Genomic DNA, 1,153,433 nt, shown 5'->3' with positions numbered 1-1,153,433 from the left:
TTTGGGATATTTTGACTGTGAAGCTAGAGCTATCTTAGTGTATGTCATTGTAAAGCCAGAAAGAGTGAAAACAGGAACAGTATCCACTAAAATAAAATGGTGTGTACAGACTGAGGGCTAAGGAAATACATCCAATAGTGAAATTAAGTGTACGCGTGTAAGATCGAGATCAGGACTTTATTGCCAGGAAGAATGTGGCTTTTTTCACGTGGTGTCTTTTCTGTTTCTTCTTATTTTCTCAATGAATTTCTGGAAGATGCTGTTTAGGGACAAAATAGAGCATGCTTCATGAAAGGTTTATTAATCAGAACTGCCAAATTCATAATTACTTTCTGGGCAGTGAAATTGTTTGGCCTTATCAAATAAATGAGAATAACCACTGATTATTGTTTTTGGAGAAAGGAGTAGCTGGTAATAAGGAAAAAAACATGCACATATGAGAAAGAGAAAGACAATATAAATGGACATAGATGTGTTCATATAGATGTCTGAGTGGTCAAATGACTCATCTGCTTGAAAAAAGAAACATAATTTTCATATTATGGGGCACTCAAGCAAGTCAGTAGTACTTTCACTCCAACACGATAGATGGACTTCATTTGCTTCCCCGATCCTCTCCTGCCACTGCCGGTTTATGGTTCAGAGGTGGCTGGATTTTCCCTCTGTTTTTTTTATTTCAAAAGTAGGAACCTCTGTTCAATAAAATTAGTGACATTTAATGCCAGCAAGAAACTCATAAAGACCTCGAGCTTTTCAAGTTTTTCCGCTTCCATGGCAGAACAGCCACATCTGATAACATAGGTGCAACCCTCCAGCGAGTGTTCAGAGGCTTTTTACACTGGCCCTGAAGTTTCTGAAAGTTATAAAACGTATCAACTTCCAACTAGAAAACTGTCACCATACCCAGATGCTTTTGAAAATCCACTCAGCCTCACTAAGAAGCCTCGTCAGTAGGCACAGGACACCCAGCCTGGAGTAAAAAGAGTTTCAGAGCCTTCAAAAAAGGAAGATGCTTGTGCCCACCCCCTTTTTAAGCATGGGGGCAGACATCTGTCTGTACTGACATGACTTGAGGTGCTCTTGAAACTTTTTCTTGGTCTTGCCTGAAGTTACACTGTGGGCAACCACCGTGTGGCCCCACGGCTGCCCTGCCTTGCCCCTCCTGCTGCAGCCCCCAGCCCCAGACTCTTCGTGCTCCTGCAGGAGCCCTGCAGCGCAGGAGCAGCATCAAACTCCTTCAGGCTGCTAACTTGGGAATTCCTCTCTTACCCTTTTCCCAGATTTTGCAGATTTTTCCCCTTCTTTCCTCCCATGATGATTTGGGGGGGGGGGGAGGAAGTATAATTCTAAAATGAATAATTGATATTCTTTCGAAGCTATCTCCTTTACTATACTTGTTCTCTTAATTTACTTGGTTTATACCAACTGATGACAGAAGCCTATTGTTTTGCTGAAACATTAACTTCACAAAGTCATTCCGCTCCCATCTGCAGCACTAAAATTAATGATTCCCTCTGCAACATCTGTTTAATTAACTATCGGCACCATAGAAGAGGCATCCAAATACCCCAGTGACTAAATCAGCCTCAAATTAGGGAAATACGATGTTAAATTGTATCAGAGAGAAGCAGAGATTATCCTTTTGAGCGCTGACATTCATTAGCTACCAGCCACCCCATGTATCTTCATAATGAAAAAGTGTCAGCAGCTCTTCGCCGTAAAGTTTTCATTTAAGGGCTGCTGCTCCTTTAGCCACAGTGATTGGAAAGAGGAGGGGGCGGAGGGACGTGAGTGAGCTTAAGCCAGTGCTCCATCATCCTTGCTGATGGATCTGTTGCTGGGATGAAAGATAAAGGTGAAATAGGCTGTCACAGAGTGCTGTCGACATCGCTGCCGTGCCTGTCAGGGCTGCGCCAGCTCCCCAAGTGACTGGCCGTTCCCTGCAAAGGCAGCAGGACTCATCGCCAAAGCTGCCACTGAGGCAGGGCATCTCTGAGGGGACGGCCAAAGGTACTGAACTCCTGGCTACCCACGGAAGAGAGAGGGGAGAAGGCAGCTCTAACGGGGGAAGAGGGCAAGGCAAGCGATTTGGCCCTCCAGCAGGTCTCTGAAGCGCCTGGGTCTATTAAAAAGGCGTCTTACAGACCCTGCTGCGGCTGTAGCTGTACATCCAACGTTGTACAGAACAAGGGATGGATTCAAGAGGGTTTTAACTTTTTTTTCTTTTCCTACTTTGAGCTCCCCCCTTATGTTGCCACAGCAACAAATGCAGTGTGAAATTGCAAGTTTGCAAAATGCACTAAGTCAGCAGCATTGTAAAAGCAGGGCCCTAGCAAGGGAAACGCAGCCGGGGAGCGAGGGGGGAGACTGGCAGGGAAGGACCCCCCTGAGAATGCTGCCCTGTGGAGGGGCCAGGGGCCGGAGGGCATCAGTAAAAGGAAAGTGTGGCAGCTTGGGTTCCCACCATGTAGTGATTAAAACACACATTTACATCCCAACAGTCTGCTGCCTGTCCAGACTTGCTACCTGATATGAACTTTCCCTGCAAAGGGAACTCTCCGGGGATTTTCGGCACTTCTTGGTGAACTAGGGAAGCGTTATGTTGTCCGCTTTAAAGAATGAGGCTGAACTCCTGGAAGTACTGAAATAACTCTAAGGTTCTTCTCTAATGCATGAGCTCAGGTCAGGAAAGTGCATCCACAGAGTCCTCTGGGGTGAGATTTTTCAAAAGCACACCGAGCCCGAGGCTCAGTGCCCACAAGGGCCAGGCTTTCATCAGAGCTCAGTTCCCATTTAGGCAGCCAATTAATCTTTGCAAACACCTCAAAGTATCTAAACTGCATCTGCAGCTGTGATGTTGTCCTGAAGAATGGCTGTGGCTAAACAAAAACTTCTCAGTTTAAAAATCCATTTCCCTCTCTCTTCAGAATAGTATCTGCTGGCTTTCTTGGCAAACCACTTCTGGTTGTTGTTTCTTGGCTTAAAGAACCACTACACATCTGAAAGACTGCTCTGAAATCTTACCTTCACCTTGTCTTCAAATCAAAGATATACTTAAGTACCGGGGAGGAGTTGAATTTGGCTCCTTTATACCCGGGTGACCAACCGAGAGGCAACGTGTTGGCACATCAGGCGCATTTCTAAACGGTGAATAAGTTTCAAAGGGAGTATGGGAAGAGAGAATAAATGAGGCTGCTGTTAGACAGCAAGCAGAAATATCACCCTTTATTCAAGAGGGGCTAAGGTCAATAAACATAATTACTCTTAGACTAGATCTGTGTCACCCTCACCTTTTACTGAGAATAAGCACTTTTTAGCCCTTTCCTCCCCACCTTTTCCCAAAGACCCTTGTTGTCTTCTGTGTCTTGACACTGCTCTCAGCAGTTGACTCTAACTCCACCATTAATTCAGGATTTTCAAAGGCTTGTTTCCACAGCCATGCTTTCTCTTGTTTCCTAGCAAAGCTACAAGTGTTAAGATTTGGTTTGGTTTATGGACAGCCAGGGGGGTTGTCCCTCTACTGAAACATCTGAATGTTCCTTTGAACGAACTTTTCAAGTGGATGCATCAAACCTTGTTCAAGTTAAAGGCAATTTTATCTCATTCATGGTATGTTTAAGACCATTACAAAAAGCTTTGACTCATTTTCTTTAAAGTTTATTCAAACTTTTTTTAAAAAAAAGCATCCCTTTGAAGGTGTGTCCTATTGTTACTTGCTGCTCAAGATGGAACTGCAGATGAGTGGCCCAGTTAAGAGAAAAAAAAAAAAAAAAAAAAAAAGTCCTGCCTTGCTGAGAAGAGGCTCCAGCTGTAGGGAGACAGTTTCTTCCCATGTGGCACATATCTGCATTTGTGACATCCACACACTTCAGCACACAAGGAAGCAGAGTCAGTAGTTGCTTTCCTGGTGCTCTTGTGCTGCAGTTATTGGCAGAACTCTACTGACAGAGCATGTAGAGAATGTACCAAACCACATTTAAAAGTGTGACATGAAATTCAAAAGCAGCCAGGGGAATTACAACACTCTGTACCAGGATAAGATGCTAAAGGAGCATGAAACACATGCTATGCTTAATGTGATTTTTTTTTTTTTATAAGACTGTTTCGCTTCCCAGCTTGCCAAGGAATACATTGCACTGTCAGAGTACAACTTCAGACGTGAACAGCCATGGCAATAGTGGTGAGATGGATACAGAGCCAGAGCCAGCATGGTTTAAGCTTCTGCCTAGATAAGGGAGTCAGGTGAACACCGGCTATAGCACAACACAGAGAAACCTCTCAACACATAGCAAGATGAAGAATGGAAGTGTTTTTCTAGGTGCAGAGGATCTCCAACCCTGGATGTTACTGATAATGTAAGGAGAAGGAAGATAAGGAGATTGAAGGCTTTAGGTGAGAGTGTCCTTGAATAGCCAGTACTGGGAATCGAGGTATCAATATTTACTTGGCAAAATGGCACATGGCTCTGAAATCCAGTAGATGGGTAATTAGAGATTGCTTGGACGGTGCACAGAGAAGCCAGCTGGGACCGGATTGCCAGCATGATAGGGACTGCATGCGCACAAAGAGAACAGGAAAGCCACTGCCATACTGTGTTTACAATTTTCAACAGATATGATGAAAAAATAGTGGGAGAAAATATAAGGGGAAAAGGTGGCTGAGGACTATGTAGCAGATCAGTGCCAGAGCTGGGAATTGATTCCTGACACTCACAGTCCTTGGCCCTTTATAACAAAAAACACTGAACGTAATAGGAATGGCTACAAGTCTCTGTCTTTGCTATTATCGTCAAGATTTTGGGTTTATGTATTTATTTATTTACCAAACACGGAGGAATGACAAACACAATAAGAAACATGGAGTGAGCAAGAAAGCTCATAAAATCCTTTTCATATCTTTAATCAATCATGACTAGTGTATCTCCCATACATTTTTCCACTTTAAAATAGAATAAAGATGTCCCCTCACATCATAATCTTTCTCCAGGCAGCTGTGCTCCTTACATCAGCACAATGACCCAGACAGTATGGCTGTATTAACAGATACGATCTAGTCTTTAATGGAGCTCAGCAACTGGGATTAGCTACCTGTAATGTAGTTTGGGCTGTCAGGCACTATACGAAACTGCTAACACATTACAAGTTATAGGCATCAATTCTTTCTAAGTGAAAAGGCATTTCAAATTCAAAACACTTCAAACCTAATAACAGGAAATTATCTTGATAGATCCCCTTCAACATGTAAAAAAATAGAGAGATGAGGAGAGAGGGTCAGGTGTCCGATCAAAACAAAATTCTATCAATGCTTTTTTTCTCTCTCTAGTTCAGAGCAGAGCAGAATAGTGGATTTGGATGTCAGGGAGGGAATGAATTGTGCAAATGTAAGGCAGAATGAGAAAGAAAGTTTGCAAACTACGTTACAACAGGAGAAAGAGAAAGTTTTCCCACTTGTTTGGGTCAACGTGTACACCAGAAGCATTGGTCTGACCCAGCGGTTTGAAAAGTTTTTCGGTTTGAAAAGTCCCTTGCAGCTCCTTAGGGTATTTTTCCAAAGGAAGCTGAGTCAGGGGTTAAGGGTTTTTCTTATCTTTTGTAATTTGAGGATGTCCAATATGGACATGCTTAATGAGACCTAATCTTTCGGACACTCATTGCTTTCTGAAAAGCAGGTCCTTTTTAAAAGCATCTTTGTTAAAGTACGTATTTGGAGTGCACACTCCAAAAGCGTGCAGTGTCTGAAAACATTGTCCATTTGCCTCTTTAATCCTTAGCAATGGTCCAGGGCTGGAAAACCCAGAGGGGAAGAGGGAGGGTCAGAGTTCAAGTGATGAATGCTGACAAGCTGAGTCATTGATGAGTTGCATGCTATAATCTATCATGTTTAAACCTAGCTTGTCTGAAAGCTTTCTGTGTTGTCAAGCTGAGTCATTTCTGCCCATGAAAGAGCGGGCTAGGGAGGAGAAACTTACTTCATGTCTCAGCACTGTGGCCATGCACCAGTCCTGCCGCTGTCCCACTTTCTCACACCTGTCTGTCTCCGTCATCCCTGGCACGTGAATTGGCCAAGCCACCATCTGACATCTCAGAAAGAACAAAGCTTCCCTGAGGTGGTGACAGAGTCCCCCAAGGAAAAGAAAAGGGTCTGAAGACAAATTGAAAGCAGGACAGACAAACCAAAAGGCAGATTTGCCTTTTAGCACATTTTTGGAAGAGGAGGGGAGAGAAGTCCCTTATGGCCAGAAACCTGCATTGCTGTTGGATTTGCAGCTCAAGTCAGAAGCCCACGGGAAAGCCAGCTCTTCGCCACCTGTCAGGAGGGATTGCAAACACAACAAAGGATCTTGTAGAAAAACAGTGCAGGATAGTAATTTGAGACTGCCTCATTAGTCATACAGCATTTGAACATGCTGATGGCTAGAGGCAAAATATGACCTTAAGTTACATTATTACACCAAACACAACATCTTTCTTTGCAAGGGGAGAACAAGAAAGAGCGAATGCACTGCATGAGATGTGAAGGATGGGGCTTTGATGGCGACAAGGTGTTACAGCAGCCAAAAGGTGGATGTTCTTGATGATCATCTCTGTTGGGATGGTAGCTCAGACCTGGGACTGTGCCAGTCTGAAATAAACATGATCCGCTCCTAAGAGCTTTCACCCTAAATATCTAATGTCTCCCAGCGGGTGAGTATTGTCAACAGACAAGAGTCCAAGACAGAAGTGTGATGACATTATTGTTGGAAACCTAATTCTTCTTGAAAAAGCCTAATTAGAAACTAACCCTGAGTGTGGAAGGAGGGGATTATTTTGCAGTGCAAAGCATCTAGTCCACCCAGAACTGGCAGTGCTCTCAAAGTCCCTGAAAACACTGCCTCCATACCCATGGAAGGTGATATTTTTCTTTATGTGGCAGGTGAGCCCCGTGTACTGTTTTCTTCAAAAAAGAGTGTGCCTTCAGTGGTGTGAAAAGCTATGTGCTGGAAATCTGCATAACGATCAACTTCATGTGCAGCTCTGTGTCGTCTTTTTCCTGGTTTCACATCCCATTGGAATGAGCTTGGCTTTTTTCCAGCACCCAGAAAGGAATTAAAGTGCTAAGCTTGCCTGTGGCTTCCCATGAGATGACCCAAAATTTGTTTTCTTTTTGACTGAGGAAAACAGGGACACGTTTTCTATTTGAAATCAGATCTAGAGTAAGATTTTTCAAAGTACTTTGTGACTAAGTTTGCTCGATCAGATCAGCTTTTGGTCTGCTGACCAGATTAGCAGCGCTGTTCTGTTTGGGTGCTCCCAGGGCTGCAGATGTGAAGTTTAGTGCACATTCACTCCCTCCGTTTTCTTACCGAAGACTAAATGCATCGGCTACAACAAAGAGTGTAAGGGAAACCATAAATACAGGTTTAACCTAAAACAGTGAATCCCAAAGCGCTAAGGAGGGATTTGTAAAGGCTTCTTTAAAGAGTCTTCTCATCAGTAACACTTGTGTGCCTCTTCTTCTGGGTCTTGACATATTTTACATCTATTTCAAGGGCTTGGAACATAGGAAGAATGGGTTTTAATGGGAACCACTGGTCTCCTGCTTCTGGGAAGATATTGTTAGGGTTGCCTCAGATGAGGAAAGATCATCAGCATGTTCTCAGAGCTTCTTGCTTTGGCACTGAGGAAGATTTAGCAGGTTCCGATATCCATTTCCTCCACAGCTCTAATCTTAACACCCACCTACTGCATGCTAAATGAACATCCCAGCACTTCATAATGGAGACAGGAAATTAATTCCTCATAAAGTTGGTGGGGGTTTTTTTCTACCCCTCTTATTAAGACTCCTCAGCCCTGTCAACAGCCAACTAAGCTTTCGCAAGTCATAAAGGTGCATTTCTGCAGTCTCATTTCCTCAAGTCTCTTACTTGATGAATTATGCCCATTAATAACCTTTGCACTGGAGAAGAACAGCTGCTGGGGATTCAAGGTACCTTGTTGGATGGTGTAACCCCAACCCTTTAGGCAAGGCACTCAGGAAAATGGAGACATGAAGCAGGGGATCTGATGATACGTATCTAATTTGCCGAGTCCCTCTTAGAGGCAGCAGCCATAGAGAAAAGGCCCTCCCTGGTCTTGCTGACCTATGGTTCCCATGGGCACCAGCAGAGCTGGACCATTGCCCTGAGGAGGACAACACCTGAAACAAACCCTTGGTCCTGCAGTTTGATGCAACTTGGAGCACTTCGACATCTCTAGCACTCATTGAGTGCACACATCCATGTTTTCAGGATACAAGATGTCCAGAACAAGATTTTAAGAGGAAAAAGTCCATGGAGGTGTCTAACAATAATCTCCTTTTTTGTTATATAAATTAGCCAGGAAGCAAAAAATCCCTAAATATTGTATTATAATTTTTCTCCCTGACATAGACTGTTGGGAAAAGTTTTTTCTTTGGTGGATGTGACTAATCTTTCATTCTAAAAGATTCAGTCTAATGTGAGCATTAAAATGGACAAAGTTGCATCAGAATGACAGATCTGATTTAAAACTCTGCTATTTCACCCAGGCTTGAGCTCAGCAGCATCATACAAGCAGAGATGATGTTTATAGAGATGGATCCTAAAACAGCAGGCAAAATTCTTGTGAAATGAAAATGGATCATATCCATATGATATGGATTTGGAAGCAGCAGAGTGAGAATCTGGAGCTGGTATCAAAAGCTGGAGGGCAGTGTAAAATAAACACACAGATTGCATCCCCAATTTTGGTAGAAACCTTTCAAAAAAATTTTATGCAGCTATCAAAAATAAAAGCACAAGACCAATCCAATGATCTCAAACCTAGAGAAAATATCCTGGGAACATGACGTTTGGAACTTTCCTTGATTCCCCTTTCAAAATTTTATGTAACATTTAATTTTGATTTTTCACATACCTACACCATGTAAACTATGGAACAGGAGCATAATGGGACTCTTCACAGGATTCTAAAGTTTTCCAACCAGGCCTAGCACAAATGTTCTGTAGGATAGTACGGTTACACTGTTGTTGCCTGGCTAATGTCTGTGAGAAAGTGTTTCTGTTTAAGGAGAAAAACAAAATAAATTTAAACCTTCTGCAAGGGCATGCTCCCCCAAGACACTACTGTAAGACTTAGAGGGTAAAACTGCCAGAATCTTTTGCTAAAATACAGGCAGGCAGCACATCACAGCTACAGAGACGAGAGATGCTAATGTTAAAAACCCTGGTAGTTCTGGCTCAAAGGCAGAAATAGCTCAGTGCTTCTAGTTCTCTTGACCCCAGGGAGTTATTAGTAACATTTTTTTAAGTCATCTTTAGCATTTTGTCTTTTGTTTCTAATATATTAAGAAATTACACCCCAAAGGGGAATGTAGTCCTCAGTTTGGTCAGTCCCTGAAACAGTAGGCTGGTATCTCTAACTTCACAGCCCAGTTTGTGTGTCCGTGCTGGGAAATACACCCTGAGTCTGCCTCTAATGGGTATTAAACTGTCTTCAGGAAGGGATTAATGGGCTGGTTTGGCTTTTCAAACTCTTCCTTCTTTTGCAGAGATATTTCTTTAAAATTCTTCAAACTCCAGCCTGCCCCTCCAAAATCTTTTCCCACAAATAATAATAAAACAGATCAGGTGGGAAGATGGAGTGTCTGTGATGATGTCACTTCTGCCTCTCACCCAGAGGGATCAGTTTAGGGCCATCAAAGCCCACTAAGGATCGTATTTGAAGTGAGAAACACAGAATAACTTTAGATAGATGTTCAAAAACACGACCCTCGGTGCCATGGAGTGGGAGCTGGAGAAAAACCCAGGACGCCTGTTGGTTTGGCTTCCTTCTGTTCTGGCCTGTTCCCCTCCAGCTCTTCTGTGCTGCAAACAGGGCAGAACGGAATGCCCTGCTGGGCCACAGCTGCATCCTTGCTTTCCATAATGATTAGGTGTGGAGGCCCTAATTAAGTCAGGGTTAAACCTGATTGCCCACCCAACAGCAATATATTCCTTAAACAATGTTGCCAGAATTCCTGAGAGAGAGATTTCTTTAGTGCTCAGTGAAAGGCTTTGGCCTGCTAACTACCTACAAACCCCTTCCAGTGCAGATTAAATCCAAGGACTATTTATCATTTAGCAGGGGACTGATTTATCTACCTGCATACTCAGTTCGGAGCTCAAATCATGAAGATGCTTCCTGTCAAGGGCTATTGCACACGTTTCATCCATTCCTTTAGAAGCAGGGGATAATTTCTTGACCTGATATTGGGAAAAGAGTGTGAATAAATATTCTCACTCCTGATCATTCCAGGAGAGTTTTAATTTGCACATTCTACAGCTGGGAGTCTTTCCAATCCATATTAAGTTTGTTGAAAGGAAAGTGTGTCACTTAAGCCAAGTGAGCCAGCATAAAACAGCTCTGAGAAAGAACCTCCACATATCTTCCCCTATGAGCTGTGAACTGTGTTAATAACAAAAGTTCTGGAATGCCTCTTGGGAGGCATCTTGAATATGTGAAAGAGGCAAAATGGTGTGGGCAACCTACAGGGATGCATATGGTCAAGCTGGTTTCATACTCGCAGGACAGATACAAACACAGACAAAGCAGAGGATTGCTTAAAGCAGGAGACTTTGCTCCTCTGTTTGCACTAACCTGTGGTGCCTGTTATGGCTGGCAAGTCCCTGCTCTGCTGTGGCTTCTGGCTCTCAGGATGGGCTGGAGGAGGCACCAAGCCCACTAAGCCAGGAGGAAGGAGGCACTGAGGAAGTTGGAGGAGTGGGGCAGCCCCATTAAATACATGCTTGGTTGGGCTGCGTATCCCTCTTCAACTCCATCTCTGCCACACTTCCCTGGCATCCATCCCTTTCCTGCAGGCAAGGCTCATGGCTGAGGGGAGACCTGGTTTGACTGCTGTGACTGTGAAAAGGGATCTCCGCAGGTGTTACTGAATATAGACAGGACTGTGCTGTTCTCAGCCCCCACGGCACTAGCAGGCCTTTCCTAAAGCCAGAGGAGGCAATTATCAAATGGATCGTTATTGCAGCATGGCCTCACTGGTTGGGTGGACATGCTGGATGCTCCTTGCATAAGCTATATAGTAGCAAGCAAATTAATTTTCTTATTGTAAATACCTGTTTCCAGCCTGGAAAATTGTTCATCAGTCTTGTCGGAAGTTTCTGATCTCAATTCTCAAGCTCTCCTGGCTTCCAGCGGTAGCAAGATGGAGCATGCAGCACGTAGTAAACGTGAGTATGTGTTTGTCTCCTTCTCAGCTATTTGCAGAAATGTTCAGATGTAGGGGGAGTTCGATTTATGTGCCTTATCTTCCTCAAGCCAGATAGAACACTTCCATTACAAACACTGCTTAATGGATCTCTAACAACCTTGCTTTCACAACATCAAATATACAAGAAAATAAGGGGGAGAGGGATGAACCAAACAAACAACTCTTTATTGTTTCCAGGTGTCCCTGATTATGGTTGAAGGAAGAAGTGGAGAAGAAAGAGGGGAGAGAGATAAAAAAACCTGTAATTGGATCCCTGGCACAAACTCCTCATATATAAATGCAGCAGACAAAATATTGCATGTTAAAAGAAGAAGTTCTTAACTCCTAAAGATCCCAAGTATTCAAAGGATCCCCGAGAACAGACCTGCAGTTCCTTGGCAGGCCAGTTTGCTTTGTTAAAGCTCTGTGGGTCAAGAAGCAAATAGCCAAGGCGGTGCTACCCCCCCACCATGGAAGGCTGCTCTCCATCAAGCAGCAAACCAGTTAGGAGAGGGGATGCACTGGAGGATTATAGCCCAGCTGGTGTAACTCCCTCACCTACACCCCCAGTACCCAGACTACACCAAGAGTAAGTCATACAATACCCTCTTTTTTTGGGGTAATACAGTTGTTCTAACTCAGGCGATGTAGGTTGCTCATTACACATACTTTTATTGATCTTATGCTCATTCCTGTACAAAGTTATGCTGAAAACAGTTATAAAGAATGTAATTTCATTCACTCTAGCACCGTATTATCTACCTCCTATGAACTGGACTGGTACACAAACTAAAGCGATCAAACCTCCACACACCCACGCCTATATGGAACGGGCTGGCACAAATGAGTTGAAAATATTCATCACATTATAACAAAATCTTCTGCTATGTTATTTTCTGTCTCCTGCCTCCTATACAATCCCACGTTTTGCTTCTGCTTTTCCTTACTTTATAATAGTCTCCATTCTTATTTTCCTTTATGATCTTTTTCTTCACTGACTGTAAAAAACACTCAATTTGACAGCATTCAGTTGTGAAAATCAAGGAGTCCATAAATAAGGCTAAAGGCAGGCCTAGGATAGTATCTAACATAAATGAGAACTTTCACAGGGCTAGACAGCAACTTTTCAATAACACCTTTTGATAAGCAAATACCACTGAATGGGATGTGATCACAGAGAATGGTATTTTTAAAAATGAAAAGTTCAGGTGTTTTTGCTCAAAAGCATTAAATTTCTCTTGAAATGCAGGGGGAAAGTGGGGAAGGCAAATAGAAGAAAATATGAAAAGGTGCAAAGAGAGTATTTCATCTGATCCAGTCCAGATCCTTCTGTCCATCTCCCTCGCACTCCAATTTATTTTTAACTGTACCTGTTACCCTGATTCTGCATAGCAGAAGGTATTGACAAGTCTAGCGATGTGGAGGTGAGAGGGAAGAAGACGGGAAGGCTTCAAAGCAGCTGGTGCAGGCCAAGGCTCAGTTCCCTTAGAATATAAATGAGAATTAAATACTTAATTCCTGCTGGTGGTGCTTGAAGTCCATCGCGGCTTCTAGCTGTAATGCAGAGAAGGAAAGATTGCTATGGGCCTGTGTGGCGCTAGTATCTCTTGAGTACTAAAGTGGAGATTATTTGAATGTTTCCTTAATGGGCATCCTTGGCTCTGCGTACTTCAGGGAAACCTGTGTCATACAAGGAGTCCCACAGCAGTGGAAGTGACAACAACTGTTTTTTTAAACTCTCTTCCCTGTGGCTTCTGCGGATCTAAGCTCAGTCTCAGCCTCTCCATCAACAGATTTCCTCATTTATTTAGTGCTCTCTCTGCTACTCGCTTGTTTCTTTTTAGAAAATGTGTAAAAAATCAATAGCTTTTAGGACTCCATCTTCCTGTCTTTTCTTGTTAATGGGACACTTTCAAATTAAAATCAGGAGAAGCACACAGGTAGATGATGCTCTCAAGTAAGCATCATTTTCTTAGAGAAACAAGCTTTAAAAAGTCCTGGTTTATTATGGGTTTTTTCTACAATACAGGAATTAAAATTACTATGTTTTGCTTGTCCTGGCCAAAAGCTGTTTCCAATAAGGAAGTTAGAGTCCCTTCTCAATGATTCGTGAGATGAATTTACTGTCAGAAATATTGATCTGCAACTTTTTCTTAAATGTGGTTTGCAGTGCCACCCTCATCATTCCTCTTTGGTCTACTGTGCATCTGCAGCACATCAAGAACCTCGGTAGTCATCCCACGACCTTGCTCCCATCACAGACAACAAGGGATGACTAGTGCCTGCTTCACAGGAGTGACCCTCTCTAAAACACTCCTGAATGAAAACAGAGGAGAGACATAATAACCAAAAGCAATCAGAAAACCCCTTCTAAGAAGTGTTTGAAGATATTGTCAAGCTGTGTGGGAAAGCAACATCTGGCAAAGAATTTTCTACTTGGCAGCCTGAGATGCTCAGCTTCAGACGATATTAGGAGTCACCTGTGTGCATGTCTGGGTCTTCACTGCTGCTTGGAAGGATTCACTTTCTATCAGAAAGTGTAAGATACTATCCTGCATTAGATATACTATGCTGTGCTGTAGAAAGCATCAGGAAACTGGCCGATGTCATGTCCCCTGTGAGATGGTGAGCATTGCCTGGGGTCCTGCCTTCCCTCTGTCAGCAAGTCCTTCAGATGACAGAGAATGCCACCACAGAGATGTGGGGACTGTGGTATTTGCAGAGCAGAGGGGAGCTCTCTAACGTACTTAGGGTTGACCACTGCTAACAGCAGGTTGCTGTGCTAGCGATACCCAGGGGCTGGCAGGTTTGAACGCTCCCTGCAATGTGCACCTGCATGATTCTCAATTCCCACACATGCACAAGAGATCCACATTTCCATTCACTTGTCCTTGATGGTTTAATTAATACCTAAAACATTCAACACTCATCTCTTCACTTGTCCTTTTCATTTAAATGTCATCTCCCAAGCCAGTATCTCCTAAGGAGTGAGAGAAAGGAGGAAAAATTTCAAATTAAGGAAACCTGCCTTGTCTTCTGGATTAACCACCCCTTTTAAACAATGTTTGCCTATCAGATACTGGAAGGGGAAGGAACAACCCTAATAAGAGGTATTAAAAGGGTAAGAGAGAGAGAGATGGGACATAGCAGAGGAAGAAAGTGCTTGAATGATGTGCAGCATAGAGATAGGGAATCTAGTACAATGCGAGACCTTGGGATCCTGGGAGGTTTTTACTAATGGTCTCTGCAAGTCTTATTATTTCATACATATTCTCATATCTCTGACAAAGATACTGCATAAATCACTTCCCCTTATCCCAGGCTGACCCCTTAACCTCTGAGAGATAATGAGGCACTGTACCTAGCATCTTCTAATGCTGCCAAGATCTATATCAAAGAACATTAATTCTCCATGATAACATCTCTATTTATTAATGCAAATGCCTTTAATCCTTCCCCAGCCTCTGCTCAGCAAGCCACCTTTACTTTTATTACTGAAATTTCATTGGAATTAGGTAAATTGGGTTAGTGTCCCCAGAAGGTGGATGTCACTAGGAGCTGGTTTAACGTGTCCCTCTTGGCATTGACATTCACCTCCTGGACAGATTAGCTCCCAGACTCATTACAGTTGGCAGGGGCTATATGTTGGGTCTTCCTGAAGGTGCTGGAGTGTTTGTATTCTTTCCATAGGGCTCAGGAAATAAGTCATAATGAATAACTTTGTGACTTTTGCCCCCTTTTTTGGTAATATTTGCCAGCTGTCTGTAAGCATGCTGTGATTTCCCCCCCTCCCCTGCTTCCTCCCTCTCAGTATTATGCACAGCTCAAAGTTATTTTCCAAGTTGTTTCTGGGGAAAAACCTTGCAGTGCAGGTCAGCTCCTCCTGCTAGCTATCAAATATGTTGGGCCATTTAGTTTTCTTAGGACCTGATTAGGGGACTATGTCGATTTATGCTAAATAATAATATTTTCCAACGACAGGTTCCCAGGGAACTAGGAAAAAAAGCCTTAAGCTCAAACAGGCCAACAGAGAGAAGAGCAGCTCCTACTTAAGGAAGTACAGCAAAAGAGAAAAAAACTCATCGATCTGTAATTCTGCCGTTGCAGGATTGTGATCTGATAGGTCATGTAGAGGATCAGAGGAAAGAGGTTATCACCTTCTGGGCTGCTATTAATCATTGGCTCTTGCCTAAATTACATTAAGTGGCCAGTCTTTAATTAGCACATCTATATGTACAGCCTCTCCCTAGCCCACCTCCACCAGACCTGCCGGTGCCACATGAGCAGCCACCCCCAGCAAAGGTTTCCTTTGGGCACAGCAGAGAGAGAGTTGTTGTACCCAGCTCAGCAGGCACAAGGGATTTTTCTGCCACAACCTCACACACACACACATACTTTGGTAGATGGGGCCTATAACCAAAAATGATGGGGCTCTTGCAACCCTATCCTACCGTACTCAAGTGGGAAACCACTCTGGGGGTAGTGCCTTGTTGCGGGAAGGTGAGAATAACTGCTTACACCACAGGAAGCTAGGAAAGGGAACGCAAACTCAGCAGAGCAGCAGTCTGAGATGGATGCTCAAGAGCTTCACAGGAGGCCAAAGAGACAGGCAAGAGACCAGGAAACTCCACAGTGTGATGCGTTTGCACACTGCTGCACCAAAGCATAACTCTTTGCTCCAAGAAGTAGCGAAGGCAATGATCCTGGAGGACAAGGTGGCACGAAACCGTTAGATCAATTATACGCTTCTTCCTCCGGCTGGTTCTGGCTGTACCCTCAGGCACGGGGATTTAGGCTCTATTACTGCCACATGACCCATGCATAGCATAAAAAAATACTTTCCCTTTCTTCCTCAGCTCCCTGTTTGTAAAGGAATTTTATAAAACTTTCCTTCTTGCATTCTTTGACTGGTACATTTGTCAGGGCAGGCACATTCTGCTATCATGTTCCTGTACAGAGGGCAGCGCTACAAGGTTCAGATCTCAAATTTAGTCCTGTATGCAGCATCAATATTACTTACTAATAAGTATTAGACATCAGCCTATAAGCAGAGAACAAATGCTTCCTCCTTATGAACTGGTATTATTGTCCCATAAGGCAATGACAGACAAAAGTGGAAAATCAATGTAAGAAACTGAACATCTAGACTAAACTCCAATTTGTCCTGTGGTCCAATCTGGCACCTATTCTCCTCTTGCTATTCAAGCCTAAGTCCTGTCGACATCAATGGAAGTTCTGTGCAATTATTGAAGAGGAAAGAAAAAAACCACACACACTCTGTAAGGCTGCAGTTCTATCACCTTTTCCTTTCTTGGCCATCAAATGCTGAACGAGTGACCTTGTTTTCATTAAGAGGAACACCTTGTGAATGAATACAGGATGTAAGATGGAAACAGAGGCAGAAAAGGCAAAGAATTCATTAGACAAAGTTTCTATACTGCAGCGTGAGACATTCGTTATTTTACAAGTAGTCCCTGTGAGTTTTAATTCAAGAGACCAAGTGGTTTGTATATAAACTACCTAATATTGTACCTTAAAATCCCAATAAATAAGAAGCTAAAGTTTGCTTAGTTTAAACATTTTTTTTTTCCTATTGCTACACTCCACCACATGGCCAATTCCACCTTGAAAGCTGCGAGACAGAGCAGTTTGGAGGGTGCAAGGCCATGAGAAAACCTGTTCTTGGGAAACTCCTGGCTGAGTTTTGCAGCCTCTGGAGGTTTACATAATTCCAGACAACCACCAGAGTTTTCAGTGTGTGGATGTATAGAATTAAATCTGCAAACACTTCAGGATCCCTGACATTGTGAGTTGAGAAAATCACGATGAATAAAGCAGCTCTCTGGAGCACTGAATAGGATTGTGACGCAGATGGCAATTTCTGAACCGTTTGGATTGATCCTCCTTCCAGACCCACCACCAGCTCCAGCTCCTGCAGCGTCAAGTCCATTGACTAGCAATGAGCTCTCTGAAGCTGCAACACTTGCGTTTGGGAGGCACTAGGGATATTTTAAAGACGGAGAACAGTCCACGTTGTTATATAAAGTTCTTCTTATGGGATCCGAGAACAGGATTCATCCCTGTGGGAGGAAAACCTGCAGCAACACATCTGTGGAGTGCGAGATGCAGAGCGGGCTCGCCCACGCTGAGCACTGCAACCTGTACACTCGTCACACTGGTGACTGGAAAAGCTTGGACGGATGGCAGGGCTCCACGGTCAGGCAGCATCGCTTTCCCCAGGGGCCTTGGCATACCAACACCTTTGCAGAGGCATTTGGATTTACACTGCAGGGGATCAGGGAGTCTGGTCTGTTAAAACAGGCTCCAGCTCACACTTATCTTAACCCACACAATTAACTTCAAACTTCGCAAATCCCAGCTGCACATGCGAGATGCAGGAGCGGGAATGCTCCCCATGCACAGTGGGGAGCTGTGGGTAAGTCATTTGCAAAAAGCATATTCAGGACTTCTGGATGGAATAACATGAATTTCTACAACCTGAATTTACTGAAGAAGCATTCCATTAATCTCACACGTATGTGAACTAACCACCGGTCGAGCTGTTTGTAGTTAGTAAGGATTTTTTTTGTCCTGATGACTGAAATTGTGACAGGGGCCCTGCAGCCCTTCCCCTCTAGGAAGAGTTATTTACTTGTGGATAGCTGCTCAGCGAGGAGGGACACACAGGCAGGGGATCCAGGAACATTTTGCCAAAGAAATGCACAAAGGAAGGATCATTTTAGGCTGATTCACCTCTGTGTATGTGTGCGCAGGGAGGTGTATCTAAATCTGTGTATGCATATGTGTGCCTGTGTGTTTGCCTTGACTGAATGAATCACCCTACCTGTTATAGTGTAAAACAGCAAACATTAGTAAAACTGATAATAAGCCTAGTGGTGGTGATTCAACCAAAACTAGCACATCTGTCACGGAGCAACAGACTGCCAGGTTTTTCATCAAGGGAAATACAATTGAATAATAATGTAGTAAAGGTAAAGCAGCTTCAACAGAGCTTTCTGCCAAATTAAATACAAGGTACGCTAAAGAAAGAAAAAAAAAAACCAACAAAAAAGCAATACAAATACATAACCTCACTCCTCTTGAATACAAATCCCTTAGTAATAGGTACTCAATGGCTAAAGATACGTCACATCTGTAGTCTGAGCATCTTGTTCAGGGGGTGGGGGGCTGGATGTGGGTGGATGGGTGAGCAGCAAGGATGCTGACAAGCGTCCAGCTCTGGGAACATGAAATCTTCTCTGTGCCAACAGCCAAATAAGGAATTGGAGGGGAGGAGGAGATGGGCTTTTTAACTAATATTTTGAGGCCTGATTCTCCAGTGCCATCTGGTCACTTGGCAATGGTCTTGGCAATGCAGAGCAGCCGCAACCCCATCCAAAGTGGTCTCAGAGGAATTCCCTTGTGGAGGAAAACCCCTTGGTGGCAAAGGGCTTCTGCAGTGCTTGTAGGAAGGTCTAACCTGGAGAGAAAAAGCAACATTGCTGGAGGTGCCTCACTCCCCCAGGCCCTGGCTACCAGACTACCTTCCTGCAGCCACCAGCAGCCAGTTAAGACTCAGCAGCCTAACCACAGCCCGACCCACCTAGTGCCTGTTGCCGCTGTGACCAAACGTTCACATTCAAAAATTGGCCTGAGATATTTATTACCACTCCCCATTCCCTCAGCTCACGCCCAGCACAGGTCAGACAGGTGGGCAATTCACCCCACAGGGCTTTGAAACAGCCCTGCAACAGGAATTATTTTCATAGGGAGTGCGGAGGGGCCATTTGTAGCCTGTGGGGCAATAGAAAATAGATGTCTCAAGGGTCTGACAGCTCTGTAGGGACCTCTTCGATTTCAGAGTTGAAATCCTAGGGGATTTTTTTTTCTGTTAACTTGTATGGATAGGTCATGAGTCCATTCCTGGTCATGGGTATGGGTAACTGCATGAATTGGCTCCCAGAAGCACAGCCAAGTCTGTCTGCGAGGTAACAGCACAAAGCACTGGGAACGGAGAGCCTTGCTTGTCACGTAAAGCCAAAGGAAGGGAAGGATGGGGTGAGACATGTGGCAAGATTAGTCCCTTTGGGTCTGCTTGGGCAGCTGAGAAAAACTTTGCAGACCCACAGGATGGGGGGGTGAAGCCAGGACCTGTGGGGCTGGGTGGATGGCCCTTCTCCCACTGCTGCTCAAGGGCTTCAGGACCCAAAGCTTACTCAAATCTACAGATCTGAAGGACTGCAATCACTATAGGAAACAGCAGCCCTTACTGGCAGAAATGAGCCACCGAAGATACCTGCCAGACATTTTAGGAGTGCGTTAAGGTGGCAATGCCACTGCTCCCAGGGGCTGCAAACCAGCCTGTTTCTGTACCACTACTCCCCTTTCATACTGCTCTGGGTGTATAAAGAGCCGTTAATGGGGGTATCATTGTAAGTGACCCTGACTCGCTTCTGCTAGAGTGTAAATAAGTATAATGGACCATCAATCTGTCAGCTACAAACGAAACATCTTTGCGAAGAAAAGAGAAGAAAGAAAGGGAAGGAGAAAGGCTTACGGTCTGCAGAGGAGCTGTTTTGGGGCATATCGTTTTCAGCATCCTGTTTCTTTACATTTTCTCTTTCCTTTGTACATAGAGCAGTTTTTCTTCCATTCTGTTTTTGTTCCCATTTACCTTTTCCTTTTTTAACCAGAGGGGCATTAAAAAAAAGAACCAAAAAAAAAAAAAAACCCAACACTTTTTAAGCACTTGTGTTTAGCATTCGCTTGGCTTTTGAAACCGCTGCAGGGCTGGAGATAAAAACACACACACGTGCACACGCGAATATTCAGACCCCTTCTGGCTGGAGCGGGAGGTGAAATAAACCTTTTGGACTATTTTGAGAAGAGACAGATTTGCAAAAGCTACAACACAAAACCCACGACAATCAACACAGCGACAGTTCTGCCAGGCTGAAAGGAAGCCCTCCTGCAAATCTCATTTTAAAACATGCTTTGCAATTGCCTCTCCCAAGCATGTAAATAGCCCTGCCAAGCAGTTCCAGCTGAGTCACCATTGCAAACTAGTCGATGCCTCTCCCTACTGTGCTTCTCCCCATTCCCTCTGCCTCTCAGCAGAAAGCAAAAAGATCAATGCCTTCTGTCCAGGCTACCAAACACACTGCAAATATTCAGGCTGATGAATAACATTAGATGGAAGTGGGAGACAAAGCTCACAATGTCGGTGCAGCACAGGGGTAGGCTGTTTTTTTTCTCATTGCCTTCTGAAGCTGAATGATAAACAGCAAGCAGTCACACAGAGGCAGCGGGGCAGCGAAAAGTGTGATGGCAATTTGCCTGGGGTGGGCAGGGTGGCGAAGGACCCCTAGGCCAGCCATATCAAAAAAAGCAAATTCACTGAAAGTTAAGGATAAAAAAAAAATAAAATAAAAGCGCCGATACTTTTCAGTGGTGTCATAGCACTGGGTACACCCGTGAGGAGCTTGCCAGTCATATTTGTGTATTACTGTACACTAACATTTCGTATGCACACAAATGACACTTTGCTGCTGGTGCTGAACCCACCTGCAGCAGGGGCTGCGCTGTGCTCTGCTCCTGCCGGACCCGTGCCCGCCCTCCCCTGCCCTGCCTGCCAGCAGCAGCCCACGGATTTATTGCTCCGGAGTGCCTGGTCCTAACACACCTACCCTGTCTTCATCTAAAACCAATAATAATAAAGGAGAAGGTTTGGAGCAATTCAATACAGTTCCTGAGCCAGAAAACATCTGTGTGCTAGGCTCGCAGGATTTGCGGTGCTGGGTAAGGTCAGCGGTACACGGCGTCTGGTTTTGTGCCTCGGGCAATGGCCTACATCTGACACTTCAGAAGAAAGTGAAAATAAACCCATAATGCACTTGAAGTCAGCTGTGTGATGCTGTACTTGGCTTGAGAAGATTTGTCTCTGGTAATAGCCCTGCACGAGTCACAGCCGTGGGGGAGCAAACCTGGGGGCCGGGGGCTCCTCTCTGAGGCTGCACCAAATTGCGCTGGCCGCCCGCGCCAGGCACTGGGAAGGCCGCTGGCGGGCGATTGCACACGATGAATTTTTTCCCTACCATGAAGACTAAAAATTGTTCAAGCGACTTTTTTTTTTCTTCTTCAGATCTTTCTGATCTTGGTTGGTGTTTAAAAAAGAATTACAGAAGGAAATATCCTTGCGACTGCTTTTTTCGCCTTCCAATTCTTTTTAGTTGGATGATTTTCCAAGGGAAATATTTCAAAATAAAATGGATTATTGAAGAGAAATAAAAAAGCCTACAGGTGTTTTCAAAAGAATTAGCTGAAACAATATTTTCATTATAACAGATCCTGAAAAAAGACCAAACTAGAAGAAGAAAAGGAAGGAGAATCAGTGACAATATACGTGGTTCCTCTCCCTACCCAAAATTTAATTGTTCTCAGGGAATTCTTAGTTTGAAAATATTGGACTGTTTGTCCCATGCCACCTCATTGCATGGCTTTTCCAGCAGCACCACGCCTGCTGCCCCGTGCACCAGCCAGGCCACCAGGCACCAGGTGCTGAGCCGCAGCCCCTGCTGAGAAGCCGCTCAGGATTCAACCCCCCACCCTACCCCTGGCTCTTCCCTGCCATAAGTAACGTTCCCTTGAGCAAGTCAACTGCAAGTGACTGGCTTATGCTACTAAGATTAAAACAATTTCTGAACAACGCTAAGGACAGCCACCAAGCCCTCTCAGATTTGAACCGGCTTTCTGGAAGAAAAAGGTAAGAAAAGTAGAAAACGGATGCAGTTAGGGGGAAAACAGCAGCATATTGTCTCTGTTTTAGAGCAAGATGATTTGCCGTGAAATATTACTGCTTTAAGACACATCATTGCATCATTCAGCACTGCTTTCAGACTATTGGCCTCACCCATTTATTTTCACACAGCAACCAGACTGTAAACCTTTGGGGGAATAAAAGAGGGGGGGAAAAAAGTCTGTTTTCCTATCAATTTTTGCAGACAGATTTTACCTCTTTTCTAAAAAAAAAAAAAAAAACCAACAAAAAAATCCACTTGAATAAATCCCTTCCTTGTACAAATAGACACAGCTATATCTAGGTGCAGATGTGAGCAAAAGACAACACAAAAATCTTATTGTGCCACACATTTTGCAATAATCCCATATTTTTAAGCCAAAGTTTTAAAGGATTTTCTGACTATCTCTTTTGCAAAAAATAATTAAGAGAAAAACTCTAACCTTCCTTGCTTCAATAAGAGGAGAGGAAAAGGCTTAAAAATGTAGCTTTGAAATTTTGAAAAGCAAGTATGCCAGAAAAAAAATAATCTTCCATATGCTGTTATTTTATTTGGTATATTTCATGATTTTGATGTTTTACACAATTTTTGTATGCTCAGAACCAGCAGTATTGCATCAGGGATGCATCATTGTCAGCCCAGACAAGCAGCCTTGCTTTGAACTGTATTCTGGCCCTTTCCTGACTCCAGTGAGATCCAAAACTTCACCATCATTCCCACCCACCAGACAGCTCCTAAGCTACCGCTGAGCAGGCACTAGAACTTGGGGATGTGACCCCTTTTGCAAATCGAGCTGCTGGTGTTTTTCCACGGCATCGTGGCCCAGGACTCAAACAGCACAAGGGCTCTGCTACTGCCTCTTACATGGCCTTAGTACATTTTAAAAATTAAGTAATAAAAATATGTATAAGTAAAGAGCACATCCATAAATAAAGCAAATGTACAACTCCGTGAATTAATTATTATTTCATTACTAACAGCCAAATTCCTAACAGAATAACTAAGAGCAGAATTTCCTCCTGACTCTGCTTCTCGTTATTAAAAATACTTCCAACAATTACTTGCAGGACATGCATTCTTGAGCTAATCATTTGAGAATTAATTTTATGTATGCATAAATAACTCATGTTTTGACTCAGGGTCTTTCAAGCAATGTACTTGACAAAACACGCTTGTGTTTGAATAACATCAGCTCAGCTAGCACACACACAGAGTTTGTGCTTACACGGAGGGCAAGGGAGTACAGGTGCCCTTTTTCTTCCTAGGAAACCTTTGTACTCTGCCGTGTGCTGGGGTTAGTCTCTGAAAAGGGCTTGCAACTTTGCCACCATCCTGCCAGAAAAAAATCAGAACATTTAAAGTAAGTGCAGTCTCCAGTGGGTTTTGAAATCAACTCACAAATCCCATTTCACTGGAAAGAGCAGCAACCTCTGCGTGCACAGAGGGGTCGTGGCTGAGATACGCGAGGACAGGTTTTGTTCTGCTGCAAAGCTGAGACTCCAGGCCACCACAGTGCTCCACACATTGCTATTACCTGTCAAAGGGGCTGAGCAAACTCATCCCTAGCACCTCCAAGAAATATTTTTTTTCAATGCCAGTATGTTGTCTACAGCCAAAGCTCTCATATCTTTATTGCTGTTATCTGTGATCGCAAACCCATGTTTGCAAAGGTCTCAAAGCATGCCACAATCACACAATTGCCTTCGGCTGTGCAGCTCTTTCCTTCCTTTGCCTCATCTGAGTTTGGAAGCTGTGGGAATGTGCAATATTTAGCACAGAAGGGGTCTGATACCAGTGTCAAATACTATAAATGATAATATACACATTCATTCCCATATTCACATGCACATGTGGCCTTATCCTGTCACTTAATTTTGCAGAACAAGCTCCATCAGTTTCTAATCTGTTGAATAAGTTATTTCAGAATTGTCAAGTAGGTTATTTCTCACCTCTTTCTCTGAATCAAAATTACTTGGGTGGGAAAATGAATGATATCAAAAATTATCTGTCTTTTTATATATGACTCAGGAAAAAGTTGAGATTTTTATTTTTTTCATAGAAATAAAATTTTAGAGATGATTTGTTACTGAAAATATTTTATTTCAATTGTGTTGCAACACTACATTTTAATAGTAAAATGGTCCATTTTGCTTATATTGAAGTAGCATAATATATTACAAAACACTGGCCATAGACATTTGTATTTATTGTAGTGTGAACTGTCATAATAAATCCAGTTGGCACTTTTTATTTTATAAAAAAAGTGAATTGATGTCAAAACAAAATCTAAATGATTTGTTTCGACTATCCCCAGCTGGAAGTATCATTGAAACAGACTACTTCCAGCAAAATATTTTGGGTTTGACAAACCCACAATTTTCGGAATACATACTATTTTCTCAAGATGCTTTTGGTGCCTTCCACTATCTCTCTGATATTGGCCATGGCCTGAGCTCTGATTAAAAGACAATGGCCTTAAATCCATAGTTTTATTAGCTTCAGTTACAGTGAGACTGCTATAATGAGGCTGGCAGTATCAACACCTCCATGAGATTCTGCTCCATGGGATGGGGACCCTTAAGGAACTCCCCCATGACTTAATTTTTGCAGAATTTATTATTTTTCCCATTGGAAAATTCTGGTTCATCAAATTAAGGGCAGGACTTCTAGAACCAGCAACATCCTGGTAGACTAATTAGTCATCTGAAACATGTGAGATGCAACCAGCGTCAGGAATGCAAATACGTGCAGCTGTGGAGATGGCTCAACACAGGGCAGTAAACAAGCAGAGTTCACATTACTCCACAAAGTAATTCCCCATCTTCCCACGGCACTGGAATGAAAACAAAGCTCCGAACCCTGAGATTTCAGGTGTGGGGAAGGCCAACAGAAAGCCCTTTTTTGTCTTCCCACCAGCTTCCTTTCAAACCAAAGCCCTTCTAGTTCTGCACAGGTGCCTGCAACATCTTGCACAGAACTTCTTACCACCGTGCTCTGGGAGTCAGCCACCAAAAAGGAGATTAAGTTCCCAACTAAAGGACCTTTGTCAAGACACTCTCCACCACAGCCATCCAGTGCCTTAAGGCAGCTGGGCTCTGCAGCCCTGCATAGTCATCTGCACTGGATCTCTTTAGTAAGAGCAGAGATGGGTATGTAGACTTGGCTCTCGACAGATGCATTCACTGTGGGGGTTTTGTATGCCGCAATAGTCCCACTTGCACAGAAGCAGGCTGCAAAGGTTTAAAATCAAGATACAAAAGAGAGAAGCTTCTCTCAGGCAAGCATCTGCACTCCTTGGCTTGCCTGAAGCCGCCACAAACTGTACTATGTGAAATCATGGGGGTCGCACTGCCGTTACACGGCATTAACAGGTTGCTGCCACGACAGCCCACCACTGAAGGGCCAGGGCCATTTTACACCCGATCGGTTAATGTCTATAGAGCAGCCAGAGGAGCTAAGCATGACACCTCTGCTAAGCAAAGCCAGGAACCACAAAAATTAACGCTTTCTCTAAGTAATACACTGACTTGCTGTCCTACCAAAGTCTGGCTGGTTTGGTTACCTACAATGAGAACAGAGCGGATGTTTATTCACCTCTCATACCCTCCTCAGTATCTTCATCACACACAGGGACACTGGCAGAACCCAGAAGGCAGAAAAATAAGTAGTATCCACACACCTTAAAGGCTACTACAGACTGCTGCTGCTGCTTAACCCTCCAGCAGCCTGTCTCCCTGCCCCAGCGCTGGCTGTTTTGAGCCAGGGTGAGCAGGGAGCTATCAGGAGAAAATGGCCTTTGTAGTGAAACCTTCTCAGTAGTTGCTGTTAAAACCTCATATGCAGATAAAGCAAGGGGGCTGTGGATAACAGCAGTGAGCATGCACATCCATTTTGCCTCTACCTGCTGAAGAGTGGGTAGCCAGAAGGCAGTTAGAGCCACTTTCCACCCCTGCTCCAGACCTTGTACTCCTGCCCACTGGGCAAGCCCTGCCTGGGTGCCGCTCACACCACCGAGCCCATAACCCTGGAGCGTTGAGCTCCAGCCAACACGGCACCTCCCACAGTGCCCACCACTGTGCCTCACCTCCAGCTCTCCTCTGGAGTGCTTGTTCCCCCTTTCTGCCTCCCGGTCACTGCTTTGCCCCATGGGCTCACAGTGCAGGGGACCGGCCAGTGGTCCTGCGGGGCCCCCCTATGTCTCAGGCTACCTCGGTGTGGCTCCAAGGGGAGAGCCACCACCGTCCTCCCAGAGTGTTTTATGGCTCTCCTGCAACTTTCATCTCACAGAAGTGGCCTTTTACCTCAGGCTGTAGCAGCTTTGGATTTAGACTGAGAGGTCTGCAAGTTCAGTCCCCAGCGCTGATGACTCACACAGCACCAGCACGTTATAAATCCTGGTGAACTTTTGAACGCAGAGCTGTTTGTAAACTGCAAAGCAGCTCAGCCGGCCTGGGGCTGTCCCCAGCAAACACAGGCAGCTCACTAGGAGCATGGCAGCACTGGGACTGGAGAAGTCCTCGGAAACTGGGGATATTCTGCCTGTACATGTCCCTCCTGTCTTTCTGCTGCAGCCACACCAGCTGATGCTTTCCCTGTACTCTCTTGCCACAAAACACAGCAAATTCCTTTGCTTACTTACTGCTACCTGCACCATTGCTCCAGAGATGATGCCTACGACAAATGCACAAATAGAAACGTTACACGTGAACGAGGACAGACAAGTCACCATGGAAGAATATTGAAGAAGCAGAGCAGTAAAAAAAAAAAAAAAAAAAAAAAAAGGAAGAGAAAGTGAAGGCTGGAAATGAATGCTTCTCTTGTCTCAGTGTCCCCATGGTGATGTGAAAAGTCATTAAACACCTCAACAGACTTGCACAGTAGAGTAAACAGGACCAGCTAATAGGACAAAGGCACTGGCACTTTATCTCTTGTCTCTCTTTGGATTCAGAGCAATGAAGGTTACACATTCTCACGGCATCCTCCTGTGTTTTTAATATTCTCCTATCAGCAAGATAAAATGTTCCTCGCTCCTTTCCTTGAAAATTTCTTATTGGAAGAAAAATAAGAAAAAAAGCCTTGCTCTCACTGCATGGGGAATTTCAAAGCCAGAGTTGTTGATTTCTTTCTCCCTGACTGCCCACTTGAGAAGACTAGTTGCAAAACAAACTGTTTCAGAACATGTCCTTGGCCTGGGCTCCCTTCAAAAAGCCAGCAGAAGAGGAGCAAGGCTCAACAGGAGAAAAACTTCTCTGAAAACCTGCAAAGTGGTTCCCTCCAGGGCCTTCCGTGAGCAATGGGGGGGGGGACAGGACCAGAGAAGTAGGGAGCAGAATTAGACAGAAAAAGACTTCACCACAGAATGTTGTTATTGGAAATAACAATATATTTTTTTTTTATTAGAAGTCACTAAGAGCAACCACTGTGCTACATTCTGTGCAAAACTCACTGAACACCTAAGTGGAACAAAAGCCCACTTAGAAAAATAAGTGCCCACTGAGAGGGAAGAGCTTCCCGTTGGGAACTTGACAGAAAGGGCTGGAGGACCCAAGCCCAGCAGCACAGACCTCTTATGTCAGGGTACACTCACTTCATTTGATGAGAGAAAATGGGTATAAAGCTTCCTCCTCAGTCCTTCACAAAGAGATTATACTGTCACTTCGCCATGCATTACTCCAGAGAAAACAGGCACGCGAGCAATCCCAGTCCTTACTTTTTTGCTTACAAATCTATTTAAGCTACTGTTCCCCCTTAATGTAGATTTTTGGATGGTTCCTTCTTATATTCTCCATGTATGCAAGTAGGAAGCCAACTCTAACACTCTTCCTGGAGAGTGGACCTTTGAATTACAGGGGAATCATTTGTCATTGCTATACTACAGGAACACGGCTAGATTAGATCAAGTTGTGAAAGGTTTGTTCACAGATGATTAAGGCGGCTGGCATCACTTCCACAACTTATCACATTGAAAGTGGGGTTCATCCCAAGCACAAAACCACAAATATCTTACCCTAAAGTACAGGTGCTGCTGGAAGCACTTCAGCATCCATTTCTCTCTCTGTCCTTGCGTATGGAAATGATTGTCCAGCCAGGATGGCTGGCCAGGGAGCAACGTCCAAGGACAACCCTTCTCGATAGCTGCCACCCATCTATCTGCCTATCCCACACCACACCTGGGCACTGCCACCTTCAGGGACTAGCAGAGACCCACAAAACTGATATTTTAATTTTCGTTCATTCTCACTACTTGTTTTAATGCTGCTTTTTAAGACATTTTTTTTCAGCAGAGAGATAGTTTTATCTCCAAGGATGTATATTGGCTCTGTCTTCAACACAACTGTCCCTCAGCTGCCCAGAAAGCTGACTCCGAGTGAGTTCTGCTTCCATTCCCTACCAAGGACAACGGAGGTTTAGAAGATGCTGATGGTCCTTGACCAGCAGTATTAAGACACTAAATTACACTGACATGGCCCATAAATCGCTAAATGAGGGACTCCCAGACAGCAATGTGGCGTGAGCCGAATGACTGCAAGGGCTGCCCGTTTGCTGGGGCATTGGCTGGAATACTCAGCAGACGTGTGCATCAAACACCTTGCACAGCACCGAGCCATCCTCGCACTGGGAGAAGAAAACCTTTTTTTACCACAGGGTTTTGTTACTGCTGTGGAAACATCCCAGTTGTGCAGGACTTAGGAGGCTTCGTTCTATTTCCACAGTAATGCTGTCTGTTATTTACGTACGTTGGGTAAAGGACAACTCTCTGGGCAGATCTAGACAGAGACAGTCTCCACAGTTAAAAATAGAATGAAATTACTATTCCTGAAGAGGGGGAAAAGCCTTTAATCTCCTTAAGATTGTGCCACCTGCCCACTAGCAGGCAGGAAAACATCATTTGGATTTTATTTGGATTTATACATAAGTTTATAAAAGACCTGAGGCAGCATGGGTAATGTTTCCCAGCATGAAAGGGAATGGAAGCATGGTCTTAATTTCCAGGAGGATGCCATCTAGGTCTTCTACATGAAGCCGAGACAGAACCCACCTTGGCTAAAATCCCAGGGACTGAACTAAAAGCAGTAAAGTTGAAAGCCCCAACAGCTATGATGTGAGCTATGAAACAAGCTGTTCTAGCTGGGAGTTACCCATAATTTCATAACTTCTGGGGCTGGGTGAATAATAGGCCACTAACTGACCTTTATAAATTTCCTCCTTAATTGATATCAGCAAAGTAACAACTAAAAGTTAAGGTGACACGGACAAACAGGCTCCGCTTGCTATAAAAGCATGCTGTGCTCTGAGAATAGCATGCTCAAGAACCTTTTCTCTTCAAGGAAAGCAACTTCTTCTAAGGTTACTTTCAAATAGAGGAAAGCACAGTGTCTTTTCTCCTTTCAATAAAGTATCAGGGTCTTATCTTTTGATGCTAGAATAAGGCAACGTAGAGGGTTTCTGCTGCCCCAGGGGTTTAAGGCATCTGTAGCTGATCAGATGGTTAGGAGTTTCAGCAATGTCATGGTGCTAGGTGAACATAAATCACTATTTACACCCAATAGTTCAATAATACTTAGCATGAAACACAGCACTTCACCCTCTACATGTCTGCTATGAAATCAAATGAATTAAACTGTGTGGTTTAGGTTCTTTCATTTACTCTATCATGGCTAGAGAACACCCTGGAGAAATAAAAGACAAATTTTGCTTTCTCTGACCTGTCCAATTGGCATCTTTTTACTACTTACAATAGTCAAACCTCCCAGGCCCTGCTCAGTATTGAGTTGAGACTTTTAATACAACAGACACTATAATTGTCAGGATTTTGCAATCAAAGCAAAGAGATAAAGAATAGGGAATAGGGGAAGACCCTAAGACATAAGAAAAGCAACTATCCTTGCTTCCTCTCCGCCAGGCTTTCAGATGAAGTTTCTGTGCTTTACCTTCATTTTGGGCTGGTAAATGATCCTTTGATAACAAACCTAAGTATGAGGGAGAATAAGCCATCTCAGTGACAGTAAAGTTATGCATTCTTCACCCAAGGTATGTAAAATTCAGATGATCTCTACTGCTTTCTTGGAGGGAATTGTTTTGTTTCATAGTGTTTAAACTGAAGCAGATAACTTCCCCCTCCTCTCCTTCCAGCCAAGATTGAAAATGCTATGGGAAAGATGTCCAGATAGCTGATAGAGTCTGGCATCATTTACTCTGGATACAGAGTGTGAGGAGGAATAAATATGCAGACTCAACAGTTTCAGAAAAGTACCAGCACAGCAAGAAAGGCAGGCGGACAGATTGCTTGGATAGACTCCTTTTTAGTAACGAGATCTATAGCAGCACAGGTTTTCTGTTTGTTGTACGGTTTTAAGAAGGATGTATTTTTGCACAGGATTAAATAAAAAGGAATATTTTGCTTTCCCTAATTCTTCATTCCCCTTTATCTGTGAAGGTTTGTGTTAGGCTTGAGTAGAAGGAGAAAGATTATTTTTATGGTCCAATTTCAGAAAGCAGCTTTCAGTTTGGAAACAGCTGCTAATAACTTCGAGACCTGTGTGGGAAGAAGATTTTTGCTGTGGGAGGAGGGAGCAGATCTGGGTGTCGGAAACTGCTGGCTTCATTTCACCCTGCCATGCATTCACTATGCAACCTTGAATAAGTCTTAATTTGAGTGCTTATATGCCTCCACCTGTGAAACCCAGGTGATGATCAGGTTATGTCTTTGCGCTGCTGTTTGTTCATAAGGACACAAAATGCAATGCTGAACTGCAGGCACTAGGCTGGCTTCACACCTCTGGGCAGCAATAACCCCAAACGTCTGAAATGTCAAGATTCTCATACAGAGCAAATGTCAACAAGTCCTGCTTGAGGTGGACATGTCCTCCTGCTGGGTCCTGGGCCAGGTTGTATCACCTACAGAAATTTTACTACACATTTTTCAGCCTGCGAAATGCATTCCTGAACGTTTTCTTTATTCAGAGGAACATCTAGCCTTGCTAGAAGTCCAAGCATCCAGTAACTTGACACAGACAGAGTGTTCTTCTTTCTTTCAACCCTTGTGTTGGAGTATTTCAAGATTTTACATGGAAACATGGAGGCCAGAGCCATCTGACAAATCTTCAGCTCCAAAGACCATTTGACACAGCAGTATCCAGCTCCACTCCCACTATTAAATCCACAAAGTTCTTTTTTATTCTCCCATTTCAGTTGCACCCAACACAGCATGGTAAGTGACTTAGTGCTGGGTGTTGATGGAGTAGAAGGAAGAAAAGGGGAAGGAAAAGGCAGCAGCACAATCAGTTACATGGTGTGTGTGACTGGGTACAAAGTAGAAAGCAGTTTTCCCTGAGTTGCTAGTGAGAACTCCTGCAGACACTACTTGCAGCCTGCCCTTCAACTATCATATGCCAGAGCAAGATATTTCATCTTTTGGGACCATGGACAACACGCGTGATCTCAAATAGAAACTGTCCTTCTTTTTACACATCCCTCATAATAATCTGATTTATCCCAGACAGCTTTTTCCATAGGATGTATCATGCTGACTCTCACATTCTCTTTTGAAGGCAAAAAATCATATTGCACCTGTTATGAAATATTCCTTTGATCTAAGGGAAATCATGAGCAATTTGTGTGTGACATTTACTAACTAATGTGCTGAGGGAATATTACTCCTAGAAAAACACTATTTTCTGGTAGTTTCAATATACTGAATAATGCTATGCCAGTGATGATTCATCTGGAAAAGGTAACTATTTCAGCATGATGAGCAATATTAATAACAACACATTATACATAGTGCTTCTCAAGCAGACAGATCCTAAAGCCCACTGCAAACCTTTTATATAAGGACCACTTCAGTCATTCAGTGAATTGCAGGCACCTGTGAGTAAAACAGGAACTCCATTTCGGTACCAGCCACAATACATGGCATACAGCAAAAGGGAAAAGGAAAGTGTGATTGGAGTTGAAATACTAGTAGAACTGGGAGAAATGAATAAAATAAATGGCCCAAACTGAAACCTGACATTGAATATGATGCTCCTGCAGCCTTAAAAAAAAGGCGTATTGGATCATTAATCGTCCAAAGTGGTCAGTGCAGGGTCTGTCAAGGCAGAAAAGAGAGGGGACTGAGCAGTGATTAATGCAAAGAGAATTTCCCATTGAAGTCGCTGGACACAGCCAGTCGTTGCTCTCCTGGCTCTCACAGCCTGCTGTGTGTGAGTCACTAGGGCTCCCAAGCCCTGGATCCAGCAGCCACAGAACAGACTCAAACCCGCCTTACACCAGCCAGCACCTCACCCTCAAGCCCACCTAACACTTACCACGCAGCCACGCAGTCGATGAGTAGTACCCCGGGGGAAAACCCAGAACATCAGTCTCCCCCTCCCCTGCCTACAGTCCTGCCTGGGGCCCTCTCCTGAGTGCTGACCTGGCTCAGGAAATGACAAGAGGACAGTCTGTGGGGTCTGCAGGAAATATAAATAGTGTAAGTTTTCATAATCACTTGCTTAACATTTAAGTTGTATGTGTATTCCATAGTGACATCATTACTGGCATACAAGACTTTTCCAGATCCTTAGCAACTACTCTATAATACTAAAACACCCAATAAAAATCTGTTGAAATTTATTTGAGAGAACACATGAATGTATTAATCTATTGCGTAGAGATAAAAATATGGATGCAATCCTTGCCTACAGTAATGATTTAAGCTTTGATTCACCACCATGCTTAATCACTTGCTTAACATTCAGACAAGCACTGATGCACTTCCTTTGGGGCTTGGCTACACAGCGCAGAAATTCTTCCCCCTTTTCCTTTTCCCCCACACTTTGCAAAGCCAAGCATCCTGTGCTCCCATGCTTGCAATCCTTCTGATTTCAGCAACTGCTTTTTCACTAATTGGATGAACCACCCCAGAGGGGAATTCAGTTAATTTTGGAATAAGGTGGTGCAGACAGCTGGATTCCCACCCAGATGATGGCACTTCCACAGGCATCCCACACTCAGACACCACCCAAAGTCCTCCCTCCTTTCCAGGGTGCCTGAGGCTATGCCAGGTAGGTGGTACCTCAGTGCTTTATAGAGATGGTCATAGCCAGCACCACCACGTCACCACCAGTGTTTTCTGAGGAAATATACCTAGAACCAGAGATCTTTCTTTCTTTTATAGGGTTGCAGAGGAATTCAGTGTTGCTGCTTTGTGCACCGTGATGAGACACAGGTTTAGATGAGTGACAGCTTCTAATTCAGGACTGGGGAGAGATGAGTTGAAGTCTTTGCTCTGGGCAAGCCACTTCATTTGCCTTACTCTGTACAACGGCACATAGTAACATCTCCTTTCTCATGTCAGCTTTTAGAAAAAGATATCAAAATTCAAGCCCATTAGTTGCTCGGTGCAATAATCATATCTTTGAAGAGGTGCAACACCAAGCATAGCAGGATCTACTCTCAGCTGTTGCTGGTACGATACTGACCCCTAGTAACAGCCCCAGACAGCTGATACAACTCTGTTTACCCCACCCAAAGCATCCACAGACAAGCTTTTTTCAGGCACAGGACAGTTTGAAGAGACCGCTAGGCTGGTTTTGCCCCTCACCCACAAAGTTCATTCTAAAACCTTGTTTGCTTTTGGTTCTGTAATCGGAACCCTGAGTTTATTTTCCCATTCCTTCCCCCGCAAGGAGCTGTTCACTTTGCATGCTTAGTGTTGTTTCCCTTCTATGGGCTGCGGTACCCTCTGAGGAGTTGTTAGAACTACAACACATGTTCAGCTTACTTTTGTATGTTAATTGATACACTTTTTAATTTTACTTTTGCATATTATTTGAATTTGTTTCATTCTAAATTAGAATCTAAAGAGCCCCTCTAAACAATTGCTGCTTGCCAGAAGATCTCTCAAACAAGCAAAACCTCCTTCAGAAGAAATGCTGATGAAATTCAGTCTTGCTTCTGAATCACTGATGCAATGCAAAAATCCCACCTTTAAGAAAGAAGAGGGGAGGGGGGAGCCTCCATTAATATAAATGCCTAATTTCCACTGACATTTACAGGGGTTATGATAGCTTCATGGAAGCAAAATGCAACCCAAAGGATTATACTTAAAATATCTCCACAAACCCACCTGATGTTTTCTAGTACTTAAACATTTATAAAAGGCAGTTTTCTTAATAATAAAAATGAACTCCGGGGAAAGAAGGAAATGATTCAAAAAGATTTGGCTTCAAAGTTATTTCTTCAGACTGGTTCATAAGAGGAATGTTAAAATACACAGGATTAATTGTCCTACCCCAACTAGTATCTCACATTATCATCTGCCAGCTTTCATTTTCCCAAATATTCTAAACAAACTTGGAATGTGTAAAAACTAAATACCAGCCTGGTTGAAATGAAAATTCTACATTTTGTTAATTGTAACCTCAACAAACAAAAAAAAAAAAAAATTAACTGTTTCAAGAGCTATTAGTCTTATAAAATAGTCTTGAACTGAAGCACATACTGTCAGGTCTATGGTACAGTGTAGGCTGTATGCCAAGCTGGAACACAAGGATATTCTTCCAAGATAGGCTGGAGCTGGTGCCTAGACACAATTCATGTCTGCTAGAATCCCTCAAAAACGTGGTGCCTACACTCCCGGGATGTGATGGAGTCACAGCTGGTAATGGGCCATGTCCTGGATGACAGATTAGCCTGAATAAGGGAACAGGGGAGAAAATGGCTCAAAAAGGAACACAAGAAGCAAGATTTTCAATCCAGCTTTCCCATCAGACTCACAAAAATATTAAACATGTAAAAGGATGAAGCTTTGCTCAAAACATGTCCTTTACTTCCTTAATGGATCCTGTGCACTCTGCAGGGAGTGGCGGCGGAGGCAAGTTCTAGCCAAGAGGGCTGCCTTACAGCAGACCTAGCAAAGGCACTGATTTACTCTGACAAGCACTAAAATAAAAACAGGGAAAGAACAAACTTTGCGATTAACAGTTGTTTCCATCCCTTCTCCGCTGTATCTTCCTCCTGGTTGCTGTATTCAAGCTCTCAGACAATGGATATGGGGGAACTGTCCATAGCGCTAGTCCTCACCTTTAGTTTCTGCTTTAATTTTATTTTAAAGTTCAGGGAAAATCAAAGTCAGTGGAACTTGAAGGAGATGAGGTTAAACTCGAAAGCATTTTGAAATCTAAGAAACAAGAACTTGTCTGAGTATCCAAGTATTTTATCAGCTTCACATACCAAGTCCCCCATGAAGCCAGCTGAACTGTGTCACTTGCTTTATTCCAGCTGAAGACCTGCCATGCAGTCCAATGCTTTGACTCCCAATAAGAGAGATGCCAGAGAAATTCTTAAAATATTCTATAAATGTACTGGATGCAATAAATTCAAGAAAAGAGCAATTGGTTGAGCAATTATTGAACTCAATTCGCATCTGAAAGCAGCTTTTCCAATAAGGCAGAGGGTTTGGCTTGCTGCAAAGAAGTAAGCCACAGTAAATCTGAACCTGGGAGCAGCTCTGTGTTGGCAGGTCAGGCTGGGCTTCAGTCTGGGAGTGAAGAACTTGGGCCCTCTGGATGCTCATCGATGGGCTACATTGTTTGCAGATGCAATTAGGCTTTACTCTCTGACAGTCTGTTGGCAGCCAGCTTAGTCCTATAAATCTGACTTAGATCTTTAGCTCCATGTACCATTTTCAGGTCTTGTTCTCTCAGAGATGGAAAAGAAACAAATTATTTCCAGCACCCATATCATTAAGAGATAACTGGCTTTTCCTCAGTCGTTTTTCCTTGATCTCCTTTTTCCTTTACTCCATTTGTAAAAATAGTTTGGATTGACAGACCGATTTGCAGCATCTCATAACTAGCTGCAAAGGACAAAGTAGTGAGTGAAGATCTTATATACGGCAGGACCATGTCTTCTCTGTATAAATACTGGATTATTACAGTAAAAAGACTCCCTGGGATCCCACAGTCATGATAGAGCTGAGGACAGAAAAAGGGATGACAAAGCAAACAGGAGTGGAAGCTCCTCTGGAGCCAAGCTTACTAATCAAATTTCTTTCCCCTCAGAGGCAGCTAATCCAATAGATTATTTTCTTTGCTTTTCACCTCCAAGATCAATAGGCAAGTTTTAACTAGGTCACAAATGAGATACCTGGAAAAGAAAACTGCTTTCTAAGGAATATTTGTTCCTCAGCAAATAGTTGGCAATTTCTTTGCCAAAGAACCTAAAACAGGCAAGAAGCAGCGGTGCAGGCTGGTCACTCATCTTGACTGGGTAAGCAATGGGAAACTAGTTTAGTTTCTTTTCCTTTTAATTACACTTTTCCCTACATCCATTTTTAAGTGACTGTTGGAGACAAATCTCAAATAATTCTTTTCATCCAGCTGAACTTCAAATTAGACACATAATTCCTCTTCAAGAGACCTAAGTGGCAGTAACAAAAGTGTTCCTGAGGTCTCCAGGCAGGGATTTTTGTCAGCATCACTAGGTTGTCCAGATCACATGACCATTTCCACACCCCTTTTCTGCTTTTCTTATTATCAACAGAGGAAGACACATGACTGACTTTCCAGGTGTTCATGCATAAATAGAACAAGAACCTTCTATCGAGCAGAGGCATAGCTCTAAGTGTGAAGAGATACACAGGTTTCTCTCTCCCTAGGTAGTATTTTCAATGCTGGTTTTCCCTCTGTTTGTTCATGTAAAACAAATAACCTGCTGCAATTTCTGCTCTTTGATAAACACTTTCTCTAAGACCGTATTCTATGTCCATGCTTTTTTTTTTTTTTTTTATATGATCAATACATCACAAATCAATTCTTCCCCATGGATGCCACAAGTCCCCTAATCAAGCCATTATTGTGCAGCCCTTCAGTAACTTCTCAAATGTCTCCAGACAAAACCACTGAAAATGCAGACGCTGGTTCCACTGCAAACTTCTTGGTAATGTGAAGGGGCGAATCCGACCAAGTGACCTAACAAAAAAAGGCTTTTTGCTTTTGCTCTACCACATATGATAGGGCCCAACACTGTGACATGACAAGTTCCAGAAACCCAAGGTGAACCCTGAAGGACACACATCTTGTGATGGATCTGAACGTGCTGTTGCTTGCTTGAATCCCACCTCTATCTTCCAGCCATGCTTGGCTGCAGGATACTTCCACCAGGATGGGGCAGTAATAAGTCCTTCCATTAATTTTGAATGATGCATTTCTATCTTCAGCTATGAATAAAACAGATCAATGACACCAGCATGTTTTATTGGGCCTCCTGTGCAATGAATTGGTAGCGAGACAGCCAGTGAGATGAAGTCGACATGCAGATGAGATTTGTAAGTGAGGACATATTGATTATTTCCATCTCAGTTCAGGCAGTAATTCCACACAACGCCTCTTCCCCTGTTTCAGCTCATTATTTATGCCATAAAACCACTATCTCAATGATAATAACAGGCTTCATTTACAAGCCAGAGCGTAAAGCATCGATGCTTAAGACTTCAGGAAGTGGGTTAAAGGAAGTGAGTGAGATTTAACAAGTCCTGGAGATGCACAAAACTGCTGAGGCTGATCTTGTGGCTTTTTATGCCCTCAGAAAGTAAGATTGAGAGCAGGTGTTAGATTACCAGGCTTTTATTAATAACTCAAGGCTTGTATGAGGGCTGATTGATAGCACAGTCAGCACTTTCCCAGTGAATAAAGCTCTCCTCACTTTGTGCCATCAGTAGACTGTCTCTTTGCAAAGAGAAAGCATCAGGCATGCTCTTGATCTCTCAAAGGCAGAAAGCAGATCCGGTGCCAAGAGGAGGTTGCCCAGGAGACTCTTCACTGGAGAAGATCCCATGTGATCTCTGCAGCCTAGCTAGGGTTTATGGCTGTGCTTTATGGCCAGAGTTTTTTTTCATTCATTAGAACCATCACCAGTGAGCTACTAACCAGAATGACTCAGCCAACAACAGCCTCATCCTCCAGACCATCCTGAGAAATTCCTCCACCAGGATGGGTCCGTGATAATACCTATGATGCTTCAGCCTACATAAAAGAACATCACTCCCTACTGCCACATATGAAGCAAAAAAAAACATTTTAGGAGATACAACTACTTATTCTAATTGTTTTAGCACATCTGTCCTTTGCAGCTGTGCTAAAATAGCAATAGCATCAACCTCAGCCTGCTTCCCAAATAGCCAAAGGGCAGCTGTAGTTAACGGCCTGTAGGAAGAGTCTCATACCTTCAGTGCTCTCCCTTAATTGCTGGGAAATGGTCCTTGAGCATTAAAACACATCTGATGCTTATACTTTTAAACCTTTATAGAGCTATCGTGCACAGAAAAATAATAGAGCTGGCTACCCAGCCAGATAGCCCAAAAGCCTCTGTTAAGCTGTAGTTAGGGTTACGCATATATCAGATAAGCCAAGAGAAAAGGAACAGCAGAAAATCCTCTTCAGGCAGCAAGAAATTGTTCACTAAGCAAGATCTATTAAAACACAGAAACAGAGCTAAGACATTCTAAACATTCCTCAACCACTGTCATCTCCACACCTAGGCAAAGCATTTTATAAAAGCAGTAGTGCAGCACAGAAGTTCTAGTGCTCTGCAGAGCATGGGGTCTCTTTCCATTTCTGCTGCTTCAGTTATGAGCCTTTAAGTGCTTAATGAACCTAGGTAAGAGTAACCAGGCTAAAATATTTATAGATACAGGACTAAGCTGAATGCACATGAGCTATTAGAACAATACTAGAAGACATTATTTGTAGAAAGTCACTGCTGAAGTTCTCCCATATTCCAAGACAAAGCATAATATCTAGCAGCATCAGCACATTACTCGACAGTATGTGTATGTATTCAAATTCTTAATGGATTTATTTTTCTGATAGGAGTTTATTAAGTCCTCTTCCAAGATACATCAAGGGATGCCCTTTTAACCTAGCTGTTTCTAATTAGGAGAGCCAAGGGAGTCCATAGATGCTCTAGGACCTCTAAGTTGTCCTTGCACATGACTTCAGGACAAAGATTCTGTTCAGATGTTCTTGAAACTTCACCAACCTCAGTAGTCCCAGCACAACCTAGGAAACTGCAGCAGGGGAGGAAGACTTTTCTTAAAATATTTAGAGCAAGATGGGAAAAAAGCATCCCCTAACATAAGCTGCTGATTTGCTCAGGGCAAACTGACAGCAAAAGCCAGCCATAGCTGGAGTGAAAGGGATGGCTTTGTCACTTTTCAGGCATGAATGACAACCCTTGTAATGAAGTAAAGATAAAAGCTGTCCCAGAACTCACCTAGGAACCAGAGATGAGTCCAATCCCAAGTATTCAAGAGGCAAATTCAAATTTCCCTGAAGTCAGGAAAATGGGTAGAAGTAAATTATTGATGAAGCCATGCAGAAACTATAGCAGGTTAGAAGTGCTGGTGGTCTTATTTAAAACTTTCATGAAGGCAAGCAATATAAGGAAGGAAACTGAGAAATGCTAGTTTTAGTGTGCCTTGACTAGTCACCTGGGGACACAACCTTGCCTCTCCTGAGTCCACAAAGTTAATAGGAAACAAAGGCTCACAGCATCTTTGCCCTTCCCTTGCCTCTAAAACATCTCAGGTCAGCAAAGCTCTTCAGGACATGTCACCAAACATACTGCTAGGCAGGATGCTGTAATTATTCAGCTCCTGTGAATTTTTAAATATGAAACCTGTGTGCATGTTATTACAGCACATCAGCTGGAAATCTGCCATCCGCAAAGGCCAAGCACAGCTATGAGCTGAATTATGAGTGTAAGAGCAACAGAAAGAAACTCCTCCCTGTCAGCTTCTTCACTTACTGCAGGCTTATGCAAATTGCCCAAATAAAAGCCAACAGTACTGACCCCAGTCACGGAATAAATATATCTTCTGTAAGGAAGGAGGGGGATGTGAGGGAAGAATCTGAACTAGGAATGAGGTGTGCAGTTTAGAGAGAAGCATATCTAGTACAGCATGCCCTGAGAATCATTCCTCTGTCCACAACAAGCTTTTCTGATTCATTAAACATCCCAATCTGCATCACATTTAACTTTTGTGAACTTCACTGCAATCAGTGGCAAGAGGAAAACATCTCTGGAGAAAGGCACAGAGTCAGCAGAGAGGATAAAGCTTTTACAGCTCTGCCAACCACTATTCCCTTCTCCAAGGGAGGGGCCAGGAGAGATGAGCCTCACAAGGGGAAATGAGAGGAAAGAAGGGGAAATGGAGGCATACCTGTATGACTATATACCCCTCTGACCCATCACCACACCGCTTCTGCTGTGCTGTCCCACTTCCCTGTTTGGCCACAAATCCAGGGGCGGAGCACAAACTTCTTTGAGAACTTCCCTTTCTCCCTGCCTGCATACAGACCCGGGGAGTGAACGATGTTCAAAAGGCTCCAGGGGAGAGAAGTGGCAATTGTGATTTTGATGTGGTTTATGACATCTTTGCTACCTTTCAGCAGTTGCCAAGGTGCAACCTCTCCAGTAATTACTGGAGTCTGCCTTTTTGATTAGGCTATATTTAACAGTTTGTCAAGGACACGCAGGCCTTGGGATGGGTGGTTTTGTGCGCTGCAGTATACAGTTGATTATGATTAATACGCCCCTACTAAATACATGAGCAATACAAGGACAAGCAAGGGGTCTGCTTTGGCTTTCTCTGTTCCATACCATAAGACTTGCCTCCTGCTTTTAAGAAACAAAGTTGTATTGGTTTTTTTACCTTTTTAAATGCTTGTGCAGCCACTCCTCTCCTTCCTCCTACCTCTGTCTTCCCTTTTGACAATACAACTGTGAGCCAGTCTTATACAAGAGCTACAGAAATGGAATTATTGGGTTCTCCTTTGGCCTCCGATCTCAGCCAAATCATTGAAGTAAATACCCAGTTTGCAATGAAGGTAACCAAACCCCAGTGCTCCTCAATTCATGAAGGGATTCCACGGAGTGACAGCTAGCACAATATTCAGTCTGCTTTGCTGTTACCCACTGACACATCCAGCCTCAATTAGACAAGGACAAGTCAGCACTTTAACTGCAACAGTGCTTCTTTTATTTTAGTTCTCTCATGTCTGCAATCACAGCACAACACCACAAACTTCTGGGTGCAAATTTATCCTGCAGCAGTCCCCACCGGCTTCAGTCAGTTTGGGCCTGCTCTAATTAACCTCTGCGCAATCATCTTCATTTCCACACCGTCTAGAACAAGAGAGAGGTCACTTAGCACCGGGCTTTGCTTTCCTGCAGTTTAAGCAAGAGATGATTAACTTCATTGGTGCATAATACTTGCTTTGCATAATGTTTGCATGATGCTTTAGAAGTGCATCACGGGCATCTCTGCAGGTAATCACCCTCACACAACACTGCCTGTGGACACACTTAGTTAAAATGAAAGTCCCGTGCCCACAGGCTGCTTCTCTGCATAAAGATACAGGTTTTGGTGTGTGTTTGTTTTTTTAAGAATGAAAAAGTCCCAGTCCACATCCTACTTGCGCACAAGTCTCCAAGGTATCTCTGGGGTTAACAATCCTCCAAGAGGCTTGGGCTTATATCCGACAGCTCAGAACATTTTGGTAGATGCCAGTAAATTTTTACTCCCCAGTCATCACAGACTGCCTCAACGCTTGCCAATTTATCTTTTTTCACATTAAATACTCATATCTAAACTGCTACTCAGTCTGGCCCTTATCACCACAGACAAGGAAGCCGCGTATCTGCTGCCTGCTGGGCTTCCTACACCTCCTCTCCTGAAAGCTGAGCAAACTTTTCTTCACCTTATTTCTATGCAGCAGTGTCAAAGGGGCTTCTGCTCAGAATGACAAACCAGTCCACAAATCACTTGGGAATCTTCTACACTCAATTTGCTCCAGCTCTGCCTGGCAAACAAGAAACAGGAGGCACATATACATTACTACTGATTAGTCCGTGTCTCCAGTATCAGCAGCCATGCACACAGGCTGACCGTAACTTTAAATATTGATAACCAAACTCATATATCATAGGCCTGGGAGAGTGACAGTTTCAGTGCATAACAGCAAAGGCTTTCTACAATAATCAAATACTCAATAATTCATGAAAATATATCCCCCCAAATCAAATTGGAAGCTATTTTGTGTAATATATTATTTAAAATTCAATATTATAATGCACACAACTTCTGCTTCTACCACAGAGGACCATTTCAAAATGTGATTATGTGCGGACTCTATTTAAAAGTGACAATTTTGCTTTTCATTTGTTTAACAGCTTAAATGGAAGAGCTCAACTGGAACTAAGTCGTCTGACAATGAAACCAAAGCTGACATAAGCAACTTTGCAAACTTCATGACAACTAAAAAGTAGTATGAATTCTCCTCATTGGTAACACAGGCAAATTCCCCACTCTGATGCTCACCTTTACCATTTTTTCAAGGCTTAGTGAAAGGAAATATTCTGCAAAACTGACAAACATTTTCATCGTTCTGCTAGTGTGTCACCCTGGGCTGGTCAAATAGTGAGAAAAATATTTACTTGCATTCCTGGGACTCTTGCATAGAAAACAACTTTGGCTTCGCATCTGTTTATTCCTGTTGGAAAACCCATTTGTGTAAGGGACGGCTGCCTGGTGTAAATTGCCAAGAGAAGAGGGTTTTGCCCTTGTAAACAGAATGCACTGGAGCATAAAATACAATCAAGATTTGTGACAAAATTCATCCCAGGCAGACGTCATTCCTCAGTGGCGGCAGGGAGCAGGGTGAAATGGCACCGTGTGATTGAGGGGACCAATCTTGCAAAGTGATCACTGAGGGAAGCTTGGCAGCAAGGAGCCTGGGCAGCCGTGGCTACAGGGAGCTGACTCCAAGTGCACGGACCAGCTTTGAAGGATAAAACTACTTCGTGAAGAGGAAAATCTCAGTCTGTTTATGAAGTGTTCACAAGTAGAGTCTGCAAGAGTTAGGTGTCAAACAGTTGCCAACTCTTCAGTCAGTTCAAATGCCAATCTTTTCTTATACATCTACTGCAGATTAAATCTTGTTCTCAAACAGTGTTTTTTAATGAAAGCGAAGTTGCAGGAACAAACACTCAACTCTCTCAAGTTATTACCCTAAAGGCAAAAGATGCTGTCTTGAATTTTCTCTTCCCATCTGTTGCTTTTAATTGACTACTTTCCACTCTTTTAGCCACCTCTGATATTTGACATCCTTTTGCCCATTTTTACTCCTTTTGCTCTCCAGTCCCAAATCAGAACAAAGTCCGGTCTGGGCCCGAATGCTGGCCTCCTTTCCACAGCTGCAATGGGGCCACTGAGCAGGACTGTGCCTCCCATAGGTGACAAAACAAAAGCAAACTTGGCAAGGTCCTTTCACTGCTGCTTGGGAAAAGGAGCCAAAATCCTAAGGCAAAACTGGTGCCCATGAGGACATAGCCTGCTGTTTCAGATGGTATATTTTGGTTCAGGCTCTGCTCCCATCCCTCAGGTTTTCAAAAAAAAAATTAAGCTAATATGTATCAGTATCTGAAGTGAGGGCACTGCTTTCATGCACAGCACAGTAAGAGTCAGACTGGTATCCTAGGACCAGTCCTGCCAGATACTGAAGAAATTTTAAGTGTCTGCTTGCACCAAGAATGCTCATTTCTGCTTCCTTTTAGTTAGCAGTTTCCTATACTCCATGTGTCATTAGAAATCAAGAACTTAATGTTTGGCTTGACCTTTTGTTTCTGTTCACCCCCACCCTCATTGGTGATTTTCAACCTTGTATCAGAGATGGCTGATGCTTCACCACTGACAGACACTGGCATCATGGTAATGCCCAGCATTCTCTTAGAGAACTATTTTCAGAGCAGCTGAAGACACTTAATATGTTAAGGCAAAAGTTTAAGAGGTGATGCTATGACAGTGAAAGAAGATACATAATAGGAAAATACCAGGTATAAAAGAATTTCTTCAGCAGAGAAAGACAAAACAGAAATAGTGACTTGTTTTAAAGATGTGAATCACCACCTGTTTTGGATAAAAGATGACCTATTCAGTGCTTTGATCTCCCTGCAGATGCTTTGACAGCAAGAATGACTTAAGGGGGGGGGGGGGGGGGCAGGAAGCAGAGGGGAAATATCAGGAAAACACTCCTGTGAAATGATATTACAAGCTTGACTCATTTTGGAGGTTAGTGTGGTTCACAAACATGCAGGGAGTGTGGGGTTTTTTATCAATGAACATCCAGACTTCCCATGCTCTGGCCAACAGCTGCCTCTGGGTTTGCCAGATGAAATACCATGAATTCCCTGCCATCACACTCTATAAATGACCTGAAGTACAGAAACAAACCCATACCTGAAGTGCCATAACCACAAGCATGTTTCATGCAACTGCCCACTGCAACAGGACTTCACGGAGACACGCATGTGGTTAGAAACAGGAGAATGAGCCACTCTTCTGCAGGGCTCCTAAGACCTAGGAAAGGACAATAGATAAATATGATGAATAGGAATGCAGAACCTTGTTCTTAATAGCGAAGTCCACAAAGCACAGATAGAAAGGGCTGTAGGCACACCAACATGCTTGCAAATCTGTGCCCAACCAAGCTGAAACAACTGGGAAGAGACAGTTGATTTGGGGGTACCAGTATCGCCCTAGATGACGCAGTCAGTGTGGGTGAGTGAAAAGCCTTGTCTCTGAGGGGCTGAGCAGAGGCTGAGCAGAGATACCTTCCCAAACCCGGCTTCTTTTGGAAGAAAAACCAATCTGCAGCAAAGTCACCGTGTGAGATGTTGAAATTCTTCAGTGTGATATGGCACTTCAGTATATATGCAGGCATTCACACGTGGCTGCATCTCACTTTTAAATGTCTCAAGAGTTGTATATTAAACAGAAGAAGGATTTTTCCAGGAACTAACCCAGTTGACAGCCTTTTGTCTCTATTTTTTAAAGTAATTTATGAAAGAAAAAAGTAATAGAGTCAATTTACAGAAGGCTGCAGACTGGACTTTGATAGATGAACAGATCTACTAACAAAACCTCTCACTTTTCACTGAGCACTCCATCTTCTTATCTGTTAATCCTGGTAAGGAAAGAATAAGGAAGGCAGCAGCGGAGTAGATGAAAGTCCTGCATAATGTTTAAACCAGTGAATAATCAACCAGGAGATCAACCTCACTGCTTTTTTTCAGATCCAATCAGATAATCAGCTAAGCATTTCCTTTTGCATTTTGCTCCCCTTGCAGGAGGGGCTGCATAAGATGACAGTGATTCACACTTCAACCTGTTGGAAAAGTCCTATATAATTCCTTGAAGAACAGCCTTGGAGCTGCGGAGGAGTGGTCCCTCTTTGACAATATAGGACATTGCACCGGGGTGTAATAACAGTTCCAGCGGTAATATCAAGGAGATGACAGCAAATAACAGCACTTTTCCCAGCTGGTTATGTAGACCTGCTCTCAGGCAACATCTAGGTTTGCTTCTGAGGATGTTACTAGAGTAGTCACATCTGTGTTGATTCCTGATGAGTGTCTCAGCCATGAGCACACAGTAAACTAGAGCTCAAAAGCATCAGAATTAATTGGGGAAAAAGCAGTTTCATTTCCAGAAACCTACTGAGGAAAGCCAGGCACTTCCACTGAAAATTTCATTTTCAGTGCAGTATTTCAGGTGCAGGCTGGGATTTCTGGGATGGGTTGACATGTGTTGGGATATGTGGAAAAGATAACAGTCCTTTATAAACAGCACTACATATTCACCTGCCGCTCTGGAAGCTGTGCCCACAGCCCCAGCTGTCAGCAGTGCTTGTCCTCCTTCATCCTCACTGGAGCTCCTAGCCACCACACAGCTAGCTAGCCTCACCCTGATCTCATGTAACATTTTTAAACACACTTCTCATTTCTCTTTTAATTCTAAAATGAAAAGAGATGTTCAAGCCTCAGCATTTTTTGTTCAGTGAATATCTTGATTTGTGACAAGTGCTGTAGGAGGAAGCAATACTTTTGTGTTTCGTCTGTTCCTGTCCCTCAAGTACAAGCTTCCTCTCCTAAACTGGTTTAGTCCTTAATGCAGAAAAAAACAACTGTAGAGACTTGAAAGGAAACAGAAGCCAAGTGAAAGAGAATAATTACGTTTTCCTGACTTCAAGTAGGTTTACTGCAAGTTCTGCTCGAGTTCCTCACAAGCTTTTTTAGCACAAGACACATAACAACCAAAACATACCTATTTAATTGGAAAAAGAATCTGTTTGATGAGGGCCTCATGTATTTCTGTAGCAAAACTGTGGGCATTTCATTGTCCAGTAAATCCATTATATCACTGCACCAAGACAGAATATTCTTGTGCAAGATTTGGTGAAAGCAATTTTAAGCAAAAAAGAGGAGTTCCTTGAGCAAAACATGCAATGCAAGTGAAAACTGAGATTAAGAGACAGCAATCACTCAATATCAAATGAGCACAGTTCTGCTTCTGCTGTCACTGTGACTCTGCTTCCTAAGCTCAGATCTGCAGATCCCATCATTCATCTTTTTCCTAAAGCCCCAGCTCCTGGAGCCATATGACGACATGAGAATCACCTATCAAATCAAATTTCACCTTCTCAGGGACAAAAAAGGCTTGGAAAAAGCAATCATTAAAGAGACTTAGAAATAAGCACTGGTTATAAAATGAACGATTTTTGAGCCTGCCTTAAAACTGTTGCCTCCCTCCTGCTCTTAATGGTAGAGGTAAGTGAATGCTCAGAACTGTTGCACTACTGCATTACAGCAGCCAGACAGTCCTTGCTCTTTCCCCGAATCCTACCTGAGCTCTCGGATCTGCAGCACAGCTTTCCTTCTTCCTTGCTCTGCACTGCATCATTACACCAAGCTCCCTGCATTCCCTCCCCCGTCTCTGCACAACTCCTCTGCACTGCAGCATTGCCAGAAACCAGCATCACCAGAAACCCCCTTTCCTGGCTCTTCCCCCCCACCCCCAGCCCTGCACTGCCCTGCTGCCCAGCCCCGTGTTGCAGTAGCTCAGTAGCCTCCCGGGTCTCCCACACCTTTGCTCAAGGCTTCAGCTTTTTTACTGCAGCATTGCAGAAATCCTCCTACTGCCACCTCCCACCACTGCTCTGTGGCACAGCCCAGCCCTGGAGCATCAAACCTCATGTTCCCTTCTCTGCTTTTTCCATTCAATACCAGGCTGCAACACTGCTGAAGCACCCCTCAGCATTTTTTTTTTTTTTTTTTACATCATCTTTTATGTTCTCTAGTCCATACCTGTGGTGTTACAAGGATTACCTTCCTACCCCAATACTCCCCTCATCCTCAGCCAGATCTTGCATTACAGTCCTGTAATAAGGTCTACCCCTCCCTCCACCACTTGAGCACATCCTTATAGTTTCTGTATTTGTGCAAAGTCTACATTCACTGCTCAGGGACAATACTGGAGCACACCTGGCAAGTACAGATTGTTTAGAGAGTCATCCTGGATTTACTAAAGGGATGTCATGCCTAACAAATTTGATTAATTTCTTTGAGGAAGTGACACTGACAAGGTACAGGGTGAAGAAGTAAAGCGTAATTCAATCGGACTTCAAGAGCCTTTTGATACAGTACCGCATAAAAGGCTAATTTGTAAGGTTAATATGTACGGTATTGATAGCAAAATACTTAGCCAAGTAAACATCTTTTTTTTTTTTTTTTTTTTTAATTACCCTGCAAAGAAGGTAGGAGGCAAAGAAAACAGTGGCTGACCACAGGAAGGGGGAAAAGAAAAATAATCTTTTTTTTTCACAGGAATTTTTTTTTAACACAGGAATTCCAGATATTTGTGTTCTCACACCCTTGCCTTGTAGGTATTTTTCTTCCAGTACCTTCTAAGAAGCTGTACATGACTCATTGTAGAAGCTGCTCGTTTTGGTGACCAAACAGGCTACACATGCTGAAGAGTCAAAGTAACATCCTTATTGTGTCTCTAAAGCCCATCTAGCACAATACGATTTACAGCTGCATCCAGCTTAATGGTGCTTAATACAAGGTACCATGCAAGATGAACAGGTGGTGTCACAAAAATATAAGGCTAGCCAGATATGCAGAGGGTGTTAAACAGAAAGCCAAGAAGGAAGAAAACGCAAGACTCCAAAGTCAGAATACAGCCTCAGGTCTACCAAGACAATCATACCTTTTGTGTTGCTCCACAGGAGACCGGTTGCTGCTGCCATCAGCTGTCTTGCTCCAAGTGGTATCAGGTGTTGATGATCACCACAGCAGTTACTTGCCTTCACCAGCAGGCCACATTCTTCTTGGATATTAAAAGATCATCTGACAGATTAAGATTACCTTTTCTATTCAGGAACTGCCATGGAAGAGAAAGGTAATGTTCCCTTTTCACATGGTTTAGCTAGAGGTGCAAGCAGTTGGAAGAACTCTGGGAGGTCCCTCCATGGAGCCCTGCAACAACATCCAGCTTCTTCACAAACTGGGGACTGGAACCTGACCATTGCTCTCCACTGCCAGCACAGTCAGTGTTTCCCCTCTTTTTCCCAGAAAAAGCACATCTGTTTTCAGTAAATGCTGTAAATTAGTTAATGTTTGTAAAGTGCTCTGATCATGTGAAGTGCTATATAATTACTACATATTATCAATATAATTTGGCTAGATTGTGTAACAGCCGCCTCCTCTCTTCATTACAGTTTTGAAAGAGTTTTCTTAAACATCAGCTCTTTAGGGCAGGGACACTGTGTGCCATCCATCTGAAAACAACCTTGACCTTTCTTGAAGAGCTCCAGAAAATAAACAAACCATAGCACTGAGGCACATCTCTGGAGTCACGCACCTACATCATACCCACATTTATTTCGATCTGGAAGCAGACCGAAAGATGCCTCACAAGAAGGAGCAGCTGCTCTTCGGGAAGTGCTTGCAGTCCACTACTTCATGCCCTGAAGAACACAGAACAGGCACTGAAAGCATCCCCAGTCCTAGGAAAGGCAGCAGCCTCTGCTAGTGATGGGCTCAGAACAAAGACTAGGGAAGCACCTAGCCTAGCATAGCTGTTAACGGGTGCTGCCTCCTAAGGCACTAACAAACCTCTCTGCTCATCTTCATGCATGCTCCAGACTCTTCATCCAGAGCAAAAAAGTTAAGAACAAACCTGAACTGCTTCTTCCAAATACTTCTTCCCTAGCATCTTCTTCCTAGGAATCCTAAATTTTGATGGCCTTAAAAAACAAAGCTTATATAAAACATTTTCTAGTTTCAGGCTAAAGTCTGGTAAAAAAAGAATAGGGTGTAAAAGAAATGAGCTTAATAATATGCAGCCTAATTCTCCTCAAAGAGTACAGAAAGAACTTCAAGAAGGTCTTCAAATTTACCATTCATAGAAAACCAGAACCCTAAAGATAACAAAAAATTAACACATGCTAAAACAAAAGACCAGGTAAAGGACCCATCCACATCCTACTTCTCCAAGACAAAACCTGCAGGTGCTGCCCCTCCCCTGTTTGAGGGGGTGATGATCAGAAGCAACCCCTGCTGGGAAAGGCGGCTCCCAGTAAGGGCAGGGAGCAGCACCCCCCTGGGGGTTGGGGCAGGGCTGCCCTTTCCCAGCTGAACAGGGTGGAAATTTTTATGCTTCCCACAGATAGCTGCTCTCTTCTGTGGGCAGTTTGTACAGGTTATTATTAGCATTTTTCTAGAGGAAATCTCTATAGCAGAATTCTAGGCAGGTTTTTATTTGAAAACTAGGTTAGTAATTCTTGCAGTCTAGGGCTTCAGTTATGCTGTATAGTGATATAATGGTAAGCTCATATTAGCTGCTATCTGTAGTCTTTTTGGTAACGTTAATGTTGTGTGAGGCTTGTCTTAAAGCACTCGAAGATGTGTGGTTAGAAAGGAAGCTTTGAGCACTCTGGTACAGAGAATCTTCATAAACTGGGAAGAAGAAATTAACTTTGTTTTAAAGGTGTTTCCTAGTTTTCTTTCTCACTCCTAGAACAAATAATCTAACTTGAGAGCAAAATTCCCCACAGGTCTGTCAAATTATTGAAGAAGTAGCATAGAGAAAATACTTGGCCTGTGACAAGATGTGCTTAAAATTGCTGAAGAAAAGAAAAAAATATTACTAGAGTATCAGTTCTTCTTAAAAGTGAAAATTATCAGACTATGAAAAAAGTGTGATTGGAAAGCTAGAAGTCTTCTGGAATACATAAAATACTTTACAAAGCACTAAAAATGCTTGATAATACTCCCTTAAGTCAGTGCTTCCTAGAAGTGTTATCTGAGAAAAATATTTTCTAACAGGTTCTGTATTTGTGTGTAATAGGAAACTGTCCTACATGCAGACTTCCCTAAAGAGAGGAGAGATAACAATTTACAGGTAAGCATGCACACTGATCTAATTCATCCAATGTTGCCTGGGAAACCTATGTTCAGGATGAAATGCCTGAACTAAGCTGTTAAACATCATGAAGAAGCTTATTTCTAATCCAGGGTTCACTATGCTATGGATTTGTCTCTTAGGAACCTCTTATTTCAGAGGCTTTTACCTCTGAACTTCTGGGGTTTGGGAGCCTTCTCCCTGTGCTTTAACAGGGTGGGTGAGAAGCCTGAATTCAGTTCTAATGTCAAAATGAAGTAAATCGGACTCATAGGTGGTTCTTCTGGTTAAATCTGCAGCTAATAACAGGCCAGTGTTAGAAGGATCAGCAAATGTAAATACGATATTGAAACAATTTGTCAAATAAGCATGAGAATATACCAGTGTTTATGAAGCACATGCCACACTGGGACCTGGAAGGTGCAGGGCTCCTTTTGGCATTGCCAGGTTCATTTGTGTAACCTGGACCTCTTCAGCCTCTGTTCCTGTTCTTAGTGTCAAATGTGGACAGTGGAGGAGGGTTGGTGCTCTCAAATCTTTCGGAGATAGACTAGGAGACTAAGATATTTTTGACATGGGTATGATTATAAAGCAATTGAGGGGAAAAGATGGGTGTATAAAACAGTGGAGCAGATCATCTGCTAGTGCAAACGGTTTTAGCACTGCTGAAATCAATGGAGCAATATCAATTTACAGCTTCTGAGGCTTTTGCTTAGTCTGCAGACCTGGGCCAGAAATCAAGCTTGGCACAGGAGTTGAAACAGCTGGCTTGCAAATCCTGAAGGAATAGGTTGCATTGTAAGCTCTTGCTTGTTAGGGTTGAGATGGAAGGAAAGACATCTTCCTGACCAGACTTTACATGGTTGGAGGGAGAAAGAGTATGGTTAAGTTTCAACTTAAATCCCAGGCGTGCTGGGCAGAGGTGTTTGGGGCAATCTGCGCCAGAAGCCCTTCCCTGTCCCTGTGTGTCTCACCCAGCACTGGCTGTCAACGCTGCTTAAGGCTGATGTGCAGAATTGAACTCTGCAAGTCGAGGAGCGTTACAAAGCAGGTATGTTTATTGGGGCACCAGGTGCAAGGGGGGTCGTTCCTCCTAACTTGCACACCGTTGCAACAAGCAGCTGTGTAATTATACAAAAATATACAAAATCATGCACATATGTAAGGTTTCTGAAAATTCAGAATCTCCTCCCTCTGGCGCCTATTCAGGATGTCCTTTTCACCATCTTGGTGAAATCTTTGCATACATTAGCAGTCTTTGTTGTTTAGTTTCTGTTACCCTAAAACATCTGCTGGCTAATGATGAGCCCTTCCTTATTGCCCACTCCAAACATGCCAAGCTAATACATTCCCACTGGGCTGGTTTTAATCTATATCAGCATGATCCCTGAGCATGATCACCTTCTTTGGGGTGGGGGCCATGTGAATATGAGGTCGCTGATCTCCTGTTACCACAATTATTTTACCCTGGTTTGTTTTCTTTTAGCAGTTGGCACATCCTTGTCAGAAGGCTTCTTATTTAAATTCTTGTTGAGCTCATCTACATCGGTACTAATTGTCCCTTCTCAAAGTGCTGAGTCCCCACCCTTTGCTCTTTCTCGGGTGTTAGTGTTTCTGTTACCGATGTAGCTTCTATCTGCAGCAGAGTTCTAGGTTTTTCACTATACCAAGGCTGTTCCTCTTTCAGCTGTACTCCTGGCTTCTCATCTTGCAAAGTGAGAGGGTTTGTTTTAAGAGAAAAGAAAACAAGTTCCAGATTATAAATGTATCCTATTAGGGTTTCTTTTTCTTTCCTTCCAGACAAAAGCATTTCTACTTCCAAGCTTGATAGACCTCCTGACCCCACTGATGTGGGTGGATGGCTCTGCATGTTCTGAATCATTTGCTTCCTTTTCAAGTGTTACTTTCTCCTTATTTCAATTACCCTTCCTTTATAATTACATGGGTCGCTCCAGTGAACAGGAGTGCTCTGGAGCTGACAGTCTAACAACAGGGCATACTGGCGGCAAGAATCTACGTCCTTACTACCTTGGGCAGCAGGGAAGGTGTGTGTTTATTAGCACGGGAGAAATTGTCTGAGGATATTCAGGCCCAAGCACTTTGTGGTGGGTTCACTGCCCAGGCTTGCACCAGGCTGTACTGTGTGTAATTGCTCTCCCTGTCCCTTGGAGAGTTATAAACCATATGTACAAGGATCACCTCCCTTCATTCCTGCTGAGTGATTGCCCCTGTGACAGCAGGAGTCAATGAAGCTTGATCTGATACCTACTTGAACTCAATGGGAGTCTTTTAAGTAAACTTGAAAGGGGGCTGTTTCTATGACTGATTAGTTTAGCCCCCAAAAGGTGCAGCCAGCACTGGTGTGGGTAGGACGGGAAGGGAAGGTGGGAGGCAACAAGTGGCTGCCTGGCCTCACAGTGGCAGGTGGGTTATGGATGAACTGTGCTGCAACCTCTGGGGCCAGGGATACGGCTGCATAAAATCCAGAGTTTTGTTTTACGTGATTTATCAAGAAAAACTTGATACTCTTTTATTCTGTTTTTCAACGTATGTGCAACCGAAATCTAGTGGTTGGTTTTGCACAGGAACCTTGCAAAGTGGCACATCTTTGCAAAAGATTAAGCTTTATTTAAGAGAAACAGAGGCTTAACTTCCGTGTTACAGGTCAACTTTCCATGAAGCCCTGCCCTATCTATTCTACAGAAAATGTTTTATTAGGTGTTTTCCCAAAAGTTATTATTTCCGAGGCTACTTCCTGACTTCTGTCCCTGTAAAAGCCGCTTCCATTGAATATCCCATCCAAACAGTGTGCTAATAATATAATGCCTATTATTAGCACCTGGGGATGCTGGAAAAGTATCTATTCAAAAGGTTCTAAACCCTCTCCCAGATAAAGGCAGAAGAGCGACTGCAGCACTTGCAGAAAAGGCACACCCAGTGCAGGCTGCAGCTGGCTGGCGTTTATTGTAGAGGAAGGGAATTTTTAGCCAATTAATTACACATTTCAAATTTAATCTTAAATTGAAATTCTAGGAGGCAAGTGTGTGGGAATGGACTGGGGTGAGGGTGTCAAAAGCTTTCTTAGCAGCAGTTAAGTTCCTGCCGTGAGTCATGAAGAAGGGCCAGTAATTGCTGCCATTGTTTTGTGTGTTTGGTACAGCTACCTGTTGGTTATTCATGAACACAACATTATCACTTGCATTATTTTGTCTCTGTATGAAAGAGATTAAGCTGCTGGGCTTGAGTGGCTGAGCAGTACCGTGGTACCAGAGGATAAGAACATACAACTATTTTTTTCTCTTGATTCATCGAGGAATTAAAGGTATAACAAATAACTAGTAAGACTTTGGATTGTACCGCAGTGGGTTTTTTTGGTTTTTTTTTTTTTTTTTTACTATCTATGTGCACAACTTTCCACTTCATCTACATTTCCCTTGCTTCTGCTTGCTCTGTGTTCAGCCAACAGGTAAAAGGAGAGGCACGGATGCTTGCTTTCTTCGGAGTCAAGGCTGCTGCCGTTCCTGGGGGCAGGGAAGCAGGGGGAAGGCAGTCTTCCCTTGCATTCAATGGGGATCAGAAAGACATTAGTGCATAGGAGCATGTCAGCGCTATTACAGAGCGGATAAGTCTATCTAGTCTGCAATCACGCTTACAGCCGCAGTGCTTTCAGCTGGAGTTAGAAGGTACAGCCTTGTTGCAGCAGTTACTGTGACTCCCATCTCCTTTCACTCACCTGGAGCCCAGCAGGTGTAGAGGCACCTGGTGCTGCTCCACTCCCACAGCAGATTGCCTGCTGAAATATCCCTTCCTTTGCAGCCTAAGCTTGTGGGAGAAAGAGGAGGAGGGAAAAAGGAGCAGGGCAACTGAGAAGGAAAACAGAATAGTGAGATAACAAGTCCGAGTGGGTTGTTTCGTTGGGGTGTTCTTTTTTTTTTCCCCCAGAAACTTGAACATTTCTAAGTAAAACAAGGCATGGTGAAACAATGAGGAAGACTGTTCCACTCTGGAGTGGGTGACACTCATTTTTATTTGACTTGTATTGGAGCTGCCTTAAGCGTAAAAGATCAGCACTGTCTTGGACATCTGTACTCAGCAAAACAAGGGAGCAAGGAAAGCTACAGATTTCCCCCACCCACAGTAACTACCATAATGTGCTGTGTCTTTGATGGGACATGAGCAAGTATTTTCAGCTAGGGTCTGTTTGTATTTTTATTCATAGTTTTATTTTTGGATGCAGCAACAGAGGCAAGAGACTGTAAAATTTCCTTTGACCTTTCAAAGTGTTCCTGGGAGCCAAAGGTGTTCACGGGAATGAAACATTAAATTATAACCTAGATGCCATGGTTCAGACCTCTAAAGGATCTGGCAGCTGCAGGAAGCAATGGCAAATAATATCCAAGCCTCTCTGAAATGGGCCTGGATCTCAAGACCTTTCTGAAAGCTGAAATATTACATTTAATTGGATATAAACAGATTAGACTCAAGCAAGTCCTTCACTATGTACAAATCTGGAAGTAAAAGACAGACTGATTTATCTTAATGCTTCCATCTTTCTCAATGATCTTTCAAAACCTGAAGGTTCATGTATTGACAGAGTGTCATACCTGTAAAGGAATGGAATGATACATCAGATGAGGGAAAATAAACTAGTATTTTCCCTTATTCAAGGAAACTTCAAGTTATGGCAGAAGTGATACCTCATGTAGCACAGGCTCTGTAAATAATGGAGTTCAGTTCTCTATTGATGTGATAGGAAGGGAAAGTGACTTCCAGGGTTTTCTGAGAACAGATGATCACTTCTCATTTGAGACTCACTGAAGGAGGGGAGGGGTGGGAAAGGGTCAGTGGTCTGAAGTCTGTGAAATTTTGGCTCACTTAAGGGATTTCAGAAAACCCCAGCTCCTCAGCTCCCTCGCTGAGTGACTAGGACAAAGGCTTAACAGCACACTGTATCTCTGCCACAGAGAAACTGCTTGTATCAAACCATATTTCTTCCCTTATCACCTCTGTCCAAGCAGAGGGTTGCTATTAAAGCACAAAATAATGAAGCAATTTAGAGCTGTCTCTATCTTAGTTTCTAGTGAAGACCCTATGGCCACATGGATTTTTTTGTAGCGCAGTCTTACTCTGCCCTGATTCAGTCCTGCCCTGAGGAGTTTCCAGGTTCACCTGACCCTGGGAAACAGAAAATGGGCTACAAGAATTGCTCTTTCTGGGCCTTCACTGATTCCTGCTGCTCAGCTCTGCACTTCTGTGCCTTTTCAGCCTCATTCTTTAACTTGCTTTGGTTTTTTGCAGTTGTCATTCTTCAAAATCCAAGATAGGACTGAACTAAAACCTTGAGCTAACAGTAGAATGCCAGACTAGCATACATTTTTATCCCAATTAGAATGGATGAAATGCTCAGTGCGAATATTTGTTGGGTCTGTATCGCTCGTATTGACACCGTGAAATCTCTGTGCAGGTCTTCACCCCACGAATTGCCTTGGCTTTGGCTCACCTTTGCTCAAACATCAGAAACTCATGAAATGCAAAGTCAGAGAGCTTTGAATGTGAAAGCACATGGTATATTTGTTCTTTGACTGGACAAAACTTTTTTTGTAATCAGGGTTCAGATGCCCGTGTTTGCTAGGTTATATTCTCTTTGCTGTGTACACTGTGTTGTCTGCTCCTAAGGCCTGGGAGATCAGAAAGCTTGCTGGCTGGACAATTCACAGAAGCTGCCTAAAATAAACTAGAATTAGGAAACAAATTACTAAAATCTTCCAAACTTATTCTGTAGTGCAGTATTATAAACAAAAGCAAAATAGAAGACAGATGAACATCATCACAACTGCATTCCTTTCTGGAAAAGAAACCTTTGCCTATGTGTGACCACACTTGTAAATATTTGTAAGTCACCTGCCTGGTGTGTGCTGGGCACACATGCTCCTTTGCACGCCTGCTCCAAGGCTGCTGCTTCCAGTGCAAGAGGAACTAGTGGGCACCAAATTTACCTCTTCACCAGCAAGTGTGTGGTGCACCTGTACCACTCAGGCAGACTCTGAGAAAAAAATAATACAATAAAAATAACCCCAAGAGCCATCAAAAGATATTTTTTTCATTTTGGAAGGCTTTGCCCCAGCAAATCACTTCACTGTGTACCAAAGATAATTAGGGCATCTTATTTAAAACTTACGATCTAATTAGTGGCTTTAATGGTAGTTAATTACACAGAGAGCAACAAAGCAGTTATATTTCCTACCAGGCTTCTTCTAAGTCAAGGTGCAGGTACTTATCTAGGGCCATAAAGGAGAGTGGCTACCACACTTAACATCTAATTACACAAAATTGTCCACAGTAATTATGAGCAATGTGATTTTATTTATCTGGCTTAATTACAGGGGCTATGCACAGTCTCTGACCTGGCACGGTGACAGGGAGGACAGAGAGAAGACAAAGTGCCATCCCTGGCATGAACGCTGTGGTGGAACTGCAGGCTTCCCATCCTGAGCGCAGAGGGAGCCTGGGACCACCAGTGCCCTGTGGACCCTCAGTCACGTAGGAGCTATGTATGCACATGGTATGGACAAAGGAGTGGGTTTACAGAGCCCCATGAGACGCTTGAGATGGATGTCTCGTAAAGTAAGGAATCCACTGTCAACAGCAGATACAAAAAGGACAGTTCAGCAGAAGGGACGCTCTATCCTCACCACCAACATCCTAAAGCTTTCCCAGACACCAGCCACTGCTGAAACTTTGTAGAAACTTTCAGGGCATCTCTAAAAATTCAGTGTCTTGTAAAGGACCGCTTTTCACTCTCCAGGGGAGGCATAACAGGTTTTGTTGTCTGACCCTAGATTCCTCTTGCTCATCAACTTTTAACATCCATATGCATGGATAAAAACCCAGGTGCAACTTAAACCTTGTAAGTGCCTGTCATAAAAGAAATCTCTATATTTGAATCAACCTCCATTATTTGCAAATCCCGATAGAATGAATAACTGTAGTGTGTTAGTCCTCGAATCATTAAAAATAGTAATAGGTCATGAGGAGTGCAAGTGAAATGTGGTTCTTTTGATTTGTCCTTTTACACCATTGGACCAGGTGGATGTGCATTGAGATGTATTACTGCTGTCATCAGAAGAGAGCAAAGTCCATCTGGCTTGCTACGCTTCTTGTGACAATAAAGATAGTGCTTAAGTAGAAGCATAAGAAGAGATTCTTCAGTTTATATTAGTATCTTCTGTTTTTGCCCAGTCTCTATCCCTTGATGCGAGGGGTACCTTTGAGTTGTAAAGTTTAAAGAGATATATCCTTTACATGCCAGAAAAATAGCTGGCCTTATGCCCACAGCCTTGAAAGACAGCATTTTCAAATACTTCCACTTTATAAAATTGCAGGCAGCGGCATGTACGGCTCTGCTTCTTGACTCCAACCCCCAGGACATTTCCATGTTATAGCAAATCACTTGTTCAGCGACTCGCTAAGATTTTGAATTAGTAGTAAATACATTTTGACCTTATTTTTCTCCTGATAATTACTCTATTTATAGAGAAGTCACTGATTGTCATGCTAATTTCTTCCATTTGAGGATTAGACTGGCTCCATCAGAACTAATCTGTGGTATATCCCATTTAAAAAAAAAAAAAAAAAAAAAAGCAGAAAAAGGAAACTGTCTCCTTTAAGAGTGGATTTGCTCGTTTTCCCTTTTTTAATGAAAGCTAGAGGAAAAAACCTCATTGGTGAAAAAAAAAAAACAATAACTTTCACTGACAAGTTAGGTCACTCTTTAGTGATCAGTTAGCTGTATTTTATGCCTTTGCTTTCTATAATGTATTTGGGCCTCAGCTTAGGGTAGAATGGCCTATCATAATAAGATGTTTTATAGTCTTCACATAACCTATCAAAATATCTGCAGCTAGATTTAAAAAAAAAAAAAGTGTGATTTCTCAGTATTCGGGGCCAGAGTTCAGATCCAGGCAAGAGCAAGACTTTTCTTTTTTTTTTTTCTCTTTTAAGAAATCCAACCACCAGTGCTGCTTTCTTTTCTTTGCTCCATCCCTGAGCTCATATGGCCACGATCATTTTGAGCTGCCTGAGCAAGGAGTGCTCGCAGCAGCCAACCTTGCTCTGCATGCATCTGCAGGGCTCTCCTTTCCTTTTTAACGGCACAGCACCACCAGCACTCCCCGCGCTTGCAGTGAATCACGGCATGGGCTGGTGGCTGCTGGCTGGGAGGTCCATCTCTGGCGGTGACAGCCTGGTGGCCACAGCTTCTAGCTCCTATTGACACAGCGGCTGGGCCAGTTGTAAATCTGGGAGGTTTTGTTCTGCCAGCGATGTTTTGTTCTGCGAGTGATGGAGGGACCTTGGTCTCACTAAGGCTGGCCGCGCTGCCGGGGGGTTGCTCAGCCTTGAGTCACCGCAGGTTTTGCGGTTCACTACCACAAAGCAATTAACAGCAAGTGAGCGTTCCAAACCTTTGCTAAAAATCATGGCTGTTTATCAATGTGTCAGGCTGTTGGCAGATTCAAGAAATCTAAATTTAACAGGTGACTGGTTCCCCCACGCCTGGCTGCAGCCAATGGATCTTCAGGATGTGGTGTCCCAATTGGGCAGCTGGAGCAAGCTGGGGAGGAGAGTGAATGAATGGGGCCAGCTCCAGAGTTCAGTGCAGGGGAGGCTTTTTTGCACTGCAGCTGCTTAATGACTTTTTCAATTGATTTCAGCAGTGTTGCTTTTCGATTACTGATTCCATCCCAGCCATTGGGCAGAAAAATGGGCTTAGGAAAATAATAGGAAGAAAAAAAGAAAAAAAAAGTACTCAGACCCTCAACACTTACCACAACGCAGTGACATTTGTCCAGATATTTTATGCTGAATTTGAAAAAGAGAGAGAAATGGCAATTTCTGCCATCGCTCAGCCCATGTCATGTAGGCAAGTGCACATGTACTTCCTTGCTTTCAAGCCCCAGTTCATCCATGCTTGTTGACCTGCTCCTTGGTTTGGAACCAGCTGCAGAAAGCAGCTGTCATCCTCTGTTACTCTGCCAGCCCTATTCTTAAGGCAGCCATCAAAGTCTGGCACTGACTGAAGGCAATTCAATTAGCTGTGACGGTCAAACTGAAACCAAGGGTCAATTGAAATCTCTTTCTTTCCCTCCCCCTCCCCCTGCCCCTGCCCCCACCCCCCACCCAGCTCTATTTTCATCCTGAAGCCTGGAATTGCAGAAGTCCACCCCATCTTGGGAACTTTTTGTGGGGGGAAGGATGGTGCCTACATAGGAGAAGCTTACTACAGTGACGAAAAAAAGGACAAAAGGGGAATGCACACCAGAAGGGGCTTGTCTTGCCCCTCAGGCCTGCTTAGCTCTTGTGCTGCCTCCTTAAGATGCAACAAGCTTGGGAAGCGTCGCCTTGCAGGATGGCTTGCGATGTGCTTTGGCTAAATTGGTTCGTAATAATGAAATCTTCCTCAGCTTTACCGCTGCCATCTGCTCCGTGCCAACCACAGTGGCCATTTCAGGCTTTTATCAGACCTGTGGGTTTATCCCCAGTGTGCCCAGAGGAAGGAGGGAAGGAGCGAGGAGGAGGAGGCGGGAAGGAAGATGGGAAGGTAGAATGTGAGAGCTGGGACGTGGTGCCAGGCACAGCTGGTTTCACAGCCCCCTCGTTGCAGCCAGCCTCCAGCTCCTTGCTAACGTGCAAACAGTTGTAAAAATAAAGGTCAAACAGATAATCTTGATAAATATTTAATAGTTACTGGTTTTATGTTTGCCTTATTGTTATAGACTGAATGTCTAACACTTGTGACATCTGGCAGACAGCGAGCTGGAAGGGAGCGCGTTCAGCCGCGCCCGGTGTGGAGGGAGCAGGCACCAGGGCATGGAGGGGACAGCCTTGGGGGAGCCTGCTGCCACCAGCTCAGCCACCTGAGGGGACAGCCTGCTGCCACCAGCTCAGGACCCCCCTGGCCCCGCCGAGCCCGCCTGCTGTTTGCCCAGGAGCAGCCGCCTCTCCCGGCAGCACAGCCCCATCTCCTCTTGATTCAGTGAGGCCTCACGTGGGGTTCAGTAAATCACAGCATCGGGACTCTGGGTTCCCTCATCCCTCTTGAAGCTAATTCTCATTAAGAACCACCGGTGCACAGGTAAATTGGATGTGCCATGGCCATGATTAATGGCTTCAGGGTCGCTCTGGGCCTTCATTCTCTAGAGGTGCAGGTTGTATTTGGCTCAGTGGGTTTATCACAGGACTGGAGACAGATTTCTGCCCTGGTGGGTTCTTGCTGGACTATTTCCAGGCGGAAGCAAGCCATGGGGAGATTAAAGGAGACTTGTGGTAATAACGTTGTTGACCTCAGAGTCCTATCAACCAGCCAAGTAGTTATGGCAGAGCAAATGCAAACAGTCCTTTTAAGGGATTGCTTGGCAATTAAATGAACTGTATGTTTCCTTGTAGTAGCTGCTACGAAATCATCCATCTTTGCACAGTAGATGAATACTTAATATATTGGGGGAGTTTTTCAGTTCTCCATGCATTAATTTATTGTGATCAATAGAAAATTCAGGATGCCCTGAGAAAAAGGAACATGTTTTACAGACTTTCAACCCTTTAAGACTGTGCTGCACAAGGTCTCGATATCATTTTCACTTTATGGAGATCCTGTATGAAGCATTTCACTGGGCTTTGGAAATCGCTGGCAGTAATGGATTTCCATATGGAAGAACTAATGACCCTAGATAACAAATGAATCAATGTGACAAAAGGAAGAGAATCCGGCTCCACGCTCACTGCTTTGCATGACCTGAGTCTTTGTACAGCAGATGAGAAATGCCAGCGTAGTGGCCTGGCTATACATCACCACCACTTCTGCACTGGTGCAATCAGTCCTGCTTTGGACAGGATAGCCCGGGGATTTAGATCCCCATTTCAGCAGCCTAAAGACCCTTCAAAAAGCTATTTTTGTCCTGAGTAGAAACTGGCCTTGGAACAAATAACTTTACTGTATTCTTTCAGCTGGGACATGAGATTTTTCCACTTTTTTCTGTTCAACCTGTGCCTCTAAAGATTCAGCTATACTCGAAGCTGTGCATGCCTTCCCCCCACTCCAACCTAGTCTTCATCTCATTCATATTGCAAGGAACATGTCATTAACATTTGACAGTCACTCCTTTGCCTCTCCATTGCTCATTCTTTTTTTTTTTTTTCTTTTCTTTTCCTTTTGTTGAAGCTTTGCTGCCCTATTTTACAGGGTACACAATGTGGAAGATGTCAGAAAACTTGGTTCCGATAGAACTCAGAACTAACTACATATGAATTTAAGAAGTGCCAGCCTTGGGGTAGCATATCATGCTCCCAAACAGCCTGACACAAATAGGGTAAGCATCAACAGCAGTTGAGGACTCACTCAAATACTATTTAAAATCCTTGACAAAAAAAGAAAGACAGATGGTTTTGACTTCGATGGGAAATAGTCTTCTGTCAATATTTCAAGATGCTGCTAAGACGACATGTGCTAGTACTGCAGAGTGGTGTTGCTCCAGAAAGGCAACGTGTTCCCTGTGCAGCAGCTAATGAGCCAAAGCGGGTACCAAGGCAGTAACCCCAGGGAGGTGCCAGGCAGATCCTGCAGCCATCAAAGCAGTGTAAAGCAGTAACAACTAGAAGGTCTGGCGCTTACATATGCAATTATGACTAACACCGTATTTTGTGGAAGGAAAGGGGACAGGAACTCTTTGGGATTGGCCTATAAACGGGTATCAGCAACATCTTGGATCAAAACATTGTTCCCTGAACACTTTAGGAGCCTACATCTGAGTAGTAACTCCTAGGTCAGCAAGTAGATCTCATTTTTCAGAGTGTTTTCAAACATCTCTCTGTATCCAGCTATGCAACAGCCACTCCTGACAGTGTCACTGGCCAGTTCAGTTGTCAGGTGGTGTTTCTGCTCTGACTGGATGACCAAAAATTTTATGGGTAGGAGGAAGTCAATCAAACATTAAGATATCCTTGAAAAGAAAGAGAGGAAAAGCCCTTTTGCCTGCAAACCTTGGTACAAATAGTCACTGAAGTGATGGTGGTAATTTTACTTTCTTGGAATATTCTTGAAACGAAGGCAAAAACTATCACTCAGTAAGTATTCACAGAATAACAGTAAAATAGGTCAGATATGCAACTGGAACGAATGTGTTTGAATAAAAGAAAGCCAAGCAAACATTGCAGATACTAGAACTGTGCAAACACAGCAAATAACATAAAGCTTCCCCTCAGGAGAACAATATGCAGAAATCTTGATGCTTTGGTTCACTTAGTGCAGGACCCAATAGAGAATAAAAATAGTTGTGTCCAACTATTATACACCTTTTAAATCCTGAGGGAATCAGTTACCATGTCTTTGTGTGCAGGCTGTGAGGGGCACGCGGGAGTCAGTGGTGACATTTGATTTGTATGAGTTAGAGCAGCTCTGAATTGGACTGTAATAAGAATTTCATCAAAGAGCCAGGGATCATTGAAGTGTCTTATGTGATAGCTGTGGCTATGGTGTCACCATATACTGGAAACTGAGAAAATCCCATGTACTATTTCAAGGGAATAACTTCTAAGTGCTTAGCTTTTGTCCCTTATGTTATTCCGGGCTCCAAAATCTACAGGTAGATCTTCCACAATGGTCAAAACAGCCGTGTGTCCACAAGAATGTGCCTGTTGATGGAAGGCAAGCTGACAGCCTCCGAAGTGGTATGCTCTTGTGTCCTGCACTGAGGACTGAACAAAACTTCCCTTGTCCAGACATTCAGGAACGCTTCTCTTGTCCCAGTGGAGGCATCATCTGCCCTTCCCGTACCACATCCTCACTGCTGGTCTTATTCAAGAGCTTTGAAGGCTCAATCACACTGATCTACATATGCATGTTGTAATTCTACATCGGCTGAAGATATTAAAAAAAACAACCCAGTGTCCAAATTCTGTATTTCTTCCTCCTTTTGTCCCCGTGGCTTCCTCCAGCGGATGGCACCGTGCAGCAGCTGCTTGCCCTGCCGGGGAGGAGGAGAGCGGTTGAGAGGCTCACACTGAATCCTTGTCCACGACTCCCTCCGAGCTTGCTGGCTTTCGTTTATTGAATTAGGATAAATTGGAACTTTCATAAAGGGTGATATAAATCATTATCTCAAGTTAGCAGATGCAGACTCACCAGGGTAGAGCTCTGTTAATAACTCCTTCGGATTACGGCTGATTGGTACAATTTGAAACTTGTTTCTCTCAGCTTGATCAGTCTAGTTGTAACTGTGGCAATTATCCCATTTCACTTTCAATAGCTCAGCACAGAGGAGCTGCTGCCTCCAATCCATCCCTCTTTAATGAATCCAGTGTGATACGTTCGGTCCCATGGACAAATATACCCTGTCTCTCCCCTACTCCAAAATAAGCATTAAAAAAAAAATAAATCCTGTGTCCAAATGACACATAGGAATGTGTCTTTTAGGGAGTGAGATGCTAAGTGTTCGTGTAAACATCATTTAGGTATTTGGCCGCTGAAAAGCCTCTCCTCATTCTTACAGAATCATTTGCACTTTTTGGCAGTCTTCCTGCCTGAGAAATTAGATTAAAAAACAGGGGTTTGTCCAAGCATTGAAGCTGCTTGAATAGATCCTGATGAATGTGTTACATGCTGAATTTGTGGGGTTTTGTTAAATAACTTATCTGGTGATTTTTTTTCTTTTTTTCTCCAGGAGTCATTAATAAATGATTTAATGAGTGAACACAGAATTCTCAGAATAATGTATTTGACAAGTATTTTCTTTCACTCCTCCATTTGACTCCAACAACAAGTCTGTGTCTCAATTTAACAGACCCTTGAAGTACACACTTAACTTTGACAATAGTTTTAAATTCATCTCTTTTCAAAAAGACACTTGAACAAGTGTTTGCTTTAAGCCCACATTTAGATCTTGCCTCAGATACTCTGCTGGACCATGGATTTTAGCAGTAAGGTTGACCTGGTGCTTAAATCATTGCGAGTGGTTTCCTTGCCATTACCAGCTCTGCTGTTGACTCTCTACAACCTTTCCAATAACACATACATGTTAGAAACATAAGTTGCATATGATTTCCATGTTTCCTGTGATTAGGAGCTCTGCAAGTGTCTTTGAACCACCCACAGCCTACCTCACCTCTCAAGCTATATAATGAGTCTTCTCTTTTCCCTCCAACCATTGTCTTCTCTTTCTGGTTGTAAATTCTTTAAGCCAAGGCTGTTGCTCACTTCTTGTTCATACAGTACCTCATACCGTTTTTCATGAAGCCAATAAAAAGTTAGAGATTAAAATACACTGACTGCTTTGTCTCCCACTTACAACACCAAAGCTCTACATCCAAAGGAACGCTGCTGATGCCCATGGAAATGTGCCGGGGAAAGCAACAGCACAATCCCACCCCAGCTTTGATTTCTAACAGTGGGAATAGGAGAGCTTTCCCATTTTGAATTCAGATCCAATGCACATCTGTTCCTGGAAATTGTTTCACGGTACAGCGTACATAAATGATGGTGTCCCAAAGTTTCCGAGGAGCAGCCACTCCCTTCTCCCCACTCCTGCCAGCTGCCTCCTGCTCGGCTTTGAGCGCTCAGCCTCTTGCAGGGGCTTGGACAGCTCTGAATCATGCTGCTTACAATATGTTTCTGCTAAAAATAATAGTAGTAATTAATGCTCTTAGTTTTAGTGCTGCCATCTGCCTTGATGGCAGCCACAATGGCTATTTTCCTCTGCGTTCCCCAAAGTGGGAAAGAGGGGAAAGAAAGGGCAGAGGCAGCTGCTTGCACCTTTCCCCAGCACCTCTGTGTGGCTGGCAGTGATGTGCTGCCGTGGGGGCAGCCCACCATGGCAGACCCCGCAGGGGGCACTGAATGGCCTCACAGCGAAAGGTGAGAGAGCTCCAAACCAGACACGCATGAAGGAAAATACACAGAGCTACATCTTCTCCTGAAGGGCATAGGTATACAACTAAATAGCCACACCTTTGTAGGAGAGGGCTTTTAAGAGAGGGAGCTCTACAGCATAATTTGGGGGTATCTATCTAGCTAGACACCACATGAGATAGTGAGGAAGAAGGGAGGAGTGTTGGAAGTTTGCATTAGCTCAGCTGCTGGGATGGGGTGGCGAGAGGTGAGTGCAAGCAGTCTCCTTCTCCATTTTATCTCTGGAAAGTAGCTGCCTTGCCTGGGCCATGCAGATGTCGGGAGCATGAAGGCAAGTTGGGGAATTGAACAAAAGGAAGTGGCAGAGTGTTCAACAAACAGCATCACAAAAAGCATCTGTCACAATACATCACCTTCTGTTCCTCTGAGGCTCCTGCCAGAGCCTTTCCCTTTGTTGTGCCTCCTTCCCCTAATTACAGAATTTACTTGCTGTCCCAGGAGAGAACAAAAGGGCCACTTCAGGTCTGCAGGCAAGGAAGTGTTTATAAAGGAATAAACACTCGCATGCAGACCATAACTGCAGCAGTAAAAGTAATCTTTACTCACCGTAGCAAGATTTGGGGGATGGAGATGGTAAAACAAGTGTAGAAGACAGCCAGATCCCCTTTATTTCTCAACATGGGGAACTTTTAAAGACTGTTCAAAACCTCTTCTCCCTGATCCTTGGTTAGCAAGCTGGCAAGAACTTTTTCTTCTATCAGAGGAGAAGAGCTATTGCACATCAGCCAGCCCATCTCTCCTCCACAGTGAATGGCACTTCAGAAGCTTACCTGTTGGTCCTAGTCCTACATGCTACGAGTGTGCTCTGAGATGCTTACTTTGACTAAAGCAAGGAGAAAACAGTTGTTGAGGTTAGGAAAAAAAACGCAAGGCACGGCAGCAGCCCAGATTTTGATATGGCTGGCCCAGAGGAATATTTTTAATAATCCACAATCTGCACTGCTCCCCCAGGCTCCCAGCCCTCCACAGCCTGAGGCACCTGGTAGCCGAGCTCAGTCTTCGATCCGTTCCTTCGGCAAGCCAGAAGCTTTAGCTCTCACTCACTACTGGTGATGATCTTTTGTCAGCTGCAGGGTTTTGAGCAGTTTGTGTATGTGGGGCTTATATCCTTCGCTTCCCTTCTTCCTGGATCTAACCCTGGTGTCTTAAATGGGAACAGAGCTCTAGTTCCCTTCTATAGGAACAGATCTGCAGTTCCCTTCTTCCTTCCCATCCTCAAATGGTGCTGAAGGGATTTAAAGTGAGAGTTTCAGCCCAAAGCTATTTAATGCATCCCAGCATTCATCTCCAGCCAGGCTATGGGGTGAGTTACTGGGAGGACCCTATAGGTCTGTAGCTCTTCCATCAATCCTTTTTGGTATGTGCTCAGCTTACACAGGAAGGTACACTCTCTAGTTTTATCAAGACTCAAGCTAGCTCTGCCAGCCTAAACTGAGCAGCTCTGACATAAATTCAGATAACCATCTCAGCAAGACATGAGGTCCCCGGTAAGGCTGCTCCATTTTGCACAACTAACTAAGCGCTTCCCTTTAATCCAAATATTTGAGATTGGCAAGAGTTTTCCTCTCCTTTTTTTCAGGAAATTGTACATCTTTCCAAGGTGACACATTACTGTTCACAGTCCACCAGTCCTACAAACAGTAGTCCATGTCTTGTTTTGGGGGGGCTTTTTGGGGTGCTTCCATGCCTTTTGCAAGGGTGCCTCTGCCAGAAGCAGAGCAGATGGTTCTATCTCCAAGGGGGATTAAGCCTAATGGGCAGCCCCACCATGGCCAGGCTGTGGCTGCGGAGAACGCGGTGAGTTTTCATGTGGGGAGAGATTCCAGAAGGTCAATATTGACTATTCATTATTCACTTAAAATATTTGCCATGCAATTTGGGACTGAGACAAATTCCAGTGACAGAGGTGACCAGTCACACCATTTAACTAAAAAACCATGATGTTATCATAAACAAGGACTGAGCCAGTTTCAGAAAAAAAGAGGAGAGAAAATTATTCATCCACTTCTTTGCCAGACATAAAAAAAAAAAAAAAAAAAAAAAGGTGTCTGTATAAAAATCTGGATTGGATAATAAATTTCTGCTTTTTAATCAAAAAAGGAAGAAAAGTTCTAAGAAATGTCAATTGAGATCAATACTTCAACTAGGAGAAATGACATTATCATGAGTGTTGCATGGAATTGAATAGACATGAGCTAGCATTTGCCATCATAGCCTGGCTGCTATCCAGATAGGTGGCTACTTATCTTTAAAGGTGGGAAAGACGCTTCAGTTTCAAAGTTTTTTCTTCTTTTAATTGTTTTCCTGCTTTGAAAACAATAAATTATCAAACTTTGCTGTGAATTAAAATTCCAGACAAAAATACAAAAAAACCAAAACACACACACACACCTTTCCCAACTTATTTAAAATAAATAAATAAATAAAGCTGCTCTGTCTTGGCTTGGAATTAGTAACTTCTAATTTGTGGATGCTATTTATAGCACTTTTTTGCAAGCTGCTGTCTACAGTGCAGAACAATTTGACTTTCTTTTTTAAGCCAATGTGCTCTGGCAAGCACGGTGTCATCCAGCAGCAGTACAACTTGGAGAAGGTAGCCAGGGGACCCAAACCTTCTCATGACTGACTCAAAGCGAAGAGACAAGACTTACAAAAGCACACAAGGGTTGTGGTAGGACAGTCATGAATGAAAGTGTCAAGGAGCAGCATCTGCAAGAATGCAGTGAGCTTGTGGAGAAAGCACTAGCACTTACTTTTTGAAGATAAAGGATCCCTTTAAAAGAAGCAGAAGGACATTAGGACACTTCCAGGGTCAGAGAGGGTCATCCTGGATCCCAGAACTTCTAGGCTGCGGGTTGTAGGAGTGTAAGAACAACGGCAGCAGGCTAGAGGGAAGGCTCAGCCAAGTGCCTTCCCTCAGGCGGTGGCTAGCCGTGGTGGCTAAGGCTGTACGCATTGCGTGAAGACTTGTCACCCAAATAGTGTCACCAGTCTGATTCCCACCATCACAGCATATTCTATAGATTCTGGTTTGAAGTCAAGAAAAACATTTTAGCAAAACATCCTAGTAAAAAATAATCAGACATTAGACCTTCCACTTCTCAGAACAGGCAAAAAGGGAGAGTTGTGTATTTTGCTGGTGCGGATGTATTTTCCCACCGCCTGGCATAGGCAGTGGCCGAGCGGTGAGGATGGAGCTGCTCAGCTGTGAATGTGCAGGACCCATACCTCCATCCCTCACACTCCTCAGTGCTATTGCACTTCCCAGAACTCTCTGCATCCCCAGCCTTATTATGCTGCATTATCATTAGACACCTTTGTCATGCAAACAAGAAAAAAAAAGGTAATTAATACAATTGAAATCTATGTTGTAACTTTTGGTCCCTCCAGTGTCCCTCTGCCTTTGTACTTAGAAACAAATGAAGAAGTTCATGGGAACCTTGAAGTAGCCTAAGTTCTCTGTCTTCAAACCCAGCTTCATCTCCCCCTCCCCCTGCCTTGGTCCTGGAAACAAGAGAAAGTGTAAACAAACATAACAACCTCCAAAGTATTTCAATAGCAAAATAACTAAAGCAATTCTCCTAGGGGCTGGTAAATAGCAGGCAAGCTATCAGAGCCCAGAGGGGGAAAAGTTCAGCCAAAACTAGTTACAAAATCTCAAGATGCAGTGTGACAAACTCCAGCCTGCTCCCACTCTCGCACGGCATTGCCTTTTTCCTGCAGAATGACAGTTTTCAATTACTGGACTGTAGCTAAGAGCAAATTGTGCACTTCAGCAGCTGGAGTTCTCTCTCCCGATTCTCAGACGTGGCTGGGTAAAATGTACAGGGGCAATGAAAATGGCTTTCTCTGCACAGCTAACTGAACAAGGACAAGCCCGGAGACTGTCAGGAGAAAGAGAAAGTGAAAAGGAACAGCAGACCGGGGGTAGGAATGGCTGCTGGCTTTATTTACCCCCCTCTCCTCCCCCAGCAATGAGTCTTCAGCTGTACATGCTACAACAGCAAGACTGTGTCAGCTTGTCTGCCTAAACTTTAAACATGATTTAGATTATTATTTTTTCCCCCAAATGACTCATTCTCTAAATAGTCTGAGATGTGGATCACATTATCCTCATTCTTACACGTGTAATGAATTTCCCCTTTCCCCCATTACAGTCTCCCATTAGACCAAAACCTGGAATTCTGGATGTAGGGACATATCTGAGCTACAACACAACCATGGGGATCAATCCTTTTTGTACAACCCGGGCAGGAGAAGGAGACAAACCCAGGCTTAGAGGGGTGCTAGAGGTGTTGCATCAGGTACTGTTCAGCTGAAGTGAGAAATAACTTGGCAGGGGTTATCCTTATAAAATATTTGTCCTAATAAAAGTAGACACAGAGAGACTCAGCAGCCTTTTTCTCCCTGTTCTGTGCAAGGTAATTTCATCTGGACAGAGACACATGAAGTATGGGGCAGATTTTTCTTGTTTCTTCTAGGGGATTTCGGGTCTGTAACTGGCTGCGAATCATAGAGTCACTTAGGTTGGAAGAGACCCTTAAGATCGTCAAATTCACACAGCGTGAAGGAGCTAACAGGGTGGGGATGGGGGGGCAACCACGCTGGCAGCACCCCAAGCTTGTTGATAGCTGCCTGAATGTTGCCCACAACGTGGACTTAATGAAATCTTTCCCGCTGGGCACCTTGGATTCAGTTGTTTTGATATTTTTTTTCTCTCCTTTACAGCAAAGTAATGTTTTAACATGACTGCATTCTTCTTCCTGCAGAAATCTTTGTCCTGTGGAAGGGGACTCCCCTGCCCAGGGCTGCTGTGAGTGCACTTGCTGGAGAAGACAGCGAGTCCCATCGCAGGGCTCAGCCGAAGGCTATGCAGCTGCTCTGCGCTTCTCTGGCTTCACCTTCCTTCATCCCCCATCAGCACAAGTGACATGGCTTGGAAAAACAAAATGTTACAAGTGCTCTGCTGTTTCAGGTACTACCAGGAGATCCAGTCCTTTGCTGAGCCCTGTGCCATCCCCGGTTGCCATCCTCCAGTGAGCCACCTCTGTGCTTCAGACAGTCCCCGCCTGCATGCAGACACCTGGCGCAAGGTGGGATGACCCGAGAGCTCGGCTGGGGTGTCTGCCGTGTCCCTCACCGGGTGAGTGAAGCCAACGCTCTTGGCTAAACAACACTAAAGGTCCCTGACAAAGCCAGGGAACCTGGAGAAATTTCCAGTCACGTAGGACAATGTCTAGCAATGCATTGCTGCCGAACGGGAAGGAGGAAAGCAGAGGGTAGGGCTAGATGAGTACACTTGGTGGTGACATGCCATTTTTAGACGTAATTATGTAAATTACATAATTCATCTTGAAATATTGAGGGTTTTTTCTGTATTTACTGCAATTACGTCAATTGACCTATTTATGTTATCTGACGTGCTTATCATTAAAATGGGACAATATATCCCATTAGATCCTCTTACTACATTGAATGGAATGATGATTAATTATATCATAAAAAGGAGCTGTGCTACACATCTCTGAACATGGCATTTGAAGCTTAAAATAAAACAACAACCTACCATCATAATTTCCTGCTTTAAAACTTCATCTTACCCAGTTGGGAAGTATGCTCAGGGTTCCCCACATGGGATTATTCCAGCCCACTTTTATATCAATAAAATACTTAGAAAGCCAAACATACTTTATTTTTGTAGGACCTATTGCTGTATATTATGCAGAGGCAACACGCCCAGAGAGAAATCCATCAAACTTGACTCGTATCCGGCTTCATTGCTATGAGTATCTCCTTCCAGAGTGGAGGAAAGGGGGTTTTCCCAACTCCATTGGTTACAACATTTTGGAAACCACCTTCTGCTGTTCTTGTGTGTTTGAGATCTCAGAGGGATCTCAAAGCAAGGAGAGCCCCAGCTCTATGGAAAGGTTGGGAACAGTCTTCTCCCATTAAGCACCAGTTAAACATAAGCCTTATTGTCACAACTGGTGCCTTTGACCTGCCAACGACATCAGCATCACTGATGAGACTAGCACACAAGAAAGACGATAAATCAGCCAGCACCATAACAAGAAATACAGGAGGGGAAAGTGCTGATCAAATGGAAAAAGGCAAAATAAGAAGAAGAATAGCAGTGTGTCTCCAGGATCCTTGGATAGAGGCCTAAGACCAGAGTGAAGTCAAAACTGGAGTGACAAAGCAGGAACAGCGTGCTCTAGCCCCCCCGCACCCCACCCCACCCCCGACACCTCCTCTAGCCCTAGCGCAGTCCATCCAGCGCTGACACCAAGGCAGGCAGGGCAGCTGGGCATTCAGCTTCAGCCTGTCACATACATGTGGAGTGTCTCAGCTCAGGACTAAGTGAAGGCATCTCCACGGGTTAGCCACGCACCCTCCAACAGGACATTTTGCACAGAGCGGGGAACTGCACCTAGACTGCTTTTAAAAATCCTTGTTCTGAGTTTATTCCATCAGCTCCTCTTCCAAGGGTCTGGACTGTCACCTATGTTGCTGTGGTGATGCTGGCCTCCCTGCCCTACAAACTAACAAGCTTTACAGTCTATTCAGCTTAATAATTGATAGCTTTTCAGGGATCTAACTCCTTTCCTTCTGCGTGTTTCTCCCAGTGCATGGAAGATGTTTTTGTCCATTGACTTCAATGATTTTCTTTTTATATCTGACTTTGAAGGAGTCTGAATGTTTCAGGCCATGTTACGGCTAGTAACACGGTGGCTCTGGGAATGCAGAATGACAGTGAAGCATGTAGTTTTGATTTCTGCTTTATATATCAACTTGAAAATGTAGGACAGAGCAACTTTTGTGATCATGTTTTTCCTAAATAAGGGCTTCATCCCCATCCTTGCTTGAGCCAAGCTCTGCCTAGTTCTCATCTAAACCCTACCTTCCTTCAGCCCATATTACTTTTCAGCAATGTCTCTTTTCAGCACGGGCATGAAAGTTTAGACCTGAACACAAACTAGGCCAGAGAGAAGTCAATGTGTGGTGTGCTGGATGTGTGCAGGGAGCCAGGCTGGCCACCCAAAGGCGCACGAGGTGCTGGGTGGCCCCACTCTCCCAGTGCTGTGCTCTGCTGGACACTTCCAAAACTCTTTCAGTTCTTCATTTTCTGGGCAGCAATGCAGTCTGGTAGAGGCACAGTTTCTGAGTTACTAACATGCAAGTCCCTATGCACTGCTGTCACATGGTACTTCAGAAAGAAGAAGGACCATATGTCCTTAGGTGACGCACAGCTACAGGGACAAGGACTCTTAGAAAGAGCATGAAAGGGATCCATCATGTGGATCGTACTGGAGCTCGGTGCCGGTGAGGACTGCCTCCTCAGAGATGTCTGTTAAGTTTCTTGGTACTGTTCCTACTCAATCCCTAACCATCTGCTTCTCCTTTGAACAGGCAGAGGTGATGGGAAGAAAGAAAGGATTATTACAATATGTCCCTTTCTAGCTGATCTCACCCTCCCCCACTAGCCAGCATGCTGTCCCAAAGGGAAAGGTTTCAGCTTATTTTAGTCCAATGGAAAGGGCTCAAGAGCATCTAAAGAGGGTTTCATCGTCGTTTGTTTTACTCAATTAAAAACCTGCAGACACAGATTAGCTCCCTGCTGCTCAGTGTAGGAATTCTTTTAACACTACAGTGATTTATGATCTACCAGACAGTGTTTAACGAATGTCATCCAGAACCCAGAGATGCTTAACATAGGACTGGTCACTCGTGTTAATGAAAAATGGATTTGAGACGACAGTCACTTGCGTGGCTGCATTTTGATAACAAACGACATAGCGGGGCCAGAGCAGAGGGAGGCTTTGTAATTAATATTACAGTAGAATCAGGTATGTAATGGAGAGCTTGACTTAGAATTAAAATCAATACAACAGCTGTTGGGACGTGTCACTCCTGGTCCCTAGGCCCTGAGATATTATGCCAGACGGAGGAAGAGCTGATGGGGAGGTGATGACACACAGTGAATATCCATCTTGTGTTAACTTCAGGCAGGAAATTATGCTTAGTGAAATGTGTTGGCAGACTGGGAGTATTTTATTGGCTTTTTGTTGTTCTTTTTTTCTCTTTTTAGTGGACGGGTGAACAGGGGAGACTATGGACAACTTCTCTCCGTTGCTGTTGCTGATTTTCTTTTCAAACAATATTTTACAGCAACCAATTGCTGTGTTGCTGTGCTGTGGCAGGTTTTTGGTTTTGCTTTGTTTTCCAGTCTTCCTGCAAGTCAGAAGAAATCAAGTCCAGAGTCTATGATGGTCGTGGCTTTTATGAAAATATAATGCAGCTCCATGTTTCTGACAAAGCACATTGTTTGATTGCAGCAGCGGGGACATCTCAGTCTATTTTCAGCCTCCCTCTTCTGTTACCTCCCTTCCCTAGCCATTCAGATGGCCAACATCACCTCCAGCATGGCCGTTGTTCTAACAGAATTTTACTTTGAGGCTTCACAATGTGAAGATGTGAAAAGGTCAAGTGGTATCTGAATTAGGATAGCAGAGAAATTGATTGTGAATTTCTAGGAAATTCTTCTAAAGAAAAAAAAAAAAAAAAACACTGAAAATTGAAAATTCAATATTTTGACCACGATCATGAACAAAAAATCTGCAGTGGGTGGGGAGAGAGCTTATAGATGATTGAGATATATGATGCATTGCATTTCACATCAGTGTTGACCTTTGTCCCCCCTTGTATTTTTTGTGTTATAAGCTAGAATTTCAAAACTGAAAGTGTAAACCTGTTTTTGTTCAGAAGTGCCAGTGGGAATAATATGACAATGATGGAGCTTTTTCTGCACTTTCTTACATTCAGTTATATTTAAATGTGGTTATTTAGGAAGCTAGGCTAGGTTTACAACTGGTTTTAGTTCCAGCAAAACAAAATAAAGCCCACGGATCATAGTAACCCTCCAAAACAGCCTTAGACAGCATCTTTTTGGTTATGTACAGCACAGCTGCAATCTGTAAACATTATGGTTGGACACTGTAGCAACTGAATACCACAGCAGCTAGTAAATGAGCAACAATATCTATATATCAGATGAAGGGAAATCCATTATCTGTATGCATTGCCCTAAGGCTCAAGTTCAAAGCTCAAGCCAATCTCAGAACAAAAATCAACTCAGAAATGATGCCCAAATTTCTGTCAGCGTCTGCAAGTGTGACAGAACTGCTTGTTAACATCCACCACCAAGATCAAGGGCTGTAATTGTATCCCTGCAGCTAGGTGCCTAAATTAGGGCCTCCTCTATAGTCCACCAAAGCCAGTAAAAAAGACTCTGACTGATTTCATTAGGGTTTGGAGCTCCTCTTAATGAAAAGCCCATCTGCTACTCAATTCACAAGCTCCTGAATCTCTCACCTTCTCTTCCTCTACCCCCTGCAAAACAAAATCATACATCTCGTGACGCCAGTGAACTTCTCAGCTTATTTTTTACTAGAAATACAAAGAACAAAAGGAACACAGTAGTATGCAACCTGAATCACCATAGTGGGGTTCATGTGTGTGTGTGTGGGGGGGCGGGGTTTGCAAGTTTCTTGCAATAGACATAAATCCCAATGTGCTCAATTGGGTTACTGCTCCCTTAATGCTACGCCTTCAGCCACAGACTCAGAAATGGGTTAATCCAGCAAGCCAAGATATCCCAGTATATTTTAATCTGTGAATATATGGAATGATTCCTAAGGGAGTTTTAACTACATCCTAAGAACAGCAAATGCATTTATAAATGAAGGTGACATTTTTTATACCTTCTAATGCCCATTTCTAACGTGCAGTCTGACCATGTGCACAGGGAGGTTGAAATGGCCTCCTTCATCAGTGGCCTCTAGAAGAATGAGTATCTGCCAGGCATGATGGAGGTAGAGGTGATCCTGCCTTAGATGATCCCTTGAAGATCTCTCAAGGTCTACTTTCTACAGTGCTGAGCACCCCGGCTTGTGCAGGCAGCCAGAGCTTTTGCAGGGGTAGAAATATCTGGTAAGCCACGCCCAGACGATGCTCAGATGTGCGTTATGCAAACCACAGTCTGCAGCGCCAATGCAAAATTCTGGATAAAATACTTTCCCATTAGAGATGCACAATGGGATATTTATCAGTTTAAGACTTTTGAACTGCATATTGTGTTGAAATCCAATTATTCTTCACCATATGTAAATCTGTGAAAAGTGGCTTCCTCCCTTATATGACCAAGCCAGTGCATGAGAGTGGCACCACGCCATGAGGCTGCAGGCAGGAGAATGCACGCTTTCCCGTGGGGCCTTTCCAAGCATGAGGCATCTGAGTCTCTCATCCTTCAGTGACATCTCAGAGCATCTCCTGCTTGTCATAATTCTTCTGTCCCTGGTTGGCAGAACCCAGTTTAAGGTGATTAGAGACACTGAGGACATTTCACCACAAAGTGAGAGGTCCTGATGCCACCTTGCAGATGCATAAAGTAGAAGCCTTTGGTGGCTTTGTCTCTGTGGAGAAGGAAGCAGAAGGTAGGACTCATAATTTGAGATTATCTGTGGACTTCATGGACCTGGGATACAGACAGCCAGGAAAGAAAAGGGAAAGGGAAGGGCTGTTCTGCTCTGTACCTCGGGCAAGCACACTCTCGTGGAATATTTCCCCACAGTGCTAATGCAATTGGTTCAGCAACCCACATGAAGAAGGGCTCTAAAGGCAATTGGCCATGATGCAGAAAAAATAATGGAAATGCTTCCTTAAGTGCTAACTTATTGAACACTATGAAATTGAAACATATTGCAAGGAGGGCAAAAAAAGCAGGGGAGAAGTATTCTGTGAAAAATACATCCACAATTACTGATGTGACTGGGATATATATATATGTATTTTAGGCTCACCAGGTGTTCTCAGAACAGTGATTGAGGGTCTAATTCACCAGGGATAATTACCTCTGCCCCATAGGAGGTGAAGTGTGCTCACTCAGTGAATAGTGCTGAAGGGCCATGCAGGGAAGGCCCCAAACAGATCAGTGGAAGCAAATTGTTTCTTAATAGTTTTCAGCCTGTGACCTGTACGTTTCACTAGTCTTAAATGCCACAGAAACACCAGCTCTGAAGTGCTGGAGCTGCACCACCCAGGAAGGCTGGTTCAGAGAGGTAGTCGGTGGCAGATGCCATGTGCTCATTCATGGTAGCACAGGCAAGGAGGGAGGGGTGCAACCTGTGAGTGTGAGGGGTGCAGTGCAGCACTTACAGACCAAACCTGAACCATATGTGAGTCTTTATCCAGTTCCAAGGCTTTTCCTATGGGTTCAGGTCTATTACCGCTGTTCTGATTCTTTCTTTTTAATGAAATGTCTTCATTCTCATTACAAGAAGTCATTGTTACGCCTAAGCTGTCTGGGCTGCCTACCGGACAACTGGCCTGATCATCAGAGCAAAGCTCCCTGCTCCTCAGCCCTTGGAAATGGGAGAAAGGCATATGTTCATCAGCTCTGAATGGCTGCCCTGGTGCTGCCCTGGCTTCATCAGGTTGGCTACGAACCACAAAAAAGCAACATGCATGAGCACAGACCAGTCCTGCCTGCTCATTGACATCTCCTAATGTATATTTCCACTTGTGCCATATTTAATCACCGGTGACAAATCTCATCCAAATCCTTGCCTGGATTAGGGAGCTCTATGGGTAAGGAATGTAGTTACTCTGTTCATTTCTATAGGGCTCAACAAATAGAAGCCAGTGATGTGAAGTGCATGTGGGTAAGCATGTGCATGTACTCACACAGAATTCAGATAATTAACCTCTGGATGAGAAAAAAAGGACTAGGGTACTTGTGAGAAAGTCTTGATAGTACAGTGGCACCACCTGAGTGGTTATTGAAACAATGATTTCTTTTTGCGGTTTTGTATACAAACAAAAGAAGTCTGTGCTTAGAATAAATTATTTCCTTTCACGGGTTAAGTTGTATCTGGAAGCAGAGAATTGTCAGCTGAAGGAACTGGCAGATAGATCTGAATAACATACAAAATTTAGAGAACTTTATGATCTCTTCAGACAATATGTGAATATGCATCAGTATGCCACGTTCTTTGAATAAATTATTCCTTTTAAATTATTCACTCGGTTCTAGTGATTGTTAAGATGAGGGGATTTTGACATAAAGTGCTAACTAGTGAGGTTAAAAAAAAAAACCTGTATACTTGTTTTTTCTCTTCTATTTTTTCAGAATTTTCTACCTGCATTAGCATCATGTCTCTCTTTTCAGGTAACTTTTTCATTAAGCTTGTCTCTCATTCTCTTCTTTCTATCCATCTCTTTCTTTTCAGCACTGCCTGAAGACAAAACAATTTCTCTGAAGGAGATCCTTTTAGGCTATAATGGGATTAGGCCTTGGAGCGGAGATCTTGTTTGGATCAGCTGTTGAACTCACAGGAGTCCTGTTAAAGGCCTATTAAAATTCCATGTAATACCTCAGTAAGTAACATGCGAATCCCCAGCTCATCTTTGGGAATTAAAGTGTGCAGAGCTTACTTGGCTGCTGTCAGGAAGGTTACACAGACCTAGGGCTCATTTGTTTGAAGAATAAGAGGACATCACCTGCCCATTTCCTACACCTCCAAGAAAATATTGGAGTTAAATATTGTGGAAAAAAATATTGTTTGTTCTTGAACTAAAAGAGCTAGAGCTCTGAGAGGACCTGACTGAAGATCAGCCCAAGGCAGACAACTAGCTGGTGACCATGGCCTTTCTGGGGCTGACACACAGACCCAGGGGACATGTGCACCTCAAAGGAAGGTTTCAAAGATTAGGTTTAACTCAGATTATCTCATCAGAACCTCTCTGTACTATAAATTCAGCAGAGTATCTCAGAATGAGTTGACATACCTCTCAGCAGGATGGTATCTACCCTGAGATCTCCTAATTCTGCTCAGACAAGAGACACCATAAGAATAGGGGTTTTCTCCCCTCTGTAGACACATATTTTCTGCGTAGATCTGAGATCTGAAAGTGTTTCCATTTCTTCAGTTTCTTGTTATTTTCAAAGTTTAAAAGTTAGGGATAGCTTTCAAAATGGGTATGGATAAACATACTATTAATACATTCTTATATACATTATAGTATATTGATTACCCAGCATAGCATCAAGCTTTGGTGGTGCTATTATGCCAAAAAAATAATTCCTTCCACCCTATGAGGCAACAGCAAATTGCCAAAGCCTGAGAGAGGAGAGGAGAGGAGAGGAGAGGAGAGGAGAGGAGAGGAGAGGAGAGGAGAGGAGAGGAGAGGAGAGGAGAGGAGAGGAGAGGAGAGGAGAGGAGAGGAGAGGAGAGGAGAGGAGAGGAGAGGAGAGGAGAGGAGAGGAGAGGAGGGGTGAAATGTGAATTTGGAAATAAACAGTCTTTGGTGTCTCTGAAATTAGAAACAGCTGATCCAAAACCTGTCAAAAAGTAGAAGCCCTTGCTTGATGTAAGGCTTGCACTTGCCACTTGACAGGCATTTCCATCTGAGCCCTCTGTAAGCCAGGCACTCTCCTTCCCAGCGGCATGGCAGGGCTGTCCGTGCCCCGGGGTGCTGCGGCACCCAGCCCTGCTCCAGCACTGGCACGGCAGTGGGGCAGCTTGTGCCTCCTCTCCCTCATCAGTGCTGGATAATGCTGAAACCTTTTGTGGACGATTCCTGTTTTAAGAGGATCTCAGAGCTTTTTACAAATCTTTATTGATTAAGCATCAAAATCTTCATCTGATGTAGGTAAGTTTAATGGCATTATCCAGATTTTACGAGACTGGTTTTATTGAAGACATGGAGAAGTTAACCAACTCGGTCAAGGTCAGACATCAACATGTGGTAGGACAAGGAACAGAGCCGGGCTCACGTGTAGGCACTCTGTGCCCTTCACATACATCACCTCTTATAACACTGTATTTCTAATTTGTGCCTTTGGATTATTTCAGGCAATGTTATGGATTTTACTAACGGATATGACAAGGGAAATGTATCTGCATACACAGAGAAATAATTGTACAGAAGTGTGGTACGGCAATTGAAGGTGGGGACTGCCTGGCAGGACTTCTGTGATCTATTTCTCCTTTTCTGTGTTTACACAGCACCCCAGCTGACTGTCTTGACTCCTTGGGTAGATCTAACCTGAGGGAGCTGAATGCTCCATTCAGGAGGGCAGGATCTACTGATAGTTTCTGAGGTGGGAAGGGAAGATTCAGAGCTGGGAAAACATTTAGGAATTTCATGTGGATTCAAATCCTTATTTTGCCCCTGACCTTGCATGATATTATTGTCACTTTCTATGCCTCAGCTTTCCACCTGTAGAATAAGGCTATTTGTGACCTTTAGCTGCACTGCAGAGATTAATATGGCCAAGAATGTCTGTAATGATAGTGGAGTGATGGAAATTCTTTGAATGGGAAACTAGTGGGTCAAAATGTACTGACAGCCTGGCCATGGAGCTGATGCACCTTCCTGTGGAGGTGGCAGACTCTGTGAGGAGACAGAGGATGTCTGCAGCCTTGTGGGTCAGCCCTGGGCCATTGCCATTTGGCTGCTCCTCTCCTGCCCTTCCTCCCCACTCACACTTGCTGCTGTGTCTGGGTAGAAGAGGGTCTGATGTCAGCTGGAGCAAGAATTTGTCTGAAATGACCCAAATTTAAAAAAAAAAAAAAAAAGATGCAGCTGAGCCCTTCCCACCTGCTGGTGTCCAAATGTTCTTGCTTGTTTAGTTTGACCACGTACGAGTGCTGCAGCAGGGAGGAGGAGGAGGAGAAGAGGTCCTTCCTCTCCACACCTGTCCCCCTGCAGGAGCAAACAGGGCTAGATGGGATTGGGATTGCTGCAGCTCTTACAGGAGCAAAACCACCTGAAAGCTTCACAGCCTTGGTTAGGTTCTCTGAGCGGGCTGGAGGCAGGGATCTGGTTTAACTCCAGAAACGAATGATCTTTAAGAACACGGTCCAGGTGCTCTGAGCCAGCCTTAGTCCTATGCCCTTGGTGTTGCTGTGCAGGAGGAGGCTCCACGAGTACCTGCCGGCCAAGCCCCAGAGCCATGTGCCCAAAGCTTGTGCCCAGGATAAAACCCAGCAGGGATTTTGCGAGGAGAAGGCTGCTAACTCACAGCACTGGGGGTGCCCAGGCTGCCGGGCACCCTGCCTCCCCGGCCTCCCCGGCCAGCCGAGCTGGGTCCTCAGCCGAAGTGAGGAATCAGACTGGGAGAAGCTGGAAGGAAACGCTGCTCATTAGCGGTCGTGCCAGGCAGCTGCTCCTGAGCCTTGCGGAGCTATCGAGAGCTGGACTATGGAGCTGTGGAGCTGTAGGCATCCACAAAAGGAATTTGTGCCCTTTCATCCTCAGGTAAAGCCTTGCTTAGAGAATGAATTCCTTTTCCTGACGCTGCCAGGGGAGAGGCAGGCAGGAGCAGAGCCCTTCCAGCCGAGCGCTGCCCGGCTGCGCGGCTGCTGCTCCGGCGCTGATGCAGACCACAAATGCCCCCTTGAGCCCAGGGAGGGGATTGTTCACACGTCTGTCCTCCTCCGACCTTCCTCCAGCCTTCTGCCGAGTGAAAAAGGGCCTTTTGTAGCAGGCTTGTACGAGATATCCCTGTTCTTTCCATCCTCCCCGTTTGGATGGCGAGCTTTGGGTGCAGGGCAGAGGGATGCACAGTGGTTTCCATCTCCAGCACCCTGGGCATCCCTGCCCTGCTGTGCTCCCCGCACCAGGGCATGCACAGAAAATCATTTCCCATTTTCTGATCCTTTCTTCTTTGCTCCTCACTGTGCATGGTGCCAACTGCGTTTAGAAAATATGTTTAGATCCCTTGTAATAGTCAGAGGAAAAAATGCATTATTATTTAGAAAGAGTCTGTAAGCAGCTGTGTGAAGCACGAATGAGCTCCTGTCACCTAAGCCTCCTATAACTCATGTCACCTTGGCCTCCTCTGGTTCTCCAGTTTCTGTGAAAGCCTGGCCATGTGTCATGCCTGACTCTCTTCTTTTTCATTAGTCTATTTTCACTCCAAATTCCACAAAAAACATCTGAGCTAGTTCCTTTCCTATTCCCACCTAATCCAGATAGTTAATTTGCCGATGCCCAGCTATCACAGAGAGACCCAAGTGTGTCAGCTCCCAGGAACTCAGCATTTAATCACTTATAGGGGTTGCAGCCTCCAGCACCAGCCACTGAGCCTAGCACCTCACTGCTGCCTGGATTACTGCATGCCACGCTGTATGTTTTGATGAAGCAAGTGATGTAGCATTCTGCCCTGGCAGATCATCAGATCCAGGGAAAAAAAACTCAATGGGTATGATAAAACCAGTGATTTAATATGATGTCTGCCCTGCTGTTCCCCAGTTTGGGGGATTCGTGTAAGCGAGGAGCAGATGGGATCTCCAGGGGGAAATTCTAGGCTTGCATTACTGAAACCAATGTAAATTTAGTACTGTATTTCTAAAGTGTTGCTGGAAAGCAGCCAGGAGTCTGAAATCTATCCAAGGTTTTCACCTCTTCAATTCATATATATGTATATTTTTATATATATATATATATATATATATATATATATATATGTATATGTAGTTATATATAGTTGTGTATACATGCACGCACTTATTCATCTATTTCTCATGGGTGGGAATATGAGGTTTCATTCCCATGTGTTTGTGGTTCGTCTTGCCTTAAATGTCATCTGACTCTCCATTTGCCCTTTTTGGAATGAGAGAGACCATCAAAGTCTTGACCAACTGTAACTACCAAGGCAATGCTTGCATTGCTCCAAGAACAGGCACTGGTATTGCTGTTGTACCAGCCAAACTTCCAGGTCCCCAAACTTCTCATTCAGTTTGCAATGGATAAAGACATTTGTCATGCTTCCTTTTGTGCCCAACTGCCCTGCACAGTGTTGCTACCAGCTATGGAACCATCATCCCTCTTCTGCCTCTTGAAGATGACTGCACACGAAGAAGCCACCCTTTGCTTCACTATCTATAGTATACACTTTACGAAGGCCCTTGAAGAAGGCAGGAATGGTGTAAATACAAAATTCCTTTCTATTAGGCTGTTAGGGTTGCACCCAGCATGTGGGACATTGCTGCTTTTCATTAAAGCCATTTCAGGCCATTCTAGAGGCAACAGCTTTCATTTGGCACACTCTGCATCCTGTCCCTTATGCTCCCTTCCCCAGCAGTGCACTGAATGATTTGAAAGTACCACAGCCAAGAGAAATCTTGGCCCTATCCTATCTAATCTGATCAGTTCAACAGAGCAAGAATGATAGAAATCCACAAATCCTGCCAACAGAAAGGTTTTCTTTGGCTAGGGCTGACATTTGGCACGAACTTTATCTGTATTTGAAAGCAATCTAAAAAAATAATCAAGAATAATGTCCCTTAAAAACCAAAACTAAGATTGGATGGTACAAAAACAGGAGCAGACATGAAACAGCCTTCTTTAGCAAAGGGTGTCAGGTCAGCTGCCATGCCATATTGATTTCAGGAAAAGCCCAAGGATGTAACGGCTTCGTGTCATTACGTGCCACCTCCACTCTTGTCTTAAGAAACCTGCATAGCACCAGCACCTCCAAAGCACCAGCAGCCTTCCAACCAGCCCTGGCCCACAGGATTTTTTAAGACTGTGTTGTACAGGGTTTTCCTGCGTAAGAAGCTTTCTATGTCTTCAGCAGAAGTGCTAAATATTGATATGATCACAAGTTTGCCAGTGTGGAAGTGAGAAGCAGTAATCTGGGTTTGGAAATGAAAAATCAACATTTTCAAACCTCCTTCAAAACTGGAATTTAGATACTATTCTTCAAGCTCAGCTTAAACAATAGCAAGGAGTTAAATTTGCCTTCTTTTTTTCTCCCACGTTACATTTTGTAACTTTTACTGAAAGTCCTCAAAATTTTTTTAAGAAATCAATGTATCCCTATTAAAAATCTTGGTTTCAATAAATCAGCGTTTTCCAATAGAAAATCTGTCTGCCTATTCTTATTTTATTTTTGATCAGTGTTATATTTCAGAGAAATGTATTTTGCAGTGCAGCCTCAGAAACAGGTAAATTACTATGCTGGCTCAGATCCATAGTTCGATTAGATTCATATTTTGCATTTGACAGTTGAGCGGAGAGGTCATTTCAGAATCCACAGCAAGAGGCACAGGGAGGGAGTTACCTGCTCCGTCTTGTCCCAGCCGCAATGTGGATGAAGTTTCCCGAACAGTCTCATAAACACCATGGCCTCGATGATCCTGCTCTGCACCATTTCCCCCACTTGCTTCCTATAGGAACGCTGTTCACTTTTCTTAATTTCTTTATTTAAATTTGATTCTCCCAACAACTTCAGAGGTAACATTGATTTACCTCCATGCGCGGTGAGAGATGTACACAGATGCACTGGGCTCCCCATGAAATGACCCCTCGCTGCCCAGGGACCCTGACTCCACGGATAACCTTTCTTTCCCTGCTTCCCTGGGACCACCATGACCTTTCAGTTCCTACAGGGAGGAGACAAAAAGGCAGCCGCCTTCCCTTGGATCGAGCTGCTGGATCGTTCAGCAGATGTCTGGTTGTGTGCCACTCAGAAATGTCACTGCCTGCCGGCAGCTCCAAGCAGGTGATTAATGCCAGATTGAGGCTTTTTCTGAGCTACATTCAGATCCTTCTGTTCACTGCCGCTTAGTGAAATGACAACCTGGCCCTCGTGCCACCAGAGGCAAGTGCAAAGCCTGGCACACGATGGAAACAGGGGATCTTCCAGGTCTCATGTGGGGAGGATGAAGGTCTTACCAGAAGACTGGTGAATTAGAGATGAATGGGTGATTCAGCTAGGGGCAAATCCTGCAGTCACAGCTCCAGCGAGGGCTCATGGACACCATCCCTACTCTGTTTGCTTTGCCTCATCAGCTACAAATTGGTCATTAGAAAAATGGTACTAATTATTTGGCTGCTTCCCCCAGAGCAGGTGTTTGAGCAGGTGCCATAGAGTTTCAAAAACATTTAGGATGGAGACATTGCAGAATGCAAGTGACGGCTGGAGTAGCCATGTGTATGCAAGAAAGCCTTCAAGAGGTGGAAAGAAAAGTGCTGTTTGAAAGATTAGATTTTTATCCTGTTGGAAACAAGAAATGAAGAGGGAAGAGTAAGAGATGAGGGAGGACTGAGCATGAGAAAGTGATGTCTTCTTGAACCAAAAGATATCATAGGAATCCTCTGTGCACAAGCATGGGGAAGGCTCAGACTTGTGCAGACCTCCACACCAGGAAGATTGCCCAAACAGCAGCAAATAGGGGTTTGCTCCTTCACGGAGTCTTCTCAGACTAAAAGGGTCAAGCATGATAGCGTGATGTCTCCTGATAAGAGCAAAGAGGATTTTATCCTCTGTCCCTTTAGAGGCTTTAAAAAACAACATTTGTTCTAAAATATAGTTTTTAAGCAAGTAAAAAAAAAGAATGCAGTATTCTGACCAGCATCGCATCATCCCAAGCACTATCTCAGCTTTTCTTCAGAGGCTGGTGTTGAGAAAAGGAAAAAAAAAATCAGCACCTGACTTTCTTTCCTCCCTCTTCCCAGCTCCTCAATATATTTATCTTTTCTCCACTTCCTCCACATCCTCAGATTGGTTGCCTGCACTGCCGTGCGAGGGGCTGTTCCTTCAAGCTGACAGCTCCTTTTTGCAAACTAGAGAGTTCCCGGGTTGCTGGTGCTGCTGGTTTCTATATTTTAAATCTTTGATCTCATGACTGAAATAAGAGAAAAGAAAATCAAGGTTTTGGCTAAGTTCCCAGCCCTGTCACTTTTTGACCTTGAGCCAATCACATGAACTTCTAATGTCAATATTCCCATCTGTTAGGCCTCACAAATGTGCTGTAAAGCAAAATTAATGAATTGTATTGGGATATCTACACTTACAGTCAGTAGCATTTCTTTCATGAGTAATCCCATCGACTTGAGTGCAATCACATTGAATAAAGTATTACTCATCATGAGTAAGGGATGAAGAATCCAACCTTTAATATTTGTAAAAAGCTTGGGGATTTTTGTGGGATAAGTTGGAAGGAGAGAAATTCTCTCTGATCCAGGCTACAAATGTGCAGGAGTTCATCCACTGTTAATGTCTAAAAGGCAGGTAACAGTGCCCCGTTGATCCTCTTGCATGCTTTCCCTGCTGAAAGGGTGATTCAGAGTCCGATGGTGCACAGGGAGTGATCACGGGCTACAGCAGACATGGAGATGGAAGAGAAAGACAGCAAGTTTGAGAGGGAGGAGTGAATGAAACTTTGTCCTGTCAGTGTCCAAGGTTGCAGCAGAGCAGAAAAGAACATCCGATATTGAATCCTAATGAAAAAACCCACTGGAACCTCATTTAACAACAGTTCAGGTTGTTCAACATGTCCTAAGGCACGCCATGCTTCTACCTTTGCTGCGGAAGGATGCCCTTCAGAGCACCTCCTTCAGCAAGCTCCTGAGCCCCTGCCCTGTGCACCCTTGAGGAAGATGCTGCCCTCGGGAAGAACCAGCTTGGCTGCTTGCAGAAAGGACTGTATCAAACTTTGACAGCTGAACTCACAGCAAAGGGTGCTGTGGGACAGAGGCAAAGACGTTAACTTTGAGAATGAGAGGCTTTTTTACCCCCAGCCCACCTGCTTATCATGCTGAGATAACAGCTAACACAAGCAAAGCTACAAGTAGCTGCTGACATTTCCCTGGTGATTCTTTCCTCTACCCCTACACACAAGAAAATACAAGAAGTGTCTGACTTTGATAGCAGCTGTCAGGCACAGGTCATCCTGCCAAACAGAGCTCTTCAGACTTTTCCCACTGCAGACTAAAGCTCTGGAGGGGGAGGAGGGACAGGGAGGTGGTGGAACAGGGAAGCCCATGGAGAAGGGCTTTGCAACATGGCCAGCCCCCTGGCAGCAATGTTCTCTGAGGCATTCAGTATCACCTCTTTCCTGTGAGCATCTCTGTCAAGATTTTTTCGCATTGCCAAATCAGATGCCAATAGTGCCTTAATCTGTGCCGATGGGGTGTGTTTATGTTTTGGCAAGTCATGTCAAAATGTGGATGCCCACTGATGCGGTTTTGTGTCCAGCCCAAGCCTGGTTTATGTTCGGCATTCTCCTAGGACTGAGATAGCTTCATAGAAGCAGGGCTGTTTTGGGATTAGTATCTCACTTCATTGTAACTCCTGTGCAGCAATCCCAAATTTTGGCTGTTTTTTTAGCATCTCTGGCATGTGATGCTGGAGAGAACAGGCTGTCACCTGGAATCCAACTGACAGCATTTAAAATTGCACAGGCACATCTCTGCCACAGCAGAAATCAAGTAACAGTCCCCAGGGCCAGGTTTTGACGCGAGTCATGAAGCAGCACCCATTTATATGAGCAGGGGGCTATATCCCATCAGACCTCTTCACATGAGAATTCAAATGGATTTGCATCCTTCCCACAAATAGAAAAACATGAATAGGTCCTCTTGTGTGTTTATAATTTTAGCGGTTGTATTGCACTAGTATCTACAATCAATATACTATGCCCTGACAGTGCGTGTGATAAACAGGAGGGAGTCTGCCATGGCATCTGATGCATTTTTCATATATTGGGACTGATTCTGATAGCTTTTTTGCTTGTGTAATCCTCCTCTCATACCTGTTTGTGTCCATGTGAGATCAGAATTGAGTTAATTGATTTGTGCTTTCTCCAGCGTAAGCTTGGACGCTTTCAGCAAACAAAGATTTAAAATAATCTCCAAGATCTGATTTCTAACTGCATTGGGCATCTGGCATACCAGTGTCTCCTATAGGTTTTGAAAGAAGACCTTAAATCACTTGGCTGATAAGTTAATTCTAAAAGCTCACATAACAAGTACTCTTTCATGGATATATATCCCTCATGACAGTATCTAATGTTAAAGTGGTGTTCTGAAGCATATAGGGGAAGTTACGATCCGAGTCAGGAACTGGTGAGGTTATATGGGTCTCAGTCCACTGCACTAGCTGCGGGACAATTTTGGCTGCGTGCAGAAGTGCTGCTCAAGGTACTTCATCTCTTCAAATCACCTGGATGATTTCCTTCCCAATTTCCCTGTGATTGCACGTCTTCAGACTTAGACGTGCCCTCTTTAACGAAAGTATCGTCCCATTTCCATGCTGTAGGTATAGAACTAACACAATGAGAAATGACATTATTTAAGTCATTTAAACCTCTTCTGAGGTTTAAGGTTGTCATTACTGCCCATGCTTTCTTCCTCAGAGAAATTCAAGAAAGTCTTGTTGTTATTTGCCTCAAAGCAAACAAGCAGCTGGAAATGGCACAGGTTAGTTATGTTTAAAGAGAGAAATTGTTTCCTTTTATTTACTCTGTTTTCTTCTTAATTTGCTCAAGTGACCTTTTCTCCATCTAAATCTGAAAAGAGCAAACAGAGCAGCTGATTGACCTGGATATCTTTTATTCTTGGTTGTTGAACTCCAGGTACTCACGCACAGTTCAACTGACCTCTCTGGTATTTCAGCCCATTTGCTTCAGCATAAACAAAACCAAAAAACCCAAGGCCACTGTTCAGCTCTTTACCTTTTCTTCCTCTTGCACTTCTATGACCAAGATACCCCTGCAAGGTGGTAACACCCTGCTATAGACATTTATCCCATGTTGGACAAGGAAGCTTCCCTTATCTCCAGAAATTCTCATTCTTTCCCGTTCCTCCTTTGGCCCCTATCTATTTCTGCAGTGTTTTCCTTAAGTTGCTGCTCCCAAATGATCATGTTTCCCAGGGCAAAAACATGCAGCTGATGTTAGAAAACAAGGCAGGAAATATAATCTCTCTCCAAACAGCTTTCCATTTCGTTCAGGTCTTTGATGACCACTGTGCATTGAACGCATATCTTATACCGAGCTCCCGCAGTAGCCTACAACTTCTTTTATTCCCTAAAGGATACAATCTGTTTGTATATGAATAGTTTGAATTGTTCTTCCCAAAGCACGTTACATGTGCAATGGCCTCAGCAGGATTTTATTTGCCGTTGTATGGCCCACTTACATTCTTCTCTGAGGTCTGTCTTAAATTAATTTCTTGTCATCTTCTCCAGACCTAAGTGACCTAAGAAGAAGATGGGGGAGGGAGGAAATTTTGTTCTTTGAACAAATGTTGCCCTTTTTCACTATTCCGCTCCATCCTCAGGCTCTCAACACATATCTGTAACAATGCTTGTCTTAGGAGTAGCCCCTGGAGCACCTCCCACTATTAACCTCTTTCCATGCTGAGAATTGGACTTTTTATTACAGCTCTTTGATTTTTATGTCGTAGCTTGTTTTCAATCCATCAAAGAACTTCTGCCTCTTACCTCACAAGGTAACCCACTAAGCTTTCCTTAATAGCTCCTTGTGAGGGCTTTTCTCAAAAAATCTTTTGAAAACCTAAATAAATCACCTCTGCTTGTTCAGACGTAACCATTATTTTTGTTAACATTTTGAAATGCATTAAAATAGAGAAGCACGGCGATTTACCGTGACAGACTCCATGCTGGTTTGTCCCAAGCATCTGGGGGCATTGTACCTCTGTCTTCAATGGGTTTTCTCTTATCTTTTCTTCAATTGAAGTAAGGCTTGCCAGCCTGTAATTCCTTCATCTCCTTTCACACCTTTATGTAAAGATGGATACAGCACTGGCCACTTTTCAGCCCTCTGGCATGAGTTCTGATTTTAATGAAAAAAGTGACAGGCTTTGTGCTAATAGCTCTACTTCTTTGCTCTCTCATTCCTTCTGAATTTGTGTCTGGTCCCAGTGACCTATAGAAAATTGATGGTCTCATCCAGTAGTCTTTACATGCATGAGTAGGTCCATTAACTTCAGCAGCCCCTCTTTAACTTTAAAAAGCCCCTCTTAAAAAACCAGCATCTGTAGAAATGAGTGCTCTTTGATCAGGTCTTGTTCCTCCGTCTGTCATACTAAGCACGAATGTTTCCATGCCATCTTACACTTCATGGATTGTTTGATTTTGGGTGGGTTTTTTTCACTTCTTCCCCTTTTCTTGCCATTGTATGTTGAAGGTTTGGGCATGGACAGTTTTTTACTGTACATCTGTGTGGTCTGTACCACAGCGGGTGTCTGAGCCCTTGCATGAACTGCAGACTTCCAGCACACATCCTTATCCCTCCCTGGCAGTATATCACCTTCATTAGCTTGAAAGCAGAGCTACGAAATGGAGACTTTTCAGTCTTCCCCATAGAGACATGTATGTTTTTTAAAAAAATAAAAATTACTTTTTCAGTTATGTCTGTTATGTTTCCTCCTAGGGACTGTGGATTGAGGGAATTCAGTGAACCAGAAAGTAAATGTGATTGCATTCTCAGAGTAAAATGGGAAAGGTATAAAAATACAGGAGAGTGAAAGGCTATTTAGGCTAAGCAACACTAGTAGCACTGTAGTTCTTGGATATAAAATGTCACAGGTGGCCCAAACACTGAAAGAGGTATTATAAAAATAAGTGGAGTAACTCTTCAAATAATGGAAAGAGAACAGAAATCAAGCTGCCTCTAAGTTTGTGTTTGATGTGTCTTAGATCAGGGTTATGTATGTGATTGCCTGAGGTGGCAGAGAACTGGATCTGATGACACAAGAGATTTCTTTCACCTTTTTGTCCCAATGTTTCTGTGAGTTAAGTAAGGATGATGCCCTCAGTGGCAGCTGATTTAGACCATGGCTAAAGCAGCACAGCTGGAAGACAGACAGTGTCCTTAAGACCTCTGGTATGACTGCTGCCTTATGTGCTACAACTTCGTTCCATCGGACTGAATGATTAACCAAGAATGTGGATAATCCCCTTCAGTTTGCAATTTAGGATGGATGCAGACAATCCAAAGCCTTGAGCATCTTTGTGTCAAGCCAAGTGCAAAGTCTGCAAGATGGTGGCATGTATCCCTGGAAACAATGCAAACAGTAAGACAGTGGGTTACCAAGAAAACGAGCAGCTGAAGGATGTCACCAGAAGAGAAGTATAAATCACATTTCCTCTCTTGCTGATCTTTATCCTTTTGTCTTGACAGACCATCAGAAACTGCTTTTCTCCTTTCCTCTCTACTTTCTCACATGGCATCTTCACAGTCAGCCCTTGGCAAAGGCTTTTTGTTGGCCATTCATTATTTCTGCTGTGGCCTTTAGTAATGTCATCTTGGCTCAAATGCTTTCTTGAAATACAGTGCTGCAGATTTCCCCAAATATCCTTGGCATCTTATATGGCACTGGGGTAATGCTAACTCTCTTAAAACATAGATGAAGCAAACAGTGCTAATTTATGCCTTGCTTTTTATTCCCAACATAATTTTGATTTTAATGTCCCATCCTCACCACATCAATATCTTTTCACTACTGGCATGTTAAAACAAAAAGTAAATATTTCATTTTTCTTTCTTTCACTAAGATTGCTACCCAGAGTGTCTGAGACTATGCAAATGAGACATGACTGAGGGATGCTGCTTGGGTGCTTTATGGGACACCGGGGCATGAGGATATTGCCCACAAGTGTCAACGTGAATGGAAAATTAGCTACACTGGGTAGTGATGTATGATTTAATATAGCAAAGGATATTTACAGTAAAACAACAGCTCACAAGAATACATTGCAGAATTGTAGACTCTGCCTGAAGGATCAGAAAGGTTTATTTATTTAAGATATAAAAATCAAGCTCTACTTTGTTCTGCTGAGCATACTGAGCAGGGCGGTGGCCTATTGCTTTAACTGTGATGTATTCCCCTTCCTGCAAAACCCCTACACACTTTAAACAGGCGGTTATCAAAACTCTGGATTTCTCATAATGTGAACTGCAGGTGTTGTCCAGAAATCCCACATCAGTGGTCACTGAACATGAGTAAGGCACATTGCCCTTAAGGGGCATTGAATCTGGCCTGGCTGGAGATGCACAGCTCCTGTGTGCATCAGTTTCTTCATCATCCTTTTGACAGGTTACAGATCTGACCTAGTCCCAGAAACTGTGATCACGTTAGTGGTGATTCTGATGTCCAGTAGAGAATTTTTCCATTATATTCTGCCTGTAAGGAGTCTTGAAGCAAGGCTTAGAAGCAGACCCAGGACTGGGCTTAGTCACCTGGAAATAACTCCTTGAAAAACCTTATGTCTGACAGCCATGATTATTTAAGGCAAAAAAAACATTTCAGCTGATACCTTGCCCGTGCTGCAGTCTGTGGCACTTGCACTCCAGTGAGACAAGGGCTTACGAAGAAAGTGGAGGCTGTTTCTGAGGTACAGATTTCCTCCCAAGGAGCTGGATCTGGCATTACTTTCTGGAATTTTTTCCTATTTTCCACCTATTTATTATTTTAGTATTTGAAAAAATGGCACTGGGCAGGCTTTAGCTAGTGCTGCTAAAGCAAAGCTGAGTTTCACATGTAAGCACACAGGCATTGATATGTAAGCAAACATTTTCTGCTGTGATATAACTTGAAGAGTAAGACTGTTAAACAAATATAGCTTTGAGATTTGCATTTTTTGTATTTTTGAGAAACAAGTGACTTTAAACAGTGAGATCTTTTCTCTCCACCCCCCCAGACCCACTGAACACAGTGGTTTGTCAGCCGTGCAGCCACCAGCCTGGGTGCTGGAGGGCCATGGGGGGAGCCAGGGCTGCTGGAGGGGTCAGGGTGCCAGCTCCTGGGAACAGGGTTGCAGCTCCCCCCCACTCCAGCAACCTTCCCAGCAGGGTCCTGGCTCTCCCTACTGTCACACTTTATTACAGCTTTTAATGTTTGCTAGTGACATGCATGGTGAAATAAAACCTGAAACATCTCAGTACGTGTTGTAGACAGTTGGGGATCCAGTACTCAATTTGTCTCTGTACTTGCCATATACGATGGGTAATTTAGTAGCAGCACTTGGATACGGAGGTGATAGATGCCTTGTAAATACAGCAGATAGATTAAGTTATTAGTGTTAAAGTGGAAAAAATTCACAGATAGGGAAGGCACTGAAGGTTTACCCCTCACACAGTCCATGGAGGATGGCAGCGAATGCTCAGCAATCCTCAGACTTGTAACTGAGGTTAGGAAACCTTTACATAAACCGCACAATGTAAAGGAAGAAAGCTAGCCCATATTTTCCTACGTATTTTGTCACTCCTGGTGGCAACTCCTTGGCTGTGCCCTATCACACCTGACATAGTCAAGCTAGCAGAGGTGCCATCTCTCCCTGGTAGCTCACAAAGCAGAGCACGGAGCCTACGGAGGAGAAGCTGGTTGGGAGGGATCTCAGCAGCCTCGTGTCTTAGTGAGAGGGCAATGAGAAAGGTCTTTCTGTGAAAACGACCATAGTCTTAGAAGTGAAAGAGAAGGGGATGTAAAATAAAGCTGACCCTAATTTGAAGCTGTTGGGAGGAACTGCCTCTGCGCAGTAGCTTTACTCTATGAAGTGTGCAGCTGAAGCCTTTGCAATGCGTGGCTGGGCTCCCTGCCGTGCTTTTCAGCTCTCTGTCTATGCAGCACCAGTGAGACTGAGCACAGTGAAGATGCTAGCCCTGCCACCCACTGCAGGGGTGAGCCCCAGCTTGGCAAAGGGGTGGGTTTCCATGAACCCGCTAAGGGAAAGAGTTTCACATCATAGAAAAAAGGAAGATGCCAGGGTCTGCCAGCAAATTAAATCTGACTTCTGGATCAGAGCATTCATCTGCTTCGGAGCTTGCAGAGTGGGATTTCTGCTGGGGGTCACTCCCCATCGCAAGCTTTCAGGGCTGCGGAGGAAGAGGCACGCAGTGCATGCTCAGCAAAGCAGAGCCCTGCTGACGTCGGGGCACTGCAATGTCCTTCCTCTGGACCCCACACCCAGATCAGGGTCTCGTGTGGGCCCAGGGAAGGACCTCAGCAGCAGGAGCAGGTAGCAAACCCTCAGAGATGATTATGGAATAAGCCACCACAGGGGGGGAGTCTCACAGCTCCCGGTTAGTGAGAAGCTGGTTTGTGCCCTTGAAGGAATCTCTTTGAAGATTGTGGGGAGGGTTGGCTGTTCAAAGGCTTCTTCTGTTTCACAAATCTCCATTTCTGAATCTTGATCACTCATGTCTTTAGCACTCAGTTCCACATGCTTTTGTATAAATGCAAATCATAACAGTTTTGAATTTACCACCCTTCTGTTTCATTGAACAACTCTTGTTATTCACTACGAATTTGGAGGCAATTCTGGTTGGACTTGAAGCCCAGGAAAACTCTGATTCCCTTGAAAATTAATAAATATTTCCAGGATATGTTTCTATTGCCCTTTTTGTTGTACAAAGGAAAGGAGGAGACTGCAGAGATGTCAGACAATAATCTCTCTTCAGCATGAAGACTGAATGGGAAGCTACTTTTCTTGTTTGCATACAATATGTGCTCTTCTTTCATGCAACTCGTTTAATCAGGTTTTGTGATCAGATTCTGGCCTGTTTTGTGTAATTGACAGGGCTGGTTTTACATATGCTTTGCAATGAGAAAATGTCGATGACACATGGAACTGCTTGTACTTGCAAAGTAGCAGTTAGACACGTGCTGTTTGTAAGCGGAGACAAGCAGGGCAGCAGTCAGTCGGGGGGGATGGGGGAATGGGGGTCTGTGAGGAAATATATGGAGTGAAACACGGGGAGCAAAAAGTCACCTTCAAAGCTGCGTGTGGGAGATGTGGACTCGTCAGCAACTTCTTGTGGAGCTTCCTGGCAGCTTTTCACTCCTCCTTTACAGTGGTGTGATGCCTTTGGCTATCTCAGGACTGAGCAGAGTCAGACCCTGGGTGTCTATTAACAAGAGTATCTGCCCAAATGTCTTCACACTTCTGACGTGCAGCTGAGTGTAGGGATCGCATTAAAAGTGAACAAACACAACAAATAAAATAGCCTGGGGGTAGGGTTGTGGGTTGTGAAGTTGTAGGGTGTGAAGTTACAGCTAGGACAAGTGAATGAACTTGAACAGGGAAGAAAACTAGATGTGCACACACAGAGCTTCATTTAGCAACTTTGAATCAAATAAAGGTGCTCCAAAATTTGGGGGAACGTCAGCGCAACCAAAACCCCACCAAGGCAGTGTTATTGCATTCATATGTACCTTTAGATGGTGGGGCGTTTCTGTCAGAAAGTGCAAACTGTTGAGAGTGACCCTAGATCAGCCCTTTAGCAAGACTGAATTTTCCAGGCTCTTACAGATTCTGCCCAGGACTTAAAAGCAAATAAAGAAGACTGAAGCTTGCCAGACACTGATGATACCTCGGGGAGAGCAAGTGCAGAGAAAAAACACAGACACTCTACAAAATGACTGTCAGAGCTTTCCAGGCAAATACCTGTAGATGAACAAAGACTCCTTGGCACAAAATTAAGATGACTCTGGTGAGTCTTTATGATATTACTGTGCAGGGCAGGAATTACGAGGAATATACATCAATATATTCCTCATATATATATTACACATATTAAAAGCAAGTGCTTGCACCATTAATGAATAAGAAGAGAAAAAAAGAAGAAAAAGGAGGGACTCGGTTTGTGCAGAGCAACGAAAGAGGAAGGTTGTTGTATCAGGCTCAGCATTTCAACTGTGGCAGCTCTTCTCATCCCAGGTATCCTGGGCCTGATTCTGATAATTTGTGCATCGTGTGTACCTGTGAATATAATTGGAAGCTGAAATAAGCTGAGATGGCAGTTAAAGCCATCGATGGGGGGAATAAAAGTACATTAATTTCTAGCAGCACAAGCTTAGTACCCTGCATAGGGTAGGTATGAGTTCTGGATGGCTTTACATGCCTAAGCCACTTTGCCCATCCTGCCAAAGCAGTCCTGTATGCGGCTTCTCTTGATCCACACCCTGGGAACGTGCTGGTGGACCCCCAGCAACCATAACTCCAGCACTTCTTGTATGGGCAGTCCTGCTCACCTGTCCAAGGGACACATCCAGTCAAATTAGCAATTCAAAACCACTCAGAAGCAAGCAGGGAAATCAGTAACACCCAACATGGATTTGTGATGTACAAATCACTTGAAAGGCAGTCTAATTTTCCTCTATGGTTGGGCAACAGGCCTTGTGGATAACAAATGCACAGCAGAAGTGGTATACCCTGATGCCAGTAAGGTTTTCGATAGTTTTTCACGCAGTGTTCTTGGCAGCAAATTAGGAAGGATGAAAAAAATGTACATGCAGTACCAATGGGTATCTAACCTACCTTCGGAGTGGTGGTCTGTCCTGAAGCAGGAGGATTCAAGGAAATGGGTTCTGTAGAAATTGGTCCTGGCTGCAGTTCTGCTCTCTGATTTAATCATTGATCTGGATGAGGGAATGGAGTCCAGTAGGTTAATACACAGCTGAGACTGACTGGGCTGGCAATGCGTAAAAGCACAGAACCAGAATTTTAGAGGAGTTTGACATGAGGGAGATGTGGTCTGAGAAGGACGTATGCCAGGTTAGCAGGGCCAAGTGCAAGGTACAGCCCTGTAATACTCAAACACACAAGTCCAAGGGGGAAATTAGCAAAGCAGACCTTCCCCTGGGTAGGTAAGGCTGCTACAAAAGGAGGGGGATACACTTTTCTCCATGTTCTCATTGGGTGGCTGAGACCCCAACATTCCCATAAGGGATTTTTTTTTTTTTATTTTCTCATAAGGATTGAGAGGCTGGAATGGGCTGTCTGGGCAGGGAGCGGGGGATGTCCCTTGCAGGAGAGCCATGAATGGGTTTGTCAAACAGCACAAATAATACAACGGTGACTGCTTCTGCCTTGTCACACGGACAGGGACAAGGCAAACTCCAGAAGTTTGTTCTTACCCTATGCTTCTGGGACTATAGAAGTAATGTTAACAGATTTTGTTGCTTTTGGCATTGTTTTGCTTGGCTGATTATTTACTGGAAGACATTAACTCAAAGTGAAACACCAATAACCACCCTATAGTATTAGGAGAAGTTTACCAAATTGAGAAATTTCCTTTCAAAAAACGTCCTTAAGTAGGACACTCAATGTAGTTTATGAGGATAAGAAAAGCCATCTAGGGAGCTAGTACAGAGAAGCTGCTCCTGTGGCTAGGATGCTAGCGAGGATATGAGAGTACTGGGTTTTATTTGTGGTGTTTTGCTGTACATGTCTTGCTAGCTTTTGGACAGGACTGCTCAATCAGTAAAATTTAACTAGTACTACTTTCTGGCTTGGTTTTCATGCCTGAAATCTCTCTGAAGTCTGCCAGGGACTCACATGCTATAAAATGAGGGTTCACATAAAATACCAAAGATAGAGAAATTCAGAGGTAAGACTCTGCAAGCATTTTTACATGGAGAAAACATAAACCTAGCCTAATTATCTGCCTTCAAACAGATACTAAGTAAAATGGTTTATTTAGGATGATTGATTATAGGAACCCCACTCATACGTTCCAAACACATTCTACAATCACATCTTCTTTTCATTTGCAAGGGCTGAAAAGAATTTTCATATCTCTTCTCCCCCTTGTGATTTATCATTTCTGAGGCTAAGCCTGTTATCAACATGGGTTCACTCTAGAGCTCCCAGAAATCATAACACATTAGCATGTCTTATTAAACCAAGACTGCGGTTAGAGCTGCAGAAATAGCAATGCTCTTTCTAAAGAAAAAGAAATAATAAAAGATTGAATTCTGCATTTATTAGTTCTTCTCCTGCCAAAGATCTCTTTGGACGTTGATGGGCTTTCTGCTGTACTGTCAAGGGCCACATAGAACAATTTAGGTGGTATTGATCTAATCAGATTTAGTACATCTAAATTCAGGTACTTAGTGTAAGACAGTTCCACTCTTTCTGTAGCCAGTGGCAAGGGCTTGGTATTTCATTCTACTTGACAGTACCATGTTCAAGATATATCAGAAGAACTGTCCCAGCAGTGCCCATCTTGCAGCTGCTTTTATAGAAGGAGTCCAGCTGCTCAGCCTGGATCTAAGCTGACCAGGTTTTAGACAGCTAATGTCAAATATGAATAAATTAATCCTTGGAGTTTGACTCAGAGCCCATTGGAATAGACAGGAATCTTTCTGTTGATTTGAATGAGCCCTGGGCCAGGTTTTGATGTCATGAAAACATGTTAATTCAGTACTTTTCCTCTTTCCACTTCAGGGTGTCAAGATGTTGTTCTTCTCTTATACCTGTTATTCCATTGCCTTTAGAAATTACAAAAAAAGGCCAAATAACCTGAGTGGGAGACTCGTCTGGGGAAAAAGGAGCAGGATCAGGCCCAAAAAGCACCATTTCTGAATTAATATAATGTTGAATGACAGCTTGCTCTAAACCCCATCAAAAGCAACAGAAAGATTCCCAATGGGAGTTAGTTCAGATTTTATGTTAGGCAACAGAGACGTTCATTTTACCTTTGCAGATGAATCATGGTTCCTGTGGGTTTGATTTTACAAACTTCCTACAGAGATCAAAACTAACGCATCTGAGAAGTGATCCTCCGCATGATCCTGTGGCAGTTTGCCCCGGTGGGATGCAGCTTCCTGTTCATTATAAGGGTTCTTCTTCTAATCCATCTCTACAGAGGTGTCTTAAAGAGCTCAAATGAGTGATTAGAGGTATTCCTGCTGTCACTTTAACACACTTCTACAGTAAAATCTAAGTCCCAGGTTCCAATCATCTAAGAAAGACCCTTGGTGCCTTGGGAGTGGGCAGGCTCCAATGCCCTCTGGGAGGTAGTATGTACTTACAGCGACATTAACACTTATGCTCTCCTTGGTGTCTGATTTTATTTTCATTTTTCTTCCTGAGGCAGGTAAATTGCAAGTTGGCATGGCCTTCTAGGTGCAGCAAAGAAGATTCTGCATGTCCAGGGGAGGAACTGGAGCCAGGAGATGCTAAAGGTCTTAACATTTGTGGTGACCCCTTTTGAACTGCAGCTAGAGGTGCTTTATTACCCAACAGTATCCCTTGGGATCATGATGTGTTTGTTGCCTGGAAGACAACCCACTTTAGGAAAGACCGGGGATTGCTAGATAGTGGAAAAGAAGCCAGTTAGAAATCTCAGAAATAGTTTGATCTTGTAAGACTGACTGCTCCCATGCCAGAAATCCATGGTCTCCAAAGTGACTTATCCCTTGCTAATAATTATTAAGAGGTGGTGGGTTGTGGAAGGAAATCAAAGCAGAGGTGGAAGGGATATGCTTCAGCTAGCCACCACCGTGAGGGGAGGGAGAGAGTAAATGATTGAACAAAAGGCTCGCCTCCCGTGGAGGGACGTAGCGCTGCTCCATCACTTGTGAAGCCTAGGATGGCTGGTCAGAAAACGTTTATCACTGTAATGACAAGGAAGAAGATGAAGGGCTGAGATAGATCCTAGCTTTTTTGTCTCCCATTTCTCAGGACAGAAAGATACCTGAAGATGGAGGAACCAGGTGTGCAGCAGATGTAAATAGACAGGACCTAATCATTCCCTGGAGCTACACTGATGCAACCTCGTTCAGAACTGGGTGTCCTGGTGCTTTGTTGGTCTCAGAGCTTTGTCTGAACGAGGGTACTAGCTTCTTTTTCCGAGTGACACAGGGATGTGAATGTCAGGATGCTGCTGTCTTCAAGATTAACTAAACTCCAGAACTGGGTGTGTAAGACCCATTGCAGCACTCAGCTGGGCTCCAGATGCTGCAATTCCCTTCTCACTTAAATCCCTGCTGAGCAGCTCACGCTGCCTGCACAATCCTCCTGTTCTTTGTTCAGCCAAAGAACACAAGGAGCTTTAAAAGTTGAACCAGATAGGGCACATCCCAAGGTAAACAAGCCTAGCTGTTATTGGTTTCTAACTCTTTCAGCAGTCAAGGGCAGTAAGAGGAACACCTTCCGTACAGCATCTCCTTCCCCCTGTGTAGATGGGAGTGTTAGCAGCTGCCAAAGCTCCTACAGCTGATCAGAGCCTGGAAGCTGCTGACGTACTTTGTTATTGTAATTTCTTGCTCATTGTTTCCTGCAGAGCACAACCACACTGTCCAATCACCTGTGGCAGCAAGCAGGTGAAATGAGGCATCAAGGTGAGAGAGAACAGAACACCTACAAAAAAATCCCACCATCTGAAAACACATTAGTATTTATATTTTCCTCCTTTCCCACACTTTCTATTCATGTCCATCTTCCCCTTTTTTCTGCCTGGGCTTTTTACAAATGTGATGTGAATAACAAACAGACCCACAGGCAGCTGTGCTCTTTTGGACATAAATGGTAAGATGCTCCAGCATGTCCTCCACAACCAAGAGAAACCACCTCCGTGTCAAGAAATCAGGTCCTGCATTAGAAACCAGGAAAAACTCACACATCCTGAATAATAAGTGTTTAAGATGCTGGTCTTATTATGGTCTTGCATCTTTGGTATGGCAGCCAGTGTGGAGTCTTTAATGTCTTCAAAGAGTAGCAATTACTCCTATCCCTCAGCAACCAAACCTTTTCCCATCCCTCCTCTACCCATCTGCTGCTTTGTCACACAACTGCTGGGAATATATGTTTGCTTCTTCAATCTTTCCATCCCACTAGTTGAAATTTGATGCTGAGGCAAAGAAACAGAGAAATAGGAAAATTAAGAAACAGACTATTACTTAATCTTACTTCCTTAAGAAATACTGCTCACCGCTGAATCTGTTTCTATCTCACAGCACTGTTGTTTTATCTTTGTCTTATATCTGTTAGGGAAAGTTAGACATGAGTTTTCTTCCCCTCTCTAAACAATGGTTTTTATGTTGGCTAAGACCCATACATATCTACCTGTGCCTCCTCTTGCTGCTGAACCATGCTGCCTGGTCCAGCCTAAGGCACAGTTCCTCTTTCTCAGCACCCCATGTTACGTACTTATGTGCTCAGCACTCCAAAGCATGGACGCTTACCCAGGTTGTTTAAGGAACTTTGTCCTTCTCTTTTACTCTTGTAGGGCAAGACCCTAATGAAAATTACATCACAGAGGACCAGGGCACCTGTAGGAACCTGTGCTGTGTCTCACTGACCCACAGCTCATGTTTCCTGAAGTACTTTGTGCAGTGACTCAGCCCTCGCCACTGGCATGTGTTGTGCAGGCTTGGGAGCAGACGAGGTTGGGTGGATGATCAAGAGGTAGTAGGCATGGACCTGAGCAAAGCAGGGACACAGCTTTAGAGATGAGGAGCTAGGTCAGGCTGTGAGCAGCTGTAGAGTAGATAGAGCGATTTGGTTTCTTTAGGGCAGTTTTGATAACACACAATTTGCACGTGGGAATGTCTGGAAAAAGAGCAAGGGGATGCTTCAGCATTTCCATGGGTCGATGCAAGGCTCAGCTTCTTTTTCACCCTTCAGTCCTTGCCTATGACAAGGTGAAGTAGCAGGTCTGAGCTGTTTCTGGACGACTAGGAGTAGTACTTCCTACCTGCTGGAATGAAGGTCACTCAACTACCCATGGCAACTAACCTTCTGCTCCAAGGGAAGTCCTTGAGGGTTGAAACCTCCTGGAACTTCCCCATGGAGCTGATCCTGTCTTCCTGACTCCCAACCGTTACCTGAGATACTGAGGAGGAGGAGGAGGGAGAGAGAAGAAGGGGCAAGCACATCAAAAGTTTAATCCTCCACAAAGAGTTCAAATGCAAAATCTAAAGATGTATCACAAACAAAATAAATCTCCCTGAAGTATTTGTTTAATGTTTTTCCAGTTCCGAATCCTTTTCTTGGCAAACGGTCTGTTCTCTGTGAAGTGAAAGGGCTCAGACTGCCTGCCAAGCGTTTGAAGACTTCAGAACAGTACATGGGAGATTGTATCTCAAGGATGGAAGCAACGCAAAAGCCTGGTCCCTGCATCCCAAGTCACAGGTGAAGAGTGTTCATGTTCAGCTAATGAAAACCGCTGGTATCGGCACACACTTTCAAATGGGTGCATCTTGCATCTGTTCATTTCTTGAAAGAAGCCTGGGAACTGTCTACAGGATCCCTGCTGCTTTGCATCTTGGTATCTTTTGTTTCTGTATTACTACTGTTATTATTATTATTATTTGTTCATGTGGTTGTAGACAATACCCTTCCCTAAAAAAAAAAAAACAACCTGTTCTTTTTAAAGAGAAAGAAAATAAAAGAAAAAAGAACTCTCACGTCACTGAGAACTGGTTTAGAAGAAGTTATTAGTGACAATCGTCTCAGGTCAGGATACTTTGCCCTTGAATGTCTAAAGGAAAATTAATTTCCGCAAGGAAACAAACCAGGAGAAGGGAACAGATGAGGAAGGGTACAGATAGCTATTTTAGCGATGAGAAAGGGCAAAGCACATGGCCTCAGGAGACAGGAGGAATGCCTGGAGGTCTCAGGGGACTGGCAATGAAACAAAAAGCCTTTCACCTCCAGGTCAATGGTTCAAAGCCAGCTGAAGACAAAAAAAATGGGTTGATGGTCCCAATGAAGGGACTTGATAGTCTTACACCACTTTTGGCTGGAAAGGGAATCCAATTCTCAGCTGGCTCCTTCAATGGCAAATTCTGCTTTAGCAGAGAAGTGACTAAGGCATACAAAGCAAATTCTTTGCTTAGTCCCAACTGAATAACCAGAGGTCAAGACTGAGACACCCTAGTCCCAGTCACCGTTTGCAGAGGCTCCTCCAGCTCTTTCAGGCACTGGAGCTTTCCATCCCCCTGCCCTTCTGAGGAGCTGCTTTTCATACAAAGTGAAAATAGAGTCTAGGACACTTGTTTATGGTAGTTTCCACCATTTCTGTAGAACCCTGTAAAGCTTGACTCATGGGGTCTAATTTTCACTGTAGCAGAGCTGTTTCCATTTCCAATAATTCCAGTTATTTCTATGCATACTGCACCTGGAAATATGCTATCACATTAATGACAGCACTGTATTTGGTTAGGCTTAATGTGGCTATATAGCACTATCCTGTGAGCCTGCATGGAGGAAAGGGTGAGGGGGTGTGGCAGCGTCCAGACCATGGCACAGGTGTGAGCTGGGGCTGACAGACATTTCTCCCTGTGCATAACGCTGGCTTTTTAGCTTCATCCCCCAGAACAATCATCATTCCTGCCACCGCTGCTACCCTTTTCAGCCTCTTGTCCATTACTCTCATTTTTTCCAGTCCAAGAACTCTTGCCTTAGGCCACCAGTGTTGAAGAGCCAAGGCCACCGTCTCCTGCCCTTATTGTCCCAATGGTCATGGCTCATCTTCCCTTGTTCTGACAGTCATCCAGGACAACAAGGCATCTGGGACATGACCGAGGGTTGGGTCAGTATAATGGCCATAAAAGGGGAGGTGGGCACGTTTCTAAAATGTTTCCTGCTTCCCTTGCAAGCTGCTGGTGTTCCCTGACAGTGCCGTTGCAACCCCCACCAGCTTTTACACGGGGCTGTGAACCATTCGCTCAAATCCCAGAGCGAGTCCCTTTGCAAACAGCGAGAAACTCCATTAGCAGTGGCAATGCTCTTCAGCGTACTCTGTGGTGTCTCCTTTTCCTTCCCTCCTCCCTTTCCCCCCTCTCTAGCACTCTAAATTAGGTCATTAATTCCTAAATCAGGCACACCAAAGCTGCTGCCGTGGCAGCGTAAGCGTCCCTGCCACGAGGGAGAAGGGGGCTCAGCATGGGAAGCCGGTACCCGCTCGCTGCTCAGCTGCCCTGCGGGTCCATGTACCAGCCCTCAGCAGAGGAGCCTGTCTGGGGCAGGGAAACCTAGTGTCTGCCACTTTGTGAGAAAATGTTTCTCTCTAAGCAACCTGTGTTTTACACGTGTATATATATATGTATGTATTTTTCCGTTTTGCTTTTGCTTTCCTCCCCCTGCGAACTTGCGTCTGCATTTATTTTAAGAGAGCCTTCGGCAGTGTGTGGAGCCGGCAAGCTGCCTGCAGAGCTGAGACCAGGCCTGCGGCTGGAGATCTGGGGCTGGTAGCCCTCTTCTTGGCACTCGACCATTTCTTCTGACTTCAAAGCAAGAAACAAAAGATGTGTCAAGGACTTCTTGGGAAAATCACCATTAGATATGATGAGTCTTAGGGCTGTTTCCATGGCAATGGAGCTTTTTTACATTGTGATCATTGCTGCAAAATGGAAATGTTCTTTTGTCTCTGAAAGTCTGTTCACTTATTTATGTGTGTGTGTGTGTGTATTTCTTTCAGCACCAAAAAATAATAGAAGGAATTAGATCTTATGGCAGGTTCCACCAACTGAGTCACCTTCTCAGCCTGTGAAGTTCTTAATTCTTTAAACTCTTGCACCAAAGCAAAAACTTCACAAGGGTTTGATTTAAGTGAATATTAGTACTTAGGCCATCAGATTAACAGCCTTTTAACAGAGGGTCCTAACATCTAATGGTCCCAGTAGACTGGAAATGTGATTAACAGAAGGTGATCTTTTGACCCAAAAGAGCAAATCAAACATCTCCTTATGACTGTGACTGTCACCTCTGTTGTCCTGTTGTGCTCCATATCTTGGTATCTGTTGCTTCATCCTTTTACTTTGTCACCACTGATCAGAGTTTGCTTGAAAATCAACGATGCAATCAAAACCCCAGTCCCCCCCTCACCCCCCAAACTATCGCTTTCCTGGAGAGCAAACACTTCTGTTTTCATTCAGACATGGAGATGGCTATTTGGGCTCACTGAAAATCAACCCTAAACATCACATGAAAATATCTGAATTTTCTCTTTCTGATGACCAAATTATTTTGGGGCAGGGTAAAAGGAGAGCTGTGGGAAGGTGACAGGTACAGCTTGGGGACTAAAGAGTGTGCAGTTCCCATGTTTACAGGCATTGCCCTGCTTCCAGCTTACCCCTGTGACCAGAAAAGCTAGGACCAAAATGCCACAACCAAATGACACATCTGGCACAGCATTTGTATATACTTCTTCATCTCATCTGGGCCATTCTGAACCTTGCCCACTGACAACTGTGCAAGGATAGGAGCCGCGCTTGAGAGCCAGGTCTGTGATCCTTCTGGGCCCTGTCCCTGTGCCCGCTGTACTGCTCGGGGCCAGATCCTTGCACAGCTCTGAATTGTGTGTAGCCCCCAAATCCACCCCAGAGCCTTTGCTCCCTCCCAGCATCACTCTCTTCTGCCTCGCCACCCTCAGATGTGCTCAATGGCCTTCCATTCATGATAGCAACTGAGGAATCTGCCCATAAAAGCTAAGGTTTATCTCCTGCCAGTATCCCCATTTGTTGTTTTATTGTCATTTCACTGCCAGTTAAACAGAGTTTTCTTCCACTCTCTCCTCACGCTCCTTTTGCTTGCATAAAACATGATGCTGTATTGTGAACAATGCAGGAATACATTACATAAATTTCTCTTTGATATCCAGTGTGTTTCCCGCTGTAATGGAATCGGAACAGAGCAACCTCTCCTCCCCAACATGTCAGATAACTCTCTATCCGCTCTCCATTAGGACAAATGTCTGCAAGCCTTTGAAGAGCTAAAACACCATAAAGGAAAACAAAAAAGTTAAGGGTGCTCCAGTGGGTATCACTGGAAATAATTGGGTTGAATTAAGCAAAGGGAAAATTTAGGCCAACTAACAGGAATAAAAGAGCAAAGTCTGTTAGGCTAAGAAGTTGTCTCCAAAGCTATTAGCCTAGGGAATAGTCTCAAAGGAAGATGGTGCAAACTTTAAAGAGTGAAATGTATGATTTAGGGAGACAGTCTATAAAGACAGTTGGTGAAAAATATATGGCTTTGAGTCATTTTAAGCTAGACCGAAATGAAACGCTTCAGACCCTAATGCAGTAAAGAACACTTTGTTAGACTGTGCAAAAGATGCTGACCTGCTGCAGCTCTTCCACGTTGACTCCCTGTGCCTTGATAATTCAGAGAACAGCTTCATGTGCACTTACACAGTGTATCTGCACACCGGCTGGCAGCCGAAGTATACCAAGGCAGACCGCAAATCCTGGTTGTTACACAGGATGAACTGGGGGAAATTATATACGTCACTATCTCCCTGGAGTGGTTGCTTATTCCCTGTTGGAAAGCACACACCCCGTCAAGTTGTTTGTCGGCAGGAACCTGAAGGCAATATTCTGCTCTTTGACTTCTGTTCCCTTAACGCTCTCTCCCACGCTGCTCTGGGCTATGGCATAAAACAGCCTGTTAGATGTCACTGAGACATGCCTGAGCAGGTTGGCATCCCACATGGTCTAATCCACGCAGATTCAATGAGAGACTGGAAGAAAAGTGCTCAAGTGCCACCCACACTTTCTGATTCTGACTAGCAACTGAGATTGGAAAAGCCACAGATACCTTTAGAGAGTGATGGGAGCAAGATGCCGTCTTTCATTTAGAGGTTTCTGCTTTGATTCTTCATATTACTTCTTTTTGATACAGCAGTAGACCATATTTTTTTATGTTAAAAAGTCTGCTTTTTTTTTTTTTTTCCTCAGAAAAAAACGAGAAAACTAATGTTTCTCCTTGGACTAGTAGACTTCCTGACACAGTCCCCACAAATCCAGTGTCTAAATCCTCATCTCCATCTGGTGAAGTTCCAGTTCACAGTTCTTACCTCCATATCTTTGTCCTTCACTGCCAGCCTCTCCTTATGTTTCTCTTAGTTTTCTTATTCCGAAGACAATTCCTAAATCACAGCTGCAGATTGAAACTGGAAAATGAAAGGCAGGCTGGGGTTGTTCTGGATCGTGCACTGCTCATGACTTGGACCTGGCTGATGGGACATAACTCTTAACGCTGTGTTTCTCCCTAATCATGTGAAATCCATGATTCTATTCCCAGCTATTCATATGAGTGAGTTACATCCAAGCTTTGCTTTCCGGCACTCTTGTATCTGGACATTTTTTGCCCAGTAACTGCATTCATTCATCTCTAGTGTCATGCATCTAAAGCTATTAGTATACATGCTCTTTCAAAACTCCCTTGCTTTGGGACTCCCTGTCCCCTTTGCCATCATAAGCACTCAAAAATTCTTCCAGTTTACTGCTTTCATCCTCCCTCCTGGGTGCTTGCTGATCAGATCTTCTCAATGACATGCTAAGTTGTTTTACTGACATTGATGCATTATGCTGGACTCCATCAGCCTGGCAACCTTTGGGACCAGTCCTAGGAGTCAGGCAGCCAGACAGCTCAACTTGTCTCCATCCATCAGGAAGTGAGACTTTATTGGCCAGCATGAGGGCTACAGGTGTACACCACTGTCACAGTTTTAAATAAACACGATCAGTTTGCCCAGTGCTAAGCAACTGTTTCTGAGAGCGTGTTGGTAAATGTGTTTATAAAGCGTAAGAGTCCAATCCATCAGCCCTCAAAGAGCCTAATCAATATATTCCAATTTGATCTTAGAGAAGTTTCGCCTCTGGGAAGTTTAATTTATTTCAACTCATGACCATGAAAAAATGAACAGCCACGGCACTCTGACAAAATAGAAAAAGCGGATGATGTTGTATCCAGCACCCGTTCCATTTCAATTTTCCATTTTACCTGAACAAATCACCCCTACGACTTGAATGACCATGAAAACTGATCGAGCGATGGAGACAGACTGTGGGCCAAAGGGAAGACAGAAGGAATAAAATATGGATGGGAAATAAGATGCAGGACTTCTAAGATACTTGGCTGTGTTAGTTTGTTCTCTGCAGAGTACAGCTGAAGTGGAATAACTACAACTTTAAATGCAAGGTGGATCAATTCATATTGCAAATGCACGAGGCTGTAAACCCAGTGTCCGACGAGGTTAATATATGGAAAACTATTCTCTGCATTTGTACGAGACTGTTCTTCTATGTTCTTGTAACTTTTTCACTGATAACCCACCTGCCCATTTCTCATGATCCCAAATTTAAGAGCCAACCCTAAACACTCCTTAAAAACACTAGTACAGTGGCTAAACAAAAGACCATCTGGAGTTCTCCTGAGCCGTATCCAAGTGTTGCAGTGTCTGAGCAAATCTGAGACAGAAATTAGTCGCTGAAGAGCACCTCTCCAGGAAGCACCTGCCTGAACATTACATTTGAGAAGCTTGTGCTTACACCTTCTTGTCTGAAGAAATGTTTGGACAGGACCTGATTTTCATGCGATTTTATGCCAACTAGCTGACTGTCCCTTTAGCAGAAGTACTAGGTGAAACCTTGCTCACACGATTCAAGGGTATTTCAGGTAATCCAGATTTTATTGACAGTGGTTCACCTCTGTTCCAGAGGTTAAGATCATAGTGCTGTGGTTATAGATCAATGTACAAGATACTTCGAAGTGCATTTAACAAAAATACCATGTAAAACAAATGAAACACTTATTTGACTAACCCTCTAAGGACTTAAGCCAAGATGCTTGACATACTTGTTATTTTACAGTGTGATAGGGTTTTTTCAACCCATGCTGGTTTCCAGCAAGGGTTTTGTTCAGAATGGATCATGAGACTGTGTTATAAAGGGAAATCCTTGGATTTCACTCAAGGTGGAGGCTGGAGGAGGAAAACAGGTGTCATCCCATTATCACAGATCCTCACTTTTCTTCCTGGGAACAATCACTGGATAAGGAACAATTTTTTTTCTGGCCTTCCCCTATGTTATCAGAAAGGATTTGGGGGAGAAGGGTCTGTTTAATGCTAATTTGTTAAGAATTGCATCTCGTGTCCTCAGAAAATGCAAATCAGTTGTTTATACTGATGCCAGAAAATGTAAAATCAGAAATGAGTGTGTTGATTTTCTTTCCTCCAACTGCATTTCAACCTAATGCTTTCTGCTTTGATGCTTCCTCCCCAATCTTATTTGATATAGCATCAGACCATCTTTTTTATGTCAAACATTTGCTTCAAAGCTTCTCATAGCCTGTGCTAGTTGTCAAAAGTTGGAGGCAACACGTTTTAAGCATTCAGCAAGCATTCTTCCGAAAAGAAAACCACTATTTCTAATGAGCATTTGAGAGTGCGGTGCATTGCAGAAACTGTTTTCTAAGATCTGTCACAAATGATTTACTTTTATTAGTTTTAATGGCCCTTAGCTACAGGCATGGAATATAAGTGAAAATTAAGATATTTTTCACAAGATGAAAATAGATTTCAATCAAAGACGGTGGGCATTTCCTTCCCCTCACTGATCCGCTATTTATTTTTGTTTCTGAATAGACAACCCTGCTCCAAGGAAATGACTTCACAGTGTCACGACAGACATATATCCCCCTCCCAAGCGTGAGCTCTGCTGACATCAGAGGTCCTTCTCTCAACTGTATGCAACACCACCCATCAATACCACTTGCGCCATTCCCATTGAAGTGACTTCATATGCTTTACTGGGATTTGGCCATAGACAGGGACACAGCAAGATGTTTCTGGTCAGAACCATACGTTTGTCTTTTCTGCTATTGACCTGAAGAACTCATTTGAAGCCAACTTTTGTTAATTCCCATTCATAATTCCTTTGTATCTTTTCATTTCTCCCTGCTGCTCACACATTCTTTGTCTCAGATAAAAGCATGCTCTTCCTCTTTGCATTTTGGCCATGTTGTTCTTTACAGAATTTGTTATTTTTAGGGGGTTTTTAGGATGTGCTTCTATAACGACTTTTACCATCTCATTTGGGTTTGTATTCAGCGGAGAATGAGTGGCATAGCTAAGCCCAGACATTTATATTTTGAAGGCTGCACCTAGAGACTCCCTTCATGAGCACGGCTCTGCCAGGCTTGTTAGAAAACCCCAAAGGGAAAATGGTTTTGTGAAAGGATCTCTCCCCTCCATGGCAAACCCCCTACTTTGTTTCCAGCCACCATACCCTGTTATTCTCACTCAGCAATAGTTTTTTGTCACCTGCAACCCATGAGAGTGAAGTAGGAGTCTGTGTTTCCTACTACAGCTCCTCTGTATCCAAAACTAGTAAACTTACTATGGCTATCAGTGCATGGACCTCTTTCTTTGGCTTCAACAAGAGAAACTCACTGTATTAGTTGTAATAGTTCCAGGTTCAAACATCCCTAAACCCCCCAAAATCATCACTTTCCTCTGTCTTTCTACTCTGTAGCTGTTGAGGAGCTCCAGTCTAAACAAGGTATAACCACTTGCAGTAATGACCTATGATAGCTAAAGAAAGACACCTGATGTCATGAGCTCTTCCTACTTTGTCTTTGGACACAATTTCCAAGCTAAAAGCGTCATTGTTTTTCCCCTTAGGTCCAGTGCTGCATTCTCCCACTGGAATGTGCTCACTGAACTGGGTCTCTCTCGCCTCTTTCATCATCCTCAGTAATTAAGCTTTTACAGATAGAACCTAATTGATAATTTTATTGTTAATTAAAAAGGCAGGCTATCTCCAGCTCTTTGCCCACAACTTCATTGGCTGTGTAGTATTAAGAGAACAACCACTTCTTTTCACTTGGGGTGTAAGCCTTTGTGTTCTGAAGACATGGAAATAGCCAGATTACACTCTTAGTTACCCCAAAGTACAAGGAGACCAGCTTCATCAAGTCAGAGTAGTTACTCTGGATTTACATCAACAGAGTTGGGAACACGGCTTGGTCAAGAGAGCAGATCAGTGGAATAAAACTGAGCTAATTTTACAGGGTTTCTTCTCTGAGTGCAGCCACAATTTAATGGTCACCTATAATTAGCTAATTCGTTTACTACTATAATAAATGCTTTGCAGCCCTTATAAATGTCCATTAAACGTGTCAAATCCCTTCCTTCTCTCCTCCACACACATGCAATTTCCTTGGCAAGTGAGAAGGTGTAACCAAATCAAAAGGTGAAAAGCAGGATGTTCTATGAAGAGGGCACGCTTTCCCCTGTCATTCAAATTCTCATGCTTGAATGAGTAACAAGTACTCTGTAATGATGTTTTAAATGCAACAGATTCCCCGCTGAAAAAAGAAAGCAAAATCTTATCCCTTTTTTGTAGCCGCCGGTTTCAGTGGAGCCTTGCTGATTTAATCTCATGGAGGACCCCATTCTGACTTTGACTAGAAATACTCTATAGGTAAAGAATGATGAAAAAGTAGAGAGATAATTGTATCTTTCCATGAAAAAGGTTCTGAATTTGATCTAAAGTCATGTTGTGCCTCAGGGTTTAGGTACTGATGACTCCTAGAGCCTGGAGGAACACCTGAAAATACAGGTCAGTTATTTCCCTTTCCCTTCTGAGCTCTTGTAGCTTCTCCAGCATCTGTATCTCCCTGTTGCTCTATCTTGCTCTATTAAAACACGAGTGGTCACTCTGCCAAATCTTGTGTTCCCACATCACTCTTTATTTCTGGAAGCTTGATGGTGAAACTGAAGTTAAAGGCAGTTTTGAAAACCTGAGCTGTATTATTTTTGTGTTCTAGCTACATTTTGCAAAAGCTTGGGAAACATTCTGACTCTCCCACCAGGACGGGCAGGACAGGTGTGAGTTGGGGCAGCTCAGGGGTCACCCGTGTCTCACTGACAGAGCGGAGCAGAGTGGGGGTCCCCTCCCTCAGTGCAGCGGGGCACCACTGAAGGTCCAGTCAATCTTTCACCCTTGTATGACCCCTTCCCATTTGGCTTTTTAACCTCATCACTGATCCAATAGCTAGGCACACACCTTCCGTAGGGATTCACCACCCACGTGTGGCAGGCAGCAGAGCCCTCTGCTCAGGTAAGACCCAATCCTTGCTGTAGAGGAATTACAGAGGAATGAAGGCAGGTTAATTAACATTGATCGTGTACAGCTGTGGGCTGGCTTCAGGGGAGGTGGGTTGGCTGGTGAGGATGATGTGCAGCTGTGGCTGGTTCCTGCTAAGGAGTTAAATAGCTCTAAGGGGGATGGAAGAGGAGCACTGGATGAAGAGAGACCTGGAAGAAGCAGAGAGAGCACCCTGGATGTAGGAGAGATAAGGAGAGGCCCATAGGAGAAGCAGGGGGCCTGGATGGGGAGGGGCTGGCTGGAAGAGGAGCTGGCTGGATGAGGAGCTGGGAGAAGGAAGAATCTGGCCACAGCAGAGGTAAGAAGCAGGGTGGGCTGGCCTGAAGAGGACAGAGAAACAGCATGGATGGTAGATGAACTCTTGAAACCTTGTGGGGCATTGGTAGCCGTGTTAGGGCAAGGTGCAGGAACTACTTATGGAAGTCAAAAGCCTTGTTGCAGCTGGCTAGTCTGGATAGTGCTGTGACATCTTGCTAGTTTAGCTGGTCAGTGGGTTGACTGCTTCTGTGGCTGCAATGCCCTAAACATGCTGGTGCACAGCTTAATCTGCTCCAAAGTCCATGATTTGACAGTCATCCATGACATAAAGGAACAACCCTTAATCTGTCACTTGTATAAATCTCTTAAATCCTACCTTAATCCAAACAGTATGCTCAGAGCGCACTGCGTTCATTGCCTGCCTTGCTTTCTCTACCTAAAACCATGGGATAGATGGGTGACCAACAGGCAGAACCTCCAGTGGTGGGTTGGAACATGTATCTCAGTCTGGGTTTGAAACTCTTTGTTTAAGTGGTAAGCAGAGGCAGCAGATGCTGCTACTTGTCTGCTGGGGTTCCACTTAAGGAAAGGAGGGTCACTTCCCCAGCTCTCACTTTCACCATCTGATTCTTTCTCTCATTTTGCTTCCCCCTCAAGGAAGTCAGAGCAGAGAGATGGCAGGAGAGTAATACAACAAACTATAACACATTGTGTAATTGAAATGGACCATAATCACTAATATTAAAGACAGTGAATCATTCTAATCGAGCCATGCTCAGCAAACAATGAAAAACTATGTGCCAGAAAAGCTAATGCTGGTTTTAAAATGAACAGAAATTAGGCGAAATGGAACCTCACTCTTTATTCATGAAGGTCAATTTAACGTGATTATTTTTTCCCTGGCATCACAGCTTCGTGATTACTGTTGTATACCTCAGTGCTATTTTCTAACCTAATAACAGTAAAAAATAACCAGCTGGTGATGATTCTGTTTAAAGCAGAGACTAAATGCTCACAAAAACCTGCCACTGAACAGTTGCACATGCTAATCAGACACAGCTCAGCCAGATTCCCAATAGAGTCCATATTTTGCAAATTTCAACTGGTTGACTACATTGAGAAATTAGATTATGCCTCGGACATTCAAGACTCGAAGTGATCTGCGTTCATTCATTCCTCCTGGGTGAAATCAAACCCTCTGTAGATCCAGCCTGGCGCTTTTAGTTCATCCCACTCTGTATCTTCCCATAATATTTACCATCATGCAGTACAATCACTTTAGGGATTTGGTGTTTCGGCAGAGGTGACAGAGTCTGATTCTCCCTGGGCATGTTCTTACTTTGGAGGGGTGAAACAGGTTCAACTTTGGTGAAATTACTCCTGGTGTCAGCAAGGGAAGGATCTGTCCCCCCAGCATATGTGACACTGAAGGAGGGCTCTGCTGAAGACACTTGGAGGAAAGCTGACACCGTTAATGATAATTTCCAAACTTGCCAATAGGAGCTGTGAATTTCAGGGAGGGGGGCAGGAGGAGGCAGAAAAAAGCTAATTAAAAAAAATGCCCAAACCTTCCCTGCTTGGAGGAAAATGTTGTTTATACTAGAACAAAGTAATGCCTTTTGTTTATTTCTCAGTTGCCTGTAGTTCTTAGCAGTGATGTTACCGAGGTTTATGCTATAAAAATAAGGATTTTTTAATATATAAATGTATATTTTTATGCTTACCTTTTTCTATTTTTTTTTAATTTTGCTAAAATCCCAGAGAGACAAATTAGTAAAGAGGCAGAGCTTTGCCAGGGAGCCTTCATTAGATCAGCACTAATAACTTCTTTCAGCAGCCATGGATAGCTTCTGACATCACAGCTCAAGCTTGTCCGAAAGCTAATTATTTTCCCTGTTATAAAACAAAGGTTCTGTATCAAAGGCCCATAATGTGACACGGCACACGCTCCAGATGCACTGATTTGCAAAATAAATCAACTGTGTCAGGGTGGAATTTGGAGGAGAAATTACAACAAATTGCAATTATATTTGCAGTGGTACACTATTTAAATGCATTGTCAATTTGTTAAATGCAAGACGCCATGTGTGTCTTTCTCCAGGTTGCTTATGGGGGAATACAAGAGGAAAAATTCTTATCTGTCAAAAGGAGAAAAAATCTTCTCCTCCCCTTCACCCCTTATACAGCTTTTTCCAGCCTACAGATGCTATCATAGCAGGCTTTATAAAAAATTTAAATGGTGTCATAGGAAGATAGACATAACTAGCAGGAGTAAATGGCTGGAGCCCATCCCTGGCAGAACAAATGAAGAGATGTGTTTAATAACAGAAAGCATTCAAAAACCTTTCTGATTTTGTTATCTTGTTTAGACTGCTATTAAACCACATCACCAAGTAATGCAGAGGTGTGAGGGGTTTTTTTCTTTGTTTTCTCCTTCACAGAGACAATTTTCTTCAGTTTTTCCCTTTCCTAACATTCTCCTCCCTGAACAGTGCCAAAACAGCGGCCCTGACCCACCCTGCTGACAGGCAAGCAAAAGGCCACACGTCAAGATGGTCCCTGAGACACAAGCAGAGGATTCACCAGGATCCTGCCTCCACTAGCGTGCCTCACCCTGGCCGGCAGGATAAGAAAGGAACGATGGCAGGGAAGGCAAAGCAGGTGGAGAGAGGTCTTTTCAGCATGGACTAGTGACCCCGCAAGTTCCCCAGCATGCTCAGAGTGCAGGTGAGGTGGGCACGTGCCTATCACCCCGTGGCGCTGCATGAGGGGATGTCGTCTGCATGGCACGGACACCACCGCAGGTAATTAGGATGCACTTTCACTCCCAGTTTGAGTCCCTTCCCTGGCCTCACGATGCTGGCCTCCTCCTCTTTCTTTGTGATTGTGTTTTCTGTTTTCTTACACTTTTCCCCTTCCTATCCACTCCTTAATTTATTTCTTCAGTTTCTTCTCCTTTTATCTGCTGGTGCCTGTGTATTTTCAGGCTCTAATTTCTGCCACATTTCCTGTTTGAACTGCTCCTCTTCTATCTCCTTTCCCATATTAATGTTGTCTGTTTACTTTACTCTTTGCAAACACTTTTCCTTTCATTTCTAGGGCTTGTTTCCCTTCGATTTGTGTCTCTCTGTGTGTATATACACACATACAGATACATACATATATATATACATAAATCTTGAAGCCTTAGCCTTTTGCGTTTCAAAGCTAGCCTGTCCCTGGAGCCAGTTTGTTATTCCAGTCTCATTCACGTTATTGAGTTATTTTCTTTGCTGCTATCAGTCTCTAAATACAATCCAGTAAAGATACAGCAATGATTTTTGACAACCTGACCTTTCTCTGCTTTCTTACACTTGTTTAATTAGGTACCACATGCAGCTGTGACTTGATCTTTACAGTTTTCCAACCTCCCCCACCTCCTACCTGGGGGGGTAGGGGGTAGGTGGTAGGGAGAACCGAATAAAAAAAGAGAGATGTTGTTGAAAGAAGGTCATTTTTGACAGGTCTGCCAGTTATTTCAGGTGTTGGAAGGCCACGAGGTTCTGCAGGAATGGCAGGCCATGCTGTCTGTATTTTGCTTAACAAGTTAGAGAAAACATTTGGCTGGGGGAGGTGGGGAATTAGGTGATTTACCGGTTTGATGAGGGCCTGCAGTAATTTAACCTTCAGATATCCAGTTGAAACACAAACTTGACAAACAAGAAAGGAAGCTGGGTAAAGATCTGCCATGTCTTTGCTTTGGCAAGCTGGGACCCCTGGAGCAGCCAGGCTGTGGGGGTGTGTGTGGCCAGGAGAGATGCCCCCACAGTTCCTCAGGTATGGGAAATTACTGATGCCGTCTTGGGGTGATGGCAGGCAGTCATCACCAGCAGAACATTGCTTTTTGATTCCCAGGCAAAATGTGTTAGTTTTGATAGTATATGTGTTCATTTGTAAAATCCAAGGCACTTTTTCAGTTTCTGGTGGACCATGCAGGCTTTCAGCAGGCACGCAACCACCTCACAAACCCCTCAGTGTACTGCAGTGTGAGTCCGTGCCCTTGTCAGCAGCTCTCAGCCATGAGAACCGAAAGCCAAAATTCATTATCTGCCCAGGAACTAGCATCCTTATGGCTGTTTTGGCCAAACGGGCAGGCAGGGAGAGTGTATCACTGTTGTCCCATGTGAACTGCAGTTACACATCCTGAACTCCCTCCACATCTGGCAGAAAAGTTGAGGCTTGCAGCCAGTGTCAGTATGATGTCTGCGGGCTGTGGTCACATCGTCCTGTGAGCTTATCCATAGCCTGATTGTTCAGAATGACCCCAGTTCAGCAGTGGTGGTTGGTAGATTTTCCCCTTGTAATACACATGGCAATGCAATCTGCTCAGTGCCATTCAAAGCCCATGGAAGACAACTAAAGTCCTTCAGCTTTCCTATGTCCTCCAGTACAGATCCTTCTGTCCTGACACAGGCAGATCTCCCAGTGACTTCCAGGTGCATGCATTACTTGTATTTTGGTATGGATATTATTTAAGCAAAAGGACATGACAAACTGCCTAGTAACGCTGATTAATGAGTGCCCCTGGGGAATAGTGAGGCATGAGATGAAGTTAAATAACTCCAATGTGCATTACTCAACACTGCCACACCACCTGAAGTGTCTCATTGTGCCTAAAAAATGGATTCCCTTTTAAAAAGGAACATTTTTAATGTTTCACATTAATTTTCTCCAAAGTCCTTACACTGTGAAAAATATTCCCTATGGAAAGCCCTCTCCCCACCTCCACCATCACCGCCTCCCACCAAGCCTTGCCCTACAGGTGTCCAATGTATCTTTGACAAGGTGAAATAGCTCGGTGCATGTACTGATAACCCACTTGCCTACCTTGATTTATACTGCACGCTTGTGTGGTGTCGCTTTGAAAACCAATGGATTTCTCATGTGATGAAAAGCTGGCTAAAATGCTTTGTCACTGGGCAGACCCAGTGCAAAATGGTCCTGAGCCCTTTAGCTGCATCCTCAACTACCCCCACACACCACAGATGTCATTTAATGTCTGCACAAGCTCTGACCATCCAAAGTTTGCTTTGGCACTAGTACCACCATTCGTTTGCTATAAGCAGGGAATCTGCCCTGCATCTGGGGTGATGATACACGTGTGTGGGGGCAGCTCCCAGTGTCCTTGGGCCTCACGGGAGTTCATAGCAGAAGGACTTCATGGTTTTTTCCAATGACTTGCAAGGCTGGCTACAATGTGATGACTCAAACATTTTAAGTTATGCATGTGCTTTTCCCAGATCTAGCAGAGAATTTAAGTCTATGTGCTAAAAAAAAATCTTCCTGATGCTTAGTTAAGCAAATCATGTACTCATAGTAGGCCATAGTTATTTTCCTTCTGATTTTATTTTTCTTGAAATTTATAGTCACTAAAGATCAGGGATTTGATACAAGGATGTAATCCAGCATTCTCTGATTGTATTCACAACAGATAGTAGATACTGCTATCACACAGTTCATTCTTCCAGCAAAAGGATCCATGCACAGATAAGAACCACCTGGTCATTTGTCACACACTGGCCCTCAAAAACCCACATAGATAAATACAGGAAACAACATTTTCCAGAAGAAAAAAAACTCTTCCTTGAAATTTGTTCACCTAAAATATTAGTGTGCGTTAGAAAATAAAAAGTGATGATGTATCCACTTGAAAAAATGAAGGGCTTGAGTTGTAGGGACACTGGCAGTATTCTTTTACTTTAAGAGGAAGCACTAGGAACCAAAGGGTTTGATACCTATGGCTAAATTTTGAGAAAAGTGATATTTGCTTCCTTGAGTCACAGAAATATTTGTCTGTCAAATCAGGCCAGAGACCCATGGTGTTTTAGACCACTGGAAACCAGCATTTACTGCACCAAAAATCTCTGGATTAACCTGATGCTAGAAAAGAATGGTGGCTCATTTGTTTTCAGCAACTCACTTTTTAACCTCTGTCAGATTATTAGGGAAAAAAAACCCAGAGTATTCAAATAGCTATGGTTCAGCTGCAGAGACCCCCATGCAGGTGTGAATTCTGCACCAACAAAGGGAGCCTTCGAAGGGGAAATTGCCCTTCTCAGGCGATGCCCCTGGGCAGGCTGCAAACTGCTGTGAAAAACCGAGTCCCCAGCCTCATCCTAAAGCTAATAATAATGATGAATTTCAAGACAAAGCAAATTTCGACAGTCCCATGATGAGAAACTGGAATTTGCACTGCAAATTCCGGGGCAGGTGTGAAGGGTGCTCTCACGCAGGTGGTGGGGCTGGCTCACATGGCAGCTGTCCCTTGTCCCAGGCCCTGTGAGTAGAGGTGGGTTTTGCAGTGACTTCTCAGCAGCCGTAGCTTCCTTTGGTTAGATGTTCCCTAATGCCCAGAGTCCTGAGCAGCACGCTCCTCCCTGGGGAGCATGGAAACAATGTGATTTACAGGGTCCTCATAAGCCTTTATTTTGTTCGAAGGCAGGAACACTTCTGAAAATACTATGTTCAGGATCTAATCACCTACTTCACTTGCTCAGCCTGAAGTTATCTTTGTTATAGAGATGAAACTTGACCAGCTGGTGAAAGAACCCACCTGCACCAGTGAGGGGACTCTACTGGGATGTGACTGTTTATTTTGGAGGTAGGGCAAAATAATCATTGAATCCCGCAAGTGCTGTGGATCTGTAGCTCAGCACAGCCTTTTTAAAATCTAATGTAAGAATAAGGACTAGATTGTGCCTCTTTTCAGTGCCCATCAAGAAACACAGCAGACCTTAAAAGGCCTGCAAGCTAGGCTGCTTGGTTTTAAACATTGCCAGCTGGAGGTTTTAAATTAATCATCTATCCCAGCACAGAGGCAGACGTTTCTCATAACTGGTCTTCAAATATGGGGAAGCACAGATGTAATTCCTCGGTACATCCTTCTCCAAGTTCAGCTCACAGAAACACTCTGAACCTGAACACAATCTTTCCAAAGTTTTGAGACGTGGATGAGGTATGTGCAGGGTCTGTGAAGGACTAGTTTAGTAACAGTGTAGTAAAAAGTGCTATCTTCTCTGTCAAATGCTCCAAGCAGGTCTTCAAGGTCTGCAGATACTGAAACCACATATCTGAAAATGATTGAGTTACTCAAGTAATTATTAAATTGGATACTACTCAAATCTGTCCTGCTCTTTATTATACACAATGATTCACCATTTATAGGGCCATAAATTCATTTGAAAGAGGTATAGCAGATCCAGGCTGGGGACATACTGTGAAGGTTTCAAGATGAAGCCGAAGCTGTAAAGACGGGCTGGTCTCCAGGGGGGCTGGACGCGGAGCCCCCTGACCTGTTAGTGGCAGGCAGTGATTTGTAACCTGCAGTGCAGCCGCTCTGGCAGGTGCCTTGTCATCCACCCTGGGCTGCCGGAGTAGGGATGAAAGACACGTGTACAGGGAAATAAAGACTTTGCCCATGTGCCAGAAGTCTCCCTGTTCTTTTTCATGTCGGTCTCTTATCCACTCTCTCAGCCATCTTCTCTGTCAGTCCACCAAGCCAGCGTTCCATCTCACAATACATTTTATTTTCTGAAAGCAGTTCTTTACCAAGGATTCACTTGAGTAGTTGTTTGTTTGTTTTCTTTTCTGGGAAATGGTTTAAATTACCATGCTTTGATCACCTGTTTCCCCTCTGTACACACAGAGGATAAAAAAAAACAAACCACAAAACCAAACAAAACAGTTCCAGGGGAAACAGGGTCTATTTTGCAAACAACCTAGTTTTGGGGGGAAAAAAATAGTGGGGAAAATGCTTCATCACAAACATTTTGGACATCCTCTTGTTTTCTCCTGCTCTTGTTCCCTTGGCAGCTGGTAGAAGCAGATTTTATAAAATTGCCATCCAACACACAGAGGCACCGATGGGGTTTGTTAGACTCATGAGTTTCACGGGGCAGATGCTGTCCAGGGAAAACATCTTGCTGCTGTAGTTATTTTGGACTAAAATCTCTGCCTCCACAAATACCTTCCTTTGTTCTTATACAAGCCTAAATGAAAAGCTTTGCTTTTTTGAGGCCTGGATTAGCTAGGTACCAGTTAGCTGGTAACAAGGGAGCAAAGTTCCATCATATCTGTTAAAGCTGATAGCATCTACTTATTTCATTGCTCAGTGAAACAGCTGGTAATTTTTGTCCAGTACTAGCTGTTCTTTCTGGACTCATCTTCTACTACCTGAACAAAGGATTCCTGTTTTTTTAAGAGATCTGTCAGTCAGAAGGAAAAGAAAAACCATATTTTCTGTGCTGCTCGCCATCTCTGAGCAAGACAGTAGAAGAAAAACACACCAACATCCCATGAATTACTTTATCCTTCTAATTGCAAAAGTCTTTGTTTTTCCATCTGTCAGTGACAAGGGCTCCGTTTTGCAACACTGTTGAAAAAAAAGGATTGGGAGGTTTTTGCCAATCTGAACGTGGAAAGCGTTAGTGAGTCTGCAAACTTGGATGAAATTCAGTTACATTTTGCACTGTGAACTTGAAAACCTCAGTTTGGCTGAGAAAATATGTTAGAAAGTAAAAAAGCAGATGCTGCTTTCCAGGTCTGTCATTCACTTTTTAAACGTATTGCTCAATAATCACTAAAACACAGCTTTCTCAGGTGTTAAAACATCTGGGATTCGACATCTCTCTTAACCCAGATCACTGGGAATTCTGAATTGATTCACCAAGTTTCACAGAACAGAACAGGTAACTTGGCTGAATTTAATCCCATTAGCTGAATGTCAACGTTTCACCAGCTTTAACTCATAGATCTGAACTGTCAGCAAGCATCTCTTTTGTGTGCACAGAGAAAGTCGATGTTTTGCAGGAACATACCATAGAACAGACTGAATATCCAAACAAACTGTGTTTGCACACTTGTCTATGGCAATATAGGGGGGAACTGTGTGGGCAATTAAAGAACTGGCATTCACTGGCGGTTGTCTGTACCAACTCTGCCTGTAAGCCAAACAAAAGCTGCATATGAGTTTGACCCACAGGAAAGTGTCTCTTAGACACATGGTGCGGTCTAACACGGGGGAGGGGGCTTTTTCAAAGTCCATTTTACTGTAGTTACCCCAAGGTAATTGACACCCACAGAAGAACTGAGGGGGCATTGCTGCAGACACCGTCATTGAATGCAGAAAGACCTTGTCCACTTCTTCCATCTCCCACTCTCCATGCATCTTAAAATATTACCAGCACTGTTGCAGCTCGCTCAAAGGTAGGCAGGAATGTTGTGCAAAATAAGGATTAGGCTTTAAAAACAAGTAATTTGCTGGTCACTGATTGTGTGTTAATTAGTATCGTCCTGTCCCTGCTTTAAGAAAAATGGTCCACAGATGGCTTCAGCCTGAGAAAAAATTGCAGTTTTTGTTCTAGCAATCCTGTTTGTTTCCTGCCACCACCCCTCCAGCTACCCTCTAATTGAACAAAGTGGACTTAATTTGAATTAAACTGTCAAAAGTCTTCCACTTAAATTGATTTATCAGCCTTCCCGGCTGAAATGGATTCATTTCTGCACAATATATATGAAGTGTGTGTTGATGGATTGCATTTCACAGAATGGAAACATTTTTTATGCATCTTCATTAGATTCAGCTCAGGTATGCAAAGGAATGGGGTGGGGGGGGGGTGGGGGGAAGAAGCAGGAGAAGGGAAGGAGAGGGAGGAAGTGTGCAAGAGCACATGGGGGAGGAAGCATGAGACAGAGAACTCGAACCTGAGAGTAACAGAAATCATCTTTCACTGACTTTGTGTGTTCAGAGCCCAGGCAATGTTCATGTTGCCCCTATATACCAACAGGCATCCTTGGTGGCACTTCCAATGGATGTCAAGCTGAAATCTTACGCAACTCAAGATCTGTTCATCAGAGAAGATCCCTTCTCCATACCCCACCAGCTCTCCTCTCCAGCCTCTCTCTCTCCTTTTCCATGTGTCAAAGTGAACAGCTCTTTACCATCTCAGCTCTGGACCCATGTGTGATCCCATCCAAGCACACTGACATGGCTTGCCAGGGCTCTAGCTGTGCCATGGGAAGGGTTATTGACCCAGCTGACCACTGCTGCCCACACAAGTGGAGTCCACTGGACCCAGTTAAAGAGAAAACTGAAAAGAGATGCTCCCACAAGCAGCTGAGCTGTCTTATCTGATGAACATGACCATGATGGTCCATGACCAACAGCATAGGGTGGGTTGGGAGGTAATTATCCTTTCATTTGGCACGGCTCTATTTGGAGAAACGTGGACTTCTACCCTTAAACAGAGAATGTCACTTGACAGGCAAGTAAGAGAGCATGCTGGGCTGGCTGCTATGAGGCGGCCCAGGGGACCACTGTGGCTGTATGTCTGAGCCCCCCCGGGACAATGAAATGAAATTTTTTTCCTGTGAGATGCCTTAAAAAAGGAGGTTTATATGGAAGGGGCATTAGAGAGAGAAAAATCAAAAGCTTCAGTCAGCTCCACTAAAAGCCTTTCAATTATAAAAGATTGTATTGTCTTTATTTCTGCTCTTTTCCTGACCAAGAGTGTGTTTAATGCAGTAGGAACCATTCGACAAACTCAATTAATTTCCACTTAGAATAAGGTATTTAATCTGAAGAGTTTTAGATGAACTGGGGCAGGTGCAGTTTGCCTCTCTGATTGATTGAATTAAACTTCTATTCATTTCCAGCCATGCCAGATCCAAAATTTTTTCAACAGTTTCCATCTTCTGTTCCTTCTGCCTCACATGTTTTCTTTCCCTCCTTCTGGACATAAGAACAGTAGGTGGGATTCAAAAGGGGCATCAGCTTCTGAAAATGGTTGAAGTAAATGTCACAGGCAGGGAATACCAGAGTGAAGATGCTTGATGGGGAGAAAGCAAAGGAATTACACTATTTACAGGCAAGGAAGGCGGTGATAGGGAGGCTGTTTCTTGAAAGCTACCTGAACAGACTTGATGATCAGGGAAGTGAGGGATATCCAGCCAGCCAGATGAGGCTGGAAGGGATAGATTTTTCTGAATGATTCAGCATGTGGAGTGCTGAGCACCTAGTGGCAGGTAACAAACCCCCTGAAAACAAGACCTGTAGTTTCACTGAAAATCCTTCTCCATTGGCCTCACACGACACTGATCGAAGCCATCAGGAATGTTTCCCAAGGTTTCAGTGGGCTTGGGAAAAGTCTTAAGTCAGAAGGTGTACAATTTCTTGTGAAACCTGCCTGCAGAAAATCAGAGCGCTCTGTCACTGATGACTGCAGCAGTAACATTCAGTCCCATATCCGGAACCCGCATCTTTTCTGATGAAGGTTGCCACAAGGAGATGCCAAAAGTCTGCTTCCCTTACACCCCCTCCCTCATGCTCTTTCACCAGCAAGAATATGAATCAAGCCCTGAAGAGAGCTGTCAGTGAGGGATGATTTTCCTGTGATTATTGCCTGGGTGAGAGATTATGCCTTGTTTTTTTGCAAACTGCCTTATTTGCAGAGCAGAACGCATTGGGCTTATGTCCAATTGATACATTCCTCTTCAAACAGCAGATCCAACTACAGAGTGAGATGCAAATTTAATTATTCCACATGTAGGAAACAGAAAAGGAATCTCATTGTTAAATTTGTTCTCCTACGTTGGAAAGATAAAAAACAAAAAAAGATGCTGAAGTGGCCTGTGTGAGCTGAATACATTTCACTCCCCAGAGCTGGAGAGAAATGAATTCTGTTCCTGCTGCAGAAGCTTCACTGGATAGAATTATTTTTCTTTTCTCTCTTTTTTCTTTTTTTTTCCCTTTTCTTTTCTATATTCAGCATTACGATGAGCTGCTGAAACTCCTTCTTCATATGCATACATATGTGCAATTCCCCCTCCACTTCCAGGGAGTGTTTTGGGACCACTTCACTTCCCTTTGAAAGTGATCTGCTGGGATGAGAACCAAACTAGTGGGACCTTAGATAGTGGGACATCTAGATCAAAGTTAAGAAAATTGTTTTTCTTAAGAGATTTGTTCCACTCAGTTAAAGCTGCTTAGGGGACCACTGTGTGATCTGTAGACTCTCTTTCCTGCTGTCCTTTACAGTGGGGTGAAAGACCTCTCCCATGGTCCTATTTCTCTACTGGTGTCTACAGTTTCTGAGAGGGAAAGGGTTTATCTGCAAGGTTTTGCCCTCCTTCTTTGTCTCTTTCTCTTTCTGACTGCTAATTGCTGCAGCTTTCTTCATGCCCTGCTTAGATATTTCTAGTTGCAATAGAGCAGAGATGTACTATGGCTGTTACAAATAAGAGGAAGTTGTGGTAGGGAGCACCATCCTCTTTGGTACTGAGTGACTTGCTCTTATTGAGTCTATGGGCTTATATTTATGTAGAAGTAACTCCAAGGACTACTTTGAGGACAAGCTGATATTCCATCCATCAATCTCCATATCATCTGGCTGCAGGAACTGGTGTTCCATAGAAAGGAGAACCCAGAAGGTTCCTAGAATCATCTGCTGCAAGAACCGATGTGATCTGAGGGCAGCCCAAGCTCAGAGTTTGGTCTGCTTACAAAAAGGGCAGCCTTGTGCAAGTCTGTGCTTCAGGTCTGTCCCCTTGAATGTGCAATACAGGGACCACAGCTTTTGTCTCAAGGACAGTTTGCCTTATCTTCTTTGGACAGTACTGGAAATCCCACAAGCTAAACATAACTGATGAGGTCTGTCCTAACAGGCAGCAACAGAGCCTAGAGCCACTCAGGCTCACCTGCATTAGGCTGACTGCTGCCCCAGAGCCAGTGTCACACTCTGTCCAGTGATGGATCAGCCATGCTAGACCCATTTGTTATAGCTCATATCTTATGATAGCAGGAATAGATCCTGTACACTGTTGCCCAGAGGAAAGCTCCATCTTTTAACTCCCAATGCACCCCTCATAGCCATAAGCTATTGAGTAACAACACTCTATATGGATGGGGAAAATATCCATGGAAGAGGTCTATGTAATAGATAACATATCACCCCACAGAGCAGAGGCACTCCTGTGGTACTCATCTCCCGCTGCTCCTTTGCAGATGCCTGAAGGATCATCTTTTTCCATGAGCTGCCTGTAATTTAGTTCTGGAGGCATGCTCCTTTCCTGCACACACACATATCAAGAAGATCCGCTTTGTCTGAGCAAACTTCCCTACCACAGCAGAACAAGAGGCAAGCAGGACTCCAGACAAGCACGGAGTATGATGTTTAGATCCATGCTGCGCGTTGCCAGTATCCTTTTTAAAAGGATACCCTTCCTGAAATGATCAAGCAGGATATGAGTGGCAGGTGTTTGGTGGTTTTTAAACATGGATCACTTCTGTGATGTGGTTTGCAGCATAACCCCCAGATAAATGCACAGGTGAGGGGGTGAAAAGTTGCAACACAAGGGCAGCCGGAGGCAAGAATTTTTTAATTAGCTTTTACAGTGGAAAAAGGTTTTGTGCAGCCACACTTCTAGCTCAGGGGAATCCTTAACCCAGCCTTGCATAGCCTGAGCCTGCTTACTGCAAAAAGGAAAAGGAGTTAGCCAAACAGGGGAAATAAACATTGTGTCACAGCTAAAAGAACATAATTTTCTACCAAACTCTTTCTGTTTACCATATTAAACGATCAACGCATTTGCACTGTATCAAACTGTGCAGATGTAACATTAAAAGGTCAGCTGTTAACCTGCAGAAGCTAAGAGACTCCACATCTCTCTCTTAAAGACGATACTCCATCCTGAATGGGTCCCCGTGGTACTCCTATAATAACATTAATGCTCTGAGTGGCCGTATAGCTGCTCTCATTCACAGTGCGTGGAACCTCTTCATTAAGACTCTGACTCCCACTGTGAAGATGGGAGACAACTTCTTATGGCACTTGAACAACTGGGGAAACTGAGACACAAGGAGATTAAATTATTTCAACTAAAAAAATAATCGGTCTAAATTCCTTATTCTCGCTCTAATCTTCAGGCAGGTTTCTACACGGCACAGTTTGTGGGATTAAATATTAAAAAAATCATGGAATTTGGAAACTCTAAAGACTGTGGAACTCTTCCAACTAAATTGTTCATCTGTATGGTCAGTAAATTTGAAACAATTAAGAATACCTTTTGATGCAGTGATACTTGAAGGAATAAGAAAATCAGAGGCAATGCAAGAGCAAGCTGTTTCTCATCTCTCTCACGTCTCGTATTCACGTAAGATAGGCTGGCCTACACTTGCCAGCAGCTTATAAAATCAGAGCTGTATCATTACTTAGCCCATTTGGGACAGATAAGAACTCTCTTCCAGGCCTGATCCTTACAGACCGGCAGGGTTGTGCATTTGTTTATATTTTAGTTCAGAAAAAGGATTTAAGTCTCTGTTTATCTTTAAGGCTCCTAGTAGATGCACAAACGTTCCAGTGTTTTTCATTGAAGAATGAGCCCTTCAGTGAATCAAAGCCTTGTTACGTCCCGGTAGCAGATGGGAGAGGTGAAAGCTCGGCCCCACCTGCCCCGCTTGCTAATGGAGCAGCTGAGCCGCAATACAGATGTTGCCGCGCTTACCTCTATTTCCTAGATGAAGCCAGGAGCAGAAGCAGGTTTGAGATTTAGAGCATATCTATACTCACAAGACTATGCAAATTACTTATTACTCTGGCTTCAAGCCTGTGCTTGGAGGTACGATATAGGTTAATTAAAGACACCAGAGAGTATGGGGAAGATGCACAGATTGGACGAAGCAATAGTGGAGTGGCAAAGACTGAGGAAAGAAGTCTCATGCTGATTCCTGGAGAGAAAATTGACACCGCAAACCCAGCCTTGCCTTTTTTTTTCAGAGGAAAAGCACAGCATCAAAGGATTGAGCAGAGCTGGTGCAAAAGGGGAACAGTCACTGTTGATCCTCGCTATCCCCACAACTTCAGTGACATGGGAAAACCGGGACAGATTTCTGTGTGTGCTTTCCCAGAAATCATGTCTCCTTTTCCAGCGGTGCACAGCCTGTTAACGAGTCCTAGAGGGCAAAGGGTCTTATTTACCACGAAGATGTAGCAGGTTTTCCAGCCTTTTGACACATTGAAATCATGAAGGCATGTGATGTGTGTCTGGAAGACAGACTTCAGTCACGCACCTCCTGTTTCTAGGGTCAGGACAGGGACAATAGCTGGAGATTTGGCAATGTATAGGAAGGAAGCAGTCAGGCTAAATGACCCAGTAACTTGTCCATGTCTCAGATACATTAATGGTCTGTGTGTGCCAGGACCAGTATGCCTCTTTTATCCACACGTTAGGGGCACAGCAAAGAAATTGGTATGGAATTGTCGTTTCTGCTACTTCTGCAAGCACTAAATCTTGCTTTGTTTTTCCTATTTTCTTTTCTTCATTTTTTTTTTAATAGCCATCCAGGCTTCTTTACTGAAGCCATAAAAAATACAAGTTATGAAAAGCAAAAGAAAAAGGCTATTTCTAGGCAGAGGAACGTGTCTCTCTATGTGTTTGTGGACTGAGCAGCACAAGAGGGGACCTGATCCTCAATATGTTTGTAGGATGTCACACAATAGAGACCTGATTGAGCCCTCCAGGCACAACTGTAATGTAAATATTAATTAACATTAATGGTCTGTGGCCTTGCCTGTCAGCTGGAAGCCAGCAAGACTGTGCATGGCCAAGCAGTATTAATTTGTTGTTGGAGCCCTGAAAGCGGAGTCTGGTGGTATGATGAGCACAACAGCTTTGCTCCCGCATGCCCACCCTGCGCTGCTTCTGCATCATTCACAGGGAGGGAAACCACAACTGGGAGGAGATGCTGGAGCTGTTTCAAAGAGCACTGGTGACACAGGTGGGAGACAGGCTTATTGCTGATCTCTGTACCCTGCTGTGGGCTCCCCATGTTGCAAACTCTAGGCATGGTGCCATGTATTTGATGTGGTGAGAACACTGTCTGCAAATGATAGAATCATATCATAGAATCGTAGAATGGGTTGGGTTGGAAGGGACGGGTCACACTTCTGAAAGCCTCTTTCATTCTCCTGGGCAGGTCTCTGCTAGCTGTGCCTCATTCTTCTCACAGCCAGGCACACAGCAATCATTTGGGGGCTTCAGCTGGAACATCTCAGGTTCCCACTTGCTCCCATACTGTGGGCCCAATTCCCAGCAACAGCATCTCCCCCGCTTTCCCTCCCTCCTTCTCTCTGCAAGCACCTCCAATGAATTATTAATTGCAGCTCATCCAATTAAAGGGCTCCTGCATGTTAATAATTCATGGCTGCTCGTCAGAGCTGTTGGCTGGCAGGCTAGGCAGCACTGGGGCTGGGGCTTCAGTGAACTGAGAGGAGTGAAGTGCAATAAAGAAAGGAAGAAATCAATAGTGTAGCACAGGCTGTACACATCCAGGAGACTCTTCATTATATCTGAAAATTGCTTTCTGTGATTGCTACCATCATTACTTCTGTATTTATTTTTTAACGACTCGTCCATCATGAAGACTGTATACATAACGAAAAAGGCCAATTGCACTAAAACAGTTAAATTCTTCTAATAGCTGGCACTGGGTGAAAGCAGTAATGAGTTCATTTTGTCTCTGCTCCCTCTTACGGTGAAACCTTCCTCATCCAGAAGCCAGTTTCATTGCTGTCTCTGTAAGTGAGAATAGATCTACTGCTTTTCCTCTGGAAATGGACCCATCAGTGATGTTCATGGGAGTAACTTGCAGATCAGCAGCTCTGACATTAGTATATGAAGCAGATCCCAGGACCAACAGAGTATTCAGAGGAAGCATGAGTGTGGTGCTATTGCAGAGCCAACCTTCTATCAGGGCAAGGAAGAAAGGCAATGGGGCCGGAAACCTCTCTCAGGGTTTAAGCTGAGTTGGCACTAGGGAAAAGGTTGACAAGATAGTCTGGGGTGAGGGCCATGGAAGCTGTGCACATTAGAGGGGATGTAGTCTCCTACAGGGCAGATCTGAAATGTGAAGAAAGTGAAATTGTAGATTTTGGTATGTGAGCATAGTCGTAGGGAGCAAATCCAGACTGGTAAATGGCCAACTTCCTCGTTGTCTCAGGAAAAGGTACACAGAGGATGAAGGGTTAGAAAAGAAAGCCAAGAGAAAGTCAAAGTAGAAATAAGATCCACTTTTTTGCCAGTGATGGCAGTCCACCGAAAGGAAATACTCAATGAGGCTTTCAACAAGGGTATGCGTAGGTGGCAATCACACCAAGACTCAAAGCCTGATGAAAGGCATGCCTCAAACACTGGGTGATGGTTTACTGCCAATAAACAACCCAGTAAAATGGTGTGGACTGTATTGAGCAGGAAGTCAGCTCAAATCAAACAGCTTTGTCCTCAGAAGTCCTTTGTCTCTGGAATGGTCTTTCTTTAATAGGGATCATACCTTCCTTTTATAAGCTTGGGGACTATGAAGAGGAGGTCAGGCGTACTGGAAGCTGGGGAACTCTTTTTGCAGCCTTGCGCATTGGGAACATTTTGCTTCAAACCACATTTGATGGAAACCATAAAAAAGCCCATTGCTAATGTGCAGTACAATTGGTAGTACCTGTGGGTTGTGAGCTTATTCTGAAAGAAATCATGACTTTGTACAGCATCTGTTTCAGTGAGGCTTCAGACTGGGGCTTTCCACCACACTGCAAATGCATAATATTGATGAAACGCCGTTCCTGTATGGGAGTGTGATGTGACTCAATCACAGATTTTAAAATATGTAAGAACTCAGAAAGAATAGCTATTCTCTTTTTAATGCAAGTGATTTTAGTGCTGATTTGAGAACTCCGAGGAGAACGTGAAGTTCAGTCTTCATGGCCCATTCAGTCTTTGGTCTCTCAGCTGCAATTTCCAATTAACTCTAATTTGATTGTGGTTTCTGTGGTGTGGATCATGATGGCCTTTTATGCTCAGCTGATCTGGCACTGCAATTTGGTGGACCTTTCCCAATGGACAGTAGATAATTGGAGACTCTGGCACCACAACATTACCCCTATTTAAAGGTTTTGCTCAGACACCGCTCCTGGTTAGGCGGGTTCTGGAGGTGTTCAGGCGAACATCCATTCCCTTGTCATTTCTGTTTCCAAACCCCAAAGCCACATCCTGGTTCCTGCCTTTGTATATTAAATGTGCACTGGATGTGTTAGATACCACCGAAATAATGTCAAGAAAATGATAATTAGCACAAAAGAAAGCAGGAGAGTTCGTGGAAAGGCCAAGCCCCTTGGAAAAGTAAGGAGCACTCCGAGGGGAGCTGGGATTTAGGAGGGGCATGGCACAGCTCTGGGTGGCTGGGGAGGTACCCTCTGGTCTGACTCCTTGCACGAACAGCTCACTACCCAGCTGCTGAGCATGCTCGGGGAAAGTGGCAATCAGGGGTGGTTTATTGGACAATCTCAGGATGCTTCTTGGTGGTGGGGTAAGCATCTCACCATCCGTGCGTGAGGGGGCAGGGTGGACCGCTGAGCCCTGAGCAGTGACAGCCCAGCCTCCTGGCACTGCCACGGCAGCAGGTGCCCTTCCTTGCCTGGGAACCATCTCCTCTGCTCAGGGCTGGGTGAGAGGAGAACACGGGCAGTCTGGCACGTGGCAGGCACCACCGCGATACAGCCAGCTCTCCTAAGCCGCTGCTGTATTTCTGCACAGCTTCCTTCTTTCAAAAAAGAAGGGGAACTATGGGCATTTTTTTTCCAGGTTTTTGCAATATCTCAATTTGTCCACTGTGTACGCACAGATCAATTCCAGAGAATGAAACCGATGTGAACTTGTACCATTGCTGCGTTTTTAAACAACAAGAACAAAATCAACAAAAAAATCTTAGCAGAAAACCAAATTTCTGTATTTTTTTTTATTATTATTTTTATTGACGTTTTCATGAGGGAAGAATTGATCATATCTCAACTCTGGAGTTGAGGTTTTTGAAAAAGCTAGCTTTTAGCTTGCAATACAAAGGTGGAGTGATGGGCAAAGATGATGCCCTTCTTCGAAACACCTCTCTGGAAGCTCCAGTCCAAATCCAGTTCTCTTCCAGCATTGCTTTGTACAATATGATTTTCCACTTGATTCTCTCTCTGCTGTTTGCTTTCTGTGTCTGTTAATACATAAGCCTGTTTGGTTTTTCCCTTGCTTGTATTTCTGATTTTTTTTTTTCCCTTTTCCCTGCTTAGCACTAAACTGCAGCACACGCATTGTGCTTTCAGCTGCCTGTGATCTGTCAGTGGGCCCAGGAGCTTAGCCTTAACAGTCTATGTAAATATTGTCTCAAAATTACAAATATTCAGAATGGCAGTAATATATGGGGCTTTTGTTAAAGCATCTTGTTTTATGGGCTTAACTACAGGCTGGGAAGCATGGAGATGTTGACGTGTTATTTGTACAAGGGACACACACTCACATGTACACAAAAGCCCAACATTGTACAAATAGCAGTTCAGGCCATAAATACGATGGTAAAATTGCTCCCAGATCAAAACAACCCCCAAAAGAGACATGATCGAAAGGAAGTCAGACTGCATCACTTTCGGGGCACACACCTTTTTTTTTTTGTTGGGTTTTTTTTTTCCTTCCTCTGAAAGTGGGTGGAAAAGAAAACTCTGGTGCCGACAAGCCTATTCTGGATCAACACATTTAGAAACAAAATGTACCTTTGTATCTAAAAATCTGAGTGTCATGAATATTTAACATAGGGAGGAAAGAATGATTTTGTCAGTGTGTAAAGCAGTCCCAGAGAGGCTCGAATTCTGCCTGGTTTCTATTAGCTTTCCTACTCTGTAAACAGACTGAGTCATTTGCTGCAGGAGAGGTGTGCGAGCACAGGGAGGGAAAGACACATGGGTAAAAATAAAAAACCCACTGCCATGCAAACCGATGGAAATGGATTTACCGTGCAAAGTGCTGCCTCCATTCCCATCTCTCACCATGTGTTGCTGGGTCTGTACAGCCAAGTTTAGCTGCAGTTTTCAGCCCAACAGTGTCATGAATTTGAAAGGTCTCCTGCACTGCTCTAGAAAAATATGAAGGGTGCCTGTACATCATGACTAACCTCCCACAGAGCAAAACAGAGACCCAGAGCCAGCCAAGGGGAAATCTTATATTGGTGAAAATGTGAACAAACAAAAGCTTTCCGATCAACTCATCCCCAGCTGGCTGAAACTGAATCTGTTCCCTGCCAAAAGACATTGTGGTTATTGGGGTGTGATGGGTTCCCCATAGACCTTGTGAGCTACGCAGACACCGTGAAGCCTCCAAGCTACGAACTTAATGAGGGGAAGGAGTTAGCTCTGATCCAGTACAGCAGGGATAGTCCAGGGGATCCAATTTTGTGATCCTGGCACAAGGAAGCCTCTGGACTTAGGCGGTTTTATCAGCACGTATTCAAGTCAAAGGCAGCAAGCCTTTCAGTTAAGCTATCTCAAGAGTTTGTCTGTGTATCAGGGCATCAGCAGCTTCAGCCTGTTCTGCATTGCGTTTTTCTCTGTATTTGCTGAGATCAGTCTGCATGGTGGACTGGGCAGTGTTAGGTTTATGGTTGGACTCGATGATCTTAAATGTCTTTTCCAACCTAAATGATTCTACGATTCTGTTTCACAGTCTAGTCCAGTCTTTGGGCTGCAGCAGGGCTGGGGAGGTGCAAAATTAAACCTGCCTGTGCCTCCTGAGCAGGGAGTGGGATAACCTCTGGGGGTACATGGGAAAGGAGATAGATCTGGAGAGAGAGGGGGCTGCAGCCTGCCCTTCCTCACTCTGCACAAGCACATCCCTGTGCTGAGCAGGGGACAGCTTGGGTTTGGTAGACTGTGTTTAATAGCATTTTGCCCCTTCCATCTTTCCGTTACTCCAGTTTTCATATGAGAAGGGGCACAGCCTACCTGGACCAGTCCTGCTGTTTTGCAAACGGAGTTGGTTTGGCATCAGCAAGCAGATGATTTTTATCTTTTCCTTCCTAAGTTGCTTTTCTCCCTCCTGCCTTTACCATGCAGGTGCTTGGTGCAGCCATGAGTCACAGCCTTTGAGATGGGCTGCTTGTACCAGGCTGCCATCCAGAGGGGAAAGATATGGTGCTGGGAGTACCAGGCACTTACTGGATGGGGGAGATGTACGAAAGGGATAGCTCTGGTCAGGAAATCAGAGCAGGGCTTTACATCTAGGGCAAGGAAAGGGTTTGAAAGGGATCATAAATTTGAAGTTGTTTTCAAGATCCTGACAGCTTGAACCAAACCCTTGCTTCAGAATCCTTTCTGATGAAATTCCACATCGTGAGCAGCAGCAAAATTTGCAAATGAAAAGAAATAATAATAATTTCTGTGCATAAGGCTCATCACTGGAAAATTTCAAGCGTCTCACCCTCTGAATGTTTACAGCGCTGCTCTATCTGCTTCTGGGCTAATAAATCAGCCTCTGGCCACAAACTAGAGCCTTTCCATCTGTAGGACTCCAGACCTTACTCCAAACTGTGCCACTTGAGCCTTTCTGGGGCAGAGATGGTTGAAACTGCAAGCAGGATGTAAAGCAGGTATTACCTGTTGTTTGAGGCAGGCCTGTCTGGTGTCCGCAGGCACACTTAATCCCCAAACTCTCAGATCATGTTACTCAATTGCCATCAGTGAATAAGAAGAACATGCCCCGACAGGACAGACACACCTATATAATCAATAACTATTAGCTTTTTCCACCCATGGGTTGTGTGGTGTGCATATATTGAGCTAGACACGTCTGTGCACTCATTCAGGACCTTGGACCTTTTCAGTGACTGCAGATAAATACCTGCTGGTGTACCTATTGTATACAAACACAGAGACGGTGTCCTGCTCTTTGTATAAATTTTTGCCAGGTCTTCCTTTTGCAGTGTGATCAATAACAGCTCTAGTGCAGAAGGTGAGCAAAGTGCCTTGTTAAACTAATAATTGCACAGGAACCAAATCCTTTCTAATAAAGTCTTTTAAAACCTTTATAAAATTTCCAGTCTAAGGCCAGTTTTCCTGGGAGACCTATAATTATTGAGAGTGGAAAGAAAGGAGCATAGCTAGCCTCTCTTACCAGTCGCCCAACAGACACTAAAATGGGGCTGCACTGAGAAGGTAGCCCCTGTGGAATCTCTTGATTGAGACACAAACCTGTAGGCTTGCGCTGTCCATCTCCTGGCAGGGTTTATAATTAAAGCTGTATTGCTGTTTATATTCCAGCAGCACCTATAAGACCCACAGCACAAGGTGCTGTGCAAACAGAGAGACAGCAAGCTTGCTGCAAAGGATTTACAACTGTAATAGATAAAGTGTGCTGCAGGGCGGGGTGGCTGTGGAGAGGGATGAGGAGGAAGGACAGCGAATCTTTCAAGGTTGTGTGTTAACAGAAAGAAGAAATCAGGGGCCTGACTGCCAGGCAGGTGCCACTCTGCCAGGCCATATTACTTCTCAGGTTTAGTCTCCAAGAAACACATGTGTAGCTTGACCCAGGCACATCCATGTGTGATCACACTGTGGGGCAGAAGTGATGCCTCTTAGCTGCAGCTGAAGTTTTTGGTATCCTGTCAGGTCCCACCTTACTTTAGAGATCTGCTAAGCGATGCATATTTCAAATGGACTTAGCTACTGACAACTCCTATGCACCAAGTGCAGCTCGGTGGCAGGTCTCCCTGCGGAGCACTGGGGCTGCCCTGCCCTGTGACTGCATGCAACGGATCCCCTGCTCCTGGCCACCAAGGCAAAGGCAAATTTGGGAGGTCTGCATCTGTGGCTCATGCAAGCAAAGGACAGCACCAGAGGATGCTGACGCCGTCTGGGAGCACTGGAGAGGAGGAACCCAGCAGGCTGAGGGTAACAGATGGGCATCTTGTACAGAAAAGGCCATCACAGCGGGTACAGTGAGGATCACTCCCAGCCAGAGCAGCCAAGAAACACGCCAGCACCTTGTTCACTGGAGCATCCTGCCTGCACTCCACAGGAAGAGGCCAACTGCCTTGTAGATGAGGCACTGTCTTCTCTGGAGAGGCCATTGTTTCTGTGAGGCTTTTCTTCAGCTTCAGTGCCATCCACCTTAGGCAGCATTAGTAATACAAGGAAGAAAGGCAGGGAAGAAGAAAGTTTGTAAGTCATGGGCTGTGTTTGGTTAAACAGTGTCTTCAGGCTTCAAAACTAATGCATATGGAAGGGGGTGTTATGTAGGGACACTCAGCTTCCTTCCTCCGAGTTAATTAACCTCCTTCACCTCCATGCTGTTATAGACACAAGCAGTGCTACCGCATGTGTCAAGGGCGTAATTAGCACAGACTGAGCAAACCACACACACAGAATGGAAGCGTGCCTGCAAGATGGACAAAAGCGAAAGCCAGGCATTGGCAGGGACAGTAAGCCACGGCACAGTTGACTGAGTATGTCAGGAGCAAATCTGAGCTGCTGGAGGGAAAGGTAAGGGCTGCCTCTTTTCCATTCCCTCCATCTGCTCCCTGCAGTGGCAGGGCATGGATGGGAGGCTGCGCCCACCAGAGCGGAGCCCATTCACTCTCAGGGGGCAGCTTGGTGGCAAAGAAAAATCTTCCTCAGCTCCTATGCATTGCACCCGGTGGACTCAAACATCCAGCATTTCCAGCTTCTTGGTGCTCAGAGGGCACAACCTTCCTCCCTCATTCAGTTCACATGATGACAGACCTTCAGGTTACCCCTTTCTCCAAGTGAAGGTCTCCACTGTCCCTGCCACCTCTGTAGCTCTGTCCAGCCCTGAGCTCCCCACACCTCTGCAGGCAGCACTCCAGACCCCATCTCCTCACCAGTAACCGAGGTTCCACCTTCCCATCTCTCAGGGGTGACACATCTGCTGTCATGAAAATGAACACCCTGGACAGGGAAGACTGAGGTGGAGCCCAACAGTGTTTCAATGATAGTGGGAAACTGCATTGCCTGAGGGCAGGTCTGCAAGGATCCCTGCGAAGGTGTCCACCCTTGTTCACACAGCTTGTTTCATGGGACCATTGTCTCCATTTCAGTGGATCCTTCCACGTCTGTTGGTCAACTCCAGCCATCCTGGTTCCTCTTCTTCCTTCCACTTCATCTATTACATTCTCCTGTTACATCTAAGCTGTCATATAGATTGCAAGCAGCCTGGGGCAACCCTGCTCCATGGCCGCAGATCCCCAGTGCTGCTGTCATTCCGGTCCCTGAGAATGGAGGGTGTGAGAAAAGCAAAACAGAGAATGCTAATTGTTCTCTGTAATGCCTCACCTCTGCTGCAGCTCACAGCTTCTGACATTGCCTCCTCCCTTCTCCCCAAAATCACAAAAGACATGTGCAAAACATTCCCCATTTTTAAATGTTGCTGTTTTAGGGAAACGTAGTACTTGTTCCAGCTGCAGGCACTAAATCATCCCTCTCCCCTGGACGTGTGCTGAGGAAGTAAAGCCAGTGATGAATGGGGCTGTCCATATTTACATTGGGAGCAGAACAGCTGTGTGAATCTCACTGTGCAATGAGTACTCTGTGCAAACTCGGCATCCCCCTTGCTTCCTCCCCCACCGCTTGGTGACAGTGACTGATTGTCCACTTTTGCAGAGTACTGCCCAGCAGCATGCATGACTCCCAGCACCTCTTGAAAGTGGTGGGGGGGAACAGATGGGGGACCTAACCCTCAAGTCATCAGAGTTGCTGTATTTCTTTGGTGAGTCTCATATCCTGTGATGACTTTGCAAACAAGCAGGCCGCAGAAATAAAAAAGAAGTTCTGGTGAACTGGAAGGGAGAGGGGGGAGGAGGAAGGGTAGCCTGGCTCTTCCTTGCAAGGAACTGCATCCAAAAAGCCGAGCGCCTGTAGCACTTTTCATACTTCAGACAAATGCTCAAGGTAAATATTGATGCCAATACGTTCTGTGTAATCAGAGTGCAGTTCTCTGCATAGAGCTCTTGGACTGTGGGATTTAAGAAGAGCTTAAAATGTTGGCAAGACTTAGGCAATGTATGGATAATGAATACAGGCTCCCACCCCTTTCCCCACTTTTCATCCCTGCCTTGATCTACACTGTTGGCTGCTACCTTCCCTTGGTGGACCAGTCTCAGCCCTGGATAGAAGGAAATATTTTGTTCTTCCAGCAGCTCTAGGTAATCCTGCTACTGGACTGCACTCCTTCCAAGCAGACTTCCATACTTATGGATCTGCCCATTTGCCTCATAACCTGTATCCCTGTAACCTAGCAGGAAAGTTTTTAGAGATGACCATGATCTGCCAGGGGCTTCATTGCAACTGGCACATTTCAGCAGGATGTTTCACTTTCACCAAATCAGCATATTCTGAAAGGAAAAATGTAAGAGTCTCAAATCAGTTAGAACATTTGTGATCAGCTCTCCATTATACTGTTCGGCTGATGGAGATGTGCTGGGTGCCAGCAACAGAATTCTGGAGAAGGGAATACACTGTGAAGTTGTTTGCCTCCCACATACCTGGAGGTGAAACAAGAGGCTAAAGAAGGAAAGATGCTTAAACATGACTCTGATACCTTCATGCAGCACCTTACATAAAGAGATTTAAACTATAGTGGTAGGATGGGTGGCTCCACTGCAGAGTCCTGACAGTGTGTCTGAAGAAAGGCACTTGGCACTGTGGTTTGGAGGGATGACACTGTGTGAGGCTCTTATCTGCTCTAAGTAGACCCGGGTGAAGAGGAATGATTACTGCCTCCATCTGTATAGGCTGCTCCTGCAGCAGACCAGAGGAATCTCTGAGATCTCAGACTTGGCATAGGCTCCCCTGAGGCAGGGTTTAGCCCACAGCTACCATCCGCACCTGGAGTCGATCCAGTCCAGCACAAACTGGAGATGGACTAAGATTCAGGGCTCTGTGGTCTGAAACAGATCTCCTCCCCACCATCACAGGGTGGGTTAATTGCTGAAGGCAGAAAAGAAAGAACTGCAAATGGAAAATGGCATTTTCAATCTGCTGGAGTGTCTGGTGAGGAGGAACAAAGGTAGACTCGGGGAAAGGCGATGAGAAGAATGGCAGGGAGCTGGGAACGGCTCCTTGCCTTATTCCTATGCTGCTCCACTCCACACTCAGATAAAGTGGTCCCTTCTTTCCAGCCTTCTCCTTTCTAGTCACACACTCAGTTGGTTAATTCTCTCCTCGTCGAGATCAGAGATTAGATAGAGCCTGGATTTATAGCTAGTGAAAATAAAAAGAGCTGCTCCTATCAAGGATTCAAATGATTAAATATCCCACCATAGAAATACTTTTAACTTCACTTACAGTACAATTTCACTTACACGCTGATGCAGTTGACAGCGCTAACAAAAGCTGCTTGAGTAATATGGGGCCTGAAGAGAGAGAGAAAGAAGCTGGAGGAGAGAATGAGAACAAGGGATAGGGACAGAAATGGAGAGAGAAAGAGAGAAATGGGATTAGATAGTGAGATGCAAAGAGAGGAAAGGAAAGGCAGGACAAGGGAAGGAAAGGAGGAGGTTGGCTCTCTCTGCCTGCAGCATTAAAAGTACAAGAACTAAACCAATTAAACAATGAAAGGAAAGCAAAGGATTAAATGAAGGGCTATGTAAAACAGCTCCTCTAATCCAGCTCATTTACTGCTCTTTATTCTCCATTTCCCTCTCATGTTGATCCTCAGATTCAACAGCGCCAGACCCGTAGTGCCTCACACGTGCAGGTCCTGTTGGCACCGTGGCCTGCCCCATCCGCTGCCCTTCCTCCCCTGCCCCTGCCCAGCACCAGCCAGGGCAGCGGGGGTGGGGGCGGCGGCAGCGGGTGACCGCAGCACTGGCCTGGAAATGCTCCTGAGCAGGAGAGCCAGCCATGGCGAGCCTTGGTCACAGCTGTGGTTAGACCCCTCCTGCTCTCCAGCCAGCCTCGCTAGGGACACCCTCAGCAATGGACCGAGAGCTTCTCTGTGATCGGGACTGCTCTTCTCTGCCATCATCACCCGCAGGTCAGAGGAGGGACCGTTCCTCTCTGGGTGCTGCTGGAGAGCCCCGTTTCGGACAAAGCCTCTAGGCTGCTGTGGTGATCCAAAGGTCAAAGAGAAACTTTCAGGGCAGTTTCTGCTCCTGCCTTCTCTGGGGCTCCTCTTTTCCCTCATCCCCCTACTTTTCACAGCTTTACAGACTCAGGAGCCAGGAGGTCTGGAGTGGACACAGCCCCAGAGGGCACAGGAAGGCTGCGCGTCACCCAGGGCACATCCTACCAGGGGCTGCAGATAGCATCGTGGAAGGGAGCATTCCCACTCCCTGTGCCCCCTCTCCTCCATGCCCTGCCGATGCTGGGATCCACCACAGCATCCCAATCCTGCTGTGCCAGACAAAGGATCCTGCAGAACCTGTGGCACTTATGTGTAGCGGAATTGTAGAGGAATTACAGAGGAATGAAGGCAGGTTAATTAACATTGATTGTGTACAGCTGTGGGCTGGCTTCAGGGGAGGTGGGTTGGCTGGTGAGGATGATGTGCAGCTGTGGCTGGTTCCCGCTAAGGAGTTAAATAGCTCTAAGGGGGATGGAAGAGGAGCAGCAGATGAAGAGAGACCTGGAAGAAGCAAAGGGAGGGGAGAGAGTGCCCTGGATGTAGGAGAGATAAGGAGAGGCCCCAGGAGAAGCAGGGGGCCTGGATGGGGAGGGGTGGGCTGGCTGGCTGGCTGGGAGAAGGAAGAATCCAGATGCAGCAGCAAGAAGCAGGTGGATTGGCCTGAAGGCAGAGAAACAGCACGGACAGTAGATGAACTTTTGAAACCTTGTAGGAGATGGGTGGCTGTGCTGGGGCAAGGTGCAGGAGCTACTTATGGAAGTCAACCTGGTGTGGGATGGTAAAAGCCTTGTTGCAGCCAGCTAGTTTGGACAGTGCTGTGACACTTAAGGGAAAGTTACTTTAGCTAAAATGCAACAAAAAAGGAGATTGATGGAGTCTGACATCACTTACCCACCATCTCCTTTTCTCCTCTTTCTCCATTTGACTGATGGCTGACAATGATTGTTTCTTTTCTGGTTGCTTCTTACAGCTTTGATCTTGGCCAGGGGGAGAGCAGAGGGACAACAGAGCAAGTCATGTGGGGAAGGACTTGAGCATTGGAGGAAAGCCTGGCTCCCCAGAGGAGGTTATCTGTGCCTGGTCACTGTCAGCAGGGATGCTATGTTATTTGGAAATTACTTTTTTCCTCTTCAGCACTCCAGAGCTACAGATCATTTGAATTCACCCTCTCCTTCCCTTTCAGGAGACAGAAAGGTCCCAGCCGTACTTGAAATGAGACAGATGCTTATGGAATTGTGGTTTTAAAAGCATTTTTCAGTTGAGTTCTTTCCTTCTCTACACAGAGCAGTCCAATGTGAGCTGACTAATAAATGCATTATCTTTTTTTTCCTTTCCTAGGAGGGTTTGATATGGCAGCTCCATAGATCAACCTGGTCTCCAGGGATATTTCTGCCCTAAACAAAATGGAAATTGTCTGCCCCTTCACAAGCCCTTGGTGACTCATACAATAAAGAGAACCCATAAATATTTGGGTAATTACAGTCCATTCACCTAAATGCCATAAGAGGAGAGCACTTTCTCACTTTGTGTCCATAACCAGCCATTGTGTGTTGCTGTTTACTGCCTGTGTGTTGTTGTAAGCCCCTGATTCCCCCTTGCTGGTCAGCCTCCAGGTTGGGTGCACTCAGCTCTTGGTGGGTAGTTATCAAAGGCTGGGAACATTTCATAGCAATAGGATGAGTGGTTGTGCAAAGAACAGTAAGTTAACTACTGTGTTGCTTTGTACTGTATATAACCTTTTATATGCTACCATAGAGCCAGTACCTTTTGCCTAATGCCTCGTCATGGATCACTAAGACCATGCTGCAGCCACCTCCCTGACACTGAGAGCAGAGGTCCCCTGTACCCAGAGCAAGCTTTTGCTGAGGTCTGCTGTAGCCAGATGCTCCAGTGCAGTGACAGTCCTAGAGATTAATGCATTTTGTAATGTTATTATTACTGTGTTGTTGTTAATATTTTACTGCTTGATGTCACCACTCTGAGGCAGATCCAGCTATACATTTATCTCATCTGGGTGGTCTACAGTCCTCTGTACGTTCCCTGGAACAGTTACACCAGGCTTATGTTACAGCTATTGGATGCTGCATAAAATTACTGGAAAGACAAAAGCCAAGAATATATATATTTAAAAAAGCAATTCAGTGAAGATTTGGGTTATGTTATTTCTTTTCTTCTCCCCCTGCCTTATCAGCTCCAGGTGAATTACAGGGTGCACAAGAACACTTTTAAAAAAACCCTCCTTGAAATTAGCATGTCTGGAGCAGCACTGTCTGCATGCCCCAGCAGTCTGCCTTTTCTCAGTGGCTCATCTCTGCTCTTTGACGACCTCTTGCAGTGCAGCTGATGGTCGCAGTGACAGGAGGGCCACAGGTTTCCTTTTGCCCAGCTCAAGGTAGTCAAATAGACATGGAATGGATTTGCATAAAATGTCTTTCTTTCTTGACTTTCCAACAATTCTCCGAGGAGCATCTCCACTTTGAGAATACGGGGCATAGTTGGCTCGCTCAGACCGCAGGCATCCAGCAAGTGGAGAAGTTCACTCCTCCTGCAAGAGGGAGGGGTGGACAGGGCTGCAGAAATGGGCTTGGTTTGGTCTACAGAGGGGAGCTCTCGGAGAAGCTGGTGACTGGCAACTGCAGTGTGGGAATGAGAAGCTGTTAAGCTGGAGGGACCCACCGAGGGCAGCCTCCTGCCTCCAGTGGGAACCAGGCCCAGCTACCTCCAGAGAAGGTTCGAGCAACCCTAGCACCTGGGCTCAGACCTTGCCAGTCATAAACTTCGTATTTCAACATGCTGCTCTATCAAATGCTTCATTTTATCTATTTTTCATCCCCCCTTCCCTTTTCCTCCTGCTACTTAAAATTTGTTTCTTTCCTTGCTATGGGTGACGGTGCTTCTAATCAGCACTTCCCTTGTCTAATTGCCTCATTGCGAGCTTCTCCCTGAACCTGTCAGACTCAAACTCACACTTCTTGCCTTACTTTTAACAAGAAAAATTGTTCTTTTAAATGTGTCTGGAAGAGGCACAAGGATGTTGAATACTCCAGGGAGGGAGAAGGATGGAGGAGTGACTAACTGCAGTTACTTGTTATATGGTATTTCTAAAAGCCCCCCACAGCTTAGCTGGAAATATACAAACATAGAGGGGGGTGTGGGGGGGGTGGGTGGGAATTCCCTGTCTAATAGGTATCACAGAACAAAATATGGTTGACTCTGAAAAGTCCCTGTGGTAGTTATATGAGCTGTGATTATAGGAAAGGATGAGTGGATTACTCGAGGAAACAAACCACCCATAGCAGGAGGGATTATTTTACATGTTAGAAGATGATTTGGGGACTTTAAATACTAATACCCCATTAATGATTAATGTATCCATTGCACAGAACCTGCTTGCTGACCTGTGTGCTCCCTGTCTCAGTCACATCGGATGTGCTAGTAGAGAAAAAAGTGCTTATGTTTTTGCTGTACCAGTATTGCATTCATGTGAGAAATGTCTGTCCTGTTGGGAACTGAGTGGAGCTCCGAGTTATACATCCCCCTTTCCAGTCCTCTGTTATCCACCTAAATTAGATTATTTGTCAAGCATGATGATATTCACCCCTGGCGATGGCAGAGGAGCCTTTCAGGCCAAGGTATTTGTGGTTGTCATCTTACCTCCTGATAAGAAGATAACTGTTCTGCCAGCCCTGACACGGTAACTTCAGTGCTGGTGGCTTTGCTGTCGAAGGATGGGAGGAGGATGGAGCGGGGTCGGGTGTTTGTGTAGCTGAGCTTATGGTTTCCCTGGTGAGATAAATTATGACTTTGGTCTTACCTCCACTTGCTTAGTCTTGGATGAAGCAGGTGACAAAGCTGATGTCACATCTTCAGGTCTTGTCTGAAGTAATTTGAAGGGCTCCAGCTTCATGGCATTGGTGACATATCAGCTTTGCACCCCATGAGAGCAGATTCTCCCTGTGGCACAGGACCAGCCGCTTCAGACCAAGGTCCCTTTCACATACACACACGCACACACTCCCAAATATTAGTTGAGGGACAAAGGTTTTTTCACAGTAAATAATATCTTTGTTTCTTCTGTGCCTTGCCTACAAGCAGTCACAGCTGTGTCCTTTTCCAGTTTTCCCTTTGTGTTTTGGATGTTTTTTGGGGATGGGGCTCAAAGACGTCCCATGGCAGTGGTGTTTGCAGAGCTTGCTCTTGGGAAAGCTGGCAGGAGAAAGTGTTCAGGAGCTGTGGGTGGCTTATGTCTGGCATTGCCCTGTCCTGGCTGGATTTCTCACGAGGCAGCTTTGAAGGAGTTTCCCCAAGACCTCCTTTACCTGCCTGGGCTTTCACTGCTTGTGCTCAGCTGGAGAGTGCTGGCTCCTGGCAGGTGAGCTAGTTCCGGAGCAGCTCTGACCTGGTGAAATAAAAGCACCGAGATATTAGCAGGGCAAAATTAGAGGGCAGAGCAGAGATGGGGAGAGATTGACTGTAGGCCACTGCTAAGTATTTTACCTGTCAAAAAATTACTTTAACCTGCATATTTAAGTTATAAAAATATTTCTTCAATCAAAAAAGGGTCTGCTATTCACAAGGACAAAGCTAAGGCAGCATCTTCTCCTTGTTTCAGAAAATGAATTTAAAATAAAAAAATGTGGAGAATTTAATAGAAGGAGAGAGAGAAAACCATCCTATGCACGGTCTGTAGTCCATGCCCCTCATGCCTCTGCGTTGCAGTAGGGATATGGTATAGCTCTGTTTTCTAGGAGTAAAATGTAAGCATCTGTGTCTTAAAGCCCAGTTAAAAGCTCCCAAAGTCAATGGCACTCTCAGAAGAGACTTTACCTTTAAATCCACTTCTGTACTGACTCGGTGCTCCCTTCCCAGGTAGGTACCCAACAGCCTCCATCTCCCTGTGCACTGAGCCCCCCCACCCTCAGCCCCCCATCCCATCAGAGCCCAGCCACCACCACGGGGCTGCTCTCTGCTGTCCCCACTCCAGGCTGGGATTGTTGCCTTGCTCCTGCGTGGTTCTGCCAGATTTATGCTAAGTAAAGCAGAACAGACTTTGGCCCTATTTCTTATTAGGCCAATAATTCTTTTCCTACACTTTTCAAATCCCCTGCTGTCTGAATGTAGGATACAAATGACTCAACCTATGCATTTCATGTCATTTGTGAATCATTAGGTCTTCACTTAAGAGGGTTTGCATAACTCTACACTCATCTTTATAATCCTAGCCTAATTCTGGGCTTTGGCCAAATAGCGTTCAGGCTTCCCTTCCTTTCCCTTCAGTTCCTTATGTGTTATGAGTTATTCGGGCACTTCCCATTGGGATGAATTGGAACTATGCAATGGAAAATGCAGTTTCTCAATGGAAAAATTGACATTTGCTGATTTTTTTTGTTTATTTTAAAAATCAACATGTAGTATATACTTCTGACCATAATAAGACTGATTAAAAATAGAACCATGGCTCAAATACTTCAATTTTCTAAATGTTTTTCTTAAAAACAATGCAACAAAATGCTAAACATTAGTTTACTTCTGACATGCTAAACACTGCCTCATAAAAAATGGTAAGCTGGACACTTATTCTCCTTTAACAGCTAGGCTCTCTAGAGAGGAATTCCTCTTCCACTTTTGATTCATGGTATATCAGGCTCATTACAGGACTCCAGGATATTTTTTGATATGCTCTTAAGAATTCTGGTATCCCTATTTTTGTAGCAGGCTGACACTTCTACAACTCCAGCAAGCATCACTAAAGACAAATAGATATTTAATACTAAACTGATCTGAAAAAATTCAGGGAAATTCAGTAAATCAAACCAAAATATTGTGTTTCATTGGTTTTTGTTAGTTTTTATTTTTCAAAATTAGAACTAATTGCAATGGAAATATCAAAAAAAAAAGTGTTCTTTCACTTTGGAGCTTTTTTTTTTTTTATGTTTGCTCAACCATAATAAATGCCTATTTAAAGTTTTTGTTATAAGCTAGGATAAAAACCCAGGGTAGAAATTCCAGATTTAACTCCGTGCTACCTTTTATGATGACAGCAAGTGAAGAGCCAGCAAAAACAGGAATTAGAGTGAGACTCTTTTCCCATGCGTGGATCACAGTCAGCTCATAGTAGCAATGTTTAAAGCAACTTTGGGCAGGTACCAAGAAGGGATTTGTCACTGTTTACTTTAAGAACAAAAAGAAGCACAAAGAGAACCCTGCTTAGTGAAAATGAGCATGAAATTTCACCTGTAGCCACCTTCCATCTCTGTCTTTACAGAGGTTTTGTCATCTCCATCTTAAGTTGGTGGTGGTGGGATAAAAAGTCTGACCCACCACAGTGATATCTACGAGCTATAGGAATGCTGTGTTTTTAAGATGTACCCAGCAAAATGCTTCTGGCCGCCTTAGCACTCATTGACTCCAGGGAAACCCCAAACACCCCCATCTTTGCAGACCTTGTCACCTGGTCCCTTAGGTATTCCCCGTGGCACATCCCTGTCTGAGAACTATGATAAAGGCAAAAGGCTTCGCTACCATCAGTGCTTTTGTGGGCATTTTTATCACCAGTAGGATGCATATTGATTTTGAACCAGCCTTGTTTGCCTGAACTCAGGAGCTGGCAGTCTGTGGACATCATTTCAGTCTGTTCAGCACTCCCAGGTGGAGGGTGCCCTCTTTTTATTTTTAAGGCATGTAATAAAGCACAAAATTAATTCCATGTCTGATTTATGCCCAAAGCCACTGTTCTGTGTTCTTCCAGCTGAGATTTGATTGGTTTTCATTAGATTCTTTCCCATAGAGGCAGATAATTTTCTTCAGGTTCAAGTTTGTGTGTTTCTGGGTTTGTCTGGGGTTTGGGGTTGTTTTGTTAATGTTGTTAAATAGCTGGAAAATCATTCTATTTGTCTGTATAGAGCTCTTCAAACTAAAAATAAAGAACATGCTTTTTTTAAGTCAAAAGCACAAGTTTTGCATAGATGAAGCCATTCTGTAATTCTTTTCCTTTCTTTTCATTATTTATTGACTATCCTGTGTCCTTAAAAGATACTGTCATGAGATGGTTTTTGTGCATTTATAACAGATCTAGCGCATGATTTACATACCTGGATTCTTGCATGCCTGCATTTACTAACAATCCCAGTTTAGCAGCTATCATCTAAAAAAAAAAAAGACTAGACATGCCTAGGTGGGCTGGGAAATACCTATCCTACCTGATGCTTTCAGAAGGAAATAAAATATTCCTCCCTGCTCTGTTGATCCTACCTTTGAGAACAGATAGGCTTAATGCTATGACTGGGAGTTAGCAAAGCCAGGTTCTGCTGGGCCAGATAACAGGGACTGTAATAACACACGTCATGTTGTCAAAGCAAGAGCCTGCACCACCCTTCATTAAACGCGGATGGTCTGACTCCTACTGCCTCTGTGCCAGAGCGAGTCCTCACTGCTCTTGATCATGTTACTCCAGCTTAAAAGGAGCCTGAGTGTGGCCTTGACAAGACATAACACACAAAAAGGGAAGCCAAAGAAAGAAAGGAAAAAAAAAGAAGAAGAAACGGTGAGATCAGAAGAGGACAAGCTGGGGAAATAACCAGAGGAGAAATAAGGTGATGGGGAAAAGGCAACACGAGGTGATAAGAGCGGAATTCAACTCAGACTTGAACGCTTTCCTACATAACAAGACTAAACTGTGCTTGATGTTCACATGGGCTCTGCCAGCTAAAGGGAAGTGCCTGAAATGTTTTTTAACACGCTGTAGTTCTTTAAGGAGCTGAAAGCAGCCTGTGCCCTGGCTGGGTACCTCCTAGCTAGCAAGTTGCCATTGCCACAGCCCAGCCTGCACAGCACACTCTTCCACCCGGCCCAACGCGAGAAGGAATTTCATAGAAATCGACAATTTCTTTAAGGTCTGAGATCACAGCTTGCAACTAATTATAGAAATAAATAACTAGTGACTGGAGCCATCTGTTCTTTATTTGGCAATGCCTTTCTTCTTCATGAAATTAGCACACCTGCAACCTTCGCATCTTCCTGAGGATGGGTCACTCTGCCCTCTAAAACACAGACGAATTGCTGGAGCACAGGCAACCCTCTGGAGATGTTGCTACTTATCCTCCTTCTCTTCACCCCCAGGGGAAAATAATTAATATGCTCAATTGAGTTTCATTAGTTATTCAGGTTGAGGAAAAGCAGCAGCTAGGAGGTACAGTAGTAAATAGTTATTTATCACCATGGTTTGAAGCTCGTTATAGGAACCCAGGGTGGAGGGCTTGGCTCCAGCACTCCAGCAGCCAGTCTGCATCCGTACTGGCCCAGCACGTGTTGGCATGAGCCAGGGGCATTCGTGCAGCAGAGTCTGTGGTGGGGAGCCAGAGGGGCAAAGCATGGTGGCACCGCGGGGTTACCCCAACACTGCCAAGGGGTGACCCCGGAGGGCTCGTGCTGCCGCCTTCCTGCAGCACTCCCCCCGCTAGGGCTTCCCATCCCGCATCAGAAGGCTGTGGGGCAGACCGACCCCAAATCCAGCCTAACAGGAGTTTTCCCATGTCTTCAGTGGGGGCAAAATCAGGGTGTGATGTGGAAAATTCTATTTTTTCTGTCTCTTCTTCTTCTGTCACATTTCCCTTGTTTTAATCTTTTGCATTGAGGTGTTCTGTACAACAATGATCATGGCAATGAATTTTAAAAGGATTATTAATTTTACTCTTTCTTTTTTTTTTTAGTTTGACTTTTAGCTTAAGTCAAAAATATTTCAGGTCTTTAGACCCATAATTAGACATATTGTCCTTAACCAAATGCCAGATAATTTGTACGCACTTGAGGTAAATCTTTTGCTGGAAAGGTAGGCAAATATTGAAATATGTAATGAAAATGAAAGGAAGCATGAATAAAAAAAAAAAAAAAAACCACACAACTATTTTAAATCTTTTAAATTACTTTCTCTTCTCTCTCTCATTAGTAAATATTTTAGTTATTCTTGCATTGAACAAATCATCCTTTCAGGGCCTGTGTGTGTCTTTCTCTCTCATTAACATTCTTTTTTTTTTTTATTTTAACAAGTCATAAAGACCTAGTTATTTTTAAAATTCAGGTCCTATACAAGGTCCAGATGCAGGGACCAGAGAGAGAAATAGCAGTGTGTTAATTCAGTCTGGGCAGGGATTTTTTTCTTCCTACCTTTAGATGAGAGAGAGTTTTCTTTTGGCTGAAAACATTCAAAGTAAGTGCAGCACTTTGGGAAATAGCACATAAAGGGACATTAGCGGGAGGGAGAAATGAAAAAGGATGGAAAAGTCGAGCAGTGACAGAGGTAGTCAGACAATTTACAAATTATTTTTTCTGACAATGTAGACAGCTCTAGGAGGCTGCCTTCTCTTTCAAGATAAAGTCACTTGTCATTCCGTTAGAAAAAGACAAGGGATGCGTCGGGAGTTATTTGAAATGTAAAGTATTGTTTTTAGCTTCCTTTTCTCTCATTATTGTAGTAGCAAAGTACTTTCTCTGTGTTGATGGAGGGGCTGAAATCGCAGCAGATAAGGAGGGCTGCAGGACCCAGGGGACTCAGAAATTCCCACAGCTGGGATAGACCATGGAGAAAAAAGGAATTTGGGGACCCACAGTATTGAAGACATGGGACAAAGAGTAGGCTTGTAACAGAAATGAGGGGAAATGGGAATAATCAATAGATCTGTAATGACAATCACCTCCAGTACTGCAGGCATACAGGCCAGCAGGGAGGCAAGGGACACAGCATCAGGGATCCCCTAAGGACATGGCTCTGCAGGGATAAGGAGCTAGCAGAAGATGCTCAAATGAAGCACATCAGGGCACTGACTATTTGCCTATCATAAGGCTCCAGATGCTCCCCAGTTGTCTGAGTCCTCTCTGTCTCCTCCCCCAGGCCCCCGAGGCCTGGTTTCTTTAGTGCTCTTCCTGCACTGAAGAGGAATACTCTTCCCAGAAAACTCCTCAGTGACATTTCTGCTCTCTTCACCTGTGTTGCTTGGAAGCATCACATGAAGGCAAAGTGCAGCACAGTCACAAACAAGCATTGCTCCTCATAGCGTTTTTTTCTTCCCACATTCCCTGACAATTTCAGAGTAATCCCAGTAGCTGAATAAAAATCCCAAAATTCTTTCTTCGGGCACCTCAGATATCCCACCTGCCTTCTCTTCCCCAGCCCAGTCCCCGCTGTTCCCAATGCAAAGGAAGCTTCCAACCAACTTCATATTCAGTGCCAGCCTGCTCCAAGCCCTGGCTGCTGCAGAGACGCTGAAGCCCAACGGCCCAAGAAACTCCAGGTGCTGGAAAAGTTGTTTTCCAGCTCCCCTTGGGGAACCCACTCCCTGCTATTCCGTGGATGGCAGCAAGGCTTACCCAGGCAGGTAGTGCTTTGATGTTCACAGCTATGCCAGTTTTCCTGCTTTAGCCTCTCCCTGTAATGGCTGCAGTTAGCAAAATAACACCGATGGCAGATAAGCATCTGGTAACCCATGGCAACCAAGTTCCTTTAGAAAATGGTCTTCTGGTAATTTCATAAATGAATGGGCCTTTTTGTTGTTGTTGTTGTTCTTGTTGTTGTTGTTGTAAATGGGGAAAAAAAGAGGACAAGAGAATACAGAAAGTCGCCAGGTGTGTTTGTGTATACATACGTGTTGGGGTGAGCATGGACAGGTGCAGTAGGCACCCTGCATGCTGTGGAGAGGGATGCTCGGCTGCATCCACAGGTCAGACAACACTGGCTCGCACACCTATGGCTGCCTTTCTCTTTCCACCCTATCGCTCCAGCCAGCGTCCAGGGATTTGGATATCTGACTGGCTATTTCTTCCAAATCTCACCATAGCAATGGCAGGCAACTGTTAAAAACCCTGTTACAGGATCAGGCTGACAGATGAGATTAGATAGATGTATAGACAGGACGGCAGACAGTGAGACGGATATTTGTGCAAGTTACTATTACAAGACGAGGCTGATTATATTCCATTCTGGATTTGATTAGATTGCATAAGTAGACAGACCAGCAGAAATGAGCCGCCTGGTAGAGCAGGACATTTAACTAAAGGTCAGACAAAATTGCCCTGGAAACTGGTAGATACAGCGAAGTGTGGAGGTGGAGCTGATAGGGCTGGTTTCTGTTAGACAGGACAAGAGTTTAATTGCTAGAATTTTTGAAAGCTTTGTGCATGTCTCACCTCAAAAGTGCCCTGCATAAGCACACCCACAGTGCAGCATGCACACTGCAGCACTCACCTTACAGAACAGGGATACCATGCCAGCACCCCAAATCCTCAACACACAGCCACAAACCCTCCAAACCCTCACTGCATGGCCACAAACATCTCCTGCCAAGCATCCTTTGATGTATCCACCTGTCCTGAGCCATGGAGGAAGGAAAGCACAATCTTCAGCTCCTGCCCTCCACTGTTGGGATGGCAAATCCAGCCAACAGCCTCGTAACAGAGAATTTTTCTCCCTGTTCATAAATGAAAGCAATCAACAAAGCCAAAGCTGCAGGGGAACTGACACTCACAGGCTGTGTTGACAGCATCTGTATTATTTTTACATATCTACTTTTTCCCCCTCTAAATTAACTTTTCCTTTAAATACATTTTTCCAGCAGGCCAAATAATTGGCTTTTTCTTTGTTAAAAGAAGGGAACATAAATTACTCCTGTTGGGTGCAGATTAGGTTATGGGATTTCTTTTCTTCTGTCACCATCAATGCCCCAGTGTCAGAGAGCTTTAATATTTAATGCATTCCTAATTAGTCTCCATTGGCCCAGGGCACTTAACAAAACCTGACACCTACCATCGAGTCAAGTTCATTTAGAGAGCACAATTACCCAACCATCATTTCCATACTGCAGCTGGATTACCCATGAAATTCCCTTCCCAACCCCCATCCTTGCTCCCACCTTCCCACAGTCGCAAGTTAATTACAAAAAAAAAGAGGATTTGATTCCGGTGACAGCAGATACAAACTATCTCATTTGGTCAGGGCAATGACATTTTCAAGACTCCTTTAATCGCTAAGAAGCTCTGCTGCACTGAACGGCATTTACTGAAGGATATTGCTGCTTGTGTCACTCTGCTGCCTTGATGCCTTGTTGCTTTGCATGCTCCAAAGATCTGAAGTTCAGGCTTTCCCAATGCACAGGCTGATCATCTGGGAAAGGAGGGGGAAAAAAGCATCTGGAAAGGAAAATAAAATATAATTGTAAATAACAATTATTTGCCCAGGGAGACTTAGCCTTCAATCAAGAGCCACGATAGGGCACGTGCAGGGATTAGTGGTGGTGATAGATGGCAGAGACAGCAATAATGATCAGGAGACTGAGCTTTACAAAGAAACCGGGGATGAAGGGAGAGCCTAGCTTCACCGTACTGGAAGCTGAGCCAAAGCACAGGATATCCACACTCTCCAGCTTTTGGGACCTAACCCTGGTGTCACCCAGGTGCAGTTCTTGATAAATCCAAGAGAAACAAGCTCTGAAACACTGTCTGGAAGCACCGACCTTTTGCTGCCAGCCCTAGGGACACCAGCAATGCAAAGTTCAGCTTCATGAATTCCCACCTAGAGAAAGCCTTTGGCTTTTTGCCCCAAAGAGCCCTGGGTAGAACTAAGCAGGGCAAAAAAAGGAAGCAAAGAAATGCACCAGGACTTCATTATTCTGGAGTGCAGCAACTGAAACTCCTCTGGTGCCAGCTCTTGTTGCCACAACAAATGTCTCTATGTGGCAGACTTGGGCTAAAATTTGTCATTTAAGTGACAGAAATGCTATGAACTGAATCTTTTTTGGACATTAATAACACTGAAACCAAACTGCTTTGTGGGGTTGAATTGCCTTGACCTTCAATTTCAAAGAATAACCACAGGAGCCTTCTCACGGATAATATCAACAATTACAGAAAAGATAATATCCATAAAATCTGTCACACCATGACTAATTTCAGTGACAACAACAAATGCAAAATGTATGTTGCATGCTGAAGAATAATTTAATTTGAAACCTTAAAAAATGATCAGTTGAAAAAATATGTAATATGAATTAATTAAAAATTGACATCAGTTTCCTCCATTGAGGATGAAACCAACCAAACAGCACACTTTGCTAAATAAACAGTCACAGGATTCATGACCTCCAATCGTAAATTGCACAGTCAATTGCGATATTTGCAAGTGAACCTGTAGTCACAAATCACACAGTGTTGCTGCTCTTCTGCATGGGTTGCCTGAAATTGCAGTTGGTGCAATTTGAAATGTTTGATCCGAGCTCATTGACTTCAATGGAAATTTCTTTTCACCAGGGCCATGCAAACATTTTTCTTTTATTTCCAAGAAGAATCAACCAGCTCTGCTATCTCTCTGTATCTGTTCAATATTCAGAAAATAAATCCCTCCACCACTTCTAAAACTTCTTAAACCCAGCACTGAGAAAGCCCATTCCATGAAATTACGACATTTTTCTTCAGTAAGTGAAAAAAATATCCACATATTGTTGATCCCTGTGTATGCATCTTCATCCTCCTCATGCAAAGAGGCAGCAGCTGAAGGGTTAATCTGGAATATTAACTTGTTAGACTGTTGATCTGCCCTGGGGCCATTGGGAGCTTAAATAGCCAACAGTTAATTAAAAATAAACTGACACTTTACTTTAAGGATAGTTTTAATAACCATTTATAAATGTTACATTAAAAATTCATGCACTGTTATCAACTCCTGCTAAGGATTTACAGCACAATGGAGGTGTCATGAATGTTTGATAGCTTCTGTGGAAAACCTCTTCCTGAAGAGATATATTCAGAGGTCTATATGTCTTTCCAGGGCTGCATCACACGTACTCAAGACAACAGCAGCATGGCAAATACAAGCAGCTTCCCGAGATACTAGGGCTTAAGTTTAGACTTCACTCTGCAACATATGTGGCAACATAGCAGAGGCCTCATATATCCTCAGAAAGTGTTAAAAAACGCCTCCTGATTCCTACTCCAAGGCAGCCCATTCAGCCGTGGTCTTTAGGAACAGCTACACGCAGCTTCCCCGCGATGCACAGATCGGATCGCGTTTCTCAGTCTGTACGTCATAACCCCCAGGAGGGTCACGATAAACAGTCAGGGGCCTCCGAAAGTGCGGAAAATATGATTACAATCTAGAGCAGAGAAAACAACCTAATGCTCCAGAGTAATCTTCATCAGCCTCTCCAAATGCATACACACACAAGCAAACACGCTCACAAACACATCCGCCCAAACACAAACACATACTCGCTGTGCATGTATATAAGCTTATCATGGGTAAATTTTTTACTCCTGTTTGCAGCTGAGGAGAGGCAGTGAAACTGTTGTGCTCTGAATAAGAAGTCTTTGACCTGGAAAGCACTGAGAAACTCTAAGTCATGCTGTTGAGTCAGGGCTCCCAGGTCTTCCCTTCCTGCCTGGCTGTGGTTGCAATGTGTGATCCCACAGTCCCGGAGCCTTCCCTCCCCATCTGCCAGCAGGGATGATAATCCTTCCCATTCATAGTGGGCTTGTACAGATAAACCCATTAATGTGTGGGAGGAGGCAAGATACTACAAAGATAACTGCTACCAAAATGATTACAGATAAAGTGAAAGTCTCGTTGTCATTATCAGCCATTTCAAAATGAGCTTCCTTTGACAATGTTGCTGCCCCTTTTGTTTTAACTCTCTGCAAACACTGGCATGATTGAAACTGGCTGTCTACATGCTTATGGAAAACAAATTTAATGTTATGGTTACCTGCTTATCTGTGCTACTTCTAACTCATTCTGCGTATTTTGCTGAAAGTGATATTAAGCAGGTGAGAAGCGGCGTGCTGGAAGGAGGGAAATGTGGCTGCCAAGGCCCTGCGCGGTGCCCAGGCACAGAAGTGATTAAATCCACAAGGTGAGAGCCTGACCACCTCCTTCATACTTTATACCATCCATGCAAACACAGGTCCTCCCTGTGCATGCACTGATGGAGAACAACCTTCAGACTCTGCAGCCAGCCACCAATCAAACTGGCATTAACCTTGCTTGCTTTTTCCTTCTTTCTGCTCCCCCCCCCCCCTCCCCCCCATTTTGCTGTTTTAGAGGAAAGGCTCTATGAGCTTTGGCTGTAGGGCCTGGCAAGAAAAAAGTTAAAAATTAATGAAAAATACTTGGTGTCAGGCAGGTGCCAACCTCTAATTAGGGTAATTGATAATACAGTGTTCGAAGGCAGCAGAAGCCCTCAGGCTGCTCTGCAGACACCCCTGAAGAAGAGATAAAGATGAAGCAGGCATTTGCCCAGGTTCAGCTCATCAAACTTGCACCCTTAGAAACAGCCAAACCAAAGCTGGATTTTATCCTCCCGCCTATAGCTGAGGTGTGTTCCTGGCAGGATCTCCCAAGCAACCTCTTCTCCTCTCGTTCCCCCTTCAGAAATAGGAGGTTAAGGGCAGCATCCTCAGAGACCAAAACTACACAAATGTAAAACCTCTCAGAGCCACGGGGAAGGCTGGCCCTGCAATCTGTCCCCTACAGTGGCATATGGTTAAGGCACGGCGCGGCCACCCGCTGCTCTGTGCACCACCAGCCCCACACATTCCCGCTCCCCTGAGCTCGCAGGGCACACAGCCAGCCACCCCTGCAGGGCGCTGGCCCAGGTCTAACGCCCCTCGAAGGAGATAGGAAAACGTGGGCTGGGTGACAGGCACGGAGCTCCTTTAAGATGTTGTCCTCTCCATCCTGCATTCCCGCTCACTCTTCCTCTGTGCTGTTCTCTGAATTATTTTCATTCAGGGCAACTTCTCCTCTTTTCCCTCCAGTGACGACAGTTTTGTTCTGATGGAGTCGTGAGGTTCACTAAATATTGTGAAGGGCTGTTTCTGCAAGGACTTCAAAAAGCTCGTTTCATTTGCTTGGTTCCTTTCATCCTTTGTTGTCCCTGGTTGTGTTGGACTCCCAACTGCTACCCAACCTTATCTGCTCAAATTTCTGCTGAGGACTTGGAGGCAACACAGTCAAAATCCACATGTGATACCCAATCTGAAAGCTGCTACTCCCCAGCTCACACAAACGAGCAGAAGTTCAAAGGGACTCCACATGCACACACACACACAGCTGCCTGTGGATGCCACTGTCGCACGCTCTGGAAGAGTTTCATCTGGAGATACAGGAGGGGGATGTGTGCATGGACATGTGGAGGATGCCCATCCTGCATGCAGGCACTCAGAGGCTTCCAGCTGCTTGTGGCCACCCTGACCGACACTCAGAGAAGGTCCTTTGGGGCATACTGAGCACTGACAGCCAGCTCTGCACCCCCTCCACACACAGAGAGCGCTTGGCTGTGCTGCAAAGCACCTTCTCTCTGCAAGCGCCAGTTTCAGCCTGCGTGACTGTGACAGTGGCCAGTGGCTCTGCTGCTGTTGGCACTGCCTGTCCTCCCTGCAGACAAGTCACTGCCACATGGCACCCTGCAGTGCAATGCCCATGCACACAGCGCTGTGCATTTCCCACCCACCCACACCCCTCCATGGCTTTGGGAGCACAGAAAGTGTAAAACAAAAAAAAAAAAAAAAGGGGAAAAAAATCCACATAGCTTTGGACTGAAACTGGGCCAGGACATCCTATCCCTGCCCAGGGTTATCCCAGCCTTGTAGTTATTGCCAGCTCCAGGCAATTTTCACAGCACCCCTTTCTTGCTCTAACTATGCTATAGCTGCACTGAGGCAGGAAAAACGGGTGGTTTACACATCCAATCTGCAGTTTTACACCAAATCCTGGGAAACTTGATGCCTGCGCATCTGCCATAAAACCCGTCTTCTGCTAAGCAGTGATGAAGGGGCTTTCTTGGACAGCAAAGCGCGTACTCTGCAGCACCCCGAGCCCCTGCCCGGGCCAATTCGCCCCTTCTGTTATTGCCAGAGGAGGATTGTTGCCATGTGTTCACTCACCCAAATCTCCCTGCAGAATTTTTAATCTAATTTTCTCTGTAACTGCAAGGTGAGGGTCATTTATAGCTATTTTTCATAAAAGCAATATTTCAACCCAAATAACAATAATGCAGAAGAAAAAAAAAAAAGAAAAAGAAAAGCACCTGAGAACTTGTTGGAGAGGGGGAAACACAGACGAATTAAGCTCAGAGGCTTGTCTCCCTCTACTGGCCCCCAGACAAGGCAGACAGGAGTCAAACTCCTTTTTTAGGGAGAAAAATAGAGCACCAAGCACAGCCGCCGTCCTGCTGGTTTGTGCCCTTTCTCTCCAGTCATGCACACACCTCCGAGAGGGACAGGGACAGCCTGCAGAGGTTGTAGAGAAAGTCTCTCCGGTTCGTTACTGCACATGCAATGTAGGAACCAGCAGCAGAATACACCTAGCACTTTTTTTCTTCTTTTTTTTCCGAGGTAAGATTGTCTCCTACTACCTACTTCCTAGTGATCCTCCTGATCTAATTTTCAAAGTCCCAGCTATAGATTTCCCTCTGAGCTAATTAATGGGCCCCCACAGCTTTCCTGCAGCCCTACTTGCATTCAGCGTGCAGCACCGCTGCTGAGCTCCCCTCCAAAGCCCAGCCCGGGCTGCAGGCTCGCGGGGGAGGCATTTCAGCTGCCCAGGGACAGCAGGGAAGGCTCTGCTGAGCTTCCCTCTACGTGATTTTGGTCTGAGGGGGAGGAAAGGAGAGGCACAGAGCAGTCACATAATGGATCTGGTTTCTGGATAGAGCCTTAGAGGCATAGGCACCACCTCTCTCTGAAACATATCATTCCCAAATGAATTCTATGCCATTGTACCTTGAACATGGCGGGAGGAGGTAAAGGGGAAAGTCAGGATTTATTAAGTAAAATTTTTCATGAAAGTCATTTAAAACTCCAGACTTAACCACAGTCTGCATCAGGGTCTGAGACAGTTTGCAATTATCCCTGTCCTCATGACTTTTTGAGAAACTGAGATTGCACTGTACTGCTAATATTTGTATCTACAGAGCAACCCCAGGTCTGGGGTTCTTTGGTACGAATCTTGGCTGAACTGTCTAGATCTTACACATTTTCTAAGTATCCTTGATGGTTTCTTTCTGCCTGATAATCTGCCTCTTGAAATCTGTAAGAATGGGCTTCTATAATGAAACGAAATCTGTAAGAATGTTCCCTGAGTTCTGTGATCATCTGTATTGCAAACAATTAGGGTCTTTCAGTGGCTTGACTCTCCACAAATTACTCCTTTTTTTTTTTGGTTGAAATGTTAAAGGAAATCAATGCTGTTAAGAAAAAGACATCATAATTTGCAGGGGGAAGGGCAAACATGGTCATTTTTAGCCATCATGAAAACAAAAATTGCTACCTCCAGCTTAAGTATTATTGTAATGAAGTTGTTTTTTCAATCAGAGCCCCATTTGTGCTGGATACTTTACAAGTATACTGGTTTACCCGCAGGTAAGATCTCATTGGCATTTATACTAATATGCCTGGAGGGGAAGCACTACAGAGTCTTAAATCTATCTCTATAACTCTGCAGAAAAAAAAAGCTAAGACTTTTGCCATTTATGTTGCTTTTGCTTGTCAGATATTGTCCCATCCATATGCTATACAAAAGGAGCATGAGCTGCCCCAGAAAGTTTTCCAGCCATTACAGAGAGAAGCAGCCACCTCTAGAAACACGGGACCTCTTTGACAGCTATATTACACAGCACTGTAGCACAGAGTGGAGGAAAGAAAAAATGTGCCCATGTGGAATTGTGAAGGGGAGACTGGGGAGAAGACAGTAAGTAGTCAAAATGGAAAATAGCAGAAGCAACACATAATTCCTCAATAAGAAGGTGGAAGGGAATGAATGACCACACATGGATAGGATAGACAGTGGATGTTATGTTTTATACCAGAAGTTTTCAGCCTGGATCATAGAAGCTGGGGCATCCATAGGCTTTTTCTGAGAGATCTGAGAAAGCCAACGGAGGAAAGCGAGCCAACGGCAAGAGCTTATTTTAGACTTCCACCTTCGGGTGGCAAAGCTTTAGGGGGCTTCAATTCAAAACAGGATGGAAATCAGTGTTTTCTTCCAAAACAGGTCAGCCAGACCCCATCAACACCACAAGGTGGGGTTAGTCCAGCACAGATCTGCTGCTGACACACGCCAGGTAGTGAATAATCCAGTCCCACTTCCTGCAGCAATTTCTCCATAGAGGTTTCTTATTGACCCAGTGCAGTTTAGCTTGTGAGATGTGATGAAATTCTAGCCGGAGGGTTTATGGCAGTGGCTGCAGGCTATTAAAGCTCAGAAGCCATCCTTAACTTGTGCTGTGGGCTCTTCTTTATTCATGGCATGACAGCCAGAGGATGAGGTGTCAGGCGTAACACTAATGTTTCTTGGCACCCATTGGTTTGTATTACTCACAAAACTTTGCCTTATTTAGGAGACAATTTGTGTATTTATAATTAATATGGATTAGATATTATTATCTATGCAATATGGCAGGCAAGCACTTCAGAGAGGCTAACAGCTGTTCAACAATGCAAATGATGCACAGAGAAAGTACAGTTTGGTAATGGGATATTATTACCAACACACACGAAAGTTCAGAACCAGGGGTGGCACATATAAATAGCCATGGCATGGAACCTGTCCCAGGCTTTCCCCAGATGTGCAGGGAACAGACCCAGGCACTGGTCCCTCCTGTGCTCTCCAACTGGTCTCACTGTTTGCAGCAGTTATGAATGAATGGAAAAACAGCACAGCTGGCCTCAGAAAAACCATCTAAGCTTTCCCGTGCTTGCTCCAAGCCAAAAAAACTCCCGATGCTTTTGTTGGCACCTGGGGTTTTTGAAGAAAGGCATTAGATATGACAAACATGTAGTTGGGAAGGTTGGCCTGTTTTAAAAATAATCCCCAGGGAAGGATCTGGTTGCATAGCCTGTTGTCTAAGTTTTTTCCCAGTGAGAGAGATGCTGTGGCCTCAATGGGGCTGGGGGGCAGCCAGAAACCCTGATGTGCTCACTGGACCCTCCTCGGCAGTACAGGTGCATGTGGACTGATGTGCTCGTCTCTCTGCATGTGCAGTAAATCCGAGGCACTCTGGACAGGCTGCACTCCCTCTCTGTGAACCTCACAGAGCACAGTGCATATTTCCACAGCACATATTTCTCTCTAGGAAATCCTGGATGAAAATCCTGGCTCTATTTTTCACTCCAGTCTCAGAGGCTTCTGCTTTTAGACACTGAGTTCTGCCAGCAAGATGCCCTAAGGTAAGGTTTCTCACCAGATTTCAGGCTCAGCGAAACCTTCAAAGCTCATTGCACATACCTCGAATCTTGCTCAGAGATTCCTCGCCAGCAGCACCCTGTTAGAAGTCCCAAAAGCTTCAGCTGGAGCTTACACCTTATTAGACACAAAAGCCAGACAGTCTCAGGAAACCAGGACTCAGCGGCTCTTGTGCCTTCAGGACTCCTTATCCCACAAACACCAGGGCCCCTGCTGAAGGAGCCCTGTGGAGAATGTGCACTTCTTCTGGAAGAGATCTGCAGGGTAGTATGCCCTGCTCTACCAGCCCCTATCTCAGTAGTAGCAGCTCTACAGGAATGAGGGAAGCAGGTGACTGCCTTCCTTAACCCAAGCTCAAAAGCAGCAGGGCACAGGGAGGACTTGCCCACCTCCCAAGAAGAGCAACACATCCATCTCCTCTCTGGCATCCTGCAAGGGACTGGGAAGAGATGGTTGCCAGCCCCACAGCTGGGAAGTCTTGGGAGAAGTAAAAGTGAGGCAGAGAAAGCACTGCAGCTCGGGCGTAGCCCCTGCCATATGGGTGATGAATGTAGTAGGGTTTGGCACCAGCACTCACACAGCTCCTCTTGTGCTTGCTAAGCCTGCCTAACTATGTAAAATACACTGACAGGAGTCCTGTTAACAGAACAAATCCAAATCAGCTCTTCTGCCAATATCCCAGTAAAGATCAAAGGAGTGAGAGAGAAGCAGGACACCACAGAAAGGCTTTGATTTTTCACTTCCAAATCAGCTCTCGCACAGAAAGGGCTAGCTGAAGATATTGAAATGGGGTGAAAGGGAAGAGGGGAACAAGAGAGATGTGAAAGCAGAGAAAACTGAATAAAAATTGCACCTGTCTTCAGGTCTAAATGTGCACAGGACACACATACATCTTCATGAGTCAGAAGCTCAGCCATTGCCCATTTCCTTCACTGAATCCTCCTGCAAGGTGGTTTACCTAAGCTGTGGTACCCAGTGACTCCTACACTGGGTGACAGACAAAATCCACAGGTCTCTTCTCTATCCCAACTTGTAATTCAGCCTGCACTGATGATGCGCAGCAGAGCGAAGAGCACGGCATTTCCATGGTGTCGTAAATAAGGCTGAGATTACTGACAGCATAGAATAGGACTGACTATTGCAGTATTTAATCTGCTGGGTGGGCAATTCATTAAAACAGATACCTAGGGCTTTAATCACTCTGCCAGGCTGCCATCTGCTTCCCCTGTGCTCCCTTCTGGCTTAGGCCAGGTCTCAATGTAGGAGGGGACAGCTTGTGAGAGGCACTTTGGGGTCTGTGTCATAATTCATCGTGTGCGCACAACAGAGCTTGCTGTTTGGAGCTATGAATTCTACCACACACATGCAACCACAAGGGTCCTGCTTGTGCACTGAGAGGGCGGCTGGAAGATCATGGGTGTCCCAGGGTCTGGCTTGGCCTCTGGGCTTAGGCTGGGAACAGAAGTGATCGGGGGAGCTGGATCCCCAACCTCCCTGCCATGGCAGCAGGGTTTATGGAAAGCATCTGGCAATATTTACAGAGATGTTATTCATAGATATGATATCAATTCATCTCATCAGCTTTCTTGCTGTGATTCTCAGTGGCAATAGTCTTCTCCAAAGCCGGAGCTCTTTCTGTCCTATGTACAACCTTGGAAACAGCATTGCCACCTTCCAGGTCGCTTCTGCCAACAGCTGAAAAACAAGCCTTCAGAGTGCTCCTGAGAGGGGTCTAGACTCCATCTGATAGTGACCTTGCCTTTTTCACATCAGCCATCCAGACCTCTGCCAAACCATCCAGACCTGATAGGACCAAGATGTGGTTTGGCTGTGAGGCCTCCCGTTGGTGCAAACCCTGCTTTTTCTCAGGGCATTCTCAACTAGCAAAGCTAGCAAAGCCAAGAAAGAAATGTCCATCACCGGCTTCTTGCTTACCTGGCCTTGTACTCAGCAGGAGAGTACTGTGCTATGTGGAGGAGAAGGTCCCTCTGATCTGCAGGTAAGGGTTAGTAAGGTTTGAGAGTAAACCCCAAATGAACTAGCTACACCAGTGGCTGAGGACTGTGCAGTCTGTGGAGGACAATTCTTTCTCATGCATCAGAAAAATGTCCCCACGCCTAAGGGTGGGGATTCACCGGAAGAGTTGCTTCAAAGCAGCCTGCAGCAATGGTGCCTGCTTTGTGCTGCTCCAGTAGCCAGGTCACGTCCATTTTCCATAGGATAAACCAGAAGAAGAACCACTGGGTGGCTGTGGCAGCTGTCCAGCATGGTCACCACCTGCCTTGGTCTTCTACCCTTGCCACAACCTCCTCTTCTTGTTTACACTCAGACCCACAAAGGGTCTGTTTTTTATTTAGGTACATAGGTCCTGCAGAACGTCGTAGGGACCTGTAGAGGACTGCAAATGTGTACAAGGACGTGGGTTTCATTCCTCAGTCCCTCTGCTCCCTGGCTGTAAGATGCCACCGTGAATCTGTCTTGTCCAGGGTCTTGGCTCTGCCTGTTTTTATGCGACCCACTACCATCTGAGCAGTAGATGTTTTTAAATATAAAAGAAAATTAGTAAGTCTACTTTTTCACTCACTAAATACATATTAAGCAGTACTCGCGTAACTCTTCCTTATCCATGTGAACACATGAGGATTTCAGATCCCTCCAAAACAAAGTAGTTAGAAGAAACAATGAACCTAGTAAAGAGCTATTTTTTAATGAACCGTCTTCATATTTGAGCAGGTTTTATTCATTCTTTGTATAATATCTTACACAGCAGGTTCTTGATCTGATACAGGGAGTCCTCCTAGTTGTGACGGTGACCACATGTCACAGCCACCATCGATGTCAAATCCTGGGAGGACAGAGCACTCAGGAGTCTCACAACTTACCGTCCCTTCAGCAAGGGCTGCTCAACCATCTTGGAGTGAGTCAGAAGGTCATGGTTTGACCAGCCATCCCCAGCTCTTCTAGTTCACGGGTCTGCTCCCAGCTTTGTGGGCCTCACAAAAAGGCAGCTGAGAAGTCTGGGTTTCTAACCAATTTGGTGCGTTACATGCATTTACACCACAGTCTGGGTGAGGTTCCCTCACCTCAGCCACAAACTGGGAGCAACATTGCTGCACAGCCTCAGAGCATCTCTGGATGGAGCAGTGCTGTGCTGTTTGTGAAGGCTGTGAGAATTAAAGACAAGTAATGTTTCAAACATTCACACTGAGGTATCAATGAAAGGAAAAAAACCCCTTTCCTCTCTGTTTATCTTTCAGCTTTTGGCTCTTCTTGGCATGCCTCCTTACCATATTCCCTTCCAGGTATGGCTATATTTGACTACCTTTACTAACAGTAAATGCTCACTTATTTCTCAGGCAGACATGGGGTTTCCCAGCCACTGGCTTCCCTACTTATTGTTAAGCAAGGGGAAGGTTGGGCTGCACTAAATAGTTTCATGTCTTCACTGCTTCTCCCCATCAACGCTGCCCTGAGTGAATTAGGGGTCCCCAAGAGAGAGGCACGAGGCCCCAGAGGACGGGCATTACCTCCTACCCTCCAGTGCTGGGACTCAGCCCTGACCGGCGAGAAGAGAGAAGCCTTCAAGAAATTCAGATTCCGCTCGCAAGACTTGAGAAGGCTTACAGAACCATATGCCTGTAGAGTTGAAAATATAAATATCTCATAATGAGATAGGCACTTGAGTCTCAGGAAGATTAAGAGGGAATTGCAGAGGGAAGAACGGATGGCAGTGGGGCAGATGGGGAAGAAGTATTTTGCTGGTATTTCTGCCATAAGGACTAAAAGATCCCATGGGTGACAAATTAAACTTGTTATTATTCCTGGACAAGATGCTGTCATTTTTGTTTGCTAAGGGTTCCAATTCTCTACCCGCATTTTCTGATACCTGGCCTACATGGGGAGCAATTATGGCTGGGCTGAACTTCGGGAGGAAAGGATCCTCGGGTGGCTTCATGCCCACTGGGCGGGGAATTTGGGTAGACTTGACTGAAAATAGACAGATGGTCTTGGAGTCCCATGGAGCGGAGAACAGGGATGAATTAGAGACCCTTTTTCCCCCCAAAGACAGCAGCAAAGCTGGGTTTATGGAAATGAGTATGAACGATGGGAAGAGACGTGGGGCACATCACTTAAAGCATCACTGGATGGAGCTTTCATGTCATGGTGAAAAAGGCAGTGCGATAATGGGTCAGAGCGCAAGATTGTGCCTTTACTTAAAGAAAACAGTTAATAGTAGTTAACAATAGCGATATGCTTCTCAGTTACGTGACAGCTGGTTCCCACCTGGTGTCAGAGATCAGGGGCAGCTAGAGCTGCCTGTGGTGCACTACCTCCCTGCTCCCAGGCTTCTTCCTGGCAGCGAGCTCATCTCCCCAACCTCCCTGAAGAAACTCCACAGACACAAAGATTAAGGAAACATTTAGCCAGCCAGGCAGGAGCGCCGTCCCAGTGAGAAGTCCATCTTAACCAGTAGGGGTTCAAAACTAATTTGTCCATTTGATTTCCAAGAAGTTGATGCCTTCGGTGCAGTAAATGAGTCTCGTAAATGGAGGTCACAGCAGGGCCTGTTGTTTGCTTTTGCTCCTGTCAGGAGCCAAGCATAAGGGTTTTCACATGCCACTCTGCATTTCAAACCAGTAGGCAGCTGGGAGCCTTTAAGTAGGCCCTAATTAGTGCTGATAGATTTCAGGGTGCTCTGAGGCTAGGTTGAGCAGCCTTTGCAGAGCTGGGAGGCAGCCTCCTTCATTGCTTGAATGACAAAGAGGTTCATCGGGACTTGGTTTCGAAACAGCTCAATAAAAGTGGTTATGACATGGCCACAGGCCTTGAATTAACAGCTGATCCAACAAAGGAAAGAGGTGAAACAGCAACCAATTACTGTTTCTTCTTGTGCCATCTCCAAAAGATGCACTTCCAGGGAGTTGCTGCAGGTTTGGATTTCAGCTGCTTACCTGCATTTTCTCTGGTCCTTTGGTTCCACCAAGTTGGGGGCAGTTCATATTAAAAAACGTGCCAAGTTATAAATTCCTGGTACATTTTAATGTTTCTGTGTTTGCTTCATAGTTTATGAACTGGTGCAGAATTATTATGATTAGGTTAAGTCTCAGTAGCTTATGCTTTTAACTTGGCACGCCTCCAGTTGTGACAAGTATGTGTGGGTCAAAAGGATGTGACCCGTATGTCTGTTACTCATAGAACTATAATTCTGCATGGGTTCTGTTCCAGGGGGGGAAAAACCTTCAGTCAAAAGAAGAGGCAAATTGTTCCATAAGAATTAATAAATCCCAGTTTCCATGTATTTTTGTCACTCTTCCACCCCCAACATTTTCTCCTTTGAGACACCTTGCAAGAGGCATTTAAAAACTTAATCACCCACTCTGCATTACCTCTGGCATTCCTCCACCACCACCAGGTTTTTACTATGAGCTGGGTGGTTTCACTGTAAGCTGGGATGTGTTGAAGCTGTAGCTGCCATGACTGGCTGGCCCATGCAGGCGTACATGATAGTCGGTCAAAGGGTTCCCCACTACAGTGGATCACATTCGGTCTGGCTTAGAGCATTACACCCTTCATATTCCGTGCTACGTGTAGAAAGGAGTAATCTTGATGTTAGTGCAGTAGAGGTGCAGGCTACTGGGTACCAATGAAAGCACACTTTGCTTTTCTTTGTCATCTTCACGTGCCCCCTAGATGCATTCCCTGCATCCCAGGGAACATGTGAAACACCATCTGAAAAGATTTGGGTGAACTTATGAGTCATTTCTCATCAGTCTGGGCTCAAAACTGCTGTAGCACAGTGGCCATGGACAAGCGCCTGCTTTGATTTCTCTGTACGAAGGAGAGCAGCTAGGCTGGGTTTGTTTGCCTCTTTGCAGACTGTGCACTCTGTGCCTGTAGGTCACTTAAAGCCATAGGACCCAAGCTCATCTGCCGACCAGAGCTACTCCGCTGCTGACTCAGCACCGTACAATCTCCATGCCCAAGTGGAGAACCTCTATCACACACAGCAAAGATGCCCATGGCTGCACAAGTTCAAAGAGGGTGCACAGACTTTCAAGTGTGAAATAAACTGGAATCCTGTGCTCTTCTCTGATCACCGCAGTGGTGTTAAACAAAAAACCCCAACAGCATAGAAGTGTGTTGTGTTTGGAAAGTTAATGCAGAAGGGCAAAGGGCTTTATCTACAAATGAAAGGTATGCAGGAATGAAGGAGGAGAAGAAAAACCCAAACCCTTACACTGCTTAGGGAAAAAAAAAAGGGCAGTTAAGAAGGGATTTAATTGATAATGTTTTAGATAATGTCAAGTGAAGTTTCTATTCTCAGCCCAAGTGCAGATGATGAGGCAAAAGGACTAAATGTAGAAATTAAAGAAATACCCATTCAAAGCTAAACTGAGAAACCTTTTGTCACACAGAGAATCATAAGCGTGTGAGAAGTCCCAGCAGGAGAGATTCTCAAGGCAAAATAACACTGGGGGCATTCAGGAAATAATTAGCTGGCTTCCTGGAGGGAGCAAGTAGATGTGTGTGAGGAAAGGAGCGTGTGAGAGGAGGGGGAGGACTGGAATGAGATAAGATCCTAATAGAAAGCATGGATGAGGAATGAGGGGCCTTTAACTCATTCCACACAGGGGGAAAAAAGTAAGCAAGTAAGTAAAGGAAGAAGAAGATCTGTTATGCCCAATTTAATGAGCTCCTCTGGAGTGGCAGTCTAGATCAGACTTGTGAAATGAGGTTTCTGGCTCAGCTGGAGATAAACTGTCCCCAGCTCACAGCCTCATCTCTGCGGGTGGCCAGTTGTTGCAGAACAAAGTGACCCATGGGCTGCTCCTGATCCCTGCAGCCAGCACACCTATGTTGGTCGGTGTTTGCTCTTCCCTGCTCATGGTTACCTTGTTTGAACCATCCCCAGCTGGAGCCCCTGGTGCGGCTTTGCAACATTTGTTAGGTTGGACCCACGTTGCTCTTGCATTGTTCCCCATTTCCACCAGGGATAGCTGCATTTGTCAACAATATTATTGCTACCATTATTGATACTGTAGCAAATCCAAACATTTCTGTAAGAACAACCCTTCCAGCCCCCGTGGAAGGGGCTATCCATTCCATCTGACACAGACACCACATGTTGATACAGAGGGTTGCCCTCAAAACATGCCTGTCTCTCTGAGTTGCCTACAAAGGGAGGTCACATAACCATCACCCTGGCAGTACCTGGCTTTTGGGTGGTTCAAACTGCGAGAGGCAAAACCCACACCAAGCAAAATCCCCAGTGTGCTGTACTGGCAGCAGCCTTGGGGTTTTTGCCTGTAATTTCTTTGAGCACTTTGATGTCATTACGCTTTGGAAGTACCTTTTGGTAATTCTTGTGCAGGAAGTTTCTGTCACGATTGCTTTAATCTCAGTGGTTTCTCTTTTTTTTTTTTTTACTATAAAAGTGATAAATGATGATGTTTTTAAAATTAATTTCCATTCTAGCAGCTTCTGACAGCCCCTTTGTCTGTGTTACTTGGGACAAAGTAAAAGAATTAAGAAAGGGATTTCATGGGTTTTATCATCAGTGCTAACACACAAGAAAATTTAAAACAGTGAGGAAAAACTAAGCACAGCCAAAAGGTGCAAGAGCCACCAAAAGACATATTGAAGATGTTTTTCTGTCTCAGATCCACCCTCTGATTTTTTTCCCTTCACAACCATACCCAAACCGAAGAACATTCTGTTTGAGAGCATATGTGTCAGGTGTCTGGGTTCTAACCTTGAAATTCCTGCATATCCTCCAAGCAGGTAACAAACATCTTACCCCAACTACCTGTCAACCCTTAATTAGAGCACTCACCTTTAAGGAAAAGAGTTCACTGTTTGGGCCTATTCAACACATGGCTTTTCAGCAGTCACTGCTAACGAGGACACCAATTAGCACTAAATGTACTGGTGGCTCTTGCTATATGAGTAGGGGTCCACTAGGAGCCCAGGTGAGATTGCTTCAGGATCCAACCTGGCCATTTAGCTCAGGCTGCTGAACAGCTGCCATAGGCTAATCACTGCAACCCGTTACCAGTCTCTGCTAGATCTGAACCACTGGCTGTGACATCCAGGTGCAGTTACCTCCTCATGACAGTCTTCCCCCATCCTCAGAAAGGTTCACTGTCATTAGCTGTCTCTCCTTCCACAGTCTGGCTCCAATCTCCGTCTGAAAGAGGCAATCTGTGCCAGTCTCTGCCCTTGCTTTGATGCAATGTCCTGTTGTTGACAAATCCCAATAAAAGTGGTTTGTAGACTGCAAGCAGTTACAGAGTGTTACAGAGCTGCTGGATACTAAGGATGGATGGGGTGGAGTCGAGCCACTGAGAAGGGGCTGGAAAAGCCTTGCCTGTATTTAGGTGGTCTGAGGCAATGGACAAGGATATTAATCAAGGTCAGAGCTCTGACACCATGGCTAGAAACCTACCTCCAGTCTGTGTCTCAACACCAAATGGGCTAGTTCAACATACATGCCATCCTGGTGTGTATTTTCTAGCAGAGTCTAAATCACCATCTGAAAGCAACCTCAAGCTCAGCGCTTTCTGCAGGCAAAGGAGCTTCCCCCTCTTCACAGGTGTAGAAATCCAGACCAGATTTCACAGAAAGCAACCCCTTCTCCCCCAGATAGCCACAGATCTCTGCTGGAGGTCTTAAGGCAGCCCCTTCCCCACACACTTTGCCCAGAGTTGGAGCCATCCCAGATCACCCCAGCAGGAAATCACTGTGCCTGAGCTGAGAACCAGTTGCCTCCCTGGCTGCTTTTCTGAGTCTGTTTCCAGTCCTTTCTATCACTGCCTGCCAGTGCAAACAGCAAACACACAGTCCAGCACCAGCCACAGTTAAGAAAAGGTCACTGAAGCCTAAATCACACTCGCAGGCTGTCCCTAAGGAGAGGAAGGGGAATAGGGCACTATGGCTTCAGGCTTCAGTTTAAATGGGACAGAAAGACAAGACAAAAGCTAACATCTTCCCCTGAGGCTCCTGACAAGGGGTAAATTAATGAGGAGATCCAAAGACTGGAGATTAGCATTTGGGCTTATTGAAGGAGAGGAGATTATAGGAGGTCTGGAAGGGGACAACAGAGAGTGTATAAACCCTTTAATCTGGCAGATAGTGGCTGTTGAGGATGCATGTTCCAACCTGCTCCATGACACTGTAGATCACGTTAGTCTTTGTGCTGGTTTAATTGGAGCTCTGCAGTTGCCCTTGGTCACTGCTAATTGCCTTAATTGAAATGGCGCACTGTCTGTGCAAGTGGGAGTACATGCCTGTGTGGGTTTAAGAGGAAAATACATCCTCAGCATTCCTAGCCATTGTCCGATGAGTTTGGGCTGAATTATGTGATTGCATCAGCTGCCTGCTGTGCTTTAGAAAAGCTGGTTGGATTTATTGCAGGCTTATAAAAACCCAGCTTTAGGCTGCACTGGTTGCACTTGGTTACTTAAGGGAAGGGGAGAACAGAAAGAGAATGGAACAGTTGTCTGGTTGTGTAACGTTCACGCTGCTGGGGTGGGATCTCTGTCTGCACCCCTGCTCTCTACACTCAGCATGCCTTCTCTAACTTACTAAGGTTTGTATGTGCAGCACACTGAATTAGACCAAAAGCCCACATTTTACGCATGGATTTTCTCCAGGCTGAAGGCAATGAAACAGGGTAGTACTGGGAGCCTTAGGACTATCGTAAGACACATTTGAGTGGAGGAGAAGATGGAAACTCATCTGTCTTCCCTACCTCTGGCCACACGTGATCTCATCAAGAAATTGAACACATAACTCAGTGTACCTCTGTACCCAAACTGTAATTGCAAAGTATGGTAATAGGCCTTAGCATAGTGACAGGCGCCTCCTTTCCCAAGTGCCTTTTGCTATAACCAATTGTCTATAATGGCATGAACCGCCCCAGAAAGCCGAGTCCATCACTCCACTGCCTTGCTGAAAGCTCTTATCTCTAAGCAGCCACATGAAAGCTGTGATTTCAGTCAAATCAGTCCCATACTTTGCAGTAAGAAGCCCAAGCAAAGGGCAGGACTTAAGAAACATTTCTGTACCTGGCGTTCCCATACTGGCAGCTGACTCCCTGGGATCTTCTAAGGTCTTTTGTTCTCCCTCATTTGCCAGGGAGACGAGGTGCTGAACTCAGGGCTATGGACTCTGCTTGTGCCAGTAGCCTAGGAGTGGAGCTGCTGTGACACCAGGACTAAATCCCTTAGTTACATCAGGGACCTAAGACTCTCCATCATTGCAGGGCCCTGGAAGCTCGCACAGATTTTGGCATAAGGAAGCTTTGGCAACCCACAAAGATGCATCACTTTGAGTTAATTTATAAGAACTTGGACAGGGAGAGAGTTCATTTAATTGAAAGATGTAATTATCAGGTGTTGGAGGCAAAGGGGCTCATTAATTTCTGAGACATGCTGTTGACTGAGCTGTCCTCATTTTCATTTTTCACTCCACATCAAGGCTGAATCCATGTGTCGGGGAGGTTAGAAGACAGCAGATCACTGTTAGTCCACTTTGATAAAGGTTTTCCTTTAGCCCAATAGTAACCACAGTGTTTGCGAACCTGCCCTGCGTTGTATGGCAACAAGAGCTCCCATGGGCATCTTGGCATGATTTCATTAGGGCCTGGACCCAGAGGACACACAAACCTTCTGGTAACAGCGTAGACTGGGATAAGGTGGGAGGTGATGCATTACACTGGCCACATCCAGTGATGGAAAGGAAGCTATGAACTCCCTTAACACATATCTTCTTCCTTTAGCTTTAAGGCTTATATTCAGCTCTGAAATGAAGAGAACCATGGTGCTTAGAGCATGGAAGGGCTCCTACACGAAGGAACCCCGCAGGGGACCCTTGAGAGCTTGGGGCTGCAGGCTAACCGTGCCTTTTCCCAAAAAATCCAGATCACAATCCTCTCCATCTGGATTTTTACACCCATCCCACTATTACTCCCTCCTCACTTCTGCCCCTAACAGAAACTGAAACTACCCTGCTGTCACCCTCCTCGCATTGGTATTCCCTCCAGCTTGCCAGTCTGCACTTAGATTTATGATTTATTTAGAATTGGATTACACCGCGGCTCAAGGCCAGCACTCCCTAATCTGTCACCGTCCCCGCTATGGCCATACACAAACATTTGTTTTAGCTGCGTCAGCATCTCTGGCTCCTGAAGAAGGACGCCCATTGTTAATTGCTATAGCAACCACGATTCAGGGTTTGAGCTTTTTTTCTTTTTTTTTAATACTCCTTTCCCTGCTGAAAAGCACTGGCATTGTCAAGTGATAGATATTTATAACTTAATAGAACGGTGGCATGTCTAAGTTATGCCACTGAAATGCATCACAGCCGGAGTTGTTCTGTTATTTGTTTTTGTGCTGAATAGCAGCAAACGCTTTAAGTTATTGTCCTTGCACACCCATAAAAAGGGAAAAGAAGGGATGTATAATTGTTGCTCATACTTATAGCAATTGAATGCAGAGTGCCAGGGTGCAAGGAAGTCTGCTTTCAGCAATATCACCCAGGATGATACTGAGGACCATGTTCCCTTCAAATACGCTGATCATGAATGTCTATTTGAATTGGGAAATGAAGGTTTTGGGCTTGGATGAACGAACTGATTATGCCAGGGATATTTTTGGCCCCAGCTGGCTAAAGTTTGATGAGCTAAGATATGAGCACGCTCAAAAATATGGAACCAACACGAAAATAATGAGTAAGCCCTTTGAAATTACTGACTACAAGTGCAAACCAGGAAACAATCCATCTTTAATGTGCCATGACACATATGCAAAGAGTTTGCACTCAGCCTTTTCTTACTATTCTCTAGGCAAGGCCTTGTAGAGATTTATTCTCGCAAAACCGCTCAGGTAGACCTGGTGCTCTGGCCACACACCTGATACCTGTTGAGACAATTTAGAGAGGACAGGGCAAGAAATGGCCAGGCTGTGAGGAGCCTCTCCTCACAGAGTCTGCAGCTGATAGAAGTTTACACCAAATACATATATATGCATATGTGACGTGAATATCAGATGTCTCTGCTAAGGAAAAATCTGGAAGATGAAACCTTGTTTATTACCCAGAGAATTTTGAATTTGATACAAAACAGTCATGCGCAATGTCAGGGCTGAAGCATGCTGCAGGTCAGGCACGTCTGTCAAGCGCCACGTTGAGTCTTGCTCTGCGGACAGCTGCTCTTGCTAAGCAGGAGGTTTGTAAGGGAAGCAAACCCAAAGACAGCACATGCTACCAAGTCAGGGGTCCTCCTGCTGGGAAGGGGCACAGAGGTGCAAGTGATCCCTCAGCCAGAAAGGAACCTGCAGCACAGGATCAAGTGGGCTGGAGGAAAGACCAAGCAAAAAAATCTCCTCTTGCGAGGACTGGAAGAAAAGTGGGAATGAAAAACAATCTGTGGCAAAACGAAGCTGAAGGCAATGTGGATCAGGTGGTATGAGAGGACAGAGGCTTAGAAGAGGGACCTGCATGGGCTGTGCTGTGAAAAATCTGAGCTGGTTGTGGCTGCAGTAGGGCCTCTGGTCAGTGGCTGAGGGAAGTTCTGGCCACAGACGTAACAGCAGCACACTGAAAGGAAAACTAGGAATCACTGAAGGTCAGATAGGAGTTAAGATCTTACTGAGGTCATTGGATAGATTAAAAAACATGTAGACACACAGAAGAGATTTGAAGGAAAGAAGGATCGAGATGAATGTGTAAGTTTTCGCTAGAGTTGGGAATAGCCTTGGGGATAACAAGGCGGGCACAGGGACCGTGCTGCAGCCACCTCAGAGAGCATCTGAAGGAGGTAGAGCCATCAGGGTGGAAATCAAGGAGCCTTGTAAAAAGAAATGCAACCCTCTCTGTTCCACCGCTCTGTGTCCAGGTTCAGCTAGACATGCCTCATCTTCCCATGGTCTCAAAGCCACGATGCTGTTAGTGCTTGGGTGATCCCAGGCTGGTGGGGTCTGGGATCCTGCCATACCTTCTCTCTCTAGGGAGACAAGGGCGGGGGGAGCTGGGACGGGACCACGCACAGAGACCACAGTGCAGTGAGGTGAGGTAAGGTGAGGACCTGCCCTGGACCCATCCTGGGATGAGGCCCATTTGTTCCTCTCTTAACACTCTGCTCACAGCATGAGCCTTCTCACTGCACATCCTTGGAGGAAACCCCGGGTAGACTACGTCCATCTCCTCCTCCAGAGCGTGTTTTCCCTTGTGCTTGCAGACTACTTTTATTGCTCAGCTTCTTCAATGCAGCCTTCCCCAGACTGTTGTGGTTTTGTATAGTTTCTGGCAGATCAGGTCACCACGCTTACGCTGAAGGGGAAAGCTCCCCAGCTCAGCTGCTCTTGCGTGAGGCACCTGATGCTGCATCCCTATAGCTGCTAGGTGGGCTGGGGACTGCATGGGAGGTGGCTCATGGAGCTGGGGGGAAATGAGGTAGGGGGAGGCAGGGCATTTTCTTAAACAGCTTTAAAGCCCATCAGTGATTTGATTTGCTTTCTGAGAATGGTTTAGCTCAACAAACAATTGCAAGCTACACAGTCGCAAGGTAAAATGAAAAAGCCCATGGGCATTAATTATATATATAGATATTAAAAAAGAAGCTACTGCTTAATTATTGTTTGCAAATCTCGGTATTTAAATTGACTTATTTGCAAATGTCTGTTTAGAAATTGACTTTGTAATTATAAAGTCGGTGCAGGCATATCACAGGCCCTGGAGGGGTCTCTAACGAGGAATGATAATGTACCAGGCAAAGTGAACTATCCTGAGCTGCATTTTAATAACCAAGAGGTGCTTGGAAGGGGGAGTGGAAGGTCCAGGAGAAATCCCAAAGCCAACAAAAGAAGAAGCAAGAGACAGAGGATAGAGAGAGCCGGCTCCACAAAGCGGAGGGCTAACATGTTTGAGAAGGGGCTTCAGGGGAAACGGCATCTCTTCCTGAAGCCCCTGCGATAGGAGTGAGTTGGCAGCAACCCGGGTTTCAGCTCCTGCATGTGAATGAGGCAGGCTGCTGGCAGCCTGCCGCCGGCTCTGCAGAGCTGTAGCCCCCTGCCCAAGGAAAACCCCCATATAGCCGGTCCCCAGGCAGCCCTCCCCAGCGAGCACTCCTGCAGCAACGGGACAGACTCACGCTGACCCTCCACAAGCCCCCCGCCATGGGCGCGTGTGCATGCAGGGCTAAGGGCAGCTCGCACTGCCCGTTCTCCAAGATATTAGTAAGGGGGTTCCCAAACCTAACACAACTCGCCTGGACTTGAAGCCGTGTTAAGCAAGCTATATGCTTGAGGATCATCTGCAAAAGGGTGTGGAGAGTGGCTCCATGTGCCTACGGCTGTGCTCTTTCATGTAAAGCAGGTGACCTCCAATGGGACAGAAGGTTTTCTGGGTAACGAGTGGTATATTTTACCAGGCCACAAATCCTTGCCAGTCCCACAGCATGTGCAATAACTCTTAAGATTTAACTTCAGCACATATCTAAGAGGTAAAGTACCTCACCAGTGAAACAAGACTGTTCTCTCACCTTTTTCTCTCCATCATCTTTGACAACAGCACTGCCAGTTCTCCCCATCTAGTGGTCTAGGACATTTCTTCTTTACGGACCGTCACTATTAGCTTTAAAATCAGCCACTGGCCCATGATTTCTTGCATAGTTCATTAACCAAGAGGGAACAAAGCTTGGCTGCTAAGCGGCACATTAGCAAGATCAACAGCTGGCAGGGTGCAAAAATAATAACCAAAAAAAAATTATCATAAGCAAGAGCTCTGGGTTTTTGACTCATCTGCTATGCATAGTCATGTTATCCCTTATTCGTGAGCATTCAGATGGCGCCAGTATATTCATGAAAATGTGGCAGCTTAAGACAAGGTCTGAAAGTTAAATAGAATCCAGCATCCTACTGGAGCAGAATAATATTACTCTTTTGAGTGAAATTATGAGTGAAAGTGTGGTCCTTGTGAAATCAAAGGCAAACACCCAAACACATTTTTTTACATCACTGTGAACCATGTGAATTAAAAAGCAGCTGCTTCCCTGACCAACATAGCTGTGCCAGGGTAAAAGCAGACTCTGATGGACTCAGCACCCTCCTGATCTGTCTCTCTAAATGCTAAGTGCTGCTCAGTGTTTGCTGTCTGTTCCACTGTGCAGCTTGTGCCTATTAAATACAGAACGAATTCTGCTTGGAACAGCAGTATAAGCCTTGTTTGAGAGAGATAAGAAACCCCACCCGTTAAAACCAGTGACATGGAAGACCCAAATTCTGCTTGAGCTGGCCAGAAATAAGATATCTCCCATCTGGGAGATCAGGTAGCCATATCAGGAGAGAGCTGTAAACACAAAATCGCCGCTGTAGATCTGTCTGTAGGCACAGCACCTTGGACAGTTTATTCAGCCTGTACGGTGAAACCAGCCTGGTCAGTGACACTTGGATTTTCTGCTTGTCCTGCTCACTAGTCCAGTGTGTTTGGGTTTTAATTGTGTATGTCAGTGAAGCATGAAAAGAAGAGGAGAGGCGAGGGAGAGGCGAGGGAGAGGCGAGGGAGAGGCGAGGGAGAGGCGAGGGAGAGGCGAGGGAGAGGCGAGGGAGAGGCGAGGGAGAGGCGAGGGAGAGGCGAGGGAGGGAAAATATTAAAGGAAAATAAAGAAGAAGCAGCTTGTGTTGAATTAAAAAGGGGGGAAAAACCCCAAGCATCTTGATTAGATTTGAAATGGAAGCGTAAGGTACTTGTGTCATTAGCTTAAAAAAAATGTGCATTGCATTTTAGTATCAGCTTGTCTAACAGAGAAATGGTCTGTTGTCCTTGTACAACTGCAGCGTTTCCTCAGTAGGCTGTTGTGCTGTGAAGAGGTGTGTGCACTCACAGCAGCTTCCCCAGGCATGAGGTTCAGGCTGTAGGATCAGGGTGGAATCGTGTCAGCCTACACCGACTCACATGCTCCTCCCAGGTGGGTTCTGCTCCGAGGCCTGCAGCATCCCGTTTACTTTTATTTTTTCCCCCAGTCCTTTAATTCAAGGGTTGTCCTAGGACAATAATTGTTCAAACAAGATGCATATTACATCTCATATTCATGCATTAATTAAACCCATCCAAAATTTCACAAAGTTTGTCACTGATTCCAAGCAAATGGGACCTGCAGATAATTAATGATTTTCAATGACAGTTCTTGAAAAATTAGTTTCTGGCAGCAATCTTCATATGCTGGATAGGTTTCTATTTTATAAGCCTGTTCTGTTCTTAAAGACACAAGAATTAGTGAAAGCGGGCTGTTCTTTTCAATATTAATTAGACCATTATTTATTTGGAAAAGAGAGTTTTTGTTTTAGATACTTATGTGTCAGCTGCTGAGAATTCTGCCCTAAGTCACTTAATAGCCCATTAAGAAATTGTTGTGATGACTAATTATTTATTACAAATTCAGAATCTGTTTACTAGATAGCTTTAGTTTTGTTAATTAATAAGATTACCTCTTAGATCCCAAACCCGTGATGCCTATTCTGGCATTATCTTGGAATACAACATATGTGAAATAGGATACATCATGCATTCTCCTACTAGGGTGTTTTAAGTTCTGCCTAAGGAATACAACTGTTCTGTTCTTCACTGTGGACATATCATTAAGCCCGACTACAACTAACAGCTACTAATAACAAACACTAATGAAGGACTTCATTTTACCTTTAGGAGCAATGGAGCTGCAGACACACTCTGCCTTTGCACTTGTCTGCGCTGCTGCCAAAATTAACGGTGACAAGTCATGATACAGTGTGGCTGGTCTGAGTTAGCCAACTGCCGAGATAAAGACAACCTAGATCTTAGCTCAGCTCATCCACTGGAGTTCAAGTTCACCTAACAGACCTGAAATGAGGTTGAACCACGGGCTTGATGGTTCCTTTTATCCCCTTATTAAATGAGGAATGTGTTTTTCCTAGGAATTTATTCACAAGTTCAAATCCCAATACTTCTTACTCCAGACAGCCACTTCCCACGTATTCAATAGCTCTTTTAAACTTTTACACCTGGGGTAGGTACTGCAGCACCCTGCCCAGGTGCCCCAGCTCCACTTGGGCACGCTCCTGCAGCACCGACAGCCAAGGTCTCTGCCCAAAGCAGCCCATAGTCTATAGAGCGTTCATCAACTCCAGCGGGCTGACCTTGAGGAGAACACCTTGGACTCTCTCTGTGTGGAAACAGCACCACGTCTAATGAAAATCCATACCGAGAGGGTATGCAAAGATCAGGCTCGATTAATTCTTTCCAGAGGTGCCTCCACAATGTCAACATTGATCTGCTTCCTAGTTGCACGGTTTTCTCTCAGCTGACAACCATATGCCATTCAGAGCTCTGCTCTATTGTAAGTTTTAACAGATATGGAGATAGGATCATTAAAATACCCTGAGAATACACAGCAAGTCATTGTTTTGCTGCTTGTGCTGAGAAAAATCTCACAGTAGCACTGAAGAAGTAAATGCTATAGGCCTATCTCATGGCAAAGAAGTTAATCCTACAACAAAATTGGATGAAATGCCTGAGGATAGGGATCACTATGTGGGTGTCTTGTACTGTCTATGCTAAGAAGTTGCTGCTTTATAAAGCAGGCTTGTAGGACAGTTGCAGAAATGCATGTGCATTTTATTTATAACCATACCTGTGGGAAAATAAAACCAGCCCAGTCTCTATGAGCCGTCGCCCACAGAGTGCCTGTGTTTCAGACTGCCCTCTGATGTTTTTTTCATTAGAGATAGCACAGAGATAAATAATTTCATCTTACCAGAAGAAGACAAGCTCAACCACCATCTGTCTTCTTACATATGCAACAGGACCTTTGGATTCAGACTGTATTCTTACAAGTCCGGAGTCACATAGATACTGGATTTTTGACTGAGACCTGTAACAGAACTGAATCATGCATCAGCCATTCCAACTGACTTCTGATAAACTGAGTCTGGGTCTGGGGTAGGGGCTTAGCCCCACCTCCAGGCACTATCAATTGCCTAACTGAATCCAGATGCAACCAATCTTTGCTAATGGGCAGGGCATATTTTCATTATAAATACAGATTTGGAAAGGCTGTACTTCAAGGAGGTTTAGTTAGCAACTCTAAGTAATGATGAGCTGTTGTAGCAGTGGCTGTTATTATTAATAAAATTCACAAGTCAGGACTATATAATTTTGATTTCTTTTTTATGTTAATTAGAATTCTACCCTTTTTTTTTTTAAACCCTGCTGTTCTTAATCTTCTGTCCTTTTTTGGTTTGAATTAAAATCAAACTAACCTACAAAAAAGGAAACTTCCTTATAAAAAAAAAAAAAGAAAAAGAAAAAAAATAGAGAAATTTCTTTTCCTGGTGCCTGCACTTTGAAATCAAAGCTGTTTCACTGTTGCAAATAATGACCACACAAAAAAAGCCAACACATGCACTGAAGATCTATCAAGGGCCCTGCTGTCCTAAAGGTCACAAGCATACATGAAAGATCTCTTTGCTGGGGTAAGTGGTGCCCAAGAAAAATGCGTTGAGAATTACTCACCTTTCAAAGAAGTTGCAGACAAATGAGTCCAAACTTTCAAAGGAGCAGCGTGACTGCAACCAGATGCCTTCCTTTAAATGCCTCTAAAGGCAACAGGAAAATAAGTCAAATTAAACCATCAATTCAGCAGCATCTTTGCTACTCATCATGCTGGCATTTCTAGAGAAAGAAAGGTTGAAAGCAATCCAGAAAGAGATGTCTGTGCAGAACTCGGCATTCTTTCCATGTGCTAATCTATTCCATTCACCACTTCTGTCTCACCTGCACCACGCCTCTGCGCATCTCCCAACAACGCATTAAACAACACATGCACGTTCCTGAACCTTCTGCTCCGGTGCTAACTGCTTTGACTTCCACTAACACGCTAGCCAAGAAGACATCACAAAAGTACCTAACCTCATCGTGAGAGCAAGAGAGAGAGAATTATGAGAACAAGTGTAAAGGAAGAGAAAGGGAGAGAGAGACAGAGAAATTTTATTGCTCAAGAGGAAAAAAAGAGATTATAATTGAACTGCAGAAAATTCTCCACATCACAGGTAATGGTGCCTGGGTTACCTCTCTTTATCTGTGCAATAGAGATTAGCACACGGGGTCATAAAGCGAAATTAAAGTCAAATAAATTCTGGGCCAGCACTTGGTAAGTACTGCTGTCCTACCATTTAGAAAAAGGAACATCAGGGCATGAAGTGGCACAGCATAAGGCAGCAGCCAGCGGGAGAGCCACCCTGCCACAAACATCCAACAGAGCGGGGACAGACTGCTCCGCTGCCACAGATCACCTCTGTGGGGACTGCAGGAGCTTCCCTCCAGGAGCAGGGATGGTCTAGTGTGGATGCTGGCAGACTCAAGCCCCGAGCACTTCAGGAATTGAGGTCTTAGGCAAGGTAGACGTCAGAAGTGACTCTGGAGATGTGTGATATTCTCTCCCCACTGTTTTCTTATTGTCCCTGTCCTGCAGTTTCCCGTTTCCCCCCAAAAGATGGATGATTATAAAGCACGTTCATACCGTGACCATGAGGAACCTGCCCAGACCCCGCACGCCAAACCTTCCTCCAACAGCTCCCACGGAGCCCTTGGACCTCGCACTGAAGCAGATGAGGAGTGCTCACCCACAGCCACGTTGCCCACTTGCTCGTGGTGGTAGTTTCCAAGATGCAGCAAGGGGTGGGAGGCACTGCAGGACTGCGCAGCACAGATCGTCCACCTTTGGTTGACAGACCCTTTGGGACTGCAAGTCCTGCTCCTGACTCAGTGTCTCACCTCTGCGGTGGGGTGAGGTGGATGTCTGCAACCAGTGCTGTCAGAAATGACAAGAGGGTTTGGAAGCTATTATTCTAAGATTTCCCAGTCTGAGACCCCTTCAAAAGCTTGAGTCTCCAAAAGTGCTGGAAAAAAATCTCTGGAAATTAGGTTTCTGAAGGTATCTCGGATACAGAATAAATAAAACACATGGGGAAATAAAACAGCCCAAAGCAGGCATTACTACAAATCACTTTGGATCTGTTGAAAGCTCCTTCTTGTTCTTTTTAGAAGTGACTGTTGCTTGTTATGAATGTTTTTCTTTGGCTTTCTTAAGTAATTTTTACTGACCTTCACAAAAATCTTATAGCATTGCTGGGCAGAAAAATATTCAGGGAGCTTTCTGAAGGAAAGATGATGTCTGTATTGAGGTATCTTTATTCTTTTCTTGCAGTGTCAAATTAAATCAGCATTCACCTTCCTCCCCCTTGCCTGGATGGGCAGTACATGATGAAGAGGAAGAGGGTTTGGCTGTCAGAAGCTGTCAGCTGGCGAGAGAGCTGGACAGCCCACCCCAACCTGTCCACTGCCCATTGCTTTGATGGTGAACTGGACCTTACATCTCCCTGGCAAGTCCTGTGCCTTGCAGCGCTGTGGGCAGTTGAGCACAAAACTGGCTTGGCAGCTGACAGCACACAAAGCTTTGCAGCCAGTGGCCTCATCCTTATTCCTTAGAACTGGGCTGGTCATGTATGTTGGGGTTATTAGACCGTCTTTGCAGTGCAAAGAGCCTAGTTAGGCTCAAGTGGGGCAAGGAAATTGGTTTTGCAAGACAGAACTGTGGTAACCGGAGGAATAAAGCCAAGGTGTGGGTAGCAAAGATGGACAGACATAGGTGATAGAAATAAGCCCATCTGCACTCTTCTCTACTTACACTTTCAAGGGAAAGTGTTCCCAACCATTCCTTCCTTCCTTCCCTCCCTCTTCCCCCACCACATATTCTCTCTTGACTTATTTGACGCTGTTTGAAATCAAGCACTTGGTTTACCCTTCTCAAGCGAAGCTGATCTCTCCCAGCATGACTCTGACTGCAGCGGGAGGCACAGCGGGATGCTGGATATGGAAACCTGGCATTAGTATCACTTTCAGATGACAACAGATCAGAGAGCTGGACCTGGGAGTGAATTAATATAGGGCTAGGATTCACTTCAAGGGTTTGCTGCTGTCATACTCCTCTCAAGATGTGAGAGAGAATTAATGCAAGGGGCTGAGATTCACTTTGAGTGCCGCGGTGGCTGCCTGCCATCCTCAGGAGCAGCGGGACCCGGCGTGCGAGTGAACACAGGGGACGGGTTTGCTCCAGAGCCTGCAGGTATCCCAGGGAGCAGAGGGGAAGGTCACTTAGCTCCTGATGACCTCCTGGGCTATCAGTTAACTGCCTGATCCAAAATCCACCAATGCAGATGACTGAGGGTTGGTTTAACCTCAAATAAATGACCATTTGGCACGGGGTCGTCTTATTCTGGTGCAATCCTGAGGGAGTCACGCTCTTTGCTGTGGACTGATGCAAAGGGGAACCTCATGGAAAACCATAGCAATGCCCTAGATCTTCAGTCAACCAGTCAGCCAGGGGACAGGGCACCCTCAGATTTGCTGGTACGTATCTTTAAATGTCCTTGGACAAACCGAATAGCTGAACCCAATGGGCCCCCACATCACTGACCCTCTGTATGGGCAGGGACAAAGCACATTTCGCTAGGGAAGGAGAACAGCAACGAAAGTACCCACATCTGGGTAACAGAAATTAGCTTTGTGTGCAGGAGCTGCTGATTATCGAACAGCAGGGCCTTTCCCATTACCCTCATCCCTGAAAAAAACCAGATGCCCTTAATTTATCTCACCCTTTGAATCACAGGTAGCCAGCCTACAGCTTTTTGCCACATGTTGTCTGCCAGGAGATGTTATAGACCTCCATCCTCTCCTCTTCCAATGCAGCAGACAAGGACTTTGGGAGCAACCTGGAGATTTCCTGGTGGTCAAATCAGCCTGCTCTTGTTTTCTGTGGTCCACAAAGTACCTCCCCTCCCACGGCGAACCTGTTTGCCCAACAGCAATGTACACTCACAAGGGCTTGGCTACAGGCGTGTTTGTAACAAGCACGAACATAGAAAAGGGTGCAGAAAAGATGGAGAGAAAGATCTGTCATTACAATAGAAAGTGACCCACATTTGGGGGAGGTTAATGGTTATTTAGAAGAATGCATCCTTGAGCCAGTGGCTCTGAGGGGCAGGAGGCAAAGGGAGGATTTGATCCCTTTTTTCAAAGGGAGAGAGAGGTTTGGAGCCTGGAGCATAAACACAGCTGAGGATTCTGAAAATAGACAGTATCCTTCAAATGCAGCCTAGGGACGAGATTGAATCATTGTATACACCCGATTCCTTGAGAAGAGAAAACAAAACAAAAAAGGGAGGAAGTAGGCCCTTGGAAGCAAAATGAAGACAGAACAATGGAAAACTAAGCACTGGAGGAGACAGCTTCAAATAATTACATTGTGCAAGCGTCACAGTGGGAAGTAGCATATGCTGGAGGAGCCCTCACTGGGGACACAGGATAAGCAGGCAGGAGGGAGGCCAGGCAAACCGTCAGCTTCAAAGTGGCACACGCCAGGCCAAATTCAGAGCAGCTCCGGCTCCGGTGAGGTCAGCATAACGATGCCAGAGATGAAAATATCCTTGTGCTTAAAACAAAATCCCTTCCTTCCATTGCCAATAGCACCTGGTAATAAGCAGCAGGCAAGGGGCTAACATTGTGACAGATATTTGGGTCACGGGCTGTCTTTTCATATGGGCGAGATAGGCTTGTGTCACCCCATGGTCCTGCTAAGAGCGGTGAGGCAGCTCAGCTCTGCAAAGACACGTGGGGAGTCGAGGAATGGCATTTAACTGTTTAACTGAGATCAGGGGGCTGGTCTCAGTTCATACAGCACTGAGCACAAGGGGGTCTGCTGCTTGGTTTCTAGGGACCAACATCACTGTATTTAAGTTGTGACTTCCCAATGAAATAGATAAAAAGTTAGGAGGCAATGCCTTGTAAGAAAGTTAGAAAGAGTTGAGCCAGAAACTATGTATTGCTTGGGCACTCAGTTTGGAAAGCAAGGCTGAATGAGGCCAATGTTCTGGTCATAGTCAGGTTTGTGTTGCTGCTTGGAAAAGCCTGAGGAAGGCTTTTGTGCCTTTGTTTCTGACAGCCCTGTACATCTTATATTTAATTTTTTAATTTACAAAAAGCTTTCAAATGTTTGGGGTTTTTTAATGGGAACATCTTGGTCTTGCTCTGTAAAGATAAGTATGTTTTTAGAGAAAAGGAAATTCCAGCTTCTGTCCTGAAAATGTTCCACTTACATTTCAGCTTCCTTTGTTGGGGAGAGGCAGTATATAGGAAGTAACTGTATTTTCCGTAGCTTTAGGGTCCAAATTATGCTGAGCTGTGGGACCACCACTGTAAAGCACACCTGGACATGCCTGTGAGAGGCAGGACTTCACTGCTTAGGAGCTGCCCTCAGCCCAAGACTTTCCTGATTTCACCTCCCTGTGAAAAGACTGCCACAGGAAAGTGCTGTGCCTGTAAATCCGTAGTCCAGTGGTTTTCAGTCTGGAGTCTGTGCATCCTTGGAGGCCCTCCATTATTTTGCTAACAGATCCATGAGTGGTAACTACAGAGATCGAGTCTGTTGTGACAGAGCTCACATCTGCTGCGCAGGGTCTATGCCTCCCTTGGGGGAAAATTTAGGGAGTCAACAAACTGCAGGATGTGACAACCGTTACTGCAGACAGGCATAGTGTTTTCACCCTTTACACAATAAAAATACAATGAACCTACATGAGCACAGATGCACCTTAAATACCTGTGTTTACTAACTCACGTCAAAATGTCCAACCTATCTACATATATTTATCTGCTCTGGCTGGTTGTGACAACTTTCAAGAAACAGAGAAAACAAGCTGCACAAAAGGGCTTGCAAACTGCTCAGAGGAATACTCCATTAGCACAAAAAATGTCCCAGAAGTACATTAGTGATTCAAGAGGTAGCTTGTTAACTTTGGACATTTTGTAAAGTTCTCTGATCAAGCAAATACCTTAGCATGCATCTCTTCCCAGCCCCCATCCTTCCCTGCCTCCCCCCACCCCAAGTTATCCTCCCTGCCCACTGAATGAGGAAAATATCATTCATACAGAACACTCTTCAGCGATCCTGCTATCAATCCCCAACAGTTTTATTTCAATATCAACCAGCTCCATTACGATAATTGATGAGAGATGCAAGTGATGAGTGAAGAGAGCAGTGCTGAGCAGATCATCCAGCCCACATGGTAGGAAGACCCTCACCATGCTTCATTCCCATCTCATTTGGTATTTCACAAATGAAAAAAAAATCCTTTGTTTTTTCTTTAGGGAAAGGACATTGCATTATGAAGATTCCAGTTTGCATGAGTGGTCCAAGCCAATCAACATATTTGAGTGTCTGAGTTGAAAAGTCCTTCTCTGAGAGAGAATCAAGCAAACCAATGAATGGCAGGAGAGAATAAGGCAGGATGAACATGCCATTGACCATAAAAAACCTGAACAGCTGAGCTTAATGCTTGTAGGGATTTTGTCCATTTTTAAAATATAAATCTTTCCCCTAGACACACCACTGGTGAGAGTAATCTGGAAAGCACAGAGACAAAAGGTTAAGAGTTAAACTTCCCAGCTCAAAAAGCAACAGGCTAGAGGAAGCAAAGGTTACATCGAGACATCCAGGAGGAATAAGCATCCCTGAAAAGCCGCCTTCGTTAAGCGCTTCGTCAAATGGGGATTGCTGCAACACGGTCACCACTTCTGCCCATCCAGACTTCCAGCACCGAGTTACTGTCCTCTGTCAATTTTCATACCCCAGCCCACAATGGGCATGCTGGTTTGTATCCCTAACACTGTTCCTCTCTAGCTGCTCAGGGATGGATTTTAATATCACCATCTTAAGAGAGCCTCAGAGATACAGCTCCCACGTGCAGTGGGCACAGGACTGAGTTGTGAGCCACCAGCAACCACAGCAGAGCAAACACCTGCATACTAATGCAGACCATGGCAGGGAGGTCACTGGATGTTATCAGGTTTCTCATGCCTGCCTCTGCTGTGCAATTAAGTTCATAAACAAGGGAGAACATCCATATATAAAGAAGGTGAAGGAGGGGAAAAAAAAAAAAAAAAGACTCAAAGAAAACCTAATTATCTTGTCAGGGACAGCGGTGAAATGCTTTGCATCTCCTGGTTGTTCCACTGGTTCCTGGGTAGAGAGCTGTCAGGTTCCACCCCAGAAGTGGCTGCCTTTCAGTGAGGTGATGTCTGCTGCTCCTCCTTGGGACTGGCTGCGTAGGGGAGGTTGAGCTGTACTAACAACTCACTGATGTCAAAGAGGGATGGTTATAAACCCCTTCCTGTGCCGTCCTGGACACCCTGCCTCTGTCCTGGCTGTGCACATCCCCTCACTAAGCTCTGGAGCTCACTAGACAGTTTAATGAGCCAGCTCAGCTCTCTAACCCAGCAGAAGACTAATTCAGCCTCTCAAAAACATGTTAATTTATCTCATTTAATATGATACCACCCACAATTTTTATAGTTAAAAAAATGTCTCATGTAACAACCTCCTCCTCACTTCTCTTGCTCCCTATAGACTGTGTGTCCCATTTCACCTTGACTTCTTTTTCACGTTGTCATCCACGCTGGGGAAAACAACTAAGTCACTTGGTAGCATTTCACACTTGGTTAGCAGCAGTGAGAATGACATTTGCAGGAGTCCCCAGATAGTGGTGCTGCACGCAGTGCTACAAGCTCTCTTCCTTCGCCCTTGTGCTGGGCTTAGTCCTAGAGAGCTGCACTCCTGTCTGCTGGTGCATCAGCTCTGAAGGGGCTCAGATGCCAACCCCTAATGTGGACTCCCCTCACATTTAAAAATCACTCTGGCCGTGGTTTAACAAGCAAATTGTGAAGCTTTATATAGTTAGCTTCGCACAGACACACACACACATACGCCTTGAGCTCCTAGTGGCTGTTATCAGAAACTGCTCTGAAATGGCCCATAAATAGAAGCAGAGTAATTTGCAATGTATATTCTAATAACTGCAGCTATAATAACACCCCCTCCTCCCCACTTTCCTCTTTAGGGGTGATCTGCCAAAATGAGAAACAAAATTACTGTGTCTGTTCAGCAAATTCTTACTGACAAAATCTTTAAGAGTTGACAAGAGTAATCTACTGAAAATTAGTTCAGAAGTGTTTCAAGTTTCAAAAAATCAATCAAAATCAAATTAAGTTCTGAAGACACTGTCTGTAGAGTTTAAGCAAAACAGAGATCAGGTGCAGCAACATGGGATCATGGGCTCACTTCTGAGCAGTTGAGTTACATCTGCTCTGCCACCTCTTCTGGCTTAGGGCAGAGAGCTACAACTGGTCACGAGGGTTTGCTGATCCTCTGCCTGATCTGGGGGGCTTAGGTAGCAACAAGAAACCCAGCCTAAGTAATCTACAGCAGGGTCCTCAGCATGGCGCTTCCTCCATCGTAAGGCTATGCCTTGACCAGTGAGCCAGAAATCAGGGTTAGAGATAAAAAGAAGGTTTTCCCTCCTGCTTCCTGATCATTTCCTTCAAGATTTGTTCATCCCAATGACAGATAGGGAAAAAGAAGAATTAAAAGAAGAAAAGAAAGGAAAAAAAGAAGCAGCTCATAGAGATACTAATCAACGAGATAAACCAGTTTATAAACCAGATCTATTGCAAAAGCTGGTAGGACCAAGCATAGGCTAACCCACATCAGGGGCAGGGGCAAAGTTAAAGTTCATTAAGTGTTGCTCATGGACTCTGTTTCCTTCTTGGCTGTCTGTTCTCAAATAAACAAAGCTTATACTTGCTCAGTGTCCCTGAAGAAGCCTGGAACTCATAGTCTTTTTGAGAATATGCAGAAAATTGCACAAGGGTTTGTCCTGTTTATGAGTGATCAGAGCCTTTCCGGGTAAGCAAAGTGCGTGGCTTGCTCAGATATGCTGTCTTTTTTGCCCTTCATCCATATGGTACCCCGACCCCATCTTGGCCCAGCAGATCCAAGAGCTACTGACCTACAAATCCTCAGCCATCTGCTTTGCAATTCAGCCTCAGCCCAGCTATTCCGGCTTGCTGTTTCAGCACTCACTCTGAGTGGATGGGCTCGCTTTACGTTTCCAATTATGTCTTTCTTAATTATATTCCTCCTTGGGGTCCTAGAGGCCCTGGAAATTTTCCCCCACTCTGTCTTTTCCCATAACTGTGAGTCAACAGTTCAATTATAGTCTCTTTATACAGGCATGAGAATTTGTTTCTTGGGCAAAGTTCCTTGATAAGATGATATGCTACATAAATGTCTCTAGCAAAACACATTTCACAGTGAATTTATCTCTGCACAACTTCTCCGCCTTATAGCACCTTATCATTCCAAGACGTCTCAAGGCACTTTCCAAAAGGTGTGCAATAATAATACTTCACAGTTATACACAGCCTTTCATGGAAATATCTCAGAGTGCTGTATGGAGAGAAGCACTCAGCTCCATCAAACAGCTGGGAGTGCTGAGGCAAGGGATGCAGAAAAGAATTGCCCAAACGAATTAGGAAAACGCAGGACTTGTGGTGGAGTCCAGGACCCTGGAGAAACCCCCTCCTTTGCTCCCGATGTGCTTCTCATGAGTTCATTGCCCACCACACCAGTCTTGGGAACCAGCCTGCAGAGAGTGGAGAGGAGATACAGCCTCGTCCTCTTGTCAGGGGATGGGGACTCAGTTCTGTGTCTGTCCCATTTACCCTGCACCCAACACATGCATATTACAGAAGGAATTAAACACTTCAAAACTGCAAGTGGTAGGAGGTTTGTAACAAGCTGTGTCTACTCCTGCTCAGCTGAGGATCCTGGCTTGGTCCAGAGTTGAGTAAAGATCTCGTTTTCTCTGTAGGACAGATCTCTAAATACTGCTGTAGTCTCGACAGGACTGGGATTTCCTCAGAGAATGAGTCAGAAGTGCATAGCAGATGCATCCTTTTGCCTCTTTAAAGGCACTTTCATGAATACTTTTATTTCTTTAGCAATGGCCCTAAATCTTGGATCACAAATGTTCTTTAAACTTTATTTGTTCCTGCCTGAGCTCTTGCACTTCACTTGGACATCATTCTGCTTTCTTCCACCTTTCTGCTGAAAGTTTTCCCTTCTTCTGGGGCTTTTCCTTATTTGTTTGAAATTGAGCTGCAATTAGAAAACAGTTACATGAAAGACAGCCATCTTCTGGGGACATCATGCAGCTGGATTTCTGATGGGCAGCTGGATTTGGTGTTGAGCCACAATGCATAAAGCTGCTACCTTCCACCACGCAGCCTGCTGTGGCCACAGACACAGATGCTGCCACGTATTCAGACCCCACTGGAAGTATCCTCTGTTTCCAAAGACTGGGGTTGGAGTGACATTAGAGCTGTTCCTTGCCGTCAAAGGAACCCTGACTCCAGTCCCCGCAGGCTGTGGGCACTGTTGGTAACTTCGTCTGTTGCTGTGAGCACCTGCTCACACACCTCCTGCTTTGGTTTCCCCTCTGGCTGGATGGTAAGTGCATGAGAAGAAGGAAAGCGATGAATAACAATGAACATTTGCTTCCTCCAGGGTGAACTTCCAGCCAAATAACCAGTCTTCCTCCAATATGTGATGGGAAACAGGCCAACAGCAACGCACTGGGGTCCTGGTTATTTTTAAGGGTGCCTGTTGACTACTCAGCAAACTCCCAAATAACTAACCTTTCCGAGGCACAGAAGCCTGGATGTCTATACCCTGCTTAATCCAGATCCAGTTCTTGGCATTGACCATTCCCTTCCCAGCCACACGCACTCCCCAGCGCTTGCCTTGCACTGAGCTGCCATGTCTCGCATCAGTCTGGTGTCCTTGGTTTCAGCCCTGCCTGTCACCTTCCTCCGCATTTTACCATGTTCAGCAACCTCTCCTCTCCCTCCTCCCTCTCAGCCCAGCTTATATCATCAAAAATCACTTTGGCACCTTCACTGTCAGCGAACGGCTGTTTATCTGCTATATCATTGGAAAGATCTCTAAAGCCAGGCTTGGAAAACAGCCCTTCTTTTTATTTGATGCAGGATCATCTGAAAGGAGGATGAGAAGCGGCGAGAATATGTTTTCCTTGTACAGATCAATATGACTTTAACCTTTCCCCACAGCAGGGCCTGCCTGCCCACCTCCTTAGCTCACGGATTTCTCCTTCCCCACCTTTGCTCACCGTTCCTGCATTTTGGTGTTTCCAGCACTCCTGACACATGGACCTCCTAGTCCTATGTGCATCAGGGCAGTGTTTGTACCTTGTCAGAGCAAGTCAATTCGGTCCAGGGAAAGGGTTCCTGGTCCGTCCATTCACAGACTCAGTCACCCCACAGATTTCTGATGCTTTTTGCGTTTTCCTCACTCCACACTCTTTTACAACTCCTGTGCTGTACACTGCATAGAACTCTGCTTCCAGATGCTGGGAGTCACTAAACAAATTTTCCATCTCTTCCCTTTCTTCTCCCTTTTTGGGGAAGAAACAGTAGTGTCCTTCTCTCGTGCACCTTTCACCTCTGCCAGTGGCAGATTTACTCCTGCCTGGCTTCCTGGCAGCTGCTGCAGCTGCAGCCCTGAACAGGGGCTCTGGCGTCTTTCGATCCTGCTCTCACTGTGCTGCGTTCCCAGTGTAGTCAGAAACAGAGAGGGCAGTTGCGCGGGTCCTGCAGTGCAGCTCTGAAGACCTAAGGTCAGTCTAAAAGCAGCAAGCTCACTCCTGACCAACCTTGATAATGGATCAATATGATTTTATACACAGGGAAACTGAGGAACCACTTGGTGGGAGGACCAGAGACAGCGGCACAAGAAAAGAGCAGGAGGTCCCTTCCTCCTGGCTCATACATTAGAGGTACCTTTGCTGAAGGGGGAGATAGGCTGAGTAACGTTGAGCGGGCAGTTCATGAGGATAGCCTGGGCTGCTCGTGCTTGGCAGGTATCTACTGTATGAACAGAGAGCTGCCATCACTCACCAGGGTTTAGCCTGCCATTGGCAACCAGTGCCAAATTCATTTCTAAAGAAAAAAGGCAAAGACTGAGTCCCTTCTCAGATCAAAATCCAGCAGCAAACCCCATGCTGCTATTCATACCCAGAGACAGAGAAGCACTTCTTTTTTCTCAGATGGAGATGGAGGGGGGAGACTGGTTGTTACTATAATAGCAGTAAAGACGCCCACCACTGTGCTAAATGATATATTTATATGTACGTATGTAACGAGAGACTGTTCTTGTTCCTAAAGCACTGGCAGCCTGAAAGAGAAATGTGAGCACCTTCTCCAAGGTCACTGAGTAGCAGGGATGAGATCCTGGTTTCAGACAGCGCAGGGAAAGGATTCACCCACTGCCCCTCTCCACCTCCTCCCTTCAGATATAATGTGCTTAGCCAGGCTCCTGAGCCCCTTGGTTAGCTAATCCAGACTCAGGGCTGACACTTATCCAGGGAAACAGGGAGTGTGACCAGCGCATGTACAGCCTGGTCCTTCACCCTCCCCACATGGCCCTCTTCCTGCAAGAAAAGAGCTGCAAGGGCATCGCTGCAAAGTTCAAAAAGGAGCAAGAGGGATCCCAAGAGCCGAAAGGCAGTTTTAAATCTTACATTAAAAAAAATAAAAAATACAAAAAACCAGAGCTGATGTGTTCTGTCCACGTCCAGCCAAACACCAGGTGCTGTCAGAGATTAGACGCTTTGGCAGATAAAAGCAGGTAATAGGGCCTTACTAGATAAGGACAATAAGACAAGAATAAAGGGAGGGGGGAAAAAAGCCAGAGGTGAAAAAGAGGTGAAAGGACAGACAACAGAACAGATAGCAGCAGATCAGACTGAGAGATCCATCACTGGCCCATGGGGAAAGAGGGCTTTGGACACACCAGCTGAGCAGCAGCACTTGCTACCCTGCAGGGACATGCCCTAGCACTCACAGCCGTTGGCACCGGGGGCTTGTGCTTCTGTGCCTCCCACTGCCACTGCTCCATCATGGGATGCACATGGCATCCCCAGAAAATTCAGGATCACTGCTGTCCTGATAAGTAATGTGGACAAATGCCACTCTTCCTGGGTGATCACCTTTCCCAGATGGCCCAGCATGATGGCCACACTGGAACTGCTGTAAGTGATGGATGCCAAAAGAGAGATGAGAGAGATGTGCTTGGGCCATAGCTGTTTGGCTGGGAAATAGCCATCTCCTCAGTGCTGAGATGCAGCCATCAGTCAAGGGCGTTATTCTGCACTAACTGCAGCAGAGTTTCATCAAGGATGACTCTGGCCCTATAAGTCAAGCGTGATCTAAAGAGTTTCCTGCTCTCCTCCAACTCCCCTTCTGCTCCCGCCTGTTCCCTTGCTCTTCACAGTCCCGGCTCGTTCTGCACGGAATAAACACTGCTCGCCTGCACTGCCAGCATCGCACTGTAGAACAGCTTTGAGTTTCAGAAGCTGTGATTAGCGCCTAAGGGCAGCTGAAATGCCAGGGGGAATTTGCTGTAGGGTAGGAACGTGGGCATTGGGTGATGCTGTAGGAATGCTGTCCCTCAGAGAGGCCTGCATCCATTTGTTTGAGATACTCTATGGGAAGCCATAACGGCATTTTTGATACATCACCCGCTGTTCCCTGGGCTGCCTGTGGTGATGTATCCCCCTCCATCCCCTCCTGTGCTGAGGGGGGCTCTGCAGGAATGGGCTGAACTTTGCTTTCCTCTGCAGAGGGGATCTTGATGTTCTTTGTTAAAACCCCATAACTACGACTAGAAGCTTAGAAAAGAGGTGTCAGCCTGTCATTGCTTTGCAAGACCTGCTTCCCCATGTGAAGCAGGACAAGGACACTCGGCTGCTCCCCAGGGATCACCGTACTTCACTTTCTTACCACTTCACGCAGTAGCTTGTCTTGGATTTTACATTCTAAAAACTGCTGCTGTAACTGTGAGCCTTATGCTAGACACTGTGGGTTTATGCTGTATTTTTGTACCACCTTTTGAGAAGGACTGGTAAAGAGTTTGCTTATATATATATGTATTAAAACTATATGTATAAAAACTATATATATAAAAAATGTGGATCTTTGCAGCATTCAAGTACCCTGCATACCAACTGCCTCTCTGCCCAAGGACCAGGGCCCCCATGTGAACTCCTCCAAATAAAAATGGGTGAGCGGGAAAGAAAGAAAGAGCAAACCTGCAACATCCTCCTCTCTCCTTGCCTCCCACCTCCAAAGCTTCCCTGAGCTGCCGGTGCTGCAGAGCGGACCAGGACCTCTGCACACCTTGCTTCAGAGGTGGCCCAGATCTGTAACAAATGGCTCTCAGCCTCCTCCCTGCATGTGATGCATCAGCACAGGAGACTCATTTAACTGCCATTAATTATACATTGCGAGGGAAAGGGGCATGTTCAGGTTGGCCGTTTTTCTTTCTGTTTCAAATGCCTGCCACCTCGATGGGCTGCAGAAACTCAGCTGCATTCTGCAAGCTGGGTAATAAACCCCAGGCTTTCAGCTCAGCAAAGCGCCTACAGGGAATGGTCCCATGGGGGAGGCAAGGGCTTAACTCCTCCATTACCCCAACCACTGGCTCCTCTTCCCTGGCAGCTATCCATTAATTCACCTCAATTTTCCTTCTGCAACAGGCTCCCTTCAACTCTCTGTTGAAGGATTCAGCAGTGAGCTTAAACTATACCATGTTTTGCAAAACTTCAGCACAATGCGTAGAGACGCCATCTCTCTCTTGGACTTGGTGGGAGCTGCTGGAGCCCAGCACCACATGCTGCTTCCCCCACATGGAGCAGGATCAGGCTGTAAGCCCTGGCACTGCATTACTCCCGTCATTCCTCCTGTACGCAGCCACGACTGCTGGGGAATGCGGTCTGCCCCTAATAGAGAAATATCCACCTCTTTCTATGATTTATCTTCTGTTTGAGTAGCCTAATAATTCCCAAATCTACTATTCTTCCTTATAAATGTGGAGTCCTCCTCACTTACCAGACTCCTTGTTGACAACTTAATATCAGGGGCTCTGAAAAAAATATTGAAAACCTGGAAAGATTCTGAAAACCTGGAGTCTTGCAGCAAGCTGAACACTGTGCCAACAACCACAGAGGAGAAAACTGCTTTCAGAGGAGCTTTAAAACCCAGTCCTGGTCATTCATGGCTAATAAATCTCTCTTTGTAGTTTTTAAGAAGCTGATGCTGATGTCCAGGCCCCAGTAAAGTTTCCAACTTTCTTTACTACTTTTTTTCATAGCAGGAAGGGCCCAGCAACTTGAATCCGAAGGGTGCTTTGCACAAAATGTCCTTTCCCTGATGCTGAGCCCCACCGTAACCTAGAAGTGGCTATGCTGGTACTTCAGCTGATATCGCTCGCATGAGCTAGTGCATAGCAGTAAATGGAAAACTATGCCTGTACCTGTCCCAGAGGACTTAGAGATTTTCAACTTTACAGGGGCAAGGAAAGGAGGAAGAAAAGGGGATGGTAGCAGCCTCTAGAATAGCAAAGGAGAAGATCTATAGGTCTAAAAATTGAGTAAAGTCTATAGCTACAAATGTGACATGTTCATGGACTCCTCTACACAGCCCAACCCCTGCAGCGAGAGCAATGAGGGTGCGGGAGCAGGATGTTGGTAGGCAAGTGTGACCCCAAACCACATTCAAAAGCAAACCTGCTCTGTCTCTCCTTTAAGCAATCAAACCTCAGTGCTCTGAAGCTGGTTCTGCACAGAGGCAACTTTTCCTTTTTTCTCCCCACCACTTGCCATGTGCTCGGAAAACCCACACCTCAGGGTAACCTGGGTCCTTGGGCCATAGCTGGAGTCATGAGCAGAAAGGAGGAGGACATGAAACAGACTTCAAGGATTGTCATTAAACATCCCAAATCTACCAAGGGGTCAACACTATTCTGACTCCATCTGGGCCCCATGCACAGCTTGAGCCAGGGTTCAGATTTTAAATTACATTCCCCTTCCCATGTTCACATACAGGCTTCTCTCTAGCTGGGAAAGACAGAGACTGTCGGCACGTGCAGCATTTGACAGGAGACCCAGGTTATTGATTCACAGCTCTACTTCCCTGAACTTTTCTGGAGGAAAACGGGGTTGCTTTGCATAAGGCAGGCATATGTTGCAGCTTTGGCACAAGGAGAGCCGGTTGGCATTTCCTTGCCAGACTTTTCCCACCCTCCTCTGATACCATCTGCCTCCATGAAACACTGAAATTCCCATCTGTCAATTTGACTGTAAACACACAATTATCCAGGCTGCTGGGGAAAAAAAGCAGCACGGCCAAACCTCGGCCATTCATGGAAAGGGACAAGTTGGGATGTCTGGCCCTCTCACTGTCCCACAGGGCAGTTTGGTGGAGGGAGCCATGCCTTTTCATTTCCAGCACTGCATCTGCAGTGGTGACCCTCTCCTCCCAGTGACGGATGAGCTGCTCATGCCGCCAACCGTTCCGTCCATGCCCTGGGTGTTTGAGAGCGGGATGCAAACCTGGAGCTCAACCAGAGACTGGTAGGGAGCACCCAGGTCATTGCAGCCAAGTCATGCCGTTTCTACTTTTTTCCTTTTCTGCTGTGTCATGCCTGCACACGGCCACCTACAACCCCTGCCTGGATCTGTGCTATAGAAAATATCAGCCATCCAAACATCCCGGTGACAGTGTCCACCCCAAAAGCAAAGTCAGCGCTGGAGAAAAAGCCTTCCCTTGCCAGTTCATGTCAGCAGCGTATCTGTGACAACTCTGCCTGTCCCTTGCCTCTGGGTTTCATCAGAGCAATGCCCAGATCCTGCAAGTTTAGATGCCAAAACTGCAAGGTTTTTTGCTGCATTCTCCCTGGAAACATCCCTCTTTTTAGCTGGGGGCAGCTTCCTTTGACCACAGCAGACAGCAAAGCACTGCCAGCAGCCCGTGGCATGAGCTGAGCCCTGTCAATCCCAGCCTTCAGCAGCTGAAAGATCTTCTCATCGGTGCTCTGAGTTACTCCGAACCTTTCCAGGGGCAGTGAAGCTGAAAGTGTCTGAGCCGAGCTGGTCTGCAGGATGAGCAAGCAAAGTGTGAAGACTGATGGGAAGTGAGGAGGCTGCAAATAACCATGGGCTGGGGGCTGATTTAGCGGGGTGGGAGGTGACTATGTTTTGTTTTATTAAATATTGGTCCCTGTGTGGTGTCTCCAGCCCAGAAACCAGCTCTACCACCTGTTTCATTTAGCTGGGAAGAGGGAGGGGGCTGTTGGGTGGCGGAGGAGCTGGCAGATGGCATGTGTTCCTGGAGATAACATGGGGCTAGTTCAGAGGTTACTAATTGGGTTTCTGCTTGCCTTTCATACTGAATGCGAATCAAAATGAGAACATGTGGTTCAACACACACACGTTGTCCTCCTTCCCTGAGGATGCTGCCCTCCGCCCCGCTCCTCCACCCGCTCCCTGCACATCCCCACCCAGAAAACCTGAATCGAAGAGGTGTTTACCATTCACTTACAAGCCAAAGCAAAAGGGACAGGGGGGGAAATAGCAAGGAGGTTAGTGAAGAAGCAATTAATAAATGCCTCACCCAGGGTAGACCCTCAGGCCTGCAACCAGCCCTTCGGCACATGCAAGGCTATTAGCAAGATGCTGCTTTGTGCAGCCAGCATGGGAATGCCACACCACGGGCAAGTGAGGTGGCAGCAAGGCCACCTCGCAGCTGAGAGCTCTGTGTGGGCAGGAGGCTGAACTGATGGCTCCTGCCTTCAGGCAGCCCCCCAGGTGCCCCACACAGGGTGCCCTCCATCTCCCTTTGGTGGCTGCCCCAGTGCGCTCATCTTCTTGTAGCTTGGGTCTCCTTCCCGCTGCGGCATGAACAGGCTTCAAGGGCAACACCTGGGTGTGATGGCAGAGCTGCAAAGGGGAATCCAGCCATGGCACATTTGGGCAAAGCCCTGTCATTACCAGCATCCATCCCCAGCCTCCACCTCTGGCACTGAGCTACCCCTGACAGGCTGGTTTGAGGAAAACAAACTCAAAACCTTTAAAGCTAGCAGTATGACCGTGTGGCTCAAGACTTGCTTCAACCTTGAGCCAAGGAGAAAGGCTCACACCCGGTGTGGTCAGCTGTTACTCTAGGTGGAGGTACAGGGCAATACATCTCCTTCGGGGAAGTTATCCTTTCTCTGCAGCCTCCCCAGTCCATAGGGTGTCTTATGTACATTTTGTGCTGAGATGCAATCTTACAGTCAGAGGCAGGGAGAGAGGATCAGGAATAGAAAGCAGGAAGTACGCACACGTTCTTGGAAGGGGGAGGAGGATGGAAGTTAACCAAGAAAAACAGAATACTCTTTGAAAAGGAAAAGAAAAAATAATAATAAAAAACTCTCTTTTTCAAAGCATTTTGCAAATATTGCTTTTCTCCCCTCCCTCGTTTTCTGTCAAGCTGCAATCAGCATTCAATATTGTCACTCAGAGCCCAATTTCACTGGGGATAGGTAGCCACGGAGCTCTTTAAATGAAATAAATAAATACATCTGGCCGTGTATCACAGGGGTTTAGCTGGGAGCTGAGCTCTTCTGAAAATCTGGTCAATCACGGTGACATTGATTTCAGGACAATTACTCCTGATTTACACTGGTGTAAATGAATGGAATGGCATTAAACTGCTGACTGGGGAGTCCATACGCAGGCAGAGCTCATCAGAAAGCCGAGTTCCCATTCTGTGAAAGATTGAGATCAGCTTCTCCAACCAAATCAGGACAAAAATGGTCTGTTTTTCTTAAAATGGAACAGAAAAGGGTGAAAAAAAGCCACTTGGGTTCAATAAAAACTTTGGTTTTGAATGCCTGGCATTTATCAGTTTGACTCTTTAAAATGTTACTCATATATAATAAAAGTAGGTAAGCCAACTTTTCCTCATGTCATAATGAAACTATTGGCTTTGGGTTTTCTTTTTTGCCCAACTAAAACTAATTGGGTCTAGGGAGGACAGAAATCTGTTTTTTACCGAACAATCAAACCTGGCCCCCACCTCTTTTTCCTATTTTCCACTGTCAAGCTGTGTCAGGGAGGTTTCCGAGCTCGCTCCCACGCCAGCTGGGCTGCGTGCCTGTGCAAGCACAGCCCTGCACCACCCCCTCGGCACGAGCGGGCAGCTTTGCAAGATGCAACCTCAGCAGCACACAAGGCGAGGTGGAGCGATGAAGAGGCAGGCTGAGGAAAAGGAGAAATGTCAGGAACAGTTGAAAAATATTTTTTTTCTTTTCTTTTTTTTTTTTAGCTGTAAAGGGTCTTCTCAAGTGAAGGCACTGCCTGTTGTAGCAGTGAGGACAGCCGTGGAGGGGAGGGAAGGCTCCCTCACACTGTATCACCCCTGCATATTTTTAACCATGATTAGTTTATGGGAAAGGCGAGGAGGGGAAAAGGCTAAAGCTCTTTGAGAGCCCCTTCCCTAGTTTTTAAAATACTTTTTACCTGGATATATGCTCTGGACATAAATCACTGTTGCTCAGGATAAATGGAAGCCCGTAAGTGCCACGAGCACTAATGACAACATTCATCAAACACTGAACCGCTCCATATTGCACCAGTCTCCAGGATGCCTGTGGACATATGGACTAAGCTCATTCCAGCAGCCCCCACTCCCCCCTGCACCCCTCCACTCCCCGGCAGCAGGCAACAAGCCTCAGCCTTGCCATGGCCAGCTCGCAGCAAAAGCAGGAGAGACCATCAGGCAGTCATGTACAGCCTCCTCAAAAAACCAGAAAAGTACACAGAATAGCTCCCCTCGGAGCCCCATCTCTCAGCACTTTCCCATCCTATTGCTCCTGAGCCAGCTGTACTCCAAAATCCTAAAAAACAGGTCTCCACCACACAAAAAGAAATCAGCCCTCTGTCAAAAGTTAGCAAACCAGGGCATATTCTCTGAAGCAATCAAGTTACTGAGCCTGCAAGACATAGTCGCTTGCTGGTAATCCTGCTCTCCTGCGAAGTGAAATGCTTTAGCTTAATTGACAAGGCGAGCTGGGCAAAACTCTGGGAAGGTGGGCTGAGGTAACAAGAGCTGCTCCATGGTGGCAGCGGGCTGACACCAGCCAAAGCGCTGGCTCCTGCAGCTCAGCTGGCTGGTGGGAATTGATCACGTATTTATGCTCTCAGTACCAAAGTGCCTCCCATGTGACGGGGCAGTTTAGCAAAATAATTTTTTTTCAGAATTCTGTATCAGCACTGGGGCTCTGAGGGGATATTCTGAGTCCTGTAGATCCAATTCAGGACAACCCCAGAAGTAATATGATTAAAAAAACCAAAGAGGAACTGTCCCCGAAGGCATGGGTAGGGGGAGTTTCTTGCATGTGAAATGCATTTGATGCTGCTTGCATAACAAGTCTGAAGGGATATGTACAGTTCATGGGTCCAACCCTTCACAGCACAGCCTGAATCATCAAATAGGCCAGTCTGTAATTGCTTCTATTTATTAAGAAATTTATTAAAAGGAGATTTTTCTGCGGACATGTTTCAGGTTCAAGAGTAAATGTTCTCAAAGTGGAATTACTGCTGAAAACTCAGAAGAAGGACCAGAAATCTTTTAGGATAAGGAAAGCTAGGTAATACCCACTGCATGATTCACAGCAGGAATCTAAACTGAGTCTCTCTCACACCCCCGACTGAGCTGATTTCTTGCTAGACCAAACTCTTTACCTCTGAAGAATCTGAAAGAATAAGTTCTTATTTCAGCCCTGGATATAAAAACTGAGCAGTGTAGCCTTCTCATTTCCTGGCTTTGAGCTTTAAGAACAAGGTGTGCAAGTGATTTCCTAATTTAGTGAAGTTGCAAAACTTGGATTCAGTTTAAACACAGAAGGTACGACTACATCCACAAATGACATCATTTCCACCAGAAAAGAGGGAGGAAAGTACAACTCATATGATGTCCTAAGGAAAGAGTTAGGCATTTTGTTTGCTTCCACACTTGTTTTCTTAAAACCTACCAGAAAGTCAATTCTGTGTTTAAGCTAAAGCAATTGTATGTGAAAATGTTTATTATAGTCATCCTGCTGCTTTCCCCCGGGCATGGGGGGAGGAGTATCAGTATAGACTGAGGGAATGTGGCTTTACCCTAATGACAATCAGCAGTAGTTTTGGACAGTGCTCTGAATCCCTCAAAATATTAATGAACAAGAACATCCACTCAAATGGAAATAAATAAAAGTTTATTGAAATATGAAACTGCAAATAGTAATGGCTGTTCTAGGCCCTTTGCAGCAATTATGGAGGAGACGCTCATTTTCTAGCTTTTATATGCAACTAAAAAGATGCTTTAATGTAATTTTATAATTTGTTTACTCAGGGAAATCCCAGCTTAGATACAGCATCTGTTTTCTTTTTCCTCCTCCCTCCAAACCCCAGTACAGAAGACTCTTCTTGTTTCTTACCCAGTTTCTAGTTAGAAGCTAGAAGAAAGGCAGACGATGCTCCTAAGGTCATGGTGGCAGCCAAAATCCCCAACCAACTTATGAGATCCCATTGCCAAGGTTACTTCAATGCCATCTCTTCGTATTTTATTGCTTTTAGCGTTATCAAAGCTAGGAAGGGATTAGGAAGGGGATGGCATGTGACAGCCTAAGACACCAGCCATGCTTAAGGGAGGCAGGACAGGGTGGGGTACCCCCCTGGGAGCCAGTGGGGTCTTTGGGAGATGCAGGAGGGAGGTAAAAATGTGGCCTGGTGACACAAGATTGGAACTAAGGGACACCTTTGTCCAAGTGTTGGGCAGAGACCCCATCTTTCTGGTGGAGATTACAGTTTGAACAGGCAGGGAGGAGCAGGAGCAAACAAAGGCATGAGGGAATGCTAAAGGCTGGTCCAGGACGATGCACATCACTGGCAGAGCCTGAGAAGTGGCCCAGACATCCTAATGCAGCAGCAACGGCAGCTTCCACAGGATGTCTCACAGTGAGGAGCTGTAACATCAGTATATTGCCTGGGGACCAGACACCAAAAATCAATCTTCAGAGCACAGTCGGTGGGGAACGCTGGATCCTGCTCTCATATGCTAATGTCTGGGCTGTGCTGCTTTTCCAAGCCAGAGATCTGGGGTTACAAAAAGGTGTTATTGTGATACATGTCCTCTTTCATCAGAACTGCTGCTCAGGGAGGAGTTAGAGAAGCAAGAGATGCAACATAAGGTTTCTCCAGGTTTGAGCCCAGCTGTACTGCACAGATAGTTTTAAAATATATATATAGGTGCCTACCATGTACCTTCATCTTATTAAACTGAGCCAAGTCAAGCTGAGTTCTCAAGACAGTTAATTTCGTAATTCTGTCATTTCATGGGTGAATTTCATGCATAGAAAAGCAAAGAATTAGTGGTATGAGTGTGCTTTGCAGGTAGTAGACCAAATGAGATCTGGAGGGAAGACATCTTCTTCCATGAAAAATGTCAAGTTATTTTTACATTTTTAAGGGAGAAAAAAAAGCTCATTCCGTCATCCTGGAAGGTCATTTATTTTATTAAAAGGTCAGGAAAATAAATTCTTAGAAAAAGAAGGGGTTTATGTTCCTACTTCAAGAAAAATTTAGTAACTTTTTAGCCACATTCCTTTCCTGTCCCTCCGAGTCACCTGTTCAGGGACTAGTGCCTGTGTGTCCCCAGTCCCACCTTTTGCAGAAGGCAATCCCTCCCAAGGACTCTGGGCTTGCTATTTGCTTAGTGAATCAGTCCCAACAGACATACCCAAGGTGGCTTTACAGATGTTTAGGAAGAGTGAACATTGCAAAAATTAAAGTATAGATAGTTGCAAGCTCTTTTCCTTGGTGTAGGAAACCTTCTCCCATGCTGCCCACCTCCACCTGCACCCCTTTTATCTCTTTGTGGCAACTGCGGTGTGAAACGGCTGCCGAGCTGCAAAAAACCTCCAGCTAACTATATTTAGTGCAAATTTCAAACAAGCAGCCTTTCAAACCTGATAATATTTCAGGGGCCATTAATCACACACACTAGTCACTGCCACAGCAGCTGACTACACGTTAATAAAAAGGGGTCTGAAATCAAACCCAGGAGAGAAGTGTGATGAGAAGCCGACACTCCTCCTCGGGCGGCAGGGACTGAGCAGTTTTGTTGGGGCAGAGTAAGGAGCTTAATTCCTCTAAGTGGGCACCCTTCTGACCACCAAAGCACCCGACCTGCCAAGCCAGAGGGGGCTGTCACTGTGGCCTGAGCACCCCTCACCCCTGTCTCTGCTCTCAAACCTCTTTGCATCAAAAGGAGCTATCTCCCCAGCACTGAGGTTTCCTCTTCTATTTTTGTAGATGTTTCACGTGACCAGGGGCCTGTTTTGTGTTTCTCTGCCCTAGCATGGTCACATCTCTCCATCCAGATCTCCTTCCAGTGCTCACGATCCTCAAGCCCCACAAACTGCATCCAGCTGGGTGGGGATGTCCTCTCCTGCATCTCCCTCCAGCCACAAACCTGCCCTTCTCCCAGCTACTGAACTTTGTATATTTATTCCATTTCAAGCAGCTCTTCATCTTATTTCACATTCACACAGAAAGGGCTCACCAGGGGGAAGTCAGAGATCTTCGGGGGCGGGGGGGGGGGCATGACCCAAGCAGGATCCTCCCTGCCCCCCGGCCGATGCTGTCTGGCTGGGCAGCCTGCAGAAGAAGCAGGGGAGAGATGACAAACGAGGACAGGCGAGGTGATGCTGTGGGTGTGTGTGTCAGCTCACATTTGTTTCATTGAGAACTGAGGAAGAGAGGAATTGAAAGGAAGGGAAAAAAATACATCAGTGGGAGAAAAAACCCAGATAATAAAAAAATAAGTGCAAGTGACTGAGAGAGCACATGCGGGAGAGACGGCACTTCTGAACAGCATGGACTCTAATCTCGTTACTGACTTCAGTTCAGGAGGCTGATATACCTCTGAGGACAGGTTGACATTTTGATGCTCCTAGTTAGGGAAAACATGAACTGGGAGAAGCTGCATTAACAAGCAAATAAATTTATAGTTGGCTGGCACCAAAATGAATCTCGCTGTTTGTCGGCAGCAGTTCTTCAGTGATATATGAACCAAGTGAGCTTCCGGCAGAGCATCCTTCCCTCCTCCCCCTCAGAGCTGGTGCTTGGTGGCAAGGGAGAAGGAAGGTCACAGGATTTCCAGTGCTCCCACCATGCCAGAGAATGCAACTGAATAAAACCATCCCAAGGTGGAAACCCAGGCCAGAGACGGGCTATTTTGCAAAGTGCCCTGCTGCTGAGCCAGCACCCAGGCCAGGCAAGCCGAGTGTGACATACCGAGCCAGGGAAGTGTCATCATCACTGAAACCAGACATCTCTGATTTATAGCAAAAGTCAAAGTGCGTGCGATTTCAAGCAGACTTGCAGGGCAATAAAAATAAAAATCATCCAGCATCTGCACAAGGCTGGTGCCTGGAGGAGCATCCCAGGAGGCAGGCACAAAGGGTTCCTGGCAGACCTTGGGAGAGTCACTTGGACTCATCCTGCCTTCATTTTTGAGGCCCACACACCCCATAGGGTGCTGAGAGGGTTTTGGGTGCTTTGGGATCTCTTAGGGGAAAGGCCTCTCTGGGGCAGGAACATCTTTCTGGGAGGGGAATCAGTGGTTAGGACAGAGGACAGCATTGATTTGTAAATCCTTGTTTCTCTGCTGAGGTGGGCTGCTCTCTCCAGAAAAATAAAACTTCAGAGGGTCTCACATCTTTACACAGTGGATGGGGGGGGGGGAATAAAAACAAAAAAAAAACAAAAAGCTGTGAAACCTGGACTTTCTCCACACGCCCTCCAGCAAAAGAAACCTTTTGCTCTGAAAGCTTCCTCCAAGGCACCTTGCGCAGAACAAGGGTGTCAATCACAGGGTTTTGTCTTGCTCTGTTAGGATCCAGATCAAAACTCGCTGAAGACAAAATTCTTTTCACAGACATCCGAGCAGTTTTTTCATGGCACTGTTATTTTCCATTTAGAAATATGATTGAATTAAACCTTCCAACCCCTCCACAAGGGAAAAAGAGAGGAACAGTGAGTACTGAACTGTCTCCTGCGTGCTTCAGGGAGAGAGACTAGCAGCAATTTAACACTATCCATTAGTACAGAGAAAAGCGACTATGGGGTCTGATTCCCTTCCCACGTGCATTGATGTTAATCGGGTGTAACTCCACAGCTGTGACTGCAGCCCCATGGGCTAAGGGGAGAGTCTGGCCACTCCATCCTTTTTACCTTCATAGACATTGCTAAATACCCTCTGTTTTCCCACCAAGCTAAAGTGGGAATTTATAGAAATAATAATAATGATTAATCATGATTCTTGAGCATTTTTCTTCTTGGGAGCTCAAAGCTTTTTTGAAACTAATTATGCTTCATAACCCCCCTCTCGAGGTAGGTCAAGGACAGTTAGAGGCTGCTTCCACCTCCCACGGAAGCAAAGGGAATGTGTAGGCAGCTCAGAGCTGCCCATGCCTCCAGCCCAGGCTGAGGCGAAAGACATTGCGAGGGGCTCTGGGGAACAGCAAAACATCATGAGCTGAGGCTGGGATGACCCTGAGATTCCCAATCTTATTCCAGAAAAAGACCTTGGACTATAACTGGAAGTTAATTATTTCTCTTGTAAGAGATGCATAAAGTAATACTACTACTACTACTACTATTTTTTTGTTTCCAGTATGCTGTATGATGACACCTTTTTTATTTTCTCTTAAAGGAGAGTTACCCATGCTACTGATCCAGTGTGCTAGTGATAGAGAGGAATAAGCCGAGTTATGAAAGATTCAGATTCATTTCCCCTTCTCTTCTAATTAAGACCAAGAATTTGAAGTGGGTTCTCTCATGCACCAGGTGAACATCTCCCTCCAGAGCTTCTCGGCTGTTTTGCTCCCTCTTTCTCTCTTCTCCTTTGACAGAAATTTGACCCTAGACACACAAAACCTTTTCCAACAAAAAGTCATCAAGTCAGGTAGAGTCCCCCTTGAGCTTTGGACCTTGGAGCCTGCATTTCACACCAGCACAGCAACACTGAGCCTTTCTCAGCCATTCCTCCTAATCAGGCCCCATGTTACTTACGCTGGAGGAGCTGAAAATACACTACAAGACAGTAGCTTATTTCACAAGTGCTCAGTTAATTCACAGGCAGCCTAAAAACAGCAGAAACCTCAAATTTCACCAGTCCTGTTGGCTGTGAAAGAGCTTAGGAAAAGCACGGCAGTATGAAACCAAGGCACGCAAGCTAAAAAGTTGTCAGCAGGCTGAGTCACTGCAGGAAGTCTTCTTTGTGCCACAGGAGCTCAGCAAACCCCAACCTCTCTTCTCAGCCCAGATTTAATCTCCTCCCTCGTCATCCTGCCTCCTCATTTGCAGCTTGCAACAAATGAATCCGTGGCAGCTTTATTCAATTTGAGATCATTTTCCCCACTCATTGGAAACTCAGGGAATGGGCAAGGTGCTCTATTCCATGTTTCTCAATATCAAAGCCCTGGTGAGTTCAGCTGGGTCACAGTCTTTCTGAGCATGAGAAGTACAGGAGAGAGAGCAGAGAAATGAGGAGAGAAAAGGGAGCTGCAGTCCCAGAGAAGTCCTCATGCAGTCAGTGGGCTCTCTGCTGGTGATGGCACTGAGGTCCCCATCAGCCCTCCTGAGGGAACCAGCTGGCAGCAGCAGCCACCCTATGAATTAACAACATTCTAAGGTGAAAAGCAGAGCATTTAGTAAAAAAGGAAATCTCTCCTTCTCATGCATCTCAAGGCATTCACAAGGATAGCCCCCAGAATCACAAGCACATGATGAAGCTCCCCTTGGCAGCACCACCAGCCTGGCCAAGGAGCTGGAGTTTAAAATGGGTAAATAAAGAAATAAGAGCGCTAAGCCTGCACAAACTCAGTACAACTAAGGATGCACCAAACCTACATCAGAAGGAAGGGTGCACTCCCACCGAGGTGGAGGGATGTGCAGAACCAAATCCCAAAACAGCTGCAGAAGTGGAGCATGCTGGTATGCACATGTGTAGCAGAGACAATTTCTCCTCACATGTGCACACCCGCCCTAATCAATCTCACTTCATAAGCACCTGCTGATGGTGAGAGTTGAGGTGCACTGTGTGCCACTCTGGTGTCGGGGTGCCATGGGAGGGGGAGAGCGTGATGGCTGCCAGAGCTCACCCCTGGGCAGCTGCCTTCCCCTCCCTCTGCATTTGCACCTTGCAGGGAATGGTTATTACTGTCCTCAGGCACGAAAAACTTCCTCAATAAAATTAAGCTTACTGGGATTAGGGGAAAGGCCTTAATTTGGTTAATTTTCAAGGTCCTTCCTATCTCCTTCCAGCAGTGCCAGTGCCTCAAAACTCCTTCAAAGAACAGCTCCTTGGGCAGGCTCAGGCAGCCCTTTCCAGCCTTATCTGCATGTCTCAGACCAACTTATTTGCCTAATGGCATGGTTGTATCTGCTGGGAGCCACACCATGTACCTGAGGGAAGCAGCCAGGGCTGCAGGGGCTCCCCTAACTCCTTGCTTTAGACAGCAAATCCTCAGAGCATCCCTGCAGTCCCCGCATCCCACTCCTCCGCTGCACCGTATTGCTGCCTTCTAGGGGAAGGGCTGAAGGAAATAAACTCCTGCCACAACTGACCAGCAGGATACCTCCGATATTATATCTGTTAAACTGTAAGCATCTGAGCAGCTGAAAATTATTGAACTATAAATTAATCTATAAAAATGTACATGTTTATATGCAAATATTTACATATAAATATACCTTAGTTTATAAGTAATATTATAAATTACAATTCATCCTGACCTGAAAATTACATATGCTTGCTGCTCTTTCCATCACAAATGAAAATCTGAGTGCAGCTGGGTCAAAAGTTACTCCACAGATTCTTCAGGCACTCGATGCCATTCAATGAATGCAAAGTGGCTTGCGGGAGTATGACAATTCCACTTACATTTTATTGCTTTGCTACAGTTCTACTTTGCCATTTATTTTGGCTTTCTTTTTTGGACTCTTACCACATTATCACTTGTAAAAGACTCTAAAAGTCAAGATGGAAGTGTGAGAGTGAGCTTACCAACTACTAAAGCCAAAACAGTTCAACACTGATGATAATAATTCTAAATGCAAATATTTCTTTCCAGATTATTCTGTTTTTACAGAGGAGGGGGGCGGGGAAAGAAAAAAGTTTTATTCTACTTTGGAATGAAATAAGCCCTGGGAGTTTCACAGGGCATAAAATCTGAGTTCAGCTCTGTTCTACTTGCTAACTCCTCTCACGCTGATGCAAACTTACCCTACACATTTCAAAACACCAGCCCCAAGTGCCATCCACATCTATTCCTGGGAATATTCTACTCCACACAGAGCCAGCACTGTGAGGAAAACACCGCGACTTCTGCCAAAATGCACCCAAGCCTGTATTTCATCCAAAATTTCATTTCTATATTTAGTTGTAGCGCAATTCTTACTGCAGTGGTTCTGGCAAAGCCCCTGTAGCTTTTCTGAGGTTGAAAATTGAACAGTGCTTAAAAGCACCAGAAAAAGGGGGGAAAGGCGAAGGCAGCGCGTGGCTGTGATGCCCGGGCACTCTGCCCGCACGGCCACAGCGGGTTTGAGGCCGGTGGGTGACATGTGGGTGACTGCCGGGGCACTTGGTGCTCTTACACTTCAGAAGGGGATGGGGTGCGAACCCCACCGAGTAGCGATGCTTTTCCACGACGTGGATTTCGCTGAAATAACCCCAAAGAGCTTTGCCTGCCCCAAGGCATCAGACACCCGGCCGCCCCCTGCCCGCGGGGGCTGCCGACAGACCCCGGGGCTGGCAGCGAGGCAAAGGCGGCTGCAGCGCGAGGGGCCGGGGGAGCAGAGCCCGCTGCGCCCCCGCTGCGCCCCCGCTCCGCTGCGCTGCGCATCGCTGCGCGCCCCGCGCCGCCTCCCGTGGAGCTGGGACGCCACCTGCCGCCGCGGGGCTGCCTGAATCGGGGGGCTGGGGGCCGGCTGCAGCCCCCTCCCCCCGCCACCGGCTCCGCAGGCAAGCAGTGCGGGGGGCAGGATGCAGCCTGCCTGCTCCTGGGGCACTCGGATCAATTTTATGCATTTATTTTTTTTTCCATGAATCCAAAGGATTTCCTCGAAATCCTCCAGGAAATCGGCAGCAGGAAGAGCAGCTGGAGCTGGGACGCCTGATCCTAACGCAATGTGTCCCCAAAGGCACCGCTGAGCCTTTGCTGAGGTGTGGGGAAACTGGCTTCACACCCACCACGGTCTGCGGGGCTCTCCCTGTGCCACGAGGGGCCAGGGACCCCACATGCAGGGCTGGAGACTGGGTGTCTCTGTAGGGCTTTGAGTCCACATGGGAGAAGGAGGATTTTTCTGTGGAGAGGCCGTCCCCTGTGATTCCTGCGCACTTTCTAGGCCAGGGGAGCTTGCACACTTCTCTAAACTTTATTGCAAAGCCCTCGGTTGGCACCAGCCCATCCTGTGACGTTCCCACCACAGCCTTCTGCTCATGCCTGCACCAGAAAATGAGCTGCTGGCATGCTGGCAAGGGTCACTCTTCAATACCAGGCAGGGAAAAACAAAGCAGCAGGGTAGGTCTTTTACCCACTTTGCCCAGTGTATTGATTCAATACAGGATCCCACAGGCTCCCACTTGAAAAATGCTGAGCAGCCCGGGTTCCCTTTACCCCACACACAGGAGACATGGGCAGCAGGGCTGCAGGACTGCAAAGGGAAGAAATTTTTAAGCAAAAACCCAGGGAGAGGCAGGGGTGGAGGTAGGAGCCCGGCAGGCAGGGCGCAGGGAGGTGTTCAGCCCCGGTGAGCGCCACGTGCAGGGTCACGCTGCAGCAGCCGGAGTTAAAAACACAGCGAAGGCAAGTTTTAAACAAGCTTCCTGAGCTTTAACCACGAAGAACAAGGGCCCCTTTGAAAGGCGCTGATTGAAATGGTTTGAGGTCAGCGTATCTGAGCAGCGCTACAGCTCGGGAAGGCTGGCTGCTCCGTGCTGCATCTCAGTCTTCCAAGGGCTGGCGGGGAGCAGCAAAACACAGAAAGTTTGTATTTGGCCAGGGTTCATGCTAGGCAGTTACAGTGTGGTCCTGGCCATAGGTACCAAGAAATTACATGTAGATGGCTGAGGAAGGAGGGGTCTTCACCACGGTCAGTGGGGCACTTTGCAGGATCTGCCCACACACACACATGCCCCCTGGACACCCTGGCTATGCTGGAGAAGGGCAAGCCTGGGACGTGGGCACTGTGTAGGGGTCAGGGGACCTGGCAGTTCACTGCATGGTTTTTGGAAGTCATTGAGTTCTCCTATTTGGTGCAGCATTGACTTGGCAGCTCTGAGAGGCTGCCCAGGAACCTCTGAACGTAGAGGACCTCTCCTCTTGGGGTACTGCTGCTTTCAGGGGAGTTCAAGGAGTTAGCTTAGTTTGCCTAACAAATTTCTGTGAAGGCAAAAGTTTAATTTCAGTCCCAAAGTTTGATGGCAATTTCTTTAGGAAACTGGGAGAAAAAAATCCCACTGTATTCAGAACAACTTGCTGAAAATATTTCTTTTTATAAGACAAGCCATTTTGTGCTTCATGATTAGTTTTGAAGGGGAAAAAAACCTTAAGCCAACCCACACAGCAACCTGGCCAGCTTTCTGCACCACCTCTGTAAAGCAGGGGATAATAAACACTCCTTTATCCAGCAGGCATGTTAGTGAGGCTTCATTAACTCCAAGGCTCAATTAAAGTCTCTAAAAGGCTTTGAGCTGCTTGACCAAAAGGCTCTATGAAAATTAATTTAGTGCTTTTGTACCTGCTCAGCACCAGGACCGCAGCGAGATGCTCTGTCCCTCCAGGATGGGCACGAGGAGGCTGACAGCAGGCAAGGGGTGCAACAGGCACCTTATCTGACAGCACGCGGTGGCCGGCGGGCAGGGGCTGACGGCAGCGAGGAGGGCAGAGCTCAGATTTTTAAACACTGGCTTTCCTCGGGTAGCTGGCTTGCAGCTGCAGGCTGAAAACAGCATGCTCATCTCTTCACAGCTGTAACGTTTGCCTAGCCTGGGAGCCTGATGAGACAGTTTGAAGTAGGAAGGGGGGGTTAATTACACTTTTTATGGTTGCTAAGAGTCCCCCTGAGCCAAACAGACTGCCTGCTGCACGGGCAGAGAGTCACGTCCAGGCTGAGCAGTGCACAGAGAATCCCCAGCCGCACAAAGGGACACTCAGATAAATGCTACCCCAGTGCTTTGGTGGCAGATTTACCAGGCTGTTTAGATCTCCGGTGTAAATCCAGTGACTTAGAGATAAACTCAGTCCATCGCAAGGAATTGTTTCAACAAAACAAGGCCTGTCAGGAGCGGGGTTATGTTGACAGAGTGGCAGTCCCTGCCGTGCCAGCTCTTGGCATCCCCCAGCTGGAGCCTTTATTTACACAGCTCTCTGCAAGGAGCACCATTCATACGAGCATGTGTTGCTCTTTCCCAAAGGCGAGGAGTCAGTAGGAGACATGGGAGAGCAGCAGCATCCTCTTGGACTTTCCCAGATAGCCTGGAGGAGCAGAGAAATGCCTGGACCCTAGGAATCAAAGTCCTCAGAGTGTGGTCATTCCGTCAGTCTCCACATCTACAGCTGAGTCCAGAAGGTGGAGAGTCTGGTACCTCTGCGGGCAAGCAGAGAGTTTACCAAATAAAAGGAAAAGTGGAGGGGAATGAGGGAAAGGGAAAGCACAGACAGAAATAAAACAGAATGGGCACTGGTGAGACACTCTGCTCTAAATTTAAATAAACCCCCACCTCTTTTCTTCTGCTCACTGACAGTCCTGTCTGGAGGTTTTGATTCAGCATAAACTTCTCAGTAAACAAATACAGGAGTTTTATAATAGAAAGATTGTTTAGCATTAAAGAATTCTCTCCATTTGTACACTTCAGGCCTCTGACCCCTAGCAAAGCTGACTCTCTCAGCTCAATCAGAAAAGGGAAAAAAAGAGCATCCAGGTATGGGGAGAGCTGAGCTACAGCCATGCGGAGGAGCCCACAGCAGAGTCCAGGCTTTTGCTTTCTCTCTGATCCCCAAATAATAGACTCAGCGAAGGGCCGAGACTGGTGGGCTCTGCACCATCACTTCATCGAGCTAATGCTCGAGCAGGCTGCTCCAGGTCCACCATCCAGCTGTGTCTCACCAGGGCTGGGCAGAGCATTAGGACCTCCTTCCTTGCCTGCTGGCCATGCTTTGCCCCCAGGTGCCTGTCTGCTTTGCCACAAGGGTGGATTAGTAGCTCATTGTCAGCCTGGTGCCCAGCAGAACTCCTATGTCCTCTGCAAAGCTGCTCTCCTGCATGTGCCGGTGCCTGGGGTCATTTCTCCCCACGTAAGGGGTTATTCCTCCCTTATTTAACTTTATGGAATTCCCATTGGCCCATTTCTCCAGCCTGTCAAGGTCCCTCTGAATGGTGCCACCACCACCCTGCCTATCACCCGCTCCCTACAGTTTTGTACCATCTGCACCCTCTCTGGGCTGCTTTCTGTGCCATCGGCCTGGGTGTTAACAAAGCTGTGAAACACTGCTGGCCCCAGTACCAACCAGTGGGTGCATCACTAGTCACTGGCCTCCTCAATCACCCGCTCGTAGTGCTTGAGACCCTCCTCCAGAGGCAGATCGATTTTATCCTCCCCATTATAAAGACGGAGGAGACTGGGACCAAAACTTCCCAAAGCAGTCGCTCATAACAAATAAGCAGGGAAGTTCCCACTGGTTTTGAAGTGACTGTGTCGGAGAACCAGGCATGGACAATGCTTGGTACTAAACTTTCCTCCTGGAAGAAATTTCTCTTGCATTTTCCCAAAGGCCAACAGCACACGAGTTGCAGAGCCAAGGAGTCCCTGCTTGTAGCTCACGGCTTAAAGCAGCAGATAGAGACAGCAGCTCTCGAGACTTTAGCACTGTCTTAATAGAAGACACTGCACTAAGGGAAATATTATATTAAATCTCTATATTTATATGTGTAACAAAAGTGGTATCAGCAAAATCCTACAGCATCAAAGCAAATCACTTACCTATTTTTAGCTGTGTGATTTAGTCACACACTCTGAGGAAATAAGGTCAGGTTCTTTGCAATGTATCCCTTTCTCCCTGCCTCTCGCTATTTTTTCCTGTCCTTATTAAAATTCTCCACCCTGCAGCAGAGCTTTATGACACTGAGACTTTGTGAGATCCTTACCATCTGCAGGGTCAAGCTGTAGCACTGTCCCAGTAGGAGTCTGTCCTGCTGTCAACGTGTCTGGATTAGAGGTAACAAAGGCAGGCGAGGCAGCGCCAGAATTTGCAACCCAGCATCTCCACCGGCCGACGCTGCCCAGGGGTGTCCAAGATGGTCTCTCACCACTCCCATGGCTGCAAAAGGGACTGGCAAGTGCCACCACTGATGCCATCAGGGACCTGGCCTGGGAGTGCCAGGCTGTGACAGTGCTGCCTCCTTCTGCAGCCTTCAGCTGATCAGAAATCACTTCCTGCCTCAGTTTCCCCAATTCCTATGTCATGCTTTTGGTCTTTCATTCAATAGCAAAATGGGGAGCTGCAAGCTTTAACAAGAGAAGATTAAGTTTGGGTTCCTTTTAAATGCCATTGGAAGAGCAATTCAAGCAAATAATGGGGACATTATTCTATTTGTTTGAACATTTAGTTTCCTAAGACCTTTTTCTAGAAATTGTTCCAGCAAGCATTTTACCAATTAAAAAAAAGAAAACAAACCACACACACAACACTTTTATATTTAAAAGAGAAACTACCTGGCAAAACTCCCATAAAGAAAACACAGTATTTCTACCCACCTGTTCAGCACCTCAACATTATTAGGAGTAGCAAACAAGTAAGGGAAATTAATTTAAGAAATTAAAATGGCTCTTGTTACTTTCTTTGCAGTGCGACTTTATTTGTTCTGCTTCCACTTTAGCTGCTACAGCAAGGTCTAGTCTGGGAAGCAGTAATACATTCATCTCATGATGCAGCTGAACTTTGATCTTCTTGGTCCAGCACACAATAACCTTATTACTGCTTCTTTTTTTCAGTTTGATAATTCACTATTATTTATAACTGCAACATTAACTGCTGTCTAATATATTTTGATATTTTACCTGTTGAGCAATGCCCATGATTTATAGCTTTACTATCCTATGAGTACAGCTCCTGACCCCTGAAAATTCCTTTTTGCTTTGCAAGTTACAGTAATACACATGAAAAAGTGAAAACCGGCTCAAGCTTGATTTCTGGACCATGTGAAACCAAGCTTTCTAATAAGGAGTTATAAAAGAACTTAATAAAATTAATTTTTCAGTTAGTCTGAAGTCAGCTGCAATTTTATTTATTTTAATAATCTAAAATCAAAATTAGTAATAAATAACTTTGAATTGTGAAATGTTTCCAAACTTTTTTAAAAAAAATCTGAGAACTTGAAGTAGAGGACCTTGACCCTACAAAACATTTTATTTCAGCTCCTCTAAAGATGATGCCAAGGTTGCAAAGTTAATAGTGACAATTAAATAAAGAAAAATAAATAAAAGATTTCATTAGAAATCTAAATATTATCCACAATCTCTTAGGAAAGGAAATGCCTTAAATACTGTTTCCAATTTTTTGTGTGGGTTATAGTCTCTAGCCGTTAAAACAAGTTGTTTTGCAGCTATGTATTGAGAGTTGCTCAAAACTCTAGATGCTGTTTTCTGTGTTCATTATTTACTATGTGGAGAATGTGCTTTGTTTGCATAAATATGTTGGTTTGGGTACTGGGGCAGAGTTAAGGTTATTGTTGAAACTTTAATCAATACCTTTGATGCTTTTTGGCCTCTGTGTTTTTTGACCTGCTGATTCTATATTTGCTTTAAATCTTGCCATTGAATAACGACAAAAGAGATCCTACTAGTTTCATGAATAACTGCAAGGTACTAATTATGTTCCTGTAAATTAATGGTCTATTTACTGCCTTAACCTATCTTAACAAAGATTTTGTTTGGGGATATATTACTAATGAAAAAGCCTTGACATCTTAACACTCTCCTGGGTAAATCGTTAGAATAGATTCCAAACGCAATTAAAGAAAGACTTTTTTTTAACCACTGTATTAGGAGATAAATAGGCACATTCTCCCCTCTGAATGCTTGTTTGTAAATTCACAGAATTTCCATTAACTCCACGCTTCTTGCCTCAAAATTAGTCTGCTGCAGTTGAACTAGGAGAAATGGTAGGGACAGGAGTAGGGTTTTGGTTTGCTTGTATTTTTTGCATGTGAAGTGAAAAATTGAAATGAGGGAAATCCCCCGAGATGGCAGCAGAGGAGGAAACACTGGTGGAAACTGGCAGCAGAACTATTGACCTGGGGTGGGAAGTTCCTCCAGGAAAGCAAGGGGGACCCTCTTTCCACAGCCATCAGCAGGGCATTCTTCAAGCCTAAGGTATCCACAGGTCTGAAATGGGTCCCCACTCAAATTTCCAAAATATCTTTTCAAAGGCTGTTGCCAGCTCTGGTGATCTTTCTGAGCACCCTGTGATTAGAGGAGAAAAGGGGGCTCTCACACCATGCCATTTCTTTATGGTTCTTAGGAAGAAAGAACTTTTTAACCTTTGGAGCCTCCAAGAGAAGTTTTAGAAAGCCCTTAAATTTACAATAGTTTGAGAGAAGCCATGGTTTACTATTTAATCAGTCATAAGTATTTCCTGACAGGGACGTGGCTTAGGGAGGACCTGACCCTTGAGTTTGCAAAGAAAAGCAGTCACTGTATTTTCTTTTCAGGTGTCCGGATCCTTTCCTGACATTTTTCAAACCTGCAGCTCTCAAAAATTTAGCTTTTCTTTTCCTTTCACTGCATTTCTGGAGGCAGGAATTATTTCAAGGGAGGAAGGGGTGAAAAGGAGGGGAATGGCTGGACATAGTCCATACCCCTGCTGAGATGCACAGGGCTATTATACCCACACGCAGAGATGTGGGAAAGGATCCTGCAGAGAAGCTCCTGCACGTCCCCACCGTCAAAGCCACCAAGAGGAGACTTCTTAGCACGTGGGGGAAAGCCCTGGGACTATCAGGGATGGGCAGGGCAGCTCTCCCCATCATGGGGTGAACACATTGAGGCCATTTCTGCTCCTGGTGCTTGTGCCCCTTTCCAAACACGGCCAAATAAAGAACACCTGAAACCTTTCAGGACAGAGGGGAGAAGGCAGTTGCTGCCTCTTTGACACAGACTGGCATTCAAGCAGCTGAATTAATTCATAGTTTCATGCCTGCTGGTCCCTCTGATTGGGCTTTTATAATTAGAACAATCTTGTCCCCAAGTGTTTATGAAATGGCTCCAGCGCATGTTCCCAGTTTTTATTACAACTGAATTTAAGTGTATTTATTTAGCTTATTGCTACCACTCCCTCATCCTTATTTGCTTAACAAGGGCTTTGTTCCATGCTAGGGATTTAAGAGGGACACAGGATTACTGCATCCCCCCCACCCCTCCTCTCTCTGTCCCAGATCTGTCTCTCTGGCGCACACTGGCTCCATTGGATTAGGGCGTTGTGCCATGCTGCATCTCCCTTTTTATAAAGTGGATTGATTTACCCCTCTCAGCCTGCTCACTTTTCTCCCCACCTTCCTCCAAAAGAACAAACAGCATCGGATATGCCAGAGCTTCTCATGTCACCATTAAGATTTACTGCGCTTTGCAAAACAAAAGCATGTAACTCGTGGCCGGAAAGCGGGAGTGACAGGCGGGAGGTTAAAACTCTTTCTGATGAAGAATGAGGGGAAAACACATTTCAAGGGAAGATTTTCTGCCTGGGCTTCAAAATGAAGCCCAGCAACACCCAGCACACCCTGCTCTGGCATCTAAGACTGGGAAAGACGGGACACTTTCTCCTGCGATTGTGTTTTCAGGGTAGGCATCCATTCCCCATGCCCAGAGGACCATCTTCCCACAGCTTAGTCTCCTCACTCTCCTGCGTTGCAGCTCCCCCGTGTCAGTGGTCCATAAACCACCCAAGGCTACTGCCAGCACATAGCCCAGCCCTGCACCAGGTGCTGCCTAACCGTGGCTTTGTGCTAAAGTCTGCGGTTTCAACCCCTGTGGGTTTTGGGCAGGACAGAAGGTTGTTTCTTCTCTTTAAAGGGCAGTTTAAGCCTTAAGAAGGCATCAGAAATCTCCATGTTTATTCCCTGACTTTCTTCTTCTCGGTTTGGTTTTGGTTTTGTATGTTTATTCCCCCACTGGTGATTTTCCTGCAATTTAAATATGTGCCAGCAGTTTACAAGCCTTTTCCGATGCTGCCGTAGGCACTATTGTATGTTTTCACCTTCCCTGCCTTCAAGATTTAGCTCGAGGGTCCGGACCCCGTGGTAAAATACCTGGCCCTTAAAATTCCAGCCTGCTGCCATCGATCGCAACAAATCGTCTTGGGCTTTCTAGTCAAACTGAACAAAACTGGGTCTTTCAGACACAAAGTGCCAAGCCCATAAATATGGGGGTTCAGAGGGCTGAGAGGTAGGGGAGGAGGTGAAGAGGAGGGGAGAAACTGGAGGGGGGAGCCAGGGGCAGGTGCATGGCCTCGCAAAGGGGCTGCGGCTCTGCCACGCGTGCATGCTGGGCAGGCGGGCTCCGCTCCCCCCCAGCCTTGCACACTGTGTTCACCCCACACAATAGATGCAGCAAGCTATTTCCAGCAGGTAGGTCATAAATCCCTCGTTTATTGCCTTTTATTATGTTGTTTCAACAGCTCTTAAAGCTGGAACAGCGACCGATTGATAGCTGCTTTAAATCTCTTTCATTTTCTGCCCATATTTCTTTATTTTTTGGGGAGGGGGGCATCCATCTTTTTTTCACCTATCCACCATCTCTTTCCCTTCATGAGTCAAATCCCATCTCTTTCCCTTTACGAGTCAAGTTTTATAGATCCCCCTCGGCAGGGGAAGACGGCAGCAGCATAGAAACGCTGCTAGTGGTTGGGAAACAGCAGCCAGGGAGCACACATGGAAGGGGACACAGTGTTTATGTTTTGCAAGGAAATGCATATAGATTGAATTCAAACCAAGGAGGGCAAAGCAGAGAGAGGAGAAGAGGTGGCCGACTCAACAGGGAATGATTGACTGCTGTGGAATCAGGAGGCAGAGACCCACAATTAAAATACTATAAGATGATTATGGCTGGATCAATTTTCAGGTGTTCATTTGCAATTGCATTCCCTCCTCTCGAACGACTGCCTTGTCCTCAATGGGAAAGAAGAGCAAGCGCAGCTTTGGGGACGGTGACAAAGGATGCCAGCAGATCTTTATGGAGATGTCAGGGGAAAGTTATGGATTAAATCTCACTATCTCAAGCAGCCCCCGTGCAGCCCCAAGCACAAACCCTCAGCTGAAGGGTCACCAGGGACCTGTGAGTCACACCAACAGCAACAGCAGTGCCAGGGCTTCCTCAGCCAGCAAGCCCAGAGGCAGGGATGTGATTGATGGCAGTGCTAGGGAATCTCAAGCACCACCACCCCAAAGCCTGTATTTTTCCAAGAGTTGATCAAAATCTTATTATTTTAGTCAGGGTAGCTATCTACTAGCAAAATAGAGTTTTCCCATGAAAACATTTCATAAGGATATGTCCACAGTCCTGAAATTTATAGTGGGGGGGGAAAACCAAGTGAATTATTTCAACAGTGTTTGCTCCAGTTCTCATTTTGATTACCTTCATTTTGACACGTATTTTAATATATTCATATTTTCATGCTTTGACCTTATCAGAACGAAATGCTTCATTCCATCTAAATGAAGGGATTACAAATGGGCTGGATGAAACTCTTGGCTGTTCTGAATCCGAAAATGTGACAACTCCTGTTCCATTGAAAAGTTCCAAATTTCAGCATCTCATACACATTCAAAGCAAGCTCTCCAAAGAGTGAAAAGGTCTAGAATGAACACCAATTAAAAGTCCAGGACCACTCACCAAACAGTAGCCTTTTTAGGCAGGTTTCCAGCCTTCATTAAAGCTTCCAAAGTAACAGCTAATTTTCATGCTGGATTCAGACTGGTCACGTCTGAGAACTTGCTTTAATGGCGGTTTTTAAGCACCTGGAAATTCAGTCCCAGGTTCTCTGGGCACATCTGATCCCACGGCCCTCAGCACATCTTTCAAAACTCCTTTTCTGGCTGAAGGTGAGGGCATTTAAGCAATCCATTAGCTGTAAGCAGCCCCTTCGCAGGGCTTTAAGAAAAACACTGAATACCAAAAATCCATGTGCTTAAAACCAAAAAAATAAACAGCCACAGCAATTAGCATCCTTTCCAGTAAGAGTCTCTTAGGGCTGTGGCTATACACTGTGAAAGAAGCCAGCCAGCGAGCGGGGTAACTCACACACCATCTGGGAGGCCAGAAAAACGTATCTTCAGGCTTCAAGGGTTATGTATTTCCACACGGCGCAAAGGTATTTATACCAATAATTCCCAAAGGCCAAGTGTGAAATAACTAAATCATGTGCACATGCCAAATAGGGGGGAGAAAAATCTCCAGTCACTTCAATCCACTGAACAGATTTCTTCCCATCCAGAATGAGAATTAACTGCCTTATTTTGTTTTCAAATTAACATGAGGAGGCAGAAACCAGAATATTTCAGCATGCAACTCCTAGTTTTAAAATAAATGCAGCCAGATCCCATGTCCTGACTGGCTCCATCTTTTCTGATTTATGTGACAATTTGTTCTACTGGGAACTGTGACAAAACTTTGGCATCTCTGATGGATGGGATGTCACCAGTGAGCAAATTCTTACCTGGGAGCTTTTGAAGCAAGGAGCACACCTATTGTCCAACATCTTCATTTCAGCACTCCATTATTGCATTTTTAAAGCACTCCCAGATAAAGGCCAAGTATACACTTAAAAGTTTGGCCAGCACGAGCTGTATCAGTTAAAAGGGTGAACAGCTTTTTTAATTTTTCTATTTTTTTATTACTTAGATGTGCCAATGAAACTCTTGGCCAGTTTTCCACAGTTCACTTGCTGAACTGAGAGCAAATTAAACTGAGAAAGCAACTTTTTTTCCAGGGGCAGAAGTTGGTAGTAGAGCTGCTTTCTAGAACAGCTGTCCAGGCAAACCTTCAAACTTTATCCAGAGGTAGAGTTGGGATTTGTAAAACTGCTTTTCTTTCCTTCAGAGAGACATCAGCTAAGATTCTCTCTTTCACACAATGTAAATAAAAGAACATCCCCTTCTGAAAAGTATCATTCCAAGGAATTTAATAAATCATCCAAACAAATAAGCACAGAAATAGAGTTAAGAAAAGGTGGGATCTCATCTAAGATAAATCTGCACCAGAACAGGACTAAGGGTGGCACAGAACAACCAGGAGGTCCAGGGTAAAACTATCCAGCTGGGTCTTGAGTGTAAACTTCTGAACAGGGGTGAAAATTCCACATAAAAGGCAGATTCCGCCCTGCCTTCCCATCAGACCTAGTAATTATAAAATTATTGCTCTCAGCCCAGGAAACCTCACTGGGCTCTGCTTGTGCTGAGCTGCACAAGCATGCTTCTAATCATGGTTGGCTCAGCATGATTTTTTTAAGGCACACAAAATCAAGTCCTCTCCGTCTAGTTCCTGCCTGCAGTCTCATTTACACTTTAAAACGAGAGTTGTGCTGATGGTGGAAGTAGGACAGCTAGCATGCCCAGCTGACGTGCTCAGGCCAGTAGATACCTGGCAGTGGGACATTGCATCCCAAACCTCCTCCCCAGTGTAACACATCCCATCCAGGGCATTAACAAATAAGTGGTCCCAAGGTTTTGGGGCTTCGGAGTTTTTTTCAGTACCATTAGCAGTAGCAGGAAAAACACTCTAAAAGCCCTTGTTGTAAATTGTACAAGAAAAAAACCCAACTTGTTCCACTACAAAATGCATCTCTGTCAAGGGATGATCCCCCTAGCACATCTGCAGGTCTATTGCCTTCGGCAATGCCTGTATCACAGGCTGCCTGAGCGACCTTGTACCAAATGGGTTGAAGCCCCGTGCCTCAGCTTCCTCGCCTGCAGGGGTAAGGTAGCACTACTGTCCTGTTGCACAAGCCTCTCTGCATTTGGGAAGTGGTGGAGAGAGCACTGGTACTGGAAACCTTACGAAACTCAGACTATTGGATCCAGGAATACTGCTGTTTCACATTAGCAAACTATTTATTAATAACCACTGTCACAGTAATCAAATATTGTCCACAGCAGCTTCTGCGGTTCTCCACAAACAACAAGCCCTCACAAAACTTCTCTCTTAATCCAAGTGCCAGACTGCCCGCACCGGTGACTCGATTTCTTACTATTTCTGCCTTTAATAGCTGCAGCACTGATAAGATTTCTTGGAGTAGCCCATGTTCAGCAGTTTAATGGGTACCAGCCCAGACAGACTAATGGATCTGGAGACCAGGAAAGAGCAGGAAGGTGAGCTGAGTGGAGAATATTGAGGCTTTTAAGGCAGAAAAGTAGCAGCTAGACATGGGGTAGCTGACTCGCAGAGCCTTGGTGGAGACAGATATCCTCACTGATCGTCCTCAGTCGTTCATCACATTGCGACATGCCCATAAAAACTGATCATTTGTAGAAACAATTCACAAAATGTAAAGCAGAGCTGGAAAGGGTTCCTGGGGCTCAGGGCCAGATACACAGCCAGGTGAATTATTGTAGAGTCTGAACTCACAGGCTTTTCCCTCTCCTAAAGAAGTACATCTCCATTCCTGATGCCTCCTACCACCTCCTAGGAGATGTCAGCCCCTCAGAGAAACCAAATGTCTTTGCTCCATCCAGCACGGTCCCTTTTTCTGGCTCTGAGAAGTCCAGACAAGAAATACCTCCTCGTAACTACCAGTCCCTAATAAACAAGGTCTGCCAGGGAAAGAAAGGTCTTTGGGACTCACCCAAAGGCTGTTCTCACCTGCACATTGTCACTGGTAGGTGACTTACCAGGGTCAGACCCACAGAGGACAAATTTCAGTCTACTTCAAGATGCATTCCAGAAAGTGCTGCCTGGGTTCTGGGGAAAAAAAAAATCCTCTTTGAGGCATGTGCCATAGCAGAAACAGAGTAAATAGGGAAGGATTTGCTAAACAGGATTCTCATGCTCATTCATTGAAACCCTTAGGGTCTTTGTTTTGCTTTTTAGTAAAAGAAAATGCTGATTACATAGGAGGGAAAGAAGAGAGAAATCAGGGACAATGTCTGTCCTTTTGCAAAAATATTCATATAACAATATTTATCATTCCCAAACTGACTGTGAAGTGGATGACCCTTTGCCCTCTCCTCCCAGGTATTAAATATTCTGATCAATGGAGAAGGATTTGCACCGGTAGGAATATAAACAGAGAACATCTAGAAATCATTTCAGTAAACCATCAGTCGCCAGCAGAGAATGAAGTACCTCCTGGACTTCTCACTGAAAGGATGCAAGGGGAGGCCGGGAGGGGCAAGAGACTGGAGAGAACATGAGTGATCCCATAATTAAACAAAAGGCTTTCGCTAAAGTCCCCGCTGATGGATATCCTCCTGCAGGCTGGGAACCAGCTTGTGTCGTTTGGTTTTGTTCCACCAGCCATAAATAACAGCTCTCCTGGGACCTGTGAGGAGGGTAAAAATGGCATTTGGCAGAAAAATTGCAACAAGGACAAGGATGCAATGGAGACCTCGAGTAAGGGATGCAGAAGCCAAGGCGGAGACAAATTGCCAATTTATCCTGACCTTCCCTTGAGGCATCCCTCCCCCGTCCCCAAATCTACAAAATGAGCAAGGCAAAAATCAATAGTTCAGCACAGTCACAGAGACGATGAGAGCAGCAGACGGACAGGGCGGTAGATCAGGAAACAAAACCTTGTGGGGAAACAAGCTTCCAGGGGAGGGAAGAGTGTGACATCAGATGTCACAAGGGGTGTCATCCTTGTGACAATACCTGGATGATTTTAAACCAAAAGATTTCTACACACATTGCAGGGGGTGGCAAATCATCCTCTGGCTGCTGGAAACCAACATACAGGGAAAGGAAGATGTGTCCAAGTCAGAAAAAGAAGCCCTGGGAGAACTTAGGTTCCCTGGTAACGCTTGACCTCCTCCCTCATGCTGCTTGGTGCGCTAGTTTTAAGAGCCCTGCATCAATCTAGGGCACAGGGCAAGTGATGCCATTTAAGAAGTCCTCAGATCCCTGGAAATCCCCCAGCCCTACCACCAGGGCTGAAGATTTGCTGCCTTCCAGGCTTGCAGGAGGACAGACGAGGTCTGTGGGGTGTCACCCAACATCACAGTTTGCCTGGAAGATGTCAGACCAGGTCCAGTCTCCGTCAGGAGGTTTCTCACACAGCATCTCCACAGCAAAGTTGGTACAAGAGGCCCTCAGCCAGTCCTCATCCCTGATTTACCACCCTCCTCAATTATGCCAATGTGTTTATTTATGGGGCTATGCTATAAAACAGGAATTGGTTTAGCTGACCTGGATTAAAAATCTTTATCTCAAGCTAGATGAAAAACTTTCACAAACTCCACTTCCCCCTACAACACACATGAAAAGGGGTGAGCAGATGAGCAGGAATATTTCAGACACCAATGAATTGTACCAGACTTTGCTGTCCCTTTGCTATCAAGTGAGGAGATGGGTTTTCCAGAAAATCTGTCTCAGGGGGTTTAAATATTAAGATCGTATCTGCAAATGTGAACTCAGGCTTGCTGATTGCATTCATCTGCATTTCTGAGTAATGTTTTTTGAACAGAGAAATGCCCCTTCTTCTACAGACCTGAACTTCAGCAGCTAATGCCCTACAACAATGTTGTGCACCTTTTCACTTTAGTTACTTAAACTAAATTGCATCTTATCCCTGGCAAATTTAAAAGGTAGTCGGCAGACCCTCCAAAGAAGAGCCATGATAGAATTCAATTTGTGTCGACTCCAATCTGGCAAAGATTTACAGCCGTGCTCGATCCGACACAATGCACTTTATTCTTTTTATAGCACGGCCTGAATGCAATAGTGTAACAGCCACGTTAGAGGGAGTCAAGCAGAAGCTAAAGAACAGGAAGGGATTTTATAGGTACAATAAGATTTATGAAGAGAGATGTTTCTCTGGAGCGGGAAGCAAGGGAATTTCCAAAAGCAGCAGAATATCTCTGCTCTTCCGCAGACGCTTTTAACAGTGAGAGGAGTCTACCGTATCCTTGAGGTTTTTTATCATAAAATAGAAAGAAACACAAAGTGGCATTGTGTTCCCATGATTCAATGGCACAGGAGGTGTCCAGGGGTTCAGGCAACTTCATACGCCCTAATTCTCCATGCCACACACTGTGCTTTCGTGGGGTACAACTGCCTGCTAACTTCAGGGATGCTGAGGAGAAAGACTTCAGGTCTAGAAGGGTATGGTGGGAAACTGGGGCCACAGCTGAATTTGGGAGACCATACAATGCAAACATTGCTGCTCCCCTTAATGGTCCCATCAGAAGATTAGTGCCTAGGGGTTGTGGGAAGTGACTGACCACAGAGACTGGTTGTCATCTTAGTTATTAATGTGAATTAGTAGAAGAGGAAAACAACAGCCAAGCGTGCCTTCTCTTTCAGGGCACCACAACACAGCAAAAAGTGATTTTTGCATCCAACGCATAAACTGTTATTTTAACTGCAGTTAAATCCTCACTGGACTGCAGACAAAGCCTGTGCGATGTCTGGGATGTCATAGCACTTCTTGCATGTCACTTAGTTCCCTGTAAAGTCAAGATGCTGATATTCACCTGTGAAATCCATAAAGCATTTGGAGACTCTCAGATGTGAAGCTATGTGGAGTAATGGATCTCTGCTAACAACTGTATGCAAGAGCTGCTCTTCTGCTCCACAAGGCAGAGAAGCCTTGTAGGACCTCCATTGCAGTAGGTCAGCAGAATTCCCACAGAGCCACAGCTGGTTCAAAAAGTACAGTTCTGAAGTCACAGGCAACTCCTAGCTAGGAAGGTATCTTTCAAGGTCCCCTAAATACCTCTGAGGTTCCCAGACTGATCATGTGCCCCCTGAGCTGGTACAGACCCCTTGGGGTGTCTCAGTGGCAGAAGATGTTGCACTGCTGTTAATTCCTTACTACCATCCTCCTTCCACAGCTGCCAGAGCCGCAGCTCCGTTAGCTCCAGCCTCGATTAATTGGAAGATCTCCCACTGATTCCTGATTAGCTGCTTTTGATTAGGGTTTAATGACTCCATTCGCCCCCTAATTCACAGGGATGAGCTTCGAAATGCCTGTGAACTGCTCAAACAGAATTACATTCTCTCCCACCCTGGAGCCACCACTTAAGCACTGTATACACCAGCCCTGTTCCTCCTGACCCCATAACCTGCTGCCCCCAGCCCCCCTCCTCTCTGCAGCATCAGGCAAGCCAGCAGCCAGGGATGCCAAACGGTGACTTCTGAGGGCTAGGGAAGGAGCTGGAGCGAAGTGCAAACACAGGGATGGTTATTTCAAAGCCACCTTGGCACTCAGGTAATCCATAAAATTCAGTATTTTGAGTGGGGTTTAGCCACATAGCTAAAGCATGCCTGGAGAACTCAGGCTAGAATCAGTTATGGACCCTTGGGTGACTATTCTAATGCATAATGGGATGTTCAGGGATGGCCAAGACAGACCTATATGGGACTTGAGCTGTTCAAGGAGTGCAGGAACTGGTGTGATCTGGCCCTCGGTGGGGAACAGCAGTGGTGCTGCACGTTGGAGCTGGACATCTCTTTTCTAACTGGTGTGTTAATTTCAGGTGTGTTACTCAGGATCCAGGGCTGAGTAAAGTCTCAATATCTCATAGTCTTGAATCCTGGAAAGTTTTGGCTTGTGCTCCCTCTGACTCCATCTTCCCCATTCTCTTTCCTCCTCCATCCCAAAACTCCTGTTCAATGCCTGAAGAAGGAGAGTAGGCAGAGGTGAGGGACTTTGCCCTGGCAAAGCATAGAGGTAAACCCAAACACCGCAGGGCAGACTCGTCCAGCCATGCTACTGGGAGCTCTGATACCCACTCTGCTCCTGGGGACCAGCATTTGCATTGCAGCTTGACCTTGGCGGCTAAACCGAAGGTCGTGTCATGCTGCCTGTCTGCCTTGTCCCCAGCCAAAGAGGGTGTAAACACTGGTTTCAGAGGCTGGCTTGCCTTTTGAAGATCTGAAAGTGCATTTATCTTCCCGAGACATGCATTAATCTATTAACTACCAGTGAAGATAAGGGGATGAAAAGAGGCTTGGGGGGGAGGGAAAAAAATAAATAAAATAAAATAAATAAAACCCAATAAAATGAAACAAAATGAAATAAAGGAGCCGTTTTCATCAGCAAGAAGAGGTTCATGGGCTCTTTCACAGTGCCTTAGGCACACTATCCCATCACACAGCTGCCTTATCACAGCTCTCCTCTGCACCAGCCTCACCCTGACCATGTGAGGTGACAGCTTACCAAGCGTCTGGGTCCCCTCGCTGTGCCCCAAGCCCCACAGCTGAGCTCTGTAATCGCCACAGCTCAGTGACAAGGCAAAAAAATAACTCAACTCCCAGCAAGACAAATCCAAAGCAGATTGTTGATTTTCTCTGCAGGCTGTTTTGACTCTGTGCCTGGGAAGAGCCAGGCAGGGCCAGAGCTTGGAGCTTTGCAGAAACAGCCCCTCGGTGCTTTATAGCTGGACCTCGGGTCCTGCTGTGGGAGGCAGAGGTAGTTAATGAAAAATATGCCTGGGTTATAATCCCAGCTACGCTGAGCAGATCACCTCCTTGCTCCAAGCCTCAGTTTCCCCAGCTGGAAGAGAAGAAAATGAATATCCTCCTTCCAGCTCAAGCAAGTCAGAGATAAAGGACCTTTTGGGTTTTGTTTTGAATGATTCACTGCAGTCTGCTCCCATGCTGCCCCCCCCTGCTGAATTGCCTGCCCTTGGTGGCAGAAGCCTTGTGGGTTCAGGTACTGAAGGGTTGCTAGCAAAGAGAAAAAAAGGGCACAAAAAGACTTTTTTTAGAGGAAGGCACACTACAACCGATAGGAGGGGAAGAGGGACCAGCTGCCCCACTAACCTGGGGGGAGAGAGCCCCACAGATGTTGTGAAGTGAGAAGGAAGGTGGGCTCCTCCACCATGCAGTGCAGTGGTGACTCCATCAGCAAGACGACCTGGGGAAAGCTGTTTTGGGAGGTGCCTTTTCCCTCCGCTACATCACACTGGACTCAGGGTAACGCCACCACCTTCACAGCTGACTTGGTGAAGCACAGCCAGGCACCGCCAGCCAAACCTGGCCCTGAGCTGCTGGGCTGCTCGTCTCCACCACAGCTGAAGGTGAAGGAGAAATTAGGGAAAGGGAGGGTGGGGGAGAAATGCCGCAGAACTAATAAAGGGCTTTGAAGGAGATGGGGAATTGAGTCAGGTTCACATTAAAGGGCAAGGAAATGAATGCTGAGATGAAGGCGCCTGCAATTTCAAATGTATCAAGCCGATAAATAAATAAAGTTAAAAGAATGACTTTCAATTACATTTGAAAGAGAAAAATAGGGAGAGCTGGGGGGGACGACAGAAAAACTGCTGGCAAACCCAGATGCTCTCGAGCACCACATTTGTCTGGCGGGACGCTCCTCTCGCCTGCCCGCCGGAGCCCAGGCCAGCCATCAGCAACGGCAGGGCTGTGGGTCCCAAGAAGATCAAATGAACGTGTTTTTAATGCCTCAATTAAGGTTCATTCTGTTCAGCTTTAAAAAGCAATTTAGCCCTGCTAAGCTGTACCAGGTCAGAAGCAGGGATAGATGGCAAGTCTCATTTGAAAGCCAAACACATATGTTCCCACCATTAACAGTCCCTTCCCATTAATGAGAATAATATTGTTGGCTTATAATGTTGCTTTCATTTAACGACTGGAGAAGAATGAAATGCTTTCCTTCAATTTTGGTCTGGTGCCAGAAGCTGCCTGTAAAATCCAGATAAGAGTTCTCAGCACAAACTTCTGATAAGGGTATTAACAGGTAAACTTTAAACTTTGGAGAAGTAGGAGGTGAGGAGGAGAGGGAAAGCATTTGTGATCCCTTTGCTGGTGTCAGCTTGCCAGGCTGAATCTCATCAGACCCAGCTGCCACGCTCCCTGGATCCTCATCCCTATTATCTGTCTATACTGGGAAATTACGTTTTTCCATAGCTGAAGCTATGGCATCATCTCCTTAAGGATCCTTCTTTTTCCTCTCCTATTTTCTTACCTCCCCAGAGACCAGCATCCATACTATTCCTAGCATAGCTCTTCTCTTAAATGGAAACTAATTCCCCATCAAATCCTCTGGGGTTCTTTCATCCCTTCTTTTTTTCTTAAATCACTTCGCCTAGATCATCCACAAACTCAACCAGAGCTAAAAGAATTTACTGACTCCAGATACAGCTGTCCCTTGCAGACACTGTGATGAAGAGTACCTGCAATGGTCAGGGTGAAACACCAGGATGAAATGCCCTCTGGGGAAAGAGTTTTTCACCCTAATTGTCCACTTTACCAGGGCTCAAGATCATGAAAAGCTGAAGCTGATCCACCAGATCTAGGAAATTCTGGGACATCTGAAACTTGGAAGAAGAGAATAATATAGGAATGAGTCAGTTACTACTAGCAGTTCAAGCTATACATCCAGAGGACGCTTGGTTTAGAAGTGATAAATTTCATTCATCTTTGGCCACCATTTGGCTGGACAGGTTAACTTCAAGGATATTTATTCCAGCTCTCCTCTACATCTAAATACTCATTCCGCTCCTGGAGAACCTATACCCAAGGGAGATTACGTGAACAGCCCATGATCATGGAGCAAGTTAAGGTCAGAAGAAAAGCAAAGATTAGAGCATCAAGTCATCTCTCTGTCTAGCACTGAATCCCTGGAGTGGCTCCTAGCCAAGTCACTCTGTGCTTAAGACTTAAAAATAAAGTGGTGATACAATCAGCTGGTAAGCAAAAAAATTTCTATGATCCTTGTAACATTGAACATATGATTTTGCCTATACATCCCCATTACCTTCCATTGTTGAAAAGGTGAGTAAGGCACAGGAACAGAATGACTCCTCACTCAAGCACCAGGGTTTAGCACACTGCTCCTTCCTTCTTCCAAATACTGGCATTTTCCGTTGGTAGCTGCAGCCTGAGCCACACAAACCAGCTTTCTGAATGCAAGGGCAAAATCCAGACAGCTCAAATAGAAATATCAGAGTTTTTCAGAAGCTAAAAGGAATTTTATTCGTTTAAGCAATATTGCTGTTTCTGGACTTTTATATCCTGAGAGGGAAGACCAAAATAACATGTCAAGGGCCATTCACAATAAATTTCCTGCTATCACCGGAGCAGTCAGCCTGGGAATCCCACAGGTTTTGTATGATCAGCAGCACTAATTCACCCATCTCTCAGTTTTAGGACCGATTAGGACCTCCAAGTGCTCAAAGTTTGGGAAAGGCTGAAATCCTTGTCACCTGTGGATATGGCTTTTTAAAACTTATATTCTCCTTTTTGAACCCTAGTCTAATATCACCCCCAAATTTCTGTCCTCTGCACCGCCATCATCATGCATGCCTGTCCCAAGAAACTCACTGTTTCTGGAAGAGGAAGAGCTGGGCAGGAATATCTTGTTAAGACTTCTATTACAGTTTGGAAAAGGCTGATTAATCTCAATTCAAATACTTCGAAGAAAGAGAGCCAATTTGATGAATTCCTTCTATCAGGAAAAAAAATTGAGACTAAGACAACCTGTTTTAAGTTTTTATTCAAAGTCATTTTGTTGTGAAATTTAAGCTGATTATAATGAAAACATTTTTTTAAAAAACGAAAAAGAGGTCACACATGAAACACTTTGATATCATCAAAATGAGGCATTGCAGGCAATTTTTTTTATTATTTTTTGTCAGCTCATGAAAGTCTTAGTGATTTTGACTTTTCATCCAGGACAAGGAATTTTAAGCCTCTATGTCTCTTTTTGGGATGAGAAATCATTTATTACTCATTTCTAATAGAAAAACAGAACCAGCCTTTCAGTTTCTAGTTCTGCTTTGAACTGAGACTGAGAGTTAACTAGACTGATCCAAAGTTGTTAAAAACCAAGAGAAAAGCTTTCATATTTCAGACTTCAATCTTTCTCTGCTCCCAGCGGCCAAAGAAAATGCCATTAGCCTTGGAGGTACTTTTGGTAAATAAAGAAAAGGGGAAAAAGAAAAAAGAAAAAAAAGACGAGATAATAGTCGTTATCCTTTATTTTTCTCTCATATATATATATTATAAACCATTTTCTCCAAGGCGTGAAAGTGTCTCACTTCAGCCCACAGAGTCAAGGGAGCCTGAGTTTTCAAAGTCACATTTTGAAAGGGACGTGTGGCTTTACAGCCCAGCTCAGGCGTCTGTTGCTAATACGGGGCAGTTCACATGGGCTGGTGCAAATGCGGGCTCCCTGCAGAGATCCCTTTAGCTCTTCTATTAGGATTGTGCCAGAGTCTGAGGGAAAACAGCACAACTCTGCCTGGCTGGAAATCTCAGACACTATTTGCACATCAATACCCAGAAGAAGGGGACAAATGCTTGCTTGTCAGATCTCCCAGGCTTTGAGTTTCTTGCTATTTAGCTATTTATTTGAAAGAATTTGCAAGGGGGAATTGTTCCAGGGAGACGGGTAGATCCCAGGGTCATCACTGCTGTCCTTCACTGAAGGCATCAGGGATTTGAGGGACTCACTGGTGACTTTTGCTTTTATAGAGCCAGAGCTGCTGCTGGTATTTTTCCTCATAGCTTTGCTGTCCACACCACGGTGACAGAACTGGGAGCTCTGCAGAAGCTGCTGTTGTATGAAAGCTTATTTGGGAAAAGGCTATTTTCGGAAGCATTGCCTGTAAGCGAAGTCATGTAAGGAGTCCTCATTTGGGTCTCTAAATTTCTTGTGGGTAGGCGAATCAATGCACACAGAAAAAGCTGGCCTTTCACTTTGTACTTTGCTGTCTCCCTGCCCCAAGTTGGGGCTGGTTACAGCTTCTCTGTGAAGATTTCTTTAACCTAGTCCCTTATTGCAAGAGGGGTCCCTTTGCTTCCAAACTGGTACCAGCTAAACCCAGAGAAAATAAACTAACAACAAAATAACCCCCAAACCAGCAACAAAACCAAGGCATGAATGAGCAGCTAGGCTAGACTATTAGAAAATGCTCTTTTTATTTCAAATGTGTCCCCAAAGGATCAACCTTAAGACCAGCACTGCAAGGTCATGACTCCAACAGACCTGAAAGTGACTGCTTCCAACACGGCAATTCCCACTCGATCTCTGTGTTCCTCCCTGTGAGCAAACTGAAACTTCAACCTATTCCATGAGACTACTTGGACACTCACATGATTTGGGGTGATCATGTCTCAGCTTTCTTCAGGACTGACTGTCCTAGTAGACAAGACAGACTTTCCCCAGTCACATGTGGGCTCCCATCTCAGTAACAGCTATGTCTAGGATCCCTCTCCTGGAGGAATGGTCACAGGCACCTAAAGTGACTTGAGGCAGCAGTGATACGGGAACGAGCATGTGCTCTGCTGGAAAGTGACCTTTGCTACACGGATGCTCCATTACCAGTCCAGGAGAAGCCCTTGTCTGCATGTCAAGACAAGGTCATAGTCACCCCACTTTGTGCCATGGTGCATGGAGGAAAGGAGAGGGTGTCGAGGTCTGCATGCTGTGATGGAGGAGCTCTGTGAAACAGCACCACAAGTGAAACATAACAAGATCATTTGAATGCTTCCAAATAAATGGCTCCCAGAGTGAGGCGTCTGCTTCTGGCTCTCCCTGCTGGGTTCCTTAGAATGCTGGCAACACAGTATTCAGATTTGAAGTCACTGGGAGTTTTGCAACCAAGTTGCCTACAGTCTGGGATTTCACCCTTTCCGAGAAACTATTTGCAATAGCCAGCCATTGCAGCGGGGAGGGGAGCGCGAGGGAGGAGGGGAACCACAGCGCGCACTTGCTCAGCGGAGCAGGAAGGCAGTTAACAGCCAGTACAGCTGTTTTGTCGGTTAAAAAGCAGATTCATTTTCAGTGAGCTGCCTCCAGAAACCAGCACTGGCAGTGCCACCAGAATCCATTTTGGGTGGAAGAAGCAACACAGTTATGCTTCTCTTCTGAACAGAAATATGCAGAAGCATCTCATGAAAAGCACAACAATGCTACATTTATTAGCAAAAAAAAAAAAAAAAAAAAAAAAAGACACCGATAAGCTTATTATTACCATTATGGCAAAGGTTCCACTGAAATTTAGGCTAGGCTCTGTGGTGGATGCCGTCTGCATTCCAGAAAACATTCCCAAACGCCAAGGACTCATCTGCATGCCGGGTCTAGTAAGGTGACCATGGTCACTTGAGACATCAGTGGCAGAGACATGATGGCGTGATGGCTCTGTCCCACTCCAGCCATGCACAAATTGCATCCACTTCTTTGGTTTTCCTGCTGTGGAGTGCAAGCCTTGATAGTAGAGCTGCTGCACAACACTGCTGATTTTGAGCCCTCGGGGACTCATAGCCCCTTTCATGAATAAAGGCAGCTGAGCGGAAGCAAGGCAGCTCCGGTGCTCGCAATGCTCCCACACTGCAGTGCTCGGGTGGCATTTCTGCAGATATTTACAGTTGCACTCCTAGGGAGTCTAATAGTCCCATCTGGAAACATCAGAGCTCAGATGGGGCTAGAAGTGGTTGTGGCAATTCCAGGCAGCAGGAGATGGATGTATGGGGCTTCATAAAAGTCATTGCAAGGATATGGCACAGACAGTCCTCATCTCCCCTTGCATCAGAAGCAGGGAGAGGACACAGCATGGCTCCTGAAAGAGCCGGCAAGCACGGAGTGCCTGCACTGTGCCTGGGGGGCATCGTTTGTGGGGGCTTTCCCTGCACTTGTGGCATGTCTGCTGTGTGCAGGGCACCCCAGGCAGTGCACCTGATCTTCCTGAGTCCCTCCAAGGGTCCTAGACTGGAAATGGTCTTCTTTTTCCAGGCATGTTCAGCTTTAGGGAACAGGCTCAGAAATCCCTAATGAAACAGTATGATAGAGGCATCGCCAGGCTTGGCTGCCTGCTGCTGGTGCCAGGGGAAGGGGGGTGCTCCGGGCTCCCTGAGGGCTTTGGATTGTGCTGTCAGCCTTCGGGAGGGGCACAGGAACGGGATGGCAATACCCCAACCACTCCTAATCTCCTTGCTAAGGTCAGGTTGTTCCCAGCCATTGCTGAGGCTCAGGGTGACCCTTGCTACATTGATCAAGTATTTCACATCCCTGTCAAGTGAAAAGTTCTCTGTCAGCAGCCTCCCCCATGATCTCCAGGTGTACTTGCATAAACATGCAGCTTTACATCCTCATTATGCACAAGTGGATACCTCTAGGCACATTAAGAGTCTTGACTGTTTAACTCCACCAGCCCAGTTCCACTGAGAGCCACAGCTCAGCCCTTCACTCTCAACATCACACTGTATCTGGAGCGCATAACTGTCACTGGAAACCACATGTGTATACCATAGCCCAGAAATGGCTTCTTTTCATATAACCAGCCAGATCTCACCTTGCCTGTGATATGCCAGACCAGGTCAACCCTCCAGTCATCCTCTGAGGAGGCAGGACAGCTATCATGCACCATTTGCAAGGTTTTGCTGGCATGGGTGGAAAAAGGGAAAGCAAACTCATTGCAGAATGACAGGTATCTTAAGATGCAGGTTTCACCATCTCTGTCAGAGAGCGTCTAGTCCTTGCTGCTGTGCAAAGAACCATCAAAGTTGTGAGTGGCTTTGTCAGCACGCTTTTGCATAAAAGAACACAGCAACTTGTAAAGTGGGTCTGTTCCCCAGGGCTGGTCACGGTCACTCACAGCTCCCAGTGCTGCAGGACAAGCTTAGGCTTTTTGTGGTTCCAGGAGTACCACAAGACAGGTTGGAGCTGAAAATTTCTACCACCCTCCCATGGCTTTATTTTGTTTTGCAATTAGGCCAACCCAGAGGCAAATTACGATAAATAAAAGGAAAGGAGATGAAGGCGGCCTTTGCTTTTCAGCAAAGTATATGATAAGGAGCACCCTGGTGTGCCTGCTTAGGAGAAAGAAGCAGCTGTGGTTCCCAGTGAGAAAATTGTAAATGTTCATTTAGGATAAGACAGCCAAGCAAAGCACTGCCTAAATAGACTCCAAGTAGCCACTACTCCACCATGCTCCCCCAGAAAGCCAGCTTGTTCTGGGGCCTTTTCCATGTGCTTTCAGACAGTGCAGGAGCTAGGGCCACCAACATGCAGGTTGGAGGACCAGGACTCTGCCTGCCATCCCTCCTGCAATGCTTCACTTTCCCCATCCTCCTGTTAATGGGCAAAGATATGGTGAAGGTGAATGCAGTATCATTCACAAATCATTGGAGAAAAGGACTTAGGGCAAATATAATGTAAAAAAAACATCAAGCACAGAAATAGTATTTTTATGAGCAAAGCAAAAAATTCCATGCTACTCTGAGCAGCAATATGGAGCTGGGCAGGAGCTGGCGCAGTGGGTCAGTGTTTGGGATGCAGTACCAGGGCTGAGAACCCAGCAGCAACCTGCCCTGGCAAGAGCAGATAAATCAGAGCTCCTGCAGGTGGAAAGTCACTGGAGTAGGGGACTAACAGCCAAGGGAAACAGCCTGGCGGTGTGGCCCATGTGGACAGAAGTGCTAGACTCTTACAGCTCATCTGCATTGCAAAAGGCTGTCAGGACAGCAGTGTTGATAACTTTGTCTAGTAGGGACACAAAATGAGGTAAAAAAGTGCTCCTTTGGGTGAAATACATGATACATTATCTTTCCTCTGTCTGGCACTGGTGCAAGGAATAAAGGGGTCTTTCTTTCCTACCAGCTATTAGTGCTGGTTCTTGCCTTCCCCCATCCCCACAGTCCAGCACCCCCAGCACATTCCAGAGCTGCCAGGACAGCTGTTCCTTCCCCTCTTGCCAGCCCCGAGCATCCTTAGCAGGAGGAGCTGGACGCATCCAAGTTGTGCCAGGAAGCAGCTTTGTGCTTGGACAGTGAACTTAAGACACTTGGAAATCTTCTTTTTCTGTCACCCAAAGCACTCAGCTGGAAAGTGATGCAGATTTTGTGACAGCAAAGAACAGGGTAGGGAGAACCAGTGCCTGCTAGCAGAGCCAAATCTGCAGTATCAGGAGGCGGTTTCCTCCCTTCCAACACCACCTTTGCTCACCAGGCTGTACCAGAAGCAAACAGGGGCAATTCCACTGGGAAACCCACAGCCCCACGCTGCCTTTAGTCAGTCTGGATAGGATTTGGAACTCATGGGTTTTGCTGTTTCTTGACGCAAAATAAAATGAAAAAAAAAAAAAAAAAGTGGCAGCAAATTGGAGGGGCTGCAGGAAAAGGAGATAAAGATGATTAAAGGTTTAGAAGGATTGACCTATGAGGAAAGATTAAAGGAACTAATTATGTACAGCTCAGATAAAGGATGAGTAAAGAGGTGATTTAATAACGACCTGCAAACACTCAGGAAGGTGTCAACAGTAAGGAAGGGGGAGGAATTGTTTAGAGTCCTTCACTGAGGAACAACACTAGTGATGGAATGAAAGGGGAAGGTGACATGGGACATTGGCACAATGCAGACAAAACCAGAGATTTCTTTGAGGAGCAGCAAGTCAGTTAGGAGCACAAATCATCTGGAACCCTCTGGCTTTCCATCCTTAAGTGACGGAAGAATGCAGTTCTAAGGTGTCCAGGTGCTTAAAGGTGCAGGGAAGTGCTTTAATAGGATTTTCAGATGCATCTGAGCAGGTTAGGCAACAGATTTCAGTGGGAGTTCGGCACTTAAATAGTTTCATCACTTCCATCAGTTGCTTGCTTACATCTTTGCACAAAACATCTTGAAGGTCTGGCTCTAGGACTCATCATAAATCCCCCAGCAGAAGATTAGAATGGATTCCAAGCTGTTGGAGCCCTGTAAAAGTGGACAAGCTGATGTGCAGGAGGATGTTTTGTAGGAAACCATCTTGCCTTGTCAGGGCATTGTGCATTGATCTGCACAGTCAATTTGAAAGTCAATGAGATTTAGACTCCCAGGCCCATTAAAATAAAAATTTAAAAATGCCTTTGGCACTTAAACACCTTGGTCAGTTAGGTAGGTTTTTGCTGCAGAGTGACTGTGGGTTATCAGTGCTCAAGGTGAACACAGACACAGTGAAAATGCCTCCCCAAAGCAGCATGTTCTCCCGTGCGCTTCACTTGGGGGTGTCACCATGTCTCCAGAGAAACATGTCCCATATTTCTCTGTGCTGCAACTAAGTCACCCATTGTTTTCCTGGTGACAGGGGACACTCTTCCCCAGTAAGTGGTAGGAGTAATCAACTGGATGGAGGAGAGGTGGGAAGACATTAGAAGGAGGAACAGCATGACAGTGAACTGAAAGTCTGCTGTCTGCTGGGATGAAAGCCCCACCAGACTTCCCAGCTACGAGCACTATGGAACTGTAGGGAGGAAACGCAAGTGTGGACTTAGAAGAGGATTACTGACCTGAAAGCTGTCTTCCCACAGCCCATTGCAGACATTACTCAAGAGTTCAAGACCAATCTGCTCTCCAAGGAGCTCAACCAACAATGCCTACGTGGTGGGGCTCTCCAGTGTCATGCATGGAGATTCACCGTTGTGCCCAAGGCTACCCACTTGGCTTACTGCACCTACCCAACCTCTCAGACATCAAGGTCTCAGAGGAGGTTACTACATCCCACCAAAGACCCTCCAGCTTGTCAGTGGGAACTCTAACCATGCACTGTAGATGGTCACGGTCACACCTCTATCCCAAACCCAGAAGCACAAAATTTGTGAAATGCACTTGCTTTCTCATTGTTCCTGAATATACATGAAAATATTTTAATAAAAAGAAAAAAAAGAAAGCCAGATTTGCCAAAGTGTAAGCTTACCCAATATCCAGCCATTTGACTGTCACAGCTATTGCAGCTGCAAGTTTAGATTCTGTATGAGAATTTTGAAGACAGTAATAATAGAAGGCGAGGGGAGAGGAGAGAGGTTGTGACTTGTTCTTGTTATCGCCCTGAAGCGTTTTTCAGGGCAAATATTCTGGAGACAGTTTTCATTAAACCACAAACTTGTCAATTTAGCCTAAAATATATATGTGTATTTTCAAGTAATTGCTTAAAACAGGGAGATATTTGAAAGACTGGTTTAACCCTTTTGCAGCACTTGAGTCCACTTGAAATGGTATGAAAGAGGAAAGTTAAATACAAAGATAAATGCATAAATGGCCAGAGTTGCTATGGAAATGTAAGAGGATGGAAATTGAAAGTCAATAGAGGACTAACTTACTGTTCAATTTTAAAAATAGTCTTTCTATACAGAAATGGAACATTTTTCAAATCTCTGTTGGCCTGTATTATACAAAATGGGAAGTGGTTTTGTGGCTGGGTACATCTATTTAATGCTGCATCCTCAATCTGCAAACTGCATGGTCAATGGGACATACTAAGTGGGACCTTTTTCTCAAGTTAATGATAATCACAGCTACAGAGCCATGAAAAGCACAGGTATGTGGGTCAAACTCTGTGGGATATAATGACAAATAATTTTTAGGCAGTTTAGGTCCCATCTGTTTATTTTTTTTACACAGTTTCCCAAGGAAACGAGGCTTAGCTGATGGGGCTAGCTGGGCCACAGGCACTGCATAATAGTTTCGTAAAGCCACTGGCCTGCAATCAGATTTGATGGAAGAAGAGACATGTCAGAGGAATTATGTTGTAACAAGCTTTATAAGGGAGGATATACTCAAATTAGCACTTCTTCCCATCACCCTTCCACCTCCCATCCCACTCCCAGGACGTGATATGAGCTCACCCACTCTATCAGACACCAGAGAACCCACATGGGAGACAACTGTAGGAAACCAGGTTTTGTAGGTTCCACTGCTTGCAAAGCGACTTGTTTAATTAAGATAAATGTAATAGACTTCCCTGGTTCCATTTGGAGAGGGAGAGCAAATTATGTTTGTACAGCACAAAACTCCATCCATGAGCAGCATATCAAGTGGAAAGGGGGCTTTGCTTCAAGCCATCCGCACTTATGCGCCCTATTGCCAGGCACTACTGGGGCTTGTTGGTAGATTTATTCACCTACAAAGTATCCAGTGCCATTTTGGCATTGGCAGCCCAAAATTCATGGCTTATTGTGTCCCACATCCCAAGATCCCAAAGGCATGACTCTTTTATCCCCTTGGTCTTCTCTGCCCATTTGCAGAGGTTTTCCCTACCTCTTTACTCTGTGGTGCTCAGAAGCTGCAGGCAACTGACCCGACACGCAGCTCTGAGGAGGAGAGCAGAGCATCCCTGGGACACGCTCCTGCCCACCTTTCCCATGAAATGGACCGCTGCACCCCTTTCAAGTGTCTGGGCATGCTTTCAAAACACTCAAGTCTCACACAACAAGTTTCCTACAGCTGGAGGTATCTCACTGATTTAGGTACAGCAAAGCTAAAAAAAATTAACAGACGCAGATGCTGAAATTCAGCTTTCCAGTGGGAAGAGCTGGCACAAGCTTCACACTTGGCAAAATCATTCTGCCACTTCCTCTTTTCTGAGATACTTTCCCCAAGTCTAGCTCCATACTTTTCTGCAAGGGGTTTAAAAGAAATCCATGGCACCAGCAGGATTCTCACCAGTCCCATCTCCCAGCCCGTTAGAAAAAGGCCTTTAAAAATAGTTACATGCTGCTGGGTGGGATTTTCTTCCACAGGTGCTGTGCAATATAGAGTGAGATGAGATTCTAATCATAGCTGCTTCACAGAGGGAAGGGTTCAGAGTTTAGCTGTGTGGCAGCAGCCTCATTTTCACAGCAATATCGTTATATTCTCTGGGTGTCAGGGGGACACATATTGCTGTCATTTCCCCGTGCTGTGTTTGGATATCAGATGCAAAGAGCAGCATCGAAGCATGCATCTATCACCACTCCATCGCACTAAGCCAGAGGAGAGCAGCCTGTCTGGTGGCCTGGTGCATCTGCTCTGAGCTCAGCTCTGATGGCAGCCAAGGAGCTCTTGGCCAGCTCGACCCACGGAGGAGAGGCTCCCTGTCCTGGTGGGTGCCCTCCCCTCCAGCTAGAGGGGTGGAGAGAGAGGGCTCCCCATCCGAACAGAGGTTGGGCACAGAAACAGGAGCTCAAGGCTGCATTTCCCCAACACATAAACATCTGACAGGGCTCTGCACTCCCCACTGAGGACTGTCTTCCCCACCACAGCCCCATGCTCATGAAAAATTCACCACATCATAAAACAAATGGCTTTCCTCAAAATTAGTCAAAACCACCAGATTTTCTTACACTTAAGTTGCCACTACCCTGCTCAAGGTGTACAACCTGAGTGGCATGTGAGGTCTGGTTTTCTCTAGCTGGCTATCTCGCCAGGGTGCCAGCAGACGCTTCTGCTGCATGGGCTGTGCACTTTCTGCCAGGTCCCTTCACAAAAGAGCTGTCAGTCCCCAGGAGGAGAAGGTCCCTGCCAGAGCCTCAGCATCTGGATCTCTTCAATGGAGCAGACTGGTAACCTCAAGACTCGGAGGGATTTCTGACAAGGTCTCCCAACATAGTCCAGCAAACTTGTTTACCATCTGCTAAAGTTCACATGACTGAAATGCATGTGGGAATTGCATCACCACCACACAGCACAGACAATAATACCTTCTCCTTTAATTTTCCTCTTTCTTTGGCACTATCTCTGCTGAGCTATGCCCACTGCCTTCTGTCAGCTCATACAATTAGGGCTGCAGTAGGTCTGTGCTAGTGCTGACTTCCCCATCACTGTGTTTTCAGAAGTTTGAGTCTAGCCACTTACAATGTCCTGGAGGGACACAAGGTATCACCAGCTTATTTACAGTTAAAGATATTTTCTAAATAGAGGTGCAAGCCCAAAACACCACTCCAAGGACTCTCACTGCCATGAACAAATCCAGGGAAAGCTCAAGAAAGGATGCACTTTGGCTCAGCATTTATCTCCTTTGGTTGTTTTCTCTGTTGTTCCTTCCTCTGCAATATATCGTTCCTTCCTAAGCCCCAGATTTTATGAGGATGTTTCATTTTTAGCCTTTTGCTGCAATATTAAAGCAACTAGTCTCTACGTTTTGCTTTAAGGACATGAAATCCACTGCAATCAGCCTGGGTGCACTCAATGCAACAGCCTGGCATGACTTAGGGAAGGATGTGAGCTTTTAGGGATGCCTGGCCCCACTCCGGGTCAACCCTGAACTGGTTAGTTGGGTACCCAACCTGGGGCAACTCTCTAGCCAGCAGCTGTCCTGGGGTCCTGGCAAATCCACCCAGGTTAATATGTGCCTGCTCACTGGGGATCCTACAGAAAAGTCTGATAAAATCACGGGGAGAGAGGTGACATTCACCACTTGGACTGGAGCAGCCACCAACCCATCCCTGAGGGGAAGTTTTCAGAAACAGATATTACCACTACACAGCTATACCTTCATGTCACCCACACCATATCCACAGCCAGAAAACCATAGATGACAGCAAAGTCACCACAGCGTGACCAGTTTGTGGTAACTTACCCTCAAAGGCACACTTCCACATACACAGATGTTTCATCAGATGTGTGACAGGGCTGGCAAACTTGTCTCAGAGCTGTTCTGTGGTTACCGGCAGCAAAGCTATTAAACCCCCTTTGCACCCCCATATGCATTCATTTCATGTGTTTAATCCTGACAGCCCTAGTAAATTCTTCCTGAAAAGAAAAGAAAACCCTTGTTTCCTCTCCCCTTGAGCTACTGCTTCTTGTTAAATGTCATTAAAAGCAGAACCCACAACAACATCAGTCCTTGCTGAAGGTTAGAACCACCTTGACTGTAATCCTGGTGTGGCACTGGATGTTAAAAAGGCAAAAACAAAAGCAAAAAAACAGATACTTCCTTCCACTTCTCTGTCAGCTCCACTTTGCATCAAAATCTCCTTTGTATGTCACTCAGTTATTAAAGTTGTGGATTGCGGCTCAGTGTGTGTGTGTGCGAACGTGTGCATCTGTGTATGCCTGCATCTCAAAAACTGGGTCACCCGGAGAGTGCTCCGTGAAAACTCGTCCCTGACAAATCCAGGCTGGAAAGACTCAAAGATACTCCTTATAATGTTTCTTTTCCTCCCATCATGCTTTGAATGGAGCAAATAATAGTGCTTTCTGCTGTATTTTTGTATCTTTTATTCAGCAGCTTCCCGAGGTAAATAACCTCCAGCAGGCAAATCTAAGGGGATGCTCCTATCTTGCCTGTGTCTACTCACACTGAAATCATGATATACTTTGCTTTCATAAGGTTCTTTATAAAACATTCCCTTTATTCCAAGAGAAGCAGCTATCAAGGAGGGCAAGCAACTCCCCAGATTTGACTCAGGCTCCAATCCCAGCATCTTGTCATCCTCCTCTCCCCCTCACAGCCCCAGGGATGCTGGCAGGGCACCTCCACAGCACTCAGGGGATCTCCGCGGACATGTCCCCTGTCAGAGCACATTGCTGCTTTCCAGCCATGGCATTTTTAGCAAACAGGCACCCTTTATTTCCATCAAGGCTCTGAATAACACCACCCAGGCAGTTTCTGTCTGAGGCTGAGGGGCAAACCCTGTCACCCACCTGCTCTCAGTGGGGCAGCGAGAGGTGGGGGGAAACTGGCTGAAGGCAGAGCAGGGCTGGCCCAGCTTAGCACTGGGTGAGACCATGGGCTGCTAGAGCATGCAAGCAGCAGGGAACTGAAACTTGCTGACTCTGTGCAGGTCAGAAAGGCATGGGCCACAGTCACAGGAGGAGCAGAAAGCAGGAAGACTGTGAGTTTCCTTATTAACAGCTTATTCTAATACTAACAGCATCAATGAAGGAGTGGCAGAAAGAAATACCTCAGCAGGGAGGATTTTACTGCTAAGGCAGAATTGCAAAGAGGGTCCTGGGGGCCAAATACTGCTTTTTGCTGTGCTACTGTCAGTGCACTTATTTCCCTTAAAAAAAGCAAAACTTAAGCAACCACTAGCCAGGACCAGTGACAGGAAAGGGGTTGGAAGGATCTGACTTCAGACACACATTTGCTGGCCTGGGGAGACTGTAGAGATGGATTTCAGAATCCCAAGATGGGGGAAATGGAGTTGAGGAACAGAAAGTACAGTTTTCATGGGCTCTGATCTGTGGTCCAGCTACCTCTTAGTGATTCACTCCAGTAAATCACAGTGTGTGGGTCGCAATCCCCATTTTACCAACAGAGAAAACGAGACAGGGCATCTATCATCTAAGGGGGCTCAGCAGCATCCAAAGCCAGGCAGGGATGGCAGGGTGCCCTTCTGAGCAGATTACACTGATCAGAAAAGAAAACAGAGAGATTACACCCCAGGAGCAGGGGTGGGGACACAGGCTCCCAGCAGATCCATGACTGAGACAGAGCCTGTGAGAGAGGAAAGAACGACTTCCAGGCATCCCCTTGTGAATCCTGCAGCGTGGGAGCTGAACCACTGCAGAGCATCCCAGCGCTGCCACATCGGGCAATTTGGGTTTGTTTCAGGTTACTGCGGAGAAGTGCTCACCCAGGGGCCTTTGGTGGATGTGTTAAACTGGACTGCCAGGCTGTAGGGAGGGGGGACAGGGCATAACAGTCTCCTCAAGCCCACTCCGTGTCCTCTGCCTAATGTATTCAGCAGTGAGTTTAGGGGATCTCAGGAGAATGAATTGTCAGAGCGTCTGAAGCAAGTGATGGCAGGGGAATTACTGCTAATCCTTCTTGCGGGACACAACACTCTAAAGGATTTAAAGACTTTTTTTAAAATGAGGAAAAAAAGGACAATCCTCCCTTCTTTCATACATTTGGGGCTGGTCGCTTGCTGCTGGCTGGGATCTGAAAGAGAGAAAAGGGAACCTTTGAGGAGAGGGAAAGGATGAGAGAGGGGGAGAAGAAAAGATAGACTGGAGATGAGATCTGGAGAAAAGCCTATCTTCCCCTCTCTGGGAGTGTAGGCTGCAATTAAATCTCTTTTGCCTGACAATACCCTATTGTTATTTGCATAGTGCTCAAGATGTGGCGATAAGGGAGGAAGGAGCTGCAGGCAGGGCAGGCTGCACTTGCTCTCTTATCACCGGGCTGCGGCAGGGCTTGAACCCTCTGGCTGGAGGGACAGGGGCCGGAGCTCCAGGGCAGGGCGATCTTCCCCTCAGCTGAGGATCTGCCCCACTACCAGCAAGGAATGTTTTCTGAGCAGCTCTGGTGGGAGGATTTGGGGAGCGCGGGGCCGTATGCCCTCTCCCTGCGACACATCTGATCTGTAGCCGTGGTCAAGGCTTTACTTTTGTGGCCCTTTCAACCTGCACCTTGATGCTCCTCTTGGTGCACCACCTCAGCTGTGGTTCAGCAAAGGGTGCTGCTGAAGAAGAGGTACAGCAGGGTGCTGTGGGGTGCCTAAAGCCTTTTGGGAAGTGGGGCCCACGTTTTGCACATCAGTTCACAGCATAGACACCCTGTGTGAGAGGGGGGTCAGACAGGTATATGCTGTTGATGGGAGGGCTTAGGTACATGGGTTAGATATGGGGAGGAGATGTCTGTTGCCTTGGGACTGTCTCCCCTCTTGTAATGTGTGTCCTGTAATTGAGAATGACTATAAGCAGAGTGAAGAATAACAAATTGTGACCTGGAAGATTTTTTGTATGTACTGATTCACTCCCTCTATATACTGGGTAGCCTTGGCAGGCATAAAGGGAAACTTGGACTAGGCTGCTTTTGCCCTCTGGGGTTGTGGTCCTGCAGAGATGCTGAAGTACTTTCATGCCAGTCACCTGCCCCAGCTGGAGCCCCAAGGGCTGCCAAGCTCCACCGTGTCACCTGCAGAACAGTGCTGGTACCCATGCAATGCTCATTTCCATCCTTCCTATTCAGACTCCGGTCTTAAACCAATACCTGCTCTGGAGCATGGGCCACGGGGGTACTGCAAGGACAGAAGACATATCAATATCATTGCTAAAGCTGGAGTGGCCCAAAGATGTAATTTGGGCAGCTGGTAAATACAGACGTGTTTTCAGGTGCAGACATTTCATTTGCTAAAAGGGGAGGCTGCGGGGGAAAGCAATGCAAGGGAACGTGAAGGGAAGTGCCATTATGCCACAGGGCATCCAGTGACAGTAATAGCTAAAATCACGATTTTGCAGACTGAGGTAATAGAGAGCATTGTAGAACGGCTTTAAGGCTCTCCTAATGAATACATGAAGGTGTATATAACACACTTCAAGGCCAGAGTTTCATCTGTATTTAAATATATTTAAATGGTTGCTCAGTCCTTCTCTTCCACGTGGGTAGGAACAGGACTAATGCAGGTAGGTAACGTTAGCCCAAGTGGAGCTAGCTCCCAGGAACTGCCCATGCTGGGAAGACATGGAGAAGAACATGCAAAGCATCATTCATTCTGGATGCCTCAGGATGATGTTTCGAGAGGGTGACCCAGGGTGTCCCAGCAAGGAAGCACCAGGGTGAGAAGTGCACATGTCCTGAATTGGGGCTCTCCACAGCAGGACTTGCTGAAAGAGCAGAATTACCTCCCTCTTCTCAGGAGTGATGGAAAGCACACCACTGCTGCCTTAGTTGCTCTCTGAATAGGCACCAGCATGCAGAAACCCGATCTAACAGCAACTTCTCAGAGGTACTGATTTCAAAACCTTTTCTTGTCACCATTATGCAAAAAGGTAGCACTTTTAGACTCATCAGAAAACTTCTGCCTTCTAGTTGCTTTAGGCTGTTAGTGCGGGCAGCCCTGGGACCAAGTCACCACCAGCAGCTGAGATTCACCCAGCTGCTAAATTGTGGCCACTTTCCCTGAGATCCTGCACCAATCTCTTTCCTATTCTTTTTAATCTTTTTTCTTGATTTTAAAGGCTTTTAACAGAACTGTCCTCAATTATGCAATGTTTCTCTGTGCTTGCAGCAACACAGGGAGGTCCAGGTTGGCGGATTATTGACTTTGCCCTCTACACGACCTTGAAGCTGAGGAAGGTTCACACTACTGGCAGATGAGCTCTTCAGCAAATCATGCTTTGCTGTCATTTGTCCCAATTCTCAGCCTCAGCTGCGATGGCAAAAAACAACTTGTTAAGGAATTGCTTCTCTCCTACCATGTTCAATTGCTCTCAGTCTCAGGCAGTTCGTATTGATTGACTGAACCTACTCAAGATGTTTTGCAAAAGGCACTTAGTGAAATTCATTGTGGAGATTCTTCAGTGTTTTTACTGCCCAGATTACATGTGTGATACAGCCAGGTGAAGGTTTACCTTTTAGAGGGTCAGGGTAAGAGCCATCATGGCAGCAGAATTTCTGTTTTGTTAAAACTTCTGCTTTTTAAAGTTTTGTTAAAAGTTCCTCATGGTACAAAAATGAAAAAAAAAAAAAAAGGTGTTGTTTTTTTTTTAATTTGGGTAGATGAAAACATTTTTACATTTTGGTTTTGGTTTGGGAGGCTACTCAGATTATATAAATAGAAAGACATTTCAAATGAAAAGGTACTCTAAGGAACAACAGCAGAAGCCTAAACCAATGTTTTTTTAAATGATGCTGTGGAACAATTTAACTTTTATTTGAAATCCTTTTTTCCAACCCCTCCAAAACTTTGCAAAAAATCGGTTTCCATGCAAAATGTCTGTTCCAAAATTACAACCCCATGCAATACTAAACCAGAAACCCTGCTATGACAATTTCTGTTCCACAGCTTCACTACGCTACCTCATTAAATTACATAAGCCACCTACAAAATAGCATTTCCAAAAGGACAAACACACTCCTAGAAAAAGTTTCAACCTGTCCTGTCAAGTATCAGTCAGTCCAGAGAAATCAGCTGCTTTTCCTTGTTTTCTTGATCTTTAAACTGACACTGGAAGTCTGTGCTGATACCTGGGGAGGCCAAGGGAACAGCCGTGCGATGCTGCGCCTGCGGCCAGCCGGATCCAGGCGGGCATCAATGCGAATGGCTCTAGTTTTCAGCTTTTACATAATGTCTCTGCTACAGTGCGGAGACCACAAATGCAATCATGCTAATGAGGGCTTGCTCGGTTCAGAGCCCTCACTGCAAACCGCATCTTGGTGATGATGCCAGCACATCATGATGGCCTGCCTCTAAGACTTCTCCCTCTGTCATGTGAGTAAGACCGGAGCTTTGTCTATACTGGCATTTTGCACGGGTCAAATTAAGCACCTAGTGAAATCAGGGCACATCCCCATTACAAATGAAGTGAAATAACTTGGATGCAACAGCCCTTTGGAGCTTCATCTCCATCTGTTTTTATGACCTGGGTAAAACAGATGCTTTAATAACTGGAACAGGTTCAGCTATTTACATGAGAGATGAATGTGGACCTGCATAGATGTTTGGTTGGCTGCTCATTTATTCACCCAAATGAGTAAATAATATCAAAGCTACCTGCTGCACAGTGAACATTTTCAAACAACAGTGCATGCCAGCATGTTTGAAGATGAGAACATTCAGTTTTGCTTTGGAAATTTGCTTCCTGTAACAAAGGCAAATAGGAATGTGTGTTTCTGTTTGAAGCACAATGATTTCTCCTTTTATAGTATTGGGGAAAGTTGTTTTGAGTCTTCTAAAAACAAATCTACTTTTTCTCTGCCAGGTAAATGGTGAAAACGTAATTGTTGATACAGCCCTTTCCTTCCTAGACTCATAAACAACAGAATATAGAAGACGGGCACTGCCAGGGCAGGTTACTGACCTCCTGGGCTGTGCAAAGGGGAGGGCTGGGGGCCACTCACCACACAGAGCTCACAGCTGTGCAGGTCAACATTTATGGCACGTGGCTGTGCCTGGCACCCAGGTCCTATCAAGGGGTGTTCATGCCAACAGGCAGCCTGTCCTCCTGGGCCATTCAGGGAAAAAAAGAAAGTCCTGGTTCTGCTCTGAAGGTCTCAGCAATAGAAGAAATCAGCTTGTGTCTTTCAGAGCACCAACTACTGCTGAGACCAAGTGAAATCTCTAAACGCATGGAGGGAAGCAGGACTGAGAGTGACTTTGGGGCTTGCAGAGAACAAACGTCTTCCAAACCCCCTTTTTTTCTGAACACCCCAGCCTCCACTCTCTTTCTCATTGTACCATCTCACTCTCACTTCCAGAAGCTATGATGGTTTTTGTGCTTTCTCTTGGGCAGTAAGAGGGCCTGGGGCAACTCACATATCCATCTTTGCTGTGGGGACTCTGAATAGGAAGAGAAGAACAAGTATCTGGTTTCTTTTTAAATTGTACAGGTGGGAGCCTCCTCTCAGCATCATCCCAGCTTTCCTAAAGTTGCTTTGATATTCAACAAACACTCGCTTTTTAAACAATACTGTCCTAAACCCGTACTATAATGCCCAGAACCACTTTCAGGCTTTCTAAAAACTGATTATTATAATCACAACCAAGAATCATAGGACTCTGCTTTGTGCCAGAAATACATATACACCCAATTGTTTGTAGAGGAACCACAGAGAGAAAGAGTGAGGGAGAAATGCAGGTTCAGTGCTGCTCGATTCAGGAGCAGGAACTCCTACCTAATTTGATTTTCCTCTTTTGTTTTCCAATTTAACTTGTAGCTATTGAAATCCAGGCTAAAATTTGCTTTGGCCTTCATGCTCTCCTTTGGCCTCAACCCAGGGAGCACAATGCTGTGCCCTGGTTCACGGCACCCCATCTCCCGCCCACCCCCCCCATCCCCAGCAGGCTCTCCCCAGGTGAGGAGGCAGCCCTGCTGGCACAGCACAGCACTCTGGACCCTCAGTCACAGCACAGGTAAGGAGCACCGCACTCTGGAAATTGCTGCAACAGTACTTGGCAGGTGCAAAGCAAACTCACTGGGCAAGTGAAAGCAGCATTGAGCTTAGTTTTATGAAAGTTTCATCACATAGGGCACAAAAAGCCTTTGAGAGGGCTTGGGGGTGGGGGTGGGGGGCATTGGTAGTGTTATCTGGCACAGCACACAGCAAGAGAACTGTGGTGCAGCTTTTGCCAGAACAAGCCCTGGCACTAGCTTGCTCTCTTTTTCAAATAGTGTCTGATGTTGATCTCACCACTGGCTTCCACGGAGATGGTGCTGACTGGTGCTTAGAAAAGTGAAATGGATCAGGCCCTTTCCTCTGAATAAATATCAGATCTGATTCACCACTCAATTGCTTCTGTTTTACCTCTGTAGAACGTCATTGATTATAGAAGGATTTGCAAGTTTAAAACTAGAGTAATTCAGTGATTAATCCTAACCAAAGCCTTTCATAAATAGAGAGCAATATGCCAGCACTATTCAATATTCAGCACATCGATGGGTGCGCTCAGTAATATGATTCAATGGCATTTAGACTTTCCTTCCCTTTATTCAGGGCAGCGCTGGGATACATTTAGTTTAGCTAACCCAGACTTTTCTCCTCTATCTCTCCTCCCTGCAAAATGTCAGGCACATTCTCGGTGAAAAAAGGCAAAACTCTCCCACCCAGTGACTGGCCTGTTCCACGTAGCACCTGGACCCTGGGAAAGGCTGACCACACGTGTTGAGATGCCCACCAGGATCAGAGGCTGCCACAGCCTGACAGTGGGAAGGAAGAGGGACTCTCAGCCTGAACAGGTCCAAAGCCCATTTCAACCCATGGGCTGAAGGCTCCTACAGCAACTTCCAACCGTGAACTAAGGCTGGTCCAGAGAGTAGAAAAGCTTATTCTAGAACTGGCTGGCTGTAAACATCAAAACACTTTGCTCAGACTGAATCTTGCTTGTATAGGGCAGTCCCACACAGTGTATCCAGAAACACTGCATGAGGCAAAACAGTTGAGGCAAAGAAATAGTTTGATTTTAAAGGTGTTAAGCATTTCTATGGCTCTTTCTGGTCCCACGGATTTTTGGATCTCACGCAAAGACCTCAAACCACTCTTTCAAATGCTATATAATATAGCTGGATATAAATAAGAGTTCCAGGTGGTGACAATATTTGGGGGATTCAATATTTTGTCTTGGTCTAAAGAAAACTGAAATAAACATGTTAAGGAAATGTCCCACCAAAAACAACCTCCCCCCACACTGATGACATAACTGCTCAGCTGCACTGAGTGGCTGCCAGGTGGTCTGTGGCTGTAGGGAACTCCATTTCCCTCTGCAGGGTTTTCTCCCTGAGCCATGGTGCCTAAGGAGGCAGACCCAAGACTTTCAGGATCCAAATCTTGTTTCTGTTTCCCACCACTTTTAGACCCAAGAGTCCTGTACCTTTGCTCTCCCCTGGAGATCCTGGGGTCCCCTCAAAGAAACAGAGCCTGAAGTTCCACTGGGTAAATGACCTCAGGATCCAAATACAGTTTCAGAGGCAGGTAAACGACAGTAAGAGCTGTCCATCTGTTCACCAACCCACCTGACCTGTGTGGATTGCTGGACCAGCTTTGGCTGACAGCTACAGGCAAACACGGGGCTCAGGCGTGTGCAGCTGCTGACACTCCTTAGCTTACAAGTTCCCTTGAGAAAGGGTGACCAGCAAGGCAGGTATTTTTGTACTGTTTTTACAGTGCCTTCATCTACTTCCTCCAACTCTGAACAGCCACGGAAGTACCAACTTCTGAACACCAGCCATCAGCCAAGCCATGATGGGAGACAGGGGAGAAGTGATCTCTCTTTTTCTTCACATGAGCTTTGCCTCCTCATGATTCCACTTCTTGCCTTCTAACAGGACTGCTGTCAGTTGCCTCCAGAAGATGTGTCTGCTGATTTCCTTGTTTGTCCACTCCAGATAGGTGTTCCTCCTCAGATATCGGGACAGCCCCAGCCTCTGCCTCAGCAAGGTTTTATTCACTTCTCCTAGTACAATCATGATAATTCCAGCTTTTCCTTCAACAAGCTGCCAGGACTGGGCAATGTCAAACTCAAAGCTACACCACTTACTTTCCAGAAAGTCAGTAGAGATGACTGCAATGACATTTCTGCTACTCAAAAAACCTTCTTGGATGATATTGGTGACAATGGGTACCCCTGGTAGGAAATCCCTGTAGTAAAGGCAAAGCTGGAAGGGAGGTGTTCCTCCTTCTAAGGGTTCCACCAGCTCTTTCATCACCCATTCCTGGTCTTTGCTGGAGTGGATAACAAATGCATCATAGGTGTCACCCCTTTCTGCAGTGTGTTTACACCCACTGAGCAGCACCAATGAGTAGTATAGCTGGAAGTAGTACTTGTAAATCAGGAAGAGGAACACTGCTGCAGCGAGCAATGCGATCACTGAGAATGCCACTGTACTTGCTTTGAGTTGGCAGGAGTGCAGATCGAAGCTTGACAGGCTCATGTTCTTCACATATACAGGTGTGTGGCATATCATCAATTCCCTGTTCTGCAGTAGGTCCTGCTTTTCCTTTACCCATTTCAGAAAGTTTAGGTTTGTGCAAGAGCATTCAAACAGGTTTTGAGAGATGTCTAACAGGACCAGACTATCAGGCAGGATTCCCAGGGCTGAGTCCACCAGAACGCTCAGCTGGTTGTTGCTGAGATCCAGGGCTGTGAGCGCTTGCAGCGGCTTGTAGACTACAGGATCAAAGCTCAGTAGTTTATTGTTGCTGATGTTTAGCTCTTTTAGTTCAGAGAGGGCATCAAATGTATTTTTATCCACCTGTACTAATTTGCAACTTGAAATATCCAAGGTGTGGAGGTGACTTAGGTTTTTGAAGTTGTTGGCCAATTGGTTGTTCTCAAAGGAGTTGCCTGCCATCTTGAGCACTCTCAAAGAGTTCAAGCCACAAAAGGTACACTGGGATTTAACATGAGTTCTGGTATGGGAAATATCGAGGTATATGAGTTTCTGAAGGGATAGGAAGACAGGGTAGGAGCCAGGACCAAACAGATTTGTGTGCTGAAGGTCCAAATATAACAAATTCTTCACATTAGTGAAATCTCCAGTAATTCTGATGATAGAATTGTAACTTAGGTTCAAGTATTTCAAATTTGGACATCCAGGAAACAGAGGGGAACAGCAGCGATAGAAGGAGAGGTGATTCTCACTCAAATCTACCACCTCCAGGTTTCTTAGACTCTCAAATTTCTGTCGGAAGCTACTGAGGTCTTTGTTCTTGGTAATACGAAGCACTCTCAGCTCCTTGAAAAGAGAGAGCTTCGTGGCAGGCACTTCCTGAAACTTGCATTTCTTGCATTCCAGCTGTTTCACTTGAGAGAACATAGGAACCTCTGACATCTTTTCAAGCTGGAGGTTCACCAAGCGAATACTGGAGACGTTGCCTAAGCAGTTAAAAAGAGTGTCTGTGTCATCCTCAAATCCCCTTACACACACTAAGATAAATTCTTGCATTTGTACCTGACACAGTCCACTCAAGAGTCCTCTCTGAAAGTCTACCAGTTTCTTACTGTCACTGAATTCTCCAGCAATTAGCCTGTTGACCTGTAAACCAGTCAGGCCTTGAAGAGAAGTGTGCATCACGCTGAAGTTCCCAAAAGAGGCTCTTAGTCCCAGCTCACCAAGGTGAATCTTTGCAAAGGACCCTGGCTGTATGTGTTTTATATTATTCAAGGAAAGCTCCAGTGTAAGGTTGAGCCTGTTCACTTCCTTCAGGGCATCCAGGTCTCCTTTGGAGATATATGTGATCTTGTTAGAAAGAAAGCTCAGATGCCTGAGAGAGGTCAGGTTGCTGAAATATTTGGGAAGCTTCAATGAAGCAATGTTGTTGTGGCCCAAATTCAGCTCCTGCAGGGTATGCAAGTGTCCGATGGGTAGGTCAGTCAGAGAGGCTATGTTGGTTTCCACCAGTACCAGTTTTTTCAGAGATGTTAAGCCATCGAAGGCTGCTGTCCCCAAGTACTGGAGGGAATTGGCAGTTAAAATTAAGGTGGAAAGTTTCTGAAGATCCTTAAAGGAGTTATCTTCTATTGTATGAAGGTGGCATCTGTTGGGCAGGAAAAGAGAATAAATGTGCATGTAAAACTGTCCCTTTCATGTCTGCTAACACTACAGCACCAAGCACTGGTGCAACATTCTTAGGCTCCACCTCACGCTGGGGGTCAGTTTGGCTTTACTGTGCTGAGCAGTCAGCACTCCTGAATGTGCAAAGGGAACCCTTCCACAGCAGGAGACCTTCTCTCACCTCCTCCTCCCTCTCTAAATCTGAAGTTCAGTTGCAAAGCAAGAGACCTTGAGACACGCTGAAAGTCAAAAATTCAGGCAAGCAGCAGGAAAGAAGAATTGCGGCCTTCTGTTAAGGCCAAAGTAACCTCCTAACGACCATCACTTATGGCAGAGCTATACAGATAAAGCACGTCCTTCCACCTTGCACCCCCCAGACCTTCACACTGTCACCTCAGCCACAATTGGGCAGTTCCACTGGCACCAGCATGATGCAGCAGTGGCAAAGATCACAATTCTTTTGCTGATGATATCTGAGAGGCACCAGACCCCAGGCCATGCTGGTTCTAAAGGAGAAAAGGAAGAGAGGAAAAAGAGGGTGACCACCTAAAACTGGTTTCATAAGGGAAGATCCAGAATTTGAGACCCAAATCCATTCTGCAATTAATTCAAGTAAAATCAGTTTTATAATGCAGCCAGTGCTTTACAGCAAACCCGCTCTGCCACTCAGACACTTTGGAGCTGTAACTGATGGAACTGAGTGACATTTTTCAGTGAAACAATTTACCCAGAGAAACTGTTGTCTTAAGTCAATGGAAATTATACATCAATTCAAATTTGCTAATAAGCCTCCCCCATCTCCTCCCCCAGATATGTGAGGAGAAGGGAAAAGGGAATGTGTTGATATTTTAAAACAGCCTTTTAGAAAATGAATGTACCTTCATTTTTTTTAAACTGTGATTAGAAGAACAGCTCACCCAAGATGTTCCACTTTGAAGTTTTTGTTACAGTGAAAAATCTGACATTTTTCTTGTTCAGAGAGAAGTAAAACATCTTCCTCTTCCTTCTCACATCCCATCCCAACCTACACGATCAGGCTGACAGACCCACCTCTGTGCAGCAGGTGGGCACTCAGTAACCAGACTAAAAGCTGCACATCACTTGACCATGGGGATGTGCAGAGAGACAGACACAGGGATAAAGACACAAGTAAAACAAAATGAACAGCCAAGACCAACAGACCGCAAAATAAGCAACCATGGTGGCCCAGCTGATGAAGCAAGGTTAACCAGTAACCCCGTAAAAGAGCTCATTACCTTGTAAGATCAAGAAGCTGCAGTTCAGGGACTGATGAAAAATAATTTGACCCCAGTGATTTCAGATTATTGAAACTGAGATCCAAGTTCTGGGTGGTATCTGGGATTTCAGCAGGAACTCCAGAGACGTTCAGTCCCATGCAGCTGAAAGTTTTGTTAGGGATGACCTGTAACAGTGGCAGATCCAATCACGGTCAACATCTGCTCTTCAAGAAGTGCCAGAAAATTAGTCAGGAAAACAGGAGCAGAATGACTAGCCTTGTAGTGAGTTTCTAAATGAGCTGCCCTGAGCTTTAGGAAATAATCTTATATACCCTAAGCATCTTTCCCACTTCTAATAGAACCAGTCCTACTCCCCAGGAAGAGCTGCGTTTCTTGCTGATTGAAGCAGGTGCAAAACTACAGGACAGTGTTCCTTGAGGCTATGGATGAACCAGCAGCAACCTTTGAGAGAGCCAGCAAAACAAACACAGGGATGCATTGTATGTCCAGGATCAGCTTTCAGCTTACAACAGGCAGCTGTAACCAAAGTTATAATTGTCAGCAAAAGTTTGGAAAATGCAGGGGCCAGGTACTTGGAGTACTGGTGAAATGACTCTACAGTACAAATCAGGCAATAATCTGTATTTTGCAGAAATTATAGATAAGGCTTGGATCTCTTCCAAGGGAAATGTAATCTATTAGATTAACTGTACTGCAGTAACCATCAAAGGTAGAGAAAGCTAACAAGAAGAAATGGTTCATGCTGCTAGTTCTGGTTCTCAGATGTTTTTGAGACCAGCATTTACTTCAAATACTTCAATTGCCTTGGTAACAGCCTTGGAAAAAAAGATAGGCTTTCCTAAGACTACTAACACACAACAGACTTGATGCACAAACCTCCCAAGCAGAGGGAAAAGTTGCAGCAGAGAAACAGAAGGATTTTGTGCTCGTTTAGAGATCACATACCTCCAAACAGGGATTGAGGAGGCAGCCTGCCAGCTGTGATGGGACAAGCACCAGCTGCAGCACTACCATGAGCATCCACAGGGAAAGAGCTGTAATCTGGGACATCTTCAGGAGGCCAGGCATGCAGGAGAAAGCAGCGTGAGTATCACTCAAGGACCTGGAGTGAGAAACTTCCTGAAATGCCAAGCGTTGTGTTTCATCACTCCTGCTTCTCACTGCACGTCACTAAGAATTGCAGAAAACAAGGAGGGAAGTGAAAATGCTAGTCGCCTGTTTTCTAGAAATGCTTTGAGTGAATTGCTCTTCTTGCAACTGTTTTTCTTAAAAAAAAAAAAAAGGTTTTAAAAAAAGAAAAGCAAAAAAAAAGGAAGTAATGAAAGGTATAGTTTGGACTAGAAATTAAAGAGGAATATGGGTTGTATCAATGTGTCAATTGCCTTCATCACCTCAGCTTAGCTCAGGTCAAATTGGCAAAAAAAAGGAAAACACTGGTGAAATCCTCAGTCCAATTTCTGGAAGGTCATGCTTCACATCCCATAATTCAAATGCACTGGATAGAGCAAATGATTCTGCCTTTGTATCCCTGCCAAGCTCCCAGCTACTCCACACTGGCAAGTAGTGGATAAGTGCTCTGCTGTGGCAGATGTTTTCCTGAGCCATGTAACAACAGGTTTATCTATGGCTCAGCTCTTATGAACATACATCTGGGTTTTATCCATCTGGTTGGACCTCAGTATTGTAATTATTACAGGAACAAGCTGCACGTGGCCAGGCACAGGGAGTAAATATTGGAGATTCACCGAGCAGTCATAGCCCGAGACCTTACACCCCTCCTCACCTTTTCCTTGGGTGGGTGGTTGCTGGGGGCAGCAAGCTGGGAAAGGCATAAACACCCCAGCTGGGCTTAGAGCTGCTATCTGCCCTGGTCATGCCTGAATCTGCATTTGATGCCCAGCTACAAAAGTGAGTACCTCTCAATACTGTCCTTAATTTACAGTGCAAACACAGCTGTTGTTTCTGGAAGAGCCTTTGTAAAACCTCGCAGTTGGCAATATTAATTTAAATCAGCTGTAAGCCTTCTAATAAAGCTCCCTGCCTTCATTTATTCTGATAAATGGTAGTGCATTCATGTATCTACTCCTGTCTTTCTGTAGATAACTAAAAAGCGTTACTGGGGATACAGCCATAGGGTTCCTCGGTATTATTAACACCACATAGACAGAGAAGTTGCAAAAATGTGAGATGAGGATGGGATACTAGTCTAGAAGTAGACAGAATAGTGAGTCACTACTGATGAAAGCCTGTGTAAATTAATATTAAATATAAGCTGCAATATCAGTCCAGTGAGAAATCCACTTATAAAGAAAAGTTTAAAATATGGCAGGTGGGGACTGGACTTCTTTGGCAGGTCAGTAGATGGCCACTGAGATGGAGAAATCCTAAAATAACAGATGATCTCTGCAATGAAAAACACAAGGCAGCACAATGGGAGCTAAAACCGACACCCTGATGTGCAGCCAGATAGTGCCCATTAAGTCAGCAGACAAGAAGTTTGTTGAAATTGGACAAGTTCTACAAAATCCCTGTTCTAAAAAGCCTCTCATGATTGCAGGTATTTCCTTTTACAGATGGAATCAAAAGTGACTGCTTCTGTGCCTGGATTAAGGAAACTGGCAGAGCATCATGTGTCTGCAGAGAGGACAAATGAGTGCATCTTTTAGTATTCAATATGCAGAATGAAGCAATCCACATTTAATTTTTATCTAAAGCTGAGATGAGCCTGAAGTATGCTCTAGAAATTACCATTTCAATGGAGACGCACTGAACATGCTGGAAAGTTTGGGAGCATCACAAAATCCGTCCAACAGCCTTGCTCAGGGGTCAAGTAGAAAGCGCAGCTTAAAGGACGTTCGGAGAATGTGCTGCTTCCATCACAAGCAACAGTTTCACAATACACATCACAATTTGTTCAAGGACAAATCCTACAGAATCTGCAAGGGATGGGGTGCAAGAAGAAAACATGCAAGCTGGCAAATCAAGCCCAGCTACCGGTTTAGAAAGTCAGTGCTGGTTAACTTCATATTCTTCAGCTTGCATACAACAATGTGCAATGACTGTAGAAAGCCGTAATGTCTATGTAATTGCCTCTTTCTGTTCACAAGAAACAAAAGTATTATTTGGAATCCTTTAAAGTGACAAGAATAACATCTGAAGTGAAACATGATTCACTGCGCTGGCAATTTACTGGTGGGATCATCAAAGATCTTTTAGAAAGGAGGTGTTACAGAGAATCTGTATTTCTAAGAACACATGCCCGAGTGATCTTTGTTCTCTTGAACGTTATTATAATATAAGTAACACAACAGCAGACAGCATATACTCAACCTCTGTGATCTGAAGCAAGATATTACATAGCATAAGACAGCCACAATGTAGCTGGACTGACAAAACCTCTTGTACTTGCTTACGTGAAATTAAAATAATTCATGAACTCCAGCCAAAAAGAAGAGTTAGTTAACTCTTGGACAAGACAGCTGGTGATAGCCATGAGAACAGATAGGGCTGTTTGTAGCTGTGGTGATTTCAAGGTCACAGCTAACTCAGGATCACATGTAGATCAACAGCTATTACCCAGAAGAGAGGATATATCTACCTCAGTAGTCAGCAGTTCCCCAAGTCTATCTGCAAATGGAGACTGAAATACTTCTTACCATGTTCTTCAAGTTTAAACACACCAGGTCTTATTTTAAGTGAAAGGACCATCTGTAACAACTATTTGGTTGTGAGTCATGGATCAGATGGGAGGGAGCATTCCTGAGATGCTGGCACACACACAACACAACATTTGTGGAGCTAGAGATGGAGAGCACTACAAGAGCTTCCAAAAGCACTTGAGAAGCTCAGGCATGGGGTAACCTACACCAGCTGACCCAGTATTGCTCTCAAATGGGTTGCAGCACTGGCCATATGTGCCATCCTAACTAGCACAATATAAGCTAATACAACTCAGCTCAGCAATCACCGGTGGAGAATTAAGCTTAGATCACGTCATAGTGCAGCTGGGGTCTAAGCTCAGGCTGTGTAGACAGTTACCGAGTCCTTGAGGTTCAGCTGACACCGCCAGTCCTTATACCCAGCAACTCCAGTCTGAAAGGTTGTCTGAGCGGATAGGAAAAGCAAAAGGAAATTACTCTAAATATATAGAATTTTCCTAGCCATTCTTCTGGGAAAAACAATTTATATAAAGTACAAGGAAAAATGAGGGGTGAGGGTGGGGAGGGGAATGTCTGGAAATTGCTTTAAGATCCTTTTGCTGCAAATTCCACAAATACATTACACCATGGCACTGGTGAGTCACCGCCTCACCCAGCAAGCCCTGGCTGACCTGGCAGACTGATCAAGCCAGCACTGAACCACACGTACCCTGCACCAAGGCTGCTGAAGGAGCTGAGGAGCTGGTGTCATCAGAACATGTCCTTCCTAGAGTGCCTTGATGCCTATAACCCTCACTTGTGATGCTTCCCCACACGAAGCGGGTGTGATAATCTCACTCTTGATGGAAAATCAGCCTAGAAGACCCACTGCCTTTGCTACTGGATCTTGTATCTTTGAAGAAGAGAAGAACGTTCAGATTGAGAGAGAAACTTTGCATTTAGTTTGGGGGTGTTAGACAGCTGCGTCGCTGTCTGTCTGAACAATGATTGACTCTAGTTACAGATCATTAAACTGCTAGTTTCAAAGCAAAGAGCATCAGTAACGCAGATTGCTTGTCATGCCTGTGACTGTAAGTGACAGGTAAGGACACGGAGGTGGAATCACAGACAGTCTCTACATGCCACATAGCACACACCAAGCCCCAGCCAGCTGCAAAAGATGCCACCTAACCCAAACAGACTCCAGCATAGCTAAGGTGTTCCCCAATGCAGAAAAGGACAGATACCGGTGTACACAGGGGAAAGGAAATTAAAAAAAATCAAAAAACAAAAAAAAACCAAACCAACCCAAAAGCTAGTGTCCAAGTTAGTTTGATGAAAAGCAGCCAAGCCAACACTGAAGTAGGTAATGTGTGTCATCAGATGGGCTATTCCCCACAGCAGAGGTCATATGAATACCCCAGAACTATTCAAAAGCTATTAGGGAAGAACTGTGTCAAGTAACCAGGGACAAATACACAACTGGTAGAAGCGATTAATCAGTGTCAAGATAGACACTATCTGTGGCAGCTACTCCATATGGACTGTGTCAGGTTAGTTAGGAGCCCTACATTTTACAGAAGTCAGTGTTTAATCTAAATGGTTGGAAAGATTTCACACAGATGGTGGAGACAACCAGACTCACTTGCCAAGCATTCATGGACAGGCAGTCAGGGACGGTGGAGCTCCCTTGACCCCTGGAGACAGGCAGGGTGGCACCAAACAGCCCAGAAGCTCCCTGCCCTTCTGCCTCACGCAAACCATGGTTGCCCTCCAGCTGGCCACAGCCGGGGATTCACCCTTGCCATAGATGCGAGGATGTTTGTGGACCTTAGCATGAAATGCACTGTGCTTAGAGGAATGTAATTACCTTTCTGCAGCCCTGAGAAGGTGGATTTACCACCTCAAACCAATGCTAGCTTTTGCTACTAAAGCAACAATAGCACTCATTTTCTTTTTCTTTCCCCCTCCATTACATCGTTATTGTGGTATCTGGTAGCCTAATTTACATATGTTTTGCATTACTGTGGCTTTGCCTTATCCTACTTATTCCACCTCCTTCCCCCAGTTCTCTTGATAATAATGAGTCTGCTGTAGGGCAAGGATTTATTCAGGCTATCAAACATGAAAGGTTTGTAGGGCATGGAGGACTGCGGCTCTCAGAATTTTTAAACTGGACCCAAGAAAGTTTGATTCAGTGCCCCCACCAAAGCACGGTTAAATACTCAGCCCCTACCACATTGCTCCAACACTCTGGGAAGTTTGAAACAAAAGGCAGCTCTAATGAATCATGGTTACCTGGAAAGATTACAGAACCCTGTTTTGAGGGGAAACCAGACAGCTCTTAAACATAAGAGCAAAAAGCTATGTAGCAGACCTGCTTGCTGCAAGTACTGGGAGTGCTGCCACAGGCAGCAGTGACCAATGCCAAGACTCTTGAGCCTCATGTTTATGGTTTCACTACCATGACTTGCACTATATAACAGGTAAATGTTGCAGCAACTACAGCAGAAAGTGCAGACACAGCTTCTGCAAGCCATGGCAAAGTTCTTGTATACACAAGAACCTAAAGAGAAAATATAAACCCTCTCCTGGGGTTAGTACATAGCATGTTTTGTACATCAGTTTTACATATTAAAATTTTTGTGTCATTTTACTCTATCAGGAGAAGAGCATAAAATATTAACTGTCCACATAGCTGAGAGCCCACTTCCATTACTTACAAAGCAATACATTTCACAAGAGTGGTCGAACAAAATCCAAATATGCATTTGGAAAACCATAATTTTGGAATCTGCAAAACCTGCGTGGCTACTATGTGTTGTATAGAAAGACTTAATTGTGTACAGAGGAAACATGGAGTGGGTAAAAAGGAATTTATTAAAACACCCCAATTCTCTCAAGCTCAGTTTGGTTATGTTTGCATGTGCAAGATGAGGTCATCCCCTTCCAGTGTTCAAGTGACCTTTCTCAAACTGAGCTGGACCAGGGCCTCCAGTTCTTCCAGCAGTCTCCCAGGGCCAGGCAGCTTTTGAGGGAATTTTGTCAGCATTTCTTAGGCCATAAATTGCTTGCACCAACCAGGACAAACCCATTTCAGTTGTAATGGAGGAGAACCAGGCTGGCCAAAAGGGAATAGCAGCAGAGCAACATGGAGGGCATTAACACTTTGCAGATCTTGAGAGTCAGGGTGTTTTTGAAAGCTTTCAGGAGGCAGGGCTGAGTTACTAGATAAGAAGTTACCCAGGAAAAGCAGTGACACGAGTAACACAGGATGTGCCCTGAAAGCCTGACCACAGTGAAGGGGAGAGAGGAAGGAAATGGGAGGGAAAGCAGAAATTTCACTTCCCATGGAAATAGTTAACAGTTATGAGCACTGTACTCATGCTCCCACACCCCAAAAGCTGCTGCTGTATGATACATGCAGCCTGATGTAAGTTATACCAACCTGACTCTGAGAGTGCACCCTCAACAAGCCATGAAGGAGGAGCAGCCTTCCCAGTGAGCACCTGCCTGAAGGGCTGCACAAACTGCTCATACCAGCGGAGCCATCACCTTCTAAGTCCAGCACTGCAGGATCTGTCTAACGGTAGAGGCAGGAGTTTGGAGAGTCAACAGCTGAGTTGAACACATGATGTTAACAGTCCAGGAAGAAAGCAGCAATAAGGGGAGTAAAGAAGAGGAAATATGACATAGCAACATCCTGGTAGAAAGCAGCAGAGCATGAGAAGATGTGGACCCAGAGGTAAAATGTGGACATGAGCCAGCAGCAGAGAAGTGGGCGTTTAATGTCCTTTCTAAAATGTGAAAAATCTTCAGCACACAAAATAAACTTGGCAGGTGGCTCCATGCTCAGAACAAGCTGGAAGAGACAAGAAAATATCTAGAAAAAAGAAAAGAAGTAGAAAAAGTTGAAACAAAATCCAAAGAGAAAAAAAGAAAATTCCAACAGGGTAGAGGTAGAAGTCAAAGAAGAGTTCAAAAAGAAAAGAAGGTAAATAGAAACAGAAAAGAAGCAAAATTGAAACAAAGTTGATACAGAAAAGAAACAAAGTTGCAACACACAAAAAAAAAAAAAACCACAACCCAGAAAAAAACAACACCCCCCCCAAAAAAAACCCCAAAAAAACCCCCCAACAACGAAAAAAATTCCACGCAACATTGAAGCAGAAAAGCTGCAAAGTGCATGGAGAAAAGCTGGAAAGTCCATGGACAAAAGCTGCAAAAGCCAAGGAGGAAAGCTGCAAATCCCAAGGAGAACAGCTGCAAAGTCCACAGAGAAAAGTTGCAAAGTCCATGGAGAAAAGTTGCAAAGTATATGGAGAAAAGCTGCAAAACCCAAGGAAAAAAATCTGCAAAATTTAGGAGAAAAGCTGCAAATCCTGAGGAAAAAAGTTCCAAATCCCAAGGAGAAAAGCTGCAAAGTCCATGGAGAAAAGCTGCAAAGTCCATGGAGAAAAGTTGCAAAGTCCAAGAGTAAAACTGCAAAGTCCATGAGTAAAGCTGGAAAGGCCATGGGAAAACCTGCAAAGTCCGTGGAGAAAAGCTGGGAAGTCCAAGGAGAAAAGCTGGGAAGTCCAACGAGAAAAGCTGGAAATCCCAATGAGAGAAGCTGCAAAGTACATGGAGAAAAGCTGCACAGTTGGAAGAACATTGATGCAGAAAAGAAGTAAAGTTGAAACAGAAAAGAAAGAAAGTTGATATAGAAAAGAAGGTTGATACAGTAAAGGCAGATGATAAAGAAAATAAATAAAGTTGATACAGAAAGAAACAAAGTTGGTAGAGAAAAGAAACAAAGTTGATACAGAAGGCAAAGTTGAAAGGACACTGCAAGAGAAAAGAAACAAAGCTGAAACAAACTTGAAACAGAAAAAAGGCAGAGCCCAAAAAAGCCACAACAAAGTCAGAACAAAGCCCAAAGAAAGTACAAACAAAACACAAGCAGAAAAGAGACACAGTCAAGGCAGAAAAGAGGTAAAGCCCAAGCAAATAAGATGCAAGATTGAAAAGAAAAGAAGAAAAATGAAACAAATATGAAGTGCAAAAGAGTTGTCATCCAACATTGTTGGAAAAAAGTTGAAGCAGAAAAGAGGCAAAGTCCACCAAAAAAGGAAAGCAGTCCACACAACATTGAAGCAGAAAATCTGCAAAGTGCATGGAGAAAAACAGCAGAGTTGGAGAAAGTCAAAGCAGAAATTAAACAAAGTTGAAACAGAAAGGAAACAAACTTTATACAGAACAGAAAGTTGAAAGAAAACTGAAACAGAAAAGAACCAAAGTTGATGAAGAAGGAAAGTTGTTACAGAAGAGATACAATGTTGATATGGAACACAATGATTAAAGTTGATGCAGAAAAAAAAAACCAACAAAGTTGAAACAAAGTTGATACTGAAAAGCAATTTGAAAGAAAGGACATTGAAACAGAAAAGAAACAAAGTTATACAGAAAAGAAACAAAGTCAAAAGAGAAAAGAAGCAAAATGGAATTCAAGTTAAAACTGAAAAGAAAGTAGGAAGATATTTGATACAGAAAAGAAACAAATTTCATAGATAAAAGAAACAAAATTGAAAATAAGAGGCGAAATCGAAACGCCTACACAAATTGGAAGCAGACAAGAAGTGAAGTCAGGAAAGAAAAGTAGCAATGTTGAAGCAGAAAAGAGTTGTAGAAACAAAAGTAGAAAGCAACGAAAAAGGGATTATATGAGGTCATAAAGCCATGAGTTATCAGCAGTTACCAAGGTAATTCTCAACTGTCCTGACTTGAAATTCCCCTGCCCCAAGACAGTGCCCACTCCTTGAAGCCAGAACTGCAACTTATTCTCAAACAGAACAATGAACAAAATGGTCCTGGTTTCCTGCAGACATTAATGTTCCCCAGCAATTAGATACTGAAACCTCTGAGTGTTCAACCTGGCCCTTTTCCAAAGTGACAGGTATGACTCTTCCCAATCTGCTTTGGAAGGAATTTGAAAACCCAAGGCAGGTATTGCACCTTCACCCCTTCCCTTCCTCAGGGGCTGAGGACCAGCTTAGCATCTCATTTTGGTGCTTTTTACAAAGAACTGAGGAGCACAGGCTAGCTGATTACAACACAGGGAGGGGATTACTCCAAGCAGAAGGGTTGTGTAACACCCCACGTCCTCAGCAGTGGAAACCAGAGGCCAGCAGTGGAAAGGGCAAGTGCTCTGAATCTCAGGGATTCGTCTCCCACCCTACCTATGATAGGACAAACTGAGTCCTGCTCAAAGCAACCTGGAACAAGGGCAAAGCCCAGCTGGGATCAACAAGTCCTATCTGGAGGAGACAGCAAGCAGCATGGCCCTCTCTCACCACGTCTGACTCAATAATTTTCACCAGCCTGTTTCTCTCAGCAGTGATATTGTGCTGAAAGAGCTGCAGGGATAAGAAAGGGAAAGCTATAGATTATTCCTTACAATGCCCCATACTCTGCCCAAAATGCGCTGGATCCTGCCCAACCCAACTTTGCCAGCGGCTCCTTGCAGGACTTTCACTGCACAGGACCCTTGTCACCAAACTAGGACAAACGAAAGGCACCCTGAAGCACCAGGGTCTGTGCCTGTGCTGCTCTCTGAGCACAAAGCATGTGCCAACACATTCCCTGGCATGTCCCAGCAGGAATTTCTCTGGGTAACACCAGCAATAGCTACTAGACCTTTCAGCTGCTTTACTCCCAGCTTTGTGCCAGTATGTTTCCCTATGGAGGACACCTTAGTTTGAAGAGGAGGCATTTGCTACCTCTTCTTTACATTATTGTAGTAATATATTGGCTTAGTATTGTCATGGTTGCCAGGGTAACCAAAGCCTGCAATATTGGCCTCTTGGCATATATGGAGGGCTGAGTTCAAAGCAATGATTCCCGTGGCAGCATATCTCTGGAAAGGGAAAAAAAGAGAACAGCTGTTTAGGATTTCAAACTCATACTTTTACAAAACTGACACCAGCAACATCTCTGCAGCTGGGACAAGTAGCTTCTTCCACACTCAATATGGCAGGAGGGAGAGGAAAAAAACAGAACAGGTGTATGGACAGCATTCCCAAAACTCAAAGAAGTCTCATGAAAAGGTGCTGCAGAAGCTGAAGTCTTATGAACATACAACCTCTGGGTTGATAAAACATAATGCTCCATGGAAATCAAAAAGCTTTGAATGGAAGAAATGAGCACGCTTTTTAACAAATCCACATCCATGATAGAGCCTATACAAGGTCTCTGCATCTATCGCTTTTCCATGTGCCTCTTTGTGTGTATTCCCTGCTGGCAGCCCTCATGTGACACCTCACTTTTAATCCACGCATTAAATTCCTGTCCCTGGCCTGTGTGCTACAAAACTGCCTTCTGCTCACGTAAAGCTAACACGGCCAAGTACAAACTCGAACGCTGCCTTAAAAGCCTTGTGACTGAGCAGCACAGCCACCATGCTTGCGAGCAGCTGAACACGCTCTCTGGTCCCCTACGCCTAACTGAGCACTTCACACTCCTCGCCTGGATTGTCCCACTTTGCACTTTCCAAACATTTTAGCAGCAAAATGTACTTTTTGTTATAGCATTGCTGCAGCAGTCAGGAGACTTGGCATCTAATCACAAACCCAGCCAAGAGTCAGTGCATGACCTTGGACAAGGTTGTTTTACCACACCAGGCCTTCAAGCTTCTCCCCTATTTGTTGCAGATTATAAACATCCTAGTGGTGCCTGGCAGGCTTAAAGTTAATTAAAGATTGCACAGCACCATCACGAAGATCGTCAGGACCAAAGACAAAGTATCATTAGATTCATTAATGAAATAATCCTCCATCATGCAGTGAAGGGGAAAACCACACTCCAGAAGCAGTGGGCATAACAGCCAGCCTCAGGCCAGAGATCTGTAACAACAGAGGTTTTTAAGGAATGCCAACCAAAATTCCTGCTATTTTACACTAGCTAATTGTTAGTAATGGTCTTCGGACAGGGAAAGCACAGGAACATATGTGAAAGGGTTTATATGGCACAGCTGTTTGTCACTAGAGAACCAGGTTATCTGAGGTCTAGAGCCGTGGACAGAAATGTAACTCTAAAAAGAAACTGTAATGCAAAATGGCATGCTGGAATGAGAATAATGCTGCAGTGCTGTGACAGGTGAGGAAAAGTCTTCCTTTTCTGGGTAGGAACAGAGCTCCAAACCTGAAGCACCATGCTGCAGGAAAAGACTGCATTTACTAGGGGAAGGAACTAATGTAGCCAACAAATGAAAAGGTTTTCCTTCCCCTTGCACAGCACTGAAGCAGGAAGGTATAAGGCAGCTCGTCGGTGTGCTCTCCAGTGGGGTATCATACCCTACTTGCCACGTTCAGCTGCAGCAGTTTGTACGTCACTTCATAGGTGACATACGAGTTGAGAATATGTAGCTGAGAGATGTTCCCATTCCACTTGGTGGGGGGGCTGGTGCCAAAACCCCACCTGTAGCAGAAAGGCAGAGAGATACCTGAGTCATGCCCATGCACACCAGGCAGTGCCATGATAAAGAACCCGAGTTAGCTGCAATCTACCGCTCTGGCTGGGTGCTCAGAAGGACTTATGAGAGTTTGGAGGAACAGTGGATCACCACGTCTTTTACATTTCTTCCCATATACCTGTCTCCAACATGGCTGAGACTGGGCTCTTTCTAATTAGTGAAAAATAAAGTCTCAGGTGCATGATGCGGCTCATTAAATATTTGAAAGACACATGATTATCAGAGCTATTGAATATGTCACTGCAAATAACCTGGTTTCAGCCTTCCTTCATTAGAATCACAGAATCATTTAGGTTGGAAAAGACCTCTGAGATCATCAAGTCCAACCATTAACCCAGGATTGCCAAGCCCACCACTAAACCATGTCACTAAGCAAAGACATCTCACCTTATTCCTTGTTTTCAGTAATATTTCCCTCAACCAGAGGTAAGCCAGGGGCTTGAATGGGACAAACACCTCAGTGCATCATTGTCATTGTTTTCCAGAGGGTTGGGCAGAGCTGATTCAGGGAACAAGAGACGGATTATTGTTCTCTCACCTATATCTTTCTTGTGCTCTTTTACTGGAGCATCATTTAATTTGAGAATCGAAGCCAGAATTTGTCCAGTTTCAGTATCACTTATTTGCAACCTTGGAGGCAGCTGTGTGCTGTCAAATACATGACTGGTTGTGTGAACTCACTTGAGGGCACCAACACACATTACAGCCCAACCTGGCAGCCTGGTTCCATGGCACGGGACACCTCACACAGACACAGATAGTCCTTCCCTTGTAATAAAAAGGCAGACAGCAGTGGCAGACAACCACTATTTTTTAGATAGGGAAGTGAGGCACAGAGAAATTAAATTACTTTTTCAAGTCAGAGTAAAAATGCATGTAGTCCTGTAACACTGGGATTGCCTGCCACTCCACTGAGCTGGAGATGGCTATCTAGCTCCCCAGCACAGCATCTGAATGAGCAGTACGCATTCTGGCTCCTGCAGGGCCTGTGCTGAGCCATGAACTGCAAGAGAGTTGTTTGATTACCTGAGCTGATGCATCCCAGGTGTTATGTTTACTAGGCAAGAGTCACAAGCACATTACTGCTCTTGGTCTATGCCTGATTGTTGAGGCTTCAGTAAGGATTCAGTACCTTATGATAACATGGTGAGACTCAATTTTCCTAAGGCATTGGCCATGGATGGAGTAACCATTGCTGACCACAGTGCACCTTGGGCACCATAATCTGGCAAAAAAGTAGATTGCAAGAGATTAAGTCATTCTCTGACAAATGTCTCTACCAGGTTAAATCAGTATCCTCTGAGGGCCTTTTTGATGTCCCCAGGTAACAACTCAGGTGGCATCAGAGGAGCAAAGCCACACAGCTGCAGCACTACAGTAGGACTCCAGCTGTATCCTAGACAGGTTGGTCTTAACTTAGTGACCATAAGACAATGCAGTGTCATAAATGTACCAGTAAAATTGTGAGGGATCTCTAGTTAGTGAGAGGTCACGACACTAAAGAAATGAAAAATCAAGTGTGGATGCCCAGCAGACCAGTAACTAGGAGGGTGAACCTCTGCTTACAGTATGCAGTGTATTGTAGAGAGGAAGAATGAGATGCCACAGAATAATTCCTGTAATGAATTAGAGGTAAGAAGAAGGGCCCAAATGAAAGCATTTGCCAACAGCTGCCACAGTCTACTTTTTGTTCTCCCTGAATGTGGGCAGGCAGAACCGAGGGAGGCACCCAACTTTCCAAGCCCTGGACTGTCACACTTGGGATGGAGTTAGAGCAAAAGAAAATAGATGGGACAGGGCAATACTGAGAACAGAGATCAGGGTATGACAGAAGTTAAAGGGAGGGAGCTGCAATCTAGCAGCTTAAGTTCATCAGTATGACAGCTGCTTGAAAGGGCATGAAAGAGAAACCTACTGAGAGGGGAGATGAACAGTGACAGGAGTGAGAGGCAGAGAGGGCTGTGAAGTTGAGTGCTAGGAGAGAGAACTTTGAGTTGCTGCTGAAACCAAGGCTCTCAACCCAGCTATCACTTCCGTCACATGCCTGCTCTGCAACACCCATCTCCAGCCCAGCCTCATACTGGGCAAAGGATTCAGGCATCTCCTGCTGGGGAAGAAGCTGCAATGTGGTAAAACCAGAGAGAACTGGAAGACAAGAAGTGGAAGAATCATCAAGATTTCCCTGCCCAAACTAAGCCTGGAGTTGAAGCTCTGCCCTTTTCCTCCATCACCACCATCACAGCCGATGTCCTTTTCCCAAAGACTGGCCATCCAGTAAATTCAGCTTTCCCCTGGTGCACTCTGGTGCCCAGCTGTATTTCCATCTCCTCTGCAGCACTCAAGGCTGCTGCCTAAGGGGAGGCTCTCCAGCTGCACAGTGTCTGTCCAAGACACAACACCACCAAGGGGAGAGTATTGCAATACCTGAACTCTGCAGCCTGAAAGGCAGCTCATGAAACCACAGAACTTTTACGAGCTCTCTTCTAAAAGGTCTTTCCATGAGTGAGTATAAGGATTTGCTGGTCAGGAAAGCCTTCCAGTGAGATTCAAACCTACCATGAGAGATTCAGAAGAAAGGCAGCAGTTTAGGGATGAGTGGAGCAGTCACAGCAGTATCAGACACGAGGACTAAGGCGGCTGAAGCAGGCTGCATAATGAAGAGCTTTGGAAAGCTACTGAGCTATCCTGAAGTACTTCCCAGAAATAACCCACATCTTTTAAATACAGTCCTTACTGCTGTTTCTAATCCACCTTCTGAGAAGCAATGACATCACAATCTCATTTCTCTCCAGTTCTGGCCCCCCAGTTCTTCTCCCTTTTTGGCCATTTCTCTTGCTGTACACGTTTGGGGAACGCTTATTCATCCTTTCTTTTTTTATCCCCAAGAGGAGAGAGAAGCAGAATTCCCATTATGTTTCTAATTTCATTTATTCATTCATTTCATGACAAAGCTCATGACACCCATGAAAAAGCCTCACTGCACACTCATCAGTTCAACAGCATATCTTTTCCCCTCTGTCCTTCAAAGCACATTTTACGCACCCATCTGTATTGCATCATTCTGCTGGCCTGTTGACTCACTTGTAATGGCTCCAAGATGCCACTGTGCATTGGTTAGCTGAACTTAGCTCTGTTTCCCTTCCTGCTCTCTGCATATAAACCCCAGGCTGCCAGTTTCCACCTATCAGCAGCCACTGACACACTGATTCATCTCTCAACAAAATTCCCCAAACAAATAAAATATAGCTAACGAACCTTCCAAGAAAAGGCTTTCTCCACACAAAGCATCTCTGGCAAGCACCAGGATGCTTCCTGTGAAAGAAACAAGGTTCATTTCCTACTAGCCCTTCCTAAAGACCTTCAGACTGTGGTCTGAGAATCAGTGGTAGTTCAGGAGGTCTCTTAAAGAGGTCTACAAATGCGGGGGTTTGAGCTCATGGGCATGTTGTCCTACCTCCTAGCTCCTGACCACTTCAGTCCCATGAACAGCCAGCACACACACACCCCACACACCCCTCCCTGCCCCAAGCACATAAAGGGCTCCTTTACACAGAGGAATTTAGGTGGAAACAGATGGAGAGCTAGTGTCAAGCTGTTCAGGACCTTGCACAGCTTGAGTTTTAGAAAATCATTGGCGTCAGGTAAACCTCATTCACTCCTCCAGACTGAGACAGGCAATGAACAGCATGGTGGGATGTCCACAAGGCACCCTGGAAATGACCATCAGCACAGGGAATCTCTGCTGCAGTCTAGCTAAGGCATCTTCAGGCTTACCGATGCTGCTATGTCCCACTACTTTTCTGTCTGCCCTGCCCACAAGTCACTGCCAGGCAGAACGCAGTCTTTCAGGTTTCCAAGAATTCACATTATTGTGAATATTTGCACCCAGATTTTATCCTGGGAGGCTGATTGCCTCTTCTTTCCACAACAAGGAATCGTGTCCCACCTCTAACCCAGACTACAGTAACACTGGGGCCAGAAGAGGGAAGAAGAAAAGGTAACTTACTCGGTGTGACTTTCATGTGAGCTCATCACAGAGTAGCACAGGCTCTGCACGCACAGCCCTGCGGAAGGCAAGGGGGGGGGCTGACACAGGTGCAGCAGCCACACAGCCGCAGCACCACAGCTAGGACCACCCCACCGTGCAGCTCACAGGACCTCTCCCACCCGACAGCACCTCCCCAGCCCCTGCAGCCGTCAGACCTGCAGACGAGCAGACCCTGTTTCAGAGTTTGGAGCCTCCAAGTGGCTGTTTTGGAGCCTCCAAGTCAGCCCCTTGCTACACAAAATTAAACGGGGCCTTCTAGTGATGAACCCTAGTAAATGCAGCAGCCTTTTCTCCAGCAGCTAAGGACCTTTCCTTGCAAGCTCAAGCCTCACAGCACTCCAGCACACACATCAATCTGTAAAATGACATGGTGACAGCACAGAGAAGGGAGGTGACTGACCGTGGCACTCCTGGAACTGGTCAAGGTCTTGGCCCCTCGATATGCTCCCTGTGGGGCTGGCCTGGCCCCCAAGCCTGGCTCCCCTTCCCTGCCACCCACAGCCCTCCTGGCCATGCCCACTTCTAGGGTGAGTGTGGAGTTCCACATCCACAGCATAGGCTCCCTGGCTCTTTTCTCTCCATAGCTGTCAGGTGGCTGCTCCTCGGGATGTCACAGGGGACCATGAGGGCCATCAAACAGCTCCTGTTGCACAAAGTGATCCGTTATCTCACTGACAGGCAGTAGGATGCAGCTGCAACCCACACCATGGTTCTTGGGTACAAAGTCCAGAGGACAAAAGTCTTTGCTGAGGACAGCAAAGGCTCACAGCAGTAAGAAGAGAGGTAGATGCAGCAGAAATCCTCCAGTCCTGACCAGGACTGCTTCCCAGGCTGAAATAAAGGATTCATGTCAGAGAAAAGATCAGCCAAAACCGGTTCTGTAACATGCATGATAGTTTGTTTGATAGGCTCTTCACCTTGATCAAGGTGCTGTGCTGACACAGCGCATGAACTCAGTTCACCCCGAGTGCCTTGCTCCACATGAGTGAATTTGGGACTGTGGATGCAGAAGGGAAAAAGTCCTGCATCATTTGCACCCACCTAAATAAAATGACAGTGGTTGCACCTTGGTCATTAAGCAGCTGTGACTTTTCCTGTGACTAACAACCAGCCTTTCAATGATGGTATGAAATTAGAACTGGAATTTTTTTTTATTTTGGAGGGAGCTCACAAGCATCTACATACACTTGTACAGGCACTGTAACAGTGGGTCTCTCCTGGACCTCCTACCCACACTGCACAGAAGCTTTCTTCAGCCGATTACTTCTGGGCTGCTACACACATACACACAACATAGGTAAACATCCACCTCTGGACCCTAATCCTGCAGAGATCACAGCAGCATTTATCGGAGGGTGACTGCTACACCTCCCACACACAGAGAGGAATTTAATTTGTATATCACAGAAGCACATTAACCCTGCTTTAGCCTCCCAGAGCCCTGCTCACATGTACCACAGGATGCAGGTCTTACAAGGGTATTTGCAAATATTAACAGTTTTGAAAGAAGTTATTCCTCATTTGCCCTTGCTGTAGAAGCAGCGTATTGGGTAGGCATAGGGAAAATTCACTATACAATTGTGCACAACAACAAAAAGATTTATGTACTTTGGGAAACCACTCACCTTTCAGATGCTTTTCTACTGTTCACACATCCCAAAGACATCCAAAATTATTTGATTTTCTAAAAATACACCCAAAACAGGCACAGTTAAAGCCTCTCTGGAGAAGCCCAGCTTTGCTAGTGACAAATGCGAGTGCAGTGCCTCCCCATCTCAGCCTGTGGGGACACCTAGGGCTGCATGTGTCTGATGTATGGAAACACATCTCCTCCCTTCCCTCTTCCATCAATTTGCATTTTTGGCATCTCTCCAGTGAAGACAACAGTGGCCAGGAGGGTCCCCTCTTTCTGTACAGCCCCAGCTCAGCAAGGCCCTACACAGAGCTAGATCACCAGCTTTTTCTACTGGAAGAAGGCAAAGAAGAATCTCCCTGCTATGGAGACAATACTGGTCAAAAACAGGGCTGAGAAACTTTTGCCTGGCACTTTTGCAGAGACAGGCAGGCGGAGTGCCCATCCTGCAAGTCTAGACTTCCAGATGCCATGCCTCCATCCCTACAGTGCTGATCGCTCCCAGGCTCTGTCTGCTGACCCACAAGATCCCCGTGCACAGAGGGGGTGCACTGGGTCAAGCCCTTCTCTGTTTTGCTGTGTGCTCCAGCCAGTAAAGACAATAGATAAACACTCACACTTCCTGCCAGCATAGGTATACCCTGACCTCCAGAAGCTAGCTTTGAACCAGAAACAGAGATCAGGATCAGTGCAGCTCACCCCACCACCTGCACAGGACCCATGGTCACAGCTAGCATATCCAGTAAGCACTGGAGGCACCTAACTGCTTTTCTAGGGATATTTCCTTCTCACAACCCCACAGTTTGCTCTTCCAACAAGGGAAAAGAAAGCCCGCAGAGCGCTGCTTTGACTGCCAAGCAATAAAGTCCTGTGATCAATCTTCATAGGCCATGGAGTTTGTAGTGTTCAGGTGCCTGAGTTTGGCTGACAGCCTTAATTATATAAGGACAGCATCACAGCTCAGAGACGATTGCTGGTTCAGGCTGGTGAAAAACAGTAGTATGCTCCTCTCTTAGAGGGATGGTACAGAAAGTGAGAGCTCAGCTTACCCATCTAATGGTGATCATCTAATTGTACTCAACGAGCTAGATACAAATCACAGCTTAGCAGGGGGAAAGCACACTTCGATACTCTCAATCCACCCTCTTCCCCCTATATCCAGGCCTGGAAAAAGACCTTTGCAAGGCTGATTAATCCATCTAAGTGGACCCTTCTGCTTAGTGCCACCCAGCTGGAGCACTGCTGTCCTCTGAAACCTGGGGCTGGCAGCTGCTGCTTCCCCAGCCATGCCAAGGAGCTCCAGCGATCCCTCGGCTGTGGGCAGCACCTTGCAGTGCATCAGAGCTGGTCTTAAATGGGAAGCCCTGATGGCCTGGTGTGCTTTGGGGGAAGACTATTGGGAGTATTTCTGAGGAAGATCTTAAGGCGGGGCATAGAAAGAGCTAGCTTGTCTCTTCTGGATTTAAGCCTACTACAGTGGGCATGGGAATGGGTTGAGTAGGTGCCCTTCACAGGCTGCTTCCTTTGTTTCAAACTACAAGGAAGGGGTTCTCTTGCCATTTTTCCTGCAGGCAAGTCTTGTAGACTCACACTGCACTCTTAACTATAAATGGAGTCTCCCTTTTTCCCGCTCTGACAAACTTTGCGGTCAAAACTAGGTGCAACTTTTTTAGTTTCTAACTAGACTTGGAGAAAAATCTTCAGGTCTGAGCCACAATTTTGTACTTACAGCTTCCCATCCCTCTCATCTGTCCCTGGAGTTAACATCAGCCTGGCACATTTAGAAGTTTCTTGCTGTTTGCTGCTGCTGTGCTTTCCCTAGGGGAAAGCTAAAGCCAGGGAGGGAGAGCAGGTACAAGGAGTCCCATAATCAAATACAGCAGCCACAGCGGGTTCATTTAATATTTTGCTCTTAAGTGAAGGAAAGAGGTGGGGCCAAGGTAGGTAGAAGAACTTGCTTCTTTCTTATTCTCAAGACACTATGATCTGAAACCAAGTTGTTCTGCGCACAGACTAGAGCTGGAGCAGGCAGAGGACAAGCAGTTTGAGAAAAAGTCAGGGTTTTTTTTGGTTTTTTGTTTTGGGGTTTGTTTTTGTTTTTTTTTTTTTCTTGGAAGAAATGTACCTGGATTTCCTCACACAGCTGAGGTTTTCACAAGTACCTCCCTCCTTGAATTTAGCAGAATAGTCCCCAAAGCCCACATGCATATACATAAAATGCATCCTGGCTGCTGGAGGGCTTCATTTGCCCATTTCTGCTTCTTGCAAGCCTTTTAGGATTCTTTTCACAGAGGCGCTTTTTCTGTGTGATTTTTTTTCTCCCTTCCATTTTAATTGAAGTATTTTTCTCCACAGCAGGAAATGTAAACTATGCAGCAGGCAATCTTGATGTATATTTTAAAAGAGGAAAAATTATTTAGCAAAGCTATTATCTTCAGATATGCACAGAAGCAATCACTAACCCTGTTCCTAGAAGCCAGGAAAGTCAAACAAAAAAGGGAAAAGAAGGATGCTATTACTTAAAAAACTAGAAAAAAATAATGAACAGGTTTTTAATTCCATAGCTAGGAATGAAGGGTCAGATTATTGGCAATGAAAAAAACATTCGTCTTGGCAAAATGCAGGAGCTTTTCCCTAAGAAACTACAAGAGCTGAGGAGTAGCTGAATTCTGAAAATCTGCTGCTCAGTATTCTCACTGAAGAAAGGCTGGCTGCTAAGCACTAGTGAAAACTTCATTTTGTCTAAGTTTAATTGGGAGCTGAGTGCTGCTGAAGGTGTGGTCTGGGTTGTATGTGCTGGCTATATCCTGGGTTTGGAAATCAGCCCTTAGTGCCTGTGCCATACACTGTTCTTGGCTGCACTTGTGATCTGAAGGGGAAGGGGCCAATTTATTATTCCATGCCTCAGTTTCCCCGCTTGCAAAATGTATATTATCACAGTTCAGGCTACAAACCTAAAACCAGTGGCATAGAGCAGCTATGATGAGTCCCTGCAGCAGGCCAAGAATAACACAAAAATACTTAAAGACATGAGACACTCTCCATTCTTCAGAGAGCAATTGATTAGTTGAGCTATACTGCGATTTTTGCCCATCAGAGATTGCAAACTTGAAAAAAAGATGGCCTAGAAAATGAGAGTGCATTTTGCTGATTCTCTTTCCCTCTTCCCACACCACTCCCAGCCTCTGCCTCCCCTACTCCAGAAAAAAAAAAATCCCAATAAATTAAAAATCAACTTCTCTAAATATTGTTTCTCTCACATCAGCCCAGCAGGAGAGGCAGAAATCAAATTACAACCACTGAAATAAACCATCAGCACTTAGTGCCAGGAGGGTGGGTGGAGACACTGGAACATTTTGCTTTAGGCTTAAAAAAAAATTTTAAAAATCTATCTTTATTAAAACAAACAAGTGCAAAAGAAGAAACAAAAAAAATCAGTCAGTTGCATTTACAACAGGGAGATATCAAGCAATGAGTGCTCCATACAGAGGGACAGATGAGAGCTGCAATAACCAGACCCCCTCTGTCCTGACCCTCTCTTGGAAAAGGATTTTTGTCTCTCTCCCCTCCTGATTCTGTGCTTTCTCTCCTGTCCTAGAGAACTTTTTCCTACAGGGACAACAGGAGGAGGAAAACAGAGCCATATACTTTGTGTCCACCAGATAATTCAAGATAACCTCTACAAAGGGGTTCGCAGTGTTTTCCATACCTACAGGATCTGGCAATAATTTAGATGGAACTTGCTGGGTTTATAACTCTCCAGTTTTTTGTACATAAGAAGAGATAAATGCCAGGATCGTCACATCCAGATATTTTTACAGTTTCTCTCCTGCAGGGATTATTTCAGGAAAAAGCATGTGCTATATGGAAATGCTGTTGCAGTCTTTCTGTTCATCTCTATGGCTCTCCCTGTTTTTTTGGCTAGAGGATTGCTAACTTCAGGAACAAGCAAACTAAACAATTTACTCTCTCTCTTCCAAAACCCAGCTGCCAGGCAGCAGGATATTATCATACAAGACCTGCACCAGGGCTTGATTCTGACCGCTGTGCATTTGAAGACCACCTTTCTGCCTGTGTGAGCTTATCAGGTAAAGCCAGATGTCATGGCAGCAGTGGAGTCTGAGTGAGCCCAGGGCATGGGCAGCTCTCCTGGTCCACTCAGAAGGTTGCTTTGGGGGCACACTGGCTTACAGTGCTACTGCCCAAAGTAGCCCCAGACCTACCTGTCTTGCTGCCTGGCTAAACCCCGCTGGGCTTTGGGGAAGGTTTGTTTGGGCCTATCCAGAGAGGGGAATGGCCTCAGGCATGCCCAGGGACCCCTCCACGTACAGCTGTGAGGAACCACTGCACAAAGCGTCCACTGTGCATTTTGGAAGATGCCAGCTCAGGAACACACACTCGGGCCCCTGTTGCAACACTGTATGTACTTGTGTCTCAGGTCCCAAGGAGATGGGGCGATCCTGCAGCGGCAGCCAGCAGCTTGGACTCAAGGCTTTGCCCTAGCTGGGAACAGCAGAGCACTGGGCATCACCATCCCGCAGGCTTCCTCCACATTTTGTCCCTGGAAAGCCACCGCACGTGCAACAGCTTCATCTCCACGGAGGGGTTAAAAATCCAGTTGAGTTGCAGAGGAGGCTGAGGTGGTTTTGCGCTCCTGCAGTGCCATCATGTGCTTTTGGTACGCACTGCAGAGACACTCCTGGCTGACAAAACTTTCAGGGGCCAAGGAGGGGGAGGAACTGGAGAGCAAAACCTCAGTGTCCCTGGAGGTGACATGCCCCAGCTCCCGGCACTGACCACCCAGGAGTGGGAAGCCCTGCAGCCACCACCACCTCATGCACTCTGGGAGGTGGTCGCGGGGCAGCCCTGATGCTCTCTGGGGAACAGAATGTTTCAGCTACCTTGACATCCTTGGCACAGGACTGAAATCAACCCCATATCATACAGGGCTGTTGAAGGCTATGGAGATCTCAGAGGAGAACAGCAAAAGATCCCGCAGCAAAGGAGCCATGGAGTGGAAAACAGAGATTTTGCCCTCTGTTTCACCTGGAAAATTCCCCATCCTGGAGACTTCTCAGCACGCCCTTCTTGCTGCTTAATAAACCCTGCTCCAACCACGGCAGGTCCTGTCAGCAGGTGCCATGCCACGTTGTTAAGTGGATCCATGGGAAAGAGTGCTCATTAACAATGCCAGAAAATGGCATCACGATGCCTTGACAGCACCTATGGTGACAGCTGCAAAGTGCCCCAGTCAGTGATGGCAAGCACAACATGGTCTCCTGCCACTTTGGGGAACCTGGGAAGAGGACATCCAGCAACAGAGCTGCGGACAGAGAGGCCCTGCACTGTGCAAAGCATAAGGAGGGCAGGGCACACGGCTGGCAGCACTTGGGGCTGCTCGTATCACCTCATTCCCTTTGCTTGCTGTTGTCCAGCTCCCTGGTGTGAAAAGGCACCTTGGGATGCTGCAGCCATGTCTCTTGGGAGCCAGACCTATTTGCATCTCCTCTGCAGTCAGCATGGGTCTTGTGCCTCCACAAGCTGTCCTTGCACAGCCTGTTGCCTCTTCCCGTTCCCCTTGTCCCCTCCAAGGCACAGCTCCAAATGAAACCCTCCTTCAGCCTCATGTTTTCTCCCATTGTTCTGATGCTAGCTTTCCAGCCCAAAGCTTTGGCAATTCATCCTGCTCTCCACAGCTCTGGCCTTTCTTCCCCCTTAGCTCAGACAAGCATCAAGAGAGGCAGGCAAGCCCTGGAGCCTAACTAAGCTCTAGCCTATTGCACAAGAAAAAAATTAGCTATTGCATGGGAAAAAATGAGCAACCAAAAAGTGAGCTAATGCAAGAAACCCCAACCATTAAAGGCAGAAGCCCTGCAGTGCAGATAGAAGAGGATGGATCCACATGCACTGTCAGGCTCGAGGAGAAGTGATGGCTTTCACAGCCCTGGGCTATGCACACACTTTCCCACATCTCCCCAGCTTGTGGTCCAGCCTGATGTAAGCAGAGGGGAAGATGTGCATGTCATGAGGCCCCAGTTTTCCCTCCAGTGCCCCCTGTTCTGGAGCTGGAGCCCAAAGCCTTCTCAGCTCTCCCCAACTGCCTGCCTGCACCATGTCCTGAGGCAGAGACTGTCCCAGTGAGGACTAAGCCCCTGAGAGGACAGAGCAGGAGGTAAACAGCTGACAGCAATGGAAGGAGAAGCCTTTCAGGGCTTGTTCTGCTAGTGCCTCTCAAAGGGGGCTGCAGCCAGGTGCAGCCCTGCATGCTTGGGGCTGGAAAGCAGACACTGAGTGTGCGCTGCGGGGAGAGATGTGATGGCAGCACAGGGCACTCCTGGCTTCATGTCCCTTGTTTCTGGCTCTTGCACTCACAAAGAAAATAAAAATAAAACCAAAAAGTAAAAAAGTTTTTCAAAAGCACCAGAGGGGAGGAAACTGTCGCGGTCTGATGGCAGCCGGGGTGTGCACCACAGGGCACACTGCTGGCTGGCCACACTGGGGCTCCAGGCTGTGAAACCAACTGCTGAGTAGCCGTGGCCTGAAGGAGCTTTTTTGTGTGGAAAGGAGGAAAATGGTGTTCGGTGCGGGCAGGCCCAGGAGCTGCTCAGGGTGAGCCAGGGCTCCTTCTCCAGGCCCCTGCTCTGATCCCCTGCCCTGCCAGCCCAGGCAGCCATGTGTGAGGGGACCCCTGCCACAGCACGGGGGGGCCTGCCTGGTGCTGCCAGCTCTGCCTGCCGTCACCCTGCTGTCACCTGTTGTCACCCTGCCGTCACGCTGCTGTCACCCCCTGCAGCCGCTGGCCCCCGGGCCTTTCCCAGGCAGGGCTTCACATTCGAGTCCCCACAGGCTGCAGGCCAGCCTGCGGTGGCTTTAACGCTTCAGGGCTCTAGTGGGGGGCCTTGTCCTTCCCCACCACCCAGCTCGCGTCCAGGTGGCCTTAGACACGGTGGCTGCTGTGTCCTCGGAGGGCAGCTGCCCCCAGGCCTGTCACAGCTGTGAGGCGCCGGGCCCTGAGCAGCCCCCACAAGGCCAGCAGCCATTTTAGCCCCATACCATGCCGGCCCGCCGCCATCTCCCTGCCCTCAGAGGGTAGCACAGACCCCAGGGAAGCCACGGCCACAGCAGGGACAAGCGAGGGCCACCACCGCGGTTCAGATCCCAGTCCTGCCACACCTGGAGCCATCCTTACCTCAAGCTGGTGGCACCTACATCTGCCATCTGTCTCCCGTGCATTCCCTGGGCTGGGGGATGAAATCTCCAGAGCTGATGAAAGAGTTCTACAGAGGCGGGTGGCCAGGGGAGTGTTTTCCTGAGAAGCTGGTGGCCAGGGGGGTGTTTTTCTGAGAAGCTGCTTTTCCAGGCTGTGGCCCACCACGGCCTCGGTGAGGTGTTCCCTGGTGTGGGCATGAACCGCTGCCCCACCGCAGCCCCTGGCAGCAAAGCAGAGGGGCGAGGTGGGATGGCGGGGCACAGTGTTCCTATGGAGAAACTCAGACAACAACCTTCCTCTGCCAAAGCTTTGTTCACAGAAACTTTGAGGGTTTAATCCAGCTACAAGGAACCAAAATATTTAGGCTGAAAGTGTTATAATCAGCTTTGGTGATGCCCCCACCTCAGCACCCAATATATTCCTGGTTCCCTCTCACACTGCAGCTCTCTAGCTGGACTGCCTTCACTGCAATATGGGGCTTTGGCTGGCCAGGTTCAGTTATTACTTTTTAATGAAAAAATAAAAAAAAAAAAAAAAAAAAAGAAAAGGTATTTGGGAGAAAGTAGGTAGGTACTCTGCAATCAAATAATAAAATAGAGGACCTGCCCCAACCAGATTCTGACAAAAATTTCTACTCAGAGGAAATTTATGCCAGCGTAAACAGATGAAAAAAGTTATTAGAGTGGAATCACAGTATTTTACATTCATTTTATAACAGTGTAAATGACAGCAAAAACATAAACAAAATTAGGGGCATTCATACATTTTCATTTCTTTCCTCTTTTCATTTCCTTACCTTTTCTAGCCTGCTCCATCTGGAGGAGGGTTTGCAGCCAGGCATGCCTGGCAAGGAGTCAAGGGCAGAGGGGTGCCCTGAGACCAGTGTTCAGAGATGACTTTTGGTAACAGGAAAGGAAGAAAAGTAGGATCTATTTAACTTCATGCTCTCTGTTAAAGCTTGATAGAAAAGCACTGTGTTAGAGATTATTCTGACACTGTCCATCCCACGGACACCCTTAACATGTGCTGCCTTATCACTGTGAGCCAAAAACTTCCCACAGCCAACTATTCTCTCAGTCCCTTCCCTACTTAAGCATATGTTTAATTTGAAATTGCGTTGACAACGGTAGGATGCAAGCAGTTTTGCTTAGATTGCTCTCCTGATGTGGGTGTCTAGCTACCAAGCAGTCCTATCCCTTTTCCTTCCCCCACTTTGAGTCACACTTCCCTATTTTTTTTTGCTGGTGGTGGTGTCTATTTTAATAGATGGGAAAGAGATGCCTCTTCAGACTTACTGTGCTGCAATCAGCTACCACCTAGCTAGGAGCTCTGGATTGCTGCTTTCTACTTAATTACCCCTCCCATACTCAAAAAGCTTGCAGCCAGTAATACAGCAGGAAGAGGCTGGTTTTCAGGTTCTCCCCATGCCTGCAAAAGCAGCAGAGAGCCCCATCTCTGCTCCGCAGCCACTAGTCCCACAAGGGCCAAACCTGTTGCAGTGTTTTGGCCCAGAGGCAGAGAAAAAACATCTTTGAGTAGAGATAAGCAGGATGTTTTCCATTCAGAACTTCCAAAGAGGTACTAGACAGGATCAATGGAGCAAACCTCTCTTTAAATGCCATCTGCAGAAGACAGAGATCCAGAGTTAACAGGGAAATGAGCTGTCTGACACAAAAGTAGTGTCCTTTGATTTCATTTTATCCCTTGCCAAAGCAACCAGCCCTTAGGAGTACAATGTGCTTTGGAGCATACGGAAAATACGGAAAAAAAAAAAAAAAAAAATCTTTCTGTTTTTCTGAGACTTTGCTCAGGAGGTGGGGGAAACCCTATTTTGCCCCAGAGCAGACCCACGCCAGCAGGGAGTGGGGGAGCTCTGAAGCAGCAGTTTGCCATTACTTACCAGCCCCGGCAGTGATGGGCACTGCTCGCAATTGCACTGACCCCTCTTGAAAGAAGGTTAAGCCCTTTCTGTACAAGTGGGAGCTTTTGTTTTGCATATTTACACAGCATGTCTGCAGGAGGGCTAAAACAAATCACCAGAGCAGACAGAACTCGAGGGCTCTGCCAGATTATCTCCTGGTAAATTGAGCTAAGGTGCTGCATGACCTTGGCTATCCACTGGACACTGCCAGCTGCCATCCCACCACACCTGACCGATCCTACCATGGGCATCTGCTGGAGCCCATGCTCCCCACACGCTGCCAGGAGAGGCAGAGGTGGAAGCACGAAGGCACCGCATGCAAGCTGCCAGCCACCCACTTACGTCTGCCAAACTTCCCAGCGTGCTCCCCCAGCCCAGATGAACAGTGTAGGTTTGGTCACGCCACTGAGCAGCGTCACCGTTTCAAATCATGAGACCGACTTAAAAATAATAAATGGTGATAAGTGAAAAATGCTCACTTCCTCTTCGTTTCCCCAGCATTTAGGAGCGTTTTGCAAGCCTTTAGAACTCCAGATTTCAGGGTTTTCTGTGATGGCTAAAAGTTTATATTTGCTTTAGTGAAACCTTATGACTCTCCTGTAATGAAAAGGTCCCAGCAACAGTACTTATTTAGAAGTTAATCAAACAAAAACCCCAAATGTCACTGTATTTGCAATAAAGCCCAGCAGAACAGGCTACAGTAAAATAAACTCTTTGGTCAGGCAGTTTGCTTGGCTGTGTATTTATAGGATTTACTAATGTGTAAGAGAAATGAATATAAATTGACATGGAGACAGGGGTGTGGTTTTTAATTCCTGTAAGTAATTCATGTAACTTCAGCAGAGGGTATTGCTTTCTGTGCCATCTCCTTTCCCTGCAGCTGCATCACCTGAACCGGTGACTGCCACCAGCATCACCTTAAGCATTTGCAGACAGACCGTAATACAGGTAAGGACTCTGGCTCCCCTCCAAGCTCACAGCTGTAGGTACCAGAGGCAGAGGGTATCTGTGGGCACACGCAAGCTGACATGGCCTGTGAAACCAGACTGTCCACTGCAGACTGACCAATTCTGGTCTCCGTTAGCTCAGGCATCTCTGTGTCGCTCCCTGTTTTGTGAGCCAAACATGTCCAAGGGATGGGAGGTGAAGGGAGAATGATTTTTCACTGTCTTCTTAATGCAAGAACTGGGAACACTGAGTTAAATTAGTAGGTGATATGCTGAAAACAAAATAAGATATACAGCTTCACAGAGGAGAACTATGGGACTATTTGAGTGAAGATTTTGTAGATGCTCAAAGTTTGCATAACTTTCAAAAATGACTAGGCAAGCTTGTGGAAGAAAATTCCAGTTAGAGCTAGAAACCACAAAGATCTTCCTGGGCTGCAGATTGCTCGAGGCTGCTGGAGAAATAGCACTATATGAATGACCTATTCCTATACATTTTCCAAAGCATACAGTGTTGGTCACTGCTCGAGCTGGATGCACTTGTACTTTGACCTAGCCTGGTCACTCTTTTTCCTTATTTATTCCAGTGCATCAGCACTTGAGGGAGGCAAGATCTGTGCCACTGAGAAGGATTTTTGCTGTTTTCCAAGAAAAATCCTCCTCTGAAGGTCTCATCACGAATCGGTGGTAGGACCCTACAATGGCAAGTCAAGGGTTCAATGACTGTCTGAGCAGGAACATCCCCAAAACAACTATCAGGGCTTTATTAATAGACAGCACTGTCAGGTCGCTTGGATGGAAAAATACATTCCTGCTATCTACTCCAAAGGCTCATCCTGGCAGAGAGTGTGACTGCAGATTGTGAGTGTCTGTTTCCTTTTCTTTGTTTCCTTGTTGTCTTTTTTAAACAATCTGCCAATTCATCATTAAGAAATTAAATATTTTATAGCTGCTGTGATGCTGATGACAGGTGCCAGATTGATTCGTTCTGGCAGAGGAAATTTGCTGCTCATTTCTTCCCTTTGCAGCAATAAGTTATGTGCACAGGGGTAGAAAAAGGGAAGAGCTGAAGGCTCCAAGCTGTCCAGATCTGACCCAATAAAGAGTTTAAAAATAGGTACAATCTGGAAACATTTTGGTGCCAACAACAACAACAACAACAACAACAACAACAAAAAAAGCCCAGCTAGAGTGGCTGTATTTGCTAGTCCTTTACACAGCGGGTGGAAGGGGAGAGTCCTTGGCACGGCTAGCAGAGATGTCAAGGTTGCCCTGACTTACAGGACCCCCAGGGCAGGCTGTTTCAAACCAGCCACAGTGCTCCAAAAGGAATAATCATGTAATTAAGCCACTAGCCTTACAGTCAGAGACCTTGAGCTCCATTCTGGCCTCTGCCACTGACTTCCCATACGGTCCTGAGTAACTCATTTCATCTCCCTCCTGGGGAAATTAATACACCTCTTTTTTTGAGCCTGGCCTATTTCAGTTTTTGATTAGGAATGAGCTTATCTGTACAGCACCTGACACATCAGAAAGGCATTGGCCCATGTGGCCCAACAGACCTCCCCTTCCCACATGCAACCTGCCTCCTCTCCCATAGCCCCATCTTGAACAGATCCCATCTCGTGTCCTGGAAAAATGGGGATTTGGGATGTCTGTACCCATCTTTGATCACCTCCGCCTCCTCCATCTCCACTGCCTTTCCCATAAGCCAAGTTCCCCTGGGGCAACCTGGTTTATGCAGCACTCAGTTGAGGAGACAGATGAGACACGTTCCCAGAGATGACACTAACAAGATTTACTACGTGACTAAGGCTTGCAATCGGTGGTGATAACTAGAGAATTACCCTGATAAATATTTGATATGATTTGGAGAGTAATAATAGATTTTTCTTGCCCACGATTTCCATCAGGAAGAGGCAAGGGGAAAGAGCTGCTGAAAAGGGGAATGTAATTGTGGCATCCGTCTTTCTGGCTGAGGTTGCCTTGCGATAGATCAGTGGGGAATAGGGCAGGGGGGATGTGGAGGGGTAGAAGGTGACAGGACATTCCTCAGCCCCACATTCAAGATCTGCTGGCAGGTCTGTGGCGTTGGGAGGATTGAGTGTGTGATTCTGTGTGTGTGTGACAAGCCAAACTGAAAGATGGAGAGGGAAAAAAAAAAACAACCGGGAGGCCAGAGAAAGAAAATAGGATGGAAAGATCCAGGGCAGCAACAGAAAGAGGGCTGGGCTGGTGATGGGGAGGGCATGCTGGGATGCAAAGGAAGCCTCTTCTCTGCGCTGTTGGATCTGAAAGGATAACAGAACTGGCGGCTGCTGCTGAGGCAGTGCATCCTTTTGTAAACCATCTGAGAGTGCATGTCCATGGGCAGTTGTAAGCAGTCTGCCTGTAACACCGCCATCCCCTCGGCCAGTCTTGCACCAGCACTGCTGGGCCAGGGGAAGGGTTGGTACCTGTGTTAATTGGCCCTGGTCTCAGGCTGCAGGGAAACCTGATCAACTGTAAGCTGCACCTTTTCTTTAATGAAAGCACACCAACACCACCAAATCCCAACAGGATTTCAACTCATCAAAGCCAAGATATTTTGTTAACATGTAGCACACAGCAGCAAATAGCTCTGTTGGAGAAGGTCAGAGCAGCCAGTGACACACACCATGGCCTTGAAGAGTGTGAAAGCAAATCTTGCCCTTCTCCCACTGGCACAGGATGGTCTCAGAGACCCTGCAGAATTTGCTGTCATTTGGTATCAAGGGCAGCAGGACCACAATGCTATCCCAGCATCGCTTGTCTCCCAGCACACCCTCAGCAAAGGCCAACAACTGGCATGTAAGGGCTCAGTTTCCATCTTGCTGCATCCACGGCAAAACTGTGTTTAAGACTATAGGTAGGTTTTCATTTCTGAGAAATCCCATTTCCTCACACTGTCATTCACACAACAGGACAACCCTGCAAGAACTGTCCAGCTGAGGATCTGGGATACCCAACACAGTGGTCCAGTACAAGGAGCCCCCTTTCCTGGCTCTGCCACCAACCCACTGTGACACAGAAACCAAGTCACTTCATCCCTCCATGTCTTCCTTTTGTTGTTCCTTTTCTTTCCAGTGCTTCCTCTGCCTGATGTAGCTGTCCCCTTTGGAGCAGAGGTTTGACAGTGCCTAGCACAGTGGTGCCTGGACCTTCACTTTCCAACAGGATATAAATCGATGTGTCCTGATTTCCAGAGAAGCTGTCACTGGTGGAAGCAGCAGCAGCTATCTGCCTCTGAAACAGTGGGCCTCCTTTCACCTTGCTGCCCAATTTGAGGCCTCTGACAGCAAGTGTTCACCTCATTCTTTATTCCTGTCCTTATTTTGCACTCAAGTCATTACTCAGGCTGCATTCAGTGGCATCAGCTAAAGGAGATTTTTAAGATAATGCAGGGAAAGCAAGTGAGAACAAAGATCACAGCAAGGAAAGTAGTACTTTGGCATGTTCACATAACAGCTACTCCGTCAGGTGGAACATGACAGTTATTGTAGGAATCTCTTCATAAACCCTAATACACACTCAATTATATACTCTTAAGATTCCCTTTTTGTTCCGTGTCATTCAGCTAAAGAGGTGTCAGATGGAGAAAGGCAATAATCCACAGAGACACCAATTCATTTTATCCACATATTCAGGGATAGTTATTAATAGCAAAGCTGCTGGTTAATTGCACATGTCCTGTTACAGGAGATCAATCACATACAGAAGAGCTTGAAAACAACTTAGTGTTATTTCGCACAGAACTATTTAGTCAAGGCTACACTCGTGTCCTTGCTGGACTCATACAACCTTTTGTGAGGATTAAGATTTGCTGTGGTTGAACTGCACTAGAAACATTGCTTCCCTCCCGGAGTTTACAGTTAAATCTGGTCTCTCTGTGCAAGCCAGTGTTATATTTTTGGGTTGTAGCATAGACACAACCTGAGGGGCCAGGGTTTGTAATATTGATATACACAGCCTTGATGTCTTCCCTATTAAAAGCCAAAGGATTTTTCCTCTGCAAGAGGTTTCAGACAACATGATTGTCTCTTCTGCAAGTCAGCAGCAGGAGGAGAAAAGGGAATGTGCAGCACATAACTAAGAAAACTCTACTATTGATGAATCCCTATTCTTTTATTTAGGATCATGTAAAGTGCCTAAGCAGGCATAAGGATCTTACTGCATGAGATGCTGCACAAACATACAAATAAGACTTCAGGCCCTTCTAAAACTTTATTTTTTTAAAAATAATATTAATAATAATAACTCCACAATGAAATCAGATGTGGAAAAAAAATAGGCAAAAGGAGCCCCATCAAAGACAAACTCCATTTCCACTTATCAGTGTTGCCAAATCCCAGTTCAGTTTCCATCACTTCCAGTTCCCATCAATCTTTATGGGCCCTTGAAATAAACAACAACTTCTATCATCACATCATAAAGGTTAATATCACTTTCAAGCAATCATCTTGATAAGAACGATGCATTAATTTTAAGGGATAGGTCCTAGACAACAGAGCTACAACTCTACACTGCTAAGCTATAGACAGACTCAGACAAACAAGACTGCCTCCAATGATAGATTGATTCAAATCTGGAGAGCTGGAGTTGAAAGAAAAATTTGATATAGCCTTCTTGATTTTTTCCTTTTCTGCCCATTAAGTTGTCACCAGATGCCTTAATTAGATATTGTTATTAACAAGAATATAACACACAAGTTAGACCTACTCCATGCTTCATCCCATTTGCCCGCTATGATAATTTTACCTAATTGTGTTCTCTAGAGGGCATAGGATCTGCTTTATCTATTCTCCTCATCTCTGAAATAGCTCCAGGTCTGGGCCCAAATTCTGCTGTGCATTTGAGCATGACTCTCGCTCTAAATGTGTGGGGTGGTAAGACAGGCATTTCACTGAGTTCAGACAGTTAGCAAAGACTTTCATGTCTCATCCTGAAACCAAGACATCCAAAAATCACAAGGGAAATGTGGCTGCTAGGATCCTCAACTAAAGAATTCTTTTTTCTGAGCCATACACCTGCAACCTGTTTTTGCAATACTGATAGAAGGGGGAGGTAATTCTTATTCTGACACAAAGTAAGATGTATACAGGCTCTGAAATGCAAATATAATCTAGCTTTTGTCTCCATTCCATGGAAATATGTTAGCAAAGCATCTTTTTGAGAGGGGCAGCACTGTGCATCACCTGCAAGTTCAGTTCTAACCTGTCTTCATACTCCCCAGCAGTAGTTCCCATGTATGGCACAACAGCAGGCAGGTAGCTAAATCCCACCCCCTCTGCTTTACAGCCTTGTGCCAGGGCTGGCTTGTGTGTAGGGTGGATAATAAGACTGGATGGCCCAGGTGGAAAAGTCAGACATCCATCTCTTACCTCTTTTGCACAGGGGTGAGAGTCTCTGAGCACCAGAGAGAGGAAAGCCAGACCCTTGGAGCATAATGAGAAAGTGGGTCAAGTGGTCCCACAGTGTGCGGAGGAACTAGAGAAGCATCATGCAAGCAGGCAGAGAGGGCTGGCTGAACGCTGCTTCAAGTGCTGTAGCACCACTGAAGTCACTGGCTGTAGACCAGTTCAGAGCAGCTGAGGAGCCGGCCATAAATGTGTATGTGTTTGGGAGACTTGTATGTTCTGCCACTAAAACAGGCTCCTAGAAAGGCTGCCAGCTGCCCTCCTGTCCTGGTCTCAGGGCTCCACAGAGCCACTTCCATCTGTCTGTGCTTTGAAAAGGTCATGGTGCTACTGCCCCAAAGTGCTGGGCATTGACTTTTTCTGGAGAGAACAAATACTGACCCTCAGAGGTTTCCTATCAACCTGCCAACCCGGCGATCCCTCAGGAAGGGGAAGAAGGCTTAGGAATCTGGTAGCCCAACACAAATAAAGCCTGACACTCTACATATGTACCTGAAAGAGCACTCAGGCCTTAGCAGAGCTGTCTTCCTCATACAGACATGCTCTAGAGAGAGCTCCTGAGCTGTCAGGGCAAGGAGAAGTGCAGGGGCAGGAGTGGGTGACACAGAAGGCACCAGGCACACGCCTGTCTGCTGGGCTGAGATACCTCTGATGGGGTGGGGGAAGGATGCTCCCATCATTCAGACACAGGGATCAGCAACCCAAATCTCATGTTGTATTGAATGAAACACCAAATGCTAAGAGCTTCTGAATAATTTTTACCATTGTAAACACTGGCTTTGGACCACTTTCACTCACTGTGCCTCCGTTTCTTGCTCTGACAAACACAGATTATGGCATTTTTTAGGAGATATGGCAAGGGTGGATCCAGGAGAGCATGTGAGCCCTCTGTGAACACAGAAACATCACCAGCTGGGACAATTGTCTAGGCATGAGAATATAGCATAGGAGTGAAGGTGCCACTTGCTGCCCTAACTGCTTGTCCCCAGCCCCTCTGCAGCTAAACCATTACCCCCCCCAGCCAAATCATGCCCACCAGCCTCTCTCCTGTGCTGTGTATGACAGGAACTTGGGTTAAAAGAGCCAGGAGCTGCAGACAGAAAAAATAACAGTGACAATTATGATTTAGCAGAGTTCCCAGTATACAGGGAGGCATGTGTATCAAAAGCACAAGCTGCTCCTGCATGTATGTTAAAGACATAGGGCACACACGTGGGCCAAGCCCATGTCCAAGGCATGATGCAGCCCACCACCTCCTTAAATACAGGAGAATTAGCACTTTTTAAAAGGCAACAAGTTACTGACTGCCTAATCCACAGCTCCTGCTTCTTCTTTCCTCAGGGCTTGACATGTTCCCCAATGCCTAGCGCCTGCTAATGTGATCATCACAGCAGGGGAAAAAACTTTGTAAAAATGTTCTTAAACAGCTTTCTCCCCACCATGCCAGCATCTACGTGCGATTACAACATGTGTGCTGCTAGTCCAAAGCTGAGAAGAAAACCTGCAGGCTCACCAAAGCCTTCCCCTCTCTCCCTCACAGCCCCTTCCAGGGGCATATCACCTTGATTGCTCAAATCTGATTGTTTCCCAATCTTCTTTCATCTCACATTGACCTCCCAGCATGGCAGGCAGCAATAATCAAAGCTGTTTCACATGTGATAGCCCTGTGCCAGACAAGGCATTAACAGTTCCTTTAGATTTAAGCTTAGTTCATACTCACCCAGTAAATACTCTTCCCAGTGAACTCCTCAAATCTATAGTCAGCTCATCAGAAAGTACTTGTCCCAGTTTCACAAAAGGCCTGAAAATGGGGCAAATATAAAGCAAAGGAAAAAAGCATATGCTGGTTAAAATTGCTCTAATGCAGGAGCAACAGTCAGGAGGGGAAAGCATGCACCACGTAAATTGTATTAGTACGCCTGGTTCCAAATGCCAACTTACCCTCTTCAGGCATCTTTAGACAGCAAAATGCGGAGGTGATCGTCCTATAGGCTGATGCAAGTTAGAAAGAAACTAGAAATGTTAACCCAGAGCAGTCAAAATGTTATAGCACAGGATAGCAAGCAGCTCACCAGGACCCCGGACAGACAGCTGGTGTTCTTACATCACGCTAACTCTCTGGCTGACCTGTTTTCCTTGATTTTGTTACCTGTTCTGGCTGCATTAGAGTTGAGATTTTCCTATATGTGCTGCAATCACCACTTCCGTTTCCCACACAGAGGTACTTACTGACTCTGGTAGGACCATAAAGGGATTTTCAGGAGCATCAGGAATGAGAAAGTTGTCCGGAATACCAGGAAAGACTCAAGGGAGAAGTGACCTGCCTGGGAGCACATGAATGTCAGAGACCTCCTGGGCTAGCAAGACCAGTTCTTGTCATTGCAGGTGTAAAAGGAAAAGGTCAGATCTCAAAACCTTCTCTCTCACCCCTGTATCTTCCACCAGCAGGCAGGGAACCCTTTCTCTTAATGCTGGCCTGACTGCGTTGACGCCCTGGTTTCTTCAGGATCTGTATCCCATCAGTTTACAGAGACACTTTACCTCTCTGGAACTTGTCCCATGTCAACTTGTATTTTATCAAATTAAACATGCTGCTCCTGAGACTTCTGCTCTCCTCTCTGTGATGTTTTCCATCTTCTATATCATCTTTCAGCTTTCCTCTGTATTCATACAAGGTTAAGCTTATCCATCGTGACCTTAAGAAGCCAGACACACAGTCAATTACACCATTTTTTATCTGTATTTGCTGAAATATCCCTCCTGATACATCCAAGAATAGGATTTGCTTCTCTGTGCCTGACATCTCAGTCAGTCTGTGCTTAGACCACACAGTCCTTGATCATTTGCAGCTCATCATCTCCTGTATTATATCTGAGGCTATCACAAGTCCTCAGATTCGTGACCTGTCATCTCAAACTTTTTGTTTTCCAGCTCATTTCAATTATTCTTATTCTCAAGGTCACTGAGTTCTTTCAAACTTGTACTCTCATTCTCCTCTGCCTTGCCAAAACTTCCAGTTCTGTGTTGCTGGGCAATTTTAGACTCAGGATCCTGCTTTCACTTCCGAGATCATCCAGAAGAAGAAAAGATAGGTTTCAAAACTGTTCTGTGAGAAAATCCAGAGAGTTGCACCTCATCTTACAGTTTACTAATCCTCCTTTCCTCCAGCTTCACTAATGATTTCCCACATGGCACCTATCAGATACCTTACTGAAGTCTAGATAAAGGAGATCAGCAGCATTTCCTTTGTCTAGAAAATCAGGTATCTTATCAAAACAAAGCTATCATGTTCGTCTGACACAATCTACATTTCGTAAACCCATGTTGCATCTTATCTCATTTCCCCTTTATCTCTGGGTATTTAATTGTTCTTTCCTTCAAAATTCACTTTGAAATCTCAAGTCAAGGTTAGATTAAGAGGCTAGTAGTTAACTGGATAACTTCTCCCCACCTTCCTACTTCTACCATTCTCTGCTCATATGGCATGATCCCTGCAAGACATTATTAATCACCTTTTCTGCTGGACCTATGTCTTAATGGTCTGATTCTGACCTACACCTCCATGGAGCACAGTTCACTCAGGTGCAGTCTAGTGTTAAAGCCTGGTTGGGGGTGTATTACACGAGAAAGGAATTGCCTAGGTAAACCCTGGGGGCATGGGGGTGGGATGTGATGGACAAAGACAGAAGTCTGTGGGAGAAGCATTTTGGGACCTGGGCTCTGCTAAGATTCATCATAAAATTGACTAAAAAGGAGGCTGGCTGTACTGCTCATGCAAACAGGGAGCGTATGGTATTAACGAAGTGCGACTGGGCTGTTTTGTTTGTGAGCAGCTTTAAAAATGTTAGACTTATTAGTGATGGTTGTCAAAGTGCTGCTTGCAAAGTTCCCCACTGCAAGTGACTGCCAGACCTTTAATGTTAATTGGACAGATTGTGTCTGGTTTTGAAGGGAAAGCTGTGATTAATGAAACAACTGTTAACGAGGCTGGAGGAGAGCAGACCCTTCACCTTCCTTCTTTTGAGAGGTGGTAAACAACAACTGCCTTTGGCTGCCCTTAAGAAGCAGCTGATTGAGGGCCCTCCTCAAGAGCAGGGCCAAAACTAAGCTGCAGAGATGCATTCAAGGAACTGAGAGCCGTGTAGGTGCTTCATGCCTCCAGGTGGAGGCAGGACACCCACAGCCTCTTCTGTAGTTTAATTCCTGGTCAAATCTTCCCAGGTTTATCTGAGATTCAGAATTGACTAGAAAACACAGTCCTAGACCTTAAGTATCTTTGGTCCCACACAGGTTCTCTGTGGCCTTTTGCACTCTGTGACTTTGTGCTGGTCTAGCACGGGCACAGTTTACTGTCCTAATTCAGAAGTGGCTTTTATGCTTATACTGGCTGCTGGGTTCCATATTTATACTCACACAATTGGCCAGAGGAATAAGTATAGTTCCTTCTTGGATATGAAAGCTGAAGGGGATGACGGCTTTTCTTAGTATTTCTTTATCATTGACTTTCCCTGTCCACGGACCCTTAATCTCTACCTACCAACTCTCTGGTGCTACCACCCTCCCCAATTTCTGAAGATGCCCATCACAGAGCTTAAAACAGACAGGACCTTCACCCTCTGTTATACACCCTTCCCTCTCATTTAGGAACACAGTCCCTTAACAGACACAGGATAAAACATTTCCTATTGGTTTCAGAGAAAAAGCCAAGGATTATACACAGGAGTATCCAGCTCTCCTTTGCCTTTGTTTCCAAATTACCTTCTGCTGAAGGAGAAGGTTGGAGCGTTTGATGCCTGAGCCCTACCAGTCTTTCTTCTTCCCCAGTGAATTCACTGGAGCATCTCTGTGGAGCCATTCAGTCCCATTACCAGCACTTAGGTCTTAATCTTCCTGTAGCGAGCAGCAAAACTCCAGGCTGACTTCAAGGGAACAAAGATCAGGCCTCAAATGTCTACCTTGAGCAGTGAATTAAGAGTTCTCCCCCCTCTCTCATGATGTGCTCGCACTCTGAGGTCTCGGTCATTACTCTCCTTGCTGCCTCATTACCAGAATGTGCCATTAAAGTTTCGCTCACTTGAAAATGATCTCTTATTATCTCTCCATGGAAATTGCCCCGGCAACAAGCTTCCTTCAATATCTATCAAGCCAAAGAAAGCCATTAGAGAAATTACAGTGTGCTGCATGGATGCATACGCCCCTTCCCTGGAAGGTATGCTCGCTCCCCTGGCACACGATGCCATGGCCACATGCTGCGCTGGCTCCATCATGAGGCCACTGGATGAGCAGCCAAGTGTCTCTGTCAAGGTCCCTGTGAGGATGGGGTGGAGGAGATCTGGAGCCCAAGCCAAAAGTGGTCCCATTTGAGGTATGACCACTCCTTGCAGAAAAGGTGATGTGTTGGGAGCCTGGTCCTCTGTGCCCAGCACCCCAAGTGTTGGTTAATAGCTAAAGAAGAGGGGAATAGCCCAGACTATCTGTACAAAGATGGGTAAAGGTTCCTAAAAAATCCTTTTCTGTTGCGTTCATTTTGGAGTGTCTCCCATGAAATGCCCGGAGAGCCTCTTCTCTTTGTTCTGGATGTCTATAGTGCTGTTCGTCTGGCTGCAACACACTAGGCTGCCTTTCCAGTTCATGGAAGAAAGAGGCATGTCAAGGGCATGATTCATTTCACCTGCTTTAGACATCAGCACGGGATGAATTGCACCCCAGAGGTATCTGTTTCTCTCCCCTGTCTACAAAGGAAGATAAAATAGCTCACTGCTGTAGGTATCTGTGTTGCCAGATGAAGCAAATTCTCAGTGTATTATTTCAGGAGGTGCAAAGCATTTGGATTAGGGACCTTGAAAAAAACAGAAACACCAAGTGATTACCCATTTCCAAAAACACAGCCCAAACCTGTGGGCTTTGTTTTTGTGGGAGGGCTTTGTTTCGTGATGTCTGGATGTTGGATGGGGGAAGTAGCAGGTTTCATCAGACTCCTTGGGGCTTTATTTGATATTCACGATGTTACAAAGTCCTATGAATTCACATGGGGTGGCAGCAGACCAGTTCCCAGGTCCTTCTTTATTCTGTACTCCCTCCATGACTCCAAGTCACAGGGATGGTACATGGTTATTATTTTTGTTTCTGTTCCTTTTCCTCAGCAGAATAACAGCACTGGCTTGCCTGCCACCTTTGAAAACAGCGTAAGTATAAAACACTCAAGGCATTTTCAGAGAAACAAACTAGAAACGAACTGTGGGAGCAGGGCCCTGCTCTGCCCTTTCTATCACCAAACTCTGCAGGTTGCATTTCCATGCTTAGAAAAGGTTTGATTTGCTACTTGCAGCCCTGAAAATTGTGAAAGGAAAAAGCATAGGGGCACGTCTTCACTGCCAGTCAGAGGTCTGTCTACAGCAGGGGTTTCCTACTAGGAGCTGCTCTATAGCACCTCCTTGCTGAGCACTGGATAGAGGAAGTGCAAAGTGTCTCCACTACCAGGGTTACATCTTGCCTTTAGCTAAGATATACTATAAGGGAGGATGGCAGAAGGTTATCTTCCAAGCTAGTGACAGGAGCCCTGAGTTCGAGTGATCATTATGCTAGAAGCATAGACTGATCCCCAAGGGTGTTGCATGTCGATATCTGCTTTCCTTAAGTCAGTATTGTAGTTCCTTCCCATGCTATGCAGCCCTCTGCTCTGTTTGTATTCTCCTACCTCTCTGCACATCTCTCTATCGTGAAGGCTTGTGCCTCCTCTGAAACTATTAGAGCTTCCTTGTCCCTTTTTCCACCACCTTTGCAAATACAGGCCACTGGGCTCCCCGTCAAGCAAGGGCTGACGTACATTTGTGGGAGCAACTGGCTCCAGGGAGATGTTCTGTATCCTTCCTGTTGTTTTTCTGGATCTTATCCTGACTCTATTGTCAGCTGTGTTGGACATTCACTCTGGTACCCACAACCTCCCCCTGAACTGGAGCAGCTGCTCTGCTCCGTGACGGACCTCAGCATTCAACCCAGCTTCCCAAGGGTTGTAATTATGCCACTAAGAAATAGCTCAAATTCCGTGAGCCCGCCTTACTCCTTTTGTCCAGCTCCCTTTGCCAAAGTGCCTGGGCAAAGCGATGTTATGGCTTAGCCCAGGAGAGGAGAGGAGAGGGAGAAAAAGGGAGACTGAAAGAGAATCAGGAAATTAATAAGCAAAGTCCAAGTGGTGTTGATACTGAAAAGCAAACAGGAGATACAGGCAAAGAGAAGTAAACCATGGGCATGTGTCACATTCTTGGTCACATCTGTTAGGGGACAGCTGGTTTCTTGATGGAGCTTCTCAGAGCCCACCTGGTGCGCAGGTCTCCAGGGAGCCTAAATTTCAGTGCTGAAGCTGACTGTACTGAAGTGGAAGGTGTATGCAGGGGGAGCGTTGGGAAAACATGTTTGCATTTACCCTCACAGAAGGTTTGCAGCCCCAACAAACCTCATCTTGGTGGTTTGCTTTGTCAATGACACTGAGATGAGTTCACAGAAAAGGAAAAAAAAAAAAAGGAAGAAAAAAAAGGGTAATCTCATTCAAGAAGGGACAGGTTTTGCTAAGCACAAACCAGAAAGAGAGTCTCTGGAGGTTCAAGCAGTGTTTATGGGACTTAGTTTGGACTTCACAGCCCACTCAACTGCAGGAAAGGGATGTGGCCCAAGATTTTTGTTAGCTTACTTGGTCATAAAACAGCCAATTAAGTTTGAAACTCCCATGAGAGGATTGCATTTATTTCAGCTGGACCCCATATGTGCTCTCTTTCTCCAGCTGGCCAGCAGCCAGGTCTGCTAGAGCAGCCTTGGTGTTTCCTGTAGCTGGAAAGGCTCGTAAGCACTCCGTGGGTTTCCACTTACACTCTATAATGGAACTGGAAGTCAGGACTCCTGGGTTCCTTGTCTACCTCTACCTCTGCCTTGAGGTAAGACTTCAAATAAATCATTTCCCTTCCTTGTGCTTCCCATCTGTGAAACATAGCTAATGATACTCTCCTACCTTTTAAGACTGCTCTGAGATTCTCTATAATTGCAGGGTTGTATTATTGTAGTAATCATTCTGGACTTTGCCAGTTCAAAAATTATTTTTTGAGATCTGATTGTGTTGAATAATGGTGTTTGCTGATCTAAGGCAGAGCAGTGGTCAGAGGGTAAAAGATCGAGAGGCAGGATATGAGAGGTCTGGGACCAGTAAAGATTATAGCACCTGAGTAAGAGGATGAGGAGCAAAAGGAAAGATCCACCTTGGTTAATATTATGCCAGGAATGGTCTTTTCAATGTGTTAGTCACCAACAAGGGGATGGGGACTTCTGCTTCCTAAAACCTGTTGGGAGTTCTGGTTTTGATACTCCAAAGCAGTGAAACATCCAGGATAGTACCTGGGCTACTGATTTGTAAAGATCGTCTAACAACTTATTCAACTTAAAGTAAATCTTTACTGATTGGATCACATTAGATCATCAAAATTATACTAGCAAAGGGGCTTTCAAATATTTCCCCAGGCATGAGGGTATTGAGCAGACAGTCACAGTACAACTCTACTGCTTCAGGGAACAGAAAGAAATTTGATCTTTGGGAATTGGGATTTGAATTTTCTGCATTAGGTAAAGACCCACTGCCCATGTCTCCCAGCTGTTGAGGAAAAGATCTGGCCAAATTTAGCCTGGATATACTTAGACTCTAGCACAGTATGTTCTGGGTCATTTCACACTGGGGAAGTTGTCAATGTTTAATTGAGATTGAAAAATTGAAAGGAAGCAAAGGCGACTGAAGGCCTAAATGGGGTTTGTCTATGACTACCCCATGTGGCCAGAATTCTCAGAAGGTATTTAGCCTGGGGAGGAATGTTAATGGCAGGAATATTTTAGAATTATATGTGTTATAGTGAAAAGGAATTTATTGCTCTTCTTGCCTTATCTCATAATAAGAAAACTATGTTCTTATTCCATTAGATTAATGGTTAGGGAAATTTAATACAGGTTAAAGAAAAAAAAAATGACCACACCTGATGTACTGTGTAGTCAGTTCATGTAATTCACTGCTGCAGGAGGTCAGAGTGATATGCTGTGGCTGGAGTTAAAAAAGAGCTCTGTAATTTTACAGCCATTAAGAGCATGTCATTATACCTGTGAATGGGGGAATTGAAATCTCAAACTTCAGAATGCAGAGAAAGAACAGCCTTAGGAAAGAAATTTCCCCATCTTCTCCCATCACCTTTCACACTACTGGGGTTATATTAGACTGGGTTATTGCCATTACCCTTGGAATTGCCTGCTGACAGCCACCATAATGTATGCAGGTGTTCACCAGTGCAGTGAAGCACATCAATGAACATGGTCTTATTCAGTTTACTGAACAATGCTGTTTCCTCACAGCGTCTAAGAGCCCACTTGCTTATTGGTTTAAGGAAATACTTGCTGCCTGCACCCTGAAGTGCAACAGCCACACCATTCCCCACAAGCAGATCTCCTTCATCTGGTGGTCCAGCCAGCAGCAGGCAAGAAGGCAGGCAGTGCAGTTCTGGTGGCACTTGGTGCCTTTCAACTGATAGTCCCTCTCCATGTAGAGGCTCTTTTGTAGTTGACATCTCAGAGCCTGGGCCTCATGGTTTGAGAGGAAAGTGATGGGTATTCAGCATGGCACTTTTCCCGTGGGAAGTCAGTTCCACATAAAGCGATACTCACTGGGCTTCTTAATAGCAGGCTGGAGGGAACTGTATTTCCATGGAGGCAAACAACACCAGGAGCAGCGAGAAGCCTCCATGCAAGTAATTTCACCCACTAGATTTTCACAGATCCATGAGATTAGATGAGCTGCGAAATCTGGAGCTCCTTTCACAGTTTCCTTTTTCCCCAGGTAGAACCACAACTTTTGATTCCCAATGTCATGCCCCTACTGGCTACACAAATAGCTCTTCATGTTTAGGTGAGGAAGGCCCTCATAGAAGGGCATCCTGGGTCCAGGCATTGTGTCATGGATGCGGCAAGCACACTGTGAGCAAACAGGACACTTTCTTGGGTGATGTATCTCCATCTCCCTTAGTTCATGGTTCTTCTGCACCTTCCTCCCCAGCAGCTAAATGGAGACAGTTTTGTCACATTCCTAAGAACTAGCCACACATGGGAATTCAGTACCTTTTCTACCTACCTTTACCTTCAAAAATTTATCTGGATTTAAATTGGCATTGTTTTCTGTGTTGTGTGAGGAACCGGTGAATAGATTCATGTTTTAGTCAGGTTCTAATTTGGTAGAGACTTAAAGCCTCATAAATAAGGCAGTATTTATTCAGCATGTTTGATGAAGATGTCCTTCCTATAGCCTCAAATACAATCCTTTTTCTTTTTTACAAGCAGAACAGAGTGAAACACAAAATATTTTGTATGCTATCAGCACAAAATACTCAGGGCCCGAGCGCTCAGCTGGTGCAAACTGGTACAGATTAGTGGCTGGCAATGCAAATGCATCCATGATCCTGCACAACAGGTGTCAAAGCTGACCTTGCTTTGCTCTCACACATCTCTAACATTGCTCCCAACTTGTGCAATCACACTTGCATCACTCTACAGCTTCCCTGTCTTGTGGAAGCCTTTGCCAGCATGCTGGATGTGGGGGAAAAGGCTCACAGTACTGCAATAGTGCAGTGTGAGTTACTTCTTCCCCTGTGTGGCTGAAAACTTGCTGTGCCACCCTCCTGTCTGTATTCATGGAGAAACACAGTTGGATGCTAACTAGTGGAAATGGGCTGGAGAGCATTTCCTGGGCTTAGGTGGGAGATTAGCCTTCAAGCCACCAAAAAGACCTTAGGCAAATGCAGCCAGCTCAGGACCTGAAGCAAAATGTGTTTTATCCAGCCCCGTGGCTCAAACTTCCCTTCTTGCTTCCCTGGGTTCTCTGGCTCCACTGAGATTACAAGAGGAACACACACCTCTCTGCTCCGTGCACTCCTGCTGCCAGCTGTTGGACTCTGCCACCAGCATCCCAGGGTCCAAATGGCCTTTCTCCAGCTCGACTAATCTGTCACTGCCGAATCTGTCAGCTGGCAGATAATATATGTGCACGAGCTCTGGGGTGGGCAGGGAGGAATGGCACAGACCCAGGATTTACAATGCACGTGTCCAGGGGAGGGGGAGCAAAAGCTGCAAACGTGACGTTTTTCTCTCCCCATTTATAGCAGGCTCCACAGCCCATTACAGAGGAAGTAGCCCACGGGAGGCTGTGGTGCTGTGGGTTTGTAGAAGCTTTTGCTAATACTGAATTAATACCAAATTTTCACTGTCTCCCTGCAAAGTTCCCCTGCCCACTGAGCAACCTGCATGGCCGACACCTGCCAGAAAATTAAAAGCAGGGTGTTTGGGGCAAAGCCAGCTTTTCAGGAGTGTGCCTCATGCTCTCCTAGGTTGATTTGGATAGCGGTTCCTCCTGGCTCACAGTGCCTGCTGCTGTGGATGAGCAGATCTGCAGTCACAGGGTCCCCTTGTCAGATTGATCCGGTGGTGTAAATCCACAGGCTGTGCATGTGTGCACCCCAGAGTCCCCAGCCAAACCCCATCTGCACAGTGCAGAGGAGCTGCAGGACTGGACCTCGTGTGGCAGGAGCCCAAGCTGGCACTGCTTCAGCTGGACACCCTCCACCAGTGACAGGCTGTGTGAAGGCTGTGTTTCACCGCTTGTGAATCCCTGTCAGTGCCTGGGCGTCTCTGGACTCTATATAGCAACCAAGACCCTGCTCAGACCTCCAGCTTTCCAGTTAAACAAAACTCCTTATAATTAACCAGCTCCAAAAGTCCTGCCCCTTCACACACAGGCCACCATCCCCTCCCTGCAGAACACGATGCCCATTTCAGAAGACATGGGTCAAACACCAGGCAGGACTTTCAGTAAAACGTATTCAAATCGATGCTATGGCAAGTAATTATGATGATCCCTGCCTCAGAGTTCAGCAACTGGACTTGTAAAGCAGCAAAGCTAATCAGTGGTAGGACAAATCTGGACCCTTGCATCCTGGTCCAGTTACCCAGGTCATGTCCCATACCAAGACGCACGGACCCATACATGCTCCTAGAAAGCCCAGGAGCTTTGCTGGCTCCTGTGCATTGGAACAAGCGCTGCCTAGCACATAGGGCAGGACAGCTGAAAGGTTGACACTGAGCTGATGAACCAAACATGCAGCATCGCTGCAGGTACCATGTCGCCCAGGAAGATGGAGCATGCCTTTGTAAGGCACACTCTAATTGCACGGAGCTGTGACAGCTCTGGTGGCACCATCTGAATTCCTATGTCAGCTGGACACTTACCACCAAGAAAATAATAAACACTTGGAAACAGGGCACATCATTGCTGTGGATGGCCTTTGAAACATGCTCAGTTCCTCCACCAAAGGAGCAGGTGTTTCTACTTGATGCTCTTCTTGTGAAGCCAGAGAGGCAGAATCCCGCTGCATGTTTCTGGTGACACAGAAAGTAAACAGTAATTTACCACCCACTCTGCTCTCAAGTCCTTGCTAAAGAATTGGGACCTGACACTACCTCCCTGAGACTGGTAGAAATCGGGAATTACTCTATGGCTGTCTGGTTGCTGTAAAGCTGGCCTGAGGACTTCCTGTCTTCTGTGGCAACCCCAAAAGCTGTCAGTGTTTGTGTCTGGGTTGGAGGCCAGGGCTTTTTGCTGATCTACACCTGCAGATTTATTGAAGATTTTAATATAGTAATTACAAGCAAACCAAATTTTCCTGTCCTTTACACTGAGCTTACCCATGCACCCATGCTCTCTGTCCGGTTCCAGCTCTTTGGACCAGGTTCTCTGTACACCTTCTGCGGGATTGCCTCCATGCAGGGCTAGGTCCTCGGCTGGTCTAGGGAGAAATAACCCATCTCCTTCACATGGTGATGTTCCCTCATGGGAGACTCAGTGGGTTCCCTCCCCGCTAACTTCAGCTGGCCAGAAATCACGCGCTTAGTATAAACCAATTATCTGGACTTTTTCTATGGTCGCTGGAGAAAGATTGGCATGTCCCAGGACAAATTATTGCCATCACACTGTGGGTGTCTAGGGAAGGAAGGGTTGAATTACCACCTCATTAGGGCTATGCAAAACAGCAAGAACATGAAACTCGCTCGATTTGGCTGAAAACCTGATCTGCCCCTGGGGTAGGTTAGTAAAGCTCTTCTAAACCATGCCAACAGCACATTTGGATTGATCAATAGCCCTAGCTCAGCTATCCTTGATATGCAGTAGTGCTCATCTACAGCAATTACCTAAAAGCCTGGGAAGGGGAGGAGATCAAGTAATTTACCAAGGGGACAGGGCCTTTGCATTGATTAAAAAATGTAATGGGATCTTTGAGATGGCTTCAAAGTTGCCCCTGAAGTACTTCATCAGCTAGAGGCAGAAGTCACAGCGCTGCTGGGGCTTTGCCTCTGTTCTCCAGCCCAGCAAACCAATTGTAGTCAGGGGACCTCTTTTAGGTGAAGGCATCGCTCCTCCGGGAGGGGTGGGTTGCCTCTACAGCTGGGGTACAGCACCAGGGGGTCAGAGCCTGAGAGAGGGAGAGATGCACCACAGACTACAGAGCATCAGGGACAGAAAGAGGGGCAGGGCCAGCATGTTTAAATCGATGGAACAATCAGTCGGAGGCTAAAGCAATTTTGAGATTAGGCCTCCTTTATGGAAAGCAGTGATCTCTTTTTGATGAAAAAGCCATCCCAGCCTATTGTTGTAATCTTACCTCTGCTCATGCAGTTTTCCTGTGTCCCTGTGGCTGACCCACTTCCTTCAGTTCCTTTGCTGGTTTCCTTCAAGTGCAGTTTTAGCTCCACATAAACACCTTGTTTAAATTGCTTTAATCTCCAAGTGCTCTTTCTATTGATTTGAAACAGTTAAGCTGTCAATCAGCCCTTTCTCTTCACACTGTGGACCAGGGAGGAAGATTAAAATAACAAACAAACAAGAGGCAGATGGGCAAGGAAGTTAGTCTGAATTTTGCAGCTGATGCTAACTCTTAGGAGCCTGGAACCAGGTGGAAATGAGGTCCTTCAGACACTGAACTCTGTAGAAAGGCATGATCCAGAATGCAGGGTAGTGTGTGATGCCCTGTAGTGCCCTGTTCTTGCAGCTGATAATGCATCCAGACACTTGCACTGCTAAGGTAGGACCTGGATATCTCTTCATGCTAAGTGCTGTGCAAATACTTCTAGGAGACAACCTCAGGCTTACAAAGTTTGCAGTCAGCACTAATAAAACAGACCCCCCCCCCCAAAAAAAAAAAAAAAAAAAAAAAAGATTAAGCCAGGTAAACAGATGCACAGAGAGAAAAAGTACTTTTTTCCAAGGGCAGTGCATGAATCCAAAGAAAGACTGCCTCCTGATGAGGATCTAGCACCTCATCAAAAAAAAACTCAATAAATACATTCAGGGTGACTTTTTTTGTGCAGTAGTGAGGCAGGGAATGGACCTGCCCTCTTACAGCTGCGCACGGCATCTGAAAGCCAGCCTGCTCACAGCTCTGCCCCAGAAGGCTGTGCAAAAGTGCCATTGAGGAAGGACATTTGAGCTGGACCACTGAAACTGCGGATGCTCTTGTAGTCAGTGGCTACATCCCCTGGCACTTTCCCTCGCTTGGATAATATACCAGGCCATCTGCACTCAGGACAATCCTGATGGCAAGCCTGAAGCAGCAAGCTATTATTTCATCATTACAGCAAGGATAATGACAGGGCCAGAGAGGCTGATTGCTGATGGAGAGGCCAACGGTCAAGGAACTAAGAAGGAGAAAAAAGATGAGGCATGGCACATGAGGCTTTGCAAGAGATGTGCAGCTGGCTTCTCCTCGCTGTGGAGTATTGATCAATAAAATGAAGCTGAGGTAGAGTCTTCAAAATGGAAATGCACTGAAGTCCAGTCCAGCGCTAGTCACACTCTGAAAATCCATCAATTAATCACATTATGCAAAGCCAATATTAGACACAGCAGCACTCAGATACTACATGGGCTTACTCTGTGATGCATGGACTGAGAAAAAAACCTGCTGGTGACCCACTTGTTTCTGTCCCTCCCTGTAAAATTATAACATGGTCTGGGAGGGACAGTAGATGAGGGAGATGACAACCCCAGAGGGACTGGAGGGGCCCAGGGATGAGGACTGGTGCTTGCAGCAGTGCTCTGCTTTCTCCAAGGCAGAGCTGCCAGTCCCACAGCTGGAGCACACAGGGATTCCTGGGAAGGGCTCACAGAAAGCCCTTGAAGAAACAGAAAAAGAACAGAAAGGCCCTTGACTGGGTCATTCAGTTGAATGTTTAAAATAATAATAATAATAATAAAAACCCCTCCTTGAATGGGTTTCTTTCCCCTCAAGCAATTCAAGCAGCTGCTCAATTTCCATTTGGCCTCAAGATCCCCTTATTGATATGCTATAAAAATGTGCATGTGGTAGAAAGGTTGCTGGAGAGCTTGTGCTGGGAGGGTCGCACCTTTGCAGCTACAGGGGCTGAGGGGATTTCACTTTCTTCTTCTGACTTTTGGGAGCAGGAGTGGGAATAAAGATTGGAGCGGAGGTGTCACAGAGAAACCAGCAGAGATAAAAAGAGAAAAGATTGCTGCACGCAATGAAGCAACTGTCCTACAGACAACAGTCTCCTACATTACATTCCACTTGTCCACTCTCAAAAGGTGCCAGTGTGGGATACAGTCAGGTGAAGGTCCTAGGGGGGAAATACGAGGTGATGAGAAGAATAAAGGTGGCATAACGGATTTCAGTGAGGGCTAGATTTAAGGTTAGATGGACAACTGGCCTTCCACTTCTGGCTATACAAATATTTCCTTTTTAAACCCTTACTAATATTCCTTGGTCAAATGGAAGAAGAAGGGGAAGGAAGTCAGAAGGATTAATGTGATTTTTGGCATGATAGGCTGGCCTGGGGGCAGGGGGGAAAGTTGCTTCTGCATGGGGGAGCTTCAGAAAATTCTGACACCTCAGACAAAACCTTCTGGAGGCTGGTAGAAGACAACTCTGCGCAGGGAGCAGTGTAATATGGAGAACTGGAAGACTTGACGTCAGCACTCCCTTTCTGATGATAAAGTGTCATTCCAGGAAAACAAGCAAATTTCAAGGAGCAAAAAGAAAGAGGCTACAAAACAAGTAGCTTTTTTTTTTCTTTTTTTTTTCTCCATATACAAAACACACAGACTGGATTGATTTCATGTTTTTAGAGGACTTCAATCATATGAATAAAGATGGCTTTCCCCAGCTCCCCTCTCCCAGTTGTTCACAGCTGGCTGACAGCCATTGCACACAGCAGTAAGGGTCAGAGCACGGAATGGGGCAGCCAGAACTGTCACTGGTGGATGAAGCCTGTGAGGACAGGACAGAAGGAGGCCTGGGGAGAGGTATCAGATCAAATAGAAAAGGACAGCACCAGGGTCACAGCACAATGACTTAATCTGTGGGTTTGTTCTCCTCTGTAGGGGTGGGCTGATGTGACACCCACGCACTGAGCAACAGCTGGCAACATCTGCCACAGCTCCTCCTCTTCTTCAGCTTTCAAACACTTGCTGTCCTCATCAGTTCTTCTTATTTCTCCTCCCCTTGCACTTCCTAACTGCTGCAGTTTGCTTTTTTTTAATGAAGTCCCTTATCGGGGCTTCAAAGGGGAGGTGCATAGAAGTCAGGAAGAGGAGGGAGTGGTGCCTTCCAGTCTTTCAGGTTAAAATTGCAAACACACACATATGCATACACATTGAAAAAGCAAAGCAAGGAGGGAAATCAATAGCCCTGGTCAAAACTCATTTTCAAATCTGAATGAAGGCTGTGATTAGTAGAGCCCCACAGAAGCAACAGTTTCCAGTCTTGATCTGATCCTTAAATGTCAGCCTTGCAGAATCATAGAAAATTAGGGGTGAGCAGGACTCCCAGATGCCACCTCATCCATCCCCTTGTCAGACAGCCCCATATGTATAAGACTCACCAGTAAGGGGAAATGCCAACTCCTTTTTATGGTTTGGTGTCGTGTTTGGACTAGAAAGATGCGACGGACAGAACCTGCTTTCTTTACTGAATTAACCTCTCCCCTGAAGGCCAGTGTGTTCCAGGATCTCCAACATGAGCAGGGCTGATCACAGTCGGACCGCCCTCATCACTCTGCCAGTGGGCTTTAGCATCTTCCCCACTGGGTTCAAAAGGGGTGGGGAGAGTTGGGAGGGATGATCATGTATGAAGGAGGAGTAAATTCAGACAATTCTAATCTTGTCTCTAAAATAAGTCGTTGTTGTTGTTGTTTTTTTAACCTGTATTTCATCAAATTACACCTCACAGCCACAGGCAATAAATAAGTGGTAATGGGGTGGCACCGTGGAGGACCAGGCAGGGATAGATGGGGATGTAAGAATGTGAGACAGAGGAAATGAGGAGAATAAGCTCTGGCCACCTGAGCTCATTTCTGAGGGTGGACATAACTGGTGATTAGCAAAGTCCGACTTAACCGCTATTATCTCCTCCCTGGCTTGCGATGTAAATGTCAGCTTCCTACGGCAGGCAGAGGACCACTAATGGCTGCGGCAAAGCAAGGAGAGGCAAGGAACTTCCAAATGAGCTTGACATTTTCTTAACCTGAAACAAAGGGAGGCTGTGAAAGGCCAGGGAAGGAACCCATTGGAGTGACGGAGAGGGCTGTAAATGAAGAGCAAGACCTCTCTTAAACATAGCCATTTGTAATGGGCTGTCGAGCTGTGACAGAGGGTGAGTTGTGGGAGTTTGCATTGGGAGGGGGTGCCAAGAGGGTGGGTGGAGGAGCATATGTGTTCGCACTCCCTTTTGGCAAAAAGGATAATAACATTTGCCTTATTTAAAAGGAATACCGATGAATAGTTAGTAATCCTGGGCTGGGCTGCTCTCCATAGGCTCACTGTCTTCTCTGAGGACTTTTCATATGGGAGGATTTGAGAAGCAGAACCTCTAAGCTAAATGAAAAATCTACACAGCAGGAGTGATTCCCTTTCTTGCAAAACTCAAAAATTAAAAGAAATTTTCCATCCTCCTCAGGGTAGAAATGAAATCTCAAAATTTTATGGGCTGAACTGGGAAGGGGAGCATAACAAACAGGCTCCCTCAGGTGAGTCAATATACTGATGATCAGCACAGTCACCTAAGACATGGTAAATGCAGATTCAAGTCTTTGCCTCAGCATGGTTCAGAGCAAGGCTGGTGTAAATCATAGCTTGGTCTCTCTTTGGATGACAGTCCTGTGTACCTCACCACCAAGACTCAGTCCTACATCTCTACGCTTGATTGAATTGTCCCAGTTCATCTAACCTGGTTCATCCCTCCTCAGGAAGACCTGATGTCAGCCCATGAGCATTTTCCAATTAAAACTGATTTCAGGGAAACAAAGGCATAATAAAGTATCTGTGGTGCTGTGTCACACCAAAGGTTCCATGACCCCTCCCTCAGAGAGGGGACTGCAAAGCTGCAGAGAACTTCTAAGAACACATAAGGCATGACCCTTTATGTCAGCCAGTTTCCCAAAGCTGCATCTCTAACTACATGTAGGTTGTACCACTGAAAGAATACTTGGGTTTGATGTGCACCTCAACCTACTAAGTCTCCTGGAACTTTCCTTGAACCAACACACACTCACCACATTATTTTTGCTGCACATAGGTACGTGCATGGTTTTGAAAAAGCTGCTTATTACAGTTCAATGCAGAAGGATAGACCATATTTTATCACAGATCCGCTTGTAAGCTTCATTATTGATTTTAATGTACCTGTGCCAAGAGGCAACGACGGGTACAGTTTTTTAAAGAGAAGGAAGGAAGATTAAATATACTCAATCCTTGTCACCTTAGCAAACATTTATCCATCCGGTTGTGTGTGATGAGAAGTCTCTATTCCAAAGAAGGAATTAAATTTTAATAGGACAGAAACATGTTTGTAGGGCTGTCATGGCCCAGGATTGGAACAGACTACAGCACTGCAGGGAAACGCTAGAAGCTGCTGACAGAAGAAAACCAGAAGGTGATAACTTATGCCTGAAACGACTGATAGTGGGGAAGTAGGTGATGCAGGACAGGACTGATGTGGAGCGTTCCACCCAATGATGGTAGAGAAATTCCCTGCTCAAAAAGGAGGCAGAGCAGCCTCCAGCATTGCCCTAGCACATCACAAATGTGATGCTAAAATTACAATGAAAGCCAGAAAATCCCAGTACAGACAACAAGGTTGCTCACTGGTGTATGCTCACTGCCATGGGCTTCCCCAGCAGCAGGAGCCAGTCTGCAGGACGACGTTTACAAGTAAGCCTCTTCCCAACTTTGCAGATGGGCATTGCTCCGTTTGGGGAAAGTTTAATCCTTCCAGGTAATGCCAGCCAAGCTCAATGCTAATGAGAAGGTTAATAATGAACTTGCTCGGGCAGGGAAAGGCTAGCACAGCAGGTGAAACCTTTGCTAGACTCTGGAGTGAAATGTGTGATGTAACGTGCACTAATGAACTGGACCAGTGGAGGCTGGCAAATGGTTTGGGCACCTCCTTTGCCGTGTTCCGTACCACGGAGGGGGCACAGCAGAGGTTTCTGCTCTCCCACTGTCCCGGTGTACACCGAGGGTCACCCCATGCTCCAGCAAAGAACACGATCTACCTCCTGCCCTTTAGTGGCCTCCACAGCTTCTTACTTCCAGTCATTACCAGCCACGGTCTGGATTTAATGAGGCCAGAGTTCACTGGATGAAATAAATGCAGGTCCCCGAACCCTCTAAACCAAAGCTAATGAAAAATATATGCTCCCTCACTCCTGCTCTCATTTTCACATCCTGCAAATTATCTGTGCTAATGCACGCAACTCTCTGCTCCTCCGCGGCTTCAGATGCTGAACTTTGAGTCTTTGTCACATCAGCCGGCACCAAGTAATTCTGTACAGAAGTCTGACATTTCCAGTTGAAAAAAATAAATTGATTAAAATTCAACAGGCATGTAGTGTTCAGCTTTTAAAGGTCGGCAAATCTAAGGAACTATCAACTGTAAAATAATTCAGCATTTAGAGGGGAGGGGCAGCTGGGGGGGTCCTGGGAAGAGGGAGGGAGCACAGAATGTTAGGATCATTTACTGCCTGCATTTCACTGTCAAGAACATAATTACAGGAAATTTAATTATCGTATAATGGAAAGGGTCCATCTTCCTGAGCATCACAGCCAGATCCTACTTTGCCTCCCTGGGCTCTGTGCAGTGCAGACGTGGGGAGGGGACTCTGACAGTGACCAGGTGTGCCTGTGGGTCAAAGGGACCTTGGAGAATGAAGATGGGTGATGTTGTTTCTGCTTCTTCTCATGCTGGAGGCTGGATCGAGCTCATCTGAAAGAGACTTTCAGTCACCCAGTAAAAGGAAGAAAGATCAGGCTGTCTGGTGCAATAGTGGCATAAAACCCCTAGAGAGAAAACTGCTTTCACATGGGAAGTATGAATTTACCCAGGCACAGGTCTTTTTTTCTAGCACGCTCCTGTCTGTTTAGTTCTGCAGGTCTCCTGTGACTTCTGTCTTTCTGGGAGGCTTCAGTGAATATGGAAGCCAAGACAAACAAGCACAGCCCTGTAAGTGAGCTGCAGAGATGAGTACTGATACCAAAGGAAACCCAATCAGGGTTTCAAGAGCTGCCCCATCCATCTTACTTCTCTGGAGGTCTACCAAGACCCAAATCTGTATCTTGAAGTTCCTCTAGTTCTGCGACTTGGATTTTGCTTTTCAAGGTCTGTACTTGAAAACTTGTCAGTTTTGAGTAAGATCAGGTTAGACAAACAGGAAGCAAAGCCCCCTTGCAGCAACCTTGAAGGACCACCAACATCTACATGAACAAGAAACCTGGACACAGAAGTCTTCAGCCTGAGCCGCCTTTGACAGGTTGCATGTTACTAATCAGGACACTCTCCTTTCCCTTGACTGCACTGTATGTGTGTAAATCATGTTATCTAATGCATGGCTTCTCCTCTTTCTTCTCTCTTATCTCACCCTCTTGTTAAAATCTTTGTTGTTCACACGCTTTTGTGCATGAACTTGAGACCAGCTTTTTGCAGCCTGGAACATGTTTGGTTTCACTATTCTGTTAGGTCAAGAAATACATCCCATGGAAAATATCCCCTAGAGCTTAGCGGCAGAGAGAGCTGCAGAAGGGCTGGAGCCCACCTGGGTGGGTTGGGGCAGCAGCCTGTGGGCAGTGGGCACTTGGCTTTCTGCCGGTTTTCTGCCCCACAGTTCAGCAGCAAGTGGGCAGTGTAATGCTGGGATTGCCTTTCCCAGGGACTGGATCACAGCCTGTTGTAAAATCCAACTGTGACCCCTACAGGTCTCTGCAAGGAGAATACTGATCTCCTCAGAGGCAGGCACAGAGAGAGGGGCATCTCCTTCATCCTCATCAGCCAGTACCCCTGAATATCAGGGTACAGTTGCTATGCTTGTGATTAATCGTTCCTTGTAATATCAAATTCTCCCCTCATACAGGTGTCATGCCATTGATTTTAGTGGGGACAGGAACGCTATGAGCAAAGGGGAAAACATCGGCCATGAAGTTGCTGGTGAATCACACTCTCCAGGCTAGAGACCAACAGAAGGACTCAGCTCCAGGAAGCAAAAGTACACATCAAAGGAGAGCAACATGACTCCTGCTGCAAGGTGGCTGTAGGAAGCTTCTCCAGGGGCAGCTGTGAGTTTGCAACCGGGCAAACTAACTTTGAAAAACTGAAATAAGGGGGAAGGAAAGAGAAGGGCCAGCAGGCACATTGCTGTTGGTCTGTCTGTTACCCAAATGCTGCCGTGTGTCAGTATGAAGGAGAGCAGAGGAAAGGGAACATCATGTTGTCTTCACTTAAAATGGTCCCAGACTGTTCTTGGCTAACTCAGCTCCATCCCTGAGCCTCTGTCTTGCCTTGTCTCAACAAGGTACCACTACAGTGCATCACTGCAAGCTTTTGCTCATCTTTTGACCTCTGGCATATCACCAGAAACGTCCCTGCCCTTTACCCTGCCTAGTGAGTCCCTTTTGTGAGCAGTGGGACATTCACATCCCCACATTATCTCCACCTGTTGTATTAGTTCAATGCTCAGTAGACAGATTCAGCATTTCCATCTCCTCATACAAGACCTAGACCTCCCTTCTCCAAGGCCATGGACAGCCAGCCATAGTCTCCAATGCACTGGATCATGGTGCATCAAGCCCACCACAAGTATCAGCACACCACCAGGCTGCATGGGCATCTCCCCACATGGCCAAGACTGTCCAAATCCTACCCCTTCTGGCAGGAAACCCTACACCCTGAAACTTGTGCCAGGGAAAGAAGATGAAGCCCTGCAGCTCCCCATCCCATCACCACAGAGCTTGCATGGCCTGGAGCTGGGGAAGGTGGGCATCACAACTCCCTGCTGAGCATGGCTTGCTGATGGCAGCATCCAGGGCTCACTCATGAATCAACGGTAGCCAGGCTGGCTGCTCTGCCTCCTTCCCCCTCCCACTCATACACAGCAGCCAAAAAGCACCATGTTAATTATTCAAGAGTGGGCTCTTAACAGCCCTAATCAGTTGATAATCCAATAACACACTCAGCTGAGCTGCGCTCTCAGCTCCCAGGTCCCTGCCACTGAGAGAACATTTACAGCTGCGTCGTGTTGATAATAACTGCCCAGCAGTAAGGAGGAAAGCACAGCAAATGATTCCCCGCTTGCTGCCTCCTCGTGCTCCTCAGCCAGGTCAGAGGTAGATGGACCGTTCCTCCCTACCTCACCCCTGCCTTCCCCTGGCCCCTCTCTGCTCGCAGCGAGAGCAGGCGGCTGCACAGTTGGCTGCTGGTGGAGTCCTGTCTTTTGCCTCGCATGTAGCTGCGCAACAGCCTGGCTCCTGGGATCCTCAGGAAAGTAAGTTGCCTGTTCTCTTGAGCTACCCCTTGGCAAAACTGTTTTAAATGCAATAAATAAAAGGGGAAGCATCAAATCCATCGTTTTGAGGGCATTTGAAATGCAAGATGCCGGGGACCAGCCAGCACAGCCTCAGGCCCTTTTGGTTCTCCAGCACTTCAGCACAAACTGTGAGCATTCAGCCTGGGTGGCCTGGAGCCAGTGTGCTGGGAGAGACACTGAATGCAGAAATATCCCTTCCTCTGCACCAGCCCAGCTTTCCATCCCCAGCCCTGTCCTGAGACAGGCGGAAAACCATTCACACCTGCTTCTCACTGCTTTCACAGCTTGATTTCTCAGATAGAGAGGCTGGCTGAGTCTTCTGGCAAAGTCCTCTCTCTTCACCTCACCTTCCACTCATCCATTTTACACAACTCCTCTTGTCCACCCAGGCCACTGTCTGGGTCTTTGCTGCATGCTGGGGTCTGCACTTAGCCCCCTCCTGCCCCATACAGGGTGTGCCTGGCCCTGCCTCGTTAATCAATGCGTCACATTAGCCATTTGATTTACAGATGACTGCAATTTCTTCCAGGTGTAACATCAGGGCTGCACTAGCAAAAAGGTGTGGAAAGCCATTTCTGGGCCTAAATACAGATTTTTCCATTAAAAGATTAAACGAATTTCCACATGCATTGAAATGGATAGGTGTGTGTGCATGTGTATGTGCTTGCACGTGTGCAGGAGTTTGTGTTCAGAGCATATCACCCTTTATTTCCTGAAACACTTTAGCTGGTAGATTTACCAGGCAGACAAAAGGGTGTGAGGAAATCTGTATCTCTACTGTAACACTTTCTTGTGTACCTGAAGAAAAAAAGTAAAATGAAATAACCCAAAGCAGAGAGTTTCTTCATCACAGGCTCTCACAGTGGCCAAATGCCTCCAAATGGTTATTTCTCATGGGCATCTCTGTGGAGCAGGAAAATGCATTGCTTCTAGCAATATTAAGATGTTAACGTCTAATGGAAGCTAAAATGGAGTTGTTGTTCATTGGGCTGTGTGAAAGGGAGGAGAGCTGGACCTGGACCCCTCTGCAGCCAGTGGGTAGTGGGCACCATGGACCCAGGATCCCCATGCTCCCCACACGCTTATGCTGCTCTTTTCTCTCCTGGTGCAAAACTTTGCCCCACTCAAACCCATAGTGTGGCATGCTGGCCTGCTCTTCCTCATTGTCCTCCTCCTCCTGGGATGCTGCTGGTTGCCATGGCGATGTTGCCAGCCAACCTCACACCCAGCAGGATCAGGTCCAGTTGCCCATCCTCACCATAGCCCTCTGCAGCCACCCAGAAGGGTTCCCGGGGGATGTGGAGGCAAAAGTCACACCCCACACACAGACCATCACGCATCTGCTCTCTGCACCCCTTCCATCTCTCCCCAAAAGCCAGCCTGCTCTCCTCTGCCCCTTCTCCTAGCTGGTCCTGTCTTCTCCCCTTTCCTGCAGACCCCAACTAATCTTGGATGTCAGTTCTCTGGACCAATTTCAGGAATGAACTGTGTGCTCCTGTACCTGGCAGGTGGGGCTGGCTGCAGTGTCTCTCCCCTGTTTTGGCAGGTCTCTCTCCCATCTTCAACCTCTCCTCTCTCTCTACAAGATCTTTCCCACAACAGGTCACAACCAGCAGCTCTTTCTCTCCCAGCACGTTTGCTCCCTGCCCTCTTTGCAGTCTGTCTCCTCTGGCACAGATCTCCATGCCAAGCTACCAGTCTCAGGCATGAAGCAGTTGGTATTGCCTCTCCCTCCTGCCAGAGTCGATGCTTGCTGCTCCAATATCATCAGTGTTCAGGGACATGGGAGTGGGACATACACATCCTGATGCAATAGGAATGCAGGGACCAAAAGAAAAGCCCATTAAAATCCACAGCCCAAACCTCCTTCTTGCCTGCACAGCACATGTGGCAAAGTCACTTCAGTGTTTCCCCTTGTGCTGCTTATATTGGGTAGAGTGCAGACCCTAATAGATTGCGAATAGCTCCGATGGGGCTCTTCTGCTCTATTGTGTGTGTAATCCCCTCTCTAAAAAACAGCCCTGCCTGATTATATGCTTAGGCAAGAGGCTAGAAAAACCCCAGGGATGTTGACATTCTCTACAGAAGAATCTGGGAAGAGCTGGGGTTTTGGAACTGAAAACAAAGTGAAGAAGTGCCACTGGCTCTCTTCTTCCCCACTTGGCAAAAATCTTCACAGCAATAATGATGTGTGTGGAGGGGCTGGGGCCACTGCAGATGTGTCTGGGAGATGTGCTGTCTGGTGGAGCAAAGGGGACAGGAGGGGCGAGAAGCAGAGGAGCTTGCACAGCACATCTCTGGGGGAGCTCTTTCCCACTGGAGGATCTTTGGGGTTGCAGCATGGGGCTGGCAGCACCCCAGTGCCAAGCCCGCACGAGTGAGCTCAGGCCAGGTGTGACTGCCTCACCAGTGGTTTTGAGGTCCTGGCCATCCACTCCTCTGCAGTTCTTTCCAATTTCCCATTAACTGAGCCAGTGCACAGCAATTTAGCACCATCCCACTGGGCCATGGAAGGTCCATGTGGGTCCTGACCAGCCTCGTTTCACACTCCAGGCACAGGGATATGCTGAATTGCCTTCAGCTCCTCTCTCCCAGGGGCAACCTTCCTGTTGTTTCTGAGGTCTGTAGGACCAGGACCTGAGGGAGGGGAAAAGACCCATCCATGCATCAGGACCAGCCTCTGCCCAGGTGCTTCCCTGTACCAGAGCCTCTGACCCTCTTTCCTGGGGCTTGGGAGGTGTATTTAGGTAGTGTAAGGGGTGAGGATGGGCAGAGGGTATATGGACAGGATGAGAGCTGGCTATGTGGACTGATGGGCTGGAGGAAACCATGCATCATGACACTTAAAACATCTCCAGGGTTTCCTCAGCCCCTTCTCCACATTTGGCCCTTGATGTCTTTGGTACATTCACTCCTCAGCCTTGATGAGGAGGGGCCCAATTAGTGTAAACAGCTTTACAGCAGAAACCACTGGGCTGAGACTCCCAGCTTATTTCACGTATCACTGGGCCCTGCAAAGCCATCAATTGGTAATGGCTTTCTCTCGGCACTTGGATGGGAGCTGGTAGCCCTGAGCCAAAGGCTGTGTTGTCTGTTACTGTTCCCTTGTCCCCTGCACCACCCACCCCACCATGAACACCACCCCTCTGTGCCATGGGCGTCCCTGCTGGGAAGTGGCGATGGTGCACAGCAGTTTCTTCTGGGGCTTTGCAGAGATCCTCCTCCCATGAAGTGCCCAGCGAGGAGTCGCTGGATTGATTTTCCAGCATGCTGAGGAATAAAGCCCATCTCTTCACAGCGGTCATTTTGGCTGAGCACTCTTTGGGGTATATTTGATTTGAGCTGTGATAATCAGGTGTACCCCTGGTCCTTGGCAGGCAGTGGCTCTTAATCAAGAGTTTCTGCTGCAAATAGTAAAAGGTGTGTGGCCATCTCCTCGGAGGGCTGGCGCTGGCTGCCTCCTGCCGCGATGCGTGGCTCACCGAAGCTGGGGAGGGCAGTGCTGGCAGGGGGACGCTGGCCAGTTTGGGCAGGAAGCATAGAAAAAGAGAGCACCAGCAGTCAGAGATCATGCGTCAGCATGGAGGGTTTGGGATCGTACCTCAAACGTTTGGGCAGTACCTGGCACAATGGGGATCTGACCATCCTCGGGGAGCCTTATGTCCTGTGACAGCAGTGTCCCTGCTGCCATCTCCTGCACTGGCTGCAGTGAGGAGCCCTGCAGGGACGCCCTGGCTGTCAGCTGCCAGGATGGAGCCCATGCCTGGGCTGGGGTTTGGCACAACCTGACCCGCTGGCACCGCTGTGGTCTGCTCCACCACCGCGCATCCAGGGCTCCCAAACTGAGCTCAGCATCGCATCCCCTCGCTGCTGCTCTGCCCCCTCCTTCCTGTCATTCGGTGACATAATGGAATCAAATTAAAGCCCCATTTACCAGTTTTATTGCCTATTATTTATAATACTCCAGCTCCAAAGTGCTGTTTTATAGAGTGCTTAAGCTGCCATTGCTGGATAGAGTTTGCCATAAATGTCTCCACATGCACAGAACATAATGTCCTCGCGTCGTGCAGGAAAAGGGAAGAGATTATTCTCAATTATTTCATATAGTCTGTTTTATTGTCTTATTGTAATAAACTGTCATACCCTACAACACTTTAAAATCAATAGTTTGCATTAAAAGTAATGAAAAGTAGTTATTAATCCCGCTTAGTGCTTCCGCTCTTCCGCTCACCGCAAGGCCCTGGAACAGGGAGCGGGTGATAATTATTCATTTCCGATCAATAAGAACATTTCCCAGTGCTCCTGTGTGTATTGCTGCTCTCACAGCTGTGTGAGTTAATGATAATGGAGGGCAGGGGTGGAGGCTGGGACTTGGCCTTGCCTCAGTTTCCCCCCATCATCTCTGCCTGTGAGACAGAACTGTTTTATCTGAGAAGCAAGCCGGGGTTTAAATGCAAACAAGGCAGGGGGTTTATTTAGTTTTGTCTTGTCTCCCCGAGAGCTGCCAGATTTATGGCATATGAGGGGTTTCTGCAAACAGAAATCAGATATATGGTATTGGCTCATGGCAGCTTTTTGCACATCACTGGACTAACGCAGCTAACATCAGGCTCTTCTCCTTGACCAAGCTGCGTCCAGGCCATTTGACCAGCAATGACTGAGACACCGCTGGGCATTCCTGAAACACCCATCAGTGCTGTCTCACAGGCCCCCAGTTTGAAGGGATGTGTCTGGTTCTCTGGAGCCCTAAGCCAGATTCCAGCACCACTGGATGTGTTGTGGTGTCTACTCATTTACTGTAAGTGTTAACGAAGTCTGGGTTTGACAGGCCATGAAGGGAAGCAGTGCTTAGGGGTCTGCATGCATGCTCACGTATGGTGCCAAAGACCTTGTAAAGGTTTAGGGAGAGCCTGGACCCACTTGTCCCTGGAAATGTAGAAAGTGCCAGCCAGCCTGAGGCAGACTCAGCTTCTCTCCAGCACAGAGAAGCATCCAAACAGCCACCACCAGCTGTTTCCAAACCTAGGCTTTAGGGCTCCCCAACACGTCAGCCCCTGTAATACCCAAAATCTTGGATTTATGCATAGTTCTGAGACATAGACTTAATCTTCTGCAGGAACAATCCACATCCTCCACCTGTGGTGCAGGCTGGAACTCTGTACTGAAACAACACACCTCCAGCATTGCTGCAGGATACGTAGCAGCGAGGGAAGGCAGAGCTGAGCAGAGGCATGATTTTGCTGGTACTCCTGGGCAGAGCATGATGAATGCAGAAAAAGTTCTGGATTCCAGGTTTTGAGGGATCCTGCAGTGAGGTATGCAGATCTCATAGTAGCTGGGCAAGGTGATGCAGGTTTGACCTTATTCATATCACTTCTCTTTGCTTTATGACTTTTCATGCTATGTGGGGCATGTGAGTTCCTCCCCAGGTGTTGTCCAGCATTGCCACACTGTGACGTGGAAGTCATAGTGCACATTGGTGAGTTGATAAAGCAAAATGGCCCTTTCCCAAGGGCTGCTTTTACGTTAACAACTCACTGCAGACATGGTAAAATGCACCAAAATGCAAGTGATTTACATTTTCCAAAACCTGAGTTTTGTTAAACCTAGATGATGGCATTATGATACGGGCTGAGTTCTCTGCCACTCCACATTTTCAAGGAGGCAGGAACAGTCATCCCTAGACTCCATCCTGAAGTGTAGAGAGAACTGACTGATGCAGGAGCCAAAACCAGGAGCGTGAGGCTGGCCACCTTCTCCCAAGGCAGCGTCTTGCTCCAGGCTGGGGCTTGCGCTGGCACATGTGGCATAGCTGGGAACAACTGCTGAGCAGGGCTGAATTTCAGCTGGGGAAGGATGGAGAGAGCAAATAAAGGGATGAAGAGGCATGTAGATCATCAGGATCATTCCTTTACTTTTTATGACTTTTTAATCGTATTACCAGTTATGGTTTTTTTCAATGGGAAAACCCAGCTGGTAGGTTGGATTGACTCTGTCTCCGATTCAATACAGTTGTAATGAAAAAAGTCCACTAGCACATTAATTGTCATGATAAACATCAAAATCAGGCAGCCACCTGCATGCACACAGCTCCATGGCAGGCCCATTGTATCAATATCAGAGCAGCATTTTTCACCGCCACCGCAATAACTGAGAAATAGAACAAAATGCTAGTAAAACCCAGAAGGAGTTATCAGTGCCTGATCAGATCTCAAGAGATTATTTTTTTTTATTTTTAATAAAGTCCATCTCCCACCTTGTTTGTCAGAAGCACTCTGCTTTAAATGTTGTATGAGCAGAAGCAGGAATTACCTGTGTCTACACTCACTCAGGGAAGAAAACATAACCAAGCACTTCCACTCCTTCCATCCAAAGATCTCAAAGCAGTTAAGAGCATCCTTACTCTGGCCAAACGGCTTTATTTTTGTAGGCCCCAAAGCATCGATCTGCAGACCCGAAGAGCCACAGCTAACAGGAATGCAAGTCAGAGCATGCTGCTGGAGCTTGGCAGAGCTGACTGGCCCGACATGCACATGGGAGAGGATGAGGGTGGGATAACATTAAACCACCAAGGCAGTGACATCCAAGAAAGGTAAAACATCCTCTGTGCACACTGCCTCTCCTTAGCTGTCAAGTACAGATATAAGTGTTTAATTTAGGGGTCTTTTCCATTTGATGATGCTATTCTAAGTGTTCTTAATTTATGTCTCTGGAAGAGCCAGGAATAAACCCCTCAAATTAACCCTTTCTTGCTCCACTTGCATCCCAGGAAGGGGACCGGGGAACAGCCAGGCATGACGGGAGCAATACCAATGTGGTTTCTACCATATTCTTTAATGGTTGACCCAGCCACCCCCCACCTCTCACTGCTTTTCTCACACTCTCCCGTATAGGAACTTGATTTCCCAAGTGTCCATGAAAGACAGTACCTCTGTGCCTCCCAGGTCCCCTTCCCTGTCCCTACATAAAGCACCCTGGCACCATGCAAGCATCCTGGGCATCATGCATGGAGAATAGGGGGGCTCTGCTGCCCAGGGACAGGACCTGGGGAGGAGATGGGGAAGGGGGTCCAACCTCCCATGCAGGAGCTTTAACAGTGTGCCAAGACCCAAGTGTATTTGAAGGGGGAGGAGGGAGGGGTGGCAGTCACTGTCCTGGCAGCTGAATGAGATGGGTGGGAAGGATGGGTCTTTTTTCCTACCTAGATGATAGGGTTTTAATCTGGCTTTGACATTATCTGAAATTAAAATCGAACCTGACACGCGGACAGTGGCAGAAATGAATTACACCTCTCCTGCCAGTAGATAATCCCCTTCTAATTCCCCCACTTTATTCAGATGGGAGATGGTTTAAGGAAAGAGGAGGCAAGAAATATTTTCCTTTTCCCACTTTGCAGACAGCAGCTCTTCCAAAGCCTCTCCCTGGCACAGCCCTCCTGGGACGCATCTGCCAGCTGCCAGGACCACACCACGACAGATCACCCAGCAAAATTCTCTCTTCATGAGCAGCACCCTCATCACACCACGCATTGGTGCGGCTGATGTCAAGACCAAAGCAGAGGGACTGAGGGTGCAATATGCAAAGGGATAATACCTCAGTGCAAAAGGGAATGACGAACCAAACCCCTGAATACTGGAAGAAAGAATCACAGAATCAAGACACAAATGTTAATGCACAACAGCTTTAGCTTTATTCCTTCTTACCTACCTTTCCCCACCTCTCAGCTGTGGATCTTTTGCACAGCAGCACCTCACAATTTCTTCACATTCTGAATTGTTGTGGCTGTGCTGGGTGGAAGAGGGATGTATCTCTCTCATCCCTTTCTTCCCCATAACTTTGGAATCTGCATGCCAGTTTCAACCAGTTAAACAGTATAGTTAATGCAAAGCTATCATGTTGCTACAGCTTGTATGGGAAATAGGTGGCCAAGTAGAGGATAGAGACAGGAGCATTATTTGACATCAGAGAGGCCACAAACAACAGCACCACAGGAAACCTGGCTTCATCTGTCCTGCTGCCTACGCAGTGAATCACTTACTACACCCCTGTGCCATCCAGTGGAGTATTTTTACCCCATTACACCAAAAGACTTAAGGGTCTGCGAGGACAGACGGAAGCGCTGACCTCTGCAAGCTGAAGTCCCCAAGGACCGGGGTGCCAGCCACCTCCCCACCCCGCGCTCTGCCGATGATTGCCAGCTCATGGAGGCAACACCACCATGGTGAGGTGCCCCTGAGCTCTTCATGCCATCCCTGATAAGCATGCATGGACCATCACGTGTGTCCTCACAGGAGCTATAGCAAGCAGGTTTGGCCTTTGAGCCCCTTTATGCTCATCCTCATGAGAAATTGTTCCTCTCATCCTTCTTTTCCCTACCTCTGTGAAGCTGTTGCCTTGGAGAGAGGACGTAGAGGTTGATGTTAGTCCTTATTTCTTCACACCTCCTCCGTGCCCTTGTTCTCCCTCGTCAGACTCCCCCAAGTCGCTCACACCCCAGTGTCCCTACGCCCTACAGCGCCCTGTCAAACGCTCTCTCCTTCCCACCACCGTGCATCTTCCAAGCAGCCGCAGGCAGAGGGTGTGAAGCCTCATATCCCAAAAGAGCAAAGCTGAGAGACCTGGGAGCATACTCAGAGGAAAGCACAGTGTCGATGGAGATGCCATTACCCTTTGGCCCATCACTGCAGCTCCAGGAGGACACAGGGACATAGAAATGAGGAGAGACAAGATTGATGATCTATTTGCTCCTCGGTCATGGGTTGAAACCCATCTCAGAGCAGTATTGACTGAAAGCAGGGGAAAGTCAGTGCTTGTAATGGCTGTACAGCATCTCTCCCTTCCTCAGCCAGCCTGTGGCAGGCAAATACACATTGAACTCCTCCACCACAAGTGACCATTTCAGCGGAGGAGTTATGTTTGAGGGCGGCAGGATGTCCTCACTGTCCCCACAGCAGAGTACCAGCTAGCGGTGCGTGCATCGATTCACTTTGGGTCAATGGGGTAAAGAGTAATTTTCAATATGGGTTCTTTGTTTGCCTGATGAAAACTTCTGCATGGGAAGAAATTATTTCCAGAGCCCTTCCTCCCCAGCTGGATCCCTTCCTCTATCCACACTTTCCTCTTCCCCAGGTCTAATGGAATCCCTGACAGTGAGTGAGTGTGGGTAAAATTGGTTAGGAATCTGCAGTACAATTCAATTTCAGAGCCATTCCAGACAACAATGGGTCTAAACAAAATGTAATATGTAATTCACATAGTAATATCACCTTAATTACATTTTTTGGAACAGTCTTTTCTCTCGCTCTCTCCACTCTCCAGCCCCAAGTAGCGTATCTAAAACTAGAGAAAAAAAGTCATCCCTCTTTTAAAACATCACAAGGGATGGGAGGGAAATTGCAGGAAGAATAGATTAAAATTGCTGGGAATTTTGCTCTTTTTGTGGAGCAGTGTTCTCAGCATCACTTTCATATGCTGGGTAATTGATTTTCCATGGAACTCTTGGAGGCTTTTTTTTTTTTTTTCCAATTTAGTTTTTGAAGTTTAAATTCAGTTCCCTCCAGTCTGCTGGACCCGTGCACTGAAAACTCCCGTGTTACCTTTGGAATAAGCATAGGGAAGAGACAGCAGGGCTGAGTTCTAATCCGCCTGTCCTATAGGCATGCCTGAATCTCACTGTACGCTGTATAAACATTGATGCTTACCCTTTCTCATGTAGCTGCTCCTAGAAATGATTGGGCCATGCTGCCCTACCTAGCTCTATGAGATGTGTTCTTGTGGAAACACAGATCCTAAGGTCAAAGGATCAACCTAGTCTGACCTCTGGTATAAGAGGCCATGGGATTTCCCTGCATCCATACCTGTTTGGAGTATAAATTTGGGAAGAAAATAATCCAGTCTCCATGGTCAGAGGTGGAAAAATCAAGGACTGGAGAGTATTAAGTCTTCTATTCCTGCACTATGGAACGGAGTCAAACTTTACAACAGGTACCTAATGTAGCTTTGTCATGACGTCTTTCTCAGCAACACTGCTGTATCTGACCAGAGAGCATGGGCAGCCACATTCAGCCCTTCACAGCAGTCTGCCAGGTACTTCATCTGCTTTAGCAGGGCGTGAAATCCAGAGCCAAAGCTGCAGCTCTGGGTGGAGCACCCATGTATTGCAGACCTCCAGCATCTGAGCTGAAAGATGCATCTCCCTCAGCAAAAGCTGTCACGGGTTCAGCAGCAGCTCCGTGTGACCCAGACAGCGCAGCAAGGGGGTATGGATTACAAGTGCACCTTCTGTTGAAACAGCTGAGCCCATCCATGGTGGTAGGAAAACAGCTCATAACACCTGTTGAGTGAGCGCTGGAAGGAGCAGTATTTGACAGCAGCTGCTACACACGGCTTATTTTCATAACACGGACACAAGTCATAATCTTGACTGAGATTCCCAGCAAGAGGCTAACTGGGAGGCTATAGCTAACAATGCACACAGCTGTGACTTACCAAGTAAGAGCTGAGCCAAGAGCAAGAAGCCATTAGAAGGTAATAGTGTGAAAACACTAATGGCCTAGAGCCAGATTTGAATTAACAGTCCAGGAGAAAAGAAGCCTATCAACACTTCTTAGTTTCCCCTTTGGTTTGTTACAGGACTGCAGTACTGTCAGAAAGCTGGGAGAAAAGGGTGGCTTATCCTGTCAAGGGTTCTGCCCCAACACTGCAGAGCATTAATCTCTGCTCAGAAGATCCTCTGCTCACTGGTCGTCCAGGCTGGGAGGCTAATGAAGAGAGGCACTGAATGGTGGACCTAAAAATTTAAAACCATTAGGGCTTCCCATATGAATTTACAGGCAACTTTAGAGTATATTCCTTTTCCTTTCCAGCTCATACACACCTTTCAGCAAATTTACCCTCTTCTCCGAGACCCCCAAAGCCTTCTCCTCCTGTTTTTGCACTGGTAGCTCATTCCACACAGCAGCAGGGAAGGTACGGTGTTGGCAAGCCCCACACTGACAACCCGAACGGTCCAGCTACAGAAGCAAGGTGCAGTCAGCATGCCTCCTCCTTCCCAAATCCTCAACACCAACCACCTGTACACCCTGTCCCTTCACAGCCTGAGCCATGCGCTTTCCACAGCTGCTCTCAGCATCACTGGTGCATGGTCTCACAGGTGCCAGATACAGGCCAGGTGCTTTCTAGCTAAGCCTCCTCTGGATGTGACTCTCCGAAGCTACATACTGGCCTGATTCCTTTCCACAGATGGTTTCTCCCTCTCCTTTCCCTCTCCACCCCTCCCCACAATAAATATGAGGTCTCTCTGCGATTCTGCATTCTGGTGTGACCGACAGCACTAGGGTGAAACCACTTAGCACAGATGGCAAATTATCCTTCCCAGCTGCTTCTATGCAATGCAGACCTTTTCTAGCTTCATTGCTCTTCAGCCCTGGACTCCTCTTCCTCCATGCTGCCAGTGGACCTCAGTGCCTGGGTGAAACTGGTTCCAGTCCTACTGGGTCCCAGTAACTCCCAGTGATGTCAGTAGGGGCTACGTTCAGGCTGAAAGGACAGGTCCCACTGCAAGCTCCCTTTTGGCAAGACGAAAGGCAGTTTCCATTCTCTAGCCTATGCTTTCATCTTTTAGCTTCCTTTCTCTTCTTAGAATTTCTTCAACTTCTTTCTTCAATAGAGGGAGTTCGTAGAGGTTGTCAGGGAGGACTACAATCTTGTAAATACACGTGTGACATCTTGTAACTCGTCTTTGAAAAATCTTTTTTTTTTCCCATCAAAACAAGTCAGTAAACCACAGAAAACATCTTCCGGAGATGCCCTCAGGGCCCCTTTACTTTGCCTATTCTGAATGTTTTATCTCTTGCTGATGCTTTGTCAGCCTTTCTCTGTTCTCCATCCACAATCAGTAGTTCCTCAGCTGTAGTCCCAATAGAACAGAACTTTCTGAGAAGACACAAGACGGCCTCAAATGGTTTTACCTGTAGCTAAAACAGCCCTTCTTTTTGCACTCCAGAAATGGTGTCCTTGTCATCATTCTACCTGGAGAATGCGGCTAGATCTCATGCTGAAGAGGACTGATGAGAAGACAGATGCTCTGCTGCATGAAGGGATCCATTTGCTGCTTCTGTTCCATATAGGCAAGGAAACCAAACATTTCAAAGTGACCCAGGAAAGAAAACTCCAGGTAAAGGTGCAGAGGGACAGCCTCAGGTAGACCAAAAGTGAGGTCTGTTCACACTGGCTGAGGGGCTGGTGCTGAGCCTGCCACGGAGAAGTGACCTGATGACTGGCCTGTCTGTATCCATGAGGTGATGCTCTTAGCCACTGCTTTCTGCTGGCTGGTTCCCATAGCCCAGGGGCAGGGTGTAAGCACGCAAAAGAATGTGTCATCCACATTCAGCTTTTATCTGTCTTTCCTTTCCCAGTGTTGGATGCATCCCAGAGCCCATGTCCGTGCTGGCTATTAGTTCCTACATCTAACCCTCTGCAACACACAGTGCTGATGGCTTCCTGGTGTGTGTTTGTGCCAAGCATGAAATAGACTGCCCTTTGCTCACATTTCCAGCCTCCCAGATGAGGATGACAATGCCCTTACGAGTCAGCTTCAAATAACCTTGCAAGACACAGAGTATGTGCTATTCTTCCAGGGAGAGTCCACCTCCCATCCCCTATATGTTGTGGGTCAAAGCTCCAGTCTACATTTGCTCAGATAAATGCAAACCTTGGGAAAACAATCAAGAAATGCCATTCATTATTGAGGGGGAACTGGGGAATAGGTGGAAATTACTGGCAAAATGACTTGAAAGCCCTCCCGTTTTCTGAACATTTCTCTTTGATTTCTTGCAGATTTAAGAGGTCGCTAGGAGCTAATGAACCTCAGATAGCAAAGCTGTCTCTTGTTTGTTTGTCATTTTGAGTTTTTCTGGTTGATTAAGATCCATGCTGGCAGTAAGGTATAAAATAGCAAATTTCTGTGTATATAGTGAGGTCACGTTTCCTACTCTGAAAAACTGCTGAACTTACCAGGAAAAACAGTTCCAGTGACTAACAAGCCAGCTCGCAGCAGAGGATGTTTCTTTGTGGTTCTGTTACCCATATTTACTTTTTTTATTCCTGGTTCCACAGGTTTTCAACAGCATCCATCAACACAGTGGTGTGCCAGATAATCTGTACCCCAAGACAGGCTCATTCTAGGGCTACCATATATTTGGGAATGGTAAGATGTGTCTTCTTTCTCCACCTTAGAATTTGATCTGGGGTGAATTTGAGGACTTGGTTTTCCTGTCTAGTCACTCGCTTGGAGTAGTGACAACAGAAGTCCAAATGCAAAGATCACCTCCACAGCACAGGTGCAGTGAGTCCTGCACCTCTGGACATGTCACCCCTGTCAGATCTGTGCTGTCCAGATGCTTGGTGCAATGCAGTGCGGCCACTACTTCTACATAGCGACAGCCCGATTCTAAGTGCCTGTCACACCAAGCCAAAAGGCAATGGAACCTGCAAAAATGCCCATTGTTTGTAAAGGAATTAGCTCTGTGAAAAAGTCCTGCCTGGTAAGCCAAATATATACAGGACATACTGATCTATACATGCTCCGCACATGAGCAAGGAATGTGCCACAGCAGAGCTACTGAGTTAGGCATACTGGTGATGAACTGGAGCACAGGAGGCCTGATGACTCCTGGATTTGTCAGATTAGTTCTAGTTTGCATTCATGCTAGCAAATGCTAGTCAAAAGTATGTTATTATTCCTATTCACTACTCTGACTGGTGACTCATGTTTGTCCTGTCCCACTGGAGAGTCCTTGAAGGCCCATTCTCTTGCTTTTTTCAGTAGAATCATGATTCTCCTCTTAGAGCTCCAGCTCTGGACCCAAGTGATTATGGTAAAAATAAATTTAAAAAAAAATCAAATTCCATTTGCCTGCTTCTGCTCCCAGCCTACTCAGAATTAAAGGACAAACCCGTTGTTCTCCTTCCTTGAATGTCCCTGTTGAGGAGAGCTCAGGGGGTGCAGCACCGTGCTGAGCAACACCCATTGTTTCTGCTGAAACTGCTGGGGAAGCTGAAGGTGCCTCAGCATTTGCTGAACACCACACCCCTCCCAAGAGCTGTTGATTGAAGTGGGAACTTGCTGTTTCCACTCATACCGCAAGTGAAATAACCCTGGAGAAAGAAATCTTTCTTGATGGAAGCTTTTCTGTCTGTTTTTACACCAACTGCACCATTTTTGCTGGCACTTCAGGTGATCCTTCAGACATCCCAGAAGGCGTTCATTGCTTTGTCTGTCAGAGACAGTCCCCATTGCAGAGGGAAAGAAGCCTAAAACAAGTGAAAAGTAACTTTACAGATGCAGCTCAAAATGTTTTAAGGGTTAAGGGCCCTGTTTCCACCAAACAACTCGGCCTTCTCAGCCTCAGAGCTTGATATGGTCCACACCTACCTCCTTCTTGTTGAGGGAACTATTTTGGACCCCTGTCACAAGGCCTTGTGCTCATTTCCCACCAGTGCCACCCTGAGTGGACAGCACACCTTGGAGTGCACCTACAGTGCCTACGTGCCGACGTAACCAGGAACTGCTAACCACCCCAGTTGTTACAGAGCTTCACCATTGAAACACAGGAGAGGCTTGGACCAGAGTCCAGCCAACGTCTGGGCCAGCAAACCATCACCAGCTTGGATATATCTACGTTATACTGCAAAGTGCTGACTTTAATGGGCAGGAATGGGTATCTTGAAGAGAAACACCATGAGGAGTCTCAGTTCCCCTGTTAACTTCAGCTTCTGTTTAGCACATCATGGGAAGCCACCACCATTGCGCGGCTTCACAGCCTGCTCTGCACCCCAGCAAGAAGATTCCCCTTATCTTCCCAGAGAGCAATGACTAACCTGAGGGTGTGTTTGCTGTCCAGTCCAGGCATGACAGAGGCTGCCAAGGAGCCAGATGTCAGGCCCACAAACTTTGGGGCTTCTTTTGAAACTCTTGCCTAGCTCAATACAAAACTATTCTTGAACTTCCAAAGCAGTCAGTGCCGTGGAAAAATAAATTTTTTTCCAGCTACTCCATCAACTATGGCCTTGACACTCTTGCCTTTTCCTGCTGCGAGCAGACCTCTATCGAGTGGCATTACCTCACCAGCCCTGACCCTTCCACTGAAACGCATCCCTGCTCCCGCCGGGGACAGGAAGCAGATGTTCAATCACACATCGCAGCACACCAAAGCGGCGCAGGCCAGGGAGCGAAGGTGGATGCCACACTCCAGTGAAGCTGCAGGATGGATTTTGGTAGACTGAATGCAATTATCCAAATCATAATTTACTCAAGACATAAATCTTTTGAAATAGTAACAACATTTAGCACATATAAAGCATTATGCACGTTCAAAGCACAAATGGTAATGTTTACGCTGAAAATGCTTGAACTTCCGATAATTAATAACAAGCTAGGAAATTGCATAGTTGGGAGGGGTTTTTCCAGCTTTAATTCACAGGAGCAGCATTTTTTTTTTCCCCAGGAAAACTTTGTACAGGTTTCTCCCTGCCTTCTGCAGATCCCAGTTGTCCTCCCAAAGCTCTGTCAAGAAATAATAACAAAAATAAAATGTATCGCCATCCCACAAAAAAGACTGCTGAATCTTAGCAAAACATGGGACATGAAATTAAGATGTGACTCTCTAAGTGGAGCACTTTTTAAAACTAAGTGGATATAAATAAATTAGACACATACATACCCACTTACACATATATTTTATATATACAGACAAACACATATATATGTATAAAAACCACAAAAGCTCACACTCTGGATGTGAAACTTTGGTCCAGTCCATCTCCACCCAGCTCAGATAATGGTACCTAGCTGACAGTGAAGTTTCCTACTTCCCAAGATGTGGGATCCAAAAAGGAACAGGTTATATCACTCCACAAGTTAAAAGAACCCATAGGGATGGCTATAATATGTATGGGTTGGTAAGCTTTCCCTTCTGCCTCCTGCTACCACCTCTGCTTTCAGAAAAGTGTCGGTACGATTTGAGAAGCACATATGGGATTAAATCTTATACTTGTGGGGAGTGGAAGAGTCCCAGGTCTCCATCAGCTGCTCAAAATGGACACATTCCTCAGGATACTGTGAGATTCAACCTGCCTCTGCACAGCTTGTCTGCAAATCTACACCCTTCATCTGAAAAATTTGGTAAAGGTAATTTGCTTGCAAAAGAGTTTGCTTCGTAGCCAAACGCACGCGATGAGCCCTGGTTTTCCAAGCCTGATTGGGGTCGGGCTGCACAGCCAGCTCTCACTGGAGCAGCTGGGGGAATCTGGGATGTTTTTTCATGAGAACAGTAGGCATTGTATTAAAAAAAACCCACAAACAAAACTGAAGCCATGTCTCTGGACAACTCTTGGAGCCAGAATTCATTTCTCTCACTCTGTTCTCCTAAAGCGTCAACAATGGCCAACATTTTGAGCGCTGGTGGCACATTGGCGAACTCACCAGAGCTCCAGGGCCTGTTTCTCATTTGTATATTTACATAAATTTCCATATGGCATGGAAAACCAATAAATAGAGGTAGAAATGTAATTTTGTAATTTTCCATGTATTTGAGTTTTTTTCCTGCAAGTGGCCAAGCTGCCTGATTCAGCGCAAGGGCCTCAGCTTTAAATTAAGCATGTGCTCAAGTGGCTGGGGCTGGAGCGCTGAGCCTTCTGCACTCTCCGAGAAGCAGCCCAGGGTGGCGGCAAGAGCACAAGCATTTTTTAACAGCTGGATACACCATCTTATAGGTGCAACAGGGATAGGAACCTTGGAAACAGGCTGGGATGGAGAGAGAAATTGCTAGAGGAATAGTCTGGGCCATGGTGCAGAAGCAGGTAGGTGTCTTGTTGAAATGCAGTTCATGCCTGGGCGCTGGACGTGCATAATAAGAAGGCTGCAACCTTGCCTGGAGCTGGCAGGGAGTACACCCATGTGCATACACACAGACACCACGTACACTCAGCACACACATCAGGCTCGTTCCCTGGGTCGTCTTCTTCCCTCAGCTGGTTTTTATTAACAGGGGAGCTTGAAGGAAAATCTGCAGTATCCCAAACCCACCTTCCAGACTGGGACAGGTTGGCCTTCAACCTCCCCCAGGCAGAGCTGCAGAAAAGAAAAAGCAACATGAGGCCTCCTGGATGCGGGGAGGAAAGGGAGATGCAGTAAGTGTCCTGAATTATTTTTTGTTGTTGTTGTTTAAATTAAAATCCAGGGAAACAAACAAAATTTCCACCCAACCAAGACACTATCAAAGCAGCAACATCGGTTTAAACACCTTTCCTAGGCACAATTAAACTGAGCAGGCTGCTTGAACTTTCCCCGCAGCAGGATCCCGGTGGGGTTAAGGCTTTCTGAACTCTGATGCCCAGCTCTCTCCCTGTCTCCTGCTCAGAGCTAGAGGGGAGACTGAGTCATTTGGTTAAAAATAAAAACACTGCTATCTAAACTTTAATGGCTTTGTTTCTCATTGCTGCAGGCAGTGGTTCATATGCATTCCAAACAGCACTTTGACTGCAAATGTACCGTTTTGGAAGCTATTCCACCTGAAAAACAGTATCTTTCATCTCTCTGCCTTGCACTATTGGGGGCTGGGAGCATACCCGTCCTGGCTCCAGCAGGCACTGGGGGGCTGGTGGGGTGGAAAAGAGAAAAGCTGGCGATGCCACAAGGATGACCCTTGCTGCAGCCTCGGCACTGGAGAGCCCGAAGGCAGCCTGCAGATGGGCTGGGGTGGGTGGAGAGCAGTGTGCTGATGCACTGGAAGTGCTGGGGAGTGGGGCTTCAGCCTGCACTGGAAAGGCAAGTGTTTGAAATGTTGGGGTGGGGGGTGATGCTAAACCCTGCAGCACCCAGGACGTCCTGAGGGGCCAGCCCAGCTTTATCAGGACACTGTGGCCCCTGCAGACCTCCCAGCTGTGGGCTTTCACTGCCCAGAGGCTCCTTTACACACCCAGAGCAAACTTTTGGCTGTGGCATGCACAAGTCCAGTTGAATCTTCCTAGCCCAGGGATCAATGGCGAAGAAGAGGGTATGGCTGGAGCTGGAGGTTGCTCTGCCAACCAGTACACACACACACTGCACCAGCACTGGCTGCACGCTCTGGTAGCCCCTGTTGAAGCCTTTCCCATGCTGACTTCATCACTGTCGTCACTTTTGCCAGGACAGTTGTGTTAGGCCGTTTGTGCTATTGCCTGCCCAAATGCTACAGCTTCACGCTGCTGCAGAGACACAGCGGTCTGCAAATGCACACCTGGACAAAGCTGAGCCAGACTGCGGGGCTCATAAACGCATGTATATTCCCCTTGCTTACACAAATCCCACACAGACCATGAGTTTATGCAAGGGAACAGCCGTGGCAAGGTCTGCAATAGGTACTTTGTGCAATCGTCATCGCTCCAGCCCTGTGCTTTAAAAAGCAGCGTGGTTTTGATGGTGGCCCCACTTCTAATGTTGGGTTACTCAATTCGTTAGGGTCTTTTTCTCTAACCTTTGAATGACAGTTCCCTGTATGACTCCAGCTTCCACGGAAATCAGTGATGAGCCTCTCACTAGTTTTTATGTCATGGGATCTGGTTGAGAAGGGACAGACAAAGGAATCTGAGTTGGGGGTCACAAAGAGATGGTCAAATAACTGGTCGTGCAAGGGGGTAACGTATTCGTCTCATGCATATAATGACTTTGTGGTGTTACCCTAGCAACTAAAGCTCAGAGATGATGCAATCAAATTTGGGAACGATGTGATTAGAAATGACAGGCAAGGGGAAACAAAGGGAAGCAAAGTTGCTGTGGCAGCTGGGATGCAGCACTCAGCAAGTAATGCATGTATCTGGGCTGAGAGACATCATTCCGAGCAATTACACCAAATATCATATTCTATTTGCCAGTTAATTACAGAATATCATTCAGCGCCTGCCGTCCAGCCTGTTCCTGCTCTCCTCACTTTGGTGAGGCCTGGGGAATGGTACTCTCATTAACCCAGATGTGTTTGATCTGCTCTTACATTTTCACTTGGCACCTGCCCAGCAAAAACGACTCTTTACTTTTCCCGCCTCTTTGCATATTCCCTTCCCCACATCAGGGTCCCCTCCCATCCAGGGACCTGCTGCTCTCCCTGGGCAGTTACACAGCCCCGTCTTTGCAAGGATCCCTCCAAGGGAGAAGTGCTAATGAGCATCATAAAGGGGAGTGCTTTGCTTTGGGCTCCCTGTGCATGGCTACAAGTGCTCAGCCAGCCTTTAACCCCATATGCAACAGACCCAGTAGGTCTGTGCACCACCTGAGGCCTAATAACTCCCTAATATAAAGCTTAAATATCATTTAGGCTTGCACTGCTTGAGCACAGCTGCCCAGATGTTCTGCTGGCTTCATACACCCGCATGACTTGATGTAGGATGCATTGCTAAGCCATGAGCATACACCTTCACTGCAGAGCATGGCGGAGACACCCTGCCCACCCCTCAAGAGACACCCTGTTTGCTGTCACCCACCTTGTTTGGAGGGGGTGGCAGGGCCAGGGGTGCAAGATGTCCCTGAGCTCTGTCAGACCCACATTTGGGGTTTGGCTTGTTTACCTGCCAGGGGGATGCACTCAGGGCTCTGCTCCTCTGCTCCTGGAAATAATTGCCCTGGAAAGGAGAAAGAAACAACTAGAAATATAGGGAATAGGGACTTGCACTGTAAATATTACTGATGATTCATAATCCCTTTTTCTCAGAATTTCAGGTTTCTTAACTATTATCCCTCTCACAGGAAGCCCTGGCTGTTCTTTTGACAGGTTTATGTGACCCAGCAGGCACTTTTCATTCATTTTCACTGTAAAAACAACAGGCTCAATTCTCTGTTGCTTGGTACCTGGCGGTGTCATTAGCCCAGTGCTGAGGATGAGGAGGGGGAATGGGAAGAAAGAAGAATCACTACTGCTGTAATGTGACACGTCTTTACAGCCATCCATGCTGTCCTCAGACATCATACATAGCTGACAACAAGTGAGAGTCACTTCAAGGGTGCAGAAACCAAACATTTCCAAAGAAGCACTGAGAAGAACACAAAACTGATGCCGTTCCTCTCCCAGACCCTCTGGCCTTGTCTCCACTGGCAGAGAAAGATAGGGTGATTTGAAATATGCATTATCTGACACGTTTTAAGATCCCTGTGGTGACAGGATACCTTGGTGGATGGTCATGATGAACCCTCATGTTGTCTCTTATTAGCAAATGTGTTTGGAATAGAGCAGGCTGTTCCTAAGTTAGGATTGTAACATGTGAGTCAGCCACTTGGTAAACGTGATAAACTGCATTTTTTCCCTGCTGTGTTTCTGTCCCTCTGTTTTGGCATCCCAAAAAGGTTCCCTCCACCTCCAACAATGTCCCCCGCAGGTGGGAGCTGAGGGCAGAGAGGGGAAGGAGTTTCTGACTCACCTTATTTATCGTATTTTCTTTCTACAAAGCTAAAGAAAAGGCTCCACCTTCCATCACCCTGTAAGGGTGCTGTGACGCTGTGCTGGCCAGGAGAATGGCAGACCTTCCCGTAGCCTGCCACGCTCCCAAAGCCCGCCGGCTTCCCTTTCCTTCTGTCATGTGATACCATGAACGAGGTGCCAGAGGGGACAGCAAGGATGGAAGCCAAGGTTTGGGCTTCAGCTCCCATCTCAGGGAACCTCTCCAGTCCCACCAGCCTCCTTCCCCCCACTGGCCCTCTCCCACTAGTGCCCATCTTGCACCCAAGAGCAAGTTGTTCGGGATGGCTGGGGCTGGATGCAGTGAGCCCCAGCAGGTGTCCGCCGAGCACTGTGGGGCTGCAAAATCCAGACAGATCAAACCACCGTAGGATGTGAGAAAGGGAGAACAGCTGAGAAGGAAGCAAACATAAACGGGGGAGCTGCCATTGCCAGATGGGGCACGGGGAGCCGAACTTAATTTGAATTGCTTGCAGGCTTAGCAGCCAGGCAGAAAGAAATCATCACAAATCCATCTAATGCAAACTAATGCTGGTCATTAGAAGCAGGCTAGAAGAGTGCTGCCTGCATCGGGGAAAAGACATTAGGAAGAAAGTTTCTGAGCAGGTTTCTGAGCCAAAATAGATCATCTCTGAACGATTTACTTTTCATTCACTGTTGTTCTCCAAACTGGGGAAGGGAAAGTTGGTATTCCCCGCCCAGAGAAAAAGTACCCCAGGATGATGTCGCTTGTACTCTGGCCTGTTTTTTAGCAATGTTGGACAGAAGGCAATGTTTGTGGCTGTCAGCAAAAGGCCCAGTCACTCAGCATCACTGAAACGCAGAGTAGCCCTTTCCTCCATACATGCATCAAGGGTAACATCTGTAATTGGGTTTATGCAATTCTGGAATGGGAAACAGAACAGTCCTGTCCACGACTGGCACTACCACAGCTCCCCCTCTCCACAAACACTGCTGCCACAGTGGTGGTTTAACAAGAAACAAATGCTTTTTGATGATCATTTGTAAAAAAATAAACAAATCAATAATTCCCTCTCAGCTGCAGACCTTGAATGAGTTCTCCTAACCATCCTGGCTGCTAATGGAAGGCAGCAGCATGGCTGAAGGGACACCGTGCCATTAAAAAGTTATCTTTTGGAAATAACCTGTCTTTCTCCAAAACAACTTCTTCAATTATTCAAAATGGTTTCAGTGTCAAGGCTGTTTCCAAATGTTTTTCTACACTTGCTGTCTTGTTCTTCCTTTTACTCCACAGGACAATTTTTTAGCACTTTGTAGGCATCAGTTGCCATATAACTTGTCTTACCAAAGACTGCCAAGGGAAAGGAACCGAGTCGTAGGAAATAGTTGGCTCTCAGCCTAAGCCCTGCTCATGGTGGGGGCAGGAATGGCTGCGGAGGCTGGACACCCACCCACCCAGTGTGGCATCAAAAAAGTGGCTGGGAGCCTTGAGGGGAAAAAATTTAAAAAAAAATTCAATGGAAAATGCTGATGGGATTTTGCAAAAAACAGACCATCCTTTGATGGGAACTCCCAAATTCCTTCAGCAGTCACCTTCAGGGCCTCCAGAGATAACTTCACAGGGTGGCTTATCCACAAGTGGGATATTTGAAGTCCTCCTGTGGGTCACAGGGAACAGGAGCTCCAGCTCAAGGGCACTCAGGTCAACTCACAGAGGACCATCGATCTAAGAAAGAAAAAATAATTAAAATAATACTTCCTGGTTGAAATTGCTCAGCATGAATTTTTTGCTTTCCTGAATCAGGATGAAAACTTTCTGTAAGTCTCTAAGTATAAGACCGCTGCAGGAGCCTGCGAGTAAAATGTAGAGCATCTCTTCTCTCCTCACCTTCAGCTGTGCACGTCTAATGAAGCCAGAAAATGTCTCATTACTGCAGCTGAACTGAAACAGCTTTTGGGGAAATGACCTCTTGTTTTGAGGTCTGTTCAGGGGGAGGAAGGCTCAGGGAAAAGAGGCTGCAGGATGGGAGGTCTTGGGACTAAGAGCCTTCAAGAAGTCTATAATTCTCCTTGGGACTGTTAGAAAATCACTCCCTGCTGTTGCTCTCTATGGACTTTAGAATGAGATTTCAATAAACTCTGTTAATTTTCTATAAAACCCTATCAACTGCATTCACATTAAATCCTATAGCACTTCTGCAGACAGCTCCAGGGAATGATAACCTGAACTTTTGCCAAATAAAGGAACTCAGAAAGTGAGACTTTGCACTAGAGTTGGTTCACTGACTGCCAGGCTGGACCAGACCATCTGCTCCCCTGCCCAGCCCCTCCGATATTCTCAGCTAAAGACATTCATCCTTTTTCTCTGCCAGGGCCCACCTGACTTCTCACTAGCTAGCATGCTTTGTGCAAGTCTATCAGATCAGTACAGAGAGGTCTTGCTTTAAACTGGGTGAGCACTTCTTTGCTGCTGACTCAACAGACTAGACACTCGTCCATCCACCTCCCAAGGAAGGAGGAATCTGTGTGGTGCCGACAGACCTTCCTTTCCTACGTTAAACCCCGACACCTTCATGGAGTAGCAGGTGCTCAGCAGTTGTTGTCTGCCTGATATTCAGTCTCCAGAGACAAGAGCAACCAGCTAACCAGAGGAAAGTGCCCATGGAGAAGCCCAGTCTGTGCCATCAGTCCAGCATGCTGATACATACATCCAGGTCCCTGCTGCAGCCCAGAGGCAGGACAACAGCTGTGGTGGATTCATCTGGGCTGATTTTAAACCATCCAGCTGGGGCATCCATGCTGCTGGAGCAGGAGGACTTTCAGCAGGGGTGTGGAAGCTAGTGAGGAAGTCTATGAGGAAGACAACTAACCTTTGCTGAGGACCAAGGTGCCCTAATGCCCCACTTACACCCGCCCTGTCATCAAATACAAAGCCTTTGTGACACCGGGGTACAGACAGACTGTTTCACTGCCCAGCATGGGTGAGGCTTTCAGGCTGAGGCACAGCACCAGCATTTTGTACGCCACGTAAGTGTGGCTAATTGTTAAGCTCTGTTTTCAGATAAAGCCTTTGCTGTATTTTAAAGGCACCCAATTTTCTTTCTAGGTGTTCTGTTCTCTCTTTCTGCATCTGCATTTGTAGTTACTTCTATCCTCTATCTTACCACCCTTAGCCTGCCTTACAATAATTTGCAAATCACAGGAGCTGGAGGTGGCAGAAGCTTCATCTTTTGCTGGGTTTCAGTGCAAAGTGTCATGAGTCCATCGAAGCAAATGCAGTACCAGGCCCACGCATGTTAGCAAACCCTGACCCACACACCAGAAGGCCCTGTCCAGGTCCTCGGTGAGGAAACAGTTAATATGTTTGTCTTGCAGAATCCAGACTGGGCTCAGCTGGAGAGAATCACTTTATCAGGAGAGGTTAGGAGAAAATAAACTCTTAAAAGACTCTGTAGCAGGGTGTAGAGCTGGTGGGGAGTTGTGTTGTTTGCACCTGGGAGCAGGTGCTTGCTGTGAAAGCCTCTGTTGATCTCTTTTAGGGGCAGATTTCAGTGCCTGGTGGTCACCATTAAAGCTGGGTTTTTGGAGGTGGTGGCAGGCAGGGGCAGAGGGGCACAGAGAAAGGACTTTGCAGTCATGCAAAACTTTTGATGTTGTTCTGATTGTGAGCAGTTGAAAACCTCCATGTTCTTCACACAACAGTATTCCCAAATCAAAAGCATTTTTTTTTAATTATTTGATAAAAATGTAAAATTTTTCAAAGAGTTAATTAAATGTTTATGTTATGGGTCAATCTGCAGGTTTAGTTTCAAATCAACAAAAAAAGGAAACAACTGGGATCGTGCAAATGCTGGTTTACTTTTATTTCTTAAACTTTCCCTTTCGGGTGTGATATATGCATGAGCATTAGCTTTTCTAAGCAGAGGGTTCTTTATGTTTTTTAATTCAGAAAAATTAGAAGTTTAAATATAGCTTAAAATAATCACTTCTTGGAGTTGAGAAAGAGTCCCGTCGAGCAAGAGCAAGGCTGCAGGCAGTGCAGCCCAGAACACCAGCCTGCTCAGAAGATCCAGATGGAAAACCCTGGAGGACCCAGCACACGTTGTCACTTCCCAGAGCGAGCACTAGTCCCAGAACTTTCTGCCTGGAAAGCCTTAACCCTACTTGCAGACCATGGTCTTTCCTTGCAGCTTCTATTTAGTCACCTCAAAATGAGTCTGTCTTCTCTCTTGTCAGATGCCACGGTGGTCCCAGCATTTGAAGGCTGTCACCAACCTCCCTCTTCAAACCTCAGCCTTTACGTGTAGGATCAGGCTCACGTGCACTAGCATTTTGGCTGGGTTTTGACTTAATTTTGGGACTATTTTGCCTTGGGTATTCACCTCCCCCTCCACCTTTTTCCTGACATGCCAAAAAAAAAAAAAAAAAAAAAAAAAAAAAGCAAGAAGCTTAAACATATTTTGCGGTTAAACCAATTTTTTTTTTTTCATGTTGGCTGGTTCCCACTGGGCTGAAAAGCAATAAAAAGTCAGGAAGAAGTATGGGCTCCCCTCTCAGCTTTGTCATATGGATGAATAGCACAGTAAAAAGCGCTGAATGCTATCGGTTAAAACGAACTTGCTGCTCTTCCAAGTACATTTTGCAATGCTCTGATGCAAAGGGGTGGGGTATTCGATGGTGAAAAAACCTCTCCCAGAGATGGATCCTTTGTCGGGCTAAAGATTTTTGCATTAAAAAGAAATTCTGGTTATAATCGCTCTACCCACAGCAACATTTTCAGTCGTCCCTCCCTCTGCCCTCACCCCCCTCACTTTTCTGTGGCACCGAAATAAATCTGAAGGTAATGTAACATGCAGCAAGGCTATCTTTGAGCATCTTGGAGGCTCTGTCAATAACAGGCCAGGCAAGTCGCGCTGGAGTGCAAAGCTTCTCTTGCTATCTCGCTTCACAGCCCTTACTGGGCATTTCTCTGCCTCGTGTTCCTAGTCAGGTCCCTGATCATGCTGATAAGGGGGGGAAAAAAGAGAATGGGGGGATGGAACTGCAAAACTAGATGACAAGACCTTGCACTGTTTCACATTTACACCTGGAAAATACTCTGATCTGGAATGTTAATATCTAATTGCAGATAAAAGTAGATGAGCAATTGCTGGAGAATTTCCCATTAAGATACTCAGATACTTAGAAATCGCTTCTTACTCGGGTTTTGATCTATTGTCGAGCAAGCTGAAAGCAGTTCACTTCAGGAGAAAGCAGGCTCCATTGTGTAAGATCCCTTTCCAGCAGCGACAGCCGGACTGGAGTTTTTAATAGAATAGGTTTTTCTTTTCTCTCTCACTTTCTCTCTGACACCCTCCCCCCACCTCCTTTTTTTTTTTAGAGCAAAGCTAACTTTTCAAAAACCAAACCTTCCTGAAGAACATCTGACCCTGATAAGATGGTTTAGCCTGGACAAGAAGGTTATATGGTTAAGCCCTCCTACAAGGGGAAAGAGACCTCAGAAGAGCAGGAGATTATCCAGGGCTATTGAGTGCCTGGTGCTCAAACCACCCCGATGAGACGGATGCTGTGACGGGCAAGTCGATCAAGAGCACAGATTTGAGTCTTGGTCCCTCACCTACCCCCAGAGACCCCCACAACTGAGTGTTCTGGAAAGGACAAGCTTATCAGTAAACTCAGGTTCAGAATGGGATGACCTTTAAATTTTAACCAGCTTTAGAGACTGGAGAAGGCATTTTCTGCCCAAACTTACCCAGATCCTCTTCCTTCTTTTCTCCTTTTTTCCTGTCCCTAGAGGTGAAGCCTGTATGACCACCTGTTCCTAAACCAAAAAGAGTCTCAGGCAAGGGTAAACCCAGTTGTTTTATAAACATGTCACCAGAGTAGTGGAAAGGGTTCAGCTGCAGACACGCTCCTACCTGCACAAAGGCGTTAATGTGGGCAGCCATGGCAGCCTCAGTCTACGGTAGAAGCAGGGAGCAGCATATCCCGTGGAGACCACAGGTGGGTCTCAGGGAAGAAGGATTTGATGTTTTTCCTCCCAAGTTTTTCCCCCTTGTCTAAACATAGATTTTCGCAGATCTGCTTTCACTGGTGGGAAAGTAAGCGTTGGGGTTTTTTTGGGGGGGAGGGGGGCGTTTGCTGATATTCTACTCTGATTTTATTTGGTTATGCTTCACTGGGGAAATGCTGAGGAAAAATAAAAGAATGGTGGTTTATCCCTTAATATCCTCATAGGATATTTTTGTGCCTGTCCCATTTCAGCTTATCATTACACTGGACAGCCAGAATGTGGGGGATTTCTGGTGGACTGAATCAAGAGGCACGTCGCTGCACCCTGGCACTAGGTGCCGTACATGACAGCCAGTACAGGAGGAGGTGAAAGGAGATGACCCTCCTCTTGGCAGCCCTTGAGGAGGACCCACCAGAAAGGAGGGATGTAGTGGGACCCTCAGCCAGTGCTGAAGGAAAAGCTGCACTGGGAAACCACAGGCTGAAGGGACCTTTGAAGGGTCCAAGCCCTGCTGAGAGCAGGTCTAACTGGGGTCAGGCAGCTCAGGGCTGATCCAATTGAGCTGTGAACAATTCCAGGATCGGAGCTTCATCCAAGCTCTTTTCAACTACCTTTGTTGTGAAAGTTTTTCTCATATCTAGTCGAAATTTCCCTTGTTGCTCCTTGTGCCTGATGCCAGTCATCATTTGCTGCAAGAAGAATCTGGCTCTGACAACACTGAAATTTAGGTGGGAGGAAGGGTCTAACTTGTGGAACTTGGTGCTACAAGACAACCATGGAGGGCAAGGACCCCCGAGGATTCAGAGAGTGATAGACAGATAATGGACATCCACAGATAAGCTGATAAAGAGCTTACAAGGGATATAATCCCTTCTGTTCCTGGTGATAAGCCAGCTGCTGACTGACACCGGCAAGGAGGAAAACCCTTCTGGGAAGATTATTCCAAACCGAGTGAATTTAAGTCATGGATACTTGCAGAACCGGTTGTGGCAATCTCAGTCATTAGTGGTTATCTCTGGAAACATCAGAAGATTGGAAAGGGACAAAAAATGCCTAACTTTTTTAAAAATATTGGGAACATGGGCAGAAATAGGGAACTACAGACCCACTGGTTTAACTTCAGTCCATGAAAAATCCTGACAGAAAGATGAGTATGTTATTTACAGGTGTCTAGGAGGTACCAAGGAGAAGAGTCTCAGTGGCCATGGATTTGTCAAGGACACTCTTCTTCTAACACCTCTGTGACAAACTGGAGAAATGAACTGAAAAAAATAAAAGGTTGAGATTCAGAAGGTGCAGCCGGAAAGTAATATGCCTAGGGATGATGGACTGCTCAGGTGAGATAGGCTTCAGTTCAGCAGAAAAAGATCTAAGGTTTATTTTGTTCCACTAAGTGAACATGACTCAGTGATATCAAGCTGGTACAAAAATGGCAAACGTCTTCCCAGGTTGTGTAAGAAGGCAGATGATGCAGGAGACGTACATTAATCCTAGGGATTGGTGACACCACAGCAGAGCTCCATGGGTTACCACGTGGGAGGGAAAAAATGGAAGAATGGGATAGAGATCAGGGGGAAGCAACAGGAAAGATGAGAGCTGGAAGAAATATTCACAAGGAAAAAAGTAGTCTAGAAAAGAAGGAAAGTGGAACATCAGCTTGGGTAACACAAAGCTGGCCTGTAAAGCCAGTTTGGGAGGGTGAAGTTCGTGGCAATTCCTTTTAGGCCTGGATCTTGGATGGGACTGAAAGTTTTAGCCATGTTCCGTACCTGGGAAGGGCAGCTCAGAGGAGACCTGAGAGAAAAGATTGCCAGACTTATCTGAGGATTGGTGGGTGGGTGTAAATAAAGCTTAGGACATACCCAGGCTCTGCGTCACTGGAAACTGCCCTGCATGGCCCCCAGCATCTGCTGCTGCACTGCAACAGGATAGCAGACAGGCTGGGAAAATGTTTAATTTAACGGGTTTTCTTTTGTTAAATGGCTCCTGCTGCCTATGTAGGCCCGATAGGAGGAGGCGGGACCTGGGAGGTGACACTGGTAGTCTGCTGGGGTGGGATAAGGAGTCCTCACCCTTGTCAGCATCCATGCTGCTGCTGGCTGCTTGATGGGGAGAATGGGGAGGTTTGAGTAGAGAAGAAAGAACCCATGCCCTTGGGTTCATCTGCTGCTTTTTGGGGTCTTGTTTCTTATTTTTAAGGATAGGGATCCTCCAGCACCACTCACGACTGCCATGTCTCCCTGCTTTTCTGCGTCAGGAGGTGAAGAGGCACAAGAGAAGGCACTCAACAGTCTGGCAGCCAGCCCAAAAGCAGCCTGTCCACCAGAGAGCGGCAGATAGCAGGGAAAGGTCCTGTGGGACCATCCCAAATGGACCCCCAAACTCTGGACAGAGAAGCCTTTGGCTGCAAGCAGTCTGCACAGAGCTAATCCATCCTGGAGGTCCTCTGTAATGAGTATCTGGAGGGCAATAACTATTTTTTTCCCCCTTTGCAGAATCACCGTTTGACAGAGAAATAGGAGCAGAAAGTAGCTGCTGGGAGATGGGCAGAAGCCCAGGAGAGGAGCAGAGAGAGGGCCCAGCCTTCCCCTGCTCCTCGGTCTGCTGGCAGGACCAGTGCCAGACAGCCCCGTGCTGCTTCCAAGAGCCAGGCAGCAGAAAGTGATTCATGTCAAGTGAGTGCGAAATGGTGTGCAGACAGTCAGCCTCCTATTGTCTGTGTCCTCGGACGCCTGCCAAGCCCCGGTGCCTTGGCCAAGGCAGGGGGAAGGAGTCCGGGCTGGTTGACATCTGCTCTGCTCAAGCTACAGCCGAGAAGGAGGCTACAGGGCAACGTGCTGCTCTCCTTCCCTCCCAGCCGTGGTTGTGCCAGGGATGTCAGCAAGCTCCTCCGTTCATCCTGAGAAGAAGCTCTGGCCTCCTGGTGACAATTGACCATCTCTGATCACCTGGCAGATTGCACCCGGCTTAAATCTTGACCAGAGCTGTCTGCACTCCACAGCAAAGCCCATCATGGGTGTTTGTAATCATCTCTGCTGCAGTGTGAAAGGCAGAAAGGAAAGGCTTTATGGCTTGTGGGGACCTCCTCTCATGCCACGAGGCTGGCGAGCATGAGGCGGACCTTGATCTCACCTTGGGGTACGGTGGAAACCTCTGGCAAGACCTGTAAAAGAAAAAAAAAGAAAAGTATGGAGGTTTCTACGTTAATTATGGGGTTATTAGCCATACTGACAAAAAAAAAAAAAAAAAAGGCTTATAGCACCATTCATGTATGCTATCCTAACATATGCTAAGTCATCAAAAACATGCCATTTTAAAAATATCCAGCATGCTTCTTGCAGTGAATATCAGCCCATGTTGTATACATGCTTTACCAAAGGAGACTTTCAGTCTCACTTAAAGAAATAAAGAAATCCAGGAAAGATTCTGCTTTCTGTCACCCAAGGGCAAGCCTCAGTATCAGAAGAGATAACATCCATGGCTATAAAACTCTGTGTATATTTATCCAGACTCTAAAGGCCATTTTTATAACTTCAGTCTTGGTTTACTTCTCAATACTCTTATCTTTTTTGCCATGTTTTGGAAAATATATAAGGTTTGGCTATTGGAACTTGCAGCTTTGTGCAAAATATTTAATCGAAGCCCATAATTGCAAGCTGTAAATGTAATACTAGTGACAGATTGTAAAGCCAGAAACCATTTGGTCAACACACAACAGCTAACAAGAGTGTTTCAGCAAAGACAAAAAAAAAACCCAAGAAAAAAACCAAAAAACATATAGGGCAATATCTTAGCACAGACATGAGTTTTATTGCAAGAAAACAAACCTTTCAGAAAATTTAGGAAAAAGAGGAATGTAGGAATGTGTTATCAGATCCATAAGGCATATGATAAAAATCAGGCTTCTTTTTATGTAGGAAAAAAAATCTACTTTAAATCAGGCAAAAGAAGTGATATATTATTCTTACTGAAAGTAATTTTGTCTATAAGCACTTTCAAGACTTCAAACAAAAACAAACCAGGGACTGGAAAACAGTCTCTGGAAGATGTTAGCTGCTCCTGTTCAACTCATGTTTCCTCTTGTTGCTGTAAAGCTTGGTTGATTCCTTAAACGTTTGAAATGACAAGCTTTTCGAGATGTGCAGTTGAAAGTATTGTGCATCTGTGTACAGACGTTCACAAAATAACCTCCCTGCTGCATTTGCTACATGACTGGTGAGATGCTTTATGTACAACACAGCAAGGTCAGATGATGCTGCAGTTGGTTACTGCTATAGCAGTAGCTGAAGCGTAGAGTATTTACATTAATTGCAGAATTAGTTAGCTGTCAAGAGGCACCTCACTAAATTTCTTGTTAAGAAAAAAGGACAATAAGTTCTTTAAATACTGCTCAAGTTTAAAGGCACTCTTTAAGAATTAATTAAATTAAGAAGACTATTTTGAGAGCTGGAAGACTTACATACATAAAAGTAAGATTGTTTGGACTTACTGGAAACAGAATTCTTGCCTCTATTAAACCTTGATGAAACCAAAAGAATGACTCAGAAAATTGACTGAATACAAGAACAACTCTTAAGATGCTCTGAGAATCTCCCACAGCAAGAACAAAGGCAATTAGAAGTGCACTGCATAGGCATTCAGCAGATTACATATTCATGAGCTGAAGACATTACCAGGTCCTTCCCCCAACACCAGCGAAGGGATGACAGCAGTCAGTTTTATATTGAATGTCATCTTAACCTTCCCACAAAGCAGCTGGGATCAGGTGGGGTCTGAAAACTCTGAACTGAGCTGAAAGCCACGTTTTGCCCTGCCCTTTGCTCTGCAGTCCCCGCAGGCTCGGTGTGCGAGCAAGACAAGAGCAGAGCGAAGCACGAGAAGGGGCAGCCGCAGCGTGGTCTCTGCCCAGCCATATTTCCACAGATGAGAGGAAGCCATAAAATACCCCTGCAAATTTTTATTTGCATTTTTGAGCTGATTTAAGGGGATATCAAAATAGTCTTACAATTCACAATACGGAGAGCTTTCACCGTAAACACCCAATTGGTTAGAAATGTTCTGTTGCAATTGAGAGACGGGTTAAATTTGTGCCATGGGGCAGGGCAGCGTGGTTTTATTCAGCTATAAGAATGTTGATATTCTTTGATATGCTTTTCTTAAGACGGATCTTGCTACGATTTCTTTTGAATAACTGACTTAAATATTTGCACTGGCTTCATAGGGTTTACTTAAGATTATTCATGTTTCTTATTACTAGCTGTTTAGATTATCCCTGATATACCAAAATAGGATTTACAAGACTCTCCCCATACATATAGAGAAGCCATGTCTGTGCCTTGTTTTTATCTACCATTAAAACAAGATTACAACTCATTTTAGAAAAAAGGTACTTAGATCCCCTCCAAGGGTAAATCTACTCCTGCCATATATAATCTCTGTTACAAAGTCTCCTGAGAGAGAAGTACAGAGGAGACTGTAACTGGAATAAGCATCATTTATTGCTTACGATCTCCTTCGGTTCAGTTTGCTTTTGATTTCTTTAGTGATAAAAGAGCCACAAGTCATTCACAAAAATTGTTGTATTTGTTCTTTATTGAGACATCTTTTGAGGGACGGGTGAACAGTGGCATCACACCTTTGCACTGCCACGAAAGGCAACGGTAAATATGGGGCACTCCTTGTGCAGCTTGCTTTTAGCTTGCGGCAGCTCCTGAGGCCAAGCCCAGTGACTGGAGATGTCATCTCCAGTCCCAACCAGCTGGAAACATCCCTTCCTCCTGCACCTGGGAGAAGGGGATACTGAGCATCTGCAGCTTAAAAACCTTCCCCTGTTGCTGGGATGAATGCCAAGAAGTAACACTGCCTGTCACGTGGTGGGACCCCCAAACTCAGAGGACAGAGCTATCCCAGAGCCCCAGCACTAGCCACAAAGCCACAGCAGACCCTTCCAAAGCCTGGCCATGCCCCGATTGGACCTTGGGAACAATTAGTCTCCTTCTTCACTGGAGACTGAATTAAGGAAATCCTCTGCCAAGGAGACACAGGTGTCCTCTCCGGTGGTGTCAGGGCCAGGAGCACTAACAGGCTATAACAGCCTGAGCAGCCCCACCTGCCCCCAGCCATCACGAGCAGTATTTAAGCCCAAGCCCAGTGCCTGCCTTTTTCTTGGGCTGTGTGTGGGGTTGCCTTTGGTTTTTTCATGGTCAGGTTGCTCCTCTGTGTCCTGCCCCACCAACTGACTTTCTCGATGGATAGTGGACCTGCCTCCCTGATGCTATGGGTTCTCAGCAGCTGGCCCCACTGCCCGGCTCAGGTGTAGTGGGGTGGGCTGGGGGCTGTGAAAGTCCCTTGGTTCCTGGCTTTGAAGGGGACACCAGCCCTCACGGCACCTGGGTGTGGGAGCCAGAAGTGCCACCTGCCTCTCCTGTCATTGACCAGAGCACCTTGGAGGGCTCACAGGCAGCATTGCTGTGACCTCCAGATGCACGAGAAGGCTCACCCCAGTGCCACAAGCTCTCAGCAGGTTGGCTATGTGACCTCTCAGCCATGCTTATCCTCTACCATGCCATGGGGTCTATCAGGAGGCACCGGCTCACCTTGCTTTCTAAGGTGCATGGAGCAGGAGAACGCTCGGTCCCAGAAGAGCAGTTTTGCAACCTGTTGGCTTGCAGCAACAGCTGTGAAAGTGATCGCTGTATGTTTTGGTTTTTTTACATAAGTGCTTGAAGGGGTTTAGAGGACAAAGTTGTCTGCAAACCCAGTGCTTACACTTGCTGCAAGACCCTGCTTGTACATCACTGTTTTCCTCTCCCCTTGCTTGTCTGTGGCTCAGACGCTCCTGCTGGTAGTGGCTGATGGAGCTGATCCCTGCAGAAAGCTGCTGCTCCAGCACCACGGAGCCTCTGCCCCTGCTTCCACCAAAAAGGACCATATATACCCTGGCTGAGCCACGAGCATCTCTGTACAGCTGCCAGCCAGAGCAGGAGCGAGGCAGGAGGAGCCTGCAGCTCCGTGCTGCAAAGGTCGTGCAAACATTCCCTTCGGTGTGCAGGGGCACTGCTTGTGACCGAGCAAGCGGGTGCACTGGGACAGGGGCTGCCGTTTACATGGTGCTCATAGATTAAACCCGGTGCTAAGGGCTATTCCACGCGGCACGGGATAAGCAGTGGGTGAATTGCACGGATCTGAGCCACCAGCTTGCGTAGCTCCTCAGATTTCTAAAAGATGCCAACAGAGGGCATCCGCTGCCAGACACCAGCCTGCAAAATCCCTGCTGCAGCCCCTGTGCCTGCCTTCAGATCCAGAACATCTCCGGCTTTTTAACCCTCTCCCACTTAGGCTCAGGTTAAGCTTTGTCAGAGGTTCTAAGCAGATGGGCTTCAATGGGCGTGTTCACTTTCCTTTAAAGAAAGGACGAGGAGTGGGGTGGAACGACAATCCATAGCTGCAGTATCTTGGTCAAAGCAAGACTTTGTTAATCAGTGTTGAAGGGCTGCACACAGCCTGGCAGAGCAACAGCCAGGTTCAAAGTGAAGGTGGATGCTCGGTTGTCCTGTGCAGCTGTAAACAACATCAGAAGTGCTGCTATGCTGGTGTTGGAGAGCAGGAGATTTCGTGACAAATGTCCTGGCTTTGGTGGATTTAAATAGTCAGTTTTATTTATAGGTGTTTATTCCTGGTGTTTAATCTCCTTGTTTCATGTATCTTGTGGACAGCCAAAAAGAAATTGAACTTCTAAAGCCTGCTGCTCCCTCTGGTAAATATATATTGATGTTTGCGCTGTGGAGCAGGCTCACACTGAGCACGTTGTCGCTCTTGTTTTGCTAAGACCTCACACCAAAACATCTGAGATGTTCAAAGGCCAGGAAGCCTGGCTGATGGCAAGCTTGTGAATCCCGTTTTGACTGGGGCAGAAAAGGTCCCAAGGCAAGGGCTTGTGTGAGGGTTAGGGGTGGAAGAAGTCTTATCAGAGGCTTCCCCGCTGCACATAAAACCAGCAGAAGGTTAATAGGTGCAGGAGTTGGGGTATTGTGCTTCTAAGTGGCCTAGGAACAAGAGTCAGTCTGAGCTGGGTGAGGGCTTAGGTGTAAAGGAATGATTCCAAGTGATAGTTCTTAGTGGAATTAAGGATAGGACACACACCAGATATTCTGCTCCCCTTAGTCATGTATTTCTTTGGATCAGCCTGGATGGAACGTGACCCCTTTCAGATCCAGCTGGACCTCAGCAGTGATGGGGCTGGCGATTGCTGGGCTCCCAGAAGCATATTCTGTTCCAGGGGTTTTCAGCTGCTTTGCACACAATATGGGGCAAACACCTAAAAAATCAGGATAGCTGCTAGACCTGGGTAGGATAGTCACCTGTGCTTAGAAAAGGCCTGTCTCTGTTTCATGAAGCTAAAGTTGATCTAAGCTGTGCCATGTCTAGCCTGGCCCAGTAGTATCTGTTCTGGGTCTGGTTTAACTCTTGGTGTGGAAACATATACCTTTTACCTTCACCTTTCAAAAAGTGCATACATTTTCAATGGTACAGCTTGAAATACACGAACATAATGTTTTTCAAAAAGATGTTTGTTTGCTCTGATATTTAGCCAGGGTTTCCCAACAGGCCACCAAAAAAGTGCTCTGCACACGTAGGTCATCTCTACTTTATATTATACATTGAATAAGGGCCAGAAACCTACAGCCAAAATTGATTTATGGACTGCCATAGAGATTTAAGAAATTTATGATTTGATTAATCCATCCCATATATCTTTTTCTTTATTACCGGTAATTCATGCTATATATCATAGCTTTCTGAGCAGTAATTTGGCTGCCTGATGCATGCCAATGTTTCCTAAGGGTTAAAGTCTATGGTGCACTAACCAGACAATAAACTGTTGTGATCTGCTGGTTAAATATGTATTCAGCAGTACTGGAATCTGACTTACCTAATAGATTTGTTCTGGTTTACCAAATGGGAATGTATTTAGGACATATTGTATGTGCAGAATAACAGTACTGGGGTGGGATGTGGCTGGAAAAAATCTTTGCAAAACACACTGATGTGCCAGGGTGACCAAAGCTTGTAGAAAATGAACAGGTGCCTGCAGTGCTCTTAAAAAATATGTGCTGAGCATAGCTATAGATGGGATGACCAGTTCTTACGCAGGGGGACTGCCTGGTGACAGCCTTCACTAGCAGGGTGAGGAGCCTTGGCATGGCGTTGGCTGCGGAGACCTGGTCCCTGCTGGCAGTCTTTGTTTTCACTCGGAGGGAGGTGGGGGTTTGGCATAGGGCAGGAAAAGCAAATCAAGTAATTAACTCAATGAGGGAATAAAAAATAACATATGTCAAATTGAATGAGGATGTGACCTGAGACTGTAGATGCTTCTGCTGCTGGTAAACATGTTTCCTGTTTTTTTCTGTAACACTATTGACATTTTAAAATGATCAGAATATTTCAGAGCACATTTAACAAGACAGAAGTACTGGATTTCAATACTGTCAACTCCAGAAAGCAGAAGGCGGGTCCTAAATTACCCTCAAAATCATAACAATTTAAAAAGTGGAGTAGTTTCTAATTTGTTTCTGGTTTTCAGCTACTCCAGGTCACCCGGCTCTCCTCCTCCCCTGGGAGCAGGCCTTTGAGAAGGAGGAGGAGAGGGGTGATTCTGGTTGCACTGGGGGGAGCAGCCAGCACGCACCTGACAGCCCTGGAGCACATTCCCTGTGCTGGATGCAGGTGTGTGAGCTTCCCCTGCCTGGCCCTGCCGTGGCTGCCTGGGGGAGACCCCTCTCCCCAGCCCCTGCAGTCCTTGCTCTCTGCTGATGGGGAGTGGGGATGCCAATTAGCAGGAGCCCCAGTTTCATTTTGCAATGAGGGCTCCTGCCTGTCAGGGACTGGGGAGAGTTGGGCGTGCTTTCACCCAGCAGCCTTTAATAATGCCTCAGCTCTGTTAAGCTGCCCACAATTTCAGCCAGCCACCTCCTTCAGAAAAGCCCTGCATCTTCATTACCTTCCCCTCGAGCCATCTGGTCCCTCAACCTGACCTTTTTTAAAAAGATTGCTTAAAAAACTGGAGCAGTCCCTGAACAGAAGACCCTGTGTGTCGTGTTTAAGCCCAGAGCAAATTTTTATGTCCAAGCTGTAAAACCTTGAAAATAAAGATTTATAATTGAGATTCTGGCTGAAACAGAGTGAACAGAGATGGTCTAATTAAATTCTGTGGTGGATATAATTAACCCATTTATTCATTTATTACCCTTTATGCAGCGAATGCAGGCTACACCATCGCCATTTGTTTACGAAGAGCCTGTTACCTGGCTGCTTGGCTTGGGCTGTGCAGCAGCCAGGCCCATCGTGATGCTCCGGGGAAACTGGTGGTTCTGTACAAGCAGGTCTGATCTGACAGGCGCATTTTCAGAAGCCAGCTTGGCTCTTGAATGCGTCAGCTGAGAAGGAGCAGGGTGGAAAGTGAAGAGACCCTGTGTTCTGCTTTGGCTCTTGAAAGGTGACTTGGTGTGGTGGCTTGGGAGAAAAGGGTTCGGGGATGCTAGAGCAGCGTGGCTCTCTGGTGTTGCACACACCTGGTACTGTGTTACTAAATTCTCACTGTGCACTATCGAAAGCTGCTGTAATATCCACACTGATGTGTGGATTTCTGCTGTCTCTCCTTCACAGTTCAGTGTGGAAATGGCACTTGCAAACCCGTAACACAGACAACTACTCACGCATCCTTTGGGAGAGCCTCATCTGACTAAAAGCCCGTCTGGGTTTTCCAGAATGGAGCTGTTTCTTTGCAGCAAAGACTCATTTTGCCTCACTTTCTTGCAGCCATCATGAGATAAAAAAACAATGAAACAACCAGAGATTATTTTTCATAAAAGTTTAATTGGGCACTGTCCCCTTCCTGTGCCTGTGTGAGCAAACATTGGTGAGCATGTAGAGCTTGAACACGGAGTGAAAACCATATGCTTGAGAAGCAAGAAGTGCAGGGGAAATCCTTTGCTCACTGGCATCTATCTGGGCAGACAGATCTGCTGCAGATGCACTGTCTGCAGTTTAGCCTCTGCGTCCCTCAGCCCACCCATCTCTGAAGCAGTGAAAGACAATACCTCTCGCTTCTCCTTCCCCTCCCTTTGGTGCTCCTTAATATTTCATGCATCAAAGAAGTTTCACTTGTAATGCAAAAGCTGATTAATTAAGTAGAGTGCAAGAGTTACATGCATTTAAGGTTTCTTTCATCTTGGGAAGAAGAGGAGCCACGCTGGAGGCTGTTACTGCTCATGAAGGGCAGGCAGTGATGGAGTGGCTGCACAGTACTGAAGGAGGGGAAGGGACAGCCTCATTCCCTGGGCTTTGGCTCAAGCAACTGCCTGCTTTCCAGTTGTCCCTGGGTTCTCCTTAAGAGCACTGGCTAGCTAGGCTGGCCCATGCCTCCCTCTAGCAATGTCTGGGGAGGGGGCTTGTGGCAAGGCACCTGCCTGGCTCCAGCTGCCTGAGTAAGGGCTCGCCTTCAGGTGTGCAAGGTCCCTTTGCAGTGTGGCTTTGGTCCTGAATGTGCCTAGCACGCTGCTGACACCATACACAAGCAACATCTGGCTAAAACCCCAGGGCGCTCCAGGCTGAGTTATCAAGTGGGAGGTAGTGCAGGATGATACCACTCAAGGGGGGGAAAACTAGAAAATGCCCTGATGCCATAGCGACAGGTGCCTGACCACAACCATCCCACCTGGTTAAGTCAAGGCTGTTATTTGTAATGTAACCGTTTAGTCTGTACCTCAACGCAAGATGCTTAACAGCCTTTTTTAGCTGTACAAATTCTGCAGCCCCTTGTTACTGCTCCAGGGCCTTCTAAACTGAGCCCAGCAGCGTTTTCCCAGTGCACAGCACGGTTTCATGGCTATCCGGTGAAAGGCAGGAACCAGCTACTTGTATTTGAGAAGGGAGGAGGAAATTCAGCTGCTCCTGGCTGTAAAAGCAGGGAAGCTAAAGCTAGCAGAGCGTCCCTCAGGGTGCTTATCTGCAAGTGGTCAGGAAGCTCCTAGTTTGATGCTGTTTCAGAAAGACAACATCTCCTGCAGCTTTGTGCACAGTGAGGGGTCTGTTGGCTCACTATTAACCTAGAAGCAAGAATGTCACCTATGGAATTGCAAAGGGCACTTTCTGCATCCCCTCGCTCGCTCTCCCAGGAGGCATTTTTCTGAATTGCTGACCCAGCCTGTCTCTTGGTTTGCTTGTGAGAGCTGACAAAAGCACAGCTTGAGCCATGTGGTTGTGGACCACAGTCAGATACCATATGGCTGTGGACCAGCATTCGTACACTGCAGCTTAGAAACAAAATTAATTTTGTGGTGTTTCCTTCAGAATATATAAAAAAACCCTTTTCACTTCTTTAGTGGAGTTATTAATGCTGATGTGACTCTTGCAGGGTGAAATATAAGCCTCTGATTACATCATAGCTCTATGACTTACTTTCTCTTCCACTTGCTAGCAGGAGGATTTGTGATACACATTACAGACATAAATTGTTCTCTATATTGTAAATACATAGTGCATTTTAATGATTGCTGCTGTATGTACATCTCTTTGGTAATGGGACCAATTGAAAACCACTTCAGAAAGCCGCTATTGATATCTTTGCAATAACCTCCTTCTCTGTGCCAGCCGATAAAAGATGCATTAGTTCTGGGTGTCCAGAAAGGCAGTTCACAGGACTGAAAGTCGAAGGATGCTTCATCTGTGACCCTTTAAATGAGAATGACTCTTTATTTTTTTTCCCTTCCCTTCCCATCCTTTTTAAACTTAGATAGTATAGACATTTTAAGCGTTTCCCAGCAAAACATCTGCACAAAGTTCCCTACAGAGGCACAAAACCACGGGTTTTCCCAAACCCCACTTGGGGTATAGTCACACAGGAAAAAGTGACCCTGGGGCTGAGCTTCTCTGCTTGGGAATAAAAAATAGAAGAGTTCTCAAAGTTCCTGCTAAAAAAATCCACTCAGGTGAAAATTGGGTATGAGTGTAGGCAGATGCAGACATAAGGTAGACATAGCCAAGGCTCCCGGTTCGCATGGCACACAACATATGTTCTCTCTGCTTCTAGAGGCTGCTCCACCTGATAACAGCCCACTATCAATAGCAGAGAAACTCCCAGCTCATGCCGAGAATGTCTGTGCTTTTTGTACTGAAAACCCCACACTTGGGATTTACTGCTACAATTCCTGCAGCTCTCCGTATCTCTTTTTATCTATTATGGTAACAACTACTTATTTTCTTGAGTTTCTGTATGTAAGAGGGCATACAAACCTCAAGGGTAGAAAATAGAAGGGATTTGCCCCCAAAACCGCACAGTCAGCAGCCAAGGTGAGAACGGAGCTGGTGTCTCCTGACAACCCGTCAGATCCCCCCATCACGCCCTACCCAGATGGGTCTTGTCAATTTAATGCATTTTCACTTCTTAGATGATTTCCATTTTCATCCTGGAGTTTTTGCTAGGAATGGCAGTTTTTACTGCTTCCTTGGCCCTGATGCTATTGAAATTGATGGTCAGGCAGTCGCTGACTTCCCTGAGGAAAGGCTGGATCCATGAAGCATAAGAAAAAGATATTAAAAATGGGCCTCATTTAGAAATAGAAATCTGGGTTATGCAATTGGCTTGAAAATCCACAGTTTGTATGGACTTAAAGTATCCCAAATTTATCAAGTTTAAGCAAACTTCTCTAAGTGTTCCTAGAATACTTTGCTAGTGAGCAAAACTTTCTTAGTGTGATGTGCTTCACTTTGTCCCTGCCGTTTAACGGTGCTTGGGGAGGGTAATAGAAACCTGTTACCTCAGTTGTAAACCAGGACTATGTGTTTCCCTTTGGGAAGATTATTGGTGGTTTTCAAATGGTGAAACTTTGTGTTTAGCCTAATTCTTTGGAACTAAAACGCAGGTGGAATCCTTTTCTTCCCAAAATGAGAACAAAGATTTGCATCAGGAAGGATCCAGGCTAAACTGAATGAACCCATTGAAAGGCAGCAGTCTGCAGAACATTCCCATTTATCTTTGTGTCCACGTTTGTACAGGAGGCATTGCAAAAATCTCAGCGTGCTTCTCGGGAGACAGTTAGCAGTACTCTGTGGATACAGACAGCAAGGCAAAATAGGGTTGAATGATGTATGGAGAGCTGCTCAGTTCTCTGGGTGGGGGCGCAGACAAGACAACCCCTCAAGGTCCCTCACAGCTCTTTTCTGGTATCTCAGGGTTTGCCCAGGGTCAGACAGTCAGTAGCACAACAGGCATTTGAACTTACGTCTCCTGATCGTTGGGTTTTCAGCTCTAAACCCTGAAAAAAATTCACCTCGATGCTCGGTGGCATATGCTAGATCAGAGAACATCTGGATACACTTAAAACATGTGTCCTCCGTGCCAATCCAGCCGGATCCATGGGCAAAACTAAAGAAGAAACCCCTGCAGCCCAAAGCAGGCTGCCCAGAGCTGTGACAGCAGAAGGTATCTCTGGATCCCATTCCCACCCCAAGGACAACCCCTTGCCAAAATCCTCTGGTACTCGACAGCAGAAAGAAGCCTCTGCTTCTGACACACACACACAGCAAGGGGCTACCGGGAGAGTACATAACAGGGATGGGGCCTTAAACAGAAATAGATATTTTTCAGGATTTCCAGTTCTAAAAAAACCATGAAAAATGTACTTCACTTTTCAGACATACTGCCTACTATGCAGATTTGCTTCTTTGCTCTTTTTGCCTAGGAGAGTTTTCAAAACTATGAAAAAGTTATCAGCACACACACTGCTAATGCCTGGAAATTAGTACACGTACTGACAACAGCCTAAGGCAGTCCAAAAATCTGTCCTTTCCCTATTTAAAAAAAAAACAACAAACAAACCCAAGAAACAAAAAAGCAAAAGAGAAAAAGGAGGGGAAAGAAAGGAGAAAAAACTTCTACCATCACAGTTTTCCTAACCGACAGCTGACATTTAGGATTGCATTTTTGCTTGACTTTTTTTTTTTTTTTTTCCCCAGCGTGCCTGGAAATTTCATCCCTCCCAGTTAGGCAGAGCTGGGGTCCCACATTAAACATTTTGTAACTAGTTGCCTGTTTGCGGGTGAGCCCTTTTTGCTTTCTCTCTGTTCCTGTAGTTGGAGACAGGCAGCGTACTCACGCCAACACTTGGGGTGGGGGCTGCAGGTTGTTCAGGCTGTGAGCTGGAGCTGTGGCCACTCCAGGAGCGGGGGCTCATGCTGTTTGTTTGCTGAGTTTTGCGCTCTTTGCCATCATTGTGGTTTTAACGTTTGATGACCTAGGTATCTCAGAAGGCTGTTTTACCTCAATAGGCATGTGATGAATTGATCTTAATTAGCTTGTGGAAATAATATAAGCCTGAGCATTAAGTGTGCTTTGTTAGGGTTTTGACATCTTCTTTTATATGTACATCTACAAATAAAATCAGGTAGATTAGCAGTCACTAGGAAATTGTTGTGAGTCACTGACTCATAACTACCGTAGGCTGCCTCTCCTCGTCTCCGTTAGTCATGCTGCCTGTGGGCAGGGGTTCACGCGGCTCTGGGGCTAACCATGTCCATTTTGCCTGTACGAACAGGGTTTCCCTCCAAAACTAATACCAGCTACCTGCTGGAAGAGCCAGTTGGCTCTGTCGCGGCTCAAGGCAGAGCGTGAGCCAAAACCACGGCCGAGGAGCTCACCTGGTTTGTCCTTAAGCCCTCAGGTGGCACCGGCCACCCGTGTGACAGATGGGTGTAGGGACCTGTGATCAGACCCCAGCATCATTTATCCCTCTGGCTCCCATTTAAACACTGGCTGTTAAAGGAGAGGTCAAAAATCTTCCCTGTAAGTCCCTGGTTTGTCTCCTCCAGGCTCGTCAGTGCAAGCTGTCTTGGCGTGCCCTGGGCACCTTCTGGAAGCGTAATAACTACCCAGAGCTCATGGGCACATCTTGCTGTGCTGCTGCACCGGGCAAGTGCCTGAGGGAAGGGGGGGGGGCTGCGGGTGTGAGGCAGGCAGCCAGATGGGGCCAGAGGTGGGAGGGAGAGCCAGGTTTTGCGAGGAAGAAGAGGCCATGTGCCACGGGCAGCAAGCTGGGTTTGTGAGAAGGAAGAGAGGATGCTTGCAGGGCAGCAAGCCGGGTATTGTGAGGAAGAGGAGGCGATGCTCCCAAGGCAGCAGTCTGGGTTTTTGAGGAGGAAGAGGAGGCTATGCTTCTGGTGCAGTGAGCCAGGTTTTGTGAGGAAGAAAAGGCCATGTGCCCAGCGCAGCAAGCTGGATTTTGTGAGAAGGGAGAGGGGATGCTCGCAGGGCAGCAGTCTGGGTTTCAGGAGGAAGAGGAGGCAATTCTCCTGGCGCAGAGAGCCAGGTTTTGTGAGGAAGAAGAGGCTATGTGCCCAGGGCAGCAACCTGGATTTTGTGAGGAAGAGGAGGCGATGCTCCTGGGGCAGCAGTCTGGGTTTGTGAGGAGGAAGAGGTGATGCTCCCTGGGCAGCAGCCCAGGTTTCTGAGGAAGAGGAGGCGATGCTCCTGGCGCAGCGAGCCAGGTTTTGTGAGGAAGAAGAGGCCACGTGCCCAGGGCAGCAGCCCGGGCTCCCTGAGGAAGAGGAGGCGACGCTCCCGAGGCAGAGAGCCCGGTTTGGCGAGGAAGAGGAGGCGAGGCGCCCGGGGCAGCGGGAGGGTGCGGGCCGGGGCCCGGTGCGCAGCCGGTCAGGCCGCCGCGGGGAGCGGCGGGACTCGGTGCCGGGGCGGGGGCGGGCGCTCCCCCGCGAGCAGCGGCGGGTCCGGCGGCGCGGCGGGTCCCCGGAACGGGGCGGGGGGCTGCGGGGCGGGGCGAGAGGCGGGGCCGGGCGGCGGCGGCGGCGGCGGGCTGGGGCGGCTCAGTGCGCCCGGCTCCGCTCGCCTCCCCGCGCCGCGGCTCTCCTGCGCCTGGCTCCGGCCCGGCATGGCCGCTCCGCCGCGCCGCCGCCTCGCCGCCGCGCCGCCCCCGCCGCTGCTGCTGCTGCTGCTGCTGCTGCCGCCGCCGCCGGTGATGCTGGGCGGCGGGCCCGGCGCGGCGGCGTCGCGGGAGACCCCCGGTCCCTGCCGAGTGAAGACGGTGACGGTGTCCACGCTGCCGGTGCTCCGGGAGAACGATATCAGCTGGAGCGGAGCCCCGCCGCCCGCCGCCGCCGCCGACTCCCGCTTGCTGCTCTTCGTCCGCAGCGAGCTGCCCGGCCGCGTCGCCGTGCAGGACGACCTGGACAACACCGAGCTGCCCTTCTTCACCCTCGGTAGGCACCACTGCCCCTGTCCCCGGGGCCCGCCGCCCCCGGGGCCCCCCGCCCCGCCGCCGCGCTGCCCCGGGGCGCGGAGCATCCCGCTGCGGACGGGCGGCCCCGGGCTCTCCCCGCTGCGCCGGGGTTTCTGCTCAGCCTCCCCTCGCCGTGGGCTGCTGGGTTGTGTTTTGGAGCTCTCTAACCCTGCCCTTGCTGCACCCTGGTGGCTTTTTTTGTTTGTTTGTTTGTTTGTTTATATATGTATTTATTTTTTCTGCTGGGGAGGGATTTTTTAGCAGGGCCTGAGGGTTGCTCCCTCTTGGAAGCCCTGGGAGTAGAGCAGCTCCACTCAGGCTATAAAGTGATGGGTGCTGCCTCTTGTGCTCCGACTTGAACGCTTAGCCCTGGAGGAGGTACCGCCGAGCCTGGGAGAACAGGAGAGGCTGCTTTTCTAGCCAGAGCCTGATTTTATAAATGCTTCGTCTTAATTCCCGAAGCTCGCTCTTGCTTCACGCACAACTCCAGCGCCTGGGTCTGTGGCAGCCGCCTGCAGACTTTGCTCCTGTCTCAGCTTCTGTGGGGAGGGGGATGGGACTAGAAATAATTCTGTTGTCGTACTTCTTGATGCCGGATCCTGCTGGCTCAGTTGGGGTGCCCGAGCCGTCTCTTGTCACTTTTATCTTTTTCTGTGCCTTAACCATCCTGGGCATCTTCCACGGGAACTGTTCGGAATGCCGCACGAACAGCGCGGTGTTTACTCTGCCGGGTCACCCAAGGTTTTTTGTTGATCTCTTCTTGATCCACTAGCTTTCTGCTTTTTGGTGCCTGAACGGAGGTTAATTTGAGTACCTGCTTAACGTCGGGTCCGAGATACTGCTTGACACCCACCTCTGGTTGTGGCTTCCAGTGCATCGCCCTGCATGCATCTGGCGTGCTGAGGTGTGCCCGCCGCAGGCTGGCTGGGGCACCCACCGCAAGTCCCTTCCCCTGGCCTGTGGAAGCGACTGCCTTGTGCTGGGTGCTATGTGCCGGGGTAGGAAAATGCCTGGCTGTGCCTCCCGGTCCTGTCCTTTTACCTTCTGTGAAGCGTTCTTGTAGCAAGTGCCCGTAATGGATAAGTTGATGGTACTTCTTGAGCCTCTTGGGTTCTGGCTTTGCAGTGTGGCTTCCTTAGACACGGTTGGTCACTTGCAAAAATCCCAAACAAACCAGGTACTCTATTTCAAGTAATAAAAGGGGAAAATCAAAGCTTTGATTTAGTAGGAATGACATTTACCTTACAGTGATTAAAAGTAACAAGAAGTTTCATGGTTCACAGAGTTGAATTTTCAGATTAGAGTACACTTTCTTCAGGGACCAGGTGTGAACTGCGCACTGATCTAAATATATTGGAAAGCAAAGAAACCCCTCTGTGTATAGCTTAGGTAATAGCTCAATTTGGAGGAGAGGAATTTGTCTTGATAGATCAGAGACATGATCTCGTATAGCAAATCCTATTTCTGTGAGTAACTGCCAGTAAAAAGACCATGTCTTGATCTAAAAAATTCTCTTTTGCTTGCCTGGGATATTGGTTATGCATGACTGTTGAATATGTAGCATGTCTTGTGCAAAACTCTGGGGTTTTCTGCTGCCCCTTCATAGACAAAAGACCCCGAAACATCCCCTCCTGTTTCCCTGAACCCACAGGCGTCAGGCAGATTGGAAGATAAATGGAAGCTTTGCCCATGGTGGGATAGCTTCATCACAGTCCTGAAATTAATCAGCACGTTGCCTCCAGAGAAGGTAAAACACTTGTCCTTTCCCAAGGTCTAGCTCGTGAATTGCTGTGGATGCTCTGATATTTCAAATTTGTTGCATTTCATCCCATCTCCTGGTGTGGCAACTGAGTCTTGCTCACAGTTAACTCTTTTCTGGGCGAGTGCTGTGTAGAGGATTTCTGCTGGCAGGAAGTAAGGCTGGAGTTTTCTGTGGTGGTTTTCCCCCCCTGCATCCTTTTCTAAGTTCATTCGTCGCTGGGAACCTGAGAGCTGCTGCCGCCTGGTAATGGGCTCTTGGAGGTGAAAATCACGTTACATGTAGGAGGTCAGTGGGATGGCTTCGGGGTGACTTGGGGGCAGGGAGTGATTTGAACGCTGGCTTCTGTTTGCCAAAATCTTATCACTAGGTGATTTCTGATGTTTATATGTATTTATGCACGTTCCCGAAAACCTTTAGTTGCTTTCTGGGCCTGAGCTCAGGAAGGCACATAAAGAGCTGATGTCCTGCTGATTGCAAATGTGTTGAGGGCTCCTAGATGTCTGAGAGCAAGCTGATGTTGCTAGCAGAGACCGCTTTCTGGCTTTGTGGCGTAAGGAGGGGTTAGGAAGACCTCTTAAAGCACACCTCAGGACAGCCACCCTGGCTGGCAGTCTGGAGGGATTTTTGAAACTATAAAAAAAAAAAAAAAAAAAGCAAAGCATAAAGCAGGCAGAGCTGACTCCTGGTGCTTATACTATGGACTGTGAATTAAAAAAAGTTGAGAATAAATTGAGGCTACACCATTCTGCAGGGCTGAAAAGTCATTCCAGGCCAGGAAGCACAAAATAAAACCTTACCTGTGTTTAAGTAGGCAGTCTGTAGTCCTGGGCCTGCTCAGCAACTCCCAGTGTAATATGTCTTCTGGCGCTGGAGTGGTTCCTGTGCCTCTCTTGTGCTAAAGGAGGGTGGGGGAACTGTAGCTAAAGGCTCGCAGATGCCAGAGCCTTGTTTGCAGCAGTGTGAAACTTAGAATCATAGAATAATTTAGGTTTTAAGATCGAGCCCAACTGCAAACCTAACACTGCCAAGTCCACCACTAACCCATGCCCCGAGCGCCACAGCTTCTGCTGGTTCTTTTTTAAGGGCAGACCAAGTTAAAATAGGCTGAGGGGATAGATGCTCTGAGTTGGTGGCTGGTACAGAGCATGTGCAGTGCTCCGTGTCCCTTTTCTTTAAGGGATTCCTCCTTCTAGGGAGGAAGCAACTTTTTCTGTTCCCTGGCAATACGACATCTAATTAATTTAAGCATAAGTAAGTATAAGTGCATAAAGTGAGAGCTTGCAGGGTTGCACCCCTGCCTGCAGGGAAGCCTGGTCTGCAGGAGCTGCTGCATGACAGACGGGAGAGAGCAGCGCTAGGAAATCCCTGTGCAGACGACCCCTGGCCCACGGCGTGCTTGCAGCAGCAGCAGCAGCAGCAGCAGCGGGCTCATCCGCGCCGTCCGTGGGTCGCGAGTGGCGCGCGGGAGCCCGCTAGGGGGTGGTGGGAGCCCGGAGATGCTCCGCCAGCAGCACCGGCTCTGCCGGCAGCCCCGGCACCGGGCACACGCAGCGCGCACGCACGCAGCCCGGGGACATGCAGTGGGCACATACATGGCCCAGGCACACGCAGAACACACGCACACGGCCCGGGCACACGCAGCACATGCAGCCCGTGTGCACATGGCCCCGGCACACACAGCGGGCATGCACACGGCCTGGGCACATAGGGCCTAGGCACGTGCACATGCCCTGGACACATGCACACAGCCTGGAACATGCACACAGCCCAGATGTGCACACGGCCTGGGCACGTGCAGCCCACATATGCACACGGTCCAGACACATACAACCTAGACGTGCACACAGCCCAGGTGTGCACAGGGCCCAGGCACATAGGGCCCAGATGTGCACACGGCCCAGGCACGTATAGCCCATGTGCACACGGCCCAGGCATGTGCACACGGCCCAGGCACGTGCACACGGCCCAGGCACATGCAGCCCACGTGCACACGGCCCAGGCATGTGCACACGGCCCAGGCATGTGCACACAGCCCAGGCACATACAGCCCACGTGCACACGGCCCAGGCACGTGCACACGGCCCAGGCACATGCAGCCCACGTGCACACGGCCCAGGCACGTGCACACGGCCCAGGCACATGCAGCCCACGTGCACACGGCCCAGGCACGTGCACACGGCCCAGGCACATGCAGCCCACGTGCACACGGCCCAGGCACGTGCACACGGCCCAGGCACATGCAGCCCACGTGCACACGGCCCAGGCATGTGCACACGGCCCAGGCATGTGCACACAGCCCAGGCACATACAGCCCACGTGCACACGGCCCAGGCACGTGCACACGGCCCAGGCACATGCAGCCCACGTGCACACGGCCCAGGCACGTGCACACGGCCCAGGCACATGCAGCCCACGTGCACACGGCCCAGGCACGTGCACACGGCCCAGGCACATGCAGCCCACGTGCACACGGCCCAGGCACGTGCACACGGCCCAGGCACATGCAGCCCACGTGCACACGGCCCAGGCACGTGCACACAGCCCAGGCATGTGCACATGGCCCAGGCACATACAGCCCACATGCACACGGCCCAGATGTGCACGCGGCCCAGGCACGTGCACGCAGCCCAGATGTGCACACGGCCCAGGCACGTGCAGCCCACATATGCACATACAGCCCAGACGTGCACACGGCCCAGATGTGCACATGGCCCAGGCACATGCAGCCCACATGCACATGGCCCGCATGCAGCCCCCTGCGAGCAGGTGGGTGGCCAGCAGGGAGTGGGTTCTTCATCTCCCAACTGAGGCAGGAAACTTTGCTTCTGCGTCGCATCCTTCCCGGGTTGTGGCAGGGGCCTGCTGCTGAACGGTATGCTCAGCGGCCCTTCAGCCGGCTCTCTCAGTTTCTGTATTTCCTGCGCCTCGGTTTATTTTTTTCTCTCTTGCGTTGGAGACCAGGAGGACGTTTCGCCCCCTACCACCCAGTTACATTACTATAAAATTACCCATCAAAGCGCAGCGGTGGCAGGAAATGACAAATGTAACTTTGCCACCAGTGCATATGAATTGCTGTGCATCTCCTGCCCTGAAAAAGCATCCTGCCCTTTCCTTAACCTTGGATACAACTGATGCTTTGCGGTATCCCCCCTCCCCTGCCCCCCCCCCTTCCCCTTTAATTCTTCTAGTGTTACGCTGGCGAATGGTGCAGCCTATCATTGACTTTATTCTTGTACAATGAGGTCTCTCTAAGGTATGTATCTTGATTTAGTCAGCAGCCATGTGTTCTGTACAATAGCTGCTCCATGAGCAGCGTTGCCTGCTTTAAGTGCAATTCAGGGAATGAAGGCAGTTAGCTTCCGAGCTAATTTAGATGAGCTCTGTCTATGTGTGAGCAGATATATATAGAGGAGAGAGAAGGAAAGAGGCAGACAAATTTTCACCACTGCTCTTACCCGGTAGTGGCTTACGTAAGAACAGTTTACTATACACTTCTCATAAATGGCTTTAATGGATGCTGTTTAACAGGCATCTGCAGTGCTACGAGGTGCTTTGTTTTGGTGGGTGGCAGAAAGGGTGCTTGTGCATCCACGTTGCCAGTGTTCCACCGTGGCTCTTGCGTGTGGCTGCTCATTATCCCCCACTTCTTGAAGCTGTGCAGCTCCTCCATCTCCTCAGCAGTTCGGCGCTGCTTCTTTTATCTTCTTTCTTAACTTTTCCTGAAGCCATCTTGTAACTCAAACTTCTCCTCTTTACGGTAAGAATGCATTGAAATAAGGGAGAGCGCTTGAGCAGGGGATTGCCACCCTTGCTTTTGTCAGCGGGGTGGAGAAGCTGGAGGGTTACCTAGGGAGCGTGGCTGCCACTGATGCCTTTTGATGCCACTGTTTGGAAGCACCATTCGTTGCTTTGAGTTGGCCCGTGAGATGCAGCAGCAGCAGGCGGGTAGCAGAGAGAGCCTGTGCCTGGCGTGAGACTCCACTCATCAGGGCACAGCATCTAAAAACTGGGTTGTCTCTGCAGAGAGCCAACAGCAAAGTTTGCTTTCAACACTTCCCTTTGCTGTTAACTGCCTCCTGGTAGACTTGACAAGCTGCACTGCATATCTGGCCAGAGGTCGGGTGAAATCAAGTGTTGGTATTTTTTTTTATTTTGTTTATTTTTCTTTGTCTGGCTCTTCCCAAGGTTTAAAGTATCACATCTCCCACCAGGCAAGTGGAGGGAGCCAAAAAGCCTCATTGAGGCTCTACAGTGAAGGTAAGATGTGTCAGTGGGCTCCTTGGGATGGGGGCTGGGGGGGGAGATAGACCTGAGAGCAATGACTGCTTCCCTTCCCCTTCATGCCCACCCACAGCTGTGTGTGGCCATGGGGTCTGGGCCAGGTCCCCTGTGCCTGGGCTGCCTGAGGAGGGTGTAGGAAAGGGGAGAACCTTCTGGTAGCAATTTTCTCCCCTCCTCGTGTGAAGCTATGTGATTACTTAACCTTTCCAGGCCGTTGGGTTCTTGTAGTTGGAAGGGGAAGGAAGGAGGGCCCGGCTCGGGGTGGGGTGGTACCAGTGATGTGGGTCCTGAGCTCGAGCTGTGCCTGCTGGGGCTGCTGCAGGAGAGGCGAGCTCTGTAACATCCCAAAAGGCTGTAGGCACGAAGTGCCCATGAAAATGGGTCTGTCCTCAGATGACTGCTTCCCTCCCCAAAGGCAAGGTTGAGCGTAGCTGGTCCAGCACGGTGGGGTGTGGACTTGCAGGGTTTTTGCTTCATCTCAGGTATTTTCTGGGGTGAGAACCCCAGTTAAAACTGGGAGTCTGTAACTGAGTGGCAGGCTGTACTCGGGGAGCTGCTGCTTTTCAAGAGTACCCGTGTTGACCAGCTAGTGGCAACAGAAGATTAACTATAGAGAGAGGAGCCGGTTTACTGCAGCTGAACCATCGAGTAGCGGAGAGGCTGACAGCTGGGGCTGTCCTCTGCTCCCTCTTCCTCCCATGGGATGGTGGTGGCTTTTCCATGATGTCTGTGTGCCAGAGACCTTTACCGCTCTTCTGCTGGAAGAAAAAAAGTATGTGCTTTTCATCAGAATTAGGTGGGGCACTTGCATTTCTCTGTGGGGGCTGGGGAGGTGAGTGACCTCTGAGTGCCACCACACAGTTAGGCGTTACCTCCAAAACTTGCTGTCTTTTCCTTTCTAAGCCCTCAAAGTGTGAACCCTGGCTGTGTGACGGACCAGCCTTTGTGCTGCCTCAGTGACACGGCACTGATGTGCGGTGTTGGCTGGCTGTGAATTGGGCTGAGCCCTTGGGCTTTCCTGGTGTAACGGGAGTTCAGGCATGGGACTGGCTGAGACAGGAGGAGAATAGATTGATGTCACTTGTGAGAACATTAGGGTATTGATCTTATGCTGCCTCGATGTGTATGTTAGCGATGGCAGGTGGCTTTAAGAAACACCTACCGTCACACCAAACTGCCTTGCAATGTGTGGGGGTAGGCTGGGGTTGGAGACTGAAAGGAGAAGTGAAGAAAATAGAAGTGTCTTGATTGAAGCCTCTCATCGCCTGTAGTGCCCACAGTACAGCTCGTGTCGGGAGTGTCCTCCTCCGACTGCAACCAGCTGAAATGGGGAATGATGAGCCTCGGGCAGCCTTCCCTTGTGGCTCCCCAGTCCTGCCCTGTCACTACCTGTGCGGTGGGTGACGGCATTGAGCAGAGATGATTCTTGTGCGTAACCAGCTTAAGAAATGGTGCCACTTAAAAGAATTGAATGCTTGTGCTGCTGCTTGGGTCTCAGCTAATGTGGTTAAGGTTTCCAGTGTCCAGACAGTATGGAGACACTTAATGGTATTGAAGAAGCGGAATGGCACGCAGAGGGGACGAGCAGTGATCTTGACTGCTTGCATCTGCGCTGGGTGGGTGAGGCTTTCTGATTGTCTCCTGGGAAGGAGGCAGGTGGGGGGAAAAAAATCATGAGTAAATGATTTTGGCCCATCGATCCCTTTGGGCATCTTCCCTGTGTGCTGTGCAAGAAGCACTGCTCTTGAATGCATCCAGTGTGCTTATCCCGCTGTGGTCTGGTCCAAGGAGGAATGAGGGGTTCCTTGCGGGAGGAGGTTGTGCTGTGACTGCCTGCGAGAAGATGGGGCAGATAAGATTTGGAGCCAGGGCTCTGTCTGTGGGAGCAGAGGCGGCTGGTGAGGAGGTAGACAGAAGTATGAGTTCTCTGTTTCTCATTATCTGTTCCTCACCAGTCTTGCACCCCTCCCTCTGTGCTTCCATTTCTCCCATCTCCATGCAAGACAAAGTCTGTATGAAACTGCTACTTGCTTTGAAAGCAGCAGCAAAAGGGGAGAAATTTTCCATTAGCAGCATCAGCAGTAAAAGAGATTTTTTCCCAGTCACCTGGTAACTGCTGTATTTAGGAAGATTACTGAGCTGATGGTGTTGCTCCCAGCCATGTGCATGGGAGTGATCCTGTTAGAGGGGAAGGCAAAGGCCAGCGTGCATAGCTGCACGCAGGGAGGTGAGCTGGGAAAGGTTAGCTGTGCATCTCTCTGCAGGGAGAGGAGAGCCGCTGTGCTGGAGAGGGGACCCGCTGGGCCTCGCATCTTGCATGCACCGTCATCTGCTCTTCCAGTGCACGAGAATGAAACAGAAATCGTATTGCCAGCTGCACTAATGAGCTGCAGCAGAGGGGGAGCAGAGCATGGCTCCCCGGGGCTGGGTGCTTGCCCCATCCTCGAGCGGCGGAGGGGATGCCTGGCTCCAGCCTGCCTTCGGGGACAGGCTGGTTATTTTGGTGCCTGCTACCTTTCTTTCTCCGAGTCTGATGAGATATGCCTATGGAAGGGTGCTGCCCTGGCTGCAAAGACCCCACGGACTATCTGCAGATGTGCACCCACCCTCCCAAAAGCTTGGGGCCCCAGGACTGCATAATGGGGTGCAGGCTCTGGGGACCCCAGGTTTGCTCCCAGCCCTGCTGCTGGCCGTGAGCATGTTCACAAGAGCTCAGCTGTGCTGATACCTTTGAGGCTTTGGTTCTTTTTCCTTTCTCTGCTCTCTTATATCTCTCTGTGGGGCAGCGGGGTGGCCTCACCTGTGGCTGGAGCCCTGCCCTGGCTCTGCTGCATGAGCTGGGCTCCCTGGCCAGCCCCAAGGGCTGCTGAGTGCCAAGGCACTCACCTAACATGAGCTGGCATTGCAGAGTGTGCCTGCGGCTGCTGCAGTCACAGCTGTGTTGGTCCCAAGGCCGTTCAGAGCTCGTATCCTTCCCCTGCTGCTCCTTCTGGTTCTCAAGCGATTGGTGTTCCAGGGAGTGCAGCACATCCCTAAAATATGGGATCAAGTGACAGAAAATAGGAGTTGGCAACAGCATAGGAATTTTTTTTTTTGCCTCTAGCCAACTGCTCAGTAACATCAGCTTCTTGATGCACTGCTGCCGTATCAGCAGCATGCCGTGATGGCAAACGCAGGACAGTTTGTGTGTGGGAGCAGGGGCGAGCAGAGCATGTTTTCTGCAGCCCAGGACCAGGACCTGCTGCTTGTCTGCCCTGGCCAGGGAGCACCAGCTCTGTGTGCTGAGGCTGAAAAGCCTCTACCTCCATTCATGCTTGCTGTCCTATTGCTCCTTGCTGCCTGGGGGTCTGATGGGAGCTGGAGTAAAAGTTGATGCCACTGACCTAATTAATTACTCAAGGGGCACGCACAGAGTGAGGTCTGCTCACTTGGGAAGTTTCCCACTTAGATGGGCTTCCTGGGGTGAAGGGGCACATATGGCAGATGCTGCCAATTGTTCCCACCTCAGTCTCAGTTACTCAGTGCTGCCTTGCACAGGCTGCTCTGTGGGGGTGGAGGGAGGTGGAGAACCCTTCACCTTGGTTTGCTGGGTCTGAGCAGTCACCTGTGTGGTGGATTCAGCATGGGTGGTGGCCCCGGAGAGCTCTGCGGCTTGTTGGGACATCCTGATGTGTCCCTTTTCTTTCTACCCCTATCACACTTCTGTCTTGTCCTTTGTACCTCTCATCTGTTTAAGTTAGAGGAGTTTAAACACTTTTTCCCACCCTGTAACAAGCCCAGGGAATTCCTTTCAGGCTTCTCTGAAAATGTTCTTGTTGGCATCGTGCTCCTTGTTCATCTACCTCTAATGTCTTGGGAAATCTGGACAGAGAAGTGCCCAGGAGCGAGGTGATGGGCAGGTGACCCAAAGGGTGGATACACGTTCCCCTCCCTCTCTTCCATGCCATCCAAACTGGACAGCCCATGGTCAAGCTGGGTCCACAGACACATTTGCAGCATTTCAAGCATCAATTAGGCTTCAAAAAAAGAGTAGGAAACATTTCCTGCCCTCCCTCCCAGGAAGTGACAGGTGTTTATCAAGAGAGGTGGCCTGAGCCACGGCAGTGTGCTGGGGTTTATCTCAGTCTCCGTGTGCCTGGGGCTTCTGCTGGTTCAGGCTCCGGTGTGGCCTGGGATGCCCCAGCCAGAGGGCCACCCACTGGCAAACATCTCCCATCATCTCCTGGCTGGAGGAGGTGCTTGAGGTGGGCAGCTTAGGGCCTCTCATGGGATGCCAATGCTGGGTACCACTTGATTAAGGTAGACTCAACTCACAGGAGCCTCCCAGCTCTTACCCAGGATGGCTGTTGGGACAGGAGGCACTGCAGTGGGTCCAGCTGAAGAATAGGGATGCCGTAGAGAAGCCGAGCACAGCAGTGTCATTTTGGGGACCTGACAGGCATGTTTGGGAGTTAAACATGTTGCAGGCTGAAAGCACATCCAGCAGCGATGACATTGACCTTAGCTGTGCAGGCATGTCCTTGCCCGCTGTTGCTGGAAGGGTGCTGGCTGCTCCATCTACCACGTTCACATCGGGGGCTCCAGCGTTTTTCAACCCCTGCAGAGCGGAGGGCGGCTGTAGGGGTGCATTCGTCACCTGAAGAGCCCCTGGGCTTTGGCTGAACTTTGTGTTCTAGCAATAAAACCGTGCTAGGAAATGTGTGCTGTAACAAAGCCCATGGATATAATACATCCGTATCATACTGTACCTTTCATCTTGAAGGATTCCCGAGGAGCTTTACAAACTCAGTGTGCTGCAGCCTGCCAGGGTGACTGAATGTTATCAGTAAAGGCTGCAGTCTAATCTCTGCGGTAGCATGTGTCCCCCGCCCCCCTCCCCATCGCAGAGGGAACTTTATGAAGTCTGATCTTGGACTAGCACTGCACCGGGTGTTTTCCTCTAAGCCCGAGTTTCTCAGGAGAAAAAGGAAAAGCATGTAGCTGTTTGTTATGCAAAACCAGCGAAGAAGTGTTCTTCCTGGGGCAGTAGGAGTGGGTGGGAATTACTTTCACGCAGCTTCAACAGCTTTGGATCTCGGCAGAAAAAGCATTCGCAGGGGAACGTGCCCTCCATGCAGACCCAAGAAAGGGGATAAGAAAGTTTGAGCGCTTGAGAAATTGCTTCTGGGCACAAGCAGGGTGGCAGGGTTCAACTGCTGGGTATGGGGGCTGCTGCCAGGGCAGCTCTGGGTAGGGAGACTGGTAGTGTCTGCCTGAAATACTTGCTGTGCAAGTCTTTTGTCACCCAATGTCCCCTTCTGTCCCTGCAGAGACAGTTCCTGAGCCAGCTGATGGCGTGTCCATGTCCTGCAGCCTTTGGCAACCTCTAGGCTGCTGCTGCCTCCCACCACCCGCAGAGTGGGAGCAGGGAAGGGCAATGCAGCCCCCTCTGCCTCGGTCACCCTTGCTGGTCTCCAGCTCCCGTTGGGTTTATTTGCATCTGCTCTTGGCTTACCTGGAGCTGTGAGGGCCGTGGGAGGCATCTGAACCTGCTGTCGATGGTGGCAGAGCCTAAAACTCAAAACTGAAAGTGGGATAAGGGGCTCTAAACGAAGCTGTCATCAGAGGCATATGCTTGAAAAGTGGAGGTTAGCTCGAGTCTATTTTTGTTTGGAGTGGTACATGCTTAGCCTGTTTTGTTTAGCAGTTTGTTTATGGGATGTATTTTCCCATCCTGTGTAGCTCCTAAACTGTAAAATCGAAAGCAGCTTTTACGTGTTCCCATTAAATGCATCCTGGTGCACAGGAGATCCAGGGTGCGTGGTGCTGGCAGGGCTGAGGTGCCTGCTGGCCAGAGGTCCTCGATTAGGGAGGGGACAACGCAGCAGCGAAGGAGGTTATTTTGTCACATTTGAATATGGGAATTACTGTGGGCTGTAATGTGGGCTCCCTGGGATGGAGCAGGGACACCTCAAAAGCTTGCTAGCCTTTTCATCCATTTGCTCTTGCTTTGGAGGCTCCAAGCCTTCTCATGCTCGTCCCTGAGGAGCGCAGGTGTGGTGTTGCCACCTGCAGCTCCTTTAGTTTTGCCTCCTTCCCTGGACCCCTTTGAGTTGGTCCTTCAGGCCACCAGTAATGGGGTGTGGTGTTTCCAGCATAGTTCATGGATACTGGACAGTAAGAGCCTTCAGTATCAATCGGCTTTGAAAAGGCGATGAAGGTTTGTGGTCATTCTTACTGCAGTTGTTGCAGTTGCATGCCTCGTCCTGAATCAACAGCCATGTGTTTCTCGCTTTAATTTTTCTGAGTGCGATCAGAGGGGCTAGAAGTGTATTTAATTAAATAGCAGCACCCTTGCCTTTTAACAATTCAAGAAACTGGAGCTGCTTGAAGACACAAACTCCGTTACATTGCTTTACATCTTATCACATCCCAGCGCTTGCTGTTTCTTCCTCTCCTGCTCTTTGCTCTCCCAGACAAGCAGCACAGTTGTCCTTACTGTGTTCCTGGCTTCTGCTGTGTCGGAGGAGAAAATCCGTTACCCGGTGGCATGGCAGCGGGGAGGGAGGTCGGGGACGCTGCCTGTAGGGGCTGCTCGTAGCCAGCTTGGGGTCTTGCTGGAGCAGCAGTTTGCACGACAGACACACTGCTCCTCGTTGTACTCAATTTTATTCTGCTTTTGTAGCAGCTGCCGTTGCTGCTTAGCTGACAAGCTGTTCCTTAACATGCTATGGCCCAGCGGCACGCGGGAACAGGGACAAGAGCTGGGATTTGAGCAGGATGCGAGCTCCGTGAGCATGCGATGCGGGGATGCTGCTGGCTCCTGCTCCCCGGGAGTGCGTGCACTGCCCAAAATCACGTGCGCCGCCCAAAACTGTGCGTGCTGGGGGAGGTTTGCTCTGCTGCCTGGGCTTGCTTTAAAGACTGTTGTAAAACCTTTTCCCTCCTTGCCGATGAAGGGTTTTACAGCGTGTTGCAATGAGCCACTTAAACGCAAAACGGGAGGAAAAAATCCTGTTAGCAGCACTCCTCCCAGCTGAGCCAGCCTGGCAGCCCGGGGCCTGCGCTGGGGTGAGATCCAGGGTGTTTGCAGGGGATGCTGAAGAAAAACTGAGCCTCGCGAGAGCCTACCCTTTGCAGAACAGCCTGCTGGTGTTTCTCCTGTCGCATGTCCCAGCTGCATTGCCTCCCCAAAACCATGTTCCCCACTGCTTGACAGGCTTCTCTGCTGGTTTGGATGATCCCCGAGTCACGTAAGCCCAGCGTTTAGTAGACCTTGGTCTGCAGAGCCTCTCTCCAGCAGGAATGATGCAAATTTGTCCATGGTTTCCTGGCCCGCAGCTGAAGCAGCTCCCTGCAAAGCGTGTCCCAAATGGTGCCGTGTCCCATGATCTCTCTGCAGCTCCCGGGCCCTGCTGGTGGCAGGAGGTTGGGCTGGGAAGGAGGGTGATGCTTTTGCTGTGGTTCAAAAGGAAAGAGTTTTCTGTGAATGTGGGGCTGTGGTTTTTAATCACTGCTTGTTCTGATGATCACTCTACAAAACAGTTTGAAGGCACCCAAGGGCAAACCAGTAGGTGTTAATATTCTTCTTCTATTGCTGTTGGGTGGGGAAAGAATTCAGATTCAAGAAAATCTGTTATTTATAATGGTGCTTCTCACCTTGGCTGTGGCAGCTGGAGGGCGGGTGAGACATGGGTGCTCTGGACCTGGCTGGGGAACAACCTGCAGCTGTAATTTGGCTGGTAATGGCTGTGCAGCATTTCCCCAGGCTTCTCATGCCCTTGTTCTTCCAACTCTATGCAAATATTTCTGCAGTTAGGGAGCTGTCCAGGGAGGATTTTATTCCTGGCATGAACCGAGTAAGCAGGAAAGGTTGGGCCAGGAGAATGGTCTCACGGTTGGCACCGAGATCCACCTTGTCCATCAGCTTGGTTGCACATAGCCACAATAACCATCTATACATCCCGACCAAGCTGAAAGGGTCCCACAGTAGCTCCTGAGGGGCTCCTGCATCTCCGTAACACTGGCCTCTGGGAAGTGCCTCTGTTGATGGGGATGCTGAATTGTCTCATGCACAGACGGCTGCAGTGGGGGAAGGGGGAAGTTTTCCTTTGAGGTCTCCTGGACACGCTGAGTGCTGACCAGGGGCTGGTGCAGAGGGAGAGATGCTTCTGTTAATTAGCACTAGATAAAAGGAAAACTTGTCTTTATTCAAAGAGTGGCTTGTTCCAGTTTCATTGCAGCCCCTCAGTTCTAGCTTTAAAGTTTGGTGTATGTGCGAACAATAAGTTTAGAAAGATGTTTTGAAGCCAGAATCGCAGCATTGTTATGAAAATGCTGAAGGGGAGTTGTGACACTGTTTTGAAGATGAAAGTATTTTTACAATCTTAAACTGACACATTTAAAAAAAAGAAAAGAAAAATACAGTTTGCATGAAAGAGTTCTCAACAAGACTTTCCCTGGCCAGAATGAAAAATGACCATCCCCAAAGATCAGTGAAGGCACTTTGAGGTGCTGCTGGCTTTGGCCGTCACATAGGTGACCCTGTGTCCAGTGTGGTGAAGTGAGTGGTTCCTGTTGGTGTTGCTGGTGCATGCTGGGCAGGGTGAGCCCTGCGCAGCCTGGCAGAAGGAGTGGTGTGTGCCCCCTGCCCCGTTGGGTGCTTGCTTTCCTCCAGGCAGCTGATGGACCAAGCAGGACAGGAGGAGGAGGGTGTGAGATGGGGAGAGCTGATGGAGCATAGACACGTGCTGGTCCTGTTCTTGCTGCCCAAGAGATGCCCTCCACACTTCTGACCCCAGCAGTGCTTACTGCAGTTGGAGTTGGTCTGTGAAAACAAATTTTTCACAGCTGTTTAGCAAGCATCTGCATAAATGATTAGCCAAATAGCGCACTCTCAGTGAGGACTGAAGAGGGAGGCTGGAGCTGGCTGGCTCTGGTTCTGACTCTGGGCTGCCCCTGCTCCTTGGCCGGCCCCAGGGCTTGTTGGTTCACACTGTTTCAGCTCACCCACAGGCACCGGGGAAGCTGGGCTGGGGGTAAAGGCTGGCCGTGAACACCGTTATTAGGAGGGGAATGGCTTGGTGTGGGTCTGGGGACTTGCAGCACCTTGGGCTCTGTCACAGCCTCTTCAGTGTCTGGCTCCCCATCCCCATCCCAGTGTTGCAGCTCCCCAGTTCAAGCTGTGGACGCTTGGCCCAGCCCAGGTGCTCATTCGCTGCCCCCTGCACAGAGCAGCCTCTCGCGCTCCGCGCTCCATGAAGCTGTAGCGTACAAGAAGGTGTCCAGGGTGCCAGGTGAAGCAGTGCTAAACACACCTCTCCTTTGCTGGGTGCCTGCATCTCCTCTTGGCTGGGATGGCAAGCAGCATCCTTGGTCACTCACTGATCACCTTTTCTTGGGATTTTCCCTTCTTCAACCATCTGAACGCACCAGCTTGTGCTGATGGTGGTGAGGTTTTTTTGTTTCTTTTTTTTTTTTTTTATTCCCATTAAGGTCTAGTTTCCATTGCGCTCTCTCAGATACCCAGGGACCTCTGAGCAGGTGCCTTATAATTAAAAGCAATCTATTGCGATGTCTGAGGGAGCTGTGTGAGTTCCAGGGCCATGAGCCCTGGTCTGCTGCAGAAGAGCTGTCAGGCAGTTCCTTCGTTAGAAAATAGACACCAAAAATTCCTCTTCCACCCCCAACTTTGTCTTCCTGCCAGTCCTGGATTCCAGATTTATTTAAGGGTCTTTTCTTTTGGGCTTGGGTAGTTGCGGAGCGTGTATTTTTTGCCATGTAAGTCTGACAAGCCCTCGGGGAGGATGAGTGGGTGTCTTGAAGCGTTAGGGAGAAACTTGGCAAGCGCTTCAGCTCCAGGGATCTCTTTGCATTTTTGACTGCATCTGCTTTTTTATCTTGCTGCTCTTAAACTTTTCTGAACCAGCAAAGTCACGCCCCAGGAGCGCTGCCATCCAGGAATAACACTGCTCCCATTCCTCAAAGGCCTGGCCACAGAGACTTGATGTTTTTTGTGGTTTCTCCCAAGGGTACCAGCCACTGGGTGGGACACTCCTGGGTTCCCTCTGCCCAGCACTCCCAGATCGGAGTGTTATCTGTGGATGATTGTCCCTTCTTTGCATCATGGAGGAGGGTCCTCCACTCTTGGAGGTGGGCAGGAGGTGCTCAGAGCAGGCTGCCGTGTCTGGGACATACGTGCCATGCTTGGGTGTTTCCCGAAATCTCTCCTGAGCCTTTTTGAGGTGGTGCATCTCTTGTGTGTTGTTCCACACTCCCAGCTTGGTTCTTGGCCTTGTACACAGGATTTGGGATCCTGTTTCAGGTGAAAGCAGTCTCTTAGCTGTGGTGGAGGTTAGGGGGAAGAGCTTCCCTCCATGACCTTTGCTGCACTGCAGTTGGAGGAAGCATACGTGAGCGTGCAGATTCATCTGGTGGAAAACACAGAGGTTTCAGTCATTCTGGCATTCTCTTCTTGGTTTTGCTATTTACTCATGAAATGACCTTGAGAGAGCGAGCACACCTTACCCACTGTTTGCAAGAGCCTGGAGGGCTCCCTGTTTGCTTTACCAAGGTGGTGTAAAGTTCCTGTGTGGAGGTGGGAGGGAGGGACAGACCCTTTTGGCTCCTTTCCCACTATGCTGCCTGCAGGCTGATGGTGCGGAGCGGGTGAGGAAAGGAGACCAGTGGAAGTGCAAAGCCAGAGGTAGAAGAAATGGGTGGGTGGAGGAGTGAGAAGTAGACTTGACAGACCAGGATCTGCTGCTTCTCTGAGCTGGGTTAGCTGCTGCCCCGTGCGTTTCTCTAGCCAACAGCTCTCCCCACGGCTCGACGAGCAGCTGGGCAGCGGGAGAGCAGGATGCTGCTGTCAGGTCTGCTGGCTTTAACATGTGGTCGGTCCTATTAGGAGTTGGGGTTTTTTCTTTGCTTTAGTGAGCTAAAAATGATCTGCATGGTTGAAAGTTCCCCTCCTCTCCCCCACGTGCACACACGTCTTCCTGATCTCTGCAAGAGAGTGACAGCTTCTCTAATTAGGCAGCTGAGGAGGTAACCTTAGCAACTCCATGATGGTGCTAGGGATATCTCCAGCTACCCTTGGAGATGGTGTGTCTGGTGTTCCAATGGCCTCTCATGAGGACAGGAGAGCTCGGGCTGCCTGCACACCCATCCTCCCTCCCTGACACTGCTTCGCGTGTCTGGTGGTGTCTGCCATGTGAAGCAAGAGCCGGCGTGGGAGGAGGGCACCGATGTCCCATCGCTGCTTGCTCTGTACTTGCTGATGCACAGGCTGGGTGTGCAACCTGCTGGAGCTCTAGGGTGAAGTGCTGTGGTGTCTGTGGGCGGTACTGGAAGGGAACTGGTGCAGAAGGAGGTGCTGAGGCTGCTTCTGTACCAGTGATGCCTGCGCTGCAGTGAGCAGGGATTTGGTGCTGCATCAGGGGAATCTCTGGAGATCCAGGAGAGCAGGAACCTGCCCTCCAGGCGCACAGAGTGGGCCTGTACTTGGCTTGTCCATCTCCTTAGGTTGCAGGCAGTGGGAGTGGATAGCCTGGCAGCAGAGCAGCACTAGCTGGGGCTTGGAAGGTGGTTGTTAGCACAGCAGGGTCCCTGTTTGCTGCAAAAGGACCGGTGGTGTCCACAGAGCCTGCCTGCACAGCAGCATCCCTGTCTCTTCATTCTCCCTGTCCCAGCTGATGTGGTGGCTGCAGCACTGAGCACTCCCTTAAAATCTGTATGTGCCTCTTGCCCTGTGGGCTGTAAGGGGCCTTGGCTACTTGAAATAGTGCTCAGAAATACTTTTTTTATAGCAGCTGGGAGTAAGCCAGGGCAAAAATGAGCTGAGGCCGCTGAAGGGAGATAAGCCGAGACGTAAACTGTGATTTTCTGCCCTGTGAGCCCTATGCATGGATTTCATCTTTTAATGGAAGTGCAGTAAATAAAAGCCATTTTCACAATAAGCTGAGCAACAGGTCATAAGTGTCTGAGCCACTGAAATTGATAGAAGCGAGCTAAGCGTAACAAATCTCCCAAAATTGCACCAGACTCCACTTGTATCTAGTCCCTTCCTGCATCTCACCAATTATAGCAAACGGCAATTATTTCTGAGCCAGAGCTTTCTCTGAATAAAACCTCAGTCAAACTGCAAATGCTTTATCTTCTTTTCAAATAGATTTGTACCGGAGGAAAAACCCTCAGTGGGGAGAAATCCCATTTGAAGGGGCTTTCCCTTGCACTGTTTGCAGAGACAGTGGATGCTGGACACGCATGGAGGCGTAAATTTGACCGATCCATAGTTTACTGGCTCTGGCTGAGAGGGGGATTCAGGGAGATGTCAAGCATGTTGCCTTTCGAATGTCACATGTGCTTTTGTTAGAACGAAGCATGGGCTGGGGATGTGCTGGCATCAGCTGTCACGGTGTGACCCACTCGCTGCTGGGGTGCTCCTGTGATGGGGCCTCTGTGGAGCGTTGACTTTTTCTCCCTCTTCCAGTTAGATCCACTAAGTGACTGACTTCCCAGTCCCCACCACAGGGCTCTGTGCTGGTACCCAGTGATGCTTCTTAGCTATAAAGCAGACTCTCAAGTACATGCTCAGACTAAATGCTAACGCTTTTGTCCCGTATAACCTCTATGCTTTTTGTAGAAGCACCTCTGCTGTGGAGCCTTGGGGATGCGCCTGCAGCAAGGATAGCATGTGGGGTGAAATTTCCTTGTCTCTGCAACAGTTTGTCTGATTTGAGGGGGTTACCTGGGCATTTATTTGCAAGTGCTGTTAAAGAAGTGCTTGTTTTATGCATGGAGATGTGGCACCACTAGTTTTGCCTGCTTGGTCTCCAGTCTGAGATCAAATAGCCTGGTCTTCACCATTGCTTCTGGCCTCGTGGTGTTTGGGCACAACGCCCCTGGTGCCCTACGGACCATAGGGCTCGTGGAGGAGGGCTGTGCAGGTGGCTGTCAGCATGTGTACGGTCGCTTCTTGGCTGAATGGCTGTGCTGAGGCATGAGGCATCTCAGCCCTTATGTTTTTCTGTATGTAGGAATGAAGTGCCTGGCATGGGATTTGTTGCAAGTGTGCTCCTACTGTTAGATGCTGCTAGAGATGCTGACGAAGAAGTGCCACAAGATAACGGGTGTATGAAGCTCAACTGACTTTCTGATTGATATCATTAGTACTCCCTACTGAAAAATCCCTGGGAAGCTGGACACTTTCTGTCTCTGGATGTCTCCAGCAGTTTTAGCTGAACAACTTCTTGTTAGGTGCGTAGAAGCTGCTAATGTGGCACCCTCCTGGGTCCCTGAAAAAAAAAAGTCAAGGTCTTGAATTGCCCAAGGACTGATTTGTCTCTCGTGGTGTTGTTAGCGAAGTGCATCACTTGGGGTATTTTGCAATGTCTGGAAGCCTGTGGGATGGGACGGGGAGGCTGCGTTGCCTGCGACAGCCCCAGGGCTGCTGCTTGGTAAGGTTTTCCTAGCACGGGTGAGATGAGAAATCACCAATGGGGAGCGATGAGTGTTGTTCAATGATGCGTCCTCCCCTGTCATGGGGGAGCAGCGTTTGATTGATTTACTCTGTGTTAGCTTCGCATGAAGAAAACTGTTGGTTACATTTTTTTTTTCTCTTTACCGTAGACTTGGGAATTGCATTTCTCTCCCCAGCCCCCCTCCCCCCGCCCTTGAAGGGCTGTTAATGAAGAGCACTGAACCAGCTTCTCTTGAATTTAATGTGCTTGCATCAGCTGGCAGCCCCCTCCAAACACCTCTCAAAAATGTATCATGAAATGCTTTGCATTGAAAGGGACCTTAAATATCATCGAGCTCCAACCCCCCTGCCATGGGCAGGGACACCTTCCACTAGCCCAGGTTGCTCCAAGCCCCGTCCAGCCTGGCCTTGAACACTGCCAGGGATGGGGCATCCACAGCTGCTCTGGGCAGCCTGTGCCAGTGTCTTGCCACTCTCACCATCAACAAATTCTTCCCAATGTCAACTCCAAATGTACCCTCTTTAACTTTAAAACTGCTACCCCTCACCCTGTCGCTACACTCCCTGATAAGGAGTCCCTTCCCATCTTTCCTGGAGGCCGCCTTTAGGTACTCTGCTCGATATTAGGCAGCTACAGATAGCTGGCCATCTGCCAGCCCAGGCACATCGCCATTGCTGTTACCAAAATGTTCGCAGGCCCAGCAGTGTCGGATGATCAGCAGCACAGCAGTACAGCGAGCAGCGAAAGCAAAAAGCAGCCACTAACGAGTACAAGGCTCTAATATACAGTGAGGCAAGCAAGCCCTGTGGCGAGCACAGGAGCCTGTCGATTAAATCTAAACAGCTATAACAGCTATAAATTCGATCTGGTACATTCCAGCCAAACCTGTCATTATCTCAAACCCTTCTACAGTACAGAAAAGTTTTGATTAGAGAAGGAGCATGTGTGGTGTCCTTGTGGGCAGCTCCCAGGGGAGGAACTGGTGAAAGCAGCCCTTGGAGTCAGCATGAGCCCTTTTTCTCTACTGAGGTAGCAGGTAGAGAGGAGAAGCATTGAAAAGCTGTGAAATGCCTTATTTCAGACCTCTCCTGGGCTTTCCTGGCATGCAGAGGGGAGGACTGGCTGGTGGCAGGTCTTGGAATGATGAGCAAGGCTGATGTGGCGGATCTCCAGCTGGGAGAGGGAGATGGAGATGAAGGGTTTGGTAGGCAGGATTTTGGCATGTGAGCTCCTGTTTTGCCAAATTCAGAAAACAATATGAAGTCTATGTCCTTCTGTGCCCTCATGCCTTTCTCTGGAGAGGTGTTGCAGTTTTATAATTAAATTTCAGGTGTTCCCCAAGTAGCTTTTTTATTCTTACATGCCTGTGGGCAGCCCTACCACCATGATCTCCACTGCCATGGGACAATGCAGTCACTGTGTTTGGAGCTGGTAAAAGGCATCCCTGCTCCCTGCGGGTACCACTGTGCTGCCTATCTGTTATCAGACGTAGGGATGTGATCAGGCTTCACAGTCTCCTTTGCCATGTCTCTGCCAGCTGAGGGACATCTGGCTCTTCTCTCCCAGTCCAGCGGCAGCCAGGGTTCTTGATGCATCCTGCCACAGGGATGCAGTTTTGTTGTCCACCTTTGGAGTCTCCTCTGTTGGCAGTATCAGAGTCAAATCAACTAAAATACAGGATCAACGTGGTTATTCGGTACATCCACCTTCCTCTGGTGAGCAGTTTGGCATGCAGAACGTGTTCATTTATTTGCGGAAACAGAATTTAATCGTCCACCTCCTGCAGTGTGTTACGAATTCAGCCAGAGATGCTTGGCCCCTGTAGCCTCAGCAAACTGAAGCTCCCCAAGATCCTCCGCAAACTGCAACTTGCTCTCTGCGTCTTGCAGCGTTTCTCTACCGCAGTTGCCCCCGCAAACCTATTTTCAATTTGGGAAGCAGTGTCTTTGTTTCCTTTTGCCTAGCCAGCTGTAATCCCTGCCTAGCTGTGCCCCTTACTGGGTAGCCATTTATTTCCCTTAATCTTTTATGAAGCACTTTTATCATAAGCTCTCTGAAAATCTGCTGAAATTAGACCCTCTAAATCACCTTCATCTATTTTAAAGGCTTTCTTTTGCAGATAATACTGCCAGGTTACTTAGCATGCCTCTTTTCCAGCATGCCTTGAAGAAGTTGCATTGCCTCGACCTGTTCAGATTATACTTTGCTGGCTTCTTTATTGGCTGACCCCTAATTAGACTAGTGAAGTTCCTGCTCTCCTGTGGTTTGGTATGTAGTTCTGCGGTCCTGGAGCCATGGTCTTCTGCTTTTAAAAAATAAAATAATAATAATAACAACGATAAAAAAAAAACCTGTGACTGTTTTGCTGCTTGCACAGCTTTTAGGAAAAGCATCCAGGGCTTGGAGGATATTGTGGGAATTGTGTTAGTGTTTGGTACAGCTCTGTACCTGAGCTAAGAAGCCTTTTCAGATCTGAAGGACGTGAAATTAGCTTGGCAGCCAGGATGCACAAGTTTTTTTAAGTAGCTACAACTTCTGAGAAACCAGACCCTACACCTCTGATGTAGTTTTTCTGATAGTTCATGCCTTGTTTGACTCGGGGGGGTATTTTTTGCTGGAGCTGCTGACAGCTCTAAGACAGGGAGGGCGGTGGATGAACTGGCTGCCTGCAGACAGCAGTCTTAGGTCAGTCCTCCTGTGCTCAGGGAGGAGGGAAGCTGGTACACAGCACAGCACTAGGGAGTTATTGTTTTCTTTCTGGTATGGTAAAAGAAACCCATTCTTGAAGCACATGGCTGTGGCCTTTCCCTGGTGTGAAAGCTTGGGGAAAAATAACATTGGTTGACCAGCTCTCTGTATTTCGGAAAATAAGGCTTTTCATAGCAAAGCCCCCCACCTTGCAGGCTCAGGCATAACTGTATCCATCAGCTGGAAGCTGCAATTAGATAAATTCAGGCTGAAAATGAAGCACAAATCCCCAAATGAAATTAGCTGGCCACTGTCGGGCAGGGGGTCGTGCTGTGTGATTGCTGTGATCTCTCCTGCCTGCCTGCGTCTTCGGGAACAGCTGGTTTCTCTCTCCCATACTCTAACTGCTGGAAGGCTACAACAGGCTGTAATATTGCTCTGTTTTTCTGCTTCCTACAAATAAAGCAAGCTTCTTCCCGGACTTCTCAGGAAGGGTAGGATATGGGAGGGATGTCTTTGAACAGAAGCATCTGTCCTCCCCTGCATCCCTCCTCCTTCTCCTCCATCCTCTCACTCCTTTTTGCAAGGTTAAATGCCACAGCAGAGAAGGAAATTGAGTTTTGGTGTCTGCTCCCAAAGGCTGCTCTCAGCTGGGGAAATGCATCATCCCGCTGAGCTCTTGTGCTAATCCCTCCTGGGATTGCTTGCCGGCTGGGAGGCAATGACACAGACCAAAGGGGTTGCAGCTGGTGCTCCCAGTGTCCTTGGGTCAATGGGATGCTGGTCTCATCATGCACTTATAATGGAGAGGGTATCTCTAGAAGCAAGGATTTATTCACAGTGTCTGGCCTGGCAGGGGTAATTTGGGATTGCAAGGAATGAGTACTCAGATTTCCGTTTTCTGAGGGCAATGCCAAGTAAAAATGGCTGAGTCTTAGGGTGTTTTTTTTTTAGTGTTTAGAAGAAAAGAAACCTTGCACCCTGCACAGTGGGGTGGGCTCTATATTAAAAATAGAGGTTAAAGCCTAGGAGCAGAGCTACAGGAGCCTTGTAAGAAAGAATCCAGGACATTTCCCCCGGTAATCTCAGGGTGGAAGGGCTATTGACCCTGAGATGGGCTTGTAGAGAAGGGAAGATCATGTTGTCGCCCATCCTCTCATCCATAGTCTCTGTACCTGTAGGGTTCAGTGATTTTTTTCTTCTCTGATCGTACAGGTTGTCATCAGCTGATGGGAGGCTTTGCCTTCTGCATCCCTTTGGCAGGGTGTGGATCAGGCTCCTCAGGAGACAGCCCCCTCCTGAAGTGGTGTGTCTCATGCTGTGCTGACAAAGATAGATGCTGCAAAGGTCTCAGTTTTCAGAGGAGGGGAAATTGAGGCCTTGTTGTCCATCAACACGTGTGTGTGTGTGTGTATATATATAGATGTATGTGTATATAAAAAATCATATTTAAACATGTTGGCTAATACATTAAAAATAATTGTTATTGGTTATACAAATTGCTAGCAATATTGCTATGGCTGTATTACAGCCTAAATTTTCACTTGATTGCTACCACATAATTTTCAGCAAATAACCAAAGCATTCTAACTTAAATATTGTCACAGTATCCTTTTAATAGGCAAATGAGTTAATTATAATCTTCTTGGATAATAGGACAGCTTCTACCTACCAACATGCATGTAATGCATTTTGTGTTTTAAACCAGGCTTCAGAGATCTGTGTTTTCTTTAGTGGTAGTTCTGCAAAGCTTGAAAAACCCCTTCAGCTGGGTCAACAGGGAGGTCTGTAAATGAGCAGGTGAATACGCATGTCCTGGTGCCATCCTTCCTGCTGAGGCTTTACAGGGTTGCTTTCATCTTGGAGGAGTTTGTCCATGGGCAAGGGATAAACTCGGAAATGCTGTGCACACCGATGGCTCAGCTATCTGATCAGTGGCTGAGTGGAGCCTGTGGCAAAGGAAGTGTTTCTGGCATGGTGCTGGCTTTTAAAAATGAACTCCGATCTCTTGCATCCCCCACAAATGAAATCTTCTTGGGGCTGCTTTCTGGCTCTGCAAATTGAGTTTTGTGCATAAGCAGCAGTGGGCAACTCCAACCTGCTGGTGCTGCGGGGGTCCCGGGGGCTGCCAGCAGCTGATGCTGGGAACGGACTGGGGTTGGCATGACAATTGGCCTGATGCCCACCCGCTCTGCAGCATCTGCTTCATCGCCTTCCCATCCGACTGCACCCTGTGAGTTTTTACGCTTCCCATGGATAGTGGGACATATGGGGAGGGGCATGGGCTGGAGGGACTTTTGTTTCTAGCTTGTCTGCATTAAAGTTTTCTTGGCCCAGTCTGAGGTTTGCAACAAAGTGTCAAACGTGGCTTTCATGGCTTGGATGTTGTATTGGTAGGGTGAAAGCCGGCAGCTCTGCATTCCTTTAGAATGAAGAGATGAGTGCTGGGCTTGGCTGTGGGAGCCATTGCTGTTGGGTGCATGTAGGGAGGGGAGGCTGGGCTAAAATTCTGCCCAAGTTACCTGCATCCAGGGAAAGGAGTCGGGGTGCAGAAGGTGCCTGGGATGGAAGTGCTGCCGGTGTGTGGGGTGGCTGGCTGCCTTCACACTGCCTGTGGACATTTGCAGCTCAGGGGGGCTGACGAGAACAAGTGCTCCCAAAATGTGCATCACAAATTCATTCCCTGCAGTATCCCCTACTCTTCCAGTCTTGGAGTTCTGTGGCTTGGCAGATCTCAGTCATCCAGCATTTGCCAGAGCAGCATTTTGCAAACCAGCATCTCCTCTGTCCCTCTGGTTTCCCTGATCTACCCTGCCTCCTGCTGATGGGGAAGGAAATCACAGTGGTGGAATGAGCTGCACTGCTGTACCTTGCCATCACTTAAGCTATACTTTTTTCCTGCTCTCGCTCGCACCCTGCCTCCGATGATTGTAGCGCAGAGAACGCCTTGATTGCTGACAGCTTCTCAGGAGTTGCAGCACAATTGAATCAGTTCCCTTTCAGTGCATAGAAGCCCTTCAAATTGTAATCATGGGCCATTCTCCATCTCTGCATTGTGTTCAGCAGGCAGCTGCGAGCCAGCACTGTTCTCCTCCTCCCCAGAGCCCCCTGGGCCATGCTGGCACTGATCCCCTCGCTCTCACCACCAGCAGGGCTGCTCCTTGGTGGGTGTTTGCATGCCCCAAGCAAATAAGACTTGTGATGGAGTGGGTTGGGATGGCATGTCCGGCAGGAGCAGGTGATGTGGTTTCTGGGGACAGCCAGCACCAGCCGGGCCAGGGGCTGCAGGGTAGGGATGCTGTGCTTGTGCATCTCTCTCCCAAGTGGAGGGGTGGAAGGTCTCAGGCTGAAGACAAAAAGAGGGAGCTACCAGGCTCCTATCCTGCCTGCCTTGCAGCCTGAGGCAGATGGACATAGTGCTCGAAGCTGTAATGCTTGCTTTGGGGTGGGTCTTTTCCTAGGAGCAATGCATTATTTTTTTTTTATTTTTTGAGAAACTGTAGGCATGAGCTGGGGGCAACCACCTCCCTCTGCCCAGCCTGTCTGACTGAGTTGAAACCAGAAGACAAAGTAGAAATGAGCCTCTGCAGTCCTGGGAGCAAGAACATCTGCATCTTCTCTGCTTCTCTTCTGAATATTCCAGCAGGGCTGGGAGAAGGTGACCAGGAGCCAGGCAGGGTCTGGTGATACTTGGAGCCCGGAGAGGTCACCCAGGGTGAGGCAATGCCAGCCCTGTTGGTGCCTGTCCTGGTGCCACATCGCTGTTTGTCACTGCATGTCAGCATCATATTTCATACCCCATCAGCCAAATTTCTGCTAGTTTTGCTCTCTTCTTTCTCTTCCCCTGACCCTTAATTTTCTTTGCACTGCATCATTTTCACTTTCTTTGTCTTTCCTTTTGTTCACCTTCTCTGTCTCTATGTCTTTCTGCTCCCTTCAGAGACGTCCCAGCCTTCTCTCTCCTGCAGGGCTGTGTCCGTGCAGGTGCCTGCAGAGCCGTGTCCATGCAGATGTCCGCAGGACCAGCAGGATGCCTCCCTGCCCCTCAGCTCCCATTTCATGCGGGCAGGTGACCGAGCGCTGCCTGCTGCCTGCCCAGAGCTAGCAAACGCAGCAGAGGGTCAATGTGTCAATGGAAAATTGAGTGCGGAGAGAATTAGGGCAGCGAGGCATAATAATAAAACCTCTTGCTGTTGAAATCAAGCCAGGAGAAGCTATAGAGGGAGGGCTGGGTGCCAAGGCTAGGGGGAAAAAGTATGATGCAGCATGGCCCTGAGCTCATCTGTCTGGAGGTCAGGATAGGGCTGGGGTGAGCTTTTAGACATGGGGACAGCAGGGAGCTGATGCTGGCCTGGCAGAGCCCTGGGACCACCTCTGAGAGCTTCGCTTCTCTGCCTGCAGTCCCCAGTACCCACTGGTGGTGCTTGCTGGTCTGGCTTCGGTCTGGCTGCTGTCGGTTGTTCCTTTCCTTCCCTGTGGGGCTGGGGAGGTAAATCTGAGAAGAAAATATTTAGTGGGAAAGAACAGCTTGAAAGTGGTTCTGTGCTTTGTGGGGCAGGTGGCAGGTTTTGTCCTTCTGCTTGTGCTCATATCGCATGCTTTTCTCCAAGGGGAAAACCTAAAACTTGTAAAACTTGAAAGGCCTGAAGTCCCAAGTGTGCAGGTGGCCCCAGGGCTAATTGCTGTCATGTCCTGTAAGTGCAGGGCAAGTATTCCTGTGAATTTTTTCTGGGAACATCAGTCCTGATTCAGTAATGCAGCTCGGGCACGTGCTTTGCTTTCAGCACCGGTGTGTGGAGGCTTCAAGCCAGTGCTTTGCTGAAAAGGATCCGATAGGCTCAAGACGCTGTTTGCTTTGTTGTGATTTTTTTTTTTTTTCATGTTGGGAAGAGGAACTATCTCAAGGTGGCAGTCAATTAAAAAAACAAAACTCAAAACCTGGCTGCTGTGATCTGTGGTTCTCCCCCCCACTAAGCCCCATCAGTTCCTTCTGAATACAGAAGTAATGTTAGCAATGCTAACAACATCGTTATCAGAGACAGTGTCTTTAAGGCAGCGGGTTTGTCTCTGAGGCTTTCAAACTTTCTTTTGTCCCAAGAAGTCAAAGTAAATTGCAGGCAGCCAGCTAGAACATGCATTCCTGGGGGATCCGCTTTCCTTGGCAGATAAGCAGGCTTTTTTGTTATGCATTGAGGTCTCTGCATGTTCCTGAGCCCCCTGACTGTACAACTGTCATCATTATGTACTTCATAATGGCATGATGTACTGGGAAACCAGGTCAGCGGGCAGGGAAGTGCAGGCATCGCTGGTATATGCCACAGCATCTTTGCTCGGCGGCGCACAGCACGAGGCAGAGCGTTCCAAGGCCTCAGTGCCTAATAGGAGCACCCAGGCTTGAAACATTGGGAGAGGGGACCCGTGGCCATTTGGCAGCTTGATCTCCAGTTTCACACATGGCTTCATGCTGGCAGGACCCTGGGCTTCACCAGGAAGATGGCCAAGCCTCCTGGTTAACCCAGTCCTGGAGCTCGGGAGGGGAAGGACCAGCCCTCTTCCCGTGCCAAAGCCAGCAAAAAAATGGCCCTGGCTTCAGCTTGAAGATTGCATCCTCACATCGGCTGGGGTAGAGCAGCTCATATATTCTTGTTTCCCTAAATGAAGGATGCACTCAAGCAATTGAAAACAACTTCTGGGACAATCTCGTTCCATTATGTCTAATGGAACCGGCTGTATGTGGCGCGTCGCGCGTGCTGATATCTTGGAGAAACAAAGAGGGATTTTCCCATTATTCAGAGAATGGATGAGACGTGAAATGAACTCCTCAGAGGCGTTTCAGTTTGTCACAATAGAGCAAAGTGAGTCACGTTTGGAGGATTTGGGAACAAAATGTGTGCGATTTCTTGTATTCTTCTGTTTGTGTATTCCCTCCCTCTTCTGTCCCCCCTCCTCTTCCTTTCCTGTCAAAATTTGTCAACAGAAACCCAAACTCCAGGCGCACTTGCTCATGCTATTAGAGTCATCAGTGGAGGTTAGACTGCGGCCCCTCTCCTCCTTGGATGGGGTTGCAGGAGAGGACCTCGTTGACTCAGGCATCAGCACATGCTCCTGAAATGGGGTTTTATTTGTCATTTTGTTTGTGAGCCCAGAGGAGGCATTTGCTTGTGTCTTCAGCTGGCAGTGACCATGAGAAGTAGCTAATCCAGTGAGCCAAGTCAAGAGCATCTCGGCTCTTTCAAATGTGGTACTTGGAGCATTAAGAAATAACCAAATATCCTTTGAACTGGAATAATTAATCTCATATTGATAAGTAAGTTAATGGATTCAATGGACTATAGGATGTTGTATGTGCAGCCCTGGGGTTGCTTAATGTTTCCCAGCCAGAGAGGAGCATCCAAAACTTTTCTCATGGTTTTCCCTTCAGAAAATATAATTTCACTGAAGAAGGGAGGGGGGTAAGGAGGAAACACTCGATTTGTAGCCTCCAGTTGGCTGAATTAGAATTAAAACTGCCATTTTATTTTGAAGTATTATTTTATATGGCTGAATTGCAGGAGGTTTAGGATTCAGCTGGGCAGGTGTCCTGCTTCCAGCTCTGCACTGTCATAAATGAGGGATGGGGGAGGCTGGTTTGGCACTGGTTTTGGCATAAACCCAGTGAAGGCATGCAGTGCTTGCTCATGAGCATTGCCTGTTTGAGCACCTTTTGTTTTGGTGGCACTGAAATGTTTCCAGAGGCCAAATGATGGCACCCAGACGGTCTGTCCCAGCCCAGGCAGGGGTAGGTGCAACCTTAATGCCCATGAGGAGCGCTGCAGAGGGGCAATGACCAGCTACCTTACCGGCATCAGCACTTGCTGGGCACCCCTGCATTTTTGGTTATTTATGCTTTTGAAGTTGAGTTTTTTTTCCAAAACAAGGCAATGAGCCGATGTAGGGATGGTGATGCAGATACCAACGTGGGCAGCAGCTTTCCTTGGTCAGGTTGTGCAGATTTTGGAAGGGGTGTGGAGTTTCTTTTCTGGCCGGCATGAAATACTGCAGTTTGTTTCTCCCTAAGCAGTGTAATTTAATTTACTCCTGCAAAAATGCTGTCCAAAAATAAATCCTTTACAGGAGAAACTTAATTATTGTTGGACATAAATCTTTCGTAGGGCACTTTGAGCCTCCTGGGTTCTGTCCCAGCCGGAGGGGTTCCTGTAGGGCAAGGAAGGGAGCGTCCTGTTTTCAAGACCTTCCCCTGGAGTGGTTTCTGCCTCTTGTTGAGCTTCTCTTTGCTGCACCTGTGTTGCTGATTAAGAATTGCCTTCAAAAGCATCTTCAAACTCTTAAAGGACTGTTTCCCGACTTAACAAATCAATGCATTATAATCTATAAATATTTAATCACTGTTTGCTCTCCAGCAAGGCTAGCCTTGTGTCTCTTCCCCTCTCTGCTCCCTCCCTCCACCAGTAAGACCGTACTCTGCAATACCCAGATAACCCATTTACTAATGACCACTGCATGACCATGCCCCTTCTTCTCTGGTAGCACAAGGTCCATAGGCAAACCAGTCCCCAAAGAGCATGGAAGAACCCTGGCCGGGTTTTCTGCTACAAGCGAACCAGCAAGTGCAATGGCAGGATGCACCATACAGCTTGTAAGGGTGTGTGATTTTTATTTCTAAACATTCTCCCATCTCCATGAAGCATCTGTCAGTGGTCTGTCTTGTGTGTGAAGATTTGAAACTGCTCCTTCACTATGTCCAGGGTAAGCAGGAGGGGTGTGTGTGTGGCATAGGGAAGTGAGGGTCCAGCAGGTATCCGAGAAGGTGAGATATTTGCCCCAGTTACGCAGTGGCTGGTTGCGATGCCAGACCTCCCGTGCTGTACCAGCAGGATGCTCATGGGTGACCGACTGCCCAGCCGTGCGCCTGTTTCTGTGCAAGATACGGCCCTGAACTGCAAACCCACAAACCAACCCCCAAGCAAACTCTGAAGTTCTCTAGAAGAGACGCAAAAAATGTGGCTTTTGAAAGAGATTCTTTATCACTCTGAACATTTTTTTATTTTATTTCCCCCCCCCCCCCCCCCCCCCCGCAATTAAATTCAAGGTCTTGTATCATCTGCTGTCATCATTCCCAGGAGAAGCTGTGGATGTGACAGCAGGAGTGTGTTGGGAGAAGGGAGCCAGGCTGCACCCTGAGCTGGGAGAGAGCAGCCTGCCATGAGTGCCGAGCCCAGACCTCTCTTGGGGAGGCTGCTGGGGGGCTCTGGGATGAACTGGGATGTCCTGCCTGAGCTGGGCTGACATACAGGGAGCAGAGATGCTGGTGTGGGGCTCTGCAGGTGCGGGAAGCCCAATTTCCCAGCAGGATGGGTGAGGCTAACATTTCAGTGTCCGTGCTAGCTGGGGTTTTGCTGTGCAAAACTTTTTGTGGGAGTGGGAACCGGGCAAGTTTCACAGGAAGACAAGCATTAAGGCAAAAGCTGATGGCAAGTTTTGTAGCAGAGTAGGAGCAAAACCTCCCAGCCCAAGCCACAGGCTGTTGCTTGCAAGAGCCTTCCCTCTCCTCTCCCCCTGCTCGCGAGCTTGATGGCTTCTTGCTGTGCTGTTGTGTTCCTGTGGTGCTTGTTTTCCCCTGTTACTTGTTTGGAAGATTTCTGGGGCTCTTGGCCTGAGTTATGGAAACAGGCAGGCATTGGAGCAGCTGTGCTGGTGGTGATACCAGGGCTCTGCCAAGCTGGGCACAGGCTGCTATTTTCCTTCGCTTGCCGGCTGTACTTCCCAGGGAATTGTGTTCTCCCAGCTTTCTTCTCAACACTCAGCAATTGATTAGCCTTTGCCCATCTCCAGAGGTTTGGCTGTCTTTGCTTTTTCTCCTGAAAAGGTAACGTTTGAGGGGCTTGAAGCTATTGAATCAAAGGTTTAAAATAAGCAGGAATGAGGAGATGGGTGCTGGTCGCTCTCCAGGCTGTTCTCAGGAGATGCTCCTGCAGAGCAGCAGCCCTGTGCACAGGGGTTTGTGGAGGGAGAGCCGAGCCCAGCCTCATGGCTACCAGAACTGGATGTTCCTGGCTCTGTGCTTGTGTGCTGTAATTTTGAGAAGTCCCAGAGGTGTGGATTGGCTTTTCTGTGTCTCTGGGGGGAGATGTGTGCCCTGAGATGCAGTGCTGGATGCCTGTGAGTGCTGGCTATCAGTGCTACCTATTCCACTGGTCCAGGGAGTGGCTGGATGATGGTTTCCCCCGTAGGAACCTCAGCAGGGAGCCCCCTTGTCCTGTGCTGTAAGCAATTACATCTGGAATCTGCTTTATTTTTATTTCTGAAAGTGAAAATGAGACAGAACCGAATGTGTGGGGCTGGCTGGCTCTGTTTCAGAGACTTTTGTGGAGTGCTCCAGCCAGGGCCTGCGGGGAGCCCAGGGAAGCTGGAGGTGGCAGCTGGAGCCATCCTATTTCGAAAACAATGAAATGCAAAATGTCTTGATTTCTCCCACCTCCCTCCCCTGAAATGGGAAGGAAATTCCAAAAAACCTCGTCATGACGACTCTGACACTTCTGTTCCCATTTGCTCCAAAATTACCTTTCAAATATAGTTCAGTTCTCTCCAACAGAAGACCTGTCAGAGAGAGACTCTTCCAGGACAGCTGAGGAAGAGAGAAAAGACTGAAGCAGCATCCATCCCCACTATCTCTAAGGGAGCTAAACATGGCACATTTCAGCTCCAGATGCCTGTGCTGTGCTCTCTCCTCCTGCAGCATAAATCCCAAAGGGAGACAATGTTCTGAGTATTATAATTTGATGATAATAATTCAGCATTTACAGAATCTTCTATCTCTGAATAACAAAGCACGTCAGGAAAAAAATACTAACCCTGGTGACAGGTGGGGGGATGAGAGGTAAAGTCGATTGAGTTGAGCTGAAGATCTGGGTGTGACACCTCAGGTTTCTGACTTCTGAGTTGGGGGTTTTACTTTCCTGATGCTCTCCCTCTACCCCAGCTGCCTCACAGGGGCTATCAGCCAGAGGATGCTGATGGGATGCTCTGCCTGCGGAGGTACTGGCGAGTTTGCATCCCTGGTGCAGTTTGCTGGCACTTCTCTGTGGTGGGCTCTGCTAAAGGTGAGATGCCGGCAGTGAGGGGAGGGTATCCCAGAGCTTTGGAAACGATGGACGTAAAATGTTTTGTTTGAAAAGGAAATGAATGCAAGCTTCCCGAAAGGATCCTGATACCATTTCTGATGCCGTAAGAAATGCAAATCTTCATAGAGCTGGCTGGTTTTACAGTCCTGCCCTTGAAGCGGTATTCAGACATCTGTATGAAAGTGATGTCGGTATTATCGTTATACCTAATTGTTCAAACTCCTCCTTATCTGCATGACTTCACTTCTGAAATGACCGAATGAGAGGATGGGGGAGAGAAGGGAGGAGGGGGTCTGCAGTAGTGAGTCAAACCCAGGGATTAGAACAGAAATTGTCTTATAATTAAAGTTATGGAGCTGCTGCCGCAGCAGTGTAATTAGTAATGGGGACCACTGAAGCACAGATGAGGAAACGTAAGATACCTGGCTTTTGGTGAGCATCTGAGCAGGGGTGAGGAGGTAAAATGATGCTGTTTGGGAGGACAGCTGGGGATGAAGTTAGGGAATGAGCAGAATGAAAGGAAGGGGGTAGGGGAGTGATCCTGTGCTGCCGCAGCTCCTGGAGGTATTTCAAGCTAGATGCATGGTGCTAGATGCATGGTATGAGATGCTCTTTGACCAGGTTTGCATGTGCACCATCAGGTTATGGTGAAGCACCTTGCGGTCCCTCCTGCTTGCTGCTGGAGGGGCCACTGGCACATGCATGCATTTTGCTTCAAGAGCAGCTGACTTGTTTGTGTGAAGGGAACGTTCTATTTGGTGAGCATTGGCTTCTGCTGCTTCATTTCATGCTTGGTGCTCGGAGATCAAGGGCTGTTTCTTTCTAAGACCTTTAAGTGCCTCTGAGTTACTGGAGCTGTTTAGTTAGCACTGAGAGGGAGGATGGGGAGGTGTTTTTTTCCTAGTTCAATACTTGTGGCTGTTTTCTTGCATTCCTCTGCCCCTTACAAGCACATGCTCTCTGGTTTTTATTTATTAATATTGGCCAAATGTTGGTTTTTGGGAGGGCTCTTGGTGGTAACACAATTAGAGCTGTGCATCCATAAGCACTCAGAAATGAGCAGTTATCCATGTCTGCTCCCGGCAGAGGCCGTGCAGTTGCTGGCCGCTGAAATGAGCTTTGGTGACCCCAGTTTGGCTCTTGTGCTCACGGTCAAAAGGAGTTGTTTTTATTTTCACCTCCTGTGCAACTGATACCATCTCTTCTCATTTGGATGCTCTTCCCGCTGGTCTCTCTGCCCAGCTGCTGTCTGGAGGATGGCACGCAGCTGGATGTGGCTATGGTACCGAAAGGTACCAACAGCCTCAGCATCCTCCAGCCGGGGCAGTAGCATGTGATATGCTTCTCCACTAGCAGAAGATAAACTGAGGAGAGCAAAGACTGTTTTCTGTGTTGTGCTTGGGGGTTAAGGTGGAAAAGTAGCTCCTGCTGGCATGTCCTCTGCACCCGGTGGGGACCGAAGAGGGCTGGGATGAGGGGTGTGCCAGGCTGCAGTAACTAGTGCTAACGCACTTCCCTGCAATATGCAAAATGCTTAGAGGAGCAATGGGGATTTCTGCCTGACCTCAGCTGGTGTGATCAACTGATGCCCTGAAGCATGAAAATAAATAGCTCTGACTCATAAGAACAAGTGGTGCAATTACTTTAGCTAGGATAAAATATTTGTAAGTATCTAATCCTTCTCTGTACCGTGTGCAGAAGCAAGTACTTATCTCCCTACTTCTCCCTCTTCCCTGCAGCAGCAGCACAGCTCCATGCAAACAAGGAGCCTCTTAAACTTTTCACGTCTTGCTACATCTGTTCCCACAGCCCTTGCTCCGAGCTGAGGAGGTGGGAGGGAGGCACAACCCTAGGACTTGCTGCGAGTGGAAGTTGTATCTCTTAGTTCAGGGTTGTTTTGTGGCTTTGCCTTAGTAAAGCAGAGCAGGAGAGAATGCCTGGAGGTCTGTTAGCAAAAGGGAAGCTTGGAAGGAGCAGGAGGTGGTGAGGTGAAGCCTGAGGAGGGTTCCCTGGCTCCTGGCCGGCTGTGTGGGGTTGTGAATGCAGCCACCAGCAGCTTTATCGTTTCTCCTGCGGTCACTGGTGTGAAGGGGCTCGTTCTGGCTCAAAACGGGGTGTTTGGCTTGGCCGAGGAGCTGGCTGGCAGCAGTGAGGGCTGTCTGCTGGGCTCTGGGGCTGCCCAGCTTGCCTTGCCTGTTCAGCCTGGGGGTGGCGGAGGGCAGGGGTGGCAGCGGTGAGCCCTGTTAGACAGCACATAGAAGGTGCATTCAGATGTCAACTTAACTTTTTATTTTTCCTCTTAATATTATCCACCAGCTGTGTCTCCACCAGCTGTGTCTCTCCTCAGAATTTGCTAGGCACCAATTTGTGGTTTAATTTTGATTGCTAATCACCACAGCTGAGGAGTGGGGAGCCCCCCACGTCCCCTCATCCCCACGCGTGGGCATGCACCCGATCCCTCCTGGCCCGTGGGTGAAAGGGCTTTGTACCAATGTTAAACAGCCGTGTCCTTGTGTGCATCAACTCGGAAAATAAACTGCTTAATGGGTGGGATGCTGAAAACGTGACAGGGCTGCTTGTGTGGCTGGTGCTGGCCACTAGCAGCTCACTTCGCCCAGACTTGGTGTGCAAATGCTGCCCAGTCAATGCCGATGCAGGGCGTGCGGAGCAGCGTGGCAGGCAGAAGAGCGCCGGTGAGATGCAGGTTGTGCTCCGGGAAGGGCAAGGGCAGTGCCATTCATTCCACCGGCCGATTTTGGGTGGGTTTCTATCTTGTTCTCCTTTGCAGTGCCCCAGGGACAAGCCCGATCCCAATGCAGAGCCAGGATTCTTCTGACTCAAGCATTTTCTTTTTCTTTTTTTTTAATAGGTTTGACCCAAGAGTGATTTAACGATCTTTTTCTAAAATTCAGGGGTTTTTGGCTTTGTTTCAAGCATTAGCTATTTCAGAACTAATTGTCAAATGAAACATTAAGTTCACAGAAAAACATTTTAAGGTTTTTTTCCTTAATGCTTTCAGCAAACAGAGAAATGACTTAATCTCATGGCTGTGCCCTGATGTCCAATCTGCCTTTGGTAGTGCTATATCTGGACAAATGTACATGGCAACACATTCCCTTTTTTTTTTTTTTTTTAAAATTTATTTTTCCCTCATCAATTTCACAGTCAGCAGGAAAACAGTACTGACTTCAGCTGCGCTCTTACAGCATTAGCATCTTGCAAAGACCTGACCCGAGCAGCTGGAGACGCGCGGGTCATGCTGTTCACTGCCCATGTACTCGCTGGTGGCTCCATCTGAGGGTGTCTTGTGGTTTCCAAGGCTTCTTGCGTGACCAGGGGAGAGGGCTTGCTGTTGAAGGAAGGCTCCGTAGCACTAGACCACTCTGTTCAAACCACTCCGAGGCAGCCTGAGTCTAGCTTGGAGCAGAGCTAAAACTGAGAGTAAGGCTCTGGTGGTCCAGTGCTGCCCTCACTGATGTTGCCCACCCTTCTCTGAGCCCTGCTGGTGCTGGGGGGCTGTGGGTTTGCCCTCCCCCCCGTGTCTCCAGGCTATCATGTGCTTAAGGAGGTGGTGGTGCCTTGGACCAAATGAGCTCTGCCTTGAGGGGGGCAGGTTGAAGCACATCCAGAATAATAGGATTTGGTTGGTTTTACAGAGACTGAAATAAGCTATGCCTCCTAGCTACTCCTCTCTGGAAGGTGCTTGCCCATGGGAAAAAAACCCGCCAGCCTGGAGCGAGATGCTTTTTAGATAGCAAATAATTGGTGGGACAAGGCCAGTTCTCAAGAGGCTGAGGCCAGCATTGTACCTGCTCAGCACCCACCGTCAGGATGAGGTCTCTCTAGAACACTCCCTGCCCAACAGCTCCAGTATTCCTGCCAGGTTGCCTGAGCAGGGCTTGAAAGCGAAAATGCCTCCAATGCACACAAACTAATTACCGTCCTGCCCCTGGAGAGTGCGAGCGATTTGAGCTTAGAGTCCTGTATCTTGATTGTTCCCTGGGAAAGAAACAAAACCAGGCTTGTACCCACGGTCCCCATGGACTTGGGGAAGATGTGTGACTCAGACTTGATTGCATTTCTTGGTCTGCCACCACGATATTGAAAACATTTAATAAACATATTTGGAGTGCAGATTGACATGTCTGCACTGGGCTCACTTTGGGAGCCAAATGCTGGAGTTCACCAGGAAAGTTGTTTCTTGCTGCAGCCCCGGCATCGTCCGGCATCGTCCAGTCCTGGCTGTGAGCTGGGTTGACACTGGGAATCGCCAGTTTCCCAGGGGAGTAATTTCCTGGACCTTAATGCTTAAGGCTGACCAGGAGACTGGACTATCCTGTGGCAAACCTCCAGGCTTCAGTGCTTCTGAACCTGTAGGACAATATATTTATTTGTTTAACTATTCTTTTATTTATTTTCCCCTTCAGAATGGGGCTGCCTTGATCTATCTCGTGCATCACAAAGCTTGTATTTTGCAATTTATTTGGTTTCTTTTTTTCACTGTCTTTCTGATCAGAAGAGACAAAAGCCTCTGTGTGGCACCTGGACAACCTTCCCACTGAAATGCAAATACCCTGGGAAGGTCTTGGCTTGAGCAAAGCACACCCTTCTGATGGAAACCCATTAGCTGCTGCTTTTTCTTTCCTCCCTCCTCTCTTCCTTGCTAGTATAAAGTGGTTTGCATCATTTCCCACCTTGTTTCAGCCAACAAACATGTTAGTTTCTCCTTAATTACCTGGGTGTCAATGGGGTGCTTCATCACTGTCTTTCCTCAGCTGGTTCCTTTTTATTTCAATATGTAGCAGATAATCAGGATCCTCAATTGCAAACCCTGAAAAATCCTCTAGATTTGAAACTGGAAAATAACCCAAAAATGACCTTGAGATGACTTTCTGTGTCCATGGAAATTAAAATTAACTGGACTGATTTGACTGGCCTGAGGGGAAGAAGTATTTAAAAAAAAATAAAAATAAAAAAATCTGACAAATGAGGCAGGAAAGTTTTGAGTGTCTCAGGTGAACAGGAACATTATAATATGTATTAGTTATAAATGCTCTAGTGCAGGGTGCCTGAAATTGTTATAGGAAAATAATCTGTGTGTATGCATGAGGAATGCATGTGAGATGTGCACGGCTGCGGTAGGAACGTGACCCTGGGAGCTGGTATTGCTCCAGCTGGAAGAGAGCACAAGCCAAGTGGTCTGTGCTCGCTTGCTGGGGAGCTCGGGTGAGTTAGCTCGCTCTCATGCACTGTGCTGTCTATATGAAGATTTATTTCGGTGGTGCTGGCAGCTCTGCCCAAGCTCGACCCTCACTTTTGCTGCGTACTGCAAAACCGCAGAGAACTGCAGGGGTCTGCAGCCTGCAGAGCACAGGGATGTGGCGTACGGGCGTCTGTATTCTGGTAGCCGTGAAACACAACATGGCTCGCACAAGGTCACGTAGGCTGGCCCTTGTGGAGGTCAAGCTTCAATCCAGGTCCCCTGAGGTGCCGCGGATGTATCTTACCCATGAGACATCTTCCATATGGACAAACAAGCTGACAGGCATGGGATGGAAGGTAGCTGGACATATGCACGGGGCTGATTCTCTTGGGATTTCCCAGGCCCTGGGCTTTTGCTTCAAGCAGCCACTTTCTCAGGGATGTCGTGCACTGCTGTGACACTGTGAAATGTCAGCCTTGCCCTCAAGTCAAGGGGACGCATGTCCTGTGACAGCCCAATGGAATAGCTGTCACCTTCTATCTGCTGCTTTGAGTTTGCTCCTTGTCTTAGATGATACCTGGGGAGGTGAGAACAGACTAGATGAGGGCAGAGTGGCCAAAAGCATGGTGTCCAGAGGCGGGAAGGTGTTGGGTATGCTGACTTGAAGGAACATACCACCATCTCATTGACTGTGAAGGTGCATTGGGGTTACGTGGCAGCCCCCATTTCCTATACCCCTTGCACTGCTTAGGGGGAGGAGATAGAAGAGTTGGCAATGAAGGAGTGCGAGAGTGGCTTGGTGGGTGCATGGCAGCCAGCCAAGGTTAACCCACCACGGAAGGCAAGAAACATGGGGGCGAGTATGAATTCACCCAACCCAGGGCAGGGTGTCTGTGCTGAGGTCCTTCGGGTTGCATCTTGGAGGCTGGTCCCAGGCTGGAGCTGCTGGAGAAGGGATCCCCTTGTACTGCAGCACAAAGGGTCTGTGTTCTGTGAGGGTCCAGCCCGTTGTTTGGTCTCCACGACTGCTTTGTGTTTGCCTACAGACTCGGTTTGTCGTTTGTGAGGTTGGGCAGCAGCATTATCTTGACAAGAGAGAGAGATTTAGAGCTCTGTAATCCATGCTTGTCCATCCTAATTACTTCCTTTATCAGCCTTCAGGAGAGTAACTTTACAGTGGTAATTAGTCTCTTCAATCCCACCCTATCTTAATAATTAACACAGAGCTAGCATGGGAGGAGAGGATCTCTGTTTTGGGCTGAGAAGGTCCTTCTGGGGGGAAGGCGGAATGGATTTCTTAAGCCATCAAATGCAGCCTGGAGAGGACAGCCTTGGGGATGGCTCCGGGAGGCTGTGTGCTGAGGACCTACGGGATGATGACAACAAGTAGCAAGCAATGCGAGCCAAAATTGTGTTTATATAGTGTGAGTTTGGATGTTTTATTAATGGAAGAGCTTGGCAGGCACTAGTGATGCGGTATCGGAGTGGTGAGCATCTGCGGTTTGCCTGGGCTTCACCTGGAGCTGTGAGCATCCAGCTCTGCTGAAAATGAGCCCATTCATCATTTCTAGTGTTTGAGACACAGCACAAAAAGGGCAGTTTGACCTAATACTGCCCTATAGCAGCTGCAATTACTGGAGTATAATTCATTTCAAATGGATCCAGAGATTTCTTTCCATTAACATCCAGAATGAAAAAAAAAGAGCTAGTGGGCAGGATTCACAAGGCAGGTAGTGACCAGCCCAACAGTCATCGCAGGTGGGGGATTAAGTTGCATTTTGTGGAGGCAAAGAGCAGGATAGGACCTAGTTGGGCTCCTGCGTGCTTCTCTGGGAAGACACTGCGTTTTATTTCTGGTGTTTAATGATGGTCTGAACCTTGAGTACAGGTAGCAATACAGTGTGTGATGTGATGTGATGATCAAAGGCAGCCGCGGTGGCAAATTTCTTGCAGGAAAACTTGATTCTTGGCTTTTCCCGAGTAGATAGGTTTTAGTTCATAAAACTCAAATCTCTTTGGGGTAGTATGTTGGGTTTGGTTATGTCCTTTTTCAGAAGGAGGCCCACAGAAGACATTTGCAGGTGAGGGAACAGTGGGGCCCTGGAAACTATTCCATTCTCATCGGTTTTAGGCTGTATTGCTGGGTCAGGATGCTTAGAGACTGTCAGTTTGGACGCTCAGTGCTGCCTCAACTTGAAGATCTGGCTGTGTGTATCAAATCTGGTGTTTCTTTGAAATTGGTTTATTTTGGATTCTTGGAATGATGCAGTTAATCAGCAAGGTGGGTCTGAGAAGCAGAAAGTGCCGTTGCATGCTCTGCCGGTCCTGCGGATGAATGCAGCTGGGGCACCACTGCTCCGGAGCTGACCTCTGTCTCCAAGGAGCTTGCGAGTAAATGTACGCAAAGGGAGGGATGGAATTGAAATCTTTTTTTAGTCTGCTGCTTTAATTTTCAGACATCTTCCATCTAACCTCTCTCTGGGAAAAAAACATCTTGATTTTTATTACAAGCCCCAAAGGCTTATACTAATAGGTTGGTTTAGAGCTGGCAGTAATACCTTCCAGAAACTGTCTGCAAAACTATCTGAAGGCTAGACTCTGCCACCACATTCTCAGTATCTCTGTCCTTGTTGGCTTTTTCCATCCCTACCCCCAGCCTGTTCCCTTGTGCTGGAGCTCCAAACAAGACGTGCTTCTGCCAGGTCAGCCTGTCCAGGTTAACTGTCGGACATGGCCAAGAGGGTCTCAGGTCCTGGTTCAGCCCAGGGTTTCAAGTAGCGGTGCAGGGATATGGAGGGGCTCACCTGTCTGAAGAGCTTCCCGCCCTTCCCAGGCCATTGCTGTGGAAGATGTATTTCCCTTGGCTTCTTCCAAGATGAATTCGATCCCCACAGTGTGAGTGGTGCCAGGCTGGTGTCAGGCTATGATGGATGGACAGAGACACTAAGCAGTTGGTTAAGGATCCCACTTGGTCATGCCCCTTGGCTCGCTTGTCCTGCTCCCATGCTGAGGACGTGGCTCCTCTGTGGTCCACATTTCCTTTCCATCATCATTGTGCTAAACTGAAGAGACAGCTCCGTTCAATAATTCATAACCTCACATAGCCGTCGTAATATTTAAAGGAGGGGGAAAACCCCTTTGGTTTGTCCTTCCTCCAGGCTGGAGGTAGAGGAGCAGCAGTGATGGAGGCTGTTGGGTGGTTCCTTGGGCAATGCTGTTTGACTGGATGCAGTGGTGGACACAAATGTCTTCTTGTGGCCAGATGCAGAAGCCCTTCGGAGTGGTAGGGACATAGGGCAGGCAAAAGCCCTTTGAAGGTGTGAACGTTCTGTGGGAGAAGGCTCTGTGAGTGACCTGTGCAAGGGCCAGAGCGAAGGTGCTGGCTGAGATTTTCCTTTTTTGTTTGGTTTTGAGTGTGTTTAAATGATTCTCATGCTCAAGTATGGCTTTCAAATGGGAATTGATCATTCAGAAGCTGGAGTGTTATGGCAAATGAGCCAAACCGGCTCTTAAGCAACTTTGTGGTGTTTTGAACAGCTCCCTTCCCATCCGTGTAACTTGGCCTCATGTGGTAATTGTATAAACTATTCTGCTTCCTTTGGCTATCAGGTGAGATGCTGAATTTATCCCCCACCCATCCAGGCTTATTTTCATTCTTGTACAGACTTTTCTAAAATCTGAGTAGAGGGTGCTGTGCAAGTCCAAAGTGTTTGATTGTTTAGAAGTCACTGGAGTATCTTGTGTTCATTATTTTAACAATTGGAGAGAGGGGTTTATTTTCTCCAGAATCATAAACACAATCTTCAGTGTGTTTTATGAAAACAATAAAGCTAAACTCTAATAACCACACATTTTCCTTGCTTTATGTGCACACATCCTTGGGGAACAGGGCCTCAAGGACTCATCTTGCTCTGCTTTTAACGGAGTTTTAATACGCTCAAGTTGGTAAGTGGTGGAGAGCTAGATTATGAATTTGCTTTGGTACCTAAAGGAATTTTCTTTGCCTTTAAAAATGCTCAAGGTGAGCAAAAAAGGCACCTCTGGAAGAGAAAGCCAGTGACGCAACGCGAAATTTTTAGCCCTGTGATCCAAAAATCAGGCTTCATTTAAATGCTGTCTATTGCAAACTCCTCTGTACGAGGACTAATTAGCTTTCTTGCATCTCTTTCCCATCCTGTGAATAATACTGTTTTCTTTTAGAAGAGATCTGAGGCTCTCAGAGGCAATTTATAAAGGAGGATGCTTTGTTACAGACGGAGAACCAAAGCAGGGAGATGAAGGGACACTGTTCCTAAAGTATTTAGCCACCTAATGGATTTTTCATTTTTGAGTGCAGAAGTAGGTTAGGGCCGCAGCTCCGTCTGCAGTAGTGATGTTTTGATTGAGAACTCACTTAACAAGACAGTTTTCATCGAGAAGTGTTCAGAAATCCAAAATACCATGGAGAAGCTTCAGTTTTGAATGTTTTCTGGGGGAAGGAGGAGGGAAAATCCCATCTTTTGGCATTTCTTCAAAGAAGAGCACGTGACCGGCTAGGTGTCCACATGTGCTATAGTCACCCTGGGACAGTAAATGTCCGTGGTCTTGGCTGGGCTGTGCCTGATGCTTGTCTTTCACCCTTTCATTGCACTGTTTCTGGGAGGGATAGATGGAGAGGTTATTTTCCCTTCTCCCTCATGGGGAAACTTCCAAGTGGTCTTTTTTTCCCACCACAGACCAGGATAAGGTTCAAAGCCTCAGGAGAGCCTCCTTAGATCTCCACAGGAGCAGCTGTTATGTTCGTTTGTTTTCAGTGTGGTGCGATTTGGACATGCAGGCTGCGCCTCTTCCAGAAGCCCCACCAGGGCCAGGTAGGTCCATAAATATCTGAATTCATGAATGTCTCTGGGGCGTGTATCAGAGTCAAAGGTTGAATGGAGGGATTCTCAGTGTCTGCCCAGTGTGGTAGAGATGGGCACCATGAAGGATCTCCAGGCTGCATTTATGGCTCAGCCTTGCAAGCACCATGTGCCAGGAGCAGGAACCCCAGCGTGTGGGGCATCAGGAGAGATGATCTATATCTGTAGATCCCAAAGCCTCAACACTGTGAAGGGCTGGAGCCCTGAAGGAAGGCAGACCTGTATGGCTGGTGCACAAATGATCTTGGGTGGTGGAAAGTTGGCAGGGAGTGATGGGGAGGAGATGAAAGGTGTTGCTGCTGCTGACAGGCAGAAGATGGTGTGGAAAGGCAGGTAAGTGCCTCTCTTTATGGGAAGGAAGAGCTTTGAGCTAGCACTGGGTATGGACAGGCTATAGGCCCCATGCTTACAGTCCCGGGCAGCAGGAGCTAATTAGCATGGGCCTTAATGCAGCGGGGCTGCTCGGCACCATCGCCTTTCCAAGTTAACGTGGACTTCTCACGTCCAAAGTCCTTTGATGCTTGTCTGAGAGTATCAGGGCGCTCTGGTTTCCAAAAGGAGCTCTCCACAGAAGAGTGATAAATGTGTTTAATTTTTGCAGAGCTTGTAGCCTGGTTTTATCCCAGGATCCGTCTCTTGGGGTTTTATTAGCTGATGGTGTCTGTAGGAAAAAGTCAAAGCGACTAGACAGGAACAGCCGTGGAATTGATGTAGGAAGCAAGTGCATGTTTTGGAGATAATGTTTCTCATTCTTGCTGTTTCTACGTGCTGAGTTTAGGCAGCTCATTTCTAGTTTTGCCATAGTTTTACAGCTGCTGCCTGCAAAAAAATCCTCTGGCTGGCTGCCGGCTTAGGCAGGGTGTGAGTTGCATGCTCTGGTCATGATGGGTCCCCTGTGCTGGACCACAGGTGAGGCCCTGGTGGGCTGGAGCACAGGGATGAGTGGATATGTCCTTCTCCCCTGCATACGGCTCTGATAAATCCGGCGCAGAGGAAAGCTTGGCTTGGCTTGGCTTGCTGAAAGCTCCAGGTGGCAGGAGGGGCCCGTCTGCTCTGGGTGTGCTGGTGTGGAGAGGTGATCACCCTGCCTTTGAATCTGGGAGAGAGACAATTTGCAAACATGTGTTGATGCGTTCCTCTAGGAAGCCAGGCACTAAATCATCACCTTGCAGCTTGCATGCAGATTCATCCAGGGAACCTATTTAATTAGGGGATAAATTTAGAAATCAATTATTATTTGCAGAAACAGTTTCTTTCCCTCTAGTGAGGCTGCAAGGATTCATCCTCCTCTGCCTCTTTCCCATGACCTTTGTGTATGCAGATCAGGGGTGGAAATGCTCCATGCCTCTATCTGTTTAGGTGGCCTGGTTTTGGGCAGCTGCTGCACAGCTTTCCCCAGAACTCTGTTAGGACAGCAAATGGGGATACAACCATGAAACCATGTTGGTTTTGGACCTAATGATGGGAGCACCAGGTCTGCTGTTACTGGGGACATGGATTAGCCTTTCCTCATGGAGTAGAGGATGGCAAGAGATCTGAATTTGATGGGAAGGGGAAAATAAGGACAACGGGGTGGAATGGGGCGATAGGCTTGTTGTTAGTGATGGGAGAGAAGGATGGGGGACAGGAAGAGCCTCATGAAGCATTTCCAGTGATGGGGAATGCTAGGTGACCTGGCTGGGATAGGAGTGGGACCGTTTGGGGTGGTGTGTGTTGATGGTGAGTTGTCAAAGGTTCTGCAAAGCTGGGTTAGGGCTGCAGTGACAGCAAAGCTGGCCCTGCTCTGCCTGTTTGGAGAGATGTGGCACCAGTGGGCTCAAGCTACCTCCAGAGCTGGAGGAACTTCTGGGCAAGCACAGTGGCTGGAGACCTGCCTGTGCTGTCACACCCTGGCACCATCACAGGCATTTCCCCGACCCTCAGAAAGGGCTGGCACCCCCCACATGGTGACGGGGGTGTTATGATGGCCTGGCTACCCCCAGCAGCGCAGCAGGGCTTTCTAGCAACCCAGGATTGCTCCCTTATTACAGCAGGCGAAGCACTTGTTGCAAGGCATGGCTAGGACACCTGGTCGAGTGAGAAAGGACCCTGCTTGCGCCAGGCTGGGTGGTGATCATGTTTGTGAGGACATGGCTGCTCCAGGCTTCGGTCTCTGCCACTTCATCACTTCTAATCTCTGACAAATTGCTTAGCTTCTCTTTTGCCTTACTCACTTTTAAATGAGGAAAAATTATTTTGCCCACAGGCTCTGAGAAGCCTCAATAAATTTGGTTACTTTTATTATTTTGGAATTTAATGTCTCCTCATCTTACGATGCCACTTTCTGAGCCCTCCAGCAACTTCTCTGTGCTCTTAGATCAGCTGCTTAGAGTCCAGTTCATTTCAGTGTGAGTCAGTCCAGACAGACGTGAGGATTTTCACAGCTCTGTCTCAGTAAACTCTTTTGCTTTTGGCAGTCTGATGGCTTGCAGCCTCCCACTGCAGCCCTTCGCTCCAGGGCTGAGGCAGCCTGGGTGGTCTGTCCTGCTCAGGGGGAGTCTGGCACCCTGGGATGGCATCCTCGGGGAGCAACAGGCTGCTCTTGCATAGATAGCCCTTGCTGTGCTTCTTTCCTGCAGAAACCTGGTTGTGCTTGGGCAATGGGACCCTGTCAGTGTGTCCGGGGCCGATGGCATCCCTCTGGGTGCTGGGGTAGATAAACATGCAAGGTTGCTCCTGGGTTAAGCTGTAATATCCTTAGAGAGAAGTGAGTTTTCTGTGAGGTTGCAAGAACTCATTTCTATAAGCAAGAGCTGAATCTGGGGTTTGTGAGTAAGCTAAGGCAGAAGCTGGATACTTGCGTGGTACCTTGTCTCTGGGGGACTGGAGGCCTTCCAAGGAGCAAGCACTCAAAAGCCTCTCCCAGAGAAGAGGTGAGATCCTTAATCCTTTATAACCACTGTGGATGTCTGCCTTGACAGCAAGGGAAGGGACTTTGTTAGTGTGGGAGCCCTGTCATGCACGTGGACGGGCTCCAGCAGATGTTCATTCCTGGTAGCTAATATTTTTACCTTTCTGGGCAAGGCTATGCCCAGAACTTGCGGGCTACTTGGCTTTGGATGCACCCACCTGGTGTTCCAGGTGACACATGGGCTGAAGAGTTCAAGTTATCCACTACCTGCTTTTTGCCTGAAAATGCCCAGCCGGCTCCTCTCCTTTACACTGCTGGCTCTTTCTCCTTGGGAAAGGGCATCCACCTCTCAGCAGGTGGAACTGTCCTAGTGTATGTCTCTCTAGAAAGCAGCAAGATCTCCTCTGTCCTTCTTGTCCTCCTCTGCCCATCCCACCACAGCACATGGGGAGTTTCTGCTGGGACCCCCCCAGTGCTCAAGAGGTTATTGGGAGGGGAGGTCTGTGGAGGAACCATTCTAAAAACATTACTTTGCTTCACAGTTTGAGCAGTGCCCTGAGCTATCAAACTACCTTATAATTTTAAGAGGTATGTTTCCCAAAGAGAGACATTTAAAAATGCATAGAGGTTATAAAGCACTTGGCTAGTTTTAATCAAGCTCTGAGCAATGCTCACCCCTCGAGGCCAGCACCGTTCACTCACTCCCTGGCATACGCTGTGCAGAGCGGCAGATGCTGTAAAATGAACATAGCGCTCTGCTTTGTTGTGAAGTCTGCCTGGCTTTGCAATGCTCTTCAAGTCACCTGGATAGGTCACGTTGCCCTTCTGCCACAGCTTGCAGGAAAGAGAAGCACGGTCGCGGCTGCTGGCCTGTGCCTTTGCCTGTGTGACAGTGCTCCGCTGCCCCTCATTGCCCACCCTGCTGTGCTGGGCAGCCCTCTGCCCTGTTCCGCTCCCAGCCCTCAACTCCTGCTGAAACTCAGGAGTTAAAGGAAAAGTCGCAGTTGCCACTGCCACCTGCACAGGGAAGAGGCTGTAGGGGTGGTTTTAAAAAAAAATTGAATGTTTTGTCTTTGCACAAGCCTTATCTAGAGCCATAATGACTCCTGGGGCTGCTCTGCTGCCAGGGTGTCTGTGTTTGAGGTACTGCTGGCTGTCCTGGAAAAAAGCATCCACACCCCAGCCTCACTGGCAAATGCCTGTGTCAAGGAAAAGAAAGCAGGAGGGGGATGCAGGCAAGCTGGGGCTGGCTGAGCACCTTCTCTCTTTTGCTGTGGAACTTGGGTTAAAACATTGACAGAACCCATCCGGCCCCATCTCCATGTGCCAGCATTTGCTGCCTACTCGGGGACCGCGTGCTGCCGCTGCGGGCGATGGCAGTGCCATGCCCGTGCCCTGCCTGCCCGCACGGCTGTCTCAGCTGCTGTGAAAAATCAAGCGAGTGGTTATCGCACACAGCAGCTCTTGCTCGGTAGCCTCTGGTTGTGTCATTAGACACTTCAGATCCATTCAGGCTCCAAGCAAAGCTCCCATGTCACCATGCAGGCAGTGATCTGTAGTGGTGGGTGACGGCACTCCAAACACCAGCATCTCACCTTAGCTGTGCTGTGCCTGGGCTTGAGGATTAAATAGGTGGGGTTTTTTTATTGTCCAAGTGCCTAGTGAAGGCTTCCAAAGGTGGTTCCCCTGGATGTGAGGTGGGAACAGACTCTAACAGACTCTCTAAGGCTTTTTGTGGTCCTGCAGGAGCCAAGCTGGGGTTTTCAGACATGCTGGAGTCACGTGTGGGGCTGGGGCAGTGATGGAAAGATGTCCTGTGTGGCAGGGGGTGCAGGTGGAGCAGGGCAGACCTGGTCCCTGCAGGGCTCAGGGCTGAGTAGAGCTACTGCCCTGATGCAGCTGAGCTGCTGATCCACTGCTCATAGCTGAATTTTCTGAGGCAGGACATCCCTACTGTCTTCATAAAAACCTGTCACATTTAATCCATCCTTAAAACAGCGATGGGCCAGGTCCGGCAGTGTTGTGTGCCCATTGCCGGCAGAAAGCTTCCTCATCAAAGACACTGAATTCCTTAACAGGGATTAATAGTTGGACCATCAAAAACTGGTGCTTGTGCCTTTCAGATACACTTTTTTCCCCTCCATTTATCAGGTCTATCTCTTGTTGGTTTTGAGGATCTGGAGTAAGTGGGGAACAGAAAACTTTCGCAGCTTTCCTCACGCATCTCTACAGCAGCAGCTTTCATGGACCAGCAGCTCTTTCTCCTGTGACAAGAGGAAAGACTCAGCTCTTCCTTCTTCCTCACACCTTCAGGTGCTCTCTCACAAGTGAACCCTGTGTCTCTCTTGGGCGAGCCAGGAGGCTCCAGAGAAGTGGCAAAACTTGAGCTTTTCAGTAAAACCCCAAAGCACCTCCGAAGCAAACTCCTGTGCCTTGCCTCAGGGGTGGGCATTAGGGTAGGAGAGAGGGCTGCTAAACAAAACCTGTGCATCAAGGTACCATGTTCACACCCATCCCTCTTGCAAGCCACCTCTGCAGGATGCGCAAGAGGGGCTCTGATATTTAAAGTTGCTTGCCATTTTTTTTTTTTAAATTATGGCTGCATCAGCCAAGTGGATGACACTGTCAAGGGACTGCGGCTGAGCACCCCCAGTGCTGCTCCGAGCCTGCCTGTCCCATCTCTCTGAGAAAGCTGCACCCAGGAGTGCTCTGCCACCTGCTTTTCCAGACCCAGCATTTCTCATTCAAACTGAGATGACCTGTCGTGTTGAGCTGCGTGTGAGTAATTTCTATAGGACTGGCTTAACATGCAGTAGCGCTGTCTGCCTGCGTGCTGTTGGCTTCCACCGCTGGTCAATGGGAGTCTCTGCTGACAAATAAAAATGGAATTGAATGGAAGGGAATTGAAAGTCAAAAGGGCCCTGTAATAATTTTAGAGTGCCTGAGGCGCCACACTGAAGCCCTGGCATTAGAAATAAGGGTAATGTACTAGAGACTGAATTGCAATCAAAGCAGCTGTAAGAATGTGGAGCGTGTGCTGAGTTTCTTTAGGGTTCGTGAAGCCAGATTATGATCTGTAAGCAGTGCGGGCAGATCGATATCTGCTCGCTGACGCATACAGGGACCCTAAAGCCTGTGATTAGAAGGGCCGAAGGGATGTGGAGAATGGTGCAGAGGGCTCCAGAGCCAGGAGTGGGAGCTGTATTGGAGCAGCTCAATCCTCGGGTTGTCTCGAAGTGTTTCCAGGGGCTGAGCCATGCAAGGGGCTGATGCTGTCCACTGTGCTCACCCTGTCTCATCTCATGGACCATCTGTGTGATGATGCAGTCTGCTGACCTCTTGCTGTATTTCACAATAATTACATCTATCTAAAATAGTCTTTAAAAAACCCCACAAATCCCATGTTTATGAATAAGGTTGGTGGGAGGAGGGGAAGAATCCAAATGTCCTGGCTGAGTTCACTGTTCCTGACATTCACTGGATCAAATCCAGTACCATCACTGGTCCCACAAGTGTAACACCAGCTCATGGCAAACAGCTGCCCCAGAATTGCTGAAGCCATCAGAGGGTCAGGCAGGGAGATGTAAGGGCTGGCATTGGTGCCTGCTGAATCTGGGCAGATGCTGTGGACCACCCTTGGGACAGCCGGTACAGTGGCATGGCTCAATAGCTCGATGATGAAACGTGATGGCAGCAAGGAAAGCCATTCCTGAGTTGGGGCTCACTGTCTGATTTCATGTGCTGGTGGCTGAATTTATCAACTCAGTGCATGTATTCCCTTACATCCCTCTCGGCCACCATGGGCTCTGTGTGTCCTGCTTTGTGCCACATGCAGGATGACAATCCCTTTTTCTGCAAAAGTGAATGGGCTTGGGAAGAGCATCAGCTGAAGGGATGCCAGGTACCTCTGCTTTGTGTGTGCAGGCATACCCACAAACCTTGTTTCTACCAGACTGCAGCCTGCAGGGAGCATTTTACCAGTAAATGGGTGTAAACCTTCAAGCTCACAAGCTGAGATGTACATGGTAGTCTTCCAGCTCTTCAAGAAACCAGCGGTGCTGGTGTTCATGAGGGAAGAGTTGCTGAGGTGCTTTGTGGCTCATCACTGTTGCCAAAAGCATTGGCAAGCTCAGCCTGGGAGTCACTCCTGCACAGGGCAGAGTCTGTGCAAAGCCCTTCCCAGCATTTTCTAAAATGTCTGTGGGAAGGGTTGTTGGCCAGGGCATCATGAACGTAGGAACCACACCTGGTCACAGCTTTCTGTACCCGTGACGCCATAGCAGCAGCGTGGGACAGGGCTGTGTGCTAGCTGCGTCTGAAGGTCGACGTCCTGAGGCTGCATGGAGGCATGTCGTCTGCTCGCAGCAGTGACAGGGCAGGCAGTGGTGCTAGTGCTGTCTCTGTCACCTGCCTTTGGCAGTGTGGATGATCTGTGAGGTGGTGCTGGCTGTGCCATCCCTGGTGAGCACCCGTTCTCCTGGGAGCACGGCGGGGATGCTCTGCCCCTGTACCTCTCCAGCCTGGCCATGGGGAGAGGCAGGGTCTCCATCAGAACTGAGGAGGCTTTCTCATCTTTTGGGTTCTTGCTGAGCTTGGGATCTTTCCTCACCTTCAGTCGTGTTGCTCTGATTGTCAGGGACCCATTGGTGGCACTTTAGCTCTTACCACATTTATGCAGTCTTTGAGGTGGCGGGTCCCAGGAGCATGCCCAAAGTCTGGCTTCTTGTTCTTCTTCTTCCAGGTAGTTTGAGCAAAACCTAAAACCAGCCAAACCTACTTTACTGTAAATCCCTTTTTTGCCATCCAACATCAGATAACGATGCTGCTGGCAGAGCAAATGAGATGCAGAGAGAGAGCCCGAGCCTTCCCACAATGTTGGTGGTGTGCCCCCTGGACCACCCCAAGACCGAAGCTCCCTGACGCCTCCTCCATGCAGCACCACCCCCAGACATGCACCGTGTCCCAGCAGACATGCACAGTGCTGAAGCCACCCCTGAAGTGCCCTGCAGGTGCAGCACTGTGCTCCTCACAGACAGAGGCTTTGAAAAAAAGATGATCAGAGGGAGCTTGTAATCTTTTTTTCCCCCTTCTTAAACTTCTGAGCTTCTCTGTTACTTTTTACGATCTGCAGCTGCGTTTGTGTGTTGCCCTGGGGAGTACTGCCAGAGGAGCAGGGAGTAGATGTAGAAGGCAAGGAAAATGTTAAAAAAATGAGCAGAGGGGAAGCGGGGGGGGGGGGGGGAAACAAAACCAAAAAAACCCTGTGCTAATGATTGGGATAAAAAAACCCCACCACGTTGCCACCAAAAGACCCAAACCCTTAGAACTGTTAGGGCCTGTTTGACTGCAGAATAGTCCCCTGGGGAGCATGGGGGAAGCCCCATTACTAGAGTCATTTTGGAGCTAGTCTGCACAGAGCGTGATAATCTATTCCGCAGGGAGCAATCCTGTGCTGGCAAGGGCACTGGGGAGAGCTCTCTGTTTATGACTTTCTGCATAAATTTGGTTTATTAGCATAAGTGGTAGCTAGCACCGAAGAATCTATAAACTAACACTTCACAGAGGTTGGTGCCTCTGGAGGACATTAACTCAGAAGAGCCCCTGGACTAATAGCAGGAGAAATGGGGTTGCAGGCTTAGGGGTGACGCATGGGCAAGAAGAGGACGATGCAGTTACCAGTGTTGGCTTTTTATGGAGGACAGGATTGTGTTTCTGAGTCTGCTATCTCCAGCTTTTCCTCTGCCAGCAGATTAAGATGATGGGTTGTGCAGGTGAGCTGATGAAAGTCTGGCTGCAGGGTGCAGGTCCTGCTGGGATGAAGCAGGTGGGGAGGAAAAAGGCAGGAGGAGCCTGGATCTGTGCACTGGAAATTACTCACAGGTTTCTCACCCGTCATGCCAAGGGTTTGATTCTTATAGTAGAAGTGTCCAGCAGGTCCCAGGGTCTGAGCAGCACTGAGGAGCAGAGAGGAGGGGAAGCGCAAGGAGGGTTTGGTTATCCAGGGGTGTGGAACTGTGCAGGGATGAACTGCCACAAGCAAAATGGCTTATTTTAATAATGACCTTCAAGAATTAAATAAAAATACAATAATCATGGTAGATTAGCAAGAACAAGCCAATTAAATATAAAACAGGCTTTGTAAAACGCCATGACAGATAAGGCAGGGCTGCAACCTCCCGCATAACTGATGAATGTTGAAGCATTGCATAAGGTCGGGGGGGGGGGGGGGGGGCAGGGGGGAGCCAAGTGAATATTTTGAGCCTGGCAGCCTGCCTTGGAGAAGGCAGAGGTGAAAAGGCTATCTCTGCCAGCTCTCTGCTGTCAGTAAAACGTAGCAGGAGGGAACGGAGAGGAAGGAGGAGGTGGGTAGGGTGGCCAGGAGCCCGAAGGCATAGAGTAACAATCCTCCAACTTTAATATCTGCTGTTTCATTTTATATTCATCATGTCAGCATAATCTGCTTTTATGGGAATCGTCTTGGTTCCCAACCAAATGCATTTAGGCCCTTTTGCTTTTAAGTTTGATTGTAATACGAGTTGAAGACTTCAATGAAATGTTTATATGTAAGGATTGTAGCAACAGGGAAGGGAAAAATGGAATTAGATAATCAGTCTGAAGGGATCTTGCTGTGTTTGCTGCTGTCCCCTGCCCCCACCCTTCTCCTGGGCAGATGACCTTCAGATGGGCATGAGCCCAGGTCAGGATCTGACCCCCCGGAAACATTTTGTTTGGATTGTGTGTTTGATTTCCAAGGAAAATGTGGAAATTGTAGTTTTATGAGACTCAGAGCTTGAGGAAGGGCAGAAAAGGCTAAAGTGCTCTGTATGCCCTTTCTTCAATGCAGACCATCAGCAGGTGCTGTCATTGGGCTCAGCTGAGCTGCGTGATGGGAGATGAAGAGCAGGTGTGAAGAGCTGGGGGCCACAGCCAGGTGAGGCTGCAGGGGAGACATTTCTGCTCCTGTTGCAGGGGGAACAGGCTCCTCAGGTCCTCTGCTCTGGGACAGAGAAGTGCTAAACTCTTGGTTGGGGGGAGAAGGGGCCTGGCTGGCTGCTGCAAGTGTAGAGGACCCTCATCATCCCTTCTCTGCTGTTCTCTGTTGGGTGCAGTGAGCAGGTAGGAAGATGGCGTGGCAGACGTTTTGTGGTCTGTTTGGCTGGTTTACTCAGTGTTTTACCCATGAATCTGTGTTTAAGCCCCAGTGGAGAATTCCCCATCTGCTAGATGCCAAGATTTTAAATAGCTATAGGCTACAAATGCTCTTCCATTGCTGCCCATTTAATACCTTAACTGTATCTCGTTCTGTTTTGGTGCAGAAATGCCCTTGATTTGTTCCAAAAGTATTTGAAAGCTCTGATAACAGGCAATCTTGCTGCAGACTATTGCATCCTTTCTGATGGACGGGCTATTGCTGCTGTAACTGCTGTGTAGATAGTGGAGTGACAATGCGTGTCTAGTGCAACGCAGGCAGTGTAATATTCATGTCAAGTGCACGAGGCCAAGAAACTTCCCCGTGTTTGGATATCGAACGGTTCAGCAGCTAACAGGGCTTGAAAAGGGCAGGATTTTTATGTTTGTTTTTCTTGTTTTGTGAGCAGCAAATCTGATTGGAGGCTCATGATGTCCCAGCAGTGCTGGGAGTAGTAGTGGTCAGGTATCCTGCAACACGGGCTTCAGGGATGAAAAGGATACAGGTATTTATAAATGTGTAGTAAATGATATCCAGGCTTGGCAAGTCAACTTTCGTCAGAAATTGCCTTGCTGCTGCGTTTGCTTAAAATTGTGAAATGAATGTTAAATTGAAGTTTCTACTTTTGGAAGAGACCTTTTGAAAATGAAACAGGCTTATCTTCAGTCTAGGCTAAAATCCAAAAAATTGCCTATATCTCAGAACTCCTCAGAAGTGTTCTCCGTGATCCTTTTAAACATCCCATGCAAAAATGTGTGCGCAAGGGAAAAAAATTGGAGAAAGTTTGACTCTGAAGGTTTTTTTCCCTGCTTCTGTAATGTGAGGTAGCCTTTGGGAACCATAGCAGCGGGGTCCTGGCAGCACCCACATCGAGTCTGTGCTGTGGTCTAGGTGATATAACCTCCCTTTCCTGAGCCCTTTTGGAAAGGGTTGCTGCAGGGATGTGTGTGTGATACTGTAAATCATCCTCTCCTACGGGTGATGGTCCCTCTGAACAGAATTAAGATGGCTTTGCGTAGCCAGAGGCCTGTGTCTCGATGCTTGTGTCTCCCATGGCCTGTTTGCCTCTTCGGAAGAGCTTGTGATATCTATCCCAAAGCTGAGTTAGTGCTTTTACTCCTAAAAGTAGCATTTGCTGCAATTTTAATTAGACAAGGAGATGCTTTTCAGTACAGACCCTTGAAGTATTGCTAGGAAGATGACTGCAATTAAACAGCCCTGATATTCCTCTCATTTTGTCCTTTCTTTTACCACTTTAAGCTGCCTGCTTTAGTCTTGTGTCTCTCATCTCCAAAGAGGCTAATTTCATTAGATTCCCAGGTCTTGCACAGGCTGCTGTCCTGCAGCATGAGCCATGGGGATGGCTTGATTTACAGGGCAAGGAGTGCAAGCAACACCTCTTGCTACTGATTTGCTCCAGCAAATGGCTATTTCTATTAAAGGAGGGAAGGGATTATCAGGAGCAACCTTATTGCAATGACAGGGATGTGACAGGGAGTTCACGTGTCCCCTCCGAAGTGCAAGCATGGGCTCTTCATGGATTCCACTCATGGTCAGGAGCTGTTTAGTTTTTCTTCTTTGACTGCTCAGATGTGCATAGAGATATGGATAATGACTGGCACTGTGCTTGGGAGGGCAGAGATAATGAGCACAGCCCTCCAATTAGCTTCAGGTGACAGGGCAGCTGGCTCAGGTGTGTCAGTAGTGTAATTAGTGAGGTGCTGAATCAGGGAGCTGGCTGGTGTAACCTTGTCCCTGCTGTCAGCAGGGCTGTGCAGTGAGGGGAGATCCTGCAGGACCAGGGGTGTGATGGGGACTTCTCTGTGAGCAGGGGGTGCTTGGCTCCATTTTAATTCATGGTGGAAAGCCAGGAGCTTGCTGCTGGGAAATGTATTGATTTGGGGAGTAAGAAAAATTGTTCCTTAAGGATTGGCATGTTTTTTTGCTGGGTTGAGATGTGGGTCTGTGGAAGTGCCTGGTCTTGTAGTTTGCATGGCTGCTCGTGAGCCAGCACCCAAGTGTCTTGAAGCATCTTATTCTGAAAGCTGTGGGTGACTCCTCAGGACAGCCTCAGCTGGGCTTCGTCTCCACTGGAAGCTGGAACTGGATGTGCTTTTGCTCAGCTGGGTTCAGGAAAATAAATGCACAATGCCCTTGCTGTTGCCTGGCTGCTTTGCCCGCAGGGGAGCAAGCCCTGTCCTCCCCACTGACCCTCTGTGGCCAGGCTGCGAAGGAGGACCTTGTCTCTGTTCCCACCATGGTGCCAGGGAAACCCAAACTTGTGCTGTTGGCCTTTCTGGAGCAGACACTGTGCAAACAGCAGGTCATGCTCTGTTATAGCCGCTCGCTCTTCCCAGATAGGAGGGAACTGAATTTGGGTCTCTCACAAAGCAAGTGTTTGCCGAAGCTGTGGGCCCAGTGACTAAGAGGACCTGACTTTCTTCCCATTGCTTATATTTCAGATGGAAAAACAAACACAAAAAAAAGAGGTGGTGGAAGGAGAAATATTTTGGCTCATTTTATGCTAGTATTTTTTTTTTTTTCGGTTTTGATTTGGCTGCCAAACTGCCAAATCCATTCTTTGCAGAGATCCGTTTAAGACTTGATGGGCAGCTGTGGAGCTGTCAGCACTGCTGCCTGTGTCTGCTGCTGCCTGGCCAAGGCACGAGCTGCAGCTGAGGCTTGGAGCTGCTGGCTCTGGCTGTGCTGGGGCTGTGGATCTCGGCTGGCTTTCGCTTACAGAGTGCCTGGGGTGTCTAAGCTCCTAATTAGTCCGATGTGGTGCCCTAAGTCAGGGGAAGCTGCCACAGTGGATATTTGTGCTGGGATGCTGTAATCGGGGCTCCCAGGGTGCTTATGCTATAAATCAGGACTGGGTGGGATGTAACACTAACAGAAGGCTGCAGAAGACCACTGACAGGCATGTGACCCCAAGGTCAAGAGGAATTTGTCAAGCCCGGTGGTCATTTCTTCTTGCCAGTGCTCATTAGTGTGTGCTGGGGATGTCCCTGTTAAACACAGCTGTAGTGCTACCTCGCAACCTGGATGAAGTTTTCCATTGTAAACACCAGCAGAATACGTACAAATGCCTGTGTTTTGGCTTGCTGGGCACCAAGCGTCCTTCCTCCACCCTGTGCCGAGGAGCAAACCTCCCTTGGGCTTGGCTACAGATCTCTAGGAGCTTCTTCTAGCCTGTTTGCTGGGAGAGCTATAGGAGGTTAAAGGAACCTTGTGCAACATATTATTTTTACAGTTGTTGCCTTTCTAGTTTAGAAATCCCAAGGCAGTTTGTAGCCCCTTGGTTTTTATTAAGGAAGATAACTATTACTGTTCATATGTGGGGGAAACAGCAGACAGAGGCCAAAAAAAACAGTGCTCAAGCTCATCCTGTAGATCAGAAGCAGTACTAGTGCTAGGGCTCCAAAGTCCTGATTTCCTGGACTGCTAAGAATACTGCCTTTTAGCATCGTGGAGAAAACTGATCCTCAAGTTGTGTGCTTTGTCCCTGCAGAGATGTCGGGGACAGTGGCTGACATTTCCCTGGTGCACTGGAAGCAGCAGTGGCTGGAGAATGGTACCCTGTACTTCCACGTCTCCATGAGCAGTGCCGAGCAGCTCTCCCGAGCCACCCCCCCCACACTCCAGGAGCCTTCGGAGATAGTGGAGGAGCAGATGCATATTCTTCACATCTCAGTCATGGTGAGTTAAAGCTGCCAATGGCATCAGAGGGCACAGAAGACTCTCTGGGATGGGACAGCAGCCAGGTCGTGGTGGGAGGGTGGTGTTAAGGGGCAATGTGATGAGCCTGGTTTGCAAATGTCTGTGTCCCTTCTTGGTTGGGCCTCCAGAGAGGGAGAAATGTGTTTGAATGGGCCAGGAAAAAAAGAAAAAAAAAGTTGTTCTTTTAAGAAAATGAAACTAAATAAAACAGACTGTAGGGAAGAAGCTGTTGGGAGGGTGACAAGGAAGCTTGTGATTCCTCCTGCATCTGCTGGCTACTGGTGAGGTGTTAGCGGAGTATTTCTCCTTGCTCTTGCCTTTGGACATGTGCACAGGCAAGATTTTGGGCATGGACTTGGTCATTTCTTTCTGAAACTGGGTTTTACCTATTGAGTGAATACGGGCTGAGGCATGATCCTTCTTTTGCAAAGGATAAACCTGACTTAAAAGTTAAAAAAAAAAATAAATATGTTCCATATTGCTTTGAATATCCCCATCCCGGGTGTTGCGTGACCTTTTGTTAACAGATCATGTATGTGCTCTGTTGCCTTTTAAGTGCTTGAGTGCCTTATTGAAGCAGTTGTCTATGTATTTGGATCTGTTCCATCATTCCTCTGTGCTTTGGAGCCCCATCTGTAAAATGGGACTAAATATATTGTCCCTTAACTCCTCCATTGGGATAAACGATCCCATCAATAAAAGAAAAAAAAACCAACAAAGCTAGGTTTGTAGATCCTGTGTCACCTATTTGCCCAAGGAAAATCTTTTATAGGAATGGGGGTTCCATCGCAGCAACCCTCTGCAAAAGGTGGATTTATTCATCTCCTGGAACCAGTGTGTCATCTCCATGGGTTCTGTCCTTTGTTTTGGCAGGAGGAGCAGAGGCTGCAGAAAGCCTTTATTTCTTCCATTTGAACAAGCAGCTGTTGGCTTTTACAACTTAAACCTGTTTTTTTGAGTGTCTCAGCCCTTGCTAGTGGGGCTATAGGTTGGGCAGTGGGTGCCTGTGAGCACAGAGAAGGGCTTAGCATTAAGGCAGTTAGGCAAGATAAGATGCAGGATGGCAGAAGGGAAACAAATTGGGGACTTCAGCTTACCGGGTTGGCTAGGGAATGTTTTTATGTCCTGCTAAAAATGTCAGTGTGATGGAGTATTGGGGCCCGGGGCAAGAACGTAAAACTGGTGCACTTAGAAGATGAACCTGAAAAAATAATGGAGAGACAGAGCAAAGAATGAGGACAGCAGAATGCAGGTCTGGGGTGCGGAAAGCTCAATCCCTGGTCTGAGTGTGGGATTGCTTGGCTGTTGTTGGCAAACCGGAGCCACAAAGCAGTGGCCCGTGGCTGCAGGGCAATACTGGCTCTGGAGCCTGGTGACTCCTGCGATTGCTTGAAAAGCAGGTGAGCTTTAGTGGGGAGAGATTCAGTCTTGGTCCTCAGACCTTGCTGAAGCTGTTCTTTATAAAAAAATGTGATGATTGTAATGGATTGCATCAGAGAGAGAAAGTTTCTTTGAGAAATTCCTGCCCGTAGCCTTCATTTGCGGCACCTCAGAGCATAGGAGCAGCAATGCCGGTGGGCTGGAGCTGGAGGTATCACTGTGCATATCACAGCAGAAATGTTCCTGCACTCCAGTGCTGATTAAGTGGTTAAGATTGGTTTTGCCGCATCTTACTGAAGCCGATGGCATGGGAGCATCTGTGGCTTTGTTGTGAGGATTGACTCATGCCCTGACCCTCTCCTGCCCTTCTGCAAAAGCAAGAAGTTCCTCCTGCACAGAATGAACCATAATTCCATTTTCTGTATCAACTCTGATACTACTTGCAATGAGAGCAGAGATTCCAGACAGGGATGTTGGGTTCAGGTTGGGGTCTGGGCTGCACTCGTGTCCCTGGAGAGGAGAAGCCCTGTGCATTTCTTCCCTGGGTCAGGACTGCAGCGTAGACTTGAAACTTTGCCCAGTTTTGGTTTTGTTTGGTTTTTTTTTTAGAAGATTCATTAACTTTTTGAGTGAACCTGAGCCAAATTTTGAGTTACTAGCAGAGGATAAATGTGTGTTTTATTGAGGTTTTTTTTTTTTTTCCCTTTCAAGACCACATGGAGTTCTGTAGCTAAAGTAACACGGGGCAAAAATCTTTGTTTCTTAGGAGGAATATTTAATCCGAGTCCCCAGGCTCTGTTCAGGCTGCTTTCCCATGCTGTTACTTTCCTCCCTGGCCCCAGCGACATCGCATCCCAGGAGCCCCTGTCACTCGAGCCCTCCTGCCTCCTCAGCAGCAGGGTTCCCCTGCTGTGCCCTGCTTGGCCAGATCACAGCATGGGGGGCTGTGGTACCCCCTTCCTGTCCTCCCCTGTGCTCCCTGTGTCTGTATCCCTTCTCCTGCCTTGAGATGCAGCTGGACGTCCCCGTGTCCTCCTTCCCGGCCCTCAAATGCTTTTCCTTCTGCATCCTACTGTAAAGCCCAATGTCTCCTGCATGTTCTTTATAGGCTAAAACACCATTCCCTGCGCAGGAGGAGTTTCAGCCCACCCCAGCGCTGCCTTGGCATTCAGCGTCGGTGTGCCCCGTTCATCATCAACCAGCATCTCGCTACGGGGGACAGGAGGAGACATGGGAAAGTGCTTCCTTCCATCTCCTTTAAGTGGCTGTAACACGCACTTTTACCTGTTTCCTCATCCTCCAGCTGAGTTATAGAAAGCTGAGGAAGGTTTGCCTGGGGGATCTCGATAATCCCCCGCTTAGGGAGTACTCTGGCAAAGCTTTATCGGGCAGCAAGACATCTCCAAGCTGAGCTCCCTGTGACGGGAACGTTGTTTTGGATTTCTGTAAATGTTTATGACTTGGCTGGCAGCTCCTGCTCTGCCTCTAAAGCCAGGACCCCCTCTGCGCTGCGTGGGGGCTCCGCTGGGTGTAAATCCTGGCTTTACTCCCCCTCGCAGTGATTTTGGCTGTCAGTGCATGGCTTTCTGGTTTGCGGTGGCTTTGCTTCCAGTGCAGCAGGAAAGGACCCATCTACGTCTGTGGCCCTGGGGCAACCATCTGCCTCTGCAAAAGCACTGGGTGACCATAACCCTCTTCACACCTCCCTTCCTAAGCTCAAGGGCATCTTTGACAGCAAAATAATACTTTATTTTTATTTCTTTTTTTTTTTTTTTCTCACTGTTTTTTCTTAATCTCTCCCCAATGAGACATAACATTAATTACTGCAGTTAAAGGGAATTCGGTCTCCATCACTCTCTGCCACCCCTTTCCTCTTGGCTTGAGCATCTGAAATTTGTTTCCCAAATGAAAAGAAGGGAGAAAGGGAAAAAACAAATATGCAAATGCTAGATTTTATTTATTTACCTTTTTTTTTTTTTTTGCGCAGTGTCAAGTAGAAAGGAATCAATATTTTTGTCATTACTCCTGTTGTGTTTTCTCCCCATATCTTAGCTGTCATTTGGGTTTAATTGTGTTGTTTCCTCTTGTGTGGAAGTAAATCTTATCTGTTTTGGATTAAAATTCAATGAAGGTCACAGCAGCTCGAAAACTTACCAGGCTGCAGCAATTAATGTTCATTTGGCTTTGATAAATTGGAATGTTCCCCACAATAGGACTGGAGTGGATTTCAGAAGCAATAATTCTTCCATTAACTCAATGATTCCCTGCGTGACGGAGCGTCTTGTCACTGCTCTGTTTGTCATCTGTCACTTCAAGGATCTGGGCATATGCCTGATATGATTTATCATGATTATTGGGGCTGCTTGTGTCAAAACATTTTAAACCACTAATTATTCCAGCCTTGTAAATTGCTGTATTTAACAAAACATAAGAGATATTTATTCTTTTGTTGTTCCTCACCATCTTGTGTCCCTGTTCAATTATTGCTCTGTGTCATGGTGAATTCAGAGCCGGGACCATGTCCAGCAGCATTCACTGTAGATGAGGACTTATCTTCTGGGCTCTGGGGAGGTGAAGGGGTGGGTATGGGTAGGACAGTCAAGTTTTATCTCTGCGTTGACCTACCTCGCAGGCCTTTGGTAGGGCCATTGCAGCCAGAAGCTCCTCCTGGCCCGGCGAGTGCCAGGGATGCACGTTTGGGAAGAGGATGCAAAGCCACATCTCATTCTGCTGGTGAGGGGATGGGTCTTTCTCCCTGAAGCCTGTGTGAGTGATGCTGGTAAAACCCCTGGTTGTGGGATATCAGAGCCAGGACTGTGGGGGGTGGTGTAAATGAGCTACACACTGCCTTTGCTCCAGCTCCAGCGGAAATAAGGTGGGTTTTTTTGAGAATGGTAACAAGCAGAAGCCTTGTTTCATGTTGTACCATCACCCTGCAGAGAAGCATATCAGTTTCGGGCATAAACAGTGACCAGACCTCATCAGGCTGCTTTTTTTATATTATTATTTTTTACTTTTATTGCCTACTTTCTGCTGGCTGATACTGGCAGTAGACAAGTTAGCTCTTGGTTTCTAGGTCTCCCAGAGGATTTTTTTAGCTTTTATTTATAAGTTTCCTTTTTTTCTTCTTGTTCTTATGCATCCTGATGTTTCCCTAATGATCAGCCATTGGTGCTGTGCTCCGTCAGCCTCCGAGTTGGGTATAAAGTGTGCTTTTAAATGCTTCACTCTGATTTAGCATCCTGCTCTGAAGTGGAGCTGGGGAGGGGTCCTGTGGGTCTGATGTACTGTGCAGGTGGATCATGGCGAGCACCGTTTCTTGTGGCTGTCTCCGGCTGGGGCAGCTTTCTAGTTCCTTAAGCACTGCTGGAATAGAATATCCAAGAGCAAGTGAGGTTTTAGGAGCTGTTGCTGTCTCCTACCTGAAGCTGCTGTCACCCAACAAGAGTGATGACAAATGCATTCATCTCCCCCTCCCCCCCTTTTTTTTTTTTTCCCCATCATCTGTGACCCATATCACAACTCTCCCTCCACCCATGCTTTTCTGCCTGTGTTTCCTTGGGGACCCTGTGTCACATTAGGCTCTTGGCTTTCAGCTTGACTGTGCAAAGCGTTGTCTGTGGGTGGCATCGTGCTTGTCCTGCGTGACATTGGGGTGTGATGACAGCTGTACCTGGTGGAACGAGCCCCATAGTGCTTTGACTGCCTTAAACACAGCATCCAGCCAGCATGTTGGACAGGATGGTGAGGTCTTCTCCAAACCGCTGTGCAAGCCCAATTGCCTTTCTGACTGCCTGTGCTGGCAGGGGTTACTCTCCTTCCCACAGATGGATATAACATTATACCAGTGCAATCGGGCTTATCTTGGCATGTATGGGAGGGGAGAGGAGGCTGAGCTCTTTGCAGAGCTGGGACAGTTCCCATCCTTCCTAGCAAACAGCTTTCTGAGGGATCACCCCAGGTCCCATGGGCTTCGGATGCATCCATGTGCGGGCTCGGTCATCTTCGGCATTCCCCTCTGCTTGGCCATCATGAGTGGTGTCCTGTTTCCCTACCCAAATGTATTTTGTCTTCCCTGATGCAAAACCTCCCATTGGTTTTAATTCCCTCCTGACCATGTGCTTGCAGCTTGCATGGCACCATGTCCTCTGGGATAGCTGGGTGCCCTGGTGGATACAGAATGTTGCTTGAGCCTTACTCAGGTTCCTTGCACTATGTCTTGCTGATAGCAGCATGGGAGCTTCTGTCAGCCAGCTCAATTGGGGGGGGGGGGGGGAGAAGTGATGTACATGAGTAATGATGTAGTGAAGAAGGCACAACATCTGTGTCATCATTTCTGCACCAGGAGGTCAACCAGATTCATAAAACATGCCCTTCCAGCTTGTGATATGTTTAGGAATTAATTAAGGTAGGGAGAGAATTGCTGCTGCAGCAGATTTCCTTATCTGAAAGGTATTAAAAAGCTAAATTGATCTCCAATGAGCTGTTTTTATTTTTTTTTAAAAAAAAAAAAAACCACAAAAAAAACAAAGCAAAAAAGCAAAGCCCTAAAACCTCCAGAGCTGGGTTCAGTACGTTGCTGTTTGAGAGTCGCGTCACCGCTCCTCACATGGGGAGAGGAAAAGGAGATGCCCACCCCCATGTGCAGATGGACCAAGCATCCCCAAATCCCCAGGAGGTGGATGGGAGGTGCAGGCTCTGTGCTGGTGAAACACCAAGCCGGTAGCCCCTTGTCTGGAGGAGTGTCCCATCAGCAGTCCTCCCCAGTCTGCTGAAGGTGGTCCTAAGCTCTTCCCCAAGCTGCTTTGGGGTGGCCAAAGTGGCTGGTGGGACCTTTGCTGGGTCTGGTGACCCAAGGCAGTGGGGCTGAGTGCTTGCAGACTGTTAATCTGGGGACTGGAGCTCAGCATAGCTGGAAGCTGAACTTCCCCATAATAACCTTTACCTGCCCTGTGCTGTCTGGAGCACCTTGGGGACAGCAATTAAATCATGCATGTGCACGTGAACCAGCGCAGGGGGGCTTGCTAGTTGGTGACACTGTTGGTGGTGTCTGCTCTTTCCCAGGGTGGGGACATTCTTTGGCTTCAAGTTTCATTACCATAATGAGCCATTAACAAACTTCTTGTAGCCTGGGAGAAGCAGCCTCTTTCATTCACCATCCTCCTCTTCTCTGCTCCCCTCCTTTGCAGAGATGATCCAAAACTGGGACTAAATGTAGTTAACGGTGTGCTCTTGTATTTAGGGAATTCATTTGGGAGGGATTTGTCTTTAAAGTGTCACTTTTGTGACAGTGACACCTGTTATGTTAATAATTTTTCACTAATCTCTCTGTTTTCTACCTTAGCTACTGTGAATACATTAGACACTTTATAGCTTTCTATCTAGCAGATTTCCGCCCCCCCCCCCCCCCCCCCCCCCCCACTGTGTTAAAATATGTAACTGGAGTGCTTGATTTGCATCTCTGATAAAGCAAGGCTGAATAAATACTCTTAGTTCATCTGAACTCATCAGCAAACCAACTTTCTTGTGTCATCCCCAGAGCAATCAAAGTTGGTACTGGGGGAAAAGCAGCCATAGGAGGTGTTTGGGAGGGGTTTGTTTTTTGCAGATGGCATTGAATGTGTGGGAGGGATCTGCACCCTTAGGAAATTCCCAACCTCGACATGCTGAGAAAAGAGGACAGAGGGTAAAAAGAACTCACGTTGGAAAGGTGGCTGGTATAGTCAGGGGGTGCTAGAGCTGGAAGGAGGGTGCTGGAGTGGGGAGGAAATGGAGAAGAGACACGGAAGGAAGGTTTCAGAAATAGGATGAGGAGCATCGGAGCAGCATTAGCTGGTGGCTCAGGGTGGGACATGCAGCAAGGCCCTGGGTGCATCTGTCTTCACCCCCGTGGCGCATCCCTCTGTGCTGCTGGCGACAGCATCGTGTATTTTTATTGCGCGGTGCGCTGGGCTGCGCAGGGAGTTTGCCGATTTCAGATTCTTGTCTTGAACTTGTTCCTTTCCTTCCTCCTCCTCGTTCTTCCCCTTCCCACCATCTGTCTGGGAGAAATACTTGTGCATCTACAGCACCGCGGGGCGTAGCTGGTAGGTTGACCTTTTCTCAGTGCTTTTTCTCTCAGCATGGGCAAAGCAGATGGAAAAGCCAGGCTTCGGTGGGGTAGTTCTGCCTTGGCTTCTGGCTTCAGAGGGGTCAGAGAGGAAGGAGCATCCCTGTCCTGCACAGGTCAATCTCACCGAGCTGCTGGGCTCCTGGAGAGAGCAATTCCATGCGGGAGCCCAGTGCTAATCCTGTGTGTAAAGTGCTGAGAGTATTTGATGTGTACCTTTGAAACATTGACGTAGACACAGAAATGCTTTGCAGCTACCAGCCTAGATCTAATCGCTTTCAACTGCCAGGCTCAAAACTACATATGGTGTTAAAACTGTTACAAAATGTTAATGCAGGAATGGGCCTGTGGTTGCTGATACTGCTCTGGGTGGCCCGGTGGTGGCTGGGAGTGGGTGGCCAGGGCTCCAAGGTAATTGCTTATGATGGGGAGTGTTTTCTCAGGCTGCAGACCTTGCCCTGCCTGCTTTGGGGTGCTCCTCGGCCGGGTGATGGGGTGTTGGCAGGATGCTGTCCCCTTGCCAGGGAGGCTGTGATATGGTGGGACATGGCCGGGGATGCCTGGCATGCTCTTTACCTCCCTGCGGGAGTAGCATCATCTCCAGCTTTCTGCCGGTACAATGCAGGCTCTGACCCTGGGGATGCAGAGAGATGGGTGATGCTCCTGGTCCTGGGGTTTGCTGCTTGTTGTAGCTGCAAGGGAGAGGCTGTGGACGTGAAGGCTGGATTGGCCTTCAGACAAGGAGAGAGACATCTGCCTTTTTCCTTCAAACTTTGTGTTATCTGCAGATCTTGCTTTTCTCGTAGTTATTCTTGTTTGAATGCAAGTTAGAAAGGTTTGCATCAGTTAAAACGTTGTTGGTGTTGGGCATTGGCTTATGTACAGGTGAACTGTGATGAACCTGATATGAAATAGCTTAAAAGTGGTTGTGAAATATATTTACTTTATACAGCACTACAAAAGACTGAATTTTTGTTTGGTTGGCAAACCCCAAAGACGGGAGTAAGTGTTAAAGACAGGATGAAATGCAATATCGTATTTGTCCCCAGAAATATGATGTTCGCTTTCAGTTTGGGCTTTTTTTTTTTTTTCCCCCATTTAAAAATAAATTGGACTTAGTTTCACAAGGCAACGTTATACTGTGAAAAGGCAGAGCGTTTTTTGTTCAGGGAAGTGTCAGAATGAAATGTTTCTATTCTTCAACACTTTCCATATCCTCCCTAAAACCACTTACGCTTTATTTTCAGCTGATGCGAAACTGTCTAAGCAGATAAACCATGCCTTGAAAAACCTTGCCAAGCTCTTCATGGAGTAACTGTGCCTAAACCAGAGGAGATGCAGTGCTGGGGGGGAAGGTGGTGTGGGCTGGTTGATCACCCACCAAGTGTCTCCAGCCTCTGCAGTGCCTGGCCCTGGTGGAAGGGATGCTCAGATAGCCACCAGGATGAAATAGGGGGAAGAAGCTCATGCAGATGTGATTTTCTCTCATCATCGTAAAGCTGTTAATATAGCAAAGGACTCTTTTTATGTGTGTCTGGATCTTGCTGCTGTAGGAAGTTGGGCAAAATTCCCACCGGCTTAATTGGGAGCAACATCGGGCCAAGTGTGGTTATTTTTACCTGTCACTGCTCCCACTCCGCCTCCTCCCTCCCACCTCCATCCCCCCAGACAAGAGGGAGTGAGCTCTGTTTCAGCCTTCAAAAGGTCTCTGCCAGCTCCGAGCAGCAGCCTTGTGTTCACGACGTGCAGCAAAGGAAAAGAAAGGGTGGGGGGGAGGAGTAATTGTGCTTATTTTTAAAATCCAATTATCTACAACTGCAGGAAAATAATTATTTTTAAATGGAGCTGCCTGGACTGGCTGGGCTTTGCCCTGGGTGGGAGCTCCCTAGGGCTGGGCTGGATTCATTATGGCAGTGGCTGGAGAAGGAGCAAGTGGGAGCATCAGCCCCAGCTCTGCTAGGAAATGCTCAGCTTTCAGGTGCTTGGCACTTTATTCTTTGCACTGTTCTTTATTCAACAGGGAAACTGGTTGGTTTTCCTTCTAGCTGTCTTCTTTCTACTCCTCAGGGCAGAAGAGCCCACTTTTTGGGGTTTTTTTGTTTGCTTTTTTTTTGTGGGGGGATGGAGAGGAAAGACACCTGGCTGCAGGAGAATGGCACCAAAGTCAGATGATGCTTTAGCAATGTCAGGTACCTCAGTTTCCCTTCCCAGAGGCATATCTGGTTATGAACTCATCACCAGCCACCCCTTAGGCACTTCTGAGCCCTCCTGCTGTCCTGGGCTTGGCGTTCCTCATTGCACCAAACCAAGGTGGTAAAGGCAGCGGTTGCTGGGGGAGCAGAGAGAAGCTCCAGTGTTGAATTTGCTGCTGCTTTGGCAAACAGAGCATTTTAGGAGCATCATTCTGCAGAGGTCTGCGTTGTGGGGTGGGTTTGGTAAGGCAGAAGTAAAGGGACAGGCAGCCCTGCGTGGGTGCTGTGAGCTGCAGTGGCACAGCAGCCATCAGCAGCGTGAAATTGTGGGGGGGGGGGGCAACGACTGGTTGGAGGGTGCTGGTTAATGCCCCAAAGGGAGTCTCTCGCTATGATAAAGGTTTTGCTTGGCCTTTCCCAGAGATAGACCCATCATTATTCACGCCAGCACTGGGCCTGTCAGGCTCCCTCTGCCACAGAAATTAATGATTTGAACTCGCCGACCAGCTCATGTGTCAGGATGCAGCTTGGCGAGGCAGGCAAGGGCTCTGTGGGGTGCCAGCAAAGTGGGGTACTGGGGACCTGATCCCGGTATGCATCCTTGGGATGGCAAGGGCAGGGCAGCCGCTTCACCTACCACCCTTGCTTGTGGTGGGAGCTTGGGATACATAGCTGTTCAGCCACTGTCCCCCACACCCTTTCAGGACTCTGTGGGTTCAGGCACATCTGCAACCCCCTTGGAAAATGGTCCTTCAGCTGCCTGCAGCCTCATGGGACTGGGAGATGTTGGGGGATGAATATTGGGGTGCCAGTTTGGGAGAGTGTCGTGGGGATGGAGAGATGTGCTGCCAGCCATCCGTGGTGTGGGATTAGGTAAGGAAGAGGCTCATTTGCAAACTGCAAACAAAAGCAATGGTTGCTACAAGGCTTGTAGAAATAAACAGAAATGGGACAACAGCTCCAGGTACATTGACCTATTGCTTGAATTGGTGCCAAGGATTCCTCTCACTCCGCAGCATCCAGCTAACAAGCTGTGGGATGCCTCTTGGCTGTGTGGCTGAGGATCCAGTTATCAAGTAAGGTTTGTGCCCTTAGGCTGATGTTATGGGAGGGGATGTGGATGTGGCCGTGCCTTCCTAGGTTGGGGAAGCGTGTAAGCTGTTAGCAAAAGCTTTTCTGTCCACCTTACATGCCCTGCAAGGAAGGGCTGCTGCTGCATTGCCCACAGCTCTCGGCGCCTGTGGTGACGCGGCCAGCTTGTCACTGATCCTGTTTTGCACCAAAAATCTGGAGAATCAGTTGCCTGGGCATGCTGGTTGGGCTGACAGATCTCAGGCCCTTCTTTGAGGGCTACCTTGACCTTGTCTCGAGGCATACGCAGTACTGGTTTGGGGGCACCCTTTCCCATATCCACCTGGGATGCTCATGGCTTGTGCTGGGATGAATGCTGCAGCAGTAGCTGTAGTATGGAGCTGTTTTCAATTCTCCTCTCCCTCTTCGTGTACTTGAACTGCCTCTGCCATGCAGCCTGGCTCATCCTCCAGCTGTCTGGGGGCCAAGGGGAGGAGGAGGAGGAGGAGTCAGCCGGGTTGTTCTAGTAGCTGTTGCTTAGTCCTGGGAATTGGGGAATAACCTTGCCAAACTAGAGGAGTGAAGTGACCTGATTCTTTTCCCCTCAGCCCTTGGAAGGGAGGAGTGAGCTGGGCTGTTTGCTGGGCTGTGTTTCCTCTCCCACCCCACCCCACCCCAGCCCATGTCAGGGGGGTGGGGGGTTGCACGAGCGTCTGGACAGCCTGCCTGTAGTTCGTGGGGACAGCTGTGGCTGGGGTTAGTCAGAGTTACAGACACAAACGGATTTCTCTACCAATCTACTCCTGCCTTAGGATACTGGCTGCTTTGGACTTGGCTACCACAGTCCCTGTGTACCTCACCCTGGACCTCATACCTGTCCCTAGCTGCCAGCCCCAGCACCCCACACCACTGCTGGGCAGAGCCTTCCCCGGGGGGGGCTGAGGGGGAGCTGTTCCTGGTGGTGTGCCGAGATGCGTTGGGGTAAAACATGGACCTTGGCAGCTGCAGACCCTTGGAGGGTTTATGTCCCTGCCTGTGTACACCCAGGCTGGCCTTGGCTGCGTGGCTGGTATGACGTGGCAGGAGGTAGTCCTGCGTGGAGGTGACCTACGTTGGCTTTGGGCAGCTTGTGCTCCGCAGGCCACTAATACCAGGATCCTGGCTTTGCTAACTGAGCAGATCTTGAAGCAGTATGTACATGTGAGCAGGCTGCTCTGCTCCCAGGGCTGGCTGGAGCTTTCCAGGTGTTGTGTGAGGTGGCTAACCTGTAACGCACGTGGTGCTCAGCTTAGCAGTGTGATGCACAACGATGTGAAGAGTGGCTTCAATGATAAAGTCATGTGCTGCATATCTCTTTGACAGCTACTTTTTTAAAGTGCTCACACCTTACCTGACCAGCCTATCATCTGGGTGTCTCTGCTGACATAAGATCTCTTCACTGTGCTCCCTTGCCACCCTGGGGTGCTTTCCCATCACCCGTTCAGCTGCAGTGGCTGGGTGGGGGGCTATACACCCCTCCTTGGAGTAAGCTCTGTTCAGCAGCGGATGCTGCCCTTCAGCTGGGGGCAAAGCTGCCACCCAAATGGGGCGGGGTGTGTGTGTCTGTATGCATGTGCTGCTCTTGGGTTGCTCCTGGGCTGGATGGCTGGGGTTGTCCCCTTGCTCTCAGGATTAGTCATCTTCCTTTCTTCTCCCTTGAAAAATCTGCCAATTAAACGTTGGACTCATCCTGTCCTTCCCTGGGAAGCTGCTGCTCCTGGCTGTGATGCTCTGGCCGCAGAGGGTTTCACCCTTTGTACCCTCTGGGTGCTGGTGAGCTTCTTCCTCCTGCAGTGTCCTCAGCAGAGCTGTCACCTCCGTGGGGGCTGCCTTGTGTGCCAGGGAGGAGAGAGGAGGCTTCCCACTGCCCTGCCCTTTTGGGTCATGACATTTTGAGGTAAAATCGTTCTACTTCACCCCTATGCACTCAAGCCTGTTGGCAGAGCAGTGTACCCAGCAGTGCTTCCCTCTGTGGGCTTGCTGGAGTGAGGGCACTGGGGTGGGTGCGATGCCTCCTCGGGGAGGTCCTGCTTTGGGGGGCTCTCCATACAGCAGCGTGGGGTGCAGCGGGGCTGTGCAAAATGCAGCCGCTGCCTTCTACTGGCGAAGGAGGCAGTGGGAGCCCAGCTTCTGCTGTGCTGGCCGGAGGGTGATGGCTTTGTTCTAGCTGCTGAGCAAAGTGATGGCCCCAGGTCTCATCTGCTCACCTCCTGCCACAGCTCCATGCCCTCGCCTTGGCCATGTTTCCCTGAGGAAAATAAGGACCATGGGGTTCTTTTTCTTTCCTTTTTAAATGGCTAATTTTCACTTTTTTTTTTTCTATGCTCTTCCTCCTTGGCATGCAGGTCGGAGGGGAGAGGGAGCCTTCAGCCAAGCTCTCCATCACATGTCCCTTGTTTTTTGTGTGTTATTTTTTCCCCACTGCTGCCCTTGCCAAGGGAAGGACATTGTATAGCCACTGAGACTGGCAGGGGCTATGCTACTGCCTGCCAATAGCCTCGATGTCTGAAAAGGCTTAGGAAATCCAAGCTCTAAATTAGCTCCCAAATCTTCTTCTTCCCTTTCTCTGGTTAGAGCTCCCCACAGAGCTAGCCTGAGCTCCCCTTTTGTTGCTGGGCTCCCCGGTGAGCGGCTGGCTTTGCTGTGGTGCTGGGGGGGGCTTTGCCTGGAGAGCGCAGTGTGGCATTCCCATGGGGATACAGGGAAGATTCTCGGCATGACATGGCTCAAGGGAAGCTGGAGCATCCTGGGGAGAGGTGGGAGGCAAATTTCTGGCATCCCTCCTCCCAACCTTTGCCACCCCAGCCTCTGGCTCAGCTCCCTCCCCATATAACGGCTTTGCAGCACTTGCTTGACAAGTGCGTTGGGGCTCTCGGTTGTGGTGCTGGAGAGGGTGGGAGGGGAAGCGCAGAGCCGAAAGCCTCCTGGGGAGGTGGGAGGCCCAGCCCGTGCTTGCCCCAAGGATGCTGCCGAGAGTGGCCAAGGTCATGGCATTACTGGCAGCACGTGGCCAGGACATCTGAGGCCAGATGGAGGGGAGAGCAGGAGGCGTGCTGGCTGCATATCTGTTAGAGAAGGGGACAACCTGTGCCATGTCCAGGTGTTCCCCCCCAGCACCTCATTTCTGCCCTTGCCGGGTCAGTTGGAGGAGGTGGCAGCAGCACTATGTCCCAGCGCCCTGCGTTAGCAGGACATCTGCGGGGCAAATTTTTTCCCAGGGCCCTTGGTGAGAGGTCATTTTGCAGCAGCCGAGCCCGGGGAGCAGCTTTGCTCAGCAGTGCTTTGGGGCTTCGTCTTTTACTTCTGTTTTCTTGTCTGAAGAGAGAGAAATGGGAAGGGCTCAGCTTTGCTGTCTCTCCTGGAAATTCAGGCTTCAGCTCTGTCAATGCCCGGCGGTTCAGCACCCCCACTGGCACACCAGCTTTCACTGCTGAATACAAATTGTTCTTTAAATGTCTCCAACAAGACTCTGTAGGTAGTTTTTTGTGCTCAGGTACTGCAAATAGAGCGTAGGCATCACATCTGAAATGCTCTCCTAACCCCAAACCAGCCCAGAAAGGGCTCCTGTGCCGTGTGCTTTGGGGCTGTTGGCATCCTGCCTGGCTCTGCGTGAGGGTGAGGAAGGTGATCATCCTCTGGAGGGCTGAGCATCACCAAAGCATGTTGTTGTGGCTCAGTGAGGGAGGCAGCGAGGCTGGGCTGCCGCCGTGAGCACTGCTCCTTCTCCGGGCCCTCCGAGGTGGCATGTGTGTGGGAGAGAGTGTGAGCTCTGCAGAGCAGCCTCGGGCGCTGAAGTCTGCCCACTTCATCCTAGTGGTGGGTACCTTGGGAAACAGCAGAGGAAAATTCCACTTCTTGAGGCATGTAACTTGTTTTTTATATATATATATATTTAAAAAAAGCTCTGTCAAACTCATGCGCTCTCTCCCCCTCCCTGTGCTATGCAGCCAGCTCTGAAGCAGAAGTGGTATTTTCTGCCAATGCAATGATTAGCCTTTCCGCTAATGACCCAAGAACAGTGTCCAAAATAAATGAGCCCAACCTGCTCATCTTATTAGCCAAATGATTGCAAAGAAAGAGGAAATATCTGCAAAAATCGCTTAGGCATCTGGAATTTGGAAGTGTGGTGGAGTCGCTGCTTGAAGTATGGAGAAGAACCATATGTCTTCCAAAAGCTGGTCCTCTCCCAGGGCAGGGAGAGCCCCTGTGTTATTGGGGTTCTGCTCGCCCCCTGCTCCCCCTTTTGTGAGGTGACCCTGCGGGGTTGGAGCTGTGACTGTCCCCAAACTCTGCTGGTTCCTGGGGCTGAGAAACTGGGGACAAGCAGATACTTCTTTTGTTTTCCTTGTCTGGTTTGTGATTTCCCATGTCCTTTAGATGACAAGCAGCAGCACTGGGATGTTGGTCAGGAGAGCAGCTGATACAGTTACGGGCACTAAGTCATTTTTCAGGAGTTGTTCTGATGTCCTTCAGGTTCTTCCCAATGCCCTTGGCAAGGTTGTGGAACATCCTTGTTTAACAGAATAACAGAACAGTCAGGGTTGGAAGGGACGTCTGGAGATCATCCACTCCAACCCCCTGCTAAAGCAGGTTTTCCTTGAGCAGGTTGCACAGAGTCATGTCCAGGTGGGTTTTGAATGTCTGCAGAGAAGGAGACTCCACAGCTTCTCTGGGCAGCCTGTGCCAGTGCTTGGTCACCCTCACAGTGAAGTTCTTCCTCATAGTCAGATGGGACCTCCTGTGTGGCAGTTTGTGCCCGTTGCCCCTTGTCCTGTCACTTGGCATCACTGCAAAGGGCCTGGCCCTGTCCTCCTGTTGCTCACCCTTGAGATATTTGTGTGCATTGATAAGATCCCCCCCTGCTCAGCCTTCTCTTCTCTGGGCTAAGCAGGCGCAGTGCTCTCAGCCTTTCCCCTTAAGGGAGATGCTCCAGTCCCTCATCATCCCCGTAGCCTCTGCTGGACCCGCTCCAGTAATTCCCTGTCTGTCCTGAACTGGGGACTCCAGAACTGGACACAGCACTCCATGTTCACATGGGGGAGGGTGAGGAGCAAAAAAAAGAAGAGGTATAGAAGCCGGGGGGTGGGTCTGCAGAGAAGGGAGGTGAAACAGGGTTCTTGAGCATCACCATCATCTAGGAGGGGGATCACAAGTAAAACAAGAGCTCACCTTGAGAATGGATTTCAAGGGGGAGAAACGGGGCTGGCTGCAGGAGAGGGGGTATATCATGGGGAGGGATGAATATGTGGAGAAGCTGGAGGGCTGGGTGTGACAACCCGTCTGATTTTGGAAACAACTTGACCTTCTCTGTGGGACAAACTCCTCTTGAGAGGTGGGTTGTCTTCCCAGTTGCTGCTCCTGCATCCCAGTAGGTCTCTCACCAGCTAAGAGACCTGACGCTGCATGAGCCTCTGTGGGGCTGACAGCGGTGTGGCAGTCCTGGAGAATGTCTTTGGGGGCTGAGGATGGAGGCTGAGATAAGCCCTGAATACACAACATGTAGCCTTGAAGCTGTAGTGCATCAGGGGATGCGTGCCAATCTCACGTATTGTTAGATAGCAGAGAAAACCACCCTTATTCTTCTTGTCCCCTCGAGCGAGGGCAGCTGGACACCTGGCTTGCAATGTGCCAGACCCTAAAAATTGCTGGGGAGGAGGAGGTCATCCTTCTTCCAGCACTGGGTGTGCACCCCACATGCTTCCCTGACCTCTGTAGCACAGCCAGTGCAAGCTCCTGCATGCCTGCTCACTGATGCAGCATCGCAGCTCGTGGGCTAGTGCCATGGGCTGCTCGTGGGGTCCTGTCAGCACCTCGGCATCGCAGCCTGTGTGTCCCACCGGGACACTTCAACAGGCAAATAGGCAGAGCTGATGTATGAGCAAAAGCACATCATGTATATTGCATGGCTCTGTGTGTGTATATATATATGAAATATAAACTTCAAATAGGTATGTGTATGTATGTTTTTTACTGAGTTGGGATCTAAAGGGTGTAACGTACAGAAATAGGAACCACAACTTCTTTTTTAACTACATTCATATATGTAGCTAGTTCTTTGCTCTCTTCTGTTTTATACAGACTTAAATTATGCCTTGAACGTCTTTCTTCCTTTTCTAATTGGTGGGGGAATTGCTAATGGTATGTTTTTGTTCCGAGACGTTTCAGTTTTAAATGATTATCTATGCTGGAAAACATCTTGACAGTGCAAATATTGGAAACTCAAACATGAAGTGGATAAGCAAATGACCCTGGCTATCTTTGCACCCGTCAATGTCTTCTGTTGCACTGAACCTCCCTGGAAAGCTGCCTTCGGTCTCTGGGGTTTGGGGGTTGATGAGACATGGGTGTAAATGGAAGTTTCACCTGCACGCCCTAGGCTGCACAAGCGTAGCTGTGCTAATTTTTTATTGTCATTTCCTTAAACAAGTTTTTCAGGTTAATGCTGATGCAGTTTGGCTTGGGAAGGTGTGGCGTTTTGAGACTGCAGGGTGGGTTTTGTTTTGTTTGGTTTTTTGAGTGAGGGAGTTGCTTTTTCGCTACCCCAAACTTTCCACACATGCCTACCCTATTAATGGCACTGACAGTAGTCGGGATACTCCAGGGGGTACTGCCCTTCTCCAGGGTTTTGCAGGATGAGAATTACTTTTGCATAGGATCTCTGGAGTGGAAGGGATTTGGAGAGGTCATTAAATCCATCTCTTTGCCCTCAGGCAGGATCAATAACCCTTTGTCACTGGTGATGGATGTTTCTCTATCCTGTTCTGCAAGACTTCCCTGTAGGCTGTTGTTCCAGCCTATGCCGTCTGACACAGATTTGGTTTGGACTGCAGCCGACCCAGGGAGAAGCAGCCTTACAAACCCCACCAAACACGCTTCCCTTCCAGCACACTGCCTTCAGCCCAGCCTTGCAACAGCCTGGTATTTCAAGTAACTTTTTCTCAATGTTTGGACTGATTTAAATAAGCAGGTGGTTTGAAGTGATTGATGGAAATCCTTTTCCTGTAAATGTTTTGCTCTGAGGATTTAGCTTCAAGTATCTCGCTCTCGGGATAGAGCGGGAATGCAGGCTGGCGTCCTCCCATTGCCCTGGTGTTGCCTGCGGCTCCTCGGTCAGAGGTTACAGACACACGTGCACATGGAGGACTGCCGCTGCAGCTGCTTTTTAAGAGGAGTGGTCTAAGCACTTTTATTTTTCTTTTCAAGTTATCCGTTGAAAAATGGGACGTGCCCATGCTCCATATAGCCACATCCATTCCTATTGCTCCAGGAGCCAGTCCCTGCAGGGACTGGGATGGTTGGTGCCTGGGGCAGGGGTGGCTGAGAGCTGCAGCAATCTGGGTTTTTACTCCCTGGGACTCCTTTTTCATCTCTGAAAGACAAAATCTTGTTTTAAACCAGACCCTCCTGTCTGGCTTGTGCAAGGGCACCTGGTCTTAGATAAGTAACTGAACTGCTCTTCTACAGTTCCCTGTACACCCTACTGAATTTCTTCCTGGATTTATGGATTTATTCTCATCCCACTCCCACAAAACAGGGGCAAGGCTGTTCCTGAGTTGCCAAAAGGACACGGGAGCGCAGGACTTGTATGATTTTTTTGGCCAGAATCAGCTGTGGCAGGAGCTGGGAACTGAACTCAGCATCTGCGCAGCCGGGCAGTGCCTTGACCCCCTGGCTGCCCTCCCTGTGCCTGGGCGAGCAGAAAGCTGTGAACTTTGGAAGTGTTGGGCACGGGGTGACTGCAGGCAGCCTCCCAGGTGTGCTGTTACTCTTCCCTCCACGGGTTCTCTGGTGCATAAGAAGGTCCTTGTGATGGGTGGCTTGGTACCACAATGCCCGGCAGCCCTGGCCAGGAGCAAGGGCTCTGCTGAGGGTGTTTTAGAAGCTACTGTCCCCTTCTGCCCTGAGCTGGCAGCTGTGGGTGGCGGCAGGTCATTGTAAAGCAGGGAGAACTGCTGTGTGCAGGGCAATGATACGGTGCTATGAAGCAATTGGGTTACTGAGCTCTGCAATGTCAATGGGTAGAGGTGATGCTCGATGTCATTCTGCTGATGCATGGGTCACCTTGCCTTGGGGGAAGCCCACAAAGCATTCTCAGCGTGGCAGGATGATCACCAAGCAGAAGAGTGGAAAGCTGAAGGCTGGAGCAGGTTCTTGACCCTCTTGTTGGGCTGTAGGACTTTGTTTTCATCCTGCAAGTTTGCAGCTTGCAAGTATTGCGGGGTCGCTTGGTCCCTACTAGTGTCATGTGTCCCCTCTCCGGTGTAAGGGTGGAAGCTGCTTTGTGGTACAGGGTAACTGTTGATGGCAGAAGTCAGTGCAGAGTTGTGTTGCCTGTGGAGATTCTTTGGGCTCAGTTGCACTGTTAAAGAGCATCACTGAGATGTGTGAGGAGGAGGTGGGAAACACAGGTGGAAATGAGTAGTTGTGGGAAACCTTCAGATCCCCTAAACCTCAAGACCTCACTGGCAAGACCCACCTGTGGTGGACACATGGTGCTGCAGATCTGAGCCCTGCTGTAAATCTCCCCAGAGCAGCCCTGCCCAATGCTGCACCCCCCCACATCACCCACCCCCCCCCCCCCCCACCCCCCCACCCCAGTCCTCCTCTTTGGGGTTGCACCTATGCTTTAAATACTCACTTTGGGTATTTAATCCCTGCTTTGCAGATTAGCCTTATCCCACAGTGAGCATTTATGGGCCAGGCAGGGACACAGTTGCTGAGTGTGTAACTTTACTCACCTGGTGCTCTTGGGAGAGACTTTTCCTTGGCTGGTGCTATCTGGGTCTATCACATTAAATTGCCTGCTGCAATTGCTTGGCCATCACATAGATTTTTATCTCAAGTGTCCTTTGGAAAGGGAGCCCTGAGCTGTCGCTGGGAACATTAAAATGATATATGTGTTTTGCATCTGGCAATAGGAAGGAGCAGCTTTGGGGCATGTGACAGTCTGCAGCCTCTGCTGCCTGCGCTGGCTGCGTGCAGGCACCTCTGCCTCTTCTCTGGAGGGATGAGCATCTCAGAAGGATGGGAAGGGACCAGCATGCCTGCTCTCGCATGGCCAGCGCCTGCTGGAGGTAGCTCCGGTCCTCAGGTGTGCGCTGGGATGCATTAGGGAGAGGAGCTGTCGTGGAAACAGGGCTTGGTAGCGCAGAGGAAAGGGTGTGCTGCTGCTTTAAATGGGGATGCAGGAGACTGAGCGGAGCCCCAAGCTCTGGGTCTTGTTTTCTTAAGTTGTTTTCCTGCTTGTAGTGACTCGGGCCCCATTTGGGATCCTGAGGTCCTGTTTGTGTGCTGGAGCTTGTTCCAGCCCTTGGCTGAGGCTGCCAGGAGAGAAGAGCTTGTTTTGAAAGGTCCTTAATGGAAAACATTTGCCTGCCTTGGGGACGGGGTTTCCTCTGTTCGGCTGGGCAGTGCTGGCTGTCCTCTCACCCTGGGCTTGCGCGTGTGGGCTGGCTCCACACCCCTGAATGATCCCCACCGGTGTGGAGAGCCCGGCCATGAAACCACAAGGGTGGCTGGGGTGGGCTTGGAGGAGGACCATGCCTCCTTGGCCGCAAGCGAAGCTCTTGGTGAACAGCATCCTGGTGCTGGGTGCTGTCGCTCGGGGTGGTGGCTAGCAAAAAGCTGAGCAGCTTCCTTGTGCCCTCAGGTACCGCTCTGCTGCAGTGGCACGTGATTTCACGATGGGATGGTCTCCCATCCAACTGCTCTCCAGCCGTGGACGGGAAGGTTGCCTTCACCTTGCTGTTTTGCACATTGAGTGTGTGTCCTGGGCTCCCTGAGCTGGGGGCTTGCCCAAGGACCATGCTGGTGTGGACCAGAAAGTTTGAACCAAGTTTTCAGCGCTCTGTCTATACAACATACCAGGGACTCTGTTCTTTTTGCCTTCCTTTGTCATGTGGGAAATTACTCTTCTGTGGTGAAAGCCTGAAAGGAGGTAGGATGCTGAGGATGTCAGCTGAGTGCCTGAGGATCAAGAGGTGGTTCTTATTTGGAGGAGAGGAGGGTTTGAAAGATGGAGGAGCCCATGCAGACCTGTGCTGCCTCTCAAATGGATGCTTCTTTCTACCCAGGAGCTCTCCCCTCTCTTCCCCACCCGCCTTCACCTTGCCACCCCAGCAAGCTTCTCTGGGAACATATGGCTGTATCTTCATCTCCAGTTCCTGCTTTGCCCTCAGGCAAAGCTCTTTCTTCTGCAGGAGGCCAGGCCTCCTCTGAAGATGGGAGCATTGTATGTGCTGGGCTTAATTTAATTAGATGTGCACTTGTGAACTCAGCCCAGCCAGCAGGACAGGCACCGCATTGGGGTGAGCTGTGATGGAGCTGAAGGTGGGTGGGAGGTGGTTTTCCTGCCTCCTGTGGGCTAAAAACAAACTGTTCAGGGGTGTATGTGCTTGGTGGGGTGAAGGAGACCAAAGCTTCATACCCACTGCCTGCACCAAGAGCAGCAAATCAGGGCGGAGGGGTGCTTTGTGAGCCCAAAGGTGTGGGTAGAAGGGCTTTATTAGCTCCATTTGAAATATTTTGTCTTGATTCCCATTTAGCTACGGAATCTAACTTTATTTTAGCTTTAAATTTAGATTTTCAAAACAGGCCTGTCAAATTAGTAAAAGGAAATTTGATTAGAAAATGGCAGTGGGATTGAGATCTTTGTTTTTTTTCTGCGCGCAGCTTGGCTTGGAGATCGCTTGTAACCAAAAATACCCTATTAGTTTTTTAGCTAATCAGCACTTTCCAACTGGGTGGGAGGAGGGAAAAGAAGAGAGAGCAGAGCTGGAGAATTCCTGCCACCAGCTCCCCAGCCAGCAGCTGCCTCTCAGCAGGGACCTGGAGGGTCGGGCTGTGGGGCCAGGACTGTGGTGGGGATGACTTGGGGACTGGAGGGAACAAAGAACGCAGAAGGGGGTGGCATGGCTTCGTGCCTTCCCCTCTCCTCTCCTGCTCGCTGCCATCCCTGTGTTGGGGTTCAGCTGTTTGAATTCCCTGACACAGGGGTGGCTGAGCCTTGGCACGGCGCCAGGAGCTGCCCATCCCATGCCCAGGTTAGTGAGGGATGCTCAGCCCCGGGGGTGGTGAGGCTGTTTTGGGGTGCAGGTGCAGATCTCTCCCCTGTCCGCTGACCCCAGCACCTTGGCGTGTCTGCTGTCTGTCCCCAGGCCAGGCTGGGTGGGAGCCCACCCCAGATGGTAGGAGTCGAGGGGGAAGGATGAGGAAATCAATTAAACAGTGGAGTTAAACACCAGCTTATAACAGACATGGGGAGAGGGGAGGGCTGGAGAGCTGGAAACTACCATGCCCAGGGCTTCCCTACAGATCTTTCCTTGGGGGGATGAAGGAGGTTTTGCAGGTTGTGGGGGCAGCTTTCCCTACACACAGCCCTATTTGAAGCCTGTTTGCATTAATGAATTACTGCTCATCGGCTGAACACCCAGCCTGTATGGCTCTTGTCAGCCTTAACAAGCCCCCGCTGGTGTTCCTCAGTGGGCAAGCAGAGACAGGATGCAATGGGGGGGCCCAGTGCCGCGGAGCTCGTGCCACGATTGATGCTGCTGTGGGTGGCAGAGGGCTGGGTGTTAGGCTGACTCCAAAGCAGCCATCCTTGCCCCCCATCCCAGCCTGCTGCTGGGGACGGTGCCACCTGCCATCGGTGGCTGAATTCATTCCACGACTATTCACAGATGCTGCAATTATGCTGGCAACACCATGTCAAAAACCTCACAGTGGCATCGGTGTGCACACAGGGACAGGAGGGGGTTATTAGCCTGCTATTATCCATTTACCCAGATATCCTGGCTAATCAGCTTTCAGATGGGGAGAATTAATTGGTTTCGTTTGGAGCACCAGACATGTTTAATTGAAATGCATTCTTTCCCATTTCCAAACAGGCGCTTTCTCAGCTGCTGTTGGGGGGGGAGGGGGGGGCTGCAGCCTTCCCATCATGGACCCACATGGCATGGTGCAGCTGGGCTGCAGCGAACCGGTTGTAATAGCAGTGCCCTCCAAACCTCGCTCCATCTGGGAAGGAGCTCTTGTTTCTCCATGCATGCACTCTGCTGGAACACGCTTCAGATCCTCTCTTACAGCTTGGCTGGGGATGCAAGTCCCAGATTTTCTCGTTCCCTTTTAGCATGTAGAGTGGTACATACCAGGGAGCTTGGCAGGGCATCTTGGTGACACTTGGGTGGCATCACTGTGATGCTTGCTGCTTTCTGTGGGCAAGAGCTGCGGCTGGGGGATGGAGTTGGGAGATGAGGGTCCCCAAGGCGGAGTGGGCATGCCTGGTCTGTGATGCTCAGGGCTGTGGAGCTGTGTGCCTGAATAAAACCACTCTGTACTCCTGCTGCTGCTTACCCTGCTCCCAGTCTCTCCAGGGCTTTGTGGCAGCACCAGGCAAGCTATACAGGAGATGGCCACACTGGGTGGCCCCAGATTTGGGTGACTGAGCAGCACCCTACAGCCCTAGCAGAGGTGGAAGGGGGGTGGCAGCTGGTGACATATCATGCAAGGGATAGTATCAGTCCTGCCTGTGAGGATGCAAAGAGAGAAAATCCAGCACCTTTGTGTGTGTGTGGCACTGAGTGAGCCCACCAGCTCCTCCAAACCCTGCCCAGCCCTCTGGGCCGTTGCTGCTGCCTGCTGGCCTCTTCCTGCTCTGGTGCCAGCTTCTCTTAATTAAAGGTCTGTCTCCTCTTTGCAAGAATGCGGCTGTAATTAGAGCTGGGAATAAGGACTGCTTCTCGCTTTGTGAGAACACAAGTGAAAGCTCATGGCTCTGCAAAGGTCCCTGTGGATAGCAGGGATGGAGCTCTGAGCCCTGCCCCGGAAGGGGATGCATTGGCTGGTCCCCAGGGAGTCCCTTCAGGTCCCCGCTTCTCAAGTCCTGCTCTTGCAAGGGTGCGGGTTATATTGGTGGTGGTGGTGGCCTCAGAAGTAGTCATAGGTTTTCAAATTGTGGTGCTTTAAATGCAGACTGTTGAGGATGGGAGGGCAGGACTGGACTGCCCCAAATCACTGGTCCTTTCTCAAAATGCACAGGTAACTGGCCTTTTGGAAGTGCCAGCATCTTAGCACCTGTTCAGTGCCTCCCTCCTGCAGCATTTTATGGCAGAAAGATGGAGGTAGGAGCCCTGGTTCCCACTGACTCCTCTGCTCTGCTCCCGTGGTCTTTGATGTCCTATATCCACACAGAAAAAAAGAGGGACTTGAATTGCAGGTGCCTCAAGCTGCACGTGCTTTGAGGTGAGGGCTGTCCCCTGTGTGCAGAGCTCTCCAGAGCTGAAGCTGCTCTGGCTGCACCCCAGGGGTGCAAAGGGCCCCTTGGCAGATGCGAATTCAGCTTTCCCCCTTCCAGCCTGGCAGCTCGACGCCTGCAGTTCCTGCTTGTGGCTCTGCCTACCAGCAAGGAGATTGCTGGCCTCGTGCCCTTCAAAGCACACTTGAAAACAAGTGAGCAAAACAAAGCTGGTGTGTTCCCATCCTTTTATATTCTCGGCTTTTGATCAATACAGCAAGAGAGCAGAGTGAATGAGTTCCAGGGTTTCGGCGAGCCGGCTTGGCGTGGTCCAACATGCTGTGGAACAAAAAGGTTTTTGTGGACCCACGGGTGCATAAGCAATGAGTGTGGGAGGTGTACGGCAGGACAGGGTTTGGTTTTCACTGTGCCGAGTCCCGAGGTTGTTTGGAGGCATCAGACTAGGGCTGGGTAACAGGAACTCTGCGTTCTTGGGCAGGAAGATGAAAAAGCCCTGAAACACCTGAGAAATTTTGTTTCTGTGCAAAGTCCCAGTGAAGTTAATGGGAGTTAAGTGTATGGTTAAGTGCAGTACATAACTGGGCTCTTAACCCTGTGGGAATAGCTGTGGTGTTTGTGGGCTTGCTGAGCTCTTTGATCTTTTCCTTAAAACCAAGTCTCAGATTTGCCTGCTCTGCAATGCATAGGGGCAGCAGTGTATTCCTTCAAATTGTGTATGCGCAAATTGATACAACTTTTTGTTTTGTTTTGGTCTGGTTTTTTGTCTTTTCCTCTGGTGTACGATGCCCCAGGTACCAGTGGAGGCTCCTCTCTGGAGTACGGGGCGCTGCGGTGTGCAATTCCTGTAGTGTGAGTTACAACGCCAGAATTGCAAAGTACCTTGAGGTGCCAAACGCTACATAGACACGTGCGTGGAGCTTTTATCCTTGTTGTGTTTGAATATCCTCCCTCTCCCCCTGGAAAGCAGTGGTTTGTGCTGCTGCTTTTCAGAAAGATGTTCATTACACTGAAATATTTGCACTTTAAATATGGTAAGGCAGTTTTGGTTTTTTTGATACAATAGGCTGGATCGTTCCCAGAGCAGCTGCCAGCTCTGGGCTCAGTAATAAACCTTTAGAAAAAAACAAAACCCAACAGCAACAAAAAGAGCTCTTTTCCTCTATTCCTGGGTGCACAATAGCACCTTCCCATCAGGTCCTCACTCCATAAATTGTTTTGAGATGTCCATAAATAAACTCTAAACCCCTTTTCCAGGCTCTGTCCTGTCTTTGCTCCACCCTGTGCAGAGCAGCAGCACACACCAATGCACTTGGAAGTGTCGGGCTTCTCCAAGAATTATTCCTTAATTATTCCTTAATGCTGTGGTGAATTTTTGTCCATGCTTTGCCAGTTTTTCTGGACAACTGTCCAAGATTTGGCAGGCCCCAGAAGCTGGCTGGTTAATTGAGCAGAAAGGATGCTGTACCGTGTCACTCACCAGCACTTGGAAGCTGGAGGCACAATGTGAATTGTGTTCGTGTTCCTTCATCCGGAGATGTGCATCTCTTATTAGATTAATTTTTTTTTAATATATGCAGAATATACAGTGGGAACAGCATTAATTCGCACTAATGGTTGTGAGATCCACTGAGAATTAACTGCATTTTTTGTAAATTAGTGAGGAAGTGGATAAACACAATTATTGAAAAAACAAGAAAGGTACTTTTGCAACAGCAGTACATGTTACTCATTTATCTGACAAGTGTTCTTTACTTTTAATTATATTTCATCACTTGCTAGCAAATGCTCTGCTGGTAGATTTTGTAATAATTCTAGTAATTTGAGACCCTGCTTCAGTGTTTGTTAAACCTGTTTTTGGAGGGGGTGAGAAGCAGCTGGGTAGTTCAGGTATCCTGCAGTGGATGTGATTTCGCGGGGAGGGGCGGGGGGGGGCGGGGGCGGGGAGGGGATCAGGGCACGGTATTTGGTATTTGACTGCCAGAGGCCCCAGCTGCTGCCTGATAAGCAGAGATAAGCTGTGTACACACTCTCTGGGGGATGCTTTTGTGCACTCGCTGTCCAAACAAAGTGGGTAAACAGGGGGTGGGAGTGAAGGTAGGACCCGCACTAGGTTTGTGGTGGGGGGGACACAGGGTGGTGGAGGTGCTGGGGTTTGGGTGGTCACTCTGGGGTGTGAAATCAGCCTGGGGCAAAGGCTCCTAAAGGATGTGCAGCTCCTCTGAGTTTTATCCTTTTTTTAGATTAGTGAGTTTAGCTGCATCCCTCTGTCATTGTGCCACCTTCGCACCCCCTTTGCTGTGACTAATACCGGGCTGCTCTGTCCATCGGGGCCATCTGACCAGCAGGTTGGCTTCTTCATCAGATGCTAAAATGAATATTCTGCATTTTTTCCTGGCAGAGGCTGTGGAGGTGTTTGTAGCCTCTACTGGGCAGCGGGTGAAGCATGAACCTGATAAAAGCGGGTCCAGAAAAACACAGTGCGGTGTGGCTTGGCTGGCACAGCCAAGGGCATCATGCGTGATGCTCTGCCATGGCAGATGCTCTGCTGATGGATGGAGCACCTGCATGGGCAGAGCTTAACCCAAAGCTCAGGGCAGGAAAGTCTGGAAAACCTCCAAGATGCTCCCATAGGCAGCACTGCCAGCCCCCAAAGCAGGAGTGGCGTGCAGGGTGAGGCAGGTTGGGGCTCCCATGGGACCGGCTGTCCCTGCCCAGGGGTGCACGCATGCAAAGTGCAGATCTGCAGGTCTGTTGGAGGGGTCTCATTAAGAGGAACCCCCAGCTGACCGTCTCTGCTGTCAGTCGGGAAGCTCTGGAGGGAGGAGGGGGGTGGGGTAGGGTTGTGTTCGCCACTAGCATCAGGCAGAGCAGGCATGGTCAAGCTGCTGTTACTGGTGATTTCAGTGAACCCAAGTAGAAACTGAGCCTTGGAGGACCTCATTGCTCTTCTCTTTCATTTTGGAAGGTATGAGGGCCACACAGTCTCTCTGGTGGTCCTCCTTAATGTTGGGTGGATTTCCATTTGCCCTTCCCCTGTCAGAGGCTGCCCTTGCTGCGATGCAACCACAGGGCAGTCTGACTGGATGTTGGGATGCTCCTCACCTGAGCCAGGTCCTTGTGGGTGGTGGGGGTTGGGGCTCAGGGCTCTGCTGTGAAGATGGTGTGGAGAGGGACATCACATAGGTGGTAGCTCTGCACTTGCTGGTTCTGAGGGACTTGCCTTTAGCCCCATGATTAATTACAAGGTGCTTTGTGTGTTGGTGCAGCGCTGGGCGCTCTCACCCTGCAATGGGACCATGCCTGTGAGACCTTGCCTGCGCTGGGAGAAACTGGCTGTGGATGTGGTGACCTTTTTGATTTAAAAGCCAGGTTGTTTGTTCGTGATTTTTTCCTCCCCTTTTGGAATACAGTTAAAATGCAATTCAGGAACTGGGTGTAAATGAGCTGAGCAGGATGAACATGTGCAGGGCTGTCTAGTGGGCTCAGTAACTGAAACTTCTCCGGGCGGAGGGCGGGAAGCTTTTGTTTTTGTCCCAGCTTTGCGGTCAGCCAGACTGCCCACATTAGGGAAACATGAGCGTGAGCGCAGGAGACCTTATGCATTTTAAAATCTTCCCTCTCTGAGGGCAAGCTCTGGGTTAGCAGGTCAGCCGATTTAGGTGAACCATTTAGTGTGCATTAAAATCACAATTTATGCAATCTGTGCTCTGGCTTTAAGGTGCTTAATAAAATCACCTCCAGCCCTTCTCTTTCAGTTCACTGCAAATAAATGCCCTTTTTTTTTTTTCTTTTTTAATCATAAAAATGGATTAGGAGTCATTTTGAATTGTTATCCCAGCAAGATGTGCAGCTTGGGATATGTAGGCATGTTCAGTGTGATTGAGGGTTGTGTTTTCTGGTGCTTGCATACAGCCAGTGCCTGGGAGACCATTCAAATAAACACTTACTGGAATATCACATTGCATGTCTGAACGACGCAGAAAAGCTGATTGGCAGGTTCGCTCCTTTTTGTTTCTGTTCTTGGATGAAACAGCAAAATAAAATTCAGTGCGCCTTAAAAAAAATTATGTGGAAATGTGACTTTTTGTCTGACGTTATATTTTTTTAACGTGGAAGAGTCAGAGATTTTAAAGTTATGGTTCCCACAGCAACTGTAACTCTCATCTCGTTGCGTGCGTTATATTTGCAGGACTGTATATGCTATTAAACTGGTGCTCCATGCGTGTACATACAGCAGAGTGTGTGATGGATCTGCACGGGCCTGATGGAGTGATCCTGCGGGAACGCTTCCTTTTAAACCCCTGGGCCAGATCCTGCACTCTCTTGCACCACTATAAGCCCATTCAGAGAGGGTGGTACATAGGTGCTGTCAGCTCTGGGCAGCATTAGGTGACACACTTGTGATAAGAACAACTGCAGAAGGCAGTACCCCGTCATTGCTGGAGCTCAGCAATGTTGTAAGAGCTGTGGAAAGAGGAGAAAAAAGATGTAATACAGTTCTCTTCGGGCCACAATTCAAGCAACCATCCCTGCTCAGCAAAGCGCTGAGGTGTGTGCTATAGTCTCATGGACTGTAATGGGAATTAAACACATATTTAAAGTTAAGCGTGTGGTTAAGCACCTTGGTGAAGCAGTGCTCGAATGGGGATTTGAAGCATACAGGGAGAAAATGCTGTATTTTTTAGTAGATTTGCCCTGTGTCATTGCTGTCTTTTATGGAGAGGTGGAGTTGAGTGGTTTTGAGATCAGGACTGGATCCAGATCTCTTTGGAGGGGTGGGTTTTTTTTTTTTGTTTGTTTGTTTTTTTTGTGTGATGAGGTTTTTTTTGTGTGTGTCTTTTTGTTTGGTTGGTTTTTTTGGCTTTTTATTTTTATTTTATTGCATTCCTGGTGGTCATCTTTTCCTCACTAGCCTTCATGCTGGCTTGCTGTTTGTCCTTGGTCTGCCTCAGTTTCCCTGTCTTGTGCTCACCTGCCCCTGGGCTCATTTACAGAGCCTTGCAGCGTGCAGGGGTGCGTGCCATCAGGGGGTGGTTGAGATTGCTAGACAGGGGTGGGCCCCCCATCCCCAGACAAAAGCTGCCTGCTCTCAGCAGGGGCAGTTGTCAGGACCCCTTGCATTCCTGAGGTATTCCAGCACTGCTCCACGTTTTGGGAAGGTGACATCCAGTGACTGAGATGTCTCGGCTCTCCTGGAAGCATCGTGCTTTTTGCTATTATGCTGCTTCTTGAATGATCCTTACTGTAAGTCAAAGCTCCCAACTTGTCATGCCATCCATGCAGGAAGGCAGCAAGCGTGTTTCCATCCCTGGCTTATGTTGTCACATCCTTTCTGCCGACGAGGCTGTGTAAGGATTGAGCAGGCTTGGTTGGGTCTGTGCCCACAGGAGCATCTCCTGAGACAGGACTCGGTGCCTTCCTGAGCTCTAGGTGCTACTGCTCTATTTCTGTCCATGAGCCCTGATTTCCTCTTGTAGATGTGACTGCTTCTTGCAAAGCCTGTTTCCCAAAGCCCTGTTTCTTTTCTGTCCTCTCCCTCCTTGTGTGCATTCGGTTGGCTCCCATAACCTCCCTTGCCCTTGTGTGCCATGTGCGTTAGTGGACAGAGTGATCCAGGGTCTCTTTGCTCTGCCTGAAGGGATGTTGGTATTTCTGGGGCCTCATCTGCCTTTTTAGACTCTGATGCAATAGGCCAGTGTGTATGGACATGGAGAGGCAGGCAGAGGTGCTGTGGGTGCAGAAACCTTGGTTTTTGCAGGAGACAGCCAAACCTCTCCTGTTATGGGGCAGACAGCTGGAGGCTGGTGTTATCCCTGCTCTAGGCAAGTGCACGCTGTAACACCGTTTCCCCAGCCCTGCTTTTTCTTTTAAAACCGGAGGGATTGTGTGCCATCTGTGGTTATGTCCTGTCCTTCAGGAGGGCGAGGAAGCGGCAGGGTGCAGAGGAGGTCATGATAAACGGCCATGCGCAGGGAAGTGAAGACTCTAAGAGATGTCTGCAGAGATCAGCCTTATTTTTCATTGTTAATGATCTGAAAGAAGGTGCAAACAGCATGTTAATTAAAATTTGCAGAAGAAATGTTTAAATCGAGAGGTGCAGCAAAGAGCAGTAATAAGGCAAAGGAGTCCTAGGGAGAAGCTGGTGTGGTGCAGAGGTTTGATTTGAGAAGGGAAGAAGCGGACTCTATGCGACCCAGTATGTTAAATGTGGTATTTTTCTTCCAAAGTCACCCTGAGCACAGCTCAGTTGGGGTGTGGGTGTCCTGGCACAGGGTCTGGCCTGGCAAAGGGACCTACTGGCAGAGCCAGGAGGGAGAGGATGGACAGACCTGGGGCTGCTCACTGGCCAGCTTGGGCACCAGTGGGTGTCTTTGAGTTTGGCTGCAACAGAGGGTTCAGCCGAGGGGACTGATTGCCAATTAACAGACACTGCTATATTGGCTAACAAGGATGATCCCAGCTCAGCTTCTGGTTGTGGTTTGCACTGGGATGTGGCTGTGGAGGGTCTGTGCTCCAAGCCTCTGCCTGGTGAAACGGCATTTATAGGGTCTCTGTGCTGCTGTTGGCCATTGCTTTTAGTTAAATCAATTAGAAATCTGTTAGCTCAAATTACAGCATGGGTAAAACCTAATGCAAATGTTTGCTACACCTACTTATTGAGCGCTGCCTTATTATAGCCCTTGGCAATGGCAGGAACGAGCGAGGAGAGGTTTGTGTACCGAGCTGTGGAGGTCTGAGGTTTGGTCTGTGCTGGTGGCATCTTCCTCTCTGGTGTGGCAATAGGTGGACGTGCCTTACCTGCCCACTTGTGTCCAGGGTCTGGTGATGCTTTTTGTGCCTGGGTTGACCTGGGAGGGGATGAAATGCTTGAAAGAGAGGTAGGATGTTATAGAGCTGAAATGTGAGTAAGAAAAAATTGAGAGTGTGGAAGACCAGAAGAGACTGTGGGGTCATCTGCTGTGCCTTCCAGTGCTCAAGTGCCCTCCCAGCACAAAGACCCCCTGAAGCCTTTATTTCTCACTTGAAATAAAACATAACATTTCTAAAAGCATCCAGGTTTGATTTTAAAAAAAAAAATAAAAAAATGACAGTGATGGATAATCCATTACAACCCTTGGTAAATTGTTCTAGTGTTTAATTACCTTCACAGCCGAAAAGGAAAGAAGTAGTACACAATGTGAAGAGCTCTGAGGATTGCATGGTTATTTCTGAGACCTGTTTGTGTACTGTGGTTCACCTGCTGGGACGATGTAGGGCAGCGTGACGTCCCGGCACTCTGACCGCATAGGGTGCGATGGGTGCTTTGTGCGGGGTTTGTGTGGGGCAGAGCCCGGCTGTCCTGGGGACTGTCCTTGGAGTGGTGGCCCTGGGGCTGCGAGAGCCCTCTTCCACCCAGCAGCAGGAAGGTAGCAATGGGGCTGGTTGTCAGCACAATGTGGGACAATAACTGGTTTTGGATGTTATGTGGGAGCAGTAGCGGCTTCAAAGTTGGAAAAGAAATGGGGATATTTTTTTACCCCAGGGCAAAACCTGGTGTCAGTGTTCAGAGGAGGCAGCAGAAGTGGTTCAGGTCAGCACCAGGCTGAATGTTGGGCTTTTTTGCACCGCTGTTGCTTTGACCTGGAGAAGGGATGCTTTGGTGTAACAGGTCTCCCTAGCCTAAACCATGTTCTCCTCCAGCCTGGGACCTCAGCCCACTCTGGCGTGGCGGCTGGCAGACCAGCAGGGCTTGCTTTGGTAACGCCTGGGCTGTGTTGCTGCAGTTGTGCTGTGTTTGACTGTAAAGCTGCAGGGCTGGAGGCTCCGTCGGGGAGCCACGCCATGTCCACCCCGCTATGGGGACCAGAACTGGCCAAGCAGAGTCTGTTGAGACTCAGAGACCAGGCTGGAGCCTGTTGCAGGGAAGTGTGTCCAGACCCCAGATGAGCAGCAGCAGCAGTCCCTCGTCTTTCACCGCTTTGGTAGGGAAGGGGGGTGGCTTGCATTTGAAGAAGCACGTGCATCCTCTTGCTGCTCAGAAATTGCTCAGCATCTCAGATAGATGCCCAAACAGTGACCACCCTCCAGGTCAGCAGCTTGGCAGCCTTCATCATTTATATGAGCGCCCAGTCTCTTGGGCTTTGAGGTGGCTTCTTCCATGAGTGTTCCTTCTGTGCTTCAAATAAGTCCCAGCCTTGCTGCTCTCCAGCTTCGGCTGAGGTTTGCTCCAGTGCTACGAGCTTTGCCGTTCTGCACACGCATGGGTTGTCCCGACCAGCCCTCTTCTCACTCTTCCTCTTCCACCTCTTCCCATGTCCTCTGCTCTCCTGTGGGTCTCAGCAACCCCCTGGTGCCCAGCAGCTCCCACTTGGCCGGCGCAGGGCACGCGGGAGCACGGCGGGAAGGACATTACGTGGGAGAATATGCATGTTCACAGCTCAGAGGATTAAAGGCCCGTGTTCTTATCACTGCAGAACAGAGTATTATAAATCCAGCCTTAGAATACCAAATCCCCGCGCGGCTCGGCCATTGTTTGGGAATATTAAAAAGCTCGGAGACAGAAATAATCAGTTTCCGAATGACACGTTGTCAAATAAAACATTTCTCATATTATCCCTTCCTTCCCCTTTCTCTCTCCCGCTCCCTCAGTTGGATAATTTAACATGAAAAATAGATTAAAATGAGGCTGGCTTGAATGCCTCCTAAGTTGGACTTTTTTTTTTTTTTTCCTTTTCTTTTTTTTTTTTTCCCCCTTCCCCTTTCCCAGGAAGCTCTCCGGGCATGTGCAGCGTGGTTAAACAAGCAGCTGCTAGCACAGGGTCAGGGACAAAAGGAGCATGTCAAAACTGAGCTGGCTGCTGTGGGCCCATGAGTGCTCCCCCGGGGGGCTGGCACGGGCACCCCCAGCCTATCCCAGGCAGAGGGGGACGTTGTCTCCATACCTGACAGAACAATGCTTTCTGGCTCGTCCCCAAAGGATGTGGGAGCCACAGCTGAGCTGGGCTGGGAGCCCTCAGCTTTCTGGAGCCAACCCTGTTGTTTCCGAGCTGGGCGGGGGAAATGGCACACTAATAACATCTGTGCTTTTATGCCTTTTGGTAATTTTTCCTAAGCAGAGAGATCTTTAATTTAATATGCTAACAGGTTTATCTGCTCCGGGCTGTTTCACGGGGGCTGATGCAAGGTGAGCCCAGCCAGGCAGATACACGGCCCCAGCACTGCCGCAGGTGCCCGGACCGTTTCCTTGGGTCCAGATGGCAAAGCAGCTCCTCAGGCAAGGCTTTATTGGTCACCCTGACTGTTTCTGAGCATCTGGGTTGTCTCCAGTTGTGCTTTTCAAGGGAGGACAAGTGCCTGTGGGTACAGAGTGTTCTGTCCTGCAGCCACTTTGCAGTTGCAGAGAGCAGCCATACAGAAGTGACATCCAGCCAGGCAGCTTGGGTGCTTGATGGTGAAGCCTTGGAGAAGGCTTTTCCCAGTAGTCCTGTCCACCAGTGTTGTTTTGAAACCCTTCTGTAATATCAGAGCCCTTGCTTTGCTGGCTGTGCTGTCTGGTTTGTTGTGTTGAAGTTTGTGACCCTGCTGTGTCCTTGTCACTGGGCCTCCCTTTCACAGGGTCTGGTGTGCTGTGGTTTTTCTCCTGCGAACTGGGTTTCCAAGGAAATGTCCCCAGTTTGATGCCAGGGAGTGTGGGTGGCTCATTCCAGGCAGCTCCTGTGATGCTCTGGGGTCTCCGTGAATCAGGTGCTGTGCAGACCTGAGGAGATGCCTGTCTGCTCCTCCAGGTTGGGGTGTCCATGCTGTTACTTGCTTGTGAGCATGGAAGGCCGCGAAGGGTCCTCATCCCACTGGACCGATCCTTTAAGTGCTCTGGTACTTCAGGGCATGAACCCAGACTGCTCACCTAGCCTTGCCCTTCTCCCTCGCAGAGATCCCTGAGCATCTCCTGGACACTACAACACCTTTCCTGCATGTTACCTAAACTGGAGAAATCAAGCTGAGCAATGTCCTCCTGAATCCCCAAGCCTGCTCCTGTTTGTAGCAATTAGTGGGGAGAGGAGGTGGTCCTGATGTGGGAGAGGCTGGGCTGGGCTCCTGTCTGCAGGAGGTTGTGGTGCCAGGGTGAAGCATCCAGGGAAGCATCTCTCCTCCTTCTGAGGCTTCTCCCCCATGTAGCTCATCCTGTGAGCTGCAGTTTTTGATGCCACCTCTTTACAGCTGATATTGTTTACGAGTCAGACCCACGCTCCGGGTACAGCACGGTGCTTTGTATCTAATGTGGAGGAAATATTTGCATGTGTCTGCTTCGCCTTTGCATGCTTTGTAAAGTTCTGGGCTGTGGCATCCCCTCTGCCAGAGAAACGCCTGCCCTGCCCTGGCTGTTCCACGTCACGCTGCAAAGCCCCGATTGCTCATGCTGCTCCTGATTTACATGCCCTGCTTTTCTTGTCTGCCATGGGATAAAATTGCTCCGATGCTGTGGAGATTAAGAGGCTGGTAACTGGCATGTGCACAGCTCCTGCCTGCATGGAGCTGAGCAACTGGCGGAATTTAACCTCCAGAGCAGCCAGAGGCAGGGCTGACGCCCTTTGGAACTTCCTAGCCCAGCTCCCCTGGCAGAGGAGGCTACTTCCATGGGTGTAGAGCTATTTAGGAAGTTTATTATTTTGGTTAAAAAAAAAAATAAAAATGGTAACGTAGCTGGGAGTTGTATTGAATAAAATTTGGAGGTGGGGAAGAGGAGAGCTTTGCAGAGAGGGGTCTTGGTCTGGAATATGCTGTGCTGTGCCCCCAGGTTTGCAGCTGACGTCTCACTGAAACCATAGGCAAATCACAACCAGAAATGATGGAGCTGGGCTAACTGTGCCCTGGGGAGCGGCAGTTGCGCAGTGCCATTTGTTGCACCGTTGTTTGTGTGAAATGTTGTGTCTGCTGAAGCTTTACTGCTCCCGTGTCGGTGGCTGGGTTGTTTTAATGAGGTTTTTTCTCTTAAGTGGTGGGATGTGATTGCCACCTCTGTCATGTCCCGGTGCAGGGTGGGAGGGGGTGCGTACCCACCTCAGGCCCCTCTGCGTGTGGGTGAGCATGGCTGGGGGGACCCAAGGGATGAGTGATAAGAACAAAGTCCCTGGGAGGGTGGGCAGAGCTGAGCTAGGGGTGTCACTGTGCCATCCCTGGCTAAAGGCCACCTCTGACACCTTGCTCCACCTGCCAGTGATGTCCTGTTCTGGAGGTGGCTTCCCCACGTATCCACCTGTATGTGTGCGTGGGGTGTTGCTGAAAGGATGCTCTGAGGGTGGAAGAGGAGAGGGTCCATGGACAGTGGCTGCAGCATCTCCTGATGCATCACCGCACCTTCTGCATCTCCTGACCTATCCCTGTGCCCTGTACCTCTCCTGACCCATGCCCTTTGCTCTCCTCTGCAGGGCGGGCTGATCGCACTGCTCCTGCTTCTCTTGGTCTTCATGGTGGCTCTGTACGCCCAACGGCGCTGGCACAAGCGCCGCCGCATCCCGCAGAAGAGTGCCAGCACGGAGGCCACTCACGAGATCCACTATATCCCCTCGGTGCTGCTGGGCCCCCAGGCCCGTGAGAGCTTCCGCAACTCGCGCCTCCAGGCCCACAACTCGGTCATCGGGGTGCCCATCCGTGAGACCCCCATCCTGGATGACTATGAGGATGAGGAGGAGGAGGAGACACCGCGACGGGCAGAACCCAGCACCAGGGAGGATGAGTTTGGCAGCCAGGTGACGCGGACGCTGGAGAGCCTGGGCCGGGGCGGGGAGGAGAAGCCTGACTACGAAAAGAAAGGTTTGTGGCTTTTCTGTCTCCTCTTTTACTGTCCGCATCTCCTGCCAGCATGTCTGTCCTGTGTGGTGTCATCTAGAGAGGATTGCTCATCCATATATAGCCCCTGTGGCTGGTGCTTGGCTCTCCAGGCTTTGTTCCTCAGCTGTCTACAAGGTTCTTTGCAGACCTTGTTCTAGAGCTGCCCTTCCTGAGGGAGGTATCACCTCTGGATGGTACTGGGGAAACTGAGGCACAGTAGCTGTGAGCTCTCAGCTGTCATTGCCAGCCCCGAAGACCAGGACCCCATGTCTCGCAGCACTCCCTGACTGTGCTTTGCTGGTGGCTTGGGTGCCATAGAAGCGTGAGCTGTGCGCTTGGGAGCTGCATGGAGATGGGGGCGCATAGGATTTGACCCGTCTCCTTTGTGAACATCTTCTTCCAAAACCAGTCTCCTGTTCCCAGCATGAGCCTGCCTGGTGTGATGAGATGGGAAGCTGATGGCTCTGCTTTCGAGCTGGGTGGTATATCTGGTCCTAGCAATGGCAGGGGCCACTGTGAAACTCCCGGTGCATTAGGGGATGCCTGGCTGGGGGAGCAGAGCTGGCATTTCCCCACGGAGGGGAGATGCTTTTTTTGCCACGGGCTTGTGCAGCACCGTGCACGGGGCAGCATGGAGGAGGCATCCCTGCTGCTCTAGCAGTGCTGGAACTCCTCTCTTCTCAACAGGATGGGAATGCTAGGATTCATCCCAACGTCTTGCCGTGGGTGAGTGCTAGCACATGGGTATCAATCAGGCTGGTCTGTACTTTCTAGGTGGCAGAAATGTTCATTGCCTTGCTGTTGAGTAGGGCATCAGTTCTAGCGAGGCAGTGTGTTGGTGTGCTGGGGCTCTGCCAGCCTGCTGAGCCTTGATGCTCCTCAGAGAGCTGCTCCATAAAGCAGTGCTTTCCGGTAGCAGCAAAACATCCCCTGTGCTTTATTCTCTGAGCAATCAGACAAACGATCCTGTAGTCACCCGCAAACAAAGTCATCAGGGCTGTAGATTTGAGACAAGCACATAGAAGCCCCGTGTGGAGCTGTACATGGCAGATTAGAAGATTCTCATTGTGGGCAGAAGCACAGAGCTGAATCCATGTGGATCCGACGGATGGACGCAGATGTCGAATGTGAACCATTTCCCACCTATAGTGTTTGGTATGGCAGGTAGAGTGCTATATAGCATCTGTAGGTCAGATTAGAAAGAAGCCTGTATAATTCCATAAGTGTGGGTTCTGGCTGCTTGTAAGGTGTAATACTGGACAACACCGCTCTTCTGAGGTATAAATCTTCTGCTGGCAGCTGCAGGGAGCAGGGCAGCGAGAGCTGGGCTGGCATGCCCCGTTCCTGAGTAGGCAAGGTGCTGCAGATGCTTTGTGCCTTCCCTGAGTGTGCTGGGCTGGGATTTGGGGGAGCTCTGGTCCTTTTGGGGTTCTTCCTCCCCAGAGCTCTGCCCAGCTCAGGAAGAAAATAGTGTGTGTGGGGTCCCTCTGGGTAAAGCATTCCAAAATGGGCACAGCGGATAGCCAAAGGTTGGGCGCAGTAGGACAGATGGGCAGGGTCCTCTGCGGTCACGGTGTCCGGGATGGCACTGTCGCTGGCTGTAGCGCCATGCAGGAGCAGAGGATGTGCGTACGGACAGGGCTCGCAGTGCTCCTGCAAGCTGAGCAGCTGGGGAGGCACGTTATCTGTGTCAGCCCGTACGGCTTCTGCTGGGAGAGACCGAGAGACAAAACCATGGGTGACAGATTCCGGTGGTGTCTCTTAATGCACTACTGGAAGGCACCCAGGAGCTCTAGGAGGTGGTCAGTGCGAGAGCCTATATAAAGCAGTCCAGACTGGCTGCTCTTTATTTCATTCTCTGAACTGCAAATAAAACTCGTGCTGCCAAACCATGTTGTTCTGCGCTTGGAGAACCGTCCCTGAGGGGGCCGGGCAGGGTCTGTGCATGGGGATGGAGGGACGGCAGGCTGCACGGGTACAACTGTGTGACTCGGAGGGATATTTCTCCTGCATGGAGAAGAGCAGCGCTTTCCCCAGAGTGTTTTGGCTAATGCACACTTGATTGCTTGCATTTTTAGTCTGTCTCTCAGAAGCTGCAACACCCACCTCTGCTTATTGAGCTGTTGTTAGAAGCCATTTAATGTTGTTCACCTGCAATGAACAGTAAAATACATTTGAATAAACAAAAGCAAAGTACATTAGTGCTAATTGCCGAGTGACTCTGGAAGGAGTGAGGAAGGGATGCTCCAGCTCACTCTGTGCAGGGAAAGGGCTCTTGGGGTGACCTCGACCATCCCTCCCTTCTTCCCGTGAGCCTGTGGGCTTCCCGTAAAGACTGAGCGGTCCCTGTTGGAGCATCCGTGGTGGCGGAGCTAGAGGACAGGGATGGGGACAGAGACTCTTCTTGGCTCTGCAGAGGAGACTGCGGCTCTGAGTGACGGAGCCAGGGAGAGCACAGATGATGCATTGTCTCTGGAAAGCAGGTCCCTGCACTTGTGATGATCCTAAGTGGTGGCTGAGGTTGTGTTTCTTCCATCCTTAAAATGCTTTTTACTCTTTCTTCTTTTAAACAAGGTTATTATGATGGTGATGGTTTGCTAACAAACACGGAGGTGCCCAGGGGTCAATCTGCCATCCTTGAGTGCTGATCTGAGCATCCCTGTTGGCATTCCCCTTTGTGTACGGCTGGCTGTTACCAGCCTGTGGTGTTAAGAGATGTTTCCCCAAGCCTCTGCTCGATGAGAATGAACAAATAAAAGCCTTCATATATTGTAACTGAGGTACCTTTTTTATTCTTTCATATTCTCTTCTTTGTTTTGCTTTTCTATAAATTATTTAGAGTTGTGTGAGTGGGGGAGACAGCAGTAACTGCATTTCAGTCCTCTTCAAAACATAATAGTAAACAAGATCTAGGGCAGAATATTAAACTATCCAAGGGCTTCAGGAGTTGGCAATAAAGAACTACTTTTATTGACTGAGAAATCCCCCCAAGCCAGGGCTGCAAGCTGCCTGCAGGGCCAGGGCTACTCTAGGCTGTGAGATGTGTTCACAAATGCTCCGACCAGTTCAGCACATGATGCCGCCGGGCTCTGCAGCTTGGATGGAGGCAGGTTTGTGCCTTGCCTAGTCTGATCCTTCCAAACAATGCCAGTTCACTGTGTGTTTCCTTCCAGATGGGCTTTGCTCCAGGAGTCGACCTATGGTATGTGCTAGTTACTCCTCTGCTGAAGCTAGTCAGAACCTGGATTGTCAAGGATGAGGTGGATGTAGTTCAGATCTAGGATTTCTAGACTAGAAAGATAATATAAATGCTGTGGGCTTTGCACTCTGACCTGATCTGCATATGCATGGAAATGCAGTGATTCAGGACGCGGTGGATGTGCTGTGCACACAGGCGCTTCGACCTGCCCGAGTGGCAGATGCAGCTGGGATTCCCCTGGGGATGCAGCAGGTGGGGTGGAGAAACTGCTCACACCAACTGCAGACACTGCCTACCTGGAGATCCCCAGGGACTGGAAATCAGTTCTGCTTGGGCATGGTTTTAGAGGTGCATTGAGGATGGATGCATCAAGGCGAACCCAGCTGGAGCTTGGCCCTAGCTCGAGGACAGGATCAGCCTTTCCCCTGGTGTCCGGCTGCATGGCTGGAGCCACCAGGTTTCAGCATGAACACCAGAGCTGGGTGAGAAGCTGTGCCCACATCCCAGGGAGTCCATCAGCACCCAAAGGAGCAGCTCTCCTTGCTGCTCTTGCAGCGTAACATTGTGATAAGACAGCTGGGACTTGTCAGCAGGCTCCAAAAAGTATCATCACTGGGGCTGTCACTAGAGGCTCTTTCAAGTGTCACTTCCCAACAGTAATTACCAGGGATGGCAAATCCGAGGAAGATGGAGCATTTCGGCTCACCCTCCACCTGCCTGCGCTGCTTGCTTTCCCCCACGTGCCAGGCAGTGATTGATTTGCAGGTGCTGGGTTGTGCCGGCGGCGGGTGCTTTCTGTCACTGGGGATTTGTGCACCCTGCACTGTGTGGCTGTTGGGCTCAATTGCCATTTCCATGAGGAAGAGTGTAATTTTTTTATTCCCCATGTGGAGCTTCTGGATGTATCAGGTCAGGCAGGGAATTGCAGTGGATGACTCTGCTACATACAGCTCTGCAAAATGGGAGAGAAGTCCCGGCCCGGGTGGTCGAGCAGCACAAATGTTTTGCGAATGACAGGCGAGCCGAGCACAGATCAGCGAGCCAAACTTTCCTCCCAAGTCTCGGGCAGTGCTCTGCAGCGATGCAGGTGGGAGAGCTGCTCCTGCACAGTGCCGGAGCATCTGAAGTGAAGCTCAGCACAAAGAAAACATGGGAGCAATGTGCTGAATAATGACATCTAGCAACAAGCGCGTCTGAGTGATAAAGTTAATGAAATTACAGGTTCTGACCTGATACCAGGCTCTGCTGTGGGTAGATAAACAGCAGGGCAAAGATGAGATGTTTATTTCTCCCTAGCTGCAGTTGTAATCTGGATGCGCTATGCAGGGCCATTAACATTATTACTGTTATGCAAAATCATTTTTGACTTGGGGGAAAAAAAGAAAGAGCGAAAGAAAAATCCCCAACTCCCTAGAAAATGGAAAGCTGACAAAATTAGAATTGCAGCAGGAGCACAAACTGACCTGGTGACATTGCACAGAGCCCAGATGAATTTCGACAGAAGAAAAATCTGAGGCAGTTTAAGAAGAAAAGTAGTCCTTTTTTTATTATTAATATAATAAAATGAAATCGAGCAAGGAAGGAGGCAATAGCCAGACAGTCCTAATTAGCCCAAAGGATCCCTTTGTGCTGATGTGGAAAGGGGCCGTGCTGTCTCTTCGTGGTTTTGGGTTCTCTCTGGCAATTAGGAGGTCTCCAGCCTTTTTGTACTGTGTGTGTGTGGTGCCAAGTGGGGTCTGCTGGTGTGGAGTGCAGTTTCTGGGGTCTTGGTCTTTGCCAGGAGACCTCCCGTGTCCAAACCCAGTCCCTGTGTGTACACAACATACTGCATTTAAGGGAATGTGGGTAAATTTGGGTGGTGTCACTGTCCTCAGTGCCTCTGTCCCTGCTTCTCTGGGTGGTTTCCAGTCCATGCTCCTGATGATTTCTGCTCTCCTGCCTTTCCCAAGCAGATGGCCTCGAGCTCCAGCCCCTGAGGAATTCCTAACTTGCTTTTGTCTTTTAATATACTTGGCTCTCGTCTTTACTGACAGTTTCATCCTACAGTGGCAGGAGCCCTTTGCTTCTGTCCATCAAGTGCTGCTTGAGGGAGTCTGGCCCCCGGTCTATCGCAGATGGCACCGCTGCATCCCCAGATGGGATGTTGCTGGATGCAGGTAGGTGGGGTTAGTAAACGAAGGCAGATAGAAGTCCAGCAAGCCTGAATATGGGGTTACCCACAAGTTCCCCAATGAGAAGATTTTGCCAAACCAAATCTGCTACAGATTGGTGAGAAGCAGAACTTCTGCCTAGTGAAAACTGAGGAGAAAATAGATGTCAGACTTGATTGAAAATCGAGTATCTGCAATTCCAGTCCTCCAACAAAGGACCTACCTTTATTTTCTCAGTTTCTTTCATGTTCAAAAAAAGAACTTTCCAAGCGAGCCTTTGTGCTGGCTTCACAGACTCTGCAGTCTGGGTATGGCCTCCAAGTCTAGACAGGAGACAGGACTTATTACTGATGGTACCAATGATTAATACCGTAGGCATATCAAAGTTGTGGTTGTGCTGTTATCTTGAATTCATATCTCCTGGACTTCCTTCTCACCTGCTGTGTTAACTTAGGTAAACCTCTGAAGTTTCTCTTACTTAATCCATGGATGCTTTTCTCTGTAGTGGTAGTAAGAGGCTTTTGAGCATGCCTGAAAGATGGTCTGGCACCTCGAGTGAACCTGGAGATGTAGGTTCAGCTCTGCTCTGCCACTGGCTGCTTTGGTAACCCTGGTCGTGTCACTTAATGGTCTAGTCCTCATCTGTGAGTTGGAGAGGGGAGTCAAGCCAGAGAGCAGACTGGGCAGCATGAGGAAATACTGAGAACTGCTAATGTAAGGGGTTGTGGTCCCAGCAGCCTCCCAGCCGGACTGATCTGATGATGTCTGGGATGTGCTGCAGTCTGGGAGAACTGTGGGAGAAGGGTTTGAGCCAGGGGAGACAAATGGCTTATGTTTGAGATAACACAGAAAGGCAGGGGAATGGTCCTGGTGATGAGGAGGGGGGCTTCTTATGCCACCCACCAACGCTGGAGCAGCTGTTCTGGTGGCCACATCTCAGTCATCATCTTCACACCCAGTGAAGGCTCCTCTACGGGAGAGGTAAGGCAGTGCTCTGGCCCGAGGTCAGTGTCAGGGCTGGGGGAAGGGATGTTTGGGGGGCTGAGATGTGAGCGAGGAGGGCAGGTGGTTTAGCTGTGCCCTACAGCCGCTGTTCATTACAAGCATGTGAGCTCGGCAGTATTTTGGAGGTGAGATTTGAAGACAGGATGTGCGTCGGGGGCGATGCCCTCGTGATGGGCAGGGTGACAGTGTTGCCCTCCGTGATGGAGAAGGGAAAGCCCGTGGGCAGGAGGGAGGTGGCTGACCTGATGTTGCCATCTCTGAGGTGACAGCCCGGTGTCCCTGGGGGAAGGTGGGTGCCTGGCCGGGCTTGTGGCTGGCTGCCGGCAGGGAGATCCCCGCCGTGTCGGCGTGTGCCATCCTGGTGCCCATGCGGCCATGCCAGGGCTTTGAGCTGCTGTCTGCAGCTGCCGCTTGCTTGGGTAGGCAGATGTGGTGCCACCCTGAATCTGAGCATTAACCAGAGGCTTTCTGAGCCTTTAATAAATAAAATGATGGCTTAACATTTGCTGGGGCTGGAGGCTAAAATGGGACAGTGCGTCAGGCTGGCATCTGATGTGTCTTGGGGCTCTGTCTTCTTTCCAGTGACCTGATGGGATCACGACCCTCTTTGTACGTGATCAGCTTTTCCCAGCTCTAATCTCTGCCAACTCCTTGTGTAATTTACAGAGACCTTTGAAAATGTATATTCACGTAGCCTGCCAGTGGAAAGTGTTTTTGCAGTCCACTATTCCTGGCTGAAAAACCTGGCTGCAAATTTCAGCTTTGAAGAAATAATAATAATAAAAAAAATAATAATAAAAAAAAAAATATGAGGCCCAATAGGGTAGGAATTGAGTCCCAATTCAGGAAAGCATTTAAACACATGCTTAACTAGTATGTCTAGTTATTAGAGAAATTAGACCTTTTTTTTTTAAGTCCAACATGCTTAATTCCAACTGATTTGAGTGCATTAATGAAGAGAATAGGGTCCCCAGCTGCAGATGTTACAACAGATATGCCATGGGTCATTCCCTTTAGTTTTATGGTAATGCCAGCTCTAACTTTAATGTTGATTTGAAAGTGTCCGTACTTGCCAGGGCAAAGCTTTGCTTTCCAGAGGCATAAACACAATCATAATTAATATATTAATTGCTTTTCAAGCTCTAAATGGAAAGCTACCAGGCTGGAACTTTACATTTGTTTTGCTCATCCCATCACATTGAACTGATTGCCTCCATCCCAAATCTGTGTTGTCCTCACCAATGTGGGGGGAGGGATTGATGGTCTCCTGGCCCGGTGGTCCTGTGGATCATGCTCCCCCTCCTGTACACCCCCAAGAAAGTGGCCTACAGCAGCATCATGGGTGCATAGGAGCATGCCCAGGAGGGCTCTCGGCAAAGGCCATGTCCCTCCTGTCTCCAGCAATGGCTCAGCAGGGATGGGGAAGCTCCCAGGGGCTGGTGGCCTCCCCTGATCCTGTGTCCCCTGGGCTGAGGGAAGTGCTGTGCTGGCATGTGCTTAATGACTAATTAATGCTTAAACATCTCGGCCCAGCCAGGGCTCTTCCTGGCCCCCAGCGAGCGTTGCTGTTGAGGAAAGGCTGGCAGGCTGGGATTCCTGATGTGGTTTTCTTTCTCCCCTCTCTCTGCTATACCCTGCTCATGTTTTCATGAGACAGGAGGGAAAAAGCTGATCGAAAAGTGGCTTTTGATGGTGCTATAGGGAATGGAAGAGAAAAGGGGTGTTTAATATACCAGTATTTTGTTGCGCATCCCAAAGGGATGGCAGTTTTGTGAAGTCCCACTGGTTTATTGCCACTTTGTGAATCATGGGCTGGTCTTGCCCTGGTGCTGCGTGACATGCCATGTGAGAAGAAATACCTTTGCTCATCCCTTTTCCCAGTCACAGCTGAGTGACTTGTGGCACCTCAAGTCAGCGGCAGCTCTTTTAATGTGGGGTTTTGTGGGGCTGCTGATGCCTGGTGGAGATGTCGTGGCAGTTTTGTGTGCAGTAGCCTTGATTCCCCAGATGTCCAAAGTGCTTTTCATCCAGGCGAAATCACAAGCTCACAGAAGATAAGCTGTGAAGTTTTGGCTGTCCAAGGAAAACAAGCCATCAGGAACTATACTTATATAAACACCAGGCGCATGTTGTTCATCACTTTGTGCATCACTATGAATGTTTGATAAAGCACTACATTATTTAAGGCGTAGCTGGTTGTAGGCCAGTTGTTGACCAGGATTAGCTTCAAGATGATTTTTCCCCCCCCTGATGTAAAATTAAAAAAAAAAAAAAAATATGATGGCTATTTATTCCCCTTGGAAGACCCTGGGGGATCTCAAGTGTCCTCCCCTCTCCTTGGTTTATGTGCTGGGTTGCAACTTGCAGCTGCCTTGTGTGCAATGCGGAGGACCTGGGAGAGCTTCAGTTCTGCCTGGGGCTGTCCTTCCATGGTGTCAGCATGGAGCAAAAACCTGCCACTGGTTTCTGAAGTCAGGCTGACCAGGCGAAGAGGGCATGGGGTCTGGGATGAAGGAGAACAACCCCACAATGTTCCTCATTTCTGCTGGGAATATATAGATTCTAGATCACTCTCAGGCCCTGGGATGCATGGCTCAGAGCTGAGGCTGCTCCAGATCCTGTTGCCTGCATGGGAGCAATGGGTTTGTCTCAGTCCGTGATGCTCAGTGCTGCTTCACCTTGGCTTTCAGTAGCATTGTGTGTGCAAGGTGTTCTCCTTGCTGGTCTGTCCCAGGCTTATGGGTTTTATGGGGAGGCGAGCAGGGGGGGCAGCTGCAGCACCAGCTCTTCGCTCTGTTTGCATGCCCTCTTCCTATCGGTTGTGTTTTACCTGGCTACGGCGCCGAGACAGTTGGTTTTGTCAGCTGGTTCCTAAGGAAGACGGATCGAGGCCGGGCACCTGCGCTGATACGAGGTCTGTAGGTACCTTCCAGCCCCATTTATCATTAGGCAATGACCTACCCAAAGGACCAGCAGAGAGGAAACTTATTAACAAGGTGCTTCAAATCAATCCTTTCTGACAGCCCCGCTGAGTTACAGCATTTGCTGCGACTCACCCACCGGGTCCTGTGGGCTCTGGCTGTGCTCAGCCTCACTTCTTCACCCATGTGGCTTGGAAGTGGTTTCCTTTTGACAGCGTGGGCTCTCTGGGTATTCCCTCAGCTCCAGGTCTTCCCCTGAGCCAGCACCAGTTTTTGGTGGTTTGCCTTTCTCCTCTGGCTTGATGTCACTCCCTTGCTCTCCCCGGCACGTGGCACGGAGTTGCTGGTACCATGGAAAGGTGTCATCACCCTGTCTGTTGTGCAAAGGAAAATTAATTGCCAGCTGACAGGTCTGTTCTGCACCACGCTGCTGAGCAGGGAGTTGGGTTGTGGTTGAGGCTGGAGCGCGGCCACAATGCCACATTTCCCACCCATGTTTGCCAGGCACCGCTGTTCCCAGAGCCCTGCCCATCCTTAGGGGTGCTGGGTCTTGCTCACACTCACTTTATAGACACCGAAGTACTGCTGCCTCCAGGTTCATCCCCCAGCGGCAGTTCCTGGCCAGGTAGGGATGGGGCTTTCTCCACCCTTGGTGGGTCTCTGCCCTGGCTGACTCCATGGGGCAGTTTTTCCTCTGGATTTGTGGAGTTGTAGGAGACGTGCTGTGGAGAGAAGGATGGGAGGTTAGCACTGTGCTCTCAAGCTGGTGTCTCTCCTCCATGCAACATTAGGCCAGGCTGCTTCGTGTCCCCATTAGCACCAAATCGGGAAGCTTCCTCCAGAGTCTTCTTATTTAACTTTTCAATTATTTTATAACTTGAGGAACATTAGCTACTGCTGAGGGTCTGCCCATCTTTCCCACTCCTCTCTGCTCACCATTTAAGTGAAAAAGCTATCATGCCTTATAAAAAAAAAAGGTCAGTTAAGGGTTTTATTAGAGTGGAAAAAGTGGGAAGCAGAGTGTCCAGTGGCCTGGACCTTCTTGATGCTGAGGCAGGAGGAGATGGGGCAGGCTTCATGGGCAACATTCCATGGCCAAAGACTTCTCCTTGCAGAAAGAGAAATGGGGTAAAGAGCTAAATGCCCTGTACTTGTCAGGGAGCGGCATGCTAGAAAAATCTTTGCTCCATGGAAATGCTGAAGGTTTCCTGGTCAGAAACAGCTCCGGGGAAGGTCAAACCCAGCTGGTAGTAGCCCAAGGAGCGCAGAGACCCATCTGCTTTTGAAAGATGCTCACAATGCAAAGGTGTGAGGCAGAGGCAGGATCTGTTGGACCGCAGCTGTTAAGCGTTTTATCTTTTGCGATGTGTTTGTAATTATATTGCATTATTTTAATTACCAACATGGAAGTTGGGAGTGTGGAGGTGGAAAGGGAAAGGAGGAAGGTGGAAAGGCAGGGAAAGTGTGGGGTGACAAATCATTCACAGCCTGTGTCGATGGGGCCACAATTGTGGTTGGAGCTGGAAACGATGCTATTAATACAATGCTTATTCATTTCCTATAATAAAAAAATGAAAGTGCTTCACAATTACCCAATTCCGAATGAAATTAACATTCCGTGGCATTTTCCAGTAAACGGTTAGTTTGCACACATGAGTGGAGGCAATTAGCTGGGAAGCAATTGAGCGCCGTGACTGGAGAGAGGATGAAGAAGGGTCAGGGCAGCTGGTGCTGGGAGGGTGCTGCTGTGGGCTCTGGCTCCAGATGCTTTTTCCTTGCATGCTGGGCATTCCCCTGGGTCCTGCTGGTTTGAGGAGCAGTTCACCTGGCTGCAGCAAGGACAGGAGTTGCAGATGATACCTCCTGCTCTCTATAAATGGGCACCTATAGATCTCTGTAGGCAGGGGGTGGGGGAGGAACAGCAGCAAAGCTTTGCAATGAAAAGGAAAAGCAAAGAGTGGGTGCATTGTCAGATGGGTTCTAGGGTGTCCTAGTGCTCTCTGGGGTCCCCATGCCCATTGTGGGATGCTGAGTCAGCACAGATCTCCGTCCCCTTCCCACTCTGCATGCCAGCCTCTCCCGGCATCCCCCCTTCCTTGTCACACACCCCACACTTTATTAAAATCAATGAGGACATTTTTTTTTTTTTTCAGATTTGTTAAACTACTGAAAACTTCAGATCCTATCAGGGTTGGGTTTTTTTTTCCCCCTGCCTTGTACCAGATAAGGACTGTGCTGGCTCTGAGCCCGGAGCTGAGGGTGGTGGAGAATGGGGTAGGGAAGCAGTCATCTCATGAATATATGAAGGAGGAAAGTACATTTGTTCAGTTTCCTTCAAAGGAGACATCTCAAATAAAACTTTATCTCTTCTTCTGCTACCCTCCCCCTCCAATTTGCAATTAAAATCAGAATTTTACGTATAAAAATCTATTTTTATAGTGGGAGATTTTTTAATGTATGTAGTAATCTATTTAGATATTAATATCTATGTATTAATACCTACATTAAAAAAAATGTATACATTCTCTATTTTAAAACTTAACAAAAAGGGCCAGGAAAGAGAAGAAAGAAAAAGCAGAGATGGAATACACGCCTGTTTTCAAAATGCTCCCAGGTTCCCATATCCCTCTCTTGCTGCAGCTGAAAACCCTTCTGTGTAAAAGAGCTTCTCGGAGAGAGCCCGATCCTCCCTCAGCCGCATTGGCAGGCTGGGCTGGGGGCCAGCTCCAGCAAAGCGCGTGGCGTCACGTATATTGCGTCCCTGATGGGTTCACCTAAGGATGGCTTGGAGATGTATGTGTTGCAGGAGGTACTTGGTCCCTTGATGCACGGGTATGTGTGGTTATTTCTGCTTTGTGTGTATACATATATATTCTTTTTTTTAAATAAAAAATATTCTTAATTTTTTTTTTTAAATACATATCCTGAGTTGGTTGCATAATGCAGCCTCCTGGTGTTTCTTGGATGTGGTGTGCTTGCACATGGCATATGACATGGGCTGGTGGAGAGCAGGTGACTGATGGGGACAGAGGCTTTCTTGCTGGAGAGGTGGTAGAAGGCTTTGGTGGCTGCAGGAGATGAAGAGGTGAAGCTCTTAGTGTTTCTCATGTCTTTGCCCTATCCTCCGTGTCCTCCACGCTGTGTTGTCAGGACATCACTGCCCAACTGTGTTTTCATCCCAATATGTGTGAAGCTGTTGTACAAATCTCTCCCACCATCATCACATAAGCGTTGTTGTAATTACCTAATTTTATGCTAGTAAAGCTCTCTGCTTGCTGGAGCTTAGTACCTTCAGGGTGGCACTGTTGAAAATCAGTCCACATCCCAGTTTCAGAACAAACAATGTTGCTTATTTCATGCTTCGGAAAGCAACAAACACCCATTATTTAGAGCTGGGGAGAAAACAGGGTTTCCACCATGTGGAAAACTTCCAGTATAGAGAAATTTATGCTCATCCCAAATAGGATCGGAGAGTCGATTTCTTGAAATTACCTTGTAGAATAGAAATTTTCAATGTATCGATCCAGAAAGATCAAAAGCAGCTTATTGAAATTTGGGAGTTTGATTTGGAGGAAACAATTATAACGTTATTAAACTGCGTTACACATACCTGATATTTACGTGATGTGTAGTGGACATGATGATGCATTAGAGCTTTACAGCTGGTGTCAGTGATTCCCAGGAGGGCACCCTTTCCTGTGCCTAGAAAAAGCAGATTATTTGAAAGATACTGGAAGCAGTTGGTGAGAGGCAGGAGATAGTCTTGGAGAAGGGGTAGTGTCTGAGATGAAGGGGCTGCGTCCTGCACGTGGCCACAGGTGCTGTTATGAATGTGTGCACAGGTCAAGAGATAAAAATCCCACCAGCCTTGACTTCTAATTGTGCCCAAACTTTTTCATTTAATCCTTGATTGAGTTTGACATGTTCTTGTGAAACGCTTTGATTCCAGTGAAGCAGCACGCTCAGTCGAGCAGCTCTTGAGCTGCTCTGCAAGTTACTTCTCTCTCCAAAACTCTGGGAGCATTTTAACCACTGGTAATGATGAGGAATCGATAACTTACCCTCTGACACTCAGAAATCAAAGAGAGGGATGGGAAAACCAGATGCTTAAAAAACTATATTTTTAAAAAAATGTTTTACTCAATACCTAGCATGGGAAGATCTAACAGAAGCTGCCGTTGCCTTCCCAGTCGTCTTCGTGCAGCTGTAGGAGTGCAGATATTGTGCAAGGGGGACAGGGATGGTTGTGGCTCCAGGGACCAAAACTTCAAGCTGAACACCAAAGACTGGGAGACTCAAGGAAGCTGGCACCTTTGCAGACTTTAAGCCTCATCGCTCTTTTAATAAGCTGCAAAAACTGAGCCATGGGGTTGTCCAGCTCTCCCAACCGCCCAATGGCAGCATGAGGTGTTGAGCCTGGTTTGGGGAGAAGCTGCTGCCCTTGCCCTGCCCCACCAGGGTGTGGGGCTGCCAGGTACTGGGTGGGTGTAGGGTCTCTGCAGGGTGCGGGAGTGTTGGCTTAGGAGAGGGCAGTTCTCCAGTCTGTGGTACGGCTGCTGCTTGGGGTCCTCCAAGGCCATGTCTGAAGTCCCTAAAGTAACGAAGTTGAGGGCTTGTTTCCAAGAGCTATGGGACACTTCCACCATCACCTGGCTTTGCTGGCTGAAAACAGATTGCACAGTGGGGGTTTGCAGTTCTGTGTCCCTTGAGCTGAACCCTTGGTAATGTCATGGGATGGTGGAAGCACCCACCTAGTGCATCTCTCAAATACAAGTTGCGGGTGCTTGTACTGATCTGAGCCCAGGACTGTGTTTTGGAGAACCTCTCCTGGCTGCTGAAGCTGGTGAGATACTAGTTTGGATATCTCCTCAAAACAGCCCCCTCCATGTCCAGCCTGTGAGTCTGAGAAAGGTACGTTTCTCCTGGCTGTGCTGGGAGTCCTGCGAGGGCTGGAACGAGCACTGCCACGTCCCATCTCTATTGCAATGTTATTTTTACCCAAACATTGCTTATATTGTTCAATTGATGACTTTGCTGCTGCTGCTGTTGTAATTTTTAAGCCAAAGAACATATCTTCCCGTTGCAATTTCTTCCTTCCTTTTTGCTGGCACAAAGGCAGGCTGTTGGTATGAATTGTTCTGTGGAAGACACGCAAATGCATAGGGGAGCCATAAGGAGAGCAAATCACTTTCAAAGGAGCGTATGGGGGTGGATAGGAGGGAGATGAACGTTGGGAACACATAATGTGCTTTACAAAGGTATGGTGACCTTCAGCTGTGTCCTCAAATCACTGCTGGAGATGGGAGCTGATTTTGTGGAGGCTGAAGAGCCTCGTGTTTCCTCTGCATCAGCTTGTTCCTGGGGTTGTTATGCTGCTGCAGGCTCTCACTACAGGACAGGGTGAGATTGAGATCATAGCATTGTGCCAGACCTCAGGGTGGATCTCGCCACCTCTGCCAGGCTGGAGAAACTGTCAACGTGGTGACAAAGATGTGAGCTTAATAGCCCTGATGGATTTATCTCCTGGAAACCAGGGATGGGAGAGAGGGCAATTTGACAAGCTTTGCTCAAGGAGGGAATGGTCCCATCACCTCTAAAACTGTGTCGTGTTCAGCCATTGTTGGGAGGAGCTGGTGCCTGGGAGCTGGTGATGGGGCTCGATCATGCTGGGGAGGGGAGCAGCATGCGGGTAGTGCGGCAGGGCCAGGAGCCACCAGCTGAGCCCATGTTTGGCACATGCAGCCCAGGCAGGTCCTGCAGGGCAGTGCTGGGGTATGCAGGGCAGACTAGTTCAGTTAGAAGGGACCTAGAAGGATCACCTAGTCCCAACTGTCTGACCACTTCAAGGCTGACCAAAAATTAAAGCAAATTATTAAGGGCACTGTCAACCCCATGGCAGCACTTCTTCCTATCCTTTTAGGAACAATTCAAACCTCCATGGGAAAGGGGAATGCCAGGCATGCGTCAGTGCGTGCAGAGCACAGTGGTGTGTGTGGGCAAACCGGTGTTTGCTGTGCAGTTGTGTGATGGCCGAGGAGGCATCGGTCTGGGTGGGTGGGGACAGCTTCCTGTGGGGAAGCGTGAGTCTGGTGGACTGTCTCTCTTATGGATATGGTGACCATGTCTATGGGCAACAGGGTCCCACCAGCCTCAGCGAGTGCCATGTCTCATTTCATTATGATGCATTGGTTTCTTTTTCCCTTTTTGTCACTGTTGGCAGTGCATGAAGGGTCCTCCCTTCATCCTTGATCCCCGATACTCATTCAGTTGAAGCCCGCCTACCTTTCATTTGTGAGCAAGGGTTTTCTTTATGCTGGCTGTGTAGAACTCCACTTGCTTGTGATCATGTCAACAGGGGTTGGGGGTTTTTTCTTCTTTTTTTTTTTTTCTTCTTTCTTCCCCACTCCCCCTTCCCCACTGCTGCAAACAACTGAGCTCAGACACATGGAGAAGCCAGTGATGTGCTGGTACACATGAACTGTGCAGAGCTGTGAGATGCACCAGCTTTTTGCTCCCATTCCTGGAGTGTTTGTAGCATCATCACAAATAGCCAGTGACCGCAGGGGCCCTCTTCCCACAAAGGGTAATGCTCCTCCCCTGCTTTTGGGGTTTGCTCCGCTGACAAGCGTGTGAGCAGATGCTTCTGCATGGATGTGCCGAGGAGCGTGGTGGCCAGGTGGGGTACAATCACTGCAGTGGTGATTACTCCCATCAGCCAAGCAGGGACCATGAGAGAGCTGCGACCTCACCGCGTTTCATTGCTAGCTGAAGTCATGTCCCCCTCCTTCTCCCCTTCTGCGCCCTCCTTCTGGCCTTCTTTCAGTAAATAAGCCTCAGCCATGCAGTTTCTGAGCTCCCTGTTCCACTTGCACATGTTTTATATTGCACAGCCCCAGAGGTTCAAATAACTTGCCATCTCTTCATGGGGAGGCCCTGCTATGCTTGCTCCCAGGTGAAGGAGCTGTGGGGACAGGCTTCCCCCTGCAAACATGGTGGTGTGGTGCTGAGCCACACCGGTGCTGCCACAGCATCCTTCCCTGGTGCCTCAATGGAGTCCTGCAAGAAGGGGTTGATGTGTGCCATCAGCAGTGGGACTAGATGCTTTTTGGAGACCTTTCCCTGCTCATGACTTTTTATTTCCACCCACCCCCCCCCCCCCCCCACCCCCCCCCCCCCACCCCCCCCACCTTGCGATACTGCTTGCTGAGGCATCCGACACAGCAGGATCCAGCTGTGCCTGCCTTAAGTGTAGGGGACTTTGGGGGAGCTCTGCCTTTGATCTGTGGTGCCTGGGAGAGCCTGGTGATGAGTAATTGGAAGATGTAACATAGCTGGTCCCTTAGGCCACCCTCTTTCTGGACCTCTCCCAAAATGATTCCCACCTTTGGTGTGGGTGCAGGCAGCAGGTTTGATCCTTGTCTTTCCATCGCTCGGTGCGGCAGCGCTGGGTGGATGGATCCGCTCCCAGGCCCTCCCGATGCGCTTGCACCCATGGGCACTGCAGCCACTCCCAGTGGTCCCAGCAGATTTCAGTACCTTCTCCGCAGCCTGTGGGGGTACAAAAGCACCCTGGGGTGGTCTAAAGCCTCTCAACCCTGGGAGGCCAAGGACATCACCTTTGGGATTTGTGGAGAAGGAAGGGGGGGAGCTGCTTCATGGGCTGGTGTGGCGCTGCCTGCAGCATGGCTGGCTGGCAGAGTCATCTGCTGCAGCCTCCACATTTAAGTTAAATCTTTGGCCAGGATTACAAATACCATGCCCTGCATGGCCAGCCAGCTTCTCATTTTGCACTAAAATGGCCCCTGCACCGTGCTGTGAAGGGAGTTAGAGCCTGTGGTCCACAGCTGTTATGCACCCTGAGATCACTGGGTGCCCAAGGAGCTCCATACGGACGTGATGTGTCTCTGGACACGGGAGGTGCAGACTGATGTGTCAGCCTATAGCTCCTGGCAGGCTGGGGGGCTCCAAGGTGCTCACTTATCCCTTATCCGAAAGGGATGTGCGGTAGCTCTAGACATGGCACGGGCATGCTGCGGGAGCTAAGCGGAGGGACTCTGTGACTCTCAAAATGGAGACAGGACAGAGGTTATGTTCTGCTAATGAGTTTATTCAAGGAGCTGACAGCAACCAAACTCTTTATTAAACCTGGGAGACCTCTGTGGCCTACATAAGAACAAACCTTTTGATCCTGATTTTCACCTTTGCTCTTTGTGAGTGGTTCCATGATTTCCTGTCACTGCCCGTTGTGTGTGTGGGTGGTGACTTTCATAGAACAAATCTGGGTTTTTGTTCGGTGCTTTTTTTTTTCTTCCATTACTGGATAGGGGCTGTGTGAGAGCAAGGAGGGGAGTTGCTTAAATATCAGCAAGCTGTGATGTGCCATGGGATATTGCAGCAAGCTGTTTCCTGAGCTCAGGTGCTGCTGCCCAGCATGTGAGTGCAGCTGCTGGAAGACCCCAAGGATTCCTTCTACAGCTCAGAACATGCCCAGCCCGGCTGTACATCATTCGCCTGGCTCCTACCCCAGTCTTGCCCATCGCTCCATAATCCCAGACTTGCCTGCTGGGGAGTACCCGACCCTGCAAAAGGCTGCCAAGCCTGGGGTTCGACTCTGAGCTCCCAGGGCAGAGTTAAACCTGACCCAAAGCCGGCTCAGTGCCGGGGGAGTTCCTGTGTGTTTGAACCCTTCAGGCTGTGACTTGGATAAGGGCATGACGCTTCCAAGTGCCCTGTGTGCACATGGAGGAAGAGGCAAGAGATAATCCAAAATGCTGGAAAGCAGCATGAAAAAAATGCGATTTCTGTAAACTCACAATTTTCTGTGGCTTTGGTAAAACTTGGCAAGGGCTGGGTGGGTCCTTATGGGTGACTTTGGAGGGTCTTGGCCCAGGACTCTGCTCCAGCTCACACTGTCCTCTGTGAGAAGGGGTTGTATGTGTGGGCAGTGGGGACATGGTGGCCAGGTCCTCTTTTAACCACAGTCCCTTTGCCGGTGTTGCAGCTCCCGAGGTGACGCAGGAGACGGTGGAGTCCCTGATGCAGAAGTTCAAGGAGAGCTTCCGCACCAACACACCCATTGAGATCGGGCAGCTCCAGCCCGCGCTGCGCAGCACGTCCGTGGGGAGACGGAAACGCCGGAGCCGGCCCCGAGGTAGGCTGCCACGGTCACCGGCTGCTCCTCCGGTGCCCTGGGTTTGGCCATGTCTGGAGAGGTTTGGCTGGGGAGGAAGGCAGGGGCTCCTCACCCTCACTGCTGAGTCTGGGGACCCCAGAGCTTTTCTGTGATGAGGTAAAGAGGGGCAAACCCCACACGGCATCCTCTGGATGGTCTGGTGGAGGTCCTGGGGAGTGGTGTCACCTCATATCCCACCAAGGATTTATCCAGATCTGCTGTAAGCCCTGCTGCCAGCTGGCCCGGCTGACTGAGGTTTTGTGGGATGGAAATACGGTTTCTTGGCAAGTGTTTATTTCAGAGAAAGGGGTGAAGTTAATTTTGGCTGTAACTCACATCACTGGGACCTCTCTTCTTTCCACTTTCCCAGTGCTTAGGCTTTTTTGGACTTTTTTTTTAGGGGCCATGCAGAGGGTGGGAGCAGCATCCATGGCTTTGAAGGCTGTACCGTGCAAAAGCGTGCTGGGGGCTCCTGAGTATTATTTGTAGCCTTGATGGCTGTTGCCAGGTACACCGGAGCAACAGGAGGAGGTTGGCTGGAACAGCCCTGTGAGCAGGATTTGGTCCTGGTATTGCCTGTCAGCAAGGGGAACTGCCACCTCGTGTTGCTGTTGCTGCTTAGGAGGGCAGTGGCTGTGGCTTCAGCGGTGAGTGCTGAGGCTGTGCGGAGGGTGTGGGTCCAGACCCCCAGCTGGGGGGGGAGGAGGTGTCAGGGTTCCTCCAGGGATGATGGGCAGAAGGGTCCCTTACCCATGGTCTGCCCAGTGCACTGTGGGTCTTTGTGGCAGTGCTGGGAACTGGGAAGCAATGACTTTTCTTTCTGTTTACTGTTGGTTTTGTTTTTCATTTATTTATGAGTATGAAATGCAATCTTTTATTCCGGATACATTTTCCTGCAATACAGGCCTGGAGAGGGCTTTTTTTATTATAGCTCTGCCCATAAATTATTCACTTAGTGTGAAGAAAATGTTCTGACTCTTTAACTGGTTTAAATTATTTGGTTTGTTTTCTAGTAGTTATTCAAATACGTATATCTGGATTTTAGTGTGCATGTGTGTGGGTACTTTGAGGTCCACAGTGGCTGCCTAGAGAAGTTTTCACGATTCCCTGCTCCAGTCTCTTTTTTTTCTTATTTGTTTGGGTTTTGGTTTGGTTTCTTTTTTCATGTGTGTATGTTTTGTTTCACTTTTGAACAGCCTGAAGGTAAGAGGCCTTTTGGTCACTAATGGTGGAAGTCAATTAATCCTTGCAGCCAAGCTTAGGAGGTGACACGGCTGCAGGCAGAGCCTCTGGCTGCATGGGAACCAAGTGTGGCGCCAAGCCAGCCCAGCTTGACCCCATCTCTGGGGACGTGCACCCTCCATCTCCCCGGGCTGGGGCTCCCCTGACTCCCTGCAAATCCCCATCTGCACCAGTGTGCCCCAGGATCTCCCTGCCCATCACTGGCTGTGGGAATATCAGTGTGTACCGGGACAAGAAAGCCTTTGCTTGCTCTTTGTTTCTGCCCAGACTTGTGCCTCCTCAACACAAGGGCTGGAGACCAGCCTGTGCCCAACACCTACTTGGGGCGAGGAGCCGAATGTCCCCTCTGGCTGCTGTGCCTCAGGAACCCGTTCGTGGTGCTCAGCGCAGTCGCCCTCCCTCTCTCCCTGCCACGACTGCCGGTACAGGCAGTCCTCAGCCAGACCCGTGTTACAGAAAGCAAATCAAATTATGTCCCTCGGGACTCCTGTGCTGCTCCCAGCAGGGATGGGACCCCCTAGGAGCCAGAGCGTCCCATAAATCTTCGCCGTCGTCGTGCTGTGCTGGGGGCTGTCTGCCGGGGTGTTGGGTGTGCAGCCCCACACCGGGCAAACTCTCGAATGCCGAGTTGTGGGGCGGGGGAAGGATGCGGGTGAGGGGAGGTGATGGGGAGGAGCTGGGCACCAGCACCTTGCGCTGCTCTGGTCCTGAGCTGGTTGCAATGGTCCCAAAGCTGCTGCAGGATAGGTGGGGATGTCTCGCTGCACACCTATGCTGCAGGGCTCAGCTCTGGTAGAAGTGAAGAGGGTGGCTGGAAGGGAAGGGCCCAGGTTAGCTGGGAAGGTGCTGTTGTGGTGGTTCCCTTGTCTGCACCAGGAGCAGAATGGGTCCCCACGGTGCTGGTGCCCAACCTACTGTGGTTTCCTTGGGTCTCTGTTCCTCCCAGCAGCTCATCCACGAATGGCTGCATGTACCATCAGAGATGGTGGGGAGCTGTGTCTGCTCTCAGTTGCCCAAGGCATAATGTACCCCACGGGCTTCAGGAGGGGAATGTAACTTTGAGAGTGTCCACCTGTGGCATGCCCTAGAAAAAAGATTTTAAGATCTCAATCATTAGAAATCAGTCTCAATCATTATAAGGTCTCAATCATCAGAGCAGCCCCCAAAAGAAAGCCAGTTGCAGTGTCTCCAGTGCAGATCTCACTCCCCACAGCCTCATCCCATCCTCTTTTCCTTTGAATTTAAATTTCTTTTCACTTGTGAAAGCTGTGGCTGGGTGCTGCTGCTGAGGCCACATGCACACCTTTCCCTGCACCTCTCCTGTGCTGGAGGTCTTGTTTTTACAGCCCGCAGTTAATTGTCCCTCCAGCGGGCAAGTGGTTGGAGTGCTATGAAACATTAAGGTTAAACGATGATATCACAACTCACAATGTTTGCATTTTACATCCATTTGCAAACACAAACCCTTCGCCTCATTAATCTTTTGCAATCCGTGGGATTTTTTTTCCTCCCCCTAATGAAATTGTCCGTTTGGGATGCATTTATTTCCTTCTAACAGCCGCGTGACAGTTCTGCTGATGGAGTTTGCATCCAACTTTGTTACTGGGTAGTGACACGTCAGGCTGACGGATGCATGTGTGTAATTATTTTCTCGCAGTTCGATTTAATTAATGCTTAACCTCATCAGAGCCCTACAGCTGGAGCGCTCTCCTGGCAGGAATCGCGCACAGCAAAAGGATTTCCTCCTTTATAGAAAGGCTCCAAAAGGGCTCCAAGTGCTGCTCTCACAGAAGGACGGGATAAACCAAACCAGAAAACAAACAGCCTGATGCCCCAGCCCAACAAAATCAAATCTGGGATAAGCTTTGCCTTGCTTCGCTTCCCTGCACTAAGTGCATTTAAACTGTTGCCTATTGCTTGTCATTAAATCTGATTCTGCACTAAGTGTTTCTAACAGCTCTGGGAAAGGTCGTATTTTACTGAGATCGACTTTAAAAAAAAAAACAAACCCGACAACAAAACCATACCACCCTCTCCATTTACAGTACCATATAACTTTATTTTGTCTAATGCTTTTTTCATACAAACTTTCTCCCAAAACACTTTTATCGAGTGAAGCGCATTTAGAGTTTATAAATAATAGAGGGAGAGTGAGGATGATAAAAGCTGAGGTGCAGGAGGGCTGGAAGGAGGGTATCTCCGCTGAGGGCTGGCAGTGCAGGAGGGAAGGATGCTGTGTTCAGCAGGGTCTAGGTTTCCTGGTTCCCAAAATGCAGCCAGGCTGGTACCCAGAGCATCCCATCCTGGCTGTATCAGAACGGGGGCTAGAACCGGGAAGCGATGCCTTGGGAAGGGTGAGGCAGCCGTGCAGGAACCGAGGATGTGGGTTTGGCCGATGGACCACCCTGTGTGCCCACCCCACAGGCTGGGTGGGATGTTGGGGTGGGGGGCTGGGAGGTGTCCCTGGGGGAGGTTGGTTCGCGCAGAGAGGGGGTCTGGTGCCCTCTCCTGGGGCAGGCCTTTAAAAGCACCCTGGCTTGGAGAATAAACGAGCCATTAACGGGGCCTTTTGCCCGAGGTGGGATGTGCTGTTTATCAAGGCTGCAGCTTCCTGTGTTTTAGAAGGTTTTGGCTGTGCCATACGTTACCCAAAGTTACCCTGGGGAGGAGAGCCATGGCTCGGCAGGGCTTGCTCATGGTCCCTGCTTTTGCCAAGACACCGCTGCCTCCCATCTCGCCCCATCCATCTATCCCGCGGTGCCCATGGAGCATTGCATTGTACTGGTGAGGCTTGTTTTGGGGTTCAGCCAGGAGCTTTTGCCTCATCTGAGTCGAAGCATCACATCCAGCTCCTTGAGTTGGTCCTTGGTGAAAATAAAACCCTTCGCAGCTGTGCAAAGGCTGCCATCTGGGATCAGTGTGATCCCAGTTTTCCATGGTGGGAGCTGAGGGGCTGTCACTTGGTATTTGCGCCACCTGCCCCGGTGCGTGTTTTTGGGCATAGGCAGAAGGAAAAGGGAAGATCGATGAGGAGGAAGAATTTTCGTCAGCTGAAGCCATGTGTGTGCGTGCGTACACCTGCTGCAGTGACAAACCAGAGCAGAGCGTTTCATTTGTAAAGGGCTTCTTTATCTTTTTTTGTGTTGACTGGATACATTTCAAAAGAAAACATTTGTGTTTTTTTTGGTTTTTTTTGCCTTCCTAAAACTGCATCTAATTTATCTTTCTCTGGCCACGTTTGGGTTTTCAGTTGACTGGTGCACTTTTCAGGGGTAAATTAATTAAACTGAAAATTTCCACTTTAGCTAATTGTATAGCATTGCATCACCCTGCCATCCCCTGGTGCACAGACCTTGCTGCAGTGCTGGGGAGGGGTCCCCTCATCTTATTCTTACTGGGAAGCCTGGCAGCAGAGGGGCTTCTTGAACACCCAGGAGACTGTGTTGCATGAGGCAAGCGAGTGTGGAGGTGGAATGAATCAAAGCCAGTCAAGCAGGGAGGTCATAGGTCTTTAATGCTGTGGTGTATACAGGGTTTGGCCCTTTTTCTGGAGGGGAGTGGTGCAGAAAAATCCTTTTGCATTGGCAGTGGGGCTGTGGCTGTGGGGCAGAGGCATGCACAGACACAAGTGTCACCCAGGGTGGCACCACTGGGAACAAATATGAGCCACCCCTTCTATTATAACGTGCAGCTTGGAGGGATTAAGTATCTGCAGTCAACCTGGTCTCACACAGGAGTTATCCAAGTAGCTCCTGTTATTTATTTCTTTATTTTAACTCAGTTTTGATTCGTTTTGCATCCACAGTTGTTTCTCCGAGACACTCTGTAATCCCCTGGCTTTGGGGAAGGGATTTAAAATGTCAGGATTATGGTTTTTCCCCCCCTCTTTTTAATGACAAAACCACACCTTTAAAAAATATGCATGGCTTTAGTTAACAAAAGGTCTTTGGGGATGACAGAGTCTCTAATTCCTGAATTTTATTTCCTTAGTCCCCATTTAGCATTAACATTACCATCTTTAATTACACCATAACAAGAGGTGTTTGCCTTGGCACCCCGCCTTGCTCCCCCCTAAGTTAATGTCGTGCTCAAAAACGAGCGCCCTGCCCTGGCACGTGGCTGAGCTGAGATCTATTTGAATGGATTAGCGAGCTTGTAAATCCGCAAACAGGATTAGAAACGAGACATCTTCCTTGAGCTCCCCCTCCTCGCACACACCTCTGCCTCCTGCCCCACCTCAGGGGCGCAGGTGAGGAAGGAGAGCTTTAGTTTTTGTCAAATCTAAAGAGCAGGAGTAAACTGGATGTAAGGGGAGGGTAGCTCCTTGGGGGGGCTGCTGCAGAGAGTTGCTGGCACATTACAGGTACCCAGCGCTGTGAAGTTGCTGTTTCCCTGTCCTCTGTCTTTTAAGCATCTTATTCTGCTCTGCAATCGGTTGTGGCAATTAAGATCTTTTTTTCTGCTATTTGGTGTTTTTCTCCATCTTTTTAAAGAGAAAAGGGGTGCTGACCAGGCAGGACTGCTTGGCTTTAATTGGGTGCTCTCCCTGTGCACCCCCATCAGCAGCTGCACGCGGGTGCTCTCTGCTGGGAGTATCCTCAGTCCCACCCTGAGCATCCTTGGCCCAGCCACAAGCATCCTCAGCCTCATGCCCTGGTGAGCAGCCTGCCACTGAGGCCAGCCACTGGAGCTGGTGCAGAAAGTGATGTCCCAAGCACAAGCATCTCACAGGGATGCTTCAGCAAGATTTTGGGGCCAATTAAACATGAAATCAGGTTCACAGTGGGATCAGTTGAGATTAGTGCTCCTGCATCCTACAGGCTGCCTCGGCTGGGCTCTGGGACCCCCAAAACCACTGCCAAGATGCGTTCTAGCATCCTTGATATCACGAAGGGGTAGAAGCGCATCCCTTGCAGCCAGTTCCCTGCCCCAGACGCGTGTTTCCAGGCTGACCTCTGCCACTGCATGTTGGGTCAGAGGAGACGTTTCCGCTGCGGGCTGGGGACCTGCGCCGGGTCTCCCGACTCCTGTATTTATACATCCTGCGCAGTGCTGGGTAATCAGAAAATGCAATATCGCTGTCACCAGCTCTCCGAAGACATCCAGCCTGAGTAATTTAACATGTCAGCGCCATCCATCACGGAGACGCAGCCGGCAAACAAACGCAGAGCGGCCGGAGGGGGCTGGGACTGTGACTGGTGGAGTGGCTGCTGCCTGAACCAGCTGCCTGCTCTGGCTGCCTGGTCACCTCGGTGGGGTGCAAGAGTGGAGAGAGCACCAGATCCCTCCTCTGTCCACCCCTGGCCATCTGCCTCACAGAAGGGACCAGGTCTAGCTTATGGGAAGGTGGCAGAAGGATGTGGTATGTTCTGCCTGCGCGGGCAGCGGCTAGGTCCCTCACCGGGGCAGGGGAGATGGCTCTGCTGAGCCCTTGGGGGAACTCCCCCCATAGCTGGTGTCTGGCGCCTGGACCTGGGCACTGCCGGCAGCAGAAGAGCCCAGGGTAGCCCCTCTTCGGTGATGGAAGGGGATGTGCAGCAGAGCCGCAGCCCTGGCTGGTTGCCCGAGGGCCAGCATTAGAAGCCCAGGTTAATTAAGTTTTTCCTCACTGATGTGAATAAGCCTTATTGGTTTTACCACCCAGTCCCTGGGTGTGGGTATATCACAACATCGGATGTTTGCTGTGGTGTGGGGGGCTGAAGAGGGACTGACAACGGGTTATGGTTTGGGGTGCGAGGCTGTAAAACCCCCACACCCCATGTCCAAGCACTAAATGCTGCTGTGTGCAAGCACTGACCCCTCCTGCTGCTGTCACAAGCAAAGGAGCTGCTGCAGCCTCTGCCTGCCCCCCATTGAGCCCCCCCGAGGGCACTGTACAGCCAGGTCGGGGCATGGATGGGGCAGAAGCCACGTGCCGAACTCCTGGCGTCCCTCTGGCTCCTGCCAGCCACCTCTCGTTGTGGTGATTAAGGATTTCAGAGGGCAGAAGGCACCACTCGTTTTCTGTTCTCCTGCCAAGAAGTGAGGAAATTGTGCTTCTGCCTAGAATAAAGGATTTTTTAAAAACAGTAAAATATTTTAATGGCAGATTAAAGGGCCACTGTTGGCCCCCATAGGCCTCTTTGCTTTAAACTCTTCATGGACTGAAGGGCTTCTGCCAGTTAGGCTGGGTTGCTTTTAAGCGTCCGTCAGTCCTTGGCGGGTGCAGCAGCTGAAGCGAGCCAGGCTCTGCTGGCATCCCACCCCATCCCCAGCTCGGGGAGGGAGATGCCGGATAAACCGGGCCAGCCCTGCTCCTTGCCATGGCTGCCGTACCAGCCGCTGCAGGGACGCGTGCTGCTGCCCATCACGGTGAGCTGGGGGAGCAGATGGGCCAAAGTGGGTGCTGAGGGAGAGAAGTCGGAGCTTTGCCATGCAGCAGGGTCCCAGGTGCTGTGTTCCCCCTGCACTGATTGTCTCTGCTGGGCTTGCTTCGGAGCAAACCCTAAAATTTGCTGTACTTCACCATGTAGCTGTCCTTGAGGAAAGCAGCTTCTACACTCAGAGATTTTTTTCTGTAAGTGTACATTGCAATACATTTGTAAAATACATTCCTGGGGATAGAAAGCAGCTTACATTCACATTGCAATTGGCACTATGGGGTCTTGATTCTTGACTAGGGCAATAAGGAACCAGTGAAATCATGTGTGGCCAAAGTCCTTGGTTGCTTCGGATGACCCCAAACAGAGTACCTGGGCCAGGAGCTGTGGGTGCCGGCCAAACCCGGCAGCTCTGCCAAGGAGCTTCCAGCTCCTCCTCACTGCCATGTATCCCAGCTGACAGGGCTGATTTTTTCCTCTCTGTTGCTTGCAGGTGGCATCGGGTTTGGACGTGCCAAAGGAAACTCTGGCTCAGAGGCGGACGATGAAACCCAGCTAACCTTCTACACTGAGCAGTATCGGAGCCGGAGACGAAGTAAAGGTACAAAATGACATAGGCACTGGGGTCTAAAAGGAAAGAACTGGTTGAGCACCTTTCCATGGGTGGTGCTGTCTGATACTGTATAATCTAGATAAGGCCAGACTGTATTGGTAAGGACATCCCAAGATGTGCTGTGTGTGTGATGCAGCACCATGCTGGAGCTAGAAATAGCGTTTCCTGGTGCTGTTGCTGAGGTTCTGGGTTTCTTTGATCTTTTTTAGTATCAGTTACATTACACATGCCCTGGCATTTCCCTAAAGTTGCACTGGTGGGTGGTGACTGTGTCCACCACCGTCCTGGTGCCTGTGTAGGGATGTCACCTTGGCAATTCCTTGCTCCAAACTCCTGTTTTCTGCCCTTTATTTCCCATACAAAGCACCCATCAGACAGAAATTTCCCAGCCTTCCTCTTGGCACAAAGGCAATTAAAAGGAACAAATTCAAAATGAGGTCTGGGGCAGGGATTTGTAGACCGGAGTCCCTTCAGGCTTTTTTTGTGACTTAGAAGAACTGAGAAACTGAAATATCATTCGCAGTTTGAAATTAGCGTCCACATCTCCTCCGGCCACATCACTCTGGATGGCTTTTGTTTGGGACCCTCGGACCAAGTGCTTTGACGGAGGACAAGGGCGAGCCTTGCTGCTGCTGCATTTGAAAAATCACTGTCAGGAAATAGCTATATTGGGAAGCAATTTAAAAATTCCACAGTGGGTCTGCTCCTTCCATTTGTTTTCCGTATTAAGCCAGGCATCAGCAGAGTGCAGCATGCCAGATAGATGCCTGCGCCCACCGCAGCAAACGCGGCCCCATTTGTTTCAATGATTAGGCATTCCAATAAATGCTTGCAATGTGTTTATTTGAATGTGAAATTACCTCAACACCTCTGATCAGCCTGATGATTGCACATGGGAATAAACACACATATGCAAAGGGGTGTATTGCATTTATTCCTGCCAAAGAGCAGGGCATTCAATTTTTTGTTTCCTTTTCCATGTGTTTTAGAACCATGAGAAATTCTCACTGAGTTTAAAATGAGCTTTTGATGAAAAAGCAGGGATAGAATTCATGAGTTAAAGTTACTTGTAGTAGTACGAACATAGCTGTGTTAAGGGGAAAATGGTGTGCAAGAGAAGGAAGAAATTGGTTGTGTTGCAAACAGGGACAAAAGAAATGGTCCCGAAAAGTTGCTGGTGCAGGAGGAAAATTTCCTAAGTGCTGCAGTAGTTTTTTCAATGAGTTATTCTGAAATACTGGGCTGGGTGTGAAGGTCCTTGGGTACTTCAGAAAAATCACTGAAGTCTGGGTTTTCTCAGTTACCTCCAGGGAAGGGGGAGGCATGCGCTAGGTGTAGAAAACTGTTTTGATGAAAAGCAGATAAATCTTTGCGTTCCTGCTGCCTTGACGCCATTCCCTGAGAGGTCAAGTGCTCTGTCAGTCTCTCGAAGCACGCTTGTGCTGGATGCTGGGTACAAAGATATTCTTATTGACATATAAGCTGGCTTTGGGTTGTTTGTTTAAGCTTCCTTGTAGGGCAAATATAAAGGAATAGATAAATGGGAAGGATTCCTTTTTTTTTCCTTTGAATAAGCTGTTGTTCACCTGTGCAGCTTTGATGACTGGGTTTGAAGGGGATTCGGGAGGAAGAGCTGCCTCGCACGGTTGTGCGGAGCTGGCTGTTAGATCTATGTTTGAGTTTCTGTGTTTGAGTGATGCTGCGAGAACCCGGTTTGTTCATGTTCGGTGGTGGCTAACCAAGGGGATTGTCTTGCATAAAGTCCCCATTGTATTTCCCCTCCTGTCTAGCTAAGTTTTGCCATCGCTGCGTCCTTGAAAGGAATTTTCCATTATCCTTTGATTGACTCTTCTCTCCCTTGTGGAAGGAAAGCAATAGCTTAGTGGGAAGTCACAGTGCTAAACTCATAATTACAAGTTCGGCAAAGATCCATAATTGGACGAGATCGTAACTCTAATAGAGAAGGATGCATCGTCAGATACAGTTAATTCTTACAGTGATGTTCTTGTATCAATTTCGCCATGGTTGTGTGTCATTGCAGGAGCCATGAGATAGATATCAGGTCCGAGGAGAGAGATTCCTCCAAGTTTCTCTCCTCAGATTAGGTTCTGCAGGATTGAGTCTAATTACTGATACTGTCAAGGCGTTGATCCCAGCTGATGCGATGGGAAGTTTCCACTTAGGTGGCATGTAGCTTTGGTTTGACTTTGAGCTTTGTTGGAGCCAGCTGGTTTAAGTGGTCATGGGCTTTGTTTATCTTCTGTAGAAGGAAGACTGCAGGTTTCGTAGTCCCTTGGCAAGGTATATTAGAGGGACATTCCCATAGGTAAATACTGAGTGAGTGAGAGCTTGCTCTGGTAGCTCAGGAGCAGCAGACCTCGTCATGCCTGGTTTTCAGTTCTGGAATACACGGATAAGTGAATGATCAGTCTGGGTACAGAGGCAGGGATGGCTGAGGCATCACCTTCTGTGGTCCCAGTGTATTGCGCCGTGCATCTTCCCAGCTTCTAGGTTTGTGGGATCCCTTTGTGTTCCTGTCTTTGGAAAGTCTCCAGAGAAGTTAGAGGCGGGGAGAACATAAGAAATCATGCAGAGGAGACTTTCCTGTGGAGTCTTGGTTCCTTGTCTGGTGTTGTTGGGCTCAGTCCCATCTCTGGGATTTGTGCTGGGAGAAGCAGCACTGGTCACCAGTGTCTCTGGGGAGCTGGCTCATGCCCAGAAGTGCTCTGTTCATACCCGTCTGCAGTGAGGCACCCCTTTTCTTCACCACAGCTCTGTGCCCAGGCCAGCTCTCCACCACCTACTTTCTGATGGATCAGTGTGACTTCTGCTCTGGATGGCAGTGCTGATGGCAGGGCTGGAGTGCATTCCCAAGGGAGCTGCCATTTGGACTTCATGTCCTGCTTTTACAAGTGGACATTTTTTTACTCATCCTGAGTAAGGCTGTCAGGCCACATGGAGGTGGGAGGGACCCTCAGCTGGGGCCAGCAATGTCTGGTTTGCCCTTCCTCAAGATTTTCCGGGAATTAGAATATTCTTGCAAGCTGTTTGCTACAGGTTTGTGCAGTTCAGGGCTCTGCTTGCTGTGGGGGCTGGCTCTCCCCTTTTCCCACTCCCCTGGGAGAACTGGGAAGCACGGGAACCTCTTCGCATGCCAGCTGTGGTACATGGATGTCTCTTGTCTCCAGGGCTGTCAGTCACCTCACATTTCACCAGCGCTGAGGTCTCTGTGAGAGGTAACCTGCCAGTGTTGTAGGGATGCTAATCCACACCCCTAGCTGCCCATCACGGGTGATATCAAGCTTTGATACTTTGTTCCTCTCTTCTTCTGAGCAGCATGGGATGTGTTCAGTCAGGTCCCCCTCTGAGTTCAAGAGGAAAATATTAGCAGCAAAAAAAAAACCCCAAACCAGGGAGGCAGAGCCCATGACAAACCTTGCTTGCATCGTGCATCGCTCCTGCTCCATCCCCCTTGCTCTGGTGTGGTGTTTGCTTCCTGCCCAGCAAAACATATTCAGCTCCGGGTCTGAGTTGCAGCCCCCCACTCCCCAGGTCGCATGCCGTGCCTGCCCAATGGCTACTCAAATGGGGGAAAAGTGGGGAGGAGTGTGTGTGTGTGGATAAAAGAATGGGCATTGTAACTCCAAAGGCCGTACCAGGCTCCCTGCTGGCCCCCACGCTCTGTGCTGGCTCATCAAGGTCTCTGTGAGTTTAACGAGCCCCGCTGGCTCACTGGTGGGGAGGGGGGGCATGAACAAGCCTCCCCCACCTCCGTCTGCTTTCTTGGGCCCTGGCACAGCTGCTCTGTAACACAGAAACGTTCCTGCTCTTTTAAAACCTCTTCCAGGAGAAGGTCTCTAAGGGTTAAACGAAGAGTAAATAAGCATCACATCCAGTCTGCAGAGCAGATGCTGTTGCAGCTTCCTGGGTTAAGGGAAACTGAGGCAGGAAAAGTGCCGGTGTCGTACGGAGACCCTGTGAGGGGCTGAACATCCCGACCCCACTCATCTTGGAGATCTGGAGAGCCTCTTGCCCCTCCTGCAGCCTGGCTGCTGTCTGCAGCCCTGGGACCTGCCAGGGGTCCCCGCAGCTGCTGGTGAGCCACTGGGACTGGGGCTGATCTTGCTCCCCCCGCTCAGGCAGAAAGGTCAGGCACAGAGAGTTGCTGGAAACCTGGATACATAGTGGAGCGCTGGGTGCAAGCACGAAGCGATGCTGTTGGTACTATGGTGGCTGAGATGTGCTGGAGGGCCCCCGGCACCCTGACCCAGCTGGGATCTCCCGTTGAATGTCCTCAGCTGGTGGCTGCTTTTCAGGCAGGCTCTGGTACCTGCTTCAGCCTCACCCAGACCACCCCGAGCCGGCTCCTCCACACTCGGCTCTGGGATTGTTTCATCCTTCTGGGCATCACCTTTGTTGCAGCGTGTTAAAAGAGGAGAGGGGAAACATCCTGTGCCGTTTTCATGCATCAGTTTTCTTCAGGTGGTACCTTCCCACCCCAGCAACCTGCTGCCATCCCAGGAGAGCTCCCCAGCGCCTCAGAGAAGGGAGGGTGTGGTTTTGGGATCATCCTTGGCCGAGGTCTCCATGAACAAGGCACCCAGCTGTTTCCATAGCATGCAGTGATGGTTTAGACAAATTAGCAGAGTCCAATTATGTACCTTGGATTGGTGTCAGCAGCAAGTGTGTGCATGTGTGTGTGTGCCTTGCTGGCTGGTGAAGTCTTCTGAGAGCTGTTAGAGAAATGAGAAGCTGAGCTTTGATCTGCCTCTGTATTTGGTGTTTAAAACAAGGCCTTTTATACGGGAATATTAGGTATTCGGAGTCTGTTACATATGAGGAAGCTTTGCTTTGATCCTCGCCTGTCTCCGGAGGCAGCAGACACTTATTATTTCATGGGGAACTAAACGAAATGCAGAATGAAATTTGGGTACCGTTCTCCGTGCTCTGCTGGTGCCCCTGGCCCTGCCGGGGCTGAGCGAATGCCGTGGGCAGCATGTCGCCCCGTCCCTGCTGTGCTCCTCAGGGAATCACCCTGCCGTGTCTGCACCAGCTTCAGCTCGCTGTGCCGGCAGCTTTCAAATTGGGGGAGATGCTGTCAGGAATCAAACAGGAGACAAAAGGCAATAAAGCAAACATGTTGATTTGGGTTGCTTACAGTAGTAAGAGGGAATAATAGGTCTGTCCATGCCCGGTGCTGCCTGAATGTGCTTGGGGATCCTTCTCCCTCCCTGCAGGCACTGGCAGCCCTGTGCTGGCTCAGCTGCTGCCCATCCCCTGCTTGTGTGGTCGGTTAGTCCATGGTACAGCCGGCTGTGCCCCAGCCCCTGCAGCGTGGGCTTCTCTGGGAAGGGGACACAGAGCCACTGGCTGCAGGGACACACGGACAGGCCAGTGCTGGTGTCTGGCGCACACCCAGCTGGGTTGTGGCATGTGGAGCTGTGCTGCTCATTGCAAGGCCAGGGTGGAGCATCCCAGAGGGGACAGCTGGGGTCCCATGCAACCTAGACTCCCCAGATCTCTGGGGCTGAGATACCTATGTGCTAAAAGTCTCCTCTTTACCTCCCAGAGCATCAGAGTGCATCCACCCCGCAGGCTGCAGCCCGTGCCCAGACCACTGCAGTGCCCCAGGGCAGTGGTGCAGAGGAGGGATGCTGTTAACTTCCAACCCTTCTCAGCTCTCCAAAGCTCCGTCATGGATGCTGGTTTTTCCAGCGAGCCAACAAACGTGGTGCTTTTGCCTGATGGCTTATTTTGCTCACAGAGCAAGCAGGCACTGCATCAGCACATAAAACCCACGCGGAGCCCCTCTCCATCCCTGTTGGATGCTGTCTGTCCAGCAAAGTTGTGTTGGTGTTGTTCCAGCAGCATCTTTGGTCCTGTAAGTCCCCCGTGGCTGTAGGTGTGAGGCTGCACACACGCTCCTGCCTGTGTCAGGGGTACTGAGCTTTGGGGGAGAGGGAAGCTGGGGAAGGTGGTTGCAAAGCCAGAGCAGAGGGGTCTGCAATTAAAGCCATCCTAGAGCCGCAGCAGCCACAGGCTGTTTAACTTCGTCGGACTGTGCTAGAGATAACGGCTTTTACATCTGTTCCTGGAGGCAGTGTGGGTCTTTCTATTTATTTATTTATTTTTTGATTGTATCTGATACAGCCTCAGCAAGTAATTGAGTGTTTGAGAGTGAAAAATTATCTCTCCGGCTTGGCCCTTATCTTGACAGCAAAGCAGCACTTTTAATTTAATTTTGTTCAGAGCATGTGGGTAACAAATTTCACTAATCGCTCTGCTGTCGCCCTCCGCATGGTAACGAGCCTCTTGTTTCCCAGGAAGCGGAACATAAACACGGTGCTGGATGCAGGCAGGAGGAAGGCGAGGGTTACTGCTGGCTGGAAAATGAAGACGAGTTTTGGTGCCGGTGCTTGGCGCGCCTGACACGATGGATTTATCTCCTGGATGGAGCAGGAGGAGGAGTGGGAGGAGGCAGAGAGTGGTGGATGTCACGCTGTGCTGATGAAGCTCGTCCTTGTGCGGTGCTTGGCATCAGGGGAAACTGAGGCACGGAGGGGATGTGCCCCAGCCCCAGGGAACTGTTGCAGAGCAGAGATTTTTAGTCTCACCCTGTTGGGTTAGTTTGCATCTATTCCAAAAATAATGGAGGGAGGGAAAAGATGAAAGATGTTTCGGTGCTTTTGGTTGGGTTTGGGTTGTTTTTTGGTGGTGGTTTTTTGTTTGTTTTTTTTTTTTTAAAGCGTCTGGCTTTGTAGGTCCCAGCCCAGATCCCAGGCAGCAGCCTGGCTCTGTCTGCGATGGGAGAGCTTGGGTGGGCAGCGTGGTGGAGGTCCAGCAGTGATGGGCGGCTTGCCAGGCACTGAGGCATCTCCTGCCAGGTCCTGAGCCCTCCCAGGCAGCCTGGCCTCCATCCCTGCTTTTTCCCAGTCTCTGAAATCAATTCAGCTGTCTGACCAGCCCTTCGCTCACCCAGCACAGTCCTCCCTGGGCTGTGACTCAACACGAGCTATTTCATAGATAATGATTACTTCTTTTTCTCTTCTTTTTCCTGTAGGAATAATGTTTTCGTTACACTGTATTGAAAATTGCTTTACCTCCTCCTTAAATTGAAGCCTTCCACTCAGATTTGCCTTTGTGTTTGTATATTGTAAAATTGGGACTCATTTGGAGTTTAAAACAAAAAAAAGATCACACCTTAATTCCAGGAGAAGTATTTCCATTGATTTGTGTGAAAGAAAATTCCAGTGCAGGCAATCTCTGCCTTTAAATATGTAACTGTTTCTTTAATGTGATTTTATCTCAACCGATTCAGCACCAAGAACATGAAAGCAAAACTGACTTCATTGATTTTAATTGTCCATGCCCAGAGAAATGCAAAAAATCTAACAGTGCCGGGAGAACAAATTGGGTTTGCACAAATGCTTCCTTCCCCCTTTGCTGTGCTGGGGGAGGTCTGAGACGTGCGGGCAGGAGACTCTGCCCGTGGTGGCCAGGGCTGGAGGTGGTGACCCTGGAGGTGATGGAGCTGGTGGGTCAGCAATGACCAACATCTCAACCTGTGCCACCTTGGCCATCTCTGTTTCCCCCCTTCCCTCTGCTGCCCCTTCCTTGCCCAGCCTTCAGGGCTTTTCCTTTCCCTCCACTTCCCCCCTTACTCTTCCTCCTCAATCCTGATTGAAATTTGCTGGTGTTGTCTCCCTGCAAGCTGCAGACACAGTGTTTTAGAGCAAATGGGGAGCACCACTGGCAACTGTATAAATAGGAAGTAAATACATTTATTCAGTACATGAGGCATTAAGACTCCAGGAGCACATAAAGAGCTGAGGCTCAGGCTGCTGGAGGAGTGTGAGAGCTCGCCGGGGCGAGTGCTGCAGGCTGTGATGCATGCCAGAGCTCAGCCGCAGAGCCCTTCACCTCGCCATCAGGTCCGGCAGCCTGACCCCAACCTTCTGCAGTGGCTGTGCCCCCCGCCCAGCATACTCCTCTCCCTGACCCATGCCTCAGGGCTGCCTCTTCTGTAGCCCCCCCTGCCATACCTGGGGACACCTCGGCTAATTGCTAGTGGGTAATTCATAAATGGGTAATCCATATGTGAACATTAAAACATAAATGTTCATAAAAAAATTAATCAGTATTAATCTTATTCAGCATGTGCTTAGCAAGATCAAATCCTCTATAAATCCAGAAGTGTCTGATCTCACTCTTCTGCTGCACAATGCAGCCGTCTTTCCTCTTCGCTTCCCCTCCCCACCCGTCCCTTCTCGTGTGCACCCTCTCTGCCTTCTTGGAGGTGAGAGGAGCTTCCCTGGGGTCTCCCCCAGCATGGGGGGAGCAAAGCTGCTGCTTCGGGGCTGATCCCCATCCTGTTGACTCTGGGGATGAGGCTGAGACAGCCCCGTGCCCAAGCCCTGGTCCAGATCCTGACTGTAGATGTGAGCACCTTCACTTGGGATTTCTTCAAGGCAGCGATGGAGAAGGTGCCTGCTCGAGGAGGGGCTGAGACCAGGCATTGTAGAGAGGACACATAATGAAGCGCCTGCTCAGGCTCTCACCCAGCTGCTCAGATGCTGCTTGTGGGGGGTCATTGCATCAACATCCATCCCCTTCTGAGGGAAGTGGCTCTGGGGCAGGGTGGTCCATGAAGGCTTTGCGGGGACCATGGTGCACAAGAGCTGTGTCTGGATGGAAGGAGGATATCCTATCCCGTCCTATCCCATCCCATGTGTCAGGCGTGCTGGAGAAAGAGGGCCCATCCTCATGTGGGGGGTGGGGGTGGGGCTGGTGCTGGGAGGGGAGGGGAGATGGGCAGTGCTGCTCCTTGTCACAGGGGTGCTCCGTGGCCAAAGCTGCCTGCAACACCACTGCTCATCTTAATTGGCATTTGATTTGAGTCAACATGATCTCCCACTTGTAAAACACCTTGAGATGTTTCTGTGTGTGAGGGTGTCCTGGAAACGCTGTCGTACTGTATTAATGAGCCTCTGCTGGAACATCAGGGAGGATCATTAGGAGCGCCCAAATCCTCTAACAAGCCAGCAACATTGGCATGCATGGGGAGCGGCGCAGGGATGCTGGGGATGCGAGGCAGGCTGCAGCGGGCTCGCTGCTCCGCGGGGGTGCTGTGGGTGCTGCTCACCCCACGCCGGGTGCTTCTGCATGCAGCACGGCACGGCGGCCGGGCGCTGGCAGCTGCGCCACACGTTGCTAAGCAGTTCAGGCACTTGCTGTTCTCCCGCCCAGTTTCCCCAGCCCCGTCTTCCTCGGGTGATAGAAATACATTTTAATATCCGAGTAGCCGCGAAACATTCTGTATTATGCTATTATCTCCGGGGGGGTGGGGAAGATTGCAAAGCACTTGCCGTTTAACACCCACATATGGCTAACACCATGGGCTGTGTGCTGATAAAGATGGGGTAATTAAAGTTTATTTTTTTTATAGACTAATCTCCCAAGCATGTATTTATGAGCCTGATTTAGAAACATCATATTACCAAGAGCATGGGATATTTGTGTTGCTCGTAAATCCGTATGTGTTCTGAACATACCTCCCCCCCCCCCCCCCCCAAATTTAGGCAGTAATGCCAATATTAAAAAGAAACGAGCTCAGAGTTTTGTTGCTGTCGTCCCCTCCCCCCTTCCCCCCTTGTCCTTTAGGTGAGCAAAGGAAAGTATACAAAGCAGGGAGTAATTAACTGCACAAGGAAATGATATTTCAAAGGAGACACGGTGCATTTGGAGGGGCTGTTTGCAGAGTGTTTACACCAGTGGTTTTGAATTTATCTTCATCTTGCAGCAGGTGCAAATTCTTCAGGGGAATGTGGCGCTTTGCAAGTGGTTTCTGAGCTGTCTGCGGAGGGGACCGCTGTCTTCTCCAGGAGGCTGGAGCTGGGCTAGTTGGCACGGGTGTTAAAGGAGAGAAAAAAAAAAATAATCTTGGGTGGGAAAGGTGGTAGTGGCAGGAACCCCTCTGACCACAGTCCTGGCTGCTTCTCTTGTCTTCCAGTTAAATTAAGCTGCTGTTAATTGGATCATTAGCAGGAAGCATCTGCGCTAAAATGGAGCAGTTTGCCTTTCCTTTCTACTTCTCTCCTTTGCTCTCACAGGCTGGGGGAAGAAGTTACTTCTCCCCAGTCAGAAAGAAAGTAATTTCTTCTTATTCTTCATCCCCATTGTGTGTCCTTGCTGCTGCTCTGCTCACTGCTCTGCCCGCTGCTCAGGCACAGGCTCCCTGGGTCTGCCGCCCCCCCCCCCCCCCCCCCCCCCGCCCCCGGACCATCACTTTCCCCCCAGAACAGACTGGCTGAGCGCTTGGGCACCCACTCACTCTGTTGCAACCATCCAAAACACAACAGAAATTGGTTTAAAGGTATAGAGAAGTCATTTCAATATATAAAAGATTTATTAGGGCAGAGGAATCTGGGGAGTGAGTTTGGTCTTGGCCATGCCTGCTTCCCATCTGCCTCTTGGGTTTTTTGGACCCCACAAGATCCAAGCAAAGACTTGTGCTGGTTACTGAGGCTCTCGGGGCTTCTGAGTCCCATCAGCCATCCAGGGAGGTCTTGAAATCCCTCTCAAGCTTCCTCCTCTTCATAAAGCAGGTTGATACCAGCTTTGTTTGCTGGACCTGAGTTTGCAAATCTGCACTGTAAACACCTCCCTGAAAGTCTGGAGATGACGTGGAGGGAAAGAGTGAGCCTCAGCCACACAGAGCTCGTTTGCAGTGTTGTGGTTTATGTGGTGCTGCCGGTGTTAGTGAGCTGGGTTTGGATCCCCTCCCTGGGCCAAGGGTGGGATGGATCATTTTTGTCTCACCTCTTGAACAGGAGCATGAAGCTCTGGTGAACCCGCTGGGGTTGGTTTTGTTAGCAGTGGCTTGCTAAGAACACATTTGCTTCTGGTTTTAGAGGCCTGGCATGAAGCTGTTTATCTCCAGATGGGCGTTTAAATGCAGCACAGAAGTGCTTCTGCTGGAGCATCAGTGGTCTGAAGAGCAGGCAATGGGATGGAAAACAGGAGCTGTGTCCCTTTATTTAAAGAACAAGGGAAGGATCTGCTTTTCCAGCAGCCTCCCTTCATACTTGGCAACAAACTGCCCATGAGCAATAAAAAGCTGAGCTGGAAATCCAATTTCTGCTCAAGCAGAAGACCTGTTGTTTTGGTTCAGTTGGTCAAAGCCAATGTCAGGCGGTTCTAGAGGTCAATAATTAGCGCCATGGTGGAAACAAGCGGGGTGCAGGAGGCAGGGGAGCAGGGAAGGTAGTTAAAGGAGACTTGTAGCACATTGTCCCTTTCCTTGGACAGCCAAGCTCAAGCTCATTGAGCTGTAATGGGCTTTTTGCTCTTTCAAGCTCCTGTGCCCCTCTCAGTCATGGGGAAAGAAGCAGCCACATGGACTGATGGGGGTGGGAGCTCCCAGATTCTAATTCCTGCAGCTTCGCATCCACAGCAGGATGGTGAAAGCTGCCATCGTACCTGTGATTCAGGCTCTTTGTGAAAAGGGGATAATACTTGTCTAACTTGTAAGGGATTTGCGATTTAATGTTTGCAAAGCACTTTAAGACCCTGGATTGAAAGGTGATTTATAATGGTAAAATCCAGTGTTCTGTGGTCTATTGTATATTTGGCCACGTCCACTTATCCTAATGGAGGCTTTTTTCCCTTTTTTTCCCCCGCCCCTCTTTTTCCTTTTTGTGTTCGTGTAGTAACTTCAAGGCAACGCAGGGTTTGTGCAGGCACAGTATGCCCAGTGAGAGGCTGAGTTTGCCTCCCGAGGAGGTGCTAACTTATGCAGATGATATGAATACAGATTGGGAAGAAAAAATCGGGATTGCAAGGTGAAGGGCACACGAGATAGGCAATAAAGCTGTGAAAAAGGGGTAGGAAGGCTGTTTAGATGATGCATGCATAAGGAAAGTAAAAGATGCTTCATAAATAATCTATCTGCATACTCCTGGCGGTTGTAGTGATGGGTGTGTTTTCCAGCGCATCAACCACTTCTCCTGTCCTGCAGATGCTGGTTGGAGCATCCGCTGTGCAGGCTCCATCCTGCAGTAGGGGATGCTTCGGTGGGGCATGCTGCCCTGCCTGGAAAACACAGGTTGGGCCAAGCGTGGGATCCCTGCCCTCGCACCAGCATTTCTAACAGCAGCTTCGGTCAAATTACAGGGTGTGCAAGTGCTAACCTGCTGGATGTATTTCCCGTTCAATTTTCAGACTGATGCTTTTTAAATCTCGCTTTGCTGATGAAATGGCAGGGGCCAGGGGAGCAACAGGGGGGAGGCTGGATTGGCTTCCAAAAATAAGTAAGTGTCCTCACCTGAATCCTGAGCAGGGACACGGTCAGGTTTGCCAGGAACTTGCTCATCTCAGCTGCACTGTAATAAAGTGCACGGTGCCTGGGGTTAATTGCTGGGCTGTGCCCTCTCCTTGGCATTGCCATACTCCCCAGGTGGTTTTTATTCAGGATGACAAGCACTGGAGAAGGGACCTGGCTGCTCTGCAAGCTGTCTGTCATTAGCCTTGAGCACAGCAGAGCACTGCTGCGAGGTGTCGGACTAGGTGGCCGTAAGGGATGCGGTGCAGTCGGAGCAAAGGTGGGGCAGCCCCAGGTCCAGAGAGGCTGGGCAGGGAGCGAGCAGTGCTGCCTCCAGGGTGCAGGGTCCAGGGCTGCTCCCTTCTTGGGCAGCGGACATCAATGGAGGATGTCTTATTTCAACATGTGGATGCTCCTGTCCTGTGTCCAACAAGGGCATCTGAATCTCTTGGGGCAGCCAGGTCTTTTCTGATGAGCCTGTATCGCCCAGCTTCACCCCCTTCCTTGCAGTTCAGGGGTTGCTCTCTCCCACCCAACTGCAGTTGACAGTGATTCAGTCATCTTAATATTATACTGCTCCATGAGGTTACCCCGTGGGTTTGTACCTGCTGACAGCCTCTCTAGACATGCAGATGCTCAAGCTTCTCGTTGGCTCGTTGACTTTTGACTAATGCTTCAAAAAAAGCCCAAATAAAATAGAAGCCACTAGCCAAGCCTGGCCAATCGTGCAGGTCTGAGTGGAGCTGTGGGGTGATGGGTTTCTCCCCAGCCTCATGGGCTTATTTCATGGTGCTGGCATCCCTTAGCCATGGCACCAGGCATGTGGCCATCACGCTGAGGGATGGGACTTTGAGAGTGACCCACATGTGCCTGCTGGGGACCGGGTGGGCTGGGTACCTGCTTCGGCAGCTGGCTTTTGTGTGTCAGAAAATATAGAGCTGCTTTGTGGGAGATTTCTTTGCCTGACAGAATAAAACTTGTTTTGCAGTATCTCCTGCCTGTCAGAAGTGGCTGGCTCTGTAGGTCGCTTTGTTGTTTAGTGTAGCCCCCTTGTGATGACTGAATATTGATATATATTTGTGCAAATGATTAGCGCTCATTGGTGCTATATAACATCTACAGGTGTAGATTTCTCTTGGCATTAAGTGAAAGCAAACAATGCCACAGTCCAGGCAGCCCTCAGATTTGGCTTAAGTATTCTTTGTAACTTGACAGGATTTGCCAAATAAACCAAGGCTGGCAAGAAGTGGTGGTGCCTTCACTGGGGGAGCCTGGCAGGAGGAGGGCTTCCTAGGGTGAGGGCCTGTACAGGGCTCTGAGCAGGTTTTCTTCCTCCTCTGGGAAAATATAGTCCCCAAGATGGATGTAACTGAATGAGTGGAACAGGAGGACTGTTGAAAACCCAGCCAAACAAAGTGTGATGGGAATGATGGGGTTTGCAGACCTCAGGAGCTCTTCCAGTGCTACCAAGCTGAGTTTTTGTTTTCAGTGCCTGCCCTTCCCCAAGGCTGGGGCTCTCCTGCATCCACACAGGGAAGGGGAAGGCCAAGCAAGCCTCTGGTACAGCTTTGTCTTGTGGCCACCCACCCCTCTCTCTGCCTTCCAGGTTCGATGAAGAGCCCTGTCAACAAGACGGCGCTGACCCTCATTGCAGTCAGCTCCTGCGTCCTGGCTGTGGTGTGCGGCTCCCAGCTCTCCTGCCCGCTGACTGTCAAGGTGACGCTTCATGTACCTGAGCACTTCATCGCGGATGGTAAGATCCTCTGGGGCCTTGGACCCCACTGCCCCACCTGGGTGTGTTTGGGACATGGGGTTCCTCTTTTTGAGAATTGCCCTGGCTGCATTCAGCTGCAGGGATACCCCTTCCCAGAGGAGCAAAGCACATCTGCAAGCTCAAGGCCAAAATCTCAATTGTGTCCTTTATTACTGTTATTATTATTATTGCTACTACTACTGCTCCTTGTGTCTGATGGATATTCCTGTTTTCCTCTAAACTCGTTGATGAGCCCTGGGAGCCTGCACAGACAAATGTCCTCCTGTCCTGCAGCAGCAAAGCTGCTCATCCCAGCCCCTTGCAGCAGTGCAGAGTGAAATTGCTAGGGTTTGAGCAAAGGCAGAGATGCTTTGAAAAATTAGACAAGGGCTGCTGTCACTATTTATTGTTTTCTCCAACTGGGCTCCTTGCATTTGTTGTGTTTCACTGACCTTTTCTTTATAATGTGCAGTGAGCGTCAAGTGCAAGTTTTCAGTAACATGAGGGCAAATTTCATTTTCTTCCAGCAGACGGGACCCATTATTCAGTCGGTTCCAATTCCTCAGCTCCTGCACTCATCTTGCTGCTTGGGGCATGCGGAGGAGGCACTTTTTCTCTGCCAGAAACATGCTGCATGGAGCCAGTGCATCACCACCTGCTGGGGTGTCCCAGCATGGTGAGCTCCTGTACAGCCTCCCACTTTGGGGGCTGGGATGGAGGGCAGCTCTTGGGGGAGATTAATATTTTGGGGAGACGTAGATGGTTAAAGAGGTGTGGTGGCGTGGCAGCAGTAGGAGGTGGTGGAGGGGGGCTTAGACTATCACCCTGTGGCGGGGAGGGACTCACCAGTGTGTTTGAAGTGAGATTAAGCCCTGCTAGGAGTGGTTTCTCCTGGGCTGTGACATGCATTTGTAGGACATTACCTGCACTGCAACACTGATGGAACTCGTGCTCTCCCCAGCCCCACCACTGACCCTCGCTGCCTCCTTAACCCCACTTCTATGTCTGCACCCGATGGTGCTTACGAGACGGTTGTTGTGTGCAGTAAGCTGATGCCTCCATTGCTGGTGGGTGAGGCTGCATCTGCTCTGATCTGCTGACTGGAAATCACAGCCCAGTCTCCAGGTACGTGGGCAATCCCAGCCATCAAAGCTTCATCCCTTAAGGGAAGAGGAGGTGAGCGTCTACTTTGTGATCTCAGATTGGAGGGACGGGACATCAGTAGAGGGGAGACATGAAAACAGCATAACTTGAAGCAAGGGACTTGTCTATGCCTTGACCTGTTTCTAAAAGGCTTTAAGGATTACTCAGGCTGCACATAAATATCCTGAAGTCTTCACAGATCATTATTCTGAATAGCTGGAGAACAGAAACTGGTTTTGCACTTGGGAAATGAGGCTGCCGCAGTGTTAACTTGTGTCCCTTCGAGATGGACACTGGCCAGTTCCTCACTTGGACCGGGAGATCACAGTGGGTTTTGGTACTTGCTGAAGGTCAGCCAGGAAGGCAGTGATGGAGACAGGACCTCGGCATCCTGCTTCTGGCCCAGGAAGACAGCGTTTCCTTGAAAAAGGAAATAAAACAAAATGCAATGTGGCTCTGTAGAAAGAAAGTGAAAAGTTGAGCCTGTGCTTGTCACTGGGAAGGGGGTGGCGATGCAAATTATGCAAATATGGAGAACACTCGAATGGAAATGACAATGAAATACCAATAAAACAGATTAATATCCTTGAAACTGGGGGAAATGGGATGATCTCCAGTCCTGACTTAATGACTTTTCCGAAGAGAAAGTGGCAAGAGGACTGGTGAAAACGGTTTGGAAAAGAATTAAAATGAGCTTTGTAATGAAACTGTAAAATATAATTACAAACTGTGAAAACTTTTTTAATATTTTTTATGAGAAACAGTCAAATTCTTCACATAGAAGCAGCCAAGACGTTTTGCAGTGGCCATCACTTTTACTGAAATCTCATCATTTTATGTGATGGCGGAGTCCCTTGCCTGGGAAGAGAAAAGCTCTTAAAGTTGTCCCTTCTTTTTGAATAACAACAAATCCCAGGGTGGCACCCAACTGACAGCAAAATATTATAAAAAATTTAAAGACATCGCGGAACTGAGCTGTGTTGGGAAATTTTAATGATACCCAGGAAGAACGTGGCTCGCTGTGCTTGCAGCAGCTTGGCACCCAGAGTTTTACACTGATGGAAAACAGGGGACTTCTTTTCCCTGGCCATCTCCTGGGTGGGTTTAGATCTTTTTCTGCCTAGGTGCAAAGGAGGGTTGGTGTGGGCATCCCCCTGTGAGCCAGGCGATGGCAGAGCTGATGTCTTTGGCCTGGCCGAGGCTGGGAGCTGTGATCAGTCTGAAACCAGCCTCGCACATGGCACCTGATGGCATGCACCACATCTCGTAAATGCTGCCGTGCACTTAAATAGTCTGGTTCCTGAAGCTGTTCTTTTTTGTATTTTGCACAGTGATAAGGCAGGCTCTGTGAGAAGGCAAGGATGGTGCATTCATGGGAGATACTCCCATGTGAAAGAAGGGTACCCTCTCGTTCCTTTTTGAAATGTGGTATTTCAATAGATGCCAGTAGCCAAGGAAAATCTTAAAGCGGAGCAGCTCCCAACACCTCTGCAGGAAAAGCCAAACAAAAGCAGAGGCTGAAAGAAATCCCTCTCCTAGCAGATGAAAACTCATCTTTGAAGGAAACTTTAAATAGATGCCAGCAAGCTCCAGCGCGCCAGGAGCCAAAGCCAAGCTGGGAAAAGGAGGAGGGGGAAAAGCCCTACCAAATGCCTCCAGCAACAGCGTTAGAGAAAGAAGCTCCCAAGCCCACTGAAGTCACTGGATGGGAAAGGGGAGGGGAAGGACTGGGACCAGAAGCCAACTGGCAGCAAAGGCTGAGAGGATACGTTCCAAGCAGCAGTATTAATAACCAGCCTGTCTCTATTGCCCTTATTTCTCTCTCTCGGTTCGTTTTCTTTCTTTTGTTCATTTGATGTGGTTCACCTGCCCTGCTCCTCTCCCCTCTGAGCAATTACTGGCTGGTTTGCACAGCTGCTATGCCTTCCTTTCCCAGGGCAGCCAGACCCAGGCAAGCCTGGCAGGAGCTGGCAGGGAGGGCTGGGGTCTCGTGCCTCAGTGGGACAGGTCGGTGCCTCTAAACCTTCTCTCAGGGTGTGCTGGTTGTAGCGTCCTCTCCCTTCTGCTGCTCCAGGGTGTCATGTTTTGGGGTAGCCTCTGCCTCTGCTGAGCAGAAGGCATCACTGATTTCAGAGATGGCTCAGATTTATAGAAAGAATAGTAGTGGCTTTTATGACTATATGGAAATGCAAAGCATTATTTAGAGGACCCTTTAGCAGTGTCAAAGGGGGAAGAAAGGAAGGAGAGTCCCTCTATCTGAGTAATAAAACCTGTTATGAATATGTGAGCCACTCAGCTCTATGCATTCAACAGTAGGGTTGGGGTTTTTTTCTTTCGTGTAAGTAATCATTCAAAAAGTAGAGGTACAGCAATGGGAGCGGCTTGCACGGAAGGCAGGGCTGGAGAAAGATACCCTAGAGGACTCAGCCTGGAGCATGTCCTTGCTGCACAACAGTTTGAAATATAGTATCAATTAAAGCTTCCCATTTTTACAGCCTGCAAAGAGGTTATATACGGTGTGGGTGGATGTTTGTATCTGGGTACTTCAGTAGGAGAGGTAGGTGAGAGCCTCCGGTGCGTACAGAAGGAAGCATGAGCTACATTTAGCTAGGGGCTTGTAGGGCTTTGGTTTATAAGTGGAAATAAAGCAAAGGGCATAAAGCAGGTTTCTGTCACTTCAAAGACATCTCAGGGCATTCACTACCTCCTTCCCACCTCTTCTGAGGCACATCCCAGAGGAGATGTGGTAAACCCTCTGCCTGGCACCTTGCTGAACTGCAGACTGGGTGGTTTATGGAGGTCAGTGAGCAGAGGCACCGTGCGCGCAGGCATGGTCCTCGCGGTGGGCTCTGCTCCGAGCTGCCTCTTGGGCTTCAGCCCTCCTGCAAACACGGATCAGTTCCCCCAGGATGAACACTGCCCTGCAAGCAATGGTGGGAGGAAAGCAAACCCTTTCGCACCCCGTACAAAGCCAGGAGAGCGATGGGAAGTGGAATTGCCACTGGAGGCCATGCTGTGGGGTTGAGGGTCTGACAAGATGGCAGAGATGGAGGAAGCTTCTTTGTGGCTTTTTTTTTTTCCTTTAAGCTTCATGCATCTGTGTCTGCCTGTCTGAATGATGACATTCTGTGATTATCACACAGCTGATCGTTAATTGTTTCATCTCAAGATTATTTCCTACCTTACCACCACCACTGTTTCCTCCAAGACGCTGGTGGAATTGGATGTTCCTATTAGCAGCTTGTGTTAATTTCCCCCAGAGACTGCTGGAGCTCTGCAGACTGCAATTGTTGGACTTGCAACAACTTCTCATTTTGAATTTAATTAAATATGTTGCTTTAAATTGTTTGCTTTTGACATCTCCTGCTCAATCTTCTGCAGCCCTCAGAGGTGACCAGGCGTTAGCTTGTGTCCTCAGGTGCTTGTCTGCGCACGTGCTCAGCACATGTGCACGTGCAGCCACAGAGAAATGAGCAGCAGGAGGTGGGAGCCCAGCTGCCTCCCCATCCCATTTCACAGCAAGGAGAATCTGGAGCTGCTCTTTTATTTACATGTGCAGCACCCCAGGTATATAGCAAAAGGACGGAGGAAGGGATCTGATCTCAAAAGTATCTCTCTGAGCTTTCAGAGGGATGCTGCCACTGGGGTCCCCCATGTTCTCCAGCTGGTCCCAGCCCCCTCTGAAATCAGCAGAGGGAATTCGTTGGCTTAAAACAAGTTTTTTCCTTTGCTGTTTTCTGCCCCCCGGAGCCATTCTGCCACAGAGGTGCCTGGTATGCTGTACAGAAACCTGGCTCGGGGCTTCGGCAGAAGCAATACTCTCCTGTTGCAGACTCAAGGCTACATCTGGCTGCTCTGGACCCTGCGTGTTTCTTGTAAGGTGGCCATGTTTTGGGGCAGCTTTACAAATTGCATTTAATTCTATCAGCTCTTAATCACCAGGTCACCTCTGTGTCTGCATTAGAGCTCGCTCCTGTTCCTGTGCCTGTTTGGTTGGCAAGAAAGTGTGAGCAAATGGCTGCAGCGCTACCAGACATGAACTCTAAATATTAACATCAATTTATAAACTGTATCAGCGTGGATCAAAGGGATTCCGAGACGGTTTTACGGCGCGAATGCTCTTTGCATGAAGAACTAATAATATTCTGGAGGCTGAAGTACTTCATGTTTATATCGTGCCTTTGACAGGCTTGTGATCCTGCGCTCAGCTCTTCCCGGTGCCAGCCTGGCTCCCCTGGCCATGCGCCTGCTGCCAGCGCGCCTGGCTGCCGGGACAGCTCGGCTCGCAAGGGAAGGCAAATGCCTCTTCCTTTCTCCTTTGCAGAATTCATTGGAGTAAAGCCAGGGCAGTTGGTATTGGTATTTGGATGGTGTCAGCAGGGGCTGCTTCAGAGCTGGGAGTTCCTGCACCCGGAGAGAGGCAGGATGTGCCCACCACTGGGGAGGCGGCATCTCCCGGCACCTGCTGAGCTTCTGTCAACACCGTTTACCCTCTAATTTGAGAGGGATGGTGAGGGAAGACTGCAGTAAGGCACAATGTCTTTGACTAACTAACCCTGCTCCTTTCCATAGGTGGAGAGATGCAAACACTGACCTGCATCTGCAGGATGAGGCCCTGTGTGCTTGCAGCATGGTGGTGGGTCCCTCCTGAGAAGCTGGCTTAGGCCACGCTTGCCTTCCAAAAAGAATTAATGGGATACCTGCAGCAGCAATGATGCAGCAATGCAGTGAGGATTTTTGGAGGCTGCACAGCTAGGAACATGCTACTTCACTTTATCTTTCTCCCACCAAGTAGCATTGCTGATCTGCAATCTCTTGGCGAGTGGGTGTTAGCTTGCCTCGGCCCCGTGGCATATTAACTTTGCACTGGCTGCCTCTTGGTTGTGTTTTCTGCTGCCCTGGGAGGATGTTTGGTCTTGCAGCTAGCTGAAAAATCTCCATTCACCCACACTTTGTGTTTTTTAAAGCTTAGCATAACTTTACCTGTCGTATACTTTGTGATGTGATTAGATGTAGGCTGCATTTCCCCAAACCCTTGTCCAGTATCTAAAGAGCATCACTGAGAAAGAGCCCCAGGCTGAGTGTGGGAGTTGGGAGATACGGAGCATTAAGGAGTCTAATCTCCGTCTCAGCCAGTGCTGGCCCAGATAGGACAGAGATGTGCTGTTACTAACACCTGCGCAATTATATTGTCTAATAACGCCATGGGAGATGTCATTGCAGTGTGAGCTTGACCACAAGGCAGGGCCGGGGAGATGGCATCTGGCTTGGGTTTGGGAAACGTTGGCCAGGTCGTCACCTGCTCTATAAAGTTAAATGCGTGCGTTGCTTGTCAGTTCAGCCCTGGCGAAATCAAGACTGACTGCCAAGAAAACCCAAAGAAAGAGTCTGTCAGAATTATCAAGAAAGTGCATTTTTACACTTAAACTGTAACCCTGCTCCTCCCACAGGAAAGACGCTTCTAGTCTTAGCTGTAATTACGTACAGATTTGCATCACTAATTTGCTTCTGCTTTGCCAGAGAGAAAAAGCTCTGGCAGGACTGACAGTGTTCCTAAGGGGCTGGGGTCTCCAGGTTTGATGGTCGGCGGGTTGGGGACCACTGGCATGAGCAGCCCACGGCCATGCAGGCAGTTTCTGTGCTGACAACACATCCTTAAGCCAAGCCCTGTGGACGGTGTAAACTGTGTGCACTTGGGCTGATGGAAGCGTAAAGTAAAGGTGTGTCTCCAGGCTTTTGTTTAGCTAGAAACTTGCTCTTGTAGCTTTCTGTTTAAGCATTTCATCTTGTGCAGGAGAGAAACCATTTGAAAAACAAGATGAGATGGATAGATTGGATTTTAACCTGGTGTGATCCTATCCTTGGATTCAAATTATAATACAGAATTAAAAGTTTGAAGATTTTCAGGTTTTCCAAAATTACTAGTTTTGTGTTGAGCGGGAGAGGGGTGGTAAAGCTGAACACCACCTTCGTCTGTGGGTGCAATCCTGCACCAAGCCTGGTTTGCTTGCTTAGGTCAGTGTGTCCTGGACATCCAACATCTGTCTGCTTCTTCTGCACTTTCTGAAGAACTTAAGAAGCAGTTGTTTTCTTTCCCTGGGACCAGGACAGGAGAGTGAGAGCCGATCAGTGGAAAACACTGATAGGGGAGGAGTTGCCTCTTTGGGAAATGTTCTTTGAAGTTTAACAAGGAAAAAACTCCAGTCCTCTAAAGAAATCAAATAGGGATGTTCTTTGTACCTATAGAATGGAGCAAGAGGGATAATCCTTCCTCTAGTGTTTAAAAAAATATCTGTAACAGGATTATAATTGTATGTTAACATAGCAATGGATACATTAATAGCAACCTGTAGCGTGACCTCCTGTAGCTTTCCAACAAAAATACTAATTTTAGATGAAAAGGAATTTCGTTGGCCAAGAAACAGTGAATGGACCAAAGAAGACAAAAAGAGCGGAGAGAGGAAGAAACAGACATTCTTAAAAAAAATATATTTTTTGATCTTTCCCCTTGGAAAAAAAGAGAAAGGAAAAGGCAAACCCTTTTGGCTGCCTTTTGGGCGCTTTGTTCTTTTCCCTTGTTAGATATCTCTTCAGAGCTGTTTTATCCTTATGTGTTTTGGAAAATGATTTTTGAAATGTCAAAACTTCTAGCCTCTTTTGTCAAAGCTTAAGCAGTTTCGCTGAACTTGGAAGGAGACCCCAGCATAAGAGACATGAACTTTTGATGCTGCCTTAACTGAGCTGCCTTTGATCAGGGTTGGAGAAGGAAAGGGCAGGTGGGGGAAACACATGCATACAAAACCCCAAACAAATCAGTCCCCCGAAGGGCTACCGGACCTCGTGGAGCTGGGAGGCGGTTGTGTAGCGATGTACTGATGTTCTCCGTGGTACTGCAGTGTTGCTCTCCAGCATAGACTGGCCCATAAAGCCACCAGTGCTCGAGGGACATGTCCTGCTGGGGGGGGGGGGGGGTTCTGGGAGGTGGTGGTGGGTGGAGAGGTGCTGCTTTGTTGCTGTATTCCCGTGTTTGGTTGATGATTGCTTTACCCTGAGACCTCAATGTCTCTGTTTAAGGGAGATTTCATCCAGCTTTTTAGCAGAAAGCTCAAAACTTGTGGCTAAGAGGACACCTGGGAAGGGACGGGGTTGGCAGCAGAGGACAGCAGGGTGGATGGCCTCTCTGAGTGTCTGCCGAGATCTGCTCCCCAGGGTCCACAGGCAGTGACTGCAGGTGTGCTTAAGGCTGGATGTGGGGGTCGTTTGGTGGGGTCTGAGGTCCTCAAGGCAGGCTTTCAGAGGGTGGTTCAGAGTGGGGTCAACCCCCTGCTGCCCTGGCAGTGTGAGCCCCTGGGGTTCCCCATCACCCCCCTTCCCTCCTCCTTGATTTTCCTCCATTGAGAGGCTGCGCCTTGATGAAAACAAGCCTGGCTGGTGTTCCCAGCAAGCTAAAGACATTTGAAACAGCTTTTGCTTAGAAAATATTTGTTCTTGGTAGTTTCTAAAAGGATTTGATACTCAACCTGCCCTTTCTGAGCTTTTCAAGATGGTTTTGATAAGTGTGCATTGGTGACTTTTGAAAACTGTTTCTTGTGTGTGGATTCTTTGAAAATAAAGAGAAAACCTGTGTGAAAAGGCTTTGAAATCTTCAGAATTTTAGCTTTCAAAATATTTGTAAAATGCCTTTTCCTGTTGTTTTTTTCCCAGACAAGCTACAAAGGGATCAAGGTTGGGATGTATGTTTGTTTGTATTTTCAATGGGAGTGAGGGTGATGAGAGTGTCTGTGAATGTATCTAGAAATCTTACCCAGCTGAGCTGCAACACACTCGGCTTCAAAGATGTGAGATGTTTCCTTGCTGGAAGTTGTCCCTTCCCTTCTAGGAAGGAGGGGATTAACTAAAACCTTTAGTTTCCCCAGGTTTGGGGTGGTGGTGGCTTTATTTTTTTTTAATTTGGTTGGGGTTTTTGTTTCTTAGACTGAAGTAGACAGCCTCTATTTTACACTGAACTCAAATTCAGGGATTTTAGATTCAGTTGTTTTCACCTCTGCCACACCACTTTTGAAATTGAGGATGATTTCTCACTCAGACTTAGTGAAATCACAATAAGTAATTAATCTTGAAAACACCAGGACTTTTCTTTTTTAAGTTGCTTCGTATTTGGGAAGGTCTTTCTATATACAGAATATGGCAAAGCTTTATCAATTTGCAAATGATTTCAAGCTTCCCAATCATGGTTTAACATGGATGCCAAAATTCTGCTGAAAGAGGTGTTATTGGCTCCTGGCCAGGTGTCACATTTTGGTGTTGATTGAGGAGGTACTTCCACAAACAGGTAGTCATTGTGGGCTTTTTTACACACCCAACAACAAATAGGCTGGATTTTCCAAAGGAAATGAAAATCTGGCAGCAGTGTCATGAATGCGCTTCTTCCCCCTGGAGGAGCTCAGCCTGGTGGGCTGGTGGGGAGCTCCATCGCCCACCCCGACCATGAGGTCCTCCCCTCCGTGTAGCAGCTCCTGGGCCAGGATGCTCTGCCAGCTCAACTCACTCTTGTCATTATGAATAGTAATTACATGACTATTTTATGTCTGATTTGCTTCTGTTACTTTCAGCTTGGCTGTATTTTAACTAGAAGTGGGGTTCATTAAGTAGGGATTTAATCAAGAGCTGGTGGTTTCACTCTTCAGTCTTTGGGTGCAGAGGGAGTTGCCTGTAGCTGAGCCTCAGAATGTGCTTACGTGCCTCCCAAGCCTCACTCTTTTTTAGGAACTACAAAAACAAGGAAGAAAGCAAGATGGACAGGTTACTATATAGATACGTATGCGTAAATGGTAAACACTCCCAATGGGTTCTTGATGCATTTCTGTTTGGTAAAATAAACCAGCAATAGTTATTATTGGTATTTAAAGCTATCTTTAAATATTCATGGAAAAGAATGATAATTAGAAATAAAATTACGTGGCTCCAAGGTACTTTGTGCTCAGCGTTTCGATGCTTTCCACTGGTGCTGTGGAGTTTTCCCAGCAATTTACTGCTGCCGTGTGTCTGATTGAGATGTATCCTGCTGCCTTGGTGATGCAGGCTCCTGCCTTGCTGTGTCTCCAGAGCAGCTGGATCCCGGATGTCTAATTTTCATTTGCTTGAACAGTCAGTAGTTTGGCAGCCTCCATTGGCTTTGAGTGTAGAGATGCGTCTGTGAATACGTTTATGGTATATAAACAGTGTAAGTGTAGAAGACTCAAAATCATGTGAAATTAGGGCCCAGATTGGTATGACGCTGAGACTTCAGGATGCCTGAAAATGGGGTTACTCACTAGGATGCTTGACTTCAGGATTTAGTTATTTTATCCTTTGCATGGATAACGTGGTGGAGGATAAGGTTTAGAAGGGCTCCTTATTGCTGAAGCATCAGTGATTCTCTTCAGAAGGAAATTAGGAGTTAGCGTTCAAGCAGGTTCATGCGGGGTGGTTGCTGCTATGTTTTTTTTGTCTTGCTATTTTAATCTCCTGGGCTTTCATTGAGCTAAAATCTTATGCAGTGCTTAGAAAGATGATGTCCAAGTCTTTTACTAAGTGATACAAGCCCTAAAGTTTCTTGAAAATATGCCCTGGATCTGTAGATTTGCTGTCCTTGGGTAATCGCTAAGAAAGATTTCTATCTTCACATGATTGCAAATTTTGCCCACATTTGCAAGTCCTAGCACTTCATGGAAGGGTGGCTCTGGGTTCCTGGGCTATCTGGCAGTTCCCCTTGCCCACTGCTCTGTGAAGGTTTCTTCTCCCCTCGTTTTAGAGGCTTTTACCTGGGTAACTTTTGAAAAACACCACTCAATGGCAGAGTTTTTTTGGCTCCCCTCTCATCTGTGCAGCACTATTATGGAGGCAGTCTTATAATCAATGTAATTGAAGATCAGAGTTAATGAGGACCTCTGTGCCTACAAAATCCCCCAAGCGATGCTGGGCCTCAGATGTTAGATAAGGAAATGATTGGGCTGAACTGAAAATCTATTTGGCTAATTAGATGATGCATATTCCCAGATGCCAATGGGGAAAAATACATTTCACAAAGTAAAGAAACATAAGAATTTGTAAGAAAAGATTTTTGGCAGGAATTCACTTCTAACTCTCAGGAGGGAGAGGGTGAGGGAGTGTCTCTGATACGAGACCAGTCGTACAAGGAGTTGTGTGTTGGGGCAGTTCACTCGCCTTCGACAACAGCTCTGAAGTGGGAGCAGCCCACGATGCTCTGCCCACCCGCGCCCTGAGCCTGGCATCCAGGCGTCTTGTGGACACCACTTGCACAAGCTGGGGAAGCGATGCTGCAATCTTACGGATCAGGGTAATTACAGTTGTCCACATTTCTGCAGAGATCTGGGAATCAAATCCAGTATCCCGTGATGCTGGGTACGGGAATGTCTGAGCATAGGAGCGTTCCAGCTGGCGGACCACTTGTTAGGGCACAGTTGTATGGACAGGAATGGTCAAATGAAATTCTTTGGGTCCAGGTGTTGGTGAACTCACTATTATTTTGTTGATCTTGACATCACAGCAGCTCTTGAAGAGTGTCATTGGGCCAAAACACAATTGGCTTTTTTTATTTATTATTATTTTTACACTTAACTGACACACTTTTTTCCTACCCTCCAGGAAGCAGCTTCGTTGTGAGCGAGGGGAGCTACTTGGACATCTCCGACTGGCTTAATCCAGCCAAGCTGTCCCTCTACTATCAGATCAATGCCACATCCCCCTGGGTCAGAGACCTCTGTGGACAGAGGACCACCGATGCCTGTGAGCAACTGTGTGATCAAGAAACAGGTAAGAGAGGCTGAGGAAGCATGAAGACCTTGACAAGCTTGGAGATGTGAGGGAGAAGGTTTGTCTCTGGAGCCTGCTTGGCTCACCTCTGCTTTAGCCTGGTGCTAGGCATGGGGGACCGAGAGGTACCAGCAGGGTCACACAGTGGTGACCCCCATCAGTAAAGTGTAAAGAGGATGGGCACAATGGGCACAGTGTGGCAGCTGCAGGCACGTGGAGTTTATCTGCTTCTAAGTTGTGCTATTTTGCTGTCCAGTGTCAAATACCTACTCGTCAGTTTGCCCCATCTCTGTCCCTTTTCTTTTTGGGCCATTCCACTGTAGAGCACCAAGTTTCCCATTAGTGCTCCTGCCTGATGGTCACCTAGGTTGGATCTCTCCTCCAACCCTTCCTCAGGGAGCTGTGAAGTGTGTCACCTTTCCTCATCTGTAAATGACATTTTGCTGAGCATGTTCTGCTTGCATGCAAAGGCTGCCCCTGTGAAGCAACAACCTGCCCTGCTGGGATTGTGCGATGTGGGGCTGGGCAAAGGAGAAGTGTCACCTTTCCTTCTGGCCTGTGTGCTCCTGGGTGATAAATGGGGGTCCTGGAGCCTGCAGTGGGCTGGAAACACAGAAATCAGCGAACGTGCAACTAGTGAATGAAGGCAGGGGGTCTGCGTGGGTGGGAAGTGTGTGTGTGACCCCAGCCAGCAGGTGCCATCTCCTCAGCTGATGCGGGTGACAGGACCTTGCACAGGAAGGTGGCTCGGGGGCTGTGCTGGGTTTTTGTAACATGGGGTGCGCCATGCCACGGGGGAGAGAGAGCAGGACTGGCCAGTCAGGCTGGATTTCAAAGCCTAAATCAAAAATCCTCTTAGGATGTCCAAACTTCCTAAGATGTAGTAACCACCCACTGAAAACAAAATTTTGGAAGTACCTCTGTGACACCCTACCCCAGGACAGCACCACTGAAGTTCATCACCGTTGACCAGCCTTTAACTGGTGAGAAGTTTCCATGCCGGGCTGGGGGCAGACTGTAGCTCCATGATACACTGCATGTATTTTTAGATTTATTTTTATTAGCATCGTTCTATTTTTAAGGGTGATTTGTTTTTATCACTGTGAGAAAGGCAGGCCTGTGGTTTTACTATGGGACATAAATCTTGTCTAGATTTCAACCTTTCCAGGTCAGGGATTTTATCGTCTCTGTGAGCATCTCAAGCAATGGGTGCTGGGGGTTTCCCCTGCCCTCTGTCCTCTTGTGCTGGGTGAAGCATCCATGAGGAGGGTGGACTGAGGTTTGTCCTCAGACCATCTAGAGGATGAAAATCTAAAAGGCTTCTCCTGTGAAGAGCAGCAAAACCACATTTGAGGTCCTCCAGCACATTTGTAGCTAATCTGTCTTCAGTCTTACCGTTGGAGCTGCTCTCCATGGCAGTGTGGATACAGCCCTGTCCCAAAGCTTCCTTGCTCCGAGGTGTAGGCAAACCTCTGTGGGCAGGACTCACCCCTGGTGGTAGCACCACAGGCTCCTGCCACACGTTTGGACAGGAGCCCCCAGCTCATGTATGCTCTGTCTGGTGAGACTCAAGCCCTTCCCAGCACCAAAGACCTCTTCTGGGCTGGCATTTTATGTAAGATCTGTCCGTACGATGTGCTGACTCATTCATCCAGCCACCAAGTACCACTTCAGTATGAATAATAATCCACAGTGAAAACGGAGGCTCTGAAACACTAGGATATACCAAAATATATTTTGCTTGCCTGACCTTAATTTGCCTTCCCTTGTGTCTTTGCCTTGTGACTCACTCTTTAATTAAATGATTGCTGCCCCCTGATGAGTTTCAAACCCGCATTGCAAAGCACCAGCTCATCAGAGCTTTTCAGAGGGAGCACCAACATCTGCACATGAGGAAAATATCATGTTTTTCCTTCCTCCCTGCCTTGGAAACAGCCAAGCTGGTTGGTCTGACATGACTGCAAATATGTAAATAAATGGAGGCTGCTGAGGGTCTTCCCCCTGCAGATGTGACACGGTGGCTTTTCCCCAGCCACCATGTCAGATGGGACAGTCCCTTGCCAGGGTCGGGATGCTGTCCTCAGCTGAAGAGGTTCAGTCAGAACACCCCATCCTGGTAGATGCTGACTGTGCTGCTTGAAAAGAGAACAGAAAGTCTGTTGAATTCTGGGACTTGCAGTCAGCTCTCCTTGATCTCTGTATTTTGGACAGATGTGGAGTATGCTGCCTGCGCCACCACTTGTGCCACGCACTGGGATACCTCTGTGTACAATTCAGGAGTGCTTGCTTTTTCACTGGCCTCCCTTACGGCACCGGTAACGTTTATGAGAGCATCCGTTTTCAGCAGCATATGCAAATCCTGATTTGTGAGCACAATTACCTGCTTTGTATGCATAAAACTGATTCACTTGCACATTCTGTGGGCATCACTTAAGAGACCTGCTGGAGAATCGGTCCCTTAAGGCCAAATGCTGGAAGAAACAGCCTCTGATTTTGTGCTGTCAGGCTTGCTGGAGCAGTGGCATAAATGAGATGGATAGCTACCTTGATTAACAGGTGCAAATGTGTTGAAATTTTTTTTCCCCCCATTTATAAATCAGGCACCTCTCCACTGAAATTCTCTCCTTTGCATCCACGATTATGACACCCCCAAAGCAATAGGCACAGGCTTGTAAGGACCAAATGAGATGTGGTAGTGAAGGGTCTTTTTCTGAAAATTGGCAGGAGGAAAAAAAAAAAAAAGGGGGTTTCCATCATCTTCCAAATGGGCTAGTTTGTCACCAGAGCCGCAGATGGTGCTCCTGTCCGGGTAGAACAGGGGTCTTGCGGGCAGGAGACAGATGAAAGTCATTTTTAAACAAAGCCATTTTTTAAAGGCAACCTGGTGAGGAGATTTGGAGGTTGCAGAACTGAGCATGTAAATCAGGAGATGACCAGCCTTGGTGAGGGTTTATCTGTGTTTATGAAAGCAGCCATTTTCTCCAATAGTTCAATTTAATATTGTGCAGGTTTTGTGCACATCAAGTAATATTTGTTTGTTCTTGTGCACTTCTGCTATTTTCTCTGTTGGAGGATCCTAGTGTCTTTATTGACTTAGACTTTTATAAGATGAGGTTCTGTCTCTCTAAGGTATGGAGTTTAATAACTTGGTCAAAAACCATGTAATATATGATTTCTTTTCATGTGGCGGCACAGCTTGCTTCGTGCACCAAGCAGGGCATGAGGCAGTTAACTCCCAAGCTAATTTAGCTTCGGGCTGAAGTGTTATACATAAACAGCAATCAAAATGCATGCCTTCGAGGGGGCTGAGTTAAGGTTATCTGTGCTGTCTTTACACTCTCATTTTCTGCCATTAGACTGTTTAATCCTGTAGCTGCTAATGTTCTTGTAATGGCATTTCTGTGCTTGTCTAAAGACCATGGAGAAGAGGGAAGAGGAATGAGTTTTGCTATACGGAGCCGCTCCTTGGGCCCATCTCCCTGGCTTGGCCTGCTCCACCAATGCTGCAGGAGGTGGCTTCTCGCCTTGCCGTGGTCAGCTGTGGGCAGTGTTCTCCCCAGGTGACAGCCATGGCACCGTGGATCAGCCTTGGTCCACCCTTGGGCACTCTCGCTGCTTCCTTGCATCAGCCACACACTGTGCCCAGGGAGATCTTCCTTGGCGGCGTGACGTAGGAGCTGAGCAGATGAGAATGAGAATGAAATCCATGCAGAGCGTAAACCCAGATGCAATCCTTGGAAGTTAAACTTCGCTTAAGTGCTGTGATGGATCTGGGTGAAGAGAATGACTTGCGGCAGGGGGAGAGGAGGGATAACTGTCACATTAACTCCAGATTTTCCCTCCGTACTCTGTGCCAGGCTGGCCGGGCAGGAGCCGCTTTCTGTTTCTTCCATGGTTAAATTGCATTATGGAAATTGCATTTCTTGTCAGGATGAAGCAAAGACTCAGGTTTGGAAAGTGCCATCCCCAAAGGCCAGGGACAGCAGATAGCGAGGGCAAGAGGAGAAGCTTTGCAGAGAGCATCGCTGGGAGCTGGTGCTGCTGGGGTTGTTGGAGGAGCCACAGCCTCGGCCAGGGGCCAACTCTGGCTTGAGGAGCAGCTCTCTGAAGACATTGTGCTTGTTCATTGAAGTCGGGAATTTCATGAACTATTAAGACCCTTGTTCATCCTTATATGTGTTTTAATTTTCTCCGAATCAGTTTCTCAAAAGAGGCCCGCATCTGCTGTCTCACAGGGACACAGAAAACTCTTTAAGGAAGCATTTTGGTGCAAGGGTTTAACTTTTCTTTCATGCACACCTCTATCGATGGGAAACCCTGGTGCCAACCCTGGTGCAAACATGTGTCTTGTCCCGTCCCTGGTGAGGTCATCCTTGTCATCGCACTGCTGGGAGCTGCATCTCCCAGGGAAGCTGCAGTGGGGCACCAGTGGCTCAGGTACCTGAGCAGCCACACGATGCTGCGCTCAAAGCCCGGCAGCCAGTTTAAGGCCAGCTCGGGGAGCGCTGCTAGCATGTAGTTTGGTGTTTTATTATTTTTATTTAGGCCAGACTGCAGGCAGGGAAGCTCCTGTCTGGAGGAGGACTTGGTGCTGAGATCTCTTGTGCAGTTCCCAGGGTTTGCATTTCCCTGGTAATCATCCCCCAGGAGGAGGCTGGGCAGCCAGGAGAGGTGCTGCTTTAGGGGGCCCGTGGCATCTCCCCATGGGTGGTTGCAGCTCTAGGGTAGGGTGCAGGGGTGCAGTCAGATCTGCCTGCACGGGGGTTGCTGTAGGCAGGGAGGGAGACGGGCCAAGGCAGTGAGCATTGCACGTGGTTCAGAGACAGCGCTGAGGACCACTGGGCCATGCCATGCCCCAGAGGGAACGCTGCGGCCTCCTCTTGCGCTGAGGGTCTGGGGTTCTCCATAATGGTGAGGAAGAATGGCCTGAGAGAGATGTCCATGGGGTCACAGCATGCACTTTAGATGGCTGAAGGGCACAAGATTTGATTCACCTGCATCAAACTTCCTGCAGATGCTGGATGAAGAGGTTGTTTCTCTGTCAGGAGCTCAGAAATCTTTCACAAAGGATAAATCGATGCAGGGCTTCCTCTGGACATGGATGAAACTCTGAGGCCTCAACAGCTTCATTATGGAAGGTTGAAGGCCATGGCCATTGGAGGGATGAGGTGACTTGTGTTGATCTGTTGGTGGCTTGTGACACATGGCTGGTGCTCAGGGCTGCTGCCAGTGCTCCTGGGCATTGCCCTCACCTTGGGAGGGACGCATGGGGGAACAGCAGAGCCGGAGACAGCACAGGGTGTCTCGTGCGGTGGCAGGAGGCAGCCCATGAACCCCACATGGGAGCACCCATGTCCCCCCTGCCTCGATGGGAACTCCTGGGCAGTGGCTCCTACTGCGGGCAGTGGTGACAAGGGGACATTGTCCATGCCAAAACCCAAGCTGGTGGCTGGGACAGCAGCGACTGGGTGGGGGATGCCTTTTGGCAGCTGCCTTTGCTCCTGGCAAGGGGATTCAGGCCATGCAACTCAAGCTGCTGATGGGGGTGAAGGCTTTGCATCCCTGCAGCAGGGAAGGAGGTGGGACCTTCCAGTCCTTCCACTTCGGATCAGTCTGGTAACCCTGGAGATGGCTCTGCACTCGCCCAGAAGAGAGGGGCTTTGTGCCGCGGCCCCGCAGCGAACAGTGGTGCAGTCAGGGCTGGTGGGGCGGGCAGCCACCGCACTCAACGGCCGCCTCTGTTTACTGAAAAATGCTTGGCCTCGGCTTATCGCCTGGCGCCCACCTCCCTTGCAGACCCTTTCTCCTCCCGTGCCATGATGGGTGGAAGGAGGAGAAGCGAGAGGCAGTGTTGGTAAGCCAGCTGTGCTGGAGCTCGCCCCGCTGCTGGGATGGGGGCTCTGCATGGGGGATGGCCCAGCTGGGCTGCAGAGCCAAGGGCGGCTGGGCAAGTGGTGCTGCAGCTTCCTGGCTTGCTGGCATCTGGGGGTGCTTTGCTGCGGCTGTAGGAGGGGACCCAAAAAGCTGAGACCAGGCTGTGCATCACTTCAGGTGGGAGAGGCAGCCCCAAAGCGGCTGGCCGTGTGTACATGCAGTGTTCACAGAGGTTGAAAGGCACGTGCTTATAGCCCTGCAGCCTCTGGGAACAGGCTGCCACCTCAACTGGGGTCTGGACTTGTCCCCACAGTGGTGTCTTTGCAGCTGGGGCATAGCCCTGGCACAGCAGGGCATCCCTCAGGGACAAGGGCGAACACCAGGGATAGAAGTGCTGCTGTGGAGAGGGAATCACACACACTGGCAGTGCCAGGAGAAGGCTGACAAGCCACAGGCTTGCTCCATGAGTGCCAAAGCCCTCCCGACTCCTTAAATAAAAATGTCAATAAGAGCAGCAGCTTCCCTGGGAGCATAGGGACTCCGGAAGCCTCCACGTCATGCTGTGCACTGGGTGGGTGGATTAGGGGGATCTTGTGGCATTATCGCCGTGGATCACCTCTCGCCCTAATGAGGCTAACAGGATTACCCTGGCACGCTGGCAGTTCATCCCACAGCTCTGCTCTGCTGCTCCCCGGGCAGAGTGGGGAGGGCCAGGGAGGGTACGGGTGCAGCACGAGACCCTGTTCCCCTTTCAGAAGAAGCAGCAGTGCAGTGTGGTGGATGAAATGGAAGAATAGTTCTTCAACTTTCAGCTTAGATAGAAAAAAAAAAAAGAGAGCTAAAGCCTCTAGCTGTGCTGGTCAAGCTGCGGCAGGAGCTGGAGGGCTCTTTTCCTCCACATAGTTGGCTCTGCACCATGCCTGTGCCACTGGAAGCAATGAGGTCTGATGTGGCTCCTGTTAGATTCGTTTCCTTCAGGCACCAGTGAGCTTCAGCATGGGCCCACCCCAAGCCAGAAGCCGTGGATGCTAACAGTGGTAACGATGGCTGCGGACTGCTCCAGCCCTGCCCTTCTGCAGCTCCAGCACTAAAGCTGGCGTGAAGCACGGACAATGTGAGATGCTCTTTGCTCGGACACAGACAGAGGAAGCTCATATCTGCATGTGGAAACTAGGTCGATGTGTCCTTAGTTTGCCCCGTTCCTCCAGGTGAGGCTCCAGATCCCTCTCACCTGCCCAGCTGAGGGCAAGAGCAATGCCTGCAGTATCATGGGGACAAAGAGGGCTGGGGTTGCGTGGCTGTGTCTCCAGTTGCCGCGGGCTGGAGTCCCCGCTTCTGGCAGCACAGCAGCCCGTTGCCTTGCTGCGCATGGCTCTGCATGGCACGTCGGGCTGAGCTGCCAGGGGTCTCTTCCACCAGCCTCCGTGGGGATGAAGGCACAGCAGGAGGGAGGCTGCAGGTGAGACATGCCTGTTTTGTTTGGGGATATGTCCTGCTGCTACAGACAAGGGTTTGCTCTCCCCAAACAGAAACTGCCACGGAGACTATGTCACCTGTCATTAGTCATGGCAGCACAGTCTGTGATGAGGTTTTGTGTAAGTGGGGAGAGGGGAGCAAGGGAGGATGGAGAGCAGTGCTGTGGGTGCTGCTGCATTCCCACAGCCTCAGCTCTCCCCTTGTCCTTCCATGTAGCTGCATGTATCACATGAATAATATATTTTCTGAGCTTATTGCTAGAGCTACAGCATTGCATTTGCTGGTTTATGCATCTTCTCTCTGTGTTGGCAGAGGTGTTTCCTCCCCTCCCAGTATTTTGTTTAATAACACACCGTAAGTATAACATGGGACCTCCAGAGCTGAGCACCAGGACCTGCTCTCGTTGAAACTGAGCGAGCAGCAATCCTTCCTTTTGCTGTAGCAGCTCAAAATTTGCCATGGATTGTCCGACCCAGTTTGTGGGTTATATATGAATCCAAAGGAAGAGGAAGGACCACACATGCCTGTGTTTTTACCATGGGCAGGCAGAGTGCGGGTTGGTGGCTGTGGAAATAGGATGCTTGTCACAGCAGTTTGTAGATCCTGATTCATTTGTCCTCCAGCAGCAGCCGAATGCTGTGCGGAGGCATGTGCAGGACTTAGGGAACTGCATCCAGCTTCAGGCGTGGTTATTTGTCAAACCTGGTTATTTTGGTTGACTCTGGCTTTAAGCTCAGGTTGAATCCTAACTTAGCCCAAGCAGTGCTGGGCAGGTAACTGTGCCTGTCTCAGAAATAGATGGGATTTAGTAGCTCTGAACAAAGGCACTGTTGTTTTGGCTTTTGGCGGTTTGGTTTATTTTAGTAACCTGTTGAAATCTGCTTTTAAGAAAAGGCACTTACCCTAAAGAGGAGTTAGGGGTACGGGAGCTGCTGGTCCTGCCACTCCGGGGTCTTTATCGGGTGTTTCTCAGTCTGTGGGGATTAGCCTGGCTTGCTCAGCAGCATCCCTTGGCTCAGCATCACACCCAGGGAGGATGGGAACAGACAAAATATCCGAGTAGCTCAGAGGGCCAAAGAAGGAGGGTGGATGCTGATGAAGAGGGAGCAAAAGCGGGTTCTGCTGAGGCTTTTTGGAAACCCCACTAATTGCCTGTTTGTGGTTCTAGATACAGAAATAGATCCTAAAGCATCTGTCCCAGAAAGATGGAGTCCCTGCTCCTCCAGCAGGCTGCAACACTCAGCTGATCCCATGTTGGGAACCTTCCTATCCGATTGCTAAAACTCTGCCAAAAGGCTGCAGACCTCCCTGGAAAATCTGTGGAAAGCTGGTCCTGAGTGCTCCTGGTGAGGGGCAGGTACCCATGGTCTCTGTGCCCTGAGTGGCTTTATGCAGTGTCCCACCTCTCTGCCACCCTGGATCTCCTCCGCAGCTAGTGCCACCGTTTGCCCTCTCGCTTACTGAAATAAACCTCCCAATAAACCTCCCAATAAAGCCTCGAGCACCGGCTGTAGCTGTTGAAACTCCAGGACTGGAGTCGATAAAATCAATATTTCTGCAGGTTGATAGAGTTTCTCCTTCCGACGCCAAACTAAGGCAGCAGTAAACAAACTGGCGGACAAAATAAAATCTCCTGCGCTGTGGGAAAAGGGTTCGCTGCCCCGGCACCTCCAGCCGCTGATAAGGAGGGAGGTGTTTGGGCCGTTTGATGCCAACCTCTGTAGGTGGCTTTTCCCTACTTGCTGTAATTTCTGTGGCAGGAGCTGAGCAGGAGCAGGTTCCTCAAGACTTCCAGCTCTGCTTTGCAAGCACTTTGAGATGTCTCTCATTTGCAGAGCATATATTTGTTATGTAATAAGTGCCAGGAATTAATGATCTGCGGCATGTCTGGGGAAACTTGCGTGCTAAGCACCCAAGGAAAAAATAACTTTTCTTTTTTTAAAATCACTGATGGAGCCATTAGGACCCACGTTTTCTTGAGAGGAGACTGCCCCAGCCTGCAGGCACGGCTGAGCCGGAGCAGGGGCTAGCACTGCCATCTCTGTCCCAACTCTTTCCCGTTGGAGAAGCAATGTTCCTGCCGCTCCCGTTATGAATCATGAGGTTAGCAGCTTTTGACAGATCATAAATCAGTGCTTCGAAGTCGCTAGGACAAATCCCAGGACATTTAATCTTTAATATTAGACGTGTTTAAGGCAGTGAATATTTCATGAAGGTGCTGTTGCATTTTAGCACATCATTAGCTGTCTCTTTTCTCCCCTTCTTTTCTTTTTTTGCCGCCTCCCCCTTTCCAGGCAGCTCTTCCTCAAAAATCTCAGCAGCTGAACCCTTGTCTCGCTCCCTCCTGACAATAAAGCTCTTTACTGTAATCCCTGCGAGGCATTTTAAGAACTTGCTTAGGATCCCAATGAGCACGCAGGTACCTGCCAGTCTGCATTACTGCCGTGCTGGGGGTCCCTCCCCCCCAGGCACCCTCCCCCCCAGGCACCCTCCCCAGGTCCCCACCTCTGCTGGTGTTTAGAGCTCAGCCTGCTGCACCGGCAGGCATGGTGGGGGGAGGAGGGGGAAAACCACTGGCAGCAGCTTGTAACACCACGTGCAAATCCAATTAATCTTTTGATTTTGCCGTTTCTTGCTCTGGGTTATGTATTTCTACCAAACATGGAATCAATTTGGGCCAAGCACGGTTGGGTTTCTGGTGCAGGAAATATTTTCTCCTGCTGTCAAAGAGCTGTAACAGGGTGAACCAGCACCTGGGGAGCAGGGAGGGGAGCAGGGCTCGGAGTCCCTGTGCTGCGGGACAGGGACACGACAGGGGTGCTGCCTGTGGAGCGTGGAGAGAGGGGGTTTCTGCATCCTCCTGTGGGAGTCTGGGCTGCAGGAGGCTCTGCTATCCCATCCCCATGCAAGGTGGCAGGAGCACAGGTGGGAAGGGGATGTGGCCAAGGTGGGTTTGGGGTGTCCCCCCACTCAGGAAGTGCATGGGAGTAGATGCTGCTCTTCTCAAGTGAGGTCATGGTCCCTGCTGAGGGAACCACTGGCCCCAGAGCAGCCCCTCTGCCAGGGGTGTAGGCAGGACTCAGCAGGACCGGGGCAGGGGTTGGATCCATGTGGGCAGTCTCTTTGGGGAATGTGAGGCATTCTTGGAGGCCATTGAGTAGAGGTTTGCTGAGCCTGGAGAGCTGCAGGGCTGCACAGGAACACAGGTTAAGGACAGACCTTTTGCAGCATGAAATTCCATCCCTGGCTACTGTGGGTGCTATGTCATGTAACCCCCTCCAGAAGACTTGCAGGTTTCTTGCAGCTTTCCGCATCATCTCATCTCTTCCTCCACATCTCCTGGAGGTTTCAGAAGAGTCCAAAGTGCTCCAGGTCCTTGGCAGGGACCAGGAATGGCTGTGAACAAGCAGAGATGGGCAGCAGGGGAGGAGGGTGATGCCACAGGTGCTGACATGCCTCTGGGGCAGAGAGGTCTCATCTTCCCCTCTTCTCTTTCAGGAGAGTGCAGCTGCCATGAAGGCTATGCCCCGGACCCCGTCCATCGCCACCTGTGTGTGCGCAGCGACTGGGGACACAGCGAAGGGTGAGTAGTGATACAATGATATGTTTGCTCTGTTCTGGCTCCCACGCTGGTGAGGAGCCCAGCTCTCTCCTCCCCACTGGTCATCATGGCACCAAAGACCCAGGACCGGGCTGTGCCGCTTTCCCTGCCGAGCGATGTGCCACAGCTGCTCTTTCCCTCTCTGCCTCCAGGCCGTGGCCATACACAACGCTTGAGCGGGGATATGACTTGGTCACAGGAGAGCAGGCACCGGAGAAGATACTCAGGTGAGCCAAAGGAGTCTTCAACTTGGACATTCGGGAGGGAAGAGCCGGTGAGGACATCCCAGCAGATGCTACCTCTTGGTCAGTCCTGGCTCTGTCTTGTTGTGCTGGCTGGGGGACACGACTGTCGTTTGCCTTTGACAGACGTGAAAGATTTGTCCATATTCTGCAGACAGGGAGGGGTTTCCCTTTTGTCCCCTTGGCTGGACACAGCTCAGCAAAATGAGGACAGTGTGCACAGAAAATTCCCGTGGACTAAAAAGAAAAGCTTGACCATCCCCATGTTCTCCCTGTCACACCTCTACTTACTCCTCTCTCATCTGGTTTTCAGCACGACTAAACAGCTAACTTATCCACTGCTGCTCTGACTTCCAAGTGGTCTGGTGAAACAGAGGACCACCATTCACTGTGGATACTCTGTTCCTATATGATATATTTGTCCTTGTTCCAGATCAACCTATAGTTTGGGTCAAGGCTTGTGGCTGCCTGTCAGTAAGAGCTTCGTGGTGCCCCCCGTGGAGCTTTCCATCAATCCTCTCGCCAGCTGCAAGACAGATGTTCTGGTGACGGAAGATCCAGCAGATGTCAGGTAGGAAGCAGATTTCTCGTTTTCCTCATGCTTGAGTGACTACACTGCTTTTAAATTGTTATTGAGAATGCAGTAATTTCTATGATGATGTTTGGTTAATTTTCTTCCAATAAGAAATCTGACGTGATAGCTTTCCACGCTTTTTTGATCCTGATCGGTCTAGGCCAGGCCTGTGTATATAGCTCTGAAGTCTGCCAATCCAGTCAGGTAAATTGGTCTGAGCCTGTGGAAAAGCAATTTTAAAGTGGCTTAAACCTAACGTTAGACTGCATGGCTTAGATTGATGCATTTACCAGTACAGAGGTGCTGCCATTATTCAGAAACTCCTACGTGTATCACATCTGTCCAGCCCTTGATACTTGGCTCTGGTGCTCATGAAGGGCCAAACTCAGAGCCTGGTGAAAGACCACATTGCTTGTCCAATTATTATACAATTTGAGGTTCTTTTTTCCCTTCCTCAAGTTCAGTAAATGTCCAGATATTTCTCTGGCTCCCCTGTTTTGGCTAGCTTGCCTTTTAACTGCATGTCGTTGGACTTGTGCTATTCTAGTTCAGAAGTGGGACCTAAGAAGGCATTGCAGGAGAGTTGTCCTGGTGGAAGGAGAGGCTGTTCTCTGGGAGACTGGGCTGAGGGTAGGCAAAGGGGGATCCTTTGGAAAAGAAGCCAGGCAAAACGGTCGCCTTCTGTGCCCCAGCTGGAAAGAGAGCAGCAGCCTCTGCCTTGGAGGCAGGTGGTGGTGGTGATTGTCCTCCTTTGTCTGATTTACAAGGGCTTGGCTGTAAACTACAAGGATTTAATTCCTAAAGGTATCTATTGTGTATTCCTCTCTCCCCCATTAAATTAAGATTAAGCATGTGACTGCTGGGTGCCAGGGAGACTCTGTGATCCCTCCCTCCCTCCCTTCCATCTCACTGCCTTCTGCTGTTGACTCAAGACATAATTTCCTGACCTGCAAATTGTTGTCTGTGTTGTGGCTCACCTTCCTAGGCACTAGCAGCATCCTCATGTCCCACAGCCCCTCCATCTTTTCTTTTCCCAGAGCAATAAGGTGGTGGATTTCCATTCTTCTGTCCCATCACCTTGGCAGGGCTATGGTTGGAGCAAGTGCGTACAAAACCTATGGCAAAGCCAGGACTGGCGTCCAAGAGGTCCTCACTTCCAAGTGTGTTTTTGTTGCTAATTAGTGTTTGTTCCCTTTCCTGCAAAGAGACTGATGGTACATATCTATCACAATTTGGCTCTCTTAGGAACGTTGTTTTTCTTGTCTGCAGAAGACTACTGCTTTTTGTTTGAGAAGATGAAGGGTCGTCTGCTTTTATGTTAACATTTTCCAAGCCAAAATGCCGGGAGAACATTTTTTATTTCTTACCTTCTCACATCTTTGTTAAAAGTACCTTAGTGAAAGCAGAGCCTAGGAAGCTCGCTTTCTGCTCCAGTGCAGTAATTGTCTCTGGGTACTGATCCTTGTGGAAGAGTCTCGGTCGGGGTGGATGAATGCCAGGCAGGAGGAGGGGATTTTCTGGCACGGGGGCTGTTGCCCGTTTCCCTCGTAATTGGATCCCAAACTGAGAATTCCAGGTATAAATATTGGAGTGACCCAGGTAGAATAAGGGAGGCGAGTTCATGGTGCTTGTATCTTACGTACAGGAGACGCTAAATTATTAAAACTTCAATAAACGTAATAATAAATATTTGATGTTGAATTATGGAAGGTTTCACAGATACAGTGAAAACCGAAAAGCGATCTATTATTTCTGCATTAGAACTTAAACACTTCTCAAACAGGGATCAGGCTGCAAGCTCGGAGTCCCAAGCACCCTGGGGTGGGTGGAATCCAAGGTAATACTGCCCAAACGGAGCATGATGGTGCGGAGGGGCTGATGCTGGGGCTGTTCAGGTCCACTGCAGTTGGTGAGCAGGGACATTGCTGTGTTTGGTGCTCACGGGCATTGCGTTGCCTTGTCTTCAAGAACCTCCTCTGAGATTCTTGAGTGCTTTCACATGAGAAAAGTACTTTTAGAACTGTTTATCTTGCAATGTCTTGTCTCAATCCAGAAGGACAAAGCAAAGTGTTAGTAGCTTCTCAAAGGAGCAGTAATGCAGCAGTTTTGATGGTTCAGATGTCCAGATGATGACCCGTAACGTTAGGCCTTCCATCAGAGGTGAACACGTGTTGGGTTGTCCATTGTGTAGATGTTCAAACGCAGCCATCCCTCTGCACTGGGGGACCTGCCCCCTGGGCTGTGGGACCGCAGGAGCACTGCTGTTCCTCCGTGCTGGCAGCCTCTGCAGCGGGTCCTGCAGCACCTGAGCTCGAAGCCAGTCACGTCCTGTGCCAGGGGGCAGATCCTGGGCTGTATTACATCAGCCGCAACACAGCCACATCTCAGCACCTGGAGTGCCCTGTTTGCTGTCCTGGAATGCTGTGGTGGTAGCTCAGTCCTGTATTTCTTCTGTGTCTTTAATAATGAGTGTGCTGCATTCCTCCAGACCTTTCATTAGTCTGGCACCTTTTGGCTCCGGGGTTGCTTGTCTTGAAGAGTTTAATGGAGGGAAATTGCAGAAAGCCTGGTTTGGAGAAAACAAGTGATGAAGTCTTTACAACTCAGAGGGTTAAAGGTTCAAACATGGCCTTGCGTTTTTAAGCAGATGCTTGAGCCTGCGGAGCGGGGAGGTGGGGCTCTGCCTTTCAGCAGCTCTCTGGAGAAATGCTGACCCCCTGCGCTGCTGCTCCAGAGGGATGCCGTTCTCTGTGTGCTTCACCACTGAGCAGTGCAACAAGCTGTACGTGGTGCTTTTGGTGGGTGGGAACAAAGGGCACAAGCCTTCTCCAGCTGCTGCAGGCAAGTCATCACAGAATCTTCCTACAGACAGAAGCCAAAGGTCTGCATACAAATGTCCCGCTGGGGATGCTCCCATGTGTGCTAGGGCTTGAGTGGGGACAGGACTTTGCGTGCAGAACTTGGCGGTGGAGGTTTTAGGACTGTGCATCATAAATTAACCACGAGGGTGCTTAGACTTAATGAAACTTATATGTATAATTTATCAGTAACCATATTGAGCATCCCTTCCTCAACCCCAGCATCTCATCATCCACACGATGATCACATCGGTCACACGTCTGGGATTGTGGTAGCCACGCTAACAGTGATGTCTTTGTTCATATGAGGTTGACCAGCAGTGCTGTGGGGCTCTCCCCATGTTGGGGAGCCTCTGGCTTTGGCTGGAGGCCAGGTGGCAGGCTGGGCGGACTGCCCCAGCTGTGCTTCCCCTGCCAGGACAAGAAATACCTCCTGGTCCCACCTTGCCTCACCTGGTTTCAAGAGCCATCTTTGTTTCTCTCTCCCCATTGCCCCCATCCTTCCCTCTTACCTGTACTTCTCCCATAACCTGGTGGTAAACACACTAGTCCATATTTTTTTAAACAAATTACTATTAGGTGTTTAATCCTTCTACTAGCCTTCCCTGGACACCTTGCTGTCTCTGGCCCTTCAGGAGGTACTGCTTGTCCCATGGGACCGGGAATCACTATAATTGTTTCAGCGTACACTGCTCTGCCCCACTGGCAGCTCATGGGGAGGACCCGCACCTGCAGTCCCTGGGTCCCACCACCATTGGCACCGAGCATCCCTGTGGGGGATAATAAAAGCATCCCTCGAGGCACAGCTGGCTGTGGGAGACTAAAGGAGAGACAACCTGGGGGGCAGAGCATGGCACTGGCAAATGCCTGGTGGTCCTGGATCACCGTTCCACCCACTCTGCAGAGAAGTTGATAATTTCTGGTGAGCGGCTATAAATCAGAGGTGCAAGCCTCAGCTGTGCCTGACATGACATATAGCTCTATCGTTATGGCAACCATAGAAACAAATAAAAGCCTTGCCTTTGCTTGACAAGCCTTTGAGATGTCCTGATGGAGAGACAAGTGTTCAGCAGCAAAATGAATTCTCTTGAACTTGCTGTCGATTCATCTTCGTTTTGCTCCCAAGTGAGCCTTTGCTCTCTGCATTCTTCACCAAAGTATAATCAACTGGATTTTTATTTTTTTTAAATTTTTATTTGTTTGTTATTTTATTTTCAGTTCTCTTGGTGACAGAGCGGTGCTCCCCAGCTCTGCACCTGCGTGCATCCTGTCTTGTGTTGAGGATGGGAGCTGGGCTTTTGCTCCCTGCCTGTGGCTTTCCCTGGCTCAGCCCTGCCATGTTCTTGCAACACCACTGCTACCCCAGTCTTACAAAAGTCAAAACTCTTGTAACAGTGGTGTTTTGCAGGGGGTTTGCAGTGATGATTTGCGGGGGTTTTGCCATGATTTGGGCAATTGTGATTTTGCAAGACAGTGCTGAGCCCTGCGGTGTGAGGCTCCCTAGGAGCGGAGGATGAAAAGTGAAGTGGATGAGAAAAGCGAAGGGAATCTGGGCCAGGAGATGGGGAAACAGCTTTGCCATGGCCATGCTGTTGCAGCAGCAGCAAGAGCTCATCTGCCCTGTGCCTCAGCCTTGTGCCTTATCTGCAGGAGTGCAGGAAAATGGGTGCTGCTGCAGGTGAGCATCACTGAGGCTCAGGAGGTGGGTTAGGCCAGTCCCCGTGTGCAGCATGCCATTGGGGTATGAGCAGAAGCAGGCAGAAGGCAACTTGCCAGCTCTTCTTGCTGTTTGGTGCAGGAGATGCCATAGGAACTTGGTCTTTTTCCCCCCTTTTCTTTCTCCTGCCCTCCTGGAGCAGTGTGGGCTGTGATTTCTGGATGCTTGGTGCTGGAGGGACCCTCAACCAGGAGGTCGGGGGAGAGGGGAGACCCCTGTTTCAGGCTGTTCCTCAGCGGGGACCCAAGGAGCTGCCTACAGAGCTCCACTGGTGCCAATAAAGTGGCCGCGAGCAGCTGGTAGTCGGTGCCTGTGATGAATAGACGGCTTCACATGATGGAGCAAATTGATCATTGCATCACCAGGTACAACTTACTCATTTCTGCAGAGAGGGTAATTCATTACTGTGCACATCACAGAGACACCGTCATCCCCACCGATAACGTCCCTGCCACTCTGGCCTGGGCTTGTCACCCCAACACGCTGTCATCTCGCATAAAGTGGTGGAGAAGCAGCTTGCAGAGCTTAACGCCAGGATAAAGGCAGCCTTTGGCCTCTTCCTCTGGAAAGAAAGGACAGATGCTTTACAGAGAGGCAGCCACCAGCCCTTGCCCTGCATCTGTCAACTTAGCATCGTCCTGGCTGCTTACTGGGATTTTTCCTGTTCCCTGCCTCCTACTTTTGATTTATGAGAGCATGTTATATGAGCCAGGTATGTCTCACTTGGCTACGGGGTGACTAAATGGAGACGTAACCTTGCAGCAGCCACTGAAGGGTGTGAGCAGCAAAATGAGAGAGGAATTACGGGAGTGGTATGATGGGGAAATAGGGGCAGGGAGGAAAAAACCCTGGAAACCTGATCTGAAATTGCCCAGGGAGTATCTAGGGTAGGTCACAACTGAAAGGCAGGTCACCCAGCACCTGTGAGAGGGTACAGGGACCCCACTGCCCTCAGCCTGTCTCTTCCTGGTCCTTCACCAGCCATAGGTGATCTTTCATGCCCAGAATCCAAGGGACATTTCAGCCCTCCCTCCTCAGGGGCTTTTAACGGTTCCTGCTACAGTAATGCTGAGTTTCACTCTTTCTGTGCTTCAGTCCTTTGTGCAAACCCACTGCATTTTTGAGACCGTGGTGCTGGGCTGTAAAACTTCACAGAGAATGATTGAACCCCTTAGGGATATTGGATGTAAATTTGGACCTGGCTTGTAGGCAAATCCATCACAGGGAGCACCAGCAACAGCTACAAGTTTGGCAGCTGAGCAATTGTTGTTCCTCTCGTCCATGGTGCCGCAGAGCCCAGGAGGGAAAAACAACCCAACAAGCAAACAGATTTTGTTTATATATTTATTGAGACAATTAAAAAAAACCCCAACAACCGCCAAATACGCAAATGCTGTCTCAACACCCTGAATGATTGCCTTTAATGTACCTGGGATCTCCCATCACAGAGTAGGGTTTGGCATCCGTTTCTGTAGCTGCCCTTTACGCCAGATGTGCTGCTGTGGCTGTGTGTCCGTCCATCCAAGCGCCTGGAGCAGCATCTGTCTGTGATGGAGCAGGATCCTGCCAGCGCTGAGACAAGCAGTGAGTGCAGAGGGTTTGGAGAGGGAGGCAGGGGCTCTAAAACACTGTGCTGACGTGCGTGCTTAGCAGAAAGGGTGATGCAGAGCAGCAAAATCAGACCTTGGGTTTCTTCAGTGAAAGGAGTTCTGCTGTCCCTGTTTGATGGTGGTATTTGGTTTTATGTCCCTGCCTTTGCTTTCTGTTGAACAACACCCAGAGCATGCTTTGTAGCTGCCTGTTCAAAGTGCAGCCCTGTGGCCTCTCTGTACAGCCTGTCTGTACTGTTTTTCCTGAATAACATTTCCGCTTCATCCACCCTCCCCCAACCCCCCCATACCCCCCCGCACCGTTTGAGTTTTATTCCCTTTGCCTTTGTGTGTATCTCCTGTCTGTGAAGGGGACTAGAAGGTCTGCAGGTGGGAGAGGGACCAGGCAGTTCATCCCCTGGCCCATGTAGGGGTGGCTGTGTGACAGCATGATGCTGGGTCAGTGGGGACCTGTGCCAGGCTTGGAACAGGGAACCTCTGCTCTCCTCCTCCTCTTCCTCCTCCTGTGCCGGGGAGGGAGCTGCAGGCTTTTGGGAAGGGTCGGGTCGCTGGGGATGGGCACAGCGGTGCCAGGCTGGTGCTGTGGGGCTGGGTTGTAGTGCGGGTCCTTGAGCCCCAGCAAGGGCAGAGTATCTGGGGGCAGCTCTGCTCTCTGCCATTTCAGAGCAAGCTGACCCACATCACCTTCACCCAGTGCTAGCTGAGAATGTGTGGCCGCCTGCCTGGTGGGCTGGGGCTGGGAATGGCACTCGTGGGTCACCAGAGACAGGAGAGGGACAGCAAGGAATGAGAACAGTGACAGTGGCAGGGGGGGACAGGATTTCCTGGGTGCCTGGGGAAGGATGCTCTGAGTGCCTGCCCTCTCTCCCAGGGCTGCCATCAACAACTTTGTCCTTAAGGTCCTGAGATGCTTCAGGGCAGGGTGGGACAATGGCCCCAGTCCCATCTGGATGTACAGCTGCCCTTCAGCCCAGCTATGCAACTGGGGGCTTCTGGTCCTGGCTGGGGCAGTGACGTTGGGAACAGGTTAATGCTTAGTGGGAAGAGCTGGCAGCACCTGCCAAGCAGTTCTGATGGGCCTTCAGTTCCCCAAAACTTACCCGATATGAGCCAGGCCTGACCCTCCTTTCTCGTTCCTGTAACTACCGTTGGATCAGCTTCATCCAGAGGGCAAAACTAACAAAATCCAGCTGAGGCAAAACTTCCCGGGGAGTGCCCCAGGGCCTGAGACAGGCTCTGCAGCCTGCGTGTGAGGAGAAACCGTCCTGGTGGGGGTGACAAGCGCAGAGGTGGACACCGACAGGGGAGCTTTGCCCTTCTGCTTTAAAGGCACCACGAGAAGACATTGTCCCTTGCAGGCTTGGAAAGGACTCCTGGAGAAGATGGAGCCCTAGGTTTAATTTTATGGGTGTTTTTTAATTACTGAAGGGAAGGTGGGGGATGCATGCGTTGCTGCAGAGGAAGACTGTTCTCGCCGTAGAGGGGAGAGGGATGGCAGCTCTGTGCAAAGCAGACAAACCCAGGGGAAAAGCTCCCGTTCAGCTTTCACCCCAGGGCAGGCAGCAACCAGCGGGCACCATGGCTGCTGCACCCGGCAGTGCGGGCAGCCAGGGCCGGGCAGGGGGCAGCTGCAGTCATGGCCACTGAACCGGCCGCGCTCTCCGAAGACAAATGAAGTTAATTAGTTTCAGCTCCTGCTCCTGAGCAGCGAGGCCAGGGTGATGTTTCCATCAGCTCTAGCGGACTCGGTACAGTGCCCCACCGCCGTGACTGCAGCCCCCAAGTGATTTGCTCCACTCTGGGATGTCATACGTGTTCTTGGGGTGATTTATTAGGACAAAATGCCCTCTGTTCCTCCAGCTTGCCTTGGGGCAGCCAAGGGAGCTGTTGGTGCAGCACTTCCCAGGCAGCTCAGAGTAACTTTGCTTGTGGCACGCTGGTCCTTCTCATTCCATGGATGGATGCTCTGCAGGTTCCCCCTGGCCCCCTGACCTGCAGGAAAGGAACAAAAGCAGCTCAAAATGAGGTCAGAAGTACCAAAAAGCTCAGCATGTGGTTTAAAGACAGCGACAACACTGCACAGAGCAGAGAACGATGTGCCCTGTCTGGCTTTGCCCATTGCCTTAGAAAACTTCTCCATCCATGCTTTGCTGCTGCCAGCCGGCATGACTGCCGCTGGACCGCACCGTGCATCAGCTGCGAATTGTCTGCCCTTTGTCTCTGCTCTGCCCAGGTTTTGTATCATTGCCCATCTTCATCTGTTCATTAGCTGCTTACTTAGTTTCTCCTTTTCTGATTTTACATGTTTGTAAGTACCTGCCAGCTCTTTTTCTGGTCTCCCCAAATCGGGCTGCTGGCTACAGAGTGAAAAGCAAAAGCTTTCTCTACTTTTTCCTGCTGCTATGTGTTTAAAGCCTGGAGGTCTGGTGGGTGGTGATGCTTTCCTGGGCAATACACTGGAGTGTGTTAAGCAGAATGTTGTTTTGAGGGACTAAATCAAAAAGCAGTTGTAAAGCTGGAGATGTTTGGAAGAAGGGCTGGTGAGCAAGCAGAGGGGAAAAAAAAAATATCAAGAAAATTAGGTGAAGCCTTGCAAAAAAATAATCCCACCTTGGGAATTGCCCCGCTTTCACTGCCTGAAGAATTACTGTGCCATAATCAATTCAGCTGTAGACATTTCCTGCGGTGTTTTTGATATAATGAGGTGCTATTGGCTGCAACCAAGTGCCTTTTATCATAACGCAGATGGGTGCAGTTAGGGACCCGCTGCCGCGCCGTGCTGCAGGCTGCGTTGCGCTCGGGGCCAGGCTCCAGCAGGGCTGAGCAATGCTGGTGGTGGCTGGGGTGGAGGCAGGGAAGGCAGTGCTGGGAAGGAGGGATGAGGGTGAGAACCATGTATAATTCACCTAGCACGTTTCACCTCCACTGGAGGAAACAAAAGTGGCTGGTATTGAGCAGGCTTTGGAGGGGAGCCATGAGGGGGGCGTGAAGAGCCCCCAGCTGCACTAGGGCATGTTGAAGTCTGCTGTCCCTGCCACTGGATGGGTTTTGGGGGAGAACGTATCCATGTCCTCTGCAAATTGGAGGTCTGGGCATTGCATGCCAGAGTTTGCCCCAGGTCAGGTCTGTAGCAAGGTTGCTCCCTGCGGACCGATGTTGCTTTGCCTTATATGTAAGGTAACTGGCTCAGGCTGGGGTAGCATCCCCTGGTGCTGCTCACCCTCCTGGCTGGCTGGTGGCTCTACTGTTGGTTGTCTCCCTGTCACTGCCTGACCATGTCCATCCCTGCCCTGCCCTGCAGCGGGGCTCTCTCCCAGCAGCAGCTCATTGGGAGCTGCACTGAACCCAGCAACACACAATTAAACACCAGCTAATACTTCCCTGCTACTGTGGAGGGCTTAAAATGACATAAATGAAGAAGCTGAGAATTAAGGCAAGATACTGTGTAAATATGCACTGAGCTTTTGCAGTAAGAAGTCTCTTTATTCAGTTCAGTCCACATTTCCTGTTGGTTTGTGGGGTTTTTTTCTTTTTTTTCTTTTTTCTTTTTCTTTTCTTTAATCGGTATGCATCAAACACAGATGGGCTGGAGCTGGAGATGTTGGCTCGGAAATGTGGGTCCCCTCTGGATTTGGACCCATGTTGGGGCCATAACTGAGCAGTTTATAAAGCATTAATGATAAAGTTGTGGGTGGTTTAATAAAGGGCTTCTCAACTGATAGAGTCCAAGGGGTGAATACGTTGCTTATAACCAGACATGATCGATATGTGTAACAGGTCCCTGATGTGCATTAGGGCTCCGCTACCTGAGTAAATGCTGTGGAGCAACTATTCTGCACTATCTCCTTAGGGGCATGCCTTGAAAATCCTGTGGGAATGGAGGGAGTTAACCCACCATGAGGCTCTTGACCTCAGCCCCCCTTTTATTTCATATGTGCCCATGCTGTCAGCCCATAATCTGCCATTAACCCTTTATTAACACAAAGCCTGCCCTTATTTGGAAGCATGACCTTTAAGCTCGATAGCACCAAGGCTGCTTTCCCAGGCCAGTGCCTGCGGCGGCCACGTGCTGGCTGGGCAGGCAGGCTGGGCAGCACGGCCTCTTGACTGCAAGCATCAGTAGCAGCTGCCAGCCCAGTTCACAGCCCGGTCGTGCCTGAGGTCACTGTGTAGAGGTTTGGCAGCTATTGAGTGGTGGTACCTGGTTTCCTCCCCTTGCTCCATAGTGATGACTTCCTTCAGGGAAGCTGTGAGTTCCTTCTCTCCTCTGGCCCACAGCCAGTCTTCATGGTGGCATTTTACTTATGAGTTGGTAATTGGCTTCTGTTTGGGTCCAAAGAACATTAACTGTTGTTTTACTGACAGCTAAAATGAGCCCTCTTAGACCTGCTCCAAGTAGTTGGGACGGGCACCACTGCAAGCCAAGACTATTTATTATGGATGGACTGTTCCAGGCTATCCATCTCCTTAGTTCTTCCTTGCCCTTTCTGAATAAGTGGCTTGTTCCGTATTCCTGCAGGGAGCTGTGGGAGAGGGGAGCAGGGGAAGGCAGGGTGTGGATGGAAGTCTGCTTATTTGAGCCAAGAAGCCAGCACTAGGTGTGTTACAAGACCTGGCGGCTTCTCTTCCTTACGGGAGCTTCTTGAGGACTGAAGGCAGGAGCAGATCATCCCTACCTGATCTGACTATAGGCAAACCCAAGCCCACCATCCTGCCTGGGTGGTGGGAGCTGGGTCCAGGTGAAGGAACCCTCCTGGGTTTGTGTTAGTTTGACTTGGGGCATTGGGATAACATATTTTTGATGGGGGTAAAAGCCATAATTTGTGCCCAGACATAGCTGTTCCATGATACTGATAGAGGGGAAGGAGAGGCAAGAATGGCGGCCACTGACCTGTAGGGCTTTTCGTGGCATCTCACTTGGAGCCTGGGGAGAGCTGCATACTCCCCCTTTCCTAGTAAAACTGGGATATGCTGCATCACAGGCAATTAATTATGAACAGAAACCTCCTCTTTTGTTGAAGTCTGCTTTAAAAAAATAATAATATATGAAAGAGCTTTTAGTATGAAAAACTTCATTGCAGTAAAAATAGCACCTGGCTTGCCTATCGAGCACAAGTGAGCAGCAGATGGAGCAGCAGGGGTGGCTGGGTGGGGGGACACTGCCTGTGCTTGGGGAGCAGCCATGCACGTTCACTGCCCAGCTCCAGGGTGGAAAAGAAGCCGCAGAAGTTCCTGCCATCCCCTTGCCCGGCCTTGAAAGGGGGCAAGAAATGGGTGGGATTGAATGGAAATCTGATGAGTGGTGCCAGGAGAAGCCCCAGCTGTTGTGCGCCTTTTTGATTCATCAGCTGAGGCTTTGCAGGGATTTAAGGGAGCATGAAAAGATTTCCTGCTAAACATCTGGCTCCCCAGTATTTTGGCAGCCTGCTCGGAGAATGCTATGTGTGCTCAGGTTGCAGGCAGAGGTGGGGAGGCAGCAGTGGCTTTGCCACCCCTTTGCTGCGGGGACAGTGGTCCCCACCCCACCACCGCTTCTAGTGCAGGTGGGCAGCTGTTCCTGCGGAGGCTGTTGTCCTCCGTCTGTCCCTGTCTGTTGGTGACCTTTCAGCTGTGTATCTGTGGGTGACAGGGCATGCAGAGAGTTAGGAGCAACCTCACAGATTTTCCAACCCCCCTCTCCCTGTGGTACCTGGTCAGGCTGATGGAGGGTGTTCCCAGAATAGCCAAAAGCTCATTTTTGGGGAGCCTGTGGGTTTGGCTGTGCAGAACTCCCCCGGAGTAGCTGCAGCAGGTACCTGAAGTCCCAAAGCTCTGGCCCCTCCATGGCATCTGTGACAGTCTGACCTGTGTTGGCACATTGCCTGCTATAATGGGCTTTTTTGAACTTTGCCAGGTTCATCTTGGTCTCTCCTTGATTTCCCGGTGGGAGCGGGGCTGGGGGAGGTTTGGGCTGGGAATGCTCGAGCAGTTTACTGGGGGCTGAGCTGGTATGCAGGGCCAGCACGGAGTCTGTGTGCAACATTGATCCTGCTGCTCCCTGGGTCAGGCGCCCACGCAGGCATTTCCTCCAAGCAAACCTGCAGAAATAAAACCCAGAGCCAAGTGCTGGGTGAGCTATTTAGGAAATCCTTGTAGCCACTTTGACTTGGTTCCGCAGAGTCCCAGCAAAGTCAGTCCCACATCCTCTGCCACAGCTCTGATGCTGCCAGGAGCTGCTGCGGTCCCTCCTGCTGCCACCTGCCAGCTCTACGCAGCGTGGCATTGCCTGCCCCACGTGTCTCGCAGCGAGGGGGTTTCACCTGCGGTGCTGCTCTGGGAAGAGCTGCTTTTTCTTGCAGGAGATGTGGCCCCAGAAGGCAGAGGAGGACATGCTCGTGTAGGGGGCTCTGCCACCTGAACAGCTTCCATGGCTGAAGTGGCGTGTGTGCTCATCCTTGCTTTTGGGGGCTGAAGCAGGGATATGTGGGGCATCTTTTAATTGCGTGTATGTACATGCAACCTCTCACTCGGCAAAGTGTGGCTCCCTGCCTGCGCAGGGGAGGTGGCATTAGTGGGACAGCTGGGACATCAGTCATAGACCCATATACCTCCTAGGTGGCTGCTGCCTCCCCCGTCTCAGTTCCCCTGTTACAACATGATGACTTTTTTTAGTAGGGTTACCTCTGGCTTGGCCAAGACACTCTTTGCAAGGACATGGCTTTGGCACTGGGGGTTGCACTGAGCATGGCCCCACAGGACTTGTTCTTGCTCTCTGAGCTGGGCTGTGGGAGCCTGGGTGGGAAAAGTATTCAAGTCCTGTGACTTTGACACTGGCAGACATGGCTGTCAGACTCCTCTGGTGAGAGCACTAGTACAAATATCACATAGGATCAGCCCCCAGAGGGCTTGAGAAATGGCACTGAAAGCTCCCTGTCACATATTCCAGCACAGCTCAAAGGCTGCTTTTGTACCATCTCTAAGCCATCTTGCAGTTTCATGTCAATCCTTATCCATGGTTGCTTTGCTAATAATTTCCGTGCATCACTCTATCAAGTTATCTGTTGAAGTTCAGACAGATCAGGTATTTCCCTTTCCTTAACAGAAATAATACAAATTCTCTTATCACAGAAAGATAAGGGGTGAATCTGATATGCTTCAGAGTCAACAGGTAGACACAGAGAGAGGGGACAGGGACCAGCGTGTCTGGCAGGATCTGACACCCCCCCGCTGCCTGTCCTGCTGGGATGCAGCTGCTGTGCGTCACCACCTGTTGATGGGCATCCCCGTGGGGATGTGCCAGCTTCTCCAGTGGGTCCATGAGCTGTGCAAGCTGCTGTTGGCACACCCAAGAGCTTCCCGAGCTTCAAGCCCTCCTTGGCTCAGCCCATCCCAAAGGTCTCTGGTCCACTCCGTGTCCCCTCCCATTGCAAAGCCCCCCTGCTCCCTGGGGCTACCCAGGAAGGAAGGGTTCCTGCCTTCTCCCGGTGACAAAATCAATACCAACGGCCTCCATTAATATTCTAGGAATGGCAGGGAAGATTGACTGCCTCATTAGCAGGCATCGTGTGAAACTCTGACAATAATTAACAACTCAACGGTCTTATTTGCTGGCCTATCACAGAAGTATTCAATCAAAAATGTAATTTGCTCGACGCTCCCATTTACCATAAAGAGAATATTCCTTCAAAGTTTTAAATAGACTAATTAAGAGGGAAGAAATACAGGGAAAAAAATTATTAACAGTATAGTTTTAATGGGAAATTACTGGAGCGTATTAATAATGCAATAACCATTTTTAACAGCTGTCTGTCAGTTTGTGGGCCGGGGTAATTAAATTAGTCACTAAAGGGTTAGTCAAATTAGGCGTCGGAAAGCAACACTGGGGCTAACGAAGGCACTTCAGGCTTAATGCTCTGGCACACGAAGGAGGATGAGATGCTGATGTTCAGGGCAGAATCCCTCTGAGGTCCCTAGGGACCATGTGGAGTGGGGAACCCCTAGTCAAGCCAGGCACCGGCATCTCGCATCTCCTCTCCTAGGTGTAGATGAACCCGTTGTGCCGGGTGATGCAAGGTGCGGGGCAGAGCTATGTGTTGGCAAAGGCTGGGTTGTCTCTGGGAAAATAATAATAAGAAGAAAGAGTCTTATCTGCGTATGAGCATGGCCCAGGGTGGCCTCTGTGACGTCTGCTTCAGCCTGAAGCTGCTCAGGTTTTTAATCTCTTTCTGAGAGCCAGAAGGCAGCTATGCAGGGGCTTTTTGGCAGTTTCTTTCAAGGCTTTTATATTCTGCAGGTTTCAGGCTTGTATTCCCCCTTCCTCCACCCCTTCTTCCCTTTTGAAATGAATCGCAGTTAATTTTGGATGTTGTCGAGCCTGAAAACACATCTTTCTTGCCGCCAGCCTATTAAAAAATATATTTACAGCTCCATAAAGCAAAGCCAGCTGTCAAGGTAACGTCCTGCTGGGTCCCATGTGTTCAGGGTGGAGAGTAAGGATTTGGAGAGGTACTTGCTTGCGTGATCACAGTGAAGATTTTAAGCCCAACAGAGAGGTTTCTGTCTGAGAAAATCATTGTGTCCAGCCCAGGGAAGTGTTCGTGGGAAGCGCTGTGCCTGAGGGACCTGGGATGCCTGTGCTTCTGGCCAGGGGATGCTGCTGCAATTCCCTTTCCTTCTCGCCTCTGTAAATCAGGATGAGGAGGCTGCCCTCTGGGTCTGAGTGGGAAAGGATTACTCCTTACAATGTGGGGTTTTTTGAGATTTCACATGTTTTCTCCATTTTGTATTGAAGTAGGACCTTTTCTGTCATATGTCTGTGTGGAAAAACAAACTGACACAAAGCAGTAACCAAATCCCAGAGGAAAACCCTCACCCATCAAGAGGTACCGAACAATGTGGTGGTTGGGGTGTTTGCACAGTGTAGAGGTCGGTGAAACCATGGCCTAAATCATGCAGAGCAAGGACATCAGTTTCCATATATTGTCTAAAGGTCTGGGCTTTTCTGGGGAATTTTCTTACTCAGATTTTACATTTTCTTGCTCTTGAAATTTGTAATTGATAGAGGTGATGGCAAAGCCTGTGCATCCTCCTGAGAAGTTTCAGTGTTCATGAATCAGTGGGAGGGTTTTTGCATAATTCTTTCTCCCAACACCCCATTTGAAATTTAATTTAGTTATAGAGATACCCCTACCTGACTCAAGTATTTGGGACGTGCTCTTTTTATATTATTAAGATAGACATAAAGCTAGCAGTTGCTTTAACTTGGTGGTGGGGGGTGGGGGGGTGGGGGGAAACGTGTCCTGCACAGCATGCAGTAGTCAAATAAATACCCAGTGGAAGCAGCTCTGGTTCAGCTGTTAGCACCTCAGATTGCTTCAAGAGGAGAATCCTGGGAGAAGGGAAATAGTAAAACCCATCAAACCCACCACAGCACTCCAATATCCCAACAACTGCAAAAAAAAATGTTGCCACCCATATTACAGCCCGGGTGGGCACTCGGGTGAAGGCAGGCCCTCCTCTTTCTCACATGTTGGAGAATTACAAGCCATATAGATTATTTTAATGGCCGTATTACTTCCAACTGTGCCTCCACCATCTGTTCTTCCCCAATTACGGATGCAAAACCCCAGCATGTTTCTCCATTCCGGCAGTAGAGAATGAAATATAAGCGTTGTAAAAGGGTGTATGTTCGTTCAACAATGTAGTTGGCACCTGCGATAATTTGCTCATGCTTCTGACCCATGTTGGTCAGGATGCTCCACCTGGTCCCTCTGCACCACTGCCAGCCGATGCCGGTATGCGCAGTGACAGAGGATAAGAGGAAGAGGCTGGTGTGCAACATGATTTATCTAAGCTGTGTGGTACAGCTGAATTATTAATGCTGACCAAGCGTCTAAGTGCTACATAGAAATAATGAAATGGTGTGTGTTGGAAGGGACCTTAAACATCATCAAGCTCCAACCCCCCTGCCATGGGCAGGGACACCTTCCACCAGCCCAGGTTGCTCCAAGCCCCGTCCAGCCTGGCCTTGAACACTGCCAGGGATGGGGCATCCACAGCTTCTCCAGGCAGCCTGTCCCAGTGGCCCAGCACCCCCAAAGTGAAGAATTTCTTCCTTATATCTAATCTAAATCCACCCTCTGACAATTTAAAGTTCCCCCTTGTCCAGTCACTACAGGCCCTTGTAAAAAGCCCCTCTCCAGCTTTCTTGTCACCCCCTTTAGGTACTGGAAGGAGCTTTCAAGTCACCCTGGAGCCTTCTCCTCTCCGGGCTGAACAACCCCAACTCTCTCAGCCTGTCTTCACAGGAGAGCTGCTCCAGCCCCCTGATCATCTTCATGGTCTCCTCTGGACTCGCTCCCGCAGGTCCATGTCCTCCTTATTCTGGGGTCTCCAGAGCTAAACACAGTACTGCAGGCGGGGTCTCACCAGAACGGAGTACAAAACAGAGTAAAAAACTCGACAAGAACCTCTTACCTCCAGCAAAGTGATAAACCAGGACTGGGGCACAGTGGGAGGGAGAGAATTAAGAGAGGACATCAAAGACTGGATTCCATCAGGTAAATCATGCCATTGCTTCAGTAAAAGAGCCCCTAAATGTTTTATCAGGGATTTTCAACAACTACCAAAATTAAGATGGAAGGGATGAATTATTAAAAAATAGATTAACTAAACTAGCCTCTGTATTAAACATGAAAGGTACCTATTGGGAGCAGCGTGGCCACTGTGTGATGTATGCGTCTGAGTCCTTCAGCTGGGCATGGTGGAGCGGTGCTGCCGGGGGGGATGGCAAACCACCAGCGGCTCTGCAGGGCTGGGGTTGCAGTGCCAGGGCACGGAGAGGCTGGCTGCGGGGTCAGGAGAACAGAGGGCCAGGTGCTGCATAGGCACTGAAGGAGGGGCTTCTGCCTCCAGGAGATGCAGACTAAAGAGGTGCAAGGTGGAGCAAAGGAAATAATGTTGGCCCTCTCTTAAATAATGCAGGTACAAAAAGGTGACTTGCCTGAAGCACTTGAGCCAGGATCTGAACCTTCCGTTGCTATGTGCTGGTGTGGTGTTACCCACTCAAACCCGTCTGTGGCAGGAGAGGGACTGAGCCTGCACACAGCTCAGGGGTTGGGGGTGGAACTGGAGGCTCCAAACCTGCTCCACCAGAATTGATGCTCACAACATCAAATAAGATAAGGAGGGTTTGCAGGGGCTGGAGAGCTGCCCGGGCGGGTGGGTGAGGAGTGCTCCTGTGGTCCATTCAGCCAGTGCACCTGGGAGGATGGGATGCGGTTTGGGTAGTGCTAACAGCTGGGCACAGCTGGCACTGCCCCTGCCAGAGCAGAGGTCTGTCCCTGTAGTGCAGGCAGTACGTAGGTCTGCCCCCAGCTTGCTGCAGGCAACATTGGTGTCTTGTGCTACATTTCTTCCACCTGTCAAGTAGAGACAATATATTAATCCCTTCCTAAAGTGGCCATGTCACCTCAGTTTGCTGTTTAAGTGCCCTTGCAGTATGATCTGGCCCGACATTATGCATGCAGGTCTATGGCAACCCATGAAGGTAAAGCACAGACAAGAATGGGAGGTGAAGAGATGCTGTTGTCTCTGGTTTGTTTTATTTCAGCCCCCAGGAGGGGTAGGATCATTGTCTCTGGATGTGAAGCACAGAATACGGTGGCATTTTTATTTGGTTTTTTTTTTTTTTTCTTACTCTTTCTTCTCCCCCAGCATGCTCAAAGCTCTTATTTGAAAGTCTACAGTCAAACTCCTGCAAATGCCAGCAGTAGTACTGCTGCTGGGAACAACTCACAGTGTCTACAGCAGCACTGCTTTAAGGTGTGCTCTGATGGAATAAGTGAAAGCTTCATTCATAATAATAATAAAACACTATTTTGCAGTTATATGCCGCTTTTAATCTTCACAACTCAAAGGAGCATTAATTAACTGCGTGGCACGGTGGGAGGCAGGTAGCTGTTGTTGTCCCTGTTTCACAGATGAGGAGTCTGGAGCGCTGACACATACTGCCAGTTGCCCACGGTTGTGCAGTATTTCACCATCCAAGTCTGCAGCTGATCCCAAAATGCCATCTCCCGCTCGGGGCTTTATTCCTGGGAATGTGCTCTGCTTGTCTTCTGTGGCAGAGCAGACCCTCAGGAGTTTTGAGGTCAACTTCATTTCTTTAAACCTATTGGATAGATAGAGGTGACTATTGCTGAAGTCAAATTTGAGTCTCCTAATGTGAATTAAGCCAAACGCTGAATGCAAGTTCATTGCCCTCAGGCCAGCAATCGGGCAGTTTCAGCTTTGCAGTGCTCCTTCCATCGAGGGAAAAACTTGAAGAAACAAGTGAAGTCGGCTTTCTGCTATGATTTGCTTTCTGCCTATATGTACAGAGAAGCCTGTTTGCGTGAAATGGTAAAAATAAAACCACCAACTGTTTTCTTGCTTGTAAATCCCCCAGTTTGCCTCTCCAGTGAGCTCTGCCTCCCCAAACCTCCATCGTGCCTCTTGCCCATGGTCACGTTTGCAGAAGCTTGCTTCTGCTGCTGCTTATTGGCTGAAAAATCAGTGTTTTGGCCCTCGTATATGTAATCAAAGAGGAGTCTTGGTCTGTGCTTTGGGAGAACATTTATCTGAGAGGCTTTGGGTAACCCTCATCTCTCCTTGCACACAGCATGGAGTTGGCATCGTGCTCTGTGCAGCTGTGGTGTGAGGTGACTCAGGCTGAGAGGTCACGCCATGAAGAGGAGCAGGGTGCACAGTGTCAGGGTGGGATCAGCCTTCCCTTGCCCCCCACCTCCTCCGAGAGCCCATGTGATGCTCACAGCTCCCCTTCCTACCTGGAGGCACCAGCTGCCACGGGCTCTGATGGATGCTCCTGGCACCTGTCAGAAGATCTTCACCCATTGCTCCCTGCCCTGGCAGCGGTGGTTTGTGGGGTTCGTGGTGGGACCACGGAGGGACACGTCTCTGCATGTCTCTCTGGTGCCTTTCAGAGGAAGCAAACTGTATTCCGAGCATCCTCCTCAGCCCTTTGGGGCAGACCTTGGATTAGCATAGAAGCCTTTCCATTTAGTCTCCTTAATTAAGATAGACTCTAAAATAAAGGCAGTGAGTGAAATGTGATGGGCAGGAGGAAGAGGGGGTCATGCTGCAGTGTACAAATACTCTTCTTGTCTTCCCCCCTTGCTTTTTTCTCCCCTTGCTAAACGTGCAGCTGGAGAGCAGGTTCTCAGGCAAAATTCCCCCTGATAGGTTTTGACAGGTCTAATCAGGCAGGAATAGTGACATCCATGTCCTGCGCTCCTGTGAATTGCAGTTCAAACTGAATATCCTTCACCATGACACTGGCAACTGAAACGAACCTGAAGGCTGAGATCTGGCTGGCCCAAGGGGAAGGATGCTCCTGTCCCATGCACACCTGCCTGCAGCTCCATCACTGCCTGCAGGCTCGGGCCCCCGCTGCATCTCTTACAACCTCTGCCATAGCACAGCTCTTCTACATGCCTTTGGTGTGGGACACTTAGTGCTGAAACTCAGGGAAGAATCTGCCAGGAGGTGTAGTCTCTCTTCTGCCTTTAATAGAGGCATATATTCTTTATGTTCCACTTAATCCTGCAGTAGCACAAAGGTTTACAGATAAGGGGAGGATGTCTGTTCTGGGGTGCTTGGTATCAGAGTGAGGCCAGAGAAGCTCTGAGTTAAACTTCAAAATCAGTGTATGTTTGCATGTAAGCACAGTGCTGCCATTGGTGTAATGCATTGTGTCGTCTTTAGAGGTGCGTCAGGTGATTGTTGAGAATGGGTAGGCTTGTGAATAAAAAAACAACTCAATAAAATAAGGACGTAGATCTTCCAAAGTGATGCCTCCTTTGGAGACCTGAGCCTGGGACTAGTGAACAAACCGAGGACTCAGCCCTGTGCATTTCCACCCCCACCCCCATTAGTAGCCCTGCTTGGCAGGTCTGAACTAGGGCAGCTGCAATGTCCAGAGGCAGAGTGATGGGATGGGACAGCACAGCAAGGACAACGAATCCTCTTGTGGGCGCTGGGAGTTTGGCATCTTACAGGTTTGTGTCTCATGGTGAATCTGTGGTGTCTAAGACAATGCAAAGTGCGAGGAGTTCTTCCTGGTGGAGGTTTTTTGTACCTCTGCCAAATGGTGGTTTAGCTGTCTAATGCTATGGGTGAGCTCAAGACCTTCTGTATGAAGGCTGGTAACAGGCTCCTTCTCTCTCTGGCACCTGTTGCTAGTAGTTCCAAGGGCTGTAGGATGGGACCGATTTGACTGCGCTTAGGAGTAGCTTATGTCATCCCTAGATCTGTACCTAAGCTAGTCCCCGATGCTGCTTTTTCTAATCCACGGAGATCTAGTCTCTGGAGGCACCGATCAGCTCTTGCTGCAATCCTTGCCCTCCCAGCATGGACTGATCTCCCCCTGATCTTCCTGAGTTTGGAAGGACCCAAAGTGACCAGTCCTGTGCATATCTTGGGTTGCCTTGGGACAGGTGAGCTGAAGCCCATCCTTGGCATCTCTGAGACCTGGGGCAGGCTTGGTCTGGCCACTGGTGAATGAGCAGCAGTCAGGTCTCAGCCTTGCGCAGGCTGCACGCCATTCCCCATCATCTTATCTCAGGATTTGGGTCTGGGGTCTTCTGTGTTAAGCACATCAACCCCAGTCCCACAGCATAGTCCCAAGCCTCAGTGAAGCGGGCACAGTTCCTGCCTCCCAGCACTGAGCTCCGAGGAGGTGCGATGCCCTTACATGAGATACAGATGGATGTGTGCCCTGCTTCAGCCTCTCTGCCTTTAACCCTCTCACTTCCTCAGGTAAATGATGATGTTCCCTGTTCCACGTTCTACTCCCTGCTCAATTTATCTTGTTTATTGACCCAAACAGAAAGTCAATGTTTTCTTCAGCTGCTGTTTGCTTCGATGGCAGCCAATTTGATTCAGGAGGAACAAAAATGGATGCAACAGAGTTCAGTGCCAGATTTTTCTCCCCTTTTTTTTCTTTTTTTTTCTTTTTTCTTTTAAATGCTGATCATCCTTTTTTTCTGAACCCACCTGGCCCTGGACACAGCTCGACAGCCTTCACTATACGATATGGCTGCAGGCAAGTGTAAAAATGTACAGCGTTTACCCCATGAATTGGAGAGCCGGGAGGAAGCCTGCGGGTCAGCTCATTACAGGCAGGCATTGCTGCAGCCAGGGCTGCCCGCTCCCTCCCACTGGGTGCCGTTTGTTTGTGAAACGTTGGTCTCTGGGGGTCTCACATGCATTTGAAGCTCTGTCTTTTCCTCAAAAGTTGGAAGGGCAATGCTTTGCAGCCATCATCTGGATCAGAGATTTTCAGACACTGTACTGTGGGCTCTCGGGGGGTTGTGGTTTGCGATGGGGGTGTGAAAGGGGAAGGAGAAAGGCTTGCTCAACTCTCCGCTGGGGTATTTTAAGACGCAAATCAGGAAAGGTTCACTGAAGTGCATTGAAGAGAACTGCAGCAAGTGCAGGTCTCAATGCAGCTTCTGGCCCAAGGAGTTCACAAGCTGGGGACAGCGTGTGGCTGCTTTGAGGCCTGTTCAGGTGGTCCTCACTGCTGTGGTGGCACATCTTTGCAGGGGAGGTGGAAGTCAAACCCTCCTAGCAGTGTGGGTGCAGTCATAGGTCATAACCAAGGTGATTTAATGAGATGTGGCCACTGCACAGGGTGGTCCTGGCCTTCCCCCAGCCACTGATGCCCATCACTTCCCCCATGCCAGCAGTGGCATCTCTCTGATCCTGGGCTGAGCTTGTTCAGGGATTTAAATCAGCAAAAAAACCCCATTTTCTCTGTGGTAGTTAATGATCTGCTCTGAGGTGCCCACATTGCCAGGCAGGGGTTAGATGTGTCCCTACCAAAGGCAGCAGCAGATCAGGGTGCTCGTCATCTCTGGAGACTGAACCCATGGTGGTGGTGTCCTTGGAAGGGCTTGGGGACCAGGGGCTTACCAAGGAGGGTGCTGCCCTTGTGACAAACCTGGCTGAACTTCAAGGAGCTGCTAATGGATGCTGGGCACCTTGGAAAACACAGTCTGCATTGGGTGCCTAGATAACAGCTGAGTCCTTTCAAAAAATCTGTCCATGTGGATGGAAAATCCCTATGCAAATCTTTCCCCAGGTATAAAATTAATTGGATTGCAACTTCAAAGAGTACTTCTGGAAATAAGCTGTAAATAATCTAGTTGTGCCTCAGTTCCTCTGTCTGTGGACATTCACCGGGCTTTTTGAAAGCCAGTGAGCATTGGTGATAGAAGGTGCTATATATAGTAGCAAAACTATGCATACATGTATATGTGTGCATAAATGCATCCCTAGTAACCAACCCCGGTGTGCGGTATTCTAAAATACAGTTCATGGGTTTGGTTCTCTAGAAAGCTCTACTTTTGCTTCTTATGGGCTCTTACCCCTGCCTCCGTGCAGCTGTACGCACGCCCATGCCATGGGACACTGCCCACCCATGCTGTGGCTGGAGCAGTGTGCCCCGCGCCCCAGGTCTGTAGGGAGCAGGCTGGAGTGGGTGGGGTGTGGAGATCCCTGGGATGCAGACAGGTTGACGAAGGTCACCAATCTGTGTAGCTTTTGTCAGGGTTTAGCTGGATGGAGCTTCATTGCAGAGCCTGGTGTCACCCTTGAGCTGCATGAGGATGCTGAGCTGCTGTGGTCTTCAGGGGCTTGCTCCTCCATGGGCTGTCCTGCCTGCAGCGAGCATCTCATCAGGGCAGGGATCTGCAGTCCCAGCGCTTATCCCTGCCTGAGTGGAGATGGCTGATCCCCAGCACCCAGTTTCTTAGAGGCTTGATGCCATTTGTTCCCAGCGGATCGATAGGAGCATCTGTGAAAAATCAGGGCATGGATATCTGATCCAGCAGCCTCTGCTGTTTCCTATTTATCTAATCTAATTCTATTGGCATTTCTAAAGTGCTTATCACCACCACATCTAAGCACGTTATATGTATCTTGAAAAAAAAACCCCACAATTGCTGTGTAATGAGTGTTTGAGTCTGGGATGTGGCTGGTCCTGGTGCCTGGGCACAGGCAAACCAGGCTAAAGAGGAACCCCCTCCCTCTCCCAGTTTCTTTGCAAAGTCCAGCTTATCCTGGTGACCCTCACGGATTGCTACAAAGTCATATCCAGAAGAGCCCACTAGAACAGAAAACTTGCACAAAATACCCTCAAAGGTTATAAAAGGGAAGGAGAACCCCAGTGACTCATTTGTGCCCCAGCAGATGCTGAAGCCTGAGCCCCAAGCTGGGATTTTCAAGCTTGCCATTGCAAAATGCTCATGGTGACTGAAGGCAGATACAGCCCCCCCATGCCGTACCCTCTACTGGGTCTGTCCCCAGCACCCCATGGGTCATTGTAGGACATCTCTGCATCTGTGGAGCTGGGGGATGAGCTGCAGCACCTGGGGGAGCTGTGCAAGCCCCGGGGCTGAGGCACAGGAGCAGGGAATGGCACTGGCACCTGGGCTGGGGTCCTTCCAGCTCCCCTCTGTCTTTCTGGCCCCTCCAAGTTCCCACCAGCAAGCAAATTCCCTATTTCTCAGTCAGGAAAGCAGGGTGGAGAGATGAAAACTGCCACAGCCAAGCTCTCTGTTGGGCTAGAATATATGTCTGTTTTAAAAGGGAGAATCCTTTAGCTCATCCTAGGCTCATTTCTTTGAGATGGTGAACAAGCAGGGACCTGAAATCTTGGCTTGCTGATGGCTGATTATTTTGAAGGGCAAAGCAAGGGGAAGGTGGCTGGATGCTCAGTTCCTCTCCAGTGTCTAGTCAGGTCTGTGTCGGGAGCAGATACGGATGAGGTAGAGAGGAGATGCCCAGAGCTCATCACAGCAGTGAGATTAATGGCATTTTTCACCCTGCCACATAGAATCTATGGGAATCTCTGTTTTATTTCAGCAAGCCCAGGCAGGGCTGCAATCACTTGCCTTGGTGCTGTGGTGGCCTGACCCATCTCACGATGTCTTCAGCCTTTAATAATTTAGGATGAGAGATCCCAGGCCTTCTGTCTAGGCTTTTGCTCGATTGCTTGTTTTTCTAAGATTTCTCTTTCTCCCCCAGGCAAAACTGTTGCAGAGGATTGAGGTGCAAGTTTTGTGGAGGGTCTCTATTTTACAAGTGAAGAATTGCCTTAATTTGGGCAGCTTAAAAGTGCTTTTGAAAAACTTGAATTGCTGCACACAGCGTGAAGTCTTGTTTGATTTTACCAGCAAGTGTTGGCAGCAATCCTCCACGCCCGAGCACGGCTGAGCATCCTTGCTTCGAAACACTGGCTGAGGCCGTGAGGAAGGCAGACAGCAAATGGCCAAAACCACCGAGTTTGAGTCTAGTGGGGAAGGGGGACGGGGTGTATAGGGATGAGGAATGGGCTATACTGGCACAGGAGGGGAAGAGAACGGTGAGCGTGCTGGTAGGAGCCTGCCGTGGGGATCTGCCCCAGGGAGAGCTCTGCACACTAAAGGCTGAGCGATGCTGCATCCTGCAGCTGCTGCTGCAAAATGTCCTCTTTTTCCAGACTGAACACCTTCCCCTTCCTCCCTGCCCAGAATAAACCCCTGATTAGGCTCATCTTCAGCAAACGTTATCAAGTTTGCAAAACTCCAGAGCCGGGAGGTGCCAGGGTCAGTTTGCTGTGCAGCCTTCAGGCAGCCCCTCTGTGCATATGCATTATGGAACCGTCTTTAATGGCATGATCATATCCCAGTTTTTCACCTTTGCCTCTCTCAGCACAGCTGATGAACCTGCTCTGGGAATGATCTGCATTAATGTGGAGCTGTAAAAACTTCAACTGAAGTCAATGAGAGCTGTGCTTTGAGCAGGGGAAGTGTCATTTAATGCTAAGCACTCTGAAAAATCAAGTCTAAAAGTCTCAAATTTGGTGCATGTAATGTAATGGATGTTTTTTACATTATCGTGCCTGGGCTTTAGCTCCCTGTCTGTAAAATGGGGATGATAACAGGGGGACTGGGAACTTAATCGCTTTATTGGTTGTGAAATACTGCTGCTTTTTGGTGTTGAGCAAAGCATAAGCAACCCATGAGAAGCTGAGTAATTGTGCATGCAGAACAGCATCTGAATAGAGTACAATAAAGTAGGAGCTATGTGTCTGGAAAGGGAAGGGAAGGGAAAACAAGATACTGAGAAGCTGCAGGTGAAGTTGTTTGTAGGGTGCTGAGAAGCCTGTGCATGTTCATAAGTACCTGGGGGGGGTGGGGTGAGGGGGTTGGGGATGCCTGTATGCTGAGCTCTGGATGGATTCAGGCATCCAGAGGCATGTGGCTGCAGCTCAGCCCCATCACCCTGGGCATTTGGGGAGACAGGTCCTTCAGATAATCCTCCTGTATGTGGTCTTGTAATCAACACCTTCATCAAAGTGTATAATTACTAGAGGCTGCATTAAGGTTGCCCTTAGTTCTCACATTTTCTTAATTTTTGAGTACGCAACATTGCAACCTTGGTAATTTCCTTTATTATATTTCTTCTGTGGGCGCAGACCTGCGCGTACCTGCTTTGCATGGCAGTGGCTCCCGTTCACAGAATGCCTGATGGACCTCCACGTCTCACTGGCTTGGCAGTGCCCATCATACCTGCAGCCCTGCTAACATGGGCTTTCCTTGGAAACTTGGTCTGGCTTTGCATTGCAGAGCCGATGCTCTGCAGGATCCTTTTGCCAGTGGACATCCCACCATCCAGGTGGAGATAGCCTGGACATGGCATCCCCCACAGAGGGCTTTGCTCCCTGTAAATTTATCTGTGGGGTGCTGCGTTTGGCAGCTGCCCTGGATTTGGGTGGCAGGGCTGGGTTGCATCCCAGCAGCAGGTTACAGGAGCAAGGCAGGGTGATAGCAGAGCCCATGCCGCTTCCCTGCCGAGCTCCTGCAGACACGTGATCCCCATGGAGGATCTGGCACCAGGCTGGCCTCTCTTGTCCTCCGAGGTCCCTGCCCTTGGTCATGACATGCAGTTCTGGGGTCAGAACTGGGGTTTTAATCAACATCAAACCAGATTTCTCCCCCAGCTGCTGCTCCTCTCTTCTCCTCCTATGGCATGGTGTCTTTTTGCTCTGTCCCTCCGAATAAGCCCATGAGACTCCTGGCCGCCACTTGCGTGCTGCCGGGGTCCTGGGGTCAGTGTTTAATTGGTAGGGGTGTTAGAAGTATTTTTGGATATTGCCAATGGCATCCGCGAAGTCTGCTCGGCTCAAAGCTGTGGCGAGCCCCGAGCCCTCCCTGAGGTCTCTCCCTTCCCCTTCTGCGCAGATCTTTTCCTTCTTCATTAGCACAGTATTATCTCTGAGCATAAAAAATACCCTCTGGTTGCTTTTTATTTCTAAATTGAAGCTGGAAATGTATTTACAAGTTCACTGTTTTGAAAATGATGTTTTGAGAGGATGGGAGGGAACAAATCGCTGGGTAAACTGAGCTAGTAAAAATAATAAGTAGCATAGAGAAATCATGTGATAGTTTTCATTTATGTGTTTTTTAATTATTCATTGCTGTCTTTACTGATAACCCCTGTGCCAATAGTGATCCATTTTACTAGATAAACATATTACTTCATCAGTTAGTGTGAATTGCTTTCAATTAATATATTATACTACTACTGATTCTGTGTTGAAAAAGCAGATTCTACAACTATTAACTTTTAAAATTATTAATATTTGAGCAGCCTAGAATGCCTCACCAAAAGGTGTTGTTGCAGTGGCGTGGGGGGCCAGGTGGCTTCTCACTGAGCCTGGAGGTTTCTGTTCCTGGTGCTCTAAATGCTATATTTTTTTTCATTATTTAATTTCTTAAGATGTTGAAACTGTGCTTTTCCTGTGCTGCCACTTCTTGAACTTTTAGATTTCACATTGTAACGTTTTCCTTTGCAGCTGAAGTTTGGAGGGGAAGGGAGAGGTCAGGCTCAGCTCAGATAACTTTGCATGCTTCATAACTTAATAACTAAAGTTAATAAAACTGAATTAGGTGTGTCTGGCTCTGGCTGGTGACATCGTCAACAAAGGGAAATGGATTTCTTTGAAGCTGAGAACATTAGGTGGGGTGTTAGGAGCAGTTGTGGCAATAGCCGTGGGGAGCTGGGCTCTGCAGTTGCATGGAAGGGGGGAGGTAGTTCTGTCGGTGCTGGACACCTTTGAAACGGGGAATCACATCCTCACCTTGAAGAACTAGCTCCTGCTGAAGGTAATGAGGAGCAGGTGGAAAATGGGCAGGAGCGGGGACGTTTGCCTGGTGCAGTGTGCAGGGCTGAGCCTGTGTGATCTGCTAGGACGTGGCTGTCGAGGCTCCTAAAAGATGTAAAACAGGAGAATAAACGCTGGGACTTTTAAAATGGCTGGGAAGGCAGTATCTTAAATAAATGGAGAATGTGGTGGAGACCTACAGCAGTGCCCATCCCTTTTGCTGTGACATGCCAGGGTGGTCAGGGTAGTCAGATGATTGGCAGTACTGTTTCTCCTCCCAGCGGGTGTTCCCAGGTGTTTAGTGTGGGTGCTTGCTGTGCTTCAAGCCCCTGTACCATCCCATCTCATCCCACATTTTGCTGTCAAGCTGCCTGATGCACAAGAGCATCCTGATGATACCGCCACCATGCAGGGAATGCAACCCGCTGAATTTGGGATTAATTAAAAGTCACAGCAAAGTGGGTGCTGGCATGTGTAATTTCCAGCATGCTTACTGACCATGCTTTATCATCTCTGTTAAGGCTCATGCACTTTTTCTTAAACCTCCCAGCGCTGAGGTTGCCTGGGAGACTGAGCCAGCACTGCCTGCATTTGCCTTTGGCTTGCATGGGGTTGAAGCTGCAACCGCGATGCTTCCCTGAAATAGGGGTAAAATGCTCAGAATTAAAACTGTCTTATTTATCTCATTGGTGACATCCTGGTCCTTCATACGTCAGAGCCGCCACCAAGGGGGCTGCAGTGGGGAAGGAGGGGGGGCAGGCTGGAGCAAACCCTGGACTATGTGCTGTGTCTGGTGGGCTCTCTGAGCTTGCTTTTATTCTGGTGTGTTTGTTTTTGCTTTGCTTTGCTGTAATTAAATTTCTGGCCCTTCTGGTTGCTGAAGTGAGCTTCAAAACACTCTGGCAGAGCGATGGTTTTATTGAATCTCTAGCAAATTATTGAAGCTTGGTAGGGAATTTTCCATGTTTTTCAACCTCAAGGTTTTTGGGAAAGGATTTTTGCAAGTCTTCATTATAGTATTACCACAACAAGTGAGACTACCCAGAAAATTTATAGTAAGCAGCTCATCAGCTGTGGTATGTCAGTGTAGCTCCACTGGAGTGCCTCCTCCAGTGTCACTCAAGTAAGAATGATTTTTCCCAGTTTATGATGTAGATGGTGGTTTTTCTTCAAACCTCCCAGCACTATTAGAGTCTGTGGGTGCGCTGGGCAGAAACTCATTTTTTCTGTATAAAATGATAAATTTGCTGCATGCGTGCACATCGTCAGGCACTGTGCTGAGAAAGCTGGTTGAAGATGGGAGCTCAAGCATGCCAGAGTTTCAGATCGTGAAGTCCCCAAGTTAGAAGCTGCCACCACCTCCCCAGGTTGTCCAGTGTTGGGGCTGGAGATTAACTTTTCCAGAGCATCCCAGCTTGGTCAGTGTGCAGATGGACTTGCTTGGGAGATAGCTCTTGGCTCGGTGCTGCGGGAGATGGTTGCTGCAGTCACTGCAGACATGGGGAATGGTGTAGTGGGTGCAGGAGAGGCTGTAGAGAAAACAGTCTCTTGTTGCAGGCAGAATTAAAAGAGGGTTGAAATTGTGGAAGAAAGATATTCTTTTGCTTTTAAATTGGAGACCACTTTTCTCAGATGACCATTTACTGCTCGTTCATCATAATTTGGGTGCTTAACTGGATGGCCCTCTGTACAGAACAGCTGAGCCGATGGTGCAGTCAGACCCAGTTGGAATTGTACTGTGACTGTGGGAAGTGCTGAAAGTACTAAAAATAACTTTGAAAGCATCTCCATTTGGGCATCCCACAGTGGTGAGTGCCTTTAATCCTGATCTCTTGTTGCCTTGGCTCCGTGTCTTAAGCATGAAGAAAATACCCAGTGTATAGAGGGGCTGTGAATATAAACTAACATTTGTGAGTTGCTGGGGGTCCTGGGTGCTCAGTCCCCGGGAGGGGAAACCCCCAGGGGAAGGGATGGCCCTGCCTAGTAGGAGAGTGGGAATGCGAAGTGCTGAGAGCAGGGCTGGGGCCATGGGGGTGGTACCGAGGGGTCCCCGGTGGTCTGCTGGCAGCCAGGGTCCCAGCCCCACACGCTGATCAAATCCCAACGCTTCACTTCTAAACGCTGGGCTTTGCAGGTGCAATTTGATTTTTTATCGGTTATATGTAATGCTTTTATAAAAAATGTGATTATGAGTTTTGCAGTACCCCCTCAGCTGGGTATGCATGCCGATAAGGCAGGCAGACCCTTCATGCCCATTTCTGTGATGAATCTTGCTGGGCATTGTGTGAACACGCTGAGCTCTGCCCAGCCTTAACAAGCCCAGGCGCTGCAGCGCAGGGAGCCGGGGATGAAGAGCTGGGTTAACTTTGTTTCTGCTACAGTCTGTAACTCCCCCTCCAATTTGATATTTCAGGCTTGCAGCTGAGGGATCCTACCCTTCCCAGCTCGCTGTTCCACCCAGCATTTGCAATTCATGGCTGGTAAAGAAGTTTCCAACCCATGTGGCTTCAGGCAAAACAGAGGTAGAGCCATTTGCACAGCAAAAAGGCTCGTGCAGGTCCCACTTCCACCGATCCCATTAATATCTTTGAACCATTTACTCTGAAATTCGAGGAAGTTTGGCAACATCACTAATGATTTCAGTGCTATCCAGATTAGCAGAGGAAGGTAGGGGTTTACTGGAGAAAAAGAGATAAGAGGGAGAAGAGAAAAGGAGCAGAGGAACACAGGAGTGGAAAAGGTGAGAGCTCAGAGAGAGCATTTGCTGGGGAGCAAATAATGGCAAAAGGGAGCAAAGTCTGCGCAGGGAGACACCTCTCTGGTGGGCTCCCGACAGTAAGGAGACCAGCCCTTTTGACTAGCTGGTCAAAATTTCTCAGGCAAGCAGCTGTCAGGCTGAAAAATGCAGAATCTGGGTGGAAATTTCTCTGTCCTGGTTTGCAAGTGCATCAGCCCTGAAGTTCCTTGTTGAGTGGGGTCTTGCTAGTGGAAGTAGGAAGCAGTGCCAGCTGCTGGACACGAGGCACCCTGGCTGGGCTGCGCCAGGTGGCCTTGGGTCCCTGCTCTGTACTGGTCCCTCCTTTGGGGTGAAGCTGCAGGTGACACAGCATCATGCCTTTTGCTGCTAGTGGGCCCTCTTTAGAAGCTCATGGACCCCAAATCTCCCCCCAGTCCTTCTCCAAGCAGTTGAGGGAGCACATAGTAAAGCAGCACTGGCTTAGTCCCCAGCTTGCATCTTTTTCTTTCTTTTTTTTTCCCAGCAATGGTTAACTTTGTAAGACACCAAAGTCTTTAACCATTAGTAGGCAATAAAAAGGGGCAGCTGAGTTGGATAACACCTGCTAATCCCCTTCCAGAATGAGCTACAGAGAAGAGCTGCTGCAAAGCTCGGGAGCTTATTCTGAGAAGAGTGCTTTGGAGGCTTTGAGAATTGCATGGTGTTGGTATTTCATGAATAAATAACCCCCAGCAATATTTGTCACTGAATCTGCCTCATTAATGAGGGCCTGCAACAAAGGGGGAGGATGGAGAAAAGTATTTTCAAGGGAATTGAAGCGAGTGTGAGTGATGGGAGGTGCCACGGGGCTGAGGTTGAGGATGGGTGGCATGGTCTGTACCACAGGAGCTGTGCAAAGCCAGGTAGGGAGCCCTGCTGCTGGGCACCATGCTGAAGGAATTGTTAGAAAAGTGGGTTTACTGGTGCTGGGTACATAATCAATGAGCCCTGGTAGGGAGGGGAGTGCCTTTCATTTATAAGTGTATCATTTGGGCATCTGTGTGTGTCTTTGGGAGGTCTGGAGAGTTAAAGAGCGAGCATGTGTGTGTTCATAGACATGCATGTGCTTGCAGAGAGAATCTGGCACCAGAAATTAGGTCACTTCCTCCAAAATACCCTTTTTGACAGGACAACAGGACATGGCATCTGCTTCAGGGTGGTGGGGAATTGCCCCATCCTCCCAGTATGCCGGGTGCTGAGCCCTGCCTGCTCCCTGGTGCCTGGGTCTGGCCAGGGCCACCAGCAGCTTCCCCCAGCTCTCAGGTGTGCTCTGGGCATGGCACAAACTGCAGAGCCCATCTCCTCCATCCTGCCTTGTCAGAATAGATCTGGGGGTTACTCAGTGAAATTCAATACAGATAGATGGAGAACAAGAGAAAAAAGCTGTTCTTTTACAGGCAGCTCTTTACGGCAGGGAAAGTGATTCATCCATCAGGGCTCTTCTAATCTGGCATGTCCGGGCAGTGAGGAGGGACAGCTGACCCAGTGGGCACCGTGCAGTGGTGGCCAGACACTGCCATCGCTCCTCAGGTGTCCCCTGCCTTGTCGGCACTGCCTTTTCTCCAGGGCTGGCGCTGGGATCTGGGGGCTGCAGTCCCATACAGGGGCAGGGAGGGATGGGCAGCGGTCACCGCTGGAGCTGTGTGGGTGGAAAGTCATCTGCTCCGTGCCATGTGTTGTCTGTCCCATTGTCGCTGCGGGAGGCAAGTAATGAATTATTGCTCTTTGCCCCCCAAAACTAAAAGGAGCTGCTGAGGCTGGCAGCACCTACCTGCACTGAGCCTGCCTCCACCGGCCCCTCTGGAGAAAAACAAAAGCAAGTTTGATCCCAGCTCACTCCGAGCATCACGTCAGCCCTCTCATCTGCTGACATCCCCCTGTCAGGGCGCACATGGGAGTGATGCTGCTCTAATCTAACGGTGGCCGACGCAGACACGATCCGGCCGAGCAGCATCCCTCCGTCTGCAGGCAGCACCATCACCCCGCTCCTCTCGCAGGTGACATTTGAATGCTTCCCTCCGGCTGTGCTGCCCCATCTTCCAGCAGGGTTAATATTTTAATAAGCTTAATGACTCATTCCAGCTCATCAGCCCCTGCCCCTGCTTTGTTTCGGGTCATCCGTTATGCAGGCACTATTTTGGAGAGCCAGGTTCCTGTTCCCATCCTCTGTCCTCCCAAGGGCAGATCAGTTTGGGCTTCCAGGTTTTAGTAAAAAGCATAACAAGCTGGCTTCTCCCGGCAGGACTCTGGCTCTCTGGAGCTACCCCGGCCGAGGATACAGCCCCAGGGTCTCCTTTGTACCACCCAAGGCAGCTGTAGCTCCTCGCCTTCTCCCTCCAGTGACGTGGGAGCTGCAGGAGCTTCTGGTTGTTTGGTGGCCAAATGGAAAACCCAGGAGGGAGGACAGAGGCACGGTTCTCCTTGCAGTCCACCTACGATGAGAAACCCTTCAAGAGGAGCAGATGGGGCTGAGCTTTCTGGGTGGGTGGTGGAGGAGTTATCATGGTTTGTTGCTTTTCTTTTTTTTTTTTTTATAAATAATTATCCCTACATTATTAAACAGTGTTTTTGGTTAGTAAATAATATGCCCTTTCCCTCCCCGCATCTCTCCAGCAGAAATAAGTGCCCTGATCTAATATATTCTGCCTTTCACACTCCCTCACTTCAGAGGAGCTGCAAATTCTGGTGGGAACAGAGTGCTAATAGAAAAGGGTCTCTACTGATATTTGAAACATGACCAAGAAAGGACAGAGGGAGATTCAGCTCCAAATATGCTGGAAAATCTAGGAGATGGGCCAAGAAAGGGGGGAATATTTGAAGCATGATCACCAAGAGGGAAAAGTTAATTGGGAAGCATTAATTGGGGGTGAAAATGGGCAGCACAGACATGAATTTGCTACGTGGGGCATTGATGCAGCTGGAGATGCTGGGGTGGGCATGGAGTGACCCTGGTGCTGGGGTAACTCGTCTGCCCTGACCCACGGTAGCAGAGAAGCTGCCCTGCACCTCTGTCTGAGCTGGGATGTGCCGACTTATCAGTCTTGCTGGTTTTATGGTGTTTTTCTTGTTGAAAGTCCCAGCTTCTGGAATCCTGCAATTGCCTGGAAAACTGGCCCTACTGCACAGGGCTTTATTTCTTGGGTTTGGTCTCTGGGTAGTTTCTAGCCCTCAAGTTTGCAGAGAGAAGCTCCATTACACCCTAAAGGCTCAGAAAGCAGAAGGCAAATTTAGGGGAGGGGGGGGAAAAAATCACCCAGTGATTGATTTATTTTTAAAATCTCATCATTTTTATGCCAATCTCATTTTTTATTTTTTTTTATGCCTGACTCATGATTTTTTTCGAGCGTTCGGTGTTGGCAGGGCTCTGTGCGTGTGACTGCATGTGTGTGCGCAGGGGCCCTCTGCTGATAGATAATGCAGTGCTGCTTCCAAACAGCAGTGCTGTGGTCTTCAAGGGCTGCTGAATATTCCTCCACCATCCTTTCGTTGCCAAGCACACGGTTTTCAAATTAAAACCCAAAAAAACCCCAAACAAACCCCCCAAAAAACCACCAACCCAAAAAAGGGAGGCTCAAACTGGGCATTCATTCATTGTGTGGCTTTTTAGGTCCTGGTGGGAGAGCAGGGAAGATGCTAAAGGGGAATAAATGACCCTGTGACTCCCAGCATTGCCTCGGGGGATGTTTTAAGGTCAGAGGGGTCAGTGTTTATTTGCAGACCCCTGTGTATAAAGATCTAATAAATAGCCTGTGGAGGTCAAGTCCGCTGCCATCAGTGACTTGTTCTGTGACCTTGGGTAAATCGCTTTGTCTCTCCCCTGTTGGTAAGTGGGTGACAGGATCTGTTACCCAAGACAGGTTGCAGGTATTGGTTACTATATAAAATGTGCTTTGAAGATGAAAAATACCTTGGAGATGCTTTAAGCTCTTGACAAGCATCTGTGTTCCCTTTGCAGGAACCCAGCAGAAAGCGAAGTGCCTGAATACTTTGTCACAGACAAAATCTGCTGTGTGCGCAGCTCGGAGAGGCAGGGCTGGGAGCTTCCCAAGGCTTTACACGGCCATTGAATTTGTTGGTATTTATGGTTCTTGCTTGCGTAAGAGAGGGGTGTCACAGCGCAGCCGTGCCCGGAGCTTTGCAGAGCTGTCACGGGCTGGAGCAGTGCAGCAGAGAGCTGTGCCTGCACCCACCCCTGTGTCCCTTGCTCCGGGTCCCCCTGTCCCCTGGAGCCAAGCAGGGGTGAGCCCCCACATCCATAGCCCAGCAAGCGCGAAGCCAAGTTTCCAGCTTTGGCAGCGTCCCCCGGTGATGAATGAGGTGTGGGTGCTCAAGGAGGCTTGGCCCAGCTGTGAAACGTTCAGGACGAGTTTCATTGTGGATTCACTGTTGTCTAGTATAGGGTTGGATTCACACACGACTCCAGGCTACTAATAAAGTATCTCTTAGTTGGTAGTTGGCTTGAAAATGGTAGATAGTATCTTTGAAACCCCTTAACTGGTTGATTTTCATCAAGGATGTCAGTTATGCAGCAGATTTATTATATATAGGATAATCACAAAGCCTTACTTTTCTTGGGGAGCTTCCTTTGACTCAGGTTTGCTAATTAAAACGCTGTGATTTTGCCAGGGCAGCTCTCTTCATGGATTGCCCTGCCCATGCCACGTGCTGCCTGCTCCCTGCTGGCCCTAACGGTGCCTTTTCTCTCCAAGGGAAGAAGCGATGCTGTCCACCTACTTTGAAACCATCAATGACTTGCTCTCCTCCTTTGGGCCAGTGCGAGACTGCTCACGCAACAACGGTGGCTGTACCCGCAACTTCAAGTGCGTTTCGGATCGCAAGGTGGACTCGACAGGCTGCGTGGTAGGTACCGTGGCTGCTGGCCCCTGGGGCTGGCGTCTGGTCGGGGGCAGGGCGGGGGTAAGCCGGAGGGGGACATCGGCTGCTGCCTCCCTGGGGATGTGGCCAAGGGGATGTGTGTGCTGGTGGTGGACTCCCCCTCCACCCCTGGGCCCTTCACAGCAAATCACATCTGCCTTAAGGACCTGAGGGAAGCAGTCTGGGGGCTGAGATGAGCAAAAGAAAAATGCTTAAGGCTGATGGTCATTTCCCTGCTTGTCAAGAAAGCACAGGGTGAAAACAGTCTCGCTTTTTCTCCTGCCTTCTGCTTGCCAGCATGGGAGAAAGATGAAGCATCTCCCCATCCTCTCCCCCTCTGACACCCTCAGAATTCTGATTTGTTTCTGCACGTGCTCACATCTAGCCAAACAATCTACTGCGTCCCAGGTTTTGCAGTTCCCTGCTCCCCCCTCCACAAGACCTGTTAGACCCTAGACCGTTAGCTTTGGGCAGAGGCTCTGTATTGTTCCCAGCTATCGATGCACAGAGGGGTTTCGCTGCTGTTGCAGGTGGGAGCAGCAGAGCTCAGCACCTCTCCCACCTCTAACCCATCTCACCTCAACAGCAAAGTCCCCATTTCCCTGCGTGCAGCAGCTTGTGCGAGTCTGGTACAACACACAGAGACACAGGGGCAGAGCCTTGGGAAAGCGGGGGAAGCCTGGGAGCAACCCTTCTCGTCTGTCTGTGGTAGGAGCCCCTGCCTGCCCAGCAGCAGGTGGTGACCCCTGAGGGGGCCCACAGTGAACACATGCCTGCTGCTGCAAAGCCCCCTGCAACCCCTCTGCCCCTTCCCCTCCCTCTTGCCACAGGCAGAGACCCCCCCGCCCCAGCCCTCCCACCTCAGCAGAGGCAGGATTTAAGTGTCTCTTTATTTATTGAAGATGTTTAGACACGGCAGCCAGGAAAGGTCAGGCTAGAGCGGTGCTGTCCCGGGGGTGGCGTTTTCATTATCCCCCTCTCCAGTTGCTTGTTAAGGCCATTTAACACAACAGCCTGATGTGTCACCAGCAGCGCCTGGTGCCATCTCCCCCTTGCTGCTCCTCTCCCTTCCCTCCTTTCTTTTCCCATTGTTGCTTTTTGTGGGGTTTTTTTGTTCCCTTTCCCAGGGAGCATCTGCCTTTCTAGTCTTTTTTTTTGGGGGGGTCCCTCTTTTTTGGGGTGTTATTTTGCCCTGAATGCCAACGTGCGTCCCAGACACTGTCAGAAGCAATTGGGACTCTGCCCCATGCCGCTGGGAAGGGATGCCTCTTTCTAAAAGTCAGGATATATTAAGATAGAAATTGCCAATAAATTACAGGTCTAGCACTGGCCATGCTGGCGCGCAGAGAGGCAGAAATTGAAAACTGTGTCACTGGGGGAAAATACCCCCCCGCCTCTGTAATGCCTAAGTGAGGCTTTATGCAAAGAGAACAAACTGTGTACAGCAGGCAGCGGGGAGAGAAAGGAGAAGCAGCAGGAGCTGTTCTTCTGGGGTCCATTCGCTCCCTGAGAACCATGGGTGAAAGGTGACACATGGGACCCCCTGTCCTCCTGTGTCACACCAGGCTCCCCGAGGCCATGAATCCCATGGGGACAGGAGACAGCTGTAGAGGTGCCCATCTCTCCTTCTGCTCCTCACCCCTTTTTCTCCCCACTGCAGGAGCATGAGGTGGCTCTGCCTCTCTCCACAGCTCCCAGTTGTGGGGTGAAGCCCCCCGGCTCCTCAGTCCCAGCTGCAGCTTGAGGACAGCGGAGATGAGCTCCCTGGGGGGAGGTTGGAGATGGCTGCTACATCCCACCTGGGGTCCATGTCTCTCCTGCTTCCCACTGGGCTGACGCCAGAGTCACAGTGCACCATCCCTCCCAGCTCCATGTAATGTTGTACACACATCACCTGCTTGTAGGTCTTTGGCAGTGGCAGGGGTGTGAGCAGAGGTCTGGAGGACACTGTCCCCTGTTTCTGACTGTGGCCCATGGCCGTTGCTTGGGGAAAAGCCAACGGGTGGGCAGGCAGCGCTGCCCTCAGCCCCAGGTCATGCTCATGGCACTGAGTGGGGTTGCAGACGATGGGAGCTGAGTGTCAGAGCTTGCCGCAGTCCTGGCCCGTGACCTTAAGGTACCTTCTGTCCTGGTCCCTGCACTGGACAGTATGTCCCCTCCTCATCCCGTCTCTGCTCCCGGAGTCTGCTGGGTGAGAGCTGGGCTTCCAGTGTGAGTAGAGATGGGACCATTTGCTGCAAATTTGCAGGGATGTCAGTTAGTTTTAAAGCTGAACTGCTGTGAACTCAATTTGCCAATTTGGTAAGTGCTATGGGCAATATCGGGATGTAATTTAATTAAGCTATCCCCTTTTTATATAGTTCAGGGAGCATTCACGTACTAATTTTAGCACTAGGTTTGCTTCAGCTTTACTCTGGACACTGTTTCACAAATCATGACATGTTGTTAATCTTTACCAGTCAACAGTTTATTAATTTGCTGAGGACCACAGAAGTATATAATCAGTGGTTCATCAATCAAGGCTAAATCTAACAAATGTTCTAGGCAGGTACCGAGCATAAAATATACATGCCGGCTTGTAAGCAATTAATACACAGCAGAGCTGGAGCCTAGCAGCTCAACCAGGGAACAGCACAAATCTCAAAGATTTCTTATTCCTTTTATATATAATCATCATCTGTTACCAGTTCCTTCATGCCCTTAATACAGCTTCCAGTAATTCTGCGAGGACTGGGGATGCATTTGTCTTTGGGCTTTTTAGCGGCATGGGCTCTGCCATTACCTAATTGTTTGGCATTAAACGGACATGGTTAAAACATGGAGAGCGGGTTTGTGTGTAGCTTGTGGCGGAGCCTCTCTGAGGACAGTCCCTTTGGGCTGGCGAGGGAGAAAAGAGAACGTCGCTTGACTTAAAATCCTGCATGCCAGGTGTCACCTGGAAGACCTCAAAGGCTCTGAGAGGGGTCCCCCCACAGAGGGGTGACATCTACCCAGCTTCCATCCCACACTTCCCACGGGACCCCTTCCCCCCCCAGTCTCATGGCTTTTCTGTTATTTTGACATGTACCCAGCAGATGGCATTCGTGCATAAAGGTTTTCTGCAGTTCTTTTCTTATCGGAGGCCTTTTTTCATTTGGGTAGCTTTAAGTAGGAGCTGCAACCTTGCCAAGACCTTGGGATTGCAAACTGGAGCCTTGTCTTTGAGCCCTACCTTGCACCATAACAAAACAATCCCCAAGCTCTAGAAAACCTGTGTCCACATTGCTTTTCCCTGTGACACCCTAGAATTGCTGTCAGCTCTGGGGAAGCCACAGGCATTTCCCAAGAAAATAAAATCCCAGCAAGCTTGTGTAAATCTGGTGGGCTAGCTCTGCACGTAGAGTTCAGCGTGCATTTCATACCATCTTGCAGGGATCACAGCAAACCAGGAGAAACTGTGCTGGAGGAATAAGGCAGAATATTGCCAGCAAAGGAATATATGTCACTGATCCCTCCTACCAGCACGGCAGTAGCTGCTCAGCCCGGAGGGAGGATGCTGAAGGAGAGAAAAGTGCTTGACCCTCATGTGTTGGTGATTTATAATTTGAGATGAAAACCTGTGAATTAGCCCTGAGGGACTGAAGGAAACACCTGTAATGTGGCTTAAATTCAGGTTTCCCCACCTGTCTCTCAGCTTGGCTTTGCTCGCTGATGCCAGTCCTCTCATCTGCCTGGGGAGAAGGAGGGTTGCCTTCTTCTGCTGCCCTATGGCTGTGCCTGTTTGTGAGCTCCAGCAAGACAGGATTGCAGCTGCAGAGGAGTAAAAGGGATGAGGTGGTGGGTTTTTTTCCCCCCTAAGGAAAATGAGCTTTGGTCTCAGCATGTGAGCTGGGTAGGGAGGTGGTCAGTTCCCCTCCAGGGCATCTTGAGCATCCTTGGCATTGCCACAGCAGGAGGCAGCAGCAGGTACAGGTGCGCAGTGAAGGTGAGCCCTGTGATGCCTCTGAGGATGGGGCCTTATCTCTGGGGGGGGGGGGGGGGGGCTCCTGGAGAAGCAGGAGGGCACGAGCTGCCCAGCTGCTTGGGAGGAAGGCAGCTCAGGCCCCATGCTAACGTAGTGGCAGAATTAGACCACTTGTTTCCCTGCTGCTTGAGCAGCTTCATGGCAGCAGGTGGGTGCAGGTGGTGTGGTCTGATGGTTCTGCAACATCTGTGATGCCTGCAGGTGTTGGTGAGTTCATCTTTTGAGTCAGAAGGCAGTGACATGTGCCACAGAAGCCAAAGATGTTGCAGGGGGATGTGGAAGGGCTCACAGCATGGCTGTGCTCCAGGACCTGTTCCACCTTGGAAGAGGTGTTGGCAAGAGGTAGGAGAGCCCACCAAGCCCAGGCAGTGGGTGCTGCTGCTCTGCGCAGCCATGAGATCCTGCTGATGGTCACCATCTCCTTGCTTACGGGCTCAGGCTCCTCTAGTGCAGATGTCTTTCTAATTTGAGCAAGAGAAAAAAGTATTGTTTGCCTTCGAGGACAATGGGAGTGGTTCCTTTCCATGGTTGTGGGGTCAGTGCATCAGGCAGGAGAGGGGGTTTCTCTGGCTCAGCAGTATGCAGAAGGGAGAGCTTCTACCAGAGTGTCTCTTAATGAAGCTGTGGCCCATGGTGACACTGGCGTGGTGTTGGTCTCAGCCTTTTTAGACGGAGAAGGAAGAGAAATTTGGCATGGTCCACACAGGTATTTTAGCCTTAGGGCAGCCTGTCTGGAAATAATCCTTCTGTTTTCCCCTCTTCCACATCAAAATGATGGGATGTTCCTTAGCTGCTGCAAAGCAGGGCAGAGAAACATCTTAATTTAATAATGTAACTGTTTTGAGGAGAAATGGGATTAGAACGAAAGGAGCAGGGCAGTGGCCACCGCTTCAGTGTTCTCCTTCCAGACACCCAGGGGTGGCTCAGGGACCATGGGGACTGGAGAGGTACTTCCAAAGGAAGAGGATGATGCTGAGAAAAGATATTCTTGGGGAGGAAAGTGGGTGTTTGGGAATTTCACCCCAAACCAAAGTGCTGTGCAGAAATCCCCACATATGTGAAAATTCCAAAATAATTTTGTTCAAAACATCTCCTTTCTATGAAGGAAGGTGAAATGTTTAATTTCAACATTATCATCTGGAGCTTTGTTATATATTGCGTTATCCCAGTGTACAGCCTGAAATAAAAATACATGTAGGTGACGGAAACCAAAACATCTCAACTTTCTCAAAATTAAATGCTCTCCTAATTTCCCAATGAATTTTGAGATGTAATTGATGGAATCCCACAAAGCACTTAAGCTTCATCAAGTCTGCATTTTTCTGACAGACAGTTGTTCATTGAAAGATAAAAACTCATTCGTCCCTGCCTTATGAGGCACCTACCTAATTATGTTAGAGATGCACGTGCGAAAGCGGGAGATGGGGAGGAAACTATTATCTTCTAATCCCTTTAAAGTTTAGCTGGCTCCTTGAAGCAGAAGATGACTCCTTATGCACATTCTGATTGGAAGCAGAAGCCCCCTGAACCTCAACAGCAAGCCCCCCTCCCAAGGAGCCTGTGGTTTTGGATTTATCTCGTTAAGCCAGGTAACTACCTGTGATGAAAATGGGATTTGAGGCAGAGAGAGAAGCAAAGGATGGCAAAAGGCCCTGGGGTCAGTAGCTGGCCGTGGCAGGGAGCGGAGGGGCAGGTGGGGAGCCCCCTGCCTGCCTGCCTTTGCTTTCAGGGCTGCAAAAGGCGTTTGCATCATGTCTGCAAGCACTGGCCAAAGTTAAAAGCAAGTGGAATAGCTCAGGAAGCACCAGGGTGAGCTTCAGGTCTCTGCCTGTGCTGAGAGGTAGTTGTCTGGGTGATAAAAGCCCCATCCTCTCCACCGTTGGCTTTTTCAGCGGTGTTCCTTGGAGGGCTTGGCGGGTGCCAGCCCTTGCCGCTCTGTGCTCCCATAGACTGGGATGCTTTGTGTGTTGTGGTCACAGCTGGGTTGAGCCGTTTGGTTTGAAGGATTTGGCGTGTAGTGTTGTGGCTGGGTTCTACCCTGCATGTCAGGTGGGGTGGGAGCTGAATTTCTGTTCTCCCGAAGGGTTTTGGATGTGCCAGCCTCTGCTGTAGCTAGGAAGGGAAACTCTCAGATGGGCAGGAGATACCAGTGCATCCCAAAATGGGCTATTGGTGACTCCTGGAAGGAAAGCAGCTGTAGGGTTTCCACTAGCTTGATTTCCTTGCTCCAGGAGCTCTGAACACTTGTATCAGTGTGCATAGCATCCCACCAGCTGGTTGAAACAAGTCCATCCCACTTTGAATTGATATGTGAACATACACATAGTGACCTGCCCAAGACAGTCCCTGCGAGAGCTGTGTGGTGCCTGTAGTTGAGGAGATGCCGCCTCGTTGCCCAGAGCTTCGGTCTTCTCCACGGAGCCCCCAGCCCCCCCCGTCATGGGGCGACCGAGCCAAGGAGTGTGAGCTATCGCAGTGTGTGCACAGGAGCCTGGAAGACAGATGGGTTTGATTTTCTGAGGCTAAAATAATGATTAATGATCTTGAAAGGAAAAAGGAAGCAGGGGGAAAGCAGGGAGGGGCAAAAGGAGTGGGAAGATAATGACTGTTATTTCAGAAAACAGTTGTAATGTTTCCCCCTGGGGATGATGCTCCCCTGCGGTGGGTGTCGGGGACGGGTCTGCCGCAGCTGGGGTGGCGGCGAGGACATCGCTGCCCCAAGGAGGGGCAGGGGTGGCCCTGGAGAGAGACTGCCTGGAGCCAATGGGTGCTTCAGCAGCCAGCTTTTTTGCCCGTTTTGCCAAAATATTAGGAAAGGAGGAATAAATCTCAGCTGTGGAGACTGGGCTGTGTACAGCCAGGCTCTGGTCCTGCTGCTGCGGAGCAGCGCTGCTCACCGAGGGCCTTCTGGACCAAGAAAGCAAAGGCAGAATAAGCCAAAGTTGTCTGAATATATATATAAATACAGACACAGAGGAGTTTACTGTGTTTTTATCATTTCTGAGCTTTAACAAGCAAATAAAATACATGCCAGTGCATAGTTCGGAGCTCATTAAAATGCTGGCAATTGCTTGTACCTCAGCAGTGCCTCAGGTTATCTTTTTGTCTCACCCTGAAGAGGTTCCTCGGTGAGGAGTGAGGATGCCTCTAAATAAAGGGGGTCATTAGGGCTTTGGGCATCTCGCTCGGGGCCTCTGCAGCCCTGAGCCACCGGCCTTTCTTGCAGTCTCAGGTGCTGGGGATGCAGCCTGGGGAAGCTGCGCTGGGCCAGGGTCCTGGACCTTGCCTCTGGATGCATCCAGACGTGCGTGCATGGTACCTGGAATGGAGCTGGGAGCCAGGGGTTGGTGGCAGCTTCCCTGTGCAGTTTTGAGGAGCTGGGCTCGTCTGCACTCAGAGCATCACCTCTGACACCTTGGTGTGGGAGAAGTCTCTGACAAAAAGGCTGCTGTTGAGAAAACAGAATGTAATAATAAAAAGGGCAGTTTACTCTCTCCAGAAACACTTTATTAAGTATTCTTTTTTTATTAAAATTAATAACGGAAGAGAGGAGCTGAGCTGAGCAACCCTAGTAGGCAGTTCAGATGGAGAGCTGGTATCCATCCCCTTGTCTGGGGGGATCTGTGTCAGTAATGAGGCTCTGATTTTATTTCCAGTACCCCCTTCACCAGTCTCACTGCTAATGAGCTTTGTAAATGAGAAAGTGAGCAAAGGCCCCTTTTTTTTTTCCTAACATGAACAGGGGCTCATTCAGGTGCTTATTTTCCGAAGACCCGATCTTGTGCAGGTTTTGGTGGATGTTGCTTGCTTTCCCCTTGAAGATGATCCTCCCTCCGTTGGGTTTTCTCAGGCTGTGCTGGGGACTGTGGTGGTGGGCAGAGGAGCTGTGCTGTGTCCTGGAGGCCATGCCATGCCACATGCTGTGCCGGCGGTGTGTGCGGGCGTCCCATTTCATTCCAAACCACTGCCTGGAACATCAGCAAGGCTGGCATTGGTGGTCTCCCCGGTGTGGCAGCAGGTCCTGCCAGCTCTGCCACTTCATGTCATCTCAGAGATGTCATTTAAAAGGGAAAAAAGACCGTTTCTCAAAAAAACCCCAAAAAACCAAAAAAAAAAAAACCCAGATAAAAATAGCACTTTCTTATTCAGCATATCCATTCCCTGTGCATGCTTGGAGTACATTTGCTGACTGCAGTCACAAAAAATACAGTCCTGGGTGCTCTGCCTGGCACGGCTGGAGGGGGACATGCTGGTGGCTGATGGTGCGTGCTATCAGCCAAACCCCGCCGAGATGCCAGCAGTGCCTGCTTCGCAAACTGAATGGTAACAGCAGGGTCGGGGCGTTGTAGCTGTGGGTCACATTTAGCCTGCACGATCTGTATTATCAGTTCTAATGCACAAGAAGACAAGAAACTTACGTTTTCTTTTCCAATCCCAAGAGCAATTTTCAGGGCTGGCCGTTGTCACAGAGAAACCAATTCACTGCTGTGTAGGTGGAGTGGATTTGCAAGGCAGTGGAATTACATTTGTATGGTAACAGCTTCTCCGTGGCTTTTCAGAGCAGACCATGAGCTGGAGTCTCCCCCTACCTCCCTTTTCCTCTCGGTGGCATGGGTTAAGCACCAGACCCTCTTCCCAAGTTTTGAGATATTTTTGCTTGTCAGATCCATGGGTGATGGATGGTCCAGGAGTTTGAGGCTGGTTCCGAAGCAGTGCAGGTCTAACACAGCAAACCAAAACCAGCTTTTTCTTTTGAATTGCTGGCTAACAGTTTATAGAGGATCCCTTTGCTTCCTTGGATAAAAGGATCCATCCTGTATCCGGACGAGGGGTGTGCAGAGGTGTGGTTGGCCAGGAGCTGCTGGGGCACCATGTCTCGCCAGCTTTCCTCCCGTCAGGAAGGGATGTCACCCGTGATCGCCCAGACAGGTTTATTGACTGAGTTGCTTATGGATTTTCTAATCATTTTCTGACACAGCCCCCCATCCTGTGTCACTGCCAAGGCAGATCGCAAATTGAACTGCAGCTGAATTGATGGGGGATTGATTAAAACTCACCATAATTATTGGTTCTCTGCTGCCCAAGCCAGACAAATCAATGTCAGCAATAACAGAACTGATCCTTTGTAAAAGCCCTGCAAACACAGAGTGAGTGCTAGTTTTGTAAGCTCCCCTGGGAGTCCAGACCGACTCTTCAGCACAGCCCAGGGAGTTGTGATTAGCACAAGCTGGCTTTTTTCTGGGTCATTGCTGACTACTGTGGACAGAGTTGCACCCAGATGGGCTTCAGTTTCCCCCCTGCTCTGATCTATTGGTGTGACATCCCAATTGCAAGTCCTCTGCTCCTGGAGCAGGGAGATCTGTAATAAAGTTTTGCCCAGTAGTTGCTCCATTTGCCTATTCATCCCTGCAAGACCTCCGCGCTGGCATCGCTGCTCCTGCCGTCTGCCTGTTGGTTTTGCTGGCTGGCGCTGGCTGCAGAGCTCGCCGGTTCCCCAGCTCACTGTCCCTGGCATCTTTGTCCCCCCTGCAGTGCCACCAAGCAGGGACACCTCCTGGGTTTGTGTGTTGGCTACCAAAGCTCTCTGTCCCTGGAGAGCTGCTTGCTGCAGCGTGACAGCTGGCTGGAGAGCCGGCTCCATGCCGAGCCGGGGATGGATGCAGAGGGGAGGGGGTGCTTTCTTTTACAAATTTTGTGCTTGAGCTACTTGCCTGCCATAATTAATAGGTATGAGGATGCATAATTACAAACAGAAAGGAAACTTGTGGCGATGAAAAGCCCAGACTGGAGGAATATCCCAAAGGTGACCTCAAGCAGAGTGGGGCTAAGGGAGGGAGGGGCTTTGGTGACCTACTAACCTAGTCCCAGTGGAAGAGCCATCATCTTCCTCTGCGGGCTGGGGAAGGTGCTGTGCTCAGCGCACAGCTCGGTGCCAGGGTTAGAGTTCTGGGTGACAGCCCAGGACAGCCGTGACTGACCCTCTCCCTGTCACTCTGTAGCTCCTGCAGACCTGGATTCCCACCCAGTTGCCTTCAGCACCTTGGAGGGTCCCCGGGGAGCTCAGGGGGGGCTTGGGCAGAGCCCCAGATCCCACCCTGGTTGGTGTGGGGTGAGCAGCCCAGAGGTGGACGAGGTGCCACGGAGCAGAAGATGCTGTTTGCAGTCAGCCCTCCATCTCTAGGGAGAAGTGTTTCTGCCAGTTTGTACAGCTCTTATTCTTACAGTGGGGCTGGCAGATGCGGAGGAGACCACAGGAGATAAGTGTTGTATCTGCGGATTCACAAACACGCTTATCCTGATCCTGTTTCCCAGGCAGCTGGGTGGTAAAAGCACAGATTGTTCCAAGTGTCCTCTCTCGTCTCCTCCTTCATATTTATTCTGTATACGCAGCTAGAAAGCTTCCTGCTCCCATGTCCTCTGCAGCTTCGTGCCTAGGCAGGGCTACTGTTCCCCCACCTGCCTCCCTGGGGGGCTGCCTGTGCCCTGCCTGCTCTGCAGAGATGGGCAGCATCCTATTCCAGAGCCCTTCACTGCCAACATCCTTCGGCTAGAAAAGTCATATGCCTCTCAGCCTTCTCTTGCCTCCTTTTCCCACCTTACTTGGCACCTGCAGGGAAGGTGCTGAGGTTGGCAAGATCCACCCAAGCTTCAGGGCTGAGGGCACGGGAGCCAGCGAGGTGTCTGAGGGGCACCAGGGATGGAGATGCCTGAGACGTGGTTGCTGCAGATGGGGCAGAAGCAGCTTTAAGGCTGCTACCATAGGGAAATGGCACAGGGTTTCTAGGAGGTGGAAAGAAACTTTTCATACTTGATGGGGTTGGCCAGGACTCCCTAAAGCATCTTTCTGAGGTCCCCTGCAGGCAGCTTGCTTCTTAAGTAGCCAAGAGTGAGCGAGGCTCAAGCAGCCCATCTCCCGTCAGGACCCTGCCAGTGTCAGCAAGCACGGGGTCCAGGGTCTCCTGAACTTTTATTAATATGTACAGCATTTTACTCACATGGAAAATTGATTTCTGTTTTTAACCACAAAGTATAGTGGTTTTATAACCTTTCTTCTGCTTGACAGAGGCCATTTATAACCTGCTTTCATCACTACCTGTACAATCTCCAGACTAACCCATCTTCAAGAAATTCCATAATGCATTTTTAATTGCGAGCTGCTCCTAGGCAAGATTTATTTATTTTCTCAAGGACTGGGCCTTTTTGTTGTTGTTTGTGTGCGTGCATGTTTGGCGAAAAGGGATAAATAACGCAAGTGGAATAGAAGAGTACTTTAATCTGGGTGACAATTTATTGATGGCATTTGCCGCCTGCTGGCTTTTATCTTCTGGGACAAGGAAAGCCAGCTGAGGAACTGGAATTAAAACCCAGAGACAGATCTCCAGCTTATGTGAAGCAGCACGGTTCCCTTGGCTGCGGAAAACTGATGAGCCTGGGCTGCGGTCCTGTCTTCTGCCAGTCCTGCCTCCACCGCCGGCCAGTCCTGCCCGCAGCTGCCTCCCCCCCGTGGGAGGGATCAGCTTTTGGAGCTGATGCCCAGGTCACGCTCGCTGGCCTGCCTGGCATGGGTTGAAGTGGTTATTCTGGGTCACTCCCAAGCACTGAGATGGCTTTCTGGTTTGGTCCCAGGTACTGAGATGGTATTTTCTGGGTTGCACCCACTTTCTCTGGGTCTCAGAGGAACAGGTAGCAAATGCAGAGGGTTCCTCCAGTACGTTACAGAGGGGGTTGTCATGCTTCACCCCACACTGGCTTGAGGCTTCATCACTGTGTAATTTTGCTGCCTCAAGGATTTCACCCTCCTCCAAAGGGAGGAGGGGGAGGAAGGCTTTTGCAGCAGACTGGGTCCTTGCCCTGTGGTTCTTGCCCTCTCCCCAAAGGCTGTGTGACATGATGCTGGGCCCTTGTGGCTGCCCCATCTGTCACTCAAATCGAACTCATCTCCTTTAGTTGTAGGCAGAGTTCAGTGGCACTGGCTCTTGGGTGGGCTGTGCCCTGGGAGGGCACCCACCGGGCTGTGGCTCCAGGGCAGGTGAGGACCCCCCAGTGACCTTCCCACATCCCATCTCTCGCTGCAGTGCCCTGAGGACCTCCGACCCATGAAGGATGGTACCGGTTGCTACGACTACTCCAAAGGGATTGACTGCTCAGATGGCTTCAACGGTGGCTGCGAGCAGCTCTGTCTCCAGCAGACCCTTCCTCTGCCCCACGACCCGTTGTCCAGCACCATCTTCATGTTCTGTGGGTGAGTCCTGTCCAATGCTCCGGCATCTCTCACTAGCAGATAAATAACCTGTACCCTTTTCCATCCCTGCCAACCCTCCTGTGCCACCCATCCCCAAACCGGCACACCCAGCAAGGGAGCTGGGTGCCCAAGAAAAAGAAAAGCCTGTTTATGGAGCTGACTTCCAGCAGGGAATAGAGGCACCTGGTTTGCCTGCAGGCAAAAGCATACGGGAGTGCGAGGAGCCATCTGAGCAGATGCACCTTCCTCCTCTCCCCCACTGTGTGATGGTACAGTTTGATCTGTGACTCACCATGAAGGGACCCAAAAACTGTACATTGAGTGTTGGAGGGGGAAGGTGGAGGATTTGTTTAAGAATTGCTACCTCCCCCCCCCCCCACCCCGCCCCCCCCGCCCCATGCCTCTCTTAAAATAGAGTTTCATCCATGATTTTGGCCAGGATCCTATAATCCTACGCAATTTAGCATTTTCTCTCAGGAAAATCTCCCTGGCTGCAGTATGTTCTAAAAGGAGCTCAGTGATTATCTGGCTTTATGCTGCACAGCTGCAGCCATCCATCCATTGCCTGCCCCGTCCCGTGCCCAGCCCTGGCGCCGGGGGCTCTGCAGATTGCATCCCATGGCTGGTTCATGCTCTCGGGCACACGCAGGAACCTACTTCACATCCTGGTGCGAAGGGTTAGGGTGAAAGGGAGGAAAAGGAGCCCTTTTGGGAAGGGAATGCCCACAAGCAAGAGGGGGAGAAAATTCCCAACAGTAACTCTGAGGAGCATCCGTCAAGTCCCAAAGTTGCAGGTGCAGCAGAGACCTCACAGCCCTGGCTGCTTGCTGCTCCCTGGGGAAGAGCAGCCCAGGGAGCTCTGCCTGTGTCAGCTTCTTTCTCTTTTTTTTTTAATCCATTTTTGCTGGTTTGATGTTCCACCCCCTGCCCCCCCCTTCTTTTTTATTGTTGTTTAGCAGTACAGAGTGGTTGAGTCACTAAGACAGAGCACGTTGCCTGCAGAAGGGGTTGGGAATCCATATAGACATTAGCAACCTTTGTGAGGAGTGTCTAGAAAACCTTGGGACATTACATGGTCTCCATCCACACCCATGCAGGGAATCGGCATTTCAACCTTCCATCCCCGAGGGCAAAGACTCTTTCCCTGGGTTTGGTTGTTTTTTTGTTTTTTGTTTTGTTTTTTCATAATGCCTTTTCAAGGCAGGCCTGCACTTTGGGAACAGGCAGGGAAAAGTGCAACAGACGGGTGGGAGTTTTGCTTGCAGCAGTAAAATGCGGTAGAGGAATGGGAGAGGGAAGCAAGCTTGGATGGAGATGGGATTGTTAACAGAGCACTGTGGCCGTGGGGAGGAACGGGAATGCAGGGAACAGAACTTTCCTTGTCAGCTGGGAGCTGCAGTGCCGGGGAAAAGGCTGGAGGAAGGAGAAGAGAGGGAGGGGAGGCAGGATGAGCACATATGCAAAAGATGCCGCTGATTTCTCTAGTGTCTGTAGTTAAATCACATCCCTGCTGCCTGCATCAGTTTCCCTTACTGTCTGTTGAAGATGAGCATGTGCATCTTACAGTGTGCTTGAAAGTGGGGCCAAAGAGCAAAAGAGCAGCCACGCTGGAGCTGGAGCTGTTTCCTTGCAGGAGGGCGCTGCTGGGTGGAAAAAAGGGCAGGAGCTTGATTTTGCTTTGTTCTTGCCTGGGGAATGTTTGTACCTGCATGGCAGCAGTGTCACAGGGCACAAGGTGGGCAGGGACTGTCGGGGATGGTTGAGCAGCGGCTGCATGGTGGGCTCAGCTCGGCTCGGGCACGGGGGCAGCTCCCAGGCAGGGCAGCCCGGCTGCAGGCAGGGTCGTGCTGCTGCAGGAAGGGTGGATGTTGGGAACAGCTGCAGAGGGTGTGGGCTCTGCAACCTCTGTGCCTTCCTGGGCAGCCGCTGCAGGAGTTGATGATGCTTGGCGTGGCTCAGCAGCAGCTCGTCCCGTGGCAGGGCTCGTGGGGTGGCATGCTCTGCGCCTGGCCCATCTCATGTAGCTTGTGGTGCTCCGCAGGTGCGTGGAGGAATACAAGCTGGCGCCCGACGGGAAGTCCTGCCTGATGCTGTCTGACATCTGTGAGGGTCCCAAGTGCCTGAAGTCGGATGCCAAGTTCAACAACACCCTCTTCGGGGAGATGCTTCACGGCTATAACAACAGGAGCCAGCACGTCAACCAAGGGCAGGTGTTCCAGATGACTTTCAGGTATGGCCTAGTTCTGCTGCTAGTTTTGGGAACATGGGGATGGTGAGATGGGACCAAGGGCCGTTGGTGCAGAACCTGCATCTCTGACATGTTCACTAGGGGAAGAGAGCAAAAGGGCAACAAACACACGTGGTTTTCCTACTTGCTTATCTTTCCCACAGGCAGCAGCATAGGACCTTCCTGGGCCAGTGTGTGTTAGTTAGATAAGTGTTTAATTGCCTTCAGTGGGCTTTTCTCAGTGGTGTTGCCTCGTCTCTTCCTGAACACTAATGTCTTTCATCTCCACGATACCCTGTGACAATGAGTTCTGTTGTTTAACTGCGTGTAGTATGACAGAGCATTTCTTTTGGCGTGTTTTCAACCTGTGCGAGCTGGTGTTACTCAGTGCCCAGTTTCAGTACTGGGAGGAGCTGTGGATGTACCATGATAAGAAGGTAAATACCCCCACCAAAGGGCAAGGAGCAGATAGCAGGGGGGGTCTGCAAGCTGCATCCCAGGTCTTTCGTGAGTGCCAAGGGTCAGATGAGGGTGGGGAAAGCAGGGTCTGAAGTGCCCAGATCTTCACCTTGCTGTGCTTATAGAGTAGAGCTTGCTGGTAGCTGCTGAATTCAGGGCTGGAAAATGAGTTTACTTACTTTTCTTCAGTTCTTCTGAATACAGCCATACTTTGAATGTAAACCAGTGTGGCCCTATGAGTTTCAAAGCAGCAGCACTGCTCATGGTCAGGAGAGGATCCAGCACACAGCCTACCCAGACATCTTCCTTCCCAGCATCTGCCAGTGCACTGAGGGTTTCTTTCCTGTTAAGACACCGAGACCTTATCACTGCCTCTGATTTTAGCTGGAGTTGTGGGTGCTCGTCGCTGCTGGCCACGGTGCTTTTCTGGGTGTTATTTCCCCAGCTGAGCGCAAAGCCTTCCTAGCTATGAATTTGCACTGAACTCTGGCCTTCTGCTCTCTTGCTGGCAGATGAATTATGAGCTCCATCAGCACAAAGCCGCTTAGAAAGCCACAACCAGCGGAGTGCTTGGAGCCAGCAGAGCTGCAGCCTTTGCTGGAAGTGAGAATTGACAGTACACGAAGGCAATTTTCCCAGTGGGCTCCTCTTTGCTTTCTCTCCCTCCCATGTTACAAGCGTCAGTGGGTCCGTCAGAGCAGAGCCAGGGCTGCAGAGCTGAAATTCTTCATGAGCTGGTGGGTCTGGGGGCTTCAAACACTCCCCAAGCCCATCTCCTGGAAATGCCAGACCCAGACAGGCTCCCCCCAAACGAGGTCCAGCCCCAGCTCATGCTGTGAGTCCCTAAGCACCAAACCTTCTTTCTGCAGAGGCTTAGATCTCCTTTCCAGCTTGTCTGTAGCCTGCCCTTTCCTTGCACTGTGAAGTGGGAGGGTGGATAGCCATCCTTCCCCTGCCTCAGCCAGGGCTGGGGTCTAAGGGCTGCTTTGTTACTGCCAGGAAGCAAACATGTCCCCTGTCCTCAGGGCTAAATTCCAGCCAAAAGCATGCCAGGTTGTCTGTGGGTCTTGTTTATCCTGGGCCAGGTGGCTTCTCCACGTCATGCCCTTTGAGGGCATCCTGGGGACGATGGGTTTGGGCAGTCCCAGGCTGGACCAGGAGCAGTTCCTGCTGGGGCTGCCCTTGGCCTCTTCACTTTTGGGATAAAACACCTGTGGTGTGGGGATTGCATCTTCCAGGGGTCAGAGCCCAAAGCACTCCCGGGCAGCTCTGGCTGACAGTTTTTCAGATTTAAAAGAACCAGCTCTTAGTGACCCATCCTGCTTCCCACAGCTGGCCCGCTCCTGCTGCGCTGCATGGGCGATGCCCGAGGTGTGTGCAGTGCGGGGAAGCTTTTCCCTGTGAGGCTGCGTGCAGTGGGAGCCAGATGCTCTGCAGGACCTCGCTATCACAGAGTTTTCAGTGCCCAGCATCAGCAGGGGCCTGGTCCCAGGTCTCACAGCTGTGAGGGGCAGGAGAAAGCAGCTCTGAAACAAGAGCAACTTGCAAAGCATGCCCGCGTGTTGCAGGCTGTAGCGTGCGATGCGCTGGCTCGGCAGAGCTCAGAGCCTGGTGGGAGGCAGCATGTCTTGCTCCAGAAATGCTTTCAGCAGCCTGGAAGGTCAGTGTGGCTGCCCTTTCCTGTTTGAGTGTAGCCTGTTCGCTTCAAAAGCACTAGGCAGTGATGAGAAGGGCTCGCTTCCCTGCGCGCAGCATCTTTCCCTGCGGCCAGGCTGCCCGGTGTGTCGGAGGGTTATGCTGCAGAAACACCATCTCCTAACAAGGGAAGAGAAGGAGGTTAATGGAGAAGAAATTATTAACTAAAAGATGTAATTTGCCTCTGATTTTCATAGATATTCAAGAACCTCTCTGAGCATTAAGACACCAGCTGTTAGAGAAGCCCTTAATTTGGTGCATTTGAAACATAGCAGGAAGCTGCCTAATACCAGGGATTAAAAGCCTGTTTCTGCAAAGTAGGAGCAAGAACCTGCTATCAGAACAAGGGGCTGAGTATTTTAGAGGGATTTATAACTGCTGGGATCCTTTAGCTATGCAGATGTGACAGTCCTTTGAATGGTGTCTGCTTCCCATGTCGCCGCATCTTCAGTGTCTTTAATAAATAGGATATTCTCAATTTGCCAGGCATGTCAGCATGGTGTTAGGATGAAGCCTTTGTGCTGGGAAAAGCTGTCTCACACACCGTGGCCTGAGCAACACCTATCAGTTACAGCAGTATTTCCATCCCGTTGGGCTTGGGGTGGTCTCTTTGCCACCCAGCACTGATTAGAGTCTTTGCGCTTCTGATGGCTGCATGGTCCTCCTGGCCGCAGCCTAGCCCAGCACTGGGATGTAACTGGTGTAGCACCGATGGCTTTCCTGTGTCTGGCCAGCTTGAGAGGATGGGAATGTTCAGCAGGTACCTTTAAGATGCAGGGTAAGGATGATGTTTGACATGAGCACGCAGCAGACTGGGCTGGTAGTGGGGAGAGCTACACAGCCTTGGAGGTCCCAGACCTGAAACCAGCAAGCAGTTCTAGTCCATGCTGCTTCAGATTTTGGTTTTCCCCTTTAACCCACATAATTTTGTCCAAGGCAGTCAGGCAACACCCAAGCACTTTAGTGGCATGACTGAGGAGATGGTTGGCACCCGAGGGAAGGATGGAGGAAGCAAACACTGGCTGCTGTGACCAATGTACTCACAACAGGGAGGGGCAGCAGCCAGAATGGTTCACGCTGCATGCACTGAATATGCTCCATATGTACACTAGCACCGGTGTAATGCCTTGCTGTGTTGCATAGAGCCTGTCCCTGCTCGCATGTCCCTCCGTGCTGCCAAGGACTCTCTTCCCATCCATCAGCAACAGTGAAGCCACAGCCCAGGATGTGAGCGCCGCAGCATCCCTGCAGCTCAGGTTGAGCCGTCGTGAGTTAGGAGCAATGTGGACAGCTTCTTCTGTACTGAGGTGGCTTAATAACTGCTAATTATCGCTGTGGTGGTTGGGGTGCTCGACTGACCGGTTAGACAAGGCAGTGTCAAAGTTTCTCCTCAGAGGAGTGTGCTACATGATTGCTGCTGCTGCCGTTTTATTGCAAGGAGTTAAATCAAAGCACTCCTCTGGTGATGCTTCTCCTGCGTGGTCCCTTGCGGGTGCTTTGTTGGGGGGCAGAGGAGGGATCTTTCATCACACACCAGAACCCCTCCTTGCTCCTTCCACCACTGAGCCGAAAGCACATTCAGAGCCGCCTTATTCTGGGCATCCCTCTCTTCTTTTAAAAAAAAGGTTCTTCTCTTTGGAAAATGCTGTGTGGTGTTAATAAATAGATGGGATTCGAGCTGATCTATTCCAGTCACACCTCTCGGTCTAGCCGGGAGACTCGGCAGTGGATCCAGCTCGCTAAAGACTAGATTAGAGCAATTTTTTCCCCGTTGCCTCACGGTGGGGCACAGCCCAAACTCCGCACCGTCCCCAAATCACTGGGGGATTATTTTCTAAATGGGTTGTTTGTTTGTTCCTTATCTGTTTTGTGCCGTCTCTTTGCCACAAGGGAATAGAAATTTTTGTTTAAAAGCCGTTTGCAGTTTCAGACTGTTGCTTTTATGCCATTAATATGGTGAAATCCCAAATTACTACCCATGGAGCCAGCTTTACTTGCTGGATTATTACTGCATAGCAAATGGGATGTCAGAGCAGTGCGTGGCAGAGCTCTCCCCAGGGTGCAGCCATCTGCCCTAACCTATCCCTTCCCATCCCTACCTCCAGCTCTGTCTCTCATCCCGGCTTTTGCTCCAGCTTGGCATAGCCCTGGGACACAGGGAGCACCTTGCTCACCCACACAGTCCTCATTTGATTCCCTCCCAGAGGAGATGCAGTGAATCCGGAAAGTTTCTGGGTGTGGGGGCAGAAAAGCAGCCAAAATGGTTCAGTGGCTGGAAGGAAGGAGGATGTGTGTCAGCGCTCCCTCACTGCTAAACACGTGCTGAGCACCGGGTGTTTTCCCCTCTCCATAACCAGGAAGGATGTCTCCAGATGATGTAGGGCTGCAGTGCTGTGCTGTGCCAAGCACCCTTCTACAGACTGGAAGTACCCTTCCCTCTGCAGTCCCTCAGAGGATGCTGTTCCTCACATCTCCACTTATAAAACAGGGCTGCTGCTTCTTTACAGCCTTGGGGAGGGTAAAGGGTGGGTTGGAGGTGGTGCTGAGCACCGACCAGTGCTACCGAGGTGGCTCGGGTGCTGCAGGGACGGATGGGCACCCACTGGCCCCAAGCATTGCCAGCCTGGCAGCCAGCTCTGCCCCCACACAGCTGCGGTAGTGCTGTCAGGCAGTGTGCCGGGTCGCTGAACTGATGCGGGGAATTGTCATAATATTGATGAGGAGTTTGGCAAGTTAATTTAAAATCTGTCACTCCTTCCTCTCACTGCTTCTCAGCCCTTAATAAACCAGGGTGGCGACAGCAGGTGAGCTGACAGCTCAGTGCCAACCCTGCCAGGGGGCTGCTTTGGAAAATGTCCCCATCCCATCACTCCCAACTGTGCTGGGCCAGGCCTCCTGCGAGCTGCACCCAGTGCCCCCCCAGATGTGGGTGCTGCCAGGGGCTGGGGTGGTGCTCAGAGGGTGCAGCATCACTTCTGGGTGCGAGAGGCTGGGGGGGCCTTTGCTGGTGCCACCCGGCTTGGAACTCGCAGACCAGCCCTCACAAGGACATCCTGCCTCCCCCGCGGCATCACAAATGAAAAGTCTGTAACCAGTTAAATTAACGCTATTGATTTTTTCGTATTTTTTTCCCTTTATTTGAAACCTCCAAGCACAGAAGTTATAATTGCGCTGTTTATTATTCCTGTGCTGGTGAGCTCAGTGCCAGCCAGTACACCAACGCCTTGTTTACCTATTACCCTTCAGGCCGGGATAACGGATGGATCTCTTTTCCAGTGGCTGCCTTCCATTTCATTCCTCTTTTTATTATTTGTTGCTGCAATTCTATTACCTGTTCACAACTCTGAAGCCTCAGACATACTAGTTGGAAGCAATGATGTCTTTCCAAGCCAGGCTAATGCCTCAGGCCTTGGTCCTCAGTAGCTGGCGAGGGGGTCGTTAGCAGTTTAGCAGCTCTGCAGAGCAGGTGCGGGATGTGATGCTCTGGTTCTGCCCCGCTCCCGGTGCGTGCCATGTGGGAGCACTGCCTGCTCCCAGCCAGGGGTGCTGCCTGCAGAGCAGGGATGTCCTGGTGCCTGCTTGTGGCCATGTCACATGCGATGGCTGTGAAGCCCCCAGAGGGCCCCCATCTGAGCTGTTTTCTCAATCCTATTTTTTTCACCTCTCAGCCTAGCATCAGGGACATCCTGGCTGCTTTATTGAGTCCATCTAGCCCTTTTCTGAGCCCACAACTGGTTGCATACAGACACACGCCATGTATTTTGAGGGCATCTTCACTGGCCAGGCTAAGCATTGAGGTTTTGTCAGTCCAGTGTATAAATGACTAATGCAATAAGCACAATACTCCATCAGTTAGGTTACTGTTACATCCTGCGTGCATCAGCTCTGCTCCATTTCAAAGTCAGCATCCCACTGAGAAAGAGAACAAACCGTTCAGCTTTGAGTTGGTTATTTCTGACAGTCTGCAGCCACAGGCTTTTTGCACTGGATTGGCAGCATTTTTTTATTCTTCTAGCAAAACAAAAGCAAGCCTATTGCCAACGATATCCTAAAGACAATGCAGGGGTCCAGGGCAAAAAAGATATTTTTTAAAATACACTGAGATGTTAGTAATAGAGGTATTTTAAGTACTAGAGGTTTTCAGACTCATTCTGCACGTGGTGTGGGTAGGATTTAAGAAGCAGGTCATCACATCCTTGGCAAATGCCGGCATGGCTGTTACAGCCACCTCATGTTCCTGCTGCCCCATCCCTGCTCTGGATGCACCTCTGAGCTGCTCCATTTCATTCCTGTCTGCACAGGCAGTGGGGTAATCTCGCACGGGGTCAGTCCTTGCTGTTTGGTCACTGCCTGTGAGAGCCCCACCACCCCCAGCGTGTGCCTGAGCCCCTGGAGGAGGAGGGACGGCTGGACTGGAAGCTGCCAGCAGAGCCCAAAACTGATTGCACATCTGTGACTTGGGGCTTGGGCTCCTCGCCCAGCTCCTTCTGAGCCCCAGGCAGTGCGTGAAGGTGTGCAGGTTAAAAACTAGGTGGGTGTTTGGAAATGCACCCAAACTCCCCACCTTTATTATGAGGCTGAGGAAATGCCAAGAAGCTTTCACCTCAGCCCATGCCCTGAAAGCAGGCTTTTCGGCCATGTAGGTTGATGTTTCAAAGGGGAGCTCATGCCGCAGAGGGTGGGCAGTGAGAGAGCAGAGCTGGCATGGTGCCTTGGCAGATGAGGGTACCACGGGTATATACCCGAAACCCACTCGCACAGGCACAGTCCAGAGCCAAGGCACTGCTGTTGGACATGGTACCATCACACACCAAAGCTGATGGTCTGTCACCCCCTGGCTTCTGCTGGGCTGGGGGACAAGCTGGTGGCGGCAGAGCTTTCCTTACCCTGGCAGTGGAGCTGCTGCCCCTGCAGCAAGGGATGCCGGGGAGCTGCTCCCCCACCCCACACCCCTGCTCCCTGCTCCCCCCAGCCCTGGCAGCGCGTTTGTGTCTGTGCAGATGTTTGTATTCTCTGCAGCTGATGAAAATATTCATTATCTTGTTAGCTGCTGCGGCGGAGGAAGTTCAGATTTGCATTTCCACAGCTAATCACACAGCGCAAACAGAGCCTGTCACCCAGCAGTGCTAATTGGGCAGAGCAGCGCTGTGCCCGGGCAGGGAGCCCTCCCTCCTGTCCTTCCCACCGCCCGTGCTGCCGTGCCAGCTGGCATGGCAGGGGAGAAGTGCCAGGGCCACGTGGGCACAGCGTGGAGGTGAGGAGGATGTCAGGGTTTCTGGGAGGTGGAGGAAGGCAGCAGGCAGCAGGATGGTCAGCCAGTGAGGAGGAGTGCTGGTCCCCGGGCAGTGTGGGAGCAGGTAGTGGGATCCCAGTCCGGGAACGCTGCTGGGCAAGGGGTGTGTATGTGTGCCTATGGGAAGGTCGTGCCTCCTAGTCCTGGGAGCTTCTCATGGGATGGGAGGTCTGGGGGAGTGCTTGTCCCTCGGGGAGCTGGCATGGGACACAGGCTCCTCCTGCAATGAGCCTGCCCTGCTGTCATCAGGGGACACCTGTGTCCCCCCATGCAGCTCTCAGGGGGCTTGGTGAGGTCTGCAGGGTCTACCCAGGGAAAAGGTGATGGTGACATCCTTGTCTCAAGTCCTAAGCATGAGGTAAACATAAAGGTCTGAGAGAGGAGATGTGGACCCGCACAGGAGAGGAGAGACCGGAGCTGGCGTCAGGCACTTGCAGAATGAGAGCAGGGTTCTGCTCCCCTCCCGGGTCCGGCAGAGGTGCGGTGATTCCTGTGCCATCCCCTCCTTGTCACAGCTCCCTTGATTGTGCCTGGCACTGCCAAGCCTGCCTTTGCTTTTCCAAGCTCCCAAGGCACCCGGGAGGTTTCCCCCTTCCCCCATGCTGTGGGGAGCAGTCTGCGAGATGGACTCACTGACCTCCTAGCCTTTCCCGTCTTTGACTTTTACGATACTAATTACAGCTAGTGTTATTGCATAGTTAATCTGCATTATTAAGAGATGCGGTGGAGATTGGTTTTGTAATAATAACGGCTCAGATTTATAGAGTACCTTTCATCCCAGGGGTTCCTTATTGGCTTTATAGCCTTTGAGTGGTGTACAGGCTTGCAGAGAGGAATTGCTGTTTCTTTCCTCATCTGACGCCGGGTACAGCCGCTCCTGGGGCACGGGGGCTCTGCACCCACTTGAGATGCATGAAAATGAGGGTTATGTTCAGCTGAATAGAAAAGAGAGTGAGGTGGGAGGGTTTGAGGCAGTTAATTGTAATTACCCAACTTTAAGCTGTGATAGCAGGGTTTTTCCATCACGCTTTGGGCACTTTGGTGGTCACCATTAGCATGGGCCGTGGGTCAGTGCTGCTCGCACCACAGGCACCGCTCCTGCAGCACCTCTGGGGACAAGGCTGACACTTACCAGCCCATCACTGCTCTTCCTCACTAGTGCCTGCGCTGGTCGATGGAGATTCCCCATCCAAGGACTAAATCAGCTTGACATTGACTTAGCAATGCGAATCCTTGCTCCAGGCAATGCAGTCACAAGCAGGCACCAGCATGGAGATATCCGAGTGCTCCGCAGCTATGCCAGCTGTCGAGCCATACCTGCCTCTGAGATAGCAGCAGGGCTTGGATGCAGTCCTCGATGCAGCAGAAAATCTTGTCTTGCTCTTTCCCATCCCAAGTGGTCTCTCCAGAGATGGAGGATTTGCCCTTCTGCATGTTGCAGTGTAACTTGTAACTGTATAAACCTGAAGGCAAGTGCTAAGTTTAGGCTTGGGCCATCAGTTGAACTCACTGTCCACCAAAAGTGATGGGCAAGCTGTGCTCCCATCCCCTGCTGCATCAGATAACCCAGGAGTTCTCCTGAATCTTCCACTGCACCCAGTTTCTGGGCAATGTCCCCTTGCTTGGATGCTGGAGCCGTGGCTCCGTGCAGAGGAATGCAGGAGCGGGTGGCGGGGACCAACCCAGCATCACTCGCCCTCTTCCCTGTCCCCCAGCAATGCTCCCCTGCTGTCATGCTCTCACCCTGCCCAGAACGCAGCTGGGCGAGAAGGAGACTCCCATGGGCTGTTGCCTTCAGTAACAGTTCACTTGAGATGAAAGCTGGGGACGTTTGTGCCAGTTCCTTCCTCCCCCAGCATGAGCCGAAGGAGCAGGCTGCAGGCAGAGCAGCCTGCATGCCTGCACCCCAGCTTTCCAGGGGACAGCGCCACTCACCAGCTGTGACCCTACCCACGGGCAGCTGGAAAACATCTGGAGGGTGTGATGGCACTGCCGCTTGTCATCAGGCAGCTGTGCAGCCTGGGTATGATGGCCTGCAGAGCTGGGAGAAGGGAAGCAAGTGGAAGGTGCTCCAAGGCACCTCACTGAGCCCCAGTGTGCGGCTCGGCTCTCAGCGCCCACCTTTCCCTAGGAGGATGGCGAGGGGGAAGCTCACTGCAGGTGCCATCACCCCTCCCCAGCTCACCGCATGTATCATTTTGTGGCTTCCATAATTAACTTTGCACACAGAAATGCGATTTTGCAGATGCAGTCACAAATCCTAGCTAATTCAGCATATGCTCTGGCTGCCTGAGAGTGCCAGGGAGCTGCTGCTTACAGATACATCCCCAAGCGCTGCCCTGCCTGGCTGCTGCCTTTGCCTCCCCTGCCTGTCCCTGGCCCCTGGGGGACACTGGCCTCTGCAGAGCAGAGTGACTGCGATGGTCTGTGCTGGTGGGTTTGCTGCTGGGCAGAACCATGGGCTGGCCAAGCAACCTGCATGAGCAGCTTGGGTGGGCACTGGGTACCAACGGGGGTCACCCCGGGCTCGGTCAGTCCTGGCACAGGGATGCTGGTGCAGCTGGAGCCTGTGCTGGCATATGGCAGGCCTTGCATGTAGGGGAAGCGGGAGCATTAACTGCGTTGAAATGACTTTGTCAGAGTGCCAGCATATGAAATGTGTGGTGATATTGCAGCCCTGCCACTGCCTGTGGCTGTTTTTCCTCTGCTTCTAATGACTAATAGAGAGAAGACAAAACAATTTCTATTAGTTTCTCCCACGCTGCCATGGGTTTCTTATTTTCCAAACCTCATTAGAGTTTGTAATACCATGGTGGTAGTCAAGAGCAGTCCGAATCACCCTGGGGGGGAAGGAAGAGCCGAAGAGATATGATGTGCGGCCCAGTATTAACACTGCTCCTGGTTAATTTCCAAGGTCCCTCCTGATTCCTTTCCAAACTCTTACACCTTATCTTCATCTTAAAGGTTAACAATGAAGCTTAGGGGAGAGGGAGAGAGAGAGAGAGGGAAAAAAAAAAAAAAGCTTAAGATCCTAAGTTGTTAAAGAGAATGGATGTGTGTGCTGAGCAGAGACCTGGGTCTGCATTTACATTGGAAAGGCAAATATTACTTAAAAGGCAGTGCTTTTGCTTCCCAGGGCATTGCAGCTGGGTGTGGGTTTCTCTGGGAGAGCTGCTGGTTCAAGGGGCTGCTGGTGTGCAGAGAGGCCACTGGCTTCAGGTCACCATGCCTAAATGCTGTAGGAACTGGATGCAAGTCAGGCACCAGCCTCACGCCAGCTCCTTGGGAAGTCCCAGCGTGTGCTCCTGGCTCCTCTGAAGTCAGTGAGAGTTTTGCATTTGTTGCCTCACTACAAATAAAGCTAATGAAAGCGCCAGGCATGGAGCTGCTTGAGCAGCACTTGGGAAATGACTGCAAACAGTATCCAAACAACCCACACAAAAGGACCCGCAGCCTGGACTCAGCTCATCACGGAAATAATCATTCAGAGGTGTCCAGCCTGGCTGTGAGTTACTCAGGTGTAGAAGAAACATCCCCACAGAGAAATTGTCCCCAGATCATCTCACGGTGGCCATAGCCTGGTGGGCAGAAGCTCTGTGAGCTGCTCCAGGAGGTCCGTCTGTCATCTTCTCCATCCAAATCGTTAAAAAGCTGAAAGTGGCTGAGCTTATGGAAGCCGACAAGGTCAGACCCTTCGGCTGTCAGTGGTGGCGAAGCTAATGGAGGGAGACACCTTGAAGAGCAGATACAAGGAGCAAGACACGGATGCTCCTGGCAGACACTGATCAGTGCCAACCCTTTGCAAACAGGCAGATTTCTCATCAGCCTCATCAGCCACATCAGCTAGTGGACATTTCCCAGACCTTCCAGTCAAGGAGGGATAGCACACGGCTCAGACATGTCCTCCTGGCCCTGCCACCAGCTTGCAGGCTCAGGACGGGGCTGCTGATGTGGGCAGCGGTGGAGCCACTGCCTATCTCACTGGTGAGATCAGCCAAACACTTAATCCAGAGCCACACAGGGAGAGGTTTTGGCTACTTGCTCATTTGCTTTGCCCCTGCAGAAGGAGGAGAAGAGCAGAGGTGCGTGTGGAAGAGCTTGTTCTGGGTGATGATGCACCTAAGAGATGTGATGCACCTAGGCAGTGTGGCTTGAGCAGGGCAGTAGTAAGGAGTTAAGCAACTTAAGGATGCAAAACGTTGGGTCAGGCATATGCTGGATTGTATTTCATCAGTTTCTTTGCTGCTTCACAAAGCAAGCAGATGATCAAATGAGGTTTCCAGCACTAAATGCAAAGAACTTGCAGCCTGCTCCATCAGAGGGAAGAAATTATTGGTGGACTATTTTGGGCTCTGGTCCTGGTGCAGCTGGGAGATCTTACCTGGGTTTGAGTGTTAACGATGGCAGCTTTTGCACCAAGTCACATCTCCCAGCTCACATGCACCGCACTCCCTGGGGTTTCACTGTCTGCAAGTGTGGGCTTCCAGGAGCAATTTGTGCGAAGTTGTGAGGCAAAGAAGAGACAGGTTGCCACTCTTTTCCCTTTCTCCAGTCACGGGCATGTCTGCTTATTTTTTGTCACTCTTTCGCTCAAACATAGGGGTTTTTTTTGACTTTTCTTAAAACTTCTTGCAGAAAATCATGTTTAAGCTTAGGTTAAGCATGGGAAATTTCAATCCCAAAAGGAATAATCCATATATTTGCAAAGTTCTCTAAGGGACTAAAAACTAGAGCTTTGCTTGGGATTCCTCTTGCAGCTCCGACTCCGTAATTAAGGCATAAATCCAGCTCTGCGTGCCTGCACGCTGCCTGCTGCACAGGCGCCAGGCGTTGCTGTGGGAACCGTAACTTTCCAAATTTGTTTTTACTCAGCACTCCATTTCAGCCTGTTCCCAACAGGCGCTGTGGTGGAAGAAAGATCCACAGCCTACCGTAGGATTTCACCCACAGGAGACACTCTTTACTGGAATAAATAAATAGCTGTATAGTGAGAAGCAGGGCGGGGAGAATAATAAGTGATGAGCAGGTGCTGGGCTATGGACGCTCCACCTGAGCTTCCTTGTTTCTGCTGGCCAGAACGATGTACTGGTGGTGGAACTCCTCCAGCAGCATGTCCTACCCCCGCTGCCTGCTCCGGGGCTTGCCAGGGTGCAGGAGGGAGATCCCTGCTCCCATTGCTCATGGCTTCTCTACCTCTCTGTGTCAAAGCAAGTTCCTGTGTGTTTCCTTTAGAAATGGCTTCAGGAGAGGATGCACTTCTTCTCCGTGTTGGTGAACATGATGTTCACTGTGCCACGGTGGTGGGTGCTGCTGGCTGAGTTTCCCTGGTGTGTGGTGGCATTACTGCTGGAGGAGGGCTTTAGTGTTTGGGGGATGTTTGGAGATGATCTGCAGGAAAATCAGTTTGGAATAGTCCAGCATTGGTGGAGCATGATGCTGATGGGCGTGGGCATGGGCACATGATGCCCGGGTCCAGAGGAAGGGTCCTGCTGCTGACCCAGGCTTGGGCATGAGCAGTGCAGAAGCTGAGTTATCGGTTCAACAGCTGAACTAAAACACCCCCAGCAACATGCTTTGGATTACTGTGAAGGGAGTTTGATGTTCTGGTGCACTAATAGAGAATGGGAAAGTGGTCACAGTCTCTGTTGAGACTTGTCTTTAGCTACTGGGAAGATGCAGGACCCCCTGGCAGGGACGGAGGTGGTGGCACCACAGTGGTGGCAACTATTCATCTTACTCTATTTTGTACTAAAAATATCTATTTCTTTATTTTTCATCTATTTTGTACTAAAAAGAAACAACCACCAAAAAAATCTCTGCTTGGGTTCTGCAACAGGTTCAAGCAGAGTTGACAAATAGCTTTGGATCAGCTGAATTCCTGGTTTACAGTGAATAAACTATTCACTGGGAAGGAATTCCCTTCCCTGCCTTGGCTGGCTCCCGGGCAGCAGCGCTGCTCCCATTGCTCTCATCCTTCTGTCTGGCTGTCGCTGCTCTCTCAGGTCTTGAGGTCCCATGCCCATATGTCATTTGGTGACTGTCACCATCATTGTGCCATGGCTGGGGACCCTGCACGGCACCACATGCCCGGTGGCACAGGCACTAGTGGGGTTGGCATCTCCTGCTCTCATCCACAGTTCCTGGTGATAGCCACCACCCTTTGCCCCGTTCTGTGGCTCTTGCTGTCCCCTCCCATGCTTCAGTGTCCCCACATTGGGCCTGATGAGGGAAGAGGAGCCCCGGTGGTGCCACCGAGGGCCTCCTGCAGCTGTGTCAGTGCAGCGCCACAATTAATATTCCAGTGCCAGGATCAAAGAGCCACCGAGACAGAGCCCAAGGCATTCTGCCGGTGTTGGCTGAGCCCTCTTCAACACCTCCCCATCACGGTGCAGGTGACTGCACCACCACACAGCCCCAGCCCTGCGTTAAAGTGGGAGCAGGAGGCGTGGGAAGGGGGGTCCCAGTCACCCCCAGCCCCACAGTGGCTATTGGGGCTCAGTCTGAGGGTATGTGGAGGGGATGGTGCTGAGCATCTGTGCATGCCCGCAGGCGTTGCAGCCCCAGCGCTGGCATGATTTACCTTCCCGAAAACCACCTCAATTTAAATGCTAATTATCCCTGAACCAGGGGGGTAAGGCAGCTATTGAATATTGTCAGGCTGCTTATTGCTGGCGCTGAAGTGGGGCAGGCTGGGGCTGCAGCAGGGAGGGACTGGCAGCGCGGGGACAGGTCCTACAGCAGCAGCAGGGCTGATGGAGGGATGGGGCTGATAGCTGTGGCCACACGGTGGTGTTCTCCGGGGGACATGGGTCTTCTCTCTCCCCACAGCTCGGTCCAGCCATGCATCATTGCAAATGGTGGTTAGGGCTGAAAGTTGTGGAGCTGATGGGGGCTCCAGGGCCTGGCAAAACCTGACCAGTCTGTCCTTTTTTTATCCTGTTTTGTTAGACTGGAGTGGGGCCTCACTAAAATTAATGACCAGTAAATTTGGAGTAAGTAACTGCTGCTTCAGAGGGTTTGCATTAAGCCTTTGTAATTCACCAGTGCCTGAGGTCACGGAGACATGTGGAGGGAGATTTACAGCATGCTTACCTTCTTCAAAGTGGCTGTGGAAACAGGACACCCTCTTTTCTGTCTCTCAGTGACTCTAAATAAATTTGTTTTGGTGATGACAAGCTAAAAAGAAGGTATTTCTGAATGTCCCCATGTCAGATGCAGGCCACCCCAGCGGGAAAGCTTCTCTGAGGGAAAGTTGGGTCAAAAGCTGGCACAAAATAACCTCAGATCCATCATGTTCTCCCCAAGCCATTGCAGGGCAGGAAGACTAAGATTAATAAATTATTTTTGCTGAAGAAGGCATCCTCTCAGACTTGCATAGCAGAAAGCGCAGTCCTCACATAGTCACTTTGCTGAACATAAGCATGCTGGATGATAATGTGATTAACATTTGTAGCTGCGCCAGCTCAGATAAGGGTAATTAAATCTCATGCTTCAGGGCATGAGCTAATCACTTGTGGGGTCATTTTATATACATATATATATATATATTTTACCCCTTCATGAATATGTTTGCCCGGTTGCTGGGATGCAGGGTGTGCATCCACTATCAGAGGTGGGTGGAGGCAGGGAGCCCCATGCCAGCTGATGCTTGGATCTGCAGTGAGAGTTGTACAGGAGCAAGGAGGGTTTCTGCAAGGGTTGGTGAGCAGAATCTGGCCTTGAGGCCGTGTCCTCCAAGAGTGAAGCGTGAAGGGAGGAAGCCACATCTGGCTGAGCCAAGGAGCTGAAGCTGCTCCTTCACCCAACAGTGTTGCTAACAGGAAAATGATAGAAATGTGAGTCACCAGCTGAGCTTTCACTACTGTGGGCCATCCCACTGCGCGCTTGGCCCTGGCTTTCAGTGCCTTGGCAGGAGGACAAGGTGCTCTAGGGCTTAGCAGAGTCGTGCCATGGACCAGGACCTGGCAACTGTGGCCACGTCCAGAAGGATGACAGCACTCTGGCTCCTCCTCAGTGCCTGCATCAGCCTCTCCTGCTCCCCCCAAAACCCCCTTTCGCTCAGAGATGCTGCGGGATGTTGGTCCTTTTTAGAAGCTCTGTGAGATGATACCAGCACTGCGAAGCACAGTAACACAGCTCTGTGCTGCACCGTGCTGTGGCTGTATTGCATGACCTTGGGTGTATTATTTAAGGTTAGATTCCCCAAAAACATCTCTAGTTTGTGTATCTAGTTTCAGGAGGACAGGAGAACACCCGCACAGCAGGCTCTTGCTGTGTGAGCCCTCCTCCTGGTACCTGAGCAGCCACTAATCGCCTTTACCCCAGCAGCACCTCGAGATGGAGGGAGCTGCTGTCTGTTACCTGTGTCACCTGCAGCAGCGGGTGCATTTTACGACTCATCCAAGGTTACATGGAGTATCCACCAAAGCCAGGATCTTGAACTCAGTTTAATCCAGGTGAATGTTTTCCTTCACAGCACACTTTGCCAGTACAAGAGCTCAGGAAAGCCTTTGGCCATTTGACTTTTCCCAGCATCAAGACTCGTTTATCTGGAAGTCAGCTCCCTCCTGAGTCAGGGATGTAGCCTAGGTTGGATGCTACTAGGGACCGGAGCTGTGAGGGAGAAACAGCACTTCCTTGTATAATGACTTAGTTTCTGCAAAATGCCCCGAGAGATGTTCAGATGCCCACCAGCAGAGCGCTGCCAGTCGGCAAGTGGATTCAGTGTGCATCATGCCAGAGAGCACTGCGTGCTCTCTGCTCCTGTGAGTATCTGGCATCTGCTCCGTGAGTGCTGGGGAGATGCTGGGGGCAGAGCAAGGGAGGATGTTGTGGGGTTAGCAGGTGCTGGGATCAGGCAGGTTTGCCTGGCTTGCTCCTGATCCCATCAGAATAAACCTGGCTTCATAATCAGTAGGAACCATGAGGTCATGAAGGCATCACCGTGCCTCTTGGAAACAGCGTGGCCCCCCAGTTGTGAACCCTGCACATGGTCCTGCACCCGTGCAGAGGTGCCGGTGGCGCAGCCATGCCCCAGATGGAGGCATGTGCAGCAGCACATGCGCAAGGATGCTGTCACATGCCTCCCCTCGTCTGTCTCCCTGCCCTGCACACATTGCCCAATGGCTTTGATCAGAGCTTCCAGAGAGCACAGAAGCCTGGCAGAAAGGCTTTTTTTGTGCCTCTACAGTGAGCAGCACTGCGAGCCGCAGGGTTATTAGTAAGGTGCAGTGGAAGAGGAGCTGCAGCCCTCTGCCGGCTGTGGCTCTGCAGCACACTGCCCTCCACGCCTGCCGGGCACGAGCGGGTTTGGGCATCCCCATCATCTGCCCTCCCAGTTTGCCCAGATGCAGCGGGGGCTTGGCGCAGTGTTAGCTGGAAGGACTCTACAGGGGGGCTGTGCCATGCCCGGACCCTGTGTCCAGCGGGTGCTTCCTCCACGCAGCTTCGGCTCATCCTGGCTTTGGGCAGGCAGGGAGCAAGGGGTTGGAGGTGGGGAAGGAGGGTGGAGACCCAGGAAGGCTTTGGTAGCAAAAATGCATCATTGAAGCCCTCCTGAAGTCCTGCCTTGTACCGCTGCTCCCTCCCGTTACGGGAGCACGTTGTGGGCACCCACCGGTGTGTATGCCCATGCCTCGACTCGTTCTGGCCCCTTGTTTTTCCTTGACCTTTCGACTGCGGAGCAGTTAAAGCAAATGGCATTACAGCAAGCGGCACCACCGAGCGTGGCTTTTTGGTAAATACCTTTTCACAGAGGCGTCAGCTCTGAGCAGCAGTTGCTGCGTGCAGGTTGCCCTGGCACCAGTGTGCGTCTCCTCCAGCTTCTCCCTCCTGAGCTGCCAGTGCATGGACCACCAGCCCCCGACAGCTGTCCTGCCACCCAGGTGGGCTGGCCTTGTGCCCAGGGACAGCCGATCCATGAGCTCATGGCACGGGTGGGTGTTGGTGAGATGGTCCGGGTGGGTTTGCATGGAGGAGACGCTGCTTCTGCATCTTCTCTGCTCCATGTTCAGATGCAGGGCACGGGGTTAACGCAGTCTTCTGGTGTCTGCCGTGCCATGTGTTTCTGTCCCCTGGGGCTGGGCTCTTCTGGCATCGCTGAGTCTGTCCCCTTGTGCAAGGCAGTGTGAGAGTCCTTGGGAAGGTGCTACCAGCCACTGTCATTGTCCTGAGCATCTCCTCCTGGTCCTTTCGGAGATGGGATGCAGGCAGGCCTCCAGTGTGACCTGCCTGGCCCTTGAGCTAATCTCCTAGTGCAGGGTGTGGGGCTGACCCACCAGGGAGGGGACGGTCCCTGTCCTCCGAGGTGGCAGGTGAGCTCAGCGCAGCTGCATCCTGCTTTTCTGGTGCAGCATCACGCTTCTGTGGGGCTTTGGGATTTGGTAACACTGACAGCTTTCTCCCTTTTCAGCTGAGGCAGAGCAGCAGAGACACCAACACGATTCTTTCCATATTCCCTACTGATCTGCCTAATTTTGCAGCCCCTGCTTCCCACCACCCACACCGCTCCTGTCTGCAGCAGTAATTGCACTTTGCCATTTGCATCACTGAAACAGCAAAGGGCTCAGAACAGCAAAGGACCACTCAGCCGTGGGGGATCCCACGCCCGGTGTGAGCGACAGGAGATTTGCGAGCACATATGTGAGCGGGAGGCTTTTCCTCTCAGACAAATAAACCACTTTTTCTCCAACTGTGCCTAAAGTGAAGCTCCCGAGACGCAATCAGGTGCCAGCAGCTTTGAGATGGGGAGTGCAGCATGAAGGCTCATCTCAGTGCTCCTCGCCCACCTTGGGGCTGGGGCCATCCCCAGGTGGGACTGCTCCCATATGCACAGGGATATGGCCTTCTGCTTGCCACTGGTACAGGTTGCACTGGCCATATCCTGGCCCTGGAGCATCAGAAGAGCCCCAAGGAAGTGCTCCACCAACTCAGCATCTTGCTACAATGGGACCCTTGGAGGTGGCCAAGGTGTCCCCACTTGCAAGATGAACATAGGATGATGGAGCATCACTGCTAGGATGGGCTGCAGGGAGTAAAACTGAGGTAAACCGGCAGCTGTTTAAAGGAAGATCTGTTCAGAAAACACGCCGCTCGGGCGGGCGGTGCCAGCCTGAGCCTCCCCCCAGCTCCTGGGGCTGACCTGATTTTGCAGGAACCTCCCTTTTTTCTGCTCTGCTGCCCTTTTGTCTCTGCACCTGGAGGACGCAGAGCCTCCTGGCCTATATTTTGGCTCTAAGATCAATATTTAAAATCCCCCCCTCCCGTTTCCTTTGCGCAGGCGCGAGGCATTTCGCTTGCCGGGGGAGGTTTGTCTCCCAGAGACCTGTCTGTTCACCATTTCAAATAATTTCCCCAGCATCGTTGTTCTAGAAACAATTCATTAGGGGCCTATTATACAATGTTATACCTGCCAAGGTTAGAAAAGATCCCCCAGGTGTGGTAAAATCGTGCTGTGAGCTGCACGCGCCGGCTTTTTTTTTTTTTTTTTGGTGTCTGTCTGTAAATGTGCCTTTTACTCCTTTTGGAGATCCAGTCATCTGGGGGCAAAGCCGCGGGGGTGATGCTGCTGTCTGGGATTGCAAAGCCCCAGCTGCGTGTGGTCTGGTGCTTGGTGGTTTTATACTGGAAGTTGGTGCAGGTGGTGGAAAGGGGCAGTTTTGGGGTGTAGCAGCCATTCCTCTCTTCTTGCTGCTGTTTTCCCCCTCTCCAGTGGCACACTTTGAAAATCCAGGCCAAAACCAGTGGCTGGGTCCCCAGGCTGAGACCAGCCCCACGTTACTGGAGAACTAACGGAGCCATGGTCCCTGGGGAGCTCATTAAGCATCACCTTGGAGGGCTGTGCTGCCAGGGGTAGCTGGTGGCAGGGGCAGCAAACCTCATCCCCTGTAAGGTCTCCTGCTTGGAGGTGTCCCTCGCCCTCCCTCGGCCTCTGTCCCCGTGCTGCTGGGGCAGCTCAGCCCCCCTGCCTGGTCGTGGCCTGCATCGTTGCTTTGCAGTTGTCTTTTTCTCTCTGCAGGGAGAATAACTTCATCAAGGACTTCCCACAGCTGGCCGATGGCCTCATGGTGATCCCGCTGCCCGTGGAGGAGCAGTGCCGTGGCGTCCTTTCGGAGCCCCTTCCTGACCTCCAGCTTCTCACTGGTACGAGCTGCCCCTGAGCTCAGCTCCTGCTGGGGCGAGCACAGGAGCAAGAACCCTTTCTCCCACCCTAGATCCCAGCATGGTGCCCAAGGGGCATCAGCACTCCTGAGGTGCTGGTCTTGGGCTCCTTCGTGGCATCCCTCCTGTCTGTCCGGGGCATAAATAGCATATGGGCTCTGCGAGTCTGCCCTGGCATGACAAGGCAGCATCTCCATCCCTGTGAGCTCCAGGCAGCCGCAGCCTTCGCAATGCTGGTCCTGCCAGCAGCCTGAGGACCCCGTGGCACAGCCACTGGAGGTTGCCATCCCTGCTACCATCCCGTTTCTCTCCCCTGTGGTGTGTAGCAAAGCCATTGCTCTGTGCAAGCATTAGGCATTTCCCAGAGCGTGGCTGTGGGGTCAGCAGGGGCTGAGCATCAGCTCTTCCTTTGCAGGGGACATCAAGTATGACGAGGCGATGGGCTACCCCATGGTGCAGCACTGGCGGGTCAGGAGCAACCTCTACAGGGTGAAGCTCAGCTCCATCACCCTCTCTGCAGGTGAGGGTTTCTGATAAGAGGGAGACGTGTGTCCACATGGGTGGGTGGCTGGTGGTCTTCTGCCCCAAGGCATGGTCGTGCCAAGCATCTCACCAGCGTTTCCCAGCCCCAGGCTCTGCGCGGGCAGTAGCTCATGCTGTCAGTGCTGCTGCAGAGGCAGGCAGAGAGATCTTCCTGCATTTTACAGGGGGGAAACTGAGGCAGGGTGTTTGTGCAGCTCAATTGCACAAACCAAGAGCTGAGGTCAGAGCCAGGATCAGGCTAATAAGCAAGACTTCTGGGAGGATTCATGTGGGGGTGGCTGTTTATATGTGTATGTATGAAACCCAGTAAGTTCTTGAAAAAATGTGGTTTCAAAAGGACCCAAAGCGCTTGTAAATGTGGGTCATATAAAGCAGGGAGTTGCAGATGAAGAAGGGGTGGGCGGGAGGATCCTGCAAACGTCAAAACATTTCACTTCCACATTTTTATAGCTACACATTTTGTTTCAGAAGCACTGAAACATTTTGTTACGACCTGAAATGTTTTGCCTTTTCATTTCAAAACAGCATTTTTTATTTAAAAATCAACCTGTTTTTTAAATGGAGGGAAAAAAAAAAGGAAGAAAGAAAAGATTTAGTGCAGACAGATGCAGAGCCCCAGAATAAAATAACCTGCTTAGAGCTGAAAAAAATATTTGGGTTCAGCTCAAAATGAATTCTTCTAGCTTTTTTATTAAACCAACCTTTTCTTTCAATAAAACAACCAACCAACCAGCCAGATAACCTCATTTTGGTGACAGTTATGACGTATTTTCTTGCAGTATGTGTTCCGTTCCACCACTGAACCAAAATGATGATATCAGCCAGCTCTAAATGATGCCACCGATGCCTCCACAATATTTCATCTCTGTAGACCAGTGAGGGTGCATGTCCTTGTCCTGTGCTGGAGTCCCCGCTGTCTATACTGACACTGCAGGGCGTTGTTCAAGAGGTGCCCTGGCCCTTGCGCACCCATGGAGCTGCAATCAGCCCAGCCCCGCGTGTCCTTCTGGGCTGTCTCCAGCTTTCCTAAAAATAGTTATCGGTTGTGCAGGGTATTGACACTGGGGATGGTCTGCAGTGCAGTCTGTAATAAATTAATCCTTACACCAGGAGAACATCTCTGGTTATGGCTACTGCGAAGCAAAGGCCAAGCGCATCCTCTGCGGAGAGCGCTGACAGTGTGCCAGCAGCCTGCAAAATGGGCCAGAGCTGGCGCGAGGGTATGTAGGGGAGTGTGGGGGCGTGGGTGCACACACACATGTTCACGTGCACATCCCTCTGAAATGATTTGAGAAGTGTCTTAGGGAGAGATGCCAGAGCCAGAGCCCAGTGCAAATAGCTGGTTGTGGATTCCAAAGGATCATAAAGACCATGGAGGCAAGAGAGGAGGAACTGCATTTTGCACCCATGTGGGGATGTGTACATCTTGAGCAGGGATTTTCTGGGCCTCCTTCCCCCCAGGCTGTGGCTGGCAGCCCTGCCTGGCTGACCCACGATCCCCTGCCTCCTTCCCACAGGCTTTGCAAACATCCTGAAGATACTGACCAAGGACAGCAGCCGGGAGGAGCTGCTCTCCTTCATCCAGCAGTTTGGCTCCCACTACATCGCGGAGGCGCTGTATGGCTCCGAATTCAGCTGCACCATCCACTTCCCCAGTAAGAAGGTCCAGCAGCAGCTCTGGCTCCAGTACCAGAAAGGTGAGGAGGGCGGTGGGAATGGGTGGGGTCACAAATGCTGGTTATCATTCGTGCTGTTTTCCACCCATCATCCCCTCTCTGCTGTGCACACACCATCACCATGCTGGCTGGCAGGCGCATACAGGAGACTGGTACCAAACCAATTGCCCAGCAGCAGGCAATGGTGGCACATGTCCGTGGGCAGCACCCCTGAGCCATCCTGCCTGCTCCTGCCCTTTGGCTCCATCCTTCCCCAGGGTGACCCAGTTCACCAGCTGCCCCCAGCCCCGCTGTGGTGGCCCCCACACACCAGGGTGCTTGGGGTCAGGTGATGGAGATGTGACATAATTGAACTGCCTCAGAATGGCTTCGTTTTATTGCTTGTGACAATGACGGTCTTTAAAGAAGTGTATTAAATCAATAGCAGACTCATTGTGCTACACCATAAATAACGAGACACATCATTAAACAGGGCAATAAACTTCAGGACTTTGAAGTAATACAATTAGGTTATGTTTATAAAAAACTCCCTTATCGCTGGAGCCTTCCATTTGCCAATTCATCTCTCTTCTCCAGGGAGCTGGGGATACTCCCTGGGTCTGTGGTGTTTTATAGGGCCCGTTGTGGGGCTGATGGTAATGGAGGTCGTCAAGGCACTGGTGTCGTGCCCCATGGGCGCTGCCGAGAGTGGCCTCGTTTGGTGGAAGCCAACAGATGGGATGGAGGTGTGCTCCCACCGCTGCCTCTGTTGCTTTCTGCTCTTTTTTTTTTTTCCTGTCTTCCCAGCACAGCTCGTCTTGTAAGCGTATTTACAACACCTTGTACTTGTTTGTTCTGCTTTTAAATAGTGATAAATGAAGTTTGCCATAGCAATGCCCCTGTTTAGCAGCAGAAAGCGTGGTGGAGGTGTGTTGTTTACATACTCACAAGGTATTAATCATTTGGGCACGCTCCCTGCAGTCCCTGGGCAAATGTGTCAGTGGGGAGCAGAGCCGGAATGGCTCCATGGCCCCAGCACTCTCACTGCAGACACTGGGTTTCTCTGGAGATGCTGCATGGGAACAAGAGGCAGTCACTGCAGCCTCAGCCTGGCGCAAGCATCGCTGCTGTTTCACGGTGCTGGGGCCAGAGGGGAGATGAACAGTGGCAACACTTAATCTGGTGGTGAAATATCTCCCATTTCTGAACCCCCACCTTCCTCCTGGCCGTGGACAGCGGTGGTTCCCAGGGCTCAACCGCAAAGCCCCGCAGTAGCACAGGGCCTGAGGTGAGCAGTGCCTTGCTGACAAAATAATTTCCTTTTTAGTGCATGGTATGTAGCTGGCCGAGGCGAGCACCCTCGCTCCCCACCCAGCTCCCACCAGCACCCCTGGAGCTGTGCCTGCCCCATGCTGCTCACAGGACGGCCCTGGCCGGCTAGAGGCATCCAGAGCACTCTTGCCCACCACCAGCAGAGCACCAAAGCACTCACAGGACCCCGGGGATCCCCCCCGAGTTTTGCATGCAATGCCTGGACATAAACATTTAGTTTCTGGCTGTGCAGCATTTGGGCACTGGGTGCTGGCTCTGACCTTGTTCTCTGTGTGTGGCTCCATCTGTGGCTTCAGTAGCTGTGGGGTCAGTGAGGCTGGACGTTGGGGCTGGCGGCACTGCAGAGGGGACCAGTGTTGTACTTAGTTCTTTGATGGCCAGAAAATGCTCTTGAAAGGACACTGAGGATGTTGAGGGCTCTTGCTGATACTGGGGGAGATCAGCTCTGTGGGCAGAGAAGGCATCACGGGAAAACCCAGGGCTCGCTCACTCCGGGAGAAGCCCCAGTTAACTAAGAGAAAGAGCTTGCTGTTTATGGTAGATGGATTTTATTCCCAGCTTCTCCACTGATCTACCCTCATTTTGCCAGTGACATAAGGAGGATCAGCATAAATAGGTCCAGCTAGACAGTTCTGGATGCCTTCTCTGCTCAGAAACAGCTCTGGCCTGCCGGGCTCCCCGCTGCTAGCCAGCCCGTTTCCGAACTGCTCAGAGAGTGTACATATGCATCATCACTAATAAATACAAAAGTAAGGCCAGGATAACTGTAATTTGTTAGCGCACAAAGCAGGTCAGAAGAGGACGGGGAGAGGAGAGTCTCGAGCTAATTGGAACAGCACCAACTATGATAAAAATGCACACTGCAGCGTGTTTGCAGCATCACACAAAATTATTTTGATATTTTAATCAACTTCATAAATCAATCGGCAGGCCTCGGGAGGAGGCCTTTGCCAATAAGGTGCACAATCCGTGCGTCGAGCCCTAATTGAAAACATGGTCTTGAAGAGGCGACCGCGCCGCTGGCAGCCGGACTCGTGCAAAGCGCCAGGCCAGGTGCTGGCTCTCTGCAGGGGCTGGAGCAGCCCAAACACCGCGCTCGCTGCCGGCACAGGAGCCTGTGATATAGGTCGGTGTCTGCAGAGTGCTTCCTTCAGCCACATGGAGGAGAAAGGGATCTGGCTCTCGCCAGGGACAGCAGAAAGTTGGTGGCTTCTCACTGCCTGGACCCCCAGCCCTGCTGGAGTGGGTGGGCTGCGGGCACCGCTGGCATGTGCAGGCTGCTCTGCCTCTAGAAAGGCAAACTGTTCTCCTTCCTCCTGCAAGCAGATAAGGTCTGTGCTGGGGAAAGCGAGGCAAAAGAGCTGCCCGCCCTTGTTCCTAAGGATTTGCAGGAGTGAATCCTCCAAGTGAGAGAGCCAGGGAGGCACGGAGGCAGGGCTGCAGCACACGAGTGCTGTGCTCCTTTCAGGGCAGGCATGGAAATGGCCCCCAGGCTCTCCCCCTAGGAACAGTGTTAGCCTGTGAGCAGAGCAAAGCAAACCCCAATTTTAGTTCATGCAGAGTGATTAAAAGCCCATTTTCTGGGCTGCTAGTTCTGGCTCTGTGCAGCCAAGCAATGCTTTAACTCTGAGCAGGGACCTTGAGATCGACCTGGCCATTGATCTGTACCAGAGGAGCCCTCATCAGTTTTCTCCCCCATCGAAGCCAGTATTTAACACTGATGGCACCTCATTAAGTTCGTACCAATTATGTGAGCATCTTTGTTTGGCAGCTGGGACAAACGTGACACTCCTGGCCACCTCCTGTTGTGTGTAAGAATGTTCTGGGTCTGGCTGGGATGGAGCGAACTGGCTTCATTGCAGCTCCTGTGGTGCTGTGCTTTGGGTTTGTGGCTAAGCCAGTGCTGATAACACCCCAGCACGTTGGCCACTGCTAAGCAGTGCTTGCACAGCACCCAGGCTCCCTCTCCACAGCACCTAGGCTGGAGTGGGCAAGATGTTGGGAGGGGACACAGACAGGACTGCTGATGCAAACTGGTCTATTCCACACCGTATATTGCCATGCTCAGCAATGAAACTGGAGGTGGAGGCTGGGAGTCACCCTGCCACAAAAAGAGTCACAGAATGTACAGGAGGAAAGACAGCGACCCCTCCATCCAGCATATCCACCTGCCAGGGACCGCTTCATTCGCTGATAAACACGTATCAGAGACCTGGTTGCTTTGTGGCCCCTCAGTCTGGCTAGATGAGGAAGAGGAGGAGAGCTCAGTGAGGGAAAGGAAAGAGGTGCTGTGACAGCAAAATCTGACAGCAAGACCTGACAGCCCTGGTGGGATTCTCCCAAGAGCTGTTCTAGCTTGCTCATTCACTCTACGATAGTAGATGGCTAGATGATCTTTAAGGTCCCTTCCCACCCAACCCATTCTATGATTCTGTGATACATGAAATGCAGATCAAAAGTCTGTAAGTGCCCCAGCACCTAGAGAAAATGGAAACGTTATCAGCAGCAATGTGGAGGGTCTCTTCTTGTCAAGCATTTGAGTGACAACTCGTTTCCTTCACATGGTGCAGACTAGCTGAGCCTCAGCGTGGGAGACTTCTGTTCTCCAGCTGGGAAAAGTTGGAAAAAGAAATGGCATGCTGGTGGTGTGCTGCGGAGGAGGAGCACGCAGCCTTGCAGGAGCTCCTCTCCCTTGCCACTTGAGGACCTGGGAGAAGCTCAGCTGGGGAGCGGGGAGGGATGCTGATGGGCTCGGGATGTGCTATGCATGGGTGGTGGAGACTCAGAGGGCTTCACTACCTGACCACGTTACGTTGCTTTAGGTCTGCAGTAAGTGAAATGTTTGTTTTTCTTGCATTTCCTATGATCTCTGGATAGTTTCCTGGGCTGATGTTACCTGGCCACATTGGGCAGCCAGCAAGCCGAGCTTGGGAAGTGGCTGCTACAGATGTGAAAGATGTTCCCTCTCAGCAACAGGTCACTTACTAAAATAGCCCATGGAGGGGCTGTGCTCTGGCAGGTCCTATCACATTCCCGAAGGCTTTCTGCCCACCAGCCTCCCCAATACTTTCCTCCTTTTGAACTATATGTTGTTGATCGCATTTACCTTTAAGAGGTTACAGCTTTCCTGCTTTCTTGTGAACTCAGCAGTTCAGACAGAAGTTCTTCATAAAACACAAGCCATAGTAAGGACACAACCTCAAGCTCTGCTAAAATAGCAGTTCATATTCTTCTGAGTGGGGTCTGTGGATCCCTTCTGTCTCTTGAGGTTCTCATTCATCTCCCTTCAGGTCTGATACTGCCATAACACAATTAAGATTGAACTAGTCCACGAGAACTTCTAGTTCTCATTTCCTAGACGCAATCAGGTGCATTAAGAAAGCTACAAGGCAAGCTCTGCATCTATTAAAGGAGGTAATGGCTTTACCCTTATACCTGCTCGGTCAGAAGTGCATAGAATTTCCCTGTCCTTGAGATCTGTTCCTATAAACAACCACTCTATTTAATCTTTGTAACACTCTTACTTGCTTGCGGTGTATGCCATTATATTTATTTCAAACCCTCAGATTTTGACATTTTGTTCGGAGGAGGAAAAAACAATCTAGCTGGTTGCCGTGAAATTTAGTTTAGACTAAAATATGTGCCATGACTCAGTCTGCTAAATGACCTTATGCACTGCTCATTGTAATCCAAAATTGCCAGGCAAGTCGAGTAATTAGTTGTGCAAAATGAAATAACTTTAAATCCTCGCACTGAGTAATGACCCAGAAAAATCACTTAAACTATACAATAGAAAAGACTTGGAGCATCTGGCTTTATTTTTACTTTTATAGTTCTGCCCCCTTTGATTAAGAAACAGGCTGTCTCCCTCATCCCTTTAGAAGAAACGCTGGCTGTCAGTTGCCGCTACCCTAAGAAATCAAACTTCTCATAAAGTGGCAGGGTGGGTCTAACAGCAGCGGCACGACAGTTGTTCTGTGTTTGATAAACCAGTAGCTGTTTAAAGAGCTGCCTTCACTCAGATCCGCAAACCCAGCTGGGTAGCAGGAGCAGGGGGAGAGCCTGTACATACTGACGTGCTGATGCCCTGGAATGCCGAGCGGCGAACTGCTTAGCTCTCTGCTGGCTCAGCCTACATACACTGTTTCTAACATGATTTTTTGTAGCATTTATCAAAATTATCCAGAATAATAGGTGAACCCTAATAGCAGCCCTGCTACCAGCCCCAGCAAATATGTCACCTCCACAGAGGGACAGAGCTGAGCCAGAAAGCCCCTTGATGAGCCAGGGATGCAGGTGATGAAGCCTTCAGCCAGGCTTCCACATCCTCTTACTGAGCGCTCCATGCCAGTGAATTTGGGCCAGACCTTTAAAACATCAGGTATCAGCTACAGTGAAAAGTAAGATATTGCCCTTGTAGGAGTATCGGCATGAATTAAGGTACGACATTCTAGTATTTGTTTATGAGGTGGGTAGGGAAGTGTCAGATAAAGTTACATGAGACCTGCCAAGGAGCTCAGATTTATCCTCTGCAACCTGACAGCATAAAAGGGGTCTCGTAGCCATTGTGTTCCCAAGTCTAATCCCCACTGGCTGTAAAAACCAATCTGCCACCAAAGGGAGGAGATGAAGTGTTCTTAATAAGAAAATGAGCCATTTGCAATGCACTTTTAATTGGATCAATTTTTCCTTTATTACAGAATCTTTAAAAACCAAACACATACGTACAACCAGACAAGCTCTTTTTCCAGGTAGAGAGCAGAAGCCAAACTATTTTGTCACAATCCTTAATTACTCCATTTCATCTCGTTTGGCAGATGATCACAACATTGTGTAGGGGCACCATGGCAAGAAATACAGCTGTGCAAAATCATCTCGCAATCACTTCTGAGTTTTGTCAGGGGATGTGAATACCCTGGGCGAGGGACAGCAGGTTTTCTTTTTCACTTTTCTGACTGAAACCCAAGACTAGAAGAAGAGCTGCAGGCAACACACCCCCGCAGGCGCTGATCGCAGTGTCCTGGCCCACCAGTGCATCACAGGATAGTGTTATTTTTCTTGAATCTCTGAGAAACAGATGACAGACGCTTTGTTTGAACTGTGTAACCAGGAACAGGCTGGGGTAACCAACTGCTCAGTTTACTGGACCTGCTTTTATGTCCCTTCAAGCACTCTAGGAAATGTTATTGCTAGTAGTGTGATGTTTATTGCAAAAAAAAAAAAAAAAAATATCCATCGAAACAGAAAATGACAGAGGTACATATTATCATAGATAATATTGCTTCAATTATTCAGGTCCACAGTAGCTTACTGCTTGGAGCAGTTCTTAGAAACAGGAGGAAAGTTAAAAAAGAGATCAGTAGGAGAGGAACTGCCATTACCATAATACTGGAAAAAATGCCTTGAGTTACAATGTAATTAACTGCAGAAGGGCCCAGTAATAGCCATCATCTCCCAAAAACATACATGCAAGATGAGATCGGTTCCCCAAATTGCTGTTACACACCTTAGGCGACTACCCCTCCCACCCAAAAATAGAGAAGCAGAGAATGTAAATAATTACGTGCAAGTTGGTAGCCTTGGCAAACACACAGAGCAGCTCAGGAGGGAAGCGGGGTTCCATTCCCTTGAGGTCGCTCAGCACCATCTACCATGCTAGTGTCTTGGCTCCTGCTCCCTTCTCCGCAAGCTTTTTCCAGCACATTATAACAAGGGAAACCGAAAGTTGCCCTGATGGAGGGGCACCTCCATCGCACAGCTGGTGTTTGTTGTGTTGACCCTCTTCAGTGCCTTGGATAAGCAGAACAGGGAGGGGAAAAAACCAAAATCTCACCAAAATCTGCTCCCAGCGCTTCTTTTGCAAACCCTGTAACTGCCAAACAACTGGCGGGAGCAGCAGCAGCTCGGAAGCCGGTTTTACTTTGCTGTTTCACTAGGGGAAAATATATAGGAGTTTAAAAAAAAAATCACCTGTTGCATACATGTTGTAGCACAAGTAGCAAACAATTTGCTCTAGCATGGCAGCCACCATAAAATCAGCTTTTATATGGTCTGTTGTGCCCCCAAATTTGCAACTACATTGTTGATAGCAACAAATAAATGCACTGCAGTGTAACTATTATCTGTGGCAGATTAACATGCTACCACTGTGCCCTATTTAAATGCATCTTTCCTTCAATAAACTATTCTAGGCGAGCAGCACCACACTGAGGAACACATTTATCAGCCAGGAGAGTAGCACTGTGGGGGCCTTGGTTCACACAGCTGCAGTTTTGTGCTTCATTTGGCCCAAAGCCGTGATGAACATGAACTCTGGTGCCTGCTGGTGCCGTAAAAAAAAAAAATATTAAAAAAACATATCTAAGGAATGTAGTGTTTTGCTGTGCAAGGGAAAAAAACAGCAATGCACCAATGGACACGCTTCCAAGTATTAACAAAATAAAAACGAAGGAGTACCACAAACACACACACACACTCCTTCTCAGCAGCGAGTAGCTTGCACATACTAAGTGCAGATGAGTGGAAACCTATTCCTAAATGCAGTGGTCTGGAATGCAAAATAGTGAAGTGCAAGTGAACAAAACAGTATGTTGCATCTAACCTCATTTACTACAGTCTCCCAGTCTTATTTCCCCAGCCCTTACCCCCTCCCCACGAACCTTTCTATACCAGACCTACCTTCCAAAGACAGTTTCCAGGATACATTTAATAGTAAAACAACAGTAAATATCAACCATAGGTTCCCCTCATTTTTTTCCCTCCAACCCCCTCTCTTTTTAGCCCCTTCTACCTAGCAGAACTCTTAGTAGAAATAAAAACCCTGTTGCCATCAGAGGGCAGTTTTCTGGCTCAGCTCAGTCTCCCATGATTGCACAGTACTCACTTCACATCGCACAGACATGGTTCACAAATGGCACAACAGGGGCGATCTCCTGAATACCAGAAAAATGAAGAGAGAAAACCCTCCCTCATCAGTCTGAAAGTAAAGCTCCATCTCTGAGCAGCTGAAGAGGGCTATTTCGTTTTATGCAGTGCTGCAATGGGAAACTGCTTTATCTAGTAGTTGCCCAGACAACTGCTACCCAGTTCCTTGCAAATACCACAGCAAGAACAGGATTGCCTCTCTGGTTCTCTAAGGGAAGCTCAAGAGCAGTCAAGTCAGCGTTCATGGCACAAAGAAAGATACAGTGGTTGAAGCTGGAAGTGTAGGAGATGTGATGCACAGAGGTGACAGGTTTTATGGAGTGACCAGTCATTTAGCAGGAAACAAGTACTCCAGCAGGATGGATCCTTTCCCTCATGCTTGTTCTTTTTTATTGTATGGATTTTATATAAAAAAAGAAAAAGAATAAGCAGACCACCACCACATAATCTATTTTGTTTCTAAACACAAAACATGACGGTTCGGTTATGGCACAATCTTTCCGAATACTTGACGCCGGTTCCCATCAGATTGCAACGCGGCTGGAAGAATCTCTGCTGCCAAAAGAGGTTTTGCTTAGAGACATGCCTTTAAGGAGTGGAATATCTTCTCAGATGGTAACTGTAGATCTTAATGCAATGATCCCAACAGTCCAGCACCAGCAGCTGCCCTTTGGGAGTAATGGCGATACCGACTGGGCAGGTGAGTCCTTCCCGGATTAAGATATTATAGCCACCCCCTTTAGGAAAATGCAGGATTTCTTTACGGCTGCTGTCGGCAACAATGAGGTCACCCCTGGCATCAACACACATCCCAGCAATGCACCTGAAATCCTCATTCTCAGAGAAGAAGTGGCTAATCTGGCGTCCCAGCTGCCCATCTGGGCCAACAGAGCCAATTGAAAAGCCTCCTTCTAAGTGGTGTTCGTACTGCCGGTTTTCCAAGTTAAGCCCCAGCCCCTGAGTAAAGTATATTGTCCCTTCAGCATCACAGGTGACAAACTTTGGGCGCACTGCACTACATAAGCAACTGTACTTGACTACCCCCACGCCGCGGTCAACTGTGAAACACCAGAGTTTCCCCCCTTCCACGTCGGTCACTACAAACTGCCCAGAAGGCAGGGCAGCGATGCCCCAGGGCTTGCTTAGCTGGCTGCGGTGACAGGCCACGCAATGGCCATCCATGGTGTAGACCTTGACAGAGTTATCGTAGCTGTCAGTCACACCTATCAGGCCATGGCAGTTCATGGTGACAGAAAGGGGAGTCAAATTGGGCAAGTCTGCTCCAAGGAAACTCAATACAAAGCTATCGATTCCACTAGGGCTCCGGCGAATCTCCTTCAGAAAGCCCTTGCGGGTAAAAACCTGGATTCGGAAATTGCCTCTGTCTGCCACAAGTACCTCACCTTGCAGGGTGACGTGCAGGCTGACGGGAAGATTAAACATCCCTGGCAGGCTGCCCTTGGAGCCCATCTTCTTGATGAAGTGACACTGCTGGATGCTCGTGGCTGCTTCAGGCATCCTTGGCTTGGCTGGTGAGGAATTCGGTGTGCAGCTGGCCTCTTCTTGCACCAAGTCAGGCTCCCTAAATGATGCCGATGAGGATGCTGCAGTTTCCATAAGTGATTCCTCCATGTTAACGGTCCGGGGTTTCTTCACCACCTGCCCGATCTGCAGTGGTCCCACGTGGCTCACCTTAAGGAGTTCAACTTCCTGAAGGGTCAGCTCCCTTGGGAGACTGTTTGTCAGTTCTGGTTCTTCCTCGTCTGCTGCCTCCTCCAAGAGAGCTATATCTCCCTGCTTTATTTTGGCAAGGAAATAGTCACAGCGAGACATTATCTGCACTTCTGCTAAGTTCAGCAGGTAAGCTTGCTCCTCCATTACCTGATTATTTACCTTCTCCACTTCAGACAAAGAGGTGGTGAAGAACTTGCGTGACCTGGCCAGTTCTTCCTGGATTTTGCGCTCTTCTTTGCTGTAATCTTGCAGAACTGCTTTGTATCTAGACTGCAGGTCTCTTGAAACACCCTCCAGAGATGCTTTTCTTTTCTGCAGATCATCCATGAGCTCCCGAAGTCTGGCAAGCCTCGTACCAAATTCCCTCCTACGCTCCTCAGCAGCCTCTTTGATAGCAATGACTCTATGCCCTTGGGGCACGTGTGATGTCTCCTTGCACGGCTCACATAAAACCAAGCTACAGCTCTTGCAAAAGTGTCTTGGCAACCTTCTCCCACAGACCTTACACATGAGCAGACCCACCACCTCCCCCAGTCCGGCGGTGTCTATGATCTTCAGCACAGTAAGATTGTCAGTCAGCTGAGCTAAGCTTGTGATCCGCGTGATTTTGCTGCAAAAGGGGCATCGTATCCCATTAATGCTGTTTGCTAGGAGTTTCTCCAAGCACTGTTTGCAGATGGTGTGCCCACAGTGTAAAAGCTTGGGTCTCAGGTGCTCCTCAGTGAAGGACTCCATGCAAATGGGGCACTCCAGGACCTCTCGCAGTGCATCTGAGTTGAGATGAGGGGCAGCAGCCATGGCTTTCCAAGGCAGCTCTAGCTGGTGCAAAGTCTTGTACTCGCATCTATTCCAAGGTGCTCCTATTCTGTCCAGAAAGAAAAAAGGAAATGTGATTTATGTCATCACCAGCAGTTACATATACATGCAATTTATTTCTGATTTATCACCCAACCCTGAAAAAAGAGAAGCCCAGTTAGCTTTTCCACATTTGGAAAGAATGGATTAGTCATAGCTAATCTCAGAGTGGGCAAATTCCAAAACTAACTTGCAGCTCCTAGTGCGATGAATTATTCACTTGCAAAATTTGTAAGTAGAACTGAAAGAAGTGTAATGGCAGCAATAAGGAAGCCCAATAGATATTGATGACTGAATCATCTCCTCATGGTGCCCATCTCCTGCTGCCATGCCTCCAAGTTTACATAATTTACTGAAACCCAGGGAGATTAAACCAAGCATTCAAAACGCTGTGCATCAAAAGAGGAACCAGATGGTGCAATGCTTTAGGACATTAATATATCACCTCTGGAGACCTGCATTCAGATGTGACATCAAATACGAATGAAATGAATGTGGTTGTTTTACTCTGCTTTTCTAGATAGCCAAAATAAATTTTCAAGGTTTCATACGTTTGCCAGAAAGTGAAACTAGAAGGAATGATGTGTCAGCTTCCACTTGTTCTGGGAATGAGACTGTACATACTGAAAACATAGTGAACATTTTACACCGGTGTATTCCATTAACCTCTGCCGTGCTGCATCATGCTTCAGCATGCCAACTAAACACCGCTTGACGCAGCAGTGTTCTAGCAGGTATTAGCAATAAAGGAGTTAACAGACAACTCCAAACATTCATTACTATGTACTACAAGTGTCACTATTAGTTTCTGAACTTAGCTTAACTGCATATAATTCCTCCTTTTTTCACAATCTCGCAGTGTTAACCTCATTCTTGTATTCTGGTTCTGTCTTCTACCACTCTGGTTGCTGTTCAGCTTCAATCCAGGTTCCTCCATCCTCGCATCCCTCACAGCAGGGAGCAGATCCCAGCAGCTCTCTTGCTAAAGCAGCCATCCATTCAAAAGGAACAGCACAGGGCTACATCATTAAGTTATTATTCAGTAGACTGGCTTTCAATACCTTTGCTATTGCATTGCTTAGCCATTAAAAGAAGTGGGGAAGAAAACATTTCTTCTAGGGGGAGAGGAGGAGAATGAAGTAGTTAGTCTTTAAAATGAAGAGACAGTCACAGAAGGATGTGAACAGACAGCTTTTTCTGAATAATGGCTGCATGTGTGCAGCATTCTCGCTTCCCTGCTGGGTTTGCCTGCTTCATCCTCGGGAACGTTTCAGACAGAAAGGTTCAGTGTATTTCAGTTTCCCATTTGCTCAAGTGGAAGATGACAACTGCAACGAAGAAAAGTTCTTTATGTTCATATAGAAAAGAAAAAAAAAATAAATTATCAGCTGCAGTTCACAGTCCTTTAAAGCCCGTATTTCAGGCAGGTATTCAGTGGTGTAGCAGAACCTCCAAGTACCAAGCTGGGGTCTGATGCTTGGCTCGATGGTGGCACAGTGAGTATCACATCCCCAGCACCCAGGGAGCAGGGACACTCCAGGCGCTTGCTGCCGCGTGTGCTGAATGTGCTCCCCTTTTATTCTTAGCGTATATCTCAGCTGGGTAAGCAGAAGCCTGGGCGCTGCCATGTAGAGCAGAAACCTTCTTCTGAGGGATGAAAAGTCTGTATGTTAAAACGGTTTTTAAAAATGAAACACAGGATACCAGATCCATTATTCTTATTTTCCTTGGAAATATATCAGAAGACTTGCTTAGGGAGGGATGAGGGAGCAGCACAGACACCAGATGCTGAGTTATGTAAAAAGCTACCTTTAAACCAAGTATTTTCATTAAAGAACAATGGTGGAAGGGATTTTGTTTAGGTTTAAGTCAGGTTTTTATAAAGATGATTTGTATGACATTCTTTTCATGTATAACCCCCTGTTATCAGAACAGCAGCATGCGCCTTAGTCGTGTGAAATTAGTTTTACTGCTGCACTTTTTATCTTTATCTCGCACTCGGCCGTGCCTTAAAGGAAGTTTCCTTAACAGCCCCTTGTTCTCGCGCATCAGTCCCTCCCAAGGCAGTTCCCTGACGCAGAGCAGGGCGGCAGGGAAAGCCTCAGCTGAGGCTCAAGCTAGAAAAATTGGGAAATAATGTGAATTTGGTTTCCTTCTATTGAAAAAAAATTCCTGCTGTAGTTTCTCTTCGCAAACCTGTAGTTTTCAGTGAGTGCGTGCGGCGAGACTGCTAGTCCCACGCCGGGGTGGCCCGCTGGGGTCGGTGGCCAGCGCAGTGCCGGGGTAAGGCGGCACAGCCCGGCGCCGTGACCCCCCGCAGCCCCGGTGACAACGCCAGCGGCGGCCACGGCAGCAGCCGTCTCGCAGCACCCCCCCGCGCACCCAGCCGAGCCCCTGTGCTACCGGAGCCGGGGGGTGGGGGGGCGCGGCTTCACCGGCCGCCGGGCCCGGTACGAACCGCCGCCATACCCGCGGGAGCAGCCCCCTCCCCCCTCGCCCGCCGCGGCCTCCGGTGCCCGGGCAAGGCCCGCCGCGGCCTGAGGAGGGGCGGCCCCCCGAGGGGCCCTCACCGGCGGGGAGCTCCCAACCCGCGGAGGCACGGCACGGCTGGGGGCCAGGGGGGGCTTCCCGGCCCGGCCGCCCCCTCCCCAGCCCGCCGAGGCCGCCCCGGGGTGGGAAGGAGGTGGGGGTGGGGGGTGTGTGGGGTCCCGCCTGCCGCCGCCCCGCGCCCCCGCCCCGCCTGCAGGGGGCGCCGCCGCCGCGGGGCCCGGGGTGCGCCATACCTGCCCGCCGCTCCCGGGGCGCGCGCCGCTTCCCGGCATGCCCCGCGCCGCCGCGCCGCCGTGACGTATGCACCGGGCCGCGGAGCATGCCGGGAGTTGGAGTCGCGGGAGGCGGCGGGGCCGGGGCGGCGGCGAGCGACTGCGGGGAGGCCAGAGCGGGGCGGGGGGAGAGGCTGCGGGGAAGACTGCGGGGGGGCCGATGTACCCGGCAGGGGCAGGCGGGGGGCCCGCGATGCCGGGTCTCGGGGAGCTGCCTGCACAGGGAGCCCCCCGGTGGGCTGGGCTCCCGCCTCCGCGCCCGTGCCCTAGCTGTTTCTATCGAGGAAAGTTAAAAGAAAAACGAGGAAACAGAAACGTGCCTTCTCTCTTTATTTTTCTCGGTTTATCACGCGAGGGTTCCCCACCCGCCGGTTGTCCTGCGGCCTTCCCCTGGCCAGGCGGTACTGAGGGAGTAGCCAGGCCCTCCCTGCTGGCGGGCCCAGGCCTGCGCCGGGCCTGGCGTCAGCCGTTGGAAATTTGTCTGTCTCTGTTCATTTCATAAACTGGTTGGAGCAGCCCGTGGACTCCCAGGACAAAAAGGACTATTTTTAGGTGGAGAATAGCAAATGTAATCAGTTGATTGGGTGATGCGCATAAATACCATCAGGGAATAGATAAGTAGCCGTGGTTGCTTGTGCAAGGGCTTGCTCCTGGCACGTCCCGGTTGGTATTAACTCTTTTGCCATGGTGGCCCTGATTCTGCACTGGTGGCCAGCGATCAGTGCAGCTGCTGCAGCACAGGCAGGGAATTACCAGTTCGTGGGGCACTGAGCAGTTACAGGTTTTGCTTTCGATCAGAGGAGAGCTTCTGTTGCCTGGTCATTTGACTCATCTGCTCATGCCTGGGAGGCAGTAAAAGTTGCCATCTCCATTACACCCGCGCAGGGCTAATGACTGGAGTCGTTAATTGTAGAATAACTCTTCCTTCCTCCTCCTCCTCCCTTCAGCCTTTTATTTCTGACCCCTCCACCCATCAGATGTGCTCTCACACTGCAGGGAGTCTGGCTGGCAGCAGTAGCTGGAGGCAGGGTTTTAGCCACCCGACTGTGGCTTTCCTCTCCCCTGGTGTTTTTTGGGGTCTTGCTGGTGCAAGGGCCATCAGTAACATGAATCCCCCTTCCAGCTCAGTTTTTGTTCAGCCATCATGAAACTGCTTTACAGATTGCAGAGAAACCAGTTTTAGTGTAATCTTGTGAGGCTGCACAGCAGATCAAGAAATGTCGGGGCCTGGCGTTTCCTCAGTGGGAGCAGGGAGAAGCCCAGGCCTGGGCAGGCAGGTTCCAGGGAACCATGTCCTTCACCCACGCCACGAGCAGTGCCACGGCTCCAGTGCCACCGGCAGCACTGCTGGTCCCAGCAGCAGCCAGGCAGTGTCTCGCAGTCAGCCCTGCTTGAGGGCTGATGTGGAGGTCTGAAGGCTCAGAGGACTTTGCTGCCTGCGGAGGAGGCAAGACCTTGGTTTAACCATTTCCCGTAAACTGTGTGTGGCCTCTCTGCTTGCATGCCTAGGTAGGAGAGCGGCACAGCCGATGCCACACCGGCAGCTGTAGGGCTCTGCCCAGACCTTTCAGCGAAAGCTGCAACACATTTCTGGTGCTGCTTGCTCACCTGCTCCAGCAGCTACCAACAGCACTAAAGAGAGCACTGGCATAATGCAGCCATTCTTGCTGCCTTCTGTTTTTGGTGTTTTTTCTGCTTTATTTAGAATAGAATAGAATAGTTCAGTTGCAAGGGACCTACATCTGAGCAGCAATCAGGACCAGCAGGGATCAGCAACGTGGGCAGCAGATGCACTCATAGGCAGGGAGAGCAGATGCAAAGCCTGACCAGGATTGCGAAAGAAAATGAGTGAGATTTACGGTCTCCTGTTTCATGCCATGCTTCAGGAATGGGACCCTCTCGATCACCAGCGGTTCCCTGGGGGTGTTGCTGTGCCCAGAGCAGGGACATGGGGTTCAGCCCTGCTTCCTGGCATCACTAGGGAAATGCTCTTTCAGCTCCTGGTGCATTTTCCAGTGAATAAACGTGGACGTAAGCATTGAACCAGGGTGGTCTGGCCGATTTTGTGAGGCCACCCACACCTGAAAGTGAACAGTGTGAGGGAAAAATAACGGTAGGGATAAGGAAATAAGCTTTTAATGCATCCTGGGGAGAAAACAAAGGACTCTGGATTTGGTTAGAGGTGGTAACAATGAGCCGATGGTGTTACCCAATTGTTGGCATATGGGAAGCCTGTGCTGTGAGGAGGAAGGATGGGGAGGCTGTTCAGCCTGAGACCCTGATCACGCTGCCCCCTGGCCTGAGGGGCTGCCCCATGCTGTTAGCTGGCCATCCAACTGGCAGGGCTTGGTAAATGTCAGCCAGCCCACGGGAAATGGGCATGCGGGTGCGTGGGAGCAGGGAGGGAGCCAGCTGCTGCTACAGGGGTCTTACGCAGCCGCCCCTGCAGTCTGGGGGTCATGGAGCCATCCTTGCCGGGCTGTAGTGGCTTGGAGGCAGGGGGCAAGGACTGAGATGCTGCCAGGGGTTGGATGAGCAGGGCAGAACATTGGTTGTTCTTCCTGGGAGACAGTGCAGGCAGCGGGGTGGCAGTGGGGCCGTGCAGGGCTCTGCAGAGCTGGTTCCTTTGACAAAGTGAGCTCATCGATGATGCCTGCGCTGTCCCCTTTTATAGAGGTTTATCAGTGGTCTCTAAAAGCTCTCCTGGCTTTTTTTTTTTTTTTTTTTTTTCTTACTACCACAGGCTTGCAAGTCTGTAAATGTCACATCTGAAGCCGAGGTTACCGCAGAGCCTGTCTGTCTGACGAGAACCGGATTCTCCCTGCCGGTACCTTGGGGATCAGCCCCAGGGCAGAGGGGCTTCTGTGGGGTCATGTGTGTGGCTGAGCCACAGGCACCCCAGTGCAGCTGTCTGGCTCTCCCTGAGGTTGGGCATTAGGGCACTGAGAGTCCGCAGGGTTCTGTGTTTAATTGAGTTGGATTAATTGTCTGGGAGCAGCGGTCAGAGCATCAGCAGGAGAGCAGGGTTTGCAGCGGCGGGGGGCAGAGGCTGGCAGGCAGCTGGCAGCGTGGGGCTCTCCGGACATAACGGGAGGAGAAACGGGGTCACAAACCGTCACGTTCAGGATTATCCCGTGTTGGCGCTCGGGGATGTTACGCACGGGGCTTGTCCGGCTCCTCTTCCCGATGCGGCCCCGGGGGTCCCGGCGCGGGGGCTGCGGGGTGGCCGTGGCCGAGCAAGGGGCGGGATCGCCGGCCCGGAGCCGTCGTGCCGCGGTGCCACGAGAGGGCAGCAGGGCCTCACGGACCGCCCGGCCACAGCTGCCCCGCGCCCGGCCCCACGCCGCCCACCCGCGGCTCGGGGGCTCGGCGGGTCCGGCGTGCCCGCCCGCGGCGTCTGCGCCGTGTGCTGCGTCCCTCCGAAGCGGGCTGCCAGCATGCCTTCAGCCAGGCATCCCCCGGGAGGCCATGCCGCTGGACGGCTGCGTTCCCCAAAAGGCGTACCCCGAAAGATGGGGCAGTGGTTCCCCAGCCGCTGTGTGAGCCCTGGGGTGCAGGTGGTGCTGGCCGCTTGGTGGGTCAGCACAAGCCACTGCTGGTATGGCCTTTCCGGGGCAGCGGCAGGGGCTGGCACCACCTTTCTTGCACCCGTGAACGTATGTGAGAGAGGAGCGCTGCTGGCTCCCCCCGACATCTGCACCCACACCTTCCCCACAGCCCCAAGCAGCGTTTTCCCATCACTAACAGTGGGCAGCGTTAAGTGTCCAGCTCTTCGCAGACCTGGTGGTTACCACATTGACAGTATCTCACTGCAAGAGAAATTCCCAAATACATCTATTGATTTTCTTTCTACCTCCCTTTCAATGGATTTGTTGACAAATGGGGCATTATTCCACCAGGTAATAAACAGACAGCCTGTTCCAGTGGATGTGTACATAAATCCACACTGCCCTGCCCGTGGTGGCACTAGGTCTGTCCGGACGGAGGGTGGTATGAAGGGAAGGTGGACCAGAATTACCTCTTCTTTGTGTGAAATGCAAAACCTGAGTTCTAAACCAGGCCCAGCTGAGCAGCCCATTGGTGTCATTGGGGTTAACTGCTGAGCCTGGAGGAATCCCTTCTTGGGTCTCTTCCTGACATTCCCTCTATACTTTCAGCTGGAGAGGCTTCTCCTCTCCTTGTTCCGAGCATTTCTGCTGTTGAAGAGCTACCACATCCTACCCCTGATGTGGCTGCATTCTTGTGGTAAGTGGAGTGATTCCTAGTCTTGGAATAACTTAGGATCTTTTGAAAGAGGTGCTGTATAAAATGCTGGACCACTAGCAAACCCATCATCTCCTGGGAGCTCTCAAGACAAAACAGCACTCCCAATACAAAAGAATTAGGTATTATGCTTTTGTTATTGTTATAGTAGTGGTGTTAGCATACTTCCCTTCTGTCCAGGCACTAGGAGGTGCTGCTGGTAATGCTGTAAGCCTTTCCTCACATCTGCAACTGCTGCATCCCGAGCAGGGACCCCTGCACGCTGTGCAGGCAGTCACCTCGTACTGTGGGGTTATTTAATCCTGGTGGAGCACAGAGCCAGGCACCCAACAGGCAAGCAGTACCTCTGCGCACTCTGCACTGCTCATCCTCCTTTTCTTACACAAGGCTTGACGCTTGGTGGAAAGCTGTTATTTATTTGTTTTGTTGTGTTTGTTTTTTTTTAATACATATTTCAGACAAAAAAACAAACTAATAAATCCCACAAGTTGCTGTGATGCATCTAACCACATCTGCAGTGCTGTGCTTCCAAACAGATGTTGCCAGGATGCAACTGAGTTGCCAGCAGTGTTAGTGAAAGCATGTTCAGATGCAAGGGCTGATAAGGAATCCCTCTATCCTTGCTGCTGCTGCACTGCAGCCCCTGCAGCAGAACCTCATCCTCCTGCCAGAACAGGACCTCTAGGAGGGACCCAGCTTGCAGTGAAGACAACAGGAGCGTTTCTGTTGGCTTCACTGGCAGCAGGAGATGGCATTGCAATGGTAGGTTGCAAGGTCTGGTTTTCACTCTCTCCAATCCAATGGCAAAAAATTCCTTTGACCTCATCAGGAACAGGGTTGGGCTCCCAGTATTTTTGTTCAAGAAGCCAGTCATCTGGGCCTCAGCACTGACAAATGCTGTACAGCGACTAGGTAATAAAAGCCAGACCGAGCCTCTAGGAATACGCAGGGTTTCTCCAGTTCACTGTCGGGTTTGCTGTGGGGAGAGCAGGCTGGCCCCCAAACCCGCTCCTTGCATGCAGGCAGCTGTGCAGATAACCAAAACTCGTCTGAGAGGTGGGAGAGCGGGAGATAGAGGGACCCTGACCCCTCCTCTCTTTGTGCTACAGTTGCAATGGCAGGTCCAGGAGTAAAGGAGTGTGTTCTGGGGGAAGATACCTCCCAGGTCTGAGATGCTGTGAGTGGTGGGTGGGAAGAGCAGGAAGCACAGTCTCCATCAAGAAAATTGCCAGCTTTTTAGGGATGGGGCACCTGGAGCTGATACTTTCCACCTCCTGAGCAAGCAGATGAGGAGCAGCAGTTCCTCCTTGCTGCTCTCCCTGGCTCTGGAGGAGCTGGCTTACAAGCAGGGTGTGCAGCTGGCACTCTCAGACAGGTTTTAATAGCAGAAATGGGGTGATTATTTTGTTAGGACTGTACATAAGCCCCCAAAGCTCATTCACAAAAGCTACCAGGAATTGCTATCCAGTGCTGATGACTTCCAAGTGCTTGTCTGGATGAGAGCTGGCAATCTGGCAGTGAAGCCTGTCTCCCTCTGCTGAGCCATGTCCTATTTCATTTTCCTCTTTTGGAGTTGTACCCAGAGCTTTTTTGGTACAAGAGAAAATCGGGGATCCCTTGCCAGCACGCTGAACCAGTAAGCTCGGTTACAGTAACCCCTCGCATCCCCCTGAAGCCAATCTGTAAAGGATTCCTTTTCCCCAAAGTGACTGGGGCTTCAACTGTTATAAAGAGGATTAAATGCAGACAGCCATTTCTACCTTACCTATGAAGTCTGCTCTGCTGACAAGTCTACCATGAGTCACCAGGCTCCGTGGTTAATCTTCTGTTGCTGAGTGCATGGCTGCTATGGAAGTGGAGCTGCGCTACTCACACAGTTTGCTACCTTACTTTATTTGCAGACCTCTACGCTTTCCCCTGTGCAGCTCCATTTGATGATTGCTGCTCCTGAAATGGCTTTGCTGCCTCTGGGTTTCCTTCAGGAGAAAGGAGGAATGCTTGCTTTCATGCCCTAGTCCTTGGAGAGCTTTTGAAACCACCACTTCCACCACCCCAGCTACAGTGCCCCTTCCTGGGAGCGATGGGCAAAGGAGGCGGTGGGTGGTGCAGGATACGTTGGATGAACTTGTGTTCATTTTCTTTTCTTGCTAAAGGGGCTGTGGCGTCAGGGTGGGTGCTGAAAGATGGCTCTCCAAATCTAGCCCCCTATTTGCGGGGAAGCCGTATCCTCTCCTTCCCCATGGTGACGTGTCTGGTGGAGCACTGCTGCACACAGCTTCATCTGTATCCCCAAATGGGGCGGCTAATGCAAACGCGTGAATCTCAGCTTTTACAGCTGCATCAGTTGGGGGTGTCCCTCAGCACGGGGCAATGCAGGGAGACTGGGGTCAGCATTCTCCTGCAGAGGGAAATTCTTGCTCAGATGTTTATTTTGCTCCTTACTTGCCTCAGCTTGCTCCTTGCAAACACAGACCATAACTGAGGAGGACCATGGGAGGTTGCTCTTCCTGCTTATTCATCCCTCTCCTTCCTGCTTGTTTGTACTTGAAGAGCACCTGAGACGTGCATTGTATGCCCTGTGCTTCAACGCAGGGAGGACAGGTGACACGGGGGGAGAAGCACAGAGCAGATAGCTTGGAACAGAGCCTCCAAGGCATTCCCAGGCCAGGGCTGTAGCAACTGGACCACGCTGCCCACCCAGCCTGGACTGTCTCCAGGTCTTCCAGGTTTTGGTGTAAGCCTGTATGTGTGATTTGAGCAATGATTTTCAGAAGGCCTTTTAGAAAGGCTTGAAACTGTGTGCCACATCTCCAGACAAGCCTTAGCTAAGCTTAGACTAAGCCATAGCCTCTGTTAAAGACACATCCACACATTTGATGCTAGTGGTCTACAATTCTTAACAATAAAGCCAATAACTGAGGAAGGGAGGTTTGATATCCTATTGCCAATCATGAGATAACTGATTCCACTTTCTCTTCAGCTCTGTGTTCGTGTTCTCTGTTAAAGCCTGGCTCCAAAACTTACTTCCCTGTGGAGGATCTCTGAAATCACTGCTTCAGCTCTGGTGAAGAAGTTTTGCAGCCCAGAAGTGTCATAGTCTCTTCTACATGTAGTTTAGTAGCACTGTTAAAAAATATTACTCCCATCCATCTTCATGGCTTTTCCTTACAAGGCTTGAAGTTGCCTGGAGCTGCTCTTCTAGAAAATAATCTCTCCAAGAACCCTCTCCAAGTCTCATTTTTCCTGTCTGTGTACACCGTTGTGTCCCTAGATATTGAGACATCTCCTCACAGCCTTGTTTTAATTTATCTTATCAACTCCCCCCCCCCCCCCCCCCCCCGCCTTTTATTCCACTGAAGGATGGGTTGGTTGGAATTTGCTCGTTCTTCCCGTGATAGCTTTGATCCCGCACACAGAAGTGTTCCCTGAGAGCCAGACAGCAGGGAAGGGCTGTCCCTAGCCTGGAGGGCTTTGGGAGTCCTGAATGAATACTGTGTCTACTTGTGTTTCTAATTGACTAGTGCCTTGCCAGATCAGCTGCGTGTCACTGCAAGCTGAGGGCATTGAGACAATCCCCATTCCTCTACAGCTCCTTCGTGGGACTGAGAAGTTGTTGCTGGAGGTAACAGCCATCTATCCAGCTCATGGTGTTGGGAGACTTATTTGGGCACAGGATGGATAAAGGCTTTTCTTCTGTAGGTCTGTCACCAGGTTCTGGAAGGTGGGCCTTCTCTCTTGGATCAACCCAAGAGGAGCATCTGTGGATACAGAGTTTAAATAGAAGTGTCCAGGACAAAGATGGGAGTCCTGTCTCCTTTGCTCAGGGTATCACCAGGTGCGATACATTCCATGTCCTTAGTGAGTGTGTGGACCAAGGCAGGACAAAGTAAGGCTCTCCAGGTGTATTGCCTTGTGGTTCAGACCACCAGGAAGTTTCACAATGGGTTTCAAAGGCCTGAATGTTTCCTCAGAGTGTTGACAGTTTGGGTTTGGTAATGCCTCCGTCTGTTCCATCTATTCCCTGTGTGGTGAGTTTGTTCCTGTACCTGCTTACCCCCTCTGCCACGGGCTGCATCCCACAGTGTAGTCTTTGCATCCATCTTTTTCATCCCACAGTCCCGCTCTTTGCAGCCTCCTTTGCATCCATCTCAGTGCCTTGGATAACGTAATCCAAAACAGAGAGCCAAGGACCACAGGGACCGGGGAGAGCTGGTGTTGGCACAGGTGTGAGGGCACTCAGCTCTTTGACCTGGTCCTTTTGGCAGGCAAGATGTACTTGGGTGGTTTTGTTCTGTTTTGAAGTGCAGAAAGCGAATATGCAGTTTACAAAAAAGAAGAAGGAGAACATGGTCAGTTCTGTCACTCTAGAAGTGCTTGTCTGGAAATGCTCGCACTTTCTACCCACTCCTAAGCACTGACCTGCAAGTCCTGTTTTTCTCCTTCTCTCCTTGACCTTTCTGGTTTCCTGCTCCCACCTGCTCCACACCTTTAGCAGCTGCATTTATCCTGGGTGCTGCAAAGTTTGGGTTTGGGAAGATGGACTGTGCTGAGATTTATTTAATGTTGTTTGGTTTCTTCCCTCTCTCTAAACCAGAAACAACTGAGCTTGGGAACAAGAAGGAGTTGAAATCCATGCCCTTCATCACCTATCTCTCTGGCCTGCTGACAGCACAGATGCTCTCTGATGACCACCTCATCTCAGGTGTGGAGATTCACTGTGAGGAGAAAGGGCGCTGCCCATCCACTTGCCATTTGTGCCGGCGCCCTGGCAAGGAGCAGCTCAGCCCTATGCCGGTTCTGCTGGAGATCAACCGAGTGGTGCCTCTGTATGCTCTGATCCAGGACAACGATACCAGGGAGGTGAGTGAGCTGTGGTGGACCAGCTCCACTGCTGTGATCCTGCCTTAGTCACCTCTCAAGTCTGCCTTCCTCCATCTCTGCATAAATGTTGGGTTCCTGGGAGTAGGACAGTGTTTTCATGTGCATGTTTGGGGGGGAACGCTTCAGGATGGTGTCAGTGATGGAGCTGGCAGATCCTGCTGCCCCATCACCTACAGCCCTGGCAGACCTGTGTCTCCCTGCCTTCAGTACGGTGAAGGCAGTGCCATAAGCAGCTGGGGCCACAGTCATTGCCAGTGTCCACCCCAGCAGCCACAGGTGTGCAGGATGTGTCCTGTGGAGGGGTCTTAGGAGCCAGACATCACCTCAGGCTTTCACTCCTGGCTCTGATCTCAGCCGAAGCTGTGTGAGGGGTGGCCAAAGCCCTGCAGGGCTCCAGTGTGGCTTTGCAAAACGCCTGTGTAGAGGAAGGGAATAACCAGCCCCTCGGGACAGTCCCGCAGCCACAGGAGGTCACTGTTACTCCAGGAGGGACCAGCCAAGCTGGAGGTCACCCTTCCCTGGGGCTGGGCTCTGCCTCCTGCGAGATCTTCAGTGTTAATCCTATGGAGATTGATTTCCCACTTTCTTGGTTCACTGCTGCCCCCCGCCCCCCTCCGCAGCCCTCTAACCCCAGTCTCAAGTCCAGAAATGACAGACTTGCCTAAAGTCACTTACTAGCACTGAGCCTGCACTTGATTAAGATGCTTGGAGTAAGCCAGTGTGCAGCAGCTGTGGGTGGGAGACAGAGGGCTGCAGGTCAGGAAGCAGTCCTAGCACATGGAGCTGTGACCACCAGGAATGGTGCTTCAACCCCTTCCCATATCCGTGGGCAAAAGAGCCCCCCGTGCTTTTCCTGGTGCCCAAGTCCATTATGGGGGCTTTTCTTCCTTGCTTACTTCTTGTTCTTCTTCCCGCTTTCCCCTCTATCAACCCTTCTGGTTCTTCCATGCAGCTATGCCTGATTTCTATACCTCAGTTCCTCTCTCTTTGCAGCTCTTTCCCCAAACTCCCTTTCTCCCACTATTTTCTCATCCTGCATCCTTTCCTCATTCATGCCTGCTCTTTCCACTGGGCAATTCTTGTGTAGACATTGACCTGCTGTTACCAGCATGTCCCAGGCAGTGCTGGGATGAGGCATTGCAGATACAGGGAGAGCAGTGGGAAAGTGGTTTCCTTCAGGCAAGAAAGATGCCTTTCCCAGCAGCAATCCACAAGAAGATGGTTCCTTTTGGGGTACAAGAGGTAGGTTAGCCAGTGGGGAAGGGTGTAACAGTGAAAGCAAGCAGAGCCCAGCAGGATCTGGGGGATCTCCATGAACCCTGCTCACCACCAGCTCTTCTTCCTGGCCCTGTGCCCAGGTGGCAAATGCCACCCTGCCTCTCTTGCCCTGGCTGCAAGGTGTCCCCCTCCTCCTCACCTGTCCCCCGCAGCCCTGCTGATGCTGCCAGCCCTGCCAGGCTCGCTTGGGGTACCTCCTTGTCCTGGGGAGCTAGAGCCTGTGTTTCACCAGCAGCAGCCTCCTTCCCTCACTCCCCTGGCTCATGCGGAGGGCTGGCCCCATCAGCTGCAGCTGGAGGACAGCCCGCATTGTGCTTTCCACAGAGGCGCCGGGAAAACCAGCAAACAAACAAAACCCCCGTGAAGCAACCAAATGAGAGAAGCCCCAGCCATCTTCCAGAGGGCTGTGTGTCCCTGTGTCAATGTGTCCCTCCCACTCCTGCCACGGGTTCACCCAGAGGTGGAGGGGCACCCCGGGGACCCTGTCTGTGCACGGGTGCTGTGTCTGAGTCTGCTCCCCCTTCACCCCAGGGTGCTCTTCGTCAGTGGTGCCGGAGTTAGAGGTGGGAGGGTGAGGGATTCTGGAAGCTGCAGGCTGGAGGATGCTGCCAGTGCAGTGCTAAGGGGACAGCGGGAGCTGGCAGTGAGCAGGGTGTGCTGGGACAAGTCACCTTGTGCCATCCACAGCAGAGGGTCCTGGGGTGGGGGCAGGCGGTACGTGCTGTCCTCTCTGACCCCCCACCGCCAGCTGGACTGGGTCTCGTTGTTTTGGCTGTGGGCTTCTCTTGGTGGTAGGCCCTCTCACCGCCCCTGTCCCTGCGGCCCATCCAAGGCCACCCGCATCCTTGCTGCAGCAAGGCTTTTTGCCTTCCTGTGCCTCCTCTTTTCCATGCATTCCCATTCCTTCAGCATGAATCCCTTGTCTCACATCAGCTCCAGCATTTTCCTTTTCCCTTCTTGCTCACTTCTTAAACCTTCATCTGATCTGCTGTCCTGCTCCCTCCATCCCTTCCTCCTCAACTTGCTTCTCCCTCTTCTCTCCACCAGCCTCTCTCCTGCAGGATATTTATTTCTCTCCCTCTCCTCCCCTTGCTGCCCTTCAGCCCCATGGGCAGAGATGAGTCCCGGTGCCTGAGGGCTGTAATCCACTGCTGCCAGAGGGGCTCGCTGCCACCATGGCACAAGCCCTGGCTCTCGGCAGGGTGGCCTGGGCTGGGCAAAGCTGCAGCCACCTCTCTGGAGGGGATGGAGCTGATGGTAGCTGTGCCCATGCCCTAGAGTGGATGGTTTGGTGTAGGGTTAGCATTGCCTGTGTGAGAACGTGCCCACGTGCCTCGTGGCATCGTGAGCTTGGGGGATGAGGGATGCCCACAGGGGCATGGGCATGGCCCTCCCCCGTGAGCAGGGAAGGAGAGTGACCATGAAAGGGAAGGGGGTCTAGAGGTGGTGGGAAGCTGCAGCCACCACAGGGACATCACCTCGTCACCGAGACCCAGCAGTGTGCCCTGTTCTACTGTGAGCATGCTGGAAGGCTGGTGGCTTCAACTGCTAGCTTGTTCTGCGCACTGGGATGGGCCGCCAAAGGGCAGGTGCTGTAAGGAGCATCTCATGGACAGTCTGGACGTTGAAATATCCTTTTTCAGCATCAAGTAGGAGGCCTGGGAGGAGGGTCCCCGGGCACTAGCAGAGTGGTGTTTGCCTGTGCCATGAACAAGGTTTGCGGATGCTTGGGCTGAGCCAAGTTCTGCATGTCCGAGAACAGCATGCACAGTTGAGCGCTACCCTGCCTGCTTTTACCTGTTCATGTGGGTAATAATCAATATAGCAAATGCTGGCCTTATGGAAACTGCAAGCAGGTCCCAATTCCCCTGTAGTAATAAAAAAATAATTGTGAACAATGATGATCTTTTTCTTTGCATCTATGTCCACGTAGACACATATAGGTGTGTGCAGAGAGAAAGCAAGGTCATTAAAAAGGTGCATGCTAACATCTAAAAGTTTGCTGAAAATTATCCTGTATAAGCCTAGCAGCAGAGATGAGGCAGGACACAGGTATAGACATTTTAGCCACTTCAGTATGTATAGGTTTTTTTTAGTAGGTCTGCCTTTTCATCTGCCTCAGTGCAGTGAGTTATGCACTTTTTAAAATTTACAACTACCGCACGGTACAAGGCTGTGTTCTCAGTTGCTGATGACCTTGCCAGACTTTTAAGTGCTGGGGTTTAGGTTTCCATGCTGGGTGTCTGCCTTGGGCTGATTTGCGATTTTTGTATGCGTGCATGTTTGATTTCAGCTAAAACTGACCATTTCCAAGAGGGAGATTAGGTGAAAATATATTGCTTTGCCCACATGAAATACGTTGGAAAATTCTTTATTTCCACGTCACTGGGAACTGCTGTTTTCTTCTTGCTTTGAAGCAAGGGCTTGAAATTTGGAAGGGCTCCAGGAGTCAGGTTTTGCCTTTTGCTGCCCAGGGAGCATTTGTCCAGAGGCATTTGTGCTGTGAGCTTAAGGAAGCTCTCAGCTGTGTGTGATCAGCAGGGGTTTGCTCTGTCTCCTCTGTCCTGCTCAAGCATCACACCCGCTTTCAGCAGCAGGGAGGAACAGTGTATCAGGGCATTACCATTTAATGATGGCCCCTCTTTGCCTTCTGGTGTGCAATGAAAACTGTGCACTGAGCCCCTGCTAGGAGGTGGGTTTGTTGCCCGCCGTGGTTTAACAGCGTTGGTCAGAGAACTTGCATGGTCACTGATAGCTGCAGCCTGGCTGGGGACATTGGCAGTGCTGGGCAAGGAGTTTCCCAGGTTCAAGGGTTGTGTTTGAAAGTCCAAGCATCTTTTGAAGGGCTTTTTTGAATGACTTTTTCATAACTGTCATGGCTGATGTGGCTGTGGGTGGAAGGTTTCGCCGGTGAAGGACTGCTTGCTGGAACAGAAGCAATGCTAGAGCCTTCTGTCCACTGGTCCTGGTCAGCTGGTGGGATTAGACTTTTCCATTGTTGTTATAACTCCATTGCTCTGTGTCTCTTTACATCTTTTGAACGCGTTGTGAGCATTTGGACTAAAGAAGCTGTGACCTTGGCAGCGACATCTCTGGATGTCTTGGAACCTATGTTGTGGTTTGAACAGCACCGTCTGCCCACATCTCTCTTCTGTGCCACTTGTGCTCTGCAGCAGTGCGGATACCAGTGGTCCCTCCATTGCCATGTCCATGTGAAGCTGGAGGAGATTCTCCACTGCAGGACTGTGGAAGAAACCTCCACCAGTGTCAGCAGCTGGCTAGGCCCAACAGCAAAGAGCTTCTATCTGTTGTGGGGCTTTCTGCTGGCAAAATGCCCCCGACACCTCGAGAGCAGGGTGCTGTTGGGTGCATGTGATGGGGAGAGAAGAGAGACGTGGTGACCCTGGCTGTTTTCCCTCTAGTGAACATCCTGGACCCAAAGGAGAGGAGAGCCACATGTCACCCCAGCAAGAGTGCCAGACTGTCATGGCCTTCCTCCTCCACCATCAGAATATTCCTGCCTGCCCTCAGCCTATGGGATGGACAACATACCTCTTAGTGCCCAGCATAGCCCTGGAGTCCACTAAGGCATGGACTGAGAGAGCAAGACCCCACGTTTGCACGTTCTGCAAACCTCCACGCCTCCTGGCTGGGCTGCAGGCAGCCAACCCTGAGAGGCACCGGGAGGAGCTGGGATTGCCCTGCTTCCCCCATCCCTCCCACTGCCAGCACTGGCCCGGGGAGTGGCACCGAGACCTGGAAGAGTCGGTGCACTCAGGAGCACCTTTGACAGGGATGCATGTGTGCATGGCTGGAGCCACAGGGCAGCCATGGCCAGCAGTGGGGAGGAAAGGGGCAGGCAGTGTGTTCCCCTCCTGTTTGTTGTCTGTTCCTTTCCCCCTAAAAAGCCCAAAATGAACACAAAAGCCACTCCCGCAGAGCAGCTTGGCCAGCTGCAGAAGTGCTTAGAGGGTGGTGTGGTGAGAGAGGTGCGGGGAAGGGGAGCAGGAGAGATCAGTCTCACCCCTGGTGGGAAATGAACTCAAACCCCTGTTGTTTGTATTTAAGGAGACAAATGGACCTGGAGCCTGGATTTTTAGAAGACCCCTAGGACCTTGATTTAATTCAAAAATTGAGTAATCTCAGCATTTTCCTGCAGCAACAACCTCACAGCACATGCAACCCAGCCCGCGGCATAGCGGTGTGCTGGGGGGCACGTCCCTGCTCTGCCGGCCCCGTCAGCCCCCGCAGGAGCTGGCGCGTGGCTGGGACCCTGGCAGCACTCTCAGCCAGAGCTGCTTCGCTGCCTGTGCGTGGACCCCAGTGTGCTTGTGCCAGCAGTGCCTGCATGCCGGAGGTCTGCAGAGCCCCTGCGGCCTCACTGGCTGGGACGGCAGCTCTCGAGGCTGGAGGAAAATTCCCCGTCACTCCTACCCACCCCTTGCCTGTGAGCACCTGCTGGCCCCAAGGGGCCATCTATTGCTGTGCAGAACGTGGCCACCGCTGACCACTGCAGTGTCCCCAGGGTGGCCTTGGCCAGGGTGCTGGGAGTGAGGACCAGGGGAGCTGCAGGCAGTGAGCTTGTGTCCCAGCGGAGTGCTGTGCCGGCTCCAGTGACCACTCGAGCCTGGCCATGTGGGCAGCTGAGTTATCATGGACCAGGAGGCAAGCAGGAGCAAAGAGAGGAGAAAGCATTTCTTTCACCCATCCCATCCTTCATCCTTCAAACCACCTACCCTCAGCTCTCTCTGAAGATGCAGGATGGAGCATGTGTCCTTCCTCCCCCCAGAGCAGGCTAGCTGCTTGCACAGATGATGACAAGGTGGTGGTGGCAATTTCTGAGGGAGCTGCACAAGCTGGTGTCTCTTTTCCTCCTGGGCCCAGCTGATCTCCATGCCCTTGCAGCTCACTTTCTCCAATAGCTGTATTTCAGCAGAAGTACAAAGTTTAGCCAGTTTTGAAGTCTTCCGTTGGTGATCCTTGCTCAGGTCTCGGGGTCAAGGTTGTCTTGCATTCGTTGTTGTAAGGCACAGTGTGATGGAGCCATGCCCTGGCTGTGTACTTGGAGCCCTTCTATACATTTATACCAACCCTGCATTACCAGGATGGATGGTCTAAAGGGCCCACAACGGGGTGAATCACATCCCTCGTACCTCCAGTGCCATCCGTCCGTCAGGGCAGCCCACCTGAGCCAGCCCTGGTTTGTGCAGACTGGGCACACCATTGGGGCTCCCCAGCCCCTGGGCGAGGAGCTGAAGTGGCCAAGTGTATCACTGGTGCTGTGACCCCCTGGTTTGGTGTTGACATTGCCCTCAAAGGCCAGGGTAGATGGAAAAGAACACATCTGAGAAATACAGGATCCTGGTGCTGGTGCCTCGAGACCCTGTGCTCCTGCAGCATGAGATCTGCTGCTGGCTTTGAAGTTGTGAGTGTGCCTGGAGAGGAGCCCCTGACTCTGCTGGGTGAACATTGTCCATGCTGCCATCCGGGTTCAGCCCATTAGGGAAGCAAACCGCAGTCAGTAGAGACCAGAGATGTGCCTGGAGGAGATCAGTCCTAGGATTGAGCAGGACTTTGAGAAACGTGAGCCTGAGGAGGAGGGACAGGGGAATTGAGGCAGAGGCTGGAGAAGCCAAGCTGGGGCTCCTTTCTCGGGGAAGAGTTTGGCCGTACCCCTTGAACCCCACTCTGAAGGCTGGATATCTGGGGCCTTCCCATAGCCCTGTGTCTCAGGGCTGGTTCTCCTCGTGTCCCCTGCCCATCTGGGCCCGGCAGGAGGAGGGTGAAGTTTTGCAGGGTGCTGTGGAGACAGGGCAAAAGGTGTCGGCGAGGCCATGGGCTCACTCTGGGCCCCATACAGCACCCGATGGCAGAGCTGCTGGAGGACCGCAATCCTCCCTGCGCCTACACAGCTTCCCCGGAGCAGCCTCTGAAGGTGGAGAGCCAGTGCCAGGGATTTGTTTTTCCACTGCCAAAACTGAAAGTGAGCCAGGGCGAACGGGGACAGCATTTGTATTGTTGAGGTGAACTTTTTTGTTTTGGTCTGGGGTGTGTGGGTGGGTTTATTTGGTTTTGCTTTGTTTTAATATCTGCTAATTGGCCCTTGTCCTCCTCCTTGCGCACTTGAGCATCCTGCTGCAGCTTGAGCCCACATCCGACTCGCCTTACCAGGGGAAGAATAGCTGCATTGTAACCGCCCCACCGTGTTATAATGGGGAGCTTTGTAGCTGAAGTGTGAAAGCAGAGCCGGTTCCCCAGGACAGGACTCTTCGCTGCAGTGCAAAGGCTTTTATTTCCCCTGCTGCCAGGTTTTACCGTGTCCTCTGCTGCTCCCTTGGATCCCATAAATAACACAAACCAGGATGCTGCCCACCCTGGGTCCCTTCCAGCACCCTGACCTTTCCGGCAAACCGCTGATGTGCCTTCCCAGGATGAAGTGCTGGTGATCCTGCTCCCCATGGACAGGCAGCCGGAGGCAGGGAGGGTGTGAGCAGCACAAGATGAGATCACCTGCCAACAGCAGTAGGGAAACTTCATCCTCCTTTGCTGTGAACCTGGAGCAGACTTTCAGACGTGAACTGCATGATCCTGGAAAGAGTCTCTGGCCTGGGAAATCCTTAGTTTTCCTCCCTTTTTTGGTCTCTCTTTTTTTTTTTTTTTTTTTTTCCCCTTCTTCCCCCCCCTTCTCCCCTCTCCTTCTAGAGATGTCTAGACTAAGGAGCAGTATTCATCTTCTATGAACAGCACTGAGCATGACTGTAAGGGCATGGAAAGCTTTTCCTCCAGCCACCCTTATCATCATGATGGCATCCTGTTCAGCCTGTGAAATCCCTGCTGGAGCCTGCCTCGCATACTCTTTCCCTTGATGAACAGTCAGTATTGCTGTCTACAGACTGCGTGGAGCATGGCAGTGTCCAGGAGCTCCAGGCAATGGCACTGTTGTGGCAGGCACTGTATGGGGTGGCAGCGCTGGGTGACTGGATTTGCTGGTAAGCAGAACAGGACTGTGCCACGCCAAGCAGCCCTCTGCCTCCTCTGCTGGCACCTGCCTGCACGTGAGGGAAGGTGGTGGTGGTGTGCAGGCACCATCTCCATCCCACAAATAGGAAGGGACAGAATGTCTGTGTTGGCTGCTCTATCCCTGGACAAGGGACTGAGTGTGTCCACTGGCATGACCCAACCTGCTTCTACTCTTCTTGCTTTCCTTCTGCATTGAGAACAACAATTAACAAACAAGCAAGCATAGACCAGGGAAACCAGTACAAGACCCCAAATGTACCAAACTTCCAGCTTCTAGATCACCTTCGCTATCTCTGGCGCATCTCTGTCCGTGCTCATCTGTGGTTGGTATTTTTATCTCCCTGTATTTCCTTTTTTAATTTTTCGAGAAACTGAGGTGTGCATAGCAACTACAAAGAAACCTAGACTCAAAGAAACAATTGAGCCAGATTTTTGTATCCCTGTCAGCCATGGAAAAGACCAGATATTCACAAATAAGCACCCAACACGTGCCTTTTCCCGGATCCCATCTGGAAACACCAGCCCCTGTGGTGCGTGCTGAGTCCTGCAAATGCTGATCTGAAAGGTTCCTTCATGTCCTATAATTTACCTCTCTGGGGATGTCAACAGAAAACCTACGGTTAGAAATAACTTAATGCTTCTCCCTCCATCAGCCAGGTCTAACAGAGGACAAAGGAAATGTTCTTCAATATTCTGTTGCAGAGTGTCTAAGCCATAAAATGGGACCAAATGGCCTCCCCCTGAGCACAAATAACAACAGGAGAAAGATCCATATGCAATCAAGTGTAGGATAAATGTGCTTAGCTGATCATTCGTTTCCCTAATATTTTTTTTATGAATAGGCTTAACTTATGGTAAGATGGGACTTTATGGTCCTGTAAGTCTTGCTCGTGTCAAAACAAATGAACTAGCCATCCTATGGGGGAGCTATCAATCCAATGTATGGGTGTGGGGAGTCAGACCTATTATACCTTTAAGAGCAAATTAGATGCTGTTCCTATGATTCATAATGCTATATGTCTAATGGCATGACTCGTCATCTAGAAAATAAACGTTTTGAGCCAGTTTCTCATCTCATAAATTTCCCCTCTGGCACTGAAGGACATAAACTAAATGGGCTGACTCACAGGGAAACAATACAATTTGGATACTTTTAAATGAAAGATAAAATTGCCTTAGGGCACAGAGGGGCGTTGAGATCCTGGGGAATGGTTGGCAAGCACAGGACGGCACATCAGGGGCCACTCTACCGTCTCCAGGAGGCAAGGCTGCTCCTGGGGAGCCTTTCATGCTTGAAGACCCTGTTGGGTTTCCCCAGCTTGCTAGCTTGGTGTAACCACCACAGTGAAACATCCGATGTGGAGATGATAGTGTTGGAGATGGTCATCTTGTTGTACGTGTTGTCTCCTGGCAGGGAGGAGAGCAGTTGCTGCACATTCCAAGCATGGCATCAGGAAAGGACACGAGATGTGGAGGTGCCCACTCCAAGGCAGGAGGGGAAGGTGGTCCTTAGCCACCAGACCAGGGAAGTCCCTGTGCATTCCCACCTGAAGCTCTCCCAAAGGCTGCAGCTGCCCATGGGATGGGTCTTGGCACCTTTGCTGCATCCTTTGTCCATTACTCTTGGTCTTCCCTTGCCATTGGGCTCCTGGTTTGGGTGGCAGCTGCCATTCCCCTGGGTTTGTGTGAGCAGTCCCATAGCTCCCAGGCTGTGCTGTCGGAAGGAGAAAGGGAAGGAGAGGTTTTCACGTGGTTGCCACGGGTGGAGGAGCCTGCAGTGTGCCTTTGGGGCTGGGCTGGTTAAAGCTATCACCTTTGCAGAGAAGGTGACTTCAACTGCTGATCTCTGCCAGGACCAGAGAGCAGCCTCTGCCGTTGCAGCTGGAGCCTGGGGCAGGCTGGGGGAGCTGAGGGAAGGAAGGGTGGGCTCTGTGTGAGCTACAGCAAAAGCTGTACCTGGCTTCTGGGCTGGGAGGACCACAGAGTCCTCAAAGCTCACAGAGACCATCCATTTCTCCTGTAGTTTCTGTGGATCAATTGACTGTCCCCACGGAGGGTTTAGGGCCTCTTAAAGTGATGGTGAACATCTTTGTGTGGGGAGCATCATCCCTTCTTCTGCATGATCTTACCTGTTTCCTTGTCATCAGTTTGCTCTTGCCACTTCCCCACTCTCTGACACACACTCCCTGGCACCGAGGGCAAAATCCTGGAAACCTCTGGCTCGAAATCCCACTGGAAAGCAAGAGAAGGTGAGTCCTGGAGGGAGGCAGTGGCCAGCACTGGGGGCTGACCATGCTAACCCAGTTAGTGCGCGTAGGTGTGCTCACCTTAATGAGTGCAATTGAAGGACGCATTGATTAGCTAACCTCGTTTGTGTGAAGGCTGACACAAGGCAGATGATGGCTGGCTACCTGCAGGATCTAATTAAAATGTATGTGAGGCTGGGCAGGCAGAGCAGAGGGGATTGCTCATCCAGCCTTGCGCTCACCGGCAGAAAAAAGAAAATAAAAGGAAGGAATTGACTATTGGATTTGGCTAAAGGGCATGCATGGGGTGGGTGGGATTTCTTCCCTGCATTGGGGATGTGCAGGGAGCAGCTGGGTTAGGGGCCAGGGAGGGAGCATGCAGAGCAGCGGTTGTCAGGGCTGGGGAAGGGTGACAGTGGAGCAGTGCTGAGGGGTGACAGTGCAGCTCTTCCAGGGATCACCCGACATCTGTCTTTGCCCACAGTGCATGTCTGTGCACACATGTACCTACAACATACATATTTATCCTGCTTCCTAGGGAGAGAACATGCCTCCTCATCCATCTATGCACATCATTTTCTGTTTCTATCCTGCACAGCCCTTCCACTCCTCTCTGTCTTCCCTGCTCTTCGTTGCTTGCAATGCCCTTTCCAGCCCAGTGCTTCAGTTACATTCTAAACAAGTAAAATAACGTCACATTTTCTCTCTTTCTCATGTTTTTTCCTTCCCTTTTTTTTTTTTTTTTTTTTTTTGTCTGGAACAGTCCCATTTTGTAAATGCCTGGAAGCAGAAAATGTTTCAGACATGAGAGCCTCGAGGCGCCTTGTTAAAGGTGCTCGGGGTGTTTGGGGGGAGTGACAAAACCCCGGACAATGGGAGCCCTGACGTCAGGCTCTATTTATACCTCCTCTTTTCAGAAACCTCCCCGGGATGGCGCTTTTCCTAGAGTTTTCTGCTAAATGCCGCAGCTGCTGGAGCCATCTCTGTCCTCAAAGGGCACGTTTTTATCTTTAAGGCGTAACCTGGCAGTGCGGGCAGTATCACCCGGGCCAGGCTTCCGCAGGCAGCTTGGAAAGGGTGGAATAGTGCTGCTTCGAGCTGGGCTGTGCAGGGGCTGGTACCGAGGCTGCTGCACATGCATGAGGACCCATGAAGGATTTTCAAGCCTGAAATGTACCTTTTAAAAGGTCAAAAGCATTACAAGGACGTTTGTTTTGGTGGACGAAGTTTTGGTGTTACGATTATTCTAGCAGGGTGTGTGGCTGCGCAGCGTTGGGTTGAATATTGGCCGGGTGTGTGCAGGGTGAGATGCTGTCTTCCAGGCTGAAGGTTTGATTAGGTGTGACAGGCAAAGGGTGGTGTGAGAAACCATGGTAAATCCACGCGGTCCAAACTACAGCAGGGTACAGAGGAAGGGGCGCCCTGTCCTGCAGCATGGGGACCAATGCCGAGCACCCCAAGCTGCAGGACGAGCACAGGGAAGATAGCACAAGGTGAGACCTTGAAGGCTTTGGGAATTCAAAGTGTTTCAGTCTCATACCCCAGCAGATGAATGGGTGTCTTTCTGGGGATGCATTGGCACCATTAGGAGCGGTCGGGAGGGCTCCTGGTCAGGCTGGGGACGCTGCCCGGCTGGGGAACACCCTGCAAGTATTTTACAGGATTGTATTCTTCCAGATACTGCTCTTTTGCTTCTGAGTATTCCTTATGCAAGTGAATAAAGCAGCAGTTTGCTTGCAGGAGTGCAGCTTACATGAATAATGAACCCATGAGAAGGATGGGAGCTGTCTGTGTTATTGGGGATGAAGGAATTAATTCTTAGTAGGGACAAAACCAGCTATGGGATGGGCATGTGGAAGGGTTTCACTGTGCACAGCAGCAGTGTGAGGGGGCTCTGTATGCTGTCCAGTGTCACAGACAGGCTTATGTTTGTGTGTCTTCAGGCAGCTGCCCTCCGTCACAGGAGAGCCCTTTTGCAGGATTGTGCAGACCCTCCCCATCCCCATGCCAAAGGCAGCACCCAGGGGTGAACCAGCATCACTCCGCAGCGAGAGCTAAAGCACAGGGAGGTGAAGGGACTTGCCCAGGGCCATGCAGAGCTGGGGCGACCCCCCATGTTCCCTGATCCCGCACCCCTGATGCTCAGCACCATGTGGCTGAGCCACTGGCCGGATTTCACCGAGTCTTTAGCACATGTGTTCATGCTTTTTGTTCTCATGTCAGGCTTTCAAGGGAGCCCTGATGAGCTCATACTGGTGCTCGGGGAAAGGCGATGTTATCGAAGACTGGTGCAGGTGTGACCTCAACGCCTTCGATGAGAATGGACTCCCGAACTGCAGCCCTCTCCCTCCACCTGTGTACGTATCGGTGCGAGCCCCTTCCGCAGGTCACGGCCCCAGCCCCCAGCCCCTTTCCTGCAGGCTCAGGCCATGGGCATCTCCTTCCTCTCATCTTCAAGCCCCGGGGCCACAGTCTAGCACTCCTCACTGTGTGACTGATGCCTTTAGGATATCCTGGCTCCGGCTGTGGCCCTGGAAGGTTTCCTTATAGATTTTCATCACCTGATTAGCAGGGGTTGTAGAATGGGATTTCAAATGCTGAAAGAAATGGAATTACGGTGCAATTCATTGTGGCTTGTCAGAACAAGAGCAAATCAGGAGCAAACTGATGGGTAATTAGCTGAGAAGGCAGGAAGACTGGCTCCAGTGAGCCACAAGGAGCAGAACACCTTCTTAGCGAGCCAATATCCTTGGAGGGGATTTGTTTCCCATCCCAAGTTCAACAAAGACACTCATATGTTTGGAACCAGACCCTTCATAGCCCCATACTTTGTATTGTCATTTATCTGAGCGCAAAGAGAGCTGACACCTTTGCACCAGCATGGCCAGGAGCACAAAGTTGCTCTGCCTTCACACCTACCCTCATCGTCCCTGACCCGGGCAGGACTCCTGCACAGCTGCCCCTGCTTTGGCTGTCGCTCACACCCATCAGAGGCTTGCCCATTTGCAGCTGGGTAAATTCACAGCCACAGCTGCCCCTTTGCTCCCTCCCACCCGCCTTTGCCTTTGCTCACTGGTGATGCAGACTAGACCCTCCCCCTCCTGCAGATTCAGCCCAGCTGGGTTGCATAAAGGTTAAGCTGGATCCTCCTCTTCCTTTTGTGTTCCTGGGCAGCTAGTCCTTGGGTCCTTCTGGGGCTGCTGAAGCTTAGTAGTTCTCCCAGGAGATGAAGGTTCCTTTAGATAGAGTGTTTGGGTTCCTGTGGTTGCATGACCTGGGCTTTACCAGGAACACTGGGAGGTAAGGACACGTTCTGCAGTAGGCTGAACCTAACCGATCTTCAACTGGAAGTTGTTCTGCACTTACCTGCTGCTTTCCCCTTGTGCTGTCTGTCTTTGTGGGTCTGTGTGCACGTTCCTGTGTATAAGCGTGAGCTGGGGCTGTGCTGCTTGTAGAGGGGGGTTCCTCCCCAGAAGGAGAGCTGATGTCTTATTTGGTTTCTTTCCTGTCTCCTGCCCAGTCTGCGGCTCTCCCCCAACGTGGAGCCCTCCAGCACCGTGGTCTCCCTGGAGTGGCTGGACGTGCAGCCTGCCATTGGGACGAAGGTGTCCGACTATGTTCTGCAGCACAAGAAGGTGGATGAGTACACAGACACGGACCTCTACACAGGTGGGTGCAACTGCTGAGGGCAAGTTCTCCTTGGTGCAAAGTGTGCGCGGTGATGTGTCCTGTGCTCTGCCTGGTTGGGAGCTGCTGCTGTTGTGGAGAATGATGCATAAAGCCAAGGTGTTGTATGAGGTATCAAAACTGCTTTGTTCAGGAGAGGTTTCTGAAGGCTTCTGCAGACACGGGTGTTTAAGTGGAAGGAGAAATGCAAAAATGCAGTGTGGCAGGAAGAAATTATTTGCCTTTTTTGGGTAGGAGAACCATGAGTTGAAGTTTCTGACTGAAGTGACTGTTTGACCTGATTAGTCTGAAATATGCTGCAGGATGGTGGGTGTGGGAGGAAGTTCAGCCCTCAACAACTTGAGGGCTTTACTGCTCAGTTCCAGTGAGTACTGCATTACCTGCCAGCCTTTGAAAGGACACTTCTAAGTTGCTTTGTGCACCTATTGAAGTGACTTAAGTCTACGGTATTAAGGGAGATCATTTAAGCAGCACAAAACTTCTCTAGGGGAGCCTGAAACTCTCCCGAGTTGGAGTTTGGTTCCCAGCTCAGGCTTGGGCTGAGTGCCCTGTGCTTTGCAAAGGCTTTGTCAGCAATTTAAGCCATGCTCCAGGAGCTGCTGGGCAAGGTGTAGGGATGTGAAGGATGGGATTTGATTTGGGTGAATCAATGATGTATTTCAGAAAATAGCACTGGAGACCTTGAGTGATGCTACTGCTGCATGGAAAGCCAGGCAAAACCTCATACTGTTTTTTGCTTGAGGATTTTGGATGTAGTTTAAGAAGATCATGTTGTGTGTCAGGGGCAGCCAGTGTTGTTGACCGGAGCAAAGGTTTAGCTTTGTGTGAAGGCTCCTTCCCCCAGGTGCTGGCAATATCTAATTTCAGCTGTCTCTAGGTAAGGAAACATAGGAATAAGGTTTCTACCCACCATTGGAGCAAAGCTCTGCAGCTGCTACTGCTTTGGGTGATTAAAACCCTCATTTGTTCTGAGGTGGAGTCTGGTCAGCTTATGCAAAGCATGTGTGTTCCGGGCTGCTGCAAGGACAAGGAGCCAGGCTGAGGGTAGGGACAGGGCTGGCACTGCAGGGGACCTCGCTGCTCCCCTGCTGCCTGGGCATCCTGGTGAGACATGTCTGTGTGTCCCTGTTGGAAGGCCATCTCAGGAAGATCATTCAGAGCTGGATCGGGAGTTGCACGCAGGCAGTTGTTAGATCTTGGTCGGAAGCTTTCTTAGCTTGTGGTGGTGGCTTTTTCTTCTCCTCACTAATTTAAGACCCCCTGAGCCAAGCCCTCTGCTCCCATGAACTGCCACAGAGCAAACTGCTCCACCTCACAGCCACAGGGAAGTTTTTGCCCTTAAAAATTTTGTCCTACGCGAGCTGCACTTTTCCTGCTGGAGAGAGCCAGAGACCTACATCCTGGGGGGACCTGGCTGTTTGTGGAGACCCCTGTGAGAAGGAGGTCTGGTTCCTGGCTTGTACAACAGCCCTGTCCCTCAGGAGCTTTCTCCTATACCTTGCCAGCATCCACTTCCAGAGCTGCCTGATGTGGCCATGGCCCCTGGGTTATGTTTCTAGTTTCCCGGCGTGGAAGAAGGCTTGTTCTTTATCTTGGAGGGGCACCCTCCAGTAATGGAGAAGGAAAACAAGCCACCAAAGGAGGGGCTTTGTTTTGGATGGGGATTCCAGATTGCTCACACATCAGTCAGGTGAGGCCAGACCGGGGAAACATGGGGTTTCTCCTTTGAAGTGGCTGGATCTTTGCCTGGCAGCCAGAGTAGGAAATACAGATTATTATTATTATTTTCCTTTTATGACTGCCATGTGTTTGACAGGTGATTGAATTCATTGTGGGGAGCTGCCCTCCCTTCTCCCTGCTCTGGGGGACTGTTTGGGACAGAATGACCCCATTAACAATTAAAGAGAAAAGCCAATCCTAAACCTTTCCCTTTTTTCTATGCTGTTTATAACCAAACAACATTCCTGCCTTCGTTCCTTTCTTACCCTACAGGCCTCTAATGCCAGATGACTTGATTCTTGCAAATACCTTGCATAGGTACAGAGATGCTGATTGCTGCATCTCTCTAAGGCTTTGCTTGGTACCATGCTTCACCCAGCCAAAAATCCTACCGCGGGTGTCCCCTCACCACCATCGCCCACCCATCGTGCTGCACCACATCTCCATTACATCCAAGCAGCATCCACAAAAACATTCATTCAACCCTGGGAGGGGTGTGTGCAGGATATGAAATTTGGGTGGCTTTTGATGGGTATTGGCAGGTCTTCCTTCCCCATCAGTCTCCTGGCTGCTGGCAGGTAAGAGCAGGCTGCTGCCATTGCTGGAGGTGCACCATGGGTGCTTGCAGAGTGTGGCACTATTGGGCTAGGAAGGTCCTGCAAGTTTGGAGGGCTCTGGAGCCTGCTGCCATTCATCCCTTGGGTCTCTTGAGTTTAAATGTATGGGTTATTTGTGCTTGTAGGGGGAAGTTTAGTTTTATTGCAGTTTCAGCCATTTCTTGTTGGAATTTCTGGGGCTGGACTGGGGCTAGAGCTGTTCCAACCGGCTCTTCAGCCCCATGACAAGCTAGGTGGTACCTGGCCCCTGCCTTCCTCCTGCCCCCACAAAAGCCTCCAGTCTCTCCCCATTGCAAAACTCCTCGACTGCCTCCTTGCTTTGCAACTGGAAGATGTAGCTTTTCCCTTGAGCCAGAGAATATTTGCTCCTCTTCTTGGAGCAGAGTCAGGAGAGAGTTTTGAGGCTGGTCTGGTGTGCATCCCCTCTGCTCCCTGCCAGGCTCTGTGCGGGGTGGTGATGCTGCGGCATGGGGCAGGAGGAGCCAGGAGCTCACATGGGGCAGCTGCCCCTGGCTGTATGTGCTTTTTAAAGAGGCTTATTACTGGTGCTTAGAAAAACATAGCCCTTGGACCATCTGAGGCTAATAGGAGGTGAACTTGTGTGCGAAACAAACCATGCTTTCAACACCAGCGCGTGGGGAGCGAGCGGCTCTCCACTCGGGAGCCAGCGGAGAAGACGGAGAGCAATTACATCCCAAACTGTTTATTAAAACTTGTGGAAATTACTCATAACTCCATGTGTGCGACGGCTTTGTAGTTGAGTGATGCTCTTTGTTTGAACATGGGGCTCTCGAAGAGGGTGCAAGCATGTGTGTGTGTGTGCATGGCCAAGCCCGCCAGCGCATTATGTCATGGACGAAGCAGGCGCTGCACTTGAGAGAGGGAGAGGGAGAAATGTGTTTTACAGGGTGAGGTACAAACTGAAATGGCTGTGAACATCTGGAACTGATATTAGGCTTGGAAAATGTTTTCTGTCACTCCAACACTCCTCTAGAGGAAGGTTTCTGAAGTTAAGAAGCTCCAAAGGGGATGCGGGGGAGGGACAAGGGGATAACATGACCGTGGCGCAAAGTGCTTTTTATGTCTTGGTTCTGGTTGCCGTAGCCAGGCCGTGTCCCTGCCTGTGCCGGGTGGGGGACCTGGGGTTTTGCTGTTGCTGGTTGTGGTGGCCCTGGCTCAGCAGGTCCCCTGGCTGAGCTGCGCCCTGCATCCTGAGATGGTCCTGCATGGGGAGCGCTGCGCCCTCCAGCCCGTGATGGGTGGAAGGACAGAAGGCTCCTTGCCCTGGTTGTAGGGTTAGGAACCGAGGAGCTGAGGTGGGTGGCCTCTTCCAAAAGAGGAAGGGTGAGATCCTCAGGTGGGGACGAGCAGACCTGTACCTGGTTTAAAACCACCTGGACCATCTCTGGGGCCCACTTGGGAGGTCAGACCCACCCGCGGCCAGGTGCAGGTTGGGGTGGCTGCTGTGAGCATGCAAAGTGCAAGGTTTAAAAGTAAAAGCGTTTTGAATGTGTTTGTAGCATGTACATGGCAGGGCTGGGGATGGCTGGAGGAGAACGAGGGGCTAGACTTTCACTGTGTGATGGATGGGGTCTGTGGGCTTGGCAGGGGACTGTGTTGCTCCTGGGGTGGTAGCCGTGTGGCTGCTGCAATGCTTTGTAGCTCTGAGATCTCCTCAGTCCTTCTCTCAGTGTTCTTCTCCCTGGTGCAGTTTTCTTCCCCTCATGCCCACGTCTCTGTTTGCTGCTGGGTCTCTGAGCACACATCTGTAGGGGGCTTGGGGGTGGCTGCCACTGCCCTGGCACAGGATGGGGGTGGGCCTGGGGAGGTGGCGATTTGAGTGTGTGAGCTGTGAGAATATCTCAAAGTACTTTGCTGGTGATAAGTCAGACCTTGCACGCTCTGGGGTAGGAGTGAGCTCTCCCTTGCTGTGCAGACAAGGCGGGGGGAAAAACCCAAGACGGAGATAAAATGCCTTCCCTGAGGGAACAAGAGCTGGGCAATGAGTTAACCTCAACACAAGACCCTTGGCATCGAATAGTACTCGCCTCCGAGGGCAGAGAGGGGTGCAGGTGCTGGATGCCCCCAGCTTTGTACCCTGCCCTGCACCGGCTCCTCTGTCAGGACCCACGAGCTGATGGTGGCACCATCCTGCACCTCCCAGTAGTTCCCCACCACCAGGGTGGTCAGCCCTGTACCCGAGCAAAGCACATGCAGTAGCTGCGCTCTGTGAGCGTGAAGCCATCTCCTCCTGCTTGCGCTTCAGTATCAACGTGGGTAGAACTGGGAAGGTGCAGAGAAATGAAGTGTCACTTACTGTCACTATGGTTGAGGGTGACGGTGTGAATGTGACGCTGCCACAACATGCCACTTGCTCTGTGTTGCTGCTAGCAGATCACGAACGGATTGTGAGGATCTATCTGCCTCCCACCCCATCATCCTCTGCCCTGTTCTGGATGGTTTCCTTCCCTTTCTGTGGTACTGCTCCTACACCTTGGTATGTGTCAACAGCTGAGTCAGTGTAGCTGAGGCTATTGTAGGGTATTAGCTGAATAAAGTGCACAAGAAAAGTACACTGCTCATCTGATTTTATACGGCAGTGCTGCTGTTGGTCACGAGATGCCATGTCCCAGAAAGACGGGTGAGCTCTGAGCAGAGACTCCCAAGCTTTGTTATTTCTCATGACTTTGAGGGATCCTGGCTGTTCCTGGATCTCTTTGGCTAGGCAGTGATCACGTTCGTAAGAAGTAGCTGTCATCCAGAACAGCTTGTAATCCTCAAAGAAAGGAGCACAGGCGCACAGCCTGCTGAATGAGCTTCTTGAAGATCATGTAGCTCTCTGAGCAGGAGAATGCAGATTCTGGCAGCTTGGTTGGACCCCTCTGGTATACCAGGGCCCTCTAAATACAGGGCTGTGGTGTGGAGAAGAGCTAGCAGGTTAGCTGGGGAGGTGTCTGGAGAATAAACTGGGTAGAATGGTGTACAGAAATTGAGGGTATGGTTATATAAAATCTGTGCGTGTCACTGCGCCAGTGTCACAGGCTTCTCTGGAGCAATGCTGTTCTGAGAGGAGTCTTCCAGTACGTATTATGTCTATAAAAGAAAGTGAAAGAGGTCAGACCAGAAGGCTTAGCGTTTTGTACGCTTGCAAGTTGCTTTCCAAATTGAGGCAAAAGAGTATCTTGTAACTTAACCCTGTTCTACAGAGCATCATTCTGATGTGTCTGGATGGCCGGGGCTGCACAGACATAGCTATGGCAACCATCACTTCCAGCACACCTTCTTGTGTGCAAGCTGTGCCACTGCTGTCACGCAAAAGCCAGTGATAGGCTGGAAGAACAGAGAAAACAATCTGGCCAGAACAAATCCTGTGCCTGTCGGTAAGGAGTTGATGCAATCACCATACAACTAGGTTGCACTCCTAGTACATGCCGTAATCATCTTTAGAGTTCTGACTTCCAGACGGGCTGGGCACCAGAGGGAGTAGTAGGAGCTGACGCTGCCCTTAGAAACCTGTAGAAGCTTGAGGTCCAGCCAGGAGTTGGGTAAATACATGAACATCCAGAGTTTTAATTCATGACAATGAAGTGTGGAAGATGTTAAAGCCTGAGTGTTTAAACCAGTTGTGGCTAAAGATGCTAATGATCTGGAGTGGTATTGACTGCCTCTCTAAAGCCCTGAGGAGTCAAAGTGTGCTCTGGAGAGTGAGCTATCACACCTGTATTAATAGAGATGCCATTTTTTAATTATTTTTCATTTGTAAGTTGGCCCAGGGTACGTAGGCTCTGCAGCTGGTGGATCACGGACAGAAACTTGGAAAAGAGACCACAGTCCCCACTGGTTGCAGGAGAGTGTTTTTTCTGCTCTCCCTACGTATGGTACCAGACCACTGCTCAGCGCAGTGATGCTGTGGTCAGGAAGGTTAGTGCTCAGCCTGGGAGGGATAGGTGGCTCTTTCAGGGAGCATCTGCATGTTCGACTTGTGTTCAAAAGTGCTCCTTGAACATCATACCGAAGTAGAGGAGGACCTGGCAGTGGTCAGGAGCTGGTGACCTGCCATTGCCGGTGTTAAACTCGCTGCTTGGTTGTCTCTGTTTGCTTGTTCTTTGGTGATCTGCCTGGTGGATCTCGGCTTGTTTCTCCATGGGTGGGGGGTTGATGATCACAGCCACGGCTTGGTGAAGACTAGCTCACTTAAGTGCTGGGAATGAAAATGCAGCAGAACTTCATCTGGGAACACCTGCGTGCGGGAGCATGGCCAGGGCAGGGCTGCTGTGTAGAAGCTGTCATTGCTGCTGCCTCTCCTGGATCTAGTGCACCAGTAAAGATGTTTTCAACACCCAGAGTGCCCTTCTTGAGTGCTGAATCCGCTTCACTTGTTAGAAAAGGGAAAGATGATTCAAAAATAAGTCTTTGAAGAAAAGGTCAAGTTTTTGGAAGCTGTTTCCTGGGTTATGTTGTGTAATAGCACCAAGCCAGTGCTTAGTTTTGGCTATCCCTCAGTGCTGTGAAGCACTGATTTCTCTCCCGCTGGGACAGCTGTAGTTATTTCCACCTACCAGTGTCATTTTTGTATCCTGGAAAGCAGAAGGGAGGTGGAGGGTTCTCAGCTCTCAGTTATGGTTGAGCCAGTTGCTGAAGTATTTCATTAATTCACATTTCCATCTGGTTGTTCCAGGTTTTTTCACTTTTATCTGCCCAGACACCTTTGGGACAGAACTGGGCATTATCTTTGCTTTTCCCCAAATCACTTAATAGGTGGAGAGCTGGGACTGTCTGCCCCTTCCCTGCTGACTGCGGAGGACGGAGGAGCCTGGATGGTGCCGTGAGTGTGTCATGCACTTTAAGAGCACAGTGTTTGCCAAGAGCTTTGTGCTGTCTGCTCAGAGCTCCCTCTCTCAAGGCAAAGGACAGCTGTAGATGCTCTCTTCTAGCAAGGAAGGCTCTGAACTTCTTACACGGCAGTTAACAAGGCCAGCCATGGAGACTTTTACTGGTCTGTAATTTTATCTTCTAGGATTAAGTTTCTCCTGATCTGGAAAAGTCAAGGCCACAAATCCATCTTGTCAAAAAACATCAAAAGCAAAGGCTGCTAACGCAGGTGGACGGATCATGGCATGTGAGTGTAGTTCAGTGGAACTTTTTCATAGAAGCCTTTATTGACTAGACAGGCTTTTCTAATCAATAAATTGTGGCTGGGATTTGGAGGGAGGCTCAGTCTGTGTTTGCAAAGCTGGTGCTTGGCAATGCAGCCCTGAGCTACTTGGAAAATTTAGGCTGTGGGACATTCACGGATGCAACACAACCCTGCTCTGGTTGGGAACTTGGGTATGCTTGCTGCACAAAGTACAGGGTCTTCCCTTTGGATAGGCTTTGAATAACACCCAGGCTGAGATTCCCTGCCAGGTTAGAATCTTCCTGGAGATTTTGCATGTTCCTCTCATTCTAGCCAAAGCCTGAGATGAGATCCTGGACGGATCTCATTTGCTTTCCAGTCCTCTGGCTGCTGTTGAGGTTTCCCATGCATTCAGCTTTTTCAGGTGGCTGAAATACAATCCAAAATGTTAGACGGCATCCCTCTGTGCTTCTCTGGAAGGAAATATGGATGGAGAAGGGATCCAAGGAGGACAGAGGCTGCCTTGGGACAGCCTACTCTGTCCTGTTTGAAACCTCTCAGCCGCGGTGCAGGAGGGACTTTGGGGACATCGGGGTGATTCTGGGCTGTGGTCTGTCCATTGCCTGCTCTGCCCTGCCGGCACTGGGGCTGCTTTAACCCACACCGTTCTTCAGGCACGTCTGTGTTAATGGCACATGGTGGTACCAGCCCTTCATCCCTGCATCTCCCAAGATGGGCTATGTACGCTGTGTGTCCTGAGGACCACAGTCCCCTGCCCCCTTCCCAAAGATGATGGGAGCTCCCCGTGGTGGGCAGTGGCTCAAAGTGGGGTGTATCATCTGTTCCTCACACTGAAGCAACATGGGGGAAGTTAAGTGAAAACAGAGGGGGATTAAACCTTGAGTCAGGGGATTTGCCAATTAAAATAGCTGCTGCTCCTGCAGGTTTCATGTGATACAACAGCAGGGAGAGACTCTCCTTATCTCCCCAGTGACTCCTTCCCAGTTTGTTCAGCTTGCTAGGGATTGAGATCTGGCTCTTAGGAGTGAGGGGACAACTGGGTCTAGGTTACATTTCATGCTGTTTAGATAGGATAAACCTTTCCTCCCTGTAATTGGGAGATTGGACTTGGAAGCTTTCTCAGATATTAATCTGGAGACCCTAGAGGGGGTCAGATTAGGTTATGGAGACATAATAGGAAATACTGCTGTGGCTAGTTTGGGTTATGGGGGATAGTGTGGATATTCTGCAGGGTTTCCCTGCTGGGTTCCCACTGATTGGGTCTGTGTGATGGGGTCAAGGAGCGGTCTTATCTCAGCATCAGGTTGACTTGGTCTTTGCTGGGAGCAACAGCCTCTGAACTCTTTCCACCCCTGTAATCCTGCTCTTCTAGGGAACAGGACCACAATCTCTCCTTTGCTGGACAGAGGGGTGGGTGGTGCTTACCTGGGGCTGATTTGCAGAGGAAAGAGCATCACTTTTCAAATGGGCATCATGTCTCTGAGAACCCTGGGATAGAAAAAGCTTCATATTCTGAACTGGTGTTTTTTGGACCAAATAAGATCTTCCTCCCTTGCTAGCCCATGTCGTGCCAGTTGTGGAGAAGGGGTTGATAGATCCCAGCAGGCATCACTTAGACCAGTAAGCATTTAAGTGCATGCTTTCATCCGTCCCATGTGAGAGATGTATTTGAGGAAGGATGTCAGGCTGGGGCCAGTCAGAGCCTGTGAGATGAGCTTGTCCCTGTGACCCAATGAGTGTTTTGGAGCTGTCCTGATTAGGGTTGCTGCACTGAAGCAGCATCCTGAAGGGTACTGGAGAAGGGAAACCTGCCACATTTCTGCCACAGACCCGTTTGGTGTGGGGGTTAATACCTCCTCCCGTTCCTGCATGCTGTGTCCTGGAGCGGCTCTGCGGTGTTGCTGGACACAAGTTCTGCTGATCCGAGCCTGGCTCCAGGCACTGGTCTGCAGCGCTCCTTCCAGCCCTCTTTTCTTTTTATTAACAGTGAGATGACAGATAGGGGATGGTCATTAATTTTTAATAAAGGAAGTTTCTGATCATGACTACAGAAGCAAGGTCCTGAGGTTTTTCGTGGTGGTCTGATGACTCACCATGATGAAATAGGGTGACACTGGGATAGGAAATAGCTCACTGGAGCTCAGAGCGTGGCAGTGGCTCTGCCTACACAGCAGCCAGGCTCATACAGTCATTCTGCCATCCCTGGCTGGGCTGTCCTTGGGCCTGGCCTCACCAATATGAGCATTACCCCCACTGAGAAGACCTGAATTTACACTCCAGAGAGACCTATGGCCCTATGCAGCTAGGTCAGTTTGCTGGCTTTAATGAAGCTCACTCTTTGTTTCCCTGGTGCTGGTCCTGAACTCCTGCTTGGGCTGACAGTGGAGTCAGGAATGCTGAGGGACCATGCTCTCAATCTCCCACTTCATGGCACACTCACAAGGACAGTGAGGGCAGGAGTGCAGGTGGTAGCAGCATGGCTGTGCTGTGAGAGGAGAGCTTGTACACAACTACAGATAATGCTTGGCTTTCCTTTATCCTCTGCTATCATCTGTGGGAACTGATAGATCTCACCAACTTCATTGTGTGGCCTGGGAAAATGGAGGTGGCTCAGCAGTAACGGCCAAAAATTGTGTGTGGACTCTAAATCCAGAAGAGCCAGTTAAGAGCAAGGGGTCTAAGTTCATGTACAGCTAATATTTACAGTGCTTGGTGCTCTCAAGCCTCAAAAGTTCACACTTGGCTGCAGGTTATTTTCAGATCTCAGTTTCCAGTTCCTCTAGAAAAAGCTTGGTGTCGTCTTGGTAGATGGAGAGTGTCAAACCCAGGTGAATATGCCTGTCCTGCTAGGGACCAGGGACTGCGCAGGAGTGACGGTGGCCCTCAGGCATCAAAGAAGCCATTGGGTCTGCCCTATCCTAGTGCACAGCTCTCATGGATGGGGAGGTGGCCATCCCAGGGTGTCATGGGGTGTGCCAGACCCTGTGGGGACTGTTCCCCCTCGGCATCCTGACTTTGCTCGGGTCCTTCTGTAGTCCTGCAGCTGATGTAGCTTCCTCTGCCAGACACCCCCAGGATGATGTCAGGCAGCACAGCCCCATCTCGGCACCCTGCTTTCTGGGGACAAAGGCATGAGACCCTTGTCTCCTTATTTAAGCTCAGGAGCTTTCTGTGAAAGCTCCCAGTCCTTTTCCAGTCCTCAAGGATAAGCTCAGGGAAGCAGCAATAGCTGTTTAAAATTGGGTGCTGGGGCCCCTAGACCTAGAGAGAGGCTGTGTGTTCCCCTCCTGGGGGGGCCGGGAGGACTTTTGGTGCCTGCTCTGCTTGGCCCCAGCTCCCAACCTCCCTGCTCCCTCCTGTCCTGGAAGCAGGCAGCTGCAGAGAGGCATGGCAGGGCTTGTTGGGATCAGGGCTGGGGAAAGGAACGTGTGAGCCAGAGATGGCCTGTGATGGGAGGGATGCAGGAAATCCACGCTGTTCATCCGGGTAAGGCTGGGATAGTGGGTAGCTGGACAGGCGCTCCTTGCTCACCCCAGCTGTGCACCGTGAGGGTCGGCTGCTCGGCATCTGCCTGTGTCCTCCAGCTGCAAACAGCTGGTGTGTTTGTTGGGAACATGCTGGGACTGATGCTGCTTTGGCACGGCCGGGTCAGCCAGCTCCCATCAGCTTGCAGCCGTGGGCTGATCCTGTATCCTGGGTGCTGCTGTGCCTGCAGGAAGGGTCTTGTCCCCCGGAGTACCCCAGAAGCAGGGTGCTGGGGTGAACCTCTGCCCTCCCCTCTGTGTGTACAGCGGGGGGCAGGTGGTAGAGTGGCCACGGAAGCCGGGTAGCAGAATAGGGGATGGGAAATGCCTTCCTCCCTGCCTCCCGTGCTCATCAGCTGGCCTCCTCGAGCACGGTAGATTCCCTTTATCTGCTAATATTAGTCATAAAACAATCTAGATCTGTCCATAATCCTGTTAGAGCCTTTGACTCTTGCTCCTGTGACTTGCGGCAGCTCTAATTACGGATACTTATGATGGTGATTAACGACTTGATTCATCTTCAGCGGCACCAATTTTACATGTGAAGCCCGCTTTCCCCCCAGCAATGATTTGTGCAAAGGGGAAATAATCCCTGTTAAAAATCAACAGCACAGAAATGTTGTGTTGGCATTTTGCCTTCATCTGGCCCTTCTGCATCCTGTCCATCCTTTCACTCATCTCCCCCCAGCCTTTCATCTCTGAGAGAACGACCCTAATTGCTGCACACTCTAATTTTACTGCACTGTAACCCATAAATCACTCCAACGCATGGAGCATTTTCATGCTCCTTAACAAAAGGAGCGGGATTTTCTCCTCTGCTGCGTGTTTCACAAGTGACTAATTGCATCAAGGCACCTTTCAAGCAATGACTTCATCAATTGCTCATCCTGCGGACGCACTCCTGGTTATGTACGCCTGATCAGAATCCTACATTTATTAGGATTAATTTATTCTCCAATCATTTTTCTTCTGCCACAAGGACAGGAAAGTTGAGTGATGTTACTTGTTCGGCTACGTAAGCATGATTTCTTGCCTCATTACTGAGCCTGAGATATTTTTGTTACATGCTGAAACTTTTCCAAATGAAAATGAGTAATGTTACATCTTGGACAGAAGTGCTCCCAGGACACTGGAGAAATCAAGTTATTTCAGGGTGCCTACGAATTGGCTTCATATCTCAATCTTCCTTTCTAATTTTGTCTTCCCCCCCATTTGTCATGGGGCACGTGTTTGTGAGTGACAGCATGTCTTGGGGCTTCATACGAAGGGGTCCAGGAGTGGGTAAGAGTAAGTGTTTCTCCCAATTAGAGACCATCCAGAATGAGGGGTGGTTCTTCCAGGTTAGCAAATCCTTATGAGGCTGCTGGTAAATTCGCTGGATGTTCAGCTGAGTAGGAGCAATGTGGAAGGGCTGGCTGTGTTAAAAAAAAAAAAAAAAAATTAAAAAAAATAATGTAGTGAGCGCAGGCTGAGCATCTCTGAGGAGGCACTGTAACTGGTGAGGACAGAGAGCAGTAAACTCGGGCAAATTCACATTTTCTTAAAAGCTGTGGTCAAACTGTTTTGTAGGAGTAGTGGCTGATAACAACTGCCAGAAGCTATTGACTCAGCTGCTAACCTCCCACCCCCAGAAAGACTCCTCTTTTGGGAAGGACAGAGCTTGTTTGCATCCAGGCAGGAATTTTGCCTCTGTTACTTCCAGTCTGGTATTCATCTGCCCTAATTCGCTGCTGGCCCCAGCAAGTGTCTGGAGGGGGATTTTGGAGCATAGCTAGTGGCCCAAATGAAGTTGCTTTGAAGGAGAGCTGGGTTTAAGTCTGTGGTGTGAGGGAGCTGTGGCTGTGCTGGGGATCCTCGCCTGGATGATGTGTGGTGGTGGGATGAGGAGGTGCGGGAGAGAGGATGGAGAAGAAGCACTGGGGGTGGATGATTTCCTTCTGTTGTACTGTGAAGGAAAGGAGTGCACCAAGGCCCCCGTAACACAGGCTGGGAAAGTGCTTGTGCAGCACTGGGGAGCTCGGGTTTGGCAAGAGACCAGAGAAAAGTAGGTGACTGCTTCGCAGAGGCTGGAGAGAGGGCAGCTCTGGACCAAGGAGACATACCAAAGCCCAGAGCCGTACAGAGGCGTGCTTGTTTTATTTTGCCAACAGCAAGCTGGCAAGACATCGGTTGTTTTGATGGCAGATCTGCTGTCCTGCTGGATGTCCAGCCTCGGTTCGTGTCGTGTGTAACGGGGCCAGCTATTAACGAGCAGTGGAGCAGAGACCCCATCCCCGGCTGGCGTGGAGCCCTGTGCTGCTGCTCTCCCCTGGCCCAAGTGCCTCATGTTGGTACCCCCATGGTGGGGGCTTGGGTTGGGGTGGACTAAGAAGGGGGTGCTGCTGGAAAAACATGTCAAGAAGCAGGGGATGCTGGTAAGTGTGGGTCTTTGCCTACAGAGGGGGCTCCTGCACTGCCCAAGGCTAGCTGGGCTGGGAAGGCAGGAGAAGGGATGCTGGATGCAGCGGCTGCCAGCTGACCTTTCTCAAACAGTTCATGGGTTTCCAGAGCAGCCGAGGTGTCAGCGGTGTAGAGCAGTCACAGCTTCCCAGTCGCTGGAGGAGGAAGGCAGGGGGCACTCGAAAGGGGAGGAAAAGGCTCTGTCCTGGAAGGGTGGAAACCTTGCAACCTATTAACTGTTTCTCAGCAGAGTGTGATGGAAAACAAACAAGGTCTGGTCTGCTTTTTCCCTGTGCCGTGCCCGCCTTATGCCATCCTTTCTGCCCCTGCCTACCTTTCCCTGCTGGCTCCTGCAAAGGCAGGCCCTGGGGCATTGAGGATCTGGGTGGAAAATCAGCTGTGCCCCACCGACTGAGCAGCCCTAAGCAGGGCAGCGTGCTGGAAAGCAAAGCGTGCCACTGCACCCAGAGCCTTGGTGGTCCCCGTGATTGTGTCTCTGTGCAAAGTGCTTTGCTTTGACAAAGTCTCTGCAATCAGACTTCATTAGTAGGCAGGGACCCACAGAAAAACCTCTTCCAGCCCTTTTTTAACCAGCGTGTAGTGGGGTGCTCTGTGTTGTCAGATCTGTACTTGCTGAAAGCACATTTGTCTCAAGCAAGGGAAGGGGCTGAGTTGCTCCGCAACAGCCTAAAACTAAGACACTTTTGCTCATGGATGACAAAGCTTGGGAGTAAATTAGCAGGCAGAGTCTGTGAAAAGAAATGTTTCCTTAAACGTTTCCATAAAAGCTAATTGGGCTGTAAGAGCAGCATACCTGCAGGCGCACTGCCTCCCGGGGTTCAGGGCTCGGGGAATCTATTCCTGGCTCGACTAACAATTTCCAGTGTGACTTTGAGCAGGTCATTTCAGTTCTTTGTGCCTTGGTTTCCCTCTCTCTGAAATGAGAAGAATACCCCCTTCCAGAGCACTGATAAGGTTTAAGTACTAAAATTTTATTACTTATTTGAAGATCCTTGGCAAAGGGATATTATGCAGATAGAAGGTTAATGATGATGATAGGGAGAGAATAAAAAAAAAAAGAAATTGCTGTTTTATTTTTATTTTGTTCTTTAAGTGATGTTTAATAGCTAGCTTTCATTTCAGGAATAAAACCCAGTCCCCTGTGACCATCAAATTATCTTGCAAACAGTGTTCTGCGTGCTCTTAAAGCTTGCAGAGGAAGTGAGGAGCATACCCCTTCTCTCTGCTCCTACAAGCAAAACACTGCTTCAGCAGCTCATCTCCAGCAAGAGTTTTTCTTTTCCCAGTTAGGAAGCTTGTCTTGATTCAGGAATAATTAAAAGAGCCCTTCCCAAAAGTTTTGCACCCAGTGTCATGGGTCTGTTAGGGGCTGACTGTCCCCACTGGGTTGACAGCCCCATTGCACCAGCCATGGTGTGTGTTGGGGCAGCTCCTTGCCCAGGGTCTGGGCGGATGGAGGGACCTGCCTGAGGTCAGGTAGGAAGCCAGGCAGAGGGCAGAACAGGACTTTAGCTCTGCCAGAGGGAATTAAGAGCTGAATACAGCCATTAACCCCATGCCTTTCTAAAAGAATTCCTAGGCAAGCACATCGGACCACTGTGATGACCTGGAGATCTGAGGAGCCTGTTAGTGTTTGCTGTGATACTACAGGCTAGGAGGGGTGCCTGCAGGCTGGGGGGGTGTCTGCAGGGTGGGTGCCCACCCAGCCCCTCGCTGACCCCACAGCCCTGCCCACGGCGCCCTGGCCAGCTGCCCTGGCAGCACCGCTGGCCACCCCGGTTTGTCATCCTCACCACAGCTGCTGTAAGCATCCACCACAGTGAGACCATGCAGTCTGCGGCTGGGTGTTTGCTTATTTATTTCTTTTGTTTTTTTCACAAACATTAGCTACGTCAAGAAGCTACGTTCATCACCCTCAAACTGTTACCAAAGTTAAGATCAAAGTCTGGTGTAGTTTTGGCTGGGGAAAATTGAGTTGGTCTCTGGTGGGTGAGGTGTGGGGCTTGGGGAGTGCTTTCTCCTCTTTTTCCGCTGGTTATGAATGAAGGTTTCCTGGCCCAGTGGCAGTGTCCAGCCGTGGGGTAGAGGCTGCATCTGTGAAGACGTGCTCCCGGTGCTTGTGCTCTCTTATTCCTGCTGAATTTTACTTTGGAGAAATACTTAGTGAGATGTGGTTTGTTAGGGGAGGTAATACTTGTGGTTAGGCCCACTGATATACCTGGAGAAGGAAATGGGAAAAAGCACTAGCTTTTGGATGCAGACCTCCAGTATTCACCAGATAATCCCAAACACCATCCCCCTACCCTCCTCATGGTCTAATGGCTCATGTGAGAGGTGAAAGACCTCTGCCACTTTTGCCCATTTCCTCAAGCACTATCGTACCCTTCTGGTTACCTGCACAATCTTCCTCTGATCCATCCTTCTGCAGGTCCCCAACCCCCCGCCCTAATGCATTGTCCTGTCTTCTTTCTGCACAAATTTCCCCTTTGATGATCTTTTCCTGCATTTGCATCTTTGTGTCTCTCACAGTGGGCTCCCCCCACCTTGTCTCATGTGCCAGGTAGCAGCTTCGCATCTCCTCTGGGATCCTCCACTGCACTGCTGAGCCCTAATAGCTCCAGTGAGCAGCCTGCAAACCTTCTGTGGGTGACAGTGCAAAATACAGTTGAGGTATTGTGTTTTGGTCACTCGTGCAGTTGCATTTGATTGTAGAGTTTCTCACCCGGCTCATCTTTGTCATCTCTCTGCTTGGGAGGTTGGGTAACACAGCTGCAGTGTTTGTCCCATTTTTGGGAAGTGGTTCATCCCTAGAGACAACAACCTTTAGCTGTGGCTTTCTAGGAGAGAGTTTCTCCAGTTTTGGCACAGAGCACGAGCCCTGCAGGTATCTGGGTTGCAAAGCGTGGTGCTGCCGCTTTCTGCTGGCTAGCTAAAGCAGCTGGCAAAGAGCAGCCAGAGTCTTGAGCCAGGTCTGAAGATCTTATTGGGCCTTACTGGAAAGTAATCTTCAATTATTAGAAAATAATTTTCTACAGCCCATATTGGAAAACAATTTTCGGTGGATCTAAATGCTTCCCCGATGAGGCAGTTCAAGCTCTGTTTGCTCTGGCAAGCAAAGCAACACCAAAACTGTCACAGCCACACCAACTGCAAGATGTTGGTGATTCATGATCCCTTAATCCAACTTGACCAAATGTCAGCACAATGGGAAAAAATCACCACTGTTGGAAGGTGAGGGAAGAAACCAAATGGTCTGGCTTTATCCTCCTTTTCAGCCCTGTGAGATGGGGCTGTCCTGGTGTGTGTGTCTCCCTGTAGAGGCTCTCGCTGGCAGAGTTTGGGTGCCTGTTCCCTCTCTGCCCATGCCAGGAGCTGAGGATTTGGGAACGGGAGGGCTTGGGGCTTTGTACTGGCTCTTTTCTGGGGGAAGAATCCCAGCCCAGAGCCTGTATTCGACCCTAAAGTGCTAGTCCATCATTTTTTCCCTTTGCTGTTGACCTCTTAAATATCTCTGAGTTTCTTCCCAGCACTTTAAATTTTATTGCCTATATAACAGGCTTCTAAAAAGGGATCCTTGCACTGTCCCCATCCCCTCATTGTGTTTGCTCAAAGCCTCCCCCAAAAGCTGCTGTGTGTATAGACAGGGTTTCTCCTCATCCCCACGCCCCTCTCCCTCATTCCTCCGTCTCCCTCTGGATTCTCCTGGCCCTGTCTGAGAGAGGTTCAGCTCTAGGTGCAGGCTGCGGTGTCTGTGCTGAGGAAGGGAAGGGGCTGTGCTCTGATTAACTCTCCCACCTCAGTAAATACAGTCATGGTAGATTTGTTGAAGACCTGGGTTGCTTTGGGCTTTTTTTTTTTGCCATCTGTGTCTGCACGAAGCCAGTGTGGGACTATGATGCTGACAGTATTACACAGAATATCTCAAGGTAGAAGGAACCCATAAAGGTCATAGAGTCCAGTTCTCTGAAAGAGAAGTTGTCTGCTCATATGTATGTGTATAAATCCCTCCCAGCAAGACCCTAATCTCTCTTGGGACCTTGAGGTGCTACTGCAAAGTGAAATGATCGAACGCTACTGCCCAGCAAAAGCACCCATTGCATCAGCAAAACTTGTCTTTGTAAAGATGATCTCTGTCTATCCCTCTGTTTAAGAGCCAGGCTGCAGGTTGTAGCCAGATGAGCTGTTTGGGTATTTGGTTTGTGCAATGGGGAAGCACTGGGAAAGGCTGGGAGGGAGATCTGGTAAGGTGTGCTTGTACCTTCTGCAGCCCTCCTGCTCTGGGTCTGCCCTTGCTTGGTGCTTATTTGTACTGAGAATAAACCCAGCCCTTTTTTGACCTTAAGTGATGTTTTAGGATTTATTTTATTTGTGGACCTTGGCTTGGCCTTCTGTCACTATTTGTCTCTCAGAAAAAAGGATTCTGCTCTTTCAATTTCTGTGTCAAATTTGGAGGGGGGGGGGATATTGCCAATCGGGGTCAGTAAATAGCTCATCTGACTTCGTAATACTTAGCATTTAGATAGTGCTTTCCACCATCAGAGCCCTTTGCAAACTCCCAGAAATCCTCCCAGCACCCCTTGAGTTAGGTAAGTATAACTAATCCCAAACAAATAGCTGCAGCGTGGAACTAATGTAGAGAATGCATAAGAGTAATTTAAGGTTTAAAAGAAAACTAGTGGGTAATCTCACAACAAAATTAGGAAAAAAAAAAAAGGGCAGAGAGAAGGAAAAAAGCTGGAGTTATTGAATGTGAAAGTTAAATCAGACTTAAACATGTTGTTAATTTGCATTTCAAGTAGCCAGGATAGTCTGTAGATATTACAGCTACTTAGTGTAGGTCCTGCCATTTGGAGGTATGAAATGCACCAAAGCTTCAATAATATGTGAAGTAATTAAATTTTAAATGCCCTCAATTTTAGCCTTTGTGTATGTTAGACCTTGCCATGTTTTTTGTGTATTTTTTAAAATCTTGCAAGCAGTACTGAATTCCATCTTTTCTGTGTGCTTGTATCTAATAACTGTATTTACTTATTAGTTTCCAAATTTCATCCCCTCCTGCCTCATCTTTTGGTGAATGGGAACTCGAGATTTGCACACCCTCATTATACTTTAGTGTCTTGTAATTTCTGTGTCTTGGTTCACTTTTTTCCAAGTCCTATGGAACAGTTGGTTTTGGTCACCAACTCAACTCATTTTATCTGTGTTTCATCTGGGATACGTTTCTGAGAGGAAGGGCTTAAAGGCAGATTCCCTTTGGAAACAGAGTCCGTGATCTTTGTTCTAGGTGGTGGCCTGCCGCCTTGTGCAGGAGACAATGTCTGAGGGGCTTGCAAGGTGGAAAGCTGCAATTCGAGGCTCAGATTTCCAGTTCTGATGGCTCAATGGGCCACCTCCCATCTGCTTTCCAGTGGCAGCTGTGCTAGCTGGACCAGACCTAGAGCTCCAGCGGACCAAGTCTCCTGTGAAAACCCCTTTGTTTATGCAATTGTTTGCCCATTCAGGAAATCTCCTTGCAGACTTGCAAATCTTGCCTGCTCAGAGGGACTCTGAGCTGGCAGTTTCCCTGTGCCTATCCTCTCGATGGGTCCTTTCATGTATGGACTTTAAAAGGTGACCCCTGTTTAGAAGCACCTCTTTGGTTTTCTTGCACTGTGCATTGCAATTGCAACCAGTCCCCGTGTTTTGTAAGATGTTGTATGCTCGATCAGGGTTTTACAGAGCAATATAGCTGCAGGTGCTGTTGCACAGCACAAGGAGCTATAGAACATCAGAAGGACCTTTTGCAGCCCTTTTACTGCTCCTGAGCATTGCCTGCTGATCCAGGTCCCTGCCACACAGCCAGCACTTGCTGCAGAGGTGTGTGCTAAAGCTCTGGGTGTCCCCACTGCCCTGGCGTGGATCGGAGGAGGCTAGGGTGACCAGCCATGCTGGTGCTGGTGTGCGACCCTGGATGAGCCCCTGGCAAGGCTGTGGGCAGCACAGGGAGAGACTGGGGGGGTCTGATGTGGGGGAGGGCTTAGACCTGCGCCTGGGGCAGTGGGTGCTGGGAGTCCCGACTGGAGCATCTTAGGAGTGGGGAGTGAGAGTGGGACAAGTTGCAGGCCAGGCTAAGCTATGCTAGCAGAACTGCAGATGCCCTTCTTTACTTACCTGAGCCCAAAATCCACTGCCTCCTGCCCCAGGTATTTCTAAGTAATTATAGATTTGCCTCAGACTTCTCTTCCCCTTCACCCTCAGCCCCATGTGTTGAAAGGAGACTAGTGAAAAGTGCCTCAAAAGGACCAAGCATGACCATTTATTGCAGAGACCAGGCTTAGGAGAGGCAGGAGGGAGCCCAGCCCTCCCTTGTGTCCCCGACCTCCTATCCACCCACCGTACCCCTCCACGGCAAACTTCTCAAGGAGAAAGAATAATAAATGTTTGGCAGGTCTATTCACACAGTGTAAAATTGAATTAGTGGAGGTATGTGAAGAACATGGCTCGATTTCCATGGGGATGAGGAGATCTTTATCACCACCCCCCCAGGATTATCCCATGCAGTGCAAAGCTGCTTTTGGTGCTGGCGGGTGGGCATCCCCCCGTGAGCCTTGGTGGGGTAAAATCAAAGTGATGTCTGAGTTGGACTGGCCTCGATGGTCTGGGGGCTTAACCAGGGCGGGGAAGCAAAAGGGTAGAACTGAGCCTAGGGGAAGCAGAGGTGTGAATGTCTGCAAAGGTGCAGGCTGGAGTTTGAGCAAGGGATAGGAGCTGGGACCCCTCCAGTTGTTTTCTGCCCCTTCTTTGACAAGGTTCAGCACCTTTTGATGCCCTTTGACAAATCCATGGGGTTTGAGGAGGTCCTGAGCCATGGCTGGGCCAGGAGGAACTGGGGCAGGGGCAGGCAATTAGAGGGGATTGCATCCTAATCCCCAAAATAACAATGCTGCCTTCCCTATCTGCGGCTGCTGAGCTTCACCTTCCCCTGTGTTCAGTGGCAGCTGAGAAAATGTCCAGGACACAACTTGCAGAAATGTTAGCCCTGTCGCAAAGGGATTATCATCTGTCCATCCCAGAAAGGTCCCTGCAGCCCATCCAAAAGCTCATCCAGCCCAGCCACACCCCCGCCAAACCTCAGGGAAGGGCTGAGGCTCCAGCCCGAGTGTGGGTGGCAGTGCCACGGGATGGATGTGACTGTACTAATGATGGGGGAGTGATGGGAAAACAATCCCAGTTTTCTGGGCTGATGGGCTCCTCGTTTGCCGCCTTGGATGGCGAAGTGCAAAATGGAAAGGAAAAGTGAGAGGGAAGAGCCCTGTGTCTGCACACGCCCCTGTGTAGGCAAGCCAAGCTCGGTGCCGGCAGGCTGGGAGCAAGCGGATTCCTTGCTTCCTCCCTCTCCACCCTGGAGGGACGTGGCTGGGTGGAGATCTGGCCAAACCTCTTGTCCTCTCGCTTGCCAGCACAGCTTAGCTGGGGCAACTGGTATCTAGCACTGGCGTAGATCTGGCATCTGCAGTTGGGAGAAGTGCTGTGCATCCCTATAGTGGGATGAGGGCCAAGGAGTCCGTGAGCAGGACGGGTGTGTTGTGGCTGTAGGATGTGCAGGGCAGGGTTTAAAGCACAGTCCCGCCATGCCAGGTGAAAAGTTATCTTCCTGTTGCATGGCCAGCATGGGAAATGGTACAAGGCCCAGGGAAAGGGGCTGCTTGGGACAGAAGGGCACCCATAAAGGAGAGGGGAGCTGTGCAGCATCCCCAGGAGACTAAGCCCACCCGATGGGGTGAGGAGCAGCAGGGCACCGCACAGGCAGCTGTTGGAGCAGGGAGGCTGGAGAAGCTACCTAGCCCTTTGGTCCTCCCTCTTCCATCAGCCAGACCTGCCACTCACGGTGTCTCTTTCCCACCTCGGAGCAATTTGTCCTCTGCTTCCTGCCGGTGGGGCAGCAGCCCAGTTCTCATGAGCAGCCCTGCCAGATGTGCTTGTCGAGACCTGCCCATCCCAGGCTGGGAAAACTGGACCCAAAATACCATGTGAAGAGCAGATGTTCCCTTTGGGTTACTGCCCATCCTGAGTATCGCAGGCCAGGCTTCATCAGCACTGACCCATGTGCTGCACGCTGACAAGCCTCATTCTTATAATTCAGGAAAAGCCTGTTTCCTTTAGGTGTGACCCTTCACCATCTTAAAAGTTACATTTCTTGGGCACAATCTCTATGGCTGGGGACCCTTCTTGTTTTAGCCTGGCCCATTAGGGCCTCTTTCACACCTCTGTTGTTCCCTGAAATGGCAGCCAAGAGCTCTAAACACTAGTGTTCTACTTCTGCAGTGGAGCTGCTCCCTTTCCAGCATGTGTAGCTGCTGGTAACCAAATGCTACTCCTATATGGCACCCATGTGCAAGGATCATGAGAACCTTGACCTCCCAAGCATCCTCCAAAATGGGTAGGAGGTCTGCAAGGGGCATTTGGAAGAGCTGCTGGGGACCCCCTGCTGCAGCACTTCACCTGTCAACCCCCTTCAGCTAGACAGGGCTACAATAAATCGGTTTGGTACTGCATGTTTGGGGAATGGGTGCGGGGAAAGGCAGAGCAGCGTTTCACCCTGCTCACTGGTTTGCATAGCGCTGTGGGCTGCATTGGCAGCAGAGCCAGATACCAAATTCCTTGCTGCCTTTGGGTACCACTGGTTGCTCCCACTCCCCATACAAGCAGCCTCCCCTGATCCCACATTGTCACAGAACCTCTTTTTGATGCCAACACACTGGCTCGGGTAGTGAGATGAGCTTCAGTTTCCAGACTAGCAGAGGGTTAAAAACAATCCTGTGCATGGGCAGGGTGCTGCTGCCCAGGAGCCCCTCGGTGCTGGAATGGGGAGCGTGGGGGGCTGCCTGGCTGCAGTGCCAGCTCCAGCCCTTGCCATCTGCCCACCACACGCCTTTCCTCATCCCTGGGAAGCGGAGCCCACAACCCTTTTGCTTGTTTGGTTTTGTCCTGTAACCAGCCTGTTTATTGTTCTGAAAAGGTTAAATTGGTCAGAGGAAAAAAATAAAAAGGATAGATTTTTTTTTTCTTCCCCTTTCTAATGAGAGTCTGGGGACCTTTTCCCTGCTGACGTCAGAGTCATATCCAATAGCCTTTGCAGTGAGGCCTGATTTGCAAAGGACACCCCGGGGAAAGCAAAAATCTTGGTGAAACCTTTAAAAAGAAAAAGCAACCTTTGAGATTATTTTCTGCTTCTTTTATGTCCTGATTTCACCTTCTAATTACTAATTCCTTATTTCTTAAAACCCCCCCTCTTTTTTTTTTTTTTTCTTCCCCCGAGCCAAGGGAAGGCAGGAGGGGAGGGCGTTTGCAGCCCCCTGTGCACGCACACGCTCCCCATCTCTCCTTGTGCTTGGCTCTCCCCCGCAGCTGCCATGCAAGGAGAAGCCAAGCCCGAGCAGCTGGGCTGCTCCGTCCTGCCTTGGCCGGGAAGCCGAGGGGGCCCCGTCTGGGTCGCTCTGCACAGGCAGCCCCAGCCCTGCCATTCACCGTGCACACCCTGCCTGCCCTGCCTTGCCTTGCTGTGCCGGCAGGATGGCGTGGTGCCCACTGGGCACCGGTGCATTGGCTGCCTCTGACCATCCAGCAGGTCCCGAGGGGCATGAGGGACCATCGTCCCCTCCTTCCCTCCCCAAGGCAGGAGCTGGACTCTACCCATCCTGCCCATCCAGGCTTTCAGAGCCAGAGCAGCATCTCTGACACGGTGCCCCAGCCATGCCCTGCAGCCCCCCGGGAGCTGTATCCTGACCCCGCAGCAGGACAGGCGAGGGTGTAGGTGGCAGGGACAGAATTTTAGCTCACCAAGCACAATGCTGGGGAGAGATGCCAGAATGTCCTGGCTGGAAACTGATGTTCTGTGTTTATGGCAAGGCCATGGGAGATGCCCCCGCACTTGCTGGGTGCTGGGGGTGGGGGGGCTCTTGGCTGGAGGTGGTGTTTCTGAGATGCTGCTGTGGGCATCGTGGCTCCCTCAGAGCTGCAACCCACGGGTGGCTGTGGCCGTGGTCAGGAATTTGACTCAATGCTCTTAAATACCACCCTGGCACAAATGGTGACTTGTGATCCTAAGTGCCTGGGCTGGCCTGAACCGCCCCAGGGTGAAGGGCTCCTTAATGCACAGCTGAGTCGTTTGATACCCTCTGGGTGGAGGTTCTGTTTTAGTAGAAACCTTTCACATTTACCATTAAAAGTTCAGGTGCCTCTTCCCTCCCTGCCCGTGCTGCCCAGGGGTGGAGGATCTCAGCAGCCTTGCAGTGCCAGAGCAGCTTTTCAGACCTCTGCCCACCCTGCCTGCGTGGTGGGGATGAGCGGGAGCCCACCAGCCCTCTGCACTGCAGTTGAAAGATGGCCTTGGGGTGCTCGTCTCCCCTCCTGCCTGAGGGAGGGAGGCTGGGATGTGGGGGCGCACCCAGTCTTCCTGGACATGTTTCTTTGGTGGTTTTGGGGATGTTCAGAGGAAGATGTGTCTCATCCTCGTTATAGCTGGGCTCAGAGGCTGCCTGTTTGGAGAATGCAGAGTAGTGCTGACCACAGTGTGAAGGCTTTTGATACTCTCCCATGTGTCCTGGATACGAAGCCTACCTGCTTCCCCCATGCGCAGAAGTGGCTGTGTTTTGGGTGGGCTGCAGTGCAGAGGGTGCAGCTGCCCTGGGGTCCCACCTGTGAGCAGCCATGGGTGCTTCCTCAGAGGACAGAGACAGCAGTGTTTACAACTCCCAACAAAACCCTGTGAAATTCAAATGATACAAACTCAATAGAAGTTTAGTTCTGTGTCCAAACTTCATGGCAGTCTCCTTCTAAGGAGTTGATTTTTTTTTCCCGGTCTGAATACATCCAAACTTAGAGCGAGCTCAGCTTCTGCTCTGGCTCTTAAGCCAAGCTTTGCCGATTCAATCTCTTTCCTTTCTCCTGCTTTGATTTGGATGCATTTCAGCACTAAGAACACTTGGGTCCAGCAGCCATGCTTTCCTCATCCTCCCAAAGCTTTTCCCATCCAGCAGCAGTCAAACACTTGGGTTTTGTGTGCTGAGTCCAGTATAACCCCTTCGCTTTGCTCTGGTGTACAGGGCTCTGGGCATGCCAGGTTGCAGGGCAAAATGCCCAGGAGTCTGTACAGACTTGACTGTAGCGGGACAACTGCACCTCGCTGATACAATTAGTAAGACTTTCTATGAACCTCCCTAATTAGTATCTTACTGTCTGTTAAGTGCAGGCTATGACCATGCACTCAACTGGCTTTTCCTCTCCTGAGTGCTGGGGGTGAGGAAATTCTGCTGGGAAAAGGCATCTCCTGGAAAAATAAATCCCTCTGTGCCCTGATAGTGGGAGGGTCTGTATGCGGGGTTCTGCAAGTCATGCTCTGGTAGTATCCAGGACTCTCTGCATTGCAGACCAAATAGCAATAAAGCACGGATGGTTTCTGTACAGTGTGGAAAGGGGCTTCACAAGACATAGAGGACAGGGCTTTATTACAATGAAAAAAAAGCTCAAAATGTCATGTGTCTGTCTTAGGGCAAGAATCTTTGCATCACTCTTTGGAGTGATTGAAATAAGTGACTGGAGTTACATGTGTAGTGATGAAGGACCCAGAACTGATTTCTGCATCTTTCATGCTGTGTGCAGTCCTGAGGATGCTCCTCTGGGAGGAGGTTGGGTAGCTGTGGCCCAAGAGCATGACTTATGGGTAAAGGGCTGGTGGGGAAAGGCAATGCAGCTCTGCAATGGTTTTGGTGCGTGCCATGCCATGCTTTGTCACGGCAGCAGCTCAGCAGCTGCGGCAGGTCTGGGGACAACCCCATTTGCACAAGGGAGCTGAGGGCTGTTGTGAAGCAGTGGGGTGCGAGTCATGGCACCAGCCCCCTGGTATCACGCTGCTTTCCATGGCACCCCCAGTCACCAGCAGTGCAGCTGCCCCCAGACAACTGCAGAAGCTGCCTCTGCCAAGGGAAACGTCCCGGCTGCTGTGGTGGTTGAGCAGAGGCTGGAGTGGGTGAGCATGGCGGTGTGACAGGCGTGGTGAGGAGGTCCCAGCGATGGCTCACGATGGGCTGCACTCCTAGCTGTCTTCTTGCTATGTTCCTTGCTGGAAACCTGCTGTTCAGCCAAGTTTGTCTCAGAACAGCCACAATACATTGGGAAAGTCAGGAGCACCCTCCTGCTGCCCCTCCTTGTTTTCCCTTGTCTCCTTTTTTTTTTTTTTTTTTTTTTTTTTTTTAATTCTTCCCCTACCCCATCATTGCTTTCTGCTGCTTCTCACTTTGGAGTTACCTTCAGCAAACACTGCTGTGTTCTACATGAGCCAGGCAAAAAAGCAGCTCCTGCTCTGTAGCCAAATGTAGGCTTAGAGGCACAGCGCAGACACAGCTCCATTAAGCCAGGCTGAGCCTTACGGGAATCGTTCCTGGCCCGGGCTTGAAAAACAAATATAGCACGTTGGTTTGCTTTGGCTGCACCAGGAGGGTCACGCAGGGATACAGGTTTTCTGCTCTGATGGGAGGCAAGGTCCAAAGAGCAGTGTAATAGGCTGGAAAGCCATGGAAATGGTATGTCATTATTTACATGTCAGGGATGGAGCCAGCAGAGGCCGAGGATGGGCTCTTAGGAGCGGTTCAGGTTTGTGCTTGTCACGTGTGGGAGAAATGCGGGGCATCGTGGAGCTGGTGGCACCTCAGCCACGTGTTCAGCCAGAGCAGGGAGGCGTGAAAGCCCAGCGCTGTCCTGCAAAGGGAAGGCAGCATCCCACCCAGCCCCGCTCGCATCGCCCCCTCCACCTGCCTAGCTGGCTCCATGCATAACGGCTCCACGCCGAGCCGCAGCACCCACAGGTTTGCTGGGTTTTAGCAGTGGACCACGATGAGCCTGCCCTGGGCGCTGCTTCTGCCTTGTGTCCGGCAAGGGGCAGGTGTGGAGGTGCTGGCAGCAGCACTTCAGTCCAGGAAACTTTCTGAGCTGCCTTGGGCACAGGCTTTATCTTGCCCCTTACCACACCACCTGGGCAATGAGACTTTTCTCCCAGTTTTGCTACATCTAAACTGGTTAAATTGCCAGTTCTTTGACATGGGAATTATTTATCCATAAAGCATCCAGCATGTGTTGGTTATTATTTGGATATGTTATTATGAGTCAAATAGGCAGTAATAATTTATGCTGGAGCTGACCTTTGTACACCAGGGAAACCAACCTGAAAAGGGAAAACAGTGACGACATCCACTGTGTTTACTGACATTTTGACTTTTTACTGGCATGTTTTCAAACACCAAAAAAAGTGGCTTCTCTATAAGTACACATAGATATAGTGTATAAACATGATGTATAAGCATGGGATTTAGTTCTATATCTTTGTCGTGTGTGTATATATAGTATAAAAATGCAGGCATCAGGTTTGCAAAATTAATATCTAAATTATTTTTTGTTTGTGTGCTTTCTGTTTATGACCAAAACATGACTTCCTTTTCTTTCATAACCTAGCATTGAATGGAAAAACAAAAAAGCCATAAATCTAGATTATATATAAAAACTTCTCATATCATCTGAAGCTTACACAAGACTAAGAATAAAAAAAAAATGCCTTCAAGTTAATTTACCATTTTTATTGCTGTGTTTGGGGCCAGGGTGGGGGGAGAGAAATGCGGACTAGTACCAAGTTCTGGTCTTTGATTTTGTTTCTTTTCTTTACACCTCCTCTTGGTAATTTCAGTGCTGGTTGCTAGCCCCATCCAGGAGGGGGGCACAGACGTGCCTATGGGCACGCACGCGTGCACACACAATCTCTCTCCTCTTTTTCAAGCTCACATCCAGCCCAGCCCGTGTAGACGGCTCTTCGACTGTTCAGTCATCACCTTATAAATAGCTTTTCCTTCACGTACTTGGCCAAGTGCGTAATGCAGTGAGTGATACCCAGAGCTCCTTGGATTCTGCTTGCGGGTTTGCTGCTGACCCGGTGGGGGAGTTTAAGCTGTTGCTTTGCCCCTTAGATCCTAATTCATCCTTTGGTTTGCTCTTTTGGGATTGGGAATTGTCCAGGACAAGGATCATGTCTACGTGTCCAGCATGACCAGGTATTAATTAAAGCCGCAGAAGGCCTAGATATTTGGTCTGAAGGGAAAAGAGGTGCATATCCATGTATATATACATACACAATATGCAAGTATTTAATTATGACCAAAGGGAACAGTTTCCCTTCTTCCCCTCCTATAATCATTTGAAATGTTCCATTAAATAAAATTGCCCCTTTACAGCCCCCTCCCTGCCCCCTCATAAAACCTGCTTTGGGTTAATTTAGAGGCTTTGTTGTGTGAAAAAGAAGTTTTCTCTCTTCCTGACCTTTTAAAAACTTAATATTTTTAACCATTGGTGATAGTCTTTAAAAAAGTCACTTTGAAAGCTATAATTGCATTGTTCCATTCCAAAAATGTTGTAATGTGGCAGTTTCAACACTACCAAAGGGATTGTCTCAATTTGTTTCCCCCAGCCCTCACTTTTGTCCTGTATGCCTGTTTCTAAACTGTTATTTTTAACCAGAAGGACTATTTTTGCTGGACAACTAGTTTTGACCCAGTATTCCTAACCAGTCCCGCTCTTTAACTGTAGCCTGTTCTCTCGGGAGATCCTGCAGTTCACTGAGGATGGTCCAAGGCTTTTACTGTGGGGGGCACCAATTTTGGGACCCTTTGCCTTCCCCACAGAAGCTGTGGAGGCGAGCAGGTGAGGCTCTTGGGCTTGGGCATGTCTCCTGGCTGGGTCCCACCACCCGCAGCCCCTCATACATGGAGCTCCCCTGCTCTTGCTGGAGGCAGAGGTGGGTCAAACCCCACTGAGAGCTGGTGCCCCCCCCCCAGGCACCACTTGGGGGCCTCCTGCACTCTGTTGGGCATGAGCACATGTGTGCAGGTACACGCTCATAGCCTTAATTTATTATTATATGGTTTTGCAAGCCCTTAGCTTCCCCAGGTCAGCCAAGAACATGTCCTTCTCCTTCTGTACCACAGCTCCCCGTTGGCTTGGCTCACCGGAGGGTTTTCATGTTTGCTCCTGTGGGCTCCCAGGACAAAGGGGCTGGGATTTCTCCAAGCCTCAGATGTTTTTGGTTTCTTTTGCTGGTGGTTTTCTTATTTTTCAGTTGTTTTATTATTATTTTTTTTCATCGTCCTTGCAAGGTGAGCTGCGCCAGCTGACACGACGTGCCTTCAGACCTTTCCTCCTTCCACTACCCATTCCTCATGTGGAAAGCCTGACATCCCTCCCCGGGTGTCTGCAAGCTGCAGGAGCCCCTCTTGGCTGCCCTGAACCCTGTATCGTGAACGTGCTCAGAAATAGCTCCAGCAGCACCTTTCTTAAATCATGTGTATTACATGCAGCCTCGATGTTCGTTGGGAGGCCACTGGAATGGCTGGGAGGGATTTACCAGGTCCAAATTCACTTGACAGAAAAACAAAATTCCAGCGTAATTTTAACCAGCTGTGGTGGGAGAGTGAAAGAGAGAGAGAGGCAAGGAGAAGGAAAGCTCAGTGTGTGGGGGGAGCGCACGGGAGGGGAGGTGGGAGAGGTGGTGCTGGGAACAGGCTGCATGGAGCAGCATTTGTGCAAAGAGGAGCCTGGGGAGGCCACCGCATTGTGGGCTGGTGGTGATGGGGACTCAGTGTCTGCCCTTCTTGGCTGTTGCCTCGTCGTTGTCATAGGAGATGACGCTGGTGCCTACGAGGCAGCGTTGGGGCTGCTTCAACCTGCTGAGCTCTTGTGCCTTTGCTGCTGTTCGCCTGGCTGGGTGGAGCGGGGGGGGGAGGGTCCCCTGCCAGACAGGACAAATCCACACTGTGTTCGTATCATCTTTGGTACCTCAGTGGAGAGCATGTACATGACGTTAAATATATTGCCTAAAAATTCAGTTGATGTTTAAAAAGAGAAAAAAAAAAAATCAAAGAGAAAAGTGCTACATGACTTCAGTATCTAGCTTTTATTTTTGTATTCTTTGGTATTATGGAATGAGGATGGCATGTCCTCCAAAGACGTATAGCAAACAAATACATTTAGTTTCAGTATGATTTTAATTTTATGTAAATATATATTTTTGTAGTCTAATGTATTTTATACATGTACATGTGTGTATTTCGTAGGTATAATTGAAACAATGCAATTTTAAATTAAATAAGAGCTACTTCTAAGTCTAACTTTGTGAGAATACATGTTCGTGATTTCAAAAGTTAGAGAACTTATGAAGAGGTTTTTTTTCAATAACCTGAAACATTTAAAGACATTTTTATTACATTTTATTATGTTTCCCATCCCGTTTCCATTTTAGACTACATGTACCAAGTGAGTCAAACATCTGATGAATCTGGGGACTCCTGTTTGAACCCTATTGCTATGTAATAATTTTTCCAGATACATAAAACATAAGTACAGCTTCAAGCTCTTCAGCAAGCTGTCGATGAATAGTTCATTGAAACCAGGGAGATCTCAGGCATACACCAAGTTGTGCCCGTGTCAGGATTTTGCAGGACCAAGGCTATGTGTTATGATGCAGAAATGTTGCTAAAAATGAGCTCTTGTAGGACATAAATAGAGGAGAATATTCACACCATTTACAAGAAAAAGCCGCAGTGTTCATGCTGGCAAAAGTACCCAGCTGAGTGCTGTTCTGTGGGGAGGGACATCCTGCTCAGCTGAGAAGTTGTTCCTTGGAGATAAATGACCTGAGCATCCTGACCTTCCTGGTGATCATTTCTGTGGAAGCATAACAAGTATTTTTATTTTATTTTGGTTTACTTTAAAAAAAAAAAAGAGCAGTGCAGCATTGTATCACCATGCTTGTTTTTGGGAGGGCTTCTGTGTGCAGTGAACTTGATGCAGGCAAGAAATAAGGTGTGGTGGTGTTGTGGTGGTGTTGAGCTGGAGCAGGAGGGTCATGCAGCAAGGGCAGAAGGCTGGAGAAATCTACTTAATCTGTGCTGCACAAGAGCCTTTTGGGGGGCCACAGTCCTAGATATCCTACAACACGTTAGGGCAGCTGGTTCCTTGTTTCCCTGGTCTGCCCCCACAGCAGTGGTCTTCTGCTGCCCCAGTGCTGTTAGGGGACGTGTGGTCTGAGGCAGTGGCATGTGCCCATCTGCAAGTGTGGTAGTTGTGGCTGATGTTGTTAAAGCTTCTGAAAACCCCAGAAGACACTGCTTGTCCCACTGACTGTGTCCCCATAGTCCCCTTGACTATGTGCCTGCCCTACATTCTGTCTCAAATCCTTTCCACCTGGATATTACAGTTTTGTGAAGGCAATTGTATGCGATTGGGTATTGCATCTTCTGGAGATGGACATCTCTTCTATCCAGCTGCAGCCTGCAGATAGCTCTGTCCAAGCCATAACCATGGCCAGGTGGAAACTTGACAGAAATCAATCATGTCAAAGAGCATGCTTCCAGGTGGAAGGCAACGTTGTTAGGGTATGGTGGGGCAACCTTCAGTGTAGGTATCGCTCCCCATTTGTGTATTTATATGTTGACTGTTTTTGGACAGCCTGCTTCAAAAGAGGCAAGCGTTTGAAGGAGCTGTGTGACTGTTCCCAATGTCATCCTGGTAACAATGGTACCTCCTCTTCCTGAGATCCTAAAGGCTGCTTGTTCAATGTGGCTTGAGATCCCTGGGCGAAAGAGTGTTGCGTTAAAGGTGGTGGCATTTAGCACACAGCCTGAAAGGTGTCCTCTGGGCACACTTTCCCGAACAGCTCTGCTGCCCCAGGTAGCATCGAGCTGCCTGTTGACTGTTGCTTGTTCCCTGGACCCCAACACTCTCACTTCTCCTTGCAATGCATTACGTGGCTTCTGTCAGACCAGATGGCCCAACTAGGCTTCAAGCAATTGTTTTTTACCTCAGTATGCATGACTGACTTTGCCTCTGTCTGCTCCTTCATGGCTGGGAAAGTCACGAGTGAACTTGGTGGGCCTGGGGAGGGCAGCTTTGTCATACACAGGACTGTGCTACCTGCAGCAACGTCAGTTTGACTCAATCCTGTTGCATACCCAACAGGCCAGGAGCAGGGAGGCTGAGAAGTGGCAGCAAATGAGTCAGGATGTTGGATTTCCCATTGATTTCTGAGGTGCCCCTTTCCTCCGGCTGTCCTGGGGATGTTGACATCACTTCTGGACATGCTGCTCACTTAAGTAGGATTTAGTGTGAAACGATTGAGCTTAGATCTAACGTGTCTAGAAGGATCTGCCTTCCCCTGGGAGCATGGAGGTGTTGACTCTGATCGCTCAGTCCTGGGCTCTCACCCACGGATAATTACGTTTTTCCACGGATGATCCTGAAGGCCAAGTTCTGCTGGAGCAGGAGGACGTGCAGGTGGGCAGGAGTCAGCTCGTCACCTCGTGCTTTGTACAGCTGTTGCTGAAGCCACTTTTCAGTGTTCTGTCTGGGGAGGGTCAGAGGCAGGGAAAAGAAAACCTTCATGTAACTGTCCCTCCCTTCCCCATTCGGTAGCAGCAGTGAAATCCATGATCCATTCCTGTTGGCGCTGAGCTACCCTTGATGGCTTCTCGCAGGAGCACTCAGGACTTCAGCTCTGTCCAAGGGGTGATATTAACCAAAACACTTTGTGCTCAGCCCATAGTGATCCCTGGACTGGGAGCCAGGCTGCTGTGGTGACAGTTTCCCTTGAGATGCCTAAATCAATTAGACAGGGACACATCAACTCTGGTCTGTCAACTTTTTCCCCATTGCCCTCCCCCATCTCATCTAGCTGCATGTTCTGTGCGAGATACCTACCACTCCCAGCCGGTAATGACTTCCACATGGGGCTGGACCTTATGGACAAATCCCCTGTAACAATAGGAAATGTTCCTTGGTCTCTCATTGTGTCTGTCTTTGGGAAGGAGGAGAAGGCGTTGACGACAAGCCGAAGAGCTCTAATATTCCTCCCGGACAGCTGATTAATTCCATCCTCTGCATCCGCTCTGGACCATCCCGCCCCGCCCTGCGCCTTCTGCTTTTTATTGTTCTCTCCACCTGGCTCCCTCTGGCAAGGAAACCGATGGGATTTCGTGCCACGTGGAGCTCCAAATGGAAAACCCGGACAGCGAGAGCCTCTGCTCCCCCTGCGATCCAGGCCCAGTGGCTCTTGCTGGAGGGGGAGAGGCTGCGCCTTCCTCACAGCCAAGACCGAGCACTGGAACGGGGACGCAGCATTCCTCCCCGGCACGTCTGCTCCCGCCTGGGAGAGATGAGACCCTGCCTTTTCCCACTCCTTCCCCCACCATCAGGATAGTTCTCTCTCTGCAGATAGCTTCAGGCTCACTCTCACTCTTGGAACATTCTTCCTACGTGTATGGGCACATTGCTGCTCAGAAATGGTCCAGGCTCCTACAGGGACGTGCCCACCCTTGACCTGAAAATTGCCTGCTCGTTGCATACTGCAAAGCCTCCTGTGCTTGTTCCTTCCCCTGCTTGTGTCGTTTGTTCACTCGCATGCTGACATAGCAAGGGCTTGTGATGTCTCCCACGCCCAGCTGTGGTCACACGTGCACGCAGGTTTGCACACTCGCTCACATGTGTCCCCTCGCTCTTTTGCCACAGCCTGGTTTTGTCTCGAGCCCTTGCCATTCCCTCACCAGGCGCATGCTCCAGCCTTGTTGCTCAGCTGTGATCCATGGAAGAGCGGGGAAAAGAGAGACAAGGGCATTTTGATTGTGATTATGGAGTTGATTTATTAGAATAATTTTAAAACACAAAGCCATCTGTGTGCCTCTTCCCTATCCAAGATTTATAAAAGACGAAACCATCCATCTGACCCCCAGCTCTCCCTCCCCTCCTCTTCCCTTGCCTCATCCTCGCCTTCCATTCTCCTCTGTGGCTCTCTTGCCAAAACACTTGCCCATACTTAATTCTCCTCCCAGAGAGACAATGCTTTGCATTCTTGTATGGGAAGCCAAAAAAAAGACAATTCTATTCTGTCTCCACTTTGCAGCTTGGTCTGCTAAGTTGCTTTCCCGAGAGTCTCTGTTTAAAACAAAAGAAGATAAAGGAAAAGACAAGTTGGTGCTGAAAGGTGCTGGAACATCATCGCGTGGGGGTAACGTTTTCATTCACTCCACATATCAAACAGCCACTGGCAGGCGGTCCCCAGGCAGAGCAAGTGGGACTGGAGCCTGTTCCAAAGGGCTCACCTTTAGGGCGGAACGACGCTTTTGGACTCCATCTCCCATTCTTCCTTTGCTCCCTTTTGAGGGCCTTGGCTCAAGCCCCAGTTTTTGAGGGTTGAGGTGTGCTGACAGATTCTCTGAGCAGGATGAGCTGGTGGCTGAAATCCAGAGCAGGAGGAGAGCCGAGGTCCAAGGTTTTCTGGAATGGCATTGTGACAAGCAGGAAGAGGCGCAGCCCTCCTCTTCCTCACTGCTCTGCTTGATGCCGGTCCAGCGTCCCTGGGGTGCTGACGTCAGAAGAGCTGTAATGATTTATGTCTCTTGAGGATTCACCTCTCCCTGCTGTGGCCAAGTCACTTCACCTCTCCATGCCTCCATTTTTTTCCAGATCTGCAATGTTTTAGGCATTTCTGTGGTCACCGGAAAAACTAAACCAGCGTCACCAACTGGTAGTCGAGGATTTTGACATTATAATGCTGTCGCCCTTCTCACGAGGCTGGAAGGTAGGGAGCAGTTCTAGAGCCCTAGAGCTCCTGTTTTAGGTAAAAAGAGAGCTAGAGGGAGCATTAGCACGCAGTTTGTGTGACCTAGAAGTGATCAAACTAAGTCTGAGATTATCTCATGCATGTTTAGCCTTTTCTTATTTACACATCAGGGAAGCATTTTCCTCAGTTTCAGCTAATTAATTTGTAGCCAGTGTACAGCATTCAAAATCGCAGTGACGGTGAGAGAAGGTCACGGGTGGTGGTGATCGTGCTCCCGAACAGCACTGTTTTGACTTTGATTTTATTTGTGTGTGCTTGGGTACAAACAAAACCTTTCTGGGTTTTGTAACCGTTCTTTTGAAGTTCATCTTTCCACGTAAATCTTATTTTTATGTTGTTAGTGATTCCCACATGAGATCTGACATTTGTTACTTGATACTGGCAGAGGAGAATGAAACCTATTAGTGAAGGCTCATGGGTTCAACAGGATCCTAGGGAATAAGAGCAGGGCTTGTGAAAAGACCTGAGGATTTAGTGTCACTGTCATCTGCTCGAGCTCTTGAATCTCTTTACTGACCCCTTTCTATCCACAGAATTGTCTGTCTTCAGTTTCCCTGGTTCCAGGTGTATATTCATCGAAGCTGATGACTTATCCACTTTGTTGTACACTAAATCACCCAAGTGCTGAGTGTCTTCCAGGACCTCTGCGTAATTCCCTTACGCCTGCTTAGGAAGGATAGGCATAACCTTATGTGTTTCTTTTGGAAAGAAGGAAGGAGAAGTTTTATTTCGAGCACAAAACTGCTCTGGTTAGTGTGGCACCTCTTTGCACCAAGGTCCCTCTTGCTCCTCTTCAAGAAAGACATCTCATAGAGGAAAGACATTACTCAGCTCTGGAATCCTAGGAAAGGGCTGGAAGTGATGGTCTTCAGGCCTAGAGCCAAATAACCCTGCTTAAGCCAGCTGTGACAAGGGTCTGACCAGCGGCCTTCCCAGAGCATCCACATCTGTGTTGAGAAGAAGGCCGTGAGAAGGCCTTAAAGATGACTCTCCAGTTTATGCATCCCAAAATGAGTAAGGACGGTGAACGGTCACATCTCATCGACTTTTATTCTTGGATCAGAACGCAAAGATCTCTGCTTGCTCCATGAATGCCGACTAAAGAAAAGGAATTTCCAGCCCGTATTCCCCATGCTCGCAGCTTCTCCCTTTTGATGTCTCTTGAACGTGATGTTCATCTTCAGTTCCTGTCCAGCACTGCTGTATCATGGTTTAAGCAGCTGCCACGTCCCACCCTCGAGGCAGCTGCGCCTCAGGGCTGCCTGGGGAGCACAGGGCTCCTCGCCCCGACTCTGTCCCGCTGCCTGGGCCAGACACTGCTCTGCACCATGGGCCACCTGCCTGGAGGGACGGGGCAGGACCATGCCAGCCCACCAGCCCGCCTTCCTTCATGCTTCGCAGTCTGGTGCAGCAATGCCTTTTCTCCTCATTTTTTTCCTTCCCTTTTTTAAATTTTTTTTTTCATTTTTTTTTTTCCTTTCCATTGGTTGTTTGGATTAAGGGGCCTTAAAGGGGCCAGACATTTTTTGTGTTCTCTCATACTCTATAAATAACCGGCACCTCTCCAGTGCTCGAACTCCACCCTTCAGATGCAGATTCCACTGTCTAGCTGCCACCACTCTGCATGGCCTTTCACACTCTTCCTTTCTATTTAATACAGAAATATTAGCAAAAAAACTTGCTGTCACCAATTCTCCAAGAGGAGGAGGGGGGGAAAGGGGGAGAGAGGTGGGAGGTGGGAGGGAAGGACACAACCAGCCAAAAAGAGTATCTGAAGGAATGTTCTTCTCCCTCCCAGGTTTACAGCAATGCCTTTCCACCCAGAGTCATCTGTTTTGTTTTCCTTTTCCCTCAGCCTGGAAGTGCTGCAGCATTATCATGTAATGTTGCTTAATGCGACCAAAGGCTTCAACAAGTCGCCTCACAGACCGCAAGCATAGCCCAGATTCCAAGGCAGCAATGCCTGCGGCGTCTAGTTAAAGCGGAGGACTTGCAGCCCTCTGTCTGTCCCATGAATGGTTGTTCGAGGTTTTGTTTTTTCCTTGTCTTTTTTTCTTCCCTGCATTCCCCACCCCCCCCCCCCCCCAAGGGCATGCTGCCACCCAATCCAGGCAGGGATTTTGTAACCACACCAGCATATCTGGGAGGTATTTGTGGAATCTTTCAAGTGCTTGGGCAGTCCTCTGGTTTCCTTTGAGCAACTACCCACCCTGCCAGCTCCCACCATCCCTTCCCAAGCCCCCTGACATGCAACCGTTGCGCCATTCATACTGGAGTTTCACATGACAGTTGTCTCCTCCGGGTTTCTTTCTGTTCCTTCCTCCTGGTGTATTTTCTGATGCTGGTGAAGGATCAGAGGGTAGTAGCCAGGAAGATTGAAGCAGTCTTGAAGACCATGGAGCAGGCAGAGAATAAAGGACAAGCTCTTACCTACCAAGTGTCCCAGTCCAGTTTAGGGAGTGAGATGTAAGCCCTACTTGGTGCTAGATTCTGTTAAGAATTGGAGTGAGGATATGGGATGCTTTAGTGGATGAAGATCTGACTTTTTGCTCTACCTGAGATGTTATTCCACCAGTATTTTATCATGTCTTGTGGTTTTTTTCCTTAGCAACCATCTGTGGGGCAGGGGATCCTTGTTATTTCCACTTGGGGAAGGTGGAATTAAAGCACGTAGCCCTGGAGGTCGGGGTTGTCTTGGGCATTGCTGCTGGCCTGGTTGGTGCCCACTGGCCAGAGCGATGAGCTCCTTAGTCTGTGGGTGCAAGCTCCCATGTACTGATGTCCACGTGGCTCTGCAGGAGATGTGCTGGTGGGTTGTGTTGGCTGCGATTTTGATCAGAGTAGTTGGACTGGATGGATGGAAATGTGGACCTGTGGGGTGGCATCTCATGGTCCTCCTTTCCAGAGCTCAGCCCATGTCCACCTTTCAGTTGTGCTTCTTTGATGGGTGTGTACAGTAGAAAAATCTGACTATGAGAGTGGTTGTTTCCATGATGGTTTAGCTGTATCCTTAGGCCTGGACACATCCCTCATATTAACACCACCTGCTTAACCTGCATGGCCCAAGCCCCCGCAGTGGGTGGTGGAGCTGCACAGGTTTCCTTTATGGGAACTCCCTCTTCATGTCTTCATTAACAGTGTTTAGGTGTGAGGAATCACCATCAGGAGATACCCATACCTTCCTGTTGACTAAAGGAAGAACCTAACTAGATGCCTGCTTTGGAGAGGGCTAAAGGGAGGTAAATCCCAGCCAAAGGGATTTTATTGGCAGCCGGAGAGCTGCCCTGCTTTCTGCTTGCGTGCTGTGCCAGTGGGGTTACCTGCCGAGCAAATAACAGCATGTGGTTACTGTTACCACTTGCAATTAAAAAAATTAATAGAAGAGAAACCCCAGTGCACTAAAACAAGCAAAGCAGCGAGGCCTATTCATGCAGATTAGGTCCTAATTTGCCAAAAAGCATCTATATTGCTTTGTTACTGGATTTTGTTGTTGACTTTTACCTGTTTTTCCTTCATAAGAGCTGAATCCCACCCCGCAAAAGTCTCTGGTGTTCCCTAGTGCATTTCTGCAGGAGATGAGTGAAGGCCTTTAATTCAGGCCCTTCTCCACGCAGTGGGATCTCTCTGTGCCTTCACCTGCAGAGCCTTCTTCAGTACCCAGCACAGCATCGCCTGCAGCCCCCGTGCGCCCTCTGCCCTTTTGGCATTACTGTTGCATTAGCACTGAATACACACGTTGCCTCTCCGCTGGGCTGCAGCAGGCATCAGACAGTTGGGAAGTGTTAAGCAATATTTTTCCGTCCTTGAATAAGTAGTGACAAAAGCTATGGGTCTGCTTTCGGCTGGGGCACGCTCACCCACCCTTCGGGAGGGATGTGTATGTGGTGTGGTCCAGTGCAGGAGCTGAGAGGGGCTGAAGCATCCTGGGGAACTCGGAGAAACCAACCAACCTCCCAGCGGAGTGTGTGCAGACCAAGCGCTGCTGGCCCTGCAGTGCTGCCAAGTGGAATGAAACTTCCACAGGGGTGACAAAGCCGTGTCGTTAACGCAGTGTTCAACCCTCTCTGCCAAATGTTGAGTTGCTGCTCTGAACACTGGGGCTTCACAACAGAAGTAGTAAGTTGGTTTGGGGTTTTTGATATTATTTTTTTTAACATGAGGAAAACTATATTTTTTTGCAAACTGCCTTGTTGGAATTGGCTGGACTTGTTTTATCTGAAACTTTCCAAAAAAAATTCAGCCTGAGGCAGATACCCAGTGTGGAAAATTTCAACCCAAACAGTTAAAGTTTGGCAGTGTTGTAGAAGCTGAGCATACGGAAAGTGCAAACCCAGCATGCTGGGGCCATGCTACCTGCTCTGCTTGTGTCTGTGGGTGTGTTTGCATTCGTGTCCTCTTCTTGAGTAACTGAGCATGGGTCTGGCCTCATGTAGAGATGCAGTAAGGGATAGAAACATCTATTCTATTCTGGGTTATGGGAGTCCACATGCTAACCAGAAAATCACTGTTCCTGGTGGGACCCTGCCCGGTCACCTTCACAGAGATGCTGCAGTGAATGAGCGGAAGAGCTGGTCGCACCTCCTGTGGTCGGGTGCTCTGCAGGGAGGACAGGTAACCTGAGTGAGGAGAGGCATCCTCTGCCTCTGGGCCCTCTTAGCAAACTGGGGGTGACACCAGCTGCTGGCAGGTGGGATTAACCCTTCAGAGCCCGAATCACAGATGGGTGCTCATATCCCAGTTGCACCCATACGTATCTGCTGTGCTGGCAAGAGGCTTCCAGCATGGGCACCGCCAGTCCACCCAAAAGTTGAGCAGTTGCTTTATGTTCCATCTGTAGTGTTGACATCACACAGAGCCATGTTTTGGCCTGGTGTCAGAGCAGGGTGGGCACTGGGGGGTGAGCGCCAGGGAGCCCTGCTTCTGTGGCAGCTGCTTCCCAAAACCCAGTGACCTTCCACCTCCGCCAGCCCCAACGCTCCTCTTACTCTGATCTTGCTGTTGGATTGAGAAAGGAGTTTGTGAGCCTGGTGGGATGGTGGTTGTGTTTTTAACGAAGCCTGCAGCCTTTTTGAGAAAGTGGCTAACCATGTAAGAGCCTCTGGATTTCTCAGTGGGGCAGCATGTGCTGGGTGTTTATTTCTTTCAGGTGACCTGTGATGGGGTGGGAGGAGGGACTCTACTCTCCCCTCTGCCTCCCCGCTCAATGCTCCTGTCTCAAAAAACCCAAATGTAACCTGGAACCAAGTGCCAAGCCTTTGGCTTTTCTTTTCCCTGCCCACCCGCCAGCATCCTCATGCAGATGCACACTGTTCCCGTCACAGAGCATCCTGCCACTCACCCCTGCCTGCCGCGTGGGGACCGCCACACGCGCTGGCTAACGTGTTACCGCCAGACAACCCGAGTGATGACTCTTCTTAATTAATCTGGCTTTCCTTCCCCCTCCTTCTTTTTTATTTCCGTCCCCAAAGTGTGGCAGAGAACACCAGGCGCTGTCAGACGCGTTGCGCAGGCAGGATGACATCAGCTCATTTCCTTTGGGATGGTGCTTTACAGTCCGGCTGAAATTTTTAGGGCCGGTTTTCATTAAAAGTGGCTTTTGAAAATGGTTAAGTAGTAATTTGCTAAATCAAGCCCCGAACTGCTCAGTTTAACAAATTATTACTTTTTTTTTTTTTTAAGAATATGCGTAAAGTGAAGCTCAGTTTAATGAAAAATGGCCAGGTTGGATCAGGCTGGATGCTAATTCCAGTTCTGTGTCGCCACTATCTTTGTCGTCATTGTTTAGTCATGTTCTCCTTTACATGTTAATTAAACTGATGTGTCAGTAAGTGTTATAAGTACAAAGTTGGGTAGTGTTTGGTTTTTTTGCTTTTGCAGTGTTGCTTTTGCAACATTTGTTTAGTTTTCTTTCAGTGCATAAAATATGAAAGGAACAAAGAACTCATGCACATTGTATCATGTAATTGGACAAATAACCAGATGTTAATTAATATATGAATATTGTTTTTATTTCCAATCGTCTGGCTGTGGTTTGAGCAAACCTATATCCCCCAGCTGTTGCTACATGAGACACAGTCAGAGCAAAAACAGAGCTAGTGTTCAGCTGCTCTGTTCCCAGAGCACAGACTATTACCCCAGCTGAAAGAGGAGATGCTTTTAGGATGTGCTGTCCCCAGACGTGACACAGCAGTGTGACAGTCTCCTTCTATCCAGTGGAGGGCAACAGGGGACACGCTCACCATCCTGTACCTCCCAACCAGTCTGGGGGGCCAGCAGCACTGGGGCTTTGGAGCCCTGCAGAAACGCACCCAGGTCTTTCCTCCTGGATCCCATAGCCCAGTGGGATTTCTGCTGCCAAGCAGTGGTTATTTGTACACCAGCTATGTGGCTCTTGGAGAAGGCCCTGGAGATTTTCAAAATTAAACTGGATAAAGGCCCAAGCAGCCATGCCTTGGCGTTGCAGTGGGCCCCACGGTGAAGAGGTTGGACTGCAGACTTTCTGAGACTCGCTAACAGCAAGGCAGGTGGTGGGCCACCACGTTCAGCCTTTTGCTATCAGGGGATTTGGTGCTTCTTTACTTCAACTGGAAGACCCTTTCTAAGCTGATCCAAGAATGTCCTTTCCTTTTCTCCAGCTCTCTTCCAGTGGCAACGTGTGGTCTTGCTGTGACCAGCCAGTGCGTCCATGCATTTCTCCTTTTCCTCCTTTGTTTCTATCTGCAGAAGTTCCTGCTAACAAAAGAACTATTTTAATGTCTGTCTTTAAGTTAGTTTGCATTTTTAAGCATTGAAATTCATTCTACTTCTATTACTATAGTCCTCAAGATCTTTTAATTTCTTTTGACTGATCCTCTGATCTCCTGTGTGGTAATAATGCATTCCACTTCATCGGTACTAAAATCACTGCTGTATTTCCAGTGAGAAATAAGATTGATTACATTGAGGAACTCTGCTAGTTATAACTCAGTTCCCATCACTCTCTTTCCAGCATACCCATTTTCATTTGTCCATTACTTAGTTCCTTAGCTGCTGTGTAATTCTTCTGCTAATTCCCATCTTTTCAAGCTTTCCTAATAATTACCCATGATGTGTCATGGTGCCTCTTGATACCTAGATAAATTAGATTGTATCATGCTTCTCATGTCTAGGGAATGAACTGTCTCATTGAAGAAATAAATCAGGCTCGTCTTACACAATTTACTAAACCTGGGGTTGCAGTTTATTCTCCTTGTCTCCATGTCTTTAATGATTCCTTCCTTTAAAAGGGGAAAAAAAAAATCTCTCTCCAACCTACACCTGTGCCTTGAATATCAGCAAGGAATGCTGAGCTATTCAACTTCTTTGACCCATCACGTGGTCCACAGATGCACTGACGTTCTCAAGGCATCCAATCTTCTGCTAAGTCAAGACGAAAGCCCATGACTTTCTCTAAATTGCTTGTGAACTCCCTGACACACTCTCTTTGTCTCTGTTTTTCCTTCTGTCCTCCCTCCCTGCCAGCAGCTGGCACAAGGAGAATAACAGTGGCATCTCCCGCATTGCTGTGGTCTGAGCAGGTTTCCCTCACATTATGTCTAAATAAATATTAATAAGAAAAATGGAATAAGAGCTCATTGACAAATTCGGCAAATATTTGCCTCTGCCTTCCCTTTCCAGCCACCTGGCTCCCGCAGGAAAGTTTTGCCCTTTCTCAGACCAGAGCATTCAGGAAACAAACATTTGGTTTATTTTCTTGGAGGAGGAGGAAAATGAAAATAGCATTATGGGGTCTGGAGCCCACATCTCACTTTGTGTGTGGCTGGAAGCAACTTCAAACTGCTAGCTTGAGCGATGGCTTTTGTCTGTGCCTTCAAGTGACAAGTTATCGCAGAACTGGCCAGGGTGGCCTTGGATGATGCCCACAATTTCACCTTGATGACCCAGAACGCTTTTCTGCACCCTTGGAGGGACTGTTTTATCCAGAAAGTTCCCAGAAAAAAAAGAGACTGAGTCTTCAGGCCAATCTTTGCACTTGAAAAATTGAAACCTTGGTTTTAACAGCAGCAACAGGCAGAAGGAATAGAGAGAGAGAAAAGGAGGGATGGTAATGATGCTAGCTCCCTGGGGCATGTGGGTAGGCAGCCGTAGCCGTGGTTGCTAGCAGAGACCTGGAACAAGGTCTTTGGAGACAAACTCCCATCTAGGAGGTGGCGTTTGTGCAAGGCTGCTCAAGGACTTGGTTGCAGGGCCACCCTGACTTTAAAAAAAAACAACACAAAAAAACCCAAACAAACAAACAAAAAAAACCAACAAAAAACCAAAACCACAAAAACTTTCCAAGGTCAACTCATTTTTGCTTGCTGGGATTTGGCTTCCAGCTTGAGCTGGGTCTGTGCTGGGGGACAAGAAGGCAAAATTGAGGAGATCAAGACCAGGCAGTTATGGTGTTGCAGTGCAGGTGTCCAGTGGACCCAGGCCTTTTTTTTTGGGGGGGTGTTTATATTTATTCCTGCTTTTTCTTTGGTTTCTGAATAGAAGAGGGGTTGGGGCTGGGGTAAACAAGCAGGGACAAGGAAAAACAAGATGATGGGAGGTATGACAGTGAGTCAGGAAATGACAATAAGTTAATTGTCACTCTGATTTCTCTGCTGGTTGGTTGGATGCCCTCTGGGAGGGAAAAGCCCATCAGGGGAATACATGGGGTTTGGGGCAGGGGATCCTGTAAAGTAAATGCTGCAAAAAAGCTGTTCTGGGGAACTACAAAATCCAGTGTCTGGGATGTTTTGTGGGTGTTTCTGTTGTGGTCATGTCTTCCTGCTCAGAGGAACTGCACTGCACCAAGCATGATCTAGAGCCAGGCTCTCAGCTGGTGCAAATTGCTTCATTCCCACTGGTGTCAGCGGAGCTGCTGTGGCTTGTATCAGCAGAGGCTTCGGCTTTGTCGCTGACACAGCTCTCTGTGTCTCTGCTCTTTCCTCTGAGGAAATGATCTCTTGGTGTGGCCTTGCAGAGGTACAGCAGAAACAATACTTTAATCACTTCTAGTAATTCTCTGTGACAGAAGTATGGGGCTGTAGAAGGTACTGAGTTTAATTTAACAGCAAGCTGCTGGAGAAAACAAGCAGGAACACCCAAAACGCAAAAGCTTCTTCAGAGCAATAGTAGAGGTAATTCCTTAGTCCATAGTTGTAAAGATCTTCTGCCTTCAGGTTACAGCCAAGTTCAAAGCCACTGACAGGCAGCTCAAAGTGTTTAGGAGGTTCCTGCTGTGCAGAATTTGGGAGTGTTGTTGCAGGGTTTTGGGGCTGATGTGCACAGCTGTTCACCCTGGGGGTGCTTGGGAGTACCGGGGGGTGCACAGGTGCCCATCAGAAGTGGTAGAGTGGACCTGCCTGTGGGCTGCTGGGGTTTGCTGTTGTTCACAAGCTCTGTGTCAGGCAGTGGATTTTTCCTGGGTGGAATTAGCTAACTGTTTAACTGTTGGTCAAGAGGACTCAGTCTCCCCTGCCCAAACTGGGTTAAAAGGCTGAAGAAGCAGAAGGACCTGCAGCAGAGCTGAGATCTAACTGGGTGAGCAGCCAGCTCTGCCTCCAGGGCGGCGCGAAGGTTGGTTCTGAAACAGCTGGTGTGGGAGACTGGGGTTCAGGTAGCTCTTTGCCCATAATTCCATCCACAACTCATTGCAACTGGCCTCCGTGATCCCAAGCAAAGGTTAAGGATGCAGTTTCACTGCTGAGGAGGAACCACCTCTTCATCAGCTCAGTGCAGAGGCTGGCACAGGGCAAGACATTTGCCATGTCCCATTGGGACTGACCCTAACCCACAGCTATGTGCAGGAGTTGGGTGTGAAGGCTGCCTACCTTCCTCCAGAGCAAGAACTGGTGGCGTTCACACCATAGGCCATCTTCTGGGTGCCCGCCTTCAGGTTGTCTCTGATCGCTGCCAGCAGAGAGCTGCCTTTCAGCCAGGTGCATCCTTGCCCAGTGCCTGGCCATGGCTGCATGGAGCCGAGCTCCCCGCAGCTCCTCCAGCCCAGCTGCGGCTGCCTCCCTCTGTGGGGCTTGGCTCCAGGTGTTCGCTGGGCAGAAAGCGGACAAAAATTGTTCCTGGGATACCACGTGGTGGTGTTCCTTAGTCCTCCAAGGATGGAGCAGCGGATCCCGCCGTTCCTTTAACGAGACTGGCTAATTATTTATTACAAAGGAGTTTGCAGGAATCTGGAGTGGAAACTACTCCCCAGGACAGCTAACTCACACCTAAGCACGCCAGGCGGCTTTCAGAGCAGAGCACATGCCGGAGCAATCAGACCTGCTGCTGGGAGGCTCGCAGGAGTGGGACCAAGGCTGTTTTATACATATGTGTGTGAGTGGGTATATATATAGGAGTATAAAAAGTGCATTTCTCTGTGTGTGTGTGTATATTTTACTATGTTAAGCTATAAACTGTATGGGTTAGGTATGAATTAGAACCTTATAAAATGTGTTTACTCATTCTGTGTAACTCAAAGCGGGGATTAAACAGTAGGAAAAACTGACCGGGAGAATTTTCCAAGCAAAAAGTTTTACAGCTCTCATTGTGAACTTCAGAGGGAGGATTTTTTTTTTTTATTTATTTTTTTTTTTTTTACTTAGGATTTTTTCAGGGCAAGTTTTTTGTGTTTGAATTTTTATGGTTATTAGATAAAAGGAGCGGGGGGACAGCCGAGGAGGAAAGATGAATGGAGGAATAGCAGGAGAGCATTCTGGCAGGCAGAACTCTCCCCAGGCACCTGAGTCTCATCCTCCTCTTCACCTCTTGTGACAATGTGTTTTCTGTGCCAGTGGCATCCAGGAGGGCCTCCCCATGGCACGCCGTGCTCCTAAGCAGGCCCTGCTTTTCTCATCTCATTGAAGGCATCTTTTATAGGGAAAACAGAGTGCCATAATGCTGCTGAATTTAAAGGGGATGGGTGTGGGAAAGGAGTGGTCGAAGCAGCAGCAGCAGGGAGGTGAGGCTCTGCTGAGCATCTCAGGGAGGGGAAGAAGAGAGGGAGGAGCAGGGTATGGAGGTGGATTGGTGTCTTACAGCCTTTTTGCCTTCTTCTCATAAAGAAAGTCTGAACAAAGCACTAAAGGAATAAATCTCGCCACTGTCAAGTGAGTCATGCTGGGTCAGTTCTAGCAGTGATGTTCGATAAAAAACAGGGTGCATGCAACCCGGAACAGTTTAGTTTCTTATTTCTTTCACTTCTTTGACACAACTTTTTTTCTGTGCCCTCTTTTTGTTCTCTTCTACCTTCTAGTTCTTGCTGGCTTGGTGAATCATCTCTGCCTTCAGGACTGGTGACCCTTGTGCAGCAGAGCCTGACTCACTGTTCTCTACATGTTATTTCCACAGCCTTAGGAAGGTTGGGTTTTGGTTGTTGGGGTTTGGGTTGGTTTTGGTGTTTTGTTTTGGTTTTGGTTTTTTTTTTCCACTTTATGAACATTTTCCAGGAGATTGGGGGAAGGGAGGGGAGAAGAGAAACCTGAGAGAGTTCATTGTTTGGGTAATTTTTCCTACTGCTAAATGTCAACATCCTACGCTTGATGCTTAGGATAGGGAGTAGTGGGGCTTCTGTTCCAGGCTTTGCAAGGGGTGGAAGAGACTCACCTTATCTCTCTGGCATGGCCCAAACAATGTTTGGGTTCTATTTATGGATTTGAAGAAAAGAGGGAAGTGATAACCTTACTATATGAGCTCCAGTCTGGCTACCTGGCACTGGCTTCCCTCGTCAGCACGGATCCTGGAACAGCCCTGGAATCCATTTACCACTTGGCTTAATCCTGCTCTGTTCGTTCTGGGAATCTGTCTTTTGTCGTCTGAGTGGTCAGATGTTGCACAGTCGCTGGTGATGACGTGTCTTCAACTAACTATTCTAGACTGATCGGTGATCCTGGGGGTGGGAAACGTGCCCAGATACCTTGCTTTGCCAAGGACATCTAGGAGTCAAACAACTGTTCCCACCATAGAGGGCCTTTGGTGAGATGGGTTCCCAGGGGACGTTGTCCATCAGAGCTGTCCTGGCTATTAACAACTCCCCTTTCCTGTGGATGCCAGGATTGATTTCTCTTGGTTTCTGGGAAACGTGACTTAAAATTCAGAGCAGAAGGCTCTTCCATGCCAGCATCCTGCTGTGTGTGTATGGCAGGTATCCTCAGTGCCTGGAGTTTGTAAAAAACAGTTTAATAGTCTTTCAGAAATTAAAGCCAGCTATTAGTGCTTAGAGATCTGGGCTGGGGCTCTGGATTACAGCCTCAAATTTGCCTTTTGCCTGCTATCTTGAAAAAGCAATTTCCTTTCTTTGCATCCATGCTCCTTTGCCTGCCGTGACGCAGGTATATATATTGTAACAGAGCTTGTGTCTTGGCTGAGGGACTTAAATGCTGCCACATCGTCAGATATATTAGTGGCCTTTCCGAAATGCATTGAAGTCTCTGGGCGTCGAGAACCTTGTTGACACATGTTTTGTCCTCAAGGAAAAAAAAAATCAGCTCAATTTACAAATTAGAAATTGTATTCTGTTCTTGTGTGCAATGGGATTGTGCAGTGATGTGGGAGATCCTGTCTCACCTTGTCATCTCAGGGGACAAGACAGTGATTGCTGATATGATGGTGGATGCTGAAGTAGACTCCTCATGGCCAAGAGATTCCCAGCTCTTTCTCCTCTTCACTGATTTGTGTCTTTTAATGAATCAAAATTGTGTCCCTGCTCACAGCAGAGGGGGTGGAACTAGGTGGTCTCTAAGGTCCCTTCCAACCCAAACCATTCTGTGGTTCTATGAAAATGGTAAAGAAAAACGTTAACTTCATTATGAGGAAATCAATAAGTGAATGATTCGTTAGCTGTGTTAAGCAAGCTGTTGTGAATATACTCTAGTAACCCAGGTAATTCCTTGTTCAAGAGCTGATGTCAACTCTTGCATAAGTTAGACTTGACTGAGTGGGGTTTTTTCTAGCTTTCTGAGTTTGGTCAGATCATTGCTGCTTTATCATATTTGGCTTCTCTCGTGATACCTGATTGTATAAATGGTGAGTTATAAAAAGAGGCATAGTCAAATGACATGCCTGTCTGAATCTGAGGTAACTGAACATATCTACAAAAACATTTAGAACTCGTTGTGTTTGCACTTGTTTTAACCTTGGTCCTGCAAGCATGTACATTAGTTTATCTGGCACACGAGTGTAATGGAACTCACATGAATAAAGCTAAACATGTGTAAATGTTTGCAAGATATGGGTCAATAATTCTTTGGAAAGCATAGCAAACCAGCTCAATTTTCTTATGCAGTGGTATTCTCCTATCTGTCTTAGACAAGTGATCTGAAATATCTGTAATAATCATTACGGTGTAGTTGCTCCAAATAGCTCACAGCCAGGATGCAGCGACTCAGCTAGTGTAAATTGTTATTGTTCCATTGACTTCAAGGGAGCTACAGGAGATTTTATGAACTGAGGATCTGCCCCCACATTCTCAAATGTCCAAAATTGCATATTTAGGCCAAATAAGAGGTCTGCTTCCATGTGGGTGTCTCCATCAGGACTAATTTTTTCTAAGCGTTTGTTGGCTAACAGGCTGCAGATTTGTTTGCAGTTGTGTGTGCTGAGCCTTTTGGAATATACTGGTCCAAAGTCTTATCACTAATTCATCAGCATCTATGCACGTTACCTCTATTAAAAATAAATGGGACAAAAAAAATTAATATATTTTTTAACTGGTTGCTACTAAAGGCAGTGGTTTGGTCCAACTTTCCAGCACTGAGCCATGAAATGTAAGAAGGGACTGGGATCAGGGTCAGGCAACAGTGGCAATATAGAAGATACTGGCTGGATCTAAGAAGCCAAAAAACACTTTCCCTGTAAGCGCAAGGAAGAAGTGAAGCACAAACCGGATGATGGTTTTTCAGCATAGGTTTACATTAATTTGATTCGATAAATCGCCCAAGATAAATGTGGTTTTAGCATTTAATTGCATACTGAGTTACTTTCTAGGAAATGTTCTTCCCCACTCCTGCTAGCCTGATATTTGCATGTGTGTGTAAGGCTTGATCTGCAGTGGGTGCAAGTCAGCGAGTGGAGTTCTGTGGGTCGTTAAACCACTGGAGTATCTGGTCATAAAGAGCTGAAAATAATGAAAGACTGCTCAGCAGAGCTGGAAATGAAGGACCCGACCCAGCTGTTTGGCAGGTCTCCCTGCTTTCTTCGTAGACCATGTACTGGGCAGCTTAGGAGGCTCGTGTGCTACTGTAAATCAAGCATTGTGGGTACATCACTAGAGCCCGCTTGGACTGCCCAGAGTCAACTTGTCATTGATTTTTTTTTTTTTTTTTTTAGGAAGGATCCCAGGATTTTTTCTCTGACATGTCTCACGGTGGAAGTTGTTCCCCTTCAGGTTTAGTTCTCTTAATCCCAGCAGAAGATGAAACATCCCAGTACTCTGGACTGATGGAGCCCAGGTCCTTGGTGCCATCTTTACATCCAAAATTTGGGAGTCATTTTCAGACAGTAGCTCGTTCTCCTAGGAACTGCAAGAGTAGATTTGTGCGTTTAAGAGGAAAGAGGTTATGATACAGGTTTTGTTGCCATCTCAGAACTACCTGACATACCAGTTTATGCTGTAGAAGAGTGCTTTGGGGCTGTAGCAGGGCTGGTGGGATTTCTGGTGAACATAAGGCTCTGTGCAGCCCCTGGATCTGCTACAGACTGCTGACTGCTGGCCTTGGGGACCACCACATGGTCTGGATCACTGGTGTGTTGTTTAAAAATCTCTAATTTAAAGAAGCTACAAATGAAAGGAAAGCAATAATGAGGGTGGGGTCTAGACCTGTGGTGATGAGAGCGAGAACTAGACTTGTGGCGATGGACAAAATCTTCTGCCAGACAAGAAGTATCTGAGGACAAAGCTCATGTCTTTGCTTTGTGTCTGCACAACTCCCAGCACAAATAGGTTCCCGCTTTGCCTTGAAAGCAAGTAACTATTTTAACATGCTGCAGAGCCCAAAAAAACCTTCAAGGGAATAGACAAATTCACTTGGACTCTCCACCATGCTAATGTGAATACGTGGCTTTGAGATTGGAACTGGCTCATGCCTAGATGGCTCCAAGCACAGCAGAGTCAGCTTGTGTCTGGCTGTGGTTGACCCTTAGCAACCCAGTGAACCTTGAGAAATACTGGAGGGCTCGTAGCACAGAATGAAATGCATTAATTCTCACTTTCCTCCAGCAGCATACTGCCTTGGGGGAGATGGAGGAGGTGATGTGTTTTTATATGAGTTGAAGCAGTTTTCTGAGATCTTAGATACTGACTGTGAAAGAACTGTGATAAGCAGTCTGTGGAGAGTTCAGGTGAAGGAGTCCTGCTGGTGACCCTGAAAGAGTTCGCTCATGATTAGCCTTGTGCATCATGTTTTTAGAACATTGTAGCTCATCCAAATTAAGACCATTTCCTTTTGTTTGACTGCCTGTCTTGATAAGAACAGTGCAAGAAAGCCCATCCTTCAGTTCCATGTGGTCACTCTGTATACAGCAAGTTCTAGCCCTGGAGAGCACCAGCAAAGCCATTTGAGGGACTTTGGTGGCACTGGAATGCAACTTTTGCTCTTAGCTCAGCTAAAGCATTGCTCCTTTAGTTTTAGCGATCTACAAATGCGGTCTTCCACCAGCAGCAGGGAACAGGGAAGCCCAGAGGAGATCTCTTCGTCATTATTAATGTGTCTAGTAGCATACAGACAGAGGAAGCAAATTCCCTTAGAATTCATAACTTAGGCAAGGTGAAGTCGTTCGCAGAAGTACTGCAATCTGCACCTTTGTACAAGTTGGCAAGTGAGCCAGGAACTGTGCCCAAAGTTGCAGAGCACATTCACTGGCTTTTCTGTTTTAGCCTAGACAACCCGTACCCAGCCAGAGGGATTCCCAATGGATGTGTCTTTGAGAAAAGTCACGAGAAAGAAATTATTTCAGAGGCTGCAGGCTTTTTGGGCACGGGGCTTAGGCTCCCATCTAACGCGAGAGGCTGGCATGCATGGATGCTCCCAGAATGTGGACAGAAGATTTTTTAGTAATGACTAGGCCTTTTTATTTCTTTTATAATCTGGCAAGCCATGTAGGGAAGGAGGTTTTGACATCCTTCCACCAGGATCAGTAGGGACAGTTTGCTTTTAATGATCTAGGCAGCAAGACAGACCATCTGCTGATGTAAATCGGAACAGCTCCGTCGCCTAAAGTTATGTTACAGTAATTTAAATCAGCCCATCATCTTCAGGACAAACCACCTTTCGCTGCCTTCCCCCACTAAGCACCAGATCCAAAGCACGTTAAACCCAGATACAACCTCGTTGTGGAGGAACCACCCTGCAAGCCTGTGCTGCCCATCTACCCATCCAAAATCCCAGCCCAAGCCTTCTGCTCACAGCCCTCCTCTGAACCTCCCCTCCCCAGAGGCAGAGCCCTGGAGGAAGATGGAATGAGGACCCCCAAAAGGTGACAAACCTGGAGGGCTGAGCATGCCATTTGTTTCCTCATTTCAGGAACCAAAACCTGGCAAGAGCAAAGTGGACTAAGGTCTCTTTTTCCATCTGCTTTACTGGCATTGCTCCGGAGGTCACTGCCGGGGATTGAGGTCCTCGCTGGGCCCCATCTGCCTTCCCCGGGCTCCCTCATGTATGCCCACTTGGGCCTCTGACATTCTACTCTGTTTTTCTTTCCTTGAAAATGGATCGGGAATTGGGAGCCGCTGTGCAGGAACGCGCCTGTTCCCCATTACAGCTCCACCGGGGCTGTAACACGATCGTGCCTGCTCCGTACCCACACAGATATTTATTTATCCATACAGGCTTTCTCCTTGTTTTCATTAAGTTAGGCAGAAAAGGTTAATCTTTCTTCTGCTAAAGCTTCAAAACCAACCAAGCTAAATAAAATATGATTTCTTTCATTTCTTTTCTAAAGGACACTCTCTCTCTTCACCCCCCCACGCACCACCCCCCCTCGCCTTAAGTACCAGAATGAGGTCACAGTCAGAGATGCCACAAGAGTAAATTGAAAACAGGTTGAAAAAAAGCAAAAGGGAGAAAGACGGAGGGAGAAAACGACAAACAGAAGAAAGTGGCTGGTAATGTTGCAGGGTTGGTTTCATCCAGTCTAGTAAAGAAGCTGTCAAGACAGAGATGGTGGTGCCTTCCTGCTTTGCCCTTTGTGCTCTTTCTAGGAATCTCAAAGGTGAATCACAGCAGGGAGGTCTCCTCTCATCTTCATTTCCACCATGGTTTGCGCCGCCTGGGTTTTGTCTGTACTGCTCTCAGCACAGGGACATGGGCTGAAGGTGGGGGAATGCTGGTGAGGGTCCCAGAGCTTCCTTGTGCTCCTCTAACCTCCCGGAGGCTCCTGGCCTCGCTCTCTTGTTTAGACTGGTTGAATTCAACACTGTAACTGTTGTTGTCTTCGGTGGGATGGTTGATAGGTGATTCATCCTGCCTGCCGCCCGCAACTGCTGGGCGCTGGCACAGGTCGCGGTGGAAGGACTGAGGCAGACTAAGACTGTTGAATGCTGCGAGCGAGCGGTCTGAGTCTGCTCCCATCCATTTTTGTTCCTCGGTCCCCATTCCTGCCTGTTTGAGCTTCCTGCTACTAGAAATGTGCTTGCTCGAGAGCAGGTTACCAGCTCAGCCTTGCAGAGAAGCAGCTGAGTTGGGGCTTTCCCACCCCTCAAGTTGAGTTCCCAGGTGGCCATCCCAAAGCCATCACCGGTGGGGTGACCTATATACTTTGCTGTTGCCAGAAGTTTGCGATGTTCACAAAATGGGGCTAACGCCTTGGCAAGCTCCAAGCATGCTGTTATTTTCCTCTGGTTTAGGGAGAGCTCTGACTCACTGCAACACCAGGATCAGTATAAGATACATGTTTATAAAAACTAAAAAGAGGAGGTTTTCCCAACTCCACAGCTGTGTCTGTGGGAGAGGATGAGGTGGTAGGGAGCGGTTGCCCTGGAGAGGGAAGGAAAATGCCACCTGGAGGGAGCTGCATCTCCCTGACGGTCATTAGTAGAGCAGAGATCAATTTGCAGAAGCTGCCTGGGGAACCGAACGGTTTGGGCCAGACCAGTCCCGGGAAGGCGGTTGTGTGGAAACGAGGGGGAAAAAGAGTCTTGCAGGGATTTGGCGTACAGGTAGGAGGATCAGCATCCCATTGCTGAGCACAATTGCTCCGTTACCTGTAATCAGTGTGCAGCAAGTAGCGTCTTTTGCTCTGTGCACAGCACTTAGCATGGTCATGTTGAGCTCCGGTCTGGATTTTTTTACTACTGAGAAGTGAACACAGGTGAGGCATCCTCACAGGATCTGGTCATTTGTCCTTGATATCTGTAACAGCTTATTGCTTTATTTAGCATGACATCAATTATTTATTACTATTAATGAAGGACACAGATGGCTGTCTGGTCAATAAAATATCTCCTACTCCACAGAGATGATCTACTTAGCTATCATTTACTCTGAAGAGAACCTTTGGATTCTTTCTGAAATTTAATAATGCGAGCAAAGATACTACAGCAATCTAGAAGGTTTGTGCTTCAGGGCTGCTTTGGGAGGCTGAAATCCTTCTTGATATTTGCTGGCAGGGTGTGCGAGAACACAGGTTCAGACAGGAAAGAGAAGCCCCTTTGCTTTCCATCACAAGCTACTTATCCATATAATCCCTTTTATAAAGTGATCAAACTCCTTTTAAAAAGATAGTTAGGTTATTTGCCCTTCTCAAGAGTAGACCGTTTGTTCATACCCAATTTACTTTCTCTTGCCATTACTGTCCATTAGCCTAAATATTTCTTTTCCATCTGAGTGCCTGCCCTGTTGATGTATTCAGAGTCATGTGTCTCTGCTTTGCCTTTTTACGGCTCTGCTTGTATGGTAAACTTGCACTTTTTGTTATTTCCCTGTGAAGCCTTCTCTCCTGCTTTCCCCATGCCTTGTTCTTAAGCACAGGTGAGCAGCACTATGCAGTGAGCTCTCACCTTGTGCAGTTAGGTCAGTATTCCTCTGTTGCTACAACATCCCAAGGCACTTTTCCATGGTAGGGCAGCATTAGTGGTCCATCGGCCTCTTGCAATGCCAGCAAGTGCACCTGTTGCCTTAGCTGCATTCCACTGACAACATCCTAGTCTAGGGAAAAAAGTTGTTTCCTGGTCCTAGAGAAGGACATTTCATTTCAGCTGCTCTCAGAGCATTGCAGACTGAACAGTCTCTCTGACTTCCTGTGTGCAAGATGAACAAATAAAGCTGCCGTGTGCTGTGCCTCACCCAGGGGATGGCACAGAAACAACTCGCTGTTCACTGCCGTTTGACAGCCTGGGGTAGTTGGTGTGTCCCTTACCCCACCCCATCTTTGCTCTATGGTCCATGCAGTCTGGCACCACCAGCGACCTCACTGCAGCTTACACAGGTGCAGAAAGACTCCCGGTCTGTGGGCTGTGGTTTCAGCACCTTTGCTAGCATCTGTTTTGCTATTTTCATAACGACCTCCTTGCTTTTGTTTGATTGTAGCAAGGCCAACAAGACAGGAAAGTTCCCCAGAGGCTCAGGATTGAACACAAAGCACCCTCCCCCTGCAGGGATTTTATTGCAAGGGGTTCGGCTTAACCCACGTTGGCAGACCCCAAGAGCTTAGTTTCCCCCATGCAGGGGGACAGCAGTGCACCCCACAACCTAGGCAGGGCTGATCCATGACAACCCAGAGCATCATGTGATGCGTTTGGAAATGAGCAATAGGGTTGGTGTGTTCGTTTAAACCGTAAATCTAGAGCTAAGGGGCTTGCTCAAAGCCACTCAGCGCTCATGACTTCCAAGCAGGGATTTTCCTGCTGCCAACCCAACATGCCCGTGGAGTTGGCTTGTGCACTGGTACGGACCCGGGGCTGGGAACTGGGTTAAATTGCAGAGACCAGTGACAGAGCTGCCTGAAAAAAGTTTGGAAAGAACGAGTTGTGCTGGGAGCATTAAAATGAATAATTAAGGCTTGGATTCCTTTAGGGAGGAAAAGTATTTATTGCTGCTCTTTTCTCTAGCCAAGGGGGACATTTGTTACTGAGTTGTGTATTTTGAGACAAGACACAAATGTGAGTTGGGGGGGCTAGGGAGGAGGAATTTTTTTTCTTTTACCTGGGTAATCTGGCTGCACAGTGAGACATTCTGGGCTGCTCATACCACTGGGTTCTTTCTTACGGTCTATACCAAGAACCTAGACTTGTGCTTCATTTCAGTAGCCATCAGTCACTTTTGCTTTTAGAAAAATAAAGTGCTGAGAAGGGAATTCTCCTCCTCCCTCTGCTGTGGTGTCTTGACATTTACACATGCACAAGGTAGCCGGCAGAGCAATCTGTGGGTCCAGGTTTGCTTATCCCAGCACAACTCTATCAGCTGCAGCAGCCCTTTGATTCCCATCAGTGGGAATGGGGGCACAACCAGGGCAGCTGCTCTGTTTTTTTTACAGCTTGGTACCTTGGGCTTTCAGTTACATTGATGTAAAATGGGAATTGAATGCAATGAGCATTCCTGCCCACTGCAAGGAGACAGGTTGCATGGCAGTAGATAATCATGCCCGGAAAGATTAATAAATGGAGTGTTTTCAGTTTTAGCTGGTTTACGATCTAAGTGTTTAATAAGCTTTATAAACTAGAAGACACACACCACCACCACCACCACCCCCCAAAAAAAATGAAAGTTTTTCAGCATTTTTAATCAGTATTTTTTTTCATTTCAATGCTTGTAAAGGGTCGAGTGTTCTTCAGCACAGCTGAAGGAGCTCCAGTCAGAGCTCCAGGAGATGGCAGAGTGCACCTCAACAAAGCTACTGATATTCATTGAATAAAAATAATAAAAAAAAAAACCAAAACAAAACATACATGCACGCACCTCGAGCACATTGAGAGCAATTCTATCCAAGCTCTGAAAATGTCTTCTTTCCTGATAATCTAACATAGCAGAAACACATTTTGCTGTGACAACAGCTGGTGGCCCAGTTGTGTTTGCTACTTGCTTTGTCCATAGACGATATTCTCCACGGAGACTTGGGGCCATTCCTACCAGCCACAGCTAGAGTTTGTTGATTGCCTGTCCTGTGTAGAGCTGTTCCTACAGTGTTTTTTAAATAGTCAGCAGTAATTTTGCACCTGTATTGATGTTTTGGTCTTGCTCATCTCTTTGCTCTCCAGGAGAATCCTTGAGCTTTGCGGATGATTTGCTTTCTGGCCTTGCAACATCCTGTGTGGCAGCGGGTAGGAGCCATGGAGATGTCCCTGAAACCAGCCTCTACTCAGTCATTTTCAAGTGCCTGGAACCAGATGGTCTGTACAAGTAAGGAGAGGCATGTGGGGAGGGTCTGGGGGCAAGGAGGCTTTTCCGATGCTATTATTTGATTGTTACTGATCTGTTCGGTCAGCCCGATGTTACAGCAGACACCGGGCAAACAAGGAGACTCTTTCTGTTGTGTAGGATGTTCTGCTCAGCTGGTGAAAATTGAAAACCAGTGTTTGCCAGTACAGTGGTGGAGGCACTGGGAGTCTGTGGGAGACTCCACTGGAATAACTCACATTTTCAGCATCCTGGGCTTCCCGGTCCATGCCGGGTGGATAGGGTCGTCTGTCACGGATGAACTGAGCTAATATCATCAGATTGAAGCAAGCTGCTAAATGCCTGGTGGATTAAAATAGCCAGATATTTAAAGTGCGATAGGTAGTGTTTATATAAGTTGCTGTTTATGTCGGTAGGACACATACCACAGATCAGCGAGGCACCACGTCCATCTGCCAGCCACCCAGTTCCCCCTGCAGGGGTGGCTGGCCGTGCCTGTGCTGGTGTTCTCTTGCCTCTTCTGAGATGTTCTTTGAGCACGTGGGATTGGATTGTCTGTTTGAATCACGTGGAGTAGTGTCCAAAGCAAAGGGATAATTTCAGAATCTGAATATTAACTTCCCCTTCATTATCATTTGGAGGAGGTCTGGGCTTTTCAACTTGGCTTGTGTTAGCGAGGGCATCCTCTGTCTTGAGGGGGATATCAGGAGTCAGGACAGTAAGAGAGAAAAAAATTGAGAAATAAGGCAAGGAGACAGAGCAGATACAGAGTACACGAGAAAGAAACACCCAGGGCTTAATGTCAGAGAGACTGTAATAATTAAAACACATTTTGTAGTGAGTAATGAAACTTTTTATAGGACCACAAAAGCATTTAAAGTGAGAGCTGGCAAATGGTCTGTCAGTGAGAACTTTTTAAGACCTTGATTAATACTTTCCCTTTGCCTCCCTCTTCACCACCCCCTGGTTAAGTATCTTGACAGCCTCCGAAGAAGGAGCAGCCTTTATCACACATCTCTTGAGCAGGGCTGCCTCCAGGAGTGGGCTCCAAGTGATACCTCTTGCCATTTAATAATTGTAAATGTTTTTCTTGTTAAATATATATATATAACGCATAAATACAATTATTAATATCTCTGGGAGCTCTGCTGCTCTGAAAAGGTGCCAGGGAGAGGCTGGAGCAACCGCAGAGCTTGCTAATAACCCACCGCCCATAAAATCAGCTGGTTGTGAGCTCTCAGCCGTTCGGCTTACGGCTGCTAGGGGCACCGGGGGAGGGAAGAGCCGCTGGGTTTGATGTGGGGGCTGCTGCTGAGGTGAGTGCATGGAGCTGGGAGCCAGAAGGTCTGGCTCTTGGGCAGCCTGGGCTGCCAAATCATCTTCCCCATCTGCTGGGCAGGGATAATTGCACTCACCCATCGCTTTAGGGGCTCTGTTATCTAATTCCTGGTGTCTGCATAGGGCTGGGAGAGCCTTGGGTGGACGGCAGAAGGCTTTGTCCAGAGTCTTGTCATCTCTTCCGTCAGGGCCAGGCTTCTGCTTCGCAGTTGTGAGGCACATGGCCACGGAGGGGGTAAGCAGTCAGCCATGCCCCGTGTTCTGGGGGTGCTATGGGCAGCTCCGACTCTCTGTGGGTGCCCTTGGGTGAGGGACAGTAGGTTTTTGTGGGGAGCCGTGGCTGCAGGCAGCCAGCAGGCAGCAGTCCCCTGGCATCAAGGAGCTTTGGACCTCATCCGTCTGTGGGGACAGGCCCTGGGGTGACGCACAGTGTTGGCTCCATCCCACAGCTAATGCTCAGCAGGGCTTGGCACGCTGTTCCCAGGGCTGTGCATACTTAAGCACACATGTATGGACACATGTTTGTGTTGGCACCCGTGGGGCATAGACCCACGCTCCTGGGCATCCAAAAAAGTGTGCATGCACACACACTACAGCACACCCTTCTTAGCGCTGGCTGCTGCACGCCCAGCACACCTGCATGCACTGGTACACCTACTGCTCGATGTGTTTGCATGCACTGCCGTGGATGCATGCATATCCGACACACACACGTTTGCTCCAACCTGCGTCCTAACCAGCACGTGTTTACTTGGCATCTGAGCGTTCTCAGATTCATCGGCACACGCATCAAATATCCCTCTGTTCAGATGTCCATACAGTTGCAACACAGCATGAAGAAAGCCAGAACAGTGAAATGTGAGGCTAACACTCTGTTCTGAGCCCGTGCAGATGTAACAACAACAGAAACATGGGAACAGGGTCATTTCATAAATTGAATTTCTTCTGCTTGTTTCATTTGTTTCCGTGGAAAAATAGCTATCTTGGAAGGCTCTGGCCTGCGTAGAATCCTGATTTAAGCCACTCAACAGGGACCTGTGCTTTTCTCTAGGCTGTTAGGTGAGCACACAGAGTCTGCAGCACTGATGCTTTTGCTTGTTCAGTAGTCTGAGGGTATCACATAAACCAAGAGAGAACTGTGAGATTGTGGAAGTCTCTTCTGCTCTGTAAATGTGTCAGACATTCTGTCTCTTTTCTTCTCCAGTACCTAGGCAATTCCACTCTGCCATTGACCGTTCAGTTGGAGTATTACCAGCCTGAGATCAAAGCTGGGCTTAAGTATGAAAGTCAAAACCAAAATATGCTCTACAAGCAAACAAATAAACAAAGTCAGATTGATTCCTTTGCTTTTGAGACTTCTGTAATTTCAAAACATAAGCTAACAAAAGAAGAAATGATTTCTTCGTCCTTTGCAATTTCAGTCTGACAAAAGTATGTTGCCTGTCAGCCCTTTTCTTCCCTTTGCCTGTAGTGCCTTGGGGTTGAGGTGTCCCTGCACGGAGGGTTTTCGAAGGGAAAGTAGCTCATGTCAGCAAAGATGTGTGTGCTCTGTAGGCTCCGGTACGCACGTGGAGAGTCCTGCTGGTCTGTCAGACATGGGTGCCCATGTGTGGGGATCCCTGCTGCTGACGTTCACACACACAGGGACACTGAGGGTGGTCCTTGAAGACTGTCAAGTTTGGTTTAAGCTGTTAAAACCCCAAAGTCTTATAATTCTTTCAAAATGTGTTGCAGGAGAGGTGTTTGTTCTCCCCTGAGGTTGGCTAGAAAGCAGTCTGTCAAGTGTCCTCCCGGGTTGAACTGGAAGAGGATGGGTGAGGAAGGCAGAGGGAGAGATGCCTGTGTGTCTGTTTAGTACTCGTTTTGCATGGACCAGCCAGCCCGGACAGTGGTTAACACCAGTCAGACTGATGGTTTGGGAGCTTGGGAGCACTGTGCTGTGACAGGCAACTTGTGATGCACCAAACACCAGTCAAGAGGAAGGGCTCTCGCTTGTCTCAGAGGTCAAACTCAGCCTGGAAGGACTAAGCTTTCATTACTCATGGCCCTTACATAGCTCAGCATCCTACAAACCCAACTGATCTCGTCACTGTGGAGGTAGGAGCTTCCCTTGTGCTTCCCACAGCCTCCCTGAGCCTTCGGTCCAGCTCATCCATCTCAGCTTCTCACCCTGTCTTTCCTTGAGTGCCTGGGGATGACTCTTCACTGAGCTGTACCTGATCAGCCACTGGAAAGTGGTTTTGCCAGCCCAGCACGTTCATTTCAGATACTTGGGGAGACACCAAGTATCCCTCAGCCAAAAAAGGGAAATTTTGGAAAGCGAAATGAAAACCCCCTCCAGCTCCTCAGTGGAGCTGCAGTGCAAACACACCAACTCCTTCCCTGCGCCACAGATACTATAATTATAGATTAGATTAAATCCCAATGTTTCACTTTATTTACATTCCTGACCTAGCCTATTCATTTCCGGTGTTTGTGCCAAGAATCAGCACAAAATTTACTGGAAATAATATGGAAGTCATCAGGATCCCTTCCAAAGCCTTTCCTTGGAGTGTGTTCACGTGCTAAGAAGGAGCCTCGACTTTGCATTCCCTTTGTTGGCTCTGATAGGGCTTGCCCAGGGTGATCCTGAACCAACCCAAAGGCTCTGGGAGAGCAAGTTTCGGGAGTGTTGGAAGGGTGGAAACCCCTTCCCAGGGGATGGAGATGGGACACTGCCATCAGATGGAAGGGGATTCAGTTAGACCTTAGAGTAACAACACAAGGCTTTCACCTGCAGCCAAGACCCACCAAGCCCTGCCCAGACAGCATCATCCCCTGTAGGGTCTGGAGGCCATCGCCAGCATGGCCAAGCTTAGCCTCTGTCATCACGTGCTGGCTGACAGCGTCCTTTTATTTCGGCCAGCTTAAGACAAGCAGCAAAGGTGTTGAGTAGGGAGAACCCATCATAGCACAGAGAGACGGTAATTGCAATTCAGCAGGCTGAATGTGCTGGAGGAGCTGGCCCAGAGCAAGGCTGATTAATGTTGACTGACCTCTGCCTTGTGCATAGCTGGGATAAAAAGTGGAATGGAAACCCTTGGTGCTCAAGAGTGTGCTAATGCTGGCAGCAGTCCGCTGTTCCTTATATGATACTAATTGTTATTGTTGGTTTTCCATCAGAAAGACACGTGAGTGAGCACTGGAGCAATCGGAGACAGATCCCAAATAGCTCAGTGGCATGGGTTAAAACACATCTGTTACAGCCCTTGGCTGAGTCCCCTGTGTGCACAGGAGCTGTGCTGCTTCATTGAATCCACCTCTTCTATTCCACATGCTCTCCAGCTTCCTGAAGCTGAGTGGTGTATGGCTGTAGTTTCTTCTCAGGCACTCCTGGCTTGCGGAAGCTCAAACAAGGCAAGTCAGCAGTTGAACAAGTGTTTGCTGAGTCCCTGTGCTCTAAATGCAGGCTTGTCCTCCCTCAGCAGTTTAGGGTTGCTTCAGAATCAGATGTGTGGTCATTTTTGCTGAAGGAAGCCCAGCACCAAACTGTCTGGCCCCGCCTGGGCTGCGCACGGATCACTGCAGTGGAGGTGGGTTGGTGCCAGGAAGGATGGGCTGTACACGGAGGTCAGGGGTTCAGCACAAGGAGGAGACAATCTCTCTTACTGCTGATATTAATGAAGTCCCATGCATGGAAGAAGGTTAGTTCCCGTTGAAGTTTCCAGTGTTAGGAGGGTACACATAAAAAAGCTGTAAGGAAGACATTCATGCTTTCTTCAGGGCCAGTCAAAGTGCTGGAGGCTTTCCCCAACTTTGCCATTTGCTCTGCTGGGTGATTTAACCAGATCACTTTGTCTCACTTTCATCCTCATCTGTTTGCCTGTCCCCTTCATAGGCACAGGGTTTAAGCTCTGTTTCGCTGTCTCTGCATACAGCCCAGCCTGGGTGAATGAGATCAGGGCTTCCAGGTGCTGCTGCAGCATCCGTTGGCCGTCGCCCTTCTAAAAGTTTGGTTTGTGCCTCAATCCTTCTGATCTCTCTCTGCCACCAGTATTCAGCCACCTGGGACACATCTGGAGTCAGGATGCACCTTTCTACTGACCTTATGGAACCTTCTTCCCTAATTGTCCTGGTTAAACCATGACGCTAGTGTCTGCCAAGTGTATGAGCATCTCCGTCCTTTTCGCTGGAAAGATCAGGTTATCCTCCACAAATTCTCTGCTTCTGCTCGTACCCCATGCCACAAAGAGAAACAGAACAGCCTTTGTTGCCTCCCACATTTGGCTCCTCCCCATCCCTTCCTCAGGACATCTGGATTGATACAACATTCTTGTTTTTGGCCTAAAACCTCCCGGCATCCAAACTCCAAACCTGGCTGGGTCCAGGCCCATTCGTATTGCTTCTCTGGGGGTGGCTGCAGGAAGGCTGGCAGCGGGGGAGGGAGGAGGAGGCATGGACAGGTCGTTGTGTAGGGTATTGCAGCTGGGGGAATGTGCAAATATAGGATTCATCTTGGAAATGGTAACGGGGTGGAGAGGAGGAGCTTGGCCTCTTCATTTGTTGGTAGACAAATGGACCTTTGCAATTCCACCTTTTCCCTGTCACCCATCCCCTGTCGGCAGCCCTTTACAGTTACGGACTTGGAGAGTATTCTTATTTCTGAGTGTGTAGAAACCTAATGCCACTAACATACATCTGTCCAAGTCTTATCTCATTGCCTAATGGGAGAGCAAGTACAAGAGATGCAATATAAATATCAACGCACAGGCGTTGCTGGCTTTGATTTGCCTCTAAGCTATGCATTGTGCTACTGCGTTGGAGTCATTGGCTTTGTTCATCAGTTCTCCGTGGTATAGAACACTTTTTTCCTGAAGGCTGGAAAGCTGGGGGCCAAGTTGGTTTGATTCTTACAGCAAGGTTTGAACCCTCTCCCCTTCCAGGACACAAGGAATTCACTGCTTGGCATGGACGTTTCTTTTATCTTGTAGGGAAGGAATAGGTCAGGAGAAGGGCAAGTGCTTTTGTTCTTGTTGGCCATGTCCTAGCAAGGGGAACTGAGGCAGGGAGAGGTTATGTGACATGCCTGAAGTTTGTTCAGTGGGCTGGAGCTGAGCAGAGTCAAGAGCTGCCCTTCGTTACACTTCACATAAGCCCCACTTCAGGAAAGCACTTAAGAGAATTGCTTTTTTGGTCAGGGGATTAAGCAATACCTCCTGCATAAAAATGCAGTTTCCTCTTCCTAATTTCTGCCTGCCGTTGGGGACCCAGGTACCTGAGAGTGCACATCAAGGAACCCGAGGCACCCCCTCAAAAGTGCTGCTGGCTGGCTTTATGTCTCACACCTCCCCTCTCTCTTGTTCCTATTCTCAGTGTGTTGGTGGTGGGGGTTTTTTTCCCAGCAAAACCAACCTGGTGGCAAAATGACATTTTTGCACAGCCCTGGAGACAGCAGGTGATGCCCCTTTGCCAGCTGGAGTTTCCCCTCTGTTCCAAAGTGCCGATGAAGCTCCTGCTGCTGCACCTCCAGGAGCGATGCTCGCTCCTTGTGGGGGGCAGCACCAGGGCTTTGACACCAAGAGGCAGTGTTACATCACTTCTGCAGATCCGAGCCCTGCTTGCAGTCTTGCTGGGGTGCACACAGCCCAAAACAAGCTCTGCCCATGCTGATCCTGGAATTTAAATTATGGGCAAGCGTGATGCAGAAGGATCCAAGCAGACTGCCTGTGAGCCAGCCCGAGCCAGACACAGCATGGCCGCGTTCGCTTGGCAGTCCTGTGGCTTTAGGGTCGCTCTGCCAAGCTACGAGGAGAGCAAGGGGGTGTCAGACAGGGTGCAGGCCTGGGCTAGCAGGGCTGCTCTGCAGCAGGATTGGAGCTGGTACTTTCTGTAGTACGGTGCTGGTGTTGTTTCCCTGCTCAGGTCTCTGTTAGGGTGATTGTCCCTTCGCTGTGCACTGTTTTGTGGCTGGATAGCTCTGGTACACCCCAGGCAGACTCTGCCTGCAAAACGATGGTTGGATTTGCCACGTGTGGGTTCATGTGTCACTAGTAAACACTTCGATGTTTGGGTGGGAAGTTCCTGCCTTCTCCTTTGACTGCCTCCCTGCACCCAGTAGCAGCTCAGCCTGATAACTGCAGACAACTCAGGTTTTTAATGGGCTAATTATAGCCTTAAGGAGAGGCCAAAACAGCTGCATCCGTAAATACACCCCAGGAAGGATGTGACAAGCTGCTCTGGTGCCCAGGTGTTCAGATACTGGTGCACCCACAGGTCTTATCTGAACCTGGAGCCATACCCACAGCCTGTGGAGTAAATCAGCTCACGCAGACTCTGGATGGGACCCCAGGTCCCAAAAGCTGGAGATATTTGGCCCAAAAGACGATGCTTATCTAAATAAAAAGATAAGTCATGAGCTAATCCTACCTGCCCATCTTCTCCTCCACACTCTAGAGGCAAAGTTTGGATGCCATTACCTACCAGATCTGTCCCAGCTCAGACCAGCAATGTGTATATATCTTATGTATGACCTGCAAGTCCATAAAACTAGTTAAACTTTCTTTGTTTTGTTTCAGTTTTCTAAATAACACCTGCAGCACATCCCACACCATCCTTTTCTTGTTGTTAAACAGCACAGAGTCCCTCACCAGCCTTGTCTCCCCAGAGAGCACTTTATCTTAATTTTCCTTTAGTTATTTTTGGGTGCGTATTTAAAAAAAAAATAATCTTTTTTAATCTTTGGACCTGCACAGAACATTACATCTGTGAGCACCCACCTCCTGGTTGTGCTGCACTGGAGTTTATCAGCACACAGTGACCTCTACAGCTCCGCCACCCCTTCTCCCCCTCTGGGTCACGGAGCAAGGCTGTTTGTCCTGGGGAGGCTGTGTGGGTGCTGGACCCCCCCTGCACAGGCCATTGCTGAAGTCAGTTGCTTTCCAGTAGATCTCAAGTGACCTTGAACTTATTCCTTGGGGGGTGGGGTTTTTTTCCCCTCTGCAAAAGAAATTTGCTTGTATTTTCCTAGTTGGTGGATATTGAGCGCATCTGGATTTTTCCGTGCTGGTCGCATCTTCGGTTATGGGGTCTGGCCCAGGCCCTGTTGTGGTTGATGGAGATGTTGCTCCCCTAGATTTCAGGCAGCCTTGGGTTCTGCTGATGGAGCAGGAGTGTGGTAGGGCATGGCTGCAACTGCTCCACCTCGGCTGCTGCTGCTTCACTCTCTTGCTTGGAAGCGGACTTGTCAGGAGTGCCCACGTTTGGGGGCCTTTTGCGGTTGTATGGGCTGAGGCTAGAAATCTCTCAACTTCACAGGTTTGCAGCCCTCGTTGCCTGTCTCAGGTTAGGTTATGGCTGAAGTAACTGGCTTGGTTGCTTGGCCAGCTACTTAGATGGCCAAGGCCCTGCTGCAGAACCTGTGTTTGCAAAAGTAGCCAGTGAATTCATACATCTCCATTTTGGGACCATCATCTTCCAGGCTTTGCTGGCAGAGCCACAGCTCCCATTGGCTTCAGCTGAATTTGCACCAGGGTAGGTCAGTGTAAAATGGAGACATTCAAGGTTAGCAAGTAACCTCAAAGTAACCGCTTCTTCCTGAATTTTCCCAGCTCTAAAGCAGATGTGTTAGAACTGAGCTAGCCCCTTTGCTAGGTTTCCTGTAGTGAGGAGAAGAGCGTAATAAAATGGGAGAGAAAGCCAAGAAGTAGCTACTTGGTTGAGGAGGTGGCATCTGCATGGGGAGGTGAGACTTGCCATGGGGAGGTGGTCCCTGCTGGAGCTAAGGCCCACTTGGTCTCTGCTTGGTCTCCCCAGTCTGATGCCAACTCGTACTGCCAAGGGTATGATATTTGCCCTGAGTACCTTTAGAGTGATTGCTGCCAGCGCACATGCCCTCATCACTCCTGGTCACCTCACGCACACACGCTCACTTCCCTCATCAGGAATGAGATAAATCTGATTATGCAGCAATATGGTTTTTGTTATGAAAAGAGGAAAGAAAATACCCTGGCTTTCACTGAAAACCCTTGGAGCCGAAGCTTATGTCATAATTTAAATGTTTCTAAAAAAGAAGTAGGGTCTGAGGGTTTCTTTTTGTTCAGGGGGTGGTGGGTGGAGGGGGTGGTGGGGCAGGGGCCCGTCTTCACTAGCTGTGCTGGTGGAGCCAGGCGCCGAGCCTTGCTGCCCTGGCAGGAGGGGGTGCGAAGGGAGCCCCGATTCAGGGAGATGCCTGCCCAGACACCTGGGGCCACTGACTGGGTGCCCCGCTAGCTCAGTCACGTGGGCTTGGGTGCTTACCTTGCCTCAGGTCTGAGCTGTTGTGCCCCCAGCAGCTTTTCTTCCACCTTTTCTTCTCCTGATTTCTGCTAGGGCAGCTGCAGGGCAGTGCGCGGCAGCAGCAACCAGAGCTGCCTCTGCAGCAGGCCAGCCCCTGGCATAGCGTTCTCTTCCCCCCTGAGCATCTCCCACCCCCCCGCAGTTATGGAAATAGCCTCAGTGTCTTTGCAACCAAAAGCACTGTGGAGAAAGGAGTAACCTAAATACTTCTGGAGCCCAGCAAAGTGCCGCACCCCGAGTTCTGCTTGGCAGCGTACCCCGCAGCGTGCTCCACAGGCAGTGACGTCCCTGTGGCTCTTCCATTGCCTGGCCAAACCTGCCCGCTCGCTGCTCCAGCACAGCTGCCCCCATGCAGCCCAGCCCGCGGTGTGAAGCCCACCCGCATCACCCCACATGGGCTCTCAAGCTCTTGCAGGCCACCTCCGGCTTTTGGCTCTGTCCCTGGCTTGTACCTGCTGCACAGCCACACGCTGAATTGTTTTCCAAGTGGAAACATGAGTTGAAGTATTAACTCCATGAGGGCCTTTCTTGCAATGCACCAGGATTAAATATTTATGTTGGCAAAAAGCACGTAACAGGCAGCTCAAGATGAGAGATAATGAAATTGAGGTGTGTGAAAAAAAGTGGGGGGAGGCAGGGGGCTGCAGGAGCAGAAGGGAGAGGGACCCAGGTGGGTTGTAGTATGTGTGCATGGGCGATTGCTTTTGGTTTTATTAATACCCCACCTGTTTGTAGGAGGACCCCAGCCCCATCTCTGGGAGCTCTGTCGTGCAAAAGGGAGTGCAGAGATCAGCCATCGCCGTTCCTTGCATGCACACCAGCGTGGGGTAGGGGTAGGTGTCACCCCAGTGACTTTAACTTAGAGCCTTCTGAAGTGAGGTGGGGCAGGGACCATTGTGGGGAAGGTGCCTGGGCAGGGAGCAGCAAGGGATGAGACCTTCTCTGTGTCATCTGCAAACAATGTACGATCCTAAATCATTAATAGCAGTGATATAGGATCCCTCGCTCTTCCAGACCACTGCAGTCAAGGTTATTTACCGGTGACTGTATCTGATCAGGCAGCAATGTGGTTTGGATTATACGGAGGGTTCCCGATCAGGTCAGGAGGATGCTCATCACAGCGACCGCAGCACACCGAGCAGGGAAGGCCCATGCAAGCCTCCACGGTGGGTGTTAACGAAGAGCCCTGCAAGGATGAGCAGCAGGGGTGTGTGTGTGAGAGGGGAGCGGGCACAGGCGAGGTGCACAGCACGGAGGGTGTTGGGCAATGCAGGAGGGAAAACCCCAGCAGGAAAACAAGCAGCACATGCAACAGCGCAGGGCGCTGCTCTTTCTCAATTCATTATCTTTATGAGACAACAACATCTCTCTCCTTCCACCCAACAAACAAGTATCGCGGAAGGCAGCGCATGGAGGGTGTGAGTCCTGCACCGTGCTGTGGGAGCGTGGCCAGTCGCGGAGCCTCCGGGGAGGTATGAAACAAGGCATGAATGGAGTGTTAGGAGGGAATGGAAACTCTCCACTGGCTCCCAGGCTGGCTCTTGCGGGGGGTCCCTTGCTCACGATGACAGTGCTGCCTCTCATAAACATGCATTTCCTCATCCCCGTTTGTTTCTCTCTCTTGTGCAATCTCTTGTACCAGACGGGAATGGGGAGTGAGTCCCAGTGGTACGAGAATGTGTTACAAAAAAACTTCCCACCCTGCCACCAACGAAGTACTGAGAAATAACAACAGGGTTTAGAAGAAGAAAAGAGAAAGAAAAGAAAGATGGGGGGAGCCAGATGGATTTGCTACTGGCCGTGAGTTATTATTCTGAGTGTAAACTCAAGGGCATGGCTGTGCCAGTAGTTTGCAGCATCAACCAGCATTCAGAAGCCCCTGCTTTGCTCTGTGCTGTGCACTTCTCTGGGAAAAGGAAGCTCCTTCCCCAAATGACTTTCCTGCATGAAAAACATGGGACAAAAATACGGGTAAAGTCACTTGGCTGAGGTCACATAGTCCTCAAACCAAGAGAAAGTCCCAGCTCCAGCCTGCCTGCCTAACGCCATCCCCTGTGCTGGGTTGTTCCACTTGGGATATGCAAGCAATGAAGCTGCTGCCAGTCCATGGGCATCGGCCAGACTGCCCTTCTCGATCGACACTGCTGGGACAGAGCCCAGCCAGGGTGAGGTGTGTTGCTAAGGTGTAGGATCCAGAGCAAGTCCCACCATTAAACACAGCCTTGGACTGACAGTAGAGGTTAGAAAGTTTCCTGGACCTGGGCTGGTGGAGCAGGGATGGAGGGTCCATGTCCTAGCTCTAGCTGCAGAGGAGGAGTTGCAATCCTTCCATGCAGAGGGAAAAGCAAGGGAAGAAACCTGCAGGGAGCGATGACCCCAGAGCAGCATTTGCAGGAGAGCGGAGCTGGCTCCGCACCTCTGGATGCTTGCAAGCATGGCCACCGCAATGGCGGGGCACCCTCCCGAAATGTGGGGCAGTGGGTCTGCAGTCCTGGCAGAGGCTCGCTGAGGGTAGCAGGGCTCTCGCTCCTGGCTGGTTGGCTGTATAGCCATCATTTCAATAAAGAAATTATTACAAGGGGGTGGGGAGACTGGGAGTTGGGGAGGACGGGGGGTGGGGGGCGCGTAGTGGAGAAAAACACAAAACATCTGTTTTACTTCAAATCAGGGAAGATTCCTTTGCTTGCAAGGAATGTGTAAATCACGCCGGGCTGGGAGATGTACATAACCCTGCCTGAAAGCTCCTCTGTACTTCAAACGAATTCTAACGTGCTTACTGGGATTTTGTTTTTATTATTTGTTTCGGAGCCCCCCCGCCTCGTCCTACCCTCCGCCCTCCCTTTCTGCCTGCCAGAGCTGTGAGAACCTCCTGCCCACTGCCAGCCCCTGGCCCTGTCCCCCCTCGATTCGGGGGCCTCGGGGCATGGGGCAAGAGGCCAGCGGGCAGCAGCGACAGCAGACCTGGCTTGCGTCCTTCTGCTGGGGCTTGCGGGCACGCAGCATCCCTGCCTTGCCACCATCCTCCCCCCATGCCATCCCTGTGCCAGCATTGTGGGGCTGTTGCAGGGACCCATTGGCTGCCCTTGCTGCTCTTGCAGCCCGGCACAGGGTGTGGGTGCCTCTCGGAGGCTGGCACATTTGGATCCTGCCTGGGATGCTGCAAGCACAGCTAGCAGAGGAGATCCCCTCCTCCAAGCCATTCCCTTGTGTGCGGTTATTGTTGTGCTTTGTGCGGAGGGTGAAGCTGAGGCTGGCCAATGGTGCTGAGGACAAACCCAACAGAGGTAGATAGATCGACAGCCTCTGTTAGTAGGGATGCACAACCACCTCCCCATGCCAGCCTACTAAGGTGACTCGTCCTGCACCAGTGGGACCACCCTCGGGGCTGAGGATGGGCTCCGCTCCCTGTGGTCGAGGCAGCCAGCCCTTTGCCTTTCTTCTGAGGCTGTTGAGCAGGAGGCCCTATTGTGGTGGCTTATATAAGAACAGTCAGCCATTGACTCGCTTGACGTGGACCACCCACTACTCTGCAGATGACACTGGCTTTTGAAGTCACTACCAGCCTGGGCTGGATTTCAACCAGCAGCCCAGATGGAAGCCAAGCCCCCAGGAGGATGAGAACAAGCCCTACCAAGGGGATCTCCTGGGGTAGCGAACTGTGGAGTGTCTGGTTCTTGTTTAGAGTGACTGTGAGGTTGGGAGGGGCAGGCGTTTCCCAATTTGCCAAGGGTCACAACCTTCCTCTCCCCCCATCTCCCCAGGGCCGGCGATGGCCAAGCCTGGCAGAGTGTTGGTAGGTTGAGCGGCTGGTATGGTTAGCTGTGAACATTTCCATTGTGGAGCTCACTGCAGGGGTCCAGGGCCTCGCTTGTCTCTCCTTTCTCCCTGGCACAACTGGAGGAAGAGTTTGATTTATTCCCTCCCTTCTTCTGAGCAGCCTTCTCGTCTCCTGCAGCCGCAGCCTCCCTGAGCCCTGCTGTCTCTTCACGGAGGAGGACGGCAGCCATCCTAGGAGCAGCCCAAGTACTGAAGTGATGCATCTCTCCTGGGACACCCACCCAGCATGCAGGACTAATGCTTTTAGATGAGGCTGAAAGCCACTTACCATAGATCCCTGTGAAGAAGACAAGCCAAACCTCGGAGTAATGGAGTAATGATCTACCCCACAACACATAACCTTCATGAAGCTGGGGCTGGAGGCTTCGGGGAACAGGGGGTGGGGTGGGCTGGACTGTGGCTTTGGGAAGAGTGGCAGGGTTGTCCTGGGCCAAAGTGGGTAGCAGAAGGTATTACAGCGGGAGGGAAAGAGGATGCGGGTGCTGCCTGGGGATACCCTGGCCCTGGGAGCGGTGGGGGGGTTGTGGAGAGCTAGAGGGATTGATGGTCATTGCAGTGCCCGTGTGAAGGCTGCAGCAGGACCCGAGGAACATGTGGGATGCAGAGCCTGGGGAAAGCCCTCCTTGGCTGTGCTGTGCCCAGGACAGCTTGATCCATCACCAGCTCTTGCTGACTCTCTGCAGCCGGAGCAGGATGAGCCCCTGTGGTTTGCAGCCTCAGGCGTCAATCTGAGCCATGGCGTGGGGGGAATTGTTCCAGCAGCACGGGGAGTCAAAGGCAACTCATTTGACCTTTGTCCAAAGGCTTTGTTTGGGATCTCCTGGTGAGTCCCAGCAGAACAGGGACACTGGCACTCGACAGACTGATACGGGCTGCTTTTGCTTCACTGAGACAAAAGCAGCAGCCCGTAGTGGCTCAGCACCACCTCCTTCTGGTTCTTCACCCCACCGAGGGACATTGGAATTCACATCCTGGGTAACCTGGGCCTTTTTCTGGCCTTGCCAGGCAGGGGGGAAACAACTTGCCTCAAGCCCTGAGACAGGCAGTGGAGACTGCAAAGAGCTGGGCCAATTTTTGCTGCATTGCCTTTATAAGCACATCTGCGAATCTTCATCCTCGCAGCCAGCAGGACGAAAGCAAGGCCACAACTGCCAAGAAATACGGACCTCAGACACCCTCTATCCGTTTTGCCCAAAGCTGGTAATTCCAGAGTGATCCTGCTTTTTCTGCCATTGTCCTGTCCTCAGGGTTCAGGGACCATCCCTGTGGGACACCCCGGAGGGTCTACTGGGCATCTTCAAGCTAATAAGAGACTTCTTGCTCCTCGGAGCACCCCTAGGAGCTAAAGCCCCAGGGTTGCAATGTTAATGCTATCTCATGTCAGGGCAGCTTTTTTTGGGTGTGCTGTCCTGCTGCCGTGCCAAGGAGCTGTTCTCTCATCCACGTCTTGTCTCCAGCTGAAGCTTTGTGCAGTGCAGCGGCCCCTCTCTACAGAGAAGCTTGCTCTGCTAATCAGTGGCGTAAAGCTGCTCCTGAAAGGATGTATTCTGAGTGTGAGCCATGCACGGGGGAAATAGAAACCTTATTGAGGGTGAGGCAGTAATTATCTGCTCCTTGCCAGTGGTTGCAAGGGGCAGGGGTGACAAAGGAGGAAGTCTGTAAGACAGAGAAAATGGCGGGGGGGTGGCAGGGGGCACTGCTGGTGCTCCAGCCCTGGGACAGTGAAGGATGCAGCAGCCAGGAGGGCTACAGTGACCGTGCTGCACCTTCTGGGTGAAACCATGGCCCTGCTGAAACCGGCTGGCATTTTTCCCTCATTTCCAGTGAAACACTTTTTCACCTGAGGCAATCTTGGCACTGCCGCTTGCAAGGTGTCCGTCTGGCAAAGGGGCTCCTTGTGGGATCTTGGCCCTCCAACACAGGTATCATTCAGGAGCAGGGCTCTAGGGAACAGATGGTGGCCTGTGTATCAAGGCCCTCTTTCACATCCATGGTGGTACTGGGAATCGCTGCTCCGGTGGGGTTTATTGACAGGGTTTCGAGGGAAATCTTGGGAAATTGAGACGCTGCAGCTGAAGCTGGGAAGGTGAGCGTCCTGCCGGGGATATCTCTAGTGGGAAGGCAATGGATCCAGGCAGTAGCAAGAAATGATCTTTATTTAAAAAAAGGTTTAAAATTAATTTTATTTCTTTCCCCTTCATCCTTTTTTTTTTTTTTTTTTTTTTTTTGGATCTTGTTTGACAGGGATCTGAAACACAAAGAGATTGATGAAGTGCTGTAGGGAGCGAGAGCTGAGCGAATTTGCGTTGTAGCTTGGCTCAGGCATGCAGTGTCTGCCGTGGGAGCAGGGGGATCGGTGCTCGCACCTTCCCCGCTGCAGGTTTTGAATCTCCGTGGCTTTGTAGCTGAGAGACAGAGGACAAACCTAGGAAACCTGGAGCAGCATAGTATGCTGACCCAGTGCCGAGGGAAGACAGCGTTTCAGTGCCCAAAGTCACGGAGCGGTATTTTCCTGTTGTCAGCTCTTGAACTGATAGACTGTCACCAAGGTACCTTGTTTGTGCTACCTGGGGGTCGACCTTGCATGTAGACATGCTCGGCAGTCTCCTGTGAGCCTCTACTCCCTCTTGTCACCTCCTCAGTGCCACTCAGCTGCTGCCTCAGATAAATCCAGGTGCCAGATAAGAAGGCATCTGATACTGCTTTAGTTTCTGCGTCTCTCATCAAGCAGCAGTGCGTGGCAGCTCTGCGGTTTGTGGTACGTGCAGTGGGTGCCGCAGAACACTTCTGTGAGTGCGGTGGGGGGATGCCGTGACACCAAAGTGGCACTGTCCTGTGCTGCACTCCTGTAATGCATTAAGTAGACCTGCTCTCCTCCCTGGTAGCTCCCCTAAGTACCACAGTCTCAAGTCAGTGGTTTTGAGTATGGACATGGCATCAGCTGCAACTCAAAGTAAACTTGCAGTGCAGATAACCCTGGGTGACATTTCCAGGGTTGCCACAGAGCAGAGATGGACCCACGGCTGTGCAACCCTGTTCCCAGCCCCACAGCTGCTCCACCTGTCCTCACCATCTCAGAGATCAGGTCTCCTCTGCCCTTTTCCAGAGGTCTTCTTGAACAAGCAGCCTCTTACTGTGCAGAGCAGCCTGTGTTCTTCCTCCTGCCAGGAGTATTTGATGGGCACTGCTTTATATGCTTCCAAAAGGCATCAGACACCTGAGGCATGTTGTGGCAGGTACATTTATTTCCCTCCATCTGACAACTGTGGTCTGGTATTGTTGAGAGGCATCTGTTGAAGGATAACGATTAGTCTCGCAGCACTTGCTGTCCTGGAAAAAAAGGTGTGAATTGTGAGAACAGTTTACTGACAGCCTCATGTATTCGTGTAACAGCAAAGCTTCAATGCTCTGGTGTGGTACCAGCGTTGCTGCTAACCTGTTCCTCCATCATGCTGATGGGAGCAAGGTCTGTTGTCACAGATGGTTAAAAGAAGCCCAGTTATAAAAGGTACTTTTCTTGGGTGGTAGAGCTGTGAGGAGAGCTTTCTAAAAGATGGGTTTTTTTCAAGATGGCACTATCCACTGCTTCCTTATTGCAGTATAGTTTCTGCAGGAAGGCAGAGCCAGCAATAATGGCAATGCAGAAAAGGAGATGGTCCTTTTGCAGAAGAGGTATGATAGATAAGCAGCAATTTGTGGGTGGTGGTGGCAGGTTGGTGGTGGCTTCCTCGGTGCCTCTCCCCAGCGTGCAGCTGGCACCGAGCTGCTCAGAAACTCCTTTTCCAGGGTGAGCTGCCCCCTCTGTGATGGCACAGCCTGAGGTCACAGCAAGCCCCTTCCCCCCAGCCCTGCTCCACATTCCCGCCAGGATTCAAATGCCCTAACAGGAGCATCTGATTGCTGTAATGCTTGTGACAGTTCCAGCCCTGGGGAGGCAGCAGAAGGACATCCACTGCCCTGTAAAGCTCAGCCCACATCCCAGGCCTCCAGCAGAGCCTCTGGTAGGGATGCAGCATGGTCAGTCCCATCCATGCAGTGTGCCCAGTCCTGTCCCAGGGTACCAGCCCAGCTTGCTATCTGGCACCGTGGGCACAGGCATGACTTTAGTGATCAGCCCAAAGTCAGGGCCCAACAAATAGACCAAGAAGTCCTCTCCTTTCAAAAACCACTCCCTGCTTATTGTCTGCTTGGCATTTGCTGCAGAGACTGGGGGGGGTTGTTTTCATTTACCTTTCTTAATTATGCCAAATCACAGAGTCGCCAGTAAGCTAAGCTGCATTCCTGTGGCTTGTGTGAACAGGCTGCTTTTTATTTGATTTTATTTCTTTTTAAATTGTAATGGTTTCTGAATTGGGAATGCTTGCACTAAACACCCCCACCCCCTTTCTGTGCTTGCCCAGACTGCTGCTGGCAGGCGAGCACCGCTTCTGCTCCATAGCCTTCAATGAAAATGGCTGGGAGGCTCAGCAGGAGATGTATGAGCCCATGGAGGGGGGACAGGGGTGTGTGGGTGCCCAGTGGCCCCATGGATCATGCACACCTTGTGGCATGCAGCTGGGGGTAGAACACCCACAGCACCCCATGGCTCTCCCAACTTGCAAAATAGTCTTTCAGGGAAACTCTTTGTGTAAATTTATTGATGGTTTTAGTAGCCAGGAGATGCTGAGATGAAGGTTTGTTGCTGCTCACCACACTGATGCTCTGCTGTATCGGCACAAAGAAACACTCACACGCTCTCAGCGAGCCCCTCACCTTGGTGTCTGGGAGCTGAAGGCCCTGGAGGACTGGGAGAGGACACTGTGGGTCTCCTGAGCATGAGGGTGTGCAGTGCTGGGTGTGAGGAGTGTGTTTACACCCATGTGTGTTTGTTGCAGCATTCCTGGCAGCTCCGCTCTGCCCGTGCCTGAGTCCGGGCACAGCCCAAGCCTTGCGGGCCCCGGGTTCCTCGTGCCCAGTCCCCGTGTTGAAATCACCGGGGAGTGGGGAGGCAGGGATTGCCAAGAGCTGGTCCATTGAGAGCTTTTAAACAGAGGCCTCCAAATTGTTTTTCAGCTGGAACAGGAGGTGAGAAGGGCTGGCAAAGCAGGGGTGTGATGTTTGTGTGTCAGCATGCTGGACCAGCCTCAGCAGCGTGGCGCTGGTTGCGTGCGAGCCCACAGACCCTGGGCTGTGCAGAAGGCACGGACAAGCTGTGACCAACCAGAGGGTGATGACAGGGCTTGCACATAACACCAAGGTGATGCAACCTCAGACAGGTCAGGATTTGTGGTTTTGTGCTCAGCATCATGGTGGTGGCACCATGCTGCCAGGGGCGAGAGCATCCGTTGTGCCACATGTGTGACCCCGGACAGCTCGGCCCTGCACCAAGCTCCAGGAGCTAGCAGCAGGACAGTCTCGTGGCCACAGGAGCAGAGTGCCCAGCCCAGGCCTATCAGCCAAGCTCTCAAGCCCTACTGACGAGAGCAGCTTGCACCACTTTGGAAATCGTGAGACCGCATTTCTGCAAGACGCTGCACTCTGGAGCAGCGTCTCTGCCCTGTCCCCCATTTACACAGTGCAGGGGTCTCCTCAGCACAGCCCGGGTTTGCCACAACAGCCACTGCTGTTGGATGCAGCCAGCTACTCATAGGCACACGGTCACTTAGCGGGGTGTTTGGCAGCTGCAGGAGTGCTTGTTGGACTCCTTCTTGGAGCCTTTTCTCTACAGCCCATTTGTGGTACAGCACGTCATTCAGCAGCTGCATGAGCCCAGAGGCTTCTGGAAGAGCAGTGCACAAGGCAGAACAGAAATGCCTGTGGTATCTCTGTAGGATATAGAGAAATCAGCTGCTGAGCTGAGGAAGGTCAGATGCAGAAGTCCTTATCTCCCTTCCCACAAATAAGGATCATGAGTAAAGCACTCAAACATCATGAGCATCATGAGAGGAAGTTAAAAAAAACATGAGCTGACATTGTTGTCTATAAATAAATAACATGTTCTGGGGGTTCATCGTCAGCCTTACAATTTCATGCCTTTAGAATTTTGTGTTTGGGGTTCTTTTTCTTTCAATTGAGAAGGGATAGATATTTTTTTTCCTTTTTTTTTTTTTTCTTTTTTTTTTTTTAACACAGTTGACTATCTTCCACAGTCGTTAGATTCCAGGAACCGAAGCTTTAACACGCCCCTCCACTTTCTCTTCCTTCTTCAAGAAGCATCTTGAGCCTAGTGATAAAATCCAGGCTCCAGCCAACGTTGGGTGGGGTATCTATGAGGAAGGTGTTGACATTTCATGAGGCCACATGTTAATTGCTTTCTATCTCTCTCTAAAAGTTCCTTTGGGTCCCAATAGGTTTGGATTTTGTAGTAAACATTGAAGCGGCATTACTTTATAGGACCCTATATGCTGGGTTTTGCGGCAGAGGTGGTGGTGTTTCCAGGCATGGAGGAGCTGATCTCTGCGAAGAGCATATGTGCTTTGAGTGGTGAAATGCTCTTTGGAAGCTCTTTGGGCAAATATATATATTAGTATTTCTAGAATATCAAATGTTGTATATAATCTTACTGAAGGCACGGGTGAAAAAGAGGATCAGCTGTGAGACGGTAGCAGGTAGCCCCAAGCTCCTTTGGAAAGCACAGGGAGAACATGAGAAAACATTGTGAGGAAAGTTTATTGCTAAACAAAACACCTCCAGGTTATGAAGGAGGCTTTGCCAGATCACAGCTACCATATGGCATTCCAGGTTTTCTGATATGGTTTCATGCACCGAGTGTGGGTCTGGGACCTTTTTGTTTCTGGCTTTGACTTTACCCCAGAGATCCTCTGCCTTGGGCAAAGCAGTCAGAACCACTCTTTGGCCTCCTTTTTTTTTTTAATTTTATTTTTTTTTTTTTTTTAACAAATTACCAGGGTTGGCATAATTAGGTGCAGCTCCTCATCATCCATGAGGATGCTGCCTGTTTTCATCCTTGGCCCAAAGCGCTGTACGTAGATGTAAGTATGGCAGGACAATCTCCACGTAGCATTGCAGAGCTGGACTCCAGCCCACCACATGCCCTGCAGAGCTCCCTCCCTCAGTCGTGCTCACTTTGGTTTTCCCCTTATTTGCTGTGCAGACATCCCCATCCCTCCTGTGTAGCGGTGGTCCCTCTCCTCCTGCCAGCCACCCTCTTGGTGCCCTGTTGGGTCCCAGGCTGGTCTTGTCCCTGCCAGCAGCTCCTTGCTTGCATCTGCCGGATGCTCAGATGCTCAGAGATGTTTCGCTCAGGTGTAGCAAGCAAGATCTGACCGTTAATGCCGGGTTTACACTAGCCACACATCTTTGCGCTCTCTCCTCTTAATTGTCTGTTTCCGGGAATAAAAGAAAAAAATAAACCCCAGCACTCTGCGCAGTGCCATTAACTGGCTGTAAAAGTGTTTTGCCGCAGAGAGGCTGTGTGGTCAAGTGGTTTGAGAAGAAGATTGGAAGCCACCATCTCCCGAGTTTCCAAATCATTCATGTCACTGAGCCTCTCCAGGGCACGATGCTTCACCCCGTATGTCTCTGTTTACCATTGATAAAACAGAGCTATTAGCACTGCTGTGCTTCAGGGTGATTTTTGGACCGTAATGGATGTTCAGACCTTCTGAGATGACTTGCTGGAAGGAGTTAGAGCGGTGCAGAGGGCTGCGTGCAGCCGGGGCTGCCAGCCTCCACCAGAGCTGGATTTACTGGTGCTGATTCCAAAATGTCTCATTCAGGATGAATGGAAATTCAATCCTTTCCTCTACGGTTCTTGAAAGGGGACGGGTTTCAGGTGAAGTAAAGCAATTACTTTTCTTCTCAGAAAATAATTTTTGACTACATCAAAATCACTTTGATTCTGATGTTTTGTCATTTACATTTTGGGTTTTTTTATCCTTATATCATCTGAAAAAATGGTGAAATGAAGGGCTTGTTTGTTGATATGTGTTTTTTAACCCAGGCCTGCCCAGTACAGATGCTCTTGCTCTTGGCAGCCGAGTGACTTTGTTTCTGTGTGTTCTGGGCAGAGGGGAAAAGTGCAGCCAAAGGGCTAACGCAGGTCTTGAACATCACCCAAAGGGGTGGGTGCATGTGCTTTAACACCCAGCCAGTCCTCTTGACCCGGCTGGTGATGGAATATGTGATGTGGGCACTAATTGCTGAACGAACATTACAATAGCAATGTGATAAAAGTCTTCTGTTTTTCTAGGAAAGTGCTCTGGCACTGATTGCCTCAGAGCTAATGGAGCCTTACTGACTGAGCTGCTATGGGCAGAGCAGAGGTTACACATTAGCTGTGCTCACCCATTTAAAAAAGAAAAGCATGGCCACTGTAGCTAAGCCAGTGACCCCAGAATGGGGATGGAGATCAGCTCATGGCAGTAGCCTGTACTTCCAGCTCTCTTACTGCTTGTTGTGCTTGTGCTGATGAGTGAGAAGACCATTGCCCACTGCTGAGCACCTGGACGGGCGGCAGGACTCCTGGGGTCTGCCCAGCTCTCCCACTGCAGCTTTCCTTGTCTTGCTGGGGCTGAGGTCCCCCCACCCAACAGTGGGTGCCCCTGTTGCTGTTGCTTTCTGGACCTGGAAAGAGGGTTTCATGCTGCCAAGCTGCAGAGACACATAGCTTACCTGCTCGCAGCAAGAGACTCCTTAGTCACCTTGAACCCCTCGTCTGTTGAAGGGAGGAGCAGGGACGGTGTCACCTCTGGGATGGGATGCAAAGCCCTGAAGTTAGACTCCTGCCCTGAATTCAATATTACCCTGTTGCTCTGTTGCTGTCCCTTAATTATAGTGGAAGAACAGCCTGTGTGTGGTACTTGTGAAGTTGCACGGTGTGGATGTCCTTCCTGAGATGCTCCCACTCTGAGCAACGTTCCTTGCAAATTAAGGAAAATGATGTCATGCCAAAGAATTAAATAACGGCTCCGTGAGTGAGCTCAGCATGCGTGTCCCCTGCATGCCCCAGCTTTGTGACAATGGGAGTTGTCCCTACGCAGAAGCGGGTTCCTTGGCAGTCTGCTGGCATCCTGTCAGACTGCAAGTATTGTTAATGCTAATTGCTCAGAGAGAGTATGTCCTGTGCTGGGAATTGCTACCGTGCAAATGTCAGCTCTTATCGGCTGCATCTGGGGTGCTCAGGGCCAGTGGGGAGGAGGGGGGAGCTGGCGGTGCTCGTGTGTGGGGTGAGGAAAAGGGAGGCATTGCTTCTGTTCCCATTAAGGATGCTAAGGAGTTAGGACCATTCCTTAAGTAAACATACCTCAGGGTCTCAATCCCATTTAAGCTTCAGCTGCTTTTATGGTACTCCTTGCACTCACTCGCAAGAGCTGCTTGCTTTTACCTCAGGATAAGGAGCGGGGCTGTGTTATTTCTTGGGATCTGGGTACCCCACCACCAGGCATCTCAGACCTCCGAGGGGTTCAAGGCAGCTCCTGCACTTTGTCAAAGCCAGCTTGAGTTTCCGTGCCTGGCTCAGAGCGAATAAATATGAACTGATGCCTTTTGGGAGAGTGGACGGAAGATTGTAGCCCCTGCTGCAAAGAAGCATTCTCAGTTTGGAGCTTTGATACTCTGACCAGGACTCTGAGCTCAGCATCCCAGGACATCCCATGCAGCCACAGCCTGTTTATTCAATGCTTCATTCAGCACAAAAGCCATATTTTACTGTCAGATGCTCTCCATTAGCTTCAAGTGTGAAATTATCATTCCCACCCTTTTACCAACCCCACCCTGGTGAGGAAATGAAGGAGAAAACAACCTCAAGGGCCGTTCACAGGATGTGTACGAGCTGTCACTTGTCAGCACAGAGCCCACTTATGGCAGGAATTACTGCTTGGCTCTCAGGAGGGCGGGAGAGGAGCCCAGCTTGCAAATGCCACAGTGTTCTGATGTTTGCATCAGCGCATGGCAAAGCAACCCCAGAGATGTTTCCAAGTCTTTGCAGTCAGGCAGCTACAGGGTGCAGCCCTGCAGGGCTCCCAGGGATGGCAGGGGGAGAGGGGATGCAGCTCCACAGATGCTGCATGGGGATGCTGTGCCTGTCGCCCAGCCCTGGCTCCTTTCCCCGGGTCATCTCCTCTTCTAAGGCCAAGTTCATCTCATGTCTTCTGGAGATGCCAAAACCGACTGATAGGAGCCTGGACCACATTTTTGCTTGCTCTTGTGAAGGCCAGTTCCCATAACAACCTGGCAGTGTGGGACTGAGGGATAAAGGCATTATTTTCCTTTTCCTTCCTGCCTTCCAGATTTACCCTCTATGCGGTGGATACACGAGGGAGACACTCGGAGCTGAGCACGGTCACCCTGAGGACAGCCTGCCCACTGGTAGACGACAGCAAGGCAGAAGGTCAGTGTTCAGGCACCTCATCTTCCACAACAGAAGACATTTCCTGCTGATTTTGCTTTTCCTCTATTCATTGTACTCCTGCAAGCCCCTCAAGTCCCTCCTCTCCCAGTGTGAAGGGCTCCCGTAAGTTCACCCAAGGGCACAGGGACATTCCTCTGGGAAGGGGTGACAAACAAGAGTGTCCAGTAGCAAAGTCCCCTCGGCTGGGCAGCTCCTGTGGTCCTGTGCCACGCAGTGCCATGGCATCCTTCCCTGCACACGGCCATGGGGGCCAGTAACATGTGTTTGGCATGTCCCCTGGAGAAGCAGCGATCTCTTCCTGCAAAAGCGAGCGGTGCTAGATGCTGTCAACTCTGGGTGTTTAAAAGGGTGCTGGTGGCAGCTGGTTCCATTCTGAAACAGAAATACCATAAAGCTTAGCCACTTCTGCACGTTTGCATTTTCCAGTTTTGAAACCAATCCGATTTGTTTCTATGCCCTGAGTGCTTGGCTGCTTTCAAATTTCAAAAGATTCTTCTAAGTGCAAGGCAGGTTACCTGTTTTCTTTCTTGCTTTCTTTCTGTTTTGAAAAGCACACAAAGGAAAGTTTTTATTAATGTTTTGCTCCATGTTACTGATAAGCATTTCCAGGAAAAATGAGCTAAGGAGAGACTAAAGAAAGGGAAGGAAATGGAGTTTTGTGCATTTTTCATCTCCAAAAAGATCTTTTTTCTGCATCAGTGCACCCTATTGTTTAATACATCTGAGCTGCCCAGTAGATACATGCAGTGATGATGTGCTGTATTTCTGGCTGAAGTACCATCTTATTATCAATATTTTTGTATTCTTCCTACCCTTCAGCATCGTAGCTGTGCAATGGCTTTTTGTTTGGTGAGTGTGGGCAAAGCTTGCCTGCCCTACCTGGGAGGACAAGGCTGTGTCTGCCTGTGCTGGCAGCCCTTCTCTCCTTCTCCCGTTCCTTCATGGAGTACTGCTGGAGTCTTTGGGCCCGCTCTGCTCATGCAGGGCATTCACTGCTGGTTTAGCCAGAGGGAATGCAAAATGCTCCCCAGGTCACCAAACCCTGCTGCAGTCCCAGGGGACTGGCAGTCATCAGATGCCCACCCCTCCTGCCAGGGGCTTCACTCCTCCTCCTCCTCCTCCTCCTCCGTAGTACTGTCTGTCTGTTCATTAATCCCTCCCTCCTCATCCTTTCCAGAGATAGCTGACAAAATCTACAACCTCTACAATGGCTACACCAGTGGGAAAGAGCAGCAGACAGCCTATAACACGCTGATGGAGGTCTCCGCTTCCATGCTCTTCCGAGTCCAGCACCACTACAACTCCCACTATGAGAAGTTTGGAGACTTCGTGTGGCGCAGTGAGGATGAGCTGGGGCCCAGGTACCTGTCCCTTCCCGGCGTTCTCCCCTGCCCCACTGCCGGGAGCACCCCTCTGCTTGGCCACTGTTGATGTGACCCTCATTTCCTTCTCCTCATAGTTGAGAGAAGTCCCCTTGTGGTGTTCACCAAAATGTCCTCCCACCCACTAGGACCACCAGGTCCTGCGTGGTCTGTGGATGAATGCTTATGGGCCACTTGGCAGCTTGGTGGCCCTTGGATGAATGTTCGTGGGACCATTAGCAACCAGCCTGAACCAGGCGGGTGATACTGCAGATGAGCTGGCTCTTTTGGAAAAGTTGGTGGGGTGGGGGGAAAGGGTGTAAATTAGGCCTGGGATGGAGTGTAAACCGGGACCAGCACTCATCCTCTTCAGCTGTAGAGCCCATGGTAGACGAGACCATGGCTGCCCTAGGGTTCAGAGATGCCCTGAGTCATTGCAGGGTGGATGGCTGGAAACGGTGATGATGAAACGCAAATGCAGCAGGTGTGTGTTGAGTGGTGTGCAGAGTGACAAGCATTAGGTATCAAGAGCTGCAGTACAGAGGCAGCTGTATACCTTGGAGGTGTCTGAGGAATGCAGAGCAAATCCATCCCTCTAGGGTAGTATTGGTGCGTGACAAATACCTGGGTAATGGGGAGCAGAATCCCTCTTGGGCAGTTTTTGGTGGAGCCCACTGGTATCGAGGAACATGGTGTGACCTCCAGGACCAGCCTCCCCCATAGTAGGGTGGATTCTACACCCAGGAGAGATCCGTTCTGCCATCCTGCATTTGGACTAGCTTCCTCCACACCTAGACAATATTCCCTGTGGACAGTTGAGGAGAGGACTACTCGCCCCAGGCTTGGCTTTGGGCACCTGCTAGGTCCTTGTGTGGCTGGGACATGTGTGGCCATGCAAACACCCTGCTGCAGCGGGATTATTTGTATGAGAAAACAGTTCTGAGCCCATGGAAGGACAGAGCTGAGGTGGTGGTGAACAGATTATTACTTTTTCTGTAGATTGACTAGTTGATACCATCAGAGGGGTCAGTGATTGAGCAATCTATATGCAGTAAACTTGGGTCTTCTAAATAGTATGTTTCATGGACACTTCCTTCTATTTATTTCTCTATCTACCTGACTTGACATGTATTTATTCTAACAGTGGTATATGGTTGCTGTACAAACCGTAAATATTTCCAAAATTCCTTTTTCCACCTTCCTTCTCTCCCAGAAGAATAATTCAGCTTGCTGATGTAGGCAATGGAAAGGTCCTCCTAAATTTCAGTTCTGTGGTGCCCCTGACACCATGTGAGGATGCCAGCAAGCACACAGCACCTCATCTGTTACCTATATATAGCTTTATGCTGAAAGTATTTTCTCCTTACTTTACATTTCATCCTCTGAGAAGGGCTGGGAGGGGATTGTTTCTGGGACTGTAAAGGGCAACGTTTCCAGAGGGACTGCATCTGCAGGCCCCTGGTGCACAGTGAGAGGGGTGGTAAGGCACTAAGAGATCGCAGATACATGAACTACGTTCATCCAGGGAGCTGGCGGCGTCCTGGCAGTGTCCCAGCATAGGCCAGACTGCCACCCAGCCCCTTGGGAAACACTCCTCGAGAAGTGCTCACAAGTAGCCATATCTCTCTGGACATCTTGAGATCTCTTACAGGATTCGAATAGCCTTGACCTGCTCTGAAGCTTTCAGAGACACAGTTCATCCAGCGTCCTCCTCTAACATGTTGATCTCTGAGAAGCTGGAGCAGAGGAAGGTGAAGGAATGGCATCCTGCAGTACATGAATAACTGGAAAAGGTTTTCCTTCTCTCCCCACTGTTCCCATCTGCTTGTTGGATGCAGCTGAGGATCTGTCCATAATACCAGCAAGACAGTTCCTCACAATGGTTTACACCCCTCCTGGACATGAATCCAGCTAGCCTGCGGCTTGCCTTCCTCCAGAGATGACCTTGGTCATAGTTTCTTTGGTAGTTCATTAGCCATGCTCATCCTTCCCACTGCCGTCCTCCTCCTTTGATGAAACTGCAGACTTGTTTGTCCTTTTCAATTGTTCCTTTCTCTCTAAATCCCTGGGAACCATCAATCTCTTCTAACACATCCTCATTTCTTCTGTTACTTGAGATCCAACACACTTCCTGAAGGATGCTATCTAACCTGATACCTGCATCAAGCCCACAGTTTGCAAGGTGACATTTAAATTGCCTGTGTTGCCTGACTGTACCAAGCTACATCTGGAGCCAGTGGTCGATTTAGCTGCTGTCTGTCTTGCTCACCGAGCCAGATGAGCTCCTAGCAGTGCTCCTGTGCCCCTGTTCTGTGCTTGAGAAATATGTGATTTGAAGCCAAGGGGAAGCATCTATGGACGCTGCAGCAGCTGGTGCCAGGCTCTTGATAGGGGCAGAGCTCTGCTGTCCAGCCTTGCTTCTCAGGGAGCTTGGACAGAAACAGTGGCACTGACGTAGCAGGAGGCGAGTGAGGATTTGCCAGGGGAGACCATCTCGTAACACAATTTTACTTGATAGACTGTTCTCCTTCCCAGGGGAACATTCATTTTCGTACCTTGAAATGTTTATCAGATGAGCCTCAGCTTCACAGTAAATGTTCGCTCATAAAACTGAGCGACAAGAGGGAAGTTGATTGCCTCCGTGTAATAAATACATCACACTGGAGTCCTCGTGAGCCCAGTTTCCATGAAAGCCACAGGTTACTGCAAACAGCTGCTTGCAAGAAGACACACTGATAGCCAGATGTCCCAACCAGACCGTTTACATTAAGGAGACATTAAAAACTTAGCTCATAGGTGGCCCTAAACCAGGACTTTCTGTGGTCAGCAGCATCTTGGCACCTGGCTTGCCTCATCCTGCTGGTCTCCTTTAGCAACAACAACCCCTTTCCTGCTCCCCCCGTTCCTCTTACAGACACCAAATGAATCTCACGGAGTTAATTTGTTCCAACAAAACCGAAGAATCTGTCTAAACCAGTGAATGTTTAATGCTACTGTGCATTCAGATCTGTGCAGCCAGAGCGCTTCCTGACACAGCAACGGGAAGATTTCTCTAGTATTTGCTTTTACTGTGTTTTCAGGGCAATTCTTATGACCACTGCAAACAGGGCCTGGCTGTTTGGAGCGGGGGGGGGGGGACGACAAATAATTAGTTACTATCTTCCTTCCGTGCCTCTACTTGTGGCCACCAGCAACAACAGGGTCAGGATGTGGCATCAGGCCAGGACTTCCAGCCTCTCCGTTGCTCGAGCAAGTCGCTCAGGCAGGCGGCCGGGACGGCTGCAGGAGACAAAGTGCATCCCCAGAGCAGCTGCCTTCTGGTACCGAGGGGGAATGCAATGTACCGATGGGAGGCTGTGATAAGAGGCCATCAAGTCCTGGACTCGTCCTCTCACAAGAGGGTCTGACAGACCCAGGTCAGTTCTCAGTAGAGTGTAAAAATCTGAATTTATGACAAAATCACCCCATATGGGAAAACAGCAACCAGACAGCCACCCTCTCCCTGCAGCCGTCCCAGTAAACACATCCTTCCCTCCAGCTCAGGTATCATTTCTTCTTTGCTTCTTCATGCTGGTTCATTCTCTTTTAGTACCTTCCTCCTAGGTGAGATAGGGCAGGGTTTTACTGGCTCTGGATATGTTTTCATCCCTCACCAGCCATCAAGGTGGGTGATAGCTGTCCGCTGTGCAGCTGGGGGATGAATGTCCCTGTGGGAGCACCCCTGAGGCTGGGCAGAGCAGGAGTAACACGTCTCCTGCTCTTGGGCACATCCTTGCACAGCTGGCACTGGCAACCAGCGACCTGGGTGCCCTGTCTCCTGTGCAATCACTGCGCTGCACTCCCTTGCAGTGGGACCACTGCTTCAAGCATGAGCCTTTGGAAAGTGCCCAGCAGTAGACACCCACCCCCCTCCGCTTTCCTCTCCCCCACCATGCCATGAGACACCACAGAGGGATGCAGCCACGTAGAGTCATCACTACTTTTAAATCCCCCTCTTCATCATTTATGACTGCAGCTGTGACCTCCTAAATCCATCACATAGGGAAGACCAGAATCAGTCCTTGGCTGGCATCAGCTTAAAGCGACAGCCCCTGCAGAAGGCGTGTGGCAGGTGTGAGGGCACCACTGGCTCATACCAGCATGGGGGCACCGCCTGGCTGGGCTGTGGGATGAGGGGGAAGGGGGCTGCTTCATCCCTTTTGGGGTCTGAGAGCTTGGGGTCTGGCCACAGGCAGCCATGAGAGTGACTCCCCTCCTTGCTCACTCCCCCAATGTCCTCTCCCAATTCCTGCCCTTTAATAAGGCAATAAATCACTGTTTCTGGCAGGGATGAGGTTGGTCAGCATTTAGGAAGATTTCATTTCCATTATTTGAAAAGGTGGTCATTCTGACCTGACAGTCCTCCGCAAGGAGCACTTGGGTAATACCCAGGGCTTGATTTATGGTGTTAAATTGGCAGCCCAAGAACTGCTCCCGTAATTTATTACCCAGCCTTCACCAGAAAGCCTCTCTCTTTTTCTCACCCCTCCCCTTGCCCCGCTCTGTCTCGCTTTCTCCTTATTTTGTTTAAGAGGGAACAGCTGACAGCCGAAAGCTAAATCTAACATTTACACATGACTTCATTACCCCACTAAAATAAGTGACTCAGAGCAGTGAATCCCATCAAAATGGGGGCGTCAGCACTGGATGGAAAGCAAGGGGCCTGATTCCCTCCATCCCCATCACCCTGTCTCCTCCTTGACCACAGTGTAGTGTGTTTTCAGCATCCTCATAGGGCCAACCCATCATGTGCTGCATCCCACCCTTAAACATCTTTCCTGGGACCAATTGCGCTGAATGCAACTGCAGAGGCAGTGGACGTATGGAGACCAGCTCCACGAGGAGCCCAGCCTCCAGCACGGGACACATCAGCAGGTCTGGATGGTTTGACCTCTGGACTTCTTGCTAACATTGAGCTGCTCCTCACACATAGGAATGTTTGCCTGGTTAAGAGACCTGAGTACATGTTAGGAAGCAAGGACAACATAGTGATTTTTAGCAGAATCCAGAAGATCATGGAAGTAATGAAAATGGGAAGGTAGAGGAGGCCAAGGGAAATGAGGTAGAAAAAGACCTATGGAGGGTAGGAGAAAGGTGAATGATGAGAGGGGAGGAGAGGAGAAGAGCTTGGCCAGCAGACACAAGTAGTCGCATGCTGGGGAGTCCGCTCCTTGTGTTGTTTGGGCCAAGCTGTGGATATCCACCACTGGGGTTTCCCTCAAGGGCTGGTCATGGCCACTCATTGTCACTCCCTATGCTATGGCTGGGAAAGGCCTTGTGGTGAGCTGGAGTGGAAACCAGTCTGGGGAAAATCCATGGGTTGCTTGGTTGGCCTTTGGATGGACAACTTCTCCATGATGGCACAGCATTGAGGTCCACAGATGCTTGCACAAACACAAGGAGCTGGGCTGGGGAAGGGCCAATACCCCCTTTTGGCAGTAGAGATGATTTACCATAAATAAGGTGACCATGGATTTATGGCCTTAGAGAGGTGATAGTCATCTTTTTAGAGGCAAAGGGTATTCTGGCTTAAATACTCTCCTCCTGAGCACTGTCAGCTCACATAAAAGTCCATCTTATGAGCTGGGTGTGGGCCCTGTGCTTGCTCAGCCTTCCCTGGGAAAAAAAAAACCAAAAAGGGAGAATCAGCACAGATGTTAAGAAACAATTTCTCAGCGTTAGGATGGGTGAGCACTAGAAAGATCACCAGCTCTTAGCTCTAAGAACAGGTTAGACAGATATTCATCAAGGCAGGTTGATCCCAGGAAGGAAGTGGCACAGATGATGACTTTTGGTCCCTTCCAGCACCACAGACTGTGATTTGCTGACGTTTGTTAACCGTAGTGACAGTCACTGCAGGCTTTGGTTTGCTGCTGTGCTGAGCTTTAATCAATCAGCTGTTACTGAAAGCATCTAATGCCATCGTAGAATTTCATAACTTCTTGGAGGCAGATTTCCAGTTGTGAAGGACCTGTTCTTGGCAGTGTGTCAGGTCTTGACGCTCAGTGGGAGCACCAGATGCTGTAGAAGGTCAGGTGGCTGCTGTGGAGAGTAGCCTGAGTAGAGGTACTGTCAGAGCTGGGCACAGCTCAGCCCATGATATCATTATTATATATGTGAGTGTGTGTAGTTAACGAGGCTCAAATTGCCTAGTCAGGCTCATCTTTATAGATTAAATCAATATATGGCTACTATGTAGTGTTGTCCAGGAAAGGCCTTTGCTCGTCCCTTCCCCTGGAAAGCTGAACCTGAGCCCATTGCCCCTGGGGACCTGAGCCCATCACCCCTGGCGGGGAGCAGCAAAGTTTTCCAAGCGCAGCCCTGGGGGACCAGTGGTGTGGTTTCCCACAGCCTTTCATCCCAGCTTCCTGCCCCAGAAGGAGAGATCCATAGCTGGCTGGGGATGCTGGGGTGCCCTCTTGCCTCCTGCCCCTGTCTCTGCCCTCTGCCCTGGCGCTGGGGTGACTCTGGCCAGCCCTTCCCTGCATCCCGTCCCCGGGTGCCTGTGGTGTGCGGCTGCATCGGGCTCCTGGCACTCCCCCCGGCTGGCAGCTCACAGCCCGAGCTGCAGCACCGCACAGCTCTCATAATCAACTAATCCCCATGTTTATGTCTCACTGACTGACAGTGCTGCCCCTGACATATCATTATCGGGAATTTACATTCCTGCAGAGGAACTGCGAAATCCCCTAGCCCCAAATCCAGAGCTTTCCTGTGGCACCAGAGAGAGAGGAAATAATCTGTGATCTTGAGACTTTCAGACCACTGATGTAAACCCTCTTCCCCTCCCTTTGTTTGATTTAGCACTTTGCAGACTCCCACAAGGGGATTCTTGGTTTCTTATGGGTTTACTTTGTTTTGTCTTAAATATGTTGTGCTTTTTATCCTCGCTAGTCTAGTGTCAGTCCTTTTGGGCCATTTGCCTCCTAGAGACTTGGGAAAACAGGAAAGGGAGGGCTGGGCTCATCAGTTGGGAGCAGTAAGGTGCTGGGGGTCTCACCAAGGTGCATGGGGGCCAGCACATTGGGGGGGTGGTGGTGGTGGTGACCAGCCAGCCAGGGGCAGACAGTGTCCCCAGGGCACTCAAGCTGATTTAGTGGGTTAGACCTGAGGTCCCTCCAGCCCTGTTGACTTGGTGCTGTGAAACAGTAGATATACCCAGAACTTTTGGGTAAAACAGAGCTTCTCTCTGCTTGAAACAGGAAAGGCAATGTCTTAGACAATGGGTCTTGTCTGTTCTTGCCACAAGACAGAGTTGGTGGTGAAAGCCAGAAGTCCTGGCTCCTGGTCTCCTCTGTGCATTGCCTGCACTGCTCTGTCTCTGTCTCTGTTTGTCCCCTCCAGGAAGGCACACCTGATCCTGAGGAGGCTGGAGAAGGTCAGCAGCCACTGCTCGACCTTGCTACGCAGTGCCTACATCCAGAGCCGCACCGAGACCATGCCCTACTTGTTCTGCCGCAGCGAAGAAGTCCGGCCACCTGGCATGGTCTGGTACAGCATCCTAAAGGACACCAAAGTAACGTGCGAGGAGAAGATGGTCTCCATGCTGCGCAACACGTACGGGGAGTCCAAGGGGCGGTGAGGGAAGGTGCGGGCCTGGAGCTGTGGGAGGCAAAGGGACTCCGAGGAGTCGAGGACTTGTGATGTGCTGAGTGGCTGGTGGGGTTAGGGGTCGGGTGGTGTTCAGAGGGGGTGGAAGGGGACAAGCAAGACCAAACAGGACTTTCTCACGCAGATGGCAGAGAAACAAGCAATCAGCAAGTTGGACTTTAATTTGTTTTCCTTTTTTTTTAATTTTTCAAGAGGAAAAAAAAAAAAAGAAATTACCTAAATTGACTCAGCATAAAAGCCTCTCCTTTTTAATCTTTTCTTACTGAATTTCCTGGACTACATGCTCCAAAATCCTGGGAGCAGGTGATACCTGCTTGAGGCCAGGGCCAGGCAGAGGGGAGCTGCTGGGCACAGGGTGACCCCCGCCCTGCCTGTCCTGCCATGGGGCAGGAGCTGTGGGGCAAGGGGCCCCGGTGCCGTGGTGGCCCAGGACAGCAGAAGAAGGTGGCGCAGGTGGCCGGTGACACCGCGCCGCCAGCGAAGGTCCCGTCCCGGAGGGGGATGCCAGGCAGGTGCCGGGATGCTGCAGGCAAGCTGGGCTTTTGTACCACTCCGAGTCGACGGACCGGCTCCGTGCGCAGCCTTTGTTTGCAAGGCTCCCGGCAGCTTGTTCTGCGCATTAAAGATTCATATTAAGTCCACTTTGCTGTCTCTTTGGTGTTTCTTCCTGACACCGTCTCACAGCTGCTTGGGTATCTGTAGGGTTTCAGGACCGGAGATGGCATCACCGATGCTGTCCCCATGCCGGGGTTTGGCTGAGCTGAGGGGCTGTGTCTCAAAAACAGTGCTGACCTCAAGAGCTGGACTCGTGGAGAGGAGGGGAAAGTGCAGCCTCTCTGCGTAGGGTCCTCTCCCTCCCCAACACCCAGCTTGCCCACCAGCCCTGGTGGGAGCTGAAGGCGTGTGGGAAAACCCCAAGAAGCAAGCCAGGAGCTAAAAAGACGTGGAGAATCTGGTTTCTTTTACTGTCAGATGTGGCTTAGGCTGGCCTGGGATCCCTGTGGGTAATGGATTTCTCAGTCTGGTAGCCAAACCAGAAAGTGCGGGAGGGTGAGAAGGGGAAAAAAAATCCCAAATCAGCTCAGCTCAGAGCTATTGCTTTTTCTTTTTACAGCAAAAGAACAAACGTTGAATGAATCAGTTCAGTCAGCTTAAAGCAAATAGTTTTGTTTAGTTTTTTAGGTTAATTAACCCTTTAACATGAAAGCAAACAAGCAGGAGGTGAGTTTCAAAATGGAAGTGTTTTGAAACCAAACAAACGTGCAGGATTTGATGTGGAGGAGGTTCAGCCACAGACCTTTTTCTTCTTGAGCCGGACCTGTTTGCCTGATTTGCACCCATGCAAATAATTCTGATCATTTCTCCTAAACTGCTTTTCCCTCCGTCTCCTTGTTTACATCTCTCCATTTGTCTTGAGCCAACTGACGTTGCACTTCGGGAGGGGTCAAAGTCCTGCTGGAGTTCACAGAAGACTTTGCCTTTATGGAGCAGCCTGTGGATCAAGTGCCAGAGCATTGCAGGTTGCCTGAGGTCATAATGTTTCAGGTAAATCCCTTTTTCTGATGGAGAGGAGGAGGACAGTGATGGAGCTGGGCTGTGGCCACTGTGTCAGTGAGGCTTGTAGAGCACTGAGCACAAGAGCCGTGGAGGGACCATGATGCCACGTGTGTTAAAGCCTCTCAGCCTCCACCCTGCTGCTGCCTGTTACCTGTCCTTTTGCCCTCCGGAGGTGGCTGGTGGCCATCGACTTTGCTTGTGGAGATGACTGTGACTTGCTGCAGAAGAACGTAGACTTCCTATTTGCTTGGCTGGAGGTGCCAAGCCCTGGTGTGGCTCTCAGCACCCATATCCAGCACCCTGTGCAGCAGCCAGTTCTATGAGCTGCAGAATGGCCAGAGCTCGCAGATCTTGCACCTCCCAAAACAAGAGACACTGGTGTGAGAGGAGGTGAAGTGATATTTGTTCAGCTTTGCTATTGTGCAAAACAAAACACAGCAAAACCCTTGAAGTGCAAATGTGCAGGCGTCCTGGCAGCACGGTGTTACGCCGAGCCACTCAGTCCATGATATGCCGTGACGTGGCATATGCGCTGCTGGAGGAAAAAAACCCTAAACCTCTTTTTGGAGCCGCTGATACAGATTGACCGGCACTGATCCTTCCCTCCTGGCAGCTGCGGAGCAGGCAGCAGCTCCATTGCCCCGCAGGACAGGACCCTGGATGCTCGGTGGGACACGGCACACAGCAGGGCTGCCAGGGCCAGCAGCAGCCGCACTGAGCCCAGCTGGTCCCAGCCTGCCGGCGTGTTGCTGCTAGTGCTGTATGCACCTCCAGGTGCTCTGAAGCCATCTTGTGTTCTCAAGGCTTTGGCCTGCAGCCCTGCCTTTCCCTGCGTTTTACAAACATGGTGGTTTATTTGGGTTTTGTTTGGTTTTGCTCGGTGATGATCCGTTTCTCCTGAAAGCCCTGGGCAGTGTGTGCTGCCATGGGGAGCAGCTCTGCGGTTTCGCTGCAGGCGAGGGCTGGTGTTGACTGACCCGATGGACAAATTGCTTGTGTTTTCTGTAACACCGCTGACGGGACTGGAGGCACTCATAGGTGTGATGGGGCTAATGCTACTCGTGCGATTCCTGACCATCATGAGTGTGGTGCTAAGCATTAGGAATAGGAGATGCCAGCCAAAATATGGGGTGGCTGGCTAGATGCCCTTCAGCGCTCTTTTTTTTCCAACCTGATACAGTGAGTTCCTCCACAGCGGTATTTTTTGCACCTGGGATTCCCACCCCAGTAGTCTCCCTTGGCAGGCCACAGGGGAAGGGGCAAAGCCCGTAGCATGGGGCTGTTCTGCTGCAGACGGCGATGGAAAGGAGAGCTCTGGTAGCCCAGACTTCTGCTGGGAACAAAACAGGGGCAGCACAAGGACAGGCTGGCTGTCCCCCTGGCTCCGCGCTGCAGCTGTGTCTGCTGCAGAGACCAGGGGCTTAATTCTTGCTGCTTACCTTGGAAGGCTGCTGAAGAGCTTCACTTCACATCCTTGGTGAGGCTGGCTGTTGCATACAGGTACGTATACAGAGGGAGTTGTGTGTAAGCCTGTGTTAATATGTACAGAGCAGGTGGAAGAGTCTAGACTCTCGGGCAGGAAGGCTGTGGAGTTTGACAACTATTAACCTGTTGAGAAGCGCACCTAGCTCTCAGATCAAAGCCAGAAGAGCCTCTGGCTGGTGATGCTACCCGGCACGGTGTACCCAAGCCAAACAAAACCGAGGAATTCGTCGAGGTTACACATCCTCCAGCACGCAGCTGAAAGGAAGGGTCTGTATGTTCTCCCTGGAAACTTTGGAGAATGTAACCCTCTGCCTTTCAAGATAAACAGTTGTAGTCACAGCCTGGCAATGCTGGCAGGTGGATCTGTGCCCCGTGTGTGTGTGCACACACCCACACCCCCCCCCATTCCTCTGGGAATCCTTCGGGAAAAGGGATCCTGGCTCCAAAGCAACTTGCTGCTGTCACAGGAGCTGGTTCCTCTTGCCAGTCTGCACCCCAGCTTCGCTGTGCCATGGGCCAGGCTATGGCAGCCCAGGGGCCAATGCTGTGCTGGGTGGGGACAGCACCAAGGGGTCCATGAAACGTGAAAAGTGAGTGGGGAGAGGTGCAAAAAGGTGTCGTCCTCCAGTTTTAATAGACAAACTGCCTACATCTATTTGCAAAGCTGAAATTATTTGCATGATAGCATGAAGCAGGGAACCTGGCATCAGTGGCCCCTGGATGGAGTCACCAGCTTTAGGATGAGTTCAGGTCAAAAGGAGCAACCTCCTCTGTGTGCCTCTGCAGTGAGTGCATGTGCAGGTAACGGCTCAGTAGAGCAGTTGTGCGTGAGTGCAGGGTGGCCGCTGCTCCCTGCACAGCATAGCCCTACTCGCACCATCCATGCACTCCCCAGCACCCAATAAACTCCAGCTCAGCACCAAGAGGTGGTTCCTCTGCAGAGGCTGCTCACTCTTCTCTGTAGGTGTGTTCACACTCCTCCTTTTAACAAATACACGCTCTGCCACTTTCAGCATTCCGTGACCATCCCAGCAGACACATGCCCTTCGTAAGGACACCCCAAATCTGCTGCCTGTTTGGCAGCTCAGAGCTGGTGACAGCCCCAGGTCCCCTCCCAGGGCTTTGTGGGCTGTCCCTCCTGGGGAGCAGAGCAGCCCTGAACAATCCCCATTGTCCCCATGGCCATTGTTCCCCACCGCCCTTGTCCCCCCTTGTCCCAGGCCGGGCAGCAGCTGGCACGGTGCACAGAGGGGCTGATTGTTTGGGTTGCTGTGCTGCTGATGACACACCGCTTTGGGACAGCTTCTTCCCACGGCAGAGGCCTCCAGAATCAAGTGCTGCATTTGCTCCTTTATTTATATGTTTGGTTTCTGCTTTTCCTCTTTTAATTTTTTTTTTTTCCTTTTTAATTCTTGGTTGGATGAGGCAGGCTCTGGCGAGGCTGAGGAAGAAACAAAGGGAGTGCCAGAGCATGGGCAGCCCCAGTCCTCCCAGTGGGGGGGGTGGGGGGGTGGGGCTGGGCTGGACAAAGCCCGGCAGTAACACTGATGCTTATCACGACAATGCTCTGCGATGTGAAGGGTGCCTCAGTGGCCTGCGAGCTCATGTTTTTTTTTCTGTTGGGAAGATGTAAACCGCACATTGTACCTCTTGGGCCAGAGGTGGGATTAGCTCTCCAAAAGCTGAGCATCACTAACATTAATTAATTGTGCACTGCGAGACACAAAGCAAAAAAGATTTCTGATTTTTTTTGTGTGTTTTTTTTTATTTTATTTTATTTTTTTATGCACACTTGGCCTGTCTGCCTCCCCCAGTGTTGGTGGCCATGACATTAATCCAGGAGGGACCCTAGCGCATATTCCCACCGTGGTGAGGGGACATGCCCTGGGCAACACTGGCCTTGCAAGTGCCATTCACAGTGCTGGGCTGGGGCGAGCAAGGCTGTGCTCCGAGGGCACCAGGAGCTGCAAAGGCTTCAGGAACACTTGGAGTTTGCACGGTGTGCTTCAGCTTTGGCAATTCATATAGTGCTGTGCGGGTCCGCAGTCTTTAAATGCTTGGGTGGAAAGTTTGAGTATTGCACTATTAATGAAGTCTGCACTAGAAAGGATTCCCTTTCCCTCCCCTGCTCCTGCCCACCCTCCTGTCTCCCCAAGCCCATTTAGCAGCCACTGTAGCATGGAGCCTTCATGCCTTATGGAAACACAGAGGCGCCAGGGCTCAGGAAAGACCATGTTATTAGGGTGACATTTTGAAAAGAACCTGATGATTTTGAGCACATCTGTGCTACAAGGTGAGTGCCCAAAGACAGAGCTGGGCTTTGTTCAGCCAGGACCATGCCCATATTTCAACTCTTTCATCAAAAATGCCAACAAACCTGAAGCATTAGTTGGTTCATCTCTGTGGGCTGGATGATTATAAAGAGGAACAGCAGTGAGCTTATATATGGGCTCTTAAGCGTTTTTAAACAGTATATGAGTGGGAGAGTGAGTTATAAATGGGTAAACTGACAGATAATATCTTACGAGCAGGGCAGGAGGGTGGCTAGAAGCGGTCATGCTGCTGTTTGGGCTAGTTCTTCATTCATCCTAAGTAAAACAATCAGAAAGTTGTGAATAACTTTTTATCTGAGAAAAAAATAATAATTTCATAAAATCTGGGTTTAACCACTAATGACCCTCCCCAGTCCCAAGAGAAGTCAGCCAAGATATTCTCAAGACCTTTAAAACTATTTTGACACACTGTTGCCTCACTTGTACTTAAAACAGATTTGAGACGCTGGCCCTTTGGCTACATTTTATCAGTGAACTTCGGCCAGTTGTTGATTTGAATGATGTGGGCAGTGGTTATTCAAATTCAGGGCAGAGGGGAAATTTGGGGCCATCGTAGTGCTGTGGTAGTTAATGAGCAGCAAAAAGCAGAATGCTGGTCTGGGAGCTGCTCAGTTTTCTTCACCTCCCAGGTGTGTGCCTTCAAAACTGGAAAGGTGAGGAAGCAGGCTGAACAAGCCCAGGGAACGACAGTGCCGGGCCAGAAACTGTTTGCTGGGTTTGTGTGCCTCTGTGTGTGTGTGTAAGCAGGAGAGCATATGGGCACGCACCTGCCAGCGTACACACCTGACTGGTGATTCACTCTTCAGATGCCCTTGCTTGCATGGAAAGTAGTTTTCTGTTATGTGTGTAGTTTCCTTTATATTCCGGTCTTTCTGTGGAAGCTTTTTTTAAGCCTGTGTCTTTTTTTCCAAATTGTTCAAAGTTGCTAACAGCTTCATTTTCCCATTACCACAATTACCAATGCCATACTTGTTTGAGAAGCTGTGGCTTTCAGCTGGGAGAGGACTTTGCCGTATGAATTTAGAGCAATTTCCGCAGCTTTCATATATAATTAATGCAGTCAGCTCCTTTTGATTTAAAGCAGCCAACGGGAACCGCATCTGCTGCCACAAGTCCCTTGCAGTCACTTCAGCACGTGGGTCTCTTGGAGAGGCTGGTGGCCCAGTCTGGGTGACTTTGAGTGTGTCATGAGGTTTCCTGGGCTGGTCACCACACAGCAAGGTGACTGGCGTCATTGCTACGGGGCTGAGGTATGAAAGCTGCCTTCCTTGCTGGGGTGCAGCTGGATTTAATGTTTGCTGGTGGCCCCGAGCCCTGTTGCCATCTCGCAGGGCAGTGGCTTAGGACCTTGCTCGCTGCATGTATTGATTTTTATTTTTTTTTTCCCTCTCCCTCTCTTTAGTGATTGATTTCCAGGCAGACATGTAAACTGGGCAGAGAAGCTGTTGTTTTGACTGTGCGTTTCAATTGCTGGCACTGGGGTGGTTGTGGCGGTGTGGGAGGAGCAGAGCTGAGCACAGCGCAGCCAGTGCAGCCCAGCAGCAACGAGCTGCCCGCTGCTCACTGCCTTTATGGCTTGCTCCCGTCTTAAGGTCCTTATTAATGCTTAATAGATAGTTCAACACAGAGACAATTGATTTGTTTATTGCTATAGACACAAACCATTTAATACATTGTTTATGGACCTTTTTATCTACAGTGTGTTCTATTGATAGGGCTGTTTGTGATCTGCTTATACCCTATTAATAATGCATTGACCATAGACAAGGATGGTATAGAAAGCGAGATGTGCTCTTACTCATGCTCTTTTTGTCTCTCTCTCCCCCTGCTCAACATATTGCATAAAATGCAAAACATTTTTTTACTGACTCATTTATGCTAGTGTAAAAAAAACCAACAACAATTAATTTATTCTCATCCCAATCTATTGCCCCCAAATGTCCCATAGATTGAGTGGTATGGAATTCATTTATGGTTCAGTCCACAGGCTGTTTATGCACTATGGTATTACTGCCACAGCTTTATAAGGGCCAAGGTGGTAGCAGCCAGTACTGTAACTATGTCAGGATGGCAAGCAGAGCTAGCTGGCACTGTAGCCCAGCGCTGCCTAAAGCAGCTGCAAAGGGAAATGTGTAATATAAGCATAGCTGGCGTTTAACACTCCTTCCCCCATGCAACCCCTCCTTGTCCTCTGCTTATGCTCCCAGCCTCTGCGTCTTACCGGGGCTTTCCTGGGGAGTTAAATCATCAATGAGTTTGGGAGTTAACTGGGTTAGAAATGCTCTCTTTAGGATCAGAGGTCAGTAACTGCCAGGGTTAAATGGTACCTATCCTGACTGCATGCTCATCCTCAAGGTCTGGAGATGTTGATGCTGAATCAGTTCAGGTTTGCAAGCTGAATCAATACATATTCTCAGTACAGCAGCATAAAGTCCCTTCCTTGCCTGCCACAGCAGGGTCTGAGCTGGGTCCCACACCATGGCCCTGGTGTAGGGGTCCTGCTAGAGCGGTAACGGTGCGGGGGTACCATTGGCAAAGCGGGGCAACGTGGCAGGACCAGTGTGGCTGGGAGCAAGGGGAGGCAAAGCCTTCAAGGGAGGAAGAATCTGCAGAGTTGGTGGGCCATAACAGGGCCAAAGGACGTGCCCATTAATGATAGTTAACATCATTGCCCAGGGAAGCTGCCCTTGGCTGGGGGCAGGTGGGCTGCCTGAGATGTGCAGGGTTGAGCCCTGGGCTGCTGCAGGCTCTGCTGGAGCTGCAGCTCCTCCAGCCCACCCTCCTCTCCACAGCCACCTGAGGTAGCAGCGAAAAGCCACACTTTTGGTGTTGAAGGACCGAAAGCTTCTTAGTCCAGTTCAGGCTATTTCACACACTGGCAACAACCAACAGCTCTGTGGTTGGAGTTCACCCCAGTCTTCTTGGACCTCTGCCTGCCTGTGGGCGTGCAACTGAGATGTGTCCACCACTGCACCGACCGAACCGCTGTCTCTGGGTTGCAGAGCCTCACAGAAAGACTTGCACCTTCATTGCAGGTGAGCCAGCTCTGAGGAGGGGCCAGGACCAGGACTGGCTGAGAGAGAGAGTCTGTGTCTGTGTCCGTGTCTGTGTGTCTCTGTGTGTGGCTTTATCAGCACCAGCCGTGCGTGTGCACTCTGCGCATACCTTACAAGGCTGTGGTCTGGCGTGGGGGGACTGCAAGCCCAGCTATCTAGTGACCACTGGAGACTGCCTTATCTTTATCTGCATGTTTTCTTGTGTGTCCAAAGGCTTTGTGCATTGGGATGTTTGGATCTGTAGCTGCACATAGCTTGCAGCCTTCCTTCCTTCCTAGGTAATACCCATAAGTCAAGGAAAATTCCCACTGGGACTCATTTTCTGGATGACCATGTTCTTTCTGCATGTGATGTGGGGGTGAGCAGAGACCATGGACAACTTAAAAAAGAAAAAAAAAAGTTCTTTGTAAAATTAAAAGCATCCAACCTTTACATTTTCAAGCATCTCACACCAAAACCTACACCAGGCACCCCCAGGTGAAGCAGGACCTGAGCCACCTTGGCAGAACCAAACCCGCTGGAGGTGAAATGGGCTCTTGGGCTGACACGCTGCTCTGGCTGGCACTGCTTCCCTCCACCTGCTGCACCCTCTCCCATCAGGACACATCGGAACACCACGGTTTTCAAAACCCCTGCCCAAAACCAAAGTGCTGGACCTCAGCGGGAGCTGTGGACAGGGTGGCCCATGCAGCTGTGCAGCCAGATGTGGGAGCCACAGCCACACTCACCACCTCCCCGAGGTACCTGTTGATGCTTGGGGCTGGCTCAACTGAAAGCAAAGGAGACGTGGCAAGAGCAAGCGGTCCAGTTCAGAACTCTTTAATACAAGCTTATATTGTTTGTGTTTCCGATTCTCTGTTCTCCCAACATCTGGGGACATTAACCCTCATATGTGTGTGAGCATGTGTATGAAGATATATACAAAATCACATAGTTAAATATTTAAGCATACAAGGTATTATATATTTATATAATATAGAACTTTAGGGTATAGGAATCAACAATGGCAAAATATTTCTGATGAATCTGACGTAACTTTTTTTTGAGTGAAACATGACCTGTTTTTGAAAGACCAGAGGAAGTTGTTGCTTATTAAAAGAAAGAGAAAAACCTGTATAAAGAAATTCTGTGAAAATGATTTAAAAAACATCATGAACCAAAAAAAGGTCAACTGTTAAAAACTGTATTGAAAAAAAAAAATAAATTAGATGAACAATTGTGTAAATATAAATTAAAAAAGATGACAATCTTAATAAATAAGCTTTACTATTTACATCTTTATATATTGCTTGGAGACTTAAATTAGATCCGTTAAAAACAAACGAACGCAAAATAAAACCCGAAATTGGAGCAGCAAACGTACAGGCGTGAGGTACAGAATTAAGGGTTGAACTGTATTTTGCTTGTTTCTTTTTTTTTTTTTTCTTTTCTCTTTTATACAGTAGACCAGTAGAATTTTTGTGAAAATAGATCCTCAGCACTTCATTGGAGTATTGGTTGACGTGGCTTCCAAAAGGTGCCAAGAAAGATTCCATAATAATAATAATAATAATAATAACCCTAATAATCATAATAATTATAACAATAATAAAAAGATACAATATGATACATAAATATGGAAGAGCAGTTGGTAATATGAATACATTTTTCTCTAGACGAGATCACAGTTTTATTTGTAAATATTACACTGATATATATATATAATATTACACATATAATATTATATATATATCATATATATATTTATATATATATTTATATATATAGTATGGCTCAATCCTGCTCCCAGTGAAGTCAACAACAACAACAAAACCCTCTGTTGACTTGATGGGAGCAAAATTCAGCCTATCATCTGCAGACAGGTAAGTAATTACAGAGGCCGTACAATGCAAACTCCGCAATGGTTCCAATTCCCTCTTTAATTGCTGGTGAAATGTTTCGTTAAAGCCCTGGTTCTTTGCACTCAGAAGATGGAAACTGGTGGCTGAATTGTGGCCTCACCAAATGAAGGGAAAACCAAAAGACTAAACCAAACCAAAATGGGAACCAAAGACAGCTTGGACTCATTAGCTCCGTATCTTGACCTAACAGGACTAATGCCACCAACAAGTAGCACCAAGACTCTTCATCTGACACCTGAAGCCAACCCTAGCTCTTATTTCTGGCCTCAGAGGAAGCAGTTATTACTCTTGATGAATCTTGGATATGTAGATCAGGTGGAAAGGGGAAAATTCAGTTTGCCAAACTAAGACAGAAACAAAACGTCAAGCCTCACTTTGCTCCCGCTGAAATGACCAGGGTTTGGAACACCGGTTCCCCAGGTGGCAGGAGCAGCCCAGCACCAAATCCCTGTCACCCAAATTGACCGTAGCTCCAAAGAAATACATCCTGGGCCACCTGGACCTGCTCCTGCTGATGTTTTGGTCACACTCCCACTTAACTCAGTGGTCAAGGTCCTCCAGTGGCAAGGGGACTGTCCCCAGGGCTCCTGTGTGCCCAACACATGCGGTCAGCTGGAGGCAGGGGAGATCCTGTGTCCCCGGCAGGGAGGTGGCTTTCCCCAGAGGATGGGATGACATGACATGGAAGAAACGCAAGACAGATCAGCTCAGTTGCACCACTGAGACCAAAATGGGGCCCACAACCACAAAGATACCAAGAGTGTATCTAAGCCCGGTATATGGTCCTCTCCCAGTGATTAAAAACCTGCCCATTAACTCTCACTGGGGCATCCAGGGATTGGGCAGGCAAGGGCAAACCACTGCCCAAAGGCTGGGAATTTCCATGGCATCCAGAAAAGTTCAACAGCCAGATCACCAGCTCTGAAAACCCTTCGAGCATCCCAGCGTCGGCTGGCTTAATCCTATACCCTCCTGTCTTCTAGCTTGGCCTTGAATGGAAATAATGGGCTGGAGTGTGGGAAGGGGATGGTCGGCACCCCACTTCCCACTGATGGGAATCACCTGTCTGCTCATGTAGCAGCTTTCTCCTTCCCCCTCTCACTCCCAGTCTCGCAGCTCTTCGGGATTCAGACTGTGCAGTGCTTCTGAGTGCAGTAATTAGAGCACAGTGAAATACTGGTTAAATGCGTATGTACAGTTGGATAACGTAAAAATAAGCACAAACACACAATTAAAAAAATAATCTGGAAAAAAACCCAAAAACCTCCACCCCCCCCCTCCCCCCACAAACAACAGTATGCCAGGGGAAAAAATACCTTAGCCTTAGTTCCTGGACTTATCACAAAGCACAAGGAAAACAAAACCAGACAATGTTATAAAACCTCACGGTACTTCTAGGGAAATCTACAATTAAGTATCTAGCTCTCTACTCAGCTGGCAGAATCAGTGTTTTCTTTTTGAACACACAAAAATAGGCTTTGCTCTTCTTGAATTTGGATTATGCGGGTTTTCTTTTCTCCTTTCTTTTTTTTTTCTTTTTTTTTTTTTCTCTTTTCTTCCTCTCTGTAAAGCTTTACTTGTTATTTTTTTCCCCACTTGAATCAGTTGCAGCAAGAAACTTTTGTTGGCTATTGGGCTTTCTTTTTTTCTCTCCTTTTTTTTTTTTCCTTTTTTTTTTCTTTTTCTTGAACACAGGTAAAACCTAGAACAAACCGACAGTTACAACCAAGTGAAACCAAAACCGGAAGGGAGGTAGCTGGAACCCGACTCCAAGAGTCCTCTGGTGCCATCCTCCTTTCTCAGCCTAGGGGGGGGACAGTGGAAGATGCAAGAAAAGCAGGAGGACACCAGCTCAGCCCCTGTGTGAGAGGGTGGGGAGGGAAAGGGGTAGCAGCTGATAGGAGTTTCCCACCCCACCATGCACCGTTCACCGCTTTCTGCTCCAGCTTTCTCCCCTGCTGGCTGTGGACACCACCCATAGCCAAGAGGCTGGCTGGTGGCCCAGGTAGGGTGCAGCCTTGGCTCCTTGTCTGTGACAGAGATCTTGGCACTGATGTGACCTGGACTTCATGAGCAGCTAAATTTCATCAGCATAAGCACCCTCTCCCGTTCCCACAAACTTATTTGATGTTGTCCTACACCACTAGTTTGGTGGGTGGAGATGGTGGATAATGTCCCTCTCACTCCCACCCAATGGCCATCACAGGCATGGAGAGTCTTTCCTAGGTACTCCACTGGACATTCAAGGCCCTTAAAGTGGTAGAAGCTACAAGGCCATCCAGCTGGCCTTGCCGCAGGGTTGGAGCACAGGGGAATAACAGCTGAGCAGGTGTCCATGCCCCACAGCTCCCCTCTGCGCATCCGCCAGGTGCATGGTACAGCACCTGAAATGCAGAGGGCAAAGCTTTGCCCCAATGCAATCTTTTCCCAATGGAAACAAAAAAAAGCTATTGAATTTGACACAACACAGAACAGAACTTCTTCTGCTCTTGGTTCCATCAGCTCCATTGGATGAGATGGACAGTGCCAGCATGGCAGCTAGAAAAAAAAAATCAGCATGGAAAGCCTGCCTGTTGGAAAGGGAACTGGATTACCCCTGGACTGCAGGAGTGAAGCTGAGGTGTGAGGCTGGGCTGGCAAGAGGCCACTGTCACCCTTGAGGCGAGAAGGACTTGGACTCGGCGAGCAGAGGCTGGTGGTGGCTAGGCAGAGGAGCTCAGTGGGCTCTGAGCTCCTGGGAGCCCACAGCAGCAAGTGGCAATAATGCTTGTACAGACCTGCCTCTCCTGGGTAATGTCCTAGGTGGGAAAAGCAGATGAAAAATCTCCTCCATGCAGAGCTGCGTAACTGAGAAGGGGATCTTGCAAACTGAGCTGCCATCAGGATGCACACAGGACCTGAACTGAGGCTCCCTGCGAGGGTGAAACCCAGGTGGGGTGGAGCAGGGAGGTCATGCCAAAATAGCTCAGGCATCGAGGACATGATGCGCTGGCAATCTGAAAGGCTTTTGAGGTTGTCGACTCTTCTGATGGGCTGGTTGGCACATGAACAAACTGCCAACAGAAAAGGGGAGGATGAAGGGACCAGAAGGAAACAACCTTTTCACAGTTATTTACTTCCATTATTAATTAGATGGCAAGGGGCAAAAGCAGAAGTTTTGCCCAGGCCCAGTTTTGCCACTGGTCTCTACACTGGAGGACGTTCTACTGACTCCATGGAAGGAGCCCTGATCCCACTGTGCCTCCCTGTCCTCTACACGCATCCCCACCACCCCACCCCACCCCGGCCCAGTGGGGTAGAGCCATCTGCACAGCTCCCATGGCCAGGACTTCTCCAAGAATAACTAGGAGCTTCATAAAACAGAGCTCCTCACCTTCTTATGAGAATCATCTCTCCAGGCCTCTACATGTTAGTTTTCAAGATTCATCTCTGGTTAATTCCAACAGAAACAACCCCAACAGTGGGTGACAAGAGCCTGGCTCCTTGCGCCTTACAGCTCTGTCAGTTTTCCATTTCTAGTTCTCCTACCCACTTTTACATTTGTCTGCATGACCTAAATGACCCCTCTCCTTACCCTTCTGCCTTGCTCCAGCGCCTATATGTTCAATCAAGCAGAAGTAGGAAAATAATCTTTCCAACCTGTCTTTACCTGTAGATTGTACATGTCAGGAGAGTCCCAAGGAACAGAAAGACTTAACATTTGGAAGGATGCTCTCTTGAATGTGTGTTCTTCCTAGCAGGACCCTGAAGCAGCAGGAGGAAAGCCCAAGCCACACTGGAAAGTTCTCTGGGACTTCCGTGGGATGGGCTGTAGCAGCAGTGGCAGCAGTAGATGTCCTGGGCATCTCAGTGACTCATCATGATGAACCTTACAATGAAATGAGTCCCCAGGGGTCTGGTACAACATGTTCCCCTCTGGGCTGAAACAGGAGGATGGAGCTATATGACAGAGAATTGTGAGGTCTGCTGCAGCTAATGCCCTTCATTCTGGAAGATTACAAGCAGCTAAGCTCCTGATCTATCAAAAGTGTCTGACCCACTGGCCTGGAAGCTTAATACTGATAAATATAGCCAAAATTCTAATACTGTCTCCTGCAGTCCTTTCCCCATAGCATGTGCCTCCTCCTCCTCTTCCCCTCTCCTGAGAAAACAGGAGCATGAAGTGGCTGTTAGATATAGACCACTGTCAAAGGAGGGTGGAGAAGGTCCAGAGAACCACTTGGCTGGGTGGAAACGAGAAAGCAGATTCCTTTGGCTGGCTGGTGTCCTGTTTTCTTGCCCCAATGCTGAGGAAGAGACCAGAGGGTTTGAAAGGCAGGTTGTAGGTAAGCTTTAAGGCAGACTGTTTGGTTGCATGGGGTTGTTTTTCACCCTGTCCTGACACGGTAAGGAAACTAGTTGTATGGGACATAGCAGCAGGAGTAGCAGCAGCAGACATGCTCAAATGACAAGTGCAGGCGCAAGTTACCCTTTCTGCTCCTCAGAAGCAATCATCCACATTCCTTGATGCCAGTCCTTAGACTCCCCACTCCCTGGCTCCACCATGGGACCACCTGCCCATCTCCACACAGAAACATCCCAGCAGCCCTGCAGCTTGCATGTAGGCTACAAGGGGACTTTTTGTTGGCTTTTTGAGGGCAAGGGGAGAAGGAGGAGCTGTACAGAAAGGCCACTTCAGTCTGCTGAGCTCCCTGGCTGGAAGTAGCGTTCCTGTGAGGAGCAGACTCATCCCATGTCTCGAGCTGGCTGGGCATCTGGCAAGTCACTTGCCAAGAGGCACAGCCCTGTGGAGATCCCCCCCCAACCTCAGTGCCCCGAGCATGCGATACCTTGGCATTCAGCATCAGAAAAGGCTCAGCTTGGAGTCCTCCAAGAGCACAGCCTCTTCCGTGAACGATCTGAGTTGTGAGCGCTGGGGAGGGGAAAGTGTTTTTGCGTTGAATGTAATCTCTCACTCTTTCTCTCTTTCTGTACTTATTTCTATAAATATGTGTACATAAATAGCTTGTTTCTCGCCTTGCATCTAGATATGAACTGTTCAAATTAGGTGGGCATAACATGCTGTTTTGATACATGAAAGTCTTCTCGACTCTTGGTTGGTTGTTTCTCGTCATCACTATTTAAGATATAGTTAATACATAAACCCCTACTTTGAGTTCTCCTTGGACAAAAATTAAAGGCAGACTGGTTGAATTCTAAGGGTCCCTGGTGCAGAAATGCCATCCAGTTGAGCAGCTAAATGTTAAAAACTATACCAAAAGGGATGTGGTGTCTCTCCTAGCCTGCCTTGAGCAGTGTGGTCCTCCATTCCACGTCACTTGGCATTACCCAAGACTGAAGCCACGGAGGTCTTTCTGATTGTGCTCTTGGGCGTTGGGGTCCCGGCAAGCACACTCTCCTTGTAGGTCACAGGACATAGGGAAAGGAGTAACCTGGGGAAGGAAACCAAAGACACAAAGACATGAAGGAGGGAACACACCTACAGCATCCAGGAGAACAAACAAGATCTCTGTAGTGACATAGTCAGAGATTAGCTGCAGTTTTCATCTATGTCCTGTTTTTACAGTGATTTATTGTAATGTTGAGCTGGTGGTGCACCAAGGACTCAGGTGAGCTACCTGTCCATAAGAAAGGCTGTGAAAAGTGTAAAGAAGAACCTGTTCAACTCATGTAGTTACTGGTCAGGAGATACTCTTTTGAGTTCACATCAAGCACATGAACACAGCTGGCTGGGGAGACGTGTACTTCTCAGGCAACCCTGGGGCTTTTTGGGGTACTTACCAAGATGCTGGCATCCCATTACACTGCCAGCCTCTTCTGAAAAGCTATCCTTACCCCAAAGGCTGCAAACACTACATGACAGCAAAGTTACAAAACCCTTATCTCACATGACCAACTCAAATGATCACCAAATGCTACTGGGTCCTACCCACCCCCAGCTTGGGGGTTTCGGTGAACCCTACCCCTGGGCCATAATGCCCCCTCTGTAGGGTATCATCCTGCAGTAGGGCCCTATGGCTTGGGTGCTGCTGCTCTGCCTATGTCCATTGGTGTATTAACTATAAATGTTCTTGGCTTCATTTCGTCAGGAACTGAACCAAGCAGTATGTAGCAAGTCAGTGAAGCTGCAGTCCAGCAGAGACTTCTCTAAATACCTGTGGTGTTTAAGGTCAAGAGATGCAGCTAATGGGCACTGAGGAATGGCAAAGGTATGCAAGTGAGAGACTGCGTGCATGATCCGTCATCTGTCCATGATCTCTCTGGAGAAGCGTAGGAAGGAGCTGAAACAATAGCCTGCAGTGCCTGGCTAGTGGAAGTTGATTTTTGGACTATTGCATCATAGTGTTTACATAAAGAAAAGGGGGGGGAGGGGGAGGGGGGGGGCAGTGGGACACTGTCTCGCTTGCCCTGAAGTGAATTCCCAAGAATTTCTCCCATCTGCACAGAAAGAGCAAATGACTTCATTCCCCTCTACACAACTTCCAAGACAGTGCCACAACCTGTTCAAATGTTCCCTGCGAGGGCTGCACGCGTGCGCTCCAGCTGCTCCCCTTGGCTTTGCTGCCACGTTTGATCTCTCTTTCATGAACACGTTTCTCCAGGCTATGAAGCCTGGCTCTGCCTGTTCCCTAGGCATCATCAACAGCACATCTAGGAATGTGGACCAAGCACTGTGCGTGAACACATAGCTGTCATTTCCACCTAGACCTTCCATACGTGTCCCTGCATGTCCATCTCTAACGTGCCTTTCTCCTGACGCACATAAGGATGGGATTGAGGGGTGTGGATCTTCATTTCACAACTGGGGAGCCTAAGGCAGGGACATGCTGACAGAGGCATTAAATAGCCAACGCTCATCACCAAATCAGGATTTAGAGAGCCTCCTCCCCTTGCTTTTGCCTTCTTTCCCAGAAGACCTGGCCCTCCAGGTAGAATAAGGTGATGACTCTTCATCAAGCCATGCCCTGGGGGACTTACGAGCTAAATAACCAACCAGTGAATAATCTGGATCTACAGTTGTCCAAATGCGGAGGTTGCAAAGAGAAGAGAAAGTCCAACAAGTTAAAAACAAATTAAATCAAATAATTGGAAACTAAAGTTTATAAACTGCAGAAAACAATAGGAGCTTAATGGTCACTTGATCCAACAGAAGCCAGCCAGAGCAGGACAGTCTCATATCACAGTGTTATGAATATTCTTAGATAGGAAATAGAGAAGTCTGAAAACAATGAGGTTTGGGGAGGAGGCTGAGGAGGGATTGTTTAATGACTAAATTAAAATACTGGAAAGGCAAAAAGAAAAGAGACATGAAAAAAAATTGTCTTTTTCTGTTCAGTGTAGCAGTAAACATTTTGGTTTAGGTTATCTGCCACAGTTCAGGTTTGACCTTTCTCTCCAAGACATCCAAATGAAAAAGACTATTTCACAGCAAAAGTTATGTCTTGAAATAAAAACTTATTTCACTTAGAAAATGCTCAAACAAAACATTTGTCTGGAGTTTTCCCCTATTTTTATTTTTTTTATCCTGAACCATTCAGTTCAATCTGCATTTGGCAATGATTTTGACTTAAAAAATCCTCCCTGTCATACAACGAAGCTACTAGTTGGAGGCGAGACCTGGGAACCTGATTCTTTCATTTGTCTTGATCAGACTCTTTCCTCTCCCTGGCCTGGATTCACTGCGTTTGTCTGTGAGAGTCTAACAAAGGTGACGCAGTGGCCCCTGCATTCAAGGGAGAGGCAGGCTCACGGGGAAGGTGGGTGCACGTTTTGCGCTGAACACAGGACAACCACACAGCCAACTCTGGCGTTTCTGAAAACAGCCATGACATCTTACTACACTTGGCCTCTGCTGTTGTCCATGTAAGTGGGACAGCAAAACGTGTCGCAGGCATGAAGATCCAGCGATGCTGCCATTTCACTGGCAGGAACACCAGAGCCAGGAGTGGAAGCCCTGCGCAACTGTGTCTCCAAACTACCAGTTCACATTCCCTTAACCTACTCTGGGGGCTGTGCTGAAACAGTGGCCTTAGAAACCCAAACTGGCACGAGTCTGAGGCTGCCTTGCAGTGACCTACCTTCTTCAGTCCCACTCCTCCCATTTCTCTGAGTCCCGCTTTTCCCCTTTGCTTTCTAACAGGTCACTGTAAGTGTGTGCTCAGCACTGGAGCAACCTGATCCAAATGTGCACGTAAGAGACCAGAGAGCTCCTATATTGTGGCCAATTTCTGGTGAGATGGGGCCACTAGAAAAGAAACGTCTTGCTGCATGTTGTCCTCTAGAAACCCTCTGGTCTCCTAAGAGTGGTCATGGACAGAAGAACAGAAGCCTCCCTGGGACAGAGCCATGGCCCCGAGAGCAGTTTCATGGCTCAGCAGAACTTCATAGCAGTGGGTAGCCTGAGTGTAAGAGGGTTTCTTCCTGATCAGATTAGCCTTATTCACTTTATGTCCCTTACAGAGTTTTCTCATGCAATTCAATTTTTACAGTGCTATTGTCCAGATAGATGAATTGTTTTTTCTTATGGCAGTGAGCTCCAGAGATGCGTTTTCTATTATGTGAAAAGGCAGAGATTTCTATGGGTAATGAGCACATTCACAGTCACATTAGACCAGACAAAATTCTGCAAATGCTTAGCAGTAATACAGGGTTTCCACTTTAAACAACACCTACAACAACTGAATTCCCCAGGGACCCGACTTCCACAGGTATTTAGGGAATCTAGTCCCCAAACAGCATCTTCTAGGATTGTCACAAGTACCCAACTCACAGAAACCATAAGACTCCTTAGAAGAAGGACCGCCTATTGCCTTGGGCGCATGCAGTGGTAGCCTTCTGGAGTGCAGAGCCATGAATAAAGCTGCTGGATGTGCTAGAAGTAATAAATGCTGAACCTTTTTTGAACCATAGCCCATTTAAGTGTGGAGCCCAGATATACATACTCCAAGATTAACTGCTTTTTTTCTTTTTAAATAGGTCTGTGAAAGCCCAACTAATTAACAGAATATATGACCTGTCCTGAAATTTCCAGATATACCCATTGTAAAGCCAGTACTAAAGAATTGGCTTTTCTTCCTTCCACTCACCAAGTTCTGTGTTTCACCTACATCTGTCTTCCCTTGTAGAAAGACTGGCTAATATGTAGGAGGGCAGGGAGAAAAAGCTAAAAATTAAGCTCAGAGCCTGGCTTGGTCTTTTGATGTAGTGCAGGATATTGTCTTCCCAGACTAACTAAAGTAGGTTGAAAAAGGCACAACTGAAGAACACAGCTCCGTACACCTACACACACGTCACACACACACACATCTCCTGGAGACAATCCAGAACAGAGCCATGGCATGGACTGATAGCACTGAGGGGAATGTGGGTCACACCTGAACCACGCTGGACCACAGACCTGTCTATCTTCAAGAGAAAACAGACACAACCTAACCAATGTTCGTCACCCCAGGAACATGCACTGCATGACATACACTGCTCTGAACCTAAAGGAGCATTTGCAGCAGGTGTAGGGTTCTGTGCTAGGCAGGAGGCTAGCACGGGCATCGGGCGCATAATGCACAGGAGATATGGGACACTTCCACCTCAACCAACTCACCACCCATGCTGCACAGCGTTATGAACCCATACTTCCATTCTCCACAAAGGTATGGGAGCCCTAAGCATCCTCTCCCATGCCAGGTGATGAGATCTTGGATAAAATCCAAACTCCCACTTGGAAACAGGGCTGCGTTTGTCCTTGACACCATGCTCCTGACTATGGGAACAAAGGCAACAGTACAACAGAGCAATGCAGAACCAGAAGCCAGGTCAAGAAATGAGTGAGAGGCCACAAATCCTCATTATGCAGCACCTATCTGAAGAGGCTGGTGACATCCCAAGACAGATCCCTGCTAAGAAAGGCCAGCCTGTAGGGAACTGGTGGGAATGTTGACAGGAGAAATCCCAGACAGGTACAGGGAGGGATGGGAAAGAGTTCTGCAAAGGGTGGGAGCTCACCCCTCACATGGGCTGTGTCAGGTTGACTGGGCTGTACCTCCCACTCAGCACACTTGGAGCTGTCTCACATCAGCACCAGGACAGGCAGAATCAGGCCCAGGGAAGGGCCTGGGTTGGAGGCAGTAGGGGAAGCAGGGGAGGAGGGCTGCAAAGTGTTGGGAAACAGCCTGTTGTTAGATTTCAGCCCTGAAGTGTTTGCGAAATCTCCCAGATGGGCCTAACTGGAAATAGGAAGGCCCCACTGCAGACAGAGCTTCTGCGGGCGAGCGCGGCGTGTTGAGATAAGCGTGGCAGGCTGTGCTGAGTGTCACAGCCCCGCGCCTCCTGAGACCCTTGCAGCTCAGATGCCGGGGAGTATTTTGTTCCCTGACAAGGCCCTTGTGGGACAAAAATGCATCTTGTAAGGGTCTTCTCAGTGGTTTTCGGCATTTAGGCCACCAGGGCTGTTTTGAGATAACAGAACAAAATTAACAAGCTCCCTTTTAACTCTGGGCGCTGGTATGCAGGTTCACACCTAGGGCACCGCTCCAGAGGGCCTGGGAAAGGCAAAGATGAAGCTCATAGGAAACCTCCTCTCCATGCAGCACATAGAGTTTGAAAGGCTTGAATTTTTGTTAACTGCCCTGCCATAAACCTGGCTTTCCCCCGCCAAAGCCAGCAAATGTGGTGTAACAAGACGTAGCTCAGCTGAACCCAACAGACGCTCCTCTCTCTCTCCATCGGGTGTAAATCAGGAGCAGCCTCACCAGATCTGGTGGAAGAAGGATGGCCCAAAGCCAGCAGGGATCCCCGGGAAAGCCCTGCCTGCACGGATCCCCACAACACCGCCTGCCCGCTGAGCGGAGACAGCGAGCCCATGTGCCAAACCACACGGAGCTCAGTTGCTCAGCAATCAGCTGTGCTTCCTACCCTCGTGCTACTGATTGTGCAAACATGAATGTAATTAGTCTAAATAATCACCAAAGATTTAATAGGAGCCAGACCACCCAGAGGCCAAATAGCTGGCGGTGGAGCAGGGAAGGTTTGTTCGCTGGTTTTTGTAACACTTGCTAATGAAGTGAGGTCGGATAGCAAAGCAAACACCCTCTGCTAGCACGTCCCCTGGGAATGCTGTATGTTGTGGGAAGCCCCATGTCCCTTGAAGCCAAGAACGTTCTCTCAGGACAGACGACGTGCTGCTACCATCACTGCTTCTAATTTATCACTGCCTGAAAAGCCTCCCTAAACAATTATGAAACCAAGCTCTGAGCCCCAAAATAAGTTCCCATCCCAACCAACCATGACTGAAAAGGCTCCTCACACAGCAAACAGCTAGCCACCGGTGCTGGGACCAACAGCTCATGGGTGAGCAAGTTCACCCTCACACCTGGACGAACCAGCACACTTGGAGCACGCAGCGGCACTCAGCCGCTTCCAGGGGCATGAAGCAACACCCCGCATTGTATCCTTCCTTCCTCCGTGTCACCCACCATTCATCCTATCTCACCAGCTAATTATAGACCTGACAAACACACCCAGCTGGGGACACTCAAGTCGTTGGGAGCAGCAGCATGGCAGGAACACCAATGCTTCCGGATAAGCCGAGTTTCCTCAGCCGAGGTGGTCACTTAGGTTGCTAATTGCACGCACTGCCTCAAACCCATGTTCTGCCATCAGAGCAAGGTCTGAGATGCCCCAAGACAGGTTTGCGTCACAGTTAGAGAGCAGGGAGAAGGCACTTATTTCTCCAAAATGCTAAGAAGTAGTTATTTCTGTTGTCTTAGGGGTAGGAGTGCAGCAGACCCTCCTTTCTGGGGAGACAGGGACAGTCTCTGGAAATCCCTGCTGGAGCCAGCAGCAGTCCCTCAGTTCAAAGCTCCTTTCTTTAGGCCTTGAATTCTCGGCCATAAAGTCTCTGAAGAGTTTTTGATAACTTGCCTATCTCTTAGATAAGCAAAGCTTTGGATGAATCCCACACGGTCCTCTATCTACTGCAAGTCCTCATTTGTTTTCCGCTGAGGCACTTGCTGGTTTTCCTCTCCAAGGTGTCGGACAGAAATGTCAAGAGGCTGAAGGGGCAGGATGATTCTTCTTTTTCTTTTCTAAGTGCTACGGGGCAAAGTGGTTAAGGGAAAACCTGAGTGATAACTGAGTGAGACAGGTTTTTCTCATGGGAGCTGTAGGTTTACCCTTTATGCGACAAAAGGGAAAAGCAGAGAGGAGAGACAGATGAAAGTTTGCCCTTTCAAATGGTTTAAGTTAGAGGAATTTTAAAACGGCACATTCTGTGTAGTGAAATCTGCAGGGACCAGACTGAAGGATCTTCTACTAAGCAAATCTGCGATCTGAGACTTGAACAAAGTACATAAGCAGAGCCTAAAGAGAGACATTTCTGATTTCTGCAAGGCCTTTCTAGACAGCCTTGTCCAGGGAAAACTTGGAAAAGGGAAGGGGAAGAGAAAAGAAGTGAAGGAGAACAGCGACTGGAGAGATTTCCTGAAACGACTCGGGATACAGCTATCGCCTCCCACCCCGCCATGCCGCACACCCCAGGGGTTCCTCGCAGGCAGCCGCCAGCCCCGAGGCAGCCAGTTAAGCCCAGGTTATTTATTTTTCTCACTTTAGTAAGTGTCACGTATTTAATGTTTTTTTTTTTTAAAAAGTATCTTCTTTTATCTACGGCAGGATACAAAGCAAGAAGCAGCTTCCTACAGCAGCCAGGCAGAAGGGAGCTGGCAACCTGTGCTGGGTCAGGAGGGCAGGAAGATTAAAAGGAGATGGGATTTTGCTTTGTCCTTCACGGAAGACTTTATCCCCTCCAGACACACAACAGAAGCTTTCCCTCCCTTGGAGGTTGGCTGGCAATGGCCTTCCTGTCTCTCAAAGCTGCTCCCGGGTCACACACAGGGCCCCCCATCCTCTGCCCCGCGTGCAAACCCCGCCGCCCCCTGCTCCCCACCTGCCTGGGGCTGCACCGCCAGGCGCCACAGGATGTGCGTCCCCGCTTCCCTGGGGGACACTGCACCCTGTGCCAGCCCTGGCTGCTTGCCCGCTGCCAGGGGACGCTGATCAATTAGCGCACAACAAATAATTAAGCTGATGAATGTCTCTTTTTCTCGCTTGCTGACTGCAGTTGCCTCAAATTTATGCCCAGAATATGACTGAATTTATTCGTTGTCATTTGTAGCATTCAAAAGAGGCCTTTAATGATTTCTTTTAAGCTCTCTAGCCTGACTGTGAACAGTGCAGGGCAAATACTCATTATTTCCTATCTAAGCAGCAGCGCTGATTAGTCAGTGGTTGGTCAGATAAGTCACCCTGCTCTGTTCCCCTCTCTCTGCAGAAATGCACAAGGTCATTTGCTGCTAATACTCAAATGCAAAGGGAAAACACAGCCTAAGTGACCGCTGCATGGAAATCTCTTGTGCATTTGCAGGGCAACAAAACAGAAGCGTGCAAAATCTCACATTAAGTAAGAGGGCTCAGAATTAAAGTGAACATGGGTTGAATAATTTTGCTTTCACGCAGCCCGGTTCACAGCATTGCGTGCAGCTGAAAGTGCATTTGGGAGGGTAGTGGGATTGCAGTAAAACTTGTCTTGACAGTTCGTGGCCATTAAAGACCTGAAGCCAGCTCTTACTTGACTGTTAACTCCTGAATCTTCACATGATGCAATGTTAATCTTCAGCCCTTTCCTAAAATAATGTGAGGAGTTGCTATGTTCTGTTAAATGTGAACCATGTGTCACCTCAGCAGTGGCTGCAATGGTGAAAAGATGATAAATCTAAAGCTTGTAAAATGTCCTGTGACATTTTGGGAGAAAAACAGGTGTTGCATAAATGTTAGACATTTATGGGCAAACTTGCAGGGGCTTTAAAAGACTGACACATCTGCCACATAGTATGTAACCCTGAAAGAAAAGGAGCAAAGCAGTCTCTTTCATGTGTCTCGCTCTTTCTCCAACCGTATGAAAATACATCCTCATCTGGTATTGGAATTAACAGAGCTGGACTTGCCCCTCCCTGTGTCTCCTCCAGGTTTTTGGCTTTTACACCCAATGTGTATTTTAAAAATGTGCCTTTTTAAGTAGGTGGCAAACTGTGCTGGAAGGATTTGGTATGCGGAGTATTTTTATTCAGCTCCCTTTTCTCTCACCTTTCATTGTTTTTCCCTTTGGAATATCTCCTGTAACGCTCCACTCATAAACCTCTTCAAAGGGAGGGCTGTATTTGAACAGCCTTGCCTGAAATCTGGTCTCAGTCAAAGGCCTCAGACGGGAAAATAACTCGCAGAGCTGAGACCTGTGGCCCCACGGCTGCTGCCGTAGGTGTCGGCGGCCGCTTTGCAGGCAGAGAGGTGGTGCCTGCCGCCTCCTTGGCTTTGACCCTGCAGCCCTGCCGGCTGGGTTATTATTCCCCCCTTTACCCTATAAATGTAATAAACTGGGACTTAGCCTCTTGCTTTTGGCATGGAAGGTCCAGGAGAAGGTGGTTTTCTCACTCCTCCCGAGTGCCTTGTTCAGCTCCTGGGATGTTGTTGGTGTTTTGGGATAGAGGAGAACTTTTTGGAAGCTGAGTGTGTGCCGAGGAAGCAATGGGCAACACAGGTCAGTCCTCAGACTACGTGATCTCTAGGATGGGTGTTTCTAAAGTACAAAGCAGGGCAAACCGAATTCCCCCAGTCACAAAGATACAGCTCCCAGAGAAGTCGGTAGAAGCAGACTTATTTCCAAAAAGCTATAAAATCTCCCTCTCCACGGGGGAAGTGCATCAGACTCATGACCAGCTGCCTGGCTCTGAACCACTTGCCCTTTGCATCAGGCAGTTTTAGCACAGAAACCAGTAACCAACTGGGCTACAAAGTGCTTTCCCCCTCTTGGGTGGTCACTTCATTTCTGGGTGGCAGCGAAGCGGCAGATACTTTGAGCGTGACTCGCCTGGCTGGTAAGTGCTCACAACTCTGTGCAGATCCCACTCTGTCTCAACTCCCTGCCCAGCAATAAATTCTGCTCCCAAACTTTAATCTTCTCCCTCTCCCCCTCCATTTGGCACTCACATCCCTTGTCCTTCCCATCCCCAACCCAGCAATGCTTTTTGCCCTTAGCTCCTGTCTTGATGGGGCTGGTTTGGGTCAGTCCCCTCCCAGTCACCTCACTTCCACTCCTCTGGCACCTCTTGGGATTTTTCATCCTCTGCTCTCAAGCCTGGAGGCAGCAAGATGAATTTCCCAGGCAGGCTGTTGTAAAGACCAATGCCATGCTGAGCTACTGGGCACTTCCAGTTCTGCCCTCCCAGCTGGTGGGCCTGTGAGGTCAGTGAGCAAGCTGTGCTTGCCCCTGGGCTGCTCCTCCCAAGGAGGTGGAAAATCAGCCAGAGATGGCAATCTCTTCTTGAAGATGACACTGAAGACAAGCTGCTGCCTCTCACCCTGCTTGTCTCTGCAGTGGCTGTTTCAGCAGAGAGCCCCGGAGGGGCTCCCCGTGCCCTACTCCACCTTTGGGGAGCAGAAGCTCACCTGCCCATGCTTCCCTCCCAGCACATTGGCTTGCAGAGCCACTGGCAAAGAAACACAGCAATATGGGGGGAAATTTGCCCCAAAAAAAGCACATTTAGGAAAACTACCTTTCCCCCCATGGAGAAATAAACTCTTTCCGCTTGCCGAGACCTGTCCACTTCCCTTCGCCAGTGTTCCCAGATGGGCCAGAGACAACCTACGGTGCTGTACTGGTAAGAGATCTTTGGCTGAACCAAGGAAAAGAGCCTCCAGCCAAAACTGTCTTAGAAAGGACTGGACTGGTACCTCAGCTGCGGTAGAAAGGACCTTCTTCCTCAGATGGGTGATATGGATGATGTCATATGCTAAGCCCAAGCTCCCTCAAATGTTGTTATTTATTGAGATACATCAAATACTTAACATAGCTGGATTTTCATTCAGATCTACACTCAAATCTTGAAGACAACGTAAAAATCTCACATGTCAGAGGCTAAAATTTCCTTTCATTTCTTTGGGAAACAAGTTCAAAATCTATCCAGGTTAGAAACACATGAAATGTAGTGCTTCAAACCATTGCTCCAGTCACTGTCCCTAACCATGGCCAGAAATGGGTGTTAAAGCAGCATAAAACAGGGAGATGTGTGGAGGGATCCTTCCCCAGGCTCAAGCAGTCAATGGTTTAGATATTCCTGAGGCACAAATTGCATCCAGATCACAGTGTTTAATAGCCACTGATAGAGCTAACCTTCACCGATACGTTTATTCTCTTTTGGACTTCAAATATATTTTTGTTCTTAAAAACACTTTGTGGCAATGCATCCTATCATTCAAATAGACACTGTGTGAATAAGCACCCTCGTTCATTTGTTTGGATCCTGCTTCCACATAATTACCATTTCATCCCCTTATTGCTGTGTGATAAGAAACAGTGGGGTTTATTTTCCCAAGCATCCTCCTGTTAAATAATGTTTTTATAAATCTCTGCCACTAACCATGCCTATGGTCTCTGTCCCACTGACACACGCATGCAGGTACTCACAGATCAAAGTACACACCTACAATGAAGCTTTCATTTTTCTCTCTGTTCTTTTCCTAATGACTCCTAACCTTTAGTTTCCCTTTTGAGCATTGAGGGTGGGCATCAGGATGGGCAAATATACCCTTCTCGGTGTTTCTGGGTGAAGGTCTCCTGAGCAGTAGATGCAGCTTTGCTAATGAACGTGACCCAGGGTTTTGGAGGGAGCCAGCCTTTGCCTATAGAGAAGCCAGAGTTTATTTACAATAAGAATGAATAAATGTCTCTGACCAGTTTATTTAAGAACCTGCCTTGCACAGGTGTAAGATGGGTTATGATGAGAAATGCACATGTATACCTGGAGAGAACTTCAAAATGAACCCACAAGAACTTGGTGCCTATGGTGAGCTGATGCCTGGACTGAAGGTCTTTCTGAGATCTTGGACCTTTCTTATTCCAGCCAAATAAAAAAATAAAAAAAATTCAGGTGCAAAGGAGCACTCAGCAAGGAATTCCCAGTGAAAAGAGAAAGGGGCATCCCTACCTTTTTGGTCTTGACTGTTGAGGCACAGCAGTCCCCACCATCATAGTTGCAGAAGGCTCGGTTGTTGATGGAGTCACAGTAGTTGTCCCCCATAAAAGGCTGAAAAAGAAAAAAGCAGAAAAAAGACTGAGAGCGTGGACATGGACACAACCTGTAACTATATGTCGGAAGGAAAACATGAAGGCTTGAAGCAGCCATATAGTTTGTAACATTACTAGCTGCCCCGAAAAGCAAGAGATAATTATTCCCCTCTCCCTTCAAAGCGGGTATAAAAAAAAAAAAAAAAAAAAGGACACTAGATGGAAGGGAAATGAGCCCTTGTTGGCTTTTCACATCCCACATAAGATGATGCTTCAGGAATATTAATTTATCTAGTCCCAGAGACAGCATCAAGGCATCTAAAATTGTGGCACCTTTTGATAATTTTAAGCTAACCTTCCAAAACTATGTGGGATAAGAAGAAGGTTATGTATAGCAGCAAAACTGGCTTGCTTTTAATAGCTGTACTTTCCACCACGGTTCTCCAAACTATGCAACATGTGTCAGCAATGAGGGCACAAAACATACCACAAAGAGAAATGGAAGTGGTCTGAGCTCAGCACAGGGACCACATGCTCTTGTTCTCCGACCACCAGTGACTGCACGTGACCTTGGCTATGGCACATAATCTTCCTCCACTCCACAGCTCAGAGCTGGGATAATGGCAATTATTCAGAGGGATGTTGTGGAAAGCTATTAAGTGAAATTCATAAATCACCTTGAAAAAGAAAATGTGGTCACTAGTCTATGTGCTGCACAGGACCTGAATAATAATCACGAAACTGAAGAAAAGACTTGATGTCTGTTTTTTCATTGCATATTGGAACCCTCTTGGTCAGCAAATAGAGAATTCTTTCTTGGAAGTGAAAACTGTGCTTGATGCTAAAAAAGATCCGTGCCCAGTATGAGAATCCCAGGCAGCAATGAAAGCTCAGAAAAATGGATGTTCAGCAGAGAGCAGAATCATATCTCTGTAACACTTCTTACACACATGGGCTCATGGAGCCATTCCCATTTTATCTGCTCTTTGGAAAATTCATTTGTTCTGCACTGAGAAAAACACGCTGGGGACTTTCTTACAAGAAAGCATCATTGAAGTGAGGGTGGGGAGGTTTGTGGATGTTTCCTGGGAGGATTTTGCAGCAATTGCAGTACCAGAGTCTCCCTGATGATAGATACCTGAAGAATCAGCCGTAAGAGCTTGACGTGCTCTCCCCAGGCAGACCCTTGGCCATGCTCATCAGTATTGAAATGGACCCTATGGAGTGGTGCAAATACACGCTTTTACTGCTGGTGTTTTGCAAATTTACCTATTTCTATCAGGGTGCAGGAAAGGCAGGCAGTGATGGCAATATCACGCCACAGTAGGACTACTAGGAGGTGACTGACTCATCGTGTTCACTCGTTTAGCTACATGCAAATACCACAAATGCTGACAAGGAAATCAGAGTTACAGGGTGAGGCGCCTATCCCTGTAAACTGGCTTAGCTCCACTGACTTCCACAGAGAATGACTTATGCATATAGGCGAAGACTTTGACTTGCAAACTCCCTTCCAATTCGATTAATGAATATGCTAAGAGTTAAGAAGAAATGATTTATATAGTAGAAGAAGAGGTATTTTTATGCCAACCTGGTCATATTCAAAAACGTGAACTTTGCCCAGCCTCCCAGGACATCTTGTAGCCTTCTCCACGTTTCCCTTGTATTGCCTGGCTGTGTCTGCTGGTCAGGAAAGGCTTGACTTAAATTTTCATGCCTATGCCTGTAACCTACACCTATGAATACTGGAAAATCAGTAGAAGAAACTTGTAGGAGAGTTTGCCTTTCATTAGCACTGGCAGAGTAGGCAAATCAGTCCTTTGGAGGAGAAGAACGGGACAACGAGCATCTGTTCTGCTTTGGTACCAAAATCCTCATCTGGGAGACCTTAGAGGCCTGGCTGTGGAGGGTGAGGTCTCTATAGGCCTTCATGCATACCTTAGTGCTCCTGTGTTTTTGGAGGACTATGCAGGTAGTCCAGAGGGACTATTTTCCCACTGAAACACCTACGGTAGCTGCGGCGGAGTACGGGGCTGACTAGGAGACCTCTGTTCCTGCCACTAGGGAGCGACAAAAAATCACATTGCAGCACCACGCTGGTACCACCGCGCTCACCCGGGGTGAAATAACCCCCTGCTTACAGCCCTCTTTTGGGAACCCTCCCTAATTCTAGGGATAGTAATACATGAGGGGTTGTGTCAGCTTAATGGCCCAGTAATATTGACTTACTTGCTTATTAATCCCCGTTTCCCTAGTCGTGTGAAAAGGCTTGGTGAAGATGGCATTTCTTCTGAAACCTTAATGCCAGAGAACAAGCTCTGGCCCATTCGTGGATCCTGGAAGAATCATGCTCTAAAAATGATGCTACAGGCCATTATCAATTGTCTGGGCAAAGCCTTCCAAGATGATAGATTGCGATGCGGTGACACTGCTGGATGAATGATGAAAAGAAGAAAGTTCCTATTGATGCAGAGGGGTCTGGCAATTAACAGTGATGGAAGGGAAGAAAATGCTGAGAAAAAGCATGTCAGTAATAATGGCTTCTGGTAAATTATTACATCATTGCAAAGTTTGCCTCAGTAACAACTATCCTTAAACAGCAGGAGAATGGATACCCAATGGTGCATCAGCACCTGAATGGCATTTCTTAATGGTTGCTGGATGTTATTTTAGCTCTTTGGAGAATAGGGGCACCTAGCCAGCCTGCATGACTGCAATGCGTGAGATGGCTTATGACATTCAAAGCACTGACAGCAGAATGCTTTTCATTTAGGAAACAACTAGACAGAAACTATTACATTGTTGAAGAGTTATTACCCTCTTGGGCCCAACATTTGTATGCGAAGGAAACCTGTCTTTTACTTGAAGACAAATCATGTCGCACAGCAATGTGGTCTAGAGTTCCGTGTCAGATTTGGGATTTCTGTGCCATGTTCTGCCTCTTCAGGCAAATAGCTTCAATGCGCTTGTAAGACTGGGTTGCTGAGAGCACAACCAGTGCAGGAGATGTGGGGTCGAGACACAGCTCTTCCACCGCCTGTCCATGTAACCAAAGCAGCCATCTATCCCTCTGCCTGTGAGCTACCCCATTTTTAAAATGGCCATGAAGCTTCTCAGCCTTACAGAGGTACCACAAGGATTGACTCCTTGACATGAGTAAGATACTCAAGGCATGGAAGGAAACTGCATGAGCACCATGACCCAGAGATCTCCTGCCCCGTTTAACCACTGGAAGCATCTTCAGACTTTTCAGACTTTTCAAACACTGTTGCCAGCAGAAACAACATCCTTCAAAGTAGTTGCTGTTTTCAAATAATATACAAGACTGTAAAAAATATCACAGCTGAAATGTCACTGCACTTTTCTGATTTTTTTTCTAGTTCAGATGGAAGTGCACAGTGGAGGGATGTGTGATTTGCTCACTGTCCAGCTGTGCTGTTCACCCGGTGGTATCATTCCTGCCTCTGGCCTTCTTAGAGTTTACCTGCACACTCCAATGCCCAAAACCTACCTGGCCTTGGAAAGAATTAGCCCTCTAATAAGACGTCAAAATCAAGGAAAAACAACTGAAGGTATTTGCAGCTGCCCAGAAATTCCCAGATCCTCAGAAACGCTGACGGGCCACCAATGTTGTTGAGCTACTTGATCTTTCACTCCTGTGAGTATCACTCAACCATCAGCTCTAGGAAAACCACCAACTTCACCACTGAGTGTAAGAACTGATGCAAGTGATCACAGCCTGGTAGACAGGATCGTGAGGGCAAAAGTCTGTTTGCCCCACTTGGAAAACAGCATTTACAGCCTACATGACTGCAGTGACTGTTACCATAACATTTAGGAGAGCAAGCACGGACCACCGGAGCTAATGCGAGCGCTCACCTCACAGCCTTTGACACAATGAATCAGGGAAGGGTGAGGGTACCACTTGAGTCCCGCCGTGCAGACAACGCTCTGGAGGAAAGAAAAAAAAAAAAAAAACACCAACCAAAAACCAACAGGTTAAGACAAAGAAATCAGTGTACAGAAAGTCAGCATGCTGGCTCCTATGGCTCTCCTGTACTTAACCAATGAAGTTCAGTTCCTAACACCTCTTGTGTTCTCAGGACCTGGCTGTCCTCCAGGTATTTACAAGAAGTGTTGGACTTGACACTTGCAATAACAGAACATTTGAGATTAAAATAATATTTAAGGTTCTCCTAAAATGTCATGTCCAATATTTCACTCATGGTGGGGGAACGTGGCAGGGAAAGGCAAAGGCACAGGTCCACTCTCTTGCTTTTGGGTAGGGGGGAGACATTTTAGGAATCCATTTAGGGATTTCTTTGGTGCTGCAAAGCATTGCTCTCTTTCACTACTCGTTGTACCTGTACTTCTAGAAGATGCAAACAGCTAAAGGTGGACTTTCAGATACATTTTTGGCACCATCTTAAATAAAAGCACCTCCCACTACATACCTTTGCTATAACCCAGCATCATCTGCTGCATTTTATGAGCTTTTCAATAATATCTGTACCAACTCTGTTTATAGATTTTCTAGATTTTGCCTTAGTTTTGGGCAAAAATGATGACCAGCCTACTCAACGATGACACACGCAGGGCAGCCACTGTTTACCTGTACATGTGGAAGCTTAGATTTTAGGAGTGGATGAAAAGTTTGGCCGGTCAGTGGAGATGGTGGTTCAATACCATGGAGGTCTAGGAGCTCGGACTCCCATCCTTCACCAGGACATCAGGCACAATATTCATTTTGGGTTATCGCCCATGGATGGAGCACTACAATGTCCAGCTGGGCGAAATGAACACATAGGCACTCACCCAAAGACAGGGGTCAGGGTTGGATGGAGGCCTGGGGAAGGAAGGGATTAACATTTGGGAAGACCTGACGCACAAGCCATCCCTTCCCCTGTTTATTTGAGGGCTAATTTAATCCATCTGCAGGGGAACCTCAGCCTGTTTTTACAGTTTCTGTCATTTGAGGCTTACCTGGCGTGTGCTAGAAAAAGGACTTTTATACTATCTGACTTGGGCTGTTTATCTTTCCGATGCTCTCGGATTTTCCGCTATTAGTCAAGCCCGGCTTGCCCCACCTGCCTTGCAACAGGGCCCGTCTGTGTGAGCGGGGGAGCGGCTGGGCGAGGGGGGAGGACGTTGTTTATCCCCGGGAGGGAGGCTGCAAGGTGCCGGGGCCCTGCAGTGTCAGACATTCCCCCAGTGTGCTCTTGACAGGCAGCTGGAGATTTCCAGGCTGTTGCCTGCCACAAATGGTGAGATAATTCCCCCCACCCCCTTCTGTTTATTGCACTTCAGAGGAAGAAGAAAGGAAACTTTTCTAGGTTTCAAAATAAACAAGGCCAGTCAACAGACTGGAAGGGGGAGAGTAAAGGAAGCAGTTCAAGAGCATTTGAACCCAAGGATTAAAGCAAAGCAGAAAACCCCAGGCATTTGCCTCCTGTATCCAAGGCCAGCCAGACAATGAGTAGAAGTGCACTTACAAAGAGCGTCTCACATTCCCCTGGTAAGAAGCACCAATATTTACAAAACCTCTCGATATGAGTGAATGTGTGTGAGCATGGCATGTGGAGCTTACAAAAGGAGCCAAAGAGCCCCATAACAGGCTCCTAAGAAAGGAGGTTTCCAAGTGAGAGCAATCCCTTGCAGAAGATGTGCCGACTACTTTCCTGACCTCCCAGTATTAAAACTCCAGCACCCTCCCTTAGAGGAATGGATGGAAGGTGAAGGCTCTGCTTGGACAACACTCTGGTTGGAGCTCTCACTTAGGGTCATCCTCAATCCCCAGGGCTGGACATCCTCCAGGGAAAGGGAGTGCAGCCCTGAGTCGCTTTCCATAGTGTAGGAAAGCCCGCTGACCTTGTGCTAGATTAATCACTGGGTCAGTGGGACATTCCCATTGCTCTGGAGTGGTACCTGCCCACAGCTTAGTCCCAGTTACTTTGCCCTCTCCTTGGGTGATATTTTGCTAGTGGAGACCATTAGAGGTGCTCCAGTTGGATTCAATCTTGCTAACATTCATGGAGCTGGAAGCGGGGTGTGCTCAGGGAAGGGCCCCCAGCCATGGTCCTGGCTCCTCTTGCTGGTTTTTCAAGCCCCAGATTCCCACAACCCAGCCTGCTTGTACCCTCAGGCTGCTGCTGTGGTATATGTGGTGCAATGGGATGGGAGGGGGGATGTGGGTAGAGGGAGAGACTGAACTGGAAGACTGAGAAATCAGAGATGATTTGGTTTGCTGGGCATCATCCCTGCAAACACGCACATAGGTGCCATGGGGTGCTGCATGGGGCAACTGAGATAAACAAATGTGTAAAAAGCAAGCAAGGAAGGGTATAGGCAGCACTACTGCAGGCATGACCAGGGTCTGATGGCATCAGTGCCCACAGAAAGGAATGTGGACTCACAAGGCCAACAAGGGATGCAGTAGGAGGTGGATGGAAGGACTACATGCAACACGTGCCAGGCGGTGCATGGCAGATAAAGCCCATCCGGCTGCTGCCTCTGCAAGCCCCATCCCTGCCCCGTGCTGCCACGTGCTCCAAGCCGCTGTGGTGACATATGCTGCCCTCATGGTCCCACCTCCCCTTGTGCATTGGCTTCTGCAGCACAGCTGCCCTCCCGTGTGGGCCACGCTGTGCAGCTGGGTGTATTGACTTTGGTCCTGTCCCCATCCCAGAAACGCCATCCAGCCACATCTGCGGTTTGGTGGCTGTGACTCCATCTGCTGCGAACGGAGAGGAAGCTGGGATGCGCTCCCACAGTAGGTAACAAAGAGCCAAGAAAGCAAATCCAGCTGTCATTTTCTCCTTGTGAGGGAAGACCTAGTGCCTCCGGTCACAGCACTTCCCTCCCATGGTGGAACTAACACAATGATGTCAACCATTTGCAGGCTGCAGAGGGGATTAAGTTTCCCCAAGAGAGGCCAGTGGAGAGCTCTCCTCCACCTTCGACGGGTCAAGTGTCCCCCAGGGCTAAAGCCCAGGGACTGGCATCTACTGGTCTCAGCTAACTCACTCCTCAGGCACTAAAAGAACAAAACAATTAACCATGGGCTTAATGTGGTGGTGGTGAGGGGATTGGCCACTGCTGCCGAGAGAGGAAAGACACTGGGCTTGGTGGCTGTTTCCTCGTGTAGCTACAGATGGGGTGGGAACTCCTGCCTGCCAGGGTGCTGAGCTACTGCACCACAAGAAGTCATCTCACCGCTCTGCGACTCAGTTTCCCTGTCTGAAAAATGAGCCCAACACTCCCAGAAAGGGGAGAGGGGAAGGAAAGAGAGAAGCTGCAAAGCTAAAATGAAGCCAGGAGTATTTAAGGAGAATCCCCATTAATGACTTCTGGACATCCAAAATCCCAGGGCTTGCGGTGCATATGGCAAAGCACATCGCCAGCAGTCGGGCAGTGTCCCAGGCATGCGGGGGGGGCATAGCCACACTCAGCCCCGCTGGTAGGCAGAGTCGGGCACACCAACCCTTCGAAGGCTACCCCAGGCATGCACACACTTGCACAGTGTTTGGCCTGTTCCTGCTCAGCACAAAGGCAAGAACCCAAAATTCAGACAACCTAAGAAATTAGGTGTCTGTCCTGTTTCTCTGCAGTCAATGAGAAAGAGCTGTCAAGCTGTCTTTCTGGGATGTTTCACTTTTTTCTCTCCACTGCCTGCATAGTCGAACTTGGCAGCTCTATCTATAGGTGTCTTCAACAGCTCGCTGCCCGTTGTGCACGCACAGTAAGTGGGAAATCAGAGGAGCAGCAATGGTTGCTCCGAACACGGCCCACTGCAGAACAGCAGATGCACAGAAGATTTCAGTTTGGTTTCCCTTCCCCCCGCCCCCGCTGAAAATACCAATTTGGAAGACACTGCCAACTTACACTGATTTCGGCAAACTGTTTCAGACCCAACAAAACAACTCAGCCTAAACCAATTCTGAAAAACACAGTAATATTTACACATTGCTTGAAATTAAATATCTGTTGTTGTTCCTTTGAGAGGACATTTAATTTCTAGTTCTTCATTTGCATTAAACAAAAAGTTTAAAAAAAATCCTTGGAAATGAAATGTTACGTTATGATCAAACCAGCATGTTTTTTTCTCCAATTTTTTTGGTTCACCAAAAATCACAACAACAAAAGAGTTGCTTTGATTAGGGGAAAACATTTTTTTTTTTAATTTGACAGAACTTTGAGTGAACCGAAAAATCAAGTGATTTGTACAGCTCTACTCTAAACAACCCCCAGAGAAGGGATGGTTCCTTCTTGCCACTTTGCTTCCATAACAGCTATTGCTTGAACAGCTACACACATATATATATATATTTTTTTTTTTCCTTGTCAGCTCTCCCTGTGTCTTATCTGTGCCTGTCCTCTCAAAGGTAAGCTCCACAGGTCAGTCCCGCCTTTATTTGCTCGTACTACACTCATTTGTACATTACTTGTGCCTGAAATTAAGTAACTGTTTCCTTTGCATCATTCAAGTCCTTCTGAGATCCACAAAGACTTGCTGCGTAAATGCAACCAGCTGCTCCTGTTCCTTGTATGGCACAACAGCAAGCTGCCACTGACCATAAACAGAGACAGGTATTATTAATGATACAGAGCACATTGCCATGGGGACCTTCCCTTTAGGCATCCCAGCCCCATCTCTCCAGGGTCTCCCCAGTCCCACCAGCAGCAGCATTTCCCCCAGTGGCACCCCACGAGGCACCACTCCCCATGGGTGACGTCCTTTTATCTGGAGAGTTGAATAAAATGGATGTTTTGTAACTACCAAAAAAATCTCCAGCGTGTTTCAGCATCACACCACTCATCTCCTAAAGGCTCCCCTCCATCGCCCAACACAAGTTTTCAAGCCCAAATCTCACCCTCTAATTAGAAAGTGTTTGTGGGGTTGAACTTGTATCTGCTCACAGCCTAAAACTCTTGCAAGATCCTCACCATGAGGGCAAAAAAGGTCCGATTTACCACAGTACTTTTGGAAACATGATTTCTCCTCCACCCTTCGCTCCCCTCATCCCTTTACTACTATATGTTTTCCCTGCTGCCTAATGAGCCCTCCAGAGACCTGCAGGTATAAAACTCGTTACAGCTCCCTCTGCGTACCCGCATCAATAAACGAAGGAGCACAGCAGAGAACGGGAGGGAAGCTGTCACTTTATTTCACCATGAATTACAAAACCACTTTAAAGTCTAGCACTCGGGAAAGGGCCAGTGAGAAATTGCCCCTAATACAGAGATAGGGGTTTTCTTTATGTTCCATGCCAGAAACTTGGCAAAGCCTAGGCTTAGCAGTAATATAATCTCGGTGTCTGGAGTACATGGGAAGCTGGGAAGGACACTGCAAGCTTGTTGTAATCTCTGGATTTAGGTTCCCCACCCCTTTCCAGGATTTATTCTATTGCTCTGTGTGAAGTAGGGAAGTACAAAGTGGTGGAGATTTTTGGAGTGGCTCTCTATCCACAGCCAAGGCTAGATTTCAAAAATCCCAAACCTTGAGTACATATTTAGGCATGTAGAGAAGCAAATAGACTGTCAAAGCTGCTCAGGACATGCTGGCTGCTTGTTCTCCTTCTAAATGGAGTTCAAGTGTGTAAAACAGACTGCTGCAAAGCCAGGGCCAAGTATGTAAAAGCTGACAGTGTTTGCTCAAGCACCACCAGCAACCTGCACCCTGGTGACACGTGATGTGCCAGCGTCTTCCGACATGCACTTAAGCATGTCCAGATAAACATCTGCACCTGCAGAAATACTGCGTAGGCACAAGCACCTGGTTACACGCATTTCTAGGCAAGAGGGCACATTTGTGTAGATGACGCGAGGGTTTTCAGAATGGGGTAGATGAGCGTGTCCCGCTGGTATCCAAGTGTAGGCATGAAACCAAGCAGCTCTTTGCTGCAAGTGGCCTGCATGTGCAGGGCTGAGCATGTGTGCCGGGCGCTGTGCATGGGTGTGCATGTGCCCATCGGGGCAGACAGATGCCGGCAGGTGTTGGAGGACACACAGGACAGAGCACCAGGAGCAGTTAATGCTGCCTGCGTGTTTGCAGCAGCAGGAGGAAGAAGTGGTGACCTCTGGAAGGGGCTGTGCTGAGCAGGCATCTCTTGCATGCGGGCGAAGGGGAGGGGGGAGGACTCAGCCAGCTCTGCTGGTTTGGGAAATGAAATACCCTCTGTATCAGCTGCTTTTGTCATCCCAAAGCAGTGCCGAAAAATCCAGCCCTGCCACCAAAGAATGCAAAGTACTGAACAGGAGGAAGAAAATAAAACCTGGCCAGTGCCCTTTCTCTCACTGTCCATCACACCTTCCTGTGTAGTGAATCCTGTTTCCAGATCACACCCACTGTAGGTGCTGGGTGGATCTGAGCGCACCGATTTGGGACCTTTACCTTGAACCGACTTTCACTGGGAAATCACAGAGAGAAAGCAACTTGGAGAGGAAGCCACCGCATTACCAGAACAATACGCAAAGACACAACAAACATCAGGCATTCTTTTTGAAAAGGCAGAATTCTCCGTGTATTCCCCTCCCTGCATGAACCACAGGCAGCGCTGTTCACTCACCGCACTTGAACATGCAGCAGGATATAGTGAGGGAAACTGGCAGGCACTGACCTTCACTCTTTGAGGGTTCATCCAGTGCTGGATGTCTTGCACAGTCTCGTTCACACGCAGGAGGATGGGCTCGTGACTGTGATCCAGACATGAGGTGGTACACTCCGTGCCTGCACAAAACATGGGAGAGGATAAAGCTAAAGGATAAAGCAAGCAGCTTCTGACCCTTTCAGCATCCTTCCAGCTGAAGGACAGGATTAGGGCTCATTTTTCCTAAATTGCAATTAGCAGTCAACCATAACTATCACATATCTTCTAGACACACATGAAATGCTGAGTACAACCCTGCATCTCAGCAGGAGATCGTGGGGGTGGCAGATATTCCAGGGTCTTTTTGTATAAGCTGCATATCTAGGTATTTCTCTGGCTATTAACTCCAAGAAGGGGGTCAGATTCTGTGCTTTCAGATCATCAAGAAAACGCGAAGGTTTTCCTATTTCAACTGCTCTTTCAAGCAATGGGACTGATTAAGCAGAGGCTGTCAAACTCATCTCACCTATGACATGACAAAAACCTACCGTTTGATCTGTCACATTTACAGAACTTCAATAATAATCTTTCAGAGGGTGACCAAGCCTAATGATATTGCAGACAAGCTATCACCTAAGTCCCACAGTCAATAAGAAGTATGCAGAAAGGTAATGATGGCTTTGTTCACACATAAACCTGCTTTTTCTCTGATTAACTGTCATGCCCAGTGGGAATCCTGTCCTTTCTTTATTAAAACATGCTGCGATACTCTGCAGCAATATCCCAGAGCCCTGTGGTGACACAACCGTAAGCCCTAGTGCGTTGGACCATTACCATTTCCCCCCTGGAAAATCAGTCTTGAATGGCACAGCTGCTGCAAACATGTCATTAGGATTTCTGCACTCCAATCAGCGCTGGGGGAGGAATTAATCTCTGCACTGGTTTGGAGAGCTGAACCTTTGGCTCAACACACACCTCAGCCTGGAAGGGCAGATTAGGTGTCTGAGGAATTACCGAAGGTGTGTGGGATTCATAGTGACCACAACTGGATGCTATTATTTTCCCCACCTGCTTCTGCCTTCTCATGTACTCCCACATGGAGGAGGCAGCAGGAGCAGAGCAGACCTGGGACGTTGAGCCAGCAGGATGGGGAGAACTTGGGGTTTGTTTTGCTTTCCCAGCACACGTGGCAGTGGCTCCAGGGACCTACTGGATTAGGCCCACTGACACCAGCCCCATTGCAACTGGGTGGCAGGGGAGGAGCACCTTCTTGGAAGGACATCGATCAGTCTTCCAAAAACACAAAGAAGAGAAGAAAACCCCAACAATCTGATCCCAAAAGGCGGTGCTGGGTGAGCCTAACAAAGTGTGTGGTATGTCTCCATCTGCTGAGGATAAAAGCCAACGGCCGCTGTGCCCTCACCGAGCTATTCCTCTCTCTCCAGTGACAACCACGCTCCCAAGCAGGATCCAGCCCATTAATTGTTCACCTCCTTGATGGCTGTGTGGTCCCATCCCAGGATCAAACCCACTAGATCTTGCATCTGGGATTGGTACCTGCTGACAGCTGCCCCAGCAGGGCTGGGAAAGCACTAAGGGTTGGCAGGCGTCCCCTGCGTGGGCAGCTGCAGACCCTCCTGCTTCCGGTACTGAGATGCTCCCCTCCAAACCAGGAATCGGTACTTCTTTCCTTGCAAAAACCTGGCCGGCCCCAGGAGGTAACCTTGTCTCAAGGGTAAAATGCCTCGCCACATTGAGTCGCCACAGTCTGCTCGCCACTCGCTCTCCCGCGCTCTGCCACGCTATTTACACTTACGGAAAGGAGTGGGTCGGATTTGTTTTGATATATGATCTGTAATTGGCATCATTACAGAGTGGTGATCTCATCCAGGTTGTGTTCACCTCCCCAGGGAGGGAACACAAGGAGGCTTGTGGTCCCTTGCATGGCTGCGATATAATGAGGGAGCCGTGCAACGAGGAAATGTCTCCAAGTTCAAAGGGACAGGGGGAGGGAGGAGGGGGCTGGCAGGGGCTGGAGCTGCAGGAAGGGGCCTCGTGGGTCTGTGAGGGTTGCAGCCAGTGCAGCTCCCGTTGCAGCCCTTAGAGCAGGGAGACCTCAAAAACAGGGGCTGAAAATACAACACAGTGTGTAGAATTCAGTGTGCAGTCTGTCCCTCCCTCTGCCTGGGTGATACAAAGCGGGGCCGAGCACAGGAAGTCATCACCCCTGGCGGAATGACCAGGGGGAAAACCATACCGTTACAACAGCTCCTAAACAACCATCATACCAAAGGGGAAACTCAGCTGATCTCATATTCTTTCTAGAGAGACCTGCATTATCCTGGCGCTGTGCTTCCCTGCCGGCTTCCTGACTTTCAGCCTCTGGGCTGTGCGTGTGTGCGTGTGGTTGAAGGAGGGGGACCTTGCAAAGGTGTAAGAGCAAACGCAGGTACAATCTCTCCCTGCGTTTTGAGGACTGGATGTGTCTCTGGTGTAGTCTGGTGTGCTGGCTGCCCATTAAAACCAGCTGGCCAAGAAGGGACATGATGAAACTGGAAGCGCTGCAAGGAGCAGGCAATCAGAGCATGTTATATGATGCCTGGCCTCTCAAAGGTTCATGTTTCTTAAAAGCAGTTCCCCGAAAAGCCTCCTGCAGCAGCCTCCCACTCAGGCAAAGAGGTCCACAGGAGAAGGTGACTTCAAGGACTGCAGGCTCCTTCCTTCCTCCCTTCTCTTTCCCACCCTCATCCCCACCTCCCGTCTTGCTGCTCCCCTCTGAGCTGCACCCGGACTGGTGCTCACAGACCTATGCCATAGCCGCCGGCACACTGCAGCTTCAGGTGGCTGTTGAGCTGTGTGGGCAGTGTGCACTGGCCCTGCATTTCTCTGCAGAGATGAAAGGAGCCGCTCCAGGTGCCATCCTTCCGGCAGTGAATCACGTTGCTTCCACGGCCCTGGGAATGAGAGAAGGAGATAAGGAGAATGGTCACAAAACCAGCAGCAAGGCCAAGGTGAGAAGTGAGAAGTGGGCAGAGCTGAGCTGGGAGCAAAGTTCTGCTGGAGCTGGAAGAGCCCCAGGTTGGGACTGCCAGCCCTGGGGTCAAGGAGGAGTTTTCTTCCAAAGAATAATAATAAAAAAACCCTGCATTGCATACAAACACACATACATGCCCCTTCTGTGCAACGCAATGTCTTTACAAGGCCCTTGCAGGTCTCTGCCTTAATATAGACCCACTCCAGGTGTGATAAAGGTGCATTCTCCCCATTTGCCTTCTTTGCTGTTGTTGAGACATTACGTTGAATGCAGACAACCTTTCCCCTCTGCCCATTTTCTAACTAGTTGCACCATCTTTGTCTCAAAACAGAAAGAATCCCCAATGGCCATCTGAAGGAGGAAGGAAAGCGGGACACAAGCAGGGATGCTTAGCAGGGCAGAACGTGCTCTTTAGAGCTTGGCTGCCTTGAATGACAGCAAGCGAAGGGGCTGAGACAGCCATGCAGAGGCAGGTGGAAAGGAGAAAAAAAAATCCTCTGGTGTGGGAATGGGCAAGGAATAGAATATGACATTTCTCTTATAGAAAACATTCTCTGTATGATACTGAAGAATGAATACCGAAGTCCAAGGGGAAATATCATGCTCTTTAGAAACAACAAAGGAGTGCACAGGCAATCTTTTGTCAGATCTACCCTTGTGGCATTGGGGATTTCTGCGCAAGCTGTTCTGCAGGATCTGTGAGCCTAACTGCCATGGGGTAATGTGGGACATTCAACAGGAGGACGTCTGGTGTGGCTGGGCTCCAAACCTCCCGTGGGGTCCTTGCTGGGTGGGAGAACCATGAAGGATCTCTGCTTCTCCTCGCCCGTTTGATGTGCCAAGCATGTTTCCTGCAATCAGCCCACCCTGCTCTTGGAGATTGTGGTGGGTATCTTCGGGGGCCCTTTAGTGTGCTGTCCATGCTGGAATCCCAGCAGGGCTGCTGAACTTTTCTTAGGAGCTCTTCCCCACAACCCACATGGATCTGCGCAGGCCCCTGGTACCGGCATGGAAGACTCAGCAGCCTTTGGTGTCAGTCTTGTCCTTAACGTCCTAATGCCTTTTCTGCTCAGCGTTGCTGATGAACACAACATTTAGTGAGATGCAAAGTGGTCTTATTGGCAGACTACTGCATGGGACCTGCTTCCCCTTCTCTAGACATCTGGCCATTGCCAGAAGTAATAAGAAAATCATATGAAAAGATAATGGACCAGATGGACTCAGGGTGTGATCCAGCTTGGTGACTCTCACCTAAGGGCCAGTTTGGCAGAGACTGATTAATTTAGATCTGACTGTTCATATGATTTGTGCACAATATTCAGAAATGGAAGACCCTTGCTCTGTGTGCTAGGGGAGGTACCTGCTTAAATGACCATTATGTTCCTGGTGATTAAGAGATGCCATATGTACAGCTGAGTAATGATCTTTCAGCATGGTGACAAATTCAGGAAGAAATCACTAAGTGATAATTGAACACAATTTGCTGTTTTAGCAAGCGTGGTGCACTTCCAGTGCAATTTGCATGCCAGGGTTCAAGCATGTTTTTTAAAGGTGAGCCATGAAACCTGATTTATGTTCCTGGAGCTGGCTGTGCTTGAGGGTCCTATTGTATAGTTTCTGCAACATACTCAGAGATCCCAGGATATCCATTGCTATAGTAACATACTGTCCATCATTCCCTGACCTGCAAAATCTCTTGTGAAAATCCCTGCTGGGTTTCTTGCTTGGATGCAACGTGCATTATCACCTTATATAGCTGAGAGAGACTTAGTGGGGTTTAATCCTTAAATAATTAACACCTCTCAAGTGGTTCTGGCTTGTGCCAGGAGTCCTCCCTCTTTTTCTGTAGTCTATTTTCTGGGATATCTGGAAATACCTTTCTCTGCAAATCCCTTTCTCAAGATGTCCTTTGCTCAAGGTGCTTTCGCAGCTGAACAGTCACTACACTTTTCCTTACAGTGAACAGAGACATAGCCGTATCTCTCATTTTCCAGAGCTCACTTCATTATTGCTGTAACCCTGACTCCACTGCTTGCTCCTCTTCACATCCAGCTCATTTAAAAGCAAAACACAAGCCCGTTACACCATTTTCATAACCCCAGTGGCCCTGGTTTCCCTGCGCTGGCAGCAGTAGGACATGTCTTCAGCCACACTGACCATTCTGAGCTGGTGGTAGATGCACAAAGCCACTGACGGCATATCCCAGAGCTCCCACTCCAACTGCACCCACATGCGCAACCTCTCATTTCACAAGGCTCAAAACCTCATGTAAGCTATACAAGTCAAACTTTTCCAGGTGCCTTGATGCAAAACCCCAGGGCTCTGCCTGTTTTCCCCGTGAAGAGACAGGCCAGCCTGGCAGGGAATAGGAGCAGCAACGGGCTTTTAACATCTGGAGCAGGTATCAGAGGTGCCTTTCCGATCACTGGTCCTAGGGCAGGGTTGGTCTCTTTTTAATGTGTCCTCAGAACGTGGAATTAAGTTAAAGGCCTTTGACATGGCACTCCCTGCTCTCTGCAGTGCGTGTGGTAGCAGCAGCTTCTACAACTCCCACTTTCTCTTCCCAAGTGTACTAAGCAGCAGCAGCACTTCTGGGAGAAGTCACTGATCTCACAAACTATAATTACCTCTGGCGAGGAATACTAAGCATTTCAAACGTGATATTAAAGGCCAGACCTTCTCGTGTCAGTGAACAAAGCTCCTAGGAAGTCAAAGGCAACATGCTGATTTATGCCAGATGAGGATCTGACCCCTGATGCCAAATGACAACTTCACTGCCAGAGAAACATGACAGTTTAGAGACAGTTCACCTGAATAGTGGCAATCCCTATAAAGTTCAATTATCATATGGCACACATAGACATAATGATAATGAGAAAAAGAATTGGAGAGGAAAGCAAGGTAAACCAGAATGAACAACCAGGGTGAGGGTAACTCATATCCTATTTACTTTCATTCATTACTTGGTATTTTCTAGGTACATCATAGAGCCAATGAGGCAATTTTTTCAGCCACTTACTGTCCAGAAACAGTAAGTCAGTCACGGCCACAGGTAATAGTTAACAGCATTACTACTATCATAAAAATAATATTTCCAGGCTCTTTGCAGCACTCCCCCTCTAATTATGTATTTCCCGTCTCCATTTCTGTGCCTCTGGTCTCAGAAGAGCTCAAAGGTACTTGGCCCCTCTAAAATCAGGGTCCTTAGGGAACATATGCTAAACGCATGATTGTGTGGGCTGAGATAATTTAGATAAGAGAGACTCACCGACTGATTGTCATCATCTTCACACTTGATCCGGCACTCACTGTTGAACTGGAAGCCGTTTGAGCACTGGTAGAGCCCGTGAAACTTGGAAGGCGGAGGGTCGCAGGTAACAGGCACGCAAGCGCCTGGCAGCCACGTGCCGTCTTGCGTGCACTGGATCTTAAAGGCTCGCCTTTTTGTGCAGAAAAAAAAAAGACCATTTATTGAGTGGCTGAGTCAGCTAAGAGCCTTTAAAGCCTCTGAGCTCTGCTAGCAGGTTGAAGGGGATGGGTGTGCTTGAGCTTTTAGCAGTTAGGGATCAAGTTGTGAATCTGCGTCATGAAGTCTCTGAGCAAAAATAATGATTATTTGCAAAGCCAACATTGAGTTGCCCAGCCTAAACTCCTCTTTTGGCCTTGGACACATCTCTCAAAAACTCTGCTTCCCAGATTTTTGCGCTGTGGTTGGTCTGAAGTGGGTTTGTGCAGAGTCAGGAGTATATGATAGCACTAACCCTTTCCCACAGAGTTTCAAAGGGGACTCCCCAGGCTGCATATCAAAGGGGTATTTCTAAGGTAAGGTCTGTTTTCTGAGCACTGGTTAGGATTTGCAAAGAAGCGTAAGTGAACTAGGTGCCTAAATCCCCTTGAAACTGCACAACTATCTGTGTGAAGAAATTGTTCAGTGATATTCCTGATATTCTAAACAGCCCATCCCTCTCCCAGAATCATTTAACTCGTGGCTCTCTGAATCATGCTGACTACATGGCTTTACTCTTTCACGTACTTTCTTGCTTTTCTGGAGGATCCAGGGACATGGTAACCTGGTTTGCACTTGTACTTGCAAAACGAGCCCACTTTGTGCTTATCTTCTCGGCAACGAGTAGTCTGGAGATCTGCATTAGGGACGATGGAGGGTGCTCGACACATCAGCTCACACAGGGCCTCCGGAAAGGACCACAGCCCATCCTCCATGCAGGTCAAGTTGCTGTTGTTTCCTGAGAAGAACAGTGAGCAAAGTCAACAACATTCAGCAGCACTATTTTTTATTTTTTTTTTCAAAATATAGTTACACGCATAATATATCAAAAGCCACCTCGGTTGGTTTGACAAATTCAGCTGTGTATGTCCTATGCATTTTCTCTTTCTAGATGATGCCATTAAATCATTAAGAACTCTGTTTTCAGGTGACAGGCAGACAGTGCTTATTTCAGGAAATGCTGTAGCATAGGGGAAACCACACTGGCTTTGCAATCTTTTGTATTTCTCTTCCTTATTTTGTTCTTCTCTGAAAGGAAGCTTGCTTCATACATCACCCTCTCGTCTCCAAAGTCATGGCATTAACAGAGGGTTTGTTGCCATTACATTCTTCATTCTGCTTCTGTGTTATATCTCTTCCCTGAATTTGTCCTTTTTATTTCAATTTTGAGCCTTTCGGAGCAGCATCTGTTAGTTTTAGACTCACTACTCCAACACAATGAGGAGCCATTCTCAGCTGGGGACTCTCAGTCCTTGGGGACTACTGTGATAAATACGATTCATAACACTCATTAGAGACTCATTTTCCTTAGGAAGCTTTCTTGGCCAGCACCTCAAAGGTAAAAGGTACAATAGATCTATTTGCCTCTGCTATGACCTACTTGACTTCAGAAGGTTAAGCTAAAAGTAGCCTAGTCTCAGTGTATTTTACATTCTTTGTTATTTTATACTGTATGTTGAAAAGGCATAAGCTTTTCCTAAGAAACAAAGCACAGCTATGAGCCACTAACCCTTCAAAAATCCCTAATACTCGATTGAAATCCCCGAGCATTGCTGCAGGAACTCTTCTCAACCCACAAGGCATATTTTCAACGCTAAGCCAACTTCGGCGTTATCCGAAATAATACTGACAAACTCCTAACCCCAAAGCAATGGCATCTCTCTGAGGGGGAAGGAAGAGAGCTGGGACATGAGGCTGGAATTCAAAGAAGAAGAAAACAAAAGGCTCTGGAGGGCTCAGGAAGGTATGTGGAAAAGCCCTCCTGCCCTACCCGCACAGATAAGAGAAGCTGCAGTAAATCAGCCCCGGCTTTCGGCTTTCTCTCCCCTCGCCGGCTGCAGATGGTTGCAAGAGGGATTGCAGTGGGATTGCAGTGGGATTGCAGTGGGAGGGGAGCTCTGCTCCAGTGCCCCAGCCTGTTCCTCTGCTCTGACTCACCCACAGCCCTGCACACCAGCCGCGGTGATATCATACTTGCCACTGCAAAGTGATAAGCTGTGACATGACCAACAGTGGCTGTCATGACGTCAGTGATTGAATTAGGCATGAGTCATTCGAACGCTGCTCTCCAGAAGCTTAGTGGCAACATCTATTAGTCATCACCAGTGGCTGTACACCAAATGGTGCCTTTACCTCACAGCTCACAGAGTTTCTGGGCAAAAGTGAAGTGATACTGCACCACAGCTGCCCCCCCGCCGCGGGGGATGGTTATCATCCCTCCAGCTGCCCCTGCCGGAGTCATCAGCTGAAGCTCTTGTTGGTCCTAATAATGAGCACCGCTATTTTCATCGCCCCCTCAAAAAAATTCCAGGCACTTTCAATGAAAAAACATCTCGTGTTGAAGATGACCCTCTGAGTATATGAAGAAAAATAGGGAGTTCTTTGATAAAACCTTCCTTTTGAGTCTTAACTTAAAGTCTTAACTTCCACTGTGTGTTTGCTGCTTGCAGTTATCCTCCTAAATTGGAGTTATAAATTTGGTTATAAAAGAAATCAACATATCCTTTCACTAAAATGAAGAATACTTCCCAAGCCTTTTCTGGGGTCTGCACTGAATCCTAGCAGAAAAGGTGATACCGTGTGTACAGAAAAAGCTTATACAGCATTTGTACTTGAGTTGACAACAGCAGTTGTCCACTTGCAAGATGACAAGTTAATTTGGCTCTAATGTTCCTTCAAATTAGCAATGATATCTTTTTTTGTTTCCTGAGGACCAGATCAAAAAGGGTAATATGCCAGCAAGCAGAGGAGTTGATGGTGCTAAGATGATGGGGATACTAGCAGAAAAGCAGCAGGGAAGAACATGGGGGAGAAAAGGAAAAAAGGCAGCAGAATGTGTTATTTTTAAGAAAAAAAAAAAAAAAAAGTAGAGTGTCCCAAACAAGAAGAGGAGAGAAAGGTCAGAGATAGAGCAAGACGAGTGTGGAAAAGGGGAGAGGTTATGGGTGGATTAGGAAAAACAGTGATGGGGGACTGTGCCACTGGGACACGGGACATTTCCATCTTCTGCCTTTCCAAGTACAGGGAGAAGGCATAGAAGGGAGACACAGAAAACAGAAAAGGCATGGGAAAGAAGATGAGAGAGTTCAATTTGATTTATCCCCATGACTTTTCCATGTTTTGTTTGCATGGAAGCAATATTCACTGTCGTTACTGCCTGGTTGGCCGTGATCAAGGAAAGGTCAAAGGAAGGTAATAGACAGATGCAAAGGAACTTAACTTCTAATATAAATAAACTTTCCCATAGAGTCTCATAATTCTTCATACTTAAAATATCATGAATAATTCTAAAAACCAGCGCCAGTAACATATATTCCTAGGAGCAGTCTGTGTTAGCCATGCAGCTATCCCCAGGTCACTGCACACCCTCTGATACCTTTCAGAAGAGCGGGCGGGCGGCACGTGAAGGAGCATTTCTTGCCAAAGGTGGTCCCCTCACTGCAGTTGAAGGTGGCAGGGTAGACATGGTACTGGTCTGGGATGCCACAGTCCACGGGCTCGCAGGTCACCTGCTTGTTCCACTTCCCATCCATGCAAGTCATGGTGATGCTGGCCTCCATCTGGAAAAAGATACATGCCTACAGTCACCACAGCCGGCAAGGGAGAGATCAACATCATTTCAAGCCCAACAACAGCCCTTATTTTGGCTCACAAGTTAAGCAAAACTGGGCCTGACCACTACCATCATCATTTGGACAGCAGCTCCTAAAGCCACCAAGGCCCCACAAGAAACAGTGTCAGAGAACCAGCGTCTATTTCTGTCACCTCTGGGGTGAGACACCAAAGTGCTTCAATGTGAAGAGTGGAGCACTACCAACAACCTGACTCCTGCCTGCATCGCCCTGAGCCCACCGGGAAGCCCACTGCCCTGCCCTGCCATCAGAAAGGAGCCTGCAATCTGAGCTGTGGGAGCTGCCAGCTGTCCCCCATCCTGCCACCTTTCTGTGACACAGCCACTCCAAGGGGACGCCCATGCACTGCTGAGCAGTGGGACTCACCCTTGGGTCTGAAAGAAAAGCCAGCCTGACCTGAACCCATCTGGGACTCCCACCCGAGGCTCTCCCAAGGTGTCAGTCCCCGTAGGGCTGGGGTACCACGGGAGGTAGCCCGGGCCATGTCAGCATTGTCTTCAGACACGGAAAGCTGCTGTAATGGCTTTACCATCACAGTGCCCCAAGGTTACAAATGAAATCAGGGCCCCACTGTCCTGGTGCTGGGGACATGCACGCCTGAGGACAGACTTTTTGCTGGAGGAGTCTGCAATGGACAGAGCCAAGCATGTCCCCCCTGTACGTTCACCTGGCACTTGAGAGGTCAAATGCAGTCTGACTTCCCTAAAGTCACTCTACCATCATAGCCACACAGAAGCTACACTTCCATGGGTTTGAGGAACAGTCCAAGCAATGGAGCAGATTCAAGTCCTGAAGTGCCAGGGAAAGGGGGAAAAAAAAAATAAGGGGGGGGGGGGGTTAGGTAATGGAGCCGCCCATCCATAGCTAAGGTGAAGAATTCACTGGGTCACTGAAGGACAAACAGATGTTGGCAAAAAAGAACAGAATAAACAACATGTCCACTTTCTAATGAAAAAGGGAAAAATATTACAAACTGGAAGTGAAGAATCTGAAAGTAGGAGTCTTCCCTCCATACCAGAATAAAGAATAAAGAGAGGGACAGAAGAAAAAGAAATGTGAGAAACCCAAACACGAGAAGGGGAAGATAGCGGCGAGGAATCTGACCAAGCCATACAGCAGCACTCCTCTGCCTCCAGGGAATATTTTATTCAGGGCTGGTACACTCACAGGAGATTTGCACTGCTGACCATTGATCTGGTTTTATAAAGGGAAGGGGAATTTTTCTAGCACACATCAAAGGGACCTGGATTCCCTTTTTGCAAAAACACCCTAATGGTTTCAACAGAAGTTCAGACCTGTCTCCCTTTGATATATGGTTGCGTTCAGAATGGTAAAAGCAGTCCCAGAGCTGAGAAACTGGACACTTCCCAAGTGGGCACAAAACCCCTTTTCTAGACCATGGAGTTTGTTTAAACAGGGAGCACTGCTGATGGAAAAAAAAAAAAAAGTCTTTTCTACAAATTCAGAGTAGCACATTCTGGGATTCTTGGAGCTCTCAGGTGAAGTGACACTCTGTTCTCATTCTCAATCATTTTGCTCCCCAGTGGCCATTTATTCTGCCTTTGTGGCTTAACAGAATATCTGCACCATTAAAAGGTGTATCTATACTGTAGACAGTTGATGACTTGAAGATGCATGTGCTTCCAGGAAGTTACAGTGTGATGGCCACAGGAGAAGGGATGATACGGCATATTTCCATGTCTTTATAACACATACATACAGCAGCATCACCACCACATTTGCACTCTGGACTGGGCTGCTCCAGCATTCAGCAAAGCCTCGATTTCCCTTAACTGATGCTATCATCAAATAACACTCCAGCACCATGGCTGCTGGGCACCTCGAACAGCAGGAGCTTAAAACATAAAACCAAGCTATTGATGTCAGGGGCTATCCAAACGTTATGGAAAAGACATGGGTCTTGCACTGTGTCTTGTTGGATGTTGGATCCATGCTGAGCACAGGGAAAATCTATCAGTGATAGAAGATTCACCTCCAAGAATTCAGTTGTTAATGGTGGTGTGATCTAGTTTAGGAATAAATGATTGCTCCTGCTTGCTGATAGTGACTGCTGAGACACAGCATGGTGCGCAAGGGAGTTTCTCTAATGACAGGGTTGTACATCAGATCTACCTCTGATGTACACCAAATAAACAGTGCAAATTCAGAATCCAGAATGTAACACGCAGTTTTAAAGAGAAGCAATATCTGTGCATGACGGCACCTTACAGAAAATGGGCAAGAACGTTTTGCCCAGCCCAACACTTGTGAGAGTATTTCAGCTGCAGCCGTGGTCTTTGCTAGCAGAAAGCTGCAGGACACTACAGCCAGCTGGAAATGCAGTGTGCCTGGGGTCATCTTTCCCAGGAAGGGATCCCTCATCACAGCTCTACCTCCACTGCACTTTATTTCTGCCCCTGTTCTAGACCTTGAGGGGGGGGGGGGGGGGGGATAAAAAAAAATAAAAAAAGAAAGAGTCTCTCCATGTTTTCATCCCCTAGGGTTTTCCCCATGGTCTTTCCCAACAAAAACAGTAACCAAATCTGGAAGAGTCACCTCCTTCCAGACCCATATGGCTTTTCCTCTTCCTGGCACACTGGCAAGGCCATTCCCACCCAGAGAATCTGCACCCATGTGGGCAAGACCCTGTATTCTCAGCTTTTCCCAGTAATTTGTTCCACACTTTGTATGATGGAAGCTGAGGTTTTCAAGGTCAGACATAATAATGGCACATTTTAGAGCATGTCTATCATGTCATCACTTCAAGCAATAGGAGCACATGCGTTTCTGCAGCAGAACATAACAGAGACCGTTCCCTGCAATGGAGGCAAAGAAAGACTAGGGGCTTTGACAGAAAGCACGGAGGTCAGACCTACCACAGAAACGATGGCAGATGGCACCCACCAGCTTTCAGCTTCTCCCTCTTGCAACATCCCACCTGAAGGTGGGATCGTTGCAGTGCCCTGGGACAGGACTCCAGCCTGCTGAGCAGGAGCCCATCTCTCCCCAGCACCGTGCTGCACCTCGGGCGTATTTCCAGTCAACAGCCTCAGCAGTGCTGCCATCGGACCTGGCACTGGATCTTAGCGGCAGCATCTGCATCTGCCTTTGCAGATCTTCCACCCGAAGCCTAAGCAGACACGTGCCTGTTTCACCTGTCTGATCTGACAAGGTCACCCAGCTCACAGCAGCCTGTACCAAGCACTTGGCTTTCTCCTCTGGTTTATTAGCTGTCACTTTGGGCACTCTGTGCTGCTCTGACGGGCATCACAGCAACCGCTTCCCTTCATGTCCTGCCTTCCAAAGGAGGCTTACGCAAGGAGGGAGGGCAAGCAAGAAGGAAAAAAAAAAAAAAAAGGGAAAAAAAAGAGCCTCCAAAAATACAGTGTGCAGTACAGTGAAGATGATGCAAAGTTAAATACGGTGCCAGAAAGATTTGTTCCTTGGGACTTTTAACAGCCTGGGAGAATTCATGTCTCCTTCCTGCTGCCCAAGATCCCAGCCGGCTCCTTCTTCAAGCGATGCTTCAAGTGTGAAGTTTCCTCTCCTTAAAAATGAACAGCTGTGCCCTCCCCTCTAAGTATTCTTCCACTTCTGCCCACTACTGTGCCTCTAATTGAACCCACATGAGCCGCGCTTTCTTTTCCTGGCATGATTGATGACGCCTTTGCACAACATTAGGGAGCTGCTGGGTTTTAAATAACACCTCTTGACCAGAGCAGCAGTGGTGGTAGCTTCAAGGAGAGATGACAACAAGTAACTGAATGAGTGGGGCTTTCAGCAAAGGGCAAGGGGGAGGAAAACAGTGAAAGACAAAGGGAGAAAAGGGAGAGAAGAGAAGAGAAGAGAAGAGAAGAGAAGAGAAGAGAAGAGAAGAGAAGAGAAGAGAAGAGAAGAGAAGAGAAGAGAAGAGAAGAGAAGAGAAGAGAAGAGAAGAGAAGAGAAGAGAAGAGAAGAGAAAGAGAAGAGAAGAGAAGAGAGAAGAGAAGAGAAGAGAAGAGAAGAGAAGAGAAGAGAAGAGAAGAGAAGAGAAGAAAGAGCGATGGAGTTGTCAGGAGGGTGGGAAGAAATAGGGGGGAAATGAAAACATCCAGAGATCTTCTTTGTGAAAAAGAGACACAAAGGGTTTTGCTCCATCACTATGTGAGCCCTTTTCTGGTTTTGTTGCTGAAGTCCCTCAGTGAGGATGAGAGAGAGCCTATGAGTCTGTAAACAGCTCAGCTTTTTTTAATTTTCAAACAGCAAACAGTTTCTATTGCACATAGTGTTGATGGTTTTTAGGGTTTGGTGATTTTATGGAGTTTTAACAGAAATTGGGAATGGGAGCTTCTCAGAGAGCAGAGATGAATGATTTTTTTGCCTTAAGACTGATTAAAATGGTGGCTTCAGAAGACACAGAGGCCAGAAAGTGCAGAAACTGTTAAGAAGATTTTCAAAGACCCCTCAGATATAAAAGATTGATTTGAAATGTGACTTGTGCCCCTACATCTCTGAGGTGCTTTTGAAAATTTCTCTTTTAATTCTCTGTTCACCCTTTTTTTCTGTCTTTCAGTGAAATAGGGAAGACAAATATGATTCAGATGCTAAACCAGGATGGTTTCACTGGTCTGTCCATCAGCAGCAGCACACAGTGGTCATAGGCCACCAATGTTCAGTTTGCTCTTCGAGACTTTTTACCTCACCTCAGCCTCGTTCATACCTGAGAGTGTGAAACAGCGTGTGCAAAGCTGCTTTCCTTCCTCCCCTTCCTCGTGTAGTCCCCCCACACTGTCAGTTAAATGAGAAAAATAGCTCTGGGCCCTCAAATCCATCAAATAAGCTAAATATCCAATTAAATGACAGTGGTGAAACAACCAACAGCTCCGTGCAAGGTTTCTTGATCATGAAGGGAGTCCCTCTGACCGTAGATAACAAGCCACATGGCCCTATCTCATCTCCAAATACTTGTGACCTGAAGAGGGGCTGAAGCTGGGAAGCAATTGTGGAAGGAGCCAAGTGCAATTCAGTACAACACAATACGAGGAACCCAAACCATGGATTCTGGACATTCTCAGATAATCCATTTCTTACCTACACATTCCACAAGTTCTGGATTGAAGTACGTGGCACAAAGAAATAAAACAAGATGACACAGTGAAAGAAACTGCCCAATCCTTTTTAACGGATCTCCAAAACACACTAATAAACTTTTAAAGCCTGTGTTTAATGTGCTTAGCTGAACATGGATACCTTTAAGATGTTCCACTCCTTCCCTGTGAACGCACAGCGCTGAGCAAAAGCAAGCCCTGGCCTCAGGGTTTGTATCGGTGGAAAAAAGACAATGAAGTGCAATCGCAGACCAGCGCGAGTGGAAGCGTGTTGTAATAGGCAGTGAATCACGTTAGCGAGGGGTGCTAAAATCCTCTGCTCCCGTCATATGAGTCTGATCAAGGCTCTGAAACCAAACCTCTCCCAGCAAAACCATATACAGTTGGCTGAGCTTCCCCAAAAGGTACTTCTTGCGTTTAAATATCACAGTGCTGGTGAACCATGTTTAGGCTGTTTTATTTGGTTTGGGATTCTTGTGTGCTCAACGTACAGATCCCTTCCAACTATTTCCTGGTTCAGCCATTCAGGCTCATTTGAGAACTTGTTTTCTGTTCTGTAAAAATGCTCAGCTGGAGCTGGGGTTCTGGTGCTGATGCCAATTAGGATGGAAGAGGCCCAGCTCACAGGGTCCTGTATTTGTTTTGTAATTGAGTTGAAAGGGCTGACTCATTCACCTCCACTCTGTCTCCCCACTTTGCGAGCGTATGAAGAGCATGGTATTTCACAAATACAGCCAGGCTGCTGCGCGTGGCTGCCTGCCCCCAGCCCTCCCCGGCCCCAGATGCGTGCGCTGCCCCAACCACACACAAGAAGGTGCCAACGGGGAAACCACCCCCACGTTGCACTCACAGGATCCGGCAGCATTAGAGAGAAGAGCACAAACTGGGGTGTCTGCCCTGCACCCACATATCCCATGCACCCTGCTCCTAGAGGCATGCCAAGGCTGGATGCTGCACATCCACCTCCCCCACCACAAAGGACCTGCATTTTTTTAATGTTTAAAGAAATTGATAGTTTCCCTCAATACCCCAATCACTGCATCAAGACGTGTTGCTGCTGTGGAACGGGATTATTAATGCATGGCTTAGAGAAGATGGGGAGCACTCCCTGGTGCATGGGGGAAGGTTTTTGGTGATTTGTGTGGAAGCAAAAAGGTTTAGGTGCTTTTTCCACACCTGTGATCCCATGCACTTCTGCAGTGTCAGGGTGTGGAGGAGATGGACTGAAACACTACAAAGGAGTTAAGACATCATTAGCCTCAACCCAAGGAATAAAAATGAGATATTTTGCCCAGAAACAAGTTGTGCAAAAAACCCCAACCACCACACCTCCAAAAACCAGCCTAAGAAACACTGTTTGGGTGAGTAGAGCCAAACAGTGAGGACAAAGAAGGGCTGAACACATATTTAAACCTTTTGGGTTGAAAACTCCTGAATTTGGGGAACATCTGAGCTTTGCTCACTGTCAGTGCCTCTTCCTACAGAGTCAGATGGCTCCTATTCTGATCAGAAGTATTTGAATAAAGCCTTGTTCCAAGGCTGAGCTGAGATTTTGGGGGTTAGACTGGGTTATTTCTCAATTTCACCTCATCTGTTTGCTCATCTCTGTCTTGCAGGTCATACAAAACCAGCAGAACAAACCTGGCTTTTGCTGAGATCATCATCTCGCTGGACTTGCAAAATGTAGCCTGTCCTGCAGCTCACGTTGCACTGGTCACCGTTGTACCACCCGCCACCGGTGCAGTTCAGCAGTGCATTCTCGATCTCCAGCTTCTGGCAGTCGGTGGCTTCGCAGGAGTAGTGGACACAGCTAGGTGGGAGACAAGAAGCGATGCTTTCATTATTTAATCATTCATTCCACAAAAGCAAGCGCGTCTGACTGGCAAACTCGTCACTTGTCAGGCAGCCGGTACACAGACCACAGAGTGAACCCAGTGTGGCAAAGGGCTCCTCACCAATGAGCACGCTGTCTAATTATGTCTTTCAAAGGACAGGGACAGTGGTAATGGCAATGACATTGAAAGCGAAGTACAGGTCTTGTGGCAAAAGGGAAGAGCCTGCCAATTCTGCAGAATTACTTTCCGTTCTGCAACATTCACCTGCGCTGTAGCTTTTCTACTCCTGTACCAATGTGCATCCATCCATTCATCCCACAAAAGCACTCTCCCTCCAAGAGCAGTCCTTACATCCCATCCAATTTAAAATCTCTGCTGAATTCAGGAGTGTCCGATATTGCTAGTGATAAGCGTGCATGTGTGTACGTGTGAGGAGGGGTTTTTGTGATAGACATTCTTATCTTTGAGAAACTCGAGTGAATAATGTGATTGAAATCAACACATTCATTTTATTCCACTTCACAAGGAACACCAAACATCAGCTGTGTAGCTGTGTTGATAAGCTCTTATCAAGCTCAGCAGCATGCTGTCATTTCAGATCTCTCCAGTTGCTGTCCTGCCATCCATAAAATGTTTCCCTGGACAGAAACTGTCTGCTCTCCCTACAGTAAATTATTGTAACATTTAGCACAACTTGTAAAAAGAGGGGTTTGTTTTATTTTTGTATACACAGAGATGTCTGGTTGACACAAAATCTTTCACCATCTCTGATGACCTCAGTCAAACTTTATAGCAAACGTTCGAATGTGAGTATGGGGCAGTCCCTCAGCTAAAGGGCAATGAAAATGCTGAGAGTCTTGAAGCAGGAGGGTAGATTTAGACTAGATATAAGGAAGAAATTTTTTACAATGCGGGCAGTGAAACACAGAACAGGTTGCCCAGAGAGGTGGTAGATGCCCCACCCCTGAAACATTCAAGGTCAGGTTGGACAGGGCTCTGAGCAACCTGATCTAATGGAAGGTGCCCCTGCTTATTGCAGGGGGCGGGGGCTGGACCAGATGACCTTTAAAGGTTGCTTTCAACCCAAATTGTACTATGATTCTACATGCAAATATTTTTTGCTGGATTAGAGACAAAATTTCTGAGGTTAAGGATTCCTACAAGATAATATGCCTCTGCTGAAAATTAAAATGAATTTAAATTAAATACAGTGTAATTAATTCTGAGGAGGGAAAACCTTGACTTATTTCACCATCTATGTGGGTAGGGAAGAACCTAAAACAGACAGTTACATAAAAAGGGGAAAGCAATGCACCAATACACATATTTTGAAATGGATTACATGCAAGTTATTCCCCTCTCCCAGAGAAAGGGTTAACAGCCACAAAAATCGCATCCACCTTAGTAAGCACAGGACTTAGCATGTACATGGTATTTTGCTGTGTTCAAGGCATTGAGCAGACATTATCTAATTAATTTTCGTGACACCCCTGTGAGATACTTGTGCTGGTATTGTTATCCCCATGTTACTGATAGAGAAGCACATCTGTACATGTCTCTACTGAGCTCTAGATCAGATCAGGCGACAAAATGATTCTATGATTCTATGATCCTATTATGTACCTCCACAACTCATTTCTCTGCCCTCGACTAGTGCTATAGGGGAAGCGCCCGCTGCTTGTAATTTAAGGTTGCGTGTTCAGTGGCAGCCCTTCCCTGGAGTGCGATGAGCCATAAACAATTTCTACATGCAGAAAGATCTTATTTCCTCATTCTGCACAAAGTATCGCCGCTGATAGGACTGAGGAAGGAGAGTTCCACTTCTGTCTTGGCCAACCCGATCCCCTTCTATGCAACAAACAGCGCCCTGTCTATCAGCACTACAACAGTGACACTCACTGCTTCTGCAGAACGGGTGATCCTTTGCCAGAGCTGACCTACGTGGAGTGATTCTGCTTTCAGCAGGATCCCACCCCGCATACCAAGGGTTTCACATATGTTTTCCAGTCACTGCAACTCACAGCCTGACATACAAATTTGAACTGCCATCAATTTCACTTTCCACCAGTCAACAAGGCTGTGGATGCGATGGTGGAAGAGCAAGTGGACAGCATATCCTCGTGCCCAGGTGGTCTTCTCTTCCAGAGAAATGAGGTGAGGAGAACAGCCACATGCAACGTCGTGTCAATGCCCAACATGAATCACCCAGGGCAGCAGAGCCCCGGCAGCCTCACGTGCTGTGGCTTCTCAAGAAGAGCGGTACCTTACTGTTAACCCGCAGCACTGCTAGCTAAGTCACCCAGTGGCGTTAGCAAGAACATCTGAACATGGATGTTGAGTGAGAGCATAAATGATGGATGACATCTTGTTGAACCCTCCCTACATGTCCCAGCTACATCTACCCATGATAGCTAACTGTCACTTTGCTCCCCTCCGTTTCTCAGGCGGTGAGACTGCAAAACGAGTTGCTCCCGTGCCAGGGCTTCGGAAATGAGGAAGTTGACTCATTGAGGAAAAAAGCAAGCACTACTGCCAAGCCATTCTCAGAAGTGCGTATTGCGAACCTTGACTGCCCATTGCAAAACTCCCGCAAAATCTGAAAACCTTTGTGCGCTAAAGTTGGAAAAACAAAATAATAGCAGACCTATTTAATTTAATACTTATGTGAATCAATGTGCAACACATCTATGTAGCACTGAGTTCAGCCTTGAGCAGCTTCAGAGGGAAGGATGAGCCTAAGAAAACCTTTGCAATTTGCACAAAGGGAAATCTGGAGCAACGTCACCGCAATCAGTGGCATTGCTTTTCATTTCCATCAATGTAAAGGGGAAAAAGAATTTGGTTTCTTGAGTTCATATCAGGGCACCAGATGAGCAAGCCTGGGCTTAAAAGTCCTACAGAACTGAAATGCCACAGACAAAGGCATTAAGAAACACTTATTGTGATGTTCTTCTTTCTGTTTACAAGTCCCCTTGTGGTCTTCTTAAATGGCCAGGGAACATTTTTAGCCCCCCCCCTCCAGGCTCCAGATTATGCCTCAGTTAGCAGATCATCTGGGCAGCTTGCTCTGTCTGTAACTCTATATGAATGACTTCAGTGACAAACAATACAGCCATTCACTTTTTGTAAAAAACCAACCACTGCCACCAAATGTTTCCAATTTAAATATTTCTGGTTCTCTAGCTACTGGTTCCAATTTGGTATCAGCTACTGTCAGCCGTAAATCCCAATGAATTTTGAAGTCACAATCCTGAATTGAGTTCTGCAAAGGCAGAATTAAGAAGGAGAAATGAATATCTCCAAGTAGGAAGTTGAGACAAAGGACCCATCACATCCATATTGCAGAACTGTGGGTCCTGCCATTTAACAGTGGTTAATCATCACAGGCTCCAGAAACTATGCATTCCTCAGGAAAGAAACAATATAGAGGATCTGAGACTGAAATCACTTGTACTTTAACTCGTGTTGATTCCTGTCATAGGGCAGTTTATCCCGTTGTCCTGCAATCCAAATTGGGTGACTTCATCCAAAACTACCTATTGCAAATCATCCCTGGTCTATCCTAACTCTCTGAATGCACCTGGGAATGTGAGTTGGTCTGGACCAAAGCTTTGCAAGGCACCCACAGACCACTCTAATGATCTTCTGACGTACATGTAACGAACAAGTGTCAGTGCCTCAGATATTTCCTGACAGTGTTTATTTTACTGGGTCTACTTCAGGATTCACCTGTTCCTGTTCTTGCCCTGGTGGTGTGTGATTTCCCAAAGCAACACTCAAGCTCCAAGGTGAGTGCAAGGATCTGTGGGTTTCTTGCACACATTCCTCTGCCTGCGGCATGTTAAAAACACCCATCAAGGCAGACCATTTCAGTGATGTGAAAAGCCCTGAACTGAGTTAGCTTCATATGTAGGCTGACATTCTGAGCCAGTTCTTCCTTTATTCAAATCCATTCTGCCCATCCCTAATCTAAATAAGCTCAGTCATTAACCTCTAAATCTTTATTTCTCTGTGCCAATATTGGCCCCAATTCAGCAAGGCACTTAAATATGTGCTTAACTTCAAAAGCACAGTTAAGTCCCACTGATAGATTTGACTACAGGGGGATGTAAGCAAATAGCTAAGGGCTTTGCTAAATTGGGGTCTTAGTGACACAATCCCAGAAACATTTGTATTTTAACATGTTTATAGAGAATTATAACAATTAAGTGGAACTCTTCCCTCCTCACATAAAAACAATCCAGGACTTCCTCTTTCGAAAAGCTTACAGCAGCCAAACTTTCTTTTCCTAACCCTGGGGTCAAGCACTTTTCCAAGAACTCATCATAGTATAATGCCCTAATTATTTGTTTCCTTCATGATAGCTCTGGCACATATATATGCATAAGTGAGCATAAAAGCTCAGGGTATACACTCATTATGAGAAAAGCCACACCATTACCTATTGTACGTAGGAAAAACTTCCTTCTCCGCAGCCCAGGCCAGCCTGGATTGCAGATCTGAAGCACACTTTGGTTTTGTTCTACACCACCACATGTACAGCTCACACATGCGTAGCTGCTGATGGTTTTTCTAACAGATTTACCCTTATGGTGGGTTTGTCTTCTCCTCTGTAGAGATCCCTCCAAAGGCAAGAACAGGTTCTCTCTCTCTAATCCAAGCGTATATATATTCTAGCCACATTCCCTGGTGCAGACCACCGTCCCCACCACTGGCAGGGAGATGTTCTCCCTGGGGACTGGCTCTGCCTTGAGCCTGTTGGCATCCCGTTGTGGGAGGGATTCCTGCCTGGGGGAGTCCGTACTCAACTGATAAAGGCCTCCAAGCTCCTTCACCCTCCCTGCCAGCCTGGAAGCGGGACCGTGTGCCTGGGCGTCAGCAGCCCTGCAGGTCTCCCTGCCAGAGTCTGTCCAGACAAACAAAGAAAACGCATCGCCTTCCACTTTAATAAAAGCCAAATGATGCCGTTTGCCAATTACCAAAATGGGGCGAAGGTTAAAAACCCACTGAATTATAACACATGTCACGGACCAAAGCTTCTATGATTAACAGTTCTGCGAGAAATTCATTAATTTCACCAGAAGCAAGCTGACAGAGATTGCTTTTAATGACAGAACGCAGGGCAGGGGAAAGACGGCTGAATCGTGAAAGAGAAAGCTGCATTAAATCACACCAGAAAAAAAAAAAAAAAAGGAAACCCTTCCCCCCCACCCTTATAAAAAGGGGGAAAAAAGAACCAGAGTTATAAAGGCCGGTTGCATTTGTTCCGCTGCTGAAGATTTATCTTCATCATTTCTTGTTGGGGAAGCTGACAGCAGGAGAGAGCAAGACAAAGAGAAGAGCTGGAGTGGGCTGCGTCTCCCCGGGCTGGCTTGTGGCAGCAGAGGGTGAAGCCCGGAGGAGGAGGATGGCCCCCCACGGAGGCCAGGGCCAGGGCAGGCGATGGCACATTGGCCAGGAGTGAGTCTTGGTCTCCAGTGCTGGTCCCCCCCAGCTGTCAAACACCCAGCTGTGCACACTGATGGAGGAAGGTAAGCCCAAAATCTCCCCTGCAGAAGCAATTTTGCAGCCGTAACGCTGAGTTCACGCCAAGCTTTAACCAAATGAAAGAAAGGAAAATCTCTTTGCTACACTAGCTAGAGAGTGCAGGGAGCTGGCGACATGGGGCATGCACAGCAGGGAGCTGCGGGCGGCCAGAGCCTGCTCCGGGGGTGTGCAGGCTTAGCTTCGTTACAAACACAGAGTTAATGGGGGATTAGAAAGCTGGAAACTCCTAAAATCCACAATTCTGACAGCTGAATTGGGGTATCTACCTGGGTTTTCACGCCCGCTGCCTGCAGTTTCCAGGAGAGGAGCAAAGGGCACCAGGCGGGATGGAGGAGGGGACAGGTCTGGTGAACATGGCAGGGAAATGCCACCGAGGGACAGCGGCACTTCACAAGAACTGCCTTGCCAGGGATAGGAGGCCCTCAGCTAATGCTTGCACCTGGCAAAAAGGACAAAACCCTGATTTCTGAGGAACCGCCGTTGAAGGCAGCCCCAAGGCACCACGCTTGCTTGTTGCCGGAGTGATGCAGGGTGGGCAGTTCTACCTCTGCCTCTGCCTCCCTATTTCACTGTCTGCTCCACCAGGCTAAATAGGAAATAATAAAAGTATAATAATTTGAGCTATAAAGCACAGAAGAAAAACTAACTGAGCAATTATGTCTGGTCTAAGGATGCAATGTGAAAATAAAGCGTGTTGTTTTTACAGCACATCTCCAGCAGTGAGGTAAACTTTTGCTAAAAACAAAACCGAGCCTGTGGTCAACTGCAGCAGAAAAAACAACTGGAAAGTACAGAATATTTTTTTTTCAACCTCTCTATAAATGTCTTCAGAAGGATGGAATGGATTTTCAAAAGAAGTAACGATGGCTGACAACTACCTATAAAGTTCAATGGGACTTTTCCATTTAAGCTCCTTTTTCTCTTCTAAAATACTAACTTTACTACGTGTTTTAAGAAAAAAGAGTGAGTACATGCTTTATTTTCAGTTATTAAGTTGTCACTAACCCATGGGAGTGATCCATTCACCCTCAAAATAAATGCTCTGTTAATTTTCAAGGGCCAATATATTTCTTTTCCCTTACATATTTAAAATCTGCACCCTTGCCTAGAAGTGTCTGTATCTGGCTATAAATCCTCTCCAACCAAAATAATTCTCCTCGAAGAGAGAGAAATAATATCTCTTGCAAAAAGAAGCCAAAGAGCAGGCAAAAATATCCATGTTGACCTAAGGAGAATGAAAGTGGTTAAAATTGATGCTTACACATAAGGAAGGAAAGTTCCTTTAAAAAATAAATAAATATTTTAACATTGTATTAGGCAAATGCAACTGTGGGGAAAGGGGAGAAGGGAAGGGCAGGCAGTGTGGGGCTGTCACTCCAAGGGAGTCTGGTAGGAAGACCATGAGCATGGGAGGCAGAAAACCTACATCCCGCTTCTGATCTGGTTAAGAATACATTTTTTTAAATCCATCTTTCTATATTCTTCCTGGATTGAGTAAAATAACAAAGGAAAAAGATGGCAGGGGACAGCAAAGGCGTCACCTATTTCCTGCTGCAGGACCTAATGCACAGCTTTCGCTGCGTCTTGGACACCTCAAATGCTCAGAGATACTTGTACAGAAGGAAGCACATATGGGCACCCAAACTATCCCACCACAAGGCAGACAGGAGACTCCCCACTACAGCACTGTCACCAGTGGAAAAAATCCCACTGATTTCAATCAGCTTTGGACCAGGGCTTTATTTCATGGAGTTTCTAGTTCCTTGACTGACATGGGAAACTTTATGATCAATCCAGCGTTGTAACCTGCAAAACCTAAGCCATTCCTTTGAATGAGCGAGGCTCTGACGGGGTTTTTGAGAGCAAGGGGCTAAGATGGTTCAGTGCATCATGAAAACAAAACAATGCAAAAAAAAAAAACCAACCTACAAAAAACCCAAACCAACAAAAAAAAAAAAACCCCAAGAAGAAAAAGAAGAGGCAAACGGCGGGTGATTCTTCTTCAAGAGATTTCTAAAGGTTAGTTTGCCGGGCTGCAGAAGCTTACTGAAGCTTTGCCTAAGGGGAATGAATTTTTTATTAAGGAAATAACTTTCTAAACAGAGAGCACTTCTAATTTCATAAGTGAACAAATGGTTCAATTCCTACTGAAAACTTGAGAGGGAAGAATGTGGTCCTGCGCCACAGCCCTCTTGAGCTCCCTGTTGCTTCTCGCCATCTCCTTCCAGTGGGTCTCTCTCACCCTTTGCCTCTCCCAGTCCTGCACTGGGATTTGGCCAAACTTCCACAACTAGACTTCTCCTCGGAAACTTGATCCTGCTGCCTTTGGGCCTCTGAATTTATACAACCTATTGCATAGAATGATCAGACTCCTTGAATCTAGGTCAGAACCCACTGACTGGATTGATTTAGCTATAGATATACTCCTTTTTTTTATTTTTTTTTAATTTAATTTTATTTTCCCTTCCTTCTCCCCCTTCTCACCCTCCTGCCTTTCCGGGAATAAAAGCAGGTCCTAAAACCAAGCCAGAACATTATCAAAAAACCTGACAGCTTGCTTGGGAGGCTGAGCAGAGGTTTACTGGGATATGCATCTTGTTTTACTATTGCTGCCGCTACAGCATGATGACTGCTCACACTTTGAATTCACAAAGGGAAAAAAAAAATATTCTTTCAGGGGTTTTGCTAAATTCTCCCCTCTTCTTTTCACTGCCTCGCTGAAAGGATCCATGAAGCTGCCGCACCAGAGGCCAGGAAAGGTCACAATCTCTGTGGGATGCTGTAAAGCAGAGACTGAGAGGGGTTGGTGGTGATCTATTGATGTGTCTGTAATAACAACAAGAATAAAACGGTAGCCATAAACCTTTCATCCTGGGGGGTCCCACAGAGCTTTTCAGAGCATGGGCCAGATCCAAAGAGGTACTCAGGGCCCTTACCCAGCCATAAAAACACCACGAATGCCGGCGGCCAAGCACCCGCCGCACGGGCCTGAGCACCTCGCAGGATCCGGCCCCGCCAGGGCACAAGCATCACTTTGTCTCCGCACGGCTGCTTCCATGGGAGGTCCCTGTAGCACTTCAGCAGCACAAAGCGGTTTAGATTGGAGCCGGTGTGTGAGTGGTGAAAATGATGCCGTACTGGGGAATGTACGAAGAGTTAACTGGCCCCAATTCCAAGTTTGGGATAATGGAGGGAGGAGAAAGGAAGAGGAAATAATTCGCTAACAGTATCCCATGCAGGTTAAATGTCTCATCCATCCTGATCAATGAGAACACTGCCGGTTTTTTAGCAGCGACACAAAAGGGTCAGCAGGGTTCAGCTGCCGTGTCCCTCCTGCCTCCTCTTAACCCCCGGCGCAGGCGGGCGGCACGGGGGGTGGTGGGTGGCGAGGCAGAAGGAAGCAAGCTGACAGGCTCACCTCTGCTCCGCCGGGCTGTAGGTCTGTCCTCGCTGGCAGCTGCTGATGGTGATGGGGTCGAAGTTGTGGAAGGAACGCAGGGCCACCCCGGAGATGGCCACAAACTGGGAGCTGAAGCTAATGAGGACAGCCTGGGTGTGATAAAAAGGGTGACTGAGGTCATGGATGACGGGGATAATCAGGGGATTGTTCCTGCAGCTCAGGACGTGGACACCTGCCAGAGGAGAGACAAGATCAGAGGAAGGGTCAGACTTAACACAATCACTTCCCGAAGCAGTGGGCCCTTCAGAAGCATTTCACCCATAGGAGCGGTCCTATAGAGCTGAAAAGTTATGGTAAGCTGCCTGGAGGGGCTTCCCAAATCGCTCCGGAGAGCTTAACAGAGAAGTATATCCCTCCAGACAGCTGAAGAAAGGCTGCCATTCTCTCCACAAGCACGGCAGGCTCTCAGAGCGGTTTCTTTAGACCACAGCTACGTTCCTATTGTGCTCTGTTAAATCAGGAGCAACCATCACGGAGGAAGCGGAGTCGCGCTATTGTAAAACCGGTCTGAGAGGACAGTTGGACCCTTTATACCGTGCATCAAATGGTGCTGGCAGGCTGGGTGGCTTTGTGCACCGTGGCCAGCACACCAGTGGCTTGTTTGTAGCTGTGCATGTCATTAGCACTCAGCATAAAACTTTTTTTTGCATGAGCTCTACACTAAATGTGCCCAGTTTTGATTTTTTTATTAATGGTTTTCAGGTTTAGGGTATCTTGTTCTTTGATAAAAAAGGTGAAGATCTTCCTGGAGACAGAAACAAGGGTGATGGACCCACTGAGGGTATTACAGGTCCTCTTTTATGAGAAGAAAATAATTGTGCCTTGGGAAAATAAGTCTCTCCAGAGAGCGAAGTGCACAGAAGCACCAGAGATGACAAGGAGACTTCTTAATCCCTTTTCTTCAGCAGAGAAGGTACTCAGGGATAGTTGGGAATAAATTTCCACCTTCAGGTACAGGCAAATTGAATTCAAATGGGCCAAATCCATCTCAGGGGCAACTCAAAGGACAGACAGCTGTCAGCTGGCCTCAAATTCATTAATTGAGATTCACGGCCTGCTGGCTGCCAGCAAAGCCCTGCCTCCACGGCTCCGTGGCATCACTCCGAGGATCAGCTTGGCTCCAGCTCCATTCGCTTCACTGGAGCTCCCCCAGCAACGGCTTTGGCCCAGGCTCTTTGGCTACCTTTTGAGACTTACAAATTTGGAAATAAAATAAATTATATTTGCATGTTTAACTGGCTCAGGGATTTCTATTATTATTATTATTTTTTTTTTTTTCCCAGTTCAGGTTTCTTGACTCAAAAGTGAAGGAATAAAAAAGTTTTCATTTTTCTCCTTAGAAAGTGATTTCCTGTGAATTAAGACAGACTTCTGACCACTCTCTTTAAACATCTATCTCCCACCCTCCAATTAAAAAAAAATATCTTCCTGTAATAATAAAAAAACCCCATAAAATAAAAAAGCAAAAGTCTTTTTGTTTTGGTCTTTACCTGACCCTGAAATAACCTCCCTGTCTACTTGCCTCCCACAGGTCTTTTGATATCAGCTCCTTGTGGAACGGTGCACGTTTCTCACTTACAAACAGGTGCAGTTAATACTCAAAATCCCGGGTTCCCAAATTCCTTGGAAGTTTCTGCCTTCTCTGATGGAAAGCCAAGAAAGACCTTATGGTATGAGGCTGTTTATTCACTTCAATTTCATTCCTCACACTCAGGTGGTGTCCACAACAAAACAGACCCTCAGAGCTGCGCTGCAGTTGCTTGTGCTTTCTGACTCCGACAAGTTAAACGGGGACTGAATGGGTCAGGTTCATTTAACTAACCTGCCTTCATTAGCAAAAAGCCACTCAAGACAGTACATGCGCCCATGGCAGCGGAGCTAGAGCTGTCCCCATGCTCTGTATCCACCTATTCAATGCTCAACAGCTCTTGCAAAGTACCTGGCAGCTGAACCCCAGTGTCTGCAATGGCTCTGAGCTAGCAGCACCGAGGTGTTTGGTGTCCCAACCTCTCCATCTCCTACTGAGACTCAAAAGAAGCTTCTCATTATTTTCTGGGAGTTCACATGGAAAAAATTTGCTTTGATCAAGGTGGAAAACTGCACTTCTGGATAGACTGTGTTTTGCTCATGGGAGCGTCTAGCACTCTGAGGACCGATCAAGCTTTAAATTATTGCTACTTCCTTCTGGACATACTTGCCACCAGCTGTTGCTTAAGGCCAACTGACCGTCTGCAGTCAGTCCTGCACCCAGTGCATGCCTAAGTTTGCATCTCAGCTGCAGTTACTAGCTTGCCACAGTGATAATTAAAACACATCAAATACAATATCCTGGACAAAGACTTAATGTCACACCCAGATCTCAGACAGAAGAGTGACGAGGAGCTCTGCCAAAGTGAGAACTGTGGGGTAGCCCACCTACACCTCTCTGCTCCAGGCCAGCCTCTTCTGGAAATGATGAAGGCAGCATTTTAGCTGTGAAGATCTCCAGGCATCAGTTTGAGCCATGCCAAATTCATGTTGCAACTTCATCGAGGATTTCAAAACCTAACCCTCAGTTTCCTCTTTGCTCCTCTTTCTGGTTCTCTTTCTCTCACAATCTGTCTGTCTCCATGAAATGTTGCATTAAGTGTTTGTTGGCATGCTTTTGTCTCCATCATTTATTTCTCAGAGGGAAAGAGCTATGTGCCACTGTTTTGCAAAAGGAGGAGGATAAAATTAATCCAGGGGCTCTGGCAAACTGGGAGCTATTTTGACTCAACCTGCACAACTTGCTATGAATTTTGGATTGTTCTCGGACAGCAGACACCACATATATTTTCTTTTTTTTTCCTCCACACCCCACCAAATTATATATTACCCTGGATAGGTACCTAACACCTGTCAGTTGTGTGTGTCCTTTTTCTTTCTCATCACTAGCAGGAAGTTCATTTGAGTTTCAGCTTGTCAAAATTGCAAAGTTATGGTAAAACAGAAAGCTGGGGAAGCAGGGTTATGCTTTCCATAAAAACTGCTCTTGAGGTGACATGGCTAGTGCAAAAAAGGGCAGGGGACAGCTCAAAAGGGATTATGCAAGCCGTACCCTGATGTGGAGTTGGGAGCTAGGGTAAGCCTCTTGGTCCTGGAGCTTAAACGCAGCCAGGATCAATGCACCAGACACAACATTGCCAGGTTCAGGTACCTGTGCCCAGGGTATGGTCCACCCTGGCACCTCAGCACAACTAGCAGGTCCACAGCCTCTGCCAGGCACATCTGCCTGAGGCCATGCAAGGAGTTTGCAAGAGCCCTGGTATTAGACCTTCATCAAACCTGAAATGCTTTGCATGAAAAATGTTGGCCATTAAACAGCCATGGAAACCTCCCTGCAAGCAGGACTAGAGATCCAGCCGACTACACCTGGTGAATGCAGCAGCTGGGGCAGGTCCCTCACTCCCTGCTATCAGCAGTTATCTGTATCACTGTTAATGTCTCTCCAGGGGGGTGATGTGTGTGAAACATTGAAATAGTGCTTATTTAATGACTAAAGAGGAACTAACCACTTCGAAACACAGAGTGAACAGGAATGGAAAAACATTTGTATAAAATGATGCCTCATTTTCAACACACTCTAGTAAACTCAGGTCCTAGAGCATTAAGCAAGCACTTTTTTTTTTCATCTGATCCTTGAAAAACCAAGCAGGAGTATTGTTCAGTTTGTGAATGGGGGTACCAACAAATTAAGCAAGCAATAAAGAGGAAGTTTAATAAAATACAGTCTTACCAAGATCATGGCTTTGCTCTTTAGTGTCAAACAGCTGCACACCAATGGTCTCCTGCTTCTGATCCAGGTAATAGGTCCCATCAGTGACCAAGTGAACTAGGACTGCTGCAGCTACCATAGGCTGGGAAAAATAAGCCTGGGAAAACAAAAGCCCCGCAAAGGTTGAGGTGGAGAACCATGGTGGGCTTTAAAGAAACCCAAGAGTCCGTCCAGGACTGTTAAAATAACAATTCCCACCCCAGGTCACACAGAAGTCTTCTCTTCCAACCTCTCTTACACAAACTAGATAAACTCCAGTCAAAGAGCCCTGCAGCTGGAGGCTGTACCCTCAGAAATTCAATAGCCTCGTCCCAGGAGGGCACTTCACGACTGGCTCTCTAGACAGTGCTCAGACTTTGTTTTGCTATTTTGCACTAAACATACTTCAAAGAAAGGAGCAGCTTGGCCCTGGGAAGGCTGTCCCACGGTATTTTGCTTGTTGAGGAAACTTTCTACAGACAGGCAGAGAGCAGACTTCTGAGTGACGTGTGTGCTGCCTACCTTCAGCCAGAAAATGGTCTGTGTCATGTGGGAGTACTGGAAGTTGGCCGTGCAGGGATACCAGGCGTACTGAGAGACTCCATCGTTCAAGTCAATCACCTTAGTTCGACACATCTGCAGGAGAAAAAACACATGCCAAAACAGATGTAGATGACAGTAAGGAAGCATTATGACTGTTTAAAGCGGGGAAAAAAGTCCAGGTGCACTGCTAGAATAAAATAATACACAACAATGACGTTTCTAAATACCATGAGATTATTCAAAAGTTACGTTTCCAGGTCTTCCACCTCAATAAGAAAAACTGAAACATGAAAAGGAGCTGAAGACTCACAGCAGCTGGATGGCAGCCAACAGTTTCCTCTTAATTTGGCACAAGGTCTCTGACAGCATTCAGAACTTTGCACCCACCCAAATGGACCACGACTCTTCCCACTGGAGTCAAAGTGATGATCGCTTCTGAACGTACCAACTCACAGCACAGAGGGTCTGCAGATGCTTTCCACATACTCAAGCAATGCCCTATTTAAACCTGCACGTTACTGAAACCCCAGGGAAGCCACAGATGGCCATGTAAACTTGGAAGTAAGTGTAGCCAGGAAAGTCCTGTCTCTACAACCCAATTTAAGCAAACTAGTTTCTTGTTTTGTTAACTAGTTCCTGCAAGTTGAATCACCTTCTCCTTACACCTACAGCACCTTCCATGGCAGACAGCAGTGAGAGTATAAGCAAACTGCTCTTTCCACTAAGGAACGAGTAAATGCATTCCAAGTGCTAGCATGGATGAAAAGCTCAAAGGAAAAAATGCCAGAATCTAAGTACCAGAAAGCCTTGCAGTGCCATCAGTGTGTAAGATGTGAAAATGAAGCTACAAGAAACGGTAGACGCACTGTTCAGTAAAGCTGCTTCTAAAAAGAAACATGCATGACCATAGCCTTTATCCCCCCAGCAAACATGAGAAATGCCCACCATGCAAGAGGCTACAACTGCTTTAGAAGGATGCCTCCAGCTGAGGCTCTCAGAACATCTGACGGGTACCTATTAAGATTCCCAAAGCTTTCATGAACTTAGTGACTGTCATTACCAGAATCACAGGGATAGAGGGAATTCCCAGGGGTCATACAGTATAGTGGCAATGGAGTTATGATTGTAACCCAGGAGGTCAAACCACCTCCATCAGTTGTGTGAGCCACAGGAGAGTCTAGGACTGGTCACACAGACCACCTGTGCTAGGTGCTAACTGGAGCTATGTACTCTTGGGGAGAGTATTGGATTTCTTTCCAAGACCAGAGTCTGAACTGAGCAATCAGGTGGTGACGTGCTGTCAGTAAAGCTGTTCCCATAAGCAATTTCCCCGATTATTAAAACAAAACCAAACCCCTGAAGTGAAACAAGAGAATTAACAGAGGTGGTTTTAACCATTCAAAATCCTATGCCCACTTGGTAATTCTGCATGGAACTGCCCTCCTGGTGTCAGCAGGCAAGGTCTGGGTGATGCAAAGAGAGCCTGGGATGCCTGGGAATGAGACACCAGATTGGCTAAAAGTGAGGTAATCACCTCCATCATCTGAGTCCCTCAAGATCCAGCACAGAGGAATCTATGGGCAAAACATAAATCAGCTTTAATGGGCTGGAAGATTTTTAGTTGTTTTTTTTTTTTTTTAAACAACTGGGACCAAGCTTCATTGAGGCTAGCCAGTAGATAGTGTTACATTTTACAGCAGAGCAAGGCTTTACATAAACTATCTTTGGCATTTGAAATCCAGGCCAGCAATTCGACATGTACCATTTCGCAATTCTCCCTTGCATTTTCAGCAGCCTGTCTCTTGTTGGGAGCATGGTTTTTATTTTAATACCTCTCCAGCTAGGGAATTTATCGTAGTCACATCTGCAATTTATATGGTCAGAGAGCCCTTTGACATGAACAAAGGTCTCCTTACTTTTATATGATTTTGTTCTTACTCTTGTATCTCCTCCTCTATTAGTCCAAGAAGGTGGCTGAAAGAAACAAAAGTACTGATGTTTGATGCATTTTAAGTGCCACTTAATGGATGAGTGAAAACCTGTATTAAGAATTCACCCAGACCTTCACCAAAAGTTTGAATCAAACTCAAAATAAACCCCTGTTGAGGTGGGTTGAAAATCTCTGATAGCTTTTAAATGCCTTGTTTGATTTGTGTGCATTTCTACTTCTGCCTGAGAATATTAGCAAAAACCTTAATATTGCATAAAGAGCCTGTGTCTGAGACACGTGGAGCTGAGGTGTGCAGGCTCAGTGGACTGCCCTGGTTTGAACAGGTTAGATAAGCTTCCTCCTGCTGAGGCTGATCCATCGCTACTCAGACAAGTGCTTCAAAGTGGTACTGGGGAAAAAAGTTCTTTCAGGAGAAGAGTATAATCAGGAAGTGTGGGAAAAGTCTAACAGACGCGACATTCAGAGTGGCCATAAGAGCTTTTTCTACACTAGCTGCTGTCTAGTAAACTTAGCTAATGGCAAAAAAGTTCTTTAGGGTTTTGTAATAACAATCTGATTAGATAAACAGCCCCTATCACCTACAGACTCCACCACCTCAATAGGCTTTAATGCACACAGTAAATACATCTCCTTTTTGATTGTAGCCTGTTATTGAGTGCTACACCACAACTGCAAAGCCTGGGAACCATTTGCTGGGAGAGTCTGTCACACCTCTAAATCCCTAGAAGATAGCATCAGCATGAAGGCACTTACTGCTGCAGTACCACCACTTGTAAGCTGCAAGTTCCAATGGCCTGGAAGACAGAGCATCATCTCTCCTCATGGCTACAAATTCACAGGAATTCACGCTTATGAGACATAAATTATTTCCTAACATCCTCGTTAGCTACAGTGATGCAAAACAACAGCTAAAGCACCTGACAGCTGCGGAGGGAAGGGATAGATGTACTTTACATTTCAGGGTGTTACCAAACACTCAAGTATTTTCTTTGAAGAATGACAGCATCATGCAGGACTCAAAAACTTCACTCACTGGGGCTTATCCAGGTTCTCAGATCCACACAGCAATTGCAATCCACAGGAGTTTAGTATCTGCTCCAAAGTATGCGGGGACTATTTGTGTCTACTTACTGGAAGCCCATGTCATACCCCTCCCTAGGAAGCTGCTTTCAATTAAAATTGCTGATGTCTGTTCCTCTTGGAGGTTCTAATCCAGCTTGTCTCCCACCCACACATTTTGTACACAAACATCGAGAGACAGAATGAACAAGGCCAGAGAGCACTGTGGGATCTTCCCACAAGAGGGAATGCCTGGAGGATTCCCTTTGACTGATTTATACAACCTCTTGTCAATCACAGGGACAACATGTTCTTCAAACCGCCTCTCCTGTTTTCCTTCTCTTAATGGGACCGAGGAACGTGTCAGCAGACAGGGAAAAGTGATATATCGGGAGCACTTAGTTCATTGCCACATCTAAAATGCATCTACTACTGCAATCAACTCCATCTCCTCATACCGTTTTCCTTCAAAGCAGTATGGAAGAATTTGCTGAAGAGCAAATGTTGGGAGGCACCCTGGTGAACGATCCCCATTCAACCCATGGCTGCAGGCAACGTTAGGTTGTGCCGATGGGCTCCTCTTGCAGACAAATGACAGGTTAAGGGTCACTGATCCCACAGGCTGGGCACTGGAGCAGGCCTCAGCCTGGGCGTGCCTGGTGCCTGGTCCCGTTACAACCTTCTGGGCAGCACTTGGCTTCTCCAGGCCCGAGACCCTCGTCTGTAAGACAAGGATGATATTCCCCCACGTCACACAGGTATCTGGAGCTTAAAAGCCATTAGCCATGTAAAGGTGCTCAGATGTTGCAAAGAGAAAGGACAAACTAGCACATACATGCACGAAGTATATACCTTCCCCCAGGAGTGGGTTAAATACAGACAGATGCCATCCCACTCTGTCCTCCCCATTGAGCAAGCACAGCCAGACACCACAGGCTTTCCATACACTGGTGGTTCTCATCTCTCACGCTGTAACATCAAAATAATTCTAAATGCTGACAGGCAAAGCTGCTATTTAAACTAGGATGCTGCCCTACTCAGTGCTGGCATACGGCTGACGCCGCGGCTGGAGTGGACATGCCTGTCTGCATGCCCACAGGCGGCTGTAAACACAGCAAATCTCCAGCGCACAGATCTGTCTGCTCCCCAAATCCCATCTGCTGTCCCATGGTGGGGCTTCCTCCAGACTATGTCTTCAAGCTACGTACGGCTGTGAAGGGCTGTCGCCAGCACTTCTCCATCAGGCAGCAGGGAGCAACCTCCTCCTGGGGGAGAAGGTTGAGGGGCTATTGTCCCCACACACGCAGCTTCTGCCTCTCCCTCCCTCCTTCCTACTGGGGACCATGCTGCTGCCCCTTCTGCACCCAGGCAGATCGCTACAGCTTCCTGGGAAACAGGCTATACCGTGTCCCATTTGCAAAACAGCAGCCACAGAACAATCAGGAACAGGATCTGCTGGTAAAAGCCACAGCCCCGTCTATTTGGGGAGCACACAACATCCTAAGTGAGGTTGTACAAGTCCACAGAAAAACTCATGGACTGAAACGGAACCTGTGGAGGCACAACAGAACGTATTCTGTTGTTTGAAGATCCAGATAAAGAACAGTTTTCAACCATAATACTGAAACCTAATTAATTTACAATTTTTAGCTGACTGCTCTGCAGAATGTTATTTATATTTAACTCAACACATGCCAGAGAATCCCAACCATGACACGAGCAGCATTTTAACACATCCTTTACAGATGAAAACTTTCTCTCTCCATTGCCAGACAAGGTGGCTGGCAGTCACCCAGACCTTTTATTCTTAAATATGCTATTGTTTTTGCAGACCTAAGGTTAATCTTACTAAGGATGAGATACTATGGTGCAGTTGCTAAATACCAGAAAGGTTCCTGCTTGTTTATTGCCCAATATTATAAGGCAGCTTGACTGCCACATGGACACCACCCAGTTTGCCGACTGCAGCACAGACCTCCAATCTGTTCTGAAAGCTGTTGCACTGTTCTTCTCATTTAGGCTGGGAATTGGGTTGGAGTTCCAGAAAAATGAAATTGCCTGCATTAGTGAGCACCAAACCATTAAAAAGGCCACCATTTGGGCTCAAACAAACACCTCAAAAATCGGCCAATTCCTATGACCATTGCAAACCTCAGGAGCCCACAGAGCTCAGATGGAAATTATAGACATAGGCTTACTCAAGGGACATCAGGAATTTTGCTCTGGATTTTCTTCTAGGTTCTGGTCAGAAACGCTTTAGGATTAGTCTCTTTTATTAGTGTTCTGGATTTGTCTCATCAGAAGATCTGAGTCAACGGTTGTCTGCCCAACTATGAAAGTCATCATCGGGTCATTTCAGGTTGGCCTCTAAGACTTAAGGAAAGCATTCAAAGTTACTTTTTCCAAACTGGTACATATATTATGTTTTTATGTGCACTAACAATGAGTTTAAAATACCCTGTTGTTGTAAAAAATAAAATAAAAAAGCCCAAACCAAATCCAAGATTCAGCAGCCTAGATTATAAGCATCAGATGATGAGAGAAAGCTGTGTACTCCCTCTTTCAACAGCCTTCTTACCTTCTAGTCTGCTGCTTCTTCTCCAGCAGCAATTTTCCCTTACTTCTGATGCTCACAAACTGCAGCTCCTACCTCTCCTTGTCCTCTGCGTCTGATACACAGCTTTCCTAAGTTTCATGCTCTTTGTCTGCTTTTGCCTGTTTTCATTGGGGTACTTCAAGGTCTGATGGCAAAAGATGAAAAACTGCAGCATGTCCTGCTCCAGGACAAAGGCATGCAGGCAGGTGATCAACAGAAAAGCTTGATCAACTGGAAGCTGATAAAACTCCGGGGGTAACGCACTGATGCTATATTACTCCCAGATTTGGTTGGCTCAGAAGTAAGAGGAAATCTCATCTGTCAGTTTTACCTGTGTAATGAAGAACAGGATTTGGCTGTGGGGTTGGGAAGGAGATTACATCTCCTGCAAGATGAAATAAAGCCCCGTTGCTGGGTTGCTATGTCCAGCCTCAGCACAGCCACCTCCCCTTTCAACCTGGAGCAGCTGATGGTCTCTGGATCTTGCAGATTTAGTATTCGATCAGCATGTTACTACAGCTTTCTCAGCACAGAGCCCCAATTTCCAGCTGAATTGTTTAGTCATTGGAAAGTGACCTTTATGTGTCTGAAAATACTGCAGCTGATATGGCACAGCATCAATAGTTTGTTTGCAATGTGACACGATGATAAATTCCTCTACTTTACAATAAAAATGATGGTGTTCATTTCCAAAGGGAAATTTCCTTGGATAGAGTTTTGGATGTAGCACAGGGCTGTGATTCAGAAATGAGTGGGAGATGCAAGGGCTGTTTTGTTTTGTCATATAAGCTGGTTTAGTTGCAGGAAAGTAATGGGAGCTACAGGGGTTTCCATTAGGTGATGGCCCAGATTGCATGTGTATTCAACATGTGTTATTAACTTTAACTTTTTCAAAAAATGCAGTTATTCCACTTCCAAAGAGTCTGTATGAACAATATATTTCCATTTTTAAATCATGCAGACCTGCATTCTTTGAGCTTTCCTTTGAATTTCTGTTATCTCCAGATTCAAAGCAAGCTTCATTTAAAACCGATGAGTTCAAATCAAAATCACATAAAACCATAAACTTCACATGATATACCTGAAAAAACTGTAAATCAGTTCTAACTGGCCCTATCCCAAACCCACATTGGCTTTGACATCCAGCCAGGTGTAATCAAAATAACTAGGATGCTAGCTGGACCTGTGGAAAAAACAACATAGATTTTTGATTCTACAACAAAACCCTAACCAGATGATTTTTGCATGGTTCAAAGGATCACCCCAAAGACATCATTTGAGCCTGGGCCAGAAACTACAGAAAAAATGTGAGAAAAAGAAGAACTAATTGCACTAATGGGATTTAATAACCAAGTCAACTTTGATACAAGCCCACAAGTAAACACCAGTGTTTGGAGCTCCTGAGTGCAACTTCCTTGCCCCTGCTTTATTCGCCATTCAGGAACACACACTGAAAAGATGCAAAATCAAGCGATAACTCCAAGTGCACAGCAGCGTGGAATGCAGGCTCATGTGAAGCACATGAAAGTGTAGCTGAGCAATTTGCCATGTGCTCCTGTTTATTCACATCAGACATTTGCTATTTCTTCAACACAGCAGTAGGACATAAAGAAGCTGCTCTCAAACAACAGCATCTTCCACCCCAGCACTGCCGGGATCTCACCTACAAGGCATAATTCTTAGACTCAGCGCTGAATTGCATTCTGCTATTATGTTCAAATTCACAAATACATCTACCAGCAGAAAGAGCAGCCAAATGCAACCTGCTAGGCAGATAGCATAAAGAAACAGCACCCAAACAAGACCTTATACCTTCAGTTTTGCAAACATCAGCCTCATTTAAGCTAAAAGACATTTTCAATCTGCAGCAAAAGCTCCTGCCTATGACTTCCACAGTTCTGCTCGCAAAAGTGTGAAGGTATTATAGACTGATAAGTGCTTTAACAGACTGTATATCCATCCACTGGAGAGCAAGGTTAAACAAATACAGTAGCCAGAACATTATTGTTGGCTGCACACTTGGGTTCCCAAACTGCCTGTCTCTAACTTGAACCAGCTAGGTCCACTCCAGCAAAGCTCACATACAATCCGGGCCAAGGCTGGCCGGGGAGGTGCTGCGGCAAAGGAAAACAATCCCATCCCATAAGCTTTTACCACTGATGAGTAGAATAGAGAAAAACTTTTTTTTTTCCTCTTTTTTTATTTCTTTGACTGGAGTGTTTCATTTGAGAGCAGCTGGCATCAGAAAATCAAACTGTCAAAGGCAGAATGTTCACCACACTTTAGAAGGATCTTAAATGTATTTTTATTTTTATATTTATATTAGCAGATCTGACTCACTGGATTCATTGTAGTTTTGCTGGTTTGGCACCCCTGTGAGGAAAAGCAGGATTGATCTTATTACAATCTACTTGGTAACATCCTCTCCTTCCTTTCCAAAACTGGTCCTATAAATTTGCTTGGATGAAGAAAGCACACAGCTAGTTAAAGAAAGCCCAAAAGCAACAATGACAAATCCCTAAAGAACTTCAGCTCGATGAAGAGCTCCATCAGGATAACACACTGGCTGAGGTGGACAGGGTTGCTTAGAAATACTTGGGCAACATTTTTGATAGGAAGAGAGACAAACTGGTGGGGAATATTAAGCTACACATTTCCAGCTAAAAGCAGGAAAAAACAACAATGTGGGTTTTTTTTCCAGCATGGTAGGAGTAGACCCTAACTAGCCCCCTACCTAACCCCACGTCCCCTGAACCACCCCGAGTCCACACGGGGCACAGGAGCAGCTTCCAAGAGAGATGAAACAACACAGGTGCTACCACGAGCTCTGAAGATTGCTCGCTAAGCTTTGCCTGCGGCTGAAGCAAACAGCCGTGCAGTGGTTAATGTCAGCTCTGACCACATGATCACATTCAGGAAAGGTCAAAAGAGTGATTTTTCATTTAAAAACATCTGTGTGTTTAAAGAACAAAACTTTCTCATGTGCAGAAAAACAGGGGTTTCCAGCGCTTTTATTTCCAGAGTTAAAGTCATGCTTTTCAGCTTTGTTTAGGGTTATGGACCATGTAAACATGCTGTGTAAACCACACGCAACCCTCATCACACAGTGTTTCCACATGCAAGGATAACTGGGGGTGCAAATCTCTCTCTCCCTGGCTCCTTTTCCCTCTCCAAGCTGCTCGGCTTCCCACACCGCACTCCCAGCGAGCCAGCCAGCCACCCAGTTGTTGTCCTTCCCTATATGAAGACGTACACATGCCTCTAATCCTAAGGGTATAAGTCTGCTCTGGGCTGTCAACAGGCCCTAATTGGATACATCCAGGGAGATGATACATTGGGAAGAGGCCCTGAATTTAACAGCGAGAGGGAAGGCTGTAGCAGGGCTCCCAGGGAGTGCAGCGGGGGGAGTGGAGCTACCATGTGCCATCTGGGGAGCTGCCTGCAGTTACACCTCGGGAGGTGAAGCCTTTCGGTGCCCTATCCAACCACCCGGCCCTACACCAGCGTGTGTGAAGGTTAAACCTTGTAGCTTCTTTTTCTTAATACCTGAAGGCACGGCTTGTGCCATGCAAATCAGAAGGTCCCCCCCTGCTTCACCGGGCTTTTCCCACTGAAGCTGCAGTGACGAAACCACTGTCATGCAAACTAATTCCTCTGAAGGAGTTGACCAGCCAGAGAAAGTCCACAGAACAGCAGCCAGTTGCTTCCTCCAGCCCATGCTCATCTCCACCCAAGTCAAGGTTTGGTTGCAAGTGTCTGGGGAAGCCTGTCACTTCCCTCTAACCTCAGAACAGCCCTTGTTGCTCTGATAAACCTCGACCTCCAACAAATTAAGCCAAAAGACCACTTGGAGCATTTCATTCGTGAAGCCCCAGGTTAGCAGGGGAGCTCACAGAAACTCCCACCTGCTCCCAAAAGAAGTTACTGGGGGATTCAAGTATGAAGATCGTCTATAAGAGGAAGCTCATGGCTCCTTCAGCCTCACTGCCCTCCAGGAGCAGGCTCCAGGAGGATGGGATGGAGGAACTCACAACTGCTGAGGCTCAGTCTTTCCCACCAGAAACAGACCCTGGGAAACAGTTACATTTCCACACAGTGCGCCTTTTCTTTCCAGCCGGGAAGGGCCTGAGTGCACAGTGCTGTGCACCAGGAACAGATCTGCTCCGCTGGAAGAGCAGGTTTTTGAAAGGTATTTGGCTGGAGAAAGGTGGAGGGAAGGTCATCTCTACCCTGTGCTTCAGCTTCTCCCTGAAAAGAGACTTGTCTTCTCTGAAAGCAATGATGCAAGGGTTAATTACCAAAAAATGGGAAAATAAGATCCTCTGGCCAAAGTGCCAAGTGTAAGGATTTTGGCCCAATGACCAAAATGGCTAAGCAGAACTTGATGTTCTCCTGAAGTGAGGGCTTCTCCCAGTGGGTAGGTACATGCGCAGGCAGATAATAGCACTGAACATGCAAATAACCATTTCCTGGCACGAATTGCAGTTTGCAGCCAGACCCTGAGGCTACGGTGGAAACCCAGGCCCGGGGGAGGCTCCTGCTGATAGCAGGGGGAGCTGGGCCCGCTTACCAGACGCGTGAATCATGTCTTCTTATCAGACTTACCACCAAAATTACCTCAGAGGAAACAGCAATCCTCTAACTTTGCAGGCAGTATTTCCAAAAATGAGCACGGATTTGGGGTACCTCAACAGTTACAGCTCCAACTAAGGCAGCATGATTCAGGAGAGATTTACAGCCGCTCAGGAGTTTATCCAAATGGTCCTCAGTTTTGTTGTTTGGTTTGTGGGGTTTTTGTTTGGTTTTTAATTTTTTTTCCTTTTAAAGCAGATACTTATTTGCAGGTAGGGACAGAGGGATTGACTCGAGAGACCTGTGGACAGTACTGGGTATCCTCCCCATCCATCCACCAAAAACCATGCCTTTTAGAGACATCTCAAGATGAACACCCTAAAATTCATTGGCATTCAAAATATGAGGTCTCTTGTGACAATGTGGGCTAAAATGCCTACGGTACTTGGAATAAGTAGAGCAGACAATCCTTCATTTAAAATAAAAAAAACAAATTCTCCACTCCTGGCATGAGAAAGTTTACTTTCAGCTTAAAGAAATGATCGTGTGGTTTTGGGGATGGCATTCCGTTCTGCTGAAGAATAGCACCCTGCCTGCCTGTCTATCTGTGGCTATGTAGCTACATTGCAATCCTGGAGAGCTCTGTTTACATATTTTACATGTTTTCTTGTGAAGAACATGAAATGAAATTACATAGTAAAAGGCCACTACAGCTTCACTCTTGCAACCCTTTTCCATCCCCTCCTTCCGATCACTTGTTTTAATTTTATCCAAAATAATCAACTGGATATTTTTAACTGCACTTGATCGACTGGTAATGCTTCAGGCAGGTTTATTTGCTGTTGCACAGGGAAATCATGCAAAAGCTGGTGAAGCTACATGCCAGGGGGGTAGGGAGAAGATGGCTGGGGTGGGGGCAGGATGAGAAATGCCGAGAACCCTTCATGCATGAACAAAGCAGACGTGTCGATGCATTTATGCAAAATCATTCTGCTCTGAATGGAGAGGGACCCAAGACAAACAACCCGGATGGGATGCAGGAGAGCTATCCCACGCTTACGGCTGGACATGCTCTGCATCTAAAGGCTTGTGAGCAGCAACAGCAGACAGAGAGACTGGCAGGTTGAGGGGCAAGGGCCGAGGAGGGGGGTCTCCTTTCAGAAGAGTGCATGCTAACGAGCACCGCCGCGGTCGTGGGGTCCGGCTTTCCAGCTCGCTGATGCTTGGGGGGGGTCCAAGCTGTTTTCTATTACTGCATGTAATCTGGGTGGGTGGCTGGGTGTACAGTAGATATGATCATAAAATGGTAAGTTACTTCCTAAAGAAGCACATAATCCTCATTATTATCCAAGACAATATTCTTTTCTTGCCTTTCTTCTTGCTTCTAGCAACAACAAACAGCATGGAATTCTGCTCTCATTTCATTAGTGGTAAATGTCTCCTGGTCCTAGGAAGACAGGACCAGTTTCCAGCACCTGAGGATTTTTGGTTTGACCTTCATCTCTGAAAAGGTCAGATTGAACCTCTCTGAGAGTACTGATGGCTGCTTTGCTCTCTGCATCATCCTTTGTTTCTTTTATCTATTTTCTCTACAGTACACAAAGGGAACACAGTGTACCAGCCCCTGGTACTCACTGTTCTGTTTCCCTTAGATGACTTGCATATGTGCTCTTGAAAAATTATTCTCAAAACTAAGGGGGGGGGGGGGGGGGGAGTGGAAAGAAAAAAAAAATATCCCTTGAGTGTTTGGCAAAATTTCTTGGAATCTCCTCTGACATCTCATTGTGTTCTCTCTGTCCTCCCCTTACAAAAATCAGCCAGAGGCTACGACATCAGCCATGGGGTCTGCTGGTTTCCTACTGCCAGGAGCAGGGGAACACTAGAAGACGTAGGGATGGAGGGGTGAGAGGGAGGGAATCACTGTCTGTCCTAGCAGGGAGAAGGCAGCCAGGTGATGGGCAGCATCCCCTCTTCTCCAGCCAGCTCTCAACTGACTTTAAGGGTAAATGCTCTTTCTCAGCCATCTCTCCGCAACTGAGCCTTTTCCAAGTCAGCCTACCTAGACATCCCATCTCTCATTTTATTTTGCTTTAGAGACCTCCCCAGAATACTGAGATGACTCCTGAGCAGGAGCCATGGCACTGATGTTACCACACATCTTTGTAGCATTCCTCACCTTGATGTGGACCCCTCGCGTGGACCACCTACTCCAATGAGGCAAAGCAGCCATGAAAACATGTAAGGAGGGACCAGTAGAGTGCCTTTAGCAGAGAGGTTGCAAAATCCAGCTTTCCCAGCAAGACAAGTTGGAAACAAGGTTTCTAGCCATTAAAGTGAGGAGTTGGGTGGACAGTTTTCTAGTCTTTTTGTACTGGGAATGAACAGCCAAACTGTGCTAAGATAAAGACTGATTAATTCACAAATGGGAAGACATGAGGTGGCTGACAGAGCTAAAATGACCACAAACCCCTTGCAGGTCTCTGCTCCCCAACAGCAACTCTCAGCAGGCCCTGAACAATTTTCTTTTTATCCAAGATAGGAACATCTCCCTTTCAAGACATCCTGAACTTCCTCGTCCTGGGTGGTGGTGGTGGGGCTAGGCTCAATAATGCCCAATGCCTGCAACATCTCTGAAGGATACTGAGGTTTAATCCTCAAACAGTAGCTTTACCTTTCTGTGCTCTGGTTTCCACCTCTATTAAATGGAATAGAAAGTGAGCAGTGTGGCTGTGATAAGGCTTAATTAACCCCTGCACATTGAAAAAAAAAAGTAAAATATCATCATTTAAGCCAAGGGAGGAGCATTCCAGCTTGAATTTGCCTGATGGTCAGGGCCAGGCTCGTGATGTAACTCTCCAGCCTTCAGGCAAAAGACCAAATTGACTGGTCTGAAGTATCTGGGGGAAGGCTGAAATAAAGACAAAGCTTTGGACCCCCTTGAACTAACTTTAGACTTGGAGACACTGTAAGCTAAGCTGAAGCTTTTTGGTGGATCAGCCAGTACTGGAAAGGAGCTCAGATGTGTACAGCAAACCTACATTCCTCTTGCAACAGCCTGTGCACATTGTCTAGTTCATCTTTTTCCAGAACTGGTCTCTGATCACTCATGGTTCCTCCATTAATGGTTTTTCTTAGTGAGATTCTGCCCTCATCCTCCAGAGATTAGTGGTTCAAAGCCTGGCCTGGCTATAAATAACAAAGACATTTGCAAAGCAAATCATCTTATTAAAAATGGAGATTTTTTTATCCCTCCAACCACAACAAAACTCTTACCGTTGAAAAGCAACAGGACTTGGCTGTGAATTGGGAAGTTCAAAAAGAGCCACTTGCAGAGTCGACAGACAGACACCCTCCCTCTTCTCAGCAAGAGCACCCCAAAGGAAAGGAATGGCTTCTCCATTAAAAGTTGCAGGTTTCCTCTCTTCCCACTCCTGTTCAAGATTACTCTATTTGCTGGCTTTGCTGGTTCTTTGGGGAATTATCTTCAGTGTTGTATTTATTAGACAGAATAAAACTGTGTGGCAGAAAACTTCATCATCTTTCTCGTTAATTTTCTTATGGTATTTTTTTACCAGACTTGGAGCCCTCGCTCTACCATGTTATTTTTCCTAGCATTCAGAATATTTTTGTCCTCCTGTGTTCTCCTTTTGTGGGCAATTTCAGACATACTGCAATTCTAGACATCTTCCTGCTGCTGGTGGAAGAATAAGTTTGTTGCAGTGGGTCTGGATGAGTGCAACTGTGGGAACTGTAATAGGGGCAGGAGGGGGCCTGTTTGTGGGAAAGATGTAATAAGAATCCTCTTCCACAACATCTTACTCCATAGCAGCCCCTGTGGGGTACCCAGAGGAGAACAGGGTGTGTTCATCAGTCCGGGAAAGAAAACGAATCCCAGGATCTGTCTGTGCCCAGCAGCCTCAGGAAAGAGTCCCCGTTTGGTTAACTGTGCCTGAGCTGTGTGGCTTTTTCCATACAGGGGCAAAGCAAACTCAAACAATAGCGTAGGGAGGAAAAAACCCCCTCTTTTATATATATAAGTGGTTACTTGGCCTAAACAATTTCTGCACAACTGGGAGGAAGTGCATGAAAGACATAATTCCTGGGGGACTGGCCCTCTACATGAGCAATGCACACACCAACTTCCCATGTCTTGAGCACACATTGCTGGGACAGGAGTAACGAAGTCAGCAATAAGCCACCTAAAAATTCCTTAGTCCCTTATCACTATAATAAAGGCCCAAAGGGAAACTGCAGATGAATGGGTTCTCCAGAAGCAGGAGTGCTACTGGCAAGAAAGGAGAAATGGCATCTCCAGCTGCCTGTGGCTGGTCTGCACACACCTGCCTCTGCTCCTCTCACCCAAGCCATGGAGCAACCCTTATGAAACCGTCCTGTGAGAAGCCTCCTCCAAAGGCACATCTATATAGAAAACACACTTCAAAATACCTAAATCCTTCCTGCTCAGTACAACTTACCATAGGAGGGACTAACATATGAGCTAATGCGCCCACCGAGTGTAAACTGTGGCAGAACAAAGTTGGTGTGCAATGAGGCATGGCGACTGAGCTGGCTAAGGCTGTTGCAAGACCCTGGTTTCTTGAACCCTACAAGACAGGCAAACTTTTACAGTAACCTGCACGTTCCTGCTTAGCACTCCTCACTGACACAGCTTCACCAGTGACAATACAACAGGGCTTGTCTGGGAAGGCCATGAGTTGGCTTTTTGAATTCATGTCTTGTCAAGCCCAGGTGTGCCTACCTTGGTGCCAGGAGGCCGTGCCCTACCCCCTCCGGCTGGTAACGAGAAGGTTGACCCTAGCTAAGTACAAACCAGTCAGAGAAATAAGTCCCTGGGGACTTCCAATACAGAAAAAAATCACAGCTATTCACAAAACAGATCGGCTGAAGCACCCTTTGTCTGTCTGTTTATGCCTACCAGATCTGTCCTTCAGCTAGTATAAATCTGCCCAGTGCTACTGCCTGTTTGTAGTCTTTGCCAGCATACACTAGCTGATGACTTAATGCTAGCATCAATAATCTTTAGCACAAGAAAGGCCCTGAGAAATAAACAGTGCTGTAGAAAACCCCACACAACCAGTACATCAGCACTGATAATATTTCACACACAGTGGATGGCAAGGAGAGGCTGTTTACAAACTCACAGCAAGAGCGGTAGGGAAAAGAGCAGCCCAAGAGTGTGCAAAGCCCTTATTGCTGAATTCCTCCTGCAGCTGACAACAGGTATGGAGCTGCATCTGCTTCAAGATCTGCGGAGGATGCCAGATTAGAAGTCAAACTGTAAAAATACCCTGCATCAGTGCTTGCATTTCTGTGCTGGTGCAATGTTGCTGACTGGTCCTCTTTGGCTCTAAATATGATGCTGTCAGTGCCGAGAATATTTCTTAATCAGCACTGAAGAGTGGCTGCCAGGAAAGTAGAAGTGGCTGTCTATCAGCCTTGCTTCTGCAGAAGGAGGGATTGTTTAAAGGGGTGTGGGTGTGGGGGTGGGCTGTTTGACCTTTCCATTTTTCAAATGTGTATCTCTTTGCCAAGACTGTGTCATTTTTTGTAAGCATTTTGTTGTTCAAAACAAATCTTATACTGTGAACTTTTTTTCCCCCCCTCCCTTAGTATGTTGCTGTTGAGCAGCCTCATACCAAGTAAGGCACTGGCAGGTAAGATCCCTCTCAAAATAGTAAGCAAGCACCGGCGGCTTCTTCTCTACTTCTAAGGAACAACCAACTCTGCAGAAAGGGGCAATGTCTTAGGTTAACTGGGCAAACAGGTGTGGGGTGGTCAGTTTGCAAAAGCAACCCTACAATAATAAGGAAGTGTTCTCCTGCTTGTGCTCAGAAACGATCTTCCAACAGAAAACAAGTGCGCGCAAGCAGATGCTGCTGAGAAGCACCACAGTAAGAAACCAACCCATGATGCTGCTCCTAGAAACAGCCTAGGCAAAACTATGAGAGTCATGCAGAGAAACGGGTGTTAGTAAGGATGAGAAACATTTTAAATCATGAAGGACAGGCTTAAAATGCTTTAAAGCACCTTGAGAGCACCAGGGCAATTATGAGAAATGGGGATGGCTACAAACCGGCAGTTTATGTATGCTGTATATTGCTGTGCACTGCACTCAAACATATCTTTCATGGCATTCTTGATGAGAAGCCAACACAAATACCACTCTGATTAATCAGGAAACTACCCAGCAACAACATGAAAAGTTTGCACAAGCCCAGCAAGCACACAACCCACTCTGAAAGATATCTGGGTGAGGAAAGGTGCTCCTTTCATCAATACAAAAACTCCCTAAGGTTCAATGCTTGTGCAGATAATGAAGCCAAACATGTTTACACACCACTGATCATTACATGCAGTGATTAGAGAAGAACTTAGGTTAATTTTCATCTCTGCTAGCTAACAGACTGATGACCTGCTGCCCCACCTAACCTCTCCGGAGTGACAAGTCAGGTGCTTTCACAAGCTGATGAGGCTGTCTTGTTCCTGGGGAAAACAAAGACTTTCTCAACATATACAATTAAAAAGGTCAATGAACCCCATGCACTCAAACTGGTGTAATAGGACCAGCTGAGCTAAAGCAAAAATTCCTTTTGCTAGAAGTAAATAGCACACTGTTATCTCCCCAGGGGCCAGGCAATAACAGGAGGCATGTTCCCATTCACTCTGCTAGTGTGTGATATGCTAGTGCTCTCCCTATAAATACAACAGCTTTTTTTTGCCTTTTCCTTTTTTTTTTTTTTTTTTTTTTTTTTTTTTTTTTACAAGGCTGTGACAACTTCATCTCATCTGGGTACAACAAACATGCCTGAGTTGTGGCTACACAGCAGGGCTTTCTGTTGTGTGTGCGCGTGGTGGTGTTTTTTCCACTGCAGGACCATATGTTACCTACTGCACGGCATGGCTGTGTTTCCACCAGTGCATTAGGAGAAAATCAGGGCAGCTCTCCATAGTGGCTGCACAGGGACAGAGTGCTGGGGGATGTACGCATAAAGCAGCACCTGAAATGCAGACAGTGGGCTTTGGGCTGTACTACGATACAGGGAGCTCGAAAGAGAAAGAAATTATGAAGGCACTGGTAGGGGTCCAGGGGAAAGTTCCTTTTACGGCGCAAAATAATAAATGAGACCATGACAAAAAGGCAATACTGGGCTCAGGATTCTGTCTTGGTACTATGCCAGCTAACCACGCTTTGTGCATTTAAAACTGACCTGGTCATTAATTTGTTACAGACTTGTGCAATGTGAACGAGGCCAAGTCTCTTGCATAAAGATGTTTTCCCTTGCAAGCCAACTGGAAATGCTTAGCGTTTACTATTCACGGCGAAATCTGCTTGTCATATCTGTGACACGGCATTCCTCCCTGCACTGCCTACTCAAGACATCCCCCAGATAATTCGACTGTAGGAACAACTTTGCTGCGTCAAACCAGAAGTCCACCTAATCTACTGCTCTGTCTCTAGCCAGTGACAGCAATGGATGCTGAAGGAGGAATATACAAAGCAGCTCTTACTTATGATGCTTTTTTCCCTGCTGTACCCTCTAAACCACCAATAATAAGCAATGTGGGCTTTCCTGAGTCAAGTTGCATCTGGACTGTTGCATCTGCATCGTGTACAGCTCTGTTTTCCAGGCGTTTATCTAATGTCTTTTTGAACTCATTTGGATCTAATTCTCTGAGGGAGACAAAAGGTAAAGTTATGGTAACTGAAGCTATTTATGTTACAAAGGAGACATGTAAGAAGGGGGTTGAAGCTAATGAATGGCTTTGGGAATGGACGGGACCTTTCTCAGAATAGAACAATAGGGTGCTTTTATGAAACTGGGAGACAGAAAACACAAAACTATTAAAAAAGAAAGAACATTCTTTTGTATTATTCGGCATTAGCCTTCAGAACTCATCGCCATGAGATAGTACCCTGTGCTAGCTTGCAGAGTCTGTCTGCTCTTTTAGGTGATGCTAGTTAGTCGAGGTGACTCCTACACAGCCTATGGAACTGAGCCGGCCACAACTTCAGCCAGATTTTAGCTGGATGACTGGAGCTGAATTTCAACTCATCACTACTAATCAGGCTCAGAAAAAGGGAAACTTCTCTCAGGGGCCTTCCTTGGTGAAGCAGCAAGTTAACAGGCAGGGGCAACATCACAAATGAAAGCTGACTGTCTAGCTATGCACTGTCTAGCTACACTCATGAATGTTGCTCCTTGCTGGATTTCACTTTCCAGGACAAGAAAGGGAGTATGCTTTCCTTACCTGGGTTGCTGCCGGCTGACCAATGACCACCCATCCTGGACACTGCTGGTCACTGTGATGTGAGACTGAGACATTGGAAGCCCACTGGTCGAGGAAGCCTTTGGGAGTATAAACACCACAGTCTTTGATGCTGGTCATTTGCTCAAATTCCTCACATACTCCATCACCATCGTGGAAATAGCACCTGCTGGGTTCATCTGCCAGAAGAAAGCAGAGAAAAGAAATCACAAAAGACTGGCTACACATGGCTGCAATCAAGTTGCTAGGACCTGATTCATCAGTGGTCGTGTATCTGCTGGACCAGGTCATTGGGAAGTGAAAGCATTGCTCCCTTCTAAGTAACAGCAAGGTGATTTTAAAAATGCCAAGCAACAATAGTTGAGTTCTGTATTGGGCGATTCCCTCAAGTTTTTTCCTAATGTAAGGGGGGTTTCTGCTTATTTTCATCTATCTCCATTTAAAAGGATGGAGACAGAAGAAAGCAGAGATAGAAAATTATACATAGAGAGACAATGTGGGTGTTGGCATAATTCCACCAACTTGGATGGAAAACCGCCAACAGAGGGTCTGGTCTACACTGTTTCCCTTTTTGTTTTTAAAAGGTATCTGCAAAACAACAACAGCAGCAACTGTGAATTTAGGGATGGTGAAAACTGCCAAGTTCACAGTTGTAGTGACCAAAGGGCCAAACAGATCTGTTTATCCAGAGAGCAGATACAGTATACATAGTGTGAGGGTAAGCTTGCCACATACACACACGGCTTCAACCAACATGACTCAGATTTGACCTGAAAGGATCAAAAGCAGCAGGAGACTTTATTACCCTTGTCCATTTATTCTGTGGCTTCTCTAATGAGACTGCCAACAAAGATGCCAAATTTTTGAGGTTGTTTCTGTAACACTGGCCCATTAAAAACTGAACTGCGATCCATCTACTCTTTTCAAACAGACTGCATAGCAATAATGACTTTCAGTCATTAGAGTACTCTGTGAAATGGAAACCTTTGACCTGTTGGTATCCTATTTTGTATTGTATTATCATTGCCAGTCCCCAGAGGTATTCAGTTCTGACAGCCTGTTGTATTTTTGTCTGGCAAATAAGCCCGCTGAAAAAACGGTAGGAAATTAGCCAGAGCTGCTAGCTGGACTGATGGAAACGATCCCTAAGGAGAGTCCTGTTGGTAGCATTGTACTATCTCAAGCTAGGTGTCAGAAAATCCAACGGCTGCTCAATTTTGAGCTACTTCCAAACTACTAAATCCCCTGTTTATTTTTCCTCCTAGTTTACACAGTGAAATACCATCATGAGCCAGAAAAAATCAGTTTATTGCAATTCAATTATTTAATGACTTTCACTCCTTTTTCCCTCCCTTCCTCCCAATCTCCCATGCAAAATTCCAGGTCCTTGAGAGATGGTGAGTTTGAAAGAATGGAGAAGTCTATCAGGGAACAATATCATTATGGTTTCATTTCATCGCAACCCCTGAGGACAACTTGTGTACGTGGGTGAGTGTGGGGAACTGTATCTGCTGGGCTAGTGCTCCGAGCGGGCGAAAAGGAGCCAGCTTAAGCTGGAAGCCGTTCAGCTGTAGGAGTGCAGCCCTGTGTCAGAGTGAATATTTCTGGGGTGGCCAAACTTCTTGACCCTACATGTCACATCTTAAAATCTTCATATGGCTGGGAGCCACCAAACATATACCACACACCTCGAAGAGCTCAGAGGAGGAGCTTTCGGGAGAGTGCTTCACAGGCAAAAGATGACAATGGCTCCCTGGGGTGCCCCATTAGCCCACGGTGGGAGGGGGCTCGGGTGGATGTGCAGATGGGCCCTAAGGCAACCCAGCAGTGCTGGCCCCAGCAGCCCAGCTGCCTTGCCTCCTCCCACAGCTGGATTGCCCAATAGCCTTAATGCCAGCAGGGCTCTGTTACTTCTCATCTGATATTGGCCCAGCTAGGAATGTGTGCTTGAACAGCTCATGAACCATACGTGCCCTGACACCTCAGTCTGGACATCCCTGTAACATACCTTGTTTCTCTGCACAGCTTATTATTGCTGGCACAGTGCTACACCATGGCTCATGCACCCCTGGGAGACACATGCTCTGTGTCTGGCCAGCTCACGGAAGGGGCAGAGCTGGGATGTCACTGTGACAGCCATGGAGGCAAACTCTCAGTTCCCTCACCTTATCCTTCTGCATCTCTTGTTCTGCTCCTCTCTCTGCAGAGACGTAGCAAAGCATAGGCCAGGTGGACCCAGGAGCAGTAGGATAAAGCTATCAGCTCACCCGCCTCAGAGCACTATGTCCCAGTTTGAGTGAGAGTCTCAGCAGAAATCACTGAGAAATATTCAGCTCTGGAAAGACTGTGGTCAACAATCGAAATCCTCAAAAACAAATCCCAAACATATGAAAATATGTATTTTTGGGAAAAGAGATTCTTGGCCATTTTATGAAAAGGGGCTTATTTCTGTAAAAAAGGAAAAAAAAAAAAAAAAAAAAAGAAAATACCTACCATATTAAAACGACTTAACCTTCAGCTGATAAACATATGCAGTCAGATACACACTTACAGTGAGACACCGGCACCCAAGCACCTCCTGCTCCACACCCACGCTGACAGAAGCATTGACACAAACACACGTACACTCTCTTTACACATCCCCAAAGCAGCCACCCCACTGATTCAAACACATACCCAGAAGCTCACAGCCTAATTTTAGGCACATGCGTTCAGCCAGTGTTTCCCTGGCCTTCCTGAAGCTCTGACTTATTTCCACAACAGGCACTGAAGTAAGCACAACATTTATATAGCAACGTACTCCTGCACTGGCTCCAAATGTTCCCTCCTAATGCGATGATAAACGTAATGGGCTTCTGATAAGATCATGTGTTTGGGATAAAAGAATACTCAAGACCTACTCCAGTCCGATGACTTAATTCATATTCACATGGATGGGAAGGCAGCCCTTGAATAGCTGTGATCCAAGCCAGTGTGTGATCCTAACAGAGGCTAATTTGTTCCTGATTATGCTTAAGACCCCAATAAATCTGTCTTCTCGGAGTCTGCAAAACCCGAGGGAGGAACCGAATGGAGAGACTGAGATGTCTGAATTAAATGGAGACTGCCTAAATGATTAACAAAGTCTTACTGAACTGCACTGTCACAAGCCCTTCAGCTGTGCTGGTCCTGGAGCACCGCTGTGCCCTGCCCTCCACCACAGCCGGGCCCTCGAGAGATCAGGAACCCGCTTGCTTTGTGTGCTTTGGGAAATGATGGGGGAAAGTGGCTTTGCAGCTCTAGATTTCTTTTAAGGAAGATCTGTAAGTCCCACTATTGACATGCCATCCCAAAGCGTGCAGTGTCAGTCTTTGAGGGGAGCGCTGGTGAGAAGAGGGAAGACCTTTCCTGCCCAGGAGGTCCATACCTCTGAGCGATGGCAAAGGGCGGGGTGTGGGGGTGTGGGGGTATGTGTGTGTGCTTCTTTAAATCCTTCCCAGGTATCGGTGAGCAGAGTGATGAGGGCATCAACTGACCACAGCTGCATGTGGTGCATCACTGGGTGTGCTGCCCACAAGCAGTAGAGGCTCTTCCCTCCACAGGAATAGAGCACCAGCTCTGACTCCTGATCCTCATGTGGTCCTGGATGCTAGATAGGTTGCATGCTGGGCTTTACATTTTCATAAGCAAAGTGAAGAACGACCAGATTGTTTCTTCCTACGATTGCCCTCACAGAATAAAAACTAACAGGCTGCTTCCCTTTCCACAGTGGTGTGAACACAGCTCAGTTAAATCCGTAGAGTCCTACAGACTCAAAGCTGGGGAGGGCAGTGTCAGGAATGGTATATTTCTAGGGAGCAGTAGCTAACATCTTTATTTCCATAATGGTGCAAAATGTCTTTTCTGTTCTTTTCTCAACTACTGCGACACGAAAAGTACCCAGGGCCTTGGTAATACAAGAAAATTCTTGTCTCCACAGAGGTCTGTAGGTTCCCAAGAGCTGGTGAAGGGCATGGTGATGTATTGGTCACGTATGCCCTGCGTCATGGACGATGCTCATCAACACTGTGGACTTCTCACTTCAAGGCTGAATCTGATTTGAAGGAGAGATAGAGGAAGGAACATGAAGGAAATCTGGTTTGTCCTCAAGGAAAACTGACTTCAAAAAATTAAAAAAACGGTTGCCTGGAAAACCAGCTTAAATCTAGAACAGTAAAATGTCTGCAGGCGTAGCACCTGGCAGCAGGAGACAATGTCTCTTGGGGACTGACAACAGATGCTGAAGGATCCTGATCTGAACTCGGGGAATGTGTGTTCATTCAGGCAGCCAGAGCTCCTTTTCCCTGACAAAGTTCTTACCGAAGGCACAAAATCATTGGGGCCAAACCAAAGTCCTTCTCTTGCCCTTGCTTTGGGAAAAGGCCGTCTGTGGTTCAGCAAAGACTTCTGTGACACCTGGGAACCTCTGTGGCAGCCATCAGCCTGGAGAAGGGGGATATCTGAGAGAGACAGACTGGCAAGACCTGGCCTGCTTACTGGTGCAGCTGGGCTTCAGGATCAAGAATGATCTTGGGGGTCTTGTGTGTCGCACCAGAAAATGATGCAAACTCCACTTCTCCTTGCCTTTTAAGCTGCCCGAGCACTGTGCAAAAGGCAGCCTTCTGTATTGAAACACACCCCCCTCCTCCAGGGTTCAGAAATGAAAGGATGCACAAGGTAAGGCAGAGAATTTAGGGAGTGCCCGGGAATGCCAGTCAGACCCACTGTGGCTCAGCAGGTAACCCCCCAGCACAGGTACCTGTTCAAAGCAAGGCTAGCACGTCGCCCACAAAATGAGTGAAGTCTGGCACAGATCAGGAAGCAGACATGCAGGATATACACTTATCTGTGATAGGCAGCCTTCCACCTCATTAAAAAAAAAAAAAAAAAAAAAAAAAAAAGATAAAGAGATCCAATTCATAGCACAGGGCACATCCTCTGACAAGGCTTTTAATGTCCAAGCCGTATAGTCAAAGGGCTGGGGACAGACACTCGGGGCGGCTTCCTGTTTTCCGCTGGAGCGCAGTGATTGGCATCAGCATAGTCTTCTTTTGTGCAATAACTACTATTTTTTTAAAAAGGCCAGACAAAAAAAAGGAGTATTTTTAAGCTCAGCTGTTTACTTAGGGCTGTTTCCAACTATAACAAGCCTCATGCCACATAACTATTTGTCCGAAAAAAAAAAAAAAAAAAAAAAAAAAAAGGGACACACAGACACACACACAAAAATGCAGTAGCATTGTTTCAGAGTAACAAATTCTTGGAACAGAGCGAGCTTCACATTTTAACCCCTGAAGGGTCTGTGCAGAGGTGTGCAGGCCTTTTTAGACACAGCAAGGGCCACATCACAGGCTCGCCGGTGTCAGCAGTTTAGGATTTTACCACCGTGTCACTTGATCGGCATCTTCAGCGCTGGTGTTTATGTTCACAGAGGAGAAGAAACGTATCCAGAGGTTTCTGTCACAAAAGGAGAAATAATTCCACTGAAGATCACATGAAGCCGGCTGCTGAGTGATCGCAGAACCTGCTCCATTTATTTCTATGGGAGTTTCACCTTTGGCTTCAGTGGGAAAAGAGTGAATAGCATGGCCTGCTTCCAGGATATCTGCTAATCTCTTCTTTAATATTGAATAAGCCAGAAACAGAGATATTTCCTGCTACAGTAAAATATTCGAGAGTTATATTCCTTCCTGGATGTTCTGATTTGAAAAAAGGAAAACCATTACACAGAGCTTGGGCAGGCCTTTCCGAATAAAGTTGCATATCAATAAAATGTGACATTTTTCTTCAATGAAATAAACCAGACACCTTGGAAATGAAGGCGATGTGGGTGTTGCAATCTACTGTGGTGCATCCAGGGGCCTCGCAGGAGGCTTTTTCTGTACAATATGACAATCATGTCTGAGCATCTCCTGAACCGAGCAGGCAGGCATAATGCATCTGCGGATCGTGGCTCCCTGGTAATTCAGCTGCTTTGTGGAAATACATTCCTGGGCTTGTCCTTTGTCTGGCATGACTCGGCTCATCGGTATGATATAGCGGTTGGAGCACAATAATTATGCAATTGATCTGCGCGCTGCAGACAGATACAATTACAACTCCCTTGTAGAGCCCGGCACTGAAATTTGATATTTCACCTCCAAGAACACGAGCCTTTGTCACTTAAGCGAAAGGATATTTCCATCTCTGGCAGTGGTAGTAAGACATTATCTGCTCTGTGGCTAGCCAACAGGAGCCAGTGTGGCCTGTTTGACTGAAAATCTTGAGGCTTCTATCACACAAGGCAGCAAGCGCCACGACCACGAGAAGGCTGGCCAGCGTGGCCCTCCTCCACGCCTGGCCCACTTGCCTGGGAGGCTGGGAAGGAGCCCAAGAGAAAAAACGCAGTGGTGCCATTCATCGAGGCAAACAGACTGCTTGTCTGTGTGTGTGACTGGATGTTACTGCAAAGGCAGGTCTTGTGCTCAGCATCTCCCTGTAAGCACAGCAAGTTGCCGTTGAGTCACGGAGGATGCTCTAAGGAGGGAAGTACAACCAGCCGTGGAAGCCTCTCTGATCCATGGACAGTAATGCGTGAGGCATGCAACAAGCAAAGGAGAAATTCTTCTGTCGGGCTCTGGTTGTAGCTGTGTCCTAAAAACCAAAGCTGGATTGAGCTGGGCTGGAGTCACTGGCCTAGGGAAAAATGCAGGCAAATACCACTGCAGCCCACATTCTCCCCCACAAAAAAACATCTGTCCTTTGTATTTTGCTGCCTGAGATGCCTGCTCTCTCTGCTCTGTGGCTCAGCTGGCCCTGCTAAGATTGCACTATTAATGACAACAGTCTGAAAATCACTTTAGGAGACTTTATGACAATGCTGTGATTACTAACTTGTCAAATGAGTGCTTGGACATTTTAGAACATGTAGCCACACTCCCATGAGATGCAGGAAACAGTCAGCTTCAAAGAATTTGCCTTAAGCTGAAGGATTCACACAAACATCATCTGAATAGCCCCGGTCAGTAAATTCATTGCTGTTTGCTATGAAATTCTTCTATAGAACCTCAGTTTCTTTATTGACAGCAATGCTCTTTCCCAAGCTCCTTGGTCAAGGCTTTAGTCTTATTGATGCCCTGTGAGATGCTGAGTTTCTCTTGCAAGGTGGCTGGGTTTCTCCCATGCTGTTGTTCTACTGAAAGCCCTCAGCAGGGTCAGCCAAGGCCTATTTAATCTTGGTGAAAGAAGGCAAAATCACCATTAGCTGCTGTGTGGGGCCACGGTTTCGGCAGTCAAAGCCGTGTTCCTGTGCAGGGGTATGAGGGAGGGAGGGGGAGAGGATGGGAGTGCGGCGTGCTCTCAAAGCATGCCCACAATGAATATGGATGGTCATCCATCAATTTATTTTAAGCACATTACTTCTCTGTCAAAAAGGGGAAAAAAAGGAAAAAGAAAGAAAGGAAAGAAAAGACATATAAAATTAGGTTTGTGTCACTCATTTAACACTGCAATTTCCCTAGAGGATTATGCACCAAACAGAGATAGCAAGCTCATGAATATTAATCATTTCCCTGAATGCAATGCAGCCCACCAAACAATAAGATTAGGGGAAAGTGCTATGCTTAATTTATGGATAATGGGAGAGGTAAAGGATAGAGCTCCCACAAAGGTAAGGCTCACAGCTGGAGGGAGAGGCCTCTGACAGATCCAGATTTGTAAGGTAGCAAAAAAAAAAATTTGAGGCCAAGCAGGAGTGAAAGGAAAGGTGTTTCAGGATCATTGTCAAATTAAAATCATACTTTCCTCTGAACAACCACTGGCGACTATGCTTCAAGCATGCCAGAAATCGGTGGTAAATTCAAGAGCTAAATATGTTTTTCTCTTTTCCTCTACTCTGTGCCTTTTCTTTGTATTTTACATCCCTGAGGCCCTGATCCAACAAACCATGGAGACATATGTCTAACCTGAAACATTCGCATTCTTCAGGGGGACTGCTCACATGTGGAAGTTGGCAGAAGCTCTGCCCTGCTTTGCTGTAAAAAGGTTTTAGCAAAGAGTCCCTTATAAGCAAAGGAGATAAAGTGTAGCAATAATAACACCAATAAGACGCAACTGAAAACCCCATAAATTACCAGGCAAACTTAAGGGTAGATAGAAGTTCTGAAGCTACTTCCCAGCTGTGTTTCAATGTGTCTATCAGCCTTTACTCATCTCTTTTCATATTACTTTCTCTCCCCCTCCCTTCTTTTTTATTGATCTCTGCATCTTTTTTATTATATCCTTCTCTTTCTTCAGCACTGGTGAGCTAAATCAATGCATAATGCACATCACACTCAACAAAAGGAATGCAAATGAAAGCAGCACTCTTTTTCAGCATCCACACATACATCTAGATGCATGTGTACAATGTTGGTGTGTGGGAGAGTGCACACCAAGGACAAGGTGCTCAGCTGCCTGTTAGACACCCATTTCTCAACAGTCCAGTGGGAATGGATCAAGTGCTAAAAAGCTTTGAGTTCCCACAACTGTAAATCATAACTCTTACAACCAAGGCCTGTTTTACACAGGACGCATCGGCTTGAACTTGGCTGAGATCCACAGTAATCGCAAAAATCGGTTATCCCAGGAGTAATCAAAAGCAAGGTGAAAGCAAAGCAGCCAAGAGGTAGGAGAGGGCTGCATCAGTCACAGCGGACATGACGGTGATTTGCTCGTCTCTTACAAATCGAAAGGCAAAGTAAAACTTTCCCCGTGGAACCAAATTCTGTGCGGAGCAGATAAAATGTGCAAAATCTGTTACACAAAGGCGGGGGGGTGGGGGGGTGAGGGGGCGGGGAGCAGGGAAGAAGAGATGATAGATTTCAGGATGGGGAAGGGTGAGTGTACTGCAGAACTTAAAAAAGGAGTACTGCCAGATGCTTTAATTAATTAATTAATTAATCTCACTGTCGCTCTTCAGCATGTTGCAGGAAGAAAACGCTATTAATCTTATCTGTTTTCTGTTACTCGGCTTTGTGTTCAGAGAAGGCCAGGACAGCCTGACAGTAAGACCACACAGTTTCCTTCCCTGCCTCCCTCCTTCCATCCCCCGTGCCCCTCCTCCCGTGGCAGAGCAGATTGATCCACTGTTATCTGATTAGAGAGGAAAGGAGGAGGGAAAACAAAACCGAGGGGGGGAGGGGGGAGTCTAATTTTATTACAGGCACTAGTGCAAAGTGTCTTGAGAGCCTTGTGCCATTTATTCAAAGGAAAGTTGGACCAATTGAAAAAAAAACCAAACATAAACTTCACGATCCTAAAAGGCAAAGGGACCAAGAGAGGCATAGGGACACCTGCAAGAAGGCTGCCTCCATCCTTGGAGATCTCCAGAACACAGCTGGACATGGCCCTGAGCAACATGCTCCAACTTTGAAGCTGGATCTGACTTTGAAGTTGGCTGTCCTTGGGCCAGAGGTCTCCAGAGACTCCTTCAGACCCAAACTGTTCTGATTCATGGCTCTAAATCTAAAGCTTGATGGTGTTTGCGGGCTCCATTGTATTTATTTTCTACCAAGTGAGGTGACTTGCATGGTCTCTGCTTTGGAAAGAAGAAATCCACTTGGGCTTTGCTATCAAACGTCCTGCTATGGACTGCCCCCAACCATACCCCTTCAGCCCTGCCTTTGCAAACAGAATGTTGAGTGATTATTCTCAGCCGTGTGGGACCCAATCCTGCAGACAATCTGTGACAAGCATTGCATTCACTGTTGTGGTTAGATTTGCTGAAGTCTGAAGAATGCCTTGTGGTAGTTCAGAAACATGCCTGGAAGGAAGCATTTGCAAGATCAAACCCTGAGGCCCCCAATTCAGCAAAGCCTCTGAACATGTGTTTGAGGCTCAGTGAATTCTTTGGTGAAGGGGAGTGATTCCCGGGGCTCTAAAGAGCTACATAATGCAACAAGAACATCACTGCAAAAATAACACTGTCTGAAATAATTACTTGTTGTCCTACAGGATTATAACATGTGTTAGCCTTGTAAACACGGAAATAAATTACACTTATTTTTCTGTGCTCCTCAAACAGGGACCCAAGCTTTCTGTATTTTCCAAGAAAACACCCCGCCAGTCTCAAAGATGACTTTTGTTTAGCTGAATTTCTGCTCTTTTTAATTATTTATTATGCAATATGTACTGCCACTTGCTTCCTCAACACCTTTATGTTTTCTGGTGAGATTTTAATGCTTGTTATGTTAAAGCAGAATACAAATCAGCACTGTTCATCTGTCTGAAAGATGAGCCAGCAGTTTCTCCCTAGCTCTTGATGTCCTCATCCATGGTCACTCAGCAGCTGTAAAAGCCAATAGGACCTGTTCTGCAGGTCCTGAATCTTTCCCTGAACCTTTCCCAGGGACTGGATGAAGGCAGTGTTTGCCCAAAAGCAATAGCAGCTGGTCTACCCTCACAGACCCTACTTGCATGCTGAGGCCATCACCACACACATGCACTTGTAAAGTCACACAACGAAACATTTGTAAGGTCTGTGTCCAGACACCTTTCCATTGATTCAGCTGGTGTGATTCACCTGAGTCCTCATATTCAATATTAAACACACAATTTGATTTCATTTGCTTTTGCAATCAGTGCAAAACCACAACAAACCCACGACAAACACACAGCTTTTTACCTCTGGAATTCCCCTTTCCTTTTCCACACAAGCAAATCTGAAAAATCGCTGCCTCTGTAATGATGTAGAAAAAATCTGTGTGTCTGGTTTAGTTGCTTCATTTTCTAATCATATTGCTGTCAGACAGGTTTTTTCCACATTCTTAACCACCCCTATTGCAGGTCCTGGAGATGAAGATGTACATAGGTATAAAGCAGGCTGCGGCGCTGAGCTGCAGGACACCACTGTATGCCCAAGGCTTGGGACACCCCGCTCCTGCCCCAGCACATGGACTCCCCTGGAGCACGGTGCTGCTCCTCCCCAGCCCACACAACCCAGTTGCCTTGAGAACCAACATACACAGGGGAGAAGGGGATAACCTGGGTCACATCTCAGCGTTAACACTGAGATGTGGTCCAAGTACAGCCCTGGAGCAAGGAACTCAGACCTGCTGCTGAACAGGGTGATACAGATGTAACCATTCAGCTCCAACCTGAACCCTTGCTGGAACCAGCCTCGCACTGTGCCTGACTTTGGAGAGCCCAAAACATTTGTGCAAGTGTTTATCTCGCTATCAAAATATTATGACTAATATCTTTCAGTGCTTGAGGCTTGAATGCAGCAAGTTATTTGAAACACAAACGTAACTTCCAGACCACCAATAGTCACAATTAACGGTGACCATAAATATGCCCAGATTTCAATAGAGCTATTTACATATGTAAATAAGTACATCACCGAATTGGACCTCAAGTCTGCCGGTGTGGGATGCCGAAGTAAAAATGTAGCCGTTATTACGAGACAAGCAGCCCCCAGCTTACCACCCAAGGGAAACACGATGCCTGTGAGGTCCTTCATATGTTGTTCCAGACAGAAGATTTAATCATCAGATTGCCAAAAAGAGCAAATTTCAGTCTTGCCAGCATTATATTATCTGCTTAGAACTGATGCCCTGAGCTGAAGGCATGGGATCACTAGACAGGTATTTGCTTGGTCAGTCCAGATAAGGAATCTCATAAAATGCCTTGAGAAAAGCCCTTTATAAACCTTAACTTTGGTTTCAGAAGCTCTGCGTGTTTCCTCCTTCCCCAGACCTCGTTGAGCCCTGGCTGGGAAACACAATCCCTCCCGCAGCACAGGGCTGCCCCACCGAAGGTGCGGTGTAAATGGGTCTCCATTTCCCTTCTCTGCCCCCAGCATTCCTAGAGAGTTTAATAAATATGTAAAGCTCACAACTGCAGCCCTGCTATCCCTGATAGCTCGAGCATCTTCCGGCCATTGTGCTTACAGGTTTTGCTAATCAGAGCAAACCAGGCTTGCAAATGAAATCTGATTAAGTAGTTTTCACCTCTGAAAAAGGGGATTAGCTAGACCTTTGATCCTCAGATATTGATTTGCAACTCAAAGGAGGTGTGACCTCAGCTGGACTTGCTTCTGGTCTCAGTCCCTTCCCCTTTCGCTCCTCCTCCTGTTTACCAGAAAAAATCAGTTCATGTCTTCTCACGTAGCCAGATCTAAAGCCTATTGAAGGCCCTGGAAAACCACCCACTGACTTCAATGGGCTTTGGATCAGTCCCACAATGGCTGACTTAGCCTTAAGTCCTGGGCTGTTTCAAAGCCAGCAGAACCAATTTCCCATCCAAATGACCAGAAGCTGGGAAGATATGTTCGCCTTTCAAACCTACAAATTCCACCGTTTTTTCTCTCTTCCATGACAATTCTTCAGCTAGAAATGCTGAAAATACTGTTTATTTTTTCCTTGCACTCTGCATAGAGTTGTTGCCCACCATGAGTGGAAGGGCTCTGAGCCAGACTTACCAATGCAATTAAAGGATAACTCCTGCAGGCAGAATAGGGAGCAGCCATCACCATTGATCTTATTCATATCATCGCATTCTTCCCCCAAGTCTCTGTAGGCAGGGCACACACATGCAAAAAGGAGTTAGATGGCAAATGGCATCATCCCCGACGATTGCTGCACCCCCCCTGCAGAACCCCAAAGCCCTGAAATCCAGTAGAGCGGCTTTGTGTGCCGACCCTTAAAATACCTCTCCCTTTCTCCTCCAGCCCTGACTTTCATCATTCCTCATTCACAGGCCTGCCTGGCCACTTCTCTCCTGCACATGTGGATACCACTTGCTGTTCTCTGATGAGGATGTGAGCAACTTCCTTCATAGCTCATGTGGCTGCAACTCAGCAGGTGGGGAAAAAGAGAACAGGAATCTCTGAAACTCTTTGTATTAAATCTGGAAGGGCCAGCCTGTGACCCCAGCATGGGAATAACGAGGCATAAAGCTGGGTGCTGGGCTATTCCAGGTGACAGCACTTGGAGGAGGGCAGTCGGTGTCGGGGATGGGGTCCTTCCTGCCTTGTGCCCACCCGCATGGTTGCAGCAGCGTGTGGGGAGAAGAGTGTGAACCAGATGAGAAAGGGGCTACCGCAGCTGCCAGTGGGGCCACAACCAACCAAGCTGTGACACAGCCTGGTTCCTGCTTGCTCCTGAGGCAGCTCAGCTATTGTTCAGTGCTTGCTGCAAAGCCACAAGTGATGTTTGAGGAATGTGCAAACATAACAGTAGGAGAAAAGTTATGGAAAGCAAAATTAATCTGTCTTTCTCCACCTCTCTCTCCAACACTGCCCTGGATTCATGTAATTTGATTGTTCTCTTTGATTTCCCTGCCTGTTGGGCCTCATCCTGCAAATCCTTGCTGCCAGGTATATCATTTGACAGAGCTGTACTACACGATTGCCGGTCAGCATTATTTCAAGCAAATAATACTGGCTGAATTAAACACTTGCTTGTTGTTACTTTCATAGTTTAAATAATTACATTACCTAATGCCAGGAAGCTTTGAAGCAGGTAGCCTTAAGGACCAACATAGTAAAAGAATAAACCTTAACAATAGTCATGAACAATTGTTTTATGTTTTCAGGGGATCTGGGGACTGGCAGCTGGCGAGAGGGAGCTGCTGATTGAGAACATGCAGTTCCCAGCACTCTCCTTCAGAGGCCAAATCTATCACCTCCAAATACATCCCAGCTCCAGTGGTCAGTCAAATGAGAGGCTGCACCAAGAACCTGGCCCAACATGTGGCAGGGTTTTACCCTGTCCACCAGCTGCCAGACACATGGGACTTCACGTGTGAGGAGAGCATCAAAGGCTGTGAGAATTTTTCCAGCACTTACTTCAGCTCCTCATAGGAAATGTCATATACATGTATAAAGATACAGATACACTAACAAACAGCATAAACAGCATATAGCGTACTTTTGTATCGATCCTGCTGTCTGGACTCCATTATCTTATCTCTGTCTGTATCTACTGGTGCCAGGATAGCAGGGTCTAAGTTCCAATTAAATGTCATCATCCTGGTAATCATCAAGCACATGAGTCATTATCTACAGATGAGAGCCGGCCTAAACTAAGAAGACATCAGAGGTCATCAATTCCTTTCTAGTCTCAGGTTCTGGCCGTGTACATGTGACCAGATTTATCTGTTTGCTCACTCCAGACTTACATTTGGATAATCCCGTCTCCACAGTATCCACTTCCAGAGATATACACAAGCGCGGGGGAAGGCTCGCTTTCTTCCGTCCCGGAAACAATGACAACCTGGTATGTGTATGTAGTCCTGTCACTCAGTTCCCTGCAAGACAAAAGGAAATATGAAGTGATCAGTACAACCAAGGCAGTAACACAGGGCAGAGAAGGAGGTACTGAAATGGAAGTTGGCTGCCCAAAAGGCAAATTTTAGTTCCATCAGGTTCTCAGAATATTCCTGCCTCTTTTTGGTGAGATTAATTTTCGGTTGGGTGCCTTTTTCCTGTGAGCCCAACAGTGTTACCTATGTTCGTGCTTGATTTGTGCACAGTTCTGCAATAAATGCAACTCTTGGATATTTGAAAGTTAAAGTATGTGCTGATGAAAATCATGCAACTCGGTGTGTTGCTGCTTACATCTATACCCACTGCAGAGATGGCACAGCACTGACACCCTGGCAGGGTATCGAGCCTCACCAAACAGTAACAGCTTTACTGATGGTCGATAGTTGTGCAGCATTTGAGAAACCAGCCCTGTGCTTCACTGTGTCCAGCCTTGGACACTTCTGCTCTCATCTCTCCACGTCAGTGACTGTTACCTGCAAGTTTATGACACAGTTCATTTAAGGAACTTCAAGTTCCCTGTAAACACTCATTGCTTTCTGAGCAGCCCTGAGCTTGATCCAACTGCTGCTGGAGCCAGTGGGGATTTGCCTATTGAATTAAAGACAAAATTAGACTGGGGATGTTTCAATGATGGATAAATAAGTTATCCACTTTGCATATGAGTATTAAAACAGTAGTTAAAAAGAAGGTTTCATCCTATCCACGAGAGCACACAAAATAGGATTCACACCACAGCACTGGATCATGGTATTAGCATTGAAATAAACTAAAAAAAAAAAAAAAAAAAATAGAAAGAAGGAATTAGCAAACTGTTACATATTTATGCAAAACCATAATTACATAAATTCTGTGCATCTGTAAAATAAGGAATCATTTTTATATGCAATATAGAAATAATATAAGCCTAATATAAACATTTAGCTCTTTTACAATGTCTTTTACATTAACAGAAGTCAAAACGTTCCACAAAAAAACTCATTACCATTATCCTCGTTGTGCTGATTTGTAAAGCCTCAGAGTGGCAAAGGCAAAATGATTTTCTTGAAATCATCAATCAAGCTAATTGCAAAGCCCATAATACAACCCAGCTCTTTCCTAACCCATGCCCATCTTCTCCTTACTATGCTCATATTGCCCCAATTACTGACAGTAATATACATGTCCTTTTGTCACAGGAACTTGGTAAAAAAGCATCTATTAATGAGGTGTGTACTATGAAGAGATATATCTACCATACAGAGCAACAAAACTATTGAAGTAGATATCAATGGACTGTAGTTACTGAAATCTTCAAGATTGTGAAATAAGTATCTCCTAACAACATTCATTAAATTAACAAGCATGACTTAAACCCCAATATCACACACTATATTTTATAACAAAGCTGTTTCTCATGGATAGTATGCCTGCAAAGTAACTGCCACTGAGTGAATTGCACGAGAATGGCACTGGGATTTGATTCTTTGTTAGTGCACATGGGAGTGAAATGGGGAGTGAAATTCAGTGGAATGAAAACACAACACAATGGCTTTCTCGTTGCTTTTTCACCTTATTCCTGTCAGCAACAGTCTATAGCTCCTATTAGCTAAATTTGAGTGTTCAGGTAGCACACAAACAGTTTCTTAATTCACCTACAGATTGAGGAGACATCTACCCAGGTACTGGTAAGAGTGTTTATTCAAAATGAAGAATTTCAAACTTCTGCCCTTGGGCTCTGTTTAAAAGAACAAAGAAAAAAAAAAATTACAGGAAGAAACTTCAGTGGCCGAACACACATCGATGTATAATACTGAGGGTTTCCTCTAGACTTCACTCCCAGATAAATCCACTTATTAAGATGGGAAGTTTTTGATATATACTGATAAAATCAAAGCAATGGCAAGCTTTGATTATTAAAGAGCAGTTATTTCTCAAGTTCTTTCTCAAAACTGTTCATAAAGTAGTTAAGATTAACAAGTATACTTGCATAAATGTGGATTTTGTCACTGGGAATCTGCTAACCACAAAAAAGCTTCAATTCTTTGAAAAGACTTAGCAAATGAATAGATCAGGCAGCTGTAACAGCTACAAAATAAACCCATGCTGCTTCCTGATGCACTGAGATCACACGCATGAGTGTAAACCAGTAGTTTTCAGATACTGAATTTTGGTGTGATTTCCACCGATACCCATAAGTGATGGGCAGGCATGCGGCTAACAGCAGAAAGTGTGCCTCTGCGAGCGTGGTTTAGTATGTGGGAGTGTTTGTGTATGCCTGTGTATACATGTAAGCAAACGGAAAACAGGAAAAGTTCACATTTGTTTATGTACAGGGTGGGATGTTGGCAGAGCATAATGGAAGAAGACATAGAACTAAATTAAGCATGGGAGAGAAGATGGTGTTTATGAATTATTAGGCGATTGGAGATGAACATGTATGGGGTGAATAAGACAGAAAACTGCAAATGAAAATTATTAGGTGGGGAGAACTCTAGCATATTTAATTATATGGATTGTGAATAAAAAACAGTATGGAGAGAGGACCTTGTGGGCATCAGAGGAGAGTGACTGATAGCTTTGTGGCAATGGGCTTTGGTCTAATCCTGTCACCTGTGTAAGGAGGGGAGATTTCCAACTACAGCCTGCTGTTCAAAAATAGAAAGTTCTGGTGTAATGATATGTCATGAAAGGCAAATGATTCTTATAGTTTAGTGATAAAAATAATAATAAAAAAAAATCCATTTCTTCTCCAAAAAAGAAGCTGAACAAAATATCTGACTCCTTACATATACATTTAGGTATTTGTACAGCCTGGTCTCCCTTACTTCTACACAGTTTGGGTACAAAATCGCTATTGAACTATTTATGCTCACGATACCCCATGAACTATGAGGGTAATATCCTTGTCCCTGGTTAGAATATAGAGAAGGGGAAGACAAATGTCTGGAAACATATGGTCCCTGCAACAGCAGGATGGGGAGCCACCTCTCCAGACCCCCACTGGAGCTGTGAGGCCACTCTTCCCCCAGCTCCCCTTTCGGACAGCCCAGTCCAGAGCAACATGGAGCTTCACAACCTTCCCCTTGGCTGAGGACAGCAGATGAGCGCCTGGCTGTCCCACCCAGGGCAGCACCAACAAAGCAGCTGTGCCCAGAGGAGGTCAGCAATGGGAGCACGCCTGCCCCAGGGGTGCCATCCAGCATCACGCAGCCATAGGTGGAGGCACGCCTGGATGGAAGCACCAGAAAGCCACGTTAGGAGCGCAAAGCTCAAGGCACAAGCACTTTCAGCTCACTCTGGCCTGATGCAACTAGTGTTAAAACCTGACTGAGCTGGATGTGGCATTTCATGTCTCCACAACTGGAACCTGAGATACTTATACCCTCCTGAACTGTTAAATGCATCATATTGGCAGCAACTGAGAGTTTTAGCATTCCTTCACAGTACCCACATTTCGGAAAAATATAGCTGCTAAAGGGATGATATGTGCAATACTTTGGGCAGTAATCCAGTACGATAGTGAGGGAGGGAGGAAGGAATGCAGGAACAAAGCAGGGGAAAAAAACAAAAAAAGAATTCATTCTCTCCCATATAGTTATAGGGCACCAGGGTCGATATTACAGACTATATCTGGAGATGTCAGTAAGGCAAGCTCTGCTCCAAGTGTGATACAAGTGTGGTTTTTGACCATTTATTTTCTCTCCTGCCTTCTCTCGAAGCTGATGGCACCCCAGCAGTGATAACTTGCTCTTTCCACTCTGCTGTCAGGCAGGTCCGATGCACGGCAGCTTTGTACAATGCTACTTAAGAAAGGGAGAGAGAAGAACATCTTTAACATTAAGGATGTGAACAAACACTCTTTTAAATTTATATCTATGGTCTTTTAATGACCTTTTCGAGAACTGAGTAAGCCACATTGATCGCTGCAGCTTCCGCCCGTGGGGAGGCAGTCTTATTAAAAAGCAATGACTCAAGCCCTCTGCTTAGAGGGGGAATTAGGATGTGCCGTGTGAAATACCATGAGGGCAACTTTCCTGTCTGCTGTGGCAAGTGACGGATGCAGGGTCAGGAATATAAAACCCTCTAATTCTTTTCCTGTTTTTACTGGGGAGGCTGGGCAGTTGAGTTAACCTTGCTGTGTTCCCCAGGCAAGAGATCTCTGCTTTTAGTTTGGGTGTTCCTGTAAAACTTACAGGAAAAAATTACACCTCTGGAAGTTGTTTTCTACTCAGATCAAGGTGAGTTTAAAAGATCATTGAATTTATAAAAGCAACACGCTTGCCCTGGAGTGCCAGCAGACCTGCAAGGGCCGACAGTGCCCCAGCCCCATCTGCTCTGTGCCCACTGCAGGGCTTCAGCGTCTGAGGACACAGGACCCACTTGAGATGCAATGAAAGCACCGAGGGAAAGCAAACATCCCATGCCTCTCTCCCTACTACAATGGCATATATGTTTTTCCAACTACATATCACAGCAGGGAGGGTTTTTATACAGCAAAGACTTGTTTCCAACAAAATTGAAAATATACTTAAGACTGATCCCAGCTTCTGCCCTATGAAAACATAAATGGCCAGAAAGCAATGAAAGCAGACAGCATTCCTGTTGCTTAAGGACAGGACAACAAAGTCTTAGGCATCCCCAGTTAAACTATGGTTATTGCAGGCAGTGTCATGTGAAAGAGGCAAATTCCACACCTCAAGCATCCTCACCAAGGACCCATCTTTGACTTTGAACAGCCACCAAACTCTTGAGCTAAACAACAGCATTTCCTGGACAGCTCTCTGCAGGCCAGAACAAGCTCCGGTCTGCCAGCACCATCCCCGCTGCCCTCCAACACTGTCACCTTTGCTCTTCTTCAATCACAAGGAAGCCTTGCGGAGCAAAACAGGAAATCTGCTGGTTGCAAACAGCAGTGACCCCACATCTTCCCTTGTTGCAACGGTTTGGATCAGCTGCTCGAGGTGCACTTGAATACAACCGCACGAAAAAGCTGAAGGTCTATGCCACCTCCTGTCCTGTCCTCCGCCACCTGGAGCTGTCCAATTCCTCCCCATCAGCTGCTCGCAGCTGCCAGAACACCCAGCGTCATTTACAGAGGTCTTGGATTACCCCAAATAGCCACTAACTCAGTGAAGAAGCACGACACTTCTCAGACTTGCTTAGAGCCTCCCAGTCCTAGACACTGAACCAGGGCTTGGTGTTTCTGGGAGGAGCTAACACCACTCTCTTCATTGCTACTTAAGAGTCGGTCATTATGCTGTGCTGCATTTTACCCCTTAGCAGTACCACTGCAGTGTCTGCAGGCTCCCCCAGCCTCAGGTGCTCCAAAAGTAGCTGATAAAGACTAACCCAGGGGATGGGGTTGGTTTAGGACAACGCAAACAGATCTGCTCCCCAGGTCCCATTCTTTTTCCTGCATTGCCATTGACTGTACAACAAATATGACTGTTTTCTTCTTTTATCTCCTCTCTCACACACGCTCCCCCTTGCCTTGCCTTTCCTTCTTTTAATAAAAATGGCATGAGAAGCACGGCAGAAGATAATAAAGAGAATTCCTGCCTGGCTCTGCAGTTGGGAGAAAGGAGGGGTGGGATGCTGTAAACAAAAGAAGGATGTCAAAAATCCTGAGCTCTTGCGACGGGCTGTTTTTTCAGCTGTGATCCGATCTCTTGCTGTTTGGATAAGCCCAGTGACATGGCAGGTGCAAAGGCCTCAAAACAAGTCTCCTGCCTCTCTCTCAGACACTGAGCTGACTCAGAAGACATAAATGCCAAGGAAGTAGCCTTGGAGAGGCTTTTCTCTCTATCCATGATGAGACAGGTTCCAACAGGGGTGGTGGGTTTGCTCTGTGCCCTCCAGCACATTGTTTATGTTTTGTTTACAAGCAAATCAGAAGAGGGTGGTTGAAGTACTAAATGAATGCTCATGGGCTGGATGGGAGAGTGGGGATGGTACGGTGGATTTCTGCTCCCAAACCCAGCTTAAACCTGGACTGGGTATTTCTGAGGAAGAAAGACAGAGCTACCAACGACCTGAACAGGCAATCTCAGTTGAATACTTGGTGAGGTATGTGTTGTACCATCAGGTGTCTCTACTGTCTGAAGCCCTGAGTCTCATCGTACAAAGCAGTGGCATCAAGACAGTGTCCAAACTCAACTTTTCCTTCTGACTCTATCAGAAAGGTATTTCTACTAATGCCTAAACCAACCACTTTATCCACTTACATGATACCATGGAGACCACGCCTATTTAAGATTGAAGGCAAGGGTTGAGGGACCAGCCTGTTAGGAAAAGGAAAAAATCCTTTGCTCCATTAAATACTTCTAAGAACCAAAGTCATCACCAACTCTCACAATCACCACAAAATCAAAACAAGCCATTAGTTTACAGCTCTGCTCTCACTTACGCCGGTGTAAAACTCAAGCAACTTTAGGAGACCTGAGCAAAACAGTCCAGGCTTAAATCACTGCAGCTCAGCTGCTCACCTCTTCCTCTGAGCTGCAAACATGTGCATCTGCTGCTCAGACCAGCTCCCTGCCTGCACAAGATGCCCTGGCACAGGACTACGTGCTGGTCTGTAGCACCTCGCTCTGAAAGCCAGGTCCTGCTTAGGACCTCAAACACATTTGGTTTTTTACAGTGATCATTTTCTTCTGTCCTTCGTGCGAGAACTGTAAGTTTTTTAAGTAGCAAGCATATAGATATATATGTAACTGATTAAGTCCAGCAGACTTTGATATAATCGTCCAAGTATTTGCCTGGTACCAATTTAAAACACAGTAGCATATTTAATAAAAAACTAAGTTTGCAGCCAAGGCCTTAAAGATATTTCCTGGGTTTTTCTCAAAAGAAAAAAAAAATTACACGTTAAAAGGCAATTTTCTATTCATGTTTAAACAACAACAACAAAACCTATGAATTTTTAAGGTGGATGATATAAATGGGGGATCTAAATGAGATTAGGTTACAAATCCTGGGATAAAGGAAATCCTGGAGGCCCAGGGCCTCACATGGGTGTTTGCACTAGACAAGCAATTTCACGGCAGCACACAGGTTAAGTGTCAGAGCACCTGGTTGCTATTAGAAGCAGGGAAGGAGGGGGGAAATCTGTTGTGTTTGCTTCTTCACGGCTGCGCTCAGAGCTTAAGCTGAGATGGGAGCGCTTCTCAACACGAAGCTCAGATGCAGCCACCATGGGAGGGAAGGCTGTTCTGTTCTGACCGTGGAAGGAAAGATCTGGGACACGACATGCAGAAGGCCCAATTTCCGACTGGTGGAAACCAGCACTTCCCTATTGATTTCTAGGGACTGGTGCCAGTATCCACCACCCGAGAACAGTGCTCCCATGCACCAGCGTGGCAGGGAGAAAACAGTAACACAAGCGGCGGGCAGGTTAGGACAGGTGAATGGCTTTAAAGGCTGTCATCATCACTGGCAACCCCCTGCCTGTTGCATCGTGCCTCTCGATGAGCACTGCCTGATTACTCACAATGTTATCGACATCCCAGTTGTGCCACGGCTTTTCCATGCAGGACCACCAGCAGCAGCAGCCCTGCAGGCTCCAGCGCTGGTTCAGACCACACCGCAGAAGTGCCTGGTGTGCACCCTGCACAAGGGTCTGGGACCCCAACAACTGCCCCTCAGCTTTTGGATGGCGACAGTTCATTGCTGGGGCTGGGAGCACGTCTACTGCCACCCTCAGCCCCGGGCCAGTTTGCCAGGTTCAGCTCTCCCTGTGGGCAGAAGCATCTTCCCAATTTAGGGCTATCAGCTTGGCAAAATAATGTTTTTCAGCTTCTCTGAATCCAGACCTGACCTCTAGGATTTACTTTCAACAGGCCTGAGCCAAGACCTGATTTTCAGAACTTAATACCCTCCCATTTCCACGTAATCCCACCAAAATGGTAAACAGAGCCATGGGAGCAGACACTCACAGAGCCTGATCCAAAGGCTCCTGAAGCCAGGGGGAGTTATTATGTGCATTTTCAGTGGGGCTTAGATTGGGCCCCAAGTGAACACAGATGTTTGCAGTTTTCTCTGGTTTCACCTCTACCACCCCTCCTCAGGGAAACCCCAGCTGGGAGGGTAAGGGCGTGGGGGCTGGGGCACTGCTCCTCACAAGGAGGAAGGGAGCCTATAGGTACACGTGCCTACGCATGAGCGAGACGTATGTGCTGTCACACAAGCCGCACAGCAGAGCCCACAGAGATGGGCGAGGAGATGAGGTGACTATTCCAAAGGAACAGTTTGTCATTTCCCTCCTTAGGGGCTCTGTGTTTTGCCTTAAACCACTTCAGATTATGAGAAATCCTACTAGCTGGTCTCCAGTGGCATCTTTAATGGTTTAATAACCGAACATTACTGAACATATTTCCACTAGCCTCTTTCTAAAATCCCATCATGAGCTAATTTCCCCTATTGTCATTACATCCGCAACTGGTCTTACATTTAAAAAAAATCTGTACCACTGTGAATAAATGAGCTGCTTTACTGCCCTGAGCTCTCAGGGCCAGTATTTTTAGTACTGGTTGATAATTTGGGGTGTCCAATTCCAGGCACCCTCTCTGGGGTACAATTTTCAGTGAAGAATGAGCTCTACTTCCAGCTTGCCCCTCCTGTCATGAAAAGCTCCAGGAAAATGCTGGAATGGGGGCAGCAGCAGGCAGATGCCCAGTGTCACCATGCATTGAAGAAGCTCCTGGCCAGAAAGGCTAAGATGAAGTTTGGGTGAAGCAACCACACGATGGGTGCCTTGGGCCCGCAGTGTGCTCAGTTCATGCCATGCCATGCGATGATACACCTAAAAGGCTTCTGTCTTGTCTGTCGCTGTATCCAATGAGGTATTAAGGACAGCACAGGTATTTTAGTCTCACTGCAGCGTTGTTTCCAAATCCTTGCCTCTTTGAGTGCAGTTCCACTCCAAATTTAACAGAGACTTGGAATTCATTTCCTAGGAAAATATATTAAAATAAAATGCCCAGGAAATGATCAGGCCAATAGTTCAGTAAAAGTAGCTGAAAAAAGCTGTACTGGCTGACACTGCTGATAAAAAGGTAGGTAACACATTTCTGCTTCTTCTGCGGTATTTGAGGCTCACTCCAAGTTTTACAAGAGAGTTATTTTTAAATTGTTGCATAACACATGTCTGTCCAATATTTCTTTCCTCAATCAAGCAAAGAAAATGCATTTGTTATTCCTGGGAGATTTCTGGTGCTTCTTATCTTATTTAGAGCCCAAAATAAAGATGCACACAAGAAGGCAAACATCAGAGAGAAATTATTATCCATGAGATAATGCACAGACTAATTTACCACATATCTGAGACTGTTTCACCTGCAATAAATTATTTTGCCCAGCAGGAAAAGTCCTGTTTGACCTTCTTTTTTTTTTTTTTTTTTTTTTTTTTTATTTTTTTTTCCCCTGCAGCTGAAAACTCTGCTACTACTTCTAGGTCGTGAGTTCAAATTCCACCCTGGCTGGGAGTGATTAAATATATCAGTTTCTAATAGTATTATTTGGTTAATAATAGGACAGCCGTGAATGTTTGCTTTTTCAGGGACATTTGCATATGGCTAAGTTGTAGTCTATGGGTCTGATCTCTCTACAGATCAGGCAAATATCATCCAAGAGGTACAGTGGAGATGTGAATCGAAAGTGGCAGCAGTCCCTGTGGAGCCTTTGGCTGGAGCAGAGCTGATCCCTAGGCCAAGCGTCATTCCTCAAATGGGGCAGTCCCTCTTTCCTGGCTCTTCCCATGCTCTCAAGTCATTTCTTTGCGAGAGGCAGCTATGGGTCATTCAGAGCAATCTCACCCTTCAAAGATAGACCCAGGCTGAAAAATTCCTCTGGACTGCCCTGTTTCAGGATCACAAACCCATAAAGATATCAACCCACCCTTACTACCTTATTCTTGCATCATGTGCGGCCGAGCCAGAACAGGAGCTACGGATTTTGTCGAGTGCCAGCTATAGTTACAGCGTTACATAAGAAACCGCAACAGCGAAGAATCACAAATCTATCACTACAGCTGGCACCAAATGGCATCTTTGCACAGGCTTAGCGGAAAAGCTGCCTACTGAATTGGCACAGACCGTCAAATTGTTCTTTCTCTTCTCCAGGGCAGGGTTAAGGCAATTTGGCAGAGGGCGGTAAGGGAGAAAACTGCTCTATCTGTTCTGTGTGTGGGGTCAGGAAGCAGATTTTATTCTTTCACAAAGATAACCTGGCACCTTTAATGAAGAAAGCAAGAAAGAAGGAAAGCCACCAGAGTGTGGCTTCCAGCTGTCAAGTCACATCAGCCAAGTGGAGATGTATAATCCCCGAGAGCAGTAGCACTGCTAGCCTCTAACATTTAATCGTGAGCTCTCTGAAAGAAGGCACCTGGTGTATTTCTTCTGTAAAATGCCCAGCACACTACTGGCAGCTATAAATAATAACAACCGCTACCTCAGTATTCAGCAGCAGAACATATGTGAAGGAAGGATGCAGAAACAGTAGATGGAAAAGGAGCTTCCTCTCAACGGCTTGCCAAGCCCTCAGTGCAGAGCAGGTGTACACGCTGCTGTCTGGCATAGGGAGCAGAATCAGTCACCCCTGCCCAGTCCCAGCTCCCTGCTGCCATGCAAGCCAGAGGTGAGGTCACATGGTTTGGGAAAGGAAATAATTTCCCAGGAGTATGTTGTCAGTGAAGATGCTGCTGGATGGAGGAGTCTCCTTCCTACCAGCATTTCACCTCCATCAGCGTAGATGAAGCTGTTACCAGTTTCCCAGTGTTGGAAGGGAACACGTGGGACAGGCAATTGTCCCATCCTTTTCTGTTCTTTCACCACAAGAAATTTCCAGGTTCATTAAGCAGAAACAGGGCAATCAATACTGGCTGCACAAGGAAGGAGCTGCCAAGGCAGCCAAGGCTAGACAGGGCCTGGGAGAGGCACCAAGACAGATGATGCTGGCTAGCAGACTGCCAGCACCTCCGCTAAGCTCCGGGACTGCTACACTCTTCTACACCAGCTGAGTATTAAACTTCACAACTTTGCCAAAACTGACCACAGGCAGCTCCGATACACTCCGAGCTCTTCACTGACACACGGAGGCTTTCAGACAGTGACAGCACGGCTGCTAATCCAGCTGGGAAACTAGGGTCAGAGAGCAACAACTGAAACAGTGACTCCTTAATGCAAGGACGGTGGATGAAGAGCTAAACGAAAACTAGCAGTGCTAGTGTTGCACCTGAAACTGGAAATTATAGGGATAAGGGAAACCTGGTGGGACAGAAGGGTGTTTGCTTCCTGGGAATGCTCAGAATAGCTCAGTCCATGCAGCACTGCAAACTAATCTTAGGGAAGCTTATAGGAATGAGCAAGAAAGTGTGAATAAATTTGTTCCTGTTGAAGCTTGGAAGAAGTGTTTTTACTGGAGATGAGCTGTAGACTTTCATATGGATACAGATAGGGATCTCTAATATATTACTAGAGGGAAATAATATGAAGAATTGTGCAGTTATGGAAAAGAAAACTAGATGCAGACTAAAGAACAAATGCTTTTAATAATGGCATGTCTCTGGTACTGCTAGCTGTGAGAGCAGGCATCAAATACTTAGGGACTCAACAAGAGATGACACTGTCCTGGTCTTAACTCTAGTAGCTGGAACAGGTTGGATTGAAAGAGAAATTTGAATGAAAATGGAAATTTGCCTTTCAGTTATCCCTTTGAGGTTAACTAATAAGCATTTCCCGCAAATAAAGATCTGAACCTCAAAAGTCCAAGTATCTGCAGACAACACAGAACTGGCAAATAGGCTCAGTCAAGGCAGAGAAGGATGGAGTTATAATGTAGAAATGACTAATTTACAGGACTGGGTGTCTCAAAATGGTGCATATGGTGGTATAAGACAATATTATGCATGTTAGGATCAAGAAACTCAGAATACACTGGGAGCTCTTCATTGCAGGTGAGACGGGAAGAAGCAGTTGGTTGTTATTTATTCAATTTCAAGACAACTATGAACCATGAGTGGGATGTATCCACAAAAAAAGTATACAAGGTCCTTGCACGCATCAAGGCAAAGCATTTCCAGGGTAGCTGGTTAAGTATTCGTGCACAAGGACATCTGGAATACCATATACAGTTCTAAAGCCTGTTGGGAATCCAGATGTGTAGCATGCCGATATCACACGGACAACCTAGCAGCTCTTGCAGATAAATCTGGGCATATAAAGTGCTTTCTTAACATTTCAGCCCTATCTTAGATACTCCCCAGTATTTCCTGGCATATCAAGAGAGGTTTGGCATAGTAACTGCGGAGGAGGGGTAAGCAGAAGATGGTGATAATATGGGCTTCAGCTTTTTGGTGTTGGGAGAACATCCACCCAGTGATCTGTATCTCGTTTGGGTGGAAATATGGTCTTAATTATCTTCATGACAGATGGATCTGGCAATTCATTTCAGCTGCTTTAGATCATACATTCCTCTGGCTGGTAGACCTTCAGAAAATAGAGGAATAGATCTTCAAGATGAAGGAAAGAATGCCATAATAAGGATAGATGTCACCATGACAGTTTAGTGTTGTATTCGGCAGGGACTTGGGTTTACATATCATCACTGTGATATTCATGCAGTCTTCCTATTGAGTCCAGGGGCTAAAAGGCACACCAATAATTGGCTGTAATGAATTATTACTCATTCTGAATAGTCACTGCTGATTCTCCAGCCTCTCTGCTTGTTCACATTTGTAGGAACCTTCAGACTAAAGAACTGTTTTCTGTTCATAGAACTCCTTCAACCACTCATCGCCTAGAGTTACCAACAAGTCACTGATCATACGCCCTTCTGATTAACAGTAATGGTAACCAGTAACAAATGGCAAATGCATCAAAAACGCAAATTTTGAAACAATTATTTTGCGTATAGTACAATGCCGAAGTGCAATGCTGAGGACCCATGTGACAGCAGCCCTCCAGCTACCTGTGGTCTTGATGAGGGTAATTTCTCAGTCGTTCTGCAATCACGCCCCGGAGCCTGAGTGACAGCCACACTCCACTGTCTTAGGTGAGGAGTTACAACACAGTGAATGACATGGAGTTTACAAGCTTAGCACTGAATGGAACTCCTGATTCTAACAAAATATTTTAAAATACTGTATTTACTTCAGATGATGACCAGTCCCCTCCAGCTATTATCAAGCAACAGAAAAGGTTTAGCCATAGAATGTAGGTGTAAAATAGGCAAACACGGAAGAAAAGCATATTCCCTAATGTGAGGAAATGCAAGTTTCTCTCTCTGTGTCTTTTCTTTCTTTTTCAAGTACGAATGCAGTATCTCTAGGTGTCACTTAGGTACTAAAGCTCTAGTCAGTGTAGGAATGGCTCAGAGGAATGTATCACAGGACAGCACACTTGCTTCTCAATGACACTCAACTCTGCAAAACCAAAACTCGTACCAGGGCTTCATGCTGGGATTCTTTCTAAGGTTATTTCAGTCAAAGCCTTTGTCTTGAAAAAAGCCTAAAAACTACACCACACAGATGACCTGATCCGTCACCGTCCACCACATTTTGAGGTTTCCTACGAAGTCTGTGGCAGAAAAGTTGGGAAAATTTCCAATTCTTAGAAACTTTTCCAGTTATTCTGACAACTTTCCAAAACTAATCTTGGTGTCTTTCAGCTTGGCCTGCTGGAGGGGAGAGCACGGATCTTGCCAGCACACCCGGCTGCTCACTGCTTGCAGCTTTGGCTTCTGAGAGTGCAATGGGGAACACGGGCTGCTCAGCCCAGGCTGTCCCAGTGGGACTGGCACCTAACTGCCTGTGACATCCTCAGGAGAACATCTCGTTATAGGCACTCACTTGTCACTGAGCTCTTAAAAAACCAGTGGTTGCTACAAACAAATGCAAGAGCAATGATTACATCCCAACTGCAATGGTGTGAGCATAGAAGTGCTACAGTGAGGGCAAAGCGAGGGCAAAGCAATTACTACATTCACTATTGTGACTATCTTGCACATTATTTCTAGAGAACAGCCAGAGTGCAACCCTCTATGCATGAGCACAACCCACACTTTGGATTAAATTGTGAGCTGAGACTTTGAGACTTGCAGATGAGGCTCCTTCCTTATCACTCGCTGTGGTGTGAAGACTCAGCAGTTCTGTGCTGCACCTGGCCTGACCTCTTTTTTTTTTTTCCCACTGATTTATTTAGCTTTCTGCTGTCTTCCTAGGCTCTGACTCTCATTTTGTGTCACAGATACCGGCAGTTCTGGCTGTTCATACTCAGTGGAATTGAGTGTATCTTGCCTGGTTTCTGTAAGGTCCAAGGAAAAGGTCCTGTCCCTTAGAAAAGATTGTTAGCTTCAGCTTGAGCCAAGAGCTGAGATTAAAATCCAGCTTGAGAACAGAAGGTCTGGCATAATTTTGCATTTCTTAATAGAAGGTTTCCACTGTTCTAGTTATTTACTCTCCTCTGTGGAGCACTCAGTGCTGACTAGGCAAGGGCTATCCATTAAAGGCTGTCTCTCCTCTCAGCTTAAAGAGAAGTTCCCTCTCTTTGAAGGGAAAAAGGTAGGAGAAATTAATTTTTCTTTCAGTATTGCCACACCTGGGGAAAGGGTCTTGCTCACAGATAACAGTGCAAGCAAATATTTTCTTTGGGAGAAAAAAAGACAGTGAAGATCAAGGTCAGAGGAGGCAAGAGTAAAGATATGCGACTGCCTTCAAAATAACCTTCCATAGAACACGTGTGGGGGGGGTTATTTTATTTAATATGGAAAACACACAAAAGCATAAAGGGGTAACTGGCTTGGGCTTACGGAGAGATAAAGGGGCTGCAAAGTCTGGTTGCACAGATATGCTGAATTCCAGCTGTACAGGATGAGACAAGCAGGCAGATGCGAACAGGCTGCATCTACCTCCACACAAACATACCCACGCAGGAGCACAGCCCAGCACCTCTGTCCCCGACTTCCCTGAAGCATCTTCATCCCTTCCTGCTTAGGGCGTATAAGGACAGTGGCTATTCTTTGCACAAGGTGCTAATTCATCTTGCTTTTGCCTCTACCACGTAACTGCAGCTCCATGCAGTTTCAATGAATTTGTCATGTGTCAAGGTATGGCCCAGCAGCAGCCTGGACACAGAGCGTCAGCCAACGGATCTGTGTGACCCCATCACCAGAGGGTATGGATCAATGCTGCGTACGTACGAGGATAAACAAATCATCTCACTTTTCAAAATTTCAAACACATGCGGAAGTCTTCAATCAAAACCAACTACAAGTATTTAAGACTCCTCGCCCAGTAACTAAAGGCTCCACTGTCCAAGTGTCTCATGGAAGATCACTGGCAGGATTGTCCCTGAAGTCCCTGGAAAGACACAGGTGACCTGAGGCCAGCTAGGCTACAGGGTTTGTTTGGGATCTGGCGGGGTGGCTGGCTGTGCCAGCCGCCAGGAGCATCCATTTCTGCCTCCTGGTCACAGGTAGAGCCCAGAAGACTAACAGATTTTGTGTTTTTTAGCTGGCTGTGTAACTAGGTGAGACATACAAACAGGTACAGTAACGTTACCCCTGTGATTTATTCCATGACATGCAGGAAAATCGTCATTAATCCTTGTCTACTGATTTAATTACTTTTTCACTTCTTCTAGCTGTAAGCTGGAAGTGACCCACAAAATCATAATAAAAGACAAGGGAATAGAACTCAGAATACAAGTTATGTTTTGGGCTATTTTTTTTTCTTTTTTTTTCTTTCACACTCTGTTATGAACTCGAAACTGGACCTGATTCTGTGGGAACTTGTGCTAAGGTATGCAAATATTTCAAACCAAACCAGTCCCATTTTCCAATGAGAGTGGGCCAGGTTTCAGGCAAAGATGCTTTCACAGCAAAACCTTGGGAAAATTCACCCTTTTCCATGTTTCCAATATGCCAATATTCATTTCATGCTAAGTGTTGGAATAAGGCTACAACCCAAGAAAGCACTTAAGCACATGCTTAACTTTCAGCACATGAGTAAACTCAGTGATGTCCTGGGTTTTTGCTTTTATATTCATTACTGTTAGTTACCTTGAATTTTTAAATCTGTAGGGACAATTTGCATCTTCTGAGCTGTATAATTGGGCCATGAAAGGGATGGTAGCTCATGATTACTGAATTGTTAATTAATCATTTTTATTATATTTAAACATGCTTTAGAAGACCATAATGATGTATGCTTCCTTGATATTAGCTGTACTAATTAGATCATCTTTTCTAAATTAGAGTGCAGTTTTCTTAGCAGGTTTCCTTTTATCTGGTGTTCATTTTTCAAAAGAGCTTCATGTTATTCCCACAGATGAGTGAATCTTTTCTAGGGAATCATGCTATGTAAAAGATGTTTTTCTTGCTGCTTTGGAATACCTATGGGTGGATCATGGATCTTTTGTAGGTTTTTTTAAGAATATTTCCTCAACAGTCAGGCATTCCTTGACAGATGAGCATAAGTGCACCTGGGATGAAACTCAGTCTCTACAACAAACTAGTGCATTGGCATGTTTACTATGTTAGAACAATCTCACTCCAACACAATTTGTTTCAGTGACATATGAAAGAAGGAAATGGAAGTGGTTGAAATACGTTTATATACCTGAACATACTATTTTTTTTGCACGCATTCTCGAACAATTAATTGGTGCTCCAGCACTGAGAGCCATCTATCTCCTCCATCAAAATATTACTTTCAAATTATATTTAAGGAAACGATGACCATGTTACTCCAGAGGTCCTCATTTAGGTTATCTTAAACATTTAACTTATCATAGCTTAGGGAGTTTGCATATCCTTCTGGGTTAAGGAAAGCCTGAATTTCGCATCTCTGCACAACTAGCCCTGACATTTCTCACAATCATTTGTGAAATCTCAGGCTATTTCACCTGAGTGTGATGGTCCTTGTTCCACAGGGAAACTATTAGAATATCCTCTCTTGGTGATACTTGTTACATCTATCTAGTTCAAAATACTAAAAATCAATTTTAATACTGGACATTACAGGTTATTGTTCTTCGGCTCTCTGGAAAGCGGAAAGCAGTACTTACGTGTCGACAAATCTTCTGCTGAGGTTTGAGATGACAACTGGAGATCCAGACTGGAAAGGAGGCTCCCGAACCACTTTGTACTGGATAGGTTTGCAGTCTACACACAGCATGCTGTGGGGGACAGAGCTCAGCATGGCAGCATCAATTTCCAGGTGCTCATCCAGAGTGTAGATCTGGATCCCATACACCTCCTCACCCACTTGTCCTGCATCCAGCTTTATGGTCAATGGGATATCGCAGAAGACATTCTGCGGCCCGAGAGAAATGTTCTTCCCACTGATGGTGAGCAGCTTGATGTCATTCACCGCTCCACTGGAGTCCCAGTCCGGGGAAACAAATGTCACCCAGACTGTGAGGGACTCTGGAGTCAGGGGATAACGAAACTCCAGCTGCAGGTAGCAGCCCTGAGGCTCAGGACAGGCTGGGGGCACTGTGTGTTGGTTGACTGCTGAGTTGGGACTCCAAGTTCTGACACTGGATTTACAGGGCTGCTCAACATCAGGGTGCCCTGGAAAGAAAGAAGGAAGCAAAGACAGGGAGCAAAAGAATTTAGAAAACATGGGTTATCATTAGTATCAGTCTTGAAAGACAAACTGGTGACAGAAGAGCTTATCTGTCCAGGAAACTAATTATTTACTTGAGCAGAACAGGCATGGCCAGCACAGAGAGGACAATTATAATGCCAACGTCTCCTGGCCAGGTGAGAAATGCAAAACCAGTTTAAGTGCCTAGCTGGACTGGACACCACACAACACACACTGCCAGGGCATCTGCCCTGCATTTCCTATTTCTAGTGCCTTCCCCTGTGCCAAACAATGATATTTTCTACTCCTTCCACTTGGTAATTTACCTGATAAACAGAGTCACTTTGCCTTCAGTTCACCTCAGCGCCCCTACTTATTCCTTTGCCTCTCACTCTGAAGTACAACCTTTCACTCTTTAACAAAGACAAGAAATGAGCTTTTGTTGATTCCAAGAAGCTGTTGTACTGTGCTGTTGAGGGGCGACTCCTATGCCATTTACAGGCTAATCTAGCACGCTGTGCAAAACCCTTTTTTTTGGAGGCACGTGGAGCACAGGTCTGAGCTGTAGCTTTGGGCTCGCTGTGATGAAACAACAGGCACTTGTACTTTTACGTTTCTCACCGTTGGCTATGTTCAACTACATGGGAGGTACTACTAAAAACTAATGAAAGCCACAATGCTTGCTGGGTTCCCAAATACTATGGTAACATTACAATTTGGCACAGAGTCATGGACTGCAAGATCCAGAGAGGTCAGATGGGTGGAACAGTTGGTAACAGAATCCAGTGAGAGCTATAAATTCCCTCTTCTTTCACAAATAATCACACGAAAAGGGAGCAAGCAGCCCAGGGAAAAGGCAAAGTACAGAAAAGAAGGAAGGGAAAAGTAGAGATAAAGAAAGGTAACGAGAGGAGAGAAAATGGAGAGGGCAGAGAAAAAAAAAAAAAAAAGAGCACAGCTGTTTGCAACCAAGGAAGAAAGGAAGATAAAGTACTGGGCAAACATGAACAAACAGGACATCACTACTAATTTAAAGAGAAAAGGGCAACGTGTGAAGGTTATTCTTATTGTCTGTGATCCAATGAAGTGTTAGAAATGTGCCTCTCTTGTCAAGGGAATTCTCCTGCTCATACCAAATGAACCCAGATGCAGAATAGGTTTCCTGGTATCTCAGGCAGTCCCTCCCCGCCATCCAACGCAATCGTCCTGCAGATGCACAACTTCTAATGCTTCTCCCTCACCCGCACACATGCCATAGCCCTCCTCTCCTGCCTGCATGCCACAGAGCAGTGGGAATGCCACTAACCTCAGCATCTGGAGAGACCACGGCAGAGAGATATTTTGAAGAAAGCCAGAGTTCCATTTAACACGCTCAATTTTTTTCCCCCTGGCAAGCTCGCAAGTGCTGTGTATAATCATTTTGCAGAGCGAATACCCCCTTCAGCTCACGTTATCTCACAGCATTCGCTGCCGTCCTCATGTGCCTGGCTGGGACATACAGGAAGCTCCTGACTGCAGCCCTGAGAAGGTGGGTTTTAACCCTGGTATCTCAGAGGGCTTTGGAAAGATCTGTGAATCTTATCACTGCCATCTCACAGATAGGAAAATGGACTTGATTAATGACTCACAGCTCAGTAATGTTTTCAAAAGTGGGCTCCCCTTGAGTCCCTGCAAATTCACCTCTGCCAGTTCAAGGCTTCTGTAAGACTTAAATAGAGAATAAACCTACATGTTTTGGTAGATCAGAGTGTGAATCCTGGAGTTACATGAACTGGACCCAGCCTCCAGGGAGTTTAATGCATATCATTACCCCAAAATGTGATCTTGACTGTAGTCATTCATAGACTAAAAACCTCAACGAAACTGGGTTAAAGAGATCCTTTCTTAAATATCATCAAACACTTAGACCTGGGTAAGAAACATTAATTTAATTGTGGAAGAGGACAGAAACCTTACTCCATGTAACTCTAGATTTCTACAGATGGGTATATACTACACAAATTACAAATATTTGTATATAAAAAGGAATGGTGTAGTAGCTATTCTGCCCCTGTAAACTCAGGTTCTGAAAATCCTTAGGCTTATGAGGTCGTCAGTGAGATGGGCCACTGAACATCTCACACAACATCACGTCTTGCCTAACAGAAAATGTGAATGTGAGGCTTGTGAGGATAAGCCTAATCTCATCTCCTGGTCAGAGAACAGGAATGGCAGGCTGGGAGGGAGGCTTCCCCAAAAACATTGGCCACCACCACAGCCCGATGGGTCAACACAAGCCTTCATCACGCTGTTAAGTGAAGCGGTTGGGATGAATGCCCCTCTGTTGCCCCAGCACATGGACGGAGACTTGACACTCTTGTTTGGGGTGGCCAGCTGGGATCAGCAGCCTCTCAGGATGCAGTGACTGTCACAGCTATGAATCACTTGCCACATTTCTTAGATGGTCAAGACAGAGGAACCATCCAGTGGGACTCTAATGTCCAGCTGAGACAATTCCACTTGCAAATACAGAATGAATCGCTCTTGAGTGACATATTGGCCACTGGGAAAGGCAGCAAACTAGAGAAGCCTAAGGCAGCAAAATTTTTTATTATATTCTCACACTTCTCTTCGTCAATAGTGAGCCAGGCAGTTGGAATTGACTGATATATGCATATATTGCACAGTAAGCAAAGGTACCTACTTGGGTTTGAGCCAAAATCACCTTTCATACATAAAATACTCCTTTGACCGAGTTGTGAAGGTGATGTAAGGTTTGTTTATCTAGCTGGTGTTGCTGGTGAGAATCCAGGTAGGTTAGAGCTTTCTTGCTCTATGGTGAAGGCAAAGAGTAAATCAGAACTGCCTGATCTCCAGTGTGTTCCCACAACCACTGCCAAGCAGCAAACAACCCCTCACACAAGGGGCACAACTGGCTCTGAGAAAAAATCACAAAATATCTCAGCCCAGGGGATTGGACTCCACCATGCTGGGGCACAAGCAGGGACCCAGGAAGGGGACAGTCCCCACGGCAGAGTTTTGCAATGGGCACGGCTCACACGTGTTCCAGAGCACAGCTGGTGGCAGCTACCTGGGGCAACTGTGCAACGTTAACAATGCTGTGAGACTTCAGGAAAATGAAATCAGACCAACCAGGTTCTGAGCTGCTTCAGAGACACGTGAGAAATGTGGTTTTCTGGTAAGAAGCTGGATGAGTACTACGAAACATTTTCCATGACTGCCGTCTCAAATTTTAAAATGAGTTCATTTTGGCCATGCTTATGCCTCTTTTGTATTCACTTTCCATGAACATTCAAGCAGTTGGAGATTTACACACATGAACGCTTGCAGAAAGTGAATTTAAAGCTTGCATGCTTGAGTACTCACAGATAGACAATTAAAGAAGCCAGACAATGATCTAACTGTGCTATTTGTAACTCAGACCAAGTGCAAATAGGCAGAGATCCTGAATGTCAGGGAGTGTGGTAGTGATGACAGAAAATTACAGAGCAACAAATACCATACACTTGGTATATTTCTACCCTAAAGTGGAGACAACGCATTAACATAGTAAGAGGATAGGATTCCCAAATTTTCTTTCCAGAGCAAACGGCACAACAGCAATTGAATGAGACAGATAAGGATCAGACTGCACCCTTCATAGTTAAGAACATGCAGGCACACACTGTAAGAAGAGGAAATTAAATGCAAAATGCAGCTGAGTAATAAATCTTAGAGTAGCTTAGTTTCTCTAGGAATGATGCCGCTGGCAAGACGTGTGAGATCTAGAAGTTTTCAAATCAGAGCTCGTTGGAGAAATTTTGATGGAACAGCATATCTCAATGGAATATGTAGTTCTCTCAAAATCAAAACACTTTGCAAAATTGCGTTTATTTGGCCAAAATTTTACTCTGAAAAAGAAAGTGGGAAGAAAGTTCTAACAATATTGGAACACTGTGTTTTGACATTTTTGGACTTTGAAACACTTTTAATTCTGATATTAAACGTTGCTTTTGCCCTGTATTATATACTAAAAGGGGTTATTTTCAAATGTCATAACTTAACCAAAGTTCATGAAAGAGGAATTATATGAGCTAAACAAAACATTTTGGCAGGCCTCAAACACTTTTTGTTTTTAATTTTCCTTCATGGACAAATTCAAAAGTTTCAGGTTTTGTTCCAAATGCAACCAGGTTTCAAAGTCTTGTAATCCTTGGCTAAGTCGAAATTCCACCTTCCACCCTGCACTACTACTGCAAGCGATCCAAATTTAGCTAATCCTGTTTACTTGATAATCCAGTCACACTTGTAGCCGGAGCACTGCTTCCTCGGACAGAGCTCTTGAACAACATCCACCCAAGGGGCAGGCTCGCTCCCGCGCTGCCCAGCAGCCTTGGCCCTTGGATGTCCGTTCTGGGGGTTGAGTTGGTGTGAACCATAATCTCTGTTGGGCACCCATCGTGGGAGATGGGTGCATAGGGTAGGACGTACTCACTCACACGTCTTGTCCCATCAGGCAGCTTTCTTTTGGAAAGAGCAGATTATTATTTCAATCTGCCCACCACAAGCTTGCCACATCTGCTGACCTTAGGACTAGGGAGGGCTCCAGGGTTCCAGCACTGCATATATCACCGTATTAGCTTACAAATAATCTTCCTCGTAGAGCAACTGCCACGTGCTTTAGCTGCAGGACACAGAAGCCCTTAATGTAAGGAGGTATAGGCATAATGAGTTTGCAAAATCCAGGGACTGGCCTTTTGAGTTCACTGAGCTCATCTGTGTGTTTACAGTGAAGTCTGGGCCCAGAGTGTGCTGCTCCCAGAGGAACAGCTTGTGATGGACAGATTGAGATAATATTCTACTTGTCCCAAACCGTAATTTGTGATTACTGACCTCTGCCTGGTATAATCTTACACACTGGCTCTACCACATCCACCTACTTACATCATGGAAGGTACATACGGAGGAGGATTAATGATGGAGATCTAATGGCACTGTACAACCAGCCCTGCAGACCGTTCCCCCTCCAACATGCTCTAAGAGAAACGGTAAGAATGACACCTGAAGTAGACAGGGCTTGACGTAGACACCTGCCTTCATGCTGCAGAGTACTTGCCCAGAGGGCCATCTCCTCTCAGCCTGTCTGCTGGAGCAGCCCATTACTATTGAATGGAAGGGAAGGCAGCAGAAATCAGGCCCAAATAAAAACCAAGCAATTATTCACTTTTGGAGTTGGAGTAGAAGGAGTAAACAGCTCCCCTGAGGAATTCATCTGGCAGATGTGAATGATCAGCATTTCTTGGCACTCTGCTGCTTTCTAAAATTCAGGTTCAGCCTCTGGAATTCATTTAATTCATGGGCAGGGTCAGGACACGGGGACCAAAACACAGGTATTTCAGCCAGTGGCATTACTTCAGGGCACAGTGTACTCGATCTGCTACAAACAGGTATGATCAGTCACTCCCGGATTGTCCCACTGGTTTTGTGGCTCTTTTTTTGCTCTGGCCCATCTTGTCCCTCACCATGTCTTTGTCCCCAGCCCTGTGACTCACCTTCTGCTTCCCGTGGGCTCCAGTGCCCAGAGGGATCGCAGGGCATCGGAGAAGAGGCGCTGAAGGCGTATTGCACCAGGACTCTTCCTTCTGCACACAGATCACATGCTGATCCCACTTCTCTAGGAGGCCAGGAAAACAGGAAAACACACCAACTTAGTAACAGCTGAATGAGCTGCTTATTCAACTATATTAAAAGCAATAAGACTTTGAATTCAGTTTCACTTAACCCTCTTTTCCTAAGGCACTGACAAGAGTGTTTTCTGACGTTGACCTTCTGTAGGTTTGGGCTAACAGCCTGTGTAGACGGCATCTGTGAGTCCGCCATCCAACATGAAATGACAGGAACCTGTGAAATCACACTCAGCTATATCTTTTTTTTTTCCCTTCCTCCCCTGCACTACAACTGGATCAAACCCTGACAAAAGAAAATACGTGTTGCTTAGTGGTTAGAGCAGAAAAATTGGCCTCAGGAGATTTCAGATCTATTTTTGTTCCCACCATGGATTTATTGCTTGAACTTGTAGTATCTGTAGGCCTTGGGCTTACTGGTGATTAGAGGAGAGAGTGAAGTCCCAAGCTCTGAGAACATCAGACAGAGCTGCTCTGTGAAGCACAGCTTTGCTAAGTATGCAAGGAGCCACTTTTGGAGGTACCTCACAGCCCAGCTCACCAGCCTGGCAAAGGGGTGGGTTCTGAACATACAGAAAAGAACATGCCCTTAATCCTTTTTGCAGGGGAAACCGGATTCAACACCTGGCAGCTTTGATACCAGTGGATGGCTCTTTGAACTGGAACATCTTATGGCTCCACGTCATCAGATGGCATGACATGGCTTTCAGAACGGCACTTCACTGCCCAACACTAATGTTACTTCACCTGCACATCACTTCCAGTACCAGCTACAGTCAATAAAGTACTATGAGCAGAAGCGGTTGAACAGGAAAACCCAGTCAAACACCGATTCACAAACATTTTTGCTAATACACTCACAAGCTCTGGGTTTAAGCTGATGTAGATCTGAGTAACTCTAATATCTTCCATATCATTAAGCTGATTTATATCACCTGAGGATGCAACTCACACAGTTCAGCCCTACGTTCCTCAGGTTCATAAAATTTGGAACCATGTATGACCCATAATGTGTAGTTATTCATCCCAGTAAGTTGTTTATTATGCAGAATTCATTGTTCTGCTTCAAGGAACACTGCCCACTCAAAAGGAAAAAAATTAATTACCTTAATGATTAAAGGCACCTAGGAAAGGATGGAAGTTTTCAGCAAACAAACTGCGCGTAGCACACAGTGTACTCTCTAAGCTATCCAAGTAAGTATGGATTGAGTCATCAATTATTATAATCAGCTATGCAAATTCTAACCATCTCCCATTGTGCAATTTATTTCAGCACTGCTTTACGAAGGGCACTGTGATCCTCAGGCAGAAGTTATTCTGGATCCTCAGTGAGGACACCAGGACTGTAAATCTACTCTTGCAGCCCTCCCAGGCTGTGTGATCTCCTTTCCCATTGGTGGTACGGATGACACGCTCAGCTGCTCCACAGCTTTGCATCTCCTATTTGTTGACAGGGATCGATCTGAAAGTCAACTTTCTGTTGGATTAATTAGGCGGAAGCAGAGATTGTCAACAGGGTGGGCTTGGAATGGAACCGGTGGTAAAACTCATATCCATTTCAATATGGCCCACAGCCACCCTACAAAGAGATGGTAAATGACAGAGCTTGCAGACAGTGCAGAAAGGGATGCACCTGCTGAAAACATCTGAAGAATAAAATGTGGCAATGAGGTAGAATAAAGAAGAGGGAGGCAAAGGTGCCCTCCTCTTCCTTGCACGATCTGTAGCACCGGTAATGAACAAATTTGGGCATGTTGCGAATACCTTCTCTCCCTGTCTCACTTCACCCACCTGCACTATTGGTATGACACTGTCTCCCTGCTTCATTTCTTAGCTGTCTATTCAGCAGTGCTTTAAGTGTCTAACTCGGCTTGTCTAAATAATATATGCAAAAGTATTCAAGAATCCAGAATAAAAGGTACTGAGAAATCAAAACGTAGGATTATTATTGTGCAGTTGTTTTTCAGACGCAGCCACCAACAATCAGGATAGAAGTCCCTGCAATAGTAATCTCTCAGTTTCTCTACAAAGAGACTCCTGCATTAGCACTTGGTCCTGGATGAAGACAGGGCTTTGAAAGCCAAGTTTCCACAATTAGGACTGCTTTTTACTCAAATTAGCAGCTATACAATTTCATCACAGGCTGCCATGGTGGAAAAAACTGTAGGCTTATGGACAAACATTTCCTTTTACCAGCAAGGACTTGGAGGTAAGAGAAATCACAAGGAGCATCATGTGGGAAAGGCTATGAGCAAACTTTCTCTTTTTACTTTTCCAGTTTGGGAGCCAAACTCAACCCTGATGTAACTCCACTGGCTGAAAGGAGTTACACAGGGGATGACTCCTGGGTTAAAGTTTTTGGTCTGCAGACGCTTGCACACAAATCCTACAAACAGCCATGAATGTCAAAACTAATTATGGCATCACATTTACAGGCTTATGAAATTCTAAGCCAGATCCTTACACCTTATGCAGCCACTGACATCAAGACAAAATGAGCGTAAACTGGTTCAAAACACTATTAATTAGTTAACAATAGCATATCTGACAACTTGTACACTGCTGCACATGACTCCCCAAAGTGCAGGGTGATGGAAAATCTAGACTTCTCTGTTTTCTAATAAGCCAAATACTGGGGAAATTCCAGTTTATGAAGTTCAGAGCGCAGGAGGAATTCATTCCTACAGCATGATATTTCAGTGTAGTGGATTCAAAATCTGAAGATTACTAGTGAAAAACAGACAATTCTCTTCAGGGCCAGCACCAGTTCAGTGGGGAACTCAAACCCAGTAAAAAACTATCATTCCTTTCAGTAAAGACTGCCTGTTTTCAGACTAAATTGTATCTGCTTACTTGAAATTCAGAATTGATGCTTTCCCCCTCTAAGGCACAGAAACTTCCCAGCAAGGTTTAAGCAAGTGATTATCAAGCCCAGCCATCTAGATCTGGGACAACATACTGACCAAAATGTTTGCTTGCTAAGAATGAGATAGAATCAGATTCATGGAAATGAATGCAGTCACCTCAATGAAAACTTGGAAGACCAGATGCATTCAAACTTTTCTGTCCAAGCAGAATTTTCTGCAGAGCCCTATTACAATAACTGTTTACATCCTGCCTACGCATATCAAACAGGAGGCGCATGAATGGATGCTTAGCGACAGCAGATGAACGCATCTAATAGATGCGGTCAGGAAATGAATAGGGTTTTCTTTTTCTCCCTTGTTTTCACTTGTTTTGTTGCCTCTATTATTATTTTATTATTACATATTATTATATGCACATGTGACATTTTTCATGCTTTTATTTAATGGGAGGATGGAGAATGGTATTCCAATCCTGTGTGTAGTAGCTACAAGAAGAAATGCTGGTTCTTGATATATTTGATTGTTAGAGATGTTTAGAAGCTCAACCAGCTGGTGAAGCTTAGGGTCAAACACATGCTGGCAAATGTGCAGGTAAATGACTCTCTAGAGTCATATAGTGGACACCAGTTGAACACACTAAATAAGTAAGGATGCTATATCAGGAAGAAAAGCACAGCACTCCGCACACAGCTCCTGTGCACATCTTGCCAAGGTGTGAGGACACAGGATAGCCAACCCCAAATTTACAAAAACTATGAGTTAGCATTACTGTCTGTCCCCAAATCCATGTAATTAATGATGTAATTCCTAAAACCGAGGCCCTAAGAGAAAAGCACCTAATATGTGGCAGCTGTGACAAAGCTGCATCTAAGCAGGGAAAAGGCACATGGACTTGTACTTCCATGCTTCATGTCCCTTCAACCGCAGACCTGTCAGGATCTCACCCATACATACAGTGTTACATTTTTAAACACAAGGCTAAATTTTCCTTTCTTAACTTTCACTAAGCAGAGGTCACTGCCTATGCACAGCTCTAAAGAATAAAAGGGGCATAAAAGGAACTTGAGTTACACTGAGTGCCTACAGTAGCATTGTCATTTGGATGAGGAACGAGGTTTTGAAGGAAAAATCTTCATCTTCCCTGCTTAAAGCAGCCCTAGTGCACGGATGCTGGACCCATTTCTGCCTGAATCCAGAGTGGACATGTGCTCCAGGACCACACCTGATGTGCTACAACTGCTGATGGGGCCAGGCTGAAACAACCCCCCGAAACCCCTACAGTGTTGACGTCAGGTTTTCATTAACAACTGTTTTGCGCTGGAGATCTACTTATATTGGGCCACAATACTTGCTAATGTAGCCAGAGCCATTCAGCCTTTTAAGGCAGTTCTACACTGTCAAAACAGCATGGAAGGGGCCTCTGTGCATTAGAAACCAGGCCCAAGGCACTCAGCAGTTGAGTATCAGTCTTCTGTTTTTTACATGAATAGTCCCATTGAAGTGAATGAGTTTATTCATTCAAGTGAGGCAAGTAAAATTTGGGCCATGGTGTGCACTTTGTGTAAAAATATCTGCAAAGATTTACAGTATTCCCACACACAGATAAGATTATACTCGGCCAATTTTACCGCCTACTTGTCTTGCACAGTGACCCAATTTTACAAATTGATATAGGCATGCAGCTCTAACCGAGCAGTGCTGGGCACATCGGTGCTGGAAGTTCAGCACATGAGCTTTTCCAGTATTAGTCACTATAATACTACTATCATCCTTGTTTTGATTAATATATCAGAAATGTGGGCATGTTTTAGACAGGATCACTTATCTCTCTCAGTAACATTTTCACATGGTCACAGCAACATTTCTGTATCTATTAGCACTGGGAATCTCATTTTAACAAGGAGTTGGACTCAAAGTACTTGGGGCTGTCTCTTTAAATCTCTTCAGTAATACTGAGTACACAGATTTGAAAACCCAAAGGACTTCTTTTTCCTAGAAAATTGCTATTTATTTAACATATGATAACTCTGTTATGAAATTGTAGATTTACCACGCTATCCACTGTATGTTATTTAAGAAGCAACTAACTAGAGGTTATTAAGAACATATTGATTGAGTTATAAGAAATATGTAATAAAGACATATTTGGTTACATAACAATTAGTGCTGTATAAATGTGTTTTAAGAGGCAGATGGTATTTATTTAACACATAATAAGTATCTCCTGAAATCTAAATTAAATTGGAGAAACTTAATTTACCTAAAAATGATTATGGGCTAAAAAATCCTGAATTAATTTTCAGAACTTCACGTAAATCCTTTTCACACACAGGGAATAAAAGGATTCAGTTACAAAATTGTAATTAAAGCAAACACTTTTCAGAGCACGAGACCCCTCTTTATCAACTCCCAATATGATTTGATTGCCCTCCTCATATTAATTTGCAATAAAGGTGGAAAATCTCATCTGGGCAGAAAATACCAGCTATCTGTCTCTTCAGATAAAGTGCAGGCTGGCCACTGAAATGGCCATTGTGCACTAGCAGTGCTGGAAGGAGTTTCACCCCTCATGGAGGCAGTGGCTTTCAAGGTGCTCTCGCTGAACAAAGCAGCAGTGCTGAGACAGCTCTTTGGGTGCTAATATGCTTGTAAATTCAGCCTCCTGCGATACGTACTGCTACAGTCCTGAAGGACACTCGAAGTTTGTTCCCTATAAAATAACAAAGCAAAAACTGGAGAAGAGATGCAAATAGGGAAGGTGAGTTAATGGTACTGTGAGAATCAACCATTTAGGAAGTTCTGTGCTAGGACTCCCATAGCTCCTGCGGCTCATCCAAGAGCTGCATCAGACTATTTAGATGAAGTACCCAGTTGCTCAGGTCATGCTGGGGTAGAGCTGCACCGGCTATGAACTGCAAGGCGGTGTGACTCCCGTCCCGAGCCCTGCACTCAGTTCATCTGTCGTTACGGGTACCACATCACTGCGTGCCTGTCAGACACAAACACACACACACACTCTGACCTACATGCTCTACACAGGGTGCAGTAAGATGACGCTCACATGATATTCAGGGGTTTAGGTCCTTGGCTCTGTCTTGCTCAATTCCCATCTCAGACCTGCAGCTCAAGGAAGGAGGCAGCATTTGTTCCTCTCCCCGGCCCTGCCACCTCCTTGCCCTGGGAGTCTCCATTGCCCATCAGCTCAGTGTTGTCACGGGAGTAGAAACAAGATTCACTTTGTCCTTGCAAAGGAAACATGCAAAAGGAGGAGGGGGGAATGTGCCAGCAGAACTGAAGCCCACAGGTATTTGTGAGCAGCAATAACAGCAGGAATCACAGGGCCAGAATTGTTGATTGAAAATTACTCCCATAACATATGGAAAAAGATTTGCCCTTTACATGGCAAATCAATGGCCCTCAGCTGAGTGCTACAGGCTGAGAAAGGAAGAGCAGAAAACAGATCAATAACCTCCTCAGTATGAACCAATTTAGAAAAGAGCCTTAATCCAGACCGAGCACAGCACATGATAAAGCTGCGCTCCGCGAGTGGGGCCCCAGGCTGTCCCCCTATTTCTCCCCTCTCCATTCAGTTCAGTGCAGGAGTACAGAGCAGCGCGTGATCACCTTTCAAAGAAGTGGCCATCAATGGGTGGAAACCACTCCAGCGTGACAGAGGTGGAGGTCCGAGACACGATCTGGGGGGCAATTGCAATAGGAGCTGGTTTCTTTGCGGGCTGCCAGCTCTGATAGACGAGGTCCAAGTAGCAGTGCATCCTGGCCACTTGGTTGGGTGTGAAGGAGTCCGTGCAGTCATCGTCTGAAATTACAACAGAAACCACATCAACCACGTGGGAGATCAGGCAGGAGCAAGAGAATTACAACCCGGTGAACAGCAGCTCCTTGCAAGGGCTGGGCTGGGTTCTCGCAGCACTCGGAAGTTAATAACCTGTGAACAAATTAGTGCCATCATCACTCGTGGAGGCAGGTGAAAGGAAACAAACGTTAAAAAGGAATAAATAAATAAATAAACCTTCCCTCCCTCTTGTCCGGGATATATATGAAGCACCTAGAGATCATCCCTAGGTGAGACAGAGACACATGGAGGCGAAGAAGCAGAAAGCCCCAGTGCAGCACCTTCTGGTCACAGTTGGGGCTACCAGTGGACCTCTGGGCTTAAAAGAATTTAATGTCTAAAAGATTATCTCTGAGAGAGGATAAAAGGGCAAAGAACAGCTAGCATTAGCATAAAGGATTGCCTGAAATTCATGCAAACTGTGTGCAATAGAGTTTGACAGATTCCTTAGATTAAAAGGACACAGAATTTTAAAAATACATAATTTTTTAAAGTCCTTAAATTTTCTGATGAACAAATAAAAATGCTCTGAAAGATCAATTTAAAAAATAATTACTTTAAAATGTAAATTTTTGGTGCAATAAACCAACTTTATTTCTATTTTAAATCTCCCCCTTTCTGAACTTTTCATAAATGTTTTTGATGTTTCAAATTTGTTTTTCATTCAAAATGGAGAAATAATTTTGCTGGATAATTTCCCATAAATATCCATTTCTCATTTCATCTGTTTCTCCCAAACATGATTTGGCAACAAGAACACATCTAGTGTCCTCTGAACACAAGTAGAAAATTACTATTTCTCTATTGTGCAGATCACAGAAGGAATAAATATGTTGTGCAAAGTCACCCAGAAACACTGTGCTGAATAACACAATGCTAGCTCTTTAACCAGTTTTCTGGTACTCTTCCCATCAGATGGAAAGCTCTCAAAAACACGGAGCGTTGTTTCCCCTGTGCCGGCAGAGTTCCTAGCCCAGTAAAGCTCAGTCCCAGATGGGACCTCTGCACGCTGCTGTGATACGAAAAACAATGACAGTTTTGCACAGGTCAAGTAACACACTTTTCTGGGAAGATGCAGGTCACAAAGGCTTTTCAGAGAGTTGCTTGCATGCGTGTAAGTTGGCAGTTCAATATTGTAATAGTGTTACTAGATGCTCAGATGTCTTCAAGTCCATGCCCTGTGGAACTCAAGGGGAACAAAAAAATATGAATTTGTTCCAAAGAGAAGTGTGACTTTGCTGGCTAATTTAAAACCTTACCACATCTTCCCAGAGATGCAAGCAAAAGGAGACAGCTCCAGTCGGGATCCTGCTCAGACTACAGCCCTGAATGCAGCCCTACCACAGCGAGGACACGTCAGTTCACATGTTCTCCCGTGTCTCTCCTAATTCCACTGAGCAGCGAACCTCCTCTCATCAAACACGCACAGCAGATAGACAGACACCAGCAGCTTGAAAATATCTACAAATCCCTGTGGGTATGCAAAAAGCTGCTTTAATATGACATCTCTGGATTTCCTCAATAATTATCGATGGTCTATCCCTAAGCATGCTGTACAAGCCATAAATATTCTTCACGGAAGCACAGAAGGAGACAAAGGCCCTTAATAGCCATCATAAAGGAACAATAAAATATATATAGGACAAAGCAGTGAGACAATGGCACAGGAGAAAGATGACCTGCATTCTCAATCTGTTTGAACATCAGCACAGGCTGTGTCCTGGGGGAGGGGAAGGGAGGGGAGGCAAGGGGGAAAGGGATCTCACTTGATCACTTGATTTCAAAAAAGTTTCAAGATCCTCAGATGAAGCAGTAACTTGAAAATTCAAGAGATGTTGCTGGGATGATTATTCCAACAGAATTCAGAGGCAGAACTACTGCTGATTTCATGAAGAGTCATCTAAACAACTAACTTATCTTTTTATTTGGGAACACCATGGCTATTTGGACTTGTAAAAATAATTTACAAGTCCAGTTTCTCACACTCCTTGATCTTCTGGACATCGTAACTTGTGATTTCAGGGAAAGAACAGTTACTCCTTAAGTCAGTGCTTTGCTGCAGAGCTGGGGGTAACTGGACAGATGGATGTTAGAGACAGACAGATAAACACAACACAACCAAGCTGTATACAAGCAGCAAAACAGAAAGGAAAGAAAGGCAATGTCTACAGCTGTATGACCTCAACCTAGTCGTTTCAAAGGTATTTCTATAGCAATTTGATATCCTGCTATATTTTTATTCCACTGGCAACAACAGAAAAGCAAACAGATTCATGCATGAGCTCTAGAGATACCCATCATGTCGCTTCACTTCATTTTTCAAGAAAAAAAAAAAAAAAAAAAAGGTTTCTGCTCGGAACACCAGCAGGTAGGTAGCTCCCCAGAGCAGATAGGTATCTCTGTGGTCTGCCTCTCTCTTTAAGATCTCGAGAGAGTTGGCAAGGCAAGGTCTGGCTGGAAGAAAAGACCTCAGCATTCGGAAATAAGCATGCTCCACCTCTCATCACACAGACATGAGCAGATTTGGTGGAGGGATATTGTCATCTGGACTGGCACTGACTTATCCATGTGATGTTACCAGGAGGCTGTATCAGGCAGTAAGACTCTGCCCTACCGCATGCACAGAAGTGCACAACATGCTGAGGAACTGACTCAGTGTGTGTATGCTTGTCCCTGAAAACACCCTCTAAACAAATAGAAAAATAAAGAGAAAACTAAGCATCACTTTTAGCTAGTGCCATGAAGGGCATAAAAGCATTTCTGTTATAAATCATTTCAATCTGTGCCCCAGATGGCATTAAACACTTTGCTTCTCTACAGTTTTATTACAGAATAAGCACTCCTATGACCTTTTGAGTGGGCAATCTGTGTTTTCGCCTGGAGTATAAAGGTGCCCTTCAGTGGCTAGAAGTGTATTGGTCACCTTTAAAATGTTGTTGATGCTGTCAGCTCAGTGTCACAGACCTTCATCAGGGCTAGATGTGACCCAAAATAAGGGGAAATATGACCCAAGGTATTCCCTGTTCTTTCTGGGAAATAACAGAGAATCCTTCAACTCCCCTTGAGCTTCCAGGGGTGCAGCAAGGACCCTACCCCACCCCCATCTGACAGGCAAGGGTCACAGGAGCTCATGCCCTCTTTGCATTATGCTAGACTGAGGCTGAATGCCATGAACCAGCACCCCTGAACAACACAGTTGTGCCTACAGAAGTCTGCAGAGTTAAAACTACAAGATAAGGCTTTTGCTTAAGCAGCTTGTTCCTCTTGGAGGGGTGATTTTATGGCACTGATATGGAGCCTTTAGTTCTTTAGCCTATAGTCCCAGCACAAATCAGCACAGCACACTGGTAGTCTTTGACCAGAAAAGCAATCCTGATCCAGGTACTATACTAGTATTCACACTCTAATGATGAAAAACAAATGTGAGTGATTTTAGCTGAACCACAGCAGCTCCAAATCAAACAATAAACATGGTATTTGAACAGACACCCGGAGGGATGAGCAGTGTCTCATTAGATGTCTACCTAGCACAGGTGTATCCTACAGCCTTGGTAGTACCAATAATCATCTGACATTCAATATCTCCTTGGGAGAAGGTAAACAATCTCTGAATTTGGGTTTTCAAAGAAGACCTCATAGATCAGGCATCCAGATCCCAGGGAAAAAGGGTGTCAAATTTTCTGTAGAGCCTTTAGAAGCTCTTTTCTTAATGTTTATTTCATTACCTCCTTCCCCCAAACCTTCTGCCTGGTCTTCCCATGAAACTATGTAAAGTTGGGGAAGCTGGGTAAACATAACAGGATAAGTGGAAGAGGTTCCTGAGGCCATCAGGTTTGTTCCCTCATCAAGCCTGATCCTAGACCAATGGACACACATGTCAGCATAAAGCCCTGCATGAGATGGACTGTAGGAATCAGAGTTAGTAGTGCTATTCCTTGTTCTTGCCCAACCACAGACCCCACCAGCAAACCAAGGAAACCCAAGTACCTGCGTAGCTCATGAAGTTACTGAATGGTGTGTTTAGGAAACTGTGAAAACCGCACGTGTCATTGCCAGGTCCAGGATCTCCACAGAGCTTGTGCTTAGGAGCAGGGTTGGTGTCACTGCAGAGGTCCCCGGTCTCAAAGGAGGGCTCCGTTTCCATGCACGGGTCGCTGCAGGAGAGGATCTCTGAGATTCCCCGGAAGACGTGATAGAGCCCCAGGCTGTGCCCAATCTCATGGATCATTGTGTGTGTGTGGCCAGGGATGCCATAGAAGGAAGGATTCAGCACAATGCCACCTGTGAGGGGAAAACAGAATAGCTTCTATGTTTGCCTTGTCTTCCTTGGAGGAGCAAGAGAAAGGGAAAGGAAGGCAATCCAAAGAGCAGATCCACTGGCAGTTCATCGGATTCTCTATAGCATAGACTGCTTTTTGCACCATCAGGCACATTGCTGGCTCAGAGAAACTGCACAGCAAGGTTTCATCTCACCTTTCATCTGGGGCTGTAAGGATGAGGAATCGTGGGACAAAGCCCAACACCTTAAACCAAAAACCAGTGACAGTCAGTCTTTCAACTGAATATGTTCAGTTTTCCTTGTTTGTTAACTTAGAGAAAAATCCTACCTGCAATTACTTCATGCTAAGCGATTTCAAATAATTTAACGTGCTTAAAGAGAGTGATTCTGCCTAGATGAGTGTAAGCAATGTATCTGATACCAAGAGTCAAACAAAACATACCTGGAGCACTCTCTGTATTCCACAGGGTAAAGTCATAAGAGAAGCCTCTTAATTTCTGAAACACCCTAAAAACTGCAGTAGGTTGCACCAGTAATTGCAAACTAATAGCTGGACAAAGAAATCAGAATACATCCAAGGCTGGAACAGTTTTTGCAGGGTGTGCTCTGATCATACAGACAGCTTTGAAGAAACTGTCAGAAACACACTCTGTTCATATACCCAGACAAGCCTAGTTTGATCTGAACTGCACAGTCCACTAATGAATATGCATAAGTCTAATGTGTCAAAAAATATGAAATCCTGGAATGTGATAGTTCTAAAAGAACTGCATGGTTGTTAAATGTGCTCAAAGAAAACTAATGGTGATTTTTTTTGTTGTATGAATTACAGAATGTGTAGATAAGCAAATAGTAAATTAGTGAGGCTTTACAGTATATTGAATTAATCATAAGAATTATATTTTTAGCTCAGTTAGATGTACCTTTGGATTTATGATATGTTTCATATCATCTTTATTTAGCTTGTTGATCTCAACTTTTCCAAGCCTTTTATTTAAAACTGTTTGTGAGACTGCTTTGTAAAAAAGATATCGTGGAAAAATAAATCTCAGATATGGTACACCAATAATTTAGTGATGATGAGGAGAAAAATGTTTCGGCAGGAGGAATTTTATCAGTGACTATCAGTAGTGCAGGGAAGATGAGATCATCAGATTCTGACACACTGTGGACTCTTTCTTCTCATCTGCCTGGAGACTTGGTTGCAATAACCCGGGAATTAGTGAAAAATAAGACTGAAAAGATCTTAAGTCATCTAAATTTCACTCTCAAACAATATAAGACCAATTAGGTCTATACAATCCCTCACACGTATTTGCCTAACATCTCTTCCTTTACATCCCCTGATGACATGACTGCCCCAGCAATCAATTTCAGCACTCAGTATCCTTACAGCTGCAAGGATTTAACTCACATCTGATCTGACCTGATTTTTTTGGCAATTTAAGTTCACGACTTCAGTCCTGCCTCACACGGATAGGAAGAGCAGAAGATGCTCCTCCGCTTTCATCAGCTTTTATTAGATTGTCATCATCCCCACTTCAGGATCTTTTCCTTCAGCCTGAATAACTGGAATCCGTTCAACCTTTCCTTCTAGTGCAATCCTTCTTCTGGAGCTCCCTGGCTGTCCTTCCCCTTTGGTTTTCCCCGTTGTGTCACGTCTTCCTCCAAACACATTGTCCAAACACAATACAGTATTCCAGCTGAAATCTTATCAATGCTGAAGAGAGAGGAAGGACCACTTTGGATGTCCTGCACGGACACATGGATAAAGATCAATAGAGAAAAGATTTTCCCTTTGTGCATGGGGCATGTGTGACAACACACAACACAGTGAAGAAAAGTCACACAGGCATGTGTACATACATACATAGTATTAAAAAAAAAGGACTAAAAATCTAAATACAAACACAAAAGAATGAATAAAATCAATTGCACTGCAACACCCTGCCTATTACACCACATGTAGCATCTGCACATCCTTTTCACAGCACTAAACTGTTCCTTACACTAGTTCTCCACAATCCCAATTAATTGCATACAGACCCACCAGTACACAGCCACTGCGGCCCCTATGTTCCCTCTATCCCTCTCTCCGCCTTTATACAATACGTGCTCTGATTCCTCTGGTGCTTGGGCTCTACTCAGGTGGAGCCATTTACATGCAGAGAGTACCCTGGTATGTTTTGTGGGGGTTGTTTTCCCAAAAATAATTCCAGAGTTTGTTTTCCGATGGCAAGAGTACTGGTGGAATTCCTCAGCAGGATGTGCCTTCAAAATACAGGCTGGGTAAATGGTTCTGGCACTGGACAGCCCTGAGGCAGCTGGAGAGGGAGATTTTATTTTTGCCTTTGTTGAAAATTTATATTTTTCACAGCTGTCAAGAATCTAAATCAATTGCAGTTTTACAGAAAAGATAAACTCCCTCACGCAGACAATCTCTATCCCAGCCTTTAGATCTGCACCACAGGACATATTTCATATTTTTTATTAAGTACATATTGGATTTATAGAAGAGAGTAAAAAAGATTAAAGATGAATTCTTACAGACCAAGCACAGGTCTGGGAGGGCTATTATGACAGGAAATTATGACCATTATTTATTTATTTTTACTTTTTGCACTGCAAGTCAACTTTAAACTGTTGGCTAACATCTTTTTTTCTCGTGAGATCTTTTTTTGGTCAATGAATTCTGTCAATACACTGTAGGAGCTGAATTTAAATTGTTTTGCTCAGGCATGATGTTGACAATTAGCTTAACGAAGTGACAGAAGAACTCCTCAGGACTTTGGGCGAGCCCCAGCCTTCTTGCAGAAGGTTCTTCTTGGCACTCTGGAGCTCTCTCCTTGTTCTCTGCTCCCTCCCATGGCAACACCAAGGGAAGCTGTGAAAATACTCATTTAGGGAAGGATCAGCTCTACTGCAGCTTTATTTCACTCCAGCAGTGGCATTAGGGCTAATGTTTCCCACCAGCGAGCTATACTGTTGCACAATCAGAAGCAAACGGTTACTGTGGGGTTAGTGCTGGAGCTCTGGTACTACAAAGTGAGAGGAATCACATTGGCATGGGTGCTGGCTGAGGATGGGATTGATATCTAGCTTTGGTTTTACCAGAAGATGTGCCATGGTGGATGCTCGCTGACAGGCATTCACAGCATCTTCTGGTTTGGGTGCTCCCAGCAGGAGCCCGCGGACATGGAGCTGGAGGCAAGTCAGAGTGGAAGTGGCTTCACTTCCAGCCTAGCTTGGCAGGAGACTGGATGTGTGTCACTGCTGGTCCTTGGGAAGGGAAGTTTGCTCACACTTCTTCCAGAGCAGCTGCAGAGCTGGATGTTGTAATAAAACTTCTACTAAAGTAGGGCAGCCAGTTCCAGCTGCTTAGTTTGACCACAGAGCCTCTCTCAGCTACGGAGACAGGTGACTATAAAGAGATGTTAACATCTATGTTTTGAGGTAATGTATTTTTGAACATGGAAAAGCCTCCCTTACTGATGGCTCAAGCTGTAGCTCAGCTCTCATAGTACACTTCAGAATAATAAACACCATATTTTGCTCTCCTCATCTAGGTTTACATTTGCCACAACTTTTTTGTTCTGCTCAATATGGGGCTGGGTAATATAAAACCTAGCTGAAACAGTCTTTCACAAAGACTGAACTTGGCTGAAACTGGATTTCACTTCCAGCCCAGGAAGGCCTGGACAAGCTGGAGAAATATCTGGAAAACTTGTGAGAATCCCTGCTCTTGTAAGATGACCTGATCAGGTTTGCAGCCCGCGGGAGGTTTGTGCAGTTAGGAGTACACACAGACTCAGTGGGTGCCTTCTGAACCTTTTGAGGTTCATCTGACATTTCACAAGGAACACAGGTCCGGTGGCACGGCAGGTGTCAGGGCAATGAGTCATTTGGGAGTTTGCACAGCTTTGTCTGGATCCCTGCGTTCCAGCAGCCATACTCAGCAGCCTAGTTATGAAACATGCAGGGCAATCTGCAGGGTAGTGAACTCTTTCCAGTTCCACTCAAATGAACATTAGAAATACAATCTCTCAGCGGTTTGCTCTTTTGCACATTGGTAGAGAAAAACAGCAACAATTTTAACTGAAGTCTGTAAGGAAAACTAATTGAACACTTACTAAGTAATGTACTAAGGATTAGAACCTAACAGGCTAAGGTTAAAAATTCACTTCTGTCTAGCATCCCTGCACCTATCCCCCAGTCTTCTTTGCAAAGTGCTCCCATGGAGTGAATGCCCTGTAAAGTAGCTTCACTTAAAAGGTGAAATTCTTTCAGCTTGACATCATCTACAAATACCATAATATGCTTTGGGTTTATAACCTAATATTTTCCTGGTTGTGAGCCAGTATCTGCGAATCGTGAAATACTTTTTTTCCCCTGACTATATATTAGAAGAATGATAAGAAATCAGAACAGAGCTTAACGCATATTTATCTTTCCTTCTTCACGCCTCAAAAGAAAGCTTTACAAAGAAGAAACATCTCTATTGCTCACCTAGATGCATCAAGGCTTCCTTGTCCCAGGGCCAAGTTGCCACTCCAGCCAGCTCTTCCTCGGAGGAATTGGCAAAGAAGATGTTGAGGTGTGTGGATCCATCCAGCTTGAGTATGTTCTTCAGTTCATTGACATCTAAGTATGCTCTGTAGAAAAAGAAAAGCATTTTTTCCAAAAGGTGACAGAAAAAGCAACAAAGTATTGAAGAAGTGCTGCAATCCAGGAAAAGATCTTATAATATCCTGCGTATCAGTCACCTGAAATATTTTAATAACGCACTCCCAAACTTCAATTACATCACATTCACAGAGTGAATCTCATCTAAGGACTTCAGGCCATTGATTAACTAAGGCCACAAAATCCAAGCTAAATACATAAAGCTGTCCACATTCCTAAGGTAAGTACAGGAATCTATTTATTATGAATGTAATTAAGCATGTATTATGGTCAGTAAATCTTTTTATATCAGCCGTTATCTTACACATTTCCTCTAAGCTGTTTATTATTGTTACCTCTAATTTTCCTTCACAATAACAAGTTTCACATCTTCAGGCTGGCGCAACATCTAACACCAGCTCACCAAGTTACTCCTTTAGCAGCGGTGGCAGTATTGTGCCAAGATGCCCACGATCCGACCCTGACATAGGGTGGGCGTTTGGGAATTGCTATTTTCAGCAAGCAAAGTTGTGCCAAGAGGTCCCCTTGCAAGAGATCTCTGCAGGAGTGGTACCATATCATGACATAAATTCCTAAGGCTCCTTAGGTCACCCCCTCAGGTGAGCAGCATTTCTTCTTAGCTTTTGGGATGTCTGGAGATTACAGAGCAACCTGCTTGCAGGCAAGCAAAGCCAATCCCTTAAGCTTGCTGGCCATTGGAAGTACTTTTTCCAGTCCTTTAAAGAAGCAGGCTTTGTCAATACTGGAATACGGGAGCTACCTGCCGAAGTGCGTACCATGCTGTCACATTGCTTTCAGTGGCACTGTGATGTTCTAACTCAGAGCAAAGCTGGAGAAAGTGAAGCATAAGAGTAAACCCGTTGGTTCGCTGTTTCTAGCTCAAATTGTCTTTCGATATCAAGTGTTGTACTAAAACCAGATCTAAAACACGGCAAAGTTCTACTACCTTCACTTGACAGGTGGAAACAACAGAGAGTTGACTCTGAGTCAAGCATGGTTGAGTAGCTTGTAAGGAAAGGACGCCATGATGGTCTTGAGCAGATTGAGTCCTGCTTCCTAAAGTCCCCCTTTTCCTTATGTGTATGGGTGTGTGGGGCTCACGTAGCTCTCACAAACCAAACGTGCTCACATTCAGCAAGTACGGCTCCTTGCATACTTTGCAAGGCTTTTGTTCCCAGAAGGGTGAAGAAAAAATAGGGGAACTGGCTCAGCACCAAGATCTTTCTGTCCTTCCCTGGAGGACTCCCCAATGGAAAACACATTCATATTTCCACAGTAGCTTCCCCTGCCACTTGCTTAAGTCATTGCCTCCAAAATAGTTCATGGCTGGGTGTCCCCAGGCCCTCGCTGACTCATCGAGGAAGACGTGCTCTTTGGGGACACCAGTGGAAGGGTATGTTTCCATTCCATACAGTGTTTATCTTCCAATCAAATGTGGATGACATCCTGAAGGACAGGTCAGCACTGTGACCCTTTACACATTTCTCATCTCTCCAGTGTTCCCAACGCATCTATGGAAAATACACAGATCTTCCCCTTAGCTCCTCAAGCTTGTTCTGCATGTATCTGCACAATGTTCTGAGGCTGTGCGTAACCTATTTCTAGGATCTTCTTTGTGCCTTTGAAAACATCTTTTCCAAACACAGACACATACATGTCCACGAGCAATAGTTCACAATTGCGTGACAGTTAATGTGCACTTCCACATAAAAGTATAAGCCCATCAGGGGAATATGGGATGGAGGATGCATGCGTATGAAGGGGACAATGTGTATGTCTGCACATATGGCAGCATCAGTAAAAGATAGTGAGCAAAAGCATAAGGGAGAATGCGGCAGCAATGTGATACTTCGTGCAAGAGAGAAAAGGACAGAAACAGAAGCATTGCGTACCTTTAAGTGGAAAAATGCTTGTGTGTTTTGTATCACAGTGGGAAGGAAAGGCCGCCTGTCTGTGTTGAGACTGCAGTTGTTGACTCTGGATGCAGATGCTTTATGGCCTATGCAAATCCCTGTAGGATATAATCACACTCCCCTCTGGAAATTACCATTTTTATCCCCGCTTCTCTCTTATGGTTTCAAATAATCTAAACAAATATTTCTTTATTTTCAGCTGTCTCTTTGCTTATTGTTTACACAGTTCAATCCCCATTTACATCCTCAGTGTGTGGCCACAATCACTCTCTCACTTGCACACAGGCTATGTGCTTCAACATCTAGGGCTGTTCTGTACATGGATTATTACTGCAGACAACATCCAGAGCAGACAGCATTTAACTAATTGGCCAGTGATGTCAGTGCATCACCGAGACTGAACTCATGTCTTACGTAAATCCACCATACTAAGTCAATTGGACTTGGTTTGATATTATTTCTCTGACCACTACTCTGCTAGCCAAGGAAAGTCTGAGAATGAGCAGAATATATTTGAACGGTATAAGAGCAGAATGCTAAGAGGATTTTCAGCAAAAGGTTTGCACAGGAGTAGGTGTAAACAGATAGTGCTTGGGAGGAAGTAAATGCAAACCCTTTTGTAAAAGCAGTCAGCAATCCTCAACACAAAAACATGTTCAAGCATTTAGCTTAGGCAAATCCCTTGTAAGCGTGTGAACATGCGCCTGCATGTGCGTGCATGAACAGAGGTGTGTGTAAGCAAGGGTTTGGACTGTGCACACATGCAAGACAGCCAAGAGTATGTATGCAAAGGAACCAGCGTGCGTGTGTGTGTGTGTAAGAGATAAAAACATGAGCTGGAATTCCATCCTCTCCTTCCTCCCCATGTTTCTAATAACCTCCCATCCCTATCCATCATCACCACATTCCTACACTCAAGGAGGCATAAATTAACTACTTTTGCAGTTCATGTCCAACTACGTAGCCGCAGGCAGCAGACCCAACAGTTACCAGGTCAAAATAGTTTTCAGTTATTGCCTTGGACTGGGCTGACTCCCCCCTGCTGCCGCGGCTGCTTTGTTATCAGCCCAGACTATCTGACCCAATGCAATCTGTGAGCATTGCTTACACTTCTCAAGGTTATGTGGGTCCCCTGATAGAGGACATAATGACTGTCACATGGGCTTGTGCCAAAGGGAGCCAAAGAGCCCAGCCTTTCCAGCACTGCCAAACTTGCATTTCAAAGACATGAGTGCAGTCTTGGAAAAGGATCAAAGCCTTTCCAACTGTCATTAGAATATTTCCTTTATGCATCTCTCCGTGAGTGCCAGCAACATATTTCATAAAATTCATTGGCTCGAGATGGTACCTCCAATATAAACCTGAATGAGGGAACTGTCAGGGCAAGTCTATGTGGAAAACAAAACAAAACCCAAAGCACAACAAAACACGTGTAATTCCTGTAATGGAAAAAACATACGATGCTGTAAGCATGCCTTGCTCAAGAAAGCCTAGTGAGCCTATTAGTGCATCATAAAAGGTCTCCTTTGCTGGAATCTGTTTTAGACATAGAAATTCTATGGGCTGTTTAAGGCCATTTGGGACACCAAATCATATCAGGCAATGTGCACATTCCCACCCAGATCTTTTCATCGACTTATTTCTCCAATGCACAGCTTCAGCTTGCTTTTTTCCTCCACTGCAGTGTAAATAGCCCTCTGAAACCATACTGTACAGCAGCTCACCCTTATCCAGTAAGCCCCAGACCTCAATCAGTAATATGTATCCCGTCCAGTGCTCCAGTTTCAGTCTAATGGAGTCTTTAGCTCATCCAGCATTGTCTCGCGACTGCCCTACCCGGCACACAGCCTGCCCCATCAGTCACCCGAGCCATTATCCCCATGCCTGTCTCATCTCTCCTGCCCATTTCCTGTCCATTTGGGCTATGGCAGCAGGACTCGTCCCTGGGCGGTGAGGTGCACCACCCCCACCACCACCCCACCCCCCGCCCCCAGCAGCCCCACCTGCCCACCATGACCACTGCAAGGAGCTCCCTTCTGGCCCTCAGCGCCAAAGCCAAAAACAGCCACAAATCTCTGCCATGTAGCTACAAACACATTTGACAATGGCTTTGAAACTCAGTTGATGACAATGGCTTTGAAACTCAGTTGATATCAGGTCTAATCGCATTAAATTTGGCCTTTGTGACTAGAGTCGACCAGTTTTCTAACTGGGTTGGAAATTCTTCTCCCCCATTTTCTTCCAGGTCAGAGAGTGGCTTTCCTGTGTTTCCCTAATGTGTCTGGGGTGCAGCCTCTTGCACTCATGGGTGTTTTTTGCAAGGAACGCAAAGCCTTCCAGCCCTTATAGTTAGGAAATGTTTTCTACTGTTTGCACTAAGTTACTCTCTATCTGACTGTTTTGGTGGGGTTTTTTTTCCTTCAAAGACAAGTGTTGCTTTACAGCAAGGAAACAAACAGGGTACTTAAGGGATTACTCGCAAGACCGCACCCAAACACAGAGTAGGAACTTTGCTGTCTGCTCACTATGGAGTATGGTCTCCATCTGCCTGATGAGTTTGTTAGCAATAAAAGGCATTGCATTTCATAATTAAAAATAACAAACAAAAAAAGCCCACAAAACCCCCCAAATGCCAGCATCTTCTGAATTGGGAAGTCAGCTGTAAAATTCTTCATTTTTTCTCTTGACATAAAACATCCCATCACTTACCTAGTGGTTTCAGCGTATGGCAGGACAGAGTAAACCTGCTGGAATCACAGGGACCCAGTACATCATGCTCCTTCCCAAGACTCCTTGTTGCAACTTTCATATGATGCTCTCAAAACAGCTGTCAGCCCAGCTTAAACCATGGCATACAGTTTAGCAGACAAAGAGAAAGCCTTTCTGGACAGCCCTGGCAACGCTCACCAGCAGCCTGGGGCAGATCCAGGTGTGGTTCCCAGCGTGGTGTGGCTGATAGCTCTCGGTGGCGTTCCCTTGGTCCCACCAGCTCTGATCTTGGCCCCAGGATTGACAATAACTTGTTAGAGCAGCAAAGACCACACCAGTTGGTATCTGCACACTTACCAACTGTCTGTCCCGTTTGTTCAAGCAACACAGGGGGCCCAACATTTTAGGGTGCAGAGTCTACCTAGAGATTTTCAATATCTGCAGCCAACAGCAAGGATGGTTTGAGATACATGATGTTCTTTCTGAAGACAGTGGCAAGAGCCGTGACATCAACAGCACTGAAACCTGACTTTAAAACGGGGCCCTTTGACAGAAGGGCATAATTTACCTTTCTCTCTGTAATTTACCTTTTCTCTCTGTGATTTCTCAGTCTTGGGGGGTTAGACACGGGACTCTCCTTCTGGAGACGCAGTGTTGATACCGGTGTATAAGCTGCCTTTTGCCTTCTGTCACAGAGTCACAGAAAAACAAGCCTGGAAAGGATGTCCAGAGACCATTGCTGCTAGCCCTCCACCCCAGAGCAGGGGCATCTCTGTATGTCACACCAAGGGAATTTTTATCTAGCTCATACCACAGACGACAAAGACGTCTGCTGCTGCCCCAGCAGCCTGCAGCCCATGGCTCAATACATTTACAGTCAGGAAGTTTCTCTGAATGTCTACCTGAGTCTTTTTTGCTGCGGCAGATGTGCGTGACTATTTGTACCATTCCTCACAGACAGGGAGATTAGATGATTCCCTTCTGTTTCACCAAGCCCATTACTTACTTGAAAGATTATTATATCTCCTGTAAGCCATCTCATTTTTAGGCTAAAACCACCTTATTCCTTCAGCCTGTCCCCACTGGTTATATTTTTTTAAGACCTCTGGTCATTTCTGATGCTCTCATCTGTGCTCTCATCTGCGCTCTGCACATCTTTCTCAAAGGCAGGTCATCAAAAGAGGACACAGTCCTCCAGCTGAGAGCTTATCAGTGCCATGTAACTGCTACGTTTGTCCTGTCTATCACCTCCAACCTGACAGAAAATACACAGTAGAGATTTCAGACCTACAAATATTTCTTTTTTTTTTTTTTTTTTTTTGCCTAAAGTGCTACAGGTCTGTCAAAAACCTGAATCAAAAAGCCAACCTATAAACCCCCTTTAGCAGTGGACTTACAATAAAATTTTTGTCTGACTTGATGTTAAAGATCTGACTTAGCTGGCAAATTTAATTTTGCTCCTCATTTCAGATGGATTGCCATAAATCATATGAAGCAGGAAGCGTGCCTCATCTACATTTAGTTTAGTGTTAATTTAAGACAGTGGTGTAAGTGTAGTAAAAGTCACGATAATTTATTGATAAAGGTATAAATCTTTCAGCAATTGGGACAGAGCCTGAAATAGAGCGGAGCCAGAATATTACAAGTGAAAGGCTTCAGGTCCCCATTTAGATTCAGATCTCTGCCTGTGTTCACACTGAAATCCAAATGTGTAACTGTAATTCCGACCGCATCCAAACCATGCAGTCAGTAGGTCATGTCCACAAGCATAAATTGCAAACACTGTCAGCACACGCAGACTTGGCAGCTTTTAAAGAATTCTGGTTTATCTGCTGCAGCAAAATGTCCTCTGCAGCCCCCAAATCTGGTCTCCTGTTGCAAGGATGGAGGAGTGTTTTGGAAAAAAAAGAAAAAAAGAAAAAAAAGGAAAAAAAAGAAAGATAAGGATCCAAGAAAAGACAGTTAGGATAATTGTTCAAATATAAACCCAGCTTGGTTTGGGTAGGCTTGGTAGCCTGTGTTTAACTTTGCATCGTTCCCTGTGACACTGCTAATGCATTCAGGTTAGCTGGCTGAAGCTGGACAAGGTTCTTTTACATCAGTGGCAGGTCCTATGGTTAAGGCTGACCCTAAGCAACACATATTAAAAAATAAAAGCCCATGTGTTACAAAAGTCCGGGTGTTCATTGATCCTAGGGTGCCCTTTTTTCCAAATTGATTTTTTTCTACGATTATGCTAGTGACTCAAGGCTTTACTCACCCTATTAAAAAAAATATATTAAAATATGTAGAAAGAAAATAAGAGTTTTACTGTGCAAAACATGGGAAAACCTTTGGGTCTAGGTTTTCTTTATTCTGCAACAGAGACCAAAAGCAGCTCCTTGGTCTACAGTAAGGAACTCTTACAATTGTCAAGTCATCAGTTTCCTTTCATTTGCTTTGAAATGCTGGCTTTCCAGCTGGATAGTCCTAGAACTAAGCACATTTCTACTATAACATTTTGCACTATATATAGAACTGCAAGGAAAAAAAAACACAAACCACCAAAAAACCACCACTCCATACATAAAGGAAATTATTTGCTATTAAGTTCTAAAAATCAGTATTATCATCTATAGAACCCTAATGGCACACCCCTGCTCAGTCCTATCTGACTTTCTCATAAAGGACCTCTAATAGATGATACAGCTTTATTTTATGCAATTACCTATAGATAAATTCTGGATGTTGCAAATGCAGTATCTACTTCATGGGCTGAGCAACAGATTGGAATAAACCTGCTGGCTGGGCTACTCCAAACCTAGCTCTGGGTCCTCTTTTGGTTTGGTTCATGTAAGCTTCTAGTTTGAGCCAACTTCTGTTCTCCCTGGGCTGCACACAAGTCTCAGTGCTCACTGTGATGCAGTTGCTCCAGTGTACATCTAGAGTTAGTCAGAGCAAAATCTGAATCCCAAAGTACAGCTTCAGGTTCAAATCCAAAATCTCAAAGGAAACCTCAGTTGAAACAACCAATTTTTGCCCAATTTCTGGCCAACACAACTTGCTTTTTTAAGAAGGGAGGCGGGTTTCCTCAGATCTCCACACAGATTCTCTCAAAGATTTGTAAATCCTTGCCAAATCCTTCACAAACCTGGGCTGAGATTCAGAAATACAGTGAAAACAGATTATTTTATTTTATTTTTTTCCCCGGCACTTTTGCTGCTGGTTCTGGCCAGGATAAGGATGAGTAGAGGCTCAGGGATAAAGAATGGGGAAAAAGATGATGCAAAAATTTTCAAATGTCAAACATGTTCTGTCTGAGCTCTGGGCAAAAATTTAGGGTGGCTGTAATGTACACAAAATTATTTGTTTCCTCTCTCCCTTTATCCTCCCAGGCTTTTTTGCCCACTTCTTATAGTAGAGACCCAACCTTTATATAATCTTTTTATAGATTTATAAAAAGGTTATAAATCTATAGGTTTATAAAAAGTTGCAGTGCTATAGACCAGAAATATGTGACCACTGAGCCTTCTTCCTTTGCAGAGTCTACGTTCGAGAGCAGAACAACATTTGAGTTCACTTGCGTAGCAAGAACTGAAAAGCCCTTTTTCCTTGCATGACCATAAAAAATAATTAAGCTAACCAACTACACAGAAAACGAGAAAAAGATATGCTGGCTGGCCAACTTGCAGGAAGAAAAAAAGAAAACAAAGGAAAAGCCTTGGCAATGGAAATTGTGATCTTACTGTACAATTAACTTCTGAGACAGTGAGTAGGATTAAAGCATGGAACATTTCAAGACGCATCTCTTTAAAATAGCAAAGCATTATGAAGTATATATGCACATTTCACAGACCTTTGAAATCAGCACCACTGGCAGGTTTATTTGTTTTGATTGTCTCTTTTACTTTCTTTTACTACTTCAGGATTTTTTTTTCTCTCCTTTTCAAGACTAGAGCCAAATGACCCATGAGAAACGTACTGTAATTTGTCTCTTATCCATCCCTCATCTCCAACTGATATTCCCTCTGCCCTGGTTACCCTGATGTTTTTCCAGACTCTACACGCTGAACCATTGTAACAAGGAGAAAAGTCAAACGATAAAGAAAGAAGTGGTGTAAGGATGTTTTCAGGAACCTGTTCTGTTAAAACAGATTTGCCACTTTATGAAAACCCATTTTGCCAGCAACAAACCACATTCACGTATATGTAAGAATATAAATCAGTATGGGAAGGTATCTCTATTTTAGGCTATTTTAACCATCAGTTAAACTGCTTGGCACTTCCACGACGCTTCCCCTCTGGGCCTCAAAGTACTTCCTGAACATGAAGAGAGAAATTCCACTCTGGTCAAAGCCCCAACACAAGCCCTCTGCACCGCTCCAAACCCCGTCCACGGGCTTAAGCGACACTAACGTGGCGCAGGAATCCTTGTGTCAGGCCTCCCCTCAAGGAATTTTACCATCACTGAAGAAGCCATGAAATAGGTAAATGGAATAATTTTCCTTGTCTTCTGAATGGGAAAACTGAGGTAGATAAATACAATAATTTGTCCAAAGTAACAAAATCATTCACTGTGACAGCAAAGATTAGAAACTCGATCTCTTGAGCCTACATTCTGTGATAATATGGATCATCTTTCTTTTAAATAAGCAGTGGTTTGTGTTGCTGATCCTTTAAGTTTTCTGCTGGTGGCCACTAATCACATTTTATAAGGCTTCACTCATATTTTACAACCTTTTACTCATATTTTACAGTCTCCAAAAAAGTCCTAAAGGTCCAGTGCTCAGCAGATGGAAAGTCAAAGCTCCCTAAAATAAGCTGGTCCTTCCTGCATCCCTCGGCTTCACTGTTCCTGAAGACGATGTAGCACATTTACTTCATAAACAGATTTTCTGGTGGAATCAGGGCTCTGCTTTCAACGAGTGAGCAGCCACCGGTCTAATAATATTTGGCATTTACATAACACCTCGCATCCCAAAGCTTCCAAGAACAACCAACAGATACGTGCATAGCACACTGCACAATAGTTCAAGTAAAGGACATTTTGGTTTCAGTCACCAGAACAAACCTGATTTATTTTTTTTTTTTATGAAAAGCACCAGAGAGACCAGGAATGCAGCTTGTCATCACTCCCTTGAATCAGGTCAAGAGTTAGGTAGATCCTCTGTTAATCAGACTGGAAGTTAGAGATCAAGAGGAAACCTGAGGCTTTGATACAGAATTTTCTTTAATTATAGAAGTAGCTCCTAGCAACTCTTTATATTAAAGTTGTCTAACAACTTCCACTACTAATATTAACTCCAGCCTGTCTTTCTCATCTCCATCCTTGTGGCTGTGGGGTCGTACTTGAGGTCACATCTGCAGCCTGCCCAAACAAGTGCCTTGTTGGCGTGACCCTTGGGTGTCACGGCCGGAGTAACCCAGGTCCTGGCACCTCTGGAGCACTGGGAAATGCTTTGTGTCCCCTCTTCAGAGTCTGAGGAAATCATGGGGTTACTACTGCGTGGATACTGCTCTGTCCTGAGCTCCATCTACCTGCACCACCCGCCCTTGCAGTAGGCAACTGCGGGCAGACAGGATGGGTCAGGATCCTTCCTGGGTGGACTCCGGTGGGTCACTTACTGTGGGAGTATTTGGGATTTTTAGGAAGTTGAGCACAGGTCAGGGTAGGGAGCACTGTGGCCTTGGGGGGCTCACAGTTAGGCTGCAGTTACAGCTCCTGCAGGAGGGTGACACGTGGCATCGTCCCTGCTAGGGTGGGGGTGGGCAGCTGGGACTTTAAGGGGCTGGTCCTTTATCATCTTCTCTAATTAACACACTGTAAAAAATCCAGGATGAAAAAAGAACAAGATCAAATTCTTTGCTCCTTTCATCTCACTTTTTGACGCTAATCCTCCCTACACATAAACCCCGTGCCACAAAGTGAGATATACGTTGCTATTGAAATGAAGAGCAACTTGGAATCAGGCCGACATCAGAAAAAAAAAATAATCATATAAAACCACAAAGGACCTAGCATGTTTATTACAGATACTTCTGGAGCTGATGGGCCAAAATAACCAGTCCAAATATGCATCTTGCAAAACAATCACTTTTGCTTTGGAGATGCCGCTTCTTTTCTGTTTTTGTTTTTATAACTCATGGACTTCCAAATCTCATTTCTTAACCTCCTGGCAGGGTTGTGCATGAAGTTGGTCCTGCTGCAGTGGGCAGATCATCAGTGGCTTATGGTTAGGATAATCCCAATTTTCCTCTTTTCTGAGAAAGAAATGAAAACCTGATTCAAACGAGACTGGCTGACATTTCCTCATATTTCATCTTATGCAGGAAAGGGTAGGAGACACCAAAGTGAGATCACAAAGAACAGAGTCTGGTGATGGAGACTTCAGTTCAGGAAAACCAAGAAAAACCTGTGCTCTGGCACTAAAAGCCTCACGTTTTCAAAGTTCATGATTTTTTTTTTTCTCCCTGTTACAGCAAAGGACTAATATTTAGCTCTTTTTATTTTCTGTTTTTTTCAGGGGGTACTGATGGATCATGCTAGTGTTTATCTTCAACACTGAAGTCCTGAACATGTTTTTTAAGAAAAAACAAAAACAACAAAAAAAACCCCAACAACTGAATAGTCTGATTCAAAGAGCTAATAAATATTGTAAGATCTATGAAAGCTGGTTACTTCTGTTCTTTCCCAACAACGAAGAGATTGCAAGGAAACAGAAAATGTCAGCCGCTGCAACAGAAATTTCATATAAGAACATTTAGCTTTGAAGTTCCCAGAATCCACAGTAAATTGCCAGGTGATCTGGTAGAAACACCAACACAGCTGCAATGAAAATAGTCCAGAGCTGCAGAAAGAAAATATTGTGGACAGTTTATTTTCTAAATCCAAATTATTATTGTTTTTTTTTTAATTTCTATTCCTGTTCACTAAGAAGACAGAAACAAAGGAAAAGAAAGAGCAGGAGAGAGGATTTAGTAGATCAGGACTTTGTCAAGTGACTACCATTGGGAGATGAAACATGGAAGCAATGGCTGTAACAGATACTGCTGACATAATTAACTCCCTGACATCAAAATCCTGTCCCTTGATTCTCTTTGTTGAGCCAGAGTTAAGCAGCAGGAGGAGAGATGTAAACATGGCTTTGTCAAACACTCAAGAACTTTCAGCCTTCCTGGTTTTTTAACCTACGCAGGACCTGCAGCTTCTGCATAGACACAAGGTAAAGCAAACACTGTTGTACGTGTGTGCTTCTGGGAGTAGGCGTTGGTTGAGCTGAGAGATATATCAAGCAGAAGATCCTCTACCCCGTGATAAAACAGTGGGCAGCAGGGACATCTAATGTCCAGGCTGTTAGTCGGATGGAAGGACATTTAGGTTGCCTCACATACGGATCTGCTAATGCATGTAACCAGAAAACAGGCACTATCAGCCCAAAACATAAGGCTGATTGTAAGCATTCCCCAGAGGACACATTTCCCAAGACCCTACAAAATTGGACTGGCAGCTTATGAAACGTACAATACTGATCCAGCATGTAACAGTAAACTATAGGAAATCATACCCATATATTTGGCCTTCAGACAGGAGTGCAGAAATTGCCTCTTTTGGCACCACAAGCCTGTGGATCCACTTGAATCAAACACAGACCTCTAGCAAAGGGCTGTGAGAATGCAAAGATCTGTTCTCCATTGTCAAGACACAAGACAGGGAAAACTCTAATTTTCCTTTACAGTAAGCAAATTTCTTGACCGACTTTTACCATGAGTACAACTGCTATAGACAGGCCACACAGTTTAATTTCCCCAAACATTTGCACCCTCTGTCACTCTAGTTGCATCTCACAACCACACATCAACTGTCGCCCTGGTTTGCTGCAGCAATTTATTGATAACATGTCACTAACAACTACTAGAGAACTTAAGATCTTGATGACTACAAAACTAGCTTTGCGAAGGACCCAGCAAAAATTGCAGGTTGTCATTTTTGTCCACTGTTTCCCACACACAGACCCAGAATTATACAAACCCGCATTTATAAAGCATATGTTAGCGTGAAACGTCTTGCAGCTCCCTGTCAAAGACAGAGGGGGGTGTTATGAATTCCCTCACTTCCACAACTCCTCTGCTGCCAGCTCAAGTACATCTCAAGAACTTTGCAAAACCTGACATCCCGCCTCGCTCAGCTGCGGGGGAGCAGCCATCCTGGAAGCACCTTTTGGACTATCTCCTCCCGATGGTTTTCTAGATCAAAACCTGGAAATGCTTCAGGTATTCTTCCCAGGTGGATAAAAAACCCAACAACAAACTTTGTGTCTGATCAAGATGAGGGTAGCTAAAGGTTTGAGCCTGCATTTTTAAGACAAAATAAGATGTTTTGAAGACAAAAACCCCACATGAATAAATCTATGCCCAGAAGTAAAACCATTAGAGGAATTCTGAGTGAATAAGGGGGAAGCCAGGAACTCCTAGCCCTTTTCTTAATCCAGTGGGGGGCAGGGGGGAAATTAAATGGCACTGATTTCTTCAGGCAAACTGGGACAAACACTCTGATGTGTCTGACGGAAGCATTTTACTCTGTGTTTGGAAGTTTATCATGACCGATCAATTCTGGAAGAATTAGTGAGTGAGTTCTGGGTTTTGGCACTGACACAGTCGTGGTAAAAGGCTGGAGGCAAAAGGGAAGTAATTTTCATAATGCTGTGAACTGATGCCATCACTCCTTACCCAAAACATTTCTTTTACTTACTCTAGCACAGTGTTGTTCTGTAGGAGCTTTCCTCCTAGCTGTTGCCCTTCGTCTCAGGAAGGCTCTCAACCTCACTTGTGCTGTGGATGTAGAGATCCAAGCCAAAGACCAAAGTCTTTGGGAGTTCAGTCTTTCTGCGGACTTCAAAGAGCTTGGGATATGTGACTTAGTCCAGACAGAAAGCATAACATACGTTTGGGACAACATTATATATGTAAAAATAGAAAAGATTGAATGACTGTTAAGGAGTGCAGTGACGGGGAAGCCTGATGTAAATTGTGTATGGCATTTACATACCTATTTCCAGCCTCTAACCTAGGTGCTCTGCATCCTCGTGGAAGCACCTACCTTTTCTCCAGCAATTATAAAGACTTTAAGATTTAATTCTCTAAATCACACCTATGCTGTGTGTCTATACCTGCTGTGAGCAGATGGCATGACTGTTCCCCTAAGGAACTAACAACAACAACTACAAATAGCCAATGCTTATCCTCAGCACTTAGTGCAATAACATTGAGCCTACACATCAGGGGAGGAATCAGCAACTTGCAGAATTAGTCCTTAACAGAAAGCAAGCCAAACGTGAAGGCAAAATAAAAACCCTGAACCAGAAATGCCAAGCCCAAACATATTCAGGTATTTTGAATAATATACATTTATGTAATTCTTAGTATTTCTCAGGCATGACTATGTTTGTCTCCATTTGCTCTTCCTGGGATTGAAGACAGAAATAAAGCATCATCAAACTCGGGGACATCAGAAGATCACAGAAAAATGCTGTTTTGTAATTGTTCTAGACCAGTTCTGCAAACCTAAGCAGTTCAGACAGTTTGAAAACATTTCCATACGCTCTGGTGCTCACATGAAGCAAACTAAGCTCTGGTCTTTTTGACGTTTACCCAGGTTCTCTAAAGGAGTGTATCATATTTCTTTATTAATTTAGATTTTTTCACCAGTTAATCTTCCCTGTCTCATTCTTAATTAAACAATACCAATAAATGACACAAGGAAACACAAAACAACTTAAGGCAAAGCTTTTCAAAGTGTAAAGGGGATTTTGATACCCACATGGTACCAATAGTCAATGGTCTTGTCTTGGGAACATAATTCCCTTTTGTGTCTTTGGAAGGTACAGAAAAAGATGTGTAGATGATTACAGTAATGAGCCTATTAATTGATATAAGATGGATTTTATGTTATTTAACCAGTATCTGAGCTCTGACTACAAAAGAAGCTTAAATTGACACCCTCACTCTTTCCTGCTCAATGCTCCCTAACCTGTCATCTTTGATACATTAATATAATTTGCAAGTCTGAGAAGGGCACAAGTCTCATTACATCATATCACAGAAATTAGCAATGAATCAATAAACAAAGAGGCAAACTCCTGATCAGCTCATTCCTACCACATAATGTGGAATTCTTCACATTTTACACCTAATCCCATGTCTGATCAAACTGAAATGTCTTCAGGGTCAGGAATGCCTCTGCTTCCTTCTGGTATTTCTTTCAGAGTCTAATCACATCTCAGAAAAGCTGGTATTTTGTGCCTATGCACCTTATCTTTATCCTTTGTATAATTTGTGTTGTTTAAATGCTCAAGAAATAATTTAGCAACGTACTTCTTGCAATGGGGCAGATCCTTAATGTAAGACAAAGGCTGGCATGGCCTGAATAACAGACTAAATCCCCCTCTTGGCATACTCATTTTTACTGTGTCTTTCACTATAATTTCAACATGGAATTTTCCTGGCATAAATCACACAGGTTTCCCTCTTCCCCTCCACACCATGCTGCGTAGCTCTGTGTTTTGGTAAATCTCATCTATTAATAGTTGCCCTCTGTGGCTATAAAAAAATACCTCAGTAGTCAAAAGCCAACCCTTGCTAGGGAACAGCTGTGGATGCCTGAATGCACGCAGGACCCGGCATCACACAGCAAAGCCCTTTCTTGGCTCCATGTCAGGGCAAACCGATTAAATAAGGCCATAGTCAAGCGAACGGAAAAGGAGCCCCTTCCCTGCAACAGAAGGAGAGAGAGGCCGACTCCGGCGCTAGGCTGGAGAAACATCAGGGTATTTCCATTTTCTCACTGACATTTTCCTTTTTTAACTCAGCAAACCCCCCTCCCGTGTCTTCCTCACTCCACCCTTCTGCCAAGTCCCAATAAAATCTTGCACTTAAAGAAATAGGACAAAGACGTCATCACAGCGAGTATCAAAGGTCGTGGGGTAAATTTTAAGGTCTTGTCTACTTTTTTGTTTGATTGATTTAACTGATTAAAGCATTTCTGCTCTTCCTGTGCTTTCAGCAGCATCCTGGGTAACTCAGGGGAAATTCAAACCAACCAGCTGTGATCTGTATCACAAAGTCAAGGCTGGAAATCCAACACAAAGATGTTGATGGGGCCATACTGGAAAGGGTGAAAGGAGAGAGGAATATTGTCTCCCGGTAAAGTGACAAAGTGCTTTCATGTGTTAGAATGAGAAATATTCAGCTTAGCAGAGGACACAGGGAGTTCCTCATCCTCTCAGCAGTGCAGGGTACCAGTCCCAGCACAGAGGGTGACAAAGTACCTGGCTCCAGGCAGCAGGAATCCTCCCCAGATATCACTTTGAATTTTCATTTGCATGAACTAAAGTTACTGAAAATCCTCAAGGACTGCTGAGTTTCTGGGGCTTCCATGCAAAGTGTGCAATGCCACAGCCATCGCAAGGGTTGGCAGGGAAATGGTGGGGGAGCCTCAATGCCTCTGGAAACCAGGAGCTGGCTCTCCACACTTAGCGCACACCTGGTCTAAGGCTGCAGGCACTTACAAAGCCAATGCCACAAACTTCAGCACTTTCCCAATTCCCCCAGGGACATTTCACTAAGATAAATTCTCCTTGTGAAGCTGATGGGAATGACTTGAAAAACCAACAGTCTTGTACTGGGGAAACTAACTACCTCACTGAAGTCCTCAATTTATCGACACGACAAGGTTATAGCACGAGAAGCAAATTTATTCCATATTATCTACTGGCAATATAGCTCAAAACTTGCATTTTGAGGCAGCAGAAAGAATTTTATTCTCCAAAGTCTTGTAATTCAACCCTGCTGAAGCTGCCCTCACACAAATCAGTGATGACACATCTTTTCAACATCTAGGGCCAAAATTATTTTTAAAAGCATTGCAGGTAATTGCCACTGCTGTCATTCCAAACCACTGCTGTTTCCACTATTTTACCATCACTGATGTAACCCAACAAATGTCAACAGCAAACACCGGCTGCTTCTGCAATTACTGAATTAATGGAAATAATACATTTAACACCAAACAGCTCACGCATATTGATGGCCATGACCAGATCTTTAACTAGAATTTATATGAGATGCTCTGTGTTTCCAAGGTTTGTTACATCTACTCAGACATCTGGGTACCTTCTAAAATAATTGGTCTGCGGGGTGCAGATTTTATCAATCTCTTTCACTGGAGTGGATTGGCCGCAAAAGTCTTTAAAAAAACTGTAGAAAAAAATTGCTCAACCTAGTTCTCCTGAAAAATTTCAGAAAGACCAAATTAGGCCAAAACCTCCAATTCTGGTTTCAGTGAGGTCCCTTTTTAGCAGGGGTCCCTCTAGCAGGGTCCCTCCTTTAAAAGAAAAAGGAAATTAAAAGTGAAAAACAGCACTGGGGAAAAGTTAAGCGTGTACTTCAAACTCACACATGCCAGGAAATTTAGAGTTAAAGGTGAAACTCCACCCTAAAGAGCTCCATACTGGAGATATTTCAGCGAACAAACATAACGTGTTCTGAAATACAAAGACCCAGTAGGGTGCACTAGGTATGGAGTTTCAGCCTTCACTCCAAATTTCCTGGCTTTTTGGTTTATTAGAGTTTCATACTCCAACCATTTAAGTACTCCAAGAAGTTTCCTCAGTGCAGCTCACCCTGATTCTGTTGGAAGCTGAGAACAAGCCCTCCGATGGTGTAGCCACACGTTACTAATGAACCTGAAAACACCTTCTTGCAAATTTATGTTAATTTGGATTGCTGAAATTATGTGCAAACTGGGTAGTTTCAGTTGAGTTACCCTGAGGAACTCCAAAATTGCAAATCTACTCTGAACAAAACTGAAGGACAGGATTTCATTGACCACAGCAGAGCACTAATCTTCCTCCACTGCATGTGGGTCCTGTAACTCTGCCTCAGCCAGGGCTGCCATCAAGCAAACACAGAACTGCTTTTGACAGTAGTGGTTTGTATTCCTGGTCTAAACACTCTACCATGTTGTGGGGTGGAGATATATCCAGCTTACTTCTCAATGAATCTGGCTCTAATGGATGAAAAATGACTACGGCTATCAGCATCATGCTTTTTTACAACACAGCTTTTATGGACATGTTACAAATATTGAAGCGGTTCCAGCATAACTCAGTAATCCCAAAAAGGTCTGTTGTGAGGCTCTGCATCATTGTATTTCTCATAGCTCTAAGGAAGTTATTACCAGCAGCTCTCTGTAGCCCCTCTGATCACCTAAACTCTTCATCTTTCTCACACATGGACACAGAGAAAGTTTTAGGACTCTATCACCATTTCAGGAGGTGTCTTAACATATAGCTAATGGACAAGACATTGCATATACTTTGAAATTGGCCTCAGCAGTCACTCTGCACAAGCATATCTTAGTGGTGGACAGGGGCAAAAGCAATGGGACAGCTCCATACTGTCCTGATCCTGGGTGTTTGAGGGACAGTTGATTCTTCTTGCTGCAGTTAAGAGAAGATAAACTGAGATGTCCACCTCTGTCCCGGAACTGGGCAGAGAAGAGAGCCTATACTGGAGGAATGATCTGCCTTAGGGAAGGAAGGAAGACAGAATAGGGAGGAGGCAGACAGGGACTTAAAACATCAGGAACTAGTGCCAAAGAAGTTCAAACAAGGGCCAATAGACAGACTGTGCTTCATGCTGCTGCTTACAGATCTACCTCTACATCCTTTCTCCTTCAACCTTTTACAAGACCTTCCTTTTTTCCATCACCTTTCCATTTAGTTAATCCTCTCCTCACTCTGTTTCAGCTATCAAATTTAAACATACATACACACGCAAATCCCCTGACATACACTCCTCATACCTCAGAAATCCCCCAACAGGCCAACAAACTAAAAAAAGAAAGACTACAAAAAAATCGCAAGGAATGATTGCTTGGGAGAAATATTTATTTTTTTTTTACCCAGATCAAGTGATTAATTTAGGGAGAAAAAAGGACAAGTTTTCAAGCTTGTAAACCCTTCTTTCTATTATAATGTTTTTCTCCTAGCATGATTAATTGCCTTAAGAAAAGACATCCCCACCCCCCCACCCCACTGCTCAAACCTGCCTTGCTTGTAAGCTTCAGCTCTCCTAGCTACACCAAGATCATCATTGCTCTGAAAAACATAGCAGTGGCACACTAACACTTTTTTCAGTGACATGGACAGTGGGATGGAGCACACCCTCAGCAAGTCTCCCAATGACACCAAGCTGTGTGGTGCTGTTGAGGCGCTGGGGGAAGGGATGCCATCCAGAGGGACCCTGACAGGCTTGTGATGGGCCCTTGCAAAGCTCATGACATTCAACCAGGCCAAGTGCAAGGTCCCGCACGTGGGCCAGGCCAGTCCCAAGCACAAATACAGGCTGGGTGGAGAACGGACTGAGAGCAGCCCTGAGGAGGACTTGAGGGTGTTGGTTGATGAGAAGCTCCACGTGACCTGCCAATGTGCGTTTGCAGCCCAGAAAGCCAACTGTACCCTGGGCCACATCAAAAGCAGCGTGACCAGCAGGGCGGGGGAGGGGATTCTGCCCCTCTACTCTGTTCTGGTGAGACCCCACCTGCAGTGCTGCGTCCAGCTCTGGGGCTTCCAGCATAAGAAGGACATGGACCTGTGGGAGCGAGTCCAGAGGAGGCCATGAAGATGATCAGGGGCTGGAGCAGCTCTCCTGTGAGGACAGGCTGATGGAGTTGGTGTTGTTCAGCCCGGAGAGGAGAAAGCTCCAGTGCGACCTCATAGCTCCTTCCAGTACCTAAAGGGGGTGACAAGAAAGCTGGAGAGGGGCTTTTTACTTTAGTAGTGACTGGACAAGGGGGAAGAACTTTAAACTGACAGAGGTTGGATTTAGATTAGAGATAAGGAAGAAATTCTTCGCTATGGGGGTGGTGGGGCACTGGCAGAGGCTGCCCAGAGCAGCTGTGGATGCCCCATCCCTGGCAGTGTCCAAGGCCAGGCTGGACGGGGCTTGGAGCAACCTGGTCTAGTAGAAAACGTCCCTGCCCATGGCAGGGGGTTTGGAGCTTGATGGTCTTTAAGATCATATCCAAATCAAACCATTCTGTGATTCTACTACTACTATCTGTTTCTTCTGGTCAAAACTTGTATCTCTTTCCCCAGCCTTTCCATCCATCCATCAATCCATCCTCCATCTTCTGAGGTTGCAGGAAAGTCCTCTGTGGCATAAAGGTATCTTTCTACAAAAATATAAACTACTTATAGAAACTGCTATTTTCTGAGTAATCACATTTTGGGGTTGGCTTTCTCCCCTGGCATTAAGTTCACAGATACCGGGCAAAGGCAGAGCTGCTAGGCCAGTATTCATGCCCCTGCTCACATCAACATTTTCAGCTGAGAGTGAATAAAGAAAATTCACCTTATCCTTCTCACCCCTTCTCCTGAACCTTGTGAACCCACTATGTGAATGCCCCAGTAATGCTGAGGATTTGAAGTGTGGCTGCAGAAAGCAGACTCCCCCAGGACATAGCACAAGTCAGCATCATCTCTTCTGAAAGATTTATGTACGTTCCCACTGGCAGCAATAGTGAAGGGATCATTAGGCAAAAAAACCCCAACTGAAGTTCTCTTTGCCCAAGTCCAGCAATCCACGTGAGAGGCAGTCAGATGAATCGTGTTCATGGATGCTGTAAATGGAGCATGGCAGAGGTGGCTGCTCTGTATTTCCTCAAAAGGTAGCTATTGCCTGCAAGAACTGGACTTAAATTCCTACCAAAAAATAAGTTTGAAAGACAGAACAGGAATTGTAAATGTAAGTATTGCACCTGGCTAAGCTTGCCACAGAAATAGCCCATGCTTTGCATCTTTCTCTGTTTGAAAGGTGCAACCTCCTGAATTTACAGAAGGTTTCAGCTGCCGCTAATTAAAAACGCAAAGGGCACCTCACACCCACTGGTGAAGAGAGGTTGTGCACAAATGGATATGGGAGAAAAACAGTGATTAATGCAAAGCCCCACAGCACTTGAAATAGGCATGTTGGACGTGATCAAATTGTAGGCCTGTGTGTGAGACAGTATAATCTAAATTGATCAGCAAAGGGAATAAAACAGCTTACATACACTGCTACTTTCCAGAACATGGGAGGGGATGAGCTCCACCTTGTTTGCTGAAACAGAGGCTGGTAAGGGGCTGCTGGAGAGTGTCAGTGGGGCAGCTGGTCCTAGAGGATGCAGTGCTGCAGAGCATCAAGGGGTAAATTCAGTCCTTGCCAAATCCACAGACTCTGCACTTGCAAATCTTCCATGTGGGCCCCAGAGCCAAATGGGTCTGCATTAGCACTGGAGAGTATAATGATACTTTAATCTATTGTCTCCCACAAGGATTCTTAATGATCTCTGATAGTTTACTCCATAGATTTTATAGGCTGTCTTCATTCCAAGCATCCTGCAGTTTGACCAGACAGTGATCTTTTTACATAATGGATAATGTCCATGAATGAAGCCATGAGTCCTATGAGTCTTGGGGAAAAAATGTTTCTCTGAAAAACTGTTGGAAAAGATGACTGTGGGTCAAGCTAAATCAAGCAAACTCCTACTATTTTGAGGGTGTGCGATCATATATGTAGAAATAGTTTCTTTAGTACTGAAGCCCTGTCTATATCAGAATTCAATAGTAGACTTATAGATGTCAGTTGCTAGCATGGGGGCAGATGCATCCCCTCGCAGCCGATTAACATCCCTGACATCTGGAATAAAGGACAGAATAAACAGAGAGAATAGAGGGTTTCCTTTTGGGACTTGGCTTTTCGGTGACAACTACCACAGCATCTCTGTCCTTTAGAATGTTACCTCTCCACCTTCTAAACAGCCCTGGGGCTGGAAATTAGAGAACTGGACATCTAATGTCAAACCCCTTGACAAAAAATCAGGTATTTGCTATATGTCTGTCTGATACCTGTGAGAATGCAGGAATCCTTGATGTCAAGAGTTGCACAATGATCTCTTTGAGGCAGGGGATTAAGTTCTCAAACTTCCTGAATCGAAGAGCTTTGATGAATTTCTTCTGTTCTTTTTAGTGTTTAGGATTAAGTGGAAATTAGTCCTTTATTGAGAATCAAGGAATATTTCTTACAACTCTTCTAGCTCCTAGAAAAGGACATTAAGTATGCCTCCCTCCTCCAGAGCAAGTTGACCATATTTTGCAAAGAAGCCTCATGAAAAGTTTTCCAGTGGAAAAGAAGGAAAAAAAAACGATCAGAGGCTGATCTGATTTGAAACTCCATGAAGGAGCCCTGAAGTGTAGCCACAGCTCGGTTACCTCGACAGGGCTGACTTGGCTGTGAATTAGCCACCTCCAGCTGGTACTGCTGGGGTCCGTATGGTCTAGCACAGTGTGCTTTTCATACAAGGCTCTGCCGTACCCATTGCTTTTTGAAACCACTATGGAGATTCCTACAGATTGTTCAAATGTGTATTCAGAGTCCAATTTACACGTGCCTGGAATGTGCTGATGCCCTTAATCTTGAGTGAACTGATGTGATGCAACGCTAAGCTGTGCTGAACTGCACGAATGTTGAAAAAGGCCATGGAAAAGGGTTGGATCAGCAGGGCACTGGGCCTCAGTTCTTTGCTTCAGTGTCACCCCGAGCCTGCAGGCAGGTGCTGCAAAGAGGCTCTGGAGTTGTACAGCTCATCCCTGCCTCTTGTTTAGGCAGAACTGAAGGTTTGTGGGAGCCTTCAGAGCACACATGTGGATGTTGAGAAAGCCAGTCCCCAGGGTCAGTTATTCTGAGGGGATTTCCAGCAAGTATTCACAGTAGATTGTATGAATCGAGGGTGTTTGAAGACACTCCAGTAGTCTTTACTGTTTCAGGAATTTCATCAGCCTTTTCCTAAGGCAGCATCAACGGGAATGCTTTCTTATCTGTCCATGCGATCCTGTGGTGAAGCCTGATGTGCAAGCCCAATATTACATAAAAGCAACAGCTCAGTTAACCATAGGATGGTGCAAGAATTTGCCACATCAAATGGCACATACAGAGCATGATTTCCTATGATCCCTTGCTGTTTGTTTCAAGTTTTTTGAAAAGGAGCCATGGTAGGTGTCATGAGCTCAAAGTCCTCCCTATTTTGTAACCAACAGTATCCCAAATAACACAAGGAATGTGTCTTTCTGGCAAGAGTGGTTATCCTTGCTTCTTCCCTTTATATTGGGACAGACTGTATGACCTTAGCATGTTCTAATTTCCCAGAATTGCAGAAATAAAGAAAAGCTGCACAATAATTGCAAATCTTGTGCAGGGACTAAATAAATTTTGTCCCACTCAAAAAATTAATAAAAAGAAGTGAGGCACATATTCTTGGATAAAGCCTGCTGTGTGGCTAATGATAACCAGTCTTTTGTTTTTTCCCTGTAGGCTATTAAAAAAGAGGAGAGATGGTACGACAATGTTTACAGCTTTTCTGCTGAGCAGCTCTAAGAGCAGAGTTCCCATCTATCAGTGCTGTCCCTCTGAACTGTCCCTCTGGCAAACTTCTTTATGGATATGTCACTGTACTTAAATCTTCATGCTCCACCATCCTTGTTACCTGACTATGGCACAGAATCTCAGCTCTTTGGAGAAAAATATTTTTGAGGAGGTTCCAGAAGAGAAAGAGAGGTTGGAAATAAACCAAAAACCAGCAAAACCAGTTCGGCTGTTGGGAGCAGCTCTAAGATCCCCATAGCTGCACCACAAAGGTGGCTGAAGGACACCATCAAAGTACTGGAGCACTTTGCCCAAGGTGCCAAAAGGATCACAAGAAATTTATAAATCAGATCTGAGGTGTCTTGAAATTGTTTCAGTGATATCTCATCTGTGGTTGCACTTAGCCGAGAAGCATCCACAGAGCTTTTTGTGACAAGACTCATAGTAACTTTGTCCCAGGATGGACAGTCCCAGGCCTGGTAGACTGGGACTGAGACAGTCAGAAGAAGGGGAGTGACTGGAAATGGATACATCTTTTTTAGGGACGAAGAGGCACTGAAGAGGGTTCCTGTTTATAAGAACATTAATCAAGCATTAGAATTTTTTGGTTGGTTCCAAAGGACTAAAGTATTTCAGGAATAAACTCTGCATGGTGAACAGCTGGCTACAACTGCTGACACTAAGGATGCAGAGGAACAAAAGCCAGTAGCATCTGAAGGCCCCCCCAGTACTAAGGAAGACTGTGAAGTCTTTACAGCCCAAAGCTCAGGAAACTTTTTATTGATCCCACTGCATCTTTTTCCCCCTCCTTTCCTCACCAGACTGAAGGCTCTTTTCCTTTTCTTCTACTATTGTTAAACTGAACTTTGGCAGAGGAAATACCTGGAATTAGATGTGAGTTGTCGGTGGCTGTGGAGATGTCTTCATTGATGTGGTGCAAGGCCTGCACTAGAGAGGACTGAGGACTCTTTGCCAATGAAAGTGATGACAAGAGGGGCTGGTGATGCAAAATGGGCCCAGATGGTGCCAACTGAGTCACAGATTTTGACTGAGTCACTAGCTGGCATGGAAACCTCTCTCAGGGGACAATGCTGAGGGCAATACCAAAGCCAAACATAGGGTTTGAATCTTCAGCCTTTTAGTCAATGAAGGCTTTGCTGCCAAAGCCACTGTCCTAAACCTGTATTTGTTAGCCTAAATACTCAGTGTTCAGCTTTACAAAGCTCATTAATAAGTCCACAGAGCTAATTGCTCTATTTTGCCACACTGAGTGCAAACACCCATCATAGTGGTGGGCATGAGCTTAGCCTAAGCACATCAGCCACCAAATAAAGGCTCCAGAGAGATGGAGTGTCTTCTACTCCCTTCTTGGTTTCATTGCCAATGATAAATGCTGCCTTACAATGTCTGTGCAAAGACAAATAAACAAAAGCTAACTGTTGCGAAAAAATATTTGGAGGATCCATGGATATTCTCAGGCTCTACACTGTGGAAGAAGACCTTCAGGCCTCCCTCACTGACTTCAGCGTGTCAGTCAAGAGGAGGGGCTGCTCCTTCTGGAACCACCTCAATGAACATATAGAAGATTTGTGAGCTCAATGCGGTGAAATACAAATCTTTCAGACAGGTTCAGAAAGGTGGTTGTCTCCAATAGGAACACACAACGACATAGGAAAAGCAACTCTGCTGTGTTGAGGTAACTTCAGATTTTAGAAGTAAATTTATTGCTCGGGTTTGTGCAAGTACAATCTGTGCAGCAAAAAGACTTTATTTGAAATAGAAACATCTCTGTACATCAGAACAACATTAAGGCACAAGCTTAAATCTGTCAGCTAAAATTTACAAGGCTATTCTTGTTTCATTTTGTATGGGTATTATGTTGGTCACAGAACAAGTGATAAAAGGGTACTATCAGATTAAAAATAAAGTATTTTTCTAAAAATTGTCATAGCTGTTATAACTAACACCTCGAGTTCTCAGAACTACTGTGTTAAAACAATCCAATTTGCATTATGCCTTTGATGATATTTGCTTAGTTGTGTTCCTCTCCAGTTGAACATTATTAAAAGATTGGTATTATTCCTTTCGATATTTTCAATCACCAGTATTTAAAGTATTTTCTCATTTGAGGTTTGTTCACTGGTAACTGGCTGAAGTCAAGCTGAGCTATAAGGATTTTTTCAAAAACAACCTCACTGGAGTTTAAAAAAAAATGGAAAGGAAGCATTTCTTTGCAGCTTAATTATGTGTATTTAAAGCTCCAGTAGAGCTGATAATTTTGTTTAAAAACTTCTCTCTACTAAGGAAGTTACAAATATAGCCTAAATTGCTATAATGGAAGGGACTCCAGAACAGCTCATAGTTTCCTTCTTAACCTGAACCTTAGTGTTGACAACACAGGGTGTTCTGACCATCTAGAGGTTTTCCCCCATGACTCCATGAACTGCCCTAAAAAAACTGTAACATGGGATACAGACAACAGAATTTCAGCTTTAACCTTCATCTTCTGTGTGTTTATATTTCAAACTCATTCACAGGGAACACCTTTTACTTAAACATACTAACGCGCATCTGAAGATGACCAAAACCAAACTGAAGTAATTGCAGGTATATGGTACTCCAGTGATGCAAGTTATTCAAGGGTGCCACTCTTCACACTACAACACAAGGAAGCCTTTAGCTGCGGATCTCAGGATTTCGTAAACTCTCATCCACCCACAGAAGGTTTCTCTGCCATTTGCAATAAATGGCTTCAGCCCCATTTTTTTTTTTATATATATATATATATATATATGTATGAAGGGGTGCAGAAGAGTTAAATTATGCACCCAATGTGTACAACAGCACTTCCAGGAACCTGGTACCCACCTCCCTGCTCATAACCCACGGACTCAGCTGCCCGTCTGCAGCAGTGCTTACAGAAAGCTCATAGCATTAAGCATATAGAATAACCTACCTACCTTCAAAGAATTCCTACAGAATTAAAGTCTGCCTAAGAGTGTTTATGTTCTGTTCCATGCCTGAAGGGTGGTTCTCTCTCCAAATACGTATGAGTTTCTATGACATCCAATCCCCACTCCTAAGACTCTGTGGTTAGAATAAAAACTGTGCAATGCTACAATACACTGCTCATTACCAACAACTAATGGGTCTCCCAAAGTTGGCCACTTTGGTCTTTATTAGCCTAGATGGAGAATACCAATTCAATGGTATGAGGCTGTTGAGGCCATTACTGAGATTGCATCTGGGTAACTGTAACATGAGCCAAATACTAAGGACAAAATAAATTAATTACAAACTCCAAAGCCCATAATAGCAACAACACAAGGGCTCAACAGCCAGAAGGCTGATCAATAACTAGACAGGTATGCATTAATACAATCATAACAAGCTTGTTTAAGAAATTGCCTACCTGTAAGGAGAATAGGGGTCAAAGCACGTCTTGGTGACTTCTGTTATCTCTGGGTTACAGCATTCCCCGCCATCAAAGTTGTACCTCTCGTAATTACAATCCATGTCACACACACCATTCTGCTTCTTCTTGTTGAAGAGTGTGTGGCGTATGTGTCGGCAGTCTCCGCCATCGTACCCAGTCAAGGTGTGGTTGCACTCAGGATCACAGTTCTCGTCCCCGATCTTGCTGATATCACAGTTGGCCAGGATGAGTCGGTGTCGAAGGGAAGAGTTCTTTACCTCCAGCACCTCCAGCTCCCAGGTGATATTGTAGCGGCTGAAAGCTTCATTTAAATGCTGATGCTGGAACTCAATCTGCTGCCAGCTGACGGTGGGGTTCTGGTGCTTGTCGTCATAGAGATTTACCACACGGTAGCGAACAATTTTGTTGCGGCGGAAGCTGGGGAGCTTGTTGTAGCTGGCGATTACATCCGTGTTGTCACAGACTGTCTGTCCGCAGAGAGGAGGGTCTAGGCTGGTATCCAGCAAATAGCCATGATGATAGCTGAACTTGCTCTGAGGGCTGCTGCCATCCTTCATGGGAGACCAGGTGTTTTTCACATTCAGTAAACTGTCTTGAAGAACTAGCTGAGGTAGAGGCGTGTCTTGTCTGTGAATTGCCTGGCCCATGTCCAGCAAGATCTCCTTCTGAGACCTGGCTGTCCTCCAGAGGCTGAAGTGCTCTACGTAACCCCGATAGTTCTGGTTCAGGGCATTTCCTCCAACCATGAGCACCTTGCACTTCAAGGTCAGAAGACTGAAGATGCTGCCCACTTGCTCTCCACTTGTGGCCACCTGGGCACCATTCACATAGAGTTTCATCAGGTGCCCATCATACGTGGCAGCCAGATGCACCCACTGGTTGGGGAGGTAGCTGCGATGTGCTGCAATGGTGGTTACTTTGCGAGCACGGTCCGTCTTCAGAGAGAAGAAATAGCGGGGGTCTCTATTCCCCTGGTCACTGACGGTGTTAATCCCCAGGACCCATCCTCGGTCACGGGAGGTGTAAGAACATTTGTCATATAGTCCTATGTGCCCCCAGAAAAGAAATATGAATAAATAAGTATGACAGAATAAAGAAAATAGTCTTTAAATTACATTAATATATATCTATACACATATATACACACTCACCTACATACGTTAGAAAGTTACGTGTACAAGAAAGACATTAAATCATTTAGTGCATGATTGTGGGAGGTTATCTTAAAACTTGCTATTAAAGGTCAAGATTTGCCAGTGGCGTGTCCTAATGTCCTAATGTCCCTTTCCTGACCAAAGACCGAAAATCTTTTGCAACTTCCTATTAGCAAAATGTTGTACTGAGCATTTGGTTCTTACCTTCACCCAAGCCATACATCGTTGGCTGAATATAAGAACAACTCTTGAGAAGCAATCCTTGTTGGTCTCACTCATATTCATACCCCTGAACACTGTATCTCAAAATGTCCAGAGAAAGATGAAGTATAAAATCTAAGTACTGCACAGTCTGAGAAACACTCAGCAGCTGCAATAATCTTGATAGGTTCCAGCACCCACATCCTACAGAGAGTGAACAGGATGTGTCCAGGCTACCTTCAAATCCATACCTATTAAAAACTGGTGAGGACATGGCATATGTTGGTATGCTGGATGTGCTGAACAAGGTATATATCCCACCAGAAAAGGGCAAGAAACATGCACAGATGGACTCGCACACTCAAAAAGATTCCTGCCCCCTCTCACACGCACTTATTAACAATTTGGTGCACTGCAGGGAATACACACTAATGATGTCTCCCACAGGCAAAGCGTGGATCACACCTAAACCGCTCCCAGCCAGTCTTCAGACAGCTCTGTGTGGTGGGAAGAGCCCACTCCTTCTCAGTCTGGGTCATGAGGTTTGGCAAGGTAAAGACATTTCCATCTTTCAGTTCTCAAAGGCCAAGGGCTGCAGGGGCACCCCTCAAATGAAAAACTAATCGTTAGAGCCTTCAGCACCACACGGCTTTTCTACTATCAGCATATAGAAAACAATCCTTCCCCCAAGCCCGCACTTCCAAAAGCCTACAAGAAAATCATAAATCTCTGACAGTAGAGTCCTCATGAAAAGACTAAATATCCCCTTACCTCACCCCTGCACCCTAACCCTCCCAGCACTACAACCAAATAACATCTTCTGCTTCTGACTAAGTTGCTCAACAGCCATCTGTTAACAATCACTCATTAACAGTGCAGTCTTGTCTAGTATCAACAGAGCAAAGGTTACAGGAGCATTCACTGTATTTTTCCTCCCCTCTCCCAGCACCCACCTTCCCCCCTCTCCTCACACCCTTCCCCTCTCCTGCTCCTACCTCTGTAAAAAAAAAAAAAAAATCTTCTGATGGGAAAGTAAAAAAAAAATTTAAACAGGCCTTTTTTCTGCACACTGGTATTTTGCTAAGGACTCTGAGCTCCCCCTTTTCCTGTTTCCTTTGGAAGAGAGATCCCAGGGTTCGGAAGGTAATGTGTTTATTCATCTGTAGGGTGCACTCGGTTCAAAACCTTTTCGAGACCAGCTTCTAGTTTATACTGCTACTTCTGATCACAAGAAAGGAGAGGAGGAGAACCAGGCAAGGAAAAAACAAATATGCCAGGGAAAAAACAAAAAAAAAAAAGACATTTGCTGGGATGGATGTTTACCCGAGAAATTTGTGATATGAAAGCCAAAGCTACCAATGACCTTCTGGAATCTGTTTTTTAAGCATTTTTAAATTTTTCTTTATGGGATAAATACTTTTACAAAGCATTCATTTTCAGATGTATGAGAACCCATAAAAATCTGCATTTTTATGAATCTCAAAAGAAAGTATTGTCCAACAATATTGGGTGGATAATACTGCAATGAACAAGAAGACAGCTGGCAAGGCAAGTCCCTCTTCCAAATAAGTCATTAAAAGAAAAAAAAAAAAGCTATAAAAATCTCAACTTATTGTAATAAAACCATTAGAGCTGGTCAGACATTTTGTAAGAGAGCCCTTGCCTGCCAAGAAATGCCAACACGAGAGCAGAAGAAGTGATGCAGAAATGGGCTAGTCCCAACAAACCTCTCTGAGAAGCTGCGGGTCCTTAACGTGCCAGGAGAAGCCCGGGGACAGCTTCAGCTGCTCTGACTGCAAGCACAGAAGGTCAACCCATCCCAGCCATGTTCCCCACCATCTCCTGCCACCTTTGCCGACTGAATTCTCCAGGCCTGCAGATGACAGGGCAGCTGCACACACAATAGCTGCTCCACCTGTTTCTTAAGGCATCCAAGATCCCTGCTGTTGGATGGATGGCTGGAAATCCTGGCACAGGCTTCTGGGTTCTCCAGCTCTGGGGAAGTCCACCATGCAGTCTTTAAGGTCAAGGTTTTTGGCTTTTTGTACTGACCAGGGCTGGAAATATTCGCTCAAAGAACTGATAAATCGTGGAATGGAAATTCAGTTTCCTAGCCAGCTTTAAAGAACATCTTCCTCTCTCTCTGAAGTGCTGCGTGATGCTAGTGATTGACCTCAGCTGAACAGATGGAGCTGCTGGAGGAATACTACAAAATAGTAGCAATCCTCCCTTGCCTTTGAGCATTTAAACCCTGATGTGATGCAACGTGTCTTGAGTTTGGCTCAAACAGCTGCCATCAATTCAAGATTTACAGGGAGCCAAAGGAGGGCAGAACAAGAAAAAAAAACGAGTGACAATAGGGACACCACGGAACACGCCAGTATGAAAGCTGCTCAACTAAAACAGTCTACTATTCCAGTTCCTTACATTTGCTAGTTTAGGGCAAAGGTCACTACTGAATCCATACGCCACACACAGTATTCTTTTCTCAAACTTTTACTATTATAGATATCCAACTCTTGATGAAAAGATGGATTGAACAGAATCCCTTCAGCAGCACAAGTTGTTTTATTCTTAAGAGAAAGGAAAGAGTAAGAAAAGGGATAAGAAACCCACACTCCCTATAACTTGCAAGTTGCACTGCTTATTTATGACCTTCTTTTGCTTGTACGCGGTACTTACTTTCCCAATCCTTCACTCACTTTGGCTTTAGACTAAGAACCCTCCGGCTATGGGAGTGTCACTTTTCCGTTTTGTCCCCAGCACAATGAAACTAATTTCAGCTGGGACTTTGGATGTCATAATAAAAGAATTTATTACTTCTTCTGTGACAACTAATAAGGGTAAAGCCATTGGAAGAGGGACATGTGAAATAATTGCCAGAACTTCTGAAAACTGAATAATTTGATGTTTTCACAATTTATTTCAATTTAGTAAAAGGTTCCATAGCCATGAGTTATTTCTTAGACATAATTAAGAACATTTTAAACAAGAGGAGGCCTCTTTTACCCCAAGCAAGGCTGGTTTTGAGCAAAATCACCCCTCACAATGGTTGACACTCCGAATTTCAAAATTCAGCTGTGACCACAACCAACATTTACATGAAAAACATACAGAGTTTAGAGTCTCATTTACACTGAGAATTCTTTACAATAATGTGGTAAGGGACATTTTTAGCTACTTAATATCCCTTTACAAACCAAAAGTGGTGTAAAGAGGCCTCATGGTAAATGAGACTCAAGCCAATGACTGAAAAACCACAATTTGGCAAAAACGCCTGCAGTTTCTGAGCCAAGAAATGGTGCGAAATAAAACTGATGTTTGTTTTCCCCACAGCAATTAGATTAAAAAAATATGTACACGTTTCATACAGCAGCAAACAGTTTTCCTCACTTCTGCTTGCCCTGAGTTGCTAGAAAGGGATGGAGCTAAAGCTGAGAAGAATACTGACAGCCCCTCTAACTCCCTAGTCTGGATGGGTTTTTCCCTTCTAAAGCTCGTGTTCCTGAAGCCCAAGGAGCTAGTTCAGCTTTCCAGTAAGAGGCACTGGTAACCTTCCTTCCCCACAAAGGAATGAGTCACTTTGCAGACAACTTTGGAGTGGTGCACGAACAGAGCAAGATGCCACATTCCTGTATGCTTGGTCAGAGACAGACTTCAATGGCCCACGAGGCTCCTTCCAGTCCCATGTTTGTCCCATATAGGAAAAGTAAATTCCTAGGCATCAAAAGAGTGGGGAAAGCTGGAAAATTAAAATCCAAAGGCTTAAAGCCAAAAGCCAAACATGGAAAACCAGAAATAGAGTCTCTCCTTTTTTTTTACAAGTGAAATCTCAGTTCTCTGGCTACTGACCCACAGCTGGTCCAGCACACAACTGTCCATCTGACCTCCTCCAGGAGGCCCTAACCAAGGCCACTGCATGATTTATAACCCAGTTTGTTTTCAGAACTTTGCTGGGGACTTAAAAAGAGCCACATCTTCACAGGGGCCCTGCGCGCTGGACAGGATTTGGCAGCACGAGCACAGTAGTATCAGCGGCTGAACTCCTGGAAGAAAGTCCTGGGTGAGGACACGAGGCATTGCTGTAACCAAGCTTGTGATGCCGAGATTGGAGCAGATGTTTATCAGCAGCAGCCACAGAGAAACGGGAACTGACAGCTAGAGGCTGTGGCTGCTGGAGCCATAAGTAGCACTCTGTGGGCAGAGTTTGAAAGAGGAGAGGCCGAAGTCGCCCATGCAAGCTGCTGTAATCCACTTTAATATTATCAATAACAGACTCCAGGCCTTCCTCCCTCACTTCAGTGCTGTTTCTTGCATCTTGCTAACAGCAATCTTCCCCACTTTGCTGAGCAACGGGTAGCAAAAAAAAAAAAAAAAAAAAAAAAAAGACTTGTTATGCTTTCCTTTCCAGCAGCCAAGAGGCTGGGGGAAGGGGAAGAAGGAGGTCAGTTTGACTTTGAACACATCAGGTGTGCTGCGGAGCCCGTCACAGCCGTGCAAGGCAGAACAGAAAACAGTGCCCTGCACTTCTGAAAGTTGGCTGTGCCTGTTTTGCTGGGAGACTCCAACCAGAGGTGACAGGACTCAGTTATGAAAGGGGAATTTAGGTCAACAATCAAAGCTGCAGTCAGGGGGCCCAAGAACAGGGAGCTAAAGGTTGGGGCTGTTTTTTTCTTTAGCATGCTTTAATCGTTTAGTATCAAAGCACAGAGGAACGCTTGAAAGAGCAAATATTCTACAGGAACCTATAGAAAGCTTTTATCTGTCCAGAGGAAAATAATTAAAACCGACAGATTTGGGTTAAGTATCCCCATGTTCCATGCAATTGGATAAGTCAGTGAAGATCCACTGGAGCAGTTCTTGAGTTCTGCACTGGGTATTTCATGGTATGATGTTGAACCCAATATAGAGGGGAGAAATAATCTCTCCTTTCCTTTGCCATGCTTCCTGCAACCCCCACTTCCTTCTACAATAGTTAAATAATTCAAAGTCCAGAGTACTTAAGGCAACATCTCTGTCTATACCATTTCCAACACAGCTAAGAGTCCTCCTGAGGTCGCCCCCTGAGACGAGGAGTGGCTCAAGCAAACCACCTGAGACTTGCTCAGGTGGCAATGTACTACTTAAGCGAGCAAAAAGGGGATGTTTGCTGCTGCTGCTATCAATCTAGCTGAATTCACACCAGATAGTATCGTTTACAAGCTATGCGATAGAATTCAGATCTGAGACAGAAGGATGGAGTTCTTTTTGTTTTGCCGTGAAAGACAAGATCTTCATGTAGAAATGTGGAGTTTAATACAGCTATGCTTTGTAACATTGAGAATTTGGCCTAAGGCTCTTTAAAATATCAAAATCTTTATATCCTTGCCATTTAGCATTAAATTAAGCATATATTCTGTACTGTTTCTCAAATTCCCAGTCACTCATATGCTCAATGAGATACCTTGAAGCCTGAAAACAGGGAGACAACAAGGGATAAAACAGCAAAACATGAATTTGTAGTGGCTGGTTAGTTATGAACATTACATAAATCCTTCCCTTCTGATAACAAAATCATGTAGGCTGCAACAGAGCAGCCGCTGGCATGGACAATCATATTAGTGACACTTCACTGACCTATTGTGAGAATATACCCGCTAAGAGTATATAAGAGCTTACTGCAAACAGATCTGGTAGGCTGGGGTTAGTGAGAAATTATTAGATTGTGAGGATTTTGAGGTGTAAGTGAACACACAACACTGCATAACCAGATGGCACAGAGAAGCGAGCTTCAGTCCTTGCCATATTGTAACAGGGTCATTCTTGGACCGGGTATTGCTCTCGCAAGGGCTCCTTCGTATACAGTATCAGTGTAAACAAGTATTAGTGGGAAGGTTGGCTTATCTAGATCTTTTTAAGCATTTCACAATAAAGCTGCAGAACCAGTGGAGACTGGTACTTGGTTAACAAACTGTGGCTGTTTATGATCTAATAACTAGGTTTAGGCGGGCTTTTAGATGGATAGCAAAAAGCACATCCTTTACAAGGGTCAAACTGCAGTCCCTGCTATAAAGTCTGGGACCATGGGAACATTCCAGAGAACAAGGGTAAGGATTTTATAATATCTATGAAACAATTTATTTCTCCTGCCTTGTTCTCTGAAACAACTGAATATATTTGGTTGAAGCTTGGAAAACCAGTATGTGTCCATGTTTTTAGGGATGATGATAACACATGCAGATATAGGGACAGTATTAAGATAGTACAGGCAGGCTTCATTTGGATACTACTTCAAGTCATAAACTCTGCAGCCATCAGCATGTTCCTTCAGAGAATCACCAGTGTGTGCCGTAAACATGGGAGGCTTTGCATCAGGCTTGATTTGGACAAGAATTCAGGGTGGTGGCTGCCAGTTGTACACACTCTAGTGTGGCTCCCTGACAACAAAGCAGAGTTTAGTGTTTATGAAGACCCAGATGTCCTTCAAATATAGGGAATGGAAAGCCCTCCATAAGTTTGTTGATTTGGCTCAAAAGGGCCTTAACACACCTCTCAACTGCCAAGCTTATCTATGCTAACTGATCAGCAGAACCAGGTTACGAATTAACCATCCTATTGTAGCTGAGGCAGTGCATTCACCTTTAGAGAAATCCAGCATTAACATCATTCTCACTTCAAAAGCAGATCTTGCAAAACACAGAGATACGGATCGAGACACATGCGTGAAAATCCATCTTTCACTGACACGTGCACAACACACAAAACTGGAACAACACATGAACATACAAAAAAGGACGTAAACACAACAGCACACCGGCAGAAGGGTCACCCTGCACACACAGATGGATGTTCCCAGCAACATGCTTGGTAGAACAAACGTCACCTCTGCTTCCACGTCATCTCCTCCTCCCTGAGCTATTAGCCAAATACTGATTAGCTATCAAAGCTCTACAGAGAAATCTACTCTTGTGCATGCTAACACAGAGTGACTTTCCTCCCTTTTGTAAGAGTTAATGCTTGAGAGCAAACACAGAGGGTATCTTCTATGGAAGGAACAGACACGTAAGTCCCATAACTTCCGGGCAATCTAAATGATAAAGTGGTATTTCTGGGCTCCTTTTAGAAAACAGCACAGAGAATTGATCATAAACTGGGTCAAGACAGGTCAGCATACCTCAGAGCAGATCAGATGGCCAGAGCATCCCAGGAGGAAACGCTCTCCTGGAAGGATTATTAGGGGCACATCTGTGCCATCAGATGACCATACACAATACCCATCAGCTCACTAGGAGTTCAATATGGCATTTCCTTTCAAAATGTGCTTTGTGCCTGACAAGCACTGCAAGTCAATCAGCTGTAGCAGTGGCCAAGCCTGTAGTCGTGCTGGAAAAATGCCCAACGCGCTGCCCTACGGAACCCCCTCGATGGCCAGAAAGACAGAGGGGTGAGAAGTGGAGGTCTAGTATGAGACTGCTTGTGATGCTCATCAAAATACACAGCCAGGATTGAAGGGGGGACAACAACACGGCTTGTTTTGCCTTTTAGAATTCCCTTGTCTCTGACCTTTACAGCAGCACTGGAACCAGCTGAGCAGTTACTGCTCCCAGCTGCAGAGAGAAGAGCTTTTACACCATTGCACAATGCACGTGTGTTTGTGGGGAGGAGGTTAGGGCTAGAGAACAAAGAAGGAAATCTAGTGGCACCTAAATCAAACATTATGATCAATGAGGGAGTGGGAAGAGGACCTGGGGAGCGGGGACAACCTTACAACCTTTCCAGGATCAGACAGATGGCCAACATCCACATTATTACAAAACCAAAACAAAAACAAAAAATTCCATGAATGCAAACTAAGGCACCCTGGGAGGACACTGTAAAAATCACATCATGATAGCTTAGACTTGTCTTTGTAATTGAGGGGCATTTCCACATGAAACAGTTCTAGTTATTTAATTGGATTTTGATAACATTCTTGGGCAGATATTTTGTGAGTGCAAAACTGAGTAGTTCCAGCACCTTTACACTGATTTATACCATGCAAGGTCTTTGCTTCTGTGAGAATTAAATATCTTATTGTAAAAATATCTTAGATCTTATCCAGACTCAAATATCTTATTGCATCTGGCTTTCCCATATGACTGCATCTTTCCTGTACTAATGGAAACAACTGAGGAATTTACCAACCTTAAAAGCAACCTTAAAAGTCTCCGATGCGGTGCGTAGAACAGCATGCCACAGCAGCAGGCAGAACACAGCTGATTGTGCCTGTTCTCTGCTGTCGCTTTTGAAAGGGAGCCGGGCCTTCTCTAATCATGACTATTTCATGCCTCAAATTCCCCGCTCCATACTTGCATGCAAGTTCCAAACCCATACACAAACCACAGAGATATTTCTGCTTTCTAGGAAACATCCTGCTGCAAAAACCTGCTGCTCTAACATGATATAACTATTAGAGTATGCATTCCAGATAGGCTGTAGTCACCACATACTAACCTAAGTATATAATTTTAGAGCTCTATTTTTCTGCTCAGTTTGAATCCAATTTCATTTGTTTTGCTATGATTTTCCTTCTGGAAATACCTGAGCCTGTATTTCTGCTCTACAAATACCAGTGATCACTTGATCTGTGAGCACAAATAAATAGACATCTAAAAGAAAATCCTCAGACAGACACTCACAATGTCTTAGAAGTGTACGGAAACAAATTCACACCTGTTAAACTGAAGGCTGTAGCTGAAAATTCAGCCTTTAGTTCTTAAAGGACAAGATGGGACAACGATGGGCAAACCTCCAAAAGGTCATAATTCTACTTTGCTTTCCATAAGCATTGCCAAAGTCAAATGCTTCTCAAAAGTAATTGACCTTCTCAAGTCTGCAGATCTGGGAGAAAAATGTAAAAGAAACAAGCTACCTTGGAAGATTTTTGGCAATTCTTGTGTTTAGCTGAGCAGCAGGAAGTATCGTATGTCCAGCCTTTCATATGTTATTTCAGCCCTTCCACTTCTGGTTAAATTTGGAACCAAAGAAATGAAGACTAGCAAAGTAGTATGTACACGTACTGCTTTCTCTGTGCATAGGCCTATATATACTTGTGCACATGGGTTTGAGGGAGTAAACTGGGGCATTTTGAGCACTTGGCTTAAATTTGAATTTTGAGGAATGGTCTCCAGCTGGGGGTGGGTCAAATGAACTGAAATCCTGTCTCAGAACACTCATTACCTTCAACAGGTCTTTGGTCTATATTTTTTGTTTGCAACTCAGCCAAAGTCACAGGAATAGGTAATTTCAGCATATAGCCTGCATACCCTTCTGGACCTCTGTTCTACCCTGAGACTGTGAGACAGACCACCCAGCAAGAAGGTGACAAGCAAAAGTCACCCCAGGCTTAGTTCGTTTTACTCACTTCTTTGTTTTTAAGGGATGTCTGCTGTGTTAGCTTCACACTTCTGACAGTGTCAATGCTCCAGCTTCCAGAGGGAAACCATGATTCTGCTCCCCAAAGTTTGTATTTTACAGCTAAATTCTTGGCTTCATTGAAGTCAACTACCTTCAATGAGAAAAGATTTTAGTCCTGTTTTTCTGATAGTTTTCAGACTAGCACACTGGACTGTTTTGAAGGAGAAAAGTCAAGGCATTGCTCAGCACACTGTTCTGGTTAAAGGTGACAAAATCTAACCAAGATTAACATCATATGAAACTGATCCTGACAATTCAACTAGAGTGATCCCGAGGAAACCCTACAAAGAGCTGGAAATATGGTGATTAGAATATCCTCCCAGTGTCAAGGAGAATCCATAGAAATACTGGAAAAACAGAAGATTTGAAATTAGCATCCTAGTGCTACCTGTGTGTTACAGTGGGATTCAATTATTTTTGCAGTTATAGCTGAAAACCCCAGAATGATCTGACGTTAGAAGAACTCGAGACACTCACATGGGTGACAACTGAATTGACTTCTCTTTAAAGACCTTGCAATTTGGAAAAACACTGAATTTTACTGTGAAATTTCTGGTGCCAGGTATCCCATTGTTCTAACCAAAAAGTTTTTTTCAGTGATTGACTACTCTCAAGGCTAAAATACCATATTTTCTCACTGTTCTGAAGTTGCTTAGTCTCCATGTGCATCCACTGGATTTACTCATATCCTCCATTATTATATTTCCAATCTCCAATTATCAGATTAATATTCCCCAAACATATATTTAAAGATCATGATGATCAAGTGACCTCTTAATCTTCTTGAGGCAAATACTTTAAGACTTGTTACAAATCATATAATTATTGTCATGGCTCATTTTTTTCCCTCCAAACCCTCTGTCACACAACATCCTTCTGAAACTGTAGACACCAGAACCAGGAAAAGTACTTCAGGAGCAGCTACTCCAGTGTCAGGACAAGGATAACACAACCTCCCCAGTCCTGTTCAATGCTTCCTTGTTTACATAGCCAATGATGACTCTAAACCTTTGGCCACAGCAACACATTGGCAGCTCACATTTACACGCTTTATCTATTCCAACAGGCAGTTACTCCTACACATGCAGATCCAGGTGAAAGACCCTTCCCCCACCACCCATCTATTATGTATGACTTGCCGCCTGTCTTTCTATATGTATGACTTCACATTTGGCTTTATTCTAATGCATGCTGTTTGCATGTTCTCAATTTTTGAAAACACCCAAATGAGAGTCCTGTTTTTGTCATTGTTTACCACTCCCTGAACTCTGCAACATCTGCAAATTTTATCAGGACTGATTTTGTGTTTTCTTGCAGGTTGTTGACAGAAAATATTAACTAGTAAAAAGCCAAGACTAAATTGTGCTGAATAGGAGGGAATGTGGCCAGAGTCACACTGTTCAGACAACAGCTCTGTTTTTCAGTAGGGGAAAATAAATACCTGTGATACTCATGAATACGAGCTTACACAAGTCAAGAGAAAAAAGATGGGACAAATAGATAAGGAGGAGATTGGCAAGATATGCCTCTGTCGTTTTGTCTCTTTGGCATTCCACAATCTCAGTCTTCTCTTCATAGCAGTGAAGCACTGCAGGGACCTAGCACAACCCTGGGCAATGGGACTTCTGGGATGAGCATTCCTTCTTTTTGGTACAATGGAGTGGCATTTACAATTTACAGCATCATACATGATCGAAGTACTGCTCTGATGATATTACCTCATCCTTACAAAAAGCACCTATCTGATAGCTGCTGAGAACCATTATCCCACCTTCACAGATGAGGGCAGAGCTGGAGACACCTCAGAGCAGTTGTAAAGTAACAACTAAAACCCCAGAACAACCTGTGCACCTCCAACCACTACACCACAAAATAAGCAGCCTGAACTGGCAGAAGAGGGAGCTGGCTTCTCTCACACAGCGGTTTCATCACTGCTGAAACAAACACCCTTTCTTTCTCCAAAGCTTCTAATTTATCACTGAAGGAAATCTCTACTCTCTTCCCAAAACCACCAGCCAAAAAGAAACCTCTACCCTTTGCAACTGCCTCTGTTTTCCTTCCTGCCAACTAGTCTCCGTCTCTCCTTTCCTTACAGAACATCTTGTTGCAATGCCCTTCTATAATAATTTTCATGTAAAAACCAGTGCCTCATCAAGCTTGCCCTGTCACCAGTGTTTGACAAGTGTCAGAGAAACCCCATAAAAGCCAAGCTGCGAGTTTGTTAGTGCAAAGGACACCATGTGTTGAACACATTGACAGTTCTCAATAAATAACATCCCTGTAGAACAGCTGGTTGGATTGCTCGGGTTTGGAAGAATGTTGGCCACATTGCCTACTTACGTGCATCATCCTCAATGATGCACAGAAGATCCTGTGCATGGGGAGCGGAAATACATCACTTCCAGAAGATACCAAAGTATTTTTTTTTTTAAAAAAAGTATCAGAACACAAGTTTAGATCCTGACTCAAGGTTTATAGTCAATTTCAGACATACAGATGTGCAATAGTGTTGTTTTCTTGATGTAGGTGTAAGAGACGTTCCTTCTGAGGGAAGGGAGAGGCAGGAGATGGTAGGATGGTAGGAAGAGCTATCCTAATCTTGTTTCCTTCTTCCCTCTCTCTTATGAAATAGATAGCTCCCATTTCATTTAGTGCATTCTTGTTTGCCAAAACACTTTGGCCTTCACAGTGTAAGACAAAACACATGGCTGGGGCAGAAAGGCCATTGCTTCTCTACCTCTGCCATCAGCGCTTGAAGCAGAGGGAAAAGTCTAGTCCAGTGCTCAGCCTCCTAATGCTGCCAGGTGCCTTCCTCCATGAGTATGAGTGCTCCTGGCCCACCTTTGATGCCAAACTCCAACCCTTTAGAAAGCTTTGGAGAAGGAACACAGACCTCTGGCGGTACCATATTGCCTCTGTGTGATTCAGCTGCTGTTGCTTCCCTTTCTGGCCTGTTCCATGGAGCCTGCAGGTGTTTGGATACAGCCATTTCCCAGTAAAACTGGTGCTATGCTGACGTTTAAAACAAACAAACAAACAAACAAAAAAACCCCTAGTATTACAGCGTATAGCTGAAGACCACCCCCGTTTGAGCATTGCCTCTGGTGAGACATAGAATGTAAACAGTCTGTTTGATTAAGCCATCTCTAGCAAGGGGACTTCGGGGAATTCTGGTCTTTCCCAGCACAAAGAGCAGAAGATACTCTGCTCTTCATTAATTCAGAGCTCTTCAAAGGGCAAGAATGATTCGCTCAACTTTCCTCCTAGGAGAAACTGTTGATAGTTATCCTGGAATTCTTGGAGGATACTCACCAATATAAATCAGGTCCATTTCCACCACCACCCTGCCCCAATTCTTTATTTAATCTCTTCACAGGCAAAGTGATTGTGCAACCACTGATAAACTCTGTTGATGCTGGAATACAAAATGTTCACTTCTGATTGTCTTCCCCCCCATTGGGGTGGGAGGTGGAGAGACCACACTGGAACAGTCTTATAGATAAGACAAAATATTTGTACAATAAGAGAAACTGCTTTTTCAACAAAAAGCAACAGATAAGGCTATTTTAAACCATCACAGTTTAAGGTATGGAGGTTCTGCCAGCAGCAGACACCTTTGGTAACACATCTAAAACTTCAAGGCTCTTACATCTAAAAGTGGGACTACAGCTTTCACATCTATTATGTCTGTAAAAACACCCTTATTCCTCCCAAGACACTGCTTATGGAAATGGGGGAGCCTGGACAGTGACATGAGCACTGCATTAATACTACACCTCTGCACAAGTGAGGAACCACAGTCCTGACCAGTGCTGCTTCCCTCATTCCCAGAACTTTACTTTATCTGGTGATTCTCCCACACATTTTGAGTAGGCAGAAAGGCTTTTTAGAGGATCCCAGTTTCTCCTGGAAGGAAACAAACACATAATTCCCTCACCTCCTGTCTAAGGCCACCAAGGTGTAGTACTAAAGGCACAACCCAGGGGCAGTCACAAGAAAATGGATTTCTTCTTGGGTTCCCCCTGTGCTGCAAGGGGTTTGGGGGACCTCTGGAGCAAGTTAAAGCATTTTGCATTTTCCAGCTGACAGCACATGGAGATCTGTCCCTTGCTCCAAGCTCATGGTGACTATGTCATGGTGTAGTCCTGTGTTATCTACTTACTTGAGTCTAGCTCACTCCTACCTCCTTAAGCTGGTAGTTCTGTGAGAGAGATGTGCAACACCAGATATATCAGCCTTCTGCTCAGACTACAGTAGGACAATTATCCTTTGGGCTGTTTTAGTCCTTTTACAGCCTTTGTGCAACTCAAGAGCAAGAGTTTTGCCAGGAGCCAGAATCTAGATTTCAGTGTTTAAAAAAACATAAATAGACAAAATCAGTGGATATATTAAGAAGAAATTCTACAAGTTCATTGATGCTAGCCTCCCTGCTTGGGTTCCCAAATACTGTCCATGCTGATTTTATAATTTTACTCCCTCTTTTTTCATATTTTCCATGACGAAGGGAAGAGAAAGACACATAGTTAGACAGGCAAACATCTCATCAAAGAAACTCTTACAAGCAGATGCAGAGTAGGAAACATCCAGCAACCCTGCTGGCTCCAGCCCACAGCATGGACCTGAGCATATCGTTGATTTTCATTAAGTAACATTGCTTCCTGTGAACTTCCTCTGAGGGTGTTTGTTTATAAACAGAGGAGGGGATATTATTGCTGGAGATGGGACCGTATGGGAGGAGGTGAAGGAGTTTAGGGCCACAAGACTGGAGAGTAGAGTTCAGAAGTGTTTGTTGCTGGAAACACAAACACTGTAAAACTGGTGTATCGCCTAATTTCACAGTCCACAGGGATTACGATAGGTATATGCAGAAAATGCTCCAAAAAGTATAAACAACCCCACACTGTACAAATGTTTCCCACTGCATCACCATAACCATTACACACCCAAATTAAACTATCAACAGCGGTGACGGTGGTTGGAGGTTGTTCTCCATGACATTCACTTCTCAGCTTGTTCATTTTCCCCATTGCATGCGCTGTCTCTGCCCCAGATTCTACACGTTCATCAGTCTGGAGCAGTCCCCCTGATTTCCTCTCCAACGGAGTTACTCTAGGTTTACATTGGTGTGCTCAACAGCAGAATCTGGCTTGTACTTCTCACCCTTCCCTCTGCCAAGTACATGTTTCAAAATCATGTGCGTAATGCATTTAGTTAACATTTGCTTTTTCTCCCAGTACTCCTTTTCTCCCTGAACATCTCCATTCATGAGCTACAGCACAGGAGGCTTCCAATGCTTGTCTAGTTTATGCTGAAAATAATTCCCATTAAATTATCACTGGTGAAAGGTGCTGTTTTGACCTCAGAGAGGCTGCTCTGTTTATCCACAAGACAGATGCAATGTAAGACAGTAGTAATGCAAGCTCAGCACCTCAGACTTTACAGGCACAGATGCTACTGAATTCAGAAAAAAAACGCATGGACTGCATGATGTACAGCCTCCCTGTTGACACTCCCGAGAGAAACACTGGTTGTTTAGCCATGAGGGTGTGCACTAGATTATGATCCCTCCCCAAAACAGTCTGTGGCACTAACACACTGTGTGCAAAGCCCCTTCAGCAACTTCTCACCCGGTCCATGTTTAACTAGGGGATAAACAGGTTGCTCTCACCCTTAATTAATAACCCAAGATATCCAGAGACAGATTTGCAGCATTTCCTAGGAAGAGCAACTTACACATTTCACAAGCTGTTTCAGCAAGTCAATATATTAATCAATGTGTAGAAGTATCAAAAATATCAAAGCATTCCAATTTAGAGTACTCTGAACTAAGGGTCTCGGTGATGTTTGCTTTTCTCTCCCATTATGGGCTGCATAAACTGTTCCATTTGAGAAATACAGTAATTCATGCTGATTCAAACATCACCAGCATGTCTGTTCAGACATAGTAATTCCAGAAAATCTGATTTTCTGCCATCTCCAAAGACCTCATGTCACAAACACCAACCGCCTTCCTCACCCACTCCCCGTGTTGCCAGTGGTTTCAACAATGCAGTACCAGGTAAAACAATTTTGTCACCACCATCAGCTCAGCACAGCAAACAAAGAACCCTCAGCAGCTACAAGGATCATCCTGCAGGAATTAGGGTGTGTTGGCTTCACATGGAGAACAACCTAGGCTAAGGAATAACTGTCATTGCCCCTTTAAAAAAAAAAAAAAAAGTTTGAGAAAAGGCCAAGCTGGGTTCTGTTTCTAGCTCTGTCACCACCACCCTACCACATCTTGGACAAATCAGAGCATCCCTCCTTTCCTCAGTTTCCCTGATTGTAAGGGTAATGTTCTGTCATGCCTAAGAATCTCATCACCACCATCAGCAGAATGCTTTGAGGCAGTTATTGGGACCACAAAATCAGTCTTACTGCAATGGTAAAGGAAACTAACAGTACTAGAATACATCAGTACAGGATAAAAAACCCTACATTCAAAACTCAGTAACACTCGTAACATTGAAGGCCTTTCCTTTCCTTTCCTTTTTTTTTCCCTGTCTTAAATAAAACAAACAAAATAACGGTGATAAGATCTGTTTCCTCAATCCAATGGATGATCTGTGTGAATATGCTTCCAACACTAAGAGCAGAGACTAAACGAGAAAGAAAATGAAGGAGGAAAGGAGCCTGCAGCTGATGCTCGGTGTCAGGAACAGGGCTGCTCTTCTCCCAATTCCATGACAACAGAGGACTCCTGGGAATCAGATGAGCGAGGGGAAGATGGGTCAGAAGAGAGAAATCCATATGGGAAAGTGATTTAAAGCAAATAAAGAGGCAATAAATTAGATAAGGAAAAGGAGGAAAAACACAACAAGGGGAGAAAGGAGAAGACATAAAGGAGCCTCAAGTATCACTCGAAGGGAAGACTCAAGGAAAGCCTACCAGACCCCAGGAGCTGATCAGCAAAGAACAGAGTGTTTTCTTCTCTAACACAGCAGTTCTTTTGTTTTCATGAGCTGGTATCATGTGTCTCAGATGCTACTTCACCAGGCCAATCCCAGATGCTTCTCAGTTTTACTTCACCCTCACTCCCTCTTTTGTGAGAACTGCTCGCTCCTTGTCTGTGTACTGCTAGGATGGATATTAAACAGAACAATATCAATAATTCCCGGAAAATGTGCATGAGCATATGCCTGACTAAGCACACAAACACATGGCCTGCTTACCCTCTGTTCCCACAGCTCTTCCAACATGAGCTGGCTGAAGCGACCAACCTGGTGCCCACCCTTGGGCTGCAAGGAAGGGATGCCACCCTCCTGCGGCAGAAGAAAATGAAAACTACAGAGTGTGTAGGGTCACCCACGGCACGCGTGTGCTAGGGAGGAGGAAACCAGCAACTGTGCAGAGCAGGAAGAAGGGAAAGACAGGGGAATCAAGGACACCAGATAATAGAGAAAGAACTGAGCCTATGATGGTGATAAGAGAGGGTGGAGAGATTGGATGGGAAAGTTACACACTTACATCACCCAGCAAAACAGAAAACTGGACAGTGTGTTTTGAATAAGTGCTCTTTTTAACACTGGGAAAAAAAAAAAACCAAAAAGAAGAGAAAGGTTGAAAGAGATGGAGGCCAGAATGGGATTTGGAGTATACCAAAAACAACTAAAATAAACGTCCCCTTCCCTTGGCCAATTTCTCTGACGTAAGGCCTTCATTTTGTTTTGTTGGGTTTTGTTGGGGTTTTTTCCCCCCCTCTTGTATCCAAAGCAAGAAGGGGCAGCAAAAAAAAGTACTATGGAAGGGTCCAGGCTGTAGAGGAGGGATGCAGAAGACTTTCTGAAATCAGACCCTAAGCCAGGGTCAGCCAAAATCAATGGTATTTTTCCTATGATCCTGAACATGTTTAGGATCAAATCCATGATGCTTGTGTAAATCTAACTTTATGAATCCAGCCCCATTCTCACCAAGGGATAATCTGACTTGTATTTGTATTTATTCAGTTTTAACTGTGATATATACTGCACCCTCACCTGATGCCGGCAGCCTTATGGATATTGAACAATCCCCAACTAAGCAAATTGTTCTGATCACCATGAACAAGGACAGCAGAAAGCAAAATTCAGGAACAAGATATTTACTCTTGTTCTCCTTTTAACTCACCTTTTGGAGTTCTGCTCTGCTTACATTTAGAGTAAGAGTACTTTAACTTCATGGATGGCTTTGGAGAGAGTAAACTTTATAACAGGCACTAACATCAAATCAAAGCAGTTTACAAGATCTGCCACTTGTGTCAGAATATGTGGGGAAATAAACAAGCTGCTCTTCCTTGATCATTGGAGTTTAAATGCTCTATTGATCTGGGAAAAAATCAAAGGTGCTTTGGAAATTGTGTGCATATGTGCATGCTTCTCACACCAGAGAAAAATGGAGAGAAATGTAGGGACAAGCAAAAATCAGGAGAAGAACAATCAAGCATTTCTTCTCCGCAGAAACCTGAAATAAAACTAAGAATCATATTCAGGTGTCAGCTACCCCAAGGTAGGGAAATGCCCACAAGACAGTGTAAGCGTAAGGTCGGAAGAAAAGTACCCTGTAATTTCTAAAAGTCTCATTTTTGGGAAAATAAACAAACAAAAAGGAAAGCACAGTCAATTGTTCTGTGTCCAGAACAGTGCATGAAGCAAACACCCAGAACCTAGGAAATAGAAAAGCCCAACTTATCTTGCATATTTAAAATAGAAAGAATAACATAAACTGATCCTTTAAGGTCTATATTAAATTAAAAATTTGGTAGCACTGAGAGAGGAGCTTAAATGAAGAAAGAGATGATATTAGACTAACTGTTATAGCTGAGAGAAAAATGCGGAGACTTTTGATCAACCAAGGCTTTTCTGATGCCTTTTCAGGATAACCTGGAATACAAGATTTGAAGAAGTAAAAATGTAATAAAGTGAACATGTTCATTCTTACTATGATGGGATGTAGGAACTGCCACACAGACCAAGACCAGAGAAGGGTGGGATATGTTTGATAAAATATTTTTCTCAGGAAAAAGGGAAATTAATCAAAACAGACTATCTGTGGGAAAGGATCAGTTCTGGCAAATATTCTAACTTCAAATTTCAATAGAAGTTTCATAACTCTCAAAACACCTGATTCTTTTTTAACTTTCTGAAAATAAGAAAGCTCATATCTTTTACCAGCAAATGTTTTTCTTTCTCATACTTAACAGTTTTCTAAAAAAATGCTTTGGATCTCAGGTACTTAAGATGTTGTCAATCTGTCCTTCTCTTTTCCTGTCTTACATTATAGCGGTGACTCTTGGTCTTAGCTAAAGATCTTTGGTTTATAGTAGAGCACTGGGAAATTTTCTGTGGCCTGTGCTATATCAGAGCCTACAGAGTGGATATTCTCTGAATGTTTGGACTAATTATCTGCTGTTATATCCCTGACACTGCAGGGGACTGAATTTGGCAACCCAGGTGGTCCTTTCTCTGCTCCTGCTCCTATAATTTCTATCAGAGAAAAGAAAAGAAGAGATGAAAAAACAACGGCTAAAATTGGAAGCAAAACTATTATATAGGAACATTTCATCTGACCCCAGTTTATTTTTGTTTTTTCAATATATCTTTTTGAAAAAAGACACTATATTTTGGATCTTTTTTTCTAGCTCAGGCCAGCATGAGCAATGAAAATCCAAGGTGAAAGCGCTTGGTTAATCCCATGGTCTTGACAGCACCTAAAACCCATCGATCCTGCAGTATTTTTGTGTTAAAGCTGCTCAAGCAGGTGTCATGACTGCACCTTTCTTGTGCCAGACCTGAGGAGCTTGGCACCTATGTCCTGACAGAGCCAGACTTGGACTCCGAAGAAGGCATTTCTCCACCAAAAATCCCTGCCCCAGCAGCTGGATGCCCCTGCAGCACTCCAAGGGTCCAGCCCCTGGCACGTACCTGCCACCCTTGGGCTCTTTGCTGTTCAGTGCACCCGGCCAAAGATCTCTCCTCTCCTTGGCGAAGGCTGATGAACATGTGAAGCTTGTGGAGCAGCATCAGCAAACTCCTGGGCCCGCTTTGGAAATGGAGACCTGGCCTGATCTTCATGAGAAAGGTGAGTGGCAGCTTCCTTCGTGGGAGGGTCTGAGTTAGGGTCCCTGGGGAGCCAGCATCCCCCCTCCCAGCTGCTTCAGTGCTCAGTGAGACCTCTGGGATTTGGGATTTAAGCGCATCTCTCACTATGTCACATGTAGCTAGGGTGATGCTGGGCACCTGCACCTCCATTTGGTGTGGCTGTGGCCTTGGTGTCCCCTCGGCCGTCTGCAGCACTCCCCTGGCTCTGCATGGGAGGGTGACACGGAGACCCAGAGAGCAGCTTCAACCTGATGCAATAACATTCAGGCATCTGAATCACCAATCAGGTCTGTCTTTCTGCGATGTCTCAGGGTGTGAAGGCTTTCCAAGGGCTTCTTTTCACCCCACCACTGAGACCTGCCCGCCACTGCTCTGCTCTGTGCTTCTCTAGACGTCTCCATGAACCCCTGAGGAGGCTCTGCTCCCCCTCTCTCTCCAAACACCATCCCCTCAGCTTGCTCTGTGCCTCATGTGAGTTATTCTAACTGAAACAGGCTGGCTTGAAATAAATCAGGCCGAAATGGAGCTCGGAGAGCTGGGGCAAGCCTGGGACACATCTCCGTGCCTACAGGAGACAGCCATGCATCATTTTGGAATCTAAATTTACAACCTTCACACACAGAGAGTCAAATTTCCCTCTCCCTTTTATTACCATTTTATTAATTAGAGCAGCCTACTTGTAAGTGCTTAAAGGAAAAGAAAAAAACGTAAACACCAAACAGAAAACTTTCTTCTGATTTTGCTGTCCTGACTCTAGTGTGTAGCTGGTCAATGAAACAAGAGTCATTAAATTTGCACATCTTACGGGGAAAAAAACCCAATCTTTTTCTTTTCCAGTTTCTGACTCTTCCTTATCCAGATCCGTAGTCACAAAGTGGCTAATCATTTGAACCCATCTACAGGGAAGCCAAAACCACACAGTACATCCTACCTGTAGGCTTCAGCAGTGGTGTATTGGAGGCTTCTCACCCTGAAGGAGCATCTGGGCAGGTGTTCAAGCTCCTGTCATTGTGGTCCAGCTGTTATTCCACTCTGCCCTTCATGCCCATCACCCTGGGACCTGGCACATGCCAGTGCTAATTAAATGACAGAACTACAAGCTTTACATTTGACTTACTCTATATTCCTTAATTCTAATCCTTCATTACAGAACAAAACAAGAAAATTAGTGAAATTAAAAGACAACAGGCTGTTGAAGATGAGAGAATGTGTCATTATCTATCTACATATCACTTTAATGCCAATGAAACTCAGAGTAAACTCTCTATTGAAAACATCCTCAAGTTCCCAACACATCAGCTATAAGGATCAGCTCCAGGGACAGGACCTACCTCACCGATTCTACCTGAAGTGCATTAAATCAATATCAGGCTCCAAAAGTTCAGAAGGGAACCAAATTAACCCCCAAAAGTAAACATATATTCTTAAACCCTGTGAAGGGAACAGACGTATGCAGTGTCAATTACATATCTTTATAATTGCCCAATTATTGGGTCCCAACACAGATGTTTCTCAGTCTCTCACATGCAAGAGCTGTGGCTTTAAGTGAGCTTCACTCTGCTGATTTTGGCATTTCTTTCCCTTTGGATTCTACTGCAGTTTTATGTTCATCAAGGACTGAAGCTGGGAAAACACAGGCACTCCCTTACATATGAAGCTTTATTAAGTTGGGATCATGCTCTCTGTTGGCAGGCAGAGGAATAGAGAGACAGAGGAGAATGAAACTGAGAAGGGGGAAGAAAAAAAAACCCACACCAAAACAAAACACAAATAACTTTCACTCTTCAGAGCAGGCACGCCTTCTTACTCTGGCTCCCACTGCCAATCATTCATCCTGCTCCTCTCAGCTCCCAGCCAGCAAAGAGTCAACATCACATTCCCATGAAAGCATGAGCTATCCCATTGCTGAGCCATATACCAGAAAACACACTGACAGGGACTCAGGAGGATCCTGTTTCTTAGGATGGAGTTGCATTTCCACAGGAGGACTGAAATATCTTTGATTACAACAGAAGCAAGGTCAACTGTGCTTTGAAGCCTCTGATTTTGCATGGCATGTGCATTACCTAACTTGAGTACAGTCTGGACCTTAACTCCTTCCTTCACAACTAGATGTGCATTCAAAGGCTGTACAGGGGAAAGTGCGCAAACTTGCATGATTAATACCATGTGCACATGTGTGTGTTTATAAGAGGGATGTACTGTGCTGTGTGGTAGGTATGCACATCCAAGGAGTGTTTGTCCAAGAACTATGTGGCCCAGGGAGGGAGGCAAGTATGCAGGAGCTGCTAGCTGCCTCCGCTGGAGAGCTGCACCGCAGGAGCCGCACAAAGGAAGCACAGCCCAGCTCCGAAAAGGCTTCCGAGCTTTTGCGTAACACAGATCAATGGGTCAGACTTCTAGTTTCCCAACAGCCTTCCCTGACAAATGCCAGAACAGATATCAGAGAAGTCAAACAGGGCAGCAATAACATCACTGCCAGCCAGCGTGAAAATTGGCAGAGCCTGGCACCAAGGACTGCCTATCATCAGAGACAGGGCATGGCCCGGCACAATGACGAACCCACTTAACAGCACTGTAAAATTAGCCATTTATGAAAACAAATTGAATACTGCAGCAGAGGGTGACGTAAGGAGAGTTGGCTCCAGACAGAAACTCCTGTAGCCTGGATTAGCAGAAGAGCTCCGTTATAGCAGGGCTCAGGCACAGAAGCTGATAACAACTTGGGTCCCACATAAGATTTTTATCAAAAACAACAGGCTTCCCCTATAGGCACACATATGGCTGCTGTATGACTTGTAGTGACTACTTATATGCCAGGAAGGAGGGATGGAAGGGGAGCAGTCAACACAGTCAGAGGGTAGGGTGTAGAAAGTAGAAGAAGATAGAAGGAGGACCCCCAAACAAGAGATGTCTTCCAGTCAGTTCTGCCCTCTTCTTCAGATCTGTGCAATCACACAGTTTCCCACTTTGCAACTGAGGTAGAAGTTGGGGAGAAACTTACTTTTGGCACTGTCAGCAAATTTCACCCAGTCCCTGCCCCCCACCCCCCCCCCCACCCCCCTCCAAACACCCAGAAGGGCTCTTGGTTTCAGTGGGGTCCTACAGAGGCAACTTCAACAGCAGAACCAGGCTCCTGAGTCTGTCACATCCCAAAACAGTGAAAATGAGAAAGCCAAGAGTTTTGGCAGCCAGAACCCTTGATTTCCTCATTGAGGGAAGCATAATCTCTCCCTAAGCTCGCTGCAGGTCTGGGAGGCTGTGGTGTGTGGAGGATACTCCAAGTGAGTTCCTCTTGGACCTCTTCCAGGTGTTTACACACAGAGCCAAACCTGGCTTCTCTTCAAGAGTGCATGCGAGGGGGGTAGGGGGAGCTTAAAAATAAAATAAAAATCACAAAGTCCTCCTGAGCTAAGCTGCAAGCTCTGTGGTGTAAAACTGGGGCATTTCTTTTCATTTTTCACAGTGGAATGTTATTTCCATGCATAAAATGGGTCAAGTGTTTTATACAGGCAACAACTCAACCTCCCCCATCCAATTAAAGTATTTTACTACAAATGATCTTTGTGTGTTTTTGTCTAGGTTCCCTATTGTATGAATTAGAGATACTTGCACCAAAGGCGGACATGGGGGCTTAGGTGTTGGATTAAACACATTAGAAAACACACTGATTAGATCTGTGTAAACCCAAATGCCGCTTTTCCTAACTTGAAAGGGAAACACTTTGTGCCCCGGGGTTTCAGTGAAGACTGGGAACCAGGAGAGCGGAGCTTGAGAAAGTCAGAGGAAATAATGCAAGTAATAATCCACTTCACCTATGAAATTGCTCATCTGCCTGCCCTCCTGAGGGCAGAAGGGACCAGCCCATGCCCAGCACCTCCTGCCCACCCCGGCATCAGGCACACACCGCGTCCCCCTCCTTGCAAATGAGCAGAGCAACTGGGACTGGGGGAAGTTAAGGAAAAGCACTGCTGAGTTCATCTTAGTTTTTCTTTTCCTTAGGACAAAGCAACTTTCTGGCGAGCCCAGAGTAGTGCAGGTCAGGGCTGGGGCAGCAATGGAGCCCAGCGTCGCAGGGAGGGTGGCAGGGCAGGGGCAAGCTGGGCTGGCACTGGGCAGCCACGGTGCCACCGGCACCAGCACCCGCTGCCTCCTGGTAGGAAGGGACTCCAGTTAAAGGGAAAGGGGGAATCCTCCCTGTCTCTTTAAGGCATCTCCTAGGACATGGAAACTTTGTACTTTCAGGGAATCTCCTTGCCAAAAGAACTGTAAAACATGTCCTCCTCCCCCCCCCCCCCCCCCCCCCCCCCCCCCCCGCGCACACACACCCCCACCCCCCTTGTCTTTCTGGCTTGTTTTCTGTTTTTTTTAAAGGACATTTCCATTTTCTATGACTTCCTTCAGAGCAAAGATGGATGTGGCGACATTTATAAGGGTTTGTAACCCTCCAAAAAGTATCCGATTTCACGACAACTTCACTGCACTTTATCACTAAGGGGGGAGGAGGGTGGGAGGTGGTGGGAGGGAGGGGGAGAGGGAGCAAATGCAGGGGGAAAGAACCCAAATTCACGATGGGCTCATAAAATTTAAATAAGAAAAGTGCAATATTCCTCATTATTGTTCAGCTCAGACAGCTTAGACTGGTAGCTGCTTTGAGTACTAAATGATTTTATAGGGCTATTTGACCTTACAATCATTTGTGTTACACTTGCCATTTCTAAGTGGAGACAAAAATACTCAACACATCCTCTAGCTGCAGTGCTAGTCCCAGCCCTAGCTGAGTGTCGAGGGGTTGGGAACTTTATAAACTCATTTGATTCATTTGAGGTTTCACAATAGCCAAAAGTTCCTTTATAGCTTTTTGGAAACCACATGCTAACGTTGCATCTAAAAAGGTAACAGTGAAGTACACTAAAAAGCTAATAAAACTAAGGAAATCTTATAAGGATCTTAGATATGTGTTTCTTTGCAGCCACACACCAGACACATACATTTCTTTTCATACATACATCAAGCTACATTCAAATGCTCTGTTTACACTTTCCCAACCTGAAAATTAGGTGAAAACCCACCGTAAGAGCTCTCTCTCCTATCTGCATCTTGATCTGTACACACAGAAATAAAGAAACTACCCAGGATACTGCCATTTCCCTATGCAAAAGTTTACATAACTTTTTCTGCGAGCATCTACTTTCAGACAGTTTGCTGAGCTCCGGTATTTCACCAAATATATATACGATAAACGCACCCAAGCGTGTTTACACATGCACTCGCACACAGATGTACGTTGCAAGGCACACACGCAGATTTAAATGTACACACACGTAAACTATACACACGCACGCCTACAGCTGGCTGCTCTGCTGGCTCCCGAAACGTAAAAGGGATGCTGCAGCCACAGGCACGACCAACTACCTACCTGCAATGACAGCCGGAGATCTCTGTCCTCCTTCAGCTTTCAGCCACACTTGCAAAGTGAAGGCATCTCGGGGCAGCTCAATATCTGCCTTCAGCCGCAGCTGATCACCTTGTCCACTGAAATAGAGCGCCCTGCTCGGGGTAAGGGACTCCTCTTCGTCCTTTACCTCCCGCTGTTGCCTCCTGCGGGGGACATGCCCAGGCTCCAGCCCAGCAGTGGAGCGCCTTCCTCGGGCTAACCTGGTGGCACAGGTGCCCGGGGCCGTGTAGCGGAGCTGGCGGCTGTGCCTGGTGTCCCTCCTCGCCCTGCGGGAGCGCTCGTCCATCCCACATTCGGGTCCACTGGCTAGGGCTGTACAGAGAAGCGCAAGAGGCAGCAGCAAACTCCAGAGCTGCATTTCCAATCTTCCCCCCCCTTCTCCCCTGCAAATCCTCCCGATCTGCCAGCTTTGGGCTCCTCCTTGCCTTGACTTTCTTCTCTTGTTCACCCTTCTTGGTATTTGCTCTTTTTATAACCCTTCTCAGTTGCTTTTTCTTTTCTTTTTTTCTTTTTCTTTCTTTCTTTTTCCTGCTTATAGATTTTTTTTCCCCCTTAAAACAAATAAAAATAAAATAAATCAAAACTCCTTCTTGGTGGCAATGTATTTTTCTGTTCTTCCTCCTCTATCTGTCTTCTTCTCCTCTATTCCTCCACAGCTGGAATTCCTCTCCCTCTTCTTTTCTCTGCTGGATTTTCTTCCCTTTATTTTTTTTTCTTTTTAAAAAAACCACACACACTCTCACACACACACACACACACCAAAACAAAAAAACAAAACAACCCCCCCAGCTTTCTCCAAGACTCAGACCCACTGATTTCCCTCCCCCCAAATGATGCTCTAATCTATTTATTTTTTTGGCCTCCTTTATAACATAAGCCACAACCCCCTCCTTCCCCCCAACCTCCCCCCCTCCCTTCTTCTCCACAAAATGAAAGAAAAGAGAAAAAGCCCCTCAGAAGATGAGTAAACAAGAATATGCTAATCTACTCTAGGGTGCTCCACCTTCCCAATTGAATGATTCCCATTAAAACTGCAGGGATCATGACTAATCAATCAGCTTGAAGGAACAGATAGCTCCAGAGGTTCAAACACTTTTGCTGTTTTCTTTTTCCCCCCTTCTTTTCCTCTCTTCCTCTTTCCTCCTATCACTTTCCCCCCTCTTATTTATTTTTTAAAGAAGACAATCGAGATGAATGGATCAATGTGACAAAAATCCTGCACCCTCCTTTTTGCAATCTCCCCAGCTTTCTTTCCCAGTCCAGTCCAAAGCACACATTCCTATTTTTTTTTCTTGGCAAAAGAGAAAGCTATTTCTCCTCTCAGACTCCCCGTTGCACTTTGCTGGTAAACCTTATGCTCCTCTGCAGCACATAAAGAGTCTTGAAACTTGAGTCTCAGATATTTTTTTTTAATTGCTTTCTTTCTTTCTTTCTCTCTTTTTCACTCTCTCTCTCTTTTCCTAATTCTTTCTTTTCCTCTTATTATTTTCTTAAAGTTATGCAATCAGCCAGGCTCCCCCTTTTGTGGTCCCCCTCAGTGCAGTTGTGTGCAGCTAATCCAAATGTTGCATCAAAGGTCCCCATCGAATCATCAGGAGCTAAAAGGAGAGAAGCTTTTTGAAGAGCATTTGCCTTCCAGAAGCTGTAGCAACAGAGCAGGATTTGGCTTTTGAATGCTCCAAAAACTCCTGGTTTTTTTAAAAATAATAATAATAAATAAAAAGATTATTAATTTTATTGGTGGATCGAGTAAAAAAATCCTCTCTCAATATTGCTAATTTTTTGGTCTAAGCAATTCAGCTCCCCTGGCTTCCTTGGCTTAGTTGTAGCCACAGGTAAGGTTCTGGCTGCTTGCTGGTTTGTAGATCTCTGTTTCTGAGCTGGGACGTTTCTTTTTTTTCTCCTTTCCTTTTTTTTTTTTTTATAATATTTTTTTTTCACTCTTGAAAGATCTCAAAAGCTCCCCCTGATGGCAACAAAAAGGATTTTTCTAAGTACTTAATAAGTGGAAATGACTTAGCAGTAGCACACTCTGAATCTACGGGCCACTAATCCACTCAGAAGTGCAGCAAAACCAAGTTAAATCACACTGAATTCAATCACAAACCCAGTAACCCACAACATCCTCTTCATCTCGAAACCAATGAGTGTCACACCTGACTTTCCTATAAACTTTTAACAGCAATCACACAAGAGTGTTTTCCTGGGACTGTAAGCTTTCTGCTTTTGCAGGTTACTGTATTAGTACATGCTTGTTATGACTATTTGCACTTAAAATATACATGATACAATTAATGAAAGTAAATTTTTCAGTGAGGAAGAGTTGCTGCATGCTTGAAAGGCTTTTGAGAGATAGTTGTTTTCAGTTTCTAACTAATTTACAAACACTCAAGAATGTACAACTGGAATTTTCAGGGATGCTGGACATATCCATAAAGTCTCACCAGAATTCAACAGCTGACGAGCCCCTCTCCAACCATACAGACCTTCCCTACGCAACAGCTCTGCTTACAAGGCAGACACAAAATACTGGCAACATCTACAAAATTTGTAATAGAAGAACTCAAGGCAATTAAGCTTTCTCAACAACCAAGAGGAAATTATTAGCTAGGAAACAAACTATACCATGGTACACACTCCCATAAACATCCCAAAGAGCTCCGAGGGATGCAAAAAAAGATATTTATGCATGTGCACCTGCTTGGCAGAAACAATTTAAGATCAGAGTACTGCACTTTAATATTTTAATTTAACACACAGAGGAGAGTGAAAAATCAAAAAAAATAATTCAAAAATTAGAAGTGAACTTTTCCAGCTTCAAATAAGAGCTAAACCAGGAAGAGTGGAGCTGCTGGGGGCACTGCCTTCTCCACCTGACAACTCCCTCCATGTCCCCAGGAACTTTGCCCATACCAAGTCTGGAAGAACAGGCTCTTTAACGTAGTGCAGGTTCCAGTTTTTTCAGTGGGAAAAGCTAATTCTGTGAAATCATGTTTCTTAGGGACGTTATGATTGGCTGAAATCATTAAAGTTATTGAAACATTTCAGTTTAATGGCACTACACCATTTCACTTTGAATGTCTTTGACCTTCTATTTCATACAGTATCACCAGCAAAGTCTCACTGTGACCAAACGCAACACTTCAATGTATCCGACTGTAGCTCCAGTCACAAATTCTGGGGTACTCTTGTTACAAAAAGGCCAAAGCTCAGCCTTCTGTATTCATGGAAGGCAGAAGAAAATATGAAAAGATGGAATTTACCTCCAGTGCATGAGTTACATGTTCGATCAGTTTTATTTCTAAGACATAGTAAAAACATAAAGAAAGTGTGATACCCAAACTCTTGAGTCCTGAGCGATAAAGAACAGAGTGGAAGAGATGTGGTTTTAGGAATAGTGAGTAAATCTGGGATTCCTTAAGCCTGTGGGTCAGCTCTAAGTTCCCTGACAACAGATGAAATTCTACCCTGCACAGATGGACATTTATTCTCTGCTTAAGCCAGTACTTAAGTGATGTACGGGCCTTCTGGCAGGGGGACTTCTACCCAAGGAGAATAATCCTACTGTTGAACTTGAGTGGAGTATTCTCCTAAGTAAAGGGAGCAGGATATTGTCCTCCATCTAGAGGTATTTTCACAAGGAAAAGGAAAAAAGCACCAAACCCTAGATACACATACAGAGACAAGAATTAAAATAGATATTTATGATATCATGCCAAAAAAATAGCATTGAGCTAAATGCTGTATGCAGTCATTATAAGTAGAAATACTCAGCAGGAATCTCAGCTGAAGCTGCCAATAACTCCCAGGTTCAAGACTAGAGCTGAGTGAATAAATCATAACAAATAATGGTTTTGTCAAATTTTGACTTTTTTTTTCTCCTATTTGTGAACAGACTGCAAAACCTCTCAAATATGTTAGAAATTATATGCCCATTTCTTCTTCATATTTAGTATTTCTCTAAGGCCAATTAGCACACAATTTACTGTAATGTACACATTTTCACATTTGTTCTGTGTTAATTAGGCAAGGAAGTCACACAGCATTATTTTTGGCTCCCTGGGGATCAGGTTTAATCACTCATGCTATAGTAAAATTACTAATTTTACATACGATGGGAGGTTCTACTGCTTGAAACTCTCCTTGTGAAAAGCAGTGTTGGCTCTTCAAATTACTCACATGAAGGTCAATTAAAAACAATGTTTCTTGAAAGTCGAGCTGAAAAGTCTGCCGGTTACAGCCGAATTGAGGCCCTGCTACTTTAGTCAAGTATTTGTACATATTTGTCCTCACTGTGCACAACTCCGTCCAGCACAGCAGACGTTCGCATGGGTTTTACCCCGCGCAGATACCCCAGCCAGGTCTCTCTGAACTTGGCTTAGGTTGAGGAGTGCTGAAACACAACCCAACAGCTACTCTGTTGAGAATCGAGCAGGGCCCAGACACCAGATTTTAATGCAACGTGTTGGATTCAGGGAATATTTTATGCAATCAAGAATGGTATGATAGGAATCACGCTGCCTCCGCAGAATAGCAAGGAATGAAACCCAAAGAGCTAAGAATAGCTTCAAAGAAAAAGGGATTTGGGCATTCCAGGTTGCGAATCCTGTGAAGTCCAGCACCTTTTAGGAGATAGATAAAGCCACTTGCTTGGTGTCATGACAGTGAGACAGGGTTTGCGTTAGGTAGAATGTGGCTACAGCTTCTCATGAGCTCAAGAAAACGCAGAAATGCTAACAAATGAAAAACCAACAATAAAAAAAAGGTCAAATGTTCTGTCTTGGGAAAGATTGAACTGAAGATCTACTTTGGACTCAGTATAAATTCACCAGTTTTTAAACTGTTTTCTTTATCTGTTCTTCCTCCTCCTATTTTAAAAAGGACAAATGATTAAAACTCTATGTGCTACCATTAATGTCACACTCCATACCAAGAACAATCCTGATTTTAAGGGTTCGTTATAACTATTGCCTGCACACGCATGATTCCATACAACTATGCAAGCCCAAGTAGAAATCAGAACACCAGCACTACATTGCCTTTATTACTGGGTAAAAGACTCTTCTACTCCTGGCCCCCCAGTTGTCCCATACATCCCGTATGTAAAATACACACTATGTTAATTTACATCAATAAAACAGCTTTATGTCAATTTGTATATACCATCTAATCGAGAAAAGTTTACTGAACAATTAAAAGGTGCAATAAATGACAATCAAGACTAAACATGTACTTGATGACTTTATGAATGTATCAGTAATTTTATAAGGTAATTTGCAGTCAATGGCTATAAATTCCTATTTAAACCTGGCATACCACTCTTTTTTGCCCTGCAGAGAGCTGTATTTCCTAACAATACTGATGCCTGTTTGCCTGGAATTCGGTTACTTTATCCTTCAAATTTCCCTCATGAAATATCGTATTTCCAGAAAAGTTACATATTCTTTGTGTTTTTTCCACCACATTCTTGAAATACATTCTTGGGGGTGGGTCAATAATCTCTATCCTACAACACTGTGGTGAGAGCAAAAAGACACGGTAGATGATGTAAGCAATGAGGCATTCTTCCTCTTCAATTAAACCATGTAAATGCCAATTAATTCAGTGGGTCCATTTTAATTTGGACTGTATACTGTAATTCTGAGTGTTTGGGATGGTCTGCCCAGATGAAATCCTTGCTCAGGCATGAAGAGGAGAACAACCACAGACCTCACCTACGTGGTACCCAGTCACCACTCCAAGGCCATATGCCTGGGATCCAAGACACACACGTGAGGATGCACACAGCTTCTGTGAGCAGCCCCAGTGGGTCAGGTGGGATGACTTTGGGACCAGGCCCTTTACCTTTCTGCTGCAGGGCCACATCCTGAGGCGGGAGAGCACCACGCAGGCAAAGGAGGCAGGTTCCTAAATCAGCAGACTGATGGGGGCAGCAAAATCACAGCCTAAAGCAAAAGATACTGAGAGGAGGACGGACCTCCTGGGTATCAGCAAGTGCCCACAGCACCATACCCAGGCAGCCCACGTCACTGGGGCATCCCCTGTGGATCCTTGGCAAGAGCGAGCTCCCAGCGCCCTCCCCAGCCCTCCTGGCATTGCCCCTATATCTGAAGCCCTACTTCAAGCCCCCTGCCCCTCTTGCATGCGTTTAAAACCCCTACAAGAACAAAAAACTCTTTGCCTCACTTTCCCTTCTCATTTAAGGAGGTTAATCTAATGTCTATTTTAAAAGCCTGTTCACCCAGAGATTTAAGAACCTCAGATGAAATCCAGGATGGTGAGACCCAGAACTGTAGAACACTGTTTTTATCACTTCTGCACTGTTTGCCCAATGAGGAATTTCTGAGGGGCCATGAGGAGGGGATACCAAATGCTGCTCTTGAAAAAACAGGTAAAACCCAGGAAAGTGCAGGAGGAGGTACCCTGATTTTCCAGAATGTGAGATGTATTATGTCATTCCCAAACCATCTCACCCAAATGTTATAATGCGCTCCAGTATTTCTGGGGTTGGGTCAAATGCTGTGGAAAGACAGTTGGACCTGGCTAGGAAGAAAAGGGGAACAAGAGAAGCAGTCAACTGACCAGGAAGGGAAAAACTCCTTGTGATTTGCATCATCTAGGGATTTGCAGATACTGCTAGTTGGCTTATGACCTGCAGGAAGAAGACTGCACAGGGCCATTGCTTTATTCACCCCTGAGCATTTTTGGTTTGTTTGGGCTGCTTTGCTGCAGTCTGCAACTCAAGAGAGCTGTCTCCATGATAGGACCCACAAGCCCACCCTGACATCTGCTGGGGCCACCTCAAATAGATTTCTGGGATGCACAGGGTCCTCAGGCCCCCAGAACAACCAAGATCAAATCAGGAGGGTAATGGCAGAGAAGGAAAGACTATTTCACTGAACCAGAGAGTTATCAGACAGCACCTGATGGTCAAATAACTCTAAAAAAAAAAAGAAAAGATGGGGGCTTGCTTCTTACACCGGAACCCCCTGCCTTTGTAAACGTATGGTACCTTAGCAGATATGTTCCACCCAAAGGGGCATGCATCCACAAGACAAAATACACCACTGCAGTTGCTGTTAATTAGTCACTGCCCCACCGCAAGTCTCAGCCCAGAGGTCAAGGACTGGGTGAGCTCTGGAGCCTAAACTATCCTCTTAGGCATAGTAATGTTTTCCCCACAAGATAAATAGCTTGCATGCGTGCAGAGAGGGGAGAGGGCCCTTGGAAAGGCACATGGGGCCCTTGCTAGTTGGGTACCTGTGCAGAAGATACATGGGAGGTCATTAGTCTTCCAGTGCTCTGCTCTGACGTCTTCCTTTAGCCATACATAACTTTTAAAACTTTAAAGAGAGAGAGGTCATTATCAGCTGTCCTGAAGGAGGAAGGCAGCAGAAGCAGCGGGCGGCTTGCCAGCCCCACATGCCGGGGGGGGCTCCCTTGGGCAAGGTGGCATTGACCACTGCAGGAGAGGTGTGTCCAGGAGATCGGGATGCAGAAGAGGGCTTTGCTTGCTGCTCTCTCAGCTCCCCCAAAGTGTAGCCAGCACACTGTGGTACTGTATCAGAAGAGCCACAGAAGCTGCTCTGAAAAAGTCTGATGCTGGCACGTAAGTATGCATGGGAAGAGGCGAGGAGCAGGACTCAGAGAAACAGATGGAAATACATGGCTCAGGAATAATCTAGAAAATTCAAACCTAGCAGGCCATGTTTCGGGATTCACAGACATCATCTACAAGAAAGTTTAACATACCCAAATATTTTTCCTAAACTCAATTTCTGCTCCGATGCCAGTACTAACAGGATTAACAAAAGAAACCTGTCTTGTCTTGCTTTTGAAGAGGATAATCAAGGAAACGATAAACAAATTGATCAAGAGAAAGACATTCTGTGTCATTCTGCAGCAGGAAAGCCAAAAGACAGAATTCAGAGGAAAAGCTTCTCTCTGCATTTGAGAGCTGTTTCCAGTGAAATGGGATTTCCCCTTTCTGCTTTCATTTGAATGGCATTTGAAAAACACAGCTGCAGAGTCCCATGCACACAAGGTACAGAGCCAAGCGGGGAACCCTCCCAGCCAGGCCGTCACAGCCTTCAGCAGCGGCTCTGCAATTAGCACTTTGTCCTGTCTTTACAGCACGCAGAGCCCAAGTCCTTGATTCAAATGCTCCCGAGCTGCAACAGGCATCTTGATCCTCACCTGGACCTGGGTTCTTGAGCTCACCCATAAATCAGCAGACAAAGGCTAACTTCTGCCCCAGGCTGGGGCAGGAGGCCATGTCAGTGCAAACACAATGCACCCGGCATCTGAGCCACCCTCTGCCCAGCTGTGGATTATACCTTCACCCTGAAGTTCAGAAAAAGGCAGGATCTGGCATCGCAGAGCAAGGCAATTACCTGCCTGCCTGGAAGACAGATCTAGTCTTTTCAGTCATGCACTTAGCTTCAGAATTCGAAAAATCTCATAACTTTTTCTCATGCTCTTGCACCTGAAGCAAGCTCCAGAGACCTCCCTTCCTCATCCCAGCCCCACTGTCAACTTTCCCCATCCTTCCACCCACCTTGCATGCTGGCTATTCTTCTTCCTGTGCCCCCCAATACTCTGCCCCCAGAATCCACAGATATTAATTGATTTGTCAAAAGAAAGTTCAGGCAAGGATCTATTAAATCAAAACATTCCACTCATACCTTCCAGGCTTCTCCATGAAACTGAGATTCCTCAAATATAGTAAAAAGACAAAACAAGACAAAACAAAACGAAGAGGGAAAGAACAGAAAGAGTGGAAATAGAAACCAGACAGATGAAAACCAGGAGGAAAAAGAAAACCAACAACCAAGCACAAATAAATTGGAGGACAGCACTCACTAAATGCTGCAGGTTGGGGTGGGTTGGTATTTTTTTTGTTAAGAATTTGGCATCATTGGCTTTCTGTGATATGTCACTGCATGAAATAAATACAACATAGCAAGCATTATAGGAAACAATTGCCATATGTGAGAGTGGTGGCAGCCTGTGCTTTCCCCGCCACCCCCTATTGCTTTTGTCTGCACTAAAGCTGCGTTTAAACTAGTGAAATCCATCTCTCTCTGCCTTAATGTATAAATACATTTTCAACCAAGACCCACCACTGGCTATACTTGTATGGCAACTCTCAATCGAAATGTCTAAGCAGGGTTTTGACTATATCCCCAGCTCATTGTTAATGCATTTAACAGGATTTCCAAAAATTCCCTTTGCTCTTTGAGGTGATACCCGGTTCTCCAGTGAAATGCAGCAGATCTCTGATGCAGTACAGCTCGCTATTGAGTGTTAAACCCTTTTTGCCCACTAGTATAGAAAAAACAGAAAACATCATATGGACAGGTATAAAAGCTGCAGAGAACTAGATCTGAGAAAACTATAATCTTGTTTGCGTTGGAGGGTATTTCACGTATGCTAGTTTTAAAACTGCACAAGTACATCTGTGCACAGAATTGGCCACATACTAAATGGCCTGGGATTGTTGAAATGGCAGCTCAGATACACTGCTAAGGAAGGTAATTAAACTGGTGAGTACGTGAATGACCTGGTTAAGAATCTCAAGAAAACAGAAAATTCCTCAGGAGGCAAAAACTGGAATTGAAATATCAAAATTTATCCTGTAGCAAAAAATAGCCTCCTTTCATTCCTTTGCTGCCAATGCTTTAAAAAAAGAACAAGGAAAAAGAAAAGTGCACAAAATAATACATGAAAACATTCTCCAAAACTAAATAGGCATAGAAGCACAAAGCCCTCTATATAGTCAATACTATTTTTAGAAAACATTTGAACCCACAGACTTCAAAATTAATTCTCTAAAGTACATTTCTATAACACAATACAAATCTCACTAAATTCCATGGTTCACAATATTATACAAGAAGGTACCCTTTGCTATTAAATGCTATAGGACCTGCCCAGAAAGGTTAGCAACTCTTTCTAGGATACCAAAATCTTTTCAGTTCAGTTCATCACTAAAAAAACCCGATGGACTGATTTTAATTTGATCAGACTTCAGTTGTTGTCAGAATAGTTTACCGAACAGTTACTATGAAAAATAGGGAGGGTGTTTGTTCACAAATGAAATCAACTTTCTTAGGAGTATTCATAATGTTTCAGCCCTTAAAATGTCATGTGCTCCAAAACAGTACATGCTTTGTGGCAAATAATGTATTGCCAACTTTAATAGGAAAAGCTGTATGTGGAATTTACAGCAATTACTTCGTGGGGAATGCAGGCAGCTTTCCCACTAAAGGTGACTGGGGTGATGAGCCCCATTGCATAGGTTGGGGCAAATCAGTCAAAAACAAGAGCTAGACAGGTATGTTGGTGCCTACATTTTGAATTACATCAATGGAAGTGAAGGATTTACATAGCAGTTGATGTTTACGTGTTTAACTGCTAACTTTGTACCAGGTTGCAATGATAGCTGTTCTCTTTCCAGCCTTGTCAAGTATGGCCAGGATTATCGAGTCGAGCTGTTCTTTTTCCAGCCTTGTCAAGTATGGCCAGGATTATCGAGACGACCTGACCCTTTTTGATTGCCTTCTACGACCTGATTTTTTGGAGGACATCATGAGCCTTCATCCCTCAAAACCTCACCTAGAATCCACCTGAAAGTACGAAGGGATATCAGAGGGACTGGGCCAGCAGACAAAAACATGTGCTGACACTCATTATACATGTTCAAGACTCCCTTCTATGTTTTGCCAACACTAAATTCACCAAGACTGCCATCAGAAAAATGCAGTTGGAAAATGAGAAAGATTATCAGACTCAAGAACCAGTACTTTAAACCGCATCCTATATTGGGTTTTTGTTTCCTCATTCCACTAACTTACTAAGGCTGATTATAACAATGGCATGAAACTAAGTGAGAGAGAGGAGAGGGGGGAAAGGGGGGCTAGGGAAAGGAAGAAAAACACTCTTTGTTTGTTTAGATTGGGTCACATTGTGAATTTAGGTTTCATTTTTCTCTTAATTTTGTGCAAAGATTGGCCTTAAGAAGAAACACATTTCTGGAATTGGGAACCTACACCATGGTACAGCTTTCAAGACACCATGCCAAAGTGTCTCTTTAATTATTTTTTAGATGAATTTTCCTTGTTCTGAGCTAATGGGTAACAGACCATGTCACAAAAATATTCCACATCCCTATTTATTCAGCAGAAGAGAGCTTTTTCTAAGAGTTTTTGAGGGGTTTTAAAAACTATAGGCAAAGAGTCCTCAGAACCGGTACCTACAGGCTGTAGGCATCTAGTTCTGGTTCACTGGAGCCACATTCAGCCAAGGACATCCAGCTTCAGCTGCAATTTAGGATTAAACTCAGGATGCTCATGAGGCAACAGAGCCGTTTGCTTTCCTCTGTTCCCTCACTGCCTTCACAACCCAGAGTAAAACCATAAGAGAGCTCCCAGAAACTACAGGTATAGCTTCAACAACTGTTTAAATTTTACAAAATAAACCTGCTTAAGCAATTAAGATGTTTTTGATGTTTAAGATTACTGAATGCATGAAAATTAATAGATACCCCTGAGTCATCTTCAGCCAGAAAAGCCATCAGACACCCTGGAACAAGCCATTTTCAGCTCTAAAAGGCGCTGAGGTCCATGGCAGGAGTCGCTGTGGGAAGCTGGCTGGGAAGCTCTCAGCCCCTCCAGGTTCATCTTTACTCTTCAGGAGCCACTGCCAGGGCAACGTGCTGGCTTGGGGCACCTCAGGCGAGAGAGACGGCTGAAACTGGTGTAGGACGCTGATGCTGGGGAGAGGGCAGCCGCCCAATGCCTCAGCCAGCCTGGCTCTGGGGGCCCGAGTGGGATCCTTTTTCTGGAGGAAATCACACTGTTCTGTAACATTAGTCCTTCCCAAAAGGGCTGCTGAAGCCAGCCTGCTTTTTGTTCTCAATAATCACTTTACCAATATTTCAAAGGCATTATGTAACTGAAACAGTGTAAAGTTATTGCTACCGACATTGTCAATAAATCATTAACATTTCTTAACAGGAACAGCACAACTGTTCATGTCATGGCTGTCTCATTCACTTTCTCAAATCAAAGCTTTCAAATTAAATATTCATTTAATATTAAAATATTAATGCAGTCCCACTGTTTCTGTAATATTAATTTCTTATGGCATTTCCAGGCAAATGCATATATTATAAGCTTCATCTCCCACAGGAGGTCCCTCAGCCTTCCCTTTCCCTCTTCCAGCATTATCCTGATACTGGGCCAGGATGGGACTTTGAGAGAAGGAGGGGCTGCCTGATGAAGGAGCAGCAAGGTGGATAATTTAACTTAAAGTGTACCCCATTCCTCCCCTCCCACACAACCTCCCCACCCTTAGATCAGGATATCGAAGGCTGCCATTATATCTCCCGCCTACAGAATGAGTCATTCATACATTCAGCAATTCCTGTTGGAAAAACAGTGAATGCCTCTGCCACCAGAGCCCATTACAGAAATTAAACTTTGCAAATCATCAGGGAGGGGCAAGATTTAAAGTCTTTCAAGGCACACTCCTGATCTCTCCGGTCTCAGTAAGAGCAGAATTGATTTGACAATAAGCTTTTACAGCCTTAATGTCTACAGTAGGCAGCACGCACATACCCGGGTAAGAAGCAGGTCAGAGGAATAGAGTACTTCTGAATATTATTTTTTTTTTCCAGTGGTTCATCTCAGGCAAAAAGGCACTGAATAGAAATCCACAGTGGCATTTCCATTGCTGTACTACAGCTCAACATCCAAGGCTCGCACGAAGAGCACCCCTGGTCCATGGTCCATCAGGCTCTTCCTGGCTGCCCCCGCACGAGGTTCCCTGGAGGAAGTGAGTGAACTGGGGGGGAACCTGCAGCACCCTAAGGAAAACTTGGGTTTTCAAGAATTTCACTCTGCAGGAAGCTCTGATTGGGAAGATCCAAAGCAGAAGCCAAGTTTATTCACTGACAAATGGTCAAGACAAAACCCCATTCTGAAATACTAAGTTTCTGCACAGTTGTGCTGGTTTTGCCTGGGATAGAGTTAATTTTCTTCACAGTAGCTAGTATGGGGCTGTTTTGGATTTATGCTGGAAACAGTGCTGATAACAGAGGGATGGTTTAGTTCCTGCCCAGCAGAGCTCTGGGAGCCAGGGGCATCTCTGTCCCTCCCCCCACCCCACAGCGAGCAGGCTGGGGGGCACAAGGGGCTGGGGGGGACACGGCCGGGACAGCCACCCCCCCTGCCCCGAGGGCTATGCCGTGCCATGCGGTGCCATGCTCGGCATGGGAACCGGGGGGCAGAAGGAAGGGGGGGCGCTGGGATGGTGGCGTTTGCCTTCCCCAGTGCCCACCAGGCGTGCTGGAGCCCTGCCGCCCTGGGGGTGGCTGCGCCCCTGCCTGCCGTGGGGAGCGGGGGGGTCCCCGGCTTCGCTTTCTTGTAAGCATGACTTTCGCTTTACCTATTAAACTGCCTTTATCTCAACCCCTGAGCTTTCTCACTTTTACTGTTCTGATTCTTTGCCCTATCCCACTGGGGAGGAGTGAGTGAGCAGCTGTGAGGGGCTTAGTTGTCAGCTGGGGTTAAACCATGACAACAGTTTACTATAATTACTTCTGTTGCTTGTAGCTTCCTTATCCCTCCTCCTGAGACCATTAAATCTATGCTACTTCTTCAGAGTGAGGAATAAGAGCTCTTCAGCATTCAGGCTCTTTGGTATGTTCTCTCACTGTTCCCTTCTCCACTCGTGAGACATCCTGGGTTTTGTTTGGGGATTTGTTTGTTTGTTTGTTGGGTGTGTGTGGGTGTGTATTTTTTTTTTTTTTTTAAACCAAGTGCTTCATCTCCATAAAATTCATTCACTTGCATTCTTCAGGGGGAGGGAAATTATTTCTTGTTTCAATTTGCCAGTGGCACCAGACCTCCCTCTCTTTACATCTCTTAAAGGCCTGAGAGGTCTTTGAAATAGGGAAAGCACTATCAAGGTTTAGCAATGAGCTTCTAACAGGAGTAGACACAGGCTGCAACTGAAATACTCTGGTACTGTATTTCAGGTTGGTTGTTGGATGCTGACTTTAAAATGATGTTGGGATAATCCTTCCTCAATAGGAAGAGCAGGAGGTGCCACCCTGGAGGTACCATGTCTCTTTATGCCCTTCTAATCCTGCTACAAGCCAGGCCTTTGTGCCTGGGTATTGGTAGTCTGAGTGCTCAATGGGACTACAGGAGCTACTTTCTCAGTTTACCCTGAATACAAGAAAATCTGTTCACTCAAATGGGTTCTTGCCTTTCTTTGAGGTTTGTCATCAGAGGGCATGTTGCCATATAATCACTTAGGATTAAAACCACAAAGGACTATCTTTGAGAGTGATAACTTTGGATACTTTAATTAGTGAGAGAGGAGTTTGGATGCTTGGTCTACCTGAGGGTGTTTCTGCTTAGCAATCTTTCTTTCCCTGCAAATCCCTTACAGAGAACATCTTTGGAAAGAGTGCTTCTGTCCAGAAACTAGTGGCATGACCAATGAACTTAATATTAGAACTGTGTTCCCTTAAATTCCCAGAAATCATATACTAGGGTACACATCACCTCCAGGAGAAGCACGGAAAGCCACCAATTTAGCTAGACAAACGTCTCGCCCAGCCAACATCCCTCCTCTGACAGTCCTCGCCCCTCTCAGCAGCTGCCTCCCACTAAACCCATCAACTCTGTCATCCTGCCAAAACCTGTTCATCTGCATCTAGCCCCAATGTAACATTCACCTCCCCTCTTCTTTCCCTTTCTATAAATTGCATCCTTCCCCTCTCATACTCTCCAACTCCTCCACATTTGTCTTCTTTCTCCCATTAGTCTCACATTCCATTCTCTCCCCTCACCCTTCCTGCTTGTAAATGGTACCTGTCCTTCTTTACATACCACTTCACCCTTTCCCTGTCCAAAGCAGCATCCAGCTCCTGGAAGCATTCACTGATCATTTTACATCCTCCCTGTAAAATATTTTTTTTTACTTTTTTTTTTTTTTAAAGGATGCTACATAAAAATAAACTATATTCGTTTTTGAACATGCCTGTGACCATTAAACCACCACACTCAGCAGTGAGTTTTTACAGCTCATCATAAAGCCTCCTGCAGTCCCATTATAGTTGACTAAGGGAATAAAACACGGTTTGAAAAGTATCCCAACAGTCTACCATTACTGCTTTCCTCCTGTGCTTTTTAACCGATTAAAAAAATAATTAACATATTAGAAGTACTCTGTCCCCAGGTTTTCAGAGCAGCACCCAAAGGAGACAGGGGAAGGGAGAGCACGCAGGGCAGCTCCTGCTGAATCCATCACGTTGGCTACCAGTCCTCACACAAAACGGAGTGAATGCAACGCTCCCAACCACTCACTTTGCCCTGCGACACAGAGACATCCAGTCACACCTTTGCTGCCCATTAGGACACCTTTGAGGGGCATCAATCTAGTTTTTCAGCCAGAGATTATGGAGGGTATATCAAGGCCTCCAAAAGGGATTCAAGAAACTGAAAAAGAAAAGAGCACAGGAGCAGCCTCAGGAGCAGCTGGCCACGCTGGAACGGGCCCTGGGCTTGGCTGCAGGACCAAGTGGACAAAGGCACCGTGGGGCCGCGCTCCACAGACATGTTTCGGGGTGGGCGTGCAGGAGGAAGTGGCGCAAACACGAAGCATGAGTCAGAGCCACACCTTGCAAGTGGCTGTCACCAATGTCTGTTATTGTTATGCAGGAGACTCTGGCATTACTGGGAAGGTTCTCTGGGTTGTGGCCAATGAAGTGATTGCTGTGGAGGATATTAGGTGTAACAGGATGTTTTTCTAGCAAGGGCTAAAGGCAGAAGCTATGTCATTGCTTTGGCTTCCCTTCTTCCACACGAGGGATGAAAATGGATCCCAAGGTGGGGAAAAAACTTTGAACGTGCAGTCAGCAACTTACTCCTTCATTTTGAACAAGTTATTTAAAAGTACTAATAATTGTATTAGGAATGAGTACATTTTCCAGCTATCCAGCTCACTTTCCCTCCCTAATGCTGACATTTCAAATAGAGTGTTACAGAGTTATACCATTACTAGATTAATAGGATGTCACAGGCAGCCTCAATTATAAAGTCAATTGATTGCATTGAGTGAAAAAAAGTCTTCTGAAAATAATAATGCTAGTTTTATACCATTATTCTCTGCAGTTGTAACATACTCCATGAGCAGTAGGGAGAATTAGCAAAGCTCTACACCCTGTATCAGAAGGTGGGTAATGCTGGCCCAAGTTTCTCCTACCTCTATGTGATGATTCTCAAAAACTTTCATACAAGAGAAACACATGATGACCAGCAAAATCTGTAGTAGCACAGGCTCATAACTTTATGTCACCTGATATACGGCTTCTGTTCCTTGAAAAATAATACAGCCAAAGAATCTGCCACTAAACCACCAAACAGCTACCAGCAATACAAAGAGTTCAAAGGATCGTGCTACAGTACCAGAGCACATAGTGAAGCAGGGCAGGTACACGCGTACCTAGACGTGCCCTTACGCTGTCTCTCACCAAGGCCTCTTTTCCTACCTGTGCTGCCTCTCCAGCTGCTAGGATCCTGAGCGTGGACCAAAGCTTAGAACCTGCATTCCCACAGCTACTGAGCAGGGTTCAGCATGTCACATTAATGTCACTGCCCTGCTAGCACTCTGTGAACAGCTCTGGTTTTGCTTTTAACATTAGTTATATTTCCTTCAGCTATTAAAAGTATACAGACACTCATTTCCCCATTTGCTCTACTATCCCGTATAGTGTCTACCTAGAAGGCTTTGGAATAGCATAGGCCACAAAACCAACAGTCGATTAACAATAAGTAAAAAGTATAATCTTTAATCAATACACCACTTCTAGGTAATTGCTATGCAAAGTTAAAAGGCAGACCCTTTCTGCACAACTTATAAAGCTATTTAAAGGTAATTATGATGGGTAGACATAATTTAGAGCAGGAATATTTCTTTCCAACACTGGAGAGGGAGGGATTGTTCCCTACCTTCGTTCTCTAGTTTTCTCCAGTTTGCTTATCCCAATATCAAATAAGGTAAACTCTGACATTTCCCTTAAATCACTTACGATCCCTCAAAAGTTCAGAGGTTTGGTTCTGAAGGACTCTCTCAAAAAATTCAGATGTTTTGCTACCTCTGCTCTAGGCTCTCCAAAATTCTTCAAAATTCAAAGGAGGGCAGAAAACCTTTCCTAGGATTTACATCTTGCATCTGTTTGAACTATGATGCCATCAAAACAGCCTCTGACATGACATTTTGGCATACCTGGTGCTGTGAAGCCAGGAACTGCATTGGTCTATAGAAGCTGAGGCTTTCTGAAAAGGTAACTTGAATCTCCACTGAAACACTGGGCTCACAATGTACATTGAGTTAAGCCAAAGTTTTGGGAGAAAAGTTGCATTTCCTTTCTCCAAGCTCGTATCCCCTATCCTTAGCTTGCAGCCTGCAAGACAGACAGGATTATACCTTCCTATCATTTGTGTTCTGTCTCAACTCAGTGTAGACAGGCTATGGATGATGATGATGCATCCATATGAAGCTGCCATGGCAGAGCTGTAAAAGCTACTACAGTGACAAGTGCCTACTACCTGGTCACTACCCAGGAGAAAGTAGTGAATTGTGAGCTATATAAAAAAATAAGCAGGGAATTTTATAACATTGATTAGGAAAACTGCATTTTATAGCCAGGTAACACCAAATGTATATTCATATCAAAACCTGACTCTTCACAGTGTATAACATCATAGATCACAAGACTCTCAATTTTTTACTATTTCAGTTTTTTGCCTTATCATGGTTTAAAAAAACTCCTGCCTTCTGTTGCAATTACAGCAATGAATTACACCACCACAGATGGAAGAAAATTCATAAGGTTGCAGAGTCAAGATTTCAGTGATTAGGAAATCCCTGAATTATGCTTGAATGTGCAATCAATATTTGTTCCCCATGTGCACGCACACTACAACAATGTTCCCAACACTACGATCACATGCTCCTTTATCCCATGCCACTTTGGTCTGCCTCACTCAGTACATAGATCCTTACTCCAGGAATGAACTGGGGTGGAGAGCAAGTGAAGCTCTATTTTTGGCATGTGAGCACTGACAGTGGGCTTTTCCTCTACCATACACTGATAGCTTGGGAGCAGGGGCTCCAAAACCAAGCAACACGCACAGTTGGAGACAGAATTAGCTGCAAATTTATGACCAGAAAAATGCACATCAGCAGAGTGAGGCCCCCACGTCCTATTAACAAATGTCAAGTCTTTTTGTGTAGAGGTTCGAGAGTTTCACATTGAAAGAGCTGTGAGTTTGTTTGGGTTTTTTTAATGGGTAATACAAAATAATTTCCTCCCAATTTGTTCCTGGAAAGAGAAGACTACTTTGGCTCAAACATTTTAAGAGATGAACCAGCAGGAAAAATTTCAGCCTACATGAGTAACTGAAAAAAAGTCCAGTTTTATACTAAAAGCACTAGAAAATCATAACCTTGGCAGTTACATGGCCTATTCCCAGAAGCAGCTACACCTGAGGGCATTTGTTTTAAGGTAGGTTTGGGAGGTTGTTTTGATTTTGTTGGGTTTTTTAAGCTGTAAGAGAAATTCTGGATCATTCACAATTTCTGTTGAAGCTATATAAAATTAAGCTAATAGCTTTGGCCAAAAGAGATGAAAAAGAACAGAAAACAAAAGCTTTTGAAAGAGTCCAAGTGTTTCAGTTCCAACTTTTCAAAATTATGGTATTCAAGTTTTCACTCCATGTGAAGTTTTAAGTCCAAATCACCTCCATTTACTTTTAAAGTACTGAAGGCTTACATTCAATGCTTTATTTTGAGCTACATAAAAAAATTTTGCCTAATCTGATGCCCTCCACATCTTGAGGAAAAGGCACTTCACAAGGTGGCAGTGACAAGAGGCCATGCAACAAATGTCAGCAGAGCTTTTCTGCAGGCTGAAATCTGTTCTATGCAAGATCTGCAGGAGTCTCTTTCCAGGAGTTTTTGGACACACATTAGGCAGAGGAAAATATTTCCAAGGCTGGTTATCTGAGAGTCTGCTTTCCCTTTCTGGGTGTGGTTTGGAAGATACTCTCCAGAGACATCCTCCTCGACCATGCAGTCACTGTTGCCTGCATTAACACCTCTGTATTTGGCTAAATTGTTGGTTTGAGGTACCTTCTGGTAGTTAGTTGTCCAATGCTGACCTCCATTTGCAGCGCTTGGTTAGATGGGACAGTTCTCTGCAAGAGCATTTTGGTTCATTTCTGGAAAGCTCGCAGGAGAGTGGGGAAAAGGTGTTCACTGAAAATACTTCAGTGGGGTGTTTTGCCTGTCCTTAGAGCAGTCCAGGGATCACTGCTTCCAGGGGTAACTTATTACCCTCCACAAGGTATTTCAGAACATGCATTTCTTCCCTCTGGGAGGGGAGGAATCTCTCAAATTCATTGTACGGCTCTATCGTCCTGATTCTAATTGGGCCTCTTTATCAATAAAGGCACCTGCCACCTTGCAGAAGAGAGGTCAGCTCTAGGCTTAGGGAGGATGCTCATTCCCTTTGCCACGCAGGAAGCACAAGTCAGATTGTGCTATGCTATCAGTACACTCAGTCTATTTTTTCAGGAACAAACTATAATTTTTTCCAGCAAGTGCACTTAGAAGTTTGTTTGCTAAGTGGAGTGGTGTTGCGTCCCTCCTTGATTATGGTTGAATAGAAGTGTGGGGATTTTTTTTTCAAATGGAAAAACAAATGGAACAGATTCTCTGGCCTTCCAACCCTCGCAGGCACCTTTGGTATGAGGTTTATCACTCATCGAGGGAGAGGAAATAACTTTTTTGGACACTCCTTGTTATGATATGGACAGCTGATCATAATACAAGATAATCAGAATGAATTATTCTTGACAATGTTTTACAAAACTGTCACAATGGTATGCGAGTCAGAGAATAAAGTTCTAGGCGAAATCCTTAGAAAACAAATAGATTTATACTGGAGAGTATGCCCCTTTGCCTATAGCTTACAGAATTATTCATGCCAAATCACTTCATAGAGAAGTTTGGGCTTTTTTCTTGTTGCTGGACAAGTTACTTTAAGGGATATAATTTTTCTGGTTTCTGCATAATAATAACCTCATGATCAGATCCAGTCTCCATCTAGTTGAGTATTCTGCCTCCAAGTGTGTCCAGGGGGCAAAAGGCAGCACCTGGACCAGGAGATCCTTCATGCATGTGACAAAACAACATGAAGGTAAACCAGAGCCTTCCACTCCTTACCCCAGAGGAAAAAGAAGCCATGTACCTGCATCACGATGTGGCTTTTGGCATTGTAGTCCACAGGCATCTGATTTCACTTCACATTCCCCTAACAACTCTCCATTTGCTAGCCATGCATTCATTTCTACCTGCCACCTTCTGCTAGATCAATGCTCTAAGTGTGTGTGCACATAAAATGCTGAGCTGTGGGCACCTTGCTTCTGGGATTTTAGATGAAACAATTACATTTCACTGGCAGAGTTAAAAGAAAGCATTGCCTATTTCTGTCATCTGAGACTGCAAGAAACAGTCATAGTGGGATTTCTTATCTACTAAAATTTCTGAGGGCTAGCCTGAAGGACACGGGCTCCCTTTCCTTGAAATAGCACACAGCGTATTACTTCAGGCTCGTGTCTGTCCCAAGCTGAACTACAGAGTAACTGGAGAATGGAAAAATGCTGCCAGCGCCCAAGTTGCCTGTTGCCACCTCCCACTGTAAACTCCTTATCTGGGAAATGCCTTGTGAATCGGATGGCAGGGTTTCAACTGCTGCTTCTTCTGGTGCCCATCCTGCCCCGAACTGTCCACCGCTGCCACAGCCCTGATCCCGGGCAGGACAGCCCTCGTGCCACGACACAGGAGGAGGGACAGGGTGAGCGGCCAAGTGCACAGAGGATTGCCCCTTTCAGGCTTTCATTGCATTGCTTACAATGCAGGAGAATTTTGATAAGGAGGGAGGGGAATGACTAATTTTGCCATCAGATGGAGTAAAATTAGCTTAGGTGAGTAAGGGTGTCTGGCTGGCAGACAGCCATTTTCAAATACAGCCCAGTGAGCTCAGCTCCACGGCCAAGAAAACAGTGGGATTTGTATTTTAAAGTGCTTCGTTAGATCAAGTGCTTGTAGCCAAAGCTGAGAGCAAGCCACAGGGGGAGGAACAGGGTGGTGGCAGCTGGGAGTCTGGCAGCTGTGTGATCTCTGGGGGCTACAAATGAACATGTAAATTTCTATATTAAGCAGCAAAAGCATCTATTAGAGTAAAATTGCTCCAGCTTAATTGTTAGATAGGCATGTTTGTTAAAATACAATTTAAGCAAGATCGTATCACTCTTCCTCACTCAAAAGTGTATGCTCGATAACGTCGTTTGTCAGCAACTGCCTACTATGTTAAATAGCTGAGGAATTGCTGGATATCTTTCTGCTTAGATAATAACATTAAAGTTTCTTGAAGCATTTTAGAAGTCTGACTAATCTCTCTGTCTCTCTATTTTATTTTTCTAAAGTGAATTTAGTGCTGGTGAAAGGTTCCAGATTGACAGCCCTGGAGACAGGAGCTGATTGCTTATCCACATAATAGGTACAGTCCAGACAGCTGCAGAGCACGTACCACTCCCTCCCAACCACCGGCTCTGGTTCCTGCACCTTGCGCTGCCACCCTGAACGCTGAAGAGTGGCTGCAAGGCTTTGCTGCACATGTGATGGTGGTGGGCATTCCCACAGGTGATCCATGGCTTTATCAGGTTAACCTTCTTGGGCTCCCTTTATAGCCAGAGAGCAGGCTATAATGAATCACCCTGCAGAAAAACCAGCAGGAACCTAATTTCATCTTCTCTGCCTGCTTTGGATTATTAAGGGAGCCTTGGGACCTCAGGCTTAAGGTGCAGTTAACAGGGAGTGGGAGTCTACGAGGCTCACTCTGATCTGGGAAATGACAGCTTTTACGCAGGTGCCTTCCACAACAAGCAAGCAAATACCCACAGCCTCAAACCAGTCTTGAAGTCCAGGCCTTGAGAAATGCCTGCAGCTGAGAACCGACAAAGACACAGAAAATACTCTTTGGCTGAAACTGCCTAAATGTGTAGCAACCGAAGCCAGCCAAACATCAGAGATTTGCTTGTTTGCTTCTGACACATACAGAGCTGAAACTACCTGGGTGTTCAGACACCCACAACCCAAGATATATTCGAATGACAACTCAGTTACAGCACCCTAATGATACATGGTACTAAAGCTAACCAAGCCCCTGACTCAAAACGTCACTCTCCATTCAGCTCTCATTGACATTCCCACATTCTGAAAGATCTGTGCACTAGTAGGAAGAATATCATACTGCAGGAGATGTGACAAATTGGGGGAAAGTGCTTTGCTGAGGTTGCAAGGTAGAAAGGGCACCTCTGGAAAATTCATTGAGCTAGAAAAGCCCTCTTGACTTCACACACTGCACTGTCAGATTTTCTCCTGCTGGCAGCATTGGAAGGTCTGCTTTGGCAAATCCTACTAAATCTACACAGTGCATGGAGCAAACATGTAAAAAAAGCAGCAAACCAAACCAAAGCAGGTAGATCTGGATGCTGCTTTAAATAAATGAGGAGAATTTTTCATTTTGCTGTCATTGCTCTTTCCAGTTGTAGAAATGTTACTGCTCTTTGGATACCAATATGGCAAGCAAGGAGGTAACAAAGTAAACCAGGCTATTATTTCTTCATAGTGGACAAAGCCTTTTCTTTCTCCAGCCAACTGCCTTCAAACATCCACATTCAAGCTCTGTATTAATAACCTTGCTTCTACAATGAATTGGGGCAGTTTCCAGCATCAAATCTTTGTGGCAGCCAGACTGAAAAGCAATCCTAGGGAACACCATACTAGATAAATGACTTTTACTCAACAATTCTTAGGTTGCCCTTGAGAAACTATTGTTGGAGGGGGAGGAGGATAAACCACAAGCCTCAACAAGGAGAAAACTTTTATGCAAGAGTTCCTTGTTTTCCAAAATTGCCCCAAACAAACATCACAGTGGCGAATTCTATACTTCTATTTCATTCTGGTTTGGCTCTCAAAGGGACAATATCTACATCCCCAGGCCTGTAAAGACATATGTACATTATTAATATATACCTTATGATTGCTGTTTCATGCAGCTACTCCCAGGATGCCAAGTTTTGTTTACACACAAAAGCCTTCACAGAATTGGGGTTTTGTCCTCTTATATGTAGTCAGACCTTATCAGTTCCATTCCCTACCATTGGAATATTGTAATTGCAAAGAATTTCTCTTTTATCCCAAATACTGACTATTTCAGGACAAAGAGTGAAATTGCAAACGTTTTGGTTATAGCTCTAAGCAGCACACACATCGTAAGCGCAATGAGCTGAGCTCACTCCAGTCCCAAAATTGATTTGGCTTCCACACCTCTGCAAATTAGGTTACATATTTCCATGCTCAAGTGAAAAAGCCAACCTGCAACTTTAATACTTAATATTTAAACAAGGTGCTTAATGTTTACTCACTAAGTTCTTTTTCTAAATTTAAGCCTTTGCCTAAGTTAGACAGAAAATACTAATGGGTGAACCTCAAACCATTGGAAGGTTGGGTCTGGTTCAGAAGCTTATCCAAACCCCTTCTGTGTTTAAAGAAACTGGCTTTGAGACTTGCAAGAACATGAGTCATCCAAATGCCACTGTGACTTATTATGGGCGATCAAACTTTGAGTGATGGTCCCCAAATTCTCTTTCTGATCACCAATTTGGTTATTGCTTTCAAGTTTAATGATGCTGAGTCACACGGATGATAAAATCTTTTGGAAAACCAGTTTAAACTGTCGGCAGAGCCACAGCCAAATGTAGGTCTGTCTGAGCCATGCCCTGATTTGCTCCCAAGTCAGCTTATTCCAGTCTACCCTGGAACATTCCCCAAGGCCACGGCTGACGCAAAGGTGATACAAAATTAATAGATCTGCATTTGACTCCCCAGTCCTCCTGTTACCAGGGGTATTCCAAAAGCCCTAAGCTTTTTCCTGCAGCACCTCTCTGTCAGTTCAGTTTATGTTAACAGCCACAGAAAAAAAGTCAAATCAAACCTTGTGGCTAATGCAAGATGGACACAGTTTATGCGGTGGAGTTACATAAACTCATGACAAGTACATTCACCCAAACTGCACCCCAGAGCTGGGCAGTGCACCATAGGAAAAACAGTTTTTCTCAAAACTAAATGTACATCCACTGTAAATACAGATTTGCATGCTCTGCAGCCATCCTTAGTGACTTATCTTTAGAGACTGTCCAAAGCCTTAAAAGGCAGCCATGGCCAGGTTTGGGTGAACTCAGGGGCCTTCAGGACATCACAAGGAACTCTTGTTCTGTTAAAACTCACCATTAATCCACCAGGTTGAAGCATCCCATCTCACTTTATCTAACTGTTTATTGTAGGATAATATGATCCACCACAGAAATCACATCAGCCTTTTTACACCAATAAACAATTTAAATAGTCTTAGCTCAATGGTCCAGAAATAATAACCATTCTTATCATTGAGAGATAAAAGTAGACAAGAAAAGTTAATAAAAAGGGAATAACCAAGCTTTCTGGAGCCTAAGCAAAACTTGATACAGCTCAGAGTTTCAGTTAAGTCATGTTCTTCTTCAGCTTCGATCTTAATGGAAATAAACTTACATAGTTAGTGCTACTGAGCTCATAAAAAAACCCCCAAACAACAAACAAATCATTGGGCAGGGGTGTTACAGATAACAGTGATCTGGTAAAGCATGTTGCTTGAAAGAAAAGGAAACAAGAAAAAAAAAAAAATCCTGTTTATGCTTATCCAAGTCTGTATTCAAGGCCATTGATGTTAGCAGAACTTTTCACTGACTTTATCATCTTCTCCATCAAAATTGCTTTTCCTTCATGGAATTACGTAATTGACATCTAGGCCATCCTCACCAATCTGCTGTCATTCGTTTTAGGGCAGAGGACTGTGATCATTCACCATTCAATGCTTCCAGAAGCAGATTGCTTCCACGGGCAGACTCTCAGTTTGCTTTGACATGATGAATCAGTTGTGGACAAAGTCCACCTTATCAGGAATTTGTCCTTAGCTATTTATGCTTATGGTTATAACATTCAAAACCAACAGAGACCAACAGAAAGAGCCAGAATTTAAGAAAAAAACAATACTGCCTTTAAGTATTAGCAGTAACTACATCAAAATTATCCATCATCTATAATGCTTCTCCAGGAATTTCTGGACCTATTCCTGCCACAACTTCAGAGAGGAAACCTGGGCTATGAAAGGACCTAAGTTGCGTCCTCCGATGGCAACATCACAGAGATCAAATTAAATCAAGGGAACCCAAATAACCTATTTTTATTCCTGCAACTTCTGGTAAATTTTATTTCTGTGACTTGAGGTGATTATTTTTCCCTTTTGATACCATTTTCAGTGCATGCCCTTCATCTCCCCTGTGGAGCCAGCCCAAATGTCACAGAGACTATTAGTGGTGTATACTTAACACACATACTTCCAGTGTGTTCATTCTCAGGGAGACTAAACATTATTGAAAGGTTACAGCATTTATTTTGATGTGTGTCTGTTTAACCAATTCTAGTAAATGTTACACAAACACAAAACGGGCTTTCCTTCCCTGTTCCTCACAAGCCACGCTGAGCCACTGATTTTTAAATAGAAATCCTCCCTCAAATCAATGAGGAATTAAAAAACCTGATGCCACAATATGGCACATGGAGATAGTTTGATTGTAAACAGATACATAAAGGAGAAAGAAACATTTCATCCTTACACCTAGCCCTACTAACACCAATTTCAAGCTTCAAGTCCACCAGTTTCTATCAGCTTCTGGCTGTTTCAGGGACCACCTCTCCAGCATCAATGTGCTATCAGGAAGACTCAGCAGTTTCTTTTCTCACTATCTTGATTCTCATTTAATGGATGAGATTTGGATGGATTTCTTGTGATTCCTAAGGATTTCCTGTTTTCATTGGGACTGGACATAACAGTCAATAAATACAGCCCTTCTCATGGCCAAGTCCCTAGCAAGTAGCACAAGCATGGAGAAAAAACACCAAACCTGTAAACCACTGGTTCGAATTCAAATTTGCATATTATCCCAGCCATGGTTTATAAAGGATCTAACCGTGCAGTTACCACTCATCTGCAAAAGTGAGCTTAATAATCCCCACTGTAGTTACTAACAACTCTTTTCATTCTTACTCTTCTTTCAAGAGTTAGACCTTTAGAAAAAGAAACAAACAAAAACAAAACAAAACAAAACAAAACAAAAACCACAAACAAAACCAACCAAGTAGTTTTCCCCCTCTTGCCTCAAACTCTGTATAAAATCACAAAGATTTGGTGCCAGGGAAACCCCACATCACTCCTCAACTGACTGCAAAGACAGTCAAGGGCACGTGAGGCCATAGCAAAGTCAGGTTCTTCTATTTATCTTGTTTTACCCTTCCTTCGGAGTTGCTGTTGGGAAAGACGTCCAATGCCATCAAAGCAGAGTGCTAGCATAAACACTGTTCACATGAAGCCAGAATCATAAAGCAGTAGCAGCAACTAATATTCAGAATATTAGGAAAGCTAATTAATAAGTTCCCTCAGTATACATCCCCGGTCCAAAAATACAACCTTCTGCTGCTGGTCACAAAATAAACTCAGTGTCTTTTCTTTATGCTGGAAGAAATTGAACTGACTGGACTCCTTCACCAAAAGGTCAAATGTTAAAACAAACTAAGGAAAACCGGGCTGTCCTTTTCTCAAGCATCGTGCTACTCTGACACCTTGTCCTTGGACTCTAACCTGCTCTTCCTCTCAGAAACTCATCTTCAAGCAACCCACCATTCACCCACTGCTTCTTACCTTCCTTCTAGCTGCCAGCCAGCACAGGCATCTGCCCAGGCACTCCCTAGACCTGGAGAAGGTGGAGCAGAAAGGAGGTTTGCTGCTGCAGGCAACTAGGAAGTGGTGTCAGAGGCCTCATGGCTGCCCTCAGTTGCTCCCAGAGAGCCCTGTAATCCTACCTGTGTCTTCCCCAAATGGACCAGAATTCTATCTTTGGTGATATTACGGGGTAAAGATGGAGCTTGGAGGTAGGCCAGTAGAAGCAGAACAAAAGACAAGCCAGTTCTCCACCTCAGCCACTCTTGCTACTCTCCATAGTGCCCTTGCATTCACATTCATCACATCCCAGCTCCCCCAGTCAGCCAGACTGGGAAGCTCTTCTGTACACTGCTTCCAGCCAAGCAACCTTGGAGGAGAGACTGTCCCTCATCTGAACAGAACAATCTTTGGTCCTTAGATGACGACCTCAAAAGAAATGCCCTTCTCAGGGCAGACAGCCCAGTGGTGCTATGGAAGGGAGCTTAGCAGCTCTTGCACAAATAGTCATTGGCATTTTCCTATTGCCAAGACTGCAGCCTTAAAAATAAGTAAATCAAATAGAAAACAAAGACTGGTAGTATCTCCATTCCTTGCCAGTCCTCAGAGTAACAGGGAAGGTTGCACCCTCTGCCACTGTAGAAGACGTCACTTGGGCAGTGGTTTCCAAATGTTTTACCATTGGCTTCACTGCTACCTGGAAGCATCATTTCACATGAACTTGTTGCAGGCTCATAAGCCCCCATTGTGCCAGATCTGCTAAGAACACAGCAGCACCCTCAGGGGACCAGTGCACAGGGGGTTCACAGTGACCCTTTCCTATCATGGCATCCCATGTTTTCCCCATTCGCTAAGGACATGTAGGGGCTGGACTTGTGGGGACACCCCTTGCATAAAGAAATGCCCTTCTCTCACCTGAAAAGGTGAATGATTCAGAAAACTACAAAAACTTCAACCCAGCTGGAATAAAACAGAAACTATTCCCAAACACGACACCAGAGCTATTACTGAAAGTTAAAAAGCAAATATTTTCATAATTCATTTTTCAATTTCATGCCACCTCTGCACTAATTATTTGTGGCCAAGAGATGGCTTGACAAAACATTACAAAATGCTACCAACTAGCACTACAAGAGAAAACTTTTGGGAGAATTCTCACACAACAGTCCCACAGCCACATGAAATGACAGAGGCAGACACACTTCGAAAGAGCCACCCAGAGAGAGCCCTTCCCCTAAGCAGGTCTCCAACCCCCTAAAGTGCCCTCCCTCTCCTCCACCCCCTCCCCATGTTTGCAGCAGGACTGGTCCCTGGCAGAGGCTGCTCTATACGGTATATAGGGCCCTACAGGGTGTTAGGCGGCTGTATGTGTGCAGGGCTGTTTAAGCAGAGGAATCAAACAGCTGCATAGTTTCTGACCATCTCAGCACAACAACCTCATGTTGATATGTGGAGAGGAATGTGGAGACCTCAACGGTGCCTCTCGACACCCATCTGTTTTTTAGAGTCAACTTCCCCGAACTCCTCTGCAAACTATTAGCACGTCGAATGTCCAGTCAAAGGCTGTGTTTTGTGTGTGCGCTTTAATTCCAAAATAAACTCTTTTGCCTCGAGAAACATGCAACACAAAAAAAGCTAATTTGAGTTTAGCTTAGTTTAATCTTTCTGGGTTTTTTGTTGTTTTGATCTGATCCCAGAAGTGGAAGTCTGGTTTAGGTATCGTGTTTTTGTTTTGTTTTGGGCTTGAGGGTTTTTTTTCCCTCTTTCTGGGATTTGCTCTCCACAAGCCAGATTCCTGGATTTGACAAGTTCTGTTTTATGCTACTTACACTGCCACCTGCGCAGCCGGGGAGAGATTTAAAAGGCTGACTTCCCTGTTGGTAAAAGCAACAACAAGCAAATACAGAGCTGTGCTCAGGACAAGCCGAAAGGAAATTTGCTTCCTTTCTTTATATTAATTTACAGATGTGTCCTTCCCCATTTTCCTATGCCCTGTCCTTCTACCTGGCCAATGCTTTTCCTCCACATAATAGACTTAAGCAGTTCTTCTGCCACATTAATTTTGTTTAATAATCCTCCTTTTTACACTTACTAATTTTGCCACTGCCTGAAGACAAAGTCACAGGGAGGCACACAGGCTGCCTCAGGGACAATGCTAGGGCAGTTTCTGCTGAGCAGCGTCACCTCCATGTCATCTTACCCCTTCTCTCACCAGGCCAGGAAGACCCAGAGACCACAGCTGTCCCGCCAAGAGCCCAGTGATGTCATCTGCCCGATATTCAGGTGAAATGAGGCCAAACTTCGCTGACTGGTGAAGTGACTCATGTTGTAGAGTCCTGCACGGGGTCGAGAGGAGGTTCAGGAGTTCTGATTCAACATCTCTTGCGTGGCTGAACAGACCACAGCTCAAACAGGAAGGGTGGGGAGTAAAAGTGAAGGAGCAGAGAATAACGAGGTTCACTGCAGCCCAAACCCAGCAGCACCAGCTTGGATATTTAGGCGATAAGCCTAACGTCCACACTTCTGCTGCAAATTTTAATTTTGGAAAATGAAAGGTCAAGGGATTGGAAGTTTTTCTCAGTTCCTAGTAAGGTCTGCCAAGCACTACTGTAACAACCCAGCTTTCTGAGTATGTTACAGGAACAGTAACGCAAGAGGAAAAAATAATAATAATACAGGAACAAGTAATCCCTTGTATAAAAATAAAAACAAATAATGCACCGTAAATATAAAAGTTATTCAGAGAGTTGAGATCTGATGTTACAACTCAATGGGATTCTCCAATACAGTGTACAGCTCAGAAAGCTGTCTTAGGAAAAAATAGTGGCTTTCTGTCCTTCTCATTCTTTCACAATTGTAACACTACCTAGAGTAAGTGAATGAAATAAAAATAATCTTAAAAAAAAAAAAGTAAAGACCAACTGTTTCTAAATGTAAGTGGGACCTCTCCTTCAATGTGTGTACCCTTTCCACCCCCTCCAGGTTCCCTCCCTCCCTATTCAGATAAACCAAAGTGAATAAGCACACCAGGATGCAAGAGCAGAACAGAATGACTAAGACCTCGATATGTAATAATACGTCTGTACCGTAACTAAACATAAACCTTTTAAAAATTCAAAATAGGTGACTAAAAGCTATGGAGACTTTTCCAAACATCAGACAGAACAAAAAAACCTGCATTAGGATTTTTCAGTTAAAGCAATTACATTTAAATAAAGCTGCTTATTAGTGTAATTGCAGAAAAGCTCTACAATTCAGCTTAGCGTTGATAATGAGGCGCTGACTGAGAAGCATCCAGGACACACTCCGCCTTGATTTGACATCTATCTCCCTCCAAGTCACTCATCTTCACCCACTGGAGATGGAAGGACAAGACTGTTATTTCGAGCAACTGTAAATTAGATGCTGTTTCAAAAGAGCTTTGGTTTCGCACATAAATCACAGCTTCTTGTAAACATCATGGTGCTCATTGGTCTGCAGAGCTGGAGGCAGTGCCAACAGGTAGGAGGAGATACGGTGACTCCAGTGCCGCAGATACTGCATAAACCAAGCATGAGTTGCTAGTCTGAGCTCAGCGTAGGACAAACACATAACCCTGTGTGCCAGTCATGAGCAGGCGCTGCCCAGCTCCCTCAGCAACGAGTGGCACCCAACGCCTCAATCCCACAGAGACACAGCTTCACAAACTAAATTCTACTTGACAACAGTCAGCTTTCAGCTAATGAACTTGTAAGAAGACCCACAGCCATGAGATGTGATGCAGAGAATAACTGTCCTCAGGGTGAGTTGATTAGATAGGCCCTAAAATACCTTTAAAAAAATTAAAAAACAAACAAAACAACAAAAAAAAAACCCACCCCAAACCCAACCAACCCCCCCCCAAAAGGGTAGCATAATTTAATATTCAATCTACGGTTGACAAAAGGTAACTCCACATCAAGGTACTCCTGGAACGCAAGAATGCAAACTATTCTGCTCCAGGCCTAATCCTGATTAGGTGTCTTGGGCTAGAAGGAAATACTTTTTATTTCTGTTACAAAACATGAATAAACAGAAGGCCTGGTTAACACAAAGTGAAAATCCCTTGAGTAGGGACTCCAAGATTTACCCCATTAATCATACATTACTAAGAAAACCAAAATATAAAATAGCTCACTTTGTTTTCCTTTGGTTTTTGAAAGAAGCAGCAGCCACAAAAACGTAAGCACAGATGATAGAATAACAATGATTGTGTAGAAATTGCATCAAGGATGTGCATGGTTAATTGTTCATTAGGATGGCTCACTTCCTAATGGAAGGGCCAGGTTGTGCAACGTCGTCTTACACAGGGAAGGATTACCGACACAGTAGTCCCACCCGTGTCGGCAGAGCTGTGAGCCACCCGTCATGAGCGTAAGGGGCCACGGATCCAACCCAGGCGCTGAAGTGATTCAGGCAGCAGGGCTTCAGCTTTCCTTCAGGGAGGCTGTGCTCCCATCACCAGAGCTGGAGGTGGAGAAGTCCAGTTAGATCACCCAGCTTGTTTCCCTGCCAGCACAGGTTTGTCTTCAAAGACGTTTTCTAGGGTTTTATCCAGATTGCTTTAAAAAAGCCCTGACAATGGGATTCCCCGTTGTGCTGCCGTGACCGTTTCATATCCCAGTGCCCTTCACTTGTAAACATTTCCTGATAACCAGGTTTATTACATTTCTTTCCTATGTTACTCCATTTTTTTTGTAGCCCCATAGTGCTCCCTCTCTGGCAATGGGGTGGTACAGTATTAAAATCCAACAGGATTCAACTTGTTGGGATTGCAGCAGTTTATCCTGTGGTGACAGTTTCTCTTTTAAGGAAATAGGTACAGGATTTTGCTCCAGGATATTAGATGTCCCCTGGATCCTTATGATCTTGGGAAGGCTTGGTCATGAGCTCAGCAGATCTGGAAAGGGGCCCTACAACTGCTGTTTTTTTTCAGTCCTTCCTTACATGTTTGCCCTTTGATTTAGGAACATTTGGGAGATTCTGCTCTCTCTCTGCTCCCCCTCTTCCTTCTTTACAGGCTCTATAACCCACAGTGATGTTACACACTCACCTTGGATTTCTTGCTGCATTTACTCTACAAAGTCTCATCTGGCCATGTCAATACAGAACTATTATTTTTTTGCTTTGTTCTGGACTTAGGCATTTACACCCAAAAACCCCAGTGCATACAGTGTAGCTGACTCAGTCTATTTAAGCTCTCTTTATCAAGCAGTTTTCACCACAACATTGTATGAATCCTAAAACTCTTACTGATAAATAATGCATTCTAGCAAAATATAAATCCATTTCCTTCTATTAGCTACAATTACAGCCTAAAATAGTAATGGAGGTATTGGGTTACTAAAGCAGCCATGCTTTCATTAAGAGCATTCACCATTCAGATTGCACTTTGAGCCCAAATGGGATAATTTCACATTTACCTTTCCTTTGGTCATCGTCTCCCTCCACTTATTGGCACTGAGAGGTTTACCCTATTTGCTCCCGCACTCCTTCCAGATCCTTGCAGGGGCTAATGACTGAATCAAGCCTTCCTTTGCTGGGGTTATTTAATCCCACCTGGGCATAATAAATGGGAAATCCCCAGCACTCTTTACAATATTTGTAGCACTGGGACACTTTTATGACATTATTACAACTGGAGCATTGTTGTACCTTGAGATTTTTAGAGAGGTCTCACTACTAGGAATTCTCTCTTGATTTTCAGCCTGAATTTTTCTTATTTTCCTTCCACTGCCTACAGGTTTGCCTCTGTTGGCTCAAACCAGACGTTTCTGTTTCTCTCTAGTATTTATGTATTTGAAGATAGTTATCATAATACCTACTTAGTAATTTTAAACCAAGCAGCCATATTTAGCTCCTTTTAGTCTTCTGCTCATAAATCATCCCTCCCTGGTCTCCTTTGCCAATGTCAGAAATGTTTTCCTATAGCTCCAAAAGAGAAATATGCCTCTGTTACAAAATAGCTTGTATGTGATTGCAGAGAGAAGAAAAAATGGATTCAGAAATTACAAGAAAAGGAAATCCGAATATCCTCTGGCAGGTAAAATTCCCATGAGTCCAGAGCCTCATGCCTTACGTTCCCTGCTTCAACATCCTTAAAGAACCTCAGAACTAAGCAACAGTGTATCAAAATACCCAATAACGCACCTAATCATTCATGTCACTTCTGACCCTTGCCACTTGAGATCAGGGCATTTCCTTCCTTGCACTTTGTTAAATGTGTTTTTAATCTGCTTAAATTGCATGACAACATGGCACAATATAAATGGGAGCATGACCGAAGTGATTTTTAAAAGACCTTATTAACAAAGGTGGTTCTTTCCCATTCGGTCAATGGAAAGGATTGGGCCACATCTTGCCTTGACCCTGTTTAGGCTCTGACTGAAGGGAGGAAAGAAGAGAGTCCCAAAATCCTTCTCCCACATTGCTGACTATGTACTCCCCTCCACCTACCATCAGACACTGCTGCATGAGCAACTAGACTGTCTGTCCTGCCTTGTGAGTAAGGCCAGTGTTGCCCCAGGACAGTGCTTCTGTCCCTTCCACAGATGTACAAAAAACATAACTCCAGGAGGCAGAAACATTTCTCCATTGCTCTGCCCAAGCCTGGCCCCAAGGATGTGCACGCTTGCCCAGCTGCTGCTTGGGTCCCTTTCTGACCTTTCATCCTCACTTTTCTACTGGGATGGCAGGTAGGGACCAGGGATCCCAAGGTAATTATCCTGTAAAACAACCCACTCTATATTTCCTTTTTCTCTTTCTTCTTAAAATTCTTTTAAAAGAACTAATACACTAGATTTCCGTATGCAATCAGCCAAACACTGCAGTACAACTCTAAAAGACAAAACAAGTTGGTTTTTTTTCTTAATACATTTCTCCCACTGTTCACTTGTTTATAGGATTCAGTCACTCTCATCAAGCCAAACCTGGCACGAGTAACTCTGATCCCACATTCAACAAAATCGCTGCTGTGTTTATATATCCAGGGGGACTTTTCAGAGGGGGAGAAAAGCACCTCCAGTATGTTAATTCCCAAGGACTCAACGATTAATGAACTAATCTTATTACACGTGCCGGGGGCGGAATCCTGGTAGATGAAACCTGAGCTAATGAATTAAAGCCCAAAAACTCCTTTGGCTGCATAAACGTGCTTTTAATTTCAGCTAATGTTTCAATAATAATCCTTCAGGACTTTTTTCCATGATGCTTATACTTTCTTAAGATATGTGACTCCTCTTGGATACAAGCTCCTTTGTTATTTTATTTCTTGGAAATATTTAGCAATGTCCCAATAACTTTCTTGTTAAAAGTGTATTTGCTTTTCCTGTCCTGAAGGTTGTAGCTGAGTTTTCCTCTCTCTGTGGAAGGCCCTTGGCTTTTTACTGAATTTTTACTGCTGGGAGTAAACACAGAATAGGAGAAATGTTTGCCATATGTTGATATAATGGTCACACTGTGGGAGGGGAGCAGAGAGGAAGGCTGGCCCCCTGACATCATGGTAGAAGTGCCTTTTTTTCACAGTTAAAAGTAGGTAAATAAGTTATGGCAAATAAAAACCAACCTGAACTTTCACTAAGGACTTCAAAGGAAACCTAAATACCATGTGATTTTAGAAGTTGAGGAAAAAAATCAATTAGCATTCCACATATTTAGAGACATTGGTCAGAAAGACACCTATGTTATGAGCAATTTATGTTCACACAAGGACTCCCCCAAAAAGTCACTTTTTCCCGTGAATACCTTAGATGCCATATGGAACAGCAGTAGAGGGAACACAGGGGCAGATACTTTCAAAAAATTTTTCAAACTTATTCCTATCTCTGCACTTTCTGTTCAGTTTAGAACCTTAGCACTCTCCTTTTATTTGTTATTTGTATGTGTCCATGACACTGCACACAATACTCTTAGCACTTCTGTATATTTTCATAGTAAATCATGACTGATCTAAGGAATTGTATCAGAACATATTCGTTGAGCCAGTGATTAACACGCTGACATGGTCTTTATTTGAAACAGTTTGAAAGTTTATTCTGAGAGCATCAAAGAGATTTTAGTGTCATACTACGTAATACAAGTTGTGAATTAATAGTAAACGTGAACACCCTCTGCCTACACTTGGTCCATTAAATGGACTGGCAAAAGATTGGTGATTTTACCTTACCTGGGTGGAAAGAAAAAGAAAAGAAAATGAAAATTTTCTTTGCAATTTTACACTTAAGAGAACTGTTACCGTGTAAAACACCAGGCAGACAGGGAGGAACATCGCTTTCATATACACCTAGCTAGCTACAAAAAAACCCCTGCCTGTGAAGAACTGACATACAGATCTCAAACTCTTGAAAGAAAACTTTTCCTTTATGCTCTGTGTATACTACAGTTGCACCTTGAGATAACCAACTTGATGTAAAACATTTCCTTTCTCTTTTTCGAACAAAAACAATGAAATGTTTCCCCACAAACATACTTCACCTTTCTGAATCCCACTCTGATGTGACAGAAGCACACCCACACACTGTCTTCAATTCATTTTGCCTTGGTTAACAGTTTTTGATAACTTACATTTATTTTATATTTCCTGGCCCTGTCAGCCATGATTTTCAGGTTTTGAGTTCTACAGCCTCATTTTTCATGACTGGGAGACAGATGGGCAACTTTTGGTCAGGCATAAGATAATTCAAAATGCTAACCTTTCAAAAAATGCAGAAAATTAAGAACTAAGTCCTATGACATGAGGGAAGCACCAGGGAAACAGATACATGAGTGGTAAGTGCATGCATTGAGAGTCCGCTGGTATACCCACCTGCACACCTTCATTGCTTTGATGCAGTTTAAGGCCCTAAAATACACTCTTACAAGAGGAAAAATGCCAGCCTTTTACAGAACAAAGCACTTGACCGTGGGAGAATGGGGCAGAAACAGCCACACAGACACACACTGAGTGTGCAAGCTCACTGAGCAGCCTCCGGGCACCACGTTTGGCAGCAAAGCTGGCCCAGCACCACCATCGGGCTTTGCCATGACCCTCAACGAGTCGCACCAACCTCCCTGCACGTGGTTCACCTGTCTCACCAGCATAGACCTGAAGGTCAGAACAGCAGGACCTACCCCAGGCCCTGATTTCCACAAGGACTTCAAGATACTACTGCAATATGAGTATTTGTGACTTTAAAAGCCCAGCTTTGGGAGTAAATGCTACCCCACAGATGCGGGCGGGTCTGCCTTTTGAGAATAAGGGAGGTGTTTCCTCACGGCTGCCCTGCCTCTAACCATATGGCCAAAGTCTTCAGCAAAGTATTAAAACACGCTAAAAGGAAACGAACGGGGAGCAGGAACGGACAGTGTAAGGGATTCCTCTGACATACAAGAAACCCAGATGCTGCTGCCTGTGTTGGATGGGGCAGCAGTGGGGAGGCCCTGCACCCCGAAAGCCGGCAAGCCCGCCACAAAGCGCACAACTACACCAGACTGAGCAGCTCTGGCAGCACCAGGGAAACCACCATGCTCATTTGATACCCTCTTCCCACATGTACACACGCTTCTTTTTCCAGGCGTGCCACTAGAAAATATCACTTCTAATGATATGTCTCTGCTGGCAAAGTTTACAAATAATTCTTTCAAGGCGGGACAGCGGGGGCGAGGGCGGCTGCCCTGAGCCCTTCTCACGGGCACTGCGTGGGGAAACGGTGGTTTTTGTTGGCAGCCCCAGGGCCTGAGCCCCCCATGCCGGGGAGCCACGGGAGGAGGATGGGGGCTATTGTAAAAGCAAGCACAAGCTTTGGCAGGCTTGCAGCAGCCAACCTTCCTCCTGAGGCACATGCACATTCACGGGTTTATTCCACATGCTGCTGTTGACGATTTCAGCTATTTTTTCCCCCTAGACTCCCCCTCTGTCAGCTCCATAAAATAATGCATAAGTATGTGATACCTCAGAAGTTGGACAGGGTAGTTGCAAGCAGAAAAACCACTATTTTAAATTCTCTGGAAAAACAGGTTATAGATTCTATATTTAAATAAAGGTTAGAACAATAAAGCTTCAGGGTTTTTCCACAGTAACTCTCACCTTCTCAGACAGTAAATGCTGAGTAACCTCTCAGCCCTCCTCGCCCGCTCCCTCCTGCGCCCCGGCTCGCCTCATGTTTACTGAACATCTGCAGCGATGTCAGGGCAAGCCACAAGACCGCTCTTTTTCGGAGACCATTCCACTTGTCACCACGTTAAAAAAGAAAATAAAAAGGAGGGAGGCAGAAGCAGCCGCCCACGTGTGGGCTGGCCCAGGCAGAGGGCTGCTCCAGGCCAGGCTGGCGGCACTTCCACCCACCTCCAGCTGGGCCGCCGCATGGCTGCACTGAGGGCCAGGAGCACGGCGAGGGATCCATGCGGACGCGAGAGGGGCACTGCCTATTTTTAGGTAGCTGGAGTTTCCACGAGGATTCCTGAATCTCTAGTTTCATTAGGGCGTGTGTGCTTTTTTAAGAACAGGTCATTTAAAATTGTGGTTGCGTTGCTCTGCTTCTTTCCCTTCCACGGCAAGAGGCTCGTGATATAAATAACAAACCTATTAAATAAACGTGCGAGCCTGCTGTAAGGCATAAATAAGGCCCGGCTGAAAGGCTGGAGCCGGGCTGAGTACCGGGGCTGATGGTGGGGCACAGACAAGCACAGGGGCTGGTGGCAAGTGGCCTGTGCAGGCACTGGCCACGGCTGGTCGGTTTGGCGAGGGACTTTTCCCTGCTCTGGGCTGTTTTTCCCAGGCTACAATAAAGCAGGGTTTACCCACTCAAGCCACTCATTGCCCAAACCTGACTGTTTCCCATATGCATGCAATTTCTGTATGCTTTGAAATAAACAATGTACATTAAAGTCAAGCTCTCATGCCAAGGCCTGTGACTCTCTCACTGGGGTCTTCCAGTTTTTAGCCTCACATGGCACTTACAACTGCCCAGCGATTTGGCTTGTCAGCTCACTGGCATAGGCACTTGTGCACATTACCCTCCTGACCTCAAAATGACAATCTGTCCCCTCCCACCCTTTCTATTATTTTTTTCCCCCCTCCCTGCCTGACAAGGCTAAACTGTCTACTTACCGTTCCCCACACAGCAGCAGCAGCTGGGAGCATCTGGCATGGGACATATGGAATTTAATTTCCCGATATTTACATAGATTGAAACAATTCCGACTCCAGACTTCAGAAGGCCCATTGCACCAGACCTTAAGGCAAAAGCTTTCAGTTCATTTCATTTTCCTCCTCTTCTTTTGGCAAATGAGTTGGGAATACCAGTTTAAAGTCTGCACGGGCTTTAGGATGTTGAAAGATACTAAAGTCCTTGATCTATAAGGCTTACAGGGTAAATGCTGCTTTTTTGCTTCTGGGGAATCCAAAAGGACTTTTAAGAGCCCTAGCCACTTTAAAAATACCTTTTTTCAATGACCTTGACTAGATTTGAAACAGCCCATTTGAGAGTTTTGCACATGTGGCTACAGATAAAAAGTTTCTTTGTAAAAAATGAAATAGCTAAAGGGAAATATTCGGTCATACAAAGGAGAATGAAAAGGGACATGTCTAGTGCTGACTGCAGGGCCAGTGCCGCTGCTCTGCTGCTGTTGAGCAGAGAGTTAAACCAGGACATGCTCCTGAGCAAGACAGATACTGTATGAAAACGGCAAAGCAAAATGTGGCTGAAACACTGTAGTCCTCCAAAACAGTTGGTTGTCTTTACTTTGCTGGTCAGTTACCATCCATGACATTTCCAATAATTACAGAAACAGAGACTTTAAAGGTGATGGAGTCCATTATCAACAAAGAATTGCCAGGGATGGCAGCACACCAGTCCAGCTTTGCAAAATCTCTCTTGTAACAACACTTGAAAAGAATGGCTTAAAAATCCCACCTTATTTTAAGGACGTCCACAACAGATTCATCAGTTAGAAAAGCAGATAGGATAGTTTGTGTTCTTTATGGCCATAATTGACCAGATTCTTCAAATGGCAGTGGTGCAAATGTGAATACCAGCAGTATCAGTCATGGAGATCCATGCTCCAACATACAGCATCTGAGGACCTCACACATTGATGTGCAATTTGCCAGTAAAATCCCAGTGGCTGAGCTAGAAAGATACTATGGTTTCCTGGGAGGGTTCATCCAACAGAAAATATGCCTGTTGCTTGGTGTATACACATTTTTTAAGACAAAGGTAATTTATTTTTTTTTGAGAGTGCATCAGGATGAGGCCAAAATAGGACTTGGATCTTCAGATTTAGACTCCTAATTGAGATTCCTATGCTCAAAATGGCAACCTAAAAACTTCCGTCAACCCTAAAGGCACCTCACTCAGTTCCTTTAAACTCCCCAAGCTCCTCCAGTTTTGCTTCTTTGCTTGCTCAGCTGTTCCATGAAAAACGCTTAAACAACCTTGGAGTTACGGCTGGAACTCAGGTCTCCTACCACTGGCAAAGGCGCTTTTTACAAGGCCTCAGATTCCACCCCCCCACCCCCCTCCTTATCCAGTGACTCCTGCATTCTTATTATGAGCCCAGTAAAACTAACTGCAGTGCTGGAAAATGCACCCAGTGCAGAGCAACCAGCTCCCTGGGCAGAGATCTCTCTGAAAAGGAGATTTCAGTCTGAATTCTCCCAGACAGAAGAGAAATCTGGGTCTCCAGCATCCTGGGTGAGCATTCAGACACAGGGCCGTTGTGTAAGAACAGGTCACTTCAGGGAATCTGACCCTCCATGAGAATCAGGTCTTCAATCTTTTCCTAAAAATGCCAGCCTTTCTGATAACGCCACTGTTTAGGTCTGGCCATCACCAGGGAGGGTTTGCAATAAACAATGCAGATTTCCACTTGTGCTAAATTAGAGCAGTCAAGACTGGAAAGAAGTTTAAAATCCCCAGTCCTAATTGCTTATTTAACTCGCTTGTTAAATTTGATTTTGTACTTGTGCGCCAAAGGATCTCCTTGTTATGGACTTTAAAAAAATCTAATAATAAATAGTGTTTTAATATTGGGTTCGTTCAACTTTAGTTACTCTATTTAGAGGACCTTATTATACTTTTATTGCTATTAAAGAACTGTATTCTCCTTATGATTATTTTACAGCGCTCTAGACAGTTGATCTGGATGCTGTCTTATTAACTGTACCAGGTGGTAGAAACGCCAATTATCCTCTTTAATATCAGTAATTCAGACTACATGGCAAGGCTGACCTCAGCATCTATCATGCACCAGGAGGAACTACATTATATCACTGCATAAGGGGTCAGAGATGAGAGAGCTTTTGGCAAGGGACTTTCACTGTGTAGATGAAAGCATCCTGATTAAAAATAATGCTTCCTGCATAACACTGCTGTTCTCACACTTTCCAAACCCACAAAGGCTGCTTTCTAAAGATGAGTAAAATGATCCCGGTATGGTTTATGTAATATATTTGCTGTGTAGTTTTAGGGGTTTTAAGGATGAAAGATGGATGGAGTACAGTCAGGCTTCAGGACAGGTTGTTTAGCATCCAAAAGTAATTGGTACTGAGAAGGAATAAAAAGATGGCGAGATGCCCCTAGGCTGCTCTAAATTGGGCTTCAGAATTGGTACATGGGATTAACATTGTCTCTATTAACTTAGTTCCCAAACACTTTTTATAACATTAATGCATTTGTCCTCACAAATCCCTAGGAGGCAAGAATTTTAAAAAGCAAACAAACCAACCAAGAAGTCAAGCATACCAACTGGGAAGGAAACCCTGAGCAATGACTATGAGTGCCTCCACTCTCGCCACCTAATTTGGGATAGACATTAAAGAGCAGAGGTAAGTCTCAAAATCAGGTTCTTTCAAAGTATCTTATTTTTAGGACTGAAAAGCTGAATTGCTTCCTTTTGACCCTCAAATATCTATTAAGAAGCCTCAAAATCCCAGCCAAAGACCCTGAAGGCCATCTGTGGTGGAACAGGGAATAAAATGCCCATCTCCCATATCAGAGGCCCCTTACCACTTCCTCCTCTAGCATCCCGCAGGATGTCACACCAGCCCGGCCACTCACACTGGATGGCATCACTCCACTGGAAACCCCAGGGCAAGGAAGGCAGAATCAAGCCCAAGGTATCCCCAAACATTCGTTGTTTGTCCAAGAACAAGAAATTTGAGGCCAGCTTTCTGAAAGCCTTGAGCCCCAGAGTAGATGTGAAATGTAGACTCTATTTTCACAAGTGTTCAGCACGCAATCTATTGAGTTCTTCTGAAAATCTGGACCTTATTTAGACAAGTAAATGAGAGCCAAGCTCTTTTTAAAAAAGAGGGTTTAATAGAAATGTCTGCCGCCTCCTATTCTTAGGCTTCTAAGTAAGTGGTGCTGGCTGTGGTGGGAGCTGCTGGTACATGGCTGGTGACTTGCTTGGTCATCCCAGGAGATCCTATGGGTTGCTAAGACATTCGTGAAAAGCCAACAGAAATTTTTGCACAAGCAGAGCAAACAGGAAAAAAACCCAACAACCAAAACCAACCAACCAACCAAACAGGACCCCAATCCAAAAAAAAAAACAACCCAACTTCGTGCTACAGCAAATGTTCAGGAAAAACATTTGCATAGGTCTAGCGTGAACTGGTTAAAAGTCAAATCTAAGTGCTGGTCTACTGGCAGCTAAACCCATATTACAAAACCCCATTGCCTTAGTTCACTTCAGAATTGTCTCAGCTACTCATTCCTATATCAGTGGGAAATTTGGAAGTGACTTTGGATTTGCAGTTTCCTTTTGATAAATGTATTAAAAATACCAATATAACAGCTTTTTATATCATAATAAAAATACATGGAGGATTAAATCCTGCCTAACTCTTGCTGACTTGGAAGCAAGTTTGCATGCTTTCCTCACATCCAGATTCGATTACACTAACTCTTAATGTACAGCTTTGCCAGAAATGTTTTTATTAGAAGAAATTGCACTTGGTCCAGAATGTGGCAGCAGGAATGATCTCTGGCATGCATGGTAACAGGCTTTTTTCACCAGTCTGAGATCTCTACATGGGTTTCTAATTTCAGCTGAAATTGAGTTGAAAAATTGGGTTTTGGATCAGCAAGAGATTGGAAGATTATAGGTAATGCTGGACTCTGGAAATCTTGGAGAAAAACTTCTGGCCAATAGGCCTTGTGCATTATATTCCTCAGCTGGGAAGCTCTCTCAGAGTGTACTCACATTCACTTTTGACTTGCCTCCTCTTGTTACTAGTGTGTACTTAATTCCTTAAAACAACTTTTTTAAACCCTTTCTTTCCCAAAATAATTCAGCTGCATCTGGAATTGTGCTATCTATCCCAACCAGCTTTGAAAAGTATTGATGAATTTGTGAAGGGCTTTGAAGTAGCAGCAGTGAAATATACTGCAGAGATGAAAAGAGATTGAATGGTTGACAGCCTTGCTTCTATTTTATTGGCTTACTTTGTAGCACTAACTTAATATCGTCAATCAACCAGATAGCTTTCCAAAGCAGTTTTTTTGTGCAAGCATCTTTGGTGTTATGCACAGCTAACAGAATAAACCAATGATGGTTTTGAACAGCAAATCATGATTATTGCATTAATCTTTCTATCAGGTGTATAATTTTAAATAAAAAGTACTAGAATCATTCCCATTGTTTTGCTGGAAGTTGGCAAAGGCGAAGTGAATGTGCCTCTATGTGTTTGCACAGCGATTCCCCTTGTCTTCCTTGGGGCCTGTGGACAGAAGCCTACTACCACTAAAATGAGACAGTTGCAATGCCAGACTGGAATTAACACAGTGCAGAACTGAGATCCATCTAAATCTTCTAGTTGACTGAATTCTGCACGGTTGGAAACTCTGAGGAGCACAGGCTGCAGGATCTGTAAGTAACTGCAAGAATCATGCTGGGAGTTAAGATTAAAATGAAGGACAGATTGAGGTTTCTGAAAGCAGCCAAGAAAGCCTAGGTCTCAATCTTGCTAGATTCCTGAGGCGGTCGTAAGACACTTTAATTACATGATCAATACAGTTTCAAAGCAAGCACGGAAGCCACAATGACTCTGAGGGCACAAACATTATTTGAAGGGTAAAGTGAAAACCCGTTGAAGAAAAACATGAGATCTCTGCTTTAGAGAAACCAATCAATGCCTGCTTAGTCTCCTATGTGTTAAGTTAAGAAACATTTGAAGGTATCCTAAATGGAAGTGTAAAGACAATTATGCAAAAAGTCAGCAGTTTCCCAGATCCCTGAGAAACTGTACAGTGGAACAGACATTCACCAGCATCACATTCATCCTGCTGAGGCAAAGCAGGTGCCTGAAAACCTGGCATTGCTTGTTGCAAAATCATCCCCACCCCACCCCCCCCACCCCCACCCCCCATCATGCAGAACAAGGCTTGTAAGTAGCTTATCCCCCTCTTTGCAGGCTGTTGCTGCCTAGGACAAATTAATGAAGATTTCCCTTTTCACTGAGAAAGCTCTGGAGCCAATATCCCAAGAGAGACAGCAGGCTGAGATGCTGCAGCAGCAAATATATAACCTATCCTGTCTTTACCAATTAAGGTAATATTCCATAATTACAGGACATACAGAAGAGGACATAAAGGAACAATAGCACTAATCCCTATTGCTATTTATGTGTTTTTATTAAAAAAAAATATTTGTGGAACCAAATGCTGTAGTGATAAGTTTCAGTTACGGTATTGTTTTGAAAGAAGACCAAAATTTGATTCAAGAATCCATTCCAGAATGCCCTCTAACATGATTAAGGTACCCACCTAGATTTGACTCAAGGCCCAAATAAAGAAAAGAAGGACTCTGAATTTGAATTATCTCATTCCAAGCCACTGGACAGTGATGGTTTCAGATGGATGTAAACATAGACTTCCACCTCCCCCATCCTGAAAAATGTTAATAGTTTTAAATCTGGAAAAAAATGAGAACAAACAATAGAAAGTAAAAAAATGTTTTCTGTTGAATTGAGCTCTTATTTTCAGGCCAACTGTAACAAAAACATTGTAGAAGTACATGAGCAAAGCCCAGACTTTCCAGGCTGGAACACAGCACTGGTCCATCAAGTCAAGGCCATCACATTTACGTCCCTCCTGCAACAGACATCTGCATCATTTAATCACTTGAAGAAATCACTCTGCATCCTAAAACCACTGTGGTTTACAGCAGTTAATGACATCACATTATAATGTTAGAAAAGTGGTGTCGGAACAGCCGTAAACACAAGCCTGAGAATGAGAGAAGTTTAGTTGATAAGGTTAAAAAAAGACAAGCTGGTAAAGAAGAGCTTTTTCTGATATGCAAAACCCTCTGACCCTGCATTCCCTCTTCCAATCCTTTTAATATTCTGCCTACTTGACAAATAAAGTCTTTGTGGCAGGCACAGTGTCAGACTATACATTTAAAGCAATCAGCTCCATCCAACATGCCACTCTAAGTCAAGTCCCACTAAGCCCTTACACAGAACACACACACACACACACACAAAAAAAAAAAAGAATCACATTCATCCTTGGTCATGCCCCATAGGGTTTTGCTGAGGCTTTGAACAGAGCAAGCAGCAGTAGAACGTCCACTGAAATTCCACAGGATCCAGGTGCCAGCTTTTCAAGGCTCCTCAAAATACCCCCACTAGTATAAAAATTTCAAGGTACTTTTCCCTTCACTGTTAATTTCTCTTGCCCAGAACTAGTCCAGAGTTAAATTTTATGGACTACGGATTTAAGGACAGACACATCCAACAGAACGAATAAAACATGTCCCTCCCAAGGTGTCCCTAATTCCCTGCAATTACAGAAAGAGGACACTGCAGGTTTTTATTGCTGATGAACTCCAAGAGCAAGAAATTTTCTCTGTACTTATTGAGAATGATAAAGAAGCAAGAGTGATTATTAATGTGCATCTCATGCATTTGCAATTATGCAAATACACACGCAAATGAAGCACAACCTTTGGGCTCCTGCCATGTTGCCGATGCTTCCCTCTGTGGCACAAATTTTGGCTACACTCTTAGCTTTAATATCAGGTCCTACACACAGGGCCCAGATGCTGTAGCATTCTGAGCATTTCTCAGCCAGCCCTTAATGGCATGGGGGTCCCTCTGGGCTCCCTCTGACTTCAACAGATGCTCAAGGCTTTTCATAGATCCCCATGTCTCAAAACCTCTCTGGGGCAGGTTAGGAGGACACCGAACTCACCACTCGCAGGGGAATTGGTGAGTCAAGTCACTGATATGTGAAGAAAAGCAGCAAGCAGTGCCCCAGTTTGCTGGGTCTGTAATCATTCAAGAGATTATTTAACACTGTGGCTCACGGTGAAGCTGGAGCATATGCCCACCTTTCTGTTTAATTAAAGCAGAAAATGTAATTGGTAATTTGTTTGGAGGTTCTCTTGGGATGTTGAAGAGCAATCCTGCTAAGGAAGCCAAGGCGATGCAGTGTTTGTGCTGAGGTGAAACTCATCCAAATGCACCTCGCAGCATGCTGCCTTCAACGTACAGAAACTGTTCTCTCTCTCCTGCTACCCACCCCCACCCAGGAACTGCTGAAACAGGATTAACCCACCTCCTAAAGGAATAAATCTCTTACTTTCATCCATCTCCAGCCATGCACACGTTGAAAATCTTGATAAATGGACAGGTTACAAACTTTCTACAGGAACCTCTGGCTATACATCAAAGTTACTGTACTTCCACCACCCAGGGAAGGGGCGGGGGTGGGGGTGGGGGGATGTGTGTGTGGGGGAACCGTTGCTGAGATGGACCATGATCCTGGACATCTGAGAGCCAACAAGGGCTGGAAGCATGTCCCAAGCATGTTCCTCAGCCCCTGAAGGTGAGGGGTTGATTAAGTGACTTGGGCAGAGCCTGAAGCTGTGCTTTGCCTTCTGGCCCACTCCTCAGCCAGAAGCCCAGGCAGACTACATGCAGGGATATCACAGCATGCTGCAGGTATGATAAACATGGAAGCCCACTGTTTCTTCCAAAAGTTGTGCAAAGCACAAAAATGCAGAAGCGAACAGCTCTCCCTTGTTACACCAAAACAAGAACTCCTCTAGCTTTTAGTCACCCCTCTGGTTCAAGGACTTTACTCCTGAACAGACAAATAGAGGTTGGTCCCTCAGCTCGAGGAACACTAGGAACAAAGCAAAGAACGGGGAGTGAGCAAGCACATGACATGCTGGGGATATTTTTTCCTGCAATGCAGTCTGTGCCATGCATTCCCTGTCTTCAAGAGATGTTGAAATCCAACCCCGGTTTGATTCCCATCAAAAAGTGCTAAATAAAACTCCCAGATTACAAACGTACACAGAGAAAAGCATTGCATGGGAGTACTTGCAAGGCGACTACTGCTAAGACAGTCTGTGTACAAGTCTCTTACACATCCAAATCCTAAGGGTCATTCCCCAGAAGGGAAACATTTTAAAGGGAAGACAGGGACACACACACTGACACCCAAAAAAACCAGAAATCAAAAGAGGGGTTAAATACAAAAAGACCTAAACCCCCCCAAACTAAAATGCAACTGAGCAAACTTTTGGCAGAATATTTTTAAACTTTCTTTGGTGACTCTGGGACTGCAAGTGTGGGTGGAGGTACAGCATAAGCCCTGAAGAAATCCTTTCCCAGCCAGTTATCTGCAAGGCAGTGTCAGTGTGCAGTTTTCTACTGTGCTCAGGACAGCAAGGGAGTTGAAGCCCTAGCCAGGGCCAGGAAGGATTGTGCAAGCATCTTCTGGACTGTGCTCTCATTGTCCCTCTCCTCACAGCAATGTTAGACAAGTCCCCTAATTCTGCAGGGCCAAAAACACACTAAAGGTTTCTTCTTAAAGGGACCTGGACCTGGGAAGAGCTCTGCTTTCAAAATGTCCCCTACAATTATGCCTGGTTCCTAATTCATGCATTTCTGGAAATCTTGCCTTGCTTCTTTAAAGCCTGTAAAACGATTTCTTCCCCTCATAGTGCTGGTGTGTCTAGGAAGAGTCTTCCCTACTTCCCCCATCCCATCGGCTCAGATGAAAACAAACCAACAAAACCAGCAGCAAACAGAAGATAATCCACATCCTTTTCATAACCTTCCCAATCATTCACCTTCTAATGCAATTACAAGGGCTGTGAAATCCCTGCTGAACCATAACTCCATCCTCTTGCCCTTCACTGGGACTGCCACGGTGCTTACTGCTCCTGCAACAGTGCCACCACCAGTGACTGCCCCACCTTTCAGGCAGGGCAATGCACAGACACATGGCAGAAGGAGAAAAAAGTGCAAAGAAGTAAGGCAAAACTAAAGACCTTTTCACAGAAAAGACCAGACACACTGCTGCAAGCTACACTGACTCAGTCAGCATGGTGTCTTCCTCAGCTATGCAAAACAGTTGAAAGGAGAACACCATGCACCAGCCAAAATTCTTCATGTAACAGGATGTCATCACTAAAGCCAGAGACATCAGAAATGTGCCAGATGACACCGGGATTTGAACTCTGAAGCACTGCTGCATTGGAACGCACCCATCAAGATAGCCCCTTGGATCAACGTAGACCAGTGTGTATTGAGAAAGTTGTCATAGGTTGAAATTCAGAAGAAATGGGCTCTGTCTGCTGATATACTTTGTTGAGTCTACACTTCACAAAAAATGCAGTGGCACCATTCAGAGCATGAGCAGCATAATTCATCATCAGCTAGATACCATATATGCTCAAATAATGGATGCAATTTTGCTTTCAAAACCCCAGGTGCAGCAGTGGTACATGCTTGCTTAAAACTGCCAGAGAACTATTGCTTGCTATAAATCAGGTCTTGATTCTATACAGGAAAACATCTTGCTCTTATCCTGAGCATCTAAGCACCCATGTCTCCTCAAACTCCTGTTTTGCCTGTGTCCCTAAAAATATTATCAAGATCAGTAGAGAAAAAACTGGTCAGAAACCAAGATTTTCGAAGCAATTACAGGTCTAATTCTCAAGCACTTACAACTCATTATCTGAAACAGCATTTCAAAAGATCTCAGAAACAGAACCAACCAGACTTCATTTTTTTGGTCCCACACAACCAATTCCATAAGCCAACCATTTTTCTTGTCCCAACAAATGGAACAGAGTGCTGAAACCATGAAAATACACAGATGGTTTCAAAACCTAGTATTGGGAAACGCTGAGCATATTTTAATCAAAGCAAAGTTGTACTTTTGTACAAAATTTCCATTTATAAAAAATCATTACACTTAACTGCAACGGACAATCTTCCTTCCCTTTCAGAAGTGTTTGATTCGGTCCAAACCGTAACATGTTCTCAGGACATGCATCTACAATGGTTCAGCTGAAGCCTATTTAAACACCTTGGATGGGGAGTGTTCAGCTCTACGACCTCCAGTTGAGACACGACCTCACTGTTCATAAAGAGCCTCACAACATGCAACGCCACATGGATTTCGATGCAAAAAAATAAAACTCCAGGAACCAGAACAATGGCAACTTCAGTCTTGCAGCTCTTTCACGTTCACTTTCAAAAAGGAAAAGTAACAAGCCTGGGAGGCTGCATTACCGCAGGCACCGATCCCTCAATATGCATGTGAACTCCAGTAACCTCCTATTCATCCAGGCCCTAAAATAGGAAGGCACAGTTCTGGACAAGCATATTGATCTGGATTCCTGTAACTATCCCTTTGAAACACAAATAAACTATTGTTAAAAAAAAAAAACCAACAGATCTCAGTGTGTGCTCTGGTTCCTTTGCAATGTGTACTATCCGACTAAAATCCATCTTGGCAATGGAACAGCTACGCAGACATTCTTCTGAGCCAGCTCTAATGTAAAGGGATGCCAAGTATGTCTTCCCTTTTGTATTTACAGTAATAGTTTCGGCTTTCGCCACCGCTGGGAGTGCTGTTGGGGGACCAGCTGGCAAAAATATACTTATCTAAAAGGACCACTGTAATTCCACTTGAAGCTGAACTGTTTTGCAGGGGTTGTCAGCAAGGACCTTCTCCCACATTAATCTATAGCAAGTAACGTTGCGGTGCTGTCACTGGCATGAAGCTGACAGCAAATCCTGGGTTTGTCTCCTCCCAAGCTGGACTATCTGCTGACAGACCACTGGCCTCAGTTTGCTCCCTTACGCTGGTCTATGTTTGGAGTGAGGCTCTCTGGTGTGTCTGAGCTGTGCTGTCTGCTCTGGAAGTGGAAAACCAAGGGCGATCTATCACAGAAGTGGGTGCTTCAGAGAGGCAGGTATATAAATTTTTGAATCAAACAGTGCTAAAATGCAGCCAGGGTATTCTGGCCTCCAGGAACTATCAAGGAGTAGAGATATGGGATGTGTGTCGCAGAGCTGCACTGAGCAACCTGCAAATAGAGCTGTTTTGTGGTAGTAAAATTTGCAAACTTCAGGGCTGCTTCCCACTACAAAGCCTAGAACATGGTGTCTCCAGCTGACCTGAAAACACAGGTAGCCAGTGCAACTCTGGCAGACAGACCGGCCACTAACATTCATGACGACTTCCAATACCTCAGCAACACAAAGTTTTGCTGCTGGTGATCTTAACTACGTTAAGAGCAAGAGCTAGCCACCAGTTCTCCACTAGCTTGAACTATGGATCAACCCACAGGTCCTAGCACTGCCCTAAACAAAACACCAACAAGGACATAGACGACCGGCTGTGGGTTTGCAAGCAGGAGAATAAGCTCCTGGCGAGGGCTTGGACTTGGTGGACTGCTGAGCAGGATTAAGATTTCTCATAGAACATAGATGAGCAAATCTGCTCTGGATTTCTTAGGAATCTCACCAACTCTACATCTTTTTTCTGAGCTCCTACACATGCCCAGCAGCCTGGATCCCAAGGTCTTACCATCTGTGGCCTTATTTACACTCATATAAAGGAAAGGCACAGATCCTACACCAGCATGACTCCACATCAGGCTTGCTGCAGCTCTGTTGCACTCTTCCACTCTGTCACACCTGAGCACCTTAGCATTGCATTCTCCTTTAACAAGACAGACAGAGAATGCATTGAAGATCCCTCTGAGCAGGAGATGAAGGAGGGAGCAATTATTTTATCTTTCCAGGATATATTCCTGGATGTCAAAACTCTGCCCAAAACACTGTGCAACCCAAAGCAATCACTGAGGTCTGTAGCAAGGAAATGCAGGGAGTAATTTCCCACTGCTAACAGCAAACTCAGAACAGCTTCGGGTGCAGGAAGTCTGAAACCATTATAAAGCTACAGAATGGCATGTGTTCGAAGGGACCTTAAAGATCATCGAGGTCCAATCCCATCACCATGGACAGGCACACCTTCCACTAGCCCAGGTTGCTCCAAGCCCCATCGAGCCTGGCCTTGAACACTGCCAGGGATGGGGCATCCACAGCTTCTCCTGGAAGCCTGTCCCAGTGCCCCACCACCCCCGGAGTGAAGAATTTCTTCCTTATCTCTAATCTAAATTCACCCTCTGTCAGTTTAAAGCTCTTCCCCCTTGTCCAGTCACTGCAGGTCCTTGTAAAAAGCCCCTCTCCAGCTTTCTTGTCACCCCGTTTAGGTACTGGAAAGTGCTATCGGGTATAAGAACTGTGTCCTCTCCATTAAAAAGGGGCACAACCACCATATGTCTACCCCATCCTCTCAACACTGCAGAATGTACAGTTTTTGCCACAAAGCTAAAACTCCCACCAGGATTTCAGAAGACTGTTTTGTTTAGGTTTTTTTTAAAGGTGATAATTCATGTAAATAAACCACCCCTCACGACCATTTAACATTTAACTTATTATACCATTATCCTAATTTATATTTTGTTAAGCCTTAGGGGATTTAGCTGAGAGCACAGATCCATTGCAGCAAGTGCTGTAAAGACACACAGTAGAAAGCAGTCCTTGCTTCAATGAATTTACAGTCTGAATAGACAAAAGGCAGGAGAAAGGCAGAATTACTCTCCAGGCCCCACCAAAACAGCCAATAAACTTACCCCCGCTTCCTGCTGACTTGTGCTCCAGAACGTCAGCTTTCATTAAAAAAAACCCAACAACAACAAAAGATATTTCTAGCTCCTGTGGTTGCAAAAAACTCATGAAGACATGCTAAATCAATGCAATCACATTTACCCAACTATGCAGATGACTTCAGCAAGAGACATAGCCATTCACCTCTGACAAGACGCAATTACAAATTTCTGCAGCTACAGATCTCTCCATTTCAGTGCAGCGACTTTTAGTCCATATTTCCCTGTCTTACTTCATCCTACCTGAAATTGTGACTTATCCTCCAGTTTTCCCACCCCAAATCCACGTTAATATACATATTCCCATCACTATTGCAGGCAGTCCACGACTAAAATTCGGTTGCCAGAGCTGGTATCCTTCTGAGGCTCAGCAGTAGAAGCCCAGCACAGTATAAAAGCAGGAATTCTGAAATGAGCTGCACTGGAACCAGGACCCAGAGGAATAGATAATGTGAATGAGCAGAGAGGGGAAAAAACACAAAATCGTCCACAGCAATGCCTCTTCCTGAAAGCACCTGTCCATGAAATGTCCACAGTCTGGGGGACAAAGAAAATTTCACGTAAAGGAAAAAAAGCAACCTTTACCATACTGTTTAAGTTTGTACCGCAAAACATGTGAATCGCCAGTGAGCATCCCCACCACACAGACAGAGCTCGGGTCACTTCAAAGTCAACGCTTGAGCCAAAATTGGATCTTCCCAATTGAAACCAGCAGTGTACCCACTACCTTATCCCTTTCCAACAGAACATGCTGCGCACCAGTAAAACCTTCCAACCCATAAACAATTACTTGTGTTGAAAGCACAGACAAATCTTCAACAAGAAAAAAATCCAGTCCTGTCTTCCCGTCTTGAAAGGACTTGCCCAATCACGGTGATGTTGGGAACATTACACACTTGGGAAGATACCGGTGCTTTCACCACCTGCTGGCACGCTCCAGGCAGATCTAGCTCTGCGAGCTTCACCTCCCCTGCCAGCAGGAAATAAATCTTGTGGTTTTAGAGTTGGAGAGTGAATCCATATTCAGTTAGGAATTTATGGTGACTTTATGGATCCCACAAATGTTTCACTACCACCATTTTCTGGAAACTACACAATTCCTGCAGTTCATTCACTGCGTTCAATTGCCCTTTTTCAGGGAAGTACTTCTAATTGCTTTTTTACAGATATGGGTTTCTGTAAAGAATAAAGCATGGCTCATACTGTATTAAATGTTACCATAGCCTTTTCAACTATATATAGCTTTTATAGCTAGATTTAATTTCCCCAGAGTATTCATCCCAAAGGGTCAAATCTGTCCCTCGTGTAGCTCCCATGGATACACACCAAAGTCTATTTAACACGATAATCACAGTGCTACAATTCAAGCAAAGTTTTCTCATACAATTTCTACCATCTCACAAGGGCCCTTTCCTTTCAGCTGCAATGAAATGTGTAGCAGTAAGCGAATACCTGTGCAATCTGCACTGATTTACAGATATTCAAACATTGTTACCAGCCCCTATTATCCCCCTGGCTGTTTGTTTGTTGTTGGGTAGGTATATTTTGTTTTTAATATTGCATCAGATTGTTCCACTCTTTCCCTGGGAAACATTTGTACACATTTCTTCACCACTAACACTGCAAAGCCAGTATCAATTTTCTTCCTTTATATTAGCCCCTCTGGTACCTTTACATTAACCCAAAATGAATCATTGGCCTCCCAGTCATTTCTTGCTACATACAGTTTTGAGAAACGGTGTAACTCACATTTCAGAGAGGGCCTGGTTTCTGCAGATGGGTTCCTCGACTGCCAGATAGCCAGTGTGATGGCTCACGCTTCCCATCCAGACAGACCCTGGCAACTTGTTCACTTTTTCTCCCAGCTCTGCATCCAGTGTGCTGGCAAAAATCCTCCACTGCAGCCAGTGCAACACACAAGGAATGGTGAGGTGACTCCAGTCCTCCCACCAGCATTATTTCTTTCCACCAAACAGGGTCAGCTCATACTGTCAGTTTCCACTGCCATCTCGATGTCCTTTTTCTATCCAAATTGCTCATCTTTTTCATTAACTGACTCAGTTGCCCTATACAAAAAGAGACATGTTTACCCCATACGCTCCTCACTGATAGGGCACCCAGCTCTATCGAAACAAAAAGACACAAGCTGAGCCAGCATTTAACACACTGCCCACCCACAGCAAACTGGGCAAGCTAATAGTAACAAAGAGCCCGTAAGTGTCCGTATTAGAGCAGGGAAACGCCAGTTGTGTTTTAAATTGTAGCAGACTCAGACAGATGAGATTTGTCTTTAGGCCAGCATAAACCCCAAAGCACATATCCTTCACAGTGGTGGAAGAAACGTGGGAATACAAAGGACATTTCAGTGACCTGAGGCTCTAAGTCCTGCTTGGTGCCCTCCTGCCTGGCCAGCAGGAAAGCAAGCCCAGCTGTGCGTGCAGCAGTGCCCGCGCTTCTCACAGGAGACCCAGGGCAGACAGAAGTACTCGACAGTCAAGACTGAATTTTTGGCATCTTCCTCTGCATTACCACCAGCCAGCTGTAGAAAGACCCATGTCAAATTTGCTAACTTCAGCATCTCTGCCGGGCCCTGTGAATGGCACCCTCCAAACTTTCCAGGGTGTCTTTTGCCCTCGCTAAGGGAACGGCAGCAGCAACACAAGAGAGGCACCAAATTACCCACAAAGCTGAAGAGTGTCTAATAGGTGTGCCTTTGCGTACCAGAACAAAACTGAAAGGAAATTAAAGGGACTATTTAAGAAGCAATGAAAACAGCAAAAAAAAGGAAAGAATTCATTTAAACAGGATAATAGGGCCTAGCAGAGAAAAGACATTTTTTTTTCCATCGTGTTCAGAAGTCTCCTTATTTCATCAGCCTTATGCACTGACTCTCAGAAGTGTTGTTATCCCCATTTAACTCATGAGAAACTGGGGCATAATAGAAGTAAGTTGTTTTTGAAAGGCCATGCAAGGTTTGTATGGCAGAGCAAGAATGAAATATTTATGGCATTAAACACCCAGGTCTTTTTTCCTTAAGGCACTGGCTGGCTGAGGTATTGACTTCTACAGCAAATCAGTCTTGACAACTACAGTAAATCTGTCTCACGACAAGGGTATTAGGATCAGCCCAGGACAAAACATGACATAAATCTGTCCCTTACAGTTGAAGAGAAAGTGCAGATTTGGGTATTAAAACCATTGAAATCTCCCATTACAACCCCCCCAACCTCATGACACACATCTTTTCCTTTCAGGGCCCGACGCTCAGATAGCCGAGGTCCATGAAAACTTTGGTTTGGGTTAAGACATTTAGCTGGCAAAATACAAGACCGAGATTCAAGAAATGCAGTTTTGGCCCATAGCTTTGACATGAATTTTTTGTTGCTTTTGGACAACTGAGCCCCCTTGCCTGCCAGGTCGGAATAGCTGCCGTCTTGTCTCCTTAGCTCATAAGTTCTTCATGGAGAGGGTGATCTCTACAAGAATACATAGCGCCCTGGAGCTCCAGCCCTGAACAGGATCTGGAAGTTGGGTCAGCTTAAAATGACATCAGATACATCCTAGCATCCTGCACAATTCCACTATTAGGTAAGTTTTGGGTTGGGGTTTTTTTTGGTGAAAACTCTGGCTGGAATCTCACAGAAAAGGTCCGAGGACTCCCCACAATGGGGAGCCAGCATGAAGTGAAAGAACAAAATCAATCAGTCCATGCTGGTGCCACAGCCCCTGGCAAAGCCACGCCGCTGATGCCTGCCTGGCTCTCCCCGAGCCCTCCTCACCTGCACAACACGCTCACAGCAATGGGCAGCGGATTTCCAGGGGGGGTACTGCGATACAAAACTAAGTGCATTTAAAAATGAATGTGTTGATAGTAATTCCAGTTGCATTAAAGAGCCAGTGTGAGTACTCCATTGGTAATACATTGCATACATTTGTCAACAAACACAAATCTGTTTGAATAGATTTCTTGTGGCCTGTTATTTATGAGGGGAAAATATCCCCTAGTCTGGGTTGATGAGAGCCAATACTTTCCCTTCTAATCTTAACTGCCTATTATTAGCAACCCCATTTATAGAATGCCCCTCTGCCTTGTATATCCCAAGTACCCCAACTTTCCACTCTGCATGGGCATGTGGCAGGGGAAGACACGGAGCAGTCAATTACTGGCATTTCAATGTGCCTTTTGCCGCACACTCCTACACTTGGGATAATCTAATTACACAGGGCAGAAACCTCACCCAACCATATATTTTCCTTAGACCCTGTTGCCACCAGCTACTTTTACTCCTCATTGAAACAGTCCCCCTCTTTTTTTATTTCCTCCTCTTTTTTTTTTTTTTTTTCCACATCGTTAAAAATTTATTATTTAGACTGATGATGACATCATCTGGAAAGGGACCCAGGCTGCGGTCATCAGGGCCTTTTTCTGCATTACAGAGAAGCAGTTTCTCCTCTCTCCCTTGCAGATCATTAATTTTTAAAATAGAGCTTTGCTTTAAATACATACAGCTCATTTTGCTTTCAGCTGATGAGTCAGAGGAGCTGTCTTTCAACCAGGTCAGGTGCCCTCCGTGCCATGCTTCCTGCCCGAAGCAGCACGCACTCTCCCCGATGAAGCTCTGGCTTCAGGGCTCTGCAGGGAACAGAAGGGAGTTTCTGTGTAAATAAACAAATAATTACATTTGCAGGCTGACCAGCTTTGCTCCGCCATGCATCCTGAAATGGCTTGGAGAGTACAAGCCTGACCCTGCAGCTGCTCCTCAGGGGTAGGATCTGATTTGCTTTGCCTGAAGATACTTTAAGGGAAGGCTCTACGACATGGCTCTTCCTCTAAGAACATGAGCAGGTTTCAGCCTGGTACGGGCGTATTTCACCATACCACGCGGTATTTTTATGGTGACTATTCCATGAATCCTGACACTGCCCTTTTGAGAGCTGTGGTTTCCTATCCCCTGTAGACACCGAGTCAGGCCTCTGCATTACCTGTAGGATTATGCAAAGGATTATTAATAAAGCACATGCTAATTGTAGGTATTCACTGTTTGCATCCCAGACCTAAAGGACTGGACCACTTGGCTTTCAACCCCGCAGAGTGGGCAGACGTGTATATGAGCACCACAGCTCTGCAGGTTGGCTAACAGCAGAAGAACCAGCACTCAAGGCAGCACACAGAGCCCTCCAAGAGGTGTCAAAGCTATCTGTCATGTGCACCTCACAGCAGAATCCAGGTTGGAGCAGATGGAGCCTGGCAACGGAGAAACTGCATATAGTTGTATGCCTGTAGTGTCCTTGCAGAGAAACGCCTCCATCCCCACAGAACCCACCATTCAGATCTCACCTTGCTGGGAGCAGGAGCTCTGGTCAGCACAACTCAGCATTCACTCTTCTGACCTTTAATTCAGCCCTACATCTACAAGTAGTGGTTGCTAGCTGTATTACCTGGGGGGCAACCATGATTTTCCTCAACTGCTTATACTTACTCATCCTTTAGTATGCACAAATCCTTGCAGACATTTCTCTCTTCAAGGCAGTATTTTGCTGCTTGCAAGTCCCTTCAGATAAAATAGATTTTACTACCCCCATACACATCTGGGTATTCACAGAAGCGCTTGGCACCATGATAGGTGTGCAGATGCCTTGGAAATGCTTCAATGACATAGGAATTTAGGAGAAAGGGTCGAGGCATATCTTATCTGAATGTGGATGCAGGACATGCTTAGAGAATGGGGACATAAGCACCACTTACTTTTAGATACCTATCTTAGCCTACATTATGCAACTAGCATCTCCAGACTTCTTATATACTTAGTGAGGGGAAAAAAACATACTTCCAGAAGGCAAGTAAGAAAAGAAACTTAATTTAGATGCACTCTTCTTTCATGGACTCAATGAAGAAAGAAAGAGATGGAGAGTGCCTCCTAAATAAGGTGTTATAAATAGCTGCAACCAACACATAGAAAAGATTCACTCAAATAAATGTCTGACCAGGGCAAGGTGTTGCTCATCCAGCACAGTAAAAGCTGCCATGGGTTCTTTTAATGAGCGCAAGTGGCTTCAGCTTTGGTTTTAGGTTTACTCCAAGCACAACACCCGTCCTCAAACTGTGCTGGGGCACGAGTTCAGGACAGGTCCATGAAGAACAGTGCTCCTCATTCAATCGTGTCCAGCTATTACTTTCTTTAATGCCTTGTTTTTCACTGAATTTTCCACATCTTAGAACAGGCCCATCCCTTAGCTTATGAGCACTCAGAAGCTACTGAAACCCTAGCATAGCATGCAGGGATTCAGGTTTAAGAAAAATAATTTGATAGTCCTTTATTAGATTATCATATCATTATTGTTGTAATTCCCATAGCTCTCTAGTAGATAGAAAGGGCTGTCAAAGTACATACATAGCAAACAGTATTGTACATAGCTTTTGAGAAGAATGTGAAAAGGCTAGAAGCATGAACTGGCTGTTACATGGACACGTGCTGTACTGTTTTCTTAGACTCAGTAATGCAGTAACACAGTTCAACAAAATCTGTCAGAACAATCCACAATGCCTTGCTCACTCTCAAAATCACTGCTTTCCCCTCCAGCTCCTCACCCTGACTGCTTGCAGGACCTGAGCTCCCTCCCCACCCTCCAAGCTTCCAAGGGATGATCTACAGAGCACTTAATAATCCTTCCTTTTTGGCTGAAACAAACAAAACTGATGGGAGATGGAGAGAAAACAAAGAACAAAAGTAGACAGCACAATCAAATACATTTTTCCTGCACCTAGAGTTACAACTACAAGAAGTATTCTCCAAACACAATTTCTCCAGGTAATGGCAAGGGCAAAGGAGGGAGGGTAAAATGCCAAATGATCATAAAATGCCAAGAGGCAGCCTGTAAGACAGTCTCTGGGTCTAAGTAAGCTCTGTACTATGGAAATTTTTAAGGAAAAAAAAATTAATTTCAAAGTACAGCAGAGAGCCTCTTTCAAAACTCACTGCTTTATCTACACATCTTGGCTCCAATTCTCCTACTCGCTCTTCAAATTCCAAAGCCCCCTTTCCTAGACCTCCTGCTGCACTCCAAAGAAGAGCTCTGCCGTCTCTATGATTGCTGCTCTGCCCTTCCCAAGGGCCTCCTGCTCAAAACCTCTCAGCCCACTGTGCGGGAACCTTCCCATCATCTGCCACGAGCTTGTGAATTGGGCCCTAAGTGTGCTGCTGGAGGAGGGAGAAAGGTTTCACATGCAGCAAAAAAGAAGTTAAAATGGATTAGATTATGGTTGTATTAATTCAGGGCACCCACCCAATCCTTTCATTAGCTTGATTCTCCTGCTACCGTAGCAATCCTTAAGTGTTATAAGCTTTAAATGCTTTATGTACTTTAAGCTTTATAGGAGACTACTACTATTAACAGTTACACAAGTTGGGAGGAAAGGGGGATGCTGTGCACATTATATATGAGTCTGTCAAGGCTGTGAATGCACAATCTTAGGCTAAACATGCCCAGAACTTGGGATGAGACTCCCAGATACTTCACATCAAACAGCTCCCAAGGTGACACCTAGGGCTACGTTTCCAAGAGTGCTCAGGTCCCACCAGCAGCACGTGAAGCCTTCCACCTTTTTGGCTATTCATTGCCTTGAAAGAAGACATTACATGACTGTGACCAGTCCAAAACACTGGGTGATTCAACCTAACTCTTCACCCCGCAGCCCAGCCAGCCACAAGCATGTGGTTAGCAACAGTGTTCCCTGAACTTCTGAACTCTACTTTTTTCTCTTAGGTGAGGAATTAAGTGGACATAGTCACACAGAACTTTAGTCAGGGGTCTTTGAAGATGAGGAGCTGGCAGTGATAAGGTTTTGCGTGGATGTCAGAAGGCCTTTTTTCCTCTAAAGTCCTGAATACTATGTTCAGCTTCTCAATGAAAAAAAAAAATAAAAAAATCCAGGCATGAGGGCAGCAGCTTTCGTATGGCAATGAAATCACTTCTTCCTAATCTTGGAGCCTTAGCAGCAAGAGACCATCAGGTCACAACCAAATACCTTTTCCAGTCATAAATTTCTAGGTATCTCCAGTAATGGGTCTGATCTCAGTTTACTGGAGCTGGGCTTTTTTCATTCGTTTTTCTCAGAATAGCCTTATGGAAGAACGCAGGCAGTACCCTGAATTTAGAGAGCTTGATCTCAGCCACCGACTGACCATTAAATTCCATATTTACATCTCTAGCCAAATGGGTAAACAAGTAAGTACAGTAATTTAAAAAGTCAAATCTCCATTAACTTTTATGTAACTGAAGATGAGATGAAAGTACATAGGCATAAAGCCTAGCCTCGGCATGCTTTCCAGGAATAAAACTATGCTGATTTGTTACCTTCCATAAAGAGATCAGGGTGGAAATTAATCAGTAATAGTTTCACTCCCTTTTTATAAATGAAGAGTATATCTCTAAACCAACGTTTTCTCCCTTTATCAGCAGCTGCATTACCAACAGATGCCCATTCTCAACCTTTCACCTGAACAACAGAAAGTCTCAAAAAAACCCAGTTTTGGCATAGGATACATTTCATAAGCAAAACACACAGCAGCAAGGGGCGGGGGGGGGGGGGGGGGGGGGGGGAGGGGAGGAAGAACACACACCAGAAACACTTGCTCACAGTAATAGCTATTTTCCTTTCCTCCTAAGGCAGCACAATGAAGCAATTACTGTACATCACCCTTCCAGCGGCTGTTCCAGCCAAAGCAATTGGCTGAACGGCATGGAGGGGGCTGGAGGTGTGGCATAAGAAAAAGAAACAACTCCTACCAGATCTGATTCACTAACAACAAAAACATCCCCATGGTACCTCTTACTTTTCATCGGATGAGGACAGGTTTTCCACCAGCAGGGTTTTCAGATTAGAGGAATTTTTCTGTATAGAGGAATTTTTCTGTAATGGGATTGATGACATAGGTGTTGGTATAAAAATAGGAAGGACCTCAGAGGTTACAGCTAAGCTGGGAGTCTCCTGGTACCTGAATGGTTGCAGATTCTCAGAAAACTCCTTGTGGTCTCAGGACGATGTACCGTATGGGAAACCCTTTCATTTACTTGAGAAAGGAGAACGCGTTCATGGGTAATTATCTCTCTGGAATTACACTAAACAAAGAATATATGAACAAAGACAGAACAGCCCTTGTTAAGTGAGCCATTGTGTCCCACACAAACACACGCCATCTATTACTGGACACACGGCATGGGGAACCAACAGATGAGACCAAGGAACATCACACAAATTAGAAATAGATTAAAAATATAATGTAAATGTGTTCTGTCTCCAGGCATCAAATTATGTAAATCATCAGACCCACTTTATAGGTATATATTCTAAAACGTGTATTTAGTTCTGATGGCCTTTGGCACACAGCCTTGGTATGAGTATGCCTGTAAATCTGTATTTGTTTTAAAAGTATTAAAGGCAGAATTGGCAGCAACTTCCACATTTAGCTTGCTTGGCACTTTCTTTTAGAAAAAAAATCTTCAAGACTTTTTTTGGAAACTTAAAAAAATTATGGAACACCAGCTATAAAATTAAATTGAAGGACAGGCAGGTGGGAGAGAAATACTATTACCATTTTTCTCCATGTCAGCAGGCACTAATAGTCCAACATTTTGCATTAAAACACATGAGCTTTTGTAATTGTCTCCCAGAGATGAAAGTTTGATGAGACAGAGCTGAGGTTAGGGGTGTCTGAGATGTCTCTCTGTCGCATTGTGTAAGTTTTCCTAACATCCTGGTTGTTGTACCTCAGCAGGGAGGCTGATGCGGCAACACTGAATGCAGTTAAAGCTTGTGTTGATCTGACAAATTATTAAATTACTGTATAATCTTTAAGATCTCTTCCAACCCAAACCATTCTATGATTCTATAATCCTATGATAATACATTTGAAGCAGTATTTTGATATGAGGTTACATGTTTTTGCAACTTCGACTCACGCACGCTACTCGCAGCTCCCGGTGAGTTCAACCAGAGATGTGAGTGGTTGGTACGTCTTAGAGCCAGACTTTTTTAAACCATCAACCAGTGGGTAGTATTCCTGTAAACAATTAAACAGATGATTTCTTCTACCCTACAGCTGTGCTACCACAGCAAGTGGAATGACCATTTTAGATCCAAAATGTGCTTTTGATAAATAAACAAAGAGAAGCATGAAACTAAGATACAAACTGTTAATACTGCCTGAGTTGTGTTGTTGTTTTTGTTTTTTTTTTTAATAAGTAACAGAACAATGTCAAATAGTGTAAGCAATAATTTAACTGCCCTTTCAAATTAATGAATCTGCCATAGGATAAAGGTTTATTAATATCAGATTTCTACTAATGGGTAAAACCAAAGTTAGATAGAATAATTCATAAAAGAGAAACAATACCCATGGCATTGGCAGGAATAGTACATGCTGTCAAAAAATGGCAGGAAACTTCATAAAGCTGCTGCAATAAAATAGTATATAAAGATTATTATCTTATAAACATATAAGGAAATATGAGAAAATATATGAACATACAAAATTTCAAGTAAAAAATGCTATTGCATACTGATATTTATTTTCTAGGCCACCTGAAATTGCTTGCAAACTCTGTATACTGAGGAGTAAGAAAGCAGAGGAAATGGGAAAACATTTTCTTACTTTTTCCTTTCTCCAAAACTCATAATCTTGATGGTATTTAGAAGAATGAGAAATTTCTATCACCTCAGTCCATCAATTATACATCAGTCAGTGTAGCCTAAACTTTACATTTATCATCTCTGGATATTCCACCCCAAAACAAGCACAAAAGACCTAAAAGATTCTAATGCAAATGACTACGTATGTCTTCTATGTACTTAATACTGCAAACAATACCTTAATGGAGTTGTAAGAATCCCCCCTGCCTGCCACAAACACCTAAGAGCACATCACCTGGTAATGCCATACTGAAATGGAGAGATATGCAGCACTGTCTTAAAAGATCTGCTGATTCATTGATGCTTATGCTTTCACTTCAATAGCAAATATCTGGTTTTGTCTCCAATAAACACATGCAAATAAAGCCACCTTTTATGTCAATAAATTATGGTTTGCGTACTTCATTTTCATGCCAATGGGAAAGAGGCTGTAAGAAAAGTAGTTCGAAGATGGTCAAAGAGAATTGCAATTAATCTGCCAGAAAGAGTTATGGTAAATATTATTATTATGATTATTGATGATTTGTAAAGCGCTGTAAGTCTCCATGACAGTAATTATGATGCTTTGTATATACAAATTTGGCATTCTGCATATACAAGCACTTGGGCTTGAACTCTTTCTAGATCATTAGGAAATTAGAGGTCATATCATCGGTCACTTGAAAAGTAATTTCCTGCAGATTTTCAGGCAATTCTCAGATTTATCCTTACTGTAAAAAAGGTACTAATGATTTCTCCCTAGACAAACAAGCTTTCAGAGAGGCTGTGATGAACAGCCTTTTCAGTCCAGTGACCCAGAGCTGCAGCAGACACAGTGAGTCTGGAACCCCTTTCGCATCAGCTGCAAGGACAAGCAGGGTGGGCACAGCCTGCCAGGGCCGCGGAGGTGGCAGGCTGAGGGCCCATGTTCTGCGTATGTTGGTAGAGTTTCCAAAGATAAACTGAATTTATGGAAAGCATTAATCTTCAGGGGCCTCCTCTTGGCCATGTGTCACTTCATGTATTGAGAAAGGCAGTGGGATTGAAATGATCTGCCATTCTCATGCCAATCCTCCATGTGGAGAAAATCCTCCGAGAGAGGGATCTGCTGCTTCCCAGCTTCCTTTCTGGAGACTCACATCTTTGGAAATCTGTGATTCCAGGAAGGGGATTCCCACAAAGCATGGCTTGCTGTTAAAAGAGGGAAGAGGTAGCTTCCTATCTCCTTTTACAGGGAATCAATAACCTTTCTGTTGGCAGCTGTTCAGCTGCATTTGGTGCTCTGCCCTCTTTTTCAGTAGATTCCTCCTCTGGTAATAAGTAAAAAGGACATTACGAGTCAATTCCATTGAAGATTAAACCCTGGCGTCCTCTGCTCAACTAAATAAGTAGTTTCTGCTGTCTAAATGCCAGGCAGATGGAATTCACCTATTCCACCTCTTTTAAAACGCCCTGCCTTCCATCCCACTGAAAAGCACTGCTCCCCCGTGCTAGCAGGAGCACCCATGGGAGCAGCTGGGGATGTGCAGAGGGAACATACTGGTCGGAGACACACAACCGAGCCCGGCTCCTGCAAAGCAGCATGCACCCACAGTTCAACGGGCGGTGCTGGGTGTGAAGCAAAGCAGCGATACTGAGGTTGAATCTCACTACTCAATGTCGGCTAAACAGGGAGTGCCCGAGCAAACTGGGCTCCGACATGACATTATTTCTCTATTAAAAAAAATTATTATTATTATTATTATCATTGTTATCATCATCATCATCGTTTATTATTAATTATTTATTATTATTATTATTATTATTATTATTATTATTATTATTATTATTATTATTATTATTATTATTATTATTATTTAATACCATCGGGAGTACTTTATCCGCTCTATTATGACTGAGTTCAATAGTCTTGCAATTCCAGGCTTTAGAGTGATGGCTTTATGACAACATCAAAAGCAGTGAGCCTGACCAACCCTCCTGGATACATGCACGATTCTCCTACAAGGAGCCGCAAGCGGCTGCAGGCAGCGTCTGTTGGGAGCTTCCCAAAAGAGAACCCTTCCTGAATTATGAGCAGGCCCACACACACACACCCTCAACTTCACAGCCCATTGCTTTCCCAGGAGCAGAGTCTGTGCTGTCTGAACCAAGGCAATATATCTCTTTATGGCCTGCCAGTGACTTTACAGAGAGATAAACAAAGCTTTTAAATCAAAAGGAGACTGAGCAGAAGAAAAAGTTTGGCACCCCAGAACACATGCTGCTATTTATTTTTTAACCCTTCATGACAAATAGAAATGCAAGGAGTTTCTTACATGGGATCTGCCAACCGACAACCATGGGAGAAATAGGAAACCCAAGGGTGGAAATGTAAAGAATTCTCCTAAACTTTAAAATTTATACTGAAATCTCTGTCCAGTGAAGAGAGGGTCTGCATTAATTTCAAATAGTCTGAGAAATTGGTATGGCATTAAATTGAGCTGTAGGATAAGAGGTCTTAAAGTATTGCATCCTAGATTTGCTACTAACCAAGGACATGATGTAATACTCTCTTTGCCTCACCTCTATTGACTGTAAATTTGGAGGGGTCGTGGGGGGGTGGGGGGAGTGTAAGGCAAGGAGGAACATCAACTTCATGTATGAATACCAAATCATCGCATATTGTCCTGAGCTGCTTTTCAGCTGCAGACCCTTTCAGGCAGGCAATAGACAGCAGGACCGTAGCTCCAGCAGTGACTTAATTTAATTAATTAAATCCAGGATTTAATCATTTCACAGTTGCCTGGAAAGTTGAAATTTTCAAAGAATAAAAATCCAGAGCTAATATGAGTCTGAAAACATCAGGAGGATCCAAGGCATTCTGGTGCTAATTTATTTAAAAGTTTCATCATTTCCCTGCCCTCAACTTATTTCATGGATCTGGGACATAGGTTGTGTATTTGGTGCTGGGAGAATGTCTAAATCCATTAAATATCCCTCCCTCTTCATACAGAGGCTCTGAAAACTCCTTCACCTTTTCACTGAAAGTAAATGTACTTGAGGCATCCCTTCTTTCCCTCCTAGAAAACTTCTTCCATCTGCAAAGACAAAAACTCCACTCATATCCCAAGAGGAACTACCCCAGATACTGCTCAGCAGCTACTGCTGTACAAAAGTGGAAAGAAAGCTTGTGGGAATAGATTTCACAGGACCAGGTCATTCAAGTTCACAAAAAAAAAAAAAAAAAAAAAAAAAAGAGGATGATGGCTTGATGGCTTAGGGGTGCCCATTGACTCATTTAGGCCAGGATGTGCTTCTTTCTTCCCCACTAGACCAAGGCAGATGATTTCAGATGTGTGCACAAACTGCCTGAGAAGCCATCAACTTGTACGTACAAAGCAGTTATCTGTGTGAACACGTATACAGGCCAGTTCATCTTCAGCTCCCTGTTTGCAGCCAAACAGTCTTCTGCTTGCAAGAGAGGGTATTTTCTAAGGCGGCAGGTTCTGGCACTAAAATTGTAGCCCATGCAAACCAACCTTACGTCCACCTTCCCAGATCCTAGTCCAAGCCACACTGATACAATAAAAGGCTTGCTTCAGGTCAGGTTCCTGCATAAGATGATTTGCAAAATTCAGAACGAGAATGGGAACAAAGCTTCAAACCCTCTCCCACCTGCCTGGATGCTCAGAACTTACCCTTGCTCCAACTGCACAGCAGCTGAGCCCCACCAGCTTCAGTAGGACTATTCCTGATTATACCTGTGTAAAAGTCAGAAGCCAGAAGCCCAAACTCAGTTCAAAATAGAACAGACTCTCCCTCCTGGCCATGACCACAAATCTCAACAGAGCAATCTCAGCATTAAAAGCTGCTTTTCAATATTTCTAGCTACTTTCACAATTCTTATCACCCAAAACTTGGAGTGCATAAAAGCAACTCCATACTCTTCTGATTTTTTATTATTATTATTATTTCTAGCATTTTAGGGTGGTTTTCTTCTCTGTGATCACAGCTGAACTTCCTACTGGCCCAGAGGGAGTAGAGAGCAATAACTTTAAATGGCCTCATAGATGCAGCCATGGCCTCAAGCCAGCACTAATTTCCAATCTTGTTATGCTGAAGAAAAAGGGTAAAGAAACAAAAAGGGGGAGAAAAAAAGGAAAAGAGGAAGAATGGATGGAAACCAGAAAACATAGAAATAGCCCTTAATGTTGGTGAGAATTGAGAAGTCCTATTGGTGGTTTCAGTGACAGGTTTAAGTTTCTATTAAAAAAAAAAAAAAAAAGAGAAGAATTGATAGTATCTGTTTAAAATGAGAGTTAATATTTTTCCTTAGACACAGAACATCCTTGTGACATTCAGGTCTTTGCATACTGCAGGCAGGATGGAATTTTACTGACCAAATAAAGCATTGTCACTACTTGAGTACAGCAAACATTTTAAAAAATATATTAATCGTGTCATAAATTAACTTGATTTGGGAGCCTGTAAACACTCACTTGAACTTACAGTTCTTTGATTTCACCAGTATATACAGAGATCTGGATACCCAGAGGATCCCAGGTTCATCCCTTAACCTGCGAAAGCATTGGCTTTTTAATTCCTTTTGCATTTTCTAAATTCCTTTGGGCCTATTTAGTCTAGTCACCATCCCCTTCCCTGACAATGGATGAAAATTAAGAGCACTGGGGAAAAGGTAGTGTTCTGCAACACCTTCCCAGGAGCTCTCACTTTCCAAACTCAGGCTTTTACCACAACGGGGGAGGCAGAGGGGCTGCAAGTGCTAGTCAAGACAAAGTAAAACTTTGTATCACACAAGGAACAGATGCAAGTCAAAATAAAACTCCAAGAGGAATTTAGCAAGGAAGTATGGAGTTACCCACATAGATACTTGGCCAAGAAAAGGGAGCTATCTTGTGGAGAGCACTGTGACCACAGCCTCCGAGAGCTGAGGCGCTGGGCCGGCAGCAGCGATGTGCTCAGCTTTTATTCCCATCGAAGGAGACATGGGTTTGGAGAACAAGCTGCTGACAGACAGAGAGAAGCACCATTTCCTTACAACGTGGTCTCCTCAACAGTTCGGTCACATAGAGCAACTCAGGCGAGGATGGCTGCACCGCACAGTAACATTGGCGTGAGGCGATGGCACTTAAAGATGCTGGCAGACTTAGAATTTGTCTTTTGCCACCCAAGCGCTGCCTGACCCCTACCTGCAGCACATGTTTGTCTTTTCCATGCAGCAGCATCGCCCAGATGGATTCAGCCTGCAGTCCTGCTCGCCTTATATCAGGATTTCTGTGCATGAGTAGAAGGTAGGGCTGAAGCAAAACCGGAGTCAGAGTTCAGCATACTACTACAAACACATCACAGAGTCAAATCTAAACTGAGTAGGTCTGGCAGGTAACCCAGATTTGACCCAAAGGGAATTTACACAAAGAAGCTTAATATGCCCAAAGGTGTGAGGAAATGAAGAGTATAAAAATTAACAACTCATTCTATAATATCGAGTAAGGGACAAGGAAAAGAGATTCTCCATCCTTGTACTTTGGTCGCTTTCTGCCCTGCATTCAAGCTTTCCAAATTCACTTGACAGGCTCTGACAATAAATGGCGTTTTACTTTGAGGTTGCATGTCTTGCATCCCCTGAAAAGGCAGCAAGCCACATTGTCTCCTTTTAATCTCCATAATTAGTCTTCAAGCCTGCCAGGCATTTTATTGCCTTAGGTGATGCAAAGCTGAACCTGGATTCCTCAGTCAGGGCCATCAGATCCAAAGTTTAACTGTAGACAAAACAACCAATGTTAGATTCCCCAAAGGCTGCCACTAAAGCCAAGGAAATTGCTGCTACTGCTTTTAGTTCAAAGTCTTCCTATCCGCCTCGACAATCCTGGGGAACACTGGAGACCCAGAACAGCAAAGCAGTAAAATACGGTCAGAAACAACCATAACAGCAACTCCTTGGAACGGGGCTGTAGGGCTGAGGAGACAGTGAATGTTGCGTGACAAAGTGCTGCTTTGCTGTCAAAGGCACACCAGCATTACTCCACCTGCCACCTCAAGTCCTCAAAAGGAGGGAAATTTCCAGGCACCCAACTCTTACTGACTTCTCCCTGGTTTGCATTGGAATTAGAGCCCAGACAGCAGCAAAGAAGCACTTACACCGTCCTTTAAGCTTTTAAGTGCATAAGAGACATTTAAAAAAAGGAGCGACAAATATCTTTGATGCCCAGTTCCCTTCCAAAATTGGACTTTGTTTGCCTGCTTCCTTTCCTCTTGACTTATTGGACAGAGAGAAAGGACTCAAGATCTGGGCCAGCGTGCCTAAACTTCCCACACAGACACCTTGTTTGCCCCAGACCCCCTTGCACAGGGGCCCACGCTGCACGCAGAAGGACGGCGCAGAAGCAGCATCACACTCTTGTGGCAGCAGACTCCAGGCCAGCACTCAAACATGTGGCCCTAGGACCAGATGTTGTGTCCTAACATGCACATGCATCTTTTCCCTCCAAATGCTGATTGCTCCTGTTGGTCTGATGCCAAAGCTCCCCTCACGAGCCACACACACGCCTCCCCTGTTTTTGCACCTTCCTGCACTGGGGTAAGTTGCGAGTCATTAACATCATAATTGTTTGGGTACAACTGTAAGTAAATCCAGCTCAGTATGCTAAAATAAACTGCAGGTTTTAAAAAAATAAATAAATAAATCTGAACACCCAAACAACAAAAATAGTCATAATTTCTCAGCATTTTATATCAGCTGTGGGCCCATGCAGAAACTGAGGCAATTTGGTCAAAAAAACAGATGTTAACTGAGGAGACGCATCCTGCACTGCAGGTCCTTGGCAGTCATGAAGAAGCTGTACTAAGAATCTTGTGCGCCTAAATTGCCTTTAGAGGATAATTGTCCCTGAGAGCAACGACTGGACGGTATTTGGGGCAGGGGCTGAGTCAATTGCTCTTTGGATAGGATGCCGATGTCCAGGCATATAATTCCTAATTGCAAACAAAACAAAATATTGTTGCCAGGCAAGATTACCCTGTAGGGAGATTCTATGTGGAAGGGGTGGGGGTGTGTAGGTGCCTTTCCTGGCCCTGCCTGGCACCCTTTAAAAGTCACCTGAGTGCTTTGAAGAGGCTGTTTCTGCACCTGTGGAGCCTCACCAATGGCCTCACTTCAGCAGAAAGCTTGTGAGCCTCTTGCTTCCCATGTGCTTTGAGATCCCCAAATGATGAGGCTCAGTAAGAACAAACAACAAGACAAATGACCGATCACCAGGCTTTAAGCTTCTGTTTGAAAACCAGCGCCGAGATGTGCAGGAGGTGCTGCCAGGCGAGTAGGAGTGAATGAGCAAAGCTGCATCCCTCAGGGAGCCCAGCTTAAGCAGCAGCTCACCCGAGAGCAGCGGCGTTTCTCAGGGGGATACCACTTGGGGTTTTGGGGAAGTGCCTGCACAGGTCTGTACTTTTCCAGGCGGATCTGAGGCCAGCAAGGAAAATGGTAATTGTTTCTTTTATTTTTCATCTCTCCCCTACATCTCCTCCCTAGCAACTTCAGCTGCAGCCACATTCTATTTTTTCCCCTTACAATTGTTTCAATAGATTCTTTATGGTTTATGGGTTGGTTTTTGGTGTTGTTGTGCACCCCCCCACCCCCCTTAAACTGAAGCCTGAAATATGCTCTGAATTAAGAAAAAGCTCCATGTCACTGGGGATTGGACTGCTGCTGAACTGTTCCGTGTGTGTGTGTGTGTGTGTGTGTGTGTGTGTGCGCGCGCGCGCGCGCGTGCACAACCTCCTGGCCAAAAATGCCTCAGGGGCTCTCCCTGATTGCTGGGGTCCTAAAAAGGGTCCGTTTCTCCCGAGTGCCCCCCCTCCCTGACACGGCTCGGGGGGAGAGCTTTCTCCACCCCCACTAACACCACACTCCCTCTTCTTGCACATCTGTCCAAGCTCGCTCACTGCTGGCCCTTTCCTTCCCCATATGCTACAGGCATTTTTGGCCTGACTGAATCCTTAGTGCATTAAGCAGGAGGCCCCTGGTTCAAGAAATCTCCCCCACTTATAATATGTGGTGCAGAAGAAATGGTGTGTGCAGGGTGAGAAGGGATCAGCAAGGAGAAAAGGGGAAAAAAAAAAAAAAAGGTGTGTGTGGGGAAGGGGAACACCTCCCCTGCTATCTTTATCAGAAAAAGAAGTAAATTCACTGCAGGAAAGTAACACACGGCTTTGGCTTTTAACCTTTTGTGTTCCCCAGGCAAAGTGTGAATGCGGGGTTGTAGAGGCTTGCTGTTTGTAAGCACCGATTCAGATACACAGAGGTCTCCCTGGTCCATAAGGTCTCTTTCTTTAGTTAGGGTAGTTTATTCTGGGATGTTGCAGCTGTGTAGCAAAACAACACACATGAACACACACACGCCCCGAACAAGAAACCTTCTGGATATCACTTTGTTTGGTCCCAGGTTTAAAACTGGAATTTGGGAACTGGTCGGTGCAGCTGGAAAACATCCCATCTGGATCACACTGGTCCAGCCCTAGTGAGGGTCATGTGCTGGGGCAGCCAGCTACACTGTGCAACTTCCCTCAAACCTACCATCAGGCTACCTAATTCTGCATCTTAACTCCCAAGACATGAAAAACGGCAATCCCAGGGCTAAACACACACGTCAGTGGTCAGGACTTAGCTCTTGTTACTTGGACAATTGCTTCCTGCTGCTGAGACACACAAAGCAACATCGTGTAAGGGAAGACAGGATGCTGTGAAGGCAGAAAAGCTGCCAACCTCCTCTTCTCCTCTCAACTTGTCGTTAGGGTGGTCACTTCACAAAAATTAACTTAACCTCCAGTCCACAGGTACCCAGCGTACCTCGCACTGCTGTGCCCAAATGACCGTGGGTATTTAGTGGGGATGGTAGCTTTGCTGTGTCTCCGTTTCCCCTAACTGCACAAGCTGAGCTTCACAGAGGCCACGAGATCCCCGGGGAAAGGCAGTTCAGAGCGGGATAATGGGGGACTGCACCGCCAGCCCCTGCTCAGCAGGACCTCACTGGGCAGAGCCTCCCCACGGAGCCAGCCCAGACCCGGACTGGGGAAACGCAACAAAGCTCTGCAGGTGGAAAGGCCAGCGGCGTGCTTTGGTCTTTGTTTTTTTCCTAAGCAGCAACATGAAATTTCAAATGCAAATGGTTTTAGGTATTTGGCCTCTCCAGAGGCCGCTTTCATTTACTCAAACCCCTTTTTAGGTCCCTTTTACATTTCTGGATTCATGCATGAAAAATTAATGGCATACAGTAACATTTATATTCTTCTATTCACAAGTCTAGAAAAAAAGGGGGAAAACAAGATTACATCCTAAGTTATCCTTGTTTCAGCAATGAGGTGTTCATCAGTCTCAGGAAGCTCTAAGTGTCTGGACATCTCAGGCATTTTGAAAAAACCCTGCCTCCTTTGCCTTTTGTATCAAAAAGTCATCAGTGAGTTCAAATGAGAGGACTGGGCGCCCAGGAGGTTCACTGGCTAGTGGTGAGCTTGGGATGGAAAGCTGCGTATGTATCACTGAACTGCTCCCACTCGATCAGTTGTCTCACAGTCAAATAACAAACTCAGCCATTTAAAAACCTAGGCACGTTAATTACTAATCACAGCACAATAAAGAACAAAAGTAAAACAAAGGCTGAGAAACGTATGAGAACCACAACGCAGCTGCTGAGGAAGGCTACGATCATATTGAACAGTTATTCCCAGTTGTCTGCTGTCCAAATAACAAGAGATGAGACGGGCACAACACTTCTCACACCACCTGAAGGATATTTTAGCTGAAAGGGCACCTGGCCTGGTTATATATACCGGTTAGCTGACATAACACAGAATAACCTTGATGGAACTACTCACTCTACCTTGTTCTCACCTACTGTAAGAAGCGTAACAGTCACTTACCTTGCACAAGTGTTGGATGAATAAAATTGTTCATGATTGTAAGAACTCAGATTTATCACCAGCATCATGGCTCTGAAAAACACGGCAGACAAACGATCAACACTCCATCTACCTGCCAGTTGCTAATATTTTATTCAGTCTAATCTTGAAATGCACTTACAATTACAGAGATGTAAGAGTCAGAAGTTACCCAAAGCTGCAGTCTAGCCTGTTTCTGAATGCAGAAGACAACACCAAATATTCCTAGACCATCCCTGACAGAGGAGTAACTTACTTTTAAAGACCTCCAAGGAAGCAGATCCAGGAACCTTCTCACAAAGCCTATTTTAGTACTGAAATATCCATGAAGCTAGAATGCTTTTCTAGTATCTAAACTAAACCTTTTCTGCTACAAATTACACCAATTATTTTTCTCCTACTCATTGCTGCTATGAAGAACAATTCATCACGATTCTCTTTCTAGCAATGTTTTACATATTGGAGGAATGTTATCACGTCCTGTCAGTCTTCCCTTCTCTAGACTAAACAAATCCAATTCTTTCAATCTTTCCTCATAGGTTGCGTTTTCCAAACCTCTTATCATTCCTACGGCTCTCCTTTAGTCCCTCTCCAATTTGTCAAGATTTTTCTTGAACTGCACAACCGAAGTGGAACGCAGCCAAGGCTGTACGAAGGTTGCCTGAAAAGCAAAATTTACCCCTTGTCTTTTACCCACAAGTCCCACTAAAACTCTCCATTGTATAAGCTGTCTTTTCTGAAGCAGTTTTATGGTGTTGTATCAAATTCAGTTTAAGATTTTCTAGCATTCTGCATCCTCAATTGTCTTAAATTTTTAATACTGCTTCACTTGCAAATTATCCTCTGTTCTGCATTTTATTCTGTACTTGCATTTATTTCATTAACCATTATGATTTGGTTTTATCACATTTCAAGTTGCTCATTTCATATAACCAGGTATGAAAATAATTCCAAGTTTTGCTTCTGCTTTCCAAAACGCTGTGTTCCCACCCAACATGACCTCAGAAGATTGTACTGGTATGCACTTCATATCATCATGCAAGACGGTCACCAAAGTGCTGAGCACTTCCTGACCCAGGGCAGACCCTTGGGGTACCCCACCTGACATGCCCTCACCTCCCCCCCAATCTTGACGGGAAACTATCTACAACTAGGTTTTGAACCTTAATTTACAACTAGCTGTGCCCCCACAGCGTGGCAAGATGAAACTGAGCACGTACCTCTGCTTTGACTATGATGATGCCACAAATGAGTGTTCAAAGCCTTACTAAAAATCAACCACCACCATATCCACTTCTCAGGTTTTACTTACTAGTTCATCCACTCTGCAAAGAAATTGTACCGGTTTGACATGATTTGCTCTTGACAAATCCATATTTGCTGTTTCTTATTAACTTCTTATTCTCTGAGTGCTTGTAACAGCTAATTCTAGAAACTTCTTGGGTATTGAAGTTAGTTTTACTGTTCCATAATCCCCCTGGTTCTCATTCTCCCCCTATTTAAAAATAGACCTTATGTTTACCCTTCCCTGGGCCTCTGGCTCTACCTTGGTCATCTGTGAACTCTGAAAGATAATCTCTAATCACTCTGGGATAGTTTCAGCTAGATCCTGAAGTACTCCAGGGCAGATTTCATCAGGTCCTGCTGAATTACAGAACATCTAAATTATCTACGTTTTAGCCAGCATAGCCTTCTGCTGTTTTAGATGATCCCCTTGTTAAAACTTACTACATTAATACAGAACCACGATCAACCTTTTTTTTTTCTTTGGAAAAGCAACCAAAAAAGTCACTGAATACTTAATTCTCTTTATCATTCGTTATTTTCTCTCCTTCCTTTTAAAGTAATGGACTAACCAGCCTAACACTTGCTGTTTTAATGTTTGTATTTATGTTTTTAAGGGGGTTTGACTCAGGGACTGATTTATGTGGGATAAAATAATGCAAGAGGAGGATCTGTGCTATCAAGAAACTCAGATACCGTGAGCAAATGAGTTTATGCCTAACTTTTGACTTCAAAAATAACCCAGAGCCATTTAAAGAAAAAAAAAAAAAAGAGACTACAACATTCTTTTAGAACTTAACAGAAGTTTAAATAATATAAATACATATGCAAAAGCTTCTGCTTTATTTTAAGAAAGTTTATCGTGTAACTGGAATACACAAGACCATGCGTGCATGCTTGTGCCTCTGTGTACGAGCTGATGATCAAAAGCATTTTGAAAAGCGAATTTATATGCTAATGTGCTCGATATATAATTTCTCTTCTAAATGACCAAATCATCTCCAAATACATTTTGTCCACAGATGTCACAGAGAGAAAAGGAAGATGATGACAAAAGTACATAGTGCACTTCGAAAGAAAAATAACTCAAAGTACTTTTTTTTTTTTTTTCAAGTGCAGCCATTAGCAAGAAATCCTTGGAAACCCTGCGGGTTTTATGAGGTTTGATGAGCTTTTAATTAGAAATGGATGAAATCTGAACTGAGGACTTCTGAACACTGTGCCTGGATGGAAACAGAAGGCTTGCTTCTGCCCCATTTCCTACTTAAGACAGGCTTATGTGCAAATTCGAATAAACCTGGCTAAGAATGATAATACCAGAGCGGACTGGTAGCACAGGGCCAAGTGTTTCTGATACAGGCTGATCAAAAAGAATTTCTTCCCAAACTCGGACCAAAATATACTCTGATCAGAGAAATGGGTTCAGAAGTGGTTAGAGGCATCGAGAAAGGAAAAAGGATGAGGCTGGGGCAGAGGAGGCCAAGAAAAAAAAAACAACTTGGCATTTGAGAAATAGAGTCAGGCAATTACAAAAGATCTGAAGAACACCTAGGAGAAAATCTTAGATTTTCAAAGAAGGTTAGGTGCCTAGCTCTCTTTGGAGGTCTGAACCTGATCTCTTAACTGGTGTAAATGAATGTTACTGGAGTGGAGGCAATGGAGATGCTGCTAATTTCCAAGGCAGTATTGCTAATATAGAAGCTTCAGATAAGCTGCATCCTATCAGCACAAAAGAAATCTGACCACTGGACTTTTCTTGCCCATAGGAGGGTGTTGGAACATCTTCCATCTCCTGTTTATTAACTGGAACGCCCCAGATACAGAAACCAAATTACAGAGCACCTGGAATCACTGAAATCCTCTGTGCACCAACAGGAGCTATTGAATTATCTTACAGGAGCTCTGAGAAAGTTTCCTGATAGATCTGCGGCTTTTTATCTATTTCCAAGCTCTACCTGAAAGCGATGCATTTATCGCTTGCATGTACATCTTAACTGTTCCCCTTTTCTTTGAATTTCGGGCTGCATTCAATTAACGCTACAAAATATTGTAGGATGTAGTCATGCTGGAACAACATATGCAGGATGGATTGTGATTAGACAGAGTGAAACAGATCACTGAACATGAGACAGATTAGCAGCTATACTAGACAGCCAACCTATTTAGTTCTTCTGCATTTCATTGTGATTTAATTTCATTAAAATACTATGCAGTTTTTCCAGTGTATTACTTGAAAATAGGATTTCTTTTTTATCTGGAAGATTAGCATTCTCATTTAAGGGTGTTCCTGTTCTGGACAAAAGCCCTCTATTTTTGGTTAAAACTCCACGTTTTCAAGAAATTCCAACTTCTAACAGTTATACCTCCAATAAGACTAATTACTGTTCTCCATCCCAAGTTGAAACACAAAAAACTTAGAAATTAAAGGTTAGAGACTCAGTGAAAGTTGGTGAAGCACATCTTAAAAAAAAATAAAATAAGTTACAGGCCTAGAAGAGTTATTGCTGTTTCTACTCTTAATTTATTAATATTAATATTAATTAATTATTAATATTAATAAGAAATATTAATGAAAAATATTTGCTAATTTCACACTGTCCTTTTGTACTGGAGAGCTCACTGGATACCGTTCAGGTCCTTCTGTATCCCCTGAGCTTCTGTACTGCTCCTATAAAACGTTTGGACATGTGTGCTGACTGTAGCGTCCCTGAACAGCAAGTGTGATCGTAAGGAAAAAAACCCCTTTAGATGCAGTATTCAAATGGTCGCATGCAAAGATTTTGGAGGGGGAGAGGTGGCCTGCTCTGGCATGGCTGGCAGCCACCGCTTTCCAAACACCTTCGCTGCCTTGTTCAGGCTGTTATCCTGTGCCAGGCTGCTGGATGCATATTTGGGAGACCCCACTTGGCTGCAAACAGGCTAACGTGGAGCCAGCTGGGGGGAACACGGAACTGCATGACAAGCAGAAGCACTCTCCTGTAGCTTTTGATTTCAACCTTTTATTTCCAAAAATGGGAGATAAGTATCAGCAGCTGGACCCTGGGCAAGCCACAGCCACGGCGCCTGTGTAAATACGGAGGTTTCAGAAGAGGGAACTTACGCCAAAAAGCTTTGTGCCAGAGAGGGGGGCAGCAAGGCTCTGTGTCTGCTGGAGGAACTCCCACTTCGTTAAACGCCCTGGACATGTCCGAACAAGCCCAACACTCGCCAGAGGTTAAAACCAAACAGATATTTCTGCCGGTTTAGCCTGGCCCCTCTGTTTAAATTGGAGTGATGACATCAGAGGAAATGAAGGATCAGGGATGGCGAGAGGGAGGGAGCCTTCAGGGACCGAGACCTGCTCACTGCAGAGTGCCGCAGCTCCGCCGGCTCTCACACATCAAATACCTTGGCTTTAACTTATGCATAAGCTGGCAAGAAAGTCAGTCCCCCTGTTGAACTCATGGACGGAACAGAAGAGTGATTTGATTAATGTGCATAGACATATACATGAGGGGAGGGACGGGAAGAAAGAGATGGGAAAGTCTGCTCTGGAGGCTCTGTGTTAATGAAGGACTGCTCTCCAATGAAATAACCATCTACAGAACTGTATTCTAATTGCAAGGCCTCCTGTAAGAATTTCAGCATCTCCTGACTACGCTCCTTGAGTTTTTGCCATTAAGCCAGCCAAAGCTCCTCACTCCCTCCCATCACCCTCGTCCCTGGGCTTTGGGCACAGCTCCTCAAAGCCAACCAAGAGGGTTCCATAGCAGAAGAGAAGAGCCCACAAGCGAACACAACAGGGTTCACAGGAAAGCAGGGTGGTCATATTCATTGTAAACCAGGGGCCAATAATCAAAGAAAAGCAGGAGTCGGACTCGCAGTAAAAATCAATGGGAACTGGGGCATTGGCTTAGCCATCCTTCTTAAACATGTCCTCTGCACCACAGGGATTTACCTGTGGAAGGCTTGTGCACTACAAAGTAAACCTGGATTATAGGAACTATAGGTTTAATAGTTTTCTCTCTGCTCTAAAAGATCTTTAAGTTTCCTTGTAACTTTATATGTGTGGGTACACCCCTACACCTGGCTGAAACTCCCCTCTGCAATCCAGAGGTGTCCGTATGAGAGCAGGGTCTCCCAAACAGATCCTGTTTCAGGTCTTCCCCAGCCTAATGTTAAAAAAAACCCACTTATTTGTTTCAATTTCATAGAATCTCATTTTACTAGAGTTTCCAGCATCCCCTGGGATCATGGTAAAATTAAGCTTTACCCATCTTGTAACATTTATTCTGGTATCTTGCAATGTGCTGGGTATTACGACGTGAGGGGAACTAAGCCAGCTGCTCTTTCCTTCTCTTTTTTTTTTATTTTTTCCCCCGATATGAAGACAACAGATGAAAACTGCTTTGGGGAACTACGAGACAAGTCATAGTTCTTCATGCAGTTCCTGAGAAAGTTGCTCTGGCCCAAAAGATTGCTTTTCTTGCAATGTTATTCTACTCAAGAGCTTTATACTAATTGTTCTGATCAGCAATAACATCTTCTGTTTTGCCATTTTATGGACATTATGTAAAGTAAAAGGACAATGAAATAAAATGGATTTTGTCAAAGCCACCAAACCATTACAAAAGATTCATTGCATAATGGATGCCCTTTTCCCCATAGGGAAAGAAAAATACCCTGGCTTCAGCTTAATTTTTTTGTTTTGTCTGTTTGATATCTGATGCCTACCAGAAGGATTTGTAAAGAAACCTAAGGCATTTACAGTCCAATTTAATGGGATTTAAGCATTTACTTCTGTTGGAAATGTTTGAAAACAATATGCTAAAGACCAAGCTAACTGCCGAGTTCTAATCACCTCCAAACTTCGATACCTTCAACAATAACACGTTGAGAAAGAGTAGAAAATTTTGGGGCTGGAGGCAGCAGAATGCAAAGGAACCCTTCCATGCCTTGGCTTTCTAAAACATTTCAGACTACTATTAGTTCTCAATAATTTCCGCTGGGGCTGCAATTACTAAAGGCTTCTGAAAGTCAGCTTTTAAAGGAGGGGAGTTTTCCCCCCAGTAATAACAGATGGTTTGGAGATATAGTGGCTCTAAATGCTCGCTTGAGGAACCTGAAAATTCCAGAAGTAGGAGATTTCAAAGCTGACAGTCAATTGATAAATTTTGAGACTATTCTACAAAGCTGAGAAAATGCGACAAGAAAAGATCAGGAGGAGACAGCAAAACAGAAAATACGAACAGGCTTTCTCAAAATAACCAGAGCTCTGTGGCAGTAACAGGGGAATAACAAAACCTGCTCGGTGCCTGACTCCGCTACTTCTGCCTTTGCTCTTGTTGAGTAGTAGCATTAGTTTCACTGAAATCAATCAGCCTGCCTCTGGAGTCAGTTGTTATTTAATTTCACTGAAGGGAAAGGGCAGATTCAAGCCAGTAAATACTATCACGTTTATAGATACGTTTTGTTATGTTACATGAGAAATAGTAGCATGGGACTGCTGGGAGTTTTCAGACTGATAAAGCTGTTATCGTATTTCTATTTTTCACTGGGGAACTGCAGCACCAAGAGATCAAGGTCATGTTTAGCCCAAAGAGCTTAAGGCGTATTTTACATATGAATAACTTCAAGCATATGTTTAAGTGTTTATCTGAACTAGAGTCTCTACAAATGGCCTAAGACAATCCAGATCGAGCACAGTCCACAGCAGCGAGCATCAGTGAGCCCCAAGTACCTGTTCAGGGCTATAATTACAAAACCATAAACTCTTTGCGGCGATAGCTCTATTAACGTCGTCATTTTCTTGTCCCTAAAGAACGTTCCTGACCCTTATAGGCTGTCTAGCAATGGGACACGAGCTCCAAGTTCCTCTCCATTTCTTATCTAAATACAGCCTCTTAGTTCATCAAGAGCGTCACACTGCCCTAAGCCTCTCATTTTAACAAGGGATGAGAGCTTTACCTGAAGTGCTTCAGTGACTCTCTTAGACAAGTCTGCAGCTCTTGAGACTAGTATTAAATGCACTAGGTGTTTCTTCTGCATTACTCAGATCCTTCAAGAAGTCAGAGGGAGAAATGAATATGTATTCTATATGTCAGCTGGTTATATCAACGCCTATCTGTGTCTAATTATGGAAAACAATCTGCCTATGTGAAGTTAACAGGGAAAGCTCTAAACAGATGTTGATTAAAGAGTGCCTCTGTAGAGTACTTTTTGAGAGGTCATTTTGCTGAGTTTAGATTGAGATGGATGAAGGTGAGGTATTTGGCACTGAATTGCATCTTTGAAGTGAGTGACGAGATCAGGTTTTAGTATGGAAGCACAGAGGTTGCGGTGACATTCATCCACAGGGGAGGCAAGTGGAATTATTATGAGAATGAACAAACTAATGCGCACAAGTGAGAAACCTTTCTGAAGTGAGTAGTCGCGTTTACTTTAAAGGTACGTATGAATGTAAAGGTTAGTCCAAGTCATGCAAGAGAAAATCAGTGAACTTTTTCCTGGAGATAATGGCATCAAGAGGATATTCAATTTCCAATCTCTTAAACTATGAGCCTTTACTTCAGATTAAATTCTTCCCTACCTTGAGCAACATTACAGTGACTATGTTCCATTAAAAACTTCACAGCCCTGAAGGTACTATCGGAGGTCAATCATCTTGCCCAAGAAAAGGGCCCATTTTTTAGTTCCCCTAGAACACCGGTTGCAGAAATAAAGCATGGTATTACCCTAAACAATCCACAGAGGGTGGGCCCAGCCCTTTGGTGCTGGAAAATGATCGATCTGCTGGGCAGAGCATTTGGCCCATGTATTCAAGCCTCTGTGGAGATGATGCTCGAGATGGATCAAAGGAAATGCCACAAGTTCTTCACTCTCAAATGATGTTGGCACTCCTTGTGACAATCCCAGCAGATTTATTACCTCTCTGAAAACATCCTACTGTGCTTTATACCTCCTTGCGGAATAGCCACCATTTACTGGTAGCCAGAAGCCATTAGGGGGAAGTAGTCCTTTCTCTTTGAGTTCAACAAACACAAATCCGATGCACAACAAAGCTGCAGATAAGAACTCCACTGAATGTCTGACTGTAAGTGAAACTCTCAATAGCTTATTACATGGAAGTGAGAGCAGAGTTTGAAAAGTAAATGCATTTTGTCCAGGGCAGAGCATTGCAAAAATAATTTCTGACAGCCTGTGCCAAAGCACTGAAGGCAATAGACTTGGCTAATCCGCCCTGATAAATGCAACATTTATAAAAATAAGTAACTTTAAAAAGCAGTCGGAAGCTGGCCAACTCTAACAATCAGAAGACAGCCACATTTGACACCCCTAAACCCTGAAGCAGTTGATAGAAAAAATTACCTTTCCAGAGACATTTCTATCAGGCATGGACAGCCCCTGCTTGCTACCCACCACGGCCACCTCACTTGAGACCAGCCTACTCGCTGCTCCAAAGGACTCTTTGAGGGTACCAGCTGCACAGCTGTGGCTTAATTCCATGAGTTTCTTTACTCAAAAAACTACTAGTTCTAAAAAAGGCCCAGTATTCAAACTGCCCTACAGGACCTTCTGCTTGCTTTGCTGCTTGCTTGGTACTGTTGTCACCTCCTCACTTAATGAGAGATGGGCAAGAGAATTTGAGGTGACCTTTGAGCCCTCTGCATCAACACTGGAAGTAACATGACTCACGTATTTACCAGTACTGTCGTACGTGCTTTCATATAGAACGGAGAATGAAAATTTAACTATTTTTTGGCAGTTTATCTTACTTTTGTAGCAAATCAACTTACTTCAAAGCATATTTCACTAAGTACAGAGGAAGAGTTGCTGTGGAGAGAAACATACAAAGGAGAAGAGTGACACAGATAATATATTTAAGAACTGTCTTTTCCTTTGGCCCAGTTCCCATGGAGTCTTTCCATCTAATTTATGTGGTACTGTGAATCTCAGAGAAGTCAATGGACCTCTTTGCGATTTCCAGAAGAAGCCAGGAAAGAAAGATGCAAGCACTTGTAAGGAAATCCTTGAATTTCCAATAGCTTTTTATGCAGTGGCTTAATGTCTAGACTCTTTCTTGGAATGAAGGCTCTGGATCATTTTCCTTTTTTCCCCCCCAAGTACTGCCCTGCATGACTGCAAGGCATGAAGAGCCAGCACCTCTCAAGCTCTATTCATTGCTTTCACTAAACTTGTACCTCACTTTCAAACTTTATAAAGTGGGATATTATAAAACCAGATATAAACAGAAAGCTAAAAGGATATTTTAATCACAACTTATTTTAAAGATTTCTGACTAATTCTGCATTAAACAAACCTTCAGAACATTGCAGTTCAGCAGCTGATTACCATCTCACAACTGGGCTTTCATTTCAGAAATTATTTTACGTATCTTTTCCTACAAGATCAAGATCGAACTCTCCATACAGCATTGCTAATCTCAGATTCACTCCGCTCTCAGAGCTTGTGCACCCTGGTTTCGCTCCATTACAACCATTGCGGTTAAGTATACAGTGTTCTGTTGACGGCTGTATTGGTACATCACCAGCCTTGCTGCAGCCCTATGAACACAAAGCTTTAGCCCTGTTGCTGAGCTGGCTTTGCAGGTCCATCTCTGTGCCTTGCAGAGGATGGCAATTTACTACAGTTTTGCTGGAGGAAACTTTGCTCATTCTTCAAGTGCTAGCAGCTCCTGCTTTAATATTTCAAAGACAAGCACCCACTCCACTGTAGTCCAACCATGGACCGAGCACAATCTGTTTGTGACCAACAAAGTTACATGATCAACACCACACCCAGTTGCCTTTGTGCTTACATTGAACTTTAACTATTGCTTCCAAGTATGAAACCAGAATATATGAGCATGATGATATGGGGAGGAAGCATCATTTATCAATATTGCCCATTTATAGAAGGAGTCAAAAAAAAAAAAATCATATCCCACCACAGACTCGAACTCACATCTCAGTAACCTCAGCAATGCTGCCCCAACACGTCATTTCAGCACACAAATGTCCCTCATCCTGTCTTCAAAGGAACGAACACAGTGTGGGTCCCAACAGAATAACTTAGCCCTGTAAAGCACTTTTATATACTTTAGCAACTGTGGTGTCACTGTACATCCACAATAGGAGCTTGCAGTGATTTAACAACCAGAGGTTCCAAACTATTCTTTATTTTAACCACGGCTTCCAAGTTTAAAGTATAGAACAAAGTCATGGTGGCAATGGCAGAACATTGCTTGTCAGGCAGCCCTAAATCTGGGATGCATTAATGGTGGTTGGGGACAGCCTATTTGTTAATTCTCGCTCTAGGTTCACAGAGCCGTTGTCTGCTAATCTATTAATTCAGAGAGTCGTTGGCCTGAGCTTGAAGCACCGTGGGATCATCTAAAGAGTGACTCCAGTACCTAAGGCAGTGATGAAATTGAGAGGCTTACATTTAGAGAAGACACAGGTCAGCTTTGTTGGAGGTACACGTGCTTTGGCACTGCTGCTTTACTCTTCCCAGTTCACGTCACTGGAACTTTGCAGAGGTTTTTCAGACATCATCTCCCTTTAGTCATGGAGGCTTATCATGGTTATTAACACTGAAATAAGATAATCAAGTTATGAAAGGCCAGCTCCAGTTATCTCCTGCCCATAATGCACTTCATCAGATGAGCCAGAGTGACAGGGCAGAACCTCAGGATACATTATGCATTATGGCTCATTTCTTGCATCTCTCAGGCACTGCATTCTTACATCACTTCTTTACAGGAGGCATGAGACAGGGACTAATATATGCGTGTCTTAGCACAGTATGTAATGCAGTGGAGTCCTGACCTTGTTCAAAGTTACTAAGTGCTATTAATATATATAATGGAAATAAATATTAGCCTTGCTTTGCAGATCGAGCAACCTGAGACACAAGGGCCCCGAGTGATTTGTCAGGACCGACAGGGAGCCAGGTATCCTGACAATTCCTTTTACTCTAAGCACCTGACAAAGTTCATTCCCATCCATCCTAGGGCTCCTGCAGGGGCGGGGGGAAAATCACCTCTAAAAATGTTCCTGCTTTATCAGCAAAAAGAGGGTGATAACAAAAACAGCTCAGGCCAGACAAAAGCTAATTGAAGCATATGGGCTCACATGGATACTTAGAAGCACTGCCTTAAAATAGCCCAGCAAGACCGAGGGATGAATCTTCCTCGAGGACTGCAATAGTCAGAAAGGAACCAGCAGTAAGGCTGGAAACGAACCACAATAAAGCATTTCCAGGCAGGTCAGGCACCTGCTTCAGACTTTCTGAAAGGACAATGTGGTCCACTGTGCTGAAAGCAGCAGCGGTGAAGAGAACATATCCCTAAATCACTCTTCTACAAGAGATGGCTGCCTAAACTTTCCAGTGGGCAGTCTGAGTCCTGCCATACTCTTGCCTTAGAGCCAGCCTCAAATATATGTATGAGATCATGGGTACGGAGGTGCTATTGATGCTGCACTGAAGTGACCTTCTCTAGAACCTTGAATATAAATGGAAAACACCATAGGCAACCAGACGAAAATTTGACACATTGCCTGGAGAGAGAACAGACTGTTTCAGTGCTTGAAAGAAGAATGCTGTATGGCAGTAAGTAATAGGTAGCATCCATTAAGCAGGATCTCTTTGGACACAGATCTGGGGGATAAGTTTTCAGTGTGACATTGAATTCTTCAGACACTGTAGTAGGCTTAGCTTCTTTAAAGGAAATTTGCTCAGAGGAATATAAGCCATTTCCAAGCATGAACAGAGTACATTAAAGCACTGACTCAGGCTTTGATTCAGAAAAGCACTTAAGCACCCTTCTTGTAAAGGGATACTTTTCGGCACTCGGACCTTGGAAAGGAAGGTGTATTGTGGTCTCTTTGGCTCAACGCCACATATCAGGACATAAAATAAACCTCAAACTAATGCAATTAAGGAAGATTCTTTCACAGTGGACGTATTTAATCCATTACTGCCCACCGCAGCAGTTCTTGCACCTAGAACTGGTCCCTGCCAGGAAAGGCACACTGACTAGACAGAAGAATGACCCATTGTGACAAAAGCTGTGTCTGAAATATTGAAGAAAAAACCCCAAACATCCCTATTGCTTTGCACTGTGAATTTGGAAGTCATGACTTTGCTCTTCAGCTGTGATAGTTTGGCATGGGTTTATAGTGTGACACAGACACACAAATGGAGGCACAGGGAGCACAGCACAAAAAAACGGCTTCTATGGACAAAGGAGCTTCTTTCCAACAGCATCAATGGGCAACAGAGCCCCAGGGGACTGTGGAATTTTGCACATGAAAAAGGGTGTGGGAGGTAGGAGCAGAGGTAGAAAAGTGTTGATTTCATAAAAATTGTTTGATGTAGAGGAGGAAAAAGAAGCAAGCCAGGGAGAAAAAAAACCCCACCAAACAAAACCACTTTTATTTCATAGCTGGCTGAACTCCTTGGGAAGAAGAAAGATTACAAAGAATCTCACCAAAAATTTACCCTTTCAAAATTGTGCAAAAACTTCCAAATTAAAAAAAAAAAAACAAAAACGAAACCAACAGACATTCCTGTCATTGCATTCATCTTGATCATAAAAGCATCAGTGTTACTGATATCAGATTCTAAATCACAGACTCATTCCTCTTACAAGCAAAATTCATTTGTAATTCCACAGCATTTTATTTCATGATGCGCTAGTAAGTGTTCAGTAGTGCATTTTGCAATAATAATAAACTAAAAGCAACATGAGATGTCAGTGCTGTAACTTGGCTGTTAAATCTTTTTTTGAAAGAGCTACGAGCTTGCCAGAATACTTGGTGAGCGATGTCAGGGTTGCAAATTGACACAAAGAATTAACCAGGTTCTATAATATACTATAGACTTTTCTTTTAGCTATTTCTGTTATGATTAATCTTCCAAACTCTTTGTAAATGTTTATATTATAAATATTATTATTATTGATATTAAAATTCTTATAGTAGGACACCTACAGTTTTAGTTCAAATTCCAGTTTGAATTTGATCCTCATCACACATGCCATAGACACAATTTCCTCATGTCTGTCCCTTCAAAATATTATGTAGATGAAGCAACATCATGCAATACAATAAAATGAGATTAATAATGTAGGAAAAAAATTCCTTTCAGATGAGAAAACTGATCTGCAGTGTCATAGCCAGGGTGACATGAAGAGTTAACAGCAGAATTAAGTTATTCCTGTTCCAGTGCCTTAATGATGCAATCATCCTTCCTTGCCAGTTAGCTCTCCTTATAATTACAGTGTACAATGACGCATGTTTTAAGAGTAGAGACAAGCACAGAGCTAATATCATGTTAAGTGGTCTGTCAAGTAACTGCATCAGCTCTCCCGAAGTCTGTCCATCTAGGGATGTACTCAGAAGAGTGTGACACCAGGGCGGTCGTGGATGAAGAACATGCAGTCAAATGGCTAAGATTTCCTTACGGCCTAATTCAAGCAATTTCTGTAGCTCCTAAGGAAGCAGAAAAGGTCCTCTCGAAGTGTGAGAAAGGCAGGACTTCCCCTTGGGACATTGATGCAAAGTCAAGGGATGCTTTTCCATGGAAAAGAACTGCAGATTTAGCCATGTCCTGGAAAGCGTATAAACTGTGTTTGCTCATATGCCGTGAGAGGCTGATCCCTCTCTGGCTCATCCCACATCTCTGTCTTTAGCCACATGTGACCACAATTACTTTTGGCCCTGGCTGTATGAGAAGGACAGTTTGGCTTTCAGTTCCTGAGAATCCATCCCCTATCTTTAAGTTTACATGAAAAAAAGATAGCAGTACAGCAGAAGGTGATGTACTGTTCTACAAATGGGGGATCCTCTTACACTAATGAAACACTCCTGGGCACAGTCTACCTACTGGTAAGAAGTGTCAGCTTAACAGCTCTTCCAAAGTCATGAAACCAGATAAACCTTCTGGTCTGCATTGACTTTCAGCTTCCTGAAACACCGAGCGAAAATATCAGCACTTATCTTTTAGATGTTGGTTTAGAGCAAGGGTTGGGTACACAGCATCTCGAACTCCCTTCCACCCCCAGCTTGCTAGGACTACCTGCTACAGATAATGCACAAGCTCTCGTCTTCACTGGCCTTGTTGATACTTTCTTCAGCTTCTGGACACAGACTGTCTTGTAATTTGTGGTTACAGCTTCTCGTGCTGCTCTTCTTCTCCAAAGGTAACATGTTTCTCCTTGCATGCACAGGCCTTTTATGCATTTTAGACTTACATCCTCTGTCACTCATTTCTTCTTAGATATAACAAATCTAGTTATTCAGGATTTTTTCTTAGAAGTCACCTATTCTGTCTGACCACCCTGTCGACTCCTAACCCAGATTTATCTGGGGAAACTGGAAAGAAAATGTCTCATAGCTTTGCCATGGTGTTAAGGACTTCTCTTTTAAGGGCAATGAATGTCTTTGCTGCCACTCAAGTTCCTGCCAAGGTCCTCTGCAGGACAGTTTCTTTCTGACTGAACTTTTAATAAACCTTCGTTTTTCTAACTTGGTCACCTGATCAGTAACGGCTATTTGTCTACTTCTGTAAGCACAAGGACGAAATATTAATTGGTGAGACTACTTATGCAACTACTTCATTTGCACAAAACAAGGTATTTGTTAGAATGTCTATATACCATAATAAAGGCTGAGCCAAATTATATTAAGTGCTACAGAAATACATAGGAAGGAGAGCTCCTTCCTAAAAGATCTAAACTAAACTATGTCAGAAAAGACAGGAGATGTAAATATCACAATTGCTCTCATTTCACAGGTGAAGAACAGAAAATAGAACCCAAATATTTAGAAGGCTTCTAAGCAGCCAGGGTAACAGGCAATTTCCTAATTGGATCCTAGCCTTAATGAGTCCCCTTGGAGGTCTACTCAGGCTCAGATCAACACTTCAGCCACACTCCTTCCAATCCTTTACAGTTTAAAGAGAAAAAGACTGCTTCATTCTTCATGAAAACAGCTCCATTTTCAAAGCCCGAAGATGCTAGGAAGGCCATAAACTATATGAAGACTACAGTGATGATAGGAAAGCTCTGTGAAAGCAATGGAAGGTATGAAGATAATCTTGAGAAAGGCTGAGCTAAGATCATGCCCCTTATGTCAAAGAAACCTCTGTCAGTTTATCCTCCAATTTTTATATCCCATTTCTTTAGGCTTTCCAAATCTCTGCAAACCAAGTCCAGAGTTTCATTATTTATTTGGGATGCTGTGTGTCACAGTGACACATTGAGAAACTGGCATTTGCAATTTTCACATGTCAGAGTGACTGTAACTTGAACTGACAAAATAAATTGCTGTTCACACACTCCCACTGACTTTGTTATGTCCCTGAAGCCCTAGGCCTATTTTTTCAATTAAGATCCCCCTTCTTCCATCCCCCCTCTTCCTACTGCAAAAGCACAATGAACGGCTGGCAGGAGGGAACGTGACTTCCACAGCTGGCAGTAGTTGACTGGGAAAAGCAATGGCATTGCTGATACAGAGAGCAAATAACTCTCCTTAGATTTCCTGGAAAAGGCACACGTCCTTGCTGCATCTGATATTGCTACCAAAGCTTGCAGAGCTCGGTGTGCAGAAGATGACAAGACTGTATCAGGTTTGCTGTGGCCTTTTGGCTCACCAAAAAAAAAAAAAAAAAAAAAAAAAAAAAAAAGTGGAGCAGTTCTACCAGGACAGAACGATTCTTAGTTAAAACCAGTGGAAAATTTCCTAATCGGGAGATTAAATTGATCTCCTGATCACAGGAATGTCAAAGATCTGAGTGAGTTCAGTGAGACACTATAGCAGTCTCCCTAGGAATGGTGGGTGATAAAATCTAATGTGGGGATATCTCATTTGCTACGTGGTCCAGCAAGGGAAAAAAATCTTACAGACCTGAGAGCCCCCAAAGTTTTGGCTCACTGAAGGCTCAAAATGAGCAGTTCCCGTCTCTCCTTTACCTAATTTCCCGTTAGTGAGCCTGAGCCATGACCTCACTTCCGACTCCTACCTTCATTCCTCCTTGTCCTGTCACAGCGGGCATGGAAAACATTCCCTTCTCTGCCGCAGCGCAAGCCAAAGCAAGCAGCAACTATTTCAAGCACCAGAACTAGTAAGGCTCATGAAGCAACACTAGCCAGCATTCTTAGTCCTGTGACAATTATACCTCGCCTGAGCCCCTGACTTGGTTTCCACACAGTCTTCTTCATTTGGTAAAATGCATCACATACTCCAAGGTGCTACCGTAGGAAAACATATTTTGTTTAATACTCCAGGTTGAACCAAGTTGTTCCCTCATTTTGTAATCCTTTCCATTTATATGAGCTGAATTTGGAGCAACAAAACCACAAGTGGCTTGCGTGACATTTAATTGCAAGTACTTCACACACTTCTAAATTCCTTCCTTTCGTGTGCAGCACTACATATTTAGTCAAGGACAAATGGTGGGGAAGGTCAGTGGGAAGGGAGAGACAGAAGAGAAAACCATCTTCTGGAATGGCCAATGCACTAGAAAGAGCCCTGCTCAACCACAAGAGCTAGTCATAGGTATGAACAATTCTGTGTTCCTATGGGCAGAGCCGCGAGGGCAAACTCAGCTATCTAACAACAGCCACTGACCTGGCAGCCATCAGCTCAGGGATGGATCTGGGTGCCTTGTGGCCTAGGAAGTTATGAGAATGCAACATCACTGGATTACAAATAGGGTTATTTGGAGTCGTCAAGGTCTGTGGTAATGACTAGCTCACAGAAAAATCTCCTGCTGGGCTATGAGACTACAAAGAACATCACGGTTCTGCCTGTCCCAGATGAGCCATGAGCAACAGAGCAATGAAAAGAGCAAGGAAAGAGGAAAGAGGAAGGGAGCCCAAAGTCTCCACAGAAAGGCACTCTAAAGGAGTGAAGTACAAAATACAAACCAAATTGGTGATATTAAACTAATGCAATTGTTCAGTTAATTACATGAGAACAGTTATTTTGTTTCCTAATCATAATTCTTAAACGATACAATCAAAACCAAGATAAAAATCAAAGAACAGATGTTATGCTCCTGCGCCCACACCTTAGTACAGATACCAACTTCTGCTCTCAGGAGTAATTGCTCGTAGCCTCTAGTTCAGCACTCAGTTATCACCCCAAAATTCCTGTGCTGTCAGCTCCTGTTCAGCTTTTTAAGGACCAGTCAGGTGCCCTCAAACTTGTTTCCATTTCATTCCAAGACTTAAATGCACTGGGGGAAGAAGATTTAAAATGGGAATAATTCTTTTCCATGGAAAAATTGACATCTTTACTTCTTTGGTCAAAATAGATAAAAAAAATTTCCTTCCCCTAAGGCTTTTCCATTAAACATAAATATTAACCCCAACCCTTAACTTCAAGGTTCCTGAACTGAGCCTGCTACTGCCCAAAGAGGGCTGCCTACACATGCTCCACTCAACCCCATCCCCAGATGTTCTCACAGCCCCGTGTGTGCGCAGGCAATCTGGATCTGCTCTGGTTCTGCCCTAATTTCCACAAGAACAAATGGGAATAAAGCCTTTTTAGCTAACTGAATCTCACACAGAACGGATGAGAGATGAGTGTTAAGAACAATGTGTTCTGCTCACCAAAGTGATCGAGCATGAACTGGGCAGCAAGCAGGCAGCGCAGGTGCGACAGGGAGAAGAGAGTGCATGAATAGAGACCTCTGAAACACCAACAGCATCCCTTGGGCACAGATGCCCATAATTCTTGGTGTCATTTTAAGCCATGGAAATGAAACTTTCTTCTCAAAATGACATTGTCAGGGCCTTTGCCACTGGTTTCATGCTAAGGAAATCAAGGGCAGTAGTTGCTCTGCCTTTAACCTTGAAGCGAATCCACTGAGAACAGAAATTGCTAACTTGACAGTTGATGAGAGTATATTCCTCTACATGTACACAGCAGGTAGAACAAAAATAGCAATAGTATAAACTTCTTCCCATCGACTCGATTCTCCTCAGCACTCACCTTCAAAATACTTGTGGGCTTTTTGCTGTGCACGTAAGGCTCGGCTGCCTTCTCATCCCCCCTGGCAAGGGTGGTGGATCAGTGGGAGGCGTGCACAGGATAACCAGAGGAACAAGGACAGACCAGAGTAAGCACACACACCTCCGTACAGCAGCCCAGGCTCTAGAAAATGTCCTGAGAGCTTCTGAGGTCTGGTGCGCATGTAAAAATTGTTCCTGTACAAAAGCATGAACTGCAGATGCATAATATGGAGAAATTTTTGAAAAATTCCTCTTCAGAAGGACTGTCCAAGGAAGAGCAGCCTGATTCATGCAACTTAACCATGACTAAAGCCACTGTTTGCGCTTTGAAAACGTGCTTAGGTGTTGGCAGCCATCTCAGATCTTTGTAGTGTGTCAGCAGGTTATAGATTTCAAGACCAAATTAAATCTTTCAAACTCAATGCCATTCCAGATGAAGGCCTTAACATTTGAACTCAGCAAAACACACTAGAAATACTTTAAAGAAAATACTGATTTGTCAAAGATATTTTTCAGAGGTCCATTTGTTTCAGCAAAAGCAGAGAGATATTTCTTACTGCCCCCTAACTCAAACTAAGCAGCAGTGGCTGAGTGATTACAATCAAATTTGTGCAGGCTGAAGACCTGTCTGGTTTACAGAAAGCACCTGAATTCAAGTACTTGCCACGGTACGTGAATGCCCTGACAGCACCATACAGTTTACTGGGTTGGGGAGTGGAGGAAAATAGCAAAGTTCCTTCTTGGAAATAGAAGAAGGAAGGAAGAAAGGAAAAAGAAATCTAGTTAGTGATTTCTTTCTATACCAGAATATGTGTCTGAACCTCTGCACCTCCACGCTAGACCGCGTGTCATTCAGCAAGCCCCTCGAGCAGAAGTACAACTTTCCCATTAACAGCGCATTCATTGAGGAAGCAGCAAGGCTGAGGCTGCCCCAAGGTGCTTATCAGTCAGCAGCAAAATGCGTAAGAGACCCCATCTTCACTAGATTACATCCACCAAATACGTTCATACAGTGTTTTCCAGGACGGAGCAAATTTTGGTTTTTCTGCTGTGATGCATGCTGCTAACAGTTACCCACAGATGGTAGTTTAAACAGCATCTTTTCCCCAGAAAACCTTTGTATTGTCCCAGATTCTTTGACTAGCTCCCCTGGAATAAGAACAGCCATCACTGTAATGAAAGTCTCGATTCCAGGGGACTTGGACTTGCATCTGCTCATCTCCAGACATCCTGCTAAATCATATCGCTCCTTCCCCACTCTCCTTCCAGAGCGGAGCAGATTGAAGAGCAAAAAAAAGAATTTCAAGGTGAATAAAAGTCCCGTTTTAAGCAGAAGGTTAGACACAGGGGTTGTGGTATCACAGCAGCCTTGGAAATGCCCACGAATCCCCAAAGCTTTGATTTCAGCATTAAGTAATGCTGGCTTGAACATTCATCCGGAAATGTGCACTGCACAGAACTTTTTATGTAGAACTTTTCTTTTTCAAAAGCTTCACTTCTCCCTTCAGGTCGGGAGACTAAAAAAATGCCAAGAACATTGGATTCACTATTCGGGTCAGTCCAGTAATACATCTCTTTCGGCACCCTGCCTGACAGGTGAGTTGAGCCAGCACCAGCTGCTCCAGTGGTAAATACGAAACTCTGCAGTAGGCAGTTATGAAATAACCTTGGTAAGAGGAGGTTTCTTGCTAGCCTCATCCTAACCCCTATCGTTTAGAAGTTGGCTTACACCCAGAAGTACATAGCACCCAGAAGGATGCATAAACCCCTTTTTAAATTATCCAAACATAATTGGATGCTCTCATTAGCCTTACGTATTTCTATCACAGTCAATCATCCTATAAATTGAAATGCCAACTGCTTATTTACACATCAGGGACAGAATATTCACAATATTTAATAAATACTTGATGTTTATATTCCAGTCCAAGTCTGACCATGCCTTACACATAGCAAGAGACAGTGTCTGCTCAAGCAGGACTATAACCTGCCCAGCCTGTGCTGCCGAGCACCACTGCCCCTGGTGAGACAAAAGACAGATGAGTATTTTGGGCAAAGTTAGCTGTAAGAACAAGGAACTGGAGCAAGATCAGTGTTTCCCACGCTACCTAGAGCAACAACATTTTTGGACACTTTTGTGGCCAGCTCACCATGGTCTTTTGGACTGTGGAGGAAACCAGTTTCACAGCTTGGGGACAGCTGCTTTGTGCAAAAGCCTCCCCGCTCAGCGCAGTAACCTCAAGGCAGACACACAGTGAAAACTAGGATAAATTTATGGACAATTAGCAAAGCAAACATGGCTGAAAATACTAGGAATATTTTTCAGAAGTGGTTCTGAAAAAAGCTGGTCACAAAAGGAATCAGACATGTCCAATATATCAAGAAACTCCTATACATATGTGCTTGTATATAAATATATCTACATCTGTGGATCTGTAAGTATTTGTATGCCCTGGCTTTCTCAACCAGGTGAAAGTTGTCCAAGCAAAACTGCATGATGTTTTTCTCCGCTGTCATGCACACATTAATGTTGATGAAGAATTTTCACTGTTTTCCTCCTTCTCAGAAAAGTTAGAACAAGGATATTTCTCTTGCCTGGTGAAAAACACTGTCAATTATCTTCCATTTATCTGCAAAATTCATAACAAACACTTCCAGTGGTTTTTGAGCAAAACTTAGCTTTTTTATTTATTTATTTAATACGCTTCTCATTCCTTCTCCAAAGCAGAGGTAAAAATAAAACTATTTTTGCTTTCTTTCCAAAACAGGTAAGATTTTCCTTTGCTGGCCTGGTGCTCCCCCACTCCAATTTAGCACTTGTTTCCACTGCTGGGAAGATCCATCTTCCAGCAGAGCTACTTTTCCTGGTTTACATGGAAAGCATACACAGATGAAGGCAACAAGCACTGATAAGAATAGTTAGGACTAGAAAGGAGCCATCAGCAATGCAGCAGCTATATTACGGCAGCGTAGCGGGGACTGAGCAAGTATCAGGTCCCTTCACTGTATTACAGCTGTACTCACACACAACAATGACACACTCCCTGGGACAAGGGCTCAGCATAAAAAAACAAAAAAATAAAAATAAAAAAAAACAACAAAAACCCACAAGAAAATAAACCCATGAAGCACATTCTGATCTGAAGTAGTCAGTACTTCCAGAGTAAGAGATTTGGTATCAACTTTTTTTGGTGCAAAATAGGCTTCCAAAGGATTTACTCGAATCTCCTAAATGCCTTGTTATTTTGGCCAGGCTCAACAGTGAAACAAACACCTATGAGCATCCTGCTCCAAGTCTTGTTACCCTTAATGTAAAAGGCTGAGCCCTGAATCACAGTAAAACCTGGGAAGTACAGAGAAGATCCAGCTACAACATGCTCAATTCACCTTCTTCTTTATAAGTAAACAAATATATAGCCCTTCAGACATTGTTTAGGCTCAAACCTTGGTTTGAGGGTTTAGCTTCACTTGCTACAGCTTGCCACGCTTTCAGAGAGCCCAAATTTCACCCAGGTTTGAGTCTGCACAGAAACCAAGGGAAAGGTGACTGGGGGGGTGGGGAGTGGGGGGGGTGGGGGTGGGGGTGGGGGCAAGGGTAGGAAGGGGAAGAAATAAATAGTTTTCTTCAGGATTTCAACACACAAACTGAAACATGGTGACACCATCACCTTTCTCACAGCTACATCATATCCCAAAGGCAGGAGGAGAGCAAAGTAGCAGCTCTGAACAGCTCAAACATATTTGCAGATGCTGAATCAGTTGAAATTCTTCATGATCATAATACAGCAAACATCATGCTCATTTCTATCAAAACTGGAGACCTGTGAGTTGAAAGGAAAAGTCTTCCTTGCATTTCCAAGACCTAGGAAGACTTTCAGGGTGGCTGTACAAATTTTTTCCCCAAGTCTCCCACCTCCCTCACATCTCACTGAACAAGAGAGGTTTTCCCTTTAATCTGCAATGCCACCTTGTGGCTATAAACAATGAGAACATTTAAAATACATGTTCCAACGTTTAAAACAAAATTCTAGGTCAGTTTGACCAGAGGTGGAAGTACTACTTCTGCAACAGAAACACATGATGTAGGAGGGCAAAAGTCATCTGTAGATGCCTGCATTTTCTTGAAGTTAGTGTTTGATCTGTATGGGTTTCAGTGACCCAAATTCATGTTTGCATATGGACAAGAAGCTTATTACATTGGTCCAGTGATGGCTAATTTCATTACATCCTCTCCCTACCTGCTGTCAGGAGGCAGGTGGGTAGATGGTCTCCCTGGGAGAGGGATGCAGGTTTTTTTCTGAACCCTTGTCTCTTATGTCCTGTAATCCTTTCACACAAGACCTTTAGAGAAGCAGCAGCAGCTGAAGCACAGAGCCAGAGCGTGCAGCCAAGGCATAAACAGCGCTCCCAACCCATAGCATTGACATCTGCTGCAAGCATGCAGCAACTGCCTGATAACCATGGGCATGTGCAGGTACTGCTTTCCAACTTGCCCATTAGTCACTTCTTGCACCAGCAGGGCTCCGTCCCACCAAGGATTTACAACCCCTTTCAAGAACAGCAGTCACAATGACTTCCCCAGGCAAAGCAAAATTTATCCCAGGTAGAACCAGCCACCTGACAAAGACTGGTGCTGAGAGAAGATATCCCATTTGTAAAAGCAGCAATTACAGCCAGAGCTTGTAGCTGCATGCTACAAACAAAAAGCCCCAGCTCCAGTCCTTCCCAACCCTCCTGGATGCTGGCTGTGCCAGCAACAGCCCAGTTGGACTCTTCCCTCCTCCCTCATCTCGCAAGACAGATTCATTCTTTAGGAACGTGTGCCTTTATCAATAGCACTTACAATCCAACACCACGTCGGACATCCACTACCTTTACCTTCTTGTGTTATGCTGGGAGATGCACTGAGCTCCCTCTGGACTGCAAGACCCAGCTTAATTGAAGTTGGACACTGTTAACCTGTCACAGGGTCCAGTATCTAAAATCTCTAGGGCAATTCAGCCGTCTTCTTCTGAAGGCTTCAAAGATGTATTTTGAAATAATTTAGTCTCAAAGTCGCCTTTTGAGCAGACAAGTATTCTTCCCATCTCACAGCTGGCAGGCCAAGGCACACAAATACTAAACCCTTCTGGGTAGGGAGTAGCTGCCCTGCTATGCACAAAAATTATTGTATTTTTAAGCTTTAAAATATGATTCTCTCAGGCAAATTAGGAGCAGCTGTCCCTCCCTGGGACAAGCTGGCTTCTCACAAATATTTGGCATTCATAATACTCTCGTCCTTCGGCCACTGGGCCTGGTTTGCAATTAGGCCTGATTTTAAAACTTACCAACCAGGCTATTGCTCTGGGCTGCTGGGGCACAAGAGGTAGTACAAGGTTAAATCCATCAACAGTGCAAGTCAGGGCATGTTCAGAAGCTAGATGGAGGCGCTCCCACCTCCATGTCACCCCAGCTCCCTAACCCAGCAGTGGTTTCATTCCCTACTCCCTGTATCCCGTGGAGCTCTTTGCACCTGGGAAGAAGCTGGTATGAACTACTTATGGTTAACACATACACACCTGCTCTACCAAGGTGCCTTTCTCCACCCATGTTCAGCAAGGCAAGCACAAATCACCTAGAGAGAGGGGGTCCCTCTCTCCTTCAGGAGCATTTAACATGTACCCACAGGATTGAGTATGAAGAAATCTCTATTCATGGTTCTGCTGGAGACTCCGTGGAGCCAATAGACTTCTCTAAGCAACAGCACTGAACACGGGCTTTGATTTGTCCCAACTGACTTTATACACTTACTGAAGCCTTTAAGTAAAAGTCCAGGAGGTAAAGCCTAGGGTAAGCCTTCTAGATCACCACTCTAATCAATAAAGAGACAAAAGCCCTCCTGAAAGTAATTAAGATCATACATGGACTAAGACACTGTTTCTGTAACTTACTTATGATGTCAGTGAGATGCTGCCAAAGACCTATCTGAAATCTGAATACATAACTCTGCTGCTGCTTCTCTGTCCGCAAGACTTATTGCCATGCTGCATGAGGATGTTAGATGGCTGTGATGAGATTTTTGGCATGTTATTCTTATCCCTGTTACCTTGCAAGTGTTTAAAAAAGGTTGTTGGATTACTTGTTCATGCACTTTTCCAGAAACCAATGTTAAGTTGGTGGGTCTCTAGGCTCCTTTTAGTTTTTTTAAGAATGTTCACTGTGCTTGTCTTTTCGCAGGCTTCCCATTCTCTCCTTAACAAGTTAACCCCACTTGCAGCACTGAAATACCATCTTTTTTTCTTTTTTTTTTTTAAAAAAAAGTATTCTAAAATTAAATTCACAATCCCAACCAATTTGAAAACACAGAAATTATCCACATTGGCCCTAACCCATTTTCAAATATCTAGGTTGGGACCTTACTGCTTTATAACTAGTCCTAATTACAGAAATCATCTAATTAGTGTTAAACTTCATATGAAGAAAAGACATTAAACAATTATCTTCAGTGCTGATATGTCAAAGCTTTCTTTCCCTATTGTATAGCTGAACAGCCTCTTGTAACAGTGATACCAAATGACATCTAGTTACTGCCAATGGCTCTTAAACATTATATCTTTATTTAGTTCTTTGGCCTTTCTGATTTTGTCTATCTATACTCCCGCTACACTCCTGTTCTCATTCTGGGAGCCTGACCTAGTTTCCTCTTACTGCACGTTTCTTTCTTGCATTTGAGGTCAACGATGAGATCATGATAAACCAATTAAGTCCCCCACTATACTTCCCGAATGGGATAGCTTGAACTCGTGGCCTTAAGACTCCCTAAGGGTCTCCTGGCTTTCCTTAAGTCACCTTTCCCTTAGCTCAGCCTCTCAGGAGATCTTTTCTCCCAATTCTTAGTCTATTCCAGTTACCTTGCTTTCCTGAAAGCTATTTTTTTTTTAAGTTTTGCTGTGATTTTTCACCGACACACTCATTTTGCCTTTCCAGTCTTTGTAAAAAGCATGTAATCTATCAATAAACATATTTATTTACATAATACGCACTTAATAAAATACGGCTAGGAGTAGGAGTAGAAAAATAGTGTCAAGCAGCAAGTAAGAGCAGATTCTGTGAACACTCATGTACTTTAGCTTACCAATATACTGTGTACAAACACAACGTTTGCCAAAGCCGTTTGTTAGGCAGAGCGCATCGAACAGATAACTTCAAATTGACAATGTGGACTGTTTTGGCCAGAGGAGATACCTAGCCAGAGCAGTAATCATTCATACCTCTAACTCAGGCAGTGCTATTTTGAACACTGGTATTTGATGCAAACTGTGCAAAGCACAGAGAGAGGGCAAAAAAAATCTTAAGTAATCGATCTAATTAATCAATTTACCAATGCTCCACTCACAGCATCTTAACAACTGGAGGTGTAGTGAATTTTAACAATGCATGCAGTGCTCATTTGCTCACCTTCAGGATACAATGGGAACATAGATCCCCATCCGCAGCAATGAGAAAAGTCAAGAGCGTGAATAAAATGAATCTGTATGATATTCTCACACCAAGAATTGAAAATAATGCACAGCCTTTCTCGAGCTATTCTGCATCAATTAAAAACTGAAACATGAGGATCTACGCTACTGTTCTAGTTCAAGGGCTTATTACACTTGCTGTACTCTAATGCAAATAATCTCACTAGCTATAATGTAATCAGCAATCACACATTACCTGGAACCTGCCACAATGCTGCCAAGATAAACAGAAAAGCTGGGTAAATTCTAGCTAGTGTGTTAGAAACACCCGTGGTCCCAGAGCAGCCCTCTGCCCCATGGATTTGCTTTCTCTGCCATTGCCCAGGCATTCGCCCCTTCTGGTGCTGAAGCGATGTGCCTCTCCAAGAAAGCAACATGTCACCTCTTTAAGAATTAAAAAACAGTAAGACACCTCAGCTCTTTTTCATTTACCATGATTTTGTGCCCCAGTCATGAGGTAAGTTCCAGTGTTCTGGGACTCTGAATTAGAAGATGGTAACAATCCTTTATTTGTCTACCTCCCACTCCTCGTTCCCACCCTTATGACTTTAACAAGTGGGCTGATTGCCACATAACTCAAACTTCACAAACAGAAAATACCACTTCCAACTGCTATTTTCATTATTTCCCTGCTTTCTAAGAGCACCCTCACACCTTATTCCTGATCATCTTTACCTCCTGCCACATTACTCATATCTTCTTTTTCCTTAGGGACAGGGATAGCCAGCCAGCAGCCCCAGGTTTGGTGGAACCCTGAACGAGGATCTGATCTTTAGGTAGTCTGTGTTACCACCAAGCTGCCTGATTTCCCATCTTCTCACAGTATACTTCAATGGCTTAATACTTCAGTGGGAAAATATCCCAGGCGCAGTAAGAGCAACTGCTTTTTCTCACTTACTCTGTGATTAAGCATGGGTGCCAAATCCTGGACAAACAAACGAGTTCTTTGGATAAAGAGAAATGGAAAGCCACTCGAGTTGGCTGAGTTACAGATGTTGTCAATGGAGTATCGAAAAAGTTCATCTGGGGATATATACAAAAGTCTGCACTTTACAGTCACTGAATGTCCTTTAGCCTCCCCAAAGAGGTCAAGATGAGATCGACAAATAAATGCCATTCCAGCAGATAAGTGTATTTATTTTTTTCCCAATGTGTTTTTTTAAGTGCTGGATCAAACTTCTAAACTCTCTCATGCTGAGTACTCTTATTTATGCAAAGTTTGATTGGTCTCAGCCTCCCAGAGACACCTGAAGGGGATGCTGAAATAAGACAGCCTTGGCAGCCCCCTGCATCCCTTACAGGGAAATAAGGAGCAAAATGAAGCATTAATGTTGAAAACTTAAGGAGAATGAATCAGAATACATTCACTTGTCAGTAATGTCTGTACTGATTAATATAAATGCACGTGGTAGCCAGTATCAGAGCACACTATGTGGATTTATTTACATAATTATTTGAGAACTCACCCTCCCTCCTTGACTTTGATGCTTGGTACATATTTATTTACACAACATTGCACTGCCAAACAAGCCAAATGTTTTCCAGAAAGACATCAGAAGAATTACAATTGTTTGAGCAGTGGGTTTTCAGGATGATAAAAAACAAACTCAAATCAAATCCATTTAGCAACTGAAGCACTTTCCTCAGGTCACAAACAATGCTGCTGCTGTCCTTGCGTGGTCACTGACCTTGAGTGGCTCTGAAGTCACCGGTGCAGCTTCAGAAAGAGCTGCCCTAGGTATAACTCGGGCTGAAGACAACTGTGGTATTCAGCAATGTGGGGGCAAGGTAGGGGCAAAGCCCTGATGCCCACAGATGTTACAGATAGGGACGAAATTTTAAGAGATGTTTCATCTCTGCTCCCTGTAATATTAGGGAAGTGGCTTGTATGAACCTGTATCTTTACCACAGCTGATCTGCCCATCTTCTGGACCCAGCCAGGAGCACCAATGCCTGATTTCCATCAGTGCCCAGATAACTACGAGGCACCAGCGTGCTCGCATTACACCGATAGACATCACTGCAGGTTTGTGGTTCTCAACACCTTAGTAAGTGAGGCCACAAGTATCTCCTGCCAATAAGGGGACATGCTGTATGTTGTCCTCTATACATCCTCTAACACTCCCCTGCCCACCTCAGACACCTTCACAACACGCACAGCGCAGAACCTGACAGCATGGTAGAGAAACACTTACTCCAATGGCTCCTGACACCAGCCCATCCATCTCTGTATCCTGACACCAAGCCTCAGCCCATCTTTGCCCGATGTAAACACAAGTAGCGCAGCTCCCTGGGCTCAGCTCTGACCAGTGTGAACACAACCCTGCCACATTCCTGTCATGATGCAGCGAGAGGTGCAACTAGCCAGCATTCACTTGGTATTTCATTATTTTTATAACATTTCTCATTAGTTTGCTGAAATAAAAAGAAAAATACTCTCATAAGTTAAATCAAATATGGGGGAAGAAGTTAACTAAACTTTCCAGAACTTCCAAAGGTATCAGTTGGGAGTTTTTGGCAGGGGAGGCTCTGGTTTTACATTCATCTGGACACAACATGTTTTTTTTCCAGATCCTAATTGATCACTAGAGTTACTCAGCACACAAACAATGCCTGTTGTTTTGGAGCTGATTTCTCAACCTATTATGTGTATTCCTGTTTACAAACAGTGGCTGCAACATGCAGAAAGTCTGCAGGGGACTCGACTGCACCCACTTAACCCTTATGCCTGCCTGCACGTAGGCAACTCTGAAGTACTTTTCCATGGTCACACAGAGGATCTGGAGCAGACGCCAAAACCGAACCCAGAATACCCAAAACTGCTCTTGCCCAAATAGCATTGGGTTTGTGGGGGTGTAAATGGTGGAAGGAGCTGAGAGGAGAAGGGAGATAATATTGCAATGCTTTAAATAATTGTAACAATTGTCATAGTAACACAAGACTGTGACACATGCTTTAAACATGTCACTCAGCCTATATCCTGGAGCATATCTGTAACTCCTGATGTGCTCCTTTGGGGAAAAGGCAACCAAGCAAGAGACATCAAAAAATTCCACCTACAGGTAGAGACCTCAGGAAGCAGGGAACAGAGTTGTATCTATTTGCACGGGCTTGAAGTTTTGGGTTGCTCAGAATCACAGGTCCAGAGTTTTATCTTCAGCTCAAATGTGAACAGAAGTGCTCAAAAGCCGAGTGTGAAATATCAGCCAGAATCATGAAGTTTTGCCTGGCTCAGGAGAGGGATCAGATTCATGTAAAATAGTTCAAATTGGTTTCCACCCAAGATCATAAATCCACCTAGGTTTGCCAATAGGATTCTGACTGTCAGCAAATCCTTTCTTTTGGCAATGCTGGGTAATTTCAAGACCTTCAGAGTGAAACTCTGAGGGTTTGCCTGAGCCATTGGTCTTTGTGGGAAGAGAAGGGGGCAAGGGTTGCAAAGGACACCCCTAAGAAAAATGTACAGCCCAATAACCTACCCACACTGGGAGCATCAGGGCAGGGAGAAGGTGTCTGGGGCAGGTTTTCCTCCTGATTGGCATAAGCTATGGAACATGTACTCCTGCAAGACAGGACAGAGTCTGGGGACCATGTAACCCTCTAATAAGTATACTGGGGCTTCTCCTACCTGTGCTTCACTGCTGGCATCTCACTTTAGCAAGTTCTACAAGTAAATCAGCACCTAACTCCCAGTGGAATTTGAAAGCCACGCTTTTTTAACCTCTCTGAGGTCCTGTGGGTATAAATACCATTCTCTCCATCTCACCTAGTGACCTTTATCCTCATTTAGAAAAATACATCCTCTACCACCACTCCAACACAGGCCTGATGCATTTAGCCAGTGCCACGAGCCAGTCCCTCAGCAAGGGAAACACAGCCTGGGCTACCGAGGGGGAAATGGTGTTTTGAAATGAAGAAATGATTAAACAAAAATAACTTCTTAGAGCTGCAGGGACTTACTATTTTGCCTGCAGCGTATGGCGGCTCAGGGAAGCAGCATTCACAGTAGTATGCTGCTCTGATAAGTGGAAAGGGCCCTCTCATATTTCCACTTCTTTCTGCAGTTTAATACATGGGGGCTGAGGCTGTGACCATGACCTCAGCTGTCTTACAATGTTCCCCCTCAGGGAAGCCCCATGCTTATCGTTTAAGCGAGTATGAAGTCTGCACGCAGCTCTGTGCATTGAGAAAAATCCCAGCACACATTTCTCCTCTTCCACCCAATGCAAAACGAGGATTGATTTTGCTCCAAGCAAGGAGGAGCATTTGGAATATAATGAAGCTGGAAAGGGTGGAGTGGGAGTACCAAGAGATGAGTCCAAGCTCAGCATGACAAATGGTATACAGGACCACTTGGTTTTATTATACACTATCAAATATCCGTAACGTAAACAGCAGAGCTAATAAGCATGCCAATGTATATATTTACATTGCCTGAAATGTGCACAACCCTGTACAAAAATTAGAGTGCAACTGTTATGATCAACCCATTAGAGAAAACAAAATCAATCCAAAGTATAGACCAGCCTCGCTAACAAGCTCCCTACTTTGCCGGCTCCCCCTTCCTCAGAAACTTTTCAGCAGAGCAAAACTTTTCTGACCTCAGAATGAAGGAACTTCCACAGGAAGTCTTAAGAACTAATTGTAATGGTACTTCATCTAGCTAAAATGCACATAAAATAGCAGCTGTGAGAAATGCAGACTGTGAACCAGCAGCAGGGGTAAAGGGAAGTTAATTCCCTCTGTCTTAATGTAAAGGTAGACTAGACTTTCTGGAGTACCTTCAGTGGGTTCTCTCACCATTAGCTCTGGGTGGCAAAGATTTTCAGGATTTTGAAGGTCCTCCCTCGCCTCCCACCCCACCCTCCTGCCCAAACCAGACAAAAGAAAGTTGAAATTGCAGAAAGTTTGTATGGAGCAAAAAACTAATGAGGAAAGGGAGAAAAAACAGTTTGAGTAAAGTGGAATGCTCTCTTTTTAAACATTAAAGATATCCTGTTTTGCTTTAGATAATTTTTACTTGATGTTTCTTTCTCTAAATTTAGCTTAATAATAGTTATATAATTTAGAATTCTTTGTTGTTGGATAAAATAATATCTATAAAAAACAGAGCCTTTCTCATGAGAAATTTGGAAAAATCCAGATTATTCCTGTCCATGAAGATATTAATATTTTTATTGAAAATTTGCCAAACCATTTCTGTCTCTTTATGGAGAAGAAGAGCTCTTCATAAGTTTCAGATGCTCAGTTTTGCAGCCTACATGACCTTTCAGTTCTCACACATTTTTTATTTGCATTAAGTTATTCAAATAGTGTAAATATTCAAATAGTAAAAATATTCAAAAAAAATATTCAAATAGTAAAAAAGAGTCAATAAAAGACTCTTAAAAGGATTTTCGGGGACTGCATGTTTTGTGGGCTTTGCTGCAGTACTGGAGATCTGCACTAAACAGGGAAGTGCAGGCAGCCTTCCCTTGACAATGTGATTTCTCCTATTTCTGCCTGGCGAGGAGGACAACCAGCTTCACTGCAGGATGCTGCCAGGCTGTCTGTCTCCTGACACGAGGATGTCTCAGCCTCCACCCAACAGAACACCCTCTGTGCTTGACAGAATAGCACACTGCAGTAGCACAGGGATTAGCAACAACATGGAAGGGCAGCTGGACAAGAATGGGGAATTTTAAAGGTAACTATCTCTTGATCCAGCAAAGAAAACTTTTTCTGGACTCAGAAGGTGGTTTAAATGAAGAACCAAGTGCTTGACAAAGAGACCTTGGAAGACTGAGATATGCCCCTGTCTGATTACGACTTGAACAGTATGACCGAAGACATTCTGGACAGATTCTTGGCAGAAAGAGATGGGCATTCACTAATTTACATGTCCTGAGGATCTACTTCTCCTCTACTATCATGTCAACTGGGATATAAATAAATCTAATGTAAAGAATAAATTTGCATGGCATTGCTATCTGGAAGGACCCCAATGGAACATACTTAGCACTTTGCCTGCCATCAAAATGTGGTTGCTGTGAAGGTCGAGCATAGCAGCTCCTCAGGTACAGCAGAATAGATCAAGTCTATCATATCTATTGGAAATTGCAAAAAGAAGGCATGGTACAAATAAGGCTTCTGCCTTCTGGAATTCAGCCAGTAAACCAGGACTAAGCCTTTGACACTTGTAAAGACGTTTACGCAACCCAAGGGTAGAATTTTGATTTTACAGATTGCCAAGGTAACTCCTACCATCAGATGTCTCCTAAACAATAGCACCATGTGCTGTCAATATAGCATCAAATATGATGGAAGGAAGGAAGACTGTCTTGCTACTCAGTAACTCCTGCTCCCATCATCCATCCCGTGCATAGTTCATTCTGCAAACTTCTATCCAAGTTCTCCACTGGCCATGGTTCAGGCTCATATGCAAGCTAGGCAAAAGAAAACACATTTTCTCCTGGCTATATATGTAGGCCAGCAGATGTTTGAGCTGAGATTTTCAAGATGCACAAGGTCTTTTGCGTGTGTAACCCCTCATGTAAAATTCCCTTGCTTCTTAAAGCCAGCCTTGGAACTCTGGAATCACATACTGTCCAAGAAGAGGCATCCAGTGCATTTTAAGGACAAGGTGTTTTTGTCTGAAACACTAAATCATCTTTTCACAGCAGTGAATGACTACAACTGTTATTGAGCAGTTCCTGAAATAAAACAGAGGACTGACCTCTACAGCGTCGCCAGCTAACGTGAATTCAGGCCAACAGGGTCAACTAAGAATCGCTTGCACCCTGTGCATTCTCACAGCTCATTAGGAAACACAACTGAAAGAACCCTACAACGTGTCAGTGAATGGCACAGGAATTCAGGAAAAAAACCAATATTAGGTAATTTTGTCTGATCATTATCCTCAATAAGTGCAATTACTAGAAAAGGGCATTTGATGTCTGCTGACATGTACCATTCCTTCCCACTTAACATTAATATATCCATTGCTTTTATCAGGCAAATAACCAGAGACTCAATTTAAAATTGGAACCCCATTTTGTCAGGTATTACAAATACAGCTATCTGGACATCTGTAATGGTCTAGCAATTCAGAGATGCACCGAGAAGTGCTCCAGGGCTCCCAGCCCCCTGAGCAGTATTTTCTACTGCTCACTTAAAACACGGTTTTGTTTCCACAGGTTAATTTTAACTTCATGGGTGATTTCTATCCATTCCCCAAGTTTATCTAACTAGCTTTTGTCCCTCTTTCTGATGTATCAGTGTTATACCATAATCATGTAAAATTATTTACAGTAACAACAAAAGGGAGAAATAGAAAGAAATTATGATCTGTAGAAACACTGATGTGCCAAGTAAAGAAGAGTTTACGCTTATATTTCTGCAGAGAGAAAAAATGTTCAGTGTCTGCAAAACCAGCTAAAATTGTATTTTCAGCACATTCACAAATGTAAACAACATTATTTGACATGTTTGACTCACATTTTCTGGTATTTCTTTTGGATTTTTCACAGATTTAAAGGCGAGAACAAAATTAGCCATTAAGCCATCTATTCCGAGCAGCTACCATTTATCTCATGCACCAGATCTTGTCCACAAAGAATTTCTTGAGAGCTGGGTTAGGACAGAAAGAAAATATCCTGATATAACCTTAGTGCAGGAATCATTTAGATAACTGTAGCAGCAGTAGTTTGAAAATTTAACCTTCTCACAAATATCTGAAGTCTGGTATTGCAAGGACCTTACTGCAAGATATATAGCTCTTTGAGATATTGCAAATAAGGTTTCATAAATCGTATTTTCACACCAATCTGAGTCTTACTGGTGATACATCTAACTCAAAAGAACAGGCACTAATAGCCCATACTTTCATCCAGCCTAGCCCTTATTATAGCTTTTTCGCTATAAAGTATTTATTATAGAGTTAAGTTTTAATAAATGTTTAATTAATGCTTAAAATTAAACTAAAACATCTATTCAACAGCTCCCAGCTGCTATTAATATTCATACCAGAGCTCATTGATTAATGCACACAGGGGTTTTATGACCTTAAATTCAAATTCTGAATCACTGTTTGATTTGGCCATTGTTAACATACTTTTTGTTGGCTACTCATGGATCGTTTTATGGTTTTGAAAGCATTTGAGAAAGACTGGTTCTCTGTGCAGAACAACTCTACTTAATTAGCCCTCTTTTAAGAATGTAGCCTGCTTAAGTTTTGAAGTGTCTGAAAAGGCAACAAGGGACAATGAGTGTTATTGCATAATGTTTCTTTTGCCCAAGTGCTAGAAATCATTTGGATCACGGTTTTCATGATACCAAGTGCTGTATAAATACCTAATAAATGAAAGTCCATGTCGCAAGGAACACATCTTCTGAAAAGACGACACATACATAAAGTCTGCTGAGACAGCTCTGCCTTGGGCTGGTCTTGGCAGACGCAAAGGACCAGTAATAGTTTTGACTCCAACTAGAAATGGTTTGCTAGAACACACACTGGTTTATAAATATGCTAATACCTTAAATTGTATTGCTATCATACCGGCAGCCACACAGTTTATGGAGAATAAATGAAACAGACTGCCTTTCTTTAAGAAAGAAGAATAGCCCAGCAATCATACTCCCCACTCTTATGACGTTACTTACAATTGAAGAACATCAGCAAAGAATACATTGGGCTCGCCAGTACCGCATTTGCATGATCAATATATCGAGTGCTATGCATTTAATAAACAAACATCTATATAAATACATAATCATGCATAAATAGTGGTTCCTTATAGATGCAGAAGCTTCTTTCACCACAAGTGCTATACGGCCTTTCTTCAAAGATTTCCCTGGGGAATGACCTTCTGGTCAAATGCTGTACGTGTCTCACTGGTGCTGACTGTAGCGTGGCTACATGCCGTTACCCACAACCTCTGCGTTCCTGACAAGGACCTGTCTGAGCTGACCTCCAAAAGCCTCCGAAGGGAGTGCTGCCCTCCCAGCCAGCCGCCCAGTGGGGAGCCAGCCTGACAGACTGGGGGAGCCATGGGGGACATGGCGCAGTCAGCACGGTGCTGATGCTGCAAACGGTTCTTCCCTCCAGCTCTCCTGGTCATGTGCTGCAAGGTCAGGTCAAGAGAAGAGAAGCTCTTGGTGACCCCACGAGAGGCAGAAGTTAGCAGCTACAATGTGAAGCCTACGGCCACACAGACTAGATGCTCCCTGCCAGCGACTCCCGTTCGACCCTTACACACGGGCACCGAGCATTCGCCGCCCTTGGGGACCACGTACCAGCCCTGCTGACCCCTGGAAGCACACACAGACATCTCAACGGGGAAAAGTAGGGTTGGATTTGGCGTTATGGACACTTAACCATGAGGATAACAGACCGATGGCTGTGCCGGTGTCTCCGCTTCTATCAATTTGTAAATCAAAGCACAACTTCCTGATACCTTGAGATTCAATTTGTGGAGCTACCACGATCTGTCCTACAGATCTGGGGAACTGACTTCACAAGGATCACTTTTGGGTTTTGATCCTTGCTTCTTTATGCCATGTTACAACCTGCTAGTTATCTAAGGAAGTAAGGAATCCTTTCCAAATAGCATTTTTTTTTTGCAAGAGAGAATGCAGATGTCAATATCTATATGAAGAAGTAAGTTGCTGCAACACAAAGCGGTGCACTTGTAGGAACAGCATAGGAGGAACTGTGAGAAACTATGTCACCACATTGCTCTTTGGTTTTAGGCTGATCCAAGTTCCCCTCCCAATTGTTGTTTCAATTCTGAGGATTTTAAGACTCGCACATTAGATGGAAACAATACTCAGTGTACTGAAGTCCAGATTCCCATCTGGGATTTAATGATACTGTAATAATCATCTTAATACTGAACAATGTTGTAACACAGAAATTCAGCACTATGGATCTTTCCCCTTCCCTTGAGGTACCCAGGCTTACAGATAAGAAGAACATGGGAATTCAACTCTTCAAACTTCATGCGTCTCATTAAAGTAGTAATTTATAGTCTCTCATTAGAGAAAGTGATTTTGGTTTAAATTGTTGTGCATGAGAAAAAGCCAACTCTGAGAAAAGGAATTATTGAAGGTTACGCTCGCTCCTTTATCCACCAGCTCCAAGTGGGATTAAATTGCCTTGATACAGATTCAAATTTAATTTCAGAACAATGCATCATATTTCTCTGTGCAATATCAATCTGAAGAAAATAAATTACAATAAGCAAAAAAGATATAAAAATATGATATCAGATATGACTTGTCTCCACTTCAGCTGAATGACTTTATTGTTAGTCAAAAAAAAAAAAAAAAAAAAAAAAAAAAAAAAAAAGAGTTATTTCTCTATCCATGGAACTTCTGACTCTGATACATTTCAGTTGCTGATGCAAATGGATGGAACTCTGGGTGAGTCCATCTGCTTCCCTTCTTGGAAAATTTTGAGGTTTTGATCAGGGCTACAATGACAGCAAATTTTGCTGGTGTGATTTATTTAGTCATCAGGCCAAATATTCCCTCCATAGCCATCAATCTAACCAGATCTCATTTTGCAAAAACCAGTTTACTTGACTAGTTTAGCATATCATTGGTACTTTCCACCACTACAAAAGAACAAACCAACTCAAAAAAGTATTGCCACAGTAAGTATACTATCTGTTTGCTACCACTGAAGAGAATAATAACACTTCTTCGCGTTTAGAAATATTCTTATTATTATTCCCCAGTATTTGTTCAAGCTTGGACTTAACTCCTGGTACAGTTCAGCAGCCTCTGAGGGCTGCAACTGAAACAACTTACATTTGAAATGACCCTGTTTGATGTATCTGCAGTATGCCCCTGGTCTTGCTTCCTTAAGTTAAGAACGAGACTAGGGATTGATTTGGGATGGTACTTTTTAGTTCACATGAGGACAAGATTCACTTCTGTGCTGCCATCTCCCACAAATACCTTTGTTCCGTAAGGTACCTGAGTCGAACTTGTCCATCCCACAGAAAATGCAACTCCATGACTGTTCTCTGCTAAAGGATATTAGTTTAAGCCAAGTAGTAATTCATGCTTTTAGTTTTCCTTTCACAGTTATAGCTTCAAGCATTTGGACATAGTTTCAATTTCTACTAACAGCTAAAATTGTGTCCATCACAAGCATGGCAGTTTCAGAAAAAGAATTGCTGTGGGATTCAGTAAATTAGGGTGAATTTCTTTTGCCTAAGAGAAGCAATAATTTCACCAGATGATGTTTGTAACATACTCTTTCCCACCCCCACAAACCATGTGCCATGGAAAAAGTCAGTCAGTTCTAACAGCGAAAGTCACCTCCTAAATTAGGATGCAATGACACAAATTCTGGTGCTGGATCCCACTATTCAAAAGCAGCATTCTCACATCAACGATGGCTTTTTTATTTAATTCTCACATCAACAATGTTGGGGTTTTTTATGCAGGCTAAAGAGCAAGGCTCTAAAAAAGATAAAAAATAACAATTTGCATCCTGCAAGGTAGATTATGAACACCCCTGCTGCGGAGTTGTACAAAGATACTGTCCGTGTTGCCTGCACCTGTATAACAGGTTTCTCTTTGTTTTTCCAGAAACATACAGTATTCTCAGAGAAGAATAACAATTTTTAGTCCCCAGCATGCTTGGGTTACTATAGTTTATTGCGGAGTGAAGTTTGTGTCATGCTAGAGATGGCTGAAGTTATTATTCAGATTACACAGTTTTCTGATAGGGAAAATGCTTTTCCAAACACACTTTTTATTTTGTGGAAAATTGTTGACACTTTTGAATGCTTCTATTGGGAACAAGAATTGCAGCTTTAACTCATGGAAATTGAAGTGCAAAACTTCATGAAGGTTTCATGGTGCTGATTTTGGATTGGTTTGCTTTTGCCTGCTCTGACTCCTCCTTGTTTTTTGTTGCAATTGCAACATGGAGATCCACGCACAGCCTGCAAGCACTGCTGAAAAACCCTGAAATATCTGCAGAAGTGGGTGCACAAGAGATAAGAATTAAGCTTCAAGGCCAGGCACGAATGTGCATGTATGTGTAGAAATGACAAGAGTCTATGCCCAGCTCTCTCACACCCCTGAAGTTATTTGGTGGGTCAGGACAATGAAAGCTGTGACTGTTACACAAGACAGAAATTACTGGGTGGCGAAGAGAAGCACCATACATCATAAACACATATATTAAAAAGCAAGGATGCTTCAGTCTGCTCCCAGAGCAAGCTTTAGCATCCCCCAGAATAAAGTTTCACATTGCACGTGAAACCTGCACAGCTCTCAGCACACAGCTCAGCACTCAAAATGGTTTGTAAGTTTTGGTGCATTTTACTAAAGCACATGAAGATAAAGCTACGGCCCTGATCGCTGCTCGGCTCACAGAGACCCAGGAGCACCCGAGAAGGAAGGCGGCAGGACTCAACTGCTCTTGCACACCAGTGGCTAATCAGCACACCCACCCCACCGACTCCCTGCCCTTCCACAGGGCAACTGCTCGCCAAAGCTGGGCGCAGCTCCAAAGGGGAACGCAAACATTTAACTGCCAACACCCTCTGGTGCCGTGAAAATAGGATGGGCTTAACCAGCCAAGGGCAGGCTGAGCTGCCCCTCAAGCCCCCCCACACTGCGCTGGCTCCTGGGGACGCTTCAGCCCCACGGCTGCTGGTTCAGGCAAGATGCAGCAGGGAAATAAAATAATAATAAATAAAAAAAATTTTAAAAAAGACAAAAGGCATACAGTTTGACAGGATTAAAAATATCTTTCTGTCTTTTTCCAGCAAAGCAATAAACTGCCCCTTGAAGCTTTACCTCACATACCCCCTCTACTCAGACAAACGCAGGGTTTGGCATTAGCAGTCAACATCACAGGGGTAGCAGCACGCAGGCAGGGCTGCACACTTCCCTCGGCTCGGCGCTCTTGGCTCGGGAAGAATTCGTTGTGAACAAAACATCCAAAAGGAATAAACCCTCCCGGTGCTCAGAATAGGACTTTTCTCCCTCTTGCTGCTTTGTGCTCTCCTCCTCCCTTTCTTACTTTCAGAAATACAGAATATGTATTTTTAATAATACAGATTTCTAAAGAACCAAGTACGCAACATTTTTGTCCCCTAGGAACAGAGCAACTGCTGCACTAGCGCCGCCACGAAGGAGAACGCTTTTGAAATCCATCTGCCGGGAGAGTCAAATCAGTATTACATTGACCATAAATGCCGCAGTTATGTCTTCGGGTTGAGCATTAGTGCTCACCTGAAAAGTCTGTGCATGGCAGGGATAGCGTGACTGCATTAAAAAATATCCACTTCTGGAGCTAGCAGCACTCGGGGGCCAGAGGGCCATGAATGTTTCATCTCCCTCCGGCCCTGGAGGAGAGGAGCCACACGCAGGAGCTCCAGGGTGGAACCCACGCTGTGCATCTGTAAATGAGCATCGCGTTCAAACCTTCTGCTGCTCCAGAGGGATCTGCAGGAAAGCAGAGCAAGTCGCAGTACAGGGGGGAAATGTGCTGTTGCTGAGCTTCTAAGCCTGTGAGATGGTTTTGCAGCGTATAGAGGGATGCCAGAGAAATAAATTTCATCTTGCAAGTCTAAGGCTTGACCCAAAGCTTATTAAGGTCAGTGGAAAACCTTCCACTGATCTCTCTGAATTTTGACCGCGGTACACAATGCAGTAGTCTCAACTAGGATTGCTATCATTTACTTTTGCCATTACAGCTTCATGAATACAGTTAAAGTTGTAGTTGTTGGGTGCCTGCGACCTTCGTCCACTAAAATCCCAGGCTGTTCTGGCAGAAACAGTGGTGTCACTATTTTCAAATCCTTTCTGGTTGTAAGGAAAATAAAGTTGAAACTTTTACCCAGGATAAAAACAAGGAAACCAAGAAAAAAAAATAGACATTGATCTTAAAAATCTCCATTCTGTTACAAAGAAAATAACAAAAAATAAAATCCCAAAGAAAACAAAACAATACTTTTCTCTACTATTTAGCTAAGAATTATGTTTGAAAGGTTCTCCTAAAACATTTTTGTACTTTGACACTTCGTATTATAGATACTGGCTCAATGCTTCGATACCAGAAAAACAGACTAAAACACCTTTTAGCACATCATTAATCCTGATCAGAAAAGGAAGACTCAGTCAAGTTACTGGGGAAGACTCCAGTAAACAAATTGAAAAACTTCACTCAGCCGAGATTTCAACCAAGCCACTTGGGTACCAATGCAAAACACATAGCACTTGCTTGGCTTAAAAATAAATAAATATTTTTCTTTAGGAAAAAAAATAATCAGATAAATAGATTCAGTCTGTGCAAAATTAAACCCTAAATCTGGAAAGACAGGAAGTAGGAAATGGGTGGGAAAAGACAGATAATTCTATACAAACAAAAATATATGTCAAGTAGCCAGAAAAAAGTTCTGAGCTTAGAGAAGAACAGAGGGCCAGATCCTCGGCAGAGATAAATCAGCCGAATTCCTTCAAAATCAAGGGAGACACAGCTCTTTGCATCAGCTGCCAATCTCATCCAGCAACCAAACTCTCAACCAACTTGTATTTTGGGTCCTACAAAAAATTTCCTCTTGGAGTATAAAGCCTGTATTTATCCATTGGCCTTAGAAAGTATGCACAGCTGTGACATAAGTAACCCCTGCTCTGTTTTTCAATGTATGCAAACATAAAACGAAGAAGAAAAATGACATTAAAATAATGTTAAGGATTTGGCTTGGGGCCATCAAAGCTAGGACATTCCAAGTTAAAGCTGAAACGACATCCTTAACCTTAACTCACCCCATTGTGCCTGGGTATTGCAGCTGCTGAAAGGGGAAAATCAGAGCAGTTACGGTCTGGCGTGTGAATGAGTGCTGAGGGACTCTTAAATCCATGATTATTTGGCTGCCGCACACCACGCACTGGATCCACGTGCTAGCAATCCTTATGCAATCTTTGCTGGGAGAGGAAAAGAAGTATCTCTCAGGCTGCGTTTGTACAGTGACGGTACTTCTGGAGAAAGTAAAAAGGTCACTTTTTTAATTAATGCAAGATCTGTAATTGCGTTTTGTGGCAGGCAAGAGGAGCAACAACAATCTGACTTGCTAACCCAAAGTACCAGCGATTGATGCGTGCACTGGGGAACCTCCGTGTGGCACGTGATGCTGGGGAAGCAGCAGGTGAATCCTGCACCATTAAATTACTTTTCATTCAAGAACTTTTCAGTAGAGGGTCTTTCTATTATGTATATATATGTTAAGTATACAAAAACATTATGCTTAACAGAATTTTTTTTCATTCAAAGTTTCAATACACCAACCCTACGTTTCTTGAAAGTCAAAACTGCTTTCTGTTTCCAAAAATGAAGTTGAGACATTGGACACACTGAGGATTTGGTTGAACTGGATTTTCTCTTCTATGTAATTACTAGTTTGGGCACAGGTTCCTTCTCCTTTCTTTCTCCCTCTTTTTTTTTTTTTTTTCTTTTTTTCCTTACGGCATCCATCTCTTCCTTCTCTCTGTACTCCTAAACTGGTAAAAATAAAAATAGAAAATGACAGGAAAGAGAAAGTAAGACTACAAGAATACAAAGAAATCCTTCAAATCCAAATTGTCTGCCTCAGGAGGGCTGGAAGCTGTAGGTAAAAGCAATTGTAAAAACCTCCTGTACATTCACATCTGCATGCAAATAGAGAATAATACATGAATATTTGCAGTTTGGCTTAATGTTTGCTTGACTTAATAAACAACTGTGGCAAAGCTGGTCAAGATAGTCTTCAGATTTTTTTTATTTTTTTATTTTTTATGGAGTCAAGATAGTCCTTGAGTTAAAAGAGCTGGTGAATTATCAGGCTCAAAGGCTACACCAAAGCCCTCTCCAGCCCTGATCTCCTGCGGTTCTCCAACTGGCCACATGTACACACACACCTATGGGTTCAGCACATCCAACAAGCACTCATGTATTTGGGACAGTCATTAAGAGTTGTACCTAAAGTGCAAACTGCTACCGTGATGATCTCCAGGAACTTGTTTCTATATTAGCTTTGTCATTGTTTCAAGCAACTGACAGCACCCACCTCCCGGTCGGACACTTTGCCTCGTCCTGTCTTTGCCTTGAGATGACAGAGAGAATACTTCCCAAAGACTATTTTCCAACTCAGTGGTTTATCTTGCAGGAGAATGCACAGCAAAGGTATAAGCAGTATTTTTATGGAACACATTACTATGTCTGAGCCCTTCTGCCCCACCAGGGACAGGAAAATAACCGACTTGGTACAATGAACTCTTCATATTTCTGTGCTTGCACAGTACCGGTAGATTTATGCCTATGTAAACTCATCCCTGATCTCAGGGGTGAGAAGAGACAAGGAGGAATGGAATGAGGCCTGAGGGCTCTAGGTGTTCTGCATTGCCACAGTCTCCATCTGGATCATGCCCTTTTGAACAGTGCAGCAAACGGAGTAAATTAAGCAACCTACAGAAGGGCTTGGGGCAGGTGTCTCCACCAGCCCTGCAAGGAACACACCACGTTTAAGATAGCTTTAAAGTGACTCCAGGACACCGCTCCAGTGATTTCCCATAATGAGATGGACAGTCAAACGGAACCAAAATGCTCACAGATGGGTTCAGGGTCGTCTGTTGGGCTACACGTTTACTGAGGACTAGTTTGTTCATTGAAAGGACTTCAGCAGACTCTCCATCACCTCTTCACTAGTCTCACTGCCCGGTATTTCTCTGCCGCTGCTGAGAACGTTTCATTTCAATAGGAGGGTAGTGGATTGCAATAATAATGTAATCACCAAAAAATAAGCTCCATTGGAAAATACTGATGAGTGGCCATATTTAACTGCCTGGCTATTATGTTTGATTAAAGTAGTGCAAAAATATTAATTAATTGGGCTAGTTATATAGATAGCTTTATGTCCTGCAGCAATTCATGTAATAACAAATTGATTTTCAGCTAAGCGAGACCCTGCAGGCTGAAGAAAAGGAGAAACTGGAAATAGTGCCTGAATGCATTATGTATCCTTAGGCTGAAGTTATAATGTATGTGTGGCATAAAATGCTGGGGAGAAACACAGAGAACAGTTCCTTCAGTGGGAGAAAGAAACCTAATTCATTTAGTGGCCTTTGAATATTTTAACTCCTCCATTTCACATTCATGTAATTTCACTCTCACCAATACTACGCACTGGGCAGACTTCAAACTTAACCCCCCCCCCAAATAAATTTACAATACAGTGACAAGTTAAAGAAGCTTTTATATGGAGATGTCTCCAGCTGAAATAAGGGACAGTTGTATTTCAGCTCCTACCAGACAACTCTGCACAACCCAAGTCACTTCCAAATATAACACCACCTTCTACCACTCTTTACAAGCAGAGCCAGAAAAAAACAAAAACCCAAACCAAAAAACAACAAACGTTATATAGATAGAAATTTGATTCAGGTCTCTAAATCAAGTCTAATAGTTTTGTACTATGATTTCAGTGGGATCCTGCGAGCTGTGCGCTCATGGTGGGGCTGCCGTGCAGAGCTGCCGGGGACCGCTGGTGCCTGCACACAGGTCTCCCGTGCCAAGTCACCTAACGTGCTTGGGTCCGTGGGTCACCTGTGCCGTGGGGCTGGCTGGGCTGTGCCCAAAGCCTTGCACACCACACTGGGCAGGGGGGACGAGCCCGGTGAGCTGAGCCCCCGCACAAATCAGGATGTGGCCACATATATGCCCCAAAGCAAGTTCCTGAACTGCTGTTGAGCTTGGCATCAGCTGGGCTGCTCCGGACATTAACCCTTGAGAGCAGCTGAGAAAAAAACAAACAACAAAACACCATATCCAAAAAGTGGGAGGCAGATGAGGAACAATGACAAAAAGCTTCAGGATTCTGCAGCACTGATATTACTGGATGAAAGAAGGTGAAAGAACAGATCCATGTGTTCAGGGCAGAAGGTAGCTGCCTTCCTGCCACACTGATATACATACCCCAATGCTGCCTGTGCTTCTGATGATGACAGTTTTTTTGAGGGGAATCATTGAACACTGAGTGGCCAGAGAGAAAAGCAAAGGGTTTCAAGAAGAAAGCAATCACTCATGTGAAAACTGTCGCAGCTACTTAGGAAATCAAAAATATTTTCCACCCTTGCCTGAATGATGATTTCCAAATTTAAATTATTTCCCAATTGTCTCCGAGGATACATGGCTACCAACCTCACTGGGGGCTGAGGAAAGACAACTGCCAACTGTACAGAACAGATCTGATCAGATTAAAAGATATTTCAGATATTAAGCATGAGAATTTGACGAGGAAGCCATAACAGCGTATATGTTTGGGTAAGTTCAAAACACCAGAGTACTTCTGTAAGCTCATGCCTGCTTCACTGTGGTGCTTGCACTGAGTTACGGAGTAAATAGTTTAATGCTCTATACTTCTCTGTACTTGACTCTTCACTATTTCCACTCCCAGCATTTGCATAAAGCAACAGCCAGTTTCAAATCATCTAAGTCAAGCTGAAACTGATTTTAGCAAAAATAAAAGAACAGAAAAAGAGCCTCAAGATAGTTATATTAACCTAGAAAAGGGTCTCAGGCATAACCATGGAGGGAGAACCAAGGTCAGTAACAAGAGGCTGAGCTGGACTGAGCTCAGAGAAGAACATCTAGAATGGTAACAGAGCGTAATTCAGAGCACATGAAGTATGAAAAGCAGTGGGGAAAGCAGAGTTTGCTCTACCTGGGGACTAAAGGAACCTTATCAGAGTCTTCAAACACCTAATGGGGGGCAATGAAATGATGGAGCCAAGCTCTTCTTAAAGGTGCACAATGAGCAAGAGGAAACACACAGGTTGCAGTAAGAGAAATTCCAGTTAGAAAAGCAGGGGGAAATAACAGTAAGAGCAAGTACTGCAACATAGTTGTCCAGAGAGACTGCAATCTCCATCCTTGAAGATAACCAGACCCCAATGGTACACAGCCCTAAGCAACCCCATCCAGCTTCAGGCTTAGCCCTGCTGTGAGCAGGAGGGTTGGACCAGAAACACTCAGACACCCTCGCTCACACACAACCTAGTTTTTCTAGGATGTATTTCATCTTCTATTGAGACAGTATTTTTCCTAAGAGAAAAGGGAGCCAGTCTTTTAGCAACAGAAATGAATTTAAAAAATGCTATGACTTGAATATGAACACAATTCAATACAGGAAAAAAAAAAAAATCCCTTTTTATGTCACTTAGCATACAGCAGCGCCTCTGACAGTAAGTACACTTAACAGAACCCCCTGTGAAATAAAAACACTCTTTATAGTGGAATTTGATGCCTTTGGTTTGGTGATACAGACAGAACAAAAGCAATTGAGAAGAGATTGGCAGAGAAACTCAACTTTAACATGTTCTTCACAATGGCACAGTGGTTAGTTCAGATCCTCTCTGAACAGCCGCAGCACAAAGTCCAAAACTGCATGGGCAGACACTGGTTTAACTTCAACAGCAATCAGACACAAAGGGAGAAAGTTTACTGAGTAAATGAATATTTCTGGTAGCTCAGTATTTGATGAGTTTGATCCAAAAGCAAACAGTAAAGCTCTGTCCTTAATGCTGTCCTGCAGTAAGCTTTCCCATGGAGATAGATATATATATATATATGTATATATATAACACACTATGCAGAAAAGGAATGCGGTGCTCGGTGTGCCTTGCACAACCTCTGTTTCCTACACCCTCCTCCTCCAGCAATGCGTTCATTCCCCAGAGGAATTTTCCAGTCTGAGGAGCAAAACAAGCCAAGAATGTGTTAAAACAGGTGTTCCAATCAACTCCGGGTACAATCTTAGTACAACTGAGGTTAAAAATTTTTGGGAATGATGTAATAAAAAGATAATAAGTTATTGCTGTATATTCCCCTCCACCCACATAGTAAGACAGTCGATGGGGAGGTTGTCAGTTGTTCTTTCTTTTCCTAAAGTACAAGCTCAGGTTCAAGGGCCAGTCTGCTCTGACTTCTGCCAAATTAGGCTGGAACAGCCCAGCATGGCAAGGAACCAGCAACAGCAAGTCCAGACGTCGAAGGAAGAAGGAACCGTGTGCTAGCACAGCACTACGTGGGTCTGCTCCTGTGCTGGGTGCTGACGCCCACAGAAGTATGCAGTGACCGAATCAGCATTTACAGTTGGAAAGCTGCTTCATGGGCAGAGAATAAGGAGGCAACCAGGCAAACACACCATGCCAGTCACTTCCAACCCTGGCACACTTTAGTCTCACCAGCAATACACACCCCTTAAGCACAAACTGACCCTCTTTCTCCCACCCCACTTGTTACGTCCCAGAAAAGAAGTGCTGCAAACCTGCCTGGTTAACACACGCGTGTGCTGCAACACACATTGCTACAGCTGCCTCAAAAATCCTACCAGTGCCTGATTGATGATCTCTGTAGATGTAACTTAGGAAGAATAAAAGCTCTTCATATTCTCTCTACCTATCACTGGAAATGAAAGCTTTGTGGCTTTGCAGGCAGTTTTCCCAGGGTGTGAAGTTTGCTAGCAAGTCAAAGTGTACCCCTAAATCAGTACTGAGGTACGTGCATTATTACTGCTCTATTTGTTGCCTCCATAAACTGAACTATTATGCAGTTTGTCATGGCAAAGTGTTTAGGGAGACTCTCAGCACAAAAAGCACAATAGAAAAGTCTGTTCCAGCTGAAATTAAGGCTGTTAACATACAGCTCAGATCATTTCCATCCTGTATCCTGATCTTAAGAAAGACTAGACTGCTTCACTTGGAAAATATCACATCACTTTACATTCCACTCTCCCCAGCTATAAATCATTGTTTAAGACCTACCTGATTTAAATCTGGAGAGCATCCATCTGTCAAGCTCCACATCTCCAGCACCTTTTGTGCCAAACACCCCCAGGTGTTCTTATCAAATACTCACATTAACAGCTCAATTAATTATGAGTTAGCCAGATCAAACAGGCCAGTCTCTAGCTTGACAGGTATCTGATGTTCAGATATCCTACCTATGCAAACTTTACAAAGTCAAGCAAAATTCAAATTCCAGAGGGCTCAGATCAATACCACATTAAGATGCTGAGCTTATCTCTTCACTTGAAAAAATCATGAGAGAGAGTGTGTAGAACCTGCTGTTCATCATTCCATCTATGGAATTAAAATAGAAAAACCAATCTGCTAGATCTTAACCATTTGATATCGTAGTAAAGGACACAAACCGTGAGGCAGAGAAGTGTTAAACTCCATGAAGCCAACAGAAAGCAGTACACACTGCCTGCTGGATGCGTGTTTTAGAGTGACCGCAGGGATATAAGCCCTTTCAAGCTGCTCAGTATCTCAGAGGACAAGACATTTCCTGACAGGCACAGGATCTGCAAAGAAGTTTCACCACCCAGCTCTTTACAAATCTCAACCTCTTTAGAGAGAGGAGTTCCACAAAGACGATTTTTGTAGAGCAGCTTCATCAGCCTTCCCCACCTAAGAAACGCTCCCGGGAGCATTTCTTTGTGTTCGCTAAAGATTCACGACCTTAATAAAATCATCTACCTTCTGAACCCATCCCATTCACTCTCCAGGTTAATGACGCTGGGAAGGGTTTCAGCGCAACATTGCTCCAAATTTAAGCTCTGTACATGACATGGCATACAAGCTTCTGCAGATACCTACTGCAGAATGGGATCCTTGGAAAGCCTTAATGTTCACATGCCGTTTGGAGATCCCCGTGTTTAGATAGGAGGCCAGATAAAATCCAAGGTACTAATCCGGCCTGCAAAGATATAGGAGGAAAAACATACATTAAGATACAAAGCTAAAAGTCCTCGGCATTGCATCTCAGGCCTGTTCTGATGTTTGAGGATCTTTTCCAGCTCAAGCTTTTACTTACTTAAGCTTTGTCAATTCAAATTTGTCAATTACAGATTTGTAGTTGAGTAAGCCCTTATACATTTATTTTGCTGTTATTAATGACATAGGCTTTTATTTATTTAATACTAAGGAACTGAGTCACAGATGCCTCAGTAAGAGTAGTACTTAGCATTTATGGCAAATAATGCTTCCCCATTTCCCAGCACATTACAGGCAAAGACTAATCAATCTTCCCAGCATATGCATGAGATAAGAAAGTATTATCTTAAGAATGTATTATTGGTCAGATCTCACATGCGTATGAGTACTGAGCAATATTCCTTCGTTCCAGTCACTCCATCTAATTGCACTGAGAAAATACCAGGGGAAATCACAACTGTTTACGAATTTGCATAGTCTGTTACTTGATTTGTACTGTACCTCTCAGTCTGCACAAAATCAAGGTAGGATTTTTGCAGGAGCTTAAGGAGGGAGGCAGAGCCTAGCTGTGGTTGTGGCTGGTGGGCAGACACAGCAGCAGCTGGCCTGTACCCTGCATGTCCTTGACTCCCCCACGGGCAGCCCACAGGCTGCTTCTCTGGGAGCCATGCTGCCCATCTCACAGAGACCTGAGCAGCCAGGCATATTCAATCAAACGCTGGTCCACTATTTCCCAAGGACCACGCCTGCCTTGACCCCAGCTGAGCCTTCTGGGCTCGGTGCATACCACAAGCCCAGTCCTCAGCATGGCCCTAGGGCGGGTCTCCAGATGCAGCTCCACATGCCACACCGTCACCTCTCTCGGGGAGGCAGTGCCAGCTGTACACGTGCTCCAGCTTCCAAACCGCTGTATTTTCAGATAGAGACCAACTTCCAGACATCACTAATCTGTCCATAATGCTGAAGGAGTTGAGGAAGCCTGCAGACACTTGCAAACACCAATGTGCTTTATTGCAGTTAGAAATGTCTAATTTGATAAACCTCAGGGCCCCACATATTTGTTTTTTAATTCCCTATAAAGATATAAAGAAAATAGAGTGATTAACAGGTATGCACAGCAGGGTTAGGGGTTTTCCAAGGTCATAAGGGATTCTCTGGCAGACCCACCATCTGAATCCGAGGCACTGGGGTTCATTGCTTTGACCAACATCATCCCTCTTCCTAATTCATATGATTTGATGCCACTGCTATTTACTGTTTAAATGCAATCATATGCCTGAGTGCTTTGCTGGATCTGGGCCTTCTGATTGACCCTTGCCATTGCTAGCTGCATGCTGAGATAACGGAGAACTAAAGACATAAAGGCTGGAAACATCAAATGGGTCTAAGGTATTTCTATGGCCAATTCTTGCCAAAAATGTGGAATCCCCACTGCGTCTCTTGAAAATTTCAGCTCAAAGACTGCACAGCAGGGCACAATGGAGTCATCAAACCAGCCTGGACCAGAGAAAGTTTCTCTGCCTTAGAGAATCAATAGGGAAAAAGATAAGATCCTCCACAGGGTGATTCAGAGCTCCGGCGGATCCTTAAATCTCTTTGTAAAAGTACATTTACGACAGCAAAAAATAGAGTGTCACAGACATGCTAATTCCACCAGAAGCATCAATTTTGACTGCCACAGGAAAATAAGTCAAGTGAAATGAAAATAAAAGGAAGTAATTTTCTTTAAGTTTAGCTTTTCCTCATTCTTGGTTGTTTGTTTTATGATGCACTGTCTGTTATGATCTTCAGCTAAGAACCTCTACCATCCACAAGGGCTTTCCTCATGGCTGAAAGTACTGTGGTAATTGTTTTCCCTTTCCATTATCATTTATCTTTTATAAAGAGGTGTTAACTATGACACTTGTGTTTGAAAGGCAGTTTTTCTTATTGAAAGCTTAGCTTCGGAATAATGGGAAAGATTAGCATACCTTTAAATTGTCTCATCTCTTTACAAAAACATGACAGATAAAAGATATTTCACGCAGCCAATTCACTCATTCTAAGTATTGCATTTAATTAAATGAAGTAGAGCACCTATATTTCTTTTGCATTTCCCAACTACCGGTTACTCTCAAGAGTCTCAATCTTCAGTTTTCTGGTCTCTGACACTCAGCTCTGGAAGACATTCAGAGCTTTGTACAAAACTCTGCAGTGGAAAAAAAATTATCTTTGCCTCTGTGAAAAATACAAAGGCCAAAAAACTTTTTGAAGTGAAACAAATAGGGGATCTTTTTCTTTGCTACAGAAGAGTGTAATGACCACAAGTAAGCCTTTCCACACACACTTTTTCTAAGCCTGTCTTTTAATCAAAAAATCTGAGAAGAAATGTTTCTGAAATTACCTTTTTCTTATGTATTCGGGGTCGTTTGATTCTCTCCAAGGGAGGGGAAAATTGAGGTTGTACCACTTGAGCAGCAGCTTAGTGCAAACTGTAACTAGATACATCAGACTTGTAGGAAAGAGGTAGATGGGAATGTGATTTACCCAGGTAGCTTCTCTAAGGCAACTAAGCAGCACATTTCCTTTGGCGAATTTGAAATCCCCATGTCTACTCGACACAAAAAAAAAATGTAAAACTATTTGTCACAATGACTCCTAAACATAAAGAAAACAAAGTGAATGATAAAGAGGGAATAAAGGCGATAAATTGGAAGTTGTAGATTGCATACTCCTCTGGAAACACGAAGATAATCAAATTTTACGTGCTTACAGACACAGCACACATGAGCAGGAATCACAGTTTATATAACGCCAGGCTTTAAAAGATGCTTCGTGTATGAAAGTTCACTGCTAATAATTTTCTTCAATGGACATCATGAGGCTGAGAAGTGAAGAGCTCAGATGCAAAACTGACTGCATGCAAAGTGATTTCAGCTACAGAACACGAGCAAACTAAAAAGGCAATCTTTTTTCCCTACCCCTTCAAAATCTATATCCGTGACAGCACCTTTGAAGGTCATTTGTACAAAGTAGGTCGAGTGTTTCAGACAGATGTACGATTTTCAAGTGGGCACTGTGTCTCTCAGCGTATCTTTGTTTCTGCTTCATGAACATTGTGTTACACAGTTCTAAGGCACGATGCATTGTAATTTTTAACAATAGAATTAAAAAATTACTTGGATTGTAAATGCTTTGGAGCAGGGGACATCTCTTCGGCATTTGAACACTGCCAAGTACAACGGGGGGGTCTTGTCTGTGGCAGAAGTCCCTCAGAGCTACAACATTCATAAATTTTAATGTCCTATAGAGGTCTGGGTTTCAGAAACGTCAAACACCTGCAGCTTCCATTAGCATAACAGGGCAGTATGTTGTTAATTATTCTCATGCTTAAAATTCTTTGGTTGCCCAATTGGGGAGCAGAAACAACCCCACGTCACTTGGGCAAGCAAGCACACTGCAGGCGGTGGGACTTGAAACCAGAGTGGGGCCCGAAGCCCGAGCACGACCCTCCGAGCTGCCTCCCACTAACTGCAAAACAACAAACGCTCTGAAAGCAAAGCAGGGTTGCTTTGCACTACTTAACAACTATAAAGGCATTAAGTTGTTAATACTGTTTGTAATGAGTGTTTTGGCCAATTCTAGTCTCCAGCATTCAGGAGTCTTGAAAACAGCTCAGTGATTTCTGCCAAACTGCAGCTTGGCTAATTTCTTCCTTACATCCCTACCTCACAATTGTGTTATTTGTAGTAAGTCAAATGCTGAGCTGGGGTAAATCAGAGCAGATTCATCTACGGAAACACACTAATTTTTACCAGCTGAAAATTAACACCAGAAGTCTTTGCTCTCTGTGATAAATGTTAACTACATGAAAAAAGACTCGAAAGACTTAAATTAACAGAACCAATGCTGACTTTTAAAAAACAAAATATTTTGCACATCTTCCATTCTGCACTTCCAGAAAATTTGAAGTGTTTTCACTGAGCTAAAGCTCATGTCCAACTTTTTCCCCCTGGATGTCCTCACTCACAGCCCCGCGGAACTGGCAGGCATGCTGGGCTCACCACGGAGGTGACTTGGCACCGCACAGGCTGCGAGCAGCTCTCCGTGCGGTGCTGCGCTCTCTTCTACAGGAGGTATCACTTTTCACTCTGCTTCAGCTAAAGCCTGGAAAATAGCAGACCCAACAACTTCTGTGGCTTCGAGTTGTTAAGCAAGCCACAGTTCCAGGTAAATAACGTCATTATAAGGAACTAGGAAGAGCACGTGAGAGTGAAATTAATAGGAACAAAGGCCTGGGTGGGCAGTAAGGGGAGGAGGAATTGTACGTTTGACTCCAGGGACTTTGCAGTAATTTCTCATTGAATTTTCTTCTTTCCTCAGCACTAACAATTATTATCTATTAAAGTATGGTACTCCTTTGGTGAGTTTGTTTTATATCGTCCTTAAAATTCCCTTGCAATTTCTTTAGAATGCACAATTAGTAGAAAAAAATATTCCTTACACACTGCAAAGATACTACTGATAGCAGAGAACTGTGCACCAGAACAGAAGCCACTCGTTAAAGCCTTCAGCTTCACATTACCCTGATGCCTCAAGCGCTTATCTTTCAGTATAGAGCGGGGCTTGGTAGCCATCCTGGAAATGGAAAGTTGTGCATCTAAAGCAGGTAAAGAGAAAGAGTAAAAATGCTCCAGACCTCCAAATATGCAAGTTCATACAACAGAATCGGAAACTCGCTACCAGACAGGGATACCGAGGTGGTGGCACCAGTGGGTCCGCTCTGCACAGGGGTGCCTGGAGCTGGAGCTACTTCAGGGTCTCTAACACACATTATGTTCAAGTCATATGTTCTTTGACACCAAGTGATATCGGTCAAGCATTTCTGCCTATTAGGCGCCGACAAACTTTGATGGTGTCAAGAAATAAAAGACCTAGGATTCTACTAAGCTATGAGTAATGCAACTCATCTGAAGACCTCCTGGCATCAAGCAGCAATAAATAAGCAAGAAAAATACACCCAAAGCTGTAAGCTGTAGGTAGTAATAGCAGGAACAAAGAACAATATGAAGTTACCACTTAGCAACAGTGTTCTTTCTACCACAATCAGTGTATTCTCTGCTTTAAAGAGACCACTTCCATAACCTATCTTTTTATTATTACTAACACCACTATCTCTTTAAAACATACTAAGTGTTTTAGAGAACAAATGAAAATCATTGCGTAGATGGATGTTCCATACAGCTTATGATTCAGTGACACAGCACTGATCATTAGGCTCACAGAAGTAAAACACTTGAATATTCATCCAACTTGGACTCCCAACAGTTTCACAAACCCTTCCTCTCGTACCAGGAATGCCGCAAGAATGAAAGCAGCTGGCAAAACTGAAAAGCAACAGAGAAAAGGAAAACAGAGAAATAACTAACCACAGTTTTATGAAATGCAAACAATCAGAACAGAAGACAAAAGAGGAAACGATACGCATTTTGGATTAGCCTTACTCTGTGCTTGTTACATCCATGCTGGTTCTTTCACTCTGTATGCCAAACCTAACGCTACCCCTAGCGTCAAGCCATACAGTACTGCAGTCAGTGCCTGAGCAAAGCCCATCAAAATCTGGGATCCCCAGGCATGGCAAACTTGAGGAAGCTGCCTAGCATAGTTGCAGTTGTGGACGAGGGAACAGGATGATTCCCCAGCCCCAGAGGAAAAATGTGAACCTTCACCCATGAAAAGGAATTCCCCTTAATGTACAGTCTGTAGGGAGAGTCCTCCACCCTGATTTTGGGATACTGGCAACAGGCTGAGGGCAGCATCATGCCCTGCCATGGCCTTTATATGGTCGATGTGGGAAATGACTAATGGAAACCACCATTTTTGGCATCTCTCAAAAGCAGCTAAAAATAACAAACAGCTATGTCTATCCACAGTTCTGATTAGAGTAAGAACCCCTCCAAGGATAAGAAAACATGAAAACTGTGGGGACAGATCAAGTGGATTCCCCTAATGACATTCCTGCTCCTCCTTGAAAATTCTTCCTTTTTCAGAAAAAAAGTCACAGGGTAAACAGGACACTTGTTACAATGGTGCCTCTCCCCATTGAAAATAGACACATTCCTGTGAGTCCCTAAAGGAAATGGAGAAAAAAATAAACATGGATGAGACGTCAGCACTGAGGGGCAAAGGGAATATAACCAGAATGGAATATTTGTGAAGCAAAATATATAGGGAAAAGGGCTTTGCCTCTGACCTACAGCATCCCATTGAGGAAGATGGCTGCTAGGTAAGTCCCATAGCCTTCCCATAATGGAGTTACAACTAAAAATTGGGACAAAATAAAAGCTATTTCTATTTTTCTATTGAAAAAAAAAATCTTCTAGAAAAGACACCAAAGAAACCCCAGGTTATAGGAAAAAGCTCCAGGCTTTGACAAGTTCGCTGCAGAGGTGTGCACGGCCACGTAGATATGGAGAACTCAGCTTTCCCTGGCAGCCAGGTGCCATCCTGGTGCTGCCCACACACAGCCCCTGCAGTCGCTACAGAGTCACAACCATGAGCATACCAGCGGGCAAGGAGGGGGCAGCAGTGCCTCTGCCCCCCAAAAGCCAGGGAGTGCCTCGCACAACAACGCGGCTTCAAGCCTGTGTGGCAGAGCACAGCGTCCTTCCCCAAGCAGTAACTTCTCAATCCAGCAACGTTTGCTCTACAGCTCCTTACTCCAGTTTGCTCACAAACAGGAATTCCTGCTCAGCATCGCTATGAGGCTGTTAAGGACCCAAATCATCAGGCTGACCTTGCACCATCACACCTCGTGGTGCTGGTGTGGTTACTCCTGCACTTTCACACAGCAGCACAGATTTCACCGGTGAGTTATTTGCACATGGCAATATTGTTACAACACCTCTGTACTCTAAAAAAAGCTCATTCTTACCATGACAGATCATACAGGCATGTCACATAGTTGGACATGCTCCTGGCATCCAGCTACACGATACAGCATGTTCCTCTGCCGCACCACACGAGTAGCTCCGTGTGTATCACCAAAAGCATGTTTGTCACAGGGCCAGAAAATCCGGTCTGTTAAGCAAAGATAAGTATTTTAGAAAAGTAAATAAAAGCAGCATGTATGAGAGATGCAAGATAATCCCCTACAGCACCTTCAACTATAGGAAATTAAAAATCTGAAGTGGGAGCTATACCCGAGCCAACTGCAGTGCACGCAGGGCACAGCTAGCTCTGCAGCGAGGCTGGGGGGGGGCAGGACTGCAAAGCAGGCAAGGAGGGGGAAGCAAATCCATATTATTCTGTAGATTCTTTTATCCTGTGAATATTAGCATTTTATTTCGGTTTGGTCAAAACTGTTTAAATAGCAATTCCAAATACGTGCATTTTTCCTAACAATATTTTCCCTTCAGTTGGAGTAGGGGAAGGGCATTTTTACAAGCATTGTTCAGGTGCAGTCCTTTTTCATAATGGAAAGCTTTTTTTTTTTTTTTCTCTTAATTTTCTACTACGCACACCACCAAGCTTATCTGCTTTGCAAAGATGAATAACTAAGTCAACCCTGCTGGGATTCAGCCCCCTAGGCTTAAACATCATGAGTGCTTCCGTCTCCCTCATTATCTAAAACAATTAGTAGGGAGAAGAGAAAGCTACATTAGAGTTGGCAGTTTCCTATTCTCATCCCTTGGTACAACATCTCTCAGAAATGCCTGTATTTCAGTGAGCTGATCTTAAGCCACAGATATTGGATCCAGACACTGATTCATATTGCTATCAACTCCTCCAGCTCCAAGCTGGTCAGAATAAGTGATGCAGTTCAGACACATCGATACAGGAGGCCTAAAACGCCGTGCTTTTTTTTCAAATCTGTCTGGCAAGGCCCTGAAGTTAGGGAGAAGGGCTTTCTCATCTCCTTTAGTTGGGTGCATCTCCAATGCTCTCACATCAACACACGTTGTCAGACCAGGACAATTAACAATTCAGTAATTTCAAACCCGAAAAGCACCTGGCTTCCAGGGAGAAAAAACCCAGCTACAATTCAAAAGTTGTCCTGTGCCCTGAGCTGCAATGACAACAGTTAACGTGTTTCTGAGACATTTGCCCTCTTCTATTTAGCACATAACAGGTTCATTTAAAAAGCTCCATACTAGAGTTAGGAATAGAACAACTTAGGTTACAGTCGTTAGAGTCTAATATTCTTGATATAAGCCTATGTTTAGGGATCTTGATGCTTTGATAAAAAGTGAATTTGAATCCCATTTAAAGCAATAAAACCACTTAAGTAGTATCTTTCTTGGAAGTCTGAATCATTGCTCAAGCTGATCCTGATAAGTGTGTCCCTTAAAATTGCCTCTTTCTGCATTTAGAGCTGGTAAGTGCAAAACAGTGCCTTCATTTCTCAGAGAATGCTTTATGTCCAGTTATCATTTACTACCTTGGAAACTATTGTCAGGAGAGCATCAAAAGGATGCTGTGAAGGCTGTCAAGACTGTCAGTCTTGAGAAAGTACCTCATTAACCTCCCCTCTAGGACTGGCTGGGGCTTCAGGGAAGAGGATCTCAAGACAGACATTTAGCTGGAAGGTAGCAGGCTTTATTTAAGGGCTCTCTGCTGGGCTTGGGAAGGCTGGACAGCGAGTTACCTTTTCTTCAGAAAAGGGCTGATGAGGCAGTGAGCAGGATATGGAGTTGGCCTGTAGTTTGCTAATTCTCTGTAGATTCCCCAATCTCTTTTATTACCAGGACTTAAAGCTGTACTACACGGAGCCAAGGGGGATTTGAACTTCACTCAGCAAACCAGCTGACTTTGATGGGAATCACTCAAAGTTCACGTCAGGGCTGTAGGACTGGACAGAAAGAGGGGAAAGAGTGGAGGAGGATATTACATTCTTGGATGTAAGCTGTTGGCTAAAGAACATATGAGATGCAAATAGCCACTAAAGAGCATATTCAGGCTGCCTAGATTTCTCCCGAGTCCCTTTGCCTCTTGGCTGGCTTCAGATTCAGGTCTTCAGATCTTCATTCAGATCTCCAGAGGATTTCAGTAGTGCCTGGATTTTGATACAGTCAAGCAGAGAGAGGTAGGTGAAACAAACTCTGAATAAAAGCCTAAATGGACCATTATTTCAACCTCCCCAGCAAGGGCTGTTCAGTCTTAAGGGAATGCTTAAGAGTAGAGCCTTTGCACATTTAGCAGCTTCATCTGCTTAGCAATAAGGTGAACTTATTACTAGTCCATGCAGACTCTACTGTTTTGGGAAAAACTTCACGATGGCCATCCTTACAATATTTTTCACACCTCTTTGCTTCACATTAGTGTATTTTCTAGATAAATAGGAAAATAGAATTCATATCACCCATTATCACATCAGAAGTAAAAGGTGCAAATTCTGTAGTTGTGCTATGAAACTTCCATGTGAGCGTTTTAAGGTGGATCCAACCAGCAGGGCAGGTTTGCAGTCTTTATTCATGTTGAGCCATGGAACCCAACTAGCTTGGGGCCAAAGTATCAGGGATGTTTGTCTTAGTCTCAGGTAGAAACCAAGCAGAATACAGTGAGATTACAAACAGAGTATAGGAAAATATACCGACCAGAACAGTTTATGCATAACTTCAGTGTAAGTCTTTACCTAAACGCAGACTTGGAATTTACATACATGCACATGCATTGACCCTTAACCTATGGGAGCCATAAGCAGCAGCAGTGAAGCACAAGACATGATGCAAAGAAGAGGCAACTCCACATTCCTGGTCAGCATCACCTCTCTCAGGGCTTTACAGGTAACAGGAGGTTTGAGAATCATGACTTCAGGGCCACTGTACTGGAGCCTGGAGATAATATATGCTTTAGGAAATTTAACATTTTTTGGGTTTGATTCCCATGCTGAGTAGAAAACATTAAAATAAAAGCAGTCTAAAACAGGTGAAGTTTATCACTGTTTGTACACACTTGCATCCATTATTTGCTAGATGCTTTCCAAAAATTTAAGTAGATTAAACCTTGCTCTAAGAAACTCACAGTCAAACAACCGATAGGCATGTGTTAGAAAAGCGGGTGGGGGTGGGGGGGAAGGTGATTGTTTCACAGTAATCACCATTGTAAGTGTGGGTCTCTACAAAAATATATCTGTTATAATGACAGAGAGAGGTGTTAGAGCAAAGATACACAAGGTGTCTTGAATCTGGTTTGCTTGAGTACTGAAAGCAGCGAAGAAGGAGCTGCAAAGATTAATCCTGCACTTGTACAAAGCCTCTCAAATTCACTTTGTGCATCTTGCATTGAAGCCTGTACTACTAAGGTGCAGATCTATCAGCACTTGAGCTACCTGGACTACAGCCATGCTGCACGCATGTTTGCTTTCAAAGTAGAGTCCCTTTGAACGTGGACAGAAGAGGTAACTTGTAGGAACTGCACTGAACCTGTTTTGCAAGCTCAGTTTAGCTTACCTTGAATTAACTTATTTTTGTGTCCATACTTCCCTATCCCAGATAGCAAGACCTAGCTCAAAAAGAAGAGTCCAAAACTCAAACTGATCATTTGGGTTATGGTTTGTAACTATCTGACACAGAGGGAGCCTCCAACATCATGGAAAGCCTGCCCAGCAGGTGGGCTGGATGCTTTGCAACAGAAAGACTTTTGCCTGTGGTGCTTGATGTGTTTGAGGCCTCTGCCAAAGAGGAAGCATCTCTTTTCCCTGGACCCAGAAAATATCATCCTCGCCAAAAGGAGAAAGGCTGCTGAGAAGAGAGCTGTGTTGGCCCATTTCGATAATTGATGCTACAATAAGAATTTTGGCCTGGTTCCTGGGGAAGACACTGCATTGCACCTAGGTACCAGGGGCTGCTTTAAGTGTTCATGTTCCTTGGGACCTTTTATAAGAACAGTGCAGACAGGCAGGCATTGCCCCCCCCCAAGATTTAAGACAGCGACATTACTAAAATTATTTCTTCTTTAACCCTCTTACATGACACATAGGGCTGCAAAGGTGCCACATGTGATGAAGTTACCTGCTGCAGATAACCTCTCCCATGTTGCTGGACCTTCTCAAATAAAACCAGCTTCACCAGATCTCCAGCATGGAGCTTGTCAGCATTCCTGGTGTGAGAGGATACGCTGACCTGCCACTGTTGTTTCTATACTCAGGCAAGTCAGGAATAACAGTACCAAAATCAGGTTATATAGCTATACACACCATTTATGTTTGGTTTATTGAGGAGATCAGTTTCCCGGTTACCCTTTTGTCTGACAAAGCATTTTCCTGCGGGCTGGCATTAGCTCAGAAACGCTCTCTGTTCCCAATATACATATACTGCATATGAATGTATATGCAATGGAATACGAACTTCATGTATGTATATGCAATGGCATATACATATATGGCATATAGAAGGAATTACTTCCATGCATGTGAAGAAGCTAAATACATTCTACTTAAATCACGCTGTTACATCCCCATCCCCACACAACTCCCTCAAGCACTTTGCCAATTGAACAGACAGAAAATGAGCACATTCTCCTCACTGCAGTCCTGAGGAAGAGGAAGGCACAAACAATCCTGAATAAGGCAAAAGAACATGCCTTATAAGGCATATCTATATGCCTTATAAGATATATAAGAATATTTTTTATTAAAAATATACATATGTAAAAATATAAGAATATTTCCATACAGAATATGGAGAAAGGAAACATGCAACCTGCATCAAGCTGGTGGTTTTATAAGACTATAAAGACAGAGGAGTGTCCACACAGGTTTACATTAGGGACAGGCTGGTCTGATCTTCTCATACAAAAGCACATTGTTACAAAGAGTAGTGTCACCCAATGTCTGCAAAGTTTTTCCACGCAGGCTTTCTTGTTAACACACAGTGTGAAAACATGCCTGTTTCACCACGTTGGTGTTACTCCTTCCTCTGTCCGTTTCCAGGGGGGTTTCATTATTGATAAAGAAATATAGCTTTCGTTATCAATAAAAGAAATGTTTCATTCAGTCACGTTTCCTGAAAGGAGTAGGAGTTTTACACTCCCATTTATTGTCGTGTGCAGCACAGCAGCAATGGGAAGGAAAAGCCCAACTCATAAGGACAGCACTCTGGACACAACTTCCCCTAAACTTTGTTTCTCCAAACATCCAAATTGTAAGCAGGCTCTCTAGAAGACAGGATGTTTCTTAATTTGTGGCTAAAGCTAACAAATTAGTTTTAAATCTGCAAAAACAGCTGACAAATCTACAGCCCAGGCAACCCAGCAGCACACTGGCCCCTGCAGGTACCATCTCAGCTGCCTTCAGTACAGGGGGTGACCACCCTTCTGCAGAGAAGCAGCAGAACGATGGAACAGGTCACTGTCAGATGTCTCCAAGAATTCATTTCATGTCATTGGTTTCAGCTTGGTAGAGGCCAGATCTGAAAGACTTTATGACCTGCTTCAAATTTGCAGAAGATGCACCTGAGAAGAGGACTGACTAAAAGGGTCCAAGCAGCATTTAGTGTCTCAGGTATGGAAGATGTTAGAAGAGATCTTTGTAGTCTGCTTACAGATTTTATAAGCCAAGCTGGAGCATAAATGGTTTTAACTGTGTTTTATAACGTAGTATTACTAAAAGCCCACAGAAAGTGTCTGCATTTCAAATTCTAGACTTCAAATGAAAAAAAACTTTTTTTTTCTTTTAACTTTTCTTCCTCTCCATTTTAAAAATCCAATAAATGAATATACACTAAATGGGACTGATAGTGGGGGCTATCGATTCTAAACAAGATCTGCCTGTGAAGAAGAGAGCTAAATGGGTTAGAAAATTGATGTCTGAGGCCTCAGACAGGCGCATTGCCACAGAAATGTAGCTCAGGCAGGCAACACTAGGACAGGGAGAGAAGGAGGTCTGCATTCTTCTCTCTACCTGACTTGCCCTTAATGCGAGGTGAACGACATTTAGCACTGCCTAGTGCTTCAGCTGCAGCATCAGCTTTTTCAGACTAGCCTTGTTCACACCAATTACAGTACTGTTCGCACATGCACATGAACCGGTGTGATGAAACCCTAGGATACTCAAAGCCAAACTACTTATTACGCTCAGCTTTACTTTGAGCCACCTTGTCACTCGGTGTAAATCGACACAATGCCTCCAAAAATCAGTGCTGGAATTTTACCCCAGCAGCAATTTTAAGCCTTTGGTCCAACATGGGTAACAGAACTTTTCACAGCCACCGGCACTTTTAGAGGGCCCAGTTTAGATCTCACTGGCATCACAGTAAAGCAGAAGCAATTCCATTAAAGCTGACAGCACAAATTCTCAGCCTCTATAAAAAAAAAGTCGTCTCCTTTGAATTACATGAGCTGTGTCTGTAGAGCAGCAGAAGCATGTCAGCACAAGCATTTGAGCTCCTTCCTCAAAAAAAGTCAGCTGTATCCTTTTGTCATTCCATGATTGCAAAGTAGCAAGCTAGGAAATAATATCTGCACTGCCTAAATGCCCACTCTTCAAAAGCCTCTCCTAGGAAACTATGAGGTAGCCAAGAAAAATTTTAAGCTACCTAAATTACTTTCAGACCTGGGTTTGATATTTGCTGTTACGGAGGTCTCAATGCAGAGAGCTGTTCCACTTTGTTTCTCAGGGTAGAGAGTTGTTCCAGTTGTTTTTAATCAAACTGCTTAATTACAAAATGCTGGGGGACTTCCTGCTTGCTTTTCAAGTTTGTTCATTAATCTGTGTTAGATTCTGCTCAGATGATTATGGCACCAAGCCAGTCTGCTTCACAAAACTAACATTTAAAGAAGTAAATAACCGAAAATGGTTAAAAGGCATAATTATTTTTGTAATGCAACATCTAATTAATCCGTGAAGCTCACTGAAACAAGTGCTAATTGAAGAGAATACCTTAACAAGATTTTCAAAAGGAATGATTAGACATGGTTAGGAATAGGAATTTTGCCATGCCAGTAACTGAAATCAAGCTGCAAAGTCACTTTCACATTTCTATATATAAGCTAACCGCAGGCAGGGGCTGAGAACGGCTTCTGTCTCCCCTCGCATGAGCAGCCTGATGCAACGTGCTGGTTGTTTGTGTCTGTCTGAGGCATGACACGTTAGCCATTATCAGAGACAAGGTCCATCTAATCTTGTATCATTCATCTGTTTTCTTGTGGCAGTTCCAATATTGCTGGGTAACGTCAGAGGAATGTGATAATGAATAACTGACTCATGATGAAGCCATCATCTCAAAAGCCTTCTATGCAACTAAATGAATTAGTGCTTGGTATGAGCAATATCTTGATGTGACTAAGCTCCCAAGATAACTCAACCGTTTACCCATTAGCGAAGCAAACTGGAACCAGCCCAGAATTAGGCTTCTGGCAGAACACCTTCAAGGTAATTTCCCCACAGCCAGCGTGACAAGCATGCCCTCAAGAGATGTGATCTCTTATAAGAAAAATTGGAGAGAGGACAGTAGTTATTGAAAATCTGGCTGAAATTCTTGCTCCACCGAGGCCTCAGGAGTTCTGCCATTTCACATGGACCTTTAAATTCTATTCCCTATTTTGCAGCTTGGGACGATCCAATATAAGGGTTTAGCAAGCCTGTCTGCAGAAAAATATCTCCTCTTTCCTTTACAGCATCAGCACCAGGCTTGGACAGAATTTATTGGTCTTGCCTAGGATATCTGCTTGCTTGAGACACACATAGCAGGAGGACTGCCGTTGTGTGGGAGTGAACACGGCCAGTCCTTCACCCCCTATCTCTCTCGTGACTCTACAAACTCAGAGCCAGCTCACACTTTTCAGGAAGAGGGAATCTCTGGGAAATCCTGAAGATTTAAAAGCTTTATCACTGTTGTTGGCTTCCAAGTACGCATTCTTAGGTTTTGCTCAAGAATTTTTTCTCCTATATTCAAATTCAACCGTTTAGGCAAATTTTTGTAGTAACCATAACTGACATAAAAGACCAAACCAGCCTCTGGTATATGGGTTCCGATTTCAGCCACAATCAGCTGATTACTACACTTTGCTGTTACAAGCCAACTATTATGACACAGGGAAAAATATTGAAGCGAGTTCAAAACAAAAATCTCACAGTACGCACCCAAGTATTAGCTGTTTTCCAAATGAGTAAACATAAACCAAATTTTGTTTATACAGTAAATGTGCTGAAAATAAGAAACCCACAGAGTCTATGCTTAATTGTCTCAAAATGAAGAAAAGCTGAGAGATCCACTGGTGTATGGTTTTACATGTATGGGTAGCTATAGGTTAGGATGCTGCGGAACTTTTTTCCCCAAGCCTGAAATAAAATGCAGTGTCTTAACTTCTCATTCTTCTTTTACATTTTTAAGTTGTTCTTTTTTCCACATATTTAAGAAATGCCTTCCTCATGATTTCTGTCCCTCAACTAATTTTGTCCAACATTGACTATTCAAAATAAGTGTTTTTGCAGATAGAGCTTTTCCCTTCCAGTATCTCTTATCACAGAAATATTGGCTGGGAGAGACCTCTCAGCCTCCCACTCAGCACAGACCCATTGCCAACGCTGGCTCAGGTCAGCCACGGCTTCATCCAGCCAAGGCTCAACAACCTCCAAGGATGGTGCTTCCACAGCCTGTCTAGACAACCAGTCCCAGGCCTGCCCTTCCTTTCCAGGGAAAACTATTTTCCTGATATTTGTCTTGCAGCTTCCAAATAGCTGTTTTACAGCCACTGCCCCCTTGTTTTATTATCTGGCACTACTAACATCTCCCTCGTCTTGCTAACTGTAGATTGCTCGCAGGGAGCTGCTTCAGCCCCTCCGCCAAACTCAGCCAACCTCCTTGCTCGGTCACATACTGTAGGGTCCCGATCATCTCAACAGCTTTGGGCTGGATCTTCCCCCTTAGGCTTGAGGAACTGAAGCTCTGCATGTTCAGTGCCCCGGTACTGTGGGAGAATGGGGCAAACATGAAGGGGAAGGGAAGAATAAATTTTTTTGCACCTCAACAGGCACTCACGCCTGAAGCTGTGTCTTACTAAGAAGTTTCCCACTTCTTATTTGGGCAACAGTAGGATCCCAGCAGCCCATCCTCCAGCTGGCAGTACCTGATAGCTTCACCAATTGTGCATTATCACTTTACAATTGGAAATTATGTTGCCATTGGATCACCAAGTACCCAATTCATTCAGAAAAAAACAATGCAATACAACTGAAGTAGAATAAATTAGCCTTTATCCCAGTTTTCTCATATGTTTTTTTTACAGCTGTTACATTAACATCCATCTGTCTATCGTATTTCTGATGCCATTCACTGCTATCATTTTAACAGCTACAGACTCCTTTCATCCAAATGAAGGATTTGTGTGGGAACAGCTGGACCGCTACACATAGCTCCCAGTCCATCACTCCCTTATTACTGCGAAACATGGAAAGAGTCGCATAGCTTCGTGTGCTGCTTCACAAGATTTCAAAGAGAAATGTGGCCTCCATCCAAAAAGTTTATCACAGTTTTGCCAAACCAAAAAGCTCAAAAATCACAAATAAAGCCAGCCCAAAACCATGAGATTGATTTATTTAGATGCTTCATTTCAGCAACACTCAAATAGGAAAAAGATGCTGAAATACTTCAAGGATCTGGGTTTTAATACCTCACAAATGATAGTGAAATCACCCTCTCATTTCTGCCAGCATTTAGGGAGGATTTTTAGTCTCACTTTATGGATTGAGGACTGAGTGAGACGTGTCAACAAGGTCTGACAATGCTGGTGAAGCAAAACCTTTACTCCCTTTGATCTCTGCCTCAATTCAGAGACAAATTTTGCTGTATGATCCTTCCTCCTCAGTGCTTCATTGGCAGGAGATCTGTGGCAGGAGACACCACAGGAGCACAAAACAGCAGGAGGAATGCCCAAGCTAGATGACAGCTTCACGTACTTAGAGACAAAAGTGGAGGAGACTATGCAATTTACGGAGGATGCTGTGCACTACACAGAAAGGTCTGAAGGGCAGCTGCACAAAAGCTTGTTTCACAAGAAGGCATTCACCTTGACCTACCTACAGCAAACAACCCACAGCTCTACTTGTTTTGTCTCAGCAAAGCTACTCATGTGGTCCAAAATAGTCCCTGGTGACTTCATAGAATGACAAAAGTCCACACAACTTGCGTGCTGTTGCCTGATTCAGCATAGTGACCTCAGGTATACCTGCTCTTTGGATTACTTGCCAGTATCCTCACCTAGTATCAAAACAGAAACCTGCTGCAAGAATTGTTCTTAAAGTGACCTTAAAGAAGTTAGAGCAGAACAAGTACCGCTCAGCTGCATGTTTACACAAAAGCCAATTCCATTAAAGACCAGGTCACTACTGGTTTCTGAGTGGTCTCACACACAGCTACTAATGCTGCTTTCATGGGACAATATGCAGGACCTTTTCAAGTGAAGTTTCCAGCACCTCAAAATTGATTCGGAGTTACCTGGTCAACCTTGTGGCCTCAGAAAGTTACAGAAAGGAATGAAGCCTTTTTTGTTATTATTATTTTAAAAGGAGTCCTCAATTTTGGGGCTGTCTCCAGCACTTTCTTTGAATCCCTTATTTTTCATTTGAGTGGAGCTAAATTGTGTACTTCTTTTGAACCAGAATTCATGAGATCTTAGGGAAACAAATTGCTGTACAAAGCCAGAGCAAAGGTCTGATAGGGGTTCCTGAAAAACTGAGGCAAATAAACTCAACCGCCATTCCAAAAAAAAAATTAAAAAATCTCAAGGATTCACCCACAAAGCACATAGGAAAAGCAGACACATGCAGAAACAAACGTCCCTTCACTTGATTCCTGGCCACCTGCTATTTATAATCTAGTCCAAGGATCCACACACACTTTTGCCTGTTCCAGCCCCAGCAGTCATTGCAGATCCCACATCAGCAGGAGTAATGCTAATATACACACAGCTTTTCCAGTATTGTGGACAACTAATGCCTCATTAATTACTGCATGAGCACCCCTATTCAAATCAATAAAGATTAAAGCACAAGTCTGAAAACTGCAGTAACCAAAAACCTGCTCAGTGTGCACTAAGCGATGCATTTACCCTGCATGGCTCAGTCTCTCTTCACCCTCTTCTGACCTCTAACACACTCCATACATACCGTTTTGTTACTGACAAGTTAAAATTCAGTTAACATTCCTGGAGACTTCAATCACAGTGCTCAAAACCCCTGCATATCTAAGCAAATGCACTCATCTTCCAGTTCCAAGATGATCACAATTTTTATTTTTATTATTGTAAATGTTCTTGCCAGTTTCCATTGCAAATCATGCAATGTCTGGTGAGCAAATGAAAGGGTAGAATGTTCTCATGCTTGGGAAAGACATTCAGTGTGGGAGGAAGTTTCTTAGAAGTAGCTGCACTCTTTTTCTAAAAAGAAAAATACAGTACATACTTGGAATAGAATGAATAAAACAGAAAAAATGACATTAAGACAGGGGTGTAGGGAATATTTTGATGGTAGCCTTAACAGCTGAAGATGTTTCTCTGCTACACTGGTAACTGAGAAACATCTGGATGGAGAAGGAATCAGAGAAAGGCGCCTTTATTACAAGCACTGGTTTAAAAAGAGAGCGTTTACTTGCTAAAGAGAATACAGCGAGTTTTTATGCCCAGTTCACACAGAAAGTTATTATTAACATCCTTACATTATGGCTGCCACAGGCAGATACACTCAAGCTCCAAACTAAACCGACCTGACAGAAATAAACTTCACCTTTCATGTGTGGCTCTGCACAATACTCCAACTGTTGCCTCAGCACACTACTTGTGCTTAGGGATCCTGCTACATCTTACGAGACTGGGAACTTCGGAAACTATCCATCGTCAGCAGAATGAATGTCGGAGGCTATAGGTTAACAAGCCTTCTCTTTTGACTGCTTTGTGTATGTAGCCCTACAGAGCCACCCCGTCTCAATTTTAGTAACAAGCAGTTGCACTCTGACTTGTTCATCCTTAACCGTATGGACTCTGGATTGTAATAGTTCGTATCAGTGCCTGCTATGTGGGGCTGATTCTACTTTATGCATCTAGGCAGCATAAATTACACAACTCCACACAGCACATTGCAAAGCAGGACTAGAATCTGCATCAGTCATTTATGTTAAAGTGAGTGTAACCACCCACGGTTCCATTCAGTGACACATTAGATGACTTCGATGGATGTGACTACGACATGCAGGGCCGACAGAGAATCAGGTCGTAGCATGTTCAGACATTCGGAGAACAGAATAGCATGGTACATATTTAATGCTATTCTTTTCAGCCTCTCCTAAATTATAACCAACATACATGACCTATACCATGAACCACAGCCCAGCAAAGAAAACCAGAAGATTTGGGACCTGTAGAAGTTTCAGTCTGGCATCTCCCAGCAGCATGAAATGAAATGAAGCAAACCATATTTTATACCATAAGCAGGGTTGGGGATGTGTGGTTTCTCCTATTCAAAGAACTTCTGAACGTGATCAGCTTGGAGAGCCAAGCACAGGCTAACAGCAATTTCACATAAATACAGGAAGAATCGATGACAACACTTGGGAATAATCACAATGAGTCAAAGCTGCAGAAGTCTTCCTAATGCTGCAGGATCACTTGGAAAAACAATCTCTCATTTTCCACAGACAGTAAGTGACGATAAATGAGGACACATTTATTAAGATGGAACTTTGCATCCAGTTTCCTTCCCTCAAATCACAGCAGAGGATGGGGTCTCTGTATGCTAAGCACTTTTCTAATGCAATAATCCCAACTTTTCCATGGGACCAAGGTGCAACTAATAACCTCACTGACAGATTTGTTTAAACACCTTGAAGGACTCTGCACTTTCACAGAAAGAGCAAGCAGAAGGATACTTATATTGAGAAAACTCAACTTCTCATTTAACCTCCATTTCCAGAGGTTCAAACAGAAGAATATGCACGTCTCAAGGGAAACTGGTAAGCTCAAAAAATGTGTAATTAAAACCAGAATACATGTGAGTGCTGAAGGCTGCCCATTGCCTCTGCCAGGGTGGGCATGAGCTTTAGGCAATCAAAAGATTTTTCTCCCTTTAATCCAGTTAATGACGATGGGCCAAACCAAAACCCAGTAGCACAAATGAAGGAGGCAGCTGGCAGCTCTGCAGCTTTTCCTCCTGCCATGGATTGCCACTGGCTTCACGCACAGCGTTCATCTCTCTTGACCTTGTTTTTCCTCACTTACAGGACATAATCACACTTGGTTCCCATGCAGGACTACTGTGAATTGAAATTCATTCAGACTGGTTGAGAGATGATATGGGAATGTAAAGCATCAGCTGCGCCAGAGGAGCCTGCAGGCGAGCTTCAGCAGACAGCCATGTGCTAAACCAGAGCAGAGTATGCACAGGAGAAGAATTACATTCGGGTGGTGGCACAGGGGAAATTATGAAAGCAATTCAGAAGCATTGTAATAAAGTACAATGCACTCTAGTGCTGCTCAAATTCAAAACAGGAATAAATTCTTTCATATGTTAAGTGCTCCCTGAAGTACAGGGCTGCCTAAAGCGCGAGGCCCTGTATGGGGGCACAGTGGTACAGGCTTCGAGCTGGGTTTGGGTGCCTGACAGAACTGCAGCTGAAATACAAACTGACATGCCCATGGCTCCTTAGCTGTCTGAACCGCAAAAGCCAAATTAAACATTGCTTCAGCTGCAACTTACCCTTTGTACCTTTAAAACCATTATATTAAAGAGCAATGTCATTTATGAGCTGGCCGTGGGGAAGGGCAGGTGTCTAACACTGAGAAATCATTTCAGCTATGGGTGATAAATCCAGTCTATACACTGAAAGTGTCCAAAACGAGCTCCACATTCCGTCCCACTCCTTTTCGTTCTTTTTCATTTGACTTCGCTGGGATACTGAACTCCAAACCTGAACCACCTCCTTTAGTGGCAGTGGCACAGCTGTAACCTGAGGTCACAGCAGCGTGATGCTGGCAGCTTGCTCCAATACCTGCTGGATTCAATGGAAACCTTTCCATGTGCTTCAGAAAGCTTTGGTTTACTCCCTAGGTGACACTGCATGTCATTTTTTTTTTTTTTCCTTAAGCTTCACAGTATCAGGCATTTAAAAGTGTTATTTAATCTCCAGCCAACTTGAGTTGACTTCTCAGCAGGATGCTCTATCTCACCAACAGACCTTGGAGCTTTCCACTGTGAAGCAGCAAAGAGGAACACATGTCACTTGGGGGATGTTTTAATCATAATTTCCTTGGGGTTCAAGTAGATTCTGATATCTAAATGATAAGTCCACCAGGGCAGAGAAGGTATCTCCTTGCCTCCTAACTAGTCTACTGGGAAAACAGTCCCAGAGACTAGGTGGACCATAGAAATATGCCTGGCTGGTACCTGAGTGTACCAGAGCTGGCCCATTGCTCCTCACTGGGCATTCAGGGGCTGGGAGGGCACATAGCTACTGAGCACTGTGTCTTCAGAAGAAATATTTAGCAGCAATAATAATAGGCCCCCATCCCCAACAAAGAAGCTCAGCTTGTCAATGGGTTCTGTTCACATTCAGTACATCCTCATGTATTTCAAAATTAAGTCTTATTTTCAAAGGCCTGACAACCATGCACAGCACTGCCTGTACTCATGAATATACAAATGTATTTACATTGCAAGAAGGTTACTGTACATATAGAGCTTGCAGAAACTGAATGTATTTTTTCTTCCTTTCATAACAGCCTAAACTGAAGGTGACATGAAAACTAGGATGCAGGAGAAAACCAAACCAATGTTTTTCTGTCTAGAAAACTAGAGGAGTGACCCGCTACTAGAACCAGTAGTGGGTCAACAGCAATACCAGCAACACTTCAGATAAATGATTTTAGACCATTGCCTAAGAGGACACACACACACACACCTGCCCCCAGCAGCTTCAGGTTCCTCTTTCCATGATGCTAAACAAAGGAAGATGGACACGGCTGCCTGGTACCTGCTGGCTGCCCTCTTCCCTGCCACCTGCGTGAAAGGGGTCTGCAACAGCCTGATACAACTCTGCAGTCCCAGCAACCCCAGAGCTTGCTCAGCTCCTGAAAAAAAGCCATCAACAGCCTTTCTCTGAGCACAGGGCAGGACCCCTGTACCTGCAAGCTTTTAGGTCCTTCTTTCCTAGGAGGAAGCTCTCCCCTAGAATGATCAGTGATGGGGAAAGAATATGCACATGGTAATTCACAGGTCACTCGTAGTAAACTATCCCCATTCTTGCATCCAGAAAGAGATGGAAATTTGCCTGCTGCCTGAAGGATATTCAGATTTGTGTTTGTAATTTAGCTCCTCCCAGAACTGTCAAGATGACAGAGCCACAAAACCAGGGGGCACTTGAGCTTCAGTACCTCACAGCTTGCACTGTTACTGGGGGTGCCACTTCTGAGGTTGTTATGAACCACATGCAGAATCCACTTCCAGCAACCTCACAGCCCCTGCATGGCAGCTCTTTTTCAGAAAGACATCTGGGCCTTGCGTTAAAATACATGTGCTTTGCTGTTAAGTGGCTTTTCTGCAACAACACTTCCAAAATATAGTCACACTGACTGAACGTGGTTTGTAAAATGCAAACTGTGTCTCAAACTACAATGTTAAAGGGGACTTCTGCCCACTTTGAGTATCAAGGTCTATAATTCTTGAGTGGCATTTTTAGGTGTCATGCTAGGCATACATCTGCATGAGTGGTCTCATTTCCTTACATTTACAACCTGCAAAAACCATGAATAAACTTTGACTTTATGATTTTTTTTCTTTCCAGTAAACTTTGGATTTGTAACTTGGCAGAGGGAGACACTGTATTTAAGCACCTGTGCAGACATTAACTAAACACTTGAGCTTTAAAATCAAGAAAACACAAAGTGCTAACACTGCTTAGATGGATGCTTGGGTACCTTCCAACTTCTCTTAGCAAGACAAGGCTGTGAATGTGCAGCACCTTCATGCAGTCACTGCTCTCCCTTACTGTACAAGAACATGGGAGTGCTGCCCGTGCAGGAGGATTTACAGTATTTGAGTGGTTCCCAGGCAAGAGGCATTTCAAGGAAAGGTGCACACAGGGCTTTGGGGAGGTCGCAGCCTCTCTCTGTGCTGTGCTTACTTGGCAATGATTGCTCGCAAACTGGAAGCCACAGAGATTTCACAGCTAACTCCAACTGGGAATAACTTGTGTTATTCTTAATATTTCACTTAAAAAACACCACCAGGTCTGAACAAAGCAACAGCCTTGTTCTGCAAGGTACTTCACATGCACTTGGTCATGGATGGTCCCATCCCAAAGAGCTGTAGCGACAGCAAAGAGAAGACAGGCTTTGTTAACCACATTTCATAGGTGGAAAACCGAAGCCCAGAGGCCATCAGGTGCCTTACTGATGGCTGCACCAGTCACTGGCAGAACCAGTGTCTGAACCATGGCACACTGATTTCGAGATCCATCCTTAACCTCAATGTCGTTCTTAGCTATTACTGGAGAAATAAAGACCACAAGAACTGGCAGCAGAAAACCAAATTCTTCCAAGCTAGAGACATAACACAGAGGAAAGCATTGTAACTGCAGGAAAGGCAAATCTATACCATACCCTGGCCCTTATTGGACTCCCTCCAAGTCCTTGCTGTTTAAAACTCCAGGGACTTTGATTTCAGAGTTATCAAGTTTCAGTTAATTATCTCTATTTCATTAGGGTCTGATCTGCCTCATTTCTTCCATATAAGCCACAGCAGTGTATGTTCAGCCCACCTGTGGGCTGGATATAAGCAGCATTACCTTGAGGTGAGTCCATTGGATAGGGACAGAGGTAAGAGGCTGCAGTCAGTGTCCTCTGCACCGACTGCCCCGGGCTGCGCTGGCCCCCCCCAGAGCAATGCCTGCTGACTGTCGCACTGCACAGAAAACCTGCATCGTTACAAGGCTCTTCCCTCTTAAGCCAGAGCAGAGAAGCCCGTCGGGCCTCCGAGCGAGAAGCCCCTGCTAAATGGTCAGTTCAGAGTCAGTACAAATAAACTGACATTGCTTGAAAGTGAGATCATTGGCAATTTATTCCTGCCCGAGCCCTACCAGAAAGAAAACAGTGTTTCATGTTGGGGCTTTTTCCTCCTCTCTCCCGCTCTCATTTCTCATCTCTTTGCTATTTCCATGTGCTTCCCACCACACTGTGATTAATCTTTTCTAAGGCCTAAGGGACTGGAGTAAAGAGGTAAGTCAGACTGTATCAAAGACCCTACACAGAGGCAGCCAGGATCTGCCCCAGCCTTTGTGGGGCTGCAGCATTCCAAGAAACATTTTCCATCCTCAGAAGTTATAAAGAGTCAGAACTTTTACAGTTCATTAGTAAATCATTAATGAGATATTCCCTTTAACTCTCAACAAGCTCCTTGCTTCCCTCCACCAAACCAATCCTAAAATCCTCCTGTGAAAAAGAGCATTTTGTTTTCAAGGCCCCGTAAACGCCAAACTCCTTTTCTTCCACTCCCCAGCACATTTTCCAAGAGCTAAATTCAAGCCCACCAAAGCTGCTGCCAGAGAGGTAGAGAGCTGCAGCCAACCTGCTTGGCACCAGCAAGGGGATTACCACACTACGCCACACATACACCATGCTTAAGTCCTGGCTTTCCAAAAAAAGACCCACCAAATTATTGAGAGCTGGAGCCCTGGTGAAGGTCACGAAGATATTTGATTCCAGCACTGATCCTAAATCTACACAAGAAACTTGCCAGTCTGGCCATCGATGTCAGTTAAAGTAAGGAACAGGGTCAGCTTTTGTGATGTGTGCCAGTAAAAGCTTTTTCAACGCAGTCATATAAAAGCACATTTATTAGCACTTTTCACTCACTGAATAATCATCAACTAATATCAGCAGAAGTCATTTCTGTCGGTATAAATTACGTCTATTTGGTGAGGATCCTGGAAGAACAGGTGTATTAGAGGAACAGGTGTAAAATACATCTTGAGCTCCTGCACTGAGAAATAATGCAATATTTTCCAACATCCAGTTGCAAAAAGGGTTCTGTGCAACACGGATGAGTACTGCAGGATCTGAATACTTGACTGAACTATGTGAAAAGAAATGGGCTCCTGCCAGGTACCCAGCCCCGAGAAAGCCTTCCACAGTATTTGCAAAGATTTGGGTTCTCTATCAGATCCATACCTTACAACATTATGCTTAGCTTTAAGAAACAAAAGAAAAATTTTGAAAAATTGTTTCTCATGCGACTTGGAGTTTTCTTTACTTTTTATTAAGTAAAAAAAAAAATAATCTCCCATATGTATCTTATGACATGTAGCACTTACTCCTAGCCTTGCCACAGACTCAGAGTATCTGCAAACATTTACAGTGTTTTGGTGTGGTCATTCTTGCAAAATTATCAATAATCTCGCACTACTTGACAGTATCCCTGAAGTCTGAGCTGCTGACACCTTTTGATGGAAAACAGAATTCCCTGATGAAGAAAAAAGTCCATCCTTGGTTTCAGAGAGAAGTCAGAAAGTATAAGGTTGCTGAAAGATTAGAAGTAAAAGCAAAAGAACTCCAAATATGTTATATATTTATATATCACAGGGAGTATGGTACTTGGCCATAAGGTTTTAACATATCACCGATAATAATGGGACACATAAGCAGTAAGCCTGAGTCAAAACCTATCAGTGCCTAAAAGGCGACTAGAAATTCAAAGTTCAATTTAGTTTTGTGTTTTAAATGTAAATCTAAACCAATTATATTCCACATAGATTTGTCTGAAGAATTTTAACAAAAATATTGTCAACAACAGAATATTTCACTCAGGACGTTGCCTCCCATGAAGTACCCTCCAACCCTCAGAGATCCCCCCTGCCTGAGTCAGGGAAAACGTGGTTAAGCCCTGCGTGGGAAGCACAGTTAATTTTTGCACGGGGCAGGAACTGTAGCTTTGATTATTCAGAATAGACAGGCCAACGTGCCAACAATAGTGCAGTAGTCATAAATGTCACACAAACTAGGATCTTGCATTCATTATATCCCTTTTCAAATTTGAGGGAGACAAAAAAATAAATAAAACAGTGTCAAAATGGACATTGTCACACAATGTCACAGGAAGGAGGGACTGCTTAACATGCAGTTTCTGGTACTGGTAAAGAATGATGCCAAACTGGGACCACATTTTAATGACATGACAACACCCTTTCTCCAGATGCCCCTTCTGCTCTGCTTTTACCCATCATACTTGTGTTTCAGTTGAACCCAGGTCTCAGAGCAGAAAGTCTGCCCTTTTCTGCAATATCGCCTTATCAATAGTTTCACAAAGAGCTGGAGTTAAATCCCAGAAAGACGACGTCTCATGCATCCTGATAAAGTGTCCAGCACCCATGCAACAGACTTTTCAGAATACATTTAATTAAAGGCTGGATCCCATAGACTCCCACTTTAATAAATGAACACAGCAGCTGCAAGTCAGCACAGAAAAAAAAATTATATCTTTGAGACACTTTACTCTTTTGAGACCATTAAGATGGCAGCTGCCAGTTGGTTGGTTTTTTTTTTTCTTTTTCCTAAGAAACTACTGAGATGCCCTAGTTATTCAATGGAAAACTACACAGAAAAGCAAAATATTTCTCTACTTGCCAAAGTGCAAAGAGGGAAACCAGACAAGATTGAAATCAGCAATTTTATCCTGACAGTGACATCAAATCTCTCCTAATGGAACCACATGCAACATAAAAGTGATCTATTGCCAGGATACAAGTGTTCTGGTTGGTTTCAAATCAAACTAATTCTAATATCAAATATAATTGGTGGAGCCCTTGTTTATGTATGGCAAGAATTAAATCCAGAACAACTATTTGTTGGAAACTGAGTACTACTTATGCTTGCTATCAAAGTTCTTTGGACTTCCCCTGCTTTAATCTTTCTGGTTTTTAACAGAGGGTGAATTCTTTGGCCATCACCTGTAAAGGTGGACAGAAATGCTGTGCTAGAAGAGCTAACACAAGGGTATGATCAATCCTGGCAGTGCTGCTGGAGACAAAATGCAAGAGCTTTTTCAGGTAGGTTGTAAGCTAGACAGATAAGGTCCCAGAGTGTCGTACCTCTGGCCATGGTGCCCACCACATCCATCTCCCCGCCCAAGGGTCCAGCACGCAACCCCCCTGCCTGTCCCGCCTCCCCAGGTTTCTTGTGCCCCTACACCACCCCTCGGGGGCACAGAGCGGGCACCTTACCTGCTGTTCCCCACATCCCTTGTCCTTAGAGGGACAAACACCTCATGACCCAGCAGCGAGACACATGGCAGGGACAGGCACCAGCTCAGGCACAGCCACCACTGCCACTGGCTGCACCAGCAGGCCAGGCAGAACAGAGACGAGACATGAAGCTATCAAGGAAATAGGTAAATGCCAAAATATTAGCACAGAAATAGTAACAAAAGGGTACATCAGGAAAAAATAGGTTTGAATTAGGCCATGGTTATGCAAACCAAATGAAGCAAGAACAGCTACAACTAGTTAACAGCCAAGCAAAACCTGCCCATTAAGAGATATTTGCATTTTGCAAAGGCCCAAAGAGACCTATTTTTCTACTTTATTTCTTCAAACATCTTTTTTTGAGGGAAAGGGTAATTTAGCTCAAATTTTCCTTAGATTTTTCTGTAGTGAGCACAGTCAGGTTTTTATTAGGAAAAGAATAATCTTTTCAGGAAAGTTATTAAAAAAAGCAAGCCACGTATGTTCAATTAAAATTTTAAATAAGGTACGAATTCATTTGCAAAATGTGAAGTGCTAATAACCTTGGCATATTTTAGTCAGATGCACTTTAAGAACAATTCTTTTCTTCATGAAAATCATTTTTTATGAACAACTTAAATCAGCTCTATTAGCAGTTTTAGAAACGGGGACGTGGTTATGAAGACAATTCCAGCCAGAAAAGGGCAGACATTTGTAGGGGAAAATTAAGGGAATGTAAATCATTTTCCAATAAATATTCCATGCAGAATATTCAATTCTGTGATACACAATACTGTCTTTTTCCAGAGATATTGCCTTCCCTCCCTGTGGATGCTGAAAGTGATTGCAGTATTAAGTTTCAATTGATTGTTAACAAAACCCCAAGCCTGTTCCCACTTTTGAATCAATCCACTTAGAATAGCAGGCTGAGCTTTTCTAATCTCATTTTAATTTTCCATGGGGGACTAAGTGTCCAAAATCCTTGTGAGAGGGCTGGAAGTTTCAGCTGTAGGATGCAACAACCTGATTCAAAGTCAATGGAGAAAGACCGTCATTGAGAGTAGGTCCCCAATGGCCTCGGTAGGCTCCAGAAACTGCCCCGAATTACCATCTTTCTCATAAAGCAGAATATCATTTCACCCGTATCAGGCCTCCAAACATAGTTAACGCTCAGCCTTCGAAAGAAAAAAAAGATCACAAGAGAATAGTCTTACATTGCAGCTGCCTGTTAACGGGCAGCAGAACTGTTTTTCCTCGGTTCACTGTTACCGAGGGCTGGTTTGGAGTCCCCCATGCCATGCCACCTTTCAAGGCTTTTGCATATCTAATAACTGCCTGAATCCTAACCTGTGCATGCATCCTGTGCATGCAAGGACTGCAGGAAAAACACAACAACTGCTCCCCAATTTTTTTTCTTGACTGACCCTGCTCTACCAGCACCACCTCATGCCTTCTCTGTCCTTCTGCCCCCCTCCGTACCCATCAAGGCAGCCAGGAGATACCTGTCGGGGCAGATTCACTGTCCTTTCACTGGCTTTCATCTTCCAAAAGGGAAATTACAAAAGCGGAACAAATACGCAAAAAAAAAAAATCCCAAGCCCTTTGGCTTCTCAAGTCCCATCCACTTAGGCTTGGTTCCTGTAAATCTCATCCTGCCTAGTGAACACAAACTCTCCGGCCAGTCCCAGCGGTGCCACGGTGGTGTTCAAAGGGGAATTTCATACTTGGCAGATGTTTGGGGACAGCCTTGAAAGACTTGTTCAAATAGCCCACATCCTCCTTTAAAAAAATCAACCCCTTCACCTGCAATTTCACTCTCCCCACCCTACCTTAACTCCCTTCCTCTCTGCATAGCTTTTCTCTGCAACTTCGACATTTTCAACAGTAATGGCATAAATACAGGAAATTCCTGTTGCACGTTAAAACGCAGAGGTTTTACAGTAACGTTTCAGACCAGCCTATCAAACCGAAAAGAAAAAAATCTTTACAACTCAACACTTGACCCCATATACAACTTGTGGAGCGTATGACAAGACACACCGTAACCACAGGGGTCACATTCAACAACTCGAGAAACAATCCCAGCAGAGCAGTGCCCCAGCCACCCCACAGCCAGCACCCTGCTAACCAGAGCCCTGCAGTACCTCTGCTCAGCAGCTTTATTCTTCAGACTTAATGAGACAGATGCAAACAGCAGGCACTTATTCTCTAATTAACCAATTTGGCTGCCACTTTGTGATCATTAACCCAATGTTTCTGGGTCAAGATTGCACACAGAGTGTTTCTTCCTTCCCTGCACTCTCTGCCTTTCAATCCTAACATATGCCAGGCTTTGAAATCAGCCGCTCCCCTCCGCTCCCCAACCTCCGCTGAGTACAAACCATCTTTGCTCACTCACTGCAGCACCTTACAAGATGTATTCCTGAGGTCTAAAAATAAGCTTGTTAGATTATTTGACAGTCAAAAATTAAATGAAATTGGAAGTAGTAATTATTTTCTTGATTATTTAATATGGGCCAGACTTTTATCAAAATATTTTGACATGAGAAGGTTTGTGAAAATAAATAGGCAATCAGCAAGTCATTGCTAACGGAAAAGATTTTTTTTCAGGGAAAGAAATATATATTACCTGTCACTGCCATGTGGAAGTCTCATGCTTTAAAAGATGATATGTTAACAGCACTTTATCTACAAGACAGCGTAACAGACAGTTCAACATCATCAAAAGACAGATTCAAGCGGTGCCACGCTGAATGTGGCAAAGGCACTGTATTGTACCCGAAGATTAGTGAACTTTCATGTATGTAGAAGTTCCTGGGGGGCAAAGGCTGGAGAAAAGGTCTCTGTGCAGCTTGATGAGAACTCTAATTACTAGCCTAAAAACATTTAAAAGAAAAAATGCACATTCATCCATCTTCCTCCTTTCTCAACCCAGAAATTCTGGCCAACCTCAACAGGAGAGTAAGAGGGCACTTCCTTCTCAAAATATTTACATCAACCATGAAGAGGGGACTTGACAACATTGTGCCATCTACCACATCAGTACTTTATACAGCACAAGCTTAAGCAATCTCTCGGCCTTCCTCCTTCTAGATGAGGTATGGGCCATCTCCTGCCTGAGCCAGAGACCTGTCACAGCTGGTTATGCTCATTTTGACTTGCCATTTGTACTCCGAGTTGGTGAGTGCCAATGCTAGTGGAGCATTTCTTGTTTCATATCCAGGTAAACCCTGTCTTTCATGACCTTATTATGAAGAGTCTTGGGATCTGCAACAGATCAGCTGTTTAGTGTTAGCTATGAACACACAGCGCCAGTTTGTTATAGCACAAACAGCTGCTATAATTATTTGCTTCTCCTTTCTTAAAAAGAAGAGGAATAACATATGAAATGGATTTTATCTGCTTTAGGGATAGTATTAATATCATTTTTCCTATGCTTGCCTCTTTTTTGGAACTGGTTTGCATAACATTTCCTAGAAATACACTCCACATCTACACCAGCTAGCTACACCAACTACACCAACAAGAGCTATCGGCTGGGGGTGAAGCAGAGGCGGGGGGGCAGGCGCACATCCACACACATTAGTTAGCACCAACACACAGAAAGATGGGCTGTGGTCGAGCCAGGTGAATTGTTCCAAAACAGCAGGACAACTCCCATCAGACTTACACAAACTAGGTCTGGAAAGATTACATTCAGCACAGAAAACACACACCTCCATTTGGAAAGGCCTCATTTAGCATCTGGTGTGGTGTGTCAGATTCCATTTGAGATACTGGGCTCCAGAGACCAGTGGGAGAAAACAACACACTCCAGAGTACATGTGTAACATGAGGAGTTAATCCCACACAGGCATTCATCTTTTCAAAGCATATATTTCTGACAGTTTTGGAAAGAACGCTTACAATTTCCATAATGTTTGAAAACATACAGACACTTTCTCTCAGTGTCACAGCGTCTTGAACTTCTGAGGCCCTTTTCGTGACACCATAAACTTCTCCTTGGAAGCACAGTATGATGTCAGAGGATGTAACAGTACAAGAGGTGAAGAGGAAAGCTGTGGGAGCATTCAAATAACTTTTTCTGGCCTAAAAAGAAATAAAATAAAACCCAGAGTTTGATCCAAGAACATTTTGTTCATTTGCTATACAGGGGTGCCTTTTGTATGAGCACAGACTGTTTTGTGGACTCTGGTCCTCTGTAGTCACCATGAAACGGAAAATATACAATGAAGCTAGTGATGTGTTATCATCTAAGATTTCTATGAATGCTATTTCTGTCTTATGTTCACAGTGACTGCTGGTCAAACGTTCATCCACTACAACTCGATAAAACCAGGAGTTTTAAAGAATTACCACAGATATTTATAGGTTATTTTCTTTTCTCTCTTTTATCTCATGTGCACAGCTGGCATGATAACGCTCATTAGTGTTCAGCATTAAATGAATCATCCAAAATAGCATTTTTTTAAAGTTGCTAGTTTCTCACACATTCATCAGGGTTAAAAATATCCGTATTTTTAATAAAGACATACTTTGATATCATCCAGGTAAGCCAAACAAATTTTATGCAAGCATGACCGAACTGCTGCATCTGTCACCTTCAGACTTGACTTGTGCCATAGTTCCAACAGAGATTTAATGAACAATTCAAATTCGATGCAAACTTTCAGAAGTTTCACAGCTCTAATCAGCAAAATAAAAGTGTGTTAGATAATTAGTGGAGTGTTAAGCTGATATTTATCTCTGTAATACCCCAGATGAAAGAACTAGATTTCACAAGAACAGTCTTTAAATTTAACACCATATGCAGAAAGAAAAAAAAAAAGACAATATAGCAACTGATTGAAGACAAACATTGAGGTGTTAACACTGGACTGTTTATACCTTCAGCCCCGCTTACCCCTGTGAAACGCTTCTCTTACATGACCATGGTGGCTGTCACCAGGATCAGGCTCAGGACTAGCAATGTTCATGTATTCCTCTCTGCCTCCCTCAGCACTTCAACTTCCCCCACCATTTATTTATTCCAAACTCTCCAACCTCTGTTCTCTCATTTCATCACAGCCTTTTCTGCTGGAAACCATCATTTCAGGAAGCAAAAGCTCCCAAATACTACCCACACAGGCATGGCGCTGGTGCTAGGAGAGAAAGTCATGCCCATCACGTGAAGTAGCCTCCATGGACACCTCTTTATAGGGCTGTGCTGGTTTTCAGACCTGCACTGACGAGGAGGCTGAAGCTGCACATTTTCATTACATCCGCAGGACGGAGCTCATGACCCATCACCAGGACCCTTCTACTTATTTCATGTACTCCAACCCTCTGCAGATAAAAATACAGTTTTAAATATGGGGGAAACATTCATCTCTATCCATATGTCAAACAGATCAGCTGTCTCAAGATTCCAGAAAAATATCGGTCTGCTTATAGCATTTACCCAAATGACTACTGCTTCAGCAAATTTATTAGCCTCTGAACACAAGATACCATTAATAACAGGACTGAACAACCTTAAAAGCAGTTGATGGTATTATTTTTACTCAGTTTCATCTTGCAGTTCCAAAAATGTACTAAAAATAAAGCCCCAGAGGCGGTAAATACATTTTGGACATTTCAATATATTTTAAAACCCCAGGTAGAGCACAGCTGTTCAGCACATCAGCTTTATCAACCACCTTCCATTGTATCATTATACAGATATTCACACCTACACAGACACACAAAAACTTGTGATTAAAAAATCAAATATAAATGAAACAAAACAAACACCTCAGGAAGCATATGTGGGCTTTAGCCATAGAACATGCCTCCATGTGCCGAAGGAAGAAAAGGAGAGAACAGATGGCTTTCTCGCTTTGTCTTCGTACTGCTTTCATACTTACACTACTTCATACTTTGGGTTAATATTTTTATCCAAACTCAGTAATTAACAGTAAAGAGAGACAGACGGAGGATTGTATTTCACTCTATAATTAGGCAGACACAATGAGGTGAGTTCTCAGCACGATACAGAGGAAAATAAAGCCTCCGTAGCTCCATTAGTGATATTTCCAATGCACAGGGGAATAACTTTTATTCCAATATGTGCAATAGAGATGAGAATTTTAAAAACCCTCAGACCCACAAAAACCAGGGTTTACAGTGTTATTAATGAAACAAAATACCACAAAGCCTTCTTTCAGGGCAAGACTTAACTCTTCCTTAACTTTAAACACATGCTTACGTGCCCGATCACTTAGAGAACGAAGACATGGACAGTATCTTATTCCAATGCTAGAAATAACAATGGACTTGCTCTTTTTAAACAGTCTGGCTGAAAAGCTGCCATAATCTTAGTTTTAATCAGACAAACATCCTTCATAAATGTTTTGTGCAACTGAAGCAGTACTGGATGAGTGCTGACTATTCCTGCAGTGTGCCTGGGCACACTGCATGGAGGACACCACTCATGTCATGAGATCCAGTGACAGACTTGTGGGTAATCACACATGGAAAACAAAAGGAACACAGCTCTAGGAAAGGCACAGGGCTCTGCAAACAGGGCACAATCCAGGGGCCAGTCTGCTGAGATTCCCAGGCCATGCGCAGAACAGTCTGCCCACCACCACTATGAAAGCATTTTGCTTGTACAGGTTTGCTCATGATGGAGGTACTGTCACATGAATAAGTTGGAAAGGACTGGTGTCTGGCAAAACACTTGAGATTAAGTTACATACATAGCAAAAAAGCTCATGTACCACATTAATGAAGATATTTTTAGTTTCAGACCTAAAGGTAAGAGCACATGCTTATGCGAACTGGTTCAAGAGACTTGGCACAGACAAAGGCTGTCTAGAAGTGACTGCTTCTGTTTAAGAACTGATGTGGTACTAGGACTGAGAAAACCCGTGAAAGGGTCTACAATGCTCTAATCTCATCAGTCTCCACACCGATGTTGGGGCAGTGCCTTGGTAAGCTATACACGCACCTCACCTGCTTGCCACAATGTTTGCTCTCAAACAGCTCGTGCTTTATGAATGACAGCAAAATGATGGCTTAAGTTTATAAGTTTATCACTTAAGTAATAAGTTTATTACTGCCAAGGCAAAAAATACAAAGGAAGTGCAAAAAATAACTTGAGGTCTGTTGCGGTCAATAGAAGTTGTAGGAGCCCAGAGCCAAAATCTGAACGGAGGGTGATCGCCAGCAGCCTGGACAGGGCGTACTGGAGGTGTGTAGGACAAATCTGATGATTCAGCTCTTCCGACAAACTCACCCTGCTCTAGTTACAGCAAAGTACAACGACCTCTTACGTGCCTTCCTCTCCCCTCTTAGCAGCATAGGGATTGTCATGGTGACTGACTAGTGGCCCAACAGATTTAATACTTTGCTGTCAACAGTAGCCGGTACTCAGTGCGTCAAAGGAAAAATACAACAGCTCTGCAGCAGGCAGTTACAGAACAGCTAGTCAAGGGGGAAAGCTTCCTCCTAATCCCCTTGCCATTTGATATTGGCTTATGGCTTCAGTAGCAGCAGACTCAGACCCTGCGTGAGGAAGTATTTGAACACAAACATAGCATTAAACACGGGCTTACAGGCACATGCTCAAATCCGACAAGCTTCAATGAATGGAGCGTTTCCCTGCCTAGAGCCATGCTCCTGAACGGCAGTGTAGGAGTTCAAGTCATGAGGGTTTGTTCTTGCCCTGCAAGAAACACAGCTCTTCCGTGAAAAACACCAGTTCCTCACATCAGAAAGACCTGGCCCATAATGACAATACAAATGCAAATGCCACTCTTAGTCTGCCTTAGCCAATTTGACACAAATCTGCTCTGAAAAGGTCCAGAGACTTCCTGGGGGCTGCCCCCGTTCAGAGCTTAAATGGATCTACTGGCAGAAACAGGTAACCCACATCAAGACGAGATTTAGAACTGGAGTGGGAGCAGGTTCGATGAAATTATCACTGGCTTTAGGTAGACATCAAGGGCTCAGCCAGTGGGGTCACGGTTTCCAGAGGATTCAGCACCTACCACTGCCAGAGATCTGGTCTCTCTTGGAAACCTGGAATTGCCTCTACACACCAACACCAGTGAAAGACAGCACTGGCCCAGGCTGATGTGAGAGGTACCCGACAGCCTTTTATAAAACTCTTCTGGACCAAGACTTCTTTTCCAGTCGTGATGGAGCACTCTCTCAGTCAAAGCAGCATATGGAAAAACCCCCAGCACTGCATGTTCTCATAATTTTTGGAACACTGTAAATATTTGAGTCAGTAGATCTTAATCCATAAACACAGCTGGACTTAAGAAACAATGATGGTAACTTATTATAATTTAAACAATTGTGTAACAAAACAAACCAATGATAATCACTTTGGTTTTCTAAGGACAATAGGCGCAACCTTTTCACAAAGTTAACATGATGGTACACATAATTACATAAAAAATAAACTTACATATGCTAAGATAAATTATTCTCGCTTTTAAAGAGCGCTGCAGAGGAATGACAGGGGAAGAGAAAAGCTGTATGGTGCAAAGCCAGCATTTCGTATAATGTACAGAGCTGGAACGGTAACCGCCAGCCAAAGGACATCCCTTTTCCCTTCTATCTTCTTCCAGAACATATTAGTTTAATTGCTCTATGACCAGGAACATCATTCCCCCAAGTTTGCCCTCGATGTAAGCCCTTGTGCACAGTTTACATACAACAAACTAGCAGCTGATCTCTGCTCTGATTAAGGAGAGGGACATTATCCAAATGCATAAAAACAGACCTGGGCAGTCAACTCACATTTTAAGTTAAATGGGGTTTAAGTTTTTTCCTGAAAGTTCAGATAAGTTTGGTTCCTTCTTATTTCCCTTGCTTCTTTGCATTTTCACAAGCATTTGCATTCAGCAATATAATTTAGAAACAGAAGTGAACACAACATGGTCCAAATCCATTTTGGAATTGTGCTAAACAGGGTGCTATTCTGAAGTTTTTACCAGAGATGTAAAGTGGATTCAATTAGCACCAAAACACACAGCCAAGACAAAAACTATATGAAAACAAAATAGGATTTAAATGCACTGACTTTTTTTCAAACAAAATCCTGATTACAGCTATAAACCCTTTATTACTTTGCTAACACCAACACAAAACCATTTTCAGCTTTCATGTTTTATACCCAATTTTCAAGATATACGATTCCTACACCAATCTTCTAGAATCCAGAGTTGAAGTGAAAACTACAAATAAGGTGGGCTAAAGCTCTTTAGTCAAGCATTATAACAGCTTGATATTCCAAAACTGCAATTGTCACACTACCAGAATCTGCCCGCCTTGTGTCTCCTCCTTAGATGTTTGGGTGAATAAGCCTGTACACCAGCTACATACATGGTACAAGCCCCAACATCCAGTGCCAACATCATTGCCACAAAAAATGATAAAGCTGACATCTGAACTAATTCCTTATACCAGGCAAATTCCTAGTTCTAAAATTGCTAGCTCAAAAAAGAGCATATGAGCAAAACAGTATATTTTCCAGCTCCCTCTCTTGCGATGAGACAGATGAGCCATATTAACTGCAACTTTTGGAAAAAAAAAAAAATCAAGTATGGAAAACATCAGCTCCACAGTACAAATCTGGCAAAGTTATAATCAACTAAAATCAGGATCTTATAATAGGAACTGACAGGGAAATTCTAGCTACTTGTGCTGCTTATAAACGCTAACATTATCTGGCAAAGGGATGAAGCCACAAAGCTGAAATCCAGTTCTGGACTAGAACTTCCCAAGTTTTCAGGGGACTTTGATAAAGGAGTTCAGTTTGGCCCAGGTGGAAGCATACATATGTCTTTCAAAAATAAATCATGAGAAGGTCTAAGAAAGGTTGCAGGTTCAAAGGAACGCTTACCGTTCAGATTAAAACACTTTTTTCAATAAAGAAAACCACAATACAGGATAGTAATTTCAGCGCCTGACTTGTGACCCCTAAATCAGTATGCTATGCTTCACACTAGAAATATTGCCTCTGCTCCATTTGAATATAAGAGCATTCTTTAAAAAAGGGGAAAATAAATCTAGAACAAGGACCACATTAATCCAGACCCTGTTTGGCAGGGTCTGCCAAACAACCATTAATAGCCATTTATGAAAGTTCCTAAATGGGAGATCATTCATTGACTTGCAAATGATGTCACCCTCCAAGTGATGGAACATCTCTTTCCTTTTGTGGTTTGCCCATCCTATTTCTGCAAGGCTGCCAGACAGGTAAACAGAATTCCACTTATCTGTCTGCAGCTTAAAAAACACAACCTGCAGCTTGTCCATTGAGGCCAGTGTTTTCAAAGATGAGTGCTTAACACTGGCCACCTAAATCCAAGTTTAGGAACATAAATAAGTATCCTGGTTTTTTTTAAAGCCTTTAAACAAGTACTGTACGCTCCACAATGTTTTCCTATTCCATGTTGCTCTTCAGTAAGGATCTCAGGGAGAGGGAGGGGAGAGCAGGGAAGGGGGGCATGGTGCTAACCAGATTTATTGTCTCCCAGACTTCAGTCCACTCACATAGCAGGAGGACTGGCTAGAGAACAACAATTCTTCCCCACTAAACCCACCCCCCCGCCCCCCCCCCAGCATTTTGAAATTTAGCTTCATTCCATTCCTTATCACTGGTTCAGTACAAGAACACTTCTGCAAGAGATTTAGGGGGAGGTGAGAGAGTGACTGACATGGTTGAGAACAGCGACTTCAGCCTGCTTTAATCAGAAAAGCAATTGCACCTTATCCATCTTTCCAAGCCAACAACTCTGTCACAGAGCTGCTCTGAACCTGAGGAAACTTCCTGATGAGTATTTCAGGAAAATTCTTACTCCAACTACTTTACCACAAACAGGAGACTTCAAACAGTAAATTAACTTCTAATTAAACCATTCTTGGCCACTTCTATTTCAGAGAATCACGGAATGCTTTGGGTTGGAAGGGACCTTAAACATCATCAAGCTCCAACCCCTGTGCCATGGGCAGGGACACCTTCCACCAGCCCAGGTTGCTCCAAGCCCCGTCCAGCCTGGCCTTGGACACTGCCAGGGATGGGGCATCCACAGCTGCTCTGGGCAGCCTCTGCCAGTGCCCCAGCACCCCCATAGTGAAGAATTTCTTCCTTATCTCTAATCTAAATCCAACCTCTGTCAGTTTAAAGTTCTTCCCCCTTGTCCAGTCACTACAGGCCCTTGTAAAAAGCCCCTCTCCAGCTTTCTTGTCACCCCCTTTAGGTACTGGAAGGAGCTATGAGGTCGCACTGGAGCTTTCTCCTCTCCGGGCTGAACAACACCAACTCCATCAGCCTGTCCTCACAGGAGAGCTGCTCCAGCCCCCGATCATCTTCATGGCCTCCTCTGGACTCGCTCCCACAGGTCCATGTCCTTCTTATGCTGGAAGCCCCAGAGCTGGACGCAGCACTGCAGGTGGGGTCTCACCAGAACAGAGTAGAGGGGCAGAATCCCCTCCCCCGCCCTGCTGGTCACGCTGCTTTTGATGTGGCCCAGGGTACAGTTGGCTTTCTGGGCTGCAAACGCACATTGGCAGGTCACGTGGAGCTTCTCATCAACCAACACCCTCAAGTCCTCCTCAGGGCTGCTCTCAGTCCGTTCTCCACCCAGCCTGTATTTGTGCTTGGGACTGGCCTGGCCCACGTGCAGGACCTTGCACTTGGCCTGGTTGAATGTCATGAGCTTTGCAAGGGCCCATCACAAGCCTGTCAGGGTCCCTCTGGATGGCATCCCTTCCCCCAGCGCCTCAACAGCACCACACAGCTTGGTGTCATTGGGAGACTTGCTGAGGGTGTGCTCCATCCCACTGTCCATGTCACTGACAAAGGTGTTCAACAATGCTGGTCCCAGTACAGACCCCTGAGGAACACCACTCATCACTGGTCTCCACTTGGACATCAAGCTATTGACTGCAACTCTGAGTGCAACCATCCAGCCAATTCCTTATCCATCAAGTGGCCTATCTGTCAAATCCATATCTCTCCAGTTTAAAAACAAGAATGTTCTGTGGGACAGTGTCAAATGCTTTGCACAAGTCCAGATCAATGATGTCAGATGGTTCCCCCAGGACCCACAGTCTCTACCTTCCCACTAATCCTGACCCATAAGCTTTCTCTATCAGCTCCTCTTCCACCACCAGGCAGAGCTCCATACACTTCAGGTGGTTGCTGACACAGAGGGTGACACCCCCTGCTCATATCCCCTGCCTATCCTTCCTAAAGAGCCTGTATCCTTCCATTCCAACAGTCCAGTCACAGAAGCCATCCCACCACATCTCCGTGATGCCAGTAAGACCGTAGCCCTGCAGGCAAGCACACGTCTCCAACTCATTTATTTCCCCATGCTACATGCGGTTTCACAGAGACATTTAAGTTGGGCCCTGAAGAAGCTGCCTTACTGGCTGGAATTCCTTTGGGCTGCTCTTCAGGCACTCTTCTGCTGACCTGTGATCCCTCCCCAGGCTTTGGGCAACTCTTGCTAGTACTGGTATCAAATTGGTAGGAGTGGGATGGATTGAGGTTCCCCTCCCCCAGAAACTTCAGTTTATAGGACACGAGTAGTTTTCCTCACAGATAAATTTGCAAATGCAAGCTGAAACCTGACAACATGACAGCACGGCTCCGGCACTACCACCGTTAACAAGTAGTCACATGCAGGAACATTTTCTCATCATTTTCTTCACAACAGATCAGTGGTGAGGGCTCAAGGGAAAAGAAAGGAAGTTGCTTGAACTTTGAGAGTTGGAATGTCAGAAGTACTCACCCTACTCCCACTGGGGTCAGCAGCAGGAGAGTGGGCCAAAACTTCCAAAACTTTTTTGCCTTATATGTATCAATTTCAGGAGTCAAGAGACTGAGGGGTGATCAAGAGATGTTTTCTCACAGGACGACAGCACCTAAGTCTCTGGCAGAAATGCCTTCTGTATTGCCCATCTAGGATGGTGATGAGCGGCAGACCACCCTTCAGCTTCTGACCACCTTGGCATGGGTCCGCATTCATCCTTCCCAAGGTACCAGACAGAGCCATGCAACACCTTAGACCCCTTCATTTGTCAGTGTAGGGGCAAAACATCTTCAAAAAGAACTTCCATAGTGCCAGGATGTGTCTACCTACTTGTATGCCTCTTCTCTATAGTAGGACACTACAGTGTCCTAGTCAGTGAAGTAAGTGCCAAAAGTTAAAAGGAGTTAATGCAGATATTGAAGGGTTTTTTTCTCCCTCTGCTACACAATAATGAAGTTTTCTGCATCTCTACCACCAGCAGGAACTTACAAGCACTGGTGCAGTTTTCTGTGGACAGGCATATAGGAATGGGGATGTTGCTACTGTCTTCAGTAGGGTCAGTTTTAGGTCAACACTAAAATTCAAATGAGTTCATCAGGCTACCTTAGGTCCAAAGTTTGATGCAAAGCACTCTCTTTCCTCACTCAAAGCCAGTCTTTCCTCACTCTGATTTAAATGTTTAACTTGCCTAAACCCATTGCCATTGAAAATTGCAAACAGTTCCAGTTGAACCTAACTTTTGGATTTTTCCTTTTCAGTTCTTGTACTTCTCCTTATTTCGTCTTCCCTCATTACTATCTCTGTAAGTTATTCACATCAGAAATAGTGAATCACAAAAATGTACATGAGTAGCTACTTAAGTTGCAGGACAGAATCCCTCAGTATTTGTAATCTGCTAAATGATTGATTGTTGGTTCTCTCCACTTGTTCTTTCCAGAGTGCACCCACCCAGCACCCAAGACTAAGCAAGTTTTGGGAGTGAAAAGGCAATGATTTTTACTGAAAATAATCCAGAGCAAAACTGAGTAAAAAGAAACATCAAGCAACTTGAGACAATGCAAAATTACAGATTTTCAAATAATTCAGATATAATAAGATGCCATTAAAGAAATTAAATACCAAACCATCCAGGTAAATTTGAAAATCTCAGGCTGTGTACCTGAAGAGTAGCTGGTTTCATCTAATTCAGTCCACACTCAGCACAGTTGAAGGATTTTTTTGATGGCTTTTTTTCCTGAAACACATACACAGCAACATGTAACAACTCCGTATTTCTATGCTTAAATAGGTCACAGAGGCAACGAGCATGGCGATCTCTGCCTTTATACCACCCAAGTCCTGCTTTGGCATTTCACCTCTGCATAGCTAGGCCTTGACCTCACGCATAGCTTGTTTGCAGCAAGACTTTAACAAGTCTGAGGTTGTCCACGCATTTAGGAGTTTGTTTCTATTTTACATCCTGAATTCATACAGTGGTTTGGCCCCAGTTTCCACAGAAACTGACTTGGGAAGGCTGCTGCTCCTAACAGGATGGTCCAATGCGAGGGCTGTGCAACTCTGATCCCAAATAGGGGTTGCTTTATGTCTCCTGCTTCTTTGGGGACTGCATTTACCTGGGACAGGCAGTCTGCCTCTTCTAAGGCTGAAGTGGCATCAGCTGCCTAGGCTGTGGGCTTCACATCAGCTACACATCCTTCTCCGTCTAACTCTGTGGATAGTTTGTTGGATAGGACTCCTAGGCTAAAAGCAGAGAGAAACCAGGTCCCCGGAGGTGGAGATGGGATGTGATGGCATCTCAGTGCAGTGGAAACCTCCAGTATTCAACAGGATTGTGTTCTGACTTTGAAGAGCTCCCCTCCCCCTTAATGCTTATTCCAAAATGATTTGCAGATTTTTATAGAAGTACAGTAGAGATGAAAACTAAGCATTACCAAAGAAAAAAGTGAAAATACATTTTCAGTTAAATTTTGAAAAGTCAATGAGACAACAAAATATGGTAAAGTTGTTCCAGATGGCAAGAAATGTAGTTGAGGAATTTCATTTAATCACATTCATGCAAGATGTTTTGATTTGGATGACATATATCAATTGCATACTTAAATTAACAGTCCTTCCTACTGAAGTAAATGTAAAGCTCCCAGGAGCAGGAAAGGGTCTCCGTGCTTTTACTTTAAGTGCAAGCACACTATGTATGGAGCTGAGAGCCTTTTTGCTAGTCTCTTGAGGAAAAGCAACGGTTCATCAAGACACTGCAAAAACATGTCCATTTTGAAAGCAGCCTCAGGCCGTTTGCCCACCTGAGTCATCAGTTCTTTGCCCTCTGCGCTACCAAGACAATTCCCACCTCCCATGCCCTAGCTGATCGGATGGCCAGGTCCCAGTGCCTTGAAAATAAACGTGATGAGCTGAGAGAGAGAAGGAACTCTACATAAATATGAAGGTTCCAGCTTCTATAATCTGTTTTACATTCAGCAAGCCCCCAGTGCTCTTGCCCCAAGGTAATTCACCAAACTGATGCTCCAAAGGTGCGTCACCAAGACAGCCCAAGCCACTGAGCTCTTCTCAAGCAGACAGGCAGGGTGTACAAGGCCCCTCCAAAGCCTCTTTGAAAAGTCAAATAAAACACTGAGGTTCTGGCTGGAAGGAAAATGTCACATTCTACCCAGGCTTTCCCCACACTACAATCATTTAACCCACCTAATCATTCCAAGATGATTATTATACATACACACACACTGCATCCCCATAATGAGACAGGTAAGGTTCCAAAGATCCTACCTGCCTTAATTTAATTTATAAAGCCTGGGAACACAGGTAAGAAGACCCACCATATTAACAGGTCAGTATCAGAACTATAGCACACATTTTCTACATATCAAATAAAAATAATTCTATCTCTGAGGCCGTAGCACCTCTCAAATAGACCATTGGAAGCAGATTTATTTAGACTAGTTTTTGTTAAAAGTTGAAACTCGGTTTACACCTAAAGAGCGCACCAAAGTCTTTTAAAGATGTGGAGAATTTCAGTCACCTCCAAAACACTGCAAATGCAAACTATCTTTTTGCACAGCTTCTTCCTGCAGCTGTACTCTGAAGGGAGATATACATATACATACAGGTATGTATATTAGCTATTATAGAATAACTGTAGTAAGGCCTTTTGTTTGGTGACTGTCTATTTCTAAGGAGTGAAGCATGACAAGATTTAGCTTGCCAGCTGCACAGTTCACTTTCCCATATCCCCAAACAGAGATTTAAAATAGCCTGTTTATCAGATGTGTATCTAACTTGTATTCCACTGTGAGGTCTAAAAAGGAATTTCCATTCTTACAGATATCCCCCTTGTGGGGCATTACCGTCTGTTCCGATCATTGTAAAGGGTCCCTCTTTCCTTCTAGTCCAAAACCCACTGAAGCATTTCTTTAGTGACAATAAAACAAAAGGCTAGAGGCTTTCTTGCCTTAATTTATATACAAATACATTACCAATTAAAAAGGTAACTGTGAAGAGCAAGCTGATAATGGAATGCCTTCTGCAACCTGAACTGTAGCATCGCCACCATGACATTATAATAATTAGTTAATCTACCCTCTAATTTGTCTCAATTTGCATTGGCAGTCTAGAAGCTGCTGTCTACATGATTTCTCATTGAGAACTGTGGTAGAAGGAAAAAAAATAATTTTCCCACCACCCACCCATTCTATGCATAATCTTTTCCCTCTTCCCTCCACCACCACTGTAAATCCAAAATACATCTCTATTAAGACAAATGGAGTTATATTCCAGAACCACTACGAAAGTAGAATTTGGCTTAGTACCATACACCAAACTCATGCATCCAAAAATGCCTTATCATTGCAGCCAGCCTGCTGCCTGTGTTCTTGTTCCACTGCCAGGGTTAGCTCAGTGAAGTTTGCAGCAAACTTCTCCATTGAATAGAGACCTTTCTCCCTCCTTTCTATGCAACACCACCCCCACTTGCAAAGGGTTTGTGATAAGTTCATCAATTCCCCAATTATTCCTCTTGCTGTTCAAAATAACAAAGGCAAATCCTCCCTTCTTACCTAAGCTGCTCAGATGGATGGAACATCTGTGCATCAGAAACACAGGGTGTAAAGAGGAGTTCAAGGCAAAAGTCTGTACTTCAGCAATGCCCTCATATGACTTAGATGCACATTTCTTTCCATCAGGAATCAACTATTTTGCTACCACACCTGTGCAGCCAGATGTCACACAACGGTAATTCAAGCCATTAGAAAGACATTTCAGGATTTGTATGCCTAAAAAAGGCAGAGAGACAAAAACTGATAAAAAATTTATTTTCCAATTAGTTCAAGACTTTGCAAAATACATCTTGCCTTTTCAGGAGTTACATTTACCTATATGCAGAAAAATTGTGATACCTATTATTTTTCAAATCAAGCTTCATTTTGATTGCTTCCATAAAATGAAACCCACCATTATCCAAAAATTCCCAAAACAAAACAACACAGCAACTACAAAGCATACAACTCATAGTAAGCATTTGCCAAAATGTTAGCCTTTGGCACTTCTTTTTAAACAAACATAAGGAAATGAGATGACCTTCAAATCACTTCTTGACATGTACTAAATCTACAGAAATTAGCAAGATTGTCTGGAAAAAATGGTATAATTTTAGTACCCAGGGTATATTTTTAGCATATGCTAATAATATTTTGTATACTAGAAGAATGCTGTGTACAGTAACACTGCAGGGATTTTGTCAAGCTTTGGAAGTCTAGTGATTAGGTTAAAGGGCAGTAGAAGTAGCAGCTGGATGGCTTGAAGCAAGCAGGAAATAACCACCATAAGCTAATCAAAGCTTGCATCACCTGGGCAACACCCTTTTATTACCTCCGTCCTCTTGTCCTTTAAAAGCAGAGCTTGGGGATTCATTAATAAATTAATTCCTTCTTCCACCCTTCTGCTCCTAAGATGCAGAAAGGGGCAAGGGACAAGAGTCCGATCTGCAGGCTGCCCAGATAGGCAATTGAATCAGAGCCCTAAACTAGGATGAGCTCAGTCATCCAGTTTTCCCTTTTTCCAATGAGATGAATTCTGTATCCAAACAGAAGGTGGGTGGCAGAAGAATAAGTGTCACAGGAACTGCTGATGCCGAGAACAGCATAATGAAGGAAAGCAGGCAATGCAGCTGCTGCCTAGTGAGAACCCCAAGTGACCCATTGCATGTGTGGGGTGCGTGAGTTGAAGCGTATGCACACAATTGTGTAGTAGAGGATTTGCTGAAGACCTCTGCTTAACGTAAGCGCTTTGCTTCGAAGAGAGTTGTTTCATCGGGAGGGGAAGGATTGCAGCTAGTTGTTCCACCCTGGATGCCATGAGCGTGGCTGTATCCCTGACGAGGTGCGATGAGCAGCAAGCTTCGCAGGGCGAAGCCTAGCTCCATATGGTTTCACAGAGCTGCATTTGCACCATCACTGAATTTGGTCACGGCATCACATGAGCTGTTTGTGAGAGAGGTGTAAAGGAGCATCTTGTACTGCAGTCCGAGTTGCAATAGTGTGAAAACATCATCAACTTCCACACAAAAGACAGATGGAAACTGGATCCAATAGATGCAGGTGACCGCAGGTGTTTGCTTCCCATCACAAAAGTGCCAGCTCAGACTGAACTAGATGGGCTTAATATCACAGCTAAATCAAAAAGACAGAGCAGTGCAAGCCTGAAGGGAGAGCACACAAGGACGAAGTAGAACACAAGGAGAATTTGAAAGAGATTACATTTCCTGGACCATGAGAGCAGTTCTGGAGAACTAAAAGGCACAATTAGCAACTCTTCAGCTAATACCAGTTAAGAAACCTAACATGAAGACTGAAGCAAAGTCAGGAGGGTTAGATGCCATCCATCAAATACACAATTCCTAATGGTAAGAAATTAAGAACTGCCAACACATTTCTCCCTATTTCTCACTCACACATGCATGCATTCCCTGCAAAACTCACACAAGCAAAGCTTCCAGAGTTTGGAGAGGCAAGCTGCACTGTCATTTGTTCCTGACTAAATCAAGGAATTGCTCTGCTCCGTTTTCTAAGAGCAAACGTGCTGGCCAGAGACACATGAGTTTAGTAATGCCCAATTCAAGCTCTGGCAGCTACGAAGTTCATTGGATTAATTTCCGCCCCCCGCCCCCCCCCCCCCCCCCCCCCGGGCAATTATTACTAGGAAATACTAGTAGCTCCCAACTCCCTATACTAGTCTCTGTGGATCCTCCTGTGGAATACTTCTCTTTAGTGCACTACACCCAGGAATTTCACTTCATAACAAGATGCATAACAGTAGGTCATTAAAATAGGCAAACCGCATGGGTGAGAATACCAGGAAAAATGAAGAACAGAAACGAGGACTTGAATTACACCTGCCATGACCTTCCAGGCCTGCAGTCTGTGAAATCACTGTCATTGGAAGCAAATGTGTTAAGCACAATGAAAAAAACTTCACATCTCCATTTTTGTCCTATGTAACAGGCTCCATAACAGTCAGGATGAGAGAAACTCCCGTCCCCAGGTCCTAGCTCTGCACCACCATTTCAGAACAGATCCAGCCCTCACCGCACGTACCACCCGCTCAGGAGACTTCAATGATGCACACTGTCATGACGTTAAGGCAGAGAATGTTCTGATTGTTAATTCAAGATGCCCTCAGAGCTCTGTGGTGACCCAGCTGGTCATTTCTGCTCTTGTTTGTCCGAGCAGCAGAGCAGTCCACAGATTGCAGTGGTTATGACTAAGCAAGCATGTATGCATTTCTGTTGACAGCATCTTCCCAGAAATGATTGCAGATCCCAACTGCTACGCATACAGTCTTTAGACTTTTTTCAGATATGTTCTACATACATATAAAACTCATTTCAGACAAAAACCTGAAATGAGAATTATTTTCCTCAGCCTTTTGATAACTTCCTGTAGACAAAGACATACAGAAGCTGCTGCTTAGCACAGGGTGCACTTATTGCACGTATTTAAAGATTGCAAATCCTTAGCCAAATATTTCCACCCATGGGGTTATGTGTTTACATACCCTGTGGTATATGATCAGCAGCTGGGATATACTGTGCCTTTAATGTCTGAAGCCTAGCATGCCACATGCTGGGAGTCAGGTAGCCTCAAACTGTTTGACTTCACTGAGAAACACTGCTCCAGATGTGAAAGAGCATTATCTTCCCTTTTTAGAGATGACTTCCCCCATGATTCCCTTTTTCCCCTACCTAGAAATCGGAAAACTAAAGTTAGCAGAGGCATAACTAAAGTTAGCAGAGGCATAGTCAGGAAATAGAAATTATATAGCTTACGCAATATGGAATACATTCAAATAAACCAGCAAAAAGCTACCAAAATAACTGCAAAATTTGCAGTTCTCTGGAAAGACAAGGGCTTATTTTTCAGAGCACAGGGGTGAACCAACACATTCCTAATACACAGAGATGCCCAAAGATGAAAGCATGTAAGTTTAAGTTGTCCTTGCCATCCCAACCCCCGTATTTCTCAGCCTTTGGCGAGACAGAGCAAGACATTCAGCTTGTACATTAGGGCTTATGGCAGACCCTGCACAAGGCAGAGAGTACTTCAGGAAGAACACTCTTGTACTATGAAGTCACTGGCTTCCACAGCAATATGCTGCTCTCCCTTTCCATCCACAGCACTTAGATGTAGTCCACTGTCATTGCACCCAAAGTACTTCTTCAGGCAAGGGGTGACATCTTCATATATGGGAAACTGCAAAGAGGCTCAGATCTTGAGGAAAACACTGATCCAGAACAGTATTTAGCCATGCTCTGGTTCTGAGATAAAAGCTGCCACTGCCCCCAAATGACTTGCCCAACCCTACAGAGTTCACCTCTGTCATTCCTCCCTCTTGTCCTGCAAAGCACACTCCTGAGCAGGTCCCAGTTCTGCAATGTCAACCGTGCTGGTCTGCCAACCTGAGCAGCAAAGGCCAGGCTGTGTTCAGAACAAGGCACGCTATGGGGGGAAAGGCAGGCAGGGCTTATGGGCTTCTTGTCTACCTCACCTCTGGAGAGTCTTTTATGGTTTGTTCAAGAAGACATCTGCCTACGTATGAAACCCTCAGGCGTTCAAGTACCAATGGGTCCTTGTTAGCTTACACAGAAGTCTGAAAGGCCAAGACTAATTTCTGGCTATATTCTGACACAGATCTCAGTATGTAGCATTTCTTAAATAGTGCCTTACTGTAGACTTGCACACATATCCTAAAATGATTAAAAAAATCATTGTTTACCTGAAAACTGGAGTATGCTGCTCACTACTCACCTTAATTGCTTAGAAAGGCAGGCGTTACCAGCCAAGAGAACTGGCAATAGTCACAAGTAAGGATTTTGAGAAAAGAACTTGATTCTTCAGGAAAGACAGGAGCCTGGACCACCCCTTGCAATTGTTGCTAAACATTCAGGGATCCTTAGAAGGCAGCTCAGTCACTGTCGTGCTATGGGAGAGCACAGCTACACGCTGGTTAGAGATAATTAGGCAGAGAGGAGTTACTGCTGTTTCTGTACAAGACATGGGTGGAAGCAATAGATCAAACTTAGATCTTGAACTCCTGTAGTAAACACAAAGCATATCAGGAGGAGCTGCTGGCAAGCCAGCATCTGAGAAACATGGGAATGCGCTTGTGACCCCATCTGCACGCATCCTAACAGCTTCTCTGAAATTTCACAAGCAGGGGGATGTCCTAGATAATGGATGGGAGCCCAGCTGCCCCCAGATGAGGGAGTTTCCTTTGTGCACGAGTCCCTAAGTTATTTCAGCAGCATCTGGCAGTGACGCTCTTGTTAAGGCTGCTATTTATAAAGCCTGATTGTTCGTTCAGGGACAGCTCTTGGCATACGAGGCCTCAGGAGAGCTGGAGTGATCTGGTTAACAAAACAGCCAGCAAGCTGGGAAATCAAGTCTGCTTTTGATTTATAACACAGCAAACTAAAATTATGATTTGCCAGGCTCATTTTGGCACTCTCATAATTCAACTACAGTTCTGATTATTTTTTAAAAAAATAATTAAAAACCCACCAAGTTTAATTACCATAATTATGGAAATACTCAGAGTGAAAAGGACTTGAAAATAATGAGGCAAACTCGAACTCCACCAATTAACAGTACGTTAGGTCTGCGAGACAAGACTCAGGAAAACTTCTCCATTGGCACCATTGCAGCAGAAAGGACGAACCCACTACATGTGTAGGTTTTATTACAAACCTATTGCACCCTCTTGTGCCGAGGTGTCAGAATTACTTTGGCTTGACTGACTTGAAGCTAATTGCTCTGCAGCACTTGACCTTCAAATCGGCTCTCCTGCAGCAGGCTACAGCAAAGCATACAGCATTGTAGCAGCAATATGTTGAGGGCTGCTATGAGTGTCCAAGTTATGAACTAATTCTTTCTGCAAGACTGAATATCACTAATTCCAAGCTTTTATGGATCCCCTGCATCTCTATTTTGTATATGTGACCTTAGATTTTTGTTGAACCCAATAACGGAAACTTTGTAGAATCACTTGGTAGATACAAATCCGCCTGGCCAGACAGAGCTGACCTGTGCATCTTTTATGGGTTTCCTAGGAGGGAAAAAAGCTAAACATCTATAAACATAAAAAGGAACACTGTAAAACACAAATATTTCTCCTCCTGCATTGGCTCGGGCCTCAGGTAGTGGTACTCCATCCAGTGTTTGGTGCTGCAATTTAAGCAAAACACAGGGCTGGAGCAAGTTCAGAGGAAATGACTAAGAATAAGATGTCTAGAAAACGCTGACTGAGAGACAAGGCTGAACAATCAGGGAGTGTCCTGCCTAGGAAAGATCAACGAGTTCCCCTCAGTCTTCAACTAGGCAAGAGGGAGCCAAAACAATTTTTTCTCTCTGCTCCTGGTTGATAGGACAAGGAATAACAACACTAATTTGAACCATGGGAGATTAAGGTGAAATACTAGGAAGACAGAAATCTCCTCAATCAGTCTGTTAAAGTAGTCCCTCACTGCAAATTAAAAGCAGATTAGGCAGGTACGTCAGGAAAAAGCTAGGTAGAACAGATCCTGCCTCGAAGCAGCAGGCTGAATTACATGATTTCTTGAGGTCCCTTCCAGGCTCGTTGCTATTGTGTTCAGCTTTGGAATTGTTCCTCTCCGATTAACACCGGGGCTTGTTTTCAGAGTATCACACACAAGCTTGTCCAACAGCTAAATACAAAAGTTTTTCCCTGGCAATCACATACACAACCCCCAGCACTGTATCTCCTGCTGGTAACACCAGTGGTAACGCTAATTTGCGGCTCCTGATCACTGTGAAAAGAAAACATTTCTAAACAGCTCACTGTCTTAACTGCAAATTTCAGCCTGAGTTAAAGCTGGGTCTGCTACAGCATGAGAAATATTTCAGGTACAGAAAATCCACAAGTGTCTAAAATCAATAGACTAAATTGAAAGCAGGATGCTCAGCTGCTGCAACCAGCGTAATACCACTGCTCCCCCTAAGCCAGTTTTGGCCCATTCTTTCCAGAGGATGAAAAACTGAAGAAAATACACTAAATAGCAAAATTTTAAAAAGGGAGGTGTGTATGGGGGAAGCAGGACACAAGATCACCATAATGCCTTGGTTTAACAGGAATAACCTTCCCTACATCTTTTCCTCATGCAGCAGGAACGGGTTTGGATTTGCAGGGTGCTGATGGGGAAGTTTCCAAAGCCTGGCTCAGGGGTGGGTAGGACAGGCCTGCAACAATTGAAACTAAATTGCATTCTAATCCATGAATCAAAGCACTTGCAATTACCATTTCAAGACAGGTGAAACAATAACAAATAGGAACAAAGAGACATTTCAAACCTTTGCTGATGCACTCTCTGTGCTTACTGCAGAAACTGCTAACTGGACACATTTCACCCAGAGCCAAGGTGATTGCCTTAGATAGCTCCAGTTAATCAAGCCTGAGAAAAATGAGAGTGTAATCTCCTCTATTGTAAAGTAGTATTTCAAACCTCCTCCAGCACGTACCCAATGTAGCTTTTGTAGTCTTGGCTTAGATTTAAAGTGGGAGAACAGAAGGCACATATGAATCAAGACAAATTGCATGTTGGCTTAGAAACAGTGCAGTCCTTTGAACCCTCAGTATGTGTTAAAAACACACAGGTAAGTAGCAAACCATATACATGTCACTTTACATGGGTTTTTAGTAGACAAGATGAAGCTCTCCTCATTGAAAACTTGACAGTTTTGACAAGATCTACATAAAAATTCACGTTACAGACCTAGATTATTGAAGTGAGGTTTTGTAATATTTATTATTAGTCAAGTTCCTAAAACACAGGTTTCTCGCCTGTAAGGCAGATCTGCACACTTATGACAGGTTCCTCTACAAATTTCTTAGCAACTCCTTAGAAGTGGTCACAAACCACAAGCTGAAAAACAGTGGTTTCAGTAATTTCCTGGTATGCTTTTCTTTGTCTCTCAGTCCATCTAACCTCTGGGCCACAGCCCATCTCTCACAGATCACCCATCTCTAACACTCAAACTTTCTCTTTCCAGCTCAGGAGTTCCATAACTCAGAAGGTGGAATCGTTACCCACAGCCAGCACCACGGAGGCCTTTCAGTAGCAGCTGCAAAACCTCAAACTAGGCCCTGAAGTCAACAGAGGAACTACACAGAGGAGAGGCAGGAGCACAGCTCCCTGGCAAGCTGCATTTCTACCCTCAGGCTCACAAAAAGGAGCAGGGCACAGGACAGGGGATCAATGAGTCTGAAACAAAACTGGGATGAAGGCTCCGAGATGCAAGTGGACCTCTTGGGTGTCTTCAGCTGCTAAAAGTTAGCCCTATTTTTACTTTCAGGTCCATTACAAGGGTAAAGGCTGCTGCTTCCACCATTGAGCTACTGATATTGCCTAACCCTGCGCAGCAACTCACGTCGAACGGCGCAGGCTGTCTCGCAGGAGTGACTACTTGTCCATACTCCGTTTTTGTTATTGGATTGAATAGGAACAGCCTTTAACAGTGGGCTTTTGGCAGGGCAGGCACAGAAACCCAGCAAGTGTTATTCAACCTCTGGTCCTCCCAGCTCAGCCTGCTATTAATATATATGTTAAATCCCCTATGAACAGTACTGGAAGCCGTGTAGGTAAACCGAAAACAAAGCTGGCCCTTTCAGATGAGCTGATGGAATAGGAGTGCTTGCCTGCAGGAGGAGAGAAAGGGGAGGGGAACTAGCTAAGCCTGAGACTCCAGGGAATCCGTGGCTGGATGATTTCTGGGCACCCATCCTGCTCTTGCTCTCCTGGAGTCGTAGGGCATTAAGTTCACATCCATGTAGCACTCATGCTGCTTTGGATCTGGTGACAGTGACACCCTGTCTAGCAGGGAGAGATCTCCTCTGCTGACAAGCTGCTGGGTCAGGAACCAGCGATATCCTTGCTGCAGCCCCCACGCTGGCTGTTTGCCTTGGCCAGGGCTGCAGGCAGCAGCTGAGCTCAGCAAGTTGCATTTTGAGCACAGCACCGTTGCAGCCGGGGCTCTTTGCTGGCAATGTGACTCATGATCCAAAGGTCACCTTCTCCTCCATCCCCTGAGCCAGGGGGGAGGAAAGAGGGGGGAAAAGGAGGAGCAGAGAGAAAGGGAAGCTGATTCTCACCACAGCTGCAAGCTCCAACTCTAAACTGCTAACCCCTTTGCTCCTTGGAAAGCTGACTCCCAAATCCCTAGGTGTTTCATCATCTCTTCCACTCCCTCCCAGAGTTTCTCTCAGGTAATTGTTCCCACATAGCATCTGCTTCAATTTGAGCCAGCTTCCTCCTTCACTACAAAGTTTTTCAGCATAAGCGAGGCGATGGCTTCGCTTCAGCTCCGTCATTCCCTGCACAAGCAGTAAAAAGGCTGAGAAGCAAATAAGCAAGTTTATGCCGGGACAAAACTCATACCCAGTTAGAATGGGAACCACCATCCCCAGGGGAAGCTATGTTGTTTGCAACACCAAGAAACAGACTAAGCACAGAATCAGAAATAACCTTCTGCCAGCCAGATAACATGACCAGACACTCAAGGACTTGTCTTTTGACCCCATCTTGCTCACACATATGCCAGTAAGATTCCTCCAACTCCAGGAAGAACAAAGGAATTGTCATTCCTGCATCACTGCTGATAAAGTGTTGGTTTTCAGAGAAGTCACCATTCCTGCTATGAACAGCAGTCAAAAGGAGCTGCAAGAACTTGCATCTTTGGTCCTGGTTAGGTCATCGTAACCCTCACAAGTGAAGAATCATGAGCTCATCCCTTGGCAGGAAGGGACAGACTGTAGTTTGCAATATTCATAGTAATTTGTGTAATATAATGCAGAGGGTGAAGTTCTCAGCCAGGGTAAATCAGAGCAATGTCAATTTTGCACTATCAAAGCAGCTGGGTCAGCCTGTTAATAAAGAAATTAACTCTTTGTAAAAATTTCTTCTGTTCACCTTGAAGAAGCCTCCTTCAAAACTATACACTGTTTTTAGGTTGCTGTAACAGTCAGCTAATTGCTACCCAGTCAGTGCTGTAAAAGGCAAAGTGCTCTCCATCATGGCTTTGTCTGATTGGATCTGGGTAGAATGGGAAAAAGCAGAGAAAGCATGGTTCAAAGATATTTTAATCAAGTCATTAGAATGCACATGGATAATCATGAATCTCAACAGGCAGCTAGTTATAAAAATAATTCAATGACTAGCTTTTTTAAAGTGTAACAATGTTCATTGGACCAAATTCAATACTGCTGTAGATTCTTGGAAGCACCCTATAGCAGAGGGGAGACAGTCTGTCAGACATCTCCAACTTTTCCCATGAATAGAGACTTAATAGCAGGCAGGAACACTTTTCATTGCTTTCTGTATTAAGCAAGGAGTATTACTAGAGTACGGGGCACTACAGTGGAGCACCCACAGCAGACTGGGTTATGAACACTGTATTCAAAAAAGGTCAAAGAGATAAAGGAGACTGAGCAATGCAACACATGTGCTGGTCCATGAATAAATCCTCCCTCTCATCCATTCAGGCAGCACTACCCATATGAAAAGGCAACAGGCCAACCCAAAAAATCAGGCTCTGATGCCGGGCATGTACCTGCCTGTGAAGCTCCCCAAGTCTGGGTGCACATCGCTGAGTCTGTACTTCAGTCCCCATTGTTTTCTTCTCCACCTCCTCACACAAACAGGCTGCTGTGGAAGTCAGAAGGGTTTGTTTTCTGACATGCAGACCCGAGCAAGCCCACCGTTCCCTCCTCTGCTAGGTTTTGGGAAGACCACACTTTGTCTAGCTCTCTTGTAGAAGCTTTAATATCACCTCCTAGTAAAAGGCCATTATTCCTCCTGCCCTTGCCACCCATCCTACACTAGCAGCACTCCAATCATGGCAAAATCACCTCAGCTTACACACAAAAGCATCAGGCCCAGAGGTTTTACACTGAGCCAGAGGCTTACAGCCATGACCTATAGCCACCACTGTGCCTGCGAGTAATTTGCTTTCGTAGATGCAGGCTTTCGGATCTGCTTTTAAACTGAAGTCCAGCAGCTGAGTAGGTGGCCACTTAATATCTCTGGGTACTTTCAGAGAAGATTAGGTGAAAGTCCAAATCCAGGTTGACATTCCCTCTCTCTGAGAAACAGGCCTGCAATAAATAAGGCTGCGTGCAAGTTGTTGTTCCTGCTATACTGCTCTACTCAGCCACTTACTGCCAATATGTTCCTCATTAGCACTCTGGGAAGCTGTGAGTGCATAAGGCACTCTGTGCAGCCCCATTTTTATTCTGTTCTCAAACACATGGAAACACTTTAAAAGTAAGAGCCTTGGGACCTGTGCAAGGGCGACAAGTGACAAGATGAGGAGAGGAGACCAGAGCCAGCCCCTGACAAATTTGAACCATCCAGTCTTTAATCCACAACAACCAAAAAAATTGATGCTAAACAAACCTAGCCCTTTTCAGAAAGGAGATTACATGTGTAATGGAAAAATTATGGGTATGGGGAGTCTGGCCTACAAAAATTGGTTAAAATTAAGAGCCTTCAGCTTGCTTTCCATGATTAATGGAACTTCCCCTACATGCAACTCAGTCAACATTTCCATCCCCCCTTGGAGCCTATTGAGAGCCCCCTATTTTTTTAATTTAAGGAAAATGGAATTTTAAGACTTCGTAACATTTCCATAACTTACTGTGACCAGGTGATTGGCCATTTCCCCCTTCAAATACAATCTTCCTCACGAGGCAGAGCTGGCAGCCAGGGGAATGGAGGGGTATTGCCTTCAAATCTTCTACTTGGGACAGCATTCAGAATCATTTAGGTTGAAAAAAAGACCTATAATTTTCCTCATAGAGCCATTGTAGCAAGAGGCAGGAGCAGTGCCACAAAGCAAAGCATAGAGCTGGCCTGGTTCTTGGAGAAGAAGGTGGCATCCCTGTACTGTCAGGCCCGATAGGGATGACCAGTCCTCTCCGTAAGTGAAAAGGAGCTTCACATAAGTGAATTTCTAATGAAACAGTTGAGCCCTAGCACTGGACAGAACAGAAATAGGCCCTTAATGCCAACCCCACAGGACTTCAAGAGTTAAAGCTGTTGGAAGAAATATTTGTGCATGTGCTTTCACGCCAGTGGAAACATAAGAAAAAGCCTTAACTCTCTGCACTGGCACAGCAGGTTCAGCTTTGATCTCTCAGGAGGTTCATTTCCTTCATTAGGCTTTTCTTAAAATTCACTTTTATGAACCCTTTTAATTTCCCCCCTGCATCCCCCCCCATAAAAGCCTTTTTAGATTCATTCAACAAAGGGGCAGGGGTGGGGGAGGAGAATCTCATTTAATTGCCACTAAACTTTACCTGAAGCTGCTAGTCATGTACAGGGATGCTGGAGCTGTTCATTGTGTGAGTCACAGGAACTGAAGGAGGGAAAAACCCCACTAAGGCAATAATAAACCACTAAAAGGAACACAGGGAGGAGAGAGAGGAACAGAACCACAAAGCACCAACAAAGGGAAAGGTGAGGCAGTACAGGGAACAGCAGGGAGATCTCCAGCAGAACTTGGCTGGTCGCTGCTGCAAAACAGAGTACTTCTAACCCACATCACCCACAGCCTCCCTCTATTTCATCTCTGTTGGTGCTGGATAGCGGATCAAACCAGAACTTTGCCCCGTTTCAGGTGTCTGCTCTGTAAATACAGTATGATGACACAACCCCTTCCTCATAGCAGGGCTGCAAGGCTTAAAAATCCTGCACTGAAGGGGTTTAAAGGAGGTTCAGCATCCCACTATCCAAGTTATAGCACCAAGCTGATTACAGCATTTGAGCAGGTGATTTATGGCTGCTGTTCCTGTAAGGAAAAGCATGGGAACAGAGGGCCACCCTTTGAAACGCCTTCCTCCACTGACTGCGGCAGGGAAATAAACACAGAGTTCACATTTTCTGTTGGACTCCTTGCACACAAAAAAAAGTGTACACATCTCACCTGACCTGCATGCAAGCTAAAGGTAACAGCATTGAGTTCACTTCTCCAAACAGAGATCCGGGGCCTTATCAACAGCATGCCACCTTAAACCACAAAAGCCTTTTAATAGGCAAGGGATGGAAAGGTATTGCCTGAGTTGCTGAATACAGCCCCCCACTATTGTAATCTATTGGACTGTATAATTGTATTCACAAGAAGCAGCTTCATTTTAACAGTAGTTTGTGGCTTTACCCCCACTATTCCTATTAAAAGCTTAACTTCTTATGATTAGCCAGTTACTTGGAGTAATTTAAACAATGAAACAATCAGAGCAAATTGTAAGACTATTCACCAGCCTGTTGGTGTAGATGAACTTGCTTAAGTCCTTGGAAGCAGACACTGTTCTTAATGAGAAAACTGTGTCCAGATTCCTGCTTGGGCTGTAGTGAACCCTCAGGGGTTGTGTCCTCTGACACGAGGGAACAATCCCTGTTTCGCTCTCTCAGCCTGCTTCTACTAGAGAAAGAAAGAAGTTGCCGTTTTCTAGACAATTTCCCAGGGACAGATTCTGACCTCAGACAAAGGAGCATGAAACACAAATCCACACAAGTTCTTCTAGTTTTAAGCCTGGTGTAGCAGAGATGAGGTTCTGCCCTGCCTTTTCGTTTCTGATGTTCACTTAATTCACTGTAACATGAACACAACTGGATTTAACAGGACTCAACAACTGCAATAGCTCACAGTATTTCTTTAGCCCTGGAAGCACAGGACTCTGGTTTTCTGCTACATCAACCTCAGGCCTAGCCCCAGCCCAAACTCAATTTCAATTACATTTAACAAAGCTAGGTGGATGGGCAGCATGAAGTCAGATGAAGTTCAGTGCAGACAAATGCAAGGTAATGCACTTAGGAAAGGATAATTTGAACTACACAGGGAAAAAAAAAAAAACCACCAGAATGCTTTTGCGAGATAATCATCTGCTGTGCACCGAGAGGTAGGGAACTGAAAAGACTAAAATGGAAAGAGGTGGCAAGTCCTTCCTTGGGAAGCTGTTCACCCCAGCTCGCAGTAATCTGAGCTCACCCTAACTCTTGCAGCACGGCAGCAACAGAAAAGCTCTAAGAGATCAGAGGGACTTTCACACAAGGAAAGTTTGAAGTCTGGTAGAGTGCAGGAAGGGATGCATGAAAGAGCAGTTCTTTGTGCACCTTTGAGTCAGAGCAAGCTGGGGCATTCCGGGTACCCAGCTGCAAACCCCAGGGCAGAGAGACTTCTCCCCAGAAACCCTCAAGTCCAAATGTCCATGAGTTACAAAGCCCTATACAGACACATTAACCACTGGGGAATAGGACCCCTAAAGCGCTAACAGCCATTTTACAGGACAGGAACATATGTCAAATGGATTCCACAATGAGACCCCCTGCACCTGCACTGCCTTAGCACATCAGCTCTCCTTACGGGCCCAGCTCCGAGACACAAACCCTCTGTGTGCCAGGGAGACAAGCCAGGGTGGACATGGGCACACAACAACTCCAGCCTACGCTCAGCAAAACAAAAGCTAGCCAGAACCTCAAGCTCCTTATGATGCCATCTAGATTTGCTAGAGAGCAGCAGCAACCACACACGCAGCCTCCCCCAGCAAGTGCTCCTGCTCCCCACTGCCGTCAGCCTGGGTCTGCACCCCAGGGGAGAAGCTACATCACCCACTCAACTCCACCGCAGGGCAAAGGAGAGCAAGCCTGACTCCTTGGTCCCCATCTAGAGCCTTAAACACCAAGGTCTTCCCTTCCAAAGGTCAAAAAGAGACAACACAGATGTGGGAAACTCAGCAATGCCTGCTCAGGGCTTTGCTAGCCTGCCCTGACTGCCTGCAGGCTATCACCCCACCAGGGAAAAGAGGGATGGGGGGCACCATGGAGCATCTCCCGGGCTGGACCCGGGGCACGGAGCACATTCCGTGAAGTGTGGGGCCATCTGATGGCAGCAGCAGGCAGCGCTAGTCAGAGCATCCCAAATGCTGCGCTGCTTTGCTCCATTCATCTTCAGTAATTGAATGCATGCCCTAGAGGGGGTGCACTGTGCAGGGGCGAGAGGAAGGGAGGGGGAACAGTATTTATATTTGTCTTCCCAGATTTAGTTTGTCTTTATCTCTAGCTATTTTGAATGTCATGGGGAGTTAATGAAGACATGTTGTGCATCTGCAACGCATGGAACAACTTCTCTCCTGTCTCAGCATATTAAATTCTTTCTTACTTACACGAGGAGTTACAGGGGAAAAAACAGACACAAACAAAAAGGGAAGAGAGATAATAGGAATGCAGAAAGAGATAAGACAGTAGAAGAAAGGAGGAAAACCCCTTTCCTTACTTCAGCTCTCAAAGTTGCATCACACTGCATTTTTCTAGCCCCTTCACTTCTGTCTTGATCAGAGATACCAGCCCTGGAAGAACTGCTCCTGTCCATTTGGCAGGACACAGAACAGCCTCTGAAACACCCCACTGGAGACCACTTCGCTCCACAGTCCACTCTCCACTACAAATGCAAGTCAGGGTGAGGGCACACAGCAGAGATGTATCCTGAGCCGTGGCACCCTCCCCAGTGGCAAGTGGCACATCCCCAAGCCCTGATGTAACGTACCTGCAGCCACCAGATATCCCTCCAGAAACTAGGAAGGACATGTCATACAGCAAGACCTCAGGGCTCCCAGCACAGGCACAGATACTGCTCTGCAGCTGGATATTTTTAGTTGCTCTTCCTGCACTACAGACAGGAAACTGAGGCAGACAGCAAACAGGCTCAGAGCTATAAAGGCTTTCTGGCCTTCAACCTCTGTCTTAAGACAATCCCTGGCTTAGATCTCACCAGTCATTTCCAAGAGAAGAGACAAGGCAGTGGCAGAGAAAAGCCTTTTCTCTAGGATATCCCTTCCTCAGCTCCCCTCTCTCCCTTTTGGGCGAGGCAAGAGTACAGATTTTCCTTAATCATAGGGCTGTTCTCTTAGAAATTAAGATCTTCTCTTTCCTGGCACTTCCCATCCTCGCTCTTTCCCTGAGGCAAGATCTGGCACACCTTAGATGTTCTGGTTTGGCCTGAAGTTTTATTTAGACTGCTCCTTGCTTAGGGGATTCTCTGTTTATATCATCGGAGGGTGTTAATAAGGGCAGAATGGTTTCCAGATCCACACCAGCTGACTGGATTTCCTGAATCCACGCCATCTGTAAAAACAGAAATGTTCCCTTCTCCTTGTACACACAGATAAATGCATTAAGGCTAAACCTCCTGGGGCAGGAGTACAGGAGAGGTTTGGACTTCTGGCCAAGTGAAACCCAGCAAGCTCTGGAACGAGGTACAGAACTACCATTTTTAATATGGAGGCTCAGCTGAAGACATGAAAGATCTCATCACTCTGTGGAGCAGACAGAAGAGTTTGACATTTTAAAAAAGCACACTATGGAGTTTCTGGCACCTCTCAGATGCATCTGGCACCGGCTGCCCTCAGAGACACAGGAATACACAAATTCAGGCCCTGGCTGGTATTACAGCTCTTGCATATCCCTATCATTCAGCTCCTCCATTTCAAGGCAAGCTTCTCTGGAGTCACTTGCTCACCAGCCGCACACAACAGCGCAACACACTAATCAGATGCTTCTGAATTATGCAAAGAACCAACAGAGCAAGGGAGGTGCTTGGGAGATGGGACACTCTGAGTCCAATACTGGGCACGCAACGGGTTTGCCGATGGCTTGGGGTCTGTCAGCAGGAAGAGTTTGTTTCTCATAGCCTGGCACCAGTGTGGCGTGAGCTATGCACACCAAAATGGGAACTGGAAATCTAATGTCTCTCACCTCGACGCTCCTCAGGTTCACACCAAAACTGTAGTGTGGTGTAGACACTGCATGCAGATGTGAACAAAGGGGCTGAATCATCTTACTCTTTCCACTATTTCTTCTCCCCATCTTAACACAGCTAGATGTTACCCAGACTCTTAGGAAAGAAGGAACAGCTAGTAGTACAGCCAAAAAAAAAAAATCATTATTTAATACACCAGCACAAAAATTACTCTCAAGTGAAAACAGGCTAAAGCATCAAAGGTTTAGTCTGGCTGAAATAACATCAGCAAGCAGCTTTGAAATACACACCAAACAGCAAGACAAGCAGAGAGGGGCAAGGACTTAAGTCCCTTACCCAGGGACTTGCACCCAGAACTAGTTTGTCTGCTGGGTTACCCCAAGAGGGATAATTCTGTTAGTTCAGCAAAGCGCATCAGCTCAACACATCTGATGAGCTCTGCAAAGAAGGGGAGCGGTAGACTTTACAACCAGGAGCAAGAGCAGACCTATGTGACCTGCTCTTTCCAGCAGGAACGAAGTGTCCCTCAGCCACAGCACATTCCTTCCTTCACTTCAAGTTGTTCCTTTGATAAAATTAGTCCTGTCTCAAGAAGGAACGAAGATACAGCAGCTAAACTGAAATAGCAGTGAGCAGCCAATCTATAAGACTTTAGGAGTACTCCAAACGATGGGGACTCCTAGCCAACAGAGGCATTTATCACCCACCTTTCACATCTCTAGAACTACAGAACCAGGACACTTCTGTTTCCTCTTCCTATGCCAACAGGACTCATGTGTTAAGTCTGATTTGGGGATGGGTCTGGCCTTTACTGACCAGTTCAAAGTCACCTCACCGGTGAGGGAGCAGCAAAGGGAGTGGCACCAGCTCCTTTCATGCCCCAGCACTATCTGCTCCATGAAAGAGCAGAAGCTCTGACCACAACATGTTCACCTAAAGCTTTTAGTTCCCAGACTAAAAGGCTTGACAGCACAGACCATTTAATGTAAAGCCTCTCATTTAGTTGCAGTGGAAATGAGGATATTCCCCTTTGGAAGCTTCCCCTCTGCCCCAGCTCACTGAAACCCAAACACCTGGTTATCATTTTCTCTCACATGAATAAAAATGTTTCTTACAACATGCATCTCATCCAGCTACAATACGGCAAAGGACACAAAACAGGAACAGTCCAATTCAGCCAGATTTTCTTTGTTACAACATCAAGCTATCCACACACCAAAATCAACTGTGCCCTGACCCAGCAGCATCTTGCACATGGCATCTACAGTAATCGCCAAATAGGTGGCAAAGTTGCAGGCACTGTGCAACTCTGCAGCATTTGGTAGCCGTGCTGCTGACCACCTGGGGAACAGCAGGACACATGAGCTGACTCTTGGCATGGCTTCCAAGTGAAAAGAACTCGTGTGTGTTTACAATAAGTCCAGTCACCAGTTTGGTGTTTGTGAAAAATTATGCTTTGTGGTAGCATAAATGCTGCAATACTGAGATTTTCAAGGTCTTCAGTCCTTGGTGTGTTCAGAACTGCAACTTGAACCCTAAAATAGAACGATACTGCTCACATTATGCCAACGCCTTTTTTAGCGCATGACAACTAGCTACCTCAATTAAAAGGAACAATTTGCTACACGTTATTCTTAAAGTCACCAAGCTCCAGAAGAGCAGCCTTGCAAATACTGGCCAGAATCCAAAAGCACTCCATTATAAACAATCTTACTGTAATACAGAACTACACTAATGCATATACTTACAGTCGCTTCCATCCCTTCAAATTAGACAGAGTTCACAAATGCAGTTATTTCAGATTCCAATGCAATACATGAGCTTCATTATATCTGTATATTTTACCTTCTTTAACACAAAATCTGACCATCCAATTCTATTTCAAGAACTCTGAATTTCACAATATGCCAAAAAGCCACTAATTTTTTGATAATTCAGCTCAGCTTTCTGCTCTGTATTTCATCGTAAAGGGCCTTGGAAGATCATAAGTAATGAACTACTTTCAATAGCAATGGACCATCTAATCCCAAAATCCTCTCTCGAACAATAGCCAAGAACAAGCATTACCATTTTCAACTTCTTTATACTTTAGCTAGCCTCCCAAAAGTCACTTTATATGGTTCATGGTTTAATTGAAGTTTAAAAAGTATTCCCTTCTGGGGTTTTTATTTGTTGTTGTTGTTTTTTAAAACTACAGAATGTGTTGCATGTCTCAGGAGCTTCCTTACCCCGTTTTTATTTTTATAGCAAAATGTTTATTATCTATGGCAAATACTATTAATCTCTGCCTCGGTTTCCTTAATGCATAGCACTTACTCGGTGATCATGCAGCAGTTGCTGTGATGGCAGAACCAGCAATCACTGTTCCAGCCATCAAGGCATCTTGTTGTTTCACACCATTGATTTCTTCTCTAAAGTAATTAAGAGCATGAAAGACAGGAATGAGCATCATTAGTTCCTACAAGTACGGGCATCTCCCAGCTCTTCCATGAACCTTTCCAAGGAGCAACAACTCACTGTATGTACACACAAGCATGTGAAACAGCAGAGGGTTATTTGCTGCAGACAGGTCACATTCCCTGCTCAGCCTTTCACCTGCTGCAGGGCTCAGCAAGCTCCAGGATGTCTCCGATGGCTGTCCGATGTGCAGCACCAAGCACAACAGGCATTACTTTTGTACTAAGCTCACCAGATGATATCCTAACAGAAATCCTGGATTCCAGCCTGCACAAATTGGAGACACTGGGAGAGAAATGCGGTCAAAAGCACTACCCAGAGCTATCAGCTCCAGCTTCTCTCCCTTTCCCTTAAAGCCCAATGACAGTCTCTCAGAATAAAGCAAGACATTTGCTGGATCTCCCTTATCTTATTGTACATCAATTTGCTGAAACATTCATGGGATCACTACGCATTTCATTTACCCTTAAGGCCAACCCCTCTGCTTATTAAATTAGGAAGATGAATGAGAGATTTGCTCTCTTGCTAGCAGCCCAGGGGATTCATTAGTCAAGTAAATGATTGCACTTGCCTCAAGTTATGCTACTGCAATGTTTGTAATGTGTCTTCTGATCTCAGCTCCCCATGCACTTTTTGGAAACAAGGTTGGCTTTCAGACAGGTCACACTTAATTCCAGTCATTTGACTTCAGCAAATGGAAATAAAGGCCTCGAATTCACTATCCTATTCCCTTCCTTATCTCAGCCCTCCAAACATTTCACAGCACAGACACACAAGGGGAATCAGGAGCTACATGTAAGCGTTATAAACGATAACAATTAAAACAATTTTATTTTGGGTTCAATCAATTTAGGCTGAGAAACAACAAGCAAAAACAGCGCTGGGTGCGCGGAGAACTCAATTAGTTCCACCACACGCACCCCTGAGTCCTAAAAGCAGATCTTTTATGCCCAGATCTTGACCAATCTCCTCTCGCCAGATGTTCGTCCCGCTCTTTCCCCACTGGGTCGTTAGGGTACGCCTTCTCCTCCTATTGGCTCTCCTTTGGCGCGCTTTTTCAAATCTCAAGGTCTTTGTCTCCTTTGGCGGGCTTTCCCTGGCGGGCTTTCCCTATCTCCTTCGGAGGGCTTTTCCAAGCAGCAATTGCCTCAGGGGAAGGGGAAGCCATCACATTGTCTCAAAGGAGAAGCACACGCGCCCACTCACCACAGCTGCGATACAGGTCCCAGATTTACACAGGGTACAAAATTACACTTATCACACTACATTCTATTTTTGACATGAATCATGACTGCGTTTATCACATAAGCTACCAATATTCATCCCATTTACGTCTGTATCAAGCACAGTTACCATTTTAGCACTGACACAGCGCAGATTTGTGTACATAGCGACACACCACAGTAACAGAACTGTGCTGGGCAGAAGGGAGCGTGTCCATCCCATCAGGTTAGACCATTAATTAAACATGGAGGTGACTTAACAAGCTCCCTTTTGCTTTCCGGAAAGGAGCTGGCTCTAAGTAACAGCATCCAGAGGACACCAGCACTTCTGTATACAATATTAGGAAAGCAGGAGGAAAATGGCACTTCAGAAAAAGGTTAAAATTCACATCCCAATTAAACTGCACTGAAGCATAGATGGGAAGGGCATTGAACACAATGAACTCCAGTGAATAGTTGTCCCAGTCCTGCAGGACTGCCCCATGAAAAGCAGAATCTGGATGGACAAACCTCACCAGCACAGTTGGGTGAGCACTTCGGCAGTGTGATAAGCATCATAGAAGAAATACCCTCTGGTGAGCTCCAAAATAAGCAAATGGAAGCTTGCACATCTTTAAGTTACTTGCAGGTAATGGTGTCTTGCATGCGGACTACTGCAAACACAGCCAGCCACCTTTAACACTAGGGAAGTGTTACAGCAAAAGGCACAGTTTCTCAGTAATGGACCTGTGATTAATTGTATTCCTTTTTTTTTTTTTTTTTTTTTTTGGAATGACAATAACAGAACCATGGTACCTGTCACCTGATACAACGCCTAGAGATGCCCAGGTAACTGCACACTCTGCTGCAAAGCTACAGAAGTGAATCTGAAACATTGAGCATTAGGAAAAACTGCTCAGTTCTTGAAAGTTTCCCAGCAAATCTGTAAACAACCAGAAACTGAAAGATTTGGAGGCTGTTCTATTCCCAGCATTGCACATGAAGCAACACAGCAGACAAACACCCAGAAATGCTCGCTCCCATGAAAAGTGTCACAGCTGCAATAGGAAAGGGATGCTCTCTGCAGCCTGGGAAAGAAGAGTGTGTGCACTGCACACCAGAGGTACACATGAGCGTGCAAAAGGGGAGGACTAATCTAACAGCAACAGCAGTGAAAAGGGAATTAAGATGTCTCAGCTAACACAACTGTCCTCCCTCTCCTTGCCATTGCCCATGAATCAAGTGCTTATTTACCTCACGGCTTTGCCACAGCTTCCTCACCTGACCTTCATCAAGTCATTTATATCCTGTCTATAAATAGAGTAGCATGAAAACTGCGCTACATCTGTAGAGAGTAAAGGTTTTTGCCAGGACTGCTTTCACACAGCACGCATGTCCAAGTTCACACAACACAAGGCACATACGTGAGCTGCATTTGTTTAAAGCAGTGTCAGGACATAGTCCACAACCAGGTGTCACTCCAGGGAAGGACAGGAGGCAAGTCTGATAAATTTTGTAGATACGAGTTCTTCTATTTACCAAGTAGCATAACTAGAACAAAGAATAACCTTAGAGTTACACAGCAGAGGATTTCACGGTGGCCACAGATGGCTGCAAAACGCCCTTTCCTCTTACCACCGTATGCTTACTTCAATAGAAATCACAAATCCTATATCCTTATTTCTGTCAGTTGCATTAGCTGGGCAACCCCACCCAGGAAAGGGCTCCTGGGCCTGTATGGGTGGATGTGCTTGATGGAAGGCAGGAGGCAGGAGTCACCCAGCCTGTGCTGGGGTGTAATATCCCCTGTCCTGCGCAGCTGGGGGTTCATTACCCTGTCCCAAGGCCACAAGCTGTCCTCAGAGCTACTTCCCATTCCACCTTTGGCTCGGGCTGACCTCCCCAGAACCGATTTTGAACACAGCAAAAGGTCCCGGCAACAGCTGCCAGAGCTGCTTCAAGGTGGTTGTGCTGCAAGCCCCGGGGGGCTCCAGCCCCCAGCAGACACACACACACACACCCCTGCCCCCACTAGGCAGAGCCCATACAGACGCACACCTGAGCCTAGTTAGGGGCTTTCAGCTCCTCTAACGGCCACCTGGGGGGGGGGGGAGGGAATCGGTCCGGCCAGCCCCAAGCCCACCACCGGGTACTGCCGTGGTGTGGGGGGCTGGGCCGCAGTGCCCCCTGCACTGGGCTGGAAGGGCAGGTTTGCAGTGCTTAGCCGAGAAATTGCACGTTCGAGGTCTTCAAGCACCCCCTGCCCTGAAGGGACCCCCCCGGCAAGCAGCTCTAACCGCACCGAGCCCCCCGAGCAGGGCTGGGGCCTGTCCCCGGAGCCCAGCCTGGGGGTGGCAGGACCCTTCCACCCGCCGCTTTCCCGCGCCGCCCGCGCAAATTTGAGGAGCTGCCGCCATCTAGTGGGGCCTAACCCGCCCCCCGCCCCAGCCGTGGCCTTGCCCTGAGCCCGCCGGGACCCCCCTCCACAGCCCAGAGACCCTTCTCAGCCCAGCCTGGCGCCCAAGCAGCAGCCCCATCCCGCCGGGAGGGACCGGGGTGGGGGGTGGCCCCCAGGACCCCTCCGCCCCTCCAGCCGGCTGGCCCGGCACCCTTGGTGCTGAGCTGATTGCGGGGTCTAAAGGGGGACAGGCGGTGGGGGGGGGTGTGTGGTGGTGGTGTCAGTCAGTCAGTCAGTCAGTCAGTCAGTCAGTCAGCCAGCCAGCCAGCTAGCCCTGAGCCCTGGTGCCTTAACCCTGAGTCAGGCTGAGGAGGTGCCCTGCAGGCTGTCTGCACCCCGGCGCCTCGGGGAGCACAGCTCTGGGAGGCCGGGGGCATGCTGAGTGTGGCCAAGGCTATATTTTCATGGTAACAGTAAGAAAAGGAGGGAGGAGAAGTTTTCTGCAGGGCTGAGGAGGGGTGCTGGGTGCCTCTGGCCTGTTTGGGGATGAAGTACCAGATGTGTTCACAGGCTGGCAGCTGGAGAAGACGTGCAAGAAGAGAAGCTCTATCTCAGCTAAAGGCCATGGGAGGCAACTGTGCTGCTTCTGCAATGTGGGACACCACCAGATCCCCAAGACTCGTTGCTATCACAAGAGGAACCTGAATGCCAGGGCTCGGTGGGTCACTCCAGCCCATCTGGGGGCCCTGCCTAAAGAGAGGGGCAAAACATAAAAGGAGGAGCTGGGTCTGTATGTGGAAATGTAAAGGCAAGGCATGTGCCATGAGGAAAATGGATGTAATTAAAGAGGCTGCTCTTGGTAGTAGGATTTTGGAGAGAGCTGTGTGGACACAGTGGAGGGAAAGTTGAAGATAAAAGATAAATGTGTGACAATTATGACAGTACAAATATGCCACTGCTGCCATAAAAGCACTTACATGTTATTTCAAACAAGAGCCTCTGTCTGCGGTTTTGTCCAGACTACATCTGCCAGAGCTTTTCTGTGTGCCTCTGCCTGAAATCTGCACAGGATGGGTTTATTCAAAAAGCTTTGGAGATTACTTTCTTATCCTGAGAATAAGGAAGGGATTCATTCCAGGTACAGAGCATTAGCTGCAAGTCACAAAATTCAGTAGCTAATATCACTAGGAATCAAAGTATTTTGAACAGGGTTAATGTTAGTAATTTTAGGGTGTCTTCTGAAAAGAGACATAAAAGGAACTACAAGGATTTAGAGTAAAGTCTTCTCTGCAGCTCGTGGAAAATTCCAAGAAATCTTCCATTATGGTGACTTTAATGCCTGCAATACAAAGCCTTGAACATGCCAGACATCACCTGGCTCAGAGCACCCAGATAGTCATGTCTCTTACTGGGAATCAGGTGGAGCACATTAAGGCAATTAGCTAAGGAGGGAAGACCTACAAATTGGGAGGTTGCTCTGCCATGGCCTGATATTGGTTCACACATCTCTCTTGGTTTGCAGATGCTGGCTGGCAGTGGTAGTTTTGCTGTAGGCATCTGTGCAACATTGTAGGGTGAGGTTGTTCTTTTGCCTTGGTGTCACCCCTGCAATGGAGTTTCAGCAGCAGTGACAGCAATGCCACCAGCTCTAGTATCTCAGGACTGGCCCTGATTTTGTGAGATGTGAAGTTAGCTTTGTGCCGTGGTGGTTTGACAAAGCAAAGGGACACCTGGATGCAAAACCACTTCAGACAGTGGAATGATGGGTTGGAGGGCTGGTGTTGCTTCAGGTGGTTATGCTGCTGCATTTGCACGATGTTTTGCATTTGCATCCTGGGACTGAAGCTTGTTTTGTGGGATGAAACCCAAAAGCCGTCAGTCTTTTGCCTAAGGTTGCATCTTAACTCACACACCCTGCTAAAAGGTGAGTGATAACAGCAACTACCCGTGCGTAATTAGCAAGACAACAATTTAGTGATGACTGAGAACAGCATGGGGAGACAGATATGCAATTCCTGATTACTTCAAAAAGGATAAGGAACCTAGACCTGATGTAACACAGCGTACAGCAGCAGCAGTTGCATACCTCTAATTCAGGGCACCCTGTGAGCCTCAGACGAGTTGTAACCAGCTCACGCACCTTTACAGCTGCTGGTCTCAGAGCCTTGCAGCATCATGCCTGCTGATCAGTGTGAATCCCCAGCCAGGAGGGGTTTGCTCAAATCACCCTCTTAGCTGGGAACTCAAGTTTTGGAAGCTGATGCTGTCACCAAAATCGGAATAAGAAAACTCCTTAGCACCAATGCAGCATTAAGAACAGGCATTCCTTTATCATTGCGCTGGATGCACAGGGGATCGCTCCACCTAGCATGCATACTGCGTGTTTCATTCAAGCAAGATCATATAGTCCACACATACGTTTATGCATTACATTTCTTGGAAAAATAATGTGTATTAATTCAATATGTGGTACTATGTTAATTAAGCACCGCACATGCTCCTTACAGGTATTTGAGTCTTCCAAGGTGACTTAGGAACAACAGTGGAACTTATGGTTACAGCTGACCGAACACTGAACCTCAATTTGCTTCCCTTATCTGGTCTGTTCGTGTTTGGTTCATTAGTTGCCTGTACAACAGTCTCCTCATCGACCGTAAGTTTTAGACAACTCCTTTCCTCATGGCATGAAATTACGGGACCAAGGCTGGTTAGCAATCTCTCAGTAGTGATTATACTGAAACAAACAATAATACATGGTAGCAATATAGTTGCAAAGTGAAAACAAATAATAACACATAGTAACAATTTTGCTGCAAAGCTGAAACAAACATTAATACAAGTAACAATTTGTTGCAAAGCTGAAACAAACATCACCACATGGTCTTAATGCCACCTCACACCTTTACATTGCCCTTAGAGCTCCCTCTCCTTGGAAGGCGCTGAGCTCTGCCCAATGGGCCCTGAGGCTTTCTGTAGGTTTTTGGTAGGCAATTTGTACAGTCTAAAAGAGAGTCTAGAAGATTGATCACACTGCTGTAATTAAGATGATGCCAATCTAGATTAAATGACTTTACTTATTTGCATGGTTGTTGCAGTCATCATCTTTGCTGTAACAGCATTTGTTTCTGAAGCTGACGGAAAATCTCTGCTGCTGCCAAGCTGTTCTGGAAGGGATGGGAAATTCTGAGCCTGCTGAGGAGGCACTGCTGGCGGCTTGTGCAATGCACCACCTCGCTGACCCCAGCACATCTGTGACATGTACAGGCAAAAGCAGGAGGAAAGAATGCACCAAGATTCGGGCAGCACTTGAAGGTGCAGAAAGGTTCAGGCTGCTCTTGAAGGTGCAGAAGGACACCTTTTTCTGCATCCCAAAGGTGATGTGGGATTGCATGTCCCTGGGGACCCAAAGACGGTCTATTTGTATAAAAGTTGTCTTCTGTTTCTCAAAGCCCAATTTGTGGTCATCATTTGTTTGCACTGGGCACACCAAGATGTGGTTTTTACACGTGCAAAGTTAAGAGCAAAGCAGCAGCACTGTAGGCAGGAGAGGAATGAAACATCTTTCTGACCTTTTGCTCTTGAGGACAAATGTACCATCCCTGGATGTGAACACAAATACCTAAAGCAATTTCTGCCACTGCACTGGGCTGGGAGGGTGACAGAGGGGGAACTGAATTTATACAAGTCACCTGGACTGAATTTCAGGCATGTCAGGCTTAACAGGGCCAGAAAAGAAGTGATTTGTAATGTTCAAAGCAATAAAATCATAATACACTAGGGATGCTGTACATCCTGTATGATGCCTATTACTGCTTTTTAACTGAATGTCAAGGTACCAGTATTTGGGAGAGATGCTGGATGCAGCAAGAAAGTAAAAGCAATACTTGCTGGCAAAAGCCCCACCACCTCCTTGATCTGTTGATCACTTTCTATTGCAGTTGCTTTCTTCAGTGGGAACAGAAATCTTTTTGAAGCTTGCAAGAGTATGTAACTCTGGCCTTTACTTTGGAATAAAATCCACATTTATAGCTCCTCCATCAGTAACATAGCTGACCTAAATCTTAATCTACTCTTACTAGTATCAATAGTATCACCTTAACACCAGAATGAGTTCTAGCATTAATCACACATCCTTGAAAGCTTCTGACCTTTAAGAATTAGATTATTTGAAAGAACATAAAAAACAGAAAGAATAGCCATGATTTCCCGTCTAGTAATACAATGACATTGAAACTGAGCCTTGGGTTTCATGTGGTATAGCTGAGGGTACTGACACTGTGGTAGCCATGTCACTGCTCCCCAGACCTGTAAACATCCAGTGCATGTACACAGTGTGTCACTGACATCTGATATAGCTACAAAAATAAAACCTGCTTGCTTGCAGGCCTTTTTCCTGTGTTGAGAGTTGAATTACTGGTGCACGTTGTGAAATTTCAATGAAAGGGTAGGATTGGAGAGCTCTCAGATCCTGGGGATTTGGAGAGCTCTCGTTGTCCAGGCACATAGTAAAGCTGTGCTGAGACGGCACAAATGTCTGCTCAGACTTCCTTCATAAATGATGGGCTCATCTGAAAACCAGATAAAATAAATAAAGAAAAAGGAAAATCTTCTACTTTGTATTTTGTCTTGCTTTGCTTTCAGGTAAAAAACTGGCAGGCTCCCATCATCCCAGCAATATTATTTGTTAGTAGGAGAAGGATTTGTTCATGTCTGTGGGCTAGTGAAGAGAAAAGAAGCTCTGAGCAGCAGAGACCCTCCTCTAGCTCTAGCATGGCATGCCCACAGATGAAGTTCCATGTTGAAACCCCACGGTTAGAGCCTATTATTATTACCATGGGATTTTATTTTACTGTACCTATTCATTAAAAAGTGAAACCATAGCTCTCAGTCTAGGATCATTAGGGCAGGGGCATTTTTACCCATATATGAAATCCATGGCTGAGAATTGTGTGGCATGTGGCTGACAGCTAGATGCAGTGGGTGACTTCCATGGCCTCCCATCTGCTGAGCCCTGAATTCAAACCGTGGTGGATTATGAATGGGAATAGGATTGTGTCTGTGCTTTGTTTTACAGCACAGGAGTCCTGGATTCGGTTTCTCACAGACATTAGCACAGCTTAGTGCTCTTGGGCAAAGGACACATTGGTGGGGAGCGTGGCACAGAGGGGTATGGGCTCTGCTGCTCGCAGGTTGCAGTGGGAGAGGACAGGGTGCCAGCACATCACCAGCACTGTGCAGGTGTGCAGCTGGGACTTGAAAAAGGGAAGATATAAGATGGATGGATGGATGGATGGATGGATGGATGGATGGATGGATGGATGGATGGATGGATGGATGGATGGATGGATGGATGGATGGATGATGGAGGCATACTGGCACATAGTTGCATGTGCTATACCATTCTTTATTTTCACAAGATCAGCAACATAAACATAAAAGAAGAAAATGAACACTCCAGCCTCTGTGAGGCTGGGTTAGAGTGCTGTACTACGCAACTCACATTCCTTCTCCATCCACCTTTCTTCCTTTTTCATTCCTAAAGGTCACACACATACACTAGCACTTGCCTATCTACTTCCAGTTGCTGGCTGGAGTTTCCTTTTTGTAGTTACTTTTTCTGTGGCAGACACAGTACTCCACAGTGTCCAGGAGGTGGCAAGCTTTCAATGCACATTGCTCTGTGCTCCGCTGGTTTCCCCAAAGCCAAGAGCTTGAGGAAAGCTGGGACGACAGAGCCCTGCTTGCTCATGGGGTGAAAGCCTGGGTCTAAGTCTATATTTCTGCGTGTGAGACAGAGGGAGAATGTGGCTGATTAGCAGAGTCAATGACAGGGGAAGCAGTGTTCTGCTACAGACCATCACAGATAACAGGCCATCCCGTTCGTCATCCTCAGGGCAAGGCACCAGGAGACAAGTCAGACAGGCTGAGGCTGCAGCATTTTCCCAGGCTATCTCAATACACTGATTTTGCCGCAGCATTCTGCATTAAGAGGTGGGTTAAATCCATTCCTACCAAAAGAAGACAAAATCAAGATGGTTTTGAGAACATCATGTTCTCCCTCTGACTGTTAGCAGACATACTTTTAATTTCCTCTATCCCATCCCACTTAGTGGAAGCAGTGTTTAGCCACACAGACATGTCCTTGCAGGGTGACAGCAGAAATTACATGTTTCTGAGCACGTGCAGCACTAAAGCAGGCATCCATGTATCATGCACATGTAGCTGGGTGCTGAAGCGAAGGTCCCCACTTGGTTTCACAGAAGGCCTGCTCTGGTTACCCTCCCAAATGATCTATGGTGAGGGAAGCCAGGCAGCCAGCTTTGTGAGTAGCTACACCACTGACCTGCCAGGCTGTTCCCTTCAACAAGGGCAGCTTCCCCTCCTGCTCATGGCTTATTTAGGCTGTCACTTCTTCAGTTCAGGCACTGTCCCTTATGATGTGTTTGTTCTGTGATGTTCTGGTTCTGTTACAGGGTTCTGAATGCCACTGGCAGGCAATAGGGACCCAGGACAGCTGCAGAGCTTCATGGCAGGTTGTCATCCCCTCAGAGCCATGCCATCCCACGGGTGCATCCCTTCCCTGCACACACAGCATGTGCTGCTCAGGAGGAAACCTTCAGAGTGGTTTCTCCAGCTTTCCTGACACTGCAATACTGAAGGCAGCGGAGGTGAAAAGAACTAATTTCTTCCAGACAAGGCTAAGTTTGGAATATGTGAGGCCATAAAGTCCAGGTAAGCAAAAAAACCCAAACCAAACCAAACCCATAAAAAACCCAGCTACTCATGGGACAGACTGTAAGTAACACAGGGGTGGTAATTACTACCTGGGTCAGGTGTTGACTATTAATTATCAGCCTTAATGAAGCCTTGGCACTTGCTTGGTTGCTCTTTCCTAAAGAAAGCAACTTTCAAAGCAGGCAGTTAACAAAAATAAGACAAGCATGACAGCATCCCTCCTTTGCTGGCACTGCAGTAGAATGAATTCTCCCTTGGCTCCCAGAGTGAGTAGGTGTGGTGGTGTTTCAAGGTTTTTATGGATTTAACCAACTTTTTAGGCCACTGATAAGAAACACATGGAGCGCAGCTCAGGTTACCTCAAACATGTCTACAAGAAAAGTACCGTGCCAAGAACTGCTTTTACACATCCCTGCTTCCTACATCATCCAAAATAAGAAATAAGATTCTATTTTCCTCTTTCTTCTGCCTCTAACCCGTTGCAAGCTCCTGGTGACATCACCAAACACAGAAGTGGAGCTGGAGACACTCAAAAATATTATTACAACCTTTATGTGCACTTGGGGGTGCATAATAGCATATAATACACGGTTAATAAAACCTACAGCCCAGTCTGTTCTTCTTCCCTTTTCAGAGCCACAGCCACAGAATTTATTTTCCTTAGGTCTTCATCCTTTCCCCCAAACTCTTCCCCTCACCCTGTGAAATCTCTCCCAGATGGGAAATGTATTTAAATGCACTATTTGAAAAGATAAGCAGGGCATTCTGAAAGAAATAGCTGCTAATGGGCAGGGAATTACCACTCACATTGCTGAAAAAGATCCCAGTGTGGGATGCCTTTGTGGAGTGGGGCAACATTCACCAGAGCTGTTTCGAACAATGCCAGCTTGCAGCACTGTTACTGATGACAGCATTAAACTGGCTTCTGTTAATTGTGTCAAACCAAGCAGTAATACACAGCAGCTTCTCCTGTTCAAGAGCTCTCCTTTGTGGAGAAATCTCTCCGGCTTTTCCGGGCATATATGAGACACGTGGGTGCAGCCCTGGCAATCCTCCAGCAGCTCACAGATTCCCTCCGGTGCCTGGAGGGTTTTGTGCTCCTGTCTCTTACCACTACACAGAAACGTGTGAGCCAGAGGGAATGGCATCACTGAGGGTGCTCTGAGTCTGCTGTGGATCCTCTTCTGCTATATGGTACCAGGAGCAGAAGGTGGGAAGTAATATCTCATTTCCTGGGCAGTCCCTGCATGGACAGTCACCACCTTGTTCTCCACTTTCCTATCCAGATAGAAGGTAGAGTTAGCCCAGCTGGAGAGATGAAGCCTAAATACTGTATAGCCTAGTGGACAGACTTGTGAGAGCTCGAAGATGAGCCCTGCTTTGGCAGAGGAGAGACACAAGCCCAGGCTTCTCATAACCCCATTGCATTCACATTTGCTTGACAGTGAAGTATTGCAAAAAAGAAGGGAAAGCACCATGACTCCAGCCGTGCTGGTGCTCCTCCAGCCAAAGCTCAGCTGTGAATCCAGCCTGCCTTAACCACAGCTTGGGGACCACTGAAACATGTTTTATGGCAAAATCACTATTTGACAATTAGAGTATGAGATGATCCATGCAGGTCTGATGCGTAGCTTCAGGCCCTCTGAGAATCATCCTGAAAGCCTAGATAATAACGTAAAGACAGAAAACAACTCGGGCAGCTCTAAATTAAACCACAGGCTGGATCAGTGTCAGTACCAGAGTATAAAAGACATCACTGCAGGTTCCCTCTGTGAAATCACACGATCTTCAGCTTTGCTTTGCAAAACTTCCCTGCAGTTTGAACCTGGTCCAGACCCTTCTGACTTCAACTTCTAAATGTTTGCCTTAACACCAAAAATATAGGAAGGTCCTCAAAAGTATGGTTGTAGAGAGACTTTTAAAATAATAGTTTCCTTGAGGCATAAAACCAATTGCAGGACTTCTTCCCCTTTTGACAGTGCTTTATGTACTTAGATCTTCCTGAAGGTAAACGTCCTCTGAACTACAGTAAAATGGCAAAATAGTCAATAAAAAGGAATTGATTTCAGAGATCAGCCAAGATTATTTTAGCCATCCACTCTGAAACCTATTGTAAAAATCTTGTGCTTAGTCTCTTAAACTACACAGAGGAGCAGCTTCCATCAGGCCAGTGGAACCGGCTTGCCTTAGCTTTGAGAGCAAATTGTGTTTCTACAAAAGCAGAACATGACTTCAGTTATAGGGTTGCATTTGAAGAAAGATAGGGCCAGCTTCCAGTGTGGCTGGGGAAGAGGGATTCTGTCTCTTCTGTCACCTCACGAGAAAGAAGCAAAATCAACAGCAGAAGGTAATAGCCCTTCAAATCCTCCCCTAACCCCACAGTGAGTCCAGTCCCAAACAAATTCACCTCTGAGCTTATCAGAAAGGGCTAGGCTGCAAAATTCAAATTTTAGCTACAAAGAGAGTAAAGGTTTTCAGAGAGCTTATTTGTCATTTTGGCCTTTCAGTAGTTTTGAAGTCAGATTTCAGATTAATTCAGACACTGCCCATGAAACATTACGAATGGGAGCTGCTGGGGTCTGACTGCTTGGACTAGGTTTGAAGCTCTGTTGAAAAGTCTGCTCTTCTGTGTTAGCAGAGAATTAAACAGATCATCTCGCCTTTTGCCTCTAGGTTTCTAGGTAAAGCTTGGCAGCAGGGCTGGAGTTCATCTATCAACTGGCATAGAACACAGGGTGCTGAATGTGCCTTTTCCCTGCAAACAACTGTGAATTCAGGATGGATCTGAAGGAGTGGGGCTGGTGGGATGCTGACCTGGTGTCACTTGAGAGCGTCTGTGCTTTTGTCTGTCATTAGGTCTGACTCTCTGGAGGAAATTAACTCAGAGCTTTTTCCTAATAGACATGCAACGGATCCAAGTACCAGCATCAATCACTGACAGACTCATCAGGGATATCAGCAAATGTGGTTGCCCTCAGACTTAATTGTCCTCACTGAGAATGCAGTCTGGCCAGACTGTCCAAGGGAAACCAGCACTGCCTATTTACAGAGGATGAAAAATCTGGACAGACCTAGATGGAGAACTTTGAATGTGTGGCTTAAATGTAACAGCTGAAAGGTCACCCTGTGCCTGGGAAAGCCCAGCCAGATACATACGCTGTCTCTGCCTCAGCATTTCCCAGGCGCAATGGTGATGCTTGACTTTCCCCAACGCACGGCTCAGGCAGGGCAGTGGCTCAGACCAGTCTGTGTATGTCTGGAAATTCTGGGGAAATGCCCACAGTGCCTGGTCAGATCAACCATGGCTTTTGTGCAAGGGGAGATCACTGCTCTGCACTCGCTGTGCTCACTCTGGATGTGCTGTTCAGATCGAGCTGTCTGGGGATCCCAGCAGAAGCTAACAGGTGCCCTCACTCCTCATCCCTTTGCTTACGGAGATCCAGGCTGCAGACATCTGGTTACCATCCTTCACCCAAGTGGCAAGTGGGAACTTCCCTGTTCAACAAACAAGAGGATTTACTAAAAGACTAAGGACACCTTGCACAAGCAGGGGTTATCGTCAGCCTCCAGTACTGCGCACAGCTGGGCCCAGACCCCTAGCAATATAGGGGCTGAGAAGCCAAACCAGGACTACATCTGCCACTGCCTGGAGTGAAAGAAAGAAATGCCTCTCTGGGGGCATGTGAATTTCTGACAGCTGTGACATATAAAGATGGAGTTCTCTTGACAATGGGATCAGATCCACTTCAGTTCATGTACATCTACTTGCCAGTCTAAAAACTGTATCCAGTAACTGAATTAAACTTCTGACATGCACTGGAATTCATAGACTAAACCTGATGACTTCACAGTAAAGCGGCATTTGCTTCCTGCATGAAATATTACAGGATACCATTTTTGTAATTTCCTCCTTACTTGATCATGATAACACCATTCCCTAGGCACTGGAAATCCAGAGAGTATGTGCCAAGTGGAGGAGATGGAAATGGGAGAGTCTGCAGTAATACAAAACACAGTTAAGGAAACAGTGTTTGAGAGTGATTGTTGTGTGATAGGGAACGTTTTGTCTTTTTCTTCATCGATCATTTGGAGTGGGAAGAGATAATATGTTTTTAAAAGCTTAGAAGCAATTCTTAGAACTGCTTCGAACCGGCTTCCACGTGGAGCTTTGCTTGCCCTGTAAATCTCTTCCTTTCTACAGTTTTAAATGCAACAGCACCAATAAGAAAAAAATATGTGCCTTCACCTACCCTTGACAGTTCAAAAAATGATAGGGACAGAAAGCAGTAAGCATGGCAATGTGGTTTATCTTTAGGTTTAACCCTTTCTCTGCCAACAGTGAAGCATACCAAGGGATCTCATTTCTTCTCTGACCTGCTATAGGACTGATGCTGGTGTCAATCTATTCTTTTGCAATGGGACTACTCACAGCAAGGAAAGAGAGAAGAGCTAAGCTCAAAGCTAAGTGGCACAGCAGTGCAAGATGGACTAGCATATTTTATTTCAACTGTTAACAGTGATAACATGCTCAAGGTAATTTTATCTAAACAAGAAGATACAAAGTTCCTGTCTATAAGGAAGTTTATGCATTGTTCTAACACCTTTCCTAGAAGAAGAGGAGCATTCAGCGTGCTTTGGAGTACAGATTTAAAGGACTTGCATTCCTAAGCAGCTAACAGGGAACATGGCTGAGGCTGATGCAGCGTTGCTTCTCTGTAATCATTTCTGCCAACCACAGCATGAGCTGAAAGAGCAGTCATCTGCTGGCCTTTCATGGGGTTGTGAAGATACCTTGGTGAATACAGACTCATCTGCCATGGACCAATCTTAGAACTGGAACAATGCTGCCTTTTGCATAGCTGTGTGACTCTGTAACGGGATAACATTGCCTCCTCAATTTCCAGACACTCTTGCTGAAAGATGCACCACAAAAATGAAGCTAGAGTCTGCAGTTCTGTGATTTGTACTGCTACAAGACAACAAAGAGTCATAAAACAAGTCCTTTCTACATAGCACCAAAAAGTTGTATCTATCATATAAAGGATAAGCACATAGCCAAGGGTCAGCCTATTCTTAAAGTATTAATAAATGCTTTCCAATTAATCTGTCTCTGCACATGCAGTGATTCAGGCCTGAGTGGCTGGCGAGCCCAGAGGGTGAATCACACGCTTATTCCTTGTTTTGTTTATTGTTGCTCTTTCAGTAAGTCCCTTCTGAGAAGGTGGCAGCCCTCCTTCACCTCTGACGGGGTTTGCTCGTGCTCCTGTTAATGGCAGAGGAACTTCTGCCACCAACTTCAATGGGGTGGGAGAACTTACTATGTGCGTTTTCAAATATTTCTTCAGCTTTGTGACATTATCACCTCTAGTGGGTTCAGAAAGGTTTCTGGGCTTGAGACAAAATTTGTGTCAAGTAAAGAAGTCAGCATTATCTGAACTTCCCCAGCATGTGTCTGCTTCAGTGACAATCCCTGGGAACGCCAACAAATGCCTATGGCTTCCCAAAACATACAACAACTATCCTTTGTAGTTCTGAGCCATACGCCAGGCATGGCATTAAGACCAAGGAAGGATATTGTATTTACAACCGAAGGAAGCAAGGCTGTTCCAGGTATACATAAATTAACCTCCTGTGCAAAGCAAGCATCAACTTTCAGCCTTTCTAGGAGATACACTGAAGAACAGAGATGTTTTCGTTTGTCTAATGCGTTGTCCACAAAGTAGGCGGTGTAAAGATGCTATAGTAATAAGAGAAAATTCTGGGATGGAGAAGACTTTCAAAGAGCCAAACAATAGCTAGATACCAATTGCAGTGAGAGATGGCAAAACCAAAACTGAGAGTTCCTGCCTTTTAAGCGTGAAGGGAATTGAGGACTGGATTTGAATGTCAGATCTCCTGCACAATTTTGGTTCATGAGCCCATGAGATGAAGCCAGAGTTATCTGGAACTGTTGGAAGCTGTGGGCACACTGCTGATCAGGAGCCTGTCTCCTTCCAACAAGGGAAATGTGCTCCGAGAGCACAGTAAGTGAATGCAAAAAATACACAGCCCAGCATTTCTTTCAGCTTTTGTTAGGACTGGAAAAACATTAATTTGTGAATGTAGACCATTAATGATTTTTCCTTCCACTTTGCAATGTCTACCATTAACAATTTAGATCTTTAGAGAATTAAAAAAAATAAGTTATTTTTCATTTCTATTTAACTGCTGAACTCATGCTGGCAATCTGTAATCAGAAATTCAATATGGAATCATTGAGAGGTTATTTTTGAATCTCACCTCCTGCCCGCAATGTACTTGAATAAATAAGAACACCAGAGGGATTTTTTAAATTAGCTGTTAATCCAAAAATGCACATTGATAAAATCTTACAAATATCCAGTGTTAGTGTTTGACTTTCCATAAAATTAACATTGGATAATCCAGCCTTCATCTATACTGTTTTAGGAGCAGGGCTTTAAACTGTGCAAATCCCATATCCAAAGACAATAATACAGTGCCTACCCTTTAAATCACATTAAAGGCAAGAAATCCTAAAGAAACTAAATGCTGAACAATAGCAGCTTTTTCCTCTTTTTAAAATGTCTGATAAACTGGGCAAGGAGAAGGGGAAGGAACAACTTCACACCCAACAACAGCTTTGAGACAGCCCAGGGCAGAGAACAGAGAACTTCAGACTCATTCTTGACGGGATCACCCCCACATCTTAGGGGCTCATTATGCAAAGAGGTATTTGTGTGCGTGCTTTAATGAAGCATGTTAAAAGGTATGGCATCACCTACTTAGGCTCTGGCTGCACCGTCTTTTCTTCTAATACAGCAACTTTTATAGCAAATCAGGAACTAATTTAGCAATGTTAGGTCTGAGTTTTAGGAAGAGAAATGCAACTGCTCTATTAAATTGCTACTTTACGGGCAACAGTTACAAGGATCTCGGATACTGGTGCTGAGGGACTTGGCTTCAATCCTCTACCATGAGCATGGTGATTTATATGGATGCCATGCAAACTTTACAATAAGAGACTGGCTTGGAAGCCAAAATGGAAGAGGGCAACTACAAAGTCTACAGCACAGCTTCCCACAGTAATCCGGGCTTTACTTGGAGGTCTTCCATGAGAAAGCATAATGTGGTGAGATCACATCCCAAGATGAACTGATAGAGAAGAGGGAATCCTTCCACAGCTGGAGGCTGATCTATACATATAAATATGTGAAGTCACAGCTTCCATTAAAGTCTATCCATCACAAGTATCTTGGCATGTGATAACTCCTCTCGGTCTGAGTGATTCATAGAAATGACCCTGTTTTCAACAGTGAGGGAGAATCTGCAAGATCCTAGCTTGGCAACTGGCAACACCATGAGTTTTGCACAGCAATGGAAATAATGTACCAAGTAGAAAAAAATGCGGGGGAGGATGTGTGCACAAAACAGCTTGGGAGTTTAGGAAAAATATCCAGCCTCCCACTAAGTTGCTATGGGGTAATTAATGAAATATCTCATTCTCTCCAGCTTTTCTTCCAACCTTTTCCTCCCCATGAGAACTTTCCATCAAAGAACATTTTTATTTGGCTTAGTAGATTAATAATGATAGATGGTTTAAAAAGAGCAGGTCTGGAAGCCATCTCACCTCCCACTATTGAAAATTAATCACAGCACAGTTGGCCAAAGTGTAGGTGGAAAGCAACATAAGGCTTCTTTGGTTCATGGGTGTCAGCTGGCACACCAGTATACAACACAACTTAGTAGAAACATTAACAGATAGTGGATGTACTAGGAGCTGATGACATGTAGTCATCAGCTTCTATTTTATATCCCTTTATTGTTTTGTGTGAGCTGATAGATCACCTGCCAGTCTGCTCACACCACAAGACTCCAGCTGGCAGGCTATTCGGTTCGAAGCACTACACATCAAGAAAGACTGGAAGATCAGTTGGAAGAAGTCCAAAGAAAAGCAAGAGGAACGATCAGAGCTCTAGAGAATGTGACCCGCGGTGAAAGATTGAAAAGATTTGGTGCATTTAAGGCTGGAGAAGAGAAGGCAAAGGAAAGGCATGATAACAGTGTTCAAATATCTGGAAGGTGATTGCAAAAAGGAAGGGAATAAAAAGTTTACTATGTCCATTGTGATAAAGACAATAAGTCACAAGTTTAAAGTGTAGCTGAGGAAGTTTTGATGAAACTGTAGGGAATGCACAGAAACAGTAAAGCCCCTGAAAAATTCATGTAAGGAAGCTGTAGCCTTGCCAGGGTTGTGGGTTTCTGAGTGCAGGCAGGTCAGACTGCTATCTGCAGACAACAGTTCAGGTATAGCCAATGCAGCCTTGGGCATGGGGCTGGCTAAATAATTTCTTAAAGTACCTTTCAGACTTTTTCTATGATCTGTGATTAAAAAAAATAATATTCTTCTATCATATATAGTGAAGGACACAGAAGAAATGTACCCATCAACAAGAGTTAGTGTGGACAAAAGAACTAGATATGAAAGTCTGAGGCATAGCAATACCCAGAATATCTCAATAAAATCATAGTTTGTAATGGAACCTGCAACTTAATCATCAGATAAGACTTGAAAACATGTAAAGGGTTATTTGTGGGATGACTAGAGACTGGGGCTAAGGGGAAATTAATGTTCCACTCCTTCATTTTGGAAATATTCTCATTAGTAATTGCCCCATTTATAGTTAGAGGAAAACAGAACATTCAAATTCCTGGCAGCAAAACACTTCCCTAGTTGCAGATAAATATTGATATTGGCTTCAAGTCAGTTTACAAAAAGAAATTAAAAGAAAAAACAGCTCCAGTGCTGCCTGTCGGGCTTTGCAGCATCTCTTGAGAAACTGTTTGGTGAGTGTCATTTTGCAGGACACAAAGTCAAAACTATTCACTATTAATGGTCTGATTAGATAAATTCAGGAGAAAGACACTGTGGAGCTGGGCTGCTCCTTCTGGCAGTCCTCAGCCCCTTGCCCATCACAAACAGCAACAGCATTTGTAAAAACTCACAAAAAAGGATGGACCTCAGACCAGTTCAGCGCAGCTGCACTCTCTGAGTGCCACCACTTCCCACGATCGTTGCCTGAGCTTTGACTGGGCATTTGGGGGGGACTAGAGTGGAAACATGGGGCCAAACCTGTGGGAATGCCAAAGGGGATCAGCACCCACACTGTCCCTTCCTCCCATCCCTCCACGGGATGCTCCAGATCCAGTCAGGCAGAACCTGTGTCCTAACACACTGTCTCTGGGAGCTAATGGTGTGACATGGTATGGAGAAGCCTGGAAAGAAACACCAAATTACTATGGGTTATGCTCCTTCATGTGTGCTTAGACATCTGTGCTTTGGCTTATACGGGTTTGAATTTCAGGCCACCGTTACACTTGGAGGTAAGAAGGTGAGCTGAGCCTGACTAAGCCGTTTTACATGGGTTTGTGATCTTTTTTGTCTCCTTCCTCACCTGTAACCTAGTTAGCAGCTTTTCAAGAGCCACATTCTTCTCACAAACTGTGTAGTAGTGCATAACTTGTCCAGCACATAATGTTCCTTCCTCTCCTTTGAGAAAAATAAATAATAATAAATTCTAATTTAATAATAATAATAGTAATTCTTATACTCTGTGACTTTGCCTCCCAGAGCGGCCCAATTTCTCACTCTTTCCTACTGCTGGGTCTTCATTTCACTCAAGCAGCAAAGATGACTTCTTCCCTGAACTCCAACCTTCATGCCCACAACAGTCTTTTTTCCCGAGATGAGAGGCCAGAGGATCCTACACACTCTCAAGGGCAAACAAGCCATTTTCATCAGCAGAAGGCCCTAGGGCTCCTGAACTGGGCAGCTGTGGATGTGCTGGCTGACCCACGCTGCCACCGAGCCTCCCACAGGAGGTGGGGGCACCCTCAAAGGTACCGAGCCACCAGAGAGCTGAAGTACCCAGCACTGTAAGCATCAGTTAGCTTTAAACCAAGGAAAAGGCTACAAAAGTGCCCTCCAGCCAAAGAGGGGAAAGATGTATTGATCCTGAGGTGACTTCTTACTGCACATTATCTGACACTGGCACTTCCTTTAGCCATCGGGAGTATCCGGCAGCTTTCATTTGTGAGATATGGGAAACAGCTGCAAAGAAAATAGAAATGGCTTAAGTCATTCACAGACTTGGGAACTAAACCCAAGTCCTCCATCAGTGATGTCTCATAAAAGGGCCCATTCTGTTCTTAGCCTCATTCCTTTTTTCTGTTGGGGAAGCCCCAGATCTTCTGTCAGGGTCAGATGTAGAAAATATTACAACGGCCCATTTGCCAGGTACCAAGTTGCCGTATGCAGATCTGCTAGGAACTTGCTGTAACAGCTTGGAAAAGTCAATTGCCACCCTGTGCCTCAGTTTCCCCACTGGCTGTATGGCAAAAAAGACACATCACTACCTCTGTAAACCAGCACGTGTTGGTCTGACATACGTTCTGTCAAAACCTGCAGGAGCCTGGAGCCCTCAGAGGGTCAGTGAGAGCTGTTGGTGGTGCACACCCGGCTGCCCCACCGGTGGGTACCACCAAACCCTCCAGCCACCAATACACAGATGATTTGTCCTGATCTGCCTGAGGACATCAATACTCAGGATTTTCCATTCCTGACCTTTACAAGGGTAGGATGACAGCCCCATCAGCTCGGAAAGTCATTCTGTGGACAGGAAACTACCTCAGACCTTCTGGCTAATCTCCCCAGCTGCCTTTTTCTTTTTTTAGTGTCCTGACAGGATGCGTGGAGGAGAAGACATGGTTTGGAAAGACAGAGCAGGACAGCACACAGGGGAGCCGAGGGCAGTCAGGAGACAGGGGTTTTGCTTTCCTGCTCCACTGCATGACCACAGACAAGTCACTTAACCTCTGCCTTCACTCCCACTCCCTGATCACATAGCTATTGGGTGTCTCTTCATAGTGTGGGCAGCCACAAAGGATGCTCCGGGGCATTGCAATCGGGGGATCGCTAGGTTTCCTACTCCAGCATTTCATATGGGTCAGGCTATTACATTTCACCTAATTATTCAGAATCAAATAGTTTGTCTTTGCCTAAAATGTCTCTTCCAGAAAGGCTTTGTATGAAAACATCCAGTAACACAGGATTTCTTACACATTTATTAAGCTTCAGATCTATCTGCTGCTTCTTACTCTACTGGATAACTGAGCTGCACAGCATGGCCCAGTATTCTACTTCTTTTTCCCCAGGAATATATTTACATATTTACTTCACCTCTCAATATTTTCTTATAGCAATTAAACATATTTAACCAATTTATGTTCTTGTTCTGAAGCACTTTTTCAGCCTTCACATAACTTCGGTACCTTTTTACAAGTATTCACGCTTCCTACAGTACCAGAACGACATCTCACAGTAGAACAGTTTTACAGCAGAAGTGATGGCCCAAGTCATCAGTGAGGCAAATTTTGTGGGGAGAAATCATATAATTTATACTTTATTAGATCAATTAATGGAGTTAGAAGGAGAGGGTTTCATGTACATGCTTTCCTTTGTTTTCAGGTTCCAGACCACTACTGTACAGAGGAACCAAATGACCCTTTCAGACCTGCTGTGCTCCACATGCAAAACCACCAGCATGAACTTTCTTTGTCTCACAGAGACGGACACTGACAGATGTCCCGGCTGGCTCCTTCACCCTGCCTCTCACTTTCTGCCAGTCACCACTGATACAACACAAGTCAAGGGCATAATATCTTGGGTGGCATGTAAATCAATCATAACAAATAAATGATGGGAGAAAGGCTCTTTGAAAACTGTTTCTGCTTTTCAAAGGGAGAAAGTTTGTCTTGGCAGAAAAGTGAGTTTTTTGTGAAAGATTTTACAATGTGTGCTGAAGATTTTTGACAGCTGATTTTTGCCTGAAAGGTTATATGAAAACCTGCTATCCATAGTTGTCATGTCATGTGTGTTTGTTAAATCATTCTGGAGCTTCCTGAAACACATTTTAATCTCTGGCATGTCCAATATTCGCTGATGTGTTTCTCTGCAATTACTTGTCTCCTCCTGATTCAGCCCTTGGTCTTGTCTTCCAGCTGAGGCTAAAAATGGTTTTGTCTTGCATGAGACCGGCTGCTGTGCAACGTGGAGCAAGTCCCAGGTGCTGGTTTGAGATGTCCAAACAAACAATGGAGCAAACAGTGATGCTGGCAAGCACACGTGAAAGGAGAAAGGGCATCCACCAGCCCTGGAAAAGCCCTCTGTGTTTTTCACCGTGACCTTGTATTGCAGTGTAGATACCTATGGACTATTTGCTTGAGGAGAATTTTCCTTATTTAAGAACCACAGAAAGGAACTAAGGAGTTTTCCCACTTAACGTTTTGGATCTTATTACTGTTTCTTTTTTTTTTTTTTAATTCAGTCACTGTCAGGAGGATATAACTGTGCCATTTAGGCATGGGCATCCCAGCACCATGTCCAAGCCAAACTGCCCCAACACTGTGAGCCCGAAGGATTTGGCACAGACTCAGAGAACTGGCAGCTGAAAGACTAAGGAACATCACGCGAACCACCCCAGAGCATCCAGCACTTTGGCAAACATCTGATTGTACAGGTCCTTGAGGAACTGTTTTCCTTACAGAGAATATGAAAAGCAATGGGGACAGAAAAAAAAGAGGGAGCTTAGCCTTTTGTCAGTTTTGTTTTTTTGTATTCTCAATCTTGGGATAATTATTTTGATTGATCTGTCTAAACCAGTTGATTTATTCCTACTATGAAGATGAAATGAAAGATTTTCTTTCTCTCCTAGGCTACCTTGGTATGTATCTTCTCTGACACTTGACATGCTGTGTGTAATTGCCACATCAATACCCGTCTGCAAATCTCACTGCTCAGAACTTTGTCCCAAGCACTGGAAAACTACTGCAGCCTGAGAAGTATAGCTAATAGGATCCGTCTGCTTTGGAGACATTTTTAATTCCTATGATTTATTCGTTCATTTTCTTTTCTCTAATTACACACAAACGTCAGTGGGGAAAACTGGAAAAAAGAGAAACAAGATAGGGAAAAAAGCCATGTCAGTGCACGGCTGCATTTCGTGCTGCAGTCACTAGCCGGCGTGATCCCCACAGTCACTGCAACACGTCCTGCTCAGGGATAGACTGGGACGCGAGGGATATTTTTCAAGAGGAATAACAAAAGGGAGAATCCTGATGGATGAGTGAATTGTGTCTAAAAAGAAGATCCAGAGGTACTATCAAGGAGTTGGGTGGACTGACGATTATTATTAAAGCTCTGAATGAACAGACCGACCAGCACCCGTTCAGTCCCAGCCATAAAGCCATGCGCCGAGACCTGGACAGGGGAGAGGCTGTTTATGAAAAAAATAAAGTAATCCAGCAAAGAGGTAAGCCAGAGAGACAGCACAAACCCTTGTCTTCCTCATGCCCACGGAGGACAGTGCATGCTCCTGCTTGCCTTGGTGAGGCCAGTAACCTGCCCTGCAAAAGCATGGCCCTGTGGGAATGGCAGAGCACACCCCGTGTCCTGCAGGGCTGCTCAGATACTTCAAGTGTTTGATGCCTTTTTGCTTAGAGAAGCAATGCGTACTCAGCCTCCAGGATCCTAATATAATTTCTAGTGATAGAGCCACTTGGGCCCGCACTGGTGCCTCCCTGCCTGGGGTTGTACACAGATGGTCAGCAGCTCCTGGCTGCACCTAGCACAGAGAATCACAGGATTTTAAGTTTCTTGAGTGGTTCAGCAAACTAGACCTGTTTCAAAGTTCTACCTGTGCTCCAAGAAAGACACAAACGGTCTCTAAATCTGAAAATATCCATTCACCCACCCTGGCCTACTGCTGTGCACGTGTCATGCAGTGCATCACTGTTGTCCATCACACCCCATGCACCTCTCTGACTTTTTTCCAGTCTGAGCTGCTTTGCCCCAGAAATGGCAAACAAACCTTCCCCACTGTGGTTTCACCCCACACTCACTTTCTGCTCCTTTGAGCTATGTGTTTAGTTATTCCTTGGTTTTGCCTTCCCTGGCTCCACCAGTGAGGAACCTCCACAGCCCCCCCAAAGGCCTGGGGTCACCTGCGGCTGCTGCCCCTGCCAGGGGCTGTTCAGGGCCAGGAATCTGCAAAAAGCTGAATGACCCAAACCTGAGCCTCTGTGGGACTCAGGGCTGATGCCTGAGGGCATCACTCCAGTTTCATAAAGCATTTATCAACGCAACTCAGAACAAGACGTAGAAGAAAAATATGAACCAGAAGGAATAACTTCTTTGTTTTCTCATCATATAAGGGAATTATTCATACATTTCCAAAAGGTACTGGGAAACGCTGATAACCTTTATTAAAATACTAATAATTAACAAGGAACACTCTTCTTTCCAGGTGAACCTGTGGGCTCAGCTTTTAGCACCCCATTCCCAGCAAGCCACACAAAATAAGCCACGCAGACTCCCACTTCAGTGTTACAGTTCTGGCATTTTTTTATATATCCCAGTATTTTTTTAATGTAGGTCAACCTTATGAATGCAAGGGCACTCATCTTCCCTCTGAGGAAGAAATACGGAAACCTTCATTTTGACGATAGGAAACAGAGAAATAGCCGACAATAGGAAACGGAGAAATAGCCAACGAAAGGGCTCAGAGACACCAAGTTCTGTGTGGCTGATTTGCAGCCCCAAGTGAAAGGTAACCCCCAAAGGCTTCCTCCGATAGCTCTCACGTTACAGCATGCAGAGGCCAGTCATCATCCTGTAACTTGCTCTTTTGCCAGGAATTTAGGCACCTCCTTTCCATGGAAATCAGTCACAGCTACAGACTGAAATACCATCTGTGCCTTTACTGAGGTCACCTAAGAAATGCCCAGTTAAACCCAGACTTGAACAGGCTCTTTCCAGGCACCACGACCTGTGAAACATCCTCCTTCCTTTGGTAGTTCTGAAACTTTTACAATAGCATCTAGAAAAGAAAGATAACTATCTAAGGATGGTGGTGTGATTTTAGGTTACTGATAAAAATATTTGGTAAATTAAGTACAGATTATTAGCCACAGTGTTTATATGAGATAGCCACTAAAAGTGATTACTTAAAAAAATATCTAGTTTTCCTCATTTATTTATTTAAAACTTCTTTCTGGCTTTATTTTTCTTACTTTATAAATGTTATTTTTCAGTATTTCATTGTGAATTTTGTTATTTCCAATATTGAAAATTCCATCAGCAACAAAGCCAAGCTGGACCACACAGCCTGCATTTCTGCAAGCTTCATATAAACTGTTCCACCTCCAGTTCTGAAATCCAAAAGGCTGACGAATTCCTCTCACATCCCTACTCTTGATTTTTATTAATCTCGCCATGATGCAGGTGTGAACTAAGAAGGTGTTTGATGTAAGCAGGTTTATGAGGCCATGATTAATAAGCCAGGCAATACTGTAGGACCCAGGAATGCTTCCTGGCTCCCAGGTCTAGGTGTAAATGCTGGCAAAGCTCTAACTGTGTGACGGGACCAAGCCCGGACCCTGCTCAGCCCTTCCTGCACTTCAGTTTCCATGCAAAGAAAGGCAAGCTCGTAACCTAGAAGTGCTCTAAACTGTGCCTGAACAAGCCCCTGAGGAGGACAAGAAATGCAGTTTATTGCAGGGCACCAGACAGACGCAGCCATACAGTGACCTAATCAGGGTATAAGTGACGTTAATATCATTTCCTTGGGTTTGCATTTCAGCATTTCCCCTTCCAACTGACCCAGTGCATCGAAGGCAGCACCAGCCCAGGGGAGCGCAGGGCAGGGCAGCGGGCAGGCTGTCTGGACACAAATCAGCACGTGTTCACGGCTCCACCTCAGTGCCTCGGACTGGTCTATACTTTCCTACAGTTGCAGAAAATACGGGCCAGGGAAGACAGCAGGAGTCAGATGCTGATCTCACTCTTGTCATTTGTCACCCAAAGCATCAGGGAGCTCTGTGCAGCTCTCGGTTTGGTGCATGACAGGAATCTGAGCTCTTTCTGGAGTTATTGGTGGCTCTGATGTGTGGCTGAAAACAGATGCCAGAGATTAGTTCTTGCTTGGTACCTTCTGCCTAGATAATTAGCTGATTGTTAGGGTAGAAAAAGTCAAACCTTTCCCACCTTCTTTTAGAGAAATCTCCTGCTCAGGGGTCTCATTCATTTTCTATAATAGGTACTGAAAACATTTTGGCTCTATCCACTTCAGTAGCCAATGTGTTTTCAATCCTGTGTGAGGGGGAAGGGACCGATTTTTGACAAGTGTTGTTAATAATGAGCCATTTTTTAGCACAGACAGTCTCCTGGGTTTTAACCTATAGCTTTTCCTTTCACCCCACTTAGTTCTTCCCACATGCAAAGTCATTTGGCTCCGTAGAGGCCCTGTCATAGTTATTTATGTATTCTGGACCTCTATTTGTTCCCCATCTCTCTCCCACAGCAGCTTGGTTCTGCAGGGGAGTATTTCCAGGCAGAAAACTAAACACTTCAAAGAAAAGACACCACTATCTTCCTCCTCCTCCTGTATGAGCTCCCTAGGTGGACTTCGTTAAGTCTGCCCAGCTCTTGGCAAAGTACCAGATCAGTAGAAATGTCAAAAACTCCACTGACTTCATATTTACTACATCTTTGTGACATGAAAGCACTTAATTTTCAGTGTTATACTTTCTCTTCATATTTTCATTTTCCTGTTTGTGCACAGAGAATTAAAGCTTAGAGGAGAACCTGAAATTTGTATCATGTATAGCAACCGTAGGAAATACAGTGCTTTCTGGCAACTGTGCCCATTCATAACCTATTTCCCACAGCCAGATACAAACACCTCTCTGCAGAACATGCAGTCAATTTGGTGCCCTCACAAGGGGCATTCCCGGCAGACGGAGTACTAATATCTAAGTACTAAGTAACTAATATCTAAGGCTAACGGATGATATTCATTCTCTCGTTCCAAGCACACCTCAGGTCTTAAGGCTGTCTCATTTAAGGTTGCATGGCAAGACAAAGGCTGTTAGACACGTTGTGTGGCTGCAGTGCTTAAAACAGCTGCAATTTCTGATGGCATTAGGTATTACTACACTATAATGGTAAACAGCAAGTATAACTCAGACATTTATAGAAATATATACTCAGATACTTCCTCTAGCATTATTGATTTGCTATGATTGGGAATCGAACTCGGCAATGAAAAACACAATGACATATACCCTGTATTTTGCCAGAAATATCAAACAGTGTAATGGGTTTCTTTGCATACATGTGCTATTTTGCTTCTGTTCCTTACTGAGTTAAATGACTTGACTAATACTTTTTCACTGGTTCTTACAGGCAAGGCTGGTATTTTCACTCTCTGAGTAGCACTTGGATTTTAAGAGTTGGAAGACTCAAATCATGTTTCCGACATTAGGAATTAACTGCCCATCTGTGGTTAGGCGCCCGTGGGTTGAAGCAACAGAATTCCTTCTGGTTTTGAATGAAATATCTGCGACTGCCACAGACTGCACTGTGATCTCAAACAGTTATATCTTCTACAGAAGGTAGAGAACAGCACCATAGCCATACCTGCTACAGGCAAGCAGAGCACTGAAGAACAACCAACACTCACCTAGAGCATATACTGTCATTCCTGTTTTTTTGCATTACGGGACAGAATGAACGTGGTCCCCATGAAGCTGGGAGAGGACAAGCTGCACTGGGGATAGCTCATCATTCAGAAATGGCTGCAGCTTCGAGCAGGCTCTCCCTTGCTGTCTAGGGTTTGAAGACCGCAGTGAAAATGGATGCAGGTCAGTGAGTTAATTCCTTGAATTTCTTTGTTTAACCAGTTATGAGGATGCCCATACATAGTTACTTCACCTTTCACTTTCCCTGTTAAAAATGCAGAAGAATCTTGCCTTACACAGTAGTGGTGGTGTAGGTATAACTGTGAAGATGATGCATTTCCTCACTTCACAGTGCCCTCCAGCAACAGGAGACACCGTAGAGCATGGCTACCTCCTGTGCTTTGGAACCACGAGACAAAAGGACATTAGTGCTGTACATCCCCATTTTAGAGATGAGGTTTTCTTTTGAAACTTGGTTATAATCCTCCAGCCTCAGGAGAGGATGCATAGTCTATTGTATGGATGCCTGTGCTCAAACTTCTGGGCTGCTTTTATGGTATCCTTTGTATAGGCACTGAACTCACTCCTGCCTCACGTTGAGTGCCTCCTCAGAGGTGCTGATAGTTCCCTTGTTTTGCTGTCTGCAATGGGAGGAAAATGGTGCAGCCAAATGTTTATGGTGCCATAAAAACCAACAACACTAATGAGGTGGTGACATGAGCAATGCAATATCTGCACAGCTCCCAGGCTGTGCCTCTGTTCAGCGGAGCCATCACCACTGCCTCTCTGACATGGCACTCCCCCAACTCTCTGGAAGGAAATCCTCGGCAATCGTTTTTTTAATAAAGAAGTAAGTACCAGCTTAGAGATGAAGGTGCTAATTGTGGCACATCAGCAGCCAGAAGAAACAATTCCTCTAGGAACACACACATTAATCTCCTGTGGCTGTTGGTCAGAGTGAGAGGCATTCCCTTAGCGGTGATGACAGCTGCTAATAAGACAGCACAACACTCCGCAAATGTGACCATCAATGCTGCCAGCCAGGAAGCTAGGGATTCACATCTCTGGTAGACCTCGGTCTCCAACTTCTGCTTGTTGAATAAGCATGAGGGGATGTACTGGATTGCCTTGCAGGCAGGCAAAGCAGTCAAATGGCTTCCATGTATCGATTGCTACACTGGCGAAAGGAAGGCTTGGTAAAGCAGCACAACTCTGCATGGGTCATACTTTCTGGCTCAAAGCAACTTTGTGATGCTGTCTTGAGGTCTACTGACACTGCTGTCGAAGATAAAAGGTAAGGAGGAGACATCACTACATTTATGATTAGGTTGTTGGAATAGGGATATGCCTCAGTTGGGTATCTCAGTGAATATTTTCAGGGAAAGAGCTCTACCTACTTTTGTTTACATCCTGCCCACACCAACTATCATCTGAACATCACAGAATCACAGCAGTGGTGGTTGGAAAAGATTTCTGGAGTTTCCAGTCCAATCTCCCAGTCAGCTATGGGACTGATGCTAGTGCTAGATGAAGACAGCCAAGGCTGAGAGCCTCTGGGGACAGCGATGGCATGGCCTCTCTGGTAACCTGTTCCGTGCTGCACTATCTTCCTAGGGAAGGTGTTTTCCTCCATGCCCGATATGAATATTCTACAGCACAAGTTGTGGCTGTAGCACACTCACAAAGAAGTAACCGAAGAAAGCAGATCTGGTCCCCTGACCGTGCACGTGTACTTACTTGACAGTGAGGACCGCAGACCCCGTTCCCAGACACTCAGCCCTGCACCTCTAGTGCTTCCACATTCACAGCAATCATATCAAAAGAAAGGTGGAGACTTAACCCTGCTTGCTGGCAGAAATTCATGCCTTAGAGAAGAGCTATTTCCAATTCCATCCAAATTTCATTAACTTCTCCAGGGACAAATACATCCTAGGGCTTGCTGTTGTTTCTTAAACTCATGGCAACGTTTGGGACTGGGTCAGTGCTTTTCCAAGTTCTACCAGCAAAACTGAAATTGTGGCTGATCTCTTGCTTTGCAAAACTCCCAGTCAGGAATATTCTGTCACAGGGAGCCTATATTACGTGAGGAAAAAGCCCAGACTGCTATGCCAGGTACTGGGGCACATTATGGATGCAACAATAGTTCAGCCACAGTGTGCACAAACACAGCTACATGTCTGGCTGGAATCAGAATACATTCCTTTCCTAAGCTGGCAGCTTTCCTCTGTCTCCTTCTGCAAGACCCTGACGGACCTCAATACCCAACGAGCTCCCAGCCCATCTCCCTCAATGGCTCTATCCTTCCATTATTCTGAGTCACACATAAGCAGTCTTGTGAATTAGAGGTTCCAAAAAGAAAAGAAACTTGCTGCATCAGTCAAACTCCTGCACTGTTCTTTTTTCTAAGTTGTAGCTGGGCAAACATCCATAGAGTCCAGTAGCTAGATGGCAAAAAGAAACAGGGAAGGAAGAAAGGGGCAGGGGACACACACACACACAGAACAGTTACGAACTAAAATTATGAAATGGAGAGTAAAGGGTAAAGTCTGGGGAAGTGGAGAAGGGAATAGGACTAAAGAAAGAAGATGAGGGGACAAGGAGAAACTTTCAGAAAAGTGGCACATAGTCTGCCTGGAGAGTTACCATAGATTTAGATTTCACTATTAAAAAAGGGAATCAATGGCTGGCCCCAAGCCTCACGCTGGCAGCCTCTGCCGTTCTGATCTCAGGAGCAGCATCTGTCAGCAATTTTCAAGAGGAACCATTAGAAATCACAATGTTTAACAGTTTGTCTTGGCCCCCTGGAATTTTACCACCCCCATCAGCTACTGAAAAAAAGTAGGAGGTTAGAAGGAGGAGAGGGGAAGAGGGTGAAGAGAAGAAGGAAGGGAAAACAAAATGGTACTTGTAAGATTTAATGTGTGCCTCCCCCTTTTCCCCTTCTTATATGCCACATCCGCAGAGGTGATATATAGATGGTGGTTTTGGCCTCATTCCTATATGCTCTAACAACATGGATGCTGGTTTAGTGGAGAGCTGGCTGGAAATTCCCTGTGAGCGGCTCCAGGCATCTCTGCTGGGGAGCCTTCCCGGAAGCAGAACAGACTCGGAGATTTAGTGTCTTGCAAAGCAAATTGTTCCTGACACTCCTGATACAAGAGCAACTTCTGGGCATCTCACATATAAATCCAAGAGAAAAAGAGATGTAGCATTTCCCAGAAGTGGTTCAGTCACTTGGCTACCACCAGATGATTTATTCCATCTGTTCTTCTATCCAGATCTCTAAATAGGGAACCACAAAAGGAAGCATGGGGAGTGAGGACAAGGAAGAGCAGTTTCTCAGAGCATTTTGGCAAGCCTGGCCATGTGCGGTGCTTGGTGGTCAGCTCTGGAGGGGACACCCGGCAGCCACAATGAAAAGGTTTTTAAATAAAGTGTTCAAAGGGCTGGTTCTGTTTGGCACCAATAAAACCGGTGAAACAAAACTGAATGAAGGAAAACAAATCATTGCAGTGAGGTTTGAATGCATTTTCTACAGTGCCAGGAGGGTGAATCAAAAGCACTATGCTGAAGGAGAGACTTACGTGGCAGCTGAAGGGTAGGCTGTCACAGTGGTAAGGTGCTGAGTGACTTACAAGAACCAGAATCTGATGTCTGGTCCATTTTCCTTTGAATACTGCCTAAATCCAGCCCCAAAGCACCAGGTGGTACAGGAATTTAAAAATGCACTGAAGACCGAGTAGGATTTCAGGTCCAGATCTGAATTTGATGCTGCCTCAACTTCTACATGAGCTCAATATAAGTTGTATTATATTTTAAGGTACATATAAGCTGTATTATAAGGGGCTGATATCTGTGTTTATCAGACTTACGCAGTATGGACCTCACGCTTCGGTTCTTCTGGTAGGAATGTAGCATAGCTAGGAAGTCCTTCCCTTCTGCTTTATACAAAACTCAGCCTCTGCCCTGCTGGAACCAGCAATACCTACAGACAGGCTGTACAGAGGATACGCCACTAATGCTGGCCTCATTCACATCCCGAGATGCCCATTTTATCTAGCTTGCAACCAGGGTTGGAGGCAGGATGGATATTTTTATTTACTCCAAGTCAGGTTATTAGGGAGGGAATAGTGGGGCTGTTTTACTTTCTTCAGTGACATGAGACAAAACCAAGTCTTACGGCAACACAGAGGTTTTACCTGACAAATTCCCTGAAGCATTAAGGCCCTTGACCTTACACCATTGTCCTCTCTCCTATGCCATGGTCTGTCTGGTTATGACTATTAGTCTTTAACTCTGATTCATGTTTCACAGCTTTGGGAGATGTTTTGTGGTTTACGCAGACTCAAAGACCAGTTGGTCCTTCCCAGTCCTGTGCCTTCCCAGGTGGAGGGAGCAGACTTGTAAGAGTTAAGCTGAGCTGTAATGGTGTGACTCAATGTTCTTAAAGGTCTTTTCAACATAAATGATTCTATACAACCTTAGCTGTGAGCAATGGAAGAGAATATGGATTTTGACTTGCCATCCGCAGAGACCAGGGAACTGTACCTTGAGTTCCCGTTCCACCCTGGAAATGAAATGCATTTGTTCACAGACCCCTTGACTTTTCAGTAGTATTTTGCTAGAAAATGGCAAGAGTTAAATACAGAGATTTGAAAAGTTATTCCTGGGCAGAAGGCCACGTTATAAGCGTAATCATTTCACTTACTCTTACTGCACGGAGAGTCCTACTGCAGATTTCAGACCAGCCCCAGGACCCCTGTCTACCATCTCTCTTGACCTCAGAAGAGGTGAACAACTTTATCGGCTGGATGGGCAGATTGAGCAAGAAATGAAAGAAAGACTCAGGGGAGAGATGTCTCTCAGCCTATGCTTAGTTTACAGCGACTTAAAAACCTTCCAAACAGAAATGCCAAATGAGTTTTAAAACCTTCCAAACAGAGAAGAGCTAAATGAGTTTTTCAGATCCCCTGGACACTTGAAGCATGTGCAAACACAATGTGACTTGCAACATTTCATAGCCTGAATTCCAGCAACACTATATAACAAAATGCAGTTTATACAATGTTTTTTAAACCATGGACAGGGTGACAGGCAAGTCACATGGGCAGATGAATCTAGTAAGAATAATATCAAGCAGTTGGCATGGTCTTGGCTATCAGATCTTGATTTGTCTACATGTGACATTTGGAGTCTAGCCAAGCTTCAGAAAAATATCTATGGTGAGCTAAACTAAGCTTAGCTACCTTTAACCTTGGACTAAACTACCACACAAAGAAGAGTGGAAGCTGTAGATACCAGCCTGTTTTAGATTACTTAATAGATAAGCCCCTGGTTTATACATTTGGTGCATATTTGAAAGATTCCACCAAGTCTTATTCCTTGGTTCTGTCTCTGTTTTCATAGTTAATTAGCTAAACAAATTGTCTTCTAATAAATTTTTTTTTTCCATTGAAAGAAAAAGTGTTTCCTGGTTAATATGACATGATTCAGGATTTTAGGAAGGAACAGAAGAATATTAACATCTGTTTCCATGTTGCCTTGACAGGGACAGACCTCAATTAAGCATCTTATTAAAAGTGTCTCCTCCTGCATTACATCAAGTCCCAGTGCCTTTGCTGAGAGTTAAAAACGTGCACACGTGCTAACCACAGACTAGTAGTCCAAAGGTGACAGAGCTGTCAATAAATTAAGGAGTACGTGCTAGATTAGCTGCAAAGGAGACAGATCATGGAAACTAAAAGAGGCTGTGGCAGCTTGGCTAGTATCTAGGAACACTTTAGGTCCAAGTATAGTTGGACATTTACCAGGGAAGCTATCTAGTACAAAATATTCTCAAAATCAGGGGCAACAACTTTTAAATTAATTTGATGCTTTTTCCATGTTTAATTTGCCATTAACTGCCTTGATTGATGATGCCTTCTTAATTCTCTTGTGGGTATATCTGATATCCCAGGTTCTTCCCACTGCTACAGTTAGGATCGTTTAGGTTACCTTTGAGAATCAATCAGCCTATTTGGACACATGGAAAACCCAAGAATTAAAAAGGCAAATAATAAAACAGAGACCTTAAGTTTTCCAGCATCATTTTTGCCTCCTCCAAAAATATTTGAAAACATTCCCAAAATATTTGTTTAAACAGAGAGCTTGTTTTTTCCAGACCGAATCCCTGTACCTGCCACAGTCTGTTCCCTGATTGCCCTTGAAGCAGACACTCAGCTGTCCTGAACCAGCCTGCACAAAGTACAGCAACATTGCTTTACACCAGGCAAAGACCTTGGCCATCACATCCTTCCTGTACAAACTTCGTTTAAACTGTTTACACATCACCAATGCCTACCTTCTCTTTCAGGAGTATGCAATACCTGAAGCTTTTACAGTTTCTTACCACTCATAAACGTCTGTCTCCCTTTGGAGTTATAAACGTTTGGTACCTTCCAGCAACTCATCCCTCCAATCAACTCAGAAAAGAACATTTCTGGATAATGTTGTCATATTTCCTAAAGCAAAACAAGTAATTTAGAACAGAAGATAAATTAATTCACTTTGGAAGTTTAAGTATGTCTTGATTTCAACACAGCAATACATACCAATGTGAGATTAAGTGACTACATCCAACATTCCTTGCTGGGAACAACTGAGCAATTTCTTTAACTTTCTTTCCACAGAACCACCTTCTAAAAATCTTATTATGAAGCGGATCTTCCTCTGGTTCTGTGAGTTTGAAACAGAGACCTTAAAGAACAGAAACAAACTTCAACCAGAAGTCAGCAGATGGAAGATATATTTTTACATATGTGCTGAGCCATTGAGAGGAATCCAGGAAAAGCAGGTGTATCTTTTTCCATGAGATTTCAAGTAAATTCTAACCATGCTGCAGAACAAAAACAGTGATCCACATGGCTGCAGCTGATGCCTGCAGGGTCTTGTGAACTGAGGTTTTGGCCTGCCTGTGTCATTAAGACCAAACGTTTATTTGAGTTTACAGAAATTAAGCTCCAGAATATCTCCAGAAATCAGGGATGTTGGTTAAGTCTAACGTGATATTTCTATCCCTTTAAACTTTTGTGAGCTCCTGGCTGTATGGAATTTCTGGCTTCTATGAATTCCTTCAAATTGTGTGTACTGCTAAAGGTTTCAAAGAGTTTATTCCACCTTCCACCTCGGAGATAAGTGAATTGCAGTGGGAATATCCTCTCTTTGGACATCTCAGGTAAATGAGGATGAGAAGAGCAGGACAGACACCAGTACCACTGGGACTGCTGGACAAGGAGAGAGGAACTTGCTTTTTACTCACAAAATGCATGCAGCAAGGGCAGTTGTTTGGGATGTTTCAGTCCTGCTTCAACGCTATGTTTTAGGTATCAAGGAAAACTAAGACAAAGCAAGTTCGAGCTGTGAGCACTCTTCTCTGCAACTCAGCTGTTGGTGAACAGTGCCAATACCACCAGTGGGCTTTAGGGAGTGATTCTGGCATATATCTACCACAAACTTGCTCAGAAAGGATGGATCCACATTGCTGAAAACTGCTGGAGTGCTAACCACTATCTGGTCCTCATAGCTGGCTCCAGCAGCTGATCACCAGAACGGACCCTGCAATCCCTGCCTGATCCACCTCAGTGCAGAGCCAGCTGTGAGCAACAGCTCAAGTGGTCCAAAGCACAGCAGGAGCATCCACAGCCATAGGGGTAGCATCCAGTGGATATGTCATTAGATGCAAATGAGGAGTTTTAAGACTAAAAAATAAAACATCTCCCCCGTCCCCCAAAACAACCCCACTCAAACAAACCAACCCTATGTACTGCATACACAATATTCTCAGGCATTTCTAACAGTTTTGCAAATGGTTTGTAGTCATTCTGATAAGAAGCAAGCAGGGTGAGATATCAAGAATGGTTGGTGGCTGAGACGCAATGCTGAATGGCAAGGATGCTCACGTGCTCTCATTTACGATCCAGAAACAAAAATGAAAGTTCCTGCTGATCAAAATTTCCAAGCAACAAAGTCTGTGATAGTGCCGTTAGACAGCAGTGCAACATACATCACCTGAGGAGTTTGCCACATTCAACAGAAATGTTTTGACACACGTACCTCATCCAAGGCCAAGCTTGGCACAGTAGAACATCAGTCTGCCAGACAGTGGTGGCAGGCAAAGGCTGCAGAGGCCATGAAGAAGCCTCTAGATCACCACGTGACCTTTAAGGATCCTTCAGAAGATTTTTTGAATCAGGAATAGGAAAATACTCTCATCTCTACAGACATATGTTCATTGTGTGGTTAATATAGGTGAGCAACACAAGGTTAATCAAGCTTTACTAAAGAGAATTACTCTGACAAGCAGCTTCTACATTCCCATTCAGGTGTTGCTGGGATAACTGGCGTTTCATGGAGGTCTCCACCCTGCAGCCAGCTGGTGCTCCTGGATTCCTTCCCTACAGACCTTAGTGCTGCTGTGCAGACACAACTAAATACCATAGTTAGGCTAAAGTCTCACTGAACAACAGCCAGTCACAGCATTGCATCAAGGATGATAGTAGGAAAAAATTCTTCACCAAAGGGTTGTCAAGCATTGGAACAGGCTGCCCAGGGAAGGGGTTGAGTCACAATCCCCAGAGGTACTTAAAAGTTGTGTAGATGTGGCACTTAGGGACACGGTTTAGTGGTGGACTTGGCAGTGCTGGGTTAACGGTTGGAGTTGATGAACTTACATGTCTTTTCCAACCTAAACAATTCTATGATTCTATGACATTTGGAAAATATTCATTTTAGATCACATGGCTTTGCAGTGCCCTACTCTCATTTCTCTCTTATGGATGCAACTGTTTCTGCAAGTGCATTGAATCACCGAGTGACATCTCTAAAATGATTTTATAATTTGCCTAGAACACTACGTAAGAGGAAAGAAAGCATCACAGCAGTGTGAACCATAGCTAGAGTTATTCCTTTCCCCTGGAAATTATGGGTCAGATTCTGTCTCCCAGACTGGTGTAAAATTATGCACTTCACGGCAGTTATCTTGCTCTTCACAAAACATGGTCCTCCACGCAGTAGAGGTTCACTGTGCATGAAAGCTAAGCTAAGCCAGGGAGGGAGAGGGTATCCCATGCTCAGCAGCACAGCCTACACCACACCGTTCTCTTACTCCTGCCCTGCAGCATACGACGGTTTCATCCTGTGGTCTCTCTTTGTTAAGCTCACTGAAAAAGTACCAGCTGAAAAAGCTATTTTGCACAAAGACCTTTTAAAACTCATCTCCTTTTGCTTCCTTCCCTGTGAACCCAACGAAAGTGCCTCTCCCCTCATCTCTATGAAAGCAAGCTGCTGCAGAAATAGAAACTCTGCGTCATAAATCCCGCTGATGTCAATTAATACAGGCACACTGACTTTTATGGAGCCGTGCTAACTTACAACAGCTGAGGATGCAAAGCTATTGACATTCAGCAAATTACATCAATTTTTAAGAGTATCTGGCCTTCAACTTAAAGGTAGTCCAAAGAGATTCAAAAGCTTTATTTAGAAGACAAGCATGGGTGATACTATAATGCAATTATTCCCACCAAACAGGGGTCTTTTGCATCAGAAGCATCAAGGAGCTCCTTGGCTGTGGGAGACTGCATGGAAAATTTTCTTTCCTTACTCCATTGCGGGTGGCAGAAGCATACTCGTTAGATCTGAACTAACCTGAGGTTTGAAAAATGCTGAAATTTACACTTTTATGCATCTGCTATGAGATCACCAGAGACTGTTGATTCATAGATACTGAAGCTGTCTCTCATCTGCTCCTGTAGGAAAGTGTCCCTGGGAAAATCCAGAAAGGAGAAGGAGAGGAGAAGGCAGCCCTGCAGCCTGTGGTTTGGGAACTTCCCCTGATGCAGCAGCAGTGTCACTTGATTGTCCATGTGTTTCATGTTATCAGTTTTCCCTGCTACATAATGCTGGTGTAAAAAGCAGAGCAAGCAGAAAAGTCACATCCCTTTTGCACAATACTTGTATCTATTTAAACTCAACGTGCAGCTCTTCAGCAGCAGGATACAGATGCGGTCTCCTGCCCGGTGGCATTTTTGCTTTATCATGTAATAAATGAGACCTCTGTTCTGGGAAAAGCCAAGGACATTTCCTGGCTTGGGAGACAACACTCATAAAAAGCGTCTATAGAAATCCTTCAACAGTGGGCAGCATGACTGCACACTGTGATCTGCAGGAGGAAAACAGAGTCACGTCTTAACTTGTGTTGGTCAGCAAAAAATGCAATTCCAATTGCAATTCAAAATGTAATTTTGAAGTCACATGCACCAACTGGTTAAAAGGAAAACTTAGCTCACAGAGGAATGTTCTTTGAATTTTCTAAAATGTGATAAAATGTTTCTATTCAAAGTAGTTTATTTGGGTTTCAGTATTATTTTGTTCAAACCTGAACTAATCACCATAATCTTCACTTCCTGAAGTAAAACAAAAACCCCAATGACACTCTAGCTGCCTTTAATATCAGTTTTGACAGAGAACAGGACTGATTAATGATTCCCAAAACATGAGAAAAAACGAACAAATCTCTACTGTTATTGGGAAAATAACCAAAAAGTGGCTGGAGGGGATGTGCTTGAGCTCTTCTCCTGGTTTAACTTTTGTACCCTCCATTTCTCCACAATCATTCCCTGCCCACCATCTATCCAAGCCTTTACTATATTGTGGTGTCTAAAACCATAGACAAATTCTTATTATTTAAATTCTTATTATTTGAATAGAGGTCACGATTTCCCTGTTGTGGTCACAAATATAAGCATCCCTAAGAAAACCCTTACAGCTCTAGCTTCAGACTTGGGTCTGAATTGAATGAATTGGGAGTGCACAAAGGCCCTGGCCAAAGTCAGCCAAGACAAGAGGGAGGGAAGGAATGTAAGAGTCTGGAAAAGTTTAGCTGGATGGATCTTAGAGTCCAGAAATTGCTGGGGATGCAAAGTCTGGGATTGCCTATGCATTAGAGAGATGACAGTTAAAGCTTCAGTTTAAACCATTTCTGCCCATTTTATAGCAAGCATTAGCACTAAACAAGTGTAAATGAACCATCTTATTTTGAAGCTGCCCAAAAGAGTATGTCCCCCACCAGTGCCCAGGCTCTGAGTTGCTGTTCCTGAGAGCTGCCCACCACACTTTGGCCCACAACAGCCCAGAGGAGGAGGAGGGACACTGCCTTGTCAGCATACCCTCACCTCTGAGACATTGCCAGCACCAACACACAGCATTTCTTGGAAGCAGAACACCACAGCACAACTGCATGTGCCCAAGACTGTCATTAAAGAAATCCACAGGCACCCTACCGACAGCTAAGTACACAAACCAAAGATCACAGGCTTGAATTTGATTCAGAGTGTTTTGATGAAACATGAAAACCGACCAATTTCTGCAGAGGTTGAAGCTAAAGATAGATCTGACCAAACTGACAAAATCAGCAGCACGCTGGGTTAGCCACCCTGGCAGCATGGAGAAGGGTGAATGATGGGGAAACCTCCTTCCAGAGAGACAGGAGAGCGGTTATATAGCAGCTCGCAATCACTTCAGATCTACCCCTTTCAGAAGTCACTTCATAAGCCTCTAAGAAAAACTTTCTGTGAAATGCTTTGGACTTTGGCACTGAAGGATCTCCTAACACCACCGGTTCCAGACAAACTGGCTTCAGAGAGCCCCAGTCCCCGTGAAAGGGAACTTCAGCAGCAAGTCCTTCCCAAGGAAGAAGTAGAAGTGGGCAGTGGAAAAAAGTTGCCTACAGAAGGACTAAAATAGACTAAAATAGCAACAGTCTTACTGTAAAAGAGAATGGAAAGGAAAATCTGCAAGTCAATGAGAGAATTCACACGTATAAATAGAACAAGGCAGATGTTAATGAGTCATTGCTTGCTCAAAGAAATAAGCCATTTGCCTTTTCTTTGAGTCACTGGCACATCCTGCAGCAGCACCAGCAAGCTCTTGACATGAACCATTCTTAACAATTCATTACTCATACAGACTTTCCAGCCGTTTAAAAGCTCCATGAAGGATTGAAAAACATGACATCATCTCTTGTCCATGCTGTTCCCTACCTGAAATGCACACTGGGGGGGTTAGCCCTTGGGTATGAGCAGGAAGAAACAAAACCTGTAAGAGGGCAGGTTCTGGGCTCACAAGCAGACAAGGATTCCCCTGCTCGCCTCCTTGGGTGCTCTGGGACTGTAGCTCTTTATGCTAAATACATTCATCAGTCATCAACAAGAAAAATTGCTTAGGCTAGAAAAAAAAAAACCCGTGAAGTTATTGTCAGCTTCACCATAAAATACCAGCTCCTCACTTTAGGTCTGCTGCAGTAGTTCTCAATAAAGCTATGAAAAAGGTGTTTCTCAGTTGTGTTCAAACAGGCATCCAGAGGTGCTCTGGAGTCCAGATGGGAAGCTCAAGAGATGACATAGCAGGGGAGGAGAGAGGCACTAGCAGGTTATAACGTGAAACTTCACAAAGTGCTTACTAACTTCCAGGCGTGGTGGTCTGGCCTAGTGGTTTGGTGCTAGTTCCTTAAACTGAACTTTTGCATCTGTAGAATGCTTTGGGGAGCTTTTTTTTTTTTTTTTTTTTTTCTTTCCCCCCTCCCCGGATTATTTCAGGCTGCAGGATATGCTATGTATAGCATGTGGAACATAGAACAAACTGTATATATAGTACTAAATAAACAGGCATTTAAAGAATGCAGCTATGAGAAGTAACTTATTGAAATCATATGTTATTTTTAGATTGCATATTTCCAGGCCAGCTTCCATCGGCTCCACTCCCTTATTTTTCGGTCTGATTATCACAGGCTATCTCAAGATTCCTGCCAGATTTCTGCGTGAGTGTTCCCCTCAATGGCTTGTTGGAAAGGACAGTCAGTCCTAGGGCATCTTTGGACTACAACCATGGATTTAACCTCAAACCAATGTAATTTTTCTTTCAGTGCTTTTTTCCTACCCTGCAATCATACTTAGCTTCTTTCCCAGGACCACAATGCAGTGATGTCAGTGAGAGGAGCAATTTCCAATTCACTAGGGCACACAGCAGAAGCGATACCTACTAGCTCTTCTGCTGCCATCATCCCATATTGTAGGGAAGAGGCAGTAAAGATTATGTCAGGACCAGGATCGAATCGTGAATGCAGATCCCAAATTTAGGACCATCTCCATCCCAGAAGTCACTCAAACACTTGTGAGGAATGAGCAGTGGATGTCATAGGGATTTAGGACAGGACGGAGAATTGTTCAGTTATTAATTTCATATTGATTTCAAGAATAAAGATCTATGAGAGGGAAACAAAAGCTGTTTCATTGGTAGTACAGGAGCAGAGCTTGTGCTTTGGAAAGGAGACGGCTTCAATCTCAAGGCTCGCAGAAACAAGGCATTTCTGGCATGAATTGATCACTGTTGCCGTTGATCACTGTACAGTGAAGCAGTAACGGCTCCTTTCTGTCGTACAGTGGGGTCTGCTTGTGAAGGAGAAATACTAGGAGAAAGAAAAAGTGACTTTAAAAAGTGAAATGGGAATGTTATTAGAATAAAAGTTACTTTCAATTCGTTTAGCCATCCAAACCCAGATATGACCATCAAAAACATTACCCAAACACTCCTAAAATGAAGGAATGATAATGTATCCTGTTCTTCCCACCAGCTTGAAATCCAGTTATAAATTTAGGAATACTGCTGTCTGCCTAGTGAGGAGGATGAACGTTGCTGGTGGGACATCTTGGGCAAAGACATTTGGACACTTATCATGGAACACAATGTTATGATTGCTATTTCAGAAAAAGAGTGTATCTAAGGTTAGATACAAATTTATGGGGAAATCTGGATTCTCTGTGAAAGACTCTAAAAGAAGAAAACATGAGACAGAAGTTGGGCAGAACAAGCTCTTTCCATCTCAGAACTGCACCCAAACTAGTTCTGATGCTTACACTGTATGAACAATTTGACCTAGAGAAAAGGGTCTTCTCCCAACAGACTCTTTCAGGCAGAGAAAGTGGATTGTTTTTGAATGTTAGCACTTAGTTACTCCCTCCTACAAACTGATAAACATCAGCCCAGACTTGTAATTGCTTTCAAACTTCAGCCAGCTGCCATGGGGAAGAGGTTGGAAGACCATAAATATTGTCTGACAAAGTCATGGAACGGATTCAAGCTCCTATGCAAAGGAACATGTTGGGTAAGATCTCCCTGTGACTTGGTTCTGACTAGAAATCAGTTTTATTCTGATTACTCAAGCTATTGATATCCTTGGGTATTGAAGAAAACTGAACAGGTTAGAAATCTTGCAAGTAGTCAAAAGGCAAATATCTCCCAAGATCTCTGGGGAATCAGACACGTTAGCCCACTCAGCTTGCTCAAAATTTATAGACTCAGCCTTTGTAGACTCCACAGCTGGCTGAACAGGGGCCTTCCCTGTGTTTAGCAGGAGCCAGGAACTTTGCTGTAGTAGGCAGCATGCAACACTCGTGACAGTTGACTGCCCATATTTAAACATCTATCAATGTAAACAAGAAAAAAATCAGAGACAAAAAGAAAGGGCAAAGGAAGGAATGAAAGACAAATGAAGCTGACACAGAAACGATTTCCCCAAAGATACAAAGGAAAATTCCACAGAGGTACAAAGGGTAGGAACTTTACTTAGATCTTCACCCTAAGTCTACCCTACCTCTATTCTCACAAAGTATGATTTTGAATGGAAAGATGGAGATGAAAATATGCAACACACACAACAAAGCCTTGAGTAAGTCATTGGTATTATTAGCGTTACTAAGCTGAAACCAGAAAGTATTCTACCAGACCACATCATCTTCTTGACTGAATCAGCACCTAGAAGTTACAGGTTTCACCACGGGTCAAAGCACTTGTGGAGTTGGATGTTTTGAGCATCACATTATAAGCATAAGCAAACTAGAAAGGTTTTGCATGTAAACGTGGTTGGAATACCTGGTTATAAAAGTAGCTGTGCAAACATCACGGCTGTGATTTGGAAGTCAGTATGTGCTTGTTCAAGTACTCTCTGGAGTCAAAATTCTCTAGGACAGTATTATCTCCAACAAACACATACTGTTTGTGGAAGGAATAGATTGCAGGAGGGACAAGCAGTAAGACACAATTTTCATTTCTAGGTAACTGCACAGACTATGTGTTTGGAAACAATTTGTTTGCTAAACAGGAATAAGCCAAAGGTCTACGTTGTGCTGCTTGTGCAAGTCAGCTCAAACACCTTAATAACAGTCTCAGAAAAGAGTATTATTTTATATTAATTGTTGCAGAAGAGGTTACCTCTAGACTAGCACAGAACTGAGCCTCCTGGGCTGGACAATCTTCTACTACCTAGTGATCTTACCCCTTCTGCAAACAGACAGAGCTCTTGGTCTCCAAGTCCATGCCAGAAGCTTTGAGGTTACCTGACTGCAAAGCCAACACAATACTTCCCTGGATTCACCATGGCTGCTTTGCCTTTGAGCAAGGGAGTGTCTGAGCCTACCAAACGGTGAACCACAGATGTGACTGAAGGCAATGATTGCCATCTCTAGCCTGCCCACAATTTCATTGCTATTTTAGTTAAAACAGATCTTAAAGTTAAAGCAGTGTTTGATTGAAGGTTATCAGTGAGACAATCAACCACAGTAACTGGTAAGTTATTAAGCAGAGTGTTTCATTGTTAGAACGATGCACAATGTTTTCAGTCTGGTTTCGCCAGATTGTGGTTCCTATTGCCTGGCAGTTGTAAACCCAACAATAAACAGGTTCCCTGAAGAGCTCTTCAGGCTCTGCTCGCCCACCCTCCCAGTGTGTTCCTTCCAATAACTTTACATGGCCACCACTATCTCTTAAATTCATTGTGACTGATCATTGCTTTCCCAGACAGGAATGAGACCTGCAGGACAGCCAAACACTAAAGAAAGAAGTGAGTTAGTCACTGGTTTAGAGGCCCAGGAACAAAAAAAAAAAAAAAAAAAAAAAAAAAATCCAAAGAACAGACAACAAAGTAGCATGAGAGTATTATCACAGAGTTAAGCAGCGTGGCTGGCATTAAATATATGGAATCAGACATTTCAAGACACAGAACCATAGTCAGTATTTTGACCTTTCTGCCTCTTTTGATATCAAAAGTCTGCAAACTGAATACTGAGATGACTGATAGTGCTGCTTGCTTGTTCAGAATAAGACAGAAAGCTCAAAGAAGCTTATTCATATGCCACTTGTAAGTGGACACTTAAACAACTATTAGATTGAGTTTCTGAGAATATTCTTAAAGTGGATGACCAACACAACCCCTTCAGCACATACAGTCCTTCCTCAAGAAGCATCAGACTTACTTTGTTCTACTGACATCCTTGCAGAAGAGGGAAAGTTTGGGATACCTTAGTAATAGTTGAAGCAAAACCCGCAGATCTGAGTTCTTACAACAGTTGTAACTGAGCATGATGGTTAGGAACAATATTTTTAAGCCATCTTCAACAAAAATAGCCTTCTCAGCTCATCTGCATATAGTTTATGTGTCCTACTTTTAGCTCAAAATATTAAACCATGAGAGAATAGACAGCATGTCAAGGAGGTTATGAGAAATTTTATAGGGACCATTCTTATCCATAATCCTTTGAATATAAGGGGAGTTGCTTCTCCTCCTTTTACCAATCCCTTGACTGACTGTTCATGTATCTAGCCATCCTTCCTAGAGCAAGAAGGAATGATATAGAAAATATCTTTTTTTTTTTTTTTTATTTCATTATCAAGAAAAATACCTCCTCTGAGAAAGTTTCTGGACTTGAACAGCTGGGTGTCATTGTGAATTTCTCAATGACACATGAAGGTTTCAGTGTCCTCAGTGAAACATTTCCATCTCTAACGTAGGATGGTGGTAGGAACCAGCTGTATACAGAGCCAAGAAAACAGAGAATTGCAAAAGCTGATTTACACTGGCCTTTGTTTTTCTCTTTCTCTAGGAAGATAATTAAAGGTCTAGTAAATGTCTCCAGAACCCTGCATCTCTAAGCACTGATAACCCCTGCCCCAAAGAGGAAGATTTCTCATTGCTTCTAGTGAGGAAAGACCGCAAATGGGTGTCTTGTCAAGGTTTTTCAAGGAACACAGGGAAAAAAAGCATACAACCTGCAAAACATTAGCCACAAGAGAAAAGTGCCAGGGATGTCTCTGGAGTCCATGGCAAACACAGAGCAGGACAGTAGGACCCATAACAGACATCCTTGTGTATCAATACCAGAGATAACCACTCCATATCCCTCTTGAGTTTCCACCCCCTCAGGAAGCAGACAAATTAGGAAGGAGTAGTATATTCTTAAGAAAGACACACCAGAAGAAAGCCAACATTGAGGGGGCAGATACAAGTTTACGACATCTTTCCTCTCTTCCTCTTAGCAACTCCTACCGAAAAGATGCATCTGTCTGATTCCTACGCTTAACGAGGTTACCTCCTGCAAAGCTGCTGACTTTCTTCTAGCTGTGCCATGACCACACACTATCCCTCCCACTCCCTACTCCAAGTTACTTCATGTGGGTAAAAAGAAAAAAAAAAAAAAAAAAAAAAGCAGACATGTCCTGCACTGAATTAGCGCTGTGTAACAATAGAAACTTTAAGACTCCTAGTTCATTTCTAGGAAGACTCGCATGCTACATGAGGAAGGATTTGCTGGAAAAGAAGAGATGATCTCATATCATTGGCAATTGGATACAGATTTAGATTGTGTATCAGCTTCTGCCGCTGAGTACCCCACCAGGCTAAGCTGTCATTTCAGCCAGGTGGCCATTTATTGGGTGTTCCTGGTTTGACCTGGGCCTCAGGAGCCTGATGTGCCGAAGTGCTAAGTACTCACAGCTGCAGCTAAACTCCAGGGGAGCTGGGAACAAATAATGTGCTCTGAAAAAACCCAGCCTTTGGAGATCACTCAATAAGCAACCAGAAGTTAGAGGTTGCTTATATCTTGTGTCCCGATTTCCCCATCAGTCCTATTGTATCCAAGCATAATGGCAATGAATATAAGAGGGTTTCAGAAATGCTAAAATGCTGTGGTAATGGGAACAACAGGAAAAAAAAAAAAGAAAAACTCAGAATGGAGTTGAATATTATCCAGTAAATAAAACATGCAACTGCTCTAAACAATAAGAAGGGTAGTTACTTATCCTCATCATGAGAAATATTTAGTCACATAAGGAAAAAAAAATCATATTTTTTGAAACTGTACCATAATGTACATATATTAAGAGACCAGGTTACTCAGGAACTATGATTCTGACTTTTTCCAGCTTCAGAAAGTTTGCCTTGCAACTTTAAATACACTTACATAAAATTAACTCAAAACATACAAGTGGTGGCAGAGACTTTGCCATTGAGGTTAATGGCTATAGTAACTATAATGTAGCTAAATCTCCTAGAAAACTCTTAAAGCTTCTAGCTTTAAAATATTTTACAAAAACAAGGAAATGCATCTCAACTGTCCTTTGTAGCTTTTAAAAGAAGTTTTTCTTAAAAAAAATAAAAATTATTCAGGCATAATGGAAAGAGGATAAAGATGCCAACCAGGGGAGTAGGGCAACGGAGCGGCTTTTAAGCCAGGAGGCTGTGGTTTGAGTCATTCTTCTTCACTAATATTCACAGATTCCATGTGCAGCCTTCTGAAAGCCAGATTATCAAATGCTCAAAAAGGATTCAAATGGCAAAGCGGGAGGTGCAGCAGAGCTCTATAACCCCAGCACCCACCTCCTTTCCCCCTCTGCAGCGTAGGTCACCGATTAGCATGGTCAGGAGACAGTATTGCTCTCCTCAGGTTTCAGAGTGGTAACCAGCTTGGAAAGCCTCTACATCCAGGACAAACCAAGGCAAGGTACAGTCATGGATGTTTCTGAAGCACAGAATATGTGATTGTTTCTAGTCAATATTCAGAGACCTCCAAGGTGTAAAACAGCTCCGTGCCAAGCCTGGAGAGGGTCAAGCCCACGTTTCCCTCACACTGGAGACTCTAACCTCAGTGGTCAGGACACATAAGAGTTTAACGTACAGTTGCATTTGGATTTTTTCTCTCCTCCCTTTCTGGTGAATTTGGAATCTAGATTTGCACCTTGTCACACAGTCTATAAAGAGCTGAATCAAATTTGAGGACCCTTAAGTGTCTAAAATATGGATCTGTAGCAAAACTAAGAGCCAATGCAATCCGCATACCCACACAAAGCATGTTCTCCTGGCATGCCTTTGTAATACATGTAAACAATTTTCTGTTTAGTAAACTTTGTTTGACTAACCACTTGACTTAAATTCTAGCCTTGCTCAGACTCATGCACATCATCTGAAATAACCATCAGTAAAAGAGAAGGCAATGGCATGAAGACAAGCATAATAATTCTGATTGTTTCTGGTAACACTGTCATTTAAAAATAGATGTTAATACTTAACCTGTTCCAGTTAACTTTCCAAAAGCAGAATTCCACAATGCTTCCTTACCAAAATCAGCCCCTCTGACCTCAGATCACTGCATCCCCAGTCAAATTCCATGATGTCAGTGCAAGCAAATCTTCTTAAGTGGACTCCAGGAAACAATTCCTAGATTGGTACTTTCCATTGGAAGTACTCTGTGTTTTCTCTAAAGATCCAGGAAAAACGCATCTTTGCTTACTCTCTCACTCAGAGTTAGAAAAGCTTATTAAAACATTAAATGAAGCTCAAGAACTCTGTTGGTCAGATTGTGCCAATTGTTTTAGGTTTTTTTTTTTTTATTTATTTATTTGTTGCTTTGTATGCAAAAATAAAGTATAAAACCCGAATGCAAACACATTCATTTTCTATGCTGGCAGAGTTATTTTCTCATGCTTGTGACAGATGAGTGACCTACTTTTATTTGCTCATGTCTCAGTGCCTCTGTGGTGGGAGGCAAAGCTGAGATGTTAGCACTGTTTGGAAAGGATGTCTGGTTGTCTGAATGACTAAATCAACCTCGGTTCTCTGCAAACAGCTACGATTCAGAAACCAACAAATATTTTAGTTAAAGGTAAGTGATAGATGACAGTGCAAAGCCTTGGTTCAGAAGAGGGATCTGGGAAGGTAAGTAAAACTTTAACTAGGGGCTACATCACCTTCCTATCTATTGCCGGTAATTTAAAAAAAACTAACCTTCAAAGGAAGCTGCAACTTCACTATAGTAGGAATTGGATCTTCACAGTGGTTGCCAATGTGAAGTTTTCTACTCTCTGGTTCCAGAGGCTACCCACTTTTTAGTGTGAGAGAATGCAGAATACAACATTTCAGACATATCCATTACTGTTTTGGAAGAACTTTCAGAAAGGCCGTTCAGCTTAGCTGCCATATTTCTCCCCTCGCACATTTGCAGAATCCCTGCAGACCTTATGCATGTCTTAAAGTACTCCAAATCCTGAACTTTGAACAGAAGAATCATAAGAATGACCACATCTATGAAAAACCCATCTTTCCACCCTTCGGAGAGGTATAGCACAAGGTAAATACTAACCAATAAGGAACAAAAGATGTAGAAAGACAACACGATTAATAATATGCTAGATCATAGAATGGTTTGGGTTGGAAAGGACCTTAAAGATCATCAAGCTCCAACCCCCCTGCCATGGGCAGGGACACCTTCCACCAGCCCAGGTTGCTCCAAGCCCCGTCCAGCCTGGCCTTGGACACTGCCAGGGATGGGGCATCCACAGCTGCTCTGGGCAGCCTGTGCCAGTGGCCCACTGCTCTCACAGTAAAGAATTTCTTCCTTATATCTAATCTAAATCCATCCTTTTCCAGTTTAAAGCCATTACCCCTTGTCCAGCACTAACAAAGAAATTTAGGAAGTAAAAAAAATGGGCAAGTGTGTCAAGCGGACTCTGTGTTTAGTGGTCACATCCTGATCTTTCTCATACACTCTTCTACTTTTAGGTAATTTTCTCTAAGCCTTGTGAAGAATGAAGAGACCATTTTCTTTGCTGGCAACAGAATTTCACTGACTTCTGTGGATTTATGCAGGCATTAATTTGGATCACTGTGGTAAACACACTGCTTCCCCTGAGTAAGTATCACAAAAAAAGGCTGGCAGGAAGGAAACCCTTCTGAAAGGCACTGGAAACATGGTGCATCTAGAAAGCGGATTTTTGACTTGGCAAAATAACCTACAGTAAACCCTTACTTGTGCCAGACTATGCAATCAATTCAGTAAGATAAACAAGTTAGTTAGATTTGTTTTTCCTTTTATCTTTAGTTTCATCTCGAGAAAACCAGTATGTCTAAGAAGAAAATGCATCAAGATACAGCCATTCAAGAAAAAAGCCAGGACCAGTGAAATTTTCCCAGGCTGCAGCTGAAGGTTTCTGTAGAAAGCAGGCTCGCTCTGTCCCTGCTGCAGTATGCCCTTACCATCCCTGTCACTGGGAGTGCTCCTGCTGCCGAAGAGCAGTATTTGGCTCTTGGTGATTTCCTATCCCTTAGCCTTTACTGCAGGCTGGGCTATTCCTGGTTTGTGCAAATGACCCAGACCAGAAAATGTCACCCTTGTCAGAGTGGAATCAAGGGATGTGCTGATCAGGAGCCATAATACAGTAACATATTTTCAAATGAGACCTTCTTAATGCTATTTTAGGTTTTCTTTCAAAGGCATCTTTCATATGTCTGTTTGTCCCTGAAACATATATGAATTTGCAATGAGGTCTGCTTGCATACTGGCTTTGTGAATGGACATACAGCTCAGCTACAGCTGCGCATTAAGCAATTGGCATTGACCCTGCATGATATCTAAGCCCTTCCCCGTATCAGCCAGTTGGTATATAATCTGCAAAATGCCAAAAGATCTAAGGTCCCCTTAGTCTTCTTGAAATGAATAATCAAACCCTTACACTCTGATTGTAGTTCATCGCCACCTGTTAACAATTAGCCTGCCAAATGAAGAGCTACCATGTTAGGAACCAGTATGAGTTTACTGCTTTCTGGCATCACAGGTCTTTCAAAGTTTTAAGCATAACAAAGAACCTTGAAGAATGTATAACACAGCTTGTAGTAGCTAAATGCCCATATAGGTGAAATGCAGTACACCACAAAGGTAATCCTAAAGTACTTTAAGTCTTACTGTGTTTGTAAGCCTTCCCCGTATATGATAGTCTGGGAGGGGGAAAATGATGCTTGATTTGCTCGGTTACTGCGTGCATGCCAAGCCACTGCTACAAGCACCTGGAAAATCTGACATGCTTAGATTTCCAGATAACTGTAAGATTACAATAGATATCTTTACAGTGACCTTCATAACCACCAAAGCTAGGAAGGCAGAAGCTTATCAGGTAGTTTATTGTAAGATAAAAGAAAAAAAAAAAAAAAAAGAAAAAAAAGAGTAGGTACAGTGCAGATAGGAGGACTGAAGCTTTGAAATCCTTTTACATTTATTTTGGGATAAAAGGTGAAACAGGACTAGGCTTCCAAAACTTGTCTTGCAACATAATCAATTGCTAAAGAAAGAGGAGATATTTTTTTTTCTTCCTATCTTTATTTCCTTTCCCCATTTTTCTTGAGACCAGGGAATCCTGCAGTAGCAAGATTTCAAAAAGAGACTTCCATCTGATTCAGAAGGTTTTAATTGCCATTTCTTTAATACATGACTGAAAAGACTTTTTATTAAGCTTTTATAATTTGTCCCAGCTACTCCTCTGCTTAAGGATTTTTAAGATGTTTCCTTCTGCACCATTCAAGCAATCTGTGTAACACTGGAGAGCTCTTCAGTGAATTAGGTAGGGCCACGTACATTTGTACTGAGGAGCTAATAGTTACCTTTGGTATTTCCCTGCTTGTGTTGATCACTTACTAATTTTTAATGTCTGCTTGATGGGTTTCAATTCTTGGTGCAGTGAACAAGTACAAATGTCATTTTTGTATGTAGTGTTGCTTACAGTTTTTCAATGGAAAAATAAGATTTGTTTAAAAGAATTTCAGCTGCTTTCATCTTGAAGAGTATTCATTTTTAATTGAAAGGTATTAAGATTTTCTGGCTAAATACTTCATGAATATTTTGGCAGGTTACAGCTGAAAAAAAAACCCTCTTTAGATATTTACATCCCTTGCTGATGTGTTTTTCTCAAAGGAAAACTTTTCCTCTACAACATTCCGTTTTACATAAAAACACATCCCCTTCTTCCTGCTGGTTCATTGAGCCTCATTACTAATGTCATCTTGTTATGGAGGAAGAGTTTTGTAGAACAATAATTTTGTCACATTTCTTAATGACGCTGGACTCATGCCACTTCCCATGGAAGTTCGTTTCCTAGCTGGCTCTTGGCAGTCAAGGACATATTTTCCTCAACTGTCACATACATCGTTCTAGACTTCATGATCTTTGAAATTTTCTATTGTATGCTAGTCCTCCCACATATTTTTCCCCTTTCCACTGTTTTTCCATTTTGTAACCCAGCTCTGACAAGGACATACTTGTTTGCAGGAAAACAACTGGCCAGTGAACCACCTCCCTTTAGGCAAAAAATTCTTTACTCTATAAATTTGTTTCCTTTGGCTTTATTAATTTTTTCCATATCATGATAAAGATTTGCTAATCTGAGTGACAAAGGGGCCTCTCTTGTACACAAACACATGCTTACAGTATTCTACAACAACAAGTTACCAGTGGAAGGGCTGTGTTTATATACATAGGCTCAGCTTCCGGAGAAACATGCTGACTTCATTTCTCTTCTGTCTGGAGTAAAGTAAGGCACGTTCCAGTTGAAGTCAAATAATCCCAGAAAAGCCCTGAAACTTTAGACTTTCTGGAAGACTTTTGGAACATCCCCAAAGGCAAACAGAGGATTTTGTGAAGCATTCCATTACTCATATGAAAATTATTTTGGGGAAATACACACAATGCAAACCACTCTAGGGTTTACGAATCTTCCAGCAAAGAATTCCTTCAGCTTTGTATTTCTTGGATAAAAGATTTCAAAAATAGGAAAGTATTATAATCTCATTTTAGACTTATTTGTTGTGACTGAGAAGAGTTTTGATGCACTGAAAGGTAAGTGCTATGTAGTCTGTTCACAAGTATAGAATAGTGTTGGTTTCCACATTTCTGTAAGCGTATATTCATGCCTCCCTCTTCTCCCCCCACGTGTTTCTATTTAGCTAGGTAAATATCAACCATCTTGATTCTCCCCTCAAAAACACTAGGATAAATCAGGAATAATCCTGGTGAAATCACTAACTTAAGCCGGTTTAAGCAGAGAATCACTCCTCAAGAAATCAGAAGTGAGTTTTGAATTTACTTGTCCTCTCACAAGGCAAACACAAAGGGCACGTGATACACTACTGGGTCAAAGGAATCCAAAAGTCTCTTTTCACTGCAAGTAATATGCAGAAAAAAACAGACCCCAACTTTTTCATAAAAAATAGGAATATCTCAATCTGGCCTTATAAGAAACTCCCTGTCCAACTAGAGACCTCTGTACACAGATTAAAACAGAATTATTGACATAACGAGGCATGTTCTCAGCGAATTTGTTACAGGCAAAAAACATATGAATGTTGACATGAGCCAACAATTCTTTGGTGGCCTATTTGAAATGAGCAGCTGGGTTTTGCTCCATTTTCTAGGTAGATACATGTCCACATTAATTAAGTGCAAGATATCATACAGAAATGGGCATAAGCCCATAATTCCAGGATTTTTCTTTTTATTTTGGTTGTGATTTTGAAAACCACTCCAGTCTGGCAAAAAAAATCCATTCTGTATAAAAATCTGTTTAGCAGAAACGGATTTCTTTCACAGAAAAGCCTGTGACTCACATACAGGCCAATGACGTATCATAAAGTGACCTTCAGCATCAGGCTAATTGGTCTTTATTCTGAATTTACTAGGAGGCTAGAATATTTAAACAGTATTTGGGAGATAACTGAGGCTAAATAATGACATGCTTCCGAGATTAGACCATGCATGATCTTTCTGCCAAGTGCCTTATCTAAAATAATCATTCTTTTTTTGGGAAAGGCAACACATCTTGGTTTTTTAGTTTCTAATCTACTGTTTATTCCATTCCTTTCTGCATGCTAAATAATGAAAAATTGATCTGTTCTGTACTGAAAGGAGAAAACTCAGTGACTTTCAGTTCCATTCCCAAATTCATTTCTCCACTTTAGCAGCCTGGAAATCAGAGCTCTTGCTCCTTAGGACAGTGCCTGAAATAGCAGGCTACAGCACAGGGAAGGGGCAAGGAAGTTTTACTTTCCTTCTGCTTGAAGGTGCTCCACTTTGCAGACAACATTCACTGTTCTTCGATTACACAAATGAGCGGGTGAGGATCAGCTGTTGCCTTTGTGGCTGGAGAAGGAAATCAGATCTGGATTGCACTGTTTAGTCTGAGGATGCTTTCATTTAAGAAGAGAGCAAGACAAAAAAGAAAACCAGCTCACTTTCACTGGAAAAGACTTTCAAGATAGAAAGGGAATGAGATGTACAACACAGCCTGTCCCCAGTGTTCCCTGACTTATTGGGGGCAATAGCTCCCTGCTCTGAGCTTCCCCCTCCCTCCAACTCCTTCTCAGTTCTGAACCATCAAAACCTTTCCATGCAGTATATATATACAGAATAGCAGGGCTTAATTCTGCATTCCCCAGCCCCTTCTGGAACCTGGGCCACAGTACCTACCCACAGAAATTACTTAAGCTGGCAGAAACAACTAGCAAGAGGAAGAGGTAAGCTGCCTTTAAAGTGTAACCAGAGTTCTTATGATGTAACTAGAAGTCTGTTCTGGCTCCTGAAACTCATGAAACACTTCATCCTGACAGTGTTGAGACATGACACACATTATCCAAAGCCTCATTTAATCAGCTTAGGAACGTGAATAAGGCTAACAGTAAAAACAGCTCCCACTGATCCACTCTCCAGAGTTTTTACTTTCTAAGCAAACCAGCAGAGTTATTCCCAAATACCCCATAATCTCACAAGAAGAATTTATCAAACACACACTTATAAAGGTGTGTTTCACAGTGGTAAGTGCAATATAGCCAGTCCTCTCATTTCATTGGGCATTTCTTTAGGATATCCAAGGTCATTCAGAATTTACCTTCAATACATCTGCATCCTGTTCCTATGCATTTTAGCAGCATGCAACTGGGAGGAATCACCTGCGTCATCAAGGCTGGCTTCCTGCTTCTGCAAGCAAACTCATAATGGAGACACTTTCATAAGTTCATGGCCAACAAGCTCATGGGCTTGCTGGCATAGATATCCAAATGTTTTCATAGTCCCCTCTGTCAGGACACAGCAGTGTCAGCTACTTCCAAAGGGATGGGGAAGCCGGGGTGATCCTAGGCCCAGTAAGCAGGAGCCTTTGAGCAGGACAGACCAAGGGGTGATGGACAGGTTCACCCAAGAGTCCCAAGCACTAGACAAATTCATAGTGATCAATTAGGTTCAAGGCCAAGCCAGGAGCAGGTACAAGTCAGGGTTCGGTTCAGTGATGGCAAACACGGTCCACACAGTGCAGGAAGGGCCATAATGACAACACAGATTGGATGATTCATGGATCAGGGTCCAGATCAATGAGGTCCGTAGTTCAGTAAGGCTGAGCTAGAGACCAGACATCCTACAGCATAACTTAAACTAGGAGCAAAGTCTCAGATCTGAGCTTAAACCACCTCCTGAGCCCATGGGCAGGGTAGAGGCCTCAGGTGAGGCTGGTCAGGGCCATTAAGGCTATTAGTGCCCTCAGGGCTCTCACCCTCATAATTCACAGACTTATTTCTTCCTCTTTATTTCTCAGCTTTCTTTCCTGTAGATGGATGTTGCATTGAGAGCTGAAACAGGCCAAGGGTAGATGCTAGCTGATCTCCACAGGGAATAACTGCAGTGCTGGAGGGCTGACACCATCACGCTTTGCTCCCTGGGCTCAGGTCAAAGCTGGTCACTGGAACACAGCCGCAAGCTGCTGGGCTGCTTGCAGCCTGTGAGGCAACCAGGCCCCATACCTTTAAGTATTTTTGTTGAAGAATAGGACAGGTCATGGAGCCTGCTGAGTATCAGCTGGAGCATTCCTGAGTTGCTCTTTCCCTTGGTCAGTGACTCTGAGGCAGCCTGCCTGCTTTTGCTACAGCATCTCTGTTGTGCAGGGCAGTGGAATAAAGTAAGCAAGGTTCAGTAAAATGTGAAAGGAGCACCACAGTGCAGCTTTTCTCAGCTTACGTGAGAAATAACTTGAAGTTCTTGGGGGGTTAGTATATTGATAGCATGTTACCATGCAGTTCATATGTTAAATGCAATACAACAAGCTTTCACTGTATGCCAAAGCAGAAGTATCCACATCTGCACAGGATCACATCTCCTCAGCAGTGACAGGAGACGGCCATGCATATGTGCTGAAGAGCAAAGGTGACTGTAATGGGGTTTGTTTACAAAAACAGCCCATGGAAGTAGTGTAACCAAGTCCCAGTGAATCCTCATGGAATTTAGGGGCCTATTTCCCTTATGCCTTTTTGAGGACACCAAACATTAACAAATTATGTGAGATGACAGCAGCAGCATTCTTAATCAGTGAGTATTCCCACTATGTTGTTCTGTTTTCCCAGATAACTTTCATCTAGGATGTTACCCACGCTGTAATTCACTTTTGGATTTCCATCTGGAGTAAAATATTTCATTAACATTTGTAATCTTAAAAACTCCAAAATGAACATTTAGATATTCTAAAGCTGTTTCCTAAAACAAAAGGAAAACCACAAAGACAGGACATTTGTAACCAGGGCTCACAAAGCAGATTGTCTGAAGATACTGGCTCCTAGTGATCCTCCACCATCTGGCACAAGCTGATACTTGTCCTTCATGATGTAGAACTCCATGAACATATTTCTTCTTTTCAAGGGGAAGGTTTAATGGTTAATCAAGTACTACTGAACATGTATAAAGAAATCATAATCTCATCCTTAGATTTTACACTGGAGATCTAGCTGAACATACCCCTCCAACCTATGTCACTGTTAAAGGTAGAAGTTCTCTGAATAAGGAAAATGAAGATGTCACCATTGCAAACACAAAATGAAGTCCACTGTGTTACGACGAGTTTCTGAGAAATCACTTGCTCAGAGTAGCCTAAGAATCAAAAAGTTATAGTGTTGCCTGATGATGTGTTTTTTTCTGGACAGTTTAGGAAGGTCTCATGTCCACCCAGACTGCTGGCTGCTGCCACCACCTGTCCCATTCCCTTTGGGTCTGCACGATGCCTTCCGAAGGCACACACTGACCTGGCTCAAACTCCTTAAACAAAAGTTATTTTTGGATGAGATCACTTCAGCAATCTTGTTCAAAACTATGTGTGGACAGTTGTCTCAGTGCTACCAAAGGCATATAAACGGCAGTATGCAATTTGAAATGTCTTCAATGAGCTTTGCTGCTGGAAAAGACATGTCTCATTATTCCTCTGTTTTCCAGAAATTAATGGGAAGTGGTGCCCTGTCTTTCTGCCCTGATGTCTCCTTGCTGTCTGTTGAAAACATTAAATACATCACATGCTTTTCCTGTTGAAAATCAGAATGAAGAGTGCAAATGCTAATTCATTTTATGAACTTGCAGTCTGAAAAAGCCCCAGCAACTTAGGTCAATCAGCCTTTTAAAATGTCAAGTGCTGTTCTAGATTCATTTAACATGATGGGTTTATACTTGAAAGCCTACAAAAGAAGATTGAAAAAAACCCTGTAGTGAAGTACTATACTTAAACTTTAAAGATTTGCAGGTGGGGTGGTTTTCTGCCCTTTCAAAGCTGACTTTTGTCCACAAACTCTACGAAAATTTATTCTGCAGTACCTGAAGATACATGATGGTTTATAAGTGCTTCTACCACAGGCCAGTTCTTTTGTTATGACTCAAATCCCAGTCAGACTTTTAGGTGACTTCAAAAGAGCACTTAGTTAACCCAGAGAAGTTTTTTAGGGACACTAAGGCGTATTCAGCACTTTTACAATTTCATCTTGGCTCCATGTTAATCTGACCTTGCACACAGAAAGACTCCACGTACGAGATGACGGATGGTTCACAGGCCTTGTCCAACCTTATGCATCATTCACAACCCATTATTTCTGAAGTGCTGTTAGCAAGCAAACTCAAACAATCTTTTTCCCAAGCTGCCCTTTCACCCATGGCCTTGGCAAGCTTTAAGTGCAGAGCAAGCCAAGAGTCTCTTCAGTTAAAATGACATGTTCCAAATGGATATTGAACTGTTTACTTGAGTGTGAAGAATCCCTTTTCCTGGATCTTACTTGAGATCTTTTTCTGATAGCATTTGTGGTGCCCAGATGGTTTCTAAATTGAAACGGATTTCCTCCCCCCGCTGTGTCTCCCTTTTATTCTCCCATCCTTTTGAACACACTGAGAGACTGCAAGTGAGCTAAGACTAGGAGACAGAAATCTCATGGATGAGATGAGCATGAGCCAAGGCACCCAGTTTACTTCTGGGAGCCTGGCCTCTGCAGTCAGACACCAGAAGGATGCCAAATAAAGAAGTCAGCAGTTGTACAGATGCCTTGGGTTTGGGCCCATGCTCAACATATCAAATCTAACAAAGTTTTTTTGAAGGTTCTTCAGAAGTGGACCGAATGGTGCTTACTGTACTGTCTAGATACAATCATCGCTATGTCTTTCTGACCAGACTGGCATACTGCCTGTCACTTAGGAGGCTTACGATTGTTACAGCAAAACTTTTCCTTTCCACAGTGAACTTCACTGCTTTTTATGGTTATTTTGAACAAATAATAGTTCTTTCACTGCCGGATTCCAGGAGCAAAAGGTAGTCCACCTGCCCCCAAACCACCATATTTCTCTTCCCAAAGCACTTTCGTCAAGGACAGAAGCATTATCCTACTTGGTGAATAATCACAAAGGACATTCCCGTCCTGAAGCTGCTTAGCCAGGGTCACACAAGAAGTCCCTGTCTGAACCAGCAATTTAACACTGTGCTCTTGGGTTGCTGTCTAGCAAGTGTCTACTTCAGCTGTTTTCTTTGTTCTGGTGGAATGGAATATCTCCTACTCATTTCTAAGTAGTCCAGTTTTAGGGATTATAAGAAATGGAGTTTGACCTTTTGATTATCCACATTAAAACATGGTTACTGACCACTGAAACTTCTGAGAGCTATGCTGGCAAGGCTGCCTTTTGCAAAGATGTGAAGCAACCTTGTCAGAAGAGTGAGGGCTCCTCAGCTGTACAAGATCAAGGGGAATTTTTAAAGGCAGGCAAATGTGCAGTCCCACCCTGAGGCTAAACAATCAAAGGTAGACACCTAGCCACTTGGATTTATTGCATCAAGTCACGCAGGCAGAAATCTGCATCCCCAAGCTTTTTTCTGAAGGGTTAAATCTGGAATAAGACTCATGGGGACTACTCTTTCACAAGATGAATTTTAAAGGAAACTTACAGATCAGAGTTCCAGTTCAGTTCAATTCCCATTACATCATTAGTTCTCAACTTCACATTATGACTGTGTGAGAAAGACTCTCTCACAAACACTTGCCCTTCACTATAAGGAAAAGGTACTGCCTATCTACAGAGCTGACACAAGGAAACCTATGAGGAAAAAATCACACAATTTTGATAAATGTTGTCCTGATTTACTGTTACGATGTTCGTTGTGACAGTGAATTCCATCCCATGCTGACAGGCTGCTGCTGCTTGCCTCTAGGAGTCTGGGAGGAAGCATGCCCTCTGCGTGCTCCAAACACCTAGCAGCTCACCACAGTTCTGTTTCCTTCTGCTAAATCTCAGATGTCCTATTTCTGGCTGTTTCCAACTAGTCAGAGTAGAACAGTTGTCCAGGTTGGTAATACGTCTTTACCTTTTTTTTTTTTTTTTTTTTTTTTTACATATCAGCTATAGTTTTGGTCAGATGGCCAGGATTGTCACGTTTAGGACTAGAAAAAGATTTTCTATTAAGGTATAAACCTGGCAATGTTCCACTGCCCCAGGAAATGCAGACTGCCTGCACTGACCTGTGATACCACTGTGGAAGCTTTTGGTACTGCTGGTGCCCGTTTCTGGTTCTGCAACACGCAGCACATTAATTTCTGGCTTAAAAGTAGTGCAAGAAGACAGAGGATCAGGACCAGTATGAATTTGTGAACCAGTGGAATTTCCTATTAGAGGACAATAAGCCACTGAGCACATTCTTCCATTTCTCTGGCCAATTTCAATTTGAAACATTAAACATTATTGGCAGACACAAAGAGACAGTCAAGGTAATAATGTTTATGCTTTGGTTAATTAACTGCTTGAAGTACCACCCGTGAAGCAGATAAATCAGACTATTCTTCTAAGTCCTGACTGAAACAAGGTTAAAATATTCTTTTTAACATTACCATAATCTAATATGTGAACAAATGTACAGACACTACATTCAAGAGAGCTGTAACAAAATAACTGCTGCTTATGGGGAGGTTGACTGGATGGATGCCAACATATTCACTGCCCTGAAAACAGAAGACTAGAAAACACACATATCAAGTTAAACTAATGATTTATGTGTCCCAGAGGCAAGTATCAGTAGAAGGAACCCCTGGAAGGCACAAATAATGAATACATTGCCTGTAAGAGTAATGTTTATTTCTGCTTCTAGTAGGGGGCTATTTCATAACGGAGAGCAAGAGAATTCGATATTCCTCCCAACATTTTGAGAGGCTTACTGGTGTTCCCCAGAGGACTGTCTGCAAGGAAGCCACTCAGTGAGGACCGCAGATACTCCAAAAGGCAGCTGCATTTGTAAGTGGGTGGGCTGGCTATGAGCAGAGATCAGGGCTGGCAAATTTGAGAAAATGGTGACTGGAAGCATGTACTGGAAAGCAGAACAGTGTAGGGAGAAATATGGCTGGAGAGAGATGAGAATAAGGTGAGTCCCTAGAGAAAGGCTGCAGCAAAATACACAGAGACATTTTCAGAAAGTACGAGAAAGAATTTAGCACAGTGCTGACTAACGAGTGGATTTTTCTTTACAATACAATGCATCCTTCCCAAGCAGAATGTACTGGCCAGCTTAGCACAGCCATGTCAGTCAGCCTTGGGAAAGGAAAGGAAAGCAACACAAGTGGAACGATATACTAGCTTGGAAACTCTTACCGAGCTCAGGGCAAGTATCTTTGTGTGTCACTGCACTATGCCATTTAGATAGCCAGCATTTGTCTTTAGCTCATACACCCAGAGTGCACCCTGATGCACAGCATAACTCCAGCTTCAGGAAATTCCCCTGTAGCTGCACAGGTTGTGGCTATACTGCTACACGGAACAGGGGAAGTCCAGCGGCTCAGGCACTGGTGTTTGTGGTCAATACCACGCATCCGTTAGCTGTCTCCCATGCACAATTGTGTTCTGTGCCAACTAGCAGCCTTCGGGGCAACACCCAGACTCAGTTCTGGGAAACACAAGTTCCAGAGCTTGTTAGCATGCACCAGGCTGGTTTCCTTACCTGACTCTGCTCCAGAAGACTTTGCACCCTCAGGAATTCCCAGTATGTGTTCATAGCACAACCCATGGTGTGCAGCATCTTTATGTTCGGACTATGACAACACTGTTTTGATGGGCTACAACACAGCTTTTGCAGCATCTGGAACTGAAAACAAAAACAAAACAACAAAAAAAAGGCATGCAAAAAGTAATAACTATGTGTTCAGAGTCACACACAACAGAAAACCCAGCTGTACCTGTGTGAATGTAGCCAGCCTGTGTCCTTTGGCATCTGGACGAGCAAGCTGCCAATAATTTGTTTAGCAAGGAAGAATAGGCCCAAAATCCAGGAGCTTACACTCCTACAGGCTGTACTCTGAATCTACAGTCTGGTAGTATGACAAGGTTTTCAGGACCCCAAATCAATAGAAAAGATTTTGTCCATGTGTCCAGCTCCTGCGTCACAACCTCATGGCGCTTCCTAGAAAGGCTTGTTCAAACAGTGTCCTAATCGCAGAAAAAACAGACCTTCATCCAATTTTCAGCTGGGACTACGAGAATTTAGGGAGAGCGTAGTCACAGATTGTTCTCACCACTTTCCTAGTTCATCTCTCTGTTCTTACCCCATCCCTAATTTCTTCCTCTATTTAAACAACTACTCAGAAGGGAAGACTCTGCCCACCTGCAAGTTTCTTGCCTAGAATGCCTGCAAGGTACAGTTTCTGATACCTCTGTTTCATAGCAGCTTAGAATCTAACCTTATATTTATGTTGTTGGGATATGTTCATGCCTAAAAATGCACTCAGAAAGTCCAACAGCCTATAGCTGTCAACAGAGTTCTTAATAGAGACATACGACCAGCATATCCCCATGCAGATGCATCCCAGACTCACATGATGACCCTGAAATCCCATTATGAGCAGCTTAACACACTGACAAGAGCCACAACAACAACGTTCTTTACACATGTGAAATGTGTAAGATGCTAGAAAACTAGTACATATGTGGGATGAAAGGAGGAGAGGGGAATAAAATAACTTTTTGAATAGATATGAACCCCCCTAATACCAGTAGTATTAGTTCACAGGAAAGAATACTTATATCAGAAACCACCAAGACATCTGTTTATTTTAATGTTAAAGATCTTCCCTAAAGGACACGTGAATATACTTCAAGTACTCCCAGACCAACTTCAGCCAAAAAGGCAGGTGGCAGCAAGATACAATTACTCAACCGCAGATTGCCTGCAGACGGTGAATCAGCCTGCAGAGATCCCTGCGCAGCAGCCCACAGCGTGACGAGCATCAGCTTTGCTCACCAGCCTGACCGTGCAGATGGGAACCATGTGGGTCTCCACAGGCTGGGTATGTCTGGGCTGTGACCTAGACAGAACACAGAGCCAGGCATACTCATTCTGATGCCAGATTCTTTGTTGCTTACACTAAATGAGGACAAATGAACAGTACTTGTAGGTTGTTCTGCTGGGCTGTGGTGATAATTGTTGCTGGTACCCTCACAGATTCATGCTATAGTGTAGCCTGAAGTACTGAGGTACATTTAGAATGATCACAGGGAAGTTGGTAGGGTGCAAAGTTGCACTCAAACTTATGTTGCATTAACATCCACATGCCTCTAATCTTTCATTCATCTAGCAACAGTCAGAAACAAGATAGCTTATTCCTGGTATGACTTGAGTTCAGTCAGGCTACTCCATGAACGAATTTAGCCCATGACCTACAACAGACACTGGCGCAAACAATTCCTTCAGATACAAAGATACAACTCTTCTTAAAGCCCTCAGATCACAAGTATTTTAACAAACAGTTGGTAACAGAAGGATTTTAAATCCTTGCCTTTTAGGCAGAAAGTCAGCCCTTAAATATAAATCTGCCTGTGCTGGCAGTGAATAGTTTTCATGGGCACGTGGCCAGCTGAAGTGAAATCCATGCAGTTCTGAATGTGCAAAACTTGCACTAGCACGAGGACAATGGGTTTGTGCTTCAAGCGTACACTGGTCGCAAGCTGTAGCCAGAAGGCTGTTTCTCTCCATGGAATATCATGAAAATAGCTTTCTCGTGATCCCAAACAAGAAAATAGTTTAAAGAGAGAAAGAGCAGCCAGTGGCAACATCAATTATTTGTTCTTCTTTCCCATCTTGGACATTTCAGAATAACTGTGGTTATGCCTGTGCTGCAAGGCAGACTGATTCAACGTGATCAGTCCCCTTCTCTGGTTCCTAGCACAGCTCCATAGGCAGCCATGGATGGAAAAGGAAGAATGTTCTACAAGTAAGTTTTGCTACTCAATGCATGAACTAGAATAGGAAGGAAATATTTAACAGGAAAAGATAGAAGGAATGGGCGCTTTGCCCATTGCTATTCTGTTTTGCTGTTACTGCATTTTCACTTCGAAAACAGTTATTTCAAGCCATACAATACTAAAAGGACTACAATTTGGGGGTTGTTCTCTGAAAATTGTGAAAATTGACTTCAGAAGAAAGAGACAAAAGGATGAGAGACCATCACACAACAGATGTTTGTTGAGTTGGTTAATACACTTGAGCTGTAACTATGTCTATGAGTATGATACAGGAAAGTCTATAATCTCCAGGCTAAGTTCATGAGCTTTTGATGTTTCCCAAAGGCAGATGAACAGAATGAGGCTCACTGGTGACATAACTTGATTTCATCTTGTTAGTCTTTTGGATTCTGGAAAGATACTGATTTTCATATGAGAGAACACCCATGCCATAGTTAGCTGTGGTGACGTGTGTGAGGTTGAGTTCCAAAAAGTACTTTTTAATAACAACAAACTTTGTCAAGATCCTCAGAACTTCCCAGTACAGTACACTAAATAAATAGTCATAGCTCTCCATTAAATGCACAAGAATTTGCATATCCCTTTTGAATTAGCCAGCATCCAGGATTTGCATTATTCCACATACAGGAGTTTTTTGTTGGATATTTCTTATATTTATGGCACTTCAAAACACCCTGCAGTTTGGAGAGAGCAACTCAGATCACAGACAAAGCAGGTGCGCCCTTGAAATCCTGTCTCCATTCATGTCAATAGAATTTCTTACATTGCCTTTTCCTTAGAGCTAAAATTTTGCTTGAAAGTTAAATGTATTTGCATTCACCAATAGAAGGGGAAGACTGGCAGCAGAAGGCATGCTCCGAATATCCTATACCAGATACAAATCACCAGCTTCCTTTCCAGCTCTGATAGATGAACCTATTCCCAGTGGAGAGGATATGTTGCAATAGAGCTAATGAACACAGTATTTTAGTCATTGTTTAAGCAGGTTACAGATCCTTTGGAACTTGTTGAAGATGTTGCCAGCTAGACCATAGTCAACATCATCTTCCAAGGCTGTTCAAGATGCTGGTCTGCAAGGAAGCCTGGGCTGTTCTGAGGGTTATGTCTACCAAGCGTGAAAACAGCACAGAGACATACTGCAAATAAATCCCAGTGAAACAGATTTCAGCTGTTGAATATTTATCTGGGGTACCAGGTAAGATGTTACGGCTGTCACTGTTACAGCTTTTTAGCTTGGATACCACTACCTAAGTGGATTGCAGTTAAGTTAATTACATTTGTCCATTCATGCTGCAGTTGAATCTCCCAGCTGGCATGTCCTACAACTGCAATCACACTGGCTTCATGACTACAGAAGCAGCAGTAGCTTATAAAGCTTTGACCATAAAAATGTCATTTTCCATTGAAAATGGGCTCAGTATAACAGGAATTAAAAGAAGTGAAGAACTGAACAAGAATGTAGTAAATAAGCAAGAGCACACAGCTAGTTTGTCATAGCAATCTGAAGCAACCCGGAGTGAGCACTAAGCAGGGCTCACACACAGTGCTCTGGAACACAAAGATGAAAGAGCACAAAGACCCCAAAAGCAGGGCGATTTTCGAAAGACACATGAGGAAATATTGCCTTTTATTTGGCTGCCAGCTTTACTAACTTCCCAAAGGCACTTCTTTGTTAGCCTGGCTTGATCAAATGTTTCCCAGCATAAAACAGTACCTCTCTAGACAGACGGATCATCCAAGATCTTATGCACAAAATGAGGATAATATCTCCCAGAACTACCAAGCCTAAAAATATTAATGATTGTTTATAATACTACAGTGAAAGGGAATGCAAAGGAAAAGATCTTCGGGCAACTCTCCCACTTTCCAGTCCTAGTGAGTTTTCTCAGGCATGCATCCTGTGTCTCCTTCACCTCAGAGTGCTTTGCTTTACAGGTTCTTATAGAAAACATCTTCTGCAGAGGCTATTCAAGGTGCTGCCCTAAAAAGCAGAGCAACTGCCCACACTGTTTCTGGATATGTGATACTACCTAGCACAACAGGGCTGCTGTGAGTGACCGTTCTATCAGATTTAATTAAAAACTCCAGGCTAGTGCACAAAAAAGCGATGAAGAATGCTCCTAACTGCAGACACCAAGTTTGGCACGTCAAGCTTTGTTACCAGATCTTTTCATCTTTCTAGTCTGGTAAATAGCTTCATTTCCAACCTGTATTCAGGAATTACAGCAATGAATTGAAAGACAAGGAGCAGATGGAGAGATGGGGTAAGAAAGGATGGCAAGTAGTTCTGTGTTAAGTAAGAGTGTGTTTTGAACTGATATCCTGAGTAAAAAAACAAATGGCCTTCAGATGTGGCTTTACAAATTACAGTATCAGTAGAAAAAAAAAAGTCTTCTAAATGTTAAGTTTTCCCTCAAGATTCAAGTGAGCATTCATGCTGGCTGCCTCACTTCATTCCTTCCCCTAACTTCCAAATGTCAGCTCAAACTCTTATTTACAGTCCCTCACTTTAGACTTTCCTATGGCACTGTCAAAGTAACGTTTGAATTTCCATTTCATCAACTCAAAGAAAAACAACCCCAAACTTTGGATATATTGGATACAGGGATTAAAACTGTGTACTGCTTATATGTCTCCTAGCTGTTTTGTCCAAAACAAAGGGATTTGTTCACTGCATGATTCTGACATGTGTAATATCTAAGTTATAAAGTAACACTAATGGGACTAAAGCACGCTGACCAAAGCTTATCAAGGGTGTTTTTCTGTAGGATGTTTAACTACAGTCATGGCACCGCCCTTACATGCTCTACTCCTTTCTGATTACAGTGTAAGTTACTTAGCAAGGCTAAAGCACCAAAAGAAATATTTTGTACCTTTGCGCAAATGTTCAAGATGCATATGCTCATCTTCTACAGCATCAACAATGTTTTGAGAGGTTAGAGCTCTTAGACCTGCAAGCTGTGCATATTTCTCTTCCTCCCAATTGTTGCACTAACAGTTAGGTTGTGGCAATAACGTGTTTTAAAGAAAATAAATGAAATTATCTGGGTTAAGAGCATTTTTAATAGCTTTTATTTTAAGTATGATCACTTCCCTGGTCCACTTTAGAGAACTTCTCCCATAATAATGTAACAACAGCACATCTGAGAGGTGGCAAACTCTGAACTTCAAACACTGAGTTTTGACACCCCTAGATGTCTGAGATCTAAAAATAAGAACAAAGGTTCCTGAGTAACTCTAGTTTCTTTGGAAAGCAGATCACTACTGCTCTTGCGACAAGTCCATTTAAATTCAGAGCAGTCCAACTCTACCTTGAAAATGTGTCCAAACTTATCAGATGTAGTTATTCTGATAGTCCTAAGATAACAGATGAAATGAGTAGCAACATGAACTGCCAGCTTGGATTAAAAGGGACTCAGTCTTGTCTTGTGCTGCACCTTCTAGTGTATGCACCTAGGAAGTGGGGATGAAATTAGGAAAACAGAAAAAAGCCTGTGTCAACCAAGCCAATGGATTTTAAGTTACTCCAGAGACTGTATTTATTCTGCTGAATAGAGTGGACCAGGAACTAAAACCCAGTTCTAACATGAAATGTTGCTTACTGGCTCATACCCACGCTGCCTACTGCCAGCCCTCTGTAAAGCAGACTTATCTTAAAGCTTGCTGAAGTGGTCCAAAACAGAGTCCAAAAGAGACTTAACAAAGCAGCACGGACAACCAAGAGTCCTTGCTTGCTTGCCCTCCCTCATCTCCTAGACCTCCTTTATTTAGCAGTACAGATGTACCAATGGTGTATTCATGGTACTCAGAGCATGCCAGGTGTGTTACTGAACCATCCATCAGCAGCCAGCTCTTCTTGCAGAACAGCTTCTAGCCACTGCTGGAAGCTTGACTGGGATTGGGTAGACTGGGATAGTGTAACATCAAATCCCTAACACTTACCATCTTAGGTTTAGCCTTGTTACTGCTAAGTGTAAAACATGCTGTCTGCAAGTATTTCAGAACAGTGAAAATTCAAGTATTACTTGCAAGTGCAAGTATTTCAGAACAGGCAACACAAACACAAAGCAAAATCAGCTGGATTTAGTCTTCTGAAGACCGTCCTATTTTCTTCTTTGCTGAGCTCAGACTTCTTTTGCAACTTTTGGGCTTCCCTCAGACTGAATGATCAGACATCATACCTTGATCTATTTATTTGTTCTTTGCTGTATTTCACTCTCATTTTGTATCAAGTGGAGGCAGAGAGAGAGGAAAGAAAAGAAATTAGGAAGATCACTTCCTTGCATTACTTGCAGTCTCTTTTGTTTCTCTCCTTCCCTTGCCTCTGTTGGCACAAGGTGAAATTCTCCCCAATGAAGAATTAGGGGCCCTTTGGGGATCTGTGAGGAGCTCTGCAGAGGTGAGAACCAGCTGCTATCACAGCCAAACTGTATTGCAGCAAGAAAAACGTTTAGTGGAGAGACCTGACACAGTGTTGTACCTGACTTGTCTCCAGGCCTGATGGAGCATCCTCTGCTTTGTCAAGATATGGAACTCTAAACCCATGAAAGTCAGCACATGCTGCTGTGTGGACACAGTGCTACAGAGGACAAACCTCTCAATGCTATTTCAGGTCAGCTGAAACAGCTGTCAAAGAGCTGCTTCTCATTGCAGACACAAAGGACTGATGCCTGACTATAAACGATGTTTTTTCCACCCCCTACTGTTTTCCTCCTCTGCCTTCACATCTGTGGTCTTATCTGGAACTGTGCACTTGCACCATGCTGTGATAAAAGGTTAACATAATAAGTAACTGGCAAACCCACATCACTGGCAACATCTGATGTCATTCCTGCTATGGGAGCCATTTCCTTTAAAGTGAAAAGAAAAAGAATATAATACAGAAATAAGGAACCAGTTGCTGAACTTTCCATAAATGATATTTCCTCCTCATTATCTTTCACCAGTTGACTTGCACTTCTTGCCTTCTCCCTTTGCCACTGAAGTTCCCAGGTCCTGGTTCTAGTAATTTGTCAATGAACTGCAAAAGGAGCAGCATGAGTCATACCAAGCCCAGACAAACAGCAGCTTCTGGGGAGCTTTCTTCTGCTCCAGAGGAGATTTTATTCTGTGGCTTTAAAAACTCCATGCAATTAGAAGGGGAAAGGGGAAAAAAGCTGTTCCAAACATGATGTCAGTGTTTCCACTACTTCATAGGGAAACCATGTCCCCCCTCTTGTTTTAAAGATGACATATTAGTGCTTATTTTCCTGTCAGTCATGTGTGTGTGAGTAAAGAGGAGGCAAAAGGGATATGGATTTGCTGGCTTCTTGTAACTAACAATGGAAATATCAAGATCCTGCATCAGCTGAGAAGTGGGAAGCAGCTGGAATATATCTGGAGAGAACAGAGCAGCCAAGCAAGCTCCATAGTGGAAAGCTCCCTGCACTGAGGAAATCTTGAGGTGGCTCAGACTCCACAGTTCTCAGGGAGCCCTTCTAACTTCCCCAAGTGGGATGGGAAATAGGTCTCTATTCAGAGGTTAGTCAAGGTTTAAAAAGAAGAAAATTACCTAGGTGCAGAATGATTCTGTGTGCAGACTATTAAACATTAAAAATATAGCTATTTTCCATGCCCCCAAGTCTGATCAAAATAGCTGTCAAGCGTGTGGGTTAGGATATAGGCTACATACCGGCACCAATCAAATCTGAACACCTTGGCTCTCAGTCACCAAGTACAATTTAAGCTGCTGGTTCTGTCTGATAATAGAAAGATTTCTCTTACATTAGCTCCCCAGTATATGTGTATTGTATACTGGAACATTTGGCACAGATCTATGTGTGAAGATGCATGACTATATGCTGTCATATAACATAAGTTTGTACAGCAAAGGTACACCAAAGCACTGCGTTATCTTCAGTCCCCTGAACAGCTGACGCCATGGGGAACCACAAAACATCAAGGCTGATTGACCAGGAGGAGCCAGCAGATCCACAAACATTAAAACACCAACTTTTGGGCTTCTGTTGAGCCTGAGGTTGCTGATTCTTTGCCCTTTTATTTCCAGAGCCACCACTCTGTCTGTCAAGAGTAATTGGTACGCCAAATCTGAGATCTCGTCTCAGCTCCAGCTATGTAAGTGACCAAATGCCACACCTTGTCACCATTGTCATCAACCACATGCTGCTCTTCCCACCACTTCTCTCAACCTGTGCCTCCAGAGCAGCTTCCCATCACGTCCCCCCTTTGCATGTGCTACTGTATTTGACAGGGTCTGCCTTGTGACTGGCAGTTTGGCTACATCCAAGGGGAAGCAGTTAGATCCATCGATAATCCCCTCTGCACTGTTTCTGCGCTGTGCATACACTACAAGCCAAGTGTAATAGTGCAAATACACATCAGTTACAGTAGTGCCCAAAGGCAGAAATGCCTGCAAATATTACCACCTTTGTGAACATTTTCCTTCCCTCTTTTTGTAAGCAGAATGCAATCTTAAATTCCTGTCCCCGTCTCTTCCCTCTTATCATGCAAAGTTCAGCAAGAAATGTGTTTTTGTTTATAGAGGTAAGGAATTTAATCCATGTCTCAGCTTGACCCTTTCTGTCCCATTCATTAAATACTATTCCTCAGGCATTAGAAGCAAAGAATAGAGGGATAAAGTCTCTCTCAAACATACAAACCAAACAGCAGTTTGTGTTTAGCGTTTTTACACGTATAGATTTCTTTTCCTCATTTTGGTAGCGACTTTGCTTCTTTCCACATAAACCATATTCAATAATCCTCTATTTCTTTTCATAATGGCTTCTGAAATCAGAGATGATGTCCTGCCTCCCAAGGCAGCAGCTGTGTTGCCCACTCCAACGAGGAGTAACTGCAACATGATTTTCGCCTTATTACACTGTAAATTATGAAGTCATGGAAGACTGTCAGAGAATAAGACACATGTCCTTGTAATGTAATACTGCCTCCACCGCCATCCCAGTGGACACTGTGCTACAGGAAAAGACTTGGGAAGAAGGGAAAAACTCGTTTCCCAACAACAGCTGGATTCAGACACTACCTGTGGCTCAATCTGCTGGCTGATTCAGCTTTCTCTTGTGGTTATAGTGAAGTAACCCTGGCTAAGATGGTGCACAGGGGACCTTAAGCCATTTGCTCAGAAAACTTAATCAAGCACAATATGATCCATTGTCCTCTGCCTGCTTTGTATTAAGGAAAATCAAAATCAGCTTATAGCAGAGGTTGAAGAATAGACATCTTGCTCATGCACGTAGCCATTGTCATCACTCAACGAAATGTAACAGCCACGCAGAGAATGGCAGGAGAACTATGGAAAACATTTGCAGTTCTAGTCTTGTAGTGAAGGTAAGGATCTGTTTGTGGGGTGCAGTAGCTCTACCATACAGAGATGCCATGACACTTATCCTTTCCAAGCTAAACCTGTCTCTAGGAAGACAGCCATGCTCAGAAGTTTCAGATTGTTCAAACAGGGCATCATATCTTACATGAGACAAAGCCCGTACTAGTAGATCACCTCAACTGCCATTTACTATCAACAGACCTCCCAGGGCAGCTACTGTAGCACCACTGTCATATGAAAACAGTTTTCTATACTTATTCAGCTCTCCTCATATAGTTTAACATGTCCTGAAGAGAAAACAAATCTTAAATACATTCTAATAGATCTGCCGGAAAGACCACTAGAAGTATAAGACTGAGCAGAAAACCCAAGACAACTCGAGGGCACTTGAACAGGGGAGTTGGAGCGTGGGGCAAAGGAGCTCTCCCAGGCCACAGGCAGTACGGTGGAAGTAGTAAAAAAAAGAGGATGATAAAGAAACAGGAAAGGAAGAAGAGAATCTTAGAGCTAGGAGCGAAAGAAAAAAGGAGACACAGGTAGATAACAGAAATACTCATGAATTCCAAACACCAAAACCTCTCATGTTTTTTCCCTTCCGACATATGAGCCAGAAATCACATATTTCATTAACCTTTTTGTATTTATTGCCACTTGCAATTTATCTCCCAATGTTTTTTACCACAACTATGAAGAGTCATCAAATGGAACACTACAGGAGACATAGTTATTTTGTTCAACAACATTTCTTACCCTGGACAAAACAGATGGGGTTTTTTCTGTTATTTTATTGCCAGAAGACCTGCAGTTTGAAAGAATAGTGTAAGAATATAGGAACTGCTATGGCACAAAAGATGGGCATTAAAATTCTGCAGGGTCAATGCTTAACCATGCACTCAGTTCAAATCCTCTGATCCTGTTGTGGGAACTATTGCATTCCCAGCTCTCCAGGAACCTCATTCAGGTTTTTTTTCTTCAAGAAATCTATTTTCTATCATACACACACATGTACGTTTGCTTGTGACTGCTGTCCCTGACCCTCCATCCTCCCAGTCCCCTGTGATACATCCACCATGTTCTTGAGAGTGGTCCAAGTCTCTGCAGCCCATTAAAAGCTGAAGCCTGCAAACTGGTTTGTGGGAAGCTGCTCATGCAGAAGGGCAAACATGCTCACTAGGAAAACTCTTGTTGAACCATTAATGCCAGACCAGTTCCATGCAGAAATATGTAATAAGTCCGGATAACTAATACTGGAAGCTATTTCCCTGGCAGTCTGGGAGGTTTTGAAAGCCATAGGAAAGTTATAAAACATGAAAAGACAAAGATGAAATGCTGTTTCCAATTATCAAATTCACTCTCCTTGAGGGTGCGTACAAGAGAATGGCAATCCATTAAGAAACAAGAACCAGCTGAGTTTAAACAAAACCCAAATCATGTGACTTTTCACTTAACAGTGGTGATTACACAACTGTTGTTCAGTTACATAAGTAGACAGACTATGTTGCCTGCAAATAATCAAGTTAAAATCTTGAAGGTCCAGAGCTGTAAACATCTTCCCCATTGGGAGTCCAAAGATCTTTCTGAAAGAAGCATGGAACTCATTAAACTAAAAATATCTGAAGTGATCAGATTTTGTTACTGGTAACATCTTTGCCAAATCTCCTTTATAAACCTTATTTTATTTTTTAATGATAAACAAAAGCCAAAAATACCAATCTGGTAAACATTATTGCTTTCAGAAACATGGGCACTATGGTGAAAGCCTTTTTTTACCTAAATTAGGACAATTCCATTTTTGCAAGAATTTGGTGTTTTAAACTGTTAGAGACTTTCAGTTATTTTACCTTTTTCCCTGCAAAATGAATGAAACACATCCTGTCCAGCTTCATCTGCTCTTTACAAGAGTATCATGAATGAAAACAGATAAAGTTCAGGAGTCATCTCCTTTGTTACAATCCAGAAAGTTGCTTTTAGAACAAAATGGATGCCAAACATGGCACTCAGGGGGCTAAATGCAGCCTTTACATAGTGTGACCTCTGTATTTATGTCCAAATTAACCTGGACAGAGCTTAGATACATAAAAGTGCAACAGACATCAAAAGTAACAGTATTTTGGTTTCTTAGATGAAACATGATTCTGATGCTGCATACCACTGATACTCAAATAGATGAAAAAATCTCCCTTTAACAGCTGTCCATAATTCAATAGCTTTTTCTTCAGAACAATCTAAAACTCCTTAAATGGTCCTACTAATCCTAGTGGTAAGGAAGCACATCACAATCTTTAACACTACTCTAGCATACCAAAGTGACCAACCATCTGTGCTGCAGGCAGACCTGAAGCAGAGAGGTGAGATCTTATTCAGTCTCCAGTTCCCTTAACCTTATTCCTACACACTAGACCACATCACAACCTTTTTAACCAGCTGGAGTCTGAAATAAGCTACTTATGTCTCTGGGCAGAGAAGCAATAACACAGACTGCAGACACTTGTAGGATGGTCCCAGCATCGTCAGCAGCTACACTCTGCAAAACAGAGTTCCAGCTCAGGCATTATCATAAAATCATTATTGACATTGGCTCAGAAAGTAATGATCTAACCCTCACCAGGTTTTCCTTTACCTCTGATAAAAATCAACAGCCACTGGATACCTAAATAGCTTTTAGAAGTCACACAGCCATCTTAAAAATCAAAGTAGTCTGTGAGACAGCAAGAAATCATACAGCAGCATCCCATTCCTCAATATCCTCTCTTCTCTAAACTAAGTCATAATTAAAATCCAAGCTGGACCCCCTTTCCATGGCACTTTGTCCCAAGTTTCTTAGACTCAGCGTCTGGTCAGTGATCCCAGGTTTGCTGCTGAAGCATAATCCAGGCTTTTGAGATTCAGGCTAAAGCATTTGCACAGTTCCCCTAAATATACCCATAAATAGAGTTTTAAAAAATCTGCTTTAAGATTCATATAAGGAGTAAAGCCCAGACTGACATAAATCTTAGAAAATGTGTTTGGTTCGGATGAGCCTAAAGAAGCTTGAACATTGAGCTAAATCTGTTTAATCTGGAAATGATGCTGGAAATCTCATAAAGTCAGGCTTTCTTGAAAGATTTGTAGTACTTTCTTATTTTTGTGTGGTCAGAAATTACTATAAGAAAAATGTCTTTCCATGCTATTTCAGTATTTCAGCTTTAAGTTTGGACCAAGATCAAAGCTGCTTTAATTTTATTTTCAATAAGTTCTAACCAGCCTGTAAAAAGATGGCTGCAATTAGATTTAGTTTGATATGTCAAGATTTGCTCCGTAATCCTGAATACAATACTCATATGCTTTTTGACCTTTTTTCTTATTAATCAACCATGTTTCCATTTTACCAGCAGTTATTAACTGGTATAGCCGAGGTAGTTCCCTCTCATCAGAATAGCCACAAACGGATTTTAACAAGCAAATTTAGGAGGGGACTCCTGCTTATGTGTTTCCTCCCACAGTTAGCCATGTCATTTAGCCATCTCTGAGGAGCCCCCCGGGGCTGCCTGAACCACACACAGCTCAAGAGCAGCAGAGCAGTCAGTCTTCCCACAGAGGGAACCCCTCGTTTTGCAGCACGAGCGCCTTGTGACTTGAAATACTCTCAAACGCAGTTCTCTAGTGCCCATCGACTTACAGCAGCCTTTTCTCTGCCCCAGATGCTTGCTAATGAAAAGAGGTTGCTGCTTCTTCTGCTAAGTCCAAAAACTGAGTGGCAGCAGCAACTCTTGCCAATTCCGGATCTAACTCTAGGAAAGCTGCATTTTCCAACCCCACCAAAAGAAATGCTTGTCACATTATTCATAAATGTGGTCTCTTACCATATGAGGAGGCAGGCTGAGAAAGGGGAAAGCCAACGTTAATATTTGCACAAACCAACTCGGGCCAGAATCAGAGCAAGTGGGACAGTATGTCCTCAAAGCTTACAGCAGAGACTAAGCAACGAGAGAACATTGTTCAGCCAGCAGCCAAGGGGCTCCCAAGGATGATTGCTTGTGAGCCTTCATGCGTATTTTGAACTCTGAGTTCCGTAACCCCAGTGCACAGGCTATATAGTAACAGTCATACAAAGATGCCTCAGCAGTACTGGGATTCTGGCTGTGTGTCATACCAACCAGGTGCTAGGAATGCTACAGCATCATAACATGCAGAAGTCAATCTATGGGGCCAGATGGGATCCACCCGGGGGTAAGGAGGGAGCTGGTGGAGGAGCATGCCAAGCCACTCGCTATCATTTATCAACAGTCCTGGCTAACTGGGAAGGTCTCAGAGGACTAGAGGTTAGCCAATGTGATGCCCATTTACAGGAAGGGCAGGAAGAAGGATCTGGGAGACTACAGCCCTGTCAGACTGACCTCGGTGCTGGGGCAGGTTACAGAGCAGATCATCCTGAGTGCCATCATGCAGGACAGCCAGCCAGCATGGGGTTTATGAAAGGCAAGTCCTGCCTGGCAAACCTGGTCTCCTTCTATGACCAGATGACCCATTTAGTGGGTGAGGAAAAGGCTGCGGCTGTTGTCTACCTGGACCATACTCAAGCCTTTGACTCCGCCTCCCACAGCACCCTCCTGGAGAAACTGGCAGCTCGTGGCTGGGATGGGCGCACTCTGTGCTGGGTTCAAAGCTGGCTGGCTGGCCGAGCCCCAGCAGCAGTGGGGAATGGAGTGACATCCCACTGGTGGCCAGTCACACATCTAGATGATGATCTAGATGAAGGCATCAAATGCACCATTAGTAAGTTTGTAGACAACACCAAGTTGGGCACAGGGGGGAGTGTCAACCTGCTGGAGGCTGAAGAGGGAGCTGGGCAGGCTGAGCCAAAGTTCTGAGGCCATTTGTATGAAGTTCAACAGGGCTCAGTGTTGGGTCCTGAACTTGGGTCACAACAACCCCGTGCAACCCTGCAGTCCTGGGGAGGAGTGGCTGGAAAGTTGCCTGGAGGAAAAAGATATGAGGGTGCTGGTTGACCACCAGTTGAACACGAGCCAGCAGTGTGCCCAGGTGGCTAACAAGGCCAATGATATCCTGGTTTGTATCTGAAATAGTGTAGCCAGCAGGACAAGGTCAGTGATTGTCCCACTGTACTCAACACTGGTGAGGCTGCATCTCAAATAGTGTTCAGTTTAGGGGCTCACACTTCAGAAAATACATTGAGATGCTGCAGTGTGTCCAGAGAAAGGCAACAGAGTTGGGGAAAGGGAGGGAACACAAGTATCACAAGGAGCAGCTGAGGGAACTAGGGATGTTTAGTCTGGAGAAAAGGAGACTCAGGGGGAACCTTATTGCTCTACAACTACCTGAAAAGAGGCTGTAGATGGGTGGGGGTTTGCCTTTTCTCCCAGATAACAAGCGATAGGACAAGAGGAAACACCCTTAAGTCATGCCAGGGGAGGTTTAGATAGGATATTAGGAAAAAATTTCTTCACTGAAAGGGTGATCAAGCATTGGAACAGGCTGCCCACAGAGGTGGTAGAATCACCATCCCTGGAGATGTTTAAAAAAATGCATAGATATGGGTGCTTGGGGACATAGTTTAGAGGTGGGCATGGCAGTGCTGGGTTAATGGTTGGACCTGATGATCTTAAAGACCTTTTCCAACCTAAATGATTCTATGATTCTATAAATATGTCTGATATTAGCCTTACCATCAGGTCCTGCCTGCCCCTCTGGTCCCTGCCTATACCTCCTCTATATGATGGCAGTGGGCTGAGGGGGCAGATGGAGACAGACCATTCTCCCCTGTTCCTTTCCCAAGGACAATTCCTCCTCCGGCACAGAGCAGAGCTTCCCTGCATGCAGGCCCACAAGGAGGGGACAGATGTGGTGGTATAGAGAGACTTCTTCTGCAATGTGATGCAATAAGACAGAGAATAAGCCTCCCTGTTCTCATGGCCATTCCATGAGTACAGATTGTATTCTGTTTCTTCTCAGTAGGTTCAAAGTTCAGGGAAAAACAAAGGGATCTTCTGCCGTATAGAAGTATTCTGATGTTTGGAATTTCTCCCTGTTAATAATATGTCTTTGTTAATAAACACCCACACCAGAAGCACGTTGTCCACCTTAGCATGAATAATTAAATACTGGAAGGAATACTTTGGAGAAAAACTAAAAAAGTATGTATG

General features: G+C 46.6%; 5 protein-coding genes and 1 long non-coding RNA gene across 14 annotated transcripts; 2 read left to right on the top strand and 4 right to left on the bottom strand.

The window, feature by feature from the left end:
* Nucleotides 1–242,461: 242,461 nt before the first annotated feature.
* Nucleotides 242,462–250,409, bottom strand: TLR4 (toll like receptor 4). The gene is made up of 3 exons (XM_056352238.1): nt 250,218–250,409; nt 249,270–249,436; nt 242,462–247,996 (listed from the first exon to the last, which is right to left on the bottom strand). Exons 1-3 carry the CDS (start codon nt 250,338–250,340, stop codon nt 245,737–245,739), a joined length of 2,550 nt encoding a protein of 849 aa, XP_056208213.1. The 5' UTR covers nt 250,341–250,409; the 3' UTR covers nt 242,462–245,736.
* A 2,880-nt stretch (nt 250,410–253,289) lies between these two features.
* Nucleotides 253,290–284,567, bottom strand: LOC130155057 (CMP-N-acetylneuraminate-beta-galactosamide-alpha-2,3-sialyltransferase 4-like). The gene is given in 14 exon segments (XM_056351985.1): nt 253,290–253,376; nt 259,243–259,305; nt 259,641–259,805; nt 261,241–261,364; nt 261,510–261,514; nt 261,807–261,877; nt 261,880–261,998; nt 262,552–262,644; nt 263,501–263,564; nt 263,844–263,971; nt 264,675–264,732; nt 264,862–264,890; nt 265,426–265,483; nt 284,555–284,567. Coding segments are annotated over 14 exon segments (1,077 nt in total).
* Nucleotides 284,568–348,850: 64,283 nt separating this feature from the next.
* ASTN2 (astrotactin 2) lies at nt 348,851–703,118 on the top strand. The gene is made up of 23 exons (XM_056352114.1): nt 348,851–349,270; nt 405,294–405,481; nt 440,951–441,335; nt 459,630–459,779; nt 467,895–468,002; nt 481,940–482,086; nt 493,877–494,044; nt 504,893–504,977; nt 505,148–505,222; nt 505,671–505,808; nt 540,672–540,822; nt 552,916–553,082; nt 555,124–555,312; nt 574,773–574,897; nt 575,331–575,435; nt 576,976–577,155; nt 599,638–599,903; nt 612,692–612,825; nt 613,989–614,137; nt 669,495–669,636; nt 693,351–693,451; nt 694,650–694,833; nt 702,217–703,118. The coding sequence occupies exons 1-23, from the start codon at nt 348,943–348,945 to the stop codon at nt 702,452–702,454; spliced, it is 3,903 nt and encodes a 1,300-aa protein (XP_056208089.1). The 5' UTR covers nt 348,851–348,942; the 3' UTR covers nt 702,455–703,118.
* Nucleotides 585,734–590,785, bottom strand: TRIM32 (tripartite motif containing 32). Of its 9 annotated transcripts, none has more exons than XM_056352117.1 (3): nt 590,742–590,773; nt 588,783–589,605; nt 585,734–587,968 (listed from the first exon to the last, which is right to left on the bottom strand). In XM_056352117.1, exons 2-3 carry the CDS (start codon nt 588,893–588,895, stop codon nt 585,958–585,960), a joined length of 2,124 nt encoding a protein of 707 aa, XP_056208092.1. In that variant the 5' UTR covers nt 588,896–589,605; nt 590,742–590,773; the 3' UTR covers nt 585,734–585,957. The 9 variants fall into 9 exon arrangements, with proteins under 9 accessions (XP_056208092.1, XP_056208093.1, XP_056208097.1 ...); XM_056352118.1 differs by having other exon boundaries at nt 588,783–589,286; XM_056352122.1 differs by lacking the exon at nt 588,783–589,605 and having other exon boundaries at nt 590,742–590,785.
* Nucleotides 703,119–707,222: 4,104 nt separating the features above from the next.
* LOC130155340 (uncharacterized) lies at nt 707,223–712,443 on the top strand. Its single transcript, XR_008824038.1, has 2 exons — nt 707,223–710,893; nt 711,193–712,443. It is a non-coding gene; the product is annotated as an uncharacterized LOC130155340 (long non-coding RNA).
* PAPPA (pappalysin 1) lies at nt 711,718–896,271 on the bottom strand. Its single transcript, XM_056352475.1, has 22 exons — nt 895,430–896,271; nt 869,082–870,150; nt 842,433–842,578; nt 837,635–837,928; nt 833,419–833,611; nt 826,796–826,917; nt 820,741–821,248; nt 803,554–803,682; nt 801,854–801,945; nt 789,379–789,575; nt 770,909–771,022; nt 770,369–770,504; nt 766,570–766,783; nt 757,411–757,579; nt 750,427–750,610; nt 747,579–747,789; nt 746,814–746,985; nt 743,318–743,465; nt 740,542–740,651; nt 733,805–733,876; nt 729,846–729,944; nt 711,718–718,247 (listed from the first exon to the last, which is right to left on the bottom strand). Exons 1-22 carry the CDS (start codon nt 895,824–895,826, stop codon nt 718,140–718,142), a joined length of 4,884 nt encoding a protein of 1,627 aa, XP_056208450.1. The 5' UTR covers nt 895,827–896,271; the 3' UTR covers nt 711,718–718,139.
* Nucleotides 896,272–1,153,433: the final 257,162 nt, after the last annotated feature.

This window comes from Falco biarmicus, chromosome 9 (assembly GCF_023638135.1).
Source record: "Falco biarmicus isolate bFalBia1 chromosome 9, bFalBia1.pri, whole genome shotgun sequence".
In the NCBI taxonomy this organism is placed as follows: Eukaryota; Metazoa; Chordata; class Aves; order Falconiformes; family Falconidae; genus Falco; species Falco biarmicus.
Note: the sequence above shows the minus strand (reverse complement) of the source record. Positions and strands in the feature narration are given on the sequence as shown.

Bases quoted from the DNA above. Each gene is read 5' to 3' on its own strand.
- PAPPA (XM_056352475.1), bottom strand. From the start codon at position 895,826: ATGCAGCTCTGGAGTTTGCTGCTGCCTCTTGCGCTTCTCTGTACAGCC. The intron at 803,683-820,740 runs GTAAGTACTGCT...TTTGTCTTGCAG, and splicing joins AGCAGAAGATTTGTCGACAC to GGAACTGAGTGACAGGACTA. The intron at 771,023-789,378 runs GTAAGGAAAGCA...TTTCTCCTGCAG, and splicing joins GTCAGCCGGCAGCAACCCAG to ATGTGTCGAACTAAGGTGAT.
- TLR4 (XM_056352238.1), bottom strand. From the start codon at position 250,340: ATGCCTGGCCTCCTGAAGATGTCCCAGATTACAGCTCTTTCCCTGTGG. The intron at 249,437-250,217 runs GTATGTGATCTC...CCACTGTTACAG, and splicing joins TCCTCAATCCCTGTTTGGAG to GTCATCCCTAACAAAACTTT. The intron at 247,997-249,269 runs GTAATGAGCTCT...CCTGCCCAACAG, and splicing joins CAGCTTCTTGATCTTACAAG to ATGCCACCTTCATACAATAG.
- TRIM32 (XM_056352117.1), bottom strand. From the start codon at position 588,895: ATGGAGGAACCTGGATTGAAGCTGAACAGCAACCAGAGTGGTAGAAGA. The intron at 587,969-588,782 runs GTTAAGCTAAGT...CTTTCTGGACAG, and splicing joins AAAAGGAGGAATTATATGCA to AATAGGAGCACCTTGGAATA.
- ASTN2 (XM_056352114.1), top strand. From the start codon at position 348,943: ATGGCCGCTCCGCCGCGCCGCCGCCTCGCCGCCGCGCCGCCCCCGCCG. The intron at 614,138-669,494 runs GTGGGTGCAACT...TTTGCTCTCCAG, and splicing joins AGACACGGACCTCTACACAG to GAGAATCCTTGAGCTTTGCG. The intron at 693,452-694,649 runs GTCAGTGTTCAG...CATCCTTTCCAG, and splicing joins AGACGACAGCAAGGCAGAAG to AGATAGCTGACAAAATCTAC.